This window comes from Geotrypetes seraphini, chromosome 6, assembly GCF_902459505.1.
Source record: "Geotrypetes seraphini chromosome 6, aGeoSer1.1, whole genome shotgun sequence".
Lineage (NCBI taxonomy): Eukaryota > Metazoa > Chordata > Amphibia > Gymnophiona > Dermophiidae > Geotrypetes > Geotrypetes seraphini.
This window is the reverse complement of record NC_047089.1, coordinates 258518707-259358909: the sequence shown is the minus strand read 5'-3', so window position 1 is coordinate 259358909 and position 840203 is coordinate 258518707. Positions and strand designations below refer to the sequence as shown.

Below are 840203 nucleotides of genomic sequence, written 5' to 3'. Positions count from 1 at the left end.
TCAGGCAGCACAGCTGAGAGAAATTCTGTAATTGCTCTGCTCAGCCATGGCACACACAGGGAGGATTAGCATAGTAGAGCATTCAAACAGTTCCATATACTTTAGCTCAAAATGTTCTATGGTCATAATAGTAAGTCTTTCAGGTAAGTATTCTCCTCAGAAAATCTACAGTTAGCTTCCTTGTCACAAGAGCAGAACACACCAAGCACTCCCTGCTACAGAGAATGAGAAACCAAAAAACCCCAAATAAACCACTGGCTGTTTCTCCAGCTACTCACTTTTCAATTAATATCCATGGGCTGTGTCTGACTCTCAGTAATGGAGCCAGCTTCTTGCACCTCCATTCCTTCCAACTGAAGGATTCTGGGACTGGTTTTCCTGAGTGTTGAACTAAGTTTTCTCTTTAATAAAATACTGAATTATGTTTAGCTGCAGACCTAACTTATCTCATGTTCTAGCCTGCCTGCAATGGGTGTTTTAGCTTGGGCATTTTAGCTTCTTACGGTTATTTCAGCATACACAATACTGTATTCCGCCCTCCTGGACATGTAACAGAAAGACTGCAGGGCTTAGATAAGTGACCTGCTAGTGACATGCTAGTGTGAGCTTAGGACCAATGATTGTTAAGAAAAGTAACACGTGAAAAGTTTTTTCTAGAATTCAGTTGTATAGCCAGAAAAATGAATAAATATCTCTGTAACTTCCTGGTTTTGGGACTTCTGAAGCTGCCAACTTGGTGCTTGGGAGTTGCATATATGCTGAATAAACCCTGGTGCTTTCTTCAAGTCTAAACTAAACTAAACTAAACTAAACCTTAGGTTTGTATACCGCATCCTCTCCACAATCGTAGAGCTCAGCACGGTTTATTGTGTCTGAGTGACCTTTCATTTGGCATACGAACAGGGACTTGAAGGTCTTTTGACCACCGGCTACTCGATTGGTCACTTGTGTCTGGTCTGAGAACCGACCTGTCTGCCAAGCCGGCTGAATTCCTCTTGGGATTGGTAGAACTTGTGGTTCTGGCCGGCTCAACTGATTAATCGAGTCCTGGGTTAAAGTGCAGGTATCTGTCTGGGGTTGGCCACCAAACTGGTAAGTAGAGGAATTGATCATTCCTCTTCTGTTTCTTTTCCCTTGCTTTAGTAAATGACTTGATCCATCATTGAAATAGCGGGGAGGGATTCTAGGAACTGTGCCTGTATGTTTGGGAAACAAAACTGAACTAATCTGTAGATCTGAAGTTAGATAATAGACATAAGCTGTTTGTATTTACAAGGCTCAGCATGATTCGGATGCATCCTAAAAAACAAACGGTGTAGGTTGAACATTTCAGGAGTCAGGGAATTGGTTAGAACTGGCTATATTTCTATTGTGCTGTATTTGTAAAGGAAGATGGAGGAGGGGTAATAAATATCTGTTGGATTTTTGCCTGCTAGGCTCGTTAATGACTGGTGCTGCTAGGCTTCATGAAAGATTAGAGCATGTAATTTGAAGAGAGAGACAGGAAGTGCTTTAAGAAGGAGACCAGAATGGTGCTTTCAGTATGTAAGGAACCAGAGTTTGAAATGAGGTGGAAGTAAATGAGTTAAAGGACATTTGAACAGCTGGACAGTTTATGTGTTTCTAGCTGCTCAGAGCAGGCAGTGGAATCAAGAATGTATACCTATGTTGAAAGTGTTTTAGAGAAGGTATGTGTATGAATGTATATTAAACATTTTATATATTAAACATATTTATATATTTTAAACCTAAGGAAATTCTGAAAAGTAGTACATCTGTAATTTGACCTTTTTGATCTTTAAGCAACTCTCTCTCCTGTGAAATTCTGAAAGGAGTGGGAGTAGGTCTCTCTTGCTTCACTTTTACCACAGGGATACGAACTTATTAGCACTGAGATGCAGGCTGACTAACAGAAAGGGTTTAAAGCTGTGTGTATGGATTATGTTTTGTGAGTATATTCCAATCTTTGGTATTTCTTTTTATAAATCATGTAAGCTTAGTATAAGAATGTAATTTTTAGGAATGTTTTTGTGACACGCCCATATGAAGGTATAGAAGCAAGCCTTATATGGAAGCAAATATTTTTTCAAGTCAGATGATAGTGAAGGGACTGTCGCTTTTAGAGCGTGCTTGTGTCAGACTACCCTGCTTAGTGGGTGGACCCGGAGCTGAACTTCACAAGTCAGCTCTTTGGGGTAGGAACCTGATACAGAATAGGGATTGAGAACAATTCTTATGTGCTAGTAGACAGTTTACTTGAGTCTTTTAGATAGTGGGTCTGCCTTTTAAATTTTCCTGTGGCCATATTTACACTGTTTCCAAGTATGCCTTCCTCGTGTCACCTACCTTGGCTTTCACATCTCCCAGGGTACTCGGTCCCTTCCTCACACCCCACACCCTCCCTGTCCCTGATAACCGCAAGGCTCTGCACACCTTCCTCGGTATCGCAGGATACTATTGCATCTGGATTCCTGATTTCTCTGCCATCGCCCGTCTGTGAATTCACTAGGGACGTGGACTCAGCCCCTATTGTCTGGACCCAACTCCAGGATCAGGCTATCCGCTGCCTGCAAAACTTCTGACTCGGGCTCCTGACCCCTCCAAACCTTTCCAGCTCTATGTTCATGAAGGGTCCGGTATCGCAGCCGGGGTCCTTGTCCAGTTTCTTGGCTCCTGGCATAGGCCCATTGCCTATCTTTCTCGATAATTGGATCCTGTTGCTGCCAGGTGGCCTCCCTGCCTTTGGGCCATTGCCGCCGTCTCAGATCTCTTACAGTACACTAACAAACTCACTTTTGGCCAGCATATTGACCTCTTTGTCCCACACTGTGTGACCTCTCTTCTAGAACATAAAGGCTCCCTGTGGCTCACGAATGAGTGCCTCCTTAAATACCAAGCCCTTCTTTGCAAAAACCCTCAGGTCTCTCTTGTTGTTTCTTCACTCCTCCAGGTTCCTTCCCGTCTCCTCCCAGCCGGTTGTGCACAACTGCCTTGACACCGTTGACTTAGTTTATTCTTCCCATCCTGGTCTCACTGACATCCCACTCCGGGACCCTGATCTCACTCTTTTCACGGATGGCAGTTCATCTGTCACCCCTTCTGATGCCCGTATCACTGGCTACGCAGTGGTTTCTGCCATTTCCCCTTTACTCATGGGCCCCCTGCCCTCTGGCACTTCTGCCCAAGAAGCTGAGCTGTAGCCCTCACTTCTGCCCTGCGCCCCTCTGCCTCTTAGTCTTGCAACATCTACACTGACTCCAACTATGCTTTTCTTACCTTGCATGCCCATAGGGCCATCTGGAAACATCAAGGTTTCGTTACAGCTTCCGGCCGCCTGATCCATCATGCTCCCCTCATTCTTGACCTCCTCGAGGCCGTCAAATTGCCCTCCCGTGTCGCAATTATGCCCTGTCGAGCCCACTGCCGTGTCACTGATCTCGTCTCCCACGGCAATGCCCTTGCTGATCGCACAGCCCAGCTGATAAGCCTCTGCCCCCCTCCTTCAGCTCCTCTGTACACAATCGTTCCTTTTCTGGACACCCTTACACCCTAGTACACTTCTCAGGAACAGACTTGGGCCCACACTCTTTTGGGCCAGTCTGTCCTGAAAGGGGGGTGGATACAAATATGTGCCAATTCAAGTGCCAATCCAGACCCACACACTGATACATCAAACGCGAGCACAGCGGATACCCTCATATTCATTCCTCAACACCTGGCCCTCACGATTGTCAAAAGGTGCCATGACCTGGTACACTCTGGAGACCCTGCTATGAAAATGACCCTCAAGAGACATTTCTTTATCAATCACCTTGACCAGCTAGTCCGGAATACGGTCCGACAGTGTGTTGTCTGTTCTAGAACAAATCCCCCAATCAGACGACTGCCACCTCCTGGACACCAACCCATTGGAACACATTTGATGCAGGTCCTGTCTGTAGATTTTACCCACATGCCCACTTCCCATTCCCTCAGTCACCTCCTAGTCTTCACAGACACCCTAACTAGATGGGTCAAAACCTTCCTACTCGCACTGAATGCGCCAGGGACGTAACCAACCAACTCCTGAATGATATAATTCTCCCTGTTTCCATAGGCAGCAACAACGGCCTCATCTTCATTGCTGATGTCGTCCAACAAACTGCTCAGGCCCTCCAAATTGAATGGAAATTATATGCTGCTTACCACCCCCAGAGCTGAAAGGATGAACAGAAGCTTTAAGACCCTTCTCACCAAACGAATTGAAGAAACCTGTCCTGTCCTGTTGCTTTCCGTTCTTTTTCAGATCAGGTGTACCCCGTCAAAACCCACTGCACTGTCCCCGTTTCAGCTCATGTTTGGCCGGCCACCACCCATAGTGAACTCAGACCCTGGTTCCTTTGCTACTCTGGGATCGGATATCCTCTAGAGTCAGATCCAATCCTTAGCTAAAGCCCTTCAAGAGCTCCACAAATGGGTCCTGGAAAGGGCCCCACTACCGATAGCCACGCACGTTCATGGGTATGTCCCTAGAAATACAGTATGGCTAAAACTTGGAAGTCAGACCCCCTGAAACCTAGATGGATAGGTCCTTTTACTGTCCTACTTTCTTCTCTTACAGTTGTCAAGGTGTCCGGACATGAAACTTGGTTCCAGTACAACACGAATCTTCAGCTGAAGCTTTCTAAAACCTCAAAATGTTCTGAATATTTACCAATGTACTTAGCAGCTGTTCTGAATATAACTCTTTACGAGTGTTTGAGTATAACTGACAGCCTGTGGTTTATCGCTACCTCCAACTAATGCCTTTAGCAAGTGTCTTGAGTATAACTGTTTGAGATTTTCTAAGTTGTGCCTGAAAGAAAAATGAGCTTCCTATGTTAGCATTGTAGGCGCCTTTTGTCTTATATATCTGATATTTGTGTTGCCCTCACTGCCTTATGTTTATTTCTTCTGTATTTCTTCCCTATTGTACTAGGGGATCAGTCACAATCCCTTACTCCCTGTAAACCGTGTCTTTCTCAGGTCTGTAATGGAGATAAGGAAGAAATGGCCCTCCTATATCGTACCCAATTTAAGAGCCCCTCGGCCCCTTTGCCTGATGTTTGTTTGCATGATGGAGTTAAGTACAGAAAGTGTCAAACATCTGTTTCCAATCTACTGGTGATGAAGTTGAAAAGTGGGTGGAGATCCGCATTGATAATGTTGAGGGTCCACTTATCAACCAGACTCTTATTGTAGACCCCACTCGCCTGGTGTCTTTGTATTTTGATACATATGTGTTATTTGATGTTGCTCAAGGTCATGGTACTCCCCTAATACAGTTTTGTGTGGCTCCCTAGATTGGCAGCGTTATTATACCAAATGTGCTAAGTATATATGTCTGTATAACCTGATGCCTTTTAAAAAATGCCCCTATGAGGAAACCTTCACTAATGGTGGAGCTTGTCCTGAGTGGGAATGTGTCTCATGGGCCACCTCCAAGAACCCTCATAAATACCCAGCCAATACCCCCTCTGCCACTCTTGCAGTAGGCCCTAACCCCAGTCCCACGTGTACTGCAAGCCACTGTAATCCCATGGTTTTTATTATCACTGACCCACATAACTGGAATGCCAATGTCCAAGTCCAGAAGGCCAGAGGCCGCATGGCATTGTATATTGATGGTAAAAGGCGAGACCTGGGTACTGTTGTATATGTCCATATTGTATCCCGCCCACGTGCTCCTGTCCATCACTCTGTGGTGTTTTCCCAGTTTTATGAAAATATGAAAGTAGATTTTGATATTCCTGTAATCACTAGAAATTTGTTTATACAGTTTGCTGAAACTATAGGTCAGACTTTTAACGTTAGCAAATGTTTTGTATGTGGAGGGACTGGTATGGGAGAACAATGGCCATGGGAGGCAAAGCAACTGGACATGTTAAACCTGACTTCACAGAACCTCACTTTCACGTCAGGGCCATGACCTTCACGATGGGCCTTGCGAACCTCCATTGTTGCTTCCCACTGTCTTCAGCGTATTGGACCCCCTCTTCAACGTCCAGGCTGGATACCTCAAGTGTTCATCTCTCTGTTCTTTTTTTTTTAAATTCTTTATTTATCATTTTTAAATTTTTAACAAAATCAAACATTTTGTACAGAAAGATTGTCAGATCATACACAAAATAAGAAGAAAAATAATTTCCATAATACTGAAAATCTCTAATCATACAATCTCAAGTCCTCAATGAAATGATCCAAGAATATTATGAGTGAACTTTAAGGAAATCAATTAATAAATTCTATACAAGAAAAAAGTATCTAATGACTGGATTAAGGAGCTTATTCTATTTAATCAAGTCCATTTGTTGTTACTATTATGTTGTTCCTTCCTTTTCCAAACGTTTCAGCTTCAAGAAAGCTGTAAGTTGAGCCGGTTCAAAAAACACATATTTATTATCTCGATACCTTATTATACATTTACATGGGAAACGTAAAAAGAAAATACCACCCAGCTGTGTAACTCCTGCTTTCATCAGAAGAAATTGATGCCTACGGTTCTGAGTTTCTCTACTGACATCTGGAAACATTTGAATTTTCAAACCCAGAAATTCTTTATTCTTATTCTTAAAAAACATTTTTAATATCCAATCTTTATCTGGCAGCAACGCCACAGATAGTAAAAGAGTTGCTGGTTTAGCCAAATCTTTATCTGATGTTTCCAGAATTGCTGTCAAATCTTGTTGAAGGTCTTGTGTTTCCTGTTTCTGATCCTCCGGTTGCTGATTCCTTACTTTGATAGGCAAATAATATACTCGAGTGAGAGGGGGGCAATGATTCCTCAGGAATATTTAGTATCTCAATAAAGTACCTTTTTATCATCTCCCTCGGGTTTATAGATGAAATTTTTGGAAAGTTCAGTAATCGCAGGTTATTAGTCCGATAATTATTTTCCATAGTTTCCAATTTTCTTCTAATAATTTGATTATCTTTTATTATTGTAGATTGAACTTGTTTAATCATTGTTACTTCATTTTCAATTTCTCCCTCTGTTCTTTTAACACCTCCATTGTTGCCTGGGACCCCTGGCCTGCCAAGAACACCTCCAATTTGCCAAGTCAACCCCTTCAGACACTGCTTAATGGAACTTCGTATGAACGATGGTCAGCTCCTGATGGTTGATATTGGCTCTGTGATCTGCTTACTCTTGATTGCCTGCTAACTGAACTGGTGCATGTGTACTTGGCATGATCCGTCCCAGCTTCTTCCTGTTACCGCTGGCCAATGGTGAACACCTGAGAGCCCCTGTATTCGACACCAGGGGTCGCAAAAAGCGGTCTACTTCCACTAATTCCCTTAAAATAGGTGAATGGGGGTGATGACTGGCCTGCAGAATGGATCATCTTTCTATGTTTCTACGTTTCTATCGCTGCTTATGGATCTGCTACTTGGGCCGAAGATGGTTGCTTTGGTTATCAGACCCCTATCTATATGCTTAACCACATCATTTGCTTGCAGGCTGTTCATGAACTCATTACCAATGAAACAGCTCGGGCATTGGCTACTATTGGCAAGGCCAATGCTAAAATGCGCACTGCTATCTATCAGAACTGCCTAGGTCTAGACTACTTTCTGGCGGCAGAAAAGGGTGTCTGTGGCAAATTCAACCTCGCCAACTGTTGCTTTGAACTTGATGACAATGGTAAAGTGATCGAGGAAGTTGTGGATCGTATCACCAAACTGGCTCATGTTACTGTCCAGACCTGGCATGGCCTCACTGCAGACTGGCTCTCTGGCACCTTCGGCTCCTGGTTGCCCTCTGGCTCAGCAATGAAGACCATCTTGCTGGTTGCCTTCCTGTCTTCTCTGCTCCTTTGCTGCCTGCCCTATGTGTCCCCATAGCCATAAAGCTGCTCCACCGAACTGTTGACTCTGCTGTTGACCATTCCACTACTGCTATTGCCCTTGCACTCCCCCAGTATCGACCAATCCCTACAACTGATCCTAACCTTCCTCCTTCTTGAACTTTATCAGGCTCGTCTCCTTCCTCCTTCATTCGACTAGCCTGAAAGGGGGGACTGAAGGAGTCTGGGATTGGTTTTCTTTTTTAATAAAATACTGAATTATGTTTAGCTGCAGACCTAACTTATCTCATGTTCTAGCCTGCCTGCACTGGGTGTTTTAGCTTGGGCATTTTAGCTTCTTATGGTTATCTCAGCATACACAATATTGTATTCCGCCCTCCTGGCCATGTAACAGAAAGACTGCAGGGCTTAGATAAGTGACCTGCTAGTGTGAGCTTAGGACCAATGATTGTTAAGAAAAGTAACACGTGAAGTTTTTTCTAGAATTCAGTTGTATAGCCAGAAATATGAATAAATATCTCTGTAACTTCCTGGTTTCAAGACTTCTGAAGCTGCCAACTTGGTGCTCGGGAATCGCATATATGCTGAATAAACCCTGGTGCTTTCAAGTCTCTGATTATTGTGTCTGAGTGACCTTTCACAACAACTCTGGAAAAAGACAGGTAGAAGTGGGAAGGCTTTCTTCTACCTCCTGCATGGGCCAATCTGGGACATCAGCCACTGCTTCCTTGTCCCAAGGCTCTGGCACTGCTCTGAGCTGCTGGAGTGACTCACTCTCATCACTCTCTCCTCCCCCTGCTGTTTGCTTCAGCCTGCTTTTAATCAGCTCACAGCCAATCCCCTTCAGCCTGTAGAGGGGGATGGTCTTTGGTGCTACTGCAGGCTTTCCTTGCTTGTTCTGCCTGGGTTTTCTAGGCTCAGATAGTTTCTCTTTGCCTGCCCTAGCTGACTTATAGCCAGGATGCCAGTGTTGCAAGTCTGCCTGCCCCTGATCTAGATCACTACTGCTCTGATCATATGGGCAAGAGAGGTCAGCCTCAAGTTGGTCACCAGAATTAACCTGGTCAGCTCTTCTGCACAGGATCCTGTTAGGTGCAAAACTAGTATGGGTGCTAGGTTTATCACAATATGAATAGATAAATAACTAAACTCAACCATGGTGCTTAAACACCTCCATATTATTAGTGAAAAATTGCTCAGTGCCTTATGTTACTCCTACTGGGAGGAAAGGATATTAGGAAGCATCATCGTACTTCAATTGTTCTCCACCACCAACCTAATACTAAAATACAATCAGGTGGTGAAGTGATAAATGTCCATGCCCTAATCCTTTAGTCCACACTAACAATCCTTATATAAACTTAACAGTTACTTGATACTTCCATCCAGTTCTGATTACTTATAATGGCTCTCCCCAATTACCATTTGTCTTCATCAGAAGGAGAAGCCTACAACTGATTACTCTCTGACATCTCACAGAATGGAAATGACTCCACCGGACCTTTCAGCTAAGATTTAGTTACTTATTTCGTCACAAACTATTGCTGCCTCCATGCCCACAGCTAGGCTCTGCCCTTTTCCCTGCTACTTACAGAGAGGTGAAATGGGGGATGGGGGGGGAGACCATGAATGAAAACATATGGGGAGGAGAGCATGGAAAGTCAGTATGACTTGGTGGAGGTGGTGGTGAGGGTGTTTGGGGAAACCAAGCAAATTAGAGACCGTGGGGGCAGTGGCGTACCAAGGGGGGGACGGGGGGGGGGCAGTCCGCCCCGGGTGCATGGCTTGGGGGGTGCACAGCCGGCCAGGTCCGGGTCCTCCTGCCTTTCCTTTCCCCCGGCCTGCGCCGCTGCAATCTTACCTCCCCCCGCCAACAAGAAGTCTTTCCGACGTCAATTCTGACATCGGAGAGGACGTTCCGGGCCAGCCAATCACTGCCTGGCTGGCCTGGAACGTCCTCTCCGATGTCAGAATTGACGTCGGAAAGACTTCTTGTCGGCGGGAGAAGGTAAGATTGCAGGCGCGGACTGGGGGAAAGGAAGGGGAGAGGTGCTTTTTTTTTCCCGTGGCAGGGAGGGCAGGATGTAGGCAGGCAAGCTGGCTGGCTTTAGCACAGCAGGGAGGGAGGGAGATAGGTAGGCAGACAGGCAGGCTGGCTTTGGGGGTGGATAAAATCTAGAAGGCAGTAGGGGGGACATAAGGAGGCACTGGGGGCACGGGGGCACCATGGACACGGGAAGGAGGCACTGGGGGCACCATGGACACAGGACGGAGGTACTGGGGGCACTAAGGACATGGGAAGGAAGGAGGGAGGGAATAGAAAGAGACAATTGTTGGGCCTGAGTGCAGAAAGAAAGAAATGAAAGAAAGGATACACAGTCAATTAATAGATGTCCCCTTTTGATGAAAAAAATAAATGGTCACGTTACTTCTGACTTACTTTCTCTACAGCAGAGTCTGCAGCCGTGCTGAGGTGCAGGAAAGTCCCGCGATGACTCGTCTGCCGGCTCTGCTCTGGAAGAAGTAAGTTACGTCAGAGGAGGTGGACCCGGCAGACGCAGTCATTGCGAGACTTTGCCACAACTCCCTGCATCTGCTGGAGCAAAGCCAGCAAACGAGTCATCGTGGGACCTTCCAGCTGCTGAGTCCGCTCCAGAGCAAGTATGTCGGAGTGGGGTGGACTGGCAGCCGGCAGCTACAGTCATCGTGGGACCTTGCTGCATGAAGGGAGAGAAAGGAGCAGGACTTCTGGAATGAAAGAGTGGTGGAGGGAAAGAAAGGGGGGAGGGTGATATGGAAGGGTGGTGCTGATGGAATTGATGAACAGAGAGAGGGGAGAGACATAAGGGGGAAGGATATTGGAGGGAATGAAAGGGGGCAGATGCTGATTGAAGAGGGGTGGATGGTGAGACAAAGGGCAGATAATGGATGGTAGTGGGGAGCCTATGCTGGATATAAGTACAGATGGGAGAGATAAGGGAGCAAATGCAGAAAGGAAATGGGAGGAGAGAAAGAGGGGAGCAGACGCTGGATGGAAATGGACAGAGGAGAAGGTACTAGATGGAAGGGTTGGAGAAAGAGGGTACATGATGGAAGGAGGGGATAAATAAAAGGAGGGCACATGATGGGGAGAAAAGGACTGAGTTAGGGAAACACTGGAGGGGTAATGGAAAGAGGTGGCAAGCTTTAGGTAGACAGTAAAAAAGGACATAGATGAGAGGGTAGTAAGAATGTAATCTAGACAGATGCAGAAAATAAATTGAAAAGGAAAATGAGGGATAAAAGGGAAAGGGATTGCAGAGGAGAGGTGTGGGAAAGGGAAGGAGAGGAGAGAGATGCCAGACCAATGGGGGTGAAAGGAGAGATGGAAGGGGGAGGCATACAGTTTCTGGAAGGGGCATAGAAGGATAGAAGATGCCATATAGGTGAAGAGAGATGGCAGACAGTGGATGGAAGGAAGAGAGTTACAAGAAGATGAGGAAAGCAGAAACCACAAAAGACAAAGGTAGAAAAAAAAATTTCTATTTATTTATTGCTTTAGGAGACATGTGTCACTGTTTCTGTGGTGCACTGTATGCAAAGTCCAGCTTCTTGTTGGTTCAATATAACCTTTGTCTATGTATTTCTATTTTATCCCCCCTTTTACAAAACTGTGGAGCATTTTTTAACGCCAGCCATGGTAGTAGCAGCTCTGATGCTCAGAATTCTATGAGCATCAGAGCTGTTACCACCGTGGCTAAAATCCACATTACAGTTTTGTAAAAGGGAGAGGGGTTGTTTGTGATGACATATTCCATACTAGGCGAAGGTGTTTTTTGTGTTCTGTGTGTTTGAAAGACATGTTTTTTTGTTAGGATTGACTGCAGGATTGATCTGTACTAGTCTGGCTTGTTTAGTTTTACAATATAGAAACATAGAAACATAGAAGATGATGGCAGAAAAGGGCCACAGCCCATCAAGTCTTCCCACTCCAACAACCCTACCCCCTTGAATTTACCCCCCTAGAGATCCCACATGTGTATCCCATTTCCTTTTAAAATCCAGCACGCTGCTGGCCTGAATCACTTGAAGTGGAAGTTCATTCCAACGATCGACCACCCTTTCGGTGAAGAAGAACTTCCTGGTGTCGCCATGAAATTTCCCACCCCTGATTTTCAGCGGATGTCCTCTTGTGTATTGTTGTTGTATTGCTCACTACAGTATGTAAGCTGCTGCCTTTTCCTAAGTACTCATGTGTGATATGTGGCTTGTTACTAAAAATCATGTTTTTCGTACAGATGGGGGGTGTCAAAAAATGATGGGTCCCTGGTGTCACATATGCTAGGTACGCCACTGCGTGGGGGTGTCTAATACAGTGTTAACTAATCCTTCGTGTACTAATTCTATGACAAATAACCCTAAAGTATTGATATATGTGAAAGCGTTCTTAATCACCAAACCCGCTAATTCTTATAAATATATATATATATATATACAGCTGTGTGTGTATATATATAGTAGGGTTTGTGGTTTTTTTAAAGGTTGAAAGGCTTCAAGTGTTCATGGCTATCTGGACTTGGAAATAATCCTACCCAGCCTGTTGTGAACTATCATTGGTCGTAATTGCCTTTTTATTAACCCTCTTTTTATGAAATTTTTGTTTTTTTATTTTTAATATAGCGTTAAGCCAGTCCTGAACATAACTCCTTGTCTACGTAAACCAATCTCTATTTAAGATCTCAATTAACATTTCATTTGCAAAAGTTTAACTGGAAATATGTTTTTGGACTGAAAATGACCATTTTAGTTTCACTCAGTGGAAGAAAGAGGAACAAAGAGCCACGTGTGGTTTGAAAGCAACAGAAGGAGTATTAGTTACACATTCACAAATACACACTGAAGGGACTTCCCTCTGGCTTTTGCAAGCGACACTCCGCCATCTAGAAATAAATGTTGCAGCTTGTTTATTCATTTTAGCAAGACTAATTTGTCTGACTGACAGAACAGGATACTGTAATTTGCTCCTGCTGGAAGGTAAGATCCTAACTCCACCTTGCCCAAAACAACGTCTGTGTAGATTTCTGTCCTGTCTCTCTTCTAGATATCTTGGTCCTTTTGCTCCTATAAGTAAGTTTCTTGAGGTTACGGCCAGGTATTTTCCATGAAAATATTTATAGGCAGTTCCAGGATCTCAGTGAGTCAACCTTTTACTTCTAAACAGGGTTTATTGTGTCCCGGTGATAGGGTTTGTTATTTCCCCCAAAGCTCTGCTACTAGAGTTCCTATAAAATTGGAGTCTGAAAATCTAAATAAACATGAGCATAAAACTTGACTGCAGAATGTTTTGCATCTTGGCATCTCATGGGTATAAGCTGCCAGCAATGCTGAGGTCACCCAGACACCAAGAGGAAGAGACGGCATGAAACAATGTAATTGCTATTCACTTCAAAAGTCACTTGTTCTCAGGAGTAAATTTCTGTGGGAAATTGTTAAATATGTCTTGAGCCAAACCAAGGCTATGGGGTAAATATTTAATAGAGTTTAAATGGGCAGGAGATACTCCTGTCCACTTAAACCCTACCAGTAGCACTTAACCTTACTGTGTCCCTGACCATCTCTTCTGACTGCTGCAACACTGTGAGATTAGTGCCAGGGTGGTCCTTGGCAGAGCTGTGTATGAGCCAGCAGTTATGCCCACTCTGGCCACCTTCTGTGCTGGTTCCCTGCAAAGCTGACCAGGCAAAAGTCAGCTCAGTCTTTGTCCAGGACACTTAGTGGCTACTGGAATTGGAATATTTGAATAAGATTCAGTCCATGGTGTCAGCGGCTTTAAAAATGGGCTGAAAATCAGGGATCATAGTTCCCTAAATTTATTTATTTAAAAATGGAAAGGCTGGAGGGACAAAAACAGCGATGAAATTTAATAAGGTGCAAGATAAACTCAGAAGATTCCCTAAGTGGCAAGAGAATGGAATCAAAGGAAAACTTAAGTGACTTTTATTCTGGGCAGAGAAGCAAAGATGGAGAGTGGAAATGACAATTTAATTTACAGTGGTTTAATTTAATGCTGGTACTGATAGTCTGCTTAATATCACGTTCACAGCAGCTAAGATATTTTTTAAAAATAGAAGAAAATTATAAGATGAAGAATAAATGAAATCAAAACTTGAAAAGAAATAGTTTAAAAGCTAGTTTAACACATATTCCATTCACAATTTGTGCTGTCTAAACTGCATCAAATTCACTTCTCCCTAATATAAAAGACAGTAAATCATTCCATAATTCAGAGCCCTTAAGGAGTGATGTTTTTTCACACCTTACAATCTGTTCTTTACTCCTTGGGATCTTGCCAGGTATTTGTGACCTGAACTGGCCACTGTTGGAAACTGGATCCTGGGCTTGACTGACCATCAGTCTGTCCCAGTATGGCTTATGTAAACTCTGTACAGAGTGGCAATTACCGCCCTACATAAAGGTAACTTCCACAAAAGAAGTGAGCCGTCCTCACCCCCTGCTGGAGAGGCTGATCTTTACATAAGAACATAAGAAATGCCTCTGCTGGGTCAGACCCGAGGTCCATTGTGCCCAGCAGTCCGCTCACGTGGTGGCCCAACAGATCCAGGACCTGTGCAGTAATCTTCTATCTATACCCCTCTATCCCCTTTTCCAGTAGGAATTTGTCTAATCCTTTCTTGAACCCCAGTACCGTACTCTGCCCAATTACACCCCCAAAAGGCACAAAGTGGCAGATGGACCTTTTCTCAAAACCAATTTTTAAGCTGTTTTTCTATGCAGTTCATGTAAATCTCAAGGGGGCAGGTCAGAGGTGTATTTTGGGAGGACTAGAGCAAGCTTAGAATTTGGACATTTTTCTGTGAAAACATCCAGGCATAAAACAGGATCTTTTTGGTTATACCTGTTTCAGTAATGACTAAGTGCCAAAAAGGTGCCCAAACTGACCAGATGACAACTGGAGGGATAAAAGCATTGTCCCCCTCCCAGCACCCTAAGAGGTGAAAGTGACAACGCAGACAGTTGCAGATACAATGGCCATTCCAAACTTAGAGCATCAAGCATAGAGTTACGAGATGTCCGGATTTCCTCAGACGTCCTCCTTTTCGCTCATGCGCGGATACAACGTGCATGTGATGTCATTGTGTAGCGTCCACGTATGCATGGATACTGTTTGGGGGCGTGACACAGGCAGAACTGGGCAGGCCTGGGGGCGTGGCCATGGCTCCGGATTTTCCTTTGGGAAAATCTGGTAACTCTGGAGTAGTTTAGTGGTCAGTGCAGTGGGTCTAGGCCCAAATACCGCTCTAACTGGTACTCTTAGGGACAGGAGGAGATAGTGGATGCTGCAGATGGGCATAAAGGCCAAATGGCCCATACAGCCTGCCCATTTGCGGCATTCACTATCTCTTCCTGTCCCTAAGGAGTAATATAAGGAAACACTTTCTTACAGAAAGAGTGGTAGATACGTGGAAAAGTCTCCTGGAAGAGAGACAAAGACTGTGTCTGAGTTCAAGAAAATGTGGGATAGGCACGTGGGATCTCTTAGAGCAGGGGTGTCCAATGTCGGTCCTCAAGGGCCGCAATCCAGTCGGGTTTTCAGGATTTTCCCAATGAATATGCATTGAAAGCAGTGCATGCAAATAGATCTCATGCATATTCATTGGGGAAATCCTGAAAACCCGACTGGATTGCGGCCCTCGAGGACCGACATTGGACACCCCTGTCTTAGAGAGAGGAAGAGATAACGATTACAGTACTGCGGATGGGCAGAGTGGATGCCCCTGAGGAAGAGAACAAAACAGGGGACTCTGTAGGGCATTCGACTTAGGCACCCCCTAAAAGAAAGAGTTTGGGTATAGATACAGAGCTACTATACAGGTCCTGGATCTGATGGGCTGCTGCGTGAGCAGACCTGTGGACATGATGGGCCTTAGGTCTGACCCAGCAGAGGCACGGCTTATGTTCTTGTGGACTCATGAAAACTAAGTTTTTCTTCATATTTGATTCAGTGGAGAAAACTACTATTATCAAGAACTGTTTGATTCAAACGTTTTTATTGATACAGTGATGATTTCTTTGACTCTAAATTTGCACATGGCACTTTATTATTTATGTTCTTTTATATAAAAAAGGCACTTTTGCACTTAAAAGTTTTCCAGGGTGACGGAAGTTGATGTTTGTGGGTAAAACCTTGTAGGGCGCTTTCTGCGCTCATGCGATGAGGATCAGCCCCAATTCGGAACTTATACCTGTTTTGACTTGGTTTAAGTCAAAATGTATAAGTTCCGACTGGGCAACCTGCTCAAGTTTTTGGTTATACTTGCTGTATGACTAAGTCTAGGTCAGCCCATCTCCCGCCCTTTCCCCTCCTCTAAAAACACCTCTTTTCGCTCTAGGCAGGGGAAAGGCCAGTTTTATTATCGGTACTTGGACGATCATCCAAGTACCGATTTAGGCCACTTTTTGGACTATTTTAAAATTATGAGCCCTTTAGCCAATAGGGAGAGGAGGAGACAGTGGATGTTGCACATGGGCAGACTGGATGGGCCATATGGCCTTTATGTGCCATCATGTTTCTACGTGGAGTTAGCGCGCAGGGCAATGCAGCCCTATGTTTCTATAACCATAAAGCTTTATGACCTCACAATGCAAGTGGTAAGAGCCTTAACTTATCACAATAAAGCTCTTGCTTCTCTTTTTTATGACCCATCTTTTCACTCAAAGTTTCTCCTGTGTTACAAAGTGCCGGGACTTGCCTCCCTGCTTTGAACTCATGGGCAGTGGATTTCCACTTCCCCTATTTTGATTCAGCTCTGGTTACTTCATATTCCTACATCCATTTGAGCCATCAAAGGTTTTCCCCCCACTCATGAAATAATCTCTTAAAATGCATAACAAACCCTTAGTATAGAATTTGCATAGGGTATTAATGAAACCGCTCTGCACACTCAGTCATGTGACGTTCACAAACTTTCCTGCCATGGCAGACAGAAACCCCTTTTCAGGTTTAACACAGACAGATAACTGCTGGTTTTAAATCCACTGTTCACAAACGCTTCTTATTAAGCTTTCAGAAATCCACCCCCATGGGGAAGGGGGGGGGGGGATCTCTTTGAAAGATAACCAGATAAGTCAAACCTTCCTTAATTGTTTACACGTCACAGAAGTGAAAGGAACGTGACTTCCCTACAGGCTTGCAGAAACTGAATTCTCTGCGATGCTGAGTGTTCCAGGCTTTACCTACTGAAATATTGTATGAAGGAAGATAACTTACATGCACTGGCATAGTAAGGAGGGGGTGAGGTGGGGGTGGGTCCGCCCCGGGAACGGTCTTTCCTTCAACAAACATTTGCATTAACCCTTTAATTGGCCTTGTTGCTCAGAAGCAACACATGTCTTCTATGGCTCTTATGGGAGATCTGCATCTCCAAATGCACTCTTGCTCTCGTTCAACATCTGCCAATTAAAGGGTTAAACATACCAAAGGGATCAGATGAAAAGTGCATTACAAAAGAAACAATCCAGTCAATATTTCTGATCTGAAGAAGGGGTTACCTTCGAAAGTTTATCATAAAATGCATTTTTAGGCCAATAAAAAAGGTATCACTTTATTTCCTTCATGTTTTTGTTCTATTTCTGTATTTTACCTTGAAAAGTGGACTGACAAGGCCACCACACCATTTCAGCTAATATTTATACTCAGTGGATGACAAAAGTTTTCACTGCCAACCAGTGATATTGAAATATTACTACTATTATTTCTATAGTGCTACCAGACATATGCAGAGCTCTACAGGGTCACGAAGAAGACAGTCCCTGCTCCAAAGAGCTTACAATCTAAACAGACAAGATAGACAAACAGGATGTCATGGATATAGTTAAGGGGAATGGGTAATCTGCTGGCTGGGTTGGTGGTCAGAGGAATAGGATTATGGATTGAATGCTATATCAAAAATGTGGGTTTTCAGTCTGCTTTTAAACAAGGTAAGGGAAGGGGCTTAGCAGACAAACTCAGGTAATTTATTCCAGGCACAGGGAGCAGCTAGATGAAAGGAACGAAGCCTGAAATTGGCAGTGGAGGAGAAGGGTGCATCTAAGAGCAGATTATCTGAGGAATGGAGTTCTCTGGGAGGTATATAAGGAGAGAGAGGAGAGATATTGAGGGGCAGCAGAATGAACACAATTGTAGGTCAGCAATAAAAGCTTGAACTGTATGCAAGGTGGAGAGGGGTGACATGAGTGTAGCGAGGTTGGAAGAAGATGTCTTGTGCAGCAGATTTTTGCACAGATTGCAGGGGGGAGAAGTGTCACTGCGGGAGACCAGTTAGAAGTAGATTGCAGTAATCTAAGAGAACAGGTAGTGTGCTCAGAGAAGAAGGAAGGAATTTTGGTGATGTTGTAGAGATGGAAGCGAGAGGCCTTAGCAGTTTGTTGGATCTGCATAGAAAATGAGAGGTTGGAATCGAAGATGATTCCAAGGTTGTGAGCAGAGGAGAATGGAACGATGACAGTATTATTTACAGAGATGGATAATGGAGGAAGAGGAGCAGCTCAGTCTTGGATATGTTTAGTTTCAGATGGTGGTGAGACATTCAGGCAGAGATTTCTTCTTGGACTTTAGCTGAAATTTCAGGTGTAGCAAGGTAGATCTGGGAGTCATCAGCATATAGGTGATACTGGAAGCCATGGGAGGACATCAGGGCATCGAGGGAAGAGGTGTAGAGAAAGAGGTCCTACGACAGAACCCTTAGGTAGCAGCAGAAGAGGATAGTATCAAAATAGGGATGATATGCATATGATGATATGATTGGCATCCCAATAGAGTGACTTCAACAAAGCAAAGGTAAGCTAGTAGCTTTAGGTAGAAAGCAGACTGAACATTGAAAATATAAGAACCGCCATACTGGGTCAGACCAATGGTCCATTTAGTCCAGTATCCTGCTTCCAACACTGGCCAATCCAGGTGACAGATACCTGGCAGAAACCCAAATAGAAGCAACATTCCAGAATCTCAAACAGTAGCAAGATTCCGGAACCCCAAACAGAAGCACTATTCCATGCGGAATCCCCAAAAACTAGCAAGATTCCAGGCAGAATCTCAAACTATAACAAGATTTCAAGTAGAATCTCAAGAGCTACTGATTCCAAGCAAATAGTGGCTTCTCCCACGTAATCTATATCAGTGGTTCCCAACCCTGTCCTGGAGGACCACCAGGCCAATCAGGTTTTCAGGCTAGCCCTAATGAATATGCACGAGAGAGATTTGCATATAATTGAAGTGACAGGCATGCAAATCTGCTCCATGCATATTCATTAGGGCTTTCCCGAAAACCCGAATGGCCTGGTGGTCCTCTAGGACAGGGTTGGGAGCCACTGATCTATATGAACATAAGAATAGCCTTACTGGGTCAGACCAATGGTCCATTTAGCCCATTATCCTGTTTCCAACACTGGCCAAACCAGGCCACAAACACCCTGCAGAAACTCAAATAGTGGCAACTTTCCATGCTACTGATCCAGGGCAAACAATGGCTTCCCTCATGTCTGTCTCAATAGCAGACTATGGACTTTTCTCCAGGAACTTGTCCAAACCTTTCTTAAAACCAGCTAGGCTATCCACTCTTAACACATCCTCTGGCAACCCATTCCAGAGCTTAACTATTTTCTGAGTGAAAAAAAATTTCCTCCTATTGGTTTTACGAGTATTTCCCTGTAACTTCATCGAGTGTCCCCTCGTTTTTGTAACTTTTGACGAAGTGAAAAATCGATCCACTTGTACCCGTTCTACTCCATTCAGAATTTTGTATACTTCAATCATAAGTCCCCTCAGTCATCTCTTTTCCAAGCTGAAGAGCCCTAACCTGGGGTACGGTACTGGGGTTCAAGAAAAGATTGGACAATTTCCTGCTGGAAAAGGGGATAGAGGGGTATAGATAGAGGATTAGAGAGGGATAGATAGAGGATTACTGCACAGGTCCTGGACCTGTTGGGCCACCGCGTGAGCTGACTGCTGGGCATGATGGACCTCAGGTCTGACCCCGCGGAGGCATTGCTTATGTTCTTATGTCCTTTTTAGTCTTTCCTTATATGAGAAGAGTTCCATCCCCTTTACCATCTTGGTCACTCTTCTTTGAACCTTTTCTAGCGCTATCTAACCTATCTTTCTTGAGATAAGGAGACCAGAAATGAACGCAATACTCCAAATGAGGTCACACCATGGAGCCATACAGGGGCATTATGACATTTTTAGTCTTGTTAATCATCCCTTTTTTAATAATTCCCAGCATCCTGTTTGCTTTTTTGGCCGCCACCGCACATTGGTTTCATCGTATTGTCTACAATTATACCAAGATCCTTTTCTTGGGCGCTAACCCCCAAGGTGGACCCTAGCATCCGGTAACTGTGATTCAGGTTATTCTTCCCAATGTGCATCACTTTGCATTTGTCCACATTAAATTTCATCTACCACTTGGACACCCAGTCTTCCAATTTTCTAAGGTCTGCTTCAATTTTTCACAATCTGCATGCATTTTAACAACTTTGAGAGTGTGGCACAGTGGTTAAAGCTACAGCCTCAGCACCCTGAGGTTGTGGGTTCAAACCCACGCTGCTCCTTGTGACCTGGGCAAGTCACTTAATCCCCCTATTGCCCTAGGTACGATAGATAGATTGTGAGCCCACTGGGACAGAGAGAGAAAACAGCTTGAGTACCTGAATAAATGCATGTAAACCATTCTCTTTGATATATTGATCTTTCCTTTTTATCTCTTCCCACCCTCTTTTATTTTCTGCCTTTCCTTCCACTCAAATTATACCCTTCTTCTTTTTTACTTTTCAGCTACCTACTCGTACCAAATTTCCATCTCCCTTTAAGTGTTATTTATATATAAATCATGTTTGAAAATTTTCATGAATAAGTATTAAGTAGAACCAGTGAGGAGCTTAGGGCTATGAATTTAATGAGCCCAGAGAGTTGTGTCTTTGAGGTTCTTAAGTGGTTATGGCTTAAATGGATATATTTGATATTTAAAGCTTGGGGGTTTATGATAATTGTTGCTCCAGATCTTTAATAACACACTTCCTAGATTCTTTATCTTTGCAAATGTCAAGAATCTGTGTTTAAGTGAGTTAGCAATAAAAATACTTCATACATCTCTTCTTTTATAAGATATTGCCTGATTGTGTTCTTCTTCTACTGCCAGGAATGCTTTCTGAAGGATATCTTAGTGGAATTTCCTACTGGTTTGATGATGACAATGATGGTTTCTCGGATGGTGAAGCAGTTGATGAAATGCCCCGAGAGATGGGCTCCATTTGTGACTTCACACGTTCCTCTCTTGAAGACACACAAAGAGAGGCTCTTTTTCACAACTGCAAGTCTGTCAACAAGTTAATTTCTACCATTCAAGGCAGAGAAACCTTAAGCAATAGGTATCAGAAGAGTAAATTGCAGCAAAGCACGCACAAAGTATGTGAAAGGCAAACATCTCCTGTTGTCAATATTACAGGGGATTCCAATATAAACCGAGAAACTTACATAGTCCCTTCTTCCTGTAAAAGCATGTTTAGGAACTACAATGATTTCTACATTGCTGGTGACCAGGTTATACCTCTACACTCAGGCATGACTGATTTTACCAGTGACAGCAGCTTCGAGTTTTGTGATGGCCCTTTTCTGGAGTCATCAGAAATTCCTCCAACTATGGAATCAATGTTAGCAGTGTCTAGCGATTTAGTCCATAAGCCAGTCAGGAAGGACTCACTGTCTTGGCGAGCAGGCAGCATAAAGGATAAAAGTATCATACAACATTCTCTTTCTAATTCAGGTCTGAATGAATATCTTGAACAGAAGGTTGTAGAATTATATAATCAGTATATCATGGATAACATGGTCAACAATGCATCCCCAACACAGATTATGACTTCTGAGTTCATCATGAATAATGTAGACCAAATCAGTTTGTGGATCTCACGAGAGCAAAATATGGCAACTACCAAGGCCAAAGACATGGTCATCAACTGTCTACGAAGACTTGCCAGTGAAAAAATGTCCACAGAAATCAGCACTCCTCATTTGCAGATATCCTCTGAAACTGAAAGCCAAACTGCATTTAAAGTTGAATGAACCATAAGATCATTTCAGAGATGTTTATATATTTCCTATACAAATATATTATAGAGTAGATTAAACAAATATATTGCCACATTTTTAGCTAACGCTAAAATGCCAACAGTGTGGTAGAAGTTCTAATTCCCACTGGATAGAAGCCCTTCAGTGCTCCTCCTGGATCCCGGTTACATCTGCTCTTGTCAAGACGTATCATTACAGCTCCATGTAAAAAGGGACAGACTGAACCAAAGCGCAATTCATTTCTTCAAAACAAATTTCTGTGGGATGTCACATTATAAAATAACCTGCTAACTTTTTACTTTTCCAAAAGACATATAACTGACCGTGTAAATAATACAAAACTTTGAAGGGTGATCAAGATCAGGGGACCCGATGTAAGCTGGTTCAGATTGAATCCTAGTCGATACTAGTGCTGGAATGGCATCATAGCTGGGGAGTCAAAAAGATAACTTCTTACGATTCAGACCACCAGGTCGCAAGAAGTTATCTTTTTGATTCCCCAGCTATGATGCGTTTGTTTGCAAGTCACGCAGTTATGCCATTCCAGCACTAATATTGACTAGGATTCAATCTTGAACCAGCTTACATCGGGTCCCCTGAAGCAGGGAACGAAACGGGGCCACGTTGGGACCCCCTCACTCCTGTTTAACAGCTAAATGGATTTTTCTCATCAAGTATGCAGTGACGTTTGCATGATATTAACAACAAGAACAAACCAGTTATTTTGAACTTTTGAAACGGTTCATAGACAAAATCGCGCGAGACAACGGCGCACCGACAACTGAGCGCAAGGTTGACGGCGCGCCGAAGAAAAGCACTATTTTAAAGAGCTCCGACGGGGGGTGTTGGTGGGGAACCCCCTATTTTACTTAACAGACATTGCGCTGGCGTTGTGGGGGGTTTGGGGGATTGTAACCCCCCTCATTATACTTGAAACCAAACTTTTTGCCTGTTTTTTAGGGAAAAAGTTCAGTTTTAAGTATAATGTGGGGGGTTACAACCCCCCAAACCCCCCACAACGCCAGCGCAATGTCTGTTAAGTAAAGTGAGGGGGGGTTCCCCCCCACACTCCCATCGGAGCCCTTTAAAATAGTGCTTTTCTTCGGCGCGCCGTCAACCTTGCGCTCAGTTGTCGGCGTGCCGTTGTCTCGCGCGATGTAGTCCCGTCACCTTTGAAACAGTTTGAACTTTTTAGCCTTTCCAGGTCGTGATCAAAAAAGATTTTTATAGAATAACAATGACTGGAAGGTAAACTCTTTACCCAAGGGAGGTTTTGTAGCCTTCCTTTCACAGTTTCATATCTCTGAGTAATTTTATACAATATTTCTTGATCACCCTTCAAAGGCTTGTCTTATTTACATGGTCAGTTATATGTCTTTTGGATTTTGACTCTTTCTGACCTAGTGTTTGTCAAATAATATCCCTGAACGTAATTCAGTAATTGGATTTGAACTTTTTACTTTTGGCAATATTGTAGTGGTTTTTTGCAAAATGATATTTCATCAGAAATCGGTTCCTAATTATTTCTTGAACAATACAAGTGAGGAAAACAACCTGTGAACTACAGCCTTTGCTTATTATATTTTAATGTTGTATTATGTACATCACACTTGAGCATAGTTTGGTAAGCAATAAATACATTTTAAATCTCTAAACAGAATTGTTTCAGGCCTAACTCTTCCTGTATCAGAGGTTAAAAAACTAAATTCTTCCTATTGCACTTCAAAAATTAAACAGATCCATCTCATGCCGAGTGTCATATATTCTTACATATAGATTGAGATTTTGGGCAGAAATGGGGTTCTCAGTTTATATTTGGGTCAGCACTGACCTGCCCCCCTCCTGAACCTATTTGCAGGCCATTGCCAGGCCTGCCATGAGACCTGGTGGTCAAGCGGTGGCCAGGACAGGAGGGATCCCTCCGGCTTCCTGTCCCAGATCAATTCTAATTATTTTTATCTCCCACCTGTCTCTCCCGTGTACTTTAAGTATCGCAGCAGGAGCAACCTTCCTTTGCTCCTGCCCATTAAGAACCACTAGCTAATTGGCTGCCGTGAGAACTTGCAGCAATCAAATGAAGTTACAGGGAAATACTTTTAAAACCAATAGGAAGAAACGCATTGCCAGAGGTTGTGGTAAGAGCGGATAGTGTAGCTAGTTTTAAGAAAGGTTTGGACAAATTCTTGGAGGAAAAGTCCATAGTCTGTTATTGAGAAAGACATGGAAGAAGCCACTGCTTGCCCTGGATCAGTGGCATGAAATACTGCTACTATTTGGGTTTTTGCCAGGTACTTGAGGCTTGGATTGGCCTCCGTGAAAATTTCATACTGGGCAAGATGGGCCATTGGTCTGATCCAGTAAGGCTATTCTTCTGTTCTTAAATCCACCTTCACTCCACCCCTGGAGGACCTCCCTGTGGCAGCACAGCACTCCCTAGTTATGGAGCACCTGATGTTGCATTTGGGACCTGACCTTGTTCTTCTGATTTTTGTTGCTATTTCTTCTATGCATTTCAGGCGATCTTTGAAAACTTATTTGTTTAACAAATTATTTTTGGTATAGGGTTATGTATTTTTGTGTGCATTTTACTGTTATTATCAGTCTTATTATTATCGTAAACTAAGGCCACTGGGGACTCTGCAGCTCGGTTATAATTGCTTTGAAAATTAACGAGCTCGTGATTCTGCTCCTTGGCTCTCTCTCATAGAAACATAGAAAATGACGGCAGAAAAGGGCCACGGCCCATCTAGTCTGCCCACACCAATGACCCACCCTCTAACTACGCCCATGAAGTGATCCCACATGCCAATCCCATCTTTTCTTAAAGTCTGGCACGCTGCTAGCCTCAATTACCTGTTGTGGAAGATTATTTCAGCGATCAACCACCCTTTCGGTGAAGAAATATTTTCTGGTGTCGCCATGGAATTTCCCTCCCCTGATTTTCAACGGATGCCCTCTGGTTACCATGGGTCCTTTAAGAAAAAAGAGATCTTCTTCTGCTTTGATTCGGCCCGTGACATATTTGAACGTCTCAATCATGTCTCCTCTCTCTCTGCGTTCCTCAAGTGAGTATAGCTGTAACTTGACCAGCCGTTCCTCATACGGAAGGTCCTTGAGTCCTACGACCATCCTGGTGGCCATACGCTGAACCGACTCAACTCTCATCACATCCTTTTGGTAATGTGGTCTCCAGAATTGTACACAGTATTCTAGATGGGGTCTTACCATAGATCTGTACAGCGGCATTATAACCTCGGGCTTACAGCTGACGAAACTTCTACGGATACAGCCCATGATTTGTCTGGCCCTGGATGAAGCTTTCTCCACTTGATTGGCAGACTTCATGTCTTCGCTAATGATCACCCCCAAGTCGCGTTCTGCCACTGTCCTTGCTAGGATCTCACCATTTAGGGTGTAGATCCTGCATGGATTTTTCCCGCCAAGGTGCATGATCTTGCATTTTTTGACATTGAAACTTAGTTGCCAAGTCTCTGACCAATGTTCTAGCAGGAGTAGGTCCTGCGTCATTCTGTTGGGCACTGTGCTTTTGTTTGTTGTGCTTCCGCCTACTATGTTGCATAGTTTGGCGTCATCGGCGAATAATGTAATTTTACCTCGAAGCCCCTCAGCCAAGTCTCTTACAAAGATGTTGAAGAGGATCAGGCCCAAGACTAAGCCCTGTGGTACTCCGCTGATCACCTCCGTCGTATCGGAGGGGGTACAGTTCACCACCACCCTCTGAAGTCTTCCTGTAAACCAGTCCCTAACCCATGCAGTTAATGTTTCACCCAATCCCATCAAACCCATCTTACTCAATAACCTGCGGTGCGGGACGCTATCAAACGCTTTGCTGAAGTCTAGATACACGACATCCAGGGACTCCCCTATATCCAGCTTTTTTGTTACCCAGTCAAAGAAGCCAATCAGATTTGATTGGCAGGACCTTCCCTTTGTAAAACCATGTTGATGGGGATCTCGTAGATTCTCCTCGTTCAGGATTGTATCTAATTGGCATTTGATTAGTGTTTCCATAATTTTACTCACTATTGATGTGAGACTTACAGGTCTATAATTTGCAGCCTCTGTCCTGCTATAAGGAAGTGTTTAATATTTAATATACCACCTGGAGTTACAGCAGTTTCCAAATGAACATACATAAATCAAAAACAAAACCAGTACAAATCATTCTTCAAAATAATATCAACACATATGAAAGCAAGACCTACATATTCTTCAATATCGTATTAAAAAAGAAAAGAAATGAAAAATGTTACAAAAATGCCCAAACAATGTTAGGAAAAACAGATCAAAAGAAACAGCTTGGCTTTCAACTTCTTAAAGCTGTAGAGATCTATGCATAGGGATTCTTTTACTAAGGTGCGCTAATCACGCAATAAACACTAATGCGTGCATGGACACGTTAGCGTTTAGCACACACGTAGATTTAGTGCACGCTACACATGCGCTAAAACGCTTAGTGCACCTTAGTAAAACAGGGGGTTAGACTCGGTTGCCCTATTCCAATATGATATTCCAGCAATGGGAAACATATAGGTACTTTGCACTAATATTCCAAGAGAAACTTCCTTTCTACTAACTTAATGATTTTTTACCCATTCTTGAAATAAACTTCCCTGTTCTGTAGAGATTTCCTGCCCATCGGCTACGGTTTTATTCTTACTGTTACATCAGATTTCCTGCCACAGACGGTTGAAGATCACCAGAGTTCAAGGGACAGGCAGCAGCCCTCTCCTTTGCTCACTGCTGAGTCACAAGGGTTTGGGTCTTAAGCTGTTCAGGTGGTGCAGGGGAGCACCTAGACAATGTACATGAAGCAAGAACAAGTTTAACCCCACTCGTGACAGCATAACTCTCAGCGGAGCAGAGGCAGCAGAGAGATTAGAATCTGTTCAAAAGTTAAAGTCTTGGAAGTGCCACAGAGGCTAGTCACGCCTTATACACTTAGGAGCCTGCTTACTAAAGCTCATTACACTGTTTACAAGATTTATTTCACAAACACTGTACTGGATGTATTAGCCAACACCTTCAGCAGTGCCACAAAATGTGTCCACATCATAGAAAACTAAATAAGAACAAGACCAAATTCCTTTGGTCTCGCAAACTTTATCAAGCCGTGGCACACTAAACGTAGTAGCCATGGCTTGAGGCATCTGGAAGTGTGTGCCCGTCAACGCGATGATGTCACGTGCTGTGAACAAGCCTGCCCTGTGAACTTCAAAAAGCTAAGTTACTCAGCATTTCATTTTCTGCTCTTTTCACTGGTTTTCAGTATTATATCTGCTTAATTTCTCTTCTCTTCCCTGTTTCTTACTTAAAAAAGCACAAAAAAATAAACCCTTCTCTTTCCTCTGTTAAATCTTATTTCCTCTTCCTCTTCATAGGAATAAGGGTAAGACTTTATTAACTCTAATTAAATCCTGGTGCCTGTGGCACAGAGTGACTAAAGTAGGGAAAATCCTGTTATAAATCCTGTGTTTTAGAGTAGCCACTGATCTGGTACAGAGCCTGCATTTCTGTTTAAAATCCTGTGTTTTGGGGTAGCCACTGATCTGGTGCAGAGCCTGCATTTCTGTTTAAAATCCTGTGTTTGGGGGTAGCCACTGATCTGGTGCAGAGCCTGTATTTCTGACCTACTAGTTTTCAGCCATTGTGTCTGCTGATTAGGTGGAGCAGGGAGGGGCTCTGATTTACTACTAAGGTTAACTGCATTTATCTTTGGGACAGTGCTGTGAACAAGTCTGCCCTGTGAACTTCAAAAAGCTAAGTTACTCAGCATTTCATATTATGCTCTTTTCACTCTTTTTCAGCATTATATCTGCTTAATTGCTCTTCTCCTCCCTGTTTCTTACATTAAAAAAAAACAAAAAAGCACAAAAAAATAAACCCTTCTCTTTCCTCTGTTAAATTTTATTTCCTTTTCCTCTTCATAGGAATAAGGGTAAGACTTTATTAACTCTAATTAAATCCTGGTGCCTGTGGCACAGGGTGACTAAAGTAGGGAAAATCCTGTTATAAATCCTGTGTTTTAGAGTAGCCACTGATCTGGTACAGAGCCTGCATTTCTGTTTAAAATCCTGTGTTTTGGGGTAGCCACTGATCTGGTACAGAGCCTGCATTTCTGACCTACTAGTTTTCAGCCATTGTGTCTGCTGATTAGGTGGAGCAGGGAGGGGCTCTGATTTACTACTAAGGTTAACTGCATTATCTTTGGGACAGTGCTGTGAACAAGTCTGCCCTGTGAACTTCAAAAAGCTAAGTTACTTAGCATTTCATATTCTGCTCTTTTCACTGGTTTTCAGCATTATATCTGCTTAATTTCTCTTCTCCTTCCTGTTTCTTACTTAAAAATCAAAAAAACACAAAAATATAAACCCTTCTCTTTCCTTTGTTACATCGTATTTCCTCTTTCCCTTTCCCTTCATAGGACTAAGGGTAAAACTTATAGTCCCACCCACCCCAGGGACCACTGTTCATATATAGAGCCCCAAATAATCAGGACTACTCAAATCAAGTCACTTCACAACCAATCAAGATGACCTTTATTCTATGCAATCACTGTGGTGCTTTAATTCCAAGACATACTATTTGGAGGCTTAAGGCTTGCCCCATCTGTCTTCAACTTGCCAGTATTAAGGAGGAGCTCTGCAAACTTAAACAGGAATTGAATACAATTAAAGCAGCTTCCATTACTACACAAAATCATACCAACTTACCACCTCTACCTCAAAGAATAAAACAGCCCAGGAATAAATGGGTCACAGTAGGCTCAGGAAGACTGCGACATGTAACACAGAAACATCCACCTTCACTAATATTACCTCTACAGAATTCCTTCACTCCACTAGTGCACTGCAATACTCAAGAAAACAGAAGGGAGGTGGGATTGGAACCAATGAAGGTAACTCAAGAGAACAAGCGCACCCTAAGCACAAATAAAAAAGCCAAAACCAGAAAACTATTACTGTTGGGGGATTCCATCATCAGAGGCATTAACCTTGGAACACAAGGCGAGGAGACCAAAATAGTGAAATGTCTTCCAGGATCCTCAGCTACCAGGAGTTCCAGGCAAATACAGACTATAATTAAGGAAGAAACTAAGGATTTTAACACTGATGTTGTCATCCATCTGGGAACAAATGACCTGGCCAACAACTCCACACTTGCAGCACAGAAAGCTTTTCGGGAGCTTGGTGAGGGCGTGAAACCTTTTGTAAAGACTTTAGCTTTTTCTGAAATACTGCCTGCACATGGAAAGGGAGAGCAAAGAGTGAAAAACATAGAGGACTTTAATAGATCAGTGTTCTTCAACCTTTTTACACCTATGGACCGGCGGAAATAAAATAATTATTTCGTGGACCGGCAAACTAATAAGACTGAAATTTTTAAAAACCCTATTGCCACCCTGTCCCCGCAAGCTCGGTCCCGTTAACCATCTGATCCCATCCGCACAAGCCTCAAATAGTTATGATTTTATATTGAACATACTTTATTAAAGTATAAAAAGAAACAATATTCTGTACAATTGTCATTTTATAAATATAAATAATACAGGGCAAGGATCAACAAAACCCCGTCTCCCCTCCCCTTCACATATATCCCCTCTACTATCAAGAAAACTGAATAAGCCAAATTATTACAGAATACTACACAAATATCATGCTAACAGAATACCGCAGTCACACATGGCAGGAATGGTGTTAGGGGGAGTGCAAATATGGCAACTGCCTCCTGGTCAGAGAGAGCCCTAAGCCAGCTGGAAGCTAAAGACGCACTGCCTGGGCTTTGCACTCCCCAGTTATGTCTAACATCAGCTCTAGCAGGGTACATATTTTAAATCTGATATATTCTAATCACAAGATAGAAATAAAATTATTTTTTTCTACCTTTTATCGTCTCTGGTTTCTGCTTTCATCGTCTTTTCACTCTCTTCCATCCAGCGTCTGCCCTCTGTCTCTTCAATCCAGCATCTGCCTCTTCCATCTGCCCTCTACCCCTCCCCCTCCCATATGGTATCTGCGTTCTTTCTATGCCCCTCTCTCCTACACCAGATCTAGCATCTTTGTCCCTCTTTCCTTATTTTACATCTGACCCCCCTTCCCAGCATCAATCTCTCTCTACCTTGTCATACCTCTGTCTCTCCCCTTTCCCTCATCTGATCTCTCCATTCCATCCTGACTCCTTCCCCTCCTCTAATCTCCCTGCCAGCTGTTTCCTTCCAATGTTCCTCCTCCCCTGTCCAGCAGTACCTTCTCTCTTTCTTCCTCCCCTTATCCAATAGTAACTCTCTTCCCTTCCCCTTCTCCCCTGTCAGCAGTATCCCCTTCCCCTCCCTTGTCCAGGAGTACCCCTTCTCCCTTTCCTCCTCCCCTTATCCAACAGTAATTCTCGTCCCTTCCCTTTCCCTTCTCCCCTGTCACAGTATCCCCTTCCCCTCCCTTGTCCAGGAGTACCCTTTCTCCCTTTCCTCCTCCCCTTATCCAACAGTAATTCTTGTCCCTTCCCTTTCCCTTCTCCCCTGTCAGCAGCAGCCCCTTCCCCTCCCTTGTCCAGGAGTACTCCTTCTCCCTTCCCTCTCCAGCAAATGTTTCCTCTATGTAGGCTAGCGGCAGAGCTGTATGCTTTTAACTTCGGCACACAGCTGCCCCTAAGCAGTATTTTAGCGCGGTTTCATGAGACAGCCTCGGGGCCTTTGGTAGGCCAGCCCGCTTCAATTATGCAATGTGGGCCGGCCTACCAAAGACCCCGAGGCTGCCTCATGAAACCGCGCTAAAATACTGCTTAGGGGCAGCTGTGTGCCGAAGTTAAAAGCACACAGACCTGCCGCTGCTTTTCCGGGGGTGTGGAGACATACGTGGCAGGAGTCGGTGGTGGCAGGCAGGAGTACCGGCATAGTGACGGCAACAGGAAGTTGCACGTCAGCTGACGCCGGCACCTTTTGCTGCGGCAGAGTTCTGAATCCTTCACGGACCGGCAAGATTTTTTTGCGGACCGACACTGGTCCGTGGACCGGCGGTTGAAGAACCGTGTAATAGATGGCTCAAAGCATGGTGTCATCAAGAAGGCTTCGGGTACATAGGAGGATGGGGAAATACATGGAAGGACAAGAAGCTATATTGCACTGATGGGCTACATATTACTACAGCAGGAAAAAGAAACCTTGCAGAGAAATTTAGACAACATTTTTCTAGGCATTTAAACTAGAAGGTGGGGGTGGTGTATGTACGAAGGACAATTATAGAGACCACCCCCGGCAAAAGAAAAGATGTGATAGTAGTAAAGGCTGCAACATAAGCAATATCAGCAACTCATTTCTTAGTATTGCAACGGAAAGTGAAACGACACAAAAATCCATACGAAAAAGGAGATTATCGCTGAAAAATAGCTGGAAAGCGATGACCACAAATGCTCGCAGTCTAAGCAACAAAGTTCATGATCTGCAAGCCCTGATATTAGAGGCAGATCTAGATATTGTTGCTATCACAGAGACATGGTTCAGTGAATCACATGGATGGGATGCAAACATACCGGGATATAATCTTTTTTAGGAAGGACAGAGATGGTCATAAAGGTGGAGGAGTAGCTCTCTATGTAAAGATCAATATCCAAGCGACCGAAATGCAAGGGACCTGGGGAGAGGAAGAAGCGATATGGATTGCTCTGAAAAGAGAAGATGGAACTTCTATCTACGTGGGTGTAGTCTATAGACCTCCGATTCAATCGCAGCAAATTGATAAGGATCTGATTGTGGATATCCAAAAGTTTGGAAGGAAAGAGGAGGTTCTGCTGTTGGGAGATTTCAACCTGCCGGATGCGGACTGGAATGTTCCGTCTGCGGAATCGGAAAGAAGTAGGGAGATTGTGGATGCCTTTCAAGAGGCTCTGCTCAGACAAATGGTGATGGAACCCACAAGGGAAAAAGCGATATTGGATCTGGTCCTCACAAATGGAGAGAGTATCTCTAATGTTCGAGTGGGTGCTCACCTGGGTAGTAGCGATCATCAAACGGTTTGGTTTGATATAACGGCTAAAGTGGAGAGCGGCCGCACGATACTTAAAGTCCTAGATTTCAAACGTACGGACTTTAATGCAATGGGAAAGTACCTGAAGAAAGAGCTGTTAGGATGGGAGGACATAAGAGAAGTGGAAAGACAGTGGTCTAAGCTGAAAGGAGCGATAAAAATGGCTTCGGACCTTTATGTGAAGAAAATCAATAAAAACAAGAGAAAAAGGAAGCCGATATGGTTCTCCAACTTAGTGGCTGAGAAAATAAAGGCAAAAGAGTTATCATTCTTGAAATATAAAAAAACCCGAGGAGAGCAGAAAGGACTACAGGGTGAAACTGAAAGAAGCCAAGAGAGAGATACATTTGGCGAAAGCAAAGGCGGAAGAACAAATGGCTAAAAATGTAAAAAAAGGGAGACAAAAATTTTTTCAGATATATTAGTGAAAGGAGGAAGATGAAAAATGGAATTGCTAGGCTAAAAGATGCTGGGAACAAATATGTGGAGAGTGATGAGGAGAAAGCAAATGTGCTAAACAAATACTTCTGTTCTGTGTTCACAGAAGAAAATCCTGGAGAAATCACTGATCTGGTGCAGATTGTCTGGAAAAGTTACATGAGAAAATGGAGTAGATTCTGCGCCGTTCATGGAGGAGGTTGTTTATGAGCAACTTGAAAAACTGAAGGTGGACAAAGCGATGGGACCAGACGAGATCCATCCCAGGATACTAAAGGAGCTCAGAGAGGTTCTGGAGACGGGAGTGATTCCTGGGGATTGGAGGAGAGCGGATGTGGTCCCTATTCATAAAAGTGGTCACAGGGATGAAGCAGGAAACTACAGGCCGGTGAGCCTCACTTCAGTTGTTGGAAAAATAATGGAAGTGTTGCTGAAAGAAAGGATAGTGTACTTCCTTGAATCTAATGGGTTACAGGATTCGAGGCAACATGGCTTTACAAAAGGTAAATCGTGCCAAACGAACCTGATTGAATTTTTTGATTGAGTGACCAGAGAGCTGGATCGAGGACATATGCTAGATGTAATTTACTTGGATTTCAGCAAAGCCTTTGATACAGTTCCTCATAGGAGGCTGTTGAACAAACTTGAAGGGCTGAAGTTAGGACCCAAAGTAGTAAACTGGGTCAGAAACTGGCTGTTGGACAGATGCCAGAGGGTGGTGGTTAATGGAAGTCGCTCGAAGGAAGGAAAGGTGACTAGTGGAGTCCCTCAGGGTTCGGTGCTGGGGCCAATCCTGTTCAATATGTTTGTGAGTGACATTGCTGAAGGGTTAGAAGGAAAAGTGTGCCTTTTTGCAGATGATACCAAGATTTGTAACAGAGTAGACACCGAAGAGGGAGTAGAAAATATGAAAAAGGATCTGCAAAAGTTAGAGGAATGGTCTAATGCCTGGCAACTAAAATTCAATGCAAAGAAATGCAGAGTAATGCATTTGGGGATTAATAATAGGAAGGAGCCATATATGCTGGGAGGAGAGAAGCTGATATGCACGGGAGGGGAGAGGGACCTTGGGGTGATAGTGTCCGAAGATCTAAAGGCAAAAAAACAGTGTGACAAGGCAGTGGCTGCTGCCAGAAGGATGCTGGGCTGTATAAAGAGAGGCGTAGTCAGTAGAAGGAAGAAGGTGTTGATGCCCCTGTACAGGTCATTGGTAAGGCCCCACTTGGAGTATTGTGTTCAGTTTTGGAGATTGTACCTGGCGAAGGACGTAAGAAGACTTGAGGTGGTCCAGAGGAGGGCGACGAAAATGATAGGAGGCTTGCGCCAGAAAACGTATGAGGAGAGACTGGAAGCCCTGAATATGTATACCCTAGAGGAAAGGATAGACAGGGGAGATATGATTCAGACGTTCAAATACTTGAAGGGTATCAACGTAGAACAAAATCTTTTCCAGAGAAAGGAAAATGGTAAAACCAGAGGACATAATTTGAGGTTGAGGGGTGGTAGATTCAGGGGCAATGTTAGGAAATTGTACTTTACGGAGAGGGTAGTGGATGCCTGGAATGCGCTCCCGAGAGAGGTGGTGGAGAGTAAAATTGTGACTGAGTTCAAAGAAGCGTGGGATGAACACAGAAGATTTAGAATCAGAAAATAATATTAAATATTGAACTAAGGCCAGTACTGGGCAGACTTGCACGGTCTGTGTCTGTATATGGCCGTTTGGTGGAGGATGGGCTGGGGAGGGCTTCAATGGCTGGGAGGATATAGATGGGCTGGAGTAAGTCTTAACAGAGATTTCGGCAGTTGGAACCCAAGCACAGTACCGGGTAAAGCTTTGGATTCTTGCCCAGAAATAGCTAAGAAGAAAAAATTAAAAAATTTAAATTGAATTAGGTTGGGCAGACTGGATGGACCATCCGGGTCTTTATCTGCTGTCATCTACTATGATACTATGCACACATGCGTGAAGGCCCTAAGCCGCCAGTGGGGGGTGCCGGAAGGGAAGACGCGCGAGAGGCACATCCTATAGGCAGTCAGCCAGTGCCTGTGCCTCTCCTCCCTGGCATCTCGCGGCACACCTGAAATCTCGGAGGCACACAGTTTGCCATATACTGGGCTAGGACCCTAAAATGACCCACACTACATTCCAAGGATCATAGGCAGCGGGGGGAGGGGGGTCCGAAAGCTCCACCCTAGAACACACCCAAGCCCTGCTCCAGACCCCGCCCCATAATAATGGTACTAATTGTAATGCCATCTCTTCCATTCATTCTTCATATCCTGAGGAGAGTGTGGTGCAGTGGTTACAACTACAGCCTTGGTCCCTCTGCTGCTCCTTGTGACCCTGGACAAGTCTCTCAATTCTCCACTGCCACAGGTACATTCGATAGACTGTGAGCCTGCCAGGACAGATAGGGAAAATGCTTGAGTAGCTGAATATAAACCATTTAGGCGATAAGTGGTATATAAATATATACACAATATAATCTTATTAACAATACATAATGGTAACCACATAATTAAACTACACAAAACACACTGTATACAGAGCAAAATTTAATCATCATTTATATTCTGCTTTTTTTCAGAGAGGTGAAGGCAGATGCAATGATACCTCAGTAACTGCTACAGAAAACTCCCCTTCAGTGCCAAAGAAGTAATACAAAACCCTGCAAAGAGCATAAGAATAGCAATACTGGGTCAGAGCAGTGGTTCATCTAACACACTATCCTATTTCCTTTTAAAAAAAATGAACAAAATACATTGCACAAACTGTGAAGTGTTGTGAGTTCTTCAGTGCCCAATCTCAACACAAATCACTGCAAAAATATAGTAGGTGGTAGGACAGTGGTCACTCATCCCACCTGGCCCTGCCCTGCCCCCACCCCGCCCATGTCCCGCCCCCATTTATCTGTTTTCTTCTTTACTTCTTTATTTCCACTTGTATTTCTTTTAATTCAAAACAAAAAAGATTAGCATACCTGTGCACAGTTTTTCTTCTATGCAACCCCCAAAAATCTCTGAACAAATCCCCCTTCCTTCCCTTCCCACCTACTTACCCAGGAATTTAACTCTGAACCCTTTCCATGCATATATGAAAGTGTTCAAATATTTGTAAAGCAGTAATACTATCCAAAATATGTCTATATTAATAACCAAGTTTACAACGCCTCTCAACTGCCTCATTCTACATCAACCAACTGTAACCCATATGTATGTATAAACAACCAAATCTGTAACTCCTCTAGTACGTTCCACTCCATGTATGTTAACTTGCAACGAAACAACAAGGCAAGCAGTCCACCAAAGAATCCAACATGAAACAAAAGAAGATCGGCAGGAAATAAGGAGATTCAAATCAGGTTAATTCAAGGTGCTCCCAAAAACCATGCCTGATACATTTTGCCAAACAAGGCTAGTCAACGCTAACAAAAAACCATGTCTTTCATACAAACAGAACACAGAAAACACCTTCGCCTAGTATGCAATATGTAATCACAAACTAATCTCTCCCCCCTTGTACAAAACTGTAGTATGGTTTTTAGCCACAGCCAGCGCTAAAAAAATACTCTACAGTTTTGTAAAAGGGGGGATAAAATAGAAATACGAAGACAAAGGTTAAATAAAACCACCAATAAGCTGGACTCTGCATACAATGCAACACCACAGAAACAGCAATGCATGTCCCCTTGTAGGCTCATGAAATGGTTAACTGTTGTTTAAAATATTGCTCTGGCCTACATAGCTGAAAACAGTGTACAATCTATTGACCTCATCTTCCTAAAATGTATGTCCTACCTTACCACAGTTTGAGCCATAATGTACTCTGCCCTTCTGTACATGTAACATTTAGACCTGTAAGATTTAGATAAGCAGAGAAATGAGCTAGTTTCCTATAGGACTATAAGTTGTATCCCTGAACCTATCATAAGTGCTGGCTTAGGACCAATAATAATTGTAGAAAAGTTATAGAAGTAACAAATGAAAATTGTAGTTTTTGCATATATTAGTTAGCGAAAAGGGCATAAAGTACATGCATTTCCTGATTCTAACACTCTAGTAGGCAGGCTATTAACTGCACTAGATTCCGGTATGCTGTAATAAATCTCTTGTACTTTCTTCACGCCTCTGACTTTGTGTGTCCAAGTGACCTTTCACCCTAAAGCAAAAAATTAAATAAATAGAAATTTTTTTCTACCTTGTCTTCTCTGGTTTCTGCTTTCCTCATCTTCTTGTCACTCTCTTCCTTTCATCCATTATCTACCCTCTCTCTGCCCCTTCTATATGGCATCTTCTCTCCTTCTATTCCCCTTCCAGAAACTTTATGCCTCCCCCTACCATCTTCCCCTTCACTCCCATTGGTCTGGAATACATCTTCTTCCATTCCCTCCTCCAATGGTCTGGCATCTTATCTCCTCTCCTCTTCTTCCCTTCCCTCTCCCACACCCACACCCCCATGGTCTGGAGTTTCACTCTCTCCTCTCCTTTCCCCCCACTTCCATCAGCATCAGCCCCCTTTCTTTCCCTCCAACCCAATTCCATCCAGTATCCTTCCCCTTACATCTCTCCCCTTTCCCTGCACACAAATTCCATCAGCATCTGCCTCTTTCTCTCCCTCCACCACCCTTCTAGGTCAGAGAGAGCCTGCTGAAGAAACAGAGGACTCGGTGGGTTTTTTTTCCTTGGCAGCGCTGGGCCCTCCCCTGGGAAAAATCGGCAGCGCTGGGCCCCCCCCCCTGGAAAGATTGGCAATGCTGGGCACCCCCTCCCCCCCGGAGATCGACAACACCACCCTCCCCCGGCATCGCCATCTACCAACCTGAATAAGTGACGTCGGAGGGGGTGGACCGGCAGATGCAAAGAGTTGCTGCAAGGACCTGCGATGACTGCGTCTGCCAATCCGACCCCTCCGACGTCATTTACTCTTCCCTGAGCAGAGCCGGCAGATGCAGTCATCGCGGGACCTTGCAGCAACTCTTTGCATCTGCTGGTCCACCCCCTCCGACGTCACTTATCCAGGTTGGTTGATGGCGATGCCGGGGGAAGGCGGTGTTGTCGATCTCCCGGGGGGGGGGGAACAGCGCTGCCGATCTTTCAGGGGGGGAGGGCACAGCGCTGCCAATCTTTCCCGGGGGGTCCAGTACTGCCTATCTTTCCCGGTAGCCCACGTTTCCAAGGGGGAAAAATAAACCCCGAGTCCTTTGTTTCAACGGGCCCTCCTGACAACTTCGGGCCCTAGGCACATGCCTACTTGGCCTAATGGTTAATCCAGCCCTGCCTAGAATACAGGTGTAAGGCAGCATTAGCATAGTAAAACAAAGGCACAACCGTTCCCAAGAGTTCAAGTGGGCACACCAGTCTTCCATACGTTTTACACATTGTTAGCTGAAACACCTACCACATGCCCATGTTCTGCTCATAGAAAAGTCCCCAAGCAGTTGGATGCGATGGGATTTAAGCACATGCTTAATGTCATTGCATTGACAACTGCACATGCTCGGAGGCCCTTCAGATATGGCCTCAAGCTCAGGGAAAATGAGACGAGGTTCGTGTGGAGTGGGGCTGGGGTGGAGCAGGGCAGGGCTGGGGTTTGTGCGTGTGCCACAGAAAAACATTTGCTGCGTTAGTGTGCCGGAATTACGGGGCACTTGTCTAGTGTTTATGGCACCAATTATTGGTGCCAGTCATAAGAACAGCCCTACTGGGTCAGAGCAATGGTCCATCAAGCTCAGTAGCCCGTTCTCACGGTGGCCAATCCAGGTCACCAGTACCTGGCCAAAACCCAACGAGTAGCAATATCCCAAGCTACTGATCCAAGGCAAGCAGTGGCTTCCCCCATGTCTTTCTCAATAACAGACTATGGACTTTTCCTCCAGGAACTTGTTCAAACATTTCTTAAAACCAGCTACGCTATCCACTCTTACCACAACCTCTGGCAACACGTTCCAGAGCTCAACTATTCTCTGAGTGAAAATAATTTTCCTCCTATTGTTTTGAAGAGTATTTCCCTGTAACTTCAACGAGTGTCCCCTAGTCTTTGTAATTTTTGATGGAGTGAAAATTTGACCCGTTCTACTCCACTCAGGATTTTGTAGACTTTAATCATATCTCCCCTCAGCCGTCTCTTTCCTAAGCTGAAGAGCCCTAACCTTTTTAGTCTTTCCTCATATGAGAGAAATTCCAACCCCTTTATCATTTTGGTCACTTTTCTTTAAACTTTTTCTAGTGCTGCTACATCTTTCTTGAGATAAGGAGACCACCAGAATTGAACGTAATACTCCAAATGAAGTCGCACCATGGAGCGATACAGGGGCATTATAACATTCTTAGTCTTGTTAACCATTCCTTTTTTAATAATTCCTAGCATCCAGTTTGCTTTTTTGGCCACTGTCACACATTGGGCAGAAGGTTTCATGGTATTGTCTACGACAGTGGTCTCAAAATCAAACCCTTTGTGGGGCCACATTTTGGATTTGTCGGTACTTGGAGGGCCGCAGAAAAAATAGTTAATGCCTTATTAAAGAAATGACAATTTTGCATGAGGTAAAACTCTTTATAGTTTATAAAACTTTCCTTTAACAGTTAAAAGTTTGACACCCAGATCCTTTTCTTGGGCGCTAACCCCCAAGGTGTACCCTAGCATCTGGTAACTGTGGTTTGGATTATTCTTCCCAATGTGCATCACTTTGCATTTGTCCACATTAAATTTCATCTACCACTTGGACGCCCAGTCTTCCAATTTCCTAAGGTCTGCCTGCAATTTTCTTCACACACGTTTTAACAGCTTTGAACAGTTTAGTGTTATCTGCAAGTTTAATCACCTTTCTTGTCGTTCCAATTTCCAGATCATTTATAAATAAGTTAAATAGCACCGGTCCTAGTACAGACCCCTGAGGCACTCCACTGTTTACTCTTCTCCATTGAAAAAAAATGACCATTTAACTCCACCCTCTTTTCTCTATCCACTAACCAATTCCTAATCCACAACTGAACTTTGCTACCTATCCCATGACTCTTTAATTTTTTCAGGAGCCTCTCATGAGGAACTTTGTCAAAAGCTTTCTGAAAATCTAGATCACTAAAGAGAAGCAAGATTCCATATTACTAATCCCTACACATGCAGTGGCTTCCCCTACGTCTGTATCAATAGCATACTATGAACTTTTTCTCCAGGAACTTATGTATCCAAAGCTTATTTAAACCTAGCTCCACCAACCGCTGTTACTCACATCCTCTGGCAACAAGTTGCAGAGCTTAACTATTCTTTGAGTGAAAAAATATTTCCTCCCATTGGTTTTAAAAGTAGTAGCATGTAATTTCATTGAGTGTCCCCTGGTCTTTGTACTTTCTGAAAGAATGAAGAATCGATTCAGTTTTACCTATTCTGTAGCCCTAAGCTCCCCTTTATCATTTTGGTCACAATTTTTGGAACATTTTCTGATTCCCTGGTGCAAATTCACACACTCTTGTTTTTCCTGCATCCAGTAGTCTTCAGTCTCTCTAGCGTCACTTAGGCTTTCTGCCTGTTCACAGGGACGCGTCTCTTCTGTAGCTGTTCTACAGCCATATTTGCTCCGGATAAATAATTAGTATTACTGCTACAATATATCCTGCACTTGCTAATCAATGACATTTTCAAGGACTTGGTACTGCTACTGCTTGACCTTGCTTTTAAAGGCAAACCTTGAATCCAGATCAACAAGATTCATTTTGACACATACCAGCTGCTACACAATACAGAAGCAACATTAATTTCCAGTAGCCCTCAATTACAGCTATTATTATAGAATTAAAGCCACATATCATTTAAAAAAGCAATTTTATCTTCCATCTACTGTGCTCTAATAATTTCTGTTCTATTCTTTTCCTTTGGCAACATTTGCAAAGCACAGCCGAAGAGCCTTGCAGTGGTTCGGTCCTGTGTAAACTTACAGTACTGGGATGTAACACAGGTATAGAAAGCTAACCAGGAAATAAGTAAAGAAACCCAACAGGTCGTGCATGTGCAAGATCGGAGGGTTAGGACTACGATGGGAAGATAGGACTTAAATGAGAAACCAAGGTGGCAATGGAGCCTCTTCTGGTGATTCAGACAGGTCGTGACCTGTTTGGGCCGCCGCGGGAGCGGACTGCCGGGCAGGATGGACCTATGGTCTGACCCGGCGGAGGCACTGCTTATGTTCTTATGTTCTTATCTCTGCAGTATTTTAGGAAATCATTCTGAATCTCAAAGAATAGAGAGGCCTTCGATTCTGGGAATGTTTATATTGAGAATAACTACTAGATAAAAATCGGACTTTGCAGCAGTATCAAGGTTCTCCAGCCTGTTTGCTTAAGAAATGAAGTAACCTTTAAACAAGGTAACTCGACATCATGAATGAGTGCGTAGGAATTTGAGGGATATAAGTGCATGACTTCTGGATGAAGGAGGACTGTGTGCTGGATTAAGTGTGACACTGTTATGCTTCTCCACTTTCCATGGTAGACAACCAAAGAGGAGAAAACCAGTGACTGACTGGGACAGAACGTTTTCGTATAAGTAGCAGAGTTTCTATGACTGATAGCCACAGCTCATCTTAGCTACTAAGAATAGCAGAATCACTGGGAAGACTGTAAGAGCCTTGAGAGGGTAACTCATTTAGAGATTACCTATTTTTAAACACCAAGAATGCGCCTGTTTCACATTTCACCTTTATTTGTGATCCGCCAATTCCCTACAATTACGCTCAAAGCAGATTAACAATTGGAACTGATTTACAGAAATTATTTACAAAGCAATAGCAGTGAGTCCTGTGCGGCAAATGTGACACAGCCATTCAGTTCCTATTCTGGAATAAATATGTCTTTAATCTTTTCCGGAATGAAAGATAAGTAGGTTCATTCCTTATTGATAAACCACAAATAATAAACAAATATTGAAGAAGTTTACATAGTCAAAGTATAGAACAGGCTTGTCTAACCTATGGCCCTGGAGCCAGAGCCGGGCCCGCCCTGTGCTTTTATTCTGGTCCTCAGAAGCTTATTAATTCATGTGGTGCAACATTATAGGAGCCAATTTTGAAAATGATTGGGAGTGCTGAATTCAAAACAAATTTCTCTTCACCCAGCAAAAAAAACCAAAATACATCTGATAGTGAATGACCAGCCTAGATCCAAATGTCAAGAGCTGCGCGGGTAACGTGGACAAATCAAAAGTTAGGGTCCTGCCACTCTCTCCTCCCCCTCGCAGCTTCTCAGCATAGCCTTACTGGATCAGACCAATGATCCTTCTTCATGGAGGCCAATCCAAGTCTCAAGAACCTGGCATAAACCCAAATAGTAGCAGCATCCAGAATCTCAAAGAATAGAAACATTCTAGAACCCCAGATAGTAGCAGCATTTCATGCCGTTGATCCAGGGCAAACAGTAGCTTCTCCCATCAGTGGTGTACCTAGCATATGTGACACCCGGGACCCATCATTTTTTGACACCTCCCCATCTGTATGAAAACCATGATTTTTAATAACAATCCACATGTCACACAAGACTGTACCTAGGAAAAGGCAGCATCTTGCATACTGCAGTACATCAATACACCCTTTGTAAAACTAAACAAGCCAGACTAGTACAGATCAATCCTAACAGAAAACCATGTCTTTCAAACACAGAAAACACCTTCGCCTAGTATGGAATATGTAATCACAAACTAACCCCTCCCTCTTTTACAAAACTAGTGAGGTTTTTGCCATGGCAGTAACAGCTCAGACGCTCATAGAATTCTGAGCATTGGAGCTGTTACTACCATGGCCAGCACTAAAAAATGCTCTATGGCTTTGTAAAAGGGGGAATAAAATAGAAATACGTAGACCAGGGGTGTCCAACCTTTTGGCTTCCCTGGGCCTCATTGGCCGAAAAAATGTTTCTGGGGCCGTGCAAACGCTGCAGCAAGACAGAGGAGGGAGCCAGCAAGACGGTAAACACTCGGGGGCAGCAGAAGAAAACAATGTATCACCCTTGACCAGGGCCACATAAAATACTTCACAGGGCCTCAGGGTGGACACCCTGACGTAGACAAAGGGATTCAAGACAAAGTTAGACAATTTCCTGCTGAATCAGAACGTACACTGGTAAGGCTAGACTCAGTTAGGGCACTGGTCTTTGACCTAAGGGCTGCCGCGGGAGCATGCTGGGCATGATGGACCACTGGTCTGACCCAGCAGCGGCAATTCTTATGTTCTTAAGGTTAAATTGAACCACCACAGAAACAGCGATGCATCTCCCCTAAAGCAAAAAAATAAATAAATAGAAAATTTTTTTCTACCTTGTCTTCTCTGGTTTCTGCTTTCCTCATCTTGTCACTCTCTTCCTTTCATCCACTGTCTGCCCCTTCTATATGGCATCTTCTCTCCTTCTATGCCCCTTCCAGAAACTGTATGCCTCCCCTTCCATCTCTCCCTTCACCCCCATTGGTCTGGCATCCATCTTCTTCCCTTCCCTCTCCCACACCCCATGGTCTGGCATTTCACTCTCCTCTCCCTTCCCCCCAATTCTATCAGCATCTGCCCCCTTTCTTTCCCTCCAATCCAATTCCATCCAGTATCCTTTACCATTATGTCTCTCTCCCCTTTCCTGCACTCCAATTCCATCAGCATCTGCCTCCTTTCTCTCCCTCCAGCACCCTTCCATACCACCCTGACCCCCTTTCTCTCCCTCCACCACCCTTCTATGCTCCTGTCTCCCTCCAAACCAGCAAGGTCCCGCGATGACTGCGTTTGCCACCTCTGCTCCGGAAGACGTAAGTGACGTTGGAGGGGTGGACCGGCAGACGAAGGGAGTTGCGGCAAGGTCCTGCAATGACTGTGTCTGCCGGTCCACCCCCTTTGACGTCACTGCTGGTCCATCCCCTCCGATGTCACTTACGAGCAGAGGCAACAGACGCACTCATTGCGGGACCTTCCTGCACTTCAGCGCAGCTGCCGACTCTGCTCTGGAATAAGTACGGTAGCCGGGCTGAGGTGCAGGTCCTGTGGTAGAGCAGCGCAGGAGGTTCCGGACCTGGCTGGCTGTGCACACCCCTAGGGCGTGCATCTGGGGTGGTCCACCCACCCTTGGTACACCACTGTCTCAAAAGCAGTTTATGGACTTTTCCTCCAGGAACATGTCCAAACCCTTCTTAAAACCAACTACATTAACTGCACTTTCCACACCCTCTGGCAACGCATTCTCTAGAGTTTAACTATTCTCTGACTGAAAAAAAATTTTCCTCTTATTGGTTTTAAAAGTTATACTTTGTAACTTCATCGAGTGTCCCCTTGTCTTTGTAAATCTTGATGCAGTAAAAAAATCGATCCACCTATACCAGCGGTCTGAACCTCAAACCCTTTGCAGGGCCACATTTTGCATTTGTAGGTACTTGAAGGGCCGTAGAAAAAATAGTTAATGTCTTATCAAAGAAATGACAACTTTGCATGAGGTAAAACCCGTTATAGTTTTTCTCTTTTTGCACTGCTTTCAGCTGTGTATAACTGAAATTATCAGAAGCAATTAAGGCAAGATTTATAAACTATAATGAGTTTTACCTCATGCAAAATTGTGATTTAAATTCTAAAGTATCAACTGCAAGAGACGAGATTTTGGTGTAGTCCTCTAGGGGAGAATCAATATCTGACTTGTGCCTGGAAAACTTGTTCCTTAAGTGTCCGGTGGTCGCATCCACAACCACCTTCAGCTCTCACACAACCGCCATCTTACATCAAGCAGTCACCGCCAGGAGAGGTGCCGAATTTTGTCAGAGTTCACGATATTACGTACACACGCACAAGCTGTACTGCCTCCAAAGTTTACCTTATGTTCTGGAACATTGCCCGCCTCACTGCTGTAACCTCACACAAGCGCTTTCCTGCGTTTAGACGCGATTGTCTTCTTCACTCCACCTCACAATCGTGTACAGATGCAGGAAAACGCTTGCGTGAGGTTACAGCAGTGAGGCGGGCAACGTTTCAGAACAATGTAACATACCGACGGCCTCAAAATAGTACCTGGTGGACTGCATGTGGCCCCTGGTCCGCGAGTTTGAGACCACTGACCTATACCCATTCTACACCACTCAGGATTGATGCCTCTGTATAAGACTCTGGTGAGACCTCATTTAGAATATTGTGTACAATTCTGGAGGCCGTACCTTCAAAAAGATATAAAAAGAATGGAGTTGGTCCAGAGGAAGGCTACTAAAATAGTGTGTGAGGTGATTAAATTTGCAGATAAGAACATAAGAACATAAGAAATGCCTCCGCTGGGTCAGACCTGAGGTCCATCGTGCCCAGCAGTCCGCTCTCGCGGCGGCCCAACAGGTCCAGGACCTGTGCAGTAACCCTCTATTTATACCCCTCTATCCCCTTTTCCAGCAGGAAATTGTCCAATCCTTTCTTAAACCCCTGTACTGTACTCTGCCCTATTACGCCCTCTGGAAGCGCATTCCAAGTGTCCACCACACGTTGGGTAAAGAAGAACTTCCTAGCATTTGTTTTGAATCTGTCCCCTTTCAACTTTTCCAAGAGTCCTCTTGTTCTTTTATTTTTCGAAAGTTTGAAGAATCTGTCCTTCTCTACTCTCTCTATGCCCTTCATGATCTTATAAGTCTCTATCATATCCCCTCTAAGTCTCCTCTTCTCCAGGAAAAGAGACCCAGTTTCTCCAATCTTTCTCTCTCTCTCTCTCCCTTTCTCTCTCTCTCTCTGTCTATTTCTGTCTCTCTCCCTTTCTCTCTCTCTTTCTTTCGAGCTCTCTCTCTCCGTTTTTCTATCTGTCTCTCTCTGTCCCTCTCCACTCTCTCTATGCCCTTCATGATCTTATAAGTCTCTATCATATCCCCTCTAAGTCTCCTCTTCTCCAGGGAAAAGAGACCCAGTTTCTCCAATCTTTCTCTCTCTCTCTCTCCCTTTCTCTCTCTCTCTCTGTCTATTTCTGTCTCTCTCCCTTTCTCTCTCTCTTTCTTTCGAGCTCTCTCTCTCCGTCTTTCTATCTGTCTCTCTCTGTCCCTCTCCACTCTCTCTATGCCCTTCATGATCTTATAAGTCTCTATCATATCCCCTCTAAGTCTCCTCTTCTCCAGGGAAAAGAGACCCAGTTTCTCCAATCTCTCAGATGACAGACATAAGGGAAACTCACATCTGAATTTTGTTTTTCCGCCTGTTAGAGGATGTAAACTTAAAAAACATCATCAAAATCTTTTTTCATATCAAACAGCATTATGGGGTAAGGATTTAGAACAATTGCTTTTGTTTACTGACACTTTTGGGGAATTTAAGAGACATCGAAAAACTTATCTGTTTTCGAAGTATTTAGGCAGCTAATTCGTAAAAATTTTATTATGCACTATTTTGATCATTTTAGTGTCTCTAATTATTGGCTTTTAACTTTTTTAGTTCTATTCAACTTCTTTTATTTTATTTTTTTAACTACTGTAAACCGCATAGAACTTTAAGGCCTTGCGGTATATAAATTGATTATTATTATTATTATTATTAAACTGTTCAAAGTTGATAACGCATGCGGATTGTGAAAAATTGCAGGTGGACCTTAGAAAATTGGAAGACTGGGCGTCCAAATGGAAGATGAAATTTAGGGATCCTTTTATCAAGCTGCGGTAGGGGTTTAACGCGCGGAATACCGCGTTAATCCGCCTGCTGTGCAAGTCGCTAACGCCTCCATTGACAAGGCGTTAGTTTTTTGGCTTGCCGCAGGGATTAGTACGTGATGAAATGTCCAACACGCTAACCCCGCTAGCGCACCTTGATAAAAGGAGTCCTTAATGTGGACAAATGCAAAGTGATGCACATTGGGAAGAACATATGCAATGCCTCTGCTGGGTCAGACTTGAGGTCCATCGTGCCCAGCAGTCCGCTCATGCGGCAGCCCAACAGGTCCAGGACCTGTGCAGTAATCCTCTATTTATACCCCTCTATCCCCTTTTCCAGCAGGAAATTGTCCAATCCTTTCTTAAACCCCAGTACTGTACTCTGCCCTATTACTCCCTCTGGAAGCGCATTCCAGGTGTCCACCACTCGTTGGGTAAAGAAGAACTTCCTAGCATTCGTTTTAAATCTGTCCCCTTTCAACTTTTCCAAGTGTCCTCTTGTTCTTTTATTTTTCGAAAGTTTGAAGAATCTGTCCTTCTCTACTCTCTCTATGCCCTTCATGATCTTGTAAGTCTCTATCATATCCCCTCTAAGTCTCCTCTTCTCCAGGGAAAAGAGTCCCAGTTTCTCCAATCTCTCAGCGTATGAAAGGTTTTCCATACCTTTTATCAGACATATTGCTCTCCGCTGAATCCTCTCGAGTAACACCATATCCTTCTTAATGTACGGCGACCAATATTGGACGCAGTACTCCAGATGCGGACGCATTATCGCCCGATTCGACGGCAGGATAACTTCTTGATTATACCTAGCATTCTATTTGCTTTCTTAGCGGCCGCTGCAAACTGTGCCGTCGGCTTCATTGTCATGTCCACCATTACCCCCAAGTCCCTTTCTTGGGTACTCTCATTCACTAACATCCCTCCCATCGTATAGTTGTACCTCGGGTTTCTGCTTCCCACATGTAACACTTTACATTTTTCAACGTTGAACTTCATCTGCCATCTCGTCGCCCATTCCCCTAGTTTGTTCATGTCCTTTTGCAAGTCTTCGCAGTCCTCTTTAGTCCGAGCTCCACTAAATAGTTTGGTGTCGTCCGCGAATTTTATTATCTCGCACTTCATCCCTGTTTCTAGATCATTTATAAATATATTAAATAGCAGCGGTCCAAGCACCGAGCCCTGTGGAACACCACTTGTGACCCTCCTCCAGTCCGAGTAGTAGCCCCTCACTCCTTCCCTCTATTTCCTACCTGCCAACTAGTTTCTGATCCATCTATGTACATCTCCTTCCACCCCCATGGTTCTTTAGTTTCCGAAGTAGGCGTTCATGGGGTATCTTGTCAAAGTAGGCGTTCATGGGGTACCTTTTTGGAAATCTAGATATATGATGTCTATGGGGATCTCCTCTGTCCATCCGTTTGTTAAGTCCTTCGAACAAGTGCAATAAGTTCGTTAGGTATGATCTCCCCTTGCAGAAACCATGTTGACTGGTTATCAGAAGTTTGTTTCTTTCAAAATGTTCATCGATGTTGTCTTTTATCAGTGCTTCTGCCATTTTCCCCAGAACTGAGGTCAGACTCACCGGTCTGTAGTTTCCCGGGTCACCTCTTGATCCATTTTTAAAGATGGGTGTAACGTTGGCTATCTTCCAATCCTCCGGGATCACGCCTGTTTTCAGGGATAGATTGCAAATTTGCTGCAGTAGTTCTGCTATTTCCTCCTTTAGTTCCTTCAGAACCCTTGGATGGATTGCGTCCGGACCTGGGGATTTGTCAGTTTTTAATTTTTCTAGCTGCCTGCGTACGTCTTCAAGGCTCACTTCCATGGATATTAATTTTTCTGCTTGAACTCCATTGAAGATTTGCTCAGGTTCCGGTATGTTGGATGTGTCTTTATTTGTAAATACAGACGAAAAGAACATGTTAAGTCTTTCTGCTACTTCTTTCTCCTCCTTTACCACTCCCTTCCTGTCTCTGTCGTCCAGCGGTCACACCTCCTCCCTAGCCGGCTGCTTCCCTTTAACATATCTAAAGAACGGTTTGAAATTTTGTGCTTCCCTGGCTAGCCTCTCTTCATACTCTCTTTTGGCTATTCGAACCAAATGGTGACATTCTTTTTGATACTTCCAGTGCTCTTTCCAGTTCCCCTCAGTTTTGTCCTATTTCTATTTCCTGAATGAATTTTTCATATTGCCTATCGCTTCCTTCACTATTTTAGTGAATCACAGTTACCGGATGCTAGGATCCACCTGGGGGTTAGCGCCCATCATTGTAGTCAATACCATGAAACCTTCCATCCAATGTGCGGCAGCAGCCAAAAAAGCAAGCAGGATGATAGGAATTATTAAAAAAGGGATGGTTAACAAGACTAAGAATGTTATAATGCCCCTGTATTGCTCCATGGTGCGACATCATCTGGAGTATTGCGTTCAATTCTGGTCTTCTTATCTCAACAAAGATATAGTGGCGCTAGAAAAGTTTTAAAGAAGAGCAAACAAGATGGTAAAGGGGATGGAATTCCTCTCGTATGAGGAAAGACTAAAACGGTTAGGGCTCTTACATTACATTAGGGATTTCTATTCCGCCTGTGCCTTGCGGTTCTAGGCGGATTACAATATAGAAAATATCTGGGACATTCCAGTAGAATTACATTTCAGGATAAGAGTAAGTTACAGGAACAGTAATGAGTTATGATACTACAATTTCACAGACGATAATACTTATTACAGAAGATATTACATATAATAGAAGATAATGCATTTTACAGAGGTAATACATGTCAACTCGATCGGTTAAATCGGGTGTAGTGTAGAAGAAATTACAGTACATTCTAGATCACAGATAAAAAGATGATATAGGAGGGTATTTCCGAAGTCGTTGATTGGGAGCTCATTGGGTGGTGGTTAGAGTGATGGGAGATATTTTTTGAACAGTAATGTTTTTATTTCTTTGCAGAACTCTTTTATGTCTGTTGTTTTGGTCAGTAATTTTGAGATGTCAGAGTCTATTTTAGCTGCCTGTGTCCCCAGGAGGTTGTCGTAAAGTTTCTTACGACGAGTACCGTTGAGTGGAGGGTAGGTGAAAAGGTTCTGTGTTCTTCTTCTTCTTGGTGGGAGGTAGTGGTGAAAACGGTTATTTAGGTAACTGGGTGCCATGCCGTGGGTTACTTTGAAAATGAGACAGTAGAGTTTGAATTGTGTTCTTGCTTTTATTGGTAGCCAGTGGGATTCAAGGTATGCATTGGTAATGTGGTCGTGTTTGCTGAGTGAGTATATGAGTCTGAGGGCTGTGTTCTGGATGGACTGCAGTTTTTTTATCGTGTTGGTCGGGCAAGGTAAGTAGAGGCTGTTGCAATAGTCTACAATACTTAGCACAAGGGATTGGACAATGATCCTGAATTGTTCTTTGTTGAAGAATTTTCTGATTTTTCTTAGATTTCGCATTGTGAAGAATGCTTTTTGGGTGATTTTTTGGATTTGTGTTTGCATTGTGCAGCGTCTGTCTAGATGTATACCTAGGATTTTGAGGGCGCTCTGTATAGGGTACTTGATTGAGTTTACTTCCAGTTCTGTTAGGGATGGTTTTTTGTCCTTCTCTAGTAGTAAGAATTTAGTTTTGTCAGAGTTCAGCTTCAACTTGTGATCTGTCATCCATTTTTCTACTGTTTCCAATGTAGTTTTCAGGCGTCCTGAGGAGTTTGGGTTGTTTATGTCGAATGGGAGGAGGATGGTTATGTCGTCCGCATAGCTGAAAGAAGTAATATTTAGGGCATCCAGGGTGGTGCCTAGGGAAGCTATGAATAGGTTGAAAAGTGTGGGAGAGAGGGAAGAACCTTGTGGTACTCCGCATGGATTGGACCATGGTTCAGATAGAATGTCTTTTGATTTGACTCTGTATGTTCTAGTTTTAAGGAAGCCTTGGAACCAGTTATGAACTTTACCTGAGATTCCTATTGCGTCTAGTATTTGGAGAAGTATGGAGTGGTCCACCAGATCGAATGCAGCTGAGAGATCAAATTGGATGATTAGCAGTCTGTTTCCTTGGCTGAGGTGACTTTGAGCTATGTCTAGTAGAGATACCAGAAGGGTTTCTGTACTGTGGTTGGTTCTGAATCCGGATTGGGATGGATGTAGGATGTTGTGGGCTTCTAGGTACATGGACAGTTGTTGTGCGACTAGTCCTTCTATTATTTTGATGTATGTTGGGATAGAAGCGATTGGTCTGTAATTTGATGGGTTATTTGTTGGACCTTTGGGGTCCTTCAGTATAGGCGTAATTATAATTTCTCCGAGGTCTGGTGGGAACTGGCCTTCCCTGAGTGTGGTTTGCAGCCATAATGTGGAAAAGAGTCAGCTGAGGGGAAATATGATTGAAGTCTACAAAAGTCCTGAGTGGAGTAGAACAGGTACAAGTGTATCGATTTTTTTACTCTGTCAAAAATTACAAAGACTAGGGGACACTCGACGAAGTTACAGGGAAATACTTTTAAAACCAATAGGAGGAAATTTTTTTCACTCAGAGAATAGTTAAGCTCTGGAACACATTGCCAGAGGATGTGGTAAGAGTGGATAATGTAGCTGGTTTTAAGAAATGTTTGGACAAGTTCCTGGAGGAAATGTCCATAGTCTGTTATTGAGAAAGACATGGAAGAAGCCACTGCTTGCCCTGTATCAGTAGCTTGGAATATTGCTACTCCTTGGGTTTTGGCCAGGTACTAGTGACCTGAATTGGCTACCGTGAGAACGGGCTACTGGGCTTTATGGACCATTGGTCTGACCCAGTAAGGCTATTCTTATGTTCTTATGTGTGGTCTTCGAGATAAGGCATATGGGGAGAGACTTAAAGATCTCAATCTGTATACTTTGGAGGAAAGGTGAGAGAGGGGAGATATGATAGAGACGTTTTAATACCTACGTAATATAAATGTGCATGAGTTGAGTCTCTTTCATTTGAAAGGAAACTCTGCAATTAAAGGGCATAGGATGAAGTTAAGAGGTGATAGGCTCCGGAGTAATCTGAGGAAATACTTTTTTACAGAAAGGGTTGTAGATGCATGGAACAGTCTCCCGGAAGAGGTGGTGGAAACAGAGATTGTGTCTGAATTCAAGAGGGCCTGGGATAGGCACGTGGGATCTCTCAGAGAAAGAAAGAGATAATGGTTACTGCGGATGGGCAGACTAGATGGGCCATTTGGCCTTTACATGCCGTCATGTTTTATATTTCTAATTATATCTCCCCTCAGCAGACTCTTTTCCAAGCTGAAGAGCCGTAGTCTTTTTAGTCTTTCCTCATATGAGAGGAGTTCCATCCCATTTATCATCTTGGTCACTCTTCTTTGAACCTTTTCTAGTGCCACTATATCTGTTTTTAGATAAGGAGACCAGAACTGAACACAATCCTCAAGGTGAGGTCGCACCATTGAGCAATACAGAGGCATTATCACATTCTTAGTCTTGTTTACCATCCCTTTTCTAATAATTCCTAAGATCTTGTTTGTTTTCCTGGGCAGAAGGTTTCAGCTTATTGTTCACAATGACTCCCAGATCTTTCTCTTGAGCACTGACCCCCAAGGTGGACCTTAGCATCTGGTAACTGTGATTTGGATTATTCTTCTCAATGTGCATTTTACTTTGCATTTGTCCACATTAAAATTCAGTCTTTCAATTTCCTAAGGTCTTCCTGAAGTTTTTCACAGTTTAGTGTCAACTGCAAATTTAATCACCTTTCTCGTAGTTCCAATTTCCAGATCATTTATAAATAAGTTAAATAGCACCAGTCCCAGTAAAGATACCTGTGGCATACCACTATTTACCCTCCTCCAATGAGTAAAATGGCCATTTAACCCTACCTTTTGTTTTCTGTCTGATAACCAAATCTTAATCCATAATTGAACATTTCCTCCTATCCCATGACTCATTCATTTTCTCAAGAACCTCTCATGTGCTGACATTGGAAGACCTGAACCACAAGTCTGATAAGTGCTCTCTGATATTATAATTATTATCTGTCTGGTGTACTCTCTATATATCTAATTGTGGTATACTGTTCTGCTTTCTAACCTAGACCTCTTTATTCCTCAAATAAAAGAGGAAAAAAAAACCCAAACCAAAAAAAAAAGACCTTTCCTTCCTTTTCTGGTTAAGCCTGGTACAAGAGTCTTTCTTTCGTTGCTAATTTTTCTAAACTTTCCTATCTTGGGTTCTAGATAAGCTCTGTAAGGTTTATTTTACATTGCCAAAGCTTGGCTAGGTAGCAGATCAAGTCTTGCAGCTGGTTTATTGGGCAGGAACTTGGAATATATACATCTGTTAGCCTCTTCCCCCACACATCTTGACTGTAAGCAGGCTCTATTACAGTGTATAGAAAGGTGTTTTAATAGAAAATTACGGTACATTGAAGACAGGTTTCATTGCTAACACAGCTCACAGATCTCTGGTTGCCTAGGCCCTTCCACCCCTGTGCATACACTACTCAAATACCTAATTCTCATTTGCTTGGTTCCCTGCTGAATTAATGACAAATTGTTCCACCCACCCCTGGATTATCACTGATAAGTATTTTTCTTGTCTATACATCAGTCACTTTCTATACCATCCAATCAAGATGACCTTTATTCAGTGCAATCACTGTGGCGCTTTAGTTCCAAGGTGCACCAGCTGAACACTTAGGGCTTGCCCTTTCTGTCTTCAGCTTTCTAGTATTAAGGAGGAGCTCAGAAATCTTAAGCAGGAATTGAATGCAATCAAAGCAACTTCCATCACTTCACAGAACCATACCAATTTGCCACCACTGCCTCAAAGAGTAATGCAATCAAGGAATAAATGGATCACAGTCGGGTCAGGCAGACTGCGACACGTGACACAGAAACATACATCCTCACAATTGCACCTACAAAATTCCTTTGCTCCATTAGAGCATTGCAGTGTTCAAGAAAGAACTAGAACCAGTGAAGGTAACTTATGAAGAAAAGCACTCATAAAGGAAGAGTAAGAAACCTCAAGCCAATAAATTATTGCTTTTAGGGGATTCTATCATCAGAGGTATTAACATTGAAACACAAGACAAGGAGCCTAAAATAGTGAAGTGTCTCCCAGGATCCTCGGCTACTAGGAGTACCCAATACTATCTATAATTAAGGAAGAAACTAAGAAGTCTAAAGCTGATGTTGTTATGCAACCTACTGGAACAACCGACTAACTCAATCCACATCAACCAGACACAGGAGAACCCACACACTATTCACACACCCGCCAACCAAAAACGTCAAACGAAGAAAACTGTATGACAACCTACTGGCCACAGAGCAGCAAAACTGGACAGACAACTCACCAATCTGTTGTCATTGACCACAGACTACAAAACCTTCAAAAAAGAAACAAAAATCCTACTCTTCAAAAAATACATAAAACCTATATAACGCAACCAGATTATCTCAGCAAAAAAAAATGTTCAATTTATTCCTTATGTATTTCCAAATATCATGACAACTCTTATGTTATCCGCCTTATTTATTTAGCAATATGACAATTCTTATGTAATCTGCCTTGAACTACCTTGACAATTCTTATATAATCCGCCTTATATATTAGCAATATCATGACAATGCTTGAACCGCAAGGTAATGGCGGAATAGAAATCACTAATGTAAATCTGGGAACAAATGACCTAGCCAACAACTCCACACTTGCAGCTCAAAAAGCCTTTCGGGAACTTGGTGAGGGCTTGAAACATTTTGTAAAGACTGTAGCTTTTTCCAAAGTACTGCCAGCATATGGAAAGGGAGAGCAAAGAGTTAAAAACACAAGAGGACTTCAATAGGTAGCTCAAAGCCTGGTGTCATCAAGAAGACTTTAGGTACATAGGAGGATGGGGAAATACATGGAAGGACAAGAAGCTATTTTGTACTGATGGCCAGGAAAAAGAATCCTTGCGGAGAAATTTAGACAATATGTTTCTAGGCATTTAAACTAGAAGGTGGGGGTGGTGAATGTATGAAAGACAATTATAGAGACCACCCCCAGCAAAAAACAAGATGTGATGGTAGTACAGATTGCTACACAAATAATATTAGCAACTCACTTAGCATTGCAACGGGAAGTGAAACGAAACAAAAAGCTATACAAAAAAGGAGATTACCGCTGAAAAATAGCTGGAAAGCGATGACCACAAATGCTCGCAGTCTAAGCAACAAAGTTCATGATCTGCAAGCCCTGATGTTAGAGGGAGACCTGGATATTGTCGCTATCACAGAGACATGGTTCAGTGAATCCCATGGATGGGATGCAAACATACCGGGATATAACCTTTTTAGAAAGGACAGAGTTGGTCAAAAGGGTGGAGGAGTAGCTCTCTATGTAAAGATCGATATTCAAGCGACTGAAATGCGAGGGAACTGAAGAGAGGAAGAAGCGATATGGATCGTTCTGAAAAGAGAAGATGGAACTTCTATCTACTTGGGTGAAGTCTACAGACCTCCGACTCAATCGCAGCAAATTGATAAAGATCTGATTGTGGATATACAAAAGTTTGGAAAGAAAGAGGAGGTGCTGTTGTTGGGAAACTTCAACTTGCTGGATGCGGACTGGAAAGTTCCGTCTGCGGAATCTAAAAGAAGTATGGAGATTGTGGATGCCTTTCAAGAGGTTCAGCTCAGAGAAATGGTGACGGAACCCACGAGGGAAAAAGTAATATTGGATCTAGTCCTCACAAATGGAGAGAGTATATTTAACGTACAAGTAGGTGCTCACCTGGGAAGTAGCGATCGTCAAACGGTTTGGTTTGATATAACAGCTAAAGTAGAGAGCTGCAGCACGATACTTAAAGTCCTAGATTTCAAACATATGGACTTTAATAAAATGGGAGAGTACCTGAAGAAAGATCTATTAGGATGGGAGGATATAAGAGAAGTGGAAAAACAGTGGTCTAAGATGAAAGAAGCGATAAAAATGGCTACAGAACTTTATGTGAAGAAAACAAATAAAAACAAGAGAAAATGGAAACCAACATGGTTCTCCAAACTAGTAGTGGAGAAAGACAAAACTAGTAGTGGAGAAAGACAAAAGAGTTGGCGTTCTTGAAATATTAAAAAAAAAACCAAGAAGAAGAGTATAGAAAGGACTATCGAGTGAAACTGAAAGAAGCCAAGAGTGAGATATGCCTGGTGAAAGTGCAGATGGAAGAGCAAATGGCTAAAAAAGTAAAAAAAAAGGGAGACAAATTTTTTTTTTCAGATATATCAGTGAAAGGAGGAAGATGAAAAATGGAATTGCTAAAGTAAAAGATGCTAGGAATTGTTATGTGGAGAGTGATGAGGAAAAAGCAAACATGCTAAACAAATACTTCTGCTCTGTGTTCACGGAAGAATATCCTGGAGAAGGATTGAGATTGTCTAGCATAGTTACACAGGAAAATGGAGTAAATTCTGCGCTGTTCACAGAGGAAAGTGTTTATGAAGACTTGAAAAACTGAAGGTGAACAAAGCGATGTGATCAGACGGGATCCATCCCATAATACTGAGGGAGCTTAAAGAGGTTCTGGGCGGGTCCTATTAAAGACTTGCTTAACAAATCTCTGAAGACAGGAGTGGTTCCTGGGGATTGGAGAAGGTGGATGTGGTCCCTATTCACAAAAGTGGTCACAGGGATGAAGCGGGAAACTACAGGCCAGTGAGCCTCACTTCAGTTGTTGGAAAAATAATGGAAGTGTTGCTGAAAGATGTCAGCCTAGCAATCAGCATTTTCAGTTGGCATAATTAATGTCAGCAAAGGCCTATGGGAAATTATATCAATCTGACTCTGGGATGTTGATGCAGATAGATCACATACAGTAAGCATCCAGGCAGACTGTTTCAAACAACCCTAATTCAATCAGTGCTTAGAGGACCTGGCAGTAAAAAGGTGCTCTAAGAGGTGTTAAGAATGTCTGAAGTTATACAATGGATCCAGGTGGTCAGTGAAACTAACTATTGTTTCAAACATTTTACAAATTCTAAACAGAAAGATACTGGGAAATACAATAGTTTCTATATTTAAAATAAGATTCCAAGCTATAAAAGGCTCCTCTCTACAACACCCCCCCCCCCCTTTCTTGCTCCTCTTGCTCCTTTTGCTCTCTTGTCTATCTCTGGGACCCAAAGCTTAGACCATCACCCCCCCCTCCTCTCTCTCTCTCTCTCTGCCTCTCCCTGGAACTTCACGCTTCTCTCTGGACCCTGTAAGGCAGGGAAGCTGCTTTGCTCTCTCCTTAGTTATAATGCTTATGAATATTACTTTTCTGTAAGTCTATTTCTATAATATATTCTTTATGCCATCACTTCTTGCTGTGCTTCTTATTTGATTCTACTCCTGGTGGATCTTCTGTGAAGGTATTGAACTCGGGACCTGGAGTTTCTAAGGTCGCCTCACATAACCCCTACAACCTAATATTGTGGGGGCGATACTAACCTTACAAAAGAAAGGATAGTGAACTTCACAGAATCTATTGGGTTACATGATCCGAGGCAACATGGCTTTACAAAAGGTAAATCGTGCCAAACGAACCTGATTGAATTTTTTGATTGGGTGACCAGAGAGCTGGATCGAGGACATATGCTAGATGTAATTTACTTGGATTTCAGCAAAGCCTTTGATACAGTTCCTCATAGGAGGCTGTTGAACAAACTTGAAGGGCTGAAGTTAGGACCCAAAGTGGTGAACTGGGTCAGAAACCGGCTGTCGGACAGACGCCAGAGGGTGGTGGTTAATGGAAGTCGCTCGAAGGAAGGAAAGGTGAGTAGTGGAGTCCCTCAGGGTTCGGTGCTGGGGCCAATCCTGTTCAATATGTATGTAAGTGACATCGCTGAAGGGTTAGAAGGAAAAGTGTGCCTTTTTGCAAATGATACCAAGATTTGTAACAGAGTAGACACCGAAGAGGGAGTGGAAAATATGAAAAAAGATCTGCAAAAGTTAGAGGAATGGTCTAATGCCTGGCAACTAAAATTCAATGCAAAGAAATGCAGAGTAATGCATTTGGGGATTAATAATAGGAAGGAACCGTATATGCTGGGAGGAGAGATGCTGATACGCACGGACATGGAGAGGGACCTTGGGGTGATAGTGTCCGAAGATCTAAAGGCGAAAAAACAGTGTGATAAGGCAGTGGCTGCTGCCAGAAGGATGCTGGTCTGTATAAAGAGAGGCGTAGTCAGTAGAAGAACGAAGGTGTTGATGCCCCTGTACAGGTTGTCGGTGAGACCCCACTTGGAGTATTGTGTTCAGTTTTGGAGACTGTATCTGGTGAAGGACACAAAAAAGCTTGAAGCGGTCCAGAGGAGGGTGACGAAAATGATAGGAGGTTTGCGCCAAAAGATGTATGAGGAGAGACTGGATGCCCTGAATATATATACCTTAGAGGAAAGGAGGGACAGGGGAGATATGATGGAGATATGATTCAGACGTTCATATACTTGAAAGGTATTAACATAGAACAAAATCTTTTCCAGAGAAAGGAAAATGGTAAAACCAGAGGACATAATTTGAGGTTGAGGGGTGGTACTCATGAGCAATGTAAGGAAATTCTTGTTTACGGAGAGGGTGGTGGATACCTGGAATGCGCTCCCAAGAGAGGTGGGGAGATAAAAACGGTGACGGAGTTCAAAAAAGCATGGGATGAACACAGAGGATCTAGAATCATAAGAACATAAGAAATGCCCTCACCGAATCAGACCATGCGGAGGCCAATCTAGGTGTTCCTTGATGGAGACCTAAGTGTTCCCTTATGATGACCATATTTAGCCGTATCCCTCAATGTGATTTGCAAGGAGGTGTGCATCCAACTTGCACTTGAATCCCATAATGGAGATTTCCATCACAACCTCCTCCGGGAGAGCATTTCAAACATCCACCACTCGCTGTGTGAAACAGAACTTCCTGACATTCGTCCTCGGCCTGTCGCCCCTCAATTTCAGCCCATGCCCTCTTGTCCGAGTCTCATTTGACAACGTGAATAACGATGCTTCTTTCTCTATTTTGTCGAGTCCTTTTAGTATTTTGAAAGACTCTATCATATCCCCTTGCAGTCTTCTCTTCTCAAGGGTGAACAAGCTTAGTTTTCCGAGGTGTTCTTTGTAGCTCAAATTTCCCATACCTTTTACTAGCTTCATGGCTCGCCTCTGCACCCTCTCCAGCAGGGTTATATCCTTCTTTAGGTGAAGAGACCAGTGTTGGACACAGTACTCCAGGAGTGCTCTGTAAAGCGGCATTATGACATCCGCCGATCTACTCAAGAGACCCTTCTTTATCATGCCCAACATCCTGTTGGCTTTCTTTGCCGCCACTGCACATTGTGCCGACGGCTTCAGGGTCCTGTCTGTCAGTACCTCCAGGTCTCTTTCTTGTTCGCTCTTGCCCAACGTCACACCTAACATTTTATATTCATATTCCCTATTCTTTGTGCCCAGGTGCATCACTTTACATTTGTCTATGTTAAACTTCATCTGCCACTTTTCTGCCCAGTTCTCTAGCTGGTTCAAATCTCTTTGGAGTTCTTCGCTGTCCATTTGTGACCCCACTGACCGACATAGTTTTGTGTCATCTGCGAACTTGATTATATTACTCGTCGTTTCCTCTTCCAGGTCATTTATGAATATATTGAATAAGATTGGCCCAAGAACCGAGCCCTGGGGCACACCACTTGTCACCTTTTCCCAGTCTGAGAACTTCCCATTTATGCCTACCCTCTGCAATCTGTTCTCCAGCCAATGGTCGATCCATCTTAGTATATCCCCTTCAATTCCATGGCTTTGTAGTTTCCTTAGAAGCCTAGCGTGTGGAACCTTGTCGAATGCCTTCTGGAAGTCCAAGTATATTATATCCACCGGGTCTCCGCTGTCGATTTGTTTGTTCACCTTTTCAAAGAATTGAAGTAAATTCGTCAGACATGACTTCCCCTTCCTGAAGCCGTGTTGACTAGCTCTTATCAGGTCGTGGTTTTCCAGGTGTTGCACTATGCTATCCATGATTAATGCCTCAACCATCTTCCCAGGAACTGATGTAAGACTCACAGGTCTATAGTTGCCTGGTTCTCCTCTCGATCCTTTTTTGAAGATTGGAATGACATTCGCTCTCTTCCAGTCGTCTGGTATTTGTCCGGTTCTAATTGACAAATTAGCTAGGGATTGCAGTAGTTCTCCGATTTCTACTTTAAGTTCCTTTAGCACTCTTGGGTGAATCCCATCCGGTCCAGGGGACTTGTCACTTTTTAGTCTGCTGATCTGATAGTATATCCTGTCCAAGTCCACTTTCACTGTGGTGAGACTATCCTCAACTTCTCCATTGAATACTTTCCCTGGATTGGGCATTGACGCAGTGTCCTCCTTGGTAAATACAGACGCAAAGAATGAATTTAGCCTATCTGCAATCTGTTTGTCCTCTTTGATGCACCCTTTTCTCCCTTGATCATCGAGGAGGCCCACTCCCTCCTTTGCTGTTTTTTTCCCTTTTATGTATCTAAAAAAGGGCTTGAAGTTTTTGGCTTCTTGCGCTATCCTTTCCTCGTAGACCTTTTTGGCATCTCTTATCACCTTGTGACACTTCTTGTGGTCGACCCTGTGACTGTTCCAGGCCTCCCTCGCTTGTTCACATTTCCATTTTTTAAACGAGTTCCTCTTATCCCTTATCGCATCTTTCACCCCATTAGTTAACCAAGCTGGTTCTCCTTTATTCTTATTTTTCCTTCCTTTGGATATTAGCGGAATGTAGAGATTCTGCGCTTCAGTGATGGTATTTTTTAGTAGGGACCATGCTTGGTCGACCGTTTTGATTTCGGCTGTCTTTTTCTTGAGTCGCTTTGTAACCATGGCTCTCATGCTTTCGTAGTTCCCCTTTCTGAAGTTAAGGGTTGTGGTTTGAGTCTTGGTTCGTTTCCCCATCCCAATGCCAATCTTAAAATTGATCATGTTGTGATTGCTCGTCCCTAGCGGGGCCGTGACTTCCACGTCTGTTGTCCTTCCATTTATGCCATTTAGGACTAAGTCAAAGGTTGCAGTTCCTCTTGTCGGTTCTCCCACCATTTTTTCCAGGAAGCAATCACCTATTATTTCTAGGAACTTTGTTTCCCTGCCGCAATTTGGGGTTCCTAGGTTCCAGTTTATCCCCGGAAAGTTGAAGTCTCCCATGATCGTTACATTACCTGTTCTACATTCATGGTTGATTTCCTTTATTGAAGAACTAAGGCCAGTACTTGGCAGACTTGCATGGTCTGTGTCTGTATATGGCTGTTTGGTGGAGGATGGGCTGGGGAGGGCTTCAATGTCTGGGAGGGTGTACTGTAGATGGACTGGAGTGAGCTTTGACGGAGACTTCAGTAGTTGGAACCTAAGAATAGAACCGGGCAGAGCTTTGGATTCTTGAACAGAAATAGCTAAGAAGAAGTAGCAAAAAACCCCAACAAATGTTTAGATTGAATTGGGTTGGGCAGTACAGTATTTCAAATGCAAACTTCTCTAGGACATGGCTCTAAGTAAGAAGGCAATAGACCATAATTCTAGAAATCTAATGGTGGAGCATGAAAGTCAGGTAACTATCTTCCCCAGACTCAGAAACACCCCTGCCCCCCCCCCCCCCACGATTTTCTATTTCAAAGAAAATATAAAGTAAAAGACCAATTTTTAATCTGATCAAGCGAGCATAGTATGGGAAGTTAGGAAAATGGTGATAGAACTTGGAAGAGGTTGGGAGCCAATGGCTCCAGTGAACAGGAATGAGAAAGACTAATCAAAAGCTGCAGGTCCTACCCAAAAGAAGAATGAAATGGTGATGATGGAGGCTGCATTAGAAAACGCAGTGTATGAATGGGCATCCTCCAATCAGCTGCTCCTTGGTGTGCATTTACAGCGATGCAAACAAGCTTCTTCAAACTTTCGAATAATAAAAGAACAAGAGGGCATTCAGAAAAGTTGAAAGGGGACAGATTGAAAATGAATGCTAGGAAGTTCTTCTTTACCCAACGTGTGGTGGACACCTGGAATGCGCTTCCAGAGGGTATAATAGGGCAGAGTACGATACTGGGGTTCAAGAAAGATTGGACAATTTCCTGCTGGAAAAGGGGATAGAGGGGTATAGATAGAGGATTACTGCACAGGTCCTGGACCTGTTGGGCCGCCGCGTGAGCGGACTGCTGGGCACGATGGACTTCAGGTCTGACCCAGCAGAGGCATTGCTTATGTTCTTATGTTTTTTTTTAGACCATATTCAGGTCTTACATTAGAGAATTGGCAGAGAACTGGCAGGTGAGAAATGCTCGTAGCATCTTGTTGGGTTTTTTTTCTCCTTTCCCTTGTGCTACCTCTGTGCTATCCAGCTAAGTGGCTGCTGCTTCAGCCTTTGACAGCTTTCTCCTTTTTCAGGGTCATGAATATGTTAATATTAAAGCACCGTGAAATTACTGGGCATAGTTCTAAGACAGGCCACAAAATCTGCCTTTGGGATCATGACCTAGGTGAGCTCTCCATAAGTGCATCATTTTTTTTCACTTCTGGGGGGGTCACAAAATTTTATTTGGCCACGATCATGGGTTCACAGTCACAAAAGATTGGGAAAGGACCGCAAGGGACAAATACTGACTCAGAAATGATAGAGGAAATCAAACAAGAATGCAAGACGGGCAATGTAATAATATTGGGAGACTTCAATTTCCCGAGGATAGACTGGAAACTAGGAACCTCCAACTGCGGCAAGGAGGCCAAGTTCCTGGAGGCGCTAGGGGATTGCTTCCTGGAACAAATGGTAAAAGAGCCGACAAGAGGCAACGCCACCCTGGACTTGGTACTAAATGGCCTCACGGGTCCGACAAAAGAAGTGGAAGTTACGGTACCGCTGGGGACGAGCGATCACAATGTGATCAGCTTTAAGCTTGACATCGGGAATAGAAAACATGCCAAAACCTTAACCAAAACCTTAAACTTTAAAAAGGGCAAATACGATTGCATGAGAGCCATGGTGAAAAAACGACTCAAGAAAAAGGTGGACAAACTTGAAACGGTAGACCAGGCATGGTCCCTACTGAAAAATACTATCACAGAAGCACAAAATCTCCACATTCCGAGGATCTCCAAAGAGGGGAGAACAAAAGGTAAGGGAGAACCGGCATGGCTTACCAGACAGGTGAGGGAAGCCATAAAAGAAAAGAAGGACTCTTTCAAAAAATGGAAACACATGAAAACAACCGAAGCATGGAAAAAACATAAAGATGATCAGAAGAAATGTCACAAGGCGGTGAGGGATGCCAAAAAGGACTATGAGGAAAAAATAGCGCAAGAGGCCAAAAACTTCAAACCCTTCTTTAGATACGTGAAAGGGAAAAAACCCACAAAAGAGGCGGTGGGACCCCTGGACGACCAGGGAAGAAAAGGGTACATCAAAGAGGATAAACAAATTGCAGACAAACTAAATTCTTTCTTTGCGTCCGTCTTTACGGAGGAGGATACCGCTAAAATACCAGAAGCAGTGAAAGAGTTTAGTGGAGTAATAGAAGACAGCCTCACCACAGTTGAAGTGGAGTTGGACCAGATATACTACCAGATCGACAAACTTAAAAGTGACAAATCCCCTGGACCGGATGGAATTCATCCGAGAGTCTTAAAGGAATTGAAGGTTGAAATCGGAGAGCTATTGCAAAAACTCGCCAATCTGACAATCAGAACTGGACAGATACCAGAAGACTGGAAGATAGCGAACGTCACGCCAATTTTCAAAAAAGGATCGAGAGGGGAACCGGGCAACTACAGACCTGTGAGCCTTACGTCTGTCCCTGGAAAGATGGTTGAAGCACTGATCAAGGATAGCATAGTCCGGCACTTAGATACACACGACTTGATGAAACCCAGTCAACATGGGTTCAGGAAAGGGAAATCATGTTTAACGAATTTACTTCAGTTTTTTGAGACCGTGAACAAGCAAATTGATAGTGGAATGCCGGTGGACATAATATATTTGGACTTCCAGAAGGCGTTTGACAAAGTTCCACATGAAAGACTTCTCAGGAAACTACAAAGCCATGGAATAGAGGGAGATATACACAGGTGGATAGGCAAATGGCTGGAAAACAGAAAGCAGAGAGTGGGCATAAATGGGAAGTTCTCAGACTGGGAGAAAGTGACTAGTGGTGTGCCCCAGGGCTCGGTTCTTGGACCGATCCTATTTAATATTTACATCAATGACCTGGAAGAAGGAGTATCCAGTGAGATCATTAAGTTTGCAGACGACACAAAGCTATGCCGGGCAATCAGATCGCAGGAGGATAGCGAGGAACTCCAGAGCGACTTGTATCAGTTAGAGAAATGGGCAGAGCAATGGCAGATGAAGTTCAACGTGGAGAAATGCAAAGTAATGCATTTAGGTAGTAAGAATAAGGAACACGAGTATAGAATGTCAGGCGCAACTCTGGGTAAGAGCGAACAAGGAAAGGACCTGGGTGTACTGATAGATAGGACCCTGAAGCCGTCGGCACAATGCGCGGCAGCGGCAAAGAAAGCAAACAGAATGTTAGGCATGATAAAAAAAGGAATCACGAGTAGATCGGAGAAAGTCATAATGCCGCTTTATAGAGCAATGGTCAGACCACACTTGGAATACTGTGTCCAACATTGGTCTCCCAACCTAAAGAAGGATATAAAACTGCTGGAGAGGGTGCAGAGACGAGCAACGAAGCTAATAAGAGGTATGGAGAGCTTGGAATATGAGGAACGACTCAAGAAACTGGGACTGTTCTCCCTTGAGAAGAGGAGGCTGCGAGGGGACATGATCGAGACGTTCAATCAAATACCCCATCCAAACCACCATAAAACTACTTGGCATGACCATAGACAGACGCGGCACTATGCAACCGCAAATAAATAAAACAATTCAGAAATCATTCGCAATCATGAGAAATCTGAGACAAGTCCGAAAATTCTTTGAAAGAACACAATTCCAACTTATAGTGCAATCCCTAATACTAGGTATATTGGACTACTGCAACATCCTCTTCCTTCCTTGCCCTGCAACGACGATTAGACAACTCCAAACAATCCAAAATACAGCTTTGAGACTCATCTATTCATTGAGAAAACATGATCACATCACTGAAGCCTTCATCAACTCACATTGGCTTCCAATCCAAGAAAGAATCCAATTCAAATTCTACTGCATATTATTTAAAACCCTACACGGAGACAGCCCATCATACTTGAACAATCGCCTCATCCAAGCACCCACTACCAGACATAGAAAAACGCACTCCCCATTCATACCCCCCCCAATCAAGGAAGTCAAAAGAACAAAACTACACGACGGCCTCCTAGCCACTCGAGCCGCAAGACTGGACAACCAGATCTCCAACCTTCTGATGACCACCCCAGACTATAGGACGTTCAGAAAAGAAATAAAAACCATACTTTTCAAGAAATTCCTGAAGCAGCAATAACATCACGACCTCTTAGTAACTCTAAAACTGACATTAGATTTACCCATTACCGCACTAACAATAACAAAAGAACCTCCACTGTGACCACCTATTAATTCTTTTACAAACCACCTCACCCACAACAACACGTTAAATGCTAATCATTGTAACTCTACTTTTTTAATTAACCTTTTGTAATCCGCCTTGAACCGCAAGGTAATGGAGGAATAGAAATCCCTAATGTAATGTAATGTAATGTAATGAAAGGCATCGATAAAATAGAGCAGGAAAATAAATTATTTACATTGTCCAACGCGACACGGACAAGAGGACATGGTTTGAAGCTAAGGGGGGACAAGTCCAGGACAAATGCCAGGAAGTTCTGCTTTACACAGCGAGTGGTGGACGCCTGGAATGCTCTCCCAGAGGAGGTTATTAAGGAATCCACTGTGCTAGGATTCAAAGGCAAATTAGATGCACATCTCCTTACAAGAGGCATAGAGGGATATGGGTGACTAAAACTACATCAGGTGTATACCTGACTGGGCCTCCGCATGTGCGGATCGCCGGACTCGATGGACCATGGGTCTGATCCGGAGATGGCAGTTCTTATGTTCTTGAAAGCAGAAGTCATGGAATCCACTGGAGTCGAACTTCTGGACCATTAAGACTGTGCAGAAGATCGGACCAAATGCTCTGGATTTAGATTCAATATGCAGAGAAGAACTTAAACCCTGAAAATGTGGTTTCTATAACCATAAAACATTCATACCTTCTCAAGGCTAAACAGTTACTAGTTTTACAGGCACTGAAGTGTTGAAATTGTTTACGTTGACAATAGACTGAAGGACTCTGAAGGTTTTGTCAATTGGATTCTGTTCCAGTAATTGATTTCCTTTTAATAAGTAATTTAGCCTTGTCCATTTCCTAATAAAAAATAGCTCAGTTATACCATTTTATTTGCATATAAAACTATTTTTATTTGTAAACAAGAAAGTTTGTAGGGAAGCAGCCACCTGTCAAATCTGAAACTCTTTGCAGGTCGCAGGCCTTGAAAGCTGAAAGAAGGTCATTGAGGAGTAGAGAGGCAGGTTGAAAATCTGCGGAACCAGGGTTTAAGTCCAATTTCTCCTACTGATTCAGATTAAGGGCTAGATTTACAAAGCTGTGTTTCATGCAGAGCAGAGCCAGCTCTTACATAAGAACATAAGAACTGCCACTGCTGAGTCAGACCAGTGGTCCATCATGCCCAGCAGTCCGCTCACGCGGCGACCCTCTGGTCTAAGACCAGCACCCTAACTGAGACTAGCCCTACCAGCACACGTTCTTGTTCAACAGAAACTTGTCTAACTTTGGCTTGAATCCTTGGAGGGTGTTTTCCCTTATAACAGCCTCTGGAAGGGCGTTCCAGCTTTCTACCACTCTCTGGGTGAAGAAGAACTTCCTTACGTTTGTACGGAATCTGTCCCCTTTCAACTTTAGAGAGTGCCCTCTTGTTCTCCCTACCTTGGAGAGGCTGAACAACCTGTCCTTATCTACTAAGTCTATCCCCTTCAGTACCTTGACACTAACCATGTGAGACTGACTTTGGAAATGTGTGAAATCAAGGCTAAAATTCTACAGCTAAATTCTCCTGACCGATGAGAGTGCGAGGTGTACCGAAATGGAAGCTAGAAGGCAGTAACAAGAGCTGTGAGTCTAGATCATGGGCAAGGCGCTTTTGAAACACCACTAACTGTGCAGGCTCATTTTGAAAGGTGTGTGGTGCAAACATCTTAGGTTGTTTTGAACCCTGCATAAGAAGAGGTACCAACTCCAGTCAGAGGCAGGTCCAAATTTCTGCAGGAGGATCTGTGCATTAGAAGGCTACAAAAAGGTGCTTAATGCTGCCTTTCTAAAGTATTTGAAAGACTTTGGGTGAACTGGTATTAAGAGGGTGAAGTGTAGTAGGAGCGAAAACTAGGCCCTATAATATGAGCATCTATGATCATTATAGGAAAATGTTAAAAACCTTCCTCTCCCCTTTACTAAGCCATGGTAGAGGTTTCTACCGCAGTCCAGGGCTTTAAATACTCTGAAGCATTTTCAAGTTTTTGGTGGGCAACGCACTTGGCTAATTTTAGTCTGATGTGTGCTTCGCATAGTCATGTTCCATCAGTTCTCAAAAATTATTTTTATATATTGAGGAAGTTAAGAACCATCAGAAAATCTTTAAACTTGAGGTGTTCAAGATTTTGATGCAGACTGTATTACTGTAATTCACAAAACAAGATGCAGCAGTTTAAGTTTCTTTACTCACATTCTGTGCAAATGATTCAACCAAGGTTAGAGCCTGTAATATCTTATCTACAACATGATACATTTCTAAATACTGAATGGCCTCCGGAAGACTTTCTGCTATCAAATCTCACTTAGTTTCTTTGAATGCACAGCACTTAAAAATGAAACAGTTACTGAAGATCGTGTATCACAATATCAAACTAAGAGAAGTGAATAAAGTGAAAATCAGGGGGAGGAAGAGATGCCAGTGTTCAGCTCAAGACAATTAACAATGGATAAAGGTTTCCACAATGGTTAAAGGTTTCCACAATGATTAGCAGAAAATGGAATGAATGTGAAAAATAAAAATATTGACATAGAAACATAGAATATGACGGCAGAAAAGGGCCTTCGACCCAACAAGTCTGCCCACTCAAATAACCCTCCCCCCAAAGTTCTTATTTGAAGTGAACCCACATGTTGATCCCATTTGTTCTTAAAGTCAGTCACGTTATTGGCCTCAACTACCTGAAGTGGAAGATCATTCCAACGGTCAACCACCCTTTCAGTGAATAAGTACTTCCTAGTGTCACCATGAAATCTCCCGCCCCTGATTTTTAGCGGATGCCTTCTTGTTGCCATAGGTCCTGTAAGAAAAAAAGATGTCTTCTTCCACCTCAATACGGCCAGAAACGTATTTGAATGTCTCTATCATGTCACTCCTCTCTCTGCGTTCCTCGAGAGAGTATAGCTGCAACTTACCTAGACGTTCTTCATATGGGATATCCTTGAGTCCTGAGACCATCCTGGTGGCCAACCGTTGAACTGATTCTATTCTCAGCACATCCTTCTGATAATGTGGCCTCCAAAATTGTACACAGTATTCCAGATGTGGTCTCACCATAGACCTGTATAGCGGATTACCACTTCGGGCTTTCAGCTGACAAAACTTCTCCGGATGCAACCCAGCATTTGTCTAGCCTTGGATGAGGCTTTCTCCACTTGATTGGCTGTCTTCATATCTTCACTAATGATTACTCCCAGATCCCGTTCTGCAACAATTCTAGTTAAGTTCAAGTTTAAGTTTCAAGTTTATTAAGTATTTGATTAATCGCTTACTTAAATATCTAAGCGATGAACAAATTTTTCAATTTAGAGATAATACAGAGGTTATAAAAAACAGTTGAACACTGAACAAAACATTTTAAATTAACGACTAAGAAAATAAACAGAAAAGGAAAACAAAGAGAAAGGCAGGGTAATGAAGTACAATGATAATGATAGAAAGAAGGACGATTATGGTAAAAAAACAATAGGAGGGAAATAAAAGAAGTAGCCTTATAAAAATAAGCGAAAATAGGCTGGGACTCCTAAATATCATAAGCATCTTTGAAAAAAAAGCTCTTAAGTTTACTTTTAAATTTATCTAAGTTATTTTCTTCTCTGAGATAAATAGGGAGGGAGTTCCAAGTTTGAGGAGCTGAAAATTCAAAATAGGGTCTAATTGTTCATGGTCTCCATAAAGTAAAATAACTTTCACGTACAACAGCATCTATCTGGGTTTTCATAGTAAGATGTTTATCTAATACGATTTCTAAAATTTTAATCATTGGATGGATTGTATAAGATGTTGAAAGTATATTGATGGAAGGTTCCCAATCCACAACAGAGCATTGTCTCTCATCCTATGGCTTTTTTTTCTCACAGGAGTCTTTCATGAGGGACTTTGCCAAAAGCTTTCCGAAATTCTAGATACATTACACCTTCCAAAAATGGAGCAAACTATTGAGGCAAGACTTTCCTTGGCTGAATCCATGTTGACTCTGTCCATTAAATTATGTTTGTCTGTATATTCAGTAATTTTGGTTTTATTGATTTATTTAATTTGTTTTCTATCCCAGGGAAATTTATACCATTTTAAACTATTATTGAAAAGATACCTATTTAGCATAATGAAATATGGGGACTGAGTTTTTTGTTTTAGGATTGAGCGCTGGACGCTAATTAATGTTTTCATTGTTTCTGTGAGTGATGTTTATATTATTATACATGTTGGTTATTTTGGACCAGCTGTGAGAAGCCATTCAGGCAGTGGCCTCTTTTCTCGAGGTGATATTTTTATGATGAGTGATAATATAGTGCTATGGGCCTGTGTTTTTAGGCTGAAGGAATCACAAAGCTTTATGGATACTTGGAGGCATTATGTGAGCATTTCATGAGGACAGCTTGTGTCATGTGAGGAATAGTCCTGGAAAAGTTACTGAGCGCTTGACCATTCAGCTGGTCATAGCAAACCATAAGAGACAAGAGACAAGATAACTGCAGTAAACCTGGCAGTAGGATTACCAGACATGTCCTGTTTTTAGAGGTTTGTTTTGGATGGTTACAGGGAAATACTTTTAAAACCAATAGGAGGAAATATTTTTTCATTCAGAGAATGGTTAAGCTCTGGATTGCATTGCCAGAAGTTGTGGTAAGAGCAGATAGCGTACTTGGTTTTAAAAAAGGTTTGGACAAGTTCCTAGAGGAAAAGTCCATAGTCTGTTATTGAGAAAGACATGGGGGAAGCCACTGTTTGCCCTGGATCGGTAGCATGGAATGTTGCTACTCTTTGGGGATTCCGCATGGAATGTTGCATTCTTTGGGGTTCCAGAATCTTGCTTACTCTGAGATAATGGAACATTGTTACTCCTTAGTTTTGGCCAGATACTAGGGACCTGGATTGGCCACTGTGAGAACAGGCTACTAGGCTTGATGGACCATTGGTCTGACCCAGTAAGGTCATTCTTATGTTCTTATGATAGGATATGGGCAGAACTTGGGTGGGCTTTAAATCTGGATGATTTTCTATGATAAATGGAACATGGCAGAACAGAAGCACATTTTTATGTACTAAGTCAGAAAAAGGTACCCTAACTGACGAGCTGACCACTGGTGGGATTAAGGATTAATCCTCTACTGCCAGAAGGATGCTGGGCTGTATAAAGAGAGGCGTGGTCAGTAGAAGGAAGAAGGTGTTGATGCCCCTGTACAGGTCATTGGTGAGGCCCCACTTGGAGTATTGTGTTCAGTTTTGGAGACCGTATCTGGCGAAAGACGTAAGAAGACTTGAGGCGGTCCAGAGGAGGGCGACGAAAATGATAGGAGGCTTGCGCCAGAAGATGTATGAGGAAAGACTGGAAGCCCTGAATATGTATACCCTAGAGGAAAGGAGAGACAGGGGAGATATGATTCAGACGTTCAAATACTTGAAGGGTATTAACGTAGAACAAAATCTTTTCCAGAGAAAGGAAAATGGTAAAACCAGAGGACATAATTTGAGGTTGAGGGGTGGTAGATTCAGGGGCAATGTTAGGAAATTCTACTTTACGGAGAGGGTGGTGGATGCCTGGAATGCGCTCCCGAGAGAGGTGGTGGAGAGTAAAACTGTGACTGAGTTCAAAGAAGCGTGGGATGAACACAGAAGATTTAGAATCAGAAAATAATATTAAAGATTGAACTAGGCCAGTTACTGGGCAGACTTGCACGGTCTGTGTCTGGCCGTTTGGTGGAGGATGGGCAGAGGAGGGCTTCAATGGCTGGGAGGGTGTAGATGGGCTGGAGTAAGTCTTAACAGAGATTTTGGCAGTTGGAACCCAAGCACAGTACCGGGTAAAGCTTTGGATTCTTGCCCAGAAATAGCTAAGAAGAAAAATAAAAGTAGATCAATAGAATCAGTAGTAAATTCATGATTGCCGATTAATGTGCAACCTTCCGATTGCAATAACTATATTGATTTCCCTGGCCTGACTTAATTCCTGAGTTTTTTAAGTGATGGTCAATTTTTGGGATTATTTAGATGATACTGAGCGTTGGAAGGGGGAGGGGGCGTCGAGAGGCAGAGCTGGTCTCCCACGCCGACCCGATGTCCTTCCCTGCGGTGGAAAGGCAAGGTTTCTGTTTGGGGCAGTTCCCGGTTTCAGTGGAGCTGCCCTGAAGAGGCTGGAGAGCGTTTGAGCAGGGTCACAGGGGGCGTCGGGAGGCGGAGCTGGTCTCCAACGCCTACCCGATGTCCTTCCCTGCAGTGGAAAGACAGGGTTTCTGTTGGAGCAACTCCCGATAACAGTGGAGTTGCCCTAAAAATGGAAGTCCCCGAAGAAGAGCGCCGCAAGGGCTGTTGGGGGCGGAGTTCATCTCCCACGCTGGCTCCAACTCCCTCCTTGGTGGCTGTAGCGGCAGGAATCAGCTGGGGCAGCTCCCGATAGCAGAGGAGCTGCCCTGAAGATGGAAGTCCCGAAGAGGAGAGCCACAAGGGCTGTTGGGGGCGGAGTTCGTCTCCCACGCCGGCTCCAACTCCCTCCTTGGTGTCTGTAGCAGCAGGAATCGGCTGGGGCAGCTCCCGATAGCAGTGGAGCTGCCCTGAAGATGGAAGTCCCGAAGAGGAGAGCCGCAAGGGCTGTTGGGGGCGGAGTTCGTCTCCCATGCCAGCTCCAACTCCCTCTTTGGCGGCTGTAGCGGCAGGAATCGGCTGGGGTAGCTCCCGATAGAAGTGGAGCTGCCCTGAAGATGGAAGTCCCGAAGAGGAGAGCTGCAAGGGCTGTTGGGGGTGGAGTTCGTCTCCCACGCCGGCTCCAACTCCCTCCTTGGCGGCTGTAGCAGCAGGAAACGGCTGGGGCAGCATCTGATAGCAGTGGAGCATCTCTCCCTTCCTCCCATGCAGCATCTCTCCCTTCCTCCCCTCCATTATCATGTGCAACATTTCTTTCTCTCTCCATGTACCATCTCTCCCTACCCTCCACACTATGTCCAACATTTCTCCTTCTGTTTTCTCTATGCATGTCTCCCTCCCCTTCCACCATAAGCAGGATTTATCCCTCTCACCCCTTTCTCCTTCTTCTCTCCATTCCTCTCCTCCACCCCAACAATTTTCTCTCCTCCATGTTCAGCATCTTTGCTCCCCTCTCACCCATTCTCCTGTGTAGCAACTTTCGATCCCTCCCTCCCATCCCCCTGTGTGACACTCCCACCGACTCTTCCCACGTGAGATCTGACATGCTTCCGAGGACTCCTAAAAAAGCAGCGGCGGTGGACAGTCAGCACTGGTCAGTGCAGTGGACAGTGAGCAACGAACCCAGGTTCAATTCCCACTTTAACTCTTTAATTTCTGGTTCTATTATGGCTGTGTGCTAGACATTGGTTTTAGACGCTTTTGGCAAAACGTCTGAATTCTATCTTAGACCTCATATCGAAAATGCCTCTCCACATCAGCGATAATGTGTGTGATAAAATATGCACTTTCTGGACATTTCAAAGCTCTTCTGCTCTTTCTCTCCATGTGCTGATGCTTAAACAGTAGCTATAACTTTAAATTTTGCTTGAAAAGTATACAGTACGTATATATTTGAAATATAGCCTGACCTAAATGCTGCTTGAAGTTCCATAATGGGCAGATTTCCAGCCATCTTATATACAAAGGCAAAGCTCTAGCTGCGTAACTCACTTTGAAAATAACCCTATTTCTTGTAAAGGGGAAGAAATATGCTAGACGTCGAGGCATAGAAAGTTGTGTTAAGGCAGCCTGGAATTTAAATGAACATCGCTGGCTTCCTATTAGATGAGTGATTTTAGTTTTTTTTTCAATTAGTGTTTGTGACTCAAACAGAATCAGTAGCAAGCTGAAGCTTTGATTAAAGAAATACAAAACCTGTCAAGCCCTTGTTTTTTCTGCGGAGGCCCTAGAGGTTAATGTGACATTCTGTAATAAATCTTCTAAAGGCAATGGCCTTGGAAGGGACAATCACCGGCTGCTGGCTGTGAGTTACCCTAGTAACTCTATAGCAGAGCCTTGGGAGGAGAGTTGTAAACATTTCAGATGCTGAAAGTCGAACTAAGTGAATTTTCAATTACACCAAGCAGGTCCTATTTTTCCAGAAGCAATTTTGTGCTTTCAACAAAATGAAAATATTAATGAGTACTCCAGCCTGCATTCATATGTGACCTCTCTGAAATCAAATTTGCTGAACACTAACAGATCCATCAGTTATGGCCCCACATATGAGATGATCTTTACATGCAAGACTTAAGTGGCTTTTTAGTGAAATTTTGAAAGCTATTTAGATGAAAGTAAATCAAAAAGTAAAGGCAAAATACATTTAACGGCTTTAATAGAAGTAACAGTGAGCAATTAAACATATCACTTTCCCCATGGAAGATGACGCATTTATTGTATCATTCAACTAGCTCTGCATTCCTACATAGAAACATAGAAATAGACGGCAGATAAGGGCCCACGGCCCATCCAGTCTGCCCACCTTAATGTCCCTCCCCTACCTTTGCCCTGTGAATAGATCCCATGTGCCGATCCCATTTGGCCTTAAAATCAGGCACGCTGCTGGCCTCAATCACCTGTAGTGGAAGACTATTCCAGCGATCAACAACTCTTTCAGTGAAAAAGAATTTCCTGGTGTCACCTCGTAGTTTCCCGCCCCTGATTTTCAACGGATGCCCTCTTGTTGTCGTGGGACCCTTGAAAAAGAAGATATCTTCCTCCGCCTCGATGCGGCCCGTAAGATACTTGAACGTCTCGATCCTACAGAGAAGTTTTTCGGTTGCTCTTGAAACCAGGTGAGCTCCGCTTCCTTTACTTCATCATGCTTTGTCTTTTGTTCTCCAGGTTGCTGTGATGCACCCGTGTCTCATCGCCGATGACAATTCTTTCCAGAATACTCGGATCTTCTTCATACCATCTCAGGAATTAGGTTGCAACCTCAGCACACTGTTGCTTGTGCAGATCAGCAAGCTGTTTTGGAACCCATTGTGCACAGACTTCCCTGTATCCCAAGTCATCGTGCATTTAGGCAAATGCAAATCCATAGCTGATATCCAAATTTGCAGCCATTTGAGACACCATTATCCATCAGTCTTATCTAATCAAGGCATGTGTGCTCTTGTGTGCGCGATGTTCATGGGTGACCAGAATGACCTTCGTCGATTACACCTATTCTTCCCGCTGTAAACCTTTTTACCCACTCATAAATCTTTCATTGATTCTATGGTGCTATGCCCATTCTGATTCAATATCTTGGCGGTGAATTTCCACAGGTTTCACCCCTTCCGCCCAAGAAAGCACACTAATGCACTTTGTTCTTCGATGGTGCAATCTTACAATGTTTCTGACATCATGACTGCCACACAACTAAAGGCCAAGCTTTGTACTGTGTGTGGATGAACTATCCAACAGTCAATGTACGAGTACATATGTTGCATTTCACTAGCTCTGTTTTGGGTATTGCATAATTTAGCAACAATCAAAGCAAATTACTACGTAGCAATGTAACAGGAAGTGAAATTAATAAAAAAACTATAGAAAAAATGAGACTACTGTTGAAAGGTAGCTGGAAAACAATGACCACAAACGCTCGCAGCCTAAGCAACAAAGTTCATGATCTGCAAACCCTGATGTTAGGGGCAGACTTGGATATTTATTTATTTAAAAATTTATATACCGCATACAACTATGCGATTTCCATATCACATACATAAAAATCTTGTTTCCCTCCGATTATCACATATAACTTAGACATGTCTAAATAACATCATTAATCGTCCCTGTTATAATAGGGATAGAGCACAAATTCAATCAATTCAGAAATACAAGCAAGCTTTAAATCGTACATATAATGTTGCTATCACAGAGAAATGGTTCAGAGATTCCCATGGATAGGATGCAAATATACTGGGCTATAATCTTTTTAGGAAAGACAGAGATGGGCAAAAAGGTGGAGGAGTAGCTCTTTATGTAAAGACCAATATCCAAGCGACTGAAATGCAGGAGGCCTGGGGAAAGGAAGAAACAATATGGATCGTTCTGAAAAGAGAAGATGGATCTTCTATCTATGTGGGTGTTATCTACAGACCTCTAGCTCAATCACAGCAAACTGATAAAGATCGAGTGGCAGATATACAAGAGTTGGGAAAGAAAGGGGAGGTGCTGTTGTTGGGTGACTTCAACCTGCTGGATGCAGACTGGAAAGTTCTGTCAGCAGAGTCGAAAAGAAATAGAGCAATCGTGGGTGCCTTAGATTTCAGCAAAGCCTTTGACACGGTTCCTCATAAGAGGCTCCTGAATAAACTTGACAGGCTGAATTTAGGACCCAAAGTTGTGAACTAGATTAGAGACTGGTTGACAGACAGGCGTCAGAGGGTGGAGGTTAATGGAATTTGCTTGGAGGAAGGAAGGATGATTAATGGAGTGCCTCAGGGATTGGTGCTGGAGCCGATTCTGTTCAATATATTTGTGAGTGACATTGCCGAAGGGTTAGAAGGTAAGGTTTGCCTTTCTTGCAGATGATACCAAGATTTGTAACAGGGTGGACAACCCGGAGGGAGTGGAAAACATGTAAAAGGATCTGAAAAAGTTAGAAGAATGGTCTAAGGTCTGGCAACTAAAATTCAATGCAAAGAAGTGCAGAGTGATGCATTTGGGGAGTAGAAATCTGAGGAAGACATATGTGCTGGGAGATGAGAGGCTAATCTGCACCAGACTACAAAACTTTCAGAAAATATATAAAAACCCTGCTATTCATGAAATCCTTAAAGACAAACTAACACCGCAGGAAGCATCTCAATCCCCTGAAGCAACCCGCTCTATTCTGTAACACTTCTGGAAATGTCCAGATAACCTCTTATGTAATGCGCAAGGTAATGGAGGAATAGAAATCACTAATGTAATGTAAAAGCACAGTACAGGGTAAAGCTTTGGATTCTTACCCAGAAATAACTAAGAAGAAAAAATTAAAAGGGGAGCGAGACCTTGAAGTGATTGTGTCTGAGGATCTGAAGGTGCAGAAACAGATGGATGGTAGGCTGTATAGAGAGGGGCATAATCAGTAGAAGAAAGGAGGAGTTGATGCCCCTGTACAGGCCATTGCTGAGACCCCACTTGGAGTATTGTGTTCAGTTTTGGAGACTGTATATGGCAAAGGATATAAGACGACTTGAAGTGGTCCAGTGAAAGGCGACAAAAATAGTAGGAGGTTTGAGGCAAAAGACGTACAAGGAGAGATTGGAAGACCTGAATATGTCTACTCCAGAGGACAGGAGGGACAGGGGAGATATGATACAGAGGTTTAAATACTTAAAAGGTATTAATATAGAACCAAATCTTTTCTGGAGAAAGGAGTATGGTAAAACTAGAAGTCATAAACTGAGGTTGCGGGATGGTAGACTTAGGAATAATATCAGGAAATTCTTTTTCACTGAGAGGATGGTGGATGCCTGGAATGGGGGAAGTGATGGAGAAGAAAACAGTGACAGAATTCAAAAGAGCATGGGATGAGGATCTCTAATCAGAAAATAAAGGGTAGACTTGGTTTGTGTCCTGTATACTGTATGGCTATTCAGCTTAGGATGGGCTGTGGAGGGCTTTGATGGGAACTCCAGTAGTTGGAACCTAAGCACATTACTGGGCAGACTTCTATGGTCTATAACCCAGAAATATTAGTGTACAAAGACAATCGAATGTAATCATGGATTTGCAATGCATGTACCTATTGGGCAGACTGGATGGACCATTTAGGTCTTTATCTGCTGTCATTTACTATGTTACTATGTTAGAAATTGCCTTTAATTTTTGATTCACCCTTGCATATTGCCAGTCAGAATAATTGCGCAAGTGAGCTTTCTCCCCTACTTAGATTACTGTAACTCCTTATACAGTGGTATTACTGTTGAAGATTGTATGAAATTGCTGCTGCTTCATAACACAGCTCTAGATTAATCTTCTGACGTAATAAATTTGAGTGTCTCCCCACTCCTGAGAGAATTACACTGGCTCCCCATAAGCAAATAAGAACATAAGAACTGCCACTGCTGGATCAGACCAGTGGTCCATCATGCCCAGCAGTCCGCTCACACAGTGGCCCTCCGGTCTAAGACCAGTGGCCTAACTGTGACCAGCCCTACCTGCGCACGTTCTTGTTCAGCAGGAACTTGTCTAACTTTGTCTTGAATCCCTGGAGGGTGTTTTCCCCTATGACAGATTCCGGAAGAGCGTTCCAGTTTTCTACCACTCTCTGGGTGAAGAAGAACTTCCTTATGTTTGTATAGAATCTATCCCCTATCAACTTTAGAGAGTGCCCTCTCGTTCTCCCTACCTTGGAGAGGGTGAACAACCTGTCCATATCTACTAAGTCTATCCCGTTCAGTACCTTGAATGTTTCGATCATGTCCCCTCTCAATCTTCTCTGTTCGAGGGAGAAGAGGCCCAGTTTCTCTAATCTTTCACTGTACGGCAGCTCCTTCAACCCCTTAACCATCTTAGTCGCTCTTCTCTGGACCTTTTCGAGTAGTACCGTGTCCTTTTTCATGTACGGCGACCAGTGCTGTACGCAGTACTCCAGGTGAGGGTGCACCATGGCCCAGTACAGCGGCATGATAATCTTCTCCGATCTGTTTATGATCCCCTTCTTTATCATTCCTAGCATTCTGTTCGCCCTTTTTGCCGCCACCGCCACCACACATTGCACGGACGGCTTCAACGACTTGTCGATGAGAACTCCAAATCCCTTTCCCTTTCCAAGTACCGCCCCGGACATTCTGTATTCGTGTAGGAGATTTTTGTTACTGACATGCATCACTTTATACTTATCCACGTTGAACCTCATCTGCCATGTCGATGCCCATTCTTCGAGCCTGATTATGTCACATTGAAGATCTTCGCAATCCCCCTGCATCTTCACTACTCTGAATAACTTTGTGTCGTTCGCAAATTTAATCACCTCGCTCATCGTACCTATGTCCAGATCATTTATAAAGATGTTGAAGAGCACAGGTTCAACCACTGAGCACTGCGGCACCCCACTAGTGGCACTTTTCCAGTCCGAGTATTGTCCATTTACCCCCACTCTCTGTTTCCTATGCTCCATCCAGTTTTTAATCCATGTGAGTATTTCACCCTCGATTCCATGGCTCGCAATTTTCCGAAGTAGTCGTTCGTGTGGAACCTTGTCGAATGCCTTCTGAAAGTCTAGATATACAATGTCGACTGGGTCGCCCTTGTCTATCTGCTTGTTTACTCCCTCGAAGAAGTGCAGCAAGTTTGTCAAACAAGATCTGCCTTTGCTGAAAACGTGCTGGCTGGTCCTCATCAGTCCGTGTCCGTCAAGGTGATCAATGATGCGGTCCTTTATCAGCGCCTCTACCATCTTTCCTGGTACCGAGGTCAGACTCACTGGCCTGTAGTTCCCCGGGTCTCCCCTCGAACCTTTTGTGAAGATCGGCGTAACATTCGCCACCTTCCAGTCGTCTGGAATCTTTCCTGATACGATCGACAGATTGGCTATTAGTTGAAGCAGTTCAGCTATGGTCCCTTTCAGCTCCTTGATGACCCTCGGATGGATGCCATCTGGTCCCGGGGATTTATCGCTCTTAAGCCTATCAATCTGCCTGCATACCTCTTCTAGACTGACTGTCAACCCTGTCAGTTTTCCGATTTTACTCCCAGCATATAGCCTATACTCGAGGCCCCCTCTTACCTTAGTTTCAGAAAACTTCTCAAAACGCACCTTTTCCGTGAACAGGCCTTTTAATCCCCCTTGCCCCCTATTTTCTCCCCTTTCCCACACTACCCCGCTCCTCCGGCTTTCCCTCTTCCCCCCTCCCCCGATTTTATCTCTCTCTCGCTATATCATACCTTATAACCCTTCCTTCTGTATTACCGTTACCTCTACCTAATCTCTTCAAAGAGTTCCCCCCCCACTTCATTGCCTGTAACTTTGTCAAAATTTTGTAAATCCGTGTGTTATCACGGACCTTAATTAATGGATGTGAACTGCCTAGAACTTTACGGGTATGGCGGTATACAAGAATAAAATTATTATTATTAAAATTATTATTATTAATGGGTTCCGGTATGCTGTGTATATCCTTTTCGGTAAATACAGATGCAAAAAAACGTGTTCAGTCTGTCAGCGATTGCTTTGTCCTCCTATAGTGCTCCCTTTATTCCTTGGTCATCCAACAGTCCCATCGCTTCCTTTGCGGGTCGTTTCCCTTTAATATATTGAAAGAACGGCTTGAAGTTTTTCACCTCCTTGGCTATTTTTTCCTCGTAGTCTCTTTTGGCAAAAACTCCAAAGGATTAAGCACAGACATTGCCATTACAAACGCCTTTCTCAACACCAGACTGCAAGAATGATTCAAACTGGCCTTCCCTTCCCCTTCAGAAGTACTTGAGAGATTGCATGAAGCCACCTTTGCGTTCCAGGGATCCAAAATATGGAACAAACTCCCACTACGCCTGCGCCAAATACGCATGTACTGTATCTTCAGGAAAAGGCTAAAAACCCACCTTTTCTCCTTGAACCAGTAACATGCGGACAGGTTGAAAAAGCTGGGGCTATTCTCCCTGGAAAAGCGGAGACTTAGAGGAGACATGATAGAAACCTTCAAAATCCTGAAGGGCATAGAAAAGGTAGACAGGGACAGATTCTTCACACTGTGGGGAACAACAAGTACAAGGGGGCACTCGGAGAAATTAAAAGGGGGAAGGTTTAAAACAAATGCTAGGAAGTTCTTTTTTACCCAGAGGGTGGTGGACACGTGGAACGCGCTTCCGGAGGCCGTTTTAGGACAAAGCACATTACAGGGCTTCAAAGAAGGTTTGGATAGGTTCCTAGACAATAAGGGGATCGAGGGGTACAGATAGGAGTTGAGGTAGGTTATAGGAATAGTCAGGGACCACAGCACAAGTGATAGACCTGGAGGGCCACCGCGGGAGCGGACCGCTGGGCGGGATGGACCTCTGGTCTGACCCGGCGGAGGCAAATTCTTATGTTCTTATGAATTCAACACCCTATCTTTTTAATCTATCATTCATTGTTTATGATCTCTGATCGGGAATCTTATTATAAACCGTATTGAATCCTAGTGGAAACTTTCGTTATAGAAGAAAACTGTAGTGTGGTTTGACATCATTGCATGTCCCCTAGTCCTAATATTTTTGGAAAGAGTAAACAAGTGAGTCAGTTCTACCCATTCCACTCCACTCAGTATTTTATAGACTTCTATCATATCATATCACCCCTAAGCCGTCTCTTCTCCAAGCTGAAGAGCCCTAGCCGCTTTAGCCTTTACTCCTAGGGAAGGCATCCCAAACCTTTTATCATTTATTTGCCCTTCTCTGTACCTTTTCTAATTCCTCTATATCTTTTTTGAGATATGGTAACCAGACGGCACACAATATTTAAGGTATAGATGCACCTTGTAGTGATACAAAGGCAAGATAATATTCTCAGGTTTGTTATCCATTCCTTTCCTAGTAATTCTTAACACCATATTTGCTTTCTTAGCTGCTGCAGCACACTGAGTGGAGGGTTTTAATATATCAACGATTATACCCAAATCCTTTTCCTGGGTGGTGAATCCTAACTGGAATCCAGCATCACTTAGCTGTAGTTTGAGTTCCTCTTTCCTACATGCATCCCTTTGCACTTGCTCACATTAAACATCGTCTGCCATTTTGAAGTCCAGTCTCATAAACTCCTTCTTCAATTTTTCACGATCCTCTTGCAATTTAACAACTTTGACCAATTTTGTGTGATCAGCAAATTTAAATTACCTCACTAGTTATTCCCATATCTAGATAAATGATAAATATGTTAAAAAGCAATGGTGCCAGTACAGACCCCTGGGGAACCCCACTATTTACAAAAGGCTGAGAGCAAAAGGAAAGTAATTTCTATACAGACACTCTGTCTTGTTTAAACTGAAAATAAAATAATTTTTCCTACCTTTGTTGTCTGGTGATTTTATTTTTTTATTCATCTTTTCCCAGTCTCTGGTTGCACTTCCTTCTGTCTGTGCTCTTAACTGTGTTTCCAGGGCCTTCTTATCCATTTACTGTTTTTCTCGCCATCACTTTCTGTCCTGTATCCATCTTTGGCATTAACTTTTAACATTCAGTTTTCTTCCATTTTCTGCTTTCTTCTCAAATTTATCTACTTTCCCTTGACTTCCCTTCCCATCTATCCATGTGTACCATCTCCTCCCTCTCTCTGCCCTTTCCTTTCACACCCTTCACACATCCCTATGTACCATCTCCTCCCTCTTTCTTTTTCCCTAAGCAGCATTTCTTCTATCTCTCTTCCCTTCCCCTCTATCCCTGTGCATCATCTCACTCTCTCCCCCTCCTATGATATGACATCTCTGTCTTCCCCTTCCCATCTCCTATGGTCTGGAATCTCTCTCCTCTCCTTCCCACAGTTTTGCATCTCTCCCTTCCTTTCTTTCCCTTCCATCCTACACCCTACCATGGTCTGGCATCTCTCTCCCTTCCTTCTCTGGTCTATCATCTTTCTCTCTCTTTCCCTCCCCTTCCCCCTCCCATGGTGTGACATCTCTTTCTTTCCCTTCCTCCCTTTCCAGGGTCTGGTATCTCTCTCCTTCCCACAGTCTGGCATCTCTATCCCATTCTTCCCTTTCTGCCCCTCCTCCTTCCTACTGTGAAAAGTTGACAGCAAAAGCTAGAAGGATGCTAGGGTGCATTGGGAGAGGTATGGCCAATAGGAAAAAGGATGTATTAATGCCCCTGTATAAGACTTTGGTGAGAACCTCATTTAGAATATCATGTACAATTCTGGAGGCCGCACCTTCAAAAAGATATCAAAAGGATGGAGTCGGTTCAGAGGAAGGCTACTAAAATGGTGCATGGTCTTTGTCATAAAGCGTATGGCGACAGACTTAAAGATCTCAATCTGTATACTTTGGAGGAAAGGCGGGAGAGGGGAGATTTGATAGAGACATTTAAATACCTATATGATGTAAATGCACATGAGTTGAGTCTCTTTCATTTGAAAGGAAGTTCTGGAATGAGAGGGCATAGGATGAAGTTAAGTGGTGATAGGCTCAGGAGTAATCTAAGGAAATACTTTTTTACAGAGAGGGTGGTAGATGCGTGGAACAGTTACCTGGAAGAGGTGGTGGAGAGAGAGACTGTGTCTAAATTCATGAAAGCCAGGGATAGGTACGTGTGATCTCTTAGAGAGAGGAAGCGATAATAGTTACTGCAGATGGGCAGACTGGATGGACCATTTGGCCTTTATCTGCAATTATGTTTATGTTTCTAAAATGATGAAGGGAATGAAATTCTTCTCATATGAGGAAAGGCTGAAGAGTTTAGAGCTCTTAGCTTGGAAAAGAGATGGCTGAAGGAAGATACGACTGAGGTCTGCAAAATCCTGAGTGGTGTAGAATGGGTAAAAATGAATCACTTTTTTATTCTCTCAAAAATTACAAATACTAGAGGACACCGAATGAATGGAAATACCTTTAAAACAGATAGTTAGGCTCAGGATCTCATTGCCAAAGGATGTGGTAACAGTGGTTAAAAAAGATTAGTTTAAGTTCCTAGCGGAAAAGTCCATAGTCTGCTATGGAGACAAACATGGGAGAAGCCACTGTTTGCCCTGGATCGGTAGCATGTAATGTTGCTAGTGTTTGAGGTTTTGGCAGGTACTTGTGACCTGGATTGTCCACTACGAAGATGGGCTACTGGGCTGAATGGGCTACTGGTCTGCCCCAGTAGGGTCATTCATATGTGGTGGGTGGGAGGGTTGTTGATTATTTGGGGAGTGAAGGGGTAAGAGAGAGAATATTGTGACTCTGTATGTATATATGTGTTAATGGTGAGGCTGCTTTCTTCTCACTCTCCCCCCCCCCACACACACACACGCTCTCTTGTACTGTTCCCCTTCTTTTTGCCTCTTGCAGTCAATCTCTTTGAACATTTGTTCCCCTTTTGAACGCTTTCCATCCCTCAAACCACTTGATGGCTCTTTCATCTTTCCCTTGCAGCTCTATCAGAAGTTCCTCTTTTCCATGTGGGTGGGGTCTGAACTTCCCACTTTCTGCTGCTTCTCTCATGCTTAGGCCAGCAGCTCCTCCTTTTCTGTTGCCAGAGTCTGGGCACTACTTCTTCTGTAGCTTGGTGCAGCATCTCCTCCTTTCTCACTAGTGGGGTGGCAGGTCCTCCTCTCCCAGTGGCACAGCTTGTGCTGCTTCTTCAGTGGACCGAGGTGACCGCTGAATGCACAAAGAGATAGACAGACGAACGGACGGACAGGCCAATGATCCGCAATAGCTGCTCATGCTTCTGCATGAAATATGTGTAATGAATAGTTAGCTGCCATTTTTTCTCCATTTATTTGCAAATAACCTGCAAAGAGAAAGGCAGATCCTCTTTTGTGGCCTTTAGCATGTTTATTTGCAGAAGAGTTTAACAAAGTCACTTTGTCTTGCCATATTTATCTGCTGCTTTGGAAATTGCTTCCTTTTTCTTTGCCAAAATCAATTGACCTTGGGCTATTATTAGCTGCTGGTGAAATTACGCACCGTAGCCGGAATCAAAGGGTACACAATATTATTGTGACCAGAGAGACATCCTCTTCCAGCGCTCAGCCCATGTCGGACTTCTAGTTTTCATCCCGTGTTTCTGACAAGCACCTTAAAAGTGAGAACTAGCAACAAGAACTACTTGAGTTAGGAGAGAGGTTAATGGGTTTGTTTTCAGTCCAGCCAAGGCTGGTTTCATTCTGCAGCATTCTGACATTAAAGTGGAAGTCTTTCAAACTCGGAGTAGATTCAATTTATTAGGAAAGTGACTCATCATGCTTGAGTTAGGACATAACTGAACATTCAATTAATTTACCAATTTACTATGCTAAACGCCTGCCTGATCCACGTGATCCTAATTGTTTTGCTATCAGACTCTGCCTGCTGCCAAGGGTTGGTATATGTTATTAGTATGCAAAATGAACACAGACCTCATTCTGTAAGTACCGAATGCAAAAAAAAGCTGTAGTGAGTCAGATCCAGGCAGTATATTTTTAGCAAAAAAGCAGAATTTGCCTGGTAAACCTGAGCTGTGGATGATCCTTCTAGTTCAGTATCCCATCTTCATGGTGGCCAGACAATAATAGCAAAAGAGGCAACCTTGGTGCTTAATCTTTTTATTCATTCAAGACCTGACACGTACGTGTTTCGGCCGTATGGCCTGCCTCAGGGCTGTTTAGTGGAGATACGGCATTGCTCTTATGCACAGCTGATTAGCTTTTAAAGGAGATTTGAAATAAAGTGTTTCTCATTGAGGATAAGATCCAGGGGTGGGTGGGAGCGGGAGGGGGGGTATATCTTTTGTTTTGGTATTATTCCTGATGGTAATGATGGATGGGGGAGGGAATTTTTATCTTTTCTATAGATACTGATTGATTATAAGTGCTTGGTTGATTATCATTATTTGTATATAAATTGTTTTGCACTTTTTTTTGGCATTAAAAACTAAATAAAGTTAAAAAAACCAAACTAAACACCACTCAGGATTTTGTAGACTTCAATCAGCCTACTCTTTTCCAAGCTGAAGAGCCCTAATCTCTTTAATCTTTCCTCATACAAGAGAAGTTCCATCTACTTTATCATTTTGGTTGCTCTTTGAACTTTCTGCTAGTTCAGTGGCATGGAAAGCTGCTACTATTTGGGTTTTTGACAAGTATTTGTGACTTGGATTGCCTCTGTGAAGATGGGATACTAGGCTAGATGGACCATTGGTCTGATCCAGTAAGACTATTCTTATGAGATATGTCAGCCAGAATGAATGCAATACTCAAGGTGAGGTCATACCATGGACTGATATAGAGGCATTATAACATTCGTAGTCTTGTTAACCATCTCTTTTTTAATAATTCCTAGCATCTTGTTTGCTTTTCTGGCTGCCACCACAAATTGGGTGGAAGAACATAAGCATTGCCTCCGCTGGGTCAGACCCGAGGTCCATCGCGCCTAGCAGTCCGCTCACGCGGCAGCCCAACAGGTCCAGGACCTGCACAGTACTCTTCTATCTATACCCTTCTATCCCCTTTTCTAGTAGGAAAATGTCCAATCCTTTCTTGAAGGTTTAAGTGTAATGTCTACAATGACTCCCAGGTCTTTTTCTTGGGTACTGACCCTAGCATCCGGTAACTATGATTTGGGTTATTCTTCCCAATGTACATCACTTTGCATTTGTCCAAATTAAATTTCATCTGCTATTTGGACACCCAGCCTTCCAATTTCCTAAGGTCTGTCTGCAATTTTTCACAGTTTGCGTGTATTTTAATTTTGAACAGTTTAGTGAAACCTGTAAATTTAATCACCTTACTCGTTGTTCCAATTTCCAGATTATTTATAAATAAATTAATAGCACCGATTCCAGAACAGTTCCCTGTGGCACTCCACTATTTACCCTCCTTCATTGAGAAAAATGGCCATTTAACCCTACCCTCTGTTTTCTGTCCAATAAATAATTCCTAATCCACATAGAAACATGATGGCAGATAAAGGCCAAATGGCCCATCTAGTCTGCCCATCCGCAGTTACCATTATCTCTTTCTCCGAGAGATCCCACGTGCATATCCCAGGCCCTTTTGAATTCAGACACAATTTCTGTCTCCACCACCTCTTCTGGGAGACTGTTCCATGCATCTACCACCCTTTCTGTAAAAAAGTATATCCTTAGATTACTCCGGAGCCTATCACCTCTTAACTTCATCCTATGCCCTCTCATTGAAGAGTTTCCTTTCAAATGAAAGAGACTCACTTCATGCGCATTTACACCACATTATCATATCTCCCCTCTCCCGCCTTTCCTGCAAAGTATACAGATTGAGATCTTTAAATCTGTCCCCATACGCCTTATCAAGAAGACCACACACCATTTTAGTAGCCTTCCTCTGGACCGACTCCATCCTTTTTATATCTTTTTGAAGGTGTGGCCTCCAGAATTGTACCCAATATTCTAAATGAGGTCTCACCAGAGTCTTATGCAGAGGCATCAATACCTCCTTTTTCCTACTGGCCTTACCTCTCCCTATGCAACCTAGCATTCTTCTAGCTTATGCTGTCACCCTTTCAACCTGTTTGGCCACCTTAAGATCATCACATACAATCACACCCAAGTCCCGCTCTTCCGTCATGCACATAAGTTCTTTACCCCTAAACTGTATTGTTCCCTCAGGTTTTTGCAGCCCAAATGCATGACCTTGCATTTCTTAGCATTAAATTTTAGCTGCCAAATTTCAGACCATTCTTCAAGCTTCGCCAGGTCTTTCTTCATGTTATTCACACCATCAAGAGGAAGTTTGTTAAAAGCTTTCTGAAACTCTAGATATACTATATCAACCAGCTCACCTTTATCTACATGTGTATTCATGCCTTCAAAAAGTCAAGCAAATTGGTGAGGCAAGATCTCCCTCAGCTGAACCCATGTTGACTCTGTCCCATTAAATCATGTTTGTCTAGGTGTTCCACAATTTTATTTTTTAAAATTGTTTCCACCATTTTCAGAACAGATCCCTGTGGAACTTCACTATTTACCCTCCTCCATTGAGAAAAATGGCCATTTAATCTTACCCTCTGTTTTCTATCCGATAACCAATTCTTAATCTACAACTGAACATTGCCTCTGAATCTGGATTTTAATTTAATTTAATTAATCAGATTTATATTCCACACTGATCAAAATAATTTCTAGGTGGATAACAAAATTTTCTCCTTCCCTCATCATTGGTGATGTCAACATTCATGTCAAGGACATATCTGACTCCTACACCTCAAAGAGTCTTGCTCTAATATTCTCATTAAATCTTCAGCTGTGCTCTACAACCCCCACACACGATCTTGTCCTTTTCTCTAATTCCTCAATTTTCAACTTTTCCACCTCTATTGTTCTGCTCTCTGACCATCATCTGATAACCTTCACAACTCAACACCCTCCCCTCCAGACATGACCGATCCTCACCAATACATTCATGCACAGAGGGAAAGGGAACCCGATGTACAGTTACATGATGGGAGGGATAATATTGGGGGAAGGCAACCTAGAAAAGGACTTGGGGTTTTTGGTAGATAAAACAACGAAACCGGCGGCACAATGCGCAGCGGCCTCAAAAAAGGCGAACAGAATGTTGGGCATTATCAAAAATGGTATCACTACCAGAACCAAGAAAGTTATCCTCCCGCTGTATAGGGTGATGGTGTGACCGCATCTAAAGTACTGCGTTCAGTACTGGTCGCCGTATCTTAAGAAGGATATGGCGATACTCGAGAGGGTCAGAGAAGAGCAACAAAAATGATAAGGGGCATGGAAAACCTCTCATATGCTGAGAGGCTGGAGAAGCTGGGGCTCTTTTCCCTGGAAAAGCGGAGACTTAGAGGGAATATGATTGAAACTTATAAGATCATGAAGGGTATAGAGAAGGTAGAGAGGGACAGATTCTTCAGACTGGCAGGGGCAACAAAAACTAGAGGGCACTCAAAAAAATTGAAGGGAGATAGGTTCAGAACAAATGCTAGGAAGTTCTTCTTCACTCAGAGGGTGGTGGACACCTGGAATGCACTTCCAGAGGAGGTGGTAGAGCAGAGTACGACTTTGGGATTCAAAATGGGATTGGACAAGTTCCTGAGGGAAAAGGGGATTAAGGGATACAATTAGAAGGTTACTATACAGTACAAAATGCTTTAGAGTAATAAATCACTACAGGTCATTGACCTGGGGGGCCGCCGTGGGAGCGGACTGCTGGGCATGATGGACCTATGGTCTGACTCGGCAGAGGCATATTGTATGTGCTTATGCAATCTTCAGGCTATTGACCCCCATGTGCTCTCTTCACCTTGATCTCTCCCATCCTCTCCAATACTATGCTATGTAAACCTGTCAGTGAAGCAGTCTGTTCTTATAATACTATTCTCTCCTCTGCTTGTGACACCCTTGTTCTGTCCATGATACATCCTGTAAGGCGCTAAGGCAGCTACATATGCTCCTGTGTATGAATTGCAGAACGTCACTGGTTGAAATCCCACACTGATGCTGACTTTGTTCACTTCCTATTTCTGTTGACCTCCTTCCAATCCATCCTGGACTGATTCTCCTGGATCCAGCCCTCGCCATCTCTTTACCATGTTCATTGCTCTACTGAAGTGCTCTCACTTTTGACTCCTCCTTTGCTTTCTTCCCAGACTTCCATGATAAAGTTTATTAGATTAACCTTGAGTTCTCGACCAAATCGCCACCGCCTATTCCTCCTCCTGTCTGCCCCGCCAACCCTCCACTGACCCCTGCTGCCTTTTCTTCCTTCTAAACTAAACTAAACTTAGGTTTATATTCCGCATCTTAGGTTTATATACCGCATCTTCTCCACTGAAGTGGAGCTCGACATGGTTTACAGAGTTTAAAAAATATGGGAAGAGAGAAGAGAAAGAGTTTACAAAGCATAAAAAGAGGGGATGTAATCAGGAGAAGAGATTATTATATGCTAGAGAAAAGCCAGGTTTTCAGTTGTTTTCGGAATAGTTGGAGGGAGTTCAGGTTCCGCAGCGGGACAGTGAGGTCGTTCCAGAGGCCGGTGATTTTGGAGAGGAGGGATCTACCCAGTTTACCTGCGTGGAGGATGCCGTGTAGGGAGGGGAAGGATAGTTTATGTCTGTGGGCAGATCTGGTGGTAGTTGGTGTCGGGGCGAGGAAGGATAGAGGGATTAGGAATAACGGAGGAGGAATCTGCACATCTTCTCTCCTCCTCCAAACAAACTATCTGTTCCTTTGATCCCAACTACTGATCATCATTTCTCCTACTGTCATCTCTACTATCTGCCATATCATCAGACTATCACTCCGTACTGCAACTGTACAAGACCCATTGTTGAGGGGACCGGCATGACTTTTTTAAAAAAATGGGGATAGATATTGTGCATGTGTACAGGGAAGGATTATTTCTTCGAGGGCCCCTAGGCACACAAGTACACTGGGCCCCCCTGGCCTTGCCCCCCCCCCCCATTATTATTATTTTTATCTGTTTTCTTCTTTACTTCTTTATTTCCACTTGTATGTCTTTCTTTTTTTTAAATTCAAAACAAAGATTAGCATACCAGTGCACAGTTGTTTTTCTATGCCACCCCCAAACATCTCTGAACAAATTCCCTTCCTTCCCTTCCCTTCCCATCTACTTATCCAGGACTTTAACTATGAACCCTTTCCATATGTATATAAAAATGTTCAAATATATTGTAAAGCAGTAATACTATCCAAAATATGTCTATATTAATAACCAAGCTCTCTCGATTGCCTCACTCTACGTCAACCAACTGTAACCCATATGTATAAACAACCAAATCTGTAACTCTTCTAGTACGTTCCACTCCATGTATGTTAACTCTGGGGAAGAGTGAACAAGAAAAGGACCTGGGTGTACTGATAGATAGGACCCTGAAGCCGTCGGCACAATGCGCGGCAGCGGCAAAGAAGGCAAATAGAATGTTGGGCATGATAAAGAAAGGAATCTCGAGTAGATCAGAGAAAGTTATAATGCCGCTTTATAGGGCAATGGTCAGACCACACTTGGAATACTGTGTCCAACATTGGTCCCCCTACCTAAAGAAGGATATAAAGCTGCTGGAGAGGGTGCAGAGACGAGCAACAAAACTGGTGAAGGGTATGGAGAAACTGGAATACGAGGACAGACTTATAACACTAGGATTGTTCTCCCTTGAGAAAAGGAGACTGCGTGGGGATATGATCGAGACCTTCAAAATACTGAAAGGAATCGACAAAATAGAGCAGAGAAGATTATTTACATTGTCCAATTTGACACGGACTAGAGGACATGTAATGAAGCTGAGGGGGGACAGGTTCAGGACTAATGTCAGGAAGTTCTGCTTTACTCAGAGAGTGGTTGACACCTGGAATGCCCTCCCAGAGGAGATTATGACAGAATCGACCATCCTAGGCTTCAAGAGCAAACTAGATGCATATCTCCTTAAGAGAGGCATATAAGGATTTGATGGACTATAAATTACGCCAGGTGTACACCTGGCAGGGCCTCCGCGTGTGCGGATCGCCGGACTTGATGGACCGAAGGTCTGATCCGGAGAAGGCAGTTCTTATGTTCTTATGTTCTTAACTTGCAACGAAACAACAAGGCAAGCAATCCACCAAAGAATCCAACATGAAACAAAAGAAGATCGGCAGACAATAAGGAAATTCAAATCAGGTTAATTCAAGGTGCTCCCAAGAACCATGAGCGATGCATTTTGCCAAACAAGGCTAGTCAAGGCCAATAGAAAACCATGTCTTTCATACACACAAAACACAGATACACCCTCAAGTAATCACAAACTAAAAATAGAAATATGTAGATAAAGGTGAAATTAAGCCACCTAGAAGCCAAACTGCATACAGTGAAACACCATAGAAACAATGACACATAACCCCCTAATATATATAGCAGATGTAAATTTGAAGAAACTGACACATTTTGATCACTATTGAAAATAAAATCATTTTTCCTACCTTTGTTGTCTGGTGATTTCATGAGTCTCTGGTTGCATTTCCTTCTGACTGTGTATCCTTTTTTTCTTCCTCCTGCATGCTTCCTCTCCTCCAGACCTCATCCCAACCAACATCTCTCTTTCTTAATGTGACCATTTATTTTTTTCATCAAAATGGGACATCTATTAATATTCAATCCCGCCCTAGCCCCACCCCCAGCCCCCAATTTCTTCCATTCATTTTCATGTACGCATAATATCTTATTAATTCATAATGGTAAACATAAAATATTTAAAAAACCACAAAGCACACTGTACACAGAGAAAATGTTAATTATCATTTACGAGTTTCAGGGGTTTTTCAAAGATGTCACGGCAGATTACTTTAAAATATGCAATGTCACCTCAGTAACTATAGAAAAATAGACAAATATAGTGCAAAATATAGACAGCAGATATAAATTCTCAAAACAGACACATTTTGATCACTAAATTGATAATAAAATCATTTTTCCTACCTTTGTCTTTCTCTCCTTCTTTCCTTCCTCCCTCCTTCCCTCCCAGCAGATTTTAGCATATCTCTCTCCTCCTTTTTTCCTCTCGGATCTAGTATCTATCTCTTTCCTCTTTCCCTCCTCCCAGGTATGGTATCTGTCTCCTCTCTTTCCCCCTGCTCTGGCATCTCTCTCTCCGCTCCCTACCTCCTGTTCTTTCCTAGTCTTCCTTCTCAATTTATTTTCTGCCTCTGTCTAAATTCTTTTTTACTATTCAGTCCTCAATTTCCCTCTTTCACTGTGTCTACCTATAGCTTGCCCCCTCTTTCCCTCACCCCTTCCAGTAACTAACTCTATCCTCTTCCCTCAATCCTGCATGTGCCCTTTTTTCTTTCTCCTCCCCATTTCTTTCCAGTGTCTGCTACCCCTGTCCCTCACACTTCCATTCAATGGCTGTCCCTCCTCTCCCCCACACTTCCATTCAGTGTCTGTTTCCCTCTCTCTACCCTTCCATCTATTGTTCACCCTCTGTCTCGCCCCTTCCATTCACTGCCCTCTCTGCTCTTTTCATCCAGTGTCCGCCCTCTCTCTCTCTCTTCCATATGGCATCTTCCCTCTTTCTATGCTCCATAAACTATCTATCCTGTGCCCCTTCTCTCTTTTGTACATATTGATTTCAGCTCTGTCACCTCTCCATTTTTCTCTCTCTCTCTGTCACCACCCCCTCCCCTATGCTCTGACATCTCTCTCTTCTCCTTTCTTTCCTTTCCACCCCACGGTCTGGCATCATCCCTTCCCTGATTCCCTGGCATCTCTCTCCTTTCCTTTTCTTCCATCTCTCTCTCCCCCTCCATGCTCTGACATCTCCTCCTTCCTTCCCCCCTTCCTTTTCCCTTGGTCTGGCATTCCTTCCTCCTTACCTCCATGCCCTTGTAGCTCTTCTTCCCTCCAAGCCCTGGCATCTCCTTTCATTCCCTCCCTCATCTTCCTTCTCCCTCCAGTTGGGTACAGCAACACTTTCCCCAATTCTCTTCCCCTCTGCTCCCTTTCCTCCTTCTGTCACCCAAGGCTTGGTGTCCTGAACTTTATCGGGCAGCAGCAGCATTCACAATTCACTGCTGTTGCCGGCTTCAGGCCTTCCTCTCTGTCAGGTCCTGTCTTCATGAAAACAGGAAGTAGGCAGGATCCGGCAGAGAGGAAGGCCTGAAGCCAGCAACAGCAGCAAATTGTAAACGCTGCTGCTGCCTGAAGAAGGTAATGGCGCCAGGCCTTGGTGCGCCCGAGGCAGACCGCTTCTCCCTCCCATGCAAACCCTGCCGACCCTCCCAGCGAGATGACTGAGCAACAAACCTCCCTCCAGCAGCGTTGGCAGTCGCAGCACGCTAAACAGGCTGCTTCGCGGCTTTCTTCTCCCTGTGAGCCCCTCTGCCATATCACTTTTTCTTCCTCTCTCCCTGTCCCCTCCCTTTTTTTCTTTCTTTCTCTCCCTGCCCCCTCCGTTTCTTTCTTTCTTTCTCTCCCTGCCCCCTTTTTCTTTCTTTCATTCTCTCTTCCTGCCCCTTACTTTCTTTCTCTCTCTCCGCCCTTCCCCCCGTAGCCAGCACTGCTGCTGCTGATTTTGCCAAGCCACCACCATGATTTCTCCCTGCTTTCCCGATGCGATGGCCCACAAGCCTTCCCGCACAACGTCAATTCTGATGTCGGGGGGGGGGGGGAAGGGGAAGGGGGGAGAGGAAGGTTTGTGGGCTGCTGCGTCGGGGAAGCAGGGAGAAAGCAGTCAATCAAGGGCCCAGGGCAACTGCTCTCCTTGCTCCACACAAACGCTGGCCCTGCCTACTAATACAGCTGAGAAGGGTGAAAGATGAGGAGTTCCGGCCAGCAGGGGAGGGAAAGTTGAAAAATATGGGGGAGGAGGAAAGGCAAGAAATTACTTCTCTCCCAAAGCCAAAATTGTTCTTTTCAGAGGGGCCCCAACACGGCAGCTGTTCTCACAAGCTGCCGGAGGCTGCCCCAAAGTTTTTCCTCTGTCGCAACTTCCCGTTTCCGATAGGATAGATCGCGGCAGAGGGAAAGCTTCGGGACAGCCACCGGCAGCTTGTGAGAACAGCTGCCCTGTCGGGGCCCCTCTGAAAAGGACAATTTAGGAATTTAACAAAGAGGTTCGGACCGCGGGGCCCCCTGGATCTGTTGGGCCCAGGGCAGCTGCCCTGTTTGCTCCTCCCTAACACCGGCCCTGGGGGCCCCCTGACAATTCTGGGCCCTAGGCATGTGCCTTCTGGACCTACCCTTTAATCTGTGCCAATTAGAAAAAAAAAGTCTTCCTGCCCCGAACAGCTGAGTGGCAGAGGCTGCTTCAGGGCTTCCCCTGCCAGCTCTGCACATGTGTTAAAATCGCTTTCCAACGACTGATGGGGTGGGATTACACCAGACCGCCGTGAAACTCATTTGCATTGGAAGTCGTTTGAACATCGATTGCCATTTTGAAGTTGTCCAATTTGTTGGCCCACACAGTTTTAATGATGATTTTAGTGCATCTGGGCCTTAATTTTAGAAAAGCAATAAAAACAAATTTGTTCAATCAATTGTAACCTAAATATCTTATATTGCATCACTTCAATTTTAGAAAAGCAATAAAAACAAATTTGATCAATCGATTATAACCTAATTATCTTATAATGTATCACTGTATCCCAAATACGATGACTTTGTATTGCACCACTTCACTGTATTGTACCACCTCGCTGTTTGTCCAGCACCTCTTATTGTAAACTGCCTCAAACTATCATGGCTTTGGCAGTATATAAAAAAATAAATTATTATTATTATTATTAATTTCTAAACACAGAGGCCCCAATGCTCAAATGCGTTCCATGCTGCTAAGACTCATTAAAGCTGGCACAGAAGCTCAGTTTTTGATGCACTAAAGCAGGGTGTTGCAAACTTTTTAAGGTGTGGCACACTAATCTTAGAGGCACAGCTGGAAGGCACCTGGAAATGCGAGGACGTCAGTGTGATGATGTCACATGCATGTGTGATGTCATCAGGTTGACGTCCATGCATGAGCAGATATTCTCCAGCCTTGGCCCTGAGCCTCCAAGGAGCTCATTAGTATTCTAATGAGCTTTCCTTGTGAGCCAGAAAGGGAACACCCCCTCCCCCCTTTTTACAAGGAAGATTTTCCAGCAGCTCTGGAGCTGCCGGTAGCTGTTGAATGTGTGTATTGTGCACTCACACAACACATGCACTACAGCTGTGCCCTCTCCCCCTAAAAACAAGCCTGCAGCCGCTGTTCTCCCCCTCTACCCACCTGATTAGGGCTCCGGAACCAGCAGTTGAGCAAGCAGCCGCGGCTCTCAGCTGATGTGGCTCTGGAGCCAGAGGAGAACGGTGATTGCAGGCAGGAGGAGAAGGCGCCAGGCACAGTTCTTCATGCAAATAGCATGCATTAATGATTTGAACTCTATTTGTGTGAGCATAAGAGTAGCATTACTGGGTCAGACCAATGGTCCATCTAGCTCAGTATCCTGTCTTCACGGAGGCCCATCTAAGTCACAAGTACCTGGCAGAAACACAAAAAGAAGCAGCATTTCATGCCACCGATCCAGGGCAAGTAGTGACTTCTTCCATATCTGTCTCAACAGCAGACTATGGACTTTTCCTCCTGGAACTTGTCTAAACCTTTTTTTAAAATCAGCTACATTAACCACTCTTACCACATCTTTCCAACCTGGTATTTTTTACCGGGTTGGCGGAGCTTTGTGCATCTGGGCCAGTCTTAAGCTTATATCAGACTTCCCACGAAAGAGTCATGAGTGTAATCTTTCGCTCTCTCAGTCATCAGGACCCACATAACTAAACATCTGTCCCCTTAGGAGCTGCTTCTAACCACAAGCAGAGAGTCCAGATACAGGAAACGTGCGTAGTGAACTCCAAAAGAGGCTGGTCCGGCTAGCACACCCTTCTGTATACTGTGGTGTCCTTTTATCCTGTTAGATTTGCAGAGCAAAAGAGAAAAGCTGACTAATGTTGACTGCAGTTCACGAGCTCCCTCTAGTTTTCAATTGCATGAAAGGGAAGGAGGTGTGTGCTTCTTCATCGCCCTGTCTGTGTCTATATCTGACAGTAATGCGTGTCTGGCTCCATTTGAACTGTACATGCTTCAGGATAAGCACCATACAGGACACGTATTAAGCAGACCGAACCCTTCCTGGCTGCCTGCATGGCTTGCCTGGAGAGAAGTCACTGCTGCGTGAACAACAGAAAGCATACCAGCATTTTATATAAGATTTTAAAGAGCGAGGAGCAGAAGGGACCCCTTAGCAGCCACCACCAAGAAGAGGACAGTGGACACGCACAGGGCTGCACCTGCAGCTGCCAGAGGAAGGCAGCCCTGAAGAGTCCGCAGGTTGCCTGCAAGGCTGCCTCTGCGGTGCTGGTGAAGACACTGAGGTTCGTTAAAAATGTGCCCTGCTTTCAGGAGCTTCCCCTGGAAGATCAGCTCCTGCTGGTTCGGAAGTGCTGGGCCCCTCTGTTGGTTCTGGGACTGGCCCAAGACAGGGTGGATTTTGAGACAGTGGAAACCCCTGAGCCCAGCATGTTGCAGAGGATTTTAACTAGCAGGCAAGAGCAATCTGAGCTGGAGACTCTCCAACATGAGCTCCCTTCAGCTTCTGAGATCCAGGGCATCAAAAGCTTCCTAATCATGTGCTGGAGTCTGGACGTTAGCACCAAGGAGTACGTCTATCTGAAGGGGACTGTCCTCTTCAACCCAGGTAAGGAGAGGCAAGGAGACCTGCTGGTACATTGAAAAAGCAGAGGGAGGGATGAGATCTCTGAGTGCAGGAGTTCTGCAGGGCTTGCTTACACTTTAGCATGGATGAAACAGCTAATAGTCCCAGATTTCAATATGTTTTTAAAGGGTTTTAATGTTTACAATGTCCTGGATCCTGTGGACAGCACTGCTGCTAAAGGATAACAGTGGATTTTGTAAGAAATGTTATGGTCTTCCAAGCACGCCTGTCACAATTGTCCCTGGCCTGGAATGTCTCCGGAAATAGTTTGCTGAGACCAATTGGATGATTTTTCTATCTTTTGGACTGTAGGATGCACTGAACTGCATTAACATGCAACCAATTACTTTAGGCAAAAGTAGGGTTACCATATGGCTCTAGAAAAAGGAGCTCGAATTGAGACATCCAGGTTTTACTTTCATAGCTTTCAATGGAAGTAAAACCTGGATGTCTTAATCCATCCTTCTTTTTCTGGAGCTTTATGGTTGTGCTGACTTCATGTGGGGGCACTGGCACCTCTCCTCTCCACCCCTGCATACCTCATTAAATGTTCGCTGGCACGAGTGGCATCTTCTGGTAGCTGCTCCCTTTGGCATCGGCTCCTTCTGACATCACTTTCTGGTCAGAGGATCAGGCCATGATGTCTGAAGGGGGAAGATACTGCTTACACTGATGAACATTTCAAGAGGTACATGGGGGACGGGGGATGGAGAGCTCAAGCACCAGGGAAGAGTGGGGGGCGCATGGTACAACGATTTTGGGTGCCAGCCTCCCTCGCTAGGCAAAAACCTAAAAGCAGACCGAGGTCTCTCTTTGTAAATCTTGTCACTACAGACTACGTATGATTTGATCAGTGTCAAAATTTCTAGAGCAAAATCAATGAACTTATGAATCCACTCTTTAGTAATTGCAAAATTGTAACTCGCTACTCAACGGGAGACCAGACGCTTACAGATAATCCAAAATGCTGCTGTAAAACTTTGATCTTGTAACTTCTCTGCTGATTAAAGCTCACTGGCTGCCAGTTAGCTTTAGAATTACATATAAAATTGCTCTCCTGTCATTTAAAATTCTTTTCACTAAAGTACCAATTTTCCTTGATAAATTACTAACTTCCTATGTCCCTATTCATCTGCTGAGATCTGCTGATCGATCCTTACTTTCTATCCCATCTCTTAAGATCATTAGTACTAGACGTTTTGACATCTTTTCAGTAACAGCATCTCAGATATGGAATGCTCTCCCTGCCCATATTAGAGAAGAAAAAATGGAAGACCATTTCAAAAGTAAATTAAAATGTTTTTTTTTATTCAAAGGTGCTTTTAATCTTTCTTAATCATTAGTCTTTTCTGATAATGCCTTTTTTGTAGACTCGTACTTCTATTCCCAAACCGCATTGTTTTTTTCCCCTATATGTTTCTCCTGTCCTATAACCAATTCTATTTCCTCCCCCTTACCTTTCGGATCATGTTAGTTGTGTCTTGAGTTAATATGTCTGAGTTATTTTATTTTAATTCCCATTTTTTAAACTAAAATAATTCCTTGTACATTGCATAGGATTTAGATAGGCAATTGATCGAACATAAGAACTGCCATCTCCGGATCAGACCTTCGGTCCATCAAGTCCGGCGATCCGCACACGCGGAGGCCCAGCCAGGTGTACACCTGGTGTAATTTTAGTCACCCATATCCCTCTATGCCTCTCGTAAGGAGATGTGCATCTAGTTTGCTTTTAAATCCTAGAACGGTGGATTCCGCAATAACCTCCTCTGGAAGAGTATTCCAGGTGTCCACCACTTGTTGCGTGAAGCAGAACTTCCTGATATTTCTCCTGGACTTGTCCCCCCTTAGCTGCAGTCCATGTCCTCTTGTCCGTGTCACATTGGACATTGTAAATCTTTTTTTTTTCCTGCTCTATTTTGTCAATTCCTTTCAGTATTTTGAAAGTCTCGATCATATCCCCTCACAGTCTCCTTTTCTCAAGGGAGAACAATCCCAGTCTCTTAAGTCGTTCCTCGTATTCCAAGTTCTCCATACCTTTTATTAGCTTCGTTGCTCGTCTCTGCACCCTCTCCAGCAGTTTTATATCCTTCTTTAGGTTGGGAGACCAAAGTTGGACACAATATTTCAAGTGTGGTCTGACCATTGCTCTATAAAGCGGCATTATAACTTTCTCCGATCTACTCATGATTCCTTTCTTTATCACGCCTAACATTCTATTTGCTTTCTTTGCCGCTGCCGCGCATTGTGCCAACGGTTTCAGGGTCCTATCTATCAGTACACCCAGGTCCTTTTCTTGTTCGCTCTTACCCAGAGTTGCACCTGACATTCTATACTCGTGTTCCTTGTTCTTTCTGCCTAAATGCATTACTTTGCACTTTCCACATTAAACTTCATCTGCCATTTCTCTGCCCATTTCTCTAACTGACACAAGTCACTCTGGAGTTCCTCGCTATCCTTCTGTGATCTGATTGCCCGGCATAGCTTTGTGTCGTCTGCAAACTTGATGATCTCACTGGATGTTCCTTCTTTTAGGTCATTGATGAAAATATTAAATAAGGTGGGCCCAAGTACCGAGCCCTGGGGCACACCGCTAGTCACTTTCTCCCAGTCTGAGGGTGACGGGACTAAATTGCGCGAGACAACGGCGCGCCGAAGAAAAGCACTATTTTAAAGGGCTCCGACGGGGTGTGTGTGGGGGGAACCCCCCCACTTTACTTAACAGACATTGCGCTGGCGTTGTGGGGGGTTTGGGGGGTTGTAATCCCCCACATTATACTTAAAACGGAACTTTTTCCCTAAAAAACAGGCAAAAAGTTTGGTTTCAAGTATAATGAGGGGGTTACAACCCCCCAAACCCCCCACAACGCCAGCGCGATGACTGTTAAGTAAAATAGGGGGGTTCCCCACCAACACCCCCCGTCGGAACCCTTTAAAATAGTGCTTTTCTTCGGTGCGCCGTCAACCTTGCGTTCAGTTGTCTGCGCGCCGTTGTCTCACGCGATTTTGTCTATGAACCCAGTCTGAGAACTTCCCATTTATGCCCACTCTCTGCTTTCTGTTCTCCAGCCATTTGCCTATCCATCTTAGTATATCTCCCTCTATTCCATGGTTTTGTAGTTTCCTGAGAAGTCTTTCATGTGGAACCTTGTCAAACGCTTTCTGGAAGTCCAAGTATATTATGTCCACCGGTTCTCCACTATCAATTTGTTTATTCACAGTCTCAAAAAATTGAAGTAAATTCGTCAAACATGATTTCCCTTTCCTGAAGCCATGTTAACTGGCTCTCATCAGGTCGTGTGTATCCAAGTGCCGGACTATGCTATCTTTAATCAGTGCTACAACCATCTTTCCAGGGATAGACATAAGACTCACAGGTCTGTAGTTGCCTGGTTCTCCTTGGAAGAAAATCTTATGGGCATCACTGATTCTTCAATTTTCAGATGTCTTGTGAACATGACTTCACTGACATAGAAACTGCACCCTATCATCTTAGCAAATCAGTAGTATTCATGCCATTTCTTAGAAATTGCATTACATTAATGACTTTTATTCCACCATTACCTTGCGGTTCAAGGTGGATTAAACAAGTGGTTATCTGGACATTTCCAGGAGAGTTACAAAGTAGAGCGGATTACTTCGGGGGAGATCTGAACATTGTATCAGGGTCATTACAAGATAGATAATTTACGAGTAGTTAGAAAGTTATAGGATCTGGGGAAGATTGAAATGCTTCCTGAGGTGTTTGTCTTGATGGATTTCTTGAATAGCAGGGTTTTTATTTCTCTTCTGAAAGTTTTGTAGTCTGGTGTCGTGATCAGTAGATTGGAGAACTGGTGGTCTAGTTTTGCTGCCTGCGTGGTCAGTAGGCCATCGGACATTTTTTTTGTGTTTGATGCCTCTGATTTGGGGATGAGTGAATGGTATCTGGGTTCTCTTTTGCCTGGTTGTGGTAGTTCGGATAAGGTGATTGGTCAAGTAGGCTGGGCTGTCTCCATTCATGGTTTTGAATTGTAGATAGTAAATTTGAATAGAATTCTTGCTTGTATTGGGAGCCAGTGTGAGTTGAGGTATGCGGCGGTGATGTGATCGAATTTATTCAGCAAATAGATCAGTCTGAGAGCTGTGTTTTCTACTGTTTGTAGTTGTTTTATCAGGAGTGCAGGGCAGGGAAAAAAGAGGATGTTGCAGTAGTCTAGAAGTCCTAGGACTAGGGATTGGACCATGAGCTGGAATTGTTTTCTGTTGAAGAATTTTCGGATTTGCCTTACATTTTGCATGACCGCAAATGATTTCTGGATTGTTTGTTGATTGGTACAGCATCTGTCTATCATTACTCCTAGTTGTTTTAGGGTGGGTTGAATGGGGTATGTGATCGAGTTTATTACTAAGTTTGTTATGGTTGGGGTTTTGTTTTTTTTCATGAAGTATAAATTTTTTTTTATCTGGGTTCAGCTTTAATTTGTGTTCTTTCATCCATGTTGCCACTGTTTCTAGTGTTCTATGTAATGTGTCTGTCATGGTTGATCAAAAGAAAGGAGGTTGGTGATGTCATCTGCATAGCTATAAGAAGTTAAACTTAATTTGTCTAGGCAGGTGCCGAGGGATACAATGGAGAGATTGAAGAGTGTTGGGGATAATGGCGACCCTTGGGGTACGCCGCAGGAGTTGGACCATGGTTCTGATTTTTCTTTGTTTGTCTTTACTCTGTAGGTCCTGGATTGTAGGAATCCTTGAAACCATGTGTGCACCTTTCCTGTGATTCCTATTGTTTCTAGTATTTGTAGTAGGATATCATGGTCTACCATGATCAATCGCCTATCCAAATCCTAAGCGATGTACAAGGAATTATTTTAGTTAAAAAAAGGGAATTAAAATAAAATAACTCAAAGACATATTAACTCAAGTTGTATAATTAGATCTCACTGCAGCATTTGACCTGGTAGACCATAACATCCTACTACAAATACTAGAAACAATAGGAATCACAGGAAAGGTGCACAAAAACCTTAGAAATCTCACCTGCTCAATACACCTCTATACACAGGTGTGGTGGCTCAGAGAGCAGCACAGTGAGTAACAGAAGTATCGTAGAGGGATGTTCTGTATCACAGCCTGGTACTGCTGAAGTCCATTTTGCACAAGATGTTAAGGAAGGCATTGCGAAGTCCAGGTTAGGCCACACTTAATTCTGCCTGTATTTTACAAAAAGCTCAACAGAATGCAGAGCACTGTATGAAATAAGAACATGCAAGCCTGCACCAGCGTTTGTCAGGACCTGCAGCACTTGGGTTATTCTACCCAAGGTGCATCACTTTACACTTATTCGCAATAAAATTCATCTGCCATTTGAATGCCCAGCCTTCCAAGATCTTCCTGCAATTTTGCACTATCGGCAACTTAGAATATTTTTGTGTCATCTACAAAATTACTTCATTGGTTATTCCCATTTATAAATATATTAAAAATACACTAGCCCCAGTACAGATCCCTGCTACACAACAGATGCACCCTCTCCCCCCTAAAATCAAGCCTGTAGCCGCCATTCTCCTCTTCTACCCAGCTGATGGCAGCTCCGGAGCCAGCAGGGGAGCTTCTGATGCACTAAAGGGTTCTCTGTTGCTGCTACCGATCTTTATAGCATTCACCAAGAACTTTATTAAAATCCAATCCACACAACAGCTTTGCTCCCTGCCCCATAAAAACAAGTCTGCTGCTGCCGTCGTATATATTAAAAATACACTATCCCCTGTACAGATCCCTGTGACATGCCATTATTCATTTCCTTGAATTAAGAGAATTGGGGAGTGACTGCTAGCAATGCTAGGCTGATGACAGTTTACCTGCATTACAGAGTCCAGAGGAAAAAGACGGGGGTGGGGGGGGGGGGGGTGCAGAGAGGAGGCTTTTTTAGGTTGGAATCATATTCTAAAAATAGAAAATATTGTATTTCCCAGAATCTTTCTGTTTATAATTTGTAAACTGAAATAATGGTTAGTTTAATTGATAAGGAAGGTATAACACTTACAGGAATGGTAGATGGGATTACCGTAGTCTCTGGCTTCTTGATAAACAATCCAGTCTGGCCTAATGCTTAATCTGTGTGAATTCTGTGTAGAAGCATCAACATTGGTTAAGCCAACCGAAATTTCTGACTGCTAGTAATGCTAGGCTGACAGGGAGGGGCATTTTTGACTGGACAGAAGCCTGACTTTGGACATTTTAAGAAAAACATCTAAAACGTCTAAAAATTGGGTGTAGAAAATGTCCATATTTGACCCACAAAACATCTTAAAAAAAAAAAAAAAAATTGGCCCAGCTAGACATCTAATTTTTTTTTTGCCATTATTGAAAAAAAAGCATTCAAATTACAATAATCTAAAAACAAGCCATTTGCATGTAAGAGGGGAACCCTAGGGGGCACTGCTGTGAACTTCACATTGAGAGTGCCGGGTTCACATCTCACCATAACCTCTGTGCATTATATAGTGAGTCCTCTAAAATTCCCCCAAAACCTCCTGTACCCACTTGTCTACCACCCCAATTGCCCTCATGCCTGCAGGTGCCACCAATATGGCAGTTCAGTGGAGTTTTGGTAGATTTTTGTGGGTCCCCTTCTCTGCAGTCCACTGCTCTCCCCACCAGACTCCTCCAGAGACCTACTTGTATCTCTCCTAGGACTGGCCATAATATCTGCTGCTTCAAAAGACAAATATACACTATATTGTTTCATACAGATATTTGGGGGTCAGAGGGGTATGTGACCATTGGGGAGTGTATTTTCATCCCTCCAGTGGTCATCTGGTCAGTTTGGTTACCTTTTTAGCCCTTATTCGTTTTAAAAACAGGTCTAGCCCAAAATGTTCAAATTGTGCCCTGAACATTCTATAAAATGTTTGATTATTACTGTAAATCGTTCAAGTCCTAAACCTGCCATAATCCAGCTCAAAACACGTCCCCTTAAGATTTAGATGCACTGGAAACAAAACGAACAGAAAGATTTCTACATAAGAACATAAGCAGTGCCTCTGCTGGGTCAGACCAGAGGTCCATCATGCCCAGCAATCCGGTCACGTGGCGGTCCATCAGGTCCAGGACCTGTATAGTAATCCTCTATCTATACCCTTTTATCCCCTTTTCCTTCAGGAAATCATCTAATCCCCTCTTGAACCCCAATACCATACTCTGTCCTATCACACCCTCTGGAAGCGCATTCCAGGTGTCTACCACCCTTTGGGTGAAGAAAAACTTCCTAGCATTGGTTCCGAATCTGTCCCCTCTCAATTTTTCCAAATGCCCTCTTGTTCTTGTAGTTTTTGAAAGTTTGAAGAATCTGTCCCTCTCCACTTTCTCCATGCCCTTCATGATCTTGTAAGTTTCTATCATGTCCCTTCTAAGTCTCCTCTTTTCCAGGGAAAAGAGCCCCAGTTTCTCTAATCTTTAAGCATATGAAAGGTTTTCCATACCTTTTATCAATCACGTTGCTCTTTTCTGTACCTTCTCGAGTATCGCCATATCCTTCTTAAGGTATGGCGATCAATATTGGACACAGTACTCTAGATGCGGGTGTACCATCGCCCGATACAACGGCAGGATAACTTCTTTCGTTCTGGTTGTAATACCTTTCTTGATAATACCTAGCATTCTATTCGCCTTCTTAGAGGCTGCTGCGCATTGTGCCGACGGCTTCATTGTCTTGTCCACTATTACCCCCAAGTCCTTTTCTAAAAGGTCACTTTCAAAAATGCCCACTAATACGATGTCATAGTGTTGGTATATGCCGTCTTTTGGACATTATCTTACTGCTATTTATCATTTCTACAGCGCAGAAAGACGTACACAGCACTGTACTGCATATTTAACATTCATTAGATGGTCCCTGCTCAGAAGAGCTTACAATCTAATTTGGACAGACTCGACATCTCGGGATTGGGGAGGTTTTAGCAGGAGGAATGATCTAAACTAAACGAAACTAAAACTTAGCTTTGTATACCGGGTCTTCAACCAAAATGGAGCTTGACTCGGTTAAGAGTGAGTGGGAGTTAAAACAGTGGACTTTTAGCTTGGATTTGAATACTTCTAGAGATGGAGCACAACAAATTGACTCTGGCAGACCTGTTTCAGGCATATGGCTCAGCAAGAAAGAAGGGACGGAGTCTGGCGTTGGCAGTGGAGGAGAAGGGTATCTTTTTTTGAAAATGCCCAGCCCTCTCTTTTATATGTTTTAACCAGATCCCAATCCATAACAGAATAATGCCTCCTATTCCTTTTACCTTTAATTTTCCTTTGGAGTTTCACACGACAGACTATGTCAAAAGCTTTTTTCACAATCTAAATACATGATATGAAATGAACATAAGAATTTGTCATACTGGGTGCGACTGATGGTCCATCTAGTGCAGTATTCTGCTAGATTTGGTGCTGGTCACAAAGATGTGGTTCATAGAGACCAGCAAAAAGATCCCATAAATCACAAGTACAGAAAGAACAACACACAGGAAGAATGACCGAGCAAAAGAAGGCAACACAACATAACAAAAGTTCTTTATTGCGTTGAGTCATATAGATCTCTGATGATCGATCTGATGACTGACTATGGAAAACTGTGACTGGGATATAGTTATATGGGGCAACAATCTATTCAGGATGGACAGGGTAGGAAGAAAGGGACCGGGAGTGAATTGCTTGATTCTTCCTCCTCCTTTCCTAGGCACTGTGCTTAAGTGATCACATGCCAAGGTGATTTAAAAAGAAACACATCAATGCCCTAAATCACTCTCTTCCTGGTAGCAGGGACTCTGTGTTCTCTACTTTATAAGCTGCGTGATCTGAAGGGCTTAGTCCCCTCTCCTAAGCAACCAGATGTCTTTTTAGAGGACTGTCTGGGTGTCCAGAGAGATAGTGTTTAGAGCCTTGTCTGCCCTGTTCCCCATCTACTTCGGGGTTCAGCTGAAATGGAATCTAGCCTGCAGAAGCAGCGAGGTAAGCTTGCTGCCCTGGAAACCTCTCTGGAACGATTTCCTGTTCCTGCATAGGTGGGATGCTCCAGAGAGGCTTCTGGGGCAGGCTGATGGAATCAAGCTTGCTTCATTGCTGCTGCAGGCTAGCCCAAAGATTCAATTTCAGTAAGGAGGAAGATGGGGGACAGGAGGGAAAGAGAGAGATGGGGAAGGGGGGATATTGGAGGGAGGGAGAAGTAAGCACCCACAGGAAGGGAGTTGGAGAGAGGGAGGGAGAGAGAGTGAAGAACCTGCGGGGGAGGGAGAGAGAAACGATAAAGGGGTACAGAAGATGGAAAGGGGGACTAAGGAAATGGGTGAAAGGTGGGGCAGGGCAGGGGTGAGACTGGTGAAAGGTGGGGTGCGGGGCAGAGTGAGACTAGTGGGAGGCAGGCTATGGGTGGAGCTGGAGAGAGGTTAGGGGTTGGGTGTGGCAGGGTCATGTGTCTTCTTTTTTGACTTCAAAAATATGGTAACCCTAAGCCAACTGACCTGAATTACTTGATTCACTCTCCTCCTTTCCTGGGCACTGTGCTTAAGTGATCACATGACAAGGTGATTAAAAAAAACAACAACAAAAAAACAAAACCCAAATCACTTCCCTAAATCATTCTCTTCCTGGTAGCGGGGATGCAGATTTATTTTTACCCATATCTAAAGCCTGCAGATTTCCTATGACCCTGACATGACCCTTCCTGGTAAGTTACCTCCGTATGAGTCTTCTCACCTTCATCATCTGCTTCTTCCCATTTCCCCTTCTGCACTCTTCTTCCTTCTGATTCTGACTTTCCCTAATCTCTCCCTTCACCCCAAACCACTTAACTCCTCAACACCACATCGCTCACGTTTTGACCATCACCCTCTTCTCAGCCCTAAAACTTCAACCTTTTCTCCCGCTCATTCAGGCATCCCCATTTTCCTTGCAATGCAACAGACCCCCCCCCCCCCACTTGCTTGCCCCTCTCTCACCTGCATCTTCTTGCTCCTTCATCTGCTCTCTGCTAAGGATATCAGCCCTAATCCTGGTCCTCCCAACCAACTCCCATCCTATTCATGTGGATCACACCACAATGTCACCAATCGTATTTCTGTTCCCCTCTTCCCTGCCCTTCTTATGTGCCCTGTGGAATGTCCGCTCTGTCTCCATTAAGTTTGTCTACGTCTACACCCTCTTCCTCTCTCACTCTTTCCATCTGCTCGGATGACTCTAATTCGGCTGCTGCCCTGAGTCATGGAGGGCTATCTGTTCTTCGCCTGGTTGGTCGTGGAGATGGCATTGGGTTATTGTTCTCAGTTTCATCTCTTATCTTTCTTTGAAGTCCACTTGATCTGTCTTTTTGCACCTCTACTCATCTGCATAAGTCCTCTATTCATTCCTCATTGACTTCAACTCATGGCATTTTCTCTTTCTTGAACATTCATCTCCCTCCCTCATCCTTTCTGAATTCAACATTCTTGCTAACAACCCTGCTGACTCTTATGCTTCTAGGCTTCTAACCCCAATACCCTCATATGATCTTCAGCTGTGCTCCACCATCCCTACCCACTGCTGTGATCTTGTCCTCTTCTCCAACTACTGTAACACAAATTTCTCAAAAGCAGTCCATTACCCTTCCCCTCAACACTCCACCACTGTTTCACCCCTCCTCTCTACCAAGACTGCCTCATCCTATAACACCACTCTCTCCTCTTCTAAATACACTCACTCCCCCCTACCTCACGCTTTGTGAGGCGCCCCAAACCCCAGCCCTGGCTAAACTCTAAATCCACTACTTACACTCCTGTGCCAAATCTGCTGAATGGCTCTGGCTCAAATCCCATCCTCATGCTGACTTCATTCATTTCAAATTCTTCCTGACCTCCTTCCAATCCGCTTTCTCACTGCCAAACGAGATTACTCCACCCACCTGACTGACTCTCTTGTCTCCAACCTACACCGCTTCACTTAAGCACACCTAAGACCACTTCTAGGCAAAACCACTCCCACATCCAGCCTTGGGCAAGCTTAAGCTTAAGCGTCTCTAGGCGCCTCCCTGCACTCGTGACAGTGTAAATGGCCTGCCTCAGTTTGGGGTTGGTTTTGTTTTAAAATGTGCATTCCGATTGGCTGGTTAGACAGTGGTAGGACATCATTTATAGAATTTGGCCCTTAGTGTGTACTAATGTCAACCCGCTAGCTGACTATCACTTCCACCCGACATGCTCCTTCCAAAAAAATACAAGAAGATAAATACCACCTGTTACTGTGTACAGAAGGCCAAACTAATACAGAACACTCGAGCCCATTCTGTGTTAGGCCAATTTTCCGGCTTTAAGTGCACACTGGCTGGCCCCTACATGTTGCTGTATTAGAAGAAAATCGGTGGTGAAAGACTGATTAAAAACAGCTGAAGAAAGGAAATGGGTAAGTCCAATTTAGCAGAGGTATTCTAATCATCAAATTAAATTAGCTATAATCATATTATTCTAATATCATTCATAATGTAGTTGTCCTCTGATGGTGGAAATGGTCAATCAACTGTGTCGCTTGCTTGATGATATAGGGGAGAAGTTATCAACATGGCCTACTCTTAAAGGTAAATTGTTTTGCTACCACTTGGGTTAATTTAACACAGGGCCTCTTTTTATGTCATGAGACCCTGTTCTGCGGAAATCACAATGTTCTGGACCTCTGTTTTATTTCTTCCAACAATCTTAAAAGTCTTTTATGAGTCTGCCAAGTATAAATGTGGACAGAGTTCCAAAGACTGTTTTAAGATTGTTGGAAGAAATAAAACAGAGGTCCAGAATAGTGAGATTTCCATAGTTTTGTTTGTTTTTACTTTGCTCTTTATCCTGTGGAAATTTGGGTCTTCTTGTTCTGTTTTCATGAGACCTTGTTCTAACAGTAGCCCATGTTGATAACCACCCCTAAATCATATTTATATATTTTTGTTCTAAGATCTATTGGCTAAACGGTTATTGACTAGCTGCCAGTTGCCGGAAATGGTCCAGCATTGAATATCCAGGGTCATTGCTGGCAGTGGGTGTAAGTGTGCTGCCCGCTGTTGGCTAAATATCAGCCCCCATGTATTCAGTGGCTTTCTCTAAATAGATATGACAATGATATAAAAAAGAAACCCATTTCCTCATCTTATGTAGTGATCTTTCTCAATTCTGCCAGAATTAGTGTCCTTAAAGGAGTTTAATGAAATCTTAAGATATTCTAGTAATTGATTAGATTAATAAAGGCTCAAGCCAGGGGCAAAGAGGCTGAGTCTTTTATTGTATGCCTAGGCTTGGCTTTGGCTCCCTGGGTTGCCGAGGTTTGGGATGCTCTGGGCTCCTGGCAGCAGGAATCTCTGCAACTGTACAATGGTGACACCTAGTGGGCCATTTTAAAATGCAGGCATACTAGATTCTGGAGGGAGTCATGGTGCATGGCTCTTAGCAGAGCACTGTCGCTCTAGCTAGGCTGGAATAAAATGAGGATATTAATGGATAAACCAGGGACAGTTATGGATGAAGGCTTGTGTGAGCCTTGTCAGTTCAAGTTGGAAGTTGTTAAAACAGGAGTGTGCAACCACAGTCCTCAAGGACCACAACCCGGTTGGGGTTTCAAGATTTCCACGATGAATATGCAATTCAAGATCATGCATATTCATTAGGGAAATCTTGAAAATCTCATTGGTTACGACCCTCAAGGACTGTTGTTGTCTACCCCTGAGCTGGACCAACCCTTCTTCTCCCATGTGAATACAAGATAATTACTCACAAATGTACCTGAACTTTGAGATTCTCACAACCTTTTGTTGTAAATGATGAAGATACATTTGTGGTCTTGAATAACATAACAACAAATTCACTTATATACCGCAGTAACCTCTCAGTTCAACGCGGTTAACAACAAGCACAGTGTATTAAAATCACATTCAGAATAATTTGTCACATAATTAGGTCTTTAGCATTTTTCTAAAGGAAAGATAGGAGTTAGATAGGAAAGATAGGAGTTTGTTATCAGGACAGAAAAGGGTTTATCCCATGATCCAGCTTGAAAAGATAAAATTCTATGGAAAAATCTACAACCTTTTACAGTAGGAAATATAAATAATCTAAAATGCAAAGAAAAATGTTTTCTGTCAGTAAATTTAAAGTGATCAATAATATATTCAGGCATAAGGCCAACCGATGTCTTGTAACAGGTACAACCTAACTTGAATAATATTTTTGTCTCAACTGAGAGAAGTGTTTTCTCCTAGATACTGGAATTCTGCAGTGTCAAAAGCTATATTTTGTCTAAAAACGTGTTAACTAGTATCTCACCATAGCTTTTCTTAAATGAAAAATGGTAAATGTGTGCGAGATGAGTTCAATGGCCTTTATTTTTCTCTTAAGCAGAGCTGGCAGGACTGCTCTGCACACAGTACATTGAGGGACTACAGAGGGAAGCGAAGCAAGCCCTCAACGAACACGTTGGAACGACGCACAGATGGGACAAGAGCAGATTTGCCAAGTTAAATGTTCTTCTCTCCTTGCTTAGATCCATTAATGCTAATACTGTGGCAGAACTCTTCTTTAAGCCCATCATTGGCTCTGTAAATATGGAAGACATGCTTCTGGAAATGGTCTCTGCAAAATTCTAGGCATGCGCCTCTAATTAGACAAACTGAATGACAAGACAATGTGAATGTTTGTAATTTAGCCTAACTTATTCTTTCTACATAAAAAATATTTTTGTATTCAGGATAATAATACATACTGTATTCTTGCATTGCTAATCTTGTTTTTTTAAGCCTTTTCTTGTTTTCAGGAGCAGATTGTATTGAATTCAGGGCATTGGGTAAGATGTAATGAAATGGGTTTTTTTTCCATTATGTCTATGGGAATACACTTTAGAGGTTTCTTGGTGAGGAAAAAGACTCAGATACAGGAATAAACTTCAAGCAATTTTGAATAAAAATGACAATGAGCCATGTGTTGTGTCTTTAAATACTGACAGATAATTTTGCCGAAAGGGGGCTATGTGCTATTTACCCCCTATGTGCCTATACTTCTGAATTTTGAATTGTACACACAACTTAATTGAATGAGCCAATTAACAAGAAATTAGTGGCAGTATTTCCCATGAAAGCGTTCAAAGATTAAATTTAGGTTTTCAATCAATGAGGAAAGTTTGCATGAGGTCTTATCAGAGTGCTAAAATTTGGAATAATAATTCTGATCAACCCCATCAAATTCCATCTTATTTTCTTGTTCAAAAGGCACAAATCAACAACGCTAATTTCTTTGCTTCTGGAAATGTAGGTCAGGGTTTTAAAGACTTACATTTCAAGTGCCTGAATTTTTGAAGAATTGCGCTTAGTGGCACCTAAGTCATGCTTCACCCATAAAAAAGGCCACTTAGGCTAAGCGCCATGTGCTAGGGGGCCTACCTTTTATAGAACTGGGTAGGTGCCTATTGCCCAATAAAATTCTTTTTTCAATTATTGAAGCTATTAAGGAGATTTTTGCCAATTAAAGGCTCCTTTTATTAAGCAGCGTAAGAGCATTTTTCTTCGGGCAGGTGAGGTAAATGCTCCAATGCTCAATGAATTCTTATGAGTGTCGGAGCACTTACCTTGCCGGCCCGCAGTAAAATGCTATTACGCTGCTTAGTAAAACCCAGGATAAGTTAGGTGTCTAAGTCACGAAAGGTGGTTTATAATAAAAATATAGATACAAGCAGAAAGGAACTCCATAATCATGTCAGAATGAAGTTTCACAAGAAATGTCCACCAAAATCAGAGGCAAAGCAGAAGGCAAAAAATTTGCAACTGATGATCTTGCAATATGATTTATTTGAAAATGGTGCAGTTGTTTTCCCAAAATTTATGAACTTTTCTTCCAGGAATTTATCCAAACTTTTGTTTTAAGGCCAGTTACATAACTGATTTTACACATCCTCCAACGAGTTCCAGAGCTGAATTATATATTGTGTATGGCTGCACTCAATAATCATATTTGAACCAATTCGACCCCCATCTAGTTCTTTGAATAAATTATTCATATTTGGTGGAATTCAAATACAAATAATCCAGGGCTCTACTATGTACGATCTCCCTTCTGCTGCACCTCACAAAACCCTTTAGTTTGTACCTATTTACCTGCTCAAGCACAACCAGCTGGGATTGCCTGTACCCGCCTCATTGTTGAACAATGTTAGCAGAATCAGTGACAGTCAGGTGGGGCGCCCACCCCTAGGAACTCAAAATATTGCAGATAGCATAGTGGTGTAGCCAGGCAGCTAATTTTGGGTAGGCCTGAGCCCACAGGCCTTTTCTGTTGAACACAATACAAAGAAACAGAGATTAGGGTTAAATGGCTATTTTTTTCAATGCAGGAGGGTAAATAGTGGAGTGCCGCAGAGACTGGTGTTATTTAACTTATTTATAAATGATCTGGAAATTGGAACGATGAGTGAGGTGATTAAATTTGCAAATGACACTACTAAACTGTTCAAATTTGTTAAAACACATTCTTTCTTCCTTCCCTCCCCTTCCTTGCATTCTTCCTTTCTTCCCTCCCTTCCTATTCTGGCATCCCTACTTCCTACCCTCCCAGTTATGACATCCTTCCTTCCTTCCCTCCCACCCTCCTCTGGTATCCAACCATCCATCCCCCCTCCCTGCTTTTGCATCCTTTCCTTCTTCCCTCCCTCCCTCCCCTGACATCCTTCCTTCCCTCCCTCCCCTGGCAGAAACCCAAAGAGTAGCAACATTCCAGAGCTGAGCTTGTGATGTCATAAAGTCTCATTCCACCAATGCCTAAGGAACAACCTCATCAGTGATGTCACAATGGCTCGACTGTCATGTACTTGGCTCACATAAGGTCTATCAAGCTGGGTATCCTGATTCCAACAGTGGCCAACCCAGGTCCCAAGTACCTAGCTAGATCCCAAGTAATAAAACAGATTTTATGCTGCTTATCCTAGGAATAAGCAGTGGATTTCCCCAAGCCATCTCAATAATGGTGCGGCCAGTAGTGCTGCCCGATTCACGATTCAAATCGATTCACCGATTCATTTCAGGTGAATAGGTTTGAATCGATTCAAAAACAAAAAAAATTGGCCTCCCGATTAGGCACTGACCTTCCCTCCTCGCCTCCTAAAGCAGGATCGGCAGCGCTGCCTCTTGCTGGCCGGCCACTGCCGCTCCTGCTTAAGAGGGCGAGTGGGGAGTGTCATTGCTTCTGTCCGGCTTCCTCCCTGGCCTCCCAGCATCGATTTACCTCATTTAATCAGCCTGCATAACATCACTAGTGTTAGCGATCTTTGCAAGCTGCCATCGGGTCTTCCGAGCTGCCTTGTCTCAATCGCGGTCCTGCCCCCCTCCTCTGACATCTTGTACAAGTCTTCAGGAGGGACAGGCAGGCCTTGGATGCAGGCCTTCAGTGGGGACAGGCAGGCATTGGATGCAGGCCTTCAGTGGGGACAGGCAGGCCTTGGATGCAGGCCTTCAGGGGGGACAGGCAGGCCTTAGATGCAAGTCTTCAGTGGGGACAGGCAGGCCTTGGATGTAGGCCTTCAGTGGGGACAGGCAGGCCTTGGATGCAGGCTTTCAGAGGAGCAGGCAGGCCTTCAGGGGGGAATGGACCCTGGTCTAGAAGTACACGGAGGGAGGGAAGGGGGGGGTCAAAGAGACGTGCATATGCCGGACTTTGGGGGGAGGGTCTAAAAATAGAGGAGAGGGAGATAGATGATGGGATTTAGGGAGGGAAGGAACAGAAAGGGAGAGAAGTTGGACACAAGGGATGGTGTGGAGGGGGGATAGAGATACTGGATAGGAGGGTAGTTGGGAAAAGAAAGGGAGAGATGGTGGACCCTGGGGTGGTAGGGAAGGAGGGAGAGATGCTGGATGAAAGGGTAGTTGAGAAAAGGTGGATCTGTGGATGGAGACGAAAAAAAAATAAAGATGCCAGACCTCCAGGGGAGGGAAAGGAAATGGAAGGGGAGGACAGAGATGGAAGATGGATGGTTAGCATGGAGAAAGAAGGAGACCCTGGCAAGCAAGTTATCAGAAGACAACCAGAGCCTGGGACCAACAAGATTTGAATAAGGACCAGACAACAAAAGGTAGAAAAAAATCATTTTATTTTCTGTTTTGTGATTACAATATGTCAGATTTGAAACATGTATCCTGCCAGAGCTGGTGTTAGACTGCAAATGTGAGCTAGGATTTAACAGGGAGAGGAAAAGTCTTTTGTGTTTGTTTACATCAAAGTGCCAGTGTAGTTAAAAGAAGGCAAAGGGGATGAAGAGGCTATAAAAAGGGTGAAGAGGTTATAAAATAAACCCACCAGGATGTTTTTTAAAAAAACACCCAATTGGACAGGAAAATCGAATCGAATCAAAAAATCGATTCAACAGGCTGAATCGAATTGAATCGAAAGAAATTATCCTGCTGTTGTATCGGGCGATGGTGCGTCCGCATCTGGAGTACTGCATCCAATATTGGTCGCCGTACCTTAAGAAGGATATGGCGATACTCGAGAGGGTTCAGAGGAGAGCGACACGCTTGATAAAGGGTATGGAAAATCTTTTATACACTGAGAGACTGGAGAAACTGGGGCTCTTTTCTCTGGAGAAGAGGAGAATTAAAGGGGATATGATAGAGACTTACAAGATCATGAAGGGAATAGAGAAAGTGGAGAGGGACAGATTCTTCAAACTTTCAAAAACTACAAGAACGAGAGGGCATTCGGAAAAGCTGAAAGGGGACAGATTCAAAACCAATGCTAGGAAGTTTTTCTTCACCCAACGGGTGGTGGAGACCTGGAATGTGCTTCCAGAGGGCGTGATAGGACAGAGTACGGTACTAGGGTTCAAGAAGGGATTGGACAATTTCCTGCTGGAAAAAGAGATAGAGGGGTATAGATAGAGGACTACTACACAGGTCCTGGACTTGATGGGCTGCCGCACGAGCGGACTGCTGGGCACAATGGACCTCTGGTCTGACTCAGCAGAGGCACTTCTTATGTTCTTATGCCTCTGAGTTGTGTCCTGTTGCCTGTCACTATCTGTGCCTTTTCACTGTATGTTTATGTGGTCCAACTGATTCTTTTCCCTGCTTCCTGCTTCTAAGACACTTAAAAAAAGTTTTTACTATGTGTTTTTGCCTCCAATTCAATCTTCTTTTCTCAAGGTCGTACTTTGCCTTCGTTATCAGCACCTTACATTTGACTTGTCATTATTTATGTTGTTTACAATGATTTTCATTTGGCTGCTGCTTCCACTTTCTGAAGGATTTTCTTTTCGCTCCAATCGCTTCCTTCATCTCACTTGTTAACCACACCGGTTGCCATTTGGTCTTCCTTCCTCCTTTTTTAATACATGGAAGACAACTGGTCTGGGATTCCAGGATGGTCTTTTTGAATAACATTCACATCTAATGTACATTTTTGACTTTTGCAGCTGCTCCTCTAAGTATCTTTTTTACCATTCTCCTCATGTTATGCTAGGAATAATAAAGAAGGGGGTCACGAACAGATCGGAGAAGGTTATCATGCTATGATGCGCCCTCACATGGAGTACTGCGTACATGAAGAAGGACACGGTACTACTTGAAAGAGTCCAGAGAAGAGTGACTAAGATGGTTAAGGGGTTGGAGGAGCTGCCGTACAGCGAAAGATTAGAGAAACTGAGGAGACTGAGAGGGGGACATGATCAAAACATTTAAGGTACTGAAGGGGATAGACTTAGTAGATAATGATAGGTTGTTCACCCTCTCCAAGGTAGGGAGAACGAGAGGGCACTTTTTAAAGTTGAAAGGGGATAGATTCCATACAAACATAAGGAAGTTCTTCTTCACCCAGAGAGTGGTAGAAAACTGGAACACTCTTCCGGAGTCTGTCATAGGGGCACACACCCTTCATGGATTCAAGACAAAGTCAGACAAGTTCCTGCTGAACAAGGACGTACGTAGGTAGGGCTGGTGTCAGGGCGCTAGTCTTTGACCAGAGGGCAGCCATGTGAACAGACTGCTGGGCATGATGGACCACCGGTCTGACCCAGCAGCGGCAATTCTTATGTCCTTATATCTTCTTTTTTAAAGGTAAATACTATTGTATTCCTGTTTGAACTAACTACAGAGATTATATGAAATCTGATCATGTTATGATCAGTTTTATTAAGTGGTCCCAGCATCATTACTTCCTGAACCAAATCATGCATTCTACTAAGGACCATGTCTAGAATTGCATCACCTCTTGTTGGTTCCTGAATCAGCTATTTCATAAAGCAGTCCTTGATTTCATCAAGGAACTTTACATCCCATGCATGCCCTGATCTTACATTTACACATTCAGTATTGGGGTAATTGAATTCAATTTAAAATTTTTATTTTAACTTTTAAATCAATTCAATGCAACAGTCCAGCTTATCTTTCTTCTCTGATTACTGTATTTTTAGCTCCATAAGACATACCTGACCATAAGACGCACCCTAGATTTATTATTATTATTATTATTTTATTCTTTATTTAAACACTGCAGCAGACACACACTAGATTTCGAGGAGGAAAACAAGAAAAAAAACATTCTGCACCCAACCCCACACTCCTTGCCAGGCTCTGCACCCTGTTCCCCCCTTCCTGCCAGGCTTTGTACCCTGTCCCCCCTCTGGTGGTCTAGTGGTAGGCAGGGACAGGGCACAGATGTCAAGGCAGATGACTTTTTAAAATGTGCAATGTCACCTCAGTAACAACTATAGAAAAATAGACAAATATAGTGTAAAATATAGACAGCAGATATAAATTCTCAAAACTGACACATTTTGATCACTAGGATGGCCTCATAGCAACACAAGCAGCAAAACTAGATAACCAAATCTCCAACCTACTGATAACCACCCCCGACTACAAGATATTCAGAAAAGAAATAAAAATGATGCTCTTCAAGAAATCACTGAAACACTTAACATCTCAAATACCTTCCCTCCTCCCACCTTTGTCCCGCCCCACAGATACTACCTGTTCTTCTCAACTTCCCTTGAATTCACCAATGGTCTTCCATTGTAACCCACCATTTATAACTTTTTTGTAATCCGCCTTAAACCGCAAGGTAAGGGCGGAATAGAAATCTCTAATGTAATATAATATAAATTGAAAATAAAATCATTTTTCCTACCTTTGGTTGTCTGTGATTTCGTTCTTTTTTTCCTACCTCAGGCCCAACAATTGTCCCTTCTTCTCTCCCTCCTTCCTATGACCCCCCCAATGCCTTCCAGCCTTTGTCCTCTTCCTCCCCCCCTGTTGTCTGGTGATTTCTTTCTTTCTCTCTTTCTTTCCTTCCTCAGGCTCAATTGTCCCTTCTTCCCTCCTATGTTCCCCTCTCTGCCTTCCATCCTTTGTCCTCTTCCCCTATTGTCTGGTGATTTTTCTTTCTTTCCTTCCTCATGACCAACATATGTCCCTTCCTTCCTCCCTCTTATGTTCCCCTCACTGCCTTCCAGCCTTTGTCCTCTTCCACCCCCCCAAGCTTGCCCGCCTGCTGGATTTAATTACCTCCTGCTGCTGTTGCTGTGAGGACACATCAATGAAGCAGCAGCAGTGGGGAGAGGAGGGGGACTCCTGGCTCAGCAGCAGGTCAAGGTTCAAGTGGGGAGCTGGCACAGAACACATCGTTGGGAAGGGCCAGGTGGGTGCTGCGATTGCACGCCACTGGCCCAGAAGCCTTATTCCCGATGTCAATTCTGACGTCGGACTGAAGGTCTGGGCTAGCCATTGAGGCTTCTGGGCCGGCGGGCATGCAATTGCTGCACCCGCCTGGACTTTCCCTTCCTCTACTTATGGTAGCATTGAGAGACCAGGAGCAGCGGCAGCGAGCGTCAGTCTAAATAAGGTAATGGGGGAGGGGGGTTGAGTATTCGTTCCATAGGACGCACCCTTTTTTCCACCCACTTTTTTGGTGAAAAAAGTACATCTTATGGAGTGAAAAATACGGTAGTTTTTATTGCCTACCATGACTCTTGCGCTCTTTGAATGATCAGCATCTTAAAATCCCCTCTATTCATTATGAATTAACTCGAGCGAGAGCTTTTTTTTTAGTATTTCACCATCTCGTTGGAATTCCTTTCCAAATATACCCCCCCATACTAACGTATAGCGTGGGTTTTAGCACCACCGGCAGCAGTAACTGCTCTGACGCTCTTAGAATTCCTATGAGCTTCGGAGCAGTTACCGCTGCTGCTACGCATTAGTACAGGAGGGGGGATAGTGCGGTTGTCAGACCTACTTATTTGAAATGTAGAACTTTCTTGAAGCCATTTCTATTCACTTAGATGATGACGGTGTCATGAAGCAATCTGAAGAATGGTTTTCTCTCTCTCAATTTTCTGTTCCTACTCTGTTATCCCTTATTTCTTTTATGGATATGAAATTCCTTTCTCTTTTAACTATAATTTTGTAAACTGCTCTGTTATTGCCTAAGGAAGGGCGGTATATTAAATGAAGATAAACTATATCCCATTCCATTATTATTGTGTTACCCAGTTTGTTAGACTTCCTAGTTAACATTTCAGTATCTATCTGTTTATCTTGGCCAGGCAGACAGTAATACACTCTTATCACTATCCTTTTCCCTTCACTCATGGAATTTCTAGAGCCAAGAATGGGGGAAACACAATCCTTCCCACAAAACCCCAGTCCAACCGGCATGGAGTCTTGGCTCTAAGGACTGGATCCCTTTTTTTCCACTTCAGGGCTATCCCCCTGCTCACCAGGGGGCAGGAGCGATGAGAGACGGAAGAAGCACAGTTCCTTTGGGTGAAGAATTGCTGTGTTTCCCCACCAGGGAATTCCCTCTGCCATGTCACTGATGAAGGCCCTGGCGGGGTAGGCAGCGAAACAACCCATTCAGAGTGCTGCTGCCGCTGCTGTTTTGAAGACTTCGGAGTGGAGGTATGTCAGGCTCACTGTGGGAGGGGTTCTGCTGCACAGAGGGAGTGGAAGGAGGGATAGAAAGACGCTGCAGAGGGAAGGCCCAGCCCCGTTCAGAGCACTGCCATTGTTTTTGGAGGTCTCGGGAGCTGCTGCACAAGGGGATGGGTGAGAGGTGAGGAAAGATGCTGGAAATAGTGGGTGGGGTGGGAGGGGGAAAGAGAAAGAATTGGGGTGGAGGAGAGGAAGAGAGAGATGATTGGCAAATCGGGCAGCACTAGTTTCATGGATTGAGTCTGGGAGTGTCAGGATGGACCCAGGGGTCGATCTTAACTAGGACTTATTTTGGGGGTAGGGCTTATATTAGGAGCATCTCTAAAAATCATGCTAGGGCTTATTTTCAGGGAAACACGGTAATATACTATGCCATTCCACAGATTAGAAAGAGCCCATCTAGAACTAGAGGCAGGCCCTTCTAACTCAGAGGGTGGAATAAGAGACACACCTGGGGGAGTCAGAACGAATGGAATAGGCGGTGAGTGAAGGACAAAAGCCAGATAAAGGGGTTGCCATGGAGGACAACTTAATTCAGAAAAGTGGTGCAGCTGAAGTGAAAAGCTCAGTTCGGGAGCTCAAGCCTGAGAGTGAGAGGTCTTAGCTAGGCATGGGGGCTTGTGGGTGGTGTCTGTCCTTACCTTCCCAGTGTCTTCAGGATATATATTTTTTATTGGGCTTTATTGACCGCCTTTATAAAGATATTTATCCTTATCTGTCATAATTATTGCACCACACAGAACTTTTTCATATTCCAGGGAAGGTTTTTTTTAATGCCAATGAGGTTTTGGCCTGAACACCTTGAATCACTTTTGTGGAGTAGGAGGGTTTGTTTCTGAGGCTTTTTCCTCCCCTGAGTCTATTATTTTTGGCCTGTGCTTGTGTTTTTCTCTTTACCTTTGCACTGTCCATGTGAAAGTGTTATATATGATTAATATTGGATTTTCATTTAGGCTATCTCTTATATATTTTTCCTGCCTTGCTTTCTGGGGTGGGGGGTGGGGGGGGGGCAGAGATACATATGTTTATACATACAGCCCTGGTATTCTAAAATATGTTACAGGTTCAGCACATTTTTACAAAAATGTCTATATTCTCACATCCATGTATAATTAAACTCTGGAATGTTGCCAGAGAATGTAGTGAAAGCAGTTAGCTTAGCAGGGTTTAAAAAAGGTTTGGATAATTTCCTAAAACAAAAGTCCATAAGCTATTATACTTCTTGGGATCTTGCAGGTACTTGCGGCCTGAGTTAAGAATATAGGAACATAAGAATTACTGCTGCTGGGTCAGACCAGTGGTCCATCATACCCAGCAGTCTGCTCACGCGACGGCCCCCAGGTCAAAGACCAGTGCCCTAACTGAGACCAGCCCTACCTGTGTTCGTTCTGTTTCATCAGGAACTTGTCCAACCTTGTCTTGAATCCCTGGAGGGTGTTTTCCCTTATAACAGACTCTGGAAGAGCATTCCAGTTCTCTACCACTCTCTGGGTGAAGAAGAACTTCCTTACGTTTGTACAGAATCTATACCCTTTTAACTTTAGAGAGTGCCCTCTCGTTCTCTCTACCTTGGAGAGGGTGAACAACCTGTCTTTATCTACTAAGTCTATTCCCTTCATTATCTTGAATGTTTCGATCATGTCCCCTCTCAGTCTCCTCTTTTCAAAGGAGAAGAGGCCCAGTTTCTCTAGCCTCTCATTGTACGGCAACTCCTCTAGTCCCTTAACCATTTTAGCCGCTCTTCTCTGGAACCTTTCGAGTAGTACCGTGCCCTTCTTCATATACGGCGACCAGTGCTGGATGCAGTACTCCAGGTGAAGGCGCACCGTGGCCCGGTAAAGCGACATAATAACCTTCTCCGATCTGTTCAAGATCCCTTTCTTTATCATTCCTAGCATTCTGTTTGCCCTTTTCACCACTGCTGTGCATTGCGCGGACGGCTTCATTGACTTGTCGATCAGAACTCCCCTTTCCTGGGAGGTCTCTCCAAGTACCGCCCCGGACATCCTGTATTCGTGCATGAGATTTTTGTTACCAACATGCATCACTTTACACTTATCCACGTTGAACCTCATTTGCCATGTCAATGCCCATTTCTCGAGCTTGATTATGTCACGTTGCAGAATCCCCCTGTGTCTTCTTGGAAAGAGGATACTGGGCTTGATGGACTTTCAGTCTGTCCCAGAATGACTTTTATGTTCTTATCCATGACCGTGAGAATGGGCTACTGGGCTTGATGGACCATTGGTCTGACCCAATAAGGCTATTCTTATGACTTACCTAAAATGGTGCTGCAGATCAACTGACTCCATGTTTATTTATGCCTTCAGAAAAATCATAATATCCAAGTCTTCTATACTTCAGGGAGAAGACTGCAGACTCTTACGTTAACCCCCTCCCAATTTATATGATCACATTTCGGGTGGCCACGTTGTGATAAGCACATAGTTTTGAGGGATTGTGCCCTGAGGAAACCTTAACAGGGTGAAACATGTTGGCGACTGTCCCTCTTGGCTAACACCCAAGTTAAGTAAACTTTACTATTTAACCTATTTAACTTATTTATTGAAAATATACCAAAAATATACTAAAAAGCATTGCACTTTTGAACTTACCAGGGACCCGATGACGATTGGGGGCATAAATCCAACAGTTATGAAAGTTTATTGAACTGTTGGTGGCACCTCTGAGGGCCTGGAAAATACACTTGATAAGTCACATTGAAACAGGAGGTATTTAAGGGAGGTTTATACTATACCATCCCTTTTGTTGTACTATAGAATCTACCCTTCTATAGAGACTCTATATATCTAAAGCCTTAACATAATAATAGCTAAATAGATAATCATAAAGTGCTCAGAGCCACCGACCACGACAGTACCTTATTCTTCTCTGCCTTCCATAAAGCAAAAAAATCACTGATAAAATGCTATCAAAAACATGCTGAACTGTAATTATCTTGTTACCCTCCTGTCCAGCGTTTAACTATCATGTATCATGGACTGTATAAAGTTAATCCATATCAAGTGCTGTCATGCTTGCAATGAAGTCTAATCTTTCACTTCCCTCCAATGCCTAGGAGAAATTATCATTTGGCTGAAACCTTCCCCGATAAAGCAATTGCACACTATGCTTTATGGAAGGTACTATCGTGGTCTGAACTGCATTCGCAATGACCTGGTGGTGGCTCTGAGCACTTTATGATTATTTATTTATATTGGCAAAGTACTTATGTGATTATGAATTGAATATTTAACATAAGAAAATTGTATTTTGAATGAAAGGGAAAATGTGAGCTCTCCTGCAGATGTGGAGACTCCTTATGACTCGGTATCAGGATGTTATTGGGTTAATTTACATAGAAACTTACAACTTAAGTAAAATTATGCGGATATACATTCATTTCAGAAGCCTTAAAATGAGCTGATTGAGCCCTTGAGAACTGGATCTGGCCTGGAAGCACAATAAAAAGTGCATCAGATGATTTCCTGAGGTCTCCACAGCCCTATTTTCGATGAGTAGGGAGTTATTCCTCATACGCAGCAGGGAATAAGAAAAGGAAATGTTTCAATCTAACTGTCACAATAATTGTATTGATATATTAGACTGTGGAATATGAAATGCTGATTCTAGGATAAAGTTATAATGCCATTTGTTAATGGCCTGTTATGAAACTCTGACCGGTGTAAAAATATACACATTGACATGTTCATTTATGGAAATAGGACCTTTTAATCGAAGACTAGCTAATCACTGCTGCATTCATAAGAACATAGTAGATGACGGCAGATAAAGACCCGAATGGCCCTCCAGTTTGCCCAACCTGATTCAATCTAAAAATTTGTTGGGGTTTTTTTACTTTTTCTTCTTAGCTATTTCTGTTCAAGAATCCAAAGCTCTGCCCGGTATTATTCTTAGGTTCCAACTACTGAAGTCTCCGTCAAAGCTCACTCCAGTCCATCTACACCCTCCCAGCCATTGAAGCCCTTCCCAGCCCATCCTCTACCAAACAACCATATACAGATACAGATCGTGCTTGTCTGTCCAGTACTGGCCTTAGTTCTTCAATATTTACTATTAGTTTCTGATTCTAGAACCTCTGTGTTCATCCCAAGCTTTTTTGGACTCCATCACCGTTTTCATCTCCACCACCTCTTTCGGGAACACATTCCAGGCATTCACCACCCTCTCTGTAAAAAAGAATTTCCTTACATTGCTCTTGAGTCTACCACCCCTCAACCTTCTGGTTTTACCATTTTCCTTTCTCTGTAAAAGATTTTGTTCTATGTTAATACCTTTCAAGTATTTGAACGTCTGAATCATCTCTCCCCTGTCCCTCCTTTCCTCTAAGGTATACATATTCAGGGCTTCTAGTCTCTCCTCATACGTCTTTTGGCGCAAACCTCCTATCATTTTCATCGCCTTCCTCTGGATTGCTTCAAGCCTTTTTGTGTCCTTCTTCTTGGTAATATAGTTTTACTGTTATGGGTGTGAGGCTTCCCCCAATTAAGAACATAAATGTCCACGGGACGTTTCTCAACCCTAGTGCTAGATCAGCAGTGCTCTGAAAACATGTTTACAAACAGGAGAGGGTCATACTTCCTGAAATAACCAAACTTCCCGTGGTTCATCTGTTTAACATTTCAGAATTGCATGTTCTCAATGTATTGGGTTCTTTAATTGACATTGGAAACCTTTTCATGCCATCGTTTATCACATCTCATTTTCATTAAGTGAGTGCTACAAATCTAAAGACGTCTGATTAAATCACTGAAAAGTATTGAACCTCCAAAGACTATGCATTTTTATTGCTGTGTTTTAAATGATTGTTTTTAATCATCTTAATGTAAACTCCCCTTCGAGGAAGTAATCATATATTTTATACTGTTGTACTCTTCACTGAATGTTCAGTACTCTTCTATGTAAACCGCCTAGAACTGCTGGTGACGGCAGTATAAAAGAATAAAATTATTATTATGTGGAATTTTGTACAGACAATGTGACACTCTGCTATTCGGCCTTACTATAATGAAAGAACTAAACTATGACAAATTCCATTTCACCCATGTTCTTTTAGAGAGAGCTAATGAAGGAGCAAGCAAAGGCTGCAAACCCAGAGCAAAGTTATTCCCCCAAGAGATCTGAGAGATTGATAGACTTTCAGTATTCTGTACCTATTAAGATATTCTCTGAGCTGATTTTAGTGGCAGAGAGGAAGTGAATTACTGTACAGTAAATCAGAAGCTAAGAGGAACAAGGTGCACATGAGTTATTGCTTTCTTGTACCATAAAATAAATGGCCTCGTCCACTAGCTGTTCAGCATTTTCCATAGGTTTTATCATCAGTTTTATGATCATAAGAATAGAATTTCTCAATTTAAATCCAAAATATTACTTTTAATTAAATTCCAGGTACTGGTGTTCAAGGCTACATTTTAGCAATAACACAGCAGGCAGCCCTTTCTCAGAGCAAAATAAGAGCCATCAATTGTGTAATATGACATCTTCGACCAATAATCCATGCATAAATGAAAGTCATTCTGCAATCTAGACATTGAATGAGGTGAACAGGATATAAACAGGATGGAGTTGATCCAAAAGAAGGCTACTTAAATGGTGGTCTTTGTCATAAGGCGTATAGGAGAGACTTAAAGAGCTCAGTATGTGTACTTTGGCGGAAAAGTGGGAGAGGAGAGATACCTACATAGCATGAATACGCATGAGGCGAGTCTCTATCAATTGAAAGGAAGCTCTGGAATGAGAGGTCATAGGATGAAGGTGAAAAGGAATAGATTCAGAAGTAACCTCAGAAAATACTTTTCCAAAGAAAGAGGTGAATGTGTGGAACGATTTCACAGTAGAGGTGGTAGAGAAAGATTGGGACAAGTACGTTGAATATCTAAGGGAGAAGTTGGGCAGACTAGAGAGACCATATGGCCTTTTTCTGCTTTCATATAGAATTTAATTGGAAGACTCACTTCTCGAAAGGGTCATGGAATTTTGCTCATATCCTCACTGTAAATAGGTTAAATTTTTTGCCAGAGCTGCAACAGTTTTTATGTTGTTGTTTTTTTTGCCACATTGCTACTGTAGGGATATTTCCGTATTCACACCTGAGGTTAGGCCTCTATGATGTCATCAAGCCTGAACCATTGTTTCAAGAATCTCTCTCTGCAAGCAACTTTCCAGCATGAATTTTGCAAGAAGTAAGAAGAATGATGCATTATGGGGATGTACCCGAATGTTGCTATTCAAGGGCATTCATCTGTGCTTTAATAATGGGACAGTGTGAATCTTGAAGAAATTATTCTGTTCTTATCTGTCTAACAGCCCTGGGTCTTCCAGCATATATGATACTTTATACAGAAAGGCTATTCATCAAGTTCTGTTTCTGGATTGGTCCGAGGAAGTCATCTGATGAGATTCAAGAAAAGAAAGGTGCTAATTAATTAATAATTAGTTAGTCTGTGATAAGGTCCGGGGAAGCTCAGATCTGCTCACAGATGTTCTAATTGTAAACTTTTTCTTTCAATAATTAGACCTGTAAGTTACCTCGTGTGATTCTCTGCCTAAGAGATAGACATTCGGACATTTAAAAACTGTTCTGAACTTAGCACAGATAAACGGAACTTATTGCTGATGATTTATAGCCTCATCAAGGATTTTCAACACGTGTAACTTTTACAACGGTATTCCTGACGTCTTCCAGCTGACAAGAAAATTTTCTCTTCCACCTAATTGTGCCGGAGAGGCTAATTAAGGGTGAGCATACGGAAATTACTTTTATTAGCTTGGGAATTAGATAGGAATCATTGATAAAGGTAAAGGGTTGAAAAGTTACCTGGGTGATAATATAATCATTTGCTAATCAGGGATTATTATTATAAGGAATAGTGTGTGTGTTTAACAAGAAGTTTTACTTAGTTGTCTAACCATTAGATTGTGATAATCATGTACTGAGTTTCATTTGTGTAATTAGATATTTTGAACAATATTTAGATTCTGCAACTGGCTTGTGAATTATATTTTTCTATTTTCATAATAAAGATATTTCTCATTAGCCTGGGTTTGTGTCGTATAATTAGACCATGATATTTGAACTTGAATAAAAGGTTATGGTTTTCTCTAGACCACTTAACAGAAACGTAACGTGTTTATAATACTGCTAAGTGAACCATAAATCCTTCTACAGATTTTGGGGGCTCGTTTGCCGGGATATCTAGGTTTCTAATTTGCGACCGTAGCCATGTCTGTTGACACTGAAACTCAGATTTCGTGGCATGCTCTTGAAAAGGATGTTTTTCAGAAATTGGCTGTGCAAGTTTTAAAACAGACAGATTCTGATGTGTATTTTTCTGACCTTGTACGTTTATTACATGCAGATATAGAGGACTCTAATCAGGCGTACTGTTCAGTATTGCAGCGTCTCCTACATGCTCGTACTAAACCTACAGGAGAAAATTATTCAGAGCTTATCTGTGCGTTGTTGGCTTTTAAAACTTCTATCTCTTCTGGTTTATCTCAACAACGTCAGCTTCAGAGTGATTTATATGAGCAATTAGAGGATTGTAAAAATTCTTTGCAAGCAGAACGGACTCGTAATGATTCTCTTGAACTGTTAGCTTCTAATTGTGAAGATCAACATTCCGATTTTGATCAGGTGATGTCTGAGTTACGACATCAATGTTCTGAGTTGAATGCTGAACTTGAAAGTCAGAAAAAAAGTACAGTGGATATTTCTTGTGTTAAGTGTCCATCTTTAGTGACGCAACTTAATAATGTCCGGGCTCAGAAGGCAGATTTACAGCTTTCTTTATCTACTTGTCAGAAAAATCATGCTGAGGTTTTATCTAGGTTGCAGATGGAACTTGCAGACGTAACTTCTGCTTATGTTTGTTTGGGTGAAAAGTTAGACGCTACCGAACGTCTGTCTAATGATAAGGCAGCCCGTGCTGACAGACAATTATGTGCCTTACAAGCGGACTTTGTTGAGTCTCAGAAACGACTTTCCGAAAGCGAGTTACAGGTCACAAAGTTAACTAACTCGTTATGTCAGGCAGATGCCGATAATTTGGCTCTGCGCCAGAATGTTCAAGATATATCTTTCCAGAGAACTGCGTTAGCTTCTGATGTGAAAGTTTTACAAGACAAGGTTGCTACTTTTTGTAGTGAGAGGGATATTCCAGCTCCCTTTCTTCCTATGTCGCCTCTTCATTTTCCTACGCCAGCTCCAAGGACCGTCTTTCGTTCTTTTTATAGCTCTAGTGGGGAAGGTGGGAACAGGAATTCGCAGGAGTGGTCTGATTCTACTGCAGATGACTTGTTGCCTAGTAACGAACCCTGCCCTGAGAAATTAGTGACACTAGCTGACCGCCCAGTGCAGCAACCACGCCCTGTAAGGTCTATCTCAAATTCCTGTGACGTCACTGAACCTTCTGACTCTAAACCACGCCCGGTAAGGTTAGTTTACAGTGAGCCTAAACAACCACCAGATGGCACCAAAGCACCAGACATTTCACAACATACTCCACAAAGGTCACAGCACAATAATGAAACAGGGAAAGAAACTCAAAAGAAAGGAGGTAGTTATACTATACCACCCTATCACGTCCAGATAATGAAGATGTTTAAACAAATGATAGAACCTTTTAGAGAGGGAACTAAGCTAACTATTGAAGCACATTTGGCCTCAATACATGAGTTCTTTGAGACTTATGCAGTGACAGAGGACAGTGATAAGCTTCGTTTACTCCGTTGGTCCTTTGCTTCTGAGTGTTCTGAGACATTGCGATCCATCATCACTGGTACTTCGGATGTGTTAGAGGTGGAACAACAACTCAAAAGACGTTATGGTACATACGCTGATTCCATTGAATCTCGCAAAGCTGCATTCCATTTGCGTTGTGGACTCCAAGAAAATCCCCGTGAATTTGCTTTCCGTCTGAAACGACATTTCTTTCCAGACAGGACTCCTTCTGAGGACGAACTGGAGTATGGAGAATTCCGATCTCTCTTTGCAAAAGCCTTGCCTGAATATATGAGTGTGGTTGTGGCTGGTATGAAAAAGGCCTCTTACTCATCGATCCTAGCCGTAGCTGAGGATTTCTATGATCATAAAGTCAGGGTTCCTGCAGGCCAATCTGAGAAACCGGTGCCCAAAGCACGATCTAAGGAATCTAAGCTGAGTGTATGCGCAGTTCAGACTTCACTTGCTTTGGAACCTAGTAGCTCTGTAGTTTCCACTCCAGGACCTGTTTCATCTCGTCCAGCAGACCAGACTTCCTCTTCTGATGCACCACCCAATAGGGATGGACCCAAGACACAGAAGAAGAGACGGCCCAATAAGCAACAGAAGCAGAGTGACCTCAGTGTGATAATGGAACAATTGGCTCAGGTGGTGAATCGTATTTCTGCTCTGGAATTGACTTCTAAACAATTGGCAGCATCTGTCCCCGCGAGAAAGGAACAGACCTCAAGGAGAATGGATAACAATATCGGTTACAGGCCTTCTGGAACTCGAGTGGTCAAGTCTGTAGTAACTGACACCCAGGCTTCCATAGTAGACGACCTGGATGACACACCCGAATTGTTAGAGAATGATACCGCATGACTAGTCCGAGAACCAATTTCTCCACCCACTATTGTATCTTCTGTCCAAACAACATCTCCTGATGCTACACAAGACATAGATCTGGTACAATCCAGTGAATTATCTGAGAACACCGAGTGGCTTCCTTCATGGGATTCCATTAAGTCACACAAGTATTTCTTGGGTAGGTTAACGCCTATGGGTCAACGGTACACTATACCTTTGTTTCTCCAACAGGTTTTGTCTTGTCCCGGTTTACTTGATACGGCTTCAGAAGTGACTTTGATCACTCAGGGACTATTCCAACGTTTGCAGACTACCCTGGGTACCCAGAATCCACTGTCGATTATTCCCAGTGATTTGTCTTTGGTTGCATATGGACATCAGAACATTGAGACAGTTGGTCAAACTTGGCTGACCTTGCAGTTAGGCAAAATGAATGTTAAACACCCAGTGATTATTACCACTAGTCCAGGAGAGGAGTTTTTGATTGGAAACGATCTTTTGAAGAGATTGCGGCCTATTTTGGATTACGTCCAAGAAGTGGTCTGGGCTCAAGTGACTCGTCCCCTTCCTTTTGGAAAGGTACCAACTACACGCCTTCCCCAGGTTACCAGTACTGTGGAACGAAACGATACTTCAATTCGAATAAATTTCCTGCGTTCAGCGGATCCACACATTTTGGAGCTACGGTATGCCAATGTTCCAGAAGGGGGTCCCACAGACCGCGAGATTGTCAGCGTTCCCAAGGAACAAATATCTGACATTGTTCTCCAGGCTGACCATTTGGAGATTGTTCTGAAGTCTACGTTCCCCGTGCCAGATCCACCTCAAGAGACTGTCCAAGACCCGACCTCATCTGTTTCCAGTTCTTTGACCTCTCATCCTCGTCTACTGGCTGTACTTCACCAGGATGATACTGACTTGTTTGTTGATGTTCACCTGCACGGTTCTGTCCCAGTTCAAGCTCAACTGCTACTCCAGAGTGACATCTCCATGATTAGTGAATCTTTTTACTGTCAACTTCAGCGAACCACATCAGTTCCGTTTGTTCAGCGCCACTCTACTCACCTACCTATACCAGGTCAGGGGGTCAAGCCTCTTGTTGGGGTTTGTAGCCTTTCGCTGACCCTGGGTTCTAAGACTTTCACTCATCACTTTTCTGTGGTGAAAGGCCTACACACATCCTTGTGTTTGGGATCCGAATGTCTTGTTCGTCTAGGAGTCTACGTTGATTTGGTGAACGGTGTGCTTTGGAGCAGATTGCAAGGCACCCCGGTAGAAAATGTGGACCTGATGGATGGTCTGAAGGCTGGACAACTTCTTCCTCAAGTTTGTGAAGTGGTTTGTGCTGAAGACGTCAAGATTCCTGGCCTTGTGCAGGATTTTGCTCTGCCTCTTCGTTTGACCCATGGTCAACGCATGCTCGATGATATTGGCTTTTTCAACCCGAATACCTCTTTTCTCGAGCATGGTCTTTCTCTAGGTGCTTTACCATGTCTTGAAGTACCTACCTCTTCTTTCCATGTATTGATTGTCAATGCTCAACCTACGGAAGTCTTTCTCTCCGCTGGAGAACATTTGGGTTTTCTAGTGGGTGAATCTTTTCCTGATGTTGAGGTAACATTGCCTATCATTGGCAGCTTGTCTTCCATTGTTGACCCCTGCCAAGGGGGGGATATACTGGACCATATTTTTACCTCACCTAAAGGACTCATTTCACTGGACTTCCTGTGGCCATATGATGCAACGACTTCCCATGTAACAGTGGAGAATGATTTTTTGATTTTATCCAGGAAGTTAGCTCTGTCTGACCAATCTAAAGCGGTGAATGCCATTGATTCTTCATCTTTGCAAGAACAGTTTGATGCTATGGTAAAGGAACAAGTGGATCTAGCTGATGCGTGCTCTTCTGATGAAGAAAAGGCTCAGTTCACACAGTTGTTGTACAAGTATCGAGACCTTTTTGCAGTGGATTCTTATGACACTGGTCTGACCGATCTACATGTGACCAAGATTCCTACGGATCTCCACAGTAAGCCCGTCTTCGTACGTCAGTATAAGATTCCTTTGGCCTCATATGAGTCCGTGCAAGAGATACTTGATACCCTGGAAACTAGGGGTATCATTAGGCTTTGCAACAGTACATACAACTCACCCTTGTGGCCAATCCTGAAGAAGAATAACAGTTGGAGAATTGCCTTGGACTACCGACAGCTAAACAAGCGGGTACCCTTGTCTAGGTGGCCTATGGCCCATCTTGACCAGAGCTTGACTACCATCAAAGGAGCTAAGTATTTTACCAGTTTGGATTTAGCTTCTGGATTTTGGACAGTTCCTGTACATCCACCGGATCAATACAAACTAGCATTTACCTTTGGGAAGAAACAGTACACGTGGAATAGAACACCTTTTGGTTTTCTGAACTCTCCAGCTGAGTTCAACATATTTCTCCATAAAGCCCTTCCAGATGCGGAAGCTCGAGGAACTCTAGTCTATGTGGATGACATCCTGATCAAGAGTCTCACCTTTCAGAAACACCTGGAAGAGGTAGAACATGTGTTCCAACAATTGCAAAATGCAGGAGCTAAATTGACCCTTGCCAAAGGTCAATGGTGCCGAACATCTCTGAATTATTTAGGGTATGACATTTCCTCTGAAGGTCTTCGACCACAGAAGAAAAGGATACAGGCCCTACAACAGTTGAGGAAACCTACCAATTTGACGGAACTTCGTTCATTTTTAGGAATATGCAACTATTCTCGACAGTTCATAGATCAGTATGCAGAGATCTCTAGACCCTTGGTTGCCTTACTAAAGAAGGATGTACCTTGGACGTGGGGTCCTGAACAGGAAGATGCTATGCAAGAGATGAAAGATCAGCTTAGTAGCTTTCCTTGCTTGGCCTACCCTGAGAGTGGTCTTGAATTCTTCATCGACCTAGGATTCTCCAAACACTCTATGAGTGCTGTCCTGTACCAGAAATACGACTCTGACAAGCGTGTGGTGGCCTATGCAAGCAAAGGCTTCACTGATGTAGAGAAGAAGTATTCTGAATGTGAGAAAGCTCTACTGTCAACTGTTTGGGCTCTTCAACATTTTCGGAGTTATATCCAAGGAGAAAAACTCATTGTAGAGACTTGTCATCAACCCATTAGTTTCTTGGGCAGTGACAAGATCAAAACTGGTCGTGTCTCCAATAGCCGAATAGTCTCATGGACTTTGGCTCTCCAAGGATGGCCTTTACAGGTAAAGTATGCCCAGAAACATCGAAATACAGTAGCCCAAGGGATAGCAGAATTGCATGATTGTACAGATTCTGATTATGTGCGTCAAAACTTTGTGTCTCACTTACCCGTGTGGAAAAAGAAGGACATGTTAAATTCCAAAGGAAAGCCTGTCCATCATGGTGACTTGATTCTAGCCTTAGATCAATTGGTACGAGACAATGACATGACCATCTACTGGAAGAAAGTGAAAGGTCATGCTAAAGTTAATAGTTCTGACAAGATCGGAAATGACCTTGCGGATCAACTGGCCAAAGAAGGTGCTTTGTCAGGTGAACTATGGCAATGCCCTGAAGAGTTGTTTTCGATGGTACATGCTATTACTCGACGCCAAGCGAAACAGGTAGTTGAAACACCTGTAGTGCAGTGGGGTAATGATATCCCTTCCTTTGATCTTGTAACCGCTCAGAAGACCGATCTTATCCTGGGAAAGTTCTATAACTTCATACAGAATCCACAGGATCATCCATTGTCTGAAGACGACCAGAAGGATGAAGAACTGAGGATACTCTACACCTCCAGAGAGAAATTTTCGATTCACCAGAACCTGCTCACTCGGACGAGTAAGCATGGTATTGTGCAGTGGGTTGTACCCCGTGCATATCGAGGAATCATGTTGCAACATGCCCATGATGAACCTTGTGCAGGACATAGAGGTGAAGAAGTTACCTATGAGACACTGAAGCAAGTGGCCTATTGGCCTCATATGCGGCAAGATGTGCAGTTATATACGAGAGGTTGCTTGACTTGTTGTCAATTTCAACCCTCTACACCACTTCACCGAGCACCCTTGAGAAAGAAGGGTTTGGTCATGCCCTGGTCCGACATCCAGATTGACTGGATTGGCCCAGTGGTCCGTTCCTCCCGAGGTAATAAGTATATGTTGACTGTCACCTGTTTGTTTACAAAGTGGATTGAGTGCTTGCCTGCACCCAATTGTACGGCAGAGACTACCGCTACCTTGTTACTGAATCATGTGTTCAGTAGGTGGGGTTTGCCCATGAGAGTGGACTCAGACCAAGGATCACATTTCACTGCGGATGTGATGCGACACATGTGGAAGATGCTCGGAGTGAAAAGTAAATTGCACATAGCTTACCACCCTCAATCATCGGGACAAGTGGAAAGAGCGAATCGTACCATCATCACAATCCTGAAGAAGTACGTGTCTACCTCTGGTAAGAATTGGGACATGAAGTTACCTTTGGTACTGATGGCTATTCGTGCCACGCCTCACCGTTCTACGGGGGTGACGCCTTTTGAAATGATGACAGGTAGAGAAATGACATTACCAATTCATTTGTTGTATAGAACTAATGATGTAAATCTTTCTAGCGCTACTACTGCTCATGAATATGTCACCCATTTACGTAACCATTTACAGGGTGCATTTTCTTTTGCCCAGAAAAATCTGGAAATTGCTGCTAAAGGTAGAAAAGCCTATTATGATCATAGGACTACCACAAAGGAATACCAAATTGGCGACAAGGTATTTTATTACAATTTTGGCAAAACCAAGACCAAAGAAAGTAAATTTTTGCCAAGTTGGCATGGTCCATTCCCTATAGTGGAAAAAGCTTCACCTGTGGCCTATCAAATTCGCATCAAATCAAATTCTCCAGGTGCAGATGTCCTTAAATGGGTCCACATTAATCAACTGAGACCATGTCATCCCAGTAAATTTGCCCAGGATGAAACCATTGTTGTGATGAAGACATTAACCTAGCAACAGCCTAGGCTGTTCTCTCTCTTTTCTGTTTTTCAGATGGCGAAACGAGTTCTGCCGATGCTGTTCCTGGTTGTCCTGCTGATTGGCGTTGGTACCAAAGTAATCGATCCTGGTCCGCAGTCCCGTGTTGTCCTTCAAGATTCTCCTGGTTTCTTGTTCTTCCCGTTCCAGATCTTGCTCCAGCATATCTTCTTTCGATGTTTCTCTTTTCCATTTGGACTCTACTCCTACTGAAACTGAATTGAAAATCCTGGATGTTTTCAGTGGACATCCCATCAACTTTACCCTTGAAGTGGAACAATATTTGATGACAAAACCTTCCCACACCATTGAACTGAAAGTTGATAATGATAAGCTTCATATTGAGGACTTTCATATTGGCTCCTCCAATGTACATGAAGTTGTTGATACCCGCAGTATTGATCTTTTTATCACTGTTGTTATTCCAATTTTTGCCATCCTGTGGGTTCTCTTATTTGGGTTCTCTGTTTTTGCACTCTATGAGACCATCCGGATTAGACATCTTATTCAACAGAAACCATCACATACAGACTTAAGAATGCATGATTTCATTGCGGCTATGAAAGAGTAATTTTGCTAGCCGTATTTTTGATTATGATCTATCTGTCTTAACTTTTGCTTTGGCATACCTTTTGTGCCTTGCTAAGTAGTTATGATTTTTTGATTTTAGCATATATTGCCATTATTCAGTGATTTTATTATCATTTATTTGGCTGGGTTCATATATTTTGCCCTTGCCTTAATGATTATTATCCATTGATTATTGATATCTTTGATTTATCGCTGATTTATATGGTATTGCTTATGTTTATGCATTTTTATATCACCTTGGGTCTTGTCGATCCTTTCCTACTTAGTTAGGTTGAAGGTGAAATAGACTCCATTGAAGTTATTTCTCCTCCAAAAGGGGGGACTGTAGGGATATTTCCGTATTCACACCTGAGGTTAGGCCTCTATGATGTCATCAAGCCTGAACCATTGTTTCAAGAATCTCTCTCTGCAAGCAACTTTCCAGCATGAATTTTGCAAGAAGTAAGAAGAATGATGCATTATGGGGATGTACCCGAATGTTGCTATTCAAGGGCATTCATCTGTGCTTTAATAATGGGACAGTGTGAATCTTGAAGAAATTATTCTGTTCTTATCTGTCTAACAGCCCTGGGTCTTCCAGCATATATGATACTTTATACAGAAAGGCTATTCATCAAGTTCTGTTTCTGGATTGGTCCGAGGAAGTCATCTGATGAGATTCAAGAAAAGAAAGGTGCTAATTAATTAATAATTAGTTAGTCTGTGATAAGGTCCGGGGAAGCTCAGATCTGCTCACAGATGTTCTAATTGTAAACTTTTTCTTTCAATAATTAGACCTGTAAGTTACCTCGTGTGATTCTCTGCCTAAGAGATAGACATTCGGACATTTAAAAACTGTTCTGAACTTAGCACAGATAAACGGAACTTATTGCTGATGATTTATAGCCTCATCAAGGATTTTCAACACGTGTAACTTTTACAACGGTATTCCTGACGTCTTCCAGCTGACAAGAAAATTTTCTCTTCCACCTAATTGTGCCGGAGAGGCTAATTAAGGGTGAGCATACGGAAATTACTTTTATTAGCTTGGGAATTAGATAGGAATCATTGATAAAGGTAAAGGGTTGAAAAGTTACCTGGGTGATAATATAATCATTTGCTAATCAGGGATTATTATTATAAGGAATAGTGTGTGTGTTTAACAAGAAGTTTTACTTAGTTGTCTAACCATTAGATTGTGATAATCATGTACTGAGTTTCATTTGTGTAATTAGATATTTTGAACAATATTTAGATTCTGCAACTGGCTTGTGAATTATATTTTTCTATTTTCATAATAAAGATATTTCTCATTAGCCTGGGTTTGTGTCGTATAATTAGACCATGATATTTGAACTTGAATAAAAGGTTATGGTTTTCTCTAGACCACTTAACAGAAACGTAACGTGTTTATAATACTGCTAAGTGAACCATAAATCCTTCTACACTACTTTCAATGGATTCAGTTAAAGCATACGTTTCATTTAATCAAATTTGATTTTGTTTCGCTGATGGATGATTGAGGTACTGAAGATTATTCTTATATGAAACCCTCCTCAAAGGAGGGCTTTTGGTGATCCCCCTTAAAAAGAGGGGTTTTGGAAAACAGAAGAGTCCTCTGGCTAAAGTATACTATTTGAGAGAGAAAGAGAGCATTATAGAAAATTTACAGTTTAGAGATTGATACATCAGTAAAGAACTAGGGGGGGGGGGGGGTGGAATTGACCAGCAAAGGGCTGGAGATACGGATTGCTGGTTTCACTATACAGTAAAGGAAAGATACACTAATAATGATCTTTTATACAGTTTAGGGATAGTTATTCTTTTTTATCCAATACTGATTGTAGTTTCTCCCCATTTTTTCCTCTGTTTGAAGTAAGTCAGAGTTTCCCCCAATAAATGTACATCACTTTGAAATTCTGAAAAAGAGATTTTATCAAATTTTAAATGAACTTGGAAACTTGGTAGAGCTGATGGATAAGGTTATGCATCATAATGTAAACAATCTAAAAGGTCACAGGAGGTCAGGGAAAACTCATCACCACAATTAACCCAGGAGGGGATTTTTTGGGACCCTTCACTTGTCTTTCTGACAGATTATTTGGAGATTGGTAGATATTCTATGATCCCTGGTTCATGGCTAAGAATAGGAAAGTATGGCTGAGTATGGCTCTGAGCTGAAATCAGATAGAGCTTAGACTTAATCTTAGTAGGGTAGTGATCCTAAGGGAAGAACTGTCTTCCACACAAAGCCAACTGAAGGTGGATGACCAGTTGAAGAAACAACCACTTGCCTTGACCTGAGACCGATAAGAAAATTGAAGAAGGGAAAGTCAGCGATCCTGGTGGGAGACTCGATATTGAGGCATGTAGACAGCCACATAGCAGGAGGAAGAGAGGATCGACTGGTGACCTGCCTCCCAGGAGCGAGAACCAAGGACATCGTGGACAAAATTGAGAAGGTCTTGGAAGGAGCAGAGACGGAAGAGACCGCAGTAATGATCCACATCGGGACGAATGATGTCAGCAGGAGAGACTACAGAAGAGGCACGCTGATAGAACAGTTCAAGATTCTAGGAAGGAAACTGAAGATGAGGACCCAGAAGATAGCATTCTCAGAGATCCTACCGGTACCGAGGGCAGATGTGAAAAGGCAGGAAGAACTACAATCAATAAATGCATGGATGAGGAGATGGTGTGAGGAAGAAGGGTTCCACTTCGTGAGGAACTGGACAACGTTCTGGGGCAAGAGCAAGCTCTACAGGAGAGATGGACTGCACCTGAGCGTGGCGGGAACAAGACTTCTAGCAAACAACGTCAAGAGAGGAATAGAACAGGCTTTAAACTAAGAGAAAGGGGAAAGCCGACAGTCGACCTAGCGTCGATGATTCGGAAGAAGGTATCCCGTGAAGATACTAAGGGGAAAAAAGGCAGGGAAGAAACAAGAGACAAATTACAGGAGTCAACTAACCCAGAAGAGGAGGTTAGAAAGATTGTAGCAAAAGAGAAGACACCAAAGACTGAAGCACAGGGAAAAGAAATGAAGACGACAAAATGCCAGGATCTAAACTGCATATATACTAATGCAAGGAGTTTAAGAAACAAAATGGGGGAGCTAGAAGCCATGGCCAATGCAGAGGACATAGACATCATTGGAATCTCTGAAACGTGGTGGAATGAGGAAAACAAATGGGATACAGCACTGCCGGGGTACAAGCTCTATCGCCGGGATAGGTCAGGTCAGAAAGGAGGAGGAATAGCCCTATACGTAAAAGAAAGCATACAATCGACAAGAATGGACACAGCGGAGATGATCAACAAACTGGAATCGCTATGGGTTAAAATACCGGGTAGGAAAGGGCATGAAATAAAGATGGGCCTATACTATCGTCCACCCGGGCAAACCGGAGATAGCGATAAAGAAATGGATGCCGAGATGAAGCGAGAATGCAAAAGTGGTTACACAGTTGTTATGGGAGACTTCAACTATCCTGGGATAGACTGGAGTCTTGGAAGCTCAAGATGCGCTAGGGAGACAGAATTCCTGGAGGCTATACAAGATTGCTTCATGGAGCAGCTTGTTAGAGAACCGACGAGAGGAAATGCCACTCTGGATTTAATCCTAAATGGACTAAGGGGACCTGCAAAGGAAGTGGAAGTAGTGGGACCGTTGGGAAACAGTGATCATAATATGATCAAGTTCAAGGTTGAAGTAGGCATACCGAACGGAAAGAGAACCATAGTGACATCTTTCAACTTCAGGAAAGGAAACTATGAAGCAATGAGGGAAATGGTAAGGAAGAAACTTAGGAACACTTCCAAAAAATGGCAAACAGTAGAACATGCCTGGTCTTTTTTCAAAGACACAGTGAGCGAGGCACAAAATCTGCACATCCCCAGATTCAGAAAGGGGTGCAAAAAGGGTCGAACAAAAGACCCAGTATGGATGACTAAAATAGTGAAGGAAGCGATAGGCAATAAGAAAAATTCATTCAGGGAATGGAAAAAGGACAAAACTGAAGGGAACCAGAAGGAGCACAGGAAGTATCAAAAAGAATGTCACCGTGTGGTTCGAAAAGCCAAAAGAGAGTATGAAGAGAGGCTAGCCAGGGAGGCACGAAATTTCAAACCGTTCTTCAGATATGTTAAAGGGAAACAGCCAGCTAGGGAGGAGGTAGGACCGCTGGACGAAGGAGACAGGAAGGGAGCGGTGAAGGAGGAGAAAGAAGTCGCAGAAAGACTCAACATGTTCTTCTCGTCTGTATTTACAAACGAAGACACAACCAACATACCGGAACCTGAACAAATATTCAATGGAAATCAAGCAGAAAAATTAACATCCATGGAAGTGAGCCTTGATGATGTACACAGGCAGATAGAAAAACTTAAAACTGACAAATCCCCGGGTCCGGACGGAATCCATCCCAGGGTTCTGAAGGAATTAAAGGAGGAGATAGCGGAACTACTGCAGCAAATTTGCAACCTATCCTTGAAAACAGGCATGATCCCGGAGGATTGGAAGATAGCCAATGTCACGCCCATCTTTAAAAAGGGATCAAGAGGTGACCCGGGAAACTACAGACCAGTGAGTTTGACTTCGGTTCCGGGGAAACTGACGGAAGCACTGATTAAAGAACACATCGATGAACATCTGGAAAGAAACGAACTTTTGAAAACAACCCAACATGGTTTCTGCAGGGGGAGATCGTGCCTAACGAACTTATTGCACTTCTTCGAAGGAATTAACAAACGGATGGACAGAGGAGACCCCATAGACATCATATACCTTGATTTCCAAAAAGCCTTTGACAAGGTGCCTCACGAACGTCTACTCCGGAACCTGAAGAACCATGGAGTGGACGGAGACGTACATAGATGGATCAGAAACTGGTTGGCGGGTAGGAAACAGAGGGTAGGGGTGAAGGGCCACTACTCGGACTGGATGGGGGTCACGAGTGGTGTTCCGCAGGGCTCAGTGCTCGGGCCGCTGCTATTTAATATATTCATAAATGATCTAGAAACAGGCACGAAGTGTGAGATAATAAAATTTGCGGACGATACAAAACTATTTAGTGGAGCTGGGACTAAAGAGGAATGCGAAGAATTGCAAAGGGACTTGAACAAATTGGGGGAATGGGCGGCGAGATGGCAGATGAAGTTCAACGTTGAGAAATGTAAAGTATTGCATGTTGGAAACAGAAACCCGAGGTACAACTATACGATGGGAGGGATATTATTGAATGAGAGCAACCAAGAAAGGGACTTGGGGGTAATGGTGGACATGACAATGAAGCCGACGGCACAGTGCGCAACAGCCGCTAAGAAAGCAAATAGAATGCTAGGCATAATCAAGAAGGGTATTACAACAAGGACAAAAGAAGTTATCCTGCCATTGTATCGGGCGATGGTGCGCCCGCATCTGGAATACTGCGTCCAATATTGGTCTCCGTACCTTAGGAAGGATATGGCGTTACTCGAGAGGGTTCAGAGGAGAGCGACACGCTTGATAAAAGGGATGGAAAACCTCTCATACGCTGAGAGATTGGAGAAACTGGGTCTCTTTTCCCTGGAGAAGAGGAGACTTAGAGGGGATATGATAGAGACTTATAAGATCATGAAGGGCATAGAGAGAGTAGAGAAGGACAGATTCTTCAAACTTTCGAAAAATAAAAGAACAAGAGGACACTTGGAAAAGTTGAAAGGGGACAGATTTAAAACGAATGCTAGGAAGTTCTTCTTTACCCAACGAGTGGTGGACACCTGGAATGCGCTTCCAGAGGGAGTAATAGGGCAGAGTACAGTACAGGGGTTTAAGAAAGGATTGGACAATTTCCTGCTGGAAAAGGGGATAGAGGGGTATAAATAGAGGATTACTGCACAGGTCCTGGACCTGTTGGGCCGCCGCGTGAGCGGACTGCTGGGCATGATGGACCTCAGGTCTGACCCAGCAGAGGCATTGCTTATGTTCTTATGTTCTTATGAATTCCATTTTACATATTGGGGTCTCTACCACATCTTCAGTAAGATTGTTCTAACTCTGATTCTAAAAGCATCTAATTTAATAACATCTGAACCTTCTTTATACCGTGCAGTTGTGAGTATTTCACTATTTGGTAAGACTGTTGAGTTGTTAGTTGATGCTGAATTAAAAGAATATTTTGGAAAACATGTTTTCTTAGAACCTTTTCAGTATGGAGGAGACAGTTGATGCTGCGGATGGGCAGACTGGATTCGCCATTTGGCCTTTATCTGCTGTCATGTTTCTATGGTATCTTAAGTAGGCATAGTACTGAAACCCTGCTCCTTTAATGATTACATCAGTGAAGAAAATCTTAAACCAAGATAGTCAAATCATAAAATTAATATTTGACTTGTCAGCTGCATTCGACATTATGGACTATGATTTTACAAAAGCAGTCATAGGCCAATTATGAATGTCTGAATGTGGAATTGGAGGTGCAGTATTAGGTAGGTTTCAACATGTTTTGACGATTACATCATATGTGGTGAAGAAGGATGTTATGTTATCAAATTTTTGGGCTCCACTGTGTGAAGTCCTTTAGGGCTCCCCTTTATTGCCCATTTTGTTAAATATCTTTATGAGCTCATTTAGATCTCTTGTGCTAGATATTGGGGAGTACCTGTATTCTTATGAAGACGATATATTTTTTATTACTCATGTTGCCAGTCTGATGTGGTAAGTCAGGATTACATCTTGTATAAAGATAATGGGCTACAATGAATAGGCTTAAGCTTAATAGAATAAATGTTGCTACTAGTTGGGCTTTTGCCAGGCACTTGTGATTGGATTGACCTCTGTGAAGACGGGATACTGGGCTAGATGGACCATTGGTCTGACCCAGTAAAACTATTCTCATGGTCTTTCATCGCTTGATTGGGACTTCTCCTCCTCTCCCCTCTATGAAGGAGATATTTTGGATGTCATATAAATGTCAAAATGTACAGCGCTGCATACGCCTTTCAATGCTATATAAGTGATAAGTAGCAGTAACCACATCAAGGGTTCTTGGTTTCATAAGACTCTAGTTTGTCCTTTGAAATGCAAGTAGAAACATAGAAACATAGAAAGATGACGGCAGATAAGGGCCATAGCCCATCAAGTCTGCCCACACCATTTACCCACCCTCTTAAGTCTACTGACCCCTAAAGTACAATAATTATACTGTCACTCTACTGACCTGCTCATTCAAGTCCTAGTGACCCTATCCCTTGTAAATCACATGTACTGAATAAAAAGTGTTGTTTTTAGGATGAAAGAGCTATGAATTATTCATTATTTTCATTTTCATTTAGGCCTTGATTTTGTCTCAACTAGACTGTGAAAACTTGCTTTGTTTCAGCATTTCAGCTAAATTAGTGAAAAAATTGTAGTTCTTGTGAAATACAGCAATATGATGATTAAAAAAAAATCACAGTTCAATCATGTGATTCCATTGATGGTTGGAACCCATTGGCTCCCCATACAGACTTGGATTACATATAAACTAGCTTGCTTGATATTTCAGATATTACCTGATGGGACACCTGAAGACATTACAGATCTTATTTAAATTCCATATGGCAAAAGATCATACTCCCACTACCTCTGGAACAAACTACTTACCCACATAAAATCATTAGGAGTTGTTCTGACCGTCAGGAAGGCAATACAAACCCACCTCTTCCCTTGACCCTCTGAGGGGGCACCTACCCAAGTCCCAAACCTTACAAAGAAGAGCACCATCCCTTTGCTGTCACAAATCTCAAATGCTGATGCGCTTTGCTCACTGTACCAGGAACTGTCGCAGTTTATATTGCCAAACAAAATTCAAGGAAAAACTTAAATGTTAATTAGACAAATAAACAAAACCCCAATCTTATATGATTGGATAAATGTATGTGAAATTTGTGAAAGTGCTCAGTACCCATGTCTCCTGCAATAGAGCCGCATAGAGATCAATTAAGGACCGTCATCGCATCCAGATCAACCCTCACTTCTTAAGTGCTCAATTCTTCCCCTTCCCATTGCATCTTGGCATGCAATGGAAGGGGCCTAAGGCCCTGATTGGCTCAAAATGGAAGGCCTTCGGCAAGCCTGTTGGACAAGGAAGTTGGGTATGTCTGAAAAACTTGCTTTTGTGCATTTGTCATGTGGACATCTTCATATCTGAAAATGGCTAAAAAAGATAGACATCTTGCTGTTTTGAGAATGGATATTTTTTCTATTGGATTTCTAGACGTCTTTCCCAAAACATCTAAACTTAGACTTAGACCTCCTATCCAAAATGCTCCTCCGTGTCTGCCATGCTAAGCTGCCATCCTATGGTTGTCGTGTAATGTTCGTCATGCTATGTCACACTGTGCCATGTTTGTCATGTTATATTTTACCAGGATTTATTATGCATGTAAACTTGTAACCCGTTTTGAGCTCTCCTGAGATGATGGGATATAAAACCAAGCAAAAAAAAGCATTGAGATTACAATCCACTTTGACGTTGAAGTTTCCTTCTTTTAAAGGTATCAAATATAAGGATGAGAGGAGTCAGTGATCACTCAGGGAGAACGTGTGTGTGTGGGGGTGGGGTGGGGTGGGGGAAGGGTTCATGCTTACATCCCTCCAGTGATCATCTGCTCAGTTCGGGCATATTTTTGGCACTTATTTATTGTTAAAACAGGTCTAGCCCTAGATGTCCAAACAGTGCCCTGGATGTATTCTTAAATGTTCAATTATGGCAGAAAAAACACCCAATCACAAAAACTATCCAATAGATACATAAACCACGATGATGACAAAATTTATTTAATTTTGAATTTTGTCCTCATCGTGGTTTATTTTGCTATTGGATGGTTTTTGTGATTAGATTAATATTTCCTATTGATCTCGTTCAAAGAAAACCATCCAAGTCAAAAGCCGCCCTAGACTTGCCCGCACCACACTGCTAAAATGCCCTCTTGAGATTGAGACAAACTGCGCAGGAACAGCATGGATATCTCTCTAGAAAACAGGTTTCCAAATCATGAATTGGAAGGGTCATTTTATGTCACTTTTGGGATATTTTTCTTTTTTGAAAATGAGCTCTACATTGAAGTTACTGTGTCTTGGTTTACACCCCTGATACGTCCAGTTCAGGGAAAGAGCATTTGTTGGCATGAGCCTGCTTTCCTGCCACTCCTGTCGTTGCATACGGTGAATAATGAAAATGAATCACATGTTGCTGTTTTTTCTTGGTATCTTGGTTTCAAGGTTGCTTTTGCATTTTAATTCAGGTTTGTGTAGAAATGAATTAAGCAGTTTAAAGAAAACAGTGCATTTGTAAACACATGTAACGAAAGGCAATGTTAATAGCTAAGTCTATTGCATTACTGTCCTGGTTTTCATAATTCTCATTTACTGTTTTTTTATAGTTTAAGAAACACATTTACATCTTACTTATGTGCCATTAGTTAAGATGTTTTGATGCTAATTATTTGTAATGTCTTCTTGAGTGCTCTTTAATATACATTTTAATTGCCATTGATGCATTAGTGAAAGTGTGCATTTTAATAAAGCAAATAACTCCAGACTCTGTGCAGGCCCTGTCTGCTCCCTTTTTAGCTTTGGGAAGAAATATTTTTAGTTCCAGAGTAAGTAAGGAAAAGCACATTTTAAAAAGATATTCATGTTTCCCTCAACCCCATCCAGCAGAGCAAATTCCTGAACGATAGGGGGATTGAGGGGTACAGATAAAAGTAGATATAGGTTAGGAAGAGTATAGATAGAAAAAATGGGGATCATAGGGCTAAGTCAAGGAACACCTGACAGGTCATGGACCTGCTGGGCCGCCGCGGGTTCGGGCTGCTGGGTGCGATGAACCTCTGGTCTGACCCAGCGGAGGCAACTTCTTATGTCTTATGTTCTTATGAGGCATAGAAGGATATAGGTGTCTAAAAATTACGTCAGGTGTACACCTGGCAGGGCCTCCTCGTGTGCGGATCACCGGACTAGATGGACCGAAGGTCTGATCCGGAGATGGCGCTTCTTATGTTCTTATGTTTATGTAACTCTGCGTTGTGAGCTCAAAGTATCTACATACTGTGATTATGAATAGTAACCATCAGTTCAAGAATTTCTATAAATGTCCAGCAGATTCATATTTATATACTAGAAATGCAGTTTTAACGAAGTACCACTCTTTCAACTTAGGACCCTTTTTACAAAGCCGCGGTAAATGCACCGAAACGAACTGAATGAGCTACTGCGGTTTTGTAAAAGGGGCCCTTAATGACCGTTTGCAAAGCACCTGATAAGACAAAGAAGTCTGGATCTGCAAAATTATACAGCTTTGTGCCAGAAACTCTGTTCTATATGACAAAAGAACATAAAAATAGCCTTACTGGGTCAGACCAATGGTCCATCTAACATAATATAACATTGTGCTTATTGACTGCGTAACCAAAAAGATATAAAAGTAAACATGTTACATGAAATAAGATGATTCGTTAAACAGTCAAATATTTAGAAAAGAGATAGGTTTTCAATTGTTTTCTAAAATGGCCATAGCAACAATATTCGGAATTCGTTGTCATGAAGCTGCCTGAGATGCCAAAATATGATTTAGAAATTTCTTACTCCTGCAACCCTGGACAGATGGAAAATTAAACAAAGGACGAGTTCTTCTACTATGTCTGTATGATGCTAAAAAAATCTATTGACTAAGTAGGAAGGAGCTGTACCAGAAACAGCCTACTTTGGAAGCCAATGCAATTCGCGATAAAAGGGTGTAACGTGATCAAATTTCTTCAGGCCGTAAAATCATTCTGACCGCTGTATTCTGTATTATTGTAAGTCTTGCTAATTCTTTCTTGGTGACTGTCAGATAGATAATATTACAATAATCGAGAAGGCTCAGTAGTAACGATTGAACCAGTAATCTAAAAGCAGTAAATTCAAAATAAGACCTAATTGTTCGCAATTTCCATAATGTTATGTGGCATTTACGTACTACAGCATCAATCTGAGCATGCATTGTAAGATGCTGGTCTAAAATAACTCCCAAAATTTTAATCGTTGGATGAATTATATACTGAGTTGAATTTATACTAATAGAAGGTTCAAAAGAAATATTACTAGCAATCGCCACAAAAAACTTTGTTTTGCCAGAGTTTCGTTTGAGTTTAAATTTTTGCATCCAGGAATCCATCTGTTTCAATACAATTTCAACTTTAGTGGTAATCTGGCAGAAGTAAAAGGTATGACAATAGAAATGTCGTCAGCGTAACTAAACAGTTCTACATCCAGGTTGCTCAAACATGAGCCCAATGATAAAAGATAAACATTGAATAGTGTAGGCGAAAGTGGAGAACCCTGAGGAACACCACCTGGGTTATTCTAGTAACCCGTCTTCATGGAGGTCAATCCAAGTCACAAGAATCTGGCAGAAACCCAAATAGTAGCTAAGGAAAGTTTTGTTTTCAGCATGCATCCATTTGGAAGATTCGTTATATGTTATCCACCAGAAAGCTCATGCGTTTGTGAGCATTTTAATCTCCCTTAAGACTCTTAAGATTCCTGAAGCAGGCCTGTCTTGGCCGAAACATACAGTGTAGTATATAATGTCGAGTCATTGAGTTTGACCTATTCAGTTGTTTGATGAATAAAAGGACTTTTATGAAATAAATTGAGTTCACCAATGTGATTAGGACATTTCCACTCTTTGCCTTGTGTCTCAACAGCAGACCATGGATTTTTCCTCCAGGAACTTCTCCAGACGTTGACCACTCTTACCACAACCTCTGGCAATGAGTTCCAGAGCTTAACTATTCTCTGAGTGAAAAATATTTCCTCGAAACTTCATTAAGTGTCCCCTAGTCTTTGTAAATCTTGATGCAGTAAAAAAAATTGATCCACTTGTACCCGTTCTACCCCACTCAGGATTTTGTAGACTTCAATCACATTTTCCCTCAGCCATCTCTTTTCCAAGATAAAGAGCCCTAACCGTTTTAGTCTTTCCTCCTACGAGAGGAGTTCCATCCCCTTTACCATCTTGGTCGCTCTTCTTTGAACCTTTTCTATATCTTTCTTGAGATAAGAAGGCCAGATGAGGTCGCACCATGGAGGGATACAGGGGCATTATAACATTCTTAGTCTTGTTAACCATCTCTTTTATAATAATTCCTAGCATCTTATTTACCTTCTTGGCCACCGCTGCACATTGGGCAGAAGACTTCCACGTCTTGTCTATGACAACACCCAGATCTTTATCTTCAGTGCTGACCACCAAATTAAACCCTCGCATCCGGTAACTATGATTTGGATTATTCTTCCCAATGTGCATCACCTTCCATTTGTCTACATTGTTTTATTTAAAAAACTTTTTTATACTGTTTACAACCCCCCCCCCATCAATTAAAACATACATAAGATAAAAACAAACCATATCATGAAATCTACATAATTAAATAATTTCTTCTCTGCAAATGTCAAGTGATAAATCACAAGAATAAAATAGCAAACACAGTTAAGCAGATTTTTTTCTTCAAATGCCAGTTAATATCAACCGGCTTACCTTTATCCACATGTTTGTTCACGCCTTCAAAGGCAAGATCTCCCTTGGCTGAACCCATGTTTGTCTACAAGTTTCACAATTTTTTTTTTTTTAATAATTGTTTCCACTGTTTTGCCCAGCACTGAGGTCAGGCTTATCTCCCCTGGAACCTTTTTTAAAAATCGGCTTAATATTGGCCATCCTTTGATCTTCAGGTACTATAGATGATTTTAGCAATAGATTACAGATCATTAACAACAGATCAGCAATTTCATATTTGAGTTCTTTCAGTACCCTGGGATGTATCATAGTAACATAGTAACATAGTAGATGACGGCAGATAAAGACCCGAATGGTCCATCCAGTCTGCCCAACCTGATTCAATTTAAATTTTTTTTTTTTTTTTTTTCTTCTTAGCTATTTCTGGGCGAGAATCCAAAGCTTTACCCGGTACTGTGCTTGGGTTCCAACTGCCGAAATCTCTGTTAAGACTTACTCCAGCCCATCTACACCCTCCCAGCCATTGAAGCCCTACCCTGCCCATCCTCCTCCAAACGGCCATGCACAGACACAGACCGTACAAGTCTGCCCAGTAACTGGCCTAGTTCAATCTTTAATATTATTTTCTGATTCTAAATCTTCTGTGTTCATCCCACGCTTCTTTGAACTCAGTCACAGTTTTACTTTCCACCACCTCTCTCGGGAGCGCATTCCAGGCATCCACCACCCTCTCCGTAAAGTAGAATTTCCTAACATTGCCCCTGAATCTACCACCCCTCAACCTCAAATTATGTCCTCTGGTTTTACCATTTTCCTTTCTCTGGAAAAGATTTTGTTCTACGTTAATACCCTTTAAGTATTTGAACGTCTGAATCATATCTCCCCTGTCTCTCCTTTCCTCTAGGGTATACATATTCAGGGCTTCCAGTCTCTCCTCATACGTCTTCTGGCGCAAGCCTCCTATCATTTTCGTCGCCCTCCTCTGGACCTCCTCAAGTCTTCTTACGTCTTTCGCCAGATACGGTCTCCAAAACTGAACACAATACTCCAAGTGGGGCCTCACCAATGACCTGTACAGGGGCATCAACACCTTCTTCCTTCTACTGACTACGCCTCTCTTTATACAGCCCAGAATCCTTCTGGCAGCAGCCACTGCCTTGTCACACTGTTTTTTCGCCTTTAGATCTTCGGACACTATCACCCCAAGGTCCCTCTCCCCGTCCGTGCATATCAGCTTCTCTCCTCCCAGCATATACGGTTCCTTCCTATTATTAATCCCCAAATGCATTACTCTGCATTTCTTTGCATTGAATTTTAGTTGCCAGGCATTAGACCATTCCTCTAACTTTTGCAGATCCTTTTTCATATTTTCCACTCCCTCTTCGGTGTCTACTCTGTTACAAATCTTGGTATCATCCGCAAAAAGGCACACTTTTCCTTCTAACCCTTCAGCAATGTCACTTACATACATATTGAACAGGATTGTCCCCAGCACCGAACCCTGAGGGACTCCACTAGTCACCTTTCCTTCCTTCGAGCGACTTCCATTAACCACCACCCTCTGGTGTCTGTCCGACAGCCAGTTTCTGACCCAGTTCACCACTTTGGGTCCTAACTTCAGCCCTTCAAGTTTGTTCAACAGCCTCCTATGAGGAACTGTATCAAAGGCTTTGCTGAAATCCAAGTAAATTACATCTAGCATATGTCCTCGATCCAGCTCTCTGGTCACCCAATCAAAAAATTCAATCAGGTTCGTTTGGCACGATTTACCTTTTGTAAAGCCATGTTGCCTCGGATCCTGTAACCCATTAGATTCAAGGAAATACACTATCCTTTCTTTCAGCAACACTTCCATTATTTTTCCAACAACTGAAGTGAGGCTCACCGGCCTGTAGTTTCCTGCTTCATCCCTGTGACCACTTTTATGAATAGAGACCACATCCGCTCTCCTCCAATCCCCAGGAATCACTCCCGTCTCCAGAGATTTGTTGAACGTCTTTAATAGGACTCGCCAGAACCTCTCTGAGTTCCCTTAGTATCCTGGGATGGATCCCGTCTGGTCCCATCGCTTTGTCCACCTTCAGTTTTTCAAGTTCCTCATAAACACCCTCCTCCGTGAACGGCGCAGAATCTACTCCATTTTCTCGTGTAACTTTGCCGGACAATCTCGGTCCTTCTCCAGGATTTTCTTCTGTGAACACAGAACAGAAGTATTTGTTTAGCACATTTGCTTTCTCCTCATCACTCTCCACATATTTGTTCCCAGCATCTTTTAGCCTAGCAATTCCATTTTTTATCTTCCTCCTTTCACTAATATATCAGAAAAAATTTTTATCTCCCTTTTTTACATTTTTAGCCATTTGTTCTTCCGCCTGTGCCTTCGCCAAACGTATTTCTCTCTTGGCTTCTTTCAGTTTCACCCTGTAGTCCTTTCTGCTCTCCTCTTCTTGGGTTTTTTTATATTTCATGAACGCCAACTCTTTCGCCTTTATTTTCTCAGCCACTAGGTTGGAGAACCATATCGGCTTCTTTTTTCTCTTGTTTTTATTGATTTTCTTCACATAAAGGTCCGTAGCCATTTTTATCACTCCTTTCAGCTTAGACCACTGTCTTTCCACTTCTCTTATGTCCTACCATCCTAACAGCTCTTTCTTCAGGTACTTTCCCATTGCATTAAAGTCCGTACGTTTGAAATCTAGGACTTTAAGTATCGTGCGGCCGCTCCCCACTTTAGCCGTTATATCAAACCAAACCGTTTGATGATCGCTACTACCCAGGTGAGCACCCACTTGAACATTAGAGATACTCTCTCCATTTGTGAGGACCAGATCCAATATCGCTTTTTCCCTTGTGGGTTCCGTCACCATTTGTCTGAGCAGAGCCTCTTGAAAGTGGTTCCCAACCCATTGGCGTACCTAACATATGTGACATCCGGGGCCCATCATTTTTTGACACCCTCCCCCATCTTTATGAAAAACATGATTTTTAGTAACAATCCACATGTCACACAAGAGTGTATCTAGGAAAAGGAAGCATCTTACATACTGCAGTGAGCAGTATGTCAATAAACTCATTGTAAAACTAAACAAGCCAGACTAGTACAGATCAATCCTACACAGTCAATCCTAACAGAAAACCATGTCTTTTCAAACACAGAAAACACCTTCGCCTAGTATGTAATCACAAACTAATCCCTCTCTCTTTTACAAAACTGTAATGTGGTTTTTAGCCATGGTGGTAACAACTCAGATGCCAACGCTAAAAAACGCTCTACAGTTTTGTAAATGGAGAGATAGAATAAAAATACGTATACAAAGATTAAACTGAAGCACCAAGAAGCTGGACTCTGCATACAATGCAACACCACAGAAACAGCGATGCATCTCTCTTAAAGCAAAAAAAAATAAAAAATAGAATTTTTTTCTACCTTGTCTTCTCTGGTTTCTGCTTTCCTCATCTTCTTGCCACTCTCTTCCTTTCATCCACTGTCTACCCTCTCTCTGCCCCTTCTATATGACATCTTCTCTCCTTCTATTCCTCTTCCAGAAACTTTATGCCTCCCCCTTCCATCTCTCCCTTCACCCCCATTGGTCTGGCATCCTTCTTCTTCCCTTCCCTCCTCCAATGGTCTGGCATATCTCTCCTCTCCTTCCATGTCCCACACCCCCATGGTCTGGCATTTCACTCTCTCCTCTCCCTTCCCCCATTTCCATCAGTATCTGCACCTTTCTCTTCCTCCACCACCCTTCCATACCACCTCTGAACTCCTTTCTCAATCCTCCACACCCTTCCTTACCACCCTGATCTCATTTTTCTCCTTCCACCACCCTGCTAATGCTCCTTTCTCTCTCTATCCAAATCAGCAAGGTCCTGCGATGACTAATTCTGCTGCCTCTGCTCTGGATGAGGTAAGTGACGTCGGAGGGGGGCTGGGCCGGCAGACTGCAGGGAGTTGCGTCATGGTCCCGCGATGACTGCGGCTGCTGGTCCACCCCCCCTGATGTCACTTACCTCTTCCGGAGCAGAGGCAGCAGAGGTATTCATCACAGGAACTTCCTGCACTTCAGTGCAGCTCCCGTACTTATTCCAGAGTAGAGTCGGCAGCCACGCTGAGGTGCTGTTTTGAGCAGCACGGGAGGTTCTGGACCCGGCCGGCTGTGCACCCCCTTGGAGCGTGCACCCGAGGCAGACCCCCCCCCCTTGGTACACCACTGTTCCAACCCTGTCCTGGAGGACCACCAGGCCAATTGGGTTTTCAGGCTAGCCCTAATGAATATGCATGAGAGAGATTTGCATATAATGGAAGTGACAGGCATGCAAATCTGCTCCATGCATATTCATTAGGGCTACCCTGAAAACCCGATTGGACTGGTGGTCCTCCAGAACAGGGTTGGGAACCACTGATGTATACCATCTGGTCCAGGTGATTTATTACTCTTCAACTTGTTGATTTGGCTTAGTACTGTACGTCTTCTGGTTCACAGAGATTTCTTTCAATTCCTCCATCTCATCACCCTTGAAAACCATTTCCAGTTCAGGACAATCTCTTACATCATCTTCCATAAAGACCAAAGCATAGAATTCATTCAGTCTCTCCGTTATGGCCTTATCCTCTCTGAGCATAAATTTTACTCCTTGATCATCCAACGGTCCCATGGATTACCTTACAGGTTTTCTGCTTTTGATGTACCTAAAAAATTGCTACTATGAGTTTTTGCCTCTTTGGCAAGTTGTTCTTCATATTCTTGTTTAGCTTTCTTTATTAATGCTTTGCATCTAACTTGTCAGTGCTTATGTCTCTTCTTATTTTCTTCATTGGGATCTTTTTTTTTTTCTTTAAAGGATGTTTTCTTGGCAGTAATAACCTCTTTCACTTTGCTTTTTAACCGTGCTGGTTCTGGGTTTTTCTTCTTTCCACCTTTTTAAAAATGTAGAATATATCTGGTCTGGGCTTCCACAATGGTATTTTTTAGACAACATTCATGCCTGGTTTACACTTCTGACCTTTGCCACTTTTTAACCATTTTACTAATTTTATCATAGTTGCCCTTGTGAAAATTAAATGCTGCTACAGTAGATTTCATTAGCGCTGTCACTCCAGTTATCAGCTCAAATTTGATCATGTTATGATCACTGTTTCCCAGTAGACCCTAAACAGTTATCTCCTGTACTATGTTCTGCATTCCACTAAGGAACAAATCTAAAATAGCTCCCCTCTTATTGGTTCCTGGACCAGTTGCTCCAAGAAGCAGTAATTTATGACGTCTAGGAATTTTACCTCCCTAGCACTCCCTGATGTAACATTTAACCAGTCAACATTGGGGTAGTTAAAATCAATTATGCAAAAAGTACATACCCTATCAGGCACACCAAAAGTTTATTTTAAGAAAAGCCAAACAAAGCAATAAAGTAGTGCACACACAAATATATGAAGTGGAGAAAAACCTCAGTCGAGATTCATAAGTAAAAAAAAAACTCCACATAAAGTCCAAGACTTCTATCCTATATCCAGCACTATTTGCTATATGGGGCACAATTACAATTGGAAGAACACAGTTATGCTAAATGTAGCACAAAGTTCAATGATCAAATAACATCATGCCCAATTTCCATAAGCACAAAAACAGTAAGAAACAGTCACTTAGCTGCACTTTTGGGAGGACGGGCTCCAAAAATTAATAAATAAATAAATTTATGCTCCACTGGAATCCACAAGACACCAGAACTTCACAATGCTGTCCATGGGCATTGCAGTCAACACAACCCCAACAGAGAAATCCCCGTTTCGCTGATGGCTGTGTCAGGGGTTGATCATTACTGAAGAAACTGTTCAAAGCTGAGCACACAACTCTAAAGAAAGGAAAAATGGTGCTGACAGTTCCAAATGCCGTCGTGAGACTACTTAACAATGCAACAAATTCCACTCCTGGCAACATTCTGGTCAATGGCGGCTGCTCATTATTCAAAGAAGACTGCCCACACAATCCGGGCATTCAAGCCATGGGGCTGGACCGATTGGTAATTGGTAGATCCATCACTGTTCTTTTTGTCTCAGAATTCACCACCAATCTCCTCACCTCACAATGTTCAAGAACAGCACAGCACAGAGCACCACATTCATGCTTAAAATCCAGGCAATGTGACACCAGAGGATCCTCCAGCCTCCGAGTAGCCAGACAGGATTTGTTTTCCAGCAGGCATGATTTCATTCTGCAAGACGTCTGCCCCACATAAATGAGAGGACAGGAGAATAAAATGACATATATTACCCCCTTCAGTCAAAGATGATGTAAGCCCCCTCAATTCAAATATCCATCCTGAAACAGGGTGTATGAAATCCCAGATTTCCAGCATCATGGGGCCCATTATACATTTATCAAATTTCACATGACCTCTCAGCTCCATCTGTCCAGTCCTAGAGTCCTCTGGTCTCAGGACATTCAGGCTCAATAAATCACAAAGGTTGTTGTTGTGTCCATAGGCAAACAATATTCACATGTTGGTAAAGCACAGATGAACCTTTAACAGGTTTTCATGTAAACGTAAGATCATTACATACAATCACACCCAAGTCATGCTCTTCCATTGTGCACATAAGTTTTTCACTCCCTAAACTGTAACGTTCCCTCTAGTTTTTGCAGCCCAAATGCATGACCTTGCCATACATGAAGAAATAATAATAATTTTATTTCTTATATACCGCCAAAGCTATAGTAGTTCGAGGCGGTTTACAACGAAGAAGGGCTGGACAATCAGCGAAAATGATACAAAGGTACAATCAGAGAAAATAGTTGCCAGAGAAAATTGGTACAAACAGAGAAAATAGGAACAATCAGTGAACTGTGGTACAATCGGTGAAAAAATGGTACAGTCAGCGAAAATAGGTACAATCAGGGCAAAATGGTACAGGGAAGAAGGTCAAGACAATCTGCGTAAAGGATCAATCCGAGAAACATAGAAACATAGAAATAGACAGCAGATAAGGGCCACGGCCCATCTAGTTTGCCCACCCAATGACCCTCTCCTACCTTTCTCTGTGAATAGATCCCACGTGTCTATCCCATTTGGACACGGTACTACTCGAAAGGGTCCAGAGAAGAGCGACTAAAATGGTTAAGGGGCTGGAGGAGTTGCCGTACAGTGAGAGATTAGAGAAACGGGGCCTTTTCTCCCTTGAAAAGAGGAGATTGAGAGGGGACAAGATCGAAACATTCAAGATACCGAAGAGAATAGACTTAGTAGATAAAGACAGGTTGTTCATCCTCTCCAAGGTAGGGAGAACAAGAGGGCACTCTCTAAAGTTAAAAAGGGACAGATTCCGTACATAACGTAAGGAAGTTCTTCTTCTCCCAGAGAGTAGTGGAAAACTGGAACGCTCTTCTGGAGGTTGTTATAGGGGAAAACACCCTCCAAGGATTCAATGACAAAGTTAGACAAGTTCCTGCGAACCAGAACGTATGCAGGTAGGGCTGGTCTCAGGGCACTGGTCTTTGACCTGGGGGCCACCTACGAGAGTGGACTGCTGGGCATGATGGACCACTGGTCTGACCCGGCAGCGGCAACTTCTTATGTTCTTAGCATTAAATTTTAGCTGCTAAATTTCAGACCATTCTTCAAGTTTCGCCAGGTCTTTCTTCATGTTATTCACACCATCCGGCATGCCTACTCTATTGCATAACCTTGAGGCACACCACTGGTAACATCCCTTTCTTCAGAACGATCTCCATCGATCAGTACCCTCTGTCGTCTTCCACTCAAGCCAATTCCTCACCCAGCCGGTCACTTTGGGACCCATCCCAAGGGCACTCAGTTTATGTATTAGATGTCTGTGTGGAACATTGTCAAAGGCTTTGCTAAAATCTAAATACACCACATCTAGCGCACATCCACTATCCAATTCTCTGGTCACCCAGTCAAAGAAATTGATCAGATTTATCTGACAAGACCTACCTCTAGTGAATCCATGTTGCCTCTGGTCCTATAATCCAATGGATTCTAGAAACTTCACTATTCTCTGTTTTAAAAGCATTTCCATTAATTTGCTTACCACAGAAGTCAGACTTATTGACCTGTAATTCCCTACTTCTTCTTTACTTCCACTTTTATGGAGAGGGACCACATCCGCCCTTCTTCAGTCCTCTGGTACCACTTCTGACTCTACAGACTCATTGAAAAGGTCAGTCAGCGAAGCCTACCAGAACTTCTCTAAGTTCTTTCAGCACCTTTGGATGTACATCATCCGGTTCCATCACTTTGTCTACCTTTATTTTAGCTAGCTCCTCACGAACACAAACCTCTGAAAATCGATCAGGGTCTATTGCTCCTTCGTCCCTATTCACATTTGTCTTCTGTGGTACTGCTCCCGGCACTTCAGCCGTGAACACAGAACAGAAATATTCTTTATCAGCTTTTACATATTCCTCCCCTTCACCTTTGAGTCTCACAATGCCACTTTTGCACTTCTTCCTGTCACTAATATATCTAAAATATGTCTTGTCTCCCCATTTTACCGTGTCAGCTATTTTATACTTCCATTTGCATCTTTGCTTTCCTAACTACACGACCAGCCTCTCTTAACTTTTCCAGATATTTTTGCCTGTCTTCCTCTTTTTGCGATCTTTTGTAGTTTATGAAAGCTAACCTCTTATTCCTTACCTTTTCAGCTACTACTTTTCAGAACCAAAGCGGTCTTCTTTTCCTCTTACTTTTACTTACTTGCCTCACAAAAAGGTTTGTCGCCCTTACAATCACTTCTTTCAGTTTTGCCCACTGCATTTCCACTCCTTCCAGATGCTTCTACATTACATTACATTACATTAATGATTTCTATTCCGCCTGTGCCTTGCAGTTCTAAGCGGATTACAAAATTAGAAGAAATCTGGACATTTCCAGGAAGTTTATATATCAAGTACATATCAAGTTTACATATCAGGTAAGAATAACAATACATTCAGGTTATAGAAGATTATTACATAACGTTGAGGGAAGAAATATTCTGGTTATAGATGGAGGTTGCTTGTTTAGGTTCTGAATATAATTTTGGGGATATGGTTTGAAGAATTGGCTAGGAGATACTATAGGGGTGGTATTCATGAAGGAATATGCATGTGCGAGTAGGATGGTGGTTAGAATGATGGGAGGTGTTTTTTGAATAGAAGAGTTTTGATTTCTTTTCGGAACACTTTAATGTCTGTTGTTTTGGTCAGCAGTTTGGAGACGGTTGGGTCAATTTTTGCTGCCTGTGTCGCCAGAAGGTTGTCATAAAGTTTCTTGCGTCGAGTACCATTGAGAGGTGGGTAGGTGAATAGGCTTTGAGTTTTCCTTATTCTGTGTGTGAGGTTGCGGTATAGGTGGTTGTTTAGATAACTTGGTGCAGCTCCATGGGTTACTTTAAATAGTAGACAGTAGAATTTGAATTGTGTTCTTGCTTTTATCGGTAGCCAGTGAGAGTCTAAGTATGCATTGGTGATGTGGTCAAATTTGCTACCCAGACAACAATTCCTTAATGTAAGAATAGCCTTACTGGGTCAGACCAATGGTCCATCAAGCTCAGTATCCTCTCATCGCGGAGGCCAATCCAGGTCACAAGTAAACCCCCAACTGAACAAAGTTAGTTTTTTAAAAGTTTAGAACCTTTGCTTTTGAATGAGCCCTCTCTATACACATCTTAATATTAAACCGTACCATGCAGTGGTCACTGGATGCCAGATGATCACCCACTATAACATCAGAAATACTTTCCCGGTTTGCAAAGAATTGATAAAGACAGCTAAGAAAGAACATGAAGAGAAACTTGCAAAAGAGGCAAAAACACATAACAATCTTTTTAGGTACGTCAGAAGCAGAAAACCTGTGAGAGAATCCATGAGACCGTTGGATGATCAAGGAGAAAAAGGGGTACTCAGGGAGAATAAGGCCATAACAGAGAGACTGAATAAATTATTTGCTTCAGTTTTTACTGAAGAAGATGTAAGAGATGTACCTGAACAGGAAATGGTTTTCAAGGATGATTATGCAGAGGAACTGAAAGAAATCTCGGTGAATCTAGAAGATGTACTAAGCCAAATTGACAAGTTAAAAAGTGATAAATCACCTGAACCGGATGGTATAAATCTCAGGGTACTAAAAGAACTCAAACATTAAATTGCTGACCTGCTGTTAGCGATCTGGAACCTGTCACTAAAATTGTCTGTAGTACCTGAAGCTTGGAGGGTGGCCAATGTTACGCCGATTTTTAAAAAGGGTTCTGGCGGAGATCCGGGAAATTACAGACTGGTAAGGCTGACTTCAGTGCCGGGCCAAATGGTGGAAACAATTATAAAAAATAAAATTGTGGAACACGTAGACAAACATGATTTAATGAGATGGAGTCAGCATGGGATCAGCTGAGTGAGATCTTACCTCACCAATCTGCTTGACTTCTTTGAAGGTGTGAATAAACATGTGGATAAAGGTGAGCTGGTTGATATTAATAATAATAATAATTTTATTCTTATATATCGCCATACCAAAAAAGTTCTAGGCGGTTCACAATAAGGTGAGCTAATGAGATACAGATTAAATACAAATTAGAATAATGGACTTAAAAACAGAAAGCATTTACAATATAATGCAGAAAATACCGGCATGGCAGGGAAAGAAGTAATAAATAGAACAGATAAAATTCATCAAGTTGAATATAAGGAACTTGATTGAAAAAATAAAGTAGAATGCATTAAGATACCAGCCTATCAATTTTCTAAAATCAAGATAGGAAGAGATCTCTAACATTTGAAGCCAGTTGATGTACTGTATCTAGATTTCCAGAAAACTTTTGACAAAAGTTCATGAGAGGCTCCTGAGAAAATTAAAGAGTCATTAGATAGGTAGCAAAGTTCAGTTGTGGATTAGGAACTGGTTATCGGATAGAAAACAGATAATAATAATAATAACAGTTTATATACCGCAGTACCGTTAAGTTCTATGCGGTTTACAAAAGAATAATGAAGTACAAGTTGAGAGAACTTAAGGGATAGGAAAACAAGAGGGGGAAAGGGCGAGGGAACCGTTGTAGAGGGGAAAGAGAGTAACGGGTCAGCTGTCTAGATACTTTAGGAACAGGTGAGTTTTGAGGCGCTTCCTGAATACCTCGTAAGTGGTGGGCGAGAGCAGTTGTTCTAGATCTTTGCTCCATAAAGCTGCTTGATGTGAGAAAACAGATTGTCATTTTTCTCAATGGAGTAAATAGTGGAGTGCCATAGGGGTCTGTACTGGGACCGGTGCTATTTAGCTTATTTTGGATAAGGTGTTCTATCATGATCATATTACCAGTATAGTCAAATCAACATTCTTCAGGTTACGGCAAATTCGTTTAATTTCTAAATGGTTAGAACCAAAATCTTTAAACATATTAATCCATTCACTGATCATTTCTAAAATCAATTACTGTAACGCTTTATTTAAGGGTATTACTCTGAAAAAAGGGTATTACTCTGAAAAAAGAAATAATACCGCAAGTCTCAAACTCCACCTCTCACTAAAGCCAACTACCCCAAACAAATAACCTTACCCATTTCTTACTCTTTTTGAAAATGACCAATTTTTTTTTTTGTAAGTTCTTGTTGTAATACATCTTGGATAATTCTTTTGTAATCCGCCTTGAACTGCAAGGTAATGGCGGAATAGAAATCCCTAATGTAATGTAATGTATTACTCAAAAAGAGATTAGGCGTTTGCAGCTAATTCAAAACACCTCTATTAAAATGATCATGAACGCAAAAAAGTTTGACCATGTTTCGCCACTTCTTAAAAAATCTCATTGGCTCCCAGTATCGCATAGAATAATTTACAAAATATATGTTATCATTTAAGGCCCAACTCTATAAGTCTCCAGCTTTCATTGACAAAATTATAATTCCCTTTGCCTCCTCTAGAACTCTTCAATCTAATGACCAACATTTGTTAACCGTTCATAAGAACATAAGCGTTGCCTCTGCCGGGTCAGACCAGGGGTCCATCGTGCCCGGCAGTCCGCTCCCGCGGCGGCCCCCCAGGTCCATGACCTGAAAGTGTTCCCTACCTAACCTAAAATATCCATACCCTATTCGCTCAATGTCCTGTAAGGTAAACCTCTATAAGGTTTACCTTACAGGACATTACAATGTCCTGTAAGGTTCCATCACTTAAAACCATTAATATATAAAGACAATATATTTTTTCCGTCGTGGCCCCTCAATTGTGGAATTCCTTGCCAATCTACTTAAGGGAGGAAAGAAACGTTGACAGATTTAACAATCAGTTAAAATGCTTTCTTTTTTAAAGATGCATTTGACAGCCAGACATCGTAAAAACACCAAATTAAAGTAAAAGCCATCCTTTTTAAAAAAAAAAGCCCCCAAAAACAAATAAAAAAATAAAACAAGAATTCCTCCTCTTGTAATTCTCTTTGATTGTTGCATCTGTCTCCAATTATTGTATTTCTATCCTATTTACCCAATAGTCCCGTCTGTTTTGAAAGTCATGTATTTGCTATATGAACTCTTTGTTCCCCTGTGTATTGTTATAAATTATTTTTAGAACTGTACATCGCCATGAATATATGATAGGGCAATTAAACAAATTTTAAATAAACTTGAAACCTGGATTGGCCACCGTGAGGACAGGCTACTGAGGGTCGGTAGTATGAAATGTTGGAGAAGCGGAGGTTTAGCGGGGACATGAACAAGGACATACCCTGATAGGGATAGTCTCAGTCAGGGCACTGGTCTTTGACCAGAGGGCCGCCGCGGGAGCAGACTGCTGAGCATGATGGACCACTGGTCTGACCCAGCAGCGGCAATTCTTATGTTCTTATGATAGAGACTTACAAGATCACAAAGGTCATGGAGAAAGTGGAGAGGGACAGATTTTTCAAAATTTTGAAAAATACAAGAACGAGGGGACATTCGGAAAAGTTAAGAGAGGACAGATTCAGGACCAATGCTAGGAAGTTCTTCTTCACCCAGAGGGTGGTGGACACCTGGAATGCGCTTCCAGAGGGTGTGATACGACAGAGTACGCTACTGGGTTTCAAGAAGGGTTTGGATGAATTCCTGAAGGATAAGGGGATTGAAGGGTATAGATAGAGGATTGGATGATTTCCGGAAGGAAAAAGGGATTGAGGGGTACTGATAGAGGATTACTATGCAGGTTCTTGACCTGATGGGCCGCCGCGTGAGCAGACTGCTGGGCAGGATGGAGCTCTAGTCTTACCCAGTAGAGGCACTGCTTATGTCCTTACTCCTTGTGTTTTTGCCAGGTACTAATGACCTAGATTGGCCACCATGAGGATGGGCTACTGGGGGTCGGTGGCATGGAATGTTGCTACTCTTTGTGTTTTTGCTAGGTACTAGTGACCTGGATTGGCCACCATAATGACGGGCTACTGGGCTGCGAGGATGGGCTACCCATGCTCCGCTTGAACTCTGCAAAATTCATGCTGTCATTTACATATATACGTGTTCATATGTATAAATGACTAGGAAACCAGTTCTACACAGGAAACCAGTTCTACACACCCACCCACCACCTAAATCTATGCAGCTCCCTATAGAATTACCTCCACAGGTACCAGGGATCTTGCTTACCCTGTAACAAAAATGAAAAAGTTAATATGTGTTAATCAAAGCTATTTTACAAAGAATAAATACTATGAAATGAAAAATCACAACTCAATAACTTAGGCGATATCCTCACATTTTAAATGTGTGCCCAGAGAAGAATAAAAATTATTGGTGTCTGAAGGAAAAACGGTGAAGATTAATTTCTATCGATCAAAACCCCATTACAGGTGGTGAAATAAGTCCCTGCTTTGGGCAAAGGTGTGATCGTTGAGGGGTAGAGATTTGGCAGAGCGTAATAAAATACTCTGATTTTTTTCTGTACTTCCCAGTCACGTAACCGACTGTAGCGCTGATGGCAATTTCCTTCCTGCCACTTACACTACTAAAGACAGCAGAAGTTCAGCTTTTGTGATTCACAGTTTCTAGACAATAGGAGCTAATAAGGGGTTCTTCTGGAAAAACCTAAGGGCCTATAAAAGTCCTCGTAACCTTCTCTTTAAACTAGCAAATCTCTCTTCTGGCTCCTCTCGCAGTTGGCAAATTAGCTGCAGGACCCTCAGTGTGGCATCTGATCCTTCTCTTCTTCCTGGGTCCCAAACTGGGCATCCCAAAGTCTTTGACTCTCTGAAAGACACTCAGAAAGGACACAATTACACCACGTATTTGGCACCTGGGTTAAACACATCATGCCTGTACCCTGAACATCTTGAAGGAAAACCCTCATATCACACTTCGAAAAATTAATAATCCTGGGGCAAGCATCAGCAGATGATCATGCTCTTGTTATCTGAAAACATTCCTTTTCCCATTACTCAGTTTTTCCTTCCTGTAAGCTAAGGTTGTACTGGTCTTAGGTCTGGACATTTCATGCCACATCAGAATCAATTCATATATGGGTATATATTTATCTTTAAACCTACATCAGAATTATTACACATCGTTAATAACACTTGGTTATAGAGGAAACGTAATCCTGGACTTGGTTATAAATGGCATTACTGGAAAGACAGCAGATGTAGAAGTTACAGCCCCGCTGGGGACAAGTGATCACAATATGATCAATTTTACCATTGGCATCGGAAAAGGGAAACCAATCAAGACTAAAGCCTCAACCTTTAACTTCAAAAAAGGAAATTACGACAGCATGAGAGCCATGGTTAAAAAACGGCTCAAGAAGGGCAAAGCAGAAATCCATTCAGTTGAACAAGTGTGGTCTCTACTGAAAAACACCATCATTGAAGCACAGAATCTTTACATACCGAAGATATCCAAAGGAAGGCGGAAAAAGAACAAAGGAGAACCAGCTTGGTTATCCAAAGAGGTGAAGGTTGCAGTAAAGGAGAAGAGGAACTCGTTTAAAAAATGGAAAAGGGAAAAAACGGCAGAGGCCTGGAACTGTCACAAAATCGACCAGAAAAAGTGTCATAAAGTGGTAATACAAGCCAAAAAAGACTATGAAGTAAAGATAGCGCAAGAAAACAAAAACTTTAAGCCCTTTTTTAGATATATAAAAGGGAAGAAACCAGCAAGAGAAACCGTGGGCCCTCTCAACGACCAAGGAATGATAGGGTCAATCAAAGAAGACAAACAGGTTGCTGATAGGTTAAATTCATTCTTTGCCTCTGTCTTCACAAACGAGGACACTACAACAATGCCAGACACTGGGAGGGTATTCACTGGAGGCATAGAGGAGTTGGACAAGATTTACTTTCAGATTGACAGACTAAAAAGTGATAAATCCCCTGGACCGGACGGGATTCACCCGAGAGTTTTAAAGGAACTTAAGATAGAAATTGGGGAACTACTACAATCTTTAGCTAACATGTCAATTAGAACCGGGCAAGTACCAGATGACTGGAAGATTGCAAATGTCATCCCAATTTTCAAAAAAGGATCAAGAGGTGAACCAGGAAACTACAGACCGGTGAGTCTCACATTGGTTCCTGGGAAGATAATCGAAGCACTGATTAAAGACCGCATTGTACAACACTTGGAAAAGCACAACCTAATGAAAGCTAGTCAACACGGCTTCAGGAAAGGGAGGTCATGTTTGACAAATTTACTTCAATTTTTTGAGAAGGTTAACAAGCAAATAGATAGTGGAGATCCAGTGGACATAATCTACTTGGACTTCCAAAAAGCGTTTGACAAAGTTCCGCATGCAAGGCTTATGAGTAAACTATTAAGTCATGGAATAGGAGGAGAAGTGCACGGATGGATCGGAAATTGGTTAGAGAACAGAACGCAGAGGGTAACCATAAATGGGAAATTCTCAGAATGGGAAAAGGTGACCAGCGGCATGCCCCAGGGCTCGGTTCTTGGTCCCATTTTGTTCAATATTTTTATAAATGACCTGGAAGATGGAACATCTTGTAATATAATCAAGTTTGCGGATGATACAAAACTATGTCAGGCGGTTGGCTCTCAAATGGACTGTGAGAATCTTCAGAAAGATCTAAATCAGCTGGAAACGTGGGCAATAAAGTGGCAGATGAATTTTAACATAGACAAATGCAAGGTGATGCATTTGGGAAAGAAAAACAAAGAACATGAATACAAGATGTCGGGGGTGACATTAGCCAAATGCGAACAAGAAAGGGATTTGGGGGTGCTGATAGACAGAACCCTAAAGCCATCGGCTCAATGTGCGGCGGCAGCGAAGAAAGCAAATAGGATGTTGGGCATGATTAAGAAGGGGATCACGAGTAGGTCGAAAGATGTTATAATGCCACTTTACAGAACAATGGTCAGACCACACTTAGAATACTGTGTCCAACACTGGTCTCCATACCTTAAGAAGGATAAAATTCTTTTGGAAAGGATACAGAGGCGAGCCACGAAATTAGTCAAAGGCATGGAGAATTTAAGCTACATGGAACACCTCGGAAAACTGGGACTGTTCACCCTTGAGAAGAGAAGACTGCGTGGGGATCTAATAGAGACTTTTAAAATATTAAAGGGATTTGATCAAATTGATCAGGAAGCAGCATTACTGACATTTTCAGATGTGACGCGGACAAGAGGTCATAGCCTAAAACTGAATGGCAGCAGGTTCAGGACAGATGTCAGGAAGTTCTGTTTCACACAGAGAGTGGTGGGCGCTTGGAATGCTCTCCCGGAGGAGGTGGTGGCAGAAAATACTGTGCTGGGTTTCAAACACAAGTTGGATGCACACCTTCTTGCAGATCATATTGAAGGATATGGGAAATCCGGGTCTCCAAAAAGGAGCACCTAAATGGGCCTCCGCGTGTGCGGATCACCGGACTAGATGGACCTCGGTCTGATCCGGTGAAGGCGTTTCTTATGTTCTTATGTTAAGATGCCTTATCAATCATCTTGTGCTCTCAAAGCATATATTTGAGTTTTCATGCTGTGTTATCTCACTACTACATGGCTACCTGTGAATCTAGTGACTACCCTCTACCGAATATAAAAATGTCTCACTATTGTATGAAGACTGAGCCTACCTTGCCGCTACGTATCTACAATACTGTTACCAAGGAAATTACACCACTTATGTAAGAAATCTGTCTGTACTGTCAAACTGTGTAATAATGTATGTTGACCTGTAACCCGTTCTGGGCTCTTTTGGGAGGATGGGCTAAACAGCGGCCAGGCCTCCAGTGAGCAATTATGATGGGAATGTGAGTTTGCTTGCAAGGGGGGTATATATGTGAAATGTTATGGTTGCTAGGTCGAGTGGTTTCAGGGAGGGAGGTGAGTGGGTGGAGTGTTAGGGTGTTTGGGTGGGAAGGCATTTTGAGGAGGGTGGGAAGAAAGGGCTTGTAGGTGTGTGAGCTGTGGAGATGATTGCCTGTATCGTGCAATGGTGCGGCCGCATCTGGAGTACTGTGTCCAGTACTGGTCGCCGTACCTCAAGAAGGACATGGCGGTACTTGAGGGAGTACAGAGAAGAGCAACTAAACTGATAAAGGGAATGGAAAATCTCCCATATACCGACAGGTTGAAGCGGTTGGGACTTTTCTCACTGGAAAAGCGGAGACTTAGAGGAGACATGATAGAAACCTTCAAGATCCTGAAGGGCATAGAAAAAGTAGACAGGGACAGATTTTTCAAATTAAGGACCACCACATGTACAAGGGGGCACTCGGAGAAATTGAAAGGGGACAGGTTTAGAACAAACGCTAGGAAGTTCTTTTTCACTCAGAGGGTGGTGGATACATGGAACGTGCTTCCAGATGCTGTTGTAGACAAGAAAACATTAAATGGTTTCAAAGAAAGTTTGGATAGATTCCTAGAAGAAAAAGGGATTGAAGGGTATAGATAGGTATAGACCACTACTCAGGCGATGGGCCTGATGGGCCGCCGCGGGAGCGGACCGCTGGGCAGGATGGACCTATGGTCTGCCTCAGCGGAGGCAACTTCTTATGTTTTCCTTGGGCTTGGGGTTCGGTTTAGATGCATGGGGTTCATTTGATGTTTTTTCTGTGGCATTGGGGTGGAGGTGGTCACAGCTTTTGGGCGTTTGGAGGTGGTGGAGAAAGTAAATTCAAGAGATGTGTGGCTAATGTTGATTTGTTTTGCGATAGAAATGGTTGGCGATGCATTCTTGTGAGTGTTACTGCCACAAGTGTGGTCATGGCTTGGCGGCACCAAAGACCATGAGGGGTGAATATGTTTTGGAATTGGGATTATGCAAGTGGCACCGCGGGCCACGTTGTATACAATTGAAGAGGGGTTGTCGTTAAGGGTTTGGCTACTTACTTTGTTAATGATTGTTGAGGAAAAACTAGATAGGATAAGAACAAGAAGAATGTGGGTTAAAAAGCAGACAAAAGAAAAGGAAAAAGAAAGAATTAAGGGGTTTAAGAAATTTTTTTTACCAAATTGCAAATAATGAGAGAGAGTTACTAAGTGTCAGTCTATTAGGAACTAGGTTAAACACCATTTTAAAATAATAAGTTTTCAATTGAGACTTAAATGGTTTAAGAGATTTTTCAGATTGCAAATATAGCGGAAGAGTTCCAAAGTGTTGCTGGAATTACAGAGATACATTGCTATATACTAACATCTGTAAATACCTTAAGAAAGAATACAGGATTTTTTGGAAGCTTTCTATATCACCACTTAGCATACGCAGGTATTTGTTTTGTCTTATTTGTGGTTTTGAAAAAATTGAATAAAACATTTCTGAACTTAAGAAAAACAGTGTAATTACATCTGTAATATCTCTCTAATATCATGAGAAATTTGAATTCTCAATGTTTTTTGCAAATTCATTTCTGTATCCTACCTGCGGCCTGCTTCCCCCAGGGTCATGTGCCATTCTCTTAGACACTCAAAAAGTAGAGACAGCACACATCCCTGCAATATACCAAGCTGCAAACTGTGCCAGCATATTTCATGGGATCCCACAGCCACTCACATAAGGAGGGGATCCTGCACATCTCATTTTCAAATGGGTTATATATCTTGCAATGCAGAAAAAGTATAAATAAAGGTGCCCCACTGGAGAAAAAAGCCAGAAGCAAAAGACAAGGACCAATTTCTACAGATATATAGTATTAATCATTGCAATGTGAACCAGGATGTAACCTCTGTTGGACAACACTTCAGAGAACCCGACCATTACATCAATGATTTAAAAAGAAGTTTTAAGACAGTTCAGGAAGGTTAGACCTTTGAAATCAAAATGATAAAATATTTTGACACTGACCATATAGGAATTCAACAAAGATCTGGGTTTTCTATTGCATTACAAACCATAAAATTATCCTGCTTTGTTACCCACCCATCTCTTATCTTACCTACCCTTTCCCTCTTTATGTCAATATTTGCTTATTTCTGAAGACAAATTTAAAAATGCATTGTTTCATTTCTATATATTACCTTTCAAAGTTGACTAACATGGCTACCACACCATTTATACCAGGGAGGTCAAAGTCCCTCCTTGAGAGCCAGAATCCAGTCGGGTTTTCAGGATTTCCCCAATGAATATGCATTGAAAGCAGTGCATGCACATAGATCTCATGCATATTCATTGGGGAAATCCTGAAAACCCGACTGGATTACGGCCCTCAAGAAGGGACTTTGAGACCCCTGATTTATACCTATCCATAATCTATAAACTCAAATCAGAATCATTATAACGATCCATCTTTACAGTGAGGCAAAAAACATAACCCCCTACAGTTTTTTTGCAGTTTTAGGTTTATTAAATTTGATTAACCACCTAGAGTCAGACTTTCAAGGTGGAGTACAAAGAAACATAACAACATAAAAATTAGAAAGAGAACTCCAATATGTATGGACAGAAGAGGAAAGAGAAAAAACTGTTTGCTCAGCATGGCTTCATGCTCCCGCTTATAGCTCCATCAAGCCAGAGCTAACTCAGAAGCAACCATCATTCATGGATCCATACAAAATGCTTCCTTAAAAATGGAATTTTAAGCAATTTCTTAAAATTAGACCGAGAGAGCTCACAACCCCAAAATAAATGGAGTTAGTTGCAAAGTTCAGGAACTGTGACATTGAACATCGACCTACTAAAACAGTGGTGCCCACACTTTTTTGGCTTGTGAGCTACTTTTAAAATAACCAAATCAAAATGATCTACCAACAATAAAATGTTGAAAAACAAAGCACACTGTACATAGAAAAAATGTTAATTATCATTTGTATTTGGGTTTTTTCCAGAGGTCAAGGCAGATGACTTTAAAATATGCAATGTCACCTCAGTAACAACTATACAAAAATAGACAAATATAGCCCCTCCCCATTTACTAAACCACGATAGCGTTTTTTAGCGCAGGGAGCTGCGCTGAATACCCCTTGCAGCTCCTGACACTCATAGGCTCCCTGCGCTAAAAACCACTATCGTGGTTTAGTAAACGGGGCCATAGTGCAAAATATAGAACAGCAGATATGAATTCTCAAAATGGACACATTTTGATCACTAAATTGAAAATAAAATCATTTTTCCTACCTTTTTGTCTGGTGATTTCATGAGTCTTTGGTTGCACTTCCTTCTTCTGTAAATCCAATATTTCTTTCTTTCTGCCCCCTCCTCTTTTCTTTCTTTCTCTTTCCTTGCCCCCCTCTTTATTTCTGTCTTTCTCTCTCCCCCTGTCCCCCCAAGCCATCGTGCCGATTTCTCTACTTCTCTGATTCTTTCTTCCTGCCCCCCCCCCCCCCCCCCCCAAGCCACCACGCCAATTTCTCCCTACTTCCCCGAGCCAGGCCTGGCGCTTAGAAGCACTGGGTCACAAGCGTTCACCTCCATCAATTCTGACATCGGAGAGGAAGTTCCAGGCCAGCCAGGCAGCAATTGGCTGGCCCAGAACTTCCTCTCCAATGAAGGCTTGTGGGTCCGGTGCTTGTACGTGCCTGGCCTGGCTCGGGGAGGCAGGAAGAACAAGATTGCAAAGGCGTTGCCCTTGCGATCTACTGATCGATCGTGATCGACCATTTGGGCACCCCTGTTCTAGAAGGTTCCAGTGGGCAATAAAATATAAGCAAGCAACTACTTGGACCGTCAAGGAGAAATTTTACGTAGTGATTTGGTCATCATGCTTACGTATTACTTTTAAGCAGTATTCAATTATCTTAAGCTGTCTTGATATTACTGACGTTGTAGTGTTGCTACCTAGCAATTTTTGTACGCAGTGACATAACACCATTCAAACGATACAATTAATAAAGTATCTGTAAAATTGTAAAGTATCTCTCCCTGACTTTTATAAAGGTTGCTTCAGGAAGTTCTTCACAGCCTCGTCGACTGGTCCCTATGTCAGGCTGTCCCAGATCATCTGCTGCCACCTTGATCATGATTGTCATTCTGATCAGAAATGCTTTTAATGAAAATATATGTAAATTATTATATTATCAAATACAAGTCTATGTCACTGTGATGTCATTAACAGTAAGCTGCTACCCTTTTTTAAAATAATAGTAGTTTAGAGTGCAAACATTTTTTAACAAGTGCAAATCGTAGGTGGTCACACTAAAAAGTTTGTAACTTTACCACGCTTAAAAATAATCTCCTTCCACTCAGCAACAACAACAAAAAGCTGTCAATTTTACACTGAGATTCCACACGGTTGCTGAGAAAATGGGGAGAAGTCTGCCCCAGGCGTAGGCACCCATCCTCCCTCTCAGCCCCTGCTCCTTTCCTGCCCCCCCCCACTGCCATGCGTGTGCACCGCTTCCCTTCCTCCGAGCAGCAACCCCCCAACCTGCTGTTGCACCAGTGCCGGCTCTTCCTCTGACATCACTTCCTGGACCCGTGCCTTGGAAGTGATATCAGAGGAAGAGCCGATGGGAAGGGAAGTGACATGGGCGGGGAAGGTGGGGCGGGATGCCACCACCTTGCACCCTCGCTATACTACTGCTAGGGGGTTACTTTTTATTGCCTCATTCTATATAAACCCAAATCAGAATCAGTATATATGATCTATGGGGTTTATATACCTATCCATAACACTGGCCAAAACTAATTTTGGTGCCTCAAATGTTAGACCTGTTTCTGAGTATATTTGACCTGCTGATTCCAAAAATGGCACCAGTTTTCTCCTACCAGCTATAGTTTTTGAGATACTGAACATGTGCCATATAGCACTCTTCACTCTGTTTGCCAATTTAAAAAATCTGGATATTTTAATGTAGTGTTTAAATTAATATCTTTTAAGCATGAAGGAAATATATTAAAGATTAAAATCTACATATTTCATACCCAAAGCACAAGTTTATGATACAAACTTTCCAGTCATTCGACACACAAGAAGCTCCTTTTGTAAGACTTCCGAGAGTGGGATGTGCCAGGACAAACCCACATAAGATTCCATCATGTGTGCATCCCATCTTCCTTGGATCTAACTTCCATTGGTTATATGTCTTGGTGAAATCTTTCACCTTGCTCTTCGCTTGTCACTAAGGTTCTCTGGAAAGCGATCTAAGTGACTCTGCAGATAATGGACTTTAACGCTCATGGTACAGCCAAGCCTGTTGAAATGAAAGAGAATATCCTCTACTGATTGTGTGTAGTTGTCTGCCTTCATGTTGCCAAGAAAGTTTTTCACAACATTACAGCTTGTGTAATCTGTAAACTCAAATTAATAGCATATGGGTATATCTATATGAATGATCCCAAATCAGAATCATTATCTATATGTGTATATGATGACAGGCATAGGTCATGCCCTGTCTTGGAGGCGCCACAGGGGGGAGCTCAGACTCCCTGATTACAACTTAGAGTGCAAGAACTATGGGAAATGTTCTTGACCTTTTAAGGATGACAAGTAGAGGAACCCATCAAGAAGAAGAGGTTTCCCTTTTAAGAAAAAGGGGCCAACTAGGAAAATTCTGGCCCCATCTGGAAGGTGGAGTATCCTAGAAAGGTGGGTTTGGTCCCAGAAACCCCACAAAAGCTCTCTCCAAGAAGCAGAGAAGAAAATATATCTGGAGAAGAATGTTGTCTGTAGCCACAGAACATGGATGGATCAGGTTAAAAATCCTGGGACACGGATCCCTACACAAAGGAAGAGGTACTTACCTTAATGTGTTACTCTGTGGGAAACTTGCTTCTCTGTTTTAGGCTAAAAAGTTTTGAAGTGCACTTTTAGAATAAAAATTAACAGCCAGGGGTAGAGGACAGGGCCATAAGGTCAGAGAATATTGTCCTGTCCAAAGGGTAGAAACTGATCAAGTCCCTAGTATTCAGTAAAAAGGGCTCAGTTCAAGGTGGTGCTACTTGGAAAAGTATGTTAAAAAAGAATAACACCAAACCTAAATCATTACATATATAGCAAGGGCAGATTGACGGTGATGTGGGTCCCCAGGCAATAAAGGTGTCATGGTCCACTAACCTCCTATCAAAGGTGGTTAAATTAGATGGACCTTAGGGGAGAGTGGGCCTCCTACTGCTGTGGGCCTTGGGTACTGCCCTATTGTTCTAGTGGTCAGTCCATTCCTGGTATATGAGATGAGATGATTCATGTTGTTCGCCAACTTCCAAAGCTTAGGTTTAAAGAGAAAAGAGAATAACATTGATTAGAGGTATGATTTCTATAATGGATAAGCCTTTCGATAAGATTTTTTCAGGAAGATGATTCGGTAAGCATTGTCCAAATTTGATAGGAAGGAAAACAAACATTGATTAGATATATGATTTCTGGAACATATACGAGTCTATACACTCATATATCTGGATATATGTGTGTATGTTTGATTGTGTATGTGTGTATAAATATATATATGTATATATATATATATACACACACACAGTATATAGAGTATATTAGTTAGGTGCCATCGACTCATGTTCAAGTCCTACTGACTTGATGAATTACAGAACTAAAAAGAAATCAGTTTTGTGCTAGTCAGGTATGGACCTCCAGCGCCATCCTCATGGTTGTTTTCAATGTGTCCAGCCATCTGATTGCAGGTCACACTCTTCATCTGGTTCCTTCGATCTTCCCAAACATGATGTCCTTCTCTAAGTCAGAATCATTTTCAAAGCACTTAGATTTACAAAGTAGCATGGAGGGGGCTGGAGAAACAGCATGGAGGGAGGGAGGGGGGTCTGGAGAACCATTATGGGAAAGAAAGAGTGCTGGAGAAAAGAGCATGGAGTAGGGTAGTGCTGGATGGGAGGGGAGAGACTAACAGAAGGAGAGGAGGTTGGAAGGAGAGAGAGGGGCACCCATGGATTGGAAAGAGCGAAAGAGAAAGAAAGAAGCACCCACAAGAGAGTGGGATGGAAGGAGAAGCACCCATGGGGGAGAAGGGCTGGAGGAAGGGAAAGAGAGAAGCACTAAAAGGGTACCAAGGAAATGGGTGGAGTGTAGGCGGGGCTGTAATTCTACAAATGGCCCATCTGCAGCATCCACTATCTCCTCCTCTCCCTAAGAGTCTTTGTCTCTATCACCTCTCCAAGGAGACTATTCCACATATCTAATACCCTTTCTGTAAAAAAGTATTTCCTTAGATTACACCTGAGCCTATCATCTCTTAACCTCATTCTACGTCCTCTTACTCTGGAGTTTCCTTTCAATTGAAAGAGACTCGTCTCTATTTAGTATTTATACTAAATAGATATTTAAATGTCTCTCAAGATAAAAAAAAGTAGTGACAGTAAAACCAAAAAATTGCAAAAAATGTCACTCACCAGCCGATGAAAAAAGAAGAAGTTTAGTACCGGTGGATCCTTTCCAGTTATGTCCTCTGGCGCCAGAAAAAATGTATTATAAGAATGAATTTTAAAATTTTAATATATAAAAAAGAATGAAAAAATATTACTGTGCACAGTAGTGGGGGTTCCCTCCTTTAGATCTTTTTGCATTGTGCTGCGGGTGTTAGTTTTTTTGCCCATGATAAGAAAAAGAATGCCAGCTGTGAATCATCAATGATTGCTGCATGCTAAAACGTTTTTGAGGCTTTTTCGCCACCTGTTTTGAATTTCAATGTTGGATCTTAGAGAGGTAGCCCACTGCTGGTGAGTGACATTTTTTGCAATTGTTTGGATTTAAATGTCTCTCTCATATCTCACCTCTCCTGCCTTTCCTCTAAAGCAGGGATCTCAAAGTTCCTCCTTGAGGGCCGCAATCCAGTCGGGTTTTCAGGATTTCCCCAATGAATATGCATGAGATCTATGTGCATGCACTGCTTTCAATGCATATTAATTGGGGAAATCCTGAAAACCCGACTGGATTGCGGCCCTCAATGAGGGACTTTGAGATCCCTGCTCTAAAGTATACATATTGAGATCTTTAAGTATGGTCCTGTACGCCTTATGATGTAGACCATCAACTTCTTCCTTCCTTCTACTTTTGTGGAGAGGGACCTTACCCACCCTTTTCCAGTCCTCCAGTACCACGCCTGACTCTAGAGAAGCATTGAAAAGGTCACCTAGTGGAGCCACCTGAACTTCCCTAAGTTCCTTCCGTACCATTGGATATACACTATCCAACTCCATCACTTTATCCACCTTTAGTTTAGTGAGCTCCTCATGAATACAACTCTCTGAAAATAGACCAGGGTCTACTATACCTCCATCCCTATTTGGGTTTGACTTCTGTGGTCCCGCTCCTGGTGCTTCAGCTGTGAACACAGAATATATGGGTATAAATTAGCAGGCACTGCCTCCATAGTATGCAAATTTATCTCATTCAAATTCATTGTGGCCCTCCTGAAAACTTGACTGGCTAGGTATGTCCTGAGGACTAGATTTAGAGTTATTGCCTTCACCAACACCACATTTTGTAACCAAAATTTGAACTTCAGTGCAGGAAGTTCAATACCGGCCATTTCTGGCAGATAAGAACATAAGAATAGTCATCTAGCCCAGTATCTTGTTTCTAACAGTGGCCAATGCAGGTCACAAGCACTTGGCAGAAACCCAAATTGTAACAACATTCCATGCTACCAATCCAGGGCAAGCAGTGGCTTTCCCAGTGGCATAGTAAGTGGGGGGCAGACCACATCTGGCATCATCTTGGCAGGGGTGCCAGCGCCTCTTCTACTCTCTGCCTCCTCACATGACTCTTGAAATGAAGATGCTGCTTGCGCCAGCCTCGGCTCCTTTATGATGAAACTTTCTGGTCATGTTGTCAGAAGTGAGCTGAGGCCAGCGCTAGTAGTAGGTGGAAGACGCTGCTTAGAAATTTCAAGAGGTATGCGGGGAGAAGAAAAGGGGGGGGGAGGGGGCGCACGGAATGGTGATGCCACTGCCCTGGGTGCCTCCCTTCTTTGCTACGCCACTGGCTTCCCCCATGTCTGTCTCAATAGCAGAGTATGGACTTTTCCTCCAGGAACTTTCCAAAACCTTTCCAATAACCACTGTTACAGCATCCTCTGACAAGTTCCAGAGCTTAACTATTCATTGAGTGAAAAAAATATTTCTTCCTATTGGTTTTAAAAGTATTTCCATGTAATTTCATTTTGTGTCCCCTAATCTTTGTAATTTTTGAAAAAGTACAAAATCAATTCACTTTTATCCATTCTACACCACTCAAGATTTTGTAGACTTCAACTATTTCCTCCCTCAGCCGTCTCTTTTCCTCTGATGAGAGGAGTTCCATCCTCTTTATCATTTTGGTTGCTCTTCTTTGAACCTTTTCTAATTCTGCTTTATCTTTTTTGAGATACAGAAACCAGAATTAAACGTAATACTCAAAGTGAGGTCTAATATTCTTTGAATACAGTCTTGAGCTGCTTATTGCAAAGGGGCAATATCACTCCTGCTTACTCATATTAGGACCACAAATAAAGAACAGATTGTGGAGAAAGGCTCATGTCAGTTGCCACAGCAGGAAACACATTTTCCATTTGCAAGAACAGAAGAACTTAATAGCCTTACTGGGTCAGACCAATGCTCCATCTAGCCCAGTATCCTGTCTTCAGGGTGGCCAATCCAGGTCACAAGTACCTGGCAGAACCCCAAATACTATCAACATTTCATGCTACCGATCCCAGGGCAACAGTGGTTTCCCCTGTGTGTGTCTCAATAGCAGACTATGGACTTTTCTTCCAGGAACTTGTCCAAACTTTTTTAAACCCTGGTGTGCTAACCACTATTATCACATCCTCTTGCAATGAATTCCAGAGCTTAACTATTCTCTGAGTGAAAAAATATTTCCTCCTATTGGTTTTAAAAGTATTTCCATGTAATTTCATTTTGTGTCCCCTAATCTTTGTAATTTTTGACGGAGTGAAAAATTGATTCACTTGTATCCGTTCTACTCCACTCAGGATTTTGTAGACTTCAATCATAGCTCCCCTCAGCCATCACTTTTCCAAGCTGAAGAGCCTCTTTAGTTTTTCCTCATACAAATTAAGCGCAATACTCCAGGTGAGTTGACACCATGGAGTGATACAGAGGCATTATAACATTTTTAGTCTTGTTAACCATCCCTTTTTAAAAATAATTCCTAGCATCCTGTTTGCTTTTTTGGCTGCCCCTGCACATTGGGCGGAAGCTTTCATTGTATTGTCTACGATGACACCCAGATCCTTTTCTTGGGCGTTAACCCCCAAGGTGAACCCTAGCATCTGGTAACTATGATTTGCATTATTCTTCCCAATGTGCATCACTTTGCATTTGTCCACATTAAATTTCATCTGCCATTGAGATGCCCAGTCTTCCAATTTCCTAAGATCTGCCTGCAATTTTTCACAATCCGCATGCATTTTAACAACTTTCAACAGTTTAGTGTCATCTGAACATGTAATCACCTCCCTCTATGTTCCAATTTCCAGATCATTTATAAATAAGTTAAATAGCACCGGTCCCAGTACAGACCCCTGCGGCACTCCACTGTTTACTCTCCTCCATTCAGAAAAATGGCCATTTAACCCTACCCTCTGTTTTCTATCCGATAACCAATTCCTAATCCCCAATTGAACTTTGCCACCTGTCCCATGACTCTTTAATTTTCTCAGGCGCCTCTCGTGAGGAAGTTTGTCAAAAGTTTTCTGAAAATCTAGATACACAACATCAACCAGCTCACCTTTATCCACACCTTCAAAGAAGTTAAGCATATTGGTGAGGCAAGATCTTTCTTGGCTGAAGCCATGCTGACTCTTTTTTTTGTTTTTAAATTCTATCAAGGAAATAGATGCAGTCTCTTAAATAAGATATTGATGTGGGACATTTCTATGGAATACTTTCTATTTAAATTGTATCAAAGATTTTAAGTGAGTCACGCTCTCATCTGCAGCTTTTTAAAATACGGATTTGCAAACATTGAGCCTTGCCATTCCCCTGCCTAATTAACTTTCAGAGCCTAATTTTCCTTCCCCATGACATCATGCTTGTGGTATACTATATGTGTGTGTATCACAATGATTGATCTATATGACAATTGTTCAGCCTCGTATGCTATGATCATCCTGTCAGTTTCTCTGGCTCTTGTTTTTGCTCTGACCAAAGTGCACTTTGCTGCCCCCTAGTGTAACTAACTAGAGGCTTCTGCCGGTACCTAATGGTTTGGCTAGTCCTGAGTAACGAAAACCATATATAAATATAGTTCAGCCAATATCCAGCCTGTAGCGGTCGGCATTCTTGACAATGCTGAATGCTACAGACCGAATTAGGTCCAGATATTCAGAGCCTTCACTTATACAAACACCAGCAGCAAGCATCCAGTATGACCAATGGCCAATATCGACAGGGCCCAGACTCCATCTCTGCACTAACCGGAGAATGCCACGGCTGTCGGAGCTAAGATTCAGTGGTTGGCATAATTTAACTGATAGGGTGAATCATTCTGAATATTGTAACAATGGAAATATGTATGTTTTGTTTAACATTTTATGCTTGTTATTATGTAAACCGTATAGGTAATATATGGTATATACATTTTTAAATAAATATTAGGCCCAACCTTCTTTGTATAGCTGACACTGGCTCATTATAAAAACATTTGTGACACCGTGCAGTACAGTAATTCTCTAAGGGCTCCTTTTAATTTAAAAAGAACTGAAAGGTGGCCTGCACAGAACACGCCCCAGACCCACTATGCAAAATCTACCCTCCCCATCGTAGTGCATTTTAAGCTGTACTTCCCAGGGCTTAGTAAAAGGACCCCAAACTAATAGCCCTGGTACGTCTTGGCAATGATTACAAATTCCTGCAGAATGAAATAGATGGAAAGAGCTTTGGTCAATATTGAACATTCGCATCTACATCGTGACTGTCTGTTGACAGAAAACCATTTGCATATGTACGCAGGACCACGAACTCCCACTCTGCAGGCTGAAAAGACAGAAGCATTCCTTCAAAATAAACTAATTTCTTTATTTGGTAAAATTCATATGAACATCTTCAGATTGGACTGAAATATTAAAAATGTATAAATAAGGTCTAAGCTTAAGCCATTGGTGTTTGTTGTTGTTTAGAAACCTCCTGAGTTCTCATTTAAATCACCTCAAGGCTAAGAAATGCTTAACTTCTTGTTACCAGTGGAAAGAAAAGAACCCAAAGTACTGAACTGCAAAAAGCATTTTCCTAATCTCACCGAGGCCTCCAGATTGCTCTCACTCAAACTGCCGTCAGCACTTTTGCTCTCTGATTTTCTGTAACATTTTGTAAAAACACAGAGTGGCAAAACATGCTTGAATAAGAGTCTATTACTTCCCTTTTGTCTGGAAGCCAAAATTCAGCTCCTACTGCCTAAACGTCCCTAAGAATTGCAAACCTCATTTGCAGAACTGAAATAAAGAAGAGAAACTACGCAGAGCCCCCCAAAAACAGATTAAAAGGAAGAAAAACAACAAAAAAAAGACTTTCCTGCCCCTCCCAGAGGTGATAAAATAAAACTTATTTTTTAGAGAGGGTACATCAACTTTTTTGCAATAAAAAAAATCTCCTTGAAAATATTTGCTAAAAATTGTGTAGCAGTCACTGCAAAGCAATACATAGCAACTGAGAAAGGTGTGTTAGTTCTGGATTAATGATCAGACCACCTTGCAGTGTCACCAAGCATGCTGCTGTTATAGGGAGGGGTCCAGGAATACAAACTGAGCTCCACTTTCTTGTCTGGCTCCTCTTAAGGATAAGCTAAAGTGAAAATTATTTCTCCTGCGCTGCAGGCCATGTGAGGTTCACCAGGCAGGCCAACACAAGGGATGTTCTTCAGTGTCCAAGCATCGCAAAAGAACAAAAAATTACCAAAAAATTAAAGAAAACCATATCAAAAGTGTTCCGAAACTACACTAACTGAGTCCAAAAGGAGGAACGTTCCCAGCTACAGATCAGTTTCTTCATTAAAAAATTTAAATCTACAAATTCCAGTAACATATAAAACAAAGTCAAAATGTAATGGCAAGAGACATGAGTAAAACAGGAAGACACTGATGCTACAAATAAATTGCAAAGAATATGTACAAGACCCTGTTTTTCCTGGTATTTTAGAGATTGTAATGCATGTTTGCAACAGCAGCCAAGGATGGAGTTCCAGGCACCAGACCGCTGGGTTAGCTCCTACTCAAAGGGGCGGCAAGGCCCCTTGGGTTTCTGTCACCAAATGACACTCGATATACTGGTCTCCCTCGGCAGAAGCGGCAGTATGGCACTGTTTGTATGAGTCTCATCGGGATGCTGATCCCGGTTCGTTTTTGTCTGTGGCCGCTGCCCGTTAATTAATGTCATAGGGATGTTGCAATAGGTAGGCTGATGACCTAAGGAGGTCAGAGGCAGGGTGCCAGCAGGAGGTACATCGTATTCATAGCTCCGATAATAGTTTTTCTGGTGCATCTGGGAATGGTAAGTGTTATGAAAGGTGGAGCGCAGGTCTGGGTGGGCAGTGGCCAGAGCTGTGGAGGCCGCAGCAGCCATGGAGATGGCTGACACGGTCTGCAGTTCCCCAAAAGGCCCCTGCTCGCTGACGTCTAGAACCTGCTCGTGGCTTATGGGCTCTATCCTCCTAAAAGGCATTTCGTACTGTAAACGTTTCCAGAATTTGGAATTTATCTTGTTGCATTTTGGTCCCTGCCATTTAATAACGGTCAGGAACTTGATGGTGTGTTTCAGGGTTTGCACCTCCTGATAGTTCATAATTCCACGGAGTTCGCTGCATTCGATCAGGATCACTTTAATCTCTCCAGTCACCAGCATGTTTCGAAGTCTGCTTTCCAGCTCAAAGATGCTCCAGCCTCTTCTTACAACATAGTTGGGGGTCATTACAATAATTAATCGCTTGCTCTGGTCCACACATCTGGCTACATCTTCGATGTATGCTACAAAATAAAAGAATGGAGTCAAACCAGTAGAACTAATCATTCCAGAATAATTGTTAAGCTACTTACCAGAGAAAAAGGGTTACCATATGGCTCCGGAAAAAAAAAAGGATGGATTGAGACATCTGGGTTTTACTTTCACTGAAAGTAATGGAGGAAAAACCTGGATATCTCAATCCGTCCTTCTTTTTCTGGAGCCATATGGTAACCCTATGTGAACCACTAACCTGATATACCTTAAAACTGCAGGTTGGTGACTCAAGCACTACATTGAATTACAGCAATGCAAAGACAGGGGGACGCCAGGTCAGGTCCACTATCTTTTAAAGGGCCAGCTCCATATCACACACCCCTTCCCTCATCATCCTACACCCCCAAAAACCTCTTTTCAGAAACACCACCCCATCCCTTGATCACAATCCTTCATCCTGACATCCTCCACCTCATTTGGTCTTTTCAGGCTGCCACATGGCTTGGTAAAATGATGTTAGAAGCTTCTTCTTATTTAGATTTTAGGAAATCGCTAAAGAGTCAATTATTTAATAAGTTGATATCTTAACGCTTCTCTCTTAACTTCATTTATGTTATTATCACTTGCATTTTTATTTATGGTCTGTTTTTATTCTTATTGAAATGTATGTATAGTTTCCTTGCTGTATTTTACCAGGATATTTTTATGGAATTGTATATATTATTTCTTGTGTTGTGAGCCACTTAGAATCTCCCTGGTATAATAATTATTATTAATATAACAAGCTTCCTAGGCATTTCCCAAATCTGATAGATATTATCACATTATCATTTGATAAATAATTAAGAAAGGAAAGAAGGCAGTGGCCTTTTGCGAGAGTGAAGGAAACACATTTGAAGTGGGAGAATCGAGGTCCGATACAACAAGAGTCCTTATTCTGCAAGAACTTTAGCAATATCAAATGCACCAAGGTGGAGATTAGTGAAACTGTACTGTCTGCAGGTTTTAAATAAAAATAAAGGTGAATTTACTTTGGATACTGGTGCCAGTGTGTGGCTGATTTGGGAAGTACGAACAAGAGTCGTAGTTTGGGTGAATGACGACAGAGTTATGACATCCTTGGGTGTTTTATAAAATACACAAATGTATGCAGGGTACACACAATTTATAACTTCCTCAGAAGAGGAGTAATTTTGTCCATCAGCATTTGTGTGTGGTCAGGAGCCTATTTCATAAAGCTACTATCTAAGTTGGCTAAATACAACAGCATTACAATAGGATCCTCTCTGGACTTCTTAGACTAGACCGGGGGTCGGCAACCTGCGGCTCCAGAGCCGCATGCGGCTCTTTTCCACCTTTGCTGCGGCTCCGGTAGTGTGTCACGCAGGCATGCAGTTACAAGTCCGGCGTCGCGGCAGGAAATAGCCACGCTGAGTGAGCTCAGCACTACATAGATGAAAGCCTTGCTTGCTGATTGGTCCGGCGGCCCCGTCCCGCCGTGCCGCCGGACCAATCAGCAAGCAAGGCTTTCATCTGTGTACGTGCTGAGCTCACTCAGCATGGCTATTTCCCGCTGCGACGCCGGACTTGTAAGATGCACGCCTGAAAAAGAAATCATCCTGGCCGGGGTCGGTGTCATGCTCCGGAGATCTACAGCCTTCCTATCTCCCTCTCCCTTCTACCTGCTTCCGGCCACATCCCCTGCTCCGCGGCTCTCTTCGGCAACTCAGCAGCAGCGATCGACACAAGCTTCTGACGTCGGGGCCTACCCTCTGCGAGTCCCGCTTGTTTCAACTTCCTTTTTCCACAAAGGCGGGACTCGTAGAGGGAAGGCCTCGATGTCGGCAGCTTGTCTTGATCACTGCTGCTGACGAGTTGCTGAAGAGAGCCGCGGAGCAGGGGGGTGTTGCCAGGTGCAGGTAGAAGGGAGAGGGCCAGATGCAGGACTCGTGGGTGAGGGAGGAGAAGAGAGAGGGGAGGGAAACAAAAGGAAATATTTCATACTGGGCTGGGCCGGAGTGGAGGGAGGGTAGAAAGATTCTGGCTACAGGGTGCATTAACAAAGGAAAAGGGGGGAAAGCTGAAAATGGAGATAGTGACACAAAGAAGAGAAAGGGTAAGCAGGACCTACTGAATAAGGATAGAGATACAGAGGGGACATGAAGAGGAGGTGAAATAGAGACAGAAGTAATGCTGAAAAAGTGTGTGGGGGGAGATAAAGACATTGAAAGGGCAAATGGTGAACATGGTGTAAAGATAAGGACAGAGACAAATGAAGATTCTGAAAAAGTGGTGAGATAGGGATATAGGTGAGATGGACACAAAGAAGGGTGATGCTGGAAAATAGGTGGAATGGTAATTCTGACAGACACAGAAGGGAAATGCTGGATCAAGGAGAGATGGGGCTCAGGCTGGATGGAATGAGGAGAAATGCCTTGTTGGCCCGGAACTTCCTCTCCTACGTCAGAATTGACGTCAGGGAGCGGAATGCTGGTCAGCGCAACACTTCTGCAGGGAAAGCTTGGGACGGCGGTGGCTTGGGGGCTGTTCCCCGATTGCGGTGGCAGCAAACCGAGTGGCTTGGGGGAGGGCACGGAGACAGAAAGAAGGGGGAACAGGGAGACAGAAAGAAAAAGTTGGGGGAGAGAATGAGGTCTGGAGGAGAGGAAACATACAGGAGGCTGAAAGAAAGGAAGAAAGATTGGATGCACAGTCAGAAGAAGAAAGTGCAACCAGAGACTCATGAAATCACCAAATAGCAAAGGTAGGAAAAATGATTTTATTTTCAATTTAGTGATCCTGTATATAGCATTAAGATAAGAAACAATATATGCAGTGTTAGATTTGTTTTATAATGGTTTTGCGGTTCCAAGTTTTTTTTTCTTTTCGAAAACGGGTCCAAGTGGCTCTTTATGTCTTAAAGGTTGCAGACCCCTGGACTAGACCATAAAAGCCCGTATGTTGCCCCTGTGTTATAAAGACAACATAAACCCTCTATGGGCCTTTACAGGATTACCTCCCTGACAGCTTCCACATAGTTACACTATTTTGCAGGAATGCGTATGTTTTCTGTGTTAAGTATATAACGCATGTGTTCACCTCTGTATATACAATATACACTTTTATAAGTAAGCTTGTGTGACTCTCCTGAAAAACGCCTCTGCCATAGAGACAGAGTCAATGGATTTTAAGGCCTAGATTCTTCAAAACCACGTAAAAAACCTATGGGCTGCTGTTGCAGCCATTATAGTAGCAATCAGAACTTTAGGCCCCTTCCCAGTGCATCCAGGGAGGGGTTCGAGACTCTGATTGGCCAGGTTGTTTAAGGCTCCTCCTAAGGGATGGGCCTTATGCATCTGGGCCAGTCAGAGCCTTAGGTATCCAGGAAAGGGCTTGAGGTTCTGATCGGTCCAGGTTGTTTAAGGCCCCATAGGAGGATGCATCAGGGAGGGATAGCCATTCCTCTGGCCAGCCATCTAAAGTAAGGTAAGGGGGAAAGGGCAGGGGTTGTCAGAGGCACAGGAGTGTTGTGTCTATAATCAAGCAATTAGGTGAAGGAGTTGTGCCTTCACTGACATTAATTGTTAATCAATTTTTGGAGACCACTATTATGCCCAAGTTATTGAAAACTGCTACAGTTAAACCATTATTGAAGAATGATAATTTAGATGTGTCCATTTTGGGCAATTACAGACCAATTGCTGTGCTGCCTTTTGTGAGGAAAATTATTGAGAAGGTGGATGGGTCATAAACAGTATATCAAAGATTAAATAAACTTGGATCTGCTGTTGATATGGTTGATACGAAGGTTTTATTAGGTATTTTGTCTAATATGGGGCTAGGACAGGGGTGTCAAACTCAATCACATAGGGGCTGAAATCTAAAACATAGGCTAAGTCGTGGGCCAAATTTTTTATTAAGATACTTAGGGGTCCTTTTATTAAAGTATGCTAAATGCTCACCTTAATAAAAGGACCCCTAGTCTTAGTAGAGGTATAGTGTTACAACCTCTCCAACCCCCATGCCAGCTCTGTGATGTAAACAAAATAAATAAAAAAGACTTTACCTCTCTCTTTTAGGTCCTAGTTCACGCCTGCTGTCTAACACCAGCTCTGGCAGGATACACATTTCAAATCTGACATATTGTAATCACAAAACAGAAAATAAAATTATGTTTTCTTCTTTTTGTTGTCTGGTCATTATTCAAATCATGTTGGTCCCTGGCTGTGGTTGTCTTCTGATAACTCACTTGCCAGGGTCTACTGCCCATTTGTCGTTTCCTTCTTTCTCCGTGTTAACCATCCATCTTCCATCTCTGTCCTCCCCTTCAGTTTCCCTTCCCTCCCCCGGAGGTCTGGCATCTTTCCTTTTTATTGTCTCCATCTCTGCAGCTGAAGCAATGGACCCCACCATCCCCAGATCCACCATCTCTCTTTTTCTCAACTACCCTTTCCTCCAGCATCTCTCCCTTCTTCCCTACCACTCCAGGGTCCATTTCTCCCTTTCTCTTCCCAACTACCCTCCTATCCAGTATCTCTATCCCCCCTCCACACCATCCCTTGTGTCCAACTTCTCTCCCTTTCTGTTCCTTCCCTCCCTCCATCCCATTGTCCACCATCTCTCTTCCTCTCCTCTGTTTTTAGACCCATTATTTCTTCCCCTCCCCCACACCCTCAGTCAGGCATATGCATGTCTGTTTGGACCCCTCCTTCCCTCCCTCCATGTACTTCTACATCAGGGCCCGCCCCATGCCCTGAAGGCCTGCATGTTTTCCCCCTTTTTCTTCCCGGTCTCACCTTCGAGATGTGGCCTGCCGTTCCTTCCCTCCCTCCATCCCAGCTTCCCAGTCTCATCTTCAAAGCAGCCTGCAAGAAGATCGCCAGTCGGCTGTAGAGTACCTAGCAGGTTGCCTTGGCCTCCACAGCATGTTCCCTCTGCTGCAGTCCCACCCCTTCCTCTGACGTACAGGAATGCAGCAGAGGGAACGTGCTGCGGAGGCCGAGGCAACCTGCTAGTTTCACTACAGCTGACCGGCGATCCTCTTGCAGACTGCTTTGAAGATGAGACCAGCCTGGGATGGAAGGAGGGAAGAAATGGCGGGCCAAATTTAATTACCCTGCAGGTCAAATTTGGCCCATGGGCCTGAGTTTGACACCCCTGGGCTAGGAGGATCTATCATTGTTTGGTTTGGTTCCTACTTTCAAAGATCTATGCAAGTGAAAAGCAATATATGTACTTCTACAAAGCTGACTATAGATAGAGGGTACCATGAGGTTCTGCACTGTCTGAGCTTTTGTTCAATCTTTATCTGGCATTGTTGGGTAATGTATTTCGTATGTTAGGTATTAGTTATTGTCTGTATGCAGATGATGTATAATTTTTCTTTCCTATGTCAGAAGTGACATAGGGCAAGTGACATATCTAGTCTAGTCTAGTCTTTGGTTTATATACCGGATCATCTCCTAACAGAGCTTGACTCAGTTCACAAATAATTAAAGACCAGAATACATAAAAATTAAAACATAAAAAAAGAGAGTGTTAAGTGCTATCAGTTCATTAGTTCAGTAGGTAAGCCATTTAGATATTGTGTAAACAGCAGTGTTTTTAGGACTTTACGAAATTGTTGAAGCTGACCTATCAGTCTAACAGAGTCAGGGAGTCTGTTCCAAGTTTCTACAAGTTTGAAAGCAAACATAGGCAATCCTATGGCAAAGTGAGCTGAAGGATAAACTGACATATTTGCGTGCAATTAATGATTGGATGATGTGTCATAGACTAGTTTGAAATCTTGCAGAAATGGAGTTGATGTTGGTAGGAAGGGTTGAAGATCCATTATGGCCAGAAGTTGTTGAGGTAGATAGTACGGTGCTTACAGTGTGAAAAAAAATGAAACTTTGAGGTGTTTGGAGAGATTCTCTTTTATCCATGAAGGATCAGGTTTTATCTGTCGTAGATTAAAACCAATGCTGTTCTTATAGGATTTTCATCTTGTATTACAAAGGTTGGATTATTTATTGTAATACACTGTATTTTGGCATGTCATCAGCCAAAGATTTTTGCAAGTGGCTCAGAACGCTGAGCACGTGACATCTTTACTACAAAAATTGCATTGGCTACCTTTTAAATCTTGAGTAGTGTTTAAAGTGTTGGTATTGAATTTTCAAGAAATCCACTGAGGGATACCGTGGCATCTTCACATACTGTAACATTACAACAGCCCCGTCAATTATTAAGATCGAAGAACACGATGCGTTTATCTGTTGATGAGTTATAACATGTGAGGCATGCTAGCACCAGAACTCTGGCAATTTCGGTGGAAGAAGTGAGGCTTGGACAACTGAGAATGAATAATAACATTCAGAGTTTTAAAAAATGATTCAAAACATCTCTTTATAGAAGCTTTTTAAGTGGTTAAGAAGAAGTGACTAAAGGAATGAAGTGAATAATGGATATGTTATCTGCATATTGTTTTGTTTTATTATGTTATGTTTTTTGATAGTTGTGCCTTATAATTATGTTTGCTTTTTTATAATCTGCTTAGGTATAAGCAGGATATAAGCTTTTTAATTAAATAAATAAATATCTGGGCTCAGACCTGGAAGTTATGCGGGTGCCAGCACTCCCATAGCTAAGTGGGCATAGATGGGGCTGCCTTTGTGTGGTGCTATCTGAATATGCTTCGTGCCCACATAACTGCCATCTCCAGCCCCAGATCAACCCAGTGGTACCTGAGCAGTGTCAGAGGAGTCAGAGCCAATATGCATGTATTCTATGTTGTTATTGCTTATTTTTAGTTTATCAGGTATTTTAGCTAGATTGTGAGCCTTCGGGACAGATAGGAGAGTTTTTCTCAAGTACCTAAATTCATTTTAGTTTGATACATTATAAACTGCTTAGGTCAGTATTTGTCAAATCTTAAATAAACATAAACATATGCTGTAGGACCACTCAATTAAGTGCCACCACATAATGGCAATTGGCCAGCTTAATGAGTATTAGTGGAGAGGAGTTTCTCCTACCCCCTTAAACTACACTAAGGCCTGGATCCTAGTAATGGCATGCCCGTTTTTTTAAAAACCCACGCCTACATTGAAGGCGCTGTTTGCGCACCTCCCGAAGCATCTAGGCAAGGCTGGTGTGGGAACGGTTTACGTGGGAAATGGCCTTAGGTATCCTTAGGCGACTCTAGGCACTTCCGTAGGTACAAGACAGGTGCCTTAAATGAAGCCTGTAAAATGGTGGCCTACATTTAAGGCGCCTGTTTTAAAAAACAGCCGTGATTCTGTAAACTAAAGCAAAAAAGTTCTATAACATAAATGTTAGATAGACTATATGCAGCACAACATCGAGAAGTCTAAATGATAAAGGATTTCAGTCAAGTTTTTAAATTTATAAATAGATACATTTTAAGTGATAGGAGACCTCAGTGCAGGATTGTATAGTCAAGTGAACGAATGAACGTTCAATAGTGCAATCCGTGTGTCACCACACACCTCACCATCATAATGTCTTCCATGTGAGATATAAATTAGTGCATGAACTTAATAAAGTGAAAAAACACTAAAACAGTGTAAACCAGAACAGCATTGCACTAACATAGTATAGAAAACATAAGAAGACTGCACAGGCTGAGAAACTGTAAAGAGAGCAAAACTGATCTCAATGGGAGGTCCAAGGATCCCCGCGGCTCCCAGACAGTTTCAGGACAGAAATCCAAAGACGTGGTTGTATCGGCTGCTTGAAAGTAGAATAAACAAAGGTTCAACTGAACTCAATTTCGGACAACATCCTTCCAAAAATTCTTCCAAGAAATTTGCTGAATAGCAGCGTGTAACAGTGTGTAAAGTTGAATCTTTGTTAATTGTACTTTCAAGCAACTGATACAACCACGTCTTTGGATTTCTGTCCTGAAACTGTCTGGCAGCCGCGGGGGTCCTTGGACCTCCCACTGAGATCAGTTTTGCTCTCTTTACAGTTTCTCAGCCTGTGCAGTCTTCTTATGTTTTCTATACTATGTTAGTGCAATGCTGTTCTGGTTTACACTGTTTTAGTGTTTTTTCACTTTATTAAGTTCATGTACTAATTTATATCTCACATGGAAGACATTATGATGGTGAGGTGTGTGGTGACACACGGATTGCACTATTGAACGTTCATTCGTTCACTTGACTATACAATCCTGCACTGAGGTCTCCTATCACTTAAAATTTATCTATTTATAAATTTAAAAACTTGACTGAAATCCTTTATCATTTAGACTTCTCAATGTTGCGCTGCATATAGTCTATCTAACATTTATGTTATAGAACTTTTTTGCTTTAGTATTTAATGTTGTTCTATACTAACTCGGGTTTTGTTAACCTTGGTGATTCTGTAAACGGCACTGATGTGCGATTGACGTGCGATCAGCGGCCGTTTTCAGCAGCCATCGATACCAGCTCTGTCTAAAGAATCCGGCCTAAATGTCAACTCTTTATTATTTACTATATGTAAGACATTTATATCCCACCTCAACGGGTAACAGTCAAACATACATAGTTAAAATACACAAACAGCAGAAAATACTCAAACTGCTTGTCCTTGGAGAAATGGATGGTATTCCCTTCCCAGACAATATTTTAGGACTTAGGCAAACCAAACTTTGAAATGAAACTAGGCATTCTACAGAAACAGAGGAATGAAAAATGTAGCACCATTTCACCATTTCTATTACTCACTTCCGGTTGGAATCAAATCTCGGTCTGGTATAAACAACTTGTACCCATAATGCTTTTCAAGCATGTCTGGCAGGACCTGAAGGCCAAATCGTTCTTCCTCAGCTGCTTCCTGATTCCACTGGTCAGGATCCACTTTGGTATATGACAAATAGGCATCATAGTCTTTGTTGTCTGTTAAAAGAAGAGGCCTCGAAATGACGCACAGAATGTATTTTCCATTTCAGTTTAACAGTACAGTCAATCTTTTCATAACTGTCCTTCATGAGAAACGGAGTCAAAAGGTGGTGTTAATTGTTATTAAGAAGTCAATAACCTCAAATGGACTGGATTTAATTCGGTGGACTAAGAGGTTACACTTTGATGTTCGTTGTGAGGAAAGATAAGCAATCGATGGCAGCATTAAAGAAATGTCAATCTCCATCTGACTCTGTAGACTGGGGAGAATATCAATTTGTCTTCAACATTATGTGATCCAGAATGCAAAAGGAAATTTTACAGCCAGGTACCTAAGTTCAAAGTTGGGAGCATAAGCTCATGTGTGTTTTTTAAAAGAGCTTCCCTACCATGACCCCAGTGGCTTGTAAAAGTTCTCTCACAAATTTACACTTCCTCTGAAGAAGGTGTAAAAGAGGGTGTGTTCAGAAAACTGCCCCCAGTTCATTCCCTACCGTGAAGCTCCCCACTTAAGAACATAAGCAGTGCCTCTGCTGGGTCAGACCAGAGGTCCATCGTGGTCCAGGACCTGTATAGTAATCCTCTATCTATACCCTTCAATCCCCTTTTCCTTCAAGAAATTATCTAATCCCTTCTTGAACCCCAATACCGTACTCTGTCCTATCACATCCTCTGGAAGCGCATTCCAGGTGTCCACCACCCTTTGGGTGAAGAACTTCCTAGCATTGGTTCTGAACCTGTCCCCTTTTAATTTTTCCGAATGCCCTCTCGTTCTTGTAGTTTTTGAAAGTTTGAAGAATATGACCCTCTCCACTTTCTCTATGCCCTTCATGATCTTGTAAGTCTCTATCATGTCAAGTTTCAAGTTTATTAAGAGATTTTTTTATACTGCTTATTCAAATTTCTAGGCGGTGTACAGTAATAATAATAATAATAAAAAAAAAATCTTAAAAGGAACAAAACAGTTGGAGTTAAAATATGATACAAAACCGTGTTAGATTAGCAGACACATACAAAAACATATATACTGACTGCACACAAATAGGAAAGAAGGGTAGAACTACAATCTTTGAGAAAAAGCACATTTAGGGATAAAAAAGTAGGTAAGGTTAGGAGCTGAAAGGTTTTAGTCCTGAAAAGGACAGTTTTATCCAAAAGCATCTTCAAATAAGAATGTTTTTAGTTTTAGTCTCCTCTAAGTCTCCGCTTTTTCAGGGAAAACAGCCCCAGTTTCTCTAATTTTTCAGCATATGAAAGGTTTTCCATACCTTTTATCAATCGTGTCGCTCTTTTCTGGACCCTCTCGAGTATCGCCATATCCTTCTTAAGGTATGGCGACCAATATTAGACGCAGTACTCAAGATGCGGGCGCACCATCGCCCAATACAACGGCAGGATAACTTCTTTCTTCCTGGTTGTAATACCTTTCTTGATAATAACTAGCATCCTGTTTGCCTTCTTAGAAGCCGCTGCGTACTGTGCCAACGGCTTCATTGTCTTGTCCACCAGTACCCCAAGTCCTTGTCTAGGCTACTTTCATCCATTACCAGCCCTCCCATCATATAGCTGTACATCAGGTTTCTGTTTCCTACATGCAAGGAAACAGAAACCCGATATACAGCTATACAATGGGAGGGCTGGTAATGGGTGAAAGTAGCCTAGAAAATGACTTGGGGGGTACTAGTGGACAAGACAATGAAGCCGTCGGCACAGTACGCAGCGGCTTCTAAGAAGGCAAACAGGATGCTAGGTATTATCAAGAAAGGTATTACAACCAAAACGAAAGAAGTTATCCTGCCGTTGTATCGGGCGATGGTGCGCCTGCATCTGGAGTACTGCGTCCAATATTGGTCGCCATACCTTAAGAAGGATATGGTGATACTCGAGAGGGTCCAGAAAAGAGCGACACGATTGATAAAAGGTATGGAAAACTTCTGCTTGAGTCATATTCACACTTTCTGTTCCAGATCTTTCTGCTCCAGATCTTTCTTCAGAAATTAAAGGGAAGGGCGCAGAGCTGTGGGTATGGCATAGGGTTACCAGATGTCTGGGTTTAGCCAGCTCCACCTACCTCCTTCTCAGGCCCGGCCTCTATAATTAATCATCGGGCACCGGCAGCAACAATGAGTTAAGCCTGTTGCTGCCGGCCTGCTCTGGAAGCCGCCTCTCTGCAGCAACTTCCTGTTCCTGCATAGGTGGAACTTGCTGAGAGGTGGCTTCCGGGACAGGATAGTGTTGAATGGGAGGTAAGAGACAAAAACAACAGGAGAGTAGGTTAGAAGGAGAGACAGGGGCATCTGCCTGGGAGGTGGGGGGTTTGGAAGGAGAGAGCAAAAGAAAGAAGCACTCACAGAAGAAAAGGGCTGGAAGGACAGAGAGAGAAAGAGATAAAGCACCCGTGAGGGAGAAGGGTTGGAGGAAGGGAGAGAGAGAAGCACTAAAAGGGTTCAGAGGATGGGAAGGGGGACCAAGGAAATGGGTGGAGCATTGGCAGGGTTGTGGGTGAAACATGGGCGGGGCCATGTTTCCTCCTTTTTGTCTTCACCAATGGTAACCCTGTAGCAGCAGAAACAGTTTGTGAATAAGTTTGGGAACTAGGCAAAGGATACGTACTTAGAAGGAAGTGACTTACTAATTAGAGCTGGAGAGTTGCCAAATTATCCAGTCCCAGGAGACAGATTATAGGCCAGTCCTGGATTCCTGACAATTCCATCTTGGTGCATAATGCGACGTATAGTGCTGATTTTAATGGGTAGAATCTGGGACTAGAAACAGCACACTGAATTGGCATGCCAGCTTCAAAAGCTCTGGAGGCTGAGAACTTTGGAGATTGAGGTAATTTTTAAAATGGCTTTCTTGCATCAAGTCTTCTGCCTAATTAATGTTCAAGAAGGGTTTGTTTTTTTGCATTTTAATTTTAAAGAGCTTGTTTGCTTGCACGATCTTGGGATTTCTTTTGCATGTCCATTTCAAATGCAGAGTTGACTTAATTAAAGTCCCCAAATTTCTGAGGGATAAATCTTACACAACAGAGGCAGGTTGTGTGTTTTGACCCACAGAGCAGCTGAGGAAAAGTTGGGGCTTCAGATTGGTTTTTCTCCTTTCCTTCAAAAAGTGCAAAAACTTCTGCAACCAAAGTATGGCTGAGAAATACTCTATCACCCAAGCTGTTGCCCCAGTTATAGCTTCTGCCTCTGTCCAGATGGAAAGCGTGATGCAAAGAGAGGGGCTGGTTCCATGTGAAAGATCTTTGTAGCTTGAATCCCACATGAAAGGAGTGAAGGCTGATACTCAAAACCAAACACAGACACCGAACAACACAGATAAAATCTTCCCAGTGCTCATAACTAATAATATGCAAATTTTATGCATGCTATTAACACTGAACATTGGGGAATTAAAGGGGAGGAACATGCTTGCCTCATGCACAGAAGAGTTTTGAGGTTTTCTTGTGCGCATGTCCAGACAAACCAGGAAGTGAAGCACACAGTGGCATTGTTCTTTTGTCCCTTAAAATAGAATATTTTCAAAATTGGTTTAACCACTTGAAATGTTTATATTTAAGTGCAGATACAAATGCCAAAATTCAAATAATGCATATTCAAATTTCATTCAAATTTGATATACCACTGAATCTTACAGAGTTCTCAGTGGTTTACATGACTTTTATAATATAAGACCCATGGCTGAAAGGGATGAATACATAGAAGCTGATAAAGATAAGGTGGAATTATTCAACAAATATATCTGTTTAGTGTTACAGGTGATGGGCCAGAAGTAGAACCACAGAAAATGGAATTAGAATAGGTACAGAGAAGGGCGACAAAAATGTTAAAGGAGATGGGATGACTTCCTTATGAGAAAAGGCTAAAGTGAGCCTGGCAGAGACAGTTCAGGGCGGATATGATGGAGGCCTTTAAAATACCGAGTGGAGTGGAATGGAATGGGTCGATATGAATCACTCGTTTACACTTTCCAAAAATACTAGGAAAAAAATGCATGCAGTGAAGCTAGTAGAAACATAAAAACATGACAGCACTTTTAAACTACATGTGGACAAATCGATGGGGTCAAGGGCACTGAGAGAAGTTAGGAAAGCACTGTCTGACCTTTGGGACTTATCTCAGAGGATTGGATATAGGTGAAAATAAAGAGGAGGTTAGGAACTAAAGACTTGTTAGTCTGACCTCTGTGGCAATAAATTAATGGAAAGGGTTCTAAAAGAGAAAACAGTGAGGCTTCCAGAATCCAATGGATTTCCAGAGCAGGGGCAGCGGTTCCATTAGAGCAGTGATGGCTAACCTTTTTGAGCCCGAGTGCCCAAACTGCCGCACAAAACCAAAGAATTTCCTCAAAGTGCCAGCACGTCAATTAAACCTTAATAACAAGATTTTAGTATCTAAAAACTCTTTATAAAGTTGCCTGAACTATGTAACATCATTTTTAAAGGTTGGAATCTTTGTATTGTCAGAGAATCAATTTGATTCACAATCCTTTGGTTTTCATTTCAATTTATTGGCAATTTATAATGTTTTAATGATTTCATTCATGGGCCGAATACACACATACTTTTCTCTGTCGCCGCACTCTTTGACCAAAAGATTTGTAAACCTGCAACCATGTCAAGGTAGACTCTTTCAGCAGCTCCCCTCCCTCCCCCTTACCTTTGTGGCCAAGTCAAAATGATCTACCAACAATAAAATTTTAAAAACACAAAGCACGCTGTACGCAGAGAAAATGTTAATTATTATTTATATTCCGCGGGTTTTCAAACAGGTCAAGGCAGATGACTTTATGCAATGTCACCTCAGTAACAACTATACAAAAATAGACAAATATTCCCCCTCCCTTTTTACTAAACCACGATAGCGGTTTTTAGTGCAGGGACCTGTGCTGAATGCCCCACGCTGCTCTTGAAGCTCATAGGCTCCCTGCGCTAAAAAACGCTATTGCGGTTTAGTAAAAGGGGGCCATAGTGCAAAATATAGACAGCATATATAAATTCTCAAAACTGACACATTTTGATCACTAAATTGAAAATAAAATCATTTTCCTACCTTTGGTAATTTCATCAGTCTCTGGTTGCACTTCACTCTTCTGTCTGTGCATCCAATATTTCTTCCATTTTTTCAGCCTCCTGTATGCTTTCTCTCCTCCAGACCTCATTCCCTCCCCAAACTTTTTCTTTGTTTCACCCTGCCCCCTTCTTTCTTTTTCTCTCTCTCCATACCCCCTTTCATTCTGTATGCCTGTCTTTCTCTCTCCGTGCCCCATTTTTCTTTGTTTCACCCAGCCTTCTTTCTTTTTTTTTTTTTGGCTCCCTGTACCCCCCTTTCTTTCTTTCTCCTTGCCCTCCCCTATGCCACCACCATTGGGAAAATGCTGCCACCGCCACTGGGGAATAGGCTGCCACTGCCGCTATCGGGAACAGGCCGGCGCCGAGTTCGCCCTGCTTCTCTTCCCTATGGGGCCGACCAACTCTCGCCACTCGACGTCAATTCTAACATCGGAGAAGACGTTCTGGGCCAGCCAGGCAGCGATTGGCTGGCCCAGAACGTCCTCTCCGACATCAGAATTGACGCGGGTGGCAAGAGTTGGTCGGCCCCACAGGGAAAAGCAGGGAGAACTTGGCACCGGCCTGTTCCCAATGGCGGCGGTGGCACTCAAGTGGCTAAAGAGACGCAGTTTGCCAGCCTAGGGAGAACACTGGAGGGTGACCAGCTGTGCACCCCCTTGGGGCGTAAAACCGGGGCAGACCGCCCAACACCCCCACCTTGGTATGCCACTGTCTGTACCTCACTCCCTCCCTATGACCAAAAATTCTCCTTTCTTCTATTTCCCGTGTACACAACCATCTCTTTCCCTCCCTTCCTCTCTCCCAAGTCCTTGCCTTCTGTGTCCAAAAACACATTCCCTCCCCCACCTCAGCATCTCTTTCCCTCCCTTCCTCTCTCCCAAGTCCATGCCTTCTGTGTCCAAAAACACATTCCCTCCCCCACCTCAGCATCTCTTTCCCTCCCTTCCTCTCTCCCAAGTCCATGCCTTCTGTGTCCAAAAACACATTACCTCCCCCACCTCAGCATCTATTTCCCTCTCTTCCTCTCTCCCAAGTCCATGCCTTGTGTCCAAAAACCCATTCCCTCCCCCCCCTCAGCATCTCTTTCCCTCCCTTCCTCTCTCCCAAGTTCATGCCTTGTGTCCAAAAACCCATTCCCTCCCCCACCTTAGCATCTATTTCCCTCCCTTCCTCTCTCCCAAGTCCATGACTTCTGTGTCCAAAAACCCATTCCCTCCCCCACCTCAGCATCTCTTTCCCTCCCTTCCTCTCTCCCAAGTTCATGCCTTCTGTGTCTAAAAACCCATTCCCTCCCCACCTCAGCATCTCTTTCCCTCCCTTCCTCTCTCCCAAGTCCATGAATTCTGTGTGCAAAAACCCATTCCCTCCCCCACCTCAGCATCTCTTTCCCTCCTTTCCTCTCTCCCAAGTTCATGCTTTCTGTGTCCAAAAACCCATTCCATCCCCCACCTCAGCATCTCTTTCCCTCCCTTCCTCTCTCCCAAGTCTATGCCTTCTGTGTCCAAAAACCCATTCCATCCCCCACCTCAGCAACTCTTTCCCTCCCTTCCTCTCTCCCAAGTTCATGCCTTGTGTCCAAAACGCACTCCCTTTCCCTTTTGTGTTCCACGTTTGCCTCCCAGCCCATCTTAGCAACTTTCTCAGCAAAATGTAGCTCGAGCCGCGTAGGCTTGTCTTCTATTTCCTGCCTGTCCCACCGCGCACACATAGCCAACCAGAAGTCTTCCCCGACTTCAGCGCTGATGTCCGAGGGCGGGGTTTGCTTAAGCCCTTCCTCCGACGTCAGCGCTGACATTGGGGAAGATTTCCGATCGGCTGTGTGAGCGGCAGGGCAGTCGGAGTAGAAGACGAGCCTCGCGGCTTGAGTTATATTTAACCCCGCAGGTCCCCCATCATCCCCGTTCAGCTCTCTCTCCTGTGCACCCCCTGGTAGTACTGCCCTGATGGCTGCCCTGCGCGTGCCAGCTGCAAGGCCTTCGAGTGCCACAGTTGGCACGTGTGCCATAGGTTCGCCATCGCTGCACTAGAGGCAGGTCTTGTCAGATAAACCTGATTAATTTCTTTAACTGTGACCAAAGGACTCAATTTTAGCAACTTTCCAAATAGATGACATAAACAGTGGCATAGTTAGGGTGAGAGGTGCCCAGGGCAGTGGCACCACCTCCCCTCCCCTTATCTCCGCCCTCTACTCCTTCTCCGATCCCATGTGTGACCCCTTCATTTTCCCGTACCTCTAGTTGAAGTTGTTGCTTGCGGAGGTCAATGTGCTCCTCACAACCCCGTTGGCTCTCCCTTTGATGTCACTTCCTATGTGTGGCACCTGGAAGTGATGTCAGTGGGAGAGCCAACGGGGTTGGGGGAAGGGAAGAGAGGTGTGCATGTGGAGGGGAGGAATGGGAAGAGGCAGGGGGACAGAGACTTGGTGGACTTCTTAAAAATAAACTGAGTGCCCTTATGGACACTAAAGTGACTGACTGGGTTAGGAACTAGTTGAGTGGAAGGTGAGTGAGGGTAGTAGAAATGGAGTTTAGCCTGAGGAAAGGAATGTTGCCAGTGATGTGCCTCAAGGTTTGGTTCTTGGACCAGTTCTTTTTTTAAACATTTGTGAAAGTGATATTGCCAAAGCGTTATCTGGTAAGGTTTGCCTCTTTGCAGATGATATCAAAATCTGTGCGGATAACATGAAAAATAAAAAAAAGCTTGACGTGTGGCCTAGAATTTGGCAGCTAAGATTTAATGCTAAAAAATGCAGGGTCATGCATTTGGGTTACAAACAAAGCCTGTATAGGCATGTGCGACTCACAAATGGAAGATTAGATTCGAGAGAGCATTACAGTATGGAGGTGAAGTATTTTTGTGCAGAAAAGGGAAGTGGGACATTGCTGTGATCATATGGGATGATCTTAAGGTGGTGAGAGCAAAAGCTGAAGTATGCTTGGCTGCATAGGGAAAGCAATGTCCAGCAGGAGGTAATAATTCTATTAAGGCCTCATTTAAAATATTGTATATAAACAGATAGCGCTAGAGATATAATAAATAGTAGTAGTAAGATGGATTTGGTTTAGAGGGTGGATGCTTCAGTGGTCAGTGGTCTTCATAAAGCAAATGGATACAGACAAAGACAGAGACACAATCGGCTCCTTTTACAAAGGCGCACTAGGACCTTAAGACGCGGAATAGCGCGCGCTAAAATGCCGTGTGCGCTAGCCACTACCGCCTCCTTTTGAGCAGGCGGTAGATTTTTGGCTAGCGCACGCTAATCCGGTGCGTACGGTAAAACCCGTAGCGCACCTTCGTAAAAGGAGCCCAAAAAGAGAGAATGATGTTCATTATGTATGAAGAAAGAGTTCTAGTTTCTCCATCACTGGACCATCGAGGTGGAATGCTTTGTCTGTGTGGAAATCTTTTGTAATTCAGGAAGTTGATTAAAACACATTCGTCCAGGCTTTCTTTAATTGAATATAAAACCTCTGATGAGTTAAGAACATAAGAAATGCCTTCACCGAATCAGACCTTAGGTCCATCTAGTCTGGCGACCCGCACACGCGGAGGCTAAGCTAGGTGATGAAGACCCTGTCTACCCGTACCCCTCAATGTGATTTGCAAGAAGGTGTGCATCCAACTTGCCCTTGAATCCCAGAATGGTGGTCTTCGTCACAACCTCCTCCGGGAGAGCATTCCAAGCATCCACCACTCGTTGTGTGAAACAGAACTTCCGGACATTTGTCCTGGGCCTGTTGCCCTTCAATTTCAGTCCATGACCTCTTGTCTGAGTCACATTTGACAACGTGAATAACGGTGATTCTTGCTCTATTTTGTTGAATCCTTTTATTATTTTAAAAGTCTCTATCATATCGCCTCGCAGTCTTCTCTTCCCCTGGGTGAACAAGCCCAGTTTTCCGAGGCATTGTTATAGAAACATAGAAAGATGACGGCAGAAAAGGGCCACAGCCCATCAAGTCTGCCCACTCTATTGACCCACCCCATTGAGTCTGAGTGCTAGTGACCTAGTCCCTTAACTTGACCCTCGTAGGGATCCCACGTGGATGTCCCATTTATTCTTAAAATCGAGCACGCTGGTGGCCTTGATCACCTGCACCGGAAGTTTGTTCCAGTGATCTACCACCCTTTCCGTGAAGAAATACTTCCTGGTGTTACCACTAAATTTCCCCCCTCTGAGTTTGAGCGGGTGCCCCCTTGTGACCGAGGGTCCCTTGGGAAAGAATATATCGTTTTCCACCTCGACACGACCAGTGACGTACTTAAATGTCTCAATCATGTCACCCCTTTCTCTGCGCTCCTCCAGGGTATGGAGCTGCAGTTTGCCCAGTCTTTCTTCGTATGAGAGACCCTTGAGTCCTGCGACCATCCTAGTGGCCATCCGCTGGACCGATTCAGCTCGAAGCACATCTTTCCGGTAATGTGGCCTCCAGAATTGCACACAGTATTCCAGATAAGGTCTCACCATGGTTCTGTAGAGTGGCATTATGACTTCAGGTTTGCGGCTGACGAAGCTTCTATTGATACATCCCATCATTTGCCTTGCCTTAGATGAGGCCTTCTAAGGCAAGGCAAATGATGGGATGTATCAACAGAAGCTTCGTCAGCCGCAAACCTGGTTATGTTGTTAAAGGACAGCTATGTATTAAAATTGAAGAATTGCTTAGATAATAATAACTTTATTTTTGTATACAGCAGTACCATGGCAGTTCAGAGCGGTTAACAGAGGAAGAGACTGTACATTTACAGCGATGTTACATACAAGACAGCTATGTTGCGTACAAGATAATAGTGTTACAAACAAGACATTCAGTTAAACTTAGCGTTCAGTTTAACTTAGATATTCAGTTTAACTTAACAAGTCGGGAGAAGTCAGGTAAATCCGGAGGCATATCAGAGATCAAGGCAGGGATACAAGGTAGGGGGGAGTCAGAGAAATTTATCACAGAGATAGGTTTTGATTGATTTCCTGAAAGTTTGGTAGGAGGGTGAATTAGAGATGAGGGTGGTTAGGCATTTATTCCATTTGCCTGCTTGGAATGCTAGAGATCTATCAAGGAATCTCTTGTAGATACAGCCCTTTAGGGACGGGAAGGCAAACAGGTAGGCATTTCGTGTGCGAGTGGGGCCTGAAAATTCAAAGTGTTCCGACAGGAAGGTTGGGGAAGAGCCTATTAAGGTTTTGAAGCAGAGGCAAGCAAATTTGAAGATGATCTTTGACTCCATCGGCAGCCAGAGCAAGTTAAGGGCTTACATGATCAGATTTTTTGAGATCATAAATGAGGGGAATGGCAGCATTTTGATCAGATTTTTTGAGATTGTAAATGAGGGGAATGGCAGCATTTTGTACGATTCTCAAGCATTTGATGGTTTTCTTAAAGGATCCCAGGTATATAATGTTGCAGTAGTCCAAGATGCTTAAGATTAGTGATTGAACCAACAGTCGAAAGGAGAGGAAGTCGAAGTAGCGTTTGATGGTGCGAAGTTTCCAGAGGGTACAAAAGCCTTTTTTAACCTGAGCACTAGTATGGTCTTCGAAGGTCAGGCATCGGTCCAGAATGACTCCAAGGATAGTGGGATTGATTGGGTAGTCTAACCCATTTAATTTCAGGGATGTATTTGTTAGCTTATAGGTAGGGCTTGCCAGGAAAATTTTGGTTTTTTTCAGGGTTCAGTTTTAATTTGAATTGTGTGGTCCATTGTTCTATCTTGGTGAGGACGGAAAAGGTGAACAGTTCCGTCTCTTGTGTCAGCGAGGTTAAGGGAATGATAATAGTGATGTCATCTGCGTATATAAATGATTTCAGATTTAAATCAGATAACATATGTCCCAGCGAAGCCATGTAGACGTTGAATAGAGAGGGGGATAGGAGGGGCCTTGTTGAACTCCACAGGGATTGCACCAGGATTGGGAGAAGGTTCCATTACAATGGACCTGGTAAGTGCGTTTTTTTAAGAATCCTGTGAACCAGTTTAGTACCTGTCCAGTGATGCCAATGGAATCGAGGCAACTGAGCAAAATGTCATGGTCAACCAGGTCAAAGGCACTGCTCAAGTCGAACTGAAGTACTAGGGCGCTTTTTCCCAGTGAGAACAAGTGGAAGAGGTAATTGGTCAGTGAAGCTAAAACAGTTTCTGTGCTATGATTTGTACGAAAGCCAGACTGGGAATCATGAAGAAGGTTGAACTTCTCTAGGTATTTCATGAGGTCATGATTAACTAGATGTAGTCCTGTTGAAGATGTGACGATATAATATTGTGACCTTGAATTTTTCCTCTGATACATTTTTCCTCTGATACCTGATGTATGTCTCCTTTTAAAATGTTCATTTCATTGTGTATGAAACTTTGTGAGCCGCCTTGGATAAAGGCGGATTAAAACTGTTTTAAATAAATAAATAAAATCTCAATATGCATTCTTTGGAAGAAAGGTAGGAGTGGGAAGATATGATTCCCTCCATGGCATAAATACAGAGGTAGGAGGGGGCATAAGGTGATGGTGAAAAGGGATAGACTCAGGAGTAAAATGAGGAAATAATTCTTCACAGAAAGGGTATGTAATTCAAGCAACAGCCTCCTGGTGGAAGTGTTGGAGACAAAGACTGCACCTAAATTCAAGAAAGAGGTCCTAAAATGAGGAGGGATAGTAGATGGCATAGATGAACATACTGGATAGGCCATATGGTGTTTATCTGCATTCCATTTTCTTTGTTTCTATGCAATATGGAATCTTGTTTCATCACTTAAAATCCTATCCTTATTAAAATTGCTAGGAGTCATCTTTGATAGCAAATTCACCTATCATATTCACATCAGTACCATAGTTCAGTGTTGCTTTCACTGTCTAAGAATAGATCTTTTTCCAAATTGCTGGAACCTTCCTCTCTGAATACTCTAATCTACTCTCTTGTGCTCTCCTGCATAGACTATTGCAACGCCCTCTAAAAAGGCATAACAAAAAAAGAAATAAGGCCCCTTCAGATAGTGCAGAACATTGCAATAAAAATCATATTCAATGCAAAAAAATACAACCATGTTTCCCCCCTTTTGCGCAAAGCACATTGGTTATCAGTAGAACATAGAATTATCTATAAAATCCTTCTACTCCCATTCAAAATCCATTTAAGTAACCAACCCAAATTTATCAACAGCCTTCTCATTCCTTACTGTCCATCCAAAGCCTTTCGTTCTATGACTCAGAACCTTCTTACAATTTCATTCTTAAAGCATATTAACACAATGAGATCAAACAATTTTACAGTCACTCACCATCCCTCTGGAATTCCATACCCAACTACCTATGTGAAGAATCATCCCTACCTCACTTCAAAACAAAGCTAAAAACATTTCTAGTCCAAGATGCTTTTGAACCTTAACTGCCCTTGTAAGGGCTAAACTCGCATAATTTTTTCTTCAAAACGTACTTCCACACCTATTGTTTGTCCCTTATTTGTTCTCTTTTCTCAGAATATTGTAATTCTTACCTTTTCCCCCTTCCGTTTGTCTTTGATTTAAGTTTTACGTTTTACTAATTTCCCTTGATGTCATGCATTATTAAGTTTTAACTTTGATTTATTGTTGATGTATGCTGCTTATAATTCTTCCTCCTACTGTAGCTTTGGAATCTGGGGCCTCTTTGCAGATCGAGTTCTCTTCTAAGATATTGGGAGTCCTTTTTTATTCCTCTCTTACCTTTAAGGACCAAATAAATTCCCTGGTCAAGAAATGCTTTTTTTAGCTTACGAATGTTGAAGAAGGTTAGACATCTTTTTCATCATTGACATTTCTCTGTCTTGGTCCAATCAATCATATTATCTCGACTAGATTATTACAATGCTATCTATCTTGGCATCACAAAGATCTGTCTCCAACGATTACAATTAATCCAGAATACTGCTGCAAAGCTGATTTTTGGAAAAGTAAATTTGACCATGTGACCCCCTTTGCTCCTGAGTCTTCATTGGCTCCCGGTTTATCTTAGAATTCAATTCAAATGTGCCTGCATCTCTTTCAAAATTTTATATTGCATTTTTATTCCCCTCGTTCCCTTATTATGGAATGTTTACAGATTTTCCTCTGCAAGAGGCATCCAACAATTCAAACTCTCCCTTCCTTCTAGAAAAGGAATTAAAGAAGTTAAGATCTTCAGTCAATCTTTGGCTTTTAAACTTTCTCAACTATGGAATGAACTCCCCTTAATTCTGAGGAGCCCTAGTTCTTTCCAATCTTTCCGCAAACTTCTAAAAACTTTTCTATTTGCCAAACATTTTGAAAATTAATTTCTTTTAAAACTTTGTTTTTACTTTCTTCAGTTTTTATTTAATTGTTGTAAACCGAGTCGAGCTTCCTTAGGTTGATGACCCGGTATATAAAGTTAAGCTTTAGTTTATTATTGTACACTACTTAGAAGTCTGATTGAGCGATATATGAATTTTTAAATAAACTCGAAACTTTGCACTTCCTCACATTAAATGTCATCTGCCATTTGGATGCCCAGGAAGCCTCAAAAAGTCCTCTTGCAATGTTTCACAGTACTCTTATGATCTAACAACTTTGAATAACTTTGTGTTGTCAGCAGATTTGATCATGTTACTCATTATTCCTATTTTCAGATCATTGATAAATATGTTATAAAGCAGAGGTCCCAGCACAGACCCCTGGGAAATTTAATACGAGGGGGTACTGAAAACTTCTCAGTCGAACCAACTTCCTAAATTCTGAGTGTTATTTTGCCACTGTAGCTGAAAAGAGTGTTATTTTATTTTGCAAAGTGCCAGTTTGCAGAATTGTAATGCTATGTTTTGACATTGTTTCAGATCATTGATTGAACCATGTCAACAGGAAGTGTGGAATTTCGAGGTTTTGCGAAGTTTCTATTCCTGCAGATGAAAACTCCAAAGGAAATCCATTAATGTATGATGCAAATATTGAGTGACAAATGCCCTTCATACTCCATAGTGAAGAAGTGGTGTGCAAACTTTCATCATAGAGATTTCAAGACCGAAGATGCAGTAAGGTCTGAGAGGCCTCAAATGGTGTCAACTCCTGAAATTGTTGACCATGTCCATGACTGATTTTTGGCAGATCGGCAAATATAAGCTAAAACAATTGCTGAGATACTACAGATATCCAGATTGCTGAGCTACTACAGATATCCAGGGAACGTGTTGGGGGTATAATCCATGAGCAGCTGGGTATGCAGAAGCTGTCAGCCAAGTGGGTGCCCAAAATGTTTGAATGATGATGAGAAACGATGTCAAGTGGACACTTCCAATTTGATTGTGCTGCATTTTCAGCATGCTGGTGCCAGCTTTTTGGAATGACTAGTTACTGTTGATGAAACATGGTTATTCCACTATGATCCTGAGACAAAACAGTCCATGCAATGATGGCACTCAAGTTTCCCAAACCCAAGGAAATTCAAGACCCAAAGGTCAGCAGGAAAGGTCATGGCCACAGTGTTTTGAGATCAGGAAAAGGGTTGTAATAACGGACTATCTTCTAAGGGGCCAAAGAGTTAATAGAGAATAGTACTGTAATTTGCTATGCTAATGAAAGAAAAAAAGGGAGGGAAGCTGCAGAAAGGAACTGACAAGGCTGGAAAAACAATGGATGTTTTCATGCAATTGGGATTTCAGTGCATAGACCAGATCTCGCTCCATCTGACTATTTTCTGTTTCCAAACCATAAAAAGAGTTTGACAGGATGACAATCTTTGAGTGATTCAGAGCCATTTCAATTCTCTGAAGCAACCCGCTCTACTCTGTAACACCTCTGGACATGTCCAGAAATCCTCTTCTGTAATCTGCCTTGAACCGCAAGGTAATGCCGGAATAAAAATCACTAATGTAATGTAATGTAATTGCAGCAGCGAAGTAGTAAACATCAGAGTATTTATTGAAGGGTTACAGAAACTTCAGACATGATGTGCTAAATGTGTTGAACTTAGAGGTTAATATGTGGAATAACTGGTAAGTTTCATGGCTCCACCTCATTCTCTTCTTGGATGGGCTGAGAAATTTTCAGCATCCCCTCGTATCTACCCTTCTTCATGGAGAATACTGACCTTTTAATCCTGCTCTCGGTTTTGTCTTTTAACCAGTTCTTAATCCACAATATTACACTGATTCCCATCCCATGACTTTCTAATTTCCTCAGGAGGTACTTTCCAGACTATCATCCTTTCATGGATTTCTGTTCAAAGAATAAGAATTTAAACAAATTGGTTTTGAAACATCCCCTTGTGCATTCTCATATAAAGCTGAACTGCTGATTTGTCGGATCTCATAAGGCTGAACAGAGGAATTGGAGGTAGGATGTAGTGTTTGAACAAGGGATCAGATTTTAATGATTCTTAACAGCTACTTACTGGCATTGTCATCCCTAATCCTCTAAAAAATGCAATTAACCACAATTAAAAAGAGCTGATCACACACGGAGTCGCACAGAGCTCCAGCAGATTGTATTGCATCCTTCATTATCCTGTCATTTTCCAAGAAAAGGCCTCGGTGCATCTTACAGCATCATGTAAAAATATGGTTCATAGTCAATCGCGCGTGAGACACCAGCGCGCCGACAATCGAGCGCTGGCACAAGACACCAGCATGCTGCGGAAAAACTTAGTTTTAAAGAGCTCTGAAGTGGGGTGTGAGTGGGGAATCCCCCACTTTACTGCATAGTGTTCGCGCTGCTGAGGGTTGGAACCCTCCATTATAGAGAAAATGGAACTTTTTCCAATTTGTGAGGGGAAAAGTTCCATTTTCTCTATAATGTGGGGGATTGCACCCCCCCACACCCTCCCAATGGTAGCGCGAACACTATCCCCCCACACCACCCGTCGGAGCTCTTTAAAACTAAGTTTTCCTGCAGCACGCTTGTGTCTTGTGCCGAATTGTCAGCACTCAATTGTCGGCGCGCTGGTGTCTGGCGTGCGATTGTCCCGTCACCAAAAATACACTAAAAATGTATGGGAAACTGAGTTCTGGAATTAGCAGCTCTGCCAGTACTTTGTTGGGCCTTAGAATTAGGCATGAGAGTTAGCCACCTTGGGCCCGATTCACTAACCTTCCTCCAGACCCCATCCGCACCCGATCCAACTTGCGCATGCAAATGAGTAAAAAGGCATGTAAATTTCTTAACTTGTCGATTCATGAAACCATTTCATCCAAAACGACTGGCCTTTCCTGTCCAATAAGTTACAACTGCTGAGAACCAGTCATTTACATCCTCGCCGACTATTTCTGCCTAGCAACTGACGCATGCATGTTAAGAACCCCATTAAAAATATATATTTACCCCTCCAAAAATCCAAAATATATCAAAACTTTTAAATATATGTAAACGTTCATGTACATAAGTGTTAGAAATGTTTTTTTAATTTTTTTGGAATGCGCATAGCAAGCGTGGGAGTGAATCTCGGATTTGTAATGCGCATGGCGAGAAAATCGCAGATTAACCCCGTGCTCTCCTTGCGCATTGTACATTTCAAATATCAATGCCAAATAAGAAAAAAAATCCAATATAACTTTTATGGGCCAGCTATCCCTCCCCCCTTCCTTCCAGCTGGATTGTCGTGCGCATGTGACGTCAGGGTGTCACTAGTGGTTGCTACATGCTTCACGGCAGATAGAGCCGCACAGCCTCCTGGGATTCATAGGCTGTATATAACAGCACGTGATCCCAGCGCATTCAACAGCTGTTAACTGTTGTGCTTTCTAGCAACAATGCGCATTTGGAGCCCACTAATGATGTCCACGATTAAACCACGCCCCATTTCTACGCAGTGAAGTCCTAAAGAGCTAGCGCATGCGTTATGAGTTTCAAAACCAACAAAAATACAGTGCGCACGCACGTCAATCGATGTTTCAGAGCTAATAGCGGCATGTTTATGATTGGATCATTTATATGGACAAGCTATACTGAATTGATCGCCTACAATAACTCGGAAACGGATAGGACACGAATCGGATAGATTTTGGGACTTTAGTGAATCCTGCCCATTCTCTTGTAAGAGCAGATGCCGGCATGCTGTCTGGGATATTATCACTAATGTCCCACTAATCAGAAGAAGGCAGACTTTGAAAGGTTAATGATTTTCCTCGCTCTGCTCATCAGCAAACATATCCCCCATCTTACACTTACACTGTGATCATGATTTCATTAAACTGGTTGTGTAATAGTAACTTCAAATAGGTTTGCTCCATTCTTGATGGAATGTGGAAAGTTCTCATCATTAAAGTCTAATTACATTTGACAGCAAGATGCAGTTTGGATCGGAAGACTGGAACATTTGGTGCAGAGGGGGATTGCATACTTCAGCGGTTCTTCAACCTGTCCTTGGGACCCTCAACCAGTTGGATTTTCAAGCTATTCCTAAATTTAATACCTTCTTTATATGGAAATCTCACTCATCCATATTCATTAGGGATATCTTGAAAACCTGACTGGCTGGGGATCCCCAGGACACGTTTAAGAACCACTGGCATGCTTCATAGCCATAACCCTACTCTGGGGTCTCCACAATCTGTTGGTGGGCATCTTCGATGTATCTCTCCAATTCCTCGATCACCTCACTAGTGCTGGACTCCACAATCAACCTCCCCTGTGTGCAATTTGCCTCTTTAGATATGAGTAGTTCTTCTAATTCCTTCACCGTTCCTTCCAGCAGCCAGACTTGCTGTTTCAGGCTTTCCAGCTCCCTGCACCGGCTGCAAATGTATGCCATAGTCCCCGAGGGGAGGTACTCATACATACTGCAGCCGGAACCTGGAACCTTGCGCCTTTGTATAGATGGAATAACCTTCAAGAGATTGTTGAAAACTCAGCTATTTGTGGATGCTTTAATGTAATATCTGATGGGAGGACATTGATATTGATATGGCAACTCTGTTCATGAGAAATGTAAAGAAGTAGTGTTGTTGATAAGTCCGAGCTGTATGTCGTTTGTGTCAATACTATGTATGTTCTTATGTAAACTGCTTAGATTTAGGTGGTCTATACATTTTTTTAAAAAATAGACATATGTCTGTTCACCAAGAAAAGTGACCCAACTCATCACTGTTCTGTTTGACTGGAAACCAGGTCATCAAACACAGGCAACTCCACTGTTCTTATAGGCTCTATTCAAGATGAGATGATTCACTCTTTGCATGACGAGGTTTGCAATAGCAAAGTCTTGTTCCCAGTTTTGCTGTTTCATTTGGTTTCCTGAGGAATTGTCATCTACATCTCACTTCTGCTTTGAATTTTTTTTACTTTTAACTGCAAGTATCAGATAGAACTGGTGAAATTGTTCTTTCCATCAAAAGTAACAAATGTTATCCCGTACTTCTTGACAAGTCAACGTGATAAAACAGTTACTTTGGGCCTCTTTTATCAAACTGTGCTAGCATTCCTATGAGTGTCGGGAGCAGCGCAGGCCATTCAGCGCTAGTGCAGTTTGATAGAAGAGGCCCTTAGGTTGTAGACAACACTGATACTCAGCCAGGTCCAACAGTGGCAAGAGGTAGGTTGCAAGGAAGAAGGAAGCAACACCAGCTATTTCTAATTCAAAAGAACAAGAAATGCATCGCATTTCAGCTTTTTCCATTTCCATTTCAGATTTTCTGTGTCTCTGTTGCACTGGAAGACTGAGAATTTCTTTTTTTTAATTTTATTTTTATATCATTTTCAATTTACAATCACTTCACTATATCCATCATAGAGAAATCCTATCATACAAAATAGTAATTAATATACAAAGAAAAAGAAATTATTATTACAGTCTACAATATGAGGAAAATAAGGTCCAAGATAGAAAGCAAGATAATCATAATAAAAGAAAAAAAAAAAAATCCTCTGAGAGCATACGACTCTGCCAACGAACCCAGAATTTCTGCTTTCTGGACATACTTATTCACCATCCAGGCAGGCTAAAGAGGGTCCAATAATGCTTACATAAGAACATAAGAATAACCTTAGTGGGTCAGACCAATGGTCCATCAAGCCCAGTAGCCCGTTCTCACAGTTGCCAATCCAGGTCACTAGTACCTGGCCAAAACCCAAGGAGTAGCAATATTCCAGTGGCTTCCCTCTGTCTTTGTCAATAACAGACTATGGACTTTTCCTCCAGGAATTTATCCAAACCTTTCTTAAAACCAGCTACGCTATCTGCTCTTACCCCAACCTCTGGTAATGCGTTCCAGAGCTTAACTATTCTCTGAGTGAAAAAAATATTTCCACCTATTGGTTTTAAGAGTATTTCCCTGTAACTTCATCCCCTATCCCCTAGTCTTTATAATTTTTGACACACCAAAGTATAATGAATACGGCTTCTTTATCTAAATGAGCTTTAACAATCTCATAACTGGGAAAACAATGAATTGGCCGATAGGCACCTACCCAATTCTATAAAAGGCGTGTTTGGGGGTGGAGACAGACGGGCGCCGCTAAGCACAGTTCTCATAAGAACTTGGGTGTTTGCAACATAGGGCAGTAAAAACCTGGCCTTCATTACTGGCGCCTAAATTTCATGATATGCACCATAAGGCGTGATTCTGTAAATGGCGCCTAAGCATGATTGACAATTCTCTGGCGCCATTTTTCAATGTACCTGCTAATTTAGTCACCGTTTACAGAATCTGACGCCATAGGAGTTATACAGTATACGGGGAGGGTCAGGTGTGCTAAAAGCCTTGTACTATTGGAAGCGAAAAGGTGTTTTGTGCTATGTCAACCTTGAGATACAAGCAATCCAATGAAAGACAGGGGAGACGTCTATTCAACCAATGATAAAATCTTTAGAAATAAACGTTGTCCCAAGAAGGATCCAAGTTTTGGCGTAATCAAAATGCCTTCCACAGAGGAACACTCATACGTAAACACATTGAACGCGCTGAGGAATGGAACCTTATTTTAGTGTTATATAGCAGTGATAAGAATGATATTTAAACTAAACTAAAGCTTAACTTTATATACAGGGCCATCAACCTAAGGAAGCTCGACTCGGTTTACAACAATTACATAAAAACTAAAGAAAGTTTACAATGATTAAATAAAAACTAAAGAAAGTTTCAAAGAGATTAGTTTTCAAAATGTTTGGCAAAAAGAAAAGTTTTTAGAAGTTTGCGGAAAGATTGGAAAGAATTAAGGGGAGTTCATTCCATAGTTGAGAAAGTTTGAAAGCCAGAGATTGACTGAAGATCTTAACTCTTTTAATTCCTTTTCTAGATGGAAGGGATGATGGATGACTGGATTGACTTCTCAGAGAAGGAGGTGGAGACTAAAAACAGTAATGAAATTCAATACATCCCGAGACAAAACATAGATGATCCCTTCGCAACATATGCACAACTTGCTATGAGATCTGAGAGAAATGCATCAGAAACATCCACTTCTAGTAGATTTTGAGGCTGCTGGTGTGTCTGATGTGAGCAACAATTTTTGATCCATTTCTCTCAGATCTCAAAATTACCGTCCGGAAGCAGGGCACTGAGACCATAGACCATAGAAAGATATACAAATATTACTGGGATAGTACAGGCTATATCCATGTAAGTTAGCACGATGAATAAAAGACAACAAGTATCTATGAAGTTTTCTGTATAGTCAGGCCTGCTGTTTCAGTGCTCTAATCAGGCAAGGGTAAAGGTAACTATATGAAAGTTTTTCTTGAGCAAAGCTGGTTTTACACACTGTGACAAATCTAGTGCTCTCCCTAGCTTTGACACAGTGGTGAAGAAGGTTGGTAGTCCCCGAGGCAGGAGAGCTGGTCAGGTTGGCCCTGCAGAACATGAAAAGCTGACTTCACTTGGACTATCCCAGGAGCTAAGAAACTACAGCTCCCAGAAGGCCAGCCTCTGCATAGGAAGTTGTCACTGAGGCAAGCTCAGCTGCAGAAAGTTTTCTCTCCCTTCCCCCCTCTTCAGAGCAGGGAGGGGCGAGTTGATTGGGGTTAAAAGTGAGCAGCTGAGACAGAGCTGGAGGAGCCCATGAGGCAGGAGAGCACCCTGCTCCTCCACGGAGGTGTGGGGAACCTAGCCCTAATTGTGAAGATGTCTGATGTGCTGGAGATTGAAGCAGAGGGACAAGTCCAGAGTGGTGAACCCATGGACCTTGGAGTTTCAAGTCTGCCCAGCGAGGGTTTTGATGCCATGAACCTTGATTGAGCAAAGGTGGGGAATGGGTGGCTTTGTTTCTTACCTGTTTTTTTTTTTGCTTTAAAGTTTGAGTGAAACAGTGCTTGTATGCAAAACGCTGGGAGCTTAGCAAAGCTAATCTTTAAAGCACTGCAATGCTTGAAACGGGACATTGTACTGACTAGCACTGCAACACACGTGGCGTTTGTCTTTTCACTCTCTCAGCCCAGATGGAAACTAATTAGAGGCAGATTAGATTTTGTCTAACGGCAAGCACAGGAGAGCTCCTTTGTAAAAGAAGTTCCTTATCTCCAGGCACTCCGTGACAGTGCTGCAACGTTAGCTGTTTTCTTTTTGACTTTTTTTTTTGTAAAAGCTTTATTTTGCCTGGACTGCAGGAGTATAGTTTTGTTTTTTTCTTCTGCCTGTGCATGGAGAAGGAATTCTGCTGAGGTTATGCTAACACCCAGAAGGCTGGTGAAAGACTGTGATATAAAAGACTAGAGAGTCCGGCCTACTTGGGTTTATTTGGTTTGATGTTTTTGGACATTAGGGCTAAGCTGGTGTTTGCTAAGCCAGGGGGGGTCAGATTGGCCTGAAGTTTTATGTTTCACTAAAACCTGTGCATTGGAAATATTGCTATGCATTGCAAGTACCTGGACAAAGTAAACCCGGAGTATAAAAATAAAATACGGCTTTATTTTTCTGGCATGCTGGGCAGTGTGTGGTTTTCTTTTTCCTTTTGCCTGATTTACCTGAGAACCTTGAACCTACTGTTTTACCTTAGGCGGTTGCCTAAGAAGGCCTGAAGGATTCCCTTGTTAAAGGGTTCACGCTGGGGAACAGTTAAAGTCACGTGGACCACAGCTCGCGGCAGTGATCAGGAGCTCGTGGGTTGTGACAACACTAAAGTGAAAAGGCATTGCTCAGCTGTTTATGCATTTAGAAAACCATGCGAAGGAACTCTTAGGTGGAGCTGATGGTAAACAGTATCTGCCTACTTCATGCATAAAGAACACAGAAACATTTACACCAGCTTACAAGGAGGTGTAAATTTGTGAACTGGTGTTTGCTCAATATTGGGGGTGTTTCTGGGTGTCTATTTTCAAAAGGCACATGTTTTTGGACTTTGGACTTCTTTTGAGACTCATAGATGCCCTGTTATAAAATCAGGACTGGAGCTGCTGAAATCCATTGCTGTTCTTCTTTAGGCCCTGTCGTTGGAACACCCTTAGCGCCTCCATGTGAGTAAGGTTTTGGCTGTATAGCAACGAAAGTGTGTCCATAGACTCAAAAGGACAGCACTTGTATGGCTGGTACCTGAAATGGACTGTGTAGAGCAAGGGTGTCAAAGTCCCTTATCGAGGGCCGCAATCCAGTCGGGTTTTCAGGATTTCCTCAATGAATATGCATGAGATCTATTTGCATGCACTGCTTTCATTGTATGCTAATAGATCTCATGCATATTCATTGAGGAAATCCTGAAAACCCGACTGGATTGCAGCCCTCGAGGAGGTACTATGACACCCCTGGTACAGAGGCTTCTGAGCCAATATTCAGAGGAAGTTGTGTTTGCTGGGAGGGGGGGGGGTGAGGCAATGAATGTATAACTTTCTTAGGCACATAGTTTGAAAAATTAAATGGTTAATAATGCGCCAGTGGTGTAGCTAGGCTGAATGAGCTCAGGATAGAAAAATTAAGATGGGCCCCTGACACCATCTCTATCAAAGTGGGGAGGACATTGGAGAGGAGGGAGATACACACTTCCCAAATCTGAGATATTAATTCATTCATTAAACAACAACCTTTGCTGACTGAGTACGCTTTCATCAGTGTGTCTTTTCTGCTGTTCTCTGTTTTTTCCTTTTCCAGGGTCCTCTATGTCCACCATCCATATTTCTTCTGAATCCCTCTCTGTCCAGTCCAGGGTCTTCCCTCCATGTCCCTGTCCCTCTCCTTGCTCCCCCCCCCCCCCAAGTTCAGCAACCCCTCGGTGTCCCTAGCTCTCCTCTACATTCTAGCATCTCTTTTCTGTGTCCCAGTCTCTCCCCATCTCTTCTTTTGCTTCTGCATTCCCCACCCCTGACCATCTCCCCCACCCTATGGTCCAGAATCTCTCTCCTTCCCCCCCCCCCCCTCTTCCCCGTACACTCCAGTACAACTTTCTCTTCTCCTCCTCAGATCCACTATTTCTTCCCCCTTTTTGATCCAGGTCTCCCTTTCTCTCTCTATCTTTCTTCTGCTTCCTCCCCCCCTCACAGATCCCGTGCCATTCCAGCCTCCCATCTTCTCCTCTGCATGTCTGGCATCCCTCAACCACCACCACCTTGCTTGTTCTCCAGATGCATGTTATTCATTGCCTTCAGGAAATTGCATCATAGTGGTGGAATTCTGTGCAGGAAGGTGCTGGCATGGCCAGTTCACAGGCAGCCTGTGTTCAGAGCTGTCTTTGCCGATGGGAGGTGTCGAGGCAGAAGAAGGGAAGTGAAGGATGATGAGCTTTCAGGGGAGGGGAGGGTTCAGATGTAGACAGCCTCTACCATTGAGCGACCTTGGGCATTATGTTGGACTCACTACAGCCCTGTTTAACTCACCAAACAGGGACCGTGTTAGGAGATGAGAAGGCAGCACCAGGAACTCAGTTTAGTGGCAATATTGAGCTATCAAACTGATAAGTAACATAAGGAAAAGATAGTAGATAAAGTCTTATACTTTTCATCGAAGGCTTATTATTCTGACTGTAGCAGTCACATTCATTATAAATACATGATAAAAACCAATAAACTAACAATCCAACCATATTGTTAATTAACATCTTTGCTGCTAATTTCAACCTTCAGATGTCTCCCCCTCCCCTACTGAGATACATAGCACCCATAGCAGATGAAATGAATGTGATATAAAATACGCTTACTTAATTATGTTCTGTCTTTGCCAATTTGGGGACTCAGACTGAAGAAGTCTGGCCGGTGCTGGCTTTGACTTCCCAATTAATGGATTTGCCATTGAAGCCCACTCCAGCACAATTTAAACCCACTGAATGGAGAGTGGAGATTCTAAATATAGATATTCATTTAAGTGTTGCAAATAATGCGGTAACGACACTGCCTCAATATCAGGCCCCTATGTTTAGAAAGACGGTGTCTTACCAGCATCCAGTTCCTCTGCTCCAAAATGATTTCTGTAGAAGAGCATAATCTCAATCTTGTAGCACTTGTAGATGGTCACCAAGCAGATAAGAAGCAGCAGGATAGCACCAAGTCCACCAGCAAGCTCCACTGTATACATCAGCTCTGCATAAATCAAAGAGTGGTGCAATATCATAAGAAAATCCTATGAATGGATTTATTAGGGGCCTATTTACGAAACTGTGGGTTGACATTTAATACTAAATTGAATATGGAAGAGAAGGTCACATGGGGAACATTTATCACGGAAACATGGTTAGCCCAGAACTCCCCCACCTCTGCCCCCCAGGATACAACATACTCCAACTCCCGAGAAAACTCAAATGGGGAGGCAGCCTAGCAACTATTCACAAAAAAAGCCTATATCATCTTGGAAAAAGACTCAAGCTCTCACACCAATCTGGAATACATTGCTTGCAAACTGGAAGATAAGACTAATTCCACTCAGAACAACGTAGGAATCCTTCTGGTCTATAGACCTCCTAACTCCCAATGTAGCTCCATCACCACAATAACGGAAATAATCACCAACCTAGCTTGCCAACATGATAAACTAATCATCCTGGGGGATATCAATCTCCCTTTTGAATCCACGGTCAACAAAGAGGTCACCAAACTCAAAGCCCTACTTGATGACTGCCAAATTACAATTGCCCCCTCAGGCCCCACACATGAAAATGGTCACACACTTGATCTACTCGCATCCTCCTCCTCCATAAATCTCACTAGCAATATCAAATGGTCCCCTCTCCCATGGTCTGACCACTACCTTCTGAACTTCTGCCTCAATCTCATAGACAAAGATCAGAACAGCAAGACCACCAAGGATACAAGACTAGTGCACAGAAAGATGAGATCTGAACTATTCTGGAACACAATATCCGAGTCTCTCATCGCCCCATCGAATAACACAACCTTAATGCTAACCAACTGGAACAAAACTATAACTAACACACTAGACCACCATTACCCCCCTCTGTCCATGTAAAATAAAAGCAAATCGAATTTCACCCTGGTTCACAGACTCACTAAGAACAGACAAACAACAATGCAGACGATTGGAAAGGAAATGGAGAAAGAGCAAAAAGCCAGAGCACAGAGCACAGTGGCATGCAGCTATTAACAAATGAAGCCAAGAAAAACTACTATGCTAACAAACTAGGAAATAAAACAATCTATAATAAAGGACTGTTCCGTCTGGTACAACAGCTTACATCCCCACCAGACCAAATATCAACCGGTCACGTCAACAAAATATCCGCACAAGACCTGGCAGATTTTTTCCTCAACAAAATCAAATCAGTCCAAGCAGAAGTCGCAAAGTCCACCATTCCAACCAACCACCACCCTAGCATCTATGAGCAGCACACAGAACCTATTGTAGCAGATCAAATCTGGACCGCCTTCACTGAACTTACCAACCACAATACCAAAAAAACTTGTATCAAAACTCTCTACGCGCAGTAGTCCTCTTGACATCTGCCCCGCTTACCTACTGTCAGCCACTCTCCCAAATCATAACCTGGCTCACTAACCTCTTAAATAGCTCCCTGAAACAAGGCAAATTACCCAAGGAAATGGGCAAAATTGCTCTCACACCCATATCGAAAACTTCAAATGCAGATCTTTCCATAACTTCAAACTACAGGCCCATCGCTGGCATCCCTATTCTGATAAGCTATAGCTTATCCTTGAAACCCACGTAAGCAAACAACTAACCTCTCATATTGAGCTACATTCATGCCTTCACTCATCCCAATATGGTTTCAGAAAACAACACAGCACAGAACTCCTTATCACCCTAATCACCAAAATAAAACAACTACTAAGCATTGGCCATCAAGCAATACTACTCCAGTTTGATATTTCCCGGAGAGCGCCGCAGAGGCTACTGCCTCTGCCTCAGCGGCACCGATCTCCACTATAAAATCCTTCGCAGAGGAGAGAAGGAGGACTGAGGCAACAGCCCCTGCCCATCACCTCGGGGACGAAACCCGCAGGAGGCCCAATTAATGTTGCAGAAGTAGTATCGGAACATCTCCACAGTGCAGGATTCATCTACTTGACCTAACCACCCCGAACTTATACATTATTTAACTTTATTTTATTTACCAATATACTTATTACATTTCTATCACCTGCATCTCGATTTTATCCATCTCCTGCATTTAGAATTTTTTTTCTACTATCTCCTTCTAATATTTTCACTTTAACTCACTTTATTTTATTTATCTATTTTCTTATTTTATTTTTTCTCTACCTCCTCTATCACGGGACTCAGGCGTGGAAGAGCAGTTGGAAGGCCCAGTAACTCAAATTTGAACCTTCCTACCTCTCCTGACCCTGCCACCTTCTCCCATCGACTGACCGAGACGGAATTAGGGCGTGGGAGAGCACTCCGCCCCCCCAACAACTCAAGTTTGATCACCTCCTGCCTTCTCCTGACCCTGCAACCCTCTACCATCAAAGGACCAAGACGGGACTCAGGCGTGGGAGAGCACTCTGCCCCCCCTCCAGTAACTCAAGTCTGAATACTTCCTGCCTCCTCCTGATTCGCAACCCTCTTCCATCGACGGACCGAGATGGGACTCGGGTGTGGGAGAATACTCCGCCCCTCTCCTCTACCACTAGATGTGGAGCCAATTGGAAGGCTCAGCGACTCAATTTTGAACCATCCTGCCTCTCCCGACCCTGCCACCTTCTCCTATCGACTGACCGAGATGGGACTCGGGTGTGGGAGAGCACTCCACCCCTCCCCCCAGTAACTTACGTTTGAACACTCCCTGCCTTCTCCTGACCCTACAACCCTCCTCCATCGACAGACCAAGAAGGGACTCGGACGTGGGAGAGCACTCCGCCCCTCCCCACCACCATTAGTTGCCAAGCCAATTGGAAGGCTCAGTGACTCACTTTATTTTATTTATCTATTTTCTTATTTTATTTTCTCTCTAACACCTCTATCATGGGACTCAAGCATGGGAGAGCACTCTGCCCCTTCCCACCACTACTAGTTGCTGAGCCAGTTGGAAGGCCCAGCGAATCAAATTTGAACCTTCCTACCTCTCCTGACCCTGCCACCTTCTCCCACTGACTGACTGAGATGGGACCCGGGCGTGAGAGAGCTCTCCGCCCCTCCCCAGCAGTTTAAATTTGAACACTTCCTGCCTTCTCCTGACCCTACAACCCTCCTCCATTGATTGACCAAGACGGGACTAGGGCGTGGGAGAGCACTCCGCCCCTCCCCACCACCACTAGTTGCCAAGCCAATTGGAAGGATTAGCAACTCAAATTCAAACCTTCCCTCCCCACCGCTGCTAGTCACTAAGCCTTCTCTGAACCCTGAACCCGCCATCATCGACGGACTGAGACAGGTCTCGGGCGCGGAAGAGCACTCTGCTTCTATCCACAACTACAATAGTCGCCACCCTTAGCACCAACATGAGAACCACACCACCAAAATTCCCACAAGCAATCCTACTAATAACCCTGCTTCTAACCAACTGGAAAGCAACTGCAAACTACATCTCTCCAATACCAACTATAGCAAATTCCAAGGGAATCACCCAACCAACCTGGCATCCCACAACAGACAGAAACTCAATCTATCAGACTTACACTTACTAACCCACCCCACAATCAACAAGAAAACCGACAAACCCACATAAGACCAAAAAACAACCCCACCAAAGATCACTCATATACCCAAAAACAACTCTCAACACACCAAATGACTACACCATCCTCAAATGTGCATATGTGAACATCAGAGTCATAAGCCCCAAAACAGAACGCATAAAAAACTGGATAGAAGAAGATAACCTAGACTGCCTTTTCCTCACAGAGACCTGGCTTACCTTGGACTCGGACCCCAGAATAACTGAAATTTGCCCAAAGAGCCACAAGTTAACAGTGGTCTGCAGAGAAAATAAAAGAGCAGGAGGAATTGCCATCATAGCCAGAAGCACAATAAACCTAAAAATACAAGTCAAAACAACCAATCCATACATGGATTTACTAACCTGTCAACTTTCAAGCACATCACTCAAAGGAACACTAACATGCATACTCTGCTACATAACCTCAAGTAATTGGATCACAGCAAAACCAATATTTGAAGAATTTATATATCGAAACTCATTAACGACAACCTACAACCTAATCCTAGGAGACCTCAACCTCCACCTCGAAAAACAATCCTGCAAACATGTAGGAACCTTACTATCATATCTCGAGGCCTTAACATATAAAATACTAGACCCTCAAACCACACAAGAAAAAGGACACCAACTCGACATCGCAGCCTACATGTCCCAACCCACACATCCAGAGATCCAAACGTCAAACGGAAAATGGAACCGTTCCCTCTGGTCTGATCACTACACATACTCCTTCGAAATCAATTGGACCAATAACAAAAGCACTCCAATTACTCAAAAAACAATGTACAACTCACGCAAACACATTGATCCCACCATATTCTGGACAAAAGCAGACAACACAATCCAACACTACACACCCAAAGACTTCATCTCACAATGGAACCGTCTAAGTACTGCAACCCTGGACGAACTAGTCCCAGAAAAACCCAAAACCAAAATCCACAGAAAATCAGACAAATGGTTCGACAACAAACTACTCCAACTCAAAAGGCAATGCAGACAACTAGAAAGAAAATGGAGAAAAAGCAGCCAAGAATCCACAAAAACAGCATGGAGAATAATGAACCAAAAATACAAACAAAAACTGAAAGAAAATAGAAAGACTTACTACTCAAAGCAAATAGGAGAATGATCCCAAGATACAAAAAAGCTATTCCAGCTACTAGAAGTTCTCACAGACACCACACCCTACCTAGCCAACAGCAACTCCCCCCTCCCTCAGCCACTCTCTTCAACAACAAGATCGCAAACATCAGAGCCACGTTCAATGGAATTCCAACTCACGTATTAGAGACCTCACTTCCCCTCACAGAAAAAAAATCAGTTGCAGAAGACAGAACCTGGTCCCACTTCTCACCCATACAAAGGTCAGACTTCAACAAACTATATAACAAATACAGCCATGGAGCCTGCGACCTCAACCACTGCCCCCCATACTTATTGAAAACCTCAAGCACACTATTCCGCTTCCTGCTCCTACAATGGATACAATCTCTACTCATAGATGGACATTTCCCACAAGACTTCAGCGAAATCATCATAACTCCAATACTAAAAGACCCTAAAGGAACAACGGACCAACCATCCAACTACAGACCCATAGCCTCTATCCCATTGTACATCAAGCTGATGGAAGGCCTAGTAGCCAAAACCTTAACCTCATACCTAGAAAACCACAACTTACTCCACCCCACACAGTCTGGCTTCAGAACCAACTACAGCACTGAGACCCTACTAGGAACACTAATGGACACAGCTAGACAACATCTCTGTACAGGCAAGAAAATCATGCTCATACAACTAGACCTCTCTGCAGTCTTCGATCTGGTAGACCATAACATCCTCCTACAAACGCTAGACTCCATAGGAATCTCAGGCAAGGTTCTCTCATGGTTTAAAGGCTTCCTACAATCCAGAATCTACAGGGTTAAAACAAATAAAGAAAAATCAGAACCATGGTCCATCCCTTGTGGAGTTCCCCAGGGATCACCTCTATCTCCCACACTATTCAACCTATACAAAGCCTCCATCAGCTCCTGCCTAGACAAACATGGCATAACCTCATACAGCTACGCAGATGACATCACCATTCTCCTCCCCAGAACCCACCATAACAAGCACAATACACAATACACTCGAAACAATAGCAACATGGATGACTGAACACAAACTAAAACTCAACCCTGACAAAACAAATTTCATCCTCCTAGAAAACAGCAAAACTTCAACCTTAACAAACATAGTAATAAACTCGATCTCATACCCCATTCAACCCACACTAAAATTTCTTGGAGTACTGATTGACAGAAGCTGTACCATGCAACCTCAAATCAACAAAGTAATAAAAGCATCATTCGTGACTATGAGAAACTTAAGACAAATCCGAAAATTCTTCGACAAGAAACAATTGCAACTTTTGGTACAATCTCTTATCCTTGGACTAATTGACTACTGCAACATACTATACCTCCCTTGCCCAGCAACCATGATAAAGCAATTACAAACAATACAAAATACAGCCTTAAGACTCATCTACTCACTGAAAAAATATGACCACATCAAAGAAGCATACCACGACTCACACTGGCTCCCAATACAAGCAAGAATACACTTCAAATTCTACTGCCTACTTTTCAAAGCTATTAATGGAGAAAGCCCATCCTACTGGAACAACCGACTAACTCAATCCATCTCAACCAGACACAGGAGAACCCACTCACTATTCACACACCCACCAACCAAAAATGTCAAACGAAGAAAACTATATGACAATCTAATGGCCTCCAAAGCAGCAAAACTAGACAGACAAATCACCAATCTGCTGTCTTCGACCACAGACTACAAAACCTTCAAAAAAGAAACTAAAACCTTACTCTTCAAAAAATACATAAAACCTATTTAATACAACCAGTTCCTTCCCAATCTCCACCCACCACACTCACTACCCCTTTCAAATTTAAAATGTTTCTAATTAACCAACATGTATCGCCTCAAGTTCCCGACAATTCTTATATAACTCCTATGTAATTCCTATGACAATTCTTATGTAAAATTACAATTCTTGTAACTCCTGATAAATCTTATGTAATCCGCCTTGAACCGCAAGGTAATGGTAGAATAGAAATCATTAATGTAATGTAATTTCCACTGCGCCTTTGATTCGGTAGACCATCATCTGCTCATAACCAAACTATCTGAAATCGGAATTACAGAGACTGTGTTAGACTGGTTTGCAGACTTAGAGAGTACACAGTTTAAAAATTAAGGAGAGTTCTTCAACCCCTGGAAAGCATTCTGCAGAATTCCATAAGGTTTCCCATTATCCCCCATCCTTTTCAACCTTTTCATGAGCTCACTTGGAAACATTAAATTAGAAGACGAAACCCTACTATCATACGCAGACGACATTCTTCTACTAATCCCTATAACAACCAACCAACCAACCATAGACGAGAAAATTTTAAACAACATAGAAAAAATCCACACCTGGGCAACCACCAACAAACAAACTAAATGCCACCAAAACCAAAGCCATCTGTTTCCACACTGCTCAGCAGAATGCCTGATGAGCATTAATCTTCAATCTGGTACCACCCTCGCAGTGGAGAAATCCTCAAAAGTACTTGGCATCATTCTGGATGACACACTCACAATGGATTCTCAAATCTCCAGCCCCTGGAAAAAGACCATTTTCACTATGCGCCAACTAAGACTTATAAAGCCATACTTCCACCAACATCATTTTGCTGATTGGACAGCTGATGGTACTACCCCAGCTGGACTACTGCAACTCAGCATAGAATGGCATAAACTCCACCCTAGTTCACAAACTGCAGCTCATTCAGAACACAGCTATTAGACTTATCTTCAACCTAAAGAAATATGATTCAATCTCAGCCTTCCTCAAACAACTACACTGGTTACCAATTTCATCGTGAATACTCTTCAAAATATCATGGATCCTACACCACATAATCCACAGAAACTCAGCCACTCCTCTCACCCAATATTCTCAACGGTCTGGCCTACCTCCAGGAGACTCATAAACAGAATACAGTTAAATCTACCTTCCTCAAAAAATCTCCATTACAGGCGCTTGTTCCGCTCCATGCTTATATTCATAGGAGTAAAAACCTGGAATAACCTGCCAGAAATGATCAGAAAAGAAACTAAACATACAACATTCTGGAAAAAACTGAAAACCTTCCTCTTTGACAACTGAACCTAATTGACTTCTCAGAAATGACTCTTTCCACCTCTTTCTCTAGATGAAGCTCTTAGACAACAAAGATTTCTCACCCCCTCATGCCCTCCCACCTTTCAAGGACACCTTTATTTTCTCCTCCTGACCCCCTTTCAACCCCTCTCTGAATGTCACCTAGAGCCTGAATAAGTATGTGCGACACACAAATAGAAGATTAGATTAGAAGGTAGGCATTACAAAGGGTCAGTTTAGAGTACAGCTAGCAGTTAAAGGCTTGATCTCTAATTTGTAAACTTTTAAGCCAATTAGGAGGAATGAAATGTTTAATTAAAGCAGATTGAATCAGCCATTAATTAGATCTTAGTTAGTTTGCTGATCAGATCAATAGCATTTTTTGGCTAAGCACAAATATTCAGATAACCAGTTATCACCCACTGAATATTCCTAGTTAGCACCTTCCGCTAAACCAGCTATGCTGTGTGACTTACCCAGTTATTTAGTTCCAGAGCAGATAAGATTAGTGGTTAAATCAGACTGGACTGCATAAACAGAAGACTTTAGCTGCTATAATGTGACTGGTACAGTGTTTAGCAGCTACAAAAAACTAAATATTCAATGCTAGTCGCTGGAAATGACCTAGCATCGTGTATCCGAGTTTAACGCTAGCATTGGGCAGTCAAAGCGCTGCTCACCACTGGCTGAATATTGGGATGGGGGGGGACAGTTTTTAGACAAAGAAAGTAGCACAGCATATAACTAGCAATATTAAGGGATTTTAGGTTACCTCCTCCAATTCCATTAGTGTCCTAAATAAAGAACTCGCCAATACTAAGATGTAAGCAGCAATTCAATAGTGTTTTGTACTGAGTGTCACATGTTTGATTACCTCTCATTTTGTGAAAAGACATATGTCTGAACTTAGTGCACAGAGATCCCTAGAGGCTAGAGTAGCAGAATTCTAGGCGCTCAGGCAGAGAGGTATAGAGAGGAGACCTTCATGGAGAAGAAAGGTCACCTAATAGGAGAGCATCAGCTTAGTGTGGCAGCAAATACGATGCGTCTCCAGGGATGGTCATTTTAGTTGTAGATTTAATAATTAGGCATATGGAGAGCTGGTAGAAATGAGGACCATTTGGCCTGTTGTAAAGGTGATGGACTTCACACATCTTCTAGATTAGAATTTAGACCAGTGGTTCTCAACCATCCTAATGCCGCGACCCTTTAATACTGTTCCTCATGTTGTGGTGACCTCCAACTATAAAATTATTTTCGTTGCTACTTCATAACTGTAATTTTGCTACTGTTATGAATCGTAATGTAAATATCTGATATACAGGATGTATTTTCATTGTTACAAATTGAACACAATTAAAGCATAGAAACATAGAAATAGATGGCAGATAAGGGCCACGGCCCATCCAGTCTGCCCACCTTAATGACCCTCCCCTACCTTTCTCTGTGAAGAGATCCCATTTTGTCTTAAAATCAGGCACGTTGCTGGCCTCAATCACCTGAAGTGGAAGACTATTCCAGCGATCTCTCGGTGAAAAAGTACTTTCTGGTGTCACCGTGCAGCTTCCCTCCCCTAATTTTCCACGGATGCCCTCTTGTAGCCGTGGGACCTTTGAAAAAGAAGATATCTTCTTCCACCTTGATACGGCCCGTGAGATATTTGAACGTCTCGATCATGTCTCCCCTCTCTCTGCGTTCCTCGAGTGAGTATAGCCGCAACTTATCCAGCCGTTCCTCGTACGGGAGGTCCTTGAGTCCTGAGACCATCCGGATGGCCATTCGCTGGACCGACTCCAGTCTCAGCACATCTTTGCGGTAATGAGGCCTCCAGAATTGTACACAGTATTCCAGATGGGGTCTCACCATGGATCTATACAATGGCATAATGACTTCAGGCTTACGATTGACGAAACCCCTACGTATAGCCTTAGATGAAGCCTGCTCCACTTGATTGGCAGTCTTCATGTCTTCACTGATGATCACCCCTAAGCCCCGTTCTGCTACAGTCCTTGCTAGGATCTCGCCATTAAGGGTGTAAGTTTTGCATGGATTTTGGCTGCCAAGGTGCATGACTTTGCATTTTTTGGCATTGAAACCTAGTTGCCAGATCCTAGACCAGCGCTCCAGTAGGAGTAGGTCGTGCGTCATATTTTCGGACATTGAGTTTTTGATCGTTGCACTCCTTTCTACTACATTGCATAGTTTGGCGTCATCTGCGAATAACGTTATTTTACCTCGAAGCCCTACAGCTAAGTCTCTTATAAAGATGTTGAACAGGATCGGGCCCAAGACCGAGCCCTGCGGCACTCCACTGATCACCTCCGTCGTTTCAGAGGGGGTGCCGTTCACCACCACCCGCTGAAGCCTACCTCCAAGCCAGTTCTCAACCCATTTTGTCAAAGTAATGTAATGTAATTTATTTCTTATATACCGCTACATCCGTTAGGTTCTAAGCGGTTTGAAGAAAATATACATTAAGATTATAAATGAGAAGTAAGAAGGTACTTAAAAAATTCCCTTACTGTCCCGAAGGCTCACAATCTAACTAAAGTACCTGGAAATTAATAAAGAAGAGAAAATAAAGATGGTTGAAAAAAGAAAAATTCTATGTGAACTTATAGGATGGAAATTAAACTGACAGTGAAGAACTGTATGAAAAATACATATGAATGCAGTTAGAGAGGGTAGGTTACAATCTATTTATGGTATTTGTTTAATTGGAAGGTGTTAAGGTGGGTAATTTGGGGGAAGGTTATCTGAAGGTAGGTGAATCTTCTGGAGGTAAAAGAGGAGGGGTTAAGATATTTGGATGAATTTTTTGAAAAGCAGAGTTTTGATTTCTTTTCTGAATGTTTTGAAGTTGTCTGATATTGTCATAAGATTGGAGATGGAATGGTTGATTTTTGCAGCTTGTGTTGCCAGAAGGTTGTCAAACATTTTCTTGCGTTGTGTGCCTTTGAGTGGGGGGAAGGCGAAAGGGTTCGAGGTTCTTCTGTGTCTTGAGGTGGAGATTTGGTTTAAGCGGTTGTTTAGATAGGAGGGGGAAGAGCCGTGTAATGCTTTGAATATCAGGCAGTGGAATTTGAATTGGATTCGTGCTTGTATGGGTAGCCAGTGAGAGTCTAAGAAGGCAGTTGTTATGTGATCATATTTTTTGAGTGAGTAGATCAATCTGAGGGCGGTGTTTTGTATGGTCTGGAGTTGTTTTATCATAGTGGCTGGACAAGGAAGATATAGGGAGTTGCAATAATCCAGCAGACCTAAGACTAGGGATTGGACGATTAGTCTAAATTGTGCTTGGTCAAAGAATTTTCTGATTTTACGGAGATTTCTCATGGTTAGAAAAGCTTTCTGGGTTGTTTTGTTGATCTGGGGCTGCATTGTGCAACATCTGTCTATCGTAACTCCTAGGAGTTTTAGTTCGGGTTGTATTGGGTATTTGGTATTTTTGATTTTCAGTTCAGTGATGGTAGGAGTTTGGGCTTTTTCGAGCAAAAGGAATTTTGTTTTTTCAGAATTTAGTTTTAGTTTGTGATCCATCATCCATTTTTCTACTGTGTCTAAGGTTGTTTCTAGCTTTGTTGTGGTGGTGGTCTCTGATGGGTCGAAGGGGAGGATTATGGTGATATCATCAGCATAGCTGAAAGATGTGACATCTAGGGTATCTAAAGTGGCTCCTAGGGAGGAGATAAAGAGGTTGAAGAGCGTAGGTGAGAGAGGTGATCCTTGTGGAACTCCGCAGGGATTTGTCCATGGTTCTGATTTGATATCATTGTATTTTACCCTGTAGGTTCTAGATTTGAGGAACCCCTGAAAGTGTCACCCAATCCTATAGAACTCATTTTGCTCAACAACCTGCGGTGTGATACGCTATCGAAAGCTTTGCTGAAGTCTAAGTATACGATGTCCAGGTGCTCCCCAATATCCAGCTTCCTCGTCACCCAGTCAAAGAAGCTGATCAGGTTGGATTGGCAGGATCTCCCCATAGTAAATCCATGTTGACGGGGATCCCGTAGATTCTCCTCGTTCAGGATCATATCCAATTGACGTTTGATTAGAGTTTCCATCAGCTTGCTCACTATTGATGTGAGACTCACCGGTCTATAGTTTGCAGCCTCCATTCTGCAACCTTTTTTGTGGAGTGGAATGACGTTAGCAGTTTTCCAGTCTAACGGGACTATACCCGTACTAAGGGAGAGATTGAAGAGCGCGGATAGTGGTTCCGCCAAGACATCACTTAACTCCTTGAGCACCCTGGGGTGTAGGTTGACTGGCCCCATCGCTTTGTTAACCTTGAGTTTAGACAAAAAATATGTAATTATATATGATGAAATATTTATTTCTAATTCTTGGCATGTCGTCATTAAGAACTTCTAATATCAGATCCCATTGTCTGACTGGAATTGTTGGGATGTTCATATCTTGTTCTCTATCTCTGTCTTTTATCTTTTCTTTCTTTACCATTTTTAATTCTGTTTTTCTCAGGTACTTTAGTTAGATTGTGAGCCTTCGGGACAGTTAGAGAACTTCCAAGTACCTATTTTTATTTATTTTATTTTATTGTATCTTTAATGTATCTTTATTGTAAACCGCTTTGAACCTCACGGTATAGCGGTATATAAGAAATAAATTAAATTAATTACAAATAAATGTATATGGGCGTATCTGCATGTGGGCGGACTCGCCTGGAGATGGATAGAGGAGCGGTGTCTCGGTTCCTAAGACCAGTGTTCTTCAACCTTTTGACACCTATGGACCGGCGGAAATAAAATAATTATTTTGTGGACCGGCACTGGTCCGCGGACTGGCAGTTGAAGAACACTGGGCTAAGTCGTGCCCATCTCCACCCAATTTCCGCCCCCCTAACAGTACTAATTGTAACACCATTTTTCCATTCATTTTTCATATATATACACAATATAATTGTATTAACAACACATAATGGTTAACCACAAAATTAAAATACAAAAAGCACACTCTATGCTTTTTAACATTAATTCCTACCAGAAAACAGATAACCCCATGCAAATGCAGGACCAAAAACTAAAAGTACTAATATTCACAAACAAACTCTAAGATGCAAGACTCTGCAAGCAGTACAACCCCAGAGAAAAATAAACAAATGCATTTATTCCTGAACAGACAAATCAATCACTAAATAAAAAAAATAAAAGTATTTCCCCTACTGTTGTCTCTCTCCATGTGCCTTGCCTTCTGGCCTGCCCCCCGGTGTTATGTTTGGGCCGGTCCACTGTGCGATCAACGCAGCGTCTTCGGGGCGGCTCCCTGAGTGCTGCATTGCACACAGCTGTGGGCAGCGGCTCCTCATGCACGTCCCAAGCCTCATCTGGAAGCCTTCCCTCTGACGTTGCGACATCAGAGAGAAGACTTCTGGCGCAGGCCGCATGTAGGAACCTTTTCCCACGGCTTTGTGCACTGCAGCACTCAGGGATCCGGCCCGAAGATGCCATGTTGATCGCACTGTGGACCGGCGGCTGAAGAATGCTGTCTTGGGCCCGATGGATGTGCTGGCCCTGCAGACCGGCAGAAAATTTCTATGGACCGTCACCGGTCCACAGACTGGAGGTTGAAGAACACTGCCTAAGACCATCAGAAATATGTGTTTTCTGATGGTCTTAGGCGACCCCTGTGAAAGGGTCGTTCGACCCCCAAAGGGGTCGCGACCCACAGGTTGAGAACCGCTGATTTAGACGGTGTTGGGGAGGAGATAACTATTTTGGTATTTGTGAGCACCAACGAAATAGGAAAATGTGTTAGTAAGGTTCTTGAAGCCAAATTTTGTCTATAAGGTAAAAATTGAAATATAGAACTTCCAGGGTAACATTTTCAAAAATTCTTCCTGTTCCACATACAAGATCCTAAAGGCAGGCAGAGCTCTGGAGTCTCACTATGTGGATGATAGATGGATCAGGGATGAGGTATTTAGATTAGTTAGGAAAAGTGAGAAGTGGACTTCACCTTAATTGGAATTGAACCAGCCTGCTGGTACTAACTTTTACAAAAGAGGGAGAGAAACTTTTATGGAAAACAATTTTTATTGATCCAATAAAGGAAAGAAGTACAGCATAATCAGAGGTACAAGAATTGTTCAAAAAAGGTATATAACAACATCCCCAATTCCCACCCCCCTTTCCCCCTCCCCCAACACCCAAATCCACTGTCCCGCTGTTCCCGCTATGACAAAAATGCAATTTATGCAGAGATAAAGGGCATCTGCCACTCGAGACCAAGTCGATGAACAAAAGTACAGAACACACAACAAAGCATGAAACCCAAGAAAGAACAGCAAGCATGATAATAAACCAGCAAAAAAACAAAAGCCCAGCCCCACCTAATGAGAGAGGCCCAAACTAACTGTGTAGTAAACACTGCAAACAGGGCGCTGTGCTCTGATGAGCCCTGAGATATAAAAGGCACACAACAATCAAAAGAAACAAACAACGCACACAAAAAAAAAAACCCAAGAAAGGGGGATGTTTAGGGAAAAATTAGGAGATCCACAGCTGGAGAAACTTTTAAATTAGAACCTGGGGGAAAGCCAACAGTCATTATGGTTTAGACTCTACTACTATTATTAATTATTTCTATAGTGCTACCAGACGTACGCAGTGCTGTACAGAGTCACAAAGAAGACAGTCCCTGCTCCAAAGAGCTTACAATCCAAACAGACAAACAGGATATCATGGATACAGTTAAGGGGAATGGTTAATCTACTGGCTGGGTTGGTGGGCAGAGGAATAGGGTTATGGATTGAATGCTATATCAAAAAGGTGGGTTTTCTGTCTGCTTTTAAACAAGGTAAGGGAAAGGGCTTAAGCAGACAAACTCGGGTAATTTATTTCAGGCATAGGGGGCATCTAGATGAAAGGAACGAAGCCTGAAATTGGCAGTGGAGGAGAAGGGTGCATCTAAGAGCAGATTATCTGAGGAATGGAGTTCTCTGGGAGGTATATAAGGAGAGAGAGGAGAGATATTGAGGGGCAGCAGAATGAACACAATTGTAGGTCAGCAATAAAAGCTTGAACTGTATGCAAGGTGGAGAGGGGTGACATGAGTGTAGCGAGGTTGGAAGAAGATGTCTTGTGCAGCAGATTTTTGCACAGATTGCAGGGGGGAGAAGTGTCACTGCGGGAGACCAGTTAGAAGTAGATTGCAGTAATCTAAGAGAACAGGTAGTGTGCTCAGAGAGGAAGGAAGGAATTTTGGTGATGTTGTAGAGATGGAAGCGAGAGGCCTTAGCAGTTTGTTGGATCTACATAGAAAATGAGAGGTTGGAATTGAAGATGATTCCAAGGTTGTGAGCAGAGGAGAATGGAATGATGACAGTATTATTTACAGAGATGAATAATGGAGGAAGAGGAGCAGCTCAGTCTTGGATATGTTTAGTTTCAGATGGTGGTGAGACATTAAGGCAGAGATTTCTTCTTGGACTTTAGCTGAAATTTCAGGTGTAGCAAGGTAGATCTGGGAGTCATCAGCATATAGGTGATACTGGAAGCCATGGGAGGACAACAGGGCATCGAGGGAAGAGGTGTAGAGAAAGAGGTCCTACGACAGAACCCTTGGGTATGCCAACCACTAGTGGGGTCGCAGCAGAAGAGGATAGTATCAAAATAGGGATGATATGCATATGATGATATGATTGGCATCCCAATAGAGTGACTTCAGCAAAACAAAGGTAAGCTAGTAGCTGTAGGTAGAAAGCAGACTGAACATTGAAAATATAAGAACCGCCATACTGGTCAGACCAATGGTCCATTTAGCCCAGTATCCTGTTCCCAACACTGGCCAATCCAGGTGACAGATACCTGGCAGAAACCCAAATAGAAGCAACATTCCAGAATCTCAAACAGTAGCAAGATTCCGGAACCCCAAACAGAAGCACCATTCCATGCGGAATCCCCAAAAACTAGCAAGATTCCAGGCAGAATCTCAAACTATAACAAGATTTCAAGTAGAATCTCAAGACTACTGAGTGGCTTCTCCTACGTAATCTATATGAACATGGTCCATTTAGCCCATTATCCTGTTTCCAACACTGGCCAACCCAAGCCACAAGTAGTACCCTGCAGAAACTCAAATAGTGGCAACTTTCCATGCTACTGATCCAGGGCAAACAATGGCTTCCCTCATGTCTGTCTCAATAGCAGACTATGGACTTTTCTCCAGGAACTTGTCCAAACCTTTCTTAAAACCAGCTATGCTATCCGCTCTTACCACATCCTCTGGCAACGCATTCCAGAGCTTAACTATTTTCTGAGTGAAAAACATTTTCCTCCTATTGTTTTGAAGAGTATTTCCCTGTAACTTCATTGAGTGTCCCCTACCTAGTCTTTGTAATTTTTGACGGAGTGAAAAATCGATCCACTTGTACTCGTTCTACTCCATTCAGGATTTTGTAAACTTCAATCATATCTCCCCTCAGCTGTCTCTTTTCCAAGCTGAAGAGCCCTAACTGTTTTAGACTTTCCTCATATGAGAGGAGTTCCATCCCCTTTTCCATCTTGGTCACTCTTCTTTGAACCTTTGCTAGCGCCACTATATCTTTCTTGAGATAAGGAGACCAGAATTGAATGCAATGCTCCAAATGAGGTCACACCATGGAGTGATACAGGGGAATTATGACATTTTTAGTCTTGTTAACCATCCCTTTTTTAATAATTCCCAGCATCCTTTTTGCTCTTTTGGCCACTGCCGCACATTAGTTTCATTGTATTGTTTACAATGATACCCAGATCCTTTTCTTGGCTGCTAACCCCCAAGGTGGACCCTAGCATCCGGTAACTGTGATTCAGGTTATTCTTCTCAATGTGCATCACTTTGCATTTGTTCACATTAAATTTCATCTGCCACTTGGACATCCAGTCTTCCAATTTCCTAAAGTCCGCCTGCAATTTTCACAATCCGTATGTGTTTTAACAACTTTGAACAGTTTAGGGTCATCTGCAAATTTAATCGCCTCACTCATCATTCCAATTTCCAGATAATTTATAAATAAATTAAATAGCACCAGTCCCAGTACAGACCTCTGCGGCACTCCACTGTTTACTCTCTTCCATAGAGAAAAATGACCATTTAACCCTACCCTCTGTTTTCTATTCGATAACTAATTCCTAATCCACAACTGAACTTTGCCACCTATTCCATGACTCTTTAATTTTCTCAGGAGCCTGAGGAACTTTATCAAAAGCTTTCTGAAAAGCTAGATACACTATATCAACTGGCTCACCTTTATCCACATGTTTATTCACACCTTCAAAGAAGTCAAGCAAATTTGTGATACAAGATGTCCCTCGGCTGAACCACTCATTCTTTCTCCTCCCTCACCTTCCCTTATGGCACATACTCAGGTTTGATCCCACACACATCCCAGTGCAACAATCTCAACTTCTCGGCCCCTCCATTCCATCCCCCACTGCATACTCAGCTTTGTTCTGGTCCTTTCTCATTCCTATCCACAGATAAAAGTAGGTGCTCCACTCGCTCTTTTCGTCTTTTTCTCTGAGCTTCCGCAGTAGTCAGTTTTTTTTTTTTTTTAAAGATATTCTATTTTCTCATATACTGCCTGTATGCCAGAAAGCTTTCAAAACAGTGTAAATTGGAGCCATTAGATGGAGGCTGCTGACCTGCTAGAGAAGAGCTTTCCAGTCAGGCATTGCTGAGACCACCTGTGTGAGGGCCCTCCTTGACATCAGCAGTAGGTGCTCCAAAAATTCATAAAAGTGCTGCAAGCTCTACAGCATGTGATTACAGGGGTGTGGCCTAAAGAAGCGTGTCCAAATGGGCAAGCACCTTCTGGAGACACTCCAGAGTCCGAAAAGAGATTGTAGATCCATTTGGACTGTTATCTTCTTTAAACTTTAAGTACATGAGTTTAATTTGATATGAGGAGAAAACAAAAGATTAAGAAAGGCACCACTATAAGCAGGTCATTTCTTTCGGTCTTACGGATAAACATATTTCAAGATTGATGATTCAGAAATGGCATGGTTAGGCAGGCTACATAGGCCATATGGTCTGTATCTCCATATGGTCTGTATCACCCTTTCTCTATTAAACCATCGGCTTCTGAACTAGCAGACTACTTTGACAAAAAAATCCAAATCATCTGAAAAAATATTGGAAATACTCCATCTATAAAACCCTTTGACCCTCCCCCCAAGAAAACCAACTCTCATTCCGTACACTTTCCAAATTCAACCTCCCCAATCTGAACGATCTATATAAAATCATACAGACTATGAACACTTCAAATAATCCTATCGAGACAATCCCATCAATCACTCTAAAAAAAACCCACCTCCCCATACTTGGACCTTTCCTGCTAGAAATGATAACCAAAAGTCTCTCTACCAATACTGTCCCAAAACCATGGAAATCTGTCCCAGTAATCCCAAAACTAAAAAAAACAAACTTACAGGAAGATCAATGTATCAATTACCGGCCAATTGCCAATCTGCCTTTCATTGCCAAACTGATGGAAACAATGGTGTTTAATCAACTATCTGATTTCTATGAAAAAAACAACATCTATCACCCAAACCAAACAAGCTATCATGTAAATTACTCCACCGAATTATCTCTACTCAGGCTCACCACTACTATCTACTAATACTGTGATCATCGCAAATCTGTCCTTCTGATCTCTCAGCTGCATCAACACAATCGACCATGACCTCCTCCTAAATCGCCTCAGAAATAGTAGAATTTCAGGATCAGCACTTCAATGGGTTTTTTTTATACTTTACCCATTGGAACTTTAAAGTATGCTTGTTTCAGTGCTGAAACAAGGCTGCCCTGTGAACATCTAAAAGCTAAGTTATTCAGCATTTCATATTCTGCTCTTTTCACTGGTTTTCAGCATTATATCTGCTTAATTTCTCTTCTCCTCCCTGTTTCTTACTAAAAAAAATATAAAAAAGCACAAAAAAATAAATCCTTCTCTTTCCTCTGTTAAATCTTATTTCCTCTTCCTGCATTTTTGTTTAAAATACTGTGTTTTAGGTGGTATAGAGCTTATATTTCTGGTGCCTGTGGCTCAGGGTGACTAAAGTAGGGAAAATCCTGTTATAAATCCTGTGTTTTAGGGTAGCACTGATAGAACCTGCAGTTTTGTTTAAAATACTGTGTTTTAGGTGGTATAGAGCCTATATTTCTGCCTTACTAGTAGTCTTACTTATAGTCCCACCAACCCCAGGGACCACTATTCATATATAGAGACCCATATAATCAGGACTACTCAAATCAAGTCACTTCACAACCAATCAAGATGACCTTTATTCTATGCAATCACTGTGGTGCTTTAATTCCAAGACATACTATTTGGAGGCTTAAGGCTTGCCCCATCTGTCTTCAACTTGCCAGTATTAAGGAGGAGCTCTGCAAACTTAAACAGGAATTGAATACAATTAAAGCAGCTTCCATCACTCCACAAAATCATACCAACTTACCACCTCTACCTCAAAGAATAAAACAGCCCAGGAATAAATGGGTCACAGTAGGCTCAGGAAGACTGCGACATGTAACACAGAAACATCCACCTTCACTAATATTACCTCTACAGAATTCCTTCGCTCCACTAGTGCACTGCGATACTCAGGAAAACAGAAGGGAGGTGGGACTGGAACCAATGAAGGTAATTCAAGAGAACAAGCGCATCCTAAGTACAAATAAAAAAGCCAAAAACAGAAAACTATTACTGTTGGGGGATTCCATCATCAGAGGCATTAACCTTGGAACACAGGGCGAGGAGACCAAAATAATGGGATTCCACTCTACTTACGGCAGCAGATCAAGTTCGCAGCCTGGGAGTAACCCTAGACGGACACCTATCCCTATCTGCCCACATATCCCAAGTAGTCTCCACCTCCTTCTACTACCTTCGCCAACTGAAAAGGATCAAACCCTACATCTCCACACCAGACCTCGCCCAACTCCTATACGCATATGTCCTCTCCAGAATGGATTATTGTAACTCCCTATTTAATGGACTAACCAAAAATAATATCAAACGCCTCCAACGGGTCCAAAATGCAGCCATCCGCCTCCTACACAACCTCAACTACCACGATCCCATCTCCCCGGCACTCCATGCTGAACACTGGCTCCCAATTAGCCAACGCTGTACTTTCAAAGCCCTGGCAATTGCCCACAAGAGAATCTATTCCACCACCCCCTCCTACATAAAATCCAAGCTTCCCATCTACAACCCCACTCGCACCCTCCGCTCAAAATCAGAGATACGCCTATGCACCCCCCCCGGAAGATCCCTGCTCACAGAAACTGCCCACAAACGATCCTATAGCCACTTCATTCCACACCTCTGGAACCAACTCCCCCCTCAACTCAGACAACAGAACTCATTATTAACATTCCGTAAATCGGTAAAGACCCTCCTCTAAAACTAAAGATCTCCTCTGTCTTCTCCCCCCCTTATGCCCCACCCCTCCTCTCTCCTATCACCTCCCCAATCTCCAGTATAATCCTCTCTTACTCTCTCCACTGACAAATTGTACCTAAACACATATAACTTTCCTTAAACTAAACTACTGTATTTCCCCCTTCTCTCATTCTGCTGTATTCTCCCTGTATTTAATTCTCTCCACAATCTATAAGTCCAATCACTTAAACCTGTTGTATTACTTATATGTCTAGTTACTCTCCACTGTGTATGTTCATTTGTAGACCGTTCTGAGCTACTGGGAGGACGGGATAAAAATCCAAATAAATAAATAAATAAAATAAATAAATAAATAGTGAAATGTCTTCTAGGATCCTCAAACACATCCAAAAATAGGAGTCAGAGGTCCAACTGTCTGCAGTAAAAAACAATCCAAAGCAAACAAAACATAAGACTGCAGACCTTGTACACGATGCAGGCAGACTTTATTTATAACAAGTAAATCATTAATTAAAAACCTCTTTCTAGGCAAGGGACCCAACACGGTCCGTGTTTCGTACAATCTTCATCAGGGGTCCTATTAGGTAAAAAGAAAAGGTATCAAAAGGGTAACCTTGGACATATAGTGATAAAAGTGACACGCTGTAGGAACTAAAGCTGGTGACGCGCTGTGGAACCTGCGACGTTGGTGACACGCTGAAAAGACTGCCGACTCGGCAGTGATGGGATACTTTATTGCAGCAAGGAGATCCCTTGCCGCGATCAGTATAGCGGCCGCGTCTACTTACAATGTAGACCAGCATTTTGCTGGCCTACATTTTAAGCATCTCTTCCTCTACTAGGGAGACGCGTAGGGCCGCCTAAGTTAGCCTAAGGCCTGTAGGCGAGCTTAGGTATCTTGCGGGTCTCCCTAGGCTCCCGGAGGCGCCTTCAGGCCTGCCTGGGGAGCATTTTTTTTTAAAAAACGTGCATCCCGATTGGCTGATTAGACAGCTGTAGGACGTCTACAGCTGCCTAAAATCGGGACGCACTTTTGGAGAATCAGGGCTTAAAGGTGCATTGGGAAAGGTAGGAGGCAAACTAGGAGAGGACAGAATCACGGAATCCAAATGAGGATAGCATATCATGGAATAAGCTGTGATTTACAGTATCAAAGGCAGCAGACAGGTCAAGAAGGATAAGGATAGAGTAAAGCCCCTTAGATCTGGCCATGATCAAGTCACTGCAGACCTTAGTGAGGGCAGCCTCTGTGGAGTGTTGGGGGCGAAAACCAGATTATAGAGGATCAAGAATCTGTTGAGTTGAAAGGAAGTCCAGGCAGCAATGGAGAATAGCATGCTCGAGTATCTTGGATAGGAACAGAAGAAGGGAGATAGGGCGATAGTTGGACGGGCGAGGAGTCCAGCGAGGGTTTTTTGAGAAGCGGCTTGAAGGCAGCAAGGACAGTTGCAGTGGAAAGAAATAGATTGAGAATATGGCATATGGGAGGGATAACAGTATGTGAGATGGAGTCAAGTAGAGGGATGGGAATAGGGTCTGAGGGGCATGTAGTAGACTTGGCTGAAGACAGAAGTTGTGCAGTTTCTTCCTCTGTGATTACAGAGAATGCAGAAAAGTCAACAGTGGTTGATGGGGACAAGTGGGCGTGGCGAGACAGGAGAAGCTTCCTGAGCTGTTTGGGTGAAGGGTGAAGGATAAAGGGGAGGTGCGAGGTTGAAGTTCAGGAGAGTGGATGGTAGGTAGGAGAGAAGGATGTGACTTTGTAGTGAACTCAAGGGTGATCTTGCGGACCTTGTCATGGAAGTAATCAGCCATAATCTGGGGAGAGAGAGAGAAGGAGGGGTTGGAAGTGGGGGCGCTTTGAGGAGGGAGTTAAGCGTGGCAAAGAGACGACGAGGGTTGGAAGAAAGGGAGTTGGTTAGTTGGATGTAGTAGTCTTGCTTGACCCATGTAAGTGCAGAATTAAAGGAGGTCATCAAAAATTTAAAGTGAAGAAAGCACATGTGAGAGATTTACATTACATTACATTACATTAGTATTTTCTATCCTGCCAATACCTTTCAGTTCTAGGCGGTTTACAAAAAGAGTTAGCCTGGGCTGGGCATTCCCAGGGAGCTTACAGAGTTGATAGAGTGAACTTACACGAATTGAAGACTAGCATGAGTGATGGGTTTTGGGGGAGGGTTTATAAGGTTTTTGATTAGCTCATTTGACAAATTTTTGGAAAAGTATAGTTTTCAGTTCTTTCCTGAATGTTTTGTAGTTGGTCGTCTTGGTCAGTAGCTTGGAGAGGTGGCCGTCTATTTTCGCTTCTCTGGTGGCTAGTAGTTTGTCATATAGTTTTTTGCTTTGTATGCCTTTTGCTGGAGGATGGGTGAAGAGAGCCTGTGTTCTCCTTGGTCTTGATGTGTTATTTCTGATCAGGTGCTTGTGTAGGTAGCTGGGACCAGATCCATTTAGGGCTCTGAATAGGGTACAAAAGAATTTATATTGTATGCGTGCTTGTATTGGGAGCCAGTGTGAGTCTTGGTAAGCAGTGGTAATATGATCGTATTTTTTTCAATGAATACATCAATCTGAGCGCTGTGTTTTGCACCGTTTGTAATTGTTTTAAGGTATAGGCTGTTACAGTAGTCCAGGAGATCCAGGATTAGCGCTTGGACCATGAGTCTGAATTGTTATTTGTTGAAGTATTTTCTGATTTTTCTTAGGTTGTACATGGTTGCGAATGCCTTCTGGACCGTTTTGCTGATTTGAAGTTGCATGGTGCAGTGGGTGCAGGAACATAAGTAATGTTTAAATACATGAAAGGTATTAATACAGGACCACATCTTTTCCAGACAAGAGAAAATGGTAAAACTAGAAGGCATAATTTTAGGTTGCAGGGAGGAAGACTCAGGAGCAATGTTAGGAAATTATTTTTTCATGGATAGAGTGGTAGATGCCTGGAATGCCCTCCCCCAAGGGAAGTGGTGAAGAGGAAAATGGTGATGGAATTTAAAAAAACGTAGGATAAGCATAGAGTTAGAAAACAAAGGATGTAAATTAAAGAGCTAAGGCTGGTACTGGACAGACTTGCACGGTCTGTGTCCCATATGTGATGATTTAGAACATAAGAAGTTGCCTCCACTGGACCAGAGGTCCATCGCGCACAGCAGTCCGCACCTGCGGCAGCCCATCAGGTCCATGACCTGTCAAGTGGTCCCTGCCTCATCCTATAACCTATCACTACTTCTGTCCGCACCCCTCAATCCCCTTATCCTTCAGGAATTTATCCAAACCTTCTTTGAATCCCTGTAGTGTCTTCTGCCCTATCACAACCTCCAGGAGTGTGTTCCATGTGTCCACCACTCTCTGGGTGAAGAAGAACTTCCTGGCATTGGTTCTAAACCTGTCCCCTTTCAGTTTCTCTGAGTGACCCCTTGTACTTGTTGTTCCCCACAGTCTGAAGAATCTGTCCCTGTCTACCTTAACTATGCCTTTCAGGATCTTGAAAGTTTCTATCATGTCTCCTCTAAGTCTCCACTTTTCCAGGTGTAGGATTAGGTTGGAGAGGGTACATAAGAACATTAGAAACGCCTTCACCGGATCAGACCTAGGTCCATCTTGTCCGGCGATCCACACATGCGGAGGCCCAGTTAGGTGCTCCCTGTTGGAGACCCGGATTTCCCGTATCCCCGGATATGATTTGCAAGAAGGTGTGCATCCAACTTGCGCTTGAAACCCTGAACACTAGTCTCCGCCACAAGCTCCTCCGGGAGAGCATTCCAAGCGCTCACCACTTGCTGTGTGAAGCAGAACTTCCTGACATTTGTCCTGAACCTGCTGCCACACAGTTTCAGGCTATGACCTCTTGTCCGTGTCACATCTGAAAATGTCAGTAATGCTTCTTCCTGGTCTATTATGTCAAATTCTTTTAATATTTTAAAAGTCTCTATCAAATCCCCTCTCAGTCTTCTCTTTTCGAGGGTGAACAGTCCCAGTTTTCTGAGGCGTTCCTGGTAGCTCAAATTCTCCATACCTTTGACTAGTTTCGTGGCTCGCCTCTGCACCCTCTCCAGCAGAATTGTATCTTTCTTGAGGTATGGAGACCAGTACTGGACACAGTATTCTAAGTGTGGTCTGACCATTGCTCTGTAAAGTGGCATTATGACGTCCTCCGACCTACTTTTTAATCATGCCCAACATCCTGTTTGCTTTCTTTGCTCCACTAACTTAGAACATGAGAATGTTACTGGCTAGACTTTATGGTAGATATCCTGCAAACAGGATGGTTGGATAGGCTGGAGTGAGCTTGGACGGCAACTTCAGCATTTGGAACCCAGGACAATATCAGGTGGACTTTACAGTCTATGACACAAAAATATCAAAGAAGAGACATGTTAATTTGATCATGTATTTGTAATGGATATAACTAATGGGCAGATTGGATGGACCGTTCAGGTCTTTATCTGCCGTCATTTACTATATTACTATGCTCATGAAAGGGGTGGAGTCTATATATAACTATCTGGAGCAAACCTCCAAAGAGATTGACTCTAAGTATTTGTGAAAAATGTTTGAATGATCCGCAAGCTACGGATATAACACGTATGAAGGATATGTTATCATTCTATCATAAGACTGAACACTTAGAAAACTTACATAGAGCTAAAAACTGACGTCTATTGAATTTTCCTGTTACTCAATTATTGTCATTAGAGATTTTGTTTAGAAAATGCTGCTACTACTACTAATTTCTATAGCACTACATCAAAACACAGAAGAGAGAGTTCCTGCTCAAAAGAGCTTACAATCTAGTCAAGACAGACAAGAAGGTGCTCAGGTGGGAGAATTACAGAGGGAATGATAAACAGATATTGGTGATACTAGATATTAGAGCTTAGATATAGACGTAACTTTCTCTCAGTTTTTTTTTAAGTGTTCATGGAGTTTGACGTGTCACTTTTCCCAGCTCACCAGGGCTCTCATATTTTGTGTTTTCCATAGTTTACGTGTACCTCAGTGTGAGAAAGCCACTCCTTGCTCATATAGGTCTCTCTCTTCAGTATCAGACTGGATCAACTCTCAGCAATGCTTGCTCTTGTTTACCAGTCACACAGTGTTCCCTCTAAGCGGGCGGGTGTTGTGAGCAAACTTTTTTCACTGTGAGCTAAAAATATCGGGCGCCAGCAAGTTATGAGCCAAATAAATATGTTGCTTTCTACCACAGAACTTCCTTACGTTTGTATGGAATCTATCCCCTTTCAACTTTAGAGAGTGCCCTCTCGTTCTCCCTGCCTTAGCTACTAAGTCTATTCCCTTCAGTACCTTGAATGTTTCTATCATGTCCCCTCTCAATCTCCTCTGCTCAAGGGAGAAGAGGCCCAGTTTCTCTAATCTTTCGCTGTACGGCAACTCCTCCAGCCCCTTAACCATTTTAGTTGCTCTTCTCTGGATCCTTTCGAGTAGTACCGTGTCCTTCTTAAAGTACCAGTGCTGGACGCAGTACTCCAGGTGAGGGCGTACCATGGCCCGGTACAGCAGCATGATAACCTTCTCTGTCTCTTCAGTCCAGCATCTGCCCCTTCCATTCACTGTCTGTCTTTCCCTGCCATCTCTCCTCCTGCCCCCCCCCCACCCCCCAATTTGGTCTAGCATCCATCATCTTCCTTCTGTTCCCCTCATGGTCTGGCATCTCTATCCTTCCCTCCCCCCTGTGGTTTTTAGCATATCTCTCTTCTCATTTCCTCCACTCAGATCTGATCATTCTCTGCTCTCTCTTCCCTTTTCTTCTCTGGTCTTCCTTCTCTATTTTCTGCCTCCATCTAAATTAAATTCTTTCTTACTATTTAGTCCCGTTTCCCTCTTTTCACTGTGTCTACACACAGCTTGTCACCCCTTTCCCTCACCCCTCCATTATCTTACTATTTTCTTCCCCCTTTATTTATCTCCTCCTTCCATCCAGTATGTGTTCTTTCCCCACTTCCATTCAGCATCTGCTCTCCCTTCTCAACTGACATCCATCTGCCTTCTGCTCTCTCTCCCTTCTTCTCACTTCCATCATCTGTCCCCTTCTCTCTCTCTCTCATCTCCTCCATTCCATCATCTGCCCCTTCTCTCTCTCTCTCTCTCTCCCCCCCCCCCAACTTCCATCATCTGCCCCCCTTCCCCTCACCTTTGTGGGTCACTTTCTTTCCCCTGAGGGTGGCTCATGTCACAGGGGAAGCTTTGGCCGAGCAGAACCGCTTGATTGACAGTGGAACTTACTTGATTGATGTCGATGCTGGGGCCCGTTGCCGTTTGAAGGAAAAAAAAAAAGGTGGAAAAAAGGAACCTGTAAAGGCGAGAGGAAGGGAAACCTCCAGGACAGCTGCTTTTTGCCCTCCTTCAGCGGCCCAAGAGTTCAGACCAGCAGCGGCAGCTCTGTATGCTTTTAACTTCGGCACAGAGCTGCCCCTAATCAATAGTTTAGCGCGGTTTCATGAGGCAGCCTCGGGGCCTTTGATAGCCGGCCCGCTTCGATGATGCGATGTGGGCCGGCCTAGCAAAGGCCCCGAGGCTGCCTTATGAAACCGCGCTAAACTATTGATTAGGGGCAGCTCTGTGCCGAAGTTAAAAGCATACACAGCTGCCGCTGCTGGTCTGGAGGTGCGGAGACAAGGCAGGAGGCAAACGCGGTGGAAGGCAGGAGTCCCGGCGAAGGCAGGAGTCCCGGCACAGCGACTGCAACAGGAAGTTGCAAGTCAGCTGACGCCGGCCTTTCGTTGCGGCGGGGACCGAATCCTTCGCGGACCGGCAAGATTTTGTTTGCGGACCGGCGGTTGAAGAACTGTGCTCTACACTGTGTGCGCTGTGACGAGAAACTTGTGCGCTGCGAGGTAATATTTTGTGCGCCAGCGCACCCCAGCGCAGCTTAGCGGGAACACATATGCAAAACATTTCCATTTGTAGAGAGAACCCCAAGGTAATAGAATGTACCGTGGAGAATGACGAAATCAAACATCAAACTGTACAGAAGGCAGAGCTAGGCCTCAGGGCAGAAATTTAGCAAGAGATCCAGCAGCCCATCTTCCATCTGCATCTTTTCTAGTTTAAGGTGAGCCTATAACTCCCTAGAACATGAAGGACCAGGCAAGTTGCCCTGTTTGCCCCCTGCTCCCCCCACGTTGTGGACTCACTTTCTATCTGCCCCAGAGTCATAAGTCTGCCATTCAGATGCACCCTGGGATGCTGTGCTGTTAAAGGCATTAGGTATGATCAAGTATGCCCATATATGCTGCCACTTACCATTTGTATTAAAAAGAAAGATTAAATCACTAACCTTTCCCAGAGCTGAAAAGCAAGAACCTAGGAGATCAGACTAAAACTTACATTGTCAAAGGTCTTTTGTGAATCTTGCTTGATAAATGAACACTATTCCTCCCTATTCTGAAATGCAAGGCTCCTCTTTAGGGTCTGAAGCTGTGTGGGCTACATGTTAATGCCTTTAATCTGTAATGTATTTGCTTTTCCTTAAGTAGGTTTGTCTGTGGAGTATTTGCTGCAAAGTCTGACCATTTGCCAGTCCCACATTTGAATTCTGATCACAGCCACTGTCCTTCGCTTCTCGGCCCCACTGGAGATTCGCACGATTGATGGTGATGGCTGGCATGTGTCTCAATGCTGGATGAGGAATCCAAAGCAAAGCTATCAGATCTCTTAGTCTGACAAAAGGCAGGTCCTCGGTGATGTCACAGGCCAGATAGGAACAATAAAAATCTGTTTTCATTCTCTAACCATTTGCGTGAAATGATAGCTAAGGGATGGAAGCATTGTGAAACCGGGGGTTTGTATAGCCATGATTTGCAAACAAATTTTATGTGTCAGCCTGAAGGGTTGGGTAGCTGAACTATATTACTGTAATGGAGAAGGAAACATTCTTCCCCTGATATAATCCTGAAAAAGGACACACAGACTACACAATGTCCAACATGGATCTTCCCTGGCTAACATCTGAGAACAAGTGAGAGCTGGCTGGACAACACCAAAACTCTTCAGGCTCTCTATTTATTATAAAAATTTATGAATCGATTAAATCTAAGCGATGTACAAAACATTTACATCCACAATTTCAAGCACAAACAAACATTATAAAATGCAAAAAACAAATAAGTCAATCTTCCCCACAAATTTCCTTAATACAGAATTCTTTAAATCTAAAACAAATAATAACCACAGAGTTACAGAAAGGCGGGAGAAGGGAGATATGATAGAGACGTTTAAATACCTACATAATGTAAATGCTCATGAGTTGAGTCTCTTTCATTTGAAAGGAAACTCTGCAATGAGAGGACATAGGATGAAGTTATGAGGTGAGAGGCTCCGGAGTAATCTAAGGAAATACTTTTTTACAGAAAGGGTGGTAGATGCATGGAACAGTCTCCCGGAAGAGGTGGTGGAGACAGAGACTGTGTCTGATTTCAAGAGGGCCTGGGATAGGCACGTGGGATCTCTCAGAGAGAGAACGAGATAATGGTTACTGCGGATGGGCAGACTGGATGGGCCATTTGGCCTTTATCTGCCATCATGTATCTAACATTTTCTTAAAAGACACATGATCTTTGCATAATCTCATTATACCTGGAATTGAATTCCAGAGATTTTATCTCTATCTCCTGTTTCAAGACAGGCAAACCTATTGTCTGGTTTTATTCAATAGTCTGATAGAATATTTTCAATGATCTTGTGAAGTTTTACTTTGATCTTGCATGTTAAAAGCTTGTGGTTGCTTCCAGAATCAGCTCCTGGCTTAGTCCTTGCAATCAAAACTGCAGTTTTCTATCTTTGTCCTATAAAGATTTAGTCAATTTGATTTTGATACATGCCGTTTGGAGAGGTCCATGTGTCATGGCGAAGTTTGGTAGTGCTGGAAATGCGTATTCATTATTGACAGTTGGTTCATTTTGCAAAACTATCACTAGCTTAATTTCTTTCTATGATGTCGTGCCTTCCAAACACTGTATCATCAGGTGTACTTCCTACTTTTGCACTGAAGTCCCCCTTAATGATCAGTAGATCTTGTTTCAACGTTTAGAAACATAGAAACATAGAAAAAGACGGCAGATAAGGGCCGCGGCCCATCTAGTCTGCCCACCCTAATAACCCTCCCCTATTTAACTCTGTGCAGAGATCCCACGTGACGATCCCATTTCTTCTTAAAATCAGGCACGCTGCTTGCCTCGATCACCTGAAGTGGCAGTCTATTCCAGCGATCAACCACTCTTTCGGTGAAAAAGTATTTCCTGGTGTCGCCATGCAATTTCCCCCCCCTGATTTTCCATGGATGTCCTCTTGTTGCCATCGGACCCCTGAAGAAGAAGATATCTTCTTCTACCTCGATACGGCCCGTGAGGTATTTGAACGTCTCGATCATGTCTCCCCTCTCTCTGCGTTCCTCGAGTGAGTATAGCCGTAATTTGTCCAGCCGTTCCTCGTACGGGAGATCCTTGAGTCCGGAGACCATCCGGGTGGCCATTCGCTGGACCGACTCAAGCCTCAGTACATCCTTGCGATAATGAGGCCTCCAGAATTGCACGCAATATTCCAGATGGGGCCTCACCATAGATCTATATAACGGCATAATGACTTCAGGCTTACGGCTGACGAAACTCCTACGTATACATCCTAAGATCTGCCTAGCCTTAGATGAAGCCCGTTCCACTTGATTGGCAGTCTTCATGTCTTCGCTGATGATCACCCCTAGGTCCCGTTCTGCAACCGTCCTTGCTAGGATCTCGCCATTTAGGGTGTAAGTCTCGCATGGATTTTGACTGCCAAGGTGCATGACTTTGCATTTCTTGGCATTAAAACTCAGTTGCCAGGTCTTTGACCATTGCTCCAATAGGAGTAGGTCATGTTTCATATTGTCCGTTGTGCTCTTGCTTGTTATATTACACAGTTTGGCGTCATCGGCGAATAACGTTATTTTACCACGAAGCCCCTCAGCCAGGTCCCTTATAAAGATATTGAAAAGGATCGGGCCTAAGACCGAGCCCTGTGGCACCCCGCTGATCACTGCCGTCATTACGGAGGGGGTGCCGTTCACCACCACCCTCTGAAGCCTACCACCAAGCCAGTCCCCAACCCATTTTGTCAAAGTTTTACCTAATCCCATAGAACTCATTTTGCACAACAACCTGCGGTGTGGGACACTATCAAATGCTTTGCTGAAATCCAAGTATACAATGTCCAAGGACTCTCCAATATCAAGCTTCCCCGTCACCCAGTCAAAGAAGCTGATCAAGTTGGATTGGCAGGATTTCCCCATGGTAAATCCATGTTGACGGGGATCCCGTAGATTCTCCTCATCCAGGATCTTATCTAATTGGTGTTTGATTAGGGTTTCCATTAGTTTGCTCACTATAGATGTGAGACTCACTGGTCTGTAGTTCTCAGCCTCTGTTCTGCAACCTTTTTTGTGGAGTGGGATGACGTTAGCCGTTTTCCAGTCCAACGGGACTCTACCTGTACTAAGGGAGAGATTGAAGAGAGCGGATAGTGGTTCCGCCAGGACGTCCCCTAACTCACTGAGCACCCTGGGGTGTAGGTTGTCTGGCCCCATTGCTTTGTTAACCTTGAGTTTAGTCAGCTCACAGTAGACACTGCTTGTTGTAAACTTGAAATTACTAAATGGGTCCACTGAGCCATCCTTTTTCTGTAGCTGAGGGCCGGAACCCAGCGCCTCGCGGGTGAAGACCGAACAGAAGTATTCGTTTAACAATTCAGCTTTTTCCGAGTCTGCTTCTACAAAGTTCCCGTCTGGTTTCCTAAGGCGTACTATCCCGCTTGTACTGCGGTTTCTGTCGCTAATATACCTGAAGAAGGATTTATCGCCCTTCTTGATGTTCTTTGCTAAAGTTTCCTCCATTCGGAATTTGGCCTCTCTAACTGCTGTTTTGACAGCTCTTGCCCTAGTCAAATAGACTTCTCTAGAGTCCTGAGATCCTGTATGTTTGTAGGAGATGAACGCTTTTTTCTTCTCTTTTATGAGGTCCGAGATCTCCGCTGAGAACCATTGTGGCTTATTGTTCCTGCGCCGCTTACTCACTGATTTTATATAGCGATTGGTCGCCTCCTGAATGGTAGTTTTCAGAGTCGACCACAATTCCTCTACGTTATCTGTTCCTGCTTGGTTTTGTAGTGCTTGATGGATGAAATCCCTCATACCCTCAAAGTTGGCGTTCTTGAAGCTAAGGACCCTGGTCGATGTGTTAGTTTTGGCGAAACCCTTCCTGAGTTTGAACCATATCATGTTGTGGTCGCTGGAGGCCAACTTATCTACCACTGAGACCTCAGTGACACTTTCGCCATTGGTAAGCAATAGGTCCAGTATTGCCTGTTCCCTTGTTGGCTCCAATACCAGTTGCCTCAGTTTAGCTCCCTTCATAGAGTTCAATAGTCTCCTGCTGCTGCTTGATGCAGAGGAAAGTGTGTTCCAATCCACATCAGGCATATTGAAGTCTCCTAATAACAATGTATCCCCACGTAAGGTGATATTCTCTATGTCACCTATTAATTCTATATCTATGTCATCCTGTTGCCTTGGGGGTCTGTATACTATGCCAAGATACAGGCATTTGTCATTCCCCCTGGCCAAATTTACCCAAAGGGATTCCCCTGTGTACCTGATATCTGTGATTCTGGTGACTTTAATATCATCCTTAGTGTATATTGCTACACCTCCTCCCATTCTGCCCTCCCTGTCTTGGCGAAGAAGGTTGTATCCTGGTATCACCATGTCCCACCCGTGGGAGTCAGTGAGCCAGGTCTCAGTTATCGCCACCACATCCAGGTCAGCATTTCTCATTTCAGTCTCAAGTTCCAGGATCTTGTTGCCCAGACAATGGGCTTTGACGTACATAGCCCTCCATGTAGTATGTTTGCTATGCCTCCCTGGGGCTGTTCCTGCTTGAGCTGCATGGACCTTTTCAGTACTACTTGGAGTTTGTGTACCTTCCCTAGACCCAGTATAGCAATGTGTACCTACCCTTTGTTTGAAAGTGTTCGTACCCTGTGGTGGAATACCTGTTTGAGCTACCTTAATTCTTTCAGTATAGCTTGCAATGTGTGTATCCTCCCTAGACCCAGAATTACAATGTAAACCTACCTTAGACTTAGAAATGTGTGTACTCGCCCCATACTTAGAAATGTGTTTACTCGTCTCAGTCCCAGACCCAGAATTGTGGTGTTTGTTTACCCCAGACTCAGAAAAGTATTGATGGCATAGCTCGTCAGATAGGTTGTTTGTGCTTGTACCCTCCCCAACATACCTAGTTTAAAGCCTTGTGAAGTAGGCGTGCCAGTCGGTGTCCAAGGACGTTTGATCTCGTATTTCATTTTGAAGTTATTCATAGAACAATTCTACATCCTCACCTTCTGCGTTTGTCTTTGAGCATATACTTGGATCAAAGTAACATTGATCGGCTTTCCCTGTAGATGGATTGACATGACTTTTACTGATAACATTGCCTTTAGCACTCTCTTTGAATGCCAAGCCATTTTTCCTGTGTGTTTCACGACCAGATTAGGAGATCCAATGCTTGTTTGATTGAAAATGGCCATTTCCTGTCCATTTGAGTTCACTGATTGCTATCAAACCAATTTTGTGTTTTTCCATTTGATCTTTAACAATTTCCAATTTTCTTTGATTCATGCTTTGTATGTTCCTTGTTCCTATGTTGAGAATATCTTTACAGCTTCAGATCTCCCTTTTCTGTCCAGCAACATCAATATCAAGACATTCTGGCTATTCCACGCAGCTAACACCCTTTCTGTAAAATTAGTATTTCCTTAGATTACTCCTGAGCCTATCACCTCTTAACCTCATTATATGCCCTCTCATTCTGGAGTTTTCTTTCAATTGAAAGAAACTCAACTCATGTGTATTTATGTCACATAGGTGTTTCAACGTCTCTATCATATCTAGTCTGACAAACTCAAGTGCATGTACACGAACACAAGGAGCCTATGGAATAAGATGGGGGAATTGGTAGCTATGGAACAAAAAGATAACTTTGACATCATTGGCATCACGGAAACATGGTAGAACGAGGAAAATGTCTGGGACACTGTGTTACCGGGGTACAAGCTATACTGCAGAGACAGAGTGGGTCAGAAAGGTGGGGGTATTGCCCTATACGTCAAAGAGGGAATTGAGTCTACCGGAGAGAACACGCTGCAAATGAAAAATAAGTTAGAGTCTCTATGGGTCAAAATTCCAGGAGCAAATGGAACGGAAACAAAGATCGACATCTACTACCGACCTCCAGGGCAGTCCAAAGAAATTGATGGAGAAATGACGGACGAGATTAAACGCAACTGCAAGAGAGGCAACGCAGTTATCGTGGGTGACTTCAATTATCCAGGGATAGACTGGAACCTAGGCACCTCCGGCTGTGGTAGGGATACCAAGTTCCTGGATGCTGTAGGCGATTGCTTCCTGGAACAACTTGTCAAGGAAAATACGAGAGGAAATATGATTCTGGATTTAATTCTAAATGGACTATGAGGACCGGCGCAGGTGTAGAAGTAGAAGGGACGCTGGGAAGCAGTGATCACAATATGATCTGCTTCAACCTGGACACGGGAGCAAAACATCGATCCAGGACGACAGCCATGGCACTGAACTTCCGAAAAGGGAATTAGAAGGGATGAGACTCATGGTGGGGAAGAAGATTAAGAAAAGGATAAGCACTGTAAAAATGCTAGAGCAACCATAGTCCCTTTTTAAGGACACAGTTACCGAGGCACAAAATCTATATATGCCACGTATCAACAAGGGATCCAAGAGGAAAGAGAACAAGGAACTGGCGTGGCTCACTGTAGCAGTGAAGGAAGCAATCAGAGACAAGAAGACTTCGTTTAAGGAATGGAAAAGGTCAAAAACGGACAAAAACTGGAAAAAGCACAAAAAGCATCAAAGCAGGTGCCATAAGGCGGTAAGAGGGGCCAATAGAGACTACGAGGAAAAAAATAGCCAAGGAGGCAAAAAACTTCAAGCTGTTCTTTCGATATATGACTGGAAGATAGCAAATGTCATCCCAATTTTCAAAAAAGGATCAAGAGGAGAACCAGGTAACTACAGACCTGTGAGTCTCACATCAGTTCCTGGGAAGATGGTTGAAGCACTAATTAAAGATACCATTGTGAAACACCTGGAAAATCACAACCTAATAAGAGCTAGTCAACACGGCTTCAGGAAAGGGAAATCATGTTTGACAAATTTACTTCAGTTCTTTTAGAAGGTGAATAAACAAATTGACAATGGAGATCCAGTGGACATAATTTACTTGGACTTTCAGAAAGCGTTTGACAAGGTCCCGCACACAAGGCTTATGAGGAAACTACTAAGTCATGGAATAGGAAGTGACGTACACAGATGAAACATAGAAACATAGTGGCAGAAAAGGGCTATAGCCCACCAAGTCTGCCTATTCCAAGTATCCGCCCCCGAATTTACTCCTTTAAAGATCCCACGTGAGCATCCCATTTACTCTTAAAATCCGTCAAGCTGCTGGCCTCAATCACCTGCAGTGGGAGTCTGTTCCACTGATCCACCACTCTTTCGGTGAAAAAGTACTTTCTGGAGTCTCCATGAAACTTCCCTCCCCTGATTTTCAGCGGATGCCCTCTGAAGGCGAAAAAACAGTGTGACAAGGCAGTGGCTGCTGCCAGAAGGATGCTGGGCTGTATAAAGAGAAGCATGGTCAGTAAAAGGAAGAAGGTGTTGATGCCCCTGTACAGGTCATTGGTGAGGCCCCACTTGGAGTATTGTGTTCAGTTTTGGAGACCGTATCTGGCGAAAGACGTAAGAAGACTTGAGGCGGTCCAGAGGAGGGCGACGAAAATGATAGGAAGCTTGCGCCAGAAGACGTATGAGGAGAGACTGGAAGCCCTGAATATGTATACCCTAGAGGAAAGGAGAGACAAGGGAGATATGATTCAGACGTTCAAATACTTGAAGGGTATTAATGTAGAACAAAATCTTTTTCAGAGAAAGGAAAATGGTAAAACCAGAGGACATAATTTGAGGTTGAGGGGTGGTAGATTCAGGGGCAATGTTAGGAAATTCTACTTTACGGAGAGGGTAGTGGATGCCTGGAATGCGCTCCCGAGAGAGGTGGTGGAGAGTAAAACTGTGACTGAATTCAAAGAAGCGTGGGATGAACACAGAAGTTTTAGAATCAGAAAATAATATTAAATATTGAACTAGGCCAGTTACTGGGCAGACTTGCACGGTCTGTGTCTGTGTATGGCCATTTGGTGGAGGATGGGCAGGGGAGGGCTTCAATGGCTGGGAGGGTGTAGATGGGCTGGAGTAAGTCTTAACAGAGATTTCGGCAGTTGGAACCCAAGCACAGTACCGGGTAAAGCTTTGGATTCTTGGCCAGAAATAGCTAAGAAGAAAAATAAAAAAAAAAATAAAATAAAATTTTAAAAAAAATTTAAATTGAATCAGGTTGGGCAGACTGGATGGACCATTCGGGTCTTTATCTGCCGTCATCTACTATGTTACTATGTATGTTACTATGTTTGGTGGTCGAGGGTCCCATGAGACAGAAGATATCGTCTTCCGACTCAATGCGACCCGTGATGTACTTAAATGTTTCAATCATGTCTCCCCTCTCTCTTCGTTCCTCAAGTGAGTACAGCCGCAACTTCTCTAGTCTTTCTTCATACGTTAGATCCTTTAGCCCCGAGACCATCCTGGTGGCCATTCGCTGAACCGACTCGATCCTCAGTATGTCCTTACGGTAGTGTGGTCTCCAGAATTGAACACAGTACTCTAAGTGAGGCCTCACCATGGATCTGTACAATGGCATAATGACTTCAGGTCTCCTGCTGACAAAACCTCTACGGATACATCATTGGTCTTGCCCTGGAGGAAGCCTTCTCCACTTGATTGGCATCCTTCATGTCCTCAGTAATGATCACTCCTAGATCACGTTCTGCCGTGGTCCTAACCAAGGTCTCCCCATTTAGTGCATAAGTTCTGCGCGGGTTTCTCTTACCCAGGTGCATTACCTTGCATTTTTTAGCATTGAAGCCCAGCTGCCAAGTCGTTGACCATCGTTCCAGCAGCAGTAAGTCCTGTGTCATATTGTCAGGTAATAAGCTTTTGCTTACTATGTTGCAAATTTTGGCGTTATCGGCGAACAGTGATACCTTTCCTCTAAGCCCTTGCGTCATATCTCTTATGAATAAGTTGAATAGAATTGGGCCCAAGACTGAGCCCAATGGATCGGCAATTGGCTTGACAACAGAATGCAGAGGGTGAGCATAAATGGGAAATTCTCGGACTGGGAGAAAGTGACTAGCGGTGTGCCCCAGGGTTCAGTTCTTGGGCCCATCTTGTTCAATGTTTTTATAAACGACCTGGAAGAGGAAACAACATGCAATATAATAAAGTTTGCTGATGATACAAAACTATGTTGGGCGGTTAGCTCCCAAAGGGACTGCGAGGACCTCCAGAAAAATCTGAACCAGCTAGAAACGTGGGCGATAAAGTGGCAGATGAACTTTAACATAAACAAATGCAAGGTGATACATCTAGGAAAGAAAAACAAGGAACATGAGTATAAGATGTTGGGGGTTAAGTTAGCAAAAAGCGAACAGGAAAGGGATTTGGGGGTACTGATAAACAGGACCCTAAAGTCATCGGCTCAATGCGCGGCGGCGGCTAAGAAAGCAAACAGGATGTTGGGCATGATTAAGAAGGGGATCATGAGTAGATAGGAGGACGTCATAATGCCACTTTACAAAACAATGGTCAGACCACACCTACTGTGTCCAACACTGGTCTCCATACCTCAAGAAAGATATAACCCTACTGGAGAGGGTGCAGAGGCGAGCCACGAAACTAGTCAAAGGTATGGAGAATTTGAGCTACAAAGAACGCCTCGGAAAACTGGGACTGTTCACTCTCGAAAAGAGAAGACTGCGAGGGGATATGATTGAAACTTTTAAAATATTAAAAGGATTTGACAAAATAGACCAGGAAGCAGAACTACTGACTTTTCCAGATGTGACAAGGACAAGAGGTCATAGCCTAGATTGCTAGAAGCTGAGTGGCAGCAGATTCAGGACAAATGTCAAGAAGTTCTGTTTCACACAGAGAGTGGAATGCTTGGAATGCTCTTCCGGAGGAGGTTGTGACAGAGACTACTGTTTTGGGTTTTAAGCGCAAGTTGGATGCACACCTCCGTGCAAATCATATTGAGGGATACGGGAAATCCGAGTCTCCAACAGAGAGGACCTAACTGGGCCTCCGCGTGTGCGGGTCGCCGGACTAGATGGACCAAGGTCTGATCCAGTGAAGGCGTTTCTTATGTTCTTATGTTCTTAAATGACCCGCGAAGGAAGCGGTGGGGCTGTTGGATGACCGAGGAATAAAGGGAGTGCTAAAGGAGGACAAAGCCATTGCCGACAAATTGAACACATTTTTTGCGCCTGTATTTACCAAAGAGAATATACACAACATAACGGAAGGTGACAGGCTATATGCAGGCAACAAGGACGGGAAACTGACAGGGTTGACGGTAGTCTAGAAGAGGTACGTAGGCAGATTGATAGGCTTGAAAATAATAAATCCCAGGGACTGGATGGCATCCATCTGAGGGTAATCAAGGAACTGAAAGGGGCTATAGCTGAACTGCTTCAACTATAGCCAATCTGTTGATCAAATCGGGAAGGATTGTGGAAGACTGAAAAGTGGCGAATGTTATGCCGATCTTCAAGAAGGGTTTGAGGGGAAATCCGGGAAACTACAGACCAGTGAGTCTGATCTCGGTAACGGGAAAAATGGTAGAGGCACTGATAAAGGACCGCATCATTGATCACCTTGACGAACATGATCTGATGAGGACCAGCCAGCACGGCTTCAGCAAAGGAAGATCTTGCTTGACAAACTTGCTGCACTTCTTCGAGGGAGTAAACAGGCAGATAAAAAAGGGTGACCCGGTCGACATTGTATATCTGGATTTTCAGAAGACATTCGACAAGGTTCTTCATGAACGACTACTTTGAAAAATTGCAAACCATGGAATACTCACATGGATTAAAAACTAGCTGGTGGAAAGGAAACAGAGAGTGGGGGTAAATGGACAATAGTCGGACTGGAAAAGCATCACGAGTAGAGTGCCACAAGGTTTGGTGCTTGGTCACGTGCTCTTCAACATATTTATAAATGACCTGGAAATTGGTACTGTGAGTGAGGTGATTAAATTTGCAGACGATACAAAGTTATTCAGAGTAGTGAAGACGCGGGAGAATTGCAAAGACCTGCAACGTGACATAAACACTCTTGAGAAATGGGCTTCGACATGGCAAATGAGGTTTAATGTGGATAAGTATAAGGTGATGCATCTTATACATGAATACAGAATGTCCGGTGCAGTACTTAGAGAGTTGGGAGTACTGGTCGACAAGTCAATGAAGCCATCCACGCAATGTGCGGCGGTGGCAAAAAAGGTGAACAGAATTAAAAAGGGGATCACAAACAGATAAGAGAAGGTTATCATGCCGCTGTACCAGGCCATGGTGCATCCTCACCTGGACTACTGCGTCCAGCACTAGTCACCGTACATGAAGAAGGACACAGTGCTACTTGAAAAGGTCCAGAGAAGAGTGACTAAAATGGTTAAGGGGATGGAGGAGTTGCCGTACAGTGAGAGGTTAGAGAAACTGGGCCTCTTCTCCCTTAAAAAGAGGAGACTGAGAGGGGAACATGATCAAAACATTCAAAATACAGAACGGAATAGACCTAGTAGATAAAAACAGGTTATTCACCCTCCCCAAGGTAGGGAGAATGAGAGGGCACTCTCTAAATTTGAAAGGGGATAGATTCCGTACAAACGTAAGGAAGTTCTTCTTCACCCAGAGAGTGGTAGAAAACTGGAACGCTCTTCTGGAGGCTGTTATAGGGGAAAATACCCTCTAGGGATTCAAGACAAAGTTAGACAAGTTCCTGCTGAACCGGAACATACACAGGTAAGGCTAGTCTCAGTTAGGCACTGATCTTTGACCGAAGACCGCCATGTGAGCGGACTGCTGGGCATGATGGACCACTGGACTGACCCAGCAGCAGCAATTCTTATGTTCTTATGTATTACTACTATTATTTATTTATTTATTCTATTTTCTACAACAAAAGGACCTTAACAAACTAGAAGAGTGGGTGAAAAGATGACAGATGAAGTTTAATGTGGAGAAATGTAAAGTCTTGCATGTAGGAAACAGAAGCCCGATGTACAGCTATAGGATGGGAGGGCTGGTAATGGGTGAAAGTAGCCTAGAAAAGGATTTGGGGGTACTGGTGGACAGGACAATGAAGCCGTCGGCACAGAACGCAGCGGCTTTTAAGAAGGCGAATAGGATGCTAGGTATTATCAAGAAAGGTATTACAACCAGAACGAAATAAGTTATCCTGCCATTGTATCGGGCATTAGTGCGCCCGCATCTGGAATACTGCATCCAATATTGGTCGCCGTACCTTAAGAAGGATATGGCAATACTCAAGAAGGTTCAGAGGAGAGTGACGCGACTGGTAAAAGGTATGGAAAACCTTTCATACGCTGAAAGATTAGAGAAACTGGGGCTCTTTTCCCTGGAAAAGCGGAGACTTAGAGGGGACATGATAGAGACTTACAAGATCATGAAGGGCATAGAGAAAGTGGAGAGGGACAGATTATTTAAACTTTCAAAAACTACAAGAACGAGAGGGTATTCTGAAAAATTAAAAGGGGACAGATTCAGAACCAATGCTAGGAGCTTCTTCTTCACCCAAAGGGTGGTAGATACCTGGAATGCGCTTCCAGAGGGTGTGATAGGACAGAGTACGGTTTTGGGGTTCAAGAAGGGATTAGACAATTTCCTGAAGAAAAAAGGGATAGAAGGGTATAGATAGAGGATTACTATACAGGTCCTGGACCTGATGGGCTGCCACGTGAGCGGACTGCTGGGCATGATGGACCTCTGGTCTGACCCAGCAGAGGCACTGCTTATGTTCTTATTCTCCCAGGGGAGCTCAGAACGGTTTAAATGAATTTATTCAGGCACTCAAGTATTTTTCCTGTCTGTCCCGGTGGGCTCACAATCTATCTAGTGTAGATGGGGTAATGGGGGGATTAAGTGACTTGCCCAGGGTCACAAGGAGCAGTGTGGGTTTGAACCCACAACCTAAGAGTGCTGAGGCTGTAGCTTTAACCACTGCGCCACACTCTATAGTTCTAATAGTCGTATGCAGTGTTGTACACATTCTATGCAGGTGTGCTCTCTGTCTCTAGCTGGTTCGCAATCTAAGTTTTGTACCTGGAGCAATGGAATGTCAAGTGACCTACCCAGGTTCATAAAGAGACTCCAGTGGGTGCTTTAAGATAAGGGGGGTTAAGAGTCAAAAGCAACCTGGAAAAAGTGGGCTTTTAGTCTGGACTTCAATACTGCCAAGGATGGGGCATGACGTACAGACTCAGGCAGTCTGATCCAGGTGTATGACGCAGCAAGAGAGAAGGGACCTAGTCTGGAGTTAGTAAGACACAGACAAGAGAGATTTGCCCAATGATCAGAGTTCCCAGGGATCCCAACGATTTGAAATTGTTGGGATTATATTTTGGCCTAGATCTGCAAAGTCAAGTACAAAAAATGAGGAGGGGGGGGGGGGTCTTTTAATCCCGATTTGATTCCTTGCAGTAACATATACTGGAATTCGCTCTGGTCCCCCAGATAAAGTAAAAAAAGAAACAAATCCAAAGCCACTCCATTAGATCCACTGTTTGAACCTTCAGTTGGTATTAATTTGAGTGAGAACCCAAACAGAGCAGGGTCTGATGTCACCAACAGGGCGGAGCAATCTCCCACAAGCCAGAGCTGTTATCCATCATCTCTCTCTCTCAGCTCCATTTTACCAGCAGGTCTCCCATTTTGTTTTACCTTAATTTAACCAACTTCTTAAAAGATACATAGGCTACTTGAAGTAACTTGTATTTGCTTTGACTGTTCCAAGGTCATCTAGTTTCTTTTTTCTTCTTCATAGGGTGATTGAGTCCTTCAACATTCAGGGAAAACAAATGAAAATGACTATTCGCCATAATTAGGGTTTGAATGACTCTATGGGAGGCCAAGTCCCAACATCAATAAATCTCTTTTGTACCAGAATCCACAATTAACTGTCTATAGTCCAAGAAAAGCAAAATAGCTTATTCCAGTTAGAAAAAGCTAACGTAACACTAGGTGGTCCAGTGTTTCCAGAGCATGAAGGGCATAAGTAAAAGCTTAGGATCTAGCAATGTGGGTGCCAGTGGGTGCATAGGAACATAAGAATAGCCATAATGGGTCAGACTAATAGGCCATCTGCCCAGCGTCCTGTTTCCACAGTGGCCAACACAGGTCAGAAGTACCTGGAAGAAACCCAGATAGTAGCAGCATCCAATGTGAAATCCCCAAAGAGTAGCAACATGCCATGCTAGCGATCCAGGGCTTCCCCCGTGAGCGTCTCTATAGCAGACTATGTACTGTTCCTCCAGGAACTTGTCCAAACCTTTTTTTAAACCCAGGTGTGCTAACTGCTGTTACCATATCCTCTGGCAATGAATTCTAGAGCTCAGCTATTCATTGAGTGAAAGAATATTGCTTCCTATTGCGTTTGAAGGTATTTTTTATATAACTTTATTGATTGTCCCCTGGTCTTTGTAATTTTTGAAAGAGTAAAAAAATTGATTCACTATTACCCATTGTACACCACACAGAATTTTGTAGAGCTTATCATATCCCCTTTCAGCTGTCTCTTTTCCAAGCTGAAGAGCCCTAACCTCATATGAGAAAAGTTCCACCCTCTTATCATTTTCGTTGCTCTTATATATCTTTTCTTGAGATACAGAACTGAATGCAATACTCAGGGTGAAGTCGCACCATGGAGCGATACAAAGGCATTATTAGGATTGCTAGATGTCAGGGAAAACCCAGACATGTCCACTTTTTAGAGTACTGCCCGGATGGATTTCCAAAACCCAGCAGTTTGTCTGGGTTTTGGATAGCCTAATCTTGGGGCTGTATCTTGGGGGCTTCTGAGCATGTGCAGATGTGACACAGATGAGATTCTGTATAGGCCACCGATGTGTGATTCTCAGCTGCTGAGACCGGGGTCCTATTCAGAATCAGCTCCTATAATTGCTAAATGTTCTTATAAAAGAGCACTGGAAGAGAGCAAACAATAAGAACATAAGAATTGCCACTACTGGGTCAGACCAGCGGGTCATCGTGCCCAGCAGTATGCTCAAGTGGCGGCCCCTAGGTCAAAGACCAGTGCCCTAACTGAGACTAGCCCTACCAGCGTACGTTCCGGTTTAGAAGGAACTTGTCTAACTTTGTCTTGAATTACTGAAGGGTGTTTTCCCTTATAACAGCCTCAGGAAGAGCATTCCAGCTTTCCACCACTCTCTGGATGAAGAAGAACTACCTTACATTTGAACGGAATCTATCCCCTTTTAACTTTAGAGAGTGTCCTCTCGTTCTCTCTACCTTGGAGAGAGTGAACAACCTGTCTTTATGTACTAAGTCTATTCCCTTCATTATCTTGAATGTTTCGATCATGTCCCCTCTCAGTCTCCTCTTTTCAAGGAAGAAGAGGCCCGGTTTCTCTAATCTCTCACTGTATGGCAACTCGTCCAGCCCATTAACCATTTTAGTCACTCTTCTCTGGACCCTTTCGAGTAGTACCGTGTCCTTCTTTATATAGGGCGACCAGTGCAGGATGCAGTATTCTAGGTGAGGGCATATCATGGCACAGTACAGCAGCATGACAACCTTCTCCGATCTGTTCGTGATCCCCTTCTTCATCATTCCTAGCATTCTGTTCGCCCTTTTGCCACACATTGCGTGGACAGCTTCATCGACTTGTCGACCAACACTCCCAAGTCTCTTTCCTGGGAGGTCTCTCCAAGTACTGCCCCGGACATTCTGTAGGCGTGTATAAATTTTTTGTTACCGACATGCATCACCTTACACTTATCCACATTAAACCTCATTTGCCATGTCACGGCCCATTTCTTGAGCGTGTTTATGTCACGTTGCAGGTCTTCGCAATCCCCCTGCGTCTTCACTACTCTGGATAACTTCGTATCATAAGAACATAAGCAGTGCCTCTGCTGGGTCAGACCAGAGGTCCATCATGCCCAGCAGTTCGCTCACGCGACTGCACACACAGGTCCAGGACCTGTATAGTAATCCTCTATCTATACCCTTCTATCCCCTTTTCCTTCAGGAAATCATCTAATCCCTTCTTCTGCAAATCATCTAATCCCTTCATCTGCAAATTTAATCACCTCACTCGTCGTACCAATTTCCAGGTCATTTATAAATATGTTGAAGAGCACGGGTCCAAGTACCGAACCCTGCGGCACTCCACTCGTGACGCTCCTCCAGTACGAGTATTGCCCATTCACCCCCGCTCTCTGTTTCCTACCCGCCAGCCAGTTTTTAATCCACGTGAGTATTTCACCCTCGTTTCCATGGCTCGCAATTTTCTGAAGTAGTTGTTCATGCAGAACCTTGTCGAACACCTTCTGAAAATCCAAATATACAATGTTGACTGGGTCACCCTTGTCTATCTGCCTGTTTAGTCCCTCGACGAACTGCAGCAAGTTCTTCAAGCAAGATCGTCCTTTGCTGAAGCCGTGCTGACTGATCCTCATCAGATTGTGTCTGTCAATGTGATCAATGATGCGGTCCTTTATTAGCGCCTCTACCATTTTTCCCAGTACCGAGGTCAGACTCACCAGTGTCTAGTTTCCTGGATCTCGTCTCTAATTTTTCTAGAGGATTGGCGTAACATTCTCCACTTTCCAGTCTTCCGGAATCCTTCCCAATTTGATCGACAGAGTGGGTATTAGTTGAAGCAGTTCAGCTATAGCCCCTTTCAGTTCCTTGATTACCCTCAGATGGATGCCATCTGGTTCCGGGGATTTATTGTTTTTAAGCCTATCAATCTGCCTGCGTACCTCTTCTAGACTGACCGTCAACCCAGTCAGTTTCCCATCTTTGTTTCCCGTGTATAGCCTGTCGGCTTCCGGTATGTTGTGTATATCCTCTTTGGTAAATACAGATGCAAAAATAATAATAATTTATTTTTTTGTATACCTCTATACCAAAAGTTCAAAGCGGTTCACAACAAGGGAAAATACATACAATTGGTGAATATAAAATACATAATAACAGTCAATAAAAGAATACATCAGGTAAAAGCATGGGAAGTTAAACAATGACCACAGTTAAGATGTAAGCATGTCGAACAGACGTGTCTTTAGTGACTTTCTAAATCAAAGTAAGAAGTAGCCTCTAATATAGGTCTTCCAAGCCATGTATTCAGTCTAGTGGCCTGGAATGATAGAATTCTATCAAAAAACTTCTTGTATTTGACATGATTTTAAAGCAGGATAATTAAATAGATTTATTCTACGTGCACTCTTATTGGAGTTGTTCAAAGGAAGCTGAGAAGCAAGATAATCTGGTAGCGTCCCAAAGACTGCTTTGTAACAGATACAAGAGAACTTGAACAAAACTCTGGACTCTACTGGCAACCAATGAAGTTTTTGATAAAAAGGGGTGATGTGGTCCCATTTTTTAAATCCAAAAATGAGGCGGACCGCAATGTTCTGAATTAGTCTCAGTTTTTTGAGTATTTTTTGGTAAGCCAAAATACTCAAGATGGATGTCTGCACCAGCAGACGGAAAGAATGTTCATCAAAAATTTTTTTGATGGTGCGGAGCTTCCATAAGACTGAGATGCATTTCTTAAACAGTAGATCTACATGTTTTTCCAGAGTCAGATGTTTATCGAGAGTTACACCCAGTATTTTGATTGTTTGTTCAATATTATATTCCCGCCTGCACACATGAATCGTATTTTCTTTTATCTTTTCATTACGTGTAGCTAAAAAAAATTTAGTTTTTTCAGTATTTAATTTTAATTTAAAAGCGGTCATCCAAAGCTCGATCTGATTTAAAATATTTGCTAAAAAATTAATAAGAACATAAGAACATAAGCAATGCCTCCACTGGGTCAGACCTGAGGTCCATCGTGCCCAGCAGTCCGCTCACGCGGTGGCCCAACAGGTCCAGGACATGTGCCGTAATCCTCTATCTCTGCCCCTCTATCCCCTTTTCCAGCAGGAAATTGTCCAATCCTTTCTTGAACCCCAGTACCGTACTCTGCCCTATTACGCTCTCTGGAAGCGCATTGGCTAAGGCTCTTAACATTTGCATCTCCTCTTCCTATAGGCTAAGGCTCTTTCAACCTGCATTGTGATGTCACAGAACTTTAGTAACATAGAAACATGATGGCAGATAAAGGCCAATTGGCCCGTCCAGACCATCCACTATCTCCTCCTCTCCCATAAGAACATAAGCAATGCCTCCGCTGGGTCAGACCTGAGGTCCATCGTGCCCAGCAGTCCGCTCACGCGGCGGTCCAACAGGTCCAGGACCTGTGCAGTCATCCTCTATCTATACCCCTCTATCCCCTTTTCCAGTAGGAAATTGCCCAATCCTTTCTTAAACCCCAGTACCGTACTCTGCCCTATCACGCCCCCCGGAAGCGCACTCCAGGCGTCCACCACACGCCGGGCAAAGAAGAACTCCCCAGCACTCGCCCTGAGTCTGTCCCCCCCCAACTCCTCTATCTATACCCTTCTATCCCCTTTTCCTTCAGGAAATCATCTAATCCCTTCTTGAACCCCAATACTGTGCTTTGTCCTATCACACCCTCTGGAAGCGCATTCCAGGTGTCCACCACCCTTAGGGTGAAGAAGAATTTCCTAGCATTGGTTCTATATCTGTCACCTCTTAAATTTTCCGAATGCCCTCTTGTAGTTTTTGAAAGTTTGAATAATCTGTCCCTCCCCACTTTCTCCATGCCCTTCATGATCTTGTAAGTCTCTATCATATCCCCTCTAAGTCTCCGCTTCTCTAGGGAGAAGAGCCCCAGTTTCTCCAATCTTTCAGCATATGAAAGGTTTTCCATACCCTTTATTAGTCGTGTCGCTCTTTTCTGAACCTTCTCGAGTATCGCCATATCCTTTTTAAGGTACGGTGGCCAATATTGGATGCAGTACTCCAGATGTGGGCGCACCATCGCCCGATACAGCGGCAGGATGACATCCTTCGTTCTGGATGTAATACCTTTCTTGATAATACCTAGCATTCTGTTCGCCTTCTTAGAGGTCGCTGTGCACTGTGCCAACGGCTTCAACATTTTATCCACCAGTACCCCTAAGTCCTTCTCTAGGCTACTTTCACCCATTACCAGCCCTCCCATCGTATAGCTGTACATCGGGTTTCTGTTTCCTACATGCAAGACTTTACATTTCTCTACATTAAAGCTCATCTGCCATTTATTTGCCCACTTTCCCAGTTTGTTCAGGTCCCTTTGTACATCTTCACAGTACCCTTTACTCCTAACCCCACTAAAAAGTTTTGTGTCTTCTGCAAATTTTATAACTTCGCACTTCGTCCCTGTTTCTAGGTCATTGATAAATACATTGAACAACAGCGGTCCAAGTACCGACCCCTGCGGAACACCACTCGTGACCCTTCTCCAGTCCAAGTAGTGTCTCTTCACTCCTACCCTTTGCTTCCTACCCGCCAACCAATTTTTGATCCATCTATGTACATCCCATTCCACCCCATGGTTCTTCAGTTTCCATAGTAGGCGTTCATGGGGTACCTTATTAAAGGATTTTTGGAAATCCAAGTATACGATGTCTATGGGAGCCCCTTCGTCCATTTGTTTGTTAATTCCTTTGAAGAAGTGCAGTAAGTTCGTTAGTCTATCCTCCCTTGCAGAAGCCATGTTGGCTCTATTTCATCAGTTTATTTCTTTCTATATGCTCTTCGATACTGTCTTTTATCAACGCTTCCGTCATCTTCCCCGAAACTGAAGTCAGACTTACCAGTCTGTAGTCCCCGGGTCACCTCTCAATCCTTTTTTAAAGATGGACATAACATTAGCTATCTTCCAATCCTCCGGGATCACACCTGTTTACAGGGAGAGATTACAAATCTGCTGTAGTAGTTCTGCTATTTCCTCCTTTAGTTCTTTCAATACCCTAGGGTAGATTCTGTCCGGGACCAGAGATTTGTCAGTGTTTAGTCTATCTATCAGCTTGAGTACATCTTCGAGGCTCACCTCCACGGATGTTAATTTTTCAGCTTGATCTCCTCTGAATATTTTTTCAGGTTCCGGCACGTTGGGTGTGTCCTTTTTTGTAAATACTGACGAAAAGAACATGTTTAGTCTATCCGCCACTTCTTTTTCCTCCTTCACCACTTCTTTCCTATCTCCTTCATCCAGCAGTCCCACCTCCTCCCTTGCCGGCTGCTTCCCTTTAACATATCTGAAGAACGGTTTGAAATTTCGTGCCTCCCTGGCTAGCCTCTCTTTGTATTCTCTTTTTGCTCTTCTAACCACGCGATGACATTCTTTTTGATGCTTCCTGTGCTCTTTCCAGTTTTCCCTGGTTTTGTCCTTTTTCCATATCCAGAATGATTTTTTCTTTTTGATGATTCCTGTGCTCTTTCCAGTTTTTCCCCAATTTTGTCCTTTTTCCACATCCGGAATGATTTTTTCTTATCTTCTATTGCTTTCTTCATTTCTTTAGTTATCCACGCCAGGTCTTTTGTTTGGTTCTTTTTGCATCCTTTTCTAAATCTGGGGATATACTGATTTTGCGCTTTGCTCACCGTGTCCTTAAATAAAGACCAGGCTTGTTTCTTTGAGCTGTTCCTAAGTTTCTTTCTTACCATTACTCTCATCTTTTCGTAGTTTCCTTTCTTGAAGTTAAAAGTTGTCGCTGTGGTTCTCTTCCCCTTCGGTATTTCTACTTCGACTTTGAAATGTATCATGTTGTGATCGCTATTTCCTAACGGTCCCACTACTTCCACTTCCTGTCATCTGCGTAAATATAAAAGTTGAGCTTTAGATTTTGCAGCAAATTACCCAACGAAATAAGATAGATATTAAACAAAGTCGGAGATAAAGGGGAGCCCTGCGGCACCCCGCAAATGTTGTCCCAGCTATAAGATAAGTTATCGTCCTTAAACACCCGGTAGGATCTTTTTCCCAGGAAACCTTGGAACCAAGTTAAAACATTTCCTGCAATACCAATGGATTCCAGACAATCCAATAAGATGGAATGATCCACCAGGTCGAAGGCATAGCTTAGGTTCAATTGCAAAATCATAGCGCTTGTGCCTTGACTAAAAAGGGAATGTAAATAATTTATAAGCGAGGCCATAACTGTTTCTGTGCTGAAGCCAGACCTAAAACCTGATTGGTTATTATGCAAGATATTAAACTTGTCCAAATAAGTAGTCAGTTCTGCATTTACCATCCCCTTCATTAACTTACTGATCAGCAGAATACTCACAATGGGTCTAAAATTAGATACATTATTTGATGATTCCTTAATGTTCTTTTTGATAGGTGTTACCACAATTTGACCCGGTTGCTCTGGGAAATACCCTATGGATAGTTGGAAATTGACCCAAACTAGCAGGTTGGTTTTGTGTTTAGTTTGTCGGCGATGGCTTTGTCTTCCTTTAGCACTCCCTTTATTCCATGGTTATCCAACGGCCCCACCGCTTCCTTTGCGGGTCGTTTCCCCTTAATATATCAAAAGAAAGGCTTTAAGTTTTTTGCTTCCTTGGCTATTTGTTCCTCGTAGTCTCTTTTGGCCCCTTTTACCGCCTTATGGCACCTGCTTTGATGCCGTTTATGCTTTTTCCAGTTTTTGTCCATTTTTGATCTTTTCCATTCCTTAAATCTAATCTAATCTAATCTAAATCTTGGGTTTATATACCGCATCATCTCCACAGGTGGAGCTCGACACGGTTTACATGGTTAGGAAGCAACGGAACTCCAGTGGGTTTATAAAAGTAAGTAAGAGAGAGGTTAGGTGTGATAATAGTAGGGAGGGGACGGGTTACGTTTTGGAGAAGAGCCAAGTCTTCAGAAGCTTACGGAATGGTAGAAGGGGGCTCAAGTTGCGGAGAGGGGAAGGGAGACTATTCCAGAGCTGAGCGATTCTGAAGTGGAGGGAGGACCCGAGTTTACCGACGAGGGAGATACCCTTTGAGGAGGGGAAGGATAGTTTTAATTTTTGCGTGGATCTGGTGGAGAATGGATTTGAGGAATTCCAGGATAGAGGAATAAGAGGTGGGAGGATGCCGTGGAGCATCTTGAAGGTTAAGCAGGCACATTTAAAATGTACCCTGGAGATGACAGGAAGCCAGTGCAGCTTGGACAGGAGTGGAGAGGCATGGTCAAATTTGCTTTTTGAGAAGATGAGTTTGGCCGCGGTGTTCTGGATTAATTGGAGACTGTGGAGGCTTTTCTTTGTTAAGCTAAGGTAGATGGAATTGCAATAGTCCAATCTGGAGAGGATGATGGACTGTACGAGTACTGCAAAGTGTTTTTGGTGGAAGCAGGACCTCACTTTCCTCAGCATGTGAAGGCTGTGAAAGCATGTTTTTATCAGGGAGTTGAAATCTTTTTGTCTCTGATCGCTTCCTTCACCGCTACAGTGAGCCACGCCTGTTCCTTGTTCTCTTTCTTCTTGAATACTTTGTTGATATGCAGTATATATAGATTTTGCACCTCGGTGACTGTGTCCTTAAAAAGGGGACATGCTTACTCTAGGGCAGTGGTTCCCAACCCTGTCCTGGAGGACCATCAAGCCAGTCGGGTTTTCAGGATAGCCCTAATGAATATGCATAGGAGATATTTGCATATAATGGAGGTGACAGGCATGCAAACATGCTCCATGCATATTCATTAGGGCTATCCCAAAAGCCCGACTGGCCTGGCGTTCCTCCAGGACAGGGTTTGGAACCACTGCTTATCCTCTTCTTAATCTTCTTCCCCCACCATGAGTCTCTTCCCTTTGTAATTACCTTTTCGGAAGTTCAGTGCCCTGGCCGTCATTCTGGATTGATGTATTGCCCCCATGTCCAGGTTGAAGTGGATCATTTTGTGATCAGTGCTTCCCAGCATCCCTTCTACTTCTACTCCTTGCGCCGGTCCTGGTAGTCCATTTAGAATTAAGTCCAGAATCGCATTTCCTCTCGTATTTTCCTTGACAAATTGGTCCAAGAAGCAATTGTCTACAGCAGGGGTGTCCAACCTTTTGGCTTCCCTGGGCCGCATTGGCCCAAAAAAATTTTTCTGGGGCCGCACAAACGCGCAAACACTGCAGCAAGACATAGGAGGGACGGCAAGACGGTAAACACCCGGGGTGGCAGCAGAGGAAAACACTGCATCGCCCTCAACCGGGGCCACAGGTTGGACACCCCTGGCCTACAGCATCCAGGAACATGGTCTCCCTACCACAGCTAGAGGTGCCTAGGTTTCAGTCTATCCCCGGATAATTGAAGTCACCCACAATAACTGCGTTGCCTCCTTTGCAGTTATGTTTAATCTCATCCGTCATTTCTCCATCAATTTCTTCGGACTGCCCTGGGGGTTGGTAGTAGAAGCAGATCTTCATTTCTGTTCCATTTGTTCCCGGAATTTTGACCCATAGAGACTCTAACTTATTTTTCGTTTCCAGCATGTTCTCTCTGGTAGACTCAATTCCCCCACCTTTTTGACCCACTCTGTCTCTGTGGTAGAGCTTATATCCCGGTAGCACAGTGTCCCAGATGTTTTCCTCGTTCCACCATGTTTCCGTGATGCTGATGATGTTAAAGTTATCTTTTTGTGCCATAGCTTCCAATTCCCCCATTTTGTTCCTTAGGCTCCTTGCATTTGTGTAAATACACTTGAGTTTGCGGCCTGTTACTTTCTTGCATTTCCTTCCATCTTGTGTCCCTTTTGATCCGTCAGGATTTCTGTCTTGCCTATGATCCCATGAGTCTTTCCCACTATTTTCCTGCATGGTATCACCTGAGAATACCGGTTCCTGTCGGCTTTCCCCTTCTTCCTAGTTTAAAAACTTCTCAATTTCTCTTTTGATGTTGCTTGCAAGTAGCCTCGTTCCATCTCTGCTGAGGTAGAGTCCATCCTTCCTGAATAGCTTGCTTTTCCCCCGAACGTCGTCCAGTTGCGCACGAAGTGGAATCCTTCTTCCTCACACTAGCGCCTCATCCACGCGTTGACTGCTTGCAGCTCCATTTGCCTCTTCTCATCAGCCCAGGGTACCGGCAGGATCTCCGAGAACGCTACTCTTGGTGTTCTGGTCTTCAACTTCCTTCTTAGCATCCAGAACTGGTCCTTCAGTACTTCCCTGCTGTAGTTCCTGTTGCTCATGTTGTTTGTTCCCACAAGGATCACTGCCGCCGTACTTCCTCTTCCACGTTATCGATGATCTTGTCGATGCGGCTCACTATGTCTTTTATCTTGGCTCCTGGTAGGCAGGTCACCAGCCGATCCTTTCTTCCTCCTGCTATATGGCTGTCGAATTGTCCAATGATGGAGTCCCCCATGATGATCGCTGTCCTCTCTGTCTTCTCTTGCCTCTCCAGCCACAGGTCCATTTCCCTGGTATATGTCCATCTCTCCAGCCGTAGGTCCGTGTACTTTCATCTTCCCTCAACCTGGTGGTGGCTTGCACCGGACTCGTCTTCCTGTGGGTTCCCTTCGCTGTTTCCAGGTGTCACTGCTGTGTCACCCATTTCTTCCTTGTGGCTGTCCAGTTTTGCGAGAAAAGGAAGATTGGAAATTGGATGATAATTAGATTCATCGTCTATGGATGCAGAAGGGTCCTAGTATTGGTCTATAGAAGATTCTTTCCAGCGTTTAGATATTGTTCTGGTGGATAGACTGCTTGTGACTAGTCTGAGAATAATTGGCTCTATGACTGGAAATAAGCATTTAATAATTGGTCAAGTCTAGAGCTTTGGGGTTTATATTTTGCAGAAGTCTTTTCAGATCATTTAGGGAGGGAAGGTTGAATTTCGTTCATTTTGTTGTCCTGGGTGGTGATTTTGGTTGTATGGGTTTTCTAATTTTGTTGACCTTCTGTAAGAAATATTCTGAAAGGGTTTCCCAAAACATCTAGTCAGACAGACACATTCTACTTCTCATGTCACAGCAGATGTTCTGGCACAGTTTTTCACAGGTAAAGTTAAAAAGCAACAACGCTCTTTCAAAAACCATTGCATATCTTTGATCCAGCCCTGAAATCGCCAGATGAATGGAAGTCAACAGCAAGCATTTTACTATGTTTATTTTACCATCTCTATTTAAAAAAAAAAAATAGATTTTGCTTATAACAGCACCACATAGAAACATAGAATATGACGGCAGAAAAGGGCCCTCGGCCCAACAAATCTGCCCACTCAAATAACCCTCCCCCCTAAGTTCTTCTTTGAAGTGAACCCACGTGTTGATCCCATTTGTTCTTAAAGTCAGAAAATGTGAGGAGAATAAACTATTTGTCTTTAAGGGACGTGGTGTAATCTGAACCCAAAGTTACACACACACAACACACACTTACTTTTCTTTATTCTCTGGATTATCTTACAATCTCATACACTCATAAAAAGAAGAAAATGTTAAGCAAGTAATAGGGAAGAGGAGGAACATTATGTCCCTAATAAGTTCAAGTTCAAGTTCACGTTTATTTGATTAATCGCCTATATAAGAAATTCTAAGCGATGTACAGTTAAAACAAATTAAGGGAAGACTAACTGTCTAATTATTAAAAAGTTAAAAAACGTATAACAAATTGTTAACATCTTATATAAAAGAAACAAGTTTAAATAAAAAACATATATCTCGTTAAAAGAACATAAAACAATAATAACCTGCAATTTAAAGAAAACACTGTACTTTTAGTTTTATGACAAACATGACTAAGCGGGAAGGAGGGAAAAGTTACAAATTTTGCTCAAAAAGAAGTGAAAAACATGTAATGGAAAAAACAAAAGGATGGGGGTAAGAAGGAAGAAAAATCAAGAGACTAACTAATTAGTCGGTAAATGCGTCCTTGAATAAAAAAGTCTTTAATTGTTTTTTAAAAGAGATAAGATCTTTGTCCTTTCTAATAAATAGAGGTAGAGAGTTCCAGAGTTGGGGGGCTAAAACAGAGAACATATCGTTTCTCCTTGTTCCCACTAATACAGGTCCTCGTCGACTTACGACCTGTGCAACTTACGATGGTTCGACTTTACAACGCATTTCCCCCATCTCCCATTCCAGCCCATACTAACTATTTTTTTACCCCTCACCGCTGGACCACCAGGGAAAAGGTATGTGGGGAGGGGTAAAAAAATACTGTAGTTAGTATAGGCTGACTTATGTCCAGATCGACTTGCGACCTGTCAGGTAGAACCAATTGTGGTCGTAAGTCGACGAAGACCTGTACACACAAACAGGAAGACACAGATTTGAGTCTGCACTCATGGCCAGGCAGGGCAGAGTCTCATCTGCTATGTTCAGAGCGTGTGGTGAGCTACAGCCTCAGCATCCTGGGGTTGTGGGTTCAAAACCCACGCTGCTCCTTGTGCCCCTGGGTAAGTCACTTAATTCTCCATAGCCCCAGGTATGTTAGATAGATTGTGAGCACACCAGGACAGAGAGGGAAAATGCTTGAGTACCTGATTGTAAAAACCGCTTAGATAATCTTGATAGGCGGTATATAAACACCTAATAAACTTGAATCTTGTCACCATTGCTTTTTAACATCTTTATGTCGCTCCTTCTGACAGTGCGCCAATCTATTGGCTTTATTACATTTGCATATGCTGACGATGTACAATTAATCCATCCCATTGATCTTAACAATATAGAGGAGGTTGTATCCATAAATCATAAATTAGAAAAAATTAAAACATGGTTAGACTCATACAAACTGTCTCTTAACATTAATAAATCGAAACTATGATTTTCCCTTTCAAAGAAGGAATAAGTCTTCAGGCTCCCCTGAAGTTCGAATCGCTCCCTATCAAAGTTGTCCCTACTCTAAAACTGTTTGGAGTCACTTTTGACAGTAAATTTTCTTATCACAAACACATTAGCACGGTTGTCTAGAAATGATACATTCTCTTGCAAAGTTATTAGAACCAGCTTCTTTGAATACATTGATCCATTCTCTAGTAATCTCTTGCATAGACTACTGTAATGCCCTTTATAAAGGCATTATAAAAAAGGAAATTAGACGGCTTCAGATTGTGCAAAATACAGCTATTAAGATCATTTGTGGCGCTAAGAAATACGATCATGTCTCACCTCTTCTATTCAGTGCACTTTGGTTACCCGTTGAACATAGAATTAGTTATAAAATCTTACTTTTAACCTTCACAAGACTAAATAATCAACCAGAGCTTATTAAAGGACTTTTAATTCCTTATAATTATTTAAAATCGCTTCATTCAATATCACAAAATCTTCTTGTCATACCCTCTTTAAAATTAATCAACACGCTGCGTTCCAATAACTTTGCTGTCATCACCCCCACTCTCGGTAATTCACTGTCCAATCATTTGCGCAGTGAATCCAAAATAAAAGAATTCAGATCAAAATTAAAATCATTTTTGTTCCAGGATGCCTTTGGACAATAACTGTCCTCAACAATAGCAGTAGTAACGAGAGAAAGCATCACACACTTAGGTTTTCCAGAAGACTCAGCTGGACTGAACTCACACGTGGCCAGAAGTTCCTCCCGGTTAATCCTGGTAGCTCACTTCTTAAATCCCAGTAGTCTCTGTATGATAGTTCTGGACCCGCAAGTGCACTGGGATTAGGGTGTCTAACTCTTATGCTAGCAAGACGGGTATTTCACCTCGTTTCTGAAGGTCTGACTTTTTACATGAACCTGACTTCACCTCTCAGTTCAAAAGAAGAGCGCTATCGACATTTCTAGATCAAAGACTTTCCCTTATTCTATAGGAGCAAAGACTAGTTATTCCACTACCTCAATCCTGCCAACTATTCACCTGCATTAATATATAAATAAATACATAAGAATTGACGTACTGGGACAGACCAAAGGTCCATCAAGGTTTCCAACAGTGGCCAACCCAGGTTCTCTTTTAGGAAATTCTCCAAACCTTTTTTAAACCCCGCTAAGCTATCTGATTTCACTACATCATCTAGCAACGAATTCCAGAGTTTAATTACACATTGTGTGAAAAAATATTTTCTCTGGTTTGTTTTAAATCTACTACTATGTCCCCTAGTCCTAGTATTTTTCAAAAGAGTGACCAAGTAATTCACATCTACCCTTTCTACTCTACTCATTTTATAGACCTCTCCAAGCCACTTTAGCCTCTCCTTTTAGGGAAGTCGACCCATCCCTTTGATCATTTTTGTCACCCTTCTCTGGACCTTTTCTAACTCTGCTATATCTTTTTTGAGATATTCCACACAGTATTTGAGGGACAGATTATGGCTCCTTCCAGTGTGTCCTCACTAACAGGCCACTGTATTTTCCCCAAACTTGAGTGCAGACAGATCAGAATTCATCAAAGTTTTATTGTTCTTCTTCTTCTTATTGTTGTCAGAATGAACCATTAGTCAATCAACATGGCACATTAGGATTTCTCCCATTTTTACCCCGGTTTCTTTTAGTTCCAAACAAAAATGCGCTTCATTTAAACTCAAAAAGAAAAAAACACTCCAGCAATTAGTCCAAACCACAATCCCCCCAATGCCTTTCATTCACGTTCCTGGGTGAAGGCAGTTGTGCAATTCATTAGAAAGCTAATTAGTTCAAAAGGAAAAACGTCTTCCCAAACAGGGCAAGGCTTTCAGTAGTCTAACATGCTCTGCCCCAGCTAGCATGGCTGAGCAACACGTAAAAAGCACCAGAAAATCAAATTTAAGCTTTGTTCTTGCTTTTAAGTTGCAGCACGGGTTCTGGCCCCATTTCAGCCATCCACTCACTTGGCTCTTACTACATCAGCTCCCCTTGGGCAAAGTTTCCTCTGGTACATCAGGAGGGACATTGGAGACAGGTGTGCTGGCTAATTCCTTCCCTTCTCAATCATCTGAGCTGGTTTGACATTGAGGTTGTGGGTTCAAATCCCATACTGCTCCTTGTGACCCTGGGCAAGTCACCTAAACCCCACATTGCCTCAGGTATTTTAGATAGATTGTGAGCCCACTAGGACAGATAGGGAAGATTGCTTGAGTACCTGAATAAATTGAATGAATGAATAAATAAATATCCCATGGGTAATCGGGCAAAGATGTGACTGTAATATAAGCAATCCCGGATATGGCAATGGAAGGGAAGGTACAGAGATGGAAGATGAATGGTGAGCACAGAAACAGAAGAAAACATCAGATGGGCAGGAGATCCTGGTGATCAAGTTAACAGAAGACAAACAGAAACCAGAGCCTTGGGATCTAGCGGCTAAGTGCTTGGAACCTGGGTTGGCCACTGTTGGAAACAGTGGGCTTGATGAACATTCAGTCTGTCCCAGGATGGCAATTCTTATATTCTTATGCTCTTATGATTTGAATAATAAAATGACCAGACATCAAAAAGTAGAAAAAATAATTCTATTTTCTATTTTGTGATTTGAAATGCATATCCTCCCAGAGCATGCATGAGCTAGGACCTAACAGAGAGAGGAAATGTCTTTTTTGATTATTTTGTTTACACCACAGCGCTGGCATGGGGGTTGGAGAGGTTGTAGCCCTATGTCATGTTATATTGCAGTACAGTGAATGTTAAACTGTAACATTTTCTGAGCCCTCTGGGGAGTTCCGGCTATAAAAATAAATAAAATTATTGAAAATATTATTTATATGGGGGGGGGGGGGTTAAAAATGATCAGAGCCGGGTGTCACATATACCCTAGGTATGCCACTGAGTGCAAGTCCCATATCAGCACAAAGCCATATCAGTGCATGAAAATGTAGGTGCACCGTTTACGGCAGGATAATAGTTGGTGAAAGCTGACACTGAAATGGCCACGTAATGCGCAGAACTGATCGCATTCCAGAAGCTACGTATGTTTCTTGGCAACATACTGGTGTTCACCCATGCTCTGCCCATTTGTAAACCCCTCTCAGTTCTACGCTAAGGGATTCTGGTAGCCCTGGGTCTAGCACCTATCTGTGGAAATGCCAAATCTTGGTGTGCATTTTAAAAATGAGGGGCCATGTGGTCGATTCAGTCTTCCCATCCATATAATCTGGGTACTAAGATGCCCACTAAGTTTGGCACCAACATTTACTACCCTCACCCCATGCAGCAAATTCTAAAATCTGGACCCATTTCAAAACTAACGTTGGTGTAGAAAGCTGGTGGAAACTGGAACGTACGCAGGTGAGGCTGGACTCATTTAGAGCGCTGGTCTTTGACCTGGGGGCCGCTGCCACGTGAGCAGACTGCTGGGCAGGATGGACCACTGGTCTGACCCAGCAGCGGCAATTCCTATGTTCTGATGTGAAAATGGGACTTTGAATGGGGTTCTGGGCTGGTCACAAACATACCCTTGAAGAGGAACCAGCAGAATCAGTCAAGGTCCTGAGACTCATTATATGCCATGGCAGAGGATTTAGACGATTATTTCATATCAAAAGCATTTGTAATACAACGTTTTAATTTGAAATCTTCCTTTCCATTAAATAATTTTAAACATTGCTTTGTGGTGGCTCCATTTCCAGCCCAGTTGGAAAGTTAATAAAGAAGTAATATTTAATCTTACTAATGATAGTTATTTTTTTAATTAACAGTGAGAATTTGTCTTTATATTACAGGAGAAATCTTTTAGTGTGATTAAAATGAGTTGATAATTTTCTCTGCTGACATGCGCCAAAATGAAAACAATATCTGATGTTAAATTGAATTCCAAGACACTGACAGGAGGAATGAGGCAGCGTCACCAGCACTGGCAAAAAGAAGCAGTGGCCTAGTGCACACTTTATTATCTGTTTGAAAGGTCCAGTTCCTGCTTCTGCTTGCCAGCCTCAGTAACCAGGCACCTATGCACCCAGTACCTCAGGAACACTCTAGCCCAGGGGTGGGCAATTCCGGTTTTCAGGATTTCCCCAATAAATATGCATTGAAAGCAGTGCATGCAAATAGATCTCATGGATATTAATTGGGGAAATCCTGAAAACCCGGCCCTCGAGGACCAAAGTTGCCCATGTCTGCTCTAGCCACTTATAAACACTATGGGGCTCATAATCAAAATTTAAACACACTTGGACAACCTAAGTGTCGATAATCAAACAGACTTTCAGGACATATCGTGGGACTTTTTATGCCTCTGAATGCCGCTGTGCACCCTTAGCTGAAAGGGGCATATCTGGAGAAGTGGTTAGGGCAGTATGTGGTCCGACCTAGACTTAGTCGTCCTGCAGGGATAATCAAATGTTTTATTAGACATCCTGGATGAAATTTAGACGTTGTGAGTTGTTAGACGATGTGGAATCGTGTATAAGTGCCAAAAAGGTGTTCAAAGTGACCAGTTAACCACTGCAGAGACAAAGTAAAGACCCCCCACACACTGCCCCTGTGTTCACTGACTCCCTCACACCTCCATAAAGATCAGAATAAAAAAGTACATGCCTGTCTCCAGAACATCAGCACCTGGTATAGGAAAGCCTAGTTGAACTACATATAGGTGAACTATAGAGAGGAAGACACGGGCCCACTACATTCATGATGGAACATGTGCGCCCCCCAAACCCTACTCTACTGCCATATAGGTGCCACTTGCAGCCATAAAAGCTATTGGGGTTGTAGACAGGCAGGTATAGTAGGTTTTGAGGGGTTTTGGGGAGCTCACCATAACCTATAAAGGAGTTCTGGTGAGATGTTTATCTGGTACCCTTTTTGTAAGTTCACAGCACTGCCACGTAAGGTGCCCCACTGCTCTGTTGCCATGTCTGGGTGGCCAGTCTATTATAAGATTGGCCCCTCCTATGACTAAATGGTCTTCTTTGGGCATATGGAACTTGAACAAAATTTTGGTTGAAAATGTGGTATAAAGATAGACGTACTGGTGGCCTGTATGAACAATAACCTGGATGTCCAGATAGACGATTTTCATAATTTAAAAAAAAAATTCTAGAAGTATTTTTCAAAAATGGCCATTTTCCCACTGCCGACTTTGGGCGTTCAGCGCCATACCCCCAAATCAGGCTTAGACGTATGCCCCTCCATGGTTGCAATCATTGTCGTGGTTCTCTGTGTACCACATCTCTGTGACCACCAGAAAGTGTAGAGCCTATTAGAAGCTGCATGAAAGATGTATCAGCCATTAAATTAAGAAAACCTTGTAGAAAAGGGAAGGAAGATTCTTCTAAAAGAAGACTGAAGTGCCCAAGGATTATGAAATGTGGAGACCGTACTACATGTAGAATTGCTGGTCAAGTTGTGATGCTAAGAGAAGGAACAGATGGTCAGAAATAAAGCAATTAAAAAACAATTGGCGATGATGTATCTAATTTGAAAGATATCCCCTCAAGCAATATATGAGAGTCAGTGTAAAGATGTTTAGGTATCTAACAGCCAACACAGTACGAATTCAAAAATTCTTTCATTTAATAATATGAAGCATTAAAGGGAGGTAAATGACCTCAGCGGGTCACGGACAATTTGGCTACTGTACTGAAATGCACTAATAAAGATTTGCATTTTAATCACTGGTCAAAAATCCCCCCCCCCTAATTTCAGTTTTCATAAACCATAAAAATAAAGTTCAAATACTTTTCAATCTTGAAAGAATCTTCATTTTAGGCTTGGCATTATGCCAGCAGAACTCCAAGATGTTGAAAATTGAAGTGATGGAAAGTTTTGGACACCTCCATTTCACCAGCAGCTTTTTCAGGGGAAGAAAAGAAATGCTGACCCAGAAACTTTTAATTCACGTTACAAGTCCGTGTGCAAAGGCCTTGTTAAAGCGTTTTCAAACTAGCCAGGTTCAGAGCAATGCTGCAAGTTTTGAGGTTACTGAATTTTTTGACTAGTAATAACAAGAGTGGGCTGGTGGGGGTGGTCTACCCCAGGTGCATGGAGTGGTCGTGGAGCTGTGGTCTGCATGTTTTAAGTCATTGGCTCTACCAGCTTCTGCCCCTATTGACGCCAACGGAGCTGATGGCCATGCGCATGTGGACTGCCGGGAGGAGGGAGTTGCTCCAACATCAAGGTTCTGGATTTCCACCACTAAACACTGACAATGGGCCTCGGCCCAGCCAAGGATTTTCCTAAAGAGGGAGTGAATGCCAGCCAGGGGGTTCCTGATCAGCATTTTAGACAGATTAGTTTAGAAACAAATGATAAAATGAGTTTTCTCCCCGCCAGTACAATCAAAACCCTGTGGACCTGAGATGAGGAAGCATTTTCTGCAGATATCACAATCACCTTTCAGAGGATTTTTAACTATGAGGCGCAGTTTCTTTATCCAGATTGTTTTTGTTTTCTGACTTGTTGTTTTTTTTTTTTTTTTAAACTAACCATTCAAGAATGGAAAATAACTGCTTTCACTCATTCTGACTGGCGGGGAGTCACGAGCGGTGTGCCGCAGGGATCGGTGCTGGGGCCGCTACTCTTCAACATATTTATCAATGACCTGGAAACGGAGGCAAAGTGTGAGGTTATAAAATTTGCAGACGATACCAAGCTCTGCGCCAGAGTTAGGACCAGGGAGGAGTGTGAGGAACTGCAAAGGGACCTCGATAAGCTGGAGGACTGGGCAAACAAATGGCAAATGCGCTTTAACGTAGATAAATGCAAGGTCATGCACATAGGGATAAAGAACCCGTTGTTCGAGTATAAAATGGGGGGGAGATTGCTGGAAGACACCGGACTTGAGAGAGACTTGGGTGTGCTAGTGGATCCATCCATGAAACCATCCGCACAGTGTGCAGCAGCCTCGAAGAAAGCCAACAGGATGCTGGGCATCATCAAGAGGGGCATATCAACCAGGACGCGGGAAGTCATCATGCCGCTGTATCGAGCGATGGTGCGCCCACATCTGGAATACTGCATTCAATATTGGTCGCCGCACCTCAAGAAAGACATGGCAGTTCTTGAGAGAGTCCAAAGGAGGGCAACGAAACTGGTAAGAGGGCTGGAAAACTGCCCATATGCTGAGAGGCTGGATAAACTGGGGCTCTTCTCTCTGGAAAAGAGGAGGCTCAGGGGGGATATGATAGAGACCTTCAAAATACTTAGGGGCATAGAGAGGGTGGACAGGGACAGGTTCTTCAGACTAAAAGGGACGACAGGTACGAGGGGGCACTCAGAGAAACTGAAGGGAGATAGGTTCAAATCAAATGCAAGGAAGTTTTTCTTCACCCAAAGGGTCGTGGACAAATGGAATGCGCTCCCGGAGGAAGTGATCCGGCAGAGTACAGTACAGGGATTCAAACAGGGATTGGACAGATTCCTGAGGGAAAAGGGGATCGTGGGGTACTGAGGGAGGTGCTGGGGTGTTGCATAAGTATAGACAGCTCACAAGGTCGTGCAGGTGCAAGGCCGGAGGGTTAGGACATTGATGGGAAGATAGGACTTCGATGAGGAACCTAGGGAGCAAGGGGGCCCCTTCTGGTGATTAAGGCAGGTCATGACCTGTTGGGCCGCCGCGGGGGCGGACTGCTGGGCGGGATGGACCTCTGGTCTGACCCGGCAGAGGCACTGCTTATGTTCTTATGTTCTTATTTTGCATTTTTTGATAATAATTCCTGATTCATACACCAAAATGAGAATGAAAGTAACAGAAAGCAATTATGAACAATGTATGCAATCCAGCAGCCAGAGGCAGCTCCAAATCGAGGCCAGACCGACTACAGCCCAGCTGGTTGCTTTCTTTTCTGGGAATCAAATTGGATGCATACGGCAGGGCTGTGACTTCTGCTTGGGCCAAGAAGCGTCGTTGCTTTCCCTGGCACAAAGGAACATTGACTGTCCAGAATGAAATGTAATCCTCTTGGAGTTTTTAATACATTTACCGCAACACGTATGATCTGCTTCTTCTCGGGAATTCTAGCAGGAAAAACTGCAGGATCCAAGTCAGATAGCCTCAGAATTTAGGACATATTGTGTGTTGATTTCACTACAATTTTAAGACTAAATGGAGACAACTTTCAATATTTTCATCTCGAACAGCTTGAAAAGGAAAATCAGTCAACATTATGATTAAGTGTGCTTCTGTCAAGAGCTAAAGTCCTTGGAAAGCATTTGCAGTGATGAACTACTCCAGCTCAGGCAGTGTAGCGGGAACAGCTTAGCCTCCTGCTCAAGGCTAACGTTAACGTATGCTATTGGTTAATCATTCTTAATCTGATCGCTGATATAAAACATGTGACCAGGCATGTGGCTTAAGGAGGAAGAGTCACTACGGAGTTGGCGAAGGGAGGTCAGTGCTGGTTCAGACCAAAAGTCTATCAAGCCCGTATCCTGTTTCTAATAGTGACGTACCTGACAAGAACCCAAAAAGTAGCAAGATTCCACACTACTTACCCCCAAGAATAAACAGTGGCTTTCTTCAGATTAACTTTAATAAAAGTCTTTTGACTTTTTCTCCAGGAACTTATCCAAACTTTCTTTAAACTGCTTTTACTACATTCTTTGATAGCTCAGCCCTGGGCTTCAGAGCTCAAGGCAGAGCAGTCAATGCCCAGTGGCAGGAACACAGCTGAGGCCTGCAGGGAAGAGGCAGAGCCCTAGACCAACCACAGTTGCAGAGCAGAATGGAGTTGCAGCAGCCCATCAGAGATAAGGGATAGGAAGCGGCGAACTATCTCCCTTCTCCTCACCAGGATGTGGGACAACCACATGGCCAAGGTGCCCCCCACCCCCAGATGCCGGGCCTCTTGCACGGCCCTCAGGAACTCTCCTTCTATCCATTTGGGCATCACCGCACTCCAGCCCAGCAGAAGAGAAGGGAAAGGAAGCCAGCAGATCATCCCCTCTCTCTCCACAGGGGCAGGTAGCCCATGCGGCTGAGACGCCTCCTGTTTCCACTGGGATGGGATGACTATGCGGTTGAGAGGCCCTCTCCCCCTGAATACCGGTCTACCTGCTCGGCACTCATGAGCTCTTCTTTCCATCTGCACTCCCCCCAGCAGGAAGAAGGGAAAGGAAACCATAAGCCACCAGCTTGAAGTTACTTTTGCAATGTGCATGCTAACGTACCTTAAATGAACTGCATGCCACTTGTATGCCATCAGCTTAACGTTATTGTTGCAGTGTATATTCTAGAATGACTAAAGGTTACAGCTGCTTCTATGCTAGACAAACTCAAGGGACCGACTACTTGCTTGACTGCTTGTATAGCTTAAAGTTACTTATGCAGCTTGCAAGCTAGACTACCTTAAATGAACGGCTTGCTGTTATAAGAACATAAGAATTGCGGCTGCTGGGTCAGACCAGTGGTCCATCGTGCCCAGCAATCCACTCACGCGGTGGCCCTTAGGTCAGAGACCAGTGCCCTAATTGAGACTAGCCTTACCTGCGTACGTTCTGGTTCAGCAGGAACTTGTCTAACTTCATCTTAAATCCCTGGAGGGTGTTTTACCCTATGACAGCCTCCGGAAGAGCGTTCCAGATTTCTACCACTCTCTGGGTGCCTAAATGAACCGCATGCATGCAGCCCGAATGTTAAGATAACTGTATAATAGTAGGATATAAGATAAGAACTTCTGGTGGACTGTATGCAAATTTAACCTATACACACTACAACAAAGGCCCCCAACCCAGTAGAAGAAGGGTTGACTAGGACAACGCCTATAGCTTGTAAGCATAAGAAGGGTACACAGGATCACTCCTCAAGCATATAATATGTTTAGGAAAGGGCTCAGTAAGATCAACGCCAACAGGGAGAGGGTAGGCGACACAGGGTTACATAAGAAGAACCAGACAACCAACACACACCAACCAGCAAGCCCAAAACCAAAATACACAATGGAGAGAAGGCTTATTATGAACAAAAAGGCTACTCAGATCACAGGCCTAATAGAGGAACACACACTGGCTCACAAACAGTGGGGTCGTCATAAGCAAAGTGTGCCCCCCAGACTATCACATCATGCTCCATAATAGAATACGCAGAGGAGGGGAGGTTTAGCAGTAATAAACAGATCCAACCTAGGATTCCAGCAAATGAGAACTGCCCAACCAAAAGGAGCAGAAAGTGTTTCCTACTCTATAAAGTAAACAAACAAAATGGGCATAATGGTGTTATATGTCATCCCCGATCTAGACACAGAAGAGTGGCAAAACATCGTGGACCTCATCACTGAAATCACCCTAAAATTCTCCTCATTATGGGTATACGGTGACTTCAATCTACATGCAGACAACCCAGAATGTCAAAGAGCCCAACAGATAGTCCAACAACTGGAAGGTCTAGGACTACACCAAACAGTGAAGGAAAAAACCCCTCGCTGAAAGACACACTTTAGACGTAATGTTCGGCAGAGAGGAAGACAGAGAAGTGCAACCCCACTTCTACGAAAGTGCAATGGACAGACTACCACTTAGTACACTTCGGAAAAAGACAACCAGAAAGTAAGAAAATCAGAAACCTCAGGAACGAGACTGAGAATTGGGAGAGTATTCATAGAGAGCACCAAATTCAAAAGCAGACTGAAGACACTCCTCAGAGAAGTAAAAGCTGAGATCACAGACCTTACAGAATGGGCAAGACTCTGGGACGAGGCAATGGATCTCAGTCTAGGTGTCAAAGTCCCTCCTCGAGGGCCGCATTCCAGTCGGGTTTTCAGGATTTCCCCAATGAATATGCATGAGATCTATTTGCATGCACTGCTTTCATTGTATAGTAATATATCTCATGCATATTCACTGGAGAAATCCTGAAAATCCGACTTGATTGCGGCCCTCCAGGAGGGACTTTGACACCCCTGGTCTAGAAAAAGTAGCCCCTTTAAAATTATGAAAACCAAAGAACAGAGGGGTTGACCCCTCAGATGAAATCATGAAACTACCGTATTTTCACGCATATAACGCGCGCGTTATACGCGTTTTTACCTACCGCGCATACCCCTCGCGCGTTATATGCGTGAGCGCGGTATACAAAAGTTTTAAAACATAGTTCCCACCCCGCCCGACGCCCGATTCACCCCCCCAGCAGGACCGCTCGCACCCCCACCCCGAACGACCGCTCGCACGCGCTCCCACCCGCACCCGCATCCACGATCGGAGCAAGAGGGAGCCCAAGCCCTCTTGCCCGGCCGACTCCCCGACGTCCGATACATCCCCCCCCCCCCACGGCAGGACCACTCGCACCCCCACCCTGAAGGACCGCCGACTTCCCGACAATATCGGGCCAGAAGGGAGCCCAAACCCTCCTGGCCACGGCGACCCCCTAACCCCACCCCGCACTACATTACGGGCAGGAGGGATCCCAGGCCCTCCTGCCCTCGACACAAACCCCCCTCCCCCCCAACGACCGTCCCCCCCAAGAACCTCCGACCGCCCCCCAGCCGACCCGCGATCCCCCTGGCGACCCCCACGACACCCCCACCCCCCTTCCCCGTACCTTTGGTAGTTGGCCGGACAGACGGGAGCCAAACCCGCCTGTCCGGCAGGCAGCCAACGAAGGAATGAGGCCGGATTGGCCCATCCATCCTAAAGCTCCGCCTACTGGTGGGGCCTAAGGCGCGTGGGCCAATCAGAATAGGCCCTGGAGCCTTAGGTCCCACCTGGGGGCGCGGCCTGAGGCACATGGGCCCAACCCGACCATGTGCCTCAGGCCGCGCCCCCAGGTGGGACCTAAGGCTCCAGGGCCTATTCTGATTGGCCCACGCGCCTTAGGCCCCACCAGTAGGCGGAGCTTTAGGATGGATGGGCCAATCCGGCCTCATTCCTTCGTTGGCTGCCTGCCGGACAGGCGGGTTTGGCTCCCGTCTGTCCGGCCAACTACCAAAGGTACGGGGAAGGGGGGTGGGGGGGGCCGCCAGGGGGGTCGCGGGTCGGCTGGGGGGGCGGTCGGAGGTTCTTGGGGGGGGCGGTCGTTGGGGGGGAGGGGGGTTTGCGTCGAGGGCAGGAGGGCCTGGGATCCCTCCTGCCCGTAATGTAGTGCGGGGTGGGGTTAGGGGGTCGCCGTGGCCAGGAGGGTTTGGGCTCCCTTCTGGCCCAACTACCAAAGGTAAGGGGGGTGGGGGGGGTCGCCAGGGGGGTCGCGGGTCGGCTGGGGGGGCGGTCGGAGGTTCTTGGGGGGGGGCGGTCGTTGGGGGGAGGGGGGTTTGCGTCGAGGGCAGGAGGGCCTGGGATCCCTCCTGCCCGTAATGTAGTGCGGGGTGGGGTTAGGGGGTCGCCGTGGCCAGGAGGATTTGGGCTCCCTCCTGGCCCGATATTGTTGGGGAGTCGGCGGTCCTTCGGGGGGAGGGATGTATCGGACGTCGGGGGGGGCATCAGGCTTTCAGGATGGGGACAGACCTTCAAGGGGGGACAGTGCATGGAAGTCAGGGGGGGTGAACGGAGAGTCGGGACAGCGCACGGAAAGTCAGGGCGGGCGAAAGGAGCGTCGGGCAGCATGCGCGGTATACCCGTGAGCGCGGTATACCAAAGTTTTTGTACATATCATCGTGATTTCTGCGCGCTATACCCGTGTGCGCGTTTTATACGGGTGCGCGTTATTTGCGTGAAAATACGGTAAAAGAAAAGGAAAACATATGAAGACGAGGAAGCTAGAAAAACCTGGCTTAGAGCCAACAGAATTCACATCAAAAAGAAAAGAAAAGAAAGAATTCCTCTCAAAAAAGATCCTTGAAGCTGGAAATGCCACAAAAATCCTATAACAGGTAGTGTATGGTCTGTTGGGGAAAAAAATGAAAGAAATCACCACTGAATGCTCCCTAACCATTAAAGAATTCAGTAACTTCTTCACAGCGAAAATAATGAAGCGACCTAAATAACTGCATATCAATACAGAGACATACGAGGGAAACAGGAGACACGATGGAGGAGTTCAAACCCATCACAGAGACTCAGGTGAAAAAACTACTGAGAAGAGTGAAACTGGGCCCTCCATCCCTCGACACATGCCCAATACACTCGATGAGAGAGCTTGAAGGCCCAGGACTCTCCTACCTCATGGACCTAACCAATAAATCATTATAGACCGGACAAGTTCCTATTAAATAGAAATTCTCAGTCATCAAGCCCATTCTGAAGAATAAAGAAAAAGACCTAGAAGTTTTTTCCAACTACAGACCGGTAAACAACCAACCATGGATATCTAAACTAATAGACAAACTAGCCTGTCATCAAATATCAGAAAACTCATACAAGATAGACCAGGCTCAATCAGGGTTCAGAAGACACCTGAGTATAGAAACTGGGGAGGAATGCTGGCTTCGGCCTAATCCTTGCTAAACCTGATAGACTGGACTGCCTGGTAGAGCTTGGAGTCCAAGGGGGACTCGAGCTTGACAACTGGCAGAGGGCCTGGTAGAGTTGTATGAGTGACTGGGAGAGTCCTCATGAAGAGTGACTGAGGGACTGGAAGAGTCTTCAGGAAGTGGAGAAGTCTGAGCGATTGGAAGGAGTCCTCAGGGCGTGTGTCCGGAAAAAGATGACTGAGGGACTGGGAGAGTCCTCAGGGTGTGAGTTCGGGTTAAAGATGACTGAGCAACTGGGCGTGACCCAACTGGAGTCTTAGGCCATGCGCACTGTATCCCAGGATGCATCAGGAAGGAGGCCTAAGGCCTCCTATAGGAGGGGCATTAGACTTCTGAGTCAATCAAGGTCTTAGGCCCCTCCCCGGTGCATCCCAGGATGCACCAGGAAAGGGAAGACCCACTATTTTTAAGAGGCAGGTTTGCCGGCTAGCTTTTCTTCAATAAGGTATGGGGGTGGAGTGTTGAGGTTTGGGAAATGTCAGGGTGGAGTGTTGGGAGTTCAGGGATGCCAGTGACAGGAGGGAGTGGACATCCCTCCTGCCTGGGGAGTGTTGGAAGGAGGGAGTGGACATCCCTCCTGCCAATCTTCAATGGGAGGGTGTTGGGGGTTCGTGGGGTTGTGGCAGGAGGGAGTGGACATCCCTTCTGCCAATCTTCAATGGGAGTGGCAGGAGGGAGTGGGCAATCCCTCCTGCCAATTTCAGGGGTGCTGTCAAGGGGGGTCCTTTGCTGCAGCCGGCTCAACTGATCGCGGGAGGGGTATTTTCCCCTCTGATCAGGTGAGCCAACAGGACTCTCCAAAGCCACAGTTTTGGCTCAGCTGATCAGGGACTCCCTTGCCATGATCAGCTTAGTCAGCTGCATCTAGTTTTAAAGGTCTGAAATTACATTACATTACTGATTTCTATTCCGCCTCAACCTTTCAGTTCTGGGCGGATTACAAAAGAGACAACTGGACATTTCCAGGATAATTACAGAGAGAATTCTGGTCATTTCCAGGAGAAGTTACAAGAATAATGGAGCTGTATATTTCAAGAGCTACAAGATGCTTTACAAATAGGAAATAGTGCAGATCCAGTATATATACCGTTAGGGAAGCAGTTGACATGCTTGAGGCTAAAGAGAAGGGAACTGGTGAAGGGGGGGAGGAGGGGGGAGTTGCGTTGAGGGGGGTCAAGGTTGAGGGGGTTAAGCCATCTGTATAAATTTTTTGAATAGGTGGGTTTTGATTTCTTTGCGAAAATATTTGTAGTCGTTTGTTGTTATCAGCAGGTTGGAGATCGTGTGGTCCAGTTTCGCTGCATGCGTCGCCAGCAGACTGTCAAATATCTTCTTGCGCTGGGTGCCTTTGAGTGGGGGGTAGGTAAAAGGGGTCTTAGTTCTTCTTTGCCTAGTGGTGGCGTTTTGGTACAGGCGGTTGTTTAGGTAATTGGGGGCTGTGCCATTTATTGCTTTGCAGGCCTACATTTCAGGTGTCTGTCATGGTTCTAGGGAGACGCCTAGAGTTGCTTAAACTCGCCCAAGGCCACTTCCAGGCAAAACCACACCCATGCCCAGCCTACATATTTCCCTAGACCTGCAACAAATGCCTAACAGTGTAGGCGTCCTGTATCGGGGAGCTTTTTTCTAAAAACGGGCGTCCCAATTGGTTGCCTACTGCCACCTCCAATCGGGACACCCTTGTTCCTGGGAGGTTTTGTGTGCAGGTCTTTAGACTAATGAAATGAACCATTGACTCCTAATTGCAGCTTTAGAAGTTATGGATGTACTTGGTGCTTTTTGGCAGCTGTTCTTTCTTCAGCTGCAGTGAATAAGGTCACGGTTCCCCTGCTCTTTTCTCTGCTCTGCTGTTCCAACATTAAGCCATTTATCAGGGTAAAAGCCTCTTCTGACACTACAATGATGGATGGAAAGAGTTAGGTGCTTAAATATTTAGCTTGTGTGTCACTACAACCTTGAAAAAGCCTTTTCAGTCCAATGTTATTTTTTAATTTAATTTTGTGAACAGGAAAAAGAAAGCAATTTTGCATGTGTGAAATAACATGGTATAAAAAAAAAAAATTATTATTATTATATCACATCTGCACAGAGAAACTGCCCGGCCGATATTCTAAGGACACTTATAGGGTGAGCAGGTGCTGGTAACCAGGTAAGTGCCAGACAGCAGAAGATTCGAGGGCATCAACTTTAAAATGCCCCTGAATAGTCCCTCTGACCACCTGGGCACTCTCTGGACAATGCCAGGGCACTCCGTGGATGGACTAACTGGTCATCTAACTTCATCCAGCTAATGGTCTGAATAGTGCCAGTCAGAACCAATTTGAAGATAGTATTCCTGATGGCTAGAATTTTAAAATGCTGAATGCCATAATTCTATATGATTTTAAATCACCTTCTTATAAAGAAATCAAGCCTGTAGGCAGTGGCCTAGTAAGGGGAGGGGGGTGCGGTCCACCTTGGGTGTGGTCTTCCTAAGGGCACGGTGGCACCCCTCCTACTCACCTCCTTGCCGAATGCGTCCCTGCCTTTCCCCATATCTTTTTGGCACTCTCTCTGATGTCACTTCCGGGTCCTGCACCTAGGAAGTGCCATCAAATGGGAGCCGACACTGGCGGGGAAGAGGGCGGGGTGCGGCGCCATCGCCCCAGGCGTCACTCACCCTTACTACGCCACTGCCTGTAGGGCTAAATTTCAAGTGCTAAATAACAGAGTTAACCTACTAAATACGTCATTTCTAGTTAAGCTCTTTGGTCTTCAGGATATCACTAACGAACATAGATATAAACGGTGAAGAAAAAGCAGGATGAAGTATCTCATACCAGACTGGATGGACTGCTCAGGTCTTTTTGTGCCATCATCTGCTATGCTACCATGAAGCTAATTTTCAAAAGAGAAAAATACCTCAAAAGTGGCCCAAGGAGACAAGCTCCCGCCGCGGGGCTTTTCAAAAACTCATATACCAGTTCATATTTACTTTCATTTGAGACATTTATAGTATTTTAAAGTTTTACACAATGGATTCTCTTTTGTTCTTACAGCAGTTCATTATTGGTTTTGCCTTTTTTTTATTTTTTCCTCAGGCCTCTTTCAGCCATTTTAGTAGATATTAATGCATGGTTGAAGTGTTATTTTGGTTCCCTTACGCCTATAGGTCCTAATTTATTTTCATATTTTGATACAATTATGTTCTCTTACTGTTCAGTTAAGATAATTTTGCTTTCATTATTCAAAGATATACACACAGATCTTTTTATATCTTTTATGACATAGGCTATTTACGAACACCCTATCAACAAGGTATGTAGCACAGTGCCGCCTGCATATACCATAGATGGGCGCTTTTTTTTTCATTTTGGTTGTTGTTCCTCTATTCTTATCTTCATTTCCTCATTTTTGTATCCCTATTCTTTATATTCTTTTTAAAAATCTTTTTTATTCAATATGTACTTTGCATTCAGTCTTATCATAAGGATGGAGGAGTAATAGACCCTGATCGATTTTCAGAGGGTTGTATTCGTGAGGAGCTAGCTAAAATAAAGGTAGATAAAGCAATGGGGCCGGATGGTGTACATCCGAGGATGCTGAAGGAACTTAGGGAAGTTCTGGTAGCTCCGCTGACTGACCTTTTCAATGAGTCTCTAGAGTCAGGAGTGATATCAGAGGACTGGAGAAAAGCGGATGTGGTCCCTCTCCACAAAGGTGGAAGTAAGGAAAATGTAGGGAATTACAGGCCGGTAAGAGATGGGCCGTGGCCCTTATCTGCCGTCTATTTCTATGTTTCTATGTAAGTCTGACTTCTGTGATAAGCAAATTAATGGAAACACTTTTAAAAAAGAGAATGGTCAAGTTTTTGGAATCCTGTGGATTACAGGACTGGAGGCAACATGGATTCACTAGAGGTAGGTCTTGTAAGACAAATCTGATCAATTTCTTTGACTGGCTGACCAGAGAATTGGATAGAGGATGTGCGCTAGATGTGGTGTATTTAGATTTTAGCAAAGCCTTTGACAGTGTTCCACACAAACGTCTAATAAGTAATCTGAGTGCCCTTGGGATTGGTCCCAAAGTGACGGGCTGGGTCAGAAACTGGTTGAGTGGAAGCTGACAGAGGGTAGTGGTCAATGGAGATCGCTCTGAGGAAAGGGATGTTACCAGTAGTGTGCCTCAAGGTTCTGCTCTTGGGCCTGTTCTTTTTAACATTTTTCTAAATGATATTGCTGAAGGGTTGCCGGGTAAGATTTGCCTCTTTGCGGATGATACCAAAATCTGCAATAGAGTAGACACACCGGATGGTGTAAATAACATGAAGAAAGACCTGGCGAAGCTTGAAGAATGGTCTGACATTTGGCAGGTAAAATTTAATGCTAATAAATGCAAGGTCATGCATTTGGGCTGCAAAAACCAGAGGGAACGGTACACTTTAGGAGGTGAAGAACTTATATGCACGATGGAAGAGCGAGACTTGGGTGTGATTGTATGTGATGATCTTAAGGTGGCCAAACAGGTTGAAAAGATGACGGCGAAAGCTAGAAGGATGCTAGGTTGCATAAGGAGAGGTATGGCCAGTAGGAAAAAGGAGGTATTGATGCCCCTATATAAGACTCTGGTGAGACCTCATTTAGAATATTGTGTACAATTCTGGAGGTCGCACCTTCAAAAAGATATAAAAAAGATGGAGTTGGTCCAGCAGAAGGCTACTGAAATGGTGTGTGGTCTTCGTGATAAGGCATATAGGAACAGACTTAAAGATCTCAATCTGTATACTTTAGAGGAAAGGTGGGAGGGGGAGATATGAGAGTTGTTTAAATACCTACATAATATAACTGTGCATGAGTCGAGTCTCTTTCGTTTGAAAGAAAACTCTGCAATGAGAGGGCATAGGATGAAGTTAAAAGGTGATGAGCTCCAGAATAATCTAAGGAAATACTTTTTTACGGAAAGGGTGGTAGATGTGTGGAATAGTCTTCCTGAAGAGCTGGTGGAAACAAATTCAAGAGGGTCTGGGATAGTCATGTGGGATCTGTCAGAGAGAGAAAGAGATAATAGTTACTATGGATGGGCAGACTAGATGGGCCATTTAGCCTTTATCTGTCGTCATGTTTTTTATGATTGTTTTAAGAATTGTTTTGATGTCATCAGTTCTAGTAAACCATGTACATCCTATATAACAAAACCTTACCCATGCATGCACTTTTAAAACGGCGTGATCCCTGCCGCTGTGAGTTGTGATCCGTGGCCATATTCTATTTTAGAACACGGTGGCAGGGATCACTCTGGCCACTCCCCTCCTCCTGCCCTCCATCACCAACCACTGGAGGAAGCGCAGGCAAGCTCTCTCCCTGCCCGTGTCCTCACTCCCGACCTCACTCACCAACCGCCGCTGATCCTCCCCTTCAAAGCAGCCTGCGATCGTGACCCTCCCCCCAAAGCAGCCCCCTTTCTCTCTCCCTGACTGTCTCTCCATGGCCCCACTTCTGTATTCCCCCAGAGTAAAGCTGTCTGCCCCCCAGCACACCCCTACCCCAAAGCAGCCCCCTTTCCCTCTCCCTAACGTCTCTCCATGACCCTTCTGTCTTCCCCCAGAGCAAAGCTGTCTGCCCCCCAGCCCACACCGCCCCCCAAAGCAGCCCTCTTTCCCTCTCCCCCTGTATTGTTCCCTTTCTTACCCTCCCTCCATCCCGGCGTCTTCTGGCCTGCTCCTCTTCAAAGCAGCCTGCGATCGTGGACGGCTTTAGCGAACCTCGCAGGCCGCTCTCCAACCTCAGTAGCACGTTCCCTCTGACGCACGGGATCGTGTCAGAGGGAACGTGCTACTGAGTTGGAGAGCAGCCTGCGAGGTTCGCTAAAGCCGTCCACGATCGCAGGCTGCTTTGAAGAGGAGCAGGCCAGAAGACGCCGGGATGGAGGGAGGGTAAGAAAGGGAACAATACAGGGGGAGAGGGAAAGAGGGCTGCTTTGGGGGGCGGTGTGGGCTGGGGGGCAGACAGCTTTGCTCTGGGGGAAGACAGAAGGGTCATGGAGAGACGTTAGGGAGAGGGAAAGGGGGCTGCTTTGGGGTAGGGGTGTGCTGGGGGGCAGACAGCTTTACTCTGGGGGAATACAGAAGTGGGGCCATGGAGAGACAGTCAGGGAGAGAGAAAGGGGGCTGCTTTGGGGGGAGGGGTATGCTGGGGCAGACAGCTGTGCATGGGGGGTGGGGGAGATAGAAGGATACAGACAGCAGCCAAGGAGAGAGAGAGAAAGAAACACAGACAGACAGACAGACAGACACATCTATTATAGCACCCATTACTGTAATGGGCTTAAAGACTAGTGTGATATAATCTGTTTATATGTTATTTTATTGTTTATAATTTTTAGTATCTCACTAGTCCCCTGAGGAAGGCTTGTGCCTGGGATCCTAGTTGGGACCATAACATATGAGATTGTTTCTCTTTGTTGGACTAATAAACAGGTCTCATTTGGTTGTTTTTAGACATCTCACTTGCCTCTTTTTTGTGTTTTTTTGTCAGAAAGCAGCAGATGGACATTTTTTTTGCAATTCAGAACTGGGACATTTGACTCACAGTTTGTCTAAACCGCAAGGAGGCATGTTGAAGGCATAATTGGGTGTAGAATGAAGTCCACGTTTATTTAGACCTGACTCTCCTTAATCCCCCAAAGGTATGACCTCTCCAGATATAATGGCCATGAGTATCCTGGTGGTCAGTGCAGTGGACAGTGAACAACTGGACTCTTAACTCTAATTCAAACACAGTCCGACACATTGGCAGATAAATGAAAAGTTAGATAATATGGAAAACAAAGGTAACCCCTTAAAAATGCACAGAGTCCAACGTCGCCCTCTCCCGTATAGATTACTGCAATTGGCGGGTCTAGGGGTCTGGATTTTACTAAAGTAAAATCTGGTAACTCTACCAGAGGCAGCAGATCTATTGAGGTAGAAGAAGATATCTCTTTTCTTACAGGACCTAAGGCAACAAGAGGGCATCTGTAAAAACTCAGGGGTGGGAGATTTCATAGCAACACTAGGAAGAATTTCTTCACTGAAAGGGTGGTTGATCGTTGGAATGATCTTCCACTTCAGGTAATTAAGGCAAGCAACGTGCTCGATTTGAAGAAAAAATGGGATAAGCATGTGGGTTCACTTCGTGGAAGTGCTTAGGGGGAAGGTCCTTAGAGTGGGCAGACTTGTTGGGCCAGTGGCCCTTTTCTGCCGTCATATTCTATGTTTCTATGTTACCACTAGGGCACTCGTCACCTCCTAAATTTTTCATTCAATAATGGCTTTGAGCTAGACATTTTTATGCCTCTGCCCACGACTGATAGAGAGGAGAGAGTGGTGTAGTGGTTAGAGCTATAGCCTCAGCACTCTGCTCTGCACCCTGTGACCCTGGGCAAGTCACTTAGTCCTTCACTACCCCAGGGACTTTAGATAGATTGTGAGCCCACTGGCCAAGAGCAAGAAAGATACTTGAAGTACCTGTACAGTATGTAAACCACTTTAAGTGTGGTTGCAAAACTACAAAAAAGGGCTATTCAAGTCCCAATCCCTTTCCCTAGATTACAAACAAATATTTATTGATACAAGATCCTCGGGAAGTGTTGCGTTAGGATAAAAACTTGTACCTGGAAAAACCTGTCCTGTAACAATGGCAAACTGTATATTATGTATGTTAACTGGTAACCCTTCCTGAGCTATTTGGGGAGGATTAGAACATAACAATTGCCACTGCTGGGTCAGACCAGTGGTCCATCATGCCCAGCAGTCAAAGACCAGCACCCTAAGTGAGACTAGCCCTACCTGCGTACGTTCCGGTTGTCTTGAATCCCTGGAGGGAGTTTTCCTCTATAACAGCCTCTGGAAGAGCGTTCCAGTTTTCTACCACTCTCTGGGTGAAGAAGAACTTTCTTACATTCGTCCAGAATCTATCCCTTTCAATTTTAGAGAATCACTGGAACAACTTTTAAATTGTTGGACCAAAGATTCCTCTCCTTTTTTATTGGTCAGTTTTCCTACACTCTGCCAGATGAATTATTGTGGATCGAGCCCAGCGGGGAAGCGTCTTAGGGATAGAAAAGTTCTAATTGTCATCTTTTATTGGTCAGTGAAGGCATGAGTTGCTCTGAGGAACATGCAGAGACAGAAGGAATGTGCTCGTCTAATTGTGAAATAGCTGAGTCGGCTGCTTCTTGCAGGATATGCGGTGACTGCTGAGATCTCGCTGTCATTTATCCTCTGCACACACTGTCAGCATGAAGAGAGGTTATGTTATGTCATGTGGAATCTTATATCACAAAGAATCCTCTCACAATGGAGATCTAGGCGGGTTACAAGCAGGTCATATTTTCTTATAATTAGTAACACTTCACTATATGTTAATTAACCAGTAATTATGAAATACCTACGTTGGAGTCTACATAGTAATCCTTAAAACAGAAACACCTTTCTCGGTTCAACACAGTATCACCAATAAATCAGACTCCTTGAGCAAAATTACCACTTACCAATCTGTATTTCTTGGATCGTAAGTTTACTTTCTAGAGGATGAAGCAGCTTGGGAGGTTTGTCTGTCAACGGAGCTAAAAAAAACAACAACAGATAAGCAATGATTATATGATGACATTTACACACCTGCTCTTTCATTATGAGATCATTCTAAAAGGCAAACTTAACAAGGAAAATGCAAAGAAAATGGTTGCCCTGTCACGTAACCCCACACAACTCCATAAGCTCTACCCTAAAGGCTCAACAGGGCTCCATGTTATTGCCACTGGAAATAGTCATTTTGGTGTTGTTGCATGGTCTTGGCAGGATTTCCTCGAGGCAGGAAGTACCAGACAGGTTCAGGTTTTATTTGGAGGGGTGGGGGTGGGGGGTGGGGGAGGGAACATGAAAATTGCCCAGAGCCAATGACCACAAAGAGGCAAAATATCTGGATATCTGATAATAGCTGGGCCCATTTCGTATTTTGACTTTGTGCTCCATTATAGGTGTGCCCAATAGGCTGAGAGCTCATATCACTTCTGTCAGTGCTAATCTAATCTAATCTTCATTTTATATACCGAATCTACTCCCTAAGGAGCTCTACTCAGTTGACAGTTCGTTAAACAATGAAACATAACAAGTAAAAACTGTGGGATAAAAACAGAAATTGGTTAGATTAGATGGATGGAAAAAGTTAGAAAAAAGTATGTTGAATTGCTTAAAATTACTATACAACAGCTAAAATGAGATTAACTATTGTGAAAACAACCAGGTTTTTAAACTTTTTCGAAATTGAAATAATTGATCTACCAGTCTATTGTTTAGGATGGAAGACAAGATTTGTAATTGTTAATTATTTATTAAAACTTGATATATTGCTTAAGCTATTTACATGGAAGAGCTGTTTACATGAGAAAGAGAAAAGTTTCACGTTTCAAATTTATTATGGTTTGATATTCTGCTTTAATGCCAATGTGGTTTACAATATAAAACAATTTTTAAAACAAAAAATAATTAAAAATAGGGGAAAGGACATATATATGTGAATTTTTACGGCAGTATTTTGAATAATTTGTAATCTCCTAGTCTCTTTTGGGGGGATTCCATAGTAAAGGGAATTACAGTAGTCTAGGATGGAGATGACCAAGGAATGAATGAGGATAAAAAGAGATTTTGCTTCTAGAATTGACGTATCATCTCGAGTTTAAAGAACTATGGACCTGATATTTAAGGCAATTTAAGAAAGGGGGCACAATCAAATATCAGCACTAATCGGTCATCTCAAGTCTGGGAATGAGAAGGATGTTGAGGAACAGAGTCGGGAAGGAGCCAGGAGTTATGCAGGTACTGGTAATATTCATTGTAATTGCCTGCATAGCTAAACAGGCAAGCTGGTTGAATAAATAGCAATCCTAACTTTGCAGATGCCTTGTCACCCGCATCACTTCTGAGTAGTGGCCTGAAGAACTGCAATATCCTCTCCCATCCAACCTTCCTTGTAGACCATTTGGGCTTCCCCTCAATTCCAATATCCCTTCCCTTCCTCCTAGAAGGTCATCTGGCTCCCCAACAAGGATCCCTCACCCCAAGTATGCCTCCATTTGGGTCTACCTTTCGGATCTCTGGTATTCTGGCAAAGAAAGGATGGAAGTGATAGCCGCTCACTCTTATCCATCGTAGCTCCCACTACTGAAGTACCGTGAGGCTATTGCTGGAGATCGCATCAATCATTTTAAAGTAGGAACAGTGGCGTACCTAGAGTATGTGGCACCCGGGGCCCATCATTTTTTGACACCCCCCCCAATGTAAAAAATATTTTTTGTAATGACCATGAAACGGAATAAATGGTCAGGATAGAAACAGGCAGTGAAAATTTTATTTTATTGGACCTCATATATGTAACCATTATTCCAAACATACCATAACATAACATAAATTATGTCTGAATTGTCATGACATCAGAAGTACATATGGAGTAGTTGCAGGTGATGCTTGGGACAGTTCTAATTGTGTTAGTTCGGTTTTATGTGTTTTTTTAATAGAAGGGCTTTTATTTCTTTTTGGAAGGTTTTATAGTTTGTGGTCGAAGTCAATAGGTTGTAGAGTTGGGGGGTCGAGTGTTAGGAGGTTGTCAAACAGTTTTTTTTCTTTTGACGATTTTGGTTGGAGGGTGTGTGAATGGTGCCTGAGTTCTCTTATGTCTGGTTGAGGTGGATTGAATTATTTAGCTGAAGAAATTAGTTACCCTCCACCCCCCATTCCACACTCATTAATTCTCTTCCATTTTTGTTCCCATTATAAAAAAACACTGATAAGTTCCCAGAAAAAAAATACATTAAAATAAGAAGTGAAAACAAAGGCCCCTACAGATGAGAACATAACATAAGAATAGCCTAACTGGGTCAGACCAATGGTCCATCATGCCCAGTAGCCCATTCTCATGGTAGCCAATCTAGGTCACTAGTACCTGGTCAAAACCCAAAGAGTAGCAACATTCCATGCTACCGATCCAGGGCAAGCAGACGTTTCCTCCATGTCTTAATAACAGACTATGGACTTTTCCTCCAGGAATTTGTCCAAACCTTTCTTAAAACCAGCTACGCTATCTGCTTTTACCATAACTTCTGGCCACTTCATTTTTAAGCTGAGATCTTTCCTTCCAAACAGAGACTTTGCTAGATGTCAAATACAGCACAAGGTAACTTCATACGGACTTAGCTGTGCAGGAAATGTGAATCTCCTCATACACCCACCATACAGTGCAAAAATGTGCAAAGGTCTGTTTTTTTTCTTTCGATCACTACATAGCCTAAAGCCACACAAGCAGTGCTGTTACAAACATATTCTGAAGGTCAATGCTAAGGTTATCAAAGTTTCCTTCCTTGGACCAGAAGGAGATACTGACAAACCACTGGAAGAGATCCCAAAACAACTACCCAGGCACAACACCCAAAGTCCCACTCAGTGTGTGAACCAGTTGAGTGGAGTGGACTAACTGGGGGGTGGAAATGGGCTCAGAGTTTGCTCAGCAGAATTCCCCAGACCATCTCTTCCTCTCAACACATTGACACGCTGCCACCACCACCATTAGGAACACCTCACCGGATAGGCCAGCAATGCTTATAAACTTTATAAAACACATTATTATATTTTCTTATAAAGCACATATTTTAATTGAACTCTCTGACATCCTCAGCCTTGCCATTCACAAAAATAGAAGGAAGAAAAGTTCCCATTTCCTGCTGTCTCATGTCCCCAGCCTATACAATATTTTTCTTCTGCAGACCCTTCAAAAGTCTGACCAAATCCTCGTTTCACTTGCATTATAAAGTACTGAGGATTCCATCTCTCCCCAATCCCAGGTCCTAAAGTCTAAGACAGTAGCGCAACTAGTGCTGCCAGATTCAGGAAAAAAAATTTCGATTCGATTCAGCCTATTGAATTGGTTTATCGATTCGATTTTCTTGCCCAATTGGGTGTTTTTTTCAAACATCCTGGTGGGTTTATTTTATAGCTTTTTCACCCCCCTTTGGCTTTTCCTAACCACACTGGCGCTGTGGTGTAAATAAAATAAAGAAACAAAAAGGACTTTTCCTCTCGCTGTTAAACCCTAGCTCACTTTGCGGTCTAACACCAGCTCTGGCAGGATACACATTTCAAAACTGACATATTTTAATCACAAAACAGAAAATAAAATTAGTTTTTCTACCTTTTGTTGCCGGTTATTTTTCAAATCCTGTTGGTCCAAGGCTCTGGTTGTCTTCTGATAACTTGCTTGCCAGGGACTCCTTCTTTCTTCTTTCTCCGTGCTAATCATCCATCTGCCATCTCTGTCCTCCCCTTCCGTTTCCCTTCCCTCCTCCGGATGTCTGGCATCTTTCCTTTATTTCGTCTCCCTCCACAGATCCATCTTTTCTTAACTACCCTTTCATCTAGCATCTCTCCCTCCTTCCCCCCCTCCACACCATCCCTTGTGTCCAACTTCTCTCCCTTTGTGTTCCTTCCCTCCCTAAAACCCATGGTCCATCATCTCTCTCCCTCTCCTCTATTTTCACTCATTATTTCTTCCCACCCAAAGTCCGGCATATGCACGTCTCTTTGAACCCCTCCCCCTTCCCTCCGTGCACTTCTACACCAGGGCCCCCTTCCCCTGAAGGCTTGTCCCCCCCTTAAAGGTCTGCATCCCACCCCCCGAAGGCCTGTCCCCCCCTTGAAGGCCTGCCTGCCTGTTCCCCTTGAAGGCCTGTCTCCCCCCTTGAAGGCCTGTCCCCCCCTTGAAGGTCTGTCTGCCTGTCCCCCATGAAGGCCTGTCCCTCCCTTGAAGGCAAGTCCCCCTGAAGGCCTGTCTCCCCCCCAAGGCCTGCCTGCCCGCCCCACCCTGAAGCCCTGCTGCCCCCCGAAGGACCACTCGCCCCCCACCACCTCGAAGGACTGCTCGCGGCCCCCCCACCCACCATCACGGACTGATCATCCCCCCAGTCTCCCCGCACCATTTACCTGGGGAAGCAGCCTGCAGCAAGATTGCGATGCCAGCGATCTTTGTGCTACTTCGGCTCTGTTTCCTCCGCCGCGGTCCCACTTCTCCTCTGACATCAGAGGAGGGGCGGGACCGCGGCAGAGGAAACAGAGCCGAAGTAGCGAAAAGATCGCTGGCATCGTGATCTTGCTGCAGGCTGCTTACCCAGGTAAATGGTGCGGGGAGGCCGGGGGGGGGAGGAGGGAATCCAGATGCGAGACCCGGATGTCAGGGGCTGAACCGGACGCAGGGGGAGGAACCGGACTGGGAGCACCCCCTCAGGGCTTGCACCCGGGGCGGACCTCCTCCCCCGCCCCCCCCCTTGGTACGCCACTGAGTAGGAACTAGATAGGTACTTTGCCCCTGGGTTGGCCACTGTTGGATACTGGGCTTGATGAACCCTTGGTCTGTCCCAGATACTAGGGTCCACTTTGGAGGTTGGCACCCAAGAAAAAGATCTGGGTGTCATTGTGGACAATACAATGAAACCTTCTGCCCAATGTGCAGCAGTAGCCAAAAAAAGCAAACAAGAGTATTAAAAAAGGGATGGTTAACAAGAATAAGAATGTTATAATGCCTCTGTATTGTTCCATGGTGCGACCTCACCTGGAGTATTGCATTCAATTCTGGTCTCTGTTTTAGAGAATGACACAGTGGCTGGTACCTGCCGAAACGGGAACAGAAAAAAAGTGGTTGCTGCGGGTATGGGGACAAGGCCATTCACCGCCCCGTGGAGTGGTGAATGGCCTTGTTTCTGCAGTTAAGTTTATTAGGATTTGATATACCACTTATCAAGGTTATCTAAGTGGTTTTTTACAATCAGGTACTCAAGCATTTTCCCTATCTGTCCCGGTGGGCTCACAATCTATCTAACGTACCTGGGGCTATGGAGGACTGAGTGGCTTGTCCAGGGTCACAAGGAGCAGCGCGGGGTTTGAACCCACAACCCCAGGGTGCTGAGGCTGTAGATCCAACCACTGCGCCACACACTCCTCCAAGTGAGGGAATGCGTGTGGTCACCGATCGTGTGGTTCAGCAGCCCCTCCCTCCCTCCTTCCTTCCTTCCAATTGATGCCGTCCAGGCATCTCCCTCCCTCCATTCCCCTCACCTTTGTGGCGATTTTCATTTTCCAGCAGTAAAAGCCTTTCAACAAGTCACACGCAGCTGCTTCAAACTTCTTCTCTGATGCAACCGGAAACAGGAAGTTGTGTCAAAGGAGAAGTTTCGGGCAGCTGCATGCGACTTGATGAAAGGCTCGGGCAGCTGGGAGACAAAATAAAGAAAATCACCATGAAGGTGAGGGAAAGGGAGATGCCTGGACCATGGCGATCGGGAGAGAGGGGGCTGCTGGACTGCAAAGGGCGCTGAAGGGAAGTGGAGAGAGAGGGGGAGGGGAGAGAGAAATAGATGCTGCATGGAAATGGGTAGGAGAGAGAGAGAGAAGAATACGCTGCATGGAAATGCGTAGGAGAGAGGGGAACACGCTGGAAGGGAGAGCGAGGGGGAGGGAGGAGCAGACACTGCATGTTAGTGGGTAGGAGAGAGGGGAGAAGATGCTGCATGTTAATGGGTAGGAGAGAGAGGGGAGAAGATTCTGAAGCAAAGTGGGGATGGGAGAGAGCGTAACAGACCCTGAAGGGAAGTGGGAAGGAGAGAGAGAGGGGAGCACATACTGGATGGAAGGAGGGGATAAAGAAAAAGAGCACATGCTGGATTGGGGTAAGAGGATCAATTTAGTGAGATACTGGAAGGGGTGAGGGAAAGAGGTGGCAAGCTATAGGTAGACACAATGAAAGGGAAATTGAGGTCTGGAAAGTAAGTAGACAAGAGGTAGAAAACAAATTGTGAAGGAAGGGCAGAAAAGAAAAGGAAGGAACAGGGAGAGGAGGGAGAGATACAAGAGTATTGGGGGAGGGGGGAGGAGACAGATACCAGATCTGAATGGAGGAAAAGAGGAATGAGATGCTAAAAACCACCTGAGGAAGGGAGAGATGGAAGGGAAGAAGACAGCGATGCCAGACCATGGGGAGAGCAGAGGGAAGAAGATAGGTGCCATACCAATGGGGGGGGGGAGGGGGGAGAGGTGGAAGGAAGAGACAAGACAGTTTCTTGTAGAGGCATAGAAATAGAGCAGAATGATGCCATAAGGAAGAGGTAGACCGTAGATGGAAGGAAGAGAATGACGAGAAGATGAGGAAAACAGAAACCAGACAACAAAGGTAGAAAAAAATTCTATTTCTTTACTCTTTTCTTCATTTCTTTCTTTTCTTTGCTTTAGGATAAACCAGTATTGTATCTGTGTTCAGTATAAAATTATTTGAGGCTTGTGTGGATGGGATCAGATGGTTTGCGGGGACGGGGTCAAGCTCATGGGGACAGGGACTGAGCTTGCGGGGACGGGGTGGAGATGGAGACCAAGCTCACAGGGATGGGGTGGAGATGGGGACCAAGTTCATGGGGACAGGGTGGAGACGGGGCCAAAATTTTTCTCTCGTGTCATTCTCTACTTTGTATCTCAAAAAAGATATGGCAAAATTGGAAGAGATTCAAACGAGAGCGACCAAAATGATAAAGGGGATGAAACTCCTCTTATATGAGGAAAGAATAGAAAGGTTAGGGCTCTTCAGCTTGAGGGGAGATATGATTGGTCTACAAAATCCTGAGTGGAGTAGAATGGGTGGATCGATTTTTTTTACTCCATCAAAAATTACAAAGACTAGGGGACACTATGAAGTTACAGGGAAATACTTTTAAAATCAATAGGAGGAAATATTTTTTCACTCAGAGAATAGTTAAGCTCTGGAAAATGTTACCAGAGGTTGTGGTAAGAGCGGATTGCTTAGCTGGTTTTAAGAAAGGTTTAGACAAATTCCTGAAGGAAAAGTCCACAGTCTATTATTGAGACAGACATGGGGGAAGCCACTGTTTGCCCTGGATCGGTAGCATGGAATGTTGCCACTCTTTGGGGATTCCGCATGGAATGTTGCATTCTTTGGGGTTCCAGAATCTTGCTTACTCTGAGATAATGGAACATTGTTACTCCTTAGTTTTGGCCAGATACTAGGGATCTGGATTGGCCACTGTGAGAACAGGCTACTGGGCTTGATGGACCATTGGTCAGAGCCAGTAAGGTCATTCTTATGGTCTTTAAGATGGAGGACAGTAAAGACAAAACCTCACAACCTGCTGAAGGAGGAAAGTGGATCCTGGGAAGAAGTTAAGGAAATGGCATTACTGAGCCAAGAAACAGGGTCTGTAAAGTGTGTGGATGAAGCTACGGATTTATTTCTGGGCCCAAAATGACAGCTACAAGGTCTGAAGCCAAATCATGCAGACTCGGCAAGAAAGTTGTCAGTGTGGGCTACTGTTAACCCCAGATATTACCAACAAGGTCTCATGTCATAAAATGAAATCTATGCTAAAATAGCACGAGAGGTTAAATAATACATCTTAAGCGTAACTCAGGTTGATAACTTCTCCCCTTTATCTACAGCAAAATTGAGATTTGCCAGTGAGTTTGTTTATCCCCTCTGTTGTTTCTCTTCTTCCATAGCTTTCTTGAAGATGCTGTATTTCCTTTCTAACTATAATTTCAATCTATAAATCCCTCTGATTGTTATCTACAGAAGCGTGATATAATAAACAGAAAGAATGATTTGCTACAAATTGAATTTGACTAATAGCCACAAGAACTAAATTCAAAAGAAAACTGTTGGTTCATGAAGCTTAAAGACCCAACAGAGAGGTGCAAGTTAGAGAACGACATGGGGACAAATTTTTCCTCCGTTCCCGCGGGAACTCATTTTCCCGTCCTGACAAGTTATTTTCCTGTCTCTCTCCCATTCCTGCAAGCTCTATCCTCATCTGCACAAGCCTCAAACACTTTAAAATTATAAGTGTTCGAAGCTTGTGCAGTTATGGCAGAGCTCTCTAAAGTTGAAAGGGGACAGATTCCGTTCAAACGTAAGGAAGTTCTTCTTCACCCAGAGAGTGGTAGAAAGCTGGAACGCTCTTCCGGAGGCTGTTGTAGGGGAAAACACCCTCCAGGGACTAAAGACAAAGTAGATAAAGACAGGTTGTTCACCCTCTCCAAGGTAGAGAGAACGAGAGGGCACTCTCTAAAGTTGAAAGGGGACAGATTCCGTTCAAACGTAAGGAAGTTCTTCTTCACCCAGAGAGTGGTAGAGAACTGGAACGCTCTTCCGGAGTCTGTTGTAGGGGAAAACACCCTCCAGGGACTAAAGACAAAGTAGATAAAGACAGGTTGTTCACCCTCTCCAAGGTAGAGAGAACGAGAGGGCACTCTCTAAAGTTGAAAGGGGACAGATTCCGTACAAACGTAAGGAAGTTCTTCTTCACCCAGAGAGTGGTAGAAAGCTGGAATGCTCTTCCAGAGGCTGTTATAGGGGAAAACACCCTCCAAGGATTCAAGACAAAGTTAGATAAGTTTCTTTTGAACAAGAACGTGTGCTGGTAGGGCTAGTCTCAGTTAGGGTGCTGGTCTTAGACCAGAGGGCCGCCGCGTGAGCGGACTGCTGGGCATGATGGACCACTGGTCTGACTCAGCAGTGGCAGTTCTTATGTTCTTACAGGAATAGGGCAAGGACAGCGACAGAGACAAAACTTGCGGGGACGGAATGGAGAAACGGAGTTCCTGCGAGGACAGGGAAAAATTTGTCTCCGTGTCATTCTCTAGTGCAAGTCAGACCCCCTACCCCACTACCAGAATGAACTATATTCAAGCCCGTAGTTATATATAAACTTGTGTTTGAGATCCCAGCACAAGCATCTCAACATTTTATCACGCTATACCAGAGCCAAAGGCTGTACATATTTCTCTCCACTTTTCTTGAAGTTCCAAATAACTCCCTGTGGTTTGTCAATAAAAGAAGGGCATAATTGAAATGCTGCCTTTATCCTCTGTCACAGTGACTAAAACCGCAAGAGAGAGGGTCGTGATGCCCCAGCAGTAAAACAGTTCAACCAAATACAAGCAAAGTCACTTGTCACTGCTGATCCATCCAGCCATAAATCTGACAGACACAAATTAAGATCAAGAAATAAAAAGAATTTGCACTCCATCTGAACAGGATACAAGATTACCATCACAGCCATGCAGAAGACCATTGAATATGTCACTCTCTCTGGGGTTTGGCTGAATCTGCTAAGAATACTTCACCTCATGTTTCACACTAATACTGACGGATGCTGTACTTCCAAGAAGACTAGTGAACCAAACCAAATCTTTCTTCAAAGATGGGTCTTGTGCAAGGGGACACGAGTCCTCCTGAGAACAGTACAAGGATGAACAAGATGATCCAAGATGACTCCATGCTCCTCCCCCCATACCTCTTAGCTGGTGCATACTATTTTTATTTATTTATTCAATTTTCTATACCAGGGGAGTTCTGAACGGTTTACACGAATTTTCCTCCCGTCTGTCCCAGTGGGCTCACAATCTATCTAATGGGGATCAGGTGACCTGTCCAGGGTCTGAAACCACAACTTCAGGATGCTGAGATCATCTAGTCCCCCCATTGCCCCAGGTACATCAGATAGATTGTGAGCTCGCTGGGATAGACACGGTTGTCAAGAACCCCCCGATATTCGCGGGGGTTCTGTTCTAGGAACCCCTGCGAATCTTGAAAAACCGTGAATACAGTTTTTCATGGGGGAGACTGGAGAGGGCAGCGGGAGAGGCAGGAGAGAGCAGCCGGAGCGCAGGCGAGTGAAGGAAATCACTCGCTCTATGCTCTGACCGCCTCTTCCTGTTCTAAAGTCAGGCCTTACCAATCAGAAGCTGCGTGTCAAAGCCTGTCCTCTCCTAGACGGCAATTTGCACTCAGAAAATACCGCGAATGGCTGGGACTGCGAACCGCTGACCGCGAATTCACGGGGAAGCACTGTACTGTCAAACTCTTTGTCAATACCATAAATGGGCAAGGTCACTGTGTGTCAGATTCTGTAACCGGCGCCCAAGTCAAACGGCTGCTGATCATTCCAGAGCACCGGTTACAGAATCACGCCTATTCAGTCAAGTTAGATGGCTGAAATATAGGGCCTGGATAAACTCTGGCCTACATTTCAGCCGCTTATCTTTGCCCCTAGATGGTAGCAGCCGATCATGGTAGGGGATTTCCCCCCTCCCCTATCAGCTGAGCAACAGGGACTCCCGAAAGCTGCGATTCTATAATCAGCACCCAAGTCAGATTGCCTTTGAGGTTGCCAGCTGATGGAGGAGGGGGATTTTCCTTGCCATGATGAGCTGAACAGCTGAGGCAGGGAACCCTCGAACTCCACCACAAGTCGGCTAGCAGGAGTGTTGCCTACTCCCTCCTGCTGGCTCCCCCCTCAACAGTCCCAGTAGGAGAGATGCCCACTCCCTCCTGCCAGACCTCCACACCCCAAAGCCCACCCGGACCCCTCCATACCTTTAACAGGAAGGCTGGTTGTAGGGATGCCTACTACTTCCTGCCGGTAGGCCTGCCTCTTCAGAATGGTGGGTTCTCCCCTTCCTGGGATGGACTGGGGAGGGGTCTAAGGCCATTCAGATAAAAATTCAAGGGAAAATGATGCAGTGGCCATTGTGGCAACGTGCTGGTATATGGTCAATTTATCATTTAAGAAGAGATAATGGTTAACCTTTCATGAACTGCAGTGTGAATATGAGAATAAGTTGCCTCCTAATCAATTTTATAAATGGTTACAGCTACAACATTGCCTTAATTCTTTTTTTAAAGAGTAAACCGCTCAGTTCTTCTGTCCCAAATCTATTGTCTTTCATGTCACTAATAACATGTAAGAAGGGGGTTGCTTCTAGATGGTACAAAATTCTGCAGGTTAATTTGTTCTCTCATCCTAAAAGTACTGAAGCAGCTTGGCAATTTGATATCACGACAGATGTTTCTGTGCAATGTTGGGAACAGGTTTGGACTTCCATTCACAAATCATTAAAATCTGCAGCAATTAAACAATCTATATTTTTTGTATTTCACAAAGCCATTTGGACACCTTATAAATTATCAAAAGTTAAAACTGATAACTCGAACAAGTGTTGGACGTGTCAAAAGGAGGTTTGCACTCTAGTTCATTCACTTTACTATTGTGATCATATTGGCTTCAGTTCTTTGCTGGAAATAAAGGAATCACTTACACTAAATATTATAGTATTGGGTCATTTTGGTCTTCAGCAGCCAATACCTGAGAATCAATCAAAATGACTAAGAATTTTGCTCAATTTGGCTATTAAAGTTATTTAGCAAAATTGGAAAGATATATCAATAGTGGAATATATAACTTGGTGGAACACTGCCAAATATGAGCGTTAAGGACATGGAGTGCGCATTGTGCCTCAATACAGGGTATTTCATGCTAGTAACTCATATACCGACATGTAATTTAATCAAAATCAATTCTATTCAATTTCTATTCAATTAAGTTGAGGTTCAAATTAGAATTCAGATTACATTGCCAATTACATTCATTACCAATTCTGGAAGACATTCTGTATGTGGGGGCCATCTCTTCCAAGGCCAAGTGGCCCATACAGAGAGAGGATTCTCCTCCCGAACAAAAGCTGGTACTCTCGCAATGACCAATATTACATCATGCCAATCTACCAATGGCTAACACATCACTGAAGAAGGCTGAGCTTATTTAAATAATAGAATTCCTTTCAGCTCTTATAGATACCAGGCTTAAAGAAAAGCTTTACAAATCATATATTTGTTTACTGCAATTTCGGAATATGCATAAAACATTATAACATACCCAAGGAAAACTCCCTTTCCCAGTATCTTTAAGAGTTTGAATCCAAATAGTTCTCTGTCTTTAGGATCTCATGCTCTGGAGAAGCTGACAGTTTCAAGTTACAGCAGAGAAAGTCCATTTGACCCCCTTTAATGAGAATTCCTATACTGGGCTTAAGAAGCCCCCCATTACAATACAGAGATGTGTTTAGAAGTAAACCAACACAATTAAAGAGACTTCTTGCATTCCTACTTTATTATGAAGAAGAAAAACCAAAGGTTATTCTTCCCAAGACCTAATACAGTATTATAAATTTAAGGAATGTTACAATATTCAGAATAAGACATCCAACTCTCTATCATATTCCTAAACCAAAGGTCAGACTAACTGACCTTTCTATATCCTGGGCCTCTCACAGACTGGCATTTCCATGGTAACAGTGTCCCTGGCTTTAACTTAACCATTTCCATATGTTGCCTCTAGAATTTTCAAAACCTAAAGTTTTATAGTAATTTATATGTACATTTCATATGTAAAGACACACCCAAAATTCACACACATAATCAAATGCACTCTTGGATCCAGGTCAATCATATGCCCCACTCATTTCTATCACATATATGATTATGAAGTACATATCTTTAGATACACACTGTCTTGCTCAGGAATATGCTATCCTATCTCTCTGTCTTACCATTACCAGCAGCCAGACTGAGAGATCTGGCATTAATTAAAGCCATGAGGCTTCAAGCGGAAAACAGAACAAAGAAGAGAGAGATAGGAAAAGATTAATACCTCTACAAAAATGTGTTCTATATACATGTACCCAATTTCCCTTATGATCTTGCTTAATCCAGCAATTCACAGAAATACTGACTATTATTATGTCCATTCTTACTATTAATCCCTAGTGTTTTTCTGGCCTTGGCTGCAATCCATATTCAAATTTTTATATCTTTGCACCTAACTTTTCACAGGCTCTTAATTGGGCATAGGCCCCATCTTCCACAAGTGCATTACTAACTAGATTTACCCAGAATCATATGAAAAGTGGGTGTCTTGAATGTACCTTGCACACTATCCATTCAGCCTAGCACTCCCTGTCCGTTAGCGCCACTCCTCAGCATGTCACTGCAGAAAGATCCAATGCTTTACATGGGAGCCACTGGAATCCTATAGCCATGCGCCTTATAAACCAGAATGATGATGATTTGTCTGAATATGATGCACATCCATACTGTCCTTATTATATTTATGATAGTATCAATGATCATTATTTTAATTGTTAATTTGATGGTTTTCTAGTTCTGTTTGTTTGTCTTGTTTTTTGTTATTCATACATATGGTCTAATTTATATTGTATTGTGATTCATAGATGTATGATTTCTTTTAAATACCAATAACATTTTTTTAACAACAACAGACAGCAATATCAACCAAACAACCAGAGACTTTTTCTGGGACTTTAGGTGAAATTTCTAGTATAGAGAAGTAGATCTGGGAGTCATCAGCATATAAGTGATACTGGAAGGAGATCAGGGCTCTGAGGGAAGCGATGTAAAGAGAGAAAAGAAGAGGTCCTAAGAGAGAACCCTAGGGTATGCCAACTGCTAGTGGGGTAGCAGCAGAAGAGGACCCACCAACACATACACTAAAGGTGCGATGAGAGAGGTAGGAGGCAAACCTGGTGAGGACAGCGTTATCAAGGAGTAAGCTGTGATTAACAGTAGAGAATGACACGGTGACAAAATTCATCACCGTTTCCGTCTCCGCGGATAACCGCGGGAAATAATCCCATGTCATTTTCTAATGTCTATTTCAACCTCGGTCCTTCTACACCAGCATTCTTCAATGCAAAGCTTGCGGGTCAGTGGTTGTGCCCAATTATACTCTGATTCTTCCCTCTCTCCTTAAAGAATGACATGAAGATGGTTTCCCGCGGTTATCCGCGGGGGACGGGAACGGTGATGAATTTTGTCACCGTGTCATTCTCTAATTAACAGTATCAAAGACAGCAGACTGGTCTAGAAAGATGAGGTTCGAGTAGAACGGGTACAAGTGGATCGATTTTTCACTCCGTCAAAAATTACAAAGACTAGGGGACACTCAATGAAACTGCAGAGAAATACTTTTAAAACCAATCGGGGGAATATTTTTCACTCAGAGAATAGTTAAGCTCTGGAACGCGTTGCCAGAGGTTGTGGTAAAAGTGGATAGAGTAGCTGGTTTTAAGAAAGGTTTGGACAAATTCCTGGAGGAAAAGTCCATAGTCTGTTATTAAGACAAGGGGGAAGCCTCTGCTTGCCCTAGATCAGTAGCATGGAATGTTGCTACTCTTTGGGTTTTGGCCAGGTACTAGTGACCTGGATTGGCCACCGTGAGAACGGGCTACTGGGCTTGATGGACCATTGGTCTGATCCAGTAAGGCTATTCTTATTGTAACCTTGGGAGATAGACATCGATGATTTTGAATGTGTTTCTAAAGAAGAAGTGATAAAAAAAAAGCTGATAGAATTAAGAATGATAAAAATGTATATGCTTCAACTCCCTGGTATATAATCCGTACAGAGTTAAGATATGTAAAACCTCCTTCTGTATCTCCTATAATTGTCTCAGAGAATGATACTGAATGTAATAGCAGATATGAATTGAGAACGAATAGAGACAAGAGGCCTCAGTACTTAATTGATAACTATGTTCTAGAATGAAAATATCTAAGATTCTAAACCACTGATTGTTGCGATTAGTCTTTAAAAATAATTGGGATGATACATTTAAGAGATTGTGTATTAGCTAGGTTTTGACAGGATTTTTGGGCCTTTTGAGTTAAAAAATTCTAAAAATTCTCATTATTGTGACAAAGAATCTGTAAGCCAATTTGAAAAATGTTGGTGTGTTTATTTTGTGATTCTTTGATTGGCTTATAAATTGCACTGTGGTCAACTGGAAGTTTCCCTAGGCAACACTGAATCTTCCTGAAGTATAGAGTCTTTTCCCCATGAAGAAAATGGAAGTTCTGTTCCAGTGTTGCTCCCTGATGAAGTAAAAACTGATACAGTGAAACATGCAGAGAAATTGGAAGATGGCCTGGAGGAGAAAGTTGAAGAATCAAAAGAGGAGACAAAAGATGATAAAGATTTTCTAACAGCTGATGAAACAGAAAAGGATGATAATGATGAGAGCTTAAAGCAGACGAGGATGATGCTGTATCTAAACCACTTCCTTCTGAAGAACGTGCAGCTGAAACTGAGCAGGTAGATCCTGAAGAAAGAGTTACTAGCACATTTGTGAAAAAAGTGGAGAATGATAACATTATAGTTACAATTCAGGATGAAGATGCCATCACATTGGATTTTGATGGTGGATGACCTCCTGGAAACAGGTGAAATTTTGGAAATGACAGATTCTGAGTCGATTAAGCCCAAAGTTGAACAGGATGTTGTTGCACAGCAGAGCATGGAGGAAAGCAAGGATCTTGAAGTGACGGAGAACCATAAAAAATGGCAAAAAGGAGGAAGCAGAAGAAGCTCCTTTGATTTTGCCAAGGGAAGTCACAATGTTGTCTGCTGAAGAGTGTGAGAAACATACAGATTTTGAGCAGGACATTAGGCTGGATGAATACTCTACAAGAGTAGATAAAGAATGCTCTGAGAAAGAGAAGGAGGAAAGCCTTGAAGAAAGTAGAGAGTATAAATGGAAGGAAGTTGTGCTAAATGGAACCTCAAGGAGGAAAAAGTCAATTTTGATTAAAAGGGAACGACAAAAGAAGAAAGGTATACCAGATAAAACCAGGACATTCAAGACACATATCAAGATAATTCCTGCTCTGAAAATCAAAAGAAAGATGGGTTCATCATGTGAAACACTACAACAAAAATAACAAAATTAACAGCTGCTTTCCAAGGACTAAAAGGGGTTCAGGAAAAATAAAAGGTAAAATGGAGAAAACTAAAAAAGACAAATGATTTAGTAAAGTACTCAAAAAGAACAGTTACAGGAAAACATGCGAGACTGAACTATAATTATAAGAAGAGGAAGAAGAGTCTGCTGTGGAACAGAAGTGACTTGTCTGAAAACAGTTTCATAGGCAAGTCAAAAGCAGTCAATGGGATACTGCAAAAGAGAGAAAATATACAAATGGTGAAGGAGATGGGCCCAGAAGAAAGAAGGACTGCATTGGGGAAGTTCCAAAAAGGATAGGTTGGGGGTTATTTATGGAAAATTTGTAAAGGAGGTAGATATCTGGTATGATAAATTTATGGGACATTGTGTATGATAAAAAAATTTGGTTTAAAGTTGGAATACTGACAATTTCAAGGAAATTGTAGATGTAAAAAAAAAAATATTTTTTTTTTCTTTTCAGCAAGGGCGAATGTAATAGTTGACCCAGGGCAGGAGAGACTTGACAGAGGTTTTTTTTTCCTCTAATATTTTAAAGTTAAAAGTTTTTTGTTGTCCAGCAAAGAGAATGCTGTGTTTGCATGACTGATTGTTGGACTTCTAGACTGCAACAGGTCTGATGACCTCATGGGGACAGGGAGAGCAGTTGGGTGGTTATCAGTCTGGAAGACAGGTTGGTCTTGGTTGCCTGAGAATAGAAAAAGATTTTATAGTGGATCTTATTTTCATTTTAATTAAGTTCAAGTCTGGCCTATTTTTGTAGCAAGGGCTGGGTTTGGTTATGTCATACTTTTGTGTTGAGGTGCAGAGCTCTTGTATTTAAATGGAAGGTAGTAACAGTTAAATTAATTTTGTCCTGATTAACATTAAGAAAACAGGATAGACGTTGTAAGAAGTAGTGCTGAGGAAACATTTATTGATGAGTTCTGGTTATTTATAAAAACCAGTTGTGAATTGGAGTGAATTCTGTCACTAAAATATTTTGGTTTAGATAACCATTTGATTTATAACCTTGGAGATAAGCCTATAGATTAAGATACATTGTGGGTGTCACAGGGTTTTGCTTCCTTTGCTTTTTTTACTTAGGGAGTAGGTACTCCATTTATTGAAGCTGAATCTCCAGAGAGGAAGAAGAAGCGCTGCAGAAAAAATGAACACCTGAACCCTGCGAGGAAAAAATTATTATTTTATATGGAATGTAAAAATAAACTAACAAAAACTTTTAAAACCAGTATTTGTTTAAAAAGTTTCATTTATTGTTCACCCAATATCTTTTATTTAGGGTAAATTTTATATTTTATGCTAACTTTTCCCTCTTTTTAGAAACATTCTCACTTTGACTTGTAAGGTGAAGAGAGTGAGAATTGATAATCAAAGAGGGAGGGGTTACATTTTGTTTTTATGGCCCTTAGATCTGGCCATGAACAGGTCACTGCAGACTTTGATGAGGGCAGTCTCTGTGGAGCGTTGGGGGCAAAAGCCTGATTGTAGAGGATCAAGAATCTGTTGAGATGAAAGGAAGTCAAGGCAGCGACAGAAAACAGCATACTCAAGTAGCTTGGATAGGAATAGGGCGATAGTTAGATGGGCAGGTGGGTCCAGTGAGGGTTTTTTGAGAAGCAACTTAACCACCACAGGCAGTAGGGAAAGTTGCAGTGGAAATGAATAGGTTGAGAATATAGCAGATGGGAAGGAAAACAGTATGTGAGATGGGGTCAAATAGAGCGGTGGAAATAGGGTCTGAGGGGCATGTCGTAGGTTTGGCTGAAGACAGAAGTTGTGCAGTTTCTTCCTCTGTGATTTCAGAGAAGGAAGAAAAATGAGCAGTAGTTAATAGAAGGTCAAGAGGGTGGGAGCAGGCAAGTGGAACTTCCTGCGTTGTTTGGATGAAGGGATGGTGTGAGTTTGAAGGTCAGGAGAGTGGATGGTGGGTAGGGGAGAAGGATTTGACTTAGTAGGGAATTCAAGGGCAATCTTGTGGATCTTGTCATGGATGAAATTAGCTTTAGTCTGGGGAGAGAGAGAAGAAGGGGGTGCTTTGAGGATGGAGTTCAGCATGGCAAAGTAACGATGGAGTTTGGAAGAAAGGGAGTTAGTTAGTTAGTTGGATGTAGTAGTCTTGCTTGACCTAAGTAAGCGCAGAATTAGAGGAGGTCAGCATACATTCAAAGTGAAGAAAGTCAGCATGTTGCGAGATTTGAGCCAAAGGCGCTTGGCAAAGCGGGTACAGGAACATAAGTAGCGGATACTGGGAGTGAGCCAAGGTAGAGGTTTGGTACGCCTGACAGATCGGAGAACAGGGAGAGTAAGTTGTGCAGAGCAGAGGAGAGACAGCCTCATGGACAGACATGGATAACATAGTGGAGGCAAGGAGAGGTTGAGAACAGTGGTTGAGAGCGTTGAAGATTTAGAAACCTGTTGGTGGTGACTGGGCATAGCTGAGGGGGAGTAATTGTGAAGATTATCAGATGGGGAGCAGTGAAGTAATAATAATAACTTTATTCTTCTATACTGCCACAGTCGAAAGACTTCTAGGCGGTTTACATTGAAGAAGGCTGGACAATCAGCGAATTACAGAATGCAAGAGTGGGGGGTACAGCTTATTACATAAGAAATAGATAAAATATTACATCGAGATTGACAGAGGGAGGTGAGGTTTCAGTTTAGGAGATGAATTTGTCAAATAGTGCGGTTTTAATTGCTTTCTGGAATGCGCCGTAAGTCAGCCTGGTTTCATTAACGTAATTTCCCAGCCAGAGAAGTTAGAGAGAGAGAGCAGTTAGAGAAAAAGACGAGATCAAGGCAGAGGCCATCCCGCTGAGTACCTGACTGTAAAACCGCTTAGATAAACCTTGATAGGCTGTATATAAGCACCTAATAAACTTGAAACTGGAGGTCAAATGAGGATGTTAAGGCAAGAAACTTAGGGCTCCTTTTACTAAGCTGCGTTAGGGCATTAACGCGTGGAATAGCGTGCGCTAAATTGCCGTGTGCACTAGACGCTAACGCTAGCATTGAGCTGGCGTTAGTTCTAGCCATGTAGCTTGGCTAAAAACGCTAACGCAGCTTAGTAAAAGGAGCCCTTAGAAGCATACGTGTCAGTGGGATCATCAGGGTGACCTTCGCAAAAAGCAAATTTGACCCTGTCTCCCCCCTTCTGTCAAAACTTCACTGGCTTCCAGGAATTTCTAGGGTTCACTTTTAAATGTGCCTAACATTCAAGATCCTGCATGGCATTCTCCCCCCCCTCCCCCTAATTCCACTATCTTGGAATTCTACGAGACCTGAAGCTACCAGATCCATCCCAAAAGTTAAACTATCTTTCCCCTCGTTAAAAGGCGTTATCTATGCGGGAAAATTAAGGAAATCTCTTTTCTTCAAAATCACTGAGTTTTGGAATAACCTTCCTGCCCTGCTGCGGAATCTGGGCTCCTTCCGATTATTCCGAAAGCATCTGAAAACTTGGCTATTCTCAAAAATGTAAATCTCGCTACCCTCTTTATAATCACTAACTCTTATCATGTTTTTCCTTCCTTATATTAAAGTTCCTGTAAACCGTGCCGAGCTCCATCTCTATGGAGAAGATGCGGTTTATAAATGTAAGGTTTAGTTTAGTGAGCATGAGAATCTCGGTGAGGATGAGATCCAGAAGGCCTTGAGCATGCGCAGATGCTCAAGGCTCAGCAGCAGACTGGCGGCAGGCCCTTTCTAACTCCAGTGGCACACGGGTAAGGACAGGGCTGGTCGGTAGATGGGGAGGAGACGATCGTGAAGGGAGGGAGCAGTGCCGGTGACCTCGGGGGGAGCAATACTGTTGATTCCCGGGGTCGGGTTGGGTGGGGGCTCGCAAATCGAGTCAATGCTCGGTTTTACGAGTCAAAAGTTTGCTGAGTGTTTTGCTCGTCTCGCAAACTGGGTTACTCGTAAACCGAGGTTTGACTGTATAAGATGTTTTAAGATTATCGTTTAGTCTGTATTGTTATTGTAATATATACTATTGATGATTCCTTAGATGTGTGTCTTGTCGTATTCTGCTCCTTTTTTTGGTGATTTTACCTTTGTAAACAGGGGACATGATCAAAAACATTCAAGGTACTTAAGGGGATAGACTTAGTAGACAAGGACAGGTTGTTCACCCTCTCCAAGGTAGAGAGAATGAGAGGACGCACTCTAAAGCTAAAAGGGGATAGATTCCGTACAAATATAAGGAAGTTCTTCTTCACCCAGAGAGTGGTGGAAAACTGGAATGCTCTTCCGGAGTCTGTTATAGGGGGAAACACCCTCCAGGGACTCAAGATAAAGTAGATAAAGACAGGTTGTTCACCCTCTCCAAGGTAGAGAGAATGAGAGGACGCACTCTAAAGCTAAAAGGGGATAGATTCCGTACAAATATAAGGAAGTTCTTCTTCACCCAGAGAGTGGTGGAAAACTGGATCCCTCTTAGGGAGGCTGTTATAGGGGAAAACACCCTCCAGGGACTAAAGACAAAGTAGATAAAGACAGGTTGTTCACCCTCTCCAAGGTAGAGAGAATGAGAGGACGCACTCTAAAGCTAAAAGGGGATAGATTCCGTACAAATATAAGGAAGTTCTTCTTCACCCAGAGAGTGGTGGAAAACTGGAACGCTCTCCTGGAGTCTGTCATAGGGGAAAACACCCTCCTGAGATTCAAGACAAAGTTAGACAAGTTCCTGCTGAACCAGAACGTACGCAGGTAGGGCTAGTCTCAGTTAGGGCGCTGGTCTTTGACCTAAGGGCCTCTGCGTGAGCGGACTACTGGGCACGATTAAAAGCCATATAACAGATACAGCAAAGTAAATAAACAGACAAAATTTGTTGAAGCCTATTTAATAGTCTGAGCAGAACCGGCTGCAGAGGGTAGATCTACAGCTACAATCTTTCGGATTCATTTTATCTAAGTTCCAGCTATTGCATGTGGGATGCTGGATCGGATGTGAGTCTGATCTGACCCAATTTGACAGTTGCTACATTATATTTAAACCATCTATGGTTCCCATTATTTTGTGGTGTGTTTTTCTATTTGCTGTAATGCACAAACCCTGACCTTTTTGCAATTATTCGTCGAAAAAAGCGTGGACATCTTTAAACCACACTAATTCCCTGCCCCCAATATGCACAGTGGAGGAGCGTTTGTAAAAGGACAAATCACATTCTGCCCAAACAGCACAGGAGAAACATTAATCAAAGAGAATCCCAGATAATTCCGGCAAAACAACAAGCAAAGCCTGACATTTCCAGCACTGACATGTACAGAACGAAAAAAAGATTCTGAAGAACAATGGAACAGACTGTCTGCAAATAATGATTACCCACCCGGAGAAAATGTTACCAAGAAGCAGAGCGGAGAAACAGAAAATGATGGCTATTAGCTTTCAGTGAAGTTACGAAAACTTTAGTGCATGCAGAAAGACCTTAACACACATTCAAGTGGTCCATGTAAGCAGGATTTAAATGAAGGAACTGAAATCTGTCTTTATGGGACTGCTGTGGGAAACCAAGATATGCATTCTTTCCATGCTGAACAGAAGAATTGCCATCATAATAACATAGTAAATGACGGTCCATCCAGTCTGCTCATAAGTTATACCCATTCAAAATACGATTAGATTAACTTGTCTCTTCTTTGATATTTCTGGGCTGTAGACTGTCCTAGGATCCAAATGCTGAAATTGCCAGCCAAGCTCACTCCAACCTATCCGACCATCCCTTCAAGCCCAGTATCCTGTTTTCCAACAGTAGCAAACTCAGGTCCCAAGTACTAAAACAGATTTTATGCTGCTTATCCTAGGAATGAGCAGTGGATTTCCCCAATAATGGCCTATGGACTTCTCTTTTAAGAAATTAATTAAACCTTCGTTAAACCCTGCTAAGCTAACTGCTGTTCTCCACAGGCTCAGAAAAGCATTACAACAGACCACATCTGCTGCTTCACACAACTTGTGCTGTTTAGCCTGGATTTCAGGGCATTCCCCCATATAGTAACTGTCCTAGCTCCCCCAATCCTCTCCTGTCCCACCCTGCTTTGCCCCATGACACCACTCAATACCTCCCTGGCCTCGCTACTACGGAAATGAAGTTTAAGATTGCACCAAGTCCTGCTCGCTTTGCCACTCCTAGGGGCACTTCACCACAATAACTGATACTTATCATTTCTAACACACTTCCAGCATTGTACATTCCATATTTTTATCTAGAGCCAGTGGTGAAGCCACAGTGGTCCGGGTTCCTCACTTTGGGCTCAGGTCCCCTCCAAAACTGCAGCAACCATTGCAGGGGCTGCCTACAGCCCTTTCTCAACCCTGTCCGGTAGCACCTCTTTCCCTCCTCCCTCTCCCCCATATGGGTCCGGTGTCTCTCTTTGCCCGCCCCAACAATCCTCCAGAGTCCTGGTGGGTGACCGGCACAGGCAGTGAAACAGACTTCTGCAGATGGTCCTGCCGGGGCTTTGCTCTGTCATATTCTACCTCCTGTGGGCAGATGTGAATGAGGAAAAACCCCGGTAGGACTAGCCACAGAAGTCTCTTTCACTGCCTGTGCCAGTCACCGACCAGGACTCTTCTGGAGAAGTCTGGGGTGGGGGGTGGGGAGGATATGTCAGAGAGAGATGCTGGACCTGCACGGGGGAGGGGGGGAGGGAGTGAGCAGCAGATCATTCTATGACTTTTAATGCAGCAGCAATGGCAGGAAATGCATGGTCCTCCTCCCCAATGTACCTCTGCCCCCCCCCCAATGGACTACCACACGGCTCCAGAAAGAGGAGGACGGTTTGAGACATCCGGGTTTTACCTTCATTGCTTTCAATGGAAGTGAAACCTGGATAAAACTTGCACAACCCCACCCCCCCCCCCCCCCACCTCCCCAAACTAACTTGTTCTGTAACTATGGCAAATTGTACCTGTTAATTGTATAGTATATATGTTAACCTGTAACCCATTGAAAGAAACCATCAGCACAGAGCCAGGCGTAAGTTTACAAGCATAAATGTAAATTAATCCCAGTTAGCAGCCCTGAGTATTAGGTAATTGGCTCGTGATTCAATTGAATTGTGCACGCACAGTTTTGAGTGCCATGTATAGAATTTGGGAGATACCTCCAGGAACCCCTACCTGCGATCTTGTTGCTCTTGACTTTTACACATGAAAGATGCTTTAGAGAGTTACAGAAAGAATCAGACCTCCAGATATTGATTTTGGTGGTCAGTTTTCCTGTTCCTGCTTTTGCTGTCTGCTCCCCAGCTGGCAGTCATGTTTGTCCTTCTACTAACTTAATTGGTGTAATTGGATTTAAGTGGCACGATAATTGGTTGCACCAATTACGATAAACCCTTGTTACCAAAAATAGGTGGCTTCCGGGACCGATGCATAGGTCCCTGGCGACTAGCCTGGAAGTGGGCGTGTTTAGGGACGGTGCCGGACTTTGCCAACACTATGTGCCACTGGCCGTGATTCAGGAAGGACATGTAGAGTCCTTGGAAGCCGTGATTCTGTAAGCAACATCTGTTGGTGATTGACACGTGGCAGGGGCCCATTTTGAAGGCATCTGTCATGGCAGCTGCTGCTTATATAATTTTGTAAACTGCAAAGTTCTTATGCGGTATATACGTTTTTAAATAAATAAAGTACTTAACATACAGTTAACACATGGAAGCAGGCTATGATGTGACCACATTAAGGAGTTTGAGGTCGTTTGCCTGTTACCGCGCAATGAATCATGTGATGTCATTGTGTCGCATGCGCGGGTGCCCTCCTGCCAGAGCAGGGATGGGAGGACCTAGGTGGGCGGGTCTATGGGCATGGATTTTACTAAAGTAACCCTATCTAGAACATATGGACACTCAATCTCCAGAGGCAGAAGTGGAAAGCTGGCAGAGTCATGCTCACGCAGCTGAACTAGAAATCCTTCCCGTGGACTTTGAGGAAAACACGAAGACCTGCCTAAGATAAGTGCATGGTTTAAATGCGAACCTGCCTGAGTTAGTGATGCCCTGCTTGATGAGGGAATGGCTCAGGAGTTTTGAAAACAGTACTGAAAGAGAAAGTAGTTTGGGTTGTGACATCACTGCCGATGTTGGCATTATGACATCACAATCTCAGCTCTGGAATGTTGCTACTCTTGGACCTGGGTTGGCCACTGTTGCAAACAGGATACTGGGCTTGAGGGACCTTCGGTCTCTCCCAGCATGGCTGTTCTTATGTGAGCCAAGTACAGGACAGTCGAGCCATTGTGACATCAAGGGCAGGATTAATTCTTCGAAGGCCCCTAGGCAAACAAGTACACTGGACCCCCTTGGCCCTGCCCCGCCCATGCCTCACCTCCGCCTCACCCATGTCCCGCCCCCATTTATCTGTTTTCTTCTTTACTTCTTTATTTCCACTTGTATTTCTTTTTTTTTTTTTTTAAATTCAAAACAAACAAAGATTAGTATGCCAGTGCACAGTTTTTCTTCTATGCCACCCCCAAACATCTCTGAACAAATCCCCCTTCCTTCCCTTCTCACCTACTTACCCAGGAATCTAACTCTGAACCCTTTCCATGCATATATGAAAGTGTTCAAATATTTGTAAAGCAGTAATACTATCCAAAATATGTCTATATTAATAACCAAGTTTACAACGCCTCTCAACTGCCTCATTCTACATCAACCAACTGTAACCCATATGTATGTATAAACAACCAAATCTGTAACTCCTCTAGTACGTTCCACTCCATGTATGTTAACTTGCAACGAAACAACAAGGCAAGCAGTCCACCAAAGAATCCAACATGAAACAAAAGAAGATCAGCAGACAATAAGGAGATTCAAATCAGGTTAATTCAAGGTGCTCCCAAGAACCATGAACGATGCATTTCGCCAAACAAAGCTAGTCAACGCTAACAAAAAACCATGTCTTTCATACAAACAGAACACAGAAAACACCTTCGCCTAGTATGGAATATGTAATCACAAACTAATCTCTCCCCCCTTTTACAAAATTGTAGTATGGTTTTTAGCCACGGTCCATCTTCTTCCATTCCCTCCTCCAATGGTCTGGCATCTCTCTCCTCTCTTCTTCCCTTCCCTCTCCCACACCCCCACGGTCTAGCATTTCACTCTTTCCTCTCCCTTCCCCTCACTTCCATCAGCATCAGCCTCCTTTCTTTTCCTCCAACCCAATTCCATCCAGTATCCTTCCTTTTCCCTGCACACAATTCCATCAGCATCTGCCCCCTTTCTCTCCCTCCACCACCCTTCCATACCACGCTGCTTCACCATCCTTCCCACCACCCTTCTGCCCCCTTTTTCTTCCTCCACTACCCTTCCATACCATCCTTCTGACAACCCTTCCATACCACCCTGCCCCCTTTCTCTTCCTCCACCACCCTTCCATGCTCCTTTCTCCCCCTCCATACATTGCTTCTGGCTATGCCCTCTGAACTTCTTTGCCCGAAAGCAGCATTATAACAGTTGACGGCAATGCTCCCCCCCAACAGCAACACCCCCCCACCCCCCATAGCAACGGCAACGGGCCCATCTCCCGGCAGCAACTGCAATACAGCCGGATCTGTTACTGGAAGGTCCCACGATGACTGCTTCTGACGGTCCATGCCCCTCCGACGTCACTTACTTGCTCAGGAAGAAGTGACGTCGGAGGGGGATGGACCGGCAGAAGCAGTCATTGTGGGACCTTCCAGTAACAGATCCGGCTGTATTACGATTGCTGCCGGGAGGGGGGGCCCGTTGCGGTTGCTGCTGGGAGGGGGGCCCGTTGCAGTTGATGCCGGGAGGGGGACCCGTTGCCGGCAAGGTGAGTCATCCTCTTTCAGCTGGCCCCCCTCATTGTTTTGGGCCCTAGGCATGTGCCTAGTGTGCCTATTGATTAATCCGGCCCTGGTGACATCACTGATGAGTTTGGCTCTTAGGCATTGGTGGAATGAGGCATTATGACATCACAATCTCAGCTCTGGAATGTTGCTACTCTTTGGGTTTCTGTCAGGTACTTGTGACCTGGGTTGGCCAATGTTGGAAACAGGATACTGTGCTTGATGGACCTTTAGTCTCTCCCAGCATGGCTGTTCTTATGTGAGCCAAGTACAGGACAGTCGAGCTATTGTGACATCACTGCTGAGGTTGGCTCTTAGGCATTGGTGGAATGAGGCATTATGACATCACAATCTCAGCTCTGGAATGCTGCTACTCTTTGGGTTTTTTTGGAACCAGTCCATTGTTCAACTCTTAGATTCCATAGCACCAGCAATCACTCTCACAATCTCTCCCTGTAAACAAAAAAATCCATGATATTCAGCAAACTTGAAGTTATTAAAAAAACAACTACGCTCACTTGTATAAAAATGGAGGCAGAATATAACACTCATCAATCTTAATAAATTTAAGGAACATGCTGCATATTATAGATCTGAAATCAACAGAACCAAAAAAAGAATATTACACTAAACAAATTAAGAAGGCTAAAAATTCCTCTACTTTATATGCAATAGTTAAATCTCTAACAACAAAGAAAAAAGAAATGAACAAATCCAATCTCTCACCATCAGCACAAGCCTTCGCCACTTACTTCATTGATAAAGTACAGAAAATTAGAGACACTTTTTCGCTTACCTCTATTTCTAGCCACTTGGAAGTTCACGTGGATTCAAATACCTCTAGTAATCTGTCCTTTTCAATGTGCTCCCGTTTCACTCTTCCTACTTTGGAGGAAATTCAAAGATGCTTTAATTCCTTCAACATAAAAGGGACTAGTGCAGAGGTCATTCCTCCTTTTCTTTTAAAATGATTTTTGGCCCTTACATCAAAGATTTGGTTAACTCCAATTTATCATCAGGATCTTTGCCCAAGATCTGGAAACAATCGATCATTTATCCAATCATCAAGGATCAAAAAATTAGCACTCAGGACATGTCAAATTACCGACCTATAGCAAATATACCAATTAGGCAAAACTTACTGAAAAAATAGTTTTTCTTCAAATCTCTGAATTCGTTGAGAAAACAAAAGTACTTCACCCTAACCAAACCGGTTTTCATCATTACCATTCTACTGTTAGGACTTACTACTAAAATGCTTTACCATCTTGATCATCACCAGTCAGTACTGCTTATCTCCTTAGACCTCTCCTCTGCTTTCGATACCATCGACCATAGCCTGTTACTAACGCGACTTTATGAAATCGGTATATCTGACCAGGTTATGGACTGGTTCATTTCTTATTGTTCAATGGCACATCGTCCGAACCTTTTGCCACCAAACACGGAATCCCGCAAGGTTCCATTTTGTCAACGTTGCTGTTTAACATCTTTATGTCGCCACTTCTGACGCTGGGACAATTACATTACATTACGGATTTCTATTCCGCCTGTGCCTTATTGGCTTTACTACGTTTGCTTATGCTGACAATGTGCAATTAATCCATCCCACTGATCTTAACAATATAGAGGAGGTTGTATCCATATACCATAAATTAGAAAAAATTAAAACATGGTTAGGCTCAAACAAATTGTCCCTTAACATCAACAATCGAAACTTATGATTTTTCCTTTCAAAGAAGTTCAAATCGCTCCCTATCAAAGTTGTCCCTACTCTAAACCTGTTAGGAGTCACTTTTGATAGTAAATTTTCTTATCACAATCACATTAGTTAGCAGAGTTGTTCAGAAATGTTTTTATCGTCTTAGAATGATTCGTTCTCTTGCAAAATTACTAGAACCAGCTTCTTTGAATACATTGATCCACTCTAGTAATTTCTTGCATAGATTACTTTAATGCCCTTCATAAAGGCATTATAAAAAAGGAAATTAGACGGCTTCAGATTGTGCAAAATGCAGCTATTAAGATCATTAGTGGCGCTAAGAAATACGATCATGTCTCACCTCTTCTATTCAGTGCACTTTGGTTACCCGTTGAACATAGAATTAGTTATAAAATCTTACTTTTAACCTTCACAAGACTAAATAATCAACCGGAGTTTATTAACAGACTTTTAATTCCTTATAATTCTTTAAAATCGCTTCGTTCAATATCACAAAATCTTCTCGTCATCAACACGTTGCGTTCCAATAACTTTGCTGTCACCGCCCCCACTCTCTGGAATTCACTGTCCAATCATTTGCGCAGTGAATCCAAAATAAAAGAATTCAAATCAAAATTAAAAACATTTTTGTTCCAGGATGCCTTTGGACAATAACTGTCCTCTTAAGGACAAAAACAAACAATTTTTTATCATTTTTTACCCTAACCTATTGTATTTTCCTTTTTTGTTTGCTTTCTCTTTTACGATTGTAGTTCTTCCCTTTCTCTCCTATTGTTTGAAGTAAGTCCATTTGTCTTATTATGTGTTATATTAAGACGTTTTGGCTTTATCTAGTACCCCTGATTTTTAATCTGTTTTTATGTAAATTTTATATTGTACACCGCTTAGAAATTTGATTAAGCGGTTTAAATTTTTTTTTAAAATAAACTTGAAACTTTCTGCCAGGTACTTGGGACCTGGGTTGGCTGTTGTTGGACCTTCAGTCTGTCTCAGTATGGCAGCTCTTAGGTTCTTATGCCTAGTATTAGTAGACAGTGTTTTCCTATTTTGAAAATATTTCTTGCTACACATATTTCTTCTGAGCTTTTAATGCTTTCAGTGACATTTCTTTATAGTACTAGAAGGTTGTAATTAAAAGTTTTCTACTGCACTGCACGGTATATTTAGAAGAGAAATCTAGGTCTCAGACTCTGTTCATTAACGATGCTGGAAAACAAATTCTAATCACATTCTTTCCTGCAATGTCACAAATGTTTTGAATTTCAAAAAGTGATTGTAGCAGAGTGGTGCAGGGCGCATGAGATCCTGCCAAGTTCGGCTGACTTTGGATCTTTTCACATTTTCTTCTGTGGTATTACTTTGACAGGTCGAATCATACGTTTGATGCTGCTGGAATTTTAGACAGTTCAATGCCTTACCTTCTTATGCAAAGTAAAAAAATACGAAATTTAATGAACGGGAAGGTTTGGAGCTTTTCCAGAATGAGGAGGGTCTGCCTTAGCAAAAGAGCTGGATAATTACAGCCGAATTAGATGTCATGGAGGGGCCCCCTGGCAATGGAAGTAGATGAAATGTTGGTTTAGCTAAAGGTCACGGAGTGATGTCTTACATTTTGCCTGTTTTATGAGCCACAGGAATGAAATGTTGTTTTTAACACTAATCTCTACCCAGTTTAACAAGTTAGCCAAGGAAGTTAAACGCAGACAGTATTTTTTTTACCTTCAAAGAAGCTGAAAAATAATCTTAACTGGCATTTAAAAAAAAGAAAATCAATCGATCTTCTTTTGTACATGAGCCAACGATCCACTATTCAGACAAAGACACGCATGCAGCTTTCCACAATTTCACTGTCTGGCTGAGATTCAGCCCATGGTGACCCCCCCCAGGGAGAAATGGCCACTGACCAGTGAAATAGCATTTAACTATCTAACCATGATTATTCAGCGTGAGATAACCGGTTATTAGTGGTTAGTGGAAAAAAGTGAACTGGCAATCTCCAGTACTGACCAGCTGAGCTTAGTGGGCTGAATGGACCGCCTAAATCGGCATGCATTTGTCTTGCGTGCAAATGTTGGGGCGGGATTGTCGGCACACCAATGTCCTGGTCACTGAACATCCTAGTTCACTGTTGACTGTGGGACTTGGGTGGTCTGCATCTTGCGGTCTGAATACTGGGCCTAATGGATCGGATTCTGTACATGGTACTGGAATTTAATTGCATTAATTGGCAAGATAACTGACTGCGCCATTTAAAAAGTAGGCGCTGGAATTTCGCCTACAGCATGGCGCTTAGTGCTGCCTACAGTCAAAGTAGATGGAGATGACCTTAGGCGCTGGCCTACATTACTACTACTACAAAAGAGACAGTCCCTGCACAAAAGAGCTTACAATCTAAACAGACATATCATGGATATAGTAAGAGGGGATGGATGGAAGTTTTTCCTTAGGTGACTAAGCGTCATCTTTATCACGTGGCCAGCGCTGTTTTGTAGGACTGGCCGATTTAAGCACCTTATATAAAATCTGGGCCATTGTGTAGAGTTTGGAAGAAAGGTGGGAGGACTTACGATTAGAGGCACTGTCCCGTTTGTCCGTTTTGATTAGGTTGTCAGCTTTATTTTCTCTTACATCTTTAACATATAGCGCTACATACATCTGGCACCACTATAGAAGCAAAAAGTGGTAGTATTAAATAATTCTGTGGCCTAAATTAGGGTTACCAGATGTCTGGATTTCCCTGGACATGTCCTACTTTTGTCTGGGTTTTGAAAAGCTTCCAACAAATCGCCGTCGGCCAGGAGGGCATCCGCACATACCACATATGACATCATCACATCACATCAGCGGATGCCCTCCTGCAGCGGGGCTAAGGCGGGCCTGGGGCAGGGATGGGTGGAAGTGCCAAGGGATCCAGATGTTCCGTTTGGAAAATCTGGTAACCCTAGCCTAAATGCACAAGAGGACAGAATCTTTCAAAACAGTTGACCATTCAACTCTACTCTCTGCTTTCTCTCTTTGAACAGGTGAACAATGCACAGTAATGTCCAAAAGGCAAGATCAAATGGACACATTTCAATAAGTCTGTGGCATAAATGAGGAGAAGGGGAGCGTCTTTCAATTGAAGGAAGGCTCTGGATGAGAAGGTGTGGGCTGAAGGTGAAAGGGGACAGACTCGGGAGAAACCTGACCAAATACTTCAGGGAAATGGTGGTGAATTTGTGGTGGAGATGAAAAATGTATCTGAATTCAGGATATGGAGGATCTCTAAGGGAGAGGCCCTCTGGTCTTTATCTCCCTTTATGCTTCTCTGTTTCTGTGTGGATAGCATTGCTGAAAATGCATAAAAGATTTCAATTCCACAATCTGCATTTAAAAACCTGCCATTTAAATATTAGAGCCATCTGCCACACTTAACTGACTCACAATTCTCGTGATTAATCTTCCACAAAATAAACTCAACACTCAACGCAATCTTTTGATAGCGAGCGGCAGTAGGAAATGGAAGAAGTTTACCCTTAGCTTTTGTTCCTCCGACCTTGAAAAAGAGATACGAAACGCATCGGGAAGGGGAACCGATAAGGAATTAAAAAAGATAAGTCATTCCATTTTATATAAATTATTAAATAAATAATTAACAAAAAGTTTAAAAAAAAAGGTTAAAAATTCTACCAGAAATATGGAATAATGAAGAGTACCACTATCACCACCAATTCTATTTGAAAAGGTGGAATCTGAATGTCCATTCACCAAGTATCTGGTTGAGTGTTGAGTTTATTGTGTGGAAATTTAAATATTAGAGACATAATGGCAGAAAATGGCCAAATGGCCCATCCACAGCATCCACTATCTCCTTCTCTCCCTATTGGCTAAGGCTCTTAACATTTGCATCTCCTCTTCCTATAGGCTAAGGCTCTTTACACCTGCATTGTGAGGTCACTATGGTTATAGAAACAGAGAAACATGATGGCAGATAAAGGCCAGATGGCCCATGCAGTCTGCCCATCCAGAGTAACCATTATCTCTTCCTCTGTCCGAAAGATCCCACACCCCATTCACTTACCCCCCAACGGAAAAAACTATACGACGGCCTACTAGCCACTCAAGCAGCAAAACTAGATAACCAAATCTCCAACCTATTGATAACAACCCCAGACTACAAGATGTTCAGAAAGGAAATAAAAACTATACTCTTCAAGAAATCCCTGAATAAAGCTTAATACCAAGAATACCCCTTCTTACCATCCCCTCCCCAACCCCTGATCCTTCTTATCCCTCTCTTTGAAACAATCTCTGATCTAACTTTGTAACCCTTCTTCCATAACTCTTTTTGTAATCCGCTTTGAACCGAAAGGTAATGGCGGAATAGAAATCTGTAATGTAATGTAATGCCTATCCCAGGCCCTTTTGAATTCAGACACAGTCTCTGTCTCTTCCGGGAGACTGTTCCATGCATCTATCACCCTTTCTGTAAAAAAGTATTTCCTTGGATTACTCTTAACTTCATCCTCTGCCCTCTTATTCCAGAGCTTCCTTTCAAATGAAGGAGACTCGACTCATGTGCATTTACGCCACGTAGGTGTTTAAACGTCTCTATCATATCTCACCTCTCCTGCTTTTCCTCCAAAGTAATCAGCCCATCCAGTCTGTCATGGTTATTTCAGTCCCTAGTACAACCAAAGTCTACTCATTTTGAGTTGAAAATGAAACCAAATGGGCCATTTCCGTGAGATTTCCTATTTCATTACAAGCTAAAGCTCACCCCCAACAAGACAGAGGCAGAGCTGTTCTTTCACTATCTTTTACAGAACCAGAATGGCCAGGATTTCAATTCTCCCTTGCCCTCTGAGATTGCTTCTAATTCAGTCTACTCTAAACAGAAATGTTCACTCCATTAACCATTATCGTGTCACCTGCAAAATGTCAAATTTTCCCTCTAACCACGCTCCAGTGTCATTCACCCGAGATTTTACAGATCACAGCCCTCCTGATTTTACTGCAAGCTTCAAGTTTAAAGTCTGTGATTGCTCCAGGAAAAGGGGAGCTTAATCTTGTGGGTTTCTGCTCTGCTAAAGTGAGGTTGTGCAAATTCTGTATGCACGTTTTCTGCTCAGTGGACAGGGGTGCTTTGGGTTTAGAAAATCTACTCAACTCTGTCATACACTGAGTGTAATAATTTGGCTTGCTACTGTTATGTTATATTAATCAGGTTTTCTATTCCACCTTGATCTATTCAGTTCAAGGTCAGATTATTACAAGAAGGTCAGTTACCCAGGAAGTTACAATGGACAGTTTGACACGGACTTTCAATAGAGTTGCTAGTACAGTTAAGTCATAGTTACAAATACACACTTACAAGTTCAAGTAGGTCATTGTTGGCTCGTCGTAATGTCTCAGAGTTGCATTAACCAGTTTAGAAATGGACTTTTACAATTATCATTTCAGTTCCTTCTGAGCTGGCTCCCTAAACGTTTTCTGAACCTGAGATAGTGGTCACAAGATTGTATTGTTAAGTGTTAGTTGGTTTCAGCATTTTGCTAATTGACATTAGATGGACAAGGTGATTTTCCTGGTTGACTTTATATTGTTGCATGCTGGGAATTTTAGGTGGAAAAGATTTCTGGTGGAATATCTATTGGAGGTGCCCTGGTATAGGCTGGCCAACTCTGTTAGGTAGTCGGGGGCAATCCTCTCATGATTTTAAAGGCAGTGATGCCTAATTTAAACTTAATTTTTGCAGTAATGGGCAGACAATGTAGTTTCATATAGTACAGCTGAAGGTGTTCCAATTTCCATAGTCCATATTGTCACCAACTGACCCCAGGCAGTAATGTCCAGGAGCTAGCCAGTGGCAATATTGATAAGCCCTTCTTAACTGAAGGGGCTGCTGGTGGTTTCTGGAGAACAAGAACTCAGTTTTAAAGAAAAAAACTCACCGACACCCTTGAGGTCCTGGAGGACCACTAGCCAGTCAGGCTTTCGGGATAGCCCTAAAGAATTTGCATGGGGCAGATCTGCATTCCTATCATCTTTATTACATACAAATCTCTTTCATGCATATTCATTAGGGCTATTTTGAAAACCTGACTGGCTGGCGGTTCTCCAGGACAGGGTTGGGAACCACTGCATTAGCTTTCCAAAATACTGGGTTTTATTTTCAGCCTTTTCCAAAAACAACACAATGAATGTCAAAATGCTCCAAAACTTTTTATAACTCAAAAACAAACCCTCAATTCAGAGCAGTCCTTTCTTTGCACCTTGCAGGTGGCTGGAAGGCTGCATGCACCGCCCTTAGGCAGTTGCCTGGAGCACTTATCAAAAGAAAAATGAAAAAAGTTCCAGGTTCACCAGTTCAGTCCAAGAGTCCTCCAGGTCTCAAGTGCTGTCTTTTGCAGATAGTTTGAGCTTCATCAAACAGTATCTGAAAGCCTTTGGTTAACTGGGTTATCACACCACACTCAGGCGCAGAGGAGGAGTTGTCGGGTCTGCTAGGAAAATGTTGTACTACAAATCCCACTGGCCCACCCAAATATACAGGCCCTTCCCCCAGCCCCTATATTGTGTTTGTTATCTCAGCAAGAAGGAAAGTGACCAGTGAATTCAAAAAGAAAAAAATCCCCAAACCGTTCCTTTAAGCAGACTCAAATGGCAGCAGTATTAATTCTTCCCAGTTTCTTAGCGCAATACAGGTGGACAAAACTCTCACTTGCCTCTCTCTATTTCTCAGGAAACTTCCATGCTCTCAGTTTAGGCATCCAGGAAATCTATTCCATGGGCTCGTCTGAGCTAAACTCCTGCTCAGGGTTCAGACTCTCTGGGTAACTGCATTCCATGTCGTCTATGATCTCTGGCAGGGTCTCTTTTAGTCCCATCTATAACCAAAACTTTAAAAAAAAAAAATTCAAACAGTGTCTAGCAAGTGGCAGCCCTGGAACTTCCCATGTGATATTACTTTGATGTTCATTGAGACGTATATTAAATTCTCGCTAGACATTGTTTGAATAAAAAACATGGATTTTTTTTTCTTTGAAGGCTTTGGTAACAGAAAGGGAGGAGAGGTGGGGAATTCAGGAGAAGTCTAGCCCACAAACAACAGAGATGGAGTTTTAGAACCGAACAGACTGAATAAGACTATGGAGTGCTGCCTTCTTTAATTCTCAGCACAGGACTATCATAAGAGTCAGTTTAGATAAATCAGGTTGCAACATTGATTGAGCTCTTACCAGTATCTAGTTAACCTATCAACGTTTGAAGAATTTTATCACGTGTCCCTTTAAACACGCTGGCGTCATTTCTATGCATTGTGTTTGAAAGAATCGGAAAAGCACAAGTATAGCCAGTATAAGGGAATACGGAAGGATAATGTTAGCAGCGTGCCTAAAATTAGAGGTTAAGTGAGGTTAACCTTAGCTATGTATTTCTAAATAAAGAGATATATGTTATATTAAAATTTATAGATATTGTTACCTTATGGTTAGTTTGTGCCCTCTTGAAAGCAGTGGCGCCATTTTTAAAGATTAGCATAAGAGAACTGATCATCTCTTTTAGAAAAAGTCCGAGTGGGCTCATACAAGATAAGATGAGTGGTTAACCAAACTTTTCTATGTGAAAAATACCATGATGCAGCAAGAGAGATAACCCCTCTGTGAAACGCAGGCCGCGTCGGTGAATGACAGCACAATAGCGGTCACGATCAAGCAGTATAACACTCTAAATGAGGGGTGAGGACTAGAGGTCTGCACGGGAACAGGGATCGCGGGAATCCCTCGGGGGTCCCGCGGGAATCCCCCCTAACCCACAGGACTCCCACGGGGACCTCCCTCTGGCCCACGAGACTCCCACAGGGATGGAAGGCTTTGGAAGCAGGGTTCGTTCATATAACATAATGGACACGTCAGCCTTAGTAAAAGAGGGGGTTTATAAGTTAATTACCTGAACAGAAAACAAAAAAGGGTTCCACCAAAGAGATTCCACAAGGAAAACAGCAGCGCAAACACAAAAGAAACTGTGCAATTGATGATCCTGTCAGAAGTAATTGCTGATTTTTATGGGGACAGGCGGGGATGGAGGTAATTCCTTGCGGGGATGGGTGGAGACGGAGAGGATCCTGATGGGGACGGGTGGGGACGGAGAGGATCCTGGCGGGGACGGAGAGAATCCTGGCAAGATTGGGTGGGGACGGAGAGGATCCTGGCGGGGATGGGTGGGGACGGAGAGAATCCTGGCGGGGACGGAGAGAATCCTGGTGGGATTGGGTGGGGACGGAGAGGATCCTGGCGGGAACGGGTGGGGACGGAGGGGATCCTGGCAGGGACAGGTGGGGACGGAGAGGATCCTGGCAGGGACGGGCGGGGATGGGTGGGATTTCTGTCCCCACGCAACTCTCTACTGAGGACTGCAACTATCTAATGGTTTAAAGATTTACTAAGGCAGCATTTCAGACCTTCTGAGATAAGCCCCACATTTCTATTAAGATTATGAAATGTTTAAAGTGGCAGGACACTGAATAGTCATTGGTCACCGGTTCTTTCTATCACGGATTAGTCTCGGGTCAATTGAGCATAATTAATACAGCAAACACAGCGGTGGCTAATAATTTGCATGTCGTGCTATAGGATAAAAAGATTGATTTTTAAACAAAAGAAGATAAAATCAAATAAAAAAGTTCAATAAAAATCAAGAAATCATGGGGGGGGGGGGGGCTTTGCTTATGACATCAGCAGGAGCATGTGAAGTATTCATGAAAAAGACCCGAACTGGGTTTATAGCTCCATATTCTCAGGCTTTTTCTACCCCGATAACGTAACGACATGTAAACAAAATAAAGTGTGAAAAGAAAAATTTGACTTTAGGGAATATTTCATGGATAGGTGGTTATCAATTTCCCTTCCTAAGATTTGGGAAAGTCTGTTTCATCTACTGTAATCCTTGGAGTGTAGCGTGGGTCAGTCGAGAGTCCTAGCCAAAGGAATTTGGTTGAGGTCCAGTTTTCTATGATGTGGACACATTTTTTGACAGTGGCGAGGGTGTTAACTAATGCATCCATTATAGATAGTATGATTGCTCTGTCGTCTGCTTAGATGAAATATTTTATTTGTACGAGATCTAGGTTGGCTCACAAGGATTGCATTAAATGGTTGAACACAGATGGTGAAGGTGGGGATCCTTGCAGTCCCCACAAGGAGGGTGTCAGCTATCAGAAAGTTCACCATCGTACTGAGTGGTTAGGAAGTTTTGGAACCAGGAGAAAGCTGGGACGCTAAATCCGAAATCAATGAGGATCTCAAACATTTGATCAAAGTCTACCAGGTCAAATGCGCTGCTTAGGTGAAATTGGATCATAATTCCACTGTGACTCTTGCTTTGCAGTTCTTTGTCATATGTTATTAATGCTGCGATTCCCGTCTCAGTGCTATGGTTTTGAGTTCTTGGGAATGGGTGTTAAGAATATTGTGTACAGTTCTGGAGACCTCACCGTCAAAAATATATAAAAAGGATGGAGTCGGGTTAGAGGAAGGCTACGAAAATGGTCAATGGTCTTTGTCATAAGGAGTTTAGGGAGAGACTTAAAAGTCTCAATCTGTCTATGTTGGAGGAAAGGTGGTAGAGAGGAGATGATCCTATGGGGCATAAATGAGCATGAATAGAGTCTCTTTCATTTGAAAGGAAGCTCTGAAATGAGAGGGCATAGGATGAAGTGAAGAGGTGATAGGCTCCGGTGTAATCTAAGAAAATACTTTTTTACAGAAAGGGTAGTAGATGCATAGAATAGTCTCCCGGAAGAGGTGGTGGAGTCAGGTCAGAGGCTGTGTCTGATTTCAAGTAAACCTGGAAGAGTCACGTGGGATCTCTTAGAGAGAGGAGGAGATAGTGGATGCTGCGGATGGGCAGACTGGATGGGCCATTTGGCCTTGATCTGCCATCATGTTTTTACTCCCACTCCCAATTATCAAGCCACCTCTCTCCCAAGTAAAGTGCTGTCCCTAAACCTGTCAGCCAATTCTGTCTTACTTTCCTCAAACAGCTTGCCTGCTCTCTCCATGTCACAATTCAATGTGGCTCTCACTGAAGCAGGAATGAGCCCCCCCCCCCATCTTCCCCACTGAAAAAAGGTCTCCTCTCCAGTTCTGCTTTTCCCAGTCTTCTCTCTCTGCAGCATCTTTTCAGAGTAGATGACGGGTCATTTTGAGGCACTGGACCAGCACTGCACACAGTTCTCAAGATCTCATTTCAATCTGAGGGGTCTGCAGGGCCTGAATCTGAGCTGGGAAAAGCAGAACAGGGGAGGAGTCCTGCAGCTTTACACTCTTTAATCCTGGCAACAATCATTCTTCAGGAAGGGTAAAGATACTGGGATTGCTGCTGCTTCTAATTGTCTGTTAGCATATGAGGAAACAATGAAGTCAAGGTCTGCACAGGGACATAGGCCAGGATTCACTAACCAGCCTGATCCGGGCAAGTCCGACCAATTCAGGAAACAAAAATATGCAGATGGGGGCGATCGGAGGAACGCCCCCATCTGCCTGAACGGCTCGCACATGCGCAATCCGCGCAGACCTGTTCCAGCCGTGACTTTTTTTTCTTTAACTTTAAGCTTTTGCAGCCCGTGGGTTTAACCCGCTTTGGGTTGCACAGGCAGTCGGGGTAGACGTGTTCGGGGCAGTGCACCGTGCTGATTTCAAAGCCCATATGTGCATGCTTCGGAGCCAAGCAGACTGGGATTGTGTCTGAAAAGGAAGAATCCTGTTACTTATAACTTTTTTTCAACTTAAAACTTTAGTTTTCAGCCCTGCGAGCCCGTGGTTTTAACGCGCTTTAAACCCGCGGGTTAAAACCACGGGCACGCTGGGCGGGGAAGAGCAGGAGAAAGGTGATGCGGCAGGAGAGGTTCATGGAAGATCGAGACAGAGCAGGAGAAGTAAGTGATTCAGGCCAGATAGAAATTTGATAGTAAAGGGTACACGATCGGTTTGCTTTGTGAATCTAGCCCATAATCTGGTCCCCCTCCCCGGCAGAAGAATGGAGAGACAACCGTGAGCAAGGACGCTGTGTTGGAACATAAGACTGTGGAACCCCCTGAGGTCTGGTAACCAGTCTTCTGCATGGGGAAAAAGCATTGAGAAATCCTAAAGGACAGAAAGTCTGTCACCAGTGTAACTGCTATGAAGAGCTGGTGCATTTCCCAACCTCTTCCAAAAGTGTAAGGACTTCTTCAACCTGCATACACATGAGGTACCATCTCCAGAACTGCCCAGGTGGGCAAATAGTTGATGGCACCTGATGGCAGAGAGTGCTGGAATGAACAGACCCAGTGCGTCAATGGCAGCAAACTCTCTCTCTCTCTCTCTTGGAGCATTCTCAAGGAAGAGATGACAAGTGACGCCTGCCCACTGCACTTGAAGTGAAAAGCAGAAAGCCCATCAAACCTTGAAGTTCTCCCTATACAGCCAGGATTACTGTAGCATCATCTCAAATCTTTTTTTTTTTTTTTAAATTCTGCTGGAAACAACTCAAATAGTGGCAGTTATCCCTCATCATTACCAGTGAATTGCAGATATTCACCTGTTCAGTTCTTCTACCTTGTGTCATGGATCCTCTCAGGTGTGGACTTTATATCCATCTGCAGACTCTTGCAGATAATTCCCCAGACATCCAGCATCATCGTGCACATATGAGTCATCCTTCCATGTAGAAATTTTGTATGAGGTCAGGACTGTGGGGCCCACGGAAGCAAGCCTGAGGCCTACTCAACTACATTTCTGGCAAGTTAGCTCCAAGTACAGCTGGAGCCAGTAGAGGGGCAGTATTCTGAGAGTCTGTGGACATTACACTGCGCAAGTAATTCACATCACACTGAAACCACTGCCAGCTCACGGTGTCAGAGTTGGGGCTTCCTTTTTTGACTGTTTCTTCTAGAGGTCATGCAGGGACTGAGCCTCATCAGCCCTGGAAGATTGCTAAGAATGTAGAGACTGGGTTGCTCCAGCCAACTAACATTTGAATACCTCTGTCTGACTACATCCGACTCTGTCTGACTGGACATCACTACTCCGACAGGGCTCCTAACACATAATCCTGTGTGCTGCTAATACCTTACAGTTCTAAACAGCAAACCAAAAGGAAGACTGGAGCATCCGGGATAAATATACTTAACTAAAGAAGAAATCAGAAATGATAAAACATTGCAGAGCGCACATAGAAGAATACAAACTTTGAAAAATGCCCAAAATGTCTTTCTAAAGTTTGGCAGATTGAAAAACTTTGATCTCTTTTTTGCTCTTTGGAGAATATTAGATTAAAGTTTTCTAACCTAGGTTTTCGAAATGAATTGGCAAAAGCAAGGCAGTGTCGAGCCATGCAATATTTTATTGAGAAAACAAGCAAGCTTGATTAAAATTTTCACCTCTATGGGCAATCAATGTATTGAGATATCCTGTCATATATTCCTAATGAGAAAATTAAGCGAACTGCAGTATTTTGAATAGTTTGTAAATTTTTTTTTTAATTGTTGACAACAGCATCCTAGGCAACACATATTGTAGTAAACCAATTGTGTCAGTAACGCTTGGATCAGCAATCTGAAGTCAACAGATTGGAATGTACTGTCCAGAGCGCCAAATGCGATGATCATGAACTCTGTCCTCCAAAGGCATTACTCTTGCTTGGGAACAAAGGAGGAAGCATTGGCTGAAGTTCCAGTGGGAGTTGGGGCATGGGCGTTATTCTTGCTTTGGAGGCAGGAAGTCGCTCTAGCTGACTTTCCAGTGGGGTGCAGGCATGCCCTGATTGCAGCAGCAGAAGACTGCCGGTTCGGTAGGGAGACTTGCAGCGGAGACTACTAGGAGGGAGGGTGATAGGGCATCACGAGGGAGGAATGGTAGAATATAATCCCTCCATTTATATTCAAGTCACCATTTTCCCCTGAAAAGAGGGGGAAGAAATGGTTCCTTGGTTTCTATTCGAGTAAATACATGCAAAACACATATAGGCCTTCACCAAATACAGAAAGATCCCTACACAGAAACTACACACTAGCACATTGGTCGCCAACATTTTACTTGTACGGGGCCATACTGCGAATAAAAGAAAGCTCTGAGGGCCACCAACAGATTTCAAGCTGACATATTTAAGCCTATAACATAACATTGGAATATGTGGCTTAACAAAATGGAAAAATGTAGTCTTTCAAAAATTTCCTAAATAAATAAGTTTTAACAGTTTCCTAAAGTTTTGACATGATGTAGATGTAAAAAATAAGTGAAGAAAGTCTGCATCCCAAATAGCTGCTTGAAATGACACTAATTGGTTGCGATATCTTTTATAGCGACAGTAAAACATTTGTGATGTCTAGTAACACTACAGAAATGAGAAATATTTGTACTGTTACAGATTTATTTAAAAATGTATATATATACCGCATAAATACTATGCGGTTTACATAATGACATGCAAAAAAGATTTCCGTGTCCATGAGAAGCAGTAATTGGATGGAGCCACTGCACGAATCAAGTCTCTCATGAAAGTCGGTTCCCTTTTTCCAACCCTCATAGAAACATAGAAGATGACGGCAGAAAAGGGCCACAGCCCATCAAGTCTGCCCACTCCAACAACCCTACCCCCTTGAATTTACCCCCCTAGAGATCCCACATGTGTATCCCATTTCCTTTTAAAATCCTTCACACTGCTGGCCTGAATCACCTGAGGTGGAAGTTCATTCCAACGATCGACCACCCTTTCGGTGAAGAAGAACTTCCTGGTGTCGCCATGAAATTTCCCACCCCTGATTTTCAGCGGATGGCCTCTTGTGGCAGAGGGGCCCCTAAAAAAGAAGATATCATCCTCCACCTCAATACGGCCGGTGATATATTTAAACGTCTCTATCATGTCTCCTCTCTCTCTACGTTCTTCAAGTGAATATAGCTGCAATTTATTCAGTCTTTCTTCATACGGGAGGTCTTTGAGTCCCGAGACCATTTTGGTGGCCATTCTTTGAACCGACTCAACTCTCAGCACATCCTTTTTGTAATGTGGTCTCCAGAATTGTACACAATACTCCAGATGAGGCCTCACCATGGATCTGTACAATGGCATTATAACTTCGGGCTTCCGGCTGATAAAACTTCTTCGGATGCAACCCATCATTTGTCTTGCCTTTGATGAAGCCTTCTCCACTTGATTGGCAGTCTTCATGTCTTCGCTAATGATCACCCCCAAATCACGTTCCGCCTTGGTCCTAACTAAGGTTTCACCATTTAGTGTGTAAGTTTTGCATGGATTCCTGCTGCCGAGGTGCATGACCTTACATTTTTTAGCATTGAAGTTTAGCTGCCAAGTCGAGGACCAATGTTCCAATAGAAGTAGGTCCTGCGTCATACTGTCTGGTAAAGTGTTCTCACTTACTATGTTGCATAGTTTGGCGTCATCGGCGAATAATGTGATTGTACCCTGAAGCCCCTGAGTCAGATCTCCCACAAATATGTTGAAGAGGATCGGGCCCAAGACCGAGCCCTGAGGCACTCCACTGATCACCTCCGACGTTTTTGAAGGGGCACCATTTACCACCACTCTCTGAAGTCTACTGTTTAGCCAATCACCGACCCATGTAGTTAACGTCTCTCCCAGTCCCATTGATTTCATCTTGTTCAATAGTCTGCGGTGCGGAACGCTATCAAAAGCTTTACTAAAGTCCCTCAATCACTGTAAGAACACAGTGGGTGGGTGAGAGGAAGTGGGAAAAGGATGGAAGGTATATTTACATTCGCCACCCCTTCTGCTCAGTCCCATGTTACTCACTGCAATTATTTTTGTATTTAGCGATTTCACAATAATGCTGCGAGTTGCCGTTTCCCGATGCAGACATCACCATGACTACACGATGAAGAATTTTGTTGCTATAGTGGCAAAGGTCCTAAGAGCCGCAGGGTATGAAAGGACAATTATTTACATATCTGTTTATATCTAAATCTCTCTCTCCCTGCAATTTGCACATTTGTTTGCTGGTCATTTTATCTGTCACACTCAAAAGATTATAAGTTCTCTGCTTTTTTGGCTAAATCACTGGTCTCCAACCTTGTCCTGGAAGACCACCAGGCCAATCGGGTTTTCAGGCTAGCCCTAATCAATATGCATGGAGCAGATTTGCAAGCCTGTCACTTCCATTATATGCAAATCTCTCATATGCATATTCATTAGGGCTAGCCTGAAAACCCGATTGGCCTGGTGGTCTTCCAGGACAGGGTTGGGAATCACTGGGCTAAATCACACACACACAAAGTGTGCCATAAGATATGAAGTTAATTTAAAAAGAAGGGGGAGTGGGGAGTCTCTCCGCATCATTCTTACTAATCAGTTATAGTCTGTGTTTCCCAATACTGCTCCGACTCTGCCCGGCCTTCAGTCCACTGTTCTAAGTCCAAGCCTCTGTGCACCCGTGAGATCATTTTTGTTAACCACATCAAACGACCAGGTCTATAGCGGTATATAAATAAAATTTTATGCTATGTTATGTAAGAAAAGTTATTGTCACCAAAGTGGGATTACTATTTTTCGGGCCACAGAAATCCAGACACATGGTCCCGCCCTGCCCCGCCTCCAGGCCCTGCCCAGTTCAGCCTCCAGCCCACCCCCCCCAAACCTCCTCTCTTTTTCCCCAACAAGCTCTGGTTACATTGGGAAGACCTGGAGCATGGGAGGATTTGTGTGATGTCATCCGCGCATGCTCAGATGCCCTCTAGATGCGTCCGGAGCGCGAATGTTCATGCTGCAGACTTTCATTTCTCCTATAATTTTGAACAGGCTCTACCTTACCATATTCTTTTCTAAAATACTAGTAAAACTTGAGACGGGCTTACCGGTTGAGCCCAGAGGTTGCGAGATCAACTCCCCGTGCTGCTCCTTGTGACCCTGGGCAAGTCACTTAATCTTCCAGGGCCCATTGCTTTGAATGTCAGCTTTGAAATGCCACAGCCACAAAAAGTCCCCATTCCCCTTCTCCCCCCTTTCTGACTTCTACACCCTGTCTAAAATGAATTAACACATTACAAAGTTGGAATGTGCATTTAATATTTCTATTGTATTGAATGACTCACGTGATTAAAAACTTACCTGGAAAGTTTGAAAATAATTAGAGAAAACTAGGAAAGCAAAGTGATTTCTATTCCGCCATTACCTTGCGGTTCAAGGCGGATTACATAAGGAAAACCCTCTTATAAAAAGAGCTGTTAACAGGGCAGGTTTAAAGTTTCTTTAATTTGTCTGGGAAGAAATCTTCAGGAAAAAATAAAACTCCCAAACAAACTCTTAATATTACACTAGTAATGAAGTGGAGGGATTTTCCTTTTCTTTAGAGTTATTTTGGTGTGTTCATATTTCTTCTTTTAACTGATAAAATGCAATCTCTGCACAATATTGATGGTCACAAATAACGAGAGAAGTCATCAGTCCCGTGTATTATGTATCAATTACTGTTTTCCTCATATATGTATTACTGAAATGAATAAAATGGTAGACGAGTACATGAAAAAGAAAAGAAAAGGGAAATCAATGAACAGAGGTTCAGTTTCTTTAGTCTTTTTGCATAAAAAAAAAAACCTCACTTAGAAATGGAAATTTTAGGAACAAGCTTCTTTTGATCTGAGCTGCATTAATTATCTTCATTTGCTGTAGCCTAATTGTAAAATCTCTGAAACATAATTATTCTTAAGATTAGTTTCACATTTGTGACTTTTCAAAATAATAATCATTGGAGGGCAAATTAAATCAGATCTTATAGTTTGGTGTTCATATTCAAATTATGTGCTATTAACTAGAAAGTCAGATAACAATTAATCCATTAAAACTTCTCAAAGAAAGTTTCTCCCCTAGTTGAGAACTTGGGACTAGAATTGGCTTTAAAACAGGAGGATTTTTCCAAGGTTGAGCATAAGCGAGGAGAAAAGATGGGAAACAGAGGCTCATGTGCTCACTGACTGTACCTGGAAACTCGGACTAAATCATGGTCCTGGTCACAGAATCCAACAAATTCAAATGAAATGCACATCTCTCTCTTGATTTTCCCATCTAATTGTGTTATTATCAATGGTGATCGAATGGCAGTATATTAAGGGGTGCTTATGTTATGTTACATGTGGCCTTATATTCCGTCGAATCCTCGTGGGTTACACTTGTATACATTGATTATACCTACAGTAAATGATAAGAAATTAAGTACATCTTTAAAGAGATATTTCAGTAACCTTCAATTTGCAAATCGCATTTTCGGAGGTTGTAGGGATCATTCGTTCAGGGTGTGATCTAGAGATCACATTAGGTCCTTCATAGAGATTTTTGAAGAGCCATGTCTTCTGATATTTACGATATGTGGTATATACTTTGGTAACACAGAACATGATGAAGATCTTGAACTTGAAGGTGATTGAAATCCTTTACAACTTCCTTTTTCATAAACAAAGAAGCAACTAGCAGGGAAGAAATACTCACTCTTCAATGAAGGCTCTAGACAAAGTATTCAAAGGCAAGGAAATAACACCCCAAACGAAGACCAGACTTGTCCACGCACTCATTTTCTCAGTGGTCAATTATGGATGCGAAAGCTGGACACTATGGGACTCATAATCGAAAGAGAAAAATGTCCAAAGACCGGCCTAAGTCAGCACTTGGACGAACATCGATACGTACCAGGTGACTTGTTTTTCAATGAAGCTTTAATTGCTGCTATAACTTCTTTTAAAATATCAGGTACTGCATTACCATTTGTTAATTATTCCTCCCTCCCCCATACTCTGTTACATTTTGACATATCTTTTGGCAAATTTACATATTCATCTTGACATCTCCAGCACTTCATGGCTGAATGAAAGGCTTTGACTAGAAGCTGAACATGGCTTTTAAGTCGTTCTGGCTTTTGTCCCTGTTTTGGGTTTCATCTGATTAAAGAGCTGCTAACACAGAGGGTACCTGGAGGACACAGGAAAGCAACTTCTTGCTGAACAATTTAATGCTTTGTTATTCACCCTACCAAAAGGCTAGATTAGATTGAATCTTCAAAGATTACAGCTAAAGCCAGGAACTTTGTGATTTAGGGTCACAAACATCCCCTTTGTTAATAACTGGAGAATGACTTTGTGACTTTTTATCCATTTTAATGTAAAATAAATCTGGATGTTTGAAATTTATTTTATTTTAAACATGTGGTCTGTGTAAACCTGTTTGAATTACAATAAAAACACACCTAATGTTTCTAAACTAAACTAAACGAAACCTTGGGTTTATATACCGCACCATCTCCACGAATGCGGAGCTCGGCACGGTTTACAGGAAGAAAGATGAGAGAGGAACTACAGTGGAGAGATTAAAGAGTTAGGTGTAAAGGGGGAAGGTGAGAGGCCTAAGAGGGAGGAAGTGTTACAGTTTTGAGAATAGTTTCTATGCGATTAATGCAGAATTTTCACAGAGGCATGCAATCTGTTAATATTTGCTTTATAGATGGGTTTTAATTTCTCGCTGTATCATGCCTTAAAGCTAATACTGTGTGATACAGTCATAGATCCCGTGACAGAGCTGTAGGCATACTGTAGCATTGTCCAGTTCCGTGCCTGACATGAAAGTCAGTCGGAGGCTCATGGCATAGCCAGATAGCGAAAGGCCTCTGGGAGATACTGTAGGCATCAATGACCCTGGTGATGCCAGTGGAGGTAGACTGGATACCTCACTACTGTACTTCTTCTTCTTAGTTTCCATGTTATCGGACTGGTTCTCAAGAGCAATGAAAGAACTGAGCTGTTAAAAGAATTCACATCTCCTTAAGAACATAAGAGTTGCCATACTGGGACAGACCGAAGGCCCATCAACCTGTTTCCAACATGGCCAATCCAGGTCACAAAAGATCCCAAAAGAGTAAAACAGATTTTATGTTGCTTATCTTAGAAATAAGCAGTGGATTTTCCCAATGACTTATGACCTCATCTTTTAGAAAACTATCCAAACCATTTTTTTAAACCCTGCTAACCTAACTACTTTCACCAAATTCTCTGGTAATGAATTCCAGAGTTTAATTGCATGATGAGTAGAGCAATATTTTCTCTGGTTTGTTTTAAATTTACTACTTAGTAGCTTCACAGTGTCTTAGTCTTAGTATTTTTAGAACATGTCTACCTGTTCCACTCCACATTTTTCAAAGTGGAAGAACTCTAGCCTTCTCTCATAGGAAAGTTGTCCCATCTCCTTTATCATTTATTTCGCCCTTCTCTATATTTATTTATGTGTTCAATTTTCTATACCATTGTTGCCAGTTTACATGAATTTATTCAGGCACTCAAGCGTTTTTCCCTGTCTATCTGGGTGAGCTCACATTCTGTCTAATATACCTGGGACAATGGGGGATGAAGTGACTTGCCCAGGGTCACAAGGAGCAGTGTGGCTTTGAACCCACAACCTCAGGATGCTGAGGCTGTAGCTTTAACCACTGTGCCACACAATCATCGTACCTTTTCTAATTCTGCTATAACCAGAATTACACACAGTATTTGAGGTGTGGCCGTACCATGAGAACATTTTCATCTTTGTCTTCCATTCCTTCCCTGATAATTCCTAACATTTTATTTGCTTTCTTAGCAGCTGCTGCACATTGAGCTGAGGGTTTCAACGTATCCTCAACAATGACACTTAGGGCTAGATTCACTAACCTGCCCAATTAAGAACATAAGAAGTTGCCTCTGCTGGGTGAGACCGTAGGTCCATCGTGCCCAGCAGTCTGCTCCCGCGGTGGCCCATCAGATCCATGACTTGTAAGGTGATCCTTTGCCTAAAACCCTTCAAAGCTCTTTATCCCTCTGTCTATACCCTTACGTAATCCTATCTATACCTCTATCTGTATCCCTCAATCCTCGTATCCATCAGGAATTTGTCCAATCCTTCTTTGAAACCCTGTAATGTACTCTGTCCTATCACAACCTCCGGAAGCGCATTCCAGGTGTCGACCACCCTCTGAATGAAAAAGAATTTCCTAGCATTGGTTCTAAACCTGTCCCCTTTCAATTTCTCCGAGTGCCCCCTCTCCACCTTCTCTATGCCCTTTATGATCTTGTAAGTCTCTATCATGTCTCCTCTGCTTTTCCAGGGAGAAGAGCCCGAACTGAACAGGTCTGACGAATTCACCAAACTGCAACATGCAGATGGGGGTGATCGGAGGAACGCCCCATCTACCGGCATGGATTGCTCTATAGCGATCCCCGCACATGTGCAGACCATCTTTTAGATGGTCTGTGCATGTGCTGGACCTCCGGCCTGGCAATTTAAAAAAACTTTTTTTTACAGCCCGTGGTTTTAACCCGCTTTAAAGCCTGCGGATTAAAACCATGGGCATACACTGCGGAGAAGGGTGGGAGAGTCGGGGCAGGCAGGCAGATCGGGGCTGACAGGGCTGAGAGCAGGGCGGCAGAAGGCAGTCGGAAAGGGCTTCAGCGACTGGTCCCCAGCAGTCGCTTTATGGGTTGATCGGCCAGCACAGTCGAATCGGCAAATTTTTTTAGTGAATCGTGTCCCTGCCTACTTTGCATGCAGTTCCCCTCATTTGCATGCGCGAATCGGAATCGGATCGCAAAACAGGTTAGTGAATACTGCAGGAGGGAAATCGGGTCACACAGGGCTCACAAACTGATCGGTACACGATCGGTTTGCTTAGTGAATCTAGCCCTTAGATCCTTTTCCTGGGCACTGACTCCTAACACAGGACCCAGCATCACATAGCTATAGTTCGGGTTCCTCTTTACCACATGCATGACTTTGCACTTGCTCACATTAAACGTCATTTGCCATTTTGACGCCCAGTTTTCCAGTCTCTCAAGGTCCTCTTGCAATTTTTCACAATCCTTCTGTGATTTAAGAACTTTGTATCATCAGTAAATTTAATTCTCTCACTAGTTATTCCCAGCAGTCCCAGCACAGACCCCTGGGGAACCCCACTATTTAATCAACCACTATGCAAATCATTATAAGGGGGAAGAATTATCATCTATACACCACGACTACCCTTATTTTATCCCACTATTCACAAACTCTCTTTAAATCTTTTGTGACTTTAGACTGGGCATCCCTGGCATACTTCTTTCAAAGGGGAAAGAGCCTCAGATCCCCACACGTTGTCAGAACTTATCTTGCAGGCCGTGTTCAAAAGGGAAGAAACTTCACAGGCTCACAAAACTCCAAGATGATTGTAGTTATCCCACGTTATACACTGTGGCTCATTCAAAGTTATATGCAAAAGCTCAAATAAATCTTCCTTTAAAGTTCTCAAAATGTGCGTAAAAATAACAGGAGATTGTGGTATGCGAGATAAGCCTGCTAAGATTGGGCCTAGTACAAAACCCATGCCTAGAGCAGGTAATCCCTATGCTGTTCAAAATAAAGAACATTTTGCCTTCTTGCCTGACTTTCCCACTAAATCCAGCAGAGGGAGCTTAGGGGTTGAATTCCAAACTTCCCCTCCCCCTCACCTTCCCAAGGTTGATGACCGGAAATGCTTTGCACCTGGGAAGGTTGGGCGGGGCTGTAAGTTGCTTAACCTCAGAGCTGGGCAGTTGGAAAGGCAGAGGGAGAACTGGAGAGCAGGAGAAAGATCACAGGAACAGCACTGGCAGTCTAGCTCAGGACTGAGAGCTCTGCAGGATCTTCAAAGCCCTGAATGCATGGAGATTACTGAAGCTGATACTGACCTGACTTCTGACATCTCTGCAATTCCACAAGCCATGGAGTTGGGGCCGGAACCGTGCTCAGAGGTACCGCTGGAAATACAACCTATGGAAATATGTTACTCCATGCCAAGTAAGGAAACTACCTATTGAAGATTTCCATTGCTAAGGAATTTGCTGAACTGTTTTGTTTTTTTCTTTTTGGGTTAAGCTGTGCTTTGTTCTCTCTTAAGTTGATGCAGGGAAGCACAGACCCTTGTGACTGAATGAACCTAATTACATTTGTTGGTTTTGCTTGTTCCTGTACTGGAGAAAATAATCCTTTTTCCAGCCAGTGTGGTGGGGGATTTAGCCCCACGTTTTTGAGGTGGGATTGAGGGCTCGTTTGTGTAGCAAATATTACAACACGTGGAGCACACCACCTGGCCAGCATTTCCATTTGCTGCAGGAACACAGTGCTGTGTCACCGATCTCTGGACCAGTTTCTATGAAAAGGAAGAGACTGTTTATTTTGGTTAGTTTTGTTTTTGGTAAGAACTTTAAAGCTGAGACTCATGAATACAGAGTCCTTCTCACTTTAGCTGTGAGTTTGAACTTTAAATCAGATAATATTGAAATTGAGTTTTTGAAGACTGCATGATTTTTGTTTGGAATCCTGATGAAAAGTTTGTTTTTGTTTCTTGTTTACTGCTATGCAGCAGAATAAAGTTCATTCCTGATTTGCAAGAAAACTTTCCTGACTTTTGGCAAAATCCTTGCTCTAAACCTGGTGTCTTTTTCTTTCCTTGTGGAGCCTTCCGTGGCTCACAAGGATACAAATCTTGCTCCCGCAGTCCGGGACCCATTGCCCTGAGAGTGCGGGTGACAAGATACACTTTTATAACTCATTCGGCACATAAGCTTCGTGCTCACACCATGGCTATAATCGGTTATATTCATGTGCCCTGCCCTCCCTCACTAGGCTCGGCACCTATATTCATGTATAATGGAATGTTGCTACTCTTTGGGTTTCTGCCAGGTACTTGGGACCTGGGTTGGCCACTGTTGGAAACAGGATACGGGGCTTGATGGACCCTCAGTCTGTCCCAGTATGGCAGTTCTTATGTTCTCATGTTCTTATGAAGATGTGCAATATATCTAGTTTTAATAAAAAACAAAAAAAGAAGAGATGGGGGAGCAGGACTGGTGCAAACAGGGTAATTGCCCCCCCACCTGCATGAATCGGAAAGAGATACAGCAATTTGGTGGTTGCTGGGGCCTCTCCCAAATTTTTGCTTGAGACTTCAGCATTGCAAGCAGAATAATTCTTGTAAGGCAGAATTTGGCAACCTACAGTACCAGGATCCCACAGGTTGCTGAATCCCTTGGGGAATCAAGGTGCGGTAAAGGGCTTGAGGAATCCCTTCCTAAATTGAAAAGGAAGTGGAGAGAGTCCTTTCTTGGTATCGCATTTGCCTAAAGGCTGCTTTGGAGGTGTGGTAGGTGGACAGTTTCTCACCTATTCAATGGAAAACAGAAAACACAAAGGTGCAATCCAGTCCAGAGGTACCTGACTTGAGTCTCTAAATAAGAAAAACTGATAATGCACCTTACAATATACCAGTGACAAGAACATCTTCCAGGAGATGTTAGAGCAGATTCACTAGCTCTGGGACTATGTTAATCTGATTAACCTTTTTCCAGAGAACTATCAATTTTTTATAGACTATATGGACAGCTAATAAAAATACTACTGCCTGTGGTACTGTCATCATCAATTCAAGCTCAGACTTCACTAAGGCAGCTAATAAAGCTTTCTACATGCTTCCAGCTCTTGTGATTCTCATTCTGTCCACTGTCCGGCTCTACCAGAAGGAGGCAAAGAGCCACACAGGATGCTGCATGCAGGAAAACCAAATTTTATGGCAAAAGAAAAAAAAGCAAACAAACGCCAGAATATCATTAATCATAGCTGTCTCAGTCTCAAGTGATTACTCTGTAAATAATGTACAGAGAGAGAAGATCCTCAAGTAACAAGAAATGCAGTCTGAGATATCTGGTAGACAGATAAAGAAATATTTCCCATCATTCTGAGTGCCATATACTGGAGAGAAATTAATTTCCAAGCACACCTGGATGAGTTGCCTATACACATTACATCTTTCAAACTCCACAGAGAAGCTCTCTTTAGCATAGTGAGCATCAGCAGTAAATTTGAGAGCCTAAGATTATACCCCCATTGCCTAGCTTAGGACTTCTGTTTTAGGAAGTTATTCATACCTCTTTTAAATCCCGCTGAGCTAACTGATTTCACCACATTCTGTCAACGAATTCCGGAAATTATGGGTTGTGTGAAGAAATATTTTCTCTCATCTCTTTAAAATCTACTACTTAGTAGCCTCATCGCATGCCCCCTAGTCCTAGAAATTTTGGAAAGAGTGAACAAGCGATTCACTTCTATCCTTTCCACTCCACTCATTATTTTATAGACCTCTGTCATATCCCCCCTGAGCCATCTCTTCTCCAAGCTGAAGAGCCCTAGTCGCTTTAGCCTCTCCTCATAGGGAAGTCGTCCCATCCCTTTTATCATTTCTGTCGCCCTTCTTTGTACCTTTTCTAATTCTACAATATCTTTTTTGAGATATGGTGACCAGAACTGCACACAATATTTGAAGTGTGGCCCCTACCATAGAGCTATACAAGGGCATGATAACATTTTCATCGTTGTTTTCCATTCATTTCCTGCATTCTATTTGCTTTCTTAGCGGCTGCCGCACATTGAGCTGAGGGTTTCAAAGTATCCTCAAGGCAAAACAAAAAGAAAGCAACAGGAACTGCAGTAAAGATGCAACGCAAGAAACCAAAACAAGACTGCAATGTACAAAGTGCAGGAATTTATTCAATAAAAGTCATAAAAACAAATATAAAAATACCAATAAAATAATCATATCCAAAAGCTGGTTCTTTTTATGAAGTGTACTGGACCAGGAAGTAACAACAGAAGGGAGCCGAGGCTTGTGCAAGCAGCCAGTAGAAAAGGTTACTTGCATCGGCGAATATTTACCCTTTAGGAAATTCTTTGTCCCAATTCCTAACAGAATAAATTCAAATCAGTACTTTTAGGATATTTTGAAGAGCGATGAAACTGTAGTGGAGAGAATGTAAGGGTGAAGAATCCTAAATATGTTGGTGGACATTGGACAAGACTGGTGGTGTGTGTGTGTGTGATTAAGTGTAAAAGTTATCACATGATATTAGAGAGGGGAAGAACCGAGTTGGATAAATTAGAGCGTGAGCAGTTGGAGAAAAAAGAACAAGGAAGCGGCCATTTTGGAAAGCAGGGGTAGAGGAACAGAGCTGGAGACTGAAAGAGGATGTTGATACAGAGAATCAGAGAGGTCATTACCATGAATGTTAAAGTTCCCGAGAATGAGAAAAGGGGAGAATAGTTCAAGACAGAAGAAACACCAAGAGTCAAAGTCAATGAGGAAGGAAGAGAGGAGACTTATCAAGACACCGATAAATGACTGCTATGCAGAGAGAAAGAGGAGTGAATAGATGGATGGCATGGAGTTCAAAGGAAGAACAGCAGTGAGAGTGAGGTGGAAGAAGAGGTTGAAATCTAGAAGAAGGCATTGTCATTTGCCCTGAGAGCAGGAGAAGAAGAAAGGGAGTATGGAGGAGTGGGAGATGCTTCAACGTCAGGTCATTTTGCATTGGCTTGGCTTGTTTTTATTGTGTTTGGATGACTGGATTATACCTGTTCTTTTGCTTGATTTTACTGTAAAGCACATTTTCAGAGGTTATGCTTTATGCCTTTTTTAATAATAATGCACTTTTAATAGCAGAGACTTCAAATCTCTCTCACACTGGGCAGAAACACCATTCACTGGAAAACATTTTCTGTCTAGGAAGTGATTTATTGGAAATAAAAACTCTGTAATGACATTTTGGAAACGTCTTTACGAATCTGGGCAAACAGATTAGTTGCTTTCTTGGCATGTAAATTGTAATTCTCAGGAGAATTTCATCTACAGATTCATCTGCATAGTAATAATCCTTCCTCCTCCCACTGACAGTGCAAAGAAATCACAAATGTAATATCTTGCCAAGATTCCATTCCTTAAATAATAACTTCAGCTGGCAGTTTATGGATTAAAAAAAGAATGATCTAATAGAAAACTGAAAATCTAATAGTATTAAAGCAGTACAAACACTGTCAGAGTACTTAAAAGTTTTAGAATATGCAAACTTTTTCTCCTTAAAGTGACAGAGCCTTTTCTTTGGTACGGGAGAGCCAACCACACCATGCCCGAAGTTTAAGGGATTGAACTGTAATAGACATCAGGAGAGAATGAGGAGGGGGGAGAATGGAATTAGAAAGGGTAAGAAAAGGGCAACCAAAATGACTCCACTAGAATGAAAGGCTTCAGCTTGGAGATCTGATAGAGGTCAATCAAATCAAGAGTACAACAGGTACAAAAGGCTGCGAATGTTGTTTGCAAGGGGTGGCGTTTTATACGGCGTGATTCATGTGATGTTCAACTGGTCATTGGATGCGATCTTTTGACTTTTACACAGATCTGTGAGACTCCTGAGGCAGGCCATTTGGGCCGAAACATGTACATGTCGAGTCGATGTATGTTGTGAAATATTTTGAGTTCACCAGTCTCTTTTGGACTTTTCCACTCCTTGGCGTCTCCGTATAAGGCACACCATAAACTTAGGAAGTGCTGCATTTATAACAAACCACAGAAATAATACATTACATTATCCAGTGCTTCTATCCTGCCCTTAGTAATTATAGTTCAGGGCAGTTTTCAAAAGCAAGAGACTGGACATAGTCTTTCCCGGAATTACAAAAACCATAAAACAATAACACAAATTTCCTAAACATCATAGTCCTGATATTGGAACGGAAGATATTGTAATTCATAATTTTAAAAACATGTAACAGTAATATTTTCCTTAGCTGCCTGATATGGAAAATTAGCTGAAAAGACCATATTGAATTTTATATCTTTACAGCACTGTTATAAATATAATCTGTTATCTTCATCTTATGGTAACTTTACGTTGCTATTTATCCCCAACAGATCCTGTCGGACATTACCTACTAAAATATGTTTCTATTTAAAGAGTTGGGTCATTAGCACACAGACTAAATTGGGTGGGTCAGTAGAGTGGGCAGACTTGATGGGCTATAGCCCTTTTCTGCCGTCATCTTTTTATGTTTCTATGTTTCTAAAATGTACATTTTCGCTCAGCAAATTGTATTTCTATACTATTGCCTCCTGAGGTCTCTGATCTCTGTATTTCCTCTGAATATCTACTTATTGTATTTCGCTGAATGTCCAGCACTCTTGATTGTAAACTGCCTAGAAGTCGCAAGATTGTGGCACCCAACCCCACACTCCTTGCCAAGCTCTGCACCCTGTACCTCTTCCCTACCAGGCTCTGTACCCTGTCTCCCCTCTGGTGGTCTAGTGGTGGGCAAGGACAGGGCACAGATGTCAAGGCAGATGATTTTTAAAAATGTGCAATGTCACCTCAGTAACAACAATGGAAAAATAGACAAATATAGTGCAAAATATAGACAGCAGATATAAATTCTCAAAACTGAGCGGGGAAGGTAGGTGGGGGAGTTTGGAGCGGGAGAGACAGGTCGTGCCACAGGATTCTCCTGCTGCTAGGGTGGAACCTTTGGGCCTCCCAAATGAGAAAACATCCCGCTGCCTATGATTCAGATACGTTATACTGCATATCAACAAGTACACAAGGTTTAAGAGTGGTTTACAATCAAACTAATCGCTGTCTTGGACTTCCATGGCTCGTGTCATGACCTGGCAACAGCAGCAAATTGCTAACTTAAAAATAAGCTTTACAAACAATGAAAACTGAAGAGCCAGTTGATGTAGGGTTACCAGATTTTCCCAAAGGTAATTTACACTCCCAGACCTGCCCAGTTCCACCTGCATTCCGCCCCGTCCCCAGCCCACCCTACCCCCTTAACCTGTTCATATGTCGGCCCGGCATCCACGCATGCACAGACGCGATGCGATGACATCACACATGTGCATGTGACATCACCGCGTTGCATACGCACATTCACAGATGCCGCCCACACATCAGAAACCTTTCAAAACCCAAAGAGCCAGGTTTTGAAAAGCCGTCCGGACCCCCAGACATGTCCTCAAAAGGGAAGGTCACACTAGGAATAAGCAGTGTATTTCCCCAAGTACATATTAATAATAGCATACGGACTTCTCTTTTAGAGAACTATCCAAATATTTTTAAACCCTGCTAAGCTAATTGCTTTCACCACATTCTCCGGCAATGAATTCCAGAGTTTAGTTACACGTTGAGTGAGGAAATATTTTCAGTGCTTTATTTCAAATCTACTACTTAGTAGCTTCATCACATGTCCCCTAGTTCTAGTATTTTAGGAAAGAGTGAACAAGCAATTCATATCTACCCTTTCCACTTCACTCAGTGGTTTATAGACTTCTATCATATCACCCCTGAGCGTTCTCTTTTCTAGGCTGAAGAGCCCTAGCCTCTCCTCATAGGGGTCGTCATATCCCTTTGATCATTTTCATCGCTCTTCTCTGTACCTTTTCTAAATCTGCTATATTTTATTTGAGATACAGCAACCAGAATTGCACAAGTATTCGAGGTGCGATGCAAGGGCATGATAACATTTTCATCTTTGTTTTCCATTCCTTCCCTTATAATTCCTAACATTCTATTTGCTTTCTTAGCAGCCGCTGCACATTGAGCTGAGGGTTTCAACGTATCCTCAACGATGATATCTAGATCCTTTTCCTGGCCTGCACCCCTAAAAGAAACAGCTGATTCCCCCTGACACTTACGTACCTGGGATTTCTATGTAGGTGTTGGTAATATTCCCTTACCTGTTGCACTGAAGCAAAGGGAGCTGGAATCTTGGAAGCGCTCGTAACTTAGAAATACAGCTTAAAGACATATTTAGAAATCTCTGGAGCAAGTGAAAGCAACTCGGACCCAGAGCTTCCAAATTACCCTGTTTCAAAGGGAGATTTTAGGTCAGTGCTGGATTTCTGCCAACCTAATCCAGATGCATTGAGGGAACCTGCAACACTGAGTACAAATCCCACACTGCTTTTGGATATAAGTTTAAAACCACAAAGAGCAAAAAAAAAAAAAAAGCCTCCCTCGAGGAATTTATTAACTTGACAGTTCTGCTTAAGTTACTGTGGGTGCTTTCCAATTTAGCTGAAGCCACCAACTTCCTGGGAGTTCGCCGTTATTTCGCTGTTCTGAATGATGTGGGAAATTTTATCTTATGAGTGTAAGCTGGGATTAATGATGTTCTTTGTTGATTCTAACTAAAATCAGAACTGAAGCTGACTGCAAAAGATAATTAGCTCACATGCAAATGCGGTGTTAACATAAGTTTGTACATTCATACAATTTGTAGGCTGCTTTGCCTTTGAATTATTGGAGCATGTTATGATAATGAATTATACTTTTTTTTTTCTAAAACATAGAAAATATTTGAGCATGTCACTGCCTGCACTAATGAGAACTTGCCAGTCTAAACTGAGGCTACTGATACTATAGCAAGATTAAAATAGCCTCTATAAATAATAGCCTCTGAACTGTAGCAGAGACTTTATATGCAAAGAAAAATGATCCTTTGCTAAATGAGCAGAGTATTTAAAATAAAATAAAGTACCTAAGCTTTCCCCAAGTTTAAAAGCAATTTCCCTGCAAATTCTTACCAGTGAAGATCTCTCTCGCTCTGGAAGTTTGGATACCCACCAGTCTTCCAATTTTCTAAGGTCTTCCTGCAATTCCCTGGCAGTCTGCATGCAATGTAACAACTTGGAAACGTTTTGTACCTTCTATAAATGTAGGACTCCTTTTACAAAGCCAAGCAAGCAATTCCAGTGCAGCAAATGCAATTATGGGCTTCGTAGCATTTCCGCACAGTTATGGCCAGCACAGCTTTGTAAAAGGGGCCCGTAATCACCTCATTCATCATTCGCATTTCCAGATCATTTATTTATAACTGTTAAAAAGCACCAGTCCCAGAAAAGAGCTCTATGACACTCCACTATTCACCTTTCTCCATTGAGAGAACTGGCCATTTAATCCTATTTTCTGCCTTCTCTCTTTTAACCAGTTCCCAGCCCACAACAAAAACGTTGCCTCCTATCTCAGGAATGTTTAATTTCATCAGGAATCTCTTCAGGGACTTTGTTAAAAACTTTTTGAAATGCTTCCTGAGGACTGGAGGGCCCCATACAGCTTACCACTGGCTGAAAAGATTCAGAGAGATTATCCGAAATCCTTTGGTCCCTGGAAGTGTAGAACAGACATAAAGAACCTCTTTGGCCTTGCGGCACCAGAAAACATCTCCTGTGTACTGGAAACGGAGCAATAATTATTGTTTTCCTTGATGCACCAGTATATTCATTCAATTTTCTCTATCATTCTTCCAAGGGAGCTCAGATTAGTCTACATGGATTTATTCAGGAATTCAAGTATTTTTCCCTGTCTGTCCCAGCAGGCTCACAATCTATCAAATGTGCCTGGAGCAATGGGGGGATTAGGTGACTTGCCCAGGGTTACAAGGAGCAGCGTTGGAACCCACAACCTCAGGGTGCTGAGACTGTAGCTCTAACCACTGTGCCACCTTGATTGCTTGCAGAAGGCCTGACAGGGTTGGCACAGCAAACTGAAAATAGCACTCTGTATTAGACTATCTTATACACATTTCCTGTTCTCTGAAATGCATTTTTAAAAGCGTGAGGTATAAACAGTGCATAAAATGTCAAGATTGGTCTTAAGAATATTCATTAGGAACAAGGTATCACTTCATGTATCTTACATATAATATGTCTTTTATACATCACAGTTTGATGTGGGTTATAATCTTTTTAAGAAGGTCAGAGATGGTTGAAAAGGTAGAGGAGTCTCTATGTAAAGACAGATGCCCAATTGACTGAAATGCAAGGGCCTTTGAAAAGGAAGAAGCGATAGGGATTGTTTTGAAAAGAGAAGATGGAACTTCTATCCACTTGGGTGTTGTCTATAGACCTCACAGCAAATTGACAAAGATCTGATTACGGATATACAAAAGTTGCGGATGATACCAAGATTTGTAACAGAGTGGTCACCCCAGAGGGAGTGGAAAACATGAAAAAGGATCTGCAAAAGTTAGAAGAATGGTCTAGTGTCTGGCAATTAAAATTCAATGCGAAGAAGTGCAGAGGGATGCATTTGGGGGATAGTAATGTGCTGGAGGTGAGAGGATGATAAGCACAGATGGAGAGAGGGACCTTGGGGTGATTGTTTCTGAGGATCTAAAAGCATTTAAACAGTATGATAAGGCAGTGGCTGCAGCCAGAAGGATGCTAGGCTGTATAGAAAGAGGAGTAACCAGCAGAAGAACAGAGGTGTTGATGCCCCTGTATAGGTTGTTGGCGAGGCCGCACTTGGAATATTGTGTACAGTTTTGGAGGCCGTATCTGGTGAAGGATATAAAGAGACTTGAAGCGGTTCAGAGGAACGCGATGAAAATGGCAAGAGGTTTGAACCAAAAGAAGTTATGAGAAGAGACTGGAAACCTAAATATGTCTACTCTGGAGGAGAGAAGGGACAGGGGAGATATGATACAGACGTTTAAATACTTGAAAGGCATCAATATAGAACCAAATCTTTTCTGGAGAAGGAAAAATGGTAAAACTAATTTGAGATTACAGGGAGGAAGACTTAGGAGCAATATTAGGAAATTCTTCTTCATGGAGAGGGTGGTAGATGACTGGAATGCCCTCCCGAGGGAAGTGCTAGAGAGGAAAACGGTGATGGGATAAAAATAGAGGATCTCTAATTAGAAAACGAAGGATGTAAATTAAAGAGCTAAGGCCGGTATTGGACAGGCCTGCACAATCTGTGTTCCATATATGGTGATTCGGTGTAGGATGGGCTGAGGTGGGCATCAATGGGAACTCCACTAATATGGAACAGGAGGATGTTACTGGCCAGACTTTACGGTAGATGTCCTGCAAACAACGGGATGGTTGGATAGGCTGGAGTGAGTTTGGACGGCAACTTCAGCATTTGGAGCCTAGGACAATACCAGACTTTACAGTCTACGGCCCAGAAATATCAAAGAAGAGAGAAGTTAATCTAATCATGTATTTTTTTTAATGAGTTTAACTTATGGGCAGACTGGATGGACCGTTCAGGTCTTTATCTGCCGTCATTTACTATGTTACTATGTTATTGCTGAATCGTGGGGTGTTTGTGCTCTTGCCAACCCCCCCCCCTACTCTGCTGTATTTCACAAGTTGCCAGTGGGCTCAAATGTCTACACCCCTCCCCCCTTTATAAAAGAGGATGCCTATCACTTAAGCAGAGAAAAGTCTGCTACTGGCTTAATGATAAACGTCGTCTAGAAAGAAACCCAGTAAATGAATGAAACAATAAGATCCTTGTTTATCATCTCTGTCACACTGCAGATTACTGTGATATGCAGCTTTTGTTTAGAAGAAAATTAACCAAACTGCATATTAATCTTTTTTTCCCCATTGGTAATAAAATAACAAAACTTAAGCAGAACAAAAGAGTGTATAACGAGATCCTGGAGCCCATGCTTCACTTACGAATAATTAACATCTATATAAATGTTAGATGGAGATTGACAACTCATAAAACAATACAGTGACGGCAGCTTCATAACAGATGTGCAGAGAGGATGGTGAAAAACTCCCTCGAAAATGGCATGTTAATTACAAAACAGCAGTTGAGAATATTAATGAGTTTGACTAGCAAGTATCCACTAAATTCTCATTATACGGTATTTAAGAACTAGGAACTAATGAACACAAGAGACTTAATGAGGCAAGGTGCTTGGAAGAATTGGATAAACCTGACTTAAAATATACACCTCAAACATTTCTGATACTGTTTCAGCAAAAGCTAAGCCTTATGGGAGTTTCCCAAAAGACAAACAATTGTGGGTATCCCATGCAAGCCATTGTCTTCGGATGGGATCACATCCCCCATGGGTCTAGGTCTTAGCATGAGGAGTAAATCTTTACGAGGGGGGTGCTGAAAAGTTTTCAGCCCGAGCAAGAAGAGAATGACGTGGATATGGTTCAATCAGTGTCAAAACATAGAATTTCGTTTCAGCAAATTGGACACTCTTTTCAGCTACAGTGGCAAAATAACACTCAGAATTTAAGAAGTTGGTTGGGCTGAAAACTTTCCAGCACCCCCTAGTATGTAATAAAAGTGAGCAAAGTCTAGGACAAATGAAGCCATTGTGACATCACTGATGAGGTTGGCTCTTATTGGTGGAATGAGGCATTATGACATCACTATCTCAGCTAGGAGGAGGTGCTGAATAGTTCAGCCCAAGCAAAAAGAGAATGACGTACATATGGTTCAATCAGTGATCTGAAACCAAATTGGCACTTAACAAAATAAGATAATACTCTTTTCAGTGGCAAAATAACGCTCTGAATTTAGGTGGTTGGGCTGAGAATTTTATAACACGCACTCATACAGCTAGCAGAAGAACTTTCTTTAGAAGACTGAGTCGTCATTTTCTTAAAACACCAACTGCAACGGTAAAAAAATGCCATTCTAATAATCAAGACCAGTACTGACTATCCGGAGAGCTCAGAACGGTTAACATGAATTCATTCAGGTACGCAAGTATTTTTCCCTGTCTGTCCCAGTGGGCTCACAATCTCTCTACTGTACCTGGGGCAATGGGGGAATATGTGACTTGCCCAGATAGTTAACTGGATAAAATTACAACCGAAAGTTCTCTATTTTAATTGCATCTAGATGGTTATTGGGTTAGTGGCCTGAATACTATCCTCTGAATTCCACCCCTCCATTCTCTGGATAGTACAAACACAATCAGCAATGATTTGGCAAACGATCAGCTTTCTTCTGGAGGCATTGAAAGACAGGAGGGAAGGCAAGAATGATCTGGGCAAGGTATCAGCCTGGCCTTGTTTCAGTTAGAAAATGGAGCAAATGAAAAACAGATTCAAGTTCATTTATCTTTCAAAACTATTAGCGCTGAACTTGTGACTTTCTCACCCCATCCACCACTGCTAGCAGTTCAAAAAGAGCCTCACTCTTCTCCCTCCCCCATCTTTCCCCTTTTCACCGTTACAAAAGACAGGAACATAGAGGGATATGGGTGATTAGAACAATCAGGTGTATACCTGACTGGGCCTCCGCGTGTGCGGATCGCCGGACTCGATGGACCATGGGTCTGATCCGGAGATGGCAATTCTTATGTTCTTATGTTCTTATGGTCACCCTGCCATACTGGTGCTCCCGGACAGGTTCCTTTTTCTCATGTATCACTGGCCATCTAGACTCTCCTCATACATCTTGTGAGGCAAACCTAATACCATTTTCATCACCTTTCTCTGAACCACTCCAAAATGATTTCTACAGGGGCATGGACTCCTCTTTTTTTCTTCTGGTTATTTACCTCTCTACGCAGCCTCCTCATAGTAGCCTTCTTGCTGTGACCGCTGCTTGGTCACACTGCCTCATCACCTTGAGATCCTCAGACACCATCACCCCAAGGTCCATCTCCTGAGTGCCAAGTAATTCTGCTCTCTTGACACGATACACAAAATATTCTCAAGAACCAAAAAAATGTGGCCGAGAAAAAACTCAGAAATATTTCTTATCAGTTTGGGTGATGTAGACTTGATTAAAAGCAACTTGCAAACATAATTTGATCATTTCTCCAGAGAGGAGCTGTCTTTGGCATGTTAGCTGTAAATCTGAGAGACTAAGATCGCATGCCATATATCCTGGCTTAGTGAGATTCATTCTTGTAAAGGCATGTGCGAACCTCAGCCATGTGGAGATATTAGCTGCTGAAGTAAACCAATGCTACAGATTAAAAATGTCTTCTATTAATATGAAAAGATTTAAGGGATAACCAATGGGGAAGAAAAGACAAAACCTGCTAGAAATGCAATTCAAGGTATGTCAGTAAGATAAGAATAAAGTGATAGATGAACTGAGAACATCTCCGAATTGGTGTTTAATACAAATGAAGTCATTTATTCCGCTACACAGAGATGTCACACCCCAACTGACTCATATGACTTACAAGGAAAAGCTGACAACTTTTTTCATGAGCCTGCAGAAGCTCCTTTTCCCACTCCCCCCACTCTCACTCTTTTCTCAGCAACCCCCCAACCCCACCCTGTGTTCACTGGCTCTCTGTAAGGTCTGACCATTGGATGTTTCCAACAGTGGCCAACCCAGGTCCCAAGTACCCGGCAGAAGCCCAGAGAATACCAACATTCCAGAGCTGAGACTGTGATGTCATAATGCCTCATTCCACCAATGCCTAAGAGCCAACCTCAGCAGTGATGTCACAATGGCTCCATTGTCCTATACCTGGTTCACATAAGAATATAAGAATTGCCATACTAGGACAGACCGAAGGTCCATCAAGCCCAGTATCCATAGAAACATAGAAAAATGACGGCAGATAAGGGCCATAGCCCATCAAGTCTGCCCAATCCTGTTTCCAACAGTGGCCAACCCAGGTCCTAAGTACCTGGCAGAAACCCAAAGAGTAGCAGCATTCCAGAGCTGAGATTGTGATGTCATAATGCCTCATTCCACCAATGCCTAAGAGCCAACCTCAGTGGTGATGTCACAATGGCTCAACTGTCCTGTACTTGGCTCACATAAGAACAGCCATGCTGGGAGAGACTGAAGGTCCCTCAAGCCCAGTATCCATAGAAACATAGAAAAATGACGGCAGATAAGGGCCATAGCCCATCAAGTCTGCCCAATCCTGTTTCCAACAGTGGCCAACCTAGGTCCCAAGCACCTAGCTAGATCCCAAGTAGCAAAACAGATTCTATGCTGTTTATCCTAGGAATAAGCAGTGGATTTCCCCAAGCTATCTCAATAATGGCCTATGGACCTCTCTTTTAGGAAATTATCCAAACCTTTTTTAAACCCTGCTAAGCTAAACTGATTTCACCACATTTTTTGGTAAAGAATCTCAGAGTTTAATTACCATATTTTTTGCTCCATAAAATGCACTTTTTCCACCCCCAAAAAGGGGGTGGAAATAACTGTGCGTCTTAAGGAGCAAATATAAAAAAAACCCGTACCTTTTTTTTCCATCCCGGCTCCCAGCGTATTTTCTGCGCTCTTGCCTCAGTTCCCCTGATCTTTTCCGGCGCTGCACTCCAAATGGCTGTTGTCAGCTCCTGATTGGTAAGGCCCGACTTTAATACAGGAAAAGGCGGTTGGAGCATACAGCAATTGATTTCCTTCACTTGCCAGCACTCCGTCTGCTCTCTCCTGCCTCTCCCGCTGCCCTCTCCAGTCTCCTCCATGAAAAACCGTATTTGCGGTTTTTCAAGATTCGTGGGGGTTCCTGGAACAAAACCCCCATGAATATCAGGGGAGTACTGTATTGCCTCTTCCCTCAAAACACCTAGGGAAAACCTATTGCAGTACAAAGGCAAAAAGACCACAGAGAGAATCCCCCTGACAGCGGCATACAACCCAGAGCTGAAAAAACTGAGCAAAATTATTAAAGATCCAGGGGGAGAAATTACTAAAAGCAGTATTCCCAGTTCCACCCATGCTGGCCTTCCGACTGCCACCCAGTCTGAAACAGAAACTGGTGAAGAATACACTTCCTATACACAAAGAAGAGAATGGCACACTTCCCTACAAGAAAGCCAACATTTTCACAAGACCCCACAGTCAACCACATTCAGCATAAGGGGATCCTTCACCTGCTCATCTTCAAATGTAGTTTATATCATTCAATGCAAAAGGGATAGAGAAGGATGCTACATTGGAGAAACAAGCCAGATGCTAAAGACTAGGATTCATTTACAGATATCATATTAAAAACTGTGATGCCAACCAAGATATCACCTCCTTGGGACAACATTTCAGAAAACCAGAACACTGCATCAATGATTTTAAGGTAAGAACATTAAAAGGAAATTTTAAGACATTCCTTGAGATCAAAATGATAAAACATTCTGAAACCCACCAGACATGACTTAACAAAGAAATTGGCTCTCTCTCGCACTACAAAACATCATTTTTACTGCTCTGACACCCTCATATCGCCTTTCCTTATCTCCCTGTCTCCCACCCTCCCCTTCCTGCAAGACTGCCATTGGAATACTTTGATATGAAATAAAAAAACTCACATACCCAAAATCCAAGAGTATCATCAATTGGTTAAAAGCTAGGAACTCAAAAAGTGCCATTAAGAACTTAGATCTCTTTAAAACAAGTACAAACCGCTCTTCTTCAAAACTGCTGAAGTATATTGGCAGAACTGAATCGGTCATTGCCAAAAGAAAGCACACGACACATACAGTCCCAGCAGTTCATGGGAAATCTGCCACTGCTTTGCTGTGCTCATATAGATCAAAGGTTATGACAAAAATAAATTCACTTAAAATGCTTAAAAACTCTTCTATCGATATAAAAACAATATAAAAACACATGAGTCACAATACCTCATTAAAAAGGTGAAAACAAGGGCTTAATCACTCTCTCAGCACTTCTGCTGATCAAAAATAGCAATTGGGGTGGGGTGGGGGAGAGCAGTTCCTTTTAGCAGGATAGAGAGGTCTCATTTTAAGAGTATATGGCCTGATATTCAGTGGCAGTGGTCAGCACTTGACAGCCCACCACCTGCAATAAACACAGATATTCCCATATTCTATAAATAGAGCCTTGTTAGGTGGTAAAAGCCATAAAAAACAATTTTAAAAATGTATGCGCCTAGAAAAACATTGCGGCTACAGAGGCACTTTATCACACCTAATGCCACTGTAGGCGTGGATAACACCGGAATTGGCACACATGTGATGAGCTTAAGGTGTCCAAACAAGTTGAAAAGGCAATGGCGAAAGCTAGAAGGATGCTAGGGTGCATAGGGAGAGGTATGGCCAGTAGGAAAAAGGAGGTATTGATGCCTCTGTATAAGACTCTGGTCAGACCTCATTTAGAATATTGGGTACAATTCTGGAGGCTAAAAAGGATGGAGTCGGTCCAGAGGAAGGCTACTAAAATGGTATGTGGTCTTTGTGATAAAGGACAGACTTAAAGATCTCAATCTGTAGACTTTGGAAGAAAGGCGGGAAAGTGGAGATGTGATAGAGACATTTAAATAGATAAATAACTGCAGCAAAAAATGTTGCCAAAATGTTATAAGCCAAGTGGTGGAAATATCCTTTGAAAAACCATTTAAGTAAAGTGGAGAAAAAAGCCTCAACTGGTTTTATATGCAGACGGCAACCCAGTGAGTTTTTTAGCTGTTCTTAATCTGTATCATAGGCAAAATAGGAAAATATTTCACCACTGTGCACAGGGAACAGGAAAAAGAACCTTCAGGAAGGTTACACTTATCTTCACAGCTGTTGATGTAAGCCAGGACCGCGATCCAAAGACGCAACGATCTTACTACAGTCACATTTATGGCATTGAAGTGAAGACAAGGAACCGATGTCCAGATCCAACAAGGCACTTGTTTCACCAACAAATGGCTGCTTCAGAGAATTCCCTCCTATTCCGTCCACAATTTGGCTCCACAATGGTGCAGACATAGCTCCTGATATCGTGAGATTTAAATACCTACGTGATGTAAAGGCGCATGAGTCGAATCTCTTTCATTTGAAAGGAAGCTCTGGAGTGAGAGGGCAGAGGATGAAGTTAAGAGGTGATGGGCTCCGGAGTAATCCAAGGAAATACTTTTTTACAGAAAGGGTGGTAGATGTGTGGAAGAGTCTCCCAGAAGAGGTGGTGGAGACAGAGACTGTGTCTGAATTCAAGAGGGCCTGGGATAGGCACGTGGGATCTCTCGGAGAGAGAACGAGATCATGGTTACTGTGGATGGGCAGCTCTATGACCTCACAATGCGGGTGCACAGAGCCTTAGCCTATAGGAAGAGGAGATGCAAATGTTAAGAACCTTAGCCAATAGAGAGGAGATAATGGTTACTACGGATGGGCAGCTCTATGACCTCACAATGCGGGTGCACAGAGCCTTAGCCTATAGGAAGAGGAGATGCAAATGTTAAGAACTTTAGCCAATAGGGAGAGGAGGAGATAATGGCTACTGCAGATGAGCAGACTAGATGGGCTGTTTGGCCTTTATCTGCCATCATGTTTCTATGTTTCTATAGAGCGCCTCTGCAGCCACGATTCACCCTGGCCTAACAAAGCTATAACATGCAATTGGTGGCCCTTTTTTAGGCGGCTGATGACAACGACTGCGCCTTTAGGGACGACTGCATCCCCTATTCAGCATCCGACTGGTTAAGTTATATCAGTTAAAGGTAGGACTGCTAATTGTACGGTCCAATTTAACCACTAATCGTATCTAGTTTGGCGCTGAGCGACCACGCCTAACCTAGCAGTAGGTACTAACCATGCAGGAGAGAATCGGTTTTCTCCCGGTGAACATTCACAATTAGTCAACAAACACTATTTAAGCAGTCGATGGCCATTTCCGCCCAGTTCAAAAGTGCTAAATATTAGGGGGAATAAGCATTAGTCGCTTGCTCCTCCCAGCCCCAGATTTCGCTTCATGACTTCTCTCCTCAAATCATCTGGGAAATGCTTCTGAGCAGGAATGGCGATGAAAACGGAAACATTCGGCTCTCTGAGCCAAGGCAAAAGGGAGATTTGTTTCAGTGGGTGCCTACCATATCACATATTTATTTATTTGAACACAGTCTGCCATAAATGAAAGAAAACAATCTTGTCAATTTGCAAGGCTCATGGTGTTCAAATTTGCTCCACCGAGGACAACAGCCCAGTGGGGGAGAGACCTAATACCTTCCCTGTTATTACCATTTTAAACAGCACCATTGTAAAAACGCAATTGCTAGGATTTAAACTGCGTCTAAACATTCTCACAGTACATAAACACTGGTTACAGTTACACTAAATTGTAATTAGTTTCCGGCTAGGTCTCTGCTCCCAGCGAGGTGCAGATCTCAGCCACTTGTTAACAATGTGTCAAGCATCATTCTACAGAGAACATAACATAAGACCAATGGTCCATCAAGCCCCGTAGCCCGTTCTCACGGTGGCCAAAACCCAAGGAGTAGCAACATTCCATGCTACCGATCCAGGGCAAGCAGTGGCTTTCTCAATAACAGACTGTGGACTTTTCCTCCAAGAACTTGTCCAAATCTTTCTTAAAACCAGCTACACTAACCGTTTTTACCACAACAGAGCTTAACTATTCTCTGAGTGACATCCATAATAATCCGGCAAACTGGGATTCTCTCACCAATAGTTATGGAGATATTTAATAAATACCACACCAACTATTGAATCACAAGCATCCAACATTTAGCTCTAGCCTAGAGCCAATCTTGATTTTCATAACAGTTAATGCACAAACTCTTTTTGACTGGAATCTTCTGGATCTCTTTGATCTGTACTTACTTATTCATGACCTGGAAATCTTCCAGGAAATGCCCACATTCATTTATAAAATTATGCTCCCATCAAATATGGTAAATTGAAGAATTACTGTAATCCCTGGTGCAGCAATCAAACATTCTGGTAAGAAATAGAAGAGAGAGAACACAGTACTCGGAGGGTAGGGCCAGACCAACTTGTTGCATTCCTTTGAAGGTGTGGATAAAGCAGAGCCGGTTGACATACTGTATCTAGATTTTCAGAAAGCTTTCGGCAAAGCTCCTCACGAGAGGCTTGTAAGAAAATTAAAGAGTCACGGGATAGGAGGCAATGGATTAGAAACTGGTTATGTAAGAAAATAGAAGGTACAGTTAAATGGACATTTTTCTCAATGGAGGAGGGTAAATATGTTTTTATTTTGATAGGAATATTTCCCATTAATGGTTGTGGTATTTATTTGCTGTGGTACTTCTTAAATTTTAATAAATAATCAGACATCAAACTTGCTTCCACTAAGTCAGCTGCTAAGCTGTCATAGCTCTGCAAATTGCATTTCAACACATCCAGAGAACTTTCCAAAACTCTGTCAGATTTAACCCTTTATTTGGCATTGCGGCAGTGGTTCCCACCAGGCCAATCAGGTTTTCAGGCTAGCCCTAATGAATATGCATGGAGCAGATTTGCATGCCTGTAACTTCCATCAGCACTGGGTTTTAGGGCCAAGGGGAGTTAATTGGTAAAGCTCTACATGGAGGGTGCAATCGAAAGTGCTGATGATAATTCATCGGAGATTGTATCTACAGCAGGTATTGTCTGCATATAAACCATGCAATTGGTTGTGGCTGCTGCAGGACTATGGGCTAAGCTGCCAGGTAGCGTACGATTGTGTGAGAACATTGAACAGTTTTGTAGATTTCTTAAAACGCATTTATTTGTACAGGCTGTTTGATCAAAGCAGAATAAGTTGCCAAGTGGTGTATGTTTATATAATAAGACCGAGTAGTGCAATTATTGTTTATATTATTGTGATTTAAAATGAATTATGAATGTTGTCATTTTTAGATTATGTCAATGTATTGATAATTCATGTATGTTTTATTACGTAACCTCCCTACACGGAGAGCAGTGGTTATCAACCTGGTCCTTCAGACACATCAAGCCAGTCAGATTTTCAGAATACTGACAATGAATATTCATGATTTAGTGCATGCAAATTCATGTTATGCATATTCATTAAGGGTATGCTGAAAACCTGACTGGCTGTGTATGTGCTAAGGACTGGGTTGAAATCCCCGATGCAGAGAAATGGCAGGGCTAATTTAGTCTGAGCTTGGTAGGTAGGTCAGGGAGTCAGCTTATTTGAAAATTCACCCCTAAGCAATGGAACACGCTTCTCTTGGTCTTTCCATTGCCCACTATTTTTAACCAGTATAAGGCCTGCGATCTCTCTCATCATAGCCTTAGATCTGAGGCGTCAAACACCACAAAGTCAACATGAAATCACTAGAGACAACTGAGTGTTAGCTTAAGAGTCCTTCTGTGAAGAAAGGCAGTGAAAGTGCCACATTACCTGTAACCGTTAATTCTGTCGTTCTTCTCACCACAAATGCTCCGAATTTTAACTCACACGTGTAATTCCCGATGTCATCCTCTCTAACTTCCCGGATATGAAGAGTATCCCGTTTGAACACAATGCTTGGTCTCCATGTCTTTGTTCTACATTCCTGCAGAAAGATGATAATATTGTTCAGTGAATCAAGTCTCTCAGCTAAAATCTTGTGCCTTGAAATAAAAATATATGTAAACCCCATTGAAAGTTCTCAGTGGCACAGGCAGAGTTCCAGAGGATGGGACCTGCTACCCTGAAAATCTTCATTCCTATAGTATCAGGACAAAGGACATGGAAAAAAGGCCTGTGATCACATAGGAGCATACAGAATCAGATGTGGAAACAGGTCAAGTGGTAGGCCAAAGTAATGAACCTTATGTTTTTCTGTGGTTAATTGGTCACCAGTGTTCTTGACGGAATAAGGGGATCTGAGTACCTGAATAAACTCTTATAAACCGTTCAGAGTTCTCCTGGGAGAAAGGTATAGAAAACAGAATAAATAAATACATTTGTAGTGGTAAATGTTGGATGCGTCAACACCTTTTAGAAGGGCATTAGAATAATCAAGTCTACAAACAATGACACAAAGGACTCCCTGAGTAAAATACAGGTCTAGATGAACATCTCTAGGAGTTCTGCCTTCTGGGCTTGAATGTTTGCATTTGAGTATAATTAGTTTTGCTGTTCAACTGGACTTTCAAGGATCATGCTAAGCATTCCTCCACATAAGAAAAGGTTTTGTTACTCCATCTATATGAGACTTACTGAGGAGTTGACGCTTTTAAGAAATCTAGTTTCCGTACACTATCTCTGTAGACAATTCTCCTGGAAAGGGGATGGACTGTGGTCACGTATTTTATACAAGCCTGGGGCAATGGAGGGTTGCGTGAGTCGCAAGGGGCTGCAGTGGGAATTGGACCTAGCTCCCAGGTTCCTAGGCTACCCCTCCACTCCTTTGGCAGCCTGACAATGTAGGCAAACAACTCTGTTGGCATCGTATGTGAAAAATTTACAACGTGCAACACGCATTTTGCTTTGAGATTTTGGTGTGACCATTCCTCTAATCTCATTCATCATTTTGATTTTAATGAAATCACTGTTTATTTTTGGCCTAATTCTATAAATAGCATTAGAAGCTGTGTGCAGATCTTTGGGGAGGGGGGGGGGGTGTACCCAATTTCTGTGTGCAATTTAATTGGCTTTTTACAAAATTAAGCTACTCATTTGGATGAACTAAACTCTGTGATAAAAGAGAGGCCTTTAAGTTTTGTGATGGAAATATTTAGAACCATAAATAACCTAAATTCAACTGGTGACATCATATTTATCATTGATATATAGATATATTTTCATTGGGTACTTTATCCCAAATGCCCTGAACACGAGACAGCTTAAAATCAAAGATACCTATGTAAATATGATAAATCACCAATTATTATTATTAGCCTGCAATTTGTGGACCCAAGGTGGCCACCCTGTCCACAAATCCACTGAGGGTAGGAGTATGTTGATTGGATTGGTAGCTCCAGAAGCTGTCACTTGGGGATCTCTGGACAAGGACAGTTACCAAGTAATTTCTGGGCCAAAAAAAAGGAACAAGGCAAGACAGGGTTAATGAATTGTATCCTGCCCAAGCAAAGAACTAGAGGCAGTTCAATGATGGAGAAATTAGACAATGAGTTTCTTATTCCGCATCTTACCTTATACCACAAGATCTCAGGCTCTCTGTGGGGAACTGTAAAGTCTTCGAGATCAGGGCAGAAAATTTCTTTACTTTTGCCGAGTTCAGCTTTTTCAAGGTATTTCATCTTTGAATTGTAGCAGACTCCGGTGTCATTTTCACCCACTGTCAAGGAAATGGAGACTTTCATACAGTACGTTGAGTTTCTGTAATAGAATGAAAATGGTCAAAGAGTGAGAAATGTGATCGCCACTACAGAAATTAAGCCAAAGGAAATTTCTGTTTTTAAAAACCCAGGTCAGAAAAAAGTGGAGAAATGTATTCATTGGGTAACTTTATCTGGATGTGACTCACACCTTTTCCAGTTGTAGATCAAGGATTTGGGCTGACCACTGTTGAAAACAGGATACTGGGCTTGATGGACCTTCGGTCTGTCCCAGTATGGCAATTTTTATGTTCTTAAATTAAGGAGTCCATTGTATTTTCCTGCCTCTGAAGCATCTTTCCGAAACTGTGTTGCGCAGCTCACACCTTGATCCTCTGCTTACAAGTGGTTCATGTGAACATGGCTACTGGAGTAAGAATCAAGACCTCTTCAATGTTTGTAAGGGCAGCAAGTAAGTGTGATGGGGCAGAAGGGAAGAGTGGCCACAGGAATGACCACAGGCTAGCTGTCATGACTCTCCATAGCTCTGCTGCAAATACCACGAGCTCAAGTAGGTGAAGTCTGAGAGCACAACTGCCTCTGGATCTCCCCATTCCACTCCCTCTTATGTCCCCTTCCCCAAAGAGATCATCCCTTCCAATCCCGACAAACATAGCATTCCTCCTGACTTCCATAACAAACCTCCCCAATAAATAGGAGCTCCCCACCATGGCAAGCTTCCCCCACCCTCAAATCTGAAAACTGTATCTTCAAAAAGTTGGTATAAAGGATGACTCCTAAAATAGTCAGTGGTCTTTGTTATAAAGTGTATGGGATCGACTTAAAGATCTGAATATGTATCCTTTGGAAGAAAGATGGAAGAGGAAAGATATGATCGAGCTGTTGAAACACCTACAAGGCAAATTTCTTTCAGTTGAAAGGGAAGAAGTCAGGAATAAGAGGACATAGGATGAAGGTGAAAAGGGAGAGACTCTGAAGTGATCTGAGGAAAGGGTGGTGAATACATGGAATGGATTCCCAGTGGCAAAAACTAAAACTGAATTCAAGAAAGCTTGAGAGGAGGAAATAGAGCCCCTAAGGGAGAGGAAGAGATGATAGATGGTATAGAGGCCATATGGTCTTTCCCTGCATTCATTTTTCTCTGTTTCTATGTGATTAAGAACACCCCCCCCCATTCCATCTGATCCCTACTTGACCCTCCACTCTACTCCCAGATCTTCCTGAGAACCTGTGGGATTTACCAGTGACCATCCATGGTAGGCTGGTGGGCACAGGCAGAAGCAGTCCACTTCTGTTCTGGGTTCAAAATGGCAGACTCTGACCCTGTTCTCTGCATTTTCCACACAGACTTTGCAGATAGTAAAACATGCCCTAGGTTTATACTTGAAGCAGTGGAAGATGCCTAAACTCACACGGATATAATCAAATGCAAGAATTTTCTCAAATTCATGCCATACTTCATTCATTCAGAATTACTATTTGTCTTACTGGTCCTCAGTGGGCCACCAGGCACTCAAATACTTTCATAGTGCTGGGCTTTATTCTCCCACTCACATGGAGCCACAATGGAATTTGACTTCCATGGCTTTCAGCCCACTGCTCTATCTATTAAGAACATAAGAATAGCCCTGCTGGATCAGACCAATGGTCCATCGAGCCAAGTAGCCCATTCTCACGGTAGCCAATCCAGGTCACTAGTACCTGACCAAAACCCAAGGAGTAACTGGGCCTCTTCTCCCTTGAAAAGAGGAGACAGAGGGGACATGATAGAAACATTTAAGATACTGAAGGGAATAGACTTAGTAGATAACGACAGGTTGTTCACCCTCTCCAAGGTAGAGAGAACGAGAGGGCACTCTCTAAAGTTGAAAGGGGATAGATTCCGTACAAATGTAAGGAAGTTCTTCTTCACCCATAGAGTGGTAGAAAACTGGAACACTCTTCCGGAGGATGTTATAGGGGAAAACACCCTCCAGGGATTCAAGGCAAAGTTAGACTTCCTGCTGAACCGGAGTGTATGCAGGTAGGGCTGGTCTCAGTTAGGGCACTGGTCTTTGACCTGGGGGCCGCCGCGGGAGCAGACTGTTGGGCGCGATGGACCATTGGTCTGACCCAGCAGTAGCAATTCTTATGTTCTAGTGGCAACATTCCATACAGAATCTCAAAGAATAGCAAGATTCCGGAATCCCAGAGAGTAACAAGATTCTAGAATCCCAAAGAGTAGCAACATTCCATGCTACCGATCCAGGGCAAGCAGTGGCTTCCCCCATGTATCTCAATAACATATGGACCAGTGGCATAGTAAGGGGGGGGGCTAGGGTTAGGGATAACAGTCTGCCTTGGGCATGGTTCTCCAAGGGCACAGTGGCACCCCTCCTTCTCTTTGCCCCCCCCCTGCTCACTTGCCTACCCACTCGCTTCCTGCTCATCTCCTGGTCGCATGCACCCCTTGCCTTTCTCTGTCACTTCTAAGACCCACGCCTAGGAAGTGAGGTCAAAGGTGAACCGACACCAATATGGGCAGCATCCTGCTCATGCCAGAGACATTTAAAAGGTACAGGGAAAGGGAAGTAGGCACCCGCAAGGCAGGGGTGGTGGGGGAGGGGCATCATCGCCCCGGGTGCTACTTACCCTTACTAAGCCACTGCTATGGACTTTTCCTCCAAATACTTGTCCAAACCTTTCTTAAAACCAGCTACGCTATCCACTCTTACCACAACCTCTGGCAGCGTTCCAGAGCTTAACTATTCTCTGATTGAAAAAATATTTCCTCCTGTTGGTTTTAAAAGTATTTCCCTGTAACTTCGTTGAGTGTCCCCCCAGTCTTTGTAATTTTTGATGGAGTGAAAAATTGATCCACCAGTACTCGTTCTACTCCACTCAGGATTTTGTAGATTTCAATCATACCTCCCCTAGCACAGTTCCCGTAAAAGTGAGGTAGCATGATCAAATCTATTTTCCCCCAGTATAAGTTTGGCGGCAACATTCGGCCAGGTCTGCAATTAATTCATCTGATTAATAGCGAGACCTATCAGGAAGTGAGTAGAAGAACTTGAATGATAGATATGGCTTCTTTCTCGGAAATGTTTCTTTCGACACAACAGTCAAATTAACCCATATTTTTCTAATCAGATTGCCAAACTGAGTTTCCATCTATGTATGCAAACTCCATCCATCTATGCAAACTCCCAGGAGTTTTAATTTTATGTTTAATATCTGTATTATGGTGTCTCACAGCCTCTGTTCAAGCAATTTGATCCCTTTTCCCTCCCCGTCATACATATCCCAACACCAATCCATTCTCCCGTTACTATCCCGTTACTACACATTCATTTCAAAACTCCTCCTCCCCTTTGTGGTCAGTCTTGCATGTCATCCTATGGAAGGGTCGGGGCTATGCCAAAATAGCACAATTTTGGTGAAATTCTGTCTTTTCTAGAATTGGCCAGAAGGGCAATACAAATCCTTCCCAACTCTTCTCCCCTCTGGAACACCCTCTAAACAGCAGACAATGTTAAGCACATTCATCCCATATGCTCAAATGCTAACCTGTATTTCTTTTTCAACCGTTTCCTGTGCATAAATGACTTTGAAAATGATCATCCTATAAGAGATTCTTTCCATAATGAATTCAGACCTTGACAAGAGATTTCCTCAGCTACAGCACTCAGAGGAAACTAATTAACCATCCAGATAAATAATTAAAGCTGAAGTGGTCTTCCTGTCCCCAAATCCTTTTTTAGAATAACAAAACTGAGCCCTGTGTCAGCTCACTCTGCAATTTCTCTTGGTCTCAGGTAAATGTGGCACCTGGAAAAGCAACATCTGCCAGTCCTGTTACTCCAAGTTAAACAGGAATGAAGAAGCCATCCTTCAATGAAATGAGCACAGAAAGAAAAACGTGTGTAAATAATGGACTTTCTATTGAAAGTTGCACAGATAAACGATAATATATCCAACATCTCTCTTTCTTTAGCAAGAAAACTGCGTCTCGCAGAAATCTGCAAGCTGTCATTTCTGCAGAAAGCACGAAGGTTGCTTGAAATAATTACAGAAAGAACACAAAATTGAAACTGCATTTGAAAATGTTCTTGGAGCCAATGAGGAGACCTCAGCTTGGAGTGCCTGCAGGGTTCACCCACAGGCAATAGCAGTGCTTTCAAAACAAAGCTTGATTTGCACAGAAATGAAAGGTACACAGGGCCTGACTTCCAGGCTATAATTGTTCCATTATGAAAAGGATGAATTCAAGAAAGTTTGTAATACGTGCATTCATTCTCTAAGGAAGAGGAAAGGATCGGAACTGGCACGGATGGACAGACCTCATCTGCCTTCATTTTTCTGTTTCTGGATCCAGAAGGCGATTCTTACCCTGTCAGGCTTTAAGCGCATTTCCTAATATGAAATCTATGTAATGGATCCCCAGTCTGGTACTGCAAAGTTTGTGGGATGCTGTGACGCTTCTGTTATCTCATAGCAAATGAGTCAATACCCTTCCCCCCCCATCAGGTTAATATGCCGTCTTTACTCTTTCATAACAAATCAAACTCATGCACAGTAATTAAATAAGAAATAATAGATCAACGACATTCATACCATGAGAAGGGAGGAGGGGGTAGGGAGAAGAGAGAGAAAGCAGAGAAACATAGAAATATGATGGCAGATAAAGGCAAATGGCCCAGCCAGTCTGCCCATCCGCAGCATCCATTATCTCCTCCTCTCCCTAAGAGATCCCAAGTGCCTGTCCCAGTAGGTCATTAACTCCTCGAAGCACCTGGGAAGATCTTTCTCTGAATAAAGCTGTGGTTAGATCTTTTCTAAATTGTTTGGTTTCTTTCCTTGATGCTTTCTTAGTTCTTAATAAAGATAATTTTTTTTTTAAAATAATATGAAATAAAATGGAAACACATTACTTTTGACCCAAAGGTTGCTCAGTGAGAAGACCTGGATTTTGAAAGCAATGATTTATGGAATTATACCCAAAGTGAACTGCATAAATCAGTCTGAATTTCAATGTCCATCTTGCTCATTCCATGGTTAATAGCTATCCCGGCTTGCAACACAAGCCAAGTCTAGCTGGAAGTAACTTCAGCAAACCATTTGCTCATTAGGATGTGAACCACAAGCCCTAAAGCATCTGAGTAAAACGCAGGACAAACTTTCAGAGGATACCATCAATTCACCCTCCAAGACCTGAGGCCACAGAAATCGGCTGCTCAGGATGAAAACCAAAAGCAAATCCCTAAATGCTGACATCTGTTGTATACGGTAATAATAGCTTCTCCCTATGGCTCCCGACGGGTCTATTTCATCCATAGGCTGTCAGATGCTCACCCCCTTTGGAGAAATTCACCTGCTTTATTCCATTAATGTTTCTCAACTGCTCTTGTGGGTATCATTTAGCCGTAACTTCCAAAATGACAATAAAGCAGTAACTACAGCAAGTGCAGAGCATCACCAGGCTGAGAAATGATGGACACACTGTGGAAGCATTTATACTACTACTATGCTGTACATCAAAACACAGAAGAGACAGTCCCTGCTCACAAGAGCTTACAATCTAGTCAAGACAAACTGGAGAAGAAGGTGCATCAATACACAGATAAGGCAGGGTGGGTTGGCGTTTGCAATTGAAAGCAGCTTCAAAGAAGGCGGAGTTTGACGTATCGAGTCAGGATTCCGGAATGTGATTGTTCTCTGAGATTCTGGAATGTTGCTATTGTTTGGAATCCCCAAAGAGTAGCAACATTCTTTTCGTTTCTTGTTTTTATAGATTTTGTACACCGTGCTGTTGATAAGTCGAAGTGCGGTTAAAACTTTTAATAAACATAAACATGCTGCTAATCATTTCTCTAGCGCTACCAGATATAAGCAGCGCTATGCCACGGCCTGACAGCTGAAATATCGGTTCTACCTGACAAGATGCAGCAAGTCCTGGAACCCTGACTTCCTTGTTGTCAGATATCTCCGACCTGCCACATACAGGATTGTTAAAGACACACCTCCCAGATGTTGAAGACACACCTCCCAGATGTTGAAGACACACCTCCCAGATGTTGAAGACACACCTCCCAGATGTTGAAGACACACCAGTGTGCTCCGCCCCCAAAGGGGAGAAAGACCAGACTTTTGCTGTGACCTACTGAGGTTTACCATGAGTTCCTGGTACAACTAATGGATAATCTCGTCACCAAAGGGTTCGTTTTGAATGGTGTGACCTCGGACACCTCAGTGGCAGAGCTTAGGGCTCAAGGCCTCAAGTAATAATAATAATAATAATAACTTTATTCTTGTATACCGCATTACCATGGAAGTTCTATGCACCTGCTAAAGGAGAAACTTTGTACATATTCCAAAATTCAGTAAAACATACTGGAATTGGCTGTGTTATTTGTGTGGATAATATAAAAGGGATCATTTTTAAAACAGAAAAATGCCCCCCAAAATGGCAGATGGAATTTTTTCATAAAAATACCCAAATTGCTATTTTTGAAACTTGTTTTTCATAGCAGTTTGTCTAAATTTTAGGGGGACATGTTTTGGGCAGGACTAGGACAGGATTGCAATTTGGATGTTTTGGGGTAATAAGACGACATTGTAAAAATGTCCAAGGCACAAAATAGGATGTTTTTTGCCCACTAGAGGAATACAAGCATGACCTCCCTTAATTCAGACCAGGCTCTATGAGAGCTGCAGATCTAATGGCCATCAAGCAGGTCCCTGGAGTAGTTTAGTGGTCAGTGCAGTGGACAGTAGAGAAGGGGATCCAGGCCCATATCCCGTTCTAACTGGTACTCTTGTGGCGGGAGGTATGAGAGCCTCCCAAACACAAAATAACCTACTGAACCCATATATCCAATCCGATCCAATCCTTGACTTTATATATCGATTCAACCCTTGTAAAAGGACTCGACTCGCTTAACATATGCTCTTAAGTTCAACTGGAAATAAGATAATTTCTATCCTACACATCTTGAAATGGAAGAATCAACCAGAGATTTTTCAAAAGGTTGTTCTTTGAGATAGTAACATAATCTCTGAAGGAAGATCGTTCCAAATTTTTACAGATAACAAAGCAAAAGATTTGCAAAAATTGGATATAGTTTTAGTTCTTTTAGCTGATGGATAACCAAGTTTATATTTCTGAGTATTTCTTGAATGAAAAGTAGACAAGAATTGAAAGAGACAGGAAATAAAAGGGGGAAAACCCCATCTAAATTTTAAAAAATCACACACATAAATTTGAATTGAATTCTCCAAAACACAGGAAGCCAATGAAGTATCCTAAACAAAGAAGTCACATGATCGTATTTATGTTTACCAAATATCAATTTTGCTGCGGTGTTTTGAATACGTTGCAGTCTTTTCAGATTGCATCCATTCAGACAGATATAGAGTGAATTGGCATAATCCAAATGTGACAAAATAATCGCCTGAACCAGCACTGCAAAGTGCAGCTGGAAAAAAAAGTGGTGAACCCGTCTGAGCATCCTAAGATTAAAGAAACATTTTTTTGTTATATTACTGACTTGGGATGAAAAGGAAAGTCTAGAGTCCAGGATAAAACCCAGGATTTTCGATGTAAATTCAATTAGTAATGGAATACCTGAGGGCGGCAGTTCCAATTTAGGAGCAAACCATAAATGTTTTGTTTTTGTGGTATTTAATTTCATGCAGACTAACGATGCCCAATCCTGAATTCTTGAGATGCAGGAACTAACACTAGTTGTAAGATCATTCAAAGAAGGATCGATTTCAAGCAAGACGAAGATATCATCTACGTATGTATAAATTGACTCTGTTGGAAGTAATTAATATATATTAAACAGAACAGGAGATAAAAGTGAACCTTGAGGAACCCCACAACTAGAGGTCCAAGGAGAAGCTGCAAGCTTAAGGCCTATTGAAGAGTTGTACAGTTGGGTACAGTATGTTTTTTGCTACACTATATGGGGGTTACGATGTGATGTGTATCTGGGACATTTTATGTGAAGTTCACGACCCTATCAAAACCTAAACCAATAAAATATGGAGTACCACAGAACAACCTCCTGTCCCCTTAGATTTTCATCCTCTACATCAGACTGGCGATAGACATCGCTTTAAACCACCTAAAAAAAGATCCACTCATTCACTGAAGATCTACAACTGTACCTACCACTAGGCTTGAACTGGGGCGCTCAAGTCTCCAACCTACATGACTGCCTTGCAGAAATAAAAAGCTGGATGACCAGACACAAGCTGCAACTAAACTTGGTAAAAACCAAATTCCTCTGGATAAGAAGAAATGACCCCAAATTCGCATGCCCGGCAGTCTCCTGGCAATCCATTGCCCTAATGGCCAAAGACAAAGTATGCAGCCTAAGGGTATCCTTGACAGCAACCTTTCACTCTCTGTCTAAATCTCCTAAGTCAGGAGTGCCCACAAGGTCGATTGCGATCGACCAGTAGATTGCAAAGGCAATGTGAGTTAATCATGGAGCCCATCCCGATGCGTTCTCCCCGTTCCCTAACAATGTAACAGGACAGACTGCTGAAACGCCAGGCACACCAGCCTTCCTCCCTCCTCCCCACCCCCGACGTCAATTCTGATGTCAGAGAGGAAGTTTCGGGCCAGCCAATTGTTACCTGGCTGGCCTAGAACTTCCTCCCCAACATCAGAATTAAAGTCAGGAGGAAGGCTGCTGGCCTGTTACAGTTTCAGGGAGCAGGGAGAACTCGGCTGCAATGGCGGCTTGGGGGCCTGTTCCTAGACGACAGCAGCAGTGGTGGCTTGGGGAGACAGAAAGAAAGAGAAAGAAAGGAGGATAGGGAAACATAAAGACAGAGAAAAAAAAAGAAAGAAAGAAAGGGGGCAGGGAGAGAGAAAGAAAAAGTTAGGGGAGGGAATGGAGTGTGGCAGGGGGCAGGCAGGGAGGGAGGAAGAAAAAGTTGGACAGTCAGAAGAAGAAAGTGCAACCAGACTCATGAAATCACCAGACAACAAAGGTAGGAAAGATGATTTATTTTCAATTTAGTGATCAAAATGTGTCCGTTTTGAGAATTTATATCTGCTGTCTATATTTTGCACTATGGTCCCCTTTTACTAAGCTACAGTAGCGGATTTTAGTGCAGGGAGCCTTTGAGCGTCGAGAGCAACGCGGGGTATTCAGCGCAGCTCCCTGCGCTAAAAACCGCTATCATGGTTTAGTAAAAAGGGAGAGGTATATTTGTTTATTTTTGTACAGTTCTTACTGAGGTGATGTTGCATCTGCCTTGATCTCTTTGAAAAAAAACACGAATCTAAATGATAATTAACATTTTTTCTACGTACGGTGTGCTTTGTGTTTTTTATAATTTTATTGTTGGTAGATCATTTTGACGGTCATTTTAAAGTAGCTCGCAAGCCGAAAAAGTGTGGGCATCCCTGTCCTAAGTAATATCCGCCTCATTCTACTACCTCCAGCAGCTACAGAGAATCAAACGATACTTCTCAGAGCCGGAGTTCGCTCGACTACTGCGAAGTGCTCTTAAATGGGCTTACTACAAAAAACACCCATCGACTACGAGTACAAAATACCGGCATCTGATCCCTGAAGAACCTTATGAGACCCAGTTTCTCTGGCACTGCACGCTGCCCACTGGCTGCCGATTGACAAATGATGTATATTCAAAGGCCTAGTAATGGCCCACAAACTCCTCCACAAGATGGTACTGGTTCATATGGCATAAACTACTACCCTACACCCAAAATCGGTTGCTGGCTCACAAGAAGAAAACTAATTACGCATGCCTTTGGGACGCATCCTTTGTCTTGAAACCGCACAAAAAAAAAATCTTACTTCACTACCTACCACACCTCTAGAACAAACTGCCTACTGTCACAAACACTCCTCCGAGCGGAGCTAAACTCTGACAAACCTTATGCTCTGGCGTGTCCCCTACAACCAGGGGTATCGTCAGGACTTTTGATGGGCCCTAGGAAACTGCCTAGGCCTGGGAGAGAAAGGGTAAGTACTGGCTTCAAGTCACCAAATCTCAGACAAAGTTCTTCAAGAATGAATAATAGTTTTATTCTGACCTTAGCGGTCCAAAAGGTATAACCCAAAGGCAAATACCTGCAGCATTTCACAAATCCAGCTTCAAAGAAAAGAAAACCACCTACGGTTTGTTTTTCCTGAGTTCCTGCACTCTGGCTCAGCAATGAATTTATACTGGTATTCAAAACAAAAACTAAACTTTCTCTCAGCAGTATTTGTCACAGAGGCATGAAAGAAAGATTTCCAGCATTCATATAAAGTCCAGATAGCTCTTAGAGTAGCAAGGGTTATATACTTGGTTAGGCAGCAAGCAACACCACAGCTTTGCAAAGAGCTCACTATCACTGCAGCTACCCCTTGGAAGGCAGTTCAGCTGTGGGAGATCATGTGATTATACTACCAGCAAACGGCAGCCACAGTAAGGTTTCCAAACAAAGAAAAAAAAAAACCCATTCATTCAGCTCCCAGGTTCTTTAGCCCCAAACTTTACTTTAGGAAAGCCAGTTATCAGCATTTAGATAAGTACCCTTCTTGAACCAAAAATCAGGGATAGCTCAAAGAAAGGAAGCAATAAAGCATTTCTTGCTCAGAAAGAAAAAAAAAACACCAGCTGCTTCTCAGCTACTCATTGTCTTTCAGTTAGTGTCCATGAGTTCTCCCTGGCTCTCTGGCATAGGGCCAGCGTCTTGTACTTCCATTCCTTCCACACATTCAAGGATCTGGAAGTCTGAGGTGGGGAGGCTTTCTTCCACCTCCTGCATCGGCCAATCTGGAACCTCTGTCTCTGCTTCCTGGCCCCAAGGCTCTCGCACTGCTTTGGGCTGCTGGAGTGACTCACCCGCATCACTCTCTCTTCCCCCTGCTGCTTGCTTCAGCCTGCTTTTAATCAGCCCACAGCCAATCCCCTTCAGCCTATAGAGGGGGATGGGCTTTGGTTCCATTGCAGGCTTTCCCTGCCTGTTTTGCCTGGGTTTTCTAGGCTCAGATAGTTTCTCTTTGGCTGTCCTAGCTGATTTATAGACCGGATGCTGCTGTTGCCAGTCTGCCTGCCCCTGCTCCAGATCACCACTGTTCTGATCATATGGGCAAGAGAGGTCAGACTCAAGTTGGTCCCCAGAATCAATCTGGTCAGCTCTTCTGCACCGGATCCTATTAGGGGCAAAACTAGTGCTGGTGCTAGGTTTGTCACAATAACCACATAAGATCATTAGAAGGTCTACTGAACTTCAGGAAGGCAATAAAAACCCACCTCTTCTCTTGACCAGCTAGGACAGAGATTTCGGCAGTTGGAACCCAAGCACAGTACCAGGTAGAGCTTTGGGTTCGTGCCCAGAAATAGCTTAGAAGAAAAAATTTAAATTGAATCAGGTTGGGCAGACTGGATGGACCATTTGGGTCTTTATCTGCCGTCATTTACTATCTACTATCTACTACCTACCCAAATTCCCCAACCTTACAAAGAAGAGCGCCCAGCCCTCTGCTGTCACCCATCGTACTGTGAACTGCCACACTTTATATTGCCCATCATATGAGATGCTCTACCCTACACTCACCTCTTGTGATATAATATTTAGCCTCTACTGTACAAGAACCCACAGTATCATATACTATATACTATATACCATGTTTTTGTCATACTGTCACCTTTTTCTCCCACTCTAGTTTACATTGTATCTTTCTCACTAGATATGTCATACCATGTCTACCATGCTAGAAATTCATGTATTATGTCCACTATACTAGTGGTTCCCAACCCTGTCCTGGAGGACCACCAGGCCAGTTGGGTTTTCAGAATACCCCTAATGAATATCCATGGAGCAGATTTGCATGCCTGGCAACTCCATTATATGCAGATCTCTCTCATGCATATTCATTAGGGCTATCCTGAAAACCCAACTGGCTTAGTGGTCCTCCAGGACAGGGTTGGGAACCACTGCACTATTCAATATTTGCCATCCCATGTCCACTGCACTAGTTTCTAATATGTTAAGTAGCGTACTGTCATGCCATACTAGGTTAGCCACGCTTGTATACTATGGGGCTCATAATCAAAACAGAAATACATCTAAAAACCCACCCAAATTGGTACTTGGCCAATCAAAAAGACAGGTCGTCCAAGTGTTGATAATCGAAACGAGTTTAAGACGTATCCAGAGACTTTTTAGGCCTCTAAATCCCGCTATGTGCCCAGAGCTGAAAGGGGCATTTTTTTTTTTTTTTTAAATAATTTTTATTGATAAAGCAGCCAACAGCAATACAAGAATTAGAAGCTACAGCACTGCAGCGATCAAAGCAAGAGGTCCAGGTCAATGCAGCATGCCCAGGAAGGTGTCAGATATAAACCACCAGTAAGCAAAAGGAACAGAGATTCAAGGGCAAAACAGGTACAATCCCAGAAGAGCCCGGATGCAAGGAACAGTGGCCTCCCAGCAGTGAAAAACCAAGAGTAGAAGGATCCTCTCACGGGAGAGCAAGCCATGGTTGCAATAAACTTTTAAAAACATCAACCTCTGAACAGTCACACCACACAACCAAGCCACGACCATTCACCACCCAGACATACCATACTAGTCTCAGCACAGGAAACCCATGTTAGGGCTGACCTAAACTTAGTTGTACTGCAGGGATAATCGAAAGTTTTACAAAGCTGTCTGGACTGAACTTATTCATTGTGGCTTAGGCGATCTCAAAACAGGTCTAAGTGCCCAGAAGGTATCCAAAGTGACCAGACCCCCCCCCCCCCACACTCCCCCAGTGGTTACTGACCCCCCTCCCTCCCGCCATACAAATCGGCATAAAAACGTACATACCTGCCTCCAGAACATCAGCACCTGGCATAGAAAAACCTAGTAGGGCTGCACAGAGGTGGCTTAAGTAGTCTGGGGGGTGGGCTAGTGAACCATAGAGAGGAGGACCCAAAACCCCCCAAACCCTACTGGCACCTGCAGCCATAAGGGCTATTGGGATTGTAGACAGGTGGATATAGTGGGTGGTGAGGGGGCTCACCATGACCTGCAAGGGAGTTATGGTGAGATGTTTATGTGGCACCTTTTTTGTGAAGTTCACAGCAGTGCCCTGTAAGGTGCCCCACTGCTCTGTTGCCATGTCTGGATGTCTTGTTTATCACTTTGTTGGCCCCTCCCTTGTCCAAATGGTCTTGTTCTGGGCATTTGGAACTTAGACAGATTTTTGGTTGAGAATGTGGTATAAAGATAGACGACTTGGTGGCAAACAGCTGGATGTATAAGACAACGATTAAAAAAATATATATTTCGGACATATTTTGTGAGAATGGGCTTTAGACGCTGCCAAAACGGACTTAGACTTTTTCTTTTATTATGCCCCTCCACGTACCCAGTTTCCACTTAACAGGGCAGCTACAAAGGCAGACACTTGAACTAGGCCTTACACATTAATCAGAATAAAAGTGGAGAACCTAAAGAAAGAGGATCAAATAGCTATAAGAATTCATACCGGCCTCTTTCTCTTTTTAATGACTATTTTGATTTTGATTTTTACTGCAAAGCATCAATTAGAAAAAAAATGACAGAGTACAACTCCAAGCAGCTCCCTTTTATCTCTGCATAATGCGAGTTTCTCCTGTTGCAACCTGCGCTGGCTCTCGCTGGTCCCTGAGTGACAGGAAGTTGTGTCTAATGGGCTTTGCGTGTTACCAATGCATTATAAACCTACAATTATACATTCCAACCCTTGCGTTTGGATAATAATTCTATCAGAAAGCTAATTTGGCTTGTTAAATAACCTAATATGTAAAAAACACCTCCTATTTAATTTATCAGACAGTTGTAAGTGTGCATTTTGAACATCTGCTTTTAAAACCTTATTCAGAGGTTACAGGAAACACAGCTTATAGCTCTTGCACTTTTGGGAGATTATCCACTGAAATAATTGCTGAATATCTTTCTAAACTATTACTTTCCAAGTCTGCTCTATAAATTATGGCCAATTAACCTTTAAAAAATGAAAAAGGGAATGGGCAGTGAGATGATGTAACATTTTAACTGAAAAGTACTTTACTTTCATTTGGAATGAATTTTTAATTTATTGCAACATGGTAAATGACAGCAGATAAAGAGTCGAGCGGTCTGACCATTAGTTACATGCATTATAAATTTATGATTACATTAAATTGTCCTCTTCTTTGATATTTCTGGGCCATAGACCGTAAAGCCCACCCGGTAATGTCCTTAGGCTCCAGCTACTGGAGTTGCCGTCAAATCATCTCGCCATCATAAAGACTGCACAGCAACATCTTCATGCTCCCAGTACTGGAGTTCCCATCAATGTCCTCACTACCCATCCTATAACAACTTGCCAAAGTATGTACTGGGTTCTTCCAGAACTTTTAGAATGTTCCCGGATTGGCTTGCTCTTGAAATGAATCTGATGGCTCCACTCCGACTTAATCACTTAATTAAGTATTGGACTACCAAGAATCTGTAAAGATAATAGAATTTTTCAAGCTACTTGGAAGACTTTAAGATCTTTGGATGCTATGTTGCCACTCCCGGTTAAGAAAACAAAATTTCAATCTCTAAGGCTGAATTCTAAAATTATGATAGCAAATTCAAAAATCTGATGGAAAGACTAGATAAACGCCAGTATTAGAACACTAGATGATGTATGTCCCCCAAATAATCTGCTATCTTTTACCCAAGTACAACAAAGATTTGACTTCCCAAGAAATCAATACTTCAAGTGGCTACAATTAAAACAAGCAATTAGAAAAGGTTTTCCTGAATGGCGATCATTAATAGGACAACATAGCCTCCAATTCTTGTGTTTTCACGTGAACTTCCAAGGTCACCACGCCTCTAATTGGTACAAGTTACTAGGTGAATATTCAACTAAAAAACATAAGACAGGTCTGGGAGATATTTGGAGCTTGGAGACACATTAAAACAATGGCCCCAGCTTTGGAACTCCGAGTGCACTGTCTATCGGCTGCATCGATGAAACAAACTTTATACTTTTTATTGTATAGAGTTTATTGGATACCGGTGAGATTACACAAAGTAAATAATGCAAATTCAAATAAACACTGGCTCTGTAATCTAGAGGTGGGAACTCTAGATCACCTTTTATTTCAATGACCTCTAATCTTAATTTTTTGGAAATCCATATGGCGCAAGATAAATCTTATTCTTGAAATTCCCATTCCATTAACATACGGAATAATTATGTTTAGAACTTCTAGAATGAATAAGAACCCTCTTAAAATACATAAGGACAAACTCCTTTTGATAATGACGGGTGTGGCTCTACAAATGATAACAAGAAATTGGTAGCAATGCGATAGTGCATTCGGGTGGAAATGCTATGTACGTACTATAGATATGAAAAATTCTAGCAGAACATAAGGGTGCTACCCGGAAATTTAAGAACTCTGGGGTCTATTAGATGATTTTTGTAACACATGTTCAAGGTAACTGAAGTTGTCATAAATTAATCTATTTTACCAGATCTGTTATTACTAGTTATACTTCCAGTAAAGGGGGGGAGGGTGGATGGGAGGAATTATAAAATGGTTTATTCTAAACAATATTTGTTATCTATAAGTGCTTCTATGAGATTAGTTTATTGTATTTGATTGCACTTTCTGTATGTAAGTTTTTCAAAATCAATATAAATAGAATAAAAAAAAAAAAAAGAAAATCATTTTTCCTACCTTCATGAGTCTCTGGTTACACTTCCTTCTGACTGTATATCCTTTCTTTCTTTCTCCCTGCCCCCTTCTTTCCTTCTCTTTCTTTCTCTCTCCCTCCCCCCCCATGACACCGCCGCCACAATTCCCCTAACTTTTTCTCTCCCTCCCTGCCTCCCCCCCATGCCACCGCCAACAATTTCTCCCTGCTTTCTTGCCGCTGCCGACATCTACTATGTTTTTCTTGTGCTTTTTTGAATTCCATCCCTGTTTTCCTTTCCACCACCTCCCTCGGGAGGGCATTCCAGGCATCCACCACCCTCTCAATGTAAAAGAATTTCCTCAATTTGTGCTTCTTATCAAAGTAGGGCGAGTCTCATGTAGGCTAAAATTTCAGAGAGAACTTGTAATTAAAAAGCAACAAAGCCCTCCCACCTCATTTTCTACTCCCTTTATTCATACAACTGTCTTTCCTGGCACCTTAAGCACAAACGTGGTCGTGCCATTGATCTCTATTAAAGACTCTGAGCCCAAAGGCCGATCGTGAAGCACTCTTAAAGTTTTTTTCTAGAAACAATGTCTGTTGGTAAAGAATCAGTCTTTCAAGCACTCGAGAAAGAAAAGTAAGGTGGAAAACTGAACAGACATTTACATAAGAACTGCCATATTGGGACAGGCCAAAACTCAATTTTTTTCAAGATGGGATATATAAGTCACTCATTTGAAAGTGGTTCGGCCATAATCCAAAGGATCAACTGTATTTCAGCAGTCAGTGAACTGAAGCAGCTCAGCTGCTAACATTGGATCTAACATAGAAGAAGGTGGCCCCAGAGCTGCTAGGAATTTCTGTACTGTTGGGAGAAATCCCCCAGGCTCTGCATTGAACAAGAAAAGGAACCTCATACCAGCCTGACAACAGACTAGATGCAAAGGATGCACACCCAGCGTACCGAGCAAGCATTCATCAGCCTATAATGAAGCTCGATCCAACAGGGGTGCAACGATGAATTGGCCATGATGGAACAACGTGAGCTTGACACCATGAAAGTCTTTCTGAAACTAAAAGAGAACACACCTATGTGAACAGAATCCATCTACATCTTGCAGAGCACATGTGAGAGGAGGTATTGAATATATCTGTGAAGTTACAGCTATGGCTTTTTATCATTCAGTAACAGAACCCCAGTTATACTCACTCCACAGACCACCAGCAGGGAAACAAATCTTTCCCAGAATATTAAATAAGAGCTGAAAAGTGATATTTCTGCAAAAGTACAGCCAAGGCTTTCTCTCAGGCATCTGGCAAATTGCATTGCGGAATATATTTTGTCTGGATTTAGAAAGAAGTACTAAATTATCCCTGGTGGTGATCTCATTGAGTTATTCTTGTCATCTGATGATTAGATCTGATTGAACTGACATTTCCAAAATGTGCAAAGTTTGTGTGCATTTATCTTACTGCTGTACTCAAAGCACCACAAAAGCTTCCAAGATGCAAACCAGCATTCAAAACCCTTTACACCAGCAGCTAATGCATTTTCTCTTCTAATTTTCCTTGACCAAAACTTAGGCCCAGATGCTCTAAACTCATCGTGCCTTGAATGATCAACGCTAAACCAGATCTTACTGGTTTAGCATCAAAGTATTTTACCTACCGATGCATATAATGGCTCACCATGGACTTTTCCATGCTTCCTAGCAACCTCCAACTCTGCTATGTAAATGTAGTAAAATGAGGCCATTAATATTAAAACCGGCGCTCCAAGGGATGCTCTGACATCGCCTATTGATGCACAAAATGAAGTGCCGTAAAAAATTAATGACTATTCTAGGGATGCTGAGTGTGTTAAAAATGCAGCTCAGGCATGTGTGTTGAATTGCATGCATCAAGCTTAGGTTGCGCTAAGTTTTCTAAGTGTTCAGTCTTATGATAGAATGATAACATATCCTTCATACGTGTTATATCCGTACCTTGCGGTACCACCACTGTAGACTCAAGATCATTCAAACATTTTTCACATTATCCTTAAGAGTCAATCGCTTTGGAGGTTTGCTCCAGATAGTCACATATAGACTCCACCCCTTTCATGAGTAGTAAATGACGGCAGATAAAGACCTGAACGATCCATCCAGTCTGCCCATTAGTTATACCCATTACAAATTCACGATCAAATTAACTTGTCTCTTCTTTGATATTTCTGGTTCATAGACTGTAAAGTCCACCTGGCATTGTCCTGGGTTCCAAATGCTGAAGTTCCATCTATCAAGCCATTGTGACATCACTGCTGAGGTTGGCTCTTAGGCATTGGTGGAATGAGGCATTATGACATCACAATCTGACTCTGGAATGTTGCTACTCTGTGGGTTTTTGCCCTAGTAACCTAGTAAATGACGGCAGATAAAGACCTGAACGGTCCATCCAGTCTGCCCATTAGTTATACCCATTACAAATTCACGATCAAATTAACTTGTCTCTTCTTTGATATTTCTGGGTCATAGACTGTAAAGTCCACCTGGCATTGTCCTGGGTTACAAATGCTGAAGTTGCCGTCCAAGCTCACTCCAGCCTGTCCAACCATCCTGTTTGCAAGATATCTACCATAAAGTCTAGCCAGTAACATCCTCATGTTCCAAGTTAGGCAGGTACATTTAAAGTGAATCCTAGAAATCACTGAAAGCCAGTGAAGTTTTGACAGAAGCGGGGAAACATGATCGAAATTGCATTTTGCGAAGATCAACCAGCTGCAGTGTTCTGGATCCGCTGAAGTCTTTGAAGACTTTTCTTGGTTAGACTTAGATAGATCGAGTTACAATAGTCCAGTCTGGAAAGAATGATTGATTGTACAAGGACAGCAAAATGTTGTTGGCAGAAGCAGGATCTCATTTTCCTCAACATGTGAAGACTAAAAAAAAATTTTTTTTTACCAGAGAGTTGAGATGGTCATTAAAGAAAAGTGTAGAGTCAATAATGTTGCCCAAAACTTTGCTTGAGAATTCAATCTGCCGTGTGGGACCAGAAGGTAATGGAATGAGCATGGGCAGCTGATCTAATTTTGGGCCAAGCCAAAGTAGTTTTGTTTTGGACTCATTCAGCTTCATTTGTACAGTGAGGGTCCAGGATTGGAGTTTCGTTATGCAAGCTGTTATTTTCTCAGTGAGGTTAGTGAGGTTCGAATCTATCTCAAGAAGGACAAGGATGTCATCTGCATATGTATATAGTGTTTCAAAGGGAGATAGATGGAAGAGTTTCAAAGAAGACATATAGATGTTGAAAAGAATAGGGGACTGAGGTGAACCCTGCGGGACACTACATAATGGTCTCCAAGGAGAAGACACGTTTACAGTGTAAGAGCAGGATCGTAAAAATTTTGAGAACCAGTTTAAGACTGTGGAGTCAATGCCTATCTCAGAAAGTTGGTAAATTAGGATATCGTGGTGGACAATATCAAAGGCTGCAGATAGATCAAATTGTAGTAGGATAGAAAACTTATTACAAGATTGAAGTTGTTGAACCTTTGAGATTAATGAGGCCAGTAGGGATTCGGTGCTGAAATTGGGTCTGAAGCCATATTGGTCAGGAGAGGAATATTTGCTATAGGATGATACCTAGAAGGGGAGGATGGGTCTAGATCAGCTTTTTTCTGTAATGGGGTCAGGGCAATGTGTCCCATTTCTTCAGATAATAGGCCTGATAGTAAGGCAGAGTTTATGAGTCTGGTGAGAGATGAAATAGGCTGCTTGGGAATTTTCTCATATAGGTAAGAAGGAAAGGGGTCCAGGGCACATTTGCAGGATCTTAATTTGTGGCTTCGGATACCTGCTCAAAGACTGTCCAGGATCTGTGTACTGGGACAGGGTTAGTATCGCAGGGTAGCAGAGAGTTGTAAGTGACTCTGATGGAAAAGAGCTTTTTCAATGAAGAATTTTGCTAGGTCGTCCGCTGCTGGAGAGGAGGGGAGAATCGAGGAGTCGTTTATAGAGGTTAAGGAGCCCAAGATATTAAACAATGTGCTGCTCTGGTGATTTTATCACCGTAGAAATTCTTCCTTGCTTTTTTTTAGTACTGTATTATAGAAGTTAATTCTGTCCCTCCAAGACTGTCTATCTGCGGGGGATTTAGAGTGAAGAAACATTTTCTCCGGTTTGTTTTAAATCTCCTACTTAGTGGCTTCATCGCAGGTCCCCTAGTCCTAGTATTTTTGGAAAGAGTGAACAAGCGACTCGCATCCACCCCTTCCACTCCACTCCGTGTTTTATAGACCTCTGTCATATCACCCCTGAGCCGTCTCTTCTCCAAGCCAAAGAGCCCCAGGGAAGTCATCCCTTTTATCATTTTCATTAGTTTGTGGTTTGCGAACCTCATGGCAAACCTTTTTTCACAGCAATAAGCATGTGTTAACGTTTACTAAAGCTTAGTGGAGACCCAATAATGATTTAAGTAGTCCATTATTTCTATTTATAACTTATATGCATTTTAAAAAGCACTGTATGGTCAGTCCATTAGTAACTGCATAATAATAATGATAAAGACCCCCATCCTGCCCCATTCTTACCCAGAACTCACTTGAAGGGAAACAAGGTTCCCAAATTCACCTACTGAAAACTTATAACCTCAGGCTAGGAACCCAGAGGATTTGGGGAAACTGCAGAGCAATTGCAAACCCACTGATATAACAACATGTCCTTAAAATGTCAGAAAACCAATTCTCTGCTTGCTTCTATGCTGTTAAGAATAAAGAACCCATAAATTCAAACAAAGGAACTGCTGAAATTTAACCCCCCCCCCCCCCAGCTCTCAGAGCATCATATTTCCTACAAATAAAGTCTAAAAAGAATCGAAATCTGAATGCGATTCATAATGCATCTTTCCCAGGGGGGAGAAGTTCCTTGGGTTCATACTTGTAGCCACATACATTTTGGCTAAACAAAAAAATACCTGAATCTTCCACTTACCTGGGTATCACAACAGATTTCTTTAAAAGGTTTCACAAATACTTATAACTATTAAAAGAAAAACACAACAGACATTTTCACTTGTTCAATAATTTATGATACATTGTGGCAGCTTTAAGGAGTCCCTTGTTCCACATTCACTATAACCAGGACCTTGTGAATAATAAAGCAGGTTTTCTTGCACATTGTTTGTTCAAAGTAATATCTCTTTTTTTTTTTTTTGGGTGGGGGCAGAGATGAATTAAGCCTTTTAGGAAAATGATTAAAGAGGCCAGGTATAAGGCAACCGAGCACAGAAAGCTAATCCGCTCTATCAGGGAAGTCACTCAGCTTCCAGGGTTTTAGATAGCGGAGGAGGAACCTCAGAAAATCTCAACATTGAGCTGCTGATTCATGCAAATATTCCGACCTCCTCATCTGGGAGTGTGTGGTGCAGTGGTTAGAGCTACAGCCTTGGCACCCGGAGGTTGTGGGTTCAAGTCCTGCACTGCTCCTTGTGACTTAAAACATAGTAAATAATGGCAGATAAAGACTTGAACAGTCCACTTAATCCTCATTTGCCTCCTACCAGGACAATTAGAGGACGATGCTTGAGTACCTGATTGATTTCTAATCCACATAGAATTGTAGGATATGCAGAATATAAATTATTAACAAAACAAAAACCTTTTGTAGTTTGGTATTTTCAAAGAAGACCTCTGCTGAGACTTTTAGCTTTAATGTCCACAGATAAGAACATAAGAACATAAGCAGTGCCTCCGCCAGGTCAGACCACAGGTCCATCCTGCCCAGCAGTCCGCTCCCGCGGCGGCCCAACAGGTCATGACCTGTCTGAATCACCAGAAGGGGCCCCTTGCCACCTTGGTTTCTCATTGAAGTCCTGTCTTCCCATCATAGTCCTAACCCTCCGGTCTTGCACATGCACGACCTGTTGGGTTTCTATACTTATTACCTGGTTAGCCTTCTATACTTGTATTACATCCCAGCACCTCTCTCAGTATCCCACGATCCCTTTATCCCTCAGGAATCCGTCCAATCCCTGTTTGAATCCCTGTACCGTACTCTGCCTGATCACTTCCTCCGGTAGCGCATTCCAAGTGTCCACGACCCTTTGGGTGAAGAAAAACTTCCTTGCATTTGTTCTGAACCTATCTCCCTTCAGTTTCTCCGAATGCCCCCTCGTGCCTGTTGACCCCTTCAGCCTGAAGAATCTGTCCCTATCCACCCTCTCTATGCCCCTCATGATCTTGAAGGTCTCTATCATATCTCCCCTGAGCCTCCTTTTTTCCAGAGAGAAGAGCCCCAGCCTATCCAACCTCTCGGCGTATGGGCAGTGTTCCAGCCCTCTTACCAGTTTCGTTGCTTTCCTTTGGACTCTCTCAAGTACCGCCATGTCCTTCTTGAGGTGCGGCGACCAATACTGAACGCAGTATTCCAGATGTGGACGCACCATCGCTCGATATAATGGCATGATGATATCCCATGTCCTGGTTGTTATGCCCCTCTTTATGATGCCCAGCATCCTGTTGGCTTTTTTCGAGGCTGCTGCGCACTGTGCAGATGGCTTCAGTGATGCATCCACCAGTACACCCAAGTCTCTCTCAAGTCTGCTGTCTCTCAACAATGCCCCCCCCCCCAATTTGTAGTTGAACAACGGGTTCTTTTTCCCTATATGCATGACCTTGCATTTTTCCACGTAAAAGCGCATTTGCCATTTGTTTGCCCAGTCTTCCAGCTTGTCCAGGTCCCTTTGCAGGTCCTCACACTCCTCCCTAGACTTAACTCTGCCGCACAGTTTGGTATCGTCTGCAAATTTTATAACCTCGCACTTTGCCTCCTTTTCCAGGTCATTGATAAATATGTTGAAAAGTAACGGCCCCAGCACCGATCCCTGTGGCACACCGCTCGTGACTCTCCGCTAGTCAGAATATTGGCCCTTTACTCCGACCCTCTGCAGTCTACCCGACAACCAGTGCTTGATCCATCTGTGCACATCCCCACCCACCCCGTGGTTCCACAGCTTCCTAAGCAGCCTTTCATGTGGTACCTTGTCGAAAGCCTTTTGAAAATCGAGGTAAATGATGTCTATGGGTTCACCATTGTCCACCTGACTGCTTATTCCCTCAAAGAAATACAGAAGGTTCGTTAGGCACGACCTTCCCTTACAGAATCCGTGCTGGCTTGTTCTCAGTAGGCCATTCCTCTCGATGTGCTCGCAAATGCCGTCCTTGATCATAGCTTCCACCATCTTCCCTATAATTGAAGTCAGGCTCACCGGCCTGTAGTTCCCGGGGTCACCCCTCGATCCCTTCTTGAAGAAAGGCGTGACATTCGCCAATTTCCAGTCCTCTGGTACCTCTCCAGTTTTCAAGGATAGGTTGCAAACATGCTGGATTGCGCCCGCTATTTCTTGTCTTAGTTCCTTCAGAATCCTTGGGTGGATCCCGTCCAGGCCCGGTGATTTGCCGCATTTTAACCTGTCTATCTGTTTCAGGACATCCTCCTTACTTACCTCTATGTGCTCCAATTTTTCTGCCTGTTCCCCACTCATGAGCTCCTCTGAGTCCGGTATATTAGATGTGTCTTCGCTCGTGAAAACCGATGAGAAGAACGTGTTCAACCTCTCAGCTACCTCTTTATCCTCTTTAATCACTCCTTTCCTGTCCCCATCGTCCAACGGCCCCACCTCCTCTCTTGCCGGTCGCTTCCCCTTTACGTAACTGAAGAATGCCTTGAAGTTTTTTGCCTCCCTGGCCAGCCCCTCTTCGTATACCCCTTTTGCTTTTCTAACCTCTCGGTGGCATTCCTTTTGGCTTTTCCTGTGCGCCTGGTGATTTTCCTCCATTGGGTCCTTTTTCCATCTCCGGAAGGATACTTTTTTGTCATTTATTGCCCTCTTTACTTCAGTTGACAGATACAAATTTCTTGCAAATCTGCAGACTACACAGGCCATTTACAAAGTCCCCTCTATGGAAATTATTATTATTAAAATTAAAATATTTCTGCCTCACCTATCATACTTCTAAGGCACTAACAAGTTCATATCCACATAAAATAATATCCAGTCTATATTCAAAGTAATTTACGCAGCCTTCAATACTCAGTCCAACTCCCCAAGACTCATCAGGCCCCCTGGGCATGCCTTTAGTGGTCTGGTAGTGCAGCAGTTAATGAGAGCAGGACTGAACCTCACTTATTCCTGCCCCTAGTGGCTCCGGAGGAAAAATGGCTGCCATGGTCTCTATACATAACTACGGTTCCAGCAGATCTTTACCTGGGGGCACAGAAATGCATGAGGCACCCATATAAAGGACTCTGGGAGGGGGGAGGGCATTATAGAAGTTTTCATTGACTGGATGGGCCATTTGGCCTTAATCTGCCATCATGTTTCTGTGTGCGGCATCGGACACCCAAATGGAGGCACCCACTTATAGAACTGACCCCATCATCTCTTTGTGCTCTTCCTATAAAGTTGCCTGACAAGTTATATAATTTTATATTTTCCATATGAATATTTGTGTATCACAAGTAGCTGTACCAAAGAGTGTACTTTCACACACTCTGTGTGTAGTTGTTTGTGGGTGAAGGGGCATGTACGAGATACTGAGGGGCTGCCAAGTGTAGGTCAGTGAGCTGTAGTCAGAAATGGATGGGGAGTCAGTGAAGTGACTTGAGGAGAGGGGTAATGTTAGCGTGGACTGAAGGGGAGATATTAAGTATCTATTTTTTTGTGGAAATAAACATGGAAGATTCCCAGGAGCAGCCTCTATACTCTACATAAGAATAGCCTTACAATGGTCCATCAAGCCCAGTAGCCTGTCCTCATGGTGGCCAGTCCAGGTCCCTAATACCTGACCAAACCCAAGGAGTAGCAATATTTCATGCTACCAATCCGTTAGGATATTTTTCGTAAGCTATTGATATAAGACTGGATTGATAGGGACTTATTGGGTGGGTAGGAGGAAGGATGCGGGCTTGGGGTGGAAGGTTGGGGAGAGGTTGATTCATTGATGCATACAAGGGTTTTCGATGTTATGGAGTGTTTGGCTCATGATAATTTCATGTTCTGTTATTTTACAAGTGAAATATTTAATACAATTGGTTGTTCTGTGAAGAAATTCATTAACACTTAAAAATTAACAAAGGGAAATAGATCAAGTTCTTAATATACACATCGATGCATCCAATGAATGAGCTATGAGTGTGCCTGGTATGTTGTTATACATTTTAAACATGAAATTGAAGAGCACTTTTCCAAAACACACTCAATCCAGTTTGTGTCAGCTTTGAGTTATGCAATTCATTGTGTTCATCAAGGCAACATTCGTTCACTGTGCCAAAACTCTCTCAGTCGAGAAGCCGCTACTTTGGTTTCTCAAAACTGCTGCTGATGGACTGAGTGAGTTTTGGAAAACTGCTTTTCAAATGGGGGGGGGGGAGGAGCCAACAAAATGAAGCCATCTTTTAATAAGTTGAACTCAATACCTTATAACACAGGCATAGAGCCCAGTGTCTTGGGCCACTGTTGGTCGGAACCATATGGAATCTTCTTCTTTACTCATCCTAGTGCCATCAAAAGGTATCGGCTCCTCGAAATCTCCGGGTCCAGTACTTTTGTACCACATCAAACTAAGCCCAGCACTTTGTGCTAAAGTGTAATTTGCTCTGATAAATCCATAAAATAATGCACACTTGATGCGAACAGGTTCTCCCACCAGAACTTGGTACTTTTTGTAATCCACAGACCAGTCGGTGCATCCATCAGCTGGAAGAGAGAAGAAAACAAGGAGGCTGCTTAGAACAAGAGTCACTCTAGGTAAATGTGTCTATCTCGATATCTCGATATATACACACACACCCTAAATGGAACATCATTTGTTAAGAAGACTATCCCATAATCTCATGTTGCTTCACAAGTATAGTAGCTATATATACTTCTGTTTTACTTATTTATTTATTTATTTATAAAACTTATATTTTGCTTATACCTAAATGGATTATAGCTAAAAAAAAAACCCAAACAATCATAAGATAAAAACACCAAAACCCCACAAATAAAACAAAACAGTATACAGATAACATTTCAATTAATCACTTCATTCCTTCAGTCACTGCTTAAAAAGCTTCTCTAAAAAAAAAAAAAAATATATATATATATATATATATATATAGGTTACATTGTAATTTGCAGGATGAGGTGAAAGGTAGCAAGGGCAGGAGAGAGGAAATGGAAAAATGAAAGGCTCTGTCTAGTCCAGGGGTGTCAAAGTCCCTCCTCGAGGGCCGCAATCTGGTCGTGTTTTCAAGATTTCCTCCAATGAATATGCATGAGATCTATTAGCATACAATGAAAAGCAGTGCATGCAAATAGATCTCGTGCATATTCATTGGGGAAATCCTGAAAACCCAACTAGATTTCGGCCCTCGAGGAGGGACTTTGACACCCCTGGTCTAGTCTGAGGCCAGCTGAAGTTGAATTATATCAGCTCAATCAAACTTTTTTCCTTCTGATAACGCACTAAGAGGCCCTTTTATTAAACCATGTTAAGCGCTAATGTGGACATTAAAGTGCTTACGGTAATTTGTCAGCATATGCTAATTGCACTTTTTTTTGGGGGGGGGGAGAGGAGCATGGGCAGAGAATGGGCAGAGAAGCATTATCTAACTACTGCATGGACTTAACGCATGTCCCAAAAAGGAGGTGGAAAGTGTTCCTGTTTTATTTTTAGGTAAGGATTTTTTTGCGCTAAATCTACTGCTACAGGGTGTGTGTGGAAAATCCTGCATTCAACTGTGCTGAGTGGGTTTTAGGAAAAGGCCCCTAAACAAGTGACTGAATTTGTCCCTTCCACTATGAAATTCTTTCTGCTCCTCCTGCACTGTGACCTCAGACATGCTGAAGTAAGTAACCTGGTTTCTTTGCTTAGTAATTGTTTCAAATTTGGATCTGTCTTTCTTTATTATTTCAGTTTGACAGCTACTGCTACTTCTCTGCAGGCAAACAATGAAAAAAACTCCCCCAACCTCAGGCTCTGGTTTGTACCTTGATGTCACAGCATCCACCGACATGCAGCTGAGCTGGCAAAAGTGTCAAAATGTGCTTTTGCTTTGCTTATCCGAGGGCAGGGGGGCCGGAGGATATTGTCATATCCTGGTGAAAATGATCAACCCCCTCAGACGAAGCAGGCCATGTAGGAAACATCATCACCCTTTGCAATTTTTTTAGATGAAACCTTAAAAGGCAAATATTTGATGTGTAAGGATCAGCCCATGTCACAAAAGCAAAAGGAGTCCTGCTTCATCTGCCATGAATAGAAAGCTCTAGGCAGGGGCCTAGGCCCACATCTCTGTACCCTTGGCCATGCTGACATGGGGAAAGCAAGCTGAACTCAGTCCTGTACCTCCCTTCTTTCCACACACATTTTTCTAGTGATTTCTACACATTGCCCGTGGCTAACCCAGAAGCCTTCCCTCTGCCACGTATCACTCAGACAAAAACAGGAAGTTGCATCAGTGGGGATGGTACATGGCAGAAGGGAGGCTTCTGGGTTAGTTGTGGGCAGCGTTTGAGAATCGCTGCTTGTGTCAGCAACCCTTCAAAAGAAAAATAGGGGGGGGGGGGGGAGACTGGCAAAGAATGCCTGTGAGGGAAGGAAAGAGGTGCTGAAAGTAGGGGAGGTGAGAGGGTTAATTATGGCTGTGGGGTGGGAGAGGAAGATGCAGCATGATGTGTAGGGAAAGAGAGAGGAAGACTTGTTGGATGTGGGGTAGGAGGGAAGATGCTGCATGAGGCGTAGGGGAAGAGGGAGGGAGAATTGTTGGACATGGGGTGGGGTGGGAGGGAGAATTTCTGCATGGGTTGGGGGAGAGAGAGGACTGTTAGAACTGGGGTGGGAGGGAAAAATGCTGCATAAGGGGGGAGGAACAAGAAAGGGAGAAATATTAGATGTAGGGGTGGAGAGAAGGGTAGGGAGAGATGGTACATGGAGAGGGTGAGGAAGAAATAAAGATGCTGGAACCAGGAAGTGAGAGAGAGAGAGAGAGAGATATGGAGATTGGGAGAGAAGAGACATCGTCACTGGTAAGACTTTGTTGGGAAATTGCTTACAAACTTGGGGAAAAGGGAGACCTCAAGTTAAATAGGTCACCTCAGGGACTTTATTAAAGTACTTTGCTCACTTAGCAAGGGAGTTCTAGGGATAGTTTGTTTCTTAGCATAGGAAGTCTCTGTTAAAGTACGTAGGCTAGCATCAGTACAAAACACAGGCAGCTTCAGTTTAGACACCGATAACCTAATATAACTTTTGCAAGTAAAATATAGTACAGGTGAAGTGTATATCTCCCGGATCACGGAGTGCCCGTTTATGCCAGCTGTCCAACTGGCATGTGCTCATTCCAAGACACATGCACATGTTCTTTAAGGGAAAATACATATGTCTACTGCCACTCCATAGGGTAATTCTATATGGAGCTGCCTATTTCAGGTGAGAGGAAGGTACTAATTATAAATGACCTCTTAGAGCTGAAAGGTTAGGACATGTTGAAAAACATTTTCATTTTCCTAAAATTGCTTTTTGAAACTTCCCTTCCCTGCTTTGCTGCATCCCATCCCCTTGAGTTTTGCCACTGTCCCTGTCTCTGCCCCATTCCTGTAAGCTCTGCCTTAATCGCACAAGCCTCGGATAGTTATGATTTTAAAGTGTTTGAGGCTTGGGCAGATGAGGACGGAGCTTGCAGGAATGGGGCAGGGACAGGAAAAGAGCTCACGGGGATGGGATGGGAAAATGAGTGCCCACGGGAACGGGGAAAAATTTGCCCCTGTGTCATTCTCTAGGTGGTATACAGAGCGCTTTCACTTTTCATTCACCAGTGGAGCTTGGCCTTTTTTTTCTTTCTTTCATTCTCCATGCTGCTGGACTTTCCTCAGAACTGCACCTGTCCCGATGGTTGACAATGAGGTTGTATTCTGGTAAAGGGATTCTGAGTCCTGAGACAGTGGGATAGTTCAATTCACTTTCTCAAATATAATTCCACCACATTATCAAATCCTATTATTTCATAAATTAGAGATGATCGTGCTTCGTTAGATACCCTGAAACTTCAGCTGTAGACCCTGATATCTGTTTTAGTAATTGCTTTCGAAAAACACAATAAAAAGACCTTTGGGAATATTCTCTCTTGGAAAGCTTCAGGGTATGACGTGAAGGTGCTCCATCACTGTCCTCATGATCAGATCATTCTGCTTGTTGAAGGAGCTCCCTGCAGGTTCCTGCTGACAGGACCCTGTATATTCAGTAGAGTTAGTGGCTCGGTCACTGTTCTGCCCTGTCCATTAGCTTAGTCCGGCTATTTGACAGCGGTAAGGATATCTTGGTTAGGTAGGAAATTTCTCATCCTGCCACTAACCCAACTCTTTATCTAGAGAAAGTAGTAGGCTAGTTAGCCATGTTTCATGCAACCCAATTCCAAAGTTGCAAACACAGGAGAAATGGAATACAACAGCGAAGGCAACCTCTGTGCTCTATAGCAATGTTCTTCAATTGCCGGTCCACAGAGCCGGCACATTCATCGGGCTCGAAACAGTGTTCTTCAGCCACCGGTCCACGTTGTGATCAATTCGGTGTTGTCTTCGTGCCGGCTCCCTCTTCCTCAGTGCTACAGTGCACAAAGACACGGGCAGTGGCTCCTATGTGCTTCCCGCACCTGAACTGGAAGCCTTCTCTCTGACGTCGCAACGTCAGAGAGAAGGCTTCCAAATTAAACGCAGGATGCACGAGGAACCACTTCCTGCGTTTTTGTGCACTGTAGCACTGAGGAAGAGGGAGCCGGCCCGAAGACAACACCAGGGGCGGCATAAAATGGCCAGGCAGGAGCAGGCCAGAAGTTAAGGCACAGCATGGAGGGAGGGAGACAACAAAGGTAGGGGGAATGATTTTAGTTTTGAATTTAGTGATTGATTTACATCTGCTGTCAGTTCAGGAAGAAATGCATTTGTTTCTTTTTCTCTGGGGTTGTACTGCATGCAGAGTCTTCCACCTTAGGGTTTGTTTGTATATATTAGTACTTTTAGCTTTTGGCCACCTATTTGCATAGGGTTATCTGTGTTCTGGTAGGAATGAATATTGAGAAGCATACAGTGTGCTTTGTGTAGTTTAATTTTGTGGTTAACCATTATGTGTTGTTAATATGATTATATTGTGTATGTGTATATAGGTATATGAAAAATGAAAGGAAAAAATGGTGTTACAATTAGTACTATTATGGGGGCGGGGTCTGGGGCGGAGATTGGGTGGATATGGGCAGGGTATGGCCTATGACTTAGCCTAGTGTTCTTCAACTGCCAGTCCACGGACAGGTGCTGGTCCATAAAATAATTATTTCATTTCCGCCGGTCCAAAGGTGTCAAAAGGTTGAAGAACACTGCTCTATAATTTTCTTGGTTCACATACAGACTCGATATGTACATGTTTCAGCCTACACGACCTTCATCTTAAATGAAAGTCTAGGTCATATAGAAGTGGACCTCCATTATCTTGAATCTGAGCACGTTGAGAAGCAGCCAAAGACTCAAAAGTACAAGAACAGTCTCGTGTGTATTGATGCCCCTGTATAAGATTCTGGCGAGACCTCATTTAGAATATTGTGTACAATTATGGAGGCCGCACCTTCAAAAAGATATAAAAAGGATGGAGTCGGTCCAGAGGAAGGCTACTAAAATGGTGCATGGTCTTCTTCATAAGGCTGTATACTTTGGGGGAAAGGTGGGAGAGGGGAGATATGATAGAGACGTTTAAATACCTATGTGATGTAAATGAGCATAAGTTTAGTCTCTTTCATTTGGAATGAGAGGGCATAGGATTAAGTTAAGAGGTAATAGGCTCAGGAGTAATCTAAGGAAATGCTTTTTTACAGAAAGGGTGATAGATGCATGGAACAGTCTCCCGGAAGAGGTGGTGGAGACAGAGACTGTGTCTGATTTCAAAGAAAGCCTGGGATAATTATGTTCTTTCTTTTTTTCCCTTCTTTACCCTATTGCAGGGGTGTCAAAGGCCAGTACTCTAAATGAGTCCAGCCTCACCTGTGTAAATTCCAGTTTAGCAGGAACTTGTCTAACTTTGTCTTGAATCCCTGGAGGGTGTTTTCCCTTATAACAGACTCCGGAAGAGCATTTCTGTTTTCTACCACTCTCTGGAAGAAGAACTTCCTTCCCGATGGTCTGACATCTCAGTCTCCTTCGCTTCCCTCCCCCCCCATGCCCTGGCATCTCTCTTTTCCCCTCCCATCTCTTTTCCCCCCTCCATGCTCTGGTATCTCCTCTCTTCCCTTTTCCTTTCCCTCTCCCTCCTTTCTCCCTGGTCTGACATATCTGTCTCGTTCCCTTCCCTCCCCCCATGCCCTGGGATCTCTTCCTCCCTCTCCAAGACCTGGCATCTCCTTTCCTTCCTGCCTTCCTTCTACCCTTCCTTCCCCATGGTCTGGCATCTCTTTTTCCTCTCTTCTTTCTTCCCTGGTCTTCCTTCTCCATCCCTCCCTCTCCCAATCAGATGTAGCATTTTACTCCCCCTACCCTCCCTAGGGCTGCATCATGGTCTGACTCCAGAAACTTCTTCCAGCAGTGGCAACGTTCAGAACTCACTGCTCTTGCTGATGTCAAGACCTTCTTCTCTGCCAGGTCCTGCCTACTTCCTGCTTCAGTGAAGGCTGGACCCGGCAAAGAAAAAGGCCTGATGCCAGCAGAGCAGTGAATTCTGAATGCTGCCACTGCTGGAAGAAGTTTCTGGAGTCAGACCATGATGCAGCCCTTGCTCAGAGCACCCTCTTATAGGTAATTGCAGGTAAACAACAAAACTTTTCCTTGATTTACTCATGAAACAAAAGATATCCACAAAAATGTGGAGAGGAACCACATCCACCCATCTCCACTCCTCCAGTACCACTCCCAACTCTAGAGAAGCATTGAAAAGGTCAGTCAGCGGAGCCACCAAAACTTCCCTAAGTTCCTTCAGCACCCTCGGATGTATACCTTTATTTTAGCTAGCTCCTCACGAACACATCTCCTCCATCCCTATTCGCATTTGTCTTCTGTGGTCCCGTTCCTGGCACTTCAGCCGTGAACATAGAACAAAAATATTTGTTAAGCTTCTACATATTCATCCCTTCACTTTTGAGTCTCAGAATGCCAGAATGCCATCTTTCTATGCTTCTTCAATACCTCTTTCCCTCTCATTGTTCTGACGTCTACCTAGTTCCCTTCCCTCCCCCCATGGTCTGGCACCTGTCTCCTTCCATCTCTTCCCCACCCCCATAGTTTTTAGCATCGCTCTCTTCTCCTTATCTCCCTTCAAATTTGGTAACTCTGTTGCCTCCCCCCTCCCCCCATGCTCTTGCATTTCTCCTTTCTCCTTCCCTTCCCTCTTACCCTCCATGATCTGGCATCTCTGTCCCCTCTCACTTTCCTGTTCTTGGTCTTCCTTCCCAATTTATTTTCTGCCTCTGTCTAGATTTTTTTTTTCTTACTATCTACTCCATTTCTCTCTTTTCACTGTGTCTACCTATAGCTTGCCACCTCTTCCCTCACCCCATTCAGTATCTCACTATCCTCTTCCCCTATCCAGCATGCACCTTCTTTCTCTACCCCTTCCATCATCTTCTCCTTTTGCTCTCCTCTACACTTCCATTCAGCATCTGACGCCTCTCTCCACTTCATTCCAGCATTTGCTCCCCTTTTTTCTCCTCTCCACTTCCATAAAGCATCTGCTCCTCATTTTCTCCTCTCCCCACTTCTGTCCAGCATCTGCTCCTCTCTTTCTCTTATCTCCCCACTTCTATCCAGTGTCTGCTCCCCCTCTCTCTCTTGCCTCCCCCCTAATATCCAATGTATGCCCCCGTCTGTCTCCCTTCACCCCATTTCCATCAGCATCTACCTCTTCTTCCTCCACCCCACTTCTTTTTTTTTTTTTTTTTGTAATTTATCTTTATTGAATTTCAATTTTTTATGATAATAACAATCATAATGAAATTAATTAGTTCCCAAACATATATCCAAGTACATACAAGAAATAATATAACAAGGAAATTAAACAACTGTTAATTAGTCCACAATCATTGGGGGAGGAGTTGATCCTCCGGAGGTTTCTTCTTTCCCAAGGAAATATAGTACATCTTTGAGATAGGAGAAAAATAATTTTGTGGGACTTTCAGAACCTCTGAGAGATATCTCTTAAACACATCCAATGCTGAGGTAGTAATTAATTAAAAAAATTAATCAGTCTCACATCCCACTTTTATTTAGTATTCTGCCCCTTTTCTCTCTCCCTCCACCCCATGTCCCTCTCCTTCCATTCCACTTACATACAGGCTCCCTTCTCTCCCTCCACCCCAATTTCATCCAGTATCCCATCCCCTTCTCTCTTCTTCCACTTCCATCCAGTATCCTACCCCACTTTTCTTTCTCCCTCCACCCTACTTCTATCCAGTATTCTGCCCTTTCTCCCTCTCTCCTTTCATCCCACTTTCATCCAGCATCCTGCCTCCTCACCGCTGCTGCTGCCTTCCTGAACCAGCAGCAATGGCAGTAAACTTAAATGCAGCCATCATGGGACCTTCGGGCACATTCCCACAGCTGCTGGCTTTGCTCCGGAAAAAGGAGGTGATGTCAGAGGGGTGGACCGGCAGTCATGGGGAAGTCCCCGAAGGTCCTGCGATGGCTGCATTTAAGTTTACTACCACTGCTGCTGGTTTGGGAAAACAGCAACGGCAAAGGCAGAGAAGGATGAGAGGTCCCGGGATATGCTGGCTGCGCAACCCCTTAGACTGCCTCCCCCTCTCCCCCTGGTACACACCACTGAAGATAGTCACAGCTGTTCTGTGACTGAGTAGGGGAGGCAGGATGTCTGGATCATTGCCCTTTCCCTACACATCTCTGTAAATTCTGGACGCACCAGCTGCTGTAGAAAAGATCAGACACTCTTCCTTATCATATGCTTCCAGGCAAATTATTAACATTCATCAATCTGCTGAAATGGACCAAAAGAAGCTTAAGAAATCATAATTAAGTACATTGTCTTGTAGTGGAGCCATTATGTCAATGTCTCTCTGCAAGATGGTCAAAAGGCTACGCTGCAGTGAACATCCTTGTCCAGAGGTAACACCAAAACACCCTCCAGAATTTGACAGATGTGTACCTGATTCTGGTAGAAGGTGCTAACAATGGTAAATGATGGAACAGCAAAAGCAACTACCACTTGATTTAAAAGCTCCATTTCCCTAAATTCAGTTACTGGGCTGCAGTAATGTATGAAACCTGTGGGAGGCTGTGAAGAAGATCCCCTTTTCAGCTGTCTGTGTTGTACTCATATATACCATAGAAACATAGAAAAAGATGGCAGAAAAGGGCTATAGCCCACCAAGTCTGCCCATTCCAAATGCCCGCCCTCTGGTTTCACTCCCCTAGGGATCCCATGTGAATATCCCATTTTCTCTTAAAGTCCGACACGCTGTTGGCCTCAATCACCTGCAGTGGGAGTTTGTTCCAATGATCCACTACTCTTTCAGTGAAGAAGTATTTTCTGAAGTCGCTATGGAACTTCCCTCCCCTGATTTTCAGCGGATGCCCCCTGGTGGCCGAGGGTCCCATGAGGTAGAAGATATCTTCTTCCGACTCGATACGGCCTGTGATGTACTTAAACGTCTCAATCATATCGCCCCTCTCTCTTCGTTCCTCAAGTGAGTACAGCCTCAGTTTATTCAGTCTTTCTTCATACATGAGATCCTTGAGCCCCCAAGACCATCTTAGTGGCCATTCGCTGAACCGACTCGATTCTCAGCACGTCCTTCCGGTAGTGTGGCCTCCAGAATTGAACGCAATACTCCAGTGTCACACCTACACAGACTTCTTCATCTGTCCATGCTGTATTCATGCTCTCTCTGTATCAGTATGATTCCTTGCATGGGGCTCTAATGAGACCCATTCTGTAATTGTAGATACTGAATTCATGCTTTTCAGGTACCAGCATGATCATTGCATGGGGCTGTGATCAAGACCTGCTCTTCATCTGTCCGTGCTGTATTCATGCTCTCTCTGTATTAGTGTGATTCCTGCTGGAGCTTTAATGATGGCCCATTCTGCAATTGTGGATGCCAAATTCATGCTTATCAGGTCCCAGTATGATCGTTGCATGGGTCTGTGGTCAAGACCTGCTCTTCATCTGTCCGTGCTGTATTCATGCTTTATGCAGATCACTAGGTTGTATTTATGAGTCTGATAAGAGCCAGCAGCACAGTAACACCTGCATTAGGTAGATTGCTAATAGGCAGGAAAGCTGTGAGAAATGTTGGAACTCATTATCTCTTTGGGAATGAAATAAAAATAAGATTGAAAAGGGGAAGCGTAAGGATATTTTTAACTTTGAAATGAATTATTTAAAAGATGCATGTTGGTTTGCTGTGTGAATAAAATAACTTTGCACAGCTCGACGCATTCCTATCCTTGCATCCCAGGGGTTGCTAAGCAACCAGAATTACCGCTGTGTATGCGGATTACAGATTAAAAGCCTCTGTGATTTATTTTTGTATTCAAAAGTACAATATCCAAGTCACATATGGCGGACTCTTTCCTTTCATATGGTGACATCTCTATAAATTCTTAAAATTTCAGTGTAAGCTGAAATAAATGGTTCTGTCATGAACTCTCTCGTGCAAACTCAAATTAATAAGTCATTAAACCAGCAATTAAATAATACCCACTTAAAGCAAAATTACAGTGTAAGCAAGAAATGCTTCAGAGATCGTCCGACCCCCTCCATGTACAGTAACAATTTGCTCCAGGAATATCCTGTGGAGAACAAAAGGGAAGTTACCCAAGCCCTGCTTTCATCCACTCCCTCCCACTCCCCAAGGCGTCAGCATTCAAAGGGATCTGGCCAGCCAGGAACTTATTCAAGGCCTCTGAGAGCCCATCAGCTAACCCATTACGCTTACCGACATAGATCCAGGGGAGTTGGAGGGGCTGCCACTGCTTTTCATGTTTTGCCAAGTAATTTAGCTGAACAAATGTAAACACTGACTCTGAACAACAAATGTTCCTCCCTTTATCCCTACACCTCAGAATTATAATAGGAAATTGCCCCCGCCATTCACCTCGGTTCCCACTTTCCCACTGGTGTGGGCAAAGGCCTCTGCTTCTTTCCTTCCTTCGTCATCCCCATTAGCAAGAGGCTGAGTCCTGAGTCCTCATCCCATCTAAAAACTAAAATAAATAGAAAAAGTGCAAAATCACAATCCTAAACTTTTCCCCCCCAGACACCTCCGACTGTTCTCCTTTCTTTTGCTTTAGTTCATTTCATCCCACAGTGCAAAGTCAGTAGAAGTTACGATCCAGCCCAACGGGAAGACGTAGGATGCTTTGTATCTAGGGATGGTATCTTCTGAATACAGGTGGCTCAGAATGCCGCTGTGCGCTTGATCTCTGCTGGTAACAAGTCTCTAATTCTGGAGCTTCCTTTCAAATGAATGAGCTGTATTGGCTGCCTCTTAAAGCAGAATTGTATTTAGGGGCGGTGGTGGGGGGAGCAGCTGAAGACCCATTTACATAGAACGTTGACACTGGAATCGAGATGTTCAGGTCAGGACGTCCACAATTCCAGCGATATTTTACAATGATCCTGATCCATGGGAATGAACATCGAACAATTGAAAGAAGCCTGGCAAGGGCTGGCCTACAAAGTGTCCAAGGGTCGGACACGACTGAATGGATGGTAGTAGTTTACCATAGGCTCTACTGAATGCGGATTCTTTCGTAAAATATGTATAAGTGAACTTCCTGACATATACAGTGGGTGCCGTGATTTTACACTTTTAGATGTGTCAGAATGAGCAGCATCACGTAACTAGGACATTTACAAACCTCTGTGTCTAAGAGCTGCCATTAACGTGGCCCTGCCATTAGCTGGGAAATCCGGGCTGTGAGCCCACCGGGATAGACAGGGAATAAGTTCATATAAACCGTTCTGAGCTCCCCTGGGAGAACGGTATAAAAAATGGAAGAAATAAATAAACTAATGAATGTGCTGACTCTCACTTACCAAATTTTGGACACTTAGATCCACAGAGAAAATTCCTAGATGGCCCGAGAAGAGGAAGCAAGCGCCAGGGAGAGAGGATATAATGTGCCCAGAGCAGCTCTTAACAAGCCTCATAGCTTCATTGGTTAGACGAGATGGGCTATTTCTGTCTCCGACATCATTGACTACGTTATACAAGAAAAAGATGTATAGACAGACACAATTTTAAGTTATATTCTGTGAAAGAAAAAAAAGACTTGAATGGTTTGTGTCTAAGAATTATTGATCATAACAAAAAGCAACATAAGACTTGCTATTCTGTACATGAACGCAAGGAGCCTTAGAAATAAGATGGGTGAATTAGAAGTGATGGCACAAAAGGATAACATTGACATCATAGACATCATGGAAACATGGTAGACTGATGAAAATGTCTGGGACACAGTGCTACCGGGATACAAACTATACCGCAGAGACAGAGTGACTCAAAAAGGAGGAGGCATTGCCATATACGTCAAAGAGGGAATTGAATCTACTGGAGGGAACATGCCACAACAGTCGGATAAGTTAGAGTCTTTAAGGGTCAAAATTCCGGGAACAAATGGACCGGAAACGAGGATAGGCATCTACTACCGACCCCCAGGGCAGTCCGAAGAAATTGATGGAGAAATGACGGATGAGATTAAACGCAACTGCAAGGGAGGCAATGCAGTTATCATGGGCAACTTCAATTATCCGGGGATAGAATGGAACCTAGGCACCTCTGGCAGTTCCTAGAAACTGTAGGCGATTGCTTCTTGGAACAACTTGTCAAGGAAAATACAAGAGGAAACACAATTCTGGACCTAATTCTAAATGGACTGCGAGGGCTGGCACAAGATGTGGAAGTAGAAGGGACGCTGGGAAACAGCGATCACAATACGATCCACTTCAACCTGGAAATAGGGGCATAACACCGGTCCAGAATGACAGCCACGGCCCTAAACTTCCGAAAAGGGAATTATGAAGGGATGAGATGCATGGTGGGGAAGAAGATTAAGAAGAGCATAAACACTGTAAAGACGCTAGAGCAAGCTTGGCCTCTTTTTAAGGATACGGTCACCGAGGCGCAAAATCTATATATACCGTGTATCAACAAGGAATCAAAGAAGAAAAAGAAAAAAGAACTGGCATGGCTCACTGTAGAGGTAAAGGAAGCGATCACAGACAAAAATAACCTCGTTTAAGGAGTGGAAAAGGTCAAAAACGGACGAAAACTGGAAGAAGCACAAACAGCATCAACGCAGATGCCATAAGGCGGTAAAAGAGGCCAAAGAGACTTTGAGGAATAAATAGCCAAGGAGGTGAAAAACTTCAAACCGTTCTTCCGATATATTAAAGTGAAACGACCCGCGAAGGAAGCGGTATGACCGTTGGATGACCAAGGAATAAAGGGAGCGCAAAATGAGGACAAAGCAGTCGCAGACAGACTGAACACATTTTTTGCGTCTGTATTTACCGAAGAGAATATACACAGCATACCAGAACCCATCAGGCTATATGCTGGAAGTGAAAACGGGAAACTGACAGGGTTAATGGTCAGTCTGGAAGAGGTATGCAGGCAGATTGATAGGCTTAAGAGCGATAGGTTGTATGTTCCTTTGCAGTTGTTAATAAAGATAATTTGAGAAAAAAAAAAAAAAAGAGCGATAAATCCCCGGGACCGGATGGCATCCATCTGAGGGTCATCAAGGAACTGAAAGAGACCAAAGCTGAACTGCTTCAACTAATAGCCATTCTGTCGATCGAATCAGGAAAGATTCCGGAGGACTGGAAGGTGGCGAATGTTAAGCCGATCTTCAAAAAAGGTTTGAGGGGAGACCCGGGAAACTACAGACCGGTGAGTCTGACCTCAGTACTGGGAAAGATGGTAGAGGCGCTGATAAAGGACCGCATCATTGAGCACCTTGACAGACACGTTCTGATGAGGACCAGCCAGCACGGTTTCAGCAAAGGCAGATCTTGTTTGATGAACTTGCTGCACTTCTTCGAGGGAGTAAACAGGCAGATAGACAAGGGCAACCTGGTCGACATTGTATATCTGGACTTTCAGAAGGCGTTTGACAAGGTGCCGCATGAACGACTACTTCGGAAAATTGCGAGCCATGGAATCGAGGGTGAAATACTCATGTAGATTAAAAACTGGCTGGAACATAGGAAACAGAGAGTGGAGTAAATGGACAATACTTGGACTGGAAGAGCGTCACCAGTGGGGTGCTGCGAGGTTCAGTGCTTGGACCCGTGCTCTTCAACATCTTTATAAACGATCTGGACACAGGTATGACGAGTGAGGTGATTAAATTTGCGGACGATACAAAGTTATTCAGAGTAGTGAAGACGCAGGGGGATTGCGAAGATCTGCAATGTGACCTAATCAGGCTCGAGGAATGGGCATCGACATGGCAGATGAGGTTCAACATGGATAAGTGTAAAGTGATTCATGTCGGTAACAAAAATCTCATGCACGAATACAGTACTTTGAGAGACCTCCCAGGAAAGGGACTTGGGAATTCTGATTGACAATTCGATGAAGCCATCCGCAATGTGCGGCGGCGGTGAAAAGGGCGAACAGAATGCTAGGAATGATAAAGAAGGGGATCACAAACAGATTGGAAAAGGTTATCATGCCGCTGTACTGGGCCATGGTGCATCCTCACCTGGAGTACTGCGTACAGCACTGGTCGCTGTACATGAAGGGCAAGGTACTACTCGAAAGGGTCCAGAGAAGAGTGACTAAGATGGTTAAGGGGATGGAGGAGCTGTCGTACAGCGAAAAATTAGAGAAACTGGGCCTCTTCTCCCTTGAACAGAGGAGATTGAGAGGGGACATGATCGAAACATTCAAGGTACTGAAGGGAATAGACTTAGTAGATAAGGACAGGTTGTTCACACTCTCCAGGGTAGGGAGAACGAGAGGGCACTTTCTAAAGTTGAAAGGGGATAGATTCCATACAAATGTAAGAAACATAGAAACATAGAAACATAGAAATTTGACGGCAGAAAAGGGCTATAGCCCAACAAGTCTGCCCACTCTTCTGACACACGTGGAGGAGTGTGTGGCGCAGTGGTTGGATCTACAGCCTCAGCACCCTGGGGTTGTGGGTTCAAACCCCGTGCTGCTCCTTGTGTACTATCCCATTTGTGTTCTTTTTCTTGTCATTAATATACCTGAAGAAGGATTTGTCCCCTTTCTTAATGTTCCTTGCTAGAGTTTCTTCCACTTGAACTTTGGCCTCCCTGACTGCTGTTTTGACCGTTGCAGACCTTGTCCTGTATTCGATGTTAGCTTCTTTTTCCCCGGTTCGTTTGTATGAAAGAAACGCTCTTTTCTTCTCCTTGACGAGGTACGAGACCTCATCAGTGAACCATCGGGGTTTCTTTTTCCTTTGTTGTTTATTTGCCGATTTTATGTAGCGGACAGTTGCCTCGTGAAGGGTCGATTTTAGGGTTGACCACATGGCTTCCACATTATCAGTTGCTTCTTGGGCCTGCAGCGTCTGTTGGATGAAACCTCCCATATGTGCAAAGTCAGTGCCCCGGAAATTGAGTACCCTCGTTTTTGTTTGTGATCTAGGGAAGCCTTTCTTAAGGTTAAACCATACCATGTTATGGTCACTGGTGGCCAACGTTTCTCCCACCGAGACCTCCGAGACACTTTCCCCGTTCGTAAGTACCAGGTCCAGGATGGCCTGGGCCCTAGTGGGCTCTAGTACCATTTGTTTGAGCCGTACTCCCTTCATGGACGTTAATATCCTCCTGCTACCACAAGTCGTCGCTGAGAGTGTGTTCCAGTCTACATCAGGCATGTTGAAGTCCCCTAGCAGAACAACATCCCCCCGTAAGGTGATATTCTCAATGTCTTCAATTAATTCTGCGTCCTTGTCCTTCGATTGTCTTGGAGGTCTGTATACCACACCAAGATACAGGCATTTTTCTCCGCCTCTGGCCAGGTTTACCCAGATGGACTCTCCAGTGTATTTGACATCTATGATCCTGGTTGTCTTGATGTTCTCTTTGATGTAAAGTGCTACCCCTCCTCCTAGCTTACCCTCTCTGTCTTGGCGAAGCAGGTTGTATCCTGGTATAGTTATATCCCACCCATGAGAGTCTGTGAACCATGTTTCAGATATTGCTACCACGTCTAGGTCTGCATTTACTATTTCTGTTTCCAGCTCTAGAAATTTATTCCCTAGGCTGTGTGCGTTAACATACATAGCTCTCCACTCTGTGTTTACTAAACTCCTGTAGAGAGTTACCCATCTGAGTTGAAGTGTCTCCTAGCGAATCTTTAGCAGTAAGGGTACTTACCTCGAACTTAAAATTGGAGTTTTGGTTCACCTCGTCAGGATTGTTACTTACTGCTCCGGTACATAAATGGATATCCTCCCCCAACTTACCTAAGTAAGGAAGTTCTTCTTCACTCAGAGAGTGGTAGAAAACTGGAACGCTCTTCCTGAGTCTGTCATAGGGGAAAACACCCTCCAAGGATTCAAGACAAAGTTAGACAAGTTCCTGCTGAATATTAACGTGCGCTGGTAGGGCTAGTCTCAGTTAGGAGGGCCGCCATGTGAGCGGACTGCTGGGCATGATGGACCACTGGTCAGACCCAGCAGCGGCACTTGTTATGTTCTTATGATAGACCAAAGGTCCATCAAGCCTAGTATCCTGTTTCCAACACTGGCCAACCCAGTTCCCAAGGTCTACCTGGCTAGATCCCAAGGAGCAAAACAGATTCTATGCTGTGTATCCTAGGAATAAGCAGTGGATTTCCTCAAGCCATCTCAATAATGGTCTACGGAGTTCTCTTTTAGGAAATTATCCAAGCCTTTTTTTTAAAGCTAACTGACTTCACCACATTATCCAGCAACAAATTCCAGAGTTTAATTACACGTTGGCCCTCCTATGGTTTTCACTTATCTATTCCTCATCCTAGTTTCTTTTAAGGGTGCCTTACTATGAAACACCAGCCTTTCAACTCCAAATTGAAGCCTCATTTAAGTTTAAAGCTGTCATAAGAACATAAGAATAGCCCTACTGGGTCAGTATCCCGTCTTCACGATGAACAATCCAGGTCACAAGTACTTGGCAAAAACCTAAATAGTAGCAGCCTTCCATGCCACTGATCCAGGGCAAGCAGTAGCTTCCTCCATGTCTGTCTCAATAGCAGACTATGGACTTTTCCTCCAGGAACTTGTCCAAACCTTTTCTAAAACAAGCTACATTAACTTCTCTTACCACAACTTCTGGCAACGTGTTCTAGAGCTTAACTAGTCTTTCTTCCCTATGGTTTCTCCATCTGAAATGAGACATTGTCATTGAATGACTGTACAAGCTCTGATCATCTGGTCCAGATCCTAGGTGAAGCAGCGTTTACTGGACTCTATTAGGAGGAATGCCGGAAGGTCAGAATTCTGGTGCACTTGCTGGTTCCTAAATCGATTCCTCCAACTGATGTAACGCAGTAAAAGCTTCGATTGAAAAGTATGAGGTTTCTCCTTAAGGTCTCTTGATGTTATTTATTTCATATGTTAACAACTAAATATTACCATTACTATTTTTTCATTTATAGAGACTGAAAACTTCAGTATATATATTTTTTGAATCTCGCAGTCGGGTTCTCTGATGCAGCCCGCGAAACATGGTCCATTAAAGATCGACTACAAATTTGGTATATATCTGGGATTATATGATTCAGGATCAAGTGAAGGAGTTAAAGGCATGATAATTAGGGGAAAAAGCTCTGTATGCCTTACACATGTGCTTATTAGCTTAATGTTTATTAAAATTTGGTATCCCGCAATTTACAACGGATCTTTGTGGCTTACAAAACACAATAAAATCAGTTAAAACAAGAAAAGAAAACCATTATCAATAGGAAAGACCTAATCTAAATATTGAGGAGAAAAAAAAGTCCCTTTTTTGTTGTGGTCTCGTGAATGCAGGTTTTCCAAGTTTTATTTAAAATTTGATATACTGCTTAAAAAGTTATCTAAGTGGTGCACAAAGTCATAAAATCTTGGGGGGCCATAATTAGACAACAGACTTAAATGACATATTGAAACATGGGGGATAGTTGGAGAAATACAGCCTTCTCATATACCACTGACAATCTAAAAATGGTCTCAAATTAAATGCCAAATTGAAAAAATGAGTTTTCACTATAGACTTAAATTTTGAAAATGAAAGTTCACTTCGAATAACTTGTGGAAGGAGGGAGATAAAAAGAAAAAAAGCCACATTACGAGTTGATGGTTAATCAGGGTCTGATTTCCTCCTTGGGCTGCCAATCTGCTTTCTCTGCTGGCACTGCCAGTGTCTTGAAGCCACGTCTACTTTATGACATCACCTTTGAGTTTCAAGTTTCAAGTTTATTAGATTTTAATATACCGACCATCAAGCAAATATCTGGACGGTTTACATTAGATTTAAAAAATTGACAGATAAAAGTAGTAATAATTGAAAACAGAAAGTATTAAGTAATTTAAATAGTATATAGTGAACATTAAAAACAATAACAAGACAGACTTGACAGTGGGGAGAGAGGGAATGGATGGGTAAAGTTACATTGTAAGTAAGAAAAGGAGAAAGAGGGGTTAGGGAAAAAAACATGTTGGATGGGGATAAGATATATTGAATGTTTATAAAAGCGCAAAATTAAATAGAAAAGAATTTGAGAGGATAGTAATTAAGTGGAGGAGAATGCATCTCGAAATAAAAAAGTTTTTAAGTTTTTCTTAAATTTGTCAAGGTTTTGTTCGTCACGAAGTGGTTGTGGAAGAAAGTTCCACAATGTCGGGGCAGTTACTGCAAAGTTTATTTTGCGTGTGTAATAAAATTCTTTTATAGACGGAATTAATAAGAGATTTTGATTTGAAGATCTCAGAGTTCGAGTGGAGCACTGAGGGATAAGAAGTTTGTGAAGATATGATGGCAGATGTGAAGATTTTATTTTAAATGACAAAAGGATGATTTTATAGGTGATTCGGTGCGTCACGGGTAACCAGTGAGCATCTTTCAAAGCTGGCGTAACATGGTCATATTTACCTAGGTTGTAGATGAGTTTTATTGCTGTGTTTTGTATAAGTTGAAGGCGTCGAATTTCTTTTTGTGGGAGGCAGTTGAGTAGGGAATTACAGTAATCTAGGTGAGAGATTATTAGAGAGTGAATAAGAATTTTGAGTGACAGCAAAAGTTCTTTTCTTCTATACTGGACCTTAGGAAGGCTTTGCAAAGTGTACTGAGAAGGAGCAATTATGATACCCATTCCAAAACGGACTCCCTTTTCCAGTTGCTGACAAATGCCTCTTGCCTGAAAAATTGTCTCATGATGGCTCCTTTGATTTTACTTCTACCATGTTTCCCCGAAAATAAGACAGTGTCTTATATTAATTTCGGGCCCAAAAAACACATTAGGTTTTATTTTTTTCATTTATAATGATCATCTCTCCCTTCCTTTCCTCCACTCCAATTCTTCCTCTTTCCTTTCTCTCCCCCACATGTGCATCTTTCCTCCCCTCTCACCCATCCCCTTGTGCAGTATCTTTCTATCCCTCCCTCCCATCCTTCGTACAGCAGAACCCTTGCCCAGCTTCTATCCCTCCCTTCTGTGCACTGCAGCAGAACTCTTGAGCCGAACCCCCACTGACTCTCCCATCCGAACCCCGCCAACCTCGAGACCTACATACCTCCCTCCACAGAGCAGTGTCGGCAGCACTCTAAACAGGCTGTTTTGTGGCCTTCTCCTGCCGAGGCCTTCCATGCGCCGTGTTGCTCATGACATCATCAGTGATGCAACAGAGGGAATGCAGGAGAAGGCCGTGAAGCAGCCTGTTTAGAGTGCTGCCGACGCTGGTGGAAGGAGGTAGTAGGTCTCGTGGTTGGAGGGTCAGTGGGGTTTGGACGGGAGGGACAGAAGGAATGATGGGAGAGTCAGCGGGGGTTCGGCTGTGTAGCAGGGGGAGGGAGGGTGGGGGGAAGCGCTGCTGCTGGTGAATCCAGGGACTAGGGTTTATTTTCGTGGCAACACAGTAACTGGTTCTGTCTGTGGAGCAAAGAACATTTTCACAAAATAGCAATTCTTACTTTAGCAGATAGGGCCATTTTCTCTTGCCCTCCTCTCTCTGGCCTACTGCTGGTCAGTGTCTTCACGGTCTCATAAGAACATAATCCAGGCTTCTGTCCGTAGGGGGCTATTAATTGCTGTGTCAGTATTTAAACTCTGTGGGGAGCTTTTGTTTTAAACACCAGCTGCAGCATTTAAAAGTAATCATGGAAATTAAGCAATGCTCGGACAAAGTAGCTCTCTGGAGAGTTGAAATATTGAGGGGAAATTCGATGACCTTATGACCACCAGCATTCATGTGCAATGTACGAGTGGGATTCAGTTCTGTAAATGATCAGACTAAATGCTATTCTTTAAATGGTGCTGGATCCACACGTCGTTTACACCAACTGAATGAGCTCCAGTTTCAATCCCTGTGCCTAAAATGAATGCAAATCCTAGATATGCCCCATTTTGGGATCCATGTGGAAATTTACACGCACTTCTTTAGAGAATAGTGACCATAAAGAAGCTGGCATCAGTTTCAATTAATGCCAACTACTGTCTCAGAGCGTAATTAAATTGCATTTGCAAATTAGGCAAGCTCCTATATCTCCATCCTCTTTTTGGAGTGGAGGGGTAGCCTAATGGTCGGATTCTGTATAGGAAGCTGGTTTCTGCAGCTGCCTAAGTGGATGAGAATTGCACACCGGCATCCTATAGAGCACAGGTGTCAAAGTCCCTCCTCGAGGGCCGCAATCCAGTCAGGTTTTCAGGATTTCCCCAATGAATATGCATGAGATCTATTTGCATGCACTGCTTTCATTGTATGCTAATAGATCTCATGCATATTCATTGGGGAAATCCTGAAAACCCGACTGGATTTCGGCCCTCGAGGAGGGACTTTGACACCCCTGCTATAGAGAATCACGTCTGCCCTAACCGGCCCCATGTTACAGGTGCCAGTTAGAAGACTGCATCTGAACCTTTGCCATCAGCTGATTGTGGCAATGGAATCCCCCTGCCGCCATAAGCTGAGTGGCTGCAGCAGGGAACCCCCAAACCCTCTCATGTGAAGAGATGCCCACTCTCTCCTGCTGGAACCCCCGTACCGCCACACAAACATGGCTGGCAGGAGGGATGATCACATCCTCCTGTCCTGAAACTCCACCCCAAAGCAAGCCATGTAGGAGCTCTCCCCCCCGCCCCCCAAGGCAGACTGGGCAGAGATGCCCCTACTCCCTCCTGTCCAAGAGCTCTCTCCTCCCCCAAAGGCAGACTGCGCAGAAGAGATGCACACTCCCTCCTGCTACCATCCTTCCCTGAACTCAAACCCCCCGAATCACTCGCCAAGGCTCAGGCCCCAAACCCCTAACCCCTCCCCCGGTACCTTTCATTTGAATGTCCGGCCAAAGAAATGCTCACACCCTCCAGCTAGCCAGCCCACCATTCCAAAATGGCAGACCTTCTCCTTCCCAGTGCATTCTGGGATGCACCGGGGATGGGCCTAAGGCTGTGATGCCTAAGGCCCCTCCCACAAATAAATTAAGGTAACATAGAAACGTGACAGCAGATAAAAGCCACATGGCCCATCCAGTCTGCCATCTTCAGCATCCACTATCTCCTCCTCTCCCTAAAAGATTCTATGTGCCTATCCCAGGCTTTCTTGAATTCAGACACAGCCCCATCTCCACCATCTTTACCGGGAGACTATTCCACACATCTACCACCCTTTCTATACAACAGTATTTTCTTAAATTACTCCTGAGCCTATCACCCCTTAACTTCATCCTATGCCCTCTCATTCCAGAGCTTCCTTTCAAATGAAAGACTTGCCTCATGCGCATTTATGCCACGTAGGTATTTCTTACATATTGAGATCTTTAAGTCTGTCCCCATACGTCTTATGACAAAGACCACTGACCATTTTAGTAGCCTTCCTCTGGAATGACTCCATCCTTTTTGTATCTTTTTGAAGGTGCAGTCCCCAGAATTGTAGACAGTATTTTAAATGAGGTCTTACCAGAGCTGGGGCAAGCCATGGTTTCTGCCTGGATATAAGAACCATGGAAACTATCTACTTTTTGGGATTCTGCCAGGTACTTGTCACTTGGATTGGCCACATTTTGAAACAGGATACTGAACTTAATGACCCTTGCTCTGACCCACTATGGAAAATCTTATGTTCTTATATCAGAGGGATATTATTAAACAATTGATTTCTTCTCTAACACTACTGAAAACATCAGAAAATAAGGCCTGCTGTACTGAACGCAAAAGTGTTATTTCTTGATTATTACCTAATCAATACCTACCAACTTTTATTTTTTTACATCTGTAAAACATTTTTAGTCTATAAATATATTGGGTTGTAGGAGAATTAAAAGTAAAACATAAGAAAAGACATATAAAAATATAGACTAAATAAATCAGTAGCAAGATTTATAATAAATATTCCAGAAAAGGGAAATAAAATATGCTAAATAAATGAAATATATTAAGCTAATTCATATTTCTTCACTTGTAATTAAGCTCTGGAATTGCTTGCCAGAGAATGTGATAAAAGCAGTTAGCTTAGCAGGGTTTTTAAAAAGTTTGGATAATTTCCTAAAAGAGAAGTCTATAGGCCATTATTGAGATGGCTTGAGAAAATCCACTGCTTATTCCTAGGATAAGCAGCATAAAATCTGTTTTATTACTTGGGATCTAGCTAGGTACTTGGGACCTGGGTTGGCCACTGTTGGAAACAGGAATCTGGGCTTGATGGACCTTCAGTCTGTCCCAGTGTGGCTGTTCTTATGTTCTTCTGCCTTCAATTCCTCATTTAGGGCTCCTTTTACCAATCTGCATTAGAGGTTTCTACCATGGGCCAGCGAGGTAAATGTTCCAGGATTTCTTTGAGCATCAGAGCATTTACCTCTCTGGCCCGCGGTAGAAACCTCTAATGCAGATTTATAAAAGTCAGCATTAATGTTATCATGTATGGTCTGAAGAAGTATGAACAGGTGACACTGTTCTACTGCGAGTTGCATTGGCTTCCGATGGAGGCTCACGTGGGTTGTCTTTGCTGTAAAGTCGTATATGGTACTGCACCGCTTTTTGGGGCCAGTAGACAATCACATGCCTTGTTTATTTTTCTACCTGTTCAGGGTTGTAAAAGCAAGAAATTTCTTGATCATAAATTAGCATTTCAGGCAACTTTCTACGATAAAGATTTTTGATCGCTGTTGCGTACAGCTTTTTCCTATAAACATTTTGGAACCCAGCTGAAAACTTATCTCTTTTCAAAACATTTGGCCAAATAGTTCTATTGTGTTTCCTTTGTTATTTCTAAACTTTTGTAAACCGCATTGAACTTACGGTTATGTGGTTTAGAAGCACGATGTTCTGCTCTAAAACTTTGCTATGTCATGTAATCTCTTCTACGAATGCTGAAATTTCTTCTAAGCTAAGCCTGCCAAATATGTCTTCCACTTAATTTTGTCCTATCTCTACTATGAATGTACCTTTGTAACCCGTTATGGGCTCCTTTGGGAAGACTGGCTAAATAAATGAATAAATAAATAAACTTCTTCTTCAGGTCAATTCAACTTTTGGTCATCATCAACCTGATGGAAAACGCTCTCCATACAATTCTCACTATGGAGTGACGCTGAGGCATTACAAAATTCTCTCTTTTATTCTCTGTTCCTTTCCTAATAGTTTCTAATATTCTGTTTGCCTTTTTTGGTTGCGACTGCAGAAAATGTCGAGGTATTGTCCACAATAACGCCCAAGTCCTTTTCATCACTGGTGACTCCTAATAATAATGGTTCTTTACATTTCTCCTGCCATTTGGATGTCCAGCCCTCCACATATTAGCTTTTCCACGTATTCACCACTAAAGGACCCTCTGGGACCCCTGAGGAAGACTTTCTGTCGAAACACGAACCGTGTTGGGTCCCTTAGCGGACTATTTCCCTTAGGTTTTTATGTGGATGTTTCTATTGTACCTTTGGAACTTTGACATCGTCACTCTACAGAGCTCTTTTGGTTTCCTTTTCCGCGATGCCTTTGTAACCTAAACTGTCCTTTTAAGGACGACTTAGATTTAAGAAATATTTCTACTTTCAGTTCCCCAACCTTTTGTTCTTCCCCTTAAGTGTTTTCTTTTCTTTTTCTTTCTATTAATTGTAGTTCCAATCCCCTCTTCCCTTTTGTTCCCGTTCGTCTTTGTCCTTAAATTGCCTTTTCCCTTGGTTTGTTTTTGATTAAATTACATTTTAATTGGTATATTGTTATGGCATTTTTGTACACCGCCTAGAAGGCTCGAGTGGGCGGTATAATAAATTTTAAATAAATTTGAAACTTCTGGATTTTCTTCTCTGTGGATTTTTTGGGGTCAATTCCCTTTGGTTTTAGCCCTCCAGTTCCCCAAGGTCCAACAGCAATTTCTTGCAGTCTGTATGGAATTTAACAACTTTAAAACATTTTGTGTCATCTGGAAATCTGATCACTTCCCTCACTGCTCCCATTTTCAGGTCATTAAAGAAATGTTAAAAAGCACTGCTCTGCACATCTGTAGCATCCACTATCTTCTTTCTCTCCCTTGGAGATTCTGTGCACTTTCCCCAAAACCATCAAGGCTGAGGAAGAGAGACAGGAAGGGGGTGGGGGTGGAGGGATAGGATGGAAATATACTCGTAACAATAGCCAATAGATTTTTCTTAGGGGACAGGTTAAGGATACCAGGCAACGTCTACCACGAGATGTAATTGTGATAGTACAGTGAGAGAATAAAATGCAAGCTGGTGAAAGGGAAAAGGAAGCCAGAAGACTGCATTTGCAGAGAAAGGCAGGCGGACGAGGGCCCAGAGGCCTTCCATTTCACAGAATGAGAACTCTGCATGCCTCTCTTCTGCAATCTGTTTCTTATCTTTATCTTTCTTCAATCGAACATGACGTAATTCACTTCCTAACTCCAACTGGTGCCAGAATTCAGTAAAATATGATAAAAATGTTTCCCTTCAGCAGAACGTTCCCTCAGTAATAAAAATCCATAGCACAATGTGCCGAGGAACAAGACAAATCACCGAATGATAATGTTCCAAAGCCTTTTGTGGTCACAGTTCATTGAAAATGAAATGAAAAGTCTATTTTAAGTGGCTGTAATAGAACGTTTTGCATTCTCCTTTATCTGCATTCACATTCATTAATGACGGATTTGTTGATGAAGATGATGTCGGGTCTCGGCTGTGATCAGCTCTAGTTAACTTTCTCTGAAATGTATTTGAATCTAGTTTCATACCAATTTTAAAAGCATCTCTGACTATCTGAACACAGCTCATATTTTCATGTAAAAAAAATCAGTCGAAAACCATGTCCTGGCTTAACAATGTACCGTGCAGGTTCAGAGTGTAGCACTTATACCAAGCTCCTGCTGCATAAACCCAAATATTCAGGAGCGCAATGCCATTGAATAACCCATCTGACCACCGTGGCATTGTGTGCTTCAATGCTAGGCCTGTCTGTGTCCAGTCAGAGAGGAGCTGGCAGCCCTTTCTTTGCTCACAGCTCTGCGGGTGGCAGCACCAGATATCGGTCAGTATCTGCCTTGCATATCCAATGCCAGCACTTGGACCTGACTCTGGCACTGAATATCTGGCTTAGATTCAGCTCATGGCGGGGAGTAGTTCAAAAACCACTACGCTCCAAATGCTGAACAGAATGGATGTGACAGATAGGACTTGACTTTTCAATGGAACCCTAAACCTGCACTAGGCAAAACATGATTATCAGATATTCTTGACTAGTTAGTCCTTTCGCTTATCCTGCTTATAAGGTTTTGCTGCTTTTATTCACTTTGCCAAAGTCTCTAACCCAATATATTTATTCCATCTAAAGCAGGGGTGTCAAAGTCCCTCCTCGAGGGCCGCAATCCAGTCGGGTTTTCAGGATTTCCACAATGAATATGCATGAGATCTATTTGCTTTTATAGCCTTTTTTTGTGTTACCCACCATATGTGTTTTTCCCTAAATGTTTCTTCTCTTTCTTTAAAGATTGTAGTTCATCCCTCTTCACCTTCTGTACCAGTTATTTATTTGTACGTATATACTTTGTATTTAATTGTATAAAACTGTTCTGTTTTGTCCCCTATTTTTAAAATGTACTACGCATTGAAGTATTTGACTTTGCGTGTACAACAAACCTTAATAAAACTTGAAACTAATAGATCTCATGCATATTCATTGCAGAAATCCTGAAAACCCGACTGGATTGCGGCCCTCGAGGAGGGACTTTGACACCCCTGATCTAAAGGAACGAGAAACTCTGGGCAGACAACTCTGTACTTTTGGAAACCTGATGTGGGGCCCAGTACGACACTTCTAATGTATAGAAGCAGTAAGAGATCATGTGGAGGGGCATTTTCGATACAATATTTAAGTCTGACTTTGGACGTTTGTGAAATACGTCCAAAAATCGGGTAGGAAAAATGTTCATTTTCGAAACTGCAAAACATCTATCTTTCTCAAAAATGGACATTTCTAGATGTGTTCACTCTTAGTGCGTCTATCGTTTTTGGTCAACAAAGTGTCCAAATGAAAAACATACAAAACAAGTCCTTTGAACGTAGGAGAGGCCAGCATTTTTAGTACATTGGCCATATAGACATCCCAGCAGAAAAGTGGGGCAGTTGACTTCATATAAAGGGTCCTAGAAACACATCCCACCATAACCCCCTCACCGCCTTGTTGATCACTTTGGTATCATTGAAAAGAAAAAAGCAAACTAGATTATCTGAGTAATAAGTTGATTAGATGTCTGTGGCGTGGATGTCTTCTATCTTCACAAGATACATTTTAGCAGTTTTAGATTAAGGGCTCCTTTTACGAAGACGCATTAGGGCCTTAATGCGTGGAATAGTGCACGCTAAAATACTTGAGCAGGCGGTAGTTTTTCAGCTAGCTCATGCTAATCCGGTGCGTGCACTAAAAACGCTAACGCACCTTCGTAAAAGGAGTCCTAAGTTTGAGATGTAATTATTTGCCTTTCCAAATCTGAGTTCAAGGTGAGTTACAAGTACAGGTACATAAGTTATTGCCTTGTCCAAGACGACTTAAAATCTGATCTCCCTGAGGCAATGGAGGGTAAAGTGACTTGGCAGATGTCAGAAGGAGATTCAATGGGAGAAACTGGATTGGAAAACCAGCCTCCCCAGTTCATATCCTGCAGCGCTAACCATGAAGCAGTGTAAGGGAAAATGGGATGCTGGATTAATGCATTTTAAGTGGTGGCTCCCGAGCTGTGGAATATCCTCGGGATAGTGTAATTTCTATTCTGAAACATTTGAAAATTGTTTTTAGCTGTGATTTAGTAGATTTTCATTTTTTATTTTTTTTTTAAAGCTGATTTTAACTAAAGTTATTTTAGTCTTCCTTTTTCAATTAATTCCTGCCCTTTCGTGCTTACCCTTAATGTTTCTCTCATTTACTATAACGATTGTATTTCTTCCCTTTTTCCTTAGTGTGTATTTTGTTCGTTCGTCCTTAATAACCTAGTATGTGTAATAGTTCGTCTTAAAGATTTTTTTAAAAGTATGTTTTACTGTAATTTATGTTTGTTGAAATGTTATTTTATCTAATGCTTTGTACAACGCTTTGCAGAATCGATAAAGCGTTTAATCAAAAAACTAATTAAACAATAAACAATAAACAATAGAGGAATATGACAGTGCTTGATGGAAAACCAAGAGGCAGAAGGTTTAACTTGCAGTTGAAGGATGCAAATGATCCCAGTCAACTTTCTAGGCAGCCTACAGATACAGAGAATAAAACACATTTTGAAGTGTCTGTATACAAATGCTAGAAGCCTGAAAAATAAGATGGATGAGTTAGAGCAGGGGTGCCCAAATGGTCGACCATGATCGACCAGTAGATCGCAAAGGCAACGCAAGTCAATCACGTTGCCTTTGCAATCTTGTTCTTCCTGCCTCCCCAAGCCAGGCCAGGTGTGTACAAGTGCCAAACTCACAAGCCTTCACCTCCAACGTCAATTCTGACGTCGGAGAGGAAGTTCTGGGCCAGCCAATCGCTGCCTCTCCGAGGTCAGAATTGACGTTGGAGGTGAAGGCTTGTGGTCCTGGAGCTTGGATGCGCCAGGCCTGGCTTGGAGAATCAGGGAGAAATCAGTGTGGTGGCTTGGGAGGGGGGGCAGGGAGAGAAAAAGAATTGGAGAAGTGGAGAAATTGACGCGATGGCTTATGGGGGGTAGGGGGAGAGAGAAAGAAAGACAGACAGGCAGGCAGGAAAGAAATATTGGATTTACAGAAGAAGGAAGTGCAACTAGAGATTCATGAAATCACAAGACAAAAAGGTAGGAAAAATGATTTTATTTTCAATTTAGTGATCAAAATATGTCTGTTTTGAGAATTTATATCTGCTGTCTATATTTTGCACTGTGGCCCCCTTTTACTAAACCGCGATAGTGGTTTTTAGCGCAGGGAGCCTATGAGCGTCAGGAGCTTCGAGGGGCATTGGGTGCAGCTCGCTGCACTAAAAAACGCTATTGCGGTTTAGTAAAAGGGGAGGGGTTATGTTTGTCTATTTTTGTATAGTTGTTACTGAGGTGACATTGCATATTTTAAAGTCATCTGCCTTGACCTCTGAAAAAACCCCCAAATACAAATGATAATTAACATTTTTTCTGCGTACGGTGTGCTTTGTGTTTTTTTAAATTTTATTGTTGGTAGATCATTTTGACTTGGTCATTTTAAAAGTAGCTCGCAAGCCAAAACAGTGTGGGCACCCCTGAGTTAGAGCAGTGGTTCCCAACCCTGTCTTGGAAGACCACCAGGCCAATCGGGTTTTCAGGACAGCCCTAATGAATATGCATGGAGCAGATTTGCTTGCCTGTCACTTCCATTATATGCAAATCTCTCTCATGCATAGTCATTAGGGCTAACCTGAAAACCCAATTGGCCTGGTGGTCCTCCAGGACAGGGTTGGGAACCACTGAGTTAGAGTATATAGCACTATAAGAAGAGATTTGGTAGAAGGAGGACAATTAGTGAGACATTGTGTTATCATTCAGGTGCTACTTATCACCTTCACTGAGAGTTTTCTCATTTTGGCATTATTTATTAAGGTAAATAACCTTTTCCAATATTCTTCTTCCATTCTTCACATGATTTTATAGACTTCTATAATAATATTTCCACCTCTTTACCAATCTGGCAGCCTTTGTATCGTTCCATGGTGCACTCTCAGCTTGAGTATTGCATTGTTTTTTGTTTTTTTTTTAAATCTTTATTAATTTTCAAATGTTAACAGTGCCATACAATGAATTTAAACATAAACACTACATAGAATGCACTTTAAATACACAAATAATATAAAAAAAAAATAATCATTCCCACCTTCCCATAACTAATAAAAGAAGAAGTACATATTTAATTTCAAAAACATAGATAATTAAGTATAGCAAACAATAATACATTCCCACCCTGGATGTGTAAGGAAATCAAATAAAAGGAAAGGTACATGACAGTTATTGTGACTCAATAAATGCAGTCAATGGCTCCACACCAGTTTAAATGCATTACTATATCCCAAATATTCCGTCACCATATCACAAAAAAATATAGCAGAAGTAGAAAAGGTTCAAAGTAGAGTGACCAAGATGATAAAGTGATAGATCTCTTTCTATATGATCAAAGACTGAAGAGATTAGGGCTCTTCAGCCTGGTTGAATGGAGATTGGATTGAAGTCTACAAAATCCTGAATGGTGCAGAACGGGTACAAGTGGATCGGTTTTCTTTACTGCATCAACAATTGCAAAGACTCAGGGAAATACTTTTAAAACCAATAGGAGGAAATATTTTTCACTCAGAGAATAGTTAAGCTTTGGAATGCATTGCCAAAGGTTGTTGTAACAGCAGCTAACATAGCTAGGTTTTTAGAAAAAGGTTTGGACAAGTTCCTGGAGGAAAAGTCCATAGTCTGCTAATGAGACAGACATGCGGGAAGCCACTGCTTGTCCTGGATTGGTAACATGAAATGTTTCTACTATTTGGATTTCTGCCATATACTTTGACCTGGGTTGGCCACTGTTGGAAACAGGATTCTGGCCTAGATGGTCCATTGGTCTGACCAATATGTCTGTTTTTGTTCTATCCATATGACCTCAGAGATACGTGCTGCAATGGAATTTGTGACTGGGGGAAAGGACTTTCCTTGGTGAAGGAAGGGCTTTCAACCCTGAAGTCTCTAATTCTAGTTATGGGGTGGGGTTTGTAAAATTGCTTACGAACACTCAGAAATAGACCAGGAAGGAATGAAAGAAGACCAGTTAAGAGAGAAAAAAAAGCGAGAATTCCTGCCATTCAACAGAGAGGAAACAAGATGATGAAAGAGCAGATAAGGGAATTCTAGAATATTCTAGGCATGTGCATTGGCCACAATACTGTGAATTACTTTTCTGGCTTTTTTTCTATTTTTTTATGGGGGGTGAGAGGGGGGTTGGTTCATTTCACATTTTACTAATAACACATTAGACATTTTTAACATTTTTACATCAGTTCAATATAGTTTTGTACTTCCCACATGATTGGGAGGTGAGTCAAAGCCTGCGTAATAACAGTTACGCATAAGAACATAAGACTATCCATACTGGGATCGGACCAATGGTCCATCTAGCCAATCCAGGTCACATGTACCTGGAAGAATTCCAAATAGTAGCAACGTTCCATGCTACCCATCCCAGGGCATCTTCGCATAGTTACTGCCCAGAATCTTTACCACATGGTGAATGCATTGACAGCAGGATGTAGACACAGAATCTGTGGCAGTGACCATTCCCTACACAGTTAGCATGTGATTAGCATGTTGGCTGTCATGCCAGTATAATACCGGTCCATACACACTTACCTTGAGCTTTATCATGGGCTGTCTGCTTACGGTGTTTTAGGAAAAGGTTAATATAACTCATATACTGTAGTTTGCTTTCCCCAACTAATACGAGCAACTGCTGTACAATCATTTACTACCCTCGTAAGTGGGTTGAAAACAAAATAGGAGAGATTCAAGGCTCCAGGGCTCCTCATAGTTCCTGAATCCCCAGTAAAGCCTCAGCAGGAAGCATCTCTGTAAAATAAAGCCCCAGTCGCTGTGGCCCTAACAAATCAAGCCTAGAAGACCAGCTTTATCAAACATCTTAATGGCTTGTTCCCTAATAAATGAAACTCCCTAATCTTTGTCTGGACTAGAGATGAGCTCTGGTTTTATATGTCAGTGTTTAATAAATTATCTCCAGAACCTCTGTATCCATAGTTTTTGTTTGTACAGTGTTGTGTACATCCAAGTTTATGAAAATTTGATAAACTGCCTTAAAACTGTCAAAGCGGTGTACAATACATTAAAATGATAAAATCAATGGCAAGTATTGATAAGGCGTGCTACTTCATTTGATCCCTTCAGCCTAAGCAGAGTCGCCTTTGTCCTCTCCTGTCACAATCCTAATTTTCGCTCAGTGAAACAGTATGTTTTTGTTTTAACTGTAACAGATGTGGGCCACTGTCTCGAAATAGAAATGTCCTAGACTGGAAGACACATAATTAAGGCTCATTAGAAATTAATGCCCACAGTTCAGGGAGAAGCTGAAGCTTGATTGGTTTCCCACACCTAATAGATCTACAGGATGGGTTACCGAGAGACTCTGAGCAAATGAAGATGTCAGCCTGCGGAGCCCGTCAGGATTGAACTCTCCTCAATTAGAAGTTCTGCTTATTTAATAAGACACCAGTAACCTTCTCACTCTGGCGGGCAGAAGCTGGTTTGATATCTGCTTAATATCACAGCTCTTCTGACAGGCAGAAATATTATTGAAAATCCAGTTACAACTAGATAGGAATGAAATGTTAACGATCACCATCCGTATATTGCAAATATATGGTCAACTGTTGTAGTGAAATCAGCTGAGTATGGGGATATAACTTGGGCAAAGGAGGCTTTCTTTTCAAATCGCCCAAACTCAAAGAATTTACGGCAGAAAGCTTTACAAGAACAAGTAGAGCTCCTCAGGAGAATGGGTGCAACCCTTTGCATGCGTTTTTAGACTTCCCTTGCTCCCTGACCCAATTCCACCCCACAAATTTGGCTCTTGAGTGATGGAAATATTCTATTAGACAGGGTGACTGGCGCTGGTGTCTTCAGCAGCGCTGGATTTTTAAAATGGATACAGTGCACTCCAGAGGCTTGATTGTCTGGGTTGAATGGACCACCTTTTTCTGACATGGAAGACTGAGCGGATGTTGCTGGCTCGAGGGACAGTCCTTCCCTTAAGAGGAGGTGCTGATAACTTGACAGGATGGAATCGAGGAGTCACAAATGCATTGACTGGATAACCATTCTGAAATCTACAGTGGCAAACCCTGAAGCAGCCGTTGGCGAAGTACTTTTTGGATGGCTTAAAGCTGGGTTTTACTGTGATGCAGTAGAGGTTTCTATCGCTGCCCGGTGAAGTAACCTAACATAACATCAAATTTCTAGACCGCATAACCATAAGTTCGATGCGGTTTAAAAAAGGTTATAAAATGAAGTCAGATATTTTACAAAGAGGAAGGTTTTCTGAAATGTTTATAAGAACAAGATGTAATGATCAACGCTCATAATTCTTTGTCATAAGAAGCTGCTTGGTATGAGCATTGGCGCAGTTACCGCGCTGGAAACCTCTACAGCAGTTTAACAAAAGGAGCTTTAAGTTTGTTTTGACCTTGAAGACCGAGACGAGTGAAGAGATTTTATTTATTTAAAAACATTTTTAATCTGCCTTTATCCAAGATCCCCTACATCAGCAAAAATTCTAAGATTATAGATAGAACTTTTTTTTTTTTAGCATTCTTTGTATTAAAAGAGACTTCGTGCTCCATTCATAAGGTATGAGTCTATAATTGTTCAAATGTTTTATCTTTTATGTATGTACACTTGTATTGCCAATTATCTCGATTTCTTTATTGTTTTATGTCTCCTTTCAGGACTCCTGAAGCAGGCTTTTGAGCTGCAACAAGGCCTGTGTTGAGTCGTATGAATGGTTGATATATGGTTGCTATTCAAGTCCATTTGGTTTGAAGACCTGGCCTTCTCTGCTCCTTTGGGTGTCCTTGATATTTTGTGAAAACATTGATATAGATAAGCTAGGTAGCTTATGTGACTCATTTTCAAAGACATATAGACATGCAAAAGATGACACAAACTAGACCTGGAGGTCCAAGTGGGCTTTAGTTGGGCTCAATCTAGGTTTGTGGAGTAGGTGCAACTCGAAAGTCCTCCACTTTCCTAGTACAGCCCAAAGTGAAGAAAGCATTTTGTTATTTTACTGGCGAACTTCTCTTACTCCCGTGTCCTCCAGTGATCCATCGGATGTCTTCATGGAATGTACTTGAAACCTTCTTGTCATAGTCTCTCTTAGTCCGCCATCTAATTTTCCCCTTGCTTGCGCTCATCTCTGTTTTCTTCATTTGGGTCTGATTTTCGTATTCTCTGCTCTCCTGCCTCTTCCTCATCTTCCTCCCTATCTGTTGTCCAAGTCTTTTCCATCATTTTCTTCTTTATTTATTTGATTTTAACTATTTATAACCTGCTCTACCTGAACAATTTTAGGTAGTTTACAAAATAATGTACACAACCAGGTAAAAGACAATAAAATGAAATTAATATGAGCATAAGAATTAAGTCAAAATAAATAAAATAATCTGTTTTTATCCCTAGTGTCCCAGTCCAGAAACCTGCCACTCTCACCCCTATCATCTTCCGGCGTCAGCCTCCTTGTTGTTGTCTTCTACAAAGGGGTAGGACTTCGTGGGGTCTTCAAAAACATACATGCTCAAAGGTTCTGCAGTTTTGCAAACTATCCCCATTTTTATCAAAATGTACTAGAGGTTTATAGCGTGAACATAAGAATTGCTGCAGCTGGGTCAGACCAATGGTCTATCGTGCCCAGCGGTCCGCTCATGCGGCAGCCCTCTGGTCAAAAACCAGCACCCTAACTGAGACTAGCCCTACCTGGGTATGTTCTACTTCAGCAGGAACTTGTCTAACTTTGTCTTGAATCCCTTCAAGCCCAGTATCCTGTTTCCAACAGTGGCCATCCCAGGTCCCACGTACTGTACCTAGCTAGAGTGAGAGGTGTCACCGTATTTAATTTCATAAAACGTTTTGCTTGCAATTTAGCTCCTAGGCAAAAAAGTGTAAACTGTTGTGATTTATAATTCTGTAGCACAAAACGTGACACTCCCTCCTTTCCTTCCCTTCTGGATCAGAATGCCAACTTATTTCTTTGCATCATTTGCAATGTAACAAACTGTGAATTTTCCTGCTGTTCTCTCAGGTAGTGGTGTAAAGTCTGCTTGGGAGTGGTAGCAGTAATTTGTTGCATTTCAATCATTCTCTGATCTAAGTTGTGTTGTTTAACAAGAGAGGCTTGGTAAGCCTAAGAAAGCCAGTCCGGTCAGACTCTACAACCTGTGACCCTACAATTCATCCCCTTCATACTCGATACAAAGTAGATGCAATGATTTATAAAGCAGCTCCTCAGAAACGAAGTAACAGGATAGACTTAGGGAGGAATTCATAATCAGAAGGTTTCTAACGAAAACTGGGCTTTAACCGTCAGACCATAAGAGTTGCCATCTCATCCCTTTTGTCATCTTTTTTGAGATGTTGTGACCAGAATTGAGGGGCAGCTGCAGCATGGAGTGATAAAACATTCATTTGTCTTCTCCGTTCCCTTCCTAGTCATTCAAAATATTCTAGTTGCGCTCTTAGCTGCTGCTGCTGCGCACTGAGCAGGGAATTTCAAATACGGTTACCAGATTTTTCTTTTCATAACCCGCACAAACTCTGGACATGTCCTCTAAATCCGGACATCTGACCACCCTAGTTTCAACCAAATCGATGCATTTATCAAGTCCTAGTCCCCTAAATTAGTGCACTTAAAGGGAAGCAGTAGGAGAGGGAAGATGGAGCTCCGCTGGACCAGGGGCGATTGAAGACATGAAAGGCTGAAGCAACGCGCCTCGTCCTTTCTATATTTACGCTTAATACTTGATACTTGAAGGAGGAACCCAACGGTTAGTGCAGCGGATTGCTGTCCTAGGGAACTGGCTTCAATACCCACTGCAGTTCGTGGGCAAGTCATTCAATCCTCCATTCCCAAGGTACAAAACTTAGATTGTGAGACCTGCAAATACGAGGGGGTATGGTTCAATCAATGATCTGAAACCATGTCAAAACAGAGAATTTCATTTCTGCAAATAAGATAACTCTCTTTTCAGCTCCAGTGGCAAAATAACGCTCAGAATTTAGGAAGTTGAGAACTTTTCAGCACCCCCTCGTAATGTGTCCAGTGCTACATGTCCTTCACGCCAAGAATCAAAATTTGGCCCGCTAACCCTCCTCAGCCTCCTTACAGAGTGCAAAGGAAGTAAGGAAGGTGGAGCCAATGGTGTACTGGTACCAGTAACAGATTAATGGTGATTCTTTTACCCAGAGGATGAGATTTTTGACAAGCTGTACTGCACTCGATGTACTACATCTCCCTAATGAAATGAAAAAAAAAAAGATGCACAATAAAAAATTGTAACATATTAAACTATAATACCTAAATTTCCAGGGGTCCATATTTGAACCCCACAGCATTTGTGTTCAAATAACAGCCAGAGGGGTATAGCCTGCACAGAGGGGCAGGTGCAACTGTGGCCACCTTGTTGGACAGACTAAATGGACTGCATAGGCCTTCAGCGGACATCATTTATTATGTTACCATCTGGACAGGCGGAGGTGTCGTTGAATGTACACAGATAGGAGTAGATTCTCTATACTGCGTCTAAACTTAGGCGTGGTTTAGAAGTCCCGTAACGCAACTGTCAATCATTGGTACTTAGGCGTTACTTAGACGTGGACTAGACGTCTGTAGAACGCTGAGCACGAGGTAGACACGGCTGTCTCAAACGTCATCTAGACGTCTCTACATGGCTGTTCTTAGACGCCAGATAGACGTCCCTACGATGTTTTATATATATATATTTATTTATTTATTTAAGGTAGTCTTTACTGATTCATTATCATTATTTCAACATTGTAAGCTTTCACATAATTAACCCAAAGTATAGGATCATTAACAAGATAATAAAAACACATTATACCATTTTTAAAAGTATATTTTGTATAATATATTAGTTTCAGTGGGAGTTGATCTGGGAATATCACTGAGTATATTGAAAAAGATGACATGCTAACCTTCAGTCTAATCCGCCGTGCTAGACAATGAACCATGTAATAATAGCAATTCTGATTTGATTATACTACACCTTATAGGTAGGGAATGGCAGTTAATTCTGCTAGGAGACAGAAAACACTGCTGTGTTGTATCTTTATCCTTCATGATTTATTAGAAGTGATATTTTGCTCTAAATAACACTCTCCTCGTCTTAAGAACATAAGCCATGCCTCTGCAGGGTCAGACCTGAGGTCCATCATGCCCAGCAGTCTGCTCACGCGGCGGCCCATCAGGTCCAGGACCTGTATATTAGCCCTCTGTCTATATCCTTCTATCCCCTTTTCCTTCAGAAAATTGTCCAATCCCTTCTTGAACTCCAATACCGTACCCTGTCCTATCACTCCCTCTGGAAGCGCATTCCAGGTGTCCACCACACGTTGAGTGAAGAAGAACTTCCTAGCATTGGTTCTGAATTTGTCTCCTTTTAATTTTTCGGAATGCCCTCTCGTTCTTGTAGTTGTCGAAAGTTTGAAGAATCTGTCTCTCTCCACTTTCTCTATACCCTTCGTGATCTTATAAGTCTCTATTATATCCCCTCTAAGTCTCCGCTTCTCCAGCGAAAAAGGCCCCAGTCTCTATAATCTTTCAGCATATGAAAGGTTTTCCATACCTTTTATCAAATGCGTCGTTCTCTTCTGAACCCTCTTGAGTATCGCCATATCCTTCTTTAGGTACGGCGACCAATATTGGACGCAGTACTCCAGATGCGGGCGCACCATCGCCCGATACAACGGCAGGATAACTTCTTGTGTTCTGCTTGTAATACCCTTCTTGATTATTCCTAGCATTCTATTTGCTTTCTTAGCAGCCGCTGCGCATTGTGCCGATGGCTTCATTGTCATGTCCACTATTACCCCAAAGTCCCTTTCTTGGGAACTCTCACTCAATAACAGCCCTCCCATTGTGTAGCTGTACCTCGGGTTTCTGTTTCCTACGTGTAAGACTTTGCATTTCTCTACATTGAACTTCATCTGCCATCTCGTCGCCCACTCCCCTAGTTTGTTTAGGTCCCTTTATTAATCTTCGCAGTCCTCTTTAGTCCTAGCCCCATTGAATAGCTTGGTGTCATCTGCGAATTTTATTACTTCGCTCTTCATCCCCGTTTCTAGATCATTTATAAATACATTGAATAGCAGCGGTCCAAGCACCGACCCCTGCGGAACACCACTCGTGACCTTCCTCCAGTCCGAGTAGTGGCCCTTCACTCCTACCTTCTGCCCGCCAACCAATAACTGATCCATCTGTGTACTTCTCCTTCCACCCCATGGTTCTTTAGTTTCCAAAGTAGGCATTCATGGAGTACCTTATCAAACATTGCTACAATCAGCTCATTCTTCAAACCAAAGGGAATTCCCATAACTTACAATGGACAAACTTAAAAACAGAATAAAAACACAGAACAGACCTGAATGTGGCTTCTAGTTCATAGCAAAAGGAAGTAGCCAGCAGCACAATGCTGATCTCATTGTGACATCATCTAGGTGCACCTGGAAGGTAGATATGCCACAAGTAAAAGACAAGCCAGGAGTTGAACCCACAACCTCCAGAAGATCAGTACAGCACTTTTACTCATTGAGCTACAGCACCTTTTACTCCAGTGTCTCTGGCTCCCCTGTCATAGCATACCTTAGTAATCTGCTAAGGTATAATCCGCTTAGCTATTATCTCACAGTTAGCTGAGACAAAAGACTGGTAACTCAATGGTTTAAAACACTGATGTCAGTGACGCAAAACCCATATTCTCAAGTATGGTTCAATAAATGTAACATGGAGTCAAATTATGCTTTTTTAATCAAACGCAAGCTCAACTTTTTAATGTATTGTGTGTAGTATTGCTAATGTCTTTGAGATGAAAATTAGATGGGAATACTCTGTATCTTGTAATATTTATTAAAATGAGTATTGTGTCAGCTGAAGGAGTTGAGGGAGTCGAACCCAGACCATGCTCATACGCTAACCTTCCTTGTAACCACTGTGCTACTGAATCAGGTATAAATTTGTAAGTATTCTTCTGTTTCACATAGGTGTTGTATGCGGAAAATAGGCGTTATTTGCGCTTTGCGATCAGCGTCATTGCGGATCTATAAGCACGCGTAACCTTAACCCTAACAATGAAAACAGCAAAGTCCACCATATATATATATATATACTCCTTTGAGAGCTAATAGTAAGCTGTGAAAAAGAGGGATGGTGAGGGTTGGAGTTGAACCGGTGAGCTTGCGAGTTTGGACCAGGCACATTAACCTGATGAGCCAGAAATGCTTTCTTTGAGATGATTGTGACATGATAGCTAATGAGATGATACATAGGCAGGTCAGTCAAGTATGATATGAAAGGGCAGTGAGATCCACCTAAGTAGAAGCTGCTGTAGCTCTATGGGTTACAATCCTGTGCTAGTCGTACAGAGATTGTGAGTTCTACACCCAGCACATCTTTTAATTGTGGCATAAAACCTTGAAGGTGCGGCTTGATGATCTCACAATGAGGTCAGCTTTGTGAAGCTGAAGAACTCCATTTTTGCAATGAGGGAAAATGCATGTTAAGGTGTGTATCTGGTTTTTCTCTTTTTAAGTGCTGAGAAATGAAGTAATGTGTGCAATAATGATATGTTTTTCATGTTCTTTCTTTGCTCTCAAGAAAGAGATGATTGCAGGACTGTTTGTTGAGAAAAAAAGGAGTTCTTTTTAAGCAGGAAAACCAGAGGTGGTCTAATGAGCAAACTATATTACTGTTTGGGCAGAAAAGTGCTATGTTTCTCATGCAATATGTTTATATTTATGTGCTGTATTGATATGTTGGCTTATTAAATCTATTAGGAGGGAGAAACAAGAAGATAAAACACATATTCAACATCCCTATAAAAAATATTATGGATTCAGAATGGACATCTATCTTGCGTCTAAGCGAGTCGGCGGGACAAACGTTGAAACTGCGTTGCGATGAAGGAGATAGACCGGGTTTTCGTTCGCCTATATTTTAGACGCTAGACGCACGCACTGAAGCGTGTAGCTAGCGTCTAAGCTGTGCCTGCCGGTAACCACGCCCTGGTTACGCCCAGTTACGCCCACGTCCATAAGGTTGGACGCGTGTAGGTACTACCTCTGCGTCTAGCTTGGCACAGCGGGTTCTAGATGTCTTACCGACGCCTAAGTCCCAATTAACGCTTGTTAAGCCCATTAATTGGCTCATTATCTACTTAACTCGGACGTCTAAACCACGCCTAAGAGTAGATGCAGTATAGAGAATCTACTCCATAGTGTGCACTGCGGCCACCAGACTTATACACAGCAGTGGGAATTCAGATCCTATATAATTCATGTCCTATTTTTATTATCTTTGTCTTTAAAAATAAATTTTTGTATCAATTTTTTTTTTTTTAATATAATAGGTGAAGTGCTCATTTCACCTCCATCACAGGATACATTCCAATTTCATGTAAATGGTTTGGCAAACAAATTTATTAAAATGGGATACCCAAACCAAATACTTAAAAGGGCCTATAAAAGGGCACGTTATAGGCATACCCATTGGAGAGCTATTGCCAACAAGATGATAGAAAATCATTCTCCTTTAGTATGCGTGTTACATTATACAAAAGTACATCTAATTCAACAGACAATTAGAAAGCACTGGCATGTGCTTAGTTTACATCCCTATCTTCAAGAGATGCCGAAATTTCCTCATACCCATAGTAGAAACTTGGGAGAACTGTTAAAAACTCCCCGGGATAAAAGAGAGATTAATCCCAGACATTTCTCATGCGGTCACTGTTCTGTTTGCTCGTTTACCATTCAAACTAAGGAGGTCAAGATTCCCCACTTGAGTCATCATACGGATTCTACAATGGTAGGGGTGGTTTATTCTATTATCTGCCCCTGCGGTTTATACTACATTGGTCAAACACAATGACCAATTAAAAAGAGAATATCAGAACATTTAAGCACAATCCAAACCAAAAGAATGGAAGCTCCACTAACAGAACATTGGGTTCAGGCAAACCACTCTTTATAACAGCTGTGATTCGTGGTGTTATTGACTGTAAATCTCCATTATGGAGGAGACATTTCTCAAACACTGCTATATAAGGAACAAAAATTTATATACCAATGGATTCCATTTGGCCTTAATCATGAACTTGAATGGCTATTGGATAATTCTGACTAATACGCAAAAGGAGAAATTTGATTGATCAATGTAGAATGGCAAATAGAGCCCCAGCCCCTGACAATTCATCCATTCGACTTGCCTAGCTGTGGCTGAAATATTATATGGCTAAGGTAATAAGAGGAATTATTATGAAGAGTAGTGTTTATAATTGAATTAGAATGATTGTTAATGACGATCGAAACTTAGCTTGAGTTGGAGAGCAGCAGAGTAGCAGTAACGGTCTTTCGAAGAAGATCCTTTACTTTCACTGGATTTTACATCACAAATTTGCTGTGGTTGGGGATTGGTTAGACCCGATCTGGATGCACCATTGCAGTACTCTAGCAAAACTGGGAGTCTCAGATTTACTGTTTGTAAAGCATTTAAAGTGCCTGGTTTTAAATACTAACAGATAAGGAATTAATTTGAGGCCATTTTGAGTTAAGTTAATTTTATAAAACTGGTATGGGAAAAAGTTGGCGCAATGATGGTTCCCTTTGACTCGTGGTCTTCACATCTGTGGATTTGACCATGGTGGAAGTATACTGAGCACATTACATAGTATTTAAAAAAACCCAAAACATTATTTTTAAAGACAAAGATAATAACAATAAAATAAAAATAAAAATAGGACATTATTAGTGAATTATTTAGGTTTGAATGTCAAATAATAGAGATATTTCCCAAATCGTGACATTAATTCAGATCCTAGACCTACAGCTCAATAACTTTAAGTCCGGGCAGTGATTTAATCCCTATCACTATGTGGACGTATACAAGTCTTGTGAGCACGTGTTGCATCTCCATCCCTTCTGCACCCAAATGACACTGCTGAGGACATCCATGCGTGATCCAGGAGGGAATATATGGCTTCACTAGTTCACAGGTTTTTTATAGAGAACAATCTCCCCATTAAAAGACTAACCATATGGTGACATGATTTTATACCTTGGTTAGAATGCGAGTGAATGAAGGCTCTCCAATTGTGAAGATTTCAATCAATTTCACTCATTTAGTTAAAATCAACTTTGACACAGTTTAGTCCTGACTTTGGGTTTTTGTTTATTTCCTCTCTTGCTGGATACAGTGAGCAAATCTGTCACCATCTGAAAGAATTATGGTAAGTGGAATTACAGTGCATTGTGAGGTATTTATGTTTTCTTAATTCAAAATTTCAATCAAGGATTTGGACACGTTCCATGTTAAATACAATCTAAGTTCTGGTAGTTTTGATTTAAAAATGAATATCTAATAAAATAACCCAGTCCCTATCTTAAAATTCATGACGCTGCAGTGGTTAGGAAGCTCTTCTTTAATTGCCAGTCTGTTCCTTAGTGGAGGTACTATTATCAATCATTTCTATAGTGCTACTAGACATACAAAGCAGTGTACACATTGTAATAAGGTATTTTCTCTGTCCCTAGTGGGTTCGCAATCTAAGTTTTGTACCTGGGGCAACGGAATGTCACGTGACCTACCCAGGGTCACAAGGAGGCTCCAGTGGAGTTCAAAGCCAAAAGCAAACTCAAAAAAGTAGGATTTTAGGTTGGACTTGAATACTGTGGAGCACGGGGCTTGACGTACCGACTCAGGAATTCTGTTCCAGGTGTATGGTGCAGCAAGAGAGAAGACACGTAATCTGGAGTTAGTAAGAGAGATTTGCCAGGGAGGAGTAAAGAGAGAGATAAGGGAGGAGAAATAATGAAGAGCTAAAGGTCAATAAGAAGAGTTTGAACTTTACGTGGAGACGGATAGGGAGACAATGAAGCGACGAGGAAGGGAGTGATGTGAGCTTAGTGTCTCTGGAACAATATAAGTCATGCAGCAGCATTTTGAATGGATTGAAGGGGAGAAAAGTGGTTTAATGGGAGACCAGTAAGAAGCAGGTTGCAGAAGTCTAGGCAAGAGGTGATAAGGGTGTGGATAAGGGTTTTGGTGGTGTGTTCAGAAAGGAAGTACCATGAAACTACCACTAGGTGGCTGACAATTCTATTTTTGTCAACTGGAGCCACTGGACTGGGGATCACAGATTGCATCTCTTCCTCCTAAATATGCCTCTATCTAGCACAGCGAATATCTGCAAGGGATTCATACAAATGGGCGGAGCATGGGTGAACTGCAGGCGGGACTTCAACTTCCGTGTGGAACACACAGACTATTCAGGTGCCTACAATTATTCTAGCTCTGTGGCCACCTAAATGTTAGGCCTGTTGGCATTGCATCACTGAACCAAGAGGCTTGTACAAGACAGGAGCCTGAATGGAGGGGCCCAGTTCCAGAATTACCAGAGAACCCACCAATTCTATGGAGCAACCAGGGCAGGATTAATTCATCGAGGGCCTCTAGGCACACAAGTACACTGGGCCCCCCTGCCCCGCCCCACCCCACCCCACCATGCGCCCAGCCGGAAACAGGAAGCTGCGTCAGAGGGAAGCTTTGGGCAAGCAGCACCACTTGCACAATTACAGTTCCCGTTGCCTTTCTTACCTGTGTTGCTTGCTTGTCTTACTTTCCATCGATGGGGGGCTGCATTACCGATCAGTGTGGGGCCTGCATTGCCGATCGGGGGGGGCCTGCATTGCCAATTGATGCTGGAGGGGCCCATCGCCGTTTGGAAAAAACTATGTTGATGTCTTCCTTCATAAGGCCCCCCTGACCATTTCGGGCCCTAGGTACGTGCCTACTTGGCCTATTGATTAATCCTGCCCTGGGAGCAACAAAAAGTACTTGATGTTGACATCATAGCTGGTTTTCAATATTGACCCCCTCAGAAAAGCTCATGTCAAATTATTCTAATTTCAGAAGCCCTGGAAAGCATATCTTCCCTGAGTCAATTTCTAAAAATGAATATGGTACATATGTTTTGCTTAATGGAGTAACTTTGTGCAGAATAACTAAGCTGAATCCTCACATAAGCAATTTATTTTTCTATGTTGTCAGGCTCTTATATGCCTCTTGTGACATTTATTTTAAGGAAACAACAAAAGCAATTGAAAGAAATCAATCATCACAACTTGTACAAGACAATTTTAATAGGGTCCTACCCAACAAAGGCAGAAATTGCATTAAGCATTCGAGTAGTTAAGATACCATTTGGGAGGCTGCTCCATGCAAAGCTCGTTTCAGATAAGCTCAGTGGCAAGTAACGTCTGCTACAGCTAAGGCCAAGAGTTGCAATAAAAGTGCCCTACTGCTTCATCACTGTTTCCCATCCTCCCCAACGAGCTCAGAACGGGTAACAAGGTTGACGCATATAAAGCATAGACAAACGGATTATGAATTTACAGAAACGTCAGAGTCAAGTTTAGCATACAATTTAGTCATTTCCATCTTCAGGTAACAGAGTGGATCTAGTTCAGCAAACATTAGAATACATATGGTTGGAAGGGAGTGACTGGATTTAGGGGAAGAGACATGTTTTTTTATTGCTTTTCTGACGTTCAGAAACCTTTTGAGGGATCTGATGTGAGGAGACCGTTGATTCCAATAGCTTGGAGTAGGAACGGCGTCTGGCGCTCTGGAGTTGGAGGGCGCAACAAGGAGGTATATGCAGACGTTTTTCCTCCTGGGAGCAGAGTTGTCTGTTATAAATAGAGAACATTACAAAAAAAAACCCAAAAAAAACCTGCCGAGGCAGGGAACCAGAATGTCCCTCAGACACTTTTCCTTTGACCTATGCTTCGAGTGAGTTGGAAGAGGATTGCAGTGTCTGTCATGATAAAAGTCTTTAAAATCCTAAATGGAGTGGAATTGATTATCATTTATTAAACTTGATATACCACTTTAGTTGAAGCACAATTCAAGGTGGTTTACAAGAAAATAAATCAATAAACATTGAAAGCCAGTAAAAAATAGGCTAGAACTCTACATTCATACTAAGAACACATAAAAACATTCAAAGATCAATCCTGCAAAAAGGAATGTGCTCTTAATTACTTTTCCCAATTAAGAGAAAGCTCCTTCAAAAAGGTAGGTTTCAATACTAAACTTAACTAAACTAAACCTTAAGTTTATATACCGCATCATTTCCACGGATGTTGTGGAGCTCGGCATGGTTTACAAGAACTTAAAAATATAGGAAGAGAAGGAAAAAAAAGGTTTACATGAACTTATATATAGAAGAGAAGAGTAAGGGGGGATAGAATTACATTTTAGTGCTCAAAATCTAGGACTCCTTTTACAAAGGTGCGTTAGGGGCTTAACGCATGCAATAGCGCAGGCTAAAATGCCACGCGTGCTAGCCACTACCGCCTCTTTTTAAGCAGGTGGTAATTTTTCAGCTAGCGCATGCTAATCTTGTGTGCACGCTAAAAACGCTAGCGCACCTTAGTAAAAGAAGCCCTTGGCATATGGAGATTCTAAACGTAAGTTTGCAGGTAAAGAATTCCATAATGTTGGCACAATAGCAAAAAATGCTGCGTTCGTGCTCTCTCCCATTTCATTTTTGAAGGATGAGGAATGATCGAAGAGTCCGTGATGGAGAATAAGGAATCATTAAGGTTGCCGTGTAATCAGGAACAACCCGAATGTAGGATTTCTGAAGTGTATCCGAAAGTCAACTGGTAACCAATGCAATTGTTTTAACAAAGGCGTTAGATGGTCATATTTTCTACCATTACAATGTTTGAAGACGTCGTAATTGAGATATAGGCAAACCTGCAGAGATCATATTACAGTAATCCAGTTTCAAATTTATAAAGGCAGAGAAAAGTTTAAGTAAAGATTCTTTAGTAACAAGATTTTGAACTGCTTTAAGTCTCCGTAGAGCATAAAAACCAGCTTTTATCACGGTAGATATGTGTAATAAATGATGACCGCTGAATCAATAATTATTCCCACATGTGTCTATTGTTTGAATTTGTTTCTTAAAGGGATTAGGAATCAAGGCAGGAATTGACTTCACACAAGTTATCCAACAAGTAGTAGTTTTATCTGGAGTAAGAACCATATAATGTTCTTCTGCCAAAGTGAAATTTTAAATAAACAAGTCTGGTGAATTTGAAGAACAATAATCCAATAATATATCTAGTGAGAAGTACAAAGACTAAAGGACTAGCAGATAACATACAGAATTCTGCTAATTAAAGCAACTTCTAGCAGTAGTATAGAAAGGATTAGTAGCAGTTACCTATGTAAGTGCTGGTCCTCAGGACGCCCCTTGAATTTACACCCTAAGCAAGACGGCTCTCCTAGCATTGACCTGCATGAGTGTATGCTTATGCATGGAAGGGCTTGCGTTCTGTAAAATAACCACACAAACGATACTTAAATTTATGTGCAGAGTTATTGAATGATGTAGATCTGACACAGACACCAGTGGTGTATGGCTGGCAAATTCATGGTGTATTGCCATTAGGAGCCAAGTTGCAGGAAAAAGAAGACAGGAACTAGTGCTGCTGGAGGAAGAAGGAGGATCCATCCCAGAGTAATAGTGGGGCAAATGAAGAAACTCAACCTTTGCCCGAACTATCACCTTTTGCGAAGCTAAAGGGAGATCTGAGACTTTGTCCTGCTGGGAAAGGGGAAAGGGGGAAAAACAGCAGGACAGACACATCGCGGATCTACATGAGAGAGAACGAAAGGGAAATGCTAGAAAAGAACTTTGTTGCCGAGAATGTGGTGCATAACAGTTAGCTTAGCAGGGTTAAAAAGAAAAAAGGTTTGGCTAATTTCCTAAAACAAAAATCCATAAGCCCTTATTAAGATAGAATTTCAGAAATCCACTGCTTATTCCTAGAAAAAGCAACATCAAATCTGTTTTACTCTTTTGAGATCTTGCCAGGTACTTGTGACCCAGATTGGCCAACATTGGAAACAGGATACTGGGTTTGATGGACCTGCAGTCTGTCCCTGAATGGACACTCTTATGTTCTCATGAAAGGTCATTAAAATGTTCACCTAGCTCTTGAAGTAATTGAAATGTTCAATGTGGCCTTCTGATAAAATATTCAGAGATCTGCCATTAGGAAGATGATTACAATAAGCTCTGGGGACGTGATGAAAAAATACAGGCTTCAGATTTGCTTAGGTCGGTCTCAGTGAGCCTGGCATCTGAAAAATCAGTGTAGCTTATTTATCCCAAGCAGATTTTTGTTGTTTTTTTAGAAATCCTACAAACAAGTGGATGCTGGCGTCTAATCAGTGAAGTGTCACCATTTCTTTCAAGGGCCTCTTGTCACCACTAATGTTTTATCAAGAGGACTCGCGTCTGCTTTGCTTCACAAAGCAACATGCTGTTTTTACAAAATAATTTAACTAAGTGCTCTCCTCAAGATTAGCTGCAGCACGAAGAGTACGGGGGCATAGCACTCACTTATTACTGGGAGAAAAGTGACTTTTCCTCTGTCCCTTCCCCCCAACCCGGTCCTCTCTCAGGTTCAGGGTTTATTAGTATGACAGTTTCAGCATGGGGTCACTTGGGGAGACCAGAGCACTAGGTTTTCCATGCTCTTTGACAGAGAAAGGGTGAAGTAGACCGAAGGTCCATCCAACAGGACCCAAATACCTAGCTAGATCCCAAGGAGTGCTGTTTATCCTAGGAATAAGCAGTGAATTTCCCCAAACCATCTCAATAATGGCTTATGGACTTCTCTTTTAGGAAGTTATCCAAACCTTTTTTTAAAACCCTGCTAATCTAACTGATTTCACCAGAATTCCAGAGTTTAATTTAACCTTGTCTAAAGAAATATTATCTCCAGTTTGTTTTAAATCTACTACTTAGTAGTTTCATCGCATGCCCCTTAGTCCTAGTATTTTTGGAAAAAGTAAACAAGTGATTAACATCTACCCTGTCCACTCTATTCAGTATTTTATAGGCCTCTGTCATATCCCCCCCGGGCCATCTCTTCTCCAAGCTGAAGAGCCTAGTCGCTTTAGACTCTCCTCATAGGGAAGTCGTCCCAAACCTTTTATCATTTTCGTTGCTCTTCTCTGTACCTTTTCTAATTCTGATATATCTTTTTGAGATGCATTGACCAGAATTACACACAGTATTCATTGCAACCATATCATAGAGCGAAACAAGGGCATTGTAACATTTTCATCTTTGTTTTCCATTCCTTTCCTGATAATTGCTTTCTTACCACCGTCACACATTGAACTGAGGGTTCCAGCATATTCTCAACAATGACACCTAGATCCTTTTCCTAGGCAGTGACTCCAAACCTAGAACCCAGCACCACATAGCTATAGTTCGGGTTCCTCTTTCTCAAATGCATCACTTTGCACTTGCTCACTGCCATTTTGACAGCCAGTCTTCCAGTCTCACAAGGTCCTCTTGCAATTTTTCACAGTCCTCTTGCAAATTAACAACTTTGAACAACTTTGTGTCTTCAGCAATTGTAACTATCTCACTAGTTATTCCCATCTCTAGATCAATGATAAATATGTTAACAAGCATTGGTCCCAACACAGACCCATGGGGAACCCCACTATTTAGCCTTTTCCATTGAGAATTCTGACCATTTAAACCCATTCTCTGTTTTCTGTCTTTCAACCAGCTCTGGATTCATTACCTCATCAGGTACTTTGTCAAATGCCTTTTGAAAATCCAAATATCAACCGGGTCACCTTTATCCACATGTTCATTCACCCCTTCAAAGAAATGCAGTAGATTGGTGAGAAAAGATTTCCCTTGACTAAATCCATGTTGGCTTTCTCTCGTTAATCCATGCTTACGTATATGTTCTGTCATTTTTACTCTCTACCACTTTGCCCAGCACCGATGTCAGACTCGCTGGTCTATAATTTCCTGGATCACCAAGACTGGCTGGCCTGGACCTTCTCTCTGATGTCAGAATTGACGTTGGGGGGGAAGGCTTGTGGGCCGGCAGCATGCAGTCGCTGCACGCGCCTGGCCCTTCCCTTCCCCGAGTTGCGGCAGTGGCGGGGGATAATTAAATGGCGGTGGCGGGCACGGGGGGTGGCAGGGAGGCATCGGCGGTCAGCTCGTGTATCCCCAACAGTCTGCATAGCAGTATCGCAAGTTGAGAAACACTGGTTTAGTGGTCCAACCGATTCTCTTCCTATACCTTTTTTTTTTTTTTTTATTGATTTTTAAACTAAAACAGTGCAATACAAATAAAAGAACAATAATTACTACATACATTGCACTATTAACTATAATGCATTGCTGGCAGATTCCAATTTTATAGAAGAATTTCAGGGGAAAATAAATGAATTTTTTCAGATCAATGCTTTGGAAGGAATATCTAAAGAAACTTTTTTTGTTTGTTTGTTTGAAATAGTTTTTATTGAGCATAGAAATCATTGAACGGACAGTACATGTGCGCAATCAAAACACTGATAACAAATGGAGACATAAGAACAAGAGAGAACCCCTCGCATGCGAAGGAGAGGGGGGCCGAAGCCCACACCATCACCCTCCAATACCAGTCCCCAGAGCAAAGCAGAACAGCAGAGCAAGACCGTTCAATAAGTTCTACTTTTTAGCTTAGGAAAGGAATAGCTCCCCAAGTGACCCATCCATACATTCAACCCCCCCCCCCCCCTCAAACCAAACTTTATGGGATGTCCTTAAGGCTATCATAAGAGGACATATAATTTCGTATTCAGCATATATTAGAAAACAATTAAATAAAAATTGTATTATCTTGGAGCAAAATATTAAAGATTTAGAGTCACAATTGAAGTCAAAGTGGGAGCCTAACACTTATCAGACCCTTTTAAAAGCAAAATATAGGTACAATGAAATTTCTTCTCAGCTGGCTAGAAAACAATTGGTATCTCATAAGGCTTTGTATTATGGATCTTCGAATAAAGCAGGAAGACTACTGGCTAATTATATTAAAGCAAAAAAGAGAAAAGTAAACATTATGGGGCTCATAATCGAAAGAGAAAAACATCCAAAAACCGACCTAAGTCGGCACTTGGATGAACATTTTTCAAAAACGTCCAATTGCCGATAATAAAAACAGGTTTTGGACATATTTCTAAATGACTTAGGCCTTCATAGTGCCGCTGTACGACCAAAGCTAAATGGGGCGATTCGGGAGGCATGTCGAGGGTGGGAGTTGGGCAGGACGTGGGCCGGCTTAGTCTTAGGACTAAGTTTTACAACAGAGCCTAGACGGAACTTGGACGTTGTGACTTAGACCATGTAAAACATGGTCTGTCACAAAAAACCACCTAAAGTCACCAGATAAGCACTGCAAACACATAAAACAGACCCCCACACACTATCCCAGTGATCACCAACCCCCCCCATAAAAATTTTAATCATAACTTTAAAATTCAGCCTCCAGACCATCAACACCTGGCCGCCTGGCATAGGAAAGCCTAGTCGTCCAGCCCAGAGGAAGCTTAAGTCATCTTGGGGTGGGTTAGGGACTTATGGAGAGGAGGACCCATGCTCATAAGCCCCTGTAATCACTGCATTGATACTTAAACATGTGCACTCCCCTATACACCCTGCAGCCATAAGGGCTATTGGGGTGGTAGATAAGTGGGTCTAGGGGATTCTGGAGGTGGTTTGGGAGAAGACATGGCACCCTTTTTGTGAAGTTCACAGCAGTGCCCTGTAAGGTACCCCACTATTTAGGTGGCATGTCTGGGTGTGCAGTCCGTCACTTTGCAGACCCCTCCCACGTCCAACAGGGCTTGTTCTAGGCATTTTGGACTTGGACGGAAAGTTGGACGAAAATGTGGTATAAAGATAGACAATTTAGTGGCTTGGACGATCAGATCGGCAGGACGTATAATTAGACGATTTTTGAAATGAAAAAAAAAATTGGACGTATCTTTCGAAAATGTGTCTTAAGCTGTTTTTTTTACTTTGGACGACTTGCGAGATGGACGTAAACGGACTTAGACGTCCCTTTTGATTCTGCCCCTCCACAGCTATTATAGATGAGAAAGAGGTAATTCATTCTCAACTGGTAATATATTAAAACAGTTTTTTGAAATTTTATACAAGCTTGTATTCTTCTGAGCATTATTCAACTAAAGAGGAATAAAGGTTAGAATTTTTAAAATTGATTGAGGGACCTAAAATTCCCGAGCATGTGAAAGGAAACCCGAAGCACCTATTTCACAAAAAGAAATACAATGTGCATTGAAGTCCCTTAGAGTTGGATCCACTCCAGGTGTGATGGATGGCTTTATGAAAGAATTTTATACATCTTTTCAAAATATTTTGTTACCTCATCTACTAAATTTATATCAACTGAATAATGGTTGTATTACAGGTACTATGGCTGAATCTTTAACTATTGTTTTACCAAAGCCAAATAAAGATCCCTTGTTGGTTTCTAATTACAGGCCGATTTCTTTGATTAATGTGGATGGAAAATTATTAGCTAAATTCCAGGGCTCTCCCTTATAGTATTGGTATCCACCAAACAGGGTTCGTTGCTCATAGACTTTCTTCAAATAATACTAGACTGGCCTTTCATATGCTAAATTTGACAAAGGGAATAGATGACCTGGCCTTTTCTGCATCCTTGGATGCAGAGAAGGCTTTTGATCAAGTAGAATGGTCCTTCATGTATCAGGCTATGGATTGATTTAGTATTGGTTCTGGATTTATACAAATGATTCAAACCTAGTATAGCTCCCCTTCTGCCAGATTATATATAAATAATACTTTTTCAGAGCGGTTTTGCTTGGAGAGGGGAGTTAGACAAGGATGTCCATTATCTCCTTTGCTGTTTGATATTGTTTTGGAACCTTAGTTCTTGGCTATTAAACAAGCGGAGGAGATCCTTGTTATTCCTTATGCAGGTCGGGAATATAAAGTCTCTGCATATGCAGATGATATTTTGCTTCATTTGAGAGATCCTGAAAATACTATTCCATGTTTACTTGATCTGATTAACAGATTTGGGAAATTCTCTGGTTACAAAATAAACTGGAGTAAATCTGAGGTCCTTCCATTAAATGTACATTGTGTAAAAGGATTATTCTCTTCCTATACCTAACAAAGTTTTTACTGTGTGAATTTGCTTCCAGCGCAATGGGATTTTTTTTCAAAGTCTCTCTTTGCCTTTCTTATTATGAACTCTTGGATGTGTTCTCTGATTGCCCACTCCCAATCTTACATTGAGTTTAGAAAAATCACTGAAAACCTATCTGTTTGGTAAATTTATGCGATGACTTTGCTTTCCTTCGCTCTACATTGTATCATGTTGTATTTTCTTGAATTGTATAGCATTGAATCCTACCGATTCCTACTGTATCTTGCATCTTTCACTGATATGCCTCAGTTATCTTGCTATGAACTGCCCGGATCTTCTGGTTGGGCAGAATCTAATATAATAAAACGCTGTGTGTTCTGTTTTCCATGCGCTGTAGGGCCCCGCAGGTAGGAGTGCGCATGCGCTGCTACCATTTTATTATATTAGATATTGGCTGCTGGTAGTGATGCTGAATCTCAAGGTATTGCTTAGGGTTGTTTTTCGTCCTGTTGTTCGGTCTGGCCTGCTCCCTGCCGTATTGTATTTTTAAGTTGAAAGACGCAGCGGTGGCTCCTCTCACGATTCCCGCCTGCGTCGGACTTCCGACGCAGGTGGGGATCAAGAGAGGAGCCGCCGCCGCATATTTCAACTAAAAAATACAATACGGCAAGGCATGCAGGGAGCAGGGCAGACCGAAGCTCCGAATTGAACTGCCAGTTGGCCGGCTCCCTTGCCGGAGTTATTTTTCAGTTCACAGGTGCCGCCGCGGCTCCTGTCACGAGCTGCACCTGCTTCAGAGAAGACTTCTGATGCAGGCAGGGATCGTTAGAGGGGCCGCCGCGGCACCTTTAAACTGAAAAATAACTCCGGCAAGGGAGTCAGCCAAACCGCGGGAAGATTAGGGGGATGGAGAAATCCTGCTGCTGCACAGGGAAATGGAGGGAAGGGAATGCTGTGGCTGCTGCACAGGGAAGTGGGGGAGGGGAAAAATGCTGCTGAAAGGGAAATGGAGGGGAAGGGAATGCTGTGGCTACTGCACAGGGAAGTGGGGGGGATGGGAAAAAATGCTGCTGAACAGGGAAATGGAGAGGGAGGGAATGCTGTGGCTGCTGCACAGGGAAGTGGGGATGGAAAAAAAATGCTGCTGCACAGGGAAATGGAGGGGGAGGGGATGCTGCTTCGGCTTCTGCACAGGGAAGTGGGGAGGGGGAAGGGAAAAAAATGCTATTGCACAGAGAAATGGAGAGAGAGGCAATGCTGCAGCTGCTGCACAGGGAAGTAGGGAGGGAGACAGAAAGAAAGGAAGAAAGACACAGGGGCAGGGAGAGAGACAGACAGCCAAAGGGGGGCCAGGAGTGAGACAGATAGAAAGAAAGACAGCTGGAGGGAGAGAGACAGAAAAAAAGACAGGGGTAGGGAGAGAGACAGAAAGAAAGATAGACATATATTCTAGTACCCGTTAATATAACGGGCTTAAAGCCTAGTATAAGAAATAAAATTATTATTATTATTAGTGCCTTGAATGTGACTTGACATTCCTTGTGCTGTTTACTTTTATTTTCAGTCAGATCCTTCTTCCACTTTCTGAAGGATTCTCTTTTCGCTCGAATAGCTTCCTTCACCTCACTCGTTGACCACAATTGTAGATGCTCATTCGAAGTCAGACTGAGTGGTTGACTGGCTGCCAAGTTTCCAAGTTTGTTAATTTTTGACATACCAACTAGAGAATGACACGGGGAAAAAATCTGTCCCCGTCACCGCCCCGTCACCGGCCCACCATCCTCTGCACCGCCCCGTCACCGCCGTTCCCTTCACCGCCCCGTCACCGTCACCGCCATCCCTTTCTCCCGCCCCGTCACCGTCCCCGCTGCCATCCATATAAGCCTTAGTACTGTAATATTTAGCTTATTCCTTTCTTATAAATCAAAGATCCTGCTGCTGAACTAGAGAAAGAGATGTTCAGCTGGCAGGGCTTTGTTTATACATTTTTATCAACACAACTAATATACTATTTTATCCTAAAGCAAAAAATAAATAAATAAATATAATTTTTTTTTCTACCTTTGTTGTCTGGTTTCTGCTTTCCACATCTTCTCATTGAATTCCTTCCATCCACTGTGTGTCTTCTCTCTGCGTCTTCCATTTGCTGTTACTGTGCCTCTCCCTTAACCCCCCCTCCCCCCAATTGGTCTAGCACCCATCTTCTTCCCTCCGCTCCCGCATAGTCTGGCATCTGTCTTCTTCCCACTCTGTCTTCCACATTTCCCTTGGGGGTCTGTTCCTCTCCACCCTCCTTCAATGTCTGTTCTATTCCTTTCCACCACCACCCTTCCCTCCCTCCTTTACCATCTGTTCCTTTCTACTACCCTTCAGCTCCTCTCGCGTGGCCTATCTACCTTCCTTCCTCTTATTTTCATGGCACGTTACAATGTAATTTGTGCAAGCCACTGGAGCCTGCAAGCTCGGTCCCTGTCCCATCCCCACAACAATCTCGCTTTCTGTGCTCCTATTTTCCCCATTTCTAATATCTCCCCTATGTATCTGCCATTGCCCCCCCCCTGTGTCCATTATACCATCCCCATGGCATGTCCCCTTTTTGTCTCTGTCCCTATGCCCCATGCACATAATTTCCCCTCTTTCTGTTACCTTCCTGTGTCCAGATTTCCCCTATCTTCCTCTTCCATACCAGTGTGTCTCTTCTTTTCAACCACCATCTAGCTTTTTTCCCTCTTTCTTCCCCCCCCCTGCTTCTAGCATCTGGCTCACCTGCCTGTCCTTCCCTTTCTTTCCTGCTGTGGGTTTTTCTTTCCGTTTTCATCCCCTTGGCCCAGGAATCCTTTTCCCTTTCACTCCCTCCTTACAGTCTGAGCCGGGAACACGGGTGATCGCACGGTCCTCGCAGGCCCCCACCCGCCTGCCCAATCGATCCTAGTGTTTAGCCAGTTCTCTCCCTTCTCCTCTCCTTAATTTGCAGGCTTTCTTTTTCAGCGACCTGCACGCTTTCCCCAAAGAGCCGCGCACCCGCGGCTGCTCGGTGTTCAATTCTTCTGCTCTGCTGCAACTTCCTGTTTCCGTTGCGTCAGAGCAGAAGATCGAAACTGAGCAGCAGCGGGTGCGCGGCTCTCTGATAGCGTGCGGGTCGCCGAAAAAGAAAAATCTACAAACTAAGGTGAGGAGAAGGGAGAGAGTTGGCTAAACACTAGAATCGATTGGGCAGGCGGGTGTGAGCTGCGGGGACCGCGCGATCCTTCATGCCTCACTGCGGGGACAAGACCATTCACCGCCCCGCGGGCGGTGAATGGCCTTGTCCCCGTCGCCGCAGCGACTGCTAGTTTTCTTCCCCGTTTTCGGCGGGTGACCCGCGGCTAAAATGCGGTGGCCGCGGGTAAACCGCCACCGTGTCATTCTCTAATACCAACTATTGAATATTGGCTAAATGGTTTACAATGAGCTTTTGTTTTATATAACTTAAAATAAATCTAAAATCAAAGATATAGTATAATAAAACAAAGAAAAAAGGAGATTTTTTTAAGAAACAGAAAGGTTTGGACAAATTCCTAGAGGAAAAGTCCATAGTCTGTTATTAAAACATGGGGGAAGCCTCTGCTTGCCCTGGATCGGTAGCAGGGAATGTTGCTACTCTCTGGGTTTTGGCCAGGTACTAATGACCTGGATTGGCCACCATGTTGTTGGGCTTGATGGACTATTGGTCTGACCCAGTACACCAGCTGCTGTCCGCTGACCTCATTTGTATACATGATTTTTTGAAGAATATCTCCCTTTTGATTCGTTATCAAAATGGCCTCCATTAGGTGACTGTCGTTTTTTTAATGCGGGTTATTGAGAATCCTGGCCTGAGTGAATCACAGAAAGAGAAATAAAGTCAAATACAACCTATCTTGTCTGCCTAAGTCAAGTACTATCCCCCTTTTTACCAAGCTTTCTTGAATTCAAATACACTTTTTCTCTCTACCACCTCCATCGGGAGGCCGAATCATTGGTTTACTCTTTGCAAAAACACTGCATTACGGGGCATTCAATGAAGCTACTAAGTGGGAGTGTGTGGTGCAGTAGTGAGAGCTAGTCTCATCACCCTGAGGGTGTGAGTTCAAATCCCATGCTGTTTCCTTGTGACCCTGGGCAAGTCATTTCACCCCCAATTCCCCAGGTTCATTAGATAGAGTGTGAGCCCACCAGGACAGACAGGGAAAAATGCTTGCGTGGTCTATACATGTTAACAAAATAAATAAATGTAAAGCATACCAGTGAAAATATTGCTTACTAAGCGTGTAATTAAACTCTGGAATTTGATTACCAGAGGGACGCTTTCGGAGATTAAAAAAAAAACTAAACAAACGACTTCTTTGACAGCTTTTGTTTCTATCTTAGTTTAATCAGCCAGGTTTTAGGATTTTAAACATTGTACATATTTTTTCTGCCCTGATGTTCTTGCCTTCTATATACAAATCTTATTAACTCCCTTTATTAGTTCTTGGTTAGTTAGTTGTGTTGGTTTTTTTCCTCATATTTGAGACTACATATTTATATTACGATGTCCCCTTTTCATTTGTACATTGCTTAGAAATACTAATAAGTGTTCAATCAAATTTTAATAAAACTTGAAACTAGCTTAGCAGGGTTTAAAAAAAAAAAAAAAAAAAGTCCATAAGTCATTATGAAGATGGGTTTGGGAAATTTTTATGATAAGCAGCATAAAATCTGTTTTACTTGTGACTTGGGTTGGTCACTGTTGGGAAACAGGATACTGGACTTGAGGAACCTTTGGTCTATCCCAACTCTTTTGTTCTTATGTTCTAAGAACTATCTATAAGAAAAAACCCACTATTCAAAGGTTGCTGATCACTTAATCACTTGGGTCTGCTCAACCATCAATATTCAGCAGCATTCAAGCCACGGAATTTCTGCTCTGGGTTGGCTATGCCCTAATCCATATTTCCCTCCTAAACTCGAGGGACTCCGGACGCTTTTCTAGTCCAGAGCGCTGGTGTGTAGTACTAAAGGGAAGTGACAGTCTCTTACTGGAGAGGAAAACGAAGGTAAGAGACGGGAGGAAGAGCACCGAGGAGTGCTTTGCTTATAAGCAGGTTAAAGGACTGCAGAAATAGAAAGAGAAAGCACCATCTAATGATTGCCACTGGGGTCCTCTTGTCAGACCCTTTATTTATTTATTTAGTCTTCTCTCTCTTTTTAAAGCACCATCTTTTATATCTGTATTCATTCAATTTTCTCTACTGTTCTCCCAGTGGAGCTGAGAACGGTTTACATGAATTTATTCAGGTACTCAGGCATATGGCCCCATCTTGCAAATGTGAATAAAAAAGTTAACAGTTCTCTTCCTGATGAGCAAGCTTAAACTATAAAGACCAGACATTGTTCTAACATGAAGGAAAGGGTGGAAGACATCGTGGAAATGAAATGGCAGTGCAGAAACAAATCAAGTTTCAAGTTTATTTGAATTTGATGTTTCGCTTATTATAATCTAAGCGAATTACAATAATAAAAAAAAAAGATTTAACATATAACATTAAAATATATAATACTATATAAAAAAAAGGGGCGACGATAGACTGACAATACAGACAAACTAAGATACATTAGGAAAAAACAAAAGGAGGTAAAGTTACAAATGCTTAGTCTTTAAACCTCTTGACAAATTTTCCATCGATGTTCTTATTCACACGGCATGATTTATAGAAAAGATACTTGGTGTGTAATTCAAGGAAAAAGTACTCTTTCAACCGTCTCCCCCGGAGGAGAGTGGAGGGATGGCCGATTCCTTTTCATCTTAGCATCTTTTTTATATGTGTTGTTTTGTCTGTTTGATTTGTTCATCTCTTTCAATATATAAATATTTTAATAAGAGATACACACACAAAATGTAAAATATTCATGGGATAATTTTATAAAAGGATGGAAGTTTCAAGACGGCACCTGGGTATACCTACAATACAGGCATTTCTGTACTTAAAAGTGCAAATGTCTGCAGTGGGATTGACTAATAGAGGCGGATTTTTACAAAGGTGTGCCGCCAAGCAGTGCATGCTACATGCCAAGCTGCCTGTAGGAACCGACTGGGTGGCTTGGCATTTAGCTGCAAATCTACCAATGGTGCTTTAAATTAGGGGCTGATAAGAGCCTTATTGGCGCCTAAGTTAATAGGGAAATGCTGTTTGAAATGGCTGGATTCGCGCCTCTGGTGCCTAATGCCACTAAGGGTGTGGCTAATCCCGGAAGTGGTTTTAGGCGCAATTCATGACGAGAGGTGCCGGAAATGTAGGCCTGGAAACCCCTGGCCTAGGTATCTTCCCCAGAGGTGCAATTCTCTATACGGCACCCATGCGATAGACAATCCAGGCTCAGCAACACACCTATGGAAAAGGACCCACATGTGAGAAGTGCAGAGGTGCCTTTTCCAAAACAGCCTCAACCCTGCCAAAGTACTGAGGGACAAATTTAGGCAAAAGCCCATCTCTCTTCTACCCATACTACACCCCAGGAGTTTTACCCAGACACATACTGGAAAATTCTATAGTGTCTGTCTATATTTAGGCACCTACATCTATGCATCTAGCCTAACTTAATTGGTGCTGAAAACTGCACTTATGTCTTCATAATTGCCGTCAATCGAGCTTAATGGAATGTTAGGCATCTATCTCAAACCATTCCATGGGAGTAGCTTTAGGTATCTGGCCAATCGATGTCTCAGGCCACTCCCAGTGCATCCCAGAATGCACTGGGAAGGAGGCCTAAGACTCTGGTTGGCCCAGGTGCCCATAGCCCTTCCTATGGGAGTTGTCTTAGGCATCTGGGCCAATCAGGGACTTAGGCCCCTTCCTGGTGCATCCCAGGACGCACTGGAAAGGGAAGGCCCACCATTCTGAAGAAGCAGGCCTGCTGGCCAGAGGAAGTAGGCATCTCTCTGCCTGGCCTTGCTGATACAGGTCTGGGGGGTGGGGGATTCGTGTGGGTTTTGGGGAGTGCTAGCAGGAAGGAGTGGGCATTCCTCCTGCTAGGGATTGTTTTGGAGTTTGCGGCAGGAGTGACTGGGCATCCTTCCTGCAGCAGACAGTGTGTGTGTGTGGAGATTCAGGGGGTGGCAGTGGGAGGAAATGGGAATCTCTCCTGCTGGCTAACTTGCAGTGGGGTTCAGGGGTTCTCTGTTCAGCTGATTGCAGCAGGGACATTCCCTTGGCGTGATCAGTTCAGCATCAACGCTATTCTCTAAATGGCGCCTCTGGTTAGAGAATTGGGGGTGGGGTGGGGTGAGTTAAGCGGGGTTAGGCGTCTGTATAGGATACCCATGTGCGATTCTCAAAACCTGCTTAGGTGGCAGCTGAAACTGGGTGTCCTATACAGAATCAGGCCCTATGTTTTTATTCAATTAGAAAAACTTTTTGTGCGGAAAGCATTTGTGAAATAGATTAAGAGCTTTTTGAAGGTTGAGTTAGTAAGAACTGATTTGCCTGTTTCTAACTAGCCTACATATACATTTTTCTTTTTCCCCTATCTCCTATAACGTGGACGGTGTGCCTAATGTCCTATTTCTGTATATAACCCTTATGAAATTAGGGGGGTGGGCCATTAGGGTGGGCAGACTTGGTGGGCCGTGGCCCTTTTCTGCCGTCATTTTCTATGCTCTATGTTTCTATGTATTTTCAGTATCATTTTTAAATATTAAAGGTATATAATCATATAAAAACAAGCTGAATATATTGGACACACCTGTCTAGAGCAGATGCCTTGTACATGGAAGCTTTCAGATATGTTATGTACAAAGTAATGGGACAGACTCTGGATTGCACGCACCAAGACGCCGTCCTTTCCCTCATGCCCTGTAAGAATTCGCCAAATCAGGGCTCTTAGAGCATCAGCCTTCAAAACCAGCATGGGAAACACACTTATGCTCTGAACTGCACTTTGACCTGTTCTCAGAAGAGACAAGATAGAAAACCCTAAGACACAAGAAATGATGAAATGTGTGTGGAGCTTTTCCGGGTCTGGAGCTATTCATTTAAACCATAGGTGTCAAAGTCGGTCCTCGAGGGCCAGAATCCAGTCGGGTTTTCAGGATTTCCCCAATGAATCTGCATAAGATCTATTTGCATGCACTGCTTTCAATGCATATTCATTGGGGAAATCCAGAAAACCCGACTGGATTCCGGCCCTCGAGGAGGGACTTTGACACCCCTGATTTAAACGATGGGGTGTTGGAAAGTTCTCAGCCCAGCCACCCAACTTCCTAAATTCTGAGTGTTATTTTGCCATTGTAGCTGAAAAGAAGGTCACCTTATTTTGTTAAGTGCCAATTTGCAGAAACAAAATTCTATATTTTGACATGGTTTCAGATCACTGATTGAACCATATGTACGTCATTCTCTTTTTGCTTGGGCTGAACTATTCAGCACCTCCTCCTAGCTGAGATAGTGATGTCATAATGCCTCATTCCACCAACAAGAGCCAACCTCATCAGTGATGTCACAATGGCTTCATTGTCCTGGGCTTTGCTCACTTTTATTACATACTAGGGGGTGCTGAAAAGTTCTCAGCCCAAGTAACCAACGTCCTAAATTCTGAACGTTATTTTGCCACTGTAGCTGAAAAGAGTGTTTTGTGGGTTTTTAAAAAAAAATTTAAGAATTTCAAACAATGTTATTACACAAAGTAAAGAATGTGGAACAATCAAAAAAAAAAAGAGAAGAGAATTTGTACATCAAGTCTTATAAGCAATTCCATCAAGCCCACAATAAGTGAGAAAAAAAATGTTCTAGTTTTAGAAAGAAACGAGCATAAGAGGAAAAAGAAATGGGAAAACTTCCCAAAATTCACTAGGCTGCATTTTCAGAGATCCTACCAGTACCGAGGGCAGATGTGTAGAGGCAGACAGAACTACAATCAATAAATGCATGGATGAGGAGATGGTATGAGGAAGAGGGGTTCCATTTCGTGAGGAACTGGACAACGTTTTGGGGCAAGAGCAAGCTCTTCAGGAGAGATGGACTGCACCTGAGCGCGGCGGGAACTAGACTTCTAGCAAACAGCGTCAGGAGAGGAATAGAGCAGGCTTTAAACTAAGAAGAAAGGGAAAGCCGACAGTCGACTAAGTGTCGACGATTCGGAAGAAGGTATCCCATGAAGATACTAAATGGGTAAAATGCTGGGAAGAAACAACGGACAAAACACAGGAGATGACTGATCCAGAAGAGGAGGATAAGAGGATTGTAGCACAGGAAAAGAAAATAAAGATCGAAGCACAGGGAAAGGAAATGAAGACGAAAAAATACCAGGACTTAAATTGCATATATACTAATGCAAGGAGTCTAAGGAACAAAATGGGGGAATTAGAAGTCATGGCCAAAACTGAGAACCTAGACATCATTGGAGTATCCGAAACATGGTGGAATGAAGAAAACAAATGGGACATAGCACTGTCGGGGTACAAAGTCTATCGCGAAGACAGGTCAGGTCAGAAAGGAGGAGGAATAGCCCTATACATAAAAGAAAGCATACACTCGACCAGAGTGCACACAGCAGCGACGACCAACAAATTGGAATCGCTATGGGTTAAAATATCAGGAAGGAAAGGGCCCGAGATAAAGATGGGCCTGTAATATCGTCCACCTGGGCAAACGAAGCTACCGATGAAGAAATGGAAGCCGAGATGAAACGAGAATGCAAAAGCGGCAATACGATTATTATGGGAGACTTCAACTATCCCGGGATAGACTGGAGTCTTGGAAACTCAAAATGCGCTAGGGAGACCGGATTTCTGGAGGCTACAAAGGACTGCTTCATGGATCAGCTTGTCAAAGAACCGATGAGAGGGAATGCCACTCTGAATCTAATCCTTAATGAGCTAAGAGGACCTGCAAAGGAAGTGGAAGTAGTGGGACCGTTGGGAAACAGCGATCACAATATGATCAAGTTCAAAGTTGAAGTAGGAATATCGAAGGGAAAGAGAACCACAGCGACAACTTTCAAATTCAAGAAAGGAAACTACAAAGCGATGAGGGTAATGGTAAGGAAGAAACTTAGGAATAGCTCAAAGAATTGGCAGACTGTAAAGCAAACCTGGTCTCTATTCAAGGACACGGTGAGCGAGGCGCAAAATCTGTGTATCCCCAGATTCAGAAAAGGGTGCAAAAAGAGCTGAACAAAAAACCCGGCGTGGATAACTAAAGAAGTGAAGAAAGCAATAGGTGATAAGAAGAATTCATTCAAGAAATGGAAAAAGGGTAAAACCGAGGAGAACTGGAAAGAACACAGGAAGTATCAAAAAGAATGTCACCTCGTGGTTAGAAAAACAAAAAGTGAATATGAGGAGAAGCTAGCCAGGGAAGCACGAAATTTCAAACCGTTCTTCAGATACGTTAAAGGGAAGCAGCCTGCCAGGGAGGAGGTGGGACTGTTGGATGACGGAGATAAGAAGGGTGTGGTGAAGGAGGAGAAAGAAATGGCAGAAAGGCTAAACACGTTCTTTTCGTCAGTATTTACAAATGAGGACACATCCAACATACCAGAACCTGAACAAATCTTCAAAGGAGAATAAGCAGAAAAATTAACGTCCATGGAAGTAAACCTTGAAGACGTACACAGGCAGTTAGAAAAACTAAAAACTGACAAATCACCGGGCCTGGATGGAATCCACCCTAGGGTACTGAAACAGCTTAAGGAGGAAATAGCAGAACTATTACAGCAAGTTTGTAATCTATCCATGAAAACAGGCGTGATCTCGGAGGATTGGAAGATAGCCAACGTTACACTCATCTTTAAAAAGGGATCAAGAGGAGACCCGGGGAACTACAGACCGGTAAGTCTGACCTCGGTTCCGGGGAAAATGGCGGAAGCACTGATAAAAGATAGCATCGAGGAGCATCTAGAAAGGAATAAACTTATGAAAACAAGCCAACAAGGCTTCTGCAAGGAAAGATTGTGCCTAACGAACTTATTGCACTTTGAAGGAATTAACAAATGGATGGACAAAGGGGATCCCATAGACATCATATACTTAGATTTCCAAAAAGCCTTTGACAAGGTACCCCATGAATGTCTACTTCGGAAACTGAAGAACCATGGGGTGGAAGGAGACGTACACAGATGGATCAGGAATTGGTTGGCGGGTAGGAAGCAGAGGGTAGGAGTGAAGGGTGTTCTGCAGGGGTCGGTGCTTGGACCGCTGCTATTCAATGTATTTATAAATGATCTAGAACAGTGTTTTTCAACCTTTTTATATCTATGGACCAGCAGAAATAAAATAATTATTCTGTAGACCGGCATCAGTCCATGGACCAGCAGTTGAAGAACACTGGGCTAAGTTGTGGGCCAGACCCTGCCCATCTCTACACAATCTCCACCCCAGACACCGCCACCATAATAGTACTAATTGCACCTTGCATGTCCCGTGCCTCATCTGGAAGCTTTCCCTCTGACGTTGCAACATCAGAGAGAAGGCTTCCAGTTCAGGCGCAGGATGCCCGTAGGAGCCACTGCCCGTGGCTTTGTGCACTGAATCAGTTAGGAAGAGAGAGCTGGCTCGAAGATAATGCCGCATCGATCGCATCGTGGACCGACGGTTGAGGAACATTGTTTTGGGCCTGATGCACAAGTTGGCCCTGTGGACCGGCAGGAAATTTCTGTGGACCGGCACTGGTCCATGGACTGGTGGTTGAAGAACACTGATCTTGAAAAAGGGACGAAATGCGAAGTATTAAAATTCGCAGACGACACCAAACTATTTAGTGGGGCTAGGACTATAGAGGAATGCGAAGATTTACAAAGGGACCTGAACAGACTGGGGGAATGGGCGATGAGATGGAAGATGAATTTCAATGTAGAGAAATGCAAAGTATTGCACGTAGGAAACAGAAACCCGAGATACAGCTACACGATGGGAGGGCTGTTATTGAGTGAGAGTACCCAAGAAAGGGACTTGTGGGTAATAGTCGACAAGACAATGAAGCCATCGGCACAGTGTGCAGCGGCCACTAAAAAAGCGAATAAAATGCTAGGTGTAATCAAGAAGGGTATTATAACCAGAACGAAAGAAGTTATCCTCCCATTGTATCGGGCGATGGTGCACCCGCATCTGGAGTACTGCGTCCAATATTGGTCGCAGTACCTAAATAAGGATATGGCGATACTTGAGAGGGTCCAGAAGAGAGCAACACGTTTGATAAAAGGTGTGGAAAACCTTTCATACGCTGAAAGACTAGAGAAACTGGGGCTCTTTTCCCTGGAGAAGCGGAGACTTAGAGTGGATATGATAGAGACTTACAAGATCATGAAAGGCATAGAGAAAGTGGAGAGGGACAGATTTTTCAAACTTTTGAAATCTGAAAGAATGAGAGGGCATTTGGCAAAATTAAAAGGGGACAGATTTAGAAGTTCTTCTTCACCCAACGGGTGGTGGACACCCGAAATGCGCTTCCAGAGGGCGTGATAGGACAAGGTATGGTATTGGAGTTTAAGAAGGGATTGGACAATTTTCTGAAGGAAAAGGGGATAGGAGGGTATAGATAGAGGGTTACTATACAGGTTTTGGACCTGGTGGGCTGCCGCGTGAGCGGGCTGCTGGGCAGGATTGACCTCTGGTCTGACCCAGCAGAGACACTTATGTTCTTAAGTCAAGTCTAAACAGTCATTTCAAATTATTTCTCATTCGCTTGAAGAAATGACTCCAGTTGGTTCCAAAGAAACATAATCTTTATTCTGTACATGCCGCAGGCACTTACATGGAAATTTTAAGAAAAACATGGCGACACAAACAATATCATAATTTATTTTTGGTTTGAAACGTGTTTTTATTGCTGGGTACTGGCTGGTTTGGTTTTTTTGTATCATAATTTAACTTAAGCACAAAGATCAGCTTTGAATACCTTAGTGCAGGACAAATCAATTAAAATCATACGAGCGGATAAAGGCAGAGGGGTTGTGGTTATGGATGTTGAGACCTACCATATGGAAGCAAGATGTCAGTTATCGGACAATCTAGTATATCAACTCCTCAACATTGATCCCACTCCTCGCCTTCAAAATTTGATACATGCTAAATTATATCAGGCCAACACTGAAGGTATCATTTCAACGAAAGAATTTAAATAGCTATATTGTAAACAGGTCATTTATGCGATCTTTTGCCCAAGTAAAAAGGTTTACATAGGTCAAACTAAGAGAACGATCAAATTAAGGATAGCTGAACACTTGAGTTGTATTCGTAGAAACAAATTAGAGCCGCCTCTAGTGGATCATTAGCGAAGTTAAGATTCTGTGTAGTAAGGCACTTTGATTTCTACAAACAGGGGGGCATCTCTCATACCTTGATATATCATGAATAACGTCTGATATTTTCTTGGAAAACCGTTACCCCTAATGGACTTAAACAAATTGAATGGACCACACAGTAAAAACATTTTTTATCAAAATTTAATTTCTTAGTATCTTTAAAGCCCCACAGGAGTTAGCGTTTTCTGATTAGCTAATTCAATAACTTGATTGATGTCAGTATTTACGCCTTTACGTCAGACGTTAGAACACGAATAAGCAGTAGGATTTCTTGATTTCATGTTCCTCCCGCTAAGAGACCTGAGGGTAATTTAACATATAGTATAAAAAATGTTTTCTGATTAAGTTTACAAGAGTACAATATAAAAAGTCCTAGGAGTGAGACGCTGATTTTTATTTTAATATAATCACTATTCTTCCTCCTGATGAAGCGGCCAAAGTGAAACACGATCGGTGTAGAAGAAGGCATTGGGATTTATTTAATAGCACAACACACTGTGGATTTCTTTTTGGAGCACAATTGGAATGAGGACACTTGAAATGACACAATTTGATTTCGAACCAGCAACATTGCACCGACTGGAATATTCCAAGCTCGGCGCATCCCAGACCAAAAATTGATTTGGAACTTACCTTTTGAGCTAAGTACCACCTTCACATTTTAACTACTAAAAATATTATTTTTGAATTTGAAAGATTGATACTAACCTCTTCAGGTATATGTGAGGTAGGCAGGTAGGAGGGTGCGATGATGTCTGGATATAACACTGCTGTCTTTGAATGATGTTTTAAACTGAGCACTCACATATATAAAATATAACAGATCACACCTAGTTATACGGAGGTTTTTAATGAATATTTAAATTTGTTAGTCATTGAATTCTTAAGTATTTTCATTGTTTTAATATTGTCTGTTTTGTTAAATTAGGATTGTGCAGGTTATACCTGTTTTAAATGAATAAAATAAATGTGCACACACTTTATAAGAACATAAAAATAGCCCTATTGGGTCAGACCAAAGGTCCATCAAGCCCAGTAGCCCATTCCCACGGTGGCCCATCCAGGTCAAAACCCAACAAGTAGCAACATTCCATGCTAGCAATCCAGGGCAAGCAGTGGCTTCCCCCATGTCTTTTTCAATAACAGATTATGGACTTTTCCTCCAGGAACTTGTCCAAACCTTTCTTAAAACCAGTTACGCTTTCCACTTTTACCACAACCTCTGGCAATGCATTCCCAGTTTAACTATTCACTGAGTGAAAAAAAATTCCTCCTATTGGTTTTAAAAGTATTTCCCTGCAACTTTATCCAGTGCCCCCTAGTTTTTGTAATTTTTGACGTAGTGAAAAATCGATCCACTTGTACCCGTTCTACTTCACTCAGGGTTTTGTAGACTTCAATCCTATCTCCCCTCAGCCGTCTCTTTTCCAAGCTGAAGAGCCTTAACCTTTTTAGTCTTTCCTTATACGAGAGGTTGCTGTTCTTTGAACCTTTTCTAGCGCCTCTATATCTTTCTTGAGATAAGGAGACCAGAATTGAACGCAATACTCCAGATGAGGTTGCACCATAGAGCGATACAGGAGCATTATGACATTCTTAGCCTTGTTAACCATCCCTTTTTTAAATAATTCCTTGCATCTTGTTTGCTTTCTTGGGCACTAACACCCAAGGTGGACCCTAGCATCCGGTAGCTATGATTTGGGTTATTCTGCCCAATATGCATCACTTTGACAGCTATTAGACCAGAGACCTTTAATAAACACCCTTTGGTGCCTCAACGCATCAGAGGAGCTCTGCTCTAGAACCTCATAAGAGCATGCAGCACTGCTGACGACAGGTGGGAGGCGGAGGGACCATTCAGAATGGCCAAAGAGTGAGGAAAAAGCTACTGAGAGATGAGAGAGCAACACAGGTAGGCAGGGGGAACAGTAAATGACTCAATTCTTAGATATATTCGATGCATAGATGGACCCCTATTGTTTCCAGTCTATACACCATTAAATTATAGAATGCCCCTCGTATATTAAAGCCATGAAATGCATTTTGTCTTTGCTTTTTGATTTACCCTCGTATGTAACACTGAGAATATTTCTTTACTATGTTCACCCTGTTACTCTCCCCCCCCCCCCACACACATTCACTGGGCTTAATGCATGAGAGAATACCATAGGAAGTTTCATGTTTCTTTACAATTTAATATACCGACCATCAAACAAATATCTGGACGGTTTACAATTCTTAAAATTAGAGTTTAAAAATGCAATAATAGAAATAAAAAAATAAAGAAATAAATAGGGGAACATAAAAAGCAGACAAAGACAAAGTTATGGACAGAGTAGATACGATAGGCACTGAGGGAGGGGAAGATTTAAAATTATATTGAAATCAAAAAATAAAAATAAAAGGGAGGTAGGAAGGGGAGGGAGAGAACAAAAAGGAGAGGGGAGGGAGGTCGCTTCATGAAAGTGGTTGTTTAGAGCAATTAAAAAAATGGAAGAAAAAGGATCTTATCCGGAATTTTGGTATGCATCATGAAATAAAAAAGTTCTTAGCTTAGTTTTGAATATAGTGAGTAAGTTTTCCGATCGAAGATGAGATGGGATTGTGTTCCAGAGGGAGGGGGCTGTGACAGAAAAGATAAAGGGATCCTTTTACTAAGGTGCGCTAGCGTTTTTAGCACACGCAGGAAATGACCGCACGCTACGCTTCTAGAACTAACGCCAGCTCAATGCTGGCGTTAAGATCTAGCGCACACGGCAATGTAGTGCGCCCTATTCCACGTGTTAAAGCCCTAACATGGCTTAGTAAAAGGAGTCCAAAGTTTCATAAGAACATAAGAAGTGCCTCTGCTGGGTCAGACCTGAGGTCCATCGTGCCCAGCTGTCCACTCACGCGGCGGCCCAACAGGTCCAGGACCTGTGCAGTAATCCTCTATCTATTCCCCTCTATCCCCTTTTCCAGCAGGAAATTGTCCAATCCTTTCTTGAACCCCAGTACCGTACTCTGCCCTATTACGCTCTCTGGAAGCGCATTGGCTAAGGCTCTTAACATTTGCATCTCCTCTTCCTATTGGCTAAGGCTCTTTTAACCTGCATTGTGATGTCACAGAACTTTAGTAACATAAAACATGATGGCAGATAAAGGCCAAATGGCCCATCCGCAGCATCCACTATCTCCTCCTCTCCCTATTGGCTAAGGCTCTTAACATTTGCATCTCCTCTTCCTATTGGCTAAGGCTGTTTGCACCTGCATTGTGATGTCATAGAGCTTTAGTAACAACAGAGAAACCTGATGGCAAATAAAGGCCAAATGGCCCATCCAGTGCATCCACTATCTCCTTCTCTCCCATAAGACCATAAGCAATGCCTCTGCTGGGTCAGACCTGAGGTCCATCGTGCCCAGCAGTCCACTCACACGGCGGCCCAACAGGTCCAGGACCTGTGTAGCAGTCCTCTATCTATTCCCCTCTATCCCCTTTTCCTTCAGGAAATTGTCCAATCCCTTCTTGAACCCTATTACCGTACTCTGTCCTATCATGCGTGTAGAAAAGACCTTTGAGAGGTGGAACAGTCAGTAGGTTAAGATCAGCGGATCTCAGAGCCTGGGGACAAGCCTAAGGAATGAGATAGTTATCAGGAAAAGATGGGGAGTGGGTGAGTTTAATCTTAAAAACCAAGAGGAGAATTTTGTAAGTAATACGATTCGAGACAGGAAGCCAGTGTGCCTCACGTAGGAATGGGGTGACGTGATTGAATTTTTTTTTGCGTTATGAATAAGTTGAATCAACTGCAATCGGCGGATTTCTTTTTGCGTGATTCTGTGGCATAAGGAATTGCAGTAATCTATGTGGGAGATAATCAGAGAGTGAACTAGGGTTTGAATAGAGGATATAGATTTACCACTGCTTAGTAAACTGACTCCTAAGAGACAGTCCCTGCTCCCTAGAGCTCAAGCTCTAGTCCAATCAAACACAGAAGAGAAGGTAGAGCCTATAGGAAAATGAATCTTTTGGATTAGAAACAGAGAAGAAAGTGTTAAAAATGTACAGCTTCTCGAGGGTTAAACATTTGCCCAGTGAAAGGAAAACTGTTAATTTATGATATTTATTGCTATAGACTTGAAAAGCCCCCATAATCTATAATAGAATCTAGGCAGGGTCGAAGTCAGCAGATTCAGAGAGTGGAATGCAAATTGAGCCACCAATAAATCTGCTTGATAAAGAATGAAAATTCAAATTGCAGTCTTGGCACTGGCTGGAGTCATTTGCATACACATTATTCATTTCTTAAGCCTGGGGCTCAGTCTAACAACTGTCTAATGGCTGGAGCACTCTCTACATTTTTGGACTGCTGAGATACATGTGAACAGGGCGGGTGTGCGCAAGCCATAATTAGAGACAAAAATAAAGGGATAATGAGGTGTGATTCATCCGTTATGTGTAATTATTCGCACTTAATTTCTGAAGAACAGCCTTCTCCATGAGAAGAAATGTGTCATTCAAAGTGCGACCCCGTTTCTCCTGTAAAAGAGCAAATTCTTTGGGGATCGCATCATTAAATATGATATTTACATTTCAAAATTACAGCAGCAGAAGGAAGGCTAAGCTTTCAAATAACACGTTTCTTCTGCAACCTCTTTCCATAACTTGTCCTGAGCTGTGAATGTGAGCAGAATGCCACCAGTTTTTCAGGATAATCCAGAACCTATACTGTTCTGTGATCTGCTTTAATGATATTTATTCTTTCACACTGAGAGTCTTTGGCCAGTGATGGTGGGCTGTGGTTCACTCCAGAATCTGGTGTTTGCATCTCGGGTCTGGCCTCTAGGTGTCCCCACTGTGCAGCAGCTGAGCTTCTCCAGAGCCAGCCATGAATCCCCTGGCAAATCCCAAAATCTACTGTACCAGGAACAAGTCAAGGAGACACAAGAGAGAAAGTTCTTCAATTTCTCCAGTTCTTTGTGTCTATATCTAAATCTTTGTATAGATACAGATATAGAAGAAAGTTAGTGAATGATGCCCTGGATCTAGCTTTCAGAGTCCTCTAACCACAAAAATACATGTGTTTTTTTAAATCTATAAACTATAAATGAAAAGTGTCCTTACCAAGTCGTGTTCTTGAAATGTTTGTGCATGTAATGAAACTTTGCAGCTAATTTTAAGACCCTGAAAATCTCATGTAATCCGACTTTAGCTGTGCATTTTTACCTTGTTAATGAGCCAGACCTTCTTGCCCCAATCATCCACTCCATACTCGAAGGCTACCAATGCCCTCCTACACTGGTACAAGTTCACAACTTTGTAAGTTTAGTCTTAGCCCATACAACACTCCTGAGCCCGTCCCTTTGCACCACTGATCTGACCAAATCTACTGGCAGTAGAGCTGCACATTTACCACATTTTAAAGCAATTAACACATCAAAAATTTTAACTTGCATTGATAATTTTAATGTGTTAATGGTATCAAGCTGCTCTCTCCCACCATTGCCCTGAGCTGTCCTTTAGTTTCTGCTCCGTCAGTGCCCTCTCATACCTCTGCTTCAGCAGCCTTTTGCTTCCTGATGCCCGCAGATCATCCCTCTGCTATCTCATCCCCCTCTCCTGGCAGCCCTCTGATTTTGCCTGCATACAGACTTCTCTAGCATCCTGCCTCCTATGATGATACTTCCATTTCCTGTAGGCAGGTCACTAGAACAAGAGGACTCTGGCTAGAGTAGAGCAAGATCTGAGGGTCACCGGGAGGAGGGGGACAAAAGGCTGCTGAAGGAGGTAAGAAAGAAGATGGGGGTGACAGGGGAAAAGCTGCAGGAGCACCCAGAAAGAAAATATGCTGGTGGGGGGGGGGGGGGGGGGGCATGGCACCGAGAAAAATATGCTGGTTAGGTGGAGGCAAACCCTCCCAAAACCCATCAGTTCTATACTCGATTCTTAAATCTATATCGTATATCCCCAAATAATCAAAAGAAGCAAATCCTACACCAACGGCTCAAGAACTCACTGACTACTTTTGCGAAAAAATTGACAATATCAGAAACCATTTAATTTTTCTCCTTTTACCAACTCTACTAGCCCCTCATTCCATCATTTCTTACCAACTTTCAAACTACCTACACTGTCTGACATAGAGCACATTTTTACAAGTATCAACACAAAGAGCTCTCAATCTGAAATTATCCCACCAACAGTTCTGAAATGTCTTTTCCCATCATTCGGTCCTTTTATACACAAGTTAATACTCAACAGTTTAAAATCTGGAACGCTACCAAAAAACTGGAAAAAGAAATAGTACATCCAATTTTGAAAGATTATTCCATTAGTTCCAACTTAACTTCATATTACCATCCCATTTCAAATATCCCATTTCTTGCAAAGCTGACTAAAAAAAAATCATTTTTAATCAAGTATCTGATTTTGTTGAATCCACCAATGTTTTACATCCAATCATCCACATAAAAATAAATCATCCACATAAGAGCCTTAAAGGACCTAGTCCGCTAGGGATACAGGACCCAACATGGTCCGCGTTTTGTCAAAAAGTCTTCTTCAGTGGTCCCTGGGGGTCCTATAAAGGTGATTACATGGGAAACAATTGTGTGGTGAGCCGGATGTGAGACACTGCTTGCGATTCCTACCCTTTGACTCCAAAATAGAGTCTCCGTCTCTCCCACTATCCCCCATTTTACCGACTCGATTACTTACCTCAGATACTAAGTCTCTGTCCTTCGCTCTGCCTCTCTCTGTATTGACGCAAGAGAATTTGACTTCTTCGATCATGGTGTTATTTCCTTTGGTATTGCCTCTTTCTCCCTTAGTATTCGCGTGATTACTTACCTCAGGTTCTAAGATGGAGTTACTTACCTTATTGGTGTGAGAGTGGGTCCCCTCCCCCGGCTCACCTAGTTTAAAGCCTTCCGGAGCAGGTGATCCAGGCGTCGTCCGAGGATGTTCTTCCCTCTTCTGGTTAGGTGAATCCCATTTGCTCATATCTATGATTCTTCTTCAGCTCGGCAAATCAGAAACAAACAGGTCCTTTTACTAAGGCACACTAATTGATTAGTGTCCCCTAATGGTTAGCATCTGCTAAATGCCATAGAGCCTATTCCTTTCCTATGGGCTAGTGACAGGGTGTACGAGGCATCCCAGGGAGGAATTCCCTTGGAGAAAAACCACATACAAAGACAACCTGGATCCGAGTCCTTTTCATTATCAGGGTGAGGGGGTCAGTGCTCTGCCAGTAGGTGGAAGTAGCTAGTCAGGGGAAGCTACGTGGGAAATGACAGAAGCAATATTGACCCAAATTAAGAGCGATTTCTACGACTGAACACAAAGGACCTATTTTGAATACTAATTTGCATATATTTTTTTCATGGAGAGAATTGCTGTTTGTAAGGTATTTTGAAATCTTGGACTTTAGAGAGTTTGGGGACTGACAAGTTTGACGCTGGGACTGGGGTAAAGAGGGCCGAAAGATTGTGCTCTAATTTGGGGGAATTCTTCTCACCCTAATCGTAGAAGGAGTATTGAGGGTTAGGGTTAGGGTTAACTATTGAGTATTGGCTAGTTTTAGACTTATCTCTGAGTATTTTGTTAGAGTTTTGACTCCTGCAGGTGATCTCAAGCGAATGAAAGCAGGCCTCTGGCTTAACTCTCAGTAAGCCTGAGACAAATACCAGAGTAAAGCGGAGGCAATTACAGAGACTGAAGAGAACAAGAGACTTACAGCGACCGGAGTGAACTGGAGATGACTACGGATGCCAAAGGTGATCAGAGTGGATCCTGGTGATTCGGCCAGACCATGGACCCATGTCACAGAAGCTCTCCCCGTGGAACACCACGGATAACATATCTGTAGACTTTGGAGCCCTGGGTGAGAAGCTGAAGAGGATGGAAGCGCAGGTGGTCTTCTCGATCCTCCCAGTGAGAGGCAAGGGGAGAGCCAGGGAGGATCGTATCCAGAGGACAAATGACTGGCTGCACGGATGGTGTAGGGAGATGAACTTCGGATTCCTGAACCATGGAGAGGCGCTGCAAGGACTACAGGGACCTGACGGACTTCACCATAACCAGAATGCTCACTCCTTATAACACTCCCCGGACTCTCCAGTCAACCTCTAATAACCTGTTAAGTTTCAAGTTTATTTGGATTTGATGTTTCGCTTATTAAATCTAAGCGAATTACATAAAAAATGCATTAGCATAGAACATTAAAATATATTTTACTGCTTTACCAATAAAGGGGCTGTGACAGACTAACAATACAGACAAACTAGAATACACTGGGGAAAAAACATAAGGAATAAAAGTTACAAATTGTAGTTTCCCAAAGGGAAGAAAAGAGGAATGTGGTGGGGGGGATAAAACATTTGGATTGGGGTGTGATGAGTAAAGAAAACAACCTATTCTAAGTCTTCAAGGAAAAAGCTATTTTAGAGATTAAATGATGTTTTGAAGAGAAATGTTTTTAGGTTGGTTTTAAATAAATTTAGATCTTTAATTTCTCTAATATACAAAGGAAGAGTATTCCAAATAAGTGGTGCCATGACTGAAAAGATGTCATGGCGTCTAGTTCCTATTATTTTTAATGAAGGGACCATTAGTAGCCCTTGTGTATCAGACCGAAGGGAGCGATTTGAAGTATGGGGAATTAAAAGCCGATCTATAAATTGTGGTTCATTGGTGGATATTGTTTTAAATACTAATAATGCTATTTTATATGTTATACGTTGGTTAATTGACAACCAATGTGATTCTATCAAGTAAGGAGTTACATGATCATATTTCTTCCCACAGTGAATTATTTTAATAGCGATATTTTGTATTATTTGTAGGCGTCTTTTTTCCTTGTGGGTGATATTTAACAGAAGTGAGTTGCAGTAATCTAGTTTGGATATTATGAGGGAGTGTATTAAGATGTTTAAAGATTTTGGTTCTAAGTATTTAGACATTGAGCGTATTAGACGCAGACGGTAAAAGCAGCTTTTGACTATATTGTTGATGTGCTCTTGATAAGAGAATTTGTCATCAATTATTACTCCTAATATCTTGAGTGATGTTGCTAGTTCGATAATTGTGTTGTCTATCGAAAAAGGGATAGAAAGCTTTAAGCCCTGTTTTGACGGAAAGAGTAGAGCTTTTGTCTTAAATATGTTTAAAGCAAGTTTATTTTGTGTGAGCCAATTTTTAATTATTTCTAATTTTTGGTTGATTTGAATTATTTCGTTAGAATTTTCTGGGTTAACAGTATGAATCAGTTGTATATCGTCAGCGTAAGCATAGGCGGTAAAGCCTATAGATTGGCATAGGTTGAGTAAAGGAGATAGGAAGATATTGAATAACAATGGAGACAAGATTGAACCCTGAGGAATTCCGTAGTTGTGTGAAAATGGTTTAGAGGATGAATTATTAAAGCGTACTATGGAATTTCGGTCAGATAGAAAGGAACTAAACCATTGTAGCGATAAGTCGCTGACACCTATTGAGTGAAGCAAATCAATTTTGCCTTCTTAATCTCTTCTATTGGGAACCAAAATTTTCCTCTTTACATTCCATAAATTAATTATCAATGCTCCTCTTTTCATACTTTCAACAGGTTTACATGGTACGCTTGTACCCAGGCTCCTTTCATTTTGGATCAGATAATCTGTAGGTCCCTATTTATTTCCACCACCCATGGATCTTACCATCTAGCTACAAATCTGTGGGGGCCTGAGGATATTAAGACTTACAAAAGAACATAAGAGTTGCCATTCTGGGACAGACTGAAAGTCCATCAAGCCTAGTATCCCGTTAACAGTGTCCAACCCAGGTCCCAAGTACCTGGCAAGATCCCAAGTAGTAAAACAGATTTTCTGCTGCTTATCCTAGGAATAAGCAGCGGATTTCCACAAGTTCATCTTAATAATAGCCTATGAACTTTTTTTTTTTTTTTTTGGAAGTCATCCAAATATTTTTTGTAAACCCTTCTAAACTACCTGCTTTCACCACATTCTCTAGCAACGAATTCCAGAATTTAATTACACATTGAGTGAAGAAATATTTTCCCCATTTGATTTAAATCTAGTAATTAGTAGCTTCATCACATGCCCCCAAGTCCTAATATTTATGAAAATAGTAAACAAGTAATTCACATCTACCCGTTCTACTCCACTCAGTATATTACGGACCTCAATCTCTCCAAGTTTCCACATTTATTCTATACTTGATATACCGTCTATCAACTTGTACCTAGACGGTTTACAATATTAAAAATTTCTTAAAGCGGGTAAAAAAAATGCATTTATATATATATATATATATATATATATATATATATATTCAAGAAATGCAACATAAATATACTGAATGTTACACCAATTTTAAATAAGGGCTCTAGGGGAGATCCAGGAAATTACAGACCGGTAAGCTTCACTTCAGTGCTGGGCAAAATGGTAGAAACAATTATCAAAAATATAATTGTGGAACATGTAGACAAACATGATTTAATGAGACATAGTCAACATGGGTTCAGCCGAGGGATATCTTGCCTCACCAATTTGCTTGACTTCTTTGAAGGTCTAAATAAACATGTGCATAAAGGTAAGCAGGTTCATATAGTGTATCTAGATTTTCAGAAAGCTTTTGATTAAGTTCCTCACGAGAGGCTCGTGAGAAAATTAAAGAGTCACAGGATAATTGGTAAAGTTCAGTTGTGGATTAGGAATTGGTTATCGGATAAAAAACAGAGGGTAGGGTTCAATGGTCATTTTTCTCAATGGAGGAGAGTAAACAGTGGAGTGCCATAGGGGTCTGTACTGGGATCGGTGCTATTTAACTTATTTATAAATGATCTGGAAATTAGAATGATGAGTGAGGTGATTAAATTTGCAGATGACACTAAACTGTTCAAAGTTGTTAAAACGCTTGCGGATTGTGAAAAATATCAAGTCGACCTTAGGAAATTGGAAGACTGGGCCTCCAAATGGCAGATGAAATTTAATGTGGACAAATGCAAAGTGATGCACATTGGGAAGAATAACCTGAATCATAGTTACCGGATGCTAGGATCCACCTTGGGGATTAGCCCCCAAGAAAAGGATCTGGGTATCATTGTAGACAATACGATGAAACCGTCTGCCCAATGTGTGGCGGCAGCCAAGAAAGCAAACATGATGCTAGGAATTATTAAAAAAGCGATGGTTAACAAGACTAAGAATGTTATAATGCCCCTGTATCTCTCCATGGTGCAACCTCATCTGGAGTATTGCGTTCAATTCTGGTATCTTTATCTCAAGAAAGATATAGCAGCAGTCGCAGCACTAGAAAAGGTTCAAAGAAGAGCGACCAAGATGGTAAAGGAGATGGAACTCCTCTCGTATTAGGAAAGACTAAAAAGGTTAGGGCTCTTCAGCTTGGAAAAGAGATGGCTAAGGGGAGATATGATTGAAGTCTACAAAACCCTGAGTGGAGTAGAACGGGTTCAAGTGGATCAATTTTTCACTCTGTCAAAAATTAGAAAGACTAGGGGACATTCAAAGTTACAGGGAAATACTTTTAAAACCAATAGGAGGAAATATTTTTTCACTCGGAGAATAGTTAAGCTCTGGAATGCATTGCCAGATGTTGTGGTAAAAGCGGATAGCGTAGCTGATTTTAAGAAAGATTTGGACAAGTTCCTGGAGGAAAAGTCCATAATCTGTTATTGAGAAAGACAAGGGGGGGGGGGCAAGCTACTGCTTGCCCTGAATTGGTAGCATGGAATATTGCTGCTCCTTGAGTTTTGGTCAGGTATTAATGACCTGGATTGGCCACCGTGAGATCTGGGAGGAGTAAACCTGTTTGAAATGGAATATGAGGTATCTGAAATGCCTAATACAGAATGTATGGCACTAAGTTGAAGGCTTTCATGAGTTTAATGTCTGCTGAAGAAAAGAGAAATCCAGGAAGTGCTGTTATTGTACTTATGGAAGTTAAGGCACTGAATTACAAGAATAGACTTTCATTTGTCTGGATTATGGCCTTGCAATAGCTTGTAGGTCAGCAGCCATATTGGGGTTGGAAGACTGCTGTAAAGAAATTGTATTTTGTTTCTGGCCTCCTGATGCCAAGACTATTTGGTGGCTGTCATTCTGTTGGGATTTTGGGGTGGAGATCTGAAAAGGGTTTAGGAATGCTCTGGGGAAGTTAAGTGAATGTTCCCCCCCCCCCCCCTCCAGAGAGTTGCCACAAAGGAATAAACTTTAGAGTTTGTTTGAAGAGTTTAAAACAGCAGTATGGACTGTGATGGCAGGAGTAGCTCACCTGTGAATGTTGCTTTGCATCTTATTTTGCTCTTTTGATTATTTGAACCTTAAACCAACTGTGAACAGTGGAATAAAGGACTATTTTTGACTGTTTCTGAAACTTTGATTTTCTTTATTGCCTGCCTTAACCACTTACAATACCGCTTTCTGCTCGCCCGAGTCTGACCACGCCCGGTCACAACATCTACAAATAAATATCAGTCCATACGGCATATCCTTTTAGACGTGTGGTCTGTCTTGTAAATCCTTTCAGACTCTTTCTTAAGGTAGATTTAATAAATGATTTGAAACAATATTGTCACAGTTCCCTCCCCACTTTTTTTTTCTGTTGCTCTTCACCATGGGGTTGTTGGCTCTGTTTTTTGGAATATCCAAGTAATGCAGACTGTGCCAGAATTTCTACAGACTGCACAATCTGTCTGTGTCTTAAGTCAGCCAGATAGTAAGCTGAATATTACATTACATTGGTGTTTTCTATTTATTTATTTATTTATTTATTTATTTAGATTTATATTCCGTTCTCCCAGTAGCTCAGAACGGTCTACAAGTAAACATACACAGTAGAAGTAGTTAGGCAAATAAATGTGCAATAGGTTTAGATGCTTGGACATACAAGATTGAGCAGTATTTATCAGGCTACAGACAATTTTTTCAGAGTATAGACAATTTATCAGAGTACAGACTAAGAGAGGACTATACTGAAATTTAGGAGAAGTTAAATAGGGGAGAGAAGAGAGAGGTGGGGTTTAAGGGGGGGTGTAGACTGAGGGAGACCTTAGTTGAAGAGGAGGGTCTTTACCATTTTACGGAATGTCAATAAAGAGTTCTGTTGCCTGAGTTGGGGGGGGAGTTTATTCCAGAGATGTGGGATGAAGTGGCTGTAGGATCGTTTGCGGGCAGTTTCTGAGAGGAGGGACCTTCCAGGGGGAATGCATAGGTGTATTTCCGATTTTGAGCGGAGGGTGCGAGTGGGGGTGTAGATGGGAAGCTTAGATTTTATGTAGGAGGGGGTGGTGGCATAAATTCTCTTGTGGGCTACTGCTATCCCATCAATACTTTTCAGTACTAGGCAGTTTACAAAAGAATTGGGCTGGAAGTTCCCAGGGAGATTACAAGGTTGATAGTTGGAAAATGCATTAGGATCTGAGGAGTTGAGAAGGTTTACTTAGATCATTTGACAAATTTCTTGAATAGCATGGTTTTCAATTCTTTCCGGAAGGTTTTGTAGTTGGATTGGAGAGGTGGTGGTCTAGTCTTGCTGCTTGGGTTGCTAATAATCCGTCATACAGGGTTTTTTTTTTGCTTTGCATGCCTTTGACTGGGGGGTGGGTAAAGTGTGCCTTTGTTCTCCTTGGTAGAACAAAATCTTTTCCAGAGAAAGGAAAATGGTAAAACCAGAGGACATAATTTGAGGTTGAGGGGTGGTAGATTCAGTGGCAATGTTAGGAAATTCTACTTTACGGAGAGGATAGTGGATGCCTGGAATGCGCTCCCGAGAGAGGTGATGGAGAGTAAAACTGTGACTGAGTTCAAAGAAGCATGGGATGAACACAGAAGATTTAGAATCAGAAAATAATATTAAATATTGAACTAGGCCAGTTATTGGGCAGACTTGCACGGTCTGTGTCTGTGTATGGCCGTTTGGTGGAGGATGGGCAGGGGAGGGCTTCAATGGCTAGGAGGGTGTAGATGGGCTGGAGTAAGTCTTAACAGAGATTTCGGCAGTTGGAACCCAAGCACAGTACCGGGTAAAGCTTTGGATTCTTGCCCAGAAATAGCTAAGAAGAAAAAAAAAAAAATTTAAATTGAATCAGGTTGGGCAGACTGGATGGACCATTCGGGTCTTTATCTGCCGTCATCTACTATGTTACTATGTTACTATGTCTGGATGTCTTGTTCCTGATTAGGTTGTTTAGATAGCTTGGTCTGTCTCCATTCAGGGCTTTGTATAGGGTGCAGTAGAATTTGTATTGTATGAGTGCTTTTACTGGGAGCCAGTGCGAGTCTTGGATCGCGGAGGTAATGTGGTTGTATCTCTGCTGTCAGGACATCCCTACTCTGACACTATCCAGATAATGTTGAGACAGTCTGGGAGGATATTCGGAGGCTTTGTCTAGACAGTTCCTCAGATATATTGACCCACGAATATCTAGGTTATATTCATTAGTCATATCTAAGAAAAACAATGTTAAAGTCTCTTGTATCAAACAGGCAGACATTGACGCAGTCATGTCATGAAGAAAGTCACGCAACGGTCATATTGCACTGACCTGGGGGTTTTGTGATGTGGGGTGTGACATGTTTGTAATTGCAGCCAGGGTGATTAGCAAGAAAGTTCTAATTTTGATTAGGTGATATGAAAATATTTTGGACTAGAACGACTGGCAACCGCTCCCAAGATGTGAAGAATTCTTCATAGGGAACCCACAGTAATGATGTATTTCCTGCAGTTAGTAGGACAGGTGTCATTGTCAAACTGTGCCCCAAATGATGCTTCTTTGTTGCCTAGCACGGCATTCTTTCAAGATCCCTGTGACTGAGATGAGCATGCCGGATCAAATGTCTTAAGAAAAATAATGATCCCCGTTAATACTGATTGCATTGAGCTGCATCTCACATTCAGGAGCAGAAAGTGCTCATGGAGATTTTCTGTCCCCTTTGAAATCATTGAACTGTTAATTATAGTCTTTGCAGTATGTGAATGTGGGTTTATTTGCATTATTACAACGAACTCTTCCTGGAAACACGAGTCCTCAACAAATGATATCTCAAAATAGCAGTGAAGGGCTTAGACTCGGCCTTCCATCTCCTTATCATCAGCTTTGTCCATCATTCTGGCTTGGAAGAGATTGCATACACTTCCTTCTGTGGTGATGTATCTGCTTCCTAAAGGGGTGAATTTTGCGCATTCCTGATCCGCCTCCGCATAACAACATAAGAATATAAGAATTTCCGCTGCTGGGTCAGGCCAGTGGTCCATCATGTCCAGCAGTCCGTTCATGCGGCAGCCCTTAGGTCAAAGACCAGTGCCCTAACTGAGTCTAGCCTTGCCTGCGTACGTTCTGGTTCAGCAGGAACTTGTCTGACTTTGTCTTGAATCCCTGGAGGGTGTTTTCTCCTATAACAGCCTCCGGAAGAGCGTTTCAGTTTTCTACCACTCTCTAGGTGAAGAAGAACTTCCTTACGTTTGTACGGAATCTATCCCCTTTTAACTTTAGAGTACCCTCTCGTTCTCCCTACCAAGTCTATTCCCTTCATTATCTTGAATGTTTCGATCATGTCCCCTCTCAGTCTCCTCTTTTCAAGGGAGAAGAGGCCCAGTTTCTCTAATCTCTCACTGTACGGCAACTTCTCCAGCCCCTTAACCATTTTAGTCACTATTCTCTGGACCCTTCTTCATGTACGGCGACCAGTGCTGGACACAGTGTTCCAGGTGGAGGCATACCATGGCCCAGTACAGCGGCATGATTATCTTCTCTGATCTGTTCGTGATCCCCTTCTTAATAATTCCTAGCATTCTGTCTGCCCTTTTTGCTGCCACCGCTCATTGCACGGATAGCTTCATCGACTTGTCGACTAGTACTCCCAAATCTTTTTTCTGGGGGGTCTCTCCGAGTACCGCACCAGACAACCTGTATTCGTGTATAAGATTTTTGTTACCAACATGCATCACCTTACACTTATCCACGTTAAACCTCATTTGTCATGTCGCAACCCATTTCTCGAGCGTGTTTATGTCCCATTGCAGGTCTTCGCAATCCTTCTACGTCTTCACTACTCTGAATAACTTCGTATTGTCCGCAAATTTAATCACCTTACCAATTTCCAGGTCGTTTATAAATATGTTGAAGAGCACAGGTCCAAGCACTGAACCCTGCAGCACTCCACTCATGACACTTTTCCAGTCCGAGTATTATCCATTTACCCCCACTCTCTGTTTCCTATCTGCCAATCAGTTTTTTATCCACATGAGTATTTCACCCTCGATTCCATGGCTCGCAATTTTTCGAAGCAGTCGTTCATGCGGGACCTTGTCGAATGCCTTCTGAAAATCCAGATATACAATGTTGACCGGCTCGCCCTTGTCTATCTGCCTGTTTACTCCCTCGAAGAAGTGCAGCAATTTCATCAATCAATATCTTCCCTTGCTGAAGTCGTGCTGGCTTGTCCCCATCAGATTATGTCTGTCAAGGTGGTCAATGATGCGGTCCTTTATCAGCGCCTCTACCATCTTTCCCAGTACCGAGGTCAGACTCACCAGTCTGTAGTTTCCCAGATCTCCCCTTGAACCTTTCTTGAAGATCGGCATAACATTCACCACTTTCCAGTCTTCCGGAATCCTTCCCGATTTGATCGACAGATTGGCTATTAGTTGAAGCAGTTCAACTATAGCCCCTTTCAGTGTGTTGTCTTGCACTTCTGAAAGATTTCACTGGTCAAACCAAAAAAGCATGACCCAGAAGGCTACAAGTGGCGTGAGCATATCACACTCTTTCTGCAAAAACTACACAGGTCGCCAGGGCCAAATTTTAAAACTCTGGTTTTCAAGCTCCTCAGACAAAATCAGCAAGAGTACCTACACACTTTTGAGGCCTCAAAGGTTCTCTTAAGGAGCATCCCCCTATCTGCCCAATGGGATGCCTGCCCATTAGCCCTCTTGGGAGTAGCCCCTCAAAGGCTATGTCTAATTCAAGATGGCCTCTATTTCAGGATGCAAGTGAAAGCCTGGCTCTTCTCCCAGGCCTTTAATACATGTGGTGACTATCCATCCACTCACACTACATCTGGAGTAGCTTGCCTTGCTCATACTCTTTAATTTAGACCAGTTCTACATATCTTATTCAACTGTACATATAATTTGCCTTCAGTTTCTCAATTTCACTTGCTGCCTTGTCTGCCTATGAAGACGTCTCATTGTATTGTATTATATGAAGAGCATTGGCATATCTGTGTTAATGTTCTAATATGAGATTATTAAGGACTTCATTTGTATTGTGCTGGTATGAGTATCATATCTACATTACATGATATGAGTGTTCTTTCATGCTCCAAGTATGGCCTCATGAAAATCTACACTGCTTAGCATAGGAATACTGAAATAGAATTTTCGTAACCAATTTTCGAAAGGCAAAGACAGACAAATCAGTTGGAAGATTGTTCAGTCAAAAATTCCAAAATGAAAAAGCTCTATTCTGGTTGATGAAAGTTTCACATTTAAATTTGGTAGATGTGATGATCGCAGTGATGTTGAAGGAATATACTGAGACAGTTTCTTAAACAAGTGAAAGAGGCTATTAAAGCCAAAAAACAACCTTTAAAGAATGGAAAAAGGATCTGAATGAAGAAAATAAGAAGAAACACAAGAACTGGCAAGTTAGATGGCAAAGCATTGATAAAGAAAGCTAAGAAAGAAGCAGAAAACCTGTGAGGGAATCTGTGGGGCTGTTGGATGATCAATGAGCGAAAGGGGCACTCAGGGAGGAGAAGGCCATAGTGGAAAGACTGAATGAATTCTTTGCTTCGGTCTTTACGGAAGAAGATGTAAGAGATCTATCTGAACTGGATATGGGATTCAAGGGTGATGATGCGGAGGAACTGAAAGAAATCTCAGTGAATCTGGAAGATGTACTGAGACAAATCAACAAGTTAAAAAGTGATAAATCACCAGGACCTGATGGTATACATCCCAGTGTACTAAAAGAACTCAAACATGAAATTGCTGACCTGCTGTTAGTGATCTGTAACCTGTTGCTAAAATTGTCTGTAGTACCTGAAGATTTGAGGGTGGCCAGGAAATTATAGACCGTTAAGTCAGTGGCACAGTGAGGAACGGAGGCGCCCTTGTCCCGCCCTCCTCTGTCCCTCCACTCCTTCCCCAATCCCCCCTGCTGGACATGCGCCTCCCTTCCCTTCCCCCATACCTCTGGTTGTGTACCGCCTTGAGTAACAACCTCAACGTGCTCCTCGCGACCCTGGCGGCTCTCCCTCCGACACCACTTCCTATGAGTGACCAGTGGGAGAGCTTATGCGGTTGCGAGGAACACGTTAAAGTTGTTGCTCGCTGCGGTGAAGACCTAGAGGTACTTGGGAAGGGAGGGGGTATGCGTGTGGCAAGGGAAGGAGTGGAAAGAGGTGGAGGGGGAGGAGAAGAGGAGGGATGCCGGTGGTCCCACTAACATGGTGCCGGGTCAGACTGCCCCCCTAATTCCCCCCCTTACTGCTCCGGATACCAGTCACCACCGACTGCAGGAGGCAGTGGGCTGCTTCTGTGGCCTCTAAAACTGTGATGGAAACAATATTTGTTCTCTGGCCTGAACAAGCTTCAAACATTTCCTGTGATCTTTTCTTTGCTGAACTGTCTCAGCAGCACTGCATGGTCCCCCCGTCCCCCCCCCCCCCTAATCTAAGATGTGATGCAAATTGAAGGAGCACCTTGAATTACGCATTGGACATGCTAATCTCAGTTGCAATATCTGTCATGTCAGATCTATCAAATGACACGCTTAGCCATGTCAGCGCCACTGACCTTTCTGATTCCCACAAAATGCCCACCAGTTCAGTTGTCTCTTAGAGAGAGTTTCAAATGTTCAGGGTCAGACAGGGCCAGCCATTTCAGCCTCATGTGCCCACTTCTGTGCAATGATATACCTGGGAATTTACGTTGATGGCATCATGATTTCAGGCTTAGGAAATTGTTAAAGTGATTTTTTTTTGTCCAGGCATTGAATTGAAAAGAAAAACTATGAACTCGGTGAGCTGTCTGTATCATTGGTACAGCTTATGGGTGTTGTAAATGATGTGGTATTTGTTTAATGTTTTATTGCATGCTGCCTCGGTTTTAGGCAGATAATAAATATTTAAAATAAAGGGTGAAATCTGGACATGGAGAACTGAACATACATCTAGGAGAGTAGCTCAAGCCATCCTACAAATTTTCTTTATAGTGGGATTAACCAATAAATGCTACTTATTTTCCATCTGGGAAAGATTGAAAGAGATGCTCTGTTGGGAGTCTAATTGCATTGGCTCCCAGTTAGGCGGAGGATACAAATTTAAGATTGAGTGTTTGGCTTATAAAGTCTAGATATGAGATTAACCCTTATAGACTGGTGCATTCTTTGAATACTCCAAGGTCATTTACCTATGCTTGGAATATGTAGCATTTTAAATGGAACTTTTCATCGCAGGCAACTATTAAAATCTACTTTTGCCTCTCGGGGGACTTAAGCATGTAATAGGTTTCCTCTCCAATTAAGGCAAATAGGCTCCTATTTATTTATTTCGTAAGGTCCTAAAATCTTATGTTTCAGATATAATTTAATTATCTTTTACTTGATTTTAATAGGGATAGGAGGTAACGTCTTATTAAAGTTAAAAACTGATTGAAAGACAGAAAACAGAGTAGGTTTAAATGATTAATATTCTTAATGGAGAAGGGTAATTACTCATGGTAGGGGTCCTCAGGGATCTGTGCTTTTTAACATATTTGTCAATGATCTAGAGATGAGAATGCCTAGTGAAATAATTAAATTTGCTGATGACACAAAGTTGTTCAATCACAAGAGGATTGTGAAAAATTGCAAGAGGACCTTGTGAGACTGGAAGTCAAAATGCCAGATGATGTTTAATGTGAGCAAGTGCAAAATGATGCAGGTGGGAAAAGGAACCTGAACTATAGCTGTGTGATGCTGGGTCCTGTGTTAGGAGTCACTGCCCAGGAAAAGGATCTAGGTGTCTTTGTTGAGGATACATTGGAACCCTCAGCTTAGTGTGTGGCGGCTGCTAAGAAAGCAAATTGAATGTTAGGAATTACCAGGAAATGAATGGAAAACAACAATGAAAATGTTATAATGCCCTTGTACCGCTCTATGGTAGGGCCACACTTCATATACTGTTTGCAATTCTGGTTGCCGTATCTCAAATAAGATATCGCACAATTAGAAAAGGTACAGAGAAGGGCGACAAAAATGATAAAAGGGATGGGACGCTGGGGCTTTTCAGCTTGGAGAAGAGACGGCTCAGGGGTGATATGACAGAGGCCTATAAAATAAGGACTGGAGTGGAAAGGGTAAATGTGAATCGCTTGTTCAGTATATCCAAAAATTGTAGGAGTAGGGGGCATGAGATGAAGCTACTAAGTAGTAGATTTAAAACAAACTGGAGAAAATATTTCTTCACACAACATGTAATGAAACTCTGGAATTTGTTAGAGAATGTGGTGAAATCAGTTAGCTTAGCAGGGTTTTTAAAAAAGGCTTGGATAACTTCCTAAAAGTCCATAGGCCACTATTGAAATGGCTTGTGGAAATCCTAGAATAAGCAGCCTAAAATCTGTTTTCCTACTTGGGACCTGGGCTGGCCACTGTTGAAAACAGGATGCTGGGCTTGATGGACCTTCGGACTGTCCCAGGAGTGCAATTCTTATGTTCTAATCTATGAAGAAATTTATGGAATATTATTTTCTATATAGTTTAGTATCTGGAATGTCTTCACAAATCATTTACAGAGCAGATATCTAAACCGGGTAAATTAACACCTCCTAAAACAATTAAACAAACTTCTATGCCAAAGTTGCCTTGTGAAAAACAGATTTGACATATTTGCCATCCTCTAATGTTTGCTTCAAATCGTTAACAAAAGTGTAACAGGAACCAAGACTTCTCAATATATGAAAGTCAAAAATGGATCTTAAATATAGGTATTAAGAAGTGAGGTCATACAATTTTCACCTACACTCAGAATTGTGTAATCCGACCAAGAGCCGAACCCACCGTCCCATCACTGTGTATGACTTTAATGCAAATAAGGCAACGTGGCAATAAGAGGAAAAACCACTCCACTTAGCTTGAAGGTGTGTTAGCAGGTCCCGACAGAAGAGACAGAAAGGACTTTTCAAGTGTTTTGTCTGAATCACTCAGCAACTATTTCTCTGGCATTTGAAGTTTTGCACATCTCCTCGACCCTCGAAACATGGCCCATGTCGGGACCTGCTAACACACCTTCAAGCTAAGTGGAGTGGTTTTTCCTCTTATTGCCATTGAGAACAAATCTAGCATTCAAAGAGCACGTTGCCTTATTTGCATTAAAGTCATACACAGTGATGGGACGGTGGGTTCGAATGACTCTGAATCTTAGAATGGTTTTTTTGAAGGATCCCAAGTAAATAATGTTGCAATAATTGAGCATGCTTAAGATGGAAGATTGAACCAGTAAGCGGAAAGATGCTGCATCAAAGTATTTTCTGATAGTTCTGAGTTTCCAAAGTAGCGAGAAGCATTTTTTAACCAGTAAATCTGTGTGAGCATTTAGAGTAAGGTGGCAGTCCAGAGTCACTCCCAGAATTTTAATGGAATGGTTAATAGGGAAGACCTGACCGTTTAAGGAGATCGATAAGTCTTTGATTTTGTTGTTAAGGCTTGCCAGGAAGAATTTAGTTTTGTCTGTGTTGAGCTTCAATTTGAAGTCGGTCATCCATAGTTCAATTTGTTCTAGAATGAATGATATATGAATCTTTGTCTCGGAGGTCAGAGTAGTAAGTGGAATAACTATGATGATATCATAAGCATAGATATAAAATATAATTTTTAAGCTTTGTAGAAAGTTCCCCAGTGAGGCAAGGTATATGTTGAACAATGTAGGGGATAGAGGAGAGCCCTGCGGGACTCCGCAAGAATTTACCCAACTACAGGATTTTTTATTGTCACTATAGACTTGATATGGCCGTTTGCTCAAAAAACCCCGAAACCATTTTAACACGTTACCTGAAAGACCGATTGATTCCAGACATTCAATTAGAATGACATGGTCGACCAGATCGAAGGCATTACTCATAAAAAGCTTTGTGAGCTATCGTCAATATTTTAAATTGAACAAATTCTGCGTTGACTGGCATCCAATGGTAACGATGAAACAGTGGTGTAACGTGATCAAATTTACAGGTGCAGTAAAACCGGCTTCTCCCTATCACATTTCATTCTACTTGCACAGAAGGATGCCAGTACCATTACCAAGATCCAGTCACTTAATACAAGCCAAATGGAGTTGCAGTCATAAGAACATAAGAATAGCCTTATTGGGTCAGACCAATGGTCCATCTAGTGAGCTGAGTATCTCATCTTCACGGAGATCAATACAAGTCACATGTACCTGGCAAAAACCCAAAGAGTTGCAGCATTCCATGCCACCAATCCAGGGCAAGCAGCTGCTTTTCCCATGTCTGTCTCAACAGCAGACTATGGACTTTTCCTCCAGGAAACTGTCCAAACCTTTCTTAAACCCAGCTACATTAACCACATCCTCTGCCAACATTCTAGCATGTCTGGACTACTGCAATTCAATGTACATAGGCTTATCCAAGGCTAGTCTGTAGAGACTCCAGCTGATACAGAACACCGCTGCCAGACTCATTTTTGGCAAGAGTAAGTTTGACCCTGTGTCCCCATTGCTCAGAGAACTACACTGGCTCCCAGTTCACTTGAGAATTCAATTTAAATGCATCTGTATTGCATTTAAGATTTTATTTGGCTTCTTTACCACTCTTGTCCCCTTGGACTGGAATGTGTGTAGATCTCACCTGGCCAGAAGCTCTCAGAAATGAAAACTCTCCTTTCCCTCTCTTAGGGGTAAAAGTAAACCTATTAAGCAATTGAGTCATTCTTTCTCCTTCAAATTGACAGAGTTCTGGAATAACTTGCCGCTCTCGTTAAGAAGCTTAGGCCCCTTCTTATCATTCAGGAAGGCTTTGAAGACAATTCTGTTCGCCAAGCACTTTGGAAATGAACTGCTTCTACCTCTCCTGCTTGAGTTCTTTTCTTGTCTAGTTCTTTTGTAGTTTTCCTTTTCTTTATGTTAATCGAGTCGAGCTCCAAATTGGCTGATGACCCGGTTTATAAAACTAAGTTTTAGTTTAGTTAGTCCCAGAGCTTAACTCCCAGTCTTCCCCAAGCTGAAGGACAGTATGCAACACTGGTTTCATCATTTAAATGGTGTCAGCTGTCTTCACAAGGTCCTTGTGTACAATTATGTCTCCTAGTAAAACAGACATGGGGAAGTCTTGCTGCTCTTTGAGATTCTGTGACCTGGGTTGGCCACTGTTGGAAGCAAGCTAATGGACCGAGTAGGGCTATTCTTATGTTCTTATCCCAACTGCCAGAGGGCTGGCTATGATGTGGGTGGCATCCTGAGTGGGAATGCCAAGTGTACACCGCATGAGAGTTAAACCTCCCCCCTTCCACTTAGGAGATCAGATAGTGATATTGGTGAAGGGGTTTCCTCTTCCATTTCACACACACAGTTTCATTCTCCTCCTACTACAATGAATGATTTCTATAGCGCTACCAGACGCATGCAGCGCTGCACAGAGTCACAAAGAAGAAGAAAATAGTCCCTGTTCCAAAGAGCTTACGATCCACACAGACAAACAGGATGTCATGGATAGTTAAGGGGAAGGGTTAATCAGCTGGCTGGGTTGGAGGGAAAAGGAGTAGGGTTACGGATTGAAGACTATATCAAAAAGGTGGGTTTCAGTCTGCTTTTAAACAAAGGAAGGGGCTTGACAGACAAACTTGGGTAATTTTTTCCAGGCATAGGGGGCAGCTAGATGAAAGGAACGAAGTCTGGAATTGGCAGTGGAGGAGAAGGGTAACGCTAAGAGTGACTTATCCGAGGAACAGAGTGTATAAGGAAAGAGAAGCGAGGAGAGATATTGAGGGGCAGCAGAATGAACACACTTGCAGGTCAGCAATAAGATTTTGAACTGTATGCGATGGCAGATAGGGAGCCAGTGAAGTGACTGAAGGAGAGGGTGACATGAGCGTAGCGAGGTTGGTAGAAGATGAGTCGTGTAGCATGCAAGGGGGAGAGGCGACACTGAGGGATACCAGTTAGAAGAAGATCCCAGTAATCTAAGCGTGAGGTTACGAGGGCTTAGACAAGGGTCCGGGTAGTGTGCTCAGAGAGGAAGGGGCGAATTTAGATGATATTGAAGAGATAGAAGCGACAGGTCTTAGCAGCTTGTTGGATGAGAGGTCGGAATCGAAGACCACTCCAAGGTTGCGAACAGAGGAGACTGGAACAATGACAGTATTATTTACGGAGATGGAGTAAACTCATCAGCACCAATTACGCATGAATATGTGGCAGCCAAACAGTTAACTGATGTGCTGTAATGGTATGGGTAAGTGCCTCAGTGCATAAGAACATAAGAACTGGGACAGACCAAAGGTCCACAAAGCCCTGGATCCTGTTTCCAACAGTGGCTAATCCACATCCCAAGTATCTAGTATCAATACATATTTCATGCTGCTTCTCCTAGATATAAGCAGTGGATTTCCCCAAGCCATCTCGATAGTGGCCTAAGGACTTCTCTTTTTGGAAATTATCCAAACCTTTTTAAACCCTGCCAAGCTAACCAATTTCATCACATTCTCCAGCACGCAAAGGAAGTAATCCCAGAGGCAGAGCACAGGAGGGGCCTGGGTGACTCTGACACTTAACACATGCCACTAGAAAATACTGTAATTTACATGTGCCCTTGTCACAGTTAAGCACCTGCAGTTATACAGATCTGTTGCCATGGTAACTGCAGGCATCTCAATTTTAGACTCTCTCAGGGCATCAGATGTGTTACAGAATAGGCTCTCACTGTGTATCAGGGCACATCATATGAGCCTCTCCCGCTTCCACTTATTACCTCTGTGAGGCCTAGAGAGATTGCCTTACTCTTCTCATAAAGCACACCTTGAAATACCAGCCCTGTGACACTCACACACAGAGATCTTCCAGCTCATTCTCAACTAGACTCAGAAATGAGGGAAGTTGGGGGACCCCTGCAACACAAAAATAGAAGTACGGCAAAGATTGAAAACTAAAAGCTAGCTAGTCTGAGCTCTGTGGTATGTAAATGAATGGAAATGCTTCTAAAACAGAGAAGAGTGACATTTCTGGCATCCATTGTGGCTTAAAGCAGGGGTGTCAAAGAGGGCCGCAATCCAGTCAGGTTTTCAGGATTTCCCCAATGAATATGCATGAGATTTATTTGCATGCACTGCTTTCATTGTACGCTAATAGATCTCATGCATATTCATTTGGGAAAATCCTGAAAACCTGACTGGATTGCGGCTCTTGAAGAGGGACTTTGACCCCCCTGGCTTAAAGGATCCAAAGCAACATGGATTAACTAGAGGCAGGTCTTGTAAAACACATCGGATCATGACCAGAGAGTTGGATTGAGGGAGTGCGCGAGATATGGTGTATTTAGATTTTAGGAATGTAAGAACATACCAAAAGTCCTACCAATGGTCCATCTAGCCCAATTTCCTGTTTCCAACAGTGGCCAATCCAGGTCACAAGTACCTGGCAGGTGACTTAGAAATTAATTGAGTGCACTGGGTGTGGACTCTAAAGAGAAGGAGTGGGTTAGGAACTGGTTCAGTGGAAGGAACCAGAAGGTAGTGGTAGATGGAGGTCACTATGGAGAAAGGGACGTTGGTTCTTTGACCTGTTCTTTTTAACGTTCTCTTTTGTCAGAACGTGCAGGTCATAAGCCTGTCCGAGTCCCACCCACACCACGCCTCTAACATGCCCCCTTGAGATAAACAGCAAATCATCGGAACACTTGTCCCAGGCTCTCTTGCCTTCTTGACTACATCGATCCCTGGCTTATGGGCAAGTCAGTGCCAAGATCCCTAGGGTGGCTCTCCAACTACTTTGTAGACTTTCTTCCCCCTCCCCCGTTCTCCTCTTCTGTCAAGGGTGGTGGTGTTTCTTCTTTTGCGACTCCCTTCTCCAAAATTAGAGTATGTTGCATTATAAACTGGGTAGACTTCTTTTTGTGGATGAAATTAAACAGAAAAAATAACCAGCATTACACACATGAAATGTGGTTCATAAAATTACTCTCATAGAGGCTGGAGAATTGCCAGCTGCCAGTGAACTTATACCTCTTTCATTTATTTATTTATCTATCAATTATATCCTAAGTAGTTTTACATTCAGGTACTTTATCATATTTCCCTGTCTGTTCCGATGGGCTCAAACTCTACCTAGTATACCTGGGTCAATGGGGGGAATGAAGTGACTTGCCGAGGGTCACTAGAAGCAGTCAGGGATTTGAACCTACAACCTCAGGATGCTGAGGCTGTCGCTCTAAGCACTGCGCTACACGCAGACTATAGCATTTTGTGTTACCTGAACCCTTAGCGACATGGGAATTCGGTGGTCGCTAGCGGCTTCACTGTGTTGTACACCATATTGGCTCAGTAATACCTGCACTCCAGAGAGTGGGTTTCACACACTTCTATCCACTGCGTCCCATATACCACCATGGGGGGGCGTTACACTTCAAACACACCGTACATAGTCAATCTGTACAAGAACCCAAGTGTTCGGCACTCAGCTAGAAGGAGCCTCACCGTGTTGAACCCCAGCGGGAACGTACAACAGGTAAGTAACGCCGGTGAGGTTCAACAGGGAGATGCTCCTTCTGCCTGAGCGCCGAACGCTTGGGTTCTGGTAAAGATTGACTATGTACGGTGTGTGTTTTGAGGATAATTCAATCACCTCTTTTTGTGTGTGGACATTTCACTTCCTCATTATTCCCGTTATCAAAATACAAACCCTAGAAAAATGTGAAATTACTTTCCTGGTTTCTCTGCTACATTTGAACCCCTTTTGCCATCTCGTTGGTAGCTTTCTGGCAGTGACCCAGGGGAGAGTAAAGGGGGTGGGGTCGAGCTGGCAACTGCAGACCATCACACCCACTAGATGTTCACCTACGTAAGTCCTCTAAAACTTTCTCAAAACTTAAAACAGATCCATTTTTCTCCTCACTCTATTAGCTTTCTTCTTGTTTAAAGTCCTGTGGCAACAAAATCTCAAATATTAAAGCTAACAGCTTATACTATGTAACAATTTTTTTTGTTGTTCCTGGGTATTAAGTGATCTTTCTTAATTGTCTATGCCACAAAGTATAGAAAATGGCTATCATTCTCCTCAAACTTTGCGTTTGTAAGCAGGACATTGATATTTTGAAATTTACCTTTTTTGCAGAACATTCCAGATTGATTCCAAGATGAGTAAACTTAGGGGCCCTTATGCTAAGGCTCAGAGCACCTCAAAGAGGATTACAACAGCAAGACCTTACTAGGCTCTTTGAAGTATGATGAGTAGCTCATTGGAGACTTCAGAATGGTGGCATTCCTAATGGGTCTCCAAGGCGGTTTTACCAAGTTTCCTTGTAATCTCTGCCTTTGGGACAACATGGACACAATAGCACACTACCAAAGTTAGGACAGGTCACAAGAGTCCAAGTTCTTTGTGGGGAGAAAACGTCAAATGGGAACCACTGATGGACCACAGGAAGGTGCTGATGCCACAACTGCACATCAAATTAGGCCTAATGAAACAATTTGTCAAAGCTCTAGATAAGGAGTCGGCAGCCTTTAAGTACCTTCAAGACATCTTCTCTAATCTGTCTGAGGCAAAGGTCAAAGCTGGTGTCTTCGTCATACCACAGACACAGAAAATCCTGGTGTGCAAGGAATTTCCCAAGAAGCTAACTAGGACGGAGAAAGCAGCTTTGATCAGCTTTGTCAAAGTGGTTCAGGGCTTCCTGGGCAATCACAAGGCTGAAAACTACTACTACTGCTACCAGATGCACGTAGCACTGTACAGAGTCACAAAGAAGACAGTCCCTGCTCAAAGGAGCTTACAATCTAAACAGACAAGGCAGACAAAAAGGATGTCATGGATACAGAAGGGGAATGGTTAATCTATGTGGAGTTGGTTGAGAATCTGGTGAATAATTACAGTCAAATGAGCTTTAGGATGTCTCTCAAAGTCTAGCAAGGTGAGCACTTCCACCAGGACATACTGGACATGGAACACCTCCACCAGGACATACTGGACATGGAACACCTCCACCAGGACATACTGGACATGGAACACCTCCACCAGGACATACTGGACATGGAACACCTCCACCAAGACATACTGGACATGGAACACCTCCACCAGGACATACTGGACATGGAACACCTCCACCAGGACATACTGGACATGGAACACCTCCACCAGGACATACTGGACATGGAACACCTCCACCAGGACATACTGGACATGGAACACCTCCACCAAGACATACTGGACATGGAACACCTCCACCAGGACATACTGGACATGGAACACCTCCACCAGGACATACTGGACATGGAACACCTCCACCAGGACATACTGGACATGGAACACCTCCACCAGGACATACTGGACATGGAACACCTCCACCAAGGACAATATAATGAGAACATGATGGCGGACTACATCTGGGGGCTGATTCACAAGTCTCGAAAAACGAAATCTATGGTCATCTTTGTAGAACTTCAATATAAATACATGTTAATTGTGATTCATATGTTGCTTTTTATGACTTTATACAAATGAAAAGATGAAAATTCAGCATTTTCATATTTGAAATAGATAAATTACAAATTTGACTATTCTGATCACCAAAGCAAAGTTGGAAATAAGATATTTTCTATACTTTTTAGCCATGTTATTAGGAAATTATACTTACTGCCCAGGATCGAAAATCGTGTTACAAAGGGGGTCCTTTTACTAAGGCGTGCTAACCGTTTTAGTGCATGCTAAATGCTAACGCGTCCATAGGATATAATAGATGTGTTAGCACCAGTTAGCATTTTGTTTAGTATGTGCTAATCGGCTACCACACCTTAGTAAAAGGACTACATAGTTTTATTAAGAGTTACAGTCAGTCCAGATGAGAATTCGAAAACTGAAGTGAATCAGGGTCCAAAAAAGAGGCTGCTATCCTTTGGACATCATTCTTAACGCATATACTCAAATATAAACCGAGATTTATGGTCCAAAATAATGTATTGCTGAGGCCGTAACTCTAACCACTGCGCCACACTCTCCTCTGACAGAGATTGAAGACCCTGGAAAGAAAGTTAAGAAAAGATGGAAGATAACAGAAACTGGAAACTGGGATTAACATGAAAAAAATGGCCAGACAATAAAGAATTTTATTTTTAATTTCATGAGCATAATGAAGTTTTACAGTAAATTTGCACTGCTTTCTTTTTATTCTCCAAAGTGTAGAGAGCTGCTTCTCTTTCTCTGGTGTTGAACTGCATTTGGCTTCTTGAGGTTTAAGTTTTCTTTTTGTCTACTTTTATTTAAATTTGTGGTTGCTTGCAGTTGTGTTTTCCTACTTAGGGGCCTCCTTGTGAATATGTTAGCTTTGGGATTATAAGCATCACAGATATTTGTATTATGTTTAGTGACTTGGGAGGGAGGGTGAACAGTCTTTATAGATTGGCTCACTGTGATAACCCAAATTTCAAACCTCGGTTTATATTCAAGTCAACCTTTTCTCCCCCCCCCTTTTTTTTTTTTTGGGGGGGGGAGGAATACCTTATTTTATTTTCGAGTATATATAGTAATTTTATTTATATCTTCAAATATCCCTAACTCGAGGCAGAAATGATTTAAGTAGCAGCCGGCTAAGTGTCAAGCATGAAATAAAGTGAATTTAATTCAATATGAAATGGATAATTTGTTATATAACGAATTAAATGGCTACGTAAGGCCAAGTTCATGGAGGTCTTTTCCCATCGACTCAGAGGTGGAAGGGGAAGAGCCAATGTTAGAAAAGCTGTAGGATCCAAGTCTTTGTACTCTTTGGAATAGTAAACATTTGATTTGAACAATCAGGATTTTGTAGACTTCCATCATATGACCCCCCCCCACCCCCCACTCAGCTGCCTCTTCTCTAAGCTGAAGATACCCGACCGCTTTAGTCTTTCCATCTATAGTTCAAAAATGACTTCCTATTTATTTAAATTCTTTTTTACCTGCTCTATCCACGTTTTGAAAGTACCGAAAAATTGGGAAGAAGTGTTGGTATTATTTGGGTCTAGCACCTCCACCTACTCCCTCCCCAAGAACAGTTTCCTCCTTTTAAGCAAAGTCCCTCATTTGTACAGTGAAGAAATTTGGGGATTTTCACTGGCAAGCAGGGACAGTGTGTTTATAGCCACTAATTAAAGTTGGGCTTAATTAAAGTCTAACTCAGACCAGAGAGCAAAATGCAATTTACTGCTTCAGTGCAGGGACACCTGCTCCTGACAACTCTTTTCAAGTTTGTCTCAGTTTTGCAGGAATTAGAAACGGAATTATAATCCTTTCAACTTTACAACCCATTAAAGCCACTGGAAAGTTATGGAAATTGTTTCTTAAAATTCTGGTGATTCTACACAGATATTGTAGACATTTATAAAGTTTGTTGGTTTTTTTTTTTTTTTAGAAGTTACAGTCAATGATAACTATGATATGATGATCTCCTACACTCATTAAGGATTCAGACGCACCTAAAATAAATGACTATTTCAACATTTTCAGAAATAAATTCATTGATCGCAGCTGCAGCCCTGGGTTTATGGTTAATCACACCCTTAAAGCCAGCAGCGTATTCAGAAGGCTGGAACACAGATAGCAAGAGTCAGTTTGGTTTCAGGAGCTGAATCAGGGAAACTCTCCTCTTAAAAAAGTCTAATACCTCTGGAGGCAAACTGAATGGGAGGTCATGGGCAAGAGGATAGGCAGGGAGGGCTCTCCAATGGTCATTTGACCTCACCAAAAAGCCAAGACAGCTGTTGAGATCTCCCTCCTGCTGCCTCTGTTGTCTTCTTCTTTGCTGTACCAGAAGACATCATCCTCTTTCAGCTTGTCTCCACCTGCTGGAGGGAGCGAAAATCCTCATCCACCCGAACTTACCTTTTTATTCTGTAATGTCCTAAAATTTGACATGTTTTAAATTTAAGTCTCATTGCCAAACTCCAGACCCGTTTTCCAGTTTTTGAAGTCATTTTGTATTTTATACATCTGCTAGTACGCATATTTTCTTGTAGATTTTGTATATCACCTGGAAAAGGACTCTCTTCTTTCTTACCTGTAAATATATTGATCAGGACTAGACCTAGCACACATTTATGAAGCAGGCCCTTGCGCTATATAAGCCCTCTTACTCCCCAGCAGCTGGGAAGAGGTCACACAAAGTATTTTTGTAGGGTAGGACCAACAACTGGGACCAGCTCTATGCTGGTAGGCTACTGCAAGCATTCATCATAAGAACGTAAGCATTGCAACTGCTGGGTCAGACCAGTGGTCCATCGTGCCCAGCAGTCCACTCAAGCGGCAGCCCCCAGGTCAAAGACCAGTGCTCTAAATGAGTCCAGCCTCACCTGTGTATGTCCCAGTTTAGCAGGAACTTGTCCAGCTTAGTCTTGAAACCCTGGAGGATGTTTTCCCCTACAACAGACTCCAGAAGAGTGTTCCAGCTCTCCACCACTCTCTTGGTGAAGAAGAACTTCCTTACGTTCCTTGCTCCTCCAAATAATCCAGACCACACCACCGGATGCTGAACCAAACTCTCAACTTTATTCTTCTTATCAAGTAAATGAGCCATCGCTCAGAAACAGCTTAGTTGTAGCACTGACGATCTATTTACAAAGTCTCTATTTTCATAAGTAGTTTCAGTTAAATCTCCTGGAAAAGATCCTTCATTTTGGATGGACCTTGAAGATAGCCCAAAAGAGGGAGGGAGAGAAGATGAAAAAGAGATGTCAGACCGCGGGGAAGGAAAGGAAGAAAGGAAAGGAGATGCCAGACTAGGGAGGGAGGGAAAGGAGAGGAGATACCAGAACATGGAGGAGGAGGGAGAGATGGAAGGGATGGTGAGAAGAAAGATGCCAGGGCATGGAGGTAGGGAAGTGAATGAAAGGAAAGGAGATGCCAGAGCATGGAGGAAGAGGGAGAGATGGAAGGAGGAGAGAGGAGAGAGATCCCAGGGCATGGGGAGGGAAGCAGATGCCAGCCCATGGGGTGAGTTGGGGTGGGAAAGAGGAAAGGAAATTAGAAGGGAGAGATGCCAGAGCATGGGGGAGGGACTGGAGACAGAAATGGAAAAATGGGACAGAGAAAGAGGGCAGATGCTGGATGGAATGGAGAGTGAAGAGAAGATGAAGAAAGGAGAAGACATAGAAGACAAAAGTAGAAAAGTGATTTTTTTGTTTTTGTTTTCTTTAGAATAAAGTAGTATTGTAGCTGTATTGATAAACATGTATAAACAGGGTGAGTAAGAGGGCTTACATAGTTGAAAACTTTTTCTTCTATTTTGTTTTTCATTAGTGAAGTACAGCATAAGGCTTTTATACATTGAGGTGACCGCTCAACCACCTTTAACAAACCACTTCGGTGGCAGTGGGAGGGCCCTTTCCTTCATTTTGACTTATTTAATAGCCTATGCTGTCCTTATATCACATTATAGGACATCACAGCATCAACCATTATTGAAAGTGTTTTTATTTTATTACATACCCTAGGTACACCACTGTTCGAGCCCCTCCCTATAGACCATTAGGGAACTTCATCTGTGGATCAATTTGAATCCAATTAGAAAGGGTTTCGCCAGGACATCACACAACTCCCTGAGCATTCTGGAGTATAGATTGTCCGGTCCCATGGCTTTATTCACCTTGAGTTTTGTCAGTTCGCAGTAGACGTCTCCGGGTGTGAACTCGAAATTCTGAAACGGGTCTTCTGCTCTTTGCTTTGCCGGTCCACACTTAAGGTGAATAAAGCCATGGGACCGGACAATCTACACCCCAGAGTGCTCAGGGAGTTGTGTGATGTCCTGGCGGAACCGTTATCCGTACTCTTCAATCTCTCCCTCAGTATGGGGAGAGTCCCCCTGGACTGGAAAATGGCTAACGTCGTTCCACTGCACAAAAAAGGTTGCAGAGCAGAGGCTGCAAATTACAGACCGGTGAGTCTTAACATCGATAGTGTGTAAACTCATGGAAACACTAATCAAACGTAAATTAGACACGATCCTTAATGAGGAGAATCTACGGGATCCCAGTCAACATGGATTCACCAAGGGTAGGTCCTGTCAATCCAATCTCATCAGCTTCTTTGACTGGGTAACAAGGAAGCTGGACTTGGGAGAATCCCTAGACGTAGTGTACCTAGACTTCAGTAAAGCTTTTGATAGCGTCCCTCACCGTAGGCTGTTGAGCAAGATGAAATCAATGGGGTTGGGAGAAACACTAACTGCATGGGTCAGTGATTGGCTAAGTGGTAGACTTCAGAGGGTGGTGGTTAATGGTACCCTCTCTAAAACGTCACAAGTGACAAGTGGAGTACCACAGGGCTCGGTCTTGGGCCCGCACCTTTTCAACTTATTCATAGGGGACCTGACTCAGGGGCTTCAAGGTAAAATAACACTATGTAACATAGTGAGCAGCTCCAATTTACATGATAGTATGATACAGGACCTACTTTTGTTGGAACTTTGGTCATCGACCTGGCAGCTGGGCTTCAACGCCATGAAATGCAAGGTCATGCACCTCGGAAGCAGAAATCCGTGCAGAACTTACACCTTAAATGGTGAGACCTTAGCTAGGACTACAACAGAACGAGATTTAGGAGTGACCATCAGTGCAGATATGAAAGCTGCCAATCAAGTGGAGAAGGCTTCATCTAAGGCAAGACAGATGTTAGGTTGTATGCACAGAAGTTTCGTCAACCGGAAGCCTAAAGTCATCATGCCATTATAAAGAACCATGGTGAGACCACATCTGGAATACTGTGTGCAATTTTGGAGGCCACATTACTGTAAAGATGTGCTGAGAGCAGAGTCAGTTCAACGTATGGCCACCAGGATGGTCTCGGGGCTAAAGGATCTCTCATACGAAGAGAGGCTGAACAATTTGCGGCTCTACTCTCTCGAAGAACGCAGGGAGAGGTGAGACATGATTGAGACGTTTAAATATATCACCGGACATATCGAGATGGAAGAAGGACAGTTGCATGTTCTTTCACTCCCAAGGTGCAACACCTCCCTATCCCTTCTACAATTAAAATATAAGAACCTAAGCACTGCCATGCTGCGCCAGACCAGGGAAGGGAATGGGTTCTTGTATATGCCCTTTTTGTGGCTTTGGTATTTAAAGTGGTGGGCATTGGAGGTTTGAGTGACTTGCCCATGGTCACAAGGATCCGCACTGGGATTTGATCTCACAACCTCTGGGTGCAGAGGAAAAAGCTCTATCAGTGAGCCACACACCTTCCCACATTAAGCCCAATCTTGTTTCTAAGAGTGGCCAATCCAGGTCACAAGTACCTTGCAAGATCCCAAAAGAAGAAAACAGGTTTGTTTTTTTTTGCTATTCATCCTAGAAATAGGCAGTGAATTTTTTTTTGCCAAGTCCATCTTAATATTGACTTATGAATTTTTCTTTTAGGAAATTAGTCAAACCTTTTTTAAAACCTGCTAAGCTAACCACTTTTACCACATTCTCTGGCAACAAATTCCCAAAGCTTAATTACACATTGAGGCTCCTAAAAAATCAGTGGCAATTGTAATGGTGCTTAGCGTGATTCTATAAATCATACCTAGAATGCCTAGAATCATGCTTAGCAGCCACACATCACAGACATTTAGGCAAACCCATTTTGATCAAGAAAAACCTGTCCTAAATACCTAAACTTAAGTTGTGTGCAGATTGGCTTCCTACAACAATGCGCTTAACTTTTAAGAGCGCCCATGATCCTGCCACACTCTTCCCCTGTCCATGCCCCTTTCTGAAATTCTTCCTCTACAACTTTATAGATTACGCCTACCAAGCTGTGTGTGTAACGTCTAATTATGCCCCTGCTGTCAATTGCACTATATACAGAATTTGCGCTTGACTGAAGACATATTTTCTCAGATTTTTTTTTTTTAAATTTACTGCTTAATAGCTTCATCGCATGCTCTCTGGTCCTAGTATTTTTGGAAAGGTAAATAAGTAATTCATGTCTACCTATTCCTCACCACCTCGATCGTATCTGCCCTGAACCATCTCTTGTCTTAGCTGCTTTAGCCTTTCCTCATAGGGAAAATGTCCCATCCCCCATCATTAGTTTTGTCACCCTTCACTGTACCCGAGTCCTGGCTTTTTTTTTTTCAATCTATTTTTCTCTCCTCCCAAATGCGGCAGTTTTGCTTATCAGTGTTGTGTGAGAAGCACTGGAATCCAGAAAGGCAATATGAACATGTTCAGAGAGTAATCCGTATTAAAGACCCAGCTGAGCATAAGGAAGCCTGCGCTGACCTGGTGTTATTCACTCCTGAACTTCATGGATCAGTGATACGACAACTCTAATCTGTAGTCAATAAATTCCTTTGCAAATACCCCGACAGGAAAGAGGAGAGCTCCAGAGCAGGAGCGCCAAAGGAATAAGGCTTAGGATCACTAGGGAGCGCAGCAACGGCCATGCTCAGCGTGTAGAACAGGGGCGTTCGTGCAAGAATGTGTGGTCTGCATTTTATTCAAGCTGAGATTAGACGCAGAATTGTGTCACCTGCCAAAGTCCAGCTAAACTCAGAACATTTTTTGCCTTCTTATGCCACTATGACAGTTTCTGTGTCGAGCGCTGCGATCTGCGCTAGCCACTGCTTTTCCCTCAGTTTTAGGGCATCGTCCGCCTGGTACTTCTAATGCTGCATTGGCTCTTGTTTCCCACCCAGTAAAATTTCTACTATGCTTACACTTAAAGGCCCTTCTTCGGCGATTGCAGCAAACATTTCTTTTAAACACCCACCATGGCATTTTAAATAAAATAGGTACATTCAGTGCCACCATTGTCAATATTCATCCGCTAATGGCACATCTCTGTGACTGAAGTTGGCACAACATTTCTCCTGTCATAAGAATGACCATACTGGGTCAGACCAATGGTCCATGTAGCCCAGAATCCAGTTTCCACCGTGGCCAATCCAGGTCACATGAACCTGGCAGAAACCCAAACAGTAGCAACATTCTATGCTACCAATCCCAGAGCAATCAATGGCTTTTCCCATGTCTGTCTCAATAGCCTCCCAAATAGCCGTACAGCGAAAGATTAGAGAAACTGGGCCTTTTCTCCCTCGAACAGAGGAGACTGAGAGGGGACATGATCGAAACATTCAAGGTACTGAAGGGAATAGACTTAGTAGATAAGGACAGGTTGTTCACCCTCTCCAAGATCGGGAGAACGAGAGGGCACTCTCTAAAGTTGAAAGGGGATAGATTCTGTATGAACGTAAGGAAGTTCTTCTTCACCCAGAGAATAGTAGAAAACTGGAACGCTCTTCCAGAGTCTGTCATAGGGGAAAACACCCTCCAGAGATTCAAGACAAGTTCCTGCAAGAACGTACGTTGGTAGGGCTAGTCTCAGTTAGGGTGCTGGTCTTTGACCTGGGGGCCACCGCGTGGACCACTGGTCTGACCCAGCAGCGGCAATTCTTATGTTCTTATTTGTCTTCAATTAAACAACCAAACCTCACCTCCCACAAATCAACCAGAGAAGCACCTAAGCATGGCATCTTCCACTGCTGGGCCAAGTCTCAAAGCACGATCTGCATGAATTTAGGTCCCTTATCGCGAGATGTGTGCTCAAACTGTTTCTTCAGCTGAACTGCAGAGGGACAGCTGAGGCAGGAATCAGTTCATTTAACTGATGAGAGATATGAGAAGGCAGTGCACGGCAATAATTTTAAAGTTAAGAAAGTGCTCATCTCCTACTAAACTTATGCAAGTCCTACTTGCTATGTTAGTTCTGGAGAACAAAGTTGAAGGTCACCGCCCCCTACGCAGCTGCTGCATCCTGGAACTACATATGTCAATTCCGCTGCTCCATTTAGAGCAGTGGTTTCACACTTAGACCCTCAGCATGTTACCATTGTTCTGGATCGTTGCCCGCTTCACTGCTTTAACCTCACGCAAGCGCTTTCCTGTGTCTGTACACGATTGTGAGGTGGAGTGGAGAGGACAATCACGTACAGATGCAGGAAAGCGCTTGTGTGAGGTTACAGCAGTGAGACGGGCAACGTTCCAGAATGTTTGGACAAGTTCCTGGAGGAAAAGTCCATAGTCTGTTATTGAGAAAGACATGGGGGAAGCCACTGCTTGCCCTGGATCGGAATTTTGCTACTCCTTGGATTTTGGCCAGGTACTAGTGACCTGGATTGGCCACCGTGAGAACTGGCTACTGGGCTTGATGGTCTGACCCACTAAGGCTATTCTTATGCTCTTATATTCTTAGGATTCATTTGCAGTATTGGGTGTTAGCATTTTGCAGAATGGTGGCACAGAGACAGGAACAAGTGGTTGTCACTCCTGCCTGCCATTTGAAAGGTGCGCAGTGCACAGAAAAGAGGGGTTAGGGTCTGGAGGATCATTTATAGGGCTGAGGATGTTTTGGGGTTCAGCACACTTTGGGCTCCTTTTACAAAGCCGTGTTTTTGCACGTTAACCCCCACGCTAGACGAAAACCTACTGCCTTCTCAAGAGGAGGCGGTAGCAGCTAGCGTGGCCAGCAAATTAGCACACGCTATTACACGTGTTAAACCGCTAACGTGGCTTCGTAAAAGGAGCCCTTTATCATGTCAGCTTCTAGGAATCTGCTTGGTAAGCCTTAAATTAAATACTCAATTTATACAGCTCCAGATTTTACACTAAGGAGTATAAAGAACCTGCACAACCCTTATTGTTTGATTGTGGGAACAGGATGCTGACTTCTTCCATAAACGGTGTGATGCTGTAGGAAAAGAAGCTAGCAGTGCTCACATGGGTTATCACATGCAAAGCTGCGGCAGATAGCATGAAATTCAAGAACTATACTGGATGTGTGTTTACAGACCCCTAGAACTGAACCTGGTTTGAGAGACTGAGCAATTGCAGGGGGAAAAGCTCAAAGAGAGCAATTATTTCACCAGGCTAGCTCTGAAGCAAACTCAGAAAATTCCAGGTACCCACCGCTAGGGGGCAGCGAAGTATTGCTTTCCATTGCAAACCACAGGCTTGTGTTTTGTGTCATTTTCAAAATGAAAGGCAAACAAGCAAAATTGCATTTTGTTTCCTTTTTTTTTTCATTTTAGTGCATGATGAATGGTATTAATGCACAAAGAAATGGGAAATGAAAGAAAAAAAGCTGAAAAGTGTAGCAACACAGACCTTTCTATTTGATTGTACCTTTTCCATCCTCATCTACCCTGCGTGGATACGGCGTGTTTGTCACATCTCTTTCACGTGATTTCTGATATTTCCTATCACTATCCACATTCATATATCTTTCACATTCTAGCATGGATCTTTTTTGTCATGTCGCTTCCATTATTTTTTCACTGCTCACCACCACATACACTTTTTTGTAGGCAATATAGCCTGTTCTACATTCCTTTATATCAGGGGCATCCAACGTCAGTCCTCGAGGGCCACAATCAGTCGGATTTTCAGGATTTTCCCAATGCATTTGCATGAGATCTTTGGTGTGAAAACATGGAACGACCTACCAACAGCCATCAGATCTGATTCTCATTATTCCACTAAAAACCTTTCTATTAGACACCGTAAACGTTACCAGCAACCAATCCCAACATCCATTAGTGCTGAGCAAGACTCCCAGAGAAACAGACCCACAACTAATCACTGATTAATGACTGAAACAGCCTCCATCTACCTTATGGCATCCATATGTTCATTTAGGGGTCGTGTCGGACATTTCATCACGTGCTAACCCCCGCGGCCTGCTCAATGCAGGCGTTAGCGGCTAGCGTGGCAGGTGCTTTAATGCGCGTTAAACCCCCTACCGCAGCTTGATAAAAGGACCCCTTAATGTCCTTCTTCCAGCACCTCTGACCTGGACCAAATTAGCTCTTCAAATGCAAGGTATGACTGTCTCTACCTCCAAGAATCCCAAAGGTCTTGTAATGTATCTTGGATTGTAATTAGGGTCACCAAATGTCCGGATTTCCTCGGCCATGTCCTCCTTTTGAGGGGGTCCAGACGGCTTTTCAAAACCCAGCACTTTGTCCGGGTTTTGAAAAGCTGTGTCGGGCACGGAGGAAGTCCGCACATGACATCACACGTTTGCACGATATCATCACTTCCTCCCTGCCAGACAAGAGCAGGGGCGGGGCTAGGGTGGGCTTGGGTGTGGAGATGGGCGGAACCAAGTAGGCCTTGGGGGCGGGGCTAGGGGGGTCTAATTGTAATGAATCTCTGAACATCCTTGAACTGTGGGTGGAAGGAGACGTGCATAGATGGATCAAAAATTTGGTTGGCAGGAAGGATGCAAAGGGTAGGAGTGAAGGGCCATTACTCGGACTGGAGGAGGGTCACGAGTGGTGTTCCACAGGGATCGGTACTTGGACCGCTGCTCTTCAATGTATTTATAAATGATCTAGAAACAGGGACGAAGTGCGAAGTAATAAAATTCGCAGACGACACCAAGCTATTTGGTGGAGTTGGGACTAAAGAGGACTGTGAAGATTTACAAAGAGACCTGAACAAACTAGAACAGTGGTTCTCAACACTGTCCTGGTGGACCACCAGACCAATCGGGTTTTCAGGATAGTCCTAATGAATATGCATGGAGCAGATTTACATGCCTGTCACTTCCATTATATGCAAATCTCTCTCATGTATATTGGAGGGGAGAGAGAGAGAGAAAAGCACCCGTGTGGGAGGGGAGTTGGAGGGAGAGAGAAGCACTAAGAGGGTAGGGGGACTAAGGGGTGAAAGGTGGTGGGCGGGGCAGGGGAAAGACTGGTGGGAGGCAGAGCTGGGGGAGGGACAAGAGTGGGGGCATGGTCATATATCCTCTTTCTTCACTTCACAAATACTGTAACCCCATCAATGGTTGACTTCAGCTTCAGTATTTTGTGCAGTTCTGGTAGCCCTGGGGATATAGTGCAACCAGAAAGGAAGAGAGAAGGGAGATAGTTTGATAACAGGGATGGAACACCTCCCTTAAGAAGAAAGACTTCAGGTTAGGGATCTTCAGCTTGGAGAAAAGACAACCAAGAGGAATTATGGTAGACGTTTATGAAATCGTGAGTGGATAGAACAGTTAAGTAGGTGTAGGGGCTGTTGGATTTTTGTGTAGGCCTCGTGCATAAAAGATCCCTGATGACATCACTGGTAGCCAGGGGAGAGTTTATTCTGCTGATCCAAAAAGAGCCTGTCTATAACAAGGGGGGAATGGGAGAGTCATAAATTCCAAAACTTTAGGAGGGAAATCCCTTTCTGAAAATATGAAAGGGAAAGCCCAGTTTTAAAATTAAGGTCTGCTGGCTTTAGCCTCCCAAATCCTGATCACATCGAGCTAGGGTGACCATTCCAGCCTCAGGCCCAGATGAAATAATTACTGCATAACCATTTAGGTAGCATGCAACAGATTCAGGGGTTTTCCCACCCCATGCAAATATTATACCCCAGAGCAGCAGGACTTATGTTCTAAATGGTGAGACCTTGGTTAGGACCACGGCGGAACGCGATCTAGGAGTGATCATTAGTGAGGACATGAAGGTTGCCAATCAAGTGGAGAAGGCTACCTCCAGGGCAAGACAAATGATGGGATGTATCCGCAGAGGTTTTGTCAGCAGGAGACCTGAAGTTATGATGCCGTTGTACAGAGCCATGGTGAGGCCTCACTTGGAGTACTGTGTCCAGTTTTGGAGACCACATTACCGAAAGGATGTGCTGAGGATCGAGTCGGTGCAGCGAGCGGTAACCAGGATGGTCTTGGGGCTCAGGGATCTCACGTATGAAGAAAGACTAAAGAAATTGCGGCTGTACTCACTTGAGGAAAGAAGAGAACGGGGAGATATGATTGAAACGTATAAGTACATCACGGGACGCATCGAGACAGAAGAGGATATCTTCTGGCTCATGGGACCCTCGACCACCAGAGGGCATCCACTGAAAGTCAGGGGAGGGAAGTTTCATGGAGACTCCAGGAAGTACTTCTTCACCGAAAGAGTGGTGGATCATTGGAACAGACTCCCACTCCAGGTGATAGAGGCTAGCAACGTGACGGAGTTTAAGAGAAAATGGGATACTCATGTGGGATCGTTAAGGGAGTAAACTCAGGGGGGAGGGATACTTGGAATGGGCAGACTTGGTGGGCTATAGCCCTTTTCTGCCGCTTTTTTCTATGTTTCTATGTTTCTATGAGGTGCTAATCAAATGGGGAACTACAGGTCCCAGCATGCACTGGCCAATGGAACTCAGTGTAGGACTCACAGGAGAGAGGTATTTCTACCCAGGCTGGGTTTATTCTGGAGAGGACCCCAAGGGAGAAAGAAGAACATCCATCCGTGTGGCCTGAAAGGTTTTTTTGTGTGTGTATGGAAAGAAAATACAGTGAGTGCATGGACTAAGCCTTATTTGGCCTCCTAGGCAATCTCCAATCCCAGCCTATGCCCTCAAAATAAAATATTGTGCATGTGGCCAGCTCTCATTCTCCAAAGCACACACTAGGCAACTGTCTAGAAATGACTCTAAAAGGGCAGGGCCTGCATACAGTAGATATTACATTACATTAGTGTCTTTTAGTCCGCCAATACCTTGTGGTTCTAGGTGGATTACAAAAGAGGCAACCTGGACACACCCAGTAAAATTACAAGATAGATTATTAGATGAGGCGTTAGGATCCAGGGCTAGATTGAAAAGGTCAGTTAGATCATTTGCTAGATTTGACAAATATCCTGAATAACGTGGTTAACCTTTCAAAGAACACAAAAACAAGACAACACGCCATGACATTGACAGTCAACAGAGAGAAAATAAACGGAAGAAAGATTTTTCTGTTTGTTTCTTAATGTAGCATAGAAGTAAGTGTGGGTAGCCCAGCCGTTAGTGCAGTGGCCTGAGAATCAGGGGGAACAGGCTCAGTTCCTACTGCAATTCCCTATGACTCTGGGCAAGTCACTTAGGCAGTGGATCAAATCCCATTCAAGAAGATTTTGCAGGATTCAAAAGAGGATTAGACAAGTTCCTGAAGGAGAAGCCCATAAGAAATACGCGAGCAAGTTAGCACCAACACACACGTGGTGTAAATACACACACCTAGATCATGAAATTAAGTGTTAGGATCTGAGAATAGATTGAAAAGGTCAGTTAGATCATTTGCTAGATTTGACAGATTTCCTGAAGAACATGGTTAACCTTTCAGAAAGAACACTTCTGGGACAGGCTGACAGTGGGAGGCTGGCTTTGCGTCAGCTGCCTAAAGATTTTAAATTTCAGAGGTGGGGCGGTGGTAGGTGGGGGAGTTGGGAACTGGGGACAGGTCATACCATAGGATCCAGCTGCGAGGGGAGGGCTGGGGGGGGGGTTAGGAAAGCAAGAAGGACAGATGCTGCGTGGGCTGGGAGGGGGCTGGGAAGGACAGAGGCTGCACAGGCTAGGGGTTAAGAAGGGAGGGAAAGCGATACTGCCAGTGGGTGAGGGAAGAGAAAAAAAATTCTTGGACATAGGTGTGTGGAGTGAGGGTGAAAGAGAGATGGTATACATAGGGAAAAGCAGAAAGAGGGAGAATTGTTGGACATGATAGTGGTGGAGAGGAGGGAGGGAGAAATGTTACACTGGGAGGGAGGACAGATGACTCAAAGAAGGAAAAGATTCTAGAGAAGGGTGATGGAAGGAGGGAAGAGAAAGATGTCAGACCACTGGAATGGAAAGGAGAGAGATGCCAGACCAGGGAATGGAAGGGAAGGAGAGAGGAGAGATGCCAAACTGCAGGAAGGAGAGGATAAAGATGCCAGATCACGGAAAGGAGAAGCAAGGAGAGAGATGTTAGACCACAGGAAAAGGGAGGCAAGAAGAGAGAGATGCCAGACCATGGGAAGAGGAGAGATATTTCAGGCTATGGGAAGGAGAAGAGAAAGATGCCAGACCATATGAGGGGGAAGGGGGAAGATAGATGTATGACCATGGGAGAGGGATGAGATGGTGCACAGGGATGAAGGGGAGACAGAGGGAGGAGATGGTTCTTATGGCTAGATGGGAGTAGGGGAGAAGAAAGAGGGAGGAGATGGTACACATGGATAGATGGGAAGGGAAGGCATGGAAAAGTAGATTTTGAGAAGAAAGCAGAAAAATGGAAAAAAGTTGAATGTTAAAAGTTAATGCTAAAGATGGATGTATGGCAGAAAGTGAAGAAGAAAAAAAAAAACAACAACAGCAAATGGATAAGGTGGCCCTGGATACACAGTTAAAAGCACAGACAGAAGGAAGTGCAGCCAGAGATTGGGAAAAGATGGTTTGAAAAACAAAATCAGACAACAAAGGAAGGGGAAATGATTTTATTTTATTTTCAATTTAGTGATTGAATTGTGCCAATTTTGGGAATTTACATCTGTTCTCTATATTTTGCACTGTTAAGGAAGAAATGCATTTATTTCTATTTCTCCAGGGTTGTACTGCATGCAGAGTCTTGCATTTTAGGGTTTCATTTGTATATATTATTAAAACCATTCTATTTGACAAATTCCTTGCTTAATGAGATCACCTCTCTCTCTTTTTTATTTTTTCACCTTATAACCCCATTGTATTATGTCACATCTTTCTTCTCTCATGTATTCTTTCACCATGTTTCTCCAATTCATGATGTAACTTCCTTCTTCTTGCATTTTGTAATTCGCTGATTGTCCAGCCTTCTTTCTATGTGAACCGCCTAGAAGTCAGTTTGACTATGGCGGTATAGCAAAATAAAGTTATTATTATTATTACTTTATTTTGTGGTCCCATATTTGCATAGGGGTTATCTGTGTTCTGCATGTGTGACCAAGGCCAGGTGTTCTGGTAGGAATGAATGTTGAGAAACATACATACAGTGTGCTCTGTGTAATTTAATTTTGTGGTTAACCATTATGTGTTGTTAATAAGATTATAATATGTGTATATATGAAAAATGAATGGAAAAAATGGTATTACAATTAGTACTATCATGGGGTGGGGTCTGCGGTGGAGCTTGGGTAGGGTCTGGGGCAGAGCATGGGTGGGGAGTCTGTGGGCGGAGCTCGTGCCCCCAACAAAAAAGCGTTCCGCTGCCTTTTTATGAATATTTCTTAACAGAATTTAGGCCCTCTTGTCAAGACGCATTAGGGTTTTTTTTTATCGTCAGCCGCTGTGGTAAAAGCTTCGATGCACATAGGAATTCTTTGAGCATCAGAGCTCTTACTGCAGCGGCCGGCGATAAAAAACCTTAACGTGGCTTGATTAAATGAATATCCAAAATATTCATAAGGGTATATGCCTAGAATGACTATTTGAATAAAGTTGGGATTAAATATGATAACATCTATGAGGTGAAAATAACCAGGTGAATCGCTGGAATGGAGTTTCAGGGTGAGGAAGGATCTATATTTCTACTAAGACTAAGTATCTTAATAAAAAATTTTGCCTGTGCTTTAGATTTCGGTCCCTTATGTGATTGAGCTTGACTGCCCTGGTATAAACGGTATATAAAGTCATTGTTATCGAGTGGCACAGTATATGAGATAAGGTCGAAGCTTGGGCTTGAAGACTCTTCCCTAATGTCTACGGTTAGTAGCCGAGAAGGTCAAGAATCAAAGACAGGTATTTACATGTCAATCGGGGTTTTATACCCAAATCTGCTCCGTCCTTCTAATCTGGCAATGCTAGCTTCTTCCTCTTTCTGGAATCACGAAGTGCAGCGCATGGCAACTACCAATGGCATGTCAGACGAGAGCTATAGTTACATTGTTTTCAGGCGCTGGAAATCTAGACGGGCTCCAGTTGCCCTACAATGCTCTATTTTGTACAGATAATACTTACATGTTGAAATGAATGACAATTGACAGAGGCCAAAATCCCCTTCCTCGGTTTAAGGTGCATAAAATCACCCTCCATAAAGGAAAACTTACCTGACCGGAAGGAAAGGGCAGTTCCATTTTTTTCCCTAGACAATCCCTTGATAGTGTTTTTGCACTTAAAATCTGAAAATGCCTTTGCATCAGTTCAAGGCACAATGGTTTGATCAAGCCCTCATTTCCCAGTCCTGGATGTTCAAATGCAAACGCATTTATTTTCAGTCTCATTAGTAATGCATGCATTTTCCCTGATAAACAAACATGCCACTAATTCTGAGCCAGGCTCGTAAGACATTTTTTTGGCTTCTATCTGTGTCAAATGTGGTGAATTCCGCTTTACAGTAACAAATGGAAAAGGGTTTCCAGTGACATCTTTAGGGCTACAGAAGACGATCGTGGTATTACAAAGAATTTAATATCCCAAGATTCTGTCTTGATTTAAAGAATGAGGTTTTGGGAGTGTTCTTTCTGCTTCATCACCAGTTTAGAAAGAGCTGAAACTGAAACACCTTCAGGCCCTTGAGGCTCAGTATAAAATGGCCTTTTAGCTCCTCTTAAATTCAGGGATTCACGACAGAAGGCACATTAATCTCCCTCTGTTTGCCTACAAATGCTCAAAGGAACAACACATTTAGGTCACTTTGCTCCCATGCTCCCTATTAGCCAGGGCAAGAGATCTGCAGAGCTGAGAAGGATCCGTCTGCCTTGAGTTATAAATTTCTGACTGCAGGCTACCACATGAACAGCCAAAACGGACCAGCCTTCCATTACGGACACCGTTGAAATGAAATATAGTCTAGTTTCTGTCATACTGTCTCGAGATAACACATGAAGACAGAAGGACGGTCCATCACTATACCTCAGAATTAGGACTAAAAACCTGGGTGAAGGATTTATATATTCTATCTAGTATTCCATTACAGAAAATACCCACCCATATGCATGTAAGCCACCCACACATGTGTTTATATATGACCCTGAACATTAGAGGTAGCTTCCATGATGAATTTTCAACATGGAAAAGTGTTCTAATGGATGCAAGGTGCTGACATGGGGCACAAATGGCAGATCCATGGAGAATACACTTAAGCGTTCAATTCTGAACAGCACAAAAGGGTTTGTGCGTGGATCCTCAGGCCCAAAGTTAAGTGCGGATCCCCAGGGCATGATTAAAGGGTAGGTCAAGTAGGTACATGCCTCGGGCCCACGGAGTTCAGGGGGGGCCCAGTATGCTGCCTGCTATGATGATGTCGGTGTACCTGCTTCCGGGCTTGGCTCCAGACGTCCAAGTTCTGCCTTCTCCTGCCTTCTTCATTATTCAGTGCAGCCGAACTCACAGTCTTCCAAAGTCCATGGGGCAGCGGATCCTACATGCTATCCGCCCCTGACCTGGAAGCCTTTCCTCTGACACTGGGATTTTGCGGCAGAGGGAAGGATTCCAGGGCAGCTGTGGGCCTACTGCCCGTGGCCTTTTGAAGTTTGGCTGCACTGAATAATATGAAGGAAGAAGAAGGTGCTACTTAGACTTGTGGAGCTAGGCCCAGAGGTACACTCCCGCAGGAGGTGGGACTTGGGGGAGGGGACAGGGGTGAGCAGGGCCATGAAGGGGACCCAGTGGGCTTGATGCCTAGAGCCCATCAAAGAATTAATCTTGCCATGGGGATCCCAGCACTATGTGCTGATCCCAGAATATCACTGAGCATTGAATTTTGAGGGCCATTTACTGAATCTAGGGCTTAATTTATAGTAATAGACCAGAATAAATCAAAGCACAGTAACATCCATTTAACAGGAAGTTCACTAAGATAGCCATACCTTGATTTTCTTGAATGAAAGTTTCTTTCTATATCTTACAGCTGGTGCAAACTACTTGAATGTTCATTTCCGGCCTGACTGCAGAACGTGACGGTGTAACCAGTGACATCTGTTGAGTTGAACTAAGATGCTGAGAGGGTTTGTAACGATGCAACCCACAGCAGAGACCAGAGAACACAAAGAGGTGTGTAGCTAAAACCTGGAATCGGGTCTGTTAAGCAAACGGAAAACTGTCTAAACTTCTAACTACAACCCTTGGGTTTGACCTGGATTGGCCACCATGAGAACGGGTTACAGGGCTTGATGGACCAAGGGTCTGACCCAGTAAGTCTATTCTAATGTTCTTATGTAAAGAGTTTGAATCTTCCAGTGTTAAGTTATGTTGCATCAACCTTGACGATTCTATATGGATTATACAACTTAAAGGGGGAAAGAGAATGGGACATTCAAAGAGGTTTGGTACTTATTCTGTACCTGGGGCAATGGGGGGGGGGGGATTAAGTGACTTGCCCAGGGTCACAATGAGCACTGTGGGTTTGAACCTACAATCCCAGGTGCTGAGGCAGTAGCTTTAACCACTGTGCCACACTCTTCCCTTAATAATACAATACAATATACAATACGATACTTATATTCAGCCATTAAATATCTCAGCTCTATGTGGATTACAATTTAATATATTGAACAAGAGACATCCAGGAATTACATAAAAACCATTTATATATTTCTACCTTATACTTTCCGTATTTAAATCAGTTTTGATATTCTTCAAAAGTTTCAAGTTTATTTAGTTTCTTTGATTACCTCGCATAGTCCAAATCCAATGCAATTTACATAAGTTCCAAAGTTATGTAAAATATTAAAAACCAACAAACATACCATTCATTCCTGATACAATAGTACATATAAGGAGGGAAGTGGTAAACAACAATTAACATAAATACAATTCTAAAAAAAACCTAAAAATAAAAAACAAAACAGGGGAGGATTAAGCCACAGAAGGTAGGGGAACAAATACCCGCTTGATTCTATTAGATCGTCTTCCTGAAACCATTATAGGTTATGACAGATCTATTGGAAAGCGTCCTTGAACAGCCAGCTCTTTAGGAGACTTTTAAACTTGCTAAGTGATTTTTCTTCTCTTATATTGAGTGGAAGTGAATTCCAAATTTGTGGAGCTGTGGCGGAAAAGATCATATCTCTCCTAGAATATATAACTTTTAAGGAAGGTACTACTAGCAGGGCTTTATCTTCAGATTTTAAGGATTTTATGGGGGAGTATGGTATTAGATATTTCTCTAAAAATATGGGGGCTTTATTTATAAGTATTTTATGTGTGAGTAAAGCTATTTTGTAAACGATTCTGTAGTTTACTGGTAGCCAGTGTTCTTCCTTTAGAAATATCAACTTGACTATCTTTCTAAATTTGAGATAGTTCGTAATCTAAACTAATCTAAAACTTAGTTTTGTATACCGGGTCTTCAGCCAGAAAGGAGCTTGACTCGGTTAAATACTGAAAAAAGTACCAATCAGAAAATATTAATATGACTGGATTCTGAAGTGTTTGGCAAATAAAATAGTTTTTAAAGATTTACAAAAAGTTGAAAGAGGAAGTTCGTTCCATAGTTGAGAAAATTTGAAAACCAAGGAATGACTGAAATTCTTGACTCTTGATTCCTTTCACTGAAGGAAGGGAGAATTTGAATTGTTGGGTGTCTCTTGCATAGGAGAATCTATAAGCATTCCATAATAACGGGACAAGAGGGATGAAGATACCATATAAAATTGAAAAGTAATACATGCACATTTAAAGTGAATCCTAAGATAGACCGGAAGCCAGTGAAGGTTTAAAAGCAAAGGAGACACATAGTCACATTTACTTTTTCCAAAAATTAATTTTGCAGCAGTATTTTGTAACAGTTGGAGTCTTTGAAGGCAGGTCTTTGTTATGCCGAGATAGATAGCATTACAGTAATCTAACCGGGATAATATGATAGATTGGACCAGGACAGAGAAGTATTGTTGGTGGAAAAGGTTTCTGACCTTCCTCAACATTCGAAGGCTAAAAAAGCACTTCTTTACAAGCGAGTTTATTTGATCCTTAAAGGTAAGAGAAGAGAAGAGTCTATGAGAACTCCCAATATCTTGGAAGAGAACTTAATCTGCAGGGAGACCCCGGAATCCAAAGTTACAGTTGGAGGAAGATAGTCCAATTTTGGGCCTAGCCATAAAAGTTTTGTTTTTGCAACATTTAGCTTCATCTGGACAGACATAACCCAGGCTTGGAATTTGGAGATACAATGATTTATTTTAAAGGCTAGATTGGTGAAATCTGAATCAATCTCAATCAATATAAAGATATCATCCGCATAGGTGAACAGGGTTTCCCAAGCTGACAACTTGTAAAGGTTCAATATAGTCATATAGAGATTGAACAGGATTGGGGAGAGATATTGGGAAGTGGAAGTCAACATTTTCTTATATTTCACTCCTTTAATCGTGGGATAATTTAACTTTAAACAATTCCTGCAATTAAAAGATGATTTCTTAAAAGACGAGACTATTAATTGAATCAAAGAGGAAGGCGCCCAACCATTATTATTATTATTCTTTATTCTTATATACCGCCATACCCAGTGAGTTCTAGGCGGTTTACATCAATTAGCAAATGATCTGCATTGAATAGCAGATTTACAACAAAATTAGAAGTAGGTTTACAAAATTAGAAGCAGATTTACAGCATGATTAGAAGTATTTTTAACAGCAAATTGCAGGCTGAATTACGATAAATTACAGTGATTTGCCGCAGTCAGCCGTGAAATTACAGCGATTCTTAACTGTCTGCAAAGAGGGCAGGTTTACAACAATATTACAGAAATTGCAGGTTTGATCGAGCTAGGTAGGGGAGGTAGAGAGTGGGGGAGGGAGGGACTGGTGAAGGAGGAAGGGGGCAGGGGTGGGGTAAGTGTCATGTGAGGTGAATGGATTATTAAGGGTCGTGTTTGCTGAAAAGGTACGTTTTTAGTAGTTTTCTGAATGATAGGTAAGTGGGGGCCTCGAGTATCATCTGTGCTAGCCATGGGTTCGACTTGGCTGCTTGGAAGGCAAAAGTTCTATCAAGGAATCTTTTGAGAGGACAGTGTTTAGGCGAAGGGAAGGCGAACAATTGAGTTCTCCGTGATGTCCTGTTGCTGCAGTAAAGGTTAAAGTGTGTATATCTTAAACATTAAGGCCCCCTTCTATCAAGCTGCATTAGGGATTATTTTATCAATGGCCTCTGCAGTGAAAGCTCTGATGTTCATAGGAATTCTAAGCGTATCGGAGCTTTACTGCGGCGGCCAGCGATAAAATGCTCTAATGCAGGGGTCTAAGATACTCACATTAAATCTAACTCTGGAAAGATCTTACCAATCAAGTAACATGGTCATATTGGCTAGCAGAAAAAATACGTTTTACATTACATTACATTAGTGATTTTTATTCCGCTTATACCTTGTGGTTCAAAGCGGATTACATAAGAAGAGAACTGGACATTTCCAGGAGGGTACATGACATTGGAGAATACAGATTGAGGGTATAGACTTAATAACATTGGAAGATAAATCAGGTTACATTACATTACATAGCAAGTAGTCTGTTTCCATACGTTGGTAGATAGTCGGTTTCGGTAGGATGATTTAGGTTTCAGGTAGCTTTCTTGGCATTTCATTGTTTTTTGTTTGTTTGTTTTTTATTGGTCAATTGAGGGTATGGTGCCAGGGAGTGAGCAGAGCCTGGTCGGAGTAAGTGGGGAAGAGGAGAGGGAGATTAGGTAGATTGTTTATACTTTTTGAACAGCAGTGTTTTGATTTCTTTACGGAATGCTTTGAGGTCAGATGTTGTGGTTAACAATCTGGTGATGGAGGGTTCAAGTTTTGCTGCATGCGTTGCTAGGAGGTTATCATAAAGCTTTTTGCGATGAGTGCCTTTGAGTGGTGGGTATGAGAATGGTGTCAGTGTTCTTCTTGTTCTGGGTGGAAGGTTACGGTTTAGGCGATCGTTTAGATAGGCAGGTGCAGTACCGTTAATTACTTTGAAGAGTAGACAGTATAGTTTGAATTGAATTCTGGCTCGAATCGGTAGCCAATGTGAGTCTAGGTAGGCATTGGTGATGTGGTCAAATTTTCCGAGGGAGTAGATTAGTCTGAGAGCTGTGTTCTGAATGGTCTGTAATTTTTTGATCATGTTTGTGGGGCATGGTAGATATAGGATATTGCAGTAGTCCACAAGACCTAGTACCAGGGATTGTACAATGATCCTATAGTGTTCTTTGTCAAAGAATTTCCTTATTTTTCTTAAGTTGAGCATTGTGAAGAATGCTTTTTGGGTAGTTTTGTTGATTTGAGTCTGCATAGTGCAGCATCTGTCTATCAGCACTCCCAGGATTTTGAGTGAGGTCTGGTTTGGGTATTTGGTTGCTTTAATTTCCAGGTCTGTTATGGATGGGTTTTTGTCCGTTTCAAGCATTAAGAATTTGGTTTTGTCCGAGTTTAGTTTCAGTTTGTGGTTTGTCATCCATTTTTCTACTTCTTCAAGTATTATTTCCAGGTGTCCTGTTGAGGTGTGGTCTTGGGTTTCGAAGGGGAGGAGAATAGTTATGTCGTCTGCGTAGCTGAATGATGTTACATTTAGGTTGTCTAAAGTGGTACCGAGGGAGGAGATGAAGAGATTGAATAGAATGGGCAATAGTGGAGACCCCTGCGGGACTCCGCATGGATTTGACCATGGGTTAGATATCGTATCATTTGTCTTAACTCTGTACGTTCTTGTTTTAAGGAATCCTTGGAACCAGTTGTAAACCACCCCTGAGATCCCTATTGCATCAAGTATCTGGAGTAGTATGGTATGATCAACTAGATCAAAGGCGGCGGAAAGATCTAGTTGGATAATTAGGATCCTGTGTCCTTTACTGAGGTATTGTCGGGCTATGTGTAGTAGTGTTGCTAGTAGTGTTTCCATGCTGTGGTAAGATCTAAATCCTGATTGAGAGGAGTGAAGTATATTATGGTCAACTAGGTAGTTGGTGAGGTATTGAGCCACAAGTCCTTCAATCAGTTTAGAAACATAGAAAAAAACAGCAGAAAAGGGCTATATAATGGGATCGAAGCGATAGGTCTATAGTTGGTAGGAGTGTCTATAGGACCTTTTTGGTCTTTCAGTAGGGGTGTGATTATAATCTCTCCCCTGTGGCAGTATTTTGAATAATTTGCATTTTTATCATCAAGACCTTATTACAGGCAACATATACTGTGTTACAATAATCCAAGTTGGATAAAATCCATATTTGGATACAATGCAATACATATTTGTTAAATAAAAATGTCTTCAAAGTTTTCCTAAACACCAAATACTCAAATCAAGGAATTCCAGATTAAAATGGTATGCTAGTTGAGAGAGAAATTAAACATCTCACATGATTTGATCCCCTTCACCAATGGAAAGCATAATAACATCTGATTGCGAGTCCTATAAAAAAGCCCTTTTCAAAGAAATGGAATCCAATCGCATCACCACACATAATTTAAATGGTTTCCTGGCTTCTTCTATTGGGAGCCAATGCAATTCCACAAAAAATGGGGCAACAATCAAATTTCAGGGCTGTATATATTTGCTGAGTCTCTGTATTCTGAATGACCTGTTTAATTAAAGAGTCAGAACAGCCAACATAGACAAAATTACAATTGTGTATCTTAGATAGAATTAAAGTTTAAACTAATAATCTAAATTTTACCGGTTCAAATATTTGAAAATTGCTCTCATTTTATTAAACGTATAAAAAGACGCCTGTACTAGGGATTTCACAGAGCTATCAATTTCCACGTGCCAGTTTTGGAGGTAAAGCTCTGAGGAAACCCACATTTGCAGTCCGCCTGGGATGCAGGAAGTTATGGGTTTGCAGTTCGCCTATGCGTGGCCGTCGGTTCTGCTGTCCCTGCCCCCTTTGATGTCAACTTCCTGTTCTGGAGTGGGGCCAGCAGAGCCAATGGTTATGCGCAGGCAGCACACAATCCTGCAACCAATCCATGCTTCTTCCCACTGCCTGGAGGCGGGGAGTGCTCTGCGAGTCTGTATCACACCCAGCCATCCTCAAAGGTAGAAATAAATCTTGTGCAATGCAGGAAAAGCCACCTCAGAGAATGTCAACAATTCCTTCAAACGTTTATGGACTAAGTCACAAGGAGTCATCATAGTAATATAATGAAGATTCTACAGCCTGAAGTACAACCGCCTACTAAAATCTAATCTAATTTCCATTTTATATACCGGATCATTCCAGCAAGGACTCGAGACGGTTAACAAAGTTTAAAAGAATATAATAGAAAACAATAATGAAGGTAATAGAAAAATTTTCAATAAATTAGATCAGTCCTCAGTAAAGAATCTCTGAAAGAGATGATTTTTCCTAAAAAGTGACAGAGATAATGACGTTCTGATAATCGAGGGAAGATGTTTCTAAACTTTTACCAAGGAATAGGCTAAGGAATGTGAGAATTTACCTAGGGTTTTAATCCCTTTAACAGAAGGAAAGAGCACTTTAAATGTATGTGTATTCCTGGTAGTGTGAAACCGAAGAGAGGTAATAAAGTTGAAAAAATTCCATGTAAAATTTTAAAAATTACATAGGTACACTTAAATTGAATTCACCAGTAAACAGGAAGCCAATGAAGTAACCTCCACAATGGAGAGGCATGATCATATTTATGTCTTCCAAAAATTAATTTGGCCGCAGAATTCTGAATAAATTGTAGCCTCTTCAGATTAAATTTGGCTAATCCGATATACAGGGAATGTGCATAATCCAGATGTGCCAAAATATTCGCTTGAACCAAAACCGCAAAATGATTTTGATGAAAAAAACATCAAACTCTTCTCAACATCCTTAAACTAAAATAGCACTTTTTTAGATAAATTTGATTGTTTAAAGATAAAGAAGAATCTAAAATGAAACCAAGGATTCTAGATGAAAACTCAATTGTTAAGGAGTCTCCTGATTTCAATGCTATAACCTGAGGGACCAAACCATAGCAGTCACAGTTCTTCAGTCTCCTGGAGATAAATGAAAATGATCTGTGATGCCTTAGGTCCACTCCACGCCTCATTCAACTGGACTCGTCTGTTTATTTATCCTGACTAGGTTCTAGCTACGAGTGATTCTATAAAGACCTGCATTCACCGCATTGGCATAACGGACTTTGGGGGCAGTGTGCCCAGATTTATACCAGGTTTCAGTTGAAGTTCTTGCATCCAAAGTTGAGCAAAACTCCACCCATGGGCCCACCCTCTGCCACAATGCAACCATCATGCCATGGCGTACACCAGGGGTGCCCACACTTTTTGGGCTTGCGAGCTACTTTTAAAATGACCAAGTCAAAATGATCTACCAACAATAAAATAATTTTTAAAAACCCCACAAAGCACACTGAAAGGCAGAGAAAATGTTAATTATCATTCATATTCTGGGTTTTTTTTCAAAGAGGTCAAGGCAGATGACTCTATGCAATGTCGCCTCAATAACAGCCATGCAAAAATAGACAAATATACCCCCTCCCTTTTTACTAAACTACATAGCAGTTTTTAGCGCAGGGAGCTGCGCTGAATGCACCACGTTGCTCTCAAAGCTCATAGGCTCCCTGCGCTAAAAACCGCTATTGAGGTTTAGTAAAAGGGAGCCATAGTGCAAAATATAGACAGCAGATATAAAGTCTCAAAATGGACACATTTTGATCACTAAATTGAAAATAAAATCATTTTTCCTACTTTTGTTGTCTGATGATTTCATGAGTCTCTGGTTGCACTTTCTTCTTCTAACTTCTTCTCACTTCACTCTGGCTGCACTTCTTCATCTGACATCTTCTGACTTCAGCCCACTCCTGCATCCAATATTTCTTCCCTTCTTTCAGCCTCCTATATGCTTTTTCTCCTCCAGACCTCATTCTCCCCCCAACTTTTTCTTTCTTTCTCCCTGCCTCCTGTTCTTTCTTTCTCTTTCTCTCCATGCACACTTTCTTTCTGTCTCCCTGCTCCCTCTTTCTTTCTGTTCCCTTCTTTCTTTGTCTCCCTGTCCCCTCTTCTTTCTTTCTCCCTGCCCTCCCCCAAGCCACTAGGTTTGCCACCGCTACCGGGAAACAGGCCTCCAAGCCACCACCGCCCCAAGCTTTCCTTGCAGAAGCCTTGCGCTGACCAGGGTTCCGCTCCCCTTCAATTCTGATGTGGGAGAGGAAATTCCGGGACAGCCAGGCAGCGATTGGCTGGCCCAGAAATTCCTCTTCGATGTCAGAATTGACGTCGGGGAGAGGAATGCTGGTCAGCGAGAGGCTTCTGCAGGCCCAAATCTCCGGACGCCCAGGGCCGAGGAAAAGAAAAAGCCAGTCTATAAATCCTTCCATGAGAGCTGTTCCAGTCTCCTTTTAGCAGGGCACTTACAAAAATGCGTAGTCCCCCTCCCCCCTCCTCAACTTCCCATTTTCAGGCTCAAGATGCCAAAGCAGCAGCAGTTCTTGCATTTTTGGGCAGAGCACCTCCTGCTCCCGACCGCCTTTCTCCAGTCTGGCGGCTTGATTCCACCGGGGCAGCCAGCGCTCAGCTCTCCAGTGACGTGACTTCCCTAGACCTCCCTCCCGCCTTCTCCTGAAGGAAGTGACATCATCCCCCAGTCTATCAAAGATTTTCTACGGGAGAAAGCAAGGGTGTCAGGTCAAAAGCGCGCCGGGAGAAAGGCGCGCGAGGAAGACGGGTTCTGGCAGTCGGGCAAGGAAGGACGCAGCGAGCATGAAGTGATGAACGGTGGGGAACCTCGGGGAGAGGAAGGCTGATCGGCCGGTCGATTGGGACGGCAACATGAGTCTATCACGGAACCCAGGATGGGTTCTGTGATCGACTCGCATTGCCTTCCCGAGCGACCGGTCAATTGCGATCGACGTATTGGGCACCCCTGGCGTACACTTTTCTACTAGTCAGGGGGCCTCTATGCAAGTTCATGCCACCTGAAACTAGGTGGCTCCTTCTAGAGTAATTTTAGAGGGGGGGTGGGGGGCACCAAGTGCCTCTTTTATAGAGACATAGAGGTGTCTTTGGAAACAGTAATGCAGACCTCCACCTGCCTAGCATACAATTGCACATAATTCTATAAAATTCTATTTGGCGTGTAGTACCGTGAAAATCATTTATACAGTCAGTGGCGAAGCGAGTTTGAGAGGCGCCTGAGGCGGTGGTGCCCCTCTCCACCCTCTTCTCCACCCTCACATCCACATGCTCCACCCCAGGTGAACTCCATGACTCCCCAAAGAATCTCCCACCCCCTGCTCTGTAGTGGTGGCATTCTGGGGGGGAGGGGGGGTGTCACATAATGATAGTGGAGAGATCTGTCTAATGCAAATGGACCTGAAAGGGAGAGGAGGTGGTGAGGTCTGAGATGTCAAACCATGAATGTAGAAGGTCTGCAGAGTCAGCAAATAAAAAACAGCGCGTGAAGCATAAATTTGAATGCAAATAACCATAAAATTTGCATAAAGGTCAAAGAAACTGGCTACAAATGGGTCTTTAATTCTGGGTGTTTTCCTCTGAGGGAGATGTTGCATCTGTCCAGCTCATTCATTTGAAACTGGGGTGAAATGACTTTGCGTTTGGGGTTGAGCTCTGAGCTGCAACCGACGGAATTTGGATGGGGAATTATAACGCAAGCTCAGATGCCAGATCTCCGCCTTAATTCGATCTGAACACTACCACGACATCCTCTAAACTGGGGCTGTGTTTCCAAGGAGCCAAAACGCCTTCGTAAATTAGGCCCATCTGAGTCACATTATTTACAACTCTTTCGTTGTTTAATATCATTTTTCTGATCACAACAGAATGCTGTAAGATGAATCACCAGGAGAAAGTAAGCGATGAACAGAAGGCACTGAATGAGAGGCTAAGATCATGTTGTGTAAACGCTTCAAAATTAGGTGATTGGGATCTCCAATTGTTTTCTATCAAATGAAAAAGCTACAACATTGGACAAATCCCTCTACTAGGGGGTCAATGGGGAAAAGGGGCAATTCCCACACGGCGAGGCCTCTAGAAGGAGCCACCTAGTTTCAGGTGGCATGAACATGCGTAGAGGCCCCCTGACTAGTAGATGGTTTGCACTGGGGCAGAGAGTGGGCCCATGGGTGGAGCATGAAACATAGTATTCTAAATTGCTTAAATCGATGCTTAACTTTGGATGCAAGGACTTACACCACCCTATATGGATATCCTAGACAATGGCTACGGCACTATATCGCACACTGTGTGCTGTGGCGAGATTCCAGGTGTGTCACGAAAGAAATGAGTAACTCACTGCCAGCACCGGCACCTCTCCTGCTCTCTGCCCCTCCTCCCCTCCTCGGTAATGATGTATTTTTAAGTTCGTAAGCTGTTTGAAAGCCAGCAAGTGTTATGAATGTCTATTTCATGCAGAAATCACTGATTTATCGGTAAAACCATTTTTTTACATTTGTTTTCAATCAGGACTGGTTTCAGTTTCACTTTCTTGAATAGGTGGATAGTAGCAAATGACAGACTCTTGCTTATTCATGCGACTCTCTCCCTGAAGAATGCCTGTGCTACAGAGCAGGGGCTGGGAAATTTTTCGGAGTGGGTATATAGATAGAAAAGCTATGTGGGAGGAGTTGGTAGACCCTGACCTGAGAGGGAGGGGGGACAAGTGTATAAAAGGTTTAAGTGGGGCTATTGGTTCCCTCAGTCTCTCACCAGAGCCCACAGTACTGAGAAACATAGAAACATGAAGGCAGATAAAAGCCAAATGGCCCATCCAGTCTGCCCATTCGCAGCATCCACTATCTCCTTCTCTCCCTATTGGCTAAGGCTCTTAACATTTGCATCTCCTCTTCCTATTAGCTAAGGCTCCTTACACCTGCATTGTGATGTCATAGAACTTTATGGTTATAGAAACATAAAGGCCAAATGGCCCATCCAGTCTGCCCATGTGCAATATCTATTATCTCTTCCTCTCCCTAGGAGATCCCATGTGCCTGTCCCAAGCTTTCTTGAATTCAGACACAGTCTGTCTCCACCACCTCTACTGGGAGACTGTTCCACGCATCTACTATCCTTTCTGTAAAAAAGTATTTCCTTAGATTACTCTTGAGCTTATCACCTCTTAACTTCATCCCATGCCCTCTCACTCTGGAGTTTCCTTTCAAATGAAAGAGACTCGACTCATATAATGTAGGTATTTAAACATCTATCATATTTCCCCTCTCTCGCCTTTCCTCCAAAGTATAGAGATTTAGATCTTTAAGTATGTCCCCATATGCCTTATGATGAAGACCACGCACCATTTTCGTAGCCTTTCTCTGGACCAATTCCATCCTTTTTATATCTTTTTGAAGGTGTGGCCTCCATAATTGTACACAATATTCTAAATGAGGTCTCACTAGAGTCTTATACAGGGGAATCAAAATCTCCTTTTTCCTACTGGCCATACCTCTCCCTATGAACCCTAGCTTCCTTTCACCGTTGATTTTTCAACCTGTTTGGCCACCTTAAGATCATCACACCCAAGTCTTAGTAAATGAGATCAGATAAAGACCTGAATGATCCATCCAGTATGCCATGTAATCATTACATTACATTACATTACATTAGAGATTTCTATTCCGCCATTACCTTGCAGTTCAAGGCGGATTACAAAATAATTAAGGTTGGTCAGTTACATAAAGAGAACAGTGGTCTGTTATAAGAAGAGATCAGTGGTCATGACTAGTGAAGAGGGCGGGTATTCTCAGGGAGTTAAGAAGCTAGGGGGAATGATGGAATCGTGGTGTTAAGACTTAAGCAGGGATTTCTTGAAGAGTAAGGTCTTTATTTCTTTTCTGAATAGCTTGTAGTCCGTGGTTGTAATTAGCAGATTGGAGATTTGGTTATCCAGTTTCGCTGCTTGGGTGGCTAGGAGTCCATCGTAAAGTTTTTTTCATTTAACTTCTTTGATTGGCGGGTGTGTGAATGGGGTGTGAGATTTTCTATGTCTGGTTGAGGTATTATGGATGAGTCGGTTGTTCAGGTAGGTTGGGCTGTCACCATTTATGGTTTTAAATAGCGTGCAGTAAAATTTGAATAGTATTCTTTCCTGGATTGGGAGCCAGTGTGAGCTCATGAAAGCTTCAGTGATGTGGTCGTGTTTTTTTAGGGAGTAGACGAGTCTTAGTGCTGTATTTTGGACTGTTTGCAGTTGTTTGATCATTATTGCAGGGCAGGGGAGATAGAGGATATTGCAATAATCCAGTATACCTAGGATAAGGGATTGAACTATGAGCTGGAATTGTGCTCTTTCAAAGAATTTGCGTATTTGTCTTAGGTTCCTCATTACGGCAAAAGATTTCTGAATTGTTTTGTTTATTTGTGATTGCATGGTGCAACATCTGTCTATTGTCACTCCTAGTAGTTTCAGGGTGTTTTGGATGGGGTAATTGATCGAGTTGATTTCTATATTGGTAATAGTGGGGGTTTTGTTATTTTCGAGGAGAATGAATTTTGTTTTGTCTGGGTTGAGTTTCACTTTGTGGTCTTCCATCCAATTCACTACTGTTTCCATAGTTCGGTGTAGAGTGCCTGTTATGGTGGTCTTTGGCTGATCAAAAGGTATGAGGATGGTGAAATCATCAGCATAACTATAGGAGGTTAAGCCTAGTTTTTCCATGTATGTTCCGAGGGAGGCAGTATATAGGTTGAATAGAGTAGGAGACAGAGGAGATCCTTGTGGAACTCCACAGGGGTTGGACCAAGATTCAGATTTTTCTTTATCTGATTTAACTCTGTATGATCTTGATTTAAGGAAACCCTTGAACCATGAGAGTACATTGTCTGAGATACCTATTGAGTCTAAAATTTGCAGTAGTATGTTGTGGTCTACCAGATCAAATGCTGCTGTTAGATCCAGTTGTATGAGAAGCATTCTTTTTCCAGTGCTGAGGTGTTGTCTAATTGTATCCATAAGGGAACCTAGTAATGTCTCTGTACTGAAGTTGGTTCTGAAGCCAGATTGTGTTGGGTGTAGTATGTTATGATTTTCTAGGTAGGTGGTGAGGAGTTTAGCTACTAGTCCTTCTATTAGTTTGACTTATAGAGGGATTGAGGCGATGGGTCTGTAGTTGGACGGTTGATCAGTTGGTCCTTTCGGGTCTTTCAGAATCGGGGTGATGATGATTTCACTGAGGTTAGTTGGGAAAAGGCCATCTGTGAGCATGTTTTGTATCCATTGAAAGAGTAGAATACGGAATTTTGTACTGGACATTGTTAGGAGATATGGTGGGCAGTGGTTGAGGTCACATGATGCATGGCTGTACTTTTTGTAGAGTTTGTTGAATTCGGGCCATTGTATATTGGGGAATTGGGACCAAGATCTGTCTGCGGCTGTTGACTCTTTTTCTGTGGGGCATATTGTGAGTTCAATTAGGTGAGGTGGTGAGCAGTTGAGGGTAGCTCTGGCATTTGTGATTTTATTCTTGAAGTGTTCTGCTAAGAGGGTGGCTGAGGGAGGGGGGGCGATGTTGGTGGTTATGAGGGGTTTGGTGTCTGTTAGTTGTTTTAATATTTGGAATAGTTTTTTGGATTCTTGGGTTTCTTTCCCAATCATATACATTACAATTTCATGATTAAATTAAAATATCTTTTTTCTTTGTTATTTCTGGGCCATAGATCTTAGAAGTCTACCTGGTACTGTCCTTAGGTTCCAACTACTGGAGTTGCCACTGAAGCTCACTCCAGCCTATCCAAACCATCTCCTTTGCTGGATTCAGACTGTGAAAGTTTGCCCATTCGTATTCTAATTCGAGATCTTCTGTGTTCATCCCATCACTGTTTTCCTCTCCACAACCTCTCCCGGAAGGTCATTCCAGGCATCCACTACCTTCTCCATGAAAAATAATTTCCTAACATTACTCTTAAGTCTACCACTCATCAACCTCACTTTATGTCCTCTAATTTTACCAATTTCCCCTCTCTGGAAAAGATTTGGTCCTATATTACCTTTCAAATATTTAAATATCTATAGAATATCACTCCTGTCCCTCCTCCTCCAGAATATACAAATTAAGTTCTTCTATTCTCTTCTTATACTTCTTTTGGTTCAAAGCCCCTACCATTTTTCATTTTTCTCTGGACTGCTTCATGTCTTTATATACCCTTGTAAATCTAAATAATTGTCTGATCACGCTGCCCAAAATTGCTATAAACTAGAAAAACCCACTGTGAAATTACTGTGAAATCTACTCATGGAGGAAGCCACTGCTTGCCCTGTATCGATAGCATGGAATATTGCTACACCTTGGGTTTTGGCCAGGTACTGGTGACCTAGATTGGCCACCGTGAGAACGGGCTACTGGGCTTGATGGACCATTGCTCTGACCCAGTAAGGCTATTCTTATGTTCTTATTGTAATAATAATAATAACAGTTTATATACCGCAATACCGTTAAGTTCTATGCGGTTTACAGAAGATTAGTGGGGTACAAGTTGAGTTGACGTACAAGTTAAGTTAACTTAAGGGATGTGGGAACAATGGGGAGAAAGGGCAAGAGAGGGGAAGGAGGGAAGTGGGTCAGCTGTCTAGGTATTTCAGGAATAGGTGAGTTTTGAGGCGTTTCCTGAATACTCATAAGTGGTGGGCAATAGGAGTTGTTCTAGGTCTATACCCCATAGAGCAGCCTGATGTGAGAGAAGATGCTCATGGTGTTTTTTTAGTTTGCATCCTCTAACCGGGGGAGAAACGAAGTGCGAGTGGGAGCTTCTCTTGTGTTTGTTGGCTGAGAAGGAGAATAGGTCAGTGATGTATTTAGGGGTTAGACCGTAGAAAACTTTAAAACAGAGGCAGGTGAACTTAAACTTTACACGAGCTTCCATCGGCAGCCAGTGTAGCTGTTTGAAGTATGGCGTCACGTGATCGAACTTCTTTAGACCGAAGATTAGTCTGACCGCAGTGTTTTGCATTAGTTGTAATCGTCGCATATTCTTTTGGGGGATTGCTAAGTAGGCGATGTTACAGTAGTCGAGTTGACTTAATACGAGTGATTGTACCAAGATTCTGAAGGCAGAGTTATCAAAGTATGCTTTAATGGATTTAAGTTTCCAGAGGGTGAAAAAACTCTTTTTGATTAGGGAGTCCACCTGATCTTTCATGATGAGGCATTGGTCCAGAGTTACACCCAGTATTTTAATGGTGGGCTGTAAGGGGTAGTTATGTTTGTTGATGTCTAGTGGGGTTTTGGTGTCAAGAGGGCGCGGTGAAGCGACAAAGAATTTTGTCTTCTCAGTATTGAGCTTGAGTTTGAAGTCTGTCATCCAATGTTCCATCAAGTTTATGGCTTCTGATGCTTTTGGAATTGTTTCCGAGATGGAGTTGGCAAATGGGATAATAATTGTGAAGTCATCAGCGTAACTGAATAATTTTATCCCCAGCTGGGTTAATTGAACGCTCAGTGAGGTCATGTAGATATTGAAAAGCAGAGGGGATAGTGGGGACCCTTGCGGAACGCCGGATGGGTTGCTCCAGGTGTTGGAGAGATCATTGTTGAAGCGAACCTGATAGGTTCGGGACGAAAGGAAACCATGAAACCAGTTTAGCACTTCGCCTCTGATGCCAATAGCATCTAGACACTGTAGCAATTTCGCATGGTCTACAAGGTCAAAGGCAGAGCTCATGTCGAATTGCATGATCAGGGCACTGAGGCCTTTGCTTAAAATGGCCGCAATTACCGTTTCTGTGCTGAAAAGCGGTCTAAAGCCGGAATTGAGTCTCATGAAGGAGTGAGAACTGGTCTAGATATTCCATTAATTGGGAGTGTACCAGCCCCTCCATGATCTTTACAAAGAGTGGTATGGAAGCAATTGGTCTGTAGTTGGAAACTAGGGCTGACGATTCTTTGCTATTTTTTAGAATAGGGGTTATTATTATGTGGCCTTTGTTGGTGAGGAATTTTCCATTTTTCAGGTTATGGGCTAAGTAGTGCAGTAGAGATAGTTTAAATTCAAGTGGTGCCGCTTTCATGATTTCCGGAGGACATGAGTCCAGGAAGCAGTATGATTTGGAGTATTTGTTGTATAATTTGGTATAGTTATTCCAATCTATGTCTTGAAAAGAATCTGCAGGGGTTTCATTTCCCTGTGTGTTAGCTATATGGTGTTCATTAGGTTCTTCTGTTGGGTAATTGTTTCTTAGTTTTTTAATTTTTGAGTCAAAGTGCAGGGCTAGGTCGTTCGCCGAGGGTAATTTAAAGTTGTGTGTGGGTAGAGTGTAGCGGGTGGTGTCAAATAGGTTAGTAACCAGATTGAACAGCTCTTTTGTATTAACTCCTCGTGAGCTGTTGCAGGATGAATTGATTTTGTTTGAGTAAAATGCTTTGCGTTTATCTTTTTTTAGTTGTTTGTAGGTTTTTATATTGGCTCTCCAATTGTTACGGTCTGATAATTCTCCTGTTTTTTTCCATTTTCTTTCTAGATGTCTGGCTAACTGTTTCATTTTTAGGAGATCAATGTCGAACCATTTGTTATATTTATTTGCATTACTTTTACTGGTATGTTTAGGTACAATGTTGTCTAAAATGCAGGTGCTGGTAGTGGTCCAGTGATCCCAAAAATCAGCTACTTCCTTTACCTCTGCTTGTAGTTTATATTGCGCCCAGTAGTTATCTGGGTTGATGTGGCCTCTCGTGAGATGTTCTTTTTTTATTTTTGGTTGGGTAATTTGTTTTCGTTGGAACCAGATTAGCTTGAAATAGAAAGTGAAGTGATCGGACCAGATGTCGTGGCACCAGGTGCCTCCTGGTAATGAGATGGTGGGGTCTGGGAGTTCCTTTGTGGACATGGCTACTACGTCTAGATGGTGGCCTTTTTCGTGAGTTTGTGCGGAGGGAGGGAGGTTGTAGTTAAGTAGGGATAGGAAGTTTTTGAATTCTTTTGTGTCTGTGTTGTCCTCTTCATCGAGATGTATGTTTATGTCTCCTGCGATAATATTGTAAGAGGAACTAAGAGAGTTGTGTAGGACGAATTCGCAAAAGTCCTCTTTGGCTTTTGACCAACTTTTCGGTGGGACGTAGAATAGTATGCATGAGAGGGAATCTTCTAAGTGGATGTTACTGATTTTACAGGCTAGGATTTCTAGTTGGTTGGATGTTTTGGAGTCCATAAGTTCAAACTCGAATCCTTCTTTGAGAAGAATTGCTAATCCTCCTCCTTTTTTTCCCTCGCGGTTTAGTGTAAGGATTTTGAAATTGTCAGGAAGGAGATCGGTAATTATTGTATTACCACAATCAATCCATGTTGTTATAATAATTACATTTTAATAATTATTACATTTTTAAGGGGTAAAAAAGCCTCAGAGCAGTTAACCCAGCTGGGTTTTCAAACGTGATCAAGTCACTAGCTCCCAATCAGATCATAGGCAAAATCCCCCCAACCTTTCCTTTCATACTATTATTCATCTAATAACTTTTTTTTCTTTTTTGTTGTTTCACTAGATTTTGCTTCTACTTGTTATAAACTTATCTTTAGGTAGCCTCAGTAAGTCAAAGTCCCAAACCAGTAACTTGTAACTTTTAACAATCAACAGCTCAAAGACACTGTTAGCAGTCGAAATACTTATTTGCTCTTTGCTTTGTTAAGAAGTGAGCCGTTAGGCTGTAGAACGCTGCTGCCGCCATCAAAGCCCACTCCGGCCTTCCCAAACCATTTGGTCACTTGCGGGACACAGACCCTAAAAGTTTACCGGCACTGTCCCAATGGTGTAGCAAGGGCAGGAAGTAGAGAATGACGCAGATGAGGACAGAGCTTGCCGGAATGTGGCAGGGACAGGACGAGAAAAAAAATGTGTCCTTCTCCAGGAGAAAGTAGCTGGGCCAGTGGCGCTCCCCGGCGCCTTCCACTTCAACTCCCCACTCCTTCCGGGCTACACTCACACCCTCCCTTCCCCCCATACCTTGTTAAATTTTCACCAACTCAAGCAGCTGCTCACGTCGGCGTTGGTTTTCCCTCTGGCATCACTTCCTGGCCCCACAACCCAGAAGTGATTTCAATGGGGAGCCAGGCTGGGGAAGTTGCTCACATTGGTGAAGATTAAAAGAAATACAGGGGTGGGGAAAAGGGAGGGCATGGGGGGATGGAGAGGTGCTGGCACCCCCACTAAGACAGTACCCAGGCTGATTCCCCCCTCACTTTCCAAATTACTGGAGTTTCCTAAGCTCTCTCCAGCCCATCTGAACTGAATTGCAGAACTAGGTTAACTTACACACCTTGGATGCTCTCAAAACTGGATTCATTTGTGACCTTGAAGAAGACTGAGAAACTTTATAATGTTTCGAGTCTCCCTTCCTTGCTGTCTCGAGCTGATTCCTTTCACTCATCCTTTTCGGGTTTATTCAATGCACTTTGAAATTCTTGCTTTTCTTACAAAAGTAGAATAAAACTGACAATCCCGCTAGTTTCCAGATTTTGATTTTTAATTGTGAATCAGGCAATCTGTCTTCACTTCTGCACGAGTATGCGCTATTACAGCGATCGTAGGCAACGGCCTGGATCAAGAGTGAAATGACTGCTGCAAAATTTGCAGTGTCAACCTTATGGGCAAAGAAAATGTCAGCCACGTTGAGTTTCTAAATTGGTGCCATTCAAGCTTGTAGAAAACAAATTTTTCAATAAAACACAGCGGCCTCTTGACATATTTGACGGCATATACAGAGCTTGGGATTTATTCTCAGCTTGTCATCCATGTGATAAAATAATTTGCACAACGACCTGTTCTTTCCCCTCCTGCTCCCATTCCAGCTCTCCCTTCAATCTTCCTCAATTAGCAATCGGTGGCAATTATTACGGTGGGTTGGTCTCACTTCCTGAGTACGGCCACACACCTGCTGTAGCCCCAGTGTCTAATTGATAGGCAGACAAACAGCAGCTCTCCAATTGATCTGTTCAAGCCATGGTCAGCTGCGGAGCTGGGTCAAGACAGAGGGAAAGGCATTGCTGGGAGTAAAAGACTATTTTAGCCATGGAACAGGATTATTTGGTTAGAGCTACAGCCTCAGCACCCTGAGGTTGGGGGTTCAAATCCCACACTGCTCCTTGTGACCCTGGCCAAGTCACTTAACCCCCCCATTGCCCCAGGTACATTAGATAGAGTGTGAGCCTAAAAATGCTTGAGTACCTGAATATAAACCACTTAGATCAGCGGTCTCAAACATGCGGCCCGCGGGCCGCATGTGGCTCTCCAGGTTTTATTTTCAGCCCGCGGTCTGGACTGGATCATTCTCTTCCTTTTGGAGCAGCAGCGTGTCTGGCCGGCTCGTTCCGTTCAAAGCTGTGGGTTGGCGGCTTCTTGCGCTATCCACTCCTGCATCGGAAGCCTCTCTGACATCACAACATCAGAGAGGCTTCAGACGCAGGCGCAGATCTCGCAAGGAGCCGCCACCCATGGCTTTGAATGGAACAAGCCGGCCAGACACGCTGCTGCTCCAGTGGTGTACCAAGGGGGGGGGGGCGGTCCGCACAGCTGGCCACCCTCCACTGTTCTCCCTAGAGTGCGGCTCGTCTAGAGCAGTGGTGCCCAACCTGCTTCCCTTCCCTTCTCACCGCTGCCATCGAGAACAGGCCGGCACCGTGCTCTTTGATCTCCCTGCTTCTCTTGCCGCCCGACGTCAATTCTGACGTCGAGAGGACGTTCTGGCTAGCAATCGCTGCCTGGCTGCCCAGAACGTCCTTTCCGATGTTAGAATTGACGTCGGGCGGTCAGCCCCATGGAGAAGAGAAGCATGGAGATCTCGGCCTGTTCTCGATGGCGGCAGTAGCAGCAGCAACCTATTCCCCGGTGGCGGTGGCATGGGGGAGGGCAGGAAGGAAGAAAGAAAGAAGGGGGGGGACAGGGAGCCAGAAACAAAGCAAAAAATGGGACACAGAATCAGAAAAAGACAGACATAGAGAAAGAAAGAAAAAGTTGGGGGAGGGAATGAGGTCTGGAGGAGAGGAAGCATACAGGAGGCTGAAAGAAGGGAAGAAATATTGGATGCACAGTCAGAAGAATAAAGTGCAACCAGAGACTCATGAAATTACCAAACAAAGGTAGGAAAATTATTTTATTTTCAATTTAGTGATTGAAATGTGCCAGTTTTGAGAAAGAAAAGATATTAAACTTTAAATGTGAGTGCTGCAAAAAAATAGAGTACTTGGAGGGCTGCAGAAAAAAATAGTTAAAGTCTTATTAAAGAAATGACAATTTTGCATAAGGTAAAACTCTTTATAGTTTATATATCTTTCCTTTCAACTGTTAAAGGAAAGTTTTATAAATTATAAAGAGTTTAACCTCATGCAAAATTGTCATTTCTTTAATAAGACATCAACTATTTTTTTCTGCGGTCCTCCAACTACCTCCAAATCCAAAATGTGGCCTTGCAAAGGGTTTGAGTTTGAGACTGACTTAGACTATAAGTAGTATATAAATGCTTAAATAAATAACTAAGTCATCCTGAGCGTCAGCAAACCTGTTCCCCAACACACACGTCCTGGTCATCTTTCCTTTTGCAGGGTTTTCATTTTTGTTTTCATCAAATTTGGTCTATTTTCATGGCTCATTTGCAATTAAGAAACTCGTTTTGAAAATAAAATGTAATTCCTAATTGTGATGAACAGTTTTCCAAACGCCCTTTAACAATTATGTATGTCTATATGACATGATGGATACCTGGAATGTCATCTGGGTTCTACAGACAAACATTAAAATTGAGCTTATTCACAGTTTTTAGTAACAGCTGGGATTCCATGAGTGTCAGAACTGTTACCATCTCGGCCGATGCTTAAAAACAGGGAGGGGGGTGAGTAAGGGTCTATTTCTTCAGCTACCTTATGACAATATGACACATTAATGACATTTAAGTCACATTTTGTAGAATTGTGTGAAAATCTGGCCCAATCTAAATGAAATAATCATGATTTGTGTTTACGTGTGCGATAATGCATTGCCAGCAAATTAGAGAATGTAGGTTGTACTCACTTTCTAAGCATTAACATCTCACAGTAAATGACAGATGATCAAGATCCAGTCTGCCCAACAAGATTGTCCATTAAAGACTTGGCATCTTGTTCATCACCACTGCAGTTTTTGCTTGTGTTTTTCGACTATAATAATCAAAGCACAATTAATCAGATGGTTTTGTTTTCATCTTTGCCTAGCGAAAGGCAATGGAGCAGATTTCTACCGTGCATTTTCAAGGAGGTACGCGGCGCTGGCGCTGTATGTCTCCCAACTTCCTTCTTCCATCACGTCTATCCTGCCATTTCATATCTCCCTCCTTCCCCATCTTCTCTCCACAGCCTCCCTCCCTCCCTGAACAGCAGCGGCTCACTGTGTGACCTTTGCTAGGCCAGCCCACCTCCAACGAAAGAGGAAGTTGCATCATCGGAGGCAAGCCGGACTAGAAAAAGCACCTGCCTAATGGAACCGCAGCTAAACTAACGCTAGCAGGCAACCAAACTTTGGAGAACTTTATAAGAGTTTTAAGAAATCTTTGAAAACATATTTGTTTAGGGAATATGTTGTGGAACAAGTTGTAATTTGTTCTGTTATTTTAATTTTTAATTCTTTGATATTGTTCTTATTTCTCTTATGTAAACCATTATGAACTTCTTGAGGTATTAACAGCAGCGACTGAGCCATGGTGGCCCATCAGGGCAACAATAAATCAAATGCAGTTTATGAGCAAACATTCCAAGGAAAGAGCCACTAAGTTGTACAGTAGTAAACATAAGAACATACAAATAGCCTCACTGGGAGAGACCGAAGGTCCATCAAGCCCAGGATCCTGTTTCCAACAGTGGCCAACCCAGGTCCCAAGTACCCGAAAGAAGCCCAAAGAATACCAACATTCCAGAGCTGAGACTGTGATGTCATAATGCCTCATTCCACCAATGCCTAAGAGCTAACCTCATCAGTGATGTCACAATGGCTCGATTGTCGTATACTTGACTCACATAAGAACTGCCATACTGGGAGAGGCCGAAGGTCCATCAAGCCCAGTATCAGGTCCCAAAGTACCTGATATGCCCATGTCTGAGTGAACACTGAAATATTTTATACTTCTTACCTTTGGAAATTGAAAAAAGGATTGCTGTCTCAAACAAGAAAATTTGATTTCTGAATAACATAAAAATGGAGGCATAAAGCAGGAACATCTCCTTGATGTATTTTCAACAGCAGTGTGATTCTATCTCCTTTTTTAAATCCAAATAGAAGCCTAATAACTTGCCCTGGATCAATAACGTGGAATGTTGCTACTCCTTGGTTTTGGGCCTGGTACTAGGAACCTGGATTGGCCACAGTGAGAACGGGCTACTGGGCTTGATGGACCTTTGGGCTGACCCAATGTTCTGATGCAAGAAGAGTTAATGAATGATTATATTAGTGTCTGTTCTATTATGCATCGCTTCTCTCCTTCTCTGTTTTTGCTCCATTAGCAAAGTTTACCTGCCAGAAGCTCCTCTCGTAATCCTCCCCAACCATCCGAATTGGTCCCTGAATGGAGAGTCTGGCTTATTTGCAAGAAAGACCCGTTTCAGCTTCAGCCTGACATAGCTGAACTGAAACATATTTTCTGCAATTAAACCTGCACAACCTGTGCATACGAAATCAGCAACCATCGGTCTGAACTACCAATTAGCATTTCGCCTTCCATTGTAGAGAAAGTCCCCAGAGTAATGTTTTCATCAGCAAACTATCTTTTGACCTTCCTCTGCTCTTCAAACAAATTCTTGGCATGGACGCAGAAAACATTTCCCTTCACTCTCAAAAGATACACAGATGGAATTTCACTGAGGCTTGCGCTGTGCCATGAAGGAAATGTGCTAAGTCTGGTGGTAAAGCCTGAGCGGAGCACACCACATCCTGCCTGGAAACTGGAACAGCTTGATCAGACATATGGAGGTGCCAAGGAAGAAAAGCTGCTGGGTTGGTGGACTGAGACCGTAATGAAAGTGATGGATGCTGGAGATGGGGCCAAAATTCTGCACCACTTCCAGGACCCTGAGGAGAAATGGTGATATGCATTGGAGTTACTTCCTCTGGTACAAAATGCAGTACACGGTGGATTTGATTTCTTAGTCACCTTTGTATACTGAACACAGGTTTACTGTGCACGAGTCACCACAGAAACGTTTACTGAAAAAAGGCACTGCAAGTGTTCGGAGATTACCACAGTGTGATTCTCACATATGTCTTAATTTCCAAAATGATTATGCTTTCCTCAAGAGTCCTTTTACTAAGCCTTTAATGTGAGGTTACTGCAGAAACACATTAAAGCATTTTGTGGTATTTTCCCCTGTTCGCATTTGGCTTTACTGATTTGTTACAAATATTTTGGGGAGGCTCCGCTCAGTACTAAATGAGATAGTTTAAAAAATAACCGAGGGGCAGGATTACAGACTTTAGCACTAGAAAGAACAGGCTGAGAAAGCAGAAATTGCTCGGTTGAAAAAGAAAAATCCAACAGAAAGAGAACCAAGACATTAAGAGGAAAGCTACAATTTTATTGTCAAGCTGCCAAATAAGGGCTTTGTAGTTCCACCATACTCTCAGTAGGGGTCACCCAGTGCCTTTCTGAGCTTGGAGGCAGACAGAGGACCATTTGATAGACATCAGGGATTGTGAGGAAGGCTAGGGAGGGTGTAGCGTACAGGTGGAGGGGAATCTTCTGAGAGGCAATGGGTTTGGGGAGGGTCTTGGGTGGGGCTGGGGGTATCTGCGCAGTACTTTTTCATCAGCAGTGCCTTTAAGATGGCACTTGAACATTGGCCACACATGAACAGTCCAGTGTTCCCAGGAGGTAACAGAACTTAAAAAGCTCATGATTTGCATAATAATGAGAAGATTTGCATGTTTCACATATTATTATATAACATGAATTTCAGCAAACCAATGGTAAATAATGTACTATTTTGCCATTTAACACGTTGTTCTCTCAACACTTGTTAGAAATTATCTTGCAACAATTTTAAAGACGTCTCAATGAACCGAACACGTTCTCTGACAGGAAATCACTCAGTTTAATTCAACACTCTCTAGAATGTGTTTGAAATCTGCTACTAGAGCAAATGGTTGTTCTGTACACACTCCTCATGCCTTCCCTCAGACACCTCCTTCCACAAGCTGAAGTGCCCTAGTACGACAAAACTTTTGTCATGAGGAATCACTTTGGTTGCCCGTCTAACCTTTCGAGCTTGATTTGTCAGTCACTTTTGTATACTGAACAGAGGTTTACTGTGCACAATGGGTAGCTTCAAGAAATGGCTTCGAAAATTAGGTGCCGAGAGGATGCAAGCTAAGCTAGTGTTCTGTAAAGGATGCTCTCCACGGAGGAACCTTTTTTTAAGAGTAGTAGCTTAGTGTACATTCCAGCCCTGATCCTATAAAAGACGGCTAAACTTATGTGCTTAGATTAGAACATAAGAGCTGCCATACTATGACAGACCGAAGGTCCCTCAAGCCCTGTATCCTGTTTCCAACAATGGCCAACCCAGGTCCCAAGTATCTGGCAGAAACCCAAGGAGCAGCAACATTCCTGAGCTGAGATTGTGATGTCATAATGCCTCATTCCACCAATGCCTAAGAGCCAACCTCATCAGTGATGTCACAATGGCTCGACTGTCCTGTACTCAGCTTACATAAGGACATAAGAATTAACTTACTGGGACAGACTGAAGGTCCATATCTAAAACCAGCTTACATAGAAACATAGAAATAGACGGCAGATAAGGGCCAAGGCCCATCAAGTCTGCCCACCCCAGTGATCCTCACTATCTATCTTTGCGGATAGATCCCACATGTCTATCCCATCTGGCCTTAAAATCCGCCACACTGGTGGCCTCAATAACCCGAAGTGGAAGACTATTCCAGCGATCAACCACCCTTTCAGTGAAGAAGAACTTCCTAGTGTCACTGTGCAGTTTCCCGCCCCTGATTTTCCACGAATGCCCCCTTGTTGCCGCGGGACCCTTGAAGAAGAAGATGTCTTCTTCCACCTTGATGCGGCCCGTGAGATATTTGAATGTCTTGATCATGTCTCCCCTCTCTCGACGCTCCTCGAGTGAGTAGAGCTGCAAATTCCCCAACCGCTCCTCGTACGGGAGCTCCCTGAGTCCCGAGACCATCCTGGTGGCCATTCTCTGGACCGACTCCAGTCTCAGCACATCCTTGCGGTAATGCGGCCTCCAGAATTGCACACAGTACTCCAGGTGCGGTCTCACCATGGATCTATATAGTGGCATAATGACTTCAGGTTTACGGCTGATGAAACTCCTGCGTATGCAACCTATGATTTGCCTTGCTTTGGATGAAGCTTGCTCCACTTGGTTTGCCGACTTCATGTCTTCCCTGACCATCACTCCCAAGTCTCTTTCTGCTACAGTTCTTGTCAGGATCTCGCCATTTAGGGTGTAGATCTTGCATGGATTCTGGCTTCCCAGGTGCATGACTTTGCATTTTTTGGCATTGAAACTGAGTTGCCAGGACCTAGACCAGTGCTCCAGCAGAAGTAAGTCATGCACCATATCGTCTGTCATTGCTTTTTTGTCTGTTGTGCTTTTGCTCACTACATTGCACAGTTTGGCATCATCGGCAAACAATGTTATTTTACCTCGAAGCCCTTCTGTCAGGTCTCTTATATAGATGTTGAACAAGATCGGGCCTAGGACGGAGCCCTGTGGCACTCCACTTATCACCTCCGACATCTCGGAGGGAGTGCCATTCACCATCACCCTCTGAAGCCTACCTCCAAGCCAGTTCCCAACCCATTTTGTTAAAGTGTCGCCCAAACCTAAAGAACTCATCTTGTTCAGCAACCTGCGGTGTGGCACGCTATCAAATGCTTTGCTGAAATCCAGATAGACGATGTCCAGGGACTCACCAACATCCAGCTTCCTCGTCACCCAGTCAAAGAAGCCGATCAGGTTGGATTGGCACGATCTCCCCTTAGTAAATCCATGTTGGCGGGGATCCCGCAGATTCTCCTCGTCCATGATCCTATCCATTTGGTGTTTGATTAGGGTTTCCATTAGTTTGCTCACTATTGAAGTGAGACTCACTGGTCTGTAGTTTGCCATATCCACCCTGGAGCCTTTCTTGTGTAGTGGAATGACGTTAGCCGTCTTCCAGTCCATCGGGACGTTACCTGTACTAAGGGAGAGATTAAAGAGCGCGGATAGTGGTTCCGCCAAGACATCTCCCAACTCCCTGAGTACCCTAGGGTGTAGGTTGTCAGGCCCCATTGCCTTGTTGACCTTGATTTTTGACAGCTCGCAGTAGACGCTGCTGGGTGTAAATTTGAAATTACTAAACGGGTCTACTGATTTAATCCTTGTATGTGGTTGAGGGCCGATTCCCGGCACCTCGCGGGTGAAGACTGAACAGAAGTATTCATTTAACAGTTGGGCCTTTTCCGAGTCCGTCTCCACATGGTCTCCGTCTGGTTTTCTGAGTCGTACTATCCCGCCTGAGTTCTTTTTCCTGTCACTAATATACCTGAAGAAGGATTTATCTCCCTTCTGGATATTCTTTGCTAGAGACTCCTCCATGCGGAATTTGGCCTCTCTAACTGCCGCTTTGACGGCTCTTGATTTGGTCAGATAATCTACTCTGGAGTCCTGTGTCCCTGATTGTTTGTAAGAGATGAATGCTTTTTTCTTCTCTTTGATGAGGTCTGAGATTTCCATAGAGAACCACTGTGGCTTGTTGTTCCTACTTCGTTTGCTTACTGATTTAACATAGCAGTTTGTTGCTTCCTGTATGGTGGTTTTCAAAGTTGACCACATTTCTTCCACGCTGTCGGTATCTGCTTGGGTTTGTAGCGCCTGGTGAACGAAGTCTCCCATGTCCTGGAAATTTGTGTCCTTGAACTTGAGAACCTTGGTCAATGTGGTAGATTTCGTGAAACCTTTCCTGAGATTGAACCAAATCATATTGTGGTCACTGGAGGCCAAAGTTTCACCCACCGAGACCTCTGTGATACTTTCTCCGTTGGTAAGTACCAGGTCCAAAATTGCCTGATCCCTTGTTGGCTCAATTACCAGTTGCCTGAGTCCTGCTCCATTCAAAGAGTTTAATAGCTTCCTGCTGCTGCCGGAAGCAGAGGAAAGCGTGACCCAATCCACATCGGGCATGTTGAAGTCACCTACCAATACTGTGTCCCCCCGCAAGGTGATATTCTCTATATCTCCGATTAATTCCAAATCTAGGTCTTCTTGATGTTTTGGGGGTCTGTATACCACGCCAAGATATAGGCATTTGTCCTTCCCTCTGGCCAAATTTACCCAAAGGGATTCCCCAGTGTACTGTACATCTGTGATTCTGGTGACCTTAATGTCATCTTTAGTATATAATGCTACCCCACCTCCCATTTTGCCCTCCCTGTCCCGACGAAGCAAGTTGTAACCTGGTATGACCATGTCCCACGCGTGGGAGTCTGTGAGCCAGGTCTCAGATATCGCCACCACATCCAGGTCGGCATTCCTCATTTCTATCTCCAAATCTAGGATCTTGTTTCCCAGACTGTGGGCGTTGACGTACATAGCCCTCCATGTTGTGTGCTTGTTGTATCTCAGTGGGGACAATCCCTCTATATCAACTAGACCACCATTAGTATTTTTCGCTTGTCTCTTACACTCCCTAGACCTAGAGCTACAGCTTGTACCTATCCCGGACTCCCCATAACTGCAGTGCGCTCCTATCAGAGACTTGGTAATGTGTGTACCCTGTGGGGGTATTCCCGTTTGGGCTACTTGAGCTCCTTTAGTGCAATTTGCAGCGTGTGCACTCTCGCTGGTCCCAGAATTACAGTGTGTACTCCCTCTAGACCTAGAATTGCTACGTGTACTCCCCTTAGACCCAGAATTGTAATGTGACCCAATGCAGTGTTTACTTAGTTCAGTTCCAAAATAGTATTGGTAGCCCGTACCCTCCCCCAACTCACCTAGTTTAAAGCCCATACCCTTAGGCCTTTACTCTGCCTCTGAATGCTAGAAATGGCATGGTAGAAATTTAGACTGAAATTTCCTTCCCTCAAAAAGAAAATGTAAAACAGGGTCAGAAGAATCATTTTTAACTGCCTTGGCAAACAAGTTACAATATTCGGTTCCTGTGTAAGATCGCAGCAAAACTGTTCTTTGCAAACCGATCTGAGAATAATTACGCGCATACATTTCCATATCAAATTAATAGTGATATTCATAATGGGAATTCTATGATCCAGATGCCTCTTGTGTGCATATATGATTTTAAGGCCAAATGGGATAGACACGTGGGATCTATTCACAGAGAAAGGTAGGGGAGGGTCATTAGGGTGGGCAGACTAGATGGGCCGTGGCCCTTATCTGCCGTCTATTTCTATGTTTCTATATGTCTAGAAGACTGTTCAGCCTCTCCAGGGTAGGGAAAACGAGGGGGCACTCTCTAAAGTTGAAAGGGGATAGATTCTGTACGAACGTAAGGAAGTTCTTCTTCACCCAGAGAACGCTCTTCCTGAGGCTATTATAGGGGAAAACACCCTCCAGGGATTCAAGACAAAGTTGGACAAGTTCCTGCTAAACTGGAATGTACACAGGTTAGACTGGGCTCATTTAGAGCACCGGTCTTTGACTTGAGGACCGCCGCGTGAGCAGACTGCTAGGCAGAATGGACCACTGGTCTGACCCAGCAGTGGCCATTCTTATGTTCTTATCTAAATGCATATTTACTCGTTTGCTCATATAGGGGTAAAATGTTAGCAGAGTATCTAAACTGCTATTCTGCAAATACCTACTTAATTTCCAAAGTAGTATAGGTGCCATAGAGGTGTATGTGGTGAAACAATGGAGAGAGGAGAAAAAGGGGAATGACAGAAGAGAAGGATGGATGGAATGAAAGGGGAGAGATTAGAAGAATTGCTGGACCACGTGAGGGAGGGGTGATAGAGGTGAGATTCTTGATGGGGGATCTATTATCTCATGCTTTTACATTACATTACATTACATTAGAGATTTCTATTCCGCCTGTGCCTTGCGGTTCTAGGCGGATTACAAATTAGAAGAAAACTGGACATTTCTAGGAAGTTTACATGTCAGGTACATAACAAGTTTACATATCAAGTTTACATATTTGGTAAGAATAGCAATAAATTCAGGTTAGGAAGATTATTACATAACGTTGAGGGAAGAAACATTCTGGTTACAGATGGAGGTTGCTTACATAGCGTTGAAGGGAGAAATAGTCTGGTTACATTTGGAGGTAGATTGTTTATGTTTCTGATCATGATTTTGGGGGTAAGGTTTGAAGATTGGCTAGGAAATACTAAAGGGGTGGTATTTATGATGGAGTATGCATGTGCGAGTTGGATGGAGGTTAGAATGATGGGAGGTGTTTTTTGAATAGAAGAGTTTTGATTTCTTTTCGGAAAACTTTGATGTCTGTTGCTTTTCTTCTTATCTTTCCCATCACACTTCTAGCATAAGCTCTGGAGTATCCTCCTCCACTGCAAATCCACTATCGGTCGGTGTAATTTGGGGCTCTGTCCTGGGGCCTCTTCTTTTCTTCATCTATACTTTTTCTCTTCCCTTGGCTTCCAGTATCATCTTTATGCTGACAACGCACAAACCTACCTCTCTATGCCTGAAATTTCTACAGGAGTCTAGGCTTGAGTCTGACATTGTTACCTGGATATCTTGCTGCCATCTAAAATTACACTTGACCAAGACGTATTTCTCCTCTCTTATCTCTCCATATACTCCTTCCTGGGATCTCCGTTCATTGGGTAATTCTCTCTCGTCTGCACCCTTCTCCTCCACTATGAAATCCTGATTTTGTCCCTTCTGCTTTGCTATGCCGTATGCCTGGAACAAACTGCCCGATTCGATACGTTATCCTCTGTCTCTGCTGGTATTCAGATCCATGCTGAAAGCCTAATTTTTTAAAGCTGGGTTTAAATCCTAATTCAAATCCATAAGAACATAAGAATAGCCTTACTGAAGCAGACCATCTAGCCCAGTATCCCGTCTTCACAGAGGCCAATCCAAGTCACAAGTATCTGGCAAAACCCCAAATAGTAGCAGCATTCCATGCCAGCGATCCAGAGCAAGCAGTGGCTTCTCACATGTCTGTCTCAACAACCGACTATGGACTTTTCCTCCAGGAACTTGTCCAACTACATTAACTGCTCTTACCACCAGCATTCCCTCTAGGATACCCCACTCTATCTGCCTTATCAGTCCCTTTGCAATTCCCTACCTGAGCAGCGTATATAGATTCACCCTTTCTTGTTCTCTTTGTCTGTCATAATTAGATTGTAAGCTCTTTTGAGCAGGGACTGTCTCTTGCTTTTTTAATGTACAGTGCTGGTAGCGCTTTTGAAATAAGTAGTAGCATGAACTGAGAGAAAATGCTGGGGGTTGATTCTTGTAGATGCTGAGGATGGGATTGATTTTGAGGAAAGTAGGAAGAAGAGCAAGAGAATGTCAGTAGGGCTGGAGGGAGAGAGAGAGAGAGTGCTGACAGGGATGGAGGGGGAGAGAGAGAACTTAAGCATGTTCCCGAATACATAAGAACATAAGAACATAAGAAGTTGCCTCCACTGGGTCAGACCAGAGGTCCATCCCGCCCAGCGGTCCGCTCCCGCGGCGGCCCATGAGGTCTGTGACCTGTGAAGTGGTTCCTAACCACTTCTATAACCTACCTCAAGTTCTATCTATACCCCTCTATCCCCTTATCCTCCAGGAACCTATCCAAACCTACCTTGAACCCCTGTACAGAGTTCTGGTTTATCACCTCCTCCGGAAGCTTGTTCCATGTGTCCACCACAGTTCAACAATTATAATATTCATTATCTTCCCATCCTTTTCAATCACACTCACTGGTTCATATTAATTAATTTAATTTTGTCTTTAACTTGTTTCTTTCTTATCTTTTTAACTTGTTTCTTTCTTATCTGGGTCCATCGTGCCCAGCAGTCCGTTCACGCGGCGGCCCTTAGGTCAAAGACCAGTGCTCTAAATGAGTCCAGCCTCAGCTGCGTACATTCCAGTTTAGCAGGAACTTATCCAACTTTGTCTTGAATCCCTGGAGGGTGTTTTCCCCTATAACAGCCTCCGGAAGATTGTTCCAGTTTTCCACCACTCTCTGCCTCTTTTCTAGTCATTGCTCAGGACAAGAGCCAGAGCTGTAGGTCTTATAAACTCAGCACCACAGCTGACCTGAATTTCTCAAGGCTTGCAGAAAAAAAGAAATGCACTTTTGTTCTATTTGTACTTAGCCAGTCTCCCAGTTGTTTCAACATTTGTCCTTCAATATTATTTCTGTTAAATTTAATATAAATGAGTGAGGTTGATTGAAAAAGGTTAGAAAGATTAATAGACAGTGATTTGGTTAAGTGGAATAATATAGTAAGAATGGTACAATTATTGGAATATATTTGAGAATACTATGAAAATCAATCCCTATTAACTTTTCTTGTAGCACTGACTTTAAAGGTTGTTGAATCATAACGCTTTATTTTTATTCTGTTGGAGTAGAGAATGTGCTGTCAGGAGGAAGAAAGAGTGCAGGGCAGGGGGTGGGAAAAAGAAGGAAGAGATATTTGGGGAAGGACAAGAAGAGGGGAAAGGAAAGAAAAAGCAGAAGATAAGATGGGAAAAAGCAAGAAAGGAGGGGCAGAAGTGAAGAGAAAGGGTGGTGAGGAGAGAGAAGCAAGAAAGACGAGGCAGAAGTGGAGAGAAAGGGTGGTGAGGAGAGAGAAGCAAGAAAGACGAGGCAGAAGTGGAGAAAAAGGGTGATGAGGAGAGAGAAGCAAGAAAGGTGGGGGCAGAAGTGGAGAGAAAGGGTGGTGAGGAGAGAGAAGCAAGAAAGACGAGGCAGAAGTGGAGAGAAAGGGTGGTGAGGAGAGAGAAGCAAGAAAGGCGGGGGCAGAAGTGGAGAGAAAGGGTGGTGAGGAGAGAGAAGCAAGAAAGGCGGGGGCAGAAGTGGAGAGAAAGGGTGGTGAGGAGAGAGAAGCAAGAAAGGCGGGGGCAGAAGTGGAGAGAAAGGGTGGTGAGGAGAGAGAAGCAAGAAAGACGAGGCAGAAGTGGAGAGAAAGGGTGGTGAGGAGAGAGAAGCAAGAAAGGCGGGGGCAGAAGTGGAGAGAAAGGGTGGTGAGGAGAGAGAAGCAAGAAAGGTGGGGGCAGAAGTGGAGAGAAAGGGTGGTGAGGAGAGAGAAGCAAGAAAGGCGGGGGCAGAAGTGGAGAGAAAGGGTGGTGAGGAGAGAGAAGCAAGAAAGGCGGGGGCAGAAGTGGAGAGAAAGGGTGGTGAGGAGAGAGAAGCAAGAAAGACGAGGCAGAAGTGGAGAGAAGTGAAAGAAGCAAAGGATGAGGGAATTTTGGAGAAGTGGGGAAGATTGTGAATGAGTAGGGAAATGTATATGAGTGAAAGTACTGTGTAGGACAGCAGGAAAGAAAAGAAATTAAGTCTATAACATAAGCAAAAACAATTAACTACAGAGTGGAAAAATGGGGAGAATAAAATGGAGTAACAGACGCAAAAATCTTATTGCAGTGGCAGGGAGCTTTTTTCTAAGTGCTCTGTGCCAGCAGCCAAATTAAACCCATATATTCGCTATCAGACTATGACCAGGCATCAGCTCCAGAAATCTGGGTGAGTGGCGATACCCTGGAAGTTATGCGAGCACCACTGGCATTCAGAGCTAACTGGGAAAGCTAGGACTGCTATTTACACTGGAGCCTGCAGAACTTCCAGAACCATCCTGACTCCGCCCTGGTCAACCCCAGCAGGACCAGCAGTGGTCAGAGCAGATATTTACTGACAGTGTTTGAAACAGACCTTTCCTGTCCACTTAAACCACATCAAATGTCTATCCTTTAGAAATCAGGAAAGGCTAGAGAAATTAAAATCCTATATAATAAAACCCTAAGTGCGCATGCGCACTTAGGGTTTTGTGTTTCCTGCCATCGTGATCTCTGTTCCGTGTCCGGATTCTATTTTAGAACCTGTTGGCAGGGAACACTCTGGCGACTCCCCTCCTCCCGCCCTCACTCACCAACCGCTGGAGGATGCACAGGCAAGCTCTCTCCCTGTCCGCGTCCTCGCTGCCTTGATTGCCTTCCGTGGCCGTGTTCGGCTGCTTGAGGCCCATGAAAGGCGGTGTGAAGCGACGCTGGCAGCGGCTGCTGGGAGGAGGGCTTCGTGGAGTGGCGCTGGCGGCAGATGCCGGGAGGAGGGCTTCGAGCCGCTGAGGATCAGGTGCTGCTCCCGTGAGGATCGCGGCCGGCTGTACCAAACTTCGCAGGCCGCACAGCACCTCAGTAGAATGTTTCCTCTGACATACACGATCGTGTCAGAGTGAACATACTTCCGAGGTGCAGAGCGGCCTTTGAGGTTCGCAAAAGCCGGCCGTGATGCTCACAACGCTGCATACTGGACCGGGGAAACAGGTAAGGGGTGCTGCTGGACCAGAGGAGCAGGGAAGAAAGACAGGGGGAGCAGGAAGAGGGACAGGGGGAGCAGGGAAGAGGTGCTATTGGATCAGGGGAGCAAGGAAGAGGTGCTGCTGGACTGGGGGAGCAATGAAGAAGCACAGGGGGAGCAGGGAATAGGTGCTGCTGGACCGGGGGAGCAAGGAAGAGGGATAGGGGGAGCAGGGAAGAGGTGCTAATGGGCCGTGGGAGCAAGGAAGAGGGACAGTGGAAGCAGGGAAGAGGTGCTGTTGGACCGGGGAGCAAGGAAGAAGGACAAGGGGAGCAGCGAAGAGGTGCTGCTGGCCCAGGGGAGCAAGGAAGAGGTGCTACTGGACTGGGAAAGCAAGGAAGAGGGACAGGGGGACCAGGGAAGAGGTGCTATTGGACCGGGGGAGCAAGGAACAGGTGCTGCTGGACTGGGGGAGCAATGAAGGAGGACAGGGGGAGCAAGGAAGAGGGACAGGGAGCATGGAACAGGTGCTGCTGGACTGGGGGAGCAATGAAGAAGGAAAGGGGGAGCAGGGAATAGGTGCTGCTGGACCGGGGGAGCAAGGAAGAGGAACAGGGAGCATGGAATAGGTGCTGCTGGACCGGGGGAGTAGGGAAGAGGGACAGGGGGAGCAGGGAAGAGGTGGTATTGGATCGGGGGAGCAGGGAAGAGGGACAGGGGGAGCAGGGAAGAGGTGCTACTGGGCCGGGAGAGCAAGGAAGAGGGACAGGGGGAGCAGGGAAGAGGTGCCGCTGAACCGGGGAGCAATGAAGAGGGACAGGGGAGCAGGGAAGCGGTGCTGCTCGACAGGGAAGTGGAGTGGGGAGGGTGCTGCTGCTGGTGAGAAAAGGGGGCTCAGGCTGAAAGGGAACAGATGGGAGAAGGGGGCTGGGGGGAGGGGGTAAAAATGAGTTTGGAGCTGGGGCTGAAAATAGGGGGCATGTGAGGGAAGGAGGCTTTACTAGCACCCGTTAATGTAATGGGCTTAAACACTAGTATAATAAGAATGGGAAAAAAAGGAAGGCAGTAAGAACAGATGAAAGAAATACAAAACTTTGAAATTATGTCATTGGGTTGCCCCATGTGTTTATATTTGAGTGTTGAGAGAGGTTTGGACAAGTTCCTGGAGACAGATATGGGACAGTAGCATGGAATGCTGCTACTATTTGGGCTTTTGCCAGGTACAGTGGTACCTCGGTTTACGAGTGCACCGGTTTCTGACGAGCAAAACATTTGAAAAATTAGCGCCTCAGAAACCGTTCTGAACGTGAACTCGCAGGCCTTGAGCATGCGCAGATGCTCAAGGCCCAGCAGAAGAGGAGGCCGATCTTCGGGCACCGGCACCAAGCACAGGACATGATTGTGCCGGTGCCCAGATGACGATAAGAAGTGGCGGGGGGTGCCCACTCGTGTCGGGAGGGAGGTGCCAGATCGCGGGGGAAGGGTGCCGGATCGCGGGGGGGGGAGGGTGCCGGATTGCAGGGGGGGCCTTCGGGGGGAGCAATGCCGGTTCTCGTGGGTGGGGGGGAACCTATCAAAGCGAGTTTCCATTATTTCCTATGGGGAAACTCACTTTGATAAATGAGCATTTTGGATTACAAGCATGCTCCTGGAACAGATTATGCTCGTAATCCAAGATACCACTGTACTTGTGACCTGTATTGGCCACCATGAACACAGGATGTTGGGCTAGATGGACCATTAGTCTGACCCAGTAAGGCTATTCTTATGCTCTAAAGACAATTGGTGGTGATGTGAGGAGAGTTAATCCCCTCGCTACTAAGCCGACTTCCCTAAACCTTGCCCCTCCCCCCCAACAAAGCAGGTAAACCTCATGCTATGGATTCAAACCACATTAACAGAAGGTCAATTCCCTCAAGACCTTGGAGAGATCATAATCACACCAATCATGAAAGACCACAAAGGCCCAATAGATAACCCCTCCAACTACAGACCAATCGCTTCAATACCAATATACATTAAAATAATAGAAGGTCTAGTTGCACAATACCTCACCAACTACCTGGAAGACCATAACCTACTTCACCCCTCACAATCAGGATTTCGAACCAACCACAGCACAGAAACACTACTTGTAACACTACTAGACACAGCTCGACAGCAAATTAGCAAAGGCAAAAAGATGATGCTAATCCAACTTGACCTCTCTGCAGTATTTGACCTGGTCGACCACTCCATACTGCTACAGATACTTGACGCCATTGGGATCTCAGCCAAAGTCTACAATTGGTTCCAAGGATTCCTCAAATCAAGAACCTACAGGGTAAAGTCCAATAATATCAAATCAAAACCATGGTCCAACCCATGCGGAGTTCCACAAGGATCACCTCTATCACCTACGCTCTTCAACCTCTTTATTTCCTCCCTTGGAGCCACTTTAGATAACTTAAAAGTTACATCCTTCAGCTACGCAGACGACATCACCATACTCCTTCCCTTCGACCCATCAGAGCCCACCACTACAGCAAAACTGGAAATATCCCTAGATGCAGTGGAAAAATGGATGGTAGACCACAAACTGAAACTAAACTCAGATAAAACAAAATTCCTTCTGCTCGAAAAGGCCAAAACTCCCACCATTACAGAACTGAAAATTAAAAACACCAAATACCCAATACAGCCCGAACTCAAACTCCTAGGAGTAACGATAGACAGATGCTGCACAATGCAGTCCCAAATCAATAAAACATCCCAGAAAGCTTTTTTAATTATGAGAAATCTACGTAAAATAAGAAAATTCTTCGACCCAGCACAATTCAGGCTAATTGTCCAATCTCTAGTCTTAGGTCTACTGGACTATTGCAATTCCCTGTATCTACCTTGTCCTGTCAACATGATAAAACAACTTCAGACTATACAAAACACTGCCCTCAGATTGATCTACTCCCTGAGAAAATATGATCATATTACAACTGCCTTCCAAGACTCTCACTGGCTACCTATGCAAGCACGAATTCAATTCAAATTCTAGTGTCTATTATTCAAAGCATTAAACGGCTCCACCCCCCCTATCTAAACAATCGCCTAAACCAGATTCTCACCTCAAGACAAAGAAGAACTCCGAACCCTTTTGTCTTCCCTCCACTCAAGGGCACTCAGCGCAAAAAGATGTTTGATAACCTTCTGGCGACGCAAGCAGCAAAACTTAACCACTCCATCTCCAATCTGTTGACGGCAACGGGCGACTTCAAAACTTTTCGAAAAGAAATCAAAACCCTACTTTTCATAAAAATTTATCCAGATATCTTAACCCAACCCTTCCCCCTCCTCCTAGATAAATTTTCCCCCAAAACATCCACTTAAATAATTTCTTCCTCCCCAAAACACCAACCAAGTATTCAGTTCCCTGAAATGTAACGTAATCTTATTTGTACTCTAACTGTAATCTATTTGTTATATCACACAGTAACGTACAGTCAATTTAATATCCAATTTGCAAGTTCTTCCAGAATTAATCCAGGTACCTCTCCTCCCTTGTAACCAATAAAAAACAAAAAACAAAACTGTTGTAACTTCACTGGAAATGTCCAGTTAGCTCTTTTGTAATCCGCCTTGAACTGCAAGGTATAGGCGGAATAGAAGTCCCTAATGTCCAATGAGTTCATTCAACGAAAGGCACAATACTTGGACTCGTCTGCTGTGAATACGTTAAAAAGTACGAACAGGGTCTGCCCTCCATGTGCTGTTACACAGGTATACAGCAACAAATTTCACAGAATACTCCAAGTCCTTGGAAAACACCAAGCCAGTCAGTGTTCCAGGATGCCACAATGAATATGGATAAATTTGTATGCGGTGGATGTAGTTCATGACATTTGGGACTGCAAATATTTCTTTGTCTGGGTAACCAGAGACTTGGATAGAGGATGTGTGCTAGATATGGTGTATTTAGATTTTAGCAAAGCCTTTGACAGTGTTCCACACAGACATCTAATAAATAAACTAAGTGGCCTCAGGATGGGTCCCAAAGTTACGGGCTGGGTGAAGAACTGATTGAATGGGAGGCAACAGAGGGTAGTGATCAATGGAGATCGCTCTGAGGAGTGGTGTGCCTCAAGGTTCTGTTTAACAATTTTATAAACAATATTGCTGAAGGATTGTCGCTAAGGACTTCCTGCTACACCCAGACCCCTCTTTGAAATTAGCATGCAAGAGAAGTTAGCGGTGTGTACCTATTAAACATACAACTGCAAATTAGTGCTCGCTAACACCAACTATTGAGACTTTTTTATGTAACTGTTTCTATTCCCTAACTTTGCGCTTAAGTCCTGGCACCATTAAAAAAAATCTGGGCAGTGGTGTAGGAAGGGATGTGTGGGGGAGGTGATCCGCCCTCCTCCTCTCTGCCCTTCTCCTTGCCTTTGCCCGTAGCTTTTTTACTTCCCCGGAGCAAGGCTCTCTGACGTCACTTCCGGGACCCATGCCTAAGAAGTGACATCAGAGGGGAGCCGACACTGACATGAGCATGCTGCTCACACTGGGAAGTTAAAATGGTACAGGAAAGGGAAGGGGTCGTTTGTGGGAGAGGGGCGCAACCCACCCTTTCCACGCCACTAAATCTGGATGATGATTTCACTAACGATCCATGGAGAGGAACCACCAAGCATAAGCATAATGGGCAGACCAGATGGGCGTTTGGCCTTTATCTGCCGTCATGTTTCTATTTCCTGTTGATTGTTGGCCTTAATGATTTTAACAGAATGGGTTATGGTTTCTCCGGAACATGCCAGTGACTTCTAACCTCATGTTAGCTGTCAGCCAGCATGCAAAAGGTGATTAAAATTCATCACACAATGTGACTGTCTTGGTATCCCTCAGAGGAGTCTGTGCCGAAGCAAAAGCAATGAAACTGCACGGCAGAAAATAATGCGCCAATCGTCTCTTCTCTTGCCAGCAGCACTAACCAGCAGACTGTGGGCCAACTGGTTCTTACCATGGTAATAATCGAATACGAGAAATCTCACATCACACCAAAACTCAGGGCACCTGGAGGGAGAACAATCGACCTAAACAAAAATGAGCCTTAATTCAAACAACGAAAAACGCACAAAGAAAATCTGAGGCTTCAACGTCTTAAAATTGTGAAATCTTAATCAGGGAAAATCAGATAACTATCCGAATTCCACATCAACAGCCCTGAAGCTAATTTCATGAAGGGAATTCAGGGCTCAAATCCTTCTCCCTATGATTCCACCAATTCCTTGCCTCATTCACTAACCTGCTAGTTAATCTCACCTTGTTATTCTGAATGGATTCAAGTGCTCTCAACCACTAATAAAGTTGAGTAAATAAACCTCCTGCTGCTTTCTAGAGCAGTGGTTCCCAACCCTGTATTGGAGGACCACTAGCCAGTTGGGTTTTCGGGATAGCTCTAAGGCAGAGGTATCCAACCTTTTGGTTTCCCTGGGCCGCATTGGCCGAAAAATTTTTCTGGGGCCACGCAAACGCTGCAGCAAGATGAGGAGGGAGCCTGCAAGACGGTAAACATCCGGGGGCAGCAGAGGAAAACACTGCATTGCCTTCGACTGGGCCCACACAAAATACTTCATGGGGGCCGCGTGCGGCCCTTGGGCCACAGGTTGGACACCTCTGCTCTAAGGAATATACATGGACCAGATCTGCATTCCTATCATCTTCATTACATGCAAATCTCTTTCATGCATATTCATTAGGGCTATCCTGAAAACCTAACTGGCTGCTGGTCCTCCAGGACAGGGTTGGGAACCACTGGTCTAGAGAAGTGGTAGGCAAACTCATTAGTCAAAAGAGCCATAATCAGCAGTACAACGATTAAGATTATATTTGAGAGCCATACCCCGTGCCAACTTGCGCTACAATGGCTACGTCAATCTAACTGACACCCCGCAAGACCGCACGTGGCAGATTGGTGGTAGAGCCTAAAGAATGACACGGGGAAAAAAATTTGTCCCCGTCCCTGCGAGCTCGATCCCCATCTCCGCAAAACACCTGATCCCATCCACACAAGTCTCAAATAGTTTTATACTGAACTTATTATATTAAAGTATAAAAAGAAACAATATTCTGTACAATTGTCAATTTATAAATCAGCGTCTTCTCCCCACTCTCTCTTCCCCAATTCCCTTCAGCGTCCTCAGCCCACTCTCTCTCCACTTCCCATCATCGCACGCACATAAAAACAAGCACGCAATTTTATATAATTTTCATTCTATTCATTCATAGAAATTAAAATCTAAATAATGCCAGTCACATAACAAAAATAACTCCCTGCGCAGTCAAGCCTGCAAGGATTACTAGATGTCTTTCAGCAGCTCCCCTCTCTCCCCCTTACCTTCGTGGCCAAGTCAAAATGATCTACCAACAATAACATTTTAAAAAACACAAAGCACACTGTACGCATAGAAAATGTTAATTATCATTTATATTCCGCGGGTTTTCAAAGAGGTCAAGGCAGATGACTTTATGCAATGTCACCTCAGGAACAACTATACAAAAATAGACAAATATACCCCCTCCCTTTTTACTAAACTGCGATAACTGTTTTTAGCTCAGGGAGCTGCGCTGGATGCCCTGCGCTGCTCTCGATGCTCATAGGCTCCCTGCGCTAAAAAACGCTATTGTGGTTTAGTAAAAGGAGGCCATAGTGCAAAATATAGACAGCATATATAAATTCTCAAAACGGACACATTTTGATCACTAAATTGAAATAAAATCATTTTTCCTATCTTTGTTTGGTAATTTCATCAATCTCTGGTTGCACTTTATTCTTCTGACTGTGCATCCAATATTTATTTCCTTCTTTCAGCCTCCTGTATGCTTCCTCTCAAGACCTCATTCCCTCCCCCAATTTTCTCTTTTTTCACCCTGCCCCCTTCTTTCTTTCTCTCTCCATGCCCCCTTTCTTTCTGTATGTCTTTCTTTCTCTCTCTCTCTCCATGCCCCCTTTCTGACTGTGTGCCGTCTCCCTTCTTTCTTTCTCCCAACCTGCCCTCCCCCAAGCCACCACCATTGGTAACATGCTGCCACCGTTGCTGGGGAATAGGCTGCCACTGCCACTGGGGAATAGGCTGCCACTGCCGCCATCGGGGAACAGGCTGGCGCCGAGTTCTGAGTTCTCCCTGCTTCCCTTCCCCACGGGGCTGGCCAAATCTCGCCACCCGACGTTAATTCTAATGTCAGAGAGGAAGTTCTGGGCCAGCCAGACAGCCATTGGCTGGCCCAGAATGTCCTCTCCAACATCAGAATTGAAGTCAGATGGCAAGAGTTGATCGGCCCCGCAGGGAAGGGAAGCAGGGAGAGCTCAGTACTCGGCGCCGGCCTGTTCCCCGATGGCGGTGGTGGCAGCCTATTCCCCGGTAACGGTGGCGGCCTGTTCCCTAATGGCGGTAGTTTGGGGGAGGGCAGTGAGAAGGGAAGCAGGGAGCCACAAGCCGCACTCAAGTGGCTAAAGAACTGCAGTTTGCCGACCACTGGTCTAGAGCACATGGAATTACATTTCTCAGTCTTGTTAGTCCATAAAGTGTCTTGTTCAGGTTAAGCTCTCTGCTCATCACATCTGCTGATCTCCTGTATTATCTCAACAAGCTTCCCTTACAGCTTCTTCATCGCATGTTATTTGTCTTGACACATTTGCAGGGGACCTTCCCTACGGACTGCCCATCTCTCACACCTATGGGTGGGGTGCTCCTAGGTTAGCAAGCTTGAGGATACATTCACCCAAGAAAGCTCAGAATTTTTCAGACCCCAATGACGCCGTGCTTGAGAAAATTGGTCAAGGAGATTACAAGCATGGGAGTACTGAGGAGCTTTCCTATCTGCTAAACTTTTTGGAATTGTATTTCTTTTCGTTAATAATGCATATACCGCTCAGAAACTTCTCTAGCGGGTGATATAAAAGCCAATGAACAACCATGAAGCACCGTAAGCCTTTGGAAACAGGGCTGTACCTACATCTAAGTTGCCTCGAGCTGGTGTTTGGAAAGGCAACTAATTGAAACTAAAATCCATTTTATTTGGGTTTCAAACACATTTACTTCAATGAAAAGCTTTTAAGAGTCATTTCAGGAGAACTCAAATGAAGTCTCAGCCACCATAATCAAAAAACATATAATTATCCAGAAGCGTATTCTTGAAGGATTAAGATAATGAATTTGTCCTTTCGAGTGCACACAGGTTTCTAAAGGCAGTTATTAATCCATTGATTCAACCCAGTTCTTCCTTTTCAGCTTTCTCCAGTATCATGGCTGCCTAGAGAATCCGTGAGCTCCCTCCCTCAGCATGCACAACGATGGCAAAACCATTTCCCTTTCTCTCAATGCAGTCTGGGTATTCTTAGTGGCTGATCTTTCCAGCACGTAGCACTCACTTTCTGAAATGAACACGTCGTTATTCTTTATTTGGGGGGAAACGGTAAGTTGGAAGAGCGGATCAAACTTGTAACTCATAGTTCTAGAAAGTTCTGTGTCCAAATTTGTATGTGCAAGTTACAGAAAAAGATCAGCCGTGTGCATAACTTAATAATGAACCACTAATTGATTCTAATGAGTGAAAACAGGCTATAAGAGGCCTTAATTAACACTATTTATTTAATAAAATGTTATCCAACCATTCGAGGCGAGTTAGCATTTAACACGCCTAACTGCTCTTAGTTGGTGTACCATAATTTGTATGTTCAAATTCCAGAGAACACAACTGTAAGGGGGATTTCCCTGGGAGGGGAATAGGCAGACCACGGGCATGTCAGAAGTTATGTGTACGGATTAAAGAATACTTTCATTTAGGAGACACGCCGGACTAATCTGGTGTGTTAATAACATTAGCTGAGCACCTGCAAGTGGGATTTGTGGAAATGGGTTGGGAGAATTTACGCCAGTTACGCCAAAGTTAGGTGAGTAAAAGCGGACTTAGGGTATGCTAGTATTTTCTAGGGGCAGAACTGATGTTATAACATTATATTCCTCACAACCTTTCAGCGCAGTGTGGAAAACGTAGTTTCAGGTGGTTCACACCGGTATGCGATGTTGTTAAGCTGAGCTCTGGATTGTTTTGTCTTGGTTGCCCTGATTGTGTGTAGTTTTCAAGGATGACTGAAGTCTGTGTACATTGGGGGGAAAGTAATGGTGTTCTTTACTTTGTAGGCACAAACCGCCTAGAAGTCGCAAGATTGTTGGCGGTATATAAGAATAAAGTTATTATTATTATTATTATGATGGCAATGTACTAATCCAGTCTGGATTTTGGAACTGATTCTTAGAAGATGCGAGTGGGCAAAATAGGCCCCATCAGGATCAGCGCTAAACCAGTAAGATACACAGTATACATTTAATATAGTAATTTAAGAATTTTTAAGGATTGCTGAATTTGCACACTAGAATAGTTTAGGAGGAGGTGGAGAGCCAATGATTATATTACGGTTTTATCCAGTTGAATGTCTGAAGTCCTTTCTCCTCGAATAGAAATGATAATATACAGTCCAAAAGACAAATTCTTAAGCATCTTGTAGCCCATATTTAGGAAGCAAGCAAGTCTTCTCACCTCCACCACTACTGCTGAAAGGCGTACACAACACAAATTTGATTACTGAAGATGGCTTTTGCCATCAAGATTGAACAGGTAAGGTGACAAGATGCATCCTTGCCTGACGCCATGTTTTCTTGGAAAGCAATCAGTGTTGCCATATTCTGTTCTCACTGCAGCTTCTTGATATTCGTAGAGGCTCTTTAGCAGCTAAGTTATGTGTTTGGGTATTCCCATTTGTGCTAGAATTCTCCATAGTTTATCGTGATCCACACAGACAAAAGTTTTGCTGTGGTCGATGAAGTAAAAGTATAGGGGCTTTTGGTATTCTTTGCTCTTCTCCAATATCCATGGAGCAATACAGAGGCATTATAACATTCTTAGTCTTTCTAACCATCCCTTTTTTTAATAATTCCTAGCATCTTTGGTTTTTTGGCTGCTGCTGCACATTGAGAAGAAGGTTTCATCGTATTATCCATGACGACATCAAGATCTTTTTCTTGTGCGCCAACCCCTAAGGTGGACCATGTCAGTCTAGCATTGCTAGCAGTCAGCATTTTCGGTTGGCCTAACCAATGTCAGCAGAGGCCTACGGGACATTATATCAATCTGACTCTGGAATGTTGATGCAGATAGACCCTAAATGCTCCTGCACAGAATTCTGATTGTTTATGAAGAAGATAGGCTACTTGAATGGGACAAAGAAGCCAGAGACTAATCCCATCTACCATTCCTATAAGTATTATACCATCCTTATCAATTAAACTAACCATTGTTTCAAATAGTTTACAAATTCTAAACAGAAAGATACTGGGAAATACAATAGTTTCTATATTTAGAATAAGATTCCAAGCTATAAAAGTCTCTTCTCTGCAACACCCCCCTCTCTCTGGAACCTGAAGCCTGGACCATCCCCCCTCCCCCTCTTTCTTTGTCCTCACAGCACCTATGTAGGAAGCTGTCTTTTCTCTCTCATTCACAAGAGCACAGAAGCACTCTCTGAATCCACTCTGTATTTGTAAAGCTTATTTCAATTTCTTTCTGTACATTTGTAACCCGGAATATTCTTGAAGTATCTTTCTGAAGCCTGTCCTTGTCAGTAATTTCACTTCCTAATGAGAATCTTCTACGAGGGTATTGAACCCGGGGCCTGGCGGATTGTAAGGCCACCACAATATATCACTGGGGCTTATTTGCTTCAATATTACCCCTCCAAAACCTTACATTTTGGGGGCTAATCCTTACAGACCCTAGCATCCGGTAACTGTGATTTGGGTTATTCTTCCAATGTGCATCACTTTGCATTTGTCCACATTAAATTTCATCTGCCACTTGGACGCCCAGTCTTCCAATTTCCTAAGGTCTGCCTGCAATTTTTCAGTCTTCATATATTAGAGAAGTGTGGCAATTTGATAAGCTGGAATAATTAAGTTATTCAAATTAAAATAAGAGGAAGATGTGTGTGCAGGCTAAAATTTGGTCCCTGAAAACAAATACTCTTTAGTGACCAGAGAAATAACCCCCAGGTACAGTGGTAATGAACTGTTCAGCTAGATACAGCCAAGAGTTGACGTCCAACCCAAACCCTATATCCACTGAACTCCAACCCTACTGCGCAGAGGGGTTTTTTTCAATTCCCACCGTATGGCCCGCCCATCCCTCACACTTACAGACGGGGTGCTCATAGGTTGGAAAACTTTTCTGTTTGAGGATACAATGACCGCTCATCCAAAAAAGCTGGCGAGTGAGCTGAAATCATGCCAATTTAAATGTAGTCCTATAGACCCTGATGAAGCAGTTAGCAAAACATTAGCCATCATCAGTGAATTTAACTGATTCATTAAGCCTAAGAAATAATTATCCTTTTTAGCCAGAGAGGTAGCATCCCTGCTCCTGAAGAGGTTTGGAGGCTTTTCCCTTCTTTGGTTGTTTTTTTTTTTTAAGAGGTTCATGTGTGAAAGCCTTTTCCTGTGTTTTGGTTGGCGTGAAACGTTTTGGTAGAATGCTGATGCAATGTGTGGGTGGAGCAAGTGAGGGGACATGATTGAAACATTCAAGATATTGAAGGGAATTGACTTAGTAGAGACAGAGAGATTGTTCACCCTCTCCAAGGTGAAGAGAACGAGAGGGCACTCACTAAAGTTAGAAGGGAAAAGATTCTGTACAAACGTAAGGAAGTTCTTCTTCACCCAGAGAGTGGTCGAGGTTTGGAACGCTCTCCCAGAGGCTGTTATAGAGGAAAGCACCCTTCAGGGATTCATGAAAAAGTTGGATAAGTTCCCACTGGAACAGAACATACGCAGGTAAGGCTAGACTCAAACAGGGCACTGGTCTTTGACCTAAGGGCCGCCGCATGAGCAGACTTCTGGGCACAATGGACCACTGGTCTGACCCAGCAGCGGCAAATCTTATGTTCTTATGTTCTAAGAATTGTCCCATTTTCCCATCAGCTGCTACGTTTCCTTGAAGATTTGAACATAGCTTGTTTCCTCACTGATGTTTGTGGAGGATCTGGCTGAAAACCTTGGTTATGACCATATGAAGATTCTGGACTGTCAAACTCTGCTTTGAATGTTCCTCCAGCTGACTCTCTCTGAGGAGGGCTCCTTTTACGAAGCCGCATTAGTGGTTTTAGCGCACGCAGCTTTTTAGCGCGTGCTAAACCCGCACTACGTGGCTAGAACTAACGCCAGCTCAATGCTAACGTGGCTTCGTAAAAGGAGCCCTTAAGACATTGGGTTTTTCTGATCTGAGCAAGAAGGGGTTACCTTCGAAAGCTAATCGTAATCTACATTAAGTATTACTTTTTTTTGTAATATTTCTACTTATCCAGAAGGTCTCAAACTGACTTTATATTTTAAAGAATGTATGGATTCAGGGTTGATTGCTAACATTACCTGCCCAACGCGACCCGCAGTACAGCCTTCATTTTACTGCTCTACAAAATGAATTAGAATTTGCCGTTTGTTTCACACATTGCAAAGACCACCACAAATAAAATCTGCTTTCTTTTTTTCTCTCTTGTTTGAAGGTTAACAAAATTAGACAACTCTCTCTATTTTCTGAGACTATTTAGGTCACGGTTCAAAATATCAACATAACTCATTTTTTTGCAGGAGCTCACACTTTAAGGATTTCAACTTTCTCAGAGTGGCTTAGAAATATTGAAATTGATGGCAGAGACTGACCATGAGGCTATTCAGATCATCCAATCTCCTTCCTACTACACTCTCCTAGATCTCAATTGGGTCTTTCTATCCTATCACTCCCATCTTTGCCCCGTCTCCTTTTCTCAGATGTCTTCCTTAGGTTTAATCTTTTCCCCTCCCCCCAGGTAGGTCACAGCAGCCATTTTGTGAGGCTAGCTACTAGGGGCAGGAGCGAGGGGGCTGTGCCCCTGCTCCCAAAGACCGTCAGGACCATCAGAGATTAGAAAGTAGGGACAGGGGGATCTACCTAGAGGGCTGGGATTCAGTGGGCATGCGAGATTGGAATCTGTCCAATACTCCTGGAGCAATGGGGGGATTAAGTGACTGGTCAAAAGGAGCAATGTGGGTTTGAACCCACAACCTCAGGGTGCTGAGGCTATAGCTTTAACCAATGCTCCATGATCTCCTTGTGATCTCAATGATCTGCTGTGTTTATAGATCTTAAGAATAGCCGATTTGTAATAGGCCGAGCCCTGTCACAGGGCTTTTTCAGTCCAAAACAGGGTTTAGAACAGGATCTTTGACTGAACAGGCAATCGTATAACTCAAGACGTCTTTGTAAAACACATGCTGGAATCAGAAAGATCCGTTAAGGAGGCAAGTAGCAGCATTCAGAACTACCTGCAGTTATGAGTGATCTCCTGCCCCCCCTCCTCCTCCCCTAATTCTAGCATTGCCATCAGCTTCCAATCAACCATAAAGCTGAAGTTTGACTCTCTCTCTCTGAACTCCCCATGTTGGTCTCAGCAAATCACTGAAAAAATGAAGGACACCCCTCTAAGCACAACTACATTCAAGGCTCTTCAACAAGCTGCATCCATTAGCCTTTTCCTATTACAAATGCCTCAGCCATCCACCTGCTCAGTGATTTCAGTTGCTGGGAATAATTACATTCTATGTAATAAAAAGCAAGTTATGTCTCTTGATTATCATTTGAAAGCCCTGCACATGGGACTACAGGACAATCATGCGAGTGATTGCATTTCCAAAGAATAAATGTTCATGTTTCCAGTGTATATGCAACAGTGTTGAGATTGCCTGTAGGTTCCTGTGACAGGGTCTATTATCCTGTCAGGTAGAAAAAACCAGAGAAATCAGCTCCAAATCCAGGGGAGAATGGGAAAACACTGGAAATCCAATGATGGGCCCGCTCAGTCTTCCAATGAGGAAAGCGGGCCATTAGGCTCCAGATGAGGACGAGTCTACCGCTCTATAATAGAGGAAGCTGAAATGGAGCATCTTCTTACTTAGGAGACAAACCTAGGAGCAGCTGAACCAGAGACTGCTTAAAGGACCTCTGTGCTATACTGATGTGCTTTAAGGCATACACTGGACATACACTAAGGCTTACAAAAGAGCTACGAGGGTGGTGGCAAAGGACAGACCCATCCTATATGTGAAGGATTATTGCAGCTTTTTAAATGGATGGACTGTCTATTGGAGGAGATTTGGGGATTAGTGTTTTGAATTATACTAAAGGAGATAGACTTGTGGTCTTTAGATTGAAAGGGGATTGTAGTAGGTCACCAAGTCCAATCAAGGACATTTGAAGGCGAAACATTTCTGGAGGCTCACTCAGCCTGCGCCAATGGGTGGGCCTGCGAATTACGATTTCCCTTTGAAAATTCAGGCTAGTTATTTTCATTTCATAGTTCCATAGATCCAGAAGCGGGTGAAAGGCACAATAGGATATGCGAAAGCCCCAAACTTACTTCTCCTCCCAAATCTTTCTTTCCTCTGCACGGAGGCAGAAATGGGACTTTCAAAGACTCTTTTCAAATGAGCAAGCCCGTGTCTGGTTGCATTAAAAGTATGGCACGTTGTCATCCTATCGCAGGGAGTGACAAAGAGCAGCACTCTCTAGTGATGCTGAGAAAGGATTTAGGTACGAATTACGAAGCAGCAGGATTCCACTGGCACTCTCATTTCTTCCTCTTCTGGATGCCGGACTCTGGGTTGCAATTCCTCTAATTGGTGACAAGAACACATTATTCGTGCAAAATGAATGAAGTGTAGTTTACAGTCATCCTCTCCCCCCCCCCCCCCCGACACTTTTTTACGCATTATTGCAGTGTTCAAACTTAACTCTGATCTCCACACACAATAACACAAGAGAACTCAGTCAGTCATCCAATGCAAAGACCGCGGTTACCGAACACAGCTAGAAATGCTTTTCTACAATAGACCCAGCAGTGCCTCAAAACAAAGCTTCAGTTAAGTGGAGAGGTACAGAGAAGTACAATCAACGCAGAAAGTTAAAACAGGGACCAGACAGATGCTTTCTGTAAAAGGAATTTCGCTTACAGCAGCTCAACATCTTTTCAAGTTCTCTTGTCTGTAATCTGCTGGCCATGCAACTGTGGCCCTTGAGACTTTGAAATGTACCATTTTTCTGAGTCTTAGAATCATCTGTGAAGAGTTCATAAAAGCAATTTGAACCTTCGGTTCATTCAGGTCAGTCCTGGATGTATTCCAGATCCAGCCTGATGTGCATATACTATAGAAGCAAAGCCCAAACTACTTCTGCCTTGGGTCCACCCAAATTGAACTCTCTAGCAGGGGTGTCAGTAGTGATGGGTTCATGCCCAGACCGTAAGGGCTAGAGCTTGGAATTTTCACTTGGCAGAGAATGACCCCTGTCTCTTCTGCTGACCTTTCCTCTCCCAGGGGATCTTTGCCTGTCCATCATGCAGACAGCAGGAGTGGAGTGGGCGATGCACAGAAGACTACTTCTTGCCCCCTCCTTCCCAAGCAGCAGAGAAAGAGGAGGCCATTTTGTTGAGGTGCAACCATTTCCCAGGGCAGAGGAACAGAGAAGCTAGGGAGGATACAACAGCACAGAAGATGGATGACATGGTTCTACGGGAATAGAGCTGGGATAGTTTCTGTGGTTTTATCATGCTGTTCACCACCTTGGTCTGTTTTTTTTTACACAGAAGAAGGAGTATAAATTAATAAATGGAGACTGAAGAAATCAGGGTAAGGAAATACGCTGGCAGCAGAAAGACAGAGACAAGCACTGGCTGGGTTATATATAATGCAGTGACCTCGTGCTTTGCAGTTCCTGCTGCAAGTGGCATTTCCCTGCAGGCTGCGGTGGGTGTCACTGGATCAATGTAAGGTTTATCCCAAAATATTTCACATCGGCTAATGAGACCACACAGGTCCCTTCTGCAGATGTGAATAACGTCTTCGATTTTGTTTCAGGAGCTCATGTGATTTGGACAGTGTCCCGGTAAAGCAAACAATTGTGTCTCTGAAATATAAATATTCAGTATGAAGCTACTGAACCTGCAGATTGGTGAAAGATGATTTCTGACAATAAAATGCTGGACTCTTGACAAGTTGGATAAACAGAAAGATCCCTGGCAAAACGATGCAATAATAATAATGAAAAAAAATGTACTTCCATTTTCAGAACAATGTAAATAACTTTCCCATTTTAAAGAATTGTTGAAAAAGAGACTTGGGGTCCTTTTACTAGGGCGTGCTAATCCGTTTAGAAATATGAGCGGCATCTTAGCATGGACTGACTTGGTTAACACACCTTAGTAAAAGACCCCCAAGGAGTGTTTGGGGGGAGACCTCGATAACAACCGTAAAGACACCCAGAGAGTCCAAAATGCATTTCTGGGCAGACTGGATGGAGCGTACTCAGTGGTACCTCGTTTCACATAAGCATACTTGATAATTGAGAATTATATTTGCACTATTTGGCTTGTTATTCAATTAAATTACAGCACACAATTTTAGCACCATATAAAGAGTAGAATAAGGCCAATTGGGGGTTTCTCAGCACACTCCTTCAAGGTGAATTATGCTCCGATACACTGGTCAATTTGCTATCCCCAGAACAGCAGAGGGATGTCCCTGGTTCTAACCACTAAGCTGCTCCTCCAGCCTAGACTCCAAGATGAATTCTATGACTGGAGTCGGGGTGCCTAGAGTAAGCCATCAAGTCTGCATTTCGGTCATCTAAACTGCAGGTGTAGTTTGTCTTACAAGACCTGCCCATGTTCCAGCCACACGTATGCTCCCTTGCGTGCAATGCAGGTTACATACAAGAGGTCTCTTTTACTGAACTGCATCATGGGTTAAGGCCTGGCCTAACCCAGCAAAAAGCACAAACATTATTAGTGAAAATAAAGAGGAACTGGTAAGTCAAAACATATTTCCAGCCTACTCTTCATTAAAACTGCATTTTTGTGACTTTTGGGCTAAAATGTTTTTTGATGCTTGTATGGTATACCAATTCTTAAAAATAAATTAACTAAATGAATGAATGAAAGGGAGGGGAATCACTTTGCCACTGCTTACATGTTGGCTTTGAGCACCCGTCTTATGACCGCTGAAACGGTGTAAATGCCGACACCCATTCTCCCGTGGCCACGCCTCTTCTCGAGAGGCACTGCCTTACAGAAAAACTCGCAGCCAGACCCCTTCACAAATATTAGCAATTCATTTGGCTTTGCGTCTTGGTCACATGCTCAAATTTGGGAGCAGAAGTCTGGGTGCCATGGATAAACTCCGGAGGCCAGAGGGGAATCCTTAAGCACTAGCACACAAATATTTTTAAAAACTGTGAAGCAGATATCACCTGGCACCTGAAGCAACATCCCCCGTGCAGGTGGCATAAGTGAAGCCTTTATTTGGCCTTGTTGCTGAGAAGGCTCTTATGGGAGATCTGCATCTCGATGGATTTCACTTAGCCTTAGCCATTTGTCTTTGTCTGTGATATTTTAGCTTTGAATGCCCCCTTCTTTTTTATTTTAAAAATGTGGCATTGTAAACCATTTAGGTAACCTTTAATAGATGGTATATCACATATGTAATAGCCTTGGAAACTTGGAAGTTCACCATCTGCCAATTAAAGGGTCAAGCCTACCTTCCAACGAAATGAAAGTCATCCTAAACGACAACCACGTCTGCTTCAGTCACGACTTCTATCTACAAATCAAGGGCGTGATGGCAGCGCAACATGCCAACCTTTTCACGACACACCTGTAAGAATAGTATTGAATACAAACCAGACTAAACCCTTAAATATTACTGGTATATTGACGATATTTCTTATGGTTTGGACTAAATGAGAAGAGGCCTTCAAAGCAGTGGCGTAGCGAGAGTGCCCCTCCCCCATCTCCGCTCCTTCCTTGATTCCCCCCTTCTGCGCTTGCGCCCCCATCCCTTCCCCATCCCTCTAGTTTTCACTGTCGCAATTAAGAACTTCAAATTGCTCCTTGCAACCGTGGCGGCACCCAGAAGTGAAGTCAGCGGGAGAGCTGACGCGGTCATGAGGAACACCACCATGGCATCCAGGGCGGACCACCCCCCTCACTACGCCACTGCTTCAAAGAATTTCATAACTGACTATTATAGAGAAAAAGTTAACTTTATAGACATCACAGTTTTTATCCTCAATGGCTAGATACACAGGAAACGTAAGGAATGATGCAGCTGCCTCCAGAACAAGCTGACAGAAAGGCAAGGGGGCGTCTCTCCAGCCAACAAGGAACCTAGTTTCGGCGTTAGAAAGGTGTTGTTCCACACGCCAAAACTAGGATCCTTGTTGGGACTGTAGGGTCATGAAATAGTTAACTGTTGTTTAAAATATTGCTCTGGCCTACATAGCTGAAAACAGTGTATAATCTATTGACTGCATCTGCCTGAAATGTATGTCCTTGCCCTACCACATTGTAAGCTGAATAGATAAGAGTTTGAGCCATGATGTGCCCTGCCCTTCTGTACATGTAGCCTTTAGACCTGTAAGATTTAGATAAGCAGAGAAATGAGCTAGTTTCCTATAGGACTATAAGTTGTATCCCTGAGCCTATCATAAGTGCTGGCTTAGGACCAATAATAATTGTAGAAAGTTATAGAAGTAACAAATGAAAATTGTAGTTTTTGCATATATTAGTTTGCGAAAAGGGCATAAAAGTCCGTGTATTTCCTGTTTCTGACACTCTAGTAGGCAGGCTATTAACTGCACTAGAGTCCCGGCATGCTGTGAATAAAATTCTTCACGCCTCTGACTTTGTGTATCCAAGTGACCTTTCAGGACCATCTATTTCCAATAAAGACCGTTGATTTGGCTGAAGAGACGCGTCCCTTGCCTTTCTTTCGGTTTGCCTATATCCTAAGGTGAGGTGTTTTCTTGACCTGTCCGCGCTACTTCCAAGACTCCATCTTCCACCATTCACATAAAAAAAATACAGCCAAAACACATAATATCCCAAGAGGCAAACACCTCAAAATCCTGACTGAATCCCTCAAACTTGAAGTATGGGAATTTAATTTTAGGTTGTATGTTTGAGCGCTGGTTGTTTTTGTTTTTTTACTTTTTCATTTTTTTGTGATTATTCTGTTGTATATGTATTGTTGATTTTACGATTATGTATGTATTTTGCTGTGAACTGCTTTGTGTAAAGCGGGATAGAAACAAAAACAATCAACTATAGAGAGAAACGTTAACAACCCTAAATAAACTCCAAGAAGATAGGATTTCTCTAGGTGTTTTAAGGGCAGAAGCAATTGCAGTGCAAAGAAAAAAGAATCCTGAGCTAAAAAAAGATGAGAAGAATCAAACTACAGCCACTCAGGAGGATGAATTACTGAAAAATATTGCCAGCACCAGCAATTCTAGTCTTCCGACAACTACGGTCCCCAGTGAAGCTCCCAAACTCCCCCTGAAGAGAATAACTATATACTGAGCTGCAAATGGTGCCAAAGTCCAAAGTCACTCACATGGGAAAAACAACATTTAACATAAAGGAATCCTACTCAAGATCTCTCTTAAATGTTGCATACATCATTCAAAAACACAAATAAAAAATTAAATAAAAAGCTGTGGAATGAATGTTCCGGGTGCAGACATTTATTCAATAAAGCATATACACGATATGAAAAATCCACACGGAATGTCCTAAGTTCTAGCCACATGAAAGCAATGGTGCAGACCTAACACTAGCCGTGTTTCGGCAATAGCTGCCTTCTTCAGGGGTCTCAAAATACAATGCCTGGAGCCTAGACAGCACTAATGTGGATAAATACAAGGGCTCAATGCAGAAAATGAAAAGAAGGTTGGGGGAGGGGGAATCGGAACAGATTTTAAAATCAATAATCAAGTCACACAGGTATCCCATTAGACACCGTAAAGCAAACAAAGTGACAAGGTAAGCATTTTTGAAGACTCGGGCACTGCATGAATGACTAAAGAGAAATTTTAAAACATTTCAGGATGTAAAACCTTTGGTGATAAAATGATCAAATTCTTCAACACCATGAAGAAATGTCATAAAAAGGTCTGGGCTTTTTTTTTTATATATATATATTATTATTATTACATTTTAAGCCATAAAACTGTGAACGATTATTTTATAGATGGAACACTGATTTAGGTGAAATGAAGTAACGAAAGCAGCCCATCGCAAATGGATCCGAAAATCAAACAGCCCACACAACTCCATGCATGCAAATGAGATCACGAATTGCGATTTATGCCTGGAAGTGCGCTTGAGTGACGTAGTGCTCAGCCATGAAGGGGATGTACTCATGGGGGGAGCTTTTCACCTAACAATGTGTGCAATTTACAGAATTTGATCAGTTCTGTGCATTGCAAGGTGAACTAAGGCATGGCAGCGTGGCCTGGCATGTGCCATTGCACCTAAGATTTCGTCCACCAAAGTGCCTTTGAGCTATTATTCTATAATGGGTTAAATTGGAGCTTTAATTTGGGAGTTACTTTATAGAATTGTTCCTGTATCACTTTATGACCTTCCCATCACCCCATACATTTCTCTGGTTTTCACCCTTCCCTGCCTCATCCCAGGAATGCTTTCATGTTTCACTTATATATTCTGATATCATCATCAGATGTTCACATTTTCCTGACTTGAGGATAGACATTCTTTTATGTTTGTTATAAGATGTCAAGTGGTCCAGAGCTCCCCACTAAGCCATCTCAGAAATTAAAGAGATGTTTTTCAGGGGATATCCAAAGTTTTGGGGTAATCGCAATTAGGTACAGATTTAGAGGTCCCTTTATTTTGGGCCACTATTTTGTACCCATGAACAATGTGGACTGGGGACCCTCCTTGAAACTGGACCAGTTGATATGAAATTACAGAACATAAGAATAGCCATTCCGGGTCAGAACAATGGTCCATCTACCTAATATCCTGATTCCAACAATTCCAAACCAGGTCATCAGTATCTGCCAGAATCCCAAAGAACAAAAAGATTCTATGCAGAATTCCAAATAGTACCAACATTCCATGCTAGAGATCCCAGAGCAAACAGTAGCTTCCCCCCCTTGTTTGTCTTAATAGCACATTGTAGATTTTTCCTCCAGGAACTTATTCTGGATTCTCTACAAGGAGAAATGTTCCAGCAGTTGGTAATGGAACCCACACGGGATGGAGTCATACTGGACCAGTGGCATACCTAGCATATGTGGAACCCGGGGCCCATCATTTTTTGACACCCCCCCCATCTGTATGAAAAACATAATTTTTAGTAACAATCCACACGTCACACAAGAGTGTACCTAGGAAAAGGCAGCATCTTACATATTGCAGTGAGCAGTACATCAACACACCCATTGTAAAACTAAACAAGCCAGTCTAGTACAGATCAATCCTACACAGTCAATCCTAACAGAAAACCATGTATTTTCAAACACAGAACACAGAAAACACCTTCGCCTAGTATGTAATCACAAACTAACCCCTCCCTCTTTTACAAAACTGTAGTGTGGTTTTTAGCCATGGTGGTAACAGCTCAGATGCCAACGCTAAAAAACGCTCTACTGTTTTGTAAATGGAGAGATAGAATAAAAATACGTAGACAAAGATTAAACTGAAGCACCAAGAAGCTGGACTCTGCATACAATGCAACACCACAGAAAGAGCAATGCATCTCCCCTAAAGCAAAAAAAAAAAAAAATAACAGAATTTTTTTCTACCTTGTCTTCTCTGGTTTCTGCTTTCCTCATCTTCTTGTCACTCTCTTCCTTTCATCCACTGTCTACCCTCTCTCTGCCCCTTCTATATGGCATCTTCTCTCCTTCTATTCCCCTTCCAGAAACTTTATGCCTCCCCCTTCCATCTCTCCCACACCCCCATGGTCTGGCATTTCACTCTCTCCTCTTCCTTCCCCCCAATTCCATCAGCATCTGCCCCCTTTCTCACCCTTTACCATACTTCCATACCACCCTGACCCCCTTTCTCACTCTTCCCTACCACCCTGACCCCCTTTCTCTCCCTTCACCACCCTTCTATACCACCCTGACTCCCTTTATCTCCTTCCACCACCCTACTATGCTTCTTTCTCTTTCCATCAAAATCAGCAAGGTTCTGCGATGATGACTACTGCTGCCTCTGCTCCGGAAGAGGTATGTGACATCGGAGGGGGTCTGGGCCGGCAAAAGCAGGGAGTTGCGGCAAGGTCCCGCGATGACTGCGGCTGCCAGTCCACCCCCTCCAATGTCACTTATCTCTTCCGAAGCAGCGGCAGCAGTAGTCGTCATCGCGGAACCTTCGTGCACTTTAGCGCGGTTGCCGACTCTGCTCTGGAATAAATACGGCAGCCGCGCTGAGGTGCCGTTTTCAGCAGCGAGTTTCCGGACCCGTACGGCTGTGCACCCCCTTGGAGCGTGCACCCAGGGCGGATCGCCTCTCCCTTGGTACGCCACTGTACTGGACTTAGTGCTTACAAATGGGGAAAGTGTTTCTGATGTTACAGTGGGTGATCATCTGGCAGGGAGAAGGGAGATATGATAGAGATGTTTAGAAACCTACGTAATGTAAATGCGCATGACTTGAGTCTCTTTCATTTGAAAGGAAACTCTGCAATGAGAGGGCTTAGGATGAAGTTAAGAGGTGATAGGCTTCGGAATAATCTAAGGAAATACTTTTTTATAGAAAGGGTTGTAGATGCATGGAACAGTCTCCCGGAAAAGGTGGTGGAAACAGAGATTGTGTCTGAATTCAAGAGGGCCTGGGATAGGCACGTGGGATCTCTTGGAAAGAGATAATGGTTATTGCGGATGGGCAGACTAGATGGTCCATTTGGCCTTTATCTGCCATCATGTTTCTATGTTTTCTAAACCCAGATATGCTAACCACTGTAACCACATTCTCCAGCAATGAGTTTCAGGGCTTAAGTGCTTCAAGTGGTTTTTTTATGTCCTTAGCAAGATACGGCCTCCAAAACTAAAGACAATATTCTAAGTTGGGCTTCACCAATGACTTCTCTAAGTGCATCAACACTTCCTTTCCTAGAACATAAGAAGAACATAAGAAGTCGCCTCTGCAGGGTCAGACAGGTGGTCCATCGCGCCCAGCAGTCCGCATCCGCAGCGGCCCATCAGGTCCATGACCTGTATGTGATCCCTTAAATTTCGCCTTGATACCCTTTCTGTATCCTATCTTTGCCCTTATCTGTATCCCTCGATTCCTTTGTCTGTCAGGAATTTATCCAATCCTTCTTTAAAACCCCGTAGTGTGCTCTGTCCTATCACAACCTCCGGCAGCGCATTCCAGGTGTCCAACACCCTCTGAGTGAAAAAGAACTTCCTCTGCAGGTTATACCCCTCCTTATGTAGCCTTCTGGCCATGGCCACCATCTTGAGATCCTCGGACACCATCACCCCATGATCCCTCTCCTGAGCTGTCTCTATGGGCGTTAGGTGGCCTAAATAATATAATAATAATTTTATTTTTCTATACCGCCTAACCAGCAGTTCATAGCGGTTTACACAATAGGTACTCAACATACAATATAATAGTAACATCATACATAATAAAATTCTAAGTAACTAATACAAGCATTAAAACTAATGAATAAGGAAAACACAATATAAACTAAAATAAGTATAGATTAAAAGTACATTATAACTACATGATATTATAAAAATCAGTAATGTTTAAAAAGTAGATTTTAAGATCTTTTCGAAATTGATAGTAAGTAAGAAATGGAGAAATGAGAAGATTCAAACATGAATTCATTAATCCTGCTTGCAATGCTAAGGTCCTATCTAAAAAATTTTTGCAACGACATGCATTTGCTGAAGGAAAATAAAACCAACCAGATCTACGGAAATTTTTCTTAGAAATAAAAAAAACCTAAAATGAGAAACAAGGTAAGCTGGCGCTAAGCCAAATAAAACTTTAAAACAAATGCATCCAAATTTAAATAGCACTCTAGCCTCATAGGCATGATTCAGTGAAGACAGGTGCTGGAAGTGTACTGTATACCCGGAAAACCATGGCCTGCATTTCTGGCACTTATCTTTTGCGTTGGCATGATTCCAAAACCAGCACCGATGCATGATTGACATGCAATGAACGGCCGCTTTTAAGGCGGCCACCAATATTGGTAGCATTTTGAGAATCACGGCCTCGCTGCTTTCAGTTTAGGGGCTGCTAAATGCTCCATCAGTGTCTGCATGATTCAGTTAGCACAATGTAATCATAATGCACTACTTAGATGACACTTCCATGCCCATTCCCCGTCCACGACATACCCTCTCCCAAATAAGATTTAAAAAATGCAAGGTCAGCACTCAGAACAGGAGAAATTTCCAGAAATTGCTTGAGCACGTTTAATAAAACGGGCCCCTCAGTTTATGACTTTCCCATGGTCAAAATTCAGCAGCAGTGGAATTTGAAGAGGCTTCCTAGTTGTCAGCCTGCTGCTTTAACTACTAGGCTCGTTCTTCACTATTAAATTGTACGAACATAGAACATATCTAAGGTTATATAAGGTTTACAAGCCTGGAAGAGCTTTGAGATCAGTGGGAGCCATGAAATCAATAGCTACCATGGAAAGGGAGTACGCTATGCGGCCACAAAATCCAAAATGTTTTCGGTAGCCGGAGTGAATTTATGGAATGCTCTGGTTGAACAATTAAAGCTAAGCACAGACTGCCCTAAGTTTCAGAAATTATTAAAAACTCAGTTGTTCGTTGACGCCTATATGTAGAGGTACCATTAAGTTTCATAGGTTTCAGTTTGTGGAAACTGTTACGCAAGATGTTTGTTATTACTTGTATATAGGTTGTAGAAAATCCTGTATGGTGTACGTGGATAAGATGGTTGAAAGTTATTTAATTTTATGAATGTTTACTGCTTGGAAACCACTTAGAAATTAGGCGGTGCATAAATTTTTTAAATAAGTAAATATGAAATCCAAGGAGGCCATGACTTTAGAGCAGTAACAGCAGAATGATGGACCATTCTGGAAGAGAGAATACGACGCATAGCTGGAATGAGAAAATATGTTTCACGAAGCTGCAGAGCATCTGAAAAAAGCCAAGCTTTGATGTTCAGTTCCTTTTTATCATCAGAATCTGACAGTACAGCCATGCGACCACACGAGATGGCCTTATGCCTCTTTTAGGGTTGGTGTCATGCTTACGAGACCAATACGAATGACCACTCATTAAGAAGTTTCTTCAGTATTCCTCTACAAAAGCAACTCTTGACACCCACACAGAGCAGAAGGAGCGCCAGTTCTCTAAGTGCTGATTATATTAACTATTTAATAATAATTCTTGTACTATTATATTTAATTGTTATTCAAGAGCTATTGTATAAAACACCAGCAGAAGAAAGAAGCTTCCTTGTCTGTTTTTCATCTTCTCAGTCATAAACATTTCTTTGGCATGTACTGAGCATCGCTTAGGCAGAAGTGTCATAGAGTTGCAATGTATTTGCATAATTTATAAAATATACGTGGGTGTGTAATGAGTACATGCACAATTACACTCTTAGCAGAAAACTCTTCCATTACATGAGGCGTTAACTTAGGAACACAGTTCAAAGTTCCTAATCTAGTGAAATGTCTTCCTGGATCCTCTACTTCCAGAATGTGGTCCGAGAAGAGAGTAAGGATTCTAATACTGATATTGTAATCCACCTGGGGACAAATGACCTGACCAACAATAGCAAGTTCGAAGCACAGAGAGCATTCCAGAAGTTTGAGAAAGGACTCAAGGCTTTGGTTCAGACTGAAGTTATTCCCAGCTATGGAAAGAAAGAGGAGACATTTTGTAAAATGGAAGAGTTCAACAAGTGGCTTGAAGGGTGGTGTAAAGAAGGTTTTAGATAGTTAGGAGGATGGGGCAGTACCTGGAAAAGTAGTAGGATGCTTGGAGAGAAATTCCAAAAATATACTTCTAAACATCAAAAGTAGAAGGTGGGGGTGACAAAAGAAAGAAAGGTAATTCAGAAAGTCCCCCTCCCAGAAAAAAAACTTGAAGGCAGTGTAAATAAACATCTAAACTCAATAACAGATAGCAATAAGCCCAAATGCTTGTTGCCTAAGTAAAAAGGTTCACGATTTGTAAGCTCTGATGTTTGTACAAGAGTTTGATATTGTTGCTGTCAAAGACATTATTCAACGATTCCCACAAATGGGATGCAACTGTATCAGGCTACAATCTGTTCAGAAAGGATAGGGAGGGCTGAAAAGGTAGGTATGTAAAAAAATAGAACAGCAGAAATGCCGGGAACATGGAAAGAACCTATATCTAATGGGGTTTTATCTACAACCCTCTGGTACAAATGGAGAAACTGGACAAGGATCTGATTGAAGAGATTCATAAGCTTGGAATGAAAGTAGAGGTGCTGTGGATTGAATCAGGAAGAAGCAGGGAGAGTGTGGATAACTGTCAAACTGCAGCGTAATTTGTAGTGCCGGCCACGGCAGTAACAGTTCCGATGCTCATAGAATTCCACCGCGGCCGGCAGTAGAACCCACGGTATGGTTTTATAAAAGAGGGAGGGGGTGGGGAGTGCTTTGCTCAGACAAATGGTGACTCTGGATCCAGTGATGACAAATGGAGGAAGGGGTTCCAGCGTCCAGGTAGGCAATATGGAAAATTGGAGTGCTGGATTTCAGATATGCTGATTTTGGTAAAATGGGGTGGAGTGGGGTGGGGTGGGTGGAGGGGGGGAACTGATGGCGTGGGAAGGGCAGTGGTCCAAGCTGAAAGCTGCTATAAATATGGCAACAGATCAAGAGAGACTGCGTTCAAGAAATACAGAAAAATACAAATTGAGAATCACAGAAAAGATTACCAAATTAAATGGAAAGAAGCAGCAGGAAATACAGTTAGCAAAAACACAGGCAGATGTAAAAATGGCTAAAAATGTAGAGTGATGAAGCTTTTTTCAGATATATTGGGGAAAGTAGAAAAGCTAGGAATGAAATGGCAAGACTGAAAGATTCTGAGAATGGCTATGTGGAAAGTGATGAGGATAAGGACGAATGTACTAAACAGGGACTTCTCTTCAGTGTTCCAGGAAGAAAATTATGGAGAAGAACTGTGGTTTGCTGGAAATGGAGTGGATATTGCACTGTTCACTGAAGAAAGCTAGAAAATCTGAGAGTGGTGCAAGCTATAAGGCTAGATGGGATACATCTGAGGAGGCTGAGGGAACTCGGAGAAATCCTGGCGGGACTTCTTAAGGATGTCATAGATCTTTAGAGACAGGAGAGATTACATGGGATTGGAGACGAGCAGATGTGGAAGAAGTGGAAAACCACAAGTCAGTCAATAAGCCTCATGTTGGTGGTAGGAAGAGTAATGGAGTTACTACTGAAGGAAAAGAGTTAACTTTCTAGAACCCAAAGGGTTGCAGGATCCGAGGCAACATTGCTTAACTAAAGAAAAATCCTGCCAAACAAATCTGAGTGACTAAAGAACTGGATAAAGGACACACGCCAGATGTAATTTACTTGGATTTCAGCAAAGCAAGAAGACTCTTGAATAAGCTGAGAGGGTTGAAATGGATTGCAAACTGGTTGGCAGAAAGGCAATAGAAGGTGATAGGAAATGGAATTCGCTCAGAGGAAAGGGAGGTGAGTAGTGGAGTGCCTCGGGGGTCGGTGCTGGGACCAATTCAGTTGGTTTATTTCAAATCTCTTTTATTGGTCAAACAGAAAGTTCAAATCAAGCAACTTGAGTAGAACATCAGGTAGAGCTGTCTCAGCAAGAACAATTTCAACCTGTTAACACCCCCCTCCCCACCCCGGTCACAGAACAAGGAGGAGTGAGAGAAGTAAAACAATGCAAAAAAAAAAAAAAATCAACTACAACACTCAATTACAGAGTCAGAATATTGCTACGAGCCTACATTATTAAAGAAGACCAATAGGGCTCCCATATAGATTGAAGCTGGCGCCCCTTAGCAGAGTCGATATCAGTCACTTCCATTCTTTCCAGCTTTAATTGTTACAGCATCAAATTTCACCATTGAGAGACTGAGGGAGCCGCAAAGTCCAACCAGTGCAATAATATCTATCTCTTGGCAAACAGCAAAGCACGCCGTAGACCACTTTGTAAACCGGTAGGAATAGGATGAGTCAAAATGGAGAGAGAAAATAGGATTTTAGGATGCGGAGAACAATTGGACCTCCACAAATGGGAGATATGAGTATGTAGAAGTTTCCAAAAGCACAATATCTTAGGGCAAAAATAAAACATGTGGGCCAATGTCGCATTCATCCAGTAGCCTCTAGGACAACAGGAATCTGGTCTCATGGAATAACTATGAACTCTAGATGGTGAGATATACAGGTGTATTATCAACTTGTATTGTAGCTCAAACATCGAGACTGAAGTTCAGCGCTGGGAAGCAGCTTTCAGGGCAGCTTGCAACAAGGTGGATGAAATGGAAACACCCAGGTCCGCTGACCACCGCTCTCTCAAAGAATCAAAATTGAGGCCTTGTGATTCCTCCAACAAAAATTTATGATGGAAACAAAGCGGAATCAGGGATTGGGCTTCCAAACAAAAGGCTTCCTTTAAAGAGTCCCACACTGTCGAGGTCAAGGTTCCAACAGGTAAATATCAGATATAATGTCTCAATTTCAAAATAAAGCAAAATACCATTAGATGTTAGTCCATATTTCTGCATCACTCCAGTATGAGTGAGGACCTGGTGCAGGTATACAATCCCACGCGATGTCCATGAGGTAAACAAGGACGATTCCAAACCAGGCTTGAAAAGAGGATTACCTCTGAAACAATGGGGAACTAGTGGGAGAGAGTTTCAAATAGGCACAAATCCACTTCCAGGCAGTATGTGCCGGTTGAAATACTGCATAATATGCCAGAACAAATGTGAAAAAAAGTCTCAGATGCATGTAAAAGAGACCCAATAGAATAGGGTGAAAGCACCTCTAATTCAACCTCCCGGAACCAGTCAATGAGATGGTGTAACTGGCACGTTATAGATAATGGATGTATATTTAACAGGCCCAATCCTCCCTTATCTTTAGGAAGAGTCAATTTAGCATATGACAGGTGAGCTCGCTTACAATTCCACAAAAAAAAAAGCTGTAATGCTCGATGAAGTCAAGAATGATAATGGACAGTACAAAGCATAGGCAACATTTGAAAGAAGTACAGCCATTTGGGGATGACAATCATATTATACAATGCAATGATAAGACTGCCCACACACCCAAGCAAAGGGTCTAGATTTACACAAATCAAATTGGATAGATCCGCAGGCAGCCAAATTCCAAGAGGCTTTGGTAAAAGCAGATAGCATACCTGGTTTTGACAATTTGTGGAGGAAAAGTCCATAATCTGTTATTAAGGTATGGGGGAAGCCTCTGCTTGCCCTGGATCAGTAGCATGGAATGTTGCACTTTTTGGGATTCCAGAATCTTGCTACTCTTAGGGATTCTGTATGGAAAGTTGCTACTCCATGGGTTTTGGCCAAGTACTAGTGACCTGGTTGGTCACCATGAGAACGGGCTATTGGTCTTGATGGATCATTGATCTGACCCAGTAAGGCTATTCTTATGTTCTTATGGTCTGCCCATCTTAGTGGGAACTCCCCCTCCCAAGAACAGTGCAAAGAATCTAGAATCGCCAGAGCCTCAGATTTATGTGCATTTAAGCAATAACCAGAATAGTACTCATCCAGAACCCCCAAATCGTGTGACAGGGAGGAACGAACATTAGTAAGGACCAGCAAAACATCATCAGCAAAGGCCAAGGTTTTAACTAAACTTGCTAGAAATTGGACTTCCACCACATCCGGATCTTTCTGAAGTGTACGCAAGGGTTCAAGATAAAGCAAAAATAATGAGGACAGGGGACAACCTTGACGTGTTCCTCTGTGAATAGGCAGGGAGAAGTAGCTCTTTTCTTTGTTTATATGGTGCCTTTCTATAATCCTGTGTTCATTAAAAAAACAACAACCCCAAAATCCCCTCCATCCACAGTTGAAAAGAACAAAAGCCAGACAACAATAGAGACCTCGGCATCTTGTACCTTTCTGTCTCATCCCACTTGATCTTGGCTTTTTGCTCTTCTCAAGGGTCCTTAAGCCCTGTCATCTCTTGATAACCCTTTCTCTATGCCTTCCCCCACTTGTTCACCTGTTTCCTTTAGGGCAGGGGGTGTCAATCTCAATCACATAAGAGACCGAAATGTAAAAAACAGGCTAAGACACGGGTCGTATTTTTTTATTAAGATACTTAGTCTTAGTAGAAGTATCGATCCTTCCTCATCCTCAGACACCTGTGGCGCGGTCAGGCACTTGTGTGGAGCGCCCTGTTCCATCCTAGCTTTTACACTGGGACTGGGTCCTTTTGCCTGCAAATGAGTACTGAGGCAGTGCGGTGAGGAGGGAGTGGGGCTGCGTCGTCAGGCACATAAAACGGCCGGTCCTGGGCCTTGTGTTTGACATGGGTGCTTTAGGGGGACATGATGGCTAGTTTTTGCTGTGGCAGTTGAAAAAAGTTCAGCCATTCGTTTGCATAATTTGCTGACAATGTAATGTCTCGATGGCATTAAAAGAAAGCCATTTAGCTCCTAAATTTTTACTGGTGCAGAAAAAATGGTGATTTGGACGCTGTGGTCCTTTCCATTTACACATGTATAAAGCCGTCACTTTCTGAAAATTATAGCTGGTGTTTTCTCATTCCCTTTAATCTGTGCTGCCTCAGCTGAACTTGGTTACATTAATACCGTGGCCAGCAAAATCTGCAGTAGCTGAAAGAGGCAACACGAGATATTGAATAATGGATTATATTCTACAACCCTGACTGACATAATTCAGCATTTCCATAATTTAAAAGAGAAAAGACCCTACAAAAACCCAACGCTCTTCCATTGCTATCGGCTGTCTGGCACCAGGAAACAGAGGAGAGCTGGGATTTTTTAATCACCAGGAGATTGATGATAACATTTAGGCAGCGATATTGGCAGGGCCGTAATATATTTTGACAAATGATTACAGAGATAGGAGATGAAGTTCTTTTGAAGGTACTGTCAATTTCCATCTCTTCTTGCATAAAAGGAAGCCGACATCTAAATTTAACCAGTTTCACATTAGGTCCTGCTGCAGCTTAACGGAACGAATATAATAAAGTGAACTCTGAGCTATGCGATGAAATTAAAAGACATTTCATATCCCTGAGGAAAGATGTCAGCTTGCCCTGTAATGTGCTCTCAAGATGGCAGATACAGAAAGTGCTTGCCAATTTGGCCTGTCTTAAAACACCACCTCATTTTCTAATTAAAGTATCTGGTCTGTTAGATGATACCTGGAGCCCCTGTCCCACATTATCTCCCTTCTCACCCCTAGCAGCCTCTCTTTTCTACCCATTCCCCCTGGTTCTAGCTGTCACTCTCTACCCCAGCATCAAAGAGGGCCTACTGCCATGGCTTGTCGAAACACAGCAACTTCCCCTCTCATGGTTGCGTCTCCTTAACCATGTAGCAGCTCCGATGTCACTGTGTGTGCTTCTCACATGGCCAAACACCCTCAAAGCCACGGTCTAGAGAGGGGTGTGCACTTAAGAACATAAGAACATAAGAAGTTGCCTCCGCTGAGGCAGATCCTGGGTCCATCCTGCTCAGCGGTCCGCTCCCGTGGCGGCCCATCAGGCCCATTTCCTGAGCAATGGTCTATACCTATCTATACCCCTCAATCCCTTTTTCTTCTAGGAATCTATCCAAACCTTCTTTGAAACCATTTAATGTTTTCTTGTCTACAACAGCCTCTGGAAGCGCGTTCCATGTGTCCACCACCCTCTGAGTGAAAAAGAACTTCCTAGCGTTTGTTCTAAACCTGTCCCCTTTCAGTTTCTCCGAGTGCCCCCTTGTACTTGTGGCGCCCCTTAATTTGAAAAATCTGCCCCTGTCTACTTTTTCTATGCCCTTCAGGATCTTGAAGGTTTCTATCATGTCTCCTCTAAGTCTCCGCTTTTCCAGGGAGAAAAGTCCCAACTGCTTCAATCTTTCGGTATATGGAAGTTTTTCCATTCCCTTTATCAGTCTAGTTGCTCTTCTTTGTACTCCCTCAAGTACCGCCATGTCTTTCTTAACCACCCTCTAGAGACAGACAGAGCCACACTACCTTCCTTCCCTCACCTCTGCTACTAAAATGCAGTCCACACATCTTCTACGTGTTGAAGGTAGCTCCAGAGGCATAAATGAAAGAAATATGGGAAATGCAAGTGAGTAAAGTTCGAAGTGGAAGTCTAATGAGGAGTGGCCTAGGCAAATATCACAACAATATTGTAAAAGGTGAAGTGGGGAAATATAAAGTAGTGCAAAAAAAAACCCCAAACTCCACTTAAATGACGCTGAGAGTTTGCTCAAATGGAAGAAAAGCCTCAGGTTTTATTGGCAGAGCTCAAGCTCAAACCCCCCCCTCCCATCATTGGCTACAAAATTTCCATAGAGTGAGGTTTAAAATGATTGAGGACTGAGATATTTTGCAACTGAAACCACTGTGAGTGTTTAAAGCAGTCTTGAAATTGCCGTTTCACAGCACTAAGCTTTTTCTTCAGGGCTATTGTGACCTTGCTTGGATTTTCACTGGTGAGATCGTGAGTTGGACACTAAAGAATGACCCGGGATGGTTTCCCACAGTTATCTGCGGGGACAGAAACCTGGGGTCAAATCCATGCTGAAAGCCCATTTTTTGGAAGTTGCTTTGAAGTCTCAACCCACTTGTAAAGCACCCATGTCTGTTCTCCATTCCTCTGGTCGCCTACCCTAAACATCTCCTCATTCCCTTCGTATTTATGCAGTGTGTGTAGATTCACCCTTTTGTCTGTCATTATTACAATGTAAGCTCTTTCGAGCAGGGAATGTCTCTTGCAGGTTTAATGTGCAGCTCTGTGTGGGCCTGGTACTGCTATAGAAATAATAAATAGTATTACTAAAATACCTTTATCAGTGATCTCCAGCATAAAGCATTATCAGGAAAAATGAAAAAAATGTAACAGTCCATCTAAGTTCCAAAAAACAAAAAAAAAAAATTCCTCAGTTCCCATTTTAGACAAGAAATGGTCTCTGCCTCAACGGGCGAACCTTTTACTTCTCTTCCTCTGACTCCCAAATTTGGCAGCTCCAGATCTTTCTGGGTACCATCCATAATATATACTCATGAACTGCCCCATCACAGCAGAGTTCATGGGTTAGGACTTAAATCATAGTTTGTCCTGGGTCAATGCCCTACACTCAATCCTTAGCACATATTGCCTAGGAAAAACCTCTCTCCTCATAAAGAGAATAAAATTCATAAATTCCTCTAGCAGAAGATAGAAAATGTCCCTTTTAGGGTGTTCAGATGCAATGAGAAGATCAGTCCCTCCCACCTCTACTTTGGGCCTCTTTGGTCAGAGGTGGGATTAACTCTCTTGGGCTTACTCACCCTTCTTTGCTCATAAGAACAAAAGACTAGCCTTACTGAGTCCATCAAGCCCAGTAGCCCATTCTTACGGTGGCCAATCCAGGTCCCTAGTGCCTGGCCAAAACCCAAGGAGTAGCAACATTCCATGCTACCGATCCAGGGCAAGCAGTGTAGGGACCCCTAGACCCTTCCCCAGGCCCACCCAGTTCCACCCATCCCTTCTGCATTAGGCCCTGGTCCTGCCCCCAATCCTGCCCTAGCCCCCCTGCCTGCTCTCATTGGGCAGGAGGGCATCCATGCATGCGTGGATGCCCTCCTGCCTGATGCAGTTTCGAGGAAGCTTTTCAAAGTGCTGGATTTTGAAAAACTGTCCAGACCCCCGGACATGTCATTGAAAAGGAGGTCAAGTCCGGCGAAATCTGGACATCTGGTAACCCTAAAGCGGTGGCTTTCCCCATGACTTTCTCAATAACAGAGTATGGACTTTTCCTCCAGGAAATTGTCCAAATCTTTCTTAAAACCAGCTGCTCTTTCCACAACCTCTGGCAATGCGTTCCAGTGTTTATTTTCTTGTAACTTCATCGAGTATCCCCTAGTCTGTGTAATTTGGATCCCCTTTTTCTTGAACCCCAGGTCCCTCATCTGCCTTCCAGCTCAAGACATCTGCAGTTCATCCATGCTTCCCGATTCTCCATTTACAAAGCTCCCTCTGTTTAAACCTAGCCAGCCATTAGGGAGGCTTCCCAGTGCTGATTAGATGAGCCCCTTGGACTTTCACAGCCTTCCCACCTCTTACACGGACTTGCAATAAAGAAGAAGCTACCAAAACCCAAGACAGCTCTTTTCATGCTCCCTTCAAAAACAATGGACGAGACACTTCCCTAATCCCTGAAGGATAGGCAAGCTCAACCGCCTTTTCTTGCTCTGCAGGGGGAGGGCAGCTTAGGAGCTGGGACTCTATAGCCTTCGTCCTGTTATGTAAATATGAAGCTATGAATTGTGAATTAATGGTGGGAACATTGTCCACTGTCCATGGCAACAAAGGGGGTCATTTCGACATTTCATTCTCATTTGCTGGCATAGTCTCAGCACCGAGAGGTAACAGATCAATCAAATGAACCACTCCACACATCACAGGGCAGAAAAAGGAGGATGGATTGAGACATCCGGGTTTTACTTCCATTGCTTTCAGTTTCAAGTTTAATGAAAAATTTGATTCAATCGCAATATCAAGTTTCAAAGCGATATACAATTTGTATAAAAAATAGGGTGGGGACAAATAACATTTAAAGTCAAATACAGAGACGAACATACAATAAATTAAAGGAAAGAAAACAAAAAAGGAAAAAAAACTTAAGGTGGGGCATTTTTAAACTTATTTTATTGTTCCCGTTAAAAGAGGCCTCGTATAAGTTTGTCTCAATCTGTCCTCCTATTTCTGGAGACATCTGGTAACTGTACCTGGTCCCTTACTTAAGGAGGACTTCAAGCATGGCGAACTCTGGTACTGTATTATAGGGTGTGGGGCCTTTTACAATCATTGATTTTAAAAGCATGCAGGCTGCGTGGGGTTAAATGGAGGCCACACGTGCGTACAATATCAGCTGCGGATCACAGCTTCCTTACTTTAATGGTCTATGGACTTGTACTCTCATTCTTCAGCTGGGAGATCACAAATTATGGAGCAGCTGAAAACAATCGTGACCAACAGAACATACAGAGAAATTTAAATCACTGAGCAATTTCCTAGACATTAAATCACTGTGAGCAACCCCTGAAGAGAAGTGGAAAGCCCCTCAGCAGAGCACCAGCCCTCCAGCCAGGAGCTAATCTAGGAACAGGGATTGTGAAGTGGCCTGGTGGTAAAGCCAGGGTTCAAATCATACGACTCAGACGGACTCCTCGAGGTCTTGGGATCTCCCATTGCCTGAGCTACAGGATAGACAGTATATACCAGTGTTTTTCAACCTTTTTACACCTATGGACCGGCAGAAATAAAAGAATTATTCTGTGGACCAGCTGTTGAAGAACACTGGGCTAAGACATGGGCCAGACCCCGCCCATCTCTACCCAATCTCCACCCCAGACCCCGCCCCCATAATAGTACTAATTGCACCTTGCACATCCCGTGCCTCATCTGGAAGCCTTCCCTCTGACGTTGCAACACCAGAGAGAAGGCTTCCGGTTCAGGCCTGTGGCTTTGTGCACTGAATCAGTTAGGAAGAGGGAGCTGGCTTGAAGATAACGCCGCATCGATTGCACCGTGGACCGGCGGTTGAAGAACACTGTTTTGGGCCTGATGCATGTGCTGGCCCTGTGGATCGGCACTGGTCCATGGAACAGTGGTTGAAGAACACTGGTATATACCACTGTACAGTGCTGTCTAACGGGGCACCTTCCAATAAATCACGGACACTTTCACTAGCCTACATAGAGAAATATCTGACAGGATTAACAGGAAATAGTAAAAGAAAATTGTAAGTAAATCTTAGGCAAGAATCTAAGGCCCCATTTTGTGGTGACTGATTTCTTATAGGAGAAACCCAAATTCCATTCCCGCGGCAAATCCACTGCTAACTTATAAACTGCCCTTGATCCAGAGGCAGTTCTCTATACAGTATCACTGAACCAGTAAGTACCACAGTATGCCCAATAAGTAGAAAGATGAGAGGAATCAGTACAAAAACTACTGGATATTAATTGCATTACTACAAAATTAACTTCATGAATATTCATCCCACATTCTTCCCTGCAATTCTCAGCCTAAGATACTGCACTTACTTTGCTTCTGAGTTCCACCTATTACTGTTAAGACTTAGCCTTTCAAAAGTACTCTGAGGAGCAAATTCATAGATGAGACCCTATTCTGTAACACTATTATCTAATGAGACACAAAGAAAAGACATTCGCCGAGCAGTTCTCTAGGAGCAGATATGCAAAAGGAACGTAGACATCATGCATGAACCGGTATCTACAATCCTAAAACAAAGGCATGGGACTGCCCCGGGCGCTGACTTGGTGGACGTAGTACCTCTCCTCGCCACCCTCTGGTCCTTTCCCATCCCTCTCCCTTGCGCCTTCCCTTCTTCCCTCGTGCATCTAACTCTTATTTAAGCTTGATATATCGCTCCAACCTACTGCTCGCTCCGGTCACGGATATCCTTCTGAAGTCACTTCCAGGTTGTGGGACCAGGAAACGACATTAGTGGGAAAGCTGTGGCCGGCATGGGCAGCAAGTTGGGAGATGCTGCTGACGTTGGCGACATTAAAGAGGTACGGAGGGAAGGGAAGGGGCACACGGGTAGGGTTCCCAGATGTCCGGATTCTTTCGAGGACATGCCCAGGGGTCCAGACGGCTTTTCAAAACCTAGCATTTTGTCTGGGTTTTGAACAGCTTTCCTCCTGCCTGACGAGAGCAGGCAGTGGGGGGTGGGGCTGGGGTGGAATTGGGGGCAGGGCTGGGGCATGACAGGGATGAGTGGAACTGGGCGGGTCTAGGGGTGTCCGGATTTTGCAAACAGAAAATCTGGTAACCCTACACACACATACAGTGGGGGCAGAGAAGAGGTCAGGGGGCACCAAAACCCTGGGTGCCTCCCACCCTCACTATGCCACTGGGGCAGACAGCACAGAGTGGCACTTATAGGCCTAACCAGCTATTTCAGCTCTATCAGACTTCATATACTAAGTTAAAGAGTTGGAGAACAGGAAACAGCCCCCGACTACTAAATCAATGGTAGATGTACGCAGCGCTGTACGTTAAAACATTCAGGAGACAGTCATAAGAACATAAGAATTGCCGCTGCTGGGTCAAACCAGTGGTGCAGTCTGCTCACGCTGTAAATGAGTCCAGCCTCACCTGCGTATGCTCCAGTTCAGCAGGAACATGTCTAACTGTCTTGAATCCCTGGAGGGTGTTTTCCCCTTTAACAGCCTCCGGAAGAGCGTTCCCATTTTCTACCACTCTCTGGGTGAAGAAGAACTTCCTTACGTTGGTACGGAATCTATCCCCATTCAACTTTAGAGAGTGACCTCTCGTTCTCTCTACCTTGGAGAGGGTGAACAACCTCTCTTTATCTACTAAGTCTATTCCCTTCAGTATTTTGAATGTTTTTATCATGTCCCCTCTCAATCTCCTCTGTTCGAGGGAGAAGAGGCCCAGTTTCTCTAATCTCTCACTGTACGGCAACTCCTCCAAACCCTTAACCATTTTAGTCGCTCTTCTCTGGACCCTTTCGAGTAGTACCCGTGTCCTTCTTCATGTAGGGCGACCAGTGCTGGATTCAGTATTCCAGATGAGAGCTTACAATCTAATCAACAGGACAAGTAGGGGGTTAGGGAGTTTTATCATCTTTTGATTCCTTTCTCCCCTCACATTTATATGTAAACCACTTTGATTTTTTTTTTGTTTTTTAAATGAAATTGCAGTACAGTAGAGAGAATTCTCAAGCAGTTTGGATATAAAAAGTAAGAGAAAGAGACAGGATATTGGTTCTCAGGGCACAAGCCTGTAAGGAAGTTAGTTGGAACACTTTTAAATTTGGAGGGGGGGTCCCAAAAGCTCTGCCCCAGACCCTACTTCATAATAGTACTAATTGTGATACCATTTTTCCATTCATATTTTCATATATGTACACAATAGAGACTTATTAACAACACATAATGGATAACCACAAAATTGAACTACACTGAATGCTTCTCAACATTAATTCCTACCAGAACACCTGACCTTGGTCACACATGCAGAACACAGATAACCCCTATGTAAATACAGGACCAAATACCAAAAGTCCTAATAGAGACAAATAAAACCTCAAGATGCCAAGCTCTGCATGCAGTACAACACTAGAGAAACAGAAAGAAATGCATTTCTTCTAGAACCATGCAAAATATAGACAGAAAATGTAAATTCTCAAAACTAACACATTTCAATCACTAAACTGAACATAAAATCATTTTTGTTGTCTGGTGATTTTATTTTTCTAATCTTTTCCCAGTCTCTGGTTGCATTTCCTTCTGTCTATGCTATTAACTGTGTTTCCAGGGCCTTCTTATCCATTTGCTGTTTTTCTCTCCTCCTTCATGGCTTCTATGAACTGCACCAGTAAGACAATGGTCTTTCCCAGGGTCCTTCTGTATCTGATAAAAGTGTGTCAGCCTGGCCATCTCATCTTCATAGCAAGCTCAAAGACCACTACTACCAAGGCAAATAGCTGCAGAGTTGCATGGACCTGGAGATAGATTGCTGCCTCCTGATACATTCTATACCAGCTTTGCTGCAGGTTGCAGTTCCCTGCTGCATAGACACATCACTGGGCTCACCACTGAGGTCCTCAATCGGAATCAAGCTGTAACCGCCATTTTCAGGGGCACATCATTGTCGAGCCTCACTGCCATCTCCCCCCAACACTTGGGCTTTGAACAAAAGAGCCGGGCTTCCCTCCTCTTCCCCAAATGGCCTCCCTATAACAGATTTCCATGAAGACCTCCAGCAGCCCTACGCAAACCTAGAAGACGTGCCCCTAACTGTACCAGCGCCGGCACCATGACTCAAATGCGGGACAACGTGAAAAGGCCCGAACGCTTGTGGCTTGAGTCGAGCGAAACAACGACCCGGGCCAGGGTCGTTATGATGTTAAGTTATGATGCCTGTGCCCACCATCCCAGTCAGCATGCCACTTTCCCATAGAAGTGGGCCTTCCCGACGTCAATTCTGACGTTGGAGATGAAGTTCTGGACAAGCCAATCGCTGCCTAGCTGGCCCAGAACTTCCTCTCTGACATCAGAATTGATGTTGGGAAGAAGGCTTCTGGGCGGCAAGCAGCATCAGCGGTGGACCGGGGGAGGGGTGAGTTGAATCGGCGCTGGAGGGAGGTAAAGAGAGAGCTGGCAAGCAGTGGCTGGCTTTGGCACGGCAGGGAGGGGAAGCAATCGCCTATCCTATTGTCCCCGCGCACAGCTTCAGGACGCTGTCCCTGAAAACGGGACATTTCGGCATTCCAAAGCTGTGTGTGTGGACAACGGGACAAGGGATCTAAAAATGGGACGGTCCCATTCAAAATGGGACGTATGGTCAGCTTAGGTATGCTGTGTACCAGCATTGGTATACCACTAGGGACACTCTTGAAAACAAGGATCAGCAAACCTTGGGAGCAGAGAGAGCTCAAGGTAGAAGACCAGCACAGCAGCCCTTAGGAGCTGGGCTCAATGCAAGTGACTTTTGGGAGCAGCTCAGGGCAGAAGAAAAGGGCCTGCAGAGGCAATATCAGTGTCTGAGAGCTGAGAAGAGTAGAGGCAGCCCTCTAGAGCCTTGTTGAGGGCTGGTAACCAGGACCTCAGCAGGGAGCTACCCCAGAGACTCCTCTTGAAGGAGGGGAATGCTACAAGAGTGCTAACAGAAGTGCCAGGTCACTAGTGTGATTGGTGCCCATGGTGCAGCAAGAGAGAAGGCTCCCTTGAGACTAGCAGCAGAGGTGGGGACCTCAGAGCTAAAAGATAATCACCAGGAGGCTTCCACAGGGGCAAGCCCATCAGCCTGGAAGGATAAAAGGATAAAACTCATGTCTTGCATCCCAATCAAGCAGGATTTCGCAAGAATCACTCAACTGAACACTCTTTATTAGGTCTTGTTACTACTATTCATTACTTTCTGGACCAACACAAATCTGTCATTCTCATTTCCTTAGACTTAGCGGCAGCCTTCGACACTATTGATCACCATTTACTACTTCATCGCCTTTCTTCCATTGGCATCAAAGACCAAGTTTTAGATTGGTTTAAGTCATATTTTACCAATAGATCTTCTTCTGTACACTTTAACAATTCTACTTCAAAGCCTTATCAAACAAATTATGGTGTACCTCAAGGGTCCATATTGTCTCCATTACTTTTCAATATTTATCTGGCCCCTCTCTTAACTCTTTGTCAATCTATAGGATTTACAGTGTATGCCTACGCGGATGATTTCCAACTTTTACACCCTATTGATTCTTCAAGCTCCCAGGATATACTCGAAATCAACCGTAAGTTGGCCAAAGTTCACGATTGGTTGAACAATAATCAACTTTCTTTAAGTATTAATAAATCTACATCTATGCTTTTTTCAGGGAGAGAAGGTGTAAAACTAATCAACCCAATCTTAATAGATAACAAACCTCTATACCTCACTACCAACACAAAAATCTTAGGCGTCATTTTAGACAATAATCTTTCTTTCAGATTACACATCAGTGCTTTGGTAAAAAATTGTTTCTATAAATTAAGAATGATCCGCTCATTGGTTCCCCTTCTAGATTCATTTTCACTCAATACCTTAATACATTCTCTAGTGATTTCAAAGCTAGACTACTGCAATTCCTTGTTAAAGGGGGCATATCTTAAGGATATAAGGCGCCTCCAAATCATACAAAACACTGCAATAAAGGTAATCACAGGTTCAAAAAAATTCGATCATGTTACACCACTGCTTCAAAATGCTCACTGGCTACCAATTTCATATAGAATCACCTATAAAATAGCACTATTAGTCTTTAAGACATTAAGAAATAATACACCTGCATTTATAGACAGGCTTCTGATCCCCTACAGCCCCACTAGAGTTCTCAGATCTTCCTCACAAGCGTCCCTTTATGTTCCCTCTTTGAAAGTCATAGGTACTCGCCGTGACCTTATTTTTTCGGTTACAGCCCCTACCATTTGGAACTCCCTTCCTCTTCATTTAAGACTTGAACAAGATTTGAATAAATTCAAAAATAGTTTAAAGTGTTTTCTTTTTAAAGAAGCCTTTAACTAAAAGTTTATTTTTCGGTTCATTCCTAATTTTATCGTTTTGTATTAAACTCTGAGTATATACCCCTTTTTTTTTCTCTTAGATTTTCAAGATTGTAAATCCTTTTCTCTTAGATTTTCAAGATTGTAAATCCTTTTCTCACATTATCCTTATGTTGTAACCCAACCTGATTAACTCATCTTGTTTTTTTTATTTTTTTATTGTATTTTTTCTTTTCCCTCCTTTCCTACTGTTCCATGTGTTTGTTACCCCAGTTCGTTTTTTAATTTTTTAAGTAACAATTTTTATTTACGATGTATTTGTAATTTTAATATATCCAATTTTATTTCTTTGTAAAACGCTTTGTATCCTGAAAAGCGTTCAATCAAATATTTTAATAAACTTGAAACTTGAAACTTGACAGCATCCAAGAGATCCAATGGACAAGGGAGCACTGGAAAGGGAAGGAGGGATCTAGGTACACAGTGATGCCCACCTAGTGACTAAGCTGAGAAGCTTGGCAGCAGCCTACAACCACAGTGTTGGCAGTCAGGCCTGAAAGGTTTTGGAGATGCTGGATTTGGCCTAAGAGTTAAAGGTTTAAGAGACTATAAACAAATATCTGAATAGCATACGAACACTGTTTGTTTAAGTGTGGACGTATTGGAATGGTTTAAAGCTATTCCTGACCATTATTGATGAGGCCTACATACATATGTCAAATAAATCAGTTAATTTATTAGCCAACCTTGTTCACAGAAGTTTTGGGGATTTTTCCTGGGGGAAGAAGAGGGTGAAGCCACCTGCTAAGACTTATTTTCCCCAGATGGAGGCGCCAAGTGCTAACAGAGTGAGGGACTGATGGAGACTGCCTTTGGGGAACTCTTGCCAGGTTGGGTCCTGGACCCAGAGCTACTACTACTGTTTATTATTTCTATAAAGCAGCACTGGACATTTTAACATACAATAGGCAGTCCCTGCTCAGAAGAGCTTACAATCTAATTTAGACAGGACAATTCAGGGTTGGGGGGGGGTTTATGGTAGAGGCATAAGTGGAGATTATCCCTTTGCACTCAGCATCATTTCTAGAACTCCCCTTATACTGGACGTCATCTGCAATGGACGATGAGGTCTGTCCCGCTGTAAACAAGCATGTTCATAATACTCAAGTGAACTCTTTACCAAACAGCTTTAGAACATGTTATAATCAACTTATTTTTTAAGCTTTTGATTTTTATCCATCCCAATTTAGAGCAGGAAAGTAGGTATAAGAACGGAAGAGGGGTAGCCTAGAAAAGCTGGAGGGGAAGGGATGTAGCAGTGAATTCAAGACGAACCTTATTATGAAAACAATCTTTGGGTAGAAGAAAATTTAACCACGAGACTTTTTCTATCAGTGCAAAAAGAAGAAATATATGCTTCCTTCAGTGTTCATTAGAGTACAAATAATCCTTGAATCACAATGCCTTTGGGTAATAGGAGAACAATTTCCATGCAATTTCTTTCAGTAAAACTTGTCTTTACCTATAGTGCTGGATATACGAGTAGCAGACCGTGAAGCCTTCAGGTTGAAACAGTGAGATTGAATGGCAGCTGTTGTGAAATTTGCATGCGATCTATACAGATTGCGGAGCTGGCTTGTGGAATTTTTATTGGCTCATTGAAGACAACACACAAAATAATTAAACCTTTGCTCACTTTATCATTTGGTTTAAGAACACTTTCAGCCTAAACCTCATTTTCAATTTACTACTATCACGTACAGTATATAGCGCTGAAAGGCGTACGCAGCGCTGTACATTTTGACATTCAATAGACAGTCCCTGCTCAGAAGAGCTTACAATTTAACTTGGACAGACATGACATGACATATAGGGTTGGGGATGCAGAACCCAAGGTGAGAGGAGTTTGGAGTCAAAAGCACTCTCAAAGAGGTGGGCTGACATTTATAGATAGTCCCTGCTCAGAAGAGCTTACAATCTAACTTGGACAGACATGGCATGACATAGAGGGTTGGGGATGCAGAACCCAAGGTGAAAGGAGTTAGGAGTCGAAAGCACTCTCAAAGAAGTGGGCTGACATTTATAGACGGTCCCTGCTCTGAAGAGCTTACAATCTAACTTGCACAGACAGACATGACATACAGGGTTAAGGATGCAGAACCCAAAGTGAGAGGAGTTTGGAGTCAAAAGCACTCTTAAAGAGGTGGGCTTTTAACTGGGCCATGAACACTGCCAGAGACAGAGTCTGCTGTAGGGATTCGGGCAGCTTGTTCCAAGCATTCAGCACAGCAAGGTAGAAGGGATGGAGTCTGGAGTTGGCAGAGGAAGAGAAGGGCATAGACAGGAGGGACTGAATAGCTGAGCAGAGCTTGCAAGGGTGGGGGGAGACATAGGGGGAGATAAGTGAAGAGAGATAGTGAGGGGCAGCCGAGTGAGTGCATTTGTAGGTCAGTAAGAGGAGTTTAAACTGTATTCAGAAACCAATAAAGTGACTGTAAGAGAGGGTTAAGGTGAATATAGTGGCTCTCATAGAATATGAGTCGTGCAGCCAAATTCTGGATGGATTGGAGGGAAGTGCGATGTCTAAGCGGAAGGGCTGACAGTAGCGAGTTGGAGTAGTCTAAGCATGAGGTGATAAGGGCATGAATAAGGGTTTTGGTAGTATGCTCAGAGAGGAAGGGTTGGATTTTGGTAATATTACAGAAACAACGAAACATGATGGCAGATAAAGGCCAAATGGCCCATCCAGTCTGCCCATCCGCAGTAACCATGATCTCTTCCTCTCTCCGAGAGATCCCACGTGCCTATCCCAGGCCCTTTTGAATTCAGACACAGTCTCTGTCTCCACCATCTCTTCTGGGAGACTGTACCATCCTTTCTGTAAAAAAAGTATTTACCTTTGATTACTCCTGAGCCTGTCACCTCTTAACTTCATCCTATGCCCTCTCATTCCAGAGCTTCCTTTCAATTGAAAGAGATTCGACTCATGCGCATTTACATTACGGCAGTTTTTAGCCGGTGAAGGGCAGAAAGGAGTCAAAGATGACCCCAAGATTACGAACAGACAAAACAGGAAGGATGAGAGTGTTGTCCACAGAGACGGAGAATGAGGGAAGTGGAGAGGTGGGTTTAGGTGGGAAGATGAGCAGCTCGGTTTTAACCATATTCAGTTTTAGATGGCGGTGAGACATCCAGGCAACAGTGTCGGACAGGCAGGCTGAGACTCTGGTCTATTTGAAATTGCTGGGATTTTGCATTAATGCCCTTTGAATCTAAGGGTAGATTGACTAAAGAATTTGACCTCACAATTGTTACTGCTGTCCGTGTCTCACTGCATCTGGGTGGGCAGAAACAACGTTTCAGCCATCATGCTGTGGCTTTCTTCAGCATACCCTGAAGAAAGCTACAGCTTGATGGCTGAAACATCGCTTCTGTCCACCCAAACACAGTGAGACCCAGACAACAGCAACAATCATAATGCCAGCAGTAGAAGCTTAAAAGAACAAATTTGATCTCACCTTGAGTAAGGTGTTCAATTCTGGCCACCATATCTCAAAAAAAATATAGCAGAATTTGAAAAGGTTCTAAGAAAAGCGACCAAGATGATAAAGGGGATGAACTCCTTTCATATGAGGAATGGCTAAAGAGGTTAGGCTCTGAAAAGAGATGGTGGGGGTGGGGAGGAGGAGAATATGAAAAAGGACTTGACTGGCCAAGTTTCAGCAATTGTCTGCATCAGGGTCATCAGATTCTTCAATATAAAATAAAGAATCATATCAAAAGGGGGATAGATTCCGTACAAACGTAAGGAAATTCTTCTTCACCCAGAGAGTGGTGGAAAACTGGAACGCTCTTCCGGAGGCTGTTATAGGGGAAAACACCCTCCAGGGATTCAAGACAAGGTTGGACAAGTTCCTGCTGAACAAGGACATATGTAGGTAGGGCTACTGGTCTTTGACCAGAGGGCAGCCGTGTGAGCAGACTGCTGGCATGATGGACCACTGGTCTGACCCAGCAGCGGCAATTCTTATGTTCTTATGAGAGAAGCAGAATTGGATTTCTAAATGTGTCTTCAGAAGGGAGTCGAGGCCGGCGCAAGCCGCAGGTGAAAGTTGCTGCTTGCGTTAGCAGCCATTTTGAGAGGTATGCATGGAGTGTGGGGAAGAGTGGGGCGGGCATTCAAACGATGGGGAAGGGTGGGGAGCGCTCAAGCAGCGATGCCAGGTACCCCCACCCTGGGCATCAACCTCCCTCGCTGTGCCACTGCTCCAGCTGTCATTTCATGCTTGACTTGAAATCAAACTGTGCCCAAACGCATCAAAAACAGAGATTCTGTGAGTTCCTAATGCAAGTGGACAAATACCTGACTTCACCCCTAAAATTACAGGTCAGGAATCTGATCCCACAAATTCTGTCCATATATTGAAAAGACGAGTCTGACCACAGTGGTCCATGTCATGATAACCCCAAAAAACAAGGCCAATAACCCCACTAGAGAACAGGTGGGAAAGGGACCAAGAAATGAAGTTTTAGTTAGAATTTGATTTACATGCTTATTGCTTATCAAATATTTCTAAGGGGGGGGGTCAATAACATACATAGACAAATTCAAACAGACGTACGAAACGGGAGAGGGGAAGAACTGTTTATTTTCAACTGTATATGTGATAAAATTCAATCTATACTTAATAAACTTCATTTGTGTTCAATCCCTTCCCCACTTGTTCTCTCTTTTCCATGTCATGCCTAATCTATTATGTTGTTAAAAGTTTTATATTAAACTGGGCCTTCATAAAGGCGTTTACTAAATCTCAAGTAATAAAGAAATAACATTCCAACTTTGTGCTAGGACATTGAATATAGTTCCTCCACCCCACTGAAGGATTCGTAGTAGAAGTAGCATTAGAGGCCACCGAGATACTCATCCCAAATACTGAGGGGCCTCCTATCTTGAAGAGCCTAGTAAATTGTCCTGAGAGAAGGAGGGGCAAAGAACATTTTGTAGCAGCTCTTTAGACCATGTCAAAACTTGGTGATAAAACAAGGGGGGGTGGGGGTGGGTATTGCATTAAATATATGACTTAAGCCAGGAGTAGGGAACACCGGTCCTCAAGAGCCGTATTCCAGTCGGGTTTTCAGGATTTCCCCAATGAATATGCTTGAGATCTATTTGCATGCACTGCTTTCAATGCATATTCATTGAGGAAATCCTGAAAACCCAACTGGAATACGGCTCTCGAGGACCGGAGTTCCCTACCCCTGACTTAAGCACTCATCTACCCCCAGGTCAACAGAAAACAAAGAAACTCAGAAACGCTCTATTACACCAGTTATTCAATTCTAAGATGCATTTCTCTCTCAGAGACGGCAACAAATACAGATTTCAGCAAGTGGTCGCCTTATCTCAAAAAGATATAGCAGAAAAGGTTCAAAGAAAAGCAACCAAGATGATAAAGGGATGGAACTCCTCTCGTATGAGGAAAGACTAAAACGGTTAGGGCTCTTCAGCTTGGAAAAGAGATGGCTGAGGGGAGATATGACTGAAGTCTACAAAATCCCGAGTGGAGTAGAACGGGTACAAGTGGATTGATTTTTTACTCTGTCAAAAATTACAAAGACTAGGGGACATGTGATGATGTAACAGGGAAATACTTTTAAAACCGATAGGAGGAAATATTTTTTTCACTCAGGAGAATAGTTAAGCTCTGGAACGCACTGCCAGAGGATGTGGTAAGAGCGGATAGTGTAGCTGGTTTTATAAAAAGGTTTGGACAAGTTCCAGGAGGAAAAGTCCATAGTCTGCTATTGAGACAGACATGGGAGAAGCCAAGCCATTGCTTGCCCTGGATCAGTGGCATGGAATTCTGCTACTATTTGGTTTTATGCCAGGTGCTTATGACCTGTTTTGGGCTACTGGGCTAGATGGACCATTGGTTTGACCGAGTATGGCTATTCTTATGGTCAAAATTCTAGCTTCTCCAACTGGCAGCTGAGATTTACCATTAGTAGATTGGATGGTCATTTGCTGCTCTCATCTGCAGCATTACATTATAAAGTCTGAATTTCAAAGGCTGAGCCCTGCTGCCTTTGAACATAAGCCCAGATCAATGAGAAACCATCACCGTATGACAGTTATACTGCTAAGTGACTTTAGCACAACTTCATGTTCCTACTCAGATAATGGTATAAACAGACCTAAATTACAGCTGCTTCTTCATTTGCTTAAATATTAATCACAGAGTCGGCACCTGCTCCCTTGCAGCTGCTCTGCACAATTTAAAAGCATCAAATCCATGAAGAAACACTTACAGCCAAATGTCTCACTCATACCAGCATGAACTGTCTGCTACGATGTAGGGTCTTCACAGTAAAACCAGAACTACCATTAAAGCAGCGCTCACCATGTTCACCGGATCAGTCACTTAAGAGTTTGATTCTGTAAACTCTTAATTCAAAGCCAAAGGAGTACTTGCTGATTCAGACTAGCTTCCTGCAGGGGCTGGATCCAAGATGGCGGCTGCAGCTTTGTCTTGTCCCCCTGTGCCTAAGAAGAAGGGTAACGTGAGGGCTTTTCTCGCTGAGCCCTCTTCCCTCTTTTTTGACGAGGGAGCGCCAAGCCTCAGCGTTATCTTCACGAGGAGCCTTGCCAAACTTTTGCTCAATGATATCTTTGAACCCCCCTCAAGCCCTGCAATTAATGCCACCAAACCTTGTGCTGATGGTGCAAGAGCCAACTCCAGCAGGAGGGAGAGTATCTGGCGAGATTGGATGGATAGACATTCCTCCATGGAAAGCAGAGGACTCCTGGCAGAGACCGTGCTACTGAACGAGATCCATCTTCATTCTCACTAGAAATTACTCTTCAGAAGCCTCCTATCCTTAGTTTAGAATCTTCATGGACTATTATGGGTAAAGTCTTATCTTTACAATTGAAGGTCTTCAAGATAATGATTCAAACATTTCCTCTCTTCAACAAATGCAACTCTTATGGTTCTGATGGTAGTGTAGCTGTAATTAAAATGACCTGTTAGGAGTTATTGACTTACAAGTGTATTCACTCTAACTCCTCAATCTCTCTCCACCCTGGAAACTCTGTTCATCAGGCAGATCTCTCTTATATGTACCCTTTTCTTTTACTGCCAACTCCAGACTGCGCCCTATCTCTCTTGGTGCGCCTTACTCCTAGAACAAACTGCCCGAGTTAGTACTTCAAGCTCTGTCCAGGGTAAAAGCCCACCTCTTCTAACTCATAACACCCTCACCCTAACCACCCCAAGAAACTCCCTAAGCCCCTACTTGTTCTGTTCTTTTAGGGTTACCATATAGCTCTAGAAAAAAGGAGGGCAGATTGAGATATCTGGGTTTTACATCCATTGCTTTTAACCGGAGTGAAACCTGGATGTCTCAACCCAGCCTCCTCTTTTTTTGTGTGTTGTCTGTTAATTTAGATTGTAAGCTCTAACGGGAAGGGACTATCTTTTGTATATGTTGTTGTATAGGGCTGTGTATGCCTATCAGTGCTATAAAAAAGTTAACTATTAGGAGTACTTAGTAGCTATCAATTAGCGACATATGTAGGTGTCAGTATTCATTAGTGGACACACGGTTAAGGAAAGGGGTATTGGGGTTTCATTAATGCTTTAGGAAGAGGGTGCAGGAACCACAAAAGATTAAGACTGCGAGATAAAAACTTGAACAGGAAGATGTTGTGCAAATATTTAGAAGAGGAAGGAGGAGCAAGAATCAAGTGTAAATCGATGAGAGAAAAGTCCGTTGATAGAATAGAATATGAAACATGCCATTAATGAGCTGTCAGTTCTCAGAGGTGTATTTTCAAAGCACTTAGACTTCTAAAATCCCAAAGTAACCTATGGAACTTTGTAAGTAAGTGCTTTGAAAATGAGCCCTAGAGTCTCTTCCAGCTTTGGAATTATAGACTGGCCTCTAAAAGATCTAAAAATTAAAAAAAAAGGGTCTATGAACAAGAAAACTTCTCAGTATGAAGTAATTTACTAAAATTGGTATATCAACACCATCCCTGTCCACACAGATAACCGTGGGAAACCACCCCATGCCGTTCTTTAAGGAGAGAGGTAAGAATCAGAGTATGAATGGACACAGCCACTGACCCTCAAGCCTTGCATTGGTGTAGACGGACTGAGGTTCAGATGGACACCAAAGAATGACATGGGATGATTTCCAGCCACTGACCCTCAAGCCTTGCATTGGTGTAGACGGACTGAGGTTCAGATGGACACTAAAGAATGACATGGGATGATTTCCAGCCACTGACCCTCAAGCCTTGCATTGGTGTAGACGGACTGAGGTTCAGATGGACACCAAAGAATGATATGGGATGATTTCCAGCCACTGACCCTCAAGCCTTGCATTGGTGTAGACGGACTGAGGTTCAGATGGACACTAAAGAATGACATGGGATGATTTCCAGCCACTGACCCTCAAGCCTTGCATTGGTGTAGACGGACTGAGGTTCAGATGGACACCAAAGAATGACATGGGATGATTTCCAGCCACTGACCCTCAAGCCTTGCATTGGTGTAGACGGACTGAGGTTCAGATGGACACCAAAGAATGACATGGGATGATTTCCAGCCACTGACCCTCAAGCCTTGCATTGGTGTAGACGGACTGAGGTTCAGATGGACACCAAAGAATGACATGGGATGATTTCCAGCCACTGACCCTCAAGCCTTGCATTGGTGTAGACGGACTGAGGTTCAGATGGACACTAAAGAATGACATGGGATGGTTTCCCATGGTTATCCACGAGGACGGGGACATATTCTGTTCCTGTGTCATTCTCTAACTATAAAGTCTATACATTCATAAGAACATAAGAATTGCCGCTGCTGGGTCAGACCAGTGGTCCATCGTGCCCAGGAGTCCGCTCCCGCGGCAGCCCGTAGGTCAAAGACCAGTGCCCTAACTGAGACTCGCCTTACCTGCGTACATTCTGGTTCAGTAGGAACTTGTCTAACTTTGTCTTGAATCCCTGGAGGGTGTTTCCCCTATGACAGACTCCGGAAGAGCATTCCAGTTTTCCACCACTCTCTGGGTGAAGAAGAACTTCCTTATGTTTGTACGGAATCTATCCCCTTTTAACTTTAGAGAGTGCCCTCTTGTTCTCCCTATCTCAGGGTCACAGGAGGAGTGGGACTCACAGAAACAGATTATACATAGATAGAGGACTTCTGTCAAACTTCCAGACAGCTTCAACAAATCCAAATACACCAAAAGTATTGAAGTATGAAAATAAACATCCAAATCTGTCTCACTCAATTTTGTACAAACATTGCATGAAATCCACGAGTACACATGGGGAGAAACGAATAGAATTAGCAAAAGTAAAAAGGGAAGCAATTCTTGAAAGAATTACATGAACAAACAAAGAAAAAGCAAGTGACAAATGCACAAGTACAGTGGGACATACGAATGCAAAGCATTACTCCAAGAACTACCCATCAATCAGGACTGGACACCTGGATGGCTACAGAGAAGTGAACTGAAACGAAAGGATGAGAGATTAATAGCTGCAGTCCAACACAGGGTGTTACGGACGAGATGGTTCAGAGCAGAGGAAAAAAGATTGACACATATACGAGTTCAGTCACAAGAGCTGGAAATGTGACACATGTTGGCGCTGGTTGCAAAGTTCTGAGAAGAAACAGAATAAGAACTGCTGTACTGGAAAAGCAAAGCACGACATCATGACAACGGAGGAAAAAATGTGACAATAGAGGTCTTAATGTCAAGTGAATACTTAATGCATTGGGTGGAGAAAAAGATTTTCACATTTTAGACAATGAAGTTAGAGACAGATACAGAAGGTATTCCCATTGTGGTGGGGGCCATCCGTTTCATTAAAATCAATCTTGAGAGGTTGCCTATCATATGCTACATACTCTGGGGCCCTTTTACCACACTGCTATAAAAAGTTACATAAGAGCAGAACAATGGTCCATCAAGCCCAGTAGCCTGTTTTCACTGTGGCCAATCCAGGTCCCTAGTACCTGGCCAAAACCCATGCTACCGATCCAGGGCAAGCAGTGTCTTCCCCCATGTCTTTCTCAATAATAGACTATGAACTTTTCCTCCAGGAACTTGTCCAAACCTTTCCTAAAACCAGCTACGCTATTACATTACATTACATTACATTAGGGATTTCTATTCCGCCATTACCTTGCGGTTCAAGGCGGATTACAAAAGGTTAATTTAGAAATACAGAGTTACATTGATTGGCTAGATAGGTAAGTTGTAGATTTTATAAACATTAACTGGTTGTTGAGGGTGAGGTGGTTTGTAAGAGAATTAATAGTTGGTCATATTGGAGGTTCTTTTGTTGTTGTTAGTGCAGTAATGGGTAGATCAGATGTCGGTTTTAGAGTTACTAAGAGGTCGTGATGTTAGTGCTGCTTCAGGAATTTCTTGAAAAGTGTGGTTTTTATTTCTTTTCTGAACGTCCTATAGTCTGGAGTGGTCATCAGAAGGTTGGAGATCTGGTTATCCAGCCTTGCGGCTTGGGTGGCCAGGAGGCCGTCGTGTAGTTTTGTTCTTTTTACTTCTTTAATTGGGGGGGGAATGAATGGGGAGTGTGTTTTTCTGTGTCTGGTAGTGGGTGCTTGGATGAGGCGATTATTCAAGTATGATGGGCTGTCTCCGTGTAGGGTTTTAAATAGTATGCAGTAGAATTTGAATTGTATTCTTTCTTGGATTGGAAGCCAATGTGAGTTGATGAAGGCTTCAGTGATGTGGTCGTGTTTTCTCAATGAGTAGATGAGTCTCAAAGCTGTATTTTGGATTGTTTGGAGTTGTTTAATCGTGGTTACAGGGCAAGGAAGGAAGAGGATGTTGCAGTAGTCCAATATACCTAGTATTAGGGATTGTACTATAAGTTGGAATTGTGTTCTTTCAAAGAATTTTCGGACTTGTCTCAGATTTCTCATGACAGCGAATGATTTCTGAATTGTTTTATTTATTTGCGGTTGCATAGTGCAGCATCTGTCTATGGTCATGCCAAGTAGTTTAATGGTGGTTTGGATTGGGTATTTGATTGCGTTTATTTCTAAGTTGGTTGTGGTTTGGACCTTGTCATTTTCGAGAAGGATGAATTTGGTTTTGTCTTGGTTGAGTTTAAGTTTGTGTTTTTTCATCCAGGTTGTGACTGTTTCAAGTGTTTGGTGAAGTTTGTCTGTCATGGTCGGTTTAGAGTGATCATATGGGATGAGGATGGTGATGTCATCAGCATAACTATAGGTGGTTATGCCCAGATTGTCCAGATGCGTTCCTAGAGAAGCGGTGTAGAGATTGAAGAGGGTAGGGGATAGTGGAGATCCTTGTGGTACGCCGCAGGGGTTTGACCATGATTCTGACTTTTCTTTGTTTGCTTTTACACTGTAAGTTCTGAATTTTAGGAATCCTTCAAACCATGAGTATACTTTATCTGAGATGCCTATTGCGTCTAAGATCTGTAGAAGGATGTTGTGGTCCACTAAGTCGAATGCTGCAGTTAGGTCCAGTTGTATGAGAAGCATTTTTTTTCCTGTACTAAGGTGTTGTCTGACGGTATCCATAAGGGAGCCTAGTAGTGTCTCTGTACTGAAGTTTGTTCTGAAGCCTGATTGCGTGGGGTGGAGTAGGTTGTGGTCATCTATGTAATTGGAGAGGAGTTTGGCTACTAGGCCTTCTATAATTTTGACATATAGCGGAATTGAGGCTATAGGTCTAAAGTTAGATGGGTGGTTTTGTGGTGCTTTTGGGTCTTTTTGGATTGGGGTGATGACGATTTCCACATCCTCTGGCAATGCATTCCAGAGCTTAACTATTCTCTGAGTGAAAATTTTTTTCCTCTTATTGGTTTTAAAAGTATTTCCCTGTAACTTCATTGAGTGTCCCGTAGTCTTTGTAATTTTTGACGGAGTGAAAAATCGATCCACTTGTACCCGTTCTACTCCCACTCAGGATTTTGTAGACTTCAATCATATCAGCCCTCAGCTGTTTCTTTTCCAAGTCTTTCCTCATACGAGAGGAGTTCCATCTCCTTTATCATCTTGCTCACTCTGAACCTTTTCTAGAATTGGAGAGTGTGGTGTAGTGGTTAGAGCTAAGCCTCGGCATCCTGAGGTTGTGGGTTCAAACCTTGTGCTATTCCTTGTGACTCTGGGCAAGTTACTTCATCCCCTCCCCCCCCATTGCCCCAGGTACATTAGATAGATTACGAGCCCACCGGGTCAGATAGAGAAAATGCTTGAAGTACCTGTATGCAAACCGCTTTGAGTGTGATGGTACAACTACAAAACGGAGGTATATAAGTCCCAATCCGTTTCCCTTCCCCTTCAATAATGAACTTTAAGAAGCTCATAATTAATTGGGAGATAGGCAACTCTCTTCGTAGACACGATTCTACAAAAGACAGGCGCCTTTTGCATGGAACATCTAACACCAAAGTAGAGAAAGACTTCGGTGCCACTAGATACAATTCTCCAAAGGACTTAGGTACCTATAAGGTAGGCCTTTAGAACCCTGGCCTACAAAGTTAGGCACGGTAATGGGCGCCATTCCCTAATTGGTTAGTGCACACCAATGTTTCTTCTTCGTGTCCAGACCCACCCTGTGCACAGATAGCGTGTACTTGATCCCACAACTACAAGGGGGCACTCAGAGAAATTGAAAGGGGAGAGGTTTAGAACAAATGCCAGGAAGTTATTTTTCACACAGAGGGTGGTGGATACATGGAACGTGCTACCAGAGGATGTGATAAACAGGAGCACGCTACAGGGGTTCAAAGAAGCTTTGGATAGGTACTTGGAAGACAAAGGGATTGAGAGGTACAGATAAGAATAGAGGTAGATTATAGGGATGGGATTAGAGGTAAGTTACAAAATTAATCAGGGACCACTGTTCTGGCACTAGGCCTGATGGGCCGCTGCGGGAGCGGACCGCTGAGCAAGATGGACCTCTGGTCTGACTCAGCAGAAGAAAAGAGATAAAAAAAAAAAAAAGACACCAACAGCACTTACCACAGCTTAGTCCAAGGGCCCCATTATGTACTAGAAGGAAAGGCATGTCGATGAGAGCTACCGCTAAATCTGAGAGAATAAAACCATACTTCACACACTCTGTTAAGGAGTAAGGTTCATTACTATGCATAAAAGCTCCTATTTGGAGACACAGCCCCTGATTAATTATTGCCATTGATTGCTGAACTCCTGAAGCCACTTTGGTAAGGAGAATTTAACGGCGTTCTTGCAAATTGCAAGCCTCTTCTTCCTTGATGTCTGCTTAGTGGGTTGTGGAGACTTCAAAGCTTGTATCAAAGTGATGCATTTGTAGATCTAACATGCTAAATTGCAGTGGAGACACAGCACAACCAGCTGGGAAGAGCCTTCTCATTTATATGACTTTCTGTCAAATATCCTGACAAAATAAAAGGATAATCGCATATGTTAATATCGCTCTTGGGGGAAGCAAAACTGGCATTGGGTTCAGGCTTTATAAATGGGGTTTCTGCTTCCTGACACTTGGAATCAACTATCATCAGTTCAAAATATTAGGGCACTACTGAACCAAAATGCATAAATTAGTTCCTAATACTGTATCTAACAATGTCTGCTACATGGGATGATTTATTCAAATGAATTTTACGTAGGGGTTGTTTTCTGTTGATAATTCACACATTTCTGTTTATCTATCAGGGTTCTTCCTCCGAGTGTCAATTCCTAGCCTCACCTTTTCCCCATCTTGTCCATAGGAGTAGGACCTGACAAAACACCGATGATGGGAACTTGAGGAAAAGCATACTTCACCTGGCTGAGAGAACCTGTGAGGACAGAACAATGGATCCAACCTGGCTAAGGGAGAGGTGGGGGTCTACTGTTGAGTTAATAAACGTTTTTTTCAAACTGAAATGTTTCACCATCCCCCATCTTTTCCTATCCAGTCAACTCCTCCAGGTATTAACATCTTGAAAACGTTAATCTTAAATATACCCTTCCCCATATGCGTTGTAATATTGGACCAGACCATCCAGTCAAAGCAGTGGGCAAAACCAAAATGAGTTATTTCAAAGGCAAAAACCTTTATCTTTAAATATTATACCCCGCTATAACTAAGCAATTTACACCCCTTCCCCCCCCCAAGAAAAACACACACACATAAATACTGTATAACCATAATGGACTATACAAGTACATAAGACTATAAAATCATCTCCTTGTCATAGCTCCATGAATAAAATGATAAACAATAGCTTAGTCCTCTCAAGTAGCCATACGAGAAAGGAAAAAAGAAGCTGAAAAGGTAAAGAAAAAGAGGTTAATTTCTGAAACTACAAGAGATCGCAGAAAGAGAAAAAATAACCAATAAGAATTTGTGTGTGTGTGTTGGGGGGGGGGGGGGGGGGGGGGCGGGAGGGAAGACATTTTTTAAATATACAAGTGATAGTGCAAGCTAGGGGAGTGGGCGACGAGATGTCAGAGAAATGTAAAGTCTTTCACGTAGGGAACAGAAACCCGAAGTACAACTATACGATGGGAGGGCTGTTATTGGGTGAGAGCACCCAAGAAAGGGACTTGGGGGTAATAGTGGACAAGACCCTGAAATCGTTGGCACAGTGCATAGCGGCCGCTAAGAAGGCGAATAGAATGCTAGGTATAATCAAGAAGGGTATTACAAACAGAACGAACCTAAAGAAGGATATGTCGACACTCGAGAGAGCGATACGTTTGATAAAAGGTATGGAAAACCTTTCATACGCTGGAAGATTGGAGAAACTGGGGCTCTTTTCCCTGGAGAAGCGGAGATGTAGAGGGGATATGATAGAGACTTACAAAATCACGAAGGGCATAGAGAAAATGGAGAGGGACAGATTATTCAAGCTTTCGAAAACTACAAGAACGAGAAGGCATTCGGAAAAATTAAAAGGGGACAGATTCAGAACCAATACTAGGAAGTTCTTCACCCAACAGGTGGTGGACACCTGGAATGCGCTTCCAGATGGTATGATGGGACAGGGTACAGTATTGGAGTTCAAAAAGGGATTGGACAACTTCCTGAAGGAAAAGGGGATAGGAAGGGTATAGATAGAGGGTTACTAACAGGTCCTGGACCTGATGGGCCGCCGTGTGAGCGGACTGCTGGGCATGATGGACCACTGGTCTGACCCAGCAGAGGCACTGCTTATGTTCTTATGAAATGCAAAAGTGGAATTATGTGAAGGGGAGCAATGTGTAGAAGTCAATAAGGATAAAGGAAATTGTTTAAGACGGATGACGGGTCAGGAGTAGGACCCCAGAAGAGAAATGCCAATAGGAACAGAAGCGTGGTAAATTTTGACTAATTTTCAGAAACTAGCTAAAAAATGTACATAAGGCAACGGGGATAGAAGAGATACATCTGAGAATACTGAAGGACCTCAGAGAAGTTCTGGCGGCTCCACTGTCTGACGTTTTCATTGTTTCTGTAGAGTCAAGAGTAGTCCCCGAGGACTGGAGAAGGAAGAATGTGGCTGTTCTCCATTAAAGTGGAAGTGATTTGGAGGCTAGTTAATCTCATCCCTTTGGTTCTGCTAATTTAAGAAATGATTTCAATGTAGACTTTCCCTGGTGCTAATCCCATTTCTAAGGTGGCAGTATTTAAAGTAATTTTCCTTTTTTTGTCTGTTGTGCGTTAATGTTCACATTAGCATACATTACCTGAAAGTTACCGCAGGAGCACGAACCACGAACCACTTCCCGTTTAGCTTTTGAACTTACTCCGCCTTATCCATTTAGCCTACACCAAGGCCCACTCATGAGATGCCTTCTCCCCAAAACTGACAAAGTTAAATAAGGAAACAGCAAGGCAAACAATCTGCAGTACTTTATCTAACTTGGAACAGCAGTTAGCTTAGCAGGGTTTAAAAAGGTTTGGATAATTTCCTAAAAGAGAAGTCCATAGGCTGTTATTGAGATGGCTTGGGGAAATCCACTGCTTATTCCTAGGAGTAGCATAAAATCTGTTTTACTACTTGGGACCTGGGTTGGCCACTGTGGAAACAGGATACTGGCCTTGATAGTCCTTCAGTTTGTCACAGGATGGCAGTTCTTATGCTCCCAGGAATAGTGAAACACAGCCACGTCAGACACTGTTTGATTAAACACAAGTTTTTTCATCATATGATCTGCTTGTTTTCTGTTCCATTAAAAAAAAGATTAGCACGCACACTGGCAGACAATTTACCAGAAAACGAATGCATTGGCTGCAGAACGATGGTTTTGGTTGTTTTTTTTGGGGGGGGTGCCCAAAGACTCCTCCCAGGAGGATCCTGCAGCATGTCTCTCTCCGGATCCCAACTCCTCCCAGTCACTGTAATTAAGTGTTCGGGCAGCCACCGCACAGCATCGACGAAAGTGTTCTGCAACAATGCTCACTGACGCTGTATGGTGGCTGCCAGAAGACTGAAAATGACAGCGAAAAAAGAAAAAAGAAAAGTGAAAAAAGAGTTTGAGGAAGAAAGGGTGGGGGGAAGGATAGGTTAAAGTATGATTAATTGTATTATGGAAGAGGGATGTCTAAGTATGTATATGTTTGGATAGATTATTTTATTGATATGGGAAGGGATGGGAGGTGTGTGGGGGGGAATTAAAACATGTATAATAATATTGTGTAAGAATGTCAAGTGAGTTATGTGAATTAATTGTAATAATATTGTACACTTGTTGAGAGAAATAAAAAGGAATAAAGATTAAAAAAAAAAAAAAAAATTACAGCGACTGGGAGGAGGTGAGTGGGGGAGAAAAGCCGCCCATTACCGACTTCTCTGAGTGCTAATTCTGGGGGAGGCCATGGCCCCTGTGGCTTCTCCTGTTCCGACGCTCATGCTCGAATGAATTTTGAGGTAAGTCATTTTCCACATTAAACATATAAGAGACAATCCCTGCTTGATAGAGCTTATAATCTCATGTGAAGCATATGTTTAGTAAAAGGGCCCTTAAATTAGTAAGATAAAAAACAGACATTTCATTTCTGGGTTTTATGGTTTAGTACAGGGGTAGGCAATCCGGTCCTCGAGAACCGGAGCCAGCTCAGGTTTTCAGGATATCCACAATGAATGTGTATGAGACGGATTTGCATGTACTGCCTCCTAGAGATGCAAATCTATCTCATGCCTATTTATTGTGGATATCCTAAAAACCTGACCTGGCTCTGGCTCTCGAGGACCGGAATTGCCTACCCCTGGTTTAGTATATGATGGCAGTTTGCTACTGCCTTTCATTTGCTCTGATTCTAAATAGGTGTTTCAGCAAATAATGCAGTTGTGCATCTTTGGACTAGTGACGATCGCTGTTACCGAGCCGATGCAGAAAAAGGCTCACCGTGTGTTTTTCCCCTCGATTGCCCATTTTCTGATCCGGCCATGCAAAATAGTCAAGTGATTGATGCATAACATCGCTTGGCTATTCCCAAAAAAAGGGTTACCAACAAGTTTGCGTGCTTCTTTTTTCATTTTTTTTTCCCAATGGCACAGATATTTTGCGTGTGTTACACTCGCAAAATATCTGTCCCCTAAAATGAAACAAAGTCCCCCACTGCCTATGACGGCCCTCTCTGATGACCCCCGACAAATGCAGCACAAGAGAAAATTGGGTGCTCACTCCCTCCTGCCGCGCAGAACACCCCCACGCCATGCCCCCCCTTTTCCAGGCATCCCCGAGCCTCTGTTCCCCCAAACCCAAAAATATGGCAGAAGGGATGCCCACGCCCTCCTGCCACAAAGGCCCCCTGCACCAATTGCTCCCCCCTCCGTCACTGCTCTTAGGGCAATTGATTGGTCGCATTTGCATGCAAACATGATAGCGCATTGATTGCTGCTGGAGAATTGATCAACAGTGATCAAGTCGATATTTTTATTGCATCCAGCCTTTTGTCCTGAGAGGATTAAGTGTCTAAATAATCCCCCCTCCCCTTTTACTAAGCCACAGTGGAGTGTGGCGCAGTTGTTAAAGCTACAGCCTCAGCACCCTGGGGTTGTGGGTTCAACCCAACGCTGCTCCTTGTAACCCTGGGCAAGCCACTTAACCCCCTCCCCCCATTGGCCCAGATACATTAGATAGAGTGTGGTCCCACAAATGGTTGAGTACCTGAATAAATTCATGAGCTCCCTGGGGAGAGCGGTATAGAAAATTAAATAAATAAATGCTCCTATGCTATCACCCTGGGCCGTAGCTTAGGAAAAAAGGGCCTAAATGTGGTACATCTTGAAAATTTGTGGCCCGCTTAAATTCTGTTTCTCTGTATTAGTTGCTCAAAAAATACCTTATTTTCAGTCTTTAGTTGATTGTGGCTTTTTTCAAAGCCAATTACCACAGCGGCCTGCGGCAATCCCACTGAAGCCCATGGGAAGTTAATAGGCTTCGGTGCCACTGCTGTGCTGCTTTGGCTTGTTTAAAAAACTGCTTAACTTGGCTCTTTCAAATTGCGTAGCAAGTCTCCTTTGATTTTTGCTGCTTTCTAGAAAATAGCCAGTTTTTCAGCCTGAGGTTAATCTGTAAGTGTAGGGGGAAAAAAAAGCAGTTTGTCTTTGCTCCATTGCAAGCAAGAAATAATGGCCAAGTAGTTAGCCGTGATCTCTGGTTGTGAAATTCAAACAGATTGCAACTATTAGGGATGACCTTTGGAACTTCTGGAAGGCCATACAAGCCTTCCTCTTCCTAAATCCAGCTCCCTGAAAAGACCAAGCCTAAATGACCTCAGATAATGTAGACCAGGGGTGTCAAAGTCCCTCCTCGAGGGCCGGAATCCAGTCGGGTTTTCAGGATTTCCCCAATGAATATGCATTGAAAGCAGTGCATGCAAATAGATCTCATGCAGATTCATTGGGGAAATCCTGAAAACCCGACTGGATTCTGGCCCTCGAGGACCGACTCTGACACCTGTGATGTAGACCATAGCGGTTGATTCATGTAGATCGGCTGTTCATATCTATCATAGCTTCTGTAAGTTACCTAGTGTATCTCGGATGTTCTCCATCTACCATTTCTCGGTCGTTTTACCACTACTGTATGTCCTATGTCCTCCTATAACCCATTGTGGGCGCTTTTGGTAGGATGGGCTAAATAAATAAATAATATACTTTGCGAGCGGTGTTGTAGTCAGGGTAGGAGGCGTCCACCGCCCCCTCCTCTCTGTGACCCCCCCACTCTACACTCACACTCTCCCTTTCCCCCTCCAGTACCTCAAAATGTTCACCAGCGCAAGCGACTTCTGCAGCATGCTCCTCGCGCCAGCGTTAGATTTCCCTTTGACATCCCTTCCTGACCCCGTGACCTGGAAGTAATTCAGGTTAGATTTCCCTCTGACATCCCTTCCTGACCCCGTGACCTGGAAGTAATTCAGGTTAGATTTCCCTCTGACATCCCTTCCTGACCCCGTGACCTGGAAGTAATTCAGGTTAGATTTCCCTCTGACATCCCTTCCTGACCCCGTGACCTGGAAGTAATTCAGAGGGGAAACGGGCCAGGAAGAGCACCAGGCAGTAGAAGTTACTCGCGCTAGTGAAGATCTACGGAGGTACAAGGTGGGCGGGAGGGATGGCGTGAGCTTGGCATGGTATGGCGGAGAGGTGCCGGCACCTCCAACACGGTGCCCAGGGCAGTCCGCCCCTCCCCCCCTCACTACGCCACTGTTAGAGGGTCCAAGTAGATTTTTTTCCTTTTCACTTGACCCTTCAACCACCTGGAGTCCAGTGTTTAGAGTGAAATATTAGGATACTTTCAAAAGAGGGAGGTTACGGCATTCAGAGAGAGTGTAACAAAGGCAGAGTTAAGGGGAGAACAGAGTAAAGATTCCAAATTACTGTTCATTAATCATCATTTATTTATTCCGTTTACTATGTCATTCTCCCAGGGGAGCTCAGAGCGGTTCATGTGAATTTATTCAGGTACTCAAGCATTTCTCCCTGTCTGTCCCAGTGGGCTCACACTCTATCTAACGTACCTGGGGATTAAGTGACTTGCCCAAGGTCACAAGGAGCAGCGTGGTTTGAACCTGTAGCTTTAACCACTGCGCCACTCGCTCCTAATGGGGAACGATCCTTAACTTCAAGTCCTGAGGTGTAACGACCACTATAATGATTTCATGCCTAGGATGGTTTCTTTTTCAGATGCCAATCCAAAACTCTTATTACTGTGTCATTAGTAGGATAAGTACAATAGACGAAACAGGAGACAGGCAATGTCAATCACTTGTCCTATCTCGCATTATGCTTTGCAAACACGTCTCCTGGTGCCAAGTGTCATCATTTTTCTTGTGGACACAGTTTCAAATGTTTGTTGTCATTGCAATGGGTCACAGTATCCTCCTCTCTTGCTCTGCATCACTCGTAGCTGGGCTTTGGAAACCAGACCAGCATGTAATAACTGTAGATAGTGGAGGAATATGATGATGAGTGGAAAAAAAGGCAAGATGCATTTGTTGTCTTATTCTGCCGTCACATCAGATACCTGAAATAAACAATCTATGAAAGCCACTTTTAACTCGAGCGGCAAAATGCAGATCTGCTGAAAGAGAAATTGAATTGGCTGCAATCATGCATCTGCTGATAGGATTGGAAAATTTTCTCCTCTCCTCGGCCAGAGCAGACAGCAATTGCTGCTCAGTATCCATGGGTTTTCTGATTATTATTTTTATCATGCATCACTCGAGATGTACCTTGTACAAGTGATCCCACTGATAATACATGTGTATATTTAGGAAAAGGTTCGCTTTCCTATTACCTGTAATAAACTCATCAGAAATTGTTCTGGCAAATCATATCACCATGGTTTCAGCTGCAGTTCGATGATCAGAAATTTGTTTTTTTCGCTACTCCTGTGACTAGATAGGATGATACACCTCCACTGCTGGGAACCTTGAGAGGAATTTAACTCCGGTGCTTCTCTCCTGACTTTATGTACAGAGTATAAGTACGAGGGAAACATAGAAACATAGAAAAACATAGAAACATAGAAACATAGAAAAACATAGAAACATAGAAAAACATAGAAACATAGAAACAGACGGCAGATAAGGGCCCACGGCCCATCTAGTCTGCCCACCTTAATGTCCCTCCCCTGGGAGTGCTGAAAAGTTCTCAGCCCCAGCAAGACGAGAATGGCGCAGATGTTGGTCGATCAATGATCTGAAACAACGTCAAAACGTAGAATTTTGTTTCTTCAAATTGGCACTTAACGCTCATTTTGGCTAAATAACGCTGAGCAACAAGGAAGTGGGTTGCTGGGGCTGAGAACTTTTCAGCACCACCTTATCTAAAGCCTCCATTTGAAAGAACGAGAGAACGATGACAGATAAGACTTTGAGCCTTCAGCTTCCCCTTCTGAGCTTTTTCACATGCCAGGAACGTCTCAGCTGGCAGACAGTGGCAGACATCGCCCCCTTCACGCTCACCTCATCTCATGATCAGCCCTTCCAGAGCCCCCTTTTCATTCAGAAGACTTCTTTCTGTGCATTTATCCATTGGAGATATTGATTTAGAAGCTTCTATCATTTTTCCTCCTTCCCTTCTTTCATCTAAAGGATGCATATTTAGATTTTTAAAGTGTCTCTCTTGTGCTCTTTGAGGAAGACTATTAACCATTCTAGTACCCTCCCCCTGCCCAAAACTTTTAGAAACCACCCAAATTTCAGTGTCATGTATAGAATTTAGTGGAAAGAAGCATCAGCCTGGGAAGAGTCGGCTGAGGGGAGACATGGAGATCTATAAAATACTGAGTGGAATGGAAAAGAAAACCAGGAATCGTAGGAACATAAGAATCAGTTATTTATCTTTTCAATAAGTGAAAGACTAGGAGACAAATGGATGGCAGCTGCTAATCCAGCAATAACAATGTAAGAATTACTCAATTATTATTATTTTATATAATTGAATGAACATAACAAACAAAGATTTATTGATATACTGCAAAACAGCACTTCATTCACCCCCCCCCCCCCCCCATGAAATCACACTAATATTCTAAGTTGCATCAGTCTAGGCCAGAGAGGGAGGTACTCCCAAGATACCTAAGCTCGGAAATGACAACCCAGATCAAGGAAGCCAAGCCAGCGCCCGCCATGCCCAGTGCCACTGGCAGCCAGGTGATAGCCCTGCTCTCATGCCACTGGATCTTTGGACCTGCAAAGTAACTTTCAAAACTCGCCCACTGCAAAATACAAGCAGTTCACCCTATTTGAATATTACCATTAAGGGATGAATGGGTGGGTGCAAATGATGCTGAGAAACCCCTCTCAGCAATTTTTCTGAAATTCCCCCTCCCCCTGCCTATGATTTCCAGAGCTTCCTCCAATCAGAAACTGCACAAAAGCAGCATTTTTCGTATTTTAAAATTAAATCGCAGACCTCCCTCCGTCCTTCTCCGTCCTTCACCCGAGCCCACCCTAAAGCCTGCAATAGAGTGGGAAAAGGATTGGCAAGGGAGTGTATGCCACCTATCCAACACCTTATATCCTCGGCAGGCCTGATCACCTTTCTCTATATTGTCTACATATACACATTATTGACTACTGTTCTAAATGTCTCAAGAACAAAAAGCTGCTCAGTTTACATTATATTGTAATACTAGTCTTATAGCCCATTACATTAACGGGTGCTAGAATATATATGTGTGTGTCTTTATTTCTCTCTCTCTCTACTTAGCCGCTTTCTGTCTTTCTTTCTTTCTGTCTTTCTTTTTCCTTGGCTGTCCACTACCACCCCTTGTCTGCTTTCCCTGTCCATTCTCCCTTCCTTTTACCTCCCCTGTGTCCATCATCACCCCTTCATTGCTCTCCTTATCCAGCAGCAGCAATTCTCCCTTTGTTTTACCCCCCCCTGTCCAGCAACACCTCTTTCCTTCTCCCCCGTCCAGCAGTAGGCCTCCCTTCCTTTTTCTTCCCCCTCCTCCTTCTTATCCCTATGCTACACTTACCTTGCTCTGCCCCCCTCCTCCTTCTTATCACTGATACACTTACCTTGCTCTGCCCCTGATCAGAGGTTCTCTCCGCCGACAGCCACCTCAAGGCCCACCCAGTTGCACCCATTGGGAAAGTTCCCTGTGCCGCATCCCGTACCCCTCCTGACGCGACTTCCTTTTTCTGGCCTGACTGCCGCTGCTGAAGATAAATTTAAAGGTAGGACCGGGTGAAAGCCAGAGAACCTCTCTTGTTCCCCGCCTGCATGCAAGGGAGCCTGAGCCAGCAAGACCGTGAGAGAGGAGCCTGCATGGAGCGCTGAGTTAATAAGAGAGGGCACAGCCGGAAATGGAAAAATGGCACTACCATTTGAAGTTTATTTTTAAGTTTAAAGTTGCCGCGGCGGCTCCTCTCATGATCGCTGCCTGCGTCCGAAGCCTTCTCCGACGCAGGTGTGGCTCCTGAGAGGAGCCGCCGCAGCGACTTTAAACTTTTAAAATAAACTTCAAATGGTAGTGCCATTTTTCGTTGATGGAGGTCTGCGCGAGCAGGGAGGCGGTGTGGGGCCGCTTATTTTTAATTTTGAAGGTGGCGCGAGCTGGAGCAAGTCGTCTATCTGCAGACCGTCCTGGGCCGGCGTCTGCCCTCCGCCGACAGCCGGCTCCCTCGAAGCCCTCCTCCCGGCAGCCGACGACGTAGTAAGCGCGCATGCACACTCTTGCTCGCACAGCGCAACAGATCAGGGAAGCACGGGGTATGAGTGCGCATGCGCGCTTAGCGTTTTATTATATTAGATAAGGTAGACAATAAGCTCTGTATTACGCTTGTAATTTATGGGTACAAAAGACTGTTCTTGGTGACATTCCCATTCAATGTCTGTAAGGTGACTTACAAAATACCAAACAGTCACTATTTGTTTCCCATTGAACAGGACACTGGATTTAAAAATGCTCAGAATATAGAGTGCTGTGAAGATGGTGGTCTAAACACTGCAGCAGTATTTTACTCCCCTCCCTGGAGTAGAGCATTAGTAGAGTACCGAGGATGGTAAATTAATGCAGCCGTAACACAGAGGAATCAGACTTCAGCAACACGCGGGCAGAGAAAATCAATTCTGTTATTTTTCACATACAACGTCTGCTGACAAATTCCACAAATAAATGAAAAAGTGTTGCAGTCTCCGAGGGACTTTGCTCAGAATTGTAGCAATGCTTTTCATAAGCCTGGACCAAACCACATTAATATATCTTGAAGTTCAACTCAGCAAAAAAAAAAAAAAAAATTGATACCTCCCGAACTTATCCCATCTCTTCACGTACGCCTCAGTCTAACAAGCGCAGACTAGTTGGTACATGATTTATAGAAATATATTCTCCTTTTCATTCCCATTCCATTGGATTAAGAGCAAGGAAAAGGGGCATTGTGATCAATGAGAACGGATGCAAAGGTCAGTTCAGAGTGACTGTTCTCGACTAAAGATCCTCAGGCTCTAAAGCAGTGGTCTCAAACTGGCGGCCAGGGGGGCCACATGCAGCCCGCCAGGTAATATTTTGAGGCCCTCGGTATGTTTATCATAATCACAAAAGTAAAATAAAACCGTTTCTTGATCATATGTCTCTTTAGCTATAAATGACAATATTATTATCAAGACTTAGCCAAAAGGAAAGATTTATAAACTAAAAAGAGTTTGACCTCATGCAAAATTGTCATTTCTTTAATAAGACATGAACTCTTTTTTTCTGAGGCCCTCCAAGTACCGACAAATCCCAAAAGTGGCCCTGCAAAGGCTTTGAGTTGGAGACCACTGCTCTAAAGGGAATATTCTCAGCTATATCAGGGACCACTGGCCCAATTCAAAGGGATTTTCAAGTGCCTCTTAATTGCATTTATCACTCTTCAGGAGCTAGCTCATTTTGAAACGAGCTGTAAATCCGAGCGATATCTCCAAAGTGAGGTTCATTCCTGCCAAAGAAACCCATCTGGAGACTTTACCCCTTTCGGCTGTGCTGTCACTTGAAGAACAAATCCCTAGGGAAGGAAACTGGCAGGCACAAGAACGAGACCCATTCTGGGTAAATTTGGGTATTAATGTCTGGCACTACTGAACTAGAATGTCGCAGGTGTTCAGACTTCTTCATTCACCGCAATTCTGTTCGGGTCAGACTCAGCATCACGGTTTTTTTCTAGGTGGTCTGCGCTGCCTTTCTGGGCCTTTCTGAGTACAGACATTAGCACATTACGAGTTTCATATATTATTTGATGCACCTCAAATTAGTCCAAAATATATTTGTGGTTTACAAAATGATTACAATAAATTCACAAGGGAAGTGGGAAAGACGAGACATTAAATAAACACACAAGGCAAAACTACATCCATATTCAAGGTGAGGCTAGAAAGCTAAGGAACAAAGCAAAAGAAAAGTGAAATCAATGAAAGTCAACAAAACGAGAAAGCAATAACCACCAATTATCCGCCCATGCGCAGAGTCCCTCCAGACGCAGACCCGAGCTCAGGGCCTTCCAAAACAGGGCAAATTGCCAACAAATATCTTCCTATTTGGGGCCATGACACCAATAATGTTTCATAACATTCAATCCTACCTTGGTCATAAGTGTAAAACCCAGATAAGCTCTATGCAAATACAGGAGCCTAAGATGCCAAATTCTGCATGCAGTACAACCCCAGAGAAATAGAAACAAATGCATTTCTTCCTGTAAACTGACACATTTCAATCACTAAATTGAAAATAAAATCACTTTTCCTATCTTTGTTGTCTGATGATTTTATTTTTTGAACCATCTTTTTCCAGTCTCTGGCTGTACTTCCTTCTGTCTGTGCTCTTAACTCTCTTTCCAAGGCCTTCTTATCCATTTGTTGTTTTCTCTCCTTCACTTTCTACCCTACATCCATCATTGGCATTAACTTTTAATATTAAACTTTCTTCCATTTTTCTGCTTCCTCCTCAGATCTATCTACTTTTCCATGTCTTCCTTTCCCATCTATCCATGTGCTCTATCTCCTCCCTTTCTTCTCCCCTAACAGCATTTCTTTCATCTCTCTTCTCTTCCCCATCCCTCTGCACCAATTCCTTCCTCTCTCACCCCTTCCCCTCCATCCCTATGTACCATCTCCTCCTTCTCTTTCCCTCTCCTATGGTCTGACATCTGTCTTCTCCCTTTCCCCCTCCTATGGTTTGGGATCTGTATCCTCACCTTTCCAGTCTGATATTTATCTCCCCTCTTTCCTTACCCCCCCCCTTTGTGGTCTGGCATCTCTGTATCTTTCCCTTCCCCTCCCCCTGCCTTAGTCTGGAATCCCTCCCTCCTCCTTCCCCTGGTCTGATATCTCTCTCTTCATCCCCCACCCCTTCCTCAACCAGTGGTCTGACATTTCTCTCCTTCCCTTTCCATCTTCTGTGGTCTGCCATCTTTATCTGCCCATTCCATTCCCTCCCCTGGAAGTCTGGCATATTTCTTTCCCTTTTCTCTCCATCCCCACGGTCCAACATCTCTCTTACCCTCACCTATGGTATCCCACCTCCTCTCCCTCCACCGGGATCTGATGCTTGCTCACTCAGCACTGTTGTAAGTCTTCAGCCCATCTGCAGCATAACTGAAGTAAATATGCTGCCTTCTACGGCGACCCGGAAGCTTTCTTTCTGCTACTGCTTTTCACCTATGCGGGGACATGAAGCAGTAGCAGAGGAGGAGCTTCTGGGTCACCAAAGGCAGTATGTTTACTTGAGTCACACTGTTGACAGCCAGAAGGTTTACAGCAACGCTGGGTGAGCAAGCACCGGGTCCCATGGAGGACAGGGGGAAGACTCCAGATGGAGGGGGCGAAGAGGCCTCCAGATAGGTGCATGAGCTTCTTAGGGGGTACTAGATATCCGTCCAGACTCACGCCACAGCCCTCAAAAAGAGGACATGTCTAGGGAAACCCATCTCAGACATCTGGTAACTCTAAGTTTACCTTTCCTCAGTGCATTTGTTTTCTATCAAAAGAGGTCCTAGTACTCAATTACCAGGCTATTTTCCAGGAGTGCGGCAATTAATGAGTGGCCCACAGTAACCAAGTCCCCTGCAAGCAGCCAGAAGCTGAGCTCTTGTATTAGATTCAAACAGTTTTTTTGATGCAAACATCATCAAATACAACATCAAAGCACAACAATAATGCATCAAATATAATAATATAATTTACATAATAAAAAAGACAAATTCCACTTTCAATAAACCCCCACTTTATCTATATGTAACTATGTGTTTGAACCTTTCAATAACCTCTACCACCCCTCTCCACACCCTCCCCTCCCCACCCAATGATACTCTCTCTTCATTCAACTAAATAAAAGCCCAATTAAGAGACCCAACTTAAAATCGCACTAGGGCCCTTAGGATGCAAAGCTTGCAAATATGAATCCCAAGTTTGTATAAACAACATCTTTTGCTTTCTTGTAATTCCAGCATGTCCATTTTATCAACTAATGGAAAGTACCCTTGAGTTGCTGTTGGGTGCCATCGACTTGTGTTCGAGTCCTGGTGACTTGATATCATCAAGTTTTCATGGCAGAATACAGAAGTAAATTGCCAGGCCTTTCTTCTACACAGCATGTAGGGAAAAAGAACCCGATGTTCACTTACAAAATGGGGGGATCACCTTGAAAGACACCTGGGAGTGATGGTAGACACATCATTGAAGGCGTCGGCGCAGTGCGCCACAGCCTCAAGGAAGGCAAACAGAATGTTGGGTATCATTAAGAAGGGTATCACGACCAGGACGAAGGAGGTCATCCTGCCACTGTATCGTGCAATGGTGCGCCCGCACCTGGAGTACTGTGTCCAGTACTGGTCGCCTCAAGTACCTCAAGTACCTCAAGTACCTCAAGAAGGACATGGCGGTACTTGAGAGAGTCCAGAGAAGAGCAACTAAGCTAATAAAGGGTATGGAAAACCTCTCATATACTGACAGACTGAAGAAGCTGGGGCTTTTCTCCCTGGAAAAGCGGAGACTTAGAGGAGACATGATAGAAACCTTCAAGATCATGAAGGGCATAGAAAGAGTAGACAGGGACAGATTTTTCAAATTACGGGGAAACACAAGTACAAGGGGGCACTCAGAGAAATTGAAAGGGGAAAGGTTTAGAACAAACGCCAGGAAGTTCTTTTTCACTCAGAGGGTGGTGGATACATGGAACGCGCTACCGGAGGATGTGATAAGCAGGAGCACGCCCATATTCCAGGTTAGTGAATCTAGCCCTTAGACTGTCCATTGCTGACCTTAGTTCATTTTATGCCATTCATTTTCTAATTAGAGATTCTCTGTATTCTTCCCACACCTTTTCCAATTCTGTGACTGTTTTCTTCGCCACCACCTCCCTCGGGAGGACATTCTAGGCATCAAACACCCTCTCCATGAAGAATTCAAGCACCATGCAACCACAAATTAACAAAACAATACAGAAATCTTTCGCAGTTATGAGAAACCTTAGACAAGTCCGAAAATTCTTCGAAAAAAACACAATTTCAGCTCCTAGTACAATCTTTAATCCTAAGTATCCTAGACTATTGCAACATCCTCTACCTCCTCTGCCCTGCAATAATGATTAAACAACTACAGACAATTCAGAATACAGCTCTGAGACCCGTCTATTCATTGAAAAAACATGATCACATTACTGAGGCATTCATCAATTCTCATTGGCTTCCAATCCAGGAAAGAATACAATTTAAATTCTACTGTATACTATTTAAAACTATAAATGGAGACAGCCCAACCTACCTAAACGACCGCCTCATCCAAACCACCTCTACCAGGCATAGAAAAACACACACCCCATTCACTTACCCCCCAATCAAATAAGTAAAACGGAAAAAACTATACAACGGACTACTGGCCACTCAGGCAGCGAAGATAGACAACCAAGTCTCCAACCTATTGACAACAACCCCAGACTACAAGAAGTTCAGAAAGGACATAAAAACTATACTCTTCAAGAAATCCCTTAATAAAGCTTAATACCATGATAAAGCTTAACCCCCCTCTTACCATCCCCTCCCTAACCCCAGATCCTACTTTTCCCTCTCTTGGAAACCTTCTCTGATCTAACTTTGTAACCCTTCTTCCATAACTCTTTTTGTAATCCGCTTTGAACCGAAAGGTAATGGCGGAATAGAAATCTGTAATGTAATGTAATGTATTACTCTTAAGTCTACTAACCTGCAACCTCAATTCATGTCCTCTAGTTTTTCCTTCTCTGGGAAAAACATTCAACATAAAGGGATCCTTCACATGCTCATCTTCCAATATATATCCTTCAATGCAAAAAGTGCAAAGAAGGATGTTACATTGGTGAAACAACTCTTATGCTGACTTTTATCAAGTAGTGATAGAGAGTTTTGCCACAGGCTGGCGAGGTAAATACTCCAACACTCATTCAATGTCTATGAGCGTTGGAGCATTTACCTCGCCGGCCTAAGGTAAAACTCTCTACCGCTGCCTGATAAAAGGAGCCCTTAGAGAGGTGGGGGTCAGCAACCACAGGAGGCTTAAAGGGGAATCACACCTCCATCCCTCGTCTGGTCAGTTTGAGCATCTTTTTTGCACTTGGGAGGAATTCATTAAAGGGCACTAACCCCGTTTGTGCATGGAACCACCAAAGATGCCTATAGGCATGTTTAGCAGTTACCACACACTATGGTAATGGGCTTAACACCTTTTGATGAACTGGCCCATTTAGTCATTATTGAAACAAATCTAGCCATGAGAAACCTCTGAGGAAAGCCTTGGGATATGAGGCCATGTCCTGTTGTGGATTGGGAACTGAATAACAGCAACAACAAAAAAGAGTCGGGTTAAATAAGCAAACCTCTCATATTGGCATACTGGACTATCCCAGGGATTTGGTGGAAAGGGCCCGCGTGCTGACCATATGCTAATCGGTTAGCACATGGAGATGTAGCTGTGCTGGTCAGTGCACTTAAGGCCTAATTTCCAGCCCCAGAGCTAAAAAATGAAATCTGTCTTTTAGCGCATGGGAACCACATGCTGATGCCAAAACTACTGCAGGATGCCTGAGTGCGCCCCACAGTAAGGACGAGTCAGTAAAAGGGCCCCTAAATCAAATCAAAATGCAAGTGAACCCCAAACATGCTGCTTAACCACCCCAAAGGCGGAAAGGAGATCACAGGCATTTGAGAAAAAGCCATATGGAGTTCATAGTTTCTTTACTATTAAGTAGACACTTTCCATTGGGTTTCTCCTGTCCTCCTCCTCTCATATCTTCATCCTGAGGATTTTCCTTCTCTATTATTAGATTCTTAGGGTTACCAGATTTTGCCTTGAAAAAAAGAGGGCAAGTGGCCCCACCCCATTCTGCCCACACAGAGCCGCGTCTGGAGGGCATCTGCGCATGCACGGATGTGACACGGTGATGTCATACGCATGCCCACATGTGTGTGATGTCACCACCACATTGCATCCGCGCAGATGCGCTCCATACACGGCCCCGACCCGGACAAAGTGCCAGGCTTTGAAAAGCCATCCGGATGCCTGGACAGCCTTCTAAAAAGAAGACATATCCAGGTAAATCCGTAACCCTAGGGAGGGAAGAGGTAAAGGGATTGGATGGCCATCAGCAGACCTTCTGCTCATCTGCAAGGGAGGAAGGGTAAAAAGCCGCTGGACCTTCTGTAGTTTGCCCTTTGTGACCCTTGATCCTGCCTGACCGATAAATGGGGCAACACACTAGGGTGGACGTTTCATATATCATAGCACAGTCCTCGGGACAGACACACTTAGCCAGTCAGGTCACTGAATATTCATGAGCAAATTTATCTATGCCAGTTCATTGGCTGGGTGGGGCCCATGGCCTGAGTTGAGAAACCCATTTGGACAGGGTTTTGCAGCAGTTTTCAAAATGATTGCAGTCATTTCCACCCAGCATTATAAGCTGTGCATCTCAGAGCTCAGAGCAATTAGCCAATCGGATGGTTTTCGAACATTTTAGGTCTTGGCCAAACTGACTGAAGAAATTCTTCTGTTACACTTAAAAAAAAAACAACAACCTTTCAAAAGCATTTCACAAAACGCAGAAAACATTTCTCGGCTATGGTTAATTCGGCTTCAGTCTTATGGACTCGGTTACCTTGACAACCAAAATAACTTATTCTAAGCTACGAGCCGACTGGTCAAGCTCTAACAGTTGTGCCGCAGGCTAATGACACGGCAATCCAAACCTCTATCTGGGCTCCGCAATTAAGTACTTAGGTAAATGATATAACTAAAATGTGTCTGTTTCAGATTAGAATTAATCTTCTTAGGCCCACCGAGGCAATGCATGAAATTAAATCTGTGAAAAGCCCTTCCAAACACTCCAGCCATGAATCGGATGTATGTGCAGGTGTGGAAGGCAATTCAGATGAGAAGAGCGGAGAGGGCCACATACCCCACTTTTCAACCCTTTCTGTTAGCAAAAATGAGCTAACCCCCAAATCTTTGTATAGTGTCCAAAAATCAACACCAACTAGAATGACGCTTAGCGTGATTCTATAAGGTGCGTGTAGAATCACACAAGTGCCAGTGCGTCACAAAACTTTAAGGCCAGCTAAAACCAGGCCTAAATGCCTGAACTTAAGTTGTGTGCAGATGGGAGGGCTTTCTATAACAATACATGTGCGGCCTATTTATGGCACTTCCTCTATTCACCAGCTGCCCCTACTGCCTTGGGTAAGTTAGGGAGGGAGAGGGGGTGTGGGGTTGTCAGGACTGCACCTGCTGCTTCGGGAGCTGGAGGGAGGGATGAAGGTTGTCAGGACCAACTGCTTACTGCTTTGGGAACTGGAAGGAGAGAGGGGGTGTTTTCAGCATTGGCTGCTTCAGGGGCAGGAAGGAGGGAGATTTGTGGCTACTGCTGCTGCTTCGGGGGCTGGATGGGGGGGGGGAAGGGAGTTGCTGTGTCAGAAGCATGACTTTGGAGGTTGTCTGAAGAGCGAGAAAGATTTTTTTCTCTTCCTTCTAGGAAAGGAATTAAAGGAGTTAAGAATTTTAGCAGCTCTCTGGCGTTTAAATTTCCCCAACTATGGAATTTTGAGGTGTCCCAGTTCCTTCCAACTCTTCCGTAAACTTCTAAAAACTTTTCTTTTTGCTAAACATTTTGAAAACTAACTTTTGTATTTCAGTTTTTACTTCATTTTTTTAAATTTATTGTTTACCGCGTTGAGCTTCCTTTGGTTGAAGACCTGGTATATAAAGGTTAAGTTTTAGTATAGCTTTTTTTTTTTGGCCTGCAATTTTTTATGCTGATTTGTTAAGAGCAGTGGCATAACTAGGGCGCGGGGCAGTCCGCCCCAGGTGCATGCCCTAAGGGGGTATACAGCCAGCACACCGGATACAGAATCTCCCGCCCTACTCTGCTGCGGGACCTTCCTGCACCTCCCCATGGCTGCCAATCCACCACCTCCAACATTACTTACTTGTTCCAGAGCAGAGTCGGCAGCTGCGTGGAGGTGCAGCAAGGCCCCATGATGACTGCAGCTGCCGGTCCACCCCCTCCGAAGTCATTTACTTGTTCTGGAGCAGAGCTGGCAGCCGCAGTTATCGCGGGACCTTGCTGCATGGCATTGGGATGGAGGGAAATAGAAAGGAGCAGGATATTTGTATGGAAGGGTGGTAGAGGGAGAGAGAAAGAAGGGAGCAGGATACTGGTATGGAAGGGTGGTGGAGGGAGAGAAAGGGGGCAGATGCTGATGGAATTTGTGTGCAGGGAAAGGGGAGAGAGGCATAAGGGGGAAGGATACTGGATGGAATTGGGTTGGAGGGAAAGAAAGGGGGCAGATGCTGATGAAAGTGGGGGGAAGGGATAGACAAGGGACAGATGCTGATAGAACAGGGGTGGATGGAAAGATAGAAAGGGCAGACATTGGATGTAAGTGGGGAGGGTAGAGGTGGAGCTTATGCTGGATAGGAGAGAGAAGGGAGCAGATGCTGGATGGAAGTGGGGGAGAAGATAAAGAAGGGAGTACCGTATTTTCACCCATATAATGCGCATACATGTATAACACGCATACGCGTATAGCGCGCGGGTCCAAAGCATTTCAGTAAAAAAAATTTTTATATAGCAAGCACACGCGTATACCGCGCATGCTGCTATAACCTCCTTCCACTCCCGCTTACTCTTCTGGCCTGCGAACCGGCATCCTCCCCCCCGCTCACGTCACCCCCACTCCCCCGCGATCCTACATCCCCCCAGCAACACAAAACATCTTACCCGATTGGGCACCGGCACCAGCACCAATGCACAGGACGTGCCAGTGCCAGTGCCCGAAGATCCTCCCTCGTTGTTGCTGGGCTGGGCTGTGCTGGGCGGTGCGAGGGAGAGAGCGAGACCAGAAGGCTTTGAGCATATGCAAATGCTCAAAGCCCAGTCCAGCCCGGCACGAGGAAGGAGGAGGATCTCCTCGCACCGCCCAGCACAGCCCAGCCCAGCAACAACGAGGGAGGATCTGCGGGCACTGGCACTGGCACGTCCTGTGCATTGGTGCTGGTGCCGGTGCCCAATTGGGTAAGAGATGTTTTGCGGTGCTGGGGGGGATGTAGGATCGTGGGGGAGGGGGGGTGACGCGAGTGGGGGGGAGGATGCCGGATCGGAATGAAAAAAAAAATTGTACAACGCGCTCATGCGTATAACGCGCAAGGTTATGCACGGTTTGTAAAAATCATGTATAACGCGCGTGTTATATGCGTGAAATACGGTAGATATAGACTGGAAGTGGAGAGAGGGGGCAGACGCTGGATGGAAGTGGGTAAAGAGAGAAGATGGTGAATGGAAGGGGTAGAGAAAGAGAGCACATGATGGAAGGAGGGGATAACTAAAAAGAGGGCACATGATGGAGGGGAAGAGGATTGAGTTAATGACATACTGGAGAGGGTGAGGGAAAGAGGTGGCAAGCTGTAGGTAGACAGTGAAAAAGGAAGTTGATGACAGGGTAGTAAGAACTTAATCTAGACAGATGAAGAAAGTAAACAGAGAAGGAAGATGCAGGAAGAAAAAAAAAGGGAGAGGAGAGAGAAATGCCAGACCATGGGGATGTGGAAGAGGGAAGGGAAGGAGAGGAGAGAGTTGCCAGACCATTGGAGGAAGGGAGGGAAGAAGATGGATGCCAGACCAATGGGGGTGAAGATGGAGATGGAAGGGGGAGGCAGACAGTTTCTGGAAGGAGAGAAGATGTCATATAGAAGGGGCAGAGAGAGGGCAGACAGTGGATGGAAGGAAGAGAGTGACAAGAAGATGAGGAAAGCAGAAACCAGAGAAGACAAAGGTTCTATATTCTTTTGCTTTAGGATAAAGTAGTATTGTAGCTGTGTTAATAAATATTTATAAATAGAAAATGGAAATAAGGTGATCCTTTTATTGGACTAATTGTAATACATTTTTGACTAATTCAGAGACCAAAACCTCCTTCCTCAGGTCAGGACAGGATACTGTAACAGCAGTACACTTTATTGACCTGAGAAAAGCGGTTATGGCCTCTGAAAGCTAATTGAAAATGTATTAATTAGTCCAATAAAATGGTATTATCTCATTTTCCATTTATATTTTAATCCCCCCCTTTGATTAAGCTGTATTAGGCTTTTTTATCACTAGCAGTGACAATATTAGCTCCAACGCGCGTAGAAATTCTTTGAGTGCCTGAGCTTTTACCACTACAGCCTGCAATAACGCAGCTTCATAAAAAGGGAGGGGGGTTATTTATTATTTTGTAAAGTGATGATCTCGTAGGAAGATTTAATGATTATTGCGGATGGGCAGATTAGATGGGCCATTTGGCTTTTATCGGGTATCATGTTTCTGTTTCTCTGTTTTTTCAAATTTACATCTGCTATCTTTATATTTTGCACAATATTAGAGGACATGCGTCACTGTTTCTGTTGTGTTGCATTATAAGCAGAGTCAAGCTTCTTGGTGGTTCAGTTTAACTTTTGTCTCCGTATTTTTTTATTTTATCCCCCTTTTACAAATCCGTAGAGCGTTTTTTTAGCACCGTCCGTGGTGCTAACAGCTCCTATGCTCAGAATTCTATGAGCGTCTGAGCTGTTACCACACTACAGTTTTGTATAAGGGGGAGGGGTTAGCTTGTGATTACATATTCCATACTAGACAAAGGTGTTTTCTGTGTTCTTGACTGTGCAGGATTGATCCTGGCTTATTTACTTTTACAAGGGGTGTATTGATGTTCTAGTGCTTACAGAAGTTTTAAAGATGCTGCCTTTTCTTAGGTATACCCTTGTTGTACCACATGTGGATTGTTACTAAAAACAGATGAGTGGGGGGGGGGGGAATCAAAAAATGATGGGACCCGGGTGTCACATATGCTAGGTACGCCATTGGTTTAGAGTGCTGGTTAGCTGAATACTGGTTAACTGGGATTCTACTGTATACAGAAAGAGAAGTCCATAGGCCATTACTGAAATGGTTTGGGGAAATCCACTGCTTATTCCTAGGATAAGCAGCATAAAATCTGTTTTAATAATAATAATAATAACAGTTTATATACCACAGGACTGTGAAGTGCTATGTGGTTTACAATGATTAAAAGATGGTACAGAATGAGTGAACTTAACAGAGTTAAAAGCTAGTGATTAACAGCTCTAGGGATCAGTTATTGTGGAGAAAGAGTTGTACGGTCAGCTGCCTAGATACTTCAGGAACAGATATGTTTTTAGGCGTTTCCTAAATTCCCCATAAGTGGAAGGCGTAAGCAATTGTTCTAGATCTTTACCCCATAATGCTGCCTGATGTGAGAAAAGGTGTTGATGATGTCTTTTGAGTTTACATCCTCTAACTCAGGGGTGTCAAAGTCCCTCCTCGAGGGCCGCATTCCAGTCGGGTTATCAGGATTTTCCCAATGAATATGCATGAGATCTATTTGCATGCACTGCTTTCATTGTATGCTAATAGATCTCATGCATATTCATTGGGAAAGTCCTGAAAACCCGACTGGATTGCGGCCCTCCAGGAGGGACTTTGACACCCCTGCTCTAACTGGAGGGGAAACAAAGTTGGGGTCTAGCTAGATAGTTGGGACCTGGGTTGGCCACTGTTGGAAACAGGATACTAGGCTTGATGGACCTTCGGTCTCTCCCAGCATGGCTGTTCTTATGTGAGCCAAGTATAGGCCAGTGAAGCCATTGTGACATCACCGCTGAGGTTGGCTCTTAGGCATTGGTGGAATGAGGCATTATGACATCACAATCTCAGCTCTGGAATGTTGCTACTCTTTGGGTCTTGGGACCTGGGTTGGCCACTGTTTGAAACAGGGTGCTGGGCTTCATGGGTCTTCAATCTGTCCCAGTGTGGCAACTCATGTTCTTACCAATATCACCTCTCGAATGCATCAATCATTTTTCTGTCCCTTTTTCTGATGGTGGAGCTCTCACATCCAAGGAGTATAACTCAAGACTTATCTTTCTTTCTTCATAAAGATGTGGATTTGCTTTTCTTTTCTATTTCATTTTGATTAATGATTGTAGACCATTCAGAAGGTATAACAATGGCTGGTATAACAAGCAATACATAAAAATGAAACTTGAAAAAGCAATGGTATATGCAATTTAGGTCTCTGTAAGGAAAAATCCTTTCTAGTATAATGTTCTTCTTTGTAGCTCTGTCTCACTGCTGCATTTCTTGGCTTGCAACTCCCTACGTAAGGGAATTACCCAAAAGGAAATAAGGCGCTTGCAAATTGTTTAAAATGCAGCTATTAAACTCATCACGTTTCTCCACTTCTTAAGAAATCCCATTGGCTTCCAGTAACCCATCAAATAACATATAAAATAGGTTTATTAACTCTTAAAACACCTCTTTCCAAGGCCGCAGCCTTCGTTGACAGATTTCTTATAGCTGGTCTTTGAGAGAAATCTGTATTTATCAGTAAATTTGCCGGGTTCCTTGTCCATGAGAATCAAATGTATGTGTTTGTTCCACTTAGTTTTCCATCTTTTCTGTTCTGATGGCTTCTAAGTGAGTCTGACTTCAGTACCAGGAAAGATGGTAGAGGTCCCGCGAGAACCGACGCCAGTCATTCAGCAAGTGGTGCGGGACCAGGCTGGATCCTGAAAAGATCGCAACTGCCCTGCACCGCTGGCTGCAAGATTCGAAGAGGCAGCCGTCCAGTAGGTAATGTACTGGTATGATAAGCCACGGCTAATACCATGGGGCAGCTTATCTACTGGTTTTGGGGAAATACGGTCTTTACGATTCAACACAGCACCTTCTTTCTCATGACTTCGTTGCCTTTTCCTTCTCCTCTAACTGCTCTATCAATGTCCCTCCAACAGTACCTTCCTCTCCACTCAGACTTGAGCAATCCCAACTTCTTAATTGACTTTTAACGCATCCTTAGATTTCTGCAGTCTTCTAAAGTGTTGCCCATGTCTCTCTGTAAGTCGACTTGAAACTTTGTAGGTGTAGCGTGACACATAAATACCAGATTAAATTAGACCTTAAGTGCCATTTGTAAAGTTTTTGCATTCATAATGAACAAAAGTTGTCTGTTCTCCATATGCAAAATGATATGCCAATTATTTATTTAAAAAATGTATATACCACCTAAAGTCTAGGCAGTTTAAAACACAAGATACAAAATAAATCCTAACAATATAACAGACTCTTGGACTCGCCTACATCCTCCACTATGAACAGACTCATTTTTTTTAAAGTATCCCATATTTACTGTATTTTTCTTCATATAAATATACTGACAAATAACTGTCTTGAAAAGCTTCATAAAAGCAGCTGACAAATTATCAGCATATAACTTCATGGACGACTCCCAGGCTACACCTGCCCTCGTTCGATCCATACACATCGATATTCATAGCATCATCTCTTTTGGGGGGCAAACAGAGTCTGACATGCTGGGACAAGAACCATACATATCAGGTTCTCTGCTGGATTAATCACCAGCATTTAACCAGGAACATACAGAAAGCAAGGACTGAGCAGTGCTCATAAATCAGCTTATTCAGAGAACTAGATTTCACGACTCGGCTGCATAAAGGACTCCTAAGCCTATTCAAACGGGATTGATGGATTATGAAAAACTGCTGAAGTCGCAGCCAATGCGCTCAACCATTTTTATGTCACTAGCCCAGCTCAAAGTATTTTTGCAGAATATTGCAAAGCGCAAGGCTTGCTGATTTCAGAAGTAAATGGCAAATGACGTGAAATGTTCCTGGGCAGGAAAGATGACATTGGCTTTGAGGATGGCATTAGTTTACCTGGAATAATGCACCCTAAGCTGAGGGGTTTTAATGCATTTGCATACTTTGCATCTCATTATAATCATTCCTAGAGTTATCTAAGTTAATGTGCCTTATCGTGATGTAAAGAAGAGGGTGTTATAGGGGAAAACACCCCCCAAGGATTCAAGAAAAGGTTCGATTAGTTCCTGCTGAACCAGAACGTATGCAGGTCAGCTAGTCTCAAATAGGGCACTGGTCTTTGACCTGGGCACGATGGACCACTGGTCTGACCCAGCAGCGTCAATTCTGATGTTCTTATGATATACAGAGTTCTCAGCGGTTTACATATCTTTTCCAGGTACATCAAGCATTTTCCCTGTCTGTCCAGATGGGTTCACAATCTATCTAATGTACCTAACTTGCCCGGGGACACAGGGAGCAGCGCGGGGTTTTGAACCCACAACCTCAGGGTGTTGAGGCTACACCACACTGCCTGGGATGTCCACCTGAGGGAGGTGATGGAGAGGAAAACGGTGACAGAATTCAAAGAAGTGTGGGACGAACACAGAGGATCTCTTATTCGAATATGAATGGGAAACTTCCATGGTCTGAATCCCGCAAAGGAGATGGTTTAGAGAGGCTGGAGTGAGCTTCAGTAGTTGGAACCTAAGGACAGTACTGGGTAAGCTTTTAAGGTCTGTGACCCAGAAAAAACACAGAACCTCCCCTCCCCCAATTTAATGATTACAGGGCAGACTGGATGGACCGTTCAGGACTTTATCTGCCGTCATTTACTATGCTACTATGTTACCATTTAACATGTGTTAAGGGGGTAACACACATTAGGAGTAGCCGCATTAGCAACTTCATGGCATGTCCCCTAGTCTTTGTACAAGGGATGCAACTCCTAAAGACTAAAGAGGCTGGGGCTCATCAATTTAGAAAAGAGACGGCTGAGGTGGGATAAGATCAAGGGCTACAAAACCCTGGTGTAGAACGAGTAAAAGTGAATTGATTTTTCACCCGTTCCAAAAGTACAAAAACCAGGGGACCCTCAATGAAATGACATGGGAATGCTTTAAAAACAAGTAGGACTTAAAGAATAGTTAAGCTCTAGAGTTCGTTACCCGAGGAGGTGGTTGCAACAGTTAGAGTAGCTCGGTTTAAGAAAGGTTTGGACAAGTTCCTGGAGAAAAAGTCCATAGTCTGCTGTTGAAACCGACATGGGGGAAGCCACTGCTCGCTACTGTTTGGGTTTCTGCCAGGTACTTGTGACTTGGATTGGCCACTGTGGGGCTAGTAGGGCTAGTCTTATGTTCTAATTCACATTTACTCATTTGTCTTCACTCAAATGCTCAAGCTCTTCCATCATTTGTCATTTTCAGGCAAGACACTCACCCAACTCAAGCACTTTCTTTGTACCCCGCTTAGGGCCTCTTATCACACAAATTAGCGTCACTCCAAAAGCAACGAAGCCGGTAGGGATATAAAGGGCATTGGCGCATTTGCTGCGTGGCACCGACTAACATAAAAGAGGCCCTTGTGGGAGGGGAAGTTATCAACCTTGGCTACCGTTAAAGCTTCTTATTCTAGTACAGGGCCTTATCAGTAGCCCACGTTGATAATTCCCACCTCTAGGTTACCCTCTGGTCTAAAGAGGTTAATCAAGTTTTTAAAGATTAAAAGAAACATAAAACACTTTTTTTTTCTTTCTTGGATTATCTACACAGCTGATGCATGGTATCATTTACTGCTTTTTGCACTCGGAAGGAATGTGGTTAAATTCATTAAACAGAAATTTAAAACTATGTTATACAACTACAGTCCAGAAATCAAGCAGTCAGGCTTTGCTAGCATGTTCTTCAGAGATTAAGTTTTTCATCCCATGTATACGAGGAAGAGCAGTGGCAATCCATTTCAAATCACCGTAGCAAAAAGGAGATGGGTAAGGTTTTTTAAATAATTCTGTCAGAAAATGACTTCAGATAACAAATCAAAAAACTACTCCAGGAAGCCTTTTCCCTTGAATACTTCTGCTTACTCTTCAAAATCATAACACAGTTGCTATATTACTCCCTTGAATGCAGAGAAATAAAAGGTTAACAAACAAAAATGTATTGAAGATACTACCTTTGTATCAGACTAGCAAATTCTTTTATTCACTGGTTGTAGCAGCTCATTCTCTCTCTTAGGTCAGAACAGAATTAGCAGAAGCACCAGTTATGACTAAGGTGACCATATGTCCCGTTTTGTACGGGACCGTCCCGTTTTTAGATCCCCTGTCCCGTTGTCCCCAAATAACAGCTTTGGGACGCCGAAATGTCCCGTTATCAGGGACAGCATCCTGAAGCTGTGAGCGGGGCCAACGGGACAGGCAATCGCTTCCCCTCCCATCCTGCCACGCCAAAGCCAGCCTCCCTCCAGCGCCTGATTCAAACCCCACCCCCCATCCTCGGGTCCACAGCCGCTGCTGCTTGCCAGCCTTTCTTACCTCTCCAGTGCCGATTCAACCCCTCCCCCCCCGTCCGCTGTCACTGCTGCTTGCCACCCAGAAGCCTTCTTCCCAATGTCAATTCTGATGTCGGAGAGGAAGTTCCTGGCCATCCAGGCAGCAATTGGCTGGCCCGGAACTTCTTCTCTGATGTCAGAATTGATGTCGGAAAGAAGGCTTCAGGGCAACAAGCAGCAGCGGCGGTGGACTGGGGGTGAGGGAGGGAAGGGGTTGAATCAGTGCTGGAGGGAGGATGGCTATGGCGTGGGAGGGAGGTAGGTAGGCAGGTAGGCTGGCTGGCTTTGGCACGGCAGGGAGGTAGGTAGGCAGACTGGCTTCAGGGGTGGGACAAAGGCTGGAAGGCAGTGAGGGGGAAATAGGAAGGAGGCACTGGGGGGCACTAAAGACATGGGAAGGAGCACTGGGGGCACTAAGGACATAGGAAGGAAGGAGGGAGGGAATAGAAAGGGACAATTGTTGGGCCTGAGTGCCAAATCCCAATCCAAAGAATCCGGGATAGACCATTGGACATTTCCGCAATACTGGAACAATCGGATAGAGAATCCAGCCACTCTCTTGCTGTCTGTGGCCTTGGCTCCAGACAAGGATTTGATACTAAAACTTTTCTTTAAAAATAGATCCAAGGACTTCCTGGGACATCATATTCAGATATTTCCTGATGTCACCAGAGAGACTCAAAAGAGAAGAGAATTCTTAATCCTAAAACCTGGAGAGACTCACATAGGGGTATTTTCTTCTTGAGATTTCCATGTAAATGTGTAGTTAGATACTCATTCTTGAAGTATATTTTTACAGAGCCATCTCATTTGATAAGTTTTCTCTCAATGAAACGTCTTGAAAAAGGAATAGCTGCACCTAAGGAAGGTTAACTCTCTGGACTGGAGTAGACATTTGATAAATTGTTTGATTGACTTTGCTCTACTCTTTAAAATCTTGGATCTAATTATTGAGGACTAGTGTGTGATCAAATGAGTTTATTTTATTTTATGTACTGTTATCTTAAGTTTAAGTGTGTACTCCAATTTTGGGAATTCAGTTAATTTGTTTTTTGATCGCACTTTTCTGTACAAGATGTTTATGCTTGGCAATATTATAAAATTCTATAAATAAATTAAAAAAAAAAAAAGAAAGAATGCACGGTCGGAAGGAAACACAACCAGAGACTCATGAAATCACCAGACAGCAAAGGTAAGAAAAATGATTTTATTTTCAATTTAGTGATCAAAATGTGTCAGTTTTGAGAATTTATATCTGCTGTCTATATTTCACACTATATTTGTCTATTTTTCTAGTTACTGAGGTGACATTGCATATTTTAAAGTCATCTGCCTTGACATCTTTGGAACTCCCCCCAAATATAAATAATTAATATTTTCTCTGTGTATAGTGTGGATTGTGGGTTGTTTTTTTTATGGTTACCATTATGAATTAATAAGATGTTATTACATTATATTAGTGATTTCTATTCCGCCATTACCTTGCGGTTCAAGGCAGATTACATAAGAGTTGTCATGAAGTTACAAAATATATAGGCAGATTACATAAGAATTGTCATGAAATTAGGTAATACATGATGGGTAATTTAAACATTTTAGATTTGATAAGGAGTAGATAGTATAGTAGGTGAAGCTTGGGATGGATCTGGTCATGTTAAATAGGTTTTATGTATTTTTTGAAGAGTAGGGTTTTTGTTTCTTTTTTGGAAGTTTTTGTAATCTGTGGTCGAAAACAGCAGATTGGTGTACTTGCAGATTATGTGTACATGAAAAATGAATGGAAGAAATTGGGGTGGAATTGAGGCGGGGCTAGGAAGGGATTGGGGGCTGGACTGACAATTAATAGATGTCCCGTTTTTATGAAAAAAATAAATGGTCATGCTAGTTATGACCCCTTGCGATTCACAGCCAGAAGTGTGTGCAGCAGGAACACAGCCAAGTGTGTCATTATGTTAGAGCACATCCAAAAGTAACATTTCAACAGTTCTTCCTTGTAGCTTAGGCGTCAACATTCCCATTAGGTGTTGTGGAGGACGGATCTTGTCCCCAATTTCTACAGAAAACCATGAGGTGATTTAATCAGTGGATAAACAATACATAGTCAAAAATAAGAGAAAACTATGGATGATCCCAGCCAGTGGTTGGTACATAAATTAATTAAGGAGATGGAAGTACAGAGCTTCCCTAGAAAGAGATCACACAAAGAAGCTGGCAAAAGTGTCACCCAGATACCAAACAGAAGAGAAAAGGAAGAGAAAGTCTGGTGGCAAGAACTGCCCTTTTCACAAATCCTAAGAAGACCAACCCAAGGGTATGGTATATGATGCCCTATGTGAGAAATCAGCCATCCACCAGTCACTAAATGATCAGATCAGTTCAGTAATTCAAAAATGCTTTTACAAACTCTATCTAACCTCTCTCCTAGAACCTTCTTCCATTCAAATTCTTATTCACTCCCTGATCATCTCACATATCGATTATTGTAACTCTCTCTATCACAGGATTACTCAAAAAGAAATTCACCAGTTACAGCTTATTCAAAATACAGCTGTCAAACTCATTCACAATGCAAAGAAATATGATCACGTCATCCCACTTCTCCGTGAGTCACACTGGCTACCGGTCTCCCATCACATCACATATCAAATTCTTCTGCTCACATTCAAAATCAAGTCGACCCATTGTCCATCTTTTTTAGACAAACAACTCATCCCCTATGCATTCCCTTGAGCCTTGAGATCCACCAATCAAAACCTTTTAACCGTTCCATCAATCAAAGAACTTTTCTACATTCATAATACCAACTTCACCGCCACTGCTCCTACTCTCTGGAACGCTATGCCATCACACCTCCATCTCGAAAACTTCCTTGACAAATTCAAGTCTAAACTTAAGACCTTTCTATTTCAGGATGCCTTTCAAAACACAAGCTAAACATCCCCTTGGTTATTCATCAGCGCTTACTAAGAACCGCTTTTAAGAAGTGACCTCCACTCCCTATTTGGTTTTTCCCTTCCCCCTCGTTCCTCCATTTTAATTTTACTTTCAATCTAGATGTATTACCTTATGTATCAACTCCCTCATTACCCAGTTGTCTATCTAGTTTACTTTCCCCACCCCTTTATTTTTAAAAAAATAAATTAATTAAAAAATGTTTTCCCTTAATTATTTTAAATTGTTAATTTTAACTCTGTAAACCAACCGGCCAGTCTATCAAATTATAAATAAACTTGGATAAATAAAGATAGAAAACTCTCTAGTGATAACCTACAGAGTCAATTATTACATGCAGACTTTGGGCATGAAAGTAGGGAGGCTTCAGAAAGACTGGGGGTAAGTGGTTCTGTGCATAATTCAGCCTAGTTAAAGATTTTGCAATTCTTGCAGGTACTACTACTATTTAACATTTCTATAGCACTGTAAAGCGTACACAGCAATGTACATTTGACATGTAAAAATAGATGGTTCCTGCTCTGAGGAGCTTACAATCTAATTTGGTTAGACAGGGCATATAGAGGTTGGGGAGTTTCTTATAGAGAGAACGGTAGGAAGGACATGGGTAATTTTATGGTGAGTGGGAGTTAGAAGTTGAAAACAGCCTTTAAAAAATGGGCTTTTAGCTTGGATTTGAATAATGCCAGAGATGGAGTCTGATGTAATGACTCAGACAGTCTGTCCCATGCATACGACACAGCAAGATAGAAGGGACGGAGTCTGGAATTGGCAGTGAAGGAGAATGAAAAGGATTAGGTCCCAATTTCTGCCCCATACTTTCTCTGTCATATGCACCTGGGGACATATTGTAGAGGCAAGAAATGATCTCCAAACATGTCCGCTTTATTGAATATTCTGTACCTCCTTTTATATCATTTTACATGAATCAGTGTTGTCAGCATGTGACATAAACACAAACCATATATGGACACAGGTCACATGAAACTTTGAAGACATCAGCATTTTTTCTATCTGGAGAAAAGCCTTGGGCCAGCAAAACTTCTTAACTAAATCTGTTTGCAAATACGGCTTATAAAAACAATTGAATTCACTTCACAACAAGTTAAGAACATCTCTGTTCAAACATAAATGTCCTTGTACTCTCTTCAAAGAAGGAAAGACAAACAGGGTCTGGCTTTACAGCTTTAAACAACATATGCCTAAGGAAAATTACCAAGGTTCATGATACGTGTCCCTTCAGAGAAGGGTACAGATAGGAGGGACTAACTCAATGAACGAAGTTCACAGGAGATAAGTGAAGCGAGATATTGAGAGGCAGCAGAGTGAATGCATTTGTAGGGTAGCCCAACCCCTCCTGCCCTGAAGCATCCCTGCACCTGCCCAACAAGATCGGGGCAGGGGGGAGCCCAATCCCTCCTGCCCCGCTGAAACCCCCACCCGCACCAAGATCGGGGCAGGAGGGAGCCCAACCCCTCTGTTCCACCGAAATCCCCTACCCCCTCCCCCACTAAGATATGGGCAGGAGGGATTCCAGGCCCACCTGCCCTCGACGCACCCCCCCAGGATCGACCCCCCTGAACCCTGTGACCCTCCCCCACCTGGTGACCCCCCAACCCCTGACCCCCCTTACTTCAACTTCGCTGGCCGGATGGACGGGTCCCAAGCCCGTCCATCCGGCAGGCCCGCCATCCGCAGAATGGCAGGCCTTAGGGCCTGATTGGCCCAGGCACCTAAGGCCAACTGGAATTGACCCAGTTGTCTTAGGCCCTTCCTGTGGATGGGGCCTAAGGCTAATGGGCTGGGTTGGACCCATGTATGTAAAGCCCTGCCCACAGGAGGGGCCTAAGGCAACTGGGCCAATACCGGTTGGCCCAGGGGCCTAAGGCCCCACCTGTGGGTTTGGGACCCGTCCGTCCAGCCAAAGTTGAGGTAAGGGGAGGTGTCAGTGTGGGGGGTTGTCAGGTTGGGGGGAGTCACGGGGTTCATGGGGGCAGTTGGGGGTTCAGGGAGCCAATCGGGGGGATGCGTAGAGGGCAGGAGGAGTTGGGCTCCCACCTACCCCGATCTTGTCGTGGGTGGGGTTTTGGGCGGGGCTGGAGGGGTTGGGCTTCCTCCTGCCCCGATCTTGTTGTGGGTGTGGGTGGGGGTTTCGGCGGTGCAGGAGGGGTTGGGCTCTCTCCTGCCCCAATCTTGGGGGGGGATTGTGGCAGGAACGATTGGGCATCTCTCCTGCCACGATGGCGATCGGCCGCCCCCCCCCCCGAACTGCGGCACTTGGGGTGGGGGGTGGCCAATCACCACGAAGGTTGCCGGGGCTGCTAAGTTCATTGCAGCAGCCACGATCAGCTCAGTGGCCCCTTTTTTGGCACTTATACCTTTTTTGACTTGGTCTAAGTCAAAACATATAAGTGTCAACTAGGCAACCTATCAAATGTTTTGGTTATACCTGCTGTATGACTATGTCTAGGTCGGCCCACCTCCCGCCCTTTCCCCTCCTCTAAAAACGCCTCTTTTCGCTCTATGCATTTAGAGGCAGGGGAAAGGCCTAAGCTGGTTTTATATACGTCTAAAACCAGCTTTGGTTATGGGTACTTGGACGATTAGGCTTTTTGATCGTCCAGGTACCCATTTAGGCCACTTTGTAGACGTTTTTTTGTTTTGATTATGAGCTCCCAAGTATTTAATGAACACACATTAAAAATATAGCACAAAAACTCGGATATGGTGAATATCACTAATAATCACAAAAAACACTTTCACCAAAAGGAAAAATTGAAGGTATAGTAAACAAAGGACACAAGCAGAGACCAGTCTTAACGGAGGAAAAAGCCTCAGACAGGGGCCCACCCACCTCCACAATGGTGGAATAACGGTGTTGAGGCGATCACTTCACTGGCATAAAACCTCCTACTATAATGGTCATAGCAATGTGTCAAAATTGAGTGATATGGAAGAAGATAATAATAACTTAACTTTCTCCTTAAGGATCGGAACACCAACGATGGCCAGCGTTTCACTGTCAAGCTGCCTCAGGGTGTAAACACGTCCGATCCCACTCTCATACGGACGCCACTCGCGTCTCAAAAGATCCTAAGAATAAACATGAAACAGTTTGTATCCAAGAAGGTTAAAGAACCTGGTCCGTGTTTCGAAGAAACACTCCTTCCTCAGGGGTCCAAAAAGTGTGTCATGTACCGGGGAACCTTATGGATAACAACTGGAGACAACAATGTCTTGAACAACAAAGAAAGCAAAAGCACCCGCACCGCATAGGAGCAAACTGGCTTTGTTGTTGTTCTGGTATAGAAATAAATTTTTATATGCTATGCTACGTTATTCTTTTTCCCTTGATATAACAGGGTCAAGATTGGTCAACTCTGTTTAATTTCATTATTTGACTGATTATTTCATCATAGTAAACTTTTTTTTTTTTACCCGCAACCTCAACAGAAGCTGAAAACAGAATAACCTGTTCTAACGTTAGCAGGGGTAACCGTTTCATCCATTTGGCTTCCTAATGGGTTACTTAAGTAACATCTGTCATGCCAATAGAAGAGTGCAGATGGTATTGGAATTTCACATGCTGACAAATGGGGCATCAGCTCAGGTGCCCGGCTGACAGTCCTTGGATCTGACAGCAGAACTTAATGAATCCATTTAAATTTATTGATCAGTCGGCTAGTAAAAGAACCTTCCTGCTAAAATTAACCTTTCAGACAAAGTGAATGCCGAGGTAAAATTTACTGTTCTATGCTTACATTAGAAAATAAAGAGAAAAATCCAGTGAGAAGGTGCTGGAAGTCTTCGTGAATCACCGATGACCAAAGCTGCAAGTGTTAGAGGGTCAGTTTATTAAAAAGCTGGCTCAGGATGTCTTCTGTGTGACTCGCACAAACACTGAAATGTTCTTTAGCACACTCGGCGGATAAAGACCCACATGGTCCATCCAGTCTGCGCAACAAGGTGGTCAGAGCTGCACCCGCCCAGGTCAAATATGCCAAGTCTCCACCATGCCAACCCTATAGGCATCCAAACATAATGGAAGTCTTGGCTCTGGAATAATAATACTAATAATAACAGTTTATATAGCGCACGACCATGAAGTTCTCTACGGTTTACAATGATTAGAAATGCTACAGATTGAGTAGAATTAACATGGTTAAAATCTAGTGACTAACAGCTCTAGAGATCAGCTATTGTGGGAAAGATTGTGCAAATCAGCTTCCTAGTTTCAAGTGTCAAATGTATTAGGTTTTTATATACTGCCTATCAAGGTTATTAAAGCGGTTTTACAATCAGGTCCTCAAGCATTTTCCCTATCTGTCCCGGTGGGCTCACAATCGATCTAATGGACCTGGGGCGATGGAAGACTGAGTGACCTGCCCAGGGTCACACGAAGCAGCTTGGGTTTTGAACCCACAATCCCAGAGTGCTGAGGCTGTAGCTCCAATCACTGTGCCACACACTCCTCATACTTCCTACATACTTTAGGAACAGATATGTTTTTAGATGTCTCCTAAATTCCCCGTAAGTATTGGCAAGCACAAGTAATTGTTTCAGATCATAAGAGGGCATAGGAGGAAGTTAAGAGGTGATAGGCTCCGGAGTAATCTAAGGAAATACTTTTATACAGAAAGGGTGGTAGATGCATAGAACAGTCTCCCAGTAGAGGTGGTGACAGAGACTGGGTCTGAATTCAAGAGGGCCTGGGATAGGCATGTGGGATCTCGGAGAGAGAAAGAGATAATGGTTACTGTAGATGGGCAGACTGGATGGGCCATCATGTTTCTATATCATCCTCAAGTATTGCTGGCTGTCCTGAAGATGTCTTCCCCTCCCAACTGAGCTGAACAGCTCCCGCACTCATAGCAAGCGACAATTGACAACATTGGAGTTGCCGAAGCTGCATCTGTCTTTTGTCATTTGTAGGACCCAGGCCATAAAAGTCTGTCTGACTTTGGCTTTAGTTTCCACTACTCTTGCCTCAACAGTCATGTTGTATTTTCATTCTCTTTCTATTTATACATCCCCTGTGTCTATTCCACACATCTTTGACTCTACCTCTTCTCCTGGAAGGACATTCTAGGTGTCCACTACCCTCGCTCTGAAAAGTATTTCCTGATGTTACTGGTAAGTCTACTTTCCTGTAACCTTCATTCATGTTTTTCCTCCCCTTTCACGTACATAAATGATCAAAACATTCAAAGTACTGAAGGGAATAGACTTAGTAGATAAGGACAGGTTGTTCACTCTCTCCAAGGTAGGGAGAACGAGAGGACACTCTCTAAATTGAAAGGGGATAGATTCCATACGAATGTAAGGAAGTTCTTCTTCACCCAGAGAGTGGTGGAAAACTGGAACGCTCTTCCAGAGACTGTCATAGGGGAGAACACCCTCCAGGGATTCAAGACAAAGTTGGACAAGTTCCTGCTAAACTGGAACATGTGTAGGTGAGGCTGGACTCATTTAGAGCACTGGTTTTTGACCTTGGGGCCACCGTGTGAGCAGACTGCTGTGCACGATGGACCACTGGACTGACCCAGCAGTGGCAATTCTTATGTTCTTATGTCTATCGTATCACTTCTCCTGTCACTTCTTGTGTGTCCCTGTATCATTTTGTGTCACCTTCCTCGGAACCACCTCGTATTGCATCCCCTTCAATCTGTCCCTCTGTTCCCTCACCACCACCATATCCAGTGTTTCTCCCTTTCATTCTTCTCTCCCTCACTCCTCTCTCTCTATGCCCAATTTTCCTCTCTTCTTTTCCCCAAGTGCCACCATGTCTTTCTCTCTCACAATTCTCTTTTCCTGTTCCCTCATCCACCGGCAGCATTTCTCTTTCCCTCCCTTCCTAACCCCCCCCCCCAGCACCTGTATGTGTGTGTGTGTGTGGGGGGGGGGGGGTGTTAGGAAGGGAGGGACTCCAGACCCCACTCCTCTCAGTTGGATCCAACCTCTTCCCCATTTCCAATTTCCCCACCTACTAGCTCCCCGCTGCTGTATTTTAAAATCTTTGGGCAGCCGGAGGCACAACAAAGCCAGCCTCCCGCCGTCTGCCTGCCTCGAACACTTCCGGGACAGGCAGATGGCGGGAAATCCACTGCTTATTCCTAGGATAAGCTGCATCAAATCTGTTTTACTGCTTGGGATCTTGCCAGGTACTTGTTACCTGGTTTGGCCACTGTTGGAAACAGGATTCTGGGCTTGATGAACCTTTGGTCTGTCCCAGTACGACAATTCTTATGTTCTTACTGTATGTAGGGCAGATGCAGACATGGAAACCTCGGTGCTTCTGATAAAGAGGCCACAAGGCAGAACATGGATGAGCTCTCTGTATGTAAACATTTCCCAGCAATATCTTGGTTCATTATTGTGCTTTTTGTATGGATTTGGTTCCAGTTCCCCCCACTACTCTCTTTTTAAAGTTTTCATCAACATATTTAGGAAACATTTCTGTACACAATGAATCCTGGGGTAACTGTCTATGCAGGTATTATACTATATCTGCAAAAATATAGATTATGAAAACTGTGCAAACACAAAAGAGATGTCTGAAGAATGAATGATCGTGGCACTTACTTTAACTGCTAGCAAAAGATTTAATTTCCTTATGCTGAATAGCAAAAGTATTCTAAATTATGCTAGAGCAAAATGCATACAAATTACTTTTGGTCCTCATATGACCTGTCTTTTCTTATCTGCCAATGAGTTTAAGCTCTGGTGCTTCATTTCTGAGCATTTTACACTCAGAAACAGCTGGAAATCCATCGTTAGTCAGACAGGAGGAGAAGCATCAATTTAGATTTCCATCAAGGAAAGAAAACCTGCATAGCTCCTTAAATTCCTTATAAGATTACAGGCCACTTTTCAAAAGAGCTAAGTGATTCATCAAAGCACACCAATGTAGGGAGAAGAGGAAGAAGCATTGTTAACTTTGACTGTTGCTTCCATGTTTTTTGATCCATTAAGATAGTTCCTGCTGATGTTTAAACTCTCTTGTTGGCTTGGCTTTAGAAAGCCAGCTGCAAGGTTTAAATTATACCTGGATATTCCATACTGGCCTATACGTAGGTACTAGGTCTATATACTCTGAAGTAACATGGCCACTAGGTACCATTAATACTCAGGTCAAATCCAAATATTGGTCATATCTGGATAACTTCTGGTACTGACCCCCCAGACCAGGGTAAGGAACAAAAAAGGAGTTCCACAAAAAAACAAAAAGAACTGTGGGACTGATGATCTTGATAAAAACCTTATTTGGACAAAGTGCAGGTTATAAACAATGTAAAACACAATAAAAATTATGGTATAGAGTCGACACATAAGAGACCTTCCGGTGTCCGGTACAGCTATAGGCCACAGGTAAGAGTTTGTGTACGGTGAGAGCGTTGCCGATCGTGACGATGCCTGCTAATCGGTAGCTGACACCCCACTCCCACCCCCCAGACCACCAGCAGTGTCTGGATAGGACAGTGAGGTCAGTGGGGATTTGCACTAGCACTAGCCAGAAAAGGCCTCAGTGAGTCACTCCCACCCACAAAAGAGCCTCATCATATACCTCTCTAATAGAGAGTCTGGAACACAGAGATTCACTCCTGCAGCATGCCACTCATTTCACCTCAGACTTAAATTATAGTCTTCTTAAGGATGGGTAAGCCCAAAATTAGGATCAATGGCCTCCACCAGCTTTGAGATGTCTCTATAGTAGCACAGTATACTGTAAAAAAAGGTTAGAAAAATGTCAGGAAAAGGAGATCTGTAGAAAATAGCAAAGAGAACGCCCCCCCCACCCTCCTAAAGGAGCAGAGCATAGAGTCTGAGGGAGACGGGGCTGAAATCAATTATGCATCTGTCTTCACGAGGAAGCTTCTGTTACTGTAGCCCTATGCTTCTGATTAAATGATTTTAGCATCGACTTACTCCTGGCAGTTTTAGCTTCCGAGAGGCATGAAATAGTCAAATTCTGGACTTTCTCCAAATACCTAATCTCTTTGAACAGGATATTTGACTATTCTGTGCCTTTTGCACGAGTCTAAATAGACATTTCTGGTGGCAGGAAGCAGAGTTTTGCTACTTTGGGTGCCCATCTCCAGATCTCAAGCACCAGGGCCAGAAACATCCACCCAGCCCCAAAACTTTAGAAGGCAGGTTCCAGGATACAGTGAGACAAGCTAGTGAGCTGGCATTTCTGGCCTTCTGAGTGTAGTAGGAAATGCAATGTATCAGTATGACACATAACAAGGCTTATGAAGGATACTTCTGAGCAGTAATGCTCTATGACTACCTCTAGGGATCATGGTGGCCATTTTGATTCCCAAAGAGCTGGAGGGTTGACTATTCCTGTCCCAGTCCACTAGATTATCAGTGATCACCTCCAGGGAAATCCTAGAAGTCATGATAGGGACTATATGGGGGTGGGTAGAGGATTTCCTTGCCATGTTGTAGGCATGGCTTTGATTTGGGGAAAGGCAGTGACAGGATCAAACCATTTGGGAAAAGTAATGGGGGGGGGGATGTTGGGGGGGACTGTAGAATTGTACCAAATGGCTGCGGTCATAATACCAGCAGACAATAGCACAGCTGCACTAAGCAGCACCTCTTGAGGTGGGTAGTAAGTGCAGCCATTAACTGTCACAGCTGGCCACCCCTCTGAACCATGTCTTGTCCCCTACTCACATTACATAGCTAATGTAGGTTTTTATATCATGCTGCTGGTTTTAAAGAGTGGTAGATATTAAAACAGGTCTGTGCTAGTGATTATTAAACAGTAAAACCGGTGCTAACTGCTTAATGCGGCTTTGTGAAAGATCACTACCAAGATGTAATGTTGACAGGATTGCATAATCATTTCACTCCATGGAGGAGGAGGGACACAAGACAGAGCAGAAAAGATCAGACCATAAGAGGGTTATAAGGCAATGGACTCAATGGAATAAAAGCAGCGACAAAACAAAAGAGCCAATGGAGGGTGTGGAGCGAGTAGAGCTAGAGGAGAAGGAGGAGCCAGTGAGAGAGCAAATATGGATGATATGCTGGATTTTAAAGATCAACTAAAAATTGCTAATAGCTCTGCAAGCTCATCTCTCAATTCTATTCTATCAGTACTCTGAGATGTAAACCATCAAGTCCAGGTGATTTGCAACTCTTCAATTTGTCAAATTGCCCCATTACATCTTCCAGTGATAGAGATTTGTTTCAGTTTCTCTTGCTTATCAGCACTGAATATCATTTCTGGCACCTGTATCTCCCTCACATCTTCCTTAGTGAAGACCAAATAATTAACTTAATCTTTCGGTTGTCTTCTCTGATTGTCCCTTTTACCCCTCAGTCATCTAGCAGTTCAGCTGATTCTTTTCCCAGTTTCTTGCTTTTAATATACCTAAAAAAAAAAAATCTGCTATTTTTTTTTCTTCCAGCGCAATCTTCTTTTCCAAGTTTCCTTGTTTATTTAACATTTGATATTACGCATTGGCAACATCTATGCGGTTTACAATTAATTAAAAAAAAACACCTAAAATAAAATGAAATAAAAATATAGAAATAAAAAATTGATAGTTAAGTAAATGAAATAATATAGTAAAAATGATTTTGTGTTCTTAAATTGAGATTAATCGCTGCATGCTATGGGTTTATAAGGTATTAGCCAAATACATCCGTAAACAAAAAAGTTTTTAATAATGTTTCAAAACATTCAAAATGCTCGAAACGCTCCTATAGAATATGATTCAGAAGAGCATTCCAAAGTTGAAGACCATTAACTGAGAAATACGATCTCTATTGGATGCATATATATCTTATCTTGCAGAGGGAACTATCAGAAGATTTTGTTGGAGGGAACGTAGTGTATGAGAAGATGAATAAGGTATTAAATAATTGTCCAAATATGGTGGAGACTGATTAGAACGTATCTTGAAAACCAAAAGTAGAATCATATATGTTATACGATGTTTTATTGGTAACCAGTGTGCTGACTTCAATAATGGATTGACGTGATCAAATTTCTTTTTTCCTACAATCAGTTATATTGAAGTATTTTGAACTAATTGAAGATGATGTAAATCCTTTTGTCTGATACCATAATATAGTGAATTACAATAATCCAATGTACTCATTACTAAAGTCTCTCTTTGCTCTTCTTATCGGTGTCTTGTATTTCATTTGCCATTCCTTATGTTGTTTCCTGTTATTTTCAATCTGATCCTTCTTCCACTTTTTGAAGGATATTCTTTTAGCTCTAATAGTTTTCTTCACCTCACTTGTTAATATAATCTTCCATTTGTGAGTCGCACATACCTATTACAGGCTCAAGGCGACAGATCAAGGAGGAAGGGGAAAGTAGTAGGGGAAGGGGGCAACCATGCCAGCTGCCATTTGTCCGTCTGTCCTCCTTTTCTAATACAAGGAATCTATCTACTCTGGGCTTCCAGGAGAGTATTTTTTAGTAACTCTGTATTTTTCCTTCTACTTCCTTGTACTCTTTCTTCTTCCTCATCTATTCCCCTTACAAGCAGTCTCTTTCTCACCTTCCCTGCCTTCCATGTTCTCCTCTCCCTCCTTTGCCTCATTTCATCTCTCTCATCTTCCTCCTCCTCTTGGCATATTCTTTCCACCATCCCTATTTCTCACCAGCCTTCTCCCTCAAGTTTCCTCTCCCATTCCTCCCTGCCCTCCTTTTGGTATACCTTTCCAACGTGTTCCCCCACTAGTTGTGATTGTCATCCTCCTTTCTCCCACCCCACCATATTTCCACATCAAGCCTCTTCTTCCAGCCTTAGCATTATCATTTGCAAATGTCAACCACAGACCCCTTCACACACCCCTTGCATCTGTCCATATCCTCCTCCATCAGTCCACCCTATTTCTGTATAGCATCTCTCAGCATCGCTACCCTGATCCCATTCCCAGCATTTGGCCTATTATCTACCTTCAGTTGATGATACCCTAGAGTGACAGGAGCTTCCTCTTTCACTCCCCACTGCTCCACCTCAACCTAGAAGCCTCATACACGAGCACATTTCGAAATGTGAGAGACACCACTTTCTGAATTTCTGTGACTATCACTAATCTGCTCTACTTACTAGTACATTCAGCTACACTGGGAAACACGTATGAGGGGGCCAGTCTTCAGGTTATGCTGATAAGGACCAGGACAACACTGGAGTTACTTCATTTCACAACAGTTGGAGCAAATACGACAAACATTCTCAAAAACTGAACTGTAAACAAATAAGACTTAGGATCAGAGAAATCTTAAAGATCTAGGGTTTGTTTGTTTATTTATCCCCTGCCCTTATCCAGGGTGAGTTACACCTTTACATACAAAATAATATATAACATTTAACATACAAACCACATTAACACAGACATCACTATAAAACAAATTGCACACTTACATACAGAATATAAAATTACATGTAACATACAAGTCGCCTCAATGATGATCATCATTATAACCAATAAAACAGACCAGACCATGGAATACATGTGACCACCACTCTTCACTCAGCAGTTACCACTTCTCCTCCCTCAATCAATCTCAGACCTTATGTTTCATTTGAGAGAACAAGTGTCTTAAGTACTTTCCTCATTAGCATGTAATTCACTAAAGAATTCTGGGTAAGAGATTTGAACCAAAAGAAGTATGAGAAGAGACTGGAAGACCTAAATATGTCTACTCTGGAGGAGAGGAGGGACAGGGGAGATATGATACAGACGTTTAAATACTTGAAAGGCATCAATATAGAACCAAATCTTTTCTGGAGAAGGAAAAATGGTAAAACTAATTTGAGATTACAGGGAGGAAGACTTAGGAGCAATATTAGGAAATTCTTCTTCATGGAGAGGGTGGTAGATGCCTGGAATGCCCTCCCGAGGGAAGTGCTGGAGAGGAAAACGGTAATGGAATTCAAAAAAGCGTGGGATAAAAATAGAGGAGCTCTAATTAGAAAACGAAGGATGTAAATTAAAGAACTAAGGTCCATATTGGATAGACCTGCACAATCTGTGTTCCATATATGGTGATTCGGTGTAGGATGGTCTGGGGAGGGCATCAATGTGAACTCCACTAATACAGAACAGGAGGATGTTATTGGCCAGACTTTACGGTAGATGGTTAGAAAGACTGGTGTCAGCTTGGACGGCAACTTCAGCATTTGGAACCCTTACAGTCTACAGCCCAGATATATCAAAGAAGAGACAAATTAATCTAATCATGTATTTTTTAATGAGTATAACTTATGGGCAGACTGGATGGACTGTTCAGGTCTTTATCTGCCGTCATTTACTATGTTACTATGGGTGCGCGGATACATTTCAGTCTCTAATAAATAATTTCCGAAAGCAATGGATCATAAGCTGCTACACCAGGTAGTCAGAGGAACGCTGCGTGTCATGCCAGCTTATACTCCCTGGAGGCAAAATATGAAAACAATTAAATTCTCTCATCATTGAACTGATGTGGCTCACTTTTCAGACAATTTCATGATTCCCACAGGCCAGCGGATCTCTCAGCGCCAGACACATAAATTGGGTTTGATCTAATCAAAGGGAATGAGTTGACTGTTAAAAGCATTCACTTGTAACTTGGTTCCCAAAGTAACGAAATGCCTCTTTCTATACAAAAAGTATTCCAGAATGTAATAAAATCTCTTGTGAACTTGCTTTAGTGAAATGTTTAAGAAATACAGCAGAACAGGAAACATATAATTGCGAATGTCCAAGACAGACATTTCAAAAGGCACATAAGTCCTGCAATGCCATACCTAGTTTAGATGGATGAAGTCTCCATCTTATACCTCTTTTTTAGATCATATTAGATTTTATGTGCAGTGGGCACCACTCCCATAATACCCAAACCAACCCCCTTTCAGACAAAATTATCACACGTTCAGAATTATACACCCGGCAGCCCTGATTTGCTTTTGTTTTTTTCATACACTTCTGTTCTGGGCCTGCAATGAATGAAGAGATGTTTTTGAATATAATACCTGGTATATTCTTTCACATAATATCAAATAAAGAAATAGCTGAGAAGCATAAAATTATAAAGTTAAATGCCCCCCAACTGATGGGGGGGTAGATAGGCAAAGTGACCTATAAAGGAATCCTAGCAGCTGAACTGGTTTTGGAGAAGAGCGGCCATGTTTGGCTGAGGAGTGCAATGGATGTGGGAAAGACTGTTGATGCCTTTCCAGTGACTCTGATTATTACTTAGGATCCCTGGGGGAAATATTTGAGGTTTTTAGCTTGCTGGCTCCTCCCCTCAAATTACATCAGCTTGCATAGAGAAATTGCTGATTCCCAGCGCTTTCTTCACCATGTTTTGCCTCTCCTTCAGGAACAGGCCAGGTCTCCCACCATGTTATTCATGGTTTTACCATATTCACGATGGTGTTTAATAGAAAACAGTAAATAACATATGAAAAAGTTATTTGCGGGTCTGTTAATCCCCTATCACAGTGAATACAGAGGGAGAAACGTATTATACTTTAAGCTTTTGTTTTATTATTAAAGTCACAACTATTCCAGTTTCCATAGCTCAGACACTACCTTCTATCCCACAATGCCTCTAGCCTCTACCCCAGTGGCATAGTAAGGGGGGGGGGGGCACCAGCCTCTGCCTCTTCCTATTCCTCCACGCGCATGACCCCCTTCTCTTCCCCCGTACTTCTAGCTGAAGTGGTTATTCGCGGCAATCAACTAGGTGCTATTCATGACCCCATTGATGTCACTTCCGGGTGCTGCGGGTGATGTCAGAGGGAGAGCCAACGTGATCACGAGAAGCATGTTATTGACCGCCCCGAGCAACAACTTCAACTAAAGATACAGGGCAAGGGAAGGGGGGGGGGGTGGGACAGAGACAAGGGCGGGATGGGTGAGTGCCTCTCATCCTCACTATGCCACTGCTCTACCCCAACCCTCCCACAGTTCATCCATTCTCTTCCTTGCTTCTATCGATCCAAGTGAGGGTCAACCTCTGGATGCTATTACTAAACTATATTAACAAACATAGAAACATAGAAATATGATGGCAGATAAGAACATAAGAATTGCCGCTCCTGGGTCAGACCAGCAGTCCGCTCACAGGGCGACCATCTGAGACTAGTCCTACCAGCGTACGTCCTTGTTCATTATGATCTTGTCTAACTTTGTCTTGAATCCCTGGCGGGTGTTTTCCCCTATGACAGACTCCGGAAGAGCGTTCCAGTTTTCTACCACTCTCTGGGTGAAGAATTACTTCCTTATGTTCGTACGGAATCTATCCCCTTTCAATTTTAGAGAGGTAAAGGCCAAATAGCCCATCCAGTCTGTCCATTCACAGCATCCACTATCCCCTCCCCTCCCTCAGACCAATGGTCCATTTAGCCCAGCATCCCGTCTTTACGGTGGCCAAAAAAATAAACAGCAGCAACAGTCCATACTACCGATCCAGAGCAAGCAGTGGCTTCCCCTATGTCTGTCTCAATAGCAAACTATTGACTTTTCCTCCAGGAACTTGTCCAAACCTTTTTTAAAACCAACTATGTTAACCACTCTTACCACATCCTCTGGCAGTCTGGGCCAGTAGATTGCTGAACATGCAGGTAGGCCATTCTCAAAAAAAAACCCCTTTATTTTTATATACCGCCATACTACAAACAGTTCTAAGTGGTTTACAAGGGAAGAGACTGTATACAGACGACGACATTACAGCAAACTTTCAAATTTACATTGACTTGTTAAGTTTAGTCAGGTTTTATCTGGAAGTGTATTTGGAGTACATCAGGTTGAGGTGGGGTCAGAGAAATTTGCCAAAGAGATAGGTTTTTATTGACTTTCTGAACTTTTGGTACGAGAGTGCGTTTGAGATGAAGTTGGTTAAACATTTATTCCATTTGCCTGCTTGGAAAGATAGTGTTCTGTCGAGGTATCTCTTGTAGATGCAGCCCTTTAGGGATGGAAAAGTGAACAAGTAGGTACTGCGTGTGTTAGTTGTGCCTGGGAATTCAAATTGTTTGGACAAATAGGCTGGCGATGAGCCTGTCATGGTTTTAAAGCAAAGGCAGCAGTGTAGTTTCTGTAATATGGGCTTACATGGTCTGATATCTTGAGGCCATATATGAGACGGACTGCAGCATTTTGGATGACTCTCAGTCATTTGATGGTTTTTTTGAAGGATCCTAAGTATTATAATGTTGCAGTAGTCTAAGGTACTTAAGATCAGGTATTGAACCAGCAGTCGAAAGGAGAAGAAATTGAAGTATTGTTTAATAGTGCGAAGTTTCCATTAGGTGAGAAAGCATTTTTTGACTTGAGCATTAGTATATCTTCAAACGTCAGGCTTCGGTCCAGGGTGACGCCAAGGATTTTGGTTGTGGGATTAATTGGGTAGTCTGCTCCATTTAGTCTCAAGGTGGTGTTCACGATCTTGTTATTGGGACTTGCCAAGAAAATCTTGTTTTTTTTCAGGATTTAATTTTAGTTTGGAGTGCATAGTCCAGTGTTCAATCTTGGTAAGGACAGATGAGATGAGTTGTTCTGTCTCTTGGGTCAGTGAGGTTATGGGAATAATAATTGTTATATCATCCGCATATACGTACGATTTCAGTTTTAAATCGGATAACATGTTTCCCAGTGATGTCATGTAGATATTGATGAGTGAGGGGGAGAGTAGGGAGCCCTGTGGCACTCCGCAGGGATTGGACCAAGCTTGAGAGTAGGTTCCTTCGCTGTAGACCTGGTAAGTGCATTTTTTTAGGAAACCCGTGAACCAATTTAGTACCTGTCTGGAAATGCCGATGGAATCAAGGCACCTAAGCATGATCGACAAGGTCGAAGGCACTGCTCAAATCGAATTACAGTACCAGTGCACTTTTTCCCTGGGAAAACAGATGGAAAAGATAGTCAGTCATAGAGGCCAAAACTGTTTTGGTGCTGTAATTTGTTTGGAAGCCAGATTGGGAATCATGTAGGATGTTGAACTTCTCTAAGTATTTTGTGCTTAACTATTTTATGAGTGAAAGAAATATTTCCTCTTATGGGTTTTAAAAGTATTTCTCTATAACTTCATTGAGTATCCCCTAGTTTTTGCAATTTTTGATGGAGTAAAAAATCCCACGCGCCTATCCCATGCTTTCTTCAATTCAGAGTCTTTGTTTCCACCACCTCTACCAGGAGACTGTGCCACTCATCTACCTTTCTATAAAAAAAAGTATTTCCTTAGATTACTCCTGAGCCTATCACCTCTTAACTTCATCCTATGCCTTCATTCCAGAGCTTCCTTTCAAGTAGGTACTTTAACATCTCTATCATATCTCCCCTCTTCCTACTTTCCTTGCTAATGAACTCATGTTTCCTACTCCTGTAAGGCCCCCCTGGTATCTTCCTTATCATAGAGAACTGAAGCAGAAATGCTGAGTTTTGTAGCACAAATGGAAAAAAAATCTAAATCTCCTGCAGATAGACAGTCTTGTAGGGACAGAATTAGGTTCCATAATACAGCATTAAAAGAAAGCTAGGAAAACATTTTACTGTGATAAAATCATCAGATCCAATAATCAAAGCAGTACTCTCTTTAACTTCTAATAATGATTCATCTATATATATCCTTCTTCTCCAGCAGCGGACGATCTAGCAAAAATTTTTATAGAAAAGGTCGCTGCTATAAAAAAACTCTTTTCCCTCATTAGTCTCTTACAATTCAATGGTGACCAGTCACATTGCTCTGACCCCATTACTGAAAAAAGCTGATCTAGACCCATCTTCACCTTCTAGTTATCGACCAATAGCGAATATTCTTCTCCTGCTCAGCTTTCATCATACTTAGAGAGATTTTTCATTCTTCTACCTTGCCAATATCGTTTCAGACCCAACTTCAGTACCGAATCTCTATTGGTCTCACTAATTTCAAAGGTTTAGCAACTACAATCACAAAATAAGTTCACAATCCTATTACAATTCGATCTATCTGCGGCCTTTGACATCGCTCACCACGATATCTTGATCTAACAACTTTCTGATATAGGCATTGATTCTACAGTTTTAGACTGGTTCTCGAAATTCTTATGATCTCACTCATATATTGTTAATATGAATGGCACCATGTTATCTTCTTGGAAGCCATTATGCAGAGTTCCGCAGGGATCACCTCCGTCCCCTATTCTTTTCAACATCTCTATGTCCACTTTAAAACTTTTCCATCTATCTCCCTTTGAAACATATGCAGATGACATCTTTGTCCTTCTTGAGATAGATTCATATCTCACAAACCTCGCTGAGAATATAATAGCATGTATAATGAAACTTCAATCTTGTGCTCTGACTGTGCAAATGAAGCTGAATGAATCCAAAACAAAACTACTTTGGCTTGGCCCAAAATTAGATCAACTACCTTCGTCCATTTCATTGCCTTCTGGATCTTCACTGCAGATTGAATTCTCAAGTAAAGTTTTGGGTGTCATTATAGACTCAACACTTTCATTTAATGACCATCTTAATTCTCTGGTAAAAAAAAAAAAATGTTTCTTTAGTCTCCATATGTTGAGGAAAGTGAGATCCTGTTTCCACCAACAATGTTTTGTTGTCCTCGTACAATCAATCATTCTTTCAAGGTTGGATTATTGCAGTTCGGTCTATTTAAGTCTAACCAAGAAAAGTCTTCAAAGACTTCAACAGATCCAGAATACTGCAGCTAGGTTGATCTTTACAAAAAGCAAATTTGATCGTGTTTTCCCGCTTTTGTTAAAACTTCACTGGCTCCCAGTAATCTCTAGGGTTTACTTGAAACATGCCTGCCTAACATTTAAGATCTTGCATGGCACTCTTCCCCCTTTAATTCCTCTATCCTGGAACTCAGTGAGACCTGGTATTACCAGATCTCTCCAAAAGCTTAAATTATCTTTCCCCTCATTAAAAGGTGTTATCTATATTGGAAAATTAGGGAAATCTCTTTAAAATCACTGATCTTTGGAATAATTTCCCTGTCCAGCTGCGTAACTTGAGCTCTTTCTAATTATTTCGAAAACATCTGGAAAATGTGGCTATTTTCAAAAATGTAAATTCCGCTGCTCTCTATATAATCACTAATTCTTATTATATTTTTCTTTCTTTAAAACAATTGTAAACCGTGCCGAGCTCTATCTCTATAGAGAAGATATGATATATAAGCTTGGAGGGACATTAAAAAACAACAACCCCCGTCTAAGTCCTTTTGGCCTAAGTCAGTAGACAAAGTTGGCAGTAGGGAAATGTCCATTCTAAAAAAAACATCTATATTGAGGGGTTTTTTTGAGAATGGCCTACCTGCATGTTCAGCAATCTACTGGCCCAGACTGCCACTATATCTATCCCTACACCACATTCCCAACCAAAAAATCGCCCAAGTCCCAAACGCTCAAACCCAGACCTTTTAGGCAAAGGAAGGGCCAGTCCTTTGTCTAAAAGCAAGATTCTGTAACCGGCATCTGTCAAACAACATCATCAGTTACAGAATCCTGTAACTGCCCCCCCCCCCCACAATGATCACGGCAAGAGAGATGTCCAATCTCTCCTGCCAGCACCCCCCCCCCCGACAAACCCAAATACCAGCAGGAGGGATCCCAAGCCCTCCTGCCGGAAGATGAACCCCCAAACCCACCTCCAACAATACTGGCAGGAAGGATCCCAAGCCCTCCTGCTGAAGACAGCCCCCCTGTGAACCCCCCCTGAATTCCCCCCCCCCACTAACCCGATCCCCCCACTACCCTTTTAGTTGGCCGGATGGGTCCCTGGTCCGGCCGACCAGCAGGCCCACCATCCTCAGAATGGTGGGCCTGCCCCTTCCCAGTTCATTGTAGGTTGCACCAGGGAGGGGCCTAGGGCCTCTTTGACCAGGACACCTAAGGCCCGCCCATAGGCGGGGCCTCGGTACATCCCACAATGCACCGGGAAGGGGTAGGCCCATCATTCCAGGGTAGTGGGGATCAGATTAGTGGGGGGGGGGAGTTAGGGGAGGTTCAAGTAGGATGGAGGCTCTCTTTGGAAGGAGGGTTTGGGATCTCTCCTGCAACTATTGTCGGGGGAGGGGGGATTCGGGGATTTGTCTTCTGGCAGGAAGGCTTGTGATCCCTCCTGCCGGTTTTGTCAGGGGGGTGGGGGTAGGTTTGGGGGTCCACCTTCTGACAGGAGGGCTTGGGATCCCTATTGCTGGTATTCGGGTTTGTCGGGGCAGGAGATTGGGCATGTCTCCTGCCAGTTCGCGACAGTTCGGGGGGGGGGGAAATCACAATCACGATAGGAGAGATTAGGCATCTCTTCTGCTGCAATCGTTACGGGGGAGGGGGGGCAGGTTACTGGGGCTGCTGAGCTGATCGTGGCAGCCACGATCAGCTCAGTTGCCCCTATTTGGAACTTATACCTGTTTTGACTTGGTCTAAGTCCAAACGCATAAGTTTTGATTGGGCAATATCATTAAACTTTTGGTTATACTTGCAGTATGACTAAGTCTAGGTTGGCCCATCTCCCGCCCTTTCCCCTCCTCTAAAAACTCCTCTTTTTGCTCCAGGCGTTCAGAGGCAGAGTAAAGGCCTTAGATACATCTAAAACCAGCTTTGATTATTGGTACTTGGACAATCTGCCTATTTGATCATTCACATACCGATTTAGGCCACTTTTTGAAAGTTTTTAAAAAATTATTATTAGGAGCCCCTTAAGGTTTAGTTGAATTTAGTTAGTGTTCACTAAGTAAGACAAGTTTAAGGGAATTCATGTTTTCCATTTTTAAGAAGTTAGTTGACCAGCACAAACTGTCCGCCAATATGAGCACGGAATGTCAGCTCAGAAGCCGTCTATTATTTTAATTTAATTGAATTCTTATATACCGCTAATAACCGTGAGGTTTCTAAGCGGTTTACAAAAATGATGCATTAAAGATACAATAAATAAAAACTAAATAAATAAGATAGATACCGTATTTGCCGGCGTATAAGACGACTTTTCAGTCCCTTAAAATCCTCCCCAAAGTCGGGGGTCGTCTTATACGCCGGGTACTGTTTACTAGAGAGCTGCACGGGAACGGGGACAACGGGAATCCCGCGGGACCCGCGGGCATCCCGCGGGTTCCCCCTTTGGGTCACGGGGATCCCGTGGGGACGCCCCTAGGGTCGCGGGGATCCCGTGGGGACGCCCCCTAGGGTCGCGGGGATCCCGTGGGGACGCCTCTGAGGGTCGCGGGGTTCCTGCGGGGCTGGATGTACTCAGTCGCGCGGCTCTTCTCCCTACCTTCTCTGCTTGCAGCACAGAGCCGAACGGAAGTCTTCCCGACGTCAGCGCTGACGTCGGAGGGGAGGGAGGGCTTAAACAAAGCCCTCCCTCCTTCCAACGTCAGCGCTGACGTCGGGAAGACTTCCGTTTGGCTCTGTGCTGCAGGCAGTGCAGGTAAGGAGGAGAGTAGCCTCGCGGTTCGAGTGGCTACCAAGGGAGGGGGCGGTCTGCCCCGCCACACCCCGCCCCGGTTGCAGCACAGCCGGCCAGGTCCCCTTACTTTTGTGGCACTTCCCCGACCGACCGACAACAGCCCCGGTCCGACAATCCTTCCTGCCCTGTAGCCGCGAATCTAAATTATCTTCTTACAGCAGCTGTAATAAGGTAATTTAGATTCGCAGTGAAGGGCAGGGAGGTTTGTCGGACCGGGGTTGTTGTCAGTCGGTCGGGGAAGTGCCACAAAAGTAAGGGGACCTGGCCGGCTGTGCTGCACCCGGGGCGGTAGAGAAGGAGTGGGGAGAAGGACGCTGAAAGGCCATGGGGAAGACGGGAGGGGGGGGGGAAGGACTCTGAAAGCACTTGAAGACAGAGGAGGGAGAAGGACGCTGAAAGCACATGGGGAATACAAAGGGGTGGAGAAGGACGCTGAAAGGCCATGGGAAGGGCGGGGGGGGGAGGACTCTGAAAGCACTTGTGGAAGACAGAGGGGGGAGAAGGATGCTGAAAGCACATGGGGAAGACAAAGGGGTGGAGAAGGACGCTGAAAGGACATGGGGAAGACGGGGGGGTGGTGGAGAAGGACGCTGAAAGGCCATGGGGAAGATGGGGGGAGAAGGATGCTGAAAGGAAATGGGGAAGAGAGAGTAGGGAGAAGACGCTGGCAGGGAAGAAGACAGATGCCAGACTATGGGGGGAGCGGAGAGAAGAAGATGGGTGCCAGACCAATTTGGAAGGGGGAAGAAAGGGAGAGGCACAGTAACAGAGCAAATGGAAGATGCAGAAGGAAGAGAGACAGTGGATGGAAGGAATTGAATGAGAACATGAGGAAAGCAGAAACCAGGCAACAAAGGTAGGAAAAGAATTATATTTCTTTTTTTTTATTTTGCTTCAGGATAAAGTAGTATATTAGTTGTGTTGATAAAAATTTATAAACATTAGAGGCTCTGGTAGAAACCCATTTGCAAAGTATGTATTCTTCCCAATTAATATTTTCAAATTAATAAAGTCTTTTTGCTTATTTGTAAATGGGTTTCTACCAGAGCCTTTAATTCAGTAGCATAATTAAATGAAATAACTATTTCTGAAGTTTATAGGGACGGGCGGGGACGGAGGGGATTCCTCGCGGGGACGGGTGGGGACGGAGGGGATTCCTCACGGGGACGGGTGGGGACGGAGGGAATCCTCACGGGGACGGGTGGGGACGGAGGGAATCCTCACGGGGACGGGTGGGGACGGGTGGGATTCCTCACGGAGACGGGTGGGGACGGGTGGGACTTTGGCGGGGACGGGTGGGGACGGGTGGGATTTCTGTCCCCGTGCAACTCTCTACTGTTTACATGCCCTTACTTTACATGCCCTAACATCTCCTTCCTTACCTCCTTACAGTGCTTACGGTACTAGTAAACCTGCCGGGACATCAGCGGGGCCATGGCGGGACATCAGTGTGACAAGGGTGCCATCTCCTTCATCCTGTGCAGCGGGAAGCAGCGGCGCTCTGGCCCCACCCCTTTTCTCTTTACTACGTCTCTCGCACATGCGGCCGTGTGTGGAGTCTAGCCCTTAAGGAAGTTGCGGGGGCGAACAGGAGGCTTTTGAAGGCTTTTAAAGGGAAACTGTCATGCCAGCAAACTTGCTAGGGACTTGCCCGGCACTTGCTCTCTCCCTCTATGTGTTATCTTCCTTCTATCATTGACAGTTTCAGTTTGGTTAACAGTTTAGAAAACAAATAGCATGGCAGCTCCCATGGGTTTATTGTTCTATTCAGCTTTAGTGAATTAATTAAAATTGTTGAAATAAATTCTGATGTTCTTTAAAGTTTTATTTGTTGTGCAGAAGGTGTGCGGAAGAAGGGGTAGTCTTATACGGCGAGTATATAACAAACTCTATATTTTAACTGTAAAAGTTGGGGGGTCGTCTTATACACCCAGTCGTCTTATACGCCGGCAAATACGGTACTTGGAAATTCCCTAACTGTCCCAAAGGCTCACAATCTAACTAAAGTACCTGAAGAAACAGTATGAAAAATAAAAATAAAAAGACAGAGGTAGAGATAGAGATAGAAATGAAATATTCCAACAAGTAATGAATAAATAATTTAAAGATAGAATTAAAATAATAATTAAAGTAAACAAAATAGAGATAAAAATAAGCAAAATTTTGTTGTTAGCAGTTCAATTTCAGTGGGGCGTAAAGTATTTCGTCAATGTTTTTCTGATGCATAATTTTATCAACATTGTGAGGTTTGAAAAACTTGGGACTAGTAAATATATATCACCCTGTCACTGTAAATGGCCTTTTTTTCTCTGAGCCATTAATGCATTTTTTTTTTTTTCCTTGAAATGTTTTCACAGGATCAAGATGAAATATTTCAGAAAAAAAAACCCATTAATGCCTTTTTTATGATCACTAACGGGTTTGATTATTGATGCATATATCTCACCCATGGTGTTGTTTTTAACCTATGGATGACTTTAGAGCAGCCTGCGAGAGAGAGAACAGAATCCGACGCAAGCACCACACGGCCCATGAGTTGTCGCCACCACTGAACACTCACCGTGCAGCACTGACGCAAATTCCACGCAGTGATTTGGATGGATAGCGATTCATTGCGTCTTTCTATCTTCTATCTGACAGAATTTAAAGGTGATAGCTATATTTAAGAATACTGTACTGCAGAGCTGGAAGAATGCTGAACTGGAGCTAACATAAGTACTTAATCCTGCAGAGAGAAACAATATTTTGCTGGCCCAGGACTTCAGCCTTTATTGCTGTTCATGTTGTATTCCGTTTTATGCTCAGGTTTTTTTTACCCTGAAGAATATATATTGACATTATTTTCGCAAACAATGTCCAGAAATGTAATGAAATGCTAATGTTTTAAAGTATGAACAGTAATGGTGCAAGTAAAGCTTATTAGCCCTGCACCGTTGTCTCTGGAGACCGTCTCTCCGTGGAGCCCCTGAGGTGGGAGGCTCTCGTTCAGCTCATTCTGCCTGCAGGCTGGTCCCTTCTCTAATTGGCATTTGGAGCAAAGTTTGCATGTGGCCTGACATTTCCCATGATGAGTGGCTGCAATACCATAAGCTGCATTCGTTTAATGTTACTCACTGTGCACGCAACCAGTCGTGAAATGATCGTGCAACTATGACATCATCACAGAAAAAGTTTGTCCAGAATAATGGACATCATTAACTTCCCTGTTGCTCTGAGGCTCCCCAAAAGGGTCACAGAATGGTCTGCAAAACATCAGCAATCATAATTAAAGGGGCACTAATCGAAATGGGAGTGCCCCCTAACAGACGTGTTTCTCTTTTCTGTACAGCCAAATAAAAAAAGGAATTCATTTTGAAAAGCTGAAACTATGGGCTCCTTTTACGAAGGTGTAATAATGCTCGCAAAAATGCTGCACATGCTAGCCGCTACCGCCTCCTCTTGAGCAGGTGGTAGTTTTTCGGCTAGCGCGCACCAATCCAGTGCGTGCGCTAAAAACACTAGCCCGATCACAGAACGCAGGACAAATTATGTACATTGAAAGCAAAACAATGCCAAGCACAGGTAAGGGTTAAATTCTCCACGGCTATTTTACCTACTGAAAAGAGCTTTGAAATTTGGAGAACAATATGAATGAAGTGAGACTGGAAAACACGTCTCAGTTCTTGGGAAGTAGAATTCTGTAATTGGAGTGTGCACAGGAAAGCGAACAAGTGCAAATTCCCACTATCGTATCATTCCCAGTTACAGAACTGAAATCCTTGCTGGGCAGGAATATTCTTTGGATTTTGGCATAGTTAGATCTTTCGGCAGCCTTCAATTTGGTCTGTGGAGAGGGACAGATTCTTCAAACTTTCAAAACAAAAAGAACAAGAGGGCATTCGGAAAAGTTGAAAGGGGACAGATTCAAAACAAATGCTAGGAAGTTTTTCTTCACCCAACGTGTGGTGGACACCTGGAATGCGCTTCCAGAGGGCGTAATAGGGCAGAGTACGGTACTGGGGTTCAAGAAAGGATTGGACAATTTCCTGCTGGAAAAGGGGATAGAGGGGTAGAGATAGAGGATTACTGCACAGGTCCTGCACCCGTTGGGCCGCCACGTGAGCGGACTGCGGGCACGATGGACCTCAGGTCTGACCCAGCGGAGGCATTGCTTATGTTCTTATGTCATGAACTACTTTTATTGAAATTGGAATCGCAGGGAATGTTCTGCCCTAGTTTTCTGGTCTTTAAGTCTGACTCTTTATCAAATAGCTGGTCCTGTTTGTATGGTTGGACTCTTCTTTTCTACTACTATGACTATTTATTATTACCTGTTCTGAGTTTTGAAGAAATCTCTCCATGGACAGTGGTTTTCAAGTGATGAAGACATCAAGGAAGCTGTGACATCCTGGTTTGAAGGTCAAATGGAAGAATTCTTTTCAAAGAGGTTGAAGTCATTGCAGGAAAAGTAGATAAAGCGTATGGAGCCTATATTGAAAACTAAAACAGGTTTTTGAAACTCTTTTTTTTTTTTAGTTCAAAGAGTTTTATTGATTTTATAAAGTATAAAATACAATTCCAACAATGTGGGTGTTCCTAATAGCAATAAGCATTAACAAATGTGAAGTGCGATAACAGTCTTGCACCAGGAAATGCATGTACAAAGATATAAAAGTAAGGGACAATAAAAGAGATGAGACATAAAGTATGAAAATTATTGTACATGTGAATCAGGAAAATTAGTATAAAGCAATCAAACAGAAAGGAAACTGATATATGTTACAGTCCCAATAATAACACAAGTAATTCCTCCAAATAAGTGATGTGTGATAGAAAAATATAATAATAAAGGAGAAGTCAAAGATCTGACTTGCAATAATCAAGTAGTGGGGACCAGGTTTTTGTATATGAGGCCAGGGAATTGCTACGTTCAGCAAAATGACATTCAAATTTTACCAACAAGCAAATTGAGTTCCACCATTGATTAACATGAAGTTTGGAAGTATCTTTCCAGTGGTGAAGAATAATGGAAAGAGCGGCAAATAGGAGTATAATCAATAGGCGTTCATGCTGGATGGATAATGGAGAGGAGAGTGTCAAGGTACCAGTAATCAGTATATCTAGGGAGATAGGATCAGTAATATGAAAAATGCGAGTAATTGTAACCATACAGTGGTCCAGAAAGAGGATACATGTGAGCAGGCATAAAGCATATGGAATAAGGAACCATCAGGAGACTTACAGGTCCAACAGCAGCCACCATACGCCCTGTTCAGTTTGGCCGATTTAGCCGGGGTCCAAAAAGCCCTGTGATAAAGGAAGACGGAAGTTTGTAGATGTGATGCTGATCCGAGAGATTTTAGCAGTTTGGGCCACATGTGTTCAGTAAATGAAGTGTGTACTGAGGATCCCATTTTGCAATTGTGTCAAAAGGAGGTGTATTGGTATGGGATTGAATGTATTTATACCATTTGGATGTCTGTCTTTCGTGGCAGAATAAAAAAGGATCAAATTAGGTAAGTCTGGAGGGTCACTAAAAGAGATAGGGATGGAAAGGCAGATTGGAGACAGAGAAAGTATTGTGATTGAGGTATGCGAAATTTGGCCATCAGATCGGAAAAGGAGAGCCGTAGGTCATTCATAATGAGATGGTGAATCCACCATATTCCTTGGTGTTGCCATTTTTTCCATGCTACCACCTCCTTGTTGATTTTGATATATGGATTGTTCCAGATGGGAGCTGCCGAAGAGTTTGCCCATTTATGAGGAGAGATCGAGTCCATATAGCAGATCGCCGTCCAGGTTCTCATGAGAATGGGATTTTCTTTGACAGAAGTAGGAAGGGACACACAAGGAGCATAGTGGAGAAGAAATGGATCCGTCAAAGTATATTCAAGGTGCATCCAGTTAGGACTGATGTTTTGAAACTCTTTTAATGCCTACTGCAGTAGATAAATTATTGAATGTCCCTCATAGGCCATATGGTCTTTACCTGCCTTCATTTTTCTCTGTTTCCTTTCTCTTCTCCCCCAAGATTCCAACAACCGCTCTACCATTGTGGTCCTCCAAACTCACATAAAGTCACTGGCAGAAGCTGCGATAAAAACCGCCTGTAAATCAAAAACAATGTATATAGGATAAAGAGAGATCAATCATAAATCCACAAAAATACCTCCCTTCTATTCAATTTTCAAATTCTTAATTAGAAAGTGATGAAGTTTTCTCATATCAGACTTATCTCCACTGATCACACATTTAAAGTTCTTTATAGAGGAGAGGCCTCAGATCCCCGTGCGTTGCCAATGATTAATTATACAACAGCACTAGATAGGGAACTAACCTCTGCATTGGAATTTCATTTGGGGAATATATGGATGGTTTCCTGTAGGTATGTACTTTTTATGATTATTTGGGGAGGGGGGAATAATTGTGCATTAATGTCTATAAGTTTAATGTGCATTTCGTGTAATATTATGTATATTGAAATTGTTTGTTTGCACAATGGTAGTTTGGAAATTTAATAAAAATTTAAAACAAACAAACAAACAAAAAAAACAACAGCCATTATATGAATATAGCACATTCAGTTTTAAAGCTGTCCAAAATTTCTAAAAAAATCTTACAGACGGACGAGCCCTCAAGCCCAGAATTCTGTTCCCAACAGTGACCAACCCAGGTCCCAAGTATCTGGCAAGATTCCAAAGAGTAAAACAGATTACGGACCTTTTTTTAAACCCTGCTAAGCTGTTTTTTTTACCACATTCTCTGGCAACAAATTCCAAAGTTTAATTACACGCTGTGTGAAGAAATATTTTCTCTGCTTTGTTTTCAATGTACTACTTAGTAGCTTCATCGCATATCCCCTAGTCCTAGTATTTTTGGAAAGAGTGAACAAGTGATTCACATCTAGCAGTTCCACTCTACTCACTTCTACTAATTACCTTATCTTTAAAAGCAATAGCTATTAATTGCATTTTCCATAATGAGTTAGCTATGTATCCCAGTCATTCGAGCGCGGGGCATAAGTACACTATTTTCTAGGGAATTTTATTGCCGACATAGTAGCTGAGAGAAACGGTGTATATTTCAGTTTTAGCATAGATTATTTTAAAGTATCTGTTAGAAAGTTGTGCTTTGTTTATAACTAATGAGCTGTTTTGCATAATTTTGCGCTGTAGACACTCGGTAATGAATTTGAAACAAACAAAAAAAAAGAACTTGGAAAACAAATAGCTCCTTACACTAAGCTGCGCTGGCGTTTTTAGCGCACGCAGAAAATTACCGCTGGCGTTAAGGTCTAGCACGCGTTAAAGCCCTGACGCAGCTTAGTAAAAGGAGCCCAAGTCATGCATTACATTCTGCAGGGCAACAGGCCAAATAATGTTGAGATCTACTTTAAGAAGCATCGAGCTCCCAAGTTACAGGACCTATTCCCCAAAAGAGTTTGGGCCAGTCCCATTGTGAACAGCAGCAAAACAGAGAAATTCACAATGACAACACAAAGTGGAAAATGGAAGATCTTTATGAGCAGACCCGACGCGGCCGTTTTTTGGCACAATGTCTGTGACAGGGATTGTTGCCTGAGAACAAACAGCAGTACTCCCAAAGCCGAGCTTATTGCTAATCAATTTCCAATACAGCTGCCACAAGGAAACACAGTGGAGCTGGAAGCGATATTTGTTCTCTGACAGTCAACAACCCCTGATGCAGGAATTGTGCCGAAACACATCCATGTTGGATCAGCTAATAAAGATCGTGCATTTCCGACTTGTTGCCTTGCTGTCCGCTTTGTTTATTTAAATTTCTATCCTGCTTATCAACTACATAAAAATAATAGGCTTTACATTATATGTCAAAGCCACTCATCAAAGACCATCATCGTGCATTCCAAGCTCTACTGACTTCAGAATGATGAAAAAAGGCTCCCACAACTAGGCTGGTCTTTAACAGTTTCTTAAATGTTCCTTGGAGTGTGTTCCAAAGTCTTGGACCTGCTACAGATACAGCAGCCCTGTGTGTTGTCTTATCACACTGATTTCAAAGGGTCCCGTTCTCTTGGAATGCTCAAAGATCATATCTTGCGAGGAGTCCCCAAAGATTTAAATTCTCGTTCCCCTGAATCAATCAAATATTTTTAAATTAACGGGATCCCATTTCCTAAAAGAAGACCAGGCTCCTTTCAATTAGTCTGTAAAAATTTGAAAATATCTTGATAACCACTCTAACCCACCCTCTCTTTTACGAACGCATAGCGCGGGTTGTAGTGGCACTCATAGAATTCTATGCATTCGTAAAAGATGGGGTAAGTTTTTTTATTTCGACCTCTGATTTGATTTCTTTTGTAATTTCTAATTTTCTTTTGTGACCCCTGTCGACCTCCTAATTTTGGTGATGACCTGGTCTATAAACCTAAGGTTTAGTTTAGTTTAGAGACTACAAATACCACACTGCTATGGGACATAAGTCCCCAAACACCGTCTTCCTGGGACCGGGTCACTTGGCAAATGTGTGCCTGCTATTTCTCAGCTTAGCACGTGAAGCAGAGTCTGAGAAACTTTCCTCAGTTTAATGCATTGACCTATCTTCTCAATCTGAATTGTTTTCTCTTTCATTAAATGTGGTTTCAGTGGCGTAAAGAGCTAACCTGACGCTTCCCATTTTGCATCGGATTTTAAAGTAGCTCTGAAGAGTGAAGGATAGACTCAAAGAATGTGGCCGCGCTTTGTCATAAGGTATTAGACAAATGTAAGCACACGAAGCCTGACTTGGAAGGAACACTCTCCACTGGGATTCGAGAATAATTGAGTCATTAGAGATGGTTTCTTGAGCGGTCCCTGCTGATTCCTTTCTGACTGCTCCCCGCTTTAGACTTCTGCAGTAAGAAGACGTTGAAACGTGTTTTGAGAGAGGTGAGGTTATCACTAGGACCTCCTCAAGCAAAAAACAGCCTCAGGACTTTGCATTACAGATCTCTCTGATGACTGATACGCAGGAAAGTCTACTTTTAAAATATTAGCATGAATTCTGCAGAAACTGCATGGACATTACATCTTCTCTGAACAGAAGTTATTGGGTGCCTGGTCATTTATTTACCACTAATTCACAAGAATGTCTTTGTGCTTGTGTAACACACACAGAAAATGTATCGCTAGCCCAAGCTCCTTCCCTTACTCAGCACTGAACTCTTAACCAAAGTCAAATGCAAATAAGAATAGAAATGTACAAAAAACATCAACAACCTCCACTTCAGTAACTTTCTTATAGTCTAAGTGGTTTCCATTCAGGTCCTGAAGCATTTTTCCCCATCTGTCCCACTGAGCTCACAAGTTATCTAATGGGGGATTAAGTGACCTTCCTTTGGCCTTAGAAAGAGACAGATTGATGGGGACTGCTGGGTATTTGGGGGTGGGGGGGTCTCGTTGATGAAGAGTTTGGGGGATCTGCTGTGTAATATTTCAAGGGTTTAATTTTTGTATTTTACATTAGGATCTGTATGTTTAGATCATATTTTCTGTCCGTAGCTTTGATTATGCATGTTGAGTTTCTGAACCAAAATCCAACAGAACTGCAGTGATATGTCGAACAAAAGAAAGAAAAAAACCCCTGTAGAAATGGTGGACAAAACGCCACGTCTTTAATAAACAATGTGAACAGAAAACAGTTTGTATCCAAAATGGTTGGTGAATCTAGACCCAACACGCTCCGTGTTTTAAAGAAGCACTCCTTCCTCGGGGGTCCAAAAAAGTATCATATACTGGGGAACCTTATGGATGACAACTGGAAGCAGCGAGGTTGAAGTCCAAATTATAGAAGAGAAATTACATCCCTTGATAAATTTAAAAGTAACTTGAAGGCCTTTCTTTTTAAACACGCATTCGGTGTATAATGGAAATCTGTTCTTTGCCATTTTTTAATCATTTTAGCTTATTTTACATTATTCTAGACTAGGGCTGCCCAAGTCCGATCCTCGAGATCTACTGGCAGGCCAGGTTTTCAGGATATCCACAATGAATATGCATGAGAGAGATTTGCCTGCACTGCCTTCATTGTGGATATCCTAAAAACCTGGCCTGCCAGTAGATCTCGAGGACCGGACATAGGCAGCCCTGTTCTAGACTATTCATTTTTTGTTCCCCTTCCTTTTGTTTTGATCCCTCTTCCCCTCTCTTTCTCTTTATGCAAATTGTATTTCTGCCCTTCTCCATCCTGTATCGGTAAGTTAATGTGTGTCAGTGCGTTTGATTGTTTGTAATTTGTTTTTGATGTACATTCTTATTATGCTCTGTTTTTATATTATGTAAAACCGCTTTGAATTTTAATAAAGCGGTATATCAAATTTTTAAATAAACCTGAAACCTGATGAGAACTAAGCAGGCTGGGTGAGCTCATTTGCGGTGCGGGAACAAAAGCGAAACCGCCTAGACCTTTGTGATTGTGTGGGATGTAACTTTTTGATTTAACCTTTATGCTATTAATCAGTAGCTAACTATATTTCTGCTCTTGGAACAGACGGTGGAAGTAGGGCTGCCATAAAACCAAAGTCTCCCTGGTGGCCACCTTAAATCAAGCTTTTCTTTTGTTGGTCAAACCCCATTCTGAAAAGAGTTGGCTGATGGGGGAAATGATTGAGGTCTACAAAATCCTGAATGATGTAGAACAGATAAAAATGGCCACAAATTTGGACTTGGAGGATGAGATGTACGGTGTTGAGAAAAACCAAGTTTGTCTCATTACATAGAGGTTTTTGGACCCCTGTTTGTCTACATAAATTAGATAGTTCCAAGACTAATAGATGCTGGCATTGTCATCTTGAAGCTGTCCCTTGATACTGCAGTTTTGGAGGTCTATTTGGGACCAAGTACATAATATGTTAGAGAATCCAGTGTTTATCTTATGATACTATTTTATTTGGTACATTTATGAGAGCTAAAAGCCAATTATCAATGAGAAATAACAAACTTCTATTAGGAAAGAAAAACAAGGAACATGAGTACACGATGATGGGGGTGAAGTTAGCAAAAAGCGAACAGGAAAGGGATTTGGGGGTACTGATTGACAGTACCCTAAAACCATCGGCACAATGTGCGGCAGCGGCGAAGAAAGCGAATAGGATGTTGGGCATAATTAAGAAGGGGATTACAAGTAGAACGGAAGAGGTCATAATGCCACTTTATAGAACAATGGTCCGACCGCACTTAGAATACTGTGTCCAACACTGGTCTCCATACCTTAAAAAGGATATAACTCTGCTGGAAAAAGTGCAGAGGCGAGCCACGAAACTTATCAACGGAATGGAACATTTGAGCTACAAAGATCGACTCAGGAAGCTGGGACTGTTTACCCTTGAGAAGAGGGGATTTGATTGAGACTTTCAAAATATTAAAAGGATTTGATAAAATAGACCAAAAAGAAGCATTACTGAAATATTCTGATGTGACGAGGACAAGAGGACATAGACTGAAACTGAGTGGCAGTAGGTTTAGGACAAATTGTCAGGAAATTCGGTTTCACACAGCGCGTGGTGGGTGCTTGGAATGCACTCCCGGAGGAGGTTGTGGAGGAGACTACTGTTCTGGGATTCAAACGCAAGCTGGATGCACACCTTCTTGCATATCATATTGAGGGATACGGTAAATCCGGGTCTCCAAAAAGGAGTACCTAAATGGGCCGCCGCATGTGCGGATCACCGGACTAGATGGACCTCGGTCTGATCCGGTGAGGGCATTTCTTATGTTCTTATGTTAGTGACAGGAGTTGCCATGCAGCTCATTTTAAGAAATTGGAAAAACTGGGATAGGTTGAATTACTCATTTTGGTGGGAAACCCAGTGTTATACTTATAAAATGGAACGTTGCATGGCCATACAACAGGGACGCTTTAAGAATTTTATGGATGTTTGGGAGCCATTGGCTAAATATTGTAAAGAGGAATAATTTTTCATTTTGTGGACATGTAAACATACACATCCTGGGGAGGTGGGGGGGGGGCGGATATGGAAATGGTATTGATATTGTGACCAGGCGGACACAAAGCAGGCCAAGGTCCCAGTTAGTTCAGGAGTAAAAGTAAAAGGGAAAACCCGGAAAGCAAATTCCAAGGTCTTTCCAGACCAGGTTTCTGACAATTTTTCCTTTGACCACCAGAGGGAGCCTGATATAGCTGGGAATGAGATAGGTGAGCTGTACCCAAGCCACCACCGGGGGAGCCCAAGAACCTCCAGGTACACTGCTTACTCAGCCAGAGTAGGGCGGGGTCCTAGGGTATGTAAGCCAGCAGTGGAGATCAGACAGGCAGGCCGGCTAGGGAGGAGGTTCAAGCCTTGCCTCCCTAAGGAGTTCCCTGGGCCAAGCAGGAGCAATAGACCCATGTCCATGGAGCTAACAGAGGCTGGAGAAGCTGAGGATTTGTCTTTACTGGATGTGGAGCCCATGGACTATCAAGAAAGTTGTGCAGTGTGTGAAACTGATTGTCCTGAGCCCATGCAGGTGGATCTCATCTCAAGCTACAAAGAGTGAGTGCTTTGAATTGTTTGTCTGTTTTGGACTATTTTTTTTTTTTTTTGAAAAGCTAGGAGTGTGGAATTGGGGAGAGGTTTTGTTAACATCCTGGGTGGGATTTTGAAGGCCATTACTATGGCTTTATTTTTGGCAAAACCTGAATCACTCTCCTTTCCTGGCATTAGGATAAGACTCTAAATCCTTGTGAGATGGCTAAAACACAAGACAAAGTGTCCAAACTGGAACTATTGGAGAAATATCATTAGGATCTCAAGCGCTCACAGCTAAAAGCTAAGTACTCTTTAAGTTACAATTTTGAGTGAGAGAGTACTATCTATCAATCGAAACCCAGTATATGAATCAAAGAAAGAATTGCAATGCAGCTTTTATGAAGCAAAATAGGATTTATATCATATTTAAAATACTAGAAAAATATATATTTATTTATAAAAATTTTTTGATAAAAAATAAATTAAAATAGGAGAATTCACAGGACCAATGATAGCTCACCTATGGTTATTAGCTTGAAAAATACATCGGGCTTTTAGCTGTGAGCGCTTGAGATCCTAATGATATTTCTCCAATAGTTCCAGTTTGGACACTTTGTCTTGTGTTTTAGCCATCTCACAAGGATTTAGTGTGTTTCACAAAGATTTTTGAGGTTTATTAGGATAAGACTGCCAGAGGCTTTACTTATTTGTTTTCTTTCCAATACCCTTAAAGCTAGCTGTGAAATTGAACAAGCTGCTTGGGAGCAGGCTTGTAGTAGCTCCACTGAGAGTTGAAGACTTTTGTGGCCAAGGTGAACTTTACTTTTGAAGCTGTTTGAACTGCTGTTTCTTTTTGGTATTTTTGTTGCTTAATTACTGTTTTGAATGCTGACCATTTTGCAGCTGTACAATTCAAGGCTTTACTTACCTGAATGCAAAGCATAAGTAAAACAGAACTATTTTGACTACAAACTTTAGTGATGGTGACTTTGTTTGTTTAATTTTCAAGTTCCTATTTAATTCCAGTTCAATCCTGCAGGGTGACTCCATTTCGGGTCACATGCTTATGTTGTTTTCTTAGTAACCACTGGGGGAGCTGTGGAGTCCCGCTCGGTCCACAGTCTCAGTTACAATATAGGAATTTATAAATAGTTTCATGAAGGTTTTGATTTATTTGTTTATTAACTGGGAGGGTGGGGAAAAATTTCTTTGTGCAGTAATATTTGTAAGGTTTGTTGCACTTATTAAATATGTACAAATATGTGAATCATTTATTGCGCATTTGTAGTTTGAAAATCAATAAAGATTAAAATATATATTGTGACAGGGAAGTGCCTGTCAGCGGTTTAAACACGGTTTTAAACCCTGCCTTGCAAAGGGCTGTCCCTATTCCTAGGCCCAGGAAACTGTCTAGTATCCCTGTGCCTATCACTAAGAGCCAACAGGCAGGGCAAGGCAGAGAGGCAAGGACAGAAACCATAACGTCTAGTTTGGGGCACTATAATTCCTTTTATGATTCCTTGGGCAAAGCTCTGACAAAACCTATGAGAAAGAAAACCAGCACAGGCATGGTTAATGAGGGGGGGGGGGGGTGGCTAGCAAGCAGGACGAACTCAGAGGGAGAGTGAGATTAGGCTTGCAGCATAAAATGAGCCCAGGTGGAAACAATAGGAGGAGGGCTGAGGAGATTACGAACACTGTGGAGAATACTGGAGAGAAGACTGGAAGGAGGAATGCAGGGAAGAGCACGGCTGCACTAAGCAGGAGAGAGCCTGCTAAGAGGTCTCTGTCCCAGACCTTAGCTAAGGCACAGCTGGTCTTACAACCCTCCCGAGTAACCAGACTTCTAACTCCTCAACAGCAGTGCAGGGAAGTAGCCAGACTTCCAGGACAGGGTGGTCTGTTAGCTGGCCCTGAAGGGAGTTCTTACCCTAGCTCAGAGAATGGTGATTCCCTAATGGAAGTAGAAAGGGCATTATCTGAGAGCAGTGACATGGAATGCAATCTCGCAGCATGGGAGCTCCAGGAGAGTCCCAGATAACGAGGTATGAATGGGGGAGGGGAATGAAAGTGAATGTTTGGAAGTAGCGTTCTTTCTCCCTTAGTCTAACTGTGAACTAGCATGAATAAATTACTTAGAGCCCGAGAGGAAAACCTGTGAAGATAAGGAAGGAGGTGAGAACCTGTAATTAACCTCCTCAGAAAGCTTGCACGGAACTTAGAGTCCCGATATAGTTTAACCCTGAAGCAGGAACTTTGGGAGGGGACTAACAGCAGTCTGAAACGGTTGGGTTATAAAGTTCCCTTGCTCTACCCTGAGAGCTTGGGGTAGTGGGGGCATTGGGCTTCAGGGGGGACAGTGCTAAAGCTTCCTAACGATTTTTCAAACAGAAAAAGCAAAATCAGGAGAAAACGTTTTTGGTTTTATTTTTGGCTTTTCTGCCTGGACATCAGGCTGGACTGTATGAAAATATGTTTTGTTTAAGTCTCCTCAACACAGAGGGACTGCTTGAACCCTAGTGCTGTAAACTGAGGGAAATAAACGAAAAGCTGAACTTTACCACTAACGCAGCCTCCATTAATTATTTCACTGTTTCCCAGCGGAAGTCCTCCTGGGAGCGCTTGGTCCTTACGCCTGGGGCGGGAGCTGGGTTGCTAGCGCTAGGCTTACCCCCGGCCCCGCCACAATATATATGAATCAATCGTTTACTCTTTCCAAAAAAAGACTAATGAAATTACATGGAAATACTTTTCAAAACAAATAGGAGGACATTTTTTTTTTCACTCAAAGAATAGTTAAGCTCTTGAACTCGTTACCAGAAGATGTAGTAACAGCAGTTAATAATGGTTTGTACAAGTTCCTGGAGGAAAAGCCCATAGTCTGCTTTTGAGACAGACATAGGGGAAGCCACTGCTTGCCCTGGGATTGGTAGAATGGAATGTTGCTTCTATTTGGGGCTCTGGCAGGTACTTGTGACCTGGACTGGAAGCAGGAGACTGGGCTATGTGGACCATTGGTCTGACCCACTATGGCTAGTCTTATGTTTGTTTCTTTATTCAATTTTCCATCCTGTTCTCCCAGGGGAGCTCAGAACGGTAGACATGAATTTATTCAGGTCCTCAAGCATTTTCCCCTCACAATCTATCAAATGCACCTGGGGCAATGGGGGGATTAAGTGACTTGCCCAAGGTCACAAGGAGCAGCGTGGGTTTGAAGCCACAACCTCAGGGTGCTGAGGCTGGAGCTTTAACCACTGTCCTCCTTGATCTGGCCTTGGGCCCCTTCTTTGACCTGCCTCAATCTTTCAAATCATTACCTTTAGTGCTAATAGTAACCAATAGCTCTGCAAGTGATAGAATCAATACTTTTTACCTTTCATCAGAAACAAATCCTACCAATGATATCAAAAAAGAGGTAGACTTTTGGATTGGTTTTTCATTTGCCTCTGGTTTCTTAAGTTTGAAGAAAAAGATGTTTTTGTAGTTACCGTATTTGCCGGCGTATAAGACGACTTTTCAGTACCTTAAAATCTTCCCCAAAGTCGGGGGTCGTCTTATACGCCGGGTACTGTTTACATGCCCTTACTTTACATTAGAGAGCTGCACGGGGACGCCCCCTAGGGTCGCGGGGATCCCATGGGGACGCCTCCGAGGGTCGCGGGGCTCCTGCGGGGCTGGATGTACTCAGTCTTCTGGATGTACGCGGCTCTTCTTCTCCCTACCTTCTCTGCTTGCAGCACAGAGCCAAACGGAAGTCTTCCCGACGTCAGCGCTGACTTCGGAGGGGAGGGAGGGCTTAAACAAAGCTTAAACAAAGCCCTCCCTCCCTCCGACGTCAGCGCTGACGTCGGGAAGACTTCCGTTCGGCTCTGTGCTGCAGGCAGGGCAGATAAGGAGAAGGAGAGTAGCCTCGCGGTTCAAGTGGCTACCAAGGGAGAGGGGCGGCCCGCCCCGCCCCGGTTGCAGCACAGCCGGCCAGGTCCCCTTACTTTTGTGGCACTTCCCCGACCGACCGATAACAGCCCGGGTCCGACAATCCTCCCTGCCCTGTAGCCGCGAATCTAAATTACCTTCTTACAGCAGCTGTAAGAAGGTAATTTAGATTCGCGGTTAAGGGCAGGGAGGTTTGTCGGACCGGGGCTGTTATCGGTCGGTCGGGGAAGTGCCACAAAAGTAAGGGGACCTGGCCGGCTGTGCTGCACCCGGGGCGGTAGAGAAGGTGTGCGGAAGAAGGGGTAGTCTTATACGGCGAGTATATAACAAACTCCATATTTTAACTGTAAAAGTTGGGGGGTCGTCTTATACGCCGGCAAATACGGTAATCATCCATTTATACAAAGTGCATAAATCTTTAACCAATCTTCTCGAAAGACCTATAGTTTTGGCTATAACCTTTGCCAATATTAGTTAATGCTTTTTTAAAGACCTTTCATTCCAGTTCTTAAATCACATGTTCATAACTTTGCCCACAACATTAATCTACTGCATGATTTTGATGACGATACAAACAACTTTTTACCAGCTACATTTGACATTGAGGCTTTATATACCATGTTTCCCTGAAAATAAGACCTAGCATCATTTTCGCCATCAGTTATGCGGCAGAGTGAAATCCCTGATGGACAAGGCCAAGCAACCTTGTTTAGAGTGCTGCCGGCCCAACTCTGCTTCAGTTGAAGGTAGGGCTCCCTCACGGTTGGCGGGGAGGGAAGGATGGGGGGTCAGCAGGGGTTCGACTGCACAGTGGGGGCGGGGGTGCTCAAGGGTTCTGCTGCTTGAGGGATGGGAGGGAGGGAGGGAAAGGAAAGAGGAAGAATTGGGGTGAAGGAGAGGAAGGAAGAGATGATCATGTGCATACCCGAAAATAAGACCTAGTGCCTTTTTTGGGAAACACGGAACAAACATACTTCAAGATCAGCCCCTGAAAGTTCTTACTGATATCTTGAAAAGAAGAACAAGCTTAAGGGTACTCGCCGCTTTCAATATTCAGCTTGCCTCCGCCTTGAACTAAATCCAAATAAGTGAATAGGAAATGCCCAGGTCAATGATATCAGATGAAGAAACTTGACTTAGTGCAGTCATACGTACGGGCAATCTCTTCAGATTTACTAGTGTATGACTGGTTGTCGAGATTATTTCAGGTTTTTTGGCCTGTAACTACTTCCCTTTAATGGTCTAGTAGTTTGGGGTTAGTTTTTGAGGTGAGTTGGTTGCTCTATCATTCCGTGTGTTTGAAAGGATAACCTGCGTCCCAAGACACACCTATTTTAATGGTGGCAAGTCTCTCGGAAATCCCGTCTGGCAGTGCTAAGACCATGAATATTACATTAAATAAACTTCAGATGTGCCATTGGGTCATCAAAGCTGAAGGTTTTCACGTCAATGTGTTAAAATGGTCTGTTCTTCTTCTCCAATTTGAAGTCATCCTGCCCTGGGTGATCAGAAATGTAAATGTTTGTGCAGGGTCCCTGTAGGCCTAGTTCATTAATTCTCTAATAGAGAGTTTCATACGAAGCATTTTTCGACTGAAAGATTTTTAATGATATAAAGAACTAATTATTACGAATGAGAAGCTAGGGCAGCACTCCAGTTTGCATTTGCCACTAGAGATGAATTGCTCGAGTGTTGATTTCCCATTTTTGTTAAATCAGGAAAATTGTATTCATTATTTTCACAAAGAAATCCTTGTTACTGTGGTGTATTAAGATATGAATAGAAAGCAATTTAATTATGTCAGTTCTTGTAATAGCCATTTTCTCCATACAATGCAAAATATTATTTTACAAAATCTTAAAATACAATAAAACAATCAGCACATTTTCCTCATAAAAATGCTCCGAGTTCAATAAGATCATGGCAAATGCTTAGCCGAAAGGTTATTGGAACGTGAATCCCTTCTGTATTCAGCTAAGATTATAATCCAACCCACACACAATACAGAAAGTCAGCGTATGGCTTGTATGAACATCTCTGAATGGGCCGCAGATGAGCAACAAGTCAGGGAAGACATGGTCTGTGTTTCTACAAGTAAGGAATCAGGAAAACATAGGTGACAAGTAACGTGTAATTGCAGAAATGACAATGCAGTATAATACTAATAAATGTATTTTTATATACCACCTGACCAGGAATGGTTCTAGGCGGTTCACAACAAGTAAAAAACTGAACATGCAGCGAAAAATACAGTTTAACATAGTAACATAGTAGATGACGGCAGATAAAGACCCGAATGGTCCATCCAGTCTGCCCAACCTGATTCAATTTAAATTTTTTTTTTTTTCTTCTTAGCTATTTCTGGGCAAGAATCCAAAGCTTTACCCGGTACTGTGCTTGGGTTCCAACTGCTGAAATCTCTGTTAAGACTTACTCCAGCCCATCTACACCCTCCAGCCATTGAAGCCCTCCCCAGCCCATCCTCCACCAAATGGCCATTACAGACACAAGTGGAAATACATCAGATAGGAAATGCAGAATATTTTAAAAGACAACAGAATGCCTTAAAGCCCCAATGCGGCTTAGTAAAAGGAGCCCATGTTTATTTCAGAAATTTACTAATGACTCTTCCTTAAATAATCGACCATAAAAGATAACATTTTTGGACTTAAAAGATACAGTTTCTGCTCGAATCCCTTGTATATTCCTCTTGTTGGGATGAATCGGGATATAAAAACAAAGATTAGATTAAAACTACTCTTTTTGAAATGTTCTCCGAGGCTATGCCAAGTTCAAAATGGAACAATCTGGAAAGTACTGGGTTATGCCAAGTGCTCTTCTTAGAGTAACGGCTGGAGGTATTCTGTTTAGAGTATCCAAGCTCTTTATGATCACATTACACCAATTCTTAAGCAATTACGCTGGTTGCCCATTCATTGGCATATCCAATTTAAGATTCGGACATTGATCTTCATTGTAGTATTCAAAGACCACTTAGGGCCTAAGTGGTCTACATTCAAGTGCTCAAGCATTTCTCCCTAACTGTCCTGGCGGGCTCACAATTTGGATAGCAAGGGAGTGTTAAGCGACTTGCCCAGGGTCACAAGGAGCAGTGCTAGGTTTGAACCTGCAACCTTAGGGTGCGGAGGCCAAAGCCCTAACCACTTGGCCACGCCTCCACTCCACTTTAAAATTCTTCATCCAGACAGAGAAAAATGCTTGAGTACCTGAACAAATTCATGTAAACCGTTCTGTAGCCTTAAAAGTTCATGTACCAGAACGTCCTGTATAAGAACCTAAGAATAGCCTTACTGGATCAGAACAATGGTCCATTCTCATGGTGGTCAATCCAGGTCACTAGTACCTGGCCAAAACCCAAGAAGTAGCAATATTCCTTGCTACCGATCCAGGTCAAGCAACGGCTTCTCCCATGTCTTCATAACAGACTATGAACTTGAGATGTACAGAGACTCAATTTTCATGGTTGTGGGACTTCAGTTATTGAATGCTCTTCCAAAGGACCTAAGATTGGTCGAGTCTGAGTATTTTTAGAAAATTAAAAAAAAATATTAGTTTTCTCAGGCATTTGGATGAGATTAAATTGTTTTAGATATGATAGATACTGATGTGAAATACTGAATCTGTATTTGTAAATGTTTTGAGAAATGGTATGTATTAGTGTTAATATATTTTATGTATGTATGTTGTAAGCTGCTTAGATTTGTAGATTTGCAGTATTTAAGATTTATTTTTTTTTTATTAAATTAAAATTAAACTATTTAATTTTCCTGCCTAGGCAACTTACATAAGAGAAGACCCAGCTCCAGTCTGACAGCCCCTAGCAGGAAGGAGGATAGCAGGTGAAGCAGGAAGTAATCCTGCAGGGGGATGGAATATCTTCTCGTACTGAGAATGTGTCTCCAGGGGCTTCTGACGAGGAGCGAAAGATTAGGACAGCTATTGCAGTTAGTCATTTGGTCACTGGGTATGTAGATAGCTGGGTGACTGGTGGGCATGAATATCACCTGGCCACTTACCTGCTTGGTGCAAAGGTGGCGGCCTCAGGCATCACCTAGATAAGATAGCCTGCTGGATACAAATGACATAGGCAAATGTGGGAGAAAGGTTCTGGAAACTAATTTTGGGCTCTTAGGTACAATGCTGAAATCCAGATCCTCCAGGGTAACAATTTCAGAAATGCACAGGACCCAAGAGGCAGGCAGAGCTCTGAAGATTCAAAACATGATTGAGACAATAATACAAGGCTAAGGGATTTATATTTGTTAGAAACTAGGCAACATTTTGGGAAAGGAGGAACCCATTATGAAAGGATGGCGCTAGACTCTTAGTGCTAACATTTACAACGGAGCGAAAGCAGCCAACAGCTTCCCAGGGGTGCATTTTTTGGTGTGAAGTATTCATAAGAACATAAGAACTGCCATCTCCGGATCAGACCTTCGGTCCATCAAGTCCGGCGATCCGCACACGCGGAGGCCCCGCCAGGTGTACACCTGGCGTAATTTATAGTCCACCATATCTTTATATGCCTCTCTTAAGGAGATATGCATCTAGTTTGCTCTTGAAGCCTAGGACGGTCGATTCCGCAATAATCTCCTCTGGGAGGGCATTCCAGGTGTCAACCACTCTCTGAGTGAAGCAGAACTTCCTGACATTAGTCCTGAACCTGTCCCCCCTTAGCTTCATTACATGTCCTCTAGTCCGTGTCAAATTGGACAGTGTAAATAATCTTCTCTGCTCTATTTTGTCGATTCCTTTCAGTATTTTGAAGGTCTCGATCATATCCCCACGCATTCTCCTTTTCTCAAGGGAGAACAATCCTAGTGTTATAAGTCTATCCTCATATTCCAGTCTCTCCATACCCTTCACCAGTTTTGTTGCTCGTCTCTGCACCCTCTCCAGCAGTTTTATATCCTTCTTTAGGTAGGGAGACCAATGTTGGACGCAGTATTCCAAGTGTGGTCTGACCATTGCCCTATAAAGCGGCATTATAACTTTCTCCGATCTACTCGAGATTCCTTTCTTTATCATGCCCAACATTCTATTTGCCTTCTTTGCCGCTGCCGCACATTGTGCCGACGGCTTCAGGGTCCTATCTATCAGTACACCCAGGTCCCTTTCTTGTTCACTCTTCCCCAGAGTTGCACCTGACATTGTATACTCGTATTCCTTATTTTTATTGCCTAAATGCATTACCTTGCATTTCTCCACATTGAACTTCATCTGCCATTTCTCCGCCCATGTTTCTAACCGACACAAGTCGCTCTGGAGTTTCTCTCTATCCTCCTGCGATCTGATTGCCCGGCATAGTTTTGTATCGTCTGCAAACTTGATGATCTCACTGGATGTTCCTTCCTCCAGGTCATTGATATAAATATTAAAAAGGATCGGCCCAAGTACCGAGCCCTGGGGTACACCACTAGTCACTTTCTCCCAGTCGGAGAACTTCCCATTTATGCCCACTCTCTGCTTTCGGTTTTCCAGCCATTTGCCTATCCATCTTTGTATATCTCCCTCTATGCCATGGCTTTGTAGTTTCCTGAGAAGTCTTTCGTGTGGAACTTTGTCGAACGCTTTCTGGAAGTCCAAGTATATTATGTCCACAGGCTTCCCACTATCAATTTGCTCGTTTACGGTCTCAAAAAATTGGAGTAAATTCGTCAAACATGATTTCCCTTTCCTGAATCCATGTTGACTGGGTTTCATCAAGTCGTGTGCGTCCAAGTGCCGGACTATGCTATCCTTGATCAGTGCTTCGACCATCTTGCCGGGGACCGACGTAAGACTCACAGGCCTATAGTTGCCCGGTTCCCCTCTCGATCCTTTTTTGAAAATTGGCGTGATGTTCGCTATCCTCCAGTCGTCCGGTATCTGTCCAGTTCTGATTGTCAGGTTTGCAAGTTTGTGCAATAACTCTCCGATTTCAACCTTCAATTCCTTTAAGACTCTCGGGTGAATTCCATCCGGTCCAGGGGATTTGTCACTTTTAAGTTTGTCGATCTGATAGTATATCTGGTCTAAGTCCACTTCAACTGTGGTGAGGCTGTTCTCTATTTCTCCTGGAAACACTTTCTCTGCTTCAGGTATTGTTGAGGTGTCTTCCTTCGTAAAGACAGACGCAAAGAAGGAATTTAGTTTGTCTGCGATTTGTTTATCTTCCTTGATGTACCCTTTTCTTCCCTGGTCGTCCAGGGGTCCCACTGCCTCTTTTGCAGGTTTTTTCCCTTTCACGTATCTAAAGAAGGGTTTGAAGGATACTATTGAAAAAGGATATTTAGGGACGCCCAAAAGAGAGGTTTCCACAATGGTGAAAGAAAGTCAGAAGTGTTAAAGGGGAGAGCAGATTAATGGATGCAAATTATCTGTGCCACCTTCTAAGCAGCTTGTAGATGCAAGGAAAGGACACAATGTGAAACTTATGAGCAGTGAGTATATAATGAAAGGTTAGGGCAAATTCTGGTTACACTTTATGATTTGACTATGCAGGTTAACTAAAAGTAGCTGTGATATGTTCAATGGAGACTCAGGTTTTCTGGTAATTGATGTAAAAGAGAATTCACTAAACAAACTTAACAGCAAAGTTACAAAGCAGATACCTTGCTCCTTCTCATTGTCTAATTTTCTTTTAGCTAAATTTGTAATGAATTTTCTTTTACATCAATTAGCTCAAAATCTGAGGGCTCCTTTTACCAAGGTACGCTAGTGTTTTTAGCACGCGCTGCATTGCTACATGCGCTAACCCTGCGCTAAAACCGCTAGCGCAGCTTAGTAAAAGGAGCCCTGAGTCTCAGTTGAAAATAACACAACTTCTTTTAGTGACTGATAACAAAGGACATGATCTTATGAGCAGTGTGAATGGAATGCAGGGTAGAAAAATGACGGATTTTCATAAGGGTTACAAAGGTATGAAAATGGAAATACAGAATATGAAAAGGAATATTTTAATGATCCAGTCTTTGATATTAGAATACAGTTTTATTTAGATCTATACATGTCTATTAATGCATGAGAATAAGTTTAACTCATCTCCCAGTACTGAATTTAGTTGATCCATATCATCAGGACGCAATAAAATCTATCAACAGGCACAAGCAGAGATAGAGATCCAGCTCCAGTCTTAGTTTTAGGGGATTTTTTCCAGTAGAAGGTCACATAGATTTTGAGAGTCCTGTAAGCTTTTTTTTTTTTTCAATACATCATCCTCTGTATAACTAAGGCCCCTCCCCCCACAAAAAGAAAGTAAAATTAAAATTTGGTTAGATATTTAAGGGTGTTTGGGGTTTGCCTATATACTAGTCTTCTAGTGCCAAACTTTATTCTTCCTATCATCTAAGTCAGAATGGAGGCTGCACCTTCAAAAAGATATAAAAAGGATGGAGTTGGTCCAGAGGAAGGCTACTAAAATGGTATGTGGTCTTCATCATAAGGTGTATGGGGACTTCTGGGCATGATGGACCTCAGGTCTGACCCAGCAGAGGCATTGCTTATGTTCTTATTAGACTTAAAGATCTTAATCTGTATACTTTGGAGGAAAGGCGGGAGAGGGGAAATACGATAGAGATGTTTAAATACCTATGTAGCATAAATGCGCATGAGTCGAGTCTCTTTTGTTTGAAAGGAAGCTCTGGAATGAGAGGACATAGGATGAAGTTAAGAGGTGATAGGCTCCGGAGTAATCGGAGGAAATACTTTTGTATGGAAAGGGTGGTAGATGCGTGAAACAGTCTCCCAGAAGAGGTGGTGGAGACAGAGACTGTATCTGAATTCAAAAGGGCTTGGGATAGGCACTTGGGATCTCTCAGAGACAGAATGGTTACTGCAGATGGGCAGACTAGATGGGCCATTTGGCCTTTACCTGAAGTCATGTTTCTATGTTACTTTTAATGGAGTTAAATTGAATTTCCCACTGACTTACAGTTCATTCATTCATATGTCATCTAGGGATGGGTGAATGGAACATTTTTGTGTCATGTCCATTTTGTTCATTTTAAGAACATAAGAACATAAGAAATTGCCTCCGCTGAGGCAGACCAGAGGTCCATCTCGCCCAGCGGTCCGCTCCCGCGGCGGCCCATCAGGCCCATTGCCTGAGCAGTGGTCTCAGACTATCCCTTAACCTACCTCTACTCCTATCTGTATCCCTCAATTCCTTTATCCTCCAGGAACCTATCCAAACCTTCTTTGAAGCCTTGTAATGTGCTCCGGCCTATCACAGCCTCCGGAAGCGCATTCCATGTATCCACCACCCTCTGGGTGAAAAAGAACTTTCTGGCATTTGTTCTAAACCTGTCCCCTTTTAATTTCTCCGAGTGCCCCCTTGTACTTGTGGTTCTCCATAATCTGAAAAATCTGTCCCTGTCTACCTTTTCTATACCCTTCAGGATCTTGAAGGTTTCTATCATGTCTCCTCTAAGTCTCCGCTTTTCCAGGGAGAACAGTCCCAGCTTTTTCAGTCTGTCAGTATATGAGAGGTTTTCCATACCCTTTATCAGTTTAGTTGCTCTTCTCTGGACTCCCTCAAGTACCGCCATGTCCTTCTTGAGGTACGGCGACCAGGACTGGACACAGTATTCCAGATGCGGGCGCACCATTGCACGATACAGTGGCAGGATGACCTCCTTTGTCCTGGTCGTGATACCCTTCTTAATGATGCCCAACATTTTGTTTGCTTTTCTTGAGGCTGTGGCGCACTGCGCCGACGCCTTCAAGGTTGTGTCTACCATCACTCCCAGGTCTCTTTCAAGGTTACTTACCCCTAGCAGTGATCCCCCCATTTTGTAGCTGAACATCGGGTTCTTTTTCCCTACATGCATGACCTTGCATTTCCCTACGTTAAAGCTCATTTGCCACTTTTTGGCCTATTCTTCTAGTGTCGTTAGGTCCCTTTGCAGATCTTCGCAGTCTTCCATGGTTTCTACCCTGCGGTAGAGTTTGGTGTCATCTGCAAATTTAACAACCTCGCAATTTGTTCCCGCCTCCAGGTCATCAATAAATACATTGAACAGGAGCGGTCCCAGCACCGACCCCTGCGGAACTCCGCTCGTGACCCATTGCCAGTCTGAGTAATGGCCCTTTACTCCAACCCTCTGTTTCCTACCTGCCAGCCAGTTTTTGATCCATCGGTGGACCTCCCCTTGCACTCCATGTTTCCACAGCTTTTTAAGCAGCCTTTCGTGTGGTACCTTGTCGAAGGCTTTTTGAAAGTCAAGGTAAATGATGTCGATGGATTCCCCTTTATCCACCTGGCTGTTTTTCTTCCCTCTTTCTTCTTTTTTTTTGTTACAGGATATACTTCAACCGTGTGCACTCCTCGTAAACAAGGAGCATTATTTTGCTGACAGTGCACAAATAGAAGATCATTATACACGGGAAGCATTGGGCAAGAGCAACCTTGGGAAACAAATGTACACTGCTTAGGAAGTGCCCATTAAAGATTCAGTTCTACAAATTACATTACATTAGTGATTTCTATTCCGTCATTACCTTGCGGTTCAAGGCAGATTACAAAAGAAGTTATCTGGCCATTTCCAGAGGAATTGAAGAGTAGAGCGAGTTGCTTCAGAGAATTGGGATGAGTTTTGCGGTGTTAGTTGTCTTCAAGGATGTCTTGAATAGGATGGGTTTTATTTCTTTTCTAAATGATTTGTAGTCTGGAGTCGTTATCAGTTAATTGGAAAGTTTGTAGTCAATGGCGGACGAATGTGGATTCCAAAAAAGTATACTAAGCAGTATTCTATAGATGGCGCTCATGGTTGGGTGCCATTTAAAGAGTACTGGTTAGCGCAGGAATGTGTGCCTTATTTGCGCCATGAACCCTAGTGTAATTCTCAGTGCCTAATTTAGGCAAACCAAAGAACGCTCTTTTGGAGCCATGCAGAATATTTTCCGTGCACATTTTTATGGAATAACGACTCTAATGATGCGTGATAATTGATTACCAGCGCCCAACTATTGGTGCTAATTAGCTCATCAAGCATTTAAATTTAGGTGTGCAATTTTGAGTACTATATATAGAACCAGGGGGTTTATGAGTGCTATTTGCACACATTATACGTTTTTGTGGGCAGGAGAAATGTATAAGGGCTGCTACGATGTCTAGAGATAACAGAGGAACCTATCATGGGCAGTGCGGCATATTGACACACAGGCAGCATCATACCACCTCTTCAAATCAAAAAAACGAGTGCCACCATAGTATGTCCCTGCGACTATTGGCATTGGTGGTGACTGCAAGAGAGACGGGAGTTTGTGAGACTCAACGCAGTTTCTGTCCACCCAGGTCGGTCGTATGAAACCTCTCTGTCTCCACACTGCTACCTGCCAGCTACCTCTCACACCTCGCCTGCTTCCCCCTCTAGGACGTACGGTTCCCTTCTATGATCCTGTCTGGTTCTCACCATATTCATTGGGTGCATATAGCCCCCCTGACACTAAATAAGTCCTGTTGTGTGGTGTAGGCGCCAAGACTTTACCTTGTCACAACAAAAAAGCACTTCCAACTTCCCATCCCCCAACACGCACACAAGAACTTCTGCTTTGGAGCCACTGCAAAACTTCCTATGTAGCTTTTGCCAAAGACTAAAATGGCAAAAGCATCACATTTTGAAAAGTATCCAGGTGACAGGGCTACATTGCTATTTGGAACATCCACATTTCTGAAATTGCCAGCAGCTCTCCAAACTTAGGTCTGCAAAACATCTCTGCCTGCCATTTAAGAAAGCCACGGGAGCAACAAACATTTGCAAAATGTTTTGCGCCCCAGAGCAACCCTAAACCTTTTGAACCGTTGCCACAGGTGGTGCTAGATTTTTTTCCCCTGCATGCATGGAATGGACAGGGACTTCGTGGATGTTTTGCACTTGTCCTATGGGGGCTGGGCATCATAGTATGAGCTCATGTGGGCTGTTTGCAGATTCATGGACAGCTTTGGCTGAAGGAGTAGCCTAATGGTTAATGTAGTGAATTCTGACAGTGAAGAACCGGCTTGCTTTGAGCGGGTGGCTGTAGGAAAAAATGAGCACTGCGGAGACTGTGAAGGGACAGGGAGGGAACGGGAAAAATCTTTGGTTGCGGGGAGGGAGAGGGGATGAATCTTTGTCCCCGCAGCGCTCTGTAATTTACTGGATGAAGATTAAGAATTACAGTACTTGGAGAAGGTTAACACTGGAGGAAAGCATTAGAGCTCTTTTGTATAATGATCAGTATTGTCTTCTTCTTTGTGACTCTGTGCAGCGCTGCGTGCGTCTGGTAGCACTATAGAAATAATTAATAGTAGCAGTAGCAGTAGTAGATTTTGAAGGTGAAGGCACAGACCGGAGGTTATTTGTGAGAAAAGCAAGTGCACTGGGTAAGAAGGGTTTTCTAATTGTATGGGATGGCTTGATTACCATTAGCAATGCAATTATCTTCCATTTATGATGCAACGTTCACCATGCCATGTTTGCCATCACCTCACGTAAATTCATTTTAAGATGTATGTGAACTTGTAACCCGTTCTGAACTCTCCTGGGAGAACGGGATAGAAACCCCAATAAAGAAAGCAAAATATCAAAGAGGCAGATTCTGTGTCATTGGATATAATGAGTAGAAATCTACAAAAGATAAATGAAAAGATTTCAGCATAAATAGTTTTATTAAAAATGGTTATTTGTTGAAAACCCTTTCATAACTACCCTCCAAAAATTGATTATTTGCAGTTTCCGTATTTAGGCTTTCAGTACAGCAACTCACCGAAGATTTTTTCCACATTTTAAAAAGAACGAGATTAAAGACAAAGATTCTGTGTTGGCTCTGGGTACAGGAAGTCCACATTTGTGGTGGCTGGTAGCCCTCAGACTTCTTGCTCCACACTAACCTCAGATGTCAGACTCATTTTCATCTACTCTTCAAGTACGTCCATTAAGCAAGTGCAACTTTAAATTACGGTATTAATGATGTATTACCAGCTTTAAAATATATATAAAGAAATCCCTTCCTAGAAGTGCGACCTACGGATTTATTTCTGCGGTCTCAGTGATGACTATATTTATTCTTGAGTGTCTTCAAGAAAAGTTACGTGAGAACTAAGCTCCCTTAAATTACTTCCTGGCTTCCCTCTAATTAATTTGAAGGCAGCTGTTTTAAGACTCACATTGATGAGGAGTTACGACAGTTGTGTGCTCAGAATAACAGAAAACCTCAAAATATCTGTGTGTTTCTCCCTCTTTCCTCTCACAACTTCTATTGAAGCATTTTTCTACACCTATGTGTTATAAGCCCTCAGAGGACCCCTTCCCAAAAGGCTCTGGAGTGAAACCCTTAAATTCCTCTACAGCACCTCCTAAAACTATCAGAGCTTCTATTTATTCAAAATGATTTACAATAAGAAAAAAAATAAAAGAACATCACATGAAAAAACAGATTGGCCATAGGCCTGGGCAAACAGGAATATCTTCAACCCCCCCCCCCCTTTTTCAAAAAGATGATAAGAACAACTGCTGCTTTCATAACTTTACTGACAATTTATTACACCCCCTTCCGTTCTACCATCCAAAAGACCCACTTCCTCCATTCCCTCATAACCACCCCCACTCCACCCAACCTGGAGCTGTTAAAAAATATCTAAAACCCAACCTCATATTCCTAGTTGGCATATAATGTAAAAACAAATCATCCAAACATTGTGGTTTACTCTTATTAAAACAAAAATTATACAACAGAATCATCGATTTGAGACTCTTTCATTTGAAAGGAAGCTCTGCGATGAGAGGGCATAGGATGAAGTTAAGAGGTGACAGACTCCGGAGTAATCTAAGGAAATACTTTTTTACAGAAAGGGTGGTAGATGTGTAGAATAGTCTCCCAGAAGAGGTGGTGGAGATAGAAACATAGAAGATGACGGCAGAAAAGGGCCTCAGCCCATCAAGTCTGCCCACTCTGCTTACCCACCCCCTGTCTATGCCCTAATGACCCAATTTCCTTATCTTGACCCTCGTAGGGATCCCACATGGGTATCCCATTTATTCTTAAAGTCTGGCACACTGTCTGCCTCGATCACCTGCACTGGAAGCTTGTTCCAATGATCAACCACTCTCTCTGTGAAGAAATACTTTCTGGTGTCGCCATGAAATTTTCCGCCCCTGAGTTTGAGCGGGTGCCCTCTTGTGGCCGAGGGACCCTTGAGAAAAAAAATATCATCTTCCACTTCAACACGTCCCGTGAGGTTCTTAAATGTTTCGATCATGTCTCCCCTCTCCCTATGTTCCTCGAGAGTGTAGAGCTGCAATTTGTTCAGTCTCTCTTCGTACGAGACTGTGTCTGAATTCAAGAGGGCCTAGGATAGGCACGTGGGATCTCTCGGAGAGAGAAAGAGATAATGGTTATTGGGGATAGGCAGACTGGATGGGCCATTTGGCCTTTATCTGCCATCATGTTTCTATGTTGTTGTTTTTTTTGGAAGCCAACATACTGGACAGAAGAGAGGTCAAGTACGTTGACATCTTCCTCATCCATTACAGTCATATTTTGCAATATCTGAAGCTTACTGTTTTATCAATGACCCACTGTACCAAAAGTGAGATATGTGACTTATTTATACCACAAGATTGAGGGATATCAACTGTAAAATCCTGCCAAATTTCAGCCTCAGGTATGGACTTAATGAGAAAGGCTCGCAAATTAAAAAGTAATTAACCCTGGAAATCGCAAACCCCACTTTGGCTACCTGCAGGTTTTAGACTACAGATCATGAGAAACATCAAAGTTGACTAAAATTGCATAGTCCCATTCTACTGACCCGCATAGGACAGAACCCCCCCCCCCTTCCCACCAAAAAAAGTGACCCTTCTAAACATTTATCTCTGTTATTTGTAAACTCACTTTTGGAACCTTTTCGTTCACTGGGTGACATAAAGAACAAGATCAACAGATCAGTAGTAGAGGAAGTGACTGAAGAAATGTGTTTTTCCCATCACATCTAGGGCAGTAGGAGGTCGATGCACTATGAACTCACCAGTTCCCACATGCCCCACGAGTCAGTCTCCAGGCCTGAACGCCTAACAATGCCTGCTGAGGAGAAAATAATTGCAAGCAGTCCAGGAGCCTAGCACAAGCCTGTCCTAGACACTTCAATAAACAAGTGGTGTCTGATTCCAGTACGCTGGTTTTTTCTTTCACTTGAAACTGGCAGGGAATGTGGACAGAAAATAAATTCCACCTTGCATCAACCCCTTGTTTTCATTTGTGTGTGTGTGTGGGGGGAGTGCATGTATGTATTATGTATATATATGTGGGGGTGGGGGTCAGGGGTATGTATATGTGTATATAAGGGGCTGGAGGAGGTGCCGTACAGTGAGAGATTAGAGAAACTGGGCCTCTTCTCCCTTGAAAAGAGATGACTTTAGATGGGACATTATCGAAACATTCAAAATACTGACGGAATAGACTTGGTAGATAAAGACAGGTTGTTCACCCTCTCCAAGATAGGGAGAACGAGAGGGCACTCTCTAAAGTTGAAAGGGGATAGATTCCATACAAACGTAAGGAAGTTCTTCTTCACCCAGAGAGTGGTGGAAAACTGGAACGCTCTTCCGGAGTCTGTCATAGGGGAAAACACCCTCCAAGGATTCAAGACAAAGTTGGACAAGTTTCTGCAGAGCCAGAACATACGCAGGTAGGGCTAGTCTCAGTTAGGGCACTGATCTTTGACCTAAGGGCCGCCGTGTGAGCGGACTGCTGAGCACAATGGACCACTGGTCTGACCCAGCAGCGGCAGTTCTTATCTTCTTATGGGTTTGAATGTGTGGGGTATATACAGTACATGGTGTGTGTGTGTATTTGGTGCACATGGGGGGGTGTTTGTTGTGCACTGCGATAGTGTAATAGAAATCTTAGCAAGTAGGAAGCTGAGATTTTGAATGTTGATATTTATATTACTTCAAAGCGTGTGGTTTTGGGTGGAAATGAATCTGCAAAAATTGAATTGTTTTTATACTAAACTTGAATGAATAAGCAATTCAGAATCTGAAATTAAATTCTCAATTTGCCGAAGGGGGAAGCATGGTTTATTTATTTTAAAAATGTAGATCTGTGCGGGTAACATAGATAATCCAGTGAAAGTGCAACATATGATCACAAAATCTCAGAACAAAATCACAAGCAAGTTTCTGAAAATGTCAATCGCTGTTATGAGTGTGGTTTGGGTTTTGTCTTGGATCCTCCAACAACACAAGGAAAACAAGGCTGTGACTCATGCTGAAAGCATAAGAAATTATTCCCCCTTGCAGAAGAAGTAAATCTGAACCTTTCCGTCAAAGGAAGCGATGTAGCAGGTTAGTAGAACAAATTATTAATGAAATGTATTGTACAAGATGAACTGTTTATAGATTCCAAATGTAATGCACCAATTAATTCATTCAGAAACTGAAGATTGAGAGCGGATCATTTACAACCCTGAAGTCAATATGCAACTTAACATTTTAAAGCAAGTTGAGGCAGATACAAATCCTTTGGCCTAGCCCAGGGGTAGGCAATTCCGGTCCTCGAGAGCCGGAGCCAGGTCAGGCTTTCAGGATTTCCACAATGACTATGTATGAGATGGATTTGCATGCACTGCCTCCTTGAGATGCAAATCTATCTCATGCATATTTAGTGTGGATATCCTGAAAACCTGACCCGGCTCCGGCTCTCGAGGACTGGCATTGCTGACCCCTGGCCTAGCCCTACAATCCCTTCCTTTTCCTTGGAGATCCAGACATGGTTTCCATCTCCACCACCTCCAGTGCAAAACTGTTATAACTTTCTATAGAATAAACCTTTATTATTTCATACCTGTGTCAAAAAGCCTTTGAAAACAGCTTGAAAGATATTACGTACCTCTGTGTGGGATACCCAAGCTGTAGCGGCATCAGCAATCAACGTAGAGCGTCCATGGTGCATACTAACAACTCAATTTATCAAGCAGCGTTAGAGTTATACCGCGGGCTCCGACATTCATAGGAACTGAATGAGCATCGGAAAATTTACCTCGCCAGCTCGCGCTAAAACTCTCAAACACTCCTTAATAATATTATTTTCATTTCTTCTCTACTCCGCCTTTAGCACAAGAAACTGCTTGAACTAAATATCACAGGGGCTAAATACGAACCCGTGGACAGTTTTATCAAAGCGTAATTATACCTTTCTGACAGCACTAATTTGCCTAGTTTTGCATCTTATAACCACATTTGCACATTAATGGGAACACAAGAAAAACTAATTCACACGTAAACAGCACGGTAAGGGCTACATACGCTGAATTAGCACATGCTAACATCATGTATGCAGATTTTTAGTGACCAGGTCCCAAAGCGGTGACAGATAGTTCTTGATAAGGTGCTGACATCTAGCAAAAGCCCTTACAACATGTCTTTTAAACCTCGCAATAAGATTGACGCACTTTAGTACATCAGTCCCTAAATAAAAAGATGCCATTTTGACTTTTGTGGATATCATGAAATTAAGGGAAGCCGTCTGCTAGAAAAAGCTACATAAAAAACTCCTTAATAGGAAAATAAGAATTCATCCTAGTACGAAACAGTCCACCTAGGTACATATCGATGCATTCAATTTCGGCAAATATTTATGTACTTATCAGTAAATACTGCTTCTACTACTTTTATTTCTGTAGTGTTGTACCTTAAAACACATAAGAGCTCGAAAGAGCTTACAATCTAATTATGACAAACACACAGGGCAAAACCCAGATCCCAAGTACCAGGCAGAAATCCAAAGAGTAGCAACATTCCAGAGCTGAGATTGTGATGTCATAATGCCTCATTCCACCAATGCCTAAGAGCCATCATCATCAGTGATGTCACAATGGCTTCATTGTCCTATACTTGGCTCACATAGGAACAGAAGAATTACCACACTGGGACAGACTGAAGCTCCATCAAGTCTAGTATCCTGTTTCCAACAGTTGCCAACCCAGGTTCCAAGTACCTGGATAGATCCCAAGTAGTACTTCAGTGCCAATCCATGTCTGGGCAAAGTGGTAGAAAAAATAGGACTGCCTTTTATCCAGTCTTGTAGCCATCAACATTAAACATGGCCCTTACCTCATAGAAGCCAACTTTTCAAAAAGTCTGAGGTTGCTAAATTCCAAAGAAATTGTTCCTCACTGTACAAAGTCTGCTCAATATTGGGGGTGTGCAGAGAGCTGGTTCCCGACTACATACGTGCCAGCCCCTACCCAATTCTAAGCCTAGATCGCTGAGGTTTAGTGGTATCACGCGAGACAGGATTTAGGTTCCAGAGGACAGAATGAGAGCTGGGCAGGACAATGATACGCTCCATCTGATCCCTTAATGTGGTACTGGAGAGGGGTCACAGCCATATGTAGATGACTGAACTTATAATAATAATAATTTTATTCTTATATACCGCCATACCGAAAAAGTTCTAGGCGGTTCACAACAAGGAGAGCTAATACATGCGATACAGATAAAATACAAATTAGAATAATGGACTTCAAAAAAGATAAAGACAGAAAGCATTTACAATATAATGCAGAAAATACCGGCATGGCAGGGAAAGAAGTAAAACATAGAACAGATAAAATACATCAAGTTGAATATAAGGAACTTGATTAAAAAATGAGGCAGAATGCATTAAGATACCAGCCTATCAATTTTCTAAAATCAAAATAGGAAGAGACCGCTAACATAATTTTTCCAAGCCATACATTCAATTTAGCGGCTTGAAATGAGAGGGTTCTCTCAAGGAACTTCTAACATTGGGACTCATACATCAGCCATTTTCACAATACAATTTTATTTCTTAATAATAACTCATGACAGCTTTCCGTTGGGCAAATATTGGCCGTAGCTTTATTTCATATTATTTCAAACATTAAATTTTCAAACTTTTATAAACATAACCAAACTCCACACTTAACCATTTAGGATTTACCTCAAAGAGCTAATCGGTATCGACACTAGCTCCCTTATCCCAAACTTGCCCTTAACTCCCGGTGACTTACGGTGTCGTCAAGCCACCTCAACTCGTGGCGGTGTCGCCTACAAGGACATATTTACACCATCATAGGTCTTCCAATTCAATTTGCCTCTAATAAAGGCTCTGCCCTTAGTCCCCTTAACCTCCTAGCTGCTCCCCCTCCCCCCAAATTCCCGAATCCCACTCATCGTTCACCACTTGTCACAGCCGGAGCGGTGGGAGGGAGGGAAACTCAAATCCCTCTATTCTCTTCCCTTGCTCTGTTACCCCTGATTCTTTATTTCTTGCCCACCAATTTCTTGCTTTCCTTTCCTATCAACTGCTCCACCCCTTTTCTTTCTTCTCCAATCCCAAACTCCTACAATCCTCCAGTCAATTCCTCTCCTTGTTACTATCCCCCTCACTCCTCTTCCCTCTTTCCCGCCCCTCCCTATTCCAATCCTCTTTGCTAATTTAATCTAATGGCTTTGATGTCGCCCACTGTTAGGGGCCACTCAGAATAACTGCGTGGCCTTTTTTATAATGACAGGATTTTATGGAGGGATATGAAAACAAGTACACTCTACGTGAAAGAGAGGATCCCCAAACTCCCCACTTAGCTTAGTACTGTGAGGGCGATTTTAGAGTTTTGTAACTGCAAATTTTTATCTGCTGTAAGCTATTTTTAGCAAAGATTTAGGATTGGTAGGGAAGAGTTTTTAGGACTGGTTTCTGTTGTGTTTGTATGTAATCAAATGTGTGTGTTTTGCTGTTATCTGCTTAGTTATTAAACGGAGAAGACATTTTTAAAATTGCTAAAGGGGAAGACAGAATATCTTTAAAGAAAGGCACATACATAATGGGCAGAGAAAACAAGCATTTTTGGTGATAAAAGAAATGTTTCACCTTGACAGATAAAGAAGAGCAATTAAGGTGGCCTTAGGAGATCTGTGTGTTTTATGGTTGATAGGTTGGTGAATGGAGATGAAATGAAAGGGAAGGGAGTAGGATTAGGTTGGAGGATTTAGCTGAAAGGCTGCAATTAAAGGTCTTAAGACTACATAGGGCAGGAGTTCAGAAGGAGCGAAGGCAGAGGAAAATCTCTGTCTGAGAGGGGAGGGATTTCCTCCGTATTGAAAGAGCTGTACCTCTTGGGCAAAAGAGGCTTGACAGCCAAAAGGAGCTGCTGGAAGGATTTCTTTCCCTGCACAGAAAAGGCTGCAGTGACAAGTCTTGAGCAAAGGAGGTGCTACAGAGCTTCTTCAATGCTGAAAAGGGCTGAGGTTCTAAAGAAATTCATAGAGAGAGATCCCTCTGGGCACCCTATTGTCTATTTTTTCTGTAAACCGCTTAGAATCCTAACGGAGTTTAGCGGTATATAAGAAATAAATTACATTACATTACATTACACAGAAAACTGAAATCTAAGATTGCTAAACTCACAGTGGTATTAGTAAAACACTTCTGCCCTGGATGGAGGGGAAGCAGGCACATTTGAGAGACAGAGGCCCAGATGCATTAAAGTCGGCAATTGTCGTTAAACGATTTTGACTGGTTTAGTGATGATCGCATTTGCAGACCTGCGTGGATTTCTGCATGATCATTCATTCATGCAAATAAGGTCATCAATATTGAAATGCCATGTAAACTAGCTGAGCGTTTGATGCGATGCACGAAACAAAGCAAACACTTTTAGCAATCCGGTCGCTTACATGTCTTACCAATAATTCAGTCCTGAAATTTATATAATATTTATGACATTGATACCATAAATACAGTTTTTTACAATAGCAGGGACGTATATGTGTTTTATATGCACATTGTGAGCACGTGTGTTGAAGCCGTGTCTTATGTGTGCCCAATAACAGTGTAAAATATAAACGAGAGGGCAGCGAAAAGATGGAGCCAATGAGAGAAGGTTAAAATTTTCATAAGAACATAAGAATTGCCGCTGGTGGGTCAGACCAGTGGTCCTCGTGCCCAGCAGTCCGCTCTCGTAGTGGCCCCTAGGTCAACGAGCAGTGCCCTAACTGAGACTAGCCTTACCTGCGTATGTTCTGGCTCAGCAGGAACTTGTCTTAACTTTGCCTTGAATCCCTGGAGGGTGTTTTCCCCTATAACAGCCTCTGGAAGAGCGTTCCAGTTTTCTACCACTCTCTGGGTGAAGAAGAACTTCCTTACGTTCGGAAGGAATCTATTCCCTTTCAACTTTAGAGAGTGTCCTCTCGTTCTCCCTACCTTGGAGAGGGTGAACAACCTGTCCTTATCTACTAAGTCTATCCCCTTCAGTACCTTGAATGTTTCGATCATGTCCCCTCTCAATCTCCTCTGTTCGAGAGAGAAGAGGCCCAGTTTCTCTAATCTTTCGCTGTACGGCAGCTCCTCCAGCCCCTTAACCCTTTTTGTCTCTCTTCTCTGGACCCTTTTGAGTAATACTATGTCCCTTTTCATGAATCTCATGATTAAAATATGTACAAGCTGGGCCAGACCTTTATACCGCACCTCCCTCATTCATGCCCTGCATTTGCGTAGTCTGCTGCTACCTCTCTGCCCCCTCCGTACAGCCGACTCCTTCAACGCAAGCCAATGACATACGCATATAATGCGCTACAGTAATCCACGCCTATGACTGATGAAGCAAATCTGGCACATGCGGACATTGTCATTGTATCAACTGGACTATTCTGCACATGTGTAAGAGTCGCTCTCACAGCGATCAATCAGACGGGATTGAACGGAGATTACGGCAAGCCTAGCCCCTTGTAAATTTTCTCCCAGCATTGTGTGTGTGTTAAGGATGTCCCCACCACATGGAACAAAACCTGTTTCTAAAGCACAATGTCCTAAAAATGTTCCTCTTTTCAACACACTGCATAATCAGCAAGATGACCTCCTTTGAAGCAGAGTTTAGCACATAGATTACACGCTTGTATCTGTAAATGGAAGCTAGAACCAAGTCTCAATGTAAAGCAGCCATGCAATTAAAAGAAGAACTAATGAAATTCTCCACAGGATCCCATCGGTTGTCCTTTCCTCAGCAGTCTGATCATATCGTATTTGCTGACTGGAACTAAGGTTTTGGCAGTGATCCAGTTCTCACAGGCTTGCACTGGTTCCAAGTCAAATGTATAATTTATTTTCCAATATTACATTTGATTGTTATGGCTTTCTGCTGTTCTAAGCCAATGCATTTGGAAGACCGTTTTCCTGTCCTCCCAACAGCTACGGCTGGATGTGCCTTGCAACTAGTGACGTGGGGACAAAGATTCATTCCCATCCCCCTCACCATCCCCCCATTTTCATCCCCATCCATTCACCGTTCCCACAATCTTAATCTCCCCCCCCCCACTCAAAGCAGAAAAATGATTTTATGCAATTTTATAGGCCTAGATGGGCCATTTGGTCATTTTCTGCCATCAAGTTTCTATTCTGCTATAGGACAGAAGAAAGTCAAAGGCAACGTCCAATGAACATTTTAAGCCTGGGATGGGGGATTTCTAACTTTTATTTTGATTGAAAGAACTTGTGAGGCTCGCTGGGCTCTGCATTGCACACAGAAAGTCAAACATCAGTACTAGTGATATTTCAGTCCAGCTCTCCCCAAAATGTTAGTTCTTATTCAGTTAACAAAATCGTAACAAATAAACTGAGAAGTGAATTTTTTTTTAAATTGTGAGCAAAACAGACACAATTGCAAACATATCATTAACAGCCCTCAGAATATAATATAACTTAGGGCCTCTTTTACAAAGACCCTCCTGCTGTTATATGTGCTGCCTCTCTGAAGATTTTCAAGATGGCTGCCACATGGTCTTGACAGAGCAGTAGCAGGGACAGGGAAGAGTTGGGTTCTTTCCTGCCACTAACATGGCTACTAGAAAAGGTAGGCTTGGGAAGGGCTGCACTGTGCCCCCATTGCCACAGTATTACCACAGCAGCGGTTCCCACTCACATGTAATGGTCTACCACTACAATGGTAATATCGGGTAAGTTGGTCCAGAACTCCTCATTACCATGATAATTACCGCAGTAACTGCAGAATTTCCATGGCAACAATTATCGTGTCACTATCTTCTTGCAATATCAAATTATCAGGTATGAGAAGGCAACTTTTTGTGTATTTTGTAGGGATTGGCTGTCATTGGTAAGGTAAATTGCCAATTTGTCATTGTGTATCATTAAATGAAAATGGGGATGAGTCTCAAGATGGAGAATTTTTTCAGCTGTTTTATAAGGGATTCTGTGAATATATCAGAGGCACACATTGCGCTTCAGGACCTCCAGCTCCCTAGGAATTATTCAGACTTGAACATGACCTGGGGATATTTTTATCTTCTTGGGATGTAGTAATATTAAAAGTGTTCCCCAATTAATTTTGGGAGAAGATCTCGGAGAATGCCAGTATATGTTGCTTCCTAGGGCATATTTTGCACAGTCTCAATTGCAGATGGATGGGAGAATGTCTATTGCATTAATTGTAATCGGGTCTTTCATGCTCATTGAGAAATGGCCTGTGATCTGGAGGACTTTTTGTCAATTGATAAAACTCTTGTATTTCAAGCCCAAACTTTCTTGCTAGACCAAGCTTCAGCTTTGCACGTTCAAGGCAAGAGCAAGAAGCTTTTATTCTGCTGGCTGCAAACATATTATACAGCATTGGATGCTGGAGGACGCTTTTGCTCTGGGAGGTTAGGGGGATCCATTTCACTTTCAGTTGCTAGAAAACCTTTCTTGGTAGCTGGGGGGGGGGGGGGGGTCTTACTTGGATTCCTTGTCTCCTAGAGCAAGGAACTTAGTATTTAAATTTTGCTGACACCCAACACTTTCTCCCAGTTGTCCCTGGAATTGAGGGGGGGGGGTAGGATTTTTCTTTTAGGATTATGAATGGGAAGGTTTTTATCTCCTAATGTTGGAGTGGTGTTTGACTGTGTGGGGGTGGTTGGATGGGGGGAGGGTAGGAAGGGAATTGAGGGAAAGGGCATTTTCAGGCACTCTATAGAGGGGTGGGATGGGATACATGGAGGTCTTGGTGGGTGGTGGGAGTTTTACGCTAAAATATTTGGTGACGGCTTTACTCTTTTTTCTGTTGAGGAAACGCTGATATTATAGTTTGCTGTACTGGTTTGTGTTTCATGTAATACGTATGTGGTGTTCACCAATAAAAATTGTTTGAACATAAATGTGAATGAGGAAAAAAAGCACATTTTTCACCCGTTATAACTGCGCATGCAAATTTGGATGCGTGTCCAATTGGTGCTCACAGTTTAAATGATAAGAACATAAGAACATAAGAACTGCCTTCTCCGGATCAGACCTTCGGTCCATCAAGTCCGGCGATCCGCACAAGCGGAGGCCCTGCCAGGTGTACACCTGGCTTAATTTATAGTCCACCATATCCTTATATGCCTCTCTTAAGGAGATATGCATCTAGTTTGCTCTTGAAGCCTAGGACGGTCGATTCCGTCATAATCTCCTCTGGGAGGGCATTCCAGGTGTCAACCACTCTCTGAGTGAAGCAGAACTTCCTGACATTAGTCCTGAACCTGTCCCCCCTTAGCTTCATTACATGTCCTCTAGTCCGTGTCAAATTGGACAATGTAAATAATCTTCTCTGCTCTATTTTGTCGATTCCTTTCAGTATTTTGAAGGTCTCGATCATATCCCCACGCAGTCTCCTTTTCTCAAGGGAGAACAATCCTAGTGTTATAAGTCTGTCCTCGTATTCCAGTTTCTCCATACCCTTCACCAGTTTTGTTGCTCGTCTCTGCACCCTCTCCAGCAGTTTTATATCCTTCTTTAGGTAGGGAGACCAATGTTGGACGCAGTATTCCAAGTGGGGTCTGACCATTGCCCTATAAAGCGGCATTATAACTTTCTCCGATCTACTCGAGATTCCTTTCTTTATCATGCCCAACATTCTATTTGCCTTCTTTGCCGCTGCCGCGCATTGTGCCGACGGCTTCAGGGTCCTATCTATCAGTACACCCAGGTCCTTTTCTTGTTCACTCTTCCCCAGAGTTGCACCTGACATTGTATACTCGTATTCCTTATTCTTATTGCCTAAATGCATTACCTTGCATTTCTCCACATTGAACTTCATCTGCCATTTCTCTGCCCATGTTTCCAACCGACACAAGTCGCTCTGGAGTTTCTCTCTATCCTCCTGCGATCTGATCGCCCGGCATAGTTTTGTATCGTCTGCAAACTTGATGATCTCACTGGATGTTCCTTCCTCCAGGTCATTGATATAAATATTAAAAAGGATCGGCCCAAGTACCGAGCCCTGGGGTACACCACTAGTCACTTTCTCCCAGTCGGAGAACTTCCCATTTATGCCCACTCTCTGCTTTCGGTTTTCCAGCCATTTGCCTATCCATCTTTGTATATCCCCCTCTATGCCATGGCTTTGTAGTTTCCTGAGAAGTCTTTCGTGTGGAACTTTGTCGAACGCTTTCTGGAAGTCCAAGTATATTATGTCCACCGGCTTCCCACTATCAATTTGCTCGTTCACGGTCTCAAAAAATTGGAGTAAATTCGTCAAACATGATTTCCCTTTCCTGAATCCATGTTGACTGGGTTTCATCAAGTCGTGTGCGTCCAAGTGCCGGACTATGCTATCCTTGATCAGTGCTTCAACCATCTTGCCGGGGACAGACGTAAGACTCACAGGTCTATAGTTGCCCGGTTCCCCTCTCGATCCTTTTTTGAAAATTGGGGTGACGTTCGCTATCCTCCAGTCGTCCGGTATCTGTCCAGTTCTGATTGTCAGGTTTGCAAGTTTTTGCAATAACTCTCCGATTTCAACCTTCAATTCCTTTAAGACTCTCGGATGAATCCCATCCGGTCCAGGGGATTTGTCACTTTTAAGTTTGTCGATCTGATAGTATATCTGGTCTAAGTCCACTTCAACTGTGGTGAGGCTGTCTTCTGTTTCTCCTGCAAACACTTTCTCCGCTTCAGGTATTGTTGAGGTGTCCTCTTTCGTAAAGACGGACGCAAAGAAGGAATTTAGTTTGTCTGCGATTTGTTTATCTTCCTTGATGTACCCTTTTCTTCCCTGGTCGTCCAGGGGTCCCACTGCCTCTTTTGCAGGTTTTTTCCCTTTCACGTATCTAAAGAAGGGCTTGAAGTTTTTGGCCTCCTGGGCTATTTTTTCCTCATATTCCTGTTTTGCATCCCTCACCGCCTTGTGACATTTCTTCTGATCATCTTTATGTTTGTTCCAGGCTTCGGTTGTCTTTATGCATTTCCATTTTTTGAAAGAGTCCTTCTTTTCTTTTATGGCTTCCTTCACCTGTATGGTAAGCCATGCCGGTTCTCTTTTTCTCTTTGTTCTCTGATCTTTGGAAATCCTCGGAATGTAGAGATCTTGTGCTTCTGTGATAGTATTTTTCAGTAGGGTCCATGCCTGATCAACCGTTTCAAGTTTGTCCACCATCTTCTCGAGTCGTTTTTCTACCATGGCTCTCATGCTATCGTATTTACCCTTTTTAAAGTTCAAGGTGGTGGTTAAGGTTTTGGCATGTTTCCCTTTCCCGATGTCAAGTTTAAAGTTGATTACATTGTGATCACTCGTTCCCAGTGGAACCATGACTTCCACTTCTGTTATCGGTCCCGTGAGGCCATTTAGGACCAAGTCCAAGGTGGCGTTGCCTCTTGTCGGCTCTTTTACCATTTGTTCCAGGAAGCAATCCCCTAGCACCTCCAGGAACTTGGCTTCCTTGCCGCAGTTGGAGGTTGCTAGTTTCCAGTCTATCCCTGGGAAATTGAAGTCTCCCAATATAATTACATTGCCCGTCTTGCATTCTTGTTTGATTTCCTCCATCATTTCTGAGTCAGTTTCCTCCGCCTGTCCTGGGGGACGATAGTAAAGGCCAATTTTCGTATCTGCACCATATTGACCAGGAATTTTGATCCAGAGTGACTCAAGCTTCTCTTTCATTTCTGTTGTAACCATTTCAACAGAATCTATTCCCTCCTTAACATATAGAGCAATACCTCCACCTTTCTGCCCTACTCGATCTCTTCTATACAGTTTGTATCCCTGTAGTACTGTGTCCCATTTGTTTTCTTCATTCCACCATGTTTCTGTTATGCCAATGATGTCCAATATGTCATGTCTTGCTATTGTCTCTAGTTCCCCCATTTTGTTACCCAGACTTCTAGCATTCGTATACATACATCTAAGTTCCCTTCGTGTTACCTTTTTGGACCTTCTACTCTTGGCTGTCCCTGTAGTTTCAATTACGGTATCATTTACTGCTCCTGTGTTATCACCCTTGTTTGCTGTGTGGTCGTCCCCTCCTGTGTCTGAGTTGTCCCTTCCTGCTTTTTCTCCCTTATTGGCTGTGAGGTCGTCTTCTCTTGTGTAGGAGTAGTAGTCCTTGGCTTCTTCGCCGGGGCATCCTGCTATCCGTACCATCGACCGGTGGTCGACTGTCGGCTTTCCCCTATCTTTCAGTTTAAAGCCTTCTCGATTGCCTTCTTCATGTTGCCTGCCAAAACTCTTGCTCCTTCCTTGTTGAGGTGTAGTCCGTCCCTTCTGTAGTACTTGCTTTTTCCCCAGAACGCCGTCCAGTTGCGCACGAAGTCGAAGCCTTCTTCTTCGCACCATCGTCTCATCCAGGCGTTGATTACTTGCAATTCCCCTTGTCTCTTTCCATCCGCTCTTGGTACTGGGAGGATCTCAGAGAAGGCCACCTTCACCTCCCTGATCTTCAGTTGTCTTCCGAGTGAGCGGAGCTGGCCCTTCATCTCTTCCCTGTCATACTTCCGCCCGCTCACATCATTTGTTCCCACGTGGATAAGTACAGCGGTGTCCTCTCCCCCTGCTCCATCTATGATCCTGGAGATCCTGTTGGTCACATCCTTCACTCTTGCTCCAGGCAGACAGGTGACAACTCTGTCCTCTCTTCCTCCTGCGGTGTGGCTGTCCACATGTCGTATGATGGAGTCGCCTACGATGATCCCCATCTTCTTTATTCGGGAGTTCCTTGGGGGGCGTAGGTCCACGTCCTTGGAGTAGGGCCAGTCTTCTTCCTCCAATGATACTCTTGAAATTGTTTCCTGTTCTTTGGGTGGGGCGATGTCTTCCTGTGCTCTCACTATTCCTCCTGGTGTGCAGTTGTCTCCTACCTCGTCTTCAGTTTCTTCTGTGTTTGCATGGGTGTCTTCTCTCCTCACATCGGTTTCCTGAGTACAGTTTTCCAGCCCTGGGATCTCTACATGGTGCTGATGAGCTTCCTCTATGAACATTTCTAGTTCCTTGACCTCGTCGTTTGGGCTGTACTCCACTAGAATCTTCTCCTGTGCTCGGATTCTGTCTTCGAGTTCCATCACTGTTCCTTCCAGTAGTCTTACCTGGTATTTCAAGTTATCCATCTCCATGCATCGATTGCAAATGTATGCCTGGATCCCCGAAGGGAGGTAGTCATACATATTGCAGCCGATACAGAAGACTGGAAAGCTCACCTTCTGACTTCCTTGGGCTTCCATTTCTTGCTTCCCTCGTGTGTGCTTGTGTCCCTTGCCTGCTGCTTCCTTATGTTGCTTGCCTTGTTGTCTCTTTTGTGTGTGCTGTCTCCGCTCTACTTCACCTTGATTGTATGTGTGGGTTTGTTCCTTTGGCGTCTGTCTCTTCCTTACCTTCTGTGTTTGTCGCTTCCTTACCGTTCAGTCCTCCTCGGTGTTCTTGATAGTAGATACTCGTCCCTTGCAAGGCCCTTCGCCTTCGCCGCGCGCCGAACGGCTGTGCGCCGTTGGCTCCGCCAATAAGCAAGTATTAACGATCAATTAGTGCAAATTTTGCTAAATGCGTGTAAATCTTTTAGTATGCAGCTGAAAAGGGGGTGTGGCCTTGGGAGGGGCATACACTAAAAATACACACAGCAATATAGAATACACTTATCCCTCCGTATCTGCGGTTTTCGTATCTGCGGACTCGCTTATTCGCGATTTTTTGGCTGCTGACTCCGCCCCCTAATTTTCATCACTGAACCCGGCGTTTCACATTAGAATTCGCTGCTCCCGGTGGTTCCTGAAGGAAATTGCTGCTCCCGGCATTGTATGTAGCAAATTGCAGGTCGGGTTATTCATGGTTTATTATCTTTTTCATGTCTATTTTACCGAAAAACTGCGAATAACATGCAAAAAGTTATTTGCGGTTTTTCAGTATTCGCGGCTATGTTCCGCGAATATGGAGGGAGAAGTGTAAGAGGGATCCGCAACTAATTTATGTGCGAGGATTTACTCCAGGTTTCATCTGGTGCAAATCCTCACACCTCAAGTTGGGCTCGGATCCCACTGGTGAGTGCTCAGCACTTAATTGGGTGCCATATGCAGAGTCCAGACCAGGGGTGAGGATGTCCCCAATGAATATGCATGAGATCGATTTGCATGCAATGGAAGCAATGTTTACAAACACAACTCATGCATATCCTTTGGGGAAATCCTTAAAACCCGACTGGATTGTGGCCCTGGTGTGTTTCCATTCGCTAATAGGGTACCCTCTTTGCATCCCACTGTTGCAGCCATATTTTATACTAGTCTTTAAGCTCGTTACATTAACGGGTGCTAGAATAGATGTGTGTGTCTGTCTTTCTTTCTCTCTCTCTCTCCTTGGCCGCTGTCTGTCTTCCTTTCTGTCTGTCTCCCTGGCCCCCTGCCTGCCTGTATTTCTCTGTTGTGCCATGCCTGCCTGCTCTGTGGCCCCCTTCTGTTTCCCTCCCTCCCAGAGCAAAGCATGATTGCTGTCTGCCCCCCAGCACACCCCCCTCCCCCCTAAAGCAGCCCCCTTTCCCTCTCCCCCTGGCCCCGTTGTGCCAACCCTGCCTGCTCTGTGTCCCCCTTCTGTTCCCCCCCAGATCAAAGCATGATTGCTGTCTTCCCCCCAGCACACCACTCCCCCCAAAGCAGCCCCCTTTCCCTCTCCCCCGCCTGCCTTTATTGCTCCCAAATTGCCGTTCTTACCCTCCCTCCATTCCGGCTTCCTGGCCTCTTCTGGCACAAACCGCTGCTGCTCTTCGTTCGCGTCTGCCCTCCTCTTCAAAGCAGCCTGCTGAGGATTGCCAGTCGGCTGTAGTGATCCTCACAGGCCGCTCTCCACCTCTGACGTATGGGATCATGTCAGAGGGAACGTGCTACTGAGGTGGAGAGCGGCCTGTGAGTTCGCTACAGCCGGCCGGCGATCCTCAGCAGGCTGCTTTGAAGAGGAGGGCAGCAGGCCTTAGAGTGATTGAGGGCGGGGGGGGGGGGGGGGGAGAGTCACCAGCATGTTCTCCTTGCGTCCATGGTCACCAAACTCCGCATGCACAGTAGAGTTCTACTAGCAAGGAGATACAGATCACGGAACACGAAGTTTGAAATGCGCAAGCGCTTAGGGTTTTGTTATTAGTGATACCTTAGATCAGTAGTTCCCAACCCTGTCCTGGAGGACCACCAGCCAGTCAGGTTTTCAGGAAAGCCCTAATGAATATAGAAGCATATTAAAGGCCAAATGGCCCATCTAGTCTGCCCATCTGCAGAAATCATTATGTCTCTCTGTGAGAGATCCCACGTGCCTATCCCAGGCCCTCTTGAATTCAGACACAGTCTCTGTCTCCACCACCTCTTCCGGGAGACTGTTCCTTGCATCTACCATCCTTTCCATAAAAAAAGTATTTCCTCAGATTACTCTGGAGCCTATCACCTCTTCACTTCATCCTTATTCCACATGATCCTTTAAGAGTCCTAAGATCCTCCTCTCAACATCTTCTTCATACATCATCTTTGAAAATCATTAGCACGCATTGGCCCCCACAGTATGGAACGCCTTGCTACTTCTTATTAGGGCTGAACAAAACATAGATAAATTTAAGGGAAATCTAAAATGCTACCTCTTCCAAGATTTATATGATTGCTGAATAGATTGGATGACAGCCAGGGTGGTTACAAAATCTTAATTCCCCAACTTCCCTATTGGAGTGTGTGGAGGAGTGTGTGGTGCAGTGGTTGGAGCTACAGGCTCAGCACCCTGGGGTTGTGGGTTCAAACCCCACACTGCTCCTTGTGACCATGGGCAAGTCACTCAGTCCTCCATAGCCCCAGGTACATTAGATAGATTGTAAGCCCTCCGGGACAGACAGGGAAAATGCTTGAGTACCTGATTGTAAAACCGCTTAGATAACCTTGATATGCGGTATATAAAAACCTAATAAACTTGAAATAAGACCGCACTTGAAAAAAATATTGTTTTTTTTTTACCCTCTATGTTTCCTTTGCTTTTAAAATTGTAATTCTCCCCACTTTCCTATTGCTTTTATGTCTGTCATGTATTGTCTAGTCGGTACTTATCTGTTCAATGTTTCCCCCCTTTGTTTTATAAATTGTAAAATGCTTAGAATTCATGATTAGTGTTTTGTCTAAATTTTAATAAACTTTTAATAAACTATGCCCTCTCATTGCAGAGTTTCCTTTCAAATGAAAGAGACTCGACTCATGCACATTTATATTACGTAGGTATTTAAACGACTATCATATCTCCCCTCTCCCGCCTTTCCTCCAAAGTAGACAGATTGAGATCTTTAAGTCTGTCCCCATATATAATGATAGGAATGCAGATCTGCCTCATGCATATTCATTAGGACTGTCTCAAAAACCCCACTGGCTAGTGGTCCTCTAGGACAGGATTGGGGACCACTGCCCTAGACAGTATATAGGCAGAGAGATTACTGGAGCCATCCCCATTAGCATTTACCAAGTAGATTAATACTAACAATTTTTAATTGGAAACAGAGCTATTGTCACATGAGCTCATTTTAATTGCGTGATAAAGAAAGAGATAAACTCAATTTTAATGCTCCTCAATGTTTACCATAATGACAGCTTGCTTTGTAATTACTTTTCTACCTTCATCCTGGCTTAACTTATCAATAAATAAGATGTTTTGATGGTGGTGACAAGGAGATTTTAATTAAATGTACAAATAGAAACGGAGAACATAAATAGCAAGACAGACATAACCTATAGATGTGCATCGAAAATTCATTGTTCACCCAATCTGCCATCTATACTAGAATTATAAAGCCACAGTATTTAGGTTTCTCTGCCTATGCATATGCATACATCCATTAAATACTGGCGATTCAAACGAGTTAATGAACATAAATAATAAGTTAAAACAAATTAGCCAGTGGTTAAAAGACAATATGTTATCCCTTAATCCATCTAAATCTTCAATAATGTTCTTGCCATAGAAAAAAGATATTACACTTGCAGCAAAAATTTTTTGGGACAGTTTTTCATTACAAAGAGTAACGACGACCAAAATATTGGGAATATTATTGGATCACGAACTCTCCTACCATGATCAGATTAGTTCCGTAGTCAAGAATTGTTTTTACAAACTTCGTCTTATCAGATCTTTAGCTAAAGTTTTAGAACCTAAAGCTCGAAATATTTTAATTCACTCTTTGATAATCTCTAGGTTGGATTACTGCAATACATTATACCAAGGCATAACACAGAAAGAAATACGAAGGTTGCAAATTATACAAAACACTGCAATAAAAATTATTACCAATTCAAAAAAATATGATCATGTCACCCCTCTTCTGCGAGAAGCGCATTGGCTACCGATCCCACATAGAATAACTTACAAAATTGCGCTGCTAACATTCAAAATTCAGAAATATTTTTACATCGATATTTAATTCCTTATTCCCCATCTAGATCTCTTAGATCAGCAGATCAGTATTTGCTGACCATTCCATCATTGAAAGTGATTGGCAACAGAAAAACCACAACCTTTTCTATTTTGGGACCTCGGATCTGGAACAAACTTCCAACCTCTTTACGCGCCGAAACCTCTCTAGAGAAATTTAAAAGTAATTTAAAAAGCTACCTTTGCAAAGATGCATATGAATCTTAGATTAGATCATTTTTTCTCTTTTTATGATCCCCCTACTAACTCTTAGATTAAGCTTTCTTTTAAATATGTATTTTAGACCGTTTCACAAAAAATCAATTTTTGTTTTTTTACCCTTCCTAATGTTGTTCTTCCCTAAATGTTTTTTCTTTTCTTTTTTTTTATTTTTTAAACAAATGTAGTTTATCCTTTATTCCTTATGTATATTTTTAAACATCTATGGATATGTTTGTATGTTTATTGTTCAAATGGTTTTATTTATTTCCCCGAATTTATTTTTTGTTATACGCATTGAAAATATTTGATATTGCATTTAAATCAAAATCTCAATAAACTTGAACTTGAATACCATTGCAAACTAATAAAAATAGCAAGCATTGCGTCTAATTCTTGCTGGAATATTGTGCACATCTTACGTGCTTGACCTGTGTTAAGTAGAAAATGTTTTATTAGATTAAATACCAAAACGGAGAAACCAACTGCCAAAAACAAATGGAAATACAGAAAGCCTTGAACAGTCTTTAGAAGACTGAATTCATAAGGAGTTAGCTGCTAATGACTGGGGGAGTCAATTCAGAGTAATTTATAGGAACTTTGTAATGGTGTTTCCTGGGATGGTTTTTATACAGACATTATTAAACCTTAATCAATATTTGTGCTTTTGTAAATGTGTTACAATGCAGAGTTAGTGTTTTCTGGGTTGGTTCTCATTATAGTCCTCTTAAACCATAATCAATCCTCTTTTCTTATTTCTTTCTATAATATATAATCAATCTACCTATATAAAATATATCCTTATTTATATTATACCTTCTTATACATGCACATAAATGTATACGAACAGAGAATATCGCAGAGGGTACTGAAGGAACTTTTAGTGGTTCTGCTGTCTGACATTTTCATTTGGGCTGTAAAAATCTGAGCAAATTAAACCATTTAGGGAGAGAAGAAATTTTGTACGTGAAAGGTGAGTGGGACCTGGGTAAGCAGCCAATGCTCAAGAAATTACTTCATCTTACCTTTTACCAAATCTCAAATCAGGAAATGTCACCGGTGCCTCTGAATTTACCACAGGCACAGTATTCTTGAATGACAGGATAACCTTATTTACCTCCCCCCCAACACACACACACTTTTACTATGCAGTGGTAGAGGGCACTAAGTGCTCCAACGCTCATTGAATTCTGAAGAGTGTTGGATAAGGGGAGAGACGGGATAGTGGATGGCACAGACGGACTGACTGGATAGGCCATATGGTCTGTATCTGCCTTCAGTTTTCTGTTTCTGTAGAGTCAGGAGTAGTTACCATAATATGACTTTGGTGGCAAGGAAGTTCATTGAAATGCCGCTAAAACAGATGATAAATTACAGATTGACCTCTTTCTCATCATATATAGACTATAGATTCACTAGGGTTCTTTGATCTGAAGTGACATTGAGATTATCCACTCCTTATCGCACCGTCTCTTTCCTGGGTCTTGCTTTAGTCTATGAGAAGCAAAACCTGTCTCCAGGAAAAGGATCAGATCCTCCTGAATAAAGGCTAGAAGAAGTCTTTATGTTTAAAGCAAAATGGTGTCTGCGTGTGGCATGACGATAAGCTCTAGGTGGTGGCAATGTCATTTGGCTAATTGAAAATGTATTCAGGATTATAGATCCACATTTTATTATTTATTTATTTAAAAACTGTATATACTGTCTATAATCTAAGTGGTTTCCATAAAATAAACATTCATAATTATAAACTCGGAACATAAAATTGACAGACTTCCAGTCGCTCCTAACTTAAATTACAAACTTCACGCACTCTCCACAGACAACCAATTCCCACAAACTGTCTATTTATTATCAAGAACTGCAGACTCCAAAAACCAATAAACTTCTTATTCCATGACGAGTAAACTGGATTGGCTCTACAAATAAGCGTCCACACACAGCTTAGGGGTCCTTTTGCTAAGGCGTGCGCTAAATGCTAATGTGTGGCAACGCGTCCATAGCGCGCCTTAGCAAAAGGACCGCTAAGTTTTTAACAGTTTTGACAGAGTTATGCAGAAAGTTATGTTATGTGAAAAGTGGTATCTAACAGAAAGAATACATGTGAACTGGGTACTTTAGTTGAGTTTATTTATCCAAAGTGGATTACAAAAATAAAGACAACAAAAACAACGATCACCATCACGGAGAACCAGAAGAACATTCATGCAACACAGGCAGGATATAGAGGAGCTTATGTGTGAACCTTAACATAATCCGCTTAGGTTTAAGTGGAACAGAAATTTTTAAATAAATAAATGTTCACGATGTCTGATCCACGAAATGACGCAGTTATAACTGGGTTCTCTCTCTCATGGTCTCGTGGTGGTTTGGATTTTGGCAGGGGCTGGAATGGCTAAGCTTATTTTCGCAAAAGGCAAGTTCGATCATGTCTCCCCACTCCTCTCCAAGCTTCACTGGCTCCCAGTATACTCCAGAGTCCTCTTTAAATGTGCCTGCTTAGCTTTCAAGATCCTACATGGCGTCCTTCCTCCCGTTATCCCACTCTTTTGGAATTCCTCAAAACCACACTCCACCAGACCCTCCCAAAAACTGAAACTATCATTCCCCTCTATAAAAGGTATATCCCGTGCAGGAAAACTTGGAACATCTCTCCCCTTTAGAACCACAGAACTCTGGAACAACCTCTCATCCCCACTCAGAAACTCAAGCTCCTTCCAATCCTTCCGCAAACACTTGAAAACTTGGCTCTTTGCAAAAATCTAATCACCTCCCATTCTCCAGTATTCTGTCCCTCTCTTTCCTCTTAGTCCCTCTCCTTTATCCCTTATTGTAGTTCCTTTCCTCTTAACTCTGTAAACCGTACCGAGCTCTGCGCTTGCAGAGATGGCGCGGTATAGAAACCTAAGGTTTAGTTTAGTTTGTCCCCCTTTAAACAATCTCTGCAAATTGCCAGTTTATACAACAGAACAAAGTGGGAACCTGCCAGATTACAGTGAATAAAGGCTTACGACATCTCACTTCCTGAAAAAAAAAATTAAAAATTGGGGAATCCCCCCTTCCCCGGCCTTCCAAACAAATGACAAGAAATGATGTGCTTAGGAGAGCTGTGTGTTAGCTATGTCCATTTTATACAGAGAAAAAGCCTGGGGAAGTCATTTCTGTTTATATAGCAGGAGGTCTCGGAGATTGGATCTGGATGCGCGCCCAGACAGGACCACTAGTGAAAGCCAAGACAGCGAGATGTATTTTGAGTTTGTTGCTCCCTCTTGTGCTTGAATAATAAATCTATTAGCTGCAGTGTTTGGATAACTATAATTATTGCCAAACGCAATGTATGGAGAGAAACGATAGAACTGTAGTAATATCAAAGCACAAATGTTTACACTGCGATTCAGTGGGGTTTAAAGGTCCTGTCGCTTGTGGGGTCAACGACTTGGTTATCTGTTCCCTGCAGTGATCGCGGGATGAGCTGGTGGCAGAGTGCGCCTCCTGCTGGGCAGATGATGGATGAGCAGCAGGTGGTCTATAAAACACAGCATCAGTATTTAGTTTCCTTCTAGCTGCCTTGAGGCCTTTTGGGGTTTCTCTCTTCACACCTGATTGACTTGACTGGCGCTGCCTGACCTGAAGCATCTAATATGTGGCCCAACTCGCTCTTTCCTCCTCCTTATCACACTACCAATGCCTTAGGAAGCAACTGAAGACGGACAGGGTTGAGTGGCTTTCAGAGTGATTCTTTTGCTTTTTATATTAATGCAAATAATTTATTGAATGACCTTACTGTCTCAGTTTATTCGATTCCCCAGTGCAGGTAAGGGGGGTGGGGGAGGCATAGACGGGTGGTCAAAATCCTCAAGAAGTCAACCCTGTAGTGCTTTGATAAGTAACACTTTCATGTCTGTCTTTTAAAAGACAACAAAAGTGACTTATCTATAGGGACTGATGATTAGATTCAGAGCAGAGATTTACGTGTTCTGACAGACCCTTTCTACCGTCTGCTCGTTATTTGCTGGGGGTCGATATTCAGATCATGAAATGCAAACGTCCTGGTTGTTGCATGCCAATATCTCGCCCCCTAAAGAGAAATTACTGAGAGTTATCGCAGTGGTTTAATGTGTTAACCCTGTACCAGGAGAAAAGCAAATCGATAGTCTAATATCACTGACAATCCTTCTGGGGGAGAAAAACAGAGAAGTAATTTTTTGGCAATGTCGTTTTAAGGAGCGGGTCTAGAGCAACAACGACCTCTGTACTTTATCACTGATCCTTTATGAGTTTTCTACCCCGAGAACTGCTGCATTTTCCTCTTTCACCCACAGGCTTGGAAAACAATTGTTTACAGAACATTTTCAATATAGTGGAAATCCATCTAGATCACACATGTTCCTTAGCTAGCCCCTCTGACTAACAGAGATCACCAATGACCTATACAGGGACAATTTTGGACCAGGGTCCATAGCTACCTAATGCTAAATCCAGACCAACATGCTATCTTTTGATAGTTTACACAGTATTAGGGGACAAATACCATTGCATTGTTTTCAGAGTTTAGCTTCTTGGCGGTTCAGTTGAACTTTTGTCTACATATTTCAATTTTTAGTTTGCAGCTATGTATCCCATGCTTGGTGTGTAATTCTGCTAACACTGAGGGGTCCTTTTATTAAGGCGAGTTATAAACTATAATGGATGCGTTAGCGTTTAGCGCACCTTAGTAAAAGGAATGTCTGGAACAATCCAGTTTGTTTAATGACTTCGAAAGAAGCGTATTTCTAAAACTTAATGCTAAACATGAGCAGTAATAGTGGCCATTGATATTCTTTTGTGTTTGGTTTCTCACTGAAAAAGCAATAAGCCATGTCCTTTAGGTTAATATTAAGGATTGCCTATATAGGTTTCAAGGTTCCTCACGGTAGCAATGCTGTCACAGTAAACACACCGAAGCCCTTCACTTCCTTTGGCTTTTGCTGCATCACTCCTGCGGCTTTGTGAAAGAGGCCCTAAGTTATTTGTTTTGAAATTAGGAGGGCTATACTTGACTGAATTTTTCTTTTCTTTATTTGCTGACTTTGTTTTGTTGCTTGGAAATTGACACTGTCTATTTATGCTGTTTGGTTTGGCTTCACACTGAGAAAAGAACTAAGCCATGTGCTATTCGTTTGCTTTTACAATGAAAAAAAGCATTAAGTTATTTCTGTGTGATTTTCTGAGGGTTGTTATTGATATGTTTGCAATTGTGTTTGTTTTACTCACAATAAAAAAAAAATAAATAAATATATATATATATATATATATATATATATATATTACTTCTTGCTTAATTTGTCGTGATGTTGTAAACTGAAGAACTAAAATTTTTGGGACAGCTGGACTAAAATAACTCGCACTAAGCTGACATTTGGTTTTCAGTGTGCAATGCAGAACCCATAATGCCACACAAATTCTACTTTTATTAATGTTCATTCAATCAATGGTATGGAGTTAAAACAGAAGGGGGGACTTTTTCTTGATACAGCCTTTGGGCGAAACATGTCAGAATGACAGGTCCCTTCCCGATATTTATTGACAAAGGAAAACTCGGAAAAGATTAGTTGAAAGGTTTTTCAGATTAATTATCTATATATTTCTTGAAGTAATGAAAGTACTAAAGCACTTTATACAAAATAACGGGTCTAACGAAGAGGCTAGTGCCATATAGTATTCTAGCCACCCAAATCATTTGGCTAATACTGGCACTTCTGAAGACCAATGAATAAATGCTTTGAAGTACTGTTTTTGGAGAACACGACTTTCAATCAATCAGTCACACACATACACCCACCCATACTGCATCCTAGAGGCTTTTATGTGGTTTGCCAAGTTTTAATATTATTTTAATAGTAATAAAGTCCATCTCAGGAACATCATTTTTCCACATTGTTTTTTGTTTCTTCGAAGATCCAAATTAAGACATTTCCTATTGTGGAAAATGTGTTTTTAAATACACCACTACATCAGAATAAGTATTGATCCCTCCCAGCCATTTTTAAGTGAGAATTTCACATTTGGGCCACATCATCTATTTTAATCAGTATTCTCACTTTGCTTTTTGCTTAATAATGAAAAGTTAAAGCGCAGACGTATCTTCTTTTTGAACTTCAGTCCGGCTGGTTCTTAAAAACTTGCTTTGTTTGTCAAACTCTTACCTTGCCGATCAATAGCTCAGTAAATGCTGTAAATCAAATCACGGGTCTTTGCTGGATGTAAATAGAAGCAGCTACAGTCACATATAAGAATCTGAAAACAAATTCACATAGTTTCTGCAGCGACGTACTTAGCTCCGTTACAAATGCAAAGGGTCCAGTTGCACGCAAGTTCCTCAGACATATGAAGCTAACAGGTGCATGTAGTCTGCATGTTCATTTCCATGCCTTGCAATTGACCCTATAGTCATAGGACCTGATTCTACAAACAACGTCCCAATTGTAGGCATCTTATCGCCATCTCACCAGCTAATGGGGACATACTTTTTTTTTTTTAAATGGATGCGGGGAATGTCGCCTGTATTGTAGGCATCTGTCTCGTGCCTTGAAGGAATGCTTGTAGATGCCCAAGACCAGCGTGGGCCTGGTTTCCATCGGAAGTGGCCTTTGGCATCCATAAGCATCCTTATTGGTCTCCGCAGGTGCGAGACAGATGCCTTAAATGTTGGCCTACATTCAAAGAGGCCTCAAAGGTTACTCAATGCTTAAAAGACAGAATTACAAAAGGAAGGGCTTGCCTAAGGTATTACATGTCATGTGAAGATCCTGGCACCTCCAAATTAAATATAAGCGTTTCTTTAAAAACTATTGAAATGGTGAAAGAGCGCCCTCGGTGTGGAGTTGTAAGCTCTGAAGAACGACTCAACTGAGCAGTTCGGCAACACTAGCTGGGCCAGCCACACACCATCATCGGGGCGCTGACGTGTGCATTTTATGCAAAACAATCAATAAAGTGACAAGTGTTCCGATCAACAGGGGGGCCAGAATCAAAAATATCTCTCCTGATGAAGGGGTGTTTGCCTTGGACCGTGGTTGGACAGAGGAATGGAATTCAGTAACCGCTTGTGATCTGTGCTTCATGTACTACAATGGCTTTTTATTCACTTAAATACTTGGAGTTACTATTATTATTTATCGCTTGCCTTTGGGTCATGTGATATATTTTTGATTCTGGCCCCCTGTTGATGTGAACACTTGTCACTTTATTAATTGTTTTGCATAAAATGCACACGTCAGCGCCCCGATGATGGTGTGTGGCTGGCCCGGCTAGTGTTTCCGAACTGCTCAGTTGAGTCGTTCTTCAGTGGATTGCCCTCTTGACCTACCACCACTGTCCGAATGCGGTGGACCATTCTCTGAAGTCAAATTCAATTATGCTCACAAACCAGTACTTTTATTGCAGAATAAACCTTTCGGGCTCTGGGGTTAATTTAGATTCTGTCTTAAGTATGGAGCCTCAGCGGAAAAACTTTTTAGGACAAGCATTCATCGAGATGGCATCCCTCTTTATTAGAAATTCCAGTCTAGCGGAGGGAGTCAGTTTTAGACTAAACTAATTTCCATTCCCTCTTCTTTTAGTTTTCGTTGTGTTCTGTAGACATTTTATTTTTCAAAGTATTATCTTAAGGACAATTAAGTGCTATTTTATCATATTGATTCTTGCCTTAGTGTTGGGGTACATTGATTAGAACAGATTTGGAGACTAACAAAGAGAATAGAATAGAAAGGATCTGCTGTACGTGTGGAAAAAGCCATGGTCCATCAAGCCCAGTATCCAACAGTGTTTCCAACAGTGGCCAATCCAGGTTGCTTAAAGCTAAAGCCTCAGCACCCTGAGGTTGTGGGTTCAAATCTTACACTTCTCCTTGTGGCCCTGGGCAAGTCACTTAGGGCTCCTTTTACTAAGGTGTGCTAGTGTTTTTAGCGCACACAGGAAATTACCGCGCGCTACGCTTCTACGCTACGCTTCAATGCTGGCGTTAAGGTCTAGCGCGCGTGGCAATCTAGCGCGCGTGTTAAAGCCCTAATGCGGCTTAGTAAAAGGAACCCTTAATCTCCCCATTTGCCCCACCAGGACAGACAGGGAGAAATGCTCGAGTACCTTCTGAGCTCCCCTAGAACAGTAGAGAAAATTGAATCAATAAAGACCAAGCGGGATACTTTTCTTTTAAGAATTTGTCTAAACCTTTCAATTACCCCAATTCATTTCTGCCCTTAATCCGTCTCCCCTCCCCTTCCTAAACCCTCAGTGAAACCTCAGACACTGGCGCTGGCGAGTAGCATCCAGGCCTGATCCAATGGCTTTTTTCATGCTGGTCTGTGGATCAGAGTCATCAATCTCAGCCTGTTTAAATCAAGTGGACATCCATTGCTTATTCCTAGGTTAAGCAGCATGAAATCTATTTTACTCCTTGGACTGGCCATTGCTGGAAACAGGATACTGGGCTTGATGGACCTTGTTGAGCCAAGTTCAATGTTGCATCGGAACAGCAGAATAAAACACTGCCCTGGCATTGACCCTGGATGCAGGAGAGTCTTTACTATAAGCTTGAGGTTCCTTCTGAAAGTCATACCATAATCTTATGATGTATCTCTGCTGAAAGTCCATTTTCCTTATCAAGCTTTGCTTTTCTTTTCTTTTTAACTATCAGTATTCGGCTCCCCTATCCAGACAGTATTTCCTGTTTTTCTCTCCACTGTAAGAGCCAGATTACACTGATTTTACCCTTCTCATCCCTTTCTCCTGGAATCCAATCTGCCAATGGAGTGAGCTTCATTTTAAGGAAAAGTTGAAAGGGGACAGATTGCTAGGAAGTTCTTTTTTATCCAACGAGTGGTGGACACCTGGAATGCGCTTCCAGAGGATGTAATAGGGCAGAGTATGGTACCGGGATTTAAGAAAGGATTGGACAATTTCCTGCTGGAAAAGAAGATAGAAGGGTATAAATAGAGGATTACTGCACAGGTCCTGGACCTGTTGGGCCGCTGGGCAAGATGGACCTCAGGCCTGACCCAGCAAAGGCATTGCTTATGTTCTTATGGTTCTTCACAAAGCTGAGATTAGACCTGCTGGTGGTATCTAGTCTTTCACCAATCGATCTGCTCTTTATTTTTCTATTTAAATGTAGTTTAAATTGTGAATTGCAATGGGCAACAAATGAACACTCATTGAGACTGCTCACCACTGCTATGAGATCAAGAGACATTCAACCACATCTGCAAAGCTAAGTGGTTGACGTTAGGTCAGCCCTTCTGCTACATTAAACTGCAGAGGGTTTAGAAATTGCCACCTATCGGTGGAGTTAAGCACAGCACTCTTCCTTCGCTCGAGCCACTATAGCGCTATCTGGATAGCGTCAGGGTGGTCTGCAAGACTGAGCAGAACATTTCAAAGTATTGTCCACTGTGATGCTGACATCCATTTCCAAAAGCGACAGCGAAACATCCGGCCCTGAATCTTTGCTCTCGTTCGTTGTCCTGTTAGTTCAAAGTAGCGCTCCAGGACTCTCGCATCTTTAATTTCTTAGTCGTAGGGGTAACACTCTATCTAGTGTAGCTTCCACAGTCGTGGTGGGTGTGTGATCTTTAGACTACAGCTTTTATTTTTACAGTAGTCTTTAAGCACGTTACATTAACATCTGTCTGTCTTTCTTTCTTTGTCTCTTTCTCTTTGGCTGCTGGCTAGCTGTCTTTCTGTCTGTCTCTCTGGCCCCTTGTCTGTCTGTCATTCTCTCTCTCTCTCTCTCTCTCTCTCTCCTTGGCCGCTGTCTTTCTGTCTGTCTCTCTGGCCCCTTGTCTGTCTGTTATTCTCTCTTTCTCCTTGGCCGCTGTCTGTCTCTGTCTTTCTTTCTGTCCGACTCTCTCCCTGGCCCCCTGCCTGCCTGCCTGTCTCTCTGTGGCCCCCTTCTGTCTTCCCCCCAGAGCAAAGCATGATTGCTGTCTGCCCCCCAGCACACCCCTCCCCCCAAAGCAGCCCCCTTTCCCTCTCCCCGTCCACTTCCTGAGCAGTAGCAGAATTTTTACCAGCATGGGACACTTCACAACACCCTTCTTCCGTTGCTCTAGGCGCCAGCTATCAGGAGACAAACCGCCACCACCATTCAAATCGCTGCACATGCCGTAAGCTGGCACACACGCCACAAATAGAATATGGCCACGGAGGCACACATCACGGCAGCAGGGATCACAGCATTGTAAGTGCGCATGACTCAGCCCTAACAGTTTTTAAGCATGTGTTCAATTGATTTAGGTCAGAAGTCCTTATTTTTTTTGAGACAGCTTTTAACTCTTTGGAACATCTTCTCATTATTTATGTCTGTTTTAATCATTCCCACCACAAGCAATCCGTCTAATCCCTTATTTGTCCTGTTTGTCTATTTTGATTAGATCAGGGGTGTCAAAGTCCCTCTTCGAGGGCTGCAATCCAGTCGGGTTTTCAGGATTTCCCCAATGAATATGCGTGAGGTCTATTAGCATACTATGAAAGCAGTGCATGCAAATAGATCTCATGCATATTCATTGGGGAAATCCTGAAAACCCAACTGGATTGCAGCCCTCGAAGAGGGACTTTGACACCCCTGTGGAGCAGGGACTGTCTCTTAGAAACATAGAAAATGACGGCAGATAAGGGCCATAGCCCATCAGGTCTGCCCACACTACTTACCCACCCCCAAGTCTACTTTCCTAGAGATCCCACTACTAATGACTGATCTCCTTAACTTAACCCTCTGAGGGATCCCATATGGGCATCCCATTTGCTCTTAAAATCTGGCACGCTGTTGGCCTCAATTAACTGCACCAGGAGCTCATTCCAAGGATCAACCACTCTCTAGATGAAGAAATACTTCCTGGTGTCGCCATGAAATTTCCCACCCCTGAGTTTGAGTGGATGCCCTCTTGTGGCCGAGGGTCCCTTGAGAAAGAGAATCTCCTCTTCCATCTCAATATGGCCGGTGATATACTTAAACGTCTCGATCATGTCTCCTCTCTCCCTACGTTCTTCGAGAGAGTAGAGCCGCAAATTTTTCAGCCTCTCTTCGTACGAGAGATCCCTGAGCTCCGAAACCATCCTGGTGGCCATCCGTTGAACCGACTCCATTCTCAGCACATCTTTACGGTAATGTGGCCTCCAGAATTGCACACAGTATTCCAAATGAGATCTCACCATGGCTCTGTACAATGGCAATATGACTTCAGGCTTCCAGCTGATGAAACTTCTGCAGATGCAACCCAACATCTGTCTTGCCTTAGATGAAGCCTTCTCTACTTGATCGGCAGTTTTCATGTCTGCACTGATGATCACTCCCAAGTCTCGTTCTGCAGAAGTCCTAGCTAAGGTCTTACCATTCAAGGTGTAAGTTCTGCACGGGTTCCTGTTGCCGAGGTGCATGACCTTGCATTTCTTAGCATTGAAGCCTAGCTGCCAGGTCGAGGACCAATGCTCCAACAAATGCAGTTCCTGTGTCATACTATCGGGTAAATTGCCGTTGCTCACTATATTACATAGTTTGGCATCGTCAGCGAATAATGTTATCTTACCTTGAAGCCCCTGGGTTAGGTCCCCTATGAATATGCTGAAAAGAAGCAGGCCCAAGACTGAACCCTGCAGTACTCCACTGGTCACCTCCAATGTTTTAGAGTATGTCTATAAGCACTAGAGAAATAAGTCTGAAACTCAACCCCTTTGCAGGGCCACATTTTGATTTGTAGGAACTTGGAGGGCCTCAGAAAAAAATAGTTACATTCCATTACATTACTGATTTCTATTCCGCCTCAACTTTGCAGTTCTGGGCGGATTACAAAAGAGACATCTGGACATTTCCAGGATGTTTACAAAGAGACTTCTACGAGAAAAAGAACATTTCCAGAGGAGTTACAAGAAGAATGGTGTAGTATAGTTTAGGGAATGGGATACAGCAAGGAGGATTGGGCTATTTCAGTGGATATACAATTTGGGATGCTGTACAGATAGGATATAGTGCAGTTTCATTATATATGCAGTTAGGGAAGCAGTTGACAAGCTTGGGCTTTGAGGGGAAGGGTAACTGGTGAAGAAGGGAGGATGGGGGAGTCACACTGAGGGGAATCCAGGTTGGAGTTATAACATCTGTATAAATTTTTTGAATAGATGGGCTTTGATTTCTTTGCGAAAAGATTTGAAATCACTTATTGTCATCAGCAGGTTGGAGATAGTTCATGTCTTATTAAAGAAATGAGGTAAAACTCTATAGTTTATAGATCTTTCCTTTTGAAAAAGTCTTAATAATAATATTGTCATTTATAGCTAAAGAGACAGATGATCAAGAAACTTTTATTTTACTTTTGTGATTATGATAAACATACCGAGGGCCTCAAAATAGAACCTGGTGGGCCACAAGACTGAGACCCTCTTAGGATTTCTGAATATCCCATTACAACGTAATCGTATTCTTCTTTTGCTAAAGCTTATTAAAAATAGGGGGTTTTCTCATGAATCTCAGGAGAAATGCAGAGGGGTGGTTTTTTCTTCTTTTTTTTAAACTAGGCTGATAGCACCATGATTTATGCTTCACCCAAAAAGGTTCAAATGTCTCAAGCTATGACACAAACCAAACAGTCTCCGCAGCAGTGGCTGAAAGAGAAAAGCTATTAAGAGCATAAGAATTGCCGCTGCTGGGTCAGACCAGTAGTCATCGTGCCCAGCAGGCCGCTCCAGAGGTGGCCCTTAGGTCAAAGACCAGTGCCCTGAGTCTAGCCTTACCTGCGTACGTTCTGGTTCAGCAGGAACTTGTCTAACTTTGTCTTGAATCCCTGGAGGATGTTTTCTCCTATAACAGCCTCCGGAAGAGCGTTCCAGTTTTCTACCACCCTCTGAGTGAAGAAGAACTTTCTTATGTTCGTACGGAATCTATCCCCTTTCAACTTTAGAGAGTGTCCTCTTGTTCTCTCTATCTTGAAGAGGGTGAACAATCTGTCTTTATCTACTAAGTCTGTTCCCTTCATTATGTTCCCTCTCATCTTTTTTTCAAGGGAGAAGAGGCCCAGTTTCTCTAATCTCTCACTGTACGACAACTCCTCCAGCCCCTTAACCATTTTAGTCGCCTCTCTATGGACCCTTTCGAGTAGTACCACGTCCTTTCTTCATGTACGGTGACCAGTGCTGGATGCAATATTCCAGGTGAGGGCATACCATGGCCTGGTACAGCGGCATTATAACCCTCTCCGATCTGTTTGTGATCCCCTTCTTAATCATTCCTAGCACCCTGTTTGCCTTTTCGCCGCCGGAGCTCAGGAAGATTCAGAAGGGACTAGACTGAAGATGACAAGAGCTCTTTCTATTTAGAGAATAAAATAGTACCGCTTTGTCCTCTGGAGCATAACCAGATTTTTTTTTCCATTGAAAATAACTTTTAAGTGAGAAAGACAACTCATTCTACATGTTAACATAAAAACCGAAAACCTCCAAAGTGACGTTCTCTCATGAGGTTTTCTATCTGGCTGCCCCTCTCCTACTCGCCCCAATGCTGTTCAGTATTTATGCTAAGCCTTATTTTTCCAGAAAAAGAGAAAATCAGCCTATGAATATCAAGACAGAAAGGGGAAGGGCTGTGGCTCTGCATCCAGAGGTTGCGAGATCAACTCCTGGTGCTGCTCCTAGTGCCCACAGCTTTGAATGTCAGCTTTGAAATGCCACAGCCATTAAAAGGCAGTAGACAAGTCCCCATTCGCATTCATCAAGCCCGGTATCCTGTTTCCAACTGTGGCCTGCCCAAGTCCCAAATACCTTGCAGACACCCAAAGAGTAGCAACATTCCAGAGCTGAGATTGTGATGTCATAAAGCCTTATTTCACCAATAACTAAGAGTCAGCCTTATCAGTGATGTCACAATGGCTTGATTGTCCTAGACTTGGCACACATAAGAATAGCCACACTGGGTCAAACCAATGGTCCATCTAGCCCAGTATCCTGTTACCAACAGTGGCCATCCCAGGTCCCAAGTACCTGGCAGAAACCCAAAGAGTAGCAACATTCCAGAGCTGAGATTGTGATGTCATAATGCCTCATTCCACCAATGCCTGAGAGCCAAACTCAGCAGTGATGTCACAATGGCTTCATTGTCTTATACTTGGCAAACATAAGCATTAACAGACTGAAGGTGTGGCTCACTGGTAGAGCTGCTGCCTCTGCACCCAGAGGTTGCGAGATCAACTCCCCGTGCTGCTCCTTGTGACCCTGGGCAAGTCACTTAATCCTCCAGTGCCCATCACTTTGAATGTCAGCTTTGAAATGCCAAAGCCAGAAAAAGGCAGTAGACAAGTCCCCATTCCCTATCTAACAGTTCCTGCATTTCTTTGACCTTATCACCTGAAACCATGGACACAAACAGAAAAGGTGCATGCAAATTACTGGCTGTTCAATCATGTCACCACATCCAAGCCCCACAGAAGGAGGGAATTTCGTGCTAGTCAACGGCTTGTCCATCATTTAATTCTGTGGCAAATGTACATTAGGAAAAGGTCATCTCCTACTGCACGCACAGCAGGGCCTCCATGGTGGCCATTAATTATTTAGGCATCAGCGTCTCACTGGCATGAATTTGCTTAAATAAAGTGAGTCGCAAAATCCCCAGAGTCAGCTTCACGGTTCTGGATGTCTCCCCCCTTCCCTCAACTGTGTCAAACAAAGATTGAACTGATCTCGATTCGGGGACCAGCTCACACAGCCGACAAGTACACAGAGCCCAACATAATATCCCAGATAACAAACATCTTAACAGAGACATTATAAAACCACAGAACAGGAAAAGGCCAGGAGACAAGAGACACCATTAACCAACGTCCTTTCTGAGGTATGGACATGAAAAGACTTTGCCAGCACTTAGTTATTCAATTTACTTAAATTGATTCAGGGACTCAAGCATTTTCTCCTCACACTTTATCTAATGTACCTGGGGCAATGGGGGGATTAAGTGACTTGTCCAGGGTCACAAGGAGCAGTGTGGGATTTGAACCCACAACCTCAGGGTGCTGAGGCTGTAGCTTCAACCACTTAACCACACCCTCCCCGTTGCAATTCTAACTTTTTTCTACCTGTTGACAGAGTTGAAGGGAATGGTATCGCTTTTATTTCATCTGTACCCCAGAGAGGAAACAAAATTCAGCAGATTTTCATTATGTATAACAAGGATATCACCGAAAATAATGTTAAAAAGGGCCAGGCCATGGACAATGCCACATGAGCCTCTCTGGGCAGCCGTAATGGAGACGCTCTTAGCTCAACCTATCAATCTGACTGAGGTGTTTTGCAGTCTGCAAATGTGGTCTCAGCCTGTCCGAACATCCCACGCAATCCACGTGACAATAATTCAACTGACTAATCAGGAGAGCAGGAATGATGAGTGTGACATGATCAGGAGGAAGCAATTTTTAATCCAATGACGCTGCTTCAATTTCCCAAGAAGATTTTGCAGTTACCATGTGTTAGTAGAAATACCAGGGCTGTGGAGTTGGAGTAAGAGTCAGAAGCAATTTTGGGGTTACTGGAATTGGTGAAAATGTGCTGACTCCAACTCCAACTCCTAATAAAGTTAAATTGTTTGTCATGCAATTATTATGATTCTTAAGTTTCTGATTTCACAAATAATTTGATTAACCCATTTTTTCAGGATATGTTTTACTTTTAAAATATTTGATATCAAGTTCTTTGAGTACAAAATGTAATATTTTATGACGTTTATATTGGTGAAAGTGGGCACCTAGAGAATGACGCAAGGACACCTGTCACCTGGGCGCTCTGTCTGATCCCATCCGTACAAGACTTGAAGAGTTATGATTCTCTATTGAAATCATTTTATTAACGTCTAAAGAGAAACACTATTCTGTACAGCTGTCACTTTATAAATCATAAATACATAACAAGAATCAACAAAAATCCCATCTATTGCCTCCGCTATCAAGACAACTGAACAAGCCAAATTATTACAAAATGCTGCACAGAAAAACCATGCTACCGGAATACCTTGGTCACACCCAAGCTTCAATTTATTTGATATACCACAAATACGACCACAGTTAGTCTAAGCGGTTTACAATAATAATATATTATTTAAAAAAAAAAAATTTAAAAGACATGAGAGGCAATAAATAAAACCAAAAATTCAACAAACATACAAACAAAAATGGGTACAAGGGGGATAATGAAAGGGAAGATTACAATTAAAAACAAAAAGGTTGGGGAAGGGAAGGAGAGGAGCAAAGGGGAAGGGAAGTCACTGTGAAATTCTGCCCAAACAATAAACGTTATATGCTAAGAAGTCGAGAAGAAAGGGTGATCCATAGCATGAGTAAAGTAAGGAAAAAGGTCAAGAGCGGAAAGCCAAAGAAAAAAAGAGTAGGAATTCAATTGCGCCTTAAAAGTCACAAAAGATTTTTCGATGCGGAGGTAGAAGGGTAAGGAATTCCAAAGGTGGGAGCCATAACGGAGAAAAAGGAATTCCTATGAAAATCGAAAAATAATTGCCGAAATGAAAGGATAATCAGTAATTGTTGCTGAGAAAAATACAGGGCCGGATTAATGGATAGGCCTAAGAGGCACGTGCCTAGGGCCCGAAATTGTGAGGGGGGCCCACTCACCGTCACCTTTCCAAATTTTTTTTTTTTTTTTTTTAAACGGCCATGACAGCAAGATCGGGCCCCCCTCCCTCCGATGACAACAAGATCGGGCTTCCCCACCCCTGCCCCTATGACAGTAAGATCGGGCCTCCCTCCCCCCAAGGACAGCAAGATCGGGCCCCACCACGGCATCGACAGCAACATCAGCCCCAGCACCTGCAAGTGGTGCTTAGCCCAAAGCTCCCCTCTAATGCAGCTTCCTGTTTCCACCTGGGCAGTTTGCGTAAAAGGGAAGTGTTGGGCTGAGCACCGCTTGCAGGTGCTGGGGCTGATCTTGCTACCTGCTAGCTTTACAAGCGTTCTTCGTCTATGAGATGGAAGCGGGAGCCCCTGCAGCAGGTGAGTGCCGTGGGAGGGGCGGCTCCAGGATGCGTGAAGAGGGAGTTCCGGGGTGGGGAGGTGTTTGCTGCAGGTGTTGGGCGCAGTGGGGAAGAAGAAGCTGGAGAGGAGTGTGGGCTGCAAGAACCCAGAGGAACTAAGGGGGAGAAGTGGAGGAGCAGATGTCGTAAGGAACAGGAGAAGGTGATGGTGGGGAGGGTTACAGGCCACAAAGAATAATGAATAATGTAAGTGGTGATCCGCGCGAAGGTGAGGGGAAGGGAGGGAGATGGGCCTGGGGTGGAGGCTCAGAGTGGGAGAGAAAAAGGGGCAGTTGGGCAGATGATGAATGTGGTGAGAAGGGAGAGAGAGAAGAGGGCAGATGGATGTCAGTTAAGAGGGGAAAGCAGATGCTGAATGGAAGTGGAGAAAGAGAACACATACTGGATGGAAGAAGGGGAGAAAGAAAAAGGCATATGCTGGATGGGGGGAAGAAGAGAGTTAGTGAGACAGTGGAGGGGTGAAGGAAAGGGGTGGCAATCTGTTGTAAGATAAATTATGCATTATACATAGCTTAGAGTGTTCTACTTCATATGTCAATCTAAGGATTTTTGGGAATTTGAGCACTCATCAGAGTCTCCACTCGTTTTATTCAGTTGGCAATCTGTGGGTAGACACATTGAAAAGAGGGAAACTGAGGACTGAATAGTAAGAGAGAATTTAATTTAGACAAAAGAAGAAAATAGAGAAGAGAGAGATGCCAGAGCATGGGGGGAAAGAGGGAAGGAGACAGAAATATCAGATCTGAGTGGAGGAAATGAGAAGAGAGAGGGAAATGGAAGATGCCAACCCATGATGGGAACAGAGGGATGCCAGACCAAGGGGGCAGGGGGAGGGCAGGAGAAAAGATGGAAGGGGGTTGGCAGACAGTTTCTGGAAGGGGCAGACAGTGGATGGAAGGAAGAAAATGACAACATGAGGAAAGCAGAAACTGGGAGACAAAGGTTGTTAGGTCCCATCAACTTGTGCTCGAGTCCTAGTCCAATATTAGATGAATATTGGAGAAGAGCAAAGAATACCAAAACCCCCTATACCTTTGCTTCATCGACTACATCAAAGCTTTTCACTGTGTGAAATACAATAAACTATGGAGAACTCTAGTGCAAATGGGAATACCCAAGCTGATAGCCTAGAAGAAATTCAAGACAACAAAGGTAGAAAAAAAATATTCTATTTTTTTTATTTTTTTGTTATAGGATAAAGTAGTATTGTAGCTGTGTTGATAAATGTTTATAAATGGAAATACGGTGATCGTTTTATTGGACTAATTTTTGACTAACTTTTAGAGGCCAAATTCTTCTTCTTCAGGTCAGGACAGAATACTCTAACAGCAGTATACTTTACTGACCTAAGGAAAGTGGGTTTGACCTCTGAAACCTAATTTAAAAATGTATTAGTCCAATAAAATGCTATCTTATTTTCCATTTTTTTTATTTGTTAATTTGTAAAGTGATTTGAATCTCCTTATTGTCTGCTGATCTTTTGTTCCACGTTGGATTCTTTGGTGGACCACTTGCCTTGTTGTTTTGTTACAAATTAACATACATGGAGTGGAACATACTAGAGGAGTTACCCATATGTATATATGTTTATACATACATATGGGTTACAGTTGGACGACATAGAGTGAGGCAGTTGAGAGGAGTTCCAAACTTTGTTATTAATATAGACTTATGTTTCGGATAGTATTACTGCTGTACAATGTATTTGAACACTTTTATATACATTAGGAAAGGGTTCTGAACTAAAGTCCTGGGCAAGTACGTGGGAAGGAAGGGGGGTATTTGTTCAGAGATGTTTGGGGCTTACATAGAACTAAACTATACACTGGCACTGGTATGGTAAACTTTGTTGTTTGTTTTTAATTTTATAATAAAAGAAAAAAGAAATGCAAGTGGAAATTAAAAACGTAAATAAGAAAACAGGTAAATAAAAGGGGCGGGGTGGGGCGCGGCTAGGGGACCCAGTGTACTTGTGTGCCTAGGGGCCCTCGAAGAATTAATCCTGCCCTGGATGAACGTAATGTTCTTTGTGGTGAATATGGGATCAAAAGACTGTATAAGAAATAAGGAAGACCACTAGATAGGATATGGTGAGTGAGAATGTTGTATTTGAAAGGAATACGATATGATACTGGAAGAATAAGTTCCGATTTTAAAAGTGGTTTTAACGTGATCAAACTTAGAAAAGTGGTACAGTAATTTGACAGCAGTGTTCTAAACTAACTGAATTGCAATTGATATTTCGGAAGACCGATGAAACTAGATTGCATACATAACTTCATTTGCAAAAGCTTAAAAACCCCCAGATACAGACCTTAGCATGGCTTCTACTTCATTGCAAATGGAGGTGTTCAGCTGCACAATGCTGACCTCATTGTGAGATCATCAAGGTGCACAAGCAAGGTAGAATGCCACAATTAAATTGTGTTGGGATTTAAACCCATGATCTTTGGAAGATGAGCACAGAGCTTTTACCCGGTGAGCCACAGCTTTCAGTTATGGGGGTTCCTACAATGAGAGCTTAGTGATCCTAGCCCTGTGAAGGTGAAAATGCCTGACAAGATCATAGCTTAGGAGATCCCTAAGCTATCATATCAGATGTGAGGAAGTTTCAAGTTTCAAGTTTAATAATTGTTTTGATTAATCGCTTAATCATATTTCTAAGCGATGAACAAATTAAAATTACAATTTATGGGAAACAATACATTACAAAACAATACATAATGACATTCAAAATTAAAAGTTTAACTTTACAAACTTATATACACAAGGAAGGGGGGGAGATGAAATACAAAATCAATATAGAAAAGTAGAACAAAAAGGGAAAAATACAAAATGAGCAACAGAAAGACAATATAATATAGTACAATAAAAATAATCTGAGCTGCGAAGAGTTTCGTTAATTACCAAAAGCATCTTTAAAGAGAAATGTTTTTAAGTTACATTTGAATTTCTCAAGGTTCTGCTCTTCCCTTAAATAGATTGGAAGGGTGTTCCACAACTGAGGTGCGGTAACAGAGAAAATAAGTTGTCGTCTTGTATTGATAACCTTAAGGGATGGAATAGATAGTAAGTTCTGTTCGTTGGATCTCAGAGTTCTGTTTGAAGAATATGGAATTAATAGTTTATAAATAAATGCTGGGGTTTTATGAAGAAGGGCTTTGAAGGTGAGTATGCATAGTTTGTATGTTATCCGATGGGTGACTGGAAGCCAGTGCGCATCTTTTAAAAGGGGAGTTACATGATCAAATTTCCTAGTTTTAGTTATAAGTTTAATGGAAGCATTTTGAATGATCTGTAAGCGTTTTATTTCATTTAAAGAGATTCCTTTAAAAAGAGCATTACAATAGTCAATTATGGAGATCACCAAAGAGTGAATAAGAATATTAAGTGATTTAGAACATAAAATTTTTTAAATTGATCGAATTTGTTTTAATCTATAAAAGGTCGTTTTAATAATGTTACTAATGTGATCATGAAAGTTCAATTTGTGATCAAAGATCACCCCTAAAATTTTAGTATTGCTAACTATTTGTAGGGGGGCATTTTTTATAGAAATAGGAGCAACAAGGGAAGAACTGTCTTTCCAGGGGAAAAGCATCATATTAGTTTTTTTTATATTAAGTGCTAATCTGTTTAAGTCTAGCCAATGGTAGATTTGATCGAGTTTCTTATTGATCGCTATGATATCAGAAGTTTTGTTAGCGTCTAATGGATGTAGAAGCTGGATATCGTCAGCGTAGGCAAAGACTTGAAAACCCACAGATTGGCATAAAGTAAGTAGAGGGGCAAGGAAAATATTAAATAATAAAGGGGAAAGAATAGACCCTTGAGGGACACCATATGTAGACTGTGAAGATTTAGATATTGAATCTTTAAAAGAAACAGTAGAAGTACGATTTGTAAGATATGATACAAACCAAGAAAGAACTTGGTCTGTAATACCAATGGATTAGAGTCTATCCAGAAGAAGTTGGTGATCGATTGTGTCGAAAGCTGCTGAGAGATCAATGGAGATTAATAGAATTGACTGATGGTGATCTAGAAAATATTGGATAGAAGTAGTCATACCAATCAAAGAATGTTCAGTGCTATGGTGATGTCTAAAACCGGTTTGGTTCGGATGTAGAACATTAGTTTTTTCCACAAACTCTGAAATTTGATTAAAGATGACTTTTTCTGTGAGTTTTGCCAAAAAAGGAATGTTTGCTATTGGTCTGAAGTTAGATAGATCTCCAGGGCTCATTTTCCTATCTTTAATAATAGGACGGATGATTGATTTCTTCCAGGCTGTTGGTACGGAAGAAAGACATTAATGGAAGCTGCTGTGGCTTAATGGGTAAAAGCCCTGTTCCCATCTTCCAGAGGTCATAGGTTCAAATCCCAACACATATTTTATTTGTGGCATTCTACCTTGCAGGGTGCATCTTGATGATCTCACAATGAGGTCAGCATTGTGCAGTTGCACACCTCCATTTGCAATGAAGTAGAAGCCATGCTAAGGTCTGTATCTGTTCTGTTTTTAAGCTTTTGCAAATGAAGTTATGTATGCAATCTATATGTGGGTATTTTTCATGTGCTTTCTTAGCTTTCAAAAATGAGCTGATTGGAGCACTGTTTAGTCAGAAAAAAAGGGTAGCTTTTTAGCAAGAAACATAAAGCTGTGTTTTTCATGTGCTGTCCTTCAGTTAATGGATCTTTTCCTCTAATTAGCAAATAGCATTGCTGTTTGTCTATAAAAATAGAAGGTTTTGCATGCAATATATCTGTTTTGATGTGCCCTGTTTATGTGGTGCCTTATTAAATGTATTTTGAGCTTAATAAAGCAAAAATAGAAACCCAGAGAGCTATTTAGCAGATCTTATTAGGAATGTCCAAACTGTGCCTATGTTCTGTACACAGAACTCAGGTCTATGTGGAGCCCAAACTATGCTGAAAAGTAGACTTGGTTTTCATTCGCCTACAACAGGAGTGTCAAAGTCCCTCCTCGAGGGCCACAATCCAGTCGGGTTTTCAGGATTTCCCCAATGCATGAGATCTATTAACATACAATGAAAGCAGAGCAAGCAAATAGATCTCATGCATATTCACTAGGGAAATCCTGAAAACCCGACTGGATTGCGGCCCTTGAGGAGGGACTTTGACACCCCTGGCCTACAATGTAGGCATAAGATGGACGCCCTAGGTCACTCAGCATTATGCAAATAATCGAAGGATGCCCATATTGAAGCCTCGCCCAGACCATGCCCAAGCCTATTCCGTTAGGCATGAATTTTCCCAATGGGCGTCTATGAAATTGGGAGGCACCTACACATTCTTTGGATGTCCATGTGCCAATTATCACTCTTTAAGACCCTTAAATAGCTCATTAACCACTTAGTTTGGATATCTACGTCCCGCTCATTGTTAGGCAGGACTTAGGTGCCCTTTATAGAATCAGGGCCTAAAGGTCCATGAAGTTTAGTATCCTTTTCTAAACTGTGGCCAAGCCTGATCACAAGTACTTGGCAAGATCCCAAAAGAGTAAAACAGATTTTATGCTGCTTATCCTAGAAATAAAGAGTGGATTTTTTCAAGGTCATCTTAATAATTGCTTCTGGACTTTTCTTCTAGGAAATTAGCAAAACCTTTTTTTTTTTTTAAACCCTGCTAAGCTAACTGCTTTTACCACATTTTCTTTCAATGAAATCCACAGTTTAACTATATATCAAGTGAAAAAATATTTCTCCAATTTGTTTTAAATTTACTACTTAGTAGTTTCATTGATGTCCCCTAGTCCTACTATTTTTGGAAAGTGGTTCACTTCTACCTGTTCCACTCTCTCAAGTATTTAATAGACCTGTATCAAATCTCCCTTTAGCATAGCTGGTTTTAAGAAAGGTTTGGACAAGTTCCTGGAGGAAAAGTCCATAGTCTGTTATGAGAACGGGCTAACGGGCTACTGGGCTAGATGGAGCACTGGTCTGACCCAGTGAAGCTAGTCTTATGTTCTTAATCTGAAGGGAAGTTCTCCCATCCCTTTTATTATTTTTGTTGCCCTTCTCTGTACCTTTTCCAGTTTTTTAAATATATTTTTTGAGATATAGTGACCAGAATTGCACAGTTTTCGAGGTGTGGCTGTACCATAGAGCGCTACAAAGGCATCTTTGTTTTGCTGATCATTCCTAACATTCTATTTGCTTTCTTAGCCTCTGATGCTCACTGATATTATGGTGTCTTCCGAGTTCTTTAATCAGCTTTTGTGCATGAATTTGTGTTGTGCTGAAGTCTGGAACTCTTGTCAGTGGGTTCATCTGTGTTGTAGTTGTAAGATTTCTTGTTTACCTTATTTCCAAAGCATTTCAGAGCCTTTTTACTGAGCCAAGGTAAAGATTTGCAGCCAGCAACGATCGCTATTGCACATTAACTGTGTGGCTGTAAACAGTGATACTAGCTGTAGTCTGTAATGCGGCACATTAACAGTTAAAGCACAGTAACGACTTCTGCGTTGATTGCAAAGTGCAGCCCTCACCCAGTCAGGCGTCCTATTCAGCACTTCCACATTAGGTGTTTAATAACATTGTCAGCATACACTGACATTTCATAGGCTGTGTTAATTGTTAATTACTGTCAGCAAACATTAAAAGCCACTTTAAACAAAAAACACGTGTTTGTGAATAGGCCCTGTCACATCTGTGCTGTGTGCCGAAGAAGAAATGAACAGCCAGACTGTGTCAGAGCAAAGGCCCATCTAGCCCAATGTCTTACGTCCGTTTATTTATTCATTCCGTTCTCCTGGGGGAGCTCAGAACGCTTTAGGATTTTTTTCCCCCGTCACAATCTTTCTAATATGCCTGGGGTATTAGGGGACCAAGTGACCTGTCCAAAGTCACAAACAGCAGTGCGTGTCAAAACCCACAAGCTCAGGGTGCCAAGGCTGCAGTTCCCAGCCCCTATGCCACACTCGGAGTTGGAGGGGAATTTTCGATAGGACGTCTAAGTTTAATTTAAACATTTTGGAAAAAACGTCCAGAAATCCAGCAGAGAAAATGTCCCTTTTCAAAACAGTCAGACGTCTATCTTTTATTTTTGAAAATGACTTATGTAGACGTTTTGATCCTTTGAATGTCTATCTTTTTTGACCATTTTCAAAAATAAAAATGTCCATATAAAAAAACACAAAAGCAAATTTTGAAGATGTACCCAACTACCTTGTCTGATCAGTTTTGGGGATTCCTGCCAGCTCATCTGGTGGGGATTCCTCTTGCCAGGATCAGCTGAACTGGCAGGGAGATTCCTCTCTCCCTCCCTCTCTCACAGGCACCGATGTCCTCCACTACACCTCCAAACTAATCAAATAAAAAAGAGCCGCTGAGCCCTAAACCCCTCCCCCCAACATCCCTGGACCCCCTGACATCACCCCCCCCCCACATCCCCCAGCATTCCTGGAAACCTTCCCCCCAACACCCACATACGTTTGGATGACAAATCAGTAAGAGGGAAGCCCATTCACTTCTGCCTATAGGGCTGCATACTCAGAATGATGAGCCTTTCCCCTTCCAATGCATTTTGGGATGCAGTGGGAAGGGCCAAAGGCCCTGATTATCCATAGGGAGGGGGTGCTGGGATATTGGGGGGGGGTCCAGGGATGTTGGGGGGTGTAGGGCTTGATGGCTCTATTTTTATTTGGTTAGTTTAGAGATGTACTGGAGGGGATCGGTGCCTGTGAGGGAGGGAGAGAGAGGGAGGAATCTCCCTGCCAGTTCAGCTGATCCTGACAGGAGAAATCCCCATCAGCTGAACTGGCAGGAATCCCTGTAACTAGCTCAGCTGATGGGAATTCCCCTGCTGCAATCAGCTAATGGCAAGCCTTCAATGTATTGTTTTCCCCCCCATCTTTGGGTGGTGGGAGCGGGGGGGGGGGGTGTTGGTGACCTTGGGGTGAGTAAAGGGGGATCATGCCTTAATCCCTTCAGTGGTCATCTGGCCAGTTTGGCAGCTTTAGGGTACTTTGACACAACTAAAACAGGTCTAAGTTCTATCTAGGATGTCCTGGAAAAGCTTTGATTATCACTGCAGGATGTCCAGGTCTACACCTGTCCGATGGCCACCCATAACACACCTCCCACACGCCCCTTTGAGCTCTGGATGCACAGCGGCCTAGAAGTCCAGAAAGTCCGTTTCCATTATCGGCACTTGGAAGTTCCTGCAATTAGGAAGTCCAGGTGCAGACTTGGACTGGTTTTTGGACATTTAAACGTTTTAGGAGTCTGATAGTACTTTAGGAGACAAACATTGTCTGAGATAAAGAACAGTAAAAACATATGACAAACTTGGTCTGGTGAGCCCAGTATTTCAAAGCATGGGTAACAGAATGACAATTTGGCAAAATTGCATGATGGCAGGCGTGTGTGATGGTACATAGAAGACCTGGACCAGCAAACATTGTGTGGCAGACGTGGCAGACGGGGTGGCAAACGTAATATGGTAAATATGGCGCATAGTGTGGAAGAAGATTGTATGACAAAGCATGGCATGGTTAGACATAGTGTTTGAGCCTTGGGTTTGGGGAATTTGATTGGCACGCTCTCATAAAGGGTCAGGGAAGAGGAGCAAGTTTCAACAGGTCCATCTCAACTTTTCCTCAAAGCTCTTCTGAAATCCAGAGACTCAAACTGCTTTTACTACGTCAGCTAGCAACCAATTGTAGAGCTTTATTTGTTTCCTTCTATTTATTTCCGTGCATCTTCCTTTGGCTCAGCAGCGTTTGATAGGTTGGAAGGCTTGTACTAATGCCAATGAGAAGAAGCCTCTCTCCCTATCTCCTGATGCCAATCCAGGCAGCTTTTAGCCATCGTCACTGCAAGGTCAGTCCTCAAAGCCTGTTGTGAAGGTGTTATTTCCCTGCCCAGCCTCCGACATGGATTCAAACAGTTTCTTGGAGGATACTGGCTGAGAAACAACTAGGTCCATATTCAAAACGCTGCTGAACATTTGCGGTTAACCTTAGCCAGATATTTTTCCTGTGTCTGCACAGCTGTGAATCCAGTATCCATAATTAAATTTCCTGTCCAGGGGCTTTTTCAACATAAGGTATCCATAGCACTGCTGGCTGTACCTGGAATGCTTCTACCATCACCTCTTGACCTGGTTAAAGATTGTGTATCCTATGACTATCCCACAGCCATCATTAGGAGTAGAAAAACAAATCCGAATGCTAAAAGATAGCAGCTGTCATCCCGAATGCTACTTGTGGCTCGGTTTGATCTTTTAGCATTCCAGGTAAAGTTTAATTTCGAACAGCCAGCAGTGCTATGGATACCTTATGTTGAAAAAGACCCTGGACAGGAAATTCTGTTTTTATCATTTGGGACTCCTGATGCAGGCACCATAACCGAAACACGGACCTCTTTGTGACCTTGGGCAAGTCACTTAATCCCCCCATTGTCCCAGGTATATTAGATAGATTGTGAGGGAAAAATGCTTGAGTACCTGAATATATTCATGTAAGCTGGTCTGACTCCCCTGGGAGAACGGTATAGAAAATTGAATAAATAAATAAAATAAAATAAAAAAATCACCTCCCAATGAGTGTAGGAACGTCACAGGATGCCAGTTAATATGTGTCCTTTCTCTGGTACAACCAAAGCAGTCTACTATCAGAACCACTGCGTTTCCCATACGTTATCCTGCTGTTGAGTAAGTTGAACACAAGAAAGAAAATCTTGCCCATTCCCACAGGTCTTGTCTTGCGTTTGACATTTTCATGGGGACATTGAGTTGTTCTCTGTAGTGGCATCATTAAAAAAGTTAGAAAAATCAACCCTAAAGCCGTCGGCTCAATGCGCAGCGGCAGCAAAGAAAGCTAACAGGATGCTAGGCATGATAAAGAAGGGAATCACGAGTAGATCAAGGGAGGTCATAATGCCGCTTTATAGAGCAATGGTCAGATCACACTTGGAATACTGTGTCCAACACTGGTCTCCATACCTGAAGAAGGATATAACACTGCTGGAGAAGGTGCAGAGGAGAGCGACGAAGCTAGTAAAAGGTATGGAGAACTTGAGCTACAAGGATCGCCTCAGAAAACTGGGATTATTCACCCTTGAGAAGAGAAGACTGAGAGGGGATCTGATAGAGACTTTTAAATTGCTAAAAGGAATCAACAAAATGGAGCAAACTCACTCACCAGCAGGGGGAAAGGATGGTGAGCAAGTATCAGCGTTATTCACATTGACAAATGCGACCCAGACTCGGACCAGAGGTCATGGACTGAAGCTGAGAGGGGACACGGCCAGGACAAACGTCAGAAAGTTCTGCTTCACACAGCGAGTGGTGAACGCCTGGAACTCTCTACCGAAAGAGATGGTGGAGGAAACTACCATTCTAGGATTTAAGGGAAAATTGGGCGCACATCTTCTTGCAGGACACATTGAGGGATACGAGTGACTAATGTATGCACCAGGGTACGCCTGGCTGAGCCTCCGCGTGTGCGGATCACCGGACTGGATGGACCCCAGGTCTGATCCGGTGCAGGCATTTCTTATGTTCTTATGAACAAACTCAAAAATGAACCTGTTGCGAATTATGACAGGCTGCTGTAAACCAATCAATCACCAAGGGTTATACAATGTACAGGATCCTTGCTTGAACCGCTGCTAGACTGCTCAAGTCATAACTAGCCAAACAAAGAGGACATAAGACACCCTCTATGAAATCACAAAGTCATGACAAACGAAGCAATAGTGCCGGCTGACTCGGTGATCTTTACCGTTGATATTAGGAGGTATATGAGCAACTGACTGCAGGGCAATAAGGGAATTATCTTTCTAGAAGGCCTTAAATCTCTGGAGCCCAACTGGCAGATCCAGATGCAAAATGGAAGCTCAGGGTTACCCTATCTGATCTGAGGCTGTGGTGAACCCTTTGAGTTGGCTACCATTTTGGGTGGTCCCTGTACACTTTTCAAACCAACCATTGAATATGGAAGGCTTACCTGCGGAAATGCAGCTGCTGGACAGAGAAAAGAGACGGAAATCTTCAGCATCAATCATGTTCTTCAGATTCAAAGTTGTTCTCAGGTTTCCTACTGCCACCGAGTGGGTTCTCCTCCTTTTATCTAGATTTACATGCGCCACTGATGGTCGCCGTTAAGTGCAAATGCAGGATTCTCAGGATTTCTAAAGGTTGGTAGGGAAAATATCACATGATCAGCTACCCTGGAATCAGTCTTCAGTGCGACAGGCGAGGCAACAACTGAAACACGAGAGCTACAGTGGTGTTGAAGGACCTGAGCTCATAAGAATAGCCTTACTGGGTCAGACCAATGGTCCATCAAGTCCAGTGGCCAATCCTTTCTCCTCAGCACAAAGTCTACTCCAACATGTACTTTACGAACTTCTCAAAGTTTGCTTTTACAACTCCCTTCAACATCAGATTCTTTTGGACACAACCCACAAAAATGCTTTCACTTACACTGCAAACAAACTCTGGAACACCCTGCCAAAAAATCAGAACTCTCTAACCCAGCATTTAAAAACTTGGTTCTTCCCACATACTTATGCCACAATCTTTTTCACTTGATTCTACTGTCTCTCTCTTTTCCCTCTACTTTCCAACCTTTCTTGGGCTTTTAAAAACTTTGTAAACCACTTTGATGCAACTTTTCAAGTAGCGGAACACCAATTCCATGTAAATAAATAAAATCTACTTTGGGGGAGGGGGTATCTGGAAAGGAAAAGAGGACCTGGCCAGAATGGCTCCGACACAATTACCTGTCTGGCATTGGTGCATCCGAGAGCCTTCTGAAAGGGGAAATGCATTCAGATCTGTCCATAATATTATGGAAACCAAGCACAGAAGCATGTATCTTCTGAATTCATCAACATATTGATTCAAAAACAGTCCTAGTGCATGCAAGAGAAACTGAAAAGATAAAGAGTAAAGAGACCAGATGGTATTATAATGGAGTCAACGAAAGCCCCATTAGCCCAAGTTCAGAGCAGCACCTTCTGCATTGCACCATGACACCCTTCCTGCTGCTGCTACTACTACTAGTAATTTTTTCTATAGCGCTACCAGACGCACACAGCGCTGTACAGAGTCACGATGGAGACAGTCCCTGCTACGAAGAGCTTACAAACTAACAGACAAGACAGACAGATGTAATGGTTTCAGTTAAGGGGAACTGTTAATCATCTGGCAGAGGAGTAGGGTTAAGGATTGAAGGCTTTGTCAAAAAGGTGGGTTTCAGTCTGCTAGGGTAAGATGCTTTTCACCAGCCCTTCTGCACAGACACTTCTTCTTTCATTTTGCAAAAGAGACAGCTGGTGCTAGGTTTAACATTCATTGGGGGAATTGACACCTTGGGTAATGGGTGGCTATTTTGCTGTCTGGGTTTAATGCAGCGTTTTTGGACTCTTTAATAGAGAAATGAATCCAAACCCCAAGCATTTGTCCCTGTGCTTCAATTTCTAAATTCATCAGCCCGGCACAACATTTCAGCACCAGTCAGCCCTGCTCTGCTGGAAGCTGGAACCCAGCACAGGAATACTTAGTTATTCAAATTGGCAGCTGAAAGAGCAACTAGCAATTCAGAGGCTTCAACTGGAATCACTTCAGCTCCGTGTTTCCCTGCTTTTTATTCTTCAGCATTATCATTTTTTTTTTTTTTCAAATAGTCTCCGCATTTTAGCTACATAACAATGACCCACATACGCCCTAGAGACTTTTTAAAACAACTGTTTCCTTATTCTGTCCCAAAAATGTTTATTATATCTCAGGAACTGAAAACTGTCAATACAGATTGTAACAAGAAAGGTCAAGCAACTGTTTAGTAAAATGCCAGCACCACGTAGGATGCGCCGGCCTTCTCAATGAATGGCCAAAACCGCCATCTATCCCAAGATACCCTGCAGAACCACTCACAGTAACATCTCAGGGCATCGGATTTGTAGGCTTCATTTCATGCAGGTAAATGCACATTTTTCCAACCATCAGCTCCTGTTCCATTAATCTCTACAGCGGTCTGGAACCACAGAGTGTGCTAATTTCATTTCAATTCATGCCAATAGCTCCACACAGGAAACTGTCCCAATGTCTCATCTTCCTCTACAGCAGGGGTGTCAAAGTCCCTCCTCGAGGGCCGCAATCCAGTCGGGTTTTCAGGATTTTCCCCATGAATATGCATGAGATCTATTTGCATGCACTGCTTTCAATGCATATTCATGGGGGAAATCCTGAAAACCCGACTGGATTGCGGCCCTCGAGGAGGGACTTTGACACCCCTGCTCTACAGGTACCTTCCAAACATCTGCTAGTTTCAGGCAGGGAAGGATCACAGTGTTTTGGGGGAGAGGGGAAGAGACTATGTATGGCTTCAGAGGGTGAGCTAGAGCAGTGATTCCCAACCCTGTCCTGGAGGAACACCAGGCCAATCGGGTTTTCAGGCTAGCCCTAATGAATATGCATGAGAGAGATTTGCATATGATGGAAGTGATAGGCATGCAAATTTGCTTCATGCATATTCATTAGGGCTAGCCTGAAAACCCGATTGGCCTGGTGGTCCTCCAGGACAGGGTTGGGAACCACTGAGCTAGAGGGTGCTTCAGGGTCGGGAGTTGGCCCTATACCATACCTGGGAACACTGGGCCACAACATTTGGTCTAACACATCTTGCGTTGTTCACCAGAAGATGTGAGTTTCACTGTTCATATTAATATGAACATAAGAGTTGCTATACTGGGATAGACCGAGGATCCATCAAGCCCAGTATCCTGTTTCCAATCGTGGCAAACCCAGGTCCCAAATACCTAGCTAGAGCCCAAGTAATAAAACAGATTTTATGCTGCTTCTCCTAGGAATAAGCAGTGGATTTCCCCAAGCCATCTCAATAATGGCCTATGGACTTCTCTTTTAGGATTTATCCAAACCTTTTTAAACCCCGCTAAGCTAATTCATTTCACCACATTCTCCAACAATGAATTCCAGAGTTTAATTTGCAAGCTTTGTATCTCATTATTATGCAACTTTAATATGTGTTACAGTAAATAACATACAATTTTGCCATTTAATGTGCATTTAGAGACAAAATTTGTGTATTATTCCCTAAAAGCAAATTCTCTGAACAGCATCGTTAGGTGGCAATGGTTAATTAGTTCAATCGGCGCAGTAATTGACTGTGTCAATTAGAAACCAATTAAAACAACTTTTAGAAAAGCAGGTGGTCAACGCCGGAAGCGACCTTTGCCTCTGTTGACGCGATTCACGTCTAAAGCGCTGGCAACCCAGGCCTTTAAAGCCTAGGCCTTCATTTACGGCACCTATTTTACATGCAAGCCACTATACTGCAAATGGCATCATTGTGTGATTGGGGGTGACTTCCGTTCACAGTGCCATTTGCAGAATCTGCCCTTAAATGCAGACTATTTTTAAAATTCATTTATAATATTTATAGACAGCACAATCGCAAAATCTGTGCGAGTTACATGAAACCACAGACAATTCACAAGCACAAGGAGTTGCCCCTCAGATATGTCAGAATTCTTTTTCTCCACCCCCAAAAATGCCTCCTCTCTTTTTTTTCATTATTGGGGTATTTCAGTCCTTAACCCTACTTCTCTGCCCACCAACCCAGCCAGCTGATTAACCGCTCCCCTTAACCGAATCCATTACATCCTGTTTGTCTGTCTTGTCTGTTTAGTTTGTAAGCTCTTTAGAGCAGGGACTGTCTCCATCGTGACTCTGTACAGCGCTGCGTGCGTCTGGTAGCGCTATAGAAATAATTCATAGTAGTGTGAAGAGTTTCAGTCTTTGGGAAGCAGAGCTGAGCTTGTGATGTCATAATGCCTCATTCCACCAATAAGAGCCAACCTCATCAATGATGTCACAATGGCTTGATTGTCCTGTACTCCCCTCCGCCCTCCAACCCAGCCAGCAGATTAACCCTTCACCTTAACTGTATCTATGACATCCTGTTCAGATTGTAAGCTCTTTAGAGCAGGGACGGTTTTCTTACTCATTGTGACTCTGTGTAGTGTTGCGTGTGTCTGGTAGTGCTAAAGAGTAGCAGTATTTGGAAACATCACTTTATTCTTGTTGACTTTTGTATCCAAATAATTCCATTTTCTGCCGAAGTCAGTAAATCATGTTTTTATATAGTTGAAAAATTTACTATTAAAATAACCTGAAAACTTGAACCACATTATCAGTTTAAAAAAAAAATCATAGAATAAAGGCAATTTCCTCCAAACTAAATGGTATTTATGAAAAAAAACCCAACCTTTCTATCATTTAGAAAAGGCTAATGTTTCATATAATTATAGCAAATTTTACCCATAATTACTTGGCCTATTTTAGTTTCTAATGTACTGACACCGTGATCCTGATTCTTGTAGGGCCGCAGATGGTTCGACCGCAGTAGGCATCCTCTTGCCGCCTAACCTAATTGGTTTAATTGGCAAAAAATGATGCGGTAATTGACCAGGTTGTTTAAAACCAACTAAAAACTAAATTAGAAAAAAAAAAAGGCACATATAGAACAGGTCAGCAATGTCCGGTCCACAGGGGCTCCTACTGGCACCTATAGTCAATGTGGGCATGACTTCCGCTGATAGGAGCCCCTGTGGATGCGACACCAGAAATGTAGGTCAGGAAAACCTTGACCTATATTTCTGGTTTCTACTTAACATGTGGCTGTGATTCTGCAACCTTCGCGACTGACGCCGGTTCTGGAGGCACCAGCTCATACTGGTTCCGCTTGCAGAATCCGCTTTGGGTATGTTCGCATGCACCTCCAGCGTTTGTTTAGAGCGTTCCAGACCTTTCACTTTTCAATTTATCCACATTTTCACTAAGCCTAAGACAATAGTGTTGAAACACGGCCCGTGTTGTTTCCATACCCTTCTAAACTCTTCAAACTATGTGGATGCAGTTGATTATACAAAGTGAATCATTAAATCCGGTATCACGAACATCTACCCTGCAGTATTTCTCTTTTTTGGTTCCTTGCTTGTATTATTCAACTGTGGATTGCTTATCTGGTTGTCTTTCTTCGCTGACTGTCTTTTAAAGTGTTCTAGTCACAGGATATTCTGCCGACATTTATCATACTTCTGTTGTATTAATATTCTAATGCATTCATTGCTGCTATTACAAAAATGTAATTTGCATATGTCCAGGCTGACCTCGTTCTGTGTATTATGCTGACATTTGCTCATTTTACTGATGTCATGCTGTTAACACAATATAAATGTTTACATGTCACACTAAATTTGTGGTAAACCACCTTGGGTGAATCTCTTCATAAAGGCAGAAGATCATGCCACAAGAGTGTAAGAGCTCCATACTGGGCCAGATCGAAGATCTAGCAAGCCCAATACCCAGTGGTCAATCCAAGTCACAAGTACTTTGCAAGAGCCCAAAGAGTAAAACAGATTATATTCTGCTTATCCTAGGAATAATCAGAGAATTTCCCCAAGTTCAAACTTTTTTTAAACCCTGCTAAGCTAACTGCTTTTATCAGTTATAAATCCAATTGATCAATGAAAGTTATTCCTATGATTTCAAATTACATCAACATGGAGGCCAAACTTTGTGAAAAATTTAGGAGATTGCCTCTACAGTTAAGAGGTAAGACATCAGGGCCCACCATAGATAATAAGTGTGGAAAACATGCAAAGCGTGGCTCATTGAATTCTTTTCAAATCCTCTGCATGTTAATGCATGCGCTTACATTAGGTGGCTGGTGGGTACATGTATAGATATTTGTCTGCGTATGTGTTCTATAACATGTGTGCTCATTTGTAGGGGTGTACAAATTTGTGTGTGAGCACATATGCATGTTCGTGGGTTGGTATGTGTGATCGGGAGAGGAGATGAGAGAAGGCAGTTTGAAAGGTGCAATTTCTCAATCATTGTGTTATAGTGAATCAGTGTACACCATGTATACTGCACTTGCGGGAACAAGTTTCAAGTTTTATCAAAATTTGATTGAACGCTTATCAATAATTCTAAGCGATTTACAAGTTTAAAAAATAGGTGATACAAAATGATAAATAAAATCACATATACAAGACATGCCAAAAACAAAAAAATAACAAACCGATAACAAAAAGAGAAAGGGAGGAACTACAGTTCTTAATAGGATAGAAAACATGTAAGGGGAAAAAAAGAGAGGGAGCAGAGTTAAAAATCCTGAGTACGATTGCTGGTCAACTGACTTATAAGTCTCCAAAAGCTCTTTGTTGAACATTTCGACTTTTCGAATGAGGTTTCCTCTCCTAGGTAGATGGGAAGTAAGTTCCAGATTTGAGGGGCTGTAGTATTTTAACAGGGGGGTTCATTTATCTTCCGCCTCCCACCAGGGCAGAATTAATTCATCGAGAGCCCCCGCCCCACCCCCATTTATTTACCCATTTTCTTATTTACTTCTTTACTTCTTTTATTTTAAAATTCAACACAAACAACAGAGATTACCGTACTATACCAGTGCCAGTGAATTTTTTCTTCTACGCAACCTCCAAACATCTCTGAACAAAACTCCCCTTCCTTCCTAGATGAAGAAATCTTCAGCTGGGAGGGCTTTGGGAAGCCCACCAATTTATGTTTTGCATATGGGTAGAAGGCATGGGGCATGATGGGAAGAAAATTTAGTGCCCGTCATTTTATTGGACTAATAAATTTCTCACTTAGCTTTCAGAGGTTAAAACTTCTTTCTTCAGATCAGTAAACTATACTGCTGTTACAGTATCCCTGTCCTGACCTGAGGAAAGGAGTTATGGTCTCTGAATTAGTAAAAAATGTATTAAAATGAGTCCAATAAACAGGTTCACCTTATTTCCATTTTCTATTAATAAACAATTATCAACACAGCTCCAATAATACTTTATCCTAATGCAAAAATAAAATAAATAAATAAAATATAATTTTTTTTTACCTTTGCTGTCTGGTTTCTGCTTTCCTCATCTTCTCATCATTCTCTTCCTTCCATCCACTGCCTGCCCTCTCTCTACCTCTTTCATATGGCATCTGTCTCTCCCTTCCATCTCTTCCTCTCTCTCTCCCAGCAGATTTTAGCATCTCTCTCTCTCCTTCTTTCCTCCCCTCAGATCTGATATCTCTCTCCGCTCCCTTCCTCCTGTTCTTCCCTGGTCTTCCTTCTCAATTTATTTTTTGCCTGTCTAAATTCTTTCGTACTATTCAGTCCTCAAATTCCCTCTTTCATTGTATCTACCTATAGTTTGCCACCTCTTTCCCTCACCCCTTCCAGTACCTAACTCTATCCTCTTCCCCCAATCCAGCATGTGCCCTTTTTTCTTTCTCCTCCCCACTTCTTGCCAGTCTGCTCCCCGCTCATCCCCTGCCATTCAATGTCTGCCCTCTCCCCCTCACTGCCATTCAGTGTCTGTCCCCCTCTCTCTACCCCTTCCATCTAGTTCACCCTCTGTATCATCCCTTCCATCCACTGCCCTCTATGCTCTTTCCATCCAGTGTCCGCCCTCTCTCTCTCTTCCATATGTCATCTTCCCACTTTCTATGTTCCTTCAATAAACTGTCTGCCCTGTGCCCTTTCTCTCCTTTGTACATGATTAATTTCAGCTTCACTGCCTCTCCATTTTTTTGTCTCCATCACTTCCCCTATGCTCAAAAAGAGATCCAATGGGAGGAAGGTTTTCCCAAACAGCAGTTTGAACTTTTTCAACCAAAAGGAAACAATGACAAGAGATTGTTTCATCGTCATCGACATCGACTTTCGAGTTATTCCACACTTTTTGTTTCAATGATGCAAATGCATCTAGTAAATGGGCACAAGTATAGGGAAACCAAGCCTTTGTGACATCACCGATGAGGTTGGCTCTTAGGCATTGGTGGAATGAGGCATTATGACATCACAATAGGAGGGGCTACTGAAAGAGTTCCCAGCCCAACCAAGAAGAGGGTGATGTGGAGCATGAAACTTAGGAGTTATTCCACACTTTTCATTTCAATGAGGCATATGCATCTAGTAAATGGGCAAAGTATAGGGAAACCAAGCCATTGTGACATCATCAATGAGATTGGCTCTTAGGCATTGGTGGAATGAGGCATTATGACATCACAATAGGAGGGGCCACTGAAAGAGTTCTCAGCCCAACCAAGAAGAGAATGATATGGAGCCATGAAACTTACAAGTTATTCCACACTTTTCTGGACACTTTTCGTTTCAATAATATGAAATAAAACAAAAAGTGTCCAGAAAAGTGTGGAATAACTTGTGTTTCATGGCTCCACATCACTCTCTTCTTGTTTGGGCTGATAACTTTTCAGCGGCCCCTCCTATACACAATAATGCTTGCTGTTTTAGTTTAACTCATAAGATCCCCTTTGCCTGGAGTGCTCGACTGTCCCACAGCGCTCAGGGCTTTTTTTGCATTCTGTAAAATTGTACAGTTAATATTTTCCATATCTGCTGCTGAAAAATTACGAAGGCATATGGACAAGGAGATGAAAGATTAGCTTTGTTTGAAATGTGATGCTACACCTATGCTTAACGATCTCTAAATGGAAAAAAAATCTGAGCTCTTTGGAGTGGGTGAATCACACTGTAGAAAGGTGTTAAAAGCACACAGATGTGTAAGATCTCGATGTGGGGGGAGATTCTCAATTACTTCAGGCATTTTCTCACATTTGTCATCTCTCCCATACCCAGAAGCCATGAGAAACTGCCGACGTCAATCAAGAAAGCAAAATGCATTGTAGGAATCGTTTGGTACTTGGATGAAACCAGCAACTCTCCTTGTGCTGCGCAGATTGCCAGGGCATATGGCCATTAATTTATTAATACATTTAATCGGGCTACTTGTTGGATGATAGAACAGATGCCACCTTAGAAAGGAGTTTTCCAGTAATACAAGACCTGCATTCAAAGGAATTTAGGATGTCCAAGCTCCTAATTAAGATCTGTTTTCTTACTCATTCTTGGTCCCATAGTTCCTCACCATCAAGCCCAATATCCTGTTTCCAACAGTGGCCAACCCAGATCCCAAGTACCTGGTAGAAACCCAAATAGTAGCAACATTCCAGAGCTCAGATTGTGATGTCATAAAGCTTCATTCCACCAGCATCTGCAACAGTGATGTCACAATGGCTCACATAAGAATTCCATCAAGCCCAATATCCTGTTTCCAACAGTGGCCAACCCAGGTTCCAAGTAGTAAAACAGATTTTATGCTGCTTATCCTAGGAATAAGCAGCGGATTTTCCCCAAACCATCTCAATAATGGCCTAATGATTTCTCTTTTAGGAAATTCTCCAAACCTTTTTTAAACCCCGCTAAGCTAACTGATTTCACCACATTCTCCAGCAACAAATTCCAGAGTTTAATTACACATTGAGTGAAGAAATATTCTCTCTGGTTTGTCTTAAATTTACTAAGTAGCTTCATCGCATGTACCCTAGTCCTAGTATTTTTGGAAAGAGTGAACAAGGGATTCGCATCTACCCTTCCCAGTCCACTCAGTATTTTATAGACCTCTATCATGTCAGCCCTGAGTCGTCTCTTCTCCAAGCTGAAGAGCCCTAGCAGCTCTAGCCTTTATTCATAGGGAAGTTGTCCCATCCCTTTTATCATTTTCGTTGCCCCTATATCTTTTTTGAGATTCAGTGACCAGAACTGAACACTCAAGCTGTGGCCATACCATAGAGCGAATCAAGCTTATTAAAAGATTTTCATCTTTGTTTTCCATTCCTTTCGACCGATTGCAGACGTTATTGCACATGTTCTTTTGATTGCACGCTAGCGAGATCCGTTGATAGTGTATGGCTAAACAATGGGAGATAATTTTCCTCTGGTCTCATTGGGGCCATGTACGAGCAAGAGAGCTTTTTCCTTATTTGAGGTTGGCACTCTAGAGCTCATAACCTCACACTGAGGATTCACTCACCATAGTAATATTTAATTATTGTTCTATGTTTTCTCCATTTCACTAGAGGAGTCCTCTGTATTGTGATTTTTTGGAAATATGGCATATAAATACAATTATAATAATTTGTTTTAAACTGACCTTGAATTTCTTCAGATAACAAGTCAGCCAGCTATTGATTCTCTATGTAGAAATGTTAAAAAAAAAGCATAATCCTAAACAAATATACAATCCAAATTCTCTACTGCTTTTTACATTGTGCACACAGACTTCTTCAGTTCAGATTTCACTCTGTGTCAAACACGGCACAAGGGCGCGGAGAACATTTAATAACCAGGAATAACCATGGTAACCAAACCAGGCAAAAAGCTAGTTAGTCTAATTACTATGGAAACTGAACTAATCTCCGATGTATCCAAATCAGATCCTTTTCACTTGGTTTTCTCTTGCAAAATTCACTGCGATGGGAAATGCAGTCATTGCATTATTGTTAATGTTTCTCATAGAAGTAGTTGGAAAGGTCTGTCAAAAATGATGTCCAAGTTGCTGCAAAACATGTCCCCGAACCATTATTATCCCGCCAATACCTTTCAGTTCTAGGCGGTTTGCAAAAAGAGTTGGCCTGGGTTTATAAGGCTTTTGATTAACCCATTATGCCAACTTAAGTCACCCCTACTCTTCCAAGTTAGCCTTTAATACCTCCCCTTTCATTCTAGCATAGAGGAAGCCCCTCCACTCTGAAATTCAATTCAGATTTCCCCAACAGCATTTGGGGGTTGCCCAAAGGGGCTGCTTCAGGCCTGGTTTTGCCCTACTACTACTATTTATCATTTGTACAGTGCTGAAAGGTGTACGCAGTGCTGTACATGTAACGTTTAATAGACTGTCCCTGCTCAGAAGAGCTTACAATCTAATTTGGACAGATAGACAAGACATCTCAGGGTTGGGGAGTTTCTAGCAGGAGGAATGATACGAAGGGTAAAGGTATCCAGCAGTGGGTGGGAGTTAGAGTTGAAAGAAGTGGGCTTTTAGCTTGGATTTGAATACTGCTAGGGACGGAGCCTAACGTATTGACTCTGGCAGCCTGTTCCAGGCATAAGGTGTGTCAAGAAAGAAGGAACGGAGTCTGGAGTTGGCAGTGGAGGAGAAGGGTACAGATAAGAGGGACTTACCTGATGAACAGAGTTCACGGGAGGGGGGGGGGGTCAAGGGGGGAAGCATAGCGAGAGATAAGTGAGGAGAGATATTGAGGGACACTTGCAAGTCACCCTCATTGTAACTGTGGGGTTGTGCCCCAGTGATTTCCCCGAGAGCTACAGTGCGGTAAAACCAGAACTGGAGCAATCTGGTTGACCTGGAATGAGTTGGCAATTCTATCCCCCAAACCCTAATAACTAAAAAGCTGAGACTTAGAGTAAAGCATTTTGGTGGGGGAGATGTAGTTATACAGTGAGTTATTGATTGTGCTGGATGCAGAAATATAAAAACTGCTGGCTGGAACTGGTCAGTTGAACTAAACATATCTTTAAACCGATAGGAAAAGGGATGTAGGTTGATGCAATAATTAGACTAAACTCATATTTATTATCTTTTAGTTCTCCTTATTTTATGTATGTTCTAGTCTCTTGACTTGTAAACCGAGTCGAGCTCCGATGAGAGATGACCCGGTATATAAACCGAAGACTAGATTAGATAATGACAGCCATTCCCCAGGTAAGGATACGCCGTCAATAAAAGGATAGGAATATTCTGCGCTCTGTTGACAGCAAATAAAAAAGCTTGGGTGTTCCCTAAGACAGACCATCTATTCGGAGGTTTTCAGCAACTTAAGTACTGGCCTGTCACGACGTATGTCATCAACTAAACCAGTTCAAGATACCTTTTTCTCCACCTTCTTCTGCTTGGTAGGTGCAGACAAAATCACCCCCCCCCCAACAAGTACATAATTATAAAGAGTCAAGCAAAGACTCCCCATGAATCTGATGGATCTCATGGTCTTGCCTGTTTTCGGTTCAGCCATTTTGACTTGTCTGGAAACAGACTGGGATTTATCTTTTTCCAGTTGTGCTGCTGGACTTCACCTGCAGCTGTTTCACTAGCTTCTTCCTTGAGTACTGCAAAGGGTGCTCCCTCTCAGACTCACCATTGCACTTCAGCTCTTCAGACCGTTGCCCTTCTGACTGCTTTCTCCTATTTCTGAGTTTTTCTAGGGAATCTCCCCTGTCTGCCTTTCTGGGTCAGACCAATTGTCCATCAAGCTCAGTAGCCTGTTCTCATGGTGGCCAATCCAGGTACCTAGTGCCTGGCCAAATCCCAAAGAGCAGCAACATTTCATGCTACTGATCCAGGGCAAGCAGTGGCTTCCCCCATGTCTTTCTCAATAACAGACTATGGACTTTTCCTCCAGGAACTTGTCCAAACCTTTCTTAAAACCAGTTACGCTATCCGCTCTTACCACATCCTCTGGCAATGCATTCCAGAGCTTAACTATTCTCTGATTGAAAAAGATATTTCCTCCTATTGGTTTTAAAAGTATTTCCCTGTAACTTCATCGAGTGTTCCCTAGTTTTTGTAATTTTTGACGGAGTGAAAAATCGATCCACTTGTACCTGTTCTAGTCCACTCAGGATTTTGTAGACTTCAATCGTATCTCCCCTCAGCCGTCTCTTATCCAAGCTGAAGAGCCCTAACCTTTTTAGTCTTTCCTCATAGGAGAGGAGTTCCATCCCCTTTATCATCTTGGTCGCTCTTTGAACCTCTTCTATATCTTTCTTGAGATAAGGAGACCAGAATTGAATGCAAAACTCCAGATGAGGTCGCACCATGGAGCAATACAGAGGTGATTAGCTTTCATCGTATTGTCTACGACACCTAGATTCTTTTTTGGGGCACTAACCCCCAAGGTGGACCGTAGCATCCAGTACTGTTCTCCACATTCAAAACCTCCCTGGATTTCAAAGTAAATATCAGAAGCAAATATATGACTTGCGACCGTCACCCAGGCTGGATATGAGTGGCCGCCAGTGATCCACCCCCTGTGAACTTGGTACACTTTCCCCATGTGTGAGCACCAGGACACGTGTGAGTGAAAGGGAAAATGGAGTAACCTCAAATTAGACAATTACATTATCTCACCAGTCATTTCTTCTATTCCATCAAAGTGGGTCACAAAAGTCAAACATAAATTAAAATTACAGGCATCCATAGATAACAGATAATTACAAGACCCTCCCCTTAATCATGTCATCCAGCACCAGTCCAAACAAAAAATAAGTGTTCAACACTCACGTTTCATTTTCCAAAATAAATATCATTTTAACATTCTTTTTTAAAGTATTCTGGTCTCTCCGTTGCCTAATATACAATGGAATATTATTCCAGTTATCAGGACCAATGCATGTGCTTACTTACAAGGATGAGATCTTCAAAAAGCTATGAAAGCGGTAAGCTCCATTGCACAGGACTGCTTAACCAGGTGGAAGACCCTCACACGGGCTTGACCAGGTTATACCCAGATCGTGCCACTAGAAACCCAAACACACTGTCTGGGAAGTGTTGGGACAATCTGGGACAGAATCAGGATAAAGCCAGTACCATCGCTTGGATTAGTATCCAGGCTGCCTTGTTGCAACCAGGTCCAACTCTGAGTGATGCCCAAGTGTCTAAATTGGGCCTGGAACTAACTACCCAGCCAGAATTTAATCCCTCCCCGCCATGCCTGACTGATAAATATTCAGAATTACACAACGAGATCCATGAGACTGATCATGCAGAATACCTAAGTAAGTTATAACTTTATCCCATTGAAGAGCGAGTGTAGGAAGCGGTTTTAAATTTAAGGAAAATGATGCAAGTTTTAAACATAGCTGCACATGTCAGAACTAACCCCTCCCCCCCCCCTTTTACTAAACTGCGATAACGGTTATTAGCACAGGGAGCTGTGCTGACTCTATGAGCGTCGGGAGCAACGCGGAGCATTCAGCGTGGCTCCCTGCGCTAATAACCGCTATCGCAGTTTAGTGAAAGAGGGGAGGGGGTGTTAAATATTACACAAGACACAGTTTCACTAGAAAACAAAATAAAATCATCATCCCCCCCCCAAAAAAAAAAAAAAAAAAAAAGAGCAGAGAAACCATGGACATCTCAGGAACCATCAGGTTCTTCTCCTATCGACATGAGCATCCAGTTACATCACAGGATTTGGGTTCATCAAAGTACACAATAAGCAAATAAGTCATTTGGGGCATTTTCAGCAAGATCATTTGACCTTCCATAGAGCTTATTGGACCCCCTACTAAAATAGCAAGGAAATTATATTTGTTTTCAGCAACCTGGGAATCTCACCCACCTCCTTTATTCATGTCCGACTTTACAAATTTATAATACCTACTAGTGTTTTAGCCCGTTACATTAATGGGTGCTAGAGTAGATGTCTGTCTGTCTGTTTTGTTGTTTTTTTTTTAATTTGTCTCTCTCTCCTTGGACGCTGTCATTCTTTCTGTCTGTGTCTTTCCCTGGCCCCCTGTCTGTCTATCTTTATTTCTAACTCTATCCTCTTCCCTCAGTCCTGCATGTGGCCTTTCTTCTTTCTCCTCCCCACTTCCTTCCAACGTCTGCTCCCCCTGTCCTCCACACTTCATTCGGTGTGTCTCCCTCTCTCTACCCCTTCCATCTACTGTTCACCCTCTGTCTTGCCCCTCTCTTCTCTTTCCATCCAGTGTCCACCCTCTCTCTCTCTGTTCCATATGGCCTCTCTCCATCTCCTCCTTCCTTTTGCCTTGGTCTGGCATACCTTCCTCCTTCCCTCCAAGCCATTCTCTCCCCCTCTGCTCCCTTTCCTCATTTAACTACTTCATTGGGCAGCAGCAGCATTCACAATTCATTGCTGTTGCTGGCTTCAGGTCTTTCTCTCTGGCCGGTCCTGTCTTCATGAAAACAGGAAGTAGGCAGGACCGGCCAGAGAGGAAGGCCTGAAGTCAGCAACAGCAGCGAATTGTAAACGCTGCTGCTGCCTGAAGCACCCGAGGCAGACGCTTCTCTCCCCTCCCAGCCCAACCCCCGCTGACTCTGCAACCCTCCCAGCAAGATGACTTTAATATCAAACCTCCCTCCAGCGTTGGCAGCCACAGCTAAACAGGCTGCTTCGCGGCTTTCTTCTGCCGTTGAGTCCCTCTGTCATGTCATTAATGACGTCATCAGTGACGCGGCAGACAGACTCAACTGCAGGAGAAAGCCCGAAGAAGCCTGTTTAGCGTGCTACGGCTGCCAACGCTGGAGGGAGGTTTGTGCCGGTATGTGCAGAACCGGTATGTCCCTCCCCCTCTAGTACGTGTGCAGCACTTTGCGCGGCGCATCCTCCCACGATCCTGGGTCGGCCACAGCGCTCCAGTGTGGGCCCTAACCACCATCCGCTCTCCTGCCTGCCACGGACCTACGGATCACGGAAGCATGCAGGCAGGAGTGCGCATGCGCGGCTAGCGTTTTATTATATAGGATGAAGAATATTACGTTACCTCTGTCTTATAAGTCCATCATACTGTGTTCCTCAAACCCCGATATCTCGTTACCATCATCATTCCTCAAACTCTTTGACTTTAGGATTGCATTGTCTGTTTTTGGAAGGATAACTCTAAACTTAACTTCCATGAATCGCCTTTGTGTCATTAGGAAACAGGAAGAACTAATAGCGTTCAAACAAAATAATATTGCCAGAGTTTTGTAAGGACTTAAATGTTAACCTCAGATGACTCCACTATATATGACTTGAAATTTTGAAGCTCATTATATTGTTTTGTACATTTCTGTATTTGAAAAACTTCAATTAAATGTTGTTACAAAAAAACCAAATACTGACATCAGTTTACAGCACGGCGTAGACACATAAAATAAACTACAACCATCAGCTTATTTTCTACATGTTTCATAAACTTTTATGCAAAATTGGAAAGCATTTGATCCTCATTTGGAAGAAAAACCAAGTGTTTAAACATCCAGTACAGGAACGATCCTTAAAATGACCCTGATCTACCCCAAATTATCCAGGAGTTCAGAACAAGCAAAAAAACCATCTGCAGATTTATGACGTGCAAATTCACTGCAGATATCCTGAAGCCCCACCTTCCTATGGGAAGAACAAACATGATCCAGAAATTCATTTTCTCTTCAAATGAGCAAATAAGCAGCGTGGTGAGGCTGACTATGTTCTGCTTTAATGATGACGATTCATCATTTCACTTAGGATTTGACCCATGTAGGAGAACCTGCTGTGTCTCTCTCTCTCTCTCTCTCTCAGTGGACTCAACACAGCCCCACAGAGATGAAAACCTCTGACCCGTCATTTCCCGATTCCCTCCGCGCTTCTATTTTGCTCGGTTTTGGCATTTTGCTCCCTCAGGGTGTCGAGCCGAAGTCGGCACACCTGAAGAATCAGCAAAACTCTGCTTACGACACTGTCTTTTCTCTCTCTCTCTGCCATCAGAACACGTCTTAACATATCGTTATCTTTATTTAGAATTTCTAAACCGCTTATACCCCCTCCTTTACAAAGCCACGCTAGCGTTTTTAGCGCCAGCCGCCGTGGTAACGGCTCCGACACACACAGAAGCCCTATGAGCGTCTGAGCTGTTACCGTCATGGCCAGCGCTTAAAAGAGGGGGATATTGACTATGAAGTCAAGTCAAAGCGGTTTACAGAACACATCCATCATTTCAAGAAGAATTCTGATAACAACATTTCTGCCCCAAATACCTCATGAGACTAACAGCATAATATCATCAAAAGAGCATCTTCAATTTTCTCTTAAATTTACAAATGTCCATCTCTGCTCTCACTTCCTTAAGAGCCATCACTGAAAACATTCTCACCCTGATACTCCATATTTAATGTCTGTAAAAGAAGGGATTTCCAACAAGGGCTCTTCTCCAGAACGTAGGGATCGCGGTGCTACATCTGATTTATATACCGTATTTCCCCGAATATAGGCCGCAAAAAAATGCTTATATATGTTTTAAAACTCTTAGATAAGCCCCCCATTTTACAAGTTGCAGCTTATCTAAGAGTTTTAAAACTATATGGGGGTGGCCTATACATCCCTCCCTCCTCCCCCCCCCCCCCGGTAAATATCGTATCTCCTCCGGCTGCCTCCTGCAATGTCACGGCCGTGGTGCAGGGCAGGAGCGATCTTTTCAGTGTCCAGGCACGACCGTACTGCTTCCTCAATGCCTATGTCAGTTCTCATGAGTCCTGTATGAACCGACACAGGCATTGAGGAAGCAGCGTGGTGGTGGCTGGACGCTGAAAAGATCGCTCCTGCCCTGCATTGCGGCCGCGACATTGCAGGAGGCAGGAGGCCAGCGAAGGAGCTGCATTATTTTAAAAGGTACAGGGGGGTCTACTAATGGGGCGGCTTATCTACGATGTCGTTAGATAGGCCGCCCCATATAAGGAAGCCGCACCCACTGTTTCAATTACAAAACCCATATATAGTCCCTGGCCTTTATATGGAGAAATATGGTACTGGGATGATCAATTAAATGTCATCAGCATACAGAAAGCATTTCCAGCCCAAATCTACTACTGTTTATCATATAGCGCTGAAAGTCTCTTAATGGTTATGAAAGATGCACATCTCAAAATTAATTATTTTGCACATCTGAAGGAAGGAGAGGAAGGCACTTACCTGAGCCCCTTTTAGTTACAACCTTCAAGCTCTGAGTGAGAGCAGCCGAGAAGAGAACCAAGTGTGGAATGGCAGCCTTCATCATCCAGCCGTCCCAGGTTCCTCCCTAGAGCCACGAGAGAAAGAACATCTTACTTTTCTAACACCAAACTCAAGGAACGTTTCTCACTTTCATCTTCTGTTGTGGAAGAGCTAATACAAAGGAAAGAAGGAATGAGTTTCTCCAGTTGGCTTATTTGATAAGGACCTGCAAACACAGAGCACTTCCTATCGCTCCTGCAGCAATCCACCTCCTAGAGCTCCCGGTTTCTTGTGCAGGTAAGAGCAGTTAGATGCAGATGTACCAGTAGTTTAAAACATTTGATAAACCATCCTTCATACAATATCAGTGGGTGCAACACAAATCAATTATCTCATAGTAACATAGTAGATGACGGCAGATAAAGACCCGAATGGTCCATCCAGTCTGCCCAACCTGATTCAATTTAAATTTTTATTTTTTTTTTGTAATTTTTCTTCTTAGCTATTTCTGGGCAAGAATCCAAAGCTTTACCCGGTACTGTGCTTGGGTTCCAACTGCTGAAATCTCTGTTAAGACTTACTCCAGCCCATCTACACCCTCCCAGCCATTGAAGCCCTCCCCAGCCCATCCTCCAACAAACGGCCATATACAGACACAGACTGTGCAAGTCTGCCCAATACTGGCCTTAGTTCAATATTTCATATTATTTTCTGATTCTAAATCTTCTGTGTTCATCCCACGCTTCTTTGAACTCAGTCACAGTTTTACTCTCCACCACCTCTCTCGGGAGCGCATTCCAGGCATCCACCACCCTCTCCGTAAAGTAGAATTTCCTAGCATTGCCCCTGAATCTACCACCCCTCAACCTCAAATTATGTCCTCTGGTTTTATCATTTTCCTTTCTCTGGAAAAGATTTTGTTCTACGTTAATACCCTTCAAGTATTTGAACGTCTGAATCATCTCTCCCCTGTCCCTCCTTTCCTCTAGGGTATACGTATTCAGGGCTTCCAGTCTCTCCTCATACGTCTTTTGTCGCAAACCTATCATTTTCGTCACCCTCCTCTGGACCGCTTCAAGCCTAATATTTAATTTACCCTATAAAAATTTGATAGAGGTCCCAAGTACTGGCTGATAATCTGCACATACAACCCCTAAACCATCCCATCTATGAGAAAGCACTTGGGGTAACCTGCACAGCTTGAAGGTTACAGATTACACTGAAAGGTGGATGATGCACACAGTAGATAGGGGACTGATACCAGTACCGGGGTTCTTATGGGCATTTGTGTACACATTCATTCAAAGTAGAACAACTGTTGAGCAGTAAAAGATGCCTCTGCCTTTACATAAGAAGAGCTGATGTCATATGCCATGAATAAATTTGCAGGGAGCAGATGTGTTTATGTCCAAGACATTATGCGGTTCATAATCAAAACAGATATACGTCTAAAAACCCACTCAAAGAGGCACTTGGACAACCTAAAAGAGAGGTCACCCAAGTGCCGATATCTAAACGGGGTTTTAGATGTAGCCAGAGACTTTTTAGGCCTTTGAATCCCAGAGCTGAAAGGGGTGGTTTTGGAGGAGTGGTTAGGGTGGGATTTGGGCCAACCTAGACATAGTCGTAGTACAGGGATAATGGAAAGTTGAAGAAACCGCTTAGACGGAACTTATATGTTGTGACTTAGGCGATCTAAAGTACCAAAGTGACCATATAACCACTGTAGACACAAATTACAGACCCCCACACACTCCCCCAGTGATCACTGACACCCCCTCACCTTAAAAACGTACATACCTGCCTCCAGAACATCAGCATCTGGCATAGGAAAGCATAGTAGAGCCGCATAGAGGTGGGCTAGTGAACCATAGAGAGGAGGACCCAGGCCCATAAACCACACTAACTTCTGCAATGATGATGGAAAATGCGAGTCTACCAAAAAAAACAACCCTGCTGTACTGCCAAATAGGTGGCACTTCCAGTCATAAGGGCTATTGGGGTAATAGACAGGTTACAGATAGTAGGTTTTGGGGGGGCTTACCATGGCCTGTAAAAGAGTTGTGGTGAGATATTTATGTGGCACCCTTTTTGAGAAGTTCACAGCAGTGCCCTATAAGGTGCACCACTGCTCTGTTGCCATGTCTGAGTGGCCAGTCCATCACTTTGCTGGCCGCTCTCACGTCCAAAAGGTCTTGTTCTGGGCGTTTGGGACTTGGATGATTTTTTGGACGAGAACGCAGTATAAAGATAAACGGCTGGATGTAGTAGTAGATGATTTCCCCCACAAAAAACTTGGGGACGTATTTTTCAAGAATGGACTTTGGATGCTGCCGACTTTGGCCGAGTAGCGCCCTGGGCCCAAAGACATTTGTTTTATAGATTTAATTTTTCCATTTATATTCCATCTATCAGAAGAAAAGCAAAACCATGATTAGAGTCTCTTTCATTTGAAAGGAAACTCTGCAATGAGAGGGCATAGGATGAAGTTAAGAGGTGATGGACTCCGGAGTAATCTAAGGAAATACTTTTTTATAGAAAGGGTGGGAGATGCGTGGAACAGTGGTGGTGGAGACAGAGACTGTGTCTGAATTCAAAGTGGCCTGGGATAGGCACGTGGGATCTCTCGGAGAAAGAGATAATGGTTACTGCAGTTGGGCAGAATGGATGGGCCATTTGGCCTTTATCTACCATCATGTTTTTATATTTCTATAAAAAATACAAACATATCGTACCGTAAACCAAAGCATACCCCATTGTGGTCTAAAACTATACTGCATTGAAAATAGGGGAAGTGAGAAGAAATAAGAGTTTTCTTCGTTTTTCTTCTCTGCTAATTACTTGGAGCATATCTCTAGCTGAAGTACATTTTTCATAGCAGGAGGAGGGCTAGCCTGTCCAATAGGTAGACTAGTTGTCTGTCTAGGGTGGTACCAGTGCTGCAGTCATCGCATCCATAGAAGATTCATTGTGGCTGATGCAGGATCTTGAACATGTGTGGATGCTCAAGACCCCATGCCAATCATGATGTATCTTTCGTAGACACCACCTCTACCAATGTTACCTTGAAAGTGGTAGAGAAGGGAGGGAAAGCCTCTAAACACCTCATGTTAATGGTGGTGGTGGAGATTCTGAAAGTGAACACAGAGGGGAAGAAAGGAAGGAGAGAGATGCTGAGCATCACAGTGAAAAAAGAGATTGGGGATAGTGATGCTGGATGCCGCCAGAAGGGATAGAGAGAGAGATATGATGAACTATTGTAGGAAAGAGAAGGAAGCCACTGAACAGCCGTGGGCGATGGTTTCCTCAACACCAAGGAGAGAGGATTCAGGAAAGGAGCAACCCAGGTCATAAGCACCTGGTGAGATCCCAACGAGAAAAACAGATTTCATGCACCTTATCCTAGGAATAAGCAGTGGATTTCCCCAAGCCATCTTTTAGGAAATTATACAAACCTTTTTGAAACCCTGCTAAGCTAACTGCTTTGACCACATTCTCTGGCAACAAATTCCAGAGTTTAATTACATGTTGAGTGAATAAATGTTTCTCTGATTTGTTTTAAATCTACTACTTAGTTCTATAGCACTAGCAGACACATTAAACCCCAAAGAGACACTCCCTGCTCAAAAGATCTTACAATCTAATTATGACAGACAAACAGGACAAAAAGGGTGAATTTATACCTGCTATTCAGGTAAGGAATTACAGAGGGAATGATAATGATAATTATTGCTTATATCACCATAAATAACTATACAATGTTCATTGAAGTTTGCAGCTAAGAATGGAGACATAATCCAGAATTAAAAAAATTATTATTTTTTTTTATTTATTTATTCAATTTATAGATATACATTAACAATATCTATATAAAGGAAAATATATTCCCTAAGGATTAAACAATCTCTCTAAAAATGAGTCCCCAATTTGGGAGAAGCAATACACATTCCATCATGGGATCAGATAGTTCATCAAAGTAATATAAAATAACCATATCAATAGTGCAGTGTACATCTTCTAAATTATTAATAAGGACTAAGTCCGCCTAGAGGTACTGGGAGGGATTACTCCTTTTTCCTCAAGGAAAAACCGTAACTGAGAAGGGTCAAAGAAAGTATAAGATCAAACATTTACAAGGGTTTCTAAGTTGAAATTTAGCACCCAAAGACACTACGGATTGTCTCAATTGCAGGAACTCTTTTCTTCTAGTCTGAGTTATCTTGAAACATCTGGAAACTTATAAATCTTAGAATCCATAAAGGTCACCTCCTTGAGACTAAAAAAAGCCTAAGAAGTGCCTCTTTATCTTGTTGGAAAACAAAAGTCACCAGAAGTGTAGAATATGAAATGGCTTCATCCACTGAGGTTTCCAATATTCTCGTTGAATCAGGTAGTGCCTCTGGATGTGAAGCCTTCTTAGATATTGGAAGGAAATATATCTTATGTAAAGGTGGAAGTCCAGACTCAGGGTATTTAAACACTGCCATTAAAAATTTATTAAATAGATCTCTTGGAAACATTGCCAGAACCTTAGGAAAGTTAAGAATTCTTAAATTAAGCATTTTAGTATAAGTTTCCATATTTTCAACTTTCCTAACTAGCAATAGTCTATCTCGCATTAAGGTAACTTGAGATTTTTGTATCCCTTGAACCTGTTGGTCCAAGGAGTCCACTCTTACCCCCTGTGTCTTCATTCCTTCCTGTAGTTCTTCAATCTTTTTTCCATGGCCCTTGACTAGGGTAGAGTTCCTGCACAGAGCTGGTACAAGGAGTCTAAAGCCTTCCAGATAGACTCCAACGTGAACTCTGCTGGCCTTTCCAGTGGGGGAATAGATGGAATCTGTCCTCCCTCTGGGAAAGGCTTGTCTGCCCTCTCCTCGGTCTCTTCAGCTGCCAGATGTACATCCAGGGGCACCGGAGAGCCCTCCAGCTCAAGAAGGGAAGTGACTTCCTCTCCCTTCTGAGCAGTCGTAGTTCCCTTTTCTCGTGGCTGCTGGGGAGGGACAGGTCCTGCTGGGCTGAGCGATACCTCATTCCTGAGTGCTGAGACCTCCTTCCGACTCGGTATAGACGGTTCGCCCTGGAGTGAAGACGTTAGGAAGCCATCTATTGTCCCCCGTTGCCGCAAGGTGAGTTTGAGTTGCCAGGCTGTGGCAGCCACTCTCCCCCTCCTTTTTGATATCGGGGAAATTCTCGTTCAGAGGTAAGAAGAAAATTATCAGCTGGAGAACCGAAAGTCGGCGTCCATACTGCACCGCAGCCATCTTGCTTCTCTCCAGTAGGCAATTATAAAACATCAAGAGTTACAAAAATTAAAACCAAATACAAAGTAATACCTTTCTAAAACTTTTATAATTTAACAGAGAAGTTCTATGAGAAGCTGGTAAGTTTTTCCAGGATTTTGCCGCTTGATAACAAACGTAGCCATAGATAATCACCTCAGGAAACCAAAATGGTGCATCCTCAGCATCGTAAAAATTGGAAGGGGAAACCATAGAACTTGGCACTTTTCCATGACAAATCTTGAACCACAAAGAATAGAACGAACGCCAATTCCTTCCTTACACTGGAAGCCAGTGAAGCTGAATCTAATAGGGTGTAATTTTTTCACCCTTCCTTAAACTGAAGAACAAACCATTTGCTGCATTTGGCAAGGTTTATGTTTGCCTAGTGGTTAGTAGAGTGGTCCGAGATCCTGGGAAGTTCCCACTGCAGCTCCTTGTGACCCTCCATTGCCCTTGGTGCTATATAACTAGAGGATGACAGTACATCAGATCCTATTCCCAACCCCTCAAAGTCAGTGCATTCAGCCAAGGTAGGTATTTTGCTTTTCTCGGAGCAGTGTATCGCTCCTTTTAAGCTGCCAATACATTAATCTTGGGGCTAAGGCTGGGGGGGGGCACCCAGAAATGCGTGAATATCATCATGCCGACGTCCGCTCATGCCCTCCAGCCGCGGCCCTGAGCCTCCTATTGCCACTGGTGTGTGTTTGTGTAGGTGGGGGGCGGTGCTGCAGAAGGAGAGGTTAGGAGAAGGGGCAGAGGTACCAGTGCCACCTGACTGACTACAGGACGTGCCTCTTGCTGCGAAAGGCACATCCTGTAAGCAGTCAGCCGTGCCTCTAGGGACACACCTGGAATCCCCCATGGCACACACTTTGCGATACACTGACTTAGTCTAACAGATAAGCTCAGCATGGGTTTTAACACGTACTGTGTACTGACATCTATCACACATGCTGAGCGCGGGATGGGGCAGAGATTGGCCACTAGCACAGACCAAGCCGATGCACAATAAGATTGGGACTTTCAAAATGCCAGCTTTATTTAACAATCCCTGCAGGGTCTCCCAAAATTCAGCTGCTCCAGCATTCCACAAATGGTGGCGTAGGGATTTAGCAGCAAAAGAAAGTCTTTAGTACCAAAAATTCATTTCTGGCAATATCTAGCTCAGCTCAATCACTTGGGATAAATAACCATTTATTTACTTCCATTTCTTAATTGCCTATATTAAAAGACCTAAAGGCTAGTTACAGTATTAATATCAATTATACATGCAGTCTTTACCCAGCCCCATCTCAATCATAAACTTGCCTCAGTAAAATCCACAACATTACAAGTGTGATTTTTTTAAAAGCCATGAGCTCTTTCAATTAGATTTTTTTTCCTTCTAGGGTGCACTAAAACACCTGGATGGCTCAAAATCCTCCTCCTCTTCAAGCATCTTCCCTTGAAGAGCTATTGTTAGTAATTAGTCATTTTTCTTTAAAATCCAGTGTAGGAAGGTGGCCAAAGTGACACTGAATTTCAAAAAGGGTTCCAGAGATGATCCAGCAAATCATAGACCGTCGAGTCTGATGTCGGTGCTGGGCAAAATGGTAGAGAGTATTGTAAAGAACAAAATGACATGAGCATGGATTAATGAGAGAAAACCAGCATGGTTTTAGTCAAGGGAAATCTTGCCTCACCAATCTGAAGGGGTGAATGAACAAGTGGAAAAAGGTTGAGCTGGTTGAAAGTGTGTATTTGGATTTTCAAAAGGCAGTTGACAAAATACCTCATGAAAGACATCTGAGGAAATTAGAAAGTCATAGGATAGGAGGTAATGTGCTTTTATGGACGAGAACTGGTTGAAAGAGTGGGTTTAAATGGTCAATATTCTCAATGGAGAAGGGTAAATAGTGAGGTTCCCCAGGGGTCTGTGCTGGGACCACTGATTTTTTAACATGCTGTATTTATAAATGAGCTAGAGTCACAGTTCAATATAACATCGCGACCCCAGACTACAAAACTTTCAGAAAAGAAATAAAAACCTTGCTATTCAAGAAATCCATGAAGACTAACACACTCCGTATGAAACATTTCAATCCTCTGAAGCAACCTGCTCTACTCTGTAACGCCTCTGGACATGTCCAGAAATCCTCTTCTGTAATCCGCCTTGAACCGCAAGGTAATCACTAATGTAATGTAATAGATAAGGGGATTGTGATAAATTAGCAGCCAACTAGATGGACGGCAGATTATATATACAGTTGAATAAGTTATAAGGAACTGGTCTAAGTTACAGGGTGTACAGCACGCTAGTCCAGATACAGTCTACATGGATAGTGGCTTCCTGACTTAGAGCTAGACGTAGCTCCACTGGTGAGGGTCTTATTTCCTTGATGAGATTACGGAGCTCCTTGAGACGACCTTAAGAGGCCTCTTTAGGCAATCTGGCTTTGAAAATCAAACTGGTAAGCAGAGCAGTTTTTGCAGCGAGAATGTGCTGTGCCGATACCATTTGCAACTTTCCCTCAGTTGTGCTCCGACCAACGTACGGAGCATCACAGTCTTCTAGCCGTGACATCATCGTAGCATGGAGCACTGGGTTAGAGCAAGATTATTCTGTAACAAAAGTTGCAGGTTGAGAGGATGACAACATTATCAGAGCGGCCAAAATTTGCATGCAGTGGAGGTAGTGTATGCAAAGCTCTCTCATGAATATTTATTCTTGATACCCTGAAATCTGACTGGCCAGGGATCCACCAGGACAGGTTTAGGAACCACTGACTTGCAGGGTGGCAGAAAATTCAACAAATCTATCATTTCTGGGCGAAACACATCTCTTAGGAGTCGGCAGGAGCTCTGTTCTTTAGAGCAGTGTTTCTCAACTCGGTCCTGGAGTCAGGATATCCACTGACCTCAAAACGTTCCGTAAAGAAATCAAAACCCTGCTATTCAAAAAAATTTATCCTGATAGCTTAACTCCCCTCCCCCCCTGTAATTCCCCCCCCTCTCACCCTCTCTACCTGTATTATTCCCCCAAGACTCAATATTGTAACCAGCCTCCACTCTATAATTATCTCCCAACCTTCCAGCTCATCAGACGTTTTCCTAATTTTTCTACTTATCTTACCCCCTCTTCTCAAATTTTACTATGAACCAGCTCCTTAATTGCACTATGTAACCAGATTCTAAATGGTAACTTTCTTCCTGGAAATATCCAGTTATCCTAATTGTATCTTTTTTCCTGGTAATGTCCAGTCATCTTCTGATGTAATCCGCTTAGAACTGGTGGAATAGAAGTCAGTAATGTAATGTAATGTAATGGAGGCAGTATATGCAAATCAAGTTCATGCATATTCATTGTGGATATCCTGAAAGCCTGACTGGCAAGGGGGGACTCTAGAGAACAGACTTCCCGTCAATGGCTGAGGCTTCATCCAGCCTACTAAAGCTTCATAGTCTGCTGCTGGCAAGAGGAAGGTTAAAACTATTGCAAGAGACCGTGGATCACAAAAGCACAGTAATGTATTCCAGGCACAGTGCAAAGGGCCTTCACTAGAGAGATAATAAAATGGGTCCCCACAGCTTTTGCCGTCACACTGAATGACCTCCTGTACCCTTTACAGGCTTCCTTTGTACTGTACCTGTTATAGTGATAATTCTTTGGATAACCTCTGGTCCCCCTGGTACTTACCCATCCCAGCACTGCACAACTAAAGCTCTGTACAGCTAGAAGGAGACAGATTAGTAAGCGCTCCATTCCGACGTTTAGGAATTAAAGGGGAAGGCACACAATTTCACCTTGGCGCAACATTTCTCAGCACTTCCAGCATGCTCTGCTCTGATGTAGGCTTTGATGGCTGCCTCCATTTCGCACCTGTTGTCCACCAGTACATAAAAGATAAAACGGACACAGTAACATAGTAACATAGTAGATGACGGCAGATAAAGACCCGAATGGTCCATCCAGTCTGCCCAACCTGATTCAATTTAAATTTTTTTTTCTTTTTTTTTTTTTCTTCTTAGCTATTTCTGGGCAAGAATCCAAAGCTTTACCCGGTACTATGCTTGGGTTCCAACTGCCGAAATCTCTACTCATCTACACCCTCCCAGCCATTGAAGCCCTCCCCTGCCCATCCTCCACCAAACGGCCATACACAGACACAGACCGTGCAAGTCTGCCCAGTAACTGGCCTAGTTCAATCTTTAATATTATTTTCTGATTCTAAATCTTCTGTGTTCATCCCACGCTTCTTTGAACTCAGTCACAGTTTTACTCTCCACCACCTCTCTCGGGAGCGCATTCCAGGCATCCACTACCCTCTCCGTAAAGTAGAATTTCCTAACATTGCCCCTGAATCTACCACCCCTCAACCTCAAATTATGTCCTCTGGTTTTACCATTTTCCTTTCTCTGGAAAAGATTTTGTTCTACGTTAATACCCTTTAAGTATTTGAACGTCTGAATCATATCTCCCTTGTCTCTCCTTTCCGCTAGGGTATACCGCTAGGGTATACAGGAATGTCTATCAAATACTCTTGTAAAATCATTAGTGTTGCCAATTCTTTAGGGCCATGGATTTGATAGACTGTCTTTCCTGGGGTTTACATTTATTCTATGCAGGTCCTTTCTCTGTCCCTAGTGGGCTCACAATCTAAATTTTGTACCTGAGACAACGGAGGGTTATAAGACGCCAAAGTGGGAATTGAACCCAGCTCCACAGCTCTTAGCTCTAACCATTAGGCTCCTCCCCCATTCCAGTGCTCACTCTTCCTGTGCCTGGCATCTATTTGACTCCTCCTCCTTAAGAACATAACATAAGAACATAAGCAATGCCTCCGCTGGGTCAGACCTGAGGTCCATCGTGCCCAGCAGCCCGCTCACGCGGCGGCCCAACAGGTCCAGGACCTGTGCAGTAATCCTCTATCCATACCCTTCTATCCCCTTTTCCAGCAGGAAATTATCCAATCCTTTCTTAAACCCTAGTACCGTACTTTGCCCTATTACGTCCTCTGGAAGCGCATTCCAGGTGTCCACCACACGTTGGGTAAAGAAGAACTTCCTAGCATTTGTTTTGAATCTGTCTCCTATCAGCTTTTCCGAATGCCCTCTTGTTCTTTTGTTATTAGAAAGTTTGAAGAATCTGTCCCTCTCTACTCTCTCTATGCCCTTCATGATCTTATAAGTCTCTATCATATCCCCTCTAAGTCTCCTCTTCTCCAGGGAAAAGAGACCCAGTTTCTCCAATCTCTCAGCGTATGAAAGATTTTCCATCCCTTTAATCAGACGTGTCGCTCTCCTCTGAACTCTCTCGAGTAACGCCATATCCTTCTTAAGTTACGGCGACCAATATTGGACGCAGTACTCCAGATTCGGATGCACCATCGCCCGATACAACGGCAGGATAACTTCTTTCATTCTGGTTGTAATACCCTTCTTGATTATACCTAGATTTCTATTCGCTCTCTTAGCGGCCGCTGCGCACTGTGCTGTCAGCTTCATTGTCATGTCCACCATTACCCCCAAGTCCCTTTCTTGGGTACTCTCATTTAATAACATCCCTCCCATCATATAATTATACCTCGGGTTTTTGCTTCCCACATGCAATACTTTACACTTCTCAACATTGAATTTCATCTGCCATCTCTCTGCCCATTCCCCTAGTTTGTCCAAGTCTCTTTGCAATTCTTCGCAGTCCTCCTTTGACCGAGCTCCACTAAATAGTTTGGTGTCGTCCGCAAATTTTATTATCTCACACTTCGTCCCTGTTTCTAGATCATTTATGAATATATTAAATAGCAGCGGCCCAAGCACCGAGCCCTGCGGGACACCACTCGTGACCCTCCTCCAGTCTGAGTAGTGGCCCTTCTCCCCTACCCTCTGTTTCCTACCCTCTAACCAGTTTCTGATCCATCTATGTACGTCTCCTTCCACCCCATGGTTCTTCAGTTTCCGGAGTAGAAGTTCATGAGGCACCTTGTCAAAGGCTTTCTGGAAATCTAGGTATATGATGTCTATGGGGTCTCCTCTGTCCATCCGTTTGTTAATTCCCTGGTGTTTATGCTGATAATCCTCCTAGCCCTATTTCATCAGTCCTTAAAGAAGTTGCGTTACCAAGTTATCAAAACACTCGAAAGACCCAATACAAACATTTGAAGTTTGAAATATTTTAGTCTGTGAAATATTATCATTAAACCTTTTGTTTGGCTGTTGATAAAAGAATATATTGCACAAACCCTGATAGCGAGGTCTATTTACTAAACATTTTAAATATTAAGATAATTCATTTTGTAATATTTTTATTTCAAACACACAGTTTAAAATAAACAAGCATGATGAGTTTAATTCTGGCTATTGATTTATTTAAGATAATTATTAACCCACCAGCACCACTTGACACTGTACGAGGCAGCAAATGATACATATCCATGATAAACTAGACTAGTTCAGAGGCCAGAATCTCTCCTTCTCTCTTCCCTTCCTCCTGTTCCTCCCCTCAGGATACCAGCAAGTGTCCCTCTCTCTCTTCTCTTTCTCTTGTCCCCCTCCCTCCCAAACCCTAGCATCATTTCCTCTCTGCCCTTCTGATCACATTATTTCCTTCCCCTTTTTCTAAGTAGTCCTTTAAAATTTCACGTTGGCCACTGACAGTGGCAGAGCTCAAGTCAAGCTTCCTCTGGTCCATCTGTGTCCCACCCAGCAAAAAGAGGAACTAACATTACAAAGGAGGGTCAAGACCAGCTGGAGGTAGCTTGTCTCTGCGGCCTGGCTCATACCAGCAACCGATTTCCATAGTAAGTATTATGATTGTAGCCAGCTCCTCTTCTTGGAGCACATGGCCTCTCCCTTGCAGAGGTGCTGCTTTGGGACTTCCACCTTCTCTCCATATAAAAAAATAAACTTTTCCCCAATTGTACGAGATAAAGAGATATCCTAATGTGACCTCAGACCTTATGAAAAAAAGAGATTTGATAGGTTCAGTTATCTTCAAGAGATTTCAGAGAAATTGTAAGACATGTCGAATGCCAGATTAATACAGAAAGAAACCACAGAAAAACATCTCCATGAGGGATGTGCATGACAGAGCACCTGAAAATAAAAGGGACATATCTGATTATAATAAATAATAATTATTTTATTTTTATATACCGCTATACCAAAGGTTCGAAGCGGTTCACAACAGGGAAGTTAATACATACAGTGAAGATAAAGCAACATAAAGGTAAAAAGAAGCAGTTAAAATTGAAATACATCAATTAGAAACATAGGTAATTAAAAAAAACAGAACAATTTTCTAAAATCAAAATAAGAAGAAGCCTGTAGCAGCTTTTCCAAGCCACGTATTCAATTTAGCGACCTGGAATGGGAAAATTCTGTCAAAGAACTTCTTATAATGACAAGATTTTATAGAGGGATAATTAAATAGGTTAATCCTACGTGTACTCTTGATGGAGCGACTCAAGGAAAAGTGAGGAGCGAGATAGTCTGGTAACATCCCGAAGACTGCTTTATAACAGATGCAAGAGAATTAAACAGGACTCTGGACTCTACCGGCAACCAGTGAAGCTTTTGATAAAAAGGAGTACCTAATGTGCTCCCATTTTTTAATCCAAAAATGAGGCGAACAGCCGTATTCTGAACCAGTCTACAAACCTATAAACATGGATTTAGTCAAGGGAATCTTGCCTCGCCAATCTACTGCATTTCCTTGAAGGAGTGAATGAACTTGTGGATAAAGGTGAACCGGTTGATATTGCATATTTGGATTTTCAAAAGGCAGTTGACAAAAATACCTCATGAAAGACTTCTGAGGAAATTAGAAAGTCATGGGATAGGAGGTAATGTCCTATTAAAGATTAAGAACGAGTTGAAAGACAGAAAACAGAGGTTTACATGGTCAGTATTCTCAATGGAGAAGGGTAAATAGTGGGGTTCAAAAAACAACAAACCCACATTCAATTGGAACCTAAACATAATTGTGGTGTTAAGGTGAAGAATGAAATTATAATATTCAAATTATTGCAATGCCCTGTACCATGGAATAACTAAGACGAGGTGCAGCGGCCAGACTGATAACGGGAATGTCGAAACATGCTCAACCATGACTGCCAGTTCAGTATAAAGCTGTGCTGACTTGTCACCAATTCCCGTACGGTCCTTTAGCTGAACTATTTATGAGCAAGATAGATCACTGCGCTCTGAAAATTCAGCCCTATTAAAGGCAAATGCTAAGCCCCAAATATGTTGCGACCAGCGCAATGACCTTTTGTTGTGCAGGGGTCACTTGTGAATCAAATACGGAAATGGGGTGAAAAAGGCACATTTAGGAAATTACCTGAAACACAATTATTTGTAAATTCCTCATGACTTTTGACTTTTGAGAACCTCTTCAGAATTGTTTGAATAGACCTTTTTGGCTTTGATCTTTTTATTGCTGATTCTCCAAGAATTTGCTTATTTATCTTTACTTGTTTTTATTTTCTTTTACAAATTTATGTATGTAGTACTGTGGGCCTAGGCTTAGACGGTATAGAAATTCTTAAAATTAAAAACTTAACTTGGAGGAAAAAAGCCTCTCCACAGAAATGGAAAGGGCAATTACTTCATAGGCCGAAACCCCTCCGAACCTAGAATGACAACTACTGGGTTATTTAGTGTTTCAGCAGGTGTAGATATAATGTCATGACGATGGGGGTCCCCAGGGGGCTGTGTTGGGACTGCTGGTTATTAACATATGTATCAATGATCTACAGATGGCAATAACTAGTGTGATCATTTAATTTGCTGATGACCCAAAGTTGTTCAACCTTAAGAACATAAGACTTGTCAAACCAAAGATCCATCAAGCCCAGTAACCTGTTTCAAACCAGGTCCCAAGTACCAGTAAAATCCCAAGTAGTAAAACAGATGTTTTACTGATTATCCTAGGAATAAGCAGTGGATTTCACCAAGCCATCTCAATAATGGCCTATACACTTCTCTTTAGGAAATTATCCACACCTTATTTATTTATTTATTTAAAAACTTAATATACTGTACTGCCTGGAGTCACAGCAGTTTCCAAATAAACATACATAGATACAAAAACAACAACAAAAAAAATACCTTTTTTAAACACTGCTAGGCTAACTGATTTCACCACCATTCTCTGGCAACAAACTCCAGAGTTTAATTATACGAGTGTAGAAATACTGTATATACTTAAATAAAATTCTATCCGAATATAAGTCGAGACCCCCTTTTTCCCCCTCAAAAGGAGTAAAAATGGCTGATTTGAATATGTTGGGTGGCTTAATATTCAAGTGTCCTGCCCTGCCAAGTTCTGCACCCAGCCCCTTCCCTCCATCCCTCCCCTGTCAGGCACTGCACCTAGCACTCGTCCTTTCTCCCCTCCCCTGTCAGGCTCTACACCCAGCACCCTTCCTTCCTTCCCCTGTCAAACTTTGCACTCTCCCTCCCAGGCTCTGCCCTCTGTGCCCGCCTCCCTGCCCTATCTTCATACCTCTGCCGACGCTGGTGGAGGTGCAGCGGGCAGGAGCAAGCTTTCCAAACTCCTGCCCCGCTGCTAACCGGCTGCGCGATTCAATTTCTTCATCTGGATGGCACGAGCAGCAGCGCGATTTGGCACTGCTTCTCGGCGCTGAGCAGCTTCCAGACCCAGTAAGGAAGCCGCTCAACGCTGAGAAGTAGCACCAAATCACGCAGCTGCTTGTGCCGCTCAGATGAAGAAATTGGATTGTGCAGCTGGTTAGCAGCAGGGCAGGAGTTTGGAAGGTTTGCTCCTGCCCGCTGCACTTCCACCAGGGATCGGCAAAGGTATGATAGGACAGGGACAAGGAGAGGGCAGAGCCTGGCGGCGGCCTTAAAAAATTCTGGGAGGGGGCATTGACCTGAATATTACATTACATTCGAGATTTCTATTCCGCCATTACCTTGCGGTTCAAGGCGGATTACAAAAAGTTATAAATGTAGGGCTACAAAGTAAGATCACATGTCATTTCCAAGAGTGGATCCCCATTTTTGGGCCAATTTTTTGGCCCCCAAATCCCGGTTTATATTCAAGTATATACGGTAGTTTCTCCAATTTGTTTTAAATCCCCTAGTCCTAGAGTAAACAAGACTGGGATATTGCACGTCAAAATGGCAGATGATGTTTAATGAGAGTAAATGCAAAGTGATGCATGTGTGGAAGAGGAACCCAAACTATAGCTATGTGATGCAGGGTTCCAACTAAAGTCACTGCTCCGGAAAAGGATCTAGGTGTCATCATTGAAGATATGTTGAAACCCTCAGCTCAATGTGCGGCGGCTGCTAAGAAAACAAATAGAATATTAGGAATTATCAGGAAAGGAATGGAAAACAACAATGAAAATGTTATCATGCCCTTGTACTGCTCTATGGTATGTCCACAACTTGAGTGTGTAATTCTCGTGGCTGTATCTCAAAAAAGATGTAGTGGAATTAGAAAAGGTACAAAGAAGGGCAACGAAAATGATAAAAGGGATGGGACGACTTCCCTATGAGGAAAGGCTAAAGCGGCTAGGACTCTTCAGCTTGGAGAAGAGATGGCTGAGGGTTGATATGAGAGAGCTCTATAAAATAATGAGTGGAGTGGAAAGGGTAGATGTGAATCGCTTGTTCACTCTTTCCAAAAAGACTGAGGATGCTAGGAATTATTTTAAAAAGGGATGGTTAACAAGACTAAGAATGTTATAATGCCCCTGTATCACTCCATGGTGGGACTTCATCTGGAGTATTACATTCAATTCTGGTCTCCTTATCTCAAGAAAGATATAGCAGCACTAGAAAACGTTTAAAGAGCGACCAAGATGATAAAGGGAATGGAACTCGTCTCGTATGAGGAAAGACAAAAAAAGTTAGGGCTCTTCAGCTTGGAAAAGAGATGGCTGAGGGGAGATATGATTGAAGACTACAAAATCCTGAGTGGAGTTGGGTACAAGTGGATCGAATTTTCACTCCATCAAAAATGACAAAGACTAGGGGACACTCGATGAAGTTACAGGGAAATACTTTTAAAACCAATAGGAGGAAATATTTTTTCACTCTGAGAATAGTTAAGCTCTGGAACGCACTGCCAGAGGATGTGGTAAGAGCGGATAGTACAGCTGGTTTTAAGAAAGGTTTGGTCAAGTTCCTGGAGGAAAAGTCCATAGTCTGTAATTGAGAAGACAAGGGGGAAGCCACTGCTTGCCCTGTATCAGTAGTATGGAATGTTGCTACTTCTTGGGTTTTGGCCACTATGAGAATGGGTTATTGGGCTTGATGGACCATTGGTCTGACCCAGTAAGGCTATTCTTTTGTTCTTATGCGATGAAGTTAAAAACTATGTATTAGATTTAAAACAAACCGGAGAAAATATATTTCTTCACACAACGTATAATTAAATTCTGGAATTTGTTACCGGAGAATGTGGTGAAATCAGTTAGCTTAGGGGAGTTTAAGGAAGGCTTGGATAATTTCCTGAGAGGATTCCTTAGGTTTGGGGAAATCCAATGCTTATTCCTAGGACCTGGGTTGGCCACTGTTGGAAACAGGATACTGGACTTGATGGACCTTTGGTCTGTCCCAGTCTGGTAACTCATATGAGCCCAGAATAGGACAGTCGAGCCATTGTGACATCATTGAGGTTGGCTCTTAGGCATTGGTGGAATGAGGCATTATGACATCACAATCTCAGCTCTGGAATGTTGCTGCTCTTTGGGTTTCTGCCAGGCAGTTGGGACCTGGGTTGGCCACTGTTAGATACAGGATACTGGGCTTGACGGACCTTCGGTCATTCCAGGTTGGCAATTCATATGTTCTTAGATTTGCACTAACTGTTTTTCGTTCATAGAAATGTTCCAACTTTTTAAATTAAAAAAATAATGATTGGGTTTGTGTGAAGCAAACTGAAAAAAACACCTGAAAACTGAGGAAGAGTCAGGAAAACCTGTGAAAGAAATGAGAAATATTTTGCAAACACATCCCTAATTCCCACACTCTTCTCAAGGTGATAAACTGTTGTTCCGAAGTGAAACTCAAGTAGACATTTTTAGGGTTTAAATGTCATTTCATTTCTACACTAGAGTAGGAAGATTGACATGATAAATGATCAACCTTTTTCATACCCCCAGTAGCCCCCTTCCTCCCTCCAGCCAGTTACGTGGGGTTGTTTGATTTTGGGGGGGGGGGGGGGGAAGCAATATCTTTCATTCAGCTGAGCATAATAGAAAGCTGTGCCCATGATAGCCTACATGTGTTCTGTTGGCAGGATTGTATTTATGAAATACAATATACTTTAGTATGTGACAATTTTAAGTAATTTGCACCTAGATCAGGTATTGAAACAGTTCCCTCAGCTGTATTCAGGAAGGTCTTTCCACGAAAAATCCTTTAAAGTCCACATGCCATATGAACCATTGTGCTACATCCTTTCTTGGAAACTACTCAATCACCTTAATGAGCACTTATACGGCAGACCGAGTCAGATCGACCAAAAATGGTGCCGCCGGAGGGTTGCCACGAAGGGCTCCTTTTCTCTTACCCATACTAAGGTAAGGGAACTGCTAGTTGGAAAAAAGCAACACCCTCTCAGTCGTCTGCTCTTGTCGCCATCTTGTTTCTCTCCCCCCGGTTGCTTCTGTTTTAAGGCTTTGTTTGGTTTAGCTCCCAAATATATAATTGAGTTTCTCTCTTTTGCAACCAACAGAAATAAGAGAATCTCACATTGGAATTTTGTTTTTCCACCTGTTAGAGGATGTAAACTTAAAAAACATCATCAAAATCTTTTTTCATATCAAGCAGCTTTATGGGGTAAGGATTTAGAACAATTGGGGAATTTAGGAGACTTCTAAAAACATCTCTGTTTCCAAAGTATTCAGGCAGCTAATTCGTAAAAATTTTATTATGCACTATTTTGATCATTTTAGTGTCTCTAATTATTGGCTTTTAACTTTTCTAGTTCTATTCAATTTCTTTTATTGTTTTTTTTTAACTATTGTAAACCACGGCCTTGTGGTTATAAACTGATTATTATTATTATTATACATAAGAAGCTGCTAATATTTTTTTTATATTTGTAAATCCCTAAGACACTTTTATTTTCCAAAACTTACTAGGTACTTGATCCTCGTGGTGCTGTCATTGCTTATCCTAAAATAACTCCTTCAATAGTGACCTTACACTGAATGGATATTCTATCGGTAATTATACATATTTATTGAGAGCCCATCGGGACAGATAGGGAAAACGGTTTGAGTACCTGATTGTAAACCACTTAGATAACCTTGATAGGTGGTATATAAATAGCTAAAATAAGAGAAAATGAGCATCCGTAGCACTACAGAAGCTGCAGACAGAGTCCAGGGAGCCACTCCAGCATGTCAAAAGGCAGCCTGCTACTCACAGGCTGAAGCAGGGTTTCTTGTTATCTAATTAGCGTATAACTGATTAAAGCGCCAGCAATTTACAATGTCTAATAAATACTCTTCTAAAGTTTGTTGAATTATGGGTGAAATCAGATTTCACTTTGAAAATTGAGTTCCGTGGAGATTTGAAGCCAGCCTGAAATGGTGCTGCAGACCTCTCAGAAAACCAGATACTACATACGTCTCAAATGAAACGGCAGCAAATGGATCATTGCACAATCACATACAAGTAATTCAAAGTCAGTTCTGCTGCAAACACACACGGGAACTTCTCAGAGGGATTAATCTCTGCAGTGGGGAAAAGTCAGTCCCTTTTCACATTGGCTCCATCTTTCATTCCATCAGCCTCTTTTTTACTGTCTTGGATTATCGGATTATCGCTTTTCAATGTATTGTTATTGAGTGGAGATTGCCAATAATATTAAATCTTCCTTGTAAAAAAAACCCAACCAAAAACTACTGCGCATTTGTATCAGTACAGCAGGTCCCTCCAGCTAAAATACCTTTTCACCAAGTTACTATCTAACAAGAGGTGTTATTTACATAAGTGAGAGGCACGATCATGTTTCGGCCTCAAAAGGCCTGCCTCAGGAGTCTAAAATTAAATTATGTATTAAAAGCAGTGGCATACCAAGGGGGGGGGAGGTGGTCCGCCCTGGGTGCAAACACTGAGGGGGTGCTCCTGGTTCGGTCTTTCCCCGCTGGCGTCCGGTTTTCCCCCCCGACGTCCGGGTCTCCCGTCTGGCATCTGGATCCCCCCCGGCCTCCCTGCACCATTTACCTAGAGAAGCAGCCTGCAGCAAGATTGCAATGCCAGCGATCTTTGCGCTGCTTTGGCGTTGTTTCTTCTGTCGCGGTCCCGCCCCTCCTCTGACGTCTACAACCTATTGACCTCAACCACAGACTATAAAACCTTCAAAAAAGAAATAAAAACCCTTCTATTCAAAAAACACATAAAACCGAACTAACACAATCAGAACTGTCCCAAGCATCACCTGCAACTACTCCATATGTACTTCTGATGTCATGACAATTCAGACATAATTTATGTTATGTTATTTATGTTTGAAATAATGGTTACATATATGAGGTTCAAGAAAATAAAATTTTCACTGCCTGTTTCTATTCTAACCATTAATTCCGTTTCATGGTCATTACAAAAAATATTTTTTTACATGGGGGGGTGTCAAAAAAATGATGGGTCCCGGGTGCCACATACCCTAGGTATGCCACTGATTAAAAGATACCTGAAAACCAAATCTTTTCAAACATATAGTGCAGGTAAATACTCTTCTCTATGGACAAACTCCTGCGGAGTCCCACAAGGCTCTCCACTCTCACCAACACTGTTCAACATATACTTATTCCCTTTGGCTAATTTACTACAAAGTCTCAATGTGACATTCTACATCTACGCTGATGATATCACTATACTAATACCACTCCAATCATTCTCAACAGAACTAAACAACCTAATCTCAAATATCCTGGGAAAAATAGAACAATGGATGTTGCAGTCAAAACTGAAACTCAATCCTGAGAAAACTAAGATCTTCATAGCTAGTCCTAATGATAAACTCAGAAAAACTTCCATCCAATTTAATGGCCAAAAATTTGAAATAGCAAGTTATATCAAAATCCTGGGAATAGCTATAGACCGACACCTAACGTCGAGAAACACACAGACCAACTGACTAAAAAAATGCTTCACTATTTTAGGGAAACAAAGAACTATAAAAAAAATATTTTGACATGGTGTCCTTTAGGATACTAGTTCAATCCACCATCCTATCCACCTTAGATTAGTGTAATATCACATGTCTAGGGTCAACCAAGAAAACACTACAAAGACTTCACCTGGTTCAAAATGCTGCTGTACGTTTGATCTTTGGACCGAAAAAGTTTGACCCTATAAGCAACTTCATTGGCTCCCTTTTGAAGCTAGAGTCATTTTTAAATTCAGCTGCTTTTGCTATAAAGCACTCTTTGGATTACTACCATCATACTTATCCTCCCAATTAAATCCTTTCATATCAAAGAAATTCGGGCATGTTCATGTACCCTACTCCGAAAGCCTGCCGCTATAAAGGTTTTTTAGACAAAACCGTAGCCTTTCAAGTGGGGAGAATGAACTCTTGGATGCGTTCTCTGATTGCCCACTTCCAATTTTACTATGAGTTTAGAAAATCACTGAAAACCTACCTGTTTGGTAAATTTATGCAATGATTTTGCTTTGTATCACTCTACATTGTATCATGTTGTATTTTATTGTATTGTATAGCATTGAAATCTACTCATATGCCTCAGTTCTCTTGCTATGAACTGCCCGAACCTTCTGGTTGGGCGGTATACAAGAAATACAATTATTATTATTATTATTATTACTACAAAGAAAAACAGAAAAGCATGGAAAACCACAGGAAATAAAGGAAAATGATGTTTATAATGCAATCAAATCCAAAATAGTATTAATAGTATTGTAAAGATGTAAATACATTCTATTAGTGTCTCACAAATTGTAATTGTAATTTAAATTGATTTAATAAATTATATTGTTCAACAAATTATACGTTGAAAGCTAACGAGCAATACAAACATTACAGTAACAAAAAAATATATGATTTAATTTGCAATCGTGTCTAAAAACTTATGCTAAAATGATAACACCTAATTTTATTTAACCACCAGACCAGATTACCTCTAAAAACATAACAATTTATTTGCACACGCAAATTGTGAATCTCGTATCCAATAAAAAGTGCCAGACAACTAAGATGCCAATTCAAAGGAAGGAATTGAAAATAATAAATAAAACATAGTAAAAATGGTTGATATCTTTAAGAAAAAATACTAAAAATTAAAATAATCAAACATTTGTTAATGATGAATAATTGAATTAAACCACCAAAATAGCCATTTCTTAGGGCTCCTTTTACTAAGCTACACTAGCGGTTTTAACGTGCGTGCTTCATTGTCGCTAGTTCTTGGTGCTTAGCGCACGCTAAAAACGCTAGCGTACCATAGTAAAAGGAGCCCCAAGGGGCGCTAGCATTTTTAGCGCAAGCTAAAGATTAGCGCAGGCAAACCACGCACTAAATGAAAAATACTAATGCAATCTCTATGGAGGCGTTAGCGTTTAGCGCGTGCGATATTGTACCATGCGCTAAAACCGCTAGTGCACCTTAGTAAAAAGGAGCCCTTAGGCCCGGGTTCTATATAGGACGCCGGTCCTGGGCCTACACCCGCTCAACTGACATCCATGTTGCAGACGCCAGTTACAGAATCGGGTTTAACCCTTCCTGCCGACAGAACCCACTCCCCCCCCGATTGCCGGCAGGAAGGTGCTCAGCCCTTCTTGCTGACAGAACCCACCCACCCCCAATGATCACGGCATGAGGGTACCCTCCTGATGGACCCCCCAATGGCCCTCCCAAAGATCGTGGCAGGAGGATACCCAACCCCTCCTGCCAACCCCCCCCCATGGCCCTCCTGAAGATCGCCAGAAGGAGGGTACCCAACCCCTCCTGCTGAACCTCCCCAACGAACCCCATCCCACCTCGGAACACCCCCTTGGATTTACCTGCAAGTTGGACCAGACGGCTCCTCGCATGTCCGGCCAGCAGGCCCGCCTCCGTCCATATGAGGCGGGCCCGCCCCTCCCCTGCACAACCCACAGGATCCTAAGGCCTGATTGGCCCAAGCACCTAAGGCCCCTCCTATAGCGGGAGGGGCCTTAGGCGCCTGGATACTGGTCTAGATGGACCATTGGTCTGATCCAGTAAGGCTATTTTTATGTTTGCATGCTCACTTAACAGTAGCCTTAGACCAGTGGTTCCCAAACCCTGTCATGGGGGACCCCCAGCCAGTCGGGTTTTCAAGATATCCCTAATGAATATGCATGAGAGAGATTTGCTTATAATGGAAACGACAGGTATGCAAATCTCTTTCATGCATATTCATTAGGGATATCTTGAAAACCCGACTGGCTGGGGGGTCCCCCAGGACAGGGTTTGGGAACCACTGCCTTAGACCAAACAACCCACAAATGAAGGTCCTACACTCTTTGTGCAAATGTTCCTGTGTTTTCCCCAGAACTAGAGATTTGTCAGTGTCACGGATGTAAGCTGAAATGAAAATGATGAAAAGCTCAGCTAGATGAAGACAGGTTCAACTATAAGAAACACAATGTACCACCAGACCTTAACAATAGGCATAAAATAGGCGTAATATTTACATTACATTACATTGATGTCTTCTATTCCGCTAATACCTTTCAATTCTAGGCGGTTTACAACAAGAAATTAGCCTGGGCATTCCAGAGAGATTACAAGGTTGATAGCTATAGTATGCGTCAGGATCTTAGAATGGTCGATACGGTTTGGTTAAATCATTTGACAAATTTCTTGAATAGTATGGTTTCCAGTTCTTTCTTGAATGATTTAAATCACGTTTTTGAGGCAAGCCTGGCATATTCAGCAGTATTTAATTGAATAGTATGGTTGAAAGGGCCGGATTCTGTATAGGACAACCAGTCTTATCAGCCACCTAAGCAGCTTTTGAGAATCGCACACAGGCATCTTATATAAACAGAATCTTAGGCCTCCCTCCCAGTGCATTAGTGTGTGGGGGGGGGAGGGGGGCTTCGGGGTACAGAATGACACGGTGACAAAATTCATCACCGTTCCCGTCCCCGCGGATAACCGCAAGAAATAATTCCATGTCATTTTCTATTTCAACCTCAATCCTTCTACGCCAGCATTCTTCAAAGCAAAGCTTGTGGGTCAGTAGTTGGGGCCATTCATACTCTGATTCTTCCCTCTCTCCTTAAAGAATGACATGAAGATGGGTTTCCCAAGGTTATCCGCGAGGACGGGAACGGTGATGAATTTTGTCACCGTGTCATTCTCTACTTTGGGGGTTCCGGCAGGAGGGACTGGGTATCCCTCCTGCTGGCGACTTCGCAGGCAAATTCCCTTGCCATGATCAGCTCAGCAGCCATGTCCATTTGAAATGTAGGCCAGCATTTTGTCATGCTCTCCATAGTCCCCCACCCTTTCCGACTCATCATTCCTCTTCTAATTCCCTACCTGAGCACCATATATAGGTTCTGTGTGTCTATCAAAGCAGGGACTGTTTCTTGCATGTTTAATGTACAGCGTTGCGTGCATCTGGTACTGCTATAGAAATAATATAGTGTTTTTCCGAAGAAGTGGGTTGAGAGCTCCTAAATTGGGCTTCTCAAATCAGTCCTTGCACATGCACAATGAATAGGCAGGTATAACATTGAGAGAAATTCAGCATATTGAATGCAAAATTTCTCCCTACTGTTCCTAGGGTCATGCAGCTCTCTTCTGTCAGGTTGCCTGCAGTCTGTTTTTGCATCTTCTTCCCATTTTTAAGCAACTATAGAGCTACTAGGTTGCCCTTTTCTGAACTTTTAACCTGTTGGGGGTTTTTTCCATGAACGCTTCCTGCAACTGCTTGGAAGCTCTGACCTTCTGGCACCAGAATCTTCCATTCCAGTAGTTCCTAAACCTGTCCTTGGGGACCCCCAGCCAGATGGGTTTTCAAAATGTCCATAATTAGTATGCATGAGGCTCATTAGCATGCCTGTCATCCCTATTATATGCAAATCTGCCTCATGCATCTTCATTAGGGATATTTTGAAAACCTGACTGACTAGGGGTCCCCCAGGACAGGTTTAAGAACCACTATTCTATTGATTTGAGGGAAGCCTATGGAAGTGAAGGATGGGTTTGTGTTTGAGGGATGTTCCTGATGGCCGAAGTAAACACCCAAAGTAATTTAAGTTCCTGATTTTCCTGCCAAGTCTGCCTGCCTATTACCCCCACAGGAGGGCAAACAAAGGCACTTGTTTTGGAACATGGATTCAGGAGTTCCAGGACCAGAACCAGAAGTACAAAAAGTTAACATAACATAACACCGGATTTCTAGACCACATAACCAACAAGTTTTATGCGGTTTACAAAACTTGATTCAAAAGATACAATAAAAATTGCAACATCAAAAATTTGGGGGAAGAAAATAAATTTTCAGTTATGTTCTGAATTATTCATAAGAAATTTTGAAAAAAGAAAAGTTTTCAGATGTTTCCTAAATTGTTCATAAGAAGAAGATGTACGTATTAAGTGCCAAAAATCTTTATCATAATGTGCTACTTGATAAGCCAGCGTATGGTCAAGATATTTCTTACTTTTGCATCCTGTAACTGGTGGAAAAACGAACAGAGCATGTGACTTTCTACTATTCTTGTAAGGTGCTATAAGAAATATATCAACTAGATATGATGGAGCTAATCCAAAAGCAACTTTATAACACAGACATCCCAACCTGAAGACACTGGGAGCCAATGCAGCTCACAATAAAGTGGAGTAACGTGTTCGTATTTCTTCAGACCATAAATTAGTCTGACCGCAGTATTCTGTATCAGTTTGAGTCTAGCCATATTTTTCTTGGTACTTGACAAGTAGATGATATTACAATAGTCAAGAAGGCTTAACAGTAAAGACTGAACAAGAATTTTAAAACCAGAAATTTCAAAGTATAGTCTGATAACACATAATTTCCAGAGTTAATATCCCTTACGAATCACAGCATCAATCTGATTCTTCATGGTCCGATGTCGATCAAAAACTACGCCTAATATTTTAATTGTTGAATATATGGTATAAGATGAATTTATCTTAATTGATGGTTCAATGCAGTTCTTTTGTGAGGATACAAAAAATAATTTGGTCTTGTCTTGATTCAATTTCAATTTGAATTCCCACATCCAAGAATCGATTAGATTCAGCACAGATTCAATAATTTGAGTACTGTTGGGATAAAACTGTATTGCATGGGATGATAATTGTGATATTGTCTGCGTAGCTAAACAATTTCACGCCCAAGTCACTTAATATATAACCCAAGGAAGAAAGATAAACATTAAACAATGTAGGAGAAAATGGCGATCTCTGGGTAACTCCACAAGGGTTCTTCCAAGTACAGTACATTACATTAGTGATTTCTATTCCGCCATTACCTTGCAGTTCAAGGCGGATTACAAAAGAAGTTATCTGGCCATTTCCAGAGGAATTGAAGAGAAGAGCGAGTTGCTTCAGAGAATGGAGATGAGTCTTGCGGTGTTAGTTTGTCTTCAAGGATTTCTTGAAGTATTAAATAATAAGTTATTAAATTTGACTTGGTATGATCTTGATTCAAGAAACCCTGTCTGGCCCTGTATAGAACATAAGAATAGCTTTATTGGGTCAGACCAATGGTCCATGTAGCTCAGTAGCCCGTCTTGGTGGTGGTATGGGGAAGCACCGCAACTCAGAGAAACCCAAGGGAAGGAGACTTATTCAAGAAATGCATTTGCATCAGGGGGAATTTCATTTACTGGTTCAGCACAGCTCAATGCAGTGAGCAGATCATTTACGTCCGACTATTGGAACGTAATCACCATTGCTGGCTGTGTTTTCCATCAAGGTACTATTTTACTGAACTGTAACATCTGTAATTAAAGGAACAGACTTACAACATCTTTTAACAGTCCTATGCAGGAAAGGATGAGGAGAACTGGTGTGAATAGCTGGCCACATGTGAAGAACTGTTTTTGGACTTTACTATCGCCTTCAAGTAAGGAAGCAAAATTGTGTTTGGTTCAAGATAAAACCTGGTGTGGACTACTTTATTTCAAGGAGTTACCAGTCTGATGCTCCACTTGCCCGGCCTCTCAGGACAAATCCCGATCCCGTCTCTGTAGCTGTCTAGCTCACTTTATAAACACATGATATAAATTTGCAAACACTATCACTAAACTCTCATGCATATTAATTACGAGTATCCTGTCTAAAAGCAATCCATAACAACAACAAAACCTCAAAAAATATTAAAAATGTAAAAGAGATGTCAATAAAAATAAAGATAACAATAAAATGGAAATCCCAATGACAAAATAGCCATAAGGATAAAAAATATTACTTAAGAAAATCAAAATATACGGTAAAATCCTGCCCAACTCAATGGTGTAATATAAGTTAAGTTTTACAAAAATGCTACAATTTTATAATACTCATAAACTTTAATTTCCCTCCTGCCAGAGTTTCCTGGGAAATTGCCTTAAGTGTCTGGAATAACCTCACCTCTCCACTCCGAAACTCAAGCTCCCTCCAACTTTTCCGTAAACATCTGAAAACTTGGCTATTTTCAAAAATGTAACACTTCCTCCTTCCGGCATCTTACACCCATCTAACCTTCTTTACACTTAATCCTTTAACCCTCCATTGGAGTTCCTTTCCATCACAACTTCTGTAAACCGTGCTAAGCTCTACAATTGCGGAGATGGTGCGGTATATAAACCTAAGGTTTAGTTTAGTTTAATAAGACCATAATGAAGTTGAATTAAATATTTCAGAAGTAGAAAAGAATAAGCCAGGGTTTTTTCTACTAGTTGCCCATGAAAAGTCAGCGCTCATTGTGATTCCTTGAATAATTTTGTCCTCTCCCACATGCAAAACAGACGAGACTTCCTAGGGCCACTTGAATATTAGGTAGAATGTCCAAGGTGCAGGACTGTGTATGACGTAGGGAAGGGGGCAGTCGCTTTATGACAGAAAGAGAGGGTCCATCAGGGACTATTTGAGATGAGGATTAGGAATGCTGGGTTGGTCTAATTGGGGCTTCAGACCCACTGGTAGTGGTAGGGAAGGGGCTGGGGCAGAGATCATCGGGGGGGGGGGGGTGGGGTGTATCTAGGCAATAGATAATTAATGAAATGGCTGTGGACTGCAACATTTATCATAATCCGTACAATTGTTTTAGTAAATTAATAAGCTATTAATGACATAGTGGTTAGAGCAACAGCCTCAGCACCCAGAGGTTGTGGGTTCAAATCCTGCGCTGCACCCTAAGTCACTTAGTCCTCCACTGCCCCAGATACATTAGATAGATTGTGAGGCACATATTTTTAAGTTGGGTTGTGTCTAATATAAAGTCTTGTTGGGTCAATCTCCAGCTTATTCGATTAATTCATTTTCCTTTGCTACTTGCAAACATTCACGTAAAGCTCATGTTTTTTTGGGTTTTCCATCGGTGAAGAGTTGTAAGTTCAAAAGATTTCATAACCGTATGCTTTCATATCAAGCTGCCAGTTGGGACAAAGAATTCAAACTATCTCTTATGTCTTTCGCATATCTGGAATTTAGAAAATGTTTGAAAATTTACTTATTTTCTAGATTTTGCTGCACTTCTTCAAGGGAGTAAACAGGCAGATAGACAAAGACGACCCGGGCGACATTGTATATCTGGATTTTCAGAAGGCATTCGACAAGGTCCCGCATGAACGACTACTTCAAAAAATTGCGAGTCATGGAATCGAGGGTGAAATACTCACGTGGATAAAAACTGGTTGGCGGATAGGAAACAGAGAGTGGGGGTAAATGGACAATACTCGGACTGGAAAAGCATCACGAGTGAAGTGCCGCAGGGTTTGGTGCTTGGACCTGTGCCCTTCAATATATTTATAAACAACCTGGAAATTGGTATGACGAGTAAGGTGATTAAATTTGCAGACGATACAACGTTATTCAGAGAGGTGAAGACACAGAAAGATTGCGAAGACCTGCAACTTGACAAACACACTCGAGAAATGGGCCGTGACATGGCAAATGAGGTTTAACGTGCATAAGTGTAAGGTACATCGCTTAGAACTTTGAATAAGCGATCAATCAAGTTTATATTAAACTTGATAAACTTGGTGATGCATGTTGGTAACAAAAATCTTATACACGAATACAAGATGTCCGGTGCAGTATTCGGACAGACCTCCCAGGAAAGAGATTTAGGAGTACTGGTAGACAAGTCAATAAAGCTGTCCGCATAAACAGAATGCTAGGATTGATTAAGAAGAGGATCACAAACAGATTGGAGAAGGTTATCATGTCGCTGTACTGGGCCATGGTATGCCCCCACCTGGAATACTGTGTCCAGCACTGGTCGCTGAACATGAAGAAGGACATAGAACTACTCGAAAGGGTCCAGAGAAAAGCAACTAAAATGGTTAAGGGGCTGGAGGAGTTGCCGTACAGTGAGAGATTAGAGAAACTGGGCCTCTTTTCCCTTGAAAAGAAGAGACTGAGAGGGGACATGATCGAAACATTCAAGATAATGAAGGGAATAGACTTAGTGGATAAAGACAGGTTGTTCACCCTCTCCAAGGTAGAGAGAATGAGAGGGCACTGTCTAATTATTTTTATTTTATTTTTTTCCCTCTTCCCTTTTTCTTTCTTTCTCTCTCTTTTTTTCTGCTTCTTACCGCGAGTAAGTATTTGCCTCAACAAAGCTACCCTATCCTTCGTGTTCTATCCCCTCCCCATCTTCTCTTTTCTTACTAAATTATGTAATTTCTCCCCTCCTTCCCATACTTCCCTCACTTTCCAGTTCGTCTAGTCTATGTCATTTACGTTCACTTCATTTTATAAATTTTTTAGCCTTTTCAAAACATTGTTAACCGGCCAGACATTTGTTTTATGGTCGGGATATTAAAAACTAATAAACTTGGAAACTTGGAAACTAAAGTTAAAAGGGGATAGATTCTGTACAAACGTAAGGAAGTTCTTCTTCATCCAGAGAGTGGTAGAAAACTGGAACGCTCTTCCGGAGGCTGTTTTAAGGAAAACACCCTCCAGGGATTCAAGACAAAGTTGGACAAGTTCCTGCTGGACCAGAAGAAATGCAGGTATGGCTAGTCTAAGTTAGGGCACTAGTCTTTGACCTAAGAACCGCCGCAGGAGTGGACTGCTGGCACGATGGACCACTGGTCTGACCCAGCAGCGGCAATTCTTATGTTCTTATGTTCTCAACTGTAGGGAAAGTCCCACAGTATTTACTACACTGGTACTCAGCACAGTTTAGTGCATGAAAACCTCTCACTATATCCAGTTTGATCACATTTTAGTAAACAGACCCCATAGTCTGACTCAATGATTTGCCATTATATCAGTTCCTGCTCTTTAAAATGATGGCCAGTATCATTCTGGTCCCACCATTAGCTCTTACAGGTGGCTCCACAGCTGCTCGGCATACCCAGTCGCAGCCTTTGGTCAGCTTTCAATATCAAGAAGAGTGTTACTGGTTAAATATGAGTAGAGACGCTCCAGGCTAAGAGAATTTCTGTCCATTAAAAGCCAAGGCTTTTCAAATGGGTTATAGCTCAGATGAGATTTAATCAAGGTTTATATTGGATTACATTTCTAGCTCATTCTCTACAGGGCAAGTGGGATGGAATCAGAGCAACTCATTTGTTCCTTCTTTCTTTGGAATGTGTCCCTCAACGAGAGAAACTAGTCCAGCAGTTTTTAGATGGAGCATATGTCTTCCAGTCTAGAAAACTGATTAAAGCCGGGAAAGTTCTAAATGTCTGTTAACAAAAAATGGAATCAACCAGTTTACTTTGTCTAGTGCAATACAAAGCAATGTGCAGTTGAAAAACGTTTTGTAAAATGATTTTTAAATGCAATCTATTGTTCTACCTCATCAAGAAGAAACACAACAGAATCAGTAATTTTATTTTGCTTTGTTGAACAGAAAGAAAAACCAAGGAACAGTGTAGAGACTTTTAAATGTGTCCAACAACCCAAAAATTATCTCAATGTCAATTTACAAGGAACTCTGTCCACTGATATTCCTTCTCTCATTTCCAGACTCCTCCTTTTTTATAGTCCATTAGATGTTGATATTCCTCGTTTGAAAATGTTTCAAATCCGTGGAAAAGAACTTAAAGTCCAGCAAAGCTAAGAGTTCAGTTTAGTAGTGGGCAGGAGGATTGTCCAAATATAACCCCTGCATGCGGCTAAGCTCTTCCTCATGGGGTAAGTCTCTCTTCTCTCACGTAGTCCCCGAGTTCTTTGATGGGTGCAATAAATCTTTCTAGGACCCAAGTGCAGAGTTTAAATGAGTGTATGGAAAGCAATTATGCTGAATGAGAATAACACAGTAATAGCACGCCGCTCAGGGCGAGGAGAATTTCTGCCTATTAAGGTTTAGTTATTACCACAGTGGAACATTACATAAGAACTGCAACCAAAGATCCATCAAGTCTAGAATCCTGTTTCCAATAGTGGCAGGAACCCAGAAGGTACATAGATTAGATACTGCTTTCCCCCAGGGGAAAACAGGGAATTTCCACAAGTATATGGCTGGGAAAAGTCAAATCAGCAACCCAACTTCAGACCTGATCTTTGGCTACTAGTGTAAAATCAACCCTATCGTTCTTCCCTTTTATTCTTTTTTATCCAAATATTGTAGTTATTCCCCTTTCAGTCTACGTGATTCGTGTTTATCTGTAGTACATATGTTTGTTTATTTGAATATTTTATGCATCCCCCAATTAGGCTGGATATCAAACTTTTAATAAACTTGTAAACCCGCATTAAAGGACGTAAAACAAAGCAATTATTCCAGTGTACCCAAAGTAGGTCAGTCTTTGATGTATTCAACTGCAGTTTATTAGCCATCATTCACTCTTTCATTTCTGTCAGACAAGATTTTAGTTCGTCCAGTTGAACATCACGATTTAATCCCAATAGGATGTAAATCTGAATATCATCAGCAAATGAATGTATCCGAACCTGATGTTTCAAAGCAATATCAGTGACAGGTCTGACATATAAATTAAAGAGTGGCAGTGACAAATATTTAAGCAGTCTAGGTTTATATATATCAGAATCTAGTTGTACACTCGGAGAAAGAAGAAAACCAGCTAAGTACAGCATCGCAAATTCCACCACGCTCAATATCTCTAACATTTCTCTCCCCCCTCCCTCAAACGACCCAACTCTCCCGGTCCCCTCCCCCCTCTTTTTGATCTCCCCCTTCTCTCTAACTCCAATGACCTACTCATTCCCCCCCCCCTCGCATGCTCACCTTCATCACCTCATTGCTTGTAATTATGATCAACTGTAATTTCTTGTTAATTTTGTTCCAATATCTTCTTTACTTGTAAATATAGTTTATTGTAATTTCTTAAGTTTTGTTTAATGGATGTGAACCACCTAGAACTCCCTGGGTATGGCGGTATACAAAAATAAAGTTATTATTATTATATCAGATAACCTTGATAATGATCTAATGTGTCAAAAGCTGCACATAAGTCCAACAACACCTCCATTATCTAAACATTTGCAGCAATCAACAACATCCATTAACATCCACGGTTTCCGTGCTGTGAACCAGGATTGAAAGAGCCTCTGATCCTCAACAAAATCCTGTAATTACAATCAAACAACTTTTTTCAATAGTTTAGCTGAGAATGGTAAAATTAGAGACAGGACGAAAATTACAAGGTTCGATTAGAATCTAAACATGAGCTCTTCAAAACTGGACCAACAAAAGCAGACTTCCAACGGGAAGAGATAAAACGCGGACCTGACGGATCTAAACCCACACGTCCTTAAAATTCTGAGGTCCGTGCCGCTTGTAGTTAGTTTCTGGCTCTGACAGACCTCGGTGACAATTTAGTGCTGACGGATCCGTCTCAGCATAGGGAGGGAAAAGTATTAGGATCCGTCAGCGCTACAATGTCACCGAGGTCTGTCAGAGCCAGAAACTAACTACAAGTGGCACGGACCTCAGATTTTTAAGGATGTGTAGGTTTAGATCCGCGTTTTACCCCTTCCCACTTCCAACTAAGGGGCACCGTACTTGACTGCTACGATCCATTTATCAATGGCAATATTGTCTTCAAACAAACATCCTTTACTGAAAATAAAGGGAAGAAGGACAGGGATGAAAGGCTGAAGGTCACCTAAGACTTCTCCAGTGTCTCCTTGTTTAAGGTAGAATTTAATAATAATAATTTTATGTTTATATACAGCCATACTGAAAAGGTTCTAGGCGGTTCACAACAAATAAAACTGATACATACAATGCAAATAAAATACAAGTTAAATGAAAAAGAACTCATTAAAAGTTAACACAGAATGCATTAAGATACCAACCTATCAAATAGTTGTGTCTTTAGCAGTTTTCAAAAATCAGCATAAGAAGGAACCTCAACATAATTTTTCAAAGCCATACATTCAATTTAGCGGCCTGAAACGAGAGAGTTCTCGCAAGGAACTTCCTGTAACGACAGGATTTTATGGAGGGATATGTGAACAAATGAACTCTGCGTGTTCTCTTATTTAAGTGGCTTAAAGAGAAGTGAGGAATAAGATATCCTGGTGACATACCAAAGACTGATTTATAACAAATGCATGAAAATTTAAACAAAATTCTAGACTCTATCGGCAGCCAATGGAGTTTCTGATAAAAAGGAGTACAGTAATATGTTCCCATTTTTTAAATCCAAAAATGAGGCAGACAGTAGTATTCTGAACCACTCTCAATTTTTTGAGAATTTTCCTATAAGCACCTAAATATATAATATTACAGTAATCAAAAATGCTCAAGATGCAAGACTGTACCAACAAACGAAAGAGAGAATATTTCTTAATGGTACAAAGCTTCCAAAGCACCGAGAAACATTTCTTAAATAATAAATCAGTATGTTGTTCCATTGTAAGATGTTTATCCAAAGTCACTCTTAATATTTTTATAGATCATTCTATATTATAGTCCAAACCGTTCACATGTATCATTGTTTCTTTGGGAGTTGCAAGGAAAAAATTAGTTTTTACCGCATTTACGGTAGTTTCAATTTAAAAGCAGTTATCCAGAGTTCAATATGACTTAAAATGGTCACTAAAGAATTTACGAACTCGGGTGACAGACAGGTTAACGGGATGACTATAGTAATGTCATCCGCATAAATATAAAACTTAAGCTTTAGACTTTGCAACAGATTTCCCAAAGAGACAAGGTAAATGTTAAACAAGGTGGGGGCCAAAGGCGGAACCCCACAGGAATTTTCTCAACGATAGGATAAAGTGTCATCCTTGAATACCTGGTATGATCTTTTACTCAGGAATCCATGAAACCAGTTCAATACATTTCCCATAATTCCAATGGTTTCCAAACAATCTAAAAGAATAGTGTGGCCTATCAGATCGAAAGCGCTGCTCAAATCCAGCTGCAGAATCAAAGCGCTTGTACCTTGACTTAATAATGAGTGCAGATAATCTAACAACGAGGCCATGATTGTTTCGGTACCAAAGCCTGACCAAAAACCGATTGATTATCTTACATACTTGGATAAGTTTAGCATTTTGCAACTAATTCAGAGTTTACCACACCTTCCTGTAACTTAATAGACAGAGGAATACTGGCAATGGGTCTGAAATTCGATGCAATACTAGATGATTCTTTTGTATTTTTTATAATTGGTGTAATCATAATTTGACCCAATTCCTCTGGAAACTTCCCTACGGATGGTAAAAAATTAACCCACATCAACAGTTTAGCCATAAAAGTGACCGGGACAGCTTTCATGACATTCAGAGGACAGCTATCAAGTCTACAGTATGAACTGACATATTTATTATAGAACTTACTAAAAGTTTGCCAATCAATAACTGTGAACTTGTTCCAACCCAAGTCTATTCTGGGAACCTCTGAACCCTGGAGGATTAATAGTCGGTCAATGTATATCCAAATCCAATTTCAAATGAATTTTGGAACTTTTCTCCTGAGAAAATGTTGCCCCATCCTCACACTCCAAGTTTCTTTTTAAATTTTGATTATAATTATTACCTTGAGAGATAGTAAATAGGTTTTTAATTAAAGCAAAACTACCTCGTGATCTGTTAGGGACCTTTGATAATAATTGAGAATAATAGGCTTGTTTTGCTTCCACAGTAACCAATTTATATTCATCAGAGATCGGCTTCCCCAAACTTTCTGCTTTTCTAACTTCCTCAAAGTATCAATAAACCAAGGAGAGGAACGCTTATATAATCCAATCTTAATTTGACAGTTGCCAACTTTTTAAATCATTGTTGAACTCCCTTAATCCAAAACATTGAGGATTCATCCAAAGTCCCATGAAAAAGTTCTAAACTACTTGATAATTGAGAAATACCAGTAGCAAAAGTCTCTAAATCAACAGTATTGACTGCAGTATTTTTCTGATCAAAGCTTTAGTTTGATCCCTAACCAGATAGAACCTCCAGTAGTGTAGCGAGGGTGAAAGACACCCTACCCTCTTCTCTGCCCCCATCCGTTCCTTCCCCACTCCCTCCTGCCAGGTGCGTGCGCCCCTTCCCTTACCCTGTACCTCTAACATTCCTAGTGAGAGCAGCAACCCCAACCTGCTGTTCACACCAGCGTTGGCTCTTCCTCTGATGTCACTTCCTGGACCCATACCTAGAAGTGACATCAGAGGAAGAGCCGACACGGGCACGAGCAGAAGGTTGTGGTTGCTGCTTGCACTGGGAACATTAAAGAGGTATGGGGAAGGGAAGAGGCATGTGCGGTAGTGGGGGAAGGAGGGCAGAGAGGAGGATGGGTGGCAGCATCCCCACCAAGACAGCGCCGGGGGTGGACTGCTCCCTCCCCTTACTACGCCACTGAAAACTCAAATATGATTAAAATAATGACTAATCAGAGGATAAACACCAAAAGGTAGAGCTGCAAAAGATCCCAATCTCAAATAATCACATCTATGATGTGAGAAATATCAATCAACTCTATATCCTGGCTGTAGGTTTATAGGCAACAAGAGGGGAAAAGACCTCAGACACCCTTCAAATCATTTCAAACAGCCAAGGCTGGTCAATTGAATGGGACATCCGTTTAATCATCAGTCATAAAAAACCTTCTTTTTGTTACGCAAATAACAAATTATAGTGTAATTTCAACATCAAAAGACTAAGCTTGGTTGGAGGAATCCACCCTTTTCACCCTAGGCTTCTTCAGGGGATCAGTAAAAATATTTAAATATGGAGACTGGTGTCAAGACCAGTTCCCCCTTCCATCACCAACCGAATAAAGCTTCATCTAATGTGATGGAATGGCACGGTTCAAACCTCAACGCAAACACAAACATTTATCATTAGAGCAACAATATAAAGCTTCTTCAGTGTAATGCTGCAGATTATGTATACCAGTGTTAAACATAAGAACATAAGAACATAAGAACATAAGCAATGCCTCCCCTGGGTCAGACCTGAGGTACATTGTGCCCAGCAGCCCGCTCACGCGGTGGCCCAACAGGTCCAAGACCTGTGCAATAATCCTCTATCTATATCCCTCTATCCCCTTTTCCAGCAGGAAATTGTCCAATCCTTTCTTAAACCCCGGTACCGTACTCTGTCCTATTACATCTTCTGGAAGCGCATTCCAGGTGTCCACCACACGTTGGGTAAAGAAGAACTTCCTAGTATTTGTTTTGAATCTGTCCCCTTTCAATTTTTCTGAATGCCCTCTTGTACTTTTATTATTTGAAAGTTTGAAGAATCTGTCCCTCTCTACTCTCTATATGCCCTTCATGATCTTGTAAGTCTCTATCATATCCCCTCTAAGTCTCCTCTTCTCCAGGGAAAAGAGACCCAGTTTCTCCAATCTCTCAGCGTATGAAAGGTTTTCCATCCCTTTAATCAGACGTGTCGCTCTCCTCTGAACTCTCTTGAGTAACGCCATGTCCTTCTTAAGGTACGGCGACCAATATTGGACGCAGTACTCCAAATGTGGACGCACCATCGCCCGATACAACGGCAGGATGACTTCTTTCATCCTGGTTGTAATACCCTTCTTGATTATACCTAGCATTCTATTCGCCCTCTTAGCAGCCGCTGCGCACTGTGCCATCGCCTTCATTGTCATGTCCACCATTACCCCCAAGTCCCTTTCTTGGGTACTCTCATTCAATAACATCCCGCCCATCGTGTAATTGAACCTCGGGTTTCTGCTTCCTATATGCAATACTTTACACTTCTCAACGTTGAACTTCATCTGCCATCTCGTCGCCCATTCCCCTAGTTTGTCCAAGTCCCTTTGCAATTCTTCGCAGTCCTCCTTTGTCCGAGCTCCATTAAATAGTTTAGTGTCATCTGCAAATTTTATTATCTCACACTTCGTCCCTGTTTCTAGATCATTTATAAATATATTAAATAGCATCGGCCCGAGCACCGAGCCCTGCAGAACACCACTCGTGACCTTCCTCCAGTCCGAGTAGTGGCCCTTCACCCCTACCCTCTGTTTCCTACCCTCTAACCAGTTTCTGATCCATCTATGCACGTCTCCATCCACCCCATGGTTCTTCAGTTTCCGGAGTAGACGTTCATGAGGCACCTTATCGAAGGCTTTCTGGAAATCTAGGTATATGATGTCTATGGGGTCTCCTCTGTCCATTTGTTTGTTAATTCCCTCGAAGAAGTGCAATAAGTTAGTAAGGCATGATCTCCCCTTGCAGAATCCATGTTGGCTGGTTATCAGAAGTTTATTTTTTTCAAAATGTTCATCGATGTGTTCTTTTATCAGTGCTTCCACCATTTTGCCTGGAACCGAGGTCAGACTCACCGGTCTGTAGTTTCCCAGATCACCTCTTGATCCCTTTTTAAAGATGGGCGTAACATTGGCTATCTTCCAATCCTCTGGGATCTCGCCTGTTTTCAGGGATAGATTGCAAATTTGCTGCAGTAGTTCCGCTATTTCCTCCTTTAGTTCCTTCAGAACCCTTGGATGGATTCCATCCGGACCCGGGGATTTGTCAATTTTTAGTTTTTCTATCTGCTTGCGCACATCGTCAAGGCACACTTCCATGAATGTTAACTTTTGTGCTTGATTTCCACTGAAGATTTGCTCTGGTTCTGGTATGTCAGTTGTGTGCTCTGGTTCCAGTATGTTAGTTGTGTTAAATACTCCTTGATGACCATCTAAATGATCAATTATGGAGTTGCCACTATCCTCTAAGCTGACTAGGCTTAAGCAAAAGGGCAGTACATAAGGTCCAAAGGGGACTGTGGCTGGAGAGATCAGCCAAGAAGATCTAGGTATTGAGGAATCAGGACTCTGAGGAGAAGCAATCGGGGTCCAACTGCTTGGAATGAGGTGAATGGGACCTGTACAACTGAAAAACCCAGTACTGGTGTGGAAGAGACCAAACACCTCCAAGAGTAGATGACTATGTCCTAGATTTTTCTGAGCTGTTTTATTGTTTGCCCTTCTAGGGAAGAGAGAAAAATATTCCTCCCAGGAAAAATGCATCGGTATATTGTAGAAGCTACAAGAAGTCTTGAATGTTGCTTTAATCTTCCATACACTGTACATCACGTTTGTGATGTTCTGGCTTGCTTTTTTTTTTTTTTTTTTTTGCAGTTTTCTAGTATTCTTAGAATCAGTCCAAGACCCTCCTCCAACTACTTATTTCCATAGCACTAGAAGACATACACAGTATGCCCGTTCATTGAGTAAATCTCTCCATATCTGTACCCTTCTCCTCTACTGCCAACTCCAGACTATGTTCCTTCTCTCTTGCTGCACCGTTCACATGGAACAGACTGCCTGAGTTAGTCCATCCCTAGCAGTATTCAAATCCAGGCTAAAAGCCCACTTTTTCAAGGTTACTTTTAACTCCTAACCCCACATGCCTGAGAAACTCTCTGACCCCTTACTTCTTCTGTTTGTCTGTCTGATTTCATTGTAAGCTCTACTAAGCAGGGATTGCCTCTTAAATTTTGTAATGCACAGGTGTTGAAACGGGGGAGGCCACTGGGCCCATTGCCTCCCCAAAAATTGGCAGTCAGTTATGACTGTACTCCCCCACCCACTTCCAGCCGCTGTAATTTTAAACCTGGCAGCTCCCGCACAGCGTCACTGCAGAATGAAGACTTCTGGGGCAGGCCTGCTCATTGATGCTGCAAAGCGACTGCCGGAAGATTTAAAATTACAGCAGCCGGGCAAGGTAAATAGGGGAGTCAGGAGCTGGAGAGAGGTCACGCCACAGGATCCTGCTGGAAATAAGGCGGAGCCTTTGGGTCCCCCAAATGAAAATGCGTTCCGCTGTCTATGTTTCAATGTACAGCACTGCAGTAATTATGAGTTGTTGTAGTAGTAGCAGCAGCAGCAGCACATTACAAAACTGTATAAGATAGGAACTCTGCTCAGCAGATCTTACAAACAGGACAAATAAGAGATCAGAGCATTACATGGAACAATTTCTGATTTGCAACAGGTGCGGAGCAGATTTGGTTAGAGTTAGAAACATGGAAACATGATGGCCAAATGGCCCAGTCTACCCATCCACAGTAACCATTATGTCTAAGAAATCCCACGTGTCTGTCCCAGGCTTTCTTGAAATCAGACACAGTCTCTTTCTCCACCACCTCTTCTGGGAGACTGTTCCACGTGAGGTCTCACCATGGTTCTGTATAATGGCATTATGACTTCAGGCTTCTGGCTGACGAAACTCCTGCGGATGCAACCTAACAACTGTCTTGCCTTAGATGAAGCCTTCTCCACATGATCAGTAGTTTTCATGTCTGCGCTGATGATCACTCCCAAGTCTCGTTCTGTTGAAGTTCTAGCTAAGGTCTCACCATTGAAGGTGTAAGTTCTGCACGGATTTCTGCTGCCGAGGTGCATGATCTTGCATTTCTTAGCGTTGAAGCCCAGCTGCCAGGTCGAGGACCAAAGCTCCAACAAATGTAGGTCCTGTGTCATACTATTGGGTGAATTCCGTCTCTCACTATATTGCATAGTTTGGCGTCATCAGCGAATAACGTTATCTTACCTTGAAGCCCCTGAGTTAGGTCCCCTATGAATATGTTGAAAAGGAGCGGGCCCAAGACTGAGCCCTGCGGTACTCCACTGGTCACCTCTGATGTTTTAGAGAGGGTATCGTTAACTACCACCCTCTGAAGTCTGCCACTTAGTCAGTCATTGACCTATGTAGTTAGTGTTTCTCCCAGCCCCATTGATTTCATCTTGCTCAACAGCCTGCGATGCGGGACACTATCGAAAGCTTTGCTGAAGTCTAGGTATACGACATCCACGGTTTCTCCCAAGTCTAGCTGTTTTGTTACCCAGGCATAGCGAGATAGAAGAAAGGTTCGGGAATGTGTGTTGGTTATTGATTATTGAAAGCTTCTATACCAGTACTAATGACTGTGTCAGCAACAAGATCTTGAATGTCACCCTGCTTTCAATCGGGAGCCAGTGTAACTCTTTCAGTAGCGGGGTGGCACTCGTCTGCCTTGATTTTCCCAGCAGAAATCTTGCTGCTCCGTTTTGTACCATTTGAATCTGCCTGATCAAGTACTTTGGAATGTCCAACCGGTTTGCATTGCAGTAGTCAAAGATTGAGAGTACCTGTGTGCTGGACAAGAGAAACTAAGCCGTGGTAGAGGTTTCTACCATGGCCTGGGGCGCTAAATGCTCTGCTGACTTCCTATGGGCGTCGGAGCAGCGTTGGAGCATTTGTTGCTCTGGACTGCAGTAGAAACCTCTACCCTGGCTTAGTAAAAGAGGCCAAGTGATCAACAGACAAAACAGAGGGTCTTATCAGCCGTCAGGGAGGTTGCGCCCTCTTATCACCAATTTCACTGGCACTCTTTTGTTTGGACATTTTCTTGATGAAACTCTAGCTTTTAAATCTCAGGTCTCAACTACAGTAAGGCGTTGCTTTTACAAACTTAAACAGATTTACTCCATCTGTAATTTATTCGATCAGGCTTCCCACTAGGCACTTGTCCATTCATTTGTCATTAGCTGCATGAATTATTCTAATTCACTGCTCCATGGTATTCAGAAGCTGGACATTTATTGCCTCCAACTCATACAAAACACGGCCATGAGGCTAATTACAGCCTCAAAGAAATCTGATCACGTGTCCCCACTTCTTGGGCTTTAATACTGGCTGCCAGACTCCCACAGAATTAAGTACAAACTCCTTCTATTAGTTCAAAAGATATCTGCCATCGGAACACCACTGTAAGCTTCCCTGCCTTCTGAATTCCTATACACCGGCAAGATATCTTCGTTCTGTATCCCTTCCCTTCATCAAGTGCAACATGATTTCATCTGGGCTCATATGTTTAGCAAAATTGGCCCCACTCAGAGTATGGAAAGCTCTTTTATGATATTTAAGATGGACCTGAAAACCTTCTTGTTCCATGAAGCAAGTGGCCCATGACATGCTGTGGTCTTGTTGGCTCCAGGATCAGAATGTAGGTACGGAATAGTTTCCTTTTTTCCCTATCAATATCGTAGTTGGGGTTTTTTTTTTCTTATTTCTTTTCTTTGCTGTTGCAAACTGCTATGGAAGCTGCTTCAAGAGTGGCACATCAAATCCCAAACAAAAAATCAATCATGTCAGTACACAAAATTTGCTTTAAAGAGGATAACGTGTTAAAATGAAATAGAACAAAAAATGAATGACAATTAACATACGTGAAAATACCTGTCTACCAGTAGCCTAATGCTAGGACTGACCTGCACGAGAGCAGGTGCTCGGGGCACTTAATTACAAAAGAGCATGTCTGAACAGTTTCCAGGGTGGAAGGCTGTAAATTACTTTTGTGCAAAGACAGAATAACATTGGCCGTCTGTTAACAAACAGAGACCTTTTCTCCACATAAATAAATATAAAGAAACCCAAACATCCCTTTTCTTATAAGAAAAAGATGGACTTGATGTTCTCGGGGGGGGGGGGGAAGGGGTGTTTCTATTACATAAACAGTAAGACAGCAATGCAATACAAAATTGTGATCAAATCCATAACATATAGCATTAGACAAAGACTAACATAACATATAGCATCAAAAGACTAAGCTTGGTTGAAGGAATCCACCCTTTTCACCCTAGGCTTCTAAGAATAGCCTTATTGGGTCCGACCAATTGTCCATCTAGCCCAGTAGCTCAAGTACCTGGCTAAAGCACAAATAGGAGCAGCATTCCAAGCTACCGATCCAGGGAAGCAGTGACTTCTCCCATGTCTATCTCAACAGTTATTTATGGACTTATTCTCCTGGAATTTGTCCAAACTTTTTTTTTCCAAGTAGCTACATTCACTCCTCATGTATTAGACCAGGACCTACTTCACTGTTTTAGGTTTTTTATTTATTTATTACAAGTTGTATTTACCATCTATTTGAAGACATTGATAAAAGGTGGTATACAGCAAAATCAATCTGGCAATAGACAATTTCAACAGGAAAAAATATTCAAAAAATATATTTATATATTCAAAAATATTGAAATTCTGACATTGTATGTATCTATCCTTAATTTGACTGGATTCAACTTGTTCCACAACTTTTTTTGTTTGGTTTCATGCTTATGGGATCAACTTTCCCCTTTGGACCTGCATCAGGAATTGTCAATAATCCATTTTAAATTAAGGCTGAAGTAATTTTATTTCTAGAGTCTTTACCCAGCTGGTCTGGATGGGACGTCTGGAAGCAGTAGAAATGCAGTGGGCAAAACTGAAAAGACTTATTGTAAGGGCATCAAATCTTTTTATGAGGCAAGTAAGTAAAAGTAAGAGGAAAAGAAGGCCACTTTGGTTCTCAAAAGTAGTAGCTGAGAAGGTAAGGAATCAGAGGTTAGCTTTCATAAACTACAAAAGATCACAAAAGAGGAAGACAGGCAAAACTATCTGGAAAAGTTAAGAGAAGCTAGTCGTGTCGTCAGGAAAGCAAAGATACAAATGGAAGAAAAATAGTTGACAGTAAAATGGGGAGAGAAGACATTTTTTTAGATATATCATTGATAGGAAGAAGAGCTAAAGTGGTATTGTGAGACTCAACAGTGAGGGGAAGAAATATGTAAAAGCTGATAAAGAAAAGGCTGACTTGCTTAACAAATATTTCTGCTCTGTGTTCATGGCTGAAGTGCCGGAAGCATGATCACAGAAGACAAAACGCGAATAGCCATGTTTTGAGTTAATTTGCAGGGAAGAATGAGCACATCCATCACATTGATTTGCAATCTGTTTTACTACTTGGGACCTGGGTTGGTCACTGTTGGAAACAGGATACTGGGCTTAATAGACCTTCGGTCTGTCCCAGTATGGCTATTCTTATGTTCTTAAGTGAGTTCAAGTATAGGGCAATTGAGCCATTGAGACATCACTGATGAGGTTGGCTCTTTGGCATTGGTGGAATGAGGCATTATGACATCATAGTCTCAGCTCTGGAATGTTGCTACTCTTTGGGTTTCAGCCGGGTACTTGTGACCTGGATTGGCTACTGTTGGAAACAGGATACTGGGCTTGATGGACCTTCAGTCTGTCCCAGTATGGCTATTCTTATGTTCTTAAGTGAGTTCAAGTATAGGACAATTGAGCCATTGAGACATCACTGATGAGGTTGGCTCTTTGGCATTGGTGGAATGAGGCATTATGACATCATAGTCTCAGCTCGGCCGGGTACTTGTGACCTGGATTGGCTACTGTTGGAAATGGGATACTGGGCTTGATGGACCTTCAGTCTGCCCCAGTATGGCTATTCTTATGGCTTATGTCTTAATTCTATTCTATCTACTTAAATAACTTGCATTTAATTTTTTATTGGTTTTGCAATTTTAGAATTTCAATTATACTATGTCATGAAAAACATTTGCTCCATTTAGTTTGCTGGAGCTAAATAAGTTTTTTTTAAAAATATATATTTATTATTTATTGAAATTTTTACATAATTCACAAGAATATCCCTCTTGTACAAGTAAAACAGAAAAGAAACAAAAATAAGCTAAAGTCGCATTTACTGCTGCCAGGAAAAAGAGTCCTTCTTTCTTAGACCACTAAATCCACAAGGGGAGGAGAATTGAATATATTGAGGAGATAACAAACGTAGGTAATAACTATAATCTTGAAAGGCTTAACAGTCTTTAACCCCCTCTTTCCTTCCTGCTCTTAAGCATTGCGGGAAGCAAGATTTTTTAAATCTAAAAAGGTGCGGAGCTGTAGACATATTTAACACCTTGATATTTAATCAAGCATTTACACGGATATGCCAATAAGAATGTCGCTCCAAGGGTCAAAGTCTCTACTCTCATTGCTAAGAATAATTTTCTTCGCTCCTGCGTTGTTCTCGTGATGTCTGGAAACATCCATACTTTCTTTCCCAAGAACATTTGTTGAGGATTTCGGAAATACAAACGCATAATTGCATTTATATCTTGTTCGAAGACAAAAGATATGAACAATGTGGCTCTCTCTGTAGATTCCGAAATACAGAGGTACCCTGGATTACGAGCATAATACGTTCCTGGAGCATGCTCGTAATCCATAATGCTTGCTTATCAAAGCGAGATTCCCCATAGGAAATAATGGAAACTCACTTTGATGTGTTCCCCCCCCCACCCCACAAGAACCGTCATTGCTCCCCCCGAAGGCCCCCCTGCGATCCAGCCCCCCCCCCCATGATTCAGCCCTCCCCGCCACGATCCGGCACCCCCCAACGCGATTGGGCACCCCCCCCCCGCCATGATCCGGCACCGCCCCCTGCCGCTTCTTACCCTCATCTGGGCACCGGCACCGGCATGTCCTGTGCTTGGTGCTGGTGCCCGAAGATCGGCCTCCTCTTCTGCTAGGCCTTGAGCAACTGTGCTCAAGGCCTAGCAGAAGAGGAGGCCGATCTTCGGGCACCGGCACCAAGCACAGGACATGCCGGTGCCGGTGCCCAGATGAGGGTAAGAAGCGGCGGGGGGTGCCCAATCGCGTCGGGGGGGGGTGCCGGATCGTGGCGGGGGGTGCCGGATTGTGGCGAGTGGTGCCCAATCACATCGAGGGGGGAGTCGGATCGCGTCGGGGGGGGTGCCGGATCGCGGGGGGGAGGGTGCCGGATTGCGAGGGGGCGCTCGTAAATTGAGCCATGCTCGGTTTCCGAGGCACCGATTTTGAAAATGTTTTGTTTGTCTTGCAAAACACTAGCAAACCGGTGCACTCGTAAACCAAGGTACCACTGTAGTAGTTTCTAATAATTCAGTAACATTGAGAGCGTCTGTTCCTCTATACCTGGGTCGGTTCCTTCAGTTTTCTTTTTTGGCAAATAATAAATTCTATTAAGTGGAGGTATATGTTCAGAGGAAAACTTTAATATTTCAATTAAGTACCTTTTCCACATCTCAATAGGTATAACCCCCAAGGCCTTCGGAAAGTTCAACAGACGCAAATTTAATCTTCGGTTGTAATTTTCTATTTGTTCAATTTTTTTAACTCAAAACTGTTCTTTCCTTTATCAAATTATTAGTTATAGCTTGAATATTTACCACATTGTCCTTAACTTCTTTTATCTCCATTGAAAATTCACCTTTAATTTTCTCCAAGGATTTCCACAAGGCGTCCACAGTACTTACAAGTGTTGGCAGTTCTTGTGAGGATCTAGCCACCTGGATGTTAAGCTGCTCGAGAGAGTCCCAAATCTTCGAGGGTAATCACCTCCGACTTTGCTGGTACAGAGCCAGTAGCAATACTGGCTCTCACTTCTCCCTGCTCTCCTCCCGTTCTTGCGAGTCTGAGCCCCTGATACGGGGTCTCCCCAGTGCTTACTTCCATAGGGGAAACCTCCATTCAGACTGCGAATTGAGCAGGGTGCGGGGGTGGAGCAGGCTCTGGAGGGGAGAGGGAAACCTCCTGCCTGAAGTCTCCAGCCGCTCTTCCAGCCGGAGATAGCCCGAGTCTGCCTCCCAGAGCTTTGGAGTCAAAGGAAGCTGTGGTGAAGTCTAGGATAGAACGCTGAATCTAATTTAATCTACTCTAATCTAAATCTTAAATTTATATACCACATCATCTCCATGAGTATGGAGTTCGACACGGTTTACAAGAACTTAAAATAGTAGGTAGAGAGGAAGAAAAAAGGATTACATGAACTTATGTGAAGAGGGGGGGAAGGATAGAGTTACAATTTGCTGAAAAGCCAGGTTTTCATTTGTTTGCGGAATAACTGAAGGGAGCTCAGGTTCCGCAACGGGGAGGTGAGATCGTTCCAAAGACCTGTGATTTTGAAGAGAAGGGATTTTCCCAGTTTGCCTGCATAGTGGATGCCGTGTAGGGAGGGGAAGGCTAGTTTATACCTTTGGGCAGTTCTGGAGGAGTCGGGACTGGAGGAGTTGAAAGACAGTGGGATAAGAGGAGGGAGGATGCCATGAATGATCTTAAAAGCCAGGCAGGAACATTTGAAATGGATTCTGGGGATTATTGGGAGCCAGTGAAGTTTGGCAAGGAGTGGGGAGGCATGGTCAGATTTGCGTTTTGAGAAGATCAGTTTGGCTGCAGTATTCTGGATTAGCTGGAGTCTTAGAAGACTTTTTTTATAGATTTAAGTAGATGGCATTGCAGTAATCTGAACGGGGGTAGATGTCCGGACCACAGCGGGCTCAGCTCGAACGCTACCCTTTCGTTTTGAATGAGGCATTGGAAAATAGGTAGGAGAGAATTCCTAGACCGCTGGTTCACTCGCTAGCTTCACGCTGCCGCCATCTTGACTCCTCCCCTGGAGCTAAATAAGTTTGAGATATACTGGTTTAGATTGTAAACTCTTTGGAGCAAGCACTGTTTCCTTTGAGACTCTGTACAGTGCTGTGTACATCTAGTAGTGCTCTAGAAATAATTAAGTTGGCCCTTAGATCGACTAAGCACTCTGGTCTAGGCATTTAATTCCAGAGGTCTTTTATAGAACTTGAGTCATCATGGTGGGTTGGTTTTCCGTTTCTTCTTTGTACAGTCCCATGATGCCTAGTGAATGACAATATATTCAATGATGACTAGAGAAATAAAACCGAATAATTATTTCACTTGCAGGTGGAAGAAATCAAAACTGATTTCAAGACACAGTTAAGAGACTTCGTCGTCATTTTAGGAATAAAGAAACAGATTCCAGGAAGGTCACTGTGGCATAAGCATGGCCTGTAATGAGTTTTCTTAATGTGGCTGTAAAAATGATAGTTAGGAAAGGCCATTTCTTCCTCTGCATGCCATTAATTTACACTCTGCCTTGCTAGAGCAAGAAGTCTTCTATCTTTCAGCCTGTCTCCGTTTTGTTAAGCTGCTTTTTTCCCCAAAGACAACATCTGGAACCACTAACATTTCAATGGAAGAGTTTTCATATTGACCCTTACTCCTACTTCCCTTTTTCTCATTACCATTTTAGTGGATGACACAATGTTTACAACATGAACCTCGTAAAGGCCGAATAAGGCTTTTTGTTTTTTACTAGTGGTTGATGCTATTGGGATATCATCGTAAAACTTGGCATATCTACAGCTTAGATGTCGCTAGGCATCCTAGATATACAGTAGGTGACACTCCATTAGGCCAGCTTTTCACTCATCTAATGTGGTGGCATCTAAGTCAACCATGCCTACTTTTTTAACCTAGGTGTTGTTATGTATCCTTAGGCTTGGGACGTGAGATGGATAACATGGACATACTGGCCTCACTTGTGTATGCTGGACACTACAGACATTTTTAACATATATTTTCTCACAGCCTAAACCAGCTTTCTTTTACAAGCTAACCAGATGAACAGCCTCTACCTTGCTGTCTGTGAACACATGTATCCTTTGAAATGCTAACCCAGCTGGCCTTTGCTGCAAAGTTCTTGTCTCCAATCCCTGCTGGGAGGATACTTCTCCAAATTCTTTGGCCATTGTTCATTTGTGCTGAGCCGTTATCAGTGCTGTATGACATATGCAAGGCACCCTGAAAAGCAATAAAACATTTATAACAAGCAACAATCCCTGCAGGATGACAGGGGAGTAGACATGAAGAAGCCTGGTACCAAGACAGAACTTTTAACCAGGCTGGACATTTGCTGCCTGTCTCTGAAGCAAGTTATGGGAACTAGGCACAGCTGGGGCTCTGTTTAGTTGCTGAAGCTGTGTGGGTCCCTTATCTTCATGGTGGCTGGCGAATTGACTGTGGACAGTCTCCTTACCTATTAGACACTTACCTGAGCCCTGCGGCCGGCCCTGTGTCCAGGAGCTGGTTGGTGATTGGTTTCAGACTGCTGCTTGTGACTTTGTCTAGGGGACCAGTACTTCATCTTTTCTGCGGCCTAGCTCTCAGCTACTCTGGACCTGGGGGAGCGCATCCTTTCATCCTTTCTTTCCTGGACCTGTCCGGATGTGGTTGGTGCATCGAAACCGTGGCCTCTAGCTGGGGAGTCCTCTTGAGGCCCAGTTCTGCCACTGTCGATTGGTTGGGATTCCTTGGACTGCTTGACAGGCTGCCATGTCCCTGAAGAGGGTGGTGGCTGCTTTGAGCCCAACTAAGGGAGCCCGGTGCTTCAGCCTGGGGACTGATTGTGTGAGCCTCCGGAGGCGTTTTGATTGGTTCGGGCCTGTTTATGTGGTTGCTGGTTGATTGTGATGGGGTGTCTGGTGCAGTGATCTGTGGGGCTGCAATGGATTGTGAGTGCTGCCCGGTTCTGTTTCGTTCTGGTGTGCTTGAGCTATTTGGATGCATGTGGGCCTGGTGGGCCTGTTGGGTGGGGGGGCTCCCTTTGTGTGTAGGGGATTGGTGGACGTAACCTATTGTTTGGCTACCTCTGGGGTCCCAGGGTTGGTGTTTTCAGTTGTTTCCTGTGGGATGGTTTCTTAATTCTGGACATTAGGGATTGGGTTGGGGGTGTCCTGCAAAGAGACTTGAACAAACTAGGGGAATGGGCGACGAGATGGCAGATGAAGTTCAACGTTGAGAAATGTAAAGTACTACATGTGGGTAGCAGAAACCCAAGGTGCAGCTATACGATGGGAGGGATATTATTGAAGGAGAGTACCCAAGAAAGGGACTTGGGGGTAATGGTGGACATGACAATGAAGCCGACGGCACAGTGCGCAGCGGCCGCTAAGAAGGCGAATAGAATGCTAGGCATAATCAAGAAGGGTATTACAACCAGAACAAAAGAAGTTATCCTGCCGTTGTATCGGGCGATGGTGCGTCCTCATCTGGAGTACTGCGTCCAATATTGGTCGCCGTACCTTAAGAAAGATATAGCGTTACTCGAGAGGGTTCAGAGAAGAGCGACACGTCTAATAAAAGGGATAGAAAATCTTTCATACGCTGAGAGATTGGAAAAACTGGGACTCTTTTCCCTGGAGAAGAGGAGACTTAGAGGGGATATGATAGAGACTTACAAGATCATGAAGGGCATAGAGAGAGTAAGAGAGTAGAGAGGGGCAGATTCTTCAAACTTTCGAAAAATAAAAGAACAAGAGGGCATTCAGAAAAGTTGAACGGGGACAGATTCAAAACGATTGCTAGGAAGTTCTTTTTTACCCAACATGTGGTGGACACCTGGAATGCGCTTCCATAGGACGTAATAGGGCAGAGTACGGTACTGGGGTTCAAGAAAGGATTGGACAATTTCCTGTTGGAAAAGGGGATAGAGGGGTATAGATAGAGGATTACAGTCCAGGTCCTGGACCTGTTGGGCCGCCGCGTGTGCGGACTGCTAGGCACGATGGACCTCTGGTCTGACCCAGCGGAGGCACTGCTTATGTTCTTATGTTCTTATGTCCTGTCGTGACTGGTTCCTAAGGGAGGAACCCTGTGTTTCTTTTGGGAAGGATGGGTAGTTTGGGTATTCTGGGTTTGGTGTCCAGTTGGGTTTGGGCGGTTGGGGGGGGGGAGGGTCCTTTTGGGTACTGCGGTGCCCCTGGCTTCCTTGGGGGTTGACTCACAGGGGATGGGGAGCTGGGACGCCCCCTCTCTATCTTTGGCAGTACAGTTTTCCTTTGTGGATTTTTTTCCTGTTTCATTTCTATGTCCCTTAAACTGCTTTCTTGGAATGTGGGAGGTATCCATTCCCATATCAAGAGGCAAAAGATGCTTCGGCAACTTCGACGAAACCGAGCTGAGTGGCCTTTTTACAGGAGACGCATTTGCCTACTGCTGAACATGCGAAGCTCCGCACTTGGTGGGTGGGTGCGGTCCTGGACTCTCCAGCCAAGGGAAAGAAAGCTGAAGTGGCTAAATTGGTGGGCAAACATCTTCAGTTGGTGGTTCATGACACTCTTAGTGACCCTGAGGGTCGGTATATTCTTGCTTCTGTTAGTTTGAACTCTACCCCTGATATTTTGTGCAATTTGTATGCACCAAATAATCCGGGAGAGGTTTTTTCACCATTTGGCTGATCTTGCTGTGTATGGGGATGTCCCCTTGGTGGTGATTTCAACGAAGTAGCTGATCCCTTTTGGGATCGCTCGAGAGGTGTGGGGAGGGAGTCTCATAAACCTGCAACCAGCATTGCTATCTTATGTGACTCTTTGGACTTGGTGGACGCCTGGAGAGTCCTACATCCCCTGGAGAAGGATTTTACTCATGTTTCCCGGGCCCACGCATCACTATCTTGTATTGATTATATCTTACTCTCACATTCTCTGTTTTCGGAGCTTCTTGATTCCAAGCTCGATCCTATCGAGATCTCTGATCATGCGTGGGTGGCGGCTAAGTGGCAGCTCCATCAATTGGCAGGGGCCCCAAGGGGGTGGCGTTTCCCTAGCTATATCTATAAGGATAGTAAGTTTCATGCCCATCTTGTAGCTCAGTGGCATTTGTTCCAGGAGACTAATGTGGCTCATTTTGATATCCCGTCATTGGCTTGGGAGACTGCGAAGGCTGTTCTTCGGGGAGAGATCATCTCTTATGTTAGTTTTCAGCGTAGGGCGCGTCAACGGGAGATGCTTCGTTTGGAGCATCTGGTCTCGTTGCTGTGTCGCCGCTATGGTCATACGCACTCTTGGTGATCAGGCCTGGTTACTGGAGGCCCAATGCTCGCTTAATTCTCTTCTGCATCAACAAGCGCAGCGGTCTATGGAACATTACCAATTTCATCTTTACTGTTTTGCTAACAAGAGTAGTAAGTTTTTAGCAAAATTAGTGCAGCAACAGAGGTAGTTCTCGTATTGCCACCCTGATGGCCTAGGGGACTGAGGTGGTGCATACTGATAAGGATATCAATCGGGTATTTCGGGATTTTTTTGCACAGCTGTATTCCGCTCCTGCTGACCCCCGGTTGGATGGGGACCTCTATTTGTTGGGCCACGTTCTTCTGACACTTTTGGCTACATCTAGAGAGAAGTTGGAGAATGTGTTCACGCCGGAGATCGAGTGAGCGATTCGGTCTAATGCTGTGGGTAAATCCCCTGGGCCTGATGGCATGCATAGTGAGTTTTATAAGATCTTAAGGGTGGACATTGCGCCTCTGTTGGCTTCAGTGTTTAACATGGAGGTAGAATCCGGGACGTTACCTCGACATTTGAATACAGCCCAAATAATAGTTCTGTTAAAGCCGGGAAAAGACCCGCTGTGCCCGGAGTCGTATAGACCCATTTCTTTGCTGAACTTTAAGGCCAAGCTTTTTGCGAAGGTCTTGGCGAATTGTTTGGCGCTGGAATTACCTAGCCTCATTTCAGACCAGCAGGTTGGTTTTGTGAAGGGGCGAGCTATTGCAAAGAATCTCAGGCATATTCTGGCAGCCTTGGAACGGGCAGCCCAGGACCAGCTTCCCTCCCTGGTGATTAGCTTTGATGCTGAAAAAGCCTTTGATCAGGTAGGTTGGGGTTTCTTATTTGCAGTCCTGCGAACTTATGGATTGGGCCCTTGGTTTATTCAAGCTATGCAAACCCTCTATGCTGATCCCCGGGCGCAGGTGTGGGCGATTGATGTTTTGTCCGTTTCGTTTCTTATTTGCCAAGGCACCCGCCAGGGGTGTCCCCTTTCGCCCTTGTTATTCATTTTAACATTGGATCCTCTTATTTGGGACATCCAGGCAAATCCAGAGATCTTAGGGATGGTGGTGGGGGCTCATCATTTTAAAGTGGCGGCCTTTGCGGATGACCTTTTGGTATATTTGACTGATCCTCAGGCCTCCTTGCCTGTCCTTTTGGAGAGCTTTCGGGAGTATGGAGATTTTTCGGGCTTTCATTTGAATTATCAAAAGACGGATGCTCTTGCTTTTCCGGACTCTCTCCGGGTAGACTGGGGCCCCGGGTTCCCTTTATGCTGGGCCGCTCGTTCCTTTCGTTACCTTGGTATTCAGTTGTCCGTGGATGTTCGGGCCTTATATCGGTTGAATGTAGATCGTTTGTTGACTGAAACTAAAGGGTTCCTGCGTCGTTGGATGAATCTTCCTCTCTCATTGATGGGCCGTGTTCACTTATTTTGCATGGTTATTTTTCCTAAGTGGTTATATCTGTTACAAACACTTCCCTTGTTGTCTTCAGCGCTTGGTTCTCTCCTTCTGTTGGGGGGGGGGTAGGAAAAGTAAGCTGAACAGCACTTTTCTTTATGGCTCCTGGTCCACAGGTGGCTTGGGGCTTCCCTCGATTCATCTTTATAATTTGGCCTGTACGGGACTGGCTATTTGCTGGTTCTCACTACACGGATGTTGCCTTGGAGGCTGACTATTTTTTTCCCTGGGCTTTGCCTTATCTGTTGCATTGGGATGGGATGGGATGGTTCGACCGCTGCGCAGGGCTTGGTGGTGTGTATCGCGGTTTTGGGGCCACTCATATTCTAGCTCAGTTCTCTTGCCCATAGTGGGCAATGCGACCTTTTGTCCGGGCCAGGAAAATGTGATTTTTAAATGTTGGGCGCAGAAGGGGCTTTGCAATCTGGGGCATTTCCTTCAGGTGGATGGGAGTCTTTCTCCTTTCCAGGCTCTTCAGGTGTCCTGGTTCCCGAGTGGCTTGGATCATTTTGCGTATAGGCAGCTTGCTCATTATGTTGCTACTCTACCCAGGGACTCCCTCCAGCATGCTTTTCTAGTTACCTTGTGAGATTTTTTTTTTTAATGATAATTGGGACTGGCTCTTGGTGTCTCAATACCATCACCGGCTGGTGGCTCTGCAGCCGCGGAGGGACTACAACAACCACCTTCTGTCTCTGTGGACTCGGGACTTGGGTTGCATCTTTGTCTCCGTTGGTGCAGCAGATACCCAGGGTGGTGCAGAGCACTGAGCTCCAGGAATGCCAATTTCAGGTCCTTCATGGGGATTATGTTTCTCAGAAGCAGGCCTTTCACTTCGGGTGTGCCTCTATTTCTATGTGTTTGAAATGCCACCGGGTTGATAACTCTCTGGCACATGGTCTTTGGTCATGAGCGGTCATTGCGCCTTTTGGCTGGAGGTTCGTTGTTATTTGCAGACCCTGGTGGGCTATGCACTTCCCTCTCAGGTGGAAGGGATCCTCTTTTTGGCTATTGGTATTCTGGGTGGGCTCTCTGCTGGGGATTCTTTACTTATTCGCAAGGGCTATATAGTGGGTAAGAAATGTATTTTAAATCATTGGCTCTAGGACTCCCCACCTACCATTTGGTATTGGCACAATAAATTCCATCTGCTAATGGTCTGGGAATCCTTGTCAGCTCGGTTTTCTCGTCATCGTAGTAAGCTTTTTTTGTCCGTTTGGACACCTTATTTGGATACTCTTTCCCCTCTGATTAAAAGCCAAGTTCTCAACCAGTTGTGGAAGCCAGTGGTACCCGTGTTGCCAGTGGGTTAAGGGGGGGGGGGGGCGGTGGAAGGGGGGGGCTGTAGGGGGGAGGGGGGGAGGTTTCTCTTGTTGGGTGGGGCTTGGCTGAGTCTGGGTATAAGAACCCAACCCGGACTCTTCCGGTCTCTGCCCGTATGGGTGGTTTATTGTTGTTGTTTCTGTATATAGTCGACTGAAAATGCTATCTTACCTGCTATGTTGGTTTGGCCTTTATCATTTAATAAACTATTTTAAAAAGAAAAAAAAAAGCAGCCTGCAGAGGACTGCCGGTCAGCTGTAGAGATCCTAGCAGGCTGCCATTGGCCTCCACAGCACTTTACCTCTGCTGCAGTCCCACCCCTCCTCTAACGTACAGGACCGCGGCAGAGGGAACGTGTTGCTGAGGCTACGGCAGCCTGCTAGGATCGCTACAGCCAACCAGTGATCCTCTGCAGGCTGCTTTAATGCGAGACCGGGAAGCCGCGTGAACCTACAGCTGATGCGTTGCTTGTATCCCCCATTTTTTAAAACTTGTAATATGCTTTGAAATATTTGACATTGCGTGCACAATAAATTTTAATAAAACTTGAAAATTCAAGCTTGACAACCAGCAGTGGGACCAGTGAAGTATCCAGGACCTAAGAGGCCAGGGAACAGAAACCAGTGGTAGCTCCACAAGCAGCTAGAAGAGCTGGAGGAGTCCGAGGCTGTTGGTGACTGGTGGAGGGACCATGTAGTGGAGTGACCGGTGGTGACCAGTGAAGAGACCAGTAAATGGTACCAGAAGCTGCCAGAAGACCCAAGAGGAAGCAGCCTGTAGACCCTGAGAACATTGACCAGAGGTGACTGGCAAGTGACCAGCGGAGGGACCGGTGAGACTGGTAGCAACTGGCAGAGCGACCGGTAAATGGTACTGGGAGCTGTCCAAAGACCCTGAGGGCCAATGAGGGTCAGGGAGAACCCAGAGATGACCAGGGAGGACTTGGAGATGACCAGGAAGAGCCTAGAGGGACCTGGTCACATGTGTTTAACAGAGTGTATTATTATTGAGAGCTTCTAAACCGCTACTAATGACTGGGGAGTCAATTCAGAGCGGTCTTCATGAACCTCTGCAAAGGCGCTATAAAGTTGTTATGATATATTTGCTTCTGTCGAGATGTTTAGAGCAGTTTTGTAAAAGGGGGGTTAACTTTTAAGAGTCTATCACTGATCCTGTAACTAGAAGTAGCATTTCCTCAGGTTATTTCCGAGTCTGTCCCCTTTTACCTTCATCTTAAGCCCCTCATTCCAGAGCTTCCTTTCCATTGAAAGAGACTCATTTATGCCACAGAGGTATTTCCATATCTCGATCACATATTGAGTCTTGTGGATTACTAGGCATTACGCATATGAAGAAAGTTCTGGAAGCCTTAGCGTAGAGAAATTCTTCTCTGCACACATAATCTAATTGTTTTTCCTGTTGGGATTTATTGCACAGGGTTATGTTTCTAGTTTTGAACCCACCCCATTAGCAATGCACATTTATGCAGGCTGCCAGTCACACACACTCTGCATTCAAGAAAACGCTCACAGTAACCTTCAGAAAAGAATCAAGGACAAGCCAGAGCTGAAAGAAAACGGCCGTGTCCAGAGCAGGTCCGTGGTTTAACACCAACCAAGAATGTAATGCATGCACAGACGGCAGAGAAAAGCTAAAACAAATGAGAAGTGATGAACTGAAGTGATGCAATGTGAAAAGGTTTGCTGGTTTCCTGGGCAACAAGGGCCAAAGATTAAGCAGATCCGAGCTGGCAGAAATCTTTTCAGAGGAAAACCAGTGTAATGCAGCAGAAAGGACCCACACTGGACACGGGGACATTGCTCGGGAAAGGGCGCTCTGCTATCTACTTGAAACGAAATGAAAGCGCAGCCATCTTCTGTGAGAAATTTGCATAATGTGAATATTCAACCCTTCTAGAAACACAATTATGTCAAATGTTTTGGTAAATGGAATCCTCACTGCACAAAAAAATTTCAACCAATTGTGCATTTGAAGAACAATAGCTCTAAGCAAATAAAAAAAAAGCAATACCTTAAGAGGCTCCTAAAAAACCCAGGAGTATAAATTTCCAGCTGAAAATTGACCCAACTTTAAAGAGATTAAGGGGCTCATTTTCAAAGCACTTCCAAATTTCCAAGATTAATTCAAATTTACTAACCTTCTGGGTGGCTTGCAATCTACAAGCATAGGAGGGAAGGTGTTAAAATTAACGTAAAAACATTTCAAATACGGACATGAGGGTAAACTATAGATTTTAGAAAGGATGGAGGGGGGCAACACATAAGGAAAATTTTGCATTTCTATAACAGAAAATAAATTATGAAACGTAAGCAGATATTAATGATTAAATGCATCTAGAAATAGGAATGTTTTAAAGTCTGTTTTGAATTTTCTGAAGTTGCAAAGAGATTGGAAGGTCATTCCAATGTTGGGGTCCAATCACAGAAAAAGTGGAAGATCTATTTCACAATGGGATGAAAATCTAAGCAGATGTGGTTTGCAAAACTTAGGCCCTCTTTTACTAAGGTGTGCTAACCGATTAGCATGTGCATATTAGTCTATGGATGCATTAGCATTTACCATGCGCTAAATCAGTTAGAGCACCTTAGTAAAAGAGGGGGTTAATGGTCTTGAAGGTGCATAAGGTAAGGGAGTTCCCTAGACCAGTGGTTCCCAACCCTGTCCTGGAGGACCACCAGGCCAATCGGGTTTTCAGGCTAGCCCTAATGAATATGCATGGAGCAGATTTGCATGCCTGTCACTTCCATTATATGCAAATCTCTCTCATGCATATTCATTAGGACTAGCCCGAAAACCCAATTGGCCTGATGGTCCTCCAGGACAGGGTTGGGAACCACTGCCTTAGACGGTAATGTTTTGAAAGCTAGTTGAAGTATTTTGTACTTACAAAATGCCGGACTGGGTTTTGAAAATGAGCATCCAAATGGTCCGCTTCTAAATGTAGCCTTTTCTTCATTTTCATACAACTATGAGCCTGATTTAGGTGCCTAGTACTAAAAATTCATATTAAGTTCCTTTTTCATCCACCCAAATCTGCCCATTGCCACCCCCTTTGTGAGTCCCTAAATTAAGAGTTTAGTGAAATGTTGAACAGAAATGTAGGTGCTCAACCCTAGTCAACTGTAAATAGGCCAATTAAGGAGTACAATTTTCATAGTTAGGGGCCGAGACCCTAAAAACTGACCCGTTAACTGTTGAGAGCCTTAAGATGTCATGAATATGCATGAATAGTTTTACATGCTCATTAGGAATATCATGAAAACGGGACACATCGACCATCCTCAAGGCCTTATAAAGTTGTTGGGCTCAGTGGCTACGGGCTGGGTGCTGATTCTGGTCAGCTACAGCTAGAAATGTGCAAAGCTAAGGGAGGAAGGGAGAAAGAGAAGACTGGTCACCAGTGGCGTACCTAGCATATGTGGCACCCGGGGCCCATCATTTTTTGACACCCCCCCATCTGTACAAAAAACATGATTTTTAGTAACAAGCCACATGTCACACATGAGTACCTAGGAAAAGGCAGCATCTTACATACTGCAGTGAGCAATACAACATCAATACACCCATTGTAAAACTAAACAAGCCAGACTAGTACAGATCAATCCTACACCGTCAATCCTAACAGAAAACCATGTCTTTTGAACACACAGAAAACACCTTCGCCTAGTATGGAATATGTCATCACAAACTAACCCCTCCCTCTTTTACAAAACTGTAGTGTGGATTTTAGCCACGGTGGTAACAGCTCTGACGCTCATAGAATTCTGAGCATCAGAGCTGCTACCACCACGGCTGGCGCTAAAAAACGCTCCACAGTTTTGTAAAAGGGGGGATAAAATAGAAATACATAGACAAAGGTTAAATTGAACCAGTAAGAAGCTGGACTCTGCATACAGTGCACCACAGAAACAGTGACACACGTCTCCTAAAGCAGTAAATAAATAGAAAATTGTCTTCTGTGGTTTCTGCATTCCTCATCTTCTTGTAACTCTCTTCCTTCCATCCACTGTCTGCCGTCTCTCTTCCCCTATATGGCATCTTCTCTCCTTCTATGCCCCTTCCAGAAACTGTATGCCTCCCCCTTCCATCTCTCCTTTCACCCCCATTGGTCTGGCATCTCTCTCCTCTACTTCCCTCTCCCACACCTTTCCTCTGAAATCCCTTTCCCTTTTTTCCCTCATTTTTCTTTTCAATTTATTTTCTGCATCTGTCTAGATCAGTGTTTTTCAACCTTTTTACACCTATGGACCGGCAGAAATAAAATAATTATTCTGTGGATCGGCATCGGTCCGTGGATCGGCGGTTGAAGAACACTGGGCTAAGTCGTGGGCCTGGCCCCGCCCATTTCTACCCAATCTCCACCTCAGACCCCGCCCCCATAATAGTACTAATTGCACCTTGAACATCCCGTGCCTCATCTGGAAGCCTTCCCTCTAATGTTGCAACGTCAGAGCAAAGGCTTCCAATTCAGGCGCAGGATGCCTGTAGGAGCCACTGCCCGTGGCTTTGTGCACTGAAGAGGGAGCTGGCTCAAAGATAACGCCGCATCGATCGCACCGTGGACCAGCGGTTGAAGAACACTGTTTTGGGCCTGATGCATGTGCTGGCCCTGTGGACCTGCAGGAAATTTCTGTGGACCGTGGTTGAAGAACACTGGTCTAGATTACGTTACTACCCTCTCATCAATGTCCTTTTTTACTGTCTACCTAAAGCTTGCCACCTCTTTCCCTCACCCCTCCAGTGTTTCCCTAACTCAATCCTTTTCTCCCCATCATGTGCCCTCCTTTTATTTATCCCCTCCTTCCATCATGTACCCTCTTTCTCCAACCCTTTCATCTAGTACCTTCTCCTCTCTGTCCACTTCCATCCAGCGTCTGCTCCCCTCTTTCTCTTCTCCCATTTCCTTCCTGCATTTGCTCCTTTATCTTTCCCATCTGCACTTCCATCCAGCATAGGCTCCCCATTACCATCCAATGTCTTCCCTTTCTCTCGCCATCCACCCCTCTTCAGTCAGCATCTGCTCCCTTTCTTTCCCTCCAATATCCTTCCCCCTTATGTCTCTCCCTTTCTCTGTACATCAATTCTATCAGCACCACCCTTCCATACCACCCTGCCTCCTTTCTTTCCCTCCACCACTCTTCCATTCCAGCAATCCTGCTCCTTTCTCTCCCTTCATGCAGCAAGGTCCCACGATGACTGTAGCTGCCGGCTGCCAGTCCACCCCATTCTGACGTATTTGCTCTGGAGCGGACTCAGCAGCCGCATGCTGGAAGGTCCCATGATGACTCGTCTGCTGGCTCTGCTCCAGCTGATGCAGGGAGTTGTGGCAGTCTCGCAATGACTGCGTCTGCCGGGTCTACCCCCTCCAACGTAACTTACTTCTTCCGGAGAAGAGCCGGCAGACGAGTCATCGCGGGACCTTCCTGCAACTCAGCGCGGCTGCTGACTCTGCTGCAGAGAAAGTAAGTCAGAGGTAACATGACCATTTATTTTTTTTCATCTATTGACTGTGTATCCTTTCTTTCATTTCTTTCTTTACTCAGGCCCAACAATTGTCCCTTTCTATTCCCTCCCTCCTTCCTTCCCATGTCCTTAGTGTCCCCAGTGCCACCTTCCCATGTCCATGGTGCCCCCAGTGCCTCCTTCCTGTGTCCATGGTGCCCCCAGTGCCTCTTTCCCGTGTCCTTAGTGCCCTCAGTGCCTCCTTATGTCACCCCACTGCCTTCCAGATTTTGTCCACCCCCAAAGCCAGGCTGCCTGTCTGCCTACCTATCTCCATCCCTCCCTACTGCGCTAAAGCCAGCCAGCTTGCCTGCCTACATCCTGCCCTCCCTGCCGCGGAAAAAAAAAAAGCGCCTCTCCCCTTCCTTTCCCCCAGTCCACGCCGCTGCAATCTTACCTCCCCCCGCTGACAAGAAGTCTTTCCAACGTCAATTCTGACGTCGGAGAGGACGTTCCGGGCCAGCCAATCACTGCCTGGCTGGCCCGGAACGATGTCCTCTCCGACGTCAGAATTGACTTCGGAAAGACTTCTTGTCGGCGGGAGGAAAGGAAGGGCAGGAGGACCCGGACCTGGCCGGCCGTGCACCCCCCTGAAGCCGTGCACCCGGGGTGGAACGCCCTCCCCTTGGTACGCCACTGCTGGTCACTGGCATTACTAGCAGCTGGATGTACTGCTCAGGATGTAACAGAGACATGGTCCTTAGCTGAGTGTGATGGCTGTGATAAGTGGCATAGTTGTTGAGCCTCAGAGGGCTCTGGGCAGGAATACAGAGATGGGACCACCAGCATGTCTCCCCTTGTGTGGCACCTCCCCTTCCCCCTCCCTCTGCCACACTCCACCGCTCTGATAAAACTTCCTGGCATGCAGAAGAGAGGGCTCAGCTGCAGGCTGCCCCTACCATTGGGTGGCCCTGGGCATTTTGCTAGGTTCTCTCAGTGGTAGTTGTGTCCCTGGCTGAGAAGAATGCATAAAATAAATGGATATCTCCAGGTGGTTTGAGGAAAGGCTCATGGCACCAGGTGTAGGAGTAACTTGCTCAGTTCCCCAAAAGAATGAATTCATGTAATACAGCTCTAAGAGTATGGAAGATTAAAACACACACACAAAGTGAAGAAGTGGAGTGAGGAAATGTATCTGTTATAGCATTTGAAGTGGGAGGAAACTGGAAAGACAGGAAATGATTTTATCTAAACTAAACTAAAGCTTAACTTTATATGCCGGGTCATCAACAATTAGATAAAAACTAAGGAAAGTAATAGCAAAAGTTTCAAAGAGATTAGTTTTCAAAAATGTTTGGCAAAAAGAAAAGTTTTTAGAAGTTTGCGGAAAGATTGAAAAGAACTAGGGTTCCTCAGAATTAAGGGGAGTTCATTTCATAGTTGAGAAAGTTTAAAAGCCAGAGATTGACTGAAGATCTTAACTTTAATTCCTTTTCTAGAAGGAAGGGAGAGTTTGAATTGTTGATTGCCTCTTGCAAAGGAAAATCCGTAAGCGTTCCATAATAAGGGAACGAGGGGAATAAAAATGCCATATAAAAATTTGAAAGAGATGCAGGCACATTTGTAGAGGAGTTGGAATCGCAGAGAAAAGAGTTGGGGAATTCAAAAGGAGATTCCCAAATGAGAAAATCCATTTGACAGATCTGAAAATTAAGGGAGGGGATTTTAATAAAATGAAACCAAAAAGTTCTGTTTGTTTTGTTTTCTGGTTCGTTTTTAGCAATCAAAAATACATCTCCATACGACTTGGATCTATTTTACAGATACTGCAAAATGTCAATAATGCGACTTGAAATCCATGAGCAACCGGCCAGTCTCTTGTGGCTCTCAGATTCAGTTCTGCTCTGAAAAGGAGTTAACTGGCACTGGAATAGCTCAACCTATTTGAAGAAAGGTCTCCTGCTGTCCTGGTGTACTATTTAAGCTTTGCAAATAGTGGCAGAGTCCCCCCCCCCCCCGTGAGGCGTGGAGGCGGACCAGGCAGGGACTAAAGCTGGTGCTTTGCCAAATGTGACATCAGCTCTGCCCAAACACAGTCGGCCGTTGTTTCTGTTCCTCCTAATGATACTCAAGACAGTTTCTTCCCCAAGAAATCAAATAATTCCAGTTCATTAGTCATATGAGGGAAACAGAAGTAAACAGCAAAGCTGCGAAACCGAGAGTAACAATCTCCTCCCAAACCCCCCTATCCACTTGGATTCTTGCCCTTATTGAAGTAACCATTTTAATCAAAGAGGAAAAGGGCCCAGTATGGGGCATTTCAGACATGAAAAAGCAAAGCAGGCTAGGCGAATGCCTTGGGATGCTTCGCTTACAATTGCTTTCTTTCTGTTTTGTTTTCATAGTTCTTGTGGTTTATTTGAATTGAACTAACAAAAAATGGCAACAGAAAAATCAAATGTGTTACGTGGCGTGCACTAGATCCGAGCCCCTCTCCTCTGTATGTCCAACTTCCCCTCTGACCAGCCCTAAACATCTTACCCCATGTTGGGGTAAAAAAAAGTCCACAGAAGACAGAACTAAGCTTCATCTCATCCTGCAACTCCAGAGCCAAACTTCAATCAGGCTTTAGCCGATCCGGTGCGACTGGGAAAATTGTTCCAGCTTTCTTTAGAGCAGTGGAGGACCACCAGGCCAGTCGGGTTTTCAGGCTAGCCCTAATGAATATGCATGGAGCAGGTTTGCATGCCTGGCACCTCCATTATATGCATATTCGTTAGGGCTATCCTGAAAACCCGACTGGCCTGGTGGTCCTCCAGGACAGGGTTGGGAACCACTGCTTTACACCATACCCAAACCCACACCCCACCCACAACACCAAGTCCTCGGTCTCCTTTCCCTTCCTCTGTACCCTTTTAGTGCTTCTCTCTCTCTCTCCCCCTCCCCCTTCATCCAGTCCTCCTCCCCCACAGGTGCTTTATCTCTTTCTCTCTTTCCATCCTCCCACCCCACCTCCGTGGGTCCCCTCTCCTTCCGACCTTGTCTCCAGCCGTTTCTGTCTCTTCCCTCCCATTCCCCACACCATCTAATCTAATCTAATCTAAACCTTAAGTTTATATACCGCATCATCTCCATGAGTATGGAGCTCAACACGGTTTACAAGAACTTAAAATAGTGGGTAGAGAAGAAGAAAAAGGATTACATGAACTTATGTGTAGAAGGGGGGAGAGAAAGGGGGGAAGGATAGAGCTACAATTTGCTGAAAAGCCAGGTTTTCAGTTGTTTGCGGAATAACTGAAGGGAGCTCAGGTTCCGCAGCGGGGTGGTGAGGTCGTTCCAAAGACCTGTGATTTTGAAGAGAAGGGATTTTCCTAGTTTGCCTGCATAGTGGATGCCATGCTCTTTTCTCCAGCCCATCCCCTCCCTCGTCTGACCTCCGATGCTGCTTCCTCTCACAAGTTCTCTAGCTCCTGACTCCCCCACCTTCCTCCTTCCCGGGCCAGTCTACTGTAATTTAATCTGGGGCTGCCACTGGCCTGCCCCAGAATCCTCCTCTCTACAGTGACTTCCTGTTCCCACGTAGGCAGGACTTGCAGAGAGGCAGCTTCCGGGGCGGGCCGGCAGCAGCAGGCTCACCGAAGATTAGCAGCTGACCGAAGATTAGCAAAGCTTTTGATATAGCTGATTGATAAATAAAATGAGTGCGTTCAGTATGGGCCCTACAGTGACAAACTGGATTAAAAGCTGGTTAAGTGGAAGGAGACAAAGAGTAGTTTGCTCAGAGGAAAAGGATGTTGTTAGTGGACTGCCCCAGGGACCTGTCCTTGGGCCGGCTCTTAACAACTTTGTGACTGATATTGCAGAAAGACTGTCTGACAAAGTTTGTCTTTTTGTGGACGATACCAAGCTTTGTAATAGGGTAGACACCCTGGAGGGTGTGGATAACATGAGGCAGGATCTGGCTAAGCTTGAAGAAAGGTCAGGCAATTGGCAACTAATATTTAATGCTACAAAATGCAGGGTCATACACTTGGGCTGCAAAAATCCAGGAGAACCTGACTAAACTTAGCATGCCAATGTAATTTCGAAAGTTCTCTCTAATATCGCTGTCTGTATACAGTCTCTTCCCTTGTAAACCGCTTAGAACTGTTTGTGGTATGGCGGTATATAAAAATAAAGTTATTATTATTATTATTATTATAGTATAGGAGGTGAAGTACTTCTGTGTGTTGAAGAACGACGGGACTTGGGGGGAGATGGTGTCTGATGATCTCAAGGTAGAAAACCAAGTTGAAAAGGTGATAGTCAAAGCCAAGAGGATGCTTGAGTTCATAAGGAGAGGAATGGCCAGTAGGAAAAGGGAGGTGATAATGCTGTTTAAGTCTCTGGTGAGGCCCTATTTGGAACATTATGTACAATTTTGGAGCCCCTACCTTCAAGAAGATATTAAGAGGATGGAGTCGGTCCAGAGGGCTGCTATGAAATTAGTTAGTAATCTTTGTCATAAATTGTATGGGGACAGTCTTAGAGACCTTAATATGTATACTCTGGAGGAGAGACAGGAATTAATGTACAGGAGGTAAATCTTTTTCAAATGAAGGAAAACTCTGTAAGGAGAGGGCATGGGATGAAGCTAAGAGGTGATAGGCTCAAGAATAATGTAAGAAAATACTCCTTTACAAAATGGGTGGTAGATGCATAGAATAGCCTCCCAATGGAGTTGGTGAAAATGAAGACTGTATCTGAATTCAAGATAGCATGGGACAGGCACGTGGGAGAGCAGAAAGGGTAGACTGGATGGGCCATTTGGCCTTTATCTGCCATCATGTTTCTATGTTGGAATGATGTGAAGTTTTGTATAGTTCTTTCACAATATGCCTTTATTATTTTACATAGATAAGACTACGGGCTCCTTTTTCTAAGCCGTGCTATACCGCTAGCCGCCTCCTCTTGAGCAGGTGGCAGTTTTTGGCCAGCGCAAGGGTTAGCGCATGATGAAAAGTCACGTGTGTTAACCCTGATAGTGCGGCTTGATAAAAGGAGCCCTATATGAATAACAAATATTTTTTGTATGGTAAGTTTTCTGGGGAAATGTCAACTGTGCTCTACAGAATCTGTTGAGGGCAGGGATGAAGTGGTTTTGTGGATGTTTGGAGATTGGCTCAATGAAGGCGGAAAGTGCAGCCTCCATTTCTCCTCCCCCTAATCAGCCTTAAATATGGGCTGAAATAAACACTCTTGACCTTTTAACCCTCTGGCTCCTTGTGGAAAGCTTCTTGTCCAGTGCCACTGGCTTCTTCATCTTTACTATATTTTGGGGCCTTCCTTTTGGAGGACCTGCCGACATTGGCATTGTGGCCATGCTCGATTCTCATATATGCCTAGATCATGCGTGACAACTGAATGTGCCTGAGAAGCCAATTCTGGTGGCTTTGACTGATTTTCTAAAGTTTCATTTTCATAGGAGAATGTTGTATTTCCTTCTGCCACTGGATGTTGGTTACAAGGCAGGCACTTGATCCGTTGATTTACCTCAACTAATTATATCGTTATTCTGTTGTCGACAGGCGAACTAGGAGTATTTTTAAAGACTAAAAGAAAAAGTATCATACGTTTGTTAATCCCCAATATCCATCTCCTCAGTTCACACAATCAGACTCCTGAGGCAGTGTTATTCGCTAATAAAGGAGACTGAGCACCAACCAGTCACCTTCTTTGTTTGTTTCCTTGCCTTCCACGTTCTAGGAAAGAAGAACCTCCCGTTTTCACTGAGCTGGAGGCAGGTATGTACATTTCTATTCCGATTTGTATGGCGGTGGGTCATTGATCTGTACTTTGTGTCTGCAGTGGTTATCTGGTCACTTAGACCTGTTTTTAGATCACCTAAGTCACAACCAATGTTCCCTCTAAGGATTGATGAGGTGTGTGCAAAAAAAAATATGCATGAGCGACAAGTTACATACTCCACAAATTTATGAGCAGGCGCGGAGGACGAGTGCCCGTGAGATTGTGAGAGGGTTAAATACTCAAAACTTAGAAGAATAACAATTTACTTAAAGTTTTTGCTTCGCCAGCTTTCTGGTATCTTTACATACAGTGGCGTACCTAGCATATGTAACACCCGGGACCCATCATTTTTTGGCACCCCATACCCATCTGTACAAAAAACATGATTTTTAGTAACAAGCCACACGTCACACATGAGTACCTAGGAAAAGGCAGCATCTTACATATTGCAGTGAGCAGTACATCAATACACCCATTGTAAAACTAAACAAGCCAGACCAGCACAGATCAATCCTACACCGTCAATCCTAACAGAAAACCATGTCTTTCGAACACACAGAACACAGAAAACACCTTCGCCTAGTATGGAATATGTCATCACAAACAAACCCCTCCCCCTTTTACAAAACTGTAGTGTGGATTTTAGCCACGGTGGTAACAGCTCTGACACTCATAGAATTCTGAGCATCAGAGCTGCTACCACCACGGCTGGCGCTAAAAAACGCTCCACAGTTTTGTAAAAGGGGGGATAAAATAGAAATACACAGCTTCAATGCTCTAGCTCAGGGGTGCCCAAAATTTTTGGGCTTGCGAGCTACTTTAAAATGACCAAGTCAAAATGATCTACCAACAATAAAATAAAAAAACACAAAGCACACTATACGCTGAGAAAATGTTAATTATCATTCCTATTCTGGGTTTTTTTCAAAGAGGTCAAGGCAGATGACTCTATGCATTGTCACCTCAGTAACAACCATACATAAATAGACAAATATACCCCCCATCCTTTTTATTAAACCACAATAGCAGTTTTTAGCGCAGGGAACTGTGCTAAATGCCCAGCGCTGCTCTCGACGCTCATAGGCTCCCTGCGCTAAAAAACACTATTGCGGTTTAGTAAAATGGGGCCATAGTGCAAAATATAGACAGCAGTTATAAATTCAGACACATTTTGTTCACTAAATTTAAAATAAAATAATTTTTCCTACCTTGTCTGGTGATTTCATGAGTCTCTGGTTGCACTTTCATCTTCTGACTGTGCATCCAATCTTTCTTCCCTTCTTTCAGCCTATATGCTTCCTCTCCTCCAGACTTCATTGCCTTCCCTAACTTTTTCTTCCTCTCTCCCTGCCCTTTCTTTCTGTTTCCCTTCTGTCTCCCTGCCTGCCCCCTTTCTTTCTTTCTCCCTACCCTCCACAAAGCCACTGCTGCCACCATCGGGGGAAATAGGCCCCAAAGCCACCGCCGCGGCTGCCCCAAGCTCTCTCTGCTTCCCACCGTTGGGCCGACCAGCATTCCCATGATGTCAATTCTGCCGTCGGAGAGGAAGTTCCGCCCAGCCAGGCAGCGATTGGCTGGCCCGAACTTCCTCTCCGACGGCAGCCTTAGGGGGGGTGCACAGCCGGCCAGATCCGGACCTGGCCGGCTGTGCAACCCCCCCCTAAAGCTGCACCCGGGGCGGACCGCCCCCCCCCCCCTGGTATGCCACTGAAGACATGGCAGCGGCTCCTCTCACGAATCCCCACCTGCGTCGGAAGTCCGATGCAGTCGGGGATCTTGAGAGGAGCCGCCGCTGCATCTTTCAACTTAAAATACACTAAGGCGAGCAGGGCAGACCGCCGCCACCGCTTCCTCTCACCTCCGCCCGCCCTCGATTGAGCGACACGAGAAAACGTATGAGCGACGCCACTGAAAATAGTGGGCGATTGCTCATGCGCTCAGCTTAGAGGGAACATTGTGTATAAGTTCCACGTAGGCAGTCTCGTCAAACTTTCAATTATCTGTGCAGTACGACTAAGTCAAGGACGGCCCACATCCCACCCTAACCACTTCTTCAAAAACACCCCTTTCAGCTCTGAGCGCTCAGCAGGATTCAGAGGCCTAAAAAGTCCCCGGACACATCTAAAAACCTGTTTCGATTATCACCACTTGGACGACCTGTCTTTTAGGTCTTGGTCGGGTTTTTAGATACATTTTTCTTCTGATTACGAGCCCCTTAGGCTCTAAGCAGTATATAAATACAAATGAATAAATTACATGTTGTCCTACCCAAATATTGCTTTCTGGCTCTGCCATTGATTTACACATACGAGATGGGTGACTACTGTGGCGGTGGTGGGGTGAATGCTGGATGGACGCAGGCCCTTCCAATGCTATGCAGTAGGTTGAGAATCTAAGGAACCAGGTCCAATTCCTGTTGAAACTTTTAATAATCATATTACATTAGCAGATATTCACAATTTAACCCACAATGATTTAAGAGAAAGCAAAAGAGTAACCTGTTACGTGAATGCCTTCCTGAAAAAGGAAAATTTTGGGAGGGTTTTTTTTTCCCATGAAACTTCTTCATGATTCAATACAAGCAGGTTCTACCAAAATGAAGTGGGAACTGCCCCAATCAGCTCTTAAAATGAGAGCTCATTCCTAGTTGAAAGCATTCAGCCTTAGCTGCAGCCAACATAGGAACAAGTAACCTTCCTCTCTGTCTGGACAGATGGTGCTAGTTAAAAAACTTATGCTTTACTTTAGAACAGACTTTACATATAAAAACTTAAGAACTGCCATACTGGGACAGATCGAAGGTCCATCAAGCCCAAGATCCTGTTTCCAACAGCGACCAACCCAGGTCCCAAGTACCTGACAGAAACCCAAAGAGTAGCAACAATCCAGAGCTGAGATTGTGATGTCATAATGCCTCATTCCACCAGTGCCTAAGAGCCAACCTCATCGGTGATGTCACAATAGCTTGATTGTCCTATAATTGGCTCACATAAGAATATAAGAACTGCCATACTGGGACAGACCGAAGGTCCATCAAGCCTAGTATCCTGTTTCCAACAGCGACCAACCCAGGTCCCAAGTACCTAGCTAGATCCCAAGTGACAAAACAGATTATATGCTGCTTCTCCTAGGAATAAGTAGTGGATTTCCCCAAATCATCTCAATAATGTCCTATGGACAAGAAGCATTTGTAATCGTATAAATACTTCTCCTTGGAATCAAAGAGTATTCCATTCCAATACAGTGAATAAAGGATCTACTGTCTTATGAAAATTTCAGGATCTTTATGCAGACTCTGATTACACCTCTCTGATTATTGTTACTCTTTATTCTTGGGTATACATTAAGTAGACTGTGAGTCTGCCAGGATAGATAGGGAAAATGCTTGCATACCTAATTATATGGAGAAAACAAAAAAAACTCTGTGGAGTGACAATGTTCCTAAATTGACTTTTTTGAAAGTGTCAAAGTTCCAAAGGTACACTGAAATCATCCACATAAAATTATTCCATCCACATAAGAGCCTTAAAGGACCTAGTCTGCTAGGGATACAGGACCCAACATGGTCCGCGTTTCGACAAAAAGTCTTCTTCAGGGATCCCTGGGGGGGTCCTATAAAGGTGAGTACATGGGAAACAATTGTGTGGTGAGCCTTGTCCAGGCAGAATATCAAATCCAACCCCTTTCTCTTTGCACCAACTTATTTCATGAAACCATTGCAGATGGCCCAGAACGCTGCAGCCTGTATTTTGTTAGATATGTCAAGAACACATTTCACCAGGGCTGAAAAGTCTTCACTGGTTCCAAGTTAGGTGGAAGATAACAGTTTAAGATAACATTGATATACAAAGCAGTCTTCAGGAGATGCCCTCCCTCCCTCTCCACCCCCCCCCCCTTTGCCTCTCTTCTTCCTTCTACTATTTATCACTTATATAGCGCTGTACATTTTGAAATTTAATAGATGGTAGAATATATAGTCCACCTCGTCCACTTAGATCTACAGATAAAATATTATTAAATGTTCCCTCTCAAACTGATTAGTCTAGACGACATTAGATTATCAAACGCATTCCCGGAGGATTTCAGGAAGCTCGAACATCATTTACAGTTTGTAAACTACCTCAAAACTTTTCTTTTTAGCCAAGCTTTTGATTGAATTTCGTTTTAATTTGTTATATGTATATTCTGTTTAGTTAGATTTTTATCTTAGTAATTAATTTTATACTGATTTTGGTAAACTGCTTAGGACTCTGGATCCTGTGCTATAGAAAATGTGCTACAAATAAATAAGTAAGTGTCTTCTGGAAACTAAATACACTTTATGTATTTACTGCTCAAATATATCCATTTCAATTAAAAAGTGGAAGACAAAAGAGGTCGATAATGTCTGTCTGGAGGCAACATATCTCCGGAAATTTAAAGGACTGGGATGAAACTTGACATGGAGGAAAAATCAGTGTAACGATGATCAAGCTTGAAAATGGACCATCCAGAAATATAACCTCCCCCCCCTCAAAATAAATGGCCCAATGCATTTCTATAGGAGGAGGGGGTCTAGTTCCTTCCACATAGAAACTAACATACAGTGGAACTTGGAAGTTCTACAATTCTAGTAATCAATATTTGGCAGAACAACTTCATTTAATAAAAAGCTTTTCAAAATGACATCAAGATGACTTTTGGCCTGGACAAATGTGCTAAGGCAACCTTCCTAGGAGGGAAATATGTAAAAAAAAAATCTCTCTCCGACTATTGATTTTGCCATTTTTAACAGGAAAAGGTATTTATACTATGTATCTGCATTTTATCAAAAGGTACAATTATAGAAGCAGATATGTTTTCCCTCCTATGGGGAGGGGGCCAATCAGAGCCTTAGGCCCCTCCCCGGTGCATCCCTGAATGCACGGTTTTGGAGTGGGGGGGCCTGACGGCCAGAGGGTGTGAAACTCCCTCTGGCTGGACTTTCAAAGTTAGGGTAAAGTTAGGGGGGCAGGATGGGAGCCTGCAGCCTTGGAGGGGTGTATGGGAGGTACCTGGTGTTCTGGGGGGGGCAGGAGGGAGTGGACCTCGATTGGGAGAGGGTGGAGGTTCAGAGGCAGGAGGGATGCCTAGATGCTTTGGGAGGGGGGAGGGGAGTTCGCAGGGGACTCCCTGCCACGGCCGCTCAGCTGATCACAGCAGGAAGATTTCCTTGCCGCGATCAGCTCAGCAACCACGTCTATTTGAAATATAGGCCAACATTTTGCTGGACTACATTTCAGGCATCTACGACAGCCCTAGGGCTATTTAAGCTCACCCAAAGCCACTTTCAGGTGAAACCATACCCAGTCTAGCATGAGCTTAAATGTCCCAGCACATCTGCAACAGATGCCTATAGTGTAGGCACCTACCTCTGATTATTTTTTTTTAACGTGCATTCTGATTGGCTGGATAGACAGCAGTAGGTCACCTACTGCCACCTACAATCAGGACACCATTTATAGAATTTGCCCCTTGAGACCTGGGTTGGCCACTGTTTGAAACAGGATACCGGGCTTGATGGTCCTTCAGTCTGTCCCAGTATGGCAATTCTTATGTTCTTAAGGACTGCTTTATGGAGTAGCTGGTTCAGGAACTGATACAAGAGGAAGCAATTCTAGACATAGTCCTTAGTGGAGTGCATGATTTGATGCTGGGGTCACTTGATAACAGTGATTACAACATGATCAGATTTGATAAAATCCTTAAAGTTCACTCAGGAAATCCAATACAATAGCATTTAACTTTAGAAAAAGGAGACTATGATAACATAAGGAGAATGGTAAAAAAAAATAGAAAATTAGTGGAGCAGCTTCAAAGGTCAAAAATTTAGATCAGGCATCGATGCTATTCAAAAATACCATCCTGGAAGCCCAAACTAGCTATATTCCATTTATTAAAAAAGGAGGAAAGAAGACCAAACAGCCGGCATGGTTAACACGTGAGGTGTAGGATGCTATTCCAGCTAAAAACTAAAAAATAATCCTTCAGAAAGTGGTAGAAGGATCCAACAGAAAATAATAAGGAAGGAAGGTAAAGAAATATCTTGAAAAGAAGATTGTGTTAGAGGCAAAAAAACATAGTAGAAACCTTTTTAGTTATATTAGAAGCAAGAAGCCAGGAAAAGAATCGGGTAGACCGCTGACTGGGGGTAAAGGGGCACTCAGGGAAGACAAGGCCAAAGTGCAGAGATGAAATGAATTCTTTGCTTTGTAATGTAATGTAATGTAATTTATTTCTTATATACCGCTACATCCGTTAGGTTCTATGCGGTTTACAGAAAATATACATTAAGATTAGAAATAAGAAAGGTACTTGAAAAATTCCCTTACTGTCCCGAAGGCTCACAATCTAACTAAAGTACCTGGAGGGTAATAGAGAAGTGAAAAGTAGAGTTAGAGGAAAAATAAAAATAAAATAAACATTTTAACAAGACAGCATTGATCTAAATACTTTGGAAGGTAGAAGAGAGGAGAGAAAGGAATAGAAGCAGAAGGGGGAGCCGTTGAACAGTAGAATTCTGGAAAAATTTAAATGATAGAAATAGAACAAAACAAAGACAAAAGGCAAAACAATAGATAAGATTAAAGATAAATCATAAGCTGGAAAGAAAAATAAAATAAAACTTTGTCTTCAATCCACGGTTTCAGCGTCAGTGATGAAGTGGAGCAAGTAAGTTTAGGAGGAGCGTTTGACGTTTCCAGAAAGGGCTTCTTCAGGGAAGAGACTTGGCAGACATTCCCAGGATGCCTATGTCTCCTCCCCTGCGATGTTCTCCCATCCATGCATTCCCTCCCAGACACACTGCCCGTGCCCCAGCCGCTCCAAGGAGGCTGCCCCAGATGAGGCCCACGGTGAATGCAGGATTCTCTCCTCTGCGGGAAAGCCGCCTAGAGCCGACAGTCGATCTTCTTAGCGGATTGCATGGGGGGAAGAGTTCACACTCTTGGTAGGATCGGATCTGTGTGCTCTCGGTGGTTGTGGCTGGTCTCGTTGCTGCTTAGGTGTAAAAGCAGTTGATCTCCTACTTCTTTGGTCTTCACTGAGGAAGCTATGGGGGAAGATATTAGTGTCAGAGATGGTGAGCCAGAGAAACTGAAAGAAATCTCTAACACTGGAAGATGTAGGACAAATTGACTTTCATCACAACAAAGGTTTATTGTTCTGACCTATAGTTCGTAATTGTAGCCTGAATATTGAATCTTTTTTTTGTAGAACTGACATGAGAATGGCATAAAACAACAGAGATTTCACAGCAAAAGAGTAATGAGCGTTGAGGACATATATCAAATACATTTTCTTCTATACCGCAAGTTTCAACAAGGATTCAGTGTGGTTTATAACAAGATTTCTAATCAGTCATGAACAAAGAGTTATAGGTTTAAAGGAGTAGAGATGCCTTAGCATGTTGAATTAGGGGTTTGATGTGAAGAGATGAGGCTTTTGCATTCTCCTAAGATTGTAATATGTGTCCAGTTGACGCAAGTGTTGTGGGAGGCTGTTCCAAATTTGGGGCCTTGAAATATGAAAGTGAATTCATATACAAACGTCTTTCAACATACACGTTAAGGTGAAGGGAACGCTAGTTTAAAGCATTGCGTTGATCTCCAGTCAAAGAAAGAGCTTGTAAGAGAGGTGTCTGAAATTAGTCCTATGGAATTTTCCCTGTAACTGGCTTTGTGGACCCTGCAAGCCATTTTATATTAAATTCTCTTATTTACGGGTAGTCAATGTAACTCCCTTAAGAGCGAAGAGGTCACACTCTGTTTTGTTGGAAGATTAGTCCGACAGCCATATTCTGGAGAAGCTGTAGGGATCCTACATTCTTTTTCAATAATGCCACACTACAAGGAATTGCAATAGTCTAAGTAAGGGAATAGGATCGCTTGTGCCACTGTCCTGAAGCTAGTTTGACTCAGGGAAGATCTGATTGTTCTTAACTGTCTTTGTCTGTAGAAAAGTTTTCTAACCATGGAATTAATCTGGTCAGCAAAAGGTTAAGTCTGAGTCTAAAATTATACCCAGCACCTTTGATGTTTTCTCGATCTTGACTTTTTCTCCAGCAGCCAACACCAAATCTGTATAAGACGAGGAGTTATAGTTTTCAAACCAGAGAACCTTAGTTTTCAGTTTGTTGAGCTTGAGAAAGTTTTCCTTTGTCCATTGTAGCCACCAGGGTTCCAAGGAACAGGACAACAGTGCCCCTGTGGCTACAACTTACACTTAACCTAGGCGTGCTTCTCAGTAAGGAGATAGCCCTGCAGGGTTTAAGGGAAAATAAAAGCAAAAGCCACCAAAATGCTCACTTCCAGCAAGTTGCAAAATAATTTTAATGTTTAGAAAGTGCCAGAGCACCTTCATGCACTCCAGTGCTGCAAAACAAACATTGGGTAAAATCCTGGGTAGCTTTCAGGATTTTCCCAGCAGACAGAAAACCTGTGCTTTTTTTTTTTTTTTTTTTTTTTAAAGCAGTTTCTTCCCCCCCCCCCCCCCCCCAAAAGTTCTTTCCACCCAGCCTGCCTAATACAGACTCCAGGTAAGTCTTTATAGTTTTAGCAGTTCAAGTACTTCAAAACCAAGTTAAACACAGAAGTCTCCAGCTAAACAAAAGAATCAGTGCTGGGGCCAGGAGAATTACCTAAAGTTTGCTTTAAGTAGTAGCTCAGAAAAAATAGCTCCAAAATGCCCACCCTGATAGTGGCAAACCTCTCCCTCACACGGCAATCTCAGCTCCTGTCTGAAAGGCAAAACCAAAAAGCTCTGCAGTCAGCACAAGGCAGTGCTCAAATCATACAGAAAAACAGTTCTTTTCTTCAGAACAGTAACTAGTGCCCCACCCTATACAAAGTGCAAAACAATTGGGGTTTTGAAACACAGGGAACTGGACCCTGTTTCCACAAACAATCCAGTTTAGGTAGCCCAAAAGAAAAACAGCAGCAAAACATGGATATTCCATAAAGAGTCCCAAAATCAGCAAACCACATACAACAATGTTCTCAGTAGTGCTTTGTCACCACACTTACATCCATTCTTTCTGGCTCTTCACACAGCCTTGTAGGAATCAGCTCTTCCCCTAATTCCATCTGCTCCTCTGGAGAAGTTGCTGCAAAGTCCATAGAGGTGCCAGTTTCCTAAACCTCTTCAGGGGAGAAAGGCTTCTTCCTTTTCCCTAACCTCTCTAAAAGCTTAGAGAAATCTGCAGGCTTTTCATGTGGGGAGCCACACCGTACCCTGGCTGAGCCGGCTCTCACCTGGGTCTCTCTCTAGCTCCCCCGGTGGACACCAGGGAAATAGCATGTCTCCCTATTCTCAGGAACCTCTGTTTCAAGGTAGTGCCTGGGTAGGGTTTTCCTGTCCCCCTATTCTGGGTCTGTGCTATCATCAAGCTGGTCTGACTGGTACTGGGAGATGGCCTTGGAAATCCCCTTTTTGGGCTTCATGCCACCCTTTCTCCCCGATTTAACAGGGTCCATGGCAGTGGCCTCAAAGGTGTCCTTCAGGGGACATAAACAGGAAAATATTGTCTGCATAGGAGAGTAGGTGGATTTGTGGAAGCAAGAATTTCCTATCTTATGCTTTGAGGTATATTTTGAACATGGATGGAGACAGCAGTGAGCCTTGCAGTACACCACAAAGGGCTTTTTAGGCTTGAGATTTGTCATTGCCCTTCCTTACTTCATATGTTCTGTTGGTTAGAGAGTGTGTGGCACAGTGGTTAGAGCTAAAGCCTCAGCACCCTGAGGTTGGGGGTTCAAATCTCGCATTGCTCCTTGTGACCTTTGTCAAGTCCCTTAATCCCACATTGCCCACCAGGAAAAGATAGGGAAAAATGCTTGAGTATTTGAGTAGGTTATGAGTGGTATATACAATCAGTGTTCCCCCGCAAATTGCAGACTTGCTCATTCACGGTCTGCTCTGACCGCCTCTTCCTGCGTGTCAAAGCAGCTCTTGATTGGTGTACCCTGACTTTACTACAGGAAGAGGCGGTCGGAGCAGACCATGAGTGATTTTCTTCACCCACCGGCGCTCCAGCTGCCCTCTCCTGCCTCCCATGCCTTTTGACAGGCAAAAAACTGCATTTGCGGTTTTTTGAAATTCAGGGGGGTTCCAGAAACAGAAACCCCGTGAATTTCAGGTGACTACTGTACTAAAAAGAAATATTATGTATGCTTACTCTAAAAAGTAAAAGAGAATGGTCCACTGCATTAAATGAAGCTATGTCAAACTGTAGAGAGTACAGTTTATGTACCTGCACTGGTCGCCGTACTTAAAGAAGGACACGGTACTACTTGAAAGGGCCAAGAGAAGAGCGGCTAAAATGGTTAAGGGGCTGGAAGAGTTGCCGTACACAAGAGATTAGAGAAACTGGGCCTCTTCTCCCTTGAAAAGAGGAGACTGAGAGGGGACATGATAAAAACATTCAAAATACAGAACGGAATAGACCTAGTAGATAAAGACAGGTTGTTCACCCTCTCCAAGGTAGAGAGAACGAGAGGGCACTCTCTAAAGTTGAAAGGGGATAGATTCCGTACAAATGTAAGGAAGTTCTTCTTAATCCAGAGAGTGGTAGAAAGCTGGAACGCTTTTCCGGAGGCTGTTATAGGGGGAAAACACCCTCCAGGGATTCAAGACAAAGTTAGACAAGTTCCTGCTGAACCAGAAAGTATGCAGGTAAGGCTAGACTCAGTCAGTGCACTGGTCCTTGACCTGCGTGCCGCTGAGGGAGTGGACTTCTGGGCACGATGGACCACTAGTCTGACTCAGCAGCGGCAATTCTTATCTTCTTATGTATCCCTGCTTAAGTAAGATTTGGCCTTTGATGTCAGTCCTAGCAGTAATGCTTGGATTGGAACCCATGTTGTGAGTTATGGAATTCATCTACCTTGTTTAAAAAGTCAGTCAGTTTAGCTGGCCATGCTATCCCTGCCACTAGTCTAAAGTTCTCCATCTTGGTTAGGTCTGCTCCTGAGGTCTTGGGAATCGGGATCAGCTGAGAGGGATTTGAGATATGGACCCTGCTTCAAACTCGTATTTACAAAGTCGGTTAGCTAGTCCAGAAATGCGGAGGGGATGTAAGCCAGCAAATGAGATTGGCAGATGTCTAGACACAGGAAAATATCTTTTCCTAAAAGGGAAATCGGCCAAACAAATGCATGATGATGTCAGTTTTCTTTGGAGGAAAAGTTCCTTTCCTACTCCACAGTCAAGAACTTGGTTACAGCAGGCTATCAACTCTAGTGGCAGTTCCAGAAACGGTGGATGCCATTCATTCCATTATCCTGGACAATCAAAGAATATCCTCTACAAAGATAGCAGTGACCCTGGAGATATCCTGAGAATGAGTAGGCTATATTATCCATGAGATTTTAGGCATGAGAAAGCGCTCAGCCAAATGAGTTCCAAAATGTTTCAATGCTGACAAGAAGCGTGGTTGAGTGGTTGCCTCACCTTCCATTTCGGACCAATTTCAGCAGGATCCTGTGGGAGGTTTGAAGCAAAATAAAAATGATGACCCTAAAGTGACTGGAAAATAAGATGGGGGTAGAGAAGGTAATGAGTGTGACAGCAAATGAGGTTCATTTGGAGCAAATGGATGGTACCAGTGATGTACCACAGGGTTCGATTCCGAGTCTGGTTCTTTTCAATGCCTTTGCAAGCTATATCGTACAAGGGCTAAGAGAAAAGCCTACTTTTTCTTCTTTTTACAGATTAAAACATATGCAACATGGTAGAAACCCTGCTCCACCTGGTCTTTTCTTATTAAATTCTTTGCAAAGATTTCTATCAGTATCTGTTGAACATTTCAAGCTTGAAGGAGAATGACCTCCATTACAGCTGAGCTTCTAAACTGGCCATGGCGTTGGCATCTGTTCAAAGATACCATGATGGTGGCAGGTAGACAGAGATTTAGATACACTGGTAGCTTGCCTTGATCTTTCTTTTTGACACAGTAGATTGTTAGAGACAGATTAAGGCAGGTTGCATTCAGGAACTGAATGAGAAATGCTGCAAACGTTGAATACACAGAAAGGGAGTATTTAGGAAAGGGATTGTCCCTGAGGTCTTGCCACAAGGCTCTTCACTTCATATTTAATAATGCTCCTCTTTGACCCATCATGTCATCTTTCTACACATTGTGGGTCATAGGAGGTCAATCAGAAAAAGTCATTTGAAAAAGGAGAGGCATGAATATCCCTATGCCCCTTCCCCAAGTCCAGCATCTTCCTGCCTATTAGTCATGTCTGTCTGTCTAAGTTAGATTATAAGCTCTTCTGTGCAGGAACCGTCTATAAATGTCAAAATGTACAGTGCTGCTTATGCCTTTCAGCGCTATATAAGTTTACTCTTTCTGAAAATACTAAGACTAGGAGGAAGTAGCCTAGTGGTTAGAGCTAATGCCTTAGCACCCTGAGGTTGTGAGTTCAATCCCAGCTTGCTCCCTATAACACCGAGCAAGCCACCCAACTCACCACTGCCCCAGGTCCCATAGTTAGAGTGTGAGCCTGCCAGGACAGATAGGGAAAATACCCAAGAGTATCTGATTACTATTCAATGTATTGTAAACCACTTTGGGTGAATCTAGTAACATAGTAGATGACGGCAGATAAAGACCCGAATGGTCCATCCAGTCTGCCCAACCTGATTCAATTTAAATTTTTTTAATTTTTTTCTTCTTAGCTATTTCTGGGCAAGAATCCAAAGCTCTACCCAGTACTGTGCTTGGGTTCCTACTACCGAAATCTCCATTAAAACCTACTCCTCATGAAAAGGCAGTAAATAAATTCCAATAAATAAATAGGTAGTAGAAAATTTCAAAACAAACCAGAGAAACACATTTCTTAACTCAAATTTGTTGCCAGAGGAAGAAGTGAAAGCAGTTAGCTTAGCAGGGTTTAAAAAAAAGGTTTGGATAATTTCCTAAAAGAAAAGTCCAAAAACCATTATTAAGTTGGTTGGAAAATCCACTGCTTGTTTCTGGGATAAGCAGCATAAAATCTGTTTTGCCCTTTTGGGATCTTGCCAGGTGTTTGTGACCTGTATTGGTCATGATCAGAATTAGGATACTGGGCTTGATGGACCTTTGGTCTCTCCCAGTATGACAACTCTTATTTTCGTATGTACTAATGATCATTTCTATAGCCCCTCCAGTTCTAGGCAGCACTGGACATGTCATACCTAGTTGTATGAATTATGCTAAACATTGCACATCCTCAACACTGTGTATATAAATTTGCGATATTTCAATGTCAATATTCAGTGGCCCCCGTGTGGGTAAAGATAACTAGGCAACACAATGACCCATTCATTACATTTTGGTTAGTTAGATTATTAGTGTGAAACCAATCAAATGTATTCAATGATTTATGCCCTTAGAAAGTAAGAACATAAGAGTTGCCAAACTGGGGCAGACAGTGGCCAACCCAAGTCACAAGAACCTGGCAAGATCCCAAAGAGTAAAACATATGTATGCTGCTTAAAATAAGCAGTGGATTTCCACATATCCATCTTAATAATGGTTTATGGACTTTTCTTTTTGGCAATTATCCAACCCTTTTTTAAAACCTGCTAAGTTAATTGCTTTCACGACATTCTCTGGTAATGAATTCCAGAGTTTATCAGTTGAGTGAAGAAATATGTTATCCAGTTTGTTTTAAATTTACTACTTAGTAACTTTATTGCATGCCCCTGTGAGGGAGTCGGGAGGGGGGGGGGTGCAGTTATACCACTGGGCAACAGGAGGCACTAGCCCGAGGGGATAAACTACAGGTTCCATGATGCACTGGGGTCAGCAACCCTTTTGAATTTCAGGAGCGGTCCTCAGGCAGGAAGCTGAATATATACTGAAGCCTAAAATCAGTTAGGAGAGGTCTCTTTGGGAGAGAGGTCCCAGGGAAGAAACCTCCATGGAGAAACCTTTCCTAGTTGTGGGCTGGAAGGAAGCCCCGGGAAGGGAAAGTGTATGAAAGTGCCAAGGTGAGGGCTCATCATAAAATATAAGCAGGCTATAGTGATGTGTTCCTGGGACTTTTAAATGTGATGTTCACTAGCATGGCCCTCTACTGTACTCCACTATCTGTGAATAGGTAGCTAAGAATGCTGGCTGCTTGGATGTCCAAAAAGATTGCTTTGGCGCGTTTTTCATGTGAGCATCTTTGTATTCGAGAATGGCCAAAACAAATAGACACAACTAAGGGCCAAAATGTCTAGATAAGTCATTTAAAAAAAAAAAAAAAAGGTCCCTTGCTGTTTTGAAAATGAACATTTTCTCTACTGGATTTCTGGACGTCTTTCTCAAAACATTTAAACTCAGACTTAGACGACCTATTGAAAATGCACCCCCCCCCCACCCCACCCCAACGTGTATAATCAGGAGTTGTTATTGCTAAATGATAGATTGTGTGAGAAGGGGTTAAGTGGTCCGTGGCTTGTGTGTGAATTACTCTAAAGCAGAGATCATAAAAAGCTCTTTAAAAATAATGGAGGAGGCAGTGATATTAGTTAATTCCATTTGTTTTGAAAAGGAACACCGACATTTAAATAGGAGACGGTAAATAGCATATAAAAATGAGTCCACAGTCAATTTAACATTTCCACAGCTGCTAAGGCTTTCAGCATGACAGGTTAAGATAAGGCAAGGTGTGAAAAGCTCTTCACAGTAACAGCCGTCAAAGAAAACCATTACATTCCAGCACTTATTGACAAGTAGATTCTGTGGAAGGCAGCGATTAAGCAAAAGCAATTTCATTATGACATTGAAGAAGAGGATGGATACAGTTTTTTAACGCATGGCCTTAACAGTTAGACATATCTGGAAAAAAGTCATATTTGTGGGGAAAAAATTATAAAGACAGCAACACATCAGTAAAGTATCTTTCCTTTTAAAGGAACTGACTAAATAACCTGACCAGACACAAGTTTCATGACTGTCCTCAAGTTAAGGCTTAATTTTTCCATATTACAGATCTTTCCTGTGCCATTAATGAGATTTACTTCCAATATTTCCTCTCTACTGTGTTGACCTCTCTTTTATTTTTTATAGAAATATAATGTAATTCGTGTCCCTTCTTCACTTTATATGTACACCGCTTAGATTAATAGATAGGCAGTATATCAAATTAAAATTAAACTTGAAACTTGATATTTCTCTTAGGTTTATCTAGGGCAGGGGTAGGCAATTCCGGTCCGCGTGAGCCGGAGCCAGGTCAGGTTTTCAGGATATCCACAATAAATATGCATGAGATAGATTTGCATCTCATGGAGGCATGCATGCAAATCCATCTCATACATATTCATTGTGAATATTCTGAAAACCTGACCTGGCTCCGTCTCTCCAGGACCGGAATTGCCCACCCCTGATCTAGGGGGTTCCACATAATGGTGTAATTTAACAGGAAGCCTGTTAATTTTGCTTAAGAGTATTTTATAAAGGCAGCGTCAGATCTATTCCTACTAACACTCCACAGAAAATGTAAATATTGCATGTTATCTCTGCGTCTGTTCACAGTTTATAAAAATACTTGTGTATATGCTATGAGTCTTATTATTTCCTAATTGGATGTTGTTATTTTTCTTTATCAAAGGTATTTTCTTTTGATGTTAAACAAAGACAAAAAGAAAACAAAAAAAACTTTGGTGCACCACAAGTCTGTCCAAAGTCCTTTGGAGTTCCTTTCTATCTTAACCCTGTAAACCGTGCCTAGCTCTACGATTGTGGAGAAGATGCGGTATACAAACCTAAGGTTTAGTTTAGTTTAGAGGAAGGGCCATGCACACATTGTTAAGCACATGAGATCTTATGATTGTCTCTACCAGAGATCTCAAAGTCCCTCCTTGAGGGTCGCAATCCAGTCAAGTTTTCAGGATTTCCCCAATGAATATGCATGAGATCTATGTGCATGCACTGTTTTCAATGCATAATCATTGGGGAAATCCTGAAAACCCAACTGGATTGCGGCCCTCAAGGAGGGATTCTGAGATCCCTGGTATAGAGGTTTAGTCAGTCGGAGTTTTATCACAGACATTTTCAGAAAGCAAAACAGGCTTTACAAGCCCAGTGAAGACAATTTTCAAAACATGTTTACTTGCATACAGAGGTTTTTGAAAACTGTGGACACAAGTACCAATATCTTTGTTACAGACTTTGCAAAAGTTTCTAAGGGGAAAACAGGCACCCCCAAACCCCTTCCCCCATAATACAGCAAATACACCAAAAGAGGAGAAAACGTGTTAAAAAAAAAAAACTTTTTATGAAGCCGCGTTAGGCAGTGGTAAAAGCTCTGACACTCATAGAATTCCTATAAGCGTCGGAGTTAATAACATCGCAGCTAGCGGCTTCATAAAACGGGGCCTAAATACGGCTTGAAAAAATTGAGCGAGTTCAGAACGTGAGCATAAAAGCCTACATTTGTGGTGCAAGAACCCATAAACTCCAAATGATTTATTGGGTTACATTTATGATAATATCCTATATAATAAAACCCTAGCCGCGCATGCGCACTCTTACCTGCGTGCTTCCGTGATCTCTGATCTGTGATCAGTAGGTCTGTGGCCGCAGGAGAGCACATGCGCGAGTGCCCAGCCTTACAGCACCTAACTACACTCGCTGGCAGGACTGGCCGCCAGCGCTGGACTCCCTGCTCTCTACAAGATTGCGGTGTCAGCTCCTCTCACGAGCTGCACCAGCGTTGGAAAAGGCTTCCGATGCTGGCGGGGATCGAGAGGAGCCGCGGCAACACCTTTAAACTTAAAAAAAGTAAATTCTTCGCTGTCTGACCCTCCCATCCCTTCCCAACGCCTGAGCGGCTCAAGTAGTCCCTTGCCGCCCCCCCTTCCCTTCCTGTGGTCCTGACACCAAACCTGCCGACTCCAGGGACGTGCCAGAGTAAATCAGGGCAGTAGAGGGCCCTGAAGCAGCGTGTGTAGAGTGCTGCAGACGCTGCTGGAGTCGGCAGGTTTGTCGGGACCTCCTGAAGGGAAGGGGTGGGGGGTGGCAGCAAGGGACTAAGGGAGTCGGCCTGACCGTGGGAAGGCAAAAGGGGGATAGGTGAAACGCTGCTGCTGCACAGGGAAGTGGTGTGGGGAGAGGGAAATGGAGGGGGAAGGAATGCGGCTGCTGTGGCTGTTGCACAGGGAAGTGGAGGAAGGGGATCAAAATGCTGCTGCTGCACAGGGAAGTAGGGTGGGGGAAATACTGCTGCATAGGGAAGTGGGGGGAGAGAAATGCTGCTGCATAGGAGGCAGGGAGAGAGACAAATAGATAGAAAGAAAGACAGACAGCGGGCGGAAGGGAGAGAGAAAGAAAAGAAGAAAGACACAGGGGCAGGGAGAGGCACAGAAACACAGACAGCCAAAGGGGGCCAGGGAGAGAGACAGACAGAAAAAAAGACTGCGGGAGGGAGAGAGAGACTGAAATAAAGAAAGGCAGACAGACATATATTCTAGTACCCGTTAATGTAATGGGCTAAAATACTAGTATAGAAATAAAGAAAAACAAAACATAAAGAATCCAAGTGATACCTTTTTTATTGGACTAACTGGAGCGTGGTTAGATTAGATTTCAAAGGTAATCCTCCTTCTAAAAACTTGGATTTACCTGTTCATTTTCTTTACTTGAGTCCGGCTAGACCAGCCCAGATCCATGAGTTATGCCCAATTACTATCAGCAATAAAGATTTTGATGACATTGTTGGTATGTTAATGTCAAACTCCCCCACCCATGAGAACGGGCTACTGGGCTTGATGGACCATTGGTCTGCCCAGTGAGGCTATTTTTACGTTCTTACATTGCATCCTTGTGCAGCTGACCATTCAGTGTGAGGGCTTTAGCAGGACAAAGCTTGTTCATTCCCTCCAATAGTCTTTTTAAAGTCTCACTGCCACGCAAGAAGGTTTTGCTTGTCCACCCCTAATGGAGAAACAGATTTTTATGTAAAATAAAGGCAGAAAATCTAATCCTCATTGCCAGTGTAACTGGTTTTGTCCCCTTTCCTCGGAAGCTCAGAGCTTTGGTCTAGAACCAGCCAAACTGTGGCCAAACACGCAGAACCCAAGCTGGCCGCACTTCATGTTCATATGTTTGAAGAGCCTCAAAGTTTTTTGTAATACTGTCTGTGCTGCATTTTATTGTGTTATTTATTTCCGTTTTCCATGTTTATTAACAATTTGAATTTATTTCGACTATCATTTCTTTGAAAGCTATTGCATTTAGAATAAACGTCATTACGTGATGAAGAGCTTCAATTCACAGAGACATGTTGTAGCAAACATACACTCGAGCCACTCAACAGATGAAAGCTTTCTTTGACAATATGTAAAGCCACGCTGAGCACTTTACAAACACACAGGAATACTAGCAAAGAGGGCTTAATTTAGAAATATTTATATTTGCTTAGTGAAGACAGTGTTGACAAAACACACAAATGGGTGATGTCATCCAACAGCAGTGTGGAAATTGCTCTCCCAGAACTTTAAACTTCTAAGTGTGCTTGGTGTATCCCATCCGCATTGGTCTTCTCAAGTCCTCAATTAGCTCCAAAGCTCAAAACATTGAGATAGTCTTGCTGTCTACAGAAAACACCAGTTACAGGTAAGCAATCTTGCTTTTTCTGGCTGTTTCATATTGTCTTAAGCTTTCAAGCAACAAACACATGCGATTAGCAGCTGATAGGATAGGTGGGCCTGCACCAACAGACTGAAACTTGTCATCAACTGAGCTCGCCACAAATGGTTTAGGACATTGTAAGCAGAATCAAAGGCTACATCAGCTGGTACGGTGAGGCTTTGTGATTACCATTGCAAAAGAAGTGAAGCTACGGAAGAGGAAAATCAAAGAAGAACTTAAGGTCATCGGAAATGAAGACACTGTTTGAGCTTTTTCACTTTTCATGCTGAAGAGCCACTGTGCTGTGGCCCAGCATTCGTAGAGGTGGTAAGGCCGGGGCACCTGGCCTGAGTGAATGGTACAAAAAGCACAGTTACTTACCGTAACAGGTGTTATCCAGGGACAGCAGGCAGATATTCTCACATGTGGGTGACGTCATCCACGGAGCCCCAGCGCGGACAGCTTTTCAAGCAAACTTGATTGAAGTTTCAAGTTTGCACACTGCACCACGCATGTGTGTGCCTTCCTGATCCACTAGAGGGCGCATACCCTCCTCATGGTCCTCAGTTCAGATAGCTAGCAAAGAAGCCAACCTCGGGGAGGCGGGCGGGTTGTGAGAATATCTGCCTGCTGTCCCTGGATAACACCTGTTACGGTAAGTAACTGTGCTTTATCCCAGGACAAGCAGGCAGCATATTCTCACATGTGGGTGACCTCCAAGCTAACCAAAAAGGGACGGAGGGAAGTTGGCAATACAAGAAAACAGATTACGCAAAACCGACTGGCCAAACCGGCCGTCGCTCCTGGACAGAGTATCCAGGCAGTAGTGGGAGGTGAAAGTATGAACCGAAGACCAAGTGGCAGCCTTGCAAATCTCCTCGATAGGCGTCGACCTGAGGAAAGCTACAGAAGCCGCCATCGCTCGGACTTTATGTCCCGTGACTCGACATTGCAGCGCGAGACCAGCCTGAGCGTAGCAAAAGGAAAAACAAGCAGCCAACCAGTTGGACAAGGTGCGCTTGGAAACTGGGCGTCCCAACCAATTAGGGTCGAAGGACAAAAAGAATTGAGGAACCGTCCAAGGAGACTGAGTGCGTTGAAGACAAAAAGCCAACGCCCTCTGACAGTCAATTGTGTGAAGCGCCACCTCGCTAGGAGGCGAGTGGGGCTTCGGAAAAAAGACCGGAAGAACAATGGAAAGATCGAAAGGAAAGTCCGAAACCACCCTGGACAAGAACTGGGGTTGAGTACGCAGGACCACCGTGTCATGATGAAATACAGGAAAAGACGGGTCCGCAACCAGAGCTTGCAGCTCACTGACTCTGCGAGCAGACGTGAGAGCAACCAGAAAACCCACCTGCCAGGTGAAGTAATTCAAAAGAGCTTCATCAATGGAATCAAATGGAGGTATCACCAATTGAGCCAGGAACACACAAAGATCCCAAACCACCGGAGGGATGTACAATGAAGAAATCCCTCATAAAACGGGAAACCATCTGGTGGACGGAGAGCAGCGTCCCATTTAGCGGCCGAAGAAAGGCAGCAAAAGCACAGAGGTGGACTCGAATAGATGTAGATTTGAGACCAGACCGAGACAAGTGCAACAGAAAATCCAGCACTGAAGGCAAGGAGGCAGAGAGCGAATCCATGCGGTGCTCAGCACACCACTCAGCAAATCAGGACCATATCTGGGAAAAGCATTGCCGAGTGGAGATCTTTCGAGAGGCCTCGAGAACACCCCCACCGACTGAGAGAAACAGAAGGAGGGAGGCACGTTGCGAGGAACCAAGTTGATAAGTGTAGAGACTGCAGATTGGAATGCAACAGAAACCGCAACACTGAGACAGCGGAGACGGGAACATAGGTAGAAGCTGAGTCTCCCTGACACGCTGGAGGAGCAGGGAGAACCATGGCCGCCAGGGCCACAGAGGAGCCATCAAGATCCTGGTGGCGCAGACCGACAGGAGGTGTATCAAAGACCCGAGAATCAGAGTAAAGGGAGGGAACGCATAGAGGAACCTGCCCATTCCATCGAGAAGGCAAGCATCCTCCTCGATGCGAACCCAGGAGAACATCCTCGAGCAATATCGAGGCAACCAGTGAGTGAGGGGCGAAGCGAACAGAACTACCTGTTGGGTTCCCCACCGAACAACCACATGCCGCAGAGTCCGAGAATGGAGCAACCATTCATGCGGTCGAAAAGGGCGACTCAACGTGTCCAACAGACAATGCTGCACGCCCTGGAAAAACACCGCCCGAAGAAAGAAGCAGTGGTGTAACGTCCCCTGCCAATGACGAAGGGCTTCCCTGCAAAGTAACAGGGAACCTGTACACCCTGGCTTGGTCACAGAAATAACGCCACCGAGATGTCGGGACGCACCAGGACCCCGCAATCTTGCAACCCATAACGAAAATCCACCATGGCATTGTAAATGGCCCGGAGCTCCATCAGATTGATGCGGCTGCGACAGTCTGCACCCGACCAAGGACCCTGAGTCCGAAGGCCGTCGAGGTGCACCCCTAAGCCCATGCCGAGGAGTCCATCGGCAGAACCTTCTGATGCGGGGATACGAAGTGGTGGCCCACCAACGAAACGAGCGTGTCCAGGAGGGAGGCACCACAATGTGCTGGGAAGCGGGATCCCGATCCTGCCATCACTGAGATGCTCGGGTCCAGCGGGGAACACGAAGATGAAACCAGACGAACAGCGGAACATCACCGTGGAGACCCCTGATCCAAAAAGGATCAGCAACAGCTCAGCCGAGGCCGAAGACCGCTGAGACACCAGCTGACTCAAGCGCTGACAGGCAGCCTGCCGAGGCAGAGGCAGAAAAGACCGGAGGCGGACCGAGGACAGAGGGGCCACCTTCCGGCATAAACAAACAAGGGCCTCCCCCTGAGGCCGAGACAAGAAGGAGCGCAGACAAACTGGGTCCAGGTCCGCCCCGACGGACTCCCGAGACCGGGGTGGGCAGAGTCTGACCCACTCCCGTACTAGAAACTAGTGCAGGTCACGAAGGGCCAGGACTAGACGCAGAAGGGAGGATGGGAATGCCCAACCGACAGAAGAGAGGCAATACTCCCGGTGCGTAGACACAGAGACACCCCTCCCGAAGGGAGGGGAGGAATCCCCAGAAGGGGAGCAACCCAGAGGCTATGCGAGAATAGTCAAAAGGACGGCCAGGAGTCGCCGAAGCCGGCGGCTGAACCCTAACCCGGCGCTGCTGCAGCTATTGCGGCTGCTGCGAAGGAGGCCGAGATAACACAAGAAAGGTATCCAGAGGGCCCCTCCGGAGAAGGAGACCAACCCACCAAGGCAGACGGGATTTAGCTGGAGGCGTCCCGAGGGGCGAAGGACCGGTCGCGGTCTGAGAGGCGGTTAGTGGCCACCGCAAGAGAGGCCTGAAGAAGCGCAGAACTCACGCAAGTAAAAGTGGCGAGACGACCCTGGAGGTTCGGATCCTCAGCCACACTCTGCGCCAAGCGAGATGACGCATGGCGGGAGCAATAGAGCCGGAGCAGGGAGAGAGTCTCCTCCAGGAAACCAAACTCCGCACTACAAGATTCCGTCACGGCTGCCCGGAATGAACCGAAGAGAAAGCGGGGAAGCCTCTCAAACCGGAGCTGGAGACGCCGAGGCGCAAACCCGCAGTCGACGCCGAGGCCCAATACCTCAGCCGCTGCCGAGGTAAAACGGCCCAAGTGACGTCAAGGCACAAAGCTTCCGTCGACGGCACGAAGCCTCGGCAACGACGAGGCACCGAGCTCCAGCCGACGATGAGGCCCTCAGCCTCAGTCGACGTCGAGGCACAAGCCTCAGGCGACGTCAAAGCACCAGCGTCAAATGACGCGGAGCACACGGCCGCAGCTGACGTTGAAGGTACAAAGACACACAGCCTCAGTCGACATCGAGACCCCAAGCCCCAGTCGACATTGAGTCAGAAAATCAAAGCACAAAGCCTTAGACGACGTCGAGGCACCCAGCCGCATACTACGTCGAGGCACAAGGCCTCAGGCGGTGGTGAGGCACCAAGCCGCAGTCGACGTCGAGGCACAAAGCCTCAGTCGAGGCACCAGGCCCCAGTCGACGTCGAGGCACCAAGCCCCCAGTCGACGTCGAGGCACGAAACCTTCGTCGACGTCGAGGTACGAAGCCTCCGTTGAGGCACGAAGCCTCAGTCGACGTCGAGGCACGAAGCCTCCGTCGACGTCGAGGCACGAAACCTCCGTCGACGTCGAGGCACGAAACCTCCGTCGACGTCGAGGCACGAAACCTCCGTCGACGTCGAGGCACGAAACCTCCGTCGACGTCGAGGCACGAAACCTCCGTCGACGTCGAGGCACGAAACCTCCGTCGACGTCGAGGCACGAAACCTCCGTCGACGTACGAAGCCTCCGCCGAGGTCGAGGCACGAAGCCTCCGTCGAGGCACGAAGCCTCCGTCGAGGCACGAAACCTTCGTCGACGTCGAGGTACGAAGCCTCCGTTGAGGCACGAAGCCTCCGTCGACGTCGAGGCACGAAGCCTCCGTCGACGTCGAGGCACGAAACCTCCGTCGACGTCGAGGCACGAAACCTCCGTCGACGTCGAGGCACGAAACCTCCGTCGACGTCGAGGCACGAAGCCTCCGTCGACGTACGAAGCCTCCGTCAACGTCGAGGCACGAAGCCTCCGTCGGGGCACCAAGCCTCCGTCGGGGCACCAAGCCTCCGTCGGGGCACGAAGCCTCCGTCGGGGCACCAAGCCTCCGTCGGGGCACCAAGCCTCCGTCGAGGCACGCAGCCTCCGTCGAGGCACGCAGCCTCAGTCGACGCCGAGGCACGAAGCCTCAGTCGACGTCGAGGCACGAAACCCCCGTCGACGTCGAGGCACACAGCCTCCGTCGAGGCACGAAGCCTCCGTCGAGGCACCAAACCTCTGTCGAGGCACCAAACCTCCGTCGAGGCACCAAGCCTCCGTCGAGGCACCAAGCCTCAGTCGACGTCGAAGCACACAGCCTCCGTCGAGGCACGAAGCCTCCGTCGAGGCACCAAACCTCCGTCGAGGCACCAAGCCTCCGTCGAGGCACCAAGCCTCAGTCGACGGCAAGGCACGAAGCCTCCGTCGAGGCACGAAGCCTCCGTCGAGGCACGAAACCCCCGTCGACGTCGAGGCACACAGCCCCCGTCGAGGCACGAAGCCTCCGTCGAGGCACCAAACCTCCGTCGAGGCACCAAGCCTCCGTCGAGGCACCAAGCCTCAGTCGACGTCGAGGCACGAAGCCTCCGTCGAGGCACGAAGCCTCAGTCGACGTCGAGGGACGAAGCTCCAGTCGACGTCGAGGCACGAAGCTCCAGTCGACGTCGAGGCACATCGAGTTTCAGAAGTCGGCACCGTACCAATGAAACTGGTAATAAAGGTGCAGCAGTGCACTCCATAAGGGCAACCTCGATATGAGTATTCCCATGAAAGGAGGCACGCTTTGAAGGTCTCATAGAGGCGGGCACGATCGCACTCGATGCCTGGAATGCCTGAGACTCAGCCGGTGGTGTTACCGAGGTAACGCACCTAGAAGAAAGAAAGAAAGAAAAACTTACCGGGGATCGAAGCTGCACAGTCCGATTCCAACGAAGGAAAGAGGGTCCCGGCCATTCTGCTCACACGAGGTGAGCCCAGAGAGAGGCCAGGGAAGAAGAAAATACAGCTGCAGGCAAATGAGGCCTGGCCGCATGGCTGAGGCCCAAGAAGGGCCTGCCGGAGGAAAAACACAATAAAAAGTCCTTTTTTTTTTGAAACAAAGAAATACACGATCAATTAACAAACGCACAGCGACTCCCTACAAAATAAAGAAGCCGCGGTGCCAGAAAGGCACTTAGAAGAACGCAGAGAAGAGAGACAAGGTCTTTCTGGCTCAGCGGAAAACTAAGAACTGAGGACCATGAGGAGGGTATGCGCCCTCTAGTGGATCAGGAAGGCACACACATGCGTGGTGCAGTGTGCAAACTTGAAACTTCAATCAAGTTTGCTTGAAAAGCTGTCCGCGCTGGGGCTCCGTGGATGACGTCACCCACATGTGAGAATATGCTGCCTGCTTGTCCTGGGATAATCCATGCTATGATATTGTGAGTTTTGCCTTCTGGAAGAAAACCCTTTATATTTTACTCCTATAAAGTGGATGATGGTATTTGGATGGAGGGTAGGTGTTGAAAATTGATAAGAAACTGCAGGAACTAGGAAGGGTCATTGTTCTTTTGAGAGATAAGGCCAGTGACCGACTGCATGATAAGAATCCAGCTGTCAAGACATAGGAATAGAAAATGCCCTTACTTATGAAGATCAGGAGGCATCGGAACGAGGCACACACCTTGAAGATGTCCTAGGAGATGACAAGAAATCAAAGGTGGGGATTTTACCTAACTAGGTACATTGAAGGTAAGGTTAGGCTTCTCCTTGTGATGAGAACGTAGCATATACATTCACATCTGTTACACTGGACTTGTGCTATTAATCCCAGTCACTGAACAAAAGAAGGGAATGGAGGAGACCTGATGACTGCCAGTTGATTTCCTTCCCACTGTACTGAATGCAAGGTGATGACACTTCTGTTCAGGCTTTTAAGTCTACGTCCCTCAAGGTGCAAAAGCCATTTAAACACAGTTAAAGTCACTTTTTAAAAATGTTGCCTTCATCATGACTACGGAGGTACTTTATGACAGTGTTCTTCAACCTTTTTACACCTATGGACCAGCAGATATAAAAGAATTATTTTGTGGACCGGCATCGGTCTGCAGACCGGCGGTTGAAGAACACTGAGCTTAGTTGTGAGCCATCTGGAAGCCTTCCCTCTGATGTTGCGACATCAGAGGGAAGGCTTTCAGATCAGGCGCAGGACGTGCCTAGGAGCTGCTGCCCATGGCTTTATGCACTGAGTCAGTAAGGAAGAGGGAGCCGGCCCGAAGATAACACCGCATCAGTCGCACCATGAACCGGCGGTTGAAGACACTGTTTTGGGCCTGATGCACATGCTAGCCCTGTGGACCGGCAGGAAATTTCTGTAGAACCGGCACTGGTCCATGGACCGGTGGTTGAAGAACGCTGCTTTATGACACCTAATGCCACTGTAGGCGTGTCTATTGCCAGAAGTGGTGTTAGGCATTGTAAAACACCTCTGTAGCAGGAATTCACGTGAAAAGTAGGAGCCCTTTAAAACCTTATGGCGCCTTTTATAAAGCTGTGGGATTGACAAGCAATCGGCAGCCATTTTTTAAATAGCCGACACCAACAGTGACTGTTTATAGAATCCAGCCCTTATTATTCATTTTCATTGGACATTTCTTCTTGCATTTCATCCACCAATTTTCAGATCAGGTTATTAAGCGTACATTCCATACATTACAATGCACCCTTAGCAGTTGACCTCATTATTCATCATTGACTGCATCCAGGGGTCACCGCACCTTGGATGAAAGCCTCTCCACTGAGCTTCATCCAGTTCCCATGCTTCTCCAGAAAGAGCGGAAGGGTGGCCAGGTATTTACTCAAAAGTGCTGCATGCCACTACCTATATTTTACAAATCTCCTTCTCTATCATATGTTAAAATCCTCCACTGTTCTTCCACTAATAGATCTACCAACTGCCTTCTAGCTCTTTAGATTCCTTTGATGAGCTTTCAGGATTCATCTCAGAACTCAGCATTTCACATATGCCCTTACTCTGGCTGGGATATTTTAATCTTATAGCTTGGGGTTACTCAGACGACATCTTAGCGCTCGCTTGTTCTGTTGACTTAAGGCATTCCCCAGTCATTATTAGGGCAATACTCTACATTTTTTATTTTCTTTCTCTCTCACTGACCTCTGATCTCCAATTCATTTGCTTCCTCCTCCCCTTTCTCGGTCTAACCACTGCTTTGTCACCTTTCAACTGCCTGCTTCTCTTACCACTACTAATACTTGTAAGAAATGGCTCCTGCTCAGAAGAGCTTACAATCTAATTAGGACAGACAGATATAAGTTGGGGAGTTTCTTGCAGCGAGAATGATTGAATGGACATACAAGTAGGCATCTTATGGTGAGTGAGAATTAGGAGTTGAAAGCAAATCTCTTCCCCTACATATGCCATAGACCCAGGTCTGATCTCTAGCAAATCTGAACACATGGAGCTTCACGATCGATAGAAACTATTTCTTCCTTACATTTAAATAAAATCCTTGTAATCATCGCACCTCAAATATTATGTGCAAATCTGGTCACCATATTTTTTTTTTTTTTTTTAAAGTAGTGTAATTAGAAAAGGTACAGAAAATGGCATCAGAAATGGTAAAGGGGATGGGATGACTTCCTTAAGAGGAAAGGCTAAAGCGTCTAGGGCTCTTCAGCTTGGAGAAGAGACGGCTCAGGGGTGATATGACAGAGGTCTATACAAAACAGAGTGGAATGGAAAGGGTAGATGTGAATCACTTGTTCACTTTTTCCAAAAATACTAGGACTAGGGGCAGTGGCATACCTAGCATATGTGATACCCAAGGCCCATCATTTTTTGACACCCCCCCATTTGTATGAAAAACATGATTTTTAGTAACAATCCACATGTCACACAAGAGTGTACCTAGGAAAAAGCAGCATCTTACATACTGCAGTGAGCAGTACATCAATACACCCTTTGTAAAACTAAACAAGCCAGTCTAGTACAGATCAATCCTACACAGTCAATCCTAACTGAAAACCATGTCTTTCGAACACACAGAACACAGAAAAACATCTTCGCCTAGTATGGAATATGTCATCACAAACTAACCCCTCCCACTTTTACAAAACTGTAGTGTGGTTGTTAGCCATGGTGGTAACAGCTCAGATGCCAACGGTAAAAAACGCTCTACAGTTTTGTAAATGGGGAGATAGAATAAAAATGCAACACCACAGAAACAGCGATGCATCTCCCCTAAAGCAAAAAAAAAAAAAAAAAAATAGAATTTTTTTCTACCTTGTCTTCTCTGGTTTCTGCTTTCCTCATCTTCTTGTCGCTCTCTTCCTTTCATCCACTGTCTACCCTCTCTCTGCCCCTTCTATATGGCATCTTCTCTCCTTCCAGAAACTTTATGCCTCCCCCTTCTATCTCTCCCTTCACCCCCCATTGGTCTGGCATCCATCTTCTTCCCTTCCTTCCTCCAATGGTCTGGCATCTCTCTCCTCTCCAACCCTCTCCCACACCCCCATGGTCTGGCATTTCACTCTCTGCTCCCCTTCCCCCCACTTCCATCAGCATCAGCCCCCTTTCTTTCCATCCAGCCCAATTTCATCCAGTATCCTTCCCCCTTATGTTTCCCCCCTTTCCCTGCAATTCCATCAGCATCTACCCATTTCTCTCCCTCCACCATGCTTCCATACCACCCTGACTCCATTTCTCACCCTTCCCCATGCTTCCATACCACCCTGAGCCCCTTTCTCACCCTCCTCATCCTTCCATACCACCCTGACCCCCTTTTTCTCCTTCCACCACTCTGCTATGCTCCTTTCCATCCAAATCAGCAACTACTTCCGCTGCCTGTGCTCCGGAAGAGGTAAGTGACGTCGGAGGGGGGCTGGGCCGGCAGATGCAGGGATTTGTGGCAAGGTCCCGCGATGACTGCGTCTGCCATCCACCTCCTCCCCCCCAACATCACTTACCTCTTCCAGAGCAGAGGCAGCAGAAGTAGTCATCGCGGGACCTTTCTGCACTTCAGCGTGGCTGCCATATATATTTCAAAGCAGAGTCGGCAGACGCGCTGAGGTGCCATTTTGAGCCACGCAAGAGCTTCCGGACCCGGCCGGCTGTGCACCCCCTTGAAGCGTGCACCCGGGGCGGACCGACCCCCCCTTGGTACGCCACTGACTAGGGGACATGTGATGAATCTACTAAGTAGTAGATTTAAAAATATTTCTTCACACAATATGTAATTAAATTATGAAATTCATTATTGGAGAATGTGGTGAAATCAGTTAGCTTGGCGGGGTTTAAAAATGGTTTGGATAATTTCCTAAAAGAGAAGTCCATGGGGCGTTTTTAAGATGACTTGGGGGAAATCCACTGCTTATTTCTAGGAGAAGCAGCATAAAATCTGTTTTACTACTTGGGACCTGGGTTGGCCACTGTTGGAAACAAGATTCTGGGCTTGATGGACCTTTGGTGTGCCCTAGTTTTATGTTAACTCTCCTGATCTGTGGTGTAAAGAAAAATAATAAAAGAGGTGCATAATCAAAAAAGCTAAAACATCCAAAAAAACCTGCCCGTCGACACTTGGACATTCTAGTCACCGGACATCCAAGCGCTGATATGTCTTCCCTCTTCTAAGCCAGCCAGCCTGACATCAACTTCTGATCCATCTTAGCAGCTGCGGCAGAAACGCAGCCTCTCTCCCGGCTTTCCTTCTGAACTTCCGGTTTCCACCTGGGTGGACCGTGGCATAAGGAAAGAATGGAAGGAAGCTGCAGGCTGTGTTTCAGAGAAGAGGAGAAAAAAAAATGGACTAGTAGAAGATAGACAAAAGCAGAAAGAGAAACTGGGACAACAAAATGGCCAGACAACAAGGCAGAAAAAAGCCTTTTATTTTCAATTTATTAACTGGAATATGTTAGCTTTTGGATATGTGCAATACATCACAAATATATTTGTATCTATGGCTAATGGGGGGGGGGGTGGCTGGATCCCAAAATGGCTGGATGGGCACCAAATTTTCTCCCCACCTGAATGCAAAATATAAACACTTCAGCTGGTGGGGATTCCCAAGCCCTGCCAACTACAGATTTTCTCCTCCAGTCTAGGAACCAGAATCTCAAAGCTTTGCAGCTAATGGCCGTATCCTCAAGCTGCCACTGCTCTCATGCATGCATGAAAGCCAAGGGGGTGGAGAGTAGAGAGTTCACAGGGACAGAAATAAAGCCTGTCCCCGCTGGAATCAAATCCATCCCCATAAACTTCAGAAGTAGTTATTTCATTTAATTATGCTCCTGAATTAAAGGCTCTGTTAGAGACCCATTTACAAATAAGCAAAGACACTTTATTAATTTATTTGGGAAGAATACATACTTTGTAAACGGGTCTCTTCCAGAGCCTCTAATGCAAATCTAAAATATAAATACTCCAACTGATGAAGACCTCCCAAGCTATGTTAGTTGAGGACTTCCTCTGAAGCTGGCTGGGGGTCCCTTTTGTCAAGCTTGGCAGGCAGCAGTAGCGTCCCCGAGTCACACCTCAGTGGCTCAGGGATGCTGCCAGTGACAGCTGCGTTTGGTGGAGGGGAGTTCTGGCCATCTTTGGAGGAGGTCCTCAGCTGGTGTTGCTTGGGGATCCCCACTAGCCACAGGAAGTACTTCAGCACCGGAGAAATAAAACCAGAAATACATTATCTTTTCTTCTGAAAATAGTACAAAGACATCTGCTACATACATAACATATTTCAGTCAATAAATTCCTTTTTTACCTTTGTTGTCTGGAGATTTATTTTTCCATCAAGTTGGTCCCAGTTTCTCGTTTTTTCCACTTCCCGTCTTCTGCAAATTCTTCTGTTGCTGTCCATTGGTTCCTCCTGCCATGGTCCAGCATTTCTCCCTCTCTCTCTCTTCCCTTCCTCCCATTGTACAGCATCCTCACTCCCTTCTGTCCTGGATCAATCTCCCTCTTTTTCCCCTCCCCCCTCCTACACAGCATTTCTTCCTCTCTCCTCCATCCCCATGTGCAACATGTCTTCCTTTCTCACTGTCCATCATCTCTCTTTCTCCCATTCCCTCTCTTGCTGAAAAGGGAGTTGGGAAAGAGAGCTCCAGACCATGTGCAGCATCTTCCGTCCCTGCCCACCTGCCCCATGCCCAACTTTACTCCTTCTATCACCCCTCTCCAGCATCATGCCACATTTCTCCCTCCATTCCCTCCACCACTATGTCCAACATTCCTCCCTCTTGCATCCCTTTCAATCTGTTGCACTGTTCCCTCTCCACCACCATAACATTTCTCACTCTCATCTTTCTCTTCCCCATGCATCTGTACCTCACTCCTCTCCCTTCCTATGCCCTAAAATTATCCTCTTTCTTCATTTCCCCACGGGCACCATCTCTTCTCTTTCCCTTTCACTCACACACCCATGCCCAACAATTCTCCCTTTCTATTCCCTCCCTCACCTCAGCATCTCTTTCCTTCCCTCCCTCAATCCTATGTCCCAAGTTTGTGCCCCCTTCCTCTCTCCCTTCTGTGTCCCAAGTTCATGCCCCCTCCCTCCTTCTGTGTCCATGCACTCTCTCCTTCCCTTCTGTGTCCCAGGTTTGTGCCCCTCCTATGTCCCAACGTACTCCCTCCTTTATCCCAAGTTCATGCCCCCTCTCTCTCCCTTCCTTAGTCCATTGGGCGCGCACTCACTTGCTCGCTCGCTCCCTCATTTCTGTGGCCCAACTACCTTGGTGCTCCCTTCTCACAGGAGTCATCCAAGTTGGCTGCCTCCTTCCTGCCTTCTAGCCACACTTCTTCGCAGGGTAGTGGGTTCTGCATGCTGCATATGGCTGACCTGGAAGCCTTCCCTCTAATGTCTGCTCTAATGTCAGAGGGAAGGCTTCCAGGTTGGCTATGGGCGGCGTGCTGGGAGTGCTGGAGGGCAGGAAAAGGAGGCGCACTATGGTAATCAAGCCCCTCGAGGTACCTCCAACCCCAGGGGGGATCCCCACAGGTTCTGCGGAATTCCCATCATCCCTCATGCAGCACTCTAAAATACTGTTGCAAGCTGCAGACTGGATAGGCCTTTTGGCTTTTATCTGCCATCATGTCTCTATGTTTCTATGTTATATAGTACATATCCCTTCTATTTCTGGTGTTCTTCTGTTTCACCCTTATTGTAATTTACACTAAGAATTAAATAGAGAAAATGTCCAAGGACAGATTATCTCTAGACCACCGAGTTTTATCTGTGGATCGGCCATTTATCCGATTTGAACTGAATATAAACAGAATGGGGGCTACGGGAAACAGTGTTGAATATGCCTCGTACATGGTAAAGGAGGATATTCTGTGTTGCAAACTCAGTATACCCTTGGGATAGAGGGGCAGCCCCGCTTGATCCTTGCCTTTTTCCTTTCAAGACATTTCAAAGAATAGCAGCAGGAGCCCTCTGAAGGGTTTGATGAGCTGCCTGCATATCTTACATTTCCTAGGAAGACAAGAAGAGTCCTAGACAAGACGCAAACCAGAAGGCTAGAGAGACACCCCCCCCCCCCCCCTGTGTTCTTAAAAGCTCTGGACAGAATACGGACTGAAAAGACTGGAACAAATGTTGCTAGAGAGCAGTTTTGGCCGTGGCCAGATCACTGAATCATTCCCACAAGCCAGGAAGGGAAATCCTACGATACTTGTATATGAGATCTCGCAATCCAAATGACCAGTTCTTCCTATCCCCGATTGTACATTTTGAGCCATCCAACATAGGATCACGTTAAACTAGGATTTGCAATGTGAAGGGTCCAAGTCTATGGAATGCACCCCCTGTCCACATCCATTGAAAAGAGTCCAAAGGCTTTGCTAAGAAAAGATGCATTCACCTAATCCTCACCTTTTACGTCCAATAAAAACTTTGAATGTAACATTAGGGCAGCTGGAATACACGTTTCTCTTCCCTTCCCACTTCTTGCTCGTTCCTTTTCTTTTAGATTATGTGTATATGGCTTTTGTTGTTCTTGTCTTTTACTTTTAAATAAAGAATAATAAGCTTGGCAAGATGGCAATCCTGAAGAAGAACTCTCAAGAGCCAAGACAGACCACAGAGACCTATTGGCACAAGCCTAATGGTAGAACAGGAAAACCAGAAGAAAGTGGTGGCTTCCCGTAACTGAGCCAGTCACCAAGGTATCAAGTATGGGCTGGATTGAAGATCTGTCAAGCTGTCCTTTGAGAATTTGCCACTTCCTCTGAAAATGCTCCCGATTCTATAGCCGGACACCTACATTTCCATACTGCCTGTGCACTTCAGTGGGTAAGTGTACACCTACCTGCAGAGGTGCCAGTGGGGTGCTTAAGCGCTACTCTACAAGGGCTCAGGTACCTGGCACAATCCCACTTACAGAATGCTGAAAGTTAGTTAGGCATGCCCTTGCAGTTCAGAGCGGTTTACAGAGGAAGAGACTGTGAACTTTCAAAACTACATCTCGTTATAAAGGACTTCAAGAGACCTGGAAAAACAGTCTATTATATCCAGAGTTGCATTTTTTAAAAACTTTATTTAGGTCAACTTGAAACAACGTACAATCAATAAACAACAGTCACTGCACAAACATATCAGCAACATTAATAACAAAACTCAGCAAAACATTGGTATGGCACGAAATGATTGCCAAACCAGAACACTAAAAGATGTTCTAAAGCATTATGTCGTACTGTACTGGAAAGAAAATTACTCTGTCATTTTCTTCTGGGCTACATTTCAATACTATATCACTGGCATGCCACGCGCCTTGTAAGCGGAGCCTGCATGTCCGTTATAGCCGAACAAAACTACAGCTAAAAGCGGCTCTGGGGACCAAACTGTTTGTCCGTTATATGCGAGTCCACTAAATGTGGTGATTTTCTGCATGTTCATCAAGGCGCACGGCTGGGACCAGCGGACCTCGTCCGCTATGAACAATATTACGTTATAACGAGATTATACTGTAACATGGTAAGATTAATCAAATTTTTCCTGGAAGTGTTTTACAAGTACATTATGGTAGAAATGGAGTCAGAGAAATTTGTCAAAGAGATAAGTTTTGATCGACTTGCTAAACGTTTAGTAAGAAAGAGCGTTCGAGATAAAGTTGGTTAAACATATATTCAATTTGCCTGCTTGGAATGATAATGTTCTATCGAGGAATCTCTTGAAGATGCAGCCCTTCAAGGATGGGAAAGTGAACAAGTAGGCGCTACGTGTACAAGTTAGAAACATAGAAACATCTAGTCTGCCCACCCCAATGACCCTCCCCTACCTGTCACTATGAATAGATCCCACATGTCTATCCCATCTGGCCTTAAAATCAGGCACGCTGCTGGCCTCAATGACCTGAAGTGGAAGACTATTCCAGCGATCAACCACCCTTTCAGTGAAAAAGAATTTCCTGGTGTCCCCGTGCAGTTTCCCGCCCCTGATTTTCCATGGATGCCCCCTTGTTGCCGCGGGACCCTTGAAGAAGAAGATGTCTTCTTCCACCTCGATGCGGCCCGTGAGATACTTGAATGTCTCGATCATATCTCCCCTCTCTCTACGTTCCTCGAGTGAGTAGAGCTGTAATTTCCCTAACCGCTCCTCGTACGGGAGATCCTTGAGTCCCGAGACCATCCGGGTGGCCATTCTCTGGACCGATTCCAGTCTCAGCACATCCTTACGGTAATGCGGTCTCCAGAATTGCACACAGTACTCCAGGTGAGGTCTCACCATGGATCTATACAATGGCATAATGACTCCAGGTTGTGTCTGGAAATTCAAAATGGTGAGACAGATAGATTGGGGATGAACCTGTTATGGTTTTGAAGCAAAGGCAAGCAAACTTAAAAAGAACCCTTGCTTCTGTGGACAGCCAGTGTAGTTTTGTGTAATATGGGCTTCCATGAGACGGACTGCAGCGTTCAGAACGATTTTGAGTTTTGGAAGCTGGTATCCCACAGTACAATCTCAGTGTGTGCGCAAACCTCATGCTGAAAACTAGGTCTGAATTCTTCTCAGAGGGGGTGGCGAGTGGATGTGACAGCGCAAATCACATTGCAGTGGGCCGATTCGTGCAGGAGAGCACATAAGGCCTTACCGCCAAAACAGGTGATTGTATTGAACAGCAACATTCGAGCATAGCCATTAATTGGGAGAATGGAAAAATCGGCCATTGTCCCAGCTGTGGTAAAACTGGTCTTTAGCGCTCAGGAAAGACCTATGTAAGGGCACTATTTACTGCAGTTTAGTAAAAGAACCCTTTAGCTAACTTGATAAAGTTACAGGGAAATTCTTTTAAAACCAATAGGAGGAAATATTTTTTTCATTCAAGCTCTGTAGATGGGCTGGAGTAAGTCTTAACAGAGATTTCGGCAGTTGGAACCCAAGCATAGTACCGGGTAAAGCTTTGGATTCTTGCCCAGAAATAGCTAAGAAGAAAAAAAAAAAATTTAAATTGAATCAGGTTGGGCAGACTGGATGGACCATTCGGGTCTTTATCTGCCGTCATCTACTATGTTACTATGTTACTATGGAATGCGCTGCCAGAGGATGTGGTAAGAGCGGTTAATGTAGCTGCTTTTAAGAAAGGTTTGGACAAGTTCCTGGAGGAAAAGTTCCTAGTGTGCTATTGAGACAGACATGGGGGAAGCCACTGCTTGCCCTGGATCGGTAGCATGGAATGTTGCTACTCTGGGGATTCTAGAATGTTTCTACTCTTTGGGTTCTTGCCAGGTACTAGGGACCTGTTTTGGCTTCCATGAAGACGGGATACTGGGTTAGATGGGGGAAGATTGGCAGAACTTTTATGTACTCACTAAACCATTTCCAGCTGGTGTAACATTCATGTATTTTAGCGGCGGATTATCAAAATGGCTTACCATGGTCTTTTCTGAGCTTCCTAGCAGTTTCCGACTGCCATTAAATGTAGTACAACGAGGTCATTAATATTTAAAGGAGCACTCCGGGTGATTCTCTATTATTGCCGGATGATTCCCTAACCTCACTGTCCTGCATTTGCGAGCAAAATTTTCCAGCAGGTCTGAGTTGTCGTAGACTTACTTTCTGGTCATTGCCTAAGTACCGATTGGCTCAGGCATTGACAGGAAAGAAAGGCTTGACAGCTCAGACCTGCCAGAAAATTTTGCCGCCATCAAGCAACTCCCCCGATACACACACACAAACACCCGGCAGCAGTAGGGATGCCTAGTCCTTCCCACTGCTGCTGTTAAACAACCCCCCACCCCATGAGTGGGAGGAATGCTCACTCCCGCCATCGTGCCCCCGACAATCCCCCCACCCCCTTACAAGTTTATTAAAATCTGTTTGGTCGCTTACCTTGTTTATGAAGACCAGATGGAGGGATGCCTACTTCCTCCTGCCAGCAGGCCTTTCCCTCCATGGTGCATCCTGGGATGTGCCGGGGAGGGTCCTAAGGCTCTGATTGGCCAGGTTGCTTAACACCCCTCCCATTTCTCATTCTCGTGTTTCAGGCAACAGAGAGCACCACACCGACCTCCTCTCTCTTAATTCAGACCACGTGAACTGCTGCAGCCTGTGTTCCCTCCTCAGTCCCCTGTTTCCTACTACTTCTTAGCCCCCAAGCCACAATTGCCCATTTTCTCTCCCTACCAAGCCATGCTCTTCAGTTGTCCTATTTAAATTGCCAAATTCCCTCTCTACTATGTAATCCTCGAGCTTAGAACTGATGCATTTATGATGTGCAGGAGAGATACCTAAATGCAATCGTAGCAGTGGAGAAATGAAGTCGATGCCGGACAGACTTCTACAGTCTTTGTCCCGCATATGGCAAGACAGGACAGGCTGAAGTTAGCTTTGATGGCGACTCTGGCACTGGGGCAATGTGGCCGATGCTGGACGGACTTCTACAGTCTTTGTCCCGCATATGGCAAGATAGGACCGGCTGAAGTTAGCTTTGATGGTGACTCCGGCCAGGGCCGGATTTTCTTATAGGCTAACTAGGCTTCAGCCTAAGGCCTCAAGATCCGTGTCACATTTTTTATAAAGGTTAGTACCAATAACAACATGTTTCATTTAACATATTGATATATATGACAGTAATGATGTATTTTTTTATCTCTCATGTAATTTACAAACTTAAAAATGGGAGGTGAAAGGGCCTCATAAGTGGAATAGCCTAGGGCCTCTTTTCATCTAAATCCGGCCCTGACTCCGGCACTGGGGCAATATGGCCGATGCTGGACGGACTTCTACGGTCTTTGTCCTGCATATGGCAAGATAGGACCGGCTGAAGTTAGCTTTGATGGCGACTTTGGCAGTGGGGCAATGTACCTGATGTTGGACGGACTTCGAAGGTATTTGGCAAGAATGCCTATTTCATATCATCTGAGAGCAAGTCTCGCCTATTGTGGGGGAGGGGGAGGACATCTTATAAAGGAACTTAGCAAGCAAATTGAATAATTCCTAGATGATGACTTTGAGACTGTTGAGCAGACTGGATGGACCACCTGGTCTTTATCTGCCATCATTTACTATTTACTTTCTTAAGCAAATGGTTTCATTGAATCATCAGTAATGACACATAAATCCTCTTCCAGGGCATGAAACCCTAACATAGCTATATATCAGATTCCTCTTTCCCACATGCTCACATTAAACGTCATTTGCCATCTTCCAGTCTCACAAGGTCCTCTTGCAATTTAACAACTTTGAAGAACTTTGTGTCATTAGCAAATTTAATTATCTCACTAGTTATTCCCATCTCTAGATAATTGATAAATATGTTAAAAAGCAGCGGTCCTTCAGGTAAGCCTTGGAGCAGAGTATATGACATAGATATTGGATGATTGCTGTGGTCAGAGACAGGTAAGGAATGAGTCATCTCTTTATGGTGGCTTTTGTTCACATTTTCTGCAGAGCTGACTCCTAACGCTCATGTGTAACAAAGCATGAACGTCTGGGGCACCGGAAGCCTTTGAATCCTGCTCTGCTGAGATTGAAGGTGATGCCCTCAGCGGTGAGGAAAAGAAGGATGATTTTCACTGATGGATGGCTTGCATGTGCCGGAGAAAGACTTCCTTTCCAGCTCCTGGCTTGCAAGATCAATCTGTGTCAGGAGGATTAGAAAACTGGGGATGGTGGGCGAAGGAGAAAACCAGAAGGAAATGGCCAACCAGAATCATAGCTCTACGGGGAATAATCCTGAAGTCCAAAGGCAAACTGAAGTGCCTGACATGCATTTATTTCCTAACTGTAATTATAAGACATCATGGGTTAATGCAAGGTTGTTCTCTTGGTATGCAGATCTGTCTCATGACACCTGACTGGCTGGGTGTACCCTGACTACTGGGATAATGTGCTTCTCTTTCCACCCTGATTATGGCAGTTTATCCTTTCATAGTACTACTATTAAACATATGCAGTGATGTACACAAACACAATATGAGACAGTCCCTGCACCACAGAGCTTACAATCTATTCAACACAGACAAGTAAGGCCCAGATTCACTAAAGATAGCAAATCAATCGCTACCGGCCGATTTTCAAACAGCAATTGATTCACTATCAACTTTGCATGCAAATGATTTGCATGGCTGTGCAAATCATTTGCCTGCAAACTCACCGACTCAGTCGCTCAATGAGCGATTCCCAGGGATATGCAGTGGCTTTTCCCAGGTTTACCTTAATAATGGCTTATGGACTTCCCTCCAGGAACTTGTCCAAACCTCTTTAAAAAGCCTGATACACTAACTGTTATCACAGCTTCCAGCAATGAATAGCAGAAATCACAGATGGGCAATCACAGTCCTTGAGGGTCGCCACTCAGTCTGACTTTCCTGCCTCATTCACCTCAAGCCCCAACCAATTGGGTCTGAGGACTTACTACATAAAGACAAACAGACCCTGAAGAAAGCTACAGCATGATGGCTGAAACGTCGGTTCTACCTGACAAGACACAACGAGAACTAGAAATCTCCAACCAGCACAACTCAGTCTTGATTTCATGATTTCCACAAAGAACATACATGAGATTTATGGCAACCAATGGAAGCAGTACATGGAAATCAATCTCAGGTACATTTATTGTAGAAATCTTGAAAACCCTTGAAGACCATGGTTGCCTATCCCTGGCACATCTATTCAATGGGTAAAAAAGAATTTTGTTCTATTTATTTTGAAAGTATTACCATGTAATTTCATGGAATGTCCCTTAGTCCAAGGGTAGGCAATTCCGATCCTCAAGAGCCGGAGGCAGGTCAGGTTTTCAGGATATCCACAATGACTATGTATGAGATGGATTTGCATGCACTGCCTCCTTGAGATGCAAATCTATCTTATGCATATTTATTGTGGATATCCTGAAAACCTGACCTGGCTCCGGCTCTCAAGGACTGGAATTGCCTACCCCTGCCCTAGTCTATATACTTCTTTTTTTAAGTACAAAACTGATTCACTTTTTCTCATTCTACGTCACTCAGGATTTTGTAGACCTCAGTCATTTTCCCCTCTAAGCATCCTGTTTGCTTTTCTGGCTACTGCTGCATATTGAGGAGATTTCCATGTATACTCCACAGTGATTCATTAGAGGAAGTTCTTGTCAGAGAAATCAGATCAAATTATTTGACTGGATGACCAGATGAACTGGGAGGGGCCTAAGATGACCCTGATGGCTTAAGGCCTTAGATCAGGGGTGCCCACACTTTTTTGGCTTGCGAGCTACTTTTAAAAATGACCAAGTGAAAATGATCTACCAGCAATAAAATTTAAAAAACACAAAGCACACTGTACACAGAGAAAATGTTAATTATCATTTATATTCGGGGTTTTTTCAAAAGGTCAAGGCAAATGACTTTAAAATATGCAATGTCACCTCAGTAACAACTATACAAAATTAGACAAATATACCCCCTCCCCTTTTACTATACCGCGATAAGAGTTTTTTTAGCGTAGGAAGCTGCGCTGAATACCTTACGCTGCTCCCGACACTCATAGGCTCCCTGCGCTAAAATCTGCTATTGTGGTTTAGTAAAAGGGGGCCATAGTGCAAAATATAGGCAGCAGATATAAATTCTCAAAACGGACACATTTTGATCACTAAATTGAAAATAAAATCATTTTTCCTACCTTTGTTGTCTGGTGATTTCATGAGTCTCTGGTTGCACTTTCTACTTCTGACTGTGCATCTAATATTTCTTCCCTCCTTTCTGCCTCCTGCATCCTTCGTCTCCTCCAGACCTCATTCCATTCCCCAGCCAACATCTCTGTCCTTCCATGAGTCCAAATTTTTCTTCCTATCTCCCTTCCTGCCCCTTACACACTCCATTCCCTCCCCCAACCTTTTCTTCCTTTCTCCCTGCCCCTTCCCTTTCTTTCTGTCTCCCTGCCCCCTTTCTTACTTTCTTTCTCTCTGTCTTTCTTTCTGTCTCCATGCCCCCTTTCTTTTTTTCTGTCTCTGTCTTTCTGCCTCCCTGTCTGTCCTTCTGTCTCTCCTTTCTTTCTCCCCAAGCCACTGCCGAACTGTCGTCTGGAAGCAGACCCCCAAGCCACTGCTGACATCTGGAAACAGGCCCCTGAGCCACTGCCGATACCGAGTTCTCCCTGTTTCCTGATGGCGCAATAGGCCAGTAGCCTGCCCCCTGATGTCAATTCTGACGTTGGAAAGGAAGTTCCGGGCCAGCCAGGCAGCCATTGGCTGGCCCAGAACTTCCTCTCTGACGTCAGAATTGATGTTGGGGGGGGGGAGGGGGAGGTTGGCGTGCCCGGTGCTTCTGGAGTCACTGCTGGCCTGTTGTGGCGTCGGGGAACAGGGAGAATGCAAAGGCAACACGAGTTTATCGCGGAGCCTGGGATGGGCTCCACGATCAATTCGCATTGCCTTTGCAGTCTACTGGTCGATCACCTTCCCAGTATATCCCAAGATGCACTGAGAGGGAGAAAGGCCACCATTTTGAAGAGGTGACCCTATTGGAAGTGGCGTACCTAACATATGTATATATATAGTAACACTTGCACTCGAATTGATGCATAAATGCCAAGTTCAAAATTAATAGGATTGAAAAGAAGGAAAAAGCCTCCAACAAGGGCCCTCCCACCTCCACCAAAAAGGTGTTTTTTCTTAAAAGTTTCTTAAAGGTGGTTGAGCGATCACCTAATTGGCAAAAAACCTTCCTCAAAATTGGAAAAGACTCTGTGCTGTTGACGACACAAAGAGATAGATGAACATTGTTTCAACTTAGCTTTAGCTGATCGGTACACCGACGGCAGCCACCGTTTCACAAATCTGCTGCCTCAGGGTGTAGCACGACTGGTCAGACTTCAGACCAAGACGCTGAATGCGTCTCCTAACATATGTAACACCCCCAATATAAAAATATTTTTAGTAATTGTGTTTATTTCTTTCCATAGCCTGTCCCCCCCAAAAAGCTCACAATAGGTTACAGTTTAACATTTACAATGTTACAATATAACATGACATAGGGTTATAGCCTCTCCAACCCCACACCGGCGCTGTGGTGTAAACAAAATGTCCTAGCTCTAACACCAGCTCTAGCAGAATACACATTTCAAATCTTACATATTGTAATCACAAAATAGAAAATAAAATTATTTTTTCTACCCTTTGTTGTCTGGTTATTTTATTATTCAAATCATGTTGGTCCCAGGCTCTGGCTTCTGTTTGTCTTCTGTTAACTCACTCACTTGGGTCTCCTGTCCATTTGACGTTTTCTTCTTTCTTCATGCTCATCATCCATCTTCCATCTCTGTAGCTTCCCTTTCACTGCCATATCCAACATTTCTGTTTCTTTCCTACTGTCTACTATCTCTCTCTCCTCTGTAACATTCCTGGCACGAGTAGCAACCCCAAAGCTGCTGTTGCACCAGCATTGGCTTTTCCTCTGATGTCACTTCCTGGACCTGCGCCTAGGAACTGACATTGGCGTGACAGCAGCTTGGGGTTTGCTGCTCGCGTGAGAAACATTACGTAGGAGTGGGGGAAGGGAAATGACACACATGGAGTGTGTGTAGGTGGGGGGGGGGGGGACCAAGGGAGGGGCGCCTTTCACCCTCGTTACACCACTGATCAAAGCGGTTTACAATACTTACCCTGGGATCGGTAGCATAAAATGTTGCTATTTGGGTTTTTGCCAGGTATGTTTGACTTGGCCATTGTGGAAACAGGACACTGGTCTGACCGAGGATGGCTATTCTTAGGTTCTTAATTATTATATACAGATAGTTTCTTTGGTCCTAATGTCAAAGAAATGAAGCATTACTTTTGAAGTCCACCACTTTATGCTATGCTAATCAGGTTTTCTATTCTGCCATTACCTATTCAGTTCAAGGCCGGATTACATTACAAGAGGTTGGGCCAGTTACCCAGGAAATTACAATGGACTGTTTGACACGGACATTCAATAGGAGTTGCGTGTTTGACATGAGATCGGTAGCAGTTGTTTAGACGACGGACAATGACGGCGCCATTTATAGAATCCAGCCCTAAGGGCTTACATGCTAATCCTGCTCTCATCAGCACATGGCACTGTATCTGTGCTAATTGACTAGTAATTCCCACTCTCCATCCAACTGAAACCCCTCCTCTGTGGAAAAAAATTTGAGTGCGTAGTTTGTACACACAGATTAAGAATTTACTGCAGGATGCCCTACCGTGTCCTACGGTAAACCCTTTAAATCTGCGTTAAGCACTCACTAACATTTAACACAACTTAGTAAAGGAACCCCCTAAGCCATTATCTGATATTGTTACGTCTTCCTAATGGCACACACTCTCACTCAAGATCCTCACCCCAGTGGCATAGTGAGGGAGGGCTGTGCAATGGGTTGGGATGTGTCTACGAAGGGCACCCCTTCCTCAACTCTTCAAATCTTTGCCAGCAGCGAGTAAATTGTCCTATGTGCTGCTTACACTTGCCTCATCCCTCAATCCGACATCACTTCTTGTTCGTGAGGCCAGGAAGTGATATCAGAAGGAAGGCTCAACCGGTGTGAGCAGCGGGTATTCCAGCCTGCTCGCTGTCGGCAAAGATGTGAAGAGTTACTCTATGGTGATGTCAGGGCAGCAGGGAAGAGCAGGGAGGTGTGGCGAAGAGTGAATACAGGGAGGAATATGGGATGACGTTGTTGGGTGCCCACTTCCCTCACTATGCCATTGCCTCTCTCTACCCTCAATCCTCCCATTCACAGTTGCACTCCATCTGGTCCAATCACTAAGGCTCCCCCCATCCCTCCAGTACAAATATCTTCTCACTGCTGATCCTCCTTCTTCCCACCATTAACTCTGTTCTTCCATCTTGGCCTGTATCTCTTATCCACTCATCAAAGTCTACTGGTACCATTCATAATCCAAAACAGAGCAGCACCTTGGCACACTGTCTGTCTCCTGAAACCTGGGGCTATAGTGTCATGTTTTTAAATGCAGTCCACGAAGTGCATCAGTGTAATCCAGGAGAACAAACGAGATGCCAAGACATAGCTGCTACTGCTTTTAAATTTCCATTCGTGATTGGCAACCAGTAGGCATAAGGGAGAAATGCACCAGCTGATGCCAAACAGTATTATGGCTTGAACCAGCCTGGTGTCCTCCAGGGAGTCACCAACTAAAAGATTGAATGTTTTCTATTAGAGAACTCTCAACAGATGATTCATTCAATTGAAACATTTCTTAGCCACCCTATAGGTTTAAAGGACTCTCCAAAGCAGTGAGCAGAGCACCACATGTACACAAGAGAACAAAAGTTAAAAATGTGTAAGGTTTTGCATGGAATAGAGATAGCTCCAGCTGCTTCCAAGAATACTTCATTGTATTGGCAGCAGAAAGATCTCCCCTGGTGAGCAGATTTCAATTTCTACTATCCCAAAATGTTTTCATTCAGATATTTGCATATTTAATGGATAATCAAATTTACCGATCTTGAAAAGCTGTGTGTGGACACCTGAAACTAAACATGTCCAAGACTGAGCTGCTCCCAAACTCTCCACCCCACTCCCTGTTTCTGTAAATAATACCGTCATCGTTCCAGTCTCCTCTGCTCACAACCTTGGAGTCGTCTAGCTCCCACCGCTCATTTTCTTCCACATCCAACAGACTGCTAAAGCCTGTCACTTCCATCTGTACAACAGCAACAAAATTTGCCCCTTCCTCTCTGAGCACACTAGCCAGACTCTTGTCCACACTTTCATAATCTCATGCTTAGACTACTGCAATTTCTTTCAACAGGTCTCCCGCTGAACCACCTCTCCCCTCTGGAAGCAGTTCAAAACTTTGCTGCATGATTTATCGTCTTCCAGCCTCGCTACACTCACCTTACCCCTCTTCTCAAATCACTCCACTGGTCCCTAACCACCTTCGCACACAGTTCAAACTCCTATTACTAACTTACAAGTGTGTTTGTTCTGTAGCCCCTCAGTATCTCTCCTCTCTTCTCTCTCCTTATACACCTTCCTGAGAGCTCTGTTTCTCAGATAAACTGCTTTTATCTGTACCCTTCTCCTCCATTGCCAATTCCAGACTTCATTCCTTTCCGCTCGCTGCCCCATGTGCCTGAAATAAACGACCTCAGTCTGTTTGCCACACACCTTCCCTTGTTCAAAAGTAGGCTGCAAACCCACATTTTTAAGCCTTTAACTCATAACCCTTCTCCCCTCTGTTAAGCATCCTAGTCAGCAGTTTAAAAATCCTCTCTAAGTGTAACCTCCACCCTGGCTTCCTGTTTGTCTGTCTTGATTGTAAGCTCACTCGAACAGAGACTGTCTCCTTTGTGACTCTTGACAGTGCTGCGTATGTCTGGTAGCGCTCTAGAAATAATTTATAGTATTAGACTAAAAATTTCCTGCAGTAGGACTATTCTGGTAGGCAGAGCAAGAAAGCAAAGCTGTTTAGAGGAGCAGGGCCGCCATCAGAAATTTCTGGGCCCCTTACTGAGCAATCCTATTTGGTCCCACATGCACCCCTCCCCGCCCCCGACCCTTCACCCCTTCTTCCATGGGCCGAATACACACATACTTTTCTCTGTCACCGCACTCTTTGACCAAAAGATTTGAAAGCCTGCAACCACGTCAAGGTAGACTCTTTCAGCAGGGCCCTAACCTAACCTAACCTAACCTAAACTAAACTAATCTATACCTACCTATTCTAAACTAACATATGTCTAATACTGAACTAATAACAAACTAACAAACATCTGCATAATAAATAACTAATAAATAATAGTGCTAGTAGCTATAATTCACTTTTGAATGTAAAATCTCAGTTAAGGATTTCTTTTGACCTTTGTAGGCCAGAAGTAGATCACAATTGCACAATATTTTTTGTAACAAGTATTAAATGTGTTTTTATAAATACTGTAAGCTTAATAAATATATCAGAAAAAACTACACATCTGAGCGCATATCTGAACATACACATCTGTATGATCCCATCCTCCTCAGCTTGCCTAAAGCTGCATCATGCATGTTAAAAATGTACGATATGTTGATATGTGCACCTTCCTTCCTTCCCATCCATCCTCCTCAGCCTGTCCTTACACATCCACAGCTGCATGTTAATGATGATGTATATGTTATGATGATAAATAAGTGCATACGAGCACATCATTAACATGCAGCTATGGATGAATATAAAAAAGAAACAATATTCTGTACAATTGTCAATTTATACATCAGCGTCTTCTCCCCACTCTCTCTTCCCCATTTCCCTTCAGTGTCCTCAGCCCACTCTCTCTCCACTTTCCTTCAGCGCACGCACATAAAAACAAGCAAGTAATTTATATCATTTTCATTCTATTCATTCATAGAAATTAAAGTCTAAATAATGCCAGTCACATAACAAAACATGATTTTACAAAAATAATTCCCTGCACAGTCAAGCCTGCAAGGATTACTAGATGTCTTTCAGCAGCTCCCCTCCCTCCCCCTTACCTTTGTGGCCAAGTCAAAATGATCTACCAACAATAAAATTTTAAAAACACAAAGCACGCTGTACGCAGAGAAAATATTAATTATCATTTATATTCCGTGGGTTTTCAAAGAGGTCAAGGCAGATGACTTTATGCAATGTCACCTCAGTAACAACTATACAAAAATAGACATATATTCCCCCTCCCTTTTTACTAAAATGCGATAGCGGTTTTTAGCGCAGGGAGCTGCGCTGAATGCCCCACGCTGCTCTCAACGCTCATAGGCTCCCTGCGCTAAAAAACGCTATTGCGGTTTAATAAAAGGGGGCCATAGTGCAAAATATAGACAGCATATATAAATTCTCAAAGCAGACACATTTTGATCACTAAATTGAAAATAAAATCATTTTTCCTACCTTTGGTAATTTCATCAGTCTCTGGTTGCACTTTATTCTTCTGACTGTGCATCCAATATTTCTTCCCTTCTTTCAGCCTCCTGTATGCTTCCTCTCCTCCAGACCTCATTCCCTCCCCAAACTTTTTCTTTGTTTCACCCTGCCCCTTCTTTCTTTTTCTCTCTCTCCATACCCCCTTTCTTTCTGAATGTCTGTTTTTCTCTCTCTCTCTCCCCCCTTCTTTCTTTCTCTCCCCACACCCTCTTTCGTTCTGTATGTCTGTCTTTCTCTCTCTCTCCGTGCCCCATTTTTCTTTGTTTCACCCTGCCCCCTTTCTTTCTTTCTGGCTTCCTGTCCCCCCCTTTCTTTCTTTCTCCCTGCCCTCCCCTATGCCACCACCATTGGGAAAATGCTGCCACCGCCCCTGGGGAATAAGCTGCCACTGCCGCCATCGGGAACAGGCCGGCGCTGAGTTCGCCCTGCTTCTCTTCCCCGTGGGGTCGACCAACTCTCGCCACCCGACGTCAATTCTAACGTCGGAGAGGACGTTCTAGGCCAGCCAGGCAGCGATTGGCTGGCCCAGAACGTCCTCTCCGACGTCAGAATTGATGCGAATGGCGAGAGTTGGTCGGCCCCACAAGAAAATCAGGGAGAACTTGGCGCCGGCCTGTTCCCGATGGCGGCGGTGGCACTCAAGTGGCTAAAGAGCCGCAGTTTGACGGCCTAGGGAGAACATTGGAGGGTGGCCAGCTGTGCACCCCCTTGGGACGTAAACCCAGGGCAGGGCGGGGCAGACCGCCCCCCCACCCTCCCCCACCTTGGTATGCCACTATCTGTACCTCACTCCCTCCCTATGACCAAAAATTCTCCTTTCTTCTATTCCCCTTGTACACAACCATCTCTTTCCCTCCCTTCCTCTCTCCCAAGTCCATGCCTTCTGTGTCCAAAAACCCATTCCCTCCCCCACCTCAGCATCTCTTTCCCTCCCTTCCTCTCTCCCAAGTTCATGCCTTCTGTGTCCAAAAACACATTCCCTCCCCCACCTCAGCATCTCTTTCCCTCCCTTCCTCTCTCCCAAGTCCATGCCTTCTGTATCCAAAAACCCATTTCATCCCCCACCTCAGCATCTTTCCCTCCCTTCCTCTCTCCAAGTTCATGCCTTGTGTCCAAAACGCACTCCCTCCCCCCTTTTGTGTTCCGCGTTTGCCTCCCAGCCCATCTTTGCAACTTTCTCAGCAAAACGGAGCTCGAGCCGAGAGGCTTGTCTCCTGTTTCCTGCCTGCTCTGCCGCGCACAATTAGCCGACCGGAAGTATTCTCCGACGTCAGCGCTGACGTCGGAGAGCAGGCTTTGCTTAAGCCCTCCCTCCGACGTCAGTGCTGATTTTGGGGAACACTTGCGATCGGCTATATGTGAGCGGCAGGGCAGGTAGGAACAGAAGACGAGCCTCGCAGCTCGAGATGTATTGAACTCCGCGGGTCCCCCGTCCAGCTCACTCCTGTGCACCTGGGGCAGACCGCCCCCCCCCCTAGGTGCGCCACTGGGACCGGCACCGGTCCATGGACCGGCGGTTAAAGAACTGTGGCCTAGGACCCTGGGGGAGCCCGGGCCCCCTGTCAGCTCCGGGCCCCTGAATGCAGGACTGGTAGTACTGCCCTGATCGCGGCCCTTTAGAGGAGCAAAGAGGCTTTCAGCCATCGTGTTTATTTGGTGGTTCTGGCAGGGGTAGCTCGCCCCATCCATAATCCCCGGGGGCAGCTCAAGTTCATACATCACCCTCTCATAATTTATCATTTCTCCTTCCCTACCCTGCCTGCTCGCCTCACAATCGCCTCTACATCCAGCATCTTCCTCTCATTGCTTGGGTCTGTTGCTGTCTCCATCTCCCTCTGTCAGCAGAAGAGACATGAGGATTCAGAACCAGTGCAGGGCCTTGAAATACAGGGAAAGGGAATGGGGACTTTTTATAGCTTTAGCATTCAAAGCAGTGGGCACTGGAGGATTAAGGGTCACAAGGAACAGCACTGGGATTTGGTCCTATACTCTCTGGGTGCGGAGGCAGCAGCTCTACCAGTGAGCCACACCTTCAGTCTATTCCAGTATGGCAGTTCTTATGTGAGCCAAGTACAGAACAGTCGAGCCATTTGAACAGTTGCAGCGAGCAGAAATGCTCATTCCCTTCTACCGCCAAGCAACCTTATGTAGATGGCATCACTGCTGAGGCTGACTCTTAGGCAATGGTGGAATGAGGCATTATGACATCACAGTCTCAGCTCCGGAATGTTGCTACTCTTTGGGTTTCTGCCAGGTACTTGGGACCTGGGTTGGCCACTGTTGGAAACAGGATACTGGGCTTGATGGACCTTCAGCCTGTCCCTGTCTGGTCACTCTTATGTGAGCTGAGTACAGTTGAGACATTGTGACATCACTGATGAGGTTGGCTCTTAGGCATTGGTGGAATGAGGCATTATGACATCACAATCTCAGCTCTGGAAAGTTGCTACTCTTTGGTACTTGGGACCTGGTTTGGCCACTGTTGGAAACAGGTTAGTGATTTGAAGGAACTTTGGTTTGTCCCAGTGCGGCAACTCTTATGCTCTTGTGTGAGCCTTGTATAGGATAATCGAGTCATTGTGACATCACTGCTGAGGTTGGCTCTTAGGCATTGGTGGAGTGAGGCATTATGATGTCATAATCTCAGCTCTGGAATGTTGCTACTCTTTGGGTTTCTGCCAGGTTCTTGGGACAGCCATTGATGGAAACAGGATACTGGGCTTGATGAACGGGAATGGGGACTTGTCTACTGCCTTTTATGGCTTTGGCATTTCAAAGCTGACATTCAAAACTGTGGGCACTGGAGGATTAAGTGACTTGCCCAGGGTCACATGGAGCAGCACCAGGAGTTGATCTCACAACCTTTGGGTGTGGAGGCAGCAGTGAGCCACAGGAGATAAGAACATAAGAGTTGCCATCCTGGGCCAGACCAAAGGTCTGTCAAGCCCAGGATCCCATTTCCATGCTGATGCAGTGCTGCATCCCACTTCCTCCCTCTAAGAGAGCGTGAGGGGAAAAAAAAGACAGCATGCGAGCATGGGCCAGGGCTAAATCCAATTGGGAATGTGGCAGTAGCAGCTTAAGGAGGAAATTGGGATGATGTGCTCCTGTCCCCCACTCCTGCCACCCTAGGCAGATGCCTAGTCACATAGAACCCCAGCTCCAGATGCCCAGCATTGTGTCTATCCATTTCTCTGCTCATTCATACTTTCAGCAGCCACAAACACCCACACTCTTATTTAAACTCTTTTAATTTGAACATTGATAGATCTATATAAAAGGATTTATTTTCTAAAGAATTTTGTTCAGTCTGTGACTATAAAACAGGCCTTTCAGAGTGAAATTCAAATAGTTTTTAAAGCTGTACTTAGAAATCCCAGTGTAATTGTGGATAGTAATTGGGGACCTTTGAACCTCAGCTAAAGGCAGTGTATAGTAAAGTTTTGGGATGTTGAAAAGCTCTGATGCATTCAGAGTTATTTAGAATTTAATCAATATAGATTAGCAGTTCAGACACGTATACTATCAAAGTCTATTCTAATATAACAAATATATTGTATAGCTTGTAGAGAGGCTTGTAACATGGAACAGCCCAGGACAGCTACGAAGCCGGAGCCTGGGGCACGGGAGAAATACCGCGTAAAAAACGACAGGCTTCTATCGCAGCCACCATAGTAGCAATTTAAATACAGTGAGTCCTTCTCCAAACAACGCTCATGCAAATAAGATTGGCGGAGAGTAGCGAATATTCACTGAATTTGCATGTGCCCATCACTGGTGATAGCGATGGGCACATGCGCAGAATAAACACACACAAAAAAACAGCTTCAGGGTTATGCGGTGTATAAGTTGATTTTTAGGTTTATGTTTAAGTCAAGCAACCCTGCACCCAACAGCGGGAGAGATGCCCACTCTCCCGCTGCCAAGCAACACCCCCTGGCAGCAGGAGAAGTACCCTCTCTTCCACTGCCAAACAACCTTACGTAGATAGTGGGCCAGAGGAATGCCTATTTTCTCTGGCCAGCTGGCCCGCCTCTTCAAATGGTGGGCCTTCCCTTCCACGGTGCATCCAGGGATGCACCGGGGAGGGGCCTGAAGCTCTGATTGGCCTAGGTTGTTTAAATCCCCTCCTATGGGAGAGGCCTTGTGCGTCTGGGCCAATCAGAGCCTTAGACCTCTCCCCAGATGCACCTGAGAAGAGCTTAAGGTTCTGATTGGTCCCCCTGTCATTCTCTAGTTTGCAATCGCAACTCCCCACCAGAATGGTGCTGGGATGGACCGCCCCCTCCCCCCTCTTACTATGCCACTGTTTTCCGTAGGGAATTCTTTAAGTTAAAACCGAGAGCTTTGGCTCTCAGGATGTCTTTGTTCTTGGAGTTTCCCCCATATTTGTCGGAA

At 43.2% G+C, this 840203-nt stretch overlaps 3 protein-coding genes across 3 annotated transcripts; 2 read left to right on the top strand and 1 right to left on the bottom strand.

Moving 5' to 3' along the window:
• The first annotated feature begins 12796 nt into the window (after positions 1 to 12796).
• C6HXorf21 (chromosome 6 CXorf21 homolog) lies at positions 12797 to 22353 on the top strand. The gene is made up of 2 exons (XM_033949569.1): positions 12797 to 12839; positions 21023 to 22353. Exon 2 carries the CDS (start codon positions 21025 to 21027, stop codon positions 21943 to 21945), a length of 921 nt encoding a protein of 306 aa, XP_033805460.1. The 5' UTR covers positions 12797 to 12839; positions 21023 to 21024; the 3' UTR covers positions 21946 to 22353.
• Positions 22354 to 94722: 72369 nt separating this feature from the next.
• NR0B1 (nuclear receptor subfamily 0 group B member 1) lies at positions 94723 to 109281 on the top strand. Its single transcript, XM_033949570.1, has 2 exons — positions 94723 to 95316; positions 108711 to 109281. Exons 1-2 carry the CDS (start codon positions 94764 to 94766, stop codon positions 108953 to 108955), a joined length of 798 nt encoding a protein of 265 aa, XP_033805461.1. The 5' UTR covers positions 94723 to 94763; the 3' UTR covers positions 108956 to 109281.
• A 65029-nt stretch (positions 109282 to 174310) lies between these two features.
• On the bottom strand, positions 174311 to 799464 carry IL1RAPL1 (interleukin 1 receptor accessory protein like 1). The gene is made up of 9 exons (XM_033950060.1): positions 799219 to 799464; positions 725816 to 725921; positions 382050 to 382329; positions 356781 to 356967; positions 355042 to 355195; positions 285653 to 285727; positions 209475 to 209618; positions 184960 to 185130; positions 174311 to 176271 (listed from the first exon to the last, which is right to left on the bottom strand). The coding sequence occupies exons 1-9, from the start codon at positions 799309 to 799311 to the stop codon at positions 175553 to 175555; spliced, it is 1929 nt and encodes a 642-aa protein (XP_033805951.1). The 5' UTR covers positions 799312 to 799464; the 3' UTR covers positions 174311 to 175552.
• Between the last annotated feature and the right edge of the window lie 40739 nt (positions 799465 to 840203).

What these genes read in the sequence shown, in the direction of transcription:
- C6HXorf21 (XM_033949569.1), top strand. Translation starts at nt 21,025, where the DNA reads ATGCTTTCTGAAGGATATCTTAGTGGAATTTCCTACTGGTTTGATGAT.
- NR0B1 (XM_033949570.1), top strand. Translation starts at nt 94,764, where the DNA reads ATGGCTTGCCTGGAGAGAAGTCACTGCTGCGTGAACAACAGAAAGCAT. An exon ending in GACTGTCCTCTTCAACCCAG is followed by an intron (nt 95,317 to 108,710) that starts GTAAGGAGAGGC and finishes TCTCTTAAGCAG; the next exon opens with AGCTGGCAGGACTGCTCTGC.
- IL1RAPL1 (XM_033950060.1), bottom strand. Translation starts at nt 799,311, where the DNA reads ATGGACTTTGCAGCAACTTCTCCAGAGGAGCAGATGGAATTAGGGGAA. An exon ending in AAGAGCCAGAAAGAATGGAT is followed by an intron (nt 725,922 to 799,218) that starts GTAAGTGTGGTG and finishes TCGTGGCTCTAG; the next exon opens with GGAGGAACCTGGGACGGCTG. An exon ending in GACAGAATTAACGGTTACAG is followed by an intron (nt 285,728 to 355,041) that starts GTAATGTGGCAC and finishes TGTTTTTTTTAG; the next exon opens with CTCCGTTGACAGACAAACCT.